This window comes from Rhinolophus ferrumequinum, chromosome 4, assembly GCF_004115265.2.
Source record: "Rhinolophus ferrumequinum isolate MPI-CBG mRhiFer1 chromosome 4, mRhiFer1_v1.p, whole genome shotgun sequence".
NCBI classification, from domain to species: Eukaryota; Metazoa; Chordata; class Mammalia; order Chiroptera; family Rhinolophidae; genus Rhinolophus; species Rhinolophus ferrumequinum.
Window position 1 is genome coordinate 95,575,235 of NC_046287.1, and position 1,153,433 is coordinate 96,728,667.

General features: G+C 38.9%; 5 protein-coding genes and 2 non-coding genes across 12 annotated transcripts in view; 4 read left to right on the top strand and 3 right to left on the bottom strand.

Moving 5' to 3' along the window:
• The first annotated feature begins 29,512 nt into the window (after positions 1-29,512).
• On the top strand, positions 29,513-529,472 carry STARD13 (StAR related lipid transfer domain containing 13). Of its 6 annotated transcripts, XM_033104423.1 has the most exons (17): positions 29,513-29,606; positions 171,667-171,803; positions 229,132-229,165; positions 253,010-253,078; positions 469,361-469,432; positions 471,815-471,896; positions 493,106-493,169; positions 503,637-505,039; positions 506,211-506,384; positions 507,497-507,656; positions 515,492-515,690; positions 520,392-520,602; positions 521,235-521,349; positions 522,250-522,471; positions 523,028-523,245; positions 526,130-526,306; positions 526,946-529,472. In XM_033104423.1, the coding sequence occupies exons 2-17, from the start codon at positions 171,774-171,776 to the stop codon at positions 527,061-527,063; spliced, it is 3,348 nt and encodes a 1,115-aa protein (XP_032960314.1). In that variant the 5' UTR covers positions 29,513-29,606; positions 171,667-171,773; the 3' UTR covers positions 527,064-529,472. The 6 variants fall into 6 exon arrangements, with proteins under 6 accessions (XP_032960314.1, XP_032960316.1, XP_032960315.1 ...); XM_033104425.1 differs by lacking the exon at positions 253,010-253,078 and having other exon boundaries at positions 29,514-29,606; XM_033104424.1 differs by lacking the exons at positions 29,513-29,606; positions 171,667-171,803; positions 229,132-229,165; positions 253,010-253,078 and adding an exon at positions 315,642-316,001.
• Positions 529,473-566,190: 36,718 nt separating this feature from the next.
• On the bottom strand, positions 566,191-614,641 carry KL (klotho). Its single transcript, XM_033103840.1, has 5 exons — positions 613,832-614,641; positions 575,480-575,990; positions 574,459-574,727; positions 568,766-569,867; positions 566,191-568,208 (listed from the first exon to the last, which is right to left on the bottom strand). Exons 1-5 carry the CDS (start codon positions 614,639-614,641, stop codon positions 567,871-567,873), a joined length of 3,030 nt encoding a protein of 1,009 aa, XP_032959731.1. The 3' UTR covers positions 566,191-567,870.
• Positions 614,642-632,767: 18,126 nt separating this feature from the next.
• Positions 632,768-632,874, bottom strand: LOC117021835 (U6 spliceosomal RNA). Its single transcript, XR_004422923.1, has one exon. It is a non-coding gene; the product is annotated as a U6 spliceosomal RNA (small nuclear RNA).
• Positions 632,875-758,947: 126,073 nt separating this feature from the next.
• LOC117021843 (U6 spliceosomal RNA) lies at positions 758,948-759,051 on the top strand. Its single transcript, XR_004422930.1, has one exon. It is a non-coding gene; the product is annotated as a U6 spliceosomal RNA (small nuclear RNA).
• Positions 759,052-796,188: 37,137 nt separating this feature from the next.
• On the bottom strand, positions 796,189-958,247 carry PDS5B (PDS5 cohesin associated factor B). The gene is made up of 35 exons (XM_033104721.1): positions 958,163-958,247; positions 906,877-907,003; positions 903,614-903,817; positions 900,585-900,671; positions 900,381-900,478; positions 899,626-899,752; positions 894,157-894,237; positions 889,673-889,813; positions 887,384-887,499; positions 884,921-885,015; positions 879,839-879,984; positions 877,747-877,898; positions 876,422-876,535; positions 871,381-871,462; positions 869,116-869,164; positions 866,395-866,534; positions 864,943-865,058; positions 860,290-860,395; positions 857,747-857,907; positions 844,071-844,194; positions 841,222-841,380; positions 827,729-827,797; positions 826,205-826,341; positions 824,004-824,127; positions 818,559-818,763; positions 815,883-815,997; positions 813,964-814,096; positions 813,494-813,613; positions 812,462-812,524; positions 811,741-811,886; positions 808,911-809,016; positions 803,616-804,058; positions 803,416-803,526; positions 800,770-800,908; positions 796,189-799,187 (listed from the first exon to the last, which is right to left on the bottom strand). The coding sequence occupies exons 2-35, from the start codon at positions 906,982-906,984 to the stop codon at positions 799,152-799,154; spliced, it is 4,353 nt and encodes a 1,450-aa protein (XP_032960612.1). The 5' UTR covers positions 906,985-907,003; positions 958,163-958,247; the 3' UTR covers positions 796,189-799,151.
• Positions 957,523-958,604, top strand: LOC117021227 (basic salivary proline-rich protein 3-like). Its single transcript, XM_033104045.1, has 2 exons — positions 957,523-957,861; positions 957,903-958,604. The coding sequence occupies exons 1-2, from the start codon at positions 957,523-957,525 to the stop codon at positions 958,602-958,604; spliced, it is 1,041 nt and encodes a 346-aa protein (XP_032959936.1).
• A 177,500-nt stretch (positions 958,605-1,136,104) lies between these two features.
• The window catches only part of SGCG (sarcoglycan gamma), an 88,503-nt gene continuing 71,174 nt past the window's right edge, over positions 1,136,105-1,153,433 (top strand). The window contains exon 1 of the mRNA XM_033103868.1: positions 1,136,105-1,136,238. The gene's annotated coding sequence lies outside the window, so the exon portion shown is untranslated. The remainder of the gene's footprint in view (positions 1,136,239-1,153,433) is intronic.

The window sequence follows — 1,153,433 nt, forward strand, 5'->3', positions numbered from 1 at the left end:
CTTGGTCACCCAAGAGCTCTAATGGAAATGTACAAGGAGATTAATGTTGTTTTCCTGCCTGCTAACACAACATCCATTCTGCAGCCCATGGGTCAAGGAGTAATTTTGACTTTCAAGTTTTACTATTTAAGAAATGCATTTGATAAGGCTATAGCTCCCATAGCTATTGATTTCTCTGATGGATGTGGGCAAAGTGAATTGAAAACCTTCTGGAAAGGATTCACTATTCTGGGTGCTATTAAGAACATTTGTGATTCATGGGAAGAGGTCAAAATCAACATTAACAGGAGTTTAGAAGAATCTGATTCCAACCCTCATAGATGACTTGGAGGGTTCAAGACTTCAGTGGAGGAAGTAACTGCAGATGTGGTGGAAATGGCAAGAGAACTAAAACTAGAAGTGGAGCCTGAAGGTGTGACTGAATTGCTGCAATCTCATGATAAAACTTGAAAGGGTGAGAAGTTGCTTCTTATGGATGAGCAAAGAAAGTGATTTCTTGAGATGGAATCTACTCCTGGTGAAGATGCTGTGACGATTGTTGAAATGACAACAAAGGATTGAGAATATTACATAAATTTAGGTGGTAAAGCAGCAGTAGGATTTTGGAAGATTGACTCCAATTTTGAAAGAAGTTCTTATGGGTAAAATGCTATGAAACAACATCGCATGCTATAGAGAAATCTGTCCATGAAAGGAAGAATCAATCGATGCAGCAAACTTCATTGTTGTCTTATTTTAAGAGACTACCACAGCCACCCCCACCTTCGGCAACCACCACCCTGATCAGTCAGAAGCCATTAACATCGCGGCCAGGCCCTCCACCAGCACAAAGATTACAACTCGCTGAAGGCTCAGATGATAATCAGAATTTTTTAGCAATAAAGAATTTAAAAATTTTTTTTTTAGATGTAATGCTATTGAACACATAATAGACTACAGTACAGTGTAAACATAACGTTTATATGCACTGGGAAAACAAAACATTTATGTGACTCATTTTATTGCAATATTCACTTCATTGTGCTGGTCTGGAACCAAACCTGCAGTATCTCCAGGGCATAACCTCTTTTTTTTTGGAGGCGGGGGAGGTGAAGAGGGACATTATTCTTTCCACCAAACTGTGTCTACCAATAATTTGTTCCTTTATATTACTCAATAATATTCCATGGTATGGGTTCACCACAGTTTAACCATTCACCCACTGAAAGACATTTAAATTGTTTCTAGTTGCTGGCTATTAATAAAGATGCTTTGAATGTTCTTTTTCATGTCTTCATGTAAATATAAAATTTTCATTTCTTTGGAATAATTGCTCAGGAGTGCTATTGCTGAGTCAGATGGCAGGTACCTGTTCAGTTTTATTAAAAACTGCCAAAGCCATTTTCCAGAGGGGCTGTGACATTTGACATTCTAGCCAGTGATGCGTGAGTAATCCAGTTTCCCGCTTCCTCATCAGCATTTGGCATTATCGTGATTTTTTTATTTTAGCCATTTTGATAGGTGCTCATTATGGTTGTATTCTAATTTACATCTTCTTAATGACTAATGATGTTGAATATCTTTGCATGTGCTTCTTGGCCATCCTCTTCAATGAAATGTCTATCCATATCTATTGTCCATTTTCTAATTAGACTGTTGGTTTTTTGTTTAAACTGTTGAACTTTGAAAGTCCTGTGTGTTCTAGATACAAGTCCTTTCTTGCCTATGTGATTTGTAAATATTTTCTCCCAGTTGTAGCTTCTCTTTTCGCACTCTTCTCATGAGCTTCATAGAGTAAAAATTTTAATTTTGATTAGGTCCAATTATCAATTTCCCCTCTATGAACTGTGCTTTTTATGTCAAGGCTAGGAAATCTTCTCCTAGCCCTTGGTTCTGTAGATTTTCTCGTATGTTGTCTTCTAGAAGCTTTATAGTTTTACATTTAAGTCCATGATTTATTTTGAGTTAATTTTTTCATAAGGTATGAGGTATAGGTAGAGATTCATTTCCTTTTCCTTTGGATATCTCGTTGCTCCAGCACCGCTTATTGAAAGGGCTATCCATCATACATGGCATTGCTTTTGTAAACAATTAGTTGAACGTCTTTTTGTGGGTCTGTTTCTGTCTTCTCTATTCCGTTCCACTGACCTATATGACTATTTCTCCAATTACCACATTCTCTTCATTATGCTGGCTACATAGTAAGTCTTAATGTCTGACAGAATGATTCCCCCAAACTTATTTTTCTTTTCAAAATTGTTTTAGCTATTCTGGATCCTGTGCCTTTCCATAAAAATTCAAGAATTCACTTGTCTGTGTCTATAGAAAACTTTGCTGGGATTGACAGGAATTCTATTAAACCTCTGGTCCATTTGGGGAGAACGACACCTTTTCTACGTTGAATCTTCCACTCTATAAACATTGTATGTTTCTCTGTTTATTTAGCTCTTCTTTGGTTTCTTTTATCAGCATTTTGTAACTTTCAGCATACATATCCTGTATATATTTTGTTAAGTTTATGCCTAAGTATTTTCTCTTCTTTAAATGGGATTATGTTTTAAGTTTTGTTTTCCACATTTTTAGAGTTATCTATCAAATCCTTTTACTTTCTATTTTTGTACATGGTTTATATATTCATAATACAGCAAAAAGTAGTAATGGATATAATTTATAAATGAACATGTATCCTTAGAATGCTTGTCAAATTTTTAAAAATAATTGGCCAACCTTTTTCAGAGATCATTTATTTAGAATACCAAAACTACTTTGCATGCAGATTGTAAGACAACAGACGGACACATTTGAGGTTTCCCAATTTAGTTTGAGTCCAGGCTTATTTTTTCTAAGTAGTAAGTTTGACTAGAAGATTCTTTGGTTTGGGAACCCTCTGTTAGATGACTAGGTTACGCAATGGGATTACTCTACCTTGCATGATGCTTTAAGAATCACAAAGCTTTACCTGGCAAGGAAGCTTAAGATGATCTATCTAAACTCCTCCATCAGTGGATGAAACACATCAGGTCTGCAGATTTATCTTGTCTTTTTCTCTCCCTTGATTTACTATGCTTCTCCCACATCTCAATTAAAAGGCCTTTTCCGAAACACCCTGTGTTTTGGATATCAAAGTCAGTCAATGAATACTTATTGACAGTATTTCTTTCTAGTGATAACTTCTGAGAATATCTTTTTCTGACACATTCTTTGTATTGTTCTTGTCCCTCTGTCAAGTCCTAGCTGTCTGCTTTGTTACTCGTCGTCACTCATTTTCTTTCTTTCTCATCACCAGCTACACAATATGAGATGCAAACATCTTCCTTCTAATGAAACACTCAGCACTTCCTGAATAGTTCAGAAGAGTATACAGATTCCCAGATCATAAAATTGTTTAGAGCTACTCCGGAGCTCAGGACATTTGTTTTAGAGACAAGGAGATTTTAAGGGCCCACTTGCTTCTCTTTCAGTTGCTATTCTTCTCAGTTCAAGAACATTCTGTACAGAAAAAATTCTGTGTTTCCCTGAAAATAAGACCTAACCGGAAAATAAGCCCTAGCATGATTTTTCAGGGTGCTCGTAATATAAAATAAGCCCTACCATATTCCCCCGAAAATAAGACTTATGTGGGTCTTATATTAATTTTTGCTCCAAAAGACGCATTAGGGCTTCCTTTATATTACGAGCATCCTGAAAAATCAAGCTACGGTTTATTTTCCGGTTAGGTCTTATTTTCAGAGAAACACAGTTGATGATGGCATTTGGGTTGAGTTAGACCGTAAGGTATTTCTTTATGGCTCAAAGACAGTCATGCAATTTCATATTCAGACAATTATTAATTGCATGAATTTGATAGTTAAACAGGTTTAAGAAGATTGCTTGAGAATTGCTATTGTTTTCTTACAAGTATGCTGTTTTTAGGTAAACCTCAAAACCCCAGTTCCACGTTGGACATACTGTTAAGACTCTTGGGGGCGGCCGGTTAGCTCAGTTGGTTAGAGCGCAGTGCTCTTAACAACAAGGTTGCCGCTTTGATCCCCGCATGGGTCACTGTGAGCTGCGCCCTCCACAACTAGATCGAAACAACAACTTGACTTGGAGCTGATGGGTCCTGGAAAAACACACTTAAAATAAATAAAAGTTTAAAAAAATGTTGCCTCCCACCCCCAACCCCTCAAATTACCATTTGTGGCTGTAGTAAGGTCAGTTAACATCTTTCTAAGATTAAATCACAATGTTTTGTTTGGGTTTATAGCCATATGGCTTTCTGCCCTGTTGACTTCCTATAACTGTCCTTTTCTGGGCTGTCTCTGGATCGACTTTCAGGTGCATGGATGTTGAATCATGGTTTTGTATTGAAGTGGAAACATGTTTAATTTAGATTACTTTTCTAGTGATATCTAACATGTCTTTGACCTCTTAGACGTACTGAGGAAAAAGACCAAGTCCTTTGAACTATCTACTTTTATTCCCAGAAGACGATATAAATTGAGTGAAAGACAAACCAAGGCATTAGAATAACTTTGTTTTTTCAGTTTTTTTTCCTTTGAGATTTATCCCCAAGCATGACTCAGAAGGTCATAATATGACAATTTGGAAAATTCCATTTCATGGCAATTTTCCCTAAAGTAATAACGGAAAATAAGCACTAAGATAAGAGACACTGACAGAAGAGATGCCACTTTAGTTACTTAAACTTGGTTTGGATGAATTTCACACAGAATATTTCTGTATTTTGAAATATTTTATGACAATCCCCACTCCTATCTCATCTGTTGAACCACACAGGTTTTTCCACACTCCTTCTTCATGTCCATCAAGTTGAAAACCAGTACCTGACTTTCTCTCACTACTCCCCCCTCTTTCAACCACTTGAATTTTCCTTTGAGTGTTTCAGATTGCAACTTTTCATTTGCACCATCCAATAGGCTTGGTTGGAACTGGCTTACTGAATTATTTTCTTACTAGTTTCTGATCATTCTAATTCTGGGCTGCTTAAAGATATCTCACTGGAGACAGATCAAAGAGATTCAACTTCTCTCCATATTGCTTGGAAAGGAATGAACACATCTTATGACTTTTAATGGCGGCTCCTTTCCTTTCAGGGGCTCAGGCCATGGATACAGTTAGGTTTATGTGGGGCATTTGCTACCTTGAAACAAATGGGAGTACGCTGAGTAGAGGGGATCCTCTGGAGGACAGTATGAATGGCTGTCACCTCAGTGTTCCCTGGAGCCACAGGAACATACCCACTGTGGCACTGGTTACCCCCTTCCCTTGTTTCTGAAAGTGTGGATAGATGTGTGTCTGGAGGGCTGAGTGGGTGCTTGCTCTGGGATTTCTGTCCCTGCTTGGGACATGGAAAATAAAAGTTAACTAACCCTCTGGCAGAACACCATTCTTCTTTCTTGGTTGGTCCTTAGGGGGTTACCATTTTTGATAATTCAATACTAAGGGTCAATTCTGGTTTAGAAAACAATTGGTTCTCTCTAAAATTTTAACGTACAAACCTTAAGCATTTGAATTCAAGAGTGAAGGAGTAGCGGCACGTTATAACTGCATGGCTAGATGTTGCAGTCTACCATAGTACTGCAGTTTTCCGTAGCAAATGTGCTGGTACTGACTTAAATCTATCACTGAGCTGACTTTTACCCAAACTGGCACTTCATGAATAATTCACATGTATGGAAGTACAAATTTCATGAAAAAATTATTATTTCTTCTACTGACTTAAGTAGGCAAAATACTGACATCTCTCAACATTAATTTTTGATAGCTTGCTCCTTGGATAACAGAAAATGAGGACAGAGAAGGCTGAAAGGACAAGAAACACTCCTCCTTTTGTACTTGGAGATATACAACTCCAATTTTCTCTAACGCATAAATAAATACACATCAGAGAGAGAACAAACTATGGCACCAAAGGTGAGACTAAAACCAAACTGCAATGGAAACTTCAACATTAAACAAGGTAAGTAATAAATAATTAAATGCTTATGAAACTAAACTTGATATTTGAAAATACTCAAAATATTTAAAAATGAAGTCTCGATAATATTTCTCAGGAATTAGAGCAGAAAACAAATTCAGGTCCCCAGAATTACCAAGAAGACTTGTACTTTCCAAAACAAGCCCACTCATTTTTAGGGATGGGGAAAGAACAGACTTAACCCCCTGTGTTATCCACACACAGTTTTATATTAAGCCATCTTCCTGACCTGCGTGAAATGTGTTCATTAGAATAGTTTTCTTCTTTTCCTCTTTCTACGGACCTCATGACTACTACAAGATAGGCCTGATGTCAGAAAACATTCTGCTTCGTGCTGTTCACAGCAACACTCTCCCAAAGTAATTCCGAGGACTTTTCAGATCTAAAGTATGTAGCCCAGCAAGTTTTCTATTAGATTATAAAATGACATTGTGCGTGAAAGTCATAAACACCTACTTCACTCATGCACCTAGCTATATTGTCACTTTCTTGATTCATGAGATGTAATCTCTCTGTCATTATGGCTTCAACTGCTTGAAAATAAAACAAGCAATATAAAAACACAATAATAAAAATTTAGAGTTTTTCAGTCTTCTAGTTTCTTTAGTTAATCCAATCAGCCCTAAAATGGATCATTTCACCATTTGTTCAAAGGTATAAATATTCATATATTGTTTTGCATAAAATATATATATTTCATATGTATAAATATGTATACACATACACTTTTTCCTATCATACAATAAATTGTAGATCTTGCCATGCTGTGGTGTATATTCATCTTCTAGAGTATGACTAAGGAGTTTTTCCTTAAAAGACACATTTTTCAATCACAATGCTAAGAGCAATTCCTTAGGAGTTGAGAAAATAGGAGTTATAGCATGGAGCAATGATTTGCCAATTTGCAAAAGTCACACAAAAGGCAAGATTTTGTGATGGTCCTAAATGCTTAGTTCCAAGCAGATTCTGTGTTGATGGGTAGGACAGAGAAGTTGATTAACTCCCTCCTCTGTAGCATAATGTTCCCAGATATTTCTGCTGCTCCTAAAAACTCAGTCTGCTGTTTACTTATCAGCACAGGTACCACACACATTTGGACATTCCTCCCTGCCCCAGGGACACTCTGAGCTCCCCACACTGTTCCTTTCTAGAAGTTCTGAGGCAAAACATGCTTATGCTTTGTAAACACAGCATTACTCCCTTAAGATAAGGAGAAAATAAGTATCAGTGTCATCATTTTCAACAGGGAAATGGGGAAAAAAGTAATAATTAGCTAGATCTCTGGCGAAGCAATAAGTAAAAGAGGAAAAAGAGACAATTTTTAGGTATTTCGTGCAAAACCATGTGCTGTCTCGAATAGTATGAGAATGTTTCAATACTTTATATTTGCAGTTCTTCTTTCAGTTTTAGGGACATAAAAGGGTTGAACTATTCAGTACTCGAATTTTATAACTCCGTATTTCAATTGCCAGAGATCCTTAAGGTACTGTAGGAGAGAAATATAATAAGTAGTGATCTTTTTAAACATATATAATTTTCGCTGTTTTCAAAATCTAAGAGAAAAAGAGTAGAATAGTGCTTTATTTGAAAGAATGTTTTGTGAAGGAAAAAAAGCAATCATTTAAGGATTTGTACTTCTAGCTTGCTTTTCCTCTTGACAAGCTCGATCATACTCTAGAAGCAGAAGTAAATTGGTAGTGAATTGAACTACATGTCATTAAAAAGGTGTGCCTGACCCTCCCAATAAGCAAACTCTAACTTGGATAATGAGAAATGCAGAAACTTTATGTGTAGCTTCCTAAATATATAAATAAAGGAATTGCAAGACTGTTTTTCCAAAATGGCTGCACCATTTTACAATCCCACCAACAATGTGTGAGGGGGGTTCCAATTTCTCCACACCCTCACCACCACTTGTTATTGTCTATCCTTTTTATTTTAATCTTCCTAGTGGGTGTGAAGTGGTATCTCATTGTGTTTTAGATTTGTATTTCTGTCGTGACTAATGGGCTTACTGGCCATTTATATATCTTCTCTGGAGAAATGTTTGTTCAAATCTTTTGCCTATTTATAAACTAAATTGTGTTTTACTGTTGAGTTTAAGAGTCCTATATATTGTCTAGATACAAGTTCCTTATCATATATAAATTGTAGATATTTTTTTTCCATTCCGTGGAGTATCTTTTCACTTTCTCGATGAACCATATGTCATTATTAAACAGGTGTGTCTGACCATTCCAATAAGCAAATTCCAATTTGGATAACAAGAAATGCAGGAACAATGTGTGTGTGTGGCTTCCTAAATAAATAAATAAATAAGTAAAGATGGATAAGAAATGAATCGTAGAACTAAATATAAGAACTAAAACTATAAAACTCTTAGTAGAAAACACAGGAGCAATCTTTATGACTGTGGGTTAGCTAATTGTTTCTTAGATATGATACCAAAGGGAAAAAGACAGATAAATTGGACTTCATTCAAAATCAGACCTTGAATTAGTAGCATATGGAGTCATGAATATTTTTTATTAAAAATACAGAATCTCAATGATAATACCACTTGTTGGTGAAGATTTAGAGCGACTGAAATTCTCACACTTTGCTGGTGGGACTGGAAATTGGTTTACCGCTTTTGAAAAACAGTTTGGCAGTTTCTTATAAACTTATGTATATACTGACCATATGACCCAGCGTTCCTACTTTCAAATACTTACCTCCAAGAGAAATAAAAACCTATGTTCACACAATAACTTGTATATCAATATTTTCTAGCACCTTTTTTTGTAATTACACCAAACAGAAAACAACCCAAATACAGACGGTGGTACATTTCTACAGTGGAAGACCACTCACCAGTAAAAAGGAATCAACTATTGATTCATGCAACAACATGGATGAATCTTAAAGGAATTTTTCTAAGTGAAAGAAGCGAGACTCAAAGGACTGAATAATTTAAGACAGCAATTACAACATTATTTCAAAGGCAAACGTACAGGGACAGGAAACACATCAGCTGTTGCTAGATGCTGAGGGTGGGGAGAGGGGTTGACTACAAAGTACAAGGAGCATTTGGGGGGGATGATAGAACCATTTCATATCTTGATCGCGGTGGTGGTGACATGGCTGTGTATGTTTGTCAAAACTCACAGACACTGTGTGCTAAAATGAGTGACTTTTACTGTATGTAAATTATACCTTAATACAAAAATGGAAAAAGAAAAACTTCCAAATATACTTATTCCCTTTGAATGATAACATTATTGGAACACATGTGCTCGGCACAATTATTAAAAGGTTTACTTTGTGATCAAGTAAATGTTGGTAATTCAAATAAAATCTGTGAGTTTTCTGGAAGCATATATGTAACATATAACATACAGTTATGTATTAGATACATGTACATACACACACACACACACACACATATAAAATCTTGGTAATTCTAAGTGAATTATCTGGCGTTGCTTCAGATAAAGAATAATTTTGTTAAACTGGGGCTAAAACGATTACGAGTTTTTCCTTTAGAAAAGCATAATCATTATACTTAATCAAAAAAAAGTTACTAATACAATTGCTGAGAATGAATTATCACAAGATGTTTTAGTTTGTTTTTGTCCCTGTTATAAAATTCTACAAGTCTATGCAAGCATGTTACCTTTTCAGTTTTGTTCCAGGGGAGAAAAAAATAAAAGGAGAAAATTTTAGACCTGAAACAACATTGGCAAGGATTTCATAAATTTGGTCAACAGATGGTGTATGGTATTTATGAGCCCAGTTGTTGAATGTTTACAGAGTGACTCATGAACTGATAGCTGTTTATTGAGGGGGAGGAAATTGCGTTATCTTGTTTAAAATATTGCCGTTGCCGTGTTGCAGAGAGAATACAAATTTCCCTCAATTTTGAATCTGTCTCCTTCATAGTTTTATTAACAATGGGAAGTTTCTTTTGTTCAAGGTATTTGTTACAGAACTAATTCTTTTAATATAGCTTTTATATGCTGGGTCAAATTTTTACTCCAAATGAAAGACAACTGCAGTGTGTTTGAATGAATATGTTTTAGCCTATTGTTTTTCATATGTAAGAAAGCATGCCCACACAGATGGATAAATTCATTAAATTTGCTTACACAGCACATTTCGACTTGGGTAAACCAGACTGTTAGTGTTTTGGCTTCCTTTAATCAGAAAACAAAATTACTGGGGAAAATGAAGATGCACTTAGTGCTCTTCCTGGATTTGGGATGACGATCATTGGTAATAAGTGGTGGGAGGGGGGTGGGAAAAGGGTTTTAGCAACTCTTGTTCATTACAGATTGTAGGCCAAACACTATACACGTGATTTAAATTTTGACTATAGGTGATGTGGGGACAGACTCCCAGAGAGCAGGTTCCAGGCTCTCGGCCTCGGTGGGGAGGTGCTGGCTCAGGTAGTGAATGACCATCAGCTGTGACTGGTTGGCCATCAGCTGTAACCAGTTAGCCAATTGGCTACTGATATAACTGCGGGGCTGTGTTGATTGGTTGGTTGGTTGGCAGGCAGAGAAGTGAATGGTGGACTGCGGATCGGGTGGCTACTACTGCGTGTGTCTCCCCCAGCCTCCAGTGAGACTGTAGTGGTATGACTCCCCTACCTATGGCTCTGTGGGTGTTCCTTTTTGGCGTAGCCATGTCCTGCCTTCTTATGTGGGGAGCGGGACCAGAGGCCCCCCAGGCACGACAGGTGGTGACTACTGAAGGTTGCCCAGTGGCAGGTGAGGTATTTTGATGTGGCATTATTACTAGTGTCGTAACATGGATATATTTTGCTTTCATTTTCACTGTTATAGTTGAGGCCCTTTCCAGATATAAACTGATAGGTGGGTTACACGTACGAAGAGAATAAAGAGGCACGGATTCTCCGATTTAAAGTCTAATCCTTTGGGCGGAAAATGTACAAAATGAGGAGCAAAGATTACAAGTTTGGGGTACCGGGCTTTCCCTCGCGCGAAAGAGCCCAGGTATTTAATTTGAGAAGATGAGTCGAAGTCATTCATCTGAGTCTGCCTGCTCGGCCCCACTCTCCAGAGCGAACGCTCTGCAGAGAAGTTTCTGCGTCTGCTGTGTGAAAAGCTTCTTTAGGGGAACAAGGTTGCCATTCTTCGACATTAGCAAAGCTACCTAAGTATTTCATTAAAAAAAAATTCCAAATAACAGCAAATAACGTTTGTTTGCCCAACACTGGTCCACCTCATTCCACATCTTCACAGGAGCTCCCTGACCTGGCCGCCATCAGAGGGAAGGATGATGTCGCTAGAATCTTTCCAGCCTAGACGCAGCTTGATTTTACATTCTTTATGGATTTTGTGTGTAAGTGTAGTTTCACAGTCAAATTCAAAATTAAAGGAAAAGAGTCAATTTACTACATTTATACTAATGTGAAAGCATGTATTACTCAAGTTATTCCTGGCAACTCATATTTTATTTTCTAAGATGTCACTTCTCCCTGGTAGAAAACTGAATAAGGGCTCTGGGTCTGGGATCTAAGAGTTAGTATATACTATATTTGGTCTAAAGATTCTGAATCCCATGTTGTAAAGTGTATTCAGATTAAAGTAAAGGACCAGATTATTTGCCGTCCACATTAGGGAAATCAGTTTTCCAGGTGCTGCAGCAGACTGTAACTTGAGGGTGGCCCTGTCTACAGCATGTTTCAGTTGCCATGGTCGACCCAGACAAATGGATGGATATCCTCTTATTTCCTGGGCACTCGTGTGGGCACCACTAAAACCGAGGCTCCTTATGACTTTGATTAAATTTAGTTCTACATCCTAACTCTAGAAATCACATATTTATCTCTCTATACCCCTCAGAGACCCAGCCTTTCCCCCAGATAATCCGCAACCTTCAGAGGCAGCAGAAGACAGGAGCCCCGACCTAATAGTCACAAGGTCCGGACCTCTGGCCACTAAAGCTAACATCTTGACCTAAGTTAGGTTTCAGCTCCTGAGCCCTGGGGTGGAATGACCCCTGGGTAGTTGCCCCTGAGACCAGACAGAGGGACGCCAGAGCAGACCTCAGAGCTGTCCTCAAGACCTGAAGAAATGATTCCTCACCCTTATCTCACCTCTGACCAATCAGCTCCCAGCAGGAACCCAAACCACAACCCACGGTGGCTTGTGATTTTGCCCCATACAATCTGTAACCTACATGCCATTGGAGAGCCCGTTTGTTTTGAGCACCAGCTCCCCATGTCCATTTTGGCCAGTTCAATAATAAATTATTATATTTTTCTTTCTATACTGCAAAGTCCTGCTTATGCATTTCTTTGGGCCGCTGTGCACAGGCAGGTGAATTCAAGGAAAAACACTGGGGTTCCAGTAACATCGCTCAAAGGTGCCCGATGCCTGCCAGACCAAAGGAAGGGATGGAAAATCCATCTGTCCCTGAATAGCCAACTAAAGTCAAAGTGTAATAGCTTTAGCTATAACATACTAGTAAAAGATATAACACATAACATATATAAATACCGAATATAACATACTCTGCAGTCAAGTTAGAAAACCAGAGCCATGTCTTGGTTGCATCTCTCCATTCTGTTTGCTTCTGATACAGGAAGAGAGAACAATACAAGTTTAGTGTGCTCTGGGATTGAGCCCTGATCAAAGGATCAACTGCAAAAGAAATTCTACCAAGGGTTCTTAGAGAATGTTTCCCTTTCACTCAATAAACTCTGGTTCTCAGGCATGAACAGAAAACAAACTCTCCTGTTCCTTAAAGTAGAGATGACACAGGATGTGCAGGAGGACTAACTGAACTGATGGATGTAAGCCCTCAGCACATTGATTGGACGGCTAATTGCAAGTGTTCAGTAAATGACAGCTGTATCTACTTTTTGTTGTTAAAATAAATAATATGAGACAGCAACAAGTCATTGTTATGGACAAAGCATTCTTAATAGCGACAAAGAGTATGTACTCCCTTCCTTGACCTTTTGGCATTTTATTGACTTCAGAATTAAAAGAGTCATTTAACAGATTCTAGAATTACAGAATTTGCACCTTATCCATCCATTTGTTTAATGAACATTTATTGAGTACCTACTGTGTATTAGAGCAGGAGATGGAAAGATGATTAAACACTGTGCCTGCACCTAGGAACTCACACTCTACGAGGAATGACTTATAAATGATGACAACACAAAGAAGAAATGCAGTGAGAGGGACATGCAAAATGTGCTATGGAATCATTTGCTGATGGAGACTTAACTCATTGAAGACGTGAAGTCCTGATGGTTAGGGAAAACGACCTGGAGTTTGTCAGCCAAACGTTACATATGTGATGATGGTATGATTAGAATTTTTATCTACAGGTGGTTCAAGAGATATGTAACTTGCCCAGTGTCACAATAAGACAGGTTCAGGCGTACTGGGGAGAGGCAGGGCCTGTGGGCCAATGGGAAGGCGAAGGTCAGGAAAGGCCCTGCTCACTAAAGTGAGGTGCCTGCACTGGGGGAATAAACCCACCTGCAATGACAGAGCTCTGTAAGATGGAGTTGAAGCTCAGGATAAAATAATATCTGAAGAGTAAATATAATTTTAGGAAGTCTCAATACTAGGAATTCTAATCTAGTACATAAACACAGAGACTGTGGACAATAAAATAAGGTACTGGCATTTATCCAGAGGTGCTATTTGACTTTAGAATCCATCTCTAGCTTGTTGGATGCCCAATGTAATGGCTGAGAACAATTGGTGTAAGTGCCTTGTGCATGATGGAGGAAGACATGATGGAAGATTGGGGGCATCTGTCCAGTGCTGGGGCATGTGAAGTCAGACACTTCTAGGAGGTGATAAAGGAGGCTCTCTGGAGAAATCACATGTTTAAGAATGTGCTTTTGGAATTGCTGAGTCATATGGTAGTTCTATGGTTATTTTTTTGAAAAACCTCCACACTGTTTTCCTCCTGGTATTTACTGAAGAAATCGAAAAGATGTATCACCCTTATGTTCACGGCAGCCAAGGTATGGAAACAACCTAAGTGTCCATTGATAGATGAATGGATAAAGAAGCGATGCATATATATCACAGTGGAGTATTACTCAGCCATAAAAAAGAATGAAATATTGCCATTTGTAACAGTATGGATGGACTTAGAGGGTATTATGCTGAGCGAAATAAGTCAGACAGAGAAAAACAAATACTATATGATTTCACTTATACGTGGAATCTAGAAAACAAATGAACAAATAAAACAGAAACAAACTCATAGATACAGAGAACAAATTGATGGTTGCAGATGGGAGGTGGTTTGGGAAGATGGGTGAAATAGATGAAGGGATTAAGAAGTACAAATTGCCAGTTACAAAAATAGTCACGAGGATGTAAAGTACAGTATAGAGAATATAGTCAATAATATCGTGATAACTATGTATGGTATCAGATTGGTATCAGACAGCGGGCGATCACTTTGTAAGATATAAATGTCTAATCACTATGTTGCACAACTGAAACTAATGGTATGTCAACTGCAATTAAAAATTAAATTTAAAAAAAAAATATGTTACTGGATCTGAGTTCTTGGAGGCGTAGACTGAGGCTACCCAGGGACCAACATGCCTTCTTCTGAGCTTGCAAACCAGCAGGTACACGACTGGTTTCTGCCATTCACAAACACTCTACCACTTGCCAGCTGCAGTGCACGTCACAACTGCTGAGGGTCCAATCTGCCCTCCTATGGTGGGCAGACATTGTCCTGTACCTCAAGCACACGAAAGATCAGAGTTTGGGTGAGCCACTCACGAGCTGTGGCTCTGTTTCACATACAAATATGTTTACTCAATCCTGCAATACTTAGTGCTGGACTGTATGATTATCACTATTAAGTCAAACTACTATTTTAGTTACTGCACACGAGGCAACCACTATGCTGGGTATTTGAAAAATATTAGTTCCAATTTTTGTAACCCTATGTTATAGGTAGAATTGTTAGCTATATTTTGTAAATAAATCAACTAAGGCTTATAGAGGTTAAACAAATTGCCCCTAGAACAAGAAAAGGGTTAAGGTTCTGTTCAAATCTGTTTCTATTTGATGCCAAACCCAATGCTTTTTTCCACCACCACCCAATGTCTATATACTTTGTCATAGGGCCTCACACACTGTTTGGATAATTCTGTTGTGTACCACATTGTCCTTTAATGAATTGATGGACATTCTTCATATTCTGAGATATCAAAATAGCAAAACCAAAAGAAAGCGAAAAGTAAAACAAAACAAAAAAGGCAGGTTAAACAGATAAAGCCTAGTGGAAATAGCATATAATAACTCTGTATATTACATACATAGTGTATATGTACCAATTACACACACATATATTACATATACACGCACTGTCAATAATTATAAAGCTTCAAAATCACTGGACAACAAAGCGTTGGAGGCCTAATAACATTTGCTGTAAGCAAAGTAAATGCGATTTTTCACAAGAATCTTCTCAGATGTGAGTCTCCAGGGCTAGGTGGTCTCCTCAATACTCTTGTTGCTTAAAGGCTGTTGGGCAGACTGTTAAGCTGCTGGTGTGGAAATTAAGCCAAAGTCGATCTCTTGAACTTATTTCAAGAAGGAGTCTAAAATATGAAGCAAACTCATGTAAAAACCCAGTGTCTTTTACTTTTCAAAAGTACCTATCTTATGCTAGGAGAATATTTATTTCTCCCTCTTTTGAAAATGGTCCCTTTTTGATGAATAATGTTCAAAGCCAGGACAAAGCATTCTTACATGAGATAACTCAAGAAAGTGGCTCAGGGTGGTGGTGGGCATTGAGAAGAGGCTTGAAAAATTGCAGGAAAAAGAGGGGGAAAAAAAGGAATGCAATTTCCGTATCATTTTCTTGGCCTTTGAACATCTCTTTATTGTGTGGTCAAGGCAGCTTTCTGGGTTCTTTATGAAAAATAAGGAAAATGTCTGAACGAATGTTTCCTTGGGCAAAGCAGAGCTGAGTGTGGACAATACGTGTTATCACCCATGGAGCCAGGGCAGTGGAACACATCACTGCACGCAGGCAGCTGCAAGGGTTTTCACAATTTCTGGTGTCAGAAGTGAAAAGCTTCAATTTAAGGGACACTTCCTGTTGCAAGCTGTGCTACGGGGAATATGTGACGCTTTAAAGATGCATATTTTGAAATATGGAAGACCAGAAATGGCTCCCACTGGGAAAATCTCTGAGATCATAAACAGTCTAGCAGAGCTGGTACATAGACTTACTCTCCCATCCGTTTTTCCCCATCAGCACTCACCTCCTAACATCCATAAAATACATTTATTTGAAGCATCCAGAAAATATGTCCTCCAAATATACAGAGGGTCGTCTTCCAATGGGACCTGACTGAATAGACTTCTCTTCCCTTCCGTCATTCAGGGAAAGGTGCCTTCCCACACCTCTCTCACCTCTAATCTACCTAGTGAGATTTGTTTTCCAGCGTTTTTGAAGAGATCAGACTATTGCTATACCAGAATAGAGATACACACACTTCCACAGCTATGAAAAATCAGAATTTACTTTTTTTCTAGGAAACAAACTTGAGTGTGTATGTGACTGGATATTTTTGTTCTTGTGGTTGGGAGGTGTCATATATTTATGAGCGGCTTTACCTCTTTTCATACCCAAATCCACACCTTTCATGCCTGTCCCTTGAGGTCTCCACTGAAAAGATAATATGGCAGAAAATACTAAATGGCAATCATTTATTATATCAGATATGAATTTCTTTTTCTTATGAAATTATGTGAATTTGTTCTCTCTGAATGCAAGGCCTTAGATGTATGGAACAAAATAAAAAGAATTTCATAAAGCCTGGTGAATTTTTAATAATCTCATAAATTCCTCTGAACAGGGAACAAGGTTACTTTCCTCCTTAAGGAGAGTAACTACAATCTTTCCAGGCTCCAAAATGCCGTAGTCAAAATCTTCCTTGGCCATACGACCTTTGCAAAACTGAGTAAATATGATTTAAAAAACAAAACAAAAAAACAGAAAACCTTCAGAATAAATTGTAAAGTACACATCAAAACACAGACTGAGTTTCTGACCACGGAAACAAACCATATTCCATAGGCGACTGCATTTGTAGAATTATCAGATTAAATGTTATCATAGCAATTAATTGCCTAATCCCAACTATTCAGATTTTTGAAATAAAACAAAAACAGTGCAACAAAGGAAACTCTACATACCACAAAATTATCTTTGCCAGACCTTTGTAATTAGACTTTCCTCAAATTGTTCTCAAATAGTTGTTCAGAATAACATAAGAAACTTGGTTTTCTAGACATGTTCCTAAACATAGGAAGTAAATATGATTTAAAAAACAAAACAAAAAAACAGAAAACCTTCAGAATAAATTGTAAAGTACACATCAAAACACAGACTGAGTTTCTGACCACGGAAACAAACCATATTCCATAGGCGACTGCATTTGTAGAATTATCAGATTAAATGTTATCATAGCAATTAATTGCCTAATCCCAACTATTCAGATTTTTGAAATAAAACAAAAACAGTGCAACAAAGGAAACTCTACATACCACAAAATTATCTTTGCCAGACCTTTGTAATTAGACTTTCCTCAAATTGTTCTCAAATAGTTGTTCAGAATAACATAAGAAACTTGGTTTTCTAGACATGTTCCTAAACATAGGAGAAAAAAATTATCCGTAGGATGTCTCTTTGATCTAAGGACTCTACAATTAAAAGTTCTTGAAGTATAAAAGGTTGGTGAGGTTGCTGACTGTTTATACACATTGCATCAGGCAGAGTTGGATGAGAGAAAGCCATAAAGGATTATGTAGATTTGTAACAGCTAGAATTGAGCCAATAAACGGATGTAAAATGGCTACATTTTTCTGTGGTGTCTGGATCTCCAACGTCATGAAGTGGTAACCACACACTGGACGTGGCTTTAACGTGGGTTGTTGACCGCTGCAGAGGCAAGCGTAGCCTGAGAAGCAGCCAATGACATAGCGGGAACACCTTGTAAGGAAAAATAAGGACTGATTTTACTTATGTACTCATTCAGGGCCAGCTATGTTCATGAGATAGGGGAAAGAGGTAGGTGCTAACTCCTAATATCCTAGTGTGAAAATCAGCTGAAGACATAGTTAATAGCTACATTTTTTTTCTCTTCCATCTGAGACAGGATAGCTAGCATGTTATTAGGTAAACAGGGAAGTCCCGGGTAGAATAAACAGAGACAGCCATATCTTGGAACTCCAGGTTCTGAAATGACTCATTCTCTCCAGGGCAACAATGTAATTGCCTCTGGGGATAAATGGGTTATTTCGTAAATCCCTTCAGGCTGGACAAACAGAGTGAATCTGATAGACAGAATCCATTAGAAGGCTCCAGCTCCCTTCCCCAAGCATACAAAAAAAAGTATAAAAGTAAGAGCCTTTGGCCTTAGCCAGTGGGCATCCCAATTTCAGGTACCCCCTCTCTCAAGAGACCTGTACTTTCGTTTTAATAAAAATCTTTGCTCCTCTACCTCTCCTTCCGAGTCTGCGTTCTCATTCTTCGGGTACGTAAGTAAGATCAAGATCTCCAGGCACCAGACAAGAGAATCCTATATCATTTTGGGGACCAGATTGCTATATCATTTGGGGGCTCGTCAGATCCCTATATCACACCTACTGAACTCAACTTTCTTTTGACAAGTACTTCTTCAGAGCCTGATAAGAGCCAGGCAGGGGGCTAGACCTTGGGGAACAGTGATGAGCATGAAAAGACAGCCCTGGCCTTTTGGAGCTCATTTGTATTGGAGGAAGGCAGACATTAAGCAAACGATCTCCAAGTTGATTGCTTCATTTTCTTCGTGCTGAGTGTTAGGAAGAAGTACGGGAGGTGAGGAGTGCATGACTTGGGTGTTAACCTACAGGGGGATCAGAGGAGTTCATGTTCATATTGAGATCTGATAAATGAGTCAAAGTTAGATCAAGAGAAGACGGAGCTTCAGCCCAGCAAACATAAAAGATGTCTGCCACATGACAAGTGAGGAAACTCCTTTTCTAAGAACCCACACACACACACTTTTTCCCCCACATTATTTCTCTGGCTTATTTTCTAGAAAGCTTCTTCTACTCCCTCCATTCCCGCCACATTGGTCACCAAGCATTGTGTGAGTGTGTGTGTGTGTGTGTGTATTAAAAAAAAGTTTTAGAGCAATTTAAGATTCACATCAAAACCGAGAAGACAGAGTTTTCTCAGTGTGCCCCCTGCCCGCACATGAAAACCATTTCCAGTAGGATAAAATCTCATCCTTTTAGGGCTGGTGTTTTTAAGTGTCCCATCATCTAGAAACAGAGATTAGATTAAGTAATCAGGGTCATACGGGGTTCCAACAGCCCCGTGATTCTAGAACTTTAATTCTGTATTTATACGGCCTTCTTTTCTTACTGGATTTGGACTGGAAATTAGGCAGGAGCGGGCTTTAAAGGGCTCGAAAGGTTGTTTCCCTGAGCAGTAACAGAAACTCCCAGTCAGGGACCACGTCCTCATCTTGCACAGGCAGGAAGCCTGGAGGTGCTCACCACACTGGCGAACAGAGCCGAGGGAGCCCGCTCCTACACAGGCAAGGCTGAGTGCGAACAGGAAGCCCTGGAGCTGAGTTACACAGCACAGGAGGGAAAAGTGACTTGGGGTTAGACAGGTACGTGTGTGGAGAGGAATCACCTCAAACTATGCTATGGGCGAGGACACACATGTGGCCGTGTGACACACACTCGTGCTCAGTGGGTGAGCACACAGGACTTCAGAGGCTGCGAGTTTGGACCACGTGAGCCCGTTGGCTTGGTTCTCTTCCAGCACCCGGATGTCTTGCAAATACCAAAGGATCTTATGAAATGGATCAGGACAGCTCAAAGTTCATGCTTCCTTGATAGTGAACTCACGATACCTTACATGTGAGGGTCATCTTTTGATGGGAATGAATTATACTGAAAGGTAGGGGCTGAATAATGAAAACGAGTAAGAAGAAAACTGAAATAGATAGGAACAAGAGTCTATCCAGGCAGCTAAATGGGTAAATTATTTCATCTCTATGTGCCTCAGTTTCCCATTTGTAAGATGGGGGCAATACCAGTAGCAGCTAAGGGAGATAATCATTAGGATTAAAAAACTTAATATTCATAAAGCACTTTGAACAGTACCTGGTATACATATAAGACACACACACAAGATATGAGAGAGAGAGAGAAATATTTATTCACCACGGAGGGAAAAGTATAAAGTATAAAAGCTAATTCATTTTTTGAATAAATAAATATAATTCTGAATTGTAGCCCAGGCACTTTTCCTGTTTCAGTTAGACTTCAGACCAACATGTCAAAAATCCGTTTTTTTAAACTCTGCATTAAATCTCAATTACGATGAACTGAAGAAGAGGAAGACAAGTTTCTGAGGAACTCAGTCCTACATGAAAATTAAAAACACGTAAGAGCCCTTGAGCCATCAGTGTATTGATATATTTTGGGCTGATTACACCAGTGACTAATAAGTTCACATGAATTGGAATTTTCCTAGAGAGCAAACTGTACAGAACATGTGGAACATATAATGCCTGGGATAAACATTTTTAACTGACAGCTATAATGTTGAAAGTGAAAACGAGAATCAAATATCCTAACACTGATTTCAGAAATTGCTGGGTGCGGCGGTGACCATCCCAATGGAAGAATCCATGGTACCCATAGTTTTCTAATTTTCTTAATTCAAAACTGTGGGAGATAGCTTTTGGATTTACAAACACATGTTCCTAATCACCACTCCCTGTGATAGGAAAACAAGAGTTTCAAAGTCACGTTAGGATAGACTATGTTGGTTAAAGACCTACAAGGGGTTTTCATTGTTCTATACATCTGGGAGCTGCTATTTCTCCATGTGGGAACCTGCTGGGTCTGGCCCAGTATACCTGTTCTTGGTTCATTAGACAATGAGAAAGAAATGCTGGCCACCTGCCCCTTGCTTCTTTGTCTTAGTGGCCAGCCATGTGAAGACGCACTAAGGAGCCCCACGGGAATCCACTATGGCTTCGCGAGGTGGAGCTGGGCTCACTGGGTGAGCCTGAGTCCAGGGAGGCAAATACAGAGAGAAGGACTCCCAAATTCCCTCAGCTACTCACGAGTCAAAAGGCAGGCAGGGATCATTAAAGGTGTTTCAACAACACAAGAGCTGTGTGTCCCAGGCATGGGACACCAGTGAGGCTCACCCTTCAGGCCTACAGCGAGGGGGACACACTACTCACAGAATCCCTCCATCTCCTCAGCCCAGGACTGAGTTTAGCGGGGGTCACCGACGGGGGTCATGAGAAGCGATGGCTGACGCTCCCTTAGGTACCGATAGGACTTCTCTACCATTACGGAATTATTCTAATTACTCACGAATTGCTCGTTTGTTTCAAGGAGGGGCAATGAGAAGTCTGTCCTTTGATGCCTGAGGAGAAAGGGGGAAGAGGAAAGGAAGGTTGATAAAGGAAGAGAGAGAAGAGGAGAGTGAGCCGAGCCAGATAAGAATTTAGGAACAGCTAGTTTACCGAGTGCCCTCGCTTTGCCGGGCATTGTGCTAGACACTTAATTTATATCGTTGTGTTCAATCCATACAAAGCCCCATGAGGTAGATGTTATTATCTTGTCTTACTGATCAGGAAATCAAGGCTCAGAGAGGTGAAAAAAACTTGCCCACGCAAGGATAAAAACTCATGTCTCCCCAACTCTACAACACCCCTCAACCATACCCGCCCCCCGACACAAAGGCTTGAAAACACTTGAGAGCAGGCTCCACACCGGCTGCTGAGTGCAGGGCAGTCACGGCAACAACTCTCAGAACTAATGTGACCTGATGTGCTGAGGGGGGATCTAAACATTTGCTTTGTCCTGGTCGCCTGCAGACAAAAATCTATCTTCTTGGGATAGCTAACGAGCTGTTCAGGGAGACAGAAAAGCTGGGAGTTGACGGTTTCTGAAGCGGAGAATGCCTGGGAAGAAAGGACGGTCCCAGGGGAAAGGTCTGAGACCACTGCATTGCCGGGTCACTGACCTCAAAGACCATGTTTAAACCAAAAGTTCATTCCTCTACATTGTTAATATTTAAAGAGAAAAAAGTAAAAGCAATAGGTAGTCCTGGACTACTTTCAGTTCAAAATAAATTTTCTGTTTTAAAATCATGTTCTACCCGTATCTAACTTCTGGCAGTCTCAAATCCACAAATCTCACTCAGTCCTTACCTGGTAATATGTCTGCCACGTACCAGTTGCAAGTGCCACCCTCCCCTCCATGGCCCAAATTCCCTTCCGAAATTCACCACCATTTATAGCTCATTGTGGCTCTTTCAATTATCTCTTTACAGATGAAGGTATCGAGTCACCAACACGGTCCTTACTAATATACATAAAAAGAGAGTAACATCCTTTTATTTCCAACCACATGACTCAGTCTGTGAAGCTAATTTCTGGAGGGAGTGTGAGTGTGGTTACTTGTCAGTGCAGCTCATTGTATCTTCCTGTGGAGCTTTCCAGGGTGAGGGAAGTGGCTTTTCTGTGTCTGGCATGTCTTGGGCTTTAACAGGGAAGATTACACTTTTTAGAAACAATTAGCTTTCTCCTTGCTGTAAATAAACTTGAGAGCTCGCTATGGAGAAAGGATCTTGGCCTTTAATGAGAGATGTTAATTGGATACGTCAGCAAAGTTTTCATGTTTCAGCTGCAGGTTTAGTTCTCCTCAGTTCTATGCCGTTAGCATCCAGTCAAACTCCTGGGTGAGGTACTGCACTTCTCCCTGCCCCTGAAGACTGGGCCCCCCAGGAGAAGCCCGGATGTGCTTCCAGATTCCTTTCCAAGGCTGCCCCTCCTTGGACTCCCGCCACGCAGCAGCTTTTCCCCTTTTGGAGTACTCTTGCTCCGTTTTCGTAGCCCTTTGCTGTACTAGTTGGGTATCTCTGGGCCCACACTTGCCTCTCTTGCCTCATCACTGTCTACCCACTGCTGAGAAAATTCACTGCCAAGTCTTTGGGGGTCAGTGGCTCCCAGTCCCCACTGTCAGCCTGGCTCACTCTTCTCTGCTGGACAGCGTGGCTAAGAGCAGAGCAGGGGCAGTCAGACCGCCTGGGCTTGGAACCCAGTCCATCGACTTGCTGGCTGTGGGACTTGTACAGGAGACTTAACCTCTCTTTCTGGGACTGAGTGTCCTCCTCAGAAAAACAATGACATGCATAGTGCTTTCCTCATGGGTTTATTTTGAGGGTTTTATGAGCCAAATGCATGTAAAGCACTTACAACAGTACTGGGCGTGTCAGATGGACTTGGAAATGTCCGTGGGTATTATTACTACAACTACTGGTAGTACTTCTACTCCTGTTACTACTACTTCCACCACCACCACCGCCGTCACTTCTTCTACTACTAGTTCTACTACTATTATTACTACAATTTGAGACATCTACCGTGTTTCCCCAAACATAAGACCTAGCCGGACAATCAGCTCTAATGCGTTTTTTGGAGCAAAAATTAATATAAGACCCTGTCTTATGTTATATTATATTAGACCGGTCTTATACTAAAATAAGACCCAGTCTCATATTATAGTAAAATAAGACCAGGTCTTATGTTAATTTTTGCTCCAAAAGACGCATTACAGCTGCTTGTCCGGCTAGGTCTTATTTTTGGGGAAACACGGTATCTAGATGTCCTGCATGTACCTTGAAACCAATATTTGTTGAATACAGTTGTGTGCCAGGTTGTTATATATGTTGTATCATTTAATCCCTACCACAGCTCTGCCACGTAGTGTTGTGAATACGTATTTCTTCATAACAAATTGTCCCAAACGTAGTGGCATCGAACAACCACCATTTATCATGCAGGAATTCCATCCTGCATAGCAGGGTAGCTGTTTTTCACAATGCCTGGAGCCTCAGCTAGGAGTGACATAAACAGCTGGGATTGGATTGGATTTGATTTCAGTGGGAAGCTTCTGAACCCATGTCTGGCACCTGAGCTGGGCTAATTTAAAAGCTGGGATCAGCTGGGATTGTTAATGGGAACACCTATACTTGGCTCCTCATGTGACAAGTGCTCTTGAGAGCATGGCAACTGGGTTCCAAGAGGTGGTAGTGTCCTACCAAGAAGCATCTAGAAAGCAAATATTCAAGAAACCAGACAGAAGCTGCAGGAGCCTTCATGACCCAGCCTCAGGACTCTCACAGCACGGATTATGCCACACTGGCCGAAGGAGTCACAGGCCGCTCAGCTTTCAGAGTAGGGGACATAGACCTCACCTTTTGATAAGAGGAGTGTCAAAGAATTTGTGTTCCTTTTCAGAAATTGCCACGGGCAGGTACCATTACCACTACTTTAATAAATGGAGAAATAGAAGCTGAGAGCAGTTAAAACAGTGGCGTGAGACAGATGATACAGTTAGATGAGAGAGTCCAGATTTAAACCCAAGATTTTATGTCAGGTATGCGTTTATTCTTATTTATCCTGCTAGGCACTTTACATCACTTGAGTATAAGAACTAATGTCTCTGTTCAGTTCTGGAGAATTCTCAGCTATTTTCCCTTTAAATTATTTAACTGCCAGTTCTGTTCTTTTCAAGAATTCACTAATTCTCCCTTTGATTAGATGCAAGTCCCAGTTTTTAAAGACTTTCTGTTTGTTTCAAGTATATCTAATGGGTTCTTTTTCATATACATCTGCTTATGTTTCAGTTCTACTTATTTTTGTTTTATAATTTCTAGGGGTTTTTTTAATGAATTTTATTATTTTTTCTCTTTCAGGATTCTTATCTCAACAGGAGAACATATCTGCATCATTCCTGCTACAGAGCTCTTGTCAAAATGCATCTCCTTATTTCCATCCTTCTTGTACTCCCCCAACAATAGATTTAGCCAATTAAAGATGGAACCCAAACATGTTTATTTTAGAAATGCCAGGGTTAGAAGCATTTCTAAAATAAACATATCCGGGTTCCATCTTTAACTGATAATACTGATTGACTACGCATTTACCTCCCCAACCCCACTCCTGCTACCCCAGTCCCCCAATGCTCAAAGACTACTCCAAGAGCATAATCACTGTAGAACATGGATGGAAAAGGACTGAGGAGAGGAACCAAGATGGCGATGTAGGAGGCTCCTGAACCACCCTCCTCTCACGGATGCCCTGATTGAGAGGTACTGTCGTGCAGGGGATCCTGCCGACTTCGCCATGTGTCATGCAGGGCGTCCGGCGGGGTCTCTGGTCCCACTCCCCACATAAGAACGCAGGACATGGTGAGGCCAAACAGGAACACCCACGGAGCCATAGGTAGGGGAGTCACACCACTATACTCTCGCTGGCAGCTGGGTTGGAGACACAGGAACCAGGAGCAACACAATTCTCAACCCTCACTGCGCCGCTTGCAGACTCAGCCACCATCTTCTTGCTAGCTCCCCCTTTTTTTTTTTTGCTAGCCTAGCCTCGGCAGTTATATTCATGGCTAATGGCTCACTGGTTACAGCTGACGGCAACTGGCCACAGCTGATGGCCATTTGATCAGTCGATGGCCATTTACTACCTGAGCCAGCACCTTTCTATGTGAGGCCGAGAGCCTGGAAACTGCTTTTTGGGGCTGTGTCCCCACAGTTACACAAGGCGCAACTCTGAGAGAAATCCAAAAACTAGCTGAGTGACTAAAATCGGGTGAAGGAGAAAATACCCACATTGGAACAGGGAGGAAAGGCTGAGACACACTCTTACCGTAAACCCCACCCATGACAGAATAACATAATTGAGAGAGAACCCCCAACTCCCAATTTCCTGAGGAACAAAGTGTTTGGACCACACATTTAGCACCCTGACTTTAAGGCTCCCATTGAGGGATGGGGACCTAAAACACCTACCTCTCAAAGCCAACGGGGCTTACACTCACAAGTATCAACTCAATAGGAAAAAAACAAACAAAAAATAACCAAATTTAAAATGGGCAAATAACCTACACAGATTTTTTTTTTTTCCAAAAGTAGACATACAAATGGCCAACAGGTACATGAAAAGGTACTCAACATCACTAATCATCAGGGAAATACAAATCAAATCCACAGTGAGAAACCACCTCAGACCTATTAGGATACTTATTATCAAAAAGACAGAGATAAGTCATCTGACCCCAGATATCTGCAGGTTAGGTGATACCACATGGAGCAGCAGGAGAATTACCCAGTTGGGCTCAGTCAATTTAGAGAACCATGGAGATAATAAAATAGGTGTTTTTAAGCCACTATGTTTTGGGGTAGTTTGTTATGCAGCCATGAATAACAAAAACAATCACCTACATTGCTTTCCCTTCATTCTTTCATTTCTTTGTATTCGTCAATTTCTTAAATAGTCATAGAATCTTGTGGTCAAAATTAATTTAGTTGAAATTTTGGTTATTTTTTATTTCTAAATTTTATGTTAAAATTTAGTTAGTTCCAAAGCTATATAGAAAATAATGATTTCTATTCACAATACGCCTTGGTCCCCTGGACCCTGGTAGCAGATGTGCTGCTGCTGTCACTGGTTACCATGTAACTGCTCACAGCTAAGTGAAGGAATTACCTTCATTTTCCCTCTGTCACATTTTGAGAACAACATGAGATTTGAACGTGGCCAATTTATACTAACTCTCAGCTGTACACTCATCATTGATCAAAACATTTCTATAGAAGGTCATAGGAAACATAAATAAGAAAGTATTATGGCAAGGGCAGCAAATATTGTAATATTTACTGAAACATTATATTGAATAAATGCAAACTAAAAATTCACAATAGCATGAAATTGAAAAATATTAACTATACCTTTGAGAAAATATAAGCCTCTCAGAAAAACATACATCTAAACCTAATTTTCTTCCAAGATTCGCCTCATCACTTTAATTTCACTGCTATAATGCACACGTTACTTCTAGTTATTAACTTTCTGTCTATTTACTAATCCAGTCAACCAATGTTTACTAAATTCCTTACAATGCCAAGCATGGACTATGCTAGATTCTAGAAATAAAGAAAATGAGAGAGAGAGAGAGAGAGAGAGAGAGAGAGAGAGAGAGAGAGAGAGAGAGAGAGACGTATTTCAACCAATTTATAGTTTAATGAGGGAGACAGACAAGTAGAGAAAAAAAATCAAAATTCAATTTAAGTACTATATTAAGATAGAGCAAAATAAAGTATACTCTATAAGAAAAGCAGTCTGAGAGGTGAGGGAACTTTCCAGAATGAAATAACTCAGATTGGAGTTGAGTCTTGAAAGGTCGGAGACCTTGACTAACCATCTCATTCTTTGGTCTGGTCTTGCCAGGCAGGGCACATGAGCCAGGGCAAATATTTAATGAGCATGTTGGCAGGACTCAGGCCTGGGTCCTGGATGAGTCAGCACTCTCGTCCCTGAACAAGGATGAGTCAAAGAGGGATTCTCCACCCAGTCAGAGCTTATCCAGTGGCTCAGGAAGGATTGCACTGGTCTGACCGCTCAGACCCTGAGGACCGGGTCTTCTTAATTTCAGTTTTGCATATTGACCAAGAAGAGAATTCATCAACTTTGTTTTGCATGCATCTCCACCTCACTCCATCCCAGCATCTCTTTTTTAGTCAGCAACTCACTAAACCGTTTTTCCCCCTCAATTCCAGAGTTGAGCTACTTATTGTAAGCCCCACTGGAACTTTTGCTTTTACTTTCCATATTTCAGTCTTGAGATAATACTGGCAGCACTGCATTGGTTGGCTTTCATATTACTGGGACAATATTGTCTTTTCTCCCCTGTGTGGGTTTTCCTGCCTTTTTACAGCCATCAGATTCTCAGAATGCTTATAATCCCATGGATTCCACACTCGTGCTGTCCATGGAAGATGGGCCACTTGAGATCACCAATCATGAGGTCACCACTATGACATGGGGAAGTGAGGGTCCCTGAACTTACCACAAAATTCAGTAGGCAGCCTCTTTTTCAAGTCCTATCTTGACTGCTAAGCATCCTGAAGGACAGTTTCTTTTAGAGACTAATCTCCCTGGATTGTTTATTTTCCAGCAGAATAAGACTCAAGATTATCTAGTCCATAAGTCACAAACTTAAACTTGTAGGGCCAAATTGACCAGCCTGATAGATTTTGTTTGGGATTCATGTTTAAACAATTTTAATAAGCTGTCCATATAAACAAATTAGGAGATTTCACATAAAAATCTGAATTTCTATTTTTTTGTTTTGTTTTGTTTTTTTAGTTAGAAGAATCGGCATAATTCAGCCCACATTCCATTTAGGATCCGTTACCGTGGGGCTAATAGCTACTCTCTGAAACACTCTCATGCTCTCCATCTCCCCTTAGCCCTGACCCAGTGAACTGCACTCCAAGCCGTTGCAGGTATTTACTTCTCTGTTCCTGTATTAGTTCAACTTCCTCACTTTACAGGAATACAAACAAACAAACCAAGAAACCAATCAAACAAAAACTGAGACCAAAAGAGACCTCTAGATTTTCCTGGGCTTGGAACTGGATGTACAACCAGAACCAGAAGTTAAACGTGGGTTTCTCTGCTCCACTTTCTTTCTTCTTTGAGGTGAGGTGCTGTCCGTTTCTCTTACTTACATCCATGATTAACTGCTTCAAGCTACTGTCCCTAGCACAGGCTGGAGAGGACAGAACACCAAACTCTAAGCCAAGAGTATTCATTTCATGGCTCCATTCTTAACATTTGGATTCTGAAGAGGTTTGATTTGAGTATTTTGACTTTTTTTTTTTCCTTCAGCCAATACCTCTCTGCTTTTTGTGGCACGGTGTAGCAAGTGGATATGAAAGGAACAGGCACATGTTTTTCTGGTCATTGCACATCTATGTCCCATGAGAGGATATGTTCTTTCTCCTCACAATGACCTTTAGTTAGCTTGCAGGGGACAGTCCATTTGAAATATTATGTCAGGGTCGCAGACTGATTTTATAACACAGATGCAGATTTCTGTTTTACCTTTGGGCTTGGTGGGACCTAGAGTTAGGCACCATTATTGCACACTCATAATTGTGAACTGCATTCCAATAGAACATCCTGTCGGTTCTTATGGAGTTGACACTTTTCTAAGTGGTGAGATGGAGCTTTCACTGTATGTGGGCACTCCTCCACAGGCAGCCAGGAGCAGCAGAAAAATGCCCAAAGATAAGCTTTCCTTATCTCAAAATACTGGTGGGTGGTTATTAGCCTTCCTTGCTCCCCGGGAAGCTGTAATTAACAGAAAATAGTGCCTCTGTATTTTTTAATGAACAAGGGACCCATCCTAACAAAAGCATGAAAACTTCCGATTGGCTAGAGCCTTTATATAACCCTTTTCTTCCCCAAGAGATGCCTGGGACCTCACAATGAGGTGCTTTGTGAGCCTTCCCACAAGACTGATTTGGCACCTCTGCCACAAAGAGCATGTGCAGACTGTGACAGGCTTTCAGGGAAGCCACTTCCCACATGTGCTCCTCTGCTTTCCTCATTGGTGTTCGGGAAGAGGAGGCTGGTTCCTCGCGTGAGCTGGGTGCTATGACAGATGAGACGCTCGTGCAAGAAAATAACTCCTGCACATTTGACGTACTGCTTTAAACTTAAAGACCTCTTGGGACCTGAAAGTGTAAGGTAAGCAGTGCTCAGACACGATTCTTGAACTTTGAAACTGTGAATGTAATTTGAGGACGTTCCTTGAAACTCTTTGTTGTTTAATGTGAAACTTTAACATGCTGCCTCTCCCGCTGCCTTTAAGAATAACAGCTCTCTGTTAAACACACACACACACAGCTCTCAAAAAGGGAAAAAAAAAAAAGCCACTGCTTAAAAATAAAAATTCTTCCATGATGAAATATTCATGTAGACTGGTTGTACTTTTAAACGTGTGTGGAAGTGCCCAGGGTGCGTTTTCTCTCTGCTTTCACTCAGTGTAATCAGGATCCTTTCAGATGGGATCACATTATCTTTGCCACCTGAAAATGGGTCTGTGTGCGGGGCTCATCCCGGAGAGAGAAAACCCCAGTGGAATTGCAACCAAACGTCAGTTCAGGTCTGGGGTACTTTATCTCAAGTGTCACTTGGTGCTCGCTCAAGGCATGGGAGGGGATTAGGGCAATGTTGCTGTCGCTCTGCAGGATGGGGGAAATTGGCCGGGGTCAGGGGTTACTGTGTGCAGGCCAGTTCCTTGGGACTGGTGCATTATACTGGGAAGCTAGGAGGTCATTGAGAGCCTGCGGTCTGTCACACACAAACTGATAGAGAACAAGCTGAACAGTATATAAGGCAGTTACTGGTATAATAATGTTAATGAAATACAGTCTTTCTGTAGAAATTTACAGGAGCTTTAATTCTTTTCTTCAAGTGTGCCCAGACTCCAACAGTGGAATGCTGGATGCCTTTAGCTATCTAATGATCTGTTTCTAAAAGGGTGTCACTGTAAAATATTGCTCTGTTGTAGGGAAAATAAGATATTGACTCTTCTTCCTGTGCTCTGGAGACCATAAAGGAGAAGACCTAGACTACAGTCACGCTACTTCTTTTCTCTTAAGTCTTTGCCCAGATGTCCCCACTGTCTTCCGCTGTTTTCGTCAGTTCCCCAGGGACTAAGCTAATTGTGGGAATCTCCAACTTCCCCCCCGAGATCTCCAAACCCCATTTTGTGTCCTTTATACTGACAGCACAAAGCAATCAGATTCTTGTTCATTATTGTCTTTCTCACCCTGGATAGTACTTTGTGTCACAGATCAGCCCCCAGTGCATATTCCTGCCATGTAGGGATTTCCTCCAGTTTATAGGCCGAAAAGGTGACCCCAGAGAGCTGAGGGCATCTGACCTTGAAGTCTGAAGTGGCAGCAGTGGTGGGCGTGACCTGGATGCCATCTCTCCTCCCTCAGGCTTTCTCCCTTCCAGGACAAAGCTGCCTCACCTGGCCCAGGCATTTCCACGAACCTACCCTTTGAACCATTACTGATTAGCTGCACACACTTTAGGCGAGGTACTCATTCACTCTAAGGATTAGAGTCATGAAGCTACCTTTGTCCTGGAGGAAAGAAAATTTTCCCAATAACGAGCATGGATTCTCAGTGGCTATCTAAGGACTTCTCTCCTCTTGTTACTGTATCTTGCTAGTCTTAGCACACATTTCTAAAACAGCTCAAGTAAAAAGGTGAAGAAGGGTCTTAAGGAAGTGAGGCTCGGGTTATTTACTTTGTGCAGCCAGGACACCAAGGGGGCCAACCTCTGAGGGTGAGCATTGGGCTTGGGTTGGCATCCTCGTGTGCCACAACCTTGTGGCAACGGTTACTTTTAACTTGACAACATTTCTACACATCTGCCATCCAAATACCCTGTACATGCGAATAAATATTTAGGCAATGCATTAGCTTCATTAACCAGACACAACATGAGAACTATTCTTGGTAATTCTTTTTCTTGTTCTAATAAAATTAAAAGCACAAAAGGGGGAAAGGGGGGCAAAAAAGAGAAAATATATTGCTTATGTCAGTTCAGGAAAAATTGCTTAATCGGGGACAAGAAAAATAATCAAGATTTCTCTATTTTATCAAAGATGAGATTCACTCAAATTCTTGTATTTTTCATCTCTGACAGTCTTGGGTCTTTTCCTCATATCTGTACTCAGCCTCTGATTTCTTAGCCCAGTAATGCTTGGGAGCAGTTCCCAAAAGGTAGACAAAGGCGCTGCAACCGTAAGTGTTAGAATAAGAATCCTCTGTCATTTTAACAACCAAACCCTGATGAAATCACCACCATTATAGAACTCACATTTAAAGAATATCTCATTTGTTTCCAAAGCTAATAGTTCCCTTTATCTCTGTTCTGTACTTTCCTTTTTTTTTTTTATTAAATGAACGAAGGCCTGAAAGAATAGCTAAAATTAACCACTGCAATTTCATATCCCATTTGAAGCATGATCCTTCAGTCATTCTATAAGTTTTCACTGAGATTACATGGTCTGTGTGAACAAACACTGAGAGATGTGCCCAGACTATTTTATATTAAACAAACCCTAGGAAGGTGAGGACTATGATATTAAAAATAATAATCCTGGCTGCAATTATTTACAGACAAAATGGAAAATAATTTAAATATATTGGTATGTTAGGGAAAATCATAGAAAGTATAACCAATCACTTATGTGCAGGGCAGTGAAACGCAGAGGACTCAGGCAGGGTTGGCTGGCAATTTACAGGAGCTTCTGGTGACTCCGACACACCTCCCCTCTCAGACAGCCATAACTATAGACAGGAGGTAAGAACAGCGGCAAGCTGCAATCATGGCCCTGGAACCACTCTGATTTTTTAAATCATAGTAATAACGTAAGGTGGGTCAAGGGAAAAATAACATTAGGAAACCTATAGGGCGGGAGAATATTAAATGTATGTTGTATTTTTGAACTGATTCTGTAGCGATGCCAGAGGGTGGAGAAGTTGAGCAACTTCCTTGAGAACTGGTCAGTGCAAAATACTTGGAATAAGTACTTGGATAGCATCCTAGTCAAGTTTGTCAGCGTTTATTTTCAAGTAAGAGCTTATTCCCCAATGGTGTCTTTAGACAGCTTCAAAAGGGACTTACACATATTGTTAAATTTTTTCAAACTGGAAAGATTCTAAAATGGATTACTAAAGGAATGGGATATAGAACATCCAAAAGAGACGCCTGAGAATCCCTACAATCCAGCACACATTCTCTCAAAAGGAAACCATCAGGTAGGCACATTTTTTTCCTATTACATATGATTAGCCTGTTACATGGAGAACATGTAATTTAGCGAAAAGTAATTTGGTCAAAAGCAAATTGGTCAACACAATAAATTCGTTGAAAATTAGTATCTTAAAATGAGTATCTTCCACCATTAAATGTTTAAGTATGGGTGATAAGACACAAGACAGCTTTATAGTGCTATAAATATCTACAAACATTACAGTTTTTAGAACTTCTATTGTTATCATTATATATGTTGAATTTATCTTCAAACAATTATTCTCTCTATTGTGATAAGTTTGAACAATTAAAGAATTGCTTAGGCAACAAGCTAAGGATCCCAAAAGGAACTAATTATTTGAAACTAATAACGTGACTGAACAATTGACTACACTTATGATTTATGCATTACCTTAGGCTTTTTACACAACACATGCTAATTTTGGGAAAATTATAAATATAAACCAGAAAATTAAACAATCTCATTCAAATAGTGGCTACCAATGATTGCACATTAGTGTATGACAGCCTTCTGCATGTTTTTCCTATGACCACATATGATATTTTATCTACCATATGGTATTTGGAACCTAGCATATTTTTAAAAATAATCCATAAGTTACACATTTGCATTCTTCTACTTAACTGCTGAATAGCTAGATTGTTTCCATTATTCTACATTATAAGCAATGCTAACTAGGAATAAGTTCTAAAATGAATTAGAAATTTAAAAAATCAAGCTAATGAGAAAAAGCAAAAGTGGAAAAAAAAACATATGAGGTGCAAAATGGATCACAGCTCTGTCTAACAGTATAAAAAAATGACCATATTTGAAAGATGTCGACTGCCTTTATTCCCTTTTAAACAAATCATTGTTTTCACAAACTTGCCTTCTCAATCAAACTGCTTTTTGTCAAATTGCTTGTATCAAGTTAAAGCTGGCCAAATTACTGGGAAACAATAGTTCAAGGAACTGCAATAGACAAAATGCACATTAACTTCAGTGGGGCATTGTGTAATTCCATCATGATATCGTTGGAAACAAGATTGAGAAATAGGAGCTGAGCTAATGCAATTACACAGATTAATAACTAGTTGAATGAACATACTTAGTGGGTGCTTCTTAGCAACCTGGGAGGGGCAGGCAGGTGGCTTATACCAAAACTCTGCTCTTGGTTCTATCCTAATAAATATTTTTATCAGTGTCTTGGATAAATGTATGTTTAACAAACGTCTGGATATAAAACTAAAAAGAATAATACATTGTGTGCTGACATCATTGAAATCCAAACAGATCTTAACAGGTTGAATAATGATCTGAATCTACCTAGACCTATATAACCGTGATAGATATAAGGTTATTTGCTTTGGTCCATAAGTGTAAATGCACAAGTACTGACTCATTGAAAGAACTTGTACTTTTGAAATAAGACTTTAGGATTCTGGTTGGCAGTAAATTCCACATGGTATAAACAAAGAAGGTAAGGAGATCTTTGGTGACATTGTTCGAAAGGTAAGGGAGGCATATGAATGGGATATGCTATGTGCCAAGCCATGTGCTGGCTATAGTAGAAGCCTGTTGTCTTAGTCCAATCCCCTGTGTGACCTTCATTGCTTTTGAGAGCACATGCCATCCTTGAACTACCCTCGAACCCTACAGCCCAAACTATTGGCCACTCCAGATGATGACTTCAAGACTTCCCATTCCAAAAGATCTTTTTATTCCAATGTTATGGAGGCATTTGTGGGTGAATATGGAGATGGAGGTAGTAGTTAGCCTCGCAAGGAAGACGCAATCTTTGAGTCTCTAGAAGGTTAACAATTAGATCTTATAACAAAATATGGTTGGACAGTCAGGGCCCTATAGGGACAAGGTTGTGCAAGAAAATACTCTTCATATCATGATAATGAGCATTAAGATTCCAGATGGAGTGAAAGAAGCTGTGGATCTAGAAGGACCAACTGAGTTCCAGGAGATGATATGCAACATACTAGCTAAATGCAGGCATGAGAGGCTTGAGAAAGCATGAGGACACTAAAATGATTTACAGACTCAGGAGAGAAGGTCCGAGATGGCGGCAGCATAGGAAAACACTGAACTGACCCTCTCCCATGAGGAAACTCAAACATACACATATAGAGAGCAGTTACTCCTGTGAGAAAACTGAGGGCTGAATAAACAGCTTCTGAACAACAAACAAGAGAAAGCGACCAAACAGAGAAAGCTGGGAAACTGCACGAGTCCTTTGGGAGCTGCAGAAACTGTCTGTACCTGGACGGTTACAGTGAGCACCACTGTTTACACCCCCCTCCACTTCAGTAGCGCAGGTGAAGCTCTATTCCAGTGCTTTGGCCTACCTGCAAGATCACCACAGTGCATCCCTAGCCAAGAGCCTTTTACCCCTGAGCAAAGGGAGCAAGCAGGAACAACGGGGCATCAACACACACACCTGGCCGCAAGGCCAGGAGCTGCTGCAGCCAAGCAAGTCAGTGCCCCAGGGGCTGTAAGCACCCGCCCTGCTCCAACCCTCTTCAAAAATGATCTGGTACACAAAGCCTACACAGCGGTCACTTCTTCACAAGAAAACTTTCTGTACAACAAACGAGAGAAGGCTGGGGAGCCATGGGAACTCCCCGGGGACTGTGAGAGTTCTCCGGAGTCAGAGGTGCCGGTGAGCACCATTGTTAATGTCCCCCTCCACCTCCTTAGGGTGGAGAGGAGCTCTACCCCAGTGCTCTGGCCTCCTTGCAAGCTTGCTGCAGTGCATTTCTGGACGCATAGCCCAATACCATTCAGGCCCCCAACAAAGGGAGCAAGCAGGATCAACAAGGTATCTATCACCACACACACGTGGGCTCCCCATATAGGGCCACTCCGGCTTGCTGGCGAGTGCTCCAGATACAGTAAGCACCCGCTTGGTTCCCACCGGCCTGCCAAAACCACCCAGCACACACAAACTACACAGAGGCCACTTATGTAGATAAGGCCACTTTTTCAAGACTAGGAAAGACAGTCTAATTCATATAAACAAACATAGAAAGTCAAACAAAATGAAAAGGCAGAAGAATATCTCTCAAATGAAGGAACAACAACAAAAACCCCACGGGGAGAAAAAAAAGAAATCCCAAGGAAACTAAGATAAGTAATTTGCTTGACAGATAATTCAAATAAACTATCATAAGGATGTTTCCACACTTGAGAGTGGAATAGAGGAGCTTAGGGAGAACTTAACAAAAAGTTAGAAGGTATAATAAGGAATCAAATAGATCTGAAGAATACAATAACTGAAGTCAAAAATACAGTAGAAAGAATCAACAGCAGATTAGCTAGTATAGAAGAGAGGATCAGCAACTTGGAAGACAGAATAGTGGATATCAACTAATCAGAACAGCAAAAGGAAATTTTTTTTAAAAGAGGATAATTTAAGGAACCTCTGGGATAACAACAAATGCTCATACATTTTCATTAGAGGGATCTCAGAAGGAAAAAAAAAGGAACAGAAACTTTATTTAAAAAAACAATGGCTGAAAACTTTCCTAACTGGGAAAGAAAATAGATGTCCATGTCCAGGAAGCATAGAGAGTTCCAAACAAGATGAGCCCAAAGAGACCTACACCAACACATATTGTAATTAAAATGGCAAAAATTAAAGAGATAATTTTGAAGGAAGCAAGTGAAACACAAAGAGTTACATACAAAGGAAATCCCATGAGGCTATAAGCTGATTTCTCATCAGCAAATTTACAGGCCAGAGGGAGTGGCAGGACATCTTTAAAGTGCTGAAAGGAACATACAACCTGGAATAATTTACCTAGCAAGGTTATCATTCAGAATTGAAGGAAAGGTAAAAATTTCCAGGACAGGCAAAAATTAAAGGAGTTTATCATGATTAAACCAGCGTTACAAGAAATGTTAAAAGGTCTTATTTAAACAGAAGAGGAAAGGCTGTGACCAGAAATAAGAAAATATGAGAAAGGGAAAAAAATCTCACAGGTAAAGCTAAATATTTAATAAATCCAATGAATCAGACATTTAAAAAGCTACTGTGAGAGACAAAAAGAAAAAGTATCAAACATTACCCAAACTATAATAAGTAGTTAGTACATACACAACACAAAAAGATCTAAAGCATGACATCAATAACATAAAGCATGGAGGGGAGGTAAAAATGTAGTACTTAAACAATATGTTCAAACAAAAGTGCTCATCAGCTTACAACAGACTGTTACAGATATAGAATTACACACACACACACACACACATATATATATATATATAAAGTTTGTTTCATATGTGTGTACATATATATATATATATATGTGTACATATATGTGTGTACATATATATATATATGTACACACATATGAAACAAACTTTGTCATAACCACAAAACAAAAAGATATACTAAAGCTATTCAAAGAATAAAGAGAAAGGAACCCAAACAAAACACAAAAGAAAACCAGCAAACCACAAGAAAAGACATCAAGAGAAGAAAGGCACACAACTATAAAAAAAAAAAAAAAGTAACTTAATGGTAATAAGTATATACTTATCAATAACTATTCTAAAAGTAAATGGATGAAATACTCCAATAAAAAGATGAAGTGTAGCTGAATGACTTTAAAAATGACCCATTTATATACTGCCTACAAGAGACTCACTTGAAGTTGAAAGACACACGAACTGAAAGTAAAGGGATGGAAAAAGATATTCCATGAAAATATAAATGAAAAGAAAGCTGGTGTAACCACACTCATATCAGACAAAACTGACTTTAAAACAAAAAAGGTTAAAATAGACTCCGAGGGTCTTTACCTACTTATAAAGGGGCAATCCAAGAAGAGGTTATAAGAATTATAAATCTCTATCTACACACTGAATAAAGGAACACCTAAATATATAAAGCAAATATTAATGGACATAAAGGGAGAGATTCACAGTTATATAAAAATAGTAGGGGATTATTTTAATATGCCACTCAGATCAATGGTTAGTTCATCCAGACAGAAAATTAATAAGGAAGTAATGGCTTTAAATGTCACATTAGACCAGATCAAATTAATAAACATTTTTAGAACCTTTCATCCAAATACTATAGATTATTTACATTTTTCTCAAATGCACATAGGACATTCTCCAAATTACATCACATATTAGGTCACACACACAAACAAAACAGGCCTATAGATCACATATTAGGTCACAAAAAAAAAAAAAAAAAAAAAAAAAAAAAAAAAAAAAACAGGCCTCAATAAATTCAAGAAGGTGGAAATCATCAAGCATCTTTTATGACCACAATGGCATGAAACTAGAAATCAACTACAGGAAGAAAACTGGAGAAAAACACAAATACGTGGAGACCAAACAACATGCTACTAAACAAACATGGATCAAAGAGGAAATCAAAAAAGAAATCAAAAACAATCTTGAAACAAATGAAAATGAAATGACTTTTCAAAATTTATGGGATGCAGCAAAAGCAGTTTTAAGAGTGAATTTCATAGCTATACAGGCCTACCTCAAAAAACAAGAAAACTCCCCAATAAACAACCTAACGCTACACCTAAAGGAACTGAAAAAGAAAAAGAACAAACAAAACCCCAAGTAAACATAAGGAAGGAAATAGTTAAGATCAGAGTGGAAATAAAATAAATAGAAATTTAAGAAAATAGAAAAATTCAATAAAACTAAGAGCTGGTTTTTTAAAAAGATTTAAAAAATAATTGACAAACTGTTAGCCAAACTCATCAGGAGAAAAAAAAAAGAGTGCAAATAAATAAAATTGTAAATGAAGGAGGAGAAGTTACAACTGAAACCACAGAAATACAAAGAATCATTAAAGAATACTATGAAAAATTATATGCCAACAAATTCAACAATCTATAAGAAATGAATAAATTTCTAGAACTATATAATTTTCCAAGACTGAACCAGGAAGAAATGCAAAAAACTAATCATACCAATTAATCGCAGTGAAAATGAAGTAGTTATCAAAAAGCTCCCAACAAATAAAAGTCCAGGACCAGATGGTTGCACAGGAGAATCCTACCAAACATTTAAATAAGAATTAATAACTATCCTTCTTAAACTATTTTTAAAAATTGAAGAGGAAGCAATGCTTCCAAGCTCATTCTATGAAGCCAGCGTTACCTTGATACCAAAACCAGACAAAGACATGTCTATTGATGAACACAGATGCAGAAAGTTTCAAAATAATAGCAAACCAAATTCAACATTAAAAGGGTTATACACCATGACCAAGTGGGATTCGTCCCAGGGATACAGGGATGGTTCAACATCCGTAAATCAATGTGACACACCACATTAACAAAATAAAGGATAAAAAATGCATAATCATCTCAATAGATTCAGAAAAATCATTTGAGAAAATTCAACATCCATTTATGATAAAAACCCTCAATAAAGTAGGTATAGAAGAAACCTATCTGAACATAGTAAAGGCTATATATGACAAACCCATAGCTAAGCTAATATCATACTCAATGATGAAAAGCTGAAAACTTTTACTGTAAGGTCAGCAACAAGACAAGGATGTCTACTATCACCACTTCTATTCCACATAGTATTGGAAGTCCTAGCCACAGCAATAAGACAAGGAAAGAAACAAAATGCATCCAAATCAGAAAGGAAGAAGTAAAACTTTATTATTTGCAGAAGACAGGATACTATATACAGAAATCCCTACAGACTCCACCAAAAATCTATTACAACTAATAAATTAATTTAGTAAATTTGTAGGATACAGAATGAATATGCAGATACCTGCTGCATTTCTATACACTAATAACAAATGATCAGAAGGATAAATTAAGAAAACTATCCCACTTACAATTGCATCAAGCACATAAAATACCTAGGCATAAATTTAACCAAAGAGATGAAAGACCTATATTCTGAAAACTATAAGACACTGAAGAAAAAAATTGAAGATGACACAAATAAATGAAGGCTATACCACACTCATGAACTGGAAGAATTAATATTGTTAAAATGTCCTTAATACCTAAAGCAATCTACAGGTTCAATGAAATTCCTATCAAAATACCAAGGCATACTTCTCAGAATTAGAACAACTAACTCTAAAATTTATATGGAGCCACAAAAGACCCCGAACAGCTAAGAAAAACTTGAGAAAGAACAAAGTGGAAGGTATCACAGTCCCTGATATTAAACTAAACTATAATACAAAGTTACAATAGTCAAAACTGTATGGTACTGGCATAAAAACAGATATATACACCAATGGAATAGAGAGCCCATGAATAAATCTTCACATGTATAGTCCATTTATGTATGACAAAGGATGTAAGGATATACAATGGAGTAAAGACTGTCTCTTCAGTAAGTGGTGTTGGGAAAACTGGACAGATACATGCAAAAAAATGAAATTGGACCATTTTCTTACACCATGTAAAAAATAAACTCAAAATGGATTAAAGACTTAAATGTAAGACCTGAAAGCATAAAATTTCTAGGAAAAAATACAAGGAATAAACTCTGACATTATTCTTAGCAGTATCTTTTTGGATATGTCTCCTCCAGCAAGGGCAATAAAAGAAAAAAAATAAACAAACGGGACTACATCAAACTAAAAAGTTTTTGCACAGCAAAGGAAACCATCAACAAAATGAAACAACAAGCTACTAAATGGGAGAAGATATTCACCAATGATACAAAATATTCAAAATATATAAGGAAAATGTACAGCATAACACCAAAACAGTCTATTTTAAAAATGGGCAGATGACCTAAATAGACATTTCTCCAAAGAGAACATGTGAGGTATGACAATTCTGCTTGCAAACTCATCCTAGAAAAAGTGCTACATACTTCACTGCTTGCTGAATATCACTATGGTCACCTTGAAAGTACTCCTTTTGTGAAGCTATGCACTGACACCAGCACCTAGTCCACCCTTCATAGCAATTTTGGAACTCTTTTTCTGGAATGGCCATCAGAGCTGCTGCGTATTAACCTTGATGTCCTGAATGTCATCAACATGTCTTCCTTTCAATATTTCCTTTATTTTCAGGTAAAGAAAGAAGTCATTGGGGGCCGGTCAGGTGAGTAGGGAGAGTGTTCCAATACAGTTATTTGTTTACTGGCTAAAAACTCCCTCACAGATAGTGCCATGTGAGCAGGTTCATTGTCGTGATGCAAGAGCTATTAATTGTTGGCAAATAGTTCAGGTCGTCTAACTTTTTCACACAGCCTTTTCAGCACTTCCAAATAGTAAACTTGGTTAACTGTTTGTCCAGTTGGTACAAATTCATAATGAATAATCCCTCTGATATGAAAAAAAGTTAGCAACATCGTTGCAACAAGTTTGCAAACTTAATTGTCAGGCCTCATACACATGGCCAACAGACATATGAAAAGATGCTCCACATCACTAGTCATCAGGGAAATGCAAATTAAAACCACAATGAGATATCACCTCACATGTGACAGAATGTCTATCATCAATAAATCAACAAATAACGAGTGTCGTTGAGGACATGGAGAAAAGGGAACCCTTGTACACTACTGGCGAAATTGTAAATAGTGTAGCCATAATGGAAAACAGTATGGAGATTCCTAAGAAATCATATGACATGGCAATTTCACTTCTGGGTATTTATCCAGAGAAAACAAAAACACGAATTCAAAAAGATATATGTACCCCTATGTTCACTGCAGTATTACTACTAATAGCCAAGATATGGCAGCATCTAGGTGTCCATCAACAAATGAATGGATAAAGACATAGTATAAGAAGTCTGACGATTACATTCACGAACTTGTTGCAATGATGTTGCTAACCTTTTTTTGATTCAGAGGGATTATTCATTTATGAATTTGTACCAACTGGACAAACAGTTAACCAAGTTTACTATTTGGAAGTGCTAAAAGGCTGCGGGAAAAAGTTAGACAACCTGAACTTTTCGCCAACAATTCATGGCTCTTGCATCACGACAATGCACCAGCTCACACGTCACTGTCTGTGAGGGAATTTTTAGCTAATAAACAAATAACTGTATTGGAACACCCTCCCTACTCACCTGATCTGGCCCCCAGTGACTTCTTTTTTTACCTGAAGGTAATGGAAATATTGAAAGGAAGACATTTTGATGACTTTCAGGACATCAAGGGTAATACAATGACAGCTCTGATGGCCTTCCAGAAAGAGTTCCAAAATTGCTTTGAAGAGTGGACTAGGTGCTGGAGTCGGTGCATAGCTTCCCAAGGGGAGTACTTCAGAAGTGACCGTAGTGATATTCAGCAATGAGGTATGTAGCACCTTTTCTAGGATGAGTTCGCGAACTTAATTGTCCAACCCCGTGTATATATACACAATGGAATATTACTCGGCAATAAAATAAGAATGAAATTATGCCATTTGTGACAACATAGATAGACCTAGAGGCTTTGATGGTAAGTGAAATAACTCAGACAAAGAAAGACGAAATGTATGATTTCACCTATATGTGAAATCTAAAAGAGACAAAATAAATGAAATAAACAAAACAGAAACATACCCATAGCTATAAAGAAGTAGTTAACGGTTGCCAAAGGAGAGGAGGTTCGGGTGGGGGTGGGAATAAAAAAAAAAAAAAAGGCTCGGGAAAGAATGGCAACCGTTGATGAGCTGGCCTCTTCTGCCTATTCTGCTACTAAGACTATGCTTATCTAGTTAGTAGAGGTTTCTTCTGCCTTCCTTTTGATTTGTTTCTACAAGGGTTCCCTTCCTGTATCTGTGCTCCTTCCAGCCATCTGCATCTGCTGATATTGGCCAGAGGCTGAGTTACAGGCTGTGATTTCCACTGCTCTTAACCCCATGTCACGGGAAAGGAGGCAATCCTAGTGTGATTTAGAGCACAGGCTCAGGTTGAGATCCAGGCCCTGCTACGTGCCTGCTCTGAGAAGTGCACTTAACTCTTCTTCTTACTCTGTTTCCTCAGGGGTGAAAACAGAGGTCATGATAGTATTAATCTGTTAGGGGTGGCATGAGAATGAAATAAAATTATGTATGCATGGTGTGCCACTTAGCGTGGTGACTGGAAGATTCAATAAAATCTTTGATGTTGTTTTTAATTATCCTCCATACCAACCTTGTATTCCCCCTGAGGCTGAGAACACACTGCTGTAAAATATAGCACAGTGGCCCTCAGGGCTCGAGGCCATTACAACCAGTTAACTATCACTGCAATACAAGGTAGGACCAGGCAGCTTGGACAAAATACCGTTCTCAGAAAAAAGCTGAAGGGCTAACAGCAAGCATACCTTCCACGCACCTCCTCACTCAGAGTCCCAGGAGAAGTCCCCCTGGGTCTCCATCTGGAACCTGCCACCATGAGCATAGAGCTAACCAGAACGTCAGGAAACCCAATCCTATTCCCTGGAGCTTCTGTTACTACTTTACGGACAGAAATTCTTTTTCTCTGAAATTTTAAGAGAACAGTATACTAAGCCCCCACATACCCTGCAATCCAGCTTGAACAATTATCAGCTCGTTGCCAGTCCTGTTTCATCTATAGTTTCCTACAATGCTCACTCCCAGAATTTTTTTTTTTTTTTTTGGTGATGCATATCCAAGACATCATTATTTCATCTATAAATATTTCAGTTGTACCTCTCATAAAAGACCCAGAACTTGGTTTTAGCACTCCACTTTATTCTTCCCCTTAGGTGCCATTTCTGATGGATTTTTGAAACAATTAAGTCCAAAGTGTTTCAGCGAGACAATTATCCAGCAGCCATTTAAAAAGATAATTTTTAATGGATCACATGAAAAATACTTTTTTTCAATAAAGTGTGATCAGGCTCTTTTCACATTTTTACGTCTCTGAAATTGGGATGAATTTTACAACTGATGGCAAGTGATAGCTTAATTAACAATGTGATTTTTCTTTCTTTTTAATCTAATGGTTCATCTCAGGGGATGGTGTCTTAGAAAAGAAGAAATGCAATGGCACACACACACAAACACACCTAAAACTACACGCTTAACTGCTTATTTACACAGTTTCCTATACATGTCTATATGAACAAGAATACAAAAATAGATTTAAATTTAATTAAGTATGTAAGTTCTGAGAGAGCAAAGTAGATTATTTCTGAACACCTTAGGAAACAGCCAGAAAAGTCTGAAAAAATAAAAATAAAAACCACATATGTATTTTATCTCAACAGTTACAGAAGCATAGCTAACAGAGTACAAAGCTTGAAATTCTCAAGATGAAGTTGTCTTTCCTTTAAGAACATTTCCATAGTGAAAATCCTCCTTTCTTTATCATCACTGCTGTTCTCCCTCATCATTCTGGCTTTGAGAAGTTTTGTAAATGGAGAGAACAGAAATGGCTTGGTGTGGTGAATGGGACAAGAGAGGAAAAGGGGGGACGTGTCGTGTCCCCAGTGGGTTGGGAAAACATCTAATGTAGTCAGATGTAGGACAGTTGGGGCATTTATGCACTGTTGCTCTTTTAGCGAGTTTGACTGGCGGACACATCTTCGGGACATTTGTTGAGCTGCACTGTAAACAAGACTTACAAGTGTGAAGTTGGGGCTCACAGTATCTAGGACAAGCTATGTGACTTTGGGCAAACAGCTGAGGAGTCTCCGAACCTCAGTTTCCTCATATTAAAAACTAGCAGACTTGAGAGGTTACTTGTTACTGCAGAAGGTAACCAACATCAGGGCTGAAGTTTTTCACTGTTTTGTTCACGTCTGTATTTGCAGTTCTTAGAGCAGTGTCTGACACACAGCAGGTGCTCAGTAGATGCTGAATGGATGAATGATGGATGGATGAATTTTAGTTTCCGAACTCTGGGAAAAACACGGTGGAGGAGAAAATTTACTTCTAGTAACTGCAACTGGTCCAAAAGTGCTCACTAATCAGTGTGTACACTGAATAAACAATGCTTCCCATACATATGATTTACCACTTTTCAAATATACATAGGTTCTTTTGTGGTTAATAAAAATTTTAAACCATTTAATTAATATTATGTAGCACTCTGTGAAATCCTTTGACAAATGGGCAATCATTATGGAGCCCTTAATTTGCCAGCTACTCTAAGCATTTTAAGTTATTACCTGATGGACTCTTCACAACAGCCTAAGGTAGATACTTTAGTTATCCCTATTTTGCATATGAGGACACTGAGACAGAGAAGCGAAGTGATGGAACCAGAAATCAAATCCAAACAACCTGGGTACAGAGTCCCTGTTCTTAACTACAATGCTCTATTACACTGCCAAGGAGCCTTCTTTCTAGCTCAGTGTAGTAACTCCCAGGCAAAAATGACGTTTGAGATCACGCCCAGCCCATAAATGCTGTGATTCTGTATAGTAAGTCCTGATCCATAGACTAGTAACATTAAAACAGCAGCGCAAAGTACATTCAGAGAAACGCAGGCCATTTTTCCTAAGATCCATGGAGGTGATGTAGAAATTTTTCTGTTTTAGAGATTAGGAAGGATTTCCTTTGTTTAGAGATTAGGAAGCTGTGGCATGCCATTCCCAGAAACTGCCAAGAATCCTGGGGAGAGTCCTGGGGTCCAAGGAATATGGAGACCTAACTACACAGCCTGTTCTCATTTTAGCAGCAGCTTCTCTTCCTTCAGGGGCAAGTCAGGTTATTTCATGCTGTGGTTTATTCCAGGTCCCTGTGGTCAAGGGCGGAGTCTATTGATATTTTTAGTCCAACAGCCTGCACTGAACCAGCTGAGTGACACTGACTTATGACCCTCCCCCTGGGGACCCTCATTAACCATAAGTTATGACACCCGAGAGAACCCTGGAGAAAGTCAAAGCTTATAATTAATTTTATTCTTAGGCTAATTGTTCCCTCTCCTCTCATTTCTGATCAGTCTTTTCTCAGTGGCTGCTTCTGGAAGCCAGCAAGCTTCCAGTTGCTTAAACAACATTACTCAGCCTCATTACTGGAAGAAAAATAGGAAAGACAAAATAAAAAGGCACTTTCTCCTGTAAGAGAAAAAATATCCTAGGTAGTAATTACTTCATTGTCTGAAACAATACTATTACGCATTGTCTTTCCATCAAAATTAGCCAGTACAAAGGAAGTGGCAGAAGGGAGCTGGTGGAATAAAAAAATTGTTTTCATTTAGCTGCTGGTCCAAAGAGATAATTTAAATGTTGTTACTTAGAGAGACAACCATTAATTCTTGGCCATAATAAGATTAAGGATCTGTGTATTGTTTTTCTTTTTCATTTTTTTTTGGGGGGGGGCCTCAATTTGATCGCCTCCTGCATGTTTTAGAGCATTAGATCAAGGGTTCTTCACTGATTGGCTCCTGACCTTGAAATGTTGGCCCAGTAACAGGGACTCAACCTCCTCTGGCCCTCTCTTATTCTCCTCATGGTAACATTCACAAGACAGTTTGTCCACAGTTTCTCACACACTATCTCACCTTATCCTTTTGGTGAAGACAAGTGATTTTAAGTGTGGTAACTGCAGTTCAAAGCAGGCAACTGACTTGCCCCAAATTGCAACAAGAACAAGATATGGAACCAGGACTGAAATCAGGTCTGTCAGATTTCTTTAAGGTAAGAAAGAGTATTGTCAAGTTCATCACAATAAGCTGTAAATACTATGTTAAAGGAAATTTTCACCAACTCCAAAGACAATGCAATTCCTTTCCATACTTTTTCAGAGAGGAAGCCTCAAATGAAATGTACTGTTTATGTGGACTCTTTGCTGTTGATTTGTTCTTTCTCACTGTGACGCTCCAAACTCAACAATTGTAAGAACAAATTGAATGTGTCTACTACAGGCGGTCCTAACCTCCAATGTTTCAACTGAACCATTTTTGACTTTCCAATGGTACGAAAGCTATGCATTCGATAGAAACCTCACTTCAAATTTTGATCTTTACCTGGGCTTGTGAAATGTAGTACAATACTGTCTCATGACGCTGGGCAGCACAACAAAATGCTTCTGCTCAACTATAGGCTTATATCAGTATTCTGAGCACGTGTAAGGTAGGCCAGCCTAAGCTACGATGTTTCATGGGTTAGGTATATTCAGTGCATCTTTGACTTAAAATATTTTCAACTTACGATCGGTTTATTGGGACATGACTCCATTGTAAGTCAAGGAGCATCTTTAAATCCTTATTTAGTGCAGTGATGTGTGTGATGCATAAGAAAGGAAATATGTAGAATGAAAAGAGCCTCCACAGGCAGTTTGACTTGGTGGAAAAGGCAGTGGCATGGAAATGTAAAGTTGAGAAATGTGTGCCTGTTCAGCACCCATAGCTCTTCCTCTCAGGTCCTGGGTGTTGACTGGAAAGGCCTTGTGAGTGCTTCTGTCAAAGGCAGTCCTGTGTCTTAGCTCTGCAGGGACAGGGCAGAACAGAGACTAGCCCTCACTACTGTTTGTACAACCCAACTCCCACTCCTCCCTTCCTGCAGAGGTGATGCCTGGACACTTCCCTTCCTGTTAGAAGCTGCTAGGCTCTCTTCACAGTGATGAGGTCACACTGTATCATAGCTCAAATTGGAAGAGAAAAAGGTGGTGCCGCAGCAGGTTTTGGCAAGCACAACTGAAGCTAATCTCATTTAAAGGAGTTTGGAAACACAGACCTCACATTTCCTTATTGGAGAAGCTTTAAACTAGATCAGAGCTGAGAGACAATTTGCCCTCCTCACTCCTGCTCTCCTTCCTCCCCCGCCCCTCCCTCATTTGCTTTCTCTCTCTCTGTTTTTCTGGAAATTACAGGCAGGAACGTATAATTGTAGATAGTTAAGTGTCGGTTGAACTTCCTCTTTAGACTGGGACAGGCCAAATCTCCTTGAAGACCAGGACACAGAATTGCATCACTTTGTGACAGACAAGTTTCACTTTACAGATTCGGGAGACAGGTGCTCAAAGGGTTAGGAGATGGCCCAAGGCCACAGAGTAAGAGTTTGGGGGCTACAAGTGATTCCTACCGATGCCTTCTCTCAAATACACCAAAAGTACCTCCCTATATATTACTACTGGGAAGAGTGGCTGAGCTGAAGGCTGATACGGGAGTTTGTAAATCATTGAAGACCACCCAGATGAGAATGGAGGCGATTTATTCAGTTTACTATAGCAAGGGAGGCAGCCACCATCACATGCACTTGGCAGAGGCTCAAAGGTGGGCAGAGGAGTGGGAAAGCTGTATAGTGGAAAAAAGGGAAGGCTCAACGTGTGATCTGGAGGTTGTGGCATGGGGAAAGCTGGAGGGCTAGCTAGAAGTGGGGCATCCTACATGATTGGTTAGGGGAGCATTTTTGCCTAGTTGGTGTTGAGATATGGAAGATGACTGTCATTGGCCAAGACCCATTCTGGGCCTATGGCTGTGAGGCTGTGGTTTGTCTTCGGGGGCTGTTTGCTGCAGAGGATGTATGTCAACGCTCTGCTGTCACATACGGTCTGAGCATTGTCAGCTTGTGTATGCTGTCTCTCAGGAAACACTGCGAAGGAATGCAGCCCTTCTCCAGTCTCCAGAGGATACATATCAGTGATATCTTTGAGTCTTCCTTCTCCTGCTGCATATATCACAGAGTTCTCTCCTTGGGAAATCTGACACTCACTCTTCCTCCCAGCAAGGCCTTGTCCAGACACATCATCTCCTCTCTCGGGAACGGCTGAAACTCTGACCTAGCTGGACTCTTTCCTCCATTCTCCTGACCCTTAGGTCCATCCAGCAGACTGGCCACTCTTAGGCTCATTATGCTGAAACTAGCTGCCTTTGATGACACCCAGGCCCAAAGCAAATGAACAGCACCTAATACGGCTCTATCCTAATCAGTCAAGATCATATTTGGAAAGCCTCCTGCCTCATTTGCCAAGTCCCTTCATTATCTGTCTCACAGTGCCAACCCCGCTTTATTTCCCTCGTGCCATCAGACGACTACCTCCCTAGCGCTCCAACATGATGGGCAGTGACTGTGCAGAGAAAGGCTCTGGAATAGCCTCCTAGTGGGTGACGGGCTTGGTTGTCGATTAAGTCCTGTGGCTTCTTTATGTGGCACAGCCACAGACTGTACCCGCACACTTGGTAGTCACCACATCAACACATGTCTTAAGATCAACCCCAATTAGTCTTTTCGATTTTTTTTTCCAGATTTTTATAATTGACAAGCATTTTTCATATTCATTATTTCAAATGACTCTCATAACAAACCTGGGAGTAAGTTCAATGCCATATTGCCCCCTTTTCATATATGAGAAAATTCATGCTTTCATAAATTGATTTACCCCAAAGACAAATAGTAGATACAAATGTGAAGAATAAATTAGTAAATAATATGTTCACAGTCTCAATTCTTGGAACCAAGTTCTGGGTGTCCACCTGACCACTTATATATTTCTTTCTGACTGCTATAGAACACCTACCTGGTCAATATAGAAAAGGGTAAAAAACAAAATGAAAAATAAAATCACCTATAATCAAGCTTCCCTATATATAACCACGGATGACATAGTCTATATTTCTTTGCAGTTCTTTTTCCACTATTTTAAAACAATAGGTCCCAAACTATATATAATCTGTATTACTTCTTGTTATTTAAATATATGACAAAGGCATTTCCTCATGTTTTTAAAATTCCATAGTAAAAATTCATAACAGATATTTGATGTATAGTATTTCATCTTTTACACATAAAAAATGAAATAAACTAGGACCAAACAGCTAAACATTTAGTTTACTTACAGCATTTCTATTTTGTTTAATGTTGCTATTTTTGTTTGTTTTTTTGTCCATAAAGTATCTCGACCATTTCTAAGATTTCTATTATGAAAGCAATAGTTTAATATTATAAAATTATTTTCTAGAAAAGTAGCTTTAATTCAAACTAGTATCAGCAGTATATGGGAATAAACACTTCACCTCATTCCCACCAACACTGAATTTTACGTTCGCAAAACTTATACTAAGTTTATAGAGAAAATGGTACCTTATTTTAACTTGCATTATTTTTGTTTACTGCTATTAAAACCAAAGTTTTTTGGATATTCATTAGCTTTGTATATTTTTTCTTTTTGAAAATGTTTGTGTCTCCTTACCTGTTTGGGTAACGAGTGGGGTCGTGGCAGGTTTCAAAATAATGGGTACGAACTTTAAAAATTATTTTTAACCCTCTGTGATCTCTTCTAAGGCAACTCTAAGGGAGGTGTAGAGCACGGTGTACCCCCTGGTTGCACAGATTCTGATTTACTGCTTCCTCAGAAAACAGCTAAAAGCCTAAGGACCATGTCTGGTAAACAGGGGGAAAGGAGGAGGGGATTCTCAGTAGAACGAGACTGGAAGGTCCTGAAGAACGGGCATCCCACCCTTTCCTTCTGTGTCCTCCATGGAGACTAACCCGACCCTGGGCCACACTGACGTACAGAACGAGCGCGCCACTTCTCCGCTTAGGAAAGGGGGGCATGTGAAGGTGAAGCGCGGGGACTTGATCTGCTGGGGCCGCAGCACAATCAGGGGTCTCCTGTACCTGTGCCCAGCAGCACACTTACGGGACTTCCAAGCTCCTTGGTCACTTCTATTCAGGAAAAGAGTATTAATGTTTCCCAATAGCTGCCAACATTTCTGTTGGCAGTAGTCTTTCAATTACAAAATTTTCAAAACAAAGCAAATTTTAACTTCATTTTATACGTGTCATTAAGTGTGTACATATAATCAAATTAACAAACGTGTGATAAGTCTAAATTGTTTGAGGATCTCCAGTAAACAGTTTTGGGGTTAGGCAAGAAATAAATTATTTTAACTATAATATATATGTGAGCCTAGATATTAGAATATAAGCTGATGTTTTTTCTTCCGGGGAGCTCATATTCCCAATTCCCTGCCCATCTTCTCCCACCTTCACCCTCCCCTACACACATGCACTCCCTGGTAGAGTTCCTACCCACCCCAAATTTTCAAGACTAACAAAGTTCAGTACGTGTCAGAGCCTGCCTCACCTTCTTTCTTACTTCCTCTTCCCTGACTGGCTTTACAAACCCTGCTTTCCAGATTGATCAACTGGGAAGGTAAACTTGACCAGCGTGTGCTTCTAAATGAGAACCAGAAGTTGAAGGGCAAATCCTCCTCATCTCTTTCTGTATCCTCAACAGTGCAGTTTGTTGTCCAATTTAGGGCACTCCAAATCATCAGGCTCACACGCCATTACACTTCCTGGAATCTGAGCCATGCTGTCTGGATTCAAGAGTAGTTGATTCTGTTTTTATTAGTTAATGACGCTATGAGTTCTGACTCTTTGAGTAGCAGAAATCCAAGGAACAGGATCGCCATAAATTATAAGACAGCCACTAAAGTTGAATTTCAGATAAATCACAAATAATTTTTATATAAATACTTTTATATAAATATCACATGGGATATACTTATAAAAAGTTATTGGTTATTTATCTGAAATTCAACTTTAACTGGGTGTGTTTTTATTTGCTAAAGTTGGCAACCCTCCCAAGGAAGCAATATCACAGAGCAACTAACAGCACAAATCAAACAGTTATTTAGCGTCCTAATTCCCAGACCCAGCAGGGAGAAGCAAGTATTACCATCAAAGAGAACAACTGCCCCACCAGTCATATCTAGACGTGGTCAGAAGCAGCAAGTGAAGGCAGAAAGCAGAAAGCCAGGCAAACCGTAAGATCCAGCCTCTTTTCCATGGATGTAGAATTATTACAATTAGAGAGATTTTAACAACTGGAGAATTTTAATGACTAGAGCAGTTTTAACTGTCAGAAATATCTTTTTAAACCATGAGAAACTATGAGAACGAGCACAGATAATAGCACTATATCAAAAAACAAAATCTTGCTTCATGTTCTTGACATAAAGAAACATGACTTTAGTGGAGAAAAAGTGCACAAGTGGAAATCAGCCGGAGCCTCCCTGGGAAGGGCTCATGGCACACAGCGTGTGACCCTGCCACGCCTGCATACCTCGCCTCTACTCGCCTCCCTCAGAGGTTCTCTGAGGACCTCTCCACTTTTCAAAAGCTCTGTTCAAACACAGCAGTGGCATCTCTGGAATGGAATGAAGATGGTTATCCAAGAACAGAATGTGAATCTGTATCGGGTATGATTTAAGCCTGTGAGTAATCAAGATTTAGATATTTTATTTGGACTATAGACAGTTTCCCAGCTTACAGTATATGCAAAGTTTGAATTTTATCAGCAAAGGTGTAGTTGGGTGGGGAGAAGCACTGAGTCTGGATTAGCTAGCTGGCCCAGACTGTCATCTCGATGGAGAAAAAACAGTTGCATTTGATGCCTAAAAGATAAATTTTAAAAATTGATTTCCTCCCAAATTATGGGCCTACTGGTTTCATTTAGCATGTCCAAGGAAAAGGAGACTTTTGGTTTGCCCTCCAATTGCCCTCCAATTGCATCTCAATGACGATATTTTTACTTTAGCATCCATTGTAACTTCAGCTGGTGAAGAATTATCAGAGTGAAGAATAAAAAGTATGTTGAGAAAAAGATACTGCAGCTAAGAGTCAGAAACTGTCCCTATATCAAAAAATGATTTAATTTATTAATAATTTGGATTTCTTATCTGCTAGAAGAGAAAAATACTATCTATTCCACGTCCTATAGGGTTTATGAATTATAGACATAAAAGTACTCCGCAAAGTTAAAAGCAGCCATAAACATAATAAACATATTTCTATACCAATGTTTATATCAGCATTATTCACAATCACCAAACGGTGAAAACAACTCAAAGTCCATCAATTGATGGATAGACAAAATCTGGTCATCTCGTACATACCACTGAATATTATTCTGCCTTTTTCTGAAATGCTACAACACAGACGAAACCGGAAGGCTTTACGCTATGTGAAATAAGCCACTCACAAAAGAACAAACATTGTATGATTCCACTTATAGAACGTACCCAGAGTAGTCAAATCCATAAACAGAAAACACAACCGTGGTCCCCGGGGGCTGTGGGCGGAGGGAAGGGGGAGTGTCGGTTGGTGGGTACAGTTTCAGTTTGGAATGATGAAAGGTTCTCGAGGTGGACGGTGGTGATGGCAGCAGGACACTGTGAATGCACTTAGTGCCACTGAGATGCCCACTTAAAAGTGGTTAAAATGGTAAATTTCGTGTTTTATATATTTTACCACAACAAAAATACATGCTACTTTGTACACTATAAAATAAAAAACACATAATTTAACAATAATTTGAATTGATAGATTTGCTGGTATATGTAGTATGAGTAATGAAAATACCAACAATTTGGGGAGGTTGGAGAATGGCTTCACATTGATTGGGTTTGTGCAAAAAGGTGGGCTCAGCTACTTATATCAAAATATGACATATCTGTGTGCAGAAAGCGAGGCGGCAATGTGGCTTTTAGACATTATAGCTAAAAATTTCAAAGCAAATTAAGAACTCCAAAGGAAGTCCATATGCCTATAAGGATAAGTTAAATACTTACTTTTTTCCAGAGGTTACCACCTGGAAATACTTCAGGAAAAAAGGTTTGAATAGCTACGTATTTTCTACATGTTGAACTTTAAACCTGCAGTGTTAGAGTCTCTGCTGTATGTTTTGACACTGTCCTGTGCTTCCAATATTCTAATGCGTATCTTCTTACTTACCTGTCTCCTTTCTGATCACACAGTGAGGACAGGATCAGCGTGCTGACTCCTCCAACTCTCTGAATACACAGCACCTTGTACACAGGGCCTGGCACATAATAGGTGCTCACTGAGTATTTGTTGGGTGAACGAACAGATGTGTGGGGTGATGGAATCAGGTGTCATTAAGCATATTTTGAGCTAAGTAGGCTTTGTGATCCTAACACTTGAGTGGGTGAACATGTCCTAACCTATTGAGAGCTGCAGGGTTCAGGGTGCTCTATGGAGAGTTCCTGGGGCAGCGATCGGCAGGGGGTTTTGCTTGGCACCCCTGCCCCTATCAGTTAAGCCCCAGGGGTCGGAATGAACCAGGGTTTAAAGATTTGTGCATTATTTTCTCCTAGGAACCCCCTTGGGAATATAGGTTTCCATAGGAATCTGAATTATTCTGAGGACTTCCTGGGTTACACACCCACAATGAACTTATCAGGGTCACTCAGAAAACCCAGAAAAGATCCCAACTTCCATTCCTACTTTAAATTCTCTGGCCATATGAAGTCATTTTAGCCCATGTCCCCTACTGAGGCTGCCACTGAGGTCTAGATGACCGATGTGACGATAAAGGAGCACAGCCCCAGTTTAATCAGACCTGAGTGTTTGGGAGAAACTCGTAATACACTAGTTTATGGGAAATTTATAGATTTTCTTAGTTTTTAAAATATCTGTGAGCTAAACAAAACAAATATGTGAACCATGAGTTTACCAGAAAATATTAGAAGTTCTAAAAAGCTTGCAAGGCCTTTGGATGTTTTTTAAATTGATACTTCCTTTTTTTTCCCTTCCATTCTTCTTTCTTCCATTGCCCCTTCCTCCTTCCCTCTCTTCTTTCCTTGCTTCCTCCCTCCCTTCCATAGTATTTATTGAGCAGCTACTATTTCCAGGAACTACTCCTACCATAGCACTAAATATCGAGCAAAAGAAAACAGACAAGGGAGGTAGCATGGTATAGGGAACACAGTCAATAATACTGTAATAACTGTATGGTGCCAGGTGGGTACTAGACTTATTGGGTGGATCACTTAGTAAGTTATATAAATGTCTAACCATTATACTGTACACCTGAAACTAATGTACAATTGAATGTAACTGCAATAAAAAAATTAAAAAAAAACACACGACATACAATCAGTTTAGATGCTGGTGGGGCAGGAGGGCTGACAGGCAATAAGCAAATAAACAATTAGACTATAAAGTGATAATTGCTATGGAGAAAAATAAAGCAGGCGAGGGAGGTAAGGAGAGGGGAAGGCGTGGCAAACAGCAATCCAGTGGTGGGGCAAAGAGCGTGTGCAAAGGCAGGAGTGTGGCTGGCGTGGACCAAGAGTGGATGGCATCATTAACCTGCTTAAATCCTTTCACACTTAGAACCTCCGCTTCTAACCTGTTCCCTGTTTTCAAGCTTGTTAATGCAAGTGTGTCAGTGAGGGCAGCAGCAGCGTTTCCCTCGGAACTTCCAACCATGGGGGCAATCTGAGAACCTGTCCCAGAACCTCCTCCTGGCTGATGCTATACTGTGCTCACGTGGAAATTTACCAGCAATTTACACTTGTTAATTCGCTTACTTATTCATTTGTTAAATGTCTGCTATGTGTCAATCACTATACAGAGTGCTGGGGGATCAAAGATGAAATAGACACAGAGGATGCTCCCCAAAGAGTTGGCATCTAGTACTCAGAAGCAAAGATAAATACAAATAGATGACATAAAGTGTCTCAGGTGCTCAACACACACACACACACGCGCACACACACACACACACACACACACTTATCACTTCTACCTGGGGCTATCAGTGCTGGAATGGGCTGGGAGGGAAGAGAATGAGATGTCTCAATTTGGGAACATAGCAGTGGGTTATAAAGTCTCCATTACAGACCCGTAAGTCATTAAATGTCAACTGCAATATATTAGCCTCTTGGGTTGATGTGTTAGAATCAATCATAGAAAAACACATCAATTCTTGCCAGTAAATGTATGTCTCCTCTGAAGGAGCTATCCACTGTTGCAGGTCTGATTTCAACTGCATAATCCTTAGCCAGAATTTTAGTTCATGCAAACAAAAGAAAAGTTTATTAGTGTTGTTTATTCCCATTTAGTGTAGAAAAACATTTAAATCCAAATTAACCTCTCACTAATAATTACATTCTGAATTTAGAAAGACATTAAGGATTAGGTCTGCTTATCCCACCAAAGTCAATTATAAGAAAGAAGCCTTCTTATTGTTAACTTGTATTTCCGAAGCATTCAGAATTGTCAAATGCCATGTAGTCAGTTTGTGTACTCAGCATTCCTCCAGGGGACTAGTTCTAGGGCAAGCAGTCCCTTTCCCAAAAAGAGAAATGAGTCCTGCTGTGAGGCGTGACTTGTCAGGGCCCATAGGACCGGGTACTGGAGAGGCAAGAGAAGCAGCCACAACATCTGATTCCCCAGTGTCATTCTTTGGGTCAAAGCCGCCTGCGGGTCAATCAGCTCCAATAGATTTAGAATTAGCAAAAATCAGGCAGAAGTAGTTTCAAAGTTTTCTGTCTCTGATAAACCAAGGTAAAATCACAAATTAACCTAACAGCTTTTGCAGCATGGGCAGAATACTTCACTGAAGTTTGCCTGTTTTAATTTTCAGTAAATTTTATTTCAGCCCTCTTTCTTTATCTTCCTCTATTGGATTTTTTTGGAGATATAATTCACATACAATAAAGTTTGCCCTTTAAAATGTATAATTCAGTGATTTTAGTGTATTCCCAACATTGCTACCTCATCACTACTAATTCCAGAGCGTTTTCATCAGTTCAAAAAGAAACCCCATACCCCTAAACAAGCATTGTCCATTCCCCATTCCCCAGCCCCCGGCAACCACCCATCTACTTTCTGTGTCTATGAATTTGCCAAGTCAATTTACAGAAACGGGACCATATAATATGTAGCCTTTTATGTCTGGCTTCTTTCACAACAGCATAATGTTTTCAAGTCGCATCCATGTAGCAGCAAATATCCCTACTTCATTTTTTTGTTATAGTTTGATAATAATTCCATTAGTTTGATAATAACTTAGTTTGACAATAATTCGATACATACACTGCATTTTTCTTTACAAATTCATCAGCTGATAAACATTTGGATTATTTTAACTTTTTGACCATTACACACATTCATGTACACATTTTTGCATGGGCTTATGTTTTCATTTCTTTTTTTATATATACTTAGTGATGAAATTACTGGGTCATATAATAACTTTGCCAGACTGTTTTCCCAAAGTGGCTGCACCATTTTCCTATCCCACCACCAATGTATGATGGTTCCAACATCCTGGTCAACACTCGATGCTTTTTTTTTTCTATAGCCATTTTAATGGATCTGAAGTGGTATTTCATTGGGGCTTTGATTTTCATTTCCCTAACAATTTATGAGGTTGAGCATATTATAATGTGCATGTTGTGGGCATTTGTATATCTTCTTTGGAGCAATGTATATTCAAATCCTTTGCCCATTTTTGTATTGGGTTATTTACCCTTTTACTGATACGTTTTAAGTTCTTGTTATATTCTGAATACTAATCCCTTATCAGATGTGATTTGCAAATATTTTCTTTCATTTTGGAGTTTATCTTTTTTCACTTTCATGAGTGTCGTTTGCAGCACAAAAGTTTTTAATGTTGATGAAGTCTAAGTTATCTGTTTTGTGTTTTGCTGCTTGTGCTTTTGGTGTCACATCTAAAACTTCATTACTGTATCCAAAAACATAAACATTTCTTCCTGTTTTTTCCTCCGGAGTTTTAGAACTTTAGTTGTACGTTTAGGTGTTTCATCCATTTTCATTTAGTTTTTGTATATTGTGTAAGTAGGTGTCCAACTTCATTCTTTTGCATGTGGATATCCAGTTGTCCCAGAACCATTTATTGAAAAGACTATTCCTTCCTCATTGAGTTGATTTGGCATCCCTGTTGAAAATCAGTTGACCATAGATATATGGATCATTTCTGTACTCACTTCTATTCTATTGATCTATATATGTCTATCCTTAATCCAATATTAGACTGTTTTATTAGGTTTGTAATAAGCCTTGAAATTAGCAAGTTTGAGTCCTGTAACATTGTTCTTCTTCCTCAAGATTGTTTTGGTTATTCTGGATCATTGCATTTCCCTGTGAATTTTAGGATCATTCTTACAACTTCTGCAGAATAGGCAGCTTGGATTTTTTAATTATTATTATTGAAATCAATATCCAAATAAGGTCCATAGGTTATAAGTGCTTTTTTATGTTTTTTTAATTCTCCTTTTATCTGTAGGTTATCTCTCCTTTTTTTTTTTTCTCCCTTGGAGCTTATTTGTTAAAGCATTTGTGAGTTCTGTTGAGTTAGTTGTTGTTGTTTTTTATTTATTATTTTTTTTATTAGCTTCAGGTGTACAAAGCAATGTAATAGTTAGACATTTACACCCTTCACAAAGTGATAACCACCCCCAATCTACAACCCCTCTGACATAGTATATAGCTGTTATAATACAATTCAATTGTAATACTCTACTCCCTATGCTGTTCTTTACACGACTATATTTTATATATATTTTATATATATATGAAATAGTTGACATTCATTATTCTACTTCAGCTTCAGGTGTACAGCGTAGTGGTCAAGCATCTACAAAGTCTATGAAGTGATCCCCCTGATAAGTCCAGTACCCATCTGGCACCTTACATAATCTTTACTAGGCAGCTTGGATTTTGATAGGTGTTACAATGAACTATATATTAATTTGAGGAGTATTGGCCTCTTAATGATATTAAGTCTTTCAGTCCATTCCAGACCATGGATATCTGTTGACCTAGGTCTTCTTTAACTTCTTTCAATGATATTTTATATTTTTCAGTGTATATGTCTTGCACTAGTTTTGTTGAATTTATTTCTAAGTATTTTATTCTTTTTGGTGCTATAAATTAAAGATATAACTGGTAGTATCATTTAAAAAATAGCTATCATTGCTTACTAGATCCCAAATATAGGACCAATCCATTGTTTCACTCAACTCTTAGAGATGCTATTTCTATTCCCAATCTACAGATGAAGAAACCAAAGCTCAAAGAAGTAACTTGCCCACACCCTTCCTAATAAGTGACTTATTGGAATTAGAAACCAAATGTAACTGACTCCAAATTGTATGCCATCAGTGTAAAATTTTTGTGCCCCATTAAATTTGCTTTCAAGACAAGAATGGTTTGGGAATCCAGGTATTTTTAAATCCTAAAGAACCATGAAACTGTTATGAGCTTTACTTTAGTCCTCATATAAGGAGCAAATTGCAAACAGACTATGGTAAATCACTACAGAATAACTTTCAATGAGAATTATTGTTTAGAAATCTAGAGATTGTGGTTTATCATCATCCATAATTTACATGTGATAACTTTCAATGACAATTATTGTTTAGAAATCTCGATATGTGGTTTATCATTATCCATAATTCAAATGTGATTTATCACTTATGCAATTATTGAATTGTGGTTTAAATTAGTCTTCATCAAAATACTAACTTGACACAAAAATATTAAGTTAAATTATTGAAATTCTTATCTCTCGTTTCTATCTTGTATGAATCTAATTATTTGGAGCTGGAGCTGAGCAGGAAAGATATCCAAAATGCCCAAAGTTTGGGAATTTGGGTTACTTTAGTTCAAGAAATATTTATTGAGGTCTATTGCTTTGGTTTTCTATTGTTGTACAACAAATATTTGGTGGCTTAAAACAATAATCATTTTATTGTATCTGACAATATTGTCGGTACATCAGGAATTTAGTCTGAGCTCAGCTGGGCAAAGACTTCTGCTCAACGTGGTAACACTGAGGTCACTTGGTGACATTCAGCTGCCGGCTGGTCTAGTGTGGAGAGTCTAGGATGGCTTCACTGACATGCCTGATGCTTTGGTGGGTGAAATAAGTAAAAGGCGGGCTTAGCTGGGCTTCTTTCCCATTTCCTCGGCACATACTTTCTCCAGCAGGGTAAAAGGACTTCTTATAGAGTGAGTGGCTCAAGACTCCTAGAGAAAGGATGCAAGGTAGGCTGGAAAGTGGCTTCTCATCATTTCCAACATACTCTTTTGACCAAACTAGTCACAGAGCAGCCAAGGTTCAAGAAGGAGGGAACTGAGCCCAGCTCTAAGTGAGAATAATATCGAAGAGTCTGCCTTCGTCTTAAACATGCCAGATACTAGTATGTCGTACTAAACATGCTGTCAGGCTTTGGGGAAACAGAGACTAAATAGACACCTCCTCTTTACATAAAGATCTCAAAGTTTAGTGGGCTGTTGTTAGGGTGGTCAGATCATATGATTTATCGTGGAAACCATATCATTTTTGAGAGTAAAAGGGGTGCAAATAACTATTATGCTTGGATTAGAAACATAGAATGGAACTATCTCAGACCAACTGGAATGATGGCCGTGCTAATTTCTGGACACACTGAAGCTTAGCATATCAAGAGTTGTAGAAAGCTTAAATTTTATATTCTTGACATTTCACAACTCTTACAGTGCATAAAGTTTGATTTTTAAAAGAAATTGTGTTGGGGAATGGTTTGAGACAACAGTCACTAGGAAACCTCTCTGCTTACCCAAAGCAGTCAAGGAAAGAGACCACATTCTGTTATTAAGAAGAAGAGCCCTACAACCTCTCCATGATTCTTGCGACACACCTGACTCTTTAAAAAAACAATAAGAAAGGCACGCAGTGAACTTGTGACAAAAGCCAATATTCGTGGAGGTGAACAAGCTCAAAATTATCCTTGGTATAATCCACCTCATCTGTCACATGGCTTCTTCTATTGTATCCCTACAGCACCCATTACTGAATTTTATTTTTACTGAAGTTCTTCTTTCAAATAAAGTTTTCAACCCTCAGAGTTCTCTAGGGTAAAGAGTGAAATATTGTAAGCCCAAAGGCTTACAATATTAAGAGATAATTTTTAAAAATTAGACTCTCTCTCAGGTGAAGAGCCAAATAAGGAACATCTACTGTGCAAGTGAAAGAGAGGTGGACTGTCATTCTTTGTTCCCATAAGAAGCTCAAGTGGGGATGGCGGGGTGATAATTCCTCTGAACTAGTAGGAAAAGGAACATAAAACTTCCCTGGTGAACTGTTTTGAAGAAATTAAAGATACTGTGCTAAGAACAAAACTTCAGACAAGCTATATTTCATAAAGACTATTCTTGTTTTTATCCATTAGGAGGGCTTTAAATTTTTTTATTGTTTTGGATTAAGTACTTTCAAGGCCATCATCACGGCAGTTGAATGAGATGCCTTCACCTTCCTTTTGGAGGAGATACAAATTTCATTTTTTAACTCTTTATCCTGCATACCAAGGTCGATTATTTATTTGTTTTTCTTCTGAAAAAGAAATCATCAAGCCATCATCTGTATTTTAAAGTGTTTTGAGATCTTTTGAGAAGTGATGACTAGATGGATTGATGGATGGATCAACGGTGTGAATGGATGGGTAGGTGGGTGTGTGTGTGGATGGATGAGTAGTGATATTCATTAAATCAGTATTTATTTTAAACCTATTATGTGCCAGGCTCTGGCTTAAGGCTGGGGATACCAAAACGGACAAAGATTGACAAGATCTTTTCATGGTATTAATATTCTGGTGTAGCCAGACAAACAGTAAATAAGTTAATTATAAACACAATAATTATAGATTGTACTAAGCGCCTTTAAGAAAATACACAAGATGACATGATGGAAAGTAACTGGAAAAGGTGGAAGGTGGGGGTAATTAAGACTGCCAGGAAAGGCCTCTCAATGAGGTTATATTTGAGCTTAGTCCTGAAAGATGAGAAGCAGAAAGCCATGAAAAGTCAAAAGAAATGCAGTTTAGACTATGAAAGCAGCAACTATGAAGGCCCTTTTACAGAGTAGCATACACGAGGTCTGACAATTAAGTTCACGAACTTGTTGCAATGATGTTGCTAACCTTTTTTTATATCAGAGGGATTATTCATTATGAATTTGTACTAACTGGACAAACAATTCACCAAGTTTACTATTTGGCAGTGCTGAAAAGGCTGCATGAAAAAGTTAGACGACCTGAACTTTTCACCACCAATTCATGGCTCTTGCATCACGACAATGTACCAGCTCACACGGCACTGTCTGTGAGGGAGTTTTTAGCCAGTAAACAAATAACTGTATTGGAACACCCTCCCTACTCACCTGATCTGGCCCCCAATGACTTCTTTCTTTACCCGAAGATAAAGGAAATATTGAAAGGAAGACATTTTGATGACATTCAGGACATCAAGGGTAATAAGACGACAGCTCTGATGGCCATTCCAGAAAGAGTGCCAAAATTGCTTTGAAGGGTGGACTAAGCGCTGGCATCAGTTCATAGCTTCCCATGGGGAATACTTCGAAGGTGACCATAGTGATATTCAGCGATGGGGTATGTAGTGCTTTTTCTAGTATGAGTTCGCGAACTTAATTGTCCAACCTTGTATGCAATAAATGTGTTAGGCAGCCTGGGCAAAAACCAAAAACAAACAAAAATACAATAACTAAAATTTTGCTAATTATCTAGAATCTAGAATATCTGGAGTCTAGATAATTTGCTTAAACTAGGTCTGAGTCTCATTCCAATAATAAAATAAAAATTATTACTCTGAGAACACACACTATTCACTAACTAGCTGTGCTTTGCATCAAGTCACTTCTTCTCTAAATTTCAGTTTTCTTAACCAATAAATTGAAAAAGATGGCAACAGCTGCTTCTTGAAGGTTTTTATAGTTCTAAGGCTGTCTTTAATACACAGAAGGGGAAACTGAGGCCCAGACAGTGAAGGAACTAACATTACCACATGGAAGCCCTTTCCAAATCACGTCCCATTTAATCCTCCCAATATTTTTTACTAAATAGCATCCTTCCAGTAATACAAACAGGAAATGAAAGCACACAGAAGTTACTTCTCAAGTTTGCCTAGCTATTAAGTGGCAGAGCTGAGATTTGACCCCAGAGCAGTTGACATGAGAACTTACTGAAGCAGGTACGAACCTAGGCTCTGGAGTGTGAAAGACGTATTCAAATCCTGCCTTGGCTCATCAGCTAATGAGCCTGGGCAAATCATCTGACTGCCTGAGACTCAGTTTCTGCAACTGGAAATAGAGATACTATTATGTACCTAATGGGACTGTTGAAAAGATTAAAATAAATCTTGGCCTATGAAGTGCTCTGTAAGCTCCTTGCACGGAGCAAACCTTTAATAATAGCAGCCGTTTAGATTTTATTTCCCTAAAGTTGCACAGCAGATGGAACCAGACCTGAGTCGCTTATATACTATCATTGCCCCACGAGAAATTAAAAAAAAAAAAAGAAATTATTCATTGAGTACCTGATTAAATACACAATAGAATGAAAATAGCTAACAGGAAAAACATCAGTTTATTTTCCATATGTCAGAAAAAGCTTTTGAATATTATTTCACCAAATGCTAAGGCTGAACTCTATGGGACCACACCTTTGCTAGATCGTTCCCATTTATAGCAGCTGGATTACAAAATCCCATCATAACACAGGGATTCAATAATCCAGATTATAATAATCCAAGGTCCTTTATGACAGTTTCCAGCTAATGGGACTGCCATTGTCAGCATTAAAATTTAGAGTTGGGGTAAGCATTTGAATTATTTTGTTAATTGCTAGAGCCACACTACGTGACTCAGGTCAAACATCTCTTGGGATGGGGAAAAGGAAGAAAGGGTTGGGGGTTGCTGAATGACCACCGTTGGCGTGAACTATTAGACTCTCATCCTGGACTGTGCATATTTGGCACAGATGCATTATGGGAGCTGCTTGTTAACTGTCAATATTCAATAAGTTCTTTCCTCAGAGTGAATCACAGTAATTACTAGTATGACGAAGATAAATATTTTTGAGATAAACTTTTTTCTGCATCTCCTGAGATGTGGATGAAAAGAAAAGGTGTTTTGGATTTCTGTGTGAGTCCACCTTTCTTCCAAGGAGATCAATTCCCTTTGCATCCTCCTAAGTGCAGATAGAGCAAGACCCTTTCACAATGACTACCTCAAAGTTAAGGAGGAACTGGTCTAACATCAGCAAAGTGTAAACAGCTTTCAAATTAATTTTTGAAACTGGTGAAAAACTCTTAGTTAAGTGAGTTTTTTTCTTTTCATTTTATATTTCAGGTGTGTCGTGTATTTCTCTGTATAATTATTAAATGTAAAATGAGAACTCACTGTGTATGAAGAACTTTCTCTCATGTCATTAGTTTCTTTACCACTGAATTTTTTATTTCACCATGAATTATATCAGTCTCTCGAAGTTTTATTTAAAAGTCAAAAGACCATTTGTGACAACATGGATGGATCTTGAGAGTATAATGCTAAGCGAAATAAGTCAAACAGAAAAAGCAGAGAACCATATGATTTCACTGATATGTGGTACATGAACCAAAAACAACAGAAGTCCAAGACAAACAAATGAGAAACAAAAACTCATAGACAGAGACAATAGTTTAGTGGTTACCAGAGGGTAAGGGGGGAGGAGGGTGGGAGATGAGGGTAAGGGGGATCAAATATATGGTGATGGAAGGAGAACTGACTCTGGGTGGTGAACACACAATGGGATTTATAGATGATGTAACACAGAATTGTACACCTGAAATCTATGTAACTTTACTAACAATTGTCACCCCAATAAACTTTAATTAAAAAAAAGTCAAAAAACAAACAATACATTGTAGTAGAGGATACTTTTTAAAAGCACTGGCATGTAACGTTTCATTGTTTAGAGTCCTGTGACAATGTAATATTGCAACACCCTACCCACCCTCCTTGCCCTTTTCTAGAATTTTGGAGATTACTGTTATTTAATTTTTTAAAACACTGAAGTTCAGTATGATGTCAAAGGTGCAAAATGATGGCCTTGATGTCCGTGTCCCATCCCTATTACAAAAACAAAATCGTTTGCATGACAACACAAAGTAAGCACTAACATTTTTATCCCAAGACTGTGCCTGGCTTTTCCCATTACCGGGTCCTCTAGAGCCAAGGCAGGCACCAAGAAGCGCAGAGTCGAGACGTGTGGGAGTTCGCAGGAGTCTTGGACAGAGTTTTCTGGGGTCGTTGGACTCCTTTATGCTGAATCCATGAGTGCTGAATATACTCTTCACATACCTGCGGGACGCTGAGGCAGAGTGTTTCCCCTACAAAGGGACCACTGATAGAAAGATGCAAGACCCAGAGCAACAGGTATATATTTCACCAGGTTGCACTTTAAGATTTTATACGAATAGTCTGGAGATGATTCTTCTCAGCCAAGGAGGAAAATTAGTCGCACTGCAGTGTATCTATCCAATGAGAAAGAACAGGGGTGGGCACCTGGAACTGCGTGTTTGCAAAGTCATCACATTCTTGCCATTGGACTTAGCTGGATCAATCAATTTTCCATTTGCTTTGATAAGCTTTTTGTCCATTTAAAAATCATCACCATCTCTCTGACAACAGCTGGTGTCATTTATTGGTCGAATGTGTTCTCTGTGTAATATTCTTCAACTGAAAAAGTCACAGAATCCTCAATTAGTCGCAATAGTTGGCAGAAAGGAAAGGGAAAAACATGCAAGTAAGATCCGACCCAGGAGACGTCCTGGCTTAGGAAACCTGCCTTCCCACCCCCAGGCATTCTTGTCGGCAAACTTTTTCACATATCAAACACAGCTCAAAGAGCAACTACTGCTACTCCCTAAAATGCCACTTGCTTCTAATTTTAGGAGGCAGAACCCCTGCTCTGCATATCGCTTAACAATAAAATGTTTTCTCATGATAAGAAACTTGTAGCAAGATACAAGACTAGGGCTTCTTCAGTTTACTACTGGTTATTATGTTACAGGTCATCCTACTTCCTTCTGCAATGATAAAAGAGTGCCTGCTTATAATCAGGAAAGTGGTACATACTTGTGTCAATTCTTTATTTCTTTGTAACAAAACACTCCAGTTTTGTAGTTTAAACAAGCTACTTGCTAACAATTCTGTGGGTCAGCAATTTGGGCTGAGCTCAGCTGGCAGATTGTTCTGCTGCTGGCCTCACCAGGGTCATCTATCGTGTTTCCCGGAAAATAAGACCTAGCCAGACAATCAGCTCTAATGCATCTTTTGGAGCAAAAAATGAAGGTAAGACCTGGTCTTATTGTACTATAAGACCCGGGTATAATATAATATAATGTAATGTAATATATAATATGTAATATAATATTGGGTCTTATATTAATTTTTGCTCCAAAAGATGCATTAGAGCTGATTGTCCGGCGAGGTCTTATTTTTGGGGAAACACGATATTGATAGTCTTCCGTCACTTGGCTAGATGTGGGCTGCCCACAGAGGTCTGACTGTCTGGCATCTGGTACCAGCTGAGGCCTCTCTCTCCCTGTGGTCTTCCATCCTCAAAAAGGCTAACCAGGCCTTCATATATGAAGGTCTCAGGAACTCAAGGGGGAGAAAGTGTGGAAGCTGCGAGGCCTCTTGAAGCAAAGGCTTGTGGATCATACGACTTCATTTCCGCCACATTCCATTGGTCAGTACAGTTCACAATGCCAGCCAGGAGTCAAGGGGAAGGGAAAAGACTTCACCTCTTGATGGAGGAAATGGCAAGGCCATATTGCAAAGGACTGGTTGCATCCACGTGTACAAGCAATCCACCACACAGAACTAGCAGCAAAGTAGTTGTAATAAAGCCCTGTCAAGATTCTTTCCAGAAAGAAAATCCCCTTGTGTTTCAATTTACTGTATCTGATTTGAGGTTTGTTTTGTTTTTTTCTCTAACGACGTAAATGCAAATCTATCACATGCGTATTGTGATAGTGGAGCCACCTAAACATTTGCATGTCAAATGTTTTCCTAGAAAAACCCATATTTAAGTTGCTGTGCACAGCACAGAGAATATTGTACAAGCTCTGAAATAACCTGATGCTCAGTAACTCAAGTCTGTTTCACAGATACAGACTTGAGTTACTGAGCATCAGATTATTTTTAAGGCAGTGACCTTTTGGTAAGAAAAATCACCATTCTTCCACTTCTTTCTTTGGAAGATGTTTTTTAAGTCTGACCTCAGGTACACCATAGGCACCTGATGGGGAGGTCTCCAGAGTTCCAGTAGCTTCTATCAGCTCTGAGTGTGGCACAGAATGGCTATCATCAGATCAGTCAAGAGAGATTGCCTGGAAGGTGCTAGAGTATTCCTGGAGACACACTCATTGTTGTAGTTCTGCCTTTTTGGAACACAGACTCACCCAAGTTGCCTCAAGCAGTTGCTAGTGGGTTTTTGTTTAGTTTTTTTAGTCAATTATAAGCTTGGGATGGGAGAACAGCTGAAACTAGCAAGCTGTCAGCAGTCAACAGGAACCGACTGCTCTCCTCTCCTATGGCCTGAACTCTCTCTCTCTCTCTCTCTTGCTCACTCGCTCACTCTCATATTATCTGTTTTCCTCTGTCTACTCTACCAACAGGCTTCTCAGTGCCACCTAAGTGGCTTTATAGTGCACATGCACCTGGGGTACTATTTACATTACAACCCATACGAGGTCACCTGGAGGGGCAGGGACCTAGGACACAGCTTTTGCTCACTTGTAGTAACTGACATTTATTGAGCACATACGACGCACCAGGCATAGTATTAAATGCTTTACAACAATTAGCTGATTTAATTCCCACAACCACGCAAAGACATGTATAGTATTTATTTCCCCCCATTTTATAGATGAAAAAATTGGGGCTAAACAGATATTAATGCCAGGTCACACACCTAGGAGCGGACAAAGCAGGACCAAATCCAGTACTGTGTGCCTCCAAAGCTCATGCTTCTAGTCTTCTTCAGGCCTCCTCTGAAGCTATATTTGGCACGTGGGTGGCCCATCACTTTCCCTCTAGCTTCCGGACCTTGCAGGCTCGGTTCCCACCATTATGTAAATGGTTGCCGATTATGAATTTCCCTGTTCATGAATTTCCTTGTTTAAAATATTAGCTCAAGGCTCAGCACTGAAACTAACAGGCACTAAGAAACCCTGCTATTTAGAGAGAATGTGGAAGAGCAACCAGGTACCTCCTCCCTTCATCCTTCACTAAGAGGCAGCCAACGTGGCTTTTGACCGTTACCCTGCACCCCCATATCCCAGCCACCCCCACATCCCATCCGGCCTAAGACGAGGACCAGAATTTATTGAGGGAGGGAGGAGAGGGTGGCAAGTCATTGATGTACAAGGGTACTTTGAATTAGGACAGTTGTTGGAGAAGTGGAGGGAAGCGCTTATTGTGAGCTACTCACCCCCACCTGAAACCAAGTTTGGAGGCTCCAAGAGAAACTGGGGATGCCTGCCCCAAAGAGAATGACACCCGCTCCCCATGCTCCCAGGCCCTGGCCGTCAGAACCCAGGGCCCTGACAGCGCAGGCCCGCGTGCCGCGCAGCAGAGCTCCTCCGCACGCTCCCTGGCCCCGAGCTGGGGACGCTGACGGTGAAGGCGGACTGCAGCGCCTGGAGCGCCGCGGAACAGGGGTGGCAGGGAGCAGCCCGTACCCGGCCGCTAGGGGGCAGTGAGCTGGGCCCGCCCCACCTCCCGCATGCGCTGTACCACACCCGGCGCTGCTCTCAAGCTGGCCGGAAATCCTCCCTCCCTGGACTCCTACAGGTGGGGAGCACGGACAAGTGACAAGCTGTGGGGGTGATGGGTGAGGGGAGTGGTGGTGAGAGGTGTCCCCGGAGGCCGCACCGCACATCGCCGAGGAAAGGGTACAGGGTGGTGTGGAGAACCCACAAATGCGCCCCTTGGGAATGAGAATGGAGGAGCTGCCTGCCATAGAGACCATACCAATAACCGGAATACAGCGGCACTAATCACATAAAAGTGTTTCCTCTTTTGTTCTGTCCCTGCCCTGTGGCCCCAACACACCAGGGACTGATGGGAGACAGAGAAGGAGACATAAAGCGCAGTGAGAACATAGACCAGGCTTCCCTTCCGCACCGCGGGGGGTTGGGAGGGTGAGAGCTTTGCATTAGACCTGAGGTTGAAATGTTTAAATTGGACCATGCTGCACTTCTTAACACATGAAAATGAATCATCATCATAAGTTAGAGCCATTTTTCTCTAACTGAAAGTGCATTGAAACCTATGGTGTCTGCCTGAGATATCGCAGAAGGGAAATCCAAAGGAGGCTATTTAAAGGCTTTGGTTGGAGAAAAGAAAATACCAAGGCTACTTCCTTTCTTGTACCTCCTGAGCAAACTGATTTGAAGAACGCGTTTCTCAGTTTGCGTTCCCGAGTCGTGACTGGCCTCGCCGGCCATTATCCTGGGCCACAGTGCGTCTCCACCAGCCTGTGGACTGGGCCTCCTGGCTGTGGCCAGGGCAGGGCAAATGGAACCCAGGACAAGGCTGACAGTCTGCCCTTTAGGAGGCATAGCAGGCAGGACACTTCCCGCAAAGCAGACAAACACTCAGTGTTCAGTCTGCCTCGAGACTGCTTAGAGCCATCTGTGGGAGGACTAGCCTTCCTGAATTGGGCTCAGAATCAAACAAAGAAGATGCTCTAGTTTTTCCTAAACATCCTCCGTGGGGTGTGTTATCTTTGTGTGTGTGTGTGTGTGTGTGTGTGTGTGAGGGGGATAGCTTTCTGCTGAAAATTTGGCTCTGGAATTCATTAAGTTCCCAAGTTACTTTACTGGCATCAAAGGGAATCTCAAGGAACAAGCAATGTATTTTGCATAGCGACATGCACACATACATAGTAAGGAAGACAAGGTCTGTCCTTCCTAAGCCAGCTTAAAGCACTGATCCCTCTTCCAGGCTGTGGGCTCAGGGTAATTGCCTAATAAGCATTTATTCTTTGCAATAACTCTGTTCTTGTGTGTGACTTCACCCTGACCTCTTGCCTCAGTCCAAATCTGATCTTCCTTGATCTCAGCTTTATTTGTTCTTAAGCACGTAGGGAATTTACATTTGTTTGTTTGTTCTGTGAGTTCCTGCCCCCTCTGCAGGATCTGGGAGACCCCAAGCCCCCACTACCATGCGGCCTTTGAGGAAACACAGAGCAGTAGACTGATGGTCCTAAATCCCACCTGTGCCACTTAATGGCTGTGTGACTCAGGGCAGGTTACCTAAGGTCTCTGAGCTTCCATTGATAACTTGTAAACGGAGCTCGTAACAGACACCTCATAGAGTTGTTTGGAAGGCTTAACCAAGAAACAGTTTCCACAGGGTGCCTGGAGCACAGGAAGTGCACAGTTCTTTTTTGTAACCTGCCAAAGCAGCCACCTGCCTGCTCCTGCCCACAGACCTACTCTCCCTGGCAGGAGCTTCTCTCCTGCCCCCCAGACTATTGCTCAGATCCTCTGTCTGTCTTTAAACGTCCCCATTGTCTTTCTCAAGTTGGCTGCTGTACGCAGCTTTCTCTCTGCATTGCTAATCATACTTCCATCCTCTCAATGTGTTCTAATCCAGGCATTTATTTTTTAAGTAGTATCTTTATTCACAACTCTTAACTCCCGAGCCTCACTCTCCAGACTGTTACCCTTCTCTCCTGCTTAACCATGAAAAATAAGACTGTCTCAATAACCCTCATTAATTCATGCATTCATTCAAATACCCTCCTGTGAGTACTCTGCATTGATATGAACTTTTTCAGGGAGATCATGAAAAAGGAAAGAAGGGAGGGCACACAAATGAGAAAGACAAATTAGGATTTTCTAGGAGCCTAGAGTCTAACAGCAGCACTGAATTGTTAGGTGATGGTCCTATTGGTCGTTGTTATGTGATTGTTTATCTTGAAATTAACTCTTCAAGTCAGTATTTACTTTTACATTAGCATAACAAAAACATCACAATGCTGTAAATTTCTGTTCCAGCAGGTTCTCTGGTTCAGGGTAAGTTTTTGCTACAGAAAGTTGTAAGGCAGAATAACTCAATTAATTTTTCTGACATTCAGTTTCCTTATCTCTACAAATAGTAATAATAATCAGTATCTCACGGGCTTTTTCTGAAAATTAAATGAGAGGAAACAAGCAACTAGCATCATTCCAGGAATACAGTAGGCACTCAATAAAATTTGTGTTTCTCCTTGCTTTCCGTAGTTAGCAATTCCTTCTTTCCGTCCACCATCAAGAAGGGCGTGCTTTGTACCCTTCTCCTCCTGCTCTTAGATTGGGATCAGTCCCAACCAGAAAACTGACGGATTCATCTCCTCCCATTGCCTTAAGAGCCCCGCTTAAATCATATTTCTGAGCAGGACATTTACTAGCCTGCGTGGAACCTAAGGATTGGCTGTCTGAGGGTGTCCCTGGTAATTGACAAAACGAGATTTATTTGACAAATAACAAAGCTATCTGCCAAATCTATCATGAAGTGGCAAAGGCTCCGGGTCCCTTGTGCTTAGTCGGAGAAGGAAGGGCAGACTGTTTCCAGTGAAACATTGAATGGAACCGCCAGGCTGGAAGGGGAGTGAAGGGGGAAGGCTCTACCATTAGTGCTCTTCCCCCTGCAGATTCTTATACCGACACTCATTTGCATGGGCTGTTAGAAGCTTATTTATATTCTAATGACAGACAATTTGAAAATTGCATTTATATTCTAATTACGGGGGGGGCTTTTGGTTTTGTTTTGTCTTTTTGAAAGCTCATTTGTTTTCAAGAGGGGACTGTGTTTTAAGGAGAAAAGAAATGGGCAGCAGTCAGGAGCTCTGGGGACAAGAGTATTCAGTGTGTAGAGATCAAAATGAGAAATGATGCCTAAGAAACAGTAACCACTCACCCTTGTGGACCTGCTAGGGGAAAACTAGGCGGAAGCACAAAGAAAGGAGCATCTTGCTCTGTAATTGAAAACAGTAACTCATGATAGACAGTGCAACAGCTTTAGGAAACCAGGGATATAAACCACCATCCATTCTGGAACCTCTTACCCCAGACAAGGCCCCCAGATGACAGCTGTACCGCAAAAACTCAGATGGGAGGAAAATTAAATACGTGTACAAATCAGTATTTTTGGGAAAATATTTTTGGATCTATGACTAGGCAGAGTTTTAACTGCATTTTAATAGAATATGTTGAACTTCTATACAGGAGCCCCAGATATGATGTTAGAATGTATTAAAGAGTTCAGCTTAGAAGTATAGTACTGGACTCAATAAATATGAACTGCGCCATCTCTAAAATCAGACAGGTGCTCCCCTGGCTTTATCCATAGAATTTTCTCTTAGCCTCCTCACTTTTCCAATCTCTTTTCTGTGTCCCACTGGGAATACAGTGAAAAGCAACAAAGCCATTGGATAAGGAGTTGAGAATCTCATGTTAGAGGTCTGGCTTTGCAACCCTTGCTCTGCCGGAGCCAGGCTCGTTTCCTTCCTTCTGCTGCCATGGTGGTCAGACTGGGAGAATTTGGCTATGACTTCCTTGCATATCTGTTTCCTCTACCATCCGTGAGTTCCTTGAAGGCAAGAACCTTATTTTACTACTAGACAGTGAACTTCGTGAGAACAAAGGCGATGGCCACCCTTGTGAGCACCTCTGGCTCCGTCTCAGGCATAGCCCTGGCACACAGCTGAAGTCCAAGGCTGTGGCCCGCTTCTCCCTCAGCCCAACAGCCTTGGCCCCAGTATTCCTATGACTGATCTCCCCCTACTGCCTCCTCAGGGAGGCTTCTTACCACCTGCCGTAAGTAGCCTCCTCCGCGTCCCTCTCCAGCTCTCCATCATGGCACCTTTCTAGCCCTCTGCAGTGTCTGTCATCAGCTCTCATTGTCTTAGGTGTTCATTTTTTCTTGTTTACTTTCTTTTCCTCTTAGATAGTAAACTACACGAGGATAGAGAGCGTAGCATTTTTGTTCATTACCTTATCTCCAGCATTTAGAAAAATACCTGGCTCACAAATCTATGCTGAGTGAACGAATCTGTTAACTGACAAAAGGCACGGGTAGTTTCCAATTGAAATAAATCAGCCTATAATCTCTGCGTTTAGAAAAAGGAAAAGTGGTTCCCCTTCACCGAGTCCTTGGGAAACACCTGACCTCCACAAATGCCCGAAGACAAACGTCTTTAGAGAGACGAGGAGGACTTGCTGAAACGCTTTACCTGCTGGAAATACTTCCTGACAATGTCCTCGTAGCGCAGTCGACCATAGCAGCACTTCTGTATTTCAGTCTCAATATTTTAGAAACACATAATAAACGCTTGTAAGAAATTTATCTGCACATCAGAATTTCGTATCATCATCATCTATCTAATGATCTCTACTGTTCTTCACCTGCCTGATTTTTTGAGAGTCATATTATGGGGGACCCTTAGATATAGGTTCAGGGGCCACAATACAACCAAGGTGGATAGAATCCGTGATTTGAACTACTATGGAAATGTCAACGTAATATAGTTCCTACAGATCTGACTTATTTCTTATCCTAAGTATTTCAAATAAATGAGTTGCCACTATATTTCGGAAAGTAAAACCTGTGTATAAAGTATTTCCAAATTTGTAGTGATAAAAACCTTGGGGGAAATAACCAAGCGGCATTTATCTCACAAATCCACAGTTCCAAATCCAGAGTTCAAAACAGAGTGAAATATATAAATACAAAACAACACAGATTTGTTCAAACACATAAGAGTTTATTAAAAGAACATGATAAGAGGAACTACGAAAAGAAGTCATTAGATGCCCCCAAAAAGTTAGCTCAATAAAATGAACAAGTGGATGAAGGAATGAATAAAAACACAATATAATTCAGTTAAAAGTTGAAAACTGACAACTTTGAATATAAAAAAATGAAATAAAAGACAGTATTAGTACTATGATGGAAGCAAATCAAATTCCTATTTAAAGGAGTCTGGAAAACCAATTCTAACACCTGATGTTTCATGAATATAAATTTCTTCGCCTGTTAATACAATTATGCAAGAATCAAAATTCACAACTGAGACTCATCTTCTTTAGATTTCTTGTGACTCTTATGTAGCAATGTAATTCAAATCAATTTCACTCATGTTTTTAAATTACTTCCCGAAAGCAAATTATCTGGGTTAGTATAAGTTGCGGCTTCCTTGAATTTCTTTCCATATGATAAAATGTGAGTTGATTAGAAACTGTCTTTTGGTCTTTGGCAAGGTAATTCTCAAAGCCCTTGAATGAACTGCAAAATAATAAGTGTTAACTGCTAAGAAGTTTGGTAGAAAACGTCCCACAAGTTGAAAGTCTGGTCACATGTTGGTTTTCAAAGCATACTGGTGAGAGCTTAAGATGAGTTTCCAATGAGTTTCCAATGAGCAAGAGAGCAATCAGAATATTTATATCCCAGACCTTTCAAGTTACAATATGGAAACTGAGCATTTTCTAGATGGCTGTATGTTATAATGTACCTTGAGGACATCTATCCTCCTGAGGACAAGTTTTCTCTCATTTACAAGCCAGGCCAGAAGGTAGCACTTTGAGGGTAAGGTCATGGGAGTGACTCCTTCGCCCTCTAACAGTTAAATAAGTTATGTTTCCTGTCATCCAGTGGAGGAAATCTGAAGGCCTCTGCCTCTCCTTAAGGTCACCTGGCTTTGTTTAACAGCACGGAGTTAAGAATCCAGTCTCTGACGTCCCACTCTCTCCATTCAGAGCCACGCCACAGCTTGTTAGTTTCAAGATCTTGATTAGTTACTTAACTTCTCTGTGTCTCAGGTTCCTCATCTTCACAGATGATGGCAGTGCCTACCACAGAGGTTTGCTGTGGGGTTTAAATGAAACAACGGTATCTGGCATACGAAACACTCCAATAAAGACAAATGAGAGTATTATTCATTCCTCCCTGGTGCTGCCAGGCATACGCGGTGTTCACAACCTAAGTTGAATGCTACTTTTAGAAGGATGTAAAATCTCTGTTTAGAAAAGATTACTGAAATTATTATGCAATACCCCTCCAGGACTCCAGGAGATGAAAAACAATGTGAAATCCTTAGAGATCTCATAGGTCCCGTGATGCAACCTCCTGATGGTGTAGGTGACACAGCTAGGACCCAGACTGGGACAACAGCCAAGTAGCTGCCAATCAGGGCAACAAACCCAGGGATCCTGGTGACCCAGCCAGTGTTTTGGACACAAGCATATTAAAACAGCAATAATGCTTGTTATCTTGACTCATTTGTTTTTTTTTTTTTAATGAAATTTCTGGATTAAATAGCAGGTGCAATTATTCCTATTCATCTTCAAATAGGAGAACAGACTTTTGAGAAAATTAGCAACTTTCCCTCCAATCATGCTTCCGATTTTGAAGCAGGAAGAAGGCTTAGGATCTCAGCGTCCCGCACAGGGACAGCCCTGGCGGTGCCTGTCGCCCTGGTGTCCAGTCAGATCGGCCCTCCACGCCACTCACCAAGTGAACGTCACAGTTTGGATGACGAATTTTGTAATTTCCCTGCTCAAAATGCAATCTCAGCAAGAGCAGTGGCAAGAGAAGCTGCTGAGCCTCCAGGTCGTCCTTTCCAGAAAAACAGAGAGAAATCTTACTTCCTGTGGTCTTTAAACTAGAGAACTAAAGGCATGTGTCGGGCTTTAAGAATCATCCTCATTATATTCACTACCATGTATTGAGCATAAGAGCAAGGATCGGTGCTGAAGGTGTTACATCCATTTTCTTACAACTCTCACAGGTAGGTATTTGATTTTCATTTATCAGAAACAAAAATTAAACCAAGGCTATAGAGTAGCATACGGTAGGAGCCAGGATTTAAACCCAGGCCAGTCTAGCTCCACGGTCTGTGCTCTGCTTCACTGTACTATTCTTTGGTACATCGAGTGAAGAGCTCATAAAGTGGGCACGCACTGTATAAGGCTTCTCTGAGCCCAGGGAAGCATTTTCTAAAGCAAAATAACTAGGCTTTCTTCTTGAGATGCATATAATCTTTAGTGTGTTCCATAATTTATGGTAAAATAAAAAACCTGTCTCAAATGCCCTTCTTTTGTCTCAAATGCCCCTCAAGAAACCATCTCCACAGGGCAGCTGGTACTTAAGTGCTTTCCCCTGCCCTCCACTGCAAATCTTCCATCCAGGAGGCACAGACAGGGGGAATCATGCGACCGTCATGGGGGAAATGGCAAGGCCAACACAGGCCACGCTCACTGCTTCACCACCTCACTCTGCTCTTCCTTTGTAGCTACACCACTTTCCCTGGGGGCCAATAAACATTGTTTTTCTCTCTGTCAGAGCGACAATCCAACCACGTGAAAGAGAAATAGGAGAAAGGAAGTGTGTGTGTGTGTGTGTGTGTGTGTGTGTGTGTGTGTAAAGAAAAGCAGAAGTATAGATCACTTACTTTGGTCCAACATAGAAGCAAAGCAGTGACTTTACCTCTTACGGCTCCTTTCTGGATTTTAGACCTAAAGAAAGAAGGATTTTGGTGACGCACAATGATTTTGAGGTATCTATTCACGTCTAACTTCTGCCCCCCAAAAGCTTTGGAATAGAAAATCGTTTAGGTATCTATTTCTTTTGTAAATGAAACTTTGAAAACACGGTGGGGTTGTGGGTTTAGAAACAGTTCAGAAGTTCTAGGAAACACCCACTGAGAATCATGAGAACTATTCCACGCAGTTACTGAAGAGCTTCTCCCATTGGGTCATTAAGGCATACTTTAACTGTGAGGTCACTGATGTTGTGTAAGAATTCATGGGGCCATCTGCTCCTGAAAGGAGTTCTGACACGTCTTTGGCAAACGCTTTCAGATGCTATGGATTGATGCCATGCAGAGTTTTTAGCTCAGGGATACAAATCAGGTCGCAGCATGAATAAGATACATGAGAACTCTAACTTTCTGATGTAAGGTAAGAGGGAAATGAGATTATTTAAACAATCCATGTTTATATGGTGGCCATCTTTCAATAAAAATTCTTCTCAATCTATTAAAAACGACCATTAAATTATCAAATGTAGTTTTGTCCTCCGACACACAAAGGAGTAGTGTTCAGACTATCTGAAGAATCCAATTGACTGACAGATGCAAACAAACGTAGTCTTGTTGTCATCTGTGGACCCTTCTGAAAGCCCTGTGTACAGAGTTCACACAGAGAGCCCAAGGGCAGTCGGGAGTGAGAAGGAGCTCTCCCCTGCGCCAGCGCCTGTCCCAGCACTGCTCTGGGCTGAGAGGCAGGGCTCGGGGTGCTGTTCCTAGATTACATCACCCTCTCGACATGACCTTATGTGCCAGGTCAAATTCTTCCATTCTGCAACTGGTTTTTACACAAAATGGTTGAATAGGGAATCTCAGAACCAGTCTGAGAGGCAAGGATATAATAACATCTGCCTTCTGTCCTTTTAATCATTATTCTAAAGATACAATCAAACATAACCTAGCTGTTCTGTGCAGTCATTACATTTTAAAAGTTGTGTCGATCATTCCCGTGGAGCTCAACATAGAATAAGAGGCTGCAGATGCAATCTATGAAGCCATGAAGCAAAGATTGTGCTTTTTCTTTCACTCTTTCCACAATTCAACATCCACTAGACTGGAAAATGACTAAGTAATATATATTAAATATATATATATATATAAATATATATATAAATGCATATATATTAAATATATATCTATGAATATGTATGTGAATACACACACACAAACACAGGGTGCCAAAAAAAGTACACATATTTTAAGAAAGGAAAACTGTATTAAAATTGTAATACTCAATATATACTGAAAACAAAAGATGAATACAAGTCACGTTTGACTTCTGCAATTACCAGAGGTGCTCAAAGTGGTTGCCATCAGCGTCCAGACACTTCTGATTACGGAGAACTACTGCTTGAGCAATGCTGACCAAAGTGTCCACTTGTACACATTTTTTTGGCACCACCTATATATATATAATATTTATAAAGGCCAGTATATTTTGTTTCTTTGTATTAGGTGCACCTTGAGTCCATCTTATGAATAAAGCAGATGGGTCGTGATCTATGGCTTTGTTTAGAAGAATCTGCTATCAAGTCCCAGCAGTCATTTAGAACTTATATTTATGAGCCATAAATAAAAGAGTGTGTCCTCTGATTAAAGATAACCACCAAAGCCTTTGGCCAAGAGCTAGGCAGCATGTGGATGACAAAAGGAAGTTAGAAAGTAAGGGCTTTCTAAATGCCCTCAGGGGCCAAATGTGAAAGACATGGCTGAATAATACAGCTGACATTATCACACACTGTTTTATCACAATGTCATTTACAATTCAACACACACCTCTTAGCAGAAATTGAATGAGTCTTCTGGAGAATTTCAGTCCATGCTACTCAATGAAAACCACCAGCTCCCAGCCAGTGACACTTTTGTGGCCTTTGTTGGGAACAGGGCTGGAGTTTTCCAGCACTAACATTACACTTCCTCCGGTCTCGCCTTATCAGTCACTTGATCATTACTCAGTGCTGGGAACGATCACTGAGCTCTTGGCAGATATGATACCATGCACATTACCTCTTCCATAGGAAGGAAAACAATTAGAACATAAGAGACCATGACACGGGACACAGTGAGACTTTATCTTCGTGGAAAAGTAGGTAACTAACAGATTTAGTGCCCTCCGAAATATATTTTTCTAGCAAAGCAAAACAGGCTAATAATAAGGTTGGAAAATAAAATATATACCACTGAAGAGAAATGGTAAAATTCGGTGATCATTTTGCCAATATTTTTTTCCTACAAAAGTCACAAAAGCTTTGGCTCTCACTTTGATTCCCACCCATGTTCTGGACTCGAGGGATAAAATATTTCTACTTCGGAGCAAAATTTCTTCTTAAACACATGCTGGTTGATAGGTAGATGGAATATAGTTACAGTAAAATGGAAGCTAGCCTACTAATGATTTTCTGAGTCTGTTCATGGTTATACTGTAATTTATACCAAGATACAATTCTGACAGGATGACACAGACTAACCAAAGGTTCTAAGTCACATATCTGATCAAAGCAGTGCTGAATGTTCCCGATTCACTGGCTCATTAAGAACACAATGTGCAGGAACGTATTCCAGAGCGAGCCAGCAATGGGATTGGCCCAGACGGGACTGCATGAGAGCTCAAGAGCCCACGTGTTAGCCTGGCCTCACTAACGCATGTGTTCTTTGGCTTTCAGTAAACTGACTGTAGTGCGCTGATGTATGTATTAGCTACAGGTGGACAGTGTCACAGTTAACCTGCATCAGTGAGTGCCATTTGGTAAATGAAGCTGGCAAATGAGAACAGCGATGATTTTTCACTATAATGACAAAAACAGGATGATCAGGAATTTTTATTGTGACCATTGCCTAATAAATTCTATTTAGACTTTGTGATGCGTGATTTCTTTTTACTTCAAATCTGGTGAAAATGTGTTACCATGACAGCATTCTTTCTTTCCACTATTGTAACCATAATTTCTACCATAAATTACTTTTAGCTGCTCACCAGACATCATGAAAAGGTTTTAACCTGATCTCTGAGTATGTCATGTTGAATACGAACGTGCTCATATTTATATAGATGTTTAGAGAAATAAAGTGAAAAATAGCAGCCTACAGCATCTTAATTGTCATTCTACTCTAGACATCTAAAACTTCAATTAATCAAAATGCAACACATTGAGCTGCTATTGAGATTTGATTAAACTAAACAAACACAAATAGTCCAGGTTATTTCTCAGCTTCAGCATTTTTTAGCCCAAAGCTCCTATCTTGTACAATGAGGCACAGGAGTCAGCGTTATGACATGGAATGCCAGCACTTCCTCAGTCACCAAGATGAATTCACATCTCTTACCCGTTTATCTACCAAGGTAAGATCATGATGAGGGTATTCTAAGTGTTTCTTAGAAAAGAAAGCTGAAATCAAACTTTTTCATATCTACGTGGTTTTATGAACACTCCAGACACTTGCGGTTTTATTTTAGTACAATGCCTGGCTATTTGGAGAACATGATAAATGGTTTTAGATGGATACCACCTGGCATTCCCTTAACAGGATATATTTTGGATGATCACTAAAAGTGGTATTATAGGCACCTAGTGCTTATGCTAGCTAGCCAAAGATTACTGTGTAAGGAGGAGACAACCAAGGATGGGCCGCTCCACGCTCACAAAATCAGTGTAATTTAACAGGGCCCTGGACGGCACCAACTACCAGTCATTTCCACCAGCATATTATACACACGGACATGACAGCAGGAAGTCGGCATCTAATTTATAAAGACTGGAACATCCTTTTTGTTTTTGTTTTTTTAAATGCAGGTTTAGATCTCAAAGGGATTCATAATGAATGGCAATTGAGTTCCTTTCTGCCTAAGAAGATCTGAATCTTTCTACTTCAGGAGTCTAGCATTATGTCATCCACGACAGTAAGACAAGGATGGGAGCAGTGTTAGAAATGTCTTTTTTGCATCTATCGCATTCCATAGACACTGAAGTGATGACAGAAGGTGAAGATTAGGACTGTGGGTGCACAGGTTCTCAGGACAGAATACGGCAGCGATACGGGCTACAGCATATCTTGTACTATGGAGAACAAGATTAAATTCCACAGACATGGGTGTTTACAAAAATTCTTCCGCTTTATTTCATTTTTTCCCACACTTTGTCCTTGGGAGGACCCTATTAGCAAGCCAAAGTGGATAAAGGTCATGGGGGACTTGTAGAAATGCCATTCAGAACCTAATACTACACCTTGGAGGGTGAATCTCTGTAGAAAAGGTACATAATCCACACCTCTGAAGGGAAATGCAAACCGTAGTGTCCGCAGCAAGCCAAGTTGGAATAAGCATCAGCAATTTAACCTGTCCCTAGACTTGCCAGTAAATCTTTCCGAGGAGCTGGGAAAATGGTGGAGTGGTAGGAAAGGGCCTGAAAGCCAGCCAAAAGGAGGGCTCCTGGGTCTTATTAAAATAAGCGGAGAGTAAGCAGCTTTTGAGGATGTGATGAAATGAGAGGAGCTGGGATTTAGTGCCTAATGAGTGAGGGACCAAGGGACTGAGAATCTGCAATCTGGATCAGTGACTTCTTTGCTGGGTCGCCTGGTAAACTCACTTCATCGCTCTATTCCTCTGGCTCCCTGCCGTTAAAGCAACCTACTCAAACTTACCCCATGGGGCGGCTGTGAGAAACAGATACTGAATGAAAGCTTGAAGACTTTTGCAAATACACAAAAATTATATAAATGTGAAAGAATAACAAGGACTGTTGGAACACATTATGTAAGTTATATCTAATTCAATAAGGCTTTAATTTGCTTTTGGAATGGATTTTACTCGTAGGTCTTTTATATTCATAAACCAAATGATACTGAGCTTGTATTACTTATCTACAAGACTTTGTAAACCTTCTGAGATTGTTGCCATGTTAGAAGTAAATTAAAGATTTACAACACAAGAGAGCGTTTCTGATAGAATGGGGCCAGGGAGAGAGGCAATGAGACAGTATTGATTTTTTACCCAACAATTCCTTAGCTCCTTAGAGTTCCAAAAATGATGCTAAATCTCAACAGCAGTTCTTTTCTGTTTATTTTATATTTTTACCCCTATAAACGTACTAGCTTATAGGGTATATGCTTATTAAAAAAGAACGCCATACAGCATCACGCATAATTCTCTCATGTTACTTATTCAAATTTAAAGTAGATTTCACTTAGAAATTATAGGGTTTCCCTATAACACATGCATATTAGTTTCTAGACTTTGACAAAGTGGAAGCCCAGTAAAAATCATCATGAAGCATTTGCATATTTATGTTAAGGCCAAGCCACAAATTTGGCTCTGTCTAGAAATCTAACAAACAAGCTGAAACATACAAAAATTTCTGAGTGATCGCACTGTTTTCACTTTTAAACAAGACATGTAAGAGCAACTCTTGGCAAATCTGTTATTAGTTATGGAGGTTCAGGGTGGCTGTTGTAATGAAAAGGGGTGCTTTCTTTAGCCTTCCTACTTTGGTTCTTCAAAGAGTCTTGATTTCTCCAAGGTTCCCCTCTGCACACAGAATGGGCTGAGTTCTGCCAAATTTTACTCTGATTATACAAGGTTCCTGCTGAGAGAAACTGAAGTTAATTATCTTACTGCCTATTAGAACAGGTTCATTTCAATATAATTCTAAGGAAAAGGACCCATTCTGACTCATAGGTCAACTTGAACTTTGAAATTGTTCAGAAACAATTTTCTGGCCTGGAGGAAAAATACGGCTGGAAGAAAAGTGGCTAGGCTATTTATTAATGAATAAGTTTATTAGCGCCATGTTCAAAAGAGAAAGAATAAAGAGGCATCCCTGGTTTAATTTCTAGAATAAAAGGAAAACATTGGAAGTTGTGTGTGTGTGTGTGTGTGTGTCCAGAAAAAAATGCATCCATCCAAACTCATTAACTTATTAAACAGAAATAGTACTGTCTTAGAAATAGCCTAAAATTATGCAAAACAATTCTAGGCTGATTTACACTATAGTATGTCCTTTACGGTTATTCAAAAAATCAATAATTATACTTGGAGGGGTGACCGGTTAGCTCAGTTGGTTAGAGCGTGGTGCTAATAACACCAAGGCTGCTGCTACAATCCCCACATGGGCCACTGTGAGCTGCGCCCTACTTAAAAACAAAATATACATAAAATAATAATAATTATTATACTTGGAAAAATGCCAAATTGACACTGTCTATATTTAAGCAGAAAAGTACAGTGAAATATCAGAAAATATTTGTGAAATAAGTTGGTTTAATGATTTTGAAAATAGAGAAGGGAAGGGTACTGAGGAAGGCTGAAGCACATTTATTCTATTTTCCTTTATCAGAACCAATTCTGTAATTATATTATTCAAAGTTTATTGATCCTTTGGTCCCGGTGGTCATGAATTTTTTTTTTTTTTTTTTTTTTTTTTTTTTGTACCTAAGGCAGGATCATTCTAGAAATTCACAGACAGACAAATACCACCAAAAATATAGATTTCTTAACAGGGACTCAAATACAGGTGACTCTCTACACTTGCGATTTGCCATTCTTAAGTTCGAATATGTGTTGGACTAATTTATTCTTTCTTCTAGTACTGAAAACACTCAGAAAAGATGAGAAAGGAGAGCGGGAGACCTGTTTCTTAGGATGGCTTTGTAGAGTGGGCCAGGAAGATTATACAAAATAGAAAATATTTTGCCATCCTTTCCAAAACTGGACAGTCAGTCGGAGCAATAGCTCCTCTTTGGAGATGGAAGTGAGAGCAGTTGTACTTTGCTTTAGATTTCAAGTGCATTCTCAGATCCTGGAGGTTAAACCCATTCATTGGTCATTCATGCCTTATTACCTTTTCTTTAATCAGATTCACGTGTAGCTAAAGACCAGCTAGAGGGAACAGAGTATTTGGGAGATGGAGGTGAAGTTTGGGGTACAGATGGAAGACGTGATCTACCTAATTGAGAGGATGAAAATATTAGGCAGTTTGACTTCTACCCTTAAACGAATCTCCTCCCATTCATTTCTTTCTCCTCCTCTTCCTCCTCTGTTTTTGATGTTATCACTTCTGATTTCAGATGCATCCCTGAAATAGTTACATCCTGTATTTCCATAAACTTTTCCTGTTTACATTCTATAAGAAACAATATATATAAGGCCACATCAGAACAAAATTATTTTAAATGGATTTTATTTTTATTTTCCAATTATAGTGGATTTTTTTTTTTAATGACTATGAGTGGATATACATTGAAGAATTCTTCTGGCACCATTAGGTAATGAAGTTAGCTTCTAACCGACAGAATCAACATTTCTAAATGTGTTCTTAGACACTATTATCCATTGTCTACGCCCAAGTTTAGAATCGTTTTTAGATTATTGCTAAGGAAATAGTCGTAGTTCAGGACAGACAGGATCTCTGCCCACAGCCCTGTCTCGGGGAACAGGATTTCTTCTCTCTCACTCCAACATGAAGGGGCTAAAATGTCTCCCCAGTTTCCGTCCTCCATTCACTCTGATGCCCAGGCTCAATCTGACTCAGCTGTCAGGTAGACTTCTGCTCTGACCCTCGGAGGAAATGGCCTGTCTGTGACCAGGAAGCAACCAAACGGCAACGGCTGCCCTCAGGATGGCAGTACCCACCTCACCTCCTCCTGCTGCCGACATATAGCAGCCAAACAGGATGACAGCCTCCTTGCAGGGATTCTGACAGGCTGTGCTTGAAGAAGTTAGTCACCCAGATCCCATGTCTCACACCTGACTAGTTGGATGACCTTGGGCAAATTGCCTTGGATTAAAGATTATCCATAATTAATCTGGCCATAAATTATTGGTGATAAACACAAATATTGGGACAGAAACCTATTCCAGCATTCCAGTCACTTACATCCATGTAATGAGATTCCCTTATTTAACAGACATTATTGAGTAACCACTGTACTGGCCTTAGGAGACTCACTGGAAATAAAAGGTGCATTTGTGGTGTCCCTTTATTCTTTTACAAATATTGACTAAGTGTACACACTATGCCCAGTGCCAGGCAGGCTGCTGGGGATTCAGAAATGGGTAAGACCATCACTCACTTCAAGAAGCTCTGAGTCTGGTGAGCCAGATGGAGCAGAAAACAAGTATTCCCAAAGCTCCGTTTTAAGCAATGATACAGATGAGCACAGGTGAGATATGACCACTGAACAACCCGAGAGGCAGCACCTCACTCTGCCTGCAGTGAGGCCCATGGGTGTCAAAGAGAGCTCTCAGGGTGGGTGGCAGATACTGGAGCTGAGTCTTTAAGGAAGAGTAGGTTGTTTCACAAACATTTACAAAGTATCTTCTCAATACATGCATCAGTGTTCGTTTGTTTCTATTGCTGATTTGGTACTCCAGTGTATAAATATACCACGACTGGTTTACCCATCCTGTTGAAGAAGGACATTTGGGTTATTTCTAGTTAGGGTCGCTTGGATTGTTTCTAGTTTGGCACTATTATGAATAAAGCACTTAAGAACATTCTTGAATCTTTTTCTAGGCATACATTTTCATTTCTAGAAGTGAATATGCTGGGTAGTGTAGTATTGTCACACAGGGTGGCCTGTGGGGTCTCTGCTCCCGCTGCCCACATAAAAACGCAGGATATGGTGAGGCCCAAAAGGAACACCCATGGAGCCATAGGTAGGGGAGTCGTACCACTATAGTCTCACTGGAGGCTGGATTCACACGACGTGCGACCTGCTGTCTGCTTTTTTGCCAACCGACCGACTTGCTAGCTGCAATCCGCCTCTCTGCAATCTGCAATCCACGCTCCGCCGCTTGCAGGCTCAGCCACCATCTTCTTGCTAGCCCCCATTTGCTGCCAGCATAGCCACAGCAGTTATATTAGTGGCCAACGGCTCACTGGTTACAGCTGACAGCCGACTAGCCACAGCTGATGGCCATCCAATCCCAGTTGATGGCCATTTACTACCTGAGCCAGCACCTTTCCTCGTGAGGCCGAGAGCCTGGAAACTGCACTCCTGGCTCTGTCCCCACATGTATATATGTATGTTAAATTCATAACACACTGCCTAACTTTGTCTAAATGATTGTAACTTACTCACTTTTATCGGCAATGTATCAGAACTCTAGTTATTCAACATCCTCTCCAACAGTTGAAATATCAGTCTTTTAAAAATTTTAGCCATTCTAATCAGTGTGAAATGCTATTCTGACTGTCTTGAATCCCATTTCCCTGATAATGAATGATATTGGACATCTTTTTTTGATCTTGATGACTATTCTTATGGCTTCTATTCTGAAGTATCTTCAAGCCTTTTGCCCGTATTTTTATTGATCTGTCTTCTTACGACATACATATAGAAAGATATTTTACGTGTGTTCATAAAACAAATATTTTCTCCCACTTTGTGGCTTGTCTTTTCACGTTCTTAACAATGTCATTTCATGAGCAGACTTTTAAAAAAATTTAATGAGGTCCAATTTATCATTGTTTATCTTTAGGGCTTTCTGTGTCCTTTGTAAGCAAATTTCACCTACTTCAGATTTGCAAAACTATCCTATATTTTTTTCCCCTAAAAGATTTATGGTGTTAGCTTTACATTTAGGTCTCCAAATAATGTTTGTAAATAGTGTCATGTATTGGAAATTTCATTTCAAGCTGTTTTTGCTTCTAGAACATAGAAATAAAGTTGACTTTTGTATAGTGACATTGCATTCTGGAACCATGCTAAATTAACTTGTTCGTTTTAGTAGTTTTTTTATAGATTGGTTAGGATTATTTACATAAATAATCATGTCATCTGTGAGTAAGACAGTTTTACTTGTAGGTTTTCAATCTTTATGGCTTTTATTTCTTTTTCTTGCTTTATTGCAATGTTTATAACCTTTACATTCTGAATAGAGATAAGAACATAAATCTGAGAGCATTGCTCTCAGAATCAGGGGGAAAGTGTTCAATATTTTACTAGTAAGTAAGATGTTAGCTGTAGGTTTCACTAAGTACTCTATATCAGTTTGAAGTAGTATATTTCTATTCTTAGTTTGATTTTTAATCATAAAAGGGTACTGAATGTTATTGAAAGGCTTTTTTTTTTTTTTTTTTTTTTTTTTTTAAATATTGAGATGCTTAATATGATTCCCCCGACCATTTGTTCCCCTATGTGGTAAATTGCTCTGACTGATTGCATTCTAGGGATAAAAACCCACTTGGTAAATTTATTTTCCTTTTTATATAGTACTGAATTGATTTGCTATGTTAAGGATTTAGATTCTATGTCTATGTTTATGAGGGATATTGGTCTTTATTTGTAATGTCTTTGTCAGGTTTTGATAATAGGGTTATTCTAACTGCATAGAATCAGTTGAGAAGTGTTCACTCTTTAACTGTTTTCTAACAAAGTTTGTGTAGAATTTTTTATTCTTAAATATTTTATAGAAATCACCAGTGAAACCATCTGGGCTTGAAATTTTCTTTGTTGAAAGATTTGAATTCTAAATCCAATTTCTTTAAGATATATAGGATTTTCAGATTTTCAATTACTTCCTGAATCTGTTTCAGTACGATGAGTTTTTCAAATAATTTGTCAGTTTCATATGTTGTCAAATTTATTGACAGAAAGTTGTTTTAATATAGTTTTTATTATCCTTGGCTATGTAGCAATATCCCGTGTTGCTGTTAATGTTAGCAATTTGTGTTCTTCTCTTTCTTGTTATGTGCTTAGAATTTTATTATTCTTTTCAAAAAAAAAATAATGCTTAACTTTGTTAACTGTTTTTATTGTTTACACATTTTCTAATTCATTTTGATTGTTCTTTTAATATTATTATTATTTTCTTTCTTCTACTTATTTTGGGTATGGTTTGCTCTTCTTTTTCAAACTTTTTTGTACTTTTACTTTATTTAATAAGTGAAAGAAACAAAAAGCACTGCCATCCTGTACTACAAATATAATTTCTGAAATTAATTTAGCTTCTTCCAGTACTTGCTCAAAGTTTGTTGTCTAACATCTTAAGATGGAAGCTTAGCTTATTGGTTTTACATCCTTTATTTTCTACATAAACATTTTCTACATTTCTACATCTACATTCTACATCTACATTTTCTACATTTAATATTATAAATCACCTTCTAAACACTTTAGCTGCATCTCACAAATTTTGGCATGTTTTCATTAATATTTTGTTTATATTATTTCTAATATTTCCCCTTGAACTTATTTTTTAGTCCATAGGTTATTTAATATGATCTTTAATTTCCAACTATTTGGGAGCAATTCTAGATATTTTATTATTATTTATATATCTTATTGTTATTGATTTCTAGATGTATTATTTATATATCTTGTTATTTATTCCTAATTTAAATTTACTCTGCAGGATTTCAATCATTTGAAATGTATTAAAACACAATCTATCTTAGTGAATTGCTGTAGGTGCACTTGAAGAATGTGTATCCTGAAGTGTGGGATATACTGTTCTATAAGTGTCAACTAGGTCATATGCTTTCATAGCATTTTTCAAATTTGTTATACTTACTGATTTTTCACGTGTGTTGATTTGTTCTACAAATTACAAAGAAGGAGTATTAAAATCTCCAATTATGATTATGGGTTTGTATTAGTTCTGTCATTGACTCATTTATTATGAAAGAAAGTCTGTTAATAAATGAATGCATATTTAAGATTGTTTTATCTTCCTAATCAGTTTACTCTTTTATTATTATGAAGTTCTTTCTTTATCTCTGATAATACCCTTTGTCATAGAGTCTACTTCAGATGATAATAATGTAGCCACACCAGCTTTATTGCACATATTATTTGCACAGTATATATTTTTCATCCTTTTACCATCAAATTACCTGTCTTTATATTTCACATCTGATTCTTGTGGATGGCTTGGAGTTGAGCCTTGCTTTTTTTTTTTAATCCATCATGACTATTTTGGCTTTTAAATTAGCACATTTACATTTAATGTGATTATTGATATGGTTGGGTTAAAAAAATCTATCTTCTTATTACTTATTTTATACTTGTTCTATTTGTTTTTGTTTTGTTTATTTGTTCTGGTTTGTTTTTTGTTCTTCCATTCATTTTTCTTTGTTTGTTTTTTTTTAAGATAAAATACTTTTTAGTATTTTCTTTTCCTTTTATTTCTCTATTGTTTTTTTTTTTTTTTTTTAAGATTTTTATTGGGGAAGGGGAACAGGATTTTATTGGGGAACAGTGTGTACTTCCAGGACTTCTTTCCAAGTCAAGTTGTTGTCCTTTCGATCTTAGTTGTGGAGGGTGCCGTTCAGCTTCAAGTTGCTGTCCTTTCAGTCTTAGTTGTGGACAGCGCAGCTCAGCTTCAGGTCCAGATGCCGTTGCTAGTTGCAGGGAGCACAGCCCACCATCCCTTGCCAGAGTCGAGGAACTGAACTGGCAACCTTGTGGTTGAGAGGATGCACTCCAACCAACTGAGCCATCCGGGAGCTCAGTGGCATCTCAGCTCAAGGTGCCGTGTTCAATCTTAGTTGCGGGGGGCGCTGCCCACCATCCCTTGCGGGACTCAAGGAACTGAACTGGCAACCTTGTGGTTAAGAGCCCACTGGCCCATGTGGGAATCGAACCGGCAGCCTTCAGAGTTAGGAGCATGGAGCTCTAACTGCCTCAGCCACGGGGCCGGCCCTCTATTGGCTTTTTAATCTATACCAGTGTCTAGATATCTAAAGATGTTCTCAAAATAACAATAATGAAGCCTCATTTTTATCAAAATTAAATTAGAATTTTATCTGAATTAAAAGTAAAATCAACATTATACTATTTGACTTAAAGCAGTACATGTACATTTATCTACCTTTCCCCTTGTGTTACAATCACACATTTCATATCTATACATATTATATCCCTGACTGAAATGCTACTATTTTTGTTTTAAAGTCATTTTTAGAAGAAATTAAGAGATAATAAAAGATAGTCTCTTATGTTTACCTATACATTTGTCATTTCCAATTCTCTTCATCCTTCCTCTAGATCCACATTTCAATTTGGTATCATTTCTCTGTGAGCTGAAGAACTTCTATTAGTATTTCTTATAGGCAAGTCTGCCGGTAACATATTCACACCTTTTGTGTATCTGGATATCTTTATTTTACCTTCATTTTTAAATAATATTTTCATTCTATATAGAATTATAGATCGACATTTCATTCTCTTTTAGCACTTAGAAGATGTCATTTAATTATCTTCTGGCCTGCATTATTTCTGGTAAGAAGAAAGCCATCAATTCACATCATTGCTTCTGTGTCGGTAAACACATATATACATATGTGGTATTTTTTCTGGCTGCCTTTAAGATTTGTTCTTTATATTTGACTTTCAGCACTATACCATGCTGCATCTAGGAGTCATTTTCTTTGTGTTTATTCTCCTTGCATCTCATTGAGTTTCTTGAATCTGTACGTTTTTATTTTTAGTAAATTTGAGCAATTTTTGACCATTATCTCTCCATATTCTTTTCTGTTCTGTTCTCTTTCTTCCCTCTCCTTCTAAAATATCTATAACATGTAAGTTAGAGAGTTTGATATTGTCTCATAGGTCCCTGAGGTTCTGTTCCTTTTTTCAGTATTTTTTCTCATCTTTCAGATTGGATAATTTCTACGGATTTTTCTTCACAGACCCTTTCTTCTGCAATCTGTTTTGAAGTCCATCTAGATTTTTCATTTCAAATACTGTATTTTTCAGTTCAAGCATTTCTATTTTTAACAATTTTTATTTTTCTATCGATATTCCTTATATGTTGACTCATTAGTACCATTTTTTTCCCTTTAAGTTCTTGGACATATTTATACTATCTGGTTTAAAGTAGTTATTTCCTAATCCCACCATCTGGATAATCTCTGGGTCTGTCTTCATTGTCCTTTTTCTTGGTTTCATGCCACATTTTGTTTCTCTTCCTCATGTGCAGTAATTGAATGTCCAATCAACATTGAAACTGTAGATAACACATTGTGGAAAATCTGGTTTATAGTCTTTCATTAGAGTTATATTATGTCCAGCAAACAATTACTCAATATCCTCTCTGTCCTGTCAAACTTGGTTCAGTTATTTGTGAGGGCTGGCCTAGTCCACTTTGTCTTTAGTCCTAGAGTATGCCCCTTACCTGGGGTGTGGTCTTTGATCAGAGGGTATGGTGCTTTTGGGGTCTGGAGTAAATGCCCAAGGTTCTCTACCATTTTAACTGGGGCAGAATTCTGTCTTCTAGCTTTATGTAACTTCTAATAGCTCTTGTTCTGTTCTGTCCTGAAGCAATCATGATTGTTTTGAGACACATAAATTTCCCCTCTGAATGCACAGCTTAGCCCTTAACCAAGGATTCATCAAACACACACCCACAGATTCCTAGGGTCCCTGCTCTCTCAGATCCATCCTTTCCGGTGCCCTGCCCTGAATGCGAAATGCTTCAACATTCCTGAACTTCGCCTCTGTATCTTAGCAGAATCACTGTGCCCTGCTTGGGCTCCATCTCCTGGTGAAGCAGTCCAGAACATGCCTGCAGCAGGAAACATGGGGCATATCTCGTTTCCTTATCCCAAGCACTGCCTGCTGTGCAGTGGTGGAAAACTTCATATAAATTCCTGTTTAGTTTTATAGTATGCCAGAGAACAAATTTTGTAGCAGTAACTCTGTCATACCTGGAAGAAGTGTCACAATTTATTTAACTTATATCTTCAAGACCTGGCCTGTAAGCAGTCCCTCAGTGTAGGAGGGATACATGCATGCAAGAATGTATATATGAACAGATGGATTAGTGGAGGGATGGGTGAAGCAACTTGCTGTCCTCTCCCAACGTTAATTTTTCTCCTTAGCACTTCTCACAATCTAACATGCTTCATATTTCACTCTTTTTTGTTTGTTTGTTTTTGTATCACTCCCACTAGCCTGCAAGTACCACAAGGATATGATACTTTCGTTCATTGATTTATTATTCCTAGTACTAGAATACTGACTGGCATATACAAAGTGCTCAGTAAGTATGTGTGGTTAGAATTGATTCATAGGTTTTTTTAAGGACGATCTGGCTTACGGTTACAAAAATATGCTAAGTAATGAAGTGGTAATGAGCAGGGATAAAATTTGTCAATGGATAGTTAATGCTTTTTTTTGGAGGGTCATTTTAGAATATCTTGTCGTTTTGACCGACAACTGGAATGTTCATTCCAACTACAGCAACCCTTTTTCTGTTTCTCATTACATGTGCCAAACTTGCTCCTGCCTTAGAAACTTTGCTGTTCCACTTACCTAGAACTGTCTCCTTGCTCTCTACATGGACCCCAGTTCCTTATTATCATTCAGAGCTCAACTCAAAGAGTTAAAATCAAGTACATCACCTCTTTGTACTTGATTTTAGATCTCCATTACAAGATCTAAAATAGAAGCACCCACACACCTAGTTTCTCTCTGTCATAACACCCTGCTTGATTTTCTTAATAAAACCCTTTCTGAATTACCATAGCCATTTTATTTTTATATAGTCATAGTCTTACCTGTCTTACCAGGTGATAAGCTCTGTAGGAGATGGACTCTCATGGGACCTCTTCAAGGTAATGCCCAGAGCCTAACACAGTGCTTAGAGCCCAGCAGGCACTCAGAAAACCTTTCTCATTGCAGACAGAATTTTAAGATGGCCCCTGTGATCTCCACCTCCTGGTGTTACTCCTGTGATTACGTTATGCAACATGGCAAAGGGATTTTGCATGTAATCAAGGTTGATAATCAATGGGTAAAAGAAAGGGAGACTCTATTGGGTGAATGGAATCTAATTACTTGAGTCCTTTCAAAGCAGTGTTTTCTCTGGTTAGCAGCAGAGGAGGAAGTCAGAGAGATTCCAAATGCAAGAAGGACTTGATGAGCTATCTCTGGCTTTGAAAATGGGGAGCCATGTGAAAGGAGCAGAGAGAGGCCTCTCTGGCAGCCAGCAAGGAAACAGGGACCTCAGTCCTACAGCTACAAGGAGCGAATTCTTCCAACAACCCAATAAATTTAGAAGCAGTGATTTCTCCAGAACCCAACCTGGCTGGTAACTTGATTTGGACTTACGAGGACCTAACAAGAGAACCCAGCAGAACCTGTCCAGACTTTAGATCTACAGAACAGGGAGATCAGAAATGGGCACTATTTTAAGCTGCTACATTTGTGATTTGTTCTGCAGCAATAGAAAATTCATATAAGCGTTCAATAAATATTGGTGTCTTTCCCTCAGCCACACCACAGCGCCACTTAATCTGAGGGATGGCTCTGTCGTCTCCTTTACAGGAGTGACAGAGGCCTACTGGCTTGTCATCCACTGACTTAGTTCTATACTATGTCCAAGATGTCCCTTGACAATCAATCCCTCATCTGCAAAGGACGTGTATATTCATGTTCCCCTATCTTCTCCTTCTTGCTCACCTCTGGGAAGAGATACGTCTTTTAGAGGTTTCTCATTTCACTGGTAATTTTTAAACACAGTGTAAACCACTTTGTCAGAATATTGCTTCCTCTGCTATCCCCTGTTTTGCCTCATATGTGCCCCTTTCTCTACATCAGATGCTTCAACTTTGTCCATAAATAAAAACGAGCAGATACATCATTTCATTGTACTTGATTTAACTATCAAAAATGTTTAAAGTTTCCTCATTTCCTCATTTTGAGCTAAGGTAGGATTCGGCGTCAGAAATCTCAAAGCGCTATGGAATGTTGGGAAGACAGTGCCCAACAAGCTGCTGAAACGAGCTAGAATTGGGCTAATTGACTTGGGCTATCTAAAATTGCTCATCAACCAATTGTAAAGTATAATTTTATTTATTTTTAACAGAATTAACATATACACACTTTGTACAAAATTCAAACACACAAGGGTACACACACAAAAGAGGAAGTCGTCCTGTCCCTTTGACACCCAGGCCCCCTTCTTAGAGGCAACAATTTGTATGTGTGTGTATCTTTCCAGGGATAATGTGTGTATGTACGTACACACACACACACACACACACACACACGCATACACATGTACACATACACTCGTTTAACTCCTAATCTCTTAAATTCCAGCTCCCACTGATGCTATTCTCTGGGAAGGCACCAATAATTTTATGTTATATCCCCCTTATTTCCTGACCCTTTTTAAAGTTCTCACTATTCATTTCATGAAACATCTGACATCCTTAAAACAATACCATCACCAGGCCACCTCAAAATCTTGAAAAAAATCCTCATTGTTCCCATAACAGTACAATCTTCAGATAGTTTCCTAATTCCCAGGTTACTTCTGGTCCATTTGCCTCCTCTTCTGCCTCCTGTTCTCTCAATGTACTGGTTCTAAGGCTCTGATCCCATGGATTTTAGTTTCAACCATAACTTCATGTGGACGATGGTCCAATCCACCTTTTTAGATAGCCCAAGTCAATTAGCCCAATTCTAGCTCGTTTCAGCAGCTTGTTGGGCACTGTCTTCCCAACATTCCATAGCGCTTTGAGATTTCTGACGCCGAATCCTACCTTAGCTCTTTCTAGGGAGTCGGAAAGGGGAGATCCTGAAAGCAGCAGCTCTTGCTGGCAGCCTCATCTGGTGTTCATGGTTCCACTTAGGCTCCACTCTTAGATTTATAGATAAGCTTTCCCTCTATCGCAGCCCTCACACACATCCCATTACCAGATACAATCGGCTCTTGGTTTATAATTTCTTCCCATCTCTTCCCTCTTGTTACACTCACCCTAGGCCACATCTAGATAGTCTCCAGAATATTCTCATTGCCTCTAAGCTCTCTCTTCCCCTATCCATCCTGCACCATTACGCTGTCTAAGGCAATTCCTTCTTCCTGACTCCCTATTGCTCATAAAATAAAATACACATTCTCTAGCTTTTCATTCGAAGTTCAACATAATCTGGTTCCCACACACTTCCACAGCCTCATTCCTCACCCCGCCCTCCATTTGTCTCACACTGTGGCATAAGTGGCACAGTCCCAGCACACACCATCCTGTTCCTGTCATCACAACATGATGGCTCTCCACACCTCCGCTCCCCTCAATTCTCTGCATCATTGACACTTTCTGAAAACCTGTCATCAATTCAAGGCTCAGTGAAATGCCTCTTCATCTATGAAGTGTTCTCTGATGTCACCCGTCTGCCATGCAGCTGACAAGCAGTGAGTGTACACCGCTCGCTCGTGCATAAGGAGAGAACCACACGTGCTGAGCAGGACTCTGGACTGGGGACGGTCATCTCCTGTGAGCCGCACAACAACCTTATGTTGCTACCCAGCCCAAGTCACAAACCCCAGGTGGTCTCAATGAAAACGTAAAAGCCAAACAGAAATCAGGGAACGGAGAAAGGCAAGCTCACAACAGAAGGACTCCCTGTCTGCGGCCCCACGGCCCGGGAACCGTGCTAAGGTCTTACTGCACTAATTCATGGAGGTGCTGTTTCCACACCCACATGCACAGTTCCCGCAGGGCTGCTTCCTCTGACTCCTCATCCAATGCCTCTTCTGCTGGTTGTTTTACTTATCATTCAGGTCTCAAAAGAAATGTCGTTTCTTTATGAAGCCTTTCCCCACCTTGGTGAGGTCCTCCTGTTATATACTTTATTGTACTTTGCACTTTTCCTGTGTAGCAGTGCTGCAATTCAGTAATATTTCATTACTTATTAATATCTAGGTACTTACTTAATTACTAAAGCATGAACTAATGTCAGGGTGGATACCTTATCTCTCTTCTTCACTAGCGTATCTTCAGTGTGTGTTTGGCCCATGGTAGGCGCAATAAAAATATCTGCTGAAAGAATGAACGGCTACCTGGGTGCCTAGGATAGTGGGTGGCTGGCAGATCACAGACTTTTCCTCCGCCCTGCCCCACCGTCACTGAAAATATCCCCTTTTTAGTGAATCAATGGATGGATGGATGGATGGATGGATAGATACATAAACAATTCTCAAAACTTCCCAAGTGTAGACTTTAGAGACTGGCATCCCAGGAACGATAAGTATGTGGAAGAAAGAGCAGAACATTTTTATTGTCTAATATTCTTTTGCTGCTGACTTCTAAAATCACCATAGATCACATCTTAGAAATCCTTCCTTCCTTCCTTCCTTCCTTCCTTCCTTCCTTCCTTCCTTCCTTCCTTCCTCCCTCCCTCCCTCCCTCCCTCCCTCCCTCCCTCACCCCCACTTCTCCTTTTCTCCTGCCTTTTTCTTTTTTAAGCAAATCTAACTGGCAAGAAATGCCTCTTGAACATGCTTGGCACAGCTGCCTCTGCAGTTAGAAAACGGTTAACAATGCAACACAACACAAATAATACAAACCATGATAGTACGACATTGTTACCATGAAGCTGATTCATTTAAGGACTTGAAGTATCTAGAGCTGTTTGAAAGAAACTAAACACTTGGAGATACTATAGATACACAGTAAGTATTAATTGGTCCGAATACACTTACAACCCATGAGGAATTGATTTTGCCACATAGCTGTTTCCCTCTGAGGTCAAACACCAACCACACTGAAAGGCCCCTTTGTTTGGGTGCAGTGTAATGCTATTGGAACGGCACCCAGATGTCAAGATGCTATCTCCAACACCGCGGATTTACAGGGCACCATGCTTCACAGAAGCTTAATTGTGTTGTTGCCTGAAAGACAGATTTGGGCCAAAGATGTAGCGCTCTGCAGATGCCAGATGGTTACCCTGGAAAGTCTCTTCTCAGAAACAGGTGGGTGTTGCATCTCACTATCCCGCCCAAAGGTAAAGAAGTCTCACTTCACCTTATTTCTGTACTATTCGGAAAGTCAGTTCTCAATGGAGAAGCACTTTCGACAATGGAAGGTGATTTTCTTCCAGTGGTGCCAAGCACGTAATAAATGCTCATAGATATAAAACAATATCACCAGCCCAATTTTACTGAGTACTAGCCTCCGACTGGCTGCTCAGCGTCTCTTCTAGAATCTCTACTACTTAGCAGCCAAAGTAGAACTATTGCTTCCCACCCGCGTCCCCCAATGCTCGCTCTGAGACCAAGCAGCTCCCAGCCCAGGTCCTCCCCGTCTCTGGAGAAGGCACTGCCACCCACCAGATTGCTCAAGACAAAACAATTAAAACTCACAGAATTGCAAAAGAACTTCAAGAACTGAATCTTCAGGTAAAAAAAAATAAATATTTTGTAAATTTAATCAGGAAAAAAAATCACAAATTAGACATTGGAAGAATACCAGAAACACACAATAAAAAAACACAGGCATTCCTATGACTCACTCTCGTTCTATCACACCCCCTCACACTCACTGGTAGGCTCCTTTGATGCTACCCCCAAAACAAACACCCCTCTCTAACCCAATGAAGACCTACTGTGAGGCAGCATCCCCTCTGGCCTAACTGGCCTCTCTCCTTCCACTCTTGTCCCTTTAAATGCCATGGTCCAGTCAATTCCCCAACAGCCTGGGAGAGTCCTGTCACAACGCAACCCACATCATTTCACTCCCCTGACAGCTTCTAAACATCCTTAGAATGAAATCCCCGTCGTCGCCCAGACACAAGGCCCTATTGATCTGCCCCTACCCCAGGAGACCCCCCCTGCCTCCCCTGCCCCACTCAGTCGCCACCGCCTGGCCACAGGGGCCGTGTCTGACCATCCAGCTCTGAGTGAACCCAGGCTCACGGGCTTGGCGCCTGCTGGGCCTGCTGCTAAAATGCACATCTCACTGATCCACGAGAAACTTTGACCTTCTTGTCTTTCAGACCACATTTCATAGATATGTGACTGCCCTTCCTCCTCTGCTCTCAATCATACGACTCTATTTTGCTTTCTTCCTAGTACTTGATTATATCTAAAAGTGTTATTTGCTCCCATGCATTTATTATGTGTCTCCCCACTCTTTATTCCTTGTGTGTTTTCTTCTCAGACTTGGGGATCTGTCCCAAGGAGATCATATTTTCCACAAACAGTATAAACCCTCGCTCAACACACAAGCTAGAAAATACCATGGCAGGAACCCCCAGGAGGAAGTCATCTTTCCAAGCCCAGGTTCTCCACCCTTCCTCCATTTCCAACTTATCAGAAACACTTTCCTATACCTTAAAATTCAGAACTCTGATCAACTCAGTTAAGGAGTTTTTATTACAAGCCTGCTGAGTATAAAGGGCTGCATTTTACTCTGGGAAGGGATTCAAAGTCTTTCCAAATAAATGACTGCTTGTCTAGCTCTCAAAATGTAGACTTCATTGGCACACTTACCGTGGTCCTAATTCAAGTTCATGTGCCAGAAACGGAACTTCTGCCTTTCAGATTCAACACGGTCTTCAGACCATGGCCGTCTTGCACAATATGGACCTGCTCTTAGAGCAACAGAGAGTACTAACGGTGCACTTAAATAACGAGTGCAAAGAACAGGAGGTTCGCAAGTCTGGCTGGGAGTTGGAGAACTGACTTCCATAAATCTGAGATCCGAAAAATACCTTTTTTGTTCAACTGTTGGAAAGAATTTTGTTGACGTTTTTGCTTCACTGGGATTTCTTTAAGTTTTCCTGGTAATCAGAAACAAGTTTCACAAATTGTGTGGCACTTGGCTCATGTTTCAGAGAGTGAGGGACGCGTGCTGTTTTTTCAGTCGTCCCTGCACAGTGCAGCATGGAGAACCGAGCTCGGGGGAGGCCTGCCAGCAGTTAACCCTGCCAAACCAAACAGGAATCAGCGTGGACAATAGGAAGATTATGTGGTGGAAAATGGATACCTAAATTAAGGCAGGAAAGCCATGTCAATTATACTATTTAGAAGCAGCGTCTTTCCCCAGGTTACAAAGCCATCCCTCTAAGCGCTCAGAAGATGTTGCTGTTTCACCAAAAGCTCGCCCACAAAAGGCCACTGGGGAGCACTGAAACAGAAGGCTTGTTCTCCTGCATCTTCCTGTGTGTCTTAATATCTGGCCACACATCTTTTTGCCACCACTGTGTCCTTTCATTCACACTAATATCAGGCCTCCCAATGCCCTGGAGAGAAGAGGAAGATGGAGTCTGACCGGCAGGGGAAGAGAAACATAAATCAAACAAACAAAACACCTGGGTTTTCCAGGCCACCAAAGCTGAAATGAGTACCCCAGGGGGTAGTAGCTTTTAGGAGGACTCTGCAAGTCCCAGGCTGGCCTGTGGATTGTCACTGTGCTAAGTGGAAGGCAGAGTGGCTTCCTGCTGTCAGCCAGTGGCCAGGCGTGGCCAGGTCCTGGTGGGAACTGAGCCCAGAACAGGCAGGGCAGGGCCTGAGGCTTGGAGAACTGACCCTGGGGCAGGGCTGTGTCTTCCAGTGTGAACACTTGTCACTCGCTGTCTCTTCTTAAAAAATCAAAAACAAATGAGTAATTTTTCTTTTTAACAAAGAAACGATGCATAGTACAACAAATAATATGACACTCGTGAACCCATTGCCAAGATATTTAGGCATTACTATTATTGGAAACAGATCTTTTGGTTTGTTTTATTTTATTTTTTTAATACAACTTGAGGCTACAGTAAAGCCCCACCTTCAGCCCTCCCTCCCGCAGAGGGCCCCTCCTGGCATTAGCACGGATCATTCCCATGTGGTTTTTAGGATTTTTAACACATATGTTTTTATTCATAAAACATATATTTAGAAATGATCTTGTGTATTTTTAAATGTACTTAAACAATATATTTTACGTAACTTTTTACAATTTATTTTTTGCACTCAACCTAATGTTTTTGATATTTATCAATGTGAATATTAGTAAACCTATCCTTAAGATTGTTTAATATTCCTTTACATAAAAAATATATATATTTTTAAAATCCAGTCTCCTATTCAAAGGCATGCATTTTTCCCCACTTTTTTAAATATTACAAAGAAAAATGCTGGTACATTTTTCCTAACATCATGTCTAGTGTTTAGTGAGGCAGACACTCAATAAGAAGTACAATTGTTGGGCCATAGTTCAGTTTCTACGGTACCAAATATTGGCAAATACTCTCCAAGAAAGCTATTTAATTTACAAGCCCACCAGCCATGTCTCATTTTTTCACCAAAACTTGATATCAACAGCTTATGTTTTGCTGATCTGATGGTTTAAATGGTACCTCACTATTTTATTTTTCAATTACCTGATAACCAGCGAAGTTGAGCCTATTTTCACACCTATTGTCTGTCTATACTCCTTGCTTTTTAAAGTGCCTGTTCATATGATTTGCCTTCATTTCTACTGTGTGATTGTAGGGATTCTTTATAAATTTGGGATTTATATGTGGTTCCATAGATTTTTCTCAGTCTGACTTTTTCACTTTATTTATGGCATCTTTTAATTTTTAATGTAGTTAAAATTTGCTTCTTAATGTAGTCAAACTTATTCATCTTTTTCTCTGTTTTATTAGTATTCTGTAATTATTTAAAAATAAATCCTTCTTGAGTTTTAGATTCTAAAGATTCTCCATACTTTATTCTAAGATTGCTTTTTGAATTTCAATCTTTAGGCCATCTGGGAATTTGAACTTGTGTATCACGAAATAAGGGTAAAATTACTTTTACCTCCTTCCATATAGATAACTGCCCCACACTATTTGCTAAATAGTATACCAAAACTGATTTATAATATCACCTGTCAAAGTCCAAGTTTCCTCATATTTGTGTGTCTATTTCTAGATGTTCTCACTGATCAATTTTTCTTCTCTGAATCAGTACTATACTATATAGCAATTTTATTAAAAAGTATTACAAATAAATTATTTTCCTTCTCTTTTTCCTCCTCTGACTTTTCTTTCTACTAGAAAAAATCCGGATGAGAATATGATTGCAATTATATTGAATATATAAATTAATTTGGGAAGAACTGACATCTTTACAATACTGAGTGCTTCCATTCATGAAAACAATGTCTCTCTCCATTAATAAGGTCTTCTTTTATGTCTTTCGATAAACTTTTATAAATGATTTCTTTAGAAATATTGCACATTTTTATTAGTTCTCTGGAAAGCTTATCAATTTAGTTACTAATGTGTTATGTATTTTAAAAATTATATGGTCTGATCACTTATTGCTTATACTAATGCAAATAATATTTTATTATATAGTATCTTGATAAAATCCCAAATTCTTTATTTTTTTCCTAATAATTTGCATAAATTCTAGGATTCTCTATGTGCACAATAATTGCAGCAATAAAGGTTTTGTTCTGCCTTTCTAATCAGTATATTCCCCTCCCCCACCTCCAATCTATACCATCAAAAAAGAAACAATGATAGCTGGCAAACTTTATCATTCCTAATTTTAATGAGCATGATTTTGTGTGATTTTGACATTTGCAACAGATTTAAAAGATACCTTTCAAGAATGTTCCTTCTTTATCTAAGGGGCCAGTAAGTTTTCTCTCTTTAAGAATTTGTGTTTGTTTTTCTGCACTTTTTCTTCATCTATTAATGTGATTGTTTGACATTTCTCTTTTAAATTATTAATGTCATGACATATTAACAGAATGTCTAAACATGTAGTCATATGTACATGCAGAACTTGATTTTCTAATATTTTATTTAGAATTTTTGTATCTATTGTCACGAGTCAAATTGGCCTATAATTTTCTTTTCATGTACTGTCCTTGTCCAGTTTACGTATGAGATTACAATGGCCTTATAATATGAATTGTTACTTTCCCTGTTATTCTGATCTCTGGTAGAGTATATATAAAATAGATACAATCCACCCAGTAGAAAGTTGGTAGAATTTGCATATAAAACCATTTTGGACTGGAGGGTTTTAGGGGGTGGGAGTGTAGATTTTGGTCCATTGATTCCTTTTCTTAAATGGCTGTAGGTCTGTTTAGATTTTCTATTTCTGCTTGAGTCAGTTTTGTTAAGTTCTCATTTTCTAAGAGCTTCTCAATTCATCAGACCAATACTTTCGTAAAATACACAAGTGTATGTTTGGATGTTTCAATTTGAGTAGCTATGTTCTAGGAAATCATCCATTTGTCAAACTTCTCAAATCCATTAGCACAGAACACTCTCCATGATATTCTCATATTATCTTGAAACATTGCTACTGTATGTGTAGCTATGTTCTTTGTTCAATCATAGCATCAGGAAGTGTGGAACAATGTAAAGAGATTTAGAGTCAGAAGAACCAGCGTAATCGACAGACTTGGTGTTTATAAGCTGTGAGATTTGGGGCAAGTCACTTCTCAGAGATTCAATTTTCTTTTTTTGGTAGATTAGATCAAGGCTTTTTAATTTTTTAAAATTCCTCCCGCCACCCCCAATGAAACATTTTCTTCAAACAGAGCCTAACATTAACGCAGATCAAAGTGCAATGGCTCTGCTTCTAAGAGGGAAGTGTACTGTCCCCCTGCCCCCATTTTCCACCCCAGGAGGCCCCTGAGGCACTTCACAAAGCCCTCTAGGGCTAGCCCAATTAGACTCTACTGGTTTACCTTGCAAGGATTTGAAGTGAACCTTCCTTGAATTGGCATCAAGCCAAAGAGCCAATAAAGAATCAGCCAAAATGACAGCATTAAACATGGTTTTCATGACGACTAAAAGAGCCTTCTAGGTTTCCTGCCCCACCTTAAATCTTCTACTATCTCCTGAGCCACACATAGTAATCATCCACCAAAAGATAAGAGAAGTGGAAATCCCATTTTATTGGAAAATGAAAGGTAAAAGTAACATTTCCCTTCTTTGATCCAAGTTTACTTGAGAAAGGAAAGGGATGAGAAGAGAGTGACGATAACATGAGCATTTTCTCCTTTCATGCAATGGTACATAGAGGAAGATATTCAAACAAAAGTTTTGAGATACACTTGGTGTCTTTATCCTTTTTTTTTTCTTTTATGAGCATTATCCCCCTACCCGCTACTTTACAGGTTAGAAAATTTTATTCAGAGGTTAAGTGACCCATCTAAGGTCTCATGCCTATTAAATGGCAGAGCCAGGAAAAACCCTGTTTTTTGTTTTCTTTTTTTAAAAGGCTGATTTATAATTTTTATTACACTATTAACTTCTTATAAGGTTTTTGTTCAAGAGTTTATACCTCACGTCTTTGGTTTTTCCTAGTTTTTATTTTGAAAATCTTTTAAGCCTATAGAAAAGTTGAAAAAATAGAACATGAATACCATATAGCCTTCACCTAGGTTCACAAATTAACACTGTAGCCATTTGTTCTTTTCTATGCATATGTATGTATGTATGTGTGTGTTTATATGTGTGTGTACACACATATAAAACAGGTAAATATTCATTTTCATGAACTAGTTACTTAAAAATTAATAATTCATTAATACTTTCATATACATATATCTTATTTTAAATATATAATCAAAATACCAACAACTACCCATGAGAATTAAATAAATTATCATCTAATACAGCCTATATTTAAATTTTTTCAGTTGTCTTAATACTATGTTTTATGGATTTTTAAAATCTTGGATCCAATAGATTTACACTATACTTTTGCTTTTGATATTTCTTTGTGTATGGGGGCGGGAGGGAGCAGTTTGATCACTTTTATCTGGAGTAATTCTCTCCCTACTTTGTTTTTCATGACATTGACTTTTTTTGATTCCAGATGAGTATCTTCTAGATTTTACCACACTCTGAATTTATATATTGTTTCTTCATAATTTGATACAGGCTAAGCATTTTTAGTAAAAAACGGAAACAAAAAACTGCATAGGTGATAGTGTATACTATTGTATCATGTAAGGTAGCAATAAAGTCACGTGGTTTCCTTATAGGTGAGGCTGTTTGATCACCTACTGAACATGGTGATTACCAGATCTCTTCATTATAGAGACACAGTTTCCATTTGTAATGTTTAAGTAACCTGCATTGTGAAACTTTGAAATTGTGTGAATACCCAGTTTCACAAGAGCCTTTCAGCCAATGGTTTTAGCATCCATTGTTGATCCTGACCTTGCTGGATCATATATTAATATTGAGAGTTGCAAAACGGTGATATTTTTAAAGTTCTATCTATACCTGCTACATTTATTAGTTGGCAGTCTGTTGACTTCTCTTTCTCTCCCTCTTTCTGTCTCTCTGTGTGGGTTTCTCTATGGCTCTCTCTCTCTCTCATTGTTAATTCAGTAAGCATGTGCACTGCTTCTTTAAACTCTGTTGCTTTTGATTAACATTGTTCTAGAAAACGGCCTTCTGTGGAAAATGACTGCGGTTAGCAAGGCACAGTCATTTCGGATTATTTGTCCATGGTGTTTTCCAAAAGGGTAATTAATGAGAAGGATAGGGCCAACTAACATCACCTGAACTGCTAGGAATGAAGTTTTTATTTATTAATAGGTAAACTGAACAATGTCATTAAGTAACTAATGAAAATGGAGAAGAGTCGACAAAAGAAAAAAGGGGTAGGAATCTTTTTTTTTTTTTTTTTTTTTTTTAAGGTGTTGCTGAAATCTTCAAACTTCCATTTGATTTTAGGCTAAAGAAAAGTGTTTGAGTTTTCCTTCTTTGGAAGCCTCTGGGCTCCTAAAAGGAAAGGGTCTAGTTCCAGAGTTAGGACTGTAATCAGTGCGGAGAGAGTTCACGGAACTTGTGAAAAGTGTTAAGGCTGGCATGCAATGTTTCCTTAATTGCTGCTATTCAAATAAATTAATTAGGGCAAAAATAAACCAAGTTTAGGTCAGGATGCTTGAAACAAAAGCAAGCACAGCATGATAAGGATGGGGTTGTTTCTCAAGGGAAGTTGAAAGAGAAACCACTGGATGATTTTTCTTTCTTTAATTGAAATTCCCACAACTGAAATTCCCTCCTTGTAAATATCATTCCCATAAACTTTCTTATACCACGGCAAACTGTGAATATTTCCTTAGTTTGTTATAAAGGAAAGAAAGCTCTGGAGATGAAAATTTCTTACGATCACGGATCAATCAGGAAACATTTAAGGAGGGCCAACTGCTTTCTTGGCAATAATTTACAAGTTAGTGATCCAAAAATGCAAACGACCCAGCTTCTATCTGGTGGCACCTCCAGAATTTCTATCTGGAATTTTAAGGATGACAATTTAGGGACGAAGAGATTTGTCACAAAGCTCTGTTTACATTTCAGGTGCAGTTTGTTTGTTTGCTTAGATTATACATTCCTATTCAATTAAAAGATTAGCTAAGGTTTTTGAAGATGTGTTTACTCATTCTTTGCATAAGACTGAGAAAAATATCGGTAAGTTCATATCAAAAAAAAGGGGTGGAATTTATGAAAAAGCTAAAACTTTTTCTCCCACATCACTAAAACACTAGAAGCTAAAACATCTCCCACACCATTTCTACAATTAAGGACCTTGATCCAAATGGGCTTGATAGATGTACAAGTTAGTCGTTATAGTATTAGTGGGACAGATGAATGAATGAATGAGACACTAAGGCTAAAACCATTCATTCGAGTTAGGGACTATGGGTACAACCATGAGATTTTCCTTCAGAGACACTTGAGGATAGAGTTTGATTCAGAATTTCGTCCTCCATCCTTTATCCTTTTGTCTCTATCCTCAAACTGAACGTTCCTAGGGAAACTTCACACCCATCAAACCAGGGTTTTCTCACTGTGTGATAGGTCTAGAGAGGAGTGCGTTCAAAGGGAACTGTGTGTGGGTTAAGGGGACAAGTTGTCTGCGAGCCGAAGTCAAGAAACAAGAGTTTTGGCTTAGCAGGAAAGGACATTGATGTCAGGCAGGGTAGAAAAGCTTATGGGCCCCTTGACTGCCATGTCAGGAGTGTTCTAGAAGCTCAGGGTCAGTGGCAAAGATGGCACGACTAACAGGAGGTTGTTGGGGAAAAAGCTGTAAGACAAATACCATTATTCAGACTCTCATTTATTCTTCTTTCAGTAAAGCTACGTCCTAGTTCAGTCCTATCAACTAATAGCCACGAAGTTCTTCCAACTTCTGCCTGACTAGATTTTGAGCTTTTTGAGGGCAGGGATCAAACCTTATTCATCTGTATTTCACGGATTCCTAGTTTTCTACCCACTCCATAGTAGAATAAAGGTTATATGAGTAAATGAGAAGAGTCCTAATAATTCTCTTAACCAAGAATGGAGGCCCACATTAGAGTGACGGTCAGTAGTACGTGTTGCAGACATTCCGGTACGCCATGGATGTCACGCTGTGGGTGTATGACCTAAACCATCCTGTAATGCAGTAGAATAAGGCACTTTTAGAAGGATATAAATATAAATATCATTTGATGATTTTTACTTGGGGCTCTGACCATAATGAGGATGATGGAAACACTAACGATTAGGCTTTGAAATAAGATGATTGAAATAAGTACAACTTTTCAGTTTTCTATCTTGGATACATGCTGTTTCTATGTACAATCAATCCTTAATGACATCAGATGCCATCAGCTTAATAAATCACAGCTTAGAACAAACGAGCGATTCACACATTTTCTAACGATTTGCTGATAGTCCTTGGACTTTATAGTCAGTTGCTGGACTAAGTCTCTAGAACATCTGATTTCAAACTCAGGCAACAAATCCCACAGAGAAATACAATTTAGATAGTGAATAGCATGTGAATAAAGGACTGTCTGTTCTAATGGTGAATTTCAGCACAATTTGAGGAAATCCAGTTAGAAGCTGTTTGTTACTTTGTTTTAGCAGAGCTGTCTTGCAACACTTTGTAGGAGAGTATTTTAGAGTATAATTGAATCATTGGGATTTAAAATCTGGATGTTTTATAATTGCTAAAATCCATGCCATGCTGATACAACAAAACTTTTCCAGATTGCTGGCTTATTATTCTGCATAAACTGTAACTTGGTATTTAATCCCCGAGTGAATCTGTTTTTTAGGGTACACTTTATGTCATTTGTTTATAAAGTAGATTTCGTCTATGTATGCACATCTCATTTAGCTCAGATTGAAGATCTTCACTGTTTTTAGGAAGATTTTGTCATAACGGAAATCAAGGATAACTTTGTACCCTTAATGATGTTAACACTACCCTTTATAACCTTACAGGATTTCAAACTCTGCTTTTATTATAATTTAAAATTCCTCTTACAAACTCATTTAAACCTAGTGATCCATTTTATTTTCAACTCATCATTTCTTTGTCTAAAACATTATATTATACCAGGGAGAGAATGTGAAAGTCATTTGGTGGTTTGCCACAGCTGACAGGTTCTTTAAATGACCCGCATATTCAGGTCTTACTGGTTAGAGGTGTGCTACTTTTTATTTGACTCTCATGCACTTTTATTTGCCCAAACTTCAACACACTGAAGCTGTCTACATAGATAATGAAGTAACAGTCTCCCGCAGTGTATATGCATTCAAATTCACTTTGTTGTTATCTCTTAAGTACCTACATATGAAGAGGAGAGGGTGGTAAGATGTTATTGTTCAACGTCAAATTTAAAAAAGTAATTCGAAAACAGTATTGAGGTTTCTTTAAAAATTAAACAAAAAATCACTATATGACCCAGACTTTCCACTTCTGGGTTTATACTCAAAAGAACTGAAAGCAAAGACTTGAATACATATTTGTACACCCATGTTCCTGGCAGCATTATTTACAATAGCCAAGGTAGAAGCAACCCAAGTGACTACTGACAGAGAATGGATAAACAAAGTGTGGTACAGACATACAATGAAGTATTATTCATCTTTAATAAGGAAGGAAATTCTGGTACATGCTACAACATGGATAAACCTTGAAGACATAATGTTAAGTGAACTAAGCCAGTCAAAAAAAAGGACAAGTAGTATACGATTCCACTGATATGAAGTCCCTAGAAGAGTCAAATTCATAGAGACACAGAGAGAACGGTGGTCGCCAGAACTTAGGGGAGGGGAGAATGAATGGGGAGTTATTGTTTCGTGGGTATGGAGTTTCAGTTTGGGATGATTAAAAAGTTCTGGAGATGGATGGTAGAGATGGTCGCACAGTAAGAATGTTCTGAACTGTACAGTTAATAGTTAAAATGGCAAATTTTGTTATGTATATTTTACCACAATTTTAAAAATAATTTAAAAAGTAATCATAATCTTTTAGTAAGGTCTGGCGAAAAACTCTAAATTTTAATATTTTAGCAATCGTACTGTAGAGGTTATTTTAGCTTTTGTGGGATCTCATGATGCAACAGGAAATGAGATGGTTAATTACGGTAGTAAGAGCCTTGGCAGAGCCATTACTTCAAACAAGACTTCTAGTGGCACTCGGTAGGTGAGTCTTGCTGAACCTAAAGCCCATGGTCGTCCTGCAAGGCTCGAAACATGGTGGGTGTCTGCTGGAGAGACATTACAGGAATCAGAAGCAGGTGCTATTTGAAAAACCCAGGCAGTTACTCTGGGGATTCTGTCAGCATTGGGTCAAGGGAGATGGGGACTGGTCCCATCTTTGGAGAGATGACATGTCTTGGGTAGGTGAATCTCGATGTAGAAATCCAATCCAGACACTGGGACACATGTCGGGAGGGTAGGAACTTTAGGAAAGGTTGGTCTCAGGAATAAGACTATTACTGATATTTGGGGGTCAAGCTTAGAGAATGTTGTAACTTATGCTGTGACCCCCTTAGAATTGAGCATGGCTTCTTAAATCTTCCCTGACTTCAATCTTTCCCTGACTTCCCTGACTGGCATGGGGCTGAATCCGCAGATGGATTCATGTGGTCTAATTATTCCAGAGGAGAGAGTTTTCAGGTTGTGGGTGCAGAGCGGGTGGAAAAGCTCAGGTCAGGTCCTGAAAGTTTAAGGAAGGTAAAGGCTTTCCACTCCATAAGGGAGTGAAAGTCATTGCGAGAATGTACAGAGACACACACATCAGACGCTCAGCCCTGGCGTGCTGAGCCCTTCCACCGCTCACCTCTCCCCATTCCTCCATCAGCTGCCCATCCCCATCCCCACGTCCACCAGCTTTCCACCCTCTTCCCATGACGTTTTGAGCTCCAAATCTAGTCCTCTTACTTCTTTCTGATCCACTCAGAAACCTTTTGAAAAGTTTTTTCTGAGTGGGCAGAACTTTTTGAAAGGGCTGGGGCTTTCGGGTTGCATCAGCCCTACTCCATAGAAAGTACTCAATAAACGTTTGTTGAATTACATGGACAACTTCCTCACCAAATAAAACGATTTCAATGTACTAAGTTTCTCAAGTTCTCAGTGTATTCTGGTACCAGAAAATCAACATGGGAAGGAATCAAGAGCTAGCTATTGACAAGTCCTATGATCTTAAGCAAGTATTAAATTTCTTTGTGGTTCTCCTTATAAAATGTTTAAGTCCTCAAAAGACACTCTAGTTCCAAAATGTTGGATTCTCGGGGCTCACAACTGTCCCGCTGATGTCTGGGACCTCCTGTTCTCCTGTAAACAACTGATCCCAGGCAAGGGCACGAGGTCCTGGGATTCTATTCCACTGCCAACCTCTTGAGCAAGACAGTGTCTCTTTCTAATCGTCTTATGATTCCTAATCCCTCCAGATCTCAGGTCTAAAATAACCTTTTGGGTTTTGGGGGTCAATTATGGCAAAAACAAATGAATTAAATGTATGATATAATACAATACGTACATCAGCTCAAAAACTGACGCAAACTTAAAAAATGAGTTTTATTTCTTGAATACCAAAGGAGATTTGATCCATATGCACAAATAACTAAAAGTTCATTCTTAACGCCAAAATTTTGAATTTATCAACTGGTCTCAAAGCTAATGAAGAGTATCAAACCTTCAATGTACTTCAAAAGTATGCTGCTTTTTAACTAATATGAAGTGAACTAATTCTGATTAAATTTTTGAGAGGGAAAAAAACACATTAGCAGGGATGACAAATGATATGCCAGATGTTGGCTTTCTATGATTCAAAACCATGTTGCTAAAAAGTTAGCTGTTGGAAAATCTTTAATTACTAATATTAATAATATGGACATACAAGCCTAATGCATAATATGCATATGAAATACTCAATATAAAATGCATACTAAAAAAATTTTAATGAATGAACGAGCATCACTATTGCATTAGCTTTCTTACCTAGATCAGAGCTTAAAGCTATTCAAATCAGTTTTTATGTTTCTTTTTTGTCTCCATCTATCTCAGGGCAAGGAATGAGTTTTTTCATGATGAAATGTCATCACTAGATTAGTAACTGTCATGTGGAGCCTGGCTACAGACAGCTCCTCATACATAGCCAGATGTGGCTCTTGAAACATGAACGGACTCATTTTCCTCACAGAGTATGATTACAATGGGGTATCAAAGAGATCTTCAGATTATCTTTTTTTTTCCTCAGAAAGATTTAAATTTGTTCTGATGAAGTGGTGAAATGAGACTTAGAAATAACAACTGCCCCTCCCTTCCATGATGCCTACCTTATGTTGTTGTAGACAAATTTTTCAATTTAGAAAAAAAATTGTAAGCACACAGTGGGGACTAACTACAGTTCAGAAAAAGACAGAACTCCTGACCCCAAAAACTTATATTCTAGTAGAGGATATATGATACCCTCAAAATCCACTAATAAATGCATATACATAATACATGCAAATAAACATTTATATTGAAAATGAGTTTTCAAACTGGCTTTTCATCCTTTTGTTCAGTATTATAAATAAGATAAAGATTGAGGAGAGTTTCTTTAATAAACAGTCTACAGTGTTACTCCAGACACTGGCTGTTAGCTGGCCCTTCCCAGGTAGAAGTCTAGGACTTCTGGCATGCGAATGACAGGCCAGACGGCCCTGAGATGTGAATTCTGACTGGTAACACATCTGCCCTTCGCCTGCAGTGAAACGCGACAGTTCGAGGGCAGGGGAAGTGAGAACGTGCCGGAAAGCTCCTGAAGGGCGATGCTACTGACAGGAGCCAGGAGTGTCTCAAATATGAAATGAACACAACTTGTATTCCGAACTTTCTTAGACTACAAATATCGCATTGTTAAATTTTAAGGGACTGTTTTCCATAATATTGCTTTGTTATACAAGCACCAAGAACCTTTGTTTTTTAAATGCAGTTTCAAAAACAAAGTAATCTTAAACCCTCAAAGCATCTCCAGGACTAGATGTATTTAACGCCCCTTCAAAATCCTTGGAGGACTTAATGTTAGTTTTTTCCAAGTACATAATAATGATTGAGGACTTAAAATTATTTTTTTTCCAACTACATAACACTGGTGTGCCTGATTTTGTTCAGAAAATTAGGGAAAGAGAATGATCTGGAAATGCCCTTTTATTTAATAGGTTCTATGTGTTTATCTCTTGCATTGGACTGCCTTTTGAATCCTGGGGTCACCAGCAGTGAGTTTACTGTGGGTACTCAATAAATTGCTTGTTGAAGGACTGAGCCTGTGAGGGGGTGAATAAGTGAGTCATGAGGTGAGTGGATGAATGAACGAACGAATGATAACCAGGAAGTACACTTCACATCAGGAGGCAGTAATCCTTGAACCACTACTTGAAGATGAATAAATGCTTCTTATATCCTGTCTGACTTCACATTGGAATGTGCCACTTCACATTTGGAAGGCCCTTCTAGCCGAGGGCTTTCTCAAGTTCCTCATTTCAGTCATGACAATGGTAGCGAAAGAGATGCCGTCACCTTCTTTCTTTTTAAGTTATGCTCTTTCTATCAACTTTTAATTATCCTAAAGGAGGAAACCAGTGGTGCAGGTAATCCCCAAATCTCCTGTTGGAATGCATTATATGATGGCTTTTTACAGTAGTTTGCCTTCCTAATTGTGTTTTGATTAGGTTTCCATTACAGCTGTCGAAAATTCCCTCAGCAGAGAGGATAGCAGTTGGGGCAGCCGAGAGCACAGTGAGAAGGCACGGAGTTTGGCGGGGATGGATCCACACCTACTCTAAACCCTCCTTTTTAAATGCTGAGCACTCTGAGTCGGGCAAAGTCATAGAAGACTTCAGGTTCATCATTTTAGTTGATGGTCGTCATTAAAAATCTGTTAGAGGGTAGATACTTCTCTAGGGGCTGCTGATACAAAGGGCAATAAGATAGGATCTCACTCAATGAAGGATGACATCTGAGCTCGGACTTTCAGGAACTCACTGCCTAGTCAGCAAGATACAGGTGCGTGACCTTTATCAAGACAAGGCAGTATGTGCCAAATGATAAATGGGCCGCAGGAGTTGGAAGAGAAGGAGAGGTCATCTGAAGTGAGAACACAAGGAAAACACTAGAGAAGGGTAATGAGCTGGCTCTTGAAGTTTAATAACGTTTGAATGGGTGCAGAAGAGTCAGGAGGATGCTCTATAATAAAGCAGTGCTGTCCAATGGAAATATAATGTGAGCCACATACTGCAAATTTAAATTTTCTAATAGTCAATTTAAAAAGCTAAAAAGAGAAATGGGTAAAATTGATTTTGTAATACATTGTATTTAACCCAATATATTCAAAATATTATTTTAACATGTAATCAATATAAAGTTATGAAATATATTACTCTTTAAACTACGTCTTTGAAATGTGCGTTTTATACTTGCAGCACATCTATTCAGACGAGTATGCTTCAAGTGGTTAACACCCACATGTAGCTAAAGACTGACACACTAGGAAGCACAGTTCTAGATCTTTGTTTCTCAAATGACAATCTGGGGATCAGGTGCTTGGACAGCTTCTGAAAAATGTTAGAAATGCAGAATCTTGGGCTCCATCCCAGACCTACTGACCCCAAACCTGCATGTTAACAAGATCCTCAGGTAATTCCTATGGACATCAATGTCTGAGGAGCACTGGTCTAGACAGGGAAAAAGTTTTAATGGCAACCTGGAGTTAGGACTACTGAAGAAATGCTTAAGGGCCAGCCAGGATTAGAATGTGTGAGAAGCAGAAGGCCTTAAAGGCATATGGATAGTTTATAAGGAATTTAATAAAACCATATTAATCTGAATGGCTGTGTCTCCATTTTCCAAATGAAACTAATCCTGCCCATCTTGCAGGACTGGATGTTGTGATACAGCAATTCACATGACGCCTGGTTCCTAGACATGGAAACTTTACCTGATTCCGTTACTAATGGGTTATAGTCAGATGAAGACTCTTATGCTGCAAGATTTTAACTGTAAGGAAAGTACTCAGACTATAATGTAAGAAAATTGGCGAAACAGGGAGAATTGTAGAACATCCCTGCTGTCACATGCCAGGATTCCGTATGATTGGCAGGAGTCTCAACTGAGAACTAATGTCAGAGCAGGTTCACTAATGTCAGAGCAAGATAGGACAGGAGAGCAGGAAGTCCCATAGGGGGTAATGCAGGTGCTAGGATTTGCAGCATGTCCATAAGCCTACTGTGTCCAACCCTCATCAAAATAAGTGGCACAATTTTGGACATCTGGTTTACCAACAAATTCACAGGGCTGCAAGGATCACATAACTAGTCCTTATCCTCATTTAACATCTGGCCCTTTCACTAATTCAGCATGTTGGATCAAGATACCTGATTCCAACTGTCACACTATGTCAGCATGTTTGGGACTATGATCCAGCTGTGCGTAATTCAGCACCGAGAACTGCCAACCCGCTAACACTTTGTTGGAAGATTAGTCATCCCTCCTTCTTCTAAGGACTGTGTATCAAAAGATGTCAATTTTCACCAAAAAGCAAGGGAGGTAACTGGGATAATGATCAGGGTCATGGGGTTCTCGCGTTAGCTCTGCCACATTGATCAGCTGCGTTTTCTTAACTCAGAAGTTGAATCTCCTGCGGCTTCAGTTTATGCCCTGAGAAAGCCAGGAGCTTTAATATATGAATCACTTCAGTGATCTCCGATTGTATGTTGACTTCACTTTTTCAAATTTTGTTTTTTATTGTGGTAAAATATAGAACATAAAACTGACAATTTTTAGTCATTTTCAAGTGTACAATTCAGTCGCATTGAGCATTCACACTGGTGTGCAACCACCACCACCACCCATCCCCAGAACTTGTGTATCTTCCCAAACGGAAACTGTATCCATTACACTCTAACTCCCTATCGCCTCTGCGTCCTAACCCCTGAAACGCACCCCTCCGCTTCCTGTCTCTATGAATTTGACTACTATAGGTACCTCATACCAGTGGAATTATACAGTATGTGACTGGCTAAGTTCACTGAGCATGTCTTCAAGATTCATCCACATTGTACCAAATCCCAGAATTTCCTTCCTTTTTAAAGTTGAATAATCTTCCATTATATGTATATACCACATTTTAAAATTAATATTTGGGTGCCATGGCATGTGGTTTGAAGACATGCGTTGTTAAAATTCATTTCAGTGGCGCTGAGCAGGGGAAAGGATACATTAGTCAACTTTCTGGCACTGCTAGGGTTAACGTTGCCTTGCCCTAACTATCAAGAAAGGGAACAGGAAGCAGCCACGGAATAATTTAGCACCACCAGAGGCTGATTAGGAGAGCGTGTAAGGACAGAAAAAAGCCTGTTTATCAAAATGCATGGAAAATGTAGACGCAAATATTGTAACCACCCAAAGAAAAGTCTAAGATGGAACCGTGCAAAGACTCGGGAGATGCTGAAACACCCGGGGACGAGGACCTGGGAAATGACAGGGCGCATTTTGGTTCTAAACCAGTATGTCAGTCGACTTAGTTTGACAGGATGATCATCCCACTGAGCTCGTATAAAATTTCAACTCTTATGCAGATGAGTTCATCAGCGTTGAAAGGTTCACTGTTAGTAGTGTTTGTTTCTATGTGCTCCATTTGCATCGTGATAAATCTGTGAATATCACTGGGTTTATGAATTAGTAAAGTTGACTAACAGTGACAGTTCCTACAAAGTAAATCTCTTAACTTCAACAGCTCATGACACTTCCAAGTAGCAAAAGAAAACACAAAGCAATTGAAACTGTTCCCATGGTGTCATTAGGTCTATGAAATTAATTCGTTTTGAAGTGTCCCCGGCAGGCAGTTCCCAGAAAACCGTCAGAGCAAAAGGGAGTAGGTGACGGAGGGCTAAGTTGAAAAACGTGCCTCTGCTTGTCCCCGCTGTCCCCGACTCTCCAGTAAAAGACGTGTGACTTATAGAAGCTGAAACTGGGCAAGGGGTATACAAATGTGACCCCTCTTCTTGTCAAAATCTCCCCTCTGGTTTATGTCAATTAGAAATAAGTGTCAGTTAACAAGTTTCTCTTTGAAAATGAAGTATTTCTCATAGCTTAGTCAGGCTGGAGGCCATCTCAGGCACTCTGGATGCTGGGGACCTCTGTTGTGTTGTACCAAAGTGGAGTCAGGGCTCTCTACAGGGCTTTAAGGATTGGTAACATGTTCTTAATTCCACCTACTTCTACTGGGTGAAAAGCAGTCCCTAAAACTTGGAGCAGAAAGGACTCTTACCCATGTGTGAGGATGTCATGATTTCAGATATTCAAATCTCCACATTCATCTGTCTGAGGCAACACAGGATGAACACAACTAGGGGAATAGGAAACAAGTTACTTCAGGTTTGCGTTTCAGCTTTGCCATTTAATAGCTGTGTAAGCTTGGACAAGTTCCTTAACCTTTCTCAGTCTTAGTTTTCTCATCTTGAATTGTTTGATATGCTAGTTCACTGTGCTGTTAAATGTTGAGATACGAAGAGTGCCTAGTACATAGTAAATGTTAAATAAATGTTAGTAACCTTCCTTATTGTTTTGTTAAATTTAGGAGTACATATTCATTTATCCAGTCTTTCATTCTACAATACAAATACATATTAATATGTATGTAACCAGTACTATTGTAATTAAATAGTTTTTTAATCAAATCATTTATTTTCAGTATGCGTTAATATCTTTTCCATGAAGTGCTTTAGCATTAAAAACAATCATTCCTCCTGAGTTGTTCTGTAAAATAAATCAGTCACTTTGTATTATAAATAGTCATAGTTTGAAATTATGTATAAGTATATGTAAATCGGATGAATAGCACATAAATTAAAACATCAGTTTGACAATGCAACAGAAATAGTCTCATTGAGGCCTAACGAATTCAAGCAAATATTGTTGTAAACCCTTATTTTTGTATAAAATGTAACAGGATTATTCTATTATGATAACTACCAAAACAGATTATAGAATTGATCTTGGGGCCACTGGGCGTTCACGGCACACTAAAAAATGCACTGATTTGAATACTTTCTTAATGTCTATATGTGGCGTTTTCCAGAGTTACCATAGGATGATTGCAGGAAAAGCTTTGGGTGACTGTCTACAGTGCACATCTTCTATAATTGGTCCTATACTTTAGGACCAGAGTTCTAATGAAGGATTGATAAATACTGAATACTGAAATAGTGTGGCAATCACTCTTCTGTTCTCAAAGGCTAAATTATGGGGGAAATGGGCATGAGGAAAAGGCTAATTTAAAAATTAATTGTCCAGAAAATATTCTCACTGTGTTTATGATGTATTTTAATAAATCAAATTCTATTTATTTAAACTTGGTTAGCAAGTACTAAATTAAACGGGAGAACATTAATATGTTCTTAAGGCACTGAAACTTTAATTTTTGTAAGAATATTACACTTGGGCTTCTTAAGAGTTTGGTTTCTTAAGAAGTATTCATTTAATTATTAATGTTTTGATACCTTTTTGTACTCTCCTGGGAGAGTTAGAGAAGTGTATATGTATTTTCTAATCCTGAAGTCATGATGCTATAATAAGTCTATCCTGCTTATAGACAGAGATAAGCCTTTGGGCCAAGCTACCTTGAAGAGTTGATTTCCTTCCTTTGAGTATTACAGCTCATCTACCTTCCTCAAACTTTTAAAAGTGGAGCTCTTTAAAATAATCAGTTTATACGTGGCTTTTAAAATGTATTTTTAAACTAACAGACTATTTTTTAGTGCAGTTTTTGATATATAGAAAAACTGGGCAGAAAATACAGATTTCCCATACACCCCTTCTTCCTCCTTCCCCCTCCCCTAACACTGTCTTTCCCCCCATTATTAACATCTTTTATTAGTGTGATAAGTTTGTAAGAATTGATGAGCTAATATTAATACATTATTATTAACTGAAGTCCACAGTTTACATTAGGGTTCACTCTATTGTATATTCCATAGATTTCGACAAATGTATAACATGTATCCACCATTACAGTATATCACACAGAATAGTTTCACTGCCCTAAAAATTCCCTGTGCTCCACCAATTCATCCTTTTATCCCTCTCCCTGAATCCCTAGCAACCACTGATCTTTTCACTGTCTCCACAGTTTTGCCTTTTCCGGGATGTCATATAATTGGAATCATATAGTATGTAGCCTTCTCAGGTTGACTTGACTTTAGCAATGTGTATTTAAGTTTCCTCCATATCTTTTTATGGCTTGATAGTTCATTTTTTTAATTGCTGAATAATATTCCACTGCCTTGATATACCATAGCTTATGTATTCACTCACCTACTGAAAGGTATCTTGGTTATTTCCAATTTAGTAATTGTGAATAAAGCTGAAATAAAACAGTTGCATGCAGGTTTTTGTGTAGACATAAGTTTTCAACTCATTTGGCAAAATACTAAGGGGTACAAGTGCAGGATTATACGCTAAGAGTATGTTTTGTTTTGTAAAAAAATTTGCCAAACTGTCTCCCAAAGGTGCCATACCATTTTGCATTCCCACCAGCAATGAATAAGAGTTCCTGTCACTCCACATCTTCACCAGCATTTGGTGTAGTCAGTGTTTGAATTTTAGCCATTCTAATAAGTATGTAGTGGTATCTCATTGGTTTAATTTGCATTTCCTTAATGACAGATGATGTGGAGCATCTTTTCATATATACATATTTATAAAAATTTGCCATCTTTATATCTTCTTTGATAAGGTATCTGTTCAGATTCTTGGCCCATTTTTAATTGGGTTGTTTTGTTGTTGAGTTTTAGTAGTTCTTTGTATATTTTGGATACAGATAACATGTTTTGCAAAGTTTTTGTTTTGTTTGTTTGGCTTGTCTTTTCATTCTCTTAACAGTGTCTTTCACAGAGCAGAAGTTTTCAGTTTTTAATGATGTCCAACTTACCAGTATTTTCTTTCATGGATTATGCTTTTGGTGTTATATCTAAAAGGTCATTATCAAATCCAAGGTCACTTAGATTTTCTCATGTTATCTTCTAGGAGTTTTATAGTTTTGCATTTTAAATTTAGGTCTATGGTCCTTCCTAATATTTGTAAAAGATGTAATGTCTGTGTTTAGATTCATTTTTGCACATGGATGTCCAGTTGCTCCAGCACCATTTGTCAAAAAGACTATCCTTTTCCACTAATTGCTTTTGTTCTTTCATCAACAATCAGTTGATTATACTTGTGTGGGTCTATTTCTGGGCTCCCTATTCTGAAGCTCATTTTATTATCAATAACTCTATTTGCCAGCTTTATTGGTTATTAGTATTTCCCTTCATGTTTTATTCAGGTAAGATTTACATACAGGAGAATGCACATATCCCTTCCCTTTTTAATACCTGATTAACCTCTTAAGTTTTTTAAGTGCAACAGTATGAAACAATTGATATTTTATACTGTAATATTTGTAACTAAGGAAAACGCTTTAAAAAGTGAAAGCCCATCGTACTGTAAGCAATTTTTTTGTAGAGGAGAAGCTGTCACCATCATGATCACCACCATCACAATCAAATATAACATAGGTAGGTGCATTTGATTCAGCTCCGTTTGAATCCAAAGTCTGAGCTGCACACATTCGTAGTACTTAATGCAAATTACTTAATCAGGAATCAGCTTCTGCAGTAGAAATAATTATGCATACCAGTCACGACGGTAGTAAAGATTAAATGATAAAATATATTTGAAAAGGCTTCTGAAAAATGTGAAATCCTAAAGAGATGCTGGGTATTGTTTTTACTGAATAAGAGGACTTGAAGGGGCTGTTTTAAACATCAGTACATCCAGCGCCATCAGACAGCTGATGGTTTTAAACCAGCAATTAAAAGCATGAAGATACTAAAATCACTACGAATGCTTTTATTATGTAAGTGCCTTCCAGAGAAGAAGATTCCATCAAATTCTATCAAACTGTTGAAGTTTATTACTCTAAGCCATATCACTGTATGTTTAATTTAAATCTCTAATGTTATATTGGTCTTTATCCTATCTTTGATTAAAAAAAAATCTTTAAGATTTATCTCAAATATTGTTACTGTGAGGAATAATATTTGGGGAACAGACAATAGATGTGGGTTTATGGATAGCTGAGATGTGTTTTTTATAATTTTCTTAATGAGAGAATTAGCCTGTTGAAGACAGATTGATTATAGTTATCAACCATAATCAGAGCAGCACCAACAATAATTCAAAATATTTGAACTAAAAATAACCAATTGGTGTAGAAACACTGTTCTCTTAACTGATCTAATTGCATTAATTCACCCACTAATTCATTACTTCATTCAGTGGAGAGTGATGGCTCCCATTGGGCTAGGTGCTGTGGTAGAATCAAAATACATTGGAAGACCTTTGTGGTAGAATCAAAATACATCTCACGGCCTTTCTAGAAGAGGAGATAAGTCTCGTATTGATTTTTTTGGCACTATTACTTAGCCCCATACACATCATTCTGCTTGAGCATTAGACAGTGTGGCTGGCAAGGAGGGTGAGGGGCATTTCAGGTAGAAGAAATGGCATGGGCAAAGGTGTAAGCAGTTCAGCCATCTTTGTATCCACTTCTTCTTTTCCCATTCGCCCTAAATATAGAATTTTGGTCAATGTGAGGAGATATCTGGTTATCTCTTCTCAATTTTGAATTTAATGCTGGTGCAGCTGGCATAGTGATAAAGAAATGTGTGCATAAATTCTCTCGCTCCAGAGTCCACTGGGTTGGCCAGTTATTTGCTCAGCTGCAGGAACAAAAGACTGGCAAATATAAACCTGACACTACTAAGAAATTGTAATAACTCCATGAATAAAAAGAGATTGGGAGGGAACTCTTTAAATGGAACATTTCCACATTTTTTATGACCCATAGACATTATTTTATTTTTTCCAAAAAAAAAAAGAAAATAAGTGATAGTAGATAATATAAATGCAAAAGCACCTGGCAATCCATAAAGCATTAATTGAAATAATTGATACTGGTTATTTACTCATAAGAAATGTAATAATTTTTCATTTTAAATATAAATCTCTTCTAAATGTTTCAACTATATAGCTCCATTGATCACCCAGTCAGTTTTTTGGTTTGGATGCTAAGAATGAGCTGTAATTTAAAGAAATTACCAGATCTATTGTTGAGGTTTTTCCTAGACAACATTTTACAACCCTGCTTCCTCTGATTAAAAGCAGCAGGGAGATGGTGGCAGTGGGATTAATTTCAAGAACTTCGCTACCTACCGAAATGAATTCACCAGCTATGCACATTAGACGCGGAAGTTTGACAGCTAAACTCAAGTATATCAAATATGTTGAAACTGTTTGACAGTTGACTTTGAAAGATTTTATTAAAACATGTACATTAAGTCATATCTTTCAAAAACTGAGAGCAACTAAATCCTTGATATGATCTATGTGAAATGAATATTAGTTGCTTCAGAAATGAACACAAGACAAACTGCTATTAGGTTGGTGCAACAGTAATTGTGGCTTAAAAGCTTAAAAGTAAATGCAAAAACCGCAATTACTTTTGCACCAACCTAATAGTATCAAACCCACTACCAATATTCCCCAAATCTCTCTGATTGCTTACTCCTATCAGAAAAATATGTTTTAATATATCCCCAACATATATATTAATGTCTGTTTATATATCATTTATTACTAACTTATTATTCTATACTTTACACTACATATGCATAGAAATTTTTAGAATGGAATAATTTTTAGAAGAAGGAACTAAGTACTATTTTAAATGGCTAATTTTGATGGTTGTATACTATCATTTGCTAAGTGAATTTAGGAGTGAAGTTCATTGCTAATGACAGTGGAAAAAATCCATACTTAAGGTTATCTCCTTGAAAATTTCTAAAAATAGTTGGACTAATTTTTCTAAGAACTGATGATTTTTATTTCTTAATGGAGTTGAGGGATATCTCATAGAGGACAAGTTTTAGAGCTCATTCAGACATTTTCTTGTTCACTTGTGTCTCGTTCAATTTTGTCTGCATTCCCTGGTTTCTTTGCAAGATGCTTTTTATTCACTTCTCCCTTATGTGAAATTTAATTCAGTTAAAGGTAGATAACATAATCCACAAAGCCACTTAACCAGGCACATATGAACTGCCGTATACTGACACGGTCTGGATTTGGTTGTAGGGGCAAGCGCATGAAGGGATAATTAGAAATAAGTTTGTAGACTAGATTGATCTATCATCTGAAGCTTTGATTTCAGTCGATTATAGTGCTAAATAATAGAAGACATTCATCAAAGGTTATATTGGAAGCTAGTATTTTTATGAATTGCAATGTAAAATTGCTATTTAGTAATTCAAATGTAGGAGAATAAACAGACAATAATCTCATCAAAGAGAAGTCATGCAAATAATCAACATGGAAATATATCCAGAAAATAAACTTGAAAATTAATGAAGTCAGTTACATTTTAAAATAATTTCTCTAGTAACTTACATAAATTGTACTAGAAACTTTGGAGTTATTTATATACATTATAGGCAAATATTTATGTACACAAGATATGTAGGTATACGAGTAACATCACTGTGAAGTCAGTGGTTTTAGACTGAGAATGTAACAGCTTGTGCCATTGTGGTCCGTATCCTTAAGTAAATAATTCTATCAAATTTAGAAATACATCTCAACTATATTTTGTCTCTTTTCCCTTCATTATTTTTTAGTATTTCTAAGTAGGGTTGAAACATTCTTTTTGGTACTTAAATTAGGTTGAAAGTATCTATAATCTAATATATAGCTTCCAATAGCTTGATTGGTCTATAATCTAATATAAGATTACAGATACTTTCAACATAATTTAAGTACCAAAAAGTATTTTGGTATACTTTTTGAATATTATATTATATTATATTATTATTAGAAAAATATTAGAAATGGTTCCTTGAGGTGAAAATCTCCTGGATAAAAATGAGGCCAAAGTTCTCACTCTCTAGAATGATCTGTGCCTTCACCTATTATGTTCTGTTGTGGATTAAAAAGTTTGTCATGCTTTTGTATTTCACATTAATATAACAAAGTTGATAGCAATTTGGAAGGAATAACATTTACTCACGAAGAAGCGTTTCCTCTTTAAGATGCTTTGCACTAGTTATGGTTTTCTGCAGCACACACTGTGAAAAAGACACAGCCCCATGTGACTTCACTCACCACCCCTATGTACTTCTCACCCAGTGCTTCTCCCGTTTTACAAGCAACATTCACGATTTTTATCACATCCCTCTACCACCGACACTATTATTTATTTCATATTTTTAAAGACAAGCTTTCTTTTTAACTTAATTATAACCTCAGCTAATTACTCTGAAATCACAGTTGAATGTGCTAATTTTTTAAAACATTATATACATACATATAAACATGTTTGTTCATGCCCACCAATGTTACACACAATGTGCTTTGGTCAACAGATGCCTGAAAGCAGGGTCCCAGGACACTGGTGGTAAAACAAAGGCCAGATTCAGGTAAGAGTCAGGCCAGAGGGTGCCCTGAATCTAACTATTTTCTGAATCTAGTTTCCCCAATTGAACTAACAAAGAAACAATCTACTTCAATGATGTTATTTGATAGTCTTATGAGGTACAATTCACAGATTTTCTGTTTTTGTCCCATGGAATACCTATTTACTTTAAAACATGCCGAATAAAGTTTTAATGTCTGTCACTACAATATAGTCTAATTGTTACCAGAGATGTGCAATGACTTTCAGGAAAATCAAGGCTTTTGTCTATACAAGTACAGCTGGACTTTCAGTACTAGGATCCCTAGTATTTAACAATATTTTACATATTTTATAATGGGATAGATACTGTCAATAGATGGTCTTTGGTGCCAATTCAACACCAACAGGAATACCCAATTTGGGCGTGACGAAAAAGGAAATTTTATTCAGCGCAAACAGCTCAATTGTAATACAGCAGGCTGTGACAACAGCACAGCTGAGAAGCAGCCTTGGGGGACAAGGCCCCCCTGTGGCTAGACAGCTGTGCTTTGCTCCAGTGAGACATACTTTGTGTTTCAGCTCCAGCCGGGGAAACCCAGTCTTCAGTGTTTCCTGGAAATGGAAACTGAGCTTCCTGAGCCAGAGGAAAGCTAACTTATATAGACAGAAGTCCCTGCCCAGAGTCCCTGATTGGTCCATTCTCATGCAAATGAGGACTCCCAATCCTCATAGTTTGATTGGTCCAAAAAGCACTGCCCTGATTGGTCAGAATGGAGCTGCTCTGATTGGTGGGTCAAGATGCTAATACTTATATGGCTGTGCAGCTCCGGCTGGATGGGCAAAGTCTCAGTCCTACTGGTTGAGATAAAATTCCAGGAACTTCTTTGTAAGAGTTGGCTCAGATGGCAAGAACACAGTATAGGCAGGAAGTTCATTGTAGGGCCGTTTGCATGAGAGGTTCCTGTGTAGAAATGACTGCAAGGCTCTGTTTTTTGTTTGTTTGTTTTTTGTTTTTTAAGTTTGAGCACCGTTAGCCACCAGGAACCCTTCTTAGTAGGAATCTTTTTTCTTAGGGTCCACAATACTTTCATATTTTTTTCCCTAAAGAGCTCAGGGCAAAACTGATAGTAACCTGCTTTTTGGTAAAACATAATTGCCAACCCTAAGTAGCATTAGCTCAGATATGTGTTGTTTTGTTTGCCTCAAGATGAACTAAATATAGAATGCATGATTATAATATAATGTGATAGATTTCCAATTGCCATACATAAAAATGAATTTCATTACTTAATATCTTTACATTTTATAAAATACGGTTCCTCTTTTCAAAGGTTTTGCAAACTAGATGGAAAGAGAAAAATTAATATACATAAATAAATACAAAATTAAGTGCATCCCATTTATTGTGAAACTGGTATGTAATTCCATGAAATTGAATTCATTTCATATCGGTTCAAAAGTCAGAATCAGAATTCTTGCTTCCTTTTGGTTTGCTTTCAAGTATGCAAATTCTATAAAGGTTTATATTTTATATTTTTTGTAGCTGCTGATAAATGTTACATAAACTCATTTTTGGCTCAGATCCCTTCAAAGTTTTTTTTTTCCTCTTGTGCCCATGCAGGGCATTTTCAACATGGAATAATAAAGTAGGAAATAAATCAAGAGGTAAAATTTTCCATTTCATTTGGTATTATCTTTAAAAAGGAGGCTGAAATTGCTAACTTGAATTGATATTTTGTGTATAAGGTTTTTATTATAGAGTAATAAAAAGAAAAAACAAATTCTTAGGAAACACCACAAGGAAAATGTGAAAACTAAAGACAATTAATATATCTCAAGCTATTTTTTTGCAACTCTTAAAATACAGATGATTTATTCAATAGAATAAATTGACCAGTAAGCCCTGTTTGGGGCTTATCATGTATATAAAGCATTGATACAGCGATGTATTGACCTCACAGACATTTGTTTAAGATCTATAAATAGACTGACATGTACAGTGTTAGATACTTAACTAGAGCACACATTCTCCAACCTTTATGTAAATACAAATGGTAACACTTTTTTCGTATATACTTTAAATTTTAATGTGTAAAGTTTATGAACCAAGATGCTTTCATATGTGAATGCATAACCCAGGCTTCTCTTTAGTTGACTGGGGCTATAGTTGTCTAGACTATTCCTGTGAATAGGGCAGGAACCCGGTCACCATCACCTTTAACATTAGGAACCTGAAGTAACACGATATGACTTACAAAAGACAGCAGAGATCACAGAGCCATGATTGTTATAAAACACAGAAATGTGATGTATGACCTGGGTCATTTAGTATAATAAAGTTTATATATTTGAAAATAGCATAGAAAACATTTAGAAAAATAGTTTGTAACCCATTGCCATTTGTAAAAGTGAGTTTCATTATATGAAAGAAAATCTAGTACCCAGAAAGGGAAACTAGGGACAATTAACAATGGAAGATTAGGATCTTACTCTGAAGGGAGGGAAAAAATGAAATAGAGATCTTGCATTCTGTTCGCTTATTGAAACAAATACACAATTCTTATCTCTGTTTTTGCTATTCAATTTAATTAATATTTACTAGGCTTTGATGTTTCCCAGCAGGCTACTAACTTAAGGCTCTCAGAACATTCGTCTAATATCCCTCCGCTTATTTTCTTTCTTAACCATCGTTGCACTGGGTTCTCAGTAATTCCTGCATTCCCAGAGGCTCACATCCTCTTAATTCCCAGGACAGGAATATTTCCAGGTCTTCTTAAATTTCTCCTCTCACAGCATACAGTCATATTGCAAAAGGTGAACAGGTTATTTCTGTGGCTGGCAGGCATCCGCTCCAGACCAGGCCACATCTTATTTCTGGACCCCCACCTACCATCCTCACCTCTTGGGAAGAGGGAAAGGGGACATGGGCCCACTGCCTACACTAAAACCTTTTCAAGTCTCTGTTGGACATCTGGGGAACTTGAACACAAAATAATTGCTAGCAGCCATGGGGCAAGAGCATGGCATTACTGGCACAGCAGAAAAGGAAACATGGCCCAAGTCCCTGATTCCTAAAATTGGGTCTTTGAGTTATGTAACTAACATATAACATAAAGAATACAGAAGAATGCAGGCACTACAAATAACTACCACACTTAATTTCTAACTATTACACATTGTTATTTTTCCCATTCATTCTCAAAAGCAAAATAACCATAAAATAAGTTGAATTTGTGATATCAATTTTAAGGATTGAAATAATTTGGTTCATTTTGTGAGGAGTCCCTCACCTGGGTGATTTTGACAGGATGCAACGTGAACTGTAATTGCCAAGTCAACCAAAAATGAAGATCATTCTACTTGTCGTTCTCTAATGCATAAAACTCATTGGAATGCAATCTCAACTCTTCAGAGAGAAGCAGATGTCTTCCACTGACGTATCTGCTAAATGCCCAGAAACTTCAAAATGTGCACAGGAGCTAGCAGACATCAGACTGGGAATTACTGCCGTTCCATGGAAATGAGCCTCTCTACCGAAGGATTCGTCCTCAGAGACACCGGAGCAAGGAGCAAGGAAGTGTGTCCAGCTCTCAGGATACCTGGGGGTGTGCGCATCATGGGAGATGTTCAAAACAAGGGCCTCCTGGAAGCACATCATTTACTGCTGTAGGAGCAGAAGATAATATTTGTGCTTCCTCCCTTGAGCCATGTCTCTCTACACATCTTTCCATCAGGGCTTCAAAGCAAAATCACAAAACAAATCCTAAAGGAAACCCAGTGTGATAGCTTTTCCAACCTTGACTGTATAAGCCCCGCTGCTGATGGAGGACTCAGTGTGTCTGTGTGTGTGTGTGGGGGGGGGGGGGGGCAGATGCTTCATTTGATGACTCTTCATTTGATGAAGAGGAAGAAGAGTGGAGGGGTTATGTTATTACAGAGCTGCCCCCCTGTAAAGTGCATGTAAAGGAACCTGTCAAGGGCTTTCCTCCAAAATAAACGAACAGCCTATGGACTATCAAAGAAGAAAGATCTGAAACATAAAGAGCTTCAGTAAATGTCTTGGAAGCAAACTAAATAATGGCAAAAGTGAACACGAAGCAATCCATCTAGTAATGACTTGTGTGGGGGCTAAAAAAAAATTAATACTTTTCTAAATTGCAGCGAGGCTGATAAACTAACAGAGACAGATTAACAGGAGAAACTGAATTTTAATATGTGTGCACGGAGAATTCATAAGCATGAAAATTCCAAAAATAGGTAAAATTGGGTAAATATGCTGTTTTGGACAAAGGAAAAATGAGGGGTAGAGGTCTGAAATTTCACAGGAAGTAGGCAATTTGCAGGTAGTTGAAGAAGAGGTGAACATACAAAGCAGATAGAATTTTTGTTAGGCAACCCAGAAACAATGGCACGGGTAATGTAGTCAACAGACCCCCGCCTGGAGCCCTCCCAATCACCCTTCTCAATTCCAATTAGGCTGAGAACAGCTAAGATTTCCTTCCTGAAGCAGGCCTTTTCCTCTGAATCTCTTAGGCATGAAAGTGGGGAGGGTCAAAGTTTCTTTCTGAATCTTTTGTTTCTTAATAATCAGCTTAAAATCAATATTCCAAAAGGCAAAACTTTTGGTTCCCCTCAGTTGTTACCGAATTACAGTAGGAATGATCTTAGGTTTGAAGGATGGCTCCTCTACATTCCCAGTTTAAACACATTATAATACTGTTGTCAAGAACAGTGAGGGGAAAAGTTCATTAGTAAGTTTTTATATGGGGTCAAATCGGTAACATAAATTATAAAGTATGTCATCTATGGGTATTTTGATATATTCCAAAATTTTGTTTATTCATGTTCCAAGAATCAATGGTATTATCATCCAATTGACAGAAAAATCAAGTTCCCAAATATTCTAACACGTCCTTGAGAATAGGCAGCTGGCTTTTAGGGATTATGACTTCCTGTCCCATGCTCAGGGACAGAGGGAGGCCTGGCTTTAAAAGAGCCAATGAAAGAGAATATTCATTACTTTAAACAAACTTGTGCTTGAAATAGCCACTTGCTGACTTTTTATTTGGATAGCAAATTTATGACTCTCTTTATTCATTTTGTTTATCTCTATCTTAACCTATTAATCAAAAGGAAAATTAATATTTGTCTAAAAGTTCAGTCAATAATTTACTGCCATTTCATCATAAGCAAAATAAATGCAGTACAAAAAATAAATCTGTATAAATTGTGCTATATATTATAGTTTGAAAGTAAAATAATGTAAATCAAATACAATTCAAATTCACAACGAAGTACTCATGTAATTATAATGTCATGACTGATGCATTTTATTTTTTAAAACCTTTCTTCCAACAGAGATGTCTGTCCCCTTATATGCTGAAGCTTATCTTCTGCTCACTTTCTCATTTAGTGCCTTTTTCCTTTAACTTTATGCATTATATAAAATTATTAAATCCTTCAGATTTCTTTAAAATCATTCCACAATTGAACATAGATCCTCCTCTAATTACAAATAATTTATCTATTTGGAACGGAGCATTTAGCCCAGGTGGAAGGTTCAAGGAGGGCTCCCAGGAAATGTCTTTTCTTATTAATTTGCATAAGCTCTTCATGCCATGACATTTATATATATATTTATAGCTCGTATTCAATATTACAAAACTGGTCTTCAAAGTATTTGACCATTTCACACTTCACCAGTGAGATATGAATGGGAATTAGTGGTGAAGTTTACACTGTCCTTCTTACTTTTGGACAAAGAATAACATTGATACAATGTCATATACAAGATTATTTGATATATTTAAATTAGCCAACAGATTGTGTATATAAATTTATATTCTCCTCTCATCAATAGGTAAAATTTCTAGACCTAGTGCTAAATAAACTTTGTGTTTGTGCTATTTGCACTCAGTTAAATCAGAATAGCTACTCTAACCACAGAGAAGTTCTCATATCTGTCTTCTATACTCTTATATTCTTTTAAGAGAGTAATTGTTATTGGTAATTAAAAAATTATAAGACAGACCTATAGGAAAACTCAATTCCTTAACTTAATATGACATTAGAATAACTGTGCCCAAAAATAAAGCTCAAATGTGTTTCTTATTCAATCTACTCTGAATTTGTTATATATTTAGTTATTAATCTTTCTGAAATATAGGTAAAGAAATCTCCCTTGGATAAACATGAAAATTATGTTGAGGCTTTATACTAAATAAATATATTAAATAGACAACCTTACATATACATTTAGTGTGTTCACTGTTTAATCCCCTCATTCATAGCCTGGAACTTGCTGATATTCATCAAGAATATAATTAACCTGTGAAACTAACTCTTACTCAATTATTTAGTACCTGGTGACAGATAGCAGCCCTGTGCAGACAGGACACCACACGACTGAAGCTCAAGTGGATCCCAAGTGAAATTACATGGATAGCTTACTTCTGGTACTGCACTAGTTCTCCTAAATGCCTGATATCCCCAGGACAGCAATATCTAAGAAAGTTATGGAGCTCTGCTTTCTAGCATTTTATTAACAAATAATTGCCATGGGCGTATGTTAATTGCCTTACAGAACTTTACAAAAGCCACCTGACCATAGGGAGCTAGGTGATGGTTTACCTGCCATCACTACCACATCGGGGCGTCAATCATCACTGGCACTTGTGAAGTTCACTTCAGGTCTTCTATACTTATTTGCTGCCTTCTCCACAAGCCTCTCTTTGTCTTTATCTTGATTTACTGTAAGTACCAAAGCAAGATAACAAGAGTCCCCTAGAAATACACATCCTGACAGAAGAGCTCATGTTGCAGAATGACTAGGAACTGCTGTTCAGGAAAACTGCCTATAAGTTAATAACCCCTGTTCAGCAAAGTAAGTTTAGTTCCCCAGCTGTTTTCTCCCTACCACCTCATCCTTTAAAATAAACTATTCATTTAAATAGCAGACAAAAAAAAAAAATTCCTAAGTACAACAACTCAAAAATTAATCTACTCAAACTATCTCTCCTAAAGACGAAATGTAAACCCGTAAACACATTTTGACTTTTTTTCTAATAGTGACATACGGTCCCATTTACATACAGACTTCTTAGGAGAAGTGTTTATAAGACAGGGGTGCCCAGCACAAGGTGGGCGCAGGGCATGTTGACCCAGCTCTTTTGACACTGGGGATGATGTGACCCTGAGTTTCAATCAGAAGTTTACTGACATTGATGAAAAAACCTTCCACAGCAAATTTCATTGAAGTAATTTAAGCAATATATCAATTCTCTACACAATGCAGCTATAACCCTTTTATTTTTTGCCTGCTTTTATTTTTCTGTAATGATCCACTGCTATCATTTTCCTGTATAAATTAATAGAAGATTCGATTCCCTGAACCATTTATGTTCATATAGTTTTTTATCAATTTTAGCTTCACCATTATAAATTTGCTCTTTTGGCCATTATTTCTATGAAATCCCATTTTATATGATCTAAATATTATAAAGCTTTAATTCTTCTGTTATTTATAGTCTGCATCAGATTCCATCTTGTGCAGTTTTAGCTGCCATTAACTTATATTTTGTGTTTTTTATTTCTACTAAGATTTCCCTGGGTCACTATTAGCTTTATTCACAAAAATATCGGCATTCTTTACTGTGCTTTTGTTACCCGGACCCAATATTTGAGTCCATCTGCCTGCAAGCACTGGCCCAAAAGAAAGGCATGAGTAGGAGTTTGCAGTATAGGAAGAAAAATAGTTTAATACTGAACTGGCCAACCTGCAGTACAGGGAGCTAATGCATTAAAGCCCCACGTCTCGGATGGCATGTCGGTTACAGACTGTATGGAGTAAAATCACAAGACACTGTGGGTTGTGGTTCGGTGTCATGCTGGGAGCTGATTGGTCAGAGGTGAGATAAGGGTAATGAATCATTTCTTCAGGTCTTGAAGACAGCTCTGAGGTCTGCTCTGGTGTCCCTTTCTCTGTGTGGTTTCACGGGAAAGTAGCCAGGGGGTCATTCCACCCCAGGGCTCAGGAGCTGAAACGTAACTTAGGTCAAGATGTTACCTTTAACTGCCAGAGGTCCAGACCTTGTGAGTGTTAGGTCCCGGCTCCTGTCTTCTGGTGCCTCCGGGGGTTGCTGATTATCTGGGGGAAAGGCTGGGTCTCTGACGGGTGTAAAGAGATAGACATGTGATTTCTAGAGCTAGGATGTACAATTAAATTTAATCAGTCATAAGGACTCTCGGTTTCATTTTTCAGTTAAAAATTAGTCAGTTTTATTTTGTGTTTATTACTCCTATCGGAATATTTGTTATGAATTTTATAAAAAGTTGGGCCTTTGTATTTATTTCTTGGGAAAAAATGGGTGTGGGCACTAGGCAAAGTCGAAGCAATCAACTTCATCAATATGTAAATATTTAAACCATGACCGAGTGAAGCTCAAATCAAGTTTTGGAGAGAAGCTGATGAGTGCAGTAAAGCACAAAAACCACACTGCAGGAATATTTAAAAGGCATTCGATGGCTTGCTTAGGTGCAGAGGTATTAGACCATTAGTTAGACAACTGAGAAGAAGCTGAAAACTGAAGCCAAAATACAAAATTATCTAGTGTACCTATATTGCTAGAACCTGTAAAATACGGTAGGCAAATGGCAGGCCTACTGTAAGCAAAATTAAACAAAAACTAGTGTGGCGACAGAGCCAGGAGTGCAGTTTCCAGGCTCTTGGTCTCACGCGGAAAGGTGCTGGCCATCAGGTAGTAAATGGCCATCAACTGTGACTAGATGGCCATCAGCTGTGGCTAGTTGGCTGTCAGCTGTAACCAGTGAGCCATTGGCCACTAATATAACTGCTGTGGCTACGCTAGCAGAAAATGAGGGCTAGCAAGAAGATGGTGGCTGAGCTGGCAAGCGCGGATTGCAGTTAGCACGGAGGATTGCAGCTAGCAAGTGGGGTTGGTTGGCAGAGAGAAGTGGACGGCAGGTTGCAGATAGTGTGGCTCCTGCTTTGTGTCTCCAACCCAGCCGCCAGCGAGACTATAGTGGTATGACTCCCCTATCTATGGCTCCGTGGGTGTTCCTTTTTGGCCTCACCATGTCCTGTGTTCTTATGTGGGGAGCGGGACCAGAGACCCCGCATGACACCCTGCATGACAACTAGACTACGGAAGGATGGAATTTGGACACAGCAAGGATTGTCTAATTTGATAAAAGACCTCCAGCTGGGAATCAAGTTTTCTTTGACCTGGCAAACTTCTCATTTTTCCCAAGTTACTTTAACTAATAAATTTCAGGTGGCATGAGGAACTGGCTCTATCTACCAAGTCCGTGATTACGTTATCTGAGCCTCTGTGTGTAGGTACCATAGAAATGAATATGAGAGCAACCTTAAAAGATGATGAGACACCACACACGAGTATACCATAAGATGAAGTGCTATGATTATGATGGAAGAGTCTTCACAAATACCAGAAACTGTAGTAGTGGGAAGACTTGTACAGAAAATTAGACATAGTCTCTGAGTCTCAGGCAGTTAGAGAAGATGAGGAGCTATATTGTGGTACATTGTGCAACAGACACAGGTACAAATGCTTTAACAACACAAAGGAAAAAGTAATTAATTGGGTTTGGGAAAACTTCCAAAGATGGTAGCATTGATTTGGGCCTTGAAAGATGAATAAAAAGGAAGGCGCATATTATACTGAGGAAGAAAGAGAAGAGAATAGTCAGGATATTTTGGATCAAGACCCTGGCTGTCCAAAATATTACTGGTATATGTTAACAACATATTATTGGTGTATGTTAATTCCAGTAATAATTCCCATCTATGACATATTCTTTTGAAGCAGAGTCCTGGGCTGTGTGAGAAATTTGAATGAGCCTATAGGGAACTGCTGCTCTCAATTCTCCCCACTCCACACTTAGGAGGCCCTAGTCACTGATCACAGCACGACGCAAAGGTTACAGAATCTATGGGGAATTTGCTTCCCTTAAACTTTACCAGTGTAGCTTAAGGGAAGTCACAAAATAGATGATGTGATTTTATCAAAATATGCTTTTTAAAAAACTTGACCAAAAGAAACAAAGCTGCTAATTTTTAAAAAAAAATAAGTAACAATGGAAAAAAAAATAACCTTTGTGGTATCTTACTAGTACGTTCATTCTTGCAATAGCTTATGCTTAATGTAATTTTACCTTGGTGAAAAGGGTTTCCTTGGTTTTTTTCTTCTCAACTCCCAACTAGCATGTTAGAAAATCTTCCAAAATTTACATAATTTTACTTATTTATTGATATTTTTATCATATAGCAGATATGTAAAATAGTTATTTTTTTTTAAAAAATGAACCAATTTAGGCAAATTCATCCTTTTACCCATAAAATTAATATTGTTTTGCTATATACATAGCTCATTTATTCAACAAACATATACTAATAACTTGGTGCTCCAGGGCACACAAAAATGAAGAAGACAGGATCCCTGGACTTTGGCGAGTTTAGTGGTATACATTTTTAAAATGTTCCTAATAAGTATGTAAAGTTAAAAGTATATATCAAGTACTATACAATTTCAGAAGAAAAAGGCATTATTTTGTATAGAGAATCCAGGAAGCCTTCATGGAGGAAGTCCCATGTGACCTGGGCTTAAGTGTTGAATACTTTTATTGGACACATGGAAATGGAAGGTTATTTAAACAAAGACAAAAATATAAGTAAGGTCATATAGGGGAAGACATGTAGGTAGCCACACTGGAGAATAAAAAGAGGTTCAGAGCTACTTAAGGGCATGATCATAAAAGAAAATTATGGATGACAGACCGTCTCAGTTTTTAAAAAAGGTAGGAAATAGCTAAACTGAATGCGAAGATTTCACTTTCTAAATATGGATATTATATCTTCAAAAATTACCACTGGCTCAAGATTGAACAGGAAAAAGAGAACATTTAAATGAGGGTCAGAACCAAATAACATTCAAGAATATGAATCATCTATTATCCTCAGATACGAGGGGTGATCAAACAATACAGTAAATGTTTAAATTAAAAAATTTATTACAGTAAAAGACACATTGCCTTTAACGTCCCCTCACTTCGAACACACTTATCCCATCGTTCTTGTCACTTTCTGAAGCAGTTCTGGAAATCCCCTTTTGTGAGTGTCTTTAGTTGCACTGTCGTGGCTGCCTCGATGTCCTGCATCATTTTGATTTGGGGAAGAGCCAGAAGTCTCACGGTGCCAGATCCGGTGAGTAGGGTGGATGAGGACACACTGTAATGTTTTTTTTATTTGACAGAAATTGTCATATAGCAGAACAGATGTGTGACACGAAGCATTGTCATGATGGAGGATGATTTACGGCACACTTTAAAACACACCTTCTCTCAACTGTAGCTCCCACTCAACTGACTGCACCAAACAAGTTGAAACTTGTCACACACTGTTACTAAGGTTCACTTCCCGTATTGAAGATCCCTGCCTTTCTATTGGATGGCACTCGGCAGCAGCATTCACTGTTTTTTACGATCACAACGGAAAGGCTCCATGTCACACATCACTTCTGGTATACAGTAATTTCTCTCAAATAAAAATATTACGGTGTGTCCTCATCCACCTTATTCTCTGGATGTGATACCATGCGACTTCTGGTTCCTCCCCAAAGTCAAAATGACCATGAAAAGTAAACATTTTGAACTGATTCAGGACACTGAGGCAGCCACGAAAGCACAACTAAAGACATTCACAAAAGAGGACTTCCAGAACTGCTTCAGAAAGTGGCAAGGCTGGTGGGATAAGTGTGTTCAAAGCGAGGGGGAGTATTTTGAGGAGGATTAATGGCAATGTGTCTCTTACTATAATTTTTTTAAACTTTAAACATTCAGCGTATTTTTTTATCACACCTCGTAGCAATGAAAATATTAGCTATGAATATTTTGAAAAACCTGAAGTGAGATATTAAGCTGCTAAAGTTGAAAAAGATGCCAAGTTCTTGCAGGCTGACTGAGAAAACTGAAGGCCAAAAGTGCTACTCTTCAATTTGCAGCTGTAGTTGAAGCAGAAAGAAATGACAGAGCATTAGTCACATTATGTGGTAAAATAATGGCCCGAGGGTGGGGTTATTATTAAATGACACCTTTGGAATTGTTTGACTCATGCTGTGAAATATCTCTGTGCTGTACAAAAAGCATTATATTATGATATTTTTACGTCTTTGGATTGCAAGGGATTAGAAAGTAGCTCTGAAAAGCAACTAATTTAGGAGGATTTAGAATGAAGAGCAGTCTGAAGTTTTGGTGGAGCACTCAGAAGTTTTACTGAAGCCTTAAACTTGGTGCACTGGCAGAAAGCAATCAAGAACTTCAGTCGGGTGCATGGGCATAGATCTCTCCAACCCAATTTGTAATACACATCTAAAGTCACTCACAAAGACGTGTTAACTAGACAAGAAATGTTATGGAGAACAAGAAATATTTCTAAGTAACGCAATTAAAAATAAGAGAGTATTTCTACAAATAATCACACAGTCTGTCAAGGGAAAAACACCTTCAATTTGAAAGTAAATAGTTGTAAAATGAACAGAATAAAAGAATTCAAGCAAATAATTTTTATCACTGTGGCAAAAAGTTCAGATTCTTTGCAAAGGTTTTGAATTCTAGAATAAGTCCTAGAGGCCAGTTTTTCTTTTTTAAAAAAACTAAATTAACAACATTCAGGAGTTCATTTTCATGCAAAGCGGACCAAAAATCCAGACCAAAAAAGAAAAATCCATCCAAGTTTATTTGGACTAATAACTTGACAAGCTTATGAACTTTTATAGCAAACTAAAAGAAGAAACTGCAAAAGGTTAAGGAGGTAACATAGAAACACAGGATTCTTAAACATTGCAATGCTGGCAACAGTAGCCTCTGAGAGAAATAATACTTTATTATTAATACCTACGCTGAAGGCATTGAAAAATATGCTATCACTTACAAAGAATGTAAGTCGGCTGAGCTATTGTCAACAAATTACAGAATATAGAGATGGAAAGAACTCAAACCAAACACATGTGATGGTGTTTAATTGTGTGGGCCTTTATTTGAAGGGCTCCGATTTTATGCATTTACAAGTTCTTTCAGTCTAACTAAAGCATAACAACAAAAAGCTAAAATGTACCAGTTAATGTTACTGATTCTGAAACATATATTTTTAAAATAGAGATGAGCAATATTTTAAGAATTTTAAATGGTAGATAGCTGTCTGCTTACAAATGAATTCTTTAGTTAAACAGTCTCAAAGGTAGTTGGTCATTTCTGGGATATCGCTGTTCAATTTCTTTTGGCAGCACTTTTTATGATGCCTGAACGGGCCCTTTTATTGTGACCCATAGTTTGCAAGGTTGACTATATTCATTCCTTTCGCATATTGAGGTGGCATTCCCCATAATTTTTTCCACCCTAGATTCTGTGGGAAAGGAGGAAAACACCCAGGCCTTTCTTCTTTTGAAGGCTAATGCTTTTCCCTTTAAAATAATTTCCTGTTTCCTTAAGATGTCATCCTTTGGAAGTCTACATGGGAACTGATTTGGCCTTAAAAAAAGTTTAAACTAATAGCTATGAATTTAAATTTGTTTCCAAATCAAGTTAAGGCTCTATTAAGAGAAAAAAACTGTCAAAGAACTAATGTTGCACTATTTAACATCCTCCTTGTAAGTGTAAGAAAATACTGTGAAATAGCTGTGTGGACAGATATGTAAGGAAATAGACTATCCTTACGACACTACCTACGATGTCAGAAAGTTTCTTATTTTATATCCAGCTCCCGGAACCTGAAAATAATATCCATACGTCTTAGTCTATTCAGGCTGCTAGAATAAACTACCAGAAACAGGGTGTTTTATAGACGACAGACATTCATTTCTCACAGCTCTGGAGACTAGAAAGGCAAGGCACCAGCAGACTGGGTTCTTGGTGAGGGGGTCTCCTCTGCTTGTATCTGCTCTAACCTGGTATGTCTCGTCACCTGCCTATAAAAGCACTAATCCTATCGTGGGAGCTCTACGGCCATGACCTCATCTAAATCTAATTACCTCCCAAACGCCTCGCCTCCTAATGCCATCACATTGGGGGTTAGGGCTTCAACGTGTGATTTGGGGGAGGACACAAATATTCAGTCCATCACACCAAGGACGCATATGGTATTTGAGGCACTTAACCGCTCTGTTCTCTAACTACTGTATTCCAATGGTATTCAGAGCCTTTCAAAGCTGAAGTGTTTCTGAATTTCATATTTTGTGCCTAAACGTAACTTCTTTTAGTTAAAAGAATAGGTGGTACTTTTGGAAAAATAAAACAATATTATAAAGAAACATTATAAGTACACATAGGATGTTAATACAGTTTAGAAAATAATTACCTAATAGTATTAGTCTTCAAGAACATTTCAAACCTCTTCTCTAATTTGACACAGAGAAAGCAAATGAAGCAAAACTCTTTCTAATCACCTAAAAAACTAATTTCTGGGAAATAGAGAATTTAAATGACAGATCCCTTGAAGATTATAATATAAAATGCCTAGTACATACTTTGAAACATTAAGTTAAAATTCAACTATTATTACATTTAACATTTTATTGTTTTCAATCTTTAGGATACGTGCTAATTTCCAGATGACTGACTTTGTTAGAAAAGGATGTCAATGAACTTGAAGATTACTGAGAGCTAAAAATAAAACTCTAATATTGAGTGAAACTCCTGGTTGATAGTAGAAGATTGATATTAGTATACAGAGTATTACTATAATCAGTTTATTTTATTTAACAGACTAAATATTCAGAGTTACACAAGAGTTACTTTTTATGTATCATCATTTTCAGACTCGAAGAGGTCATTCAGTATAGTAGAAACCAGAGAGTGAGAAAAATCAGTGTGCCTTTATCTTATGTTAATTTAGGGCTCTCACTGGTGCTTTACAGACCTGAATGAGAGGAAGGATGATTTCATCTAGCTGATTGTAGCTTTGATGGATCTTTTTCTCTTTTCACATGATGAATTACCAAATGTCTACTTGAAGTAAGAAGTCGTATTCATATTCTTTCTTTACCTAACTCACTAATGCATTATTAGGAAAATAATTTAAGCATGCAGAAGTTGACAGACCCGCTATAAAGCCAGAACATTAAAAATTATTTTGGTAAAAGTAAGTTTATTTCTGGAATGGGAATAAGTAAGCGAGAAGTAAGAGTCAGGAAGGGAAAAGGAAAGAAGTCAGGAAAGGAATGAACAAGCATCAACAGCATTATTTATGAATATCAAGTATCATTATCCCCAAAACAATTAAGTATCATCTTGATTTTATAACTTCCATTTCCTTATGAATTTCTCCGTAAGATATCTGGTATATTGAAAGTTCGTTACATTGTGCAAAATGCCAGGCTTAACAGCAAACATGACAGCATTAACCTTCACTCGTCACCACTTGCTTCACCAGTTAGGAGGCCCTATGTCTGACAGCTCCACAACCCACTGTTCTGTCTGGTATGTTTGCTGAGGAAGAATAATGATCACCTCCATATTTGGGGCTCCAGGAACAGGTAATACAGCAGCATCAGACTGTAACAATGGACCTAATACTACCTGGAAATTAACTATTACAGAACAGTCAGCAAAGTTCTTTCTCTTGAGTTCTCTAATGCAATTCTCACAACCCTGGTGTTAAGTACTTATATCTGGTTCTCTCAATTTTTTAAGTGAAGAAATTAAAAGTTTGGAGAGCTCCGGTCGTTGTCCAGATCCACTTTACTAATAAATAGTAGAACCAGACTCAACCAGTATTTTCTGACTCCAAAGTTTGCTCTTTCTATTAGATCATCATCCTCTAGAAAAAATCTAGCTGTGGGTAGTAGGTAAGAGTGAAGGGGAACAGCTGTTTAAGATGATCAGCCACTAAACTATTTTCTGTGTCTATGAGCAATTGTTTCTTTGTCTGTCTTGTTCCTTTGTTGCTTTCAGTTTTCTATCCCACATATCAGTGAAATCATATGGTTCATGACTCTGTCTGATTTATTTCACTTACCACAATAATCTCAAGGGGAAGGAGGAAAAGGGGTGATAGATGAGGGTAAACAGGATCAAATACATGGTGATGGAAGGAGAACTGACTTGGGTGGCGAACACACAATGTGATATATAGATGATGTATTACAGAATTGTACACCTGAAACCTACGTAACTTTACTAACAACTGTCACCCCAATAAACTTTAATTAAATATAAATAAATAAAAGTAAACAAAATAAAAAGATGATCAGCAACTTAAAGAATACTAGAGACTAGCACTAGAGCTTCACAAGAATTTAACCAGGGCATTGAAATTTGTAGCAAAAATAAACTCAGCAATTACAACATAATTTCAGAATAAAAGAGGTTTACACCTAACAGGGTAACTCTCTCCTTTTCCAGAAATTCCATGAAAAGTTTATGCAGACAATAAAAGCCATCCAGCTTCTCTGCTGGTCTGGCCTCCAACTAAAAATAACCAAGTCTTCTCTGCAGAAACTGTGCTGGGGCCCAGCTGGGGGCTAGAGAAACAGAGGAAATGGGCTCAGCTATTGGATGCTGAGATTAGAGAAAACGCAGGTCTGAGGTCTGTGGTGTAAGAGTTTTGGATTAAGAGTCAGGATACCTAGATCTTAGTGTCAGCTCGGATGCTAGCTCACTATATAATACTTTACACACATATGAAATCTTTTTTGACTACTAAATTCTTACACAGTTATCTCAGAACACTACCTAGGCTCTCAAATTGTGGTCCTCAGACCACCTGCCTCAGAACCCTCTGGAGGTTCTTCTTGTAAATGCAGATTCCTGTACCCCATTCAACACCTACTCAATCAAAATATCCTGAGATGAATTCAGGAAAACCTAGCTGTACTTTTAAAGTTTGCACACTTAAACTTTGCAAAGCAATAGGAGGATCTTTGTAATAAAACACATGTAATTTTCATCCTAATCCCAACATTTATTGGCAAATGACTTTTTCTCAACCTCTCTGGACCTCACTTTTCCCACCTGTAAAATGGGTAGGACAACTTCTAACTTATTGGGTGGATATGAAAAACAAGATAATATATTTATAACATTAATGTGCCTAACAGAATTCCTAACATATAACAGTCAGTAAATGAATGTTACATACCTTTCCTTCATAACAACAGACAATAAGGGAAGCAGGTATTTATTCAGTGCTAACTACAGTAGTACTAGGCACATTACATATATTAAACTCACTAATTATTATAACCCAATGAACAGGGCACTATTGTTATCTTCACTTCCTCTCCAGAGGGGGATCCTAAGACAGTTAGGTAACTTACCTAAGGTAAGAGATGGACTCACAAGCCCTGTCTGACTCGAACACAAGACAAAGGTCGAGAAGCACTGCTCTGATCACTGCCTTCAAGAAAAACATGGCAGAACTGAAGCCCACTTAGAATATATGGGATTGGGGCCAGATGATTCTGATACACAAAGAATTTTGAGATTCACTGCCAAATTCAGAGCCAAATTCAGATTCACTGCCAAATACAACAGAATTGTATTTCCTAGGTATTTTATTTAATAAATCTTATCTATCCTTATGTCAGTATTACACCTTTAAAATATGATTAAATGTCTATTAATATTCTTTGGGCCAGAAAGTCTAAAGCAGGGGTGTCCAAACTTTTTTCAACGGTTTTCACCAAGGGCCAAATGCGGTAAAATACACAAACAGCCGGGCCACTCACTCGAGGTGAAGTACGTATTGCCTCACCTGGTTTATGTAAGTAAACTAGATATATTTTTGGAATTTGCTGCAGGCCAATAAAAAATGGATCGTAGGCCACAGTTGGCCTGCGGGCCGTAGTTTGGACACCCCTGGTCTAAAGTGTACAGCAGATATAGTGGAAACTCAAACTTATGAAAGGAATAAGCACTTGGCATGCTCAACAAATCTTCAGTAAAATATAATCAGGATCTTAAAAATAAAAATCTTTTTCAAAAATTTGCGATGAATCCTGAAAAATAAATTATCTATGAATTTTTAAATTTTTGATATAATTTTTAAACATTTTAATTAATAAAAATGTTTGCTCATTTTTATAATGGTAAATTATAAATGAATATTAAAAATTCTACTCGGTCTACAACCAAGCACAAAAGTACAATTAACATACTGGTGTATGTACAGAGAGTGCCAAAAGAACGTACACACATTTTAAGAAAGGAAAAAACTATTAAAATTGTAATACTCAATATATACCGATAACAAAAGATGAAAACAAATCATGTCTGTACATACTTTTGGCACCCTCGGTATTTCCTATTATTCTCCTTATGCAGTTAATTTGGTTTTGTTTATGAAGTTATAATCTCACCATTTATGTAATCTTTATTTCCTATTTCACTTAACATACATGTTAAAAGAATTATCACTTATAATGACAGACTATAATAATTTTAATGACAGCATAACAAACGTACTTGTGGGTTATAAGTTAACTATGGTTGTCTTAACTAATCCCCTACTCAGGTGTTTAGGTTATTTCAATTTTTATACAATTATGAATTAAGCTACAATTAATATTTTGCCGCACTCCATTTTAGAATTATTTCCATAAGATTCCTAAGAGTATAAGGCAATGTCAAGTTCCACCATTCATATCAACAAAAATTATTTAATTATTTCAAAATGTGTTGTAATGTCTTTCAATATGTACTAAGACATATACAATGTTATATTTCTTAGGTATTTTGTTCAATTAATGTTCATGCCTACATCAGTATACAATATTTTGGTTATCAAAGCTGAGAAATATGGTTCAATGTCTAGTATAGGTTGTGTAATTCATTTCCCTTCCTTTCAAAATACTCTGTGCATTTCTTTTGTGTATTTAACTTTCCAGATGAACTTTAGATTTTGTCAAGTTGGAAAACAAATCAAACAAAAATTTCGTTATAATTTTCACTGGAATTGTATTAAATCTGTAAAGTAATTTGGAAGCAACTGATATCCTTGAAGTATTATTGTTGACATACAGAAACATGGTTTATCTAATTTATTCTACTTTTAAGTCTCTCAGAGCTTTCTCACTTTTTATCCATGTAAGCTACAAATATTTCTCATTAAAGGTCTTCTGAAAATTTATACTTTTGTTGCTATGGTGAATGTGATTCTCCTTTCATTAATTTTTTAGCAGGTTTATTGAAGTATAATTTATATATAAAATTCACATTTAAGTATGTAATTCAAAGATTTTTTTATTATAAAGTTGTCCAGCCAGACCACAATCCAGTCTTGCAACATTTCTGTCACCAAAACAAAGATTCCCCTTTTTGTTGGTGATTTCTTATTTCTGTTACAGTTGGAAAAATATTTTATATTATTTAAGTCCTTTTGAATATACTGAGATGTGTTTCTTGAATGTCTTCTACTTTGGGGAATGTTCCACATGTACTTGGGAAGAATGTGCATTCTGCTTTCATTTGGTGGAGTGTTCTATAAATGTTAGGTCAAGATGGTTGATAGTGTTAAGTGATATAAAAGTTATCCTTTCTAATTTTCTATCTAGTTGTCCCATCAATTAAGATTGGCATGTTGAAGTCTGCAACTATTATTATTTGTCTATTTCTCTCCTCATTCTGTCATTTATTGCTTCATGTACTTGGGATATCCAACTTAGGTATATGCACATTTATAACTGTTCTATTTCCCTGTTGAATTGACCTTTTTATCTTTATGAAATGTCCCTCTTTGTCTTATATAAAGATAAAATACTAAGTCATCCCCTTTAAAACTGGATGAAATAATTAAGCTCTCAGCAATTTTATATTGAAATGTCCTACCGTGTTTCCCCAAAAATAAGACCTAGCCAGACCATCAGCTCTAATGCGTCTTTTGGAGCAAAAATTAATATAAGACCCGGTATTATATTATATTATATATTATATAAGACCGAGTCTTATATTATAGTAAAACAAGACCAGGTCTTACATTAATTTTTGCTCCAAAACATGCATTAGAGCTGATGGTCCAGCTAGGTCTTATTTTCAGGGAAACATGGTACAAGTTCTATTAGGCTGGTACAAAAGTAATTGTGGTTTAAAAGGTTAATAAATGCAAAAGCCACAATTACTTTTGTACCAACCTAAGAGACAGTATAATAGGACTGTAATGAGGGAGAGAAATTACTAATTTACAGAGGATATGCCGGTTTCACCAGGAAGTTGGAGTGCTTTACTGAAGACTCCATTATGATACCAGTTGGGAGACCACACCCTGAAAGGATGAGGTTCTGTTTCACAGGATACGGTATATGCTTTGAATTACAGATCATTATGTGGCACTGCTTCCTGTAAGTCAGAAAACATGGTTCCAGAAATTAAGGTGCGAAACACAATAACCCACTTGTAGAATTTTTGCTTTTCATACCCACAACTTTGAGCTCTTCTGGCTTGGAGACCGTAGTCCTAAACATGGAATTCTTCCATTAAGGACAAAATAGCAGTTCCACTGAATTGGAAGATAATGCTTCCAAGTGGCAATTTGGAACTCCCATGTCAATGGGGGAGGGGGAGTAATTAATCCATATCACCAAGGAGAAATTAGGCTGCCCAATGGAGGCAGAAAGGACTATGTCTGGAATCTAGGGGATACCTCTTATTATTTCCATGGCCAATAGTAAAGGTTAATGGAAAACTACAGCAACCAAAATTAGGGCAGAACAGTTGAGGATATACACTCTTCAGGAATGAAGGTTTGGGTCACTCTACCAGGTGAAGAACTCAGAGCACCAAGATTTAGGCTGAGGGTAAGGGGAATATGGAATGGGAAGTTAAAGAACAAATCCATAGATATCATTCATCTACAACCTTGAGACCAATTACAGAAATGATTATTAATTAGCTTTGCATGTTTTCTCTCTGCTTGCTACATGCATGTTTACTTCTATACACTAAACATTTTCTTCTTCCCTCTCATTTTATATACAAGCTAATGGAAGCTAACATAATTTAGTCTTTAAGTAACAGAATACTCAGTGAGACTGTGACTGAATTTGAGGAGTTATTACGATAGCCTGTGATGGACACGATGACTGTTGGGACTTTGTACTTCCTCATTTTGGGGAAAGAGAGAGAGCATCTTGTAATATGGATAGCTGTATCTCGTTAATTAGAAATATATTTTGGCGCTATATAGGAATTCAAATGTGTGTACAAGTTTGCATATGGAAGTGAATAGCCAAAGGAATGAAATGTGCCAATCATCAATAGATGCCTCGCAGTTCCAAACTCTCCTTCTTTTCCTGTTGTATGAAAATATAAGCAATTTATAAATTTTTACAACTCTTACGCAATTAATTTCATTATACAGAAATCAGAAAGTACAGGTACACCAAAAGGGGAAAACAAATTAACCATAATCCCATCACTCACACACAGTGACTGTTACATTTGGAGGTATGTACATAAAAACTTATTTCTATACATATTGAAAGAAGGTGTCTAATATACCATTTTGTAGTATGATTTTTACTTATATTTCCAAGTCAACACACTTCTTCAATGTCATTTTTAAGGGCTGCTTAATATCCTATTTCAAAGATACATTTATATAACTAATCCTCCTAACTGTACATTTGTTCTTAATTTTCTATTATAAACACATATTCATACCTATGCATTTCTATTCATCTGATTATTTCCTTAATCTAATTTACCAGAAGTAAACTACTAAGTCAAAGTTCATAGCCATTTTTAGTGTTCTTGGTGTATAACGACAAATTACTTTCCCAAAAGTTTATTAAACTTTGAACTCCTACCAGCTACATATGAAAAAAAATCCAGACACTTAGGATTGTCAGAGAAAATATAAGTTGCCAGTTAAATATGAATTTCAGATAAACAGCAAATAGGTTTTTAGTATAACTATGCTCCAAATATTGCATATTAGCTGTTTATCTGAAATTCAAATCTAACCGGGCTTTCTCTCTTTTTACTTATTAAATATGTCAACCTTATACCCACCACATCTTTGTCAGAATTATTAATTTTTTTAAATATCTGTCAATTTGGGAAATGAGAAAAGTAGAACTTTTATGTATAGTTCATTTTTTCATCATTTTCGAGTTATATATATATTCTGATACACCCACAGGGTGTCAAAAATGTATACACATTTTAAGAAAGGAAAACTGTATTAAAATTGTAATAATATATACCGATAACAAAAGATGAATATAAGTCACGTTTGACTTCTGCAATTACTAGAGGTGCTCAAAGTGGTTGCCATCAGCGTCCAGACACTTCTGATTATGGTGAACATTGTTTGGTAGATTTTTGTGGCGACGTGTAAACTGCTCCAACACCACAGCAGAAGCAGCAGGACTTATTGCTGAGCGAGGCCTCCCATATCTTCCCTTGTGCATGTCACACACAGGACCACGCATCTCAAACTTATCACAAATGTGTGTGATTGTCAGGTGTGTTGGAGGTTCTGTTGCATAATCACGCCTCCATTGTTGTACTTCCACAACGTTCTCAAATTTTAAATGCCACTTCAAAATGGTCTTGCGCTCCTCCAACAACAAGCATGCTTCCGCCATTTTCTTGGACTATCCTGCCTGTCGCCTGGTGACACTAGCATTCATTTGATTAATGCCATCTTTTGAATGAACATCATACTACACATTGCTGCCATAATTCAATTCAACTTCGAAAATACATAGATAACATCTCTTAAAATGTGTATACATTATTTTGGCCCCCCGGTATAAATGGATTGACACACTAAAGACATTTTTTTCTAATTTATTTGCTTTGTTAATTTTTTACAGACTTTAAAATTGCTGTGTAGCAAGAATTATCAGTTGTCTTTTCCATTGATTTCTGATTGCTTTTGTGATTAAAAAGTCCTTTCCCATCCAGAGGTTACATGTTCATCTGCATTTTCTTCTGATTTTTGGTTTCACTTTTCTTTATATATATTTTAGCCTATCAAGAATTTATTTTGATGTATGTATATTTTACTTGTTTCAAATAAAAGAAATACAGCTCTTTTCATATAGCATATTCTTTAGGCAACTATATTCAAGGTATTGTAGTAAATACTCATAGTGTTTATAATTGTTTTTGTCAAGTATTGCAGTTGTTTTTACTTTATTCCTTCACCTAGCAGTACTTATCAACCTGACAGTTCCCCAAAACTATTATTGTAAGGGAAAGCAGGAATAAAATATGTAAGATCTTATAGGTAAAGCAGGGATAGAAGATTATAGTTTTAAGTGAATCTAAAATAATGACAGATGAATAAATCAACTAATGCATTTTTAATATTTTTAAATAGTAATAATCGACAATACTCAATAACTATGAGCTCTTCTTCCTAAAAACTTTTTGGGACTTCTTTACCGCACTAAATTTCTCAAGATGCTTATGAGTGTCTTTTTGCTTTGTTGAAAATATGAATTGTAAGAAGCATTTTCCCTTGACTCTCCCCCAAATAGCCAATGTTTTTCAATTTTATGATTCAGTTACTTTATTTAGCTTCTGACAATTGAATAAAATGACAGTATACTGTAAGATATTCTACAAACCCTTCCTAATGTATTTTTTTTATGTTTACGAGAACTTAATGTCATTGTACAGATGATCATAGTAGAACACCGCTCTTACCCTGGAGCTTTCTCAAGTTTCAACTCCTTTCCTTTGGTTTATTTTACCTCAGTTTCCTTTATTTTCCTCCAAGGTAACATTACAAAAATATACACATACACTTACTCTTCCATATATTTCACCTCCTTTTTCTGTTCCCAAGATCCCATGCTTTTGTTGTAATTTTAAAAATTATCAAGAAAATTTATTCATGTTTACAAACACATTATCCTAAATTCTCACATTTGTGGAATCTACAAATACATAAATCTACATATGCAGAATTTTGTATAATAGGAATTATAGTTGGGGAGACATTATTGTACTCAATACAATATGTTCGATAGAAATTTGCTTAATGAGGCAATTTCATGTGGAAGTACATTTAAGACAGTGGGATGGATAAAATGGCTATATCTATATAACCCAAACACCAAGGCTACAGAAGATCAGCTAGAAACAGTTCAGCACTGCTAATGATTAATTCTGATCAATACATGGCTGAAAGATTAATAATAAAATAGTATACTAAAATGCCTGAAAAAGATCTGGGAAATGGCTACATTTGTGATAGTTTAGAAGCCATACAAAAATACCCTTATAGTTTTGCTTTTTCTACAGTATTATAATAATTGACCCTGCTCAAACTAGTATTGTAAATTTAGCTATCAAAATATTTTATCCATATCAAATGTTAAGGGCTTTAAATGTGCTATTACAAAAAAATATATATATGATCTGCATCAGTAGTCTCACTACTTTAAAAGAATTTTAATTCATCCATATATCAAATTATATCATTTATTACTGAAACACATACAATGTCTTAGTCTTCTATTTAAATTAGTTGCAAATAAGAAATCTTATTATTTTAATAACACAATTAAGTGTAGCTCACCATTAGGGAGAACAGCCATTAAAATGAGTACAGCAGAATGATTAAGTCAAACTTACTTCCAAGGAATAACTTGACAGAAATAGGCAGTTTTAATGAGATTTAAAAGATAAGGCAAAAGGTTAGTCTGAGAAGTATAACTCAAACCCTGCAAAAAGGCAGTATTAATGCTACACAGATTCAACTGCAAGTAACTGACAAAAAGATTATATAGTCAGTGCAAAAAGAATAGAAGAATAAGCCCCAATACTGAATTAAAATGTTAATATTAGTATTGTTAGGCTAAAATGAAAAGTATTAACAAGTTCATTGATTCTAGCAAAGATAACATTGATGAAAGGGTATTTGTAACAGTTAAGACAATGCAGAAACAGAATCAACTTTCTCCTTAGAGAAATGTTTCTGTCTGCAGATGTTCATTACACATCTATGTCCTATGTATTATGTTTTTAGACAAAATAGGACAGCAGACAAAATATCAGAAAATGGAACTCAAAAGTAATTAATAGAAAATACTTTTGAAAGCAAATCTGACATTGGAGTCCTAACCTAATTACTCCTCAAACACCACCAATACTTGGTTGAAAGTAAACTATGTCATCTCACATAATACTTAATAACAAAATTAATCAAGGTAAGTGCTAATGTTAACAGCCCTAATAAACATTATCCATTATTAAAATTACATTTAGTCAACAAAGTAGTTATTTGATAATCCTCCCAAAAGACAGTAGGTAGCATTACTAATGAGCAGCTGTGTTTTACATAATTCTAAAAAGACATAAATAGAAAAATAGCGATAATTAAGAATTGTTAACATCTCCCTATACGCACTGGCAGGAAAGTAGCCTTCTAGAATATCATAGAAATTCCAACTGCCTGCATGTGTGCATATAGAGCAAATTTACAAAATTTGCCAAGAGTTGGTGGCACCACACAACTCAGTGGAGTAATGAATTACAATCCTCAGTTATTTGCAGTAATGCAATAATTTTGCTCTATGAATATCAAATTTAGTAAGCCTGAATAACTCACTCACCAGATCACTACTAAGAAGCCTTTAGTTCTCAGTAAAAACGAGTCTCTGAAATTCAGCTCATTCACAATGTTAAAAAACAAAATCCAAGCAAGTAAATTTGGAGATCTAATTGGCTTTATTAATCAATTCATGAATGGGGCAACATTCCATCTAGCAGCTAGAAGAGTCCTCTGAGGGGTTGTACAAAATGGAAGGTTTTTATAGGAAGAAGAGTGGGGCAAAAGAGCCATTAACAAAAGAAAAGAAAGGATTATTTTGGGCTGGGACATCTCTTCTTTGTGGGGAAGAAGATGGAAGCGATTGCCTCTTGTTTGGAGTGTGTTTGTGTGTGTGTGTGTGTGTGTGTGTGTGTGTGTGTAGAATGGAGCGTGCCCATATGATAGATTACCTTAATGGTGCTTGACCAGAACATTTCCAAACTGGAGGATTAAGATTACTTTTCTGGGAGAGGCTGAAACTGCAATTAGACCAAGTATTAAATCTAGGTTTGGTATCATGGACTGACATCGATTTTGATATCATGAGTGACAACGATTTCGGGCCTGTGGATTTCTCTTTAACAATATCTAAGTCTGAAAAACAAACAAACAAACAAAAAAAAAAACGAGCCTTGTATTTTTCTATAAAGAGGACTCCCAAAGTCCATGAAGTTGCTTTAGAACAAGACCTATTTAGGGAATCCAGCCTCTGACATAGAAACAAACAATATAGTGAATGGACCTAAAATATACAGAGAGAAAACAAGCATGTGTAATTAATACCTAATTTTATAAAAACATATAAGATACAATTTAATTGATCTGATGTAATTTTGTGATAAATCACAGTCATGCACTGCTTAATGATGGGAATAAGTTCTGAGAAATGCATCGTTAGGCAATTTCATCATTATGTGAACATCACAGAGTATACTTACACAAACCTAAATGGTACAGCCTACTACTCTAAGTATATGTGCTATACTTTTATACGACTGGTACTGCAGGTTTGTTTACACCAGCATCCAGCATCACCACACACACTAGAGTAATACATTGCACTACGCCATTACAACAGCCATGATGTCACCAGGTGATAGGAATTTTTCAGCTCCACCAACTTATGGGACCACAGTTGTACATGCCCTCTGTGGTTACCCTAAAGTTTCTTATGTGGCGCATGACTATAGTTACATTTTAAACAGTATGGATTCAGTCCTCAAAGCTCACACTGAGTCATTCCTTTAATCACTTCAATAGCATTGTTAAAATTACTTTTGATTACTAGAAACCTTACTGAATTATTGCAAATGCGGCATTTCAGTTGTCTTCATTGATCTTGAGATATATTAATTTTCAAATCAAGGTTGTATCAGTTTTTATAGTAGCCTGTCACACGAGAGCAAACATTCTAAACTTTTTATCAGTTTTAGGAATAATTTCAGCTATGAACATAACAAACCTATTTGTATTTCAATTAGGAGCAAGGATAAAACTTACAGCAGTGTACTTTATTCACTACATCAGGATCAATAAATGCAGCATCAAGATTTGACAGAGTTAACTTAGAAGGCCTGCAGAAAAGATTAGGCAAGCCATTTCTACAAGACCATTTTTACAAATGAAAGCATTGTGTAAATTTGTAATTGCCATGGTGGGGGTGGGATAGGGTTGGTAGAGGAATCAGAGAAGCATGGGACCTTGGGGAGATGCAAAAGGATTTTTGAAAGAGTCTGGCATCTACATAAGGGTAAAATTAAAATGTTGAAATAATTTTGTTCTTAATTCTAGTCATTTCTGATTTATTGACTTTTAACAGCTAATGTGAAGGGCAGAAGAATACTGAAGAATAATTGAAATATTTAGTATACCTGGTATCACAGCACCCTCTATCACATGATCATATATACAGCACATTATATGTATTAATTGCTTTAACATGTGACTATTCATTTATGTAGAACTTTCCTGGTTCTAGAACTTAAGTTTATTACTTCCCAGCAATGGGGTCAAGTCCTACTAATTTCTCCAGTTTTAGTATCACCAGTATTCCTTTTGCAATAGGGAAGAGCATTCACCACAAAGCAATTTTGAACTCTAAATCCTTCCAGGTGTGGTCCTGATACCAAGAGCTTAAGTGTCACCAGAGAACTGATGAGTGCTACAATTACCCAACTCTACCCCCACGGACCTCTCCAGTTAGAAACTTCCAGTTAAGTCCAATCTGTTTTAATGAGCCTTCCAGGCACTTAGGATGCAGGCTCAAGTTTGAGAACCACCGCTAAGGAGAAATGCCCAGGGTAACAGTCAAGTTAGCACGTCCTGTTAGATGAATTCTAAGGAAAAGTTATTTCACTAATTTTCACTATATACTTTGACACTCAGCTCAAGAACCATTCCAGTGAAACACTGAAAACAATTCTAGTCTAGCTACTAAGAATGTCAGGCCTCCGAGCTTCGGAGAAAATCGGTTTTCAAACAAGAATTCATTATCAAGGGAGACTGTATGTCGATTTTGCTGACTTTGGGGAAATTACCTTCCTTCTCTGGTTCTCTGAAACAGGCCATGCAAACAAAACTGTCTTCGGCCTGGGTGTGTTTGAGGCTACCTTCCTGACAACTCCCAAGCCTATGTATCCACTAAATTCTCTGCTTCTCGGAATGCTCCAGACACATACACTGCATGCTTCACAACACTGCTTTAATAGGTAAAAGGACACACAAGCTTCTACAGCAGAGGTCAATCTAAGCCACAAAGCCTGTGCCATCTTCCCAGCAAGCAAGACAAACTAAGAAACAAGGCACGAGGAAACAAAACAAGCCAGAACTGGTTTTTTTCTGGGGTTAAAACTAAAGAAAGAACTGTTTCCTCTCCATCTCGGTATACGGAGCTCTCTGAACAAGTGGACTCCGCTTCAAAGTCCCGCAACGTCCCTCCTGCGCGGGAACTTGGCAAGGCGGAGACTCTCCTTTCCCGACGGCGGGAGAAAGGAAAGCCGGGCCGCGGTTTCTCTGGAAGGTTCTGAGAGAGGCACGCGCCCTCACAGCCGGCGACGGGAGACTCGGCACCAGATGGCGCTGTCGCACCGAAAGCCGGAGCCGAGACAGCTAGGGCGACCGGAAGAGGCGTCACCGGATCCTTACCTTCGTGCCTGTCGCCGGAAGTGCACGCTAGCGCCAGCCTCTGATCCCGGATATTAAGACTTCTGGAGGGTTCCCGCGCCAGGGCGGGGCTAGAGCCGGAACCGACCAGCGACCGGCTGGCCTCGGAGCGGAAGCCTCGGGCGATCCCTGCGGGAGTTGATTTCTGATGCGCGCGCCTCGCGTTGGCGGGAGCGCGAGGGGGCGGGGCTTTCCCGCGCGCTTGCGCACTTGGGACCGTAGGCGCCGCTGGCGCGTGCGTTTTTCTCCGTGTTGGCGCGTTTGCTGGCCGGCAGGGCGGAAATGGTGGCGTAGTAGGGTTTTTTTTTTTTTTTCTTCCGCCCACAGGGTTTTGGTTTCTGGCTGTGAGTCAGGTTTCTGAAAATCTTTGTGGAAAGTTAATGGTATGTGAGGTAAAAACTCGAGCTGTATTTTCCTCTTGACTCTGGAGCGATCCAAATGCCTAAGGGGCGCGGTCCCAATGCTGGGATGGACCCAGCCTCGCTGTCTAAATATCTTCTTGAACCGTCCAGATACACCCACTCTGTGCCTTTACACATCGTCCTGAGGTTGTAGGGATACCACCAGGAAAGGAACGCTGGCAAATTATATTATTCGTGTAGAACCGAAAACATGTTTCAGTTGTTTAAGGACCTTGTCTTTGGGCTTTTTAGCGTTGCTTCTCTTAAGAATTTCAGGAGTTCATTTGCTTTATCGTGTTTGTCAGAATGTATGTTTTATATTTTGTGTTGTATGGTATGGTCTTGGTGTTTATCAAATTTTGTTAACTAAAGGCCACTTGTACAAAGTGTTCCAAAGAGAAATTTCTATTTTTGCGAGATAGAGGAAAATCGCTTTTAATAGATGGACCATAGTAACTCATGAGGGTGCATAGCTTTGTTTTGAATTTAGATGACAGCATGCAAACAGCCAAATTCGTTGTAAAAATAAAATTTCTGTGAATCTGTAGCCACCCTGTTTTAATCTTAGACTGTAATTCCAAAAGTGTCAGCTGTAAGATGCTAAGTTTTCTGAAGAAATTCCTTCAGCCTTGGTAAGCTCTTTTGTGTTTCAGAGCTCCTTCCACTCTGGCCTAACTAAAGACATTGTGAAAGCAAGAGGAAAAGAAATATAGACTTAACACAGATACACAAGATAGACAGAGGTGAGGTGGGGAAAGAAGAGAGGTAGACGGTATGGAGTAGTCAAATAAGGGCATTTTATTGTTTTTCAAGAAAACCTTTTTGTTGGTCTTGTTAGCTGGTGTTGTAAAGACAGCTACTGTGTCTTGAGGAGTGCCATGACATAGGTTTATGTGAACAACCAAACAGAAATGGGGGCAATATTGCAGTACCATTTGACTGATGAAAAATAAGGTGAGCAGGAGACAAGAGGTCCAGGAAAAAAATGTAGTGAAAGGTATTAGAAAACAGAAAACATGTGAAAGAGAAGGTCAAAGGTAAAGTTGTAATAGATGTGGAAAGGCTGATTTGGAAGATGGTGAGGAAAAATAGTTTTTAGACCTAAAACAATGTGTAGAATAGGGGATAAATTCTTTACGTCATTACATGTTTCAGTTTTGGATATATTGTGTTAGCTGCCTATTTTATCTTTCTGTACATTCTGTCTTCCCTGTACCTCCTATGCAACCAACCTTACATTGATGGAGTGCTTCATTTTGCCAGTTATACTAGTAACCTACACTTCCATAGCTCTTCACAGTTTAAAGAATGCATTATTTACTTCTATGTTTACACACACACACATACACACACACACACACACACACACGTGTGTGTATACACACAGTCATAAATAGTGGCATTTAAATCACTTCCCTGCAAATACCCTCAACCCTGTAGTCCTGACTTCTGTAAATTGCTTGGCAAAACTAGAGCTTGGATGAACTCATGCATTTATCTTTTCTGTGCTTGCACCCAGCAGCTGAACGACTGGGTGAACGAAGGAGATCTTACCCAAATGATCTCTCCACATTGTCCAGACATCCTACTCCTTTTCTCAAGTTACTTTGTTCTCTTCTCTAAACCAGATGTTTCATTTTTTTTCTTCCCTCTTCAAATCACCAACTTCCTCCTCAACCAATGACTGCCTCCTCCTGTATTGGAACAAAACAAATTGTGAACCTAAGTCAAGAATTCTCATCTTTCCAACATCTACTCGACCTGCACCTGTACTCTTTAAACATTTCCCTCTAGTTTAAAAGGATGATGGGTCTGTCTGTCAAAAGTCAACACTTCATATTGTTTGTTTCGTTTTAGCCATTTGAGTGGGTATATGATGTTATTTTTGTGACTTATGCTCAAAATTTTTGCCCATTTAAAAAAATTGAGTTTGTTTACTTACAATTGGGTGGTAGGAATTATTTACATGTTGTGTACACCCGTTTTTCCTTTTTTTTTTTTTTTTTATTGGGGAAGTGTTTTTCTCCAAGGCCTATCAGCTCCACGTTGTTGTCCTTCAATCTAATTGTGGAGGGCGCAGCTCAGCTCCAAGTCCAGTTGCCGTTTTCAATCTTTAATTGTAGGGGCCGCAGCCCACCATCCCATGTGGGAATTGAACCAGCAACCTTGTTGTTGAGAGCTTGCGCTCTAACCAGCAGAGCCATCCCGCGGTCCCTCCGGCAGCTCAGCTGCAGCTTGTTGTCTTCAATCTAGTTGTGGAGCTGGCCCATGTGGGAATCGAGCTGGCAACCCTGTTGTTCAGAGCTCACGCTCTAACCAACTGAGCCAGCCAGCCGCCCCTACCCTTTTTTTTCTTTATTAAGGTATGATTGACATACAAAAAGCTGTGCATATTTAACGTATACCACTTGATGAGTTTGGAGTTAACGTGTACATCCATGAAAGTATCACCACAGTGTCTGCCATAAACCTACCCATCATCTCTAAAAGTTGCCTCCTGCCCTCTTTATTATTATTTTGTGTTTAAGACATTTAACATAAGATCTACCCTCTTAGCAAATTTTTAAGTAAACAATACAATATTGTTAACTATAGGCACTATATTGTATATAGGTGTCTAGGATTTATTCATCTTGTGGAGCAAATTTTGTACCTTTTGACTAATACCTCTCCATTTCCCCTTCTCCTATATACATGTTTTTGTCAAAGTGTGTGTTGTGAATATTTCTCTCCCAATTTGTGGCCCATCTTTTCATTTTCTTAATATCTTTTGAAGAGCAATTTTTGTAAGTTGTACTTTTCTAGGAAAATATGCAAATGTTAAAGTTCCTTAGCATAAAGTTGTAAATAAAATCATCTTATCTTTTTTTAATAGTCATAGTATATTACATTTAGGCCTATGACCCATTGAAGGTTAATTTTTTCTGTATGGCATAACACTAAGAGTTGATATTCATATATATATATATATATATATATATATATATATATTTTTTTTTTTTCGTTTTTGAAAATGACAGTTCAGTTATTCCAGCAGCATTTGTTGAAAAGATTATCATTTGCTCCATTGAATTACCTTGGCACGTTGGTTGAAAATCAACTGATATTTCTGAATATTCAGTTCCATTGACAGGTATATGTATCCTTATGACAACATATGCAACTTTCTTTTTTCTCAAAATTGTTTTGGCCATTCTGAGTCCTTTGAATTGTAATATAAATTTTAGAATTGGTGTTTCAATTTCTTAAAAAGTCTGCTAGGATTTGCTTGGGATTCTGTTGAATCTGTTGATCAGTTCGGGGAGAATTGACATCTTAACAATACTGAATTTTTCAATCTGATCATGGCATATCTCCATCTCTCCATTTCTTGTGGGCTTTAATTTCTCTTGGTAATTTTCAGCATACAGGTCTTGCATATATATTGTTAAATCTGCTCCTAAGTATTTCATGTTCTTTTATTATAAATAAAATTTTAATTCAAATTTCCAGTTCATTGACATTATATTTTCAGTTCTAGGATTTTCATTTGATTGTCATTTATAGATTGTGCTTGTCTAATGAAATTCTGAAGTCTTTGCCTAATAATTCCAATATTTAGTCTTTTTCTTATCCTATTTCCTGGTATGCCCAGAAAGTCTTAATGGAAATGCTGTCTTTGTTTATTTAAAAAAAAAAAAATAGGCTCTGAGTGAGTGATGTTTTTTACTTCCATAAAGGATTTTACTTTTGCTTCTGTTAGGAAGCTAGGCAAGGAGCAAAACATCTTTATGTGTTTTTCAGTCTGTTAGATCTAGTCCATTTCAAAATCATTCTTATTCCTAGGGTGGCCTTTTTTTTGTGTCCCAGCTAAAAGCCTGAGTTGTTTTCAAAGGCTGTTTCTCCTTAGTTGCCCCTGAACTCCAATTTTTATTTTCTCAGAACCAGTGGACTCCTGACAGCAATTCTCAGCCTCTCTGCTTCTTATCTGCCATTTTCTGAGTTATTCCTCAGCCTCTGGAACAGCTTCCAAATTGTCAAATGAGTCAAGGGGAAAAATATAGTTGAATATGGGCAGACTTCCCTACACCTTTGTTCCAGAATCATGTCCTCTCAAGATGCCATCAAAAAGATCCTTTTTGTATTTTTACCCAGCTTTTCTAACTCTTCACAGTTAAGAGAATAGGTGTGATTAAAAACAAGAAGCCCATCATTGGCAGAAGTGGAAGTCCTCCTTAATCTGAGAGTCAATGATACCAATGAAGGTCCTGCCCTTTTTGTATACCAATGTCACCATTTCCCCTAAACATCAGAAGTACTCCAGGAGACACGCCAGTGGCTTGCTGTCTTCTATAAGTTTCGCTAGGGCCTCCTGGAAGTGGTACCCTTTTGCCACAGATGTGTTCCTGAGAAATACCCTTAGTTCTTTTTAGGGTTTGCCCACCTCTGCTTCTGCCCTCTGCTCCTTCTGCAGAGATACCAGCATAACTCTATTTCCACCCAAACCAAACATTACCATACTGTAGCTGTAGATTCAATCTGTCATCTTTGGTACTCTTACAACACAAGCGTTTTAGTCAGGCAGGAAGAAATACATCCTTTTATTTTTTTATAGGCATCAGTAAAGAAATGTATGTGCCCCAGACAGAATGCATTTGATTTCTTTCTGTACTTTTAAGTGATAATTATATAAAAATTTCCCAACAATTCATGGGTGTGCTGTAGTAAGGTCAAAATGAGCAGAACTTCATCCCAGATTCCCCACTGATTTATAGGTGGAATGGAGCAAGTTATTTAAGTTTTCTAAATCTCAGTTTCCCTAATTTGAAAAACAAGAAGATACCTATTTTCCAGGGTGACTGTTGATTTAAATACGATTGTAAAGTGTCTGATCTATGATGGGTTCTATTATTTATGTAGAAAGGCAATTTTAACTTCAAGGGGAACTGGTCAGCCATAACGTGTCCACATGACAGCAGTATTTCAGAACCCATAATATTTCTAGATGTCTGCTCATCACAGTTTGCTTTTTCAGTAAACATTATTTGAGCCCCTATAAAATAGCGCTACACTAAGTACACAAAAAGGGATGCAAAAACAATGAAACAGCAATTTACAGCTATATAGACATAGCTTGCCCATTTTTATTGAAAGCCAGGGTCACAACTGTTCTGAAAGTTTTACCACTCATAGTGCTCCAAGTATAAGACTTTGTGGTTTTGTTCTCTTGCCACTATTTAATGAAGCCTGAAATAGTTTTTGTTACCTAGAATAGAAATTGATATAAAGGAGCTCTTTATGAATGGCTTCCAATTGCCATTTGTTACTAACAAACCTATAGAACAGTATATAGTGGGGCAGCTTCACGTAGAAGACTATATGACATGAACGGCACCCTCCACCACTACGATTGAAAGGACAAGAACTTGACTTGGAAAAAATCCTGGAAGTACACATTGTTCCCCAATAAAATAAAGTCCTGTTTCCCTTCCCCAAAAATACCTTAAAAAAAAAACACAAAAAACTATATGACAGAATGGAACCTGAACTCTGCTCTAGTGTATCAATAATTAGCCTGATTTGTCCAGAGATTGGAGGATAGACTGTTATCAAACATCGCAGGGAAGTTCTGTTTGGTGTGCTGGCAGAGGGCTTTCTTTTTTCTTTAAAGAGGAAAACAGTTTGTTTTATAATTGAATGTTTCCTACAAGAATTATCTCTTTAGATTGGTCTAGCTCAAACAGTTGTAAGGCCCTCGAATACAAACACTGTCTTCCGGTTTTATGATGTCTGCTCTCATCCCTAATGTCTACCTAATTCCTACCCTACCAAGGGAGCATAATAGTTATGCAATAAATATGGACTGAATAATTTGATAACATTCTCAGATATAATAGGAGATTCTCTCATGATAAGAAAATACCTTTGAAAGTTCAATATTCTATTTTGTGAGGCTGATTTCTTTTATTACTTGGTGGTTTTTCATTTTCCTAAGCATAGAATAAATGTGGCTAGGAATAGATAAAATAAAAATATTCTTACAGTATTTATCATAAAATGGTCCAAATTATGTTGCATTGATTAAATTTATTAATTTCCTTGCTTTAAAAATACATATGCAAAGAAGTAATGACAATACAATTTAGTCATCTTATTCACCATTTCTATTTTGTTTCACCATTTTGTTTTCTGCTTTTGAGTTTACAATTCTCTAATTGTATCACTGGGGTTTGACATTTAATCGTCTATTCTATAATTGGGTAAACTTGACTTGTTTGTATTTCTTTTGGAATAGTCATATATTGAATTCACTTACATGCACACACAAAAAATGAAATGTCAAATCTAGTGTAGCTTTCCCATAACCCTGCTCTATTAATGTCTTAAAAAAATCACTAAATGCTCTTATTCCAGATCATGATGAGGTCAAGCCAGAGTGTTAAATCTGACCTCTCTCTGTTCTATAAGGGATTGCACAGTCCTGTTACATTCCAGTAAGTTTAAGTATAGGTTTTCTGGCAGCCATCTCGCCTTTTGTAATGTGCTTAGATGGGATCTGTAAAACAAATGTGCCTTTTATTTCCCTGAATGGGGTTATTGTAGAGAAATAAGAAGAAGCCATAAATAAGGGCTCAAAATTCCCTTTATCCCCTAAACACAAAAATCATATTGAGGACTGGAACATATTTACTTCAGCTTTTATGATAAGAGAAAGAATATAAGTTTTCTATGTTCAAAATAAAGTTGACGGTAGTACAAAGCAACGAATATATTCCAAGAACTACCCCTTCTCCCACTTTGGAAAACACCTTTGTCTCATCTCTTTTATTCACATAATTGAGTTTTTTTTTTTAATTAAAATAATAAATTGACAATTACTCTCAATTTTTAGCTTCTTGAAGTTATGTTTTGAATTATTAAACAATACCTTTAATTGATTGCCTTTGATTTTCTGTGATAAAACTTAAAATACAAATTGTCTTTTACTTAAGTGTATTAATTTGAAATTGCTGTAGTTCAGAAGTAAGTGCATGTAACTCTTCATAAATTGCTTTAAAATCATCAGCATTTTAATTATTATCATGATTAAATATTTACTCATCTATCCTACACTATTAAATCATCAATATTATCATTCAAATGAGGACTTGGGGCTAAAATTTTCAATTAGTGCTTTTTTTACTTCTGTTTTTATTTTTGGCTAGTCATATGTAGATTTAATAATGAAAACCCACTTTTGCTTTTCCTTGTATTTTGTCTGGAATTTGGAACAGTAAATTAGATTAGAAAAGAATAATGTCTTCTTTGATCGAGAAAACAGTTCATTTTAATTTCCCCTACTGCTCCCTCTTTGGGGTTAATATTTCGTTTGTAATGAATAGTTTGCATGAATAGGTTGCATGGTAGGGGATCATAATTTATAGAATAATGAAAGAATATTTGTCTTTGTAAAATTATGTTAAAACACACAATCCCTACTGTCATTATAATAGTACCTGGTAATTATAATAGGCATTTAGTGAGTAGATCAAGGAGGTAGTAAGTATATCCAAAGACCATTGAAATGTTCCACAACCATTTTTAGTAGTGTTTCAACAGTGGATTATACGTATGTATATAAAGGAAATTTAAAAAATGTTCTTTTCCTCCTACCTCACATTGTACATGATCACAAAATATAGACCTAAAAATGCATGAAAAATAACACGCAATCTAGTTTGAAACATCTTTAAAATAAGAATTGCTTGACTAAGTTAAATAATTGAAAAGCAAGAGACCTTTTCAAAAAATGTTGAATTTGAAAGTCTACCTGTGGTGTTAACATTTATACTCTTCTCTTCTGTCTTACTTCTTTACCCACTATTTTCCTTGTTTTGTGTATGATACTTATACTACTTAGTGGCAACTTTACACACAGCAGTGCATCACCCAGTTAAGTTGTTTGGCTGCCATTGAGCTTGAGTGCCTTTCCAAAGAAGATTTTCCAAAAGTTTGATACCCCAAAATAACATAATTTTTAAAGGTCTAATGTTTTATGGTAGGAGACTCCAGGGCATAAAACTAAGAGATGTTCAATTGCTAGTGAGAAATCTGAGACTAGGAAGTGGAAAGTTGACTGGGCTAACAAAAGGTGCAATTTCAGGGTTGCTGATTGGCTTCCCTTGCCTACCCCAAAGCATTTCTATTGTGATGTCCTAACTCCGCTTATCTCTACTTATAGATTGGTCATCAGTTATTAAAAATGTCTAAGCATGAAGTTTTGACCAGTATTCTGATGAACTTTGATAGTAATCGGAGAAAAAGACACTCACCTAATGGCAAATAACTTACCCGTTTCCCCGAAAATAAGACCTAGGCAGTGTTGTTTTAATAAGACCTAGCTAGGCCTTATTTTCAATCAGCTCTAATGCATCTTTTGCAGCAAAAATTAATATAAGACCCAATATATTATGTTATTATATAAGACCTGGTCTTATAGTAAAATAAGACGGGTCTTATATTAATTTTTGCTCCAAAAGACACATTAGAGCTGATGGTCTGGCGAGGTCTTATTTTTGGGGAAACACGGTATGATCAAGAGTGAGGTGGTATTTCTCAGGCTGTAATAGCAATGAAGGGCATGTGAATTAGACCTACCATTTGTTAAGGGCTCAACATATGCCTAGAGCTTTCTGTACACTGTCTCAAGTAGTACAGTCAGGATCAGGTTGGCTTCTCCATGAAAGAGGTCAGGTTTGCTCAAGAGTTTGAAGGTTAATTGACATTAAATGCCACGAAATTGTAAACAAAGTCTGTGGGTTAAGTTCACCTGTGATCTAACCATGTACTCACTAGCCTTTTCAATTTATAGCAGCATGAATTCATTTGTTTATTTTACCAAATGTAATCATTTTCTGAATGGAAACAACTTTATAAACTGAATAGAAAGCTACATTTTTTTTTCTTAACTGCTTCCCTTTAAGTCTACTCAATGACTGTTTCTTCTTTATCTTTTAAATGATTTCTCAGGAGGGTCCCATAGCTTTTCCAATCATTCTTAAAAAACAAAATCATCCTCTGGTAATATTTGGGCACAAGAAGTGTCTCATTTACATATTCAGAATCTCAAAACTGTATTGGAACTCCATACAGTTTTACCTAATTTAAAGTTTATCCTTCCCACTGCTGAGACTTGTTTCAAGCTGAGAGGCCTGCGGCGTTTGGTTTCTCCCTTGTTTTCCTATCAGACCCTAATACTCCTTGCCCAGTTGGATAACTGCAGTGTCTGATCCTCCAGGGCTGGACAAACATTGTGAGGACTGGAGAAAAAGACCCAGGTGTTTATGGTTACTACTGTAGTGATCTGGAATTGGCATTCTTGGGACTTCGACTGATTTAAAGCAGGCTCCTTCGATTTCTCTGCCTGGAATCTCCAGCTACAATATTCAAAGATTGGCCTTTATCCTGAGTGGCCACTTAGGACTTCAACCAACACTTAGCCATGAGCATCTGGAGTTCACCCCACCAAGATTCTTTTTGTTGGGGTCACATTACCCATTTAAGTGGCTCTCTCTTCTAAGTGTATCTCTTGGGCAAAGTAGTCCCCTTTTAAGAGATTTTTTGGCTGATGTCTTCCTCTGGAAGATGCACATCTGTTTCACAAGAACCATTTGTCCTTCCTTGGACTGACTGTGTAGAACAGTTAGCTCCTAACAGGGCTCTTTCTGCTGTGCTGCCTTAAGCCAACATGGCCACTACTACACTTTTACATTCCTTATGTCTGAATCAGAAACCAGATATGAATGACCAACCCAGACTAATTCATAATTCCATGAAATACAATAAACAGTTCCTCAGAAGTGCAACTTTTAATAACTCAAATGACAAATTTCTCTCTTTTCATGAACGGAATTTTATATACATCACACTATACAAAAACAAAACACTTCAATTACAGGTTTATTAAGAGCTTACGAGTAAAAGTCAAAGCTTTAAAACTTCTAGAACGTTTTTATGACTTCAGCATAGAAAAATTTCTGAAAAGGCACTAATAGCATAAGCCATAAAAGAAGAAGAAAACTAAATCAAGGGACTAGAAAAAAATGCTAAAAACTATAATCCAAGAAAACTTCTGAAATAAAAAGGATTTGAAGTTGTATTGAAAGAGCTCATCATATACCTAAGAATATCAACCCAGAATGACTAACTAACCCCAAGATATTCTACTGTACAATTACTGGCTTTTAAAGAAAAATATTCTTTGAATATCTAGGAGGGAAAGAAAGAACACATGATTTATAAGACATTTAAATTAAATAATTAGACTTTTCAAGAGCAACACTGTAATGAAAATAAGATTCCCTTATTTCTTAAGATTCTCAAGAATAGAAAATTGAGCCACCTATTTTATATCTTGCAAAACTGACTTTCAAGTAAAAAGGGCACAAGGACTCATTAGCCCTTTCTGTAGAATTTACTAGAGAAAGAACTTCAGGTAACCAAGTGATCAGAAAGACATCAACATAAGTACCGGTGTTAAGCATTAAATATATAGTTCTTAGAAGAACTGAGACTAAATGAAGGCTAAGAGTATACCATATTAATGGCTAAAAAAAAAAAGTGGGAAGAGAGGGAGAATTGGGGATAACATGAGAAAGAAATTTTTTAGTGTTTTCAGCACTCATGACAGTGGTGTTAGCATTGTTATTTTGAGACTATCGTGTAATACAAGATAAAAACTAAAGAGTAATTTTGGAATAATCTATTTCTATCATAGCTTGTATACTTGAGAACTAATATTCTCAGAGTAGAAGAATGGAGATACAGATGTAATAGCTTAGAGGTTAAAAGTTCTGTAATCTTAAATTTGAATTGGAATAATCACTATGAACTCAATGAAGTCTCTCCCCCCGACCTTCCTCCTTTCCTTGAAAATAACTAAAAACAAATGACCAACCCAGTATCACTATTGTGCAGATTGCATTCTTGAAATACGATTCCTCATTAAAAGAAACCAATTTTTTTTCTTAAAAAAATTTCTAATTCTAAGTTTAGGGAAAGGAAAACACAAAATGAGCTTCAAGCGTTGTCATATCATGGCAAGGGAACTATCAACCAGTACTACCATATTTCCCTGAAAATACCTAACTGGAAAATAAGCCCTAGCATCATTTTTTAGGATGCTTGTAATATAAGCCCTAACCAAAAATAAGCCCCAGTTAAGTTCGTCAGCCAGACAGGCACATTTACTGTGTTTCCCGAAAATAAGACCTAGCAGGACAATCAGCTCTAATGCGTCTTTTGGAGCAAAAATCAATATAAGACCTATATAAATAAATAAATCAATATAAGCCATAAAAGAAGAAGAAAACTAAATCAAGGGACTAGAAAAAAATGCTAAAAACTATAATCCAAGAAAACTTCTGAAATAAAAAGGATTTGAAGTTGTATTGAAAGAGCTCATCATATACCTAAGAATATCAACCCAGAATGACTAACTAACCCCAAGATATTCTACTGTACAATTACTGGCTTTTACTGTAATATAATATAATAATATACTATAATATAACCCAGTCTTATATAACATAATACAAGACCGGGTCTTATATTAATATTTTCTCCAAAAGACACATTAAAGCTGAGTGTCCAGCTAGATTTTATTTTTGGGGAAACACGGTAGTACATCCATTGCAACACATGATGGACATATTGAATTATAAAATGATATATAATTAAATATAAATCAATAATATTGACATTAATACTTAAAATAAATGATAATATAAATTATAATTAAGTATTTGCAAATACCCAAGCATGCACCTTCGGACGAGAGGTAAATGTCTATTTAAACAGGTGCACTTGAGACTTATTGCCGAATGACCAATTGGAGTACAGACACAACACACGAATACGTGCACACTTGATAACGAATGGACATGTTTGTGTCTAATATGAATCTTCATGATTCAATATGTCCTGTGTTGTAACAGACATATTTAATGCACTCATGTGAAATAAATGTTTTCCAAATTTTGTTGCCTGCAATTTTTCGTCACTTTTGTGTGGACCATCATTCTTAACTGTCATCATTTTTGTTGCCACTCCTGTCTCTTAAGTCTTCAGTTAACACTTGATTTAATGGTAGATTTAAAGGGAATAATACTTTGACCCGAAGATAAGATGAGTGCAAAAAGAAAGAGCTATTCCATCGAGTACAAGAAAGGAATCATGGAGGACTCCCTGGGCAAGAATCTTACGGCTTTCTGCAAAGTGAAGAAGTTGCATCTCCGAATGGTCCGAAAATGGCAAGCAGAGTACAATAACCTTAGTCAACAGGTGGACAAGGGAAATGCTAAGAAGCGCAAGTGTGGATCAGGTCAGCAACCATTATTTCCTGAGCTAGAAGACATCATTTGTGACTGGATTGCTGACAGGAGAGCAAAGGCTTTGGTTGTGCGCAGGGCTAATACTAAAGCATTTGGCCTTGCAATGGCACCACAGTTAGAAATATCCCCACAAGAATTCAAAGCATCACAACACTGGCTGGATGGCTTCCTTCAGTGCCATGAACTGTCTCTAAGATCAAAACACTGTTCAAGCTGGAACATACTGACGTTATTAAATGTGCGCTTTCATTCCAGTCTGTTGTTGATGGCATCGACTTTTCTAAATACCAACTCTCCAACATGACTGCTATGGATGAAACTGCAATGTTTATGGGCCAAGGATCTCAATCAACAATTGATCAGAGGGGTGCCTTGTCAATCTACATTCCCTCCACTGGTTACAAAAGTGCACGTGTTACCTGTATTTTGGCAATTCGTCTGGATGGAAAGAAAGCCCCACCTCTAATCATCAGTAAGGGCAAGAAAAATAAGGTTGAACGTGTTTCAGGCATTTATGTTCTTGAAACCAAACAAGCCTGGTGCACACAAGCAGTTATAAAGAAGTGTGTTATTTAATGTTGCCACTTATTTTGCAAGGTGGCCAAAGAGGTCTGCTGGTCTGGGATTCAGCCAGCACTCACCGCACTAAACACATGAGGAACTTCCTTGCAGAGAGAAGAATAGATCAAATAATGATTCCCGCAGGAATGACTGCCTATCTCCAGACTCTTGATATTGCAATAAACAAGCCATTCAAGGACGATTTGTGCATGGAAATCAATGACTACATTGAAAATAGAATGGAGAGAAATCAGCATGGAAACTTTGTGAAGCCTAGCCTGCAAGAGGTTGTGACTTGGGTGAAGAATTCATGGGATAAAATCACTGACAGCTGTGCTGCCAATGCACTACGAGCAGGCTACATGGACAGGAAGTGCTCATTTAAGGAGAGCTCTATTGCTGGACTTGAGACATTGGGGCCAATGGTTTTACAGGAAATGGAGTCGCAAGAAATTCAAGCTGGAATTCGGGGTTTGGAGAGGTATGATGATGTTCCAGAAGAAGATGACATGATTGTATTTGACTAAATGTAGATTTTTGTACATGAATAAATGAATAAATGTAGATTGTTGTGCATGCAAAAATAAGACATCCCCTGAAAATAAGCCCTAATGCGTCTTTTGGAGGAAAAATCAATATAAGACTCTATCTTATTTTCAGGGAAATATGGTAGGGTCTCAGGAGCTACCTTGAAAAGGCTCTCACTGGTCGAATATAGGACAATTTAAACTTCAATCATGAAAAGAACAATTGCAATGGATTGAACCTCATCAAATATGTTTAAATCCATGAATTCATACTGATAATTTTTAAAAACCTAACTATCTCTTTTGGAGGATGTAGACAACTATTTCATCTTGAAAACTAATAAATGAAGTGAAAGACTCAAACATTGAATTTGCAAAATTCAGTGGGAAACTCTGCAGATGGTAGAAAAACTTGATTTTTTCAACATAAATTACAGCCAAAAAAAAAAGTTGTAGATTAAAAGAGACTTAAAAGGCATATTAAAAGATACATATAAAAGGGCAAGATAATGCGCTTTTATCCTGATAAAAGTCGGGATAATGCTTCCTTATTGGAGGAAGAATGAGACTGCAATTGGTATAGAGCAGGGGTGTCCAAACTTTTTTAAACGTTTTTTACCAAGGGCCATATGCGGTAAAATACACAAACAGCCGGGCCACTCACTCAAGGTGAAGTACATATTGCCTCACCTGGTTTATTTAAGTAAACTAAATATATTTTTGGAATTTGCTGTGGGCCAATTAACAATGGATTGCGGGCCGCAGTTGGCCCGCGGGCCGCAGTTTGGTCACCCCTGGTATAGAGTATATGGAGGGCTTTTGGTGGGAGTAGGAGGGTGGCTGCCGGGAAAGTTCTGGCAAACTACTTGACCCACTGGTGATTAAAAGATTTTTCACCTTTGGGTAATACGTTAAGCCATGCATTCGTTTTGTGTGCTTTTCTATATCTCTATTTTAGAACATTGTGTTGAAAAAGCTTTAATAAAAAAGGGCGGGGCCAAAGGCAAGGGGGAGTTGAGTGAGCTCAAATAAGAAATGTTGGGATACTGATGACTTTTATGCATGTTTAAAATTTTGATATTTATGTAGTCTTCCCATATATTTTTTTAATGTTCTCAGTTGTAAAATACAATACCAAAAAAATGAAAAATTACCTACAGAGAGAAGTCAAACTCCTTAATATATGGCTTCTTATTTGGCAGTCCCCATTACCTTTATACATCATCTGCTGTCGTTATCCCCTAGACACCTTCAGATGGGGTCAGATAAAAAGTCTCGCTATTCTTTGAACATGCTGTATTCTTTTTGTGCTTTCATGCCTTTGGGGTTCTCTTCCCTACTATTCTTCTTTCAAAACTCAGTTTAAAGGTTATTTCCTCTATGCATTCTTCCTTTTCCCCAGGCAGAATTATTTGCTCTTTTCTGTGTCCTCATATCATTTTGTGCATACGTACTTTGGCTTAAATCCTTGTAATATTTTGTCTATGTGATCCTTTCTCCTTCGATTAGAACTCTTCAAGGGAATATTTATTTTTGTTTTCTCTGTGGTTGGACAGTGCTTGGAGAATGAATGAAAGAATGAATGAATGAGATGAGACAGGAATTGAGTGGCTCCAAAGATATTTTGCCTAAGGAAGCCATTAAGAAAAGATGCAGATACCTAAATCAACCATGTACAAACAAAAAATAAAGCCATGAAACTGCAAAAGCTTGTCTTATATGTCACTATGTACAACTGTGTCATCGTGAGTCTTCTGCATTTGCATATCTCATGTTTTATTCCATCACTTCTGTATCCGTCTTCAGTGGATCACATTATGGGATTTGGAAGAGACATTTGGGTTCTTCAGTCAGCATGACACTACCTTTCTTCATAATCTGTTCATGTTGAGTCACTGGTGACTTTTGCAGTACTTGACCCATTAGAAAGGGTATAATCATAATTCTTACAGAGAATATTACACAGAACTCTGGCATCCTGAAATGCTGACAATATCTTGGGTAAATTATGGGCCGAAAAATAAAGTGGGAAGTAATAAATAAAACCACATGAGTAGGTCCTATTAATATCTACCATTTTAAATCCAATGAGACAGCAGAGACATTGAAAATTTAAATACATTGCTCAGGTCACAGAACAGTAAGGAGAGGAATTGTGACCTGAATTTAGGTAGCAGCCTGCTTTCACTACACTAAATACGAGTATAAGCATGAAATAAATGGTAGTTAGAATTATTGTGATAGAGAAGAGGAATTTTGTGTCAGCAGTAGGAACATGAAATGATGGAAGACCTCTCATTTCTCAGGTAGATCTGGAAGCAAGTATGTCTTAGTCACTTGGCAGGATAAAATTAGTCTCAGTTATGGGAAGAACAAATTATTTTAGCTCAACTCAGGAAAACTTTCACATGTGCTTGAATTTCTTCTTTGTGTTTTTAATGTTCCCTGGAGGTTAATTAAATGGGTTTCTTTTTTCAGATAAAAAACAAGTCTACCAATTGAAAAATAAATGGCAAGGGTGACTTTCAGTCTATGCATAGCTCTGACCTTGGCTCACTTCATTTGTATTTGGCATGTTACATTGCTTATGCCTATTGTTTGAACTGGATATTAATAGCCAGTAGTGTAAGTGTTTTAAAATACGGATTTTTCTTTATACATGTTGAGCTTTTCTCCAAAAAATCAAATGTGATGGTCTTCCATTTCTAAATCAGTGAATTACTGAGGTTCTTCTTTGCAAAAGAGAAAATTAAACAGTGGCATGCTATAGTTTTAAATATTACATAAAATTAGAATATTGTATATTGCACTTTAGAAATGTCCTTGAATTTTTTAAATAAAAGGATTGTCTTTTTGTGTTTTCATTTTCCTTTTTTTTTCTTTATTCTGAAAATTGCAGAATGAGTAAAAGAATTTGTCTTTTATCTCTCTAGGCTTGGACAGCAACAACACTAAATCACCTCATTCTTTGCTGTATTTGTATAAATGTAAACATCTTAGGAATTTTTTCCAAAAGTCTTTTTATATGAAATTTGGACAAAGATTAGGAAGAGAATTTCATTATTGGCTTCTTGCAATCCTATGTTATGGCTCAGTTGTATGTAGGAGAAAATATTCAATGGTTATTACATCAGTGAAGTTTAATATTCTAGGACTAATATCTATACCTTACAACCTTTGGAACTGACTACAAGGACAGCATTTTAAAATTTTCTTGTCCACAAGAAAAACAAATGAAGAAACATTGTTTGAATAATACATGAACAATAGAAAGTAGGTAATGCATGAAGACCTAGGGAAAAATAACACAACAACCATATTTGGAAAATTAGAGATTATTTCCCAGGGAGCTATCAAGTCTGAAGAAAACTTCTCATTCAGTTATTTGTAGTTACAAAAATATTAAGCCATTAAAACCATTTAAAATAATCTAGTGTCATAGTAGAGGCTAAAATATAAAATAAAAATTCCAATAAGGGACAAAACCTAATTACATATTTTTCTGGTCTTCTCACTTTTTCCAAAGAAAAAAATAGTTCCTTGTAGACACTGGGACTTCCCATTTTTAATGATTTTAATAAAACACTTCAAGTGGTTGTCTTTATTTAAAACTCTCACCACTTGATCAGAACAGCCCAGGGGCATAGCGAGTGTTGTCTTCATTTTCTCTATTTTTACAGGTTCATTGCTGTTTTATTCACTCGTTTAGTTGTCATGTACTAACATAATAATAGCTATCATTAGTTCATCACTTACTGTGTGCCAGATACTTTTTTTTCAAGTGCTTTACACATATAAACTCCTACAATCCAGTTGAGTACAAAGCATTGTTATTTCTGGTTTTACAGATGGGGCAATTGATGTACAGAGAGGGAAAGTAATTTGTTCATAGTCACACAGCTAGTGAGTGGCAGAGCCTGGTTTTGAACCCTGCACTCTAGCTCCAGAGCTGGCATTTTTAATCACTCTTCTGCTATTTGATATGATAGCTGTAAAAGTCGTATAAGACCATGTGGTCTTATAGAAGAGACAGGCAGAGAAATACATGCACACAAGTAATTATTCATTCAACAAAGATTTATTGAGAGCTCACTGTTTCAGACATTGTGCTTGGTGGTAAATTAGACTTCCTCTTTACTCTCATAGAGCTTACAACTTATCATAGAAGCTACTCATTAAACACATTACAATAATAATGTGAGCCAAATTATTTGATAGAGGAAGTACAGGAATCCACAGAAATATTTGCCAGGAGTGCTGCAAGGTTTCCCAGAAGCAGCGGTGATTAAGCTGAGCTTTAACAAGCAAGATGACTTATCTACCTTAGTGATCACTCTGTGTAACCTAAAGCCTAGGCTCTTTCCACTAAACAACATAAATAAAATTAGGAACAAGAAAGCTATAATATAACATATAATATCAAATCTAATATGATTTTTAAAGCACTAGAGTCTACATAGATCTGCTAATAAATTTTGCAAGACTTAATGTAATAGACAATGTTATATTAAAATATGTATTGTCAAAATTTACTCAGGACTTACAAAGCAGAATAGAACACAAAGTAATGGGAGAAATTAAACAAGTTATCAAAAAAACACCGTTTTGCCTGTGAATTCTTTGAACTATTCAAGAAATGAATAATCCCCATGCAATATACATTTTCTGTATCTCTTTTACAAAGATGCATAGCTTCCATATTTATCTCATGAAACTATTGTCTTCTTGATACAAAAACTTGATAGAGGACAAAAATGAATATGGGTGCAAAAATATAAAAAAACACCACCTAACTAAATTCAATAAGATTAAAAGGAAATGCTTCTCACAACCAAGCACAGTTGATCTCATGAATATAAGGATGTTTTAATAGTTATAAATATGAGTATATTACTGTAGTTCATTGATAAGTGTAGTTATCTCACGGGTATTTGAAAAATTCCAACATTCGTTATGTTAAATCTCAAAGACTAGAGCGTACTTTGATAATATCATACAGGAATGTATGGTTGGTTTATCATTATAAGATTAATTAATGTAATTTATAAATTAAGAGACTAAGGAAGAAAAATTTGATCACCTATAGATGGAGAAAAATGCTTTCAGTAAAATTCAACTTTCTTTCATATTAAAATTTTTGATCAAAAGAATGGAACAGCTATATATATATATATATATATCCCATACAATCACACTTAAATGGAAAGACATTGGAAGCATTCTTAAAATCATAAATAAGATCAGGATGTCTTCTCTTACTACCTCTAATCAACACTGACTAGAGGTCCTAGCCTAGTAATAAAGAAATTAAAGAAAAGTAGAAGGAATGGAAAGGAAACCAAACTATCATTAGTCTCAGATGTAAGAGTACAAAGACAACTTCCCCAATATATAAATTAATAAAGGCCTTACAAATTCTTATGGTACAAAATCAATTCAGAAAAATCAATTTCTACATTCCAGTAACAACAAAAAAATATAATATTATAAAAGGATATTATTTATAACATTGTCAAAAACATATATTCAATAAGTACCATATAAAAACGGCCATCCCTGTATCCTGGGAGCTCTCCAAAGCTGCCAGGTTGTAATGGTGATTCCTTCCTGCACATTTAGTTCCATTTCCTAATATCCACACCTATTTATCATCTTTAAGACTAAAAGGATCCCAAGCCTCTTAACCAGCTGAACAGGGCCTATGATAGAATAGAGCATCACTGGGATTTAGGGGAAGGTCGTGGTGGTAGGGCTGGGCCAGGATACAAAGAGAAATACGGTGGACAAGAGAAATCACTAGAAGATTTAAGAGATCTTAGCACTTTCATTGGCTGTGTGATCCTAGTTCAGCAAGTCATTCTCTTTAGGAATTCTTTTATAAGATTAGACCAACAAACTCACCTCACAGAGTTGCTGAGAAGAAAAAAGTGAGGTACTATATGTGAAAGTATCACACATGCGATCTTGTGTTTACTATTCTGTCATTGAATGATAGTTTTTCCTGAATAAGTTTTTCTAATGTCCCAAAGGAAAAGAGGACTATCCCCAAAGTGCTGTTATAACAACAGCAGCAACTACAGCAGTGCTTATGGGACTTTCATGCAGTGCACCGCAACCTATTGAAATAGGTGCCAGCATCATTTTACAAATGAGACCACAGCGGTGTTCCTCCAGGCTGCTGTCAAACTGTCTACACCAGCTGGCAGAGATAGACTCTAGCAGTAATCAAAACAGTGTGGTACTCATTGGTCAACTCAATGGTCAACTCATTGTATTGTCAGCTCCGCTGGCTGCCTGTTCAGTGTTCTAGTTTGTCGCTGTTTTATCTCAAATATAATAGCTTTCACACCTTTCAACGTCACTGTGTACTTGAAATAAGACATGGCCCCGTTAGCTTCCTCATGGCCTTTTCTCAAGGGCAGAAGTGTGTACACACTCTTATATGTCCTCAAACCTTTCCCAGACACATCTTAAGCTAACAAATTTCTATGAAAAAGAACAAATCAGGAGATTCTCTCAAATATATATACACAGAGGATGCCAAAAAATGCACATTTTAAGAAAGGAAAAAACTATTAAAATTGTAATACTCAATATATACCAATAACAAAAGATGAATACAAGTCATGTGTATACATTTTTTTGGCACCCCGGTATATAAAACACATAAGAATGCCTGTCAAAAAATTAGTAGCTACCATTACATTCCCATATCGTTATTATTCCCATTGTTATATTCCATTCTTTCTCTTCTAGGAGTTGCTGCAAGCATCAGGAGTAAAAGAAATATAGTTTCCAAGCAGCACATTTAAAACTTCTGTGTAGACTTAGCATGTTTCTGTGTACTCACATTCCATTGGCTGAATATGCCAGGCACAAAGAAATGTTCAATAAATGCCTGAAAGTATTTTTTTACAGGTGAAGAAATTAAGATTTGAGGAAATTAAGTCCAAGTTTATATAGGTAATATTTGGCAGGACTAGAGTCATATACAATTCTGTTTATTCTAGATCATTTATTGCCTCCCCACCCCAAAGGACAAACTTATGATCAATGACTAAAATTTTTGTTAAACGAGTAATTCACATTTCCAACCTTTCCTGCTTCTGCAGAAGTTGATACTTCTAAAGGAAATAGACCAGGACAGAATATTGCAATAGAAGCTTCTAAGTAACTTATATGAGAAACTTGGACATAGAGAGATGTGGAAGACTTCCAAATGATGAGACGAGTTAGTGAAGACAAACTTAATTACTCCAATTGTATAAGAATTTATCCAACATTCTGGAAAAAGAGCTTTTACTGTACTTGAAAAGTTTAGGATTTTTTTATGCTAATATGTTTATAATCATTTTACTTCCACAGCTAACCTTCAGAAATATAATTTTATAATTTGTTCCCTACTATTATAAAATATATAGACTACGATCATAAAAATTAAAAAGTAATGTGGCTCTGTGTGAGCTACATCTTATTTCAATTTTTAAAACACTTTTGATTTTGCTTTTAAAAGTTTTAAAATATATCAATATATTTCTATATTTTACCATGGTAGTTTAAGATTAGTTTCCGTTTATAAACTTACATTTACGACAAACTTTCAAGCTTTACTAGGGCTGATCTCACTGTGCCTAAGCATAAATGTCTTTGGAAAAAAATGTTAATATTTAGGAATATTCTCAAATTTTATGTTAATTTTCAAAACCATTTATTAAAAATGTATTTGTTGACTAATTTACTTGAATTATTGCCTAGGAATAATTCTTTGTGAAAGAAATCTGTTTAATTTTTTTTTCTAGAGAATTCTATAAACCTGAAGATTAATCTTTTAAAAAATTATCAGAAGAAAGGAATTTGTAGAAATACAACTGGAAACATCCAGAATCTTGATGGTGTGCCAAACCAAATGTCAACTGGAGCTCGACCAAAAACTAAAGTAAGTAGCTTTATTACAGAATATTCTGGGTGGAATGTCATGCAGTAAAGAAATCACCACATTCACATGTTCTCTATTACCTTTCTTGTTTTTAATTTAACATTAGGGTTGACCTGTTTTTCATTATAACATGATTATTAATGAAAAACATATATTTATGAAATTGGGGAAAATGCAGTTGGTGATTTTTAAGGAAAAACTATTAGTCTATTGTGATAAGTAGAATCGGAGCAGTGGATTGTAGGCCCTTCAGTTGATTTCTTCATTCTTAGTGGAAATTCATGCTGCAGTTGAAAATATCCTTGAACTATTATTACAAAAGTCTTTCCTATTAGGATAGTACATCTCACTGTTCAGAGTTCCAGAAAAGAGGTATCAAATTGGGGAACACATCTGCAAAACATCAGCCACAAACATTAAATACTCTATTTAAATAATTGTCTTTGTTCTATCAAGCTAAATAATACCCAGGGAATTTTTACTTGTGTTTTTTGGTATATTTTTAATGAGGAAAAATTGACCAACCTTTCTTTTTGGCATTTTACAACTTTTAATTATCTTATATATTTTTTCCTTACATCTAAAAATTTTTTCCCATTTTTAAAAAATTGAATCCAAAAGCATGTCTTCATAAATTCTGACCAATGTTGGAGATAGAGGGATGTCAGCAATAACTTGCAAGATTTTATGGAGTTGCTTATGGTTCTGGATTTTATGATTCCCTGGCTGTTTTACAATGTAAAACAGTAATGATTATTTTGCCAGTAAATATGAAGGGCAAACATGTGTCTTCCTGACAGGAAACCTCAAAATAGATAATTTAGGAGATTACTTCCAAAGGTATGAACAGGGTTGAGGGGAAACAATTCTAAGATGGTTGCCAGCACAATCGTTGGCCTTGGAAGAGGAATGCAGCCATCACCAAACTCCAGCCCGACATAGAAGAGATGGAAGGAGTAAATACCCAGCTCCCGCCCTCCCTGTTCTGGCCCCCTCTGGGTGCCCCATTAATGTGTTCCTTTAGAAACTGTTTCCCACAAAGCAAGATGGAAAGACACAGACAGTGGTTTTAGAGGGTCAAATAGAAAATATTCAGCACGCGTTAAAATATAAATAACATTGTGAGCTACCATTATTAAACATGTAACATGTTCTAGGCACTGTGCTAAGCTATTCACACACATTGCCTATTTAATCCATTCAACAACCTTACAACTAGGCATTATGACCTCAATTTTTTAGAAAAGAGACCTGATTTTCACAACGACGTTGTAAAGTCGGTGGGATGGGTTTTAATGTTATCCTCCTTTTACAAGTGAGAAAACCAAGGCCTACTAAAGGTAATTGACTTGACAAAAGGGGCCAAACCAGTACTTAGGCCGGAGTTTTCATGTTGTTTATCACTGTGCCATGCCAACATACATGGCTTTGAACTTTTGCAATGCCTCTCTTAAAAAATAATAATAGTAATGAATATTACTAAGTAAAAGAAACCAATCTGAAAAGGCTCCAGACTGTTGATTCCAACTATATGACATTCTGGAAAAGGCAAAACTATGGAGACAGTAAAAAGCTCAGTGGTTGCCAGGGGTCAGGGAGGAAGAAGGGAGGAGGAGACAAGCACAGAGGATTTTTAGGGCAGTGAAACTGCTCTTATGACACTATAATGACGGGTACATGCCATTATACATTTGTCAAAATCCATAAAATTTACACCAAAAGTGAAGCCTACGTTGAACTATGGGTTTTGGGTGATAAGGATGTGTCAAATGTAGGTTCATCAGTTGTAGCAAAGATACCACTGGAGGGGGGTGATCGCGGCGGAGTCTGAGTATGTGTGTGGGGGTGGCGGGTACATAGGAAACCTCCGTACTTTCCACACAGTTTTGCTGTGAAACAAAAAGTTCTCTAAAAAGTAAAGTTCACTTTAAAAAACAAGTATTTCTAATTAAAAAAGGAAAAGAAAACCATAGTACAGCTTAATTGTATTTACTTTGATCCACATCACTGATAGATAATATCAAATTTTTATCCATGCCTTTCTTCTCAGAGCATTCCTCAGCCCAAGAGGAAAGCATTTATGAAAAATCAATTCTATTTTTTTAAAGATTAACAATGAAAGTCAGAAAGGAGAAAGCCATTATCTTCAGTAGGATGCTATCCTCTGCTGTCTATCACCTCTTAAGGGAAAGTAATTTATTAAAGAGGCCTATGAGACCTGTCTTAGCTGCTTTTCTAATGTTTTTAACTCTTGTTACTTTATTTTTACAGTAAGCTCTTAGTTATCGTGGGGCAGGTAATTCATTTCCAAATTAACTCATTCAAGATCGGAACAAGGTAATTTTATAAATGATTAGGTAAGAAATTTGGGATATTTCATTTTTTGGTCCACTCAGAACAGAATCTCCCCAACTTTGACTCAACGTGAGTCCTCTGTCAATTGTACTGACATGAGGTGTGGAGAAGAGGAGTGGACGGCCTCAGACGGTACTCTGGGATCTACACAGCCTCCAACAATCTTTTTCTGTTATCTGTTTTTACACTAACGTGTGCCCTGGGCATTCCTTTCAAGAAGCTCACTTATAAACAGACAGCACGCACGCATGGGTCAGCTTGGCAAAAGAGCTTTTTCTGCTGTACTGTGACTCTTTTGGCAGATGGACAATGGACCCTGAAAGCTTCCCTTGCTGTTTTCCTTTTCTTTCTAGAGGGTACTTTCTAAAAGGGAACTCACTGCCATTTCCTCTGCACAAATCCTCAGTTCAGAGGCCCCACCATGAAGGAAGTCTGTCATTGGCTAAATTTCTTCCAAGATAGGAGACAAATCCTCCCATACAGATTTATGTCAGCCTAACGTACATTCACTCATCTCACTTCTTATCATTTTCGTATTTTCTCAGGCTAGCCTGCAAAACCCAATTTCACCCATAAAGTACTGGACATACAGAATGTGGCACATATCTGAGGAACACGTGCTCAGTTCTGCATGTGGCCTGGGTTGACAAACACTGAGTGCAGGGCCTCTCCCAGCTCCAGGCAGGTTTCTCACGGGGACTAGCGCTGTGCAGAGGATGGAGGATAAAGCTGCTTATTTAAGCCTTTATTGCTTGTCAAGACTTTTATGTACTTTTAGTAGAACATTCGCAAAGTTTGGCATATTGACTTCTACCTTGGTCGGACTAGTCATGGCTGTTCCTCTTAGAGGTACTTAGTATCTAATACTCCTTATCCATGATCCAAAATGCAAACAGAGTGATCAATCCTTCAACGTCTTCATATTTCCTTCCGTAGAAAATCAAATTGCTCCACATGTTAGGTAAAACTGTTCACAATTTAGCCACGCCTATTTCTCCCATCTTCCCTTTCATCTCCTCCAACTTTGACTGAGTGTTGCAGCCATATCGAATGACTTTTGTATCCTACTCACACTCCTTGCCTTTGCCTCAGTTGCTCCTTTAACCTGGAATTCCCTTTGTACCTTTTTCACACTGGTTCACTTTACTAGGTTCTCAAGACGCAGTCTATAGGAAGGTTCCTGCTCTTCCAGCATTATATTATTTATATCACATTAATATTATTTATATATTTTTTTGTTTTTCCCTCTTCATTGACTTGAAGCAGTTTGAAGTCTAGACTGTGTCACTTTATCTCAGTAAGTTAAGTGCTTAGCATAGTACCTGAAAATTGTAGGCACTTATAAAATGCTTCAGACCGAGGAATGTTCTAGTTATTCCAGCTTGACGGTCTCCTTTCTTCTGTGCGGTAGTGTAAGGACTTGCTGTTCAGACACATGTGGACTAATGTTGTGGCAAGATTTTAATACTGGAAAGGAAGATAGATACATACATACACACCACAAAAAGTTAATGCATTCCAGGTTGTCAAGAATGGGAGTTTTCAGGGGCTAAGACTTTCTATCTAGGGGAAATTCCTGGAAGAATTTTTCCACTCCTATCAGGAGTCACCCCCCTTTTTGTTCTCTGAGAGTACCAGCGTTTGGGCAGCATCTTCCCTTTCCATTGCTAACTTCTTCGCTTGTGACTATTTCTTTCATTTCTTGATTAGCAAGAAATAGTAGATACAGCAAGAACAGCTCTTTCCTCTGCAAGCCTTCTAAGTGCTTTCATTGGAATTTATAAGAAAAAGATAATGAGCAAAGGGGCTTCACATAATATCCGCCTATTGATACTTTTTTATTCTTCCCAGAAAAGTGTCAGAGGGTGGTAAGACACAGATAGGTCGTGGGACTCTAGTAATGTTTCTCTCTACTTGGAGGCCACCTATGTTCAGTGAATTTCCTGGAGTCTAACTAGAGAAGCTAAGGAAGAGTTAAGAAATAGCCAGGGGTTTCTAAGAGTTGGAATGGAAAGGGGGCTGGAGATCTGGCAGATGATCCTGAACCTTAGCTGGAAGAGAAATAACTGTGGAAATGGGGGAGAGGAGAAGCCTCAGGAGGTGATGCTGGAGGAGGTGTCCTGCCTTTTGATACTTCTTCCTTGCCATTATCTCCAGCATAGCTACAACTTGGATCTCTGTGGTGGACGTTCAAAGCCTTTTTACATGGTCAAAGAGATGAGGAGAAGAATATGTGAAAGACAGCCTCATAGCAGCAGCTGTGACTTTGCCACAAAACGGAGGTAGTAATTCCCAGGGACTATCTGTATGTAAACAGTGGTCAGCAGATATAAAACAGAGACTGCCCCATATTGGGGTTTTCTTGTCGTTTGCTTCGTTTTTAAGCAATATCTTAAAGAATAAAACACTATTCCTTATATTGTGTTCCGTAATTACATCATGACTGACTATTCTAGAGTGTTTAGGTCCTTCCTTTCGTTGCCTGTAGACTTAGAGAGTATTTACCAGAGCTAATATGTATGGAAACTTTCATCTGTAAAAAGACATCTGTTTCAGGAATGTTGCCCAGTTGCGTGGTTGAAAATATGCAGGCACAAGTCGATGTGGCCGCTGCCTTCTTTGAAGACTTGACTAGATGTATCTGCCCATGTAATCACCCCAGCTACCAACCAAATATACTACTTCTCCTCTGAATTATTAAAAAGTATTTTTAAACATGATGTATCTGAAAAATTCAAGGCTTTCATTTTGGTTTGTTTTATAGCCTTTACAGATTAAACACATTCATAGCAGCATCCACTGTTGTAATAAATTCTGTGCTCGGCAGACCTGTGTAGCACAAACGCCTGTGCCAATGTTATGCAGCAGATGGTAGCTGAAAATGATTTAATGTCTATGGAAAGATGGTATTTAGAGAAAATACATTTATGAGTAAAGTAGGATGTACATTTCACAGTGATTTCAAAAGCACATTGAAAAAGTCAGTCAGAAAATAATTTATCGAGTGCCTACGCTGTGTAAAACAGAGAAAGGTTGCTTGTAAGGGTTGCTGTTTTTGTGATAGGTCTTCTGGATGTAGAACTTAGAAGTGTCACTAATGCACCTTCTCTTGCAAGTAGATTGGAGAAATAATCATTTCCTAAGTTTTCAAGGTCTCTCCACTGTTGTTTTCTGTGTTATGAACTTGGAACAGGGATTAAGGACATTTTAGTCATGAAGGACAATGTTTTCTGTGGCTTTTTGAGTCATGTCTTATGACCTTAAGTGACCTATGGAAGACTGGACCTACGTGGATGGCCCAACTCACGAGCAGCTTCCGATTAGGTGAGATATGTAGATTTGGTACATAAACAGCATAGTGAGATCCTAAAGACTTAAAACCTCCAGGAAAATCTCCATCAAGATATTCAAGATATACAGAGTGCAGAAGTGATTGTTCATTTCTGGTCATGAATGTCAGTGTCCTGAAGTACATACGAGATAGGACAATTAAGTTTGTGGACTCATCCTAGAAAAAGTGCTACGTATCTCATTGCTGAATATCACTACGGTCACCTTACAAGTATTCCCCTTAGGAAGCGATGCACCAATGCCAGTGCCTAGTCCACCTTTCAAAGCAATTTTGGAACTCTTTTTCTGGAATGACCATCAGAGCTGTCGTCGTATTACCCTTGATGTCTTGAGTGTCATCAAAATGTCTTCCTTTCAATATTTCCTTGATCTTTGGGTAAAGAAAGAAGTCACTGGGGGCCAGATCAGGTGAGTAGGAAGGGTGTCCCAATACAGTTATTTGTTTACTGGCTAAAAACTCCCTCATAGACAGTGTTGTGTGAGCTGGTACATTGTCATGTCGTGAATTGTTGGCGAAAAGTTCATGTCGTCTAACTTTTTCCCGTAGCCTTTTCAGCACTTCCAAATAGTAAACTTGGTTAACTCTTTGTCCAGTTGGTACAAATTCATAATGAATAATCCCTCTGATATCAAAAAAAGTCAGCAACATTTTTGCAACAAGTTCGCGAACTCAATTGTCAGACCTCATAGTCTTTCGTAATTACACGACTGTTCCTGGAGAGCGAGTGGGGCGGATGAGCTGCTCAGCTGTGCCAGTGGCCCCGGTCTACCTGGTCTGTCTTCTCTGTGCTCCCCAAACTGCTGTAACCAAAAGATGGAATTTCTTTCCCCACACTGAAGACCGTAGACCCATAAACTGCTACCCACCTCCAACCTTCATGGAGCAGAAATGATGTTTCCTCTAAGCTTCCTAATTTTCACACCATTTTACTGGAGGAAATCAGAGAGATTGTTCTGCTGTGAGGAAGAATGCTATGAATTTGCCATGCCTGAAATAAAATGTCTTAAAAGACTTGACATGACTTTTTTAGCCACGAATATGTTCATATCTTGGTGGATTTAAGGAATAGCCACATGTAGACAGCTTTCTAATATTTCATTTTATATTCATTAGAATTTATTAGAATATATATATATATATATATATATATATATATATATATATATATATTAGATTTCTGTCAATAAAGAGCAATAAAGCTGAGGAAATCAAGCAGTGAGTGGACTGCTGATTACCAGGAGAGACAGGCAACTTGGTTGAATAAATTCACACTAACGTGTGAATTACTGAAATTCCTTTAACACTCTCAGGACTATTTGTATTTTTAAAAGATTCTCTTAACCCAAATAAATCTGTGGTGGGGGTAATTCTGGCAGTGTAACACAGTGAAATAAAAACAAATCAAGCAATGCACAGGAAACTGTTTCAGAGGCAGGGGGCAGAGCTCGGGAGACCAGCCCCCTACATGGTTTCCTGCTTTCCCACAGCCTTTTCACTGATTCCCTAAAAGCCTCCAGTGTGTTTTTAATGGGTCCCAGGCAGAACATGAGACTGGAGAAAGAAAGTGCAGCCAGGGCCGGAAGAGGCAGCAGGTAGAGGACCTGTAGAGAGGACCTGGAGACAGGCAGGTGGGTCTTTCTATATTCTGGTCTTTGTAAGTCAAGTTTGAATACATCAGGGACTCACAATGCTTGGTTATAAACATGTCTGTGCATGGATTGATTTGTCTGTAAAAAAACAGAAGAAGTGTAGAAATAATGGCAAACCACAATGGAGAAAATAAGTGTTGCTGTTTATGTCAAGCACTTGGAAAATATTCAGCCCCATTGCTCCCTCGGGCTGCCTACGAACTTCCTTCAAGAAAAACACTACTGGTTTCACCATCCATTTCTGTTAACTCCACATTCTCAGAGGAACCTGTATGCACTCCCTGAATATCAGGAAGAAATTTCTTTCACTCCATGTGGAACTGTCTTACTGGGTGTAATTTTCCAAGAAGTAGGTTTTGCTTTCCAGACCAGTAGGAATATTTGTGAATATTCTCCTATGTCTCTGCCTACTTTCTTCTAAGTCTCCAGACTTACGAATTAAGGAATACAAGATGTTGGGTTTTTTGTTTGTTTGTTTGTTTGGTTTCCATTTCTAATGGAATAATTGCAGGGCCAGCATACTTGCTATGAGTAGCAACGAGTGCTTATATCTAATAAACTGATGTGGGCTGAGATACTCCTCTTTGGCTAAGACAGAGGTAATCAAACAGAATGATTAGTGGGAATGTTATTTCCTGTGGGAAAAGAAAATAGGTCAAGAGATTGGGCTTGTACTGAGCGGGAGGAACGAGGGGAGCTGGGGTAAAGACCTAGGATGCAAAGTTAAAAGCTCTAGGTGAGCACTACCCACAAAAGTATGATGTAAACCCCGTATGTAACTAAATTTTCTAGCCACTTTTTTTTTTTTAAAGGAACAGGGGAAATTAAGTAATGTTAATACTATATTTTATTGGAACCAATATATCTAAAATGTCATCATTTTTAAATGTACTCAACACACAGAAATTACCACTGAGATATTTACTTCCATTTGGGACTACTAAGTCCTCAAAATCTGCTCTGCATTTTGTACTTCTGGCATACCTCCATTCAGATTAGCCCCACTCCGCGCGCTCACCGGCCACATGTGGCTAGTGGACAGAGCAGCTCTAGGTGCTAAGGCAGGAGGAAAGACGTTGTGATGCCCCAAACCATTGATTTACTTATTTGTAAACAATTAAATAATCTTATAGAATCCAAGTCAGAGCATTAAACAAATAATGAGAGAAAGTTTGGAGAATCACCTAACTGGAGAGTTATCCCCAAGAAATACGAATATAGTAAAAAAAAAAATACAGTGAATGTTTAAATGAAAAAAAGTGTATTATAGTAAAAGAAACATTTCCATTAGTCCCCCTCAAAATACTCCCCCTTGCTTCGAACACACTTATTCCATTGTTCTTGCCACTTTCTGAAACAGTTCTGGAAGTCCTCTTTCATGAGTGTCGTTAGTTGTGCTGTTGTGGCTGCCTCGATGTCCTGAATCGTTTCAAAATGTTTACCTTTCATGGTCAGTTTGATTTTGGAGACGAACCAGAAGTCACATGGTGCCAGATCCGGTGAATAAGGTAGATGAGGACACACTGTAATGTTTTTACTTGACAGAAATTGCTATACCAGAAGCGATGTGTGACACAGAGCGTTGTCATGATGGAGAATAAAGTAAAGACACTCACGAAAGAGGACTTCCAGAACTGCTTCAGAAAGTGGCAAGAAGGATGGGATAAGTGTGTGGAAAGTGAGGGGGAGTATTTTGAGGGGGATCAATGGCAATATGTCTTTTACTGTAATAAATTTCTTTTTATTTAAACATTCGCCATATCTTTTGATCATACCTTGTAGACCAGTAAAGAAAGATTTATGTGACTAGAGTAGAAATTACTGAGTTAGGCTTCCCACAGCTGTAAAGGGATCAGTTTTTACTTTGAATAAAAGGATGAACTTGGAGTTGATTCAAAGATGATATTGGTTTTCTTAATTAAGAAAAGCAGCTCTGCCCTAAATAAGAGTGGAAGATGAATTCCAAATGCAATGACTCTTAAAATGCCAGGAATATATAATGCTAACAGGCCAAGAGGATGTCCTGAATCTAATCTGCATAATTACCTCCCTGAGCTTAAATGAGCTCCCAAATCTCCTTTCTGCAATAAAGTAATTTTTAATTATATGCAGTGCTTTGCTAATTGTGAAACTCATATATATAGGTGGGTTATTGTTATTGACTAAGGCAACTGCTGTTCTGTGGTGGTGAGTCCTCAGGGACGCCTACCAGGGAAAATCCATCTTCCTAGAGCATCATTAAATGTTAGAAACTTGCTTCCTGGGGGAAGGGGTACAGAGAGTTTGTGGAGGTGAGGAAGCACCCTCGTTCTGTTAGGGGCAATTTTAGATTTGTTTTATCAAAACATTTATTACCCATCTTTAGAGCTTTCGGTCTATCACTCTCACTATATATCTAGTGTGATGGTATGTATTGCTCAATAATTAGTTTTGGGTTTTTTTCTCTCCCTTCATTGTGGGCTTTTGGTGGCTTCATAAAAGAAATAAATTGCTCTTCTTGGACACACAAAATAGAGATTGGCCGGCAATTTAAAGTTAAGATTTCCCAGGAGAATCATCACGACCAACACAATCACACTGACACTCCTATACGCTGGGAAATCTTAAAACAAGGCCAAGATTTTTATGATCCCCACTTTCTACTGCCCAAAAAGCTTTTCTACCTTCATGTCTCCTGTGCCAGCTATAGCTGCATTTTCCCAGTCGTGTCCCTTTGGCAGACACAGACATACACGGAGGTTCCTAACATCAGCCATTTCAAGTAGCTCTCGGTCTTGTCGGGACACTTTATATGTGAGAAAATTACTTTCTTGGAAAAGGGCTTTAGACGACACAAACACATTTTTGCATCAGGTAACAGCTGGAAATTAGTGCACCCTGGACCTTTTATAGATGGCCTGTTCTGCAATACGCCATGTAATTATGATAATAGACTTATTAAAGTATAAGGTTTTCTCACACATGAACCCATTTAAGCCTCACAACCCCCTTGCCAGGGCGTGTGAAAGATTCCACTGTTTTGATCCAGGATCTGCAGCCCAGAACATTGGAATGACTTGACCAAAGTCACACAGCTGTTATTTAACACAACCAGCGTTCTAATGCTTGTCTCTTCACCCTATGCCCTCCTCTTTTACATCTTTGAAGGTTGTTTCACAGGCCATGCAACCTGGAAGCAATAAATGTAACCACACACGGATTTAAAGGCGCTGCTCCCGTTTATTAGAATTCCAGCTCTACAATTTTTGCCATCTTGTTCTAGGGCTTCAGGGTCTTTTTCTCCCCTAAGAATCTTGTCGCGGGTAGGGTGTTAGGGAGAGAAATTCACATGTGTTTGGGACTTGGATTTGTCAACTCCATGGTGGCAGGCAGAGTTTTCATTATTTTATGATCCAGTTTGGAATTCATGATGTCATCTATGGCTGGACATGTGGAGCAGCTGAAAGCCTCCCAAGGTATGGAGGCTGCCCAAGTGTTACGTTCTGTCACGTGTTACACTGCTCCGGCTCTAGGCTGTTCCTGGGTGCAGCTCGGAGCTCCAGGTGCAAGGGCATCCCTGAGTGGGCAAGTGCCCTTCGTCGCACCCCCACCCACTGCTTCCATTGTTACAAATGCTGTTAAACACTGCCCTCATCAGAGTTGTTAAGGAAACTGCTCTTTTCAATTTGACTCCCTTTGTATTGTGTTCCCCTCTTCCTGAGAGGTCCACAGGGGCTGAGCCAGAGAAATGTCCAGATAACAAGCCCCAGCTGTTCCATTCCTCCCACAATGCCCCACTGAGTTTACACACAGTTGCCCTGCCTTTGGATGAGTTATTTCCCTGAATACCCTTAGCTCCCTCCAGCCCAGGGACTGCTGGGCCCACGCCACCCTTCCTCCCCACTGGTCACATGTTCTATAGTACAGGTTCTCAAGCTAAGATATCTAGTCACAACTGTTAGAATGATTTTCCCCAAATAGTCTCTCCATTTTTTCAGTTATCCTTTGTGAACATCTATTGGATCAAAGCCAGATTTTTCAGCCTGAACATCAAGATCCTTTACCAACTGTAGGGACGGAGTCCCAGAGAGCAGTTTCCAGGCTCTTGGCCTTACGTGGAAAGGTGCTCACTCGGGTAGTAGATGGCCATCAGCTGTGATTGGATGGCCATCAGCTGGAACTAGATTAGTGGCCATTAGCCACTAATATAACTGCTGTGGCTAGCGCGGATTGTGGCTAGCAAGTGCGGTTAGGAAGCAGATTATATGTTGATCCTCCTTCCTGTATCTCACCCAGCCGCCAGCAAGACTGAGGTGCAGGAAGACCCCTCTTTGGAGTACTGGCAGATGTTTGCTTTTGTGTCTTGACCAGGTGCCATCGAGAATATAGTGGTCTGAATCCCCTGTCCGTGGCTCTGTTGGTGTTCCTTTTCGGCCTCACCATATTCTGTGTCCACACGCCAAGAGCAGGACCAGAGACCTTGCATTACACCAACTGTTCATTTTATCTTATTTTCTAATTTTCATGCCCCTGTGTGGCGACAGAGCCCCAGAAAGCAGTTTCCAGGCTCTCGGCCTCACATAGAAACGTGCTGGCTCAGGTTGTAAATAGCCATCAACTGTGATTGGATGGCCATCAGCTGTGGCTAGTTGGCCGTCAGCTGTAACCAGTGAGCCATTGGCCACTAATGTAACTGCCGTGGCTACGCTAGCAGAAATGGGGGCTAGCAAGAAGGTGGTGGCTGAGCCTGCAAGCGGTGCAGTGAGGGTTGAGAATTGTGTGGCTCCTGTTTCCTGTTTCTCCAACCCAGCCGCCAGCGAGACTGTAGTGGTATGACTCCCCTACCTATGGCTCCGTGGGTGTTCCTTTTTGGCCTAGCCATGTCCTGCGTTCTTATGTGGGGAGCGGGACCAGAGACCCCACGTGACACCCTGCATGACAGCCTCCATCCTCAGGATGCCAGAGAGAATTTGTATGTAATGGGCAGTTTCTACATATATCAATGAGTTAATTAAGTAAATGACAAGTTATGGGCAATAGATTTGAGACTGATTTTTCTTTCTCGGATGTATTTCTAGATAGTTTAATTAGTGCTTAAACTATTTGTTCAAACTACACAGTTATTATTTATCACCAGTGGCTTTTCCATCTTCTCTTCCTTATAAACCTTCATGAATATAACTTGGCAATGGATTACTAGGGTCTTCTATATTAACGAGGGAAACCACATTATTTAGCACAGAATTGTATTGGTTATTAAACAAACCAGACCTCAAGTTAAACAGAAACTCACTCGAGCTCCTAATATGAGGAAGGTTATAGTAATTTAGATCTACTCTGTAAAAACACTAGCAGATACTTGTATGAATACATAATATCGTAGCATAAAAAAACCTGTAAACTTTGTGAGAGCATTAGTACAAGCAGTTTTATGTGGTGTAGAGTTTAAGAATGAGTCATGAGAATTGTATATTCAGAGAGGATATGGCCAGGGTAAAGAAAATACATCAGCACTTACTTCCTTTTTGGAGAGACTTCAAGAAGGAAATGAGATTTCCAACACTCCTGCTATGAGGAGGAAGAAGCTGAGGTTTGTTGAGGCCAATGAATCATAGTCTTTCCTCCAGATTCAAAACCAACTGAGAAATACCTACAGGTGTTGGAAGGAGCTCAAAGTAAAAACTTGATTGCTGATAGAGATTCACTGGAGACCATGCCTTGGACCCCCAACTTGCTTTCCTATTTTTTCCTTACTTTTACCATGTATAGAACATTCTCACTGGTCCCAGGAAGATCAGCTGGATATTTCCAGGCCTCCTTTGTGGACGAGAGAGGATGCTGAGGAAGGAACACCGGCCAGCTCTGGAAGGAGAGATATCAGAATGGACTGCATGTTCCTCATGACCCTTTCTCCTCTCTCACCAATCAGATCAGTCAGGTGTCTGCAAACTATTCCTGTCAAAGGCCAGATAGCAAATATTTTAGGCTCTGAGGCAACATGATCTTTGTTGCAACCACTCAACTCTGCTGTTGTTACATGAGAGCAATGATATGTAAATATGTAAATAAATGAGGATAGCTGTTGTGTTCATTTACTAGGATGGCCATAACAGAGTACCACAGAATGGGTGCCTTACACATCAGAAATATGTTGTCTCGGTTCTGGAGGTTTGAAGTCTGAGACCAAGATGTGGGCAGCGTTGGTTCCTTCTGCAGGCTGGGAGGGAGAGTCTGTTCCGTGCCTCCCTTCTGGCTCCTGGTGGTTTGCTGTCAGTCTTCAGTGTTCCTTAGTCTGTAGAAGCATCACCCTGATCTGTGCTTTCATCTTCACATAACATGTCTCTGTGTCCAAATTTCCCCATTTTATAAGGACACCAGTCACATTGGGTTGGGGGGCAGTGGGGACAGAGCCCCAAAAAGCAGTTTCCAGGCTCTCAGCCTCACATAGAAAGGTGCTGGCTCAGGTAGGAAGTGGCCATCGATTGTGATTGGATGGCCATCAGCTGTAACCAGTGAGCCATTGGCCACTAATATAACTGCCGTGGCTAGGCTAGCAGAAAATGGGGGCTAGCAAGAAGATGGTGGCTGAGCTAGCAAGCACGGATTGCAGTTAGGATGGTGGGTTGCGGACAGTGTGGATCCAGCCTCCAGTGAGAGTATAGTGCCACCAGCGAGAATATACTAGTATGACTCCCCTATCTATGGCTCCGTGGGTGTTCCTTTTTGGCCTCACCATATCCTGCGTTTTTATGTGGGGAGCGGGAGCAGAGACCCCGCAGGCCGCCCCGCATGACACATGGCGCAGCGAGCAGGGTCCTCCGCATGACAGGGGCCCACTCTACTCCAGTATGACCAGTATTAACCAATTATATCTGTAACGACCTTTTTGAAGTACTGGGCGTTAGGACTTCAACATATGAATTTGGAGACACAATTCAACTCATAACATGGACACGAAATGTTGAATTTCACATAAATGTAATGTGTCATGAAATATGCTTCTTCTCATTTTTTCCCGACCATGTAAAACATATAAATGTGCGTAGGCCATCAAGGGCTGTAGAGGACCATGCTCTGTGATAAATCACTCCTGAGGAGGGGAGGATTAAGTGAGGGAGGAATTGGGGGATGGAAAGTGTTCCTCTAGTCACCTCTCCAGAAGGGTGGGTGGCCATTCCCTGCCCTCCCTGGAAATATGAGGAATGAGATAATAAATGCCCCACATCGTAAAGCCTAAAGGACCGCAGCTACCTGGGAGGCAGATTATATTCCACGCAGAACTGGAGGCATTAGCAAGGATGGTAGAATGGAAAAACAAACAAACAAACAAAAACAAAGGGGAACAAAAACCCAGGAGATAAATCAGAAAGGCTAGGGAAGGATTTGTAAGTATAACGTACAGTCTTCATTTTAGAACATTTAAAAAACACAGTAGGGCCTATAAGAAATTGATCAACATAGTGAAGATAATTGAGGAGGAGAAGGAATTGAAGTAAATCCACAAGTATTAAATCTGGAGAGAAAGGTCATGCAAAAGTCTAGACTGAGGCAAGGACCTGACTGAAGCTATGGTTACAGAGTGATAAAAAGTATTAAATGAAAAGCATCTTTCTTTGTTCTAAGAACTCTATCTTTTCTCTAAGACTTAGTTGCAAGCTCTTTGTTATACGTTCTTACAATACTTATTACTCCCCATCTTGGAAGAAATGCAAGTGAGACTTTGATTTTCTCTGTAAAAGTTTGCTCACCTAAAGGGTTTTTAGTGCATGTAGAGATCCTTTTAGTGAGCAATCTGCTTTAGGCACTTAACTTCTTGTGATTGATCTTGGTCTTTAGTTTCCAGTGGTTTGCTGTGTAACCTTTATTACAAGCTTTTATGAGTCAAGAAATGATTGTGAGGGGTGGTCTTAAAGGACATGCTACCCACACCTGCCTTTCACCTAGAATACTCTATAACATCTGCTCAAAAATCAAACCACCTGACCAAGAACAGATCATGTGTAATTTTAACCCTCCTCCAGAACTGCCTTCTTAGATTTATAACTTAACAAGGGCCTCTGAGCTTTTTCCACAATTGTCATAAAAAGAACATTTCTACATCTTGTAGGAGATTCTCATAAAGACTCTTGTTTATATTATTTGGTGCTAGTGTATGAAGTTCTAGGTTATATGTTACTTCGAGACGTTAGTGCTAGAAATAAGATAATCTCTCTCCGACGAGCTAGTTCCCTTCACTAAAGATAACCACACTATAGAACTTGTCAATTCCCATTGTGCTTTGCCTTTTCAGAAGCTCGGAGACAAGTTTTGTTCTTAATTCTAATAGAGACTCAACCTAGGATTTTCAGTTCAGCTTCCTCCTTCACTTCATAATTTGGACCTTTTTATGTTTAACTTGCTTCAGTGGTTTTATTACACAATGCCTTTTACTGAAAAGAGACTCAAAACTTTTTTGAATGTAAGTAGGATATAAATAATAAATGATTTGCTCTCACCACTTTGTCCAGGGGGATTATCCCCTAACATAGGTTTTAGTGACCTTAGTTACCTCCTAATGCCACCTCAGGTCACAGTGATTTTTTCTTTCTCCCATAGATACTTTATCAATGATTCCTCTATGAGTGCTATAGTTGTTAAAGAAACAAATACATACTGGACTCCAGAAATACATCAAGTTTTTTTTAACAAAGAAATCATTGTTTTAGTGGCACTTCAATTATTTCTTTTTGAAAGAATTAAAATTAAGTAAAAATCATTTTAATTGTGTTTGTTAGGATTCTTTTGCTTGAAAGTGACAGAAACTTAACTCAGATTCACTTTAGCACAAAAGGTATCTATTGACTCAAATAATGTGAGAAGCCAAAACTTATCTGTCTAGCTTTCAGTATGGCTAGATCCAGGAGCTCAAAATAAGACTTTTTCACTCACCTCTCTGCTTTACTAAGCCAGGTGTTGGCTCCATTATCGGGCAGTCTCTCTCCACAAAGCAGCAAAAATGACCAGCAATACTTGTGGGTTTACATTATACTGGCAGCTGTATTTCTAATTTTTTAAAAAGTCTATTTTTCAACACCTCCAACAAAAATCCCAGCGAGAGCTTTTATTGCGCTGACCTTGGTCACGTGACCTTTGCTGGACTTAATCCCTGTGGCTGAAGAAATCCAGTACTTAACTGGTCAGACTCCTGGGATGTGCTCATTCCTAGAGCCAAGGAGATGCGATTGATCCCATCCAAACCCCCTGGACTCAGGATGAGGGAGAGATAATTCCCAAAGAGAGTCCAGGCTGAACAAAACAGGTTAATTCCATCTCCCATTATGTTTCCACCTGCTGGCTTCCTGGCATCCGCATATACCTTCTTACACAATTCCTCAAATGGCCCTGGCTAATAAAATGCAAATACACCTCTACAAGGAAAATTGCTCTCACCTTCACTCTAAAGAGAGACAACTCTTAGGCTCATTCAGTTATTGCCCTCAACTTTAATTTCAGGATGTCTAAGTTACGACATTTTTCTTGGTTGGGTCTAAACGTAGCTGCTCATGTCTAGGTAATCTTTGGCTAAATGATATATTTAACACTATCAGTTAATAGTGGTGGACAGAAAACACTATTGCTGCAACAAAGCTTCCATTTGGGAAAGGGAGGGAAGGGCACCCACTAAACAGTGATCTCAGGTTCATAGCAGTCATCTCGTGCCAGACAGAGAGAGAGCAAGAACTCCCTGATCTGGCAGTGGACGGAGATCTTTGTTCAAGAATCTAGCTGGCCTCTTTCGGCTTCCTGGGAGTTACTCCCTGTTCCATTGTCCTGCAGTTACATGGCAGGTGCACACTGGGGAGGCTTTCATCCTAACAGCTAAGACATTTCAGTTCCTTCTGCCTGTTGGTGCAGGTTTGGGGGCTGAAATTTGCCTCGTGAGTTGGGCATTCTCAGGGCTGTTTGGTGAGCCTTGGCATTTCTCTGGCAAAGCTACTGGTTCTCCTGGTAGAACTGTTGGTCTGTGTGTTTCCTGAATATTCCCTGGATTGACTCTTGTATAGTCGCAGCCCGTCACTCTGGTTCCAGCCCTCCTTGGTTCTTCCTCTGAGCAATCTGCCTTTATGGCCTGCCCTTCCCCCATGCTGTCTGGACCTCAAACTGGGAGACAATGAGCTGGGGTCACTTCTAACCACCCCTCCCCTTTTAGGGCTGTGGGGTTCCTGAGGATGGTTTTTAGAGAGTTGTAACAGTTCTCTGTGTTACTCAGGGAATGTACAGCAGGAAGAGTTTAGAAATGGTCCTCCAGCTCCCTGGCTCACAGGACCCCAATCTTTTCTCCCATTATGTTTTCCTCTTTAGCATGGGGCAGAGATCGATACACCTGCCATTCCAAAAGGTGCATGGCTACTGGCCATTTTGGAGTGTCAGGCACAGGCAGAAAGGATGACTCTTAGTAAGGACTGAATCTCTTTTTCTCTCAGCTTCCAGACCTGCCAGATTAAGCTGAAGCCCATCTTTTTCTTGGAAGGCTGAAAGAAGTAACCAATACCCTCCAAGATTCTGACACTTCTTTTCTGAGCCCCTGGAACTTTATTCTTGATCTCTAAGTGATGTGAATTCTAAGATACATTAGGCACCTTTCCACTGACTGCTTTGCTAGCAAATAACAGCTTTTGCCCTTTTCCCAGGCGGGAATGGACGCATCCTCCACCTACTTCCACTCAGCCGGGATCACATTTTGAGGTCTCTTATTTGTAACATTCCACTTCTAGGTATCAAATTCTGTATTTGTTAAGATTCATTTCGGTGCAAGTGATGGAAATCCAGTTCATGAAAGTTTAAATAGAAGGAATGTGTTGGCTTTCATAACCAGAAAGGCCAGAGATGAAACTATCTCCAAAGGGTGTTTGTTACAGAGGTTTAATGTCATCAGGACACTTTTTGTCCCTTCTCTTTACTACCTGTGTTGGCCACATTCTAATATCGGGGGTGCCAAAGAAATATACACACATGACTTGTGTTCATCTTTTATTATCAGTGTACGTTATTACAATTTTAATACAGTTTTTCCCTTTTTTTAAAATATGTATACATTTTTTGGCACCCTCAGTAGTTTTCCCGCTTTTAAGCAAAGAGAGCCACCCACAGCTCTAGGCTTGCACCTTTCTCAGAGCTGGCAACACAGCCAAAATTGTAAAAGCAGAGATTCCCTCTGGGCCCTCTGAGTCACCTGCTCCCTCCACAGGATGTAGTACTCTGACAGGTAAGGTCTGAGGCTCATGCTGACCTACCCCTGATCCAGAAGCCACTTAGACTGAGAATGGCAAGGGGGCGGTTTTTCCCAAAGAGATGGAAGGTCAAAAAAACTATGTCCCCAATTTGATTAAGTCACCTTAAAAAAAGAAGGTAAATACTAAACACAATTCAATCTTAGTTCTATAATCATATAATTTTTGAACAAGTATTATTTCTATAGCACAGTACTTCTCAAATATGTTGGTCTCAAGACTCCTTAACTTTTAAAAATTATCAAGGACTCCAAAAAGCTTTTGTTTATTTGGGTTATAGCTATTTGATATTTACTGTATTAGAAATGAGAAATTTTCTGTTCATTAGAAATTGGAGCAGACATTTAAAATTATTTTTATAAATTCATTTAAAAATAACAATAATAAACTCATTACATGTTCACAATTTAATGAGCCATATTTTCCAAAACAAAAAAAAAAGAAATTTAGTAACAAGAATTTCACATTTATTAAACTGGCTGCTTTGCTAGTTTTTTCACATTATTGCAAATCACTTTAATGTCTGACTTACTAGAAGATAACACTGGATTTTTATATCTGCTTCTGCTTCAATTTATTGCTATGTTGTTTTGGTGGAAGTATATGAAAAATAATCTAGCTTGATACAGTTATGAAGTTGGAAAAAAGAGGCATATTTGAATAATAGCCTTTTTAGGTAATTATGCATATTCTTCTTTTATACTACACCAAAACCCAATAAATAGTAATTTCTTGATATGCAGAATCTGAATCCTTATCAATGAACTTTTCGTATTCCGTTACATTTAAAATCCATTGTTCTAGTTTGCACTTTCAATGTATCTTTTACCCACGCATGACTTTGTAACATCATGTCTTGGTTATTTATGTTGCTTATACAGATCTTCCAAATGTTGACACATTTCAGTACATAATATAAAAAAAAATCATATTCATTTATATCACACAATTCTTAGTAAAGTCTTTAATTGTTTGAAAGCTGTCAAGCTCAAAATAGTAGATACAAATTTTCCAAATTCTAATTCTCTCTTGAAAGGTTGAATTTTATCACTGGCAACAAATATTATCACTTTTACTTTAAGTGACAGTCTCACTTTGTTACTTTTGAGAAGATGTCTTTTAGATACCCCGGTCTGAATAAATATAGTCTGTCACTTCTTTCAAGTAAAAATGATCCCCCATGGAAAAAGCATCGAAGATGTTCAGCAACTCAATCACACATGCTTTTCCTCAAGCCAACCATCATATTTTCCTATGCAAACCAAAGTGCTTTATGCTTTCCTCCTGTGTTGTTATACAGAATATTAAAAAGATGTATAACTCAGGGTCGAGATTTCATGAAATAAATAATTTTCACTTCTTCATCAAGGGCATCATTCTTAAGTGAAACTTGAGCTTCATTTGTCCCCTGCTAGTGCAGGGCAGTGAAGAGTACAGTGTCTTTAAGGATAGTCTGGGGTCACTTGTGCTAAAGCACCAACAGTTTTACTCACCACTCTTTTGCACCATCAGCACAAATGTCAACAAAGTGAAAAAGGAAATGCCATCTTAATATAATAAAAGAAATACTTTTTGACCTCACAAACCTCCCGAAAGATCAGAGATTTGCACCCCACCCCCAGGGATCTGCGGACCACACTTTGAGAACCACAGCTATTCTTGTAAGAATTGAAACAAAGACATTTTATTCAGATCCACCATAAAAGGAACCATGAACATGAGCTGCTATTTTTGGCTAGTCCCCTGTCTTTATCTGTCGTTTTTGTCATTGTGACAGTACATGTCAACCTAGACTTGAATATTCTGTTGTGAATTTCCTGTGAGGATTCGGGGAGAAAAAAATCAGTTTATAATAAATAGTTAAGTCAGGAAATGTTGATTGTTGGCAAACTTGTTTGCCAGACAAATTTAAAAATTGTCTTACAAAAGTAAGATGTGTATTGAAATGTTTGTTGCTTAAGAATAATTTTAAGGGATAATATTAATGTTTTAGTGTTAGATATATATATACATGTAAAATCCTACACAATTTTTCTAGTTTAAAATATTTAATTTTGTTCCACTATATATGAAATTTGTGTGTGTGCACGCGTGCGTGTGCGTGTGAAATTACTGTGTCTTTAAAAACATTTGTAAGTTAATTTTGTGTGAATTTTCGGTTACTTATTTAATTAATACTGAATTATTTTTTAGGAATAGAGAAACCCAAATTTGGATTCCAGCCATACCATTTGACAACTAATTGATGTTGGTTCTTTAACCTCCCTAAGCCTCTGTTTCCTCATTCGTAGAAAATGGGGGACCTTTTGTACAAATGATGTAATGGTATAACAAATGTGAAACTTAAGTTCTGATTGCCACATAGAGAACTCTCAATATTTATTTCCTTCTTTCCACCCATTTACTTCCTCAGTGCATAGTGCAAGAGCAACAAACATTGATTGTAGATTCATGTAGTTAGGAGGGAGTGTTGGTCTTTCTCCGTCAGTTCTAACCTAACACCCCAACTGCCATGAGCCTAATTTGGGGAACAGGCTTTCTCTGAGGCAGACCAAGATGCAGGCTGTAACTGAAAGGCTTTGTCACAGAAGTAGGACCTTTCCAGAAATATCTCAAATAGAATAACTATTACTGCCATTCCCCTGATGTAATTTATTTTAGGAGGATCTATGAATAATTTCAAAGGGAATTAAGACTGGTAGAAGAGGAAAGTGTGATGTGGTGGGAGTTTTTGTTGTTGTTTTCAGATTTTATTTTTTTGACATCATAAAATTTTTTCCAATAGTTACTACCGTTTTCCTTGAAGAACAATCATCCTAGCATTCATTATAGCATTTGTACTGAAGCATTATTTGATAATCCTTCAAACAAGTTAGTTTCCTCATTGTACAGACTTAATAACAGAAAGAAAATCGGTGTCTCCATATTATCAACTTAGAAACTAGATTTATGGCCAGAAGTTTCTGTCTCACTGCTTAACTGCATTTCACGAGTGATACAGCCCTCGTGGTAGAATCCTTGCGGCAGTTGTTTCTACTTTATTAACACGTGGCAGCCCTTGATTCCTTTTACTGCTAAATATATAAACACCATGTTAGAAGAAGCCATCACAGTCTGAGGCGGAAAGGATTTCATCAAGCACTCAATCGATTGTGTCTTAAATAATGTGCCAAAGAGCTCACAGAATGGATTTATTTAGCAGCGAGCAAATTTTTTCATTGATCATCTCTAAAATACTCTGTTCAGGTGCTGTTAAGGCTAATAATTAAAAAGGCACATCGTTAAATGACATGAGTTGGACACCAGGCAGCACAGAAAAATTTTAATGCATGTAATTGTGCAAAACTATGGAAAATGGTCCATCTCATTTCCCTTTTCGGGTGGTTTTCTAATTGTTAGCTTTATTTTGACTCTTACAAATTGCATAATTAGTTTTAACATTAAATAATATAGACTGGACTGATAATTTGGTCTCAATTCAATCTTATGCCTTATCTCTTACACCTAAAGCCAATCTTATCTTTTTCTCATTATAATAGTAGATGTCTTATTAACTTATCTCTTGATCATCATAAAAATGCAAATATTTTAAAATTTTGGATTAGTTACCCACAACAGTATTCTAAGAATCCCTAATGAAAGTGATTAGAGAAATCTCAGTTTTAGTTTACTTAACTCCTACCTGTATCATTTCCATTGTAACCCTTTCATCAACATTAGGATAACACTTCACTCCTGGTACGAACTTAGCGGAGTAAAATTCCAAATTCCTACAACTGAAGCAGTTAAGTCGTCATGCTGTGCTTGTGCAGATTTATGTTGGCTTAGGGCTCGAGAGTAACTGTGTTATTTTTCTCTGTTTTCAAAGTACTACATGCTTTTAAAACTTCAGATACATGGAAATATCAATGGCATTCTAGTTGATTTTACTGAAATTGTTCTGTTGATACCACAGCTCTTTTTTACTGGACACTATTTTAATGACTTGCATTATATTATGCGAGTAAAAAGTTGTTTTTTGTTGATGCCCACGAAAGGACTCAGCATTTCATATTACAAGGCTTTGCATGTCTGTATGTCTGTATTTACCAACTCCCATGGTCCTAAAGTAACATACTTGAACCACAAAAATAACCACACATCATCCAAATCATTTCAGTGTCAAGAGTTATATATGCTCCAGGAAACCTCACATATTTAACTCCATCTTCACCAAACCCAATCCTCTCCATAGTGCGTGGGACTCATGGGCCTATAAGAATCACTAGGCCACATACTTGTCACTTGGTGGATATGCAACTGTGGTAATTAGCTCTAAAAAGAAGGGGAAAAACTGATGGTAGTCTTTGTAACAGATAATACATAAAATAAAGCAGCTAATTGGCCACCAAATGAACTTGAAAGGTTTTTATACTGAAGAGACAAGATAAATACATCAATGTCAAGGTAAATAGGTGGGGTGACTTAGTGGTTTAGCTGTGATTTAGTGCTACAAACTAGTATTCCCACCTGTTTACTGAATATTTTTATGATCTTGGAAAACATTTCTCGCTTCTTTATCAAGATGGAGCTTGCCCAAGGTAACAGACAGTAAAACCTAAGCTCGGGCTGTGGTTGGGGTGAGATACTGACCGACACAATAAAAGCTTTAACTCTGTTGGATGATAATGGAAATGAAATGTCAGACTGAGTGAGAATAGTCTTGTAGGCAGTTCTCAAGACAACTGACGTTAGTCAGAGACAAACTGCACGTTTAGTCTTCATGGAAAGGAAGTAGACTGTGTATTGGTTATGTCTGGGTGTCCAATAAATAATATCAGCAACATGTATTTAACAAACTAGATCAGTTTTTCCAAGACAGCAATTAGATTAATGATTTTGAAAACTTAAAGGTCTCAGAATATGATGGGACACATTTGAGGTCGTTCTAATTAAGCTAAGCATTTTGTATGTGTGTGTGTGTGTGTGTGTGTTTTTGTTTTTTTTTTATTCTCAAAATTTGTAAGGAAAGCCAAGGTCTATTTTTCTTGTCATAAAAGAATAACCACAAAGGAAGTCTAATGTGAAAATAATCCTAAACAGATTTCTCCTAGGAAACATCTGTTTCTTATATATCTGGGGTTTAGTTGAGAAAAATGATACTTGTAGGATAACAGCAACAAAACAGAGTAGATTATCACATAACCAAAATTTATCTTGAATGAGGCTGTATCGAATTTTAAAAACCAAAGATATAATAGAGTTTGAAATTTGCCATTTGATATTGAGACAAAGCAGCTCACATTTCTTCCTTATTTCAAAACAGCAATGAATATGTAGAAACTAAGTTATCAGCAGCAGCAGCAGTAGCATTATGAAATTTAAAAGCACTTTTCTGTACATATCACTGTCGTAGGTATCATACAAAGAGAGTTAACAAACATGGGGGCCACTGGGTGCTTAACACAAAACCATACTATACATGCCTGGGCATACAGGCGATTCCAGATATAAGAATTAATATGACACAAGTGTCATGTGAATAAATACTTGAATAATAACATTAAGATTGTGTAGAAGAAGGGAAATTGCATAATCAGGTAGGATGATATGTCAGGTAGAGATTTACATATTAAGGATGAGACCAGGTGGAAGTTTCTACCATGAGGATATTTTAGGAACTGACCAATTATTATAAATAATTTAATAATTATTAATCTCATCTTTGTAATATTAGCAACAATAATAATGAAGCACTGCTCTAGATGGAAGTGTATTTACTATGCTATTGTAATTTCTTGTTTTAAAACTTGCTCCAAAGACATTTATCTTTGTCTGAAATAAACAATAAAATATATTCAATGTAGAAAGATAACCCAATATGAAAATTGATTTAAATCATCCACTACAGGAGAAGGGTGGTAGACAGAGAACAATTCAAAACCATCCATAACCTCCTCCTCCTGCCTACCAGCTTTATTCAAAAGTGACATATGCACAGCAAGTATTTCTATCCTGTTTAGAAAATAGGAAAACTGAGACACAAATATTTAAGTGTTTTACTCAAGACTAATAAGAGAGTAAGTGATCTACGTGAAGAAAGTGTTGAAGTTTTTGAATCCTTTTGCTTAGGTCATTCATGCTGCCCTGGTAAATGTTTATACTTTATCCTTGAGGGCTTCCTACATAGAGGAGCTCATAGTGTTTAAGTTAGCATTTCCACAACAATTCTCTAACGTAAAACATGAGTACTTCTTGCCAAAGTTTTAAGTGATACCAAAGAAAACCTGAGGTTACAGAATGCTGAATATTTGTTGACCGGCAGGTACCATTACAAGAGTGGATCAAGTTGGGAAAGAAATTGACTTCTGATTTTATTCTGACATGTTGTGTATTCTCTGCACCGTTTTTATCGTCTCCAGGAGCTGAGCTAGAAATAGCTGGCATTGCTAACATGAAAGCCAAGCTCACAAGCTAAAGGAAGTGTAGGCAGGAAATGGAGAGTCACTGAGTCATGTCATGGGAATGTATAGCTAGTGAACTTTGATAACATTCAGCTGTACCGCACTGTTGATTTTGGAAGATTTGTCGTGGGAACCCTAAGTACAGTCCTTACCATTTTGGGGTACATTTGTTTTATATGTTTCCTGCTGTGTTTAAGCGGTTTGGGCTAGTCATTTCTGTTTTTGGGACAGCAGCAGAAAATCTTGAAATGGTAAACTGTATAGAGGGTATAACATGAGCTCTCTGTTTGGCAGTTGTCCTTAGTGGCCAACTGGTCACCCTTACTTTGCTAAGTGCAGGGGAGAAGAAAAGCCAAGGCCTTCATTTCAATCAAAAAGCTATTTTGCTCAAGCTTTCATCAGTTTTACTGGGATTACAATCCTATCAGTCAATCCTGTTGGTCACCGTTCTATCTCCACCTCTATTCTCATTGGTCGTAGACAATAACCCAATGTAATGTGTCAAAAATAACCTGAGAGAGCTACTTACAAAGGCCAGGAGAGGTGGAGCAAGAGGGCCTTAAATTCTAATGGTTCTATTTATGAACCATTATGCGACCCTTGCCTCCATCAGGGCTGTCACTGCTCAGGACCCGGGCTCCCAGCACACCTGCCTATTCCAGCATCCATGCTGCTGTTAGACCTTGTTCTTCCAAGAATAAGTTCATTCATTCAACTCAACAGATGTGTATGGGAGGCATGTTACATGCCAGGTACTCTTCTGGGGGTTCCGGTAGGGCAGTAAAAAAAAAAAAAAAAAATCTCTGCCCTCCTAATATTTACGCTAGAGGGTGAGAAAACAATAAATAAAGTTAAGTAAATATATATAGTATGCTGAATGGCAATACGTGCATTGGGGAGTGGGGAGAAGAAAGGGGAAAAAAGCCAGAAAGGGGATGGGGAGCTGGCGGCAGTGGGGAGTGCAGCTCGAGATGGGTGGTTGGTGAGTGCTGCTCTGAGAAGGTGGCCCTGAGGCAGGGTGGGAAGGAAGTGTCTGCTGTACTTCTACACTAAGGGCTCGTGTTCCGGAAGGAATGGAAGCTCTTTCTGCCCCCGTCGTGCAGGGACCCTTGATGTGAGCAGCTCACCCTGGTAGCTTGACGTCCTGATAAGTACCGCATCCCCAGTGTGGTTCTGTCTTGTTGGGTTTAGCACTCTGTGTGCTGAGGAACCTGCAGCAAGTGGGGCAGCGTCTCATGGGAAGGCCATTCGTTCGTGTGGCACCAACCTGCTCATCCTCATATAGCCTCTTCCGCTAAAGCCCATCCTCGGACCTGGAATGTAGCCAGCCATGGGCCAGTTTTTGTGAATGTGATGGAAACTATGTTTTGAGGGCTAGAGGCCGAATGAATCTTAGATTTGGATTTTCTCAACTTTAATTTTTTATTGTTTCAAATACGCACGTTGCAAGGTTTTATACAGGTGATACAGGAAAATCTAACTTTTTAGAAAGATAATAAACTTTAATGTTTAGAGCAATTTTAGGTTTACAGAAAAAATTGCGCAGAAAGCAGAGGGAGTTCACTCCTTCACGGCCACGCAGCTTCTCCTCTTCCCAGCATCTTGCTTTAGTGTGCTACGTTTGCTACAATGGATGAACCAACGTTGATACACCCGTATTAACGAAGACCACAGTTTACATTAATGTTCACTTTTTCTTGTAGAGTTCTATGGCTTTTGACAAATGCATAACCATATTTACTGATCGTGTGATATCATATCTGAATTCATTCTGGGGCACTGTGGGAGGCTGGGAGGAGTGTTGAGTGTGGTGGGTGAGGCCCCAGACAGCAACTCTGCTTCATAAGGAGTTGTGTCCGTGTCTAAGAGTTGGTTCCACAGGAGGCTTTGCTTGTAATAATGGGCGTATGGTTCTTGAAGATCAAGTGATCGTGGTGAACGTTTTAGGTCTCCCATCTCTACCCATTCGCTAAAAGCTGATTCTCTCTGGGAGATATGACCTGCTTGTAAGTAGCTATGTCCCTCAGGATCACAAAACCTCGTTTAACAGGAGAACACCCCAGAAAAATGTATACAGGAAGAGGGACATTTTTGAAGCAATTTGGTGAGAGGGTACGTTCAGCCTTTGAGTGTCTGAGCGAATGACTAAGACTTTAACCTCTCTGAGCCTCAGTTTTCTCATTAAAAAGAGACAAACGATACTTAGCACAATGACGTAAATGATACTTAGCACAATGAGGTAAACTCGACACATACCTAGATGGAATAGACACTCAGTAAATGGTAACTGTAGTATTATACTACCCAGCTCTCATTATTTTCTCACCTGAAGGGGTTTTTGCTTTAAGTGCCTCCAAAAAAATCCCCTAGTACAATTGTTTTCAAACTTTATTCCTCAGCATTCTAAGGGTCTTCATTGTCTGGGGTGAGGTGTAATGCAAAGATAAAATGGGTTGGACACCAAATTTCCATTTTTTAAATTTTTATATTGGGTTACAATGTACAAATAAAGTTGATAAACCACTTTCTATGAGAGGTTGTTTTAATTCAGTGATCCTTTATTGTATCTTATAAGTCTACAACAGAGTAGGGCTAAGTTCCTTGCATAGGTCAAAATGTTCTCTTAAACTATCAAAGTACAACTTCAGCACTAAATTACAACACACAGATCACCAAACACATACACCAGATACTTCACACTCTTTTCATTGCATTTTTAAAAATCAAAGCAAATAAACAAACAAACAAAAAAAATCTGTGATAATTTCTCTGGATTAGAGCATGTCCTCTTCTAATAAATTATGTTAGACTGCTCAGACTTTTGGCAAGCAAATCTCTAATGCTTCTGATTTCATATGATTTCAATGTCTCCTAAGCAGATTCAGCCTTCTCTCATTCAGTTATTCAAAAATATTTGTTGAGTGCCTACTGAAGAGCCAGGCACCAGAAATACAATGCAAAACCGTTTTTCCATTTTACGTCAGGCATTTTTCCAAGGTCTATTCCCCTTTCACCAGTTAGGCTCAGCTTAGAATTTCATCTTAATCTTTTACTCCAAACAGGCTGCCCATCTGCCACTGGCAAATTCTCCAGTATGCCATAAACATGTCACATGGCCACGTGGCATGTTTAATACCTACAAGCATCCTTCAATATATGACTTAAAATTATTTACCCACAGCAAAATGCACACGTGGATCCCCATAACAAAACCAAAAAAAATCACAAACTTTTGAAATAAGGTTGCAAACAATTGCCATTAAAATCAATTATAATTAAAGTCAAATTATAATTTATATATCAGATAAAATTATTTTCATGATTTAAAATTATTTGACAGTTTAAAACAATATGTTTAATGAGCAATTAGTTATTTAATGTCAATTCATAACTTGCTTAACAGAAACTTTCTTCTTAAGTTCAAAATTATAGATTTATTTGATTTTTTTTCAGCTATCTTCCAATTTTGAGCATGATTTATGAAATTATTTTTATCTGCCAAAGAGAAGGAATATGATAGGTCACATTTTTTTGGTCTCATAATTCTCTGAGGATCCTCATGAGAATAATGAAAACTAGCAACGTGGACAGAGATGAAAAAAACAAAAGTTGACGTGAATAGCCCAGGACCCATGGCTGTTTCTTGAGTTTTTAAATGCAAAGCCACCATTGTTCAGATTAATAAAATTAACATGTTCAATTTTGATCCTAGAAGAAGCTGAATAAGTAAATTACTTGGAATTTTCAGCTAAACTCTAATTTAAGTACTTTTCAAAGGATGTGTAAAGGGAAGTTTAAGTAGGTAAATAGTTTTTAGATGTCTACATTTATCCTGTTTTTTCCTTAATTGATTGGAGTTGAAACACATAAAAGTAATATTTAGTTTCTCTGAATCACTTATTAGAAACTGGTCAGAGGAAGAAAATGAACAGTAATCTGATGTCTTCTGAGCTTTTGTTACATATAAATATACAAATGTCTGAATACTAAACGATTAAATTAATTAGTTCAGTTTGTCAAAACATAACTTTTAATAACACCCTTGAAAGACTTAATTATAGTGGGTTGCCTTATGGAAGTTTAAAGGGAGAATAGAAAACCATAAAGATTAATTGACGAGATAGGAATTATATAAACTGATGTTTCGATTTCTAAATTGAGGCTTGATTTTTTCTTAGCAATTCTAATCCACTCACTAATAATTGATCAGAGGAAGAAAACTAACAAAAAGAGATGTGAATGTATCTGAAAAATATTTAGAAACTAGTATCAGTTAGACAAGGTGAGAGATTGCAAGAAAATGGAAGAAGCAAGGATGACACCCAGCATTCTCTCTGATTGAGCAAGTAGGAAGACCTTCTCCAGTCAGAAAGGATGCATTTAATCTGAGATGTATTAAATTTGAAGGACTTGAGGGTTAACCCAGTGAAATGATTATTAGGCAATTAAGTATGAGTCAGAAATTCAGGTGGAGAATATTTTAAGGAAGCATGACCTATATGCTTTGAATAAGTGTTAACATAAAGTCCTGTATGATCATAGCATAAAGAATGATTAATTCTGTGAACCAGTATCAAAGACGGCTACAGAGAGAAGATGGTATTTGAACTTAAAAGATAAGTAGGATTTCAGTATATGGAAAGAAGGAAAGGATATTCCAGGTCAAGGCAACATTGTGAACAAAGATTCAAAAGCTTGAAAGTGTTTGATATTAACAGGAAATGCTAGTAGTAGAAAAAGCCAAGAATTCATGAAGAAAGATAATGAGGATTGAAGTCCAAAAGAAAGATTACTGTCAAGTACTGGTAATCTTTTAATCTTATTCTAAAGAATATCTATTCTGTTCTCTAGGGGCAACTGAGATCCTTAGGTTTTTGAGGAAAGAACCATATGTTGGAAATGAGATAGATATTGCAGACATAGAAGTAATTGTGTTTGGTGCCTGAATTTATGTGGTATTGGGACATAAGTACCAATCGAAGATAATATTGAGATTTTTACTTAGGAAGGGTAGTGTTGATGAAGGTGCCATTAATTAAAATAATAAAACACAAAGGAAGAGCATCTCTAAGTGGAGGGACCCTCTAAGGAAGCAGTCGACATCTAAAAGGCTGGAATTGTGGTGATGGAAGTAGAAATTTAACACTTTGGGCCTTTAAAATAGAGATGACTGTAGTTATAGGAGGGATAATGAGAAAGAGGAGAACTAAAGACAGATCCTTAGGGAAAATCTACATTTAAGGGATGGGCAGAGGAAGAGGAACTAGAAGAGAGAAGAGAGTGACCAGAGAGGCAGTGGAAGAACCAGGAGAGGGCAGTATCATAGAAGCCAGTATAGAAGATCTGACTCAAAGGAAGACGGTAGATGCTTTGAAGCAGTCATGGGTGACTAGAGCTGAGAGGAGACCTTTGCATTTGGCAAGTAGGAGGACACGGCTGAGAGAGAGGTCACGGAGAGAGTATTTTCAGCAGCGTGATCAGAAGCCAGATGACAAAAGGTGAGGGAGTATCAGTTGAATAACAACACATTGTAGCAAGTATAAGCTTTGAGAAGTTTGTTATGGTAACTAAAGGAGAAAGTGAAGTTGAGGAAAGTGGCTGTGGTGGGGCAAGAGGTTAATTGAAAGGAAGATCCTGTATGTCAAAGAGGGTAAGGACATTGCAACAGACCAAGGGTAACCCCTGGGAGCAAGGCAGGGTTCTGAAGGCGCCCCAGTTAAGGGCACTTGAGTGATGTGAGTACCCCAGCATCTCATGAAACTCTCACAAGATGCTCACCTTCCTACCCTTGGAGTCTTAGGGGTTTCTCTCTTTCTCTTTTAGAGCATTTTACCCTATGTCCACGCTCTCAAACTCGACTCCTTTCTTTCCTTTCCATGGACTATTTAAAATATGTTAAGAAGGCATGTCAGGCAAACTAACTTTAAAGATTTGTAACATTTGAATTATTTTCCATGTATATGTATGCAATGATGATTGTGGCAATTGGACTAACTAGAGCACAGGGACATTGAAAAAGCATATCTATTATACATATAATAACAATCACTGTAGGCAAAGCAGCAGCCACTGCTGCTAAGATTTCCTTTACTTTGTGCTAGCACAGTGCTAAGAGCTTTTAATGGATTATCTCATTTAATCCCTACCACAATTCTAGCGGCAGGGACATTTTACAAATGAAGAAACCATATTTAGAGAGGTTAAATTGAGTAAGGTCACAGAGCTTCTGAGTGGTAAAACAATATGACAGAGACTGATACCATAGTTTTTAAAAGGTCATTGTTTTAATAATAAATGGTTACTCCAAGCCAGTGGTAAGTTCAGAAAAATGCTTTTGTTTGGATAACAGTGTGCCCCACAGAGAAAGCCAGGTTTTCAGTGGTACACTCTAGCATGCAGCACTACTTATGTGGAGGAAATCTTTCCAAGGTCAAAGATGAACTTATTCTACTTCTGTCAGAACTGGTTGAGGTGCTGTTCTGAATGTAGTCCTTTTCTTTCTGGCAGGCAGTACTAAAATGCAAGAATATGTGTTTGAAGGAATTGGTGGGGGAGAGGAGTGCCTGGGAAGAGATGAAATGTGTCAGTAAACAGAATTGTAGAAGACATCATCCTCGCAAATTACATACCTAGAAACAAACGTTGATAAGGAGAGATGGAAAGAGTGTTATTATGTAGGAAAGAAAGGATTCTAAGCTTCCAGCTACGCAGCTGCTGGTCTTTGGGTTCCTACCTTAGCTCTTTTACATCTGTTGCCTGGCAACAGGATGTATACTGCAAAGCCCATTCACCTTCTATTAGTGGTCCTTGAGGTCACTTTCCGAGTCTCTGCATCTAAATCCCAAGAAAGCACTCCAGTCTCCATTCCCTGCTCTAGGTCAAGATTCAACATAAAATGTGGCTGAAATCATCGAGGAACGCTTTGGTCATGATTTATAAGTAGCACAGTCAAGGGTCCACAGAGAGTGGTTTTTATCCACAGCAGTCTGAACTGCACGCTTTCTACATTCTACATTTTAGTATTTCCAATTCACCAAAAGATACCTGATAATTAACTCATCTCTTTTTAGCCTACAGTAACCCTTGTTTCCTTCTTGCATCTCCGCATGGATCTTCTTTGTCCTTGCAGTAATTTGAGATTGAAACGTTGCATGGTGATTCAACTATAGTAATAACAATGATAGTATATTTGTATAGACATTTTTACAATTCAAAGTGATTGCATATCCATTATCTCATTTGATCTCATTTGAAATGAATTATGGGGATTCTGTGCCCTCAGAGGATCAATTTCTGAGCTCTTTTTTTCAGGAAATTAATGAAATTCAGCCATTTTTACATTACCCTCAATACAGTACAAGAAATTTTCCAGGACTGGAATTTGCTTTATCATCTATGCTGTTCTCCTTTCAAAACATGAATTTATGCCAAAAAAGCGTTATTTTTTATGTTTTGGGATTAAATATTGTAGATATGTTATAAATAATGACATATTTTTCTAATTTCCTGGAGCATTTTTTGCAAGTCAGAAATATTTTTAATACAAATGTGTTTTATTTTTAAAACTGGTCTCAGTCAAAAGCATCTTGTAACCTCATGGACCACTTCACTTTGGTAATTAAAAATGCCTTAGAGTTTCAGAAGTAATAAAATGATTAGTCATCTGCTTATTTTGGACATTCATGTAGTTTAAGGCAATCCGAATACATTTTCACTAATTGCATTTGCAATTTACTAAGTAGGACTTTTGGGGAAAATATTCTTAGGTTTAATTTACAAATCTCATAATAATTCATTTAATTCATTTTAAATAATAGAGATTAATTCCTAGGTATGTGACTCTGCCATTTTCTACTTTCTGTATTTCAGAGGTTTACTTTTACTTATCTCAAATTTCAGCTTGTAGTCTTAAAGGTTATATAAATGGTGAAAAGAAAGAAAACCCGGGTAGTAGGAAAGTGTCTCCTTAAACTAATTTTTTGAGGTTTTGATCATCTAAAACTGTAAAATTGATCATAAATTTAGATTTTAAGTATTATCTCATGAGGCTACATTAGGTTTATATCTTGATTTTTTTTTCTTCCCAAGTTCCCACCCTCACACTTGAAAATGACTGCAACCTAATTTCATGTGAAATCCTGAACTTGCCATATTGCAATATTTTTTCAATAATAATTTTTACACTTGATATAATTCTAAAACACTAAAAATGACATTTATGTAGGTAATGTCTCATTTTCTTTCATTTTCCTAAAGAAAACCCTATACTTTATATACTTTCCATATATAATATGTGTGCTGCTCCTTAAACTATAGCACACCATACACTCCTTTTTCCCTTCTTGCTTTTTTCATTTAACAATATATCCTGGAGTTAACTTCATAGTGGTATGTAGAGATATTCTCTATTTCTTTCTTCAATACCATAGCACTCCATTGCATGGATGTATCATAATTTATTCCACCAATCCCTTAATGATGGACGTACATCTTTAACTTTTACGAACAGTGCTGTCATGCAACATGCAGCTCTTTTCTTTTTCTTGCTGTGGTGCTGAAACCCAAGAAATGCATCTGTCTTTCTGCATATTTGCCTGAATATCTTTGGGATAAGTGGAGTAAATGCACTTCTGGGTCTAAGGATGAAAACACTGGTAGCTTTCCAGATACTGGCAACTTCCCCTTCGTAAGGGTTATGCCACACGTGTGTTCCCACCAGCAGTGTAGTCAGTGCCCTTTTCCTCTTGCCAACAGAGAATACTGTTGAAGTTGTGGAGTTGTACTAATCTAATAGGCGAGAAATGGTATCTTATGTAGTTTTCACGTGCATTTATCTTGTTGTGAGCCAAGCTGATGCTCTTTCTGCTCATTTAGAGCAGAGTGAGCTGCTTTTCTGTCACCCGCGTTCATTTCTGTGGCACATTCCTGTAGAGTCGAGGGTTTTTCCTCTACTTTCAGAAGCTTTTGATATATTCAGATATTAACCCTTTGAATATGACATGCTGCAAATATTTTTTTCCCAATTTTTCATTAGACCTTTTATGTTGCTTCCTTTTTTAAAGTAGGTGATGGTGGAAATCAAATTGTTATGAAACGTAGATTCTACTGGACACATTGAAAAGCGTGATGTCACAGTTTTATTACAAAAATATATTTACACTATACTGGACTTATATCTTTCACTCCTATTGAATTGTAAATTTTAGATGTCAACTTTAAAAAGTATTAAAATTTCAAAACTCTTTTAGCAAGTCTCTGAAGATGTCCCTGAGGAACAACATTTGGTGATTTTAGGTCCTCCTCAGTAACTTTGGTGCTTTCAAATCACTGAATTTTAGATTAAATTCAGCTATTTTGTACTTGACACCTACGTTAACAGCCTGTGTGGGTCTCAGGAAAGATGATCTGACTTTGTAGTCTAAAATGTTCAAGTGCAAAGACTGCTAGTCACTATAGGCAAGTTACTAAACCTATCTGAGCCTCAGTTTCATCATACACAATATATGAAAACAATGATATACCTTGCACATCGGGTCATCGTGAGGATTAAGTGATGTCAGTGTGTCTAAAATATAGTGGACCATAAATATTTTCATGCTGTTCAGGTTGTTAATAAAATGAAGGCCTAGTTTGCCTTACCAGACAATCACTTATCTAGGATCAAATTCCTTCCCTATGATTTTTCTGCTTTCTTTTCACAGCCTGCAAAATAAATCAATGAATAAATGAATAGGAAGGAAGGAAGGAAAAAAGGAAGGAAGGAAAGAAGCTATTACATGCTGTTGTAATAATGTTTGAAATGCCACTCGTTCATTTAATAATATGCCTCTATGTACACTGTATATGCCAAGAACTATGCTAAGTAGAATAATTCAAAGGTAAGACATGGTCCCCACCCTCAAGGAGCTCTCTGTGAACTAAGACAAGCTACCAGGTAAATAAATGCAGTCAGTGCAGTGCTGTTTTTGCTACGACAGAGGTATGCACGCAATGGCGCTGGAGCACAGAGCTGTTAATTCAACCTGAGATGTCAAAGTCTCCCAATCATATAATGACAAGGTAAAATGCGAGGAAGGACTAGAAGTTAGCATGATAAGGAAGATATTCTAAGAAGAGGAAACAGGGTGGGCGAACATTCAAGGGTGAAAGTGCCTAGAAGCAGCTATTCCTGCAGTAAAGCTGGAGCAGTGTGTGTAGGAGGTCAGACAATTAAGGTCGCAAACTCATCCTAGAAAAAGCGCTACATTCCTCATTGCTGAATATCACTACGGTCACCTCTGAAGTACTCCCCTTGGGAAGCTATGCACCAATGCCAGCACCTAGTCCACCCTTCAAAGCAATTTTGGAACTCTTTCTGGAATGGCCATCAGAGCTGTCATCATATTACCCTTGATGTCCTGAATGTCATCAAATGTCTTCCTTTAAATATTTCTTTTATCTTTGGGAAAAGAAAGAAGTCATTGGGGGCCAGATCAGGTGAGTATGGAGGGTGTTCCAACACAGTTATTTGTTTACTGGCTAAAAACTCCCTCACAGACAGTGCTGTGTGAACTGGTGCGTTGTTGTGATGCAAGAACCGTGAATTGTTGACGAAGAATTCAGGTCGTCTAACTTTTTCACGCAGCCTTTTCAATACTTCCAAATAGTAAACTTGGTTAACTCTTTGTCCAGTTGGTACAAATTCATAGTCAATAATCCCTTTGATATCAAAAATAGTTAGCAACATTGTTGCAACAATTTTGCGAACTTAATTGTCTGAACTTCGTGTGTGTGTGTGTGTGTGTGTGTGTGTGTGTGTGTATTTATAAAATGTGTGTGTATGGAAGAAGTCACATCCTAACTTTTCATTCTTCATGTCTTTTAATGAGCAGAGGTTTTCAATTTTAATATAGTCCAATTTATCAATTTTTGTCTTATGGTGCATGCCTTTTGTGTCCTGTTTTCAGAAAGCTTTGAGTTCCTCAAGGTCATGAAGATGTTCTTCTGTATTTTTTTCTAAAATCTTCATTATTTTACTTTTCACATTTATATCTCCAATCCATTAGAAATCGATTTTTTTCTGTCTATTCTCTCCTATTTCTAAAAATTCTTTCTACTTTACACTGGAGAGACTTTTTTTGTCTGTTGCATTAATTGAAGGTAGGGCCCATACCTGAGGGTGTAGTGGGATTTAAGAGAGAAGAAAAAATTCAGTTGGTCTCTATGAGGAGAACGTGACAGGTTTTAGACCTTTTCACATTTCTTCTCTTCAATGAGTGCTTTTCCAATAGTTCCTATGGGGACAGAGTCCCAGAGAGCAGTTTCTAGGCTCTCGACCTCACGTGGAAAGGTACTGGCTCGAGTAGTAGATGGCCGTCAGCTGTGATTGGATGGCCATCAGTTGTAGCCAGTTAGCCATTAGCCACTGATATAACTGCTGTGGCTACGCAGGCAAGGTTGGTGTGGGTTGGTTGGCAGAGAAGTGGGTGGCGGATTACCGCTAGCAAGTGTGCTTAGCAACCACGGATGGTGGATTGCGGATCGTGTGGATCCTACTTCCTGTGTCTTGGCCAGCCGCCAGCAAGAATATAGTGGTATGACTGTCCTATCTATGTCTTCATTGTTCCTTTTTGGCCTCACCATGTCCTGTATTCTTGTGTGGGGAGCAGGAGCTGAATCTCTGCATTACAGTCCCACAAAGTGTTTTCTATCTCTTTTGAAATTTGATGGCACACATTGTCTATATCAGAGCTTCCCAAACATTTTCACACTGTGGATCTTAAGGAAAATAGATATTCTTTCAGCATTTTGGAGCATCTTATTGAGGCTTTGCATAGCTGGAAGTAGTGAACTGGGGCTTCGGCTACCCCAGACTCACCAGGTGGTCACAGGGGCCGAGGGGAATCAAGATCTCGGCACACCTATAACCCATTCATGCCACACCTGCTTTATACCATTAATTTCAAGTTTACTTACCGTTTATGTAATACATTATTATGTAATGGATTGACCAGTGCTTCTAAAACATTAGCATCCATCATAATCACCTGTAGGGCTTTTTAAAATAAATTCCTGAGCTCCATCCCCAGACCTTTTGATACAGTATGTCTGCAGTGGGGCCTGAGAATTTCCTTTTCTGGCAAGCTTCCAGTGACGTGGTGCTCCTGGCCGAGGGACCACACTTTGAGAAGCACTGCCTAAGCCTTCTAACTCTCAACATCGTGCCTTCATACATGAGTGGCTTCCCGTATCCTTTGATGGTTGCCCATTTGAATGAATTAATGAGAAACGAAAAAAAAAGGTAACTTATTTATCCTTAATGATGTGGTGTAAATACTCTCTGTAAAGCCTCTTCTTACCCTTTAAGGTAGATTTAGCCTCCTCTTCCTCTATATGATTGCTAAAACTTATGCATATATTCATTGGTGTACTTAGCACATTGTATTGTCATTACGGCTTACAAGTATGTCTAAAAATATGTATTTTGCAATCAGGCAAATATAGCTTCAAATGTGAGCTCTGACACTTTTTAGCTGTGTAAAATGGAGCAAATTAACAGCTCTCAGTATTAGCTCCTTGTTTTAAAAATCTAGGTGACACTACCTGTTCTGGACTTTGTATTACGTGTGAGTCCATTGTAGGGCCTTAATAAATTATATGATTATAAATGGTACGCTTTACACAAGTTATGATAAATATTCTGGACCCCAGAGCTACCTCCCTGAGGCAGGATGTCACCCTGCCCAGTTGTGTCCCCTGTGTCTAGCACTGTGCCTGGTACACACTTGATAAGTAATGAATCAACAAGCCAAACAGCAAGTCCAAGGACACTTCTGAATCTTAAGTATGTTAGGCCTCATTTTTTTCAAAACCCATAGTTTCATTTTAATACCTGTTTATGGAGAAATCACCCAAGGATAGAGTCCCTGAGGCCATGTCAGTCTCTTTCAGGGATGACCCGAGCAGCCTGTGTTTGGGGTAGACTGGTCTCTCCAGATACATTTGAGCCAGAAAGGAGCCAAAGTTATTTTAAAATCTAGGCAATTTCACATTCCTCTTGGACTTGGCCACAACTGAATTGGAGCCCAGGACTATGGAGAAACTACAGGATGAATAATAATTTGTCCACACATATGCTCTTCAGTGTTACATCTGCTCCTCACTTAAAGAGCCCCAGGTCCCATCTTCAATTATGTGATTCTACACCATCCTAAATGGATTAGAAAGCTGACTAGGTGAGGGTGTTTCCTGGGGCGTTTTTGTTGCATGGTGGGTGATTGCATGCTTTAGGTTCCAGTTTGAGCAACAGAACTGCACTGAGTTATATAGCAGCATCAATATGTCCGTGGTTCTCAACTGGGCAGTTTTGCTTTTTGCCCTCCATCCCCACTAAAGGATAAGTTGCAATGTCTGAAGACATTTTGGGTTGCTACAAATCACAACTGGGGGGAGTGAGTTACTACTGCCACGGATGCTGCTAAACATCCCACAATGCACAGGACGATTGCCCACCTCACCATCACCACTACGACAAAGAATTTTCTAGCCCCAAATGTCAGTGGTATCACAGTTGAGAAATTCTGGCATGTGCTTTCTTTTTTTGTAATTGAATTTTGGGAAAATAATTATAAACTGACGGCAAAGTTCTAAATAAAAAAGACTTACTGTGAAAAGTAAATGAACAAAAACCTGGCTAAATCCACACTCTTGAGGAGATTATACATAGAAAGGAAAGGTACCATCTTTTTATAATTTGATGATAGGTGAGTATGCTATGGAATTTCATTTGCTATGCTTGTATTTTAGAAATGAAAGACATATTTCTCGGAATAATTGGCTTTATATAAAGCATCTGTAATGAAAGAATATTCTTTCTATACAGTTCACTTCCGATTTCAGCTATGTAGAAAATAGTAAATTTTGGTTAGAAGTGTCTCTAACATTGCTTGGCTTATTAATGATGCAAAGATTTGTGTCCATTTTGAAAGGATCCCTGGGCATTTCTCAGGAAGGTCGTTTTGTTTGGCTTTAAAAGATGAAAATATGTTTGTCTGCATTGCAGATAGGCATAAACTCAGATGGTCATATGACTTTTTTTCCCACGGAGCCAAAAAAAAAAAGAAAAAGCAGGGGCGCTAAGGTGATTGAATGGTGAACCCACTCTGGTAGTCAATTACTTCTGAAACACAGCCGTGCACATGTTCTATTTTAGAATGGAAAGAACCCTCTGAGGAAGTATTAGGTATTCCTTCCCTTTCTGGAAGTAAAACTTGCATTGTGAACACAGCAAATAAAGCAGACCTGGGAGTTTATTTAAATTGATCTGTGTGCTTAGCAGCTAAGGATGAAATGTTGCGATTCAGCCATCGCTGTGATGCATTCACAGGAGCCAGGTGCTGCTGCCCTGCATGGCTGGGTGCTGTGTCGGCATCCTGCAGAAAGGTCTTTGTAGCACAGGTCTGCAAGCAGATCTCTGCCTCTCTCTGTGTGACTGTATGGGGAGGGCAATTTCAGACTCTGTCTTTTCCTATGAAAAATCAGAAGCATTTGGCTAAAAATCGGATGCATATTTTAAGATCATCTTAGCAGTGGCTTTTTAAAAACCATACAGTTGTGTTTTATGGACATCATCTCCTCTCATCCCCACCTGGCTTGGAATTGATTCTTTGTGTTGTGCACGGTCAGGTGACCAGATTCTACTTCTGGGTTTGTCATTAGCTCATTGAATATGATTGTACTAATCTTAAGCCAAATGTCTCAATTCCCTCTTCTGTAAAGTGAGATAACAATGCCTGCTTTTGCTGTTTCACAGATCATTGTGTACAACAAATACCCTATCCCATCTGTTTTAATTCTCTCTTTGCCAATGTCTTCACCTCACTATCATGTACCTCGTGTCTATGGAAGTACCCGGTAAACTCCATTCCTTAAATATTTGTTGAACAAAAGCTAAGTTATTTCAGCTTTATAATTCTTCCTACCAATACTCAGGGTAAGGGGGATTCCATGTTAACTAGACTTTCAGCGATGCAGTGAGCCAAAATCTCTCAAACAGCTCTCAAAAGGGTCCAAAGGTAGAGAAACCATGGCACCCTGATTCTTAAAATTACTGGTTTATTTAGTTTGGATAAGAAGGATCATATATTATCGGTTAAGATGCAGTCATTGGAATCAGGCAACCCTGGGTTGAGTCCTGGATCTGAAACTTCCTTGTGACATTGTACAGGTTTCTTGAACTACATAAACTCAGTTTTGTTTTCTATAAGGAAAAAAAAAAGGAATATTAATAATGCATTCCTTATGATATTATTCTGAGAATTAAGTGAGCTACTTAGCACAATGTTAGAAAAAGTAGAGTTGACAGGACTAGATAATACATTGGATATAAGGAAAGAAGGTAAGAGAGAAATCAAGGATAATTCTCAAATTTTTGGTGTGAAGTTGTGGTTTTACAGAGATGGGGAAGATCTGAGGTTTTAATGACTGCCTGGAATCTGACTTCCCAGCTGGACTAGGAGCTTCTTGCAGTCAGGTACCATAGTACCTACTGTGGTACTTAACACCTAGTAGGCATTCAGCATGTTATTTTAAATGAATAAAGAAACATGTAGTATTGTTATTCAAAAACTAGCACAGGACACATGCAGGGCTCTAGTATCGCAGTGATGGCTTGAAGGGCAATGCAACGTGGAAACAGATTCATTCCCGCTGTGGACTTTTTGTTACTTTTGATCAACTATGTTTTGGAGGGATATATATACATATATATTCCACGTGAATAGTTGAATAAATGATAATACTTTGTGCTTCATTTAACATGTCTCATTGCTTTAACCATACTCATACATCTTTTTAAAAATTGTTATTGAGATATTCAAGTATAGACAAAACTATGCAGACTAGCATCCATGTATCCAACCCTCCACGTCAGTAATTACCAACACACTAGTTTTGTTTCATCAATATTGTCACGCAGCCCCTTTCCAGCTTATTTTGAAGAAAATCCCACACATCACTTCATTTGAGGGGTGTGTATTTCAGGAACCATTGACCTTCTAATACTTTATCACCATGCAGACGTTTTCACATGCAAAAGGGATAAAACACCAGTTCCCACCAAGTCGCATGATGATCCGACTACATCACGTGTGCTAGCACGCATTTCCATTTGTTTGGCTTTGCACATCTAAGCCCGGATTAGCACAGCCCAGAGCTCTATGTACCATAGTGAGCTCTATACAGTTGGCCCCTGCTTTGTCTAACTTTCCTTGGCACTTATAGAGACTTGAAAATAAGTTACTTATCCATTTATTCATCAAGTGTGTATTGCCACTTATTACCGGTAAGCTAGGCACTTTGAGCGACGTGGCAGTGTATATCTGACAGTATCTCTGCCCTCCAAATACTCAGAATAGCAAAGTGTAAAGGGAATGTGTAGACTCCTAAGGTGGTGTGTATTCTCTGAGGTTTGAGTGAATGGTACAGACAACAAATATTCCAGGAATTGGGAAGACGAATCGTTTTTGGTCAGGATGAGCAAGAAAGACACCAGGGCTGAGGGAGGATGCAAACAAATCTTTAAAGAATATTGAAGTTGTTAAGATGGACTTCATTCATGAAAGAGAGAGTAACGTAAGTTCAAGTACAGAGGTGAAAGGCAGAAAAGAAGGACAGGGAGATAGGTGAGAGAGGAGGCTGGGCAGAGTGCAGGATTTGTGAGAGAAGAGTGGGAGGTAGGCTGGGAAGTGTTAGTGTAGAGAGAAGCAATAGTCGAGTTTGTTTCTTCCTTATGGTGGTTGTGTGCACAATACAAAGAAAAAAATTGGAGAGAAAATTGTACTGTTCTGTTTTATGGCAAAGCAAATTACGTAGAGATTGCTGCTAACCAAACTATTCTGGACTAACAGAGGATGGACATGCTCTCTAAATAATATACTTAATTCTCATTCTACTTGCCATTCTACAAAGGGTACCTATTCTAGGTTTTAGAATTTACATAAACATGTACATTGTGACAAACAGAAACAGAAAACCCCAGCATGACAAATTCAAACATCTCATCTTAATCTTGAGTAGTCTGTAAAACTCATTCCAAGACAATAAACCTAAACTGTAACCTCCCTTTGTAAAAACCCATAATAAATAAGGATATTGTTACAAACTAGCAAGTATAAATAATACTTAGGATTCCTAACAGGCAAAAATGCCCTGAGAGGCCTGTACTACTTGTACAAAAGGCAAAAATCTGAAATAAAACCCCATGTATCCAGTTCAAATTTCAGGGTCACCTTTGAGGGTCCCTTAGTCTTGCTGAGCCTGGGTTTCCTCAGTTGTAAAATGCGGGCATAATAATGCCTGCCTCCTGCGGTTTGTGAGGATTAGATGACAAACCCTGGTACAAGCTCTTCTCACTGTCTATTACAGAGCAGCTGCTCAATATATTGTAATTTTTCTCTCCTCTATGAATTTACAAGAGATATGTCACAGGCTTTATACTTTCAATGTTAAAATGAATGTTTTTTAATCAGCTTTACTGAGGTATAATTAACATGCAATAATCTGCACATATTTAAAGTGTACAATTTGATACGTTTTTAACATGTATACGATTAGGACACCATCGCTGTAACCAAGACAACGACCATACCCACCATCACACCAAAAGTTTCCATGAGCCCTGTGATAATCTTACCTTCATACTGTCTTCCCCACGCCGCCGCCGACCTGCTTTGTGTCACCGCAGATTTGTTTGCATTTTCTAGAATTTGAAAAATATACAATTACACAATACATGCTCCTTTTTGTCTGCTTTCTTTCCCTCAGCCTAATTGTTTTGAGATTCACTGATGTTGCTGCAAGTATTGATCATTCATTCCTTTTCATGGCTGATAGCATTCCATTGTGTGGCTATCACATACATTACGTCTTTAAGCAGACTCAAAATTGCCAGGATTTCAAGGAAGACAGCAAAGTTTTAAAGTATAGAAATGACCATTTTAGTTTAGTGCAAAAAAGATATTGTGCTTTTTGTTCACCATTTTTTAAAATTGATTCTGCATAATGCTTTAGAAATCTATAAAATATAAAAATGTTAATGACTTTTATTTTTAAATTTGACATAGGAAATGCTCTAATGGAAAAATAAGCCATAGATTAGTTTTAAAAATAAAAGCGATACATTATCAATATTTAAAAAATTAACAAATATAGAAAAGCACAAAGAAGGAAGTAAACTACTACCCCAATCTTATGTCCCAGAAACAATCTTCGTTAATATTGTTGACCTTCATTCCATAAATCTCTCAACAAACAGATATGTAGATAGATAGATAGATGAATGGAAAGGAGGGAGGAAGGGATGGAGGGAAGGAGGAAAGAAGGAAGAAAGAAGGAAGAATGAAAATAAAAATAAAACATATTTGGGACTTGTACTTCAGCTAAGATAGAATAATGGGAGTTGGATACATCCTCCCACTTGAAACAACCAAAAAAAAAAAAATTCCAAATAAATTATATGAAACAATGGTTTTCAGAAATTGGACATTGGGTACACAGGACCGTGAACCCTGGAAAAGGGGAAATAAGTAAGGTGAGCCTTACAATTGCCCTAGCTTACTGCATGAGGAAAATTTCTAGGCTGCGATGCAGGTAGGGAGAACCCAGGCAGAGCCTGATGGTCTTCTGACTTGAGGAGACACTGTTGGGACTGCAGGGAGGCCAGGGCAGCTAGAATTCAATGCAGAGCACTGGGGGGAGAACTTCATAGTGAGAGAGAGAGAGAGAGAGCTCTGAGGTCGGGCTGTAGAGGGTTTCCTCACTCCCAAATCTGCTGCTGAATACTGACAAGCACATGCAAGTGAAGAAATTACCCAAGGCCAGGGAAAGAACCATCAGAAAGGATCAGAGGTAATCATTCAACAGTTTACCCAGTGCTGAGAATAATTTGTGCTTTCTTCGGCCATAGTGAAAAGGCCCTGTAATTCAGAGGACATTGGGTAGAGTACTCATAGCTTAAGCAATAGGGAAAATTTAGCCCTAGAATAAAGGCTTCTCTGACCTCACATAACAAAGCTTAAAAGCAAGCTTTGGAAGGATTAAATCATTTCCAACTAAACTAACTGCATCCCAGAACAAAGCTAAAGTATATTTATAGGAATACGAAAATATTTAACACACAACAGGGAAAAATTCACAAAGACTGGCACCCAATTAAAAATTACCAGGAATGTGAAGAAGCAGGAAAATATGACTCATAATGAGGAGAAACATTAATAAATAGAAACAGACCCAGAAATGTCACAGATGATAGAATTCTTAGACAAGGACATTAAAATATCTATTATAACCACATTGCATATGTTCAAGACGATAGAAGAAAGATGAACATGTTAAGTAGAGACATAAAAGATACAAAAAATTTCCAAAATGAACTTCTGGAAATGACTGTGGTTAAAAAAAAAAAAAGCACAGTCTGAGACTAATAGCAGTTGAGATACTACAGAGGAAGAGATCAGTGAGTGAAATTGAAGACATAAAAACTATCCAAAATGAAACAGAAAAAAGAGTGGGGGGAAGAAAAAGCACTCTTCATCAAGGAAGATATACAGATGGCACATAAGCATATGAAAATGTTTAACATCATATGTCATCAGGGAAATGCAAATTAAAACAACAACGAGATGCCATATTAGAATGACCGAAATCTGGAACACTGACAAGAGCAAATGCTTGTTACGATATGGAACAATAGAAACTCTCACTCATTGTTGGTGGGAATACAAAATGGTACAGCCACTTTGGAAGACAGGAAGTTTCATACAATACTAAACATATTCTTACCATATGATCCAACAATCGTGCTTCTTAGTATTTATTCAAAGGAGTTGAGGACTTATGTCACACAAAACCTACACATGAATTTTAAAATAACTTTATTTATAATTGCCAAAACTTAGAAGCAACTAAGGTGTTCTTCAGTAGAAAGGACAGATAGACTAACAAATAAATAAACTGATATATCCAGACAAAGGAATATTATTCAGCACTAAAAAGAAATGAGCTATTGAGCCATGAAAAGACATGGGTGAATCTTGAATGCATATTTCTAGGTGAAAGAAGCCTGTGTGAGAATGCTACATACTGTTTGACTAAAACTATATAACATTCTGGAAAAGGCAAAACTATGAAGGCAGGGAAAGAACAGTGGTTACCAGGAATTACGGGGGAAGGAGATATGAATAGAGCATGGAGGATTTCTAGGGCAGTGAAACTGCTATGTGTGATACTATAATATGGATACATGTCACACATTTGTCTAAAACCTACAATGTACAACACCAGAATTGAACTCTAAACTATGGACTTTGGGTGATAATGATGTTCAATGCAGGTTCATCAATTATAATAAATATACCACTCTAGTGGGGGATGTTGATAGAGGGGGAAATTGTGTGTGTGCAGACAGGGGTTATATAGGAATTCTCTGTGCCTTCTGCTCAATTTTGCTATAAACCTAAAACTGCTCTAAAAAATAAAATCTACTTAAAAAATTGGATAGGTATGGGGTAATTTCAAGCAACCAAATATACATGTAATTGAAGTCTCCAAAGGAAAGGACAAAGAGGAAAACAAAAAAGTATTTGAAGACCTAATGGCTTGATTTTTCCAAATCTGATGAAAACTTAAAACCAACAGATCCAGAATCTTCAATGAATTCCAAGCACAAGAAATTTGAAAATTACACTAAGGTGCATCACAGTGAAATTATGTTAAACCAATGATAAAGAGGTCATTGGTTTTACCATAGAGAGGAACAAAGAATGACCTCAGAGTTCTGTTTGGAAAGAATGCAAACCAATTGATCAATAAATTTAACCACTGAAAGAAAAACTGTCAAACTAGAATTCTATACCTAGAAAAAATATCTTTTAAATAAAGGTCAAATAATGACTCTCGTATGCATAAAAATCAAAGAATTCATCACCAGCAGACCTGCACTCCAAGAAATGTTATAGAAAGTCCTTCAAGCTACAGGAAAGTGGTATCAGATGGAAATATGGATCCACACAAAGGAATTTAAGCATTTAAAATGGTAAAGTATGTAGATGATTTCCCACCAAGATGTGCTGCTTTTTTTCTAATTCACAGGAAAGTTTTGTGTGTGTTAGCAGCAGCCTTACCACATCTACATGTTACCATCATAATAATTTATTACATTTTAACTTTATTTGAAAATAAGTAAAAGAATCTAGTGAGACTAAAGGAATTGCTGAACTTAAGTTTCTGTACACATGAGAAAGCAGGTCATACAAGATTCCTTAAGGTTAACAGAAAATATGAAAAACATTAAGTGATTGGGTCTGTTATGATTTTGTAATCTACATATCTCAACTTTAAGTAATATCTGTTAATTCCTGTTATAAAATATAAGGAAATCAGCACATATGTACCTCCTCCTTATATTGTTTTTCCCACAATTTTGAATTTTGTTTTTACTCATATATTATTATTTTAGCATTGCTAGAATAAAAACTTTATGGTGTAAATTATAATTCCAGAACTAAAAGTATGTATGACTATGCAAATGCCTTGATTCTATATTTAAATGGAGTTGATGCTACTTGTCCTTGTATCATGATTTCTCCATCTCTGAGTTAATTTTTCATTTTTATCTTCCTCTCGGTAGTCTTTGTTATCAAATTGTATTTTTTTAAGAGGTACTTTGGCTGTTCTTTGAATTCTTGTAATCCTAAAACTATCTATTGTTTTTATATTTACACAACAACTTGATTAGGCATACAGTTTTTTGGGGTCACATTTTATTTTCCTAAGACCTTTGTAAACAAATGTTTAGTCTTTTTGGCATTGAGGGTTTTTGTCCAGATGACTATGATTCATTCTTTAGAGGGAGGTATCAATTTCTTCACTAGAACTTGACATTGTAGATTTTCTGGAGCAGTTTTTTTCATCGGGGAACTTTATTTTTCTTAATTTCAGGAAAGTTTTCCACTACTATTTGAATACTCTTTGTGTCCTTGTTATTATTCTGTTCTCCAGGAACACCAATTTCATGTATGTTAGACTTTTCTTTTTCTTCCATACCTGTCCTCTGCCACAATCATTTGCTACCTCATGAGATTCTTTCAGCCTGTTTAAGTCTGGGCAGTGTTTTCTGGCTAACTTATTCTTTCGTTTTATGGCTGCAAGTGTAGTTGTCTTATCTGCAATGTTCTTATGATTCTCTTCTATTTCAAACTTAGATCTTGGTTTTATAATATATTATTTTAATAACTGCATTTCTTTTTTTTTTTAGCTTATCATCTTTTAAAGAGAAATCATGAGGTTTATATAATTTCTTTGAACTACGGAAAACTATTTTTGTGAATTTTTATTTCTTTGAGTACTTTATTTTGTGATGCATGTTTGCTTATGTTCTCACTCACCGATCTCCACTCCCGCCACACAGTTTTTTTTCCAAATTTCTTTTTAATGTCCCTCCGTGATTCCTTTGTCATTGTTACTCATACTTGAATACATACTACCGACTGTTTGCAAAGGAATAATATGAGCCTAGGGCTGGGGTGGAGGATGAACTGGGTACTCTGTGTCTTGTAAGAAATACTCTATCACCAAATCTGTTATTTCCTTGGCCCTTAGAGCAGATATCACGTGAACATTCTTGGTAAACTTCTTCTGTGAAGGGCCAGATAGTGACTATTTGAGGCTTTGTGAGTCATATAGTCTCTGTTTCAACTACTCAATTCTGCAGCTATAGCCCATTATTGACTGAATTGTGTCCCCTCAAAATTCATATGGGGAAGCACCAATCCCCAATGCGACCGTATTTAGAGTTAGGGCCTCTAAGAAGGTAATTAAAGTTCAGTGAGGTCATAAGGGTGGGGCCCTAATTCAGTAAGACTGGTGTCCTTATAAGATGAAGACGAGACACCAGAGATATGCATGCACAGAAAAAAGACCCTGTGAGGACACAGCGAGAAAGGGGTCTCAAAGTCAAGGAGAGAGGCCTTCTAGGAGAAGCCAGCTCTGCCAGCACCTTGATCTTGGATGTTCAGCCTCCAGAACTATGAGAAAACAAAGTTTTGGTGTTTAAGCCTCTCAGTCTGGTATTTTGTGATGGGAGCCCTAGTAGACTAATATATAGTCTGAAAGCAGCTATGGACAAGATGTAAACAAATGAACATGGCTGTGTTACAATAAAATTGTATTTATGGATGCTGACATTTGAATTTCATGTAATTTCCTTATGTCACAAAATAATCTTCATTTGATTTTTCTTTTTACTATTGAAATACGTAAAAGCCATTATCAGCTCATAGTATAATAGAACAAAAACAGGCAATGGCTGGATTTGACCAGCAGGCTGGAGTTGTAACCCATGTCCGAAAGGGCAGTTTGATTCACAGTGAAGACCAGTAAATCAGAAGCCTTTGTGTTAAGATCTGATCATTGGTTATTCCCTTTGTCCTTCAACCTGTCTCACTTCTGGGTATAGAAAGTCATCCGGCAGATCAGCCTGTCTTTGTGGGCTTATTCTCCTGCCTGCCTGACGCGACAGGGCACTTCCACAAGGGCACTCCTGCTTATCGTAAACTCTCTTAGTCCTGGCTGCTGTAATCAAAGGATCCCTCACTGGACCTTTCACTACTTATTTTCAGAGAAGTCTGCATTGTGTTCAGAGTCTGAGGTTTGGGGATTCTCTCAGCACCCTTGTTCTGGCAGAGCTTTCCACTGTAACTGACCTGTGTGTCAGAGGCTGTGGTTTAGGCTTATAATCATTTTCTTGTTTTATTGGTGATGGACATTGTTTTTTCCTCCTGTTTTCCATTATGACCCAGGGCTTTAAGCGACTGGAGTAGTTAGAGTTCCTTCACACACACAATTTTTAGTGTAAGTCAACCAAATACTTCTGGACAATTGGGAATGTGTCCTTTGTTCTCTGTCTTCCCAGGGCATAGCCCAGGGCTTGCTCCAGAGTAAATGTCTGCTGAATCACTAATCCTCTCAATTTTCCCTATTAAGTGTTTCCCCGCCTCTTCTATGTACACTGGGTCTATTCTCACACATGCTACTGTCATCTCTTTAGTGATTGTACCACCCTCCAAACTCGCTGCCTCTCATCTGGCCTTGCTCCCCTTTAATTCATTCTCCACTTGGCAGCAGAATGATCTTGTTATATCACAAATCTGAGCCTGCCACTCAATAGTTCTTTATTCTTAGGATAAAGTCCAAAGCTAGGCCTACAGGAGGTATTCGATAAACATTTGTTAAATGAGAGATTGTGGGGAAGGGAGTCAGCAGCCTCAGGCCCTGAAATGGAGCTGAGACAGGTCATAAAGTTATAGAACCCCCTTTGGAAGTTTATTAAATCTTTCTTTACCTCAGCTTTTTTGTCTATGATCGTAAAACAAAATAAGATAGTAGATGAATGGGTTAGTTTATGTCTACCGAGAGGCAGGTACCAAGATGGGATTAGACCTGCAAGAGATTTGCTGAGAAAGGGAGCAGGGAAAGGTGGGAGGAGCCGCCTCCTGTTTTAGTGGGTCGGTCAGATACGTGGGAGAAGAGGGTGAATGAGGACTTGCAGAGCACAGTGCAGTTCCAAGAAAGGTTTGGCCAGACCGCTGGAGTGCTCTGTAGCAAAGCCAAAGGTAGGGGGTGCCCTACCTCTGGCTGGAATGAGCCTGTATCAGTACCCCACCAAGCTCCTTCACTGGGTGGGAGTTTACGGAAGGGATGGTCTAAGTACGAAGGGGACAGTAGATACAGAAGGCCAACAGCTGTCTCAGCAGGAGGTCTGAACAATGCATTTTTAGAGCCACTACAAGTAGGAAGCCCTTTGCATTAAGAAAGGAGGATTAAGTAAACGCAGGGAAAAAAAATCATCTTTCAGCTGTTCAAGGACCATCTAGCTTGTGGATTTCACACCATAAACTCATCAGCCTTGCTTTTTTCATTTCTTCTTCCTGCTACATTCCTTTTATCCTTTTAACTACTCATCAACACCTTTATGCAGAGATTGGCAGGAACAGAGAAGCAAGAAGCAGGCCATTTTTTTTTCCTACTGTAGAGGAACAAACAGCAGGACCCAAACCCTGCCTCCCACACGTTTATTTGTTTTAACTCTTCGTTTTGGGGAGTGCATTTCTTTTCTTTTTTCAATGGTAGCATGAAGTGTTTATACGAGGATTTTCTTTTTGTCTAAAGATGATGTTAAATTATATTGTGTTAGATAATAGTTGTAAAGTTCCAGATCTCCATTACCACAGATAAAAGTAGTGATACTTATTGTCTCTCACACTTCCTCTCTGACTGGCATTTCGTTGAACTATTGATTTTTCTGTGGCTTTCAAATTCCAAATGAAAACGATGCCCCAGAAAAGCCAACACCACCAGTGTTTCTTCCATACTCAGAAGAAAACATGTTCTTAAGAGTCATTTTTATTTCTTAAAGCACTTTGGATTCATTCAGGAAGTTCCTTGAACCGGGGCCAAACAGAGGAGCAGACCATCCAATTTCTGACATTTTCCAGGGCTGTGCATCCAGCATTTGGTGACCCAGTTCTTCCCTATTGGCCTATATTCAGCTGAACAAATCAGGGCCTAAGTCATCAGGCTCATGCAGCATTTGTTTTAAAAAACCAAAACCACTCTTATAAAGAAAATGAAGCATTAAATAAAATATGCCACGATAATCTTGTATAATCTTAAAAGCTGGCAATGCTGGTTTATAAAAACAAGCCTGAAAGCCAAGGCAAATAGGCCTATGAAGCAGTGAAACCCAGGGGGATGATGCAGAAGGAGGCTGGCCATGTGGTAACAGCCAAAACAAACTCTCAATTTTGATTTCTTACTTATGCACACCTAAAAGTGAGGTGGGGGTATAATTACTAAAAGACAGAATTGGGATGTGATAGAGTGACTTCTTTTCCATACCCTCTTTAATGGTGGGCAATATTTTTAAAGGTAAAGATGAAACTGAATAGAGTAGTTGAAGAGAAATATTTTCATGTAGATACACATAAGTGTTCAAGGTTACTCGTTCATTTAGAACACAGAGATTAAGCATATTAGGTGACCAATCTTGTCCTACATGTTATGGGTGAGAGGTGGTACACACTTTTTTAGTTCAATCTTTATATTCTTATGAGGTCTATATATTACTACGTATCTCTATCGCACATGTACGGAAACTAAGTCCCAGCCAAGTGAGAAAAGTTGCTTAAACCCACATAACTAGTAAGAGCTGGATTCAAACCCAGTGTGTCTAACTCAGAACCCCAACTCTGTCTAATATTTCATACTGCCTTAAAAAACGAGATAGAGGCAGGTCTTCATTTTCCAGAACTCACTATTTGCTTGAGGAAAGGAGCAGTGTTTGTGAAATAACTAGAGAATAGTTTTATGCTAACATCAAGTGTAAATATATATGAGTGTGAGACGGTAGTCTGAGTACTACAAGAATACAGAAAAGGGAAACACTCTGTTGCTTCTCCATGGTTAGGATTTCCCCTCTGCTGCTCTCTAGCTCCAGCACTCCTCATCCTGGCCTCCATACCCTCACTGAACCTGGAGTTCCTCAGATGTGTATGCCCCCAACTTTCTGTCACCACAGCCTGTCTTAACTCTACCAGCTGTCCACCTCAGCCAATCTGTCAGTGTCCACACCCTCCTTATCTTCTGCCCCACCAGGTTCTGAGCTCCTGGGTTCATTCTTGCAGCCTTCTCAGGGACTACAGTTCCCTTGTAACTACACCTGCCTTCTTCACTAAGTTTCTTTCCTCAGACCCTGAAAGTATTGAAATCTCTTCTAATTTGCAAAAGCCCTCCATCTAAGTGCCTCCTAAGGCTAGCACATTCGCATCTTTCAACATTTCTAGGTCAAGTTTCCTGAGATTAGTTTACTTTATTTCTCATTTAAGCCTTAACTTATCCTATTCAAATGTCTATCCTCTGGCTTTAGCCAAGGTTACTTCATAATTACTTATTTTTAGTATCTTCAGAGTTACCAATTTTTAGTCCTTTTCTATTAACCTAATCATCCTGGTTAATCAAAAATCTTCCTCCATTTTTGTTTTTGTTTTTGTTTTTTGTGTTTAGTGTGTTTGTTTGTTTGTTTTTGATCATACACGATATTACTCTCTTTTCTGGCTGCTTTTTTTTTCTCAGTCATTTCTTCCAGCCTCAAAGATACTACTGTGCCTCCAGAATTTTCCTTTGCCTCTGTTATTCTCCGTAAAATCACACTTTTTCCCCCAACAAGCTCATCCTCTTTCAGGGCCAGAATGATCACCGAATATCGCATATGCATTCAGTTCAGGCAACTTTCCTGAACTCCAGCTCCTTTATACATTCCCCACTGGGTGTCTTCAAACTCAATGTGTCAAAAAGTAGAATTCCTCACCTTAGAGTCAAAACCCCACACCACCTCCCCTATTACTTATCTTCCTCAGCGTGACACCTCCATGGACCAGGCTGCCCAAGCCCAAACCTGAAAACCATCCAGGACAGCTTTCTCTCCCTTCCTCCCTCCCTCTGTCCTCCTGCTTTTAACCAATCCCCTCCTAAAAATGACTCATAACTAGCACTTCCTCACACGTAGTCTAGTCCAGGTCCTTATGTTTCACCTGGTCTTGGTCTTCTGCAATAATCCCCTAACTTGTATCGAATCTCTTCCTGTCACAGTCCATTCTTCAAGGTGCTTCCAGATTTGCCATTATAGACCCTACATCTCTGCAGAGCTCATCACCTATAAAAGTCATTCCCAATTCCTTAGCGTAGTGTATGAACTTTATTATCTAGCTCATTCCTAGCTTTCTAACCCCATCACTTTGCACTCTTCCTCATAACTGACTTACAACAATACTGGAATACCAGCATTTCCCCAAACACTCATGCCCTCTTCTGCCCCTTTCCTTCCTACATGTTGATCCTTCTCCCTGGAGTTCCCCTCTCGGTTTTCCAGTGAGCTTATTCTTTAAGTGTCATCTTAAATTTTACTCTCCACATAAACCTCCCCTGAGTCTCTTCATGAGGTCCACCACTCCTTTCTCTGTACAATCATCATGCCTTGCATATACCTTTGTGTACTTGTTTCGTAGGATTGTAACCTTTTCATTTTGGGGCTATTTTCTTCTCTGGATTGTGAACTCCTTCACAGTAGAGAACTCGATTTCATCCCAATGCAGCTGGATTTGCAACAGCACACCCAAATGTATTGAAAGTGTTTGCACTATTAAGTTTAAGGTATTCTTAAATGTTAATTTATGTACTTATTTTCTAAATCAGTTAATTCTGTATTATAATAAATTCTGCATTTGTATCCTTTCATATATATATATATATATATATATATATATATATATATATACACACACACATAATCTCTCCTTGTAGATTAGATTATCAAATCTCAGAGTCTTTTACTTATTCACAAAATGATCTTAGGATGGATGAGGTCTCTTACAAATCTAGATAGCAGGCCAAGATGCTGGAAGTATTTCTTACTGGGCCTGTGATATTGTTGGCTGGCAAATCCATGTTTAGATTATGAAACAAAGTATGTTTTATGACTCTTGAAGAATTCTCAAGTTTTAAGGAAAAAAGTGTTTAATTCTGAGCTAATTCATTTGTACTTGCAGTTTTCCACTTCTCAAAGATTAATACATTGGCTTTGCTTCTAGAACTTTTGTTTGTCACTTGGAGCATCTCATAATATTTTTGTTATTACTATCTAGGAAATGCTTGCTTTAGTGTAGTCATTAATTGTCAATTTTTCTGACAAAACTTAATGAAAATTCCTATGATACATGTTTCATACTATGGCATTGATGCCTCCAGGTAAGTAATGACATTTTCCAGAGAAAAGCCTCAGGGGCTCATACATTGGGGTCAGTGGGTCAGGGGCAGCCCAAGCCCAATGTGCAAGTTGGAGCAGAACACTCAGTGCTGGATTTAAAGGGAGGAATACAGGAAGTCTGAGTAAGCAGGACAAGAACACCCATATTTCAAGTTCATGGTCCAGAGACGAGGAGAGCATCCAGAGGCCTCCTTGCCTGTCTGGCTGCCTCAGCAGCAGCGTGGTCCTCTACTACTTCCATACAGGCTCCTGGCAAAACCTGCTTTGAATCAAAGCATCAGTCAACTTTGCCTAGAGAGAATGTGGTTGTACAAAAGATGGAAATTTTTAGGTCCTTATGGTTTTTCACAGTTCTGGAAAACTCACTTCAAATATTTATCCAGATGCAAAATTCGTTGGATCATTGTTTTAGAATGAACTTTATTAACTAGACTGGATCCAGGAAAATTCTATAATTAGTTTTGTTATTAAGAAACTTCATTTTCATTTGATGCATTCCTTTCTTCCTTCATTTATTAATTTCTGGGACTTGGTCCAAATCTTATATAAAATATACACAGAAAGAGAGAAAACAAGTGGCCTCTTTATATAAACTAATCAAGAAGGAAATGAAGCCACCCAAATGTGGCCTATGCCATCTGTGGTCTATGATAAATGGCAAAATGACGGACATGTTTTTTCTTTAAATGTTAACTGTAAAAATAAAATTCTTTTTATTAGTACCAGATGTCAAGAAAGCTTATTAAAATGCCATGGTTTATTAAATAACATCATTTCAGACTTACTGAACTAGTAAAGACTATTTTTTTGCGTTTAGATTTGTCTGAAATTATGTATCACTTACTACTTCTATTCAAATATGTGAATACTAATATACATATACCAAAATTTAAATTTAGAAGTAGAAAGATTTATACATCATGGGCTGAACTGAAATATTTTTAATTCTGCAAAAGTAGATTTTCATTTGATTCCTATGTTTAAATTTAATGAGATTTTTATATAGCACTGAAAATAAGCATTACTTTCTATATCTCAGATCAAAAGAAAATCAAGGAAGATAAAGTGAAGAGTAGATTTTAAATTATATTATGCATTCTCTCTATCCTTTCTAGCAACTTTTTCTTTGGCTTTCATAGCATAGTCATTTGTAAAGAAATCTGTTACTTTCTGTTTCTCCCCAAACCCCTACCAACTAAGAGTTACAACCCGAGTTTGAGAAGAGATAACTTTGACAATTAAGTGGAAACCATTATATAGTATTTTTGCAGAAATAAAAAGTTTGGAATCTTCTCTGAAAGGCCATGCTTGGAACATTTTGAATCCAAATTTAGTCAACGAAAATAAGCATGCTATTTAAGGAAACTTACATTTTCATTGTATTTCTTCATGCACTGATACTTTGGTTGAACTTCTTTCCTTAGCAGGGCTCCTTGAAGAGACCATGGAATTGTAGCTTATAATGATTTTAAATATTTCCTTTTCTCTTTCATTTTTACTTATTGTTTATACATGATCTATTAGGTAGCTAACTTGAGAGGGATTCGAAAATGTTTGAGATAGAAATTCACCTACATCAAAGTCAGCCTCAAATTATTTGGGCCAAAGCCAGGGTAGAATAGTCACATCTCTATATTTGTCCAAGGAAACCAACTTTCTAGTAGTAACCTGGTGATTAACCTTATCTGCTCATTGCTACTTTGACATTGTTCTGTAATGTTTAAATCAGGGTCACCACTGAATATAATTTATTGAGTTGAAACCAGCAGGTGTATTCTGAACAAAGTAAAGAGCAAATAGTACAATGGCTTACATGTTTACCTAAGAGTTTATTTACTTTGGGATTTTTATCTGCTGCTTTGGTTTTAAACGTTTACTATGAGGCATTAGAAACAAATGGGCCCTTTGTGTTTCAGGAGCAACAGGTGTTGAAAGAGCTTTCTGGTTTCACTGGAACAATAGTTGTTAATGTATTCATTGACCTGATTGATCATCCCATGCCCCAGAGCCGTAGTCTCCCAGTAGAAAGTTATCTGGATGTTTTATGATTTTCTAGTGTTGTTCTGTTCATGTAATGTGCATATTTGTCTCTGTGGCAAAGGATACATATCTGGGCAAATTTGTTCCAAAAAGCAATTGCATTTAAATCCGCCTCTATCATGAAACAAATTCCTAACATGCTGTTATTTTTAGACAGTCTGTGTGAACATGCATTTATAATTGCTATGGCTTTAGGGGTATTAAACATTTAACGCTTTCTGGGAGATCTCACCAAATGAGGCAAGTGACTCTTAAACACACTTCAAAGGAATTTAGTACGATTTATCCATGAGATAATTCTAACAGTTCTAGAGTTCTTAAATCTCCACTTTGGATGATTTACCTGCCCCCAGCCATCTATACAACAGAGAGAAAGGGGTAAGCACCCAGCATTGTGCTAGAAATGTGTATTTCTATATATTGACTAAGCATTCGGCAAATATTTATTGAATAAAATATCCAGAGAAATAACCTATTTGTTGTTTAGAAATAGTTATTCTAACTATATTGGCATCAGTGAAGACATTATCCCACATTCTGCTTCAAAGTGCACCTTTCCTTCTTTATGTTTCTGGAGCAGGGTCTAATCTCATAGTGACTTCAGTGGAATATAAATAATTACCTCCAAGTCGGTAGCATCTGCTTTATCACCGGCCCGTAAGTCATATTTCACATCTCAGAAATACTCTATTAATATGGTATATTTCTGGGGTCTAAAAGTTTCCTCCCTGTTATTTGGATTTCTGAACACAGGGATTTGAAGTGGGGTAGTGGGAAGTTAAATACTGTATAGAGTTGCGACAGAATATGTGCATTTGGGGATTTTGTATGTCTTTCCTTTTAGTTGTGAAAAAATATACGTAGCATAAAACTCATTATCTTAGCCATTTTAACTGGACAGTTAAGTGGATTGAGTACATTTCACTGTCACACAACCATCACTACCTGAATCTCCAGAATTCTTTTCATTGTGCAAAACTGAAACTCTGGACCTGGAAAGCAATAACTCCCCGTTTCCTCCTTCCCCCAGTACCTGGCATCTAGTGATTTTCAATGAAAATTGTTATGCTAAAATATTGCTGCATATCCATAAGGAAAAATGTATTCACTATCATGTTTATGCACGTTTTAGAACTAACATGTTATATGTTTATTCTTTGCCTCATCAATTTTGCTAGGAAATGAGTGTTTCTGCACTTCTGCTTCTAAACTTCATGTACTATTGAAATGGTTGCAAGCATTAGGGGTTCATTTTCAAATATCTCCAACAACTTTAAACTTTAGTAATATTTTATAATACAATTTTTTTCAAAGTTGATGATGTCGTTCTTGATGAAAGCAGTGTAATTTTGAGATATTAAGAGACTTGTAATTTCTCTTTAAAGGTACCCTCTGACAAGCAAAGCAATGCGAGACCAGGTAAGTCTCCTTGATGAAGTAATTTTACTTTTTGTTTATAAAAGTTGTTTGAAGAATTTTAACTGGTCACTATAAATTTAAGTATGCCATGAGTCTTGCTGAATCATCAGTAGTCTCCGTATAATGTTGAATCAGACTATGTCTTACAGCTTGAAGATTGGATCATCAGTTCACTTAGGTTTTTGCTAGTCCTCATGTAGCCATATTGTGGGCTTAATACCCATTTTGAACATTTGGTTTCACACAGAAAGATTCCTTTGCATGACCAGTCTTTATTTTGAAATATATACTATACATTAAGTAGGAACCAAATTAAAGATTACACCTATACCAAAACAACTGCTTAGAAGATGAATCCTCTTGACAGAATGAAGGGAAGCAGTTTTTCATTTGTATGGCCTCTATATTTAGAAATGTTCGGAGTAAATCAAAATGTTTACATCTTAATTTATTGAATTTGATATTTCAACGACTACATAAAATAACAGCTAACAACTCCCTGAACCACCACTTCTTACCAACTGTTTGGCAGCTGTTCTTTTATTGGAACGGTCATTGTGGATACAGCATTCTGAATGTTCACATTTCCTTACTTCATATGGCCATTTGAATGCTTATACATAGAAGGAAATTACTTCAAAAGTTTTTCATGATTCCACTGTGCATATTCTTCATATCTTGAAGTATACGTTTCTGGGATCATTCAATGCAAAATTAAAGCTTTTTTTCCCCCCGAGTTTATATCTTTAAAGTCTGTTTTTGAAATGATCTTATCAAATAATGCCTCTAAAAAATAATACTCTAGTGCTGCCCTTATCTATATTGGTAACACAAATGATTTCCATTACGAATACCTCTTTTCTTTTAAACTGCTGAAGAACCAATGTTAGTTCATTATTCAAAAACTCAAGATCTCAGCTTCAGTTCAAATTAGTATCAGCACTGACTCTCTGGTCTTCCATCTCTTTGGGAGATTTGCAAAGAGACATTTACCCTGGACCTCCAGGCAAAGTGACTGGCTGGAACTTTGTTATGAAAATGACTTTAGTATGTGTGCTAGGCCCACTAACTGTACCACTAAAACCACCAAACAGAATTTGCTCCCGCTGTTCTGTGAAATGCTTGTAACATCAAATATGCATGGTTTTGTCCTGCCGACTTTTATACTTAAGACTTTCACAATATGTTACTGAGCCAGGAAGGGCATGCTGCCCGATGCACATAACAGCCAATATTATGGCACCACTTTGGAAAGAAGAGAAAAGCTTTTATTACAAGGCTGACCAGCAAGGAGACAAGAGGCAAGGTTCACGTCTGTCTCCTCTGTCCAGGATTTATGGGGTTTCAACACCAGATCTTCCCAGACAATAGACCCTTTGCTTCTAAAAGGGTTCCGGCCTTTAGGTTCTGGTCGTGTCTCGGTCCTTCGGCTCCACAGTGGGGAGCAGCTAATGGTTCATAAGGTGTATCCAAAGTTTAAGCTGGTTCTGGTCTTGTTATAAACAGGAGAGGACCACACTGAGCTGGGTATGTGGTGACAAATCCCCCTTTTTTGTTCATTCCTCAATCTTGGGGAATACAGGAGACAATAACTCTAGCTACTTCCTGCAGATAAGGAGACAAAGTAAATCAGGAAGAGTGAAAAAAGAAAAGCTATAAGTAGAATACTAAGATTATACAAGCAAATATCACAACCAAGAAAGTAAAACACACTGTTTAAACCAAAACAAGAGCAAGTTAAGAGAGATAGTTTAGGTTTATACAGTCCTGGTCTGGAATCTTGGGTGGAAGCAGTCTACTTTGAGATGTCCGCATCTTCTCTTCCTAGTCAGGTGGGGTCTCAGTCCTCTGAAAGGACTTTATAGGATCCATTTCACTTCGGTGGCAGCTGACCCTCAGGGGTTGATTTTTCTAAGTCTTGAGGAGGACCTGGTCTCCTGGGCTCACACAATGTAGGGGAGTGTCTACAGGAAGCATGAAGCAGCTAGAAGCATGTTTATGCATGGAAAATAAAGTAGCACCTAGAGACTGTACACATTTTATAGCATCGAATTATTTTACAGTATAACCATTTTCAAGACTACAATAGTATTTAATCTTAAGGAAGGGTCTCCCCTATGCGTTTTGAAAGGGCTCAATTACAGTTGCCACTAAGGGCTAGTCTTACCCGAAGTAGGGCATATGATAAGACCTTGTCCCAAGTTAAGTTGGCTTCTTGACATATTCATCTTTCCTGTAGACTGAGGCCTCTATGAAGCATGTAATTTCCATTGTAAGCTGAAGGCCCCAGCATCTTCTAAGTCTTCCGTGGCTGTGCCTTGTGGGGGTACCATCTGCACTATTGCTGTTTCATATTAGTCTCTGGAATGTCCCATTCAAAGGCAAACAGTTGTGGGACTCAGGACTTAGTAGTATGCAGTAAAAGGCATCTTTTAAGTCCAGAACTCTAAACCAGCAGAAGTCCCCAGATAAAATTGTAAGAAAAGTATAAGGATTTAGCACCACCGGATGTCTATAATTTAGTTAATGGCTCCAAAGAAGTCCCCGAGCCCCATCATTCCTAGTTGCTACCAGTGAGTTGTGGCATCTGGCAGGAGCTTTTGGAGCCAGTCCCTGTTCCTTCTTGCCAAGGAAGGTTGGGACAATTCCTTTTCCAGTGTCCTTCCTGTCCACAAAGGGCACCTTTTGTGGTGTAACAGATGGATGGCCTTTTTGGCCGGGTCGTTGGGGTGTCAGGGGACTTACCCATAGGCATTTGTTCTTTCCTGTGGACATCTCATTGGGTTTTGGCTGAGTGCTGCTGCAAGCAGAGCAGCTTGTCTTCACATGTTGTGTTGCTTCTGCCTTTCCTGAATTTTATCTCAGCTATTAAACACTTTAAAGCAATCTCAACCAACTGAGACATTGGCATCTCCAACCCCCTTTCCAGTTTTTGTAGATTTTTCTACAAAAATCTGGGGTGCTCTGACTGAAAAGGGTCATGTTGACCAATTTCATGTTATCTGAGTGTTCTGGATCAATATCAATATTTGTTGGTAAGCCTCAAAAACCCTTTCAAAGAAGGTGGATGGGTTCTCCCTGGGCTCTTGCTGCATTTCCTAGATCTTATTCAAACACTTTGGTTTTGGGACTCCTTTGTCAAGTCCTGCTATCAAACATTCCTTATAATGGTTTATAAGGTCTCTTGAGTCACTGGCGTGCCTTCCTGGTTCTCTTCCAGGAATGGCCTGCACCACTGGTGCCCTGATTGGATTGTTTGGCTGTAACTCATGGAGCCTTTTGGCTCTTGGCGAACCTTCTCTAATACCATCCAGTGTTCCTTTGGAATCAGGAGAGTATTCATGGGGGCCTGTATGGTAGCCCAGTCATAATGATGAGTAGCAAAAAAATGGAGGTGAAGAGATTCTCCATCTTTTTAAGATCATCTCCGTAGGATGGCATGTTATTCTTCCAATTATATAGATCAGAGGTAGAAAAGAAGGAGTGCACTATACAAATCCCCTAGGTTGACCTTGGTCATCTAGACCTGCCAGGACTTGTCTCAATGAATATTGCCCTGCTGGAGGCAAAATAATCCCTGGTCCAATTGAATATTCAACTGAGTACAGGGAAGGGAGACCATTCCTTTCTGCGATCTGGCAAGTAGGCATACAGGGCTGGACCTGTGACCCTCAGAGAATTTGGGGTGGAAGCCTTGGCACTATTCACAGGATTCCCCACTTCATATGGTGGGAGAATCGCAGGAGGCACTGAAGGAGGAGCCAGATGTGTAGTAAATTGAGATCATTTTCCTCTGACTCAGGCAAGATGGGGCTTTTTATGTATGTGTGTGTCTTCCTTCTGAACCATAATTTTACATCTCTTCTCTACATTTTTATTCTGATATAAAAACATAAATGATTGTACATATGGGATTTCATCCCATTTCTCCTCTCTTTTGCAAAACAGCTCTAATTGTCAAATAGTATTATAGTTTAAGGACCCATTTTCGGGCCATTTCTCCCCTGACTCCAACCGATATTGGGGCCAGGCAGTGTTACAAAAGAAAACCATTTTCTCTTATTCATAAGCTCAGAGCTAAATACTGACCAATTTTGAATTTTGAAGATACGTCCCAAGAGACTGCAATCAGATGTACTATTAACAGTCCCCATTTTGAAAGGTTTCTCTCAGAATGACCGGAGCAAAACTGACACATAGAAGATTCAATAAAGTTTTGCTCTGGTCACCCAATAGTTAAGCCCTATTCACCAATTTTTAACAGGTAAAACAATCAGACAGACAAACAAAGACATCCAAAATCCTGGGACTCTAACCCAATCCTTTAAGTACTTCAGTGGCTGTAACCTTTTCCATTGTCTTCCTCTATTGAGTCCCTTAGGGTGGGACTCTAACCTATGACCCTAGCCCCAAGGTTTGAGGCTCTTAACCAACAAGACCTCCCTGAGGTGGGACTCTAACCCACAAATGGACCAGGTTTTTAGACAATTTAGGCGCAAAGGTGTTTTAAGGAATTTACTCAGCCAATGGATGTCTGTCTGATCCAGAAGCTGTTTCTTTTCTCTAAAGTGAAAGTAACACAGAGGAGCCTGGAGTGACAGGCGAGGAAACAGAAACCTGGTAGCTGAGCCTCTAGACAAATTTGGTCTAGGTATCCACTCAGGGTCACTGTCAGGGATCCACATCCCGCTATGGCGCCTCGGGCAGTGTAGTTGCCAAAATCATTATGAAGTAAGGCCTCACTGCCCCACGTGCATAGAATCCAATACTAAGGCACCGTCTTCTGAGAAAAGAAAAAGCTTTTGTTGTAAGGTCCCCTGAGAAAGAGACAGCAGGCGAGGCTCAAACCTGTCTCCCCCACCCAGGGTTAGGGACCAGATTTATGGAGTTTTAGTACGGGATCTTCCTGGACAATGGACCTGTCGCTTCTGAAAGGGTTCCAGCCTTCAGGTTCTCATCATGTCCCGATCTTTTGGTTCCGTGGGAGGGAGCCGTTAAGGGTTCACAAGTGTTACTCCTAAGTGGTGTATGCAATATTTAAACATTGGTTCTGGGTCATAGTAGAAACACGATAGGACCGGTTTGAGCTGGTTCTGCTGTGACAAATACATAACCCTCAACCACCCAACACCTAAGTGAGAAATAAGCAAAGCCTTATTTTAAAATCATATGAATGTGTCCCAGTAGTAAATTAACCCATAAGTGGAACTCTCTGTTCTTCATTTTTCTTGTTGAAATTCTGACCTGAATTCAAGAAGTTGTTATTATACTCATGTGTATATCAGCAAAGAATATTGTGTTTCAGTCCAGAAATGACCAACTGAGGGATTTCCATAAATGAGCAGCATGTGAAGGTTTTAGAAAAAATGTTCCCCTGGAGATTTGCTGACTAGAATATTATTATTATTATTATTATTATTATTATTATTATTATTATTATTATTATTATTTTTATCATAAGCACATTCAACTTGTTATAGTTACAGGGTATTTTCCATCATGTAAAAGCTACACTCAAGAAAGTAAATAAGAAACAACCGTAGTTACCTCTTGGCCAGAAATGATGAGTATTTTTCTGACAAACCTCCAATGAGGACGTTCAGCTCTGGAGGCTCTGATGTGGTGTAAAGTACCAAATTGGATGTAGAGTTTATGTGCATTCAGGTATCACGCAGAAGAGTTTCAGTTGACCACAGAATGCATTTTCAGCTGCCTATCCACTCTACCAGCTAGTGTTTCACTGTGACACACAAAATTGAATAGGCAAGCAGGCCCGCAGAAACTAGAAAAGAGTCAAGTAAATTTTTATATAAATATTTGTGAAAAGCACTCTGGGAGTAGGAAATATTAGTGAAGGACGTCTGAGAACAATTTTTCTGCACATGTAAATCAGAGGAGAAGTTTTGAAGCCTAATTCGAATTTCCATGCAACTGTGAAGTACTCCCTAAGTTTAGGTTTTTTTCAATTATAGTTGTCCTCTTATTTTTAAATCTCATCTTTCCAACTAAATTACTTGGATTTTCAAAATTTAAATGTTCACTGGTTATTCCTTTCCACTGTTTGTAAAATGTGAAGTCAGCTCCCCTCATTTCTAATTTGGCTCCCCGTCTTTGCTTCTTTTTTTTTTTCTTTTTTTATTTTTTAAATTTATTGGGGTGACAATTGTTAGTAAAAGTACATAGATTTCAGGTGTGTAATTCTGTATCACATCATCTATAAATTACATTGTGTGTTCACCACCCAGAGTCAGTTCTCCTTCCATCACCATATATTTGATCCTCCTTACCCTCATCTCCCACCCCCCAACCCCCTTACCCTCTGGTAACCACTAAATTACGTTCCCCAGATTAATTTTCAAACCCCGTGGCCATCCTGTGGTCACCGACTGCCCTTCAATCCCCTCCCCCTTCCCCCTCCCCCGCCCATCTAGCAATCCTCAGCTTTTCCGTCTTTGCTTCTTGATCGGAGTGCTCAAGAGCTTCTCTCTCCGTATGTTTTGCCCAAGATGTAATCTGGCAGTCAGACGGAAGAGGCCACTCACTATATGAGTATGCAAATAGAAGGTGTAACATGACATGGGGGAAGGACGTGACTCTGACCCAACTTCATGCCCTTGCAAGGTGATTCCTGATGATTCTTTCTGGCGAGATAAAACTGCCTGATTCACAGTTTCCTCTGGTCTCAGTCACTGGTGAGCCATAAGTATGAAGTCCAGTGTAAGTCATTGTTATTTCTTTACTAACAGATTAAGAGAGAGTGTCACTAAATAAACACATGTTTTTCTAAGCAGCTTAAACTGTCCACAGGGACCAAAAGATCTCAGCCTAGTAATGGAAGACACATCTATTATGGTAACAGTGGAATGCGCTTTCTGAGTTTACACCTATCACGCTGTTTTCTTTGTTAGATAAAAAGTCAAAATAGAAATGAATGGCATATACTATAATATGGCTTCTCTAATGGAATGAAGACTTTGTTTTTGAAAAGTGAATATAAATGTTCATAAATATACAAATATGTAAAAAATTAACCCATGTAGCTATGGTTGACTTAATGTGTGTTTAAGTTCAGTTTCTCATTCTATTTATTTTTCATTTCTTTACATTTGTAAATAGGAGACTAAAGCTAAATTTCAGTATCACTCACTTTCAAGAATGTTTGAATCATGCACTAATTGTAATATTCTTAACATACAATGTACATTTCCTTCAGGAGTGTCCAAATTTCACTTCCATTTAGGAAACAATTTTAAAGTCTAAGTAAAATAAAATCACAGCTGAATTATTTATTTATTTATTTATTTATTTATTTATTTATTTATTTATTACTCAGTAATTTTACTGGGGCAACAGGGATAAGTCTTCTAAGAACAGTTTCAAAAGAGGTTTTGTGGCCATAGCTATTCATCCTTCCTGCAAGCAGTGTAATTACTTTCTACCTTCTCAGCTTCATTGTGTTATGGCATTTTGTTAGGCCCATTAGCAAGAATATGAAGGATCTGTCACAAACAATTCACAAGAGTTAGAGATATAGAGTATATGGGAAGTCAAAAGTATGGACAAATCCAATGATTGTGAAAAAAAGCATATAGTACGGAATACACATATCTGTCACTCTCCCTGGAATTTAAGTGTAGTGACAAATGCCTGAGCCCAAGAGACTCTTGGTATCCCCTCAACAATCCCAATTGGAAATTAAAACTTAATTTTAATTCATTCAGTGTTTGTTAAACACCTCTTGTGTCCTTAGCACTGTGCAAATTATTAGCAATACAAAGATAAATAAGATAAAAGTATTCCTCCTTCAAGAAACTCACCAAACTTAAATCCTTTCTTAAGATTTCTTCAGGGAAACCAGAATTTTTTAGTAAATGTGCAAATATTTAGTAAAATTTATACTGATGTACAAAGAGTTTAAAACTGTGACTTCCTGTGGCTACATAGATAATTGCTATTACACTCGTATGGCAATATGTCCATATGGGAAAAAGGAAAGCATTAGAGTGTGCAAAGAGAAACCTAGGTTTTATTAGGTTGGTGCAAAGGTAATTGTGATATAAAGGTTAAAAATTATTGCAAAAATCGCAATTACTTTTGCGTTAACCTAATATTTCATTTTAATTAGTGTGAATGTCTATTTTGAAATGCAAGTGCCACCCAAAGCTTCAGAGTTAATGTAAATCTAGTTACAATACATTCTTTCCCTCCATATTTGAGTTGTATCTGTTCATTGTGAATACTTAGTTATAGCCCTTGCCAGCTGCCAACTTAAATACAGACGGGGAAAGGAGAATGGTTTTTATCTGCCATTCCTACCTTTTACAGCTTGTGTTCCAGGTCTTCTCAAGAGCAGTGCTTCCCAAACACCTACCAAAGAGCCCCGAATAGCGGGCAGTCATGGAAATGGCCAAACCAGCAAATGTGCAGTTTGTTTTGCCTAAAGAATTCAGATGACTTTTGTGTTCCCTCTGCTTCAGATGCTCATCCCTGACTCTTCGCATGGCTGTCCCCTCATCATCCAGTCTAAGTACCACCTGCTTTTAACAGGCTTCTCTATCCACTCTATCCTCTCCTTCCCCCACTAGTTTCTATCTCTGCAATCTCTGTTTCCTTCACAGCACTTGCCGGAATTTTTCATTTCTTTCCCTCCCTCTCTCCCCTCTTTCTTTCCTTTCCTCCCATCCTTCCTTCCTTTCCTCTAGTCTAGAAGGTCCATGTCTTGATCATTATTTTATTCCTTGCTCCCAGGAGACTGCTGCTACATGGAAGGTGCTCAAAAACATTTGTAGACAAGTGAATCCCTGCATAATTGTTGTGTATTAATATAATTATGTATCATTCAGAAACATACACGCAACAGGATGACCTCTGAGTTCATCCGGTGGCTTTATGACCTTCCTGGCAAATTGCTGAGTATCCAGTGTGAAGAGGGTACGTCTGTGATATTTAGAGGAATAGAAAAGATTAGTACTTACTGAGTGCCAGGCAAGCATTACGCTGCATTCTTTATGAAAATTCATCTAGTCCGTCCTCAGAACAACCCTATAACATAGGTGTCATCCGCATTTTACACATATAAAAACGTAAGGTTCAAGGAGGTTAAATTGCTCAATGAGTGTCTGAGTTTGAATTTAAACCTGGATCTCTTTGATTTTCAAGACCATGTACTTTTCCCTAAACTAATACTTTCCAAGGAGAATAGTGGGAGAATTGTTAGTTGCTACTGCTTGTCCGTCCATAAATATCAACTACCATGTTTTATGTCTTCAAAAACTGGTTGAGTAGGCATGATGATTCCTGTGTCCAGGGAACACACAGAAGAAAATGACTGTGGCTTCCCTCAAGGAACTTACAGTGGTGGTGACAAGAATAAACAAACAGAATACAGAGAAGGATCAAAATACATAGATATTTTCTATTATATTTATATTTCTCCTGTTATTTGGAACGTAAATATATGAGGGACACAAGCAGGATCCTCAAAATCAAGGAAACATTATTTTTGCAAATATTATTAATAAATCTTTTTTTAAAAAGTCCCCTTATGAATAGTGATCTTTTATAAAAGAATGAGTTCTGGAGACCAAAACTAAACAAAGCAAGAGGTTTGATCTTATTGATTCTGCTGTTGCTTCTAGAATGACTTTGCAAGAAGCTAGACCTGAGCACAATGTAATTGATTGTAGACAAATCCGTACCTGGTTTCTCCCTTTTGTAGTCTTCTGGGAAATGAGACAGGTTCAGGTTCTTCTGCAGGGGTGTCAAAACTACGGCCCACGGGCCAACTGCGGTCCACAATCCATTGTTAATTGGCCTGCAGCAAGTTCCAAAAATATATTTAGTTTCCTTAAATAAACCAGGTGAGGCAATACGTACTTCACCTCGAGTGAGTGGCCCGGCTGTTTGTGTATGGCCCTCGGTAAAAAACGTTGAAAAAAGTTTGGACACCCCTGTTCTAGAGGATGGGAGACCTTACAAAGATGAGATCATGATCAAAAGCAGAAAATCAGAAAGAAATTACAATATTTGATAGCTAATTTGTTAATCCTTCTTTGACATAATCAATAATTTCTTCAGCCAGAAACACTGAAATTATCAATTTATTTTGTTGGTCAATAACATTTATTGCAAATAAGAGATCTTAGCTGAAAACTACCCTTTTAGCCTTAAATCTTATTTTTTCAGGATCTGAAAGGAAAAAATAGAAATTTTCTGTTTAGTTAACAATATGATTTTATCTTCTTATCTGTTATATTAAAAAAAAGGATCTCTCTCTACTTTTGTGTACGGCATATTGATTTTTTTTGTTAGTTTCAGTACAAAACAACATTAGTACAAAACATAAAGATTAGACATTTATACCCCTCACAAAGTGAATACCCCAACAAGTATACTACCCATCTGACACTGTACATCGTTATTACAGTACAATTGACTACATTCCCTATGCTGTACTTTACATCCTGTGGCCACTTACATATATACAGGGGGTGCCAAAAAATGTCTACAAGTGGACCCTTTGGTCAAGGTTGCTTAAGCAGTAGTTCACCATAATCAGAAGTGTCTGGACGCTGATGGTAACCACTTTGAGCACCTCTGGTAATTGCAGAAGTCAAACGTGACTTGTATTCATCTTTTGTTATTGGTATATAATGAGTATTACAATTTTAATATAGTTTTCCTTTCTTAAAATGTGTATACATTTTTGGCACCCTCTGTATATATATTAATTATAGTTAAAATTCAATATTATTTTATATTAGTTTCAGGTGTACAGTGCAGTGGTTAGGCATTTATATAATCTATGAAGTGATCTCCCCGATAATCCAGTACCCATCTGACACCATACATAATCTTTGCACCATTATTGATTATATTCCCCATCTGTATTTCACATACGGGTGCCTATTTTGTGACTACCAATTTGTACTTCTTAATCCCTTCACCTTTCTCACCCATTCCTTCCTTACCCCCCACATACTGATGTCTTAAATAATGTAAATTTAATAAAATAAAATACTATTTCATTTGAGGTTCTACAATATATGCATATCTTGTAAATCAATTTGAGATTACTCAGTGTTTATTTTTATTCTTGAACAGTGAGCTCTGTAAAAAGTGCATTAAAGTAAACAACAGAGTTAAAAGGCAGCCATAATTTTTGCTTTTGAAATTTCCTTTTATAAGGATGTTATACTCAAATATGTAATCTTGAAAGTATCATTCATGCACCACTATTTTCATTGAAATTTTAATATAATATAGTCTCATGGAAAATTTAAATCAGATTAGCTGCAGCATTACTAAAAATGAATAACTTTTGATGTATATTTGTCTCTAGAAACTAATTCAGTTTCCGGAAATACTGATAGGTCTAAATGACTTCTGGCAGGCTCAAATTACTTTATGAAGATACCCCTTTCCCTAAGCAACCCTGCAATTATCCTGTTGAAATTTGGACCCTTTTATCAGTCATTGTCCTAACTCAAAGAATTGACTGTATGCTTTAAAAAACATATTATTTTCCCCATAAATTTTTTTACAGAAATTAATCATTGGATACTGTTTGATTAAGTCCCATTAATTTAGATTTATATATTTTATTAGCGTCTTCCTTTGAGGAAGGAACAAGGATTCCAAAATTACAGTAGAATATGGGTACCATCGCCAAAAGCCAGTAAGTGATTGTGGTTCCTCCCCTAGCCGCTCTCTCAGCATCAGAACCTTCTTCCAACACTGGAAAGATCGCACTCCTCCATTATTTGCCCGCACCTTAATCCCCTCTGTTGTTCACTGAGCAATCTCTGCTTTTCCATAACTTGGACCCATGAAGACAAGATATTCCCTGACTTCTAAACCTGGTAAATAATTTCTCATAGTCAAGAGGCAGAGTAGAGACTAATCCCTCTGTGGACCGTTTTCTTAATATTCTAAGCAGAGTTCAACAGGCACATGACACAATGGTACTCTATATCATGGCTCAAGGAGTATTCTATAACTTCTACAATAAGTTCCTTGAGAGTAGGTACCAAAACTTATTATTCTTTGTACCCCTGGTGCCTACCACATAGTAGACCGTTGCTCAATTTTGGTGACATGAATGAACAAATGAAATAATTATTTGTTTTATATTTGTAACAAACCTATGAGGAAAGCAATATAGTTATTATCTTGAATTTACAGAAGCAGAGGTTCTTAGGTATTAAATGATTTGTCAAAGTTTATGCATCTAACTGGTAGACATAACTAATATTGAAATTTTATCAAATAATTTTTCTAGCACACTGAGTATTTTTAAAAAATTAAAATATAGTTGGTGTACAATATTATATTAGTTTCAAGTGTACAGCATAGTGACGTTTATATTTATAGCGATCACATTGTAAGGTATATAAATTCAATACTTATATACCTTACAGTGGGATCACCACACTGCGTCTAGTAACCATCCGTCACCATGCAAAGTTATCATACTATTATTTACTTTATTCCCCTTCACTTTTTTCACCCATCCCTCCATCCCCCACACCTCTGGCAACCATCATTTTGGTCTCTTTTTCTGTGAGTCTGTTTTTGTTTTGTTTGTTCCTTTGTTTTGTTTTTTTCAGATTCCACATATAAGTGAAATCATGCGGTATTTGTCTTTCTCTGTCTAACTTAGCATAATACCCTCTAGATCCATCGATGTTGTCACAAATGGAAAGATCTTGTTATTTTTTATTGCTGAGTAATATTCCATTGTGTGTGTATACATATATATATATATATTTACATATATATATAGTGTGTGTGTATACATATATATGTATATGTATACACACATATATATGTATATGTATACACACACACATAGAGGGTGCCAGAAAAATGTATACACATTTTAAGAAAGGAAAAAACTATATTAAAATTGTAATACTCAATATATACCAATAACAAAAGATGAATACATGCTGTGTATATACATTTTTTATATATCTCACATCTTTTTTATCCATTCATCTATCAACAGACACCTAGGTTGCTTCCATATCTTGGCTATTGTAAATAACACTGCAGTGAACATAGGGGTGCATAGATCTTTTCGAATTAGTGTTTCGGATTTTTTCAGACAAGTACCCAGAAGTGAAATTGCTGAGTCATGTGGTAGTACTATTTTTAATTTTTTTGAGGAACCTCCATATTGTTTTCCATAGTTGCTGCACCAATTTACAGTCCCATCAACAGCACACGAGGGTTCCCTTTTCTCCACATCCCTGCTGACACTTGTTATTTGTTCTTTTTGATAACAGCCTTGCAGACAGGTATGTGGTGGTATCTCATTGTGGGTTTGATTTGCATTTCCCTGATGATGAGAGATGTTGAACATCTTTTCACATGTCTGTTGGTCATCTGTACTTGTATGTCTTCTCTGGAGAAATGTTTATATCCTCTTCTCATTTTCAATTGGATTGTTTATTTTTTTGTTATCGAGTTTTATAAAGTCCTTATATATTTTGGATACTAACTACTTATTGGCTATATCATTAGTGAATATGTTCTCCCATTCAGTAGGTAGCCTTTTCATTGTGTTGATGGTTTCCTTCACCGTGCAGAAGCTTTTTACTTTGATGTAGTCCTATTTGTTTATTTTTACATTTGTTTCCCTTGCGTGAGAGGACATATCCAAAAAGACAGTACTAAAACTGATGTCAAAGTGTTTAGTACCTTTATTTCCTTCTAGGAGTTTTAGGGCTTCAGGGCAGAAAGCTGCAATCTTGGATCCGCCTACTAGCACACTAAATATTGTGTTGTTTTGCTTCTGTTCTCCAAAAAAAATTTTTCTGCGACTTGATTTTAAAGTTGGTTACTTGAAAAGATATATGGCCCACAATGATGTTGTCTTATAGAAATATAATGCAAGCCACAAATGTGAGCCAAATGTATCATTTAAAATCTCATAAAAGAAAGTAAAAAGCTGATGAAATGAATTTTAATAACATTTATTTAGCCCATATCTCCAAAATATCATTAAAACATAAAATAAACATAAAAATTATTAATGAGCTATTTCACTTTTTTATACTAAGTATGAGGAATATTTCACACTTGTAGCCCCTTTCAAATCAGACTAATCACATTTCTAATGCTCACTAAACAAATATGGCTGGTGGCTACCATTTTGCATAGCACAAATTATAATATCATTTTAGAGGTCACTCTGTGATTTCCTGTTTGACATGGTCCTGTGGAGAGCAATATTGGATGAATCAATTTCAAGTGGTGAGACAGGGCATGTCATCATGGAATAGCAAGTGAAAATCAGTGAGCCACCAGTGTGAGTTACAGTGTCTTTTCCTCCATTATTTGGATTTGAAATACTGGTAGGGATTGTTGATTTCCTTAATTTTTGAATTAAGGATTTATTGAAAGCACTCCTACCTTCAGCTGCAATCCAAAATATTATTCTTTGTGTTTGACATCTGTTAACACAAAACTAAAGAACATTGTGCTTTATGGAGACAGAATACATGGGTGTTGGAGACAGAGAGACCCAAGTTTGAGTCTAGGCCCCTGTCACTTACTACCCTTGTCATCAAAGGCAAGTTACTGCAGTAACTGACGTTACTGAAGTAAGCTTCATTTTACTCGTCTATGAATATACGTAACCGCATACCTATTTGGCATAATTATTATGGGGATTTTATGAGATAATAGATGGAAAGTTCTGAGTATGATGCCTGCGTGTAATTAATACATTAATAATGATAATAATAATAATAATAATAATAAGTTCTATGCAAATTTTTATAAGCACCTCCAACTACAACTTATATTTACCAAGTACCCAAATGATGAATTAATTATAAAGCATTTTAATGATGTATACAAGGCCATAACTGAGAATAAAGAAACTAAGATGTTGTAACGTTTAAGATATTAAAGCTCATTCTTTATGTGTTATCTTGGATGAGTCATATTCTGTTTTTTCAGATATAAAATGTGAAAAGTGTTTTGTTACTGCAACCAGTTAGTATAACCAATATTTCACAAAAAGTTTTATAACAAATAAGTACACTCCATTTACTATTTTGAAAAGAAATTTATAGACAGAAGATACACACCATTTCAAAAACCAATATAATGCCTTAAGTATAATAAATGAAATAAAAAGGAAAGTAATTTATAATTAAATGATTATGCATTTAATATATAATGTTAAGCTTGACTACATTAGAAGATAATAGTAATGCTTATAATCAAGAGTTTGGGTTCAAAAGAAGTAAGAATATGAGATGTCATTTGGTAGAAGTTTACAGGAAAATAAAAGAATGGAGGTAAGGGTGGGATTAGAATAAAACCAGGGTTGGAGTGAGTAATAACAGGTGGCCTTCTAAGTGTGTAATAAAAAGCAGAAGAAAATAATCTTAATTAAAGATTGAATGTCAAGATAAATTTTCAACTGTTAATGTTGAGAAAATGAGAAAGTTTTATTTCTTGCAAATGAGCCAGGCTTTATTCATGTATGTTGTCATAGTAATAAATTCTCTGTGTTATAACATGAGACAGGCTAGGAATAAAAAACCTATCTCCTGAGGGGAAGGAAGGAAGGGAGCGGAGTGAAATCGCACGGGCCCGCGGCGGGGTCTCGGCCGGCAGCGGCGGCGGCGGCGAAAACCACGGTGGCACCTGCAGTTCCAGGCACGCACGGGATCCCAGGGCGGACCGGAGAGCACAGAGACCAGGAGGGCCCAGCTTAAGAGGCACAAGATTCAACATATCCAGAGGCCAACTCCAGACCAAACCAGACTACTACTGGGTTTGACCTACAAGTCACACACCCAGAGGGAATTCTCTGCAGGCACTAGAGCCCATAGAGGCCAAACCACATTTAAGTGGTCAACCCTCACGCAGCAGAACACCCTGCAGTGGGCAGAGCCAAGTCTCACAATGAGTCAGCCTAGGAGTTAACCCCACCTACTCTCAAGCAAAAAGCAATTAAAGATCTTCTTGAACAGGACAATATACACAACACAAGAGTCACCTTTGGAGCACACGCAGAGGAGAAGAACGAAGTAGTGCAAGTCAAATATAAAGGACACATACTACATAAGATAACCTAACAAGAACTAAGAACTCTAGGGAATCTACCTAATACATCAAAGCAAACACAGAGATTCAGCCAGAATGGGGAAACAAAGATACACGTCCCAAATAAAAGAACAGAAGAAACCTCCACAACTGGAACCAAATGAAGCAGAGGTAACCAACCTTTCAGAGACAGAGTTCAGAACACTGGTGATAAGAATGTTTACAGAGCTTAGAGAAGACATAAAGAAGGATGTAGAAATCATAACGAACAACCAGTTAAAACTAAAGAACACAATTACCGAAATAAAGAACTCACTTGAAGGAATTACCAGCAGGTTAGATGAAGCAGAGGATCGAATCAGCGACTTAGAAGACAAGGTAGCAGAGATCATCCAAATGGAACAACAGAAAGTAAAAAGAATAAAAAACAATGAGGATGGCTTAAGAGACCTCTGGGATAACATCAATCGCAACAACATGCGCATCATAGGAATACCAGAAGGTGAAGAGAGGAAATAAGGGATTGAGAACATATTTGAAGTAATAATGTCCAAAAACTTCCCCAGCCTGATGAAGGAAACCAACATACAAGCCCAGGAAGTGCAGAGAGTTCCAACCAGGATAAACCCAAACAGGTCCACACCAAGACACATTATAGTTAAAATGGCAAAGCTTAAAGACAAAGAGAGAATCCTAAAAGCAGCAAGAGAAAGACAGAGGGTTACATACAAGGGAACTCCTATAAGACTATCAAATGACTTTTCTACAGAAACATTGAAGGCCAGAAGGGAGTGGCAGGAGATACTCAAAGTGATGGAAAACAGAGGCCTACAACCTAGATTGCTTTATCCAGCAAGGCTATCATTTAAAGTTGATGGAGAGATAAAGAGCTTTCCAGAAAAAAATAAGCTAAAGGAATTTATTACCACCAAGCCAGCATTGCAAGAAATACTAAAAGGTCTTCTGTAAATAGAAGAAAGATCAAAACAACCTAGCTACAAATTTAAAAATGGCAATAACTATGTACCTATCAATAATCACTTTAAATGTAAACGGATTAAATGCTCCAATCAAGAGACATAGGGTGGCTGACTGGATAAGAAAGCTAGACCCTTGTATATGCTGTATACAAGAGACTCACCTCAGAACAAAAGACACACACAGGCTGAAATTGAAGGGTTGGAGTAAGATATTTCATGCAAATGGAAATGAGAAAAAAGCTGGAGTTGCAATACTTATATCTGACAAAATAGACTTTAAAATGAAGAATATATTAAAAGATAAAGATGGGCACTATATAATAATAAAGGGATCGATCCGACAAGAGGACATAACCCTAGTAAACATCTATGCACCCAACTTAGGAGCACCTAAATATATAAAACAGGTACTGACTGACATAAAGACAGAGATCAACAGTAACACTATCATAGTAGGGGACTTCAACACACCTCTGACAACAAAGGACAGGTCTTCCAGACAGAAAATCAATATGGAAACAACAGCCTTAAATGATACATTAGACCACTTGGATTTAATCGATATTTTCAGAACATTTCACCCCAATGCTGCAAAATACACATTTTTCTCAAGTGCACATGGAACATTTTCCAAGATAGACCATATGTTAGGCCACAAAACAAGTCTTGATAAATTTAAGAAAATTGAAATCATACCAATTGTCTTCTCTGATCACAATGCTGTGAAATTAGAAATGAACTACAGGAAAAAAACTGGAAGACACACCAATTCATGGAGGCTGAATAACTTATTACTAAATAATGAATGGGTCAAGCAGGAGATCAAGGAAGAAATCAAAAGATATCTCGAGACAAACGAAAATGAAAACACGACGACACAAAATCTATGGGATGCCGTGAAAGCAGTCCTAAGAGGGAAATTCATAGCTTTGCAGGCCTACCTAAAGAAACAAGAAACATCACTAATCAACAGTTTATCTTCACACTTAAGGGATCTGGAAAAAGAACAGCAAAATAAGCCCAAAGGGAGAACAAGGAAGGAGATAATAAAGATCAGAGCAGAAATAAATGAAATAGAAACCAGGAAAACAATACAAAAGATCAATGAATCCAAAAGTTGGTTCTTAGAGAAGATAAACAAAATTGACAAACTAGCCAGACTCATTAAAAAAAAGAGAGAGAGGACCCAAATTAATAAAATCAGAAATGAAAGAGGAGAAGTGACAACGGACACCGCAGAAATACAAAAAGTTTTAAGAAATTACTATGAGCAACTCTATGCCAACAAATTTGACAATCTGGATGAAATGGACAATTTTCTAGAGGCGTACAACCTTCCAAGGCTAACTCAAGAAGAAACAGAAAACCTGAATAGACTGATTACCACCAGAGAAATTGAAACAGTAATCAACAATCTCCCAACAAACAAAAGCCCTGGACCAGATGGCTTCACAGGTGAATTTTACAAAACGTTCAAAAAAGAATTATCACCTATTCTCCTCAAGCTCTTCCAAAAAATCCAGAAGGAGGGAAGACTCCCAAACATTTTTTTACGAAGCCACTATCACCCTGATCCCAAAATCAGACAAAGACACCACAAAAAAAGAAAACTACAGGCCGATATCTCTAATGAACATAGATGCAAAAATCCTCAACAAAATATTAGCGAACAGAATTCAGCAATACATTAAAAAGATCATACACCATGATCAAGTGGGATTCATCCCTGGTATGCAAGTGTGGTTCAACATCCGCAAATCAATTAATGTGATACACCACATTAACAAAATGAAAAATAAAAATCACATGATCATATCAATAGATGCAGAAAAAGCATTTGATAAAATCCAACAGCCATTTATGATAAAAACCCTTAAGAAAGTGGGAATAGAGGGATCATATCTCAACATAATAAAGGCCATATATGACAAACCCACAGCTAACATTATACTCAATGGGGAAAAGCTAAAACCATTCCCCCTAAGATCAGGAACAAGGCAAGGTTGCCCACTATCTCCGCTTCTATTCAACATAGTGCTGGAAGTTCTAGCCACAGCAATCAGACAAGAAAAAGAAATAAAAGGCATCCAAATTGGTAAGGAGGAAGTAAAATTATCATTATATGCAGATGATATGGTACTATATATAGAGAACCCTAAAGACTCCACCAAGAAGCTATTAGAGCTGGTAGATGAATTTAGTAAAGTAGCAGGATACAAAATTAATATTCAGAAATCAGTTGCAATTGTATATACCAATAATAAAACATCAGAAGGAGAAATTAAAAAAACAATCCCATTTACAATTGCTCCAAAGACTATAAAATACCTGGGAATAAATTTAACCAAAGAAGTAAAAGATCTGTACTCAGAAAATTATAAGACACTGAAGAAAGGAATGAAAGAAGATATAGATGGAAACACATATCATGTTCATGGATAGGAAGAATTAATATAGTTAAAATGTCCATACTGCCTAAGGCAATATACATATTCAACGCAATTCCTATCAAACTACCAATGACGTTTTTCACAGAAATAGAACATATAATCCTAAAATTTATATGGGACCATAAAAGACCCCGTATAGCCTCAGGAATCTTGAGAAATAAGAACAAAGTGGGAGGTATAACAATACCTGACTTCAAATTATACTACAAGGCTACAGTAATCAAAACAGCATGGTACTGGCATAAAAACAGACACATAGATCAATGGAACAGAATAGAGAGTCCAGTAATAAATTCATGCCTATATGGCCATTTAATCTACGACCATGGAAGCAAGAATGTACGATGGGGTAAAGACAGTCTATTCAATAAATGGTGCTGAAAAAACCTGGACAGACACATGCAAAAAAATGAAGCTGGACCACCTCCTTACGCCATATACAAAAATAAATTCAAAATCACTTAAAGACTTAAATGTAAGATCTGAAACCATAAAATACCTAGAAGAAAATATAAGAAGAAACATCACAGACATTACCCGGAGTAAGATTTTTACTGATATATCCCCTCGTGCAAGGGAAGTAAGAGAAAAAATAAACATGTGGTATTATATCAAACTAAAAAGTTTTTTCACAACAAAGGAAACCATCAATAAAACAAAAAGGGATCCTATTGAATGGGAAAAGATATTTGCCAATGATATATCTGATAAGGGATTAATATCATGGATCTATTAAAAACTCACTCAACTCAACTCCAAAAAAACAAATGACCCAATTAAAAAATGGGCAGAGGACTTGAAGAGACATTTTTCTAAAAAGGACATACAGATGGCAAACAGACATATGAAGAAATGCTCAACCTCACTAACCATCAGAGAAATGCAAATAAAAACCACAATGAGATACCACCTCACCCCAGTCAAAATGGCTGTCATCAATAAATCAACAAACAACAAGTGCTGGCGCGGATGTGGAGAAAAGGGAACGCTTGTGCACTGTTGGTGGGATTGCAGATTGGTGCAGCCACTATGGAAACCAGTATGGAGGTATCTCAAAAATCTGAAAATGGAACTACCCTATGATCCAGTAATTCCACTCCTAGGTATCTATCCGGAGAAATCCAAAACTCCAGTTCAAAAGTCTTTATGCACTCCTATGTTTATTGCAGCACTATACACAATAGCTAAGACATGGAAACAACCAAAATGCCCATCGGTAGATGACTGGATTAAGAAAATGTGGTACATTTATACAATGGAGTATTACGCAGCCATAAAGAAGAAAGAAATCTTACCATTTGCAACAACATGGATGAACCTAGAGAACATTATGTTAAGTCAAATAAGTCAGACAGAGAAAGATAAGTACCATATGATCTCACTTATATGCAGAATCTAAAAAAGAATAAGCGAATGAACTAATCAGAAACAGTTTTGGAGACAAAGAGGAAAAACTGAGGGTTGCTAGATGGGCGGGGGGGTGGGGGTAAGGGGGAAGGTGAGGGGATTAGAAAACAATCAGTAACCACAAGATGGCCACGGGGTTTTGAAAATTAATCTGGGGAACGTAATTCAGTGGTTACCAGAGGGTAGGGGAGTTGGGGGGTGGGAGATGAGGGTAAGGGGGATCAAATATATGGTGATGGAAGGAGAACTGACTCTGGGTGGTGAACACACAATGTAATTTATAGATGATGTGACACAGAATTGTACACCTGAAGTCTATGTAATTTTACTAACAATTGTCACCCCAATAAATTAAAAATAAATAATTAAATAAAATTAAAAAAAAAACCTATCTCCTTTCTTGACATTCCACATGTCAATGTATACAGTCAGTCTCATATTTAAAAAGATATTAGACACAATTATTTTCCATAGGCAACAGAAAATTGAGGCTGGATTAGAAAAAGAAGCTCTACTATAAGAACTAGAGAAAAATTGTGTAATTGGTGCATGGAAACAGTATTTAAAAAGTTAGGTAACTATGGGAGGGGGTGGGGATGAGGGAGAAGGTGAAGGGATTAGAAAGCACAACTGGTCACAGCAAGATTGCTGTGGGGATACGAAGGACAGTTTGGGGAATATAATCAATGATGTTGTAAAGATTTTATAGGGTATCCGATGGGAGACCACTTCATGGATGTCTGACCCCTGTGCTGTACATCTGAAGCTGAAGCTGAATAATACTGAATGTCAACTATAATTTAACATATATAGTCACAGGATATGGAGTAGAGCATAGGGAATTGAGTCAATGGAATTGAAACAGCCATATACAATGTCAGAGGGGTAGTAAATTGGGGGAGGGGGTTATTACTTTGTGAGGGGTATAAATGTCTTAACTATTACATTGTTTTGTACACCTGAAACGAATAAAAAAAGTTAGGTAACTAAAAAATAAATGCTTTAAACATAAATGATGATATTTTACATTTTAAAACAATTGCTACATAAGACTAAGGCTAAATAAGACTAAATATTAAGCTTCCCACAATTTTCATGGTAGGTTCACTGCTGGAAAATTAAGTGTATTCAAATCATGTGAAAACTACTTTCTGTCTGTACATAAAATGGAATTCAGGCCTAGTTTCAGAGAAAATCAGATAATAACTTATGTGGTAGGAGATTTGAAAATCATAGAAAATGGAGGGCAATTTTTCACTGTGCAGGTTTGTCCCATGGCTTTCAGGATAGTCACTAAATTCTACCAGAAGCTCCCAATGATTGCAATGACCAAAAATGTACTCTGCTCACTTTTACCCCAAATGCATGCCTCTAGGAGGCGTAAGATCTCCACTGGAAATCACTGGCTTCCAGAGAAAGAATACCCTTGCATTCGAGACGTTCCACACTCCGGCACTAATCTAGCAGTGTGACTTGAGCCTGGGTACCACCTGGAATGGGACTGAGTGTACTGAGCTCTCTGTTTCTTCAGTTGAGTGGTGCCAACCTGGGCGTGCCAGTTCTCACAGTCCCTAGATACTTCAAATGCTTCCTGGGCACTCTGCTTGTTGATGGCTTTGAAAGAAGCTCTTCTTTCCAAGTAGGAGGCATAGGCAAGGCTTCCTGCTGCCTACTCTACTCACCAAAAACAAAAACAAAAAAGGCACCATTGAATAAAAGAGGAGGCAGTGCATATCTGCTATTCGATTTGATAATTACATATTTGATGGTTTTTCTTTTCCCTGACCTCTTGTATAAAGGGAGACCTCAATTTTGGTTCATCTTTTGAGTTTTAAAGCCTTCTATTTTCTATTTTTAGCTTCAAAACTCACATCAAAACCAATCTGTCATTTGATAACAACCGGAAGTTCAAATTAGAAAACTCTCAGACTCAGAAAGGATTGTACTTTGTCTTTAAAAAAGTCATCCTTGAATTGTGAAAGCAAACTGATTTCTCAAAATTCACTTAAGGCTAGCTTGTCAGACCGTCTATTTTGGGTAACATTGCAGTTTCCGAAAGGTTCAATTGAGCTACAGAATAACATACAACATGAATTTTAATTTTTACATATGAAAACATATCCCTATTGCTTATGGCCTTGTTTGATAAGCAATTCGTACTCCCTATTATCTAAGGGGTGAAATCCAGAACACTTGTCCGGCCATCAGAGTTCCTAAGCAGCCGGACTGCCCTTACCCCAGCCCCTCCCACGCTGCCGGGCGAACTTCACCTCACTCCCTCCTCTGGCCATGTACACTTCCCTTCTCACAGGTGTCACCAAGTCCAGACGAGGGAGACTCTGGGCCTGCAATTGAACCCCTACTTGGTCTCTTAATCACTTCATTTTCAGAGTCAATTTTTTATAAGTACAAAGCAGGCAAAATAAGCTGCAGTAATGCACATAGAATGCTTAACACATACCCTGGCACACAGCAGGTGTTCCAGAAGTGTTAGTTCCTTTGTCCTGCCTTTTAAGGTCTTCATCTCATAATCTATGTATGTGTGTGTGTGTGAGTGTGTGTGTGTGTGTGTGTGTGTGTGTGTGTGTGTGTGTGTATATATATATATATATATATATATATATATATATAAAACTGTCTTTGAAACCAGCCCAAATTTCACCTCTGGGAAAGTTTCCCTTGAGATCTCAGCTGGAGGTACTCATTTATTTACAGATGAAGAAATTGCATACAGAGAAATTAACTAGTTCAGGGCTTCATGACTGCTAAGGCTAGAGCACAGATAGATTCCAACCTAGGTAGCTTGGCTCTAGAGTCTGTGTTTTTGTTTTTTAATATGACATAGATTTTTAAAAACCGTTTCATTTAGATATAATTTATGTGCTATACAATGCAACCATTTAAAGTGTAAAATTCAGTGTTTTTTTGTATATTCACAGAATGGTGCAGCCATCACCACAATCAGTTTGAAATCATTCTTATCACTCAAAAAAGAAACCCCACACCAAGTAAGTAGTACCTTCCCATTTTCCCTTCAATCCTACCCTCTGGTGTCTGGCCACTACTAGTATCTTTTTGTCTCTATGGATTTGCCTATTCTGGACATTTCATGTAAATGGGATCATATGATATGTGGTCTTTGTGTCTGGTTACTCTCTTACCATAATGCTGTCGAGGTTCACCCATGTGTGGCATGTATCATCAGTACTTCATTTCTATTTATTTCTGAATAATAGTCCATTGTATGAGTATATTACATTTGGTTTCTCTATTTATCAGCTTGTGGACATTTGGATTCTTCCCATGTGTTGACTATTATGACTAATGTTGTTATAAATATTCATTACACGTTTTGTGTGAACATATGTTTTTATGTCTCTTGGACACATACTTGGAATTGCTGGGTCACGTGGTAACTCTGTATTAAATTTTTTGAGGAACTGCCAAACTATTTTCCAAAGTGAATGCACCAGTTTACATTTCCACCAACAATGTGTGATGGTTCTGATTTCTCCACCTCTTCACCAATACTTATCTGCATTTTTTACTATAGCCATCCTATGGGGGTATGAAATAATATCTGATTGTGGTTCTGATTCACATTTCCCTAATGATTTATGATGTTGAACATCTTTTAATTTGTCTATTGGCCATTTGTATATCTTCATTGAATAAATGTTTGTTAAATCTCTTTTTAAGGATAAAAAACCCATTTCTATATAGTGTTATTTGTCTTTTTACAGTGTTGAGTTATAGGAGTTTTTTTTATATATTCTTGTGTACAACTGTTATATATAATTTGAAAATATTTTCTTCCATTCCGAGGGTTGTCTTTTCACTTTCTTGATGATGTCCTTTGAAATACAAATTTTTAAAATTTTGATGAATTCCACTTTATTTATTTTAGTCCTATGCTGCTTTTGGTTTTGGTGTTGTGTCTAAGAAGGCTTTGCTTAACCCAACCCAAAGTTATAAACATTTACTCCTATGCTTTCTTCTAAAAATCTTGTAGTGTTAGAACTAACATTTAGGTCTGTGATCACATGGAATTAATTTTTATGTATGTCCTAATGAAGGAGTCTGGCGTCATTTTTTTTGTTTGTTTTTTGCATGTGGATATCCAATTGTTCCAGCATCCCTTGTTGAAAAAAACTATTCTTTCCCCCACTGAATTGACACTGTTGTTGAAAAAAAGCCCGTGGGTTTAATTTCAGTACTGGTCTACCCCCTTCAGTCACACGCCCTGTGTCAGATTCCTTCATCCTCATGAACTACATTTTCTTTCTTAATCACACCATGTTCTTCCACAGTCCTGTGCTTTCCTGCACCCCTCCAGTCCGTCTGGAATACACTTCTTCATCCTTCTGCACGCCAAACTCTTCTTCTCCTTAAAGCCAGCTCAGATGGAACCCGCTTTGTCTAGTGTTTTTGGCTTTGCCTCCAATCCATTATTTAGTCCTTTCAAATGTTTTACTTTCCTTTCAAATGTTTTACTTTCCACACTATATCATTATCTAGTTATTGACCATTTCTCTGCTTTTGTTTTGAACTCTCATTTTCTTTCTCCAAGCGCCTGGCACCGGGCCCAGCACATAGTAGACACTATAGATGTAAATCTGTTGAAGTGAATCAATGAAAATGGCCTTGGCCAGGAATTGTAGACCCTATAGGAAATCCAGCAAGATCCTAAAGAAATCAAGTATTCAATAAGTATGATGGTTAATAAAAATGAAAACTGCAACTCACAGAGAAAGCACTATCATTTTTTCATGCTTCTCCTAAATTTCCTGCGGACGTATCATTGCTGTATCACTGTTAAGGACAGAGAAAGCTAGTGAAAATGTTATAGGACCATAAAATGTTTAGTGAGCTAATGTGCTTTCTAATGTATCTTATGCACTGCATTACTGAGAATATTTTAAAATCAATGTTCTTAATGCCTATGTCTTGCTTAGTTTTGACAGGATATTTAAAGAAGATCAGAATGTTCTAGTTGGCGATTCACAGCCACTTTCCCATGTTTTGGGCCCTTATTTTTTGAAGAAAAGTTATTTATAGAGTTGTTTTTGAAATCAACATTATATACAAGTGTCTGAAACTGAGGTCTATGGAATACTGCAGTAAATAATAGAAAATAACAATAAAATGAGAGGAAGATACATTCCTAAGGCCAATTCTAACAATGACAGCAACAGCAGAAAAGCTAAATAGAACATTTTATTTCTTCTTGTCAAATTTTTCTAAATGGATGTTTTTCAAATTGGAGAATAATATACACTTGTAATAACCAGTAAAATAGTATAAAGAGGTTTAAATTAAAAGTTAATTATCCCCCTCTCATTCCTCTTGACACTGCTAAACAACCACTTTTAATAAGTAAGTTTTTGTTCACAGCATTCTCTTTTCCGTTACAAACATTTATATGCCTATAGACATGTCTTAGGTATCTATGGCAGTGTAACAAAGTACCCCAAAAGACGTGGAGTGGGATTATTGGCAGTTATCTTCGCAGACAGTCTACCCCAACATTCATACCTAGAAGTTGGCTGCTTTGTTTAGTTTTTGTTTGTTGTTTGGTCTAGATGAAACGGAAGCATAGTAATATATTACTATAAAACTCTTCTTAATAATATATTATAGGCATACCCATGGACCACAGAGATCTAATTCTAGCTCTATTCCTCTAGTTTCTTTATGCATATTACCCACACATATGAAGGTCTGACAATTAAGTTTGTGAACTTTTGCAATGATGTTGCTGAACTTTTTTGATATCAGAGGGATTATTCATTATGAATCTGTACCAACTGGACAAACAGTTAACCAATTTTACTATTTGGAAGTGCTGAAGAGGCTACATGAAAAAGTTAGATGAAAATGACTTGAACTACTCACCAACAATTCATGGCTCTTGCATCACGACAGTGTACCAGTTCATATGGCACTGTCTGTGAGGGAGTTTTTAGCCAGTAAACAAATAACTGTATTGGAACACCCTCCCTACTCACCTGATCTGGCCCCCAATGACTTCTTTCTTTACCTGAAGATAAAGGAAATCTTGAAAGGAAGACATTTCGATGACATTCAGGACATCAAGGGTAATACAATGGCTCTGATGCCATTCCAGAAAAAGAGTTCCCAAATTGCTTTGAAGGGTGGACTAGGCACTGGTGTTGGTGCATAGCTTCCCAGGGGGAGTACTTCAAAGGTGAACGTAGTGATATTCAGCAATGAGGTATGTAGCACTGTTTCTACATGATGAGTTTTCGAACTTAATTGTCTGACCTTGTATGCCGGGAGTGCCAAAAAAATGTATACACGTGACTTCTATTCATTTTTTGTTATCGGTATATATTGAGTATTACAATTTTAATACAGTTTTTTCCTTTCTTAAAATGTGTATACCTTTTTTTGGTATACTCTATTTGTATGATTTCAGTGAACTTTTTCTCTCCTCTTTCTTTATAACATTTTAATAATCCCTTTCTCCTTACCTTCCCCCATAGTACTCTTTCTGCCTCACCTACATAAGATAAACCATGCTGATAGCTAATGTCTTTCTTTCCAAACTTTTATACTTAATAGTTTGTTTCATTTTCTGTTTAATAAAAATGAGATCATACTATTCATCTATTGGTAACTTTTTATCCCCTCATTCAAAAATGTGTCATTGAAACTCCAATCAAGTCAGCTGGGAAAGAGAGAGAGATCTTTTTTGGTTTCCTTCCTCCCCTGCCCTCCTATCTGTCTGTCCGTCCGTCCATCCATCCATCCATCCATCCATCCAATCTTTCCCTTCATTCCTTTCTATAAATGTTTTAAACATTTTACTTTGAGATAATTATAGATTAATATGCAGTTGTAATAAACAATATAGAGAGATCCCATATACCCTTTATCCATTTTTTCCTAATGGTAACATTTTGCAAAACTATGGTACAATATTATGATCAAGATATTGACATTGACAGAATCAAGATAGAAAATATTTTCATCACCACAAGTATCACTCATGCTCTTTTTATAGCTTTACACATTTCCCTCCCACCACCACCCCACTTTAACTTCTGGCAACCACAAATTTTCCCCCCCGCTTTTCTATAATTTTATTATTTCAAAAATGTTATATAAACGGAATCATACACTATGGAATTTTTTGGGATTGACTGTTACACTCAGCATAATTGTCTGGAGATTCAGCCAGGTTGTTCGTTTCGTTTTGTTGTTGAGTAGTATTTCATAATACGGGTTTACCACAGTTAGTTTAATCATTTACCCACTGAAATGCATCTGGGTTGTTTCGTTTAGATCTATTATGAATAAAGCTGCTATAAATACTCATGTATAGGTGTTTGTGTGCACATAAGCTGTTGTTTCTCTGGCTAAATGCCCAGGAGGACAATTGCTGGGTTGTACAGTAGTTCCATGTTTAGATTTTTAAAGAAACTGCCAAAATGTTTTCAAGAGTGGCTATACCATTTTGCATTCCCACAGCAATCAACGAGTGACACAGTTTCTCTGTGTCCTCACTAACATTTGGTGGTATCATTTTTTTTTAAAGCCATTTCAATAGGTGTGTTGTGCTATCTTATTGTGGTTTTATGATGTATTTCCTTAATGGCTAATGATTGCAATCTTTTCATGTACTTATTTATCATCTGTCTATACTCTTCAGTAAAATGCCTTTCATGATTTTTGTTTGTTTGTGTTTGCCATTTCTATTCTTTACTGTTGAGTTTTGAGACCTTTTTAAAATAAATAAATAAATATGTGTATATATATATATATATATATATAAATATATATATATATATATAAATATATAACTTTCTTTTTTATTAGTTGCAGGTGCACAAAACAATGTAATAGTTATACATTTATCATTTATGTCCCTCACACTGTGATAAAATTGTAGTTGACATTCATTATTGTTCAGCTTCAGAGTCAGGTGTACAGTGCAGTGATCAGGCAGAGGACTCTTTATACACTTTAGATACTAGTCCTTTGTCGGATCTGTGGTTTGAAAAATATTTTCTCCCAGTCTGTAGCTTGTCATTTCATCCCTTCCACATAAGTGTCACAGAGAAAAAGTTTTGATGAAGTTTGCAAAAGAACCAACTCTTTGTTTTATTGATTGTCTTTATTATTTTTCTGTTTTCAATTTCATAGATTGCTGCTCTTATTTTTAGTTCTTTCCTTCTATTTGTTTTGGGTTTATTTTGCTCCATTTTTTTTTCTAGATTCTTGACATGGGATCTTAGATAATTAAAGATTTTTCCTCCTTCTAATATACATTTAATCTATACAATTTTTCTTAACTTTAGCTGTGTCCCACAAATTTTAATCTGTTGTATTTTCATTCAGTTTAATATTTTTTTCTTTTCCTTGAGACTTCCTTTTTGACCCATAGATATTTAGAAGTGTGTTTAGTTTCCAAATGTTTGGAGATTTTTTTTCTGTTAACTGACTGCTATTGATTTCTAGTTTGATTTCATTGTGGTCAGGGAACACCCTCTGGATTATTTCAGTTTTTAAAAATTTTGTTGAGGTTTGCTTTATGATGTAGGATATGACCTATCTTGGTGTATGTCCCATGAGCACTTTAAAAAAATGTTTTTTCTGTTGTTGGATAGCATGTTCTATGATAGTTAATTACATCCTCTCAGTTGATGATATTTTGAGTTATTCTATAATCCTTGCTGATTTTCTATCCAGTTGCTCTATCAATTGTTGAGAAGGAGGTATTTAAGTCTCCATCTGTAATTGTGGATTTGTTTATTTCTCCTTCCAATCCTATCAGAGTTTGCCCTACATGTTTTGAAACTCTGCACAAACTTATTTAGTATTATTATGTCTTCTTGGTGAATTTACCCTTTTATATTTACATAATGCCTGTCTCTATCTCTGGTAGTTTACTTTGTACTGTACCTCACCTTACTTGATATTAATATAGGTACTATTGCATTTTTTAAATTAATGTTTGCATGATACATCTTTTTTATTCTTTTAAGTCATTATATTTGAAGTGAGTTTCTGCCACTTCATTCTGCGAATTTCTGTCTTTTAATTGATATACTTAAACTATTTACACTTAATATAATTATTGACATGTTACAGCTTAATTCTGCCATTTTATTTTTTCTTTTCTGTTTATTCTCTCTGTTTTTTATTTGTTTTCTTTTTCCTGACTTTTTTGTGTTATTTGTACTTTTTTTAGAATTCCATTTTTATTTACCTGTAGTGTTTTTGAGAGTATCTTTTTGTATAGCTTTTTTAATGGTTGCCCTAGGTATTACATCATATACGCATAAACTATTACAGTTTGCTGGTGTTACTTTTACAGTTCAAATAAAGCATAGAGCACTTTTCTCCCAATACATCCTTTTAGTCTTCCCCATTTATGAAAATAATTGTCTTAAATATTTTCTCAACATACATTTAGAACCACATTAGATAGTGGTATAATTTTTGCTTCAACTGTCAACATTATTTGCAAGACTCAAGAGGAGAAGGAAAGTCTATTGTAGTTATCCATATTTTTGCTTACCATGTTCTTTCTTCCTTTCCTCTTTTATTGTTTTCTTTCTGTTTAGAGAATTTCCTTTAGTCATTCCTTAAGGTAGGTCTGCTGTCAACACATATTCTCACTTTTCCTTCATCTGAGAATATATTGATTTCTTCTTCATTTCTGAGGAATACTTTTGCTGGATATGGGATTCTGGTGTATAGTTCTCTTTTTCCACTTGAAAAATGTGGTGCCATTTTTTTCTGGACTCCATAGTTTCTGATGAGAAATGTGCTGTCATTCTAATTGGTTTTTCCCTATAGGTAACGAGTCAGTCCTTCCTTTCTCATTTCTCTCTCATTGCTTTCAGATTGTTTTTGGTTTTTAGTTTTCAGACTTTTTTTTTTTTTTTTTGTCTTTTTGTTCTCACTGTTGGTGTGTGTAGATAAAAACAAAAAAAAAAACAAAAACAGAACAAAACAAAAAAACAAAAACAAAACAAAAATCTGTTTGGAGTTTGCACAGCTTCTTGAATCTAGATTTATGTCTTCCCAAAATTTGGGGACTTTTTAGCCATTTTTATTAATTTTTTATTACTTTTTGACTCCACATTTCTCCTCTTCTTTTGAGACTCTGATGACACAAATGTTAGATATTTTTGTTATAATCCTACAGGTCCATGAAGCTCCTTTTTTTCTTTCTTTTTAATAGCTCTTGTTGTTCAGAATGCATAATTGTTATGTGTCTATCTCATAGTTCACTAATTCTTTCCTCTGTCCCTTTCATTCTAATATAGATAAAATCTATCCATTTAATTATTTGTTTCAGTTATTGTGTTTTCAGTTCTTAACTTTTTATTTGGTTCCTTTTTGGAAAGTGTCTATCTCTCTGTTGAGTATATGTTTCATTTGTTTCAAGCTTATTTGTAATTACTTTTTGAAATGTTTTTTATGATGGCTACTTAAAAATCTCTGTAAGATAATTCGAATATCACTGTCATCTCAGTGTTGGCATCTGTTGTTTGTCTTTTTTCACTCATTTTGATATCTTCTTGGATCTTGGTATGACAAGTGATTTTCAATTGAAACATGGACACTTTGGTTATTCCATTTTGTACCGCTTCATCTTATTTTAACTTTCTATTTTAGTTGGCTTCCTCAGACACTGTTCTGATAAGGAAGGGGGTGGAGAACCTCGTTACCTTGGCGTAGAAATCCAGGTTCTTACATGGCTTTCACTGATAACCTGGAGGGCGGTGGCTCCTTGTTACTGCTGGGTAGAGGTAGAAGTTCTGGCCTCCCACTAGGCCTCTACTGACACCTCCTGGCTGGGAGGGGTGAGAGTGTTTTGTTGCTGCTCTCACGTGCCCTCCACCGACACTGTAGTGGGTGGTAAGTGGCCTCCTTCCTACTGGGGATAGTGAAGTCCCTACTCAACCCTTAGGCCTCTTTTTTTTTTTTAATTTATTGGGGTGACAATTGTTAGTAAAATTACATAGATTTCAGGTGTACAATTCTGCATTACATCATCTGTAAATCCCATTGTGTGTTCACCACCCAGAGTCAGTTCTCCTTCCATCACCATATATTTGATCCCCCTTACCCTCACTCCCACCCCCCCACCCCCTTACCCTCTGGTAACCACTAAACTATTGTCTGTGTCTATGAGTTTTTGTTTCTCATTTGTTTGTCTTGTTCTTTAGTTGTTTTTCGTTTATATACCACATATCAGTGAAATCATATGGTTCTCTGCTTTTTCTGTCTGACTGATTTCGCTTAGCATTATAATCTCAAGATCCATCCACGTTGTCACAAATGTTCCTATATCATCTTTTCTTACCGCCGAATAGTATTCCATTGTGTATGTATACCACAATTTCTTTATCCATTCATCTACCAAAGGACATTTTGGTTGTTTCCATGTCTTGGCCACCGTAAACAAAGCTGCAATGAACATTGGAGCACACGTGTCTTTGTGTATAAATGTTTTCAGAATTTTTGGGTAGATACCCAGGAGAGAGATTGCTGGGTCAAATGGTAATTCTATTCGTAATTTTTTGAGGTACCTCCACACTGTCTTCCATAACGGCTGCACCAGTCTGCATTCCCACCAACAGTGTATGAGGGTTCCTTTTTCTCCACAGCCTCTCCAACACTTGTTACTATTTGTCTTGTTGATGATAGCCATTCTGACTGGGGTGAGGTGATATCTCATTGTGGTTTTTATTTGCATTTCTCTGATGATTAGTGATGTTGAGCATTTTTTCACATGTCTATTGGCCATTTGTATGTCCTCTTTGGAGAAATGTCTCTTCAGGTCCTCTGCCCATTTTAAATTGGGTTGTTTGTTTTTTTGTTGTTGAGTTTCATGAGTTCCTTGTATATTTTGGATATTAGCCCCTTATCGGAGGCACTGTTTGCAAACATCTTCTCCCATTCAGTTGGTTGCCCTTAGGCCTCTCCTAATACCACCCAGAGAGGAAGAGAAGGGGCACCTCGTTACTGCCAGGAGATGATGAAAGTCTTAAGTCTCCTACTCTGCCTCCTCCAACACCACCTGTGGCAGAGAATGTTGGGTGCCTTGTTAAAAGCTGGTGAGGGTAGAAGTCTAGGCTCTCCACTTAGTCTTTGCTGATTTGTGTGGAAGAGGGACTACAGTTGTTTTTGCTTTATTTTGTTTTGTTTTGTTTTCCTCCCCTGTGGTGTTTGGCTGTAGTAGAGTGATTACTTTCTAAAATTTCCTCTTACTAGCCTTCCCCTTTTATGTTTCTTTTGCTGGAGAGAACAGGCTTTTCTTGGACTTTTTGCTATTGTTGTAGTTTTGTATCCATTGGTGTTTCCAGGTTACCACCTTCTCCAGAGATATATTAGGCAAAAAACAAACATCAAACAAACAAACAATCCCCATTGGGTCCTGAGGTTCCTACCTGATCTGCCTTCTTTCTTCTGCCTTTCAGAGGCTTCTTATGTTTGTTTTATGTATAATGCACAGAGTTTTCAATTGTGTTTAGTAGGAGGAATTAGGAAATGTATATCTTACTCCATCTTCCAGGAAGCAGTTGTATTTATTTTTTACATTCTGCACAATAACTTTTGTTCTGAATGTGCCACAATTCATTCAACTATTCCCTTATTGGTGAGTATTGCCACTAAGAAAATACTGCTATTTTTATATTGATACCTATATTCTAACATATTAGTGCATTTATTTCTTAGGTAGAGATTTCAGGGAGTGGGATTGTGGGATCAAAGTTCACATGTATTTTAAATTATAATAGCTATTGTCAGATTATTTTATCGGTTCACATTTATAGCAGCAATATAGTTACAAACACTTTTACCCATATCTCTGCCAGCGATAGTTATTACTGACTTTATTATATTTTTCTAGTCTTAGAAGAACAAAGTAATATCTTACTTTATTTTACATTGTCCTCATTCCATAGTTTCATATAATTATTGACTATTTGTAATTAGTTCTGTTACTTCTTTTCATATCCTTTCTTCCATTGGTTTATTTATTTCCCCAGTAATTTGTAAGAACTCTTTGAAATTTTAGATCCTTTTTCTGCCATCTACATTATAAATCATTTTTCCAAAGGTATCAAATTGTCTATTGACTTTGCTATGGTGTCTTTTGTCATATACATTTTTTACTTTTATCTAGAAATAAATGTTTATAATTTCTTCTATCAGTCCTATTTTTATAGTAATAAACAGCCTGATATGTCAACTTTGCAATTTTTTCTCTGTGTATCTATTCTTTATTAACTCTTTCGTCTGAGTAGGGCCGGGTCTGGGTCAATTAAATCAAAAATCATCAGTCAGTTTGCTTTACTGAAACTATAATCTTTCTCTGTTACAGGCAAGTATAACCTACAATACTCGCAGTATTTTTGGGAAATAATAGCTGGTTTTCTTCCCCTCCATATTTATACGAATTATTTTATTTTCCTGTATTATTGCATTTTCTGATAGCAGAAATCCTTGACATAATTTTGATTCAACTGAAATGGTTTAACTTTTTAGAATCAATTTCCTGTTAAGTTTTAAGAGTCTTCATCAAATTTTAATATTTATTATTATTTTACTAATTATGTTGGACAGGGCATCAAAGCATTTGCAAGAAATAAAAAGATAATGTCAACCAACAAGAGCTGCCAATGTGCCTTTCTTTATTTCCCTCTTAGAGAGCCAAATATATGATGGACAGAAAGCCTCAGGAAAATAACTAGTTTCATTAGTCATCATTAGCATTTAGATTCAGAGAATGTTAGAGATGGAGAAAAGATTAGAGATAATTAGTCCAACCCATTTGCTCTATGAGGAAACTGAAACCTTGAGTGGATAACTTATTAAGTCACCATCATGAGTGGTTAGTGGTAGAGCCAGACTAGAAGCCAGTGTCCCTGCCTAGTCCAGGGTCCTCGCTCAGTTTGCCCTCCATTGTGTTAGGAGAAGTAAACGCATGTTGGGTTTAGTGTAGAATCCTCCAGACATCTACTTTCAATCAAAGTGAATCAGTGCACCCAAAAAGAGACGATCCTGTGCACTTGGAAATTCAGAGTTAAGCTTTGTGATGTGGTTATTTGTGCAGGATCCATTAGTAAAGCCCACTCACCCATTAAAAGCCCAACAAGAAACACATTTGTTGATCCTTGGCCTCTATTATTGTCCTCATTGTTACCCTCTCCCCTTGGAGATTTCCCCTAAAGATCTTCAGAGTCCTCAGATGACCTCCAATAAGACTCTATTTGCAAACAGCATGAAAGTTACTATCCTTTGGCTGACAAAATTCTGCCCATAATCAAATGATGGATGCTTGCACCTGTTGTTCTAGTGAAGCCTGAAGAATACCTGAAGTGAAGCTGCCATTCAGGTGGTGTCCTCAGTAACACAGACCCACGGTGTGGCCTTAGCTGTTTGCCAATGGCTTTGTAGGTCACCTAAAACAATGCAAAATTGAACCAAAGAATTTCAAAGCACCAGTGAAGCTGTCAGCTGTCTCCGGCTTTAAAGCACAAAGAGAATGATCAAAATGATGATTCTTCATCAGCCACTCATAAGGATAGTGCATCTTTATTTTCAAAATTTTTCTTTCCAAAGAAACCTATCTCTGTCTGTGCCCGCTAAAATGAAGCACTCTCTTAGCTTGACTCTGAGAAGGAGGCCCTTCCCTCCTTACTTGTGTTTTTTCATCATCACTGAAGTGCATGCCAGCAGAGCAGCCTTCCAGGACGCCCGGGCCTTAGAGGGATAAAAGGGAAAGTGACTAGCAGAAATGCACTGGGGGGGGGTACGGGGGGTTCTGGGAAATCTCATTTAAAAGCATGGAATCTGAAGTGAATCAGTCCACTTCTGGGAAACAAGAAAAGATATGGGAAAAGGTATAACAGAAGGTGCAAACAGTTTCTGCCTGCAGCCTGCCATATTTATGCCTTTTATTCTGGAGAAGGGTGCTTATTTCCACTGACAGGAGCTCACTCTGTTAGGGAACTTTCTAAATTTAATAAAAAAGCTGTGGTTGTTTACCAAAGTAAGGTATTTTTTATAAAATAAATGTAATAAATCTCGTTATGTCCTGATATTTTGAAGAATTCCAGTATTTTGAGTCAGAGATGTTGCCATGAACTAGATGAAGCCATAGATATCGTAGTGGTGGGACTAAAACAATTCTTTTAAAATCCACATTAAACACTAAAAGTTTTCTAGGCAATTTTGATACTCAGAAAAGCTGGAGTTCGGGTGGCATGGCTCCGAGAATTGTCAAATCCCTGGGAGTTGTGAAGAAAATGAAGCTCATTCTGCTTTAGATGATAACACCATGTCCTACTGGTGTTTTGGGCTGGGGCTGAGAGAGGCCCCCTCCTGCAGTTTCATCACGAGCACAGACTGGCACAGGCACTGTGCCAGGGGCCGAAAGTGTTCTGTGTGAATTGAGAAAAAGAGGAGCTCACGCACTTTGTGACTTCATTATGCCACACCGTCTGGGAGGATAATTGAAAAGAGAAAGTTGAAATGATCTTCTTGAAAAACTCTAGTTCTTTCAGTGCAGGCAGATGGTTTAAATATCCTTCACAAGGGGGTCCCCTTTTGTAGGGGAAGGCTCTCTTCCAACACAGAGGGGGCAGGAAGTCAAGATTCTGGGGTGGGTGCTGCACATGGTGAGGCCAAAGACCAGTCCTTCTTTCCTACCAGAAATGAGTGAGTGTGGGGGCAGGAGATCAAGACTGACAGCTACGCAAGTTTACAACCTTGGCCTTTTGGTTGGAAATGCATTCAGCATTCTAACTGATTCTCTTGGGATGTTATTTAGATCAGGCAAGATGTCTTCATTCTACACTATTAGCCTCTTTGCTCACAGCAAGTCCTTCGAAGAAGAGGGTATGTAGCACCTGCTCGTCTCTCTCTGCTCTCTGCTTCTACTTCCACTTACATTCATGGCCATAAACATCTTCCATGACACCAATAAAATGGAGGTGGTGGATCGTCTTGGAAGATTTTCAATAAATCACCTGACAACTACCCACCCTAGTCATATATCAGAAGCATATTCCTACCATGAAGAAGCACGCACACATATTGATTTTTATTAAGCTTGCATTAAGCACTTAGCAGAAGACAGCAATAAATTAGTAATCACCTCAGTGTTTTCCAAGTTCAACTGAAGTGGTACATTAGAGGAATTCTGAGGCGCTATATCAAGTATACACTACATAGGACACGGGGCAGGGAAGAGAGGAGAAAGGGAATGGTAAACGTGGAAAACAGGAAAAATTAAACTGTAAGGAGAATGTGCTGGGAAAAGTTGTGGTTGTAACGGTCGACATTCGTGTCTAACACAAAGGGAAGTTGAAATTCCGGAGTGTATTCCTTTCTTGGTAAGGTATTTGCACTTCTAGTTAAGACTGATAAATATAAACCTTATTCCCAGAAGGATGTTAGTATGCCCCGACCTGCCATGTTTTGAAACGAATTTGACTCTATTTAGTCAGGCAGGTACCATGCTGACTTCCAATGCCCATAACCAAGTGCCAAGCAGAACACCTGGAGTGGAGAAAACTGGAACCTCCTGTGTCAGGGCTTTTCTCTGCCAGCACAGGGGGAAAGGCAGTAGAAAATTCTGTCTATTCCATCCTCTGCTCCATAGAGTCTATAATTCACAGTACAACTTGTCACCGAGCAAGAACATTATGATGTATAATGGAAAGGAGAAAACTTGAGAGCTCTTCCCTCTCATTTTGTAACTTAAGGGTCATTCCCTTTATTCCTTCATCTTAGCCTAGGGGTTAAGAGCACAGATTCTGGCCCCATACTGTTTGAGTTTGCACTGTGACTCCATCACATACCAGCTGGGTGACCTTAGGTAAGTTACTTGACATCTCTGTGCCTTCATATTATTGTGCAACCAATGCCCAGACATTTTTCATCTTGGAAAACTCTGTACCCACTAAGCAACAACTCACCTTTTCCCTTTCCCCCAGCTCCTGGCAACCACCACGCTATGTCTCTATGAATTTGACTACACTAGATACCACAGATGAGTGGAATTGTACAGTATTTGTCCTTTTGTGACTGCCTTATTCCTCTTAACATACTGTCCTCAAAGTTCATCCATGTCGTAGCACGTGTCACAGTTTCCTTCATTTTTAAGGTTGAATGTATGTCCCACATTTTGTTTATCCATCCATCTGTCAATGGATACTTGGGTTACTTCCACCTATTCCTTTATTTTCAAGTAGCTAATATCTTATGAGACAAAGGTATGATGACAACATATACCCTTGGAACAAAGTTGGGCTTATGTTCTCTTTAAACTTAACAATGGAGCCTATTTCCTGGAGATAAATGATCTGACCTTTGGCTTATGTGATCCCAGCCTTTGGTCTCTCTCCTCATCATGTTGGTCACACAACAATATGAATATACTTAACAGTACTGAAGTGTACACTTAGACATGGTTAAGATGGTGACTTTTATATTATATATAATTTACCGCAATTAAACATTTAAAAATAAAAAGCAATAATGCAGATTCTATGAGAATAGGGTAAGATTACTTTATTGTAGCTTTAATGACATTCTAACAATAGATTTTCTCCAGTGACTTTGCAAGAATTGCCACCTGCCACCAGGCAATTAAAGCAATATTCCAGCCTCCAGACGCAAACCTTCCTAAGAAGCTGCTGGCTGTGACTGCAGCACTAATGGAAAAAATAACAAGGCTCATTTAAGCTCAGAGATAAGGATGGTAAAGACCCATGGGGAATATGTGTAGTACGTATGCTTTTAAAAATACCTGCCGCTACAAAAAGTATCATTTCCATCTGAAATGACATTTTTAAATAGCATTTTTCACGTTATGATTAAGCTGTTTCTACCCATTATTTCTCAAAGAAATGCTCTCACAATAGGTAGAAATGACAAAATAAAAACAAAAGCAAAAGTACAAAAAGCCAAGGCATGTTTTTACATTCATTCCACTTCTCTTGGTGTTCTATCCTCAAGGTGCTTAAAGCCCTTTTCCTGCCTGACATGAGTCATGTTTAGCCACCGACGGCCTGACAGACCTCTTGTTCTTTTTCCTGGTGGGCGGATAGTTACCATGAACGTGGCCGAGATAGGAAAGGAGCGTAGTAACAGGTATGCATGATGGAGTTAGAATATGCAGATTCAAAGACCACGTGCCTTTAGCCTCTTTAACCAGAATGTAACGTATTATTCCATTTGTGTCTTGTTGGAGAATGGCTGAAATTGGCTATGACGACAGTGAGAACCATATTCTGAGCTGCTGTTTCAAAGAATAAGCTGGTACCATGTAGCCTTCAGTCAGCTTAACTGCTGTGATTTCTGTCACATGATTTATACACACAGTCCATCCTCATAATTCACGGATTTATTACTTGTGAATTCACCTCCTTGCTACGATTTTTGTGTAACCCAAAAGTTAATACTCGGGGTGCTTTTGTGGTTATTTGTAGACATGCAGAGGGCAGTGGTACATGTCCCCGGCCCAGGTCGAACAAAGTGATGTTCTGCTTTCCTGTTTCATGTCTCATATTGTAAACAAGCACGGTTTTCATGGTTTATTTGGTGTCGCATTTTTCTGCTTCAGTTGGTGGTTTTGCTTTTTCAGATGGCCTCCGAGCTTTGTGTGGAATTGCTGTCTAGTGTTCCCAAACACAGAAGGCTGGGATGTGCCTTCTGGAGAAGATGTTTGTTAGACAAGCTCACTCAAGCATGAGTTCAAGTTGATGAATCAATAATACAGATTAAATAAGATGTTTTTAAACAGAAAAACATGAACAAAGAAAGATTATGTATTGATTGCTTGAAGAAAACGTTGTGACCAGAAGCTGGCAGGAACCTAACCCTATATTTCCCTTAGAAACAATGGATGGTTATTCATGAATTCAGTTTTAACTGCTACTTTATAGCACATAAAGACCGTGAGTAATGAGAACTGACTATATTTCAAAAACTCTTTCTGAGAAAGACTTATGTTGCTTTATTAGAAAAACAATATCTAAAATAATAATGTTTTTAAGCAAAATACTTTCCTTAGACTATGTCAATTGTCATATATATATATATATATATATATATATATATATATATATAAAATCACAGGCTCAGAAAATCTTTGTTAGCCTTCAATAGTATTTCAAATCTGTCTAAATATGTATTGGTAAACAAGGAAATATAGAGTAGTAGTTAAGAGTATAATTTTGCCATTATATGGATTTGGTTCTCCCTTTTACTAACTCTGATCCTCATGCTACATGCTCTGCGGGCAAGTTATTTAACCTGCCTGAAACTCAATCTTCTCATTTGTATAAAAGGGGATAATAGTAGTTATTATATGCCTTAAAGGACTGTTATGAGCCTCAAACATGGTGCACAAAAATTAAAAGCATCCCTCTCTGCATATAGCAATGTACAACATGTATTAGTTATTATTATTATTATTATTATTATTATTATTATTTTCTGAGTCAGATAAAATGTGAAACTTGAAGAAAATTTGTCTGGGAAGTGTTCTGTATAGAGTTTGTGATTGGGATATTTAAGGTAATAAAGGAATGGTGAGATAAAAATTTGAAGTTCTTTTGAAACGTTATCTATTATTCATCGCCTAGCTGAAGTGGGCTAGGCCGACATCTTTGTATTTATCATTCATTCAACAAATATGTGTTATGCACACAGAACTAAGGAACTGGAAGGCTGTCATATTACTTAAGAATACTAATATTAATTTTCTAAATCCACTGAGTTAAAACCAGCTCAGGCGGTCAGCAAATGCATTACCAGGAGGACCATATTTAGATGCGTGCCAGAATGTGGAAATTACAGCGCCCTGGACATTTCTCAGAGCACGGGTCATGTCTTCTCTGCCCTGCGCATCTCTTAGAGTTCTCCGGATAGTGTTCCAAGCAGTGTGAGCGCAGTGAACATTTGCTGGCTTCTTCAGGCCAACACCTGTGAACACCCGTGCCTGGGGAGTGGGGGACAGATTGATGAGAAGATGGGGCTGTCTTTTGCACATTCACAGTCCTCCCAGCCACACGAATGGTCACATGACAGCTGAGGAAAATAAACTCACCGAGGCAGTGGTTCTCAGCCTCCTTTCTGCCCCACTGTATCCAATGGATGTGGTAATCCGCTGATAAGTAACAGGGGCGCATATGGGCACTCATTCTTAAGGAGGAGGTAGGATTGTGTGCGCTGGTGGTGCTGGGTTGTGGTGGGTGGCGGCGGATGTCTCTGTATCAAACCAGAGCTTGCAAAAGTCTCAGGAGTGATTCTGACGTCCGCCTCCCCTCAGCAGGGTGTGGCGTGTTCTTCTCACATTTCTGTCTAATGAGAGAGGAATTTACACACGTACCTTATCATTTCTCACAGCGTTCAGTTCTAACTCAGTGCCCACATTTGTTGTTTGCCTAGCCCCAGACCTTACTTTACTGTTTAGAGTGACTTGTTCTTAGTCATGCCTTTAGGTAGCTCAAGGGACATATCTCAGATTCTCTCTCTGGATCACTACCTAGTGCAAGTCACCACCCATGCACTCTAAACATCAGAAATACTCATTCCTGTGTGAAAACATTGTACCATTTCTGTTTAAGGCCCTTGATTTCTTTCATTAGTCAGTCAATCTCTCTCTCTCTCTCTCTCTCTCTCTCTCTCTCTCTCTCTCTCTCTCTCTCTCCCCCTCTCTCTCCCTCCCTCCCTCCCTCCTTCCTTCCCTCTCTCCCTGTCAATTTAATAATAGCAGAAGAGCATTTTACTTTGATCTTCCTTGTTTGTGGGAAAACACATCCTTTTTGAATTCTTGCCTATATAAAAAGACATTAAAAAGAAATAATACGGTTGGGAAAAGATTCATGTCAGGAGATATCCCGTTCCTTTTTTGTCTTCTTTGAATCTCTACTTACCAGATGTCCTCTGCAGTACCATAGTTTCTCCATCCCTATTCCAGGAGCCATTAAGACATCCTTCCCACTGTCCACAAAAAAATGTATCTCATGATTCTCTATTTCAGCTATGCAAAAACCAATGAGTAACAGCTTCTTTTTTGTATTAACTGGCCATCCATAGCACCAGCTATTAAATTAGTTAAAGATGAAAGTTTGCTTATGACTCAAGAGTCATAAGAATAGAATGCTCCTATTAATAGCACTTAGAGTAAGAAGAATTTTACATAGAAAAAAAATTGAGTCCCTGAGCTGGTGTGATTTTCTTATCCATATAGCAAAAGGAAGTTAATGGGTGTCTTTGTTCCATTTATGAAATATTTTCTATGTTCATGAGTTCTAAAAGTGTAGAGTAGAAAATAATAGTCTGTATCCTATAGTTTGGCGCCCAACTGGACCTAAGATTTATTGAGGGACAACGACCTTAAACAAGATGACTAGTTATACAACAGTAGCGCTCTGAAATGATGTCATGTTGGAGCGCGCACTTGAAATCATTTCTAGATTCAGCCTCTTATTAATGACAAAATTTATCATGAAACGTGTATTTTTGGCCCATTTCATTTCTTTCAAAAAATCCCATGAAATCTATGCGTTAATGAAAGATAAATCCTCTTAAGTACATAGTATCGAAATTATTTTTCATATGATCGTGGTTATCCATGATGAAAAAGAATTTTCAGAATAGTTTCTTCTCTTGCTTAATTGTCACGCATTCTTTTGGCCTCTGCCCAGATTATCCTTAAAATAATTACTTTGGAAAACTTGTAACTCCCATACACCCATTCCTAACTCTAAACACAAACAAAATTTGCCATTATTACAAACGAGTTTAAGTGACGTGTTTTTCTCTGAATTGTCATAATACACAATGAAGCAAACCACCAAATCCTCATTTAATGTAATCCAAATACCTTGCTTTTAAAAGTTATTTCATTTAGTAGGTAGTGATTGATGTATTAAGAGCTGAAATTTGTAGGCTATGTTTTCTACCCTAGTACGATCAGAGCAGAAGAACTATACAGTTTGTTTCTAAAACAAACTACAAAAGATCACTTGTTTCAAATATTCTTCTCTACATTTTTCTGGTCTCACTGCTATCTCGGTGGTCATGATGATAAACACCTTCTGTTTGCAAAATGTTGTTGGAGGAAACATACAATTTGATTAAAAGGATACTATCCACCTTCTAGCTATATATAATTTACTATTTTTATAATTCTCTAATATTTATTCAATTTGTGAAAACATGAACTTTATACTGTCAGGCCTATTATAGATTTTTTGATTGACCAAAAAGCTCTGTCATTTGATATTTCAGTTTAATATTTTTATTTACAATTTGAAGAAGACAAAACTACTGGTCAACTTGTGGATGTTACAAAGGTGGGAAAGATAATAGGTATAAACGATGATGGAATCATGATTCACAAATATCTTGATGTTGAAATAATTGGCCTTAAACCAATAAGACGAAGTTTAATAGGGATAAATAAATAAAAGAGCCATCAGTGGGCCTCAATTGTTACAAAAGCTAATCAAATATTGTATTGGATTGTGTATTTGTTCAGGTTTCCCCCCAAAAAAAACTGACATTAAGATGAAATTAACCTTGTAAGGATTTTATTGACGAAAATGCCTATGAGAAAAAGATGCAGAGGGAGCTGGGAAAGGCTGAAGAGCCATCCAACTATGATGCAAATCTTACTCTCAGTGAAGGAGAGAAAGGAAGGAAGGTTGGCTGAAGGCGTTCTTGACTTCCATGAAGTCAGATAAAAGTTTATCAAGGTCATCAGAGTGTCCTTTAGCTGAAAGTTGGCCTTCTGAACAAGTCCTATGGCTCTCAGGGACAGGCTTCCATTAGCAAGCCTGCTGCAATCAGTCACTGGCTAGGAGCGGCCTCAGGCCTCGGTTCACAGGAGGCAACGTATTTCTAAGTGTGGCAGCTGGGGCCCATGGTCATTCAGCTCCTTGTGGTTGGAAGTCTGCAAGGCACATTCTCAAGGCACATTCTCAAGGCAAGTGCCTATATAACTTGGCTTTTCAAAACTCCGTCTGAGTTTTGCTTAAAAATATTATAAAAATATTTTTTAAATCACTAATTCAAAACCAAATTGGGATCCTAAAACTGTAATCCTGTTTTAGGATTTCTAGCTACTGCTCGCAGAGAAGATTTTTAAGACAAAAGAATTAAATTCTGTTCTTTGCTGTATGTGTGGAGGGGGTGGGGAAGAATGCGTGTGTGCCCACACCCGTGTAACTATGGCATAATGCCTTTTCAATATTCCGTGTATTTCTAGCATCCACAGCCATTATTCTCTTTTTGATGCTTACACTGTTAACTTTTGCCATTGAGAACCCTTTGAAGGTTGGTTCTGAGTCATTTTGACATACCACGTTAATCTTTAAAAAAAAACACAAAAACTTTCGGATGTTTTCTTTCAAAATCAATTTTATTGAAGTATTATTTACATATACTGGAATGCCCTGTATTAAATGTGTAGCTTGATGAGCTTTGACAAATATATCTCCCAGGTAATCACCATCAACCAAGAATAACCATCCAAAAAGTTGCCTTGTGCCACTTTGCAGACATTGCCCTCACAACTGCAGCCTAGGCAATCAGTCCGCTACTTTCTTCCACTGTAAATTCATTCTACCTCTTCTAGAATTTTGTACGAGTAAAATCACATAGAGTGTTCTCTTCTGTGAGTTCCGGCTTTTTTCTCTAATATGATGATCTGGAAATTCACCAACAAGTGTTTTTTTCATCTAACAAGTTCCTTTTTGTTTCTTGAGAAGTATTTCCTTCTATGCATATACTACAACTTGTTAACCATTCACCTGTCAATGGACGTTTGAGTTTCCAATTTGGGGCTAGTATAGAAAACAAATCTGCTATGAACATTCTATAAAAGTCTTTGCACGGACATAAGTTTTCATTTCTCTTGGGTAAATACCATGATGTGGAACTGCTGAGTCATATGGTGGGTGTATAAAAAAACCAGCAGAGTACTTTCTAGAGTGCTGTGCTACTTTGCACCCTCTCCAGCAAGGTCTGAGGGTTTCAATTGCTGCCCATCTCCATTTGCGTGTAGTGGTATCTCATTTTGATTTTAATTTGCAATTTTCCTGACACTAATGATAGAGACCATCTTTTAAATGTGCTTGGTGATTATTTGTATATCTTCTTTTGGGAAGTGCTTGTTCAAATCTTGTCCATTTTAAGTTGGAGTCTTGTCGTTTCATTTATTGAGTTGAGTAGTTCTTTACATATTATGAATATAAATCTTCTGATATATGTACTGTGAATATTTTTCCACTTGGTGGCTTGGTTTTTAATTTCTTAACAATGTGTTTCAAAGAGTACAGGAATTTAATTTTGATGAGGAAATTCAATTAATCATTTTCATATAGTTCATGTTTGTGTCCTAAGGATCTTCTTTCTACCCTCAAAATCTCGGTGATTTTACCTTAGGTTGCCTTCTAAAAGTTTTATAGTTTTAGCTGTTATTTTATCCTTTTTATGAATGTTGTGAGGTAATATCAAGGTTAATTTTTGTCCCATACAGATATCAAATTGTTCCAGGACGAATATTATTACAAATTGTTACAAGACAGACCTGAGGCTGATGGCAAGTTTGGTGAGGAGCACTGTCCCTCCTCCTCAAAGGAGAATTAGCTACCATCAGCTGTTTTAAGTCTATTTTCTAGTACTCAGCCTGTAATCATCTCCAAATTCCTCCTCAATAACAGGCAGTAAAGAGGAGAACCATTTATTGCCCAGTTGACCATACAGTTTGGTCAACGATTTGCTCTGTATGCTGCTAATTCCCACAGACTTTTCTCAAATCCCATTATTTGGCCCACGGGGCCCTCATCCTCCATTTTTCAGAAAGCAACATCCCATCCTCATCACCCAAACTGCCCAAATCTGTGAAGTCTCTGAGCTCTTACCCTACTTGCAAGCTAACAAGTTCTCCTGCTATAGTTTCAAGGATGTCAGAAAGCCTCATTCCTGGGTCAGAAACAAACTTCATATCTTCCTGAGCCCTAATTCCCACAGGGTAATATCTGCACATGCGGTACCGTGTGGAAAAGGGGCAGAACCCTGAGTTCAGGGAGCCCAAATCTTTTAGAATGGGAAGTGCATTATGTTTGCCCTTCGCTCCTGAAGAACACGGTAGCTCCGTCTTCCAAGGCTGTTTGTTTTACAAACAATTGTGAAAAAGAAAAAGTCCAGGCTAAATGTAGTCAGTGCCTCTGGTTGCAAGCTATCCAGAAATGTGAGAGACCAATGGAAAATTGTCACTCAGTGCTTACAGCTCCCTGGTTGTCCTTTCCTGGTCTCATGAAATTTCTTCCTATGCATTCCAGTTAGGATGTAGCAGCAGACTCAGGGAGACCCTGTGCAGGTTTCTGTAGCTTTTTGTCTGCATAACTCCCTTCTCCTGACTCTCTGTTCTGTAAATTCCAGTCGGTTCAGCTTTCTCTGAATTCTTACCTCTGTCTTCTTAATTTAATACGATTACTGGATCTTGCTGGAATCCCCTTCTCTGCGCTTCAATTCAGAAAGTGCTATCGGGCAGAAAGCTGGGGTGATTGTAGGTCTCACCTTATCTATTTCCCTTCTCTTGGGGATCACAGTCCTATGCTATGTCCTTTATAATGTGTGAAATAATTATTCTATAAGTTTTGTCCAACTTTCTATTGTTTACAACGGGATTACAAATCCAACACCAGTTACCTCAGTATGGTAGAAGCAGATGTCCTCCTTCTTTTTTCCTTGTTTTTCAACAGTTTCTGAGACAGTCATTAAGAATAATGACTGGCTTTAAGTTGCATATACATAAAACTACAATTAATTGCATAGCTAAAATGGGACAGAATAACAGAATACATACTAAAGCATATGATGCTTCCATTTTCACGTACACTTTTCTGAAGCAGAGCTGCAGTCTGAGGGTGAATTTCAGGGAGGCTAACAGGGTCAGACTGTGAGCTCTGAGACCCAGCTGGTGAAAAGGTGAACACAGAATCACGAGGGGAAGGACTAGGGATGCCCTGGAGGCTGCTCGCTCCCCTTTCTTGGAAAAGGTGATTTGTCCAAACCTTTGGGAAAATGTCAGATTGACTTCTTTGATGCTCTTACATACTTTATAGTGAATATTTTAGGCCTAAGTATATGAATCTCTTTCTTCCTTATTAAGTCAGGACCTCCAATATCTCACTGATTATGAAAAGTGGTGGCTAACTCCTAGTTATGGGACTAGAACATAGCTGAGGCTGGACATGATGGTTCACAACCCATAAGGCACAGGTTTGGGCTGAGGTTTGGTCGGGGAGAACTGGTTTCCAGAATATTTTGACAATTACCTTAGGACTGCATTAGTAGAATGGGAAAAATTGAGGGGAGAGTCTGTCACTCATTTTACCAAATCTTTTTCCAAGATGAAGCAAACACTGGCACAGTGAGGGTGCTTGAGCTCATTTCTCATCTTTTCACAGCCCACATTTCATCCATCTTCCCATTTTATTTCCAGCCTGATAATCGTCTATTATCTCAACCCTTTTATTTCATAACTTTATAAAACCAATTAGTTATAAATTATAGCATTGGTTATAGCATTATAAATACTATAAATATATTAACCAACAATAGATTTCAGTTGCTTTTCAAATCGTTTTCATTTATTCAGTAGATGACTGAATGTTTCAGGCCACATTAATAATCTATTATACCAGTACATATTTAACAGACATTAATTTGTCCTTTTCATGTCATGATTGTTTAATGTCAAGAAATTATCTTTAAAGTCATTTTCATTTTGAACTATGAGGTATTACGATTGACGATTAGGACACAATAATAATTTTAGGACACAACGATAATTTTCCCTGCCAAGGAAAAATTCAGAAGCTGTTTCACAACCTCTAACCTAACACACCCTCCTCACCTCTGCAATAATTATTTTCCTGAAAAATGAAGCTATGCCAATCATAACACTGCACAACTTGAAGACTTCTGAAGGCCCTGTGGCCTAGCAGATAATATTAAAACATTTTAGGGAATACAAAGCCTATTACAGTTTGAATCTTCAACCCCATTTTCTGCTGTTGTCTTACCTTGGGACTCCACCACAATGAAATCACCTTGCACCATAATCAGGTTAGAAGGCCTTTCAAGATTCCATGTCTTTGCTTGGGCCATTTCACCTGTCTAAAAAGTCCTCTCTGAACCACTCTGACTGCTCTGGCCAGAGCTGTTTGCTCACTTTTCTCACCTCTGTGTGGGTGAAACGCACACAGCGAACATGTCACTGCCACATCCTGTGCTTTACTTACCAGAGAGCACGAAAGAGTTGGGTTAAGATAATTCTCCAATCTTATATCCTGTTGATCAACAATAAGCACCACCTATTTCAAGCGTTCCACCCTAAATATTCCTGCAAATCTCGCGGTGTGACTGCAGTGTAACTTGAAAGCCCCCGAGGTCCCACCAGACCAAGGCAGAAAGAGGATATTTTCTGATTGTATGTTCTTGAGCACTGGTGCTCAATACAACTTTCTGCAATGATGGAAACTTCTCTGCATTGTCCAATATGATAGCCACTAGCTACATATGGCTGTTGAGTGTTTGGCATGCGGGTAGTGTAATGGAGGAACTAATTTTTTTTTAAATTGTATTTTATTTAATTTAAATATAATTTAAATACTCTAGCTGCAGTAGCTAGTGGCTATTGAATTGGACAGTGCGGTTCTAGAATCCTCGTAGGCCTGGAGACCAACTCATAGGACTAGCATTCCAGGGATTAACTCTTTCCTAGCAGAAGAAAAGAATTTTAAAACTGGACAACTGGTCATAAAAATTAAGGCACTCCTAGGATCGTGTGATTGCAATAATTATTTTCTTTCTCTATTCTTTAGGATTTAATTACATATGAGTACAATTCAGCCTATGTAATTTTGTACTGATTTTCATATTGTATTTAAAATGTCCTACAGCCTTTCCTCTGTACGTAAATTCTGTCACTCTGGAATGATATTCCTAATTTCCTCGTTTGTTCATTATTTCCTTATACCTTTATGAGTGTGCTGCATATAGGAAACGTGTGAAGTGATGTTGAGCTAGTGGTTGGCTTAGACAAGAAAGGTTGCTTTGATGGAATATGTGAAAACATAGAAATCATCCCTAAATAAATTCAGTTAGCATCCACAATGGTTATAATAAGGAAGGCAATGCAGTATGGAAGTTAAAGCACAGACGCGAGTGCAAATAGACCTTGGTCAAGTTATTCAACCTACCTAACCTGTACAATCGTGAGGGTAACAATAGCATGCAATCCAATGACATAATTCATGGAAAGCCCTTAGGTCAGCATCTGGCACAGAGTAAGTATTAACTGTTACTTGACATTGTTACTCTGAGAGTGATTATTATATTATTATTTTATTAGTATTCTCTTTGGTGTAGAACTTCACAGTTGACAAGCACTTTCAGACCATCTAAACGAGGCAGGTCGATGTTCAAGGTGGGTAGATAATCCCACTCTATAAAATAAAACTGAAGTTTAGAGACTTCAAAAAATTTGTCCAGGCCAGCCCGGTGGCTCAGGTGGTTGGAGCACCACGCTCCTAATGCCAGGGTAGCTGGTTTGACTCCCACAAGGGCCAGTGAGCTGCGCCCTCTACAGCTAAGCTTGTGAACAACAGCTCTCCCTGGAGCCGGGCTGCTGTGAGCAGCAGCCGGAGGTCCGCGTGAGCTGCCGTGGGCTGCTGTGTGCTGCTGCGGGCTGCTACGTACTGCCAGGGGCAGCCGGTGGCCAGCGTGAGTGGCCGGCAGCCAGCGTGAGCTGCTGTGAGCGGCTGACCGACTACGAGTTGCTTCAGCCCGGGGAAACGCAAGCCTCATCATACCAGCGTGGGCCAGGGAGCTGTGTCCTACACAACTAGACTGAGAAACAACAGCTTGAACAACCGAAGTGGTGCAGGCTGTGGGGGGAAGGTGGAAGAAGGGAAAAATAAACATTGTCCAAGCACCAAAAGTCAGAGCTGCCTTCAGGCTCCAAAGCCCATGGACAGCACCCCACTCCATGCTGCCTTTTCTGTTGGTAGTTACGTGGCTGCTTTTGTAGAGATGCTAATTCATTCATCCCTTCATCTCCAAATGCCTAATGGAGTCTGGGTTTTAGCAAATATTCCTGCTTCCCAGGAATACCCTCTCCCTAGGGTTACCTCTCTTTCTAACACATGCTGCTACTGTGTTTTAAATTTGTTTCGTATGTGTCAGGTAAGCAAATGTTTCGTAATGTGCAGCAGTGCCTTGCGCAAGCATTGGCAAATCAATTTTTTGAGAAACTCTTATCCGTATCCAAGAGCAAACACTTATGGTTTACCTCTGCAAAGCCAGGCCAGCGTCTGAAGCTAGAACTCAACAAATGGGCCTTTGTCTCAACTGATCTCAACATCAGTTATAAAAGCTCTTAGCCATCTGCCAAGAGCCTCTGCCATATTGTACCTTACAAGTGAGAGACAAAGGGCTTTGCAATAATTCAACAAAGCACAATTTCTACGTTTTGTTTACTCGGGACTCTAGCCTATATTTTTCATGCCAACAAAATTTAAATGGAAGTTAGTCGAAAGGTGGCCCACGTGAGGTTTGTAGGGTTAGACTCTCAATCCATACTTAAGAAAGTGTTTCTGCCAGTATAGATCAGGTGATATTAAGCGTTGATTTCTCTTCTTAATAAGGCAGAATACAATGATATGGCTAAATGAATGCAAAACTCAGTGACTGCGTTTATTCCACCACATCAGACCAAACATGATAATATGGAGAAATGAACATGGTACCCTTCACCTCCCAAGGCAGTCCGAGTCTCTTCACTCTGTATAATAATTTCCTGTCCACACTTACAGCCTGTTTGGTATGGAGTCATTGGACGTGCACACTGAGCAACGAATGCACATAGTCAGACACAGCTGTACTGCAGGAAAACAGGGGGAGGTGCAAAGCATGTCACAGGATGCTTAGGGGACTTCTGTGTATTTTGATTTTCTGATTAACACATGTGAATTAGACTACTGATCTAGAAGGATGTCTATATAATTGTTAGCGACTCTGCTTCTCTGTCTTTGTCCACCTGCGAAACAAAGAAATTGAGGAAAGAATTCCCACAGCAGTATCAAGCTCATACCATGTTCACTGACATTATGCCAGAGCCGGCCCGCCCTGAAAACCTGCCTAGAGGAACAATACTGCTAAGGCCCCTTAGAGCAATAATATTCTAGGATATTATCTTATGAAGATTTTTCAGAAGATAGTCATTGTACAGTTGGCTGGGTTCTTTCCGGAATATCATATACGTATTGAGGATTTTTCTTTAGTGTCCTGCCAAGAAGTCCCTCCCACGTCGTTAGGTAGATGGTGCTCTGAAAGGCCGCTGGCAACCCCACGGAGGGGTTCCTACGTCTTACAGCCCCATTCAAGATAGAGGTGTTGGTGATGCTGTGAGGAGTAAATATTGATCCCAAACGGACAACATATGGTCTCTGCTCCCTGCTGATTCCCTCAGCTGTCCTGGGCATCTTTATCAAAACCCTCTGTTCCAATCATATGGAAAGTCCAGCGAAGGGTCATTTGTAACTGATTCTGTCCCATCCATAAGAAGCTTCTGAACGTTTCAAAAAATGTTTCCAAATTATGTGGTAAAGTCACACAGGGTGTGCTTGGCCTGTGTATCAGTTCTGTAGTACTCTGCACACTTATCTTACTGAGGACACTGCTCTTGCAACATCGATTTACAGTTATGTTCCAGCTTGCAAAACAAAACAAAACCTTGAACCTGATTCAAAAATAAATTGCACACATTTCAATCAATCCAGATTTTGGTAGATGCAGTGAATGTTGAAAGACAAACTGGTGACACCTGACCTGCTTATTTTGAAGAATTTACCATTGTGGTTTTGTTTTGCCAATGGTGAATGTTGTTTGCTCTGATTTTTTTTACCTGGAACAAGCAATAGCAATGTAAAAAATTTATCTAAATTGTTTTCCATTTCTTAAGATATAGTCATTTGTTTTAAAATAAAGTAATGCATTCTTTAATTTTCTTAACAATTATTAATACAGTTTCCTTGGTATATTTTTATTATAACCCAGATTCTGATGTTTTCTAGTCACTGAGAGGGGCGAATTTCTTTTTTTCTGTGACACATATACAAACACACACACACACACACACACACACACACACACACACACACATTTTAAAAAGAGCCTGCTGAGCAGTGAAGGCAATTCAAAATCAACATGTCCTGGAAAAGAAATAGCGACGTAGGTACTAATCTATGAAACAGCACCTGAAAATACTCTCTATTTAGTCATCTAGAGGTAGAAAAGGGACACGTCTTTTCAATAAACTTACAATTGTTTTCCTCCTGGCCCAGCATGCAAAATGAAAAGAACTCTTACATTTCGGTGGTAGATGAGATTTCCTAACCACCAGCATGATACCAACCAGAGCGAAGGTTGTAGGATTTAGCCTCGATTATTCCCTAAAGAGGCTACAACAGAAACAGCACCTTCCTCATGCTTTAGCACAGTATCCCTGGCATGAACAAAGCGTGTGCCTTGAGTTATAGCTCCAATAATGCTGATAGATTGGCACTGATCCATCTTCAGCCTCTCGTTTCTGTTCTGTGACAAACGATACGAAGCTATGAAAAGGTTGGCTCTCCAAGTGCCATCGGCCATTGTCAAATAGAACAAGGCTCGTCTGCTACAAGGGATAGAACTGGTGCCCTCTGGGAATCCTTGACTTCTAACAAACTACCGTGTTTCCCTGAAAATAAGACCTAACTGGAAAATAAGCCCTAGCATGATTTTTCAGGATGACATCCCCTGAACAAAAGCCCTAAAGCGTCTTTTGGAGCAAAAAAAATAATGTTAAGACCCAGTCTTATTTTCGGGAAAACACTAAAAGTCAGGAGGACAAGGGCATCGGGTAGAAAAAGTCAAATTCTATTAAAACACAAGGTTGATAGTAAAACGCATTCTACAGCAATTGATCCCCGTCAGTCATTGTGGTGGAAATGCCGGGGACGCTCTTTGGTTCTGATTTTGGAAATGAATTTAAGCTCAGCAATTCTTCTAGCTTTTATAAAATAATCAAATGTGGGGATTTTGTCTTCTTTGTCTTTTGTGTTTGTTAAGGAGCGTTTATCATGTGCTGCTCATAAAGTAAGTCCTGAAGACATGCTTTTTACTGATTTTTCGGAAGGTGTTCCTTTTCCAGCCCCCAAAATCTTTTCTTCTGCTCTACGTTTCATAGGCTCCATTTATACTATGAAATTTCTGCTGCTGAAAGTGATCTCCATCCCTTTATTTTATCTTTGTACAAAGGAAGGGTGGAACATTCTTGTTTCTCTTTCTTCAATTGATCTTTTAAAATAAGACAAGGAAAGAAGCCAGATCTTAGTGTAACTTTAAAAATTCTTTTGAATTATTTCTAGACTTGTGAAGAAACTGAGATCAATGTTACAGACGTTTTTTACTTCCCAACCATTAATGCCAGATTATGTTGCACTTGAACAATATAAATGAAAATGAGTAAAATGACATTAATATACAGAATTGATTTTAATTGCAATCCATATGATTATTAGACCATGATTATTATTACATGATTATTAGACCATGTAATATAAATTTAATGGAAATAAATTTTCAACTTTTATTTTTATACCTATAAGTAATTAAATGTGAGCATATGATTTAAATGTCAGAGACTGATTAATTTTCCAAGTGACTGAATGGGGTGTTTTCTTTTATTGGCCTCTGTTGTTTACAATGGGTAAAAGATTTGCAAGTCCAGTTAATTAAAGTATAACAAGAAAATAAAGAGCTAAAGAAGGTAGGTGTAGAGGGCAGGAATCCACGCCTTCCTTGGCTCTGCTCACCTGCCTGCTTCCTTCCTCAGAAAGCTCCTCAGCTTTCTTCCATCGTAATTTTTTCTGCAGTCCTCTCAGGTGAGGGGAAAAAGGACCCCTTTTCATCCCAGAACTGTTTAACCAGTGGGGTCATTTTTTTCTTATACACCCATTATATATAACTCATGTAGCATATATTATCTTAGCTCTCCCTACTGAAGGACTGATGTGTGATGCAAAAATATGAAGAGTCAGCCAGGTGCTGGGAGCTTGGGACACCAAAGCCACCAGTAGCAAGATGGCCACCAGTGCTAGCTGTCTGCCAGAAGGCCATCCACCTGAGGATTGATCTCAGAGGCAGTGGCAGATCCCAGCCTGCCAGCGTGAGTAACACTGGCACAGCTGCCAGGCTGCAGGGCAGAGAACCAAGTAAATTATTTAGGTCCTTATGCTTCAGCAAGTCAAAAGACAGGGTGTGGCTACAAAGGTAAGTCGACAGTGCAGGGCAGCGTGTTACTAACTGCCAAACTCCTATAAGAGTTCAAAGGAAACACATCACAGTGAGGTTCTAGAAAAGTGTGACTTATCTGAGCTCTGAAGATAGGGTGGCATTTCAAGAAGCTAACTCAGTTGCAACCCGGCATCTCACCAGCAGGACTGGAGCCCCTGCATCTTCTCAGGCAGCTTCCCTCATTGGGGGTACACAGCCTGTACCTCATCTCTACAGGCTTCCAGCAACCACCACAGGGGCTGAGGAGCTCCTGCAAACCTATACAGAGTTCCTCCTACAAGCCTCAGCCCTGTGGTGATACCTGCCCCTGAGTTCTGCCAACCCACTGGTATTAAGCTCTTGCTGGCAAGTTAGGGCTAGCCGCAAACAATGGTTCCTTCTAGCCAATTGCCCTTGATTTCTCCAAACCCAGCTATTTCTACTCAATTTTCTTTTAGTTCTTAGAAGCTCAGCCTTGATATTTGTTTCCAGTTGCTACTGTTCTGCAACCCAACAGATTTCCTTGGAGGCTTCTTGGATGCTGGCTTTCAATTCCAGTCAGCTCTGCCCACCTCCTGATTTGGGCATCGCTCTTGGTTGGGGATGAAAAATTATGTTGCCGTCCCAGCCTTACAGAAACACACCATTTAACCTCTAAGCCTGTCAGTCTCCTCACACTTGTGCTTTTCCCGTTCCCAGCCTCATGGCTCAGGACCCACTCCTGTGTTTAGACAGGCCACTTGGACACCGACTGTGGATGACAGGGACTGCTCCCACCACAGGCTCCTGGAGATAGGTGACATATCTTTTCATTTCGTAGCTCCAGCCCCTGGAACACAGCCCAGCACAAAACAGGTACTGACTAACGTGTCTGTGAATTGTAACCCTGTGATAAACAGAACCATTTCAGTTAGTCAGTTTCAGCGGAGCTTCCCTGCTGTGGAGATGAAAACATCAGGAGCCAAGTCTCTCCACTCCTTGCCCCAATTCCAAACCAACATACCGGGAGGCCTATGCAGGGTTTGCAAACAGGGAAGTAAAAATCTGTCCTGTTTGCAGCCCATCGTCCACCTCAAAATTTAAAAAGGGTTGAAATTGAAGAGTAAGGAACGCAGCCCTGTGACAGGCAGAGTGGTCGATATGCTGTGTGTCCCTCTCACTGAAATCAAATAGGGGGCCCCTAGGACCTCAGGGGATGAGGGGATGAGAGAACTTGACCTATAGTCTCTGGACTTTTGAGGGCCCAGAAAATGGTGCCTAATTCCTTTCTGAGGAAGTAAAAGACAAAAGGCTGTGCCCTGAACCGCTTGCCACAATGATAGAACAAAAAGACATGGGAGGGAACTATTCTCCCACTGATGGCAGTGGGCACAGGTCCCTTGTCCCGAACTGGACATGGACCTAACACAGGAAGCCATGAGAACTGCCTATAGGGCAATTGATTACAACAGAGGGGGTAGGTTACCAGATGCCCAGAGCTGGAAAGAATTCCAGCAATGCGACCTCATTGGAAAAGAATCAGCATTGGGAACCTGTCCCATCCAGAGGTCACCAAAAAGGATCTCTGACCAGCTAGCTGGGCGCGGTAAGACCTTCTCTTGTCCTGACCTCAGGCCCCTTCTCCCCCTAGAGTAACCCCTGAGGAAACCAGGGTGATCTAATGACAGCTGGGTTGAGAAGGTGAAGGGAAGGCTGAAGAGCAACAGAAAAGCTTTCATCATGGATAAAATTTGAAGCTTTTTATTATTACAGTGGACTGGATATTTCAGGCATTTTGAGATCATTCTTATGACCAAAAGTTATAAATTAAAAATTTTTTTTAAATTTATTTTTCAATTACAGTTGACATTCAATATTATATTAGTTTAGGTGTACAACATAATTGTTGTCATGATTAGACATTTCTATGCCTTACAAAGTGATCACCCCACTATGTCTAGCACCCATCTGGCACCATATAGAGTTATTAGCATATTATTGACTATATTCTCTATGCTGTATTTTACACCCCTATGACTACTTTTATAACTGGCAATTTGTATTGCTTAATCCCTTTCACCTTTTTACCCATCTCTCCAACTCCCCTCCCATCTGGCAACCATCGGTTTGTTTTCTGTATCTATGTGTTTGTTTCCATTTTGCTTGTTCACTTACTTTGTCCTTTAGATTCCACATATAAGTGAAATCATGTGGTATTTGTCTATCTCTGTCTGACTTACTCCATTCAGCATCTTACCTCCTGGTCCTTCCATGTTGTCGCAGATGGCAAGATTTCATTCCTTGTTATGGCTGAGTAATATTCCACTGTATAAATGTACCACCTTTTCTATACCCAGTCATCTATTGATGGACACTTAAGTTGATTCCATATCTTGGCTATTGCAAATAATGCTGCAGTGAACATAGGGGTGATGTCTTTTAATCAGTTGTATAATCTGAAGAACTATGGCACTTCAGATTTCTTTGGAAGAATGAGGAAAGAATGGTTAACAGAGAAGCTTTTAAGGCCAAATGTTGAAAAAGAAAGGCAAGCTGCTTTCTGCTTGCACACAGTTGAATTCAGCTGCTATAAATATAACAGCTGAGTAAATAATGAAATGATGAGTGAATGAATACATGCAAGCAAGGAAGTAATTGCAAATTCAGTCTTATTACTCAATCTGACTCAAAATACATTTATCATAAAGTAGGCTTTTAAAATTATCTCTAGTTTCCCTTTCTGTTCCCCCTTCTCTCTGCTCTTCACCAGATCAAACGCCGCTCACTATTTTGACCACTCCAGGTGGATACTCATTTCCCCACAGCTGCAAGTTGTTCTGGATTCTGCTCTCCTAATTTGTTGAACAATTTTGCTCTTGAGCTCACGATTCAGGGCAGCTGTACCAAATAAGCATTTTGCCTTTTTTTCTTCTCAAAAACTATCCGAATTTGCTACTCTGTGGATGTGTAGGTCACATGCCCTCTGCTACAGCTCAGCATCTGGCCTTCCTATGGAGCCATGGGCACAGTTAACTAACTTCCCTTCTGTCAGCACAGCAACTCTGGGGGTGGGGGTGGCTGCTATGAGGATGAAGGAGAGGGCAGGATATGAAAGGAGCACAGACCTGAGGACTTCATCCCTGTAGACAACAGAGTGTGGTGGACTAAACATCTGGGCAGTTCCAAAACTTCATGTTATGAGTTCTTATTCTACAATTCAAATGAGGATATTCCAACATCTGTTTTTGTGCTAAATCACTATCGTGCTATTGTACTTATAGGTTTGTTATTTCCTGGTCGATTTTTATAGATCTTTGCAGCTTATTAATATACAATCATTTGATTCAAAAGCATTTGCTTTCTCGGGCCAGTGGGTTCCGCATACTTGGGGCGCATTAAAGTTATCGATTGGTCAGTGTTTAACAAGCCATGCTGAATGGTTTTACGTGATTTGATTTAACAGTCTGCCTCTCTGACTCTTGGCGAGGTTGACGACAGTACTACATTGGTTTGGAAAGCCGAAGAGAAGTATTTCCCTTCAATCATCACTAAGTGTTAAACAGCAAGGATTAAAACTGGAGGAAGGGCCGTCTAGTGGTAATTACTGGTTGCCAGCATCACAGTGTTTGTGTGTGAAGGCAATCTCACTCTTCCTTTCACCTGAAGATGGTCTGTGGTTGTCTGCCTCAAGCAGGGCTCTGTACTTAAGTCCTTTATCATCTTTGCCTTGGAACTCGGCTAGCCAGCCGAGCTGCTCTCCCAGCGCTAATTTATCTTGCAAGTGACACATTAAATAAAACCACATAGTCAACGTTTGAATTCCAGCCTCTGTGTTGTCTTGGTCCGTCAGGTCAAATTAATCATCTAACGGTGGTGTGCCCTTGAACGAGCGGCCCGCTGTATACATTTAGCTGTCCAACCCGCAACCCCTAACCCCGTTGGAAGAAATCTGGTAGGAAAACAAACTCACAGAAGACAAAGGTACCAGGCAAGGGAAACGGGGGCACTAGAAAGAGGGTGTGCGGTTTTGTTTTTCAAATCAAACACCGCATGCCGTTTGCACTGGCCATTGCCAGTTCCTCTCCGTGTATGGTATTCCACGGAGCTCAGCCTCAGAGGAAACGTTTGCTACCCAATAGCATGACTGTGGGGCAACCAAAGGGAAATGTGGGAGAAATACCAAGTGTCTTGTGAAGGAATCTAAATGTGGTTTGGAAATTTGATTTCCAGGATTTTTTTTTTTTGGGGGGGTGGTGTTCTTATAATGGAAGATCCAACTAGACAGCACCGCCGGCCCAGTCCAGCCCCAGGCGCTCTAACCACGCAGAGATAATATTTCAGTGCCACAATCGGACTGATAAATTGGAAGAAGTCTGGAGCTATCCACGTGAATAATAAAAGGAATAGGGGAGAGTGATTTATGGAGCAGATTAAAGGAACAAATCATGTGTAGTGTGCTTAAGCGATAGTGAATAGACAACATGAGGCTAAAATACTCGAAGTGTATAAATGCCGCTGTGAAGAATTATATTACACGTACAGAGAAAGTATTACCTAAAAGCTAGACATCATGGAATAAAATTAAAGGCAGGTAAGGTTAAGTGGTTCACCAATTCTCATAGTAATATTAATAGCTAATATTTATTTATAATTAGGAAAATAAAGCTATTCTATCAAAAAACTGCTATCAATGGAATAACATTTCTCTATAATTTCAGTTCTAAAATAGCCTAAATTATAGAAAGTCTAGGCTGTGGACAATTTGTGAAGAGTCTCACTGCTTTGCTCTCTTACATTATGAATTTTTAGTGTTCTTTAATCATGAAGAACATGAAGAAGATGTTGATGTTGATTTAACATCTATGCTGTAGATGCTGCAATACGACACCACACAGAAACAGAACCCCAAACCTCATGGAGCTCGTGGGCTACTGAAAGGACCAACACTAAACAAATAACCACATAGATAAACTGAAAAGTAGAGCTGGTGTCAATGCTAGGTACGCAAAGATAAATGGTGTTCCAAGAGTTAACAGTGGTGACCTGCCCAGTCAGGGCAGGGTGGTAGGAGAAGTAACACTTTAGCTGACACCTGAATAGGAGTCAGCTGTGGGGAGAGACCGGGTGAAGGGACAGGCTGTTGTGTGTGGGTAAGAGACCGCTCTGAGAAAAGCCTGGGACACCAGGGAGCACGGGCACACTTTTAATAACTGGATTAGTTTAACGCAAGACATAATTTGCTCAGACGAAATAACAGCTAAAATGCAGGGCAAATGACCTATAGTTACCCAAGAGAACGCAGAAGTTCAGATAATTCCATGCTGAGCGTTGTATTCCACACGACTCAGTGCCCATAAGGTATGAACCGCTACGTTTCGGATTCCGCTGTGCAGCCTGGTCTCCCGCCTGTGCATTTGAACAGGGGCTGGGAAGAGCTGCACGCTGATGGATGTGGATGTGACCACTGCCGTCCTCTGTGGCCATAGACACGACAGGTCTCTGTAAGCAACTGAAAGGATGAGCCCTAGAGGGGGACAGCTGTGGGTAGTATTTCGACTTGAAGGGATCATTATATAAAACCATTTCGAGAAATAAATGTCTTATACACCACAAAAATAACACTGAAAACATTTGAGAAAAATTGAAAGGAGATCCTCAATAGTGTATAATCAACGCATGATAATTTCTAAAATTCTATGAGTGTTCTTTCCTGAGTGCTTTTCTGAAGACACAATATGTAAACCATATGTATGAACTACTCCTTGGTCACACCCTCATTGAGTATTAACATAGGTCAGCTGTGAGGTGTTAATAGGTGTTCTGTGGGAGATGGAAATCAGAAAAGTCCCATGATTAAATCTGTTTAACAAACACTGGATGAAACAAAGTTAAATAGGCTTCCTTAACTGCCCAACTGGTCAAAGTGTTTAATATTTTTATATTAATGTAAATTGTAACTCTTGTAAAGTCATACAGTATTCCCTTACAAATATTTTCTCAGAGGACACTTGCCCCCCCCACTTGAAATGCACATTCTTCAGACCCAAATATTCCTGTCCTCGTATAGGAAAAAAGTCATTGCTATTGTTGGTGCTAGAATTTGTTGCTACTTCACTGCCTTTGTAATTGTGTCTACAATTCTGAGCTGAGCCTATAAGGCCATTCAGTATCTGGACCCAGTCCAATTCTTTCACCTTCTTTTGCACCCCTGTCTGTGCACTTTATGCTCTGGCTACACTGAGCTTCTGCCATACCCAGAACACGCCTCGCTTTCCCCAGCCTGTAGCGTGTACGTGCCCCTCTGCTTGGAAAGCCCTTGAACCCCACCCACCACCTCCCTCTGCCCCTGGCCCCACGTTTGCTTGTCAGGGGACTGCTCGTTCTTCAAGATCTAGTTCGAATATCTTCTCTGGAACTTTGTGCTTTCTTCAACACAGCACTGACACCATTCTATTCTCATTTGTCTGTTTATCTGACCCTTCCCTGCTTCCTGCTTGTCCTGGCTGAATGTCTTGCTTCCAGGCAGAAACAGTGCTTGGGTTTGTATACAGTGTTTCCTAACAGAGTATCCAGCACACAAAGAAAATGCCTATGCTGACTAGATGAACTTGAATTTGTGTGTGTGTGTGTGTGTACACGCATATATGCGTGATAAGGGTATTCTCCACATTTCAAGTAAAGCTAATAAGTCAAACTATGAAATATCTGTCTGATGAGGAGCACAACTTGTCTGTCTCGCATATGTTTATTATCACATTTATCATAAAGAGTAAGAGTTATGTGTGTCTGTGTCATTTGACAATATTGTCCCTGAGTTCAGGGACCTTAGCATATTCATGTTTCATGCTCAGCACTTAACATAGATTCTGGCACTTAGTAAATGCCCAATAAGTGGTGTTTAAATTAAATGGAATTGGATCTTGCCCAAGTCCGTGCTCCTGCTGATGTAAAGACTGTCACAGCAAAATGATGAAATGGGTGAACTCTGGGATCAAAATGCCCAGTTTGCGTCCTAGCTCTTCACCAGCTGTGACCTTGGGCAAGTTACTGAACCATTTTGTCCTTCACTTTGTCATTCTAGAAAAAGAGGACAGTGACGTTGTCTACCTTCTAGGCTGTTGTTAAATCTTAATCTATCTGAGTATCTATATCCATTTCTATATCGGGACCATCTATTGATTTTAATTATGAAGTGTCTTTCTCATGCCTTCCCGGTGAGAGAACAGGTAATCGAATGTGGCAGTATACAAAGAGAAAACGTCTACCCTTCTAAATTCTGTTAAATGTCAAATCAAAGGTGAGGGTTATATTAATGAGGGAGTTACCTAAGCAAATATGAGAGTATAATTTTCATTCTATAATGATTATACCCTGCCCAGTCCCAACGTGATTGTAAAGTGATCTGGTTTACCACCTTTTAAACATTGTTATACAGCTTTTATGAAAAATTCTGCAAATGTCAGAAAAAATGTACCATAGGGCATAGTTTTAATTTGGACTATTTTACAAGGTGCTTTAAAATATATGTAATCGTATGTCGTTCTCTTAGGAACTCTATAAAGAAAACCAGATTTAGTTTTACAATCCAGCTGGGGGATGGTGCCAATAAATGACAATTGGACATAGCATACACTAAGTGTCAAATGCATGTTTCTGATAATAAACATGGGTTTTCAGAGAATGGAATTATTCCTGAGAATCTCAGTCAGGGATAAAGGTATAATAGAGGAGATGGGCCTTGGAAGGTAAGATTTAGGCCACTGTGAAGAAGGAAGGAGGGCATGAAGAATAGCAAAGGTGCAGGAGTTGTGATGCATGTAGTATATTTAGGGCAAGGAGCTCACCATATGGCAGGGGTGGAGGCTCAGGCTCGTCCTGGGAGCTAAGCTAAGCCTGGCAGTCTGAGCTAGAGTGCAGAGGATTTGGAATGCCCACGCACACTTGCTTCCCCAATGTTAAGTTTAACCATCCACCTCCCTTTGGACACAACTGGGTCCATGAATTCCAAGTATGATAGCTAAGCAAAGTCTGGAGATCCCCCACAGCGACCTACAGCCAGACACTGGCTACCCACCTCACTGAAATAAAGATTTGCTCAATAGCTTCAATGACAAACAATAACCAACAGGTATTGTTCCAGACCTGTAAAAGTAGTCATTCAGCCACAAAAGGTCATCAAACTTTCCTACCAAAATTGTGTGTAATACGCTTTGGTTTTAATAACAGGACTTTATTCATTTGGTTTATAGACATGTTATTACTGATTTATCCATTCAATCAATTTCTCTGCTAAGTAAACAAAAAATGTTCTCCGCTCCAACCCCTGGATTTGAGACAAAGGAGAAACAAAAAAGAATTACATCATAAACACAGAAGGTAATCACATACCTTCCTGTCTAAGTGTAGGATTTCCAATTCTGATATTGTAAAGCCCTAAAAGTATTACAAATAGGACGCATTCTCACCCTCAGCAAGTGTTGTGTTAGTGCTTCTGTGTGTGTGTGTGTGTGTGTGTGTGTGTGTGTGTGTGTATGAAGGAGAAGTGTAGCACATGGGGATTGAGATGGGAGTGATTTAAATTTTCTGTTAAGATTTCATTTAGTCCCATGAGGCTGAGATACCATTTTTCTATTGTCATGCAGAACTACTGGAATTAATTGGCATAATAAGTCAGTACTGACAATTCTAGATAAATTCATTTTCACCTTTCAGAAAAAGCTCAGTATGTTTTCACTCAACACCCTTAAGGTCACACACATACTTCTGACTTCAATCCGTCTTCTCACGTGTCTCCTCATGTCAGAAAGAGGACATAAAATAAATTTAAAGGTGTTTACTAAAACATGACTCTTGTTTGCTATGTTATTTTTTAATTTTCTTTTTTGCTCGAGAAGTCTTTATTATTACTATTACCCATTGTTTTCTATTATGCTAATCATTCTCTCGTCGCTGAAAATGTTCCTTTACCCTCAATTATTTCTTACTCTAATGCTCCAATTTTTCTGACTTTCTACTTGAGAATTCCTGTAATTCTCAGGTATCTCTCTGTCCTTTCTGTCTTCTCCCTTCTTCTTCATACTTAGATTTTTTTATATTTTTCTTCTGTATCCTGAGAGAGCATTTCCAAATGTGTCCTCTACATTAGACTCAATACTGACAAGCCTGATTTTACTATCTCTAGTACAGATTTTCATGATCTTATTACAATTTTAGACTCCTTACAATTTTTTTAAAATTTTTTAATTTTACTTGACATTCAATATTATATTAGTTTCAGGTGTACAGCATAGCAGTTAGACATTTATATAACTTACGAAGTGATCCCCCTTGATAAGTCTAGTACCTACCTGATAGCATTCGTAGTTATTACCATATTAATGACTATATTCCTTTTGCTATACTTTACATCCCCATGACTATTTTGTAACTACCAATCTGTACTCTTTAATCCCTTCCTCTTTTTTCTCCCAGTCCCCCAAACCCCCACCCATCTGACACATCAGTTTGTTCTCTGTACTTATATCCACGGGTTTGTTTCTGTTTTGTTTGTTCTTTATTTTGCTTTTTAGATTTCACATACAAGTGAAATCATATGGTGTTTGTCTTTCTCTGTCTGATTTATTTCACTTAGCATAATCCCCTCTATGTCCACCCATGTTTTCACAAATGGCAAGATTTCGTTCTTTTTTATGGCCAAGTAATATTCCATATGTATCACATCTTCTTTATCCATTCATCTGTTGATGGACACTTAGGTTGTTTCCGTATCTTGGCTATTGTAAATAATGCTGCAGTTAACAGGGGTGCATATGTCTTTTCCAATTAGTTTTTTATATTTCTTTGGATAAATACCCACTTCTGGTGGGACTGCTAGGTCATATAGTCATATGGTTCTATTTTTAATTTTTTGAGGAACTGTTTGAGAAATTGCACATTGTTTCCCATAGTGGCTGCACCAATTTGCAATCCCATCAATGATGCATGAGGATTCACTTTTCTCCAAATCCTTGCCAACACTTGTTTTATATTGATTTATTGATGACAGCACCAAGTATAAGTTGATATCTCGTTGTGATTTTAATTTGCACTTTTCTGATGATTTAGTGACATTGAGCATCTTTTTATATGCCTGTTGTCCATCTTCGTGGTCTCTTTGGAGATTTCTCTAAAGGGAAATACTCAGGTCTATTCAGGTCTTCTGCCCATTTTTTAATTGGATTGTTTGTTTTTGGTGTTGAGTTGTATGAGTTTTTAAAATGTATTTTAGATGTTAACCCATTACCAGATGTATTATTGGTGACTATATGCCCCCATTCAGCAGGTTTTCTTTTTATTTTGTTGACGGTTTCCTTTGCTGTGCAAAATGTTTTTTGTTTGATGTAGTTCCATTTGTTTATTTTTTCTTTTGTTTCTCTTGCCCAAGGAAATATATCAGAAAAAATATTACTAAGAGCAATGTCAGATAGTTTATTGTCTGTGTTTTCTTTTAGGAGTTTCAGGTCTTACATTGAAATTTTTAACCCATTTTAAGTTTATTCTTATATATAATACAAGAAAGTACTCTAGTTTCTTATTTCCTTCCTTCCTTCCTTCCTTCCTTCTTTTCTTCCTTCCTTCCTTCCTTTCTTCTTTTTTTTTTGCATGTATCTGTTTTTTCCAACACCACTTATTAAAGAGGCTGTCTTTACCCCATTGTATATTCTTGCCTCCTTTGTCATAGATTAAATGACCATGTAGGTGTGGGTTTATATCTGGTCTCTCTACTCTATTCCATTGATCTATGTGTCTGTTTTTATGCCAGTACCATGCTGTTTTGATTACTATAGAGTTGTAGTATATTTTCATATCAAGTAGCATGGTACCTCCAATTTTGTTCTTCTTTCTCAAGATTGCTGTGGCTATTCAGGGTCTTCTGTGGTTCCATATAATTTTTAGGATGATTTATTCTAGCTCTGTGAAAAATGCCATTTGTATTTTCACAGGGATTGCATTGAATCTACAGATTGTTTTGGGTAGATGGACAATTTAATTATGTTAATTCTTCCTATCCATGAGCATGGTCTATGTTTCCATTTATTTTTATCTTTTTCAATTTCTTGCTTCAGTGTCTTATAATTTTCTGAGTACAGGTCATTTACTCCTTTGATTAAATTTATTCCTAGGTATTTTTTTTAGATATAATTGTAAATGAGATTGTTTTCTTAATTTCTCTTTCTGATAGTTCATTGTTGTTGTATGAAAATGCAACTGGTTTCTGAATATTAATTTTATATCCTGCTACTTTACTGAATTCATTTATAAGTTCAAGTAGTTTTTTGATGGAATCTTTTGCAGTATCATGTCATCTGCAAACAATGACTGTTTTACTTCTTTCTTTCCAATTTGGATGACGTTACTTTTTTTCTTTTTCTTGTCTTATTTCCATGGCTAGGATTTCCAATACTATTTTGAATAAAAGTGGTGAAAGTGGACATCCTTCTCATGTTCTGGGTCTTAAGGAAAATGCAGTTAGCTTTTCACCATTAAGTATGATGTTAGCTGTGGGTTTGTCATATATGACCTTTATTATGTTGAGCTATGGTCCCTCTAGTCTCACTTTGCTGAGAGTTTTTATCACAAATAGATGCTGGACTTTGTCAAATACTTTTTCTGCATCTATTAATATGATCATATGATTTTTATCTTTCATTTTGTTTATGTGGTGTATCACGTTAACTGATTTGCAGATATTGGACCATCCTTGCACCCCAGGATTAAATCTCACTTGATTACGGTGCATGATCTTTTCAATGTATTGCTGAATTTGCTTTGCTAATATTTTGTTGAGGATTTTTTCATCTATGTTCATGACGGATATTGGCCTATAATATTTTTTGTAATGTCTTTGTCTGGTTTTGGAATCAGAGTAATGCTGGCTTGTTTGCTATTTTAGATTTTTAAAGCATGCAAATGCCATTTTAACCCATTCTCAGAGTAATCTTGTGAGAAAATGTATGCACTAGCCATTGGTTAAAAGTGAGATGCTTAGAGCTTTTGCTTTATTTTGTTCCAAACCTTCAGGAACAACTACACAAAACATTATTTTTATTAACAATAAAAGTGGCAATGAGAAATATATACAGTATTACAGCAAGTTATCATCTAAGAATAAATTGGTCTCTTTGAGTCTTAATACTCTTTCTCATGAGTAGAATACCATGTAGCATCTTACTGACTAATTCCCCAGTGCATGGTTTCTCAAAGCTGACCTTCTCCTTCCACACAATAGCTATCTGACCTGCCCCAGACCTCATCTCCTTGGTCTCTCGGGAACACTTGATACTGTTACATGGAGGGCCCTTGACCTCCCTGTTTCCCTCGCTTCTATCTTACCTTAGTCCTTCTTTTACCTCTCTGACTGCACCTCCATGGGCTTGTTGACTTCTCTGTCTATCCCCTAAGTGTAGGCCCTGAACATGGTCTCTTCCTTCTCTTTAGGTCTACTCTCAAAGTTCCAGAAAGATCCATATCTGTATTTAAACCTACATCTGCCTCCCTTTCATTTGAATCCCTCATTCTTGATTCATGTGTCATACTGCCCCGGCTATAAGTTTTGCCAGCACCTTCAACTTGCTCCCTTTCCATCTCCTCTTCCACCCCTATTTCTGGAATGTATAAATCTCCACTAGATCATAAACTCTATGAAGACAAGCCTTTTGGTTGTTGTCATTTTTACTTAAACTTAGATATCCTCAGCACTTAAAATAATGCCTGGTAGATACATAGTTAACGTTTAGTAAATATTCAATGAATGAATGAATGAATGAATATCACCTAATCTCTACCCACTGCAAACCAACCTAAATCTCTACATCCTGTTAGTCACCTGTGCTTAAAGCTTGCACGATTATATTATTTATCACCCAAACATGACATTTTTAGTGTGGAAAGGGTCACTATTAATACCGTGTTTCCCCGAAAATAAGACCTAACCAGAAAATAAGCATGATTTTTCAGGATGACATCCCCTGAGCATAAGCCCTAATGCGTCTTTTGGAGCAAAAGTTAATATAAGACCCAGTCTTATTTTCGGGGAAACACGACAATTATGCTGGGATGACAGGCCTAACTTGGGGATTTCTTTGGAAAACCTGATTATATGCTTACTCTAGTTAACTGCAACTTGTTACTTTTCCTCCTCATATGTACCCCTGCTTGTCACTTGCCAAGACATATGTGTTCTGCTTTTGCACTATCCCCTTGCTATGTCTTCCCCTCAGTCCAGCTTGCCTGTTTCATGCCTCACCACATCTACACTGGTTACTACTAATAGCCTCTGGACCCCTAACCAGTTTCCCCAGTTTCTATCATTCCCACTACACGTGGCTGACAGATTAATTGTTCTAAGGAACAGTTCCAATAATATGATTTCCCTACTCAGAAGACTTCCATTGGTTCTCTGTTAACTTTGAACTATGTCCAGACTTCTAGTTTTCAAAGTTCTCAACATTGAACTAATGTACATTTGTAAACATATAAGCAAAATTGGCATCCCCTGGGAGCTTATTAGAAATGAATAATTTTGTACCCTACCATTGAAACTATGGAATCAGAATCTACATTTTAGCAAGATTCTGAAGTGTTCTGTATACAATTTGAAAATCAGTGCTCTACACATTAACATGCTGGCAGGAATCACAGTTTTAAAATCGCACCCCAAGATTCTCACTTACATACTTTGTTTATACTGGTCTCTTCTGTAGGATACCTTCCCCTACCTTCTCTACTCATTGAAATCATATTAATCTTCCAAAGGTAAACCCCAAACACTATATATTCCATAAAATCTTTCCTGAAACAACTATTTTCTTTGCAATCTGTGAACTCCATAGTATTTAATGCTTACTGTCATTATTATTTCATTTATGTTGCATTATCGTTATTCAGGGGCTAATTATATATACACAACCATATATATGTTTTAAGCTCAGAATGGACGGGACTGTTGTTTTTTTTGTTTTGTTTTTTCAATTGTAGTAAAATATTCATTACAATTTTAACCATTTTTAATTGTACAATTGTGTGGCATTTAAGTACATTCACACTGTTGTGCAACTACCACCGCCATCTGTTTCCAAAACTTTTATTATGCTAGACTGAAACATGTGCCATTAAACATCAACATCTTATTCCTCTAGCTCCCCAAACCCTGGCAACCAGCATTCTACATTCTGTCTCTGAATTTGACTATTCTAGGTACCTCACATAAGTGGAATCATAGTATTTTTCCTTTTTGTGTCTGGCTTTTTTCACTCAGCATAATGTCTTCAAGTTTTATGTGTGTTGTAGCCTGTGCCCAAATTTTCTTTTTTAAGTGGAATAATAGTCCATATTATGTGTTTGTCATTTATGTATCTGGTCATCCAGAAAGACTTGTGGTCATCAGAAACACTTGAGTTTCTCCCACCTTTCAGCTATCGTGCATAATGTTGCCATGAATATGGGTATAAAAATATCTATTTGAGTCCTTGTTTTCAATTCTTTGGGGTAACTGCCCAGAAGGAGAATTGCTGAATCATATGATAATTCTATTTTTAAGTTTTTGAGGAATCTCCATACTGTTTTCCGTAGTAGCCGTATCATTTTGTATTCCCACCAGCTGTGCACAAGAATTCTAATTTCTCCCCATCCTTGCCAACACTTGTTATTTATTTATTTATTTATTTTTGGTAACAGGCATTCTAAAGGGACGGTTATGAGATTATTTCTCATTACAGTTTTGATTTGCTTTTCCCTGATGACTAATGATGTTGAGCATCTTTTTTATGTGCTTATTGGCCATTTGCGTATTTTCTTGGGAGAAAAGTCTATTCAAATCCTTGGTCTAGTTTTTAGTCAGATTATTTGCTGTTGTTGCATTGTAGGAGTTCTTTATATATTCTAGGTATTAACCCCTTATCAGATATATAGTTTGCAATGCTTTTTCCCATTCTGTACGTTGCCTTTTCAGTCTGTTGATAGTGTCCTCTGATATAGGAACTTATATCCCTACTATAGTGCCTTTAAATGGTGTCGAATAAATATTTATAGTTTTCATATAATCAAATTCTTAAATGATGCTTAATTAATGATTTATCACTGTCGTTGAATTTATGATAAAAACTAAATATGAAACTTTAAAATTATTTGGGACAAATTCAGTAGAACTATGGAACTTCAAATACAACTGTAAACATTTTCAGGCTTGAATTCTTTTAGGTTATACTAAGGAAGTTTCTGTAAAATATGTACTGAACACACCCCATTATTGTCCTTAGATTTAGATTCTGACACTTCCATAGGGAGGCTTTGAAAATTAATTGCTGTTGTATGACAAGAAAGAGATGAGAAGATTATTTGTGGGACAATCAGATGAAAATTTAAATTCCTGTGTTTGGCTGGGGTTATCCCATGATCGTAGACAGATGGGAAATAGAAAGTAATTCTGAAAAAATGAGTTTTCTGGGAAGTAAGCGTGTTTATAAAAATTCAGAATGTACCCTGAAGCATGACTCCTGCTGTTCTTCCTCCAGTCAGATGCGTCATTCATATGACAGTAGTGAATGAGAAGAGCTAGGGAATATTTGTAAAATGGTAAAAAGAAATGGGTAGTCAATGCTCTAGTATTTCTGAACTGAGTTACTTGGCTAATTTATAGGCCAAGGACGCTACTAATAATAGCTCTATTGACAATTCTGATTCTTTTACTTTCTCACATTCTGGCCTTCCTATTCTGTGACTTATTTTTAGTTCAAGAACTTTTTACCACACATTATCTTTGGGCTATAAAGTCACATCGGTTGTGGTCTGCTGTGATCCTGTGCCCTCTGTAGAACAGCTTGATGAAAATTCTGATTGTTCTGGTTGGTTTGCATTTGAAAGGATTACATAAAACTCCTTTGAGTAATTAGCACAGCATCCCAACAAAGGGTTAGTTGATTTTTTACAATGAAAGGTCAGGAAAGAGAAAGTCATTTAGAAGACATAAGAGATTGCCTTCCTGGGGTCATTTTTATTCTGACTTATGAAACAACTTCAAAGGCATGAGTCAAGCACTTAGTATTTCTGGTACAAAATATTACTACTGAGTAACTATAGTTCATTGACAGCATCTCTACTGGATTAACATAAATGAGAGCTAATAATGGTCCATTCATACACATATGTAGGTATATTTAAAGGGTGTATATGGGTAGTTAATCAGGATCATACTTAGCCTTTCATTATAACTCTATTTACTCTGTATACTCAACCCTGGCTTTAGATGAACGATCCATTTTGAACAAACTTTTTGTGCCCTTTCATACATATAAAGGTTACATATTTCTCCCAACTGCTTACATTTAATGCTTTAAACGTTCCTTCCCCAGCTATTGTTCACTAACCTGTGTTGTGAAGTGTTTTATCTGGTTGTTTACATTAAAAGAGATTAACAGAACACAGTGCAATAGAGTTAGAGCAGGGAATCTGTAGACCTTCATGATTCCGGTTGCTCATATCTGAAATCTAAGATGTGGCAGGTGTTTCTAAGACAAGATCTATTGTTTTAAATCTTTTTGAGACTTAGTTATGTCAACAAAAAGCTGCTGCCACTAGTCCAATGCCAACAGGAGTCCACAATCTGGGATGCAGTAAAAGCAGAGACTTTATTTAGATGAATGGTTTGCAAACTTGGGAAATAAGCCTCCTCAGGAAACTGTAAGTGCACTCTCCTGAGACAAAAAGGAGGCCTGCTTGTATAGAGGCAGTGCCTGCACTGGTCCCAGATTGGTGCAAATTTGTATTTCATTGGTCCAAATAGCACTGCCCTGATTGGTCAGAATAGTGCATTCTGATTGGTTGTTATGGAAATGCTCTGATTGGTTGGTAAAGATGCAAATAAAGATATAGCTGTGCAGTTCTGTTTGGATGAAGCAGATCTCCGCCCATTGGTCAAAACATGATTCCAGGAACTCCTGTATAAGGTTTGGCTCAGTCAGCAGGAACACAGTGCAGGAGACTTGGCAGTCCAGTCCGTGGCTTTTCCCTGAAATGCAGCATGTGTGAGAGGCCCCCTGTAAACAATGGCTGCTAGACTCTGATTACAAATTTGGTCCCAGTTAACTGCAAGGAGTCCTTTTTGACAGGCATATTCGTACTTGAGTCAACAATTAGAATTTAAACAGAAATAAATTTTGTGACTACCTTTTCCCAGTTTCAGTTATGCAATAAAAACAATACGGCACTGTATAACAAGTTTAAATTGAAAAGGAGGAGTTCATGTGCGGGGTATCAGTCATGTACTGAAATCATACCATTTAGAAAAGAGACCTCAGAGGGTATCTGTTCTGTTTTTCTCACTATACAAATGAAGAAACAAATGAGACCTGGTAAATTGAAGGGGCTATCATCGTATAGTTCACTGAAGGCAGCACCAGGATGAGACTCGGGGACCGGGAAGCATCATGGTTCAGTATCCTTGTCACTATTGCATAGAGCATTTCTTCAATTATTCCTTTTGATAAGCACTGTGTTAATCAATTCTTGTTTTTTAAATTAGAGCACACCATGAATAATAATGGAGTCAAGAGTTTGTTCCTTTATTAAATATTGACATTTTCCTTATCCTAAACTTTTTAATGAAAGAAGAATGCTAAAAAGAGCAAATATTTTTAACAAGGTGACAAAATGCTATCTAGTATGAAATCCTTAATGACATCATCTAAAATGCGTGATGGTTGATATCTACATACACAGACTCAGGGAGGATACACTTTTCTAACAGTTTTCAGAAAGGACGTAGTGTTTAACACATAGATGTTTAACCAAAACAGATATGAAAAAAAAAGTGACTTTTTGTATAGTATGTTTTCAGACACTAGCAGGGGTGAAAGTAGACAAGACGTAGCTTTACAAAATTTCTCTTTGCTCAGGTGGTGGAAGCACTGTCATTGAAGAATGAAAGAACTTACAGATAATGAAATCCTTTCCCCTACTGAGAAAGAGTCAATTTAAGAGTTCTCTTAGCACATTGTATGCCAGTTTATTTAGAGATGGAATGAATTGATGCCAAACTTTGATACAGATTTTAGATGAAGTTAATTCTTTCTTTCTTTTTGTTTTTTGCTAGTTATTTCTTTGAAATTATTATCTTTATAGTTAAAGAAAATACACCACATTAAAGCAGAGCAACATTCAGAAGGATATTTTTTTTCTGTATATAATACTACAAAAAAATCCCAGGAAATTTATTAAATTACAACTAAACATTAAAATATATCCTAGGACATTATATAAATGCTATTAACAGGTTTTTACTGTATGTTAATTTCTTGTTGCCCTGCTGAAACTAATTTTAGTGGGAAAAACATTGTTTCCTATTCCCTAAACCCGGTGAAGAATGAGATGGAAACTCAACAAAGGGGGCCTATAAACACCAAAATTAGTTTCTTTTAATAGGAAGGTCAAAGGTGGTAAGTATAGTTACTTATAATCAATATAAATGAGCTCATAGTGATTGACATTTCTATTTGCCAAGCCGTGTTCTAAATGCTTTGTAATAAATTTGACCTTGTTTAACCTTCACAACATTCCTGTGAGGTAGGGAACATTATTATCCCCGTTTTATAGATGAGGAAGCAGAGACACACAGATAACCTATAACTTGTTCTAGCAAGTGGCAAGACCAACTGGAAAAGACAGAGGTCATGATCTTAGATAAAGGCCACGAACATTATGCTTATGCTCTTTATCCTGTAACTTATGTCCATTGCTAGTAATCCGAGCTGTCATAATAATTTATCTGTTGAATATAAAATCAGAAGTCTCCGGAGAAATTGAAAGATTATGAGTCTATCAACATTTCTTGAATTACTTAAATATTTACTGAGGGACAACTATGTGCCAAGCTCCAGGATTCTCTATTCCATTAATGATAAGTGGCTCCCCAAACAAGGGAGATTTTTTTTCCAACTGCCTTCAAAATAAACTTTACATGATATATATATATATATATATATATATATATATATATATAGACAAGATGTAGCTTTATATATATATTGTGTGTGTCTGCGTATATAAATGTAGACCCACATTCTTTAAACAAAGAGAAAGTGAGCCTTCAGATACTTCTTTGTTTACAAGACTAAAACAAGTGATAGTTGATCAGATAAAAAATACATTCCCACTGAAGATGGTCTCAAGTTGATTTGTTTGCCTTGGACTCCTAGATCTGTTTCCAGACCATTAACTTTGCTCAGGACAGGTAAGTGTTCATTAAAAAACTTCCTTGACCTTCATGCAAGCCTTTTTGGAGTGGGCATTAAATCTCTCTCTCTCTCTCTCTCTCTCTCTCTCTCTCCATATATATATATATATATATATATATATATATATATATATATGGAACATCAAGTGCACTGAAATGGAATAAAGATGGCAATTTTTCAAGGCATTTACAGGGAGAAAATCACAGTAAGAGAAATATGCATTTTCCCTGTTAAAGATCCAATTTGATTTGGCCGTAAAGATCAAGAAATGGTTGGGGTTTCATCAGTGTCAACACAAAAAGGAAACGACAGAGACACCTGCTGTATGTCTCAGTGTTTTGAGAGAGTGAGAATCCTAAGTGGGAGAAAGTGCTTCTGAATCGGTGTCTGCGAGGCCAATGAGGCTAAACAGAAATAAAGATATGATCTCACTTTCGAGGTTGCCAGATAAAATACAGAACGACACAAATACAAGTATTGAATGGGATATACTTCTAGTACATTTTATTTGTTGCTTATCTGAAATTCAAATTGAATTGGACGCCCTGCATTTTCATTTGCTCCATCGGGCAGCCTTCCTCACTGCCCGAGTCTGCAGGGCACCTGTCTCCCAGGACCTGGTGGTTCCCATGGTCTTAGGCCGAGATTCCAGGGGGCGTGCGTGTGGTGACGGGAAGGAGCAGATTGTGTTGGGATCTGTAACAGGGACTATGGAAGGGCCTCCCAGAAGGCCTCTAGCTGAGCGCTGGAAAGTCCTGCCTGTGAAAGCCTCTGGAAAACATGCCAAATGTTGAGCTGGCTCCTTGGAACATCTCCCCTGGCACGGGCTCGGCTGGTCTGCCTTCATGTGCACAGCCACCGCCATGTCTGGGACAGAAGCTCATTCTCTTTCACACAGCTTTCGTAGTCCACACTCTTGTTTAAGACCCTTCAGGGCGCAGGGTCTTTTGTACTTATTTTACTCTCTCCAGCACCAAGCACAGAGCTCGGGACACCGTAGTAAAGGGCAGATCAATGTTTCCTACACTTGAGGTTTTCAAAGTTTTTGTTGTTGCTGTTCTTATTGTTTTCCTGCTAATAATAGTAAGGAAGAAAAGGCTTAAAAATTGTTCCCTCCCTCCAAATTTTCTTTATTCCTCTTTATCTTCAACAGCCCATGAGGAAAGACAGAGTTGCACACAGTGCCATTTTCTAGCATAGTGAGTGAATGGATGCTGATTGTAATACCTGAGTACAAAGAGGGCGGGCATAACATTTATTTACATTTTGTAGAAATACCATTTCATTGAAAGACCTTTCCTATGTTATAGGAGCTGAGCTAGGACGGGGGAGCAAGCGGGCTGGGTAGATGTTATTCAGCTGGGGACATATTGAGAAGAAGGGTTGGTGGAGGGGTACCTGGACGAAGTGGGGACAGGGCTTATTCATAGGGTTTACTCCCCTAAGATAAGAAGTGTTTGCAGTAGGGGGAGAAACTGGGGACATAACAGCAGTCATAGAAGGAGGAAGGGGAAGGAAATCAAAAACCCTGTTATCAGAAAGGGGAGAGTTCTTAAAGCTACTGCGTTCTTTGGGCACTTTCTCCAAATGGTCATATATCTGAAAGTGACAGATTTAAATTGATAACATTAGTTAGGGACTACCCACAGTGTGAGAGATAACGAAATTCTTTTTTCTTTTGTTAGTTAAAGTTTATTGGGGTGACAATTGTTAGTAAAGTTACATAGATTTCAGGTGTACAATTCTATAACACATCATCTATATCTCACATTGTGTGTTCACCACCCAGAGTCAGTCAGTTCTCTTTCCATCACCATATATTAGACCCCGTTTACCCTCTTCTAAATTCTTAAATCACATAAAACAACAAACCTTCTATAATGTAGTTTAATTTGAAATACTTAATCATATGCTACTAAAATAATTGATAGGCAGGTAAAAAACACTGTTACAACTGTGTTTCCCCCAAATCATCTCTAATTGGCTTCCATTATACAATAAGGTAAAGGTGCATTAGATACATGGCTACTTGCCATTTTAACTTGGGGTAATTTTCCCACCAAGATGAAAGCAGGAATAGAACAGGTTAAAGAGAACCTAACAATGCCATACTCAAGATTTAAACAAGAGGGTATTAAACTGTAAAGAATGATATTTAATATTTGAAGCAAGTTTTATTGTTGTTTACTGGTTAAAAAAAAAATTTTTTTGTCCTTCCCTTTCTTATAAGAGCTATTCACCTTGGGGAAGTGGTACTAGTATGTTTTTTGTTTTGTTTTGTTTTGTTTTGTTTTTAATCTATTGCAGTTAACCAGAACACAGCTATCTTAGACTGAATTTAATTGAAGCCAGCTTGTATGTGGCATTGATTAACTGTTTAAGGCAGAGAACTGTCTTCAGATTTCAAAACACAGCTTGAAGTTGTTACCCATATATATGTTTTATTAGAAATAAATTAAAAGAAGATCCAGAAACAGCCAGAAACATTCTTTTTTATGTCAACCATACATTTTGTAAAAGAAAAATGGTAAAAATTAAGTCACTTGAACTATGATGTAGTGCATCTCTGACCTGATGAAAATTCTGCATTTCCCTTTTCCTTGATATATTATCTACACAGTGACTGGAGGATGATGAGTGTTCATTCTGTTAATACTGTCATTAATCATTTAGCTATATAGTTATTTTAACGTATTTTTAAAGCAAACTAGCACTACTGGATGCTTATACAATATTCTTTTACAGGACATAGATAACTCCTGTCATAACCTCCAAAAATCCTTCACAGAAAATAAACTTTTAGCTTGAATCCAAAAGGTTAGCTTTCACAATAGTTCATCTTTGAACCTACAGCAATACGCTCCTTTCACTAAATGTTGATATAAAATCAGGCCTATCAAATGAAATCAGTGTTTAATGCTTATGAAAGGCATAGACCTGTGCGAATGCACTGTTTTATAAGGCATTAATCCAGACACCCAATAATATGTACAGTGACGTTTATCTTGACAGGGAAATCAACTCATTGCTAAGTAAAATAGCCAGACAATACTATCCTTGTTATTGAACTGCAGGTGTTTAAAAGCTAGGTGAACTAAGTATCACGTGGCAGGAATGAAGCTGTGGGGGAAGCAAAGCTTGGTTAGTTGGTTAGGCAGGTGCTTAGGAAATTTAAATGAGCATATAGACATCTAAGATCAAAAGCAGATGCCTGGTTAGGATTTTATGGCCTGACTAGAAATAGTAAGAGAACTAAGGCTAGGAGCCCAAACATTTACGTAGGTATTTCTGAGAATATTTGTTTTGGAAGAATGACACGAGTTTTGGAGATAACCCTATTCTAAGGAATTCATTGTGTCCAGATTAATTACAAAGAAATCTTGTAAATCTAAGAACAAACATACTTCTTATCCTCCTCAGAAATCTAATGTCTATAGTCGAGTTCTATCCTCTCCCCTGTCTTTCATAAGCTAACTATAATATAATCTTAGGAAATATTATTTGCAAGCATTTTAACATTTTAACAATTGTAGCCAAGTGATATATACATATAAATTATATGTACATATGCTTACGAAATAAATTTAAGCTATTCTGTATCTATGATACTATACATAGCGGGGGAAGTCATACAGCCCCACGATAGAGGTCTCCAACTAATAGTATTAAGAAAACACTTGCTTAAAATAAAACAATTGATGGGTAAATTTTACGGTACTTCAATATCTTAACATGTTATTTAAAAACATAAAGGTGGCAAAATAAAATAAAATAATGCCATTAAAGAGAAATTAGAAAAAATAACAAAGGATTTGTGAGCAGGGATAATTAATGCCTGAAGTGAAGATTATTATATTTTATAATTATACTATGAAAAATATAGTGGGTAGACAGAAGGCAGAGCAAAATGTTCCCTGGCCAGGCACCTGCACTGAATTTATAGTTTGTACGTGAGGGATTCAGAGAGCACAGTTTATTCTTCAAGGTATTGAAAGCTGAAGGATTGCATTTTGTATTTAGTTCTCCCATGATTCATCTACAAAGCCCCTTTGATGAAATACACGACAATTCACTTCCTAGGAAATCTTGTATTTACTTTTGGCCACCACCATCTAGGGTCAAGCTGGGAGGAGTCTCAAGCCTTGCCACCCTTCCTTAACTTTCCTGGAAGGGCGCCGATCTCCAGCCCTGACTGCTGGGGTCCCTATGTAAAGGCTTGAAACAATCCCTTTCCAGCACCTCCTTTCCCAAGTCCTGTTGCTCTCTAGATTTCTCTTTCAGAACCCACTGAGGAAATGTACTTTTGTTTGACCCACCACCCAGACTCTCCATTCCTTTCCGCCCCCCACCCCCACCCCACCCCCACTCTGCTTTCTCACTCTTCAGGAAGCTGGCCTCCTTTCCTGCTTGAGCCTCAGGGGCGCCTACGTGAATTTGTTTTGCGATCACCTCAAGCTAATGTGGACGTGACCAACTGGTTCTTACTCTAGAGTTTTCTGTATCTCTTGCAGATGCCTCCCTCTAGATTAAATTCTAGTAGGTTCTGTCCCTGCCCCACCACTTTGGTGTGTTGATTTGGAATCCTCTCTGTTCCTTCTGGTTTCATTTAACTTCTATCTTTCTGCAGGTATCCACGTCCCATACTTTTTTTCCTCTTCCTTTTCTTAACTATTATTCTATTCTCCTTTAAAGCCACACACACAGTGCCCACATGAGAGTCATATTTCCCCCCAGATGGGACATGGTTAATTTTTTGTTTTATAATATTGTATGCCTGTTCCGAGTCATGTGTTTAGCTTGCATGTTAAATTCATAATACACTCTTACATATTAAAGATAACCCAATTCATTTCTATTGCTGATTTAAGATACTGATGACTCTGCATTTATATTTTAACAGAAAACTTGAGACTCCAACTCTGGTTTGGATGGAGGGAGGGAGTTAATTCATGGCAAGATTAGTTTTCTCAACTGTAAAATGCAGATTTGGAAGAAAAAAGAAAAACCCGAAGTAATGTTTTAAGTTGATCAAATATTAAGTATATGATTAAATATTCTAAAATAGTTCATTGCATTCACACATAATTATTACTATTAAATTTCCTGTCATTCTTTTTTTAATCAATATGTGTTTGTGTGCACATTTACCAATTTCTTTATTTTTAATGGATTAATGTTAAATACTCGTATTTCATCATTTGAATGGATAACACATGGGCACACCCAGCTTCTCTCACCTAGTCTATAGCCCCAATTTCTTATTCATTCAGTAAATACATATTGAGCAATCACTATGTACTGGGCGTTGTGTTCCACACTGGGGATACAGAAATTAAAAACTCGCTTCCTCCCCTCAGGGGATCACAGTCCAGTGGGGGTATGAAACTTCCCCTGTGGGCTTTGGTATATCGATAAACAGGACGAGCTGTGTGTCCCAAGCAGGAGGAACAAGGGCAAGGCACTAAGGCAAAAGAGAGAATGGAGCATTCAGGGAGCTGCCAGTTTCTCTATTTTCCCTGAGAAGCATCCGGCAAGTATGTACGTGAGGGTGAGGAGAAAGAAAGTATGCATGGCTTCTGTGAGGTGGCTGGAATAGGCGAATTTATAGGGACAGAAAGTAGAATCGAGGTTACCAGGGCCTGAGGGCAAGAGGGAAGGAGAGTTATTGCTTATGGGTACACTGTTTTTATTGGGGATGAAGAAAAAGCGTTAGATACAGTCATGATGTTTATACAACATCGTGAGTGTTTTTAATGGCAATGAATTGTACCCTTGCAAAAAGTTAAAATGATAAACATTATATTATGTATATTTTACTACAAAAAAAAAGTTTAAGTGTGCATGGGCCTTGAAGATAGTGGTGAAGTTTTGAGATAGCCACTGTGGAGAACATGAACCACACCCAGCTAGAGACATGGGGGAGATTTTGCTGGCAGCTTTCACCCCACTGGCGTCGTGTCACCGGTGTGTGCAGTTCTGGGATTTCACTGACAGCCTGTTGTGGGCTGGGTAGAAGAGTGGATACAGGGGTTTTGCCAGACGGGCATGGAATGACTAGGAACTAAAATAGCTATGTGTGTGTACAGTGAGAAAATGGTTGAAGGCTGGCTCATGGTGCTTAATCCTAGACTTAGAAAGGGTGGGGCCAAGGAGAAGGACTGGATAAGTAAAGGGAAAGCAAAAGCAAAGATTGTGAGACAAAATGAGCAATGCTGGAAGGACACAAGATCCTTACAGAAGCTTTGATAAAGATTTGGGAAACACAGCAGTGTGGGTGGGGACTTAGCCCAGGGTGTGTCCATGGGAGTGGGTGAGGGAAGTGGACTTGGAGACAAAAGTCCCTGCGGTGGTGAGCTGAGGAACTACGCTCTCCAGAAGACATGGGAGCGTGTCATGTAGCATTTAGAATTTCCAGTGATGGCATGAACTTTCTTGGCAAGGGATGTATTATTTATTCATTCACCAAGTGCCTACTTTGTACCAGACACGGCTGTAGGTGCTGGGATCAGCCCAGAAAGAAAGACACCTCCCTGCTCTCCTGGAATTTACAGTCTCGTGAAGGGGCAGGGTGGGCAGTAAACAAAAATAAACAAATACAAAATACCACGTGGTCATGTGTTAATGAAGCTTAAGGATGGAGTGGAGAGTAAGAGGGGCACGCTTACATGGATGGACAGGACAGGTCTTCTAAGACGTGGTGGTTATGTAGGGACCTGAAAGTTATAGTTCCAGGCGCAGGGAATGGAAAGATAGATGAAACCCAGGCCCCAGTCACACAACTAGAATAGAGGTATCAATAAAATCAGTCAAATCCAAAAAGATGTCCCAGGACTCCAATGGATTTGGATTTGTAATTTTTCCTAACTAATAGCAGGAGTTTTTATTTTAAATGATACCTGCAAAATATTTCATTAAAAAAATAAATTATACCGAAAATATATTATTAGTAATGAATGGCCAATAGAGCACAACTGAAGTGATATAGAAAATATAGTATTTTTTCATAAGGAAGGAAAAAAGTCTTCAACTGAGGGAAGTAAAGAAAAGAAAAATACATATTAAATGATAGAGTCATTTCCCTTGCCCCAGAGACTTTTAAACATAATAACGCCCTTTGGATTCATCACATTATCATAAGCCACAACCAGGAGAAAAATTAAATCTTTAAAAAATCAACTGCTTTTGAACTGTTTCTGTTGAAGAGTTACATCTTGAGGTTTACAAGAAGACACCAAAGAGTGGGAGAAAATAGCAATGAATTTGGTAGGTCTAAGAATAGAAGTCAAGTCTCAGCTCTCAGCGTGGCAAGCCGCAGGATGGGTAGAAGATAAGTAACCTCCCTAAACATTGGTTTCCTTATCAAAGGCGGGAAAGGCCATTTGTTCTAATCACCCTGATCAAAGTGAAACTAAAGTTGTCTTCCTCCTCCACCTGCCTCACCATGTCTCAGGGAGCCTTTCACTGCTCTTCAGACCATGTGGTGAGTGACCTTAAAGAGCTCAGTAACACACACACACACACACACACACACACACACACGCACGCACGAGTGCTTCACAGTGTATGCTTGAATGTCTGCAAAACGTACGAACATTGAGCTGTTCTGTATACGCGTACACAGGCAGTCATAGCAAAATGGGTGAATCTCAAGGAGTCAATCTACCCATATCCACGTACTAAAGCAAGGTTCTGCAGTAAGTTAAATGTACTCCACCTTTATGGAATAGACAGTGTGAGGGTGCCACAGAGTATCCACAGGCAATGTCAACACGATTCCAATCACTAGAAACTTCAATCTAGCAGCCTGTGAGTGTGATCAGAGACTTGTGACACACTGACCCAGGCTCTCCCATGTGGTAATAATGGTCCCCCAAAGCACAGATGAGAAATGTAGAAAATAATTACAGTATTTGTAAAGTCAGTGAGATACGACGATAACGACATGAAGCACGAAGAGTTCAGGCATTCAGCAATGTACATCAGGAAAGGACTGAACATAGCCGAAGATACACTAAATTTTGTTTCCAAGGAAGCACGGAGCCCAACCATATTTTAATTAACAGAACAAAACCCAAAGGCAATCCAAACTGTTAGCATTAGACAACTGACAGATTCAGAGCCTGGCCATGTGACACTAAGACGCATATCTGATGTGACAGGCACAGATTGGTAACTGTCAGCTGAGGACCTAGCATGAAAAGCTAGATTCTCCAGAACTTTCAGCAACAGTTGTTTGTTTTTTTTAATTTTATTAGTTTCAGGTGTACAAAACGATGTAATAGTTAGACATTTACATCCCTCACAAAGTGATAACTCCCCTAGCCACATTTTTTGATGAAATAAATGAGATTCCATTTCAGAATCTCCACCAAGACCCTGGAACGAAGCCTGAGGGAGCAGTGATGGAATGGTTGCTCTATCCCGTCTATCTTAGAGAGGGGACATGTGGGAAAAGTCCCTGTGAGTGAAAAGAAATGGGTCACAGGGAGGGTGGCAATGTTTTTCTTTTCAAAGCTGATAAACAACATGAAATGATGGCCCGTAACCATAGGCTTCTGGCAGAGGGTTGCTGGTCTGGTACCATTAGAAACTGGATTCTTTCTTTAAGCAAAGGCTTCCGACAACAAAATACTCAGCAAGTGGAGCAGACTGTGCTTCTCCATTCTTGGTGCAAGGGGTGAGGGCACAGCTGGAGATGAACAGGGCGGGGGCGTCCACGAGGGAAGTTCATAGGCTTGCAGAGCCATGGCGTTGATACGTGTAGGTGGGTGCGTGGTCCATTGCTTGTGGTTGAGGGTACAGTGGTGATGGGTCTTAATTATATTAAGTATTAAGAGAAGGAGAAGAAAAAAGTATCATTTCTTTTTTCCCATTTGCCAAAGTTTTTCATCACAGTATAATTTGTAATTTCCACAATTTGGAATGAAATGTCCAAAATTATAAAAGTTTCAAAATAAATTATGGTGTGAATTTTATATATTCATTAAAAACTGTATTTTAAAAGCTAACTTAATAAATTGGGAAAAGGCTTACAATCTAATGATAAGTGAAATAAACTACAAAATTTGGTGTAAAAGTTATTCCAATTTTTATAAATATGCAAAGAAAAAACTGAAAAGGAAAATATTCCAATGTTATCGGTTCCTTCTTCCTAGTACTATTACAGGTGATTTGGATGTTTCTATTTATAATTTTCTGTGTTTAAAAACTATAGCTATCAATATCTATTACTTCTATAGTTAAAATTAATAAACTTTATATAAGAGGAGAGTGTGATAATTAATGACACTGCAAGCATAATTAAAATTTGCATTTATTCTAAGGAGCAATAGCTTTCTAATGTGAATCTCATTATGCTGAAATGCAGGGGAGGAAAGAAGAAAACCTGAACTAAGCAAGTTCCTATGGGTCTGGAGAAACGGAGAGAATGAAGTAATGTAAGGAATGTTGGAGTTTAGAATGACTTCTAGATTGCTGTTTTGGACACTAACATGGTGGCAGCATCACTTGGCTAACATATGAAATAGACGTGGAAGAGCATGTGTAGAGGGAAAAATTTAGTAATATCCATTACTAAGGTAAATGCTATTTGGCACTGGAGCACCGTCATTCATTGGTTCTAGGTTTCATTGCAAGACTGTCAGGGACTGTTCCGGACTCAGAGGGTACCCTGGTGGCTGAGACAGACAAGGCTTCTGCTCACACAGTGCTCCAGATTGGCCTGGAAGACAGACCACAAACAAACAAAGAGGAGCACGCCCACAAGTTACAGTGCTATGAAGTTAACCTGGGTTCCATGAGGGGGCGTCATGGGACAGCTTGAGGGTGAGGAAAGGCCCCTTGGAGGGGCTCAGGGAAGATTTGGGTAGCACAGCGATGTGGTAATGACAGTACTATTCATGGAGCATTGATTGAATCCTTTCTTTGTGCCAAGTGGATTATTTCATTTAACCCACAATGCAATCCTCTTAGTAGGTAGTGTTGAGCGTCAGAAATGTGACCAGAGTCCAGCTAGACTGTGCTTCCAGCCACAATCTTGAACACAAGTATTTTTTGTCTGTACCAAGTTGGGCCTTGAGAGGTGAGGGTTCAACCCACAGGAAGCAATGCAAGCATCCAGGGACTCCGAAGCATGAGGGAAAAGGGGGGGAGCGGCTGAGAACTGAAGCCCAGGGGTTGCCACCCTTGAGGGGAAGCAGAGGAGCTCTGAGTCGGTGAGGCATGCATGGTGTGAGGAGGGCGGAGATGAGGCAGTGTCGGGGGACGGGAATGGTCAGCAGCAGGGTCTCGTCGTCCACAACCGCAAAAGGGAAAACAGCTGGTAACATCCATTAGCTTTAGCAACCAGACAATTATCCGTGTCCTTGGCAGGATGAGTTTCCATGACGTGGTGAGGGAGCCAGATGGCAGTGGTGATGGGGGAGACTTCTTTCCCAAAAGACACAAGGTAGAAGCCTGGAACTTTGTAATGGTTGTGGTTGCTTTGGTGTTTGTTTGGTTTAAAGGAGGGTGAGAGCTGAGGGTTGCGGCGATAGAAGAGAAAGGAAATAAGTGACGTAGCAAAGTCCTTGTAGGAATGAGGAGGATGGTCAGCAGAGCATGGATCAAGGACCAGGTGTTGGGCGGGAAGAGAGACACCTCTTCCACTGTGATGGGAGGGGAGGGAGGAAGTAAGAAGGTAGCAGGAGTCTGGAGATTCCTGATTTCTTTCCTCTGAGCTAGGCAGTGTTGCCATCTGCTCCAGGTGAAGACCCAATGGGAGGTAGGAGGGGACGGGTCCTACCTAAGCCTTGGCTTTGAAGCAGGGCTTGTGGAAGATGGGAATGGATGCCATCTAAAGGCCTGGGTGAAAGACTCCGAGTAGCCCTGAGATTTCCGTTGAGTTTGGAATGCTTGCATTTGTGGCGGCTACCTCTGTACAGCTGTGAGATTTCCTCCAGCAGGGCCAGCAGCCAGATCAGGCAGGGAGCTGGGCTGAGCTGTGTGGCACAAGCTGTTCAGGGGCACCTGTTCTGAGCAGATCACTTCAGTCTTTCATCTGGCTCCTCTTGGACAGGCCCGAAATCATAGACCCTCCCCCAGCCAGAATGAAGCAAAGTCGCAATGCCAGAATTTATCTTGAGATTTGTCATTTAAGGAAAACATCTAATCCATGAAACCTGACTATAAAATACACATTAAAATAGAAAATACTAGGGCCCCGGGATCTTTAGAGCTCAATGATCAGCGAAATAGCTCAAATGTTCCTTGTGCTGTTCTATGCCTGTGTGTATAATGTTACAACTACTGCTTGGGTTTGATTCAATCAGAGATCCGTTTTGAAAGTCAAATACACAGCTTCCCTGGGAATGTTATTGTGAAACATTCTGTTGTTATACCGTACAGCAGTCACTTCAAGATAACACCAATCTTGCTCCTTGCAGAGCAGTTCGTTACCACTACATGCATACAAAACAGAGGATGTAATCAAAAGGGTATTTGGCGTGGGTCCAGAAAGCAATCTGGATTAGTCTATAACTGGCTGCCATAGTTTCAAGTCCATTTCTGATCCATGACTTATTGCTTCATAACTGACAATTTCAAAGGTTTACCAGGATGGCACCAAAAAGCTCACTCATTACTTCCTAGCTCATTCTGAAATGTGTTTCATTAGTGAGCATTTTCGAATATTTAAAGTAAAAACACCAAAATAAAATTTAAAAAATATAACTGTCGAGGGACTACTTCAGGTAACTGTTGGTTTTTATTCCTTAAGTCACTAGCAGTGTGTATAATAGAGGGAGGATTGAATCCTTTTCTTTAATTTTCAAACTTCATGTGGAGCATCTGAAATTGAAGCAAACAAACAACAACATATAAGGACAAAACAGCTGACTAAACTTTGGTTCTTACTTGGCAGTCTGGTACAAAGACAGTTAAAAGGAAATGAGATTTAAGCAATTTTACTGTTGAAATAATTCAGAAATTCCCTTTTGAAAGATTTCAGCTCCTCTCATCCAACTTGAGATGTAAATTAATCATATTGTCCAATCACGTCAAATATCGTGATTATTTTCTCTAAGGGTCTTCAAACACCTTAGAAGCAAAACCTTGAGAACAGCAGGACACTCTGAGGTCTGAGGTATCGTGGTCTTCATCTATGAGTAAGGCTTTGGACCCCAGGAAAATGGCCAGGGCCATCTCCTCCTGGATTCCTTAAAAAGCCCGCCCATTTCCTCCCGCTTCCCTGCAGGAATCACAGTTAATTTCTAATGATAAGCCTACCTTCTGTTATTGGCTGAAATATCTTAAAATACTTTTTTCATCTTTCACTTCCTCATAATACCTGCCCTTTTTTTTTAACTGCGTACAGATTTTAATACTTTACCAGAGTATATAAAACTACTTTCTGAGGGTTCTGCATGGTTTGACAATATTTATACGTTATTCTCCTTCTATAGAATGACTATACAATGGATATATTTTGACTCTCTAGACTATTTAAGCCAGATAATTATTTGATGATACAAGGGAAAAAAATAGCAATTAATACAAGAGTACCTGTATTGAATTTAAAAAAGAAAAAAAAAAAAAGAAACCCACCCAAAACTGAATAGCTGATTTCCAGTGACTTGACTTCATGAGTTATTATGGCACTAGCTGTGGCATAGTTTAAGTTTTGTTACGGTTGTGTTGGTGGCGGTTTCTGAGACCGAAAAATAGAAACTATCAAGAAATCGGAGGCATATGGTACAGCCCTTGATCTCTGAGTGAAATTGAAGAGGGGATGAAACTCCGTAAGTGGGGCCATTGGGACCGGGCTGTCAGGTTTAGGCGAGGGAGGGAGGGAGGCAGGCACAGCTCGCCTGGGAAGGAGCGGGGCGCTAGGCAGTCCGGGAGAGAGGGGGAGGGAAGGGAAGGGAGGGAGCGGAGGAGCGCCGGGCCGAGGGAAAGTGGGAAAGGAGTAGAGGAGTTGACGGAGCGCAGAGAGTAACCGCAGGGCGCTCGGGTGGCAGCGCGTCCCGGCCCAGCGCGGGACGCCGGACCCATGTCGCGCTGTCGGCGGGTCCCAGGACCCCAGCCAGAGTCCTGCGTTTGGCATCTCGAGTCGCGGGGCGTCTGAGGTGCGGGCCACGAGGGAGCAGCGGTGGCAAGCCCGCTGGTCGTTATGAGGACGGATCTAAAATGACCAGCAAACGGAAACCTTTCCAAATGCAGCTCAGGCGATCCATCAGTGAGCAGTTGCGGGACTCCACCGCCAGAGCCTGGGATCGGCTGTGGAAAAACGTCCGGGAGAGACGGCTGGCAGGTCGGTGCCCGCGAGACTCCGGGGCCCGCGGGGGCGGGAGGAGGCGCGGATGGTGTCGTCCACGCGGGCCCACCGCCCCATCGCCGCTTCGGGCTCCAGCACAGGGTTTCAGAGCCAGGGGTTGGGCGGAGCAGGCGACTCGCACACCCTCGGCGGCCAGGCCTGACCGCAAGCCCGCCGGGCGCCCCGCACACGCCGTGCGCCCCAGTGGGTGTGGGCTGTGCCCTGCGCGCGCGCTGACAGCGGGGCCGGGCGCCGCACGCGGGCCTGGAGCCGGGGCAGGGTGCCCTGGCGAGCCTTCCTTCGCCGGTCGCTTCGCCTTGTGCTGGCCTCTGTTCCGCCGCCGTCCACCCGACCGCGTTGAATGAATGAGTGCCCAGCCCAAGTGGCCCTCCCCAAAAGCGGCCCCTCTCCCAACTTCGCCTTTTCCACGCGGGACACGTCCACTGCATGTGTAGGAGGGAGAGTCAAGAGAAGGCTAGGGAGTATATCCCAAACTCTGGGAGACCAGATGTTTGGGGGTAGGATTTGCGGGATGACAGGTGGACAGTTGTTGGTGCAAGTAGATAGCTGCCCACACCCCTGTCCTGCTGTGAATCAGGCTCTCCTCACTTTGGGGTTACAAAGGAGGGCCTCCCTTTTGGAATCCATTGTCCATGAATCAGAGGAGGAGTGGAGGTGATCCTTGGGAGCCAAGGGGTCCTTAAGACTCCTTGCTTAGGTCAGAAGGCCAGCCCCTTCCTGAGCACCTACCTCTCCAGCCTACACTGGGGCTACTGGGGCTTTCCCTCTGTGATGCTTCGCGGAACTGTCTCCTTGTAGGGCCACAGAGGCAGTGAGTGGTCTGAGTCTCCTCAGAGCCCTACCTGCGAGCTTTCAGGCTGGTTAGCTCATCACAGCTGCCCCAATAAGGAAAAGTGGCCCTGTGCCACAAAAGAGTTCGAGGGCAGTGTAGGAGTTAGGACCACTTTTTCCAAGTGCTAGCTGCTGGAAGATGTTTCAGGAATTGGGGAAGTGTGGATGGAAGGGCTCCTGAGCTGACCACCAGTGGAGTCTCTGGATTTTTTTGCCTCCTGTCTCTCTAACAGTATCTCCTGAGTTGGCCAGTGACCACAGGGGTGGAAGAGAGTTCTACCTGAGTTTGGCATCTCCAGAGCCTGCATCTCCTTGAGCATTAGGTCCTTATCAACCTAACTTGTCAAATTAGAAGTAGAGATTACAGATGATCCCAACAGGTAACGTGGTCAGCATACAATGTTCATCTCCACCACAATGGTCCCATTTAATAAGCACCCAAAAATAAACAGATTTTCAATCTGGAGCCAGAAATAAATTGTGGTGGACCCCATAGCTGTGGCTGTTAATTTATAAAGACCTGTATGTGCATTGCAGACCTCAATTAATAACAATTAATAACTTCCGTGATAGTGTGCTAAATTATATCATCTACATAATGCATGGTGTTAGAGAAATTTTCGTGGTCTAGTAAAGTTTTGTTGCTTCATAACTTCAGAATGCTCACTGCAAATGTCTCTTTCATAGCTTCTGTTATTTAAGTTTGTTAGGTTTGTTAAATCAATGGATCTTCAGGAAATAAGAAGTCTTTCCAGGAGGGCTGCCAAGACTGTGCTGGGTGTTTTTAGAAGCTGAGTCCAAAGATGAGTGCAGCCCTGTCTTTTTCAAAAGGAGATCTGGGAAGGAAGAGAGTGTAATGTAAAGACTTAAAACCATTCCAATTGTCCATGAAAGCTATTTATTCATATGAATTGTAGACATTGCTGTTTCATTAAGGCAGTGGAGAGAAAAAAGTTTTGATTCTGGGACATAAATCAAATTCTGGACATAGGTAGAGATTTTAAGATCATGAATATACAGAAATTAAGACTAAAAGTGGCTTCAGAATGGTAAGTATAAGAGTTCTCCCAGAGTGGTGCAAATATTTTTTTTAAATAGCAGTATGAGGTTTTGAAATGTTTAATCAGAATATTAATATCTGCTCACCCATAATCTGCTTACCACTCTGCTAACAGCAGATGCCAGCAGGTTATTCAACTGGGACCAAACAATCCTGTGTGAAGCAGGCTTCAACTTCTGCTTCTCTAAGTGAGCTGGGATGCTTGCCACAAAACCAAGCCAACTCAGTGAAGGAGCTTTTAGATGCAAATTGATTTTCTTGGGTTTTCTTGCTAAGGTAGCTAAAATATGGAACTTTGGCCATGAGACATTGAAATACTTAAGTTATTAACGCTGGCATCAATTCCAGGTGAAAGTGCGCTCCATTTTTAGAGGCGTTCTTTATATGGTTCGGTTCACAATATCGGAATAACCAACCGTATGAGTATACCCCCAGAGAGCTCTGTCCTGCCAAGAGATGATATGAGGCTATCAACTTAAAAATATTTTTTTTCTATCAGATAAAGGTTTTGTGCTAGGAGCTCTTTAATTTCCCTAAAATTGTCTTCTTATTTTCCCTTACTCAGTAGAACAGTGTTCAAAGTGCTTTGTAGCAAACTTCTGACTCATTCTTACTTCTCTTCATTGAAGGCTGTCCTGTCGATGAAACAGAAAGACACGTAGGACTGTGTAAACATATGGAAGCCTGTGGATGTCTGTACAGTGCGACCATATTGAGGAAGGAGGGGATTATATATAACTGGAAAAAAGCATTTCTTAACACATGTCACAGCGACACAAATAATGAAACCAATGGAAGCATAAGATCTGAATGATGCTCGAATTTGTTCATTTCATTACAAAATAATAAAAAGGGGTTATTGTTAAAGAAGAACTTATATGGGGAACTCTTGGGCTTTCCGGTTCTGTAGTAGCTGCCATATTTCCATCAGATTATGGCATTTTTGCCAAAGCATACTTCTTAATATCTCAAGACTCTTATCCTCATTAGGGTCAGCAAGAGTTTTTCTCACCTGTTATCTCAATATTGATTATTGTAATAATGGTGGCAATTGTTGTTTATACCCAAGATGACAGAGTTAGGGTTCAAGGCAGGGTTCTAATTCAGGTGGTCAAAAGTCAAAGGCCATCTGTGCCCATTTACTGTTACACCACACTGCCGCCTTCATAGGCCTTATGGGGACATAGGGACCTCAACTCCTTTCTCTAACGCTCTGTCACCTGCAGTTAGTTTACAAATGAAGAACAAATTTAACTGAGTTAACAGCTCTTTCTTTCTTCCTGGAGTGACAAAAATAATGCTGACACCTAAAATAGCTCATCCCCTAGTCATCCTATTGGGCTGGGTAGTGAACAGGCTTATAGAGATTTGAAACGGCCATTGCTGCGAGAAGCCAAGGGCTGCAAGAAGGAGATGCTGTGGTGAAGCCTAAATAGGTGTTTCTTCAAGCAGGGTGAGTGACAGGTCCTTTTGGATTCCCCAGATCCTTAATCGGCCATCACTGGTGACAATTCTTAGCTTTTATGGCATTATTAAGTTGTCTAGGAAGAAGCATATTCTTTAGCTTTTGGTGTCTGAACTATTTTTCAAATGTTAAGGTCTGAAAAAATCCAAATGAGTTTTCTAAAGCTTTCTGCTCCTTTATTTTAAAACCCTGCTCTATTTTAATGGAGATGTAATCCATATGTTTGATTCCTTTATACTCCTGTAACAATATTTAGGTAGCTTGTGAACTAATTGATGTCCAAGTCTTTTGATCTCTTTTATAGTCTCATTTTAAATAATTTCTCTTAGACACAGGAAGTTATATTACTGCCAAGAATAAACTAACTTAAAACACTGAAAAGTTTGAGTTTCATTAGAAACGCTAATTCCACCAAATTTCCGTGAGTTCTTGTCATGTTAAAACAGGTTTATTCATTCTCAAAGTCAACAGCAGCATCCTGTGATGTGATGTAAACATGAGATTGGGACTTGAATGCAGAGCGGGATCAAGAATAGAACACAGGCCATAAAAAAGTTCCATATTAAAATCTAAATGTGTTCCATGGTATCAAAAAGTACAGGATGATACTGGCTGATCCTTTTTATGTGTTTTATATCAGTGCCCTTCCTTTTATTATCACTTTACTGTAAAGAACAGGTCATCCTACTCTGTCAGGTTTTTTTTTTTTTTTAACATCTCTTGAAAAGGGAGTACATTTAGATTTGATTTATATTAACAACAAAAAAGTCCAAGTCAAGTAAGTATACAGTTAAATCAGAGAAAGCACATGGCTTATACCAGGTTCTCAACCTTAGTTGTATGTAAAATCATCTGAAGCCTTTCAGAAACGCGAGCGCCTTGACTGCCTCTCAGGGATTCTGATGAAGTTCAGATGGGGCCTGGGGATCAATTTTTTGTATAAAGCTCCAAGGATGGTTCCAAGGACAGTCCAGGCTGAGAATCACTGACTTACATTAACTGCCATATGATAACTCGCAGAAGTTTGTGTCTAGTACAAGGTCATATTTGATGGCCCTAAGAAAAGTTTTGCTTAAGAGAGGTTGGAATGAGCTTGTCATTTTACAGGGAAAGAAAGAAAAAAAGGCCAGTGTGCCTAGAGGATAATGAAAAAAGATGGTATGAGTAGGTGGTAGGAGATGTCAAAAGCAGGGTTAAGGTCAGGTTATAAGATCAGGTTGGGCCTTGTTGCCAGGGCAAGAAGTTTGGATTTGATTCTACATGTGATAAGAAGCAAAGGATTTTAAGCAGAGGAGTGACAAGACCTGAATAAATTACTACTGGAGTGGTCCAGGTGAGAGAGAAACAGTGGAACGGACTAGTGTGATAGTGATGAAAATGGAGAGAAGGGGACAGATTTGGAATATGTCTTGGAAGTGGAGACAACAATGCTGACAGATTGGTTGTTGGAAATGAGGGAGAGGTTTCGAAGACTCCTAGGTTTGTAGTGCTATGAGCTGAGATGGGGGAAACCTTGCAGATTTGCATGCTGCAATTGCAAAAGGAACACGTTTTTTTTTTTCATAAGAAAGTTGAAGAGTGAGTTTTCCTTTGGCCAAATTGGTTCAAAGATGACTATTAGACATCTAAAAATGAAAGTCAAAGAGTTGTATTTACAAGTATGGGTTTGAGAGAAAAATTAAAGCCAGAGAAATAAGTCTGGGAGTTAACATATGACTATTATAGAGTAAATTTTAGGACCGGATGGGGTTACATAAGAGGAGCGTATAGATAAGAGAAGGACCCCAAGGACCAAGTCCAAGGGCATCCTTTATTTACAGCACAATAGTTGAGTGTGAACTATATATACTGTACATGTGCTAAATTTCTGGGGAATTAGAAAAATAGCAACACTGTCTGAAATTCAGCATTCTTATAGCAGAATAATAGTAGTGCTATATCGAATAATCTTTTGTGACACATTTATTTATTTGGTCCTAGAACTCTTGATGAATTAAAAACTCATAAAAAATACATCTCACTAATAAAATATGCCTTTTAATTTAGAAATATTGCAAACTAAAAATAAAAAATCATTTGAAGGAAATATTTCCCAAGGTTGCCCCCATATGTAAAAAAATTACAATGTAGTTAATTAAATAAAAACGGTCTTAGCAGGAATACTTCTTTGGTTACGATAACTTGTTGGCCCCACATATAATGGGGTAAGAGCTTTATATTAGAAAGGTGACTTCTCCAGTGCCACTATATCCAGGAATAGTCTAATCGAACAAAGCTTAACTTGTAAGAAAGCTTCTATATATTGAATTTTCCAGGATTGCATATATTTACTGACATTTATCCATTACGGTTTGTTCACAATAAAGATGATTGAAGGGAGATTTCTCAGAGAAAAATAGATAACAACATCTTAAATGTTTGTGTTTGTAAGGAAAGTAACTTAAGTTTGGCCTAATTTATCTACAATATGCTATTAGCTAACTCTTGTCAGTAACACAATTTCCTCATGGAACTAGAGCAAAGAAAGGACCATGTTCACATTACTTGCTGGTGGTTACTCTGAAGTAACCAGCCCCATTAAGAGACACCAGCCCCATTAGTTTGCTGAAATTCCTTGTGAAGACCATTTGATACAATTTTTGGAAGTCACCAATTTGATCATTTAGACATGGAGCACATGTCTATGAAATTAATATTAGATTAGTGCAAAAATAATTGAGGTTTAAAAGCTTAAAAATAATTGCAAAAACCACAGTTACTTTTGCACCAACCTAATATATACTCCTCCTTTGTGCTTTTTAAATCTTATATTGAACAAAACAACTTATAAAGAAAAAAATTGCTTGAAGACCTTGTAGTTTTCTGGAGTTTCATCCAATAGTATATTTCTATTCTGCCCTTTTGCAAGTTTAGTGATATTGCAAAATGAAAACAACAGTGTTTTGAAACTGTTACAACATTCCTGGGCTTTTTTCAGAACCTTTGAATGTTTAGTTCTAAAACAGTCCAGTTGAAGGACAAACATTTTTGTCATGTTTGTAGTTAGTCAATAAGCATTTATTGAGCCATGAAATAGCATCCTTGTCAAAGCAGGTTGGGACTGTAGTGCAGGATATTAATTCAGTACTGTGGTTTTATCCTGGCAAAGCACACAAATTTTATTAGGCTGCTCAAATCACTTAACTTATCTATTTAACCAGAAATAGATCAAGCTTCCAGAAATTGGAAAAGGACACTATAGAATGTTCCATGACTACACAATATTGTATTTGTAAATCTGCTGTGTCAAGCCATATGACATTCTCAGGCAGAATATTTCCTTTGTAACATTTTTATCTGAAATAAAAATTTCAGAATCCTATGGTTCTGTTATTTGGTGTCCTAGAGAATATTTTATCTATATTTCATCATGGCATACTGTGTTTGTTGACTACCTCTTTCTCCTTCCTGTGTAGGAAATTAAATGAACAATAGAGATAATGCTTCTGCAACCCCATGAAAATTAATATATTTCCCAGCAATGATATTAAGTTGGAAAAATCTTATCATACGCTTTAATCCTCTCTCCAAATGGATAAAGTGGAAATATTCCCGGGTTCCTTAAAGGATCCTTGAAAGCATTTTCTAGTGAAATTTAGTATTTATCATTATAATAATGTCCTAAAAGTACAAATATTTGAATATCTTGGAAGTGTAACAGTGTAAGTTATATTAAGCTGCTGCGTGGAAATGCAAACGTTGTCACCATGATGTCACAGAGATGGCCAAGTAGCACTTTCCTCTCTTGGGTGACACTGAGTTGTAGTCATCACAGAACTCTCCAAAAACAATCATAGGTTTCACCTTTCCTAGCCACGGGGATTTGTGCCCACGGTCTTGAAAATAAATTACATATTCATTTTAGTCCCAAGAAAAGACTTCATATGCAACAGACATAAAAGAGGGGCAATTGTTAGAGCGAAAATAAGCCGTAAAAAGCTCTTACGTATTTCAACTACTGTCTTTTTTAATTTAATTTTTTAATATTAATTTCAGGTGTACAAAAACATCATAATGATTAGACATTTATACTGCCTCCCCCCCAATCTACTACCCCTCTGACATCGTGTATAGCTGTTACAATTCCGTTGACTATATTCCCTGTGCTGTCTGTACTTTACATCCCGTGAATATATTAACTATGAATTGGTTGTTTGATTCTTTCTGGAAAAAAAGAAGAGAAGCTGAGTGTTTGATTCTACCTCTTAAATCTAAATCAAAGCAAAAATGGCAAAACAAAAAGTATACTCTTAGCCCTTTAGAGTAGCACTATAATGGTAGAAAAGGGATTGAAACTATTTGAGATAGCATCTATGTATAAAATCACAACTGTGTAATGGTGGTTAACATCTGTACAAACTAACATCGGTTCAGCTGTAACATTGATATAAATATTTGCCACAGCTATGACTACCGTGCTAGGAGCACAGATGGCCCAATGTAGTAAATGCATATCATTTAACTTTTGGTTCACACAACCATGAAGAGTAAGGGGGGTTAGTGGTGTTTGGGCATGATGGGAGATTCCAGACACGGTAACCTAGTGGTTAAGAGCAGCTACTGAGCCAAGACTCCATGATGTGCATCCAGCCTCCACCACTTCAGCGGTGGGGCCTTGGGCAAGATAACTAATTTCCACAGTCCTCAGTTTCCTCATCTTTAAAAAGGAGGATAAGTGTAGTACTTATCTTATAGGGTTGTTATGAGGATGAAATGAGTTAATATTTTTCAAGCATTTGACATAATGTCTATCCCTTAAGAAAAACTGGATGAGAGTTTATTTTAAATACATATGTGTATCACATGTATGTATGTATGTACACACACACACACAAGCACATACTTACATGTAAATGGAGAATAGAGCAGCAGAGACATATTTCCTGGTAAAGTGATGCTTTCAGCTCCAGCCCTAAACCACCCACCCCCTTCAAACCTGGATTCATCTACGATGTCTCCGTGTCTTATGAATCCATCTAGAGGCCGTGTTCACGGATTTCCAAGTGCCAAGACAGTAGCCTCCGTCTCTTTGCTCTGGCTGCAATTTAAAATTCAAATACTGCACATGTTGGTAGCATGGTTGGCAGCATCTTGTGTAAATCCATGTGGTATAGCATGAATCACTCTTTGCACTAAGACCTTGTCTTTCTGGAAGATGATCGGTTATGGTTTGTTCATCAAAATCACCATCAGCTCAGAGCTGTACAACCAAGACTTCATTCCCGAGTCCTCGGCCTGAATGGAGTTTGATGGAGACCTAATTCGAGTGAGAGAAGTTGAACTAGATAATCTCTAAGGTCCCATTTAGCTTAAAGATCAATGACTCTGTAAAACCAGACCATGCATCTCAAGGAGACTAAATGCCGTAAGTCTTTTAGTTCCCTTTCTGTGTGGGTTTTATGGGATATTCCGATGGAGAGAGGGCAGGAGCCCGGAAGTATACCCCCGGATGCCTGCCAGTGTCATTCCCCAGGCAGCTTTGGTTACCTAGCTTTCATCAACAGCAGCAACATATAACTGCAGCTTTCTGGTATTGGAACTACATTTGCAGGAACTGGAGAAGGAACGAGGAGGGGGACAAGCTAGGGGTCCAAGGCCTGCAAACACCTGTAGGATCTCAACGGTCCCTGAACCACACTCAGGCAGGGCCCCATGCTCAGAAGGGTCCCTCCCTTGATTTAATGCTCTGTTCTTGCCATCTTGAAATTATTAATAATCGTTGAATGGAGGACCCACATTTTTATTTTGTCCTGGGCCTGGCGAATGAGGTAGCTGGTCCTTCATTCAGGGAAAACCAGCTTCTTGTAGAATCCTGCCTAGATTTATGAGCTCAACTTCACTGGTGACTCGGTGTTATTTAAGTAAGATAAGGGACATGCAGAATCATAGGACACTCGATCTGCAAGGGACCTTGAAGCACTGTGCCCCTTGCTCTTGGGGAAGGTGATCTGCTAAGAGAGAAAGTGTGTTTGCTTTATTTTATTGTTAATCAAGTCTGACAGCATCTTTATGAAATAAGGCAATAACACTACCCCTGTTGTTTACAGTTATAATGATTATATTTTAGTCATTACATGTATTGAAGCAAATATTTAGTTTTTCTTTTTTTTTTTAAGTATTACAGTGCTTAGGTATAATAGGACATAGGACATTGGGACAAATTACAACTCTTGGTATGCTATATTTGCAGATCCAAGGTTTGTTTTGAGAACTTAAGCTGTTTCTTAATTAAAACTTTATTTGCAATACCCAAAATAGATTAATTCATTAAACCATTGCTATTAAAGTCATTAAAACTATTTCCTGTGTAGATTTCACCTAGAGCTACTTACTAGGAAAAGGAAATTAGGAGAGATAGTAAGTAATAAAGCCTGTCATTTATCACCAGGGATTTCCAGCACATACCTGCCAACATTTTATTTTGTCATTATGTCCATCTGTCTCTGTGAAGGACACTAAAGCTGACCAGCGTCTAGTCTCAGAAGGTTGCACAGGTTAAATCCCCTTTGCTAACAAAAGCTATACGTAGACCTCTCCACTTAATGATGTGAAAAAAGAGAGAGAGAGAGAGATTTTCCTTTGTTTGAAAGTTAAGTTCATTATTCAATGCAAAGCATTTCTTAGTTAGGCAATTGAATAAAAAGAGCGCGTGCATTTTCATTTGTTCTTAAGCTACTTCAAACAAGGATGTATTTTGCATAGTTCTGAAACAGTAACACAAATAAGTAGGAGATTCTGTCCTTCATCAGCCAATTCTAGGCCACGCTGTAAGAAAGTAGACCTTCCTGACAGCATTGCCCTGGCACCACAGTGGGCACAGATGGTGGTCCACAAAGAGAAGCAAGTGACAGTGGCTTGGTAAACCCATTCTGTGTGCCCAGCTCTCACACAAGAAGTGTGAGCTATATAAACAGCTTTATCAGAGAACCCTAACAAGTTTTACTTTCTAGATAAGAAATCTGTCGGAGTAAATTAAACCTTAAAGCACAGTCATCGGAACTTAGAAATTCACACTCTAGGTATCACTCTGGACATGGTCTCCTGTATCAATACTCAAATGTAATGATTTCCTCATATGTGTTTGACCCCAGGCATAAGCTCCTGCAAGCAGAGGATAACATCTGATCGCTGCGGACAGTCCAATTGCCCTAGCGTAGTAGCTGAGGTACAGAAGGTGCACAGGGAATGTTTGTTGAGTGAATGAATTCATAATAATTATAATATTGAATGCTGCCTTGCATTGGACCCTGCTGCGTGCCAGGCATTGTGCTAAGGACTTAATGCACTTTCTCATTAGATGCCCAAGCTTTAGGGTGGGTACCACCAGGGTCACCGTTAGCAGATACAGCAGCTTGCTGTGATTTAGGAAAAGCCTTCCTCTCTGGGCTCATTAATTAGAAAACAATTAGGAAATGCATCCTCCCTTAAGAAAATGCAGCCCCATGGGCGTGCAGCTGGGTGAGTGGATCCTGGGCTGAATTTCCACCTCCCTGGCCCCCCTAGGCTGTGGGCTGCTGGACGCAGCCTACACAATTTCATCCCCACTTTATATCTGAGGAAACCAAGGCTGGGAGAGCTCAGTGACTTGTTCTAAGGCCCAGAACTACGACTTGTAGCTGTGTCAATTTGTGAGAGTAGCACAATTCGTGTGACTTGTAAAAGTTGGGAGAGCCTGGTGACTCCAGACCCACCATAATCCCAGTCTAGCACTTAGAAAGGGTATCTGTGGTGTCGTCATGACAACGTGGAACCCATTTCAGAGTCCTGCCTCCAAGGTTGCCTGAAGCTTACCACAGGGTGTAATGGATGGGCGCTGACCATGGCATTCTGTCATCCCAGGGTCCCCATGATAATAATGACCATGACTAACGATGATCCTGGATATTTGTGTGACACTTTACAGTGAAGTGTTTTTCCATTAAGGTAATACACCAGTGGCTTAAAATCAATGGGTTCTTACAAAAGTCCTTTGAGGTAGGCAGAGGAGGTGATCTGACCTCTGCTGAATTAATGAGACGAATGAGGGTACGAGAGATGATGTGACTCCCCACGGTCCCCAGTCCGGTGAGGGCTGACGGCATTGCATCCAGACTCCTACTGCAGTGCTTGCTCTGCTGCTCACTTTCCCGCTGCCCAATGTGAGCTCTGCGCCGGAAGGCAGCCAGTTACTGTTCACTAATCCCATGGCTCCCAAACCTGACTGAGCCTCAGAACCACGGGAAAAGCTTTTTAAAACACAGGCTCCTGGACTCCTCACCAGATCATTGAATGAAAATCATCCCTAGGGGGCAGTGTGCATGGGGTGTGTGTGTGTGTGTGTGTGTGTGTGTGTGTGTAGGGGAGTTTGTCGTATGTAGTCTTTTTAACAAGCCTCCCAAATGACTTTTGTTGTTTGCTTATCCCGCCACTGTCCTCTTACCAGTGACTGGAAATGGCTCTAAACTCTCACGGTGATTTCAGGCTCCGTGCCTGTGCCGTGCAACGTCTTTCAGCGCTAAGACTTTTATCTCCTACCTGGATCCTTCCCGTTTGCAAGGACTGCCTCAAGCACTTGATGATTTTGTTGCAGCACCTTTCTGGTTATTCCCATCCCCCCTGGCAACAACCTTCTGCTTCCCAATGTGGGTGGTGCCCCTTAGGGGCTGAGACGGTGGGAGGACCGTGAGGGCCTGCGCTGTGTGCCAGGCCCCTGAGTCCAGTTCTTGTCCACATGTCGTCATGGGAACCATTACAGCAAGACACTGAGGTCATGATTAACATCCCCATTTTAAAGATGGGGTCAGTGAAGGAACTTGGCTGAGACCAGCACACCTAGTAAAGTACAGCGCGTCCCATCTGCCTTTAGATTCCTGCTTTTCCGTTCATTCTGCTGAGAGTTTCAGTCTGGTTCTTTTCTCACAAGCAAGATGTCTTTTGCACTATAATACAGAAACTTTATCTTACATTTACAGAAATATCCCTTACCTCCTACTGTATTACCCACGTGGTAAAATAACCTAGCTTTTGAAGAAATAAAAAACAAATGCCTTTTCTTACTTCTTTTGTGAATCATTTCCTTGCAAGCTTCAAAAGGTGAATGGTATTGATAGAAATATTGTATTTATTTATTTGAGCTCTTTAATATTATGAGGAAATTCCAACCAACATTCTATCCTCTTCCTTCTTTTAACTCCAAAAACATGACATGTTGGAGCACAGGGAAGCCTTGTAGATTATCAAGGCCACTCATTTTATAAGAACTGATGGCACCTCAGAGAAATTCAATTAAACTATTCCAAGTCACATATCTCATTAATGATAAATTTGAGACTAGAGTCCAACTCCACGTCACACTAAGTGACTTTTGGGATTACAGGTGAATTCATTCTTGGCCCCTATTCATAAGCAAAATGCCCATCTCTGAAATTAGTCTAAGGTACAAATTGCTTGAAGGAAAAATGGTACCTTACCTTCCAGAGCAAAGCTTTTCCCAAGAGTCGCTGTTCAGTGACTAAAGGATATGAAAAGAATCTGATTGCTCCCTCCTCAGTGTTGAGTTCACCCCTGGTGGCCCCAGACCCTGCCTGCCCTACTGTGATCCCACCCCTAGGTGTTTGGCACAGTTGTCAGCTCTGTGGTGTTGAGCAAGATAATCTTTCCCCGTCCTCCATCCCTCTTCCAAACTGGAAATTTTCATTTTACAGCTAAAGAAAACTAACGCTGTTGTTATCACATGTTAGGGTAGGGAAAATGGAGAAAGCAGAGTTGTAATTTAAATATTGAGTTTTCATCTATTTCACATAGAAGTGTTCCCTTTTGATCATTTTTTTTTTAATTACAGAGCTAGAGAAAAAAAGTGAGTTTTTTTTTACTCCAATTTTTCATTTACTTAGTTTATTCAGCATCTATGTATGAAGTACCTAGTATGCCAAACACTGTCTCAGCTGCTGCGTTTGAGTGGTGAACAAAACAGACAAAATCAATACCCTCATTGGGCTTCCTTTTGAGTGGGGGAGACAGATGATTATAAAACATGTAAGTGTTGTAAATAACACATTATGAAGAAACACAAGGAATGGGAAGAAACCGGAGAATGAAAGGGAGTGCTGTTTTGGATCCAGTGGTCAGAGAAGGTCTCTCTGGGGAGCTGGCATTGGAGCAGAGACCTTCAGAGATCTGGGGCAGAGAGGAAACAGGCTTTGGATCAGTCCTGAAGCAGGAGCCTACAGATGCATCTGAGAAAGGCAAGGACATTGGTGGGGCTTGGCATACAGTGACTGAGCACAAGAGTGGCAGGAAAAGGGCTTGGCAGATAGTCGGGTCCTCTGTAGCCTGGGAAGGAGTCCTAGTATGACCTTGGGTATGATTTTCTGTGAACAATTATCTGGTATATGATGTAAATTTGGAAAGAAAAGACACTAGAGCCCAAGAGTAGAAGTAGAATGTTTTTCGAGAGGCCTCCCGGAAGTATCAAATTTAGCTCATGTCTCAGTTATTAAAAAAAAAAAAATACTTAGCTGTTAGTCAAATAAGAGCCAATTGCTTAATTAAAAGGAGGGAGAGAATAACCTCTGGCCCACAGTTTTTTATGCAAATAGGAAGAATTAGCTAGATTCATTCATCCATTCAAAACCACTTATTTAATGAATATAATAGTCCAAATACTATGCCATGCTCTGCACTGAGAATAAAAGGATGAAAAGACACCAAGCCTTACCCTCAAGGATTTACGGAAAGTATAGTAATAGAAGAAGCACATGATGCAGAGGCATGGAGGGATGAATTTTGCCTGGCTTTGCAGGAATGACCTCTGAGTTGGGCCTTAAAGAGAGAAATTACACTATAAGGAAGGGGGCAAAGAAGCGCTTGCAAAGAAACAGAAAGGCATGAGGCAGCACGAGTAATTATTCTATGTGGCTGGGACCTCAGGTCAAGAAGGACAGCAGGTGAAGAAAAGGCTGGAGAGGTGGGCAGAGACGAGATGATGAACTTGCAGGTCTCATCCGTAGCTTCTGGTGCTGCCTTAGGTAGTCTATAAATGCTTTGTTAACTTTGGGACTTTAGGATTATGTGAATCCATTTTCCTTTCTCTGTTAGTGTTTGGCATAAGTATTGCAAGTCCTTTTTTCTTTCTTTTTTTTTTTTTTCAACTTTTTTGAATCTTGTGTCATCTTTATCGATTTTCTTTTTCAGTTTTTTTTTTTTTAATTTTTTTATTGGGGAACAGTGTGTTTCTCCAGGACCCATCAGCTCCAAGTCAAGGCATTGTCCTTCAATCTAGTTGTGGAGGGTGCAGCTCACTGACCTATGTGGGAATCGAACTGGCAACCCGTTTCGATTGTTCAGGACTCACGCTCTAACCAACTGAGCCATCCGGGCACCGGCCCCTGTTTATTTTTATATCCATCTTTTGTAAATTTCCCGGCTCTGCAACTTGAAGGAATAACTGTTAGCGCCTCTTTTCTTGCCTGGGTATTGCAAAGAACCTGAGGTCTTCTGTGGCTTTTAAAGATGGCTGTTGTTAAACTAGCAGAGCCTACAAGAGCTCCTGTGAATTCCTAGTTTCCAGCCTTGCATCTTAGGTCTTCTTCACTCCAAGTATTGGTGCTGGAGTGAACTTGGAATTTGCAAGTTAAAAGTGAAAGTGAGTGTACAATGTACATGTGGTATATTAGAGACCTGGAAATCTGTAATTTCCACAGTAAAACTAATACGATGTCTTGATCAATTTTTCAGAGTTTTGGGGCAATGTTTACTTAAAAAGGTCCCAAATGGAGCTGGAAGGCTGTATTTACTCTTTCATAAGCATTTATTGATGACCTACTTTATGCAAGATTGCGTACCAGGTACTGGGGACACAAAAATGAATGAGATAAAATTATTTCTTTCAAGGAACCTACCCGTATTAATGACTTCTTATTCTTATAAGAGATCTTATGATTCTCTGATTTTAGTATACATACAGAATGGTTTTAGATAAATGGTTAAAAAGGTTTTACCAAATTTCGTGAAAAACAGTTGAGTTCTTTAATTATGCCTAAACTCAGCCTCTTATGGAAAGCTGGACTTGTTTATCTGACATACTGACTAGAGACACGGGGAAAGAATTCAGAAGAAAAGTCCCAATTCATGCACCACTCCAGAATCTCCACTGAACAGCTGCATTGTAGCACTCACCCTTTTTGTTCCAGGAGTTGCTCTTTGGAATCCTCAGATATCCTTGATTGCCTGAGGGCTCTTCAAATGTCACCAGGGCAACAACAAAGCAACACACATGAAGCAGCCCTTCTGTGGCATTCTTTCTGAAAAGCACTGAATTAAATGATTGCATAAGAAACCATCTGCATATGAAAGGCAGTGAACTGTTGGAGAACCCAACTGAAAACAATGCTGAATTGGATTCCTACCTCCACTGATAACTTGCTGGCACCCCCAGAAATCTCCTTGTGACCCGAGTCCCCTATGTGGAATGTAGGGAATATTAATACTGTACTTCTGACCTCCAGGGAATTGAGAGCTAAGTTAGAGAGATGGTTGAGATGGTTAGAGAAAAACTCCCATCTATCCTTTAACCGCATTCCTCTTACCCTTTCTTGGTCAACCTTTCAAAAATAGTCAAGCAAAACCAACAAGAGCTACATTGATTGAGTCCTTACCATGTGCCAGAGACTGATAAGCATGTCACATGCGTTATTTTATTTCTTCCTAATGATGTGTAGAGTCACTATGAGTAGCATCCTCATTTTATAAGGAAGACATTTACACTCAAAAAATGTATGTGACTCTTTGCCCATGTTCACAAAGCTAAGGAGGAGATGAGACGCAAAGATGAGAACCAGGTTGATCTGTCTCAGAAGCCCTCACACCTCTGCACATACTTGTTTAGAGGGAACTCTATATGTCACACCACATACTCTGTCATCATTACGCCTGGCTACTCCTTAATCTACAAACCATAGACAGAAATCTTTATAGTAGGAAAAAAATGTTCTACAGACTAATTATATTAATGCAAGAAAGACTGGAGAGACAGTATACAAAAAATAAACAACGTGATATTTTAGACATGATTAAACCAAAATAAGACAGATTTTGAAACATGTCCTGAAAGACTTACATTTCAGTGACATTGTTGTTAGTAGCCCACCTCTTTATCCCAACAATGCTTGAAGCTCTCCTTGGGAATTGCCAGCTTATGAACCACACAAGAAAATGAGTCTCACACCTTTTTGGTTGGATGTCAATTTTGGGTCCACCAATCCCCTCCTTTTCATCAGATTTGACCATGAGACACTTGAGTATTTCAAGGAGCAAATCCATTCTCAAAGTTCAAAAAAATTGGCACCACTAATATGTACTTAAAAGGACAGATTTCCTCCTGTTTAAAAATTTTATTTATTTATAATTATACAACTAATATGTTGATTATAAAGAGAACATGTTGATTATAAAAAGCACCCAAAGATTTAAGGGTCACTTTTATACGTATTTTTAAAGGGTAACATTGTTTTATAATCACATATTTAATGTGGCGTTGTAAGATTGAAGCACTATTTGTGGATAAACATACAATTATTTCTTAGATGCACTGTTTTTTTTTCAGTGAAAAATTTAATAGCTACTACAACTTTCAAAGGCTAACTATGTGCCAGGCATACAAGTTATTGTATTTAATATTTAAAACAGGCCTGGCAAGGACAGCATTATACTCATTTTTCATGTGATACAACTAAAGCTCATAGAAGCTTAGGAATTAAGCAAAATCTCATGGACCGGGCTGGCTTTCCTTAAGGTGCACGTGCTAAACCATTAAGCATCCATGGTGGGAGAGAAGCACAGCTATTTCTGTTTAGGTGGAGAATAAACATACAAATTAAACTATACACATCATCACTTGAGTGCTAATTAAATACTAGAACTAAGGTGAGATATATTCTTAAATTACTAAATAAAATAACCTGTGTGAAAGCATTTCGACCAAGTCATGTAATTAACTCTCAAGTTTCAGTACAAAAGAATCACCTGAGGTGCTTTTTCAATATACGCACTCTGGGACCCACTGGTTAGAAAGTCAGGTTGAACATATGGGGGTTCAGGAACCTGCATTATTAAAGATGCTCTCCAGAGAATTAATTATGAGACTGTTGATCTGTGAGACCCACTTCAAAAAACCCGTTTTATCACATGGTAGCAGATGCTCTAAATATGGTTTTCTTTCCTTTCCCTAAATGTCTGCATACAGGAAGAAAACCAAAGACAACAGTTTAAAATTATAGCTCTGTTCATAGGGCATTGTGTCTGCTTTACATTGTTTTGTTGAAATACACCAGAATAGAATTTCATTTCAAATTTAGCCTATTCCCTTGATGGCCTCTTTGTAAAACTTTGGTGGACAAAAGTGGTGTCTGAGTGGGTGAAGAAGGTTCTCCTAGAAGCTCTGGATTGATAAAGCTCTCCAGGACTCCCTCGGCATAGGGGACAGCTAAAGTAATGCCAGGTGGGATGCAGGGAATTTCCTGTTTATTCACTTTACCTATTTCAAAATGACTTTATACATCCTGTGATTTTTTTTTACAGTTGTTCTGAAAGGAAGCTTTTCTAGTTAACCCCATTGAAATGTAATGCTTCTGTTTTTGGAGGAAGATGAGGCTAAATCTCCTTTGTCCTTTTCATGAGTTAATGAATGATGTTCTTCCAGCTTCACTTCCCCGCTGTCAATAAAAGAGACACTGTCAGGCTTCGTAGGACTGCTGATGCATTTCTAAGGTCCACAAGTAATGTGTCAGACAGGTCAGGAGGCAGTGGGTGCATTTTTTGGCTCTTTTTCCCCCCCTTCTTTCTCTGTCCTTTTTGGGTGTGTCACACTTGAAAAGTTTTACCCAGCTCATAACAGGATAGGCAAGAGAAGGGGATTAAAGTTAAAATTCTCTAAAGTACCTCGCTTAAAAAGGTTTTGTGAAGAAAGGGATTCAAAATCCTAGGCTATGCCAAGATTTCATATTAATTTTCTTTATTCATTTTCTTTCCTCTCTGTGTAAGGTATAAAATCACGTGGTATTTGGGCACATAACATTGGTTGAAGATAGCAATCGGAGTGTCTGGGAAAGGCACACATCCTCTTTCCTTCTGGGGCTACCGAGGCCTGATATGTCAGCTGCTCTAGGTTGGACGAAAGCCAGAGATAAGAGTTAATTGGCACCTTCACTATGCAGCATCCGTACCAAATGTTGCCAGTTGTGCTACAAGCAAAGTTGTGCCCGTGATGTGTTCCGAAAGCATGGCAAGTGCCTATGATACTCAAGCAAACTACTGGCAAACTTTTCTGATGTGTAGGGTCAGAATCCTTTCAGTTGACTTCTTAACAAAAGAGAGAAGAAAAATATATGTATGATATGCCCTGTATGCTTGTGATATACAAGGAAGAAAACAATTCGTGGCAGCAAAACAGACCCAGGGCCAAGTAGGAATGACATTTATTGCCTGGAGTGGAGAAGGAGCACCCAGTTTCAGAAGGGAGGGTTTTAGGGATGAACTTGACCTAGATGTAGAGATCAGTATGTGGTGATCAGTCTGCAAGTATTTATTACTAACTTAAGTATTCTCAAAAGACACAAATAACCTTTTTAAAAGATGGAAGTAGAGGGTTGTTTTTCTTCAGTTTAAGTAATCCAAACATTTTAATCCCTTGAAAACATACAAATTACAAAAATCACATATAGTATCTCTTCATTAGCATTGAGTAAAAAACAGAAAGCAGTGAGGTCGATAGAGGAGAAGAAGTTGATGGAACACTAAATACCCTTTTCCTTGAATAGCCTACGTATTTTTAAGTTGTTTTTTGTGAACAACTTGTGAAGGATATTTTTTAATTAATAGAAAAACAGTCTTGATGAGTACCTTGACTTTGAAGCTCAAACTCAAATTATCTATTCAACATCAGCTTCTGGTCTTGTGTTTGATATAGCTGGGTCATAAAGATACACATTTACAAATCTATTTAGAATGTTTAATTCAGGATAAAATCAACCTAGTTTCTAAGTTAGGTATCAGCCCTCACTTTTGGCATAAGGAGCTTTTGTTATGTGGGACCTGAGGAATGCCAGGCTGGGGAAAAGCCAGTTAATAGATTCAGACAGATGGATTTTGATGAGAGTCTGCACTGCTCACACCCCTTTAGCAAATGTTTTCAAATATTCTCAAGTAATACACTTCACTTGAAAACAAATATGGATTTGCTTACTTGAGTCAATAGTAATTATTATCATTAATAGTACATAAAAATATCTGTTCTGTTTGTGCATATTAGAGTGCTAAATTCATATGTCACATTATATCTCTAGACCTTTAGCTGCCTTGCACATACAGAGAAAACACACTTTGAATTTAAAATAGGCTTTGGCAGAAAATTATTTCAGCTGTTGTGAAATATTGCACTTTTTTTAAACTGCCCCCACCCAAGTCGGAGTGATTGTCAGCTGTGGAAAGAGACTTATGAAATTCCCAAGAGGAACGCAAGAAGATCCTGTAGTGCCGTTATTTTTTCCTTAGTGGAGGCTGTGAAGCCAGACCAAAGGGAATAAAATCAGAATAGAAATCAGATGAGCCCAAGGAGCAAGTGGCCGTTTCCAACGGGAGCCTTTTTGTCGAGCCCAATGGTCTCCTAAAGAGCATGAGGTACACCTCTCAGTGTACCTCATACTTTTTGCAAAGCCCATTCCTCCCAGGCATTAGTTTAATTGAAAGCCAGAGAATCCAGTTTAAAGTATCGGAAAATGGGAAAGCTGGAGACTGGAGATAGTGTTTTGAAGTATTTGTGTTACTATGTTGAGTGCTCTTTTTGTCAAGGCATTTTGCTGTGTGTTGTGGATGTTGCTGAAAAACACAAGAGCTCATAAAACTTGCGGTCCAGGGCGTGGATTGACCTTGTACAACACATCCCAGTTGTGGAAAGTGCTGTGTAGGTAAAGAAAGTATGTCATAGCATTTTAGTAAGAGGACGGACAGCATCTGGAAGGTTGGAGAATGCTTCCTTGAGAAATAGCATTTGAGCTAAGTTCTAGAATATAGTATAAATTCCTTAGAACACAGAGTTAGAAAAAGCATTTAAGGAAGTGGGAACGGCGTGTGTAAAAGCTCAGAATCAGGAAAGCACATAAGTCAGAGCAGAGATTGGAGCACAGAGAATCTGTAGGGGACAACGCTGGTGGGTGTCACTCACACAGCGTGGCACATCCTGGGGACCCTCTTCACATTATATTCTGGGGTATGTACACCACGGTGGCTCTGGTTTGGGCTACTTATCTTTGGGCTAAAAGGAAAAATATTAGGACTTCAAATTTATTCTCTTATTCTGTTACAGTTCTTCCCCATGTCTCTATCTCCATCTGTAAGTTTGTTAAAAAAAAAAAATTGTTCTTGTATCTCATAAGACAATTTTACTACTGCTTGTTCATAATGACACAGAATTTTAACCAATTTAATGTCTACAGTGGACTTATATCTTTCAAAAACTGAAATATTAGTTGAAATTAGTACAAACGTGAACTATATTACATTTTCATAGCATGTATTGGTTTAGGTTTTAAATATAGCAGTTTCCTCTTTTTTACTTCTAGAAGGCCTGGTTTAGAAAGAGGGAAATAAATCAACTTCTTGTGTACCAAAATAGAAGGCTTTCCAGATCCTATTTCTGAATAGCTGAATAATGCTTCTGCAGCTTTTACATCACATCTGCGTGAGCAACAGCTGTTAGGCCATTCCTAAACTCTGGCATTTTTTCATATTTTAAGATGTTCAACATTTTTAAGAACAGATATAAGTTTTCAAGTTTCATTTGAAAAAAAAAACATGCCAAGTTGCAAAATATAATTTCTGGTTCATTTGTTAGGAAATGAAAATATGAGCTACATTTTCTAACGTACTCCTGGTGGTTTAACTTCTCAGCCAAACTATGTGGAAAACAGAATAATAACAGAGGTTGGGCTCCTCCTACCTGTGCACAAGATTTTATCCATTGCACTGTTTGGAAGGCTCGTGGTGCTAAGACTTTGGGCTGTTTATTTGTACATTGTGTACACTATGGAGATATATTTGCTATTCTTGTTGATTGTCATTATCAGACTTGAAAAATTATGCAAGTGAAGATACTAGATACAATGGTAAGTAGTGATATGAAATTGGTAAACGAAGTTGGTTTTGAAATGAGATATAATATTTGTTAGGCAGTTACACACATGTTCATCTCTACACTGTGATTAATGAGTGGTGAATTGATAGTATCTGCCAAACACCTACTTTGTTCAGAACATTCTTTTGTTCACAGATCATAGCTGAATAAAAAAGAGAGAAAGAAAACACAATCTCTCTTTTTTTGTAATTAAATAAAAATTTAACCTGATGCATAAAATAAGTATCTTTGATGATACTTAAAAAATAACAAAATTTACCAAAAAGTATACATCAATGCTCTACAAACTGAGTTTATAAATGTTGCAAGAATAGAGAGAAAACCAGATTCCAGTCTACAAGGATCACTTGTAGAAGGCCGTGGAGAAGAGATGAATTTGGCTCGGATGGAGAGGGAGATAAGTAATGTGAACTGATGCTCGCGGTAAGGTCCAGAGAGTACGAGAACCCTGATTCTTTGTCTGTTCTCCCATCTCCCAGATGTGTGGTTTCTACACAGAGTATACTACCAAGTACTGTGACTATGAAAGACACAACTTCCAGTCTCAACGACTTGATTAGTAGATATCAGATAGATGGAAACAAAGCACCAGTGCAAGCTAGTATTAGAGAAGGACACCAGCTTTTGTGCCTTGACGCACCTGGGTTTGAATTCAGCTACCTGACAGCTTGAAAAATTTGCTTGGTGGTATGTGGACATCATGGAAAGCCAACAAATTAGATGAAGGTGGGAGTTTGGACAAGTACGTTGTGGAATGTTCTCTAGAATAGTGATTCTCAGGATGCATTTTAAGAATAAGCAGAAAATCGCCAAAGGATGGGGAGGAGGGAAGGATGCTCTGGCGTCTGCAAAGACATTTAGCGTGAAGCCATAGCAAGTTGGAAGCAAAGGGTCTCGGATTACTCACCCCAAATCAGGAAGCGTGAAGGACGTACAAATAGAAATAGTCAGTGGGGTTGGTGGCTTCTACTTATTGGGTTCTTGTGAACTTGTAATTAATAAAGTAAGCGTGTATTCATTACTTCATTATGAAGCATTATTTCATACTGAAATTTTCCACTGGGGTAGCAAATTCTTAATTCTCAGTGCCCTATTTTTCTAAAAAACAGGTATCTAGGGCAATGCACTCATGAGAAATAAAAATCTTTCCAACAACATTTTAAATTATGCTTCTTTTTACTGGGTGCTTATACAATTCTTACTTATTAATGTCTCCTGATAATCTACAATGGTTTGAAAATATCCAACAGCAAAGTTAGCCATTTTACTAGGAGATTAAAAGGAAATTATGGGTTCAAAACTTCAATTCTACCAATCAGAATCTAAACATTTGGGAACTCACTATGAGTGAGTAAAAGAGAACTAAGGAACATTATTACCTAAGAAAAAACTTCCAGTAGAATTCTAATGAATCTGGCTGAACAAATGGATCACCCTTCATGGAATTTTTTTTGTTTATTATTACACATTTTGTTGTTACTTTGATCTGAATGAGATGTTCCACAATAAAATGTGCCTCTGAGTCCAATAACAGGTATTCACATACTTATCCAGCAGAGTTTTTGTTTGTTTTGAGTTGCAGAAGAAAGCTATGTTGCCACATGTCTATTCAAATAAATTAATGTTACCGTCTAAACTGACTCATTTGGAAGGAACAAGTCCACATAGCAGTAGTATAACATATATTAGAAAGTATGCATGCCAAAAACATTGAAATGGACAGGTTTCTCACTTTCTTCTTGTTTTAATGATGCCATCTCTTGACCTTTACCTGCACTCTGAGTCAAACATAAATGCTGAAGGATAAGAGTCATAGAAAATGAGAGGATGGGTAGGCGTGGGGGTAAAGGGGCTGAAAAAGAAGGGAGGAACAAGAAAGGCAGGGTGGAGTTTTTCAAGACAGGAATTTAGGGGGGAAAACAATGCCACTGACAAAGGAATTCTAACTTGAAAGACTATCTTCCCCAGCTAGGTGGCATCTAGAACTTATGATTGCCATTCAGAGAAAAGGAAAAAGGAAAAAAGGAATATAGTATTTTCTCCTTGGGGAAAAATGAGTTGTTTCTGTTTAATAAATGCATGGATTTAAATACGGAACCTCAGATTTGACAGTGCAAAGCAAAGGAAAACATAAGATAAACAGTACAAATATTTGGTTGATTAGATGTTGTTGTAGCTTTTATACATATTTTGTAAAGCAAAACATGGATATTTCATGCAATGCTTCAAACACAACTTTCTAAAGAAAAACAATAACCATTTGTCCTGATAGAAACTGCATGTTCAATAGTGGATACATCCTGTAGCATTCTTCTTCTTCTCATAGCAATGGCATTAAGTGTTTTCAGGGATTAAAAGAGTCACAGCATCTTCTTTCTTTTTTACATAGAACTTTACAAGATAATCTACATGCAAGAAAAGCATAGTGTGAATAATGTCTCTGTAGTGCAGGGGATCCTGCCGACTATGCCATGTGTCGTGCGGGGTGTCCGGCGGAGTCTCTGCTCCCGCTCCCCACATAAAAACGCAGGACATGGTGAGGCCAAAAAGGAACACCCACGGAGCCATAGGTAGGGGAGTCATACCACTATACTCTCACTGGCGGCTGGGTTGGAGACACAGGAACCAGGAGCAACACAATTCTCAACCCTCACTGCGCCGCTTGCAGACTCAGCCACCATCTTCTTGCTAGCTCCCCCTTTTTTCTTTTTGCTACTAGCCTAGCCACGGCAGTTATATTCATGGCTAATGGCTCACTGGTTACAGATGACGGCCGACTAGCCACAGCTGCTGGCCATTTGATCACACTCGACGGCCATTTACTACCTGAGCCAGCACCTTTCTATGTGAGGCCGAGAGCCTGGAAACTGCTTTTTGGGGCTCTGTCCCCACAGTCTCTTACCTATCAAGTTGCTTTCCACCTACGTTGGGACCAGGGCTTGGCGCCACCTTTGGTCTCATTTCCCATTATGGCTGCCTACTCTCTCTGAGCCTGCCATATCCTCCTGAACTTCTGAGCCTTTATAATTTCATCTCTATATTCCACAGCCTAAAAGGAGTTGTGTGTGTGTGTGTTTGTTTACTAAATTAATAAAGAAACAAATAACATCAGGCTAGAAGTGACGAAAAATGTAAATAATATTACAATAAAAATTTACAGTTTACAAAGCACTTTCATTACCTGATTTAATACTTAAAATCATGGTAAGAGGTAGATATCTCCTATCTTCTACAAATATGGAAACAGAAGCTCAGATTGGCTAAGTAGGCTGCCCAGGAGTACAGCTAATGAAGTCACTCTGTTGGGATTTGAACTCAGATGGTCCCCAAATTCCATATGCTTTCTACTACCCCCTGCTGCTTCTAGAAGTTTGATACACAATGAGTAGAAGCTGAAAAGATTATATTTGGTATATGGAATTTTATTCAAGGTGAAATAAGAAAACGTTCTATTTTGGGAAGTTCAGAATATTAATATCATTTTATGAATGCTCACATTCATCTGGTTTATTATTCTTTATAGATGTGAAAGAAGAAGAACCAGCAATGCAAGTTTAATATCACAAGAGATTTGGCAGTATTTTATTAACCTGCCCAGCTAGGTTGCCTGCAATGATGTAATTACTGCTTTTTATCAGTTCACGCAGATGTACTGAATTACAGCTTAGAGATGTGGAACTTTTCCTTATAGAGAAGAAGGCTGGAGGGTGCAAAGTATTCTATTGTAATCCCAGGAAAATATATATTTTTTAAATATATTCCTCTTGTAATTCCATAGTGATTTCCTTTCATGTAATCTTACCGTTAACTGATTGATACCTAGAAGAACCAACAGCTTTCGGGAGGGTATCAACAATATATTCTCCCAAGAACGACTAAGTGAGTGACAGCTGCTTGCTTCCACTTAGACTTGCAGGTGAAAAGAGCAGAGATGCCCACTCAGGGCATCCCTCTATTCTAACTGGCCACAGTCTAGGAAGTGAAAGGCCTTTACCTGTCTATATTATTTCTCCATATACATCCCCTTCCTTCCCCCAGGGGACGGACCATCATGTCAGTGAACCCTATATGAAAGTTCTACAAAAAAAGAAAAAAACAAACAAAAACAACAACAACAAAACACGAATGTAGGTCATTTAAAATACTTGTCATGTGATGCCGTGTGGAGGGAAAACGCTAAATTTAGGAATAGGTTGGTCCAGGCTTAAGAGCATGGAGTAGCCTCATTTTCAATCCCCCTCCTGGAGTGAAACCTTTTACTCCAAAGAAACTCTTCCTATCCCATCCATTCCCAGTGTAGAATACTGATATTTCCTTATGGCTGTCTTTTCTGCTGTTCTTTGCACACTCTGAAAACCTGAAAATTATAAAGAAACTGTGACAAATCTCCTGAGTAAGAATAGGAAGTCCTAAATGCAGGACGGTGGTTTCAGATGACCACAAGCGGCCTGCCAGTGCTTTTTGGGATCGTTGTTCAGTGTATTTGAAAGGAAGGCCAGATGAACATGTGTATTCTCTCCGGTCTTCTCTCCTTTGGCCCGCTGTGCTTTGTAAGTGTAGGCATGGCACCAGCTTCTCTCCTCTGTCTCCTTTTACCTGGTCAGGTGTGTCCTCGCAGAGAGATGACCCACACTCCCGTTCTAACCATCTCCTCTATTGTGACGACCCTGACTTCCCTCCCGCCAGCTCTGAGTCTTCCTCTAGGCTCTGATCCCTCCCCTGAACTCACAACCCTCGAATTTCACTTCATACTCATTAAGAGTTCAGAGAAGGAAGGATAACTGTAGGATCCCAGAAGGTGACATGGAGGGGCAGGCTTTGAACTCACTGTAACGTTGGACTCTTCTCTATCAAAACTGCCCAGGTAAAGCTTTTGTGTTAAGAAAATTTTATTACAGTATTGGAATTCAACACTATGCTTAATACATACCCAGTGGTTTCCCACTCAATTAAAGTGCTTGTCTAAGATCAGTATTAAGTTCACCGAAAGTTGTGCTTGTTAGAGAATCACAGAATTAAGTACTTGGTGAAAGAGCTTGGGAAGAGGCAAATGGACCATCACCAGATGCTTGGTGGTCTTGCAGACCGCAGAGCTGGGGTGCAGCCTATTGTGTTCCCATGGCCACCATCAGGTGCTATAGAGGGGAATGGGTAATCCTCCAAGGAAACCATGTTTTACCAAGACATTTGATTGAGAATTAGAAAATAAATAAATAAACGGATTGTTGATAGGGTCTGCATTGAACTCCTTCAAGAAATGCAGATATGCATGCTGATAGATGCTTTTCCAACATTTAAAAAAAATACACGAGTACACTATGAACTCTGTTCTTGAGTTCATTCCAGGCATGTCGACTGAACTACAGTCTCCTGCTCTATTTTCTCCAGGCACCGTGAATTGCTTATATATTCACGGCTACTTTTTTCATTTCTCTATAATGAAGAGTTTAGTTAGAATAATCAAAGGAAGAAAGAACAACAGCTGATTTGGAAATGGACTGATTCTAGAGCCATAGTGATGACCGTTAGAGGAGGAGATGGACATGTTTTACTTGTTCTTCCTTTGAAGGCTATCAGTAGGTCGGGTTTGGCCAGGTTTCCTGAAGCAAATGCTACTATAAAACTCTGTGTGGAATAGGACTATTGTCCCTCCAAATATAGTCTCTTTGTGTTGAGCGCCAAGAAATTCAATGGTGGACTAAAACGATGGAAGTCTGCCCAGAAACTTTTGTAAAGAACGATCCCTTTGGTAAAACTTATGAATAAAGAAGCACCATGATGGCTCTTTTACCAATAATTGTTTAAAGTATTTGATTGTAAAGGAACAATATGTGGTAGTTTGTGACCAAGAAAGTTCACATTTTTTTGTGTCCTCCTCCAAAGGAAGAAGTGATAGGGACAATGTAAGCACAAAAGGATTAACATAAAATCTGAATCCCTAATGCATATCCCAGGTATTAGCCAGATAGATACAGGGTCTCTCTCTAAGGTACAGATGGAGAGGATGTATGCCAACCTTTAAACAGCATCAGACGCCCTCCCCCAATCATTCGTCCCCCACATAGGTGACAGGACCTGACTGCTTATTTCCGTAGAACCCTGTGCTTTCACATATCATCATATGTACTATATGGTGTTATAATTGTGACTTGTCTGTCTCCCCCTGAAGGGAGGGGTTACATTTTTCATTTCTCTATGCCCAGTACTTAGCATAGTGCATGGCACATAGTAGGTACTCGCTAATAATAAATAAATACTTGTTGAATTAATGAATATCCCCATTGGTAAAACATTTATAATCAACGTGGATGTTTTATCAATGGGGACATTCACTGCTGATTTGCTAGCCACTCTAAGAGGTGAATTTTACATTCTTGATTAATAAGTTGTGTGTGTACTCTGTGTAAGGTGTTCTGCTAATCACTGTGGAGCACGCAGAGATATAAAAGAGATGAGGCTCCGCCTAACCCTTGTTTTGTCCCCAGGCATCTGTGGGACACTCTTCTTTAACCGACCCTAAATCATCAACGGTCAATACTTGAGGACTTAGTGAGTGGCATACAGTAGGTACTCAATAAATGTCTGGTGAAGGAATGGATAAATGAACCTACCTGGTACTTGTCAATTTGACCTCAGCAGCTTGGGGTTAATAGCTATCAGTGTAATGATGAAATCTTTTAAGCTTTCGTGGGCTGTTTTTCTCAGCCGATCCTGGTCTGCATTCTTAATATTTAGCTGCAGTTAAGATCCTTGAGGGCAGGTACTTGTCCACCATTTTATTCTCAGCTTCGAACACAGAGGAGGTGCTCAGTAAATGGCTGCTGGACAAATGAAGTTTAAATGTTTCATTTTCAGTCTTTGTAGAGGAGATGCCAAAAGTAAATAAGTAACTATGAGAGAAAACAGTCAAAGAGAACTAAGAAAAAATATGTGACGGTGGGGGATCACCCACTTTTAGTCAAGATCATATCCTGTTGTGAAGGTACAATATTTTTATAAATAAAAATTATAAATTTAAGAATATTTTGAGTAGACCTTAGAATTACAGACAGATAGAATTACAGATAGAATTACAACAGGTGTCGATGTCCAGGAGAGCATTTACTCCTACTTTTTAAAAACAAACCTCATTCTTTAAAGTTACGGAATTCCTTGATTCAGAAATGTGATGTTTAAAGATTATACAAAATTCTTATCTTTATGTCTGCAGGGGAAATCAGGTATTTTTAAGCTGAATTTTTTTAATCACATGGAATGTTGATATATTTTTTTAAGATTGAAGAGGGAGGGATTTCAGAATTTAATTATATAAAATTAATGTTAAGTACTAAAACACACTCGTACGAGTTTAAACTATTTTGGTACCAAAAATAGACTTCAGCTCTTCTTCAGAACTAATGGCCGTCTACCTCAGTAAGATCTTTAAGAACAATAATCTTACTTTTAGTGGTATATCGTATTAAAATATGACCTAAGTAAGATAGAAACAATCAAAGCAGTGCCTAAAACATTCACCTAATTGTGTAAGACATCTGTGTCCCAACAGCAACATCAGAAACTCAAAATTAAAGGTCGTCAGCCTGCGTCTGCAGGTAGCAGATTTCACAACCTGGGGAAGTCCTCAAATTCATCTTCCTTGTTGATGAAAAGAAGGGGTAATATGAAAACAGCACCCATCAAAACCTTAGTATGCCACTAATCACCTGCATATCTTGTTCAAATGCAGATTCTGATTGAGTAGGTCTGGTGCAGGGCCTGAGACTACATTTCCAGCAAGCTTCCAGGTGATTCCAACACTGTCGGTTGCCTCCCCCACCTTGAGTAACAGAAACTGGAAATCTTTTGAGGTTTCCATATTTTTAGCATGGAAACTATCAGATAAAACCTGGAATGATGGTTCAACTACAAAACGCTCTGGAAGTCCTTCATTACTTTACTACTTTGACTTCAAGGAATAAACTTCCCCGGATGTTGTTGGCATGCAGTACACCAGGGATGTCCAAACTTTTTTCAACGGTTTTCACCAAGGGCCATATGCGGTAAAATACACAAACAGCCGGGCCACTCACTCAAGGTGAAGTACGGATTGCCTCGCCTGGTTTATTTAAGGAAACTAAATATATTTTTGGAATTTGTTGCGGGCCAATTAACGATGGATCATGGGCCGCAGCTTGGACCCCCCTGGTACTGCCTTCACCCTTCATTTCCCCCAACAAGTGTCAGAACATAATGGTAGTTAAGTACCAGTACATAATATAATGTGCCTTGTGTGAATTTAGGCTCTTTTAGGAATTTGGCCAGTAGTTATTGTATCACCTGTCAATCAAAAATTCTAATAATTTATTGAGTCCTACTATGTGCCAGAGACTGTATATTGCAATATATGTATCATTATCCTGTATTTTGCATATATATTCTCAAGCAAAAATTTTAGCACTGCGGCTAAAAGTAAAATCTAGAGCCAGTAAGAGAAGTCAAGATTTGAACCTAAGTCTTGTTGGCTCTCAAGTTTTGCTCTCTCTTCTACACTACACTGCCTCTCTCAGGCAGGCGTAAGACTGGATCAAGAAGAGGGTTCAAAGATGTGAACAGCTTATTGTGGGCTTCAAGAAGCTTTTTATAAGAGCAGTAAGAGATAACACAAAGCAGCTCAAAATGAAGCACCCAAGGACTATTCCAGAAATGGGTCTCTTAGGAGTACAGAAGACAGAGGCAGCTGTGTGTACAAGAATGGCCTCGAAAGGCTTCCCAGAGAAGGGGGTCATTGAGTCAGGTTTTGAGAAATGAGTAGGAATTGAAGGAACAGAATAGAGAGCTTCTTAGCCTGTGGGGCCAGGGGTGAAATCTCTTTCTTTTCAAACACGACAAATTTCAAGGCTTTTTCAGGCAATAAGAAGGGAGTCAACTATGACAGACTTTTAGTGGCAGACTGAAGAATTTGGGTTTCGTCCTTGAGGGGAACTGTCGTGCAGGGGATCCTGCCCTACTACGCCATGTGTCGTGCGGGGCGGCCTGCGGGGTCTCTGGCCCCACTCCCCACACAAGAACGCAGGATATGGCTAGGCCAATGTAGTGCAGGGGATCCTGCCAACTACGCCAAGTGTCGTGCGGGGTGTCCGGCGGGGTCTCTGGTCCCACTCCCCACATAAGAACGCAGGATACAGCTAGGCCAAAAAGGAACACTCACGGAGCCATAGGTAGGGAAGTCATACCACTATATTCTCACTGGCGGCTGGGTTGGAGACACAGGAACCAGGAGCAACAGAATTCTCAACCCTCACTGTGCCGCTTGCAGACTCAGCCACCAGCTTCTTGCTAGCTCCCCCTTTTTTTCCTGCTAGCCTAGCCACGGCAGTTATATTCGTGGCCAATGGCTCACTGGTTACAGCTGACGGCCAACTAGCCACAGCTGCTGGCCATTTGATCACAGTCGATGGCCATTTACTACCTGAGCCAGCACCTTTCTATGTGAGGCCGAGAGCCTGGAAACTGCTTTTTGGGGCTCTGTCCCCACAGCCAAAAAGGAACACCCACGGAGCCATAAGTAGGGGAGTCATATCTCTATACTCTCACTAGCAGCTGGATTGGAGACACAGGAACCAGGAGCAACACAATTCTCAACTCTCACTGTGCCGCTTGCAGACTCAGCCACCATCTTCTTGCTAGCTCCCCCTTTTTTCTGCTAACGTAGCCACGGCAGTTATATTAGTGGCCAATGGCTCACTGGTTACAGCTGACGGCCAACTAGCCACAGCTGATGGCCATCCAATCACAGTCAATGGCCATTTACCACCTGAGTCAGCACCTTTCTATGTGAGGCCGAGAGCCTGGAAACTGCTTTTTGGGGCTCTGTCCCCACAGGAACCATTCAATGTTTATAAATAATATATCAGAACTATACTTTAGAAGATGATTCTGGCAACTAGATGTGTGAAGAACTGGAGCTGAAGAGTAAAGAGACAGAATAAAAGAGGTTCGTTTCCTCATCTGTAAAATGGGGAAAAAGTAACTAACTCATAACGTTGTTTTGAGAATTAGATTAGATACATATGTAAAGCACTTGGAATGGTTCCTGACACAAGTGTTAAAAATGTGAGCTCTCATTACTTCGGTACTCTAAGTGTGAAGGTGAGTGAGCCCCCTCCTGCAGTTATTTCCACTTAACAAGTATTAAAGTCAGTTCTTCACTTATAGAACCTCTTAGTACAGAGGCAGGAATATGGGAGGTGTTTATGGTTAGGTCGTGTTGCTGGTGTCATTATTTTCCTCTTCTACTTACCCTCCAGGTAGATATGAGTTTGTATCATCTTTTCTCCAACCTTAATTATCAGGACAGCATGATGACGTTCCTTTGGGTTAATGTTGCTTTGTTGTTTGTGTCAATCTTTCATCCTTTAACTCTGCCCCAGTTATTACATGAGACGTCTTCCTGAGCATGCCCTCTGCTTGTAGGGATGAGTATGAAAGAAGCATTATAATTCTGAGAACAATTTAAAACTAAATAGATGAGTCCAGGTTTTCTAAGAAAAAGAAACTTAAGGTGGACATCCCCTGCAGAAGAGCTTGTCTGAGAGTGACATTTGATAATGTATGGGCAGCTTGGAGTTTCCATAGGTTCCTTCTGCTCTACAGAGACTGAACATACCAAAGTAAAAGGCATGTTACATGTCTTTAGTTGGAACAGAGTCCAATCCAGAAGAGGAGAGAGAGAAGCGAAGATACAGTGTGGGAGAACAGGGATAAAGTGACAGTCAAGACACTAGGTCGCCATGCTTTGTCCTCATGGAGTAGTCAGGTCCCCTTATGCAGTTCACTTTGTTTTCTCACATGCAGAGTTAAAATACTGTCCGGCCTACCTACCCTTCATCCACCATTCCATTGTCCCAAAATGTGTCATCCATTCCTTTGTGCCGGGCACTGGGCTGAGTGCCATGATACAGTGATGAGCAGAAATACACGTGGTTCCTGCCTTCATGAAATATTCAAACTAGGGGGAATAGACAGATATTAATCAAATGTCCCCCCTCCCCTGGCAAATATCATAATGCAGCTGTGACAGGCTACAAGGGAAATGCACACAGTGCTACAGATTGCTATGGGGACCCAGGGACAATATCCTTGAGGAAATGAGTATTGAGCAATAGTTGCCTATACCTCTCTGGGACCAGCTGGTGTTATAGCCCAAGAAGAGCAAGCTGCTTGTTCAAAGGCCTTGGAAAGAAGGACGATGTCCCTGGAACACAAAGCAAGAGGGAGGATGTGATAATTAAGGCTATGAGAGGAAGTTGGGGCAACACTAAACAGGGTCTTGTAGGCTCCTTTAAAGGATCGTTTCCATCATCAAGTGAAAGGAAGTGAAATGAAGGGCTTACATTGATAATTTTTAAATCTTTAAAAATTATAGAATGCTGAACAAAAGGAAGACAATTTCTTTGTCATCATGAGTATGGTCTTTCTGAGTTGTACTACGAGAATTGCACCAAGTATCATTATATACCTTAAAATAAGCATTTATTCCACTCAAGGAATCAAAGAACAAAGTTTGACTATACACTGGGTCATGAAATACTCTCCAAAGAAAAGCCTGGGCATCCACCTGTTTGGTATACATGATGTTGGTGATTTCATAGAATCACGCAGTCTTAGTTTGGAAAGGCCCTTCCTCACTAACCTACGTTATTTATGATATGGTTGACCACATTGGAGTTGAAAGCCTCTAGGCAGAGGACCTCCTAGCTGTTGAAGGCAACCAGTTTTATCCTTGAACTTTCTTCAGACTTCTCACTCATATTTTGGGGCAGAACCTGTAAGACGATGATGGAGGAGAGAGGCACTAATCTTACAGTGTGCCATGTGCTCCACATACAGAATCTAATTTAACTGTCACAAGAGCTTTTTGGGGCCTAACCTCAGTTTAATAGATGACAAAACTGAGGTGCAGAAAAATGAACTGATACAAGTTGACTTGACTCCAAAGCCCTAGGTGTTCTAGAACTATAGAGACATTTAAAAAATATTTTAATAATTACAGCATGTTTTGACAGTCTGATGAAATTTAAAGACCTGTGCTCTAGAAAAGAGAAACTATGCACACAATTTTACAAACAATTCCAGAATTTTGGTGACTCACAGATCGAGTTAATACACTCATGCTGTTATGTGTGTTTCTTGGTTATAACATAAGCTTCACTAGGACAGATTGGTGTCTGTTGTATTCGTCGATGCCTTCCCAACACTAGGAACACTGTGTGCCACCAAGCAGGAGTTCAAAACAGTCTTTGAATGAAAGTGATTCCAAATGCCTGGGCCCATTCACCTAATTACCTAGAACAGGACGATAAAGATACGTTACGGAGGGGTCACCTCTGTGCAAAATTCAAGAGAACCACAGAATGGCTTCCCAACGCTGACTACAGGGGATCCTAGGACGCTTCAAGGGACCTCCTGGGTCCAGATTTGAGAAATTATGGGCCAAGTTTGTTTTGTTTTGCTTTTTGAATTTATAGTCACTTTCTCTTCCTCCACTCTGAGAAAAGGATAATGTCTTTAATAGTTTCTTTTAAACTTAGAATTTGAAGTTTAATGAAAAAACTGAGTATTTGAGTAAAAAGGGTGTAGACCAGTTTGTGCCCATGCTTCCTAGTGTCACCACTGTATTATTTAAATGATTCTGCTCATTGTTGGGAGGCCAGAACTGTAATATATTTATGTGTATTTCTAAAACTGAAGTAAATATTAGCTCTTAGAAAATGGTTGTAAGGATATGTTATCTCTCCTAGGATTTAAAACCAGGAATAGCTGAAAAGATAGTTTTTTAAATCTAAAGATTGGGTCTGTGCAGTTAACAGCTCTTAACACTCCCAGTGTATCTTCCCCCAAAACGCAACATTCAAGAAGTGATATAAAATCTTTTCTTAACTAGCTGAGTTTTTCTTGGTTGGAATCCTGAGCCAGTTGACACAAAGAGTAGGAGAGGAACTGATAATCACGCATACTTGGTCATCTTATACATATAAGAGATATGTGTGTGTGTGTGTGTGTGTGTGTGTGTGTGTGTGTGTGTGTGTGTGTATGTACATATATATATCACAGTTCATATGTGTACATATATATGTGTGTGTATATACAAGGTGTGATCAAACAATACGGTGAATGTTTAAATAAAAAAAATTTATTACAGTGAAAGACACATTGCCATTAATCCCCCTCAAAATACTCCCCCTCGCTTTGAGCACATCCCATCGTTCTTGCCACTTTCTGAAGCCGTTCTGGAAGTCCTCTTTCATAAGAGTCTTTAGTTGCACTGTCGTGGCTGCCTCGATGTCCTGAATCATTTTGACTTTGGGGAAGAACCAGAAGTCGCATGGTGCCTAATCTGGTCAATAAGGTGGATGAGGACACCGTAAAGTTTTTATTTGACAGAAATTGCCATGTACCAGAAGTGATGTGTGACACGGAACGTTGTTATGATGGAGGATGACTTACGGCACACTTTAAAACACACCTTCTCTCAACCATAGCTCACATCAGACTGCACAGAACAAGTTGAAACTTGTCACATACTGTTACTAAGGTTCGATGTACCGCTTCCCATATTGAAGATCCCTGGCTTTCTGTTGGATGGCACTCGGCAGCACCATTCACTGTATTTTTTTTATCACAGCGGAAAGGCTCCATGTCACACATCACTTCTTGTGTGGCAATTTCGGTCAAATAAAAACATTACGGTGTGTCCTCATCCACCTTATTCACTGGATCTGGCATCTTGTGATTTCTGGCTCTTCTCCAAAGTCAAAATAACGATGAAAGGCAAATGTTTTGAATCAATTCAGGACATTGAGACAGCCATGACAGCGCAACTAAAGACACTCATGAAAGAGGACTTCCAGAACTGCTTCAGAAAGTGGCAAGAACGATGGGATAAGTGTGTTTGAAGCGACGGGGAGTATTTTGTGGGAGATTAATGGCAATGTGTCTTTTACTGTAATAATTTTTTTAAATTTAAACATTCACCATATTTTTATCACTATATATATATATATATATATATATATATATATATATATACATACAGTGTAGATAAGGAAAGGGAAACCTTAAGAGACTAGAGACTAAATAGCTTAAACAGTAAGAGCTAGGGTGTTATGTAGTATTTTGCAGCAGAAGAGTAATTTGTTGGAAGTGGTATCCTGAGAAGCTCAGTGTTCTGTGTTGTTAGGGATAGATGTCTGACACAAGAGTGGACACAGAGATACAAGTTTGACTGTCAGAATCAGAATCATCTAGACCGAAGGGCTGGTCCCTATGTGGTGGAGGCAGTAACACAAGAAAGAACAGATATGAAAGCCATTTGAAAAAGGAATCAACAGACTTCTGTGGTTTTCTCTTTTTCTTTCTCTTATTTTGAACATGGGGTTAGGCGCTAAGGAAGTTCAAGCCATATTAGTGCCTATTGTTTTTGTGCAGAATCTTGTCTCTCTGTCTTCCATCTGTAAGACACGGAGGCAGCTGGAAATAAGCTGCAGCTGAAGCTCCTTCTCCACACCTTCTGATGTGGACCATTGGTTTGACTTGATCCCTTCATTATATGAGCAATACAGTTAGTCACATGACAGCATATTTGGAAAATTGACATTTAAAAGATATCACCCATAATTCCGCTAAAAATGGTTATAACCCTAAAAATGGTTATAATTATCTTTTTGGTTTGTTTTCTTTTAATCTTTTTTCACTATGCATTTTTTTATTCCAAAATTGTAATCGTAGTATATACCACACCATTTGGTACCCTACATTTTTCATTTGCAACAATCTGCTGATCGATTAGCAGGATCCTGTGGGACTAGATTTTATAAAGTAATCCATTTTGAGAAACAAGCCAAGCTAAGGCCAGCCAGCCCTTGAAAACCCCAAAGTCAGAGAATGAAAGGGGGTGTTTTAAATTCATCAAAGACTGAGAGTCGCTTTGGGTATGTTCTATCCTTCTGTGCAGCAAACACATTTTTGGTGCTTAGTAAGTATTTTCCTGTGATTGATTGTGTTGAGTCATCTTGGTGGGGCAGCAGCAGGAGAAGGTAACCACGCCCATCTATCTATGTTGTACTTGGTGTGTTGAAACAGGCCTGTGTCATAAGACACGATGTGATTATGATGGTTCACTTGGAGGTTGGCCAGAGGCCACTGCGTACTTTAATAAACATCAAGCTCAGAAGAAATAATACCATGAGAATTTTCAGGACAGTCTCTATGTATTTATAACACACGTATATATTCTCAAGCAGAAAAGAACCTTCCCCCTCCACCTCGAAAAGCTGTGTAAAATGGGCATAATGGCTGAACAATGCCCGTTTCTTCCTTTAATTCAAAGGAACACCAGGATAAGGAGCCTTCAAGAGAAGCTTCCATGGGGATGGATTTGGAAACCTGCTTTGTCTTTAAAGGTAGAATTGCACCAGTTGTGAAAAGATGATTAGACAAAGGATGGTTTGTTTCCCGAAGCCGGAGCCCCATTTGATGAGTAGATTGGGGACTTCGTACATATGCTGTTGCTGTGATGCCTGCCTGGCAAACCCAAGCCTGTAACTCCAGAATTTAGTTGCCCTCCTAGGTCCTTACCGTTATTCAGCCCTTCTTCTAAAGGATCACCTCCAAGAAAGAGCGGGAGCTGACAGGTATCACTTCAACTTAGAGCTTTTTTTTTTTTTTAAAGACAAGTTCCACATCTTTTTATTTTATTTTATTTATTTATTTATTTTTTATTGGGGAAGGGGAACAGAACTTTATTGGGGAACAGTGTGTACTTCCAGGACTTTTTTCAAGTCAAGTTGTTGTCCTTTCAACCTTAACTGTGGAGGTGCCGTTCAGCTTCAAGCTGTCCTTTCATCTTAGTTGTGGAGGGCGCAGCTCAGCTCCAGGTCCAGTTGCCATTGGTAGTTGCAAGGGGCGCAGCCCACCATCCCTTGCGGGAGTCGAGGAATTGAACTTGCCAGTTCAATGGTTGAGAGCGCACACTCCAACCAACTAAGCCATCCGGGAGGCAGCTCAGCTCAAGGTGCCATGTTCAATCTTAGTTACAGGGAGCAGAGCCCACCATCCCTCGCAGGAGTCGAGGAATTGAACTGGCAACCTTGTGGTTGAGAGCCCACTGGTCCATGTGGGAATCGAACCGGCAGCCTTCGGAGTTAGAAGCATGGAGCTCTAACCGCCTGAGCCACCGGGCCGGCCCTCAACTTAGAGCTTTGATGAAGAAAAGAGACAATGTCTCAAGAAGAGTGCTGGGGGGATGTGTATCATTCCAAGTTGAGTCTCAGGCTCCTAGAGGTCTCTACAACGTGGTTATTTGAAATACCAATCCCTCTTATTATTACAGAAGGGGGTAAAGCATAGGAAAGTAGTAATGTATTTTTGTTTTCTTTGTGCGCATTCCCCCGCCCCATGTTGTCTCCCCGTCCTTATCCCCAGGTATGCGTCCCTCCAGGCTCAGCACTGCTTCTCTGCCATGCAGAATGAGTCTGCTCTTGTTCTGTCCCACAGGCTCCCTGTGCATCCCTGTTGTAGTACCTGTAATGCAGTCCTGTGAATATAACCATCCTCAGTGTTTTCCATTATAGATTGTACCTGTTACAAAGAGGGACATCTTTGTACTGTGCTTGTGCCCGGCCTGTGCCTGGCATGAAGTATACATTAGAACTATTCGACCATGAAAAGGTGAAAGAAAGAAGCTGTAGAAGCTGTAACATGACTTAATTAGGGGCTTTGTCTCTATTTATGACAAATAAGATGCCAGCAAAAATCATATTTTCATTATACCACAATCCTTTGGTTAAATCATTCCTCCCAGACCCAAAGAGGAATCTCCCCTTGTTGCCCAAGCAGAAGCCCTGAAATTTGTCTTCCTAATCACCTCAAAGTTCCACTGATACTCATATCTAGAGTTCTAGAGAGCTGTTTTTGCTACTGTCTCAAATTCTTAGTTCTTCTCTCTTTATGGGATGTGTTTTAATGCCATTGTTCTTCCTTGCACCACTTAACGTTCTGTAAAGTATAGATGGATAGTCTTATATTAGAAATAAGAAGGGAACACATTCTATCTCATTCTTAGTATACTGAACTGAATTCATCTCAAAAGGTATATATGATTTTAATATGTAAGAAACGCCATTATTAATCCCACACTCTTGGTCCTCCACACGTTGTGGGCCATTGCTGTTCTCACGCTTTACTGGAGGCCCAATTGCTGCATGACACCTGATTGGAAGTAATTGTACCTGATAATGGAGCCTGGATCCGAGCAACAGATTGGCACACAGTCTTAATAATGGTGCACTTTTCATTGCGCAATCTCAAACATTTACACAACAGATAATGTGGAGAATCAATAAAGGATTTTCCAAAGCATTCATCGTAGGATTTCTTTAATGAGCGAACTTCCCTTTTATATTCAAATTATAAGTTGAGTCAACATTAAGAAAATATATTCACGGTTCAAGATGGGGAAAGAGGTTATAGATCTAACCTGAGGTAAATAAGCATAAGTCTCAAAGCGCAGAGAGATGCCACTTAAGAGACTGAAAGATCCCTTTGAGTAATCTAAGCAATCCTTTAAAAATACAAAACAAAGGAAACACTCACCATGAGCAATTACCTTGATTTTCAACTAGGGCAAAATATTTAAGTTCTGGAAAATACCAGACAGTAAATAATTAAAATCACCAGCAAGGTTATTGAAAGAATTATTGAAATATATTTTTGAGCATGAAGAAACAGAGGTGGTGGATAATCTAGAGGCAGTATGCATCCACAAAGAACAACTGACCCAGTGCTTTTCAACTATTTAGTTGAAGGCACAACAGGCATGTTTAGAAACTTTGCAGCTGATTCAAAGCTAAGGAAGGTAGCTAATTTTTTTTTTCTTGAAGCCTTTCAGCCTCTCTGTGAAGAAAGTGTTGCTCATGCCTTAGACTCCTTATTTTTCACAAGAGACCTTAAACTGCCCTCTGTTTATTGGTCAAAGCATATACTTTTGCTGTAACCAACAAAGTGAAATGTGTGCGTTTCAGGCTCTTTCTAGAGAATAAAACCTTGACTTATCTGCTGTCCAATCCTTATCCAATCCAAGTTGTACTAGCAGCAACAACAACAGCAGTTATGATGGTTGCTAAAAAAAAAATATGCATCCATTCCTCTAGACATTCGAAATTTTATCTTTGAAAAAATTCAGATTATCGTTTATTTAATTATATATTCAACTGATGATTCAGCCAATTGCTATTGATTTCCTACTGTGTGCTAGGCTTGTGGTAGACGTAAGCACAAGTCTCATAAGTCAATGAGAAAATAAATACGTAATTACACATTTACAAAGGTGCTCTAGAGACAACAAATGGGATGCGGCTTCTGTGGAGGTGAGTGAGCAGGGATGGCCTGCTTGAGGATGTATTAGTCTAGCTGATACTTGAAAGCTGAGAAGCAGCCGGGTGTGGGAAGAACTCCCTGAAGAGCCTCCAGGCTAAGGAGCAGTGTGGGTAGAAAGAAGACTCTGAGATAGCAAGGTGAAGGAGGCTGACGACGTGGGAGTGGTAAACAGGACTAGATCGTGCAGGACCTTGTGGGCAAAGTAAGGAGCCTGGATTTTGTTTTAGGTGAAGTAGAAACTTTTGAAGAATCTTAAGCAGGGAAGTGATACGGTTTAATACATAAAGGATCGCCAAGAATAGCATACTTAAACCATGGGTTTTCGGGGGCCTCATAGAAATTACTTTTCCTAAACAGTGCTCTCTCATCATACTATTATTGGCATTGAAAGGTACAGTTAAAAGACCATGAATTAAGGTTTGCTACCATATCTAGTATCATTGAGGATGCTGACTCTTTGTAAAGACCCAGGAAAATGTTCCCTGGGCATCTCAATACCTGGCAATCTGTGGTTATCTTGAACCACCATTTTGTTCTAGCTTATGGATATGTGGAATTGTATGATTGCTGTTGTTTTCCTTTTGCTTTGTCGCATAGGTATCCGAAGCCATGGTTTCAGCCACCTCCCACAGATATGCAAGGTTGTACGGCTTGTATTTCTGTGAATGGATTTCAGGCAGGCTTTATTATTTTCCTACCCTACTTTATCTTTTTCCAAATTTACTTAACTATTTTATACTCTTGTAACATTGTTATTTTTGTTAGCTACATCACAGAACAAGCCAGAATTAAATAGTTGGAGGAGAAAATCAGGAATTGAAAATATCTAAATAATTCTAATAAGTTGGAAAACCTGTTCTTAAGTTTGAAAGGTCATCTGCTAAGTACAGGATAGAGAACACTCATTTAAATTTATGGAAATACATCAGCACCACATGGCGTAAGCACTCAGATTGACTATAACACAATGTGAGGAAATAGAGATAGGCTCCTATACAACACTTAACATTGGCATAATGGTGAATTCCTCTTCGATCTTCCCTGGCAGACTGTCCTTTGAGGGCAGGACCACATCCGTTCACCTTTGTATCTTCCACATGTGCTGCAGTGCTATGTAGGCATTCTGTCAGCGTTGAATTCATTGTTGAATAAATATAGATTTTAAGAAATTAAACCTCCCAGAATCTCAGGCTGGATCAGCAGAAGTGCAATGCCCCAGATGCAGGAGGTGGGCGCACATTGTGTCACACACTACTGTCTAGAGCTCTTAAGTTCAGGGGAAGAGCCATATTTTTAAAGAGATACCAACAGATTGGAGCAGACCCAAGAGACAGCAATCAGCTTGCTAAATATTTAGCTGTGTGGTTTGATGAAAAGGAGTTAGTTTAGCCTACAGAGGAGATTCTTATAAGGGACATGTTGGCTTTCTACAAACATCTGAAGGACAAGCATATGAAAGAAGGAACAGATCTGTCCTGTCTAATTCCGAATGGCAGAATTAGAGTCAGTGGATGGATATTATGAGGAAAAACTTTCTTAAGCAGCTTTGTGGTCTTAGGTGAGATAATATACTTCATATATGTGGATAAAGTGTTAATTGATCTGATAGCAACTCATCTATTAGATGAGTATCTGGACTAGAAGATGTTTACTGTATTTTCCAAATTCAAGATGTAAAAACTTTATGCCTATAATAGTTGCAATGAACAAATGGATTCCAAATTAGCATGTAACAAGCTAAGCTGGTTACGACAATTACACATAACAACTACTTACAGGTATTAATATGACTATTCATACCAAAGGTTTTGCATTAGTCATGAAAATGTTTCTGAAGGCAATAGGTTTTGACAGGGTAGAAGATTAGGAAATCACACAGTTCCAGATCTTTGTAACAACTTAGAAAAGTGAAAGAATTTTGGTTGGCTGGAATGAATGGGTGTCGGCAATGAGCCCAGGACAAGTCAGCCCAGATCACTGGCCATGAGAACTGGAACAGATGATTGGGTCCCCAGGGGATGGCATGAGGCCACAACCACACTCTCAGAGGCTCCGAGAGGAGAAATTAACCAAAGGCAGGAGTGAGGGCTGAGAGACAAAATAAAGGAAATCTATTACCACCCAGAAGTCTTTGCAGCAATATCTGGACTCCAAATGGGAAACATGCTCTATGGCAGGGGGGAAGCTGAATCAGAAGAGAATCCACTCTGGAAAATTTCCCACAGTGTCCTGATCATGGCTGCAAATGTTAGTATCACTGGCTTGTCTGTCTTGGCCGTTGGGCATGTGGCCCATGCATATTGGAAAGGCTCATTGGCACAGAGTTGGGCACATACACCACAAATCAATTGGTAGAAATCCTCAAAATGTACTTCAGTGCTCAGGGGGAGGCTTTGACATTAACCCACAACCTTGGGGTTCAAGTAATTTCAAAAGCAGCTCTCCAAATCATTTGTGCCTTTTTTCCACCTACCACTTGTATCTCAAACATTTTCCTGTTTGGCAGAACTACCTTGGCTCCCTTTGAACAGGCTGACGAGGAGGCTGGAATGTGTGTGAAGGAGGAGAAGGAGCAGCAAACAGATGAAAGCACAGTGAGCCATTCCTGGCTTCTGTCAAAGTGCTCCTAGCTCTCTGCCATGTGTACACAAGATTCCATTGAGCGCTAATCTGAGATCATCTATCAAAAGACTTGAAAATTTTAAATACCAAACATTTTGTTTGGAGGTCAAATTTCAGAGTTTTGACTGTATTTGGGGTGTTTGCATTGAGAAGAAATGCCATGGAAAAGGCCAGACGATATGCAGAGTTAGCCTTGAGGATGAGCAGAAAGCAGAGGGCACACATTCTACCCTGCGAAAGAGAAGTCATTAAACAAACAGGAGGTTAGAGCTGCTTCTTCACGGTAGGATCACAGTGGGAGTGAGTGGGTCTTGAGTTCTCAGCCATAGATCTCTTCGAAGCTGGCCCCTGGTCCTCACTGGTTAATTAAAGGCTCTGGGCTTTGTGTCTCTCATTCTGTAGACACCCCGGTCTTAACCAACACAGGCATTTCGCCATCCCATACGTATCTTTCCATTTAGGCATTCCAGTGTCACACACAATTAAATCAAATTAAGATGATTTTCAGTATATTCTTCCAAAATTTTCTCCCCTATCTAATTTCCCCAGCATTGTTTCAGTGCCACAGTTTTTCCTTCCCTGTTCTTGATGCGTGATAGAAAATTAACATATCATTGGCATGGATGTAAACTGGCTGTACACTTGGTTCCTACATGACTGGGACATTACTTCACTGCTGGGCCTCTTAGTTTCCTTTTCCACAAACTAGGACACCAATGGCTGTGGACATTAATTAAAGATGTGAAATGTAAATAGCACAAAGTCTGGCACATAGTAGGTGTTCAACACTGTAGTCCCCCCGCTTCTTCTCTTTATCACTGTGGCTGGTTCCCCATGTTCAGCTGTTCATCCCATCCCATCCCTGAAATAGTCTGAGTGAATTTTGCGCTTGATGACCAAATTAGGAAAGAGGGAAAGGAGGTGAAAACTAACCGCTGATGCTATCCATTCCCTCTCCGTTGAAGGATTTGGAAAGGAAAAAATCCAGCATCAGTCTTAAAAGATATTCTCAGGACTTCAGCTCTCTCAATCTCTCTCTCTCTCTCTCTCTCTCTCTCTCTCTCTCTCTCTCTCTCTCTCTCTCTCTCTCTCTCTCTCATTCCTTCAGACTTCACTCCCTCACCATTGAAAAGGAAGAGTTCTCTCAGGGAGATGCACGGAGGACATTATCAGCCCAGGGAAGCTTATCGGTGGTATTTACATGCACAGCAAACAGAATAGAACTGCCTACCCAGTGGTCTATCGCTGGGACCAAATGATGGAAAAAAAAAAAATGATTAAGAAGTTTCAGGTTCCATAACAATGGCAATACATTAGTATAAAAGAAGGCATTAATAATACTAATGAGAAAATAAAGTCACGTATCTGCTTTAAATATGGTATTTTGGTCGTACAAAAAGGCAAAATCATGGTGAGCAGTTGCATGGATTTATATATATACTCGAACGGAAAATGAAACTTGTACATGCCATGGGGAAGATAGAGCTGGGGATACACGATCCTCCATAGATTTCCCTATTAAAACTCAGTCTGTTCCCCAATAAAGTCCTGTTCCCCTTCCCCAATTAAAAAAAAAAAATCTTTAAAAAAAACAAAAAAACTCAGTCTGATTTTTTAGAAAAAGTAGGCTTTATTCTAAGTTGTCTTTCTTGTAATTGGGGAATAAAAATTCCTTTTTCTTAATTTATGTTTAGTTCTTGTTCATTGGCAATCTCCTATGAAATACTGTTTCATGTTGTTACATCTGTTGACATATAGTAAAGAATACATATTTAGGGTGTTGATGTTTTCAGAACAAAATACCTCAGGACTTTTGGTGTGTTCATGTATTCGTTTTCATGCATAAAGGAGGCATTGTGATTTATTTTTTAAAAAATGGTAACCTGGCCATGATACACAGCAGAGCTTCTTAAGAAGAATCATTCCATTTATTTTCAAAATGCAACCCAGTCAGTAATGAACTACAAGGTTGGCAATGGGAGTAGCCAATCTTTCTTGAACTGTCATTCACAGCTGTGAAACAACTACACGTCACTTCCTGCCTTTTTTTCCCCTTTGCTTGGCCTCCCAGAACACAGCCAAAATTCCCAAGTTCCACGCTCCACTCTTCTTTCTGTCTCCACGATTCTTCCATCGTCCCCCAACGAAAATGTGGTGACTGCAGGTTCTGACTTGAACACAGGTTTATGGCGGGGACATACCCGGGTTTGGACCCTCAAACCAAAAGCACGTGCACAGAGTGGCTGACAGCATCTCGATCAGATGGCAAGCAGCGCAGGGTCTGAGCTGGCGAACGGACCTCGCAGACATCCAATGCTCCGGTGCAGTGCTAAACCTGTCTGTCGTTAATGCCCATGCTTCTGGCACACCAGGGTCCCTAGGTCTTAGATCCTTGTCACTTTCCGCAGAGGATACCCTGGAACACAACTCTGATCAAATCCTACATAAGAATGAAAAGGGAACATCATTCCAGTGAGATCGCCCTTTTTTTCCTACTATGATGCTTCCTTGAAGACCTAACATTTGCTCACTCTCAATTAGTTACTGGAAGAGACCCACAATTGCCATGAGAGACTATGTTTTAGAACAGGCTCTAGAGACCTTGATTAACCTGTCCATTTACATAGTGGGATAGCTACAGAGATGATTCTCAGAATCAGGCCAGCAAAATCCCTCAGGCAGAGGTGTTATGGCTGACCACCTTAAGAAAACCACAGTAAGGAGAGCTGAGGTCCTAATTTAAGTCCTATTAAACTGTTAATTGAGAGTTTTTCATTATTAGGACTATAAATCCCAGGCCAGGCTCTGTTTCAGTTTGAGTCGGCCAAATACAAGAACAACTTGGCCATATGCTTCTCTTTCAAAGAACTTTATTCATTCAGCCCCAGGCTCAGAATTCGATAACATGTTTTCTGTGGACTTTCCCCCCTCTTCACATCAAACAGAATTAAAGAGGAAAAACGGGGGAAATTCTAACTACTCCCATATGTGTCCTCACTTAGGGCCCAATTGAATTACTTACACTTTCCTTAAACACACACGCTGGTTTCTGTTCCCCCACATGTGGGCATAGACCCTCCTGCGAAGCCCTCCCCGACTCTGCCTGTCAGAATCCCACCCATTGTTTTTAAAGCCCACCCAAAGATCTCCTCCTCTGTGTGGTCTGCTAACATCACCCTGGTCAGAAATAATACTGCTCCCCTAACATTGTGTTTGTGTGTTTTTTGAGGCACTTTTCACATAAAGCTTGTGTCGTAAGCTTTTGCGTAATGTCTCTATTGATTCTGAGCGGCTGGCTGACAGATAGTACCTTCCCATGAAAATGCATCTTTACAGTGATTCCTGGCAGTGTCCTAGATGTCATAGGTACTTCATCAGTATTTTGTTTCTCGGTGATGAAAAATTTGGGAGGTAGAAACATTAAAGAGAAATAGATAGTTAACAGATACGCTTGTGCTCTTTGTCTCTCCCAGTGTTGGCTGTAAATAAAGCTCTCAACGTCTCATGGCAGAAGGTCAGAAGTCTGTCGGGTATTTACTCTGGTGTTAAAGCACTAGAAGTTAATTTTCAGTGGAAAGGCTTTATTTGATTGATTTCTTCGTAATGAAGGGTGGTGATTTTTACTCAGAAGCTTATACTTATTTGAAGAAGTTTTTCATTAAGACGTTTATCACTTTCATCTTTAACCTGGCTGCAGCTGCCTGGGAGAAAAAGAATGTTCTTTCTCTAACTTTTACAGCTTAAAAGATTTCCTGTGCCCAAGGGCTTACTTTTCTCTGACTGCCATTTCTCTTCCCTCTCTTTTTCTTTTAACTTTTAGTGAGAGCTGCTGCTTGGTGCTTAGTCAGCTCTGAGGCATTTGCTTTCAGCCTCGCAGAGGAATCATAGCTGCTGGAACTCCTTCTCTTCGGGGCTTGGGGCTGACTCTGTTAAGTTCCCATTCTCCTTTCTTCCTCTGATTGGCTCCCCATGGTCACGTGAGGGCCGGGGGTTGGAATTCTGAGTTGTGGCTTTTGGCACTCCTTTTTCTTTTTAAAAATCGCCTGGTCTGTGGAGTTCTGCTGAGCTCGTTGCCTTGCTCTGACTGAGACTGGAGACAGAAGGAAACAGCCACAGGGCAGACAGAGGTGGCAGAAGAAAATCTGCTGAGATGTTTGGCCAGGGACCCAGGACCCCAGCTTCAGGCTGCTACTATCTAAATTCCATGACACCTGAGGGCCAGGAGATGTACTTGCGATTTGATCAGACTACGAGACGCTCTCCTTACAGGATGAGCCGGATTCTAGCACGCCATCAGCTAGTGACTAAAATTCAACAAGGTGAGTTCCCGGTAGTGGAAGCCTGTTGCTAATTGATTTCTGTTGGCTCTATTTCACGCTGACCCAGTTTTGTAAATTGTTGTTTTCACTTTACAATATATGGATTTCTATGCCACGTTGCCTGTAACTTTTAAAAATAACTGTAGACTACAGTTTTAAGCAAACAGGGACAGCACCTCGCTGCCACATAACTCAACATAAAGTGCACAAAAAACTTCACCGTAGGAGGGTAAATCATAAATTTCCAAAACTTATGTGTGTCTACAGAAAAATGAGACCGGTTTACTCAGTGTGTATTTTAGGGTGTTTTTTTCTGCAGGTTTCTCACACTCTGTCACGTTTGAAACGTGGACATTTGTTTATTTAATTAGGAGGGGGCGGAGGCCTGCCACCCTGCACAGATTCTTTACAACCCTCAGTGACAGGGGAAAGTTAGAATTCTATCTCTAAGGCCATCAGGCTGACAACCAGAATCACACTCTTTGCCTCTTTGTATGTTTTTGTCAGTAGTTGTCACTGATTTGTTGATATTGTTTTTCTGGTAAAGGATAAATATATCCTCTAACCTCAAAACAAATCTTATGACCTGTGCACTGAAGCACCAGCTTCCTGTGGAGAGGACGTTAATTATAAGCTGCTAGATGTTCCTTTTCATCCTCAGCAAAAAAAGAAAGAAAAGAAAAAGCTATCAACAGCCTGAACATCACTAAAACTCATCATTTTCCAAAAATAGTTTTAAAAGGTCTGTAGAAACTAGACTAGACAGATGAAAGTTCCTAAGAAGTCCCTAACTGCTGCCCATTTAAAAGACACACCCACGTACCCACAAATACACAGTAAGTTTATGAAGTTTATTGACCACCCCCTTCCTGGACTAAAAAAAGTATGTAAATTATTATTATATTGGTGATTTTCTAGAGCCACTATGCAAACAAACTCCACTTAAGTAAATGAGTTTGAGATTATATTGAATTTTAGAGGGGAAGTTGGGATTTGTAATCGTGAAAATCTCATCGTAATGTTTCCAAAAAGAACAATATGTATTCTAGTGAGCAGCATTTGATGAGATTGTTTCCTTGGAAATAGGATTTGTTATTAAAGGTTCAGGAACTGGTTATGTGTGAAGGATACTGGTCCTACATACCCGTCTGATTTCAGGAAGGATATTATGTCATTCCATAAACTCTGTTGTGCAGGTCTTGATTGAATAGAAACAAAAGTAATTATTTCCCTGTGGCTTGGTTTAAAAATACATTAGGCTTAGAATAAAACCCAGCTCCATTTTCATTTTAGAGATTTCTGACAATGGTGCTTTATCAGATGCCGTCATCATGGTGGACATAGGGGCTTGATAAACGTTTGATGATGATTTATAATCTATGCTCTTTAAATATTCCTCAGCATGCATATTAAGTATATTAGGTTAGAAACATGGCATACAAATAGTTTGAGATTGCTTTGCAAATCCCTTTAAATGTATTTACAATGATTAATTTCACTAAAAATTATTTATGTTCTTTTTGGAATGAAGGTTATGTTTCCATTGAGGACTTCAGGTTATGAGCACATGCATGATCACTGAAAATGTACTCTGAGTTTGTTTCATTTTGCCTAAATAGAAAATTTGAGCATTTTTCTATTGGGCAATGGAATGTTTGAAGCCAATGAATGCCTAAAAATTAAAAGTGAGAGTTGAGATCATAGGAAGACCTGAAAGAATTCCAACAATATAATAATTAGGAGCTCATCATGTGTTAACATCATTCGGTTGTATAGTAAGACATTGAGAAAGCAAAAGCAAAACAATTTTACTGGGTTTACTGTATTAGTAGATTGGTTTACTGTAATAGGAGAGAATATTGATTGAGAATTTATAATGTATCAAGAACTGCTCTAAGAGTTTTCTATATATATATATATATATACACACACACACACACACACACACACATATATATATGTATATTTCAATTTATTTTATCCTCAAAAAAATTCATGTAGGTAAGTACTATTATTATACCCATTTTAAAAGTGAGAAAACAGAGGCACATAGAGTCAAGTAACTTCTCCCAAAGTTACATAGCTGGAGCCAGTATTTGAATATAATTCTATAGCCCATGCCCTATAATACACTAAACTGTGTTTTAGTTTTTATAATAAGTGTTAAAGTATCGAACCTATGGTTGATTTTTGGATTGTATAATATGCCAAAGACTTTTCAGTTCTTTTTCTACTCAGGATACAGCAATGAACCATATTACAGAATCAGAATTGGTCACTCACTATGAGATTAGCAATCAGGTTTTATTTCTCTTGTGGAAGCAAAATGCTGTGTGTTTTACCTCCCTTGAATAGTTAGTACAATAAATGTCAAGTTATTTTACTAATGGCCTAGAATCATTCAATTAAAGCTTATCCCAGTGCATATTAAATTAATGACACTGTTATGTTTGTGTGTGTAGTTCACGTATTGACATCGTAAAATGACAGCCGCATCAGTAAAATTGTTCGCATTACTCTGCTATAGGTCTGTGAAGGGAAATTTAGCCTTGCATTGATATAATTTGGGGCATTTTCACTTATACTCATCGTCTCTCATGGCTGTGGAGAACAACGCCAACAAGAGTAAGTTGCGCCCCGCTGACCTCATTTCAATGACATAATCATTGAATGGCATAGACATGATTCAACAGCAAATACACTCATGGGAAGGAAAAACAAGGAGGAGAAATAAAGGAATCTTTGATGAAGCATAGGATCAGAATTAGTTGCCCAAACCCAGGATGAATTTCAACTTGCTCATCGTAGGGTATGCTCCAAAATCCGCAGGCGTCGTTTCCCTAGGCTTCTTTCAGTTCGGCAGTTTTAAGTCCAGTTAAAAAGAGAAGAGATGTTTAAAACAGAGTGTTGTTTGCAGAGTGAAAGTTTATCATAAGTCATACCCTACCCCACAATCTTGCTGCATCAATGGGGAAATTGTCGTAGGGAGAGAGATTGGAAATAATAACGGTCCTTATCTCCCTCACTGGCAGGCACTTGGGAACGGACAAGAGGCAGGACACTGAGGAGATAGAGGAAGAGCATGTTAGACCACAGGAAGGGAGAAGAGGGATTATATGTCATTGTTTGATGGCTACAATCTATTGGCTACATGCACACCATGTTTAAAGTCTATAGACACACCCACATGCTATGAGAAAAACCCAAATCTAAGCAGATCCATAAATGTGATTACTTGCTTTGTGAAAGAATTCATCATGGTACTCAACATTTAAAAAATTATTTTAAATGCATAAAACAGCATGATATGGACCAAATTGCAGTAAATCTGAACCAGAAAAAAAAAAGGAAATAGTGATTGAGGCTCTATTTAGACACTCCCTCATTCTTTTACTGTGGCAAGTTGCAGAACTTAACTGGGCCTTTGTTTCTTGAGGAGAACGTGAAATGGTTGGACTGTGATTGCTCAGGTTTATTCTGGTTCTCAAGTTCTCTCCATAGTTGAGTCAGTAACTCTTTGAACAAGAGTGTGCAAAGTAGGGAAACTTCAACCTAAAGCAATAGAAGCTGGAAAGGAAACAGAGCAGCTTTCTAATGTAGAATAAATCAATGGTTTCTAATTTTTCTATAGCCTGTCAAGGAAATGGTAAAGTGGAAAGTAAATTTTAGTTCTACCTCTGCCGCTGATTAATTGTGTGTGCTGGGGCAGGCCACAACTTCCCTGGGCATTCTTTCCTTCTTCCATAAAATAAAGGGTCTGGATTATATAAATGTGGAGTTCCCATCATCTCTAAAAATTCCAGGATTCTGTGATCACAGGTGATACTTTAAGAGAGAGACAATTCCTACTTACATTTTGCCTGTTGTGTCATTCCACCTCTATCTGCACATTCTTTAAACCTGGGTAGTGCTCTCCTTTTCAGTGTCATAGGAAAGCTAGAATGTCCAGTCTTGTGGGCTATTTAAATGTCCATATAACCTGTAATTATAAAGAAACTTGTGCAAACCTTTGTTTCTCAGGAGTCTGGGACTGCCAAATGGCTTTATGGTGACACCTGGCCTATCGCGAGGATTAGTAATCAGAGAATGTCCGTGTGTGTGTATCCCGGTTTTCACAAAAGACCTCTCTTCTTAACAGAAACACAGAATGTAGACATTTTCACTACTAAGGGAATTACTGAAAGTTAGACTTACATTTTCATTGACTTTTTATCTGAGACTATTTATAGAGATAGCACCCGAGTCGAACTTAACTCGAGTGGAATAAACTGCCATTTTGTTGTTCACAGGGAACGGAGGTGGGTGTCAGTGATGCACTCTCTCGCTCAGTACTCCATCAAGTCAGATGGCATCTTGGGAATTTGCCCAACCCAAGTGGTGGCGTTGCTCATTCCTAATGTATGAGACGCCCACCAACGGGGTGGCGTCAGCTGAAATGAAACAATCACTTGTTCTTTCGGAATTGACCTTTCTCTGTCTTTAGCACTTTATTGTGCCACTACTCTTAGAAATGGACGGTGAACAGGCTGGCAGAAAGACAGATAGACACAGAAAACAGGATGAACATGCACTCGTCATGTATTGCTCAAGCTCTTCAAAAAAACAAAAAGTGGCAACCGTCAGAAGTTCACATTTCATGAATCAGAGCCTCTTTCTCTCCAGTGCTAGTGCTTGAAGAGCTTGTACATAAAGGATACTGTTGAACCAAAAGTTACAGGAAAATCTATTAAGTGAATTAAGTCAACAAACTTTGGGTAATATTTTTTAAAATTGTCACATAGTTAAAAATGTGAGCAGTCAAGAATTATTTAGTACTTATGTACTAACAGGAAATTAACAAAGAGGAAATTATATTAACAGGAAATTATATGTGCTTGCACACATATAAACCTTGTGAGTTTTACTTTAACCAAATTGTGACTTCCATGGCTGCATGTCACTGCTTCTATTAGCTCTGATTTTATAAACACACATCTCAGATGCAGCCAGTCGCCAAATTCGAATTTTGGAACGTTGGTTTAAGTGGACAGAGATTCTTTTTTTCTTGTATCTTCCTCACCCTCACCCCCATAATCATAACTTTAGTTCTTAGTAAATTGTGAATACTGGTCTACTCTCATAAGGCACATTTCCTCATTTCCTTAGCAAATTAATCATGGGCAGATTTAAAAGCACAAGTTATAAAAAAAAACAAAAACAAATCACTACTAGTGGCCTGAACAATACCAATCGACGACCCAAACAAACTTAGAAAGAGAGAAAATGGTAGTGGGTTTTGGCAAACCTCTTATACAAAGGGAAATAAATTGGTGTTCTCACATGGGGCTGAGACCAGGGAGGAAAGTCCAAGGAGAAGATGGGAGAACATGACCATGAATTTCACACCACACCAGGTATATGAATGAAATAAAGATCATGGGAAAACCATGTTCTGTCTCCTCGGGGGCAATGTGAATAGGATTTGGGCGTGGGTAAAGACGTATATTAACTTATATTCTACCTCATTGCCTAAAGGATTTGAGGTAGTTTATAGCAGAAGATATATACATCTCAGTTAAGGAAAAGACAAATCTGCTGAAAAGAAAATTGTAGGTCAATACATAAGATAAAACTAGGAAGAGCTATTACATAAAAATATAACACGAGGCCCTGAATAATTACTAAAAGTGGGCTGCATATTTATCTTGAGCTTCCCTAATCTAACCAGAGAAAAATGTGATCAGGGGAAGCTTTGCCACGTCCATAAGATAAAAACATACTCGCACAGCTTTTTATGGGACTTGATATTTGGGAGAATTTTCTCCCAAGAATTTGATATAAGAGACAAATTCTTATACAAATCCCGTACAGTGACTACAAGCTATAGTGAATGGTGCTTCTAAACATCCCTGCAGTGAACTCAAGAGCAAGTCTCATAGCATCCTGCAGTAGAAGTGGGAGCATAACAACAAATTATAATTCAGTAAAAATATTTGGGGAAGGGGTAGTTGGGTCAAAACAAGGAGGTTCGGTATTCAATCCTCTACTTCTCTGGCTTAATCTAGAAACAGCCTGGAGACTATCCAGAGACAATTTTCCTAAGTCTCTTTCACAGAACAAGGGTCCTGTCAGAGTTATTCAAGGGGAAATGTTTTTGTGGTTAAGTAATTTAGGGAAATACTATGTCCTCTTTCCCTTCTTGGAAATTCATACTTATGAAAGGCTCACAGAAATCCTGCAGAAAGTACGTTAACTTGTTTTAAACTGGTATGTTGTATCATTTAACTATTTTTCCACCATATACTAGGAAGTGCCATCTTGTAAAAGCAATGTTCCCTGGGGAACATATTTTGGAAAGGCTGACTTAGGAAAATGCAGGGCCTGTGGTTCATTCAGATTCTCCTTAAATGTATTTCTTGCATGGATTGGGCAGCAGATAGTTTGAGGTGTTTTAGAGAACAACATTGCAAGTATTCTGTTTTCAAATAAGGGTGTGTCCATATACTTTAAAAAATTAGCTGGGTAAAGGCAGGATGGACACCTTTTTATGAAAATTAACAGCCAAAGGAAGATTCTGATTGGGTGGTCACTGCACATCTGCCAGGCAGAAAACTGAAGGAGTAGGTGTATGGGCAGAGTTAATCATTATAACAAGAATACAGCCAGTCTTCAAATAACTCTACACGATAGGCACTACACGATGGCCAAAAGAAAGAAATGATTGCCTTTTAGCTCTCGCTCTGTCTAACCTCTGATAGAGATGAATTCCTAGATGAGATATGAAGGGATCTGATATTATGGCAGCTAAGTCAGGAAAGTCATTACTGCTGGGAAGTGGAGTCACCGCCCCACAGGAAAGAACAAGGAAAGTCTTCAGGAGTCTCAAATTCCCACTGGCTCTCAGTGCTGTGGGATACGTACTGAAGCTCAGGTGTTGATGGGTGTGGCTCAGAGTCAATTTTTGACGTCATGGTCCGAACGTCTCCTTGGGACATAAAGTCTCTCTCAGAACAACAGAATAAAGGGAATCGATAGATAATGATCATTCTAATGAGTAAAATATGTTTCGTTTAGTTGTATAAGCAACTTCACGAGCTTCCCAGGAAGACTGCAAATACAATGTTCAGGTATTTTTTCTCCTGCTGGCATTAGCATTTGCATTATGAATGATGCTTTTAGAGAGAAATCCACAAAATAGCAAAAAGCTACAACGTATGGGGAATAAGCTATACTGTCTAGTGAAAATCCGTGGGCTGTAAAGTCACACACGACCATAGCAATCACTATAGAATGATGCAGTTTGGCGCAGGACAGATGCACAGATCCCCGTGAAAATATATACAGTATTGTTTGAAAAGACATAATGTCTCTCTTTCTCTCTCTTTCTCTCTCTCTCTCTCTCTCTCTCTCTCTCTCTCTCTCTCTCTCTCTCTCTCTCTCTCTCTCTCAGAGAAGCTTAGGATCTAAAGGAATTTAAATGGAGTGGTTGGATAATAACTTAAAATACAAAACATGCTAATGGTATTAGAAAAAGGAAAGCAATAGAAATGCATCCAAAATGTCTCACTAGAGCAGGGGTGTCCAAACTTTTTTCAACGTTTTTCACCAAAGGCCATATGCGGTAAAATACACAAACAGCCGGGCCACTCACTCGAGGTGAAGTACGTATTGCCGCACCTGGTTTATTTAAGTAAACTAAATACATTTTTGGAATTTGCTGCGGGCCAATTAACAATGGATTAGGGGCTGCAGTTGGCCCGCGGGCTGCAGTTTGGACACCCCTGCGCTAGAGAGTCAAATTATTTCACTCACAAGACATAGGAATCCTGACAGAGGCAGAACTGACTAAAATACCAAAGATTTACATTGTCTTGCCTCTAACACACTGATAAAACACAAGCGTGAAACAGTGTAGAGGAGAGGGAGTAGGGATAATAAAGGAACTTGGCATTCACCAAGTAATGAATTTACATGTCAGCGTTTTGAGCTGAAGAAGGCATTCTCTTCCTGCATTCCAACTTTCCACTTCCTGGTTAATTTTGAAAATCATACATATGGATAACAAGAACCTTGGATTAGTGTTCAATTTCTATAAGTGAACAGTAGTACTTAATATATGTTTGTATACACCAAATGGCGTACAGAAATAAGTATGATAGTCATAAAATCGTATTTTCCTCTGAGTGTTTTACTAGCCCAGAATTATTTCTAATATTTAAAATTACTGTTAGAAATAAGAAAGATTCACAATTCCAATGGTAATGGTAGTCCAACCATTCCCCCCAATTATGACTAGATTCTTTATATAGAAATTTAAATCTTTCCAGATGCTTTGAAGGACACAAGACATTTCCCACTAAATGCATTTCTCAAAATAGAGAATGAAACCCCATGCAAAGCTCTTACTGTTTGGGCTGATTTAAAACCATGTGTTATGTATAACAGGTTCTTAATAATCAAAGCACCTTCACTCCTACATTGATCTTTTTGGATTGAAGTGTCAGCTAATAACACCCCTTCCCCGAACGTTCCGATCCTCCCCACGGGTGTTCCATTCTACTTGCTGAGGAAGGTCTAAGGTACATAAAGCTGCTTAGATGTTTTTATTATTGGCTTCCTAGAAGAGTAGAGGGAAAATTCTTGACGAGAGAGAGAGAGAGAGAGAGAGAGAGAGAGAGGGAGAGAGAGAGACAGAGAGAAATCAGTCTTACAAGATATCTTGAAGAAGACTGCAAAAGAATTCCAGTGACTGAGTTCGTCATCTGTTGTTGGTATCAACACTGAGTGTGATGATGTCATTCGACGCAGGAATTTTTATGTGTTATCACTGGCCAGGGTGGCCAATCCATTGGGATTGCTTGGAACAGCTCAGGAAATGGTAGCATAAGGCATAGGGAGAGGGGGCTTTGCTTCTGCCTCCTTCTATGACAGTCTTTGAGGAGTTACTCTGTCGACAGAATGTTGAAACCCGTGTTCTTAGGAGCAAATAATTGAAATGTGTTGATTGAATTTCAAGAAATACTTTCTTCTCTTTTACACATAGCCTTATGGGATCAAGAATGCCCCAGGGACACTGTCCATTCCACCCAAACTCCAAACTTTCTACACCTACAGTTTGGACAAATTGGAGGCCTTTGGAGTTATGCAGCTTGAATTTGAAATCTAGCTCTACATCTTCCTAGCAGAGTGACTTTGGGCAAGTTATGTAACGTTGCTAAGCTTCAGGTCTGCCGTGGGCAAAACAGAGCCGCTATCTCAAAGTTATTGCAAGGATTAAATGGGAGAATATAATTAAATACAGAGCACAGTGTATAGTATGTACTAATGCTCAATATAAGGAATACACACACACACACACACACACACACACACACACACACGGTGCCAAAAAAATGTATACACATTTTAAGAAAAGAAGGAACTGTATTAAAATTGTAATACTCATTATATACCGATAGCAAAATATGAATACAAGTCACGTTTGACTTCTGCAATTAGAAGAGGTGCTCAAAGTGGTTACCATCAGCATAATTTTAATACAGATTTTTCCTTTCTTAAAATGTGTAAACATTTTTTTGGCACCTTCTGTATATATATACCGGGGATATCAAAAAAGTGTGTACACGTGGACACTTTGGTCAACGTTGCTCAAGCAGTAGTTCGCTGTAATCAGAAGTGTCTGGACGCTGATGGTAACCACTTTGAGCACCTCTTGTAATTGCAGAAGTCAAACGTGGCTTGTATTCATCTTTTGTTATTGGTATATATTGAGTATTATGATTTTAATATCGTTTTTTTCCTTTCTTAAAATGTGTATACATTTATTGTCTATATATAAATTTATTATATCAGCCATGTACATATGGCCCTTCAAGTTTCAGTAGCCTCCTTTATCCATATTTTCACTTTCCATGGTTTCAGTTACCCATGGTCAACTGTGGTCCAAAAATGTTAAATGGAAAATTCCAGAAATGAACAATCCCTAGATTTAAATTGCGTGCTGTTCTGAGTACCATGATGAAATCCCAAGCCATCCTGCTCCATCCCACCCAGGATGTGAATCCTCCCTAACTCTGGTGTCCCCACGCTGTAGATGCTCCTCCCCCATCAGTCACTTAAGTAACCACCTCAGTTATTAAATCCATTGTCACTTTATCTCGGTGATTGTGTTCAAGTCACCTTTATTTTACTTAATAATGGCCCCAAGGTTCAGGATTCGTTATGCTGGCAATTCCGAAATGCCAAAGGGAAGTGTTTCGTTTAAGTGAAAAGATGAGTATAGCACAATAAGATATTTTGAGAAATATCTTATTCACATAACTTTTATTACAGTATGTTGTTACAATTGTTCTATTTTATTATTAGTTATTGTGTTTAATCTCTTGCTGTGCCTAATTTAAAAATTAAATGTTAGCCGAGGCATGTATGTACAGGATAAAACCGTGAGGTCGGCCCTTTGTATCTGCAGGTCCTACATCCCGGATTCAACCAACCACTTTGGTTGTGGCTGTACTGACACGTACAGACCTTTCTTTCTTGTCATTGTTCCCTAAACAATACAATATAACACCTATTTACATAGCGTTTACATGGTATTAGGTATTATAAGTAATTTAGAGATGACTGAAAGTTTACAGAAGGCTGTGCTTAGGTTATATGCAAATGATGTGCCATGTTATATAAGGGACTTGAGCACCCGCAGAGTTTCGTGTCTTAGGGGTCCTGGAGCGAGTCCCCCACGGATACGAAGGGATGGTACTGTACACAGAGGGCTGCTTACCACCCCAAGTTTTAGGCATTCACTGGGGGTCTTGGAAGTTACTCCCCACATATAAGGGGGGGCCCCTGTACTGTATCATCAGATGAAGACTTATTTTGTGCTCTACACCAAATTTACTAAGAGAGGCATACATACTGCCACATTTTTTGGGTCAACACCACCAAATTTGAAACAAAAGAGTTTATTTTTTTTTTAAATTTAAAACTATAATGAAAACCATGACTGTTCCCAATTGTGGTTTGCTATGTTCAGCAGTAACTCTTTTCAGTGGCCCTGGACTGATCTGCAATGGTGGGTTTCGGCCAGGTTTTGACTCATATAGATAAACAGCAAAGCCTGTCGGTTCCCACCCTCCAGCAATAAGGGTAAGGAAATGTTCCTAGCTTTTGGAATCCCTTGGTGGTGAACCCTAAAGCTGAGGGAAGGTGGCAGTGCTGGAGGAACGTGGCCTGTGCTCTCAGCTCTCATCTCTCATTGGGCCATAGCAAGCGGCCAGGGAACTTACCTGTGTGTGGGCAGGGAGCGAGGCCTGAGCTAAGCCTCATTCACCAGGAATAGACCATTATATCTATGTATCTGGTGCTTTTCTCGGTAACATCTGAATTCCACCCCCAAATTACTGTGATTTTCTAAACTCAGTTAACTTTGAGATTTCTCTTAGTTTTGTAGAAACTTGCCAATATTTCAATGGCCTTATATACAGGAGTTAATAGAAAAGAAATGCTGTAAAATGTAGATAAACTTTCTAATGCCCAGTTGGCAACTTAAAAACTAGGCACTATGTTTCTTGAACTATTTAAAACAAATTATTTAGAAGCTTTCATTGCCCATTTCCACTAAGGATTTTATTCCTTTTAATCGAAGAATATTCTTCATAATTGTTGAATTCCTCCGCTAGGAAAGAGTGCATATGAATGTGATCATTAGGATTTGTTGAAATTTGTCCTTAGATTTGAATGGATTAAATAAACATGGATTGTTTTCCTTCATTTATTTGTGGACTATGTATAATCTTAGGACTGCCGCCAGTTAGAAGTTCCCCCACAAAGAATAGAAATATCAGTTGGTACAGTCTTTATACAGCATAACTTAACCACGAATCGTGGACTTTGTAAAAGCCTTTTTTTTTTTACAGGATGAAATATTTGATATCTGCATATGGCACCCTGAAGACCCTGAAAGGCTATCTTAATAGGAATTCTTCTAGTGGTATAGTGCATGACAGTCTGTGGAACAATTCCACACGCAGTATCTGGAACACATGTGGAAGGTTACTAACCATAGAAAGCTTTGTCCCTCACAATCTGTCCTTCAGAGACCTGACAAATGCATATGCAAGTTTTCCTACTTTGAAATGTTGCTAATCTCATTTTCCCTGAATCGTTCCTTGGTAAACATTTTCACTTGAATTTGTTGTATGGAAAAGCACACTTACCTGAGTGGGCTCTATAGATAAGTACAGGTGCCCTTGGTAGAATAAGGAAACTTAGCAGTGAGCAACGCCGTTGTAAAACATTAACAGGTAGGCTAGGGATGGTTTCAGAGTCCAATTTTTTTCCTTTCTCCTGTCTGGTTAGGGTAAAATTACTTCCTCACCTCCAGCTTTACAATTCAATTTCTGACAAAGCCATTTTATTTCTGTTTGTTTCCCATGCGGTTTCTCCTGTCACTTTCATCTCCTCCCATCTTTGGTTACTCCAGCAGAGCTGGCCCTCGACACTGCAGCATCTAGTCTATAAAGTTTATTGCTCTGTCCCAGAAGGCAGGAATGACGTGCAGTTGAGACAAGTTCTTTTCAGCTCATTAACTGTCAGTCATGCTTCCTTCCGGCTGTTTGAATCTGTGCAGCTGTGCCTAGAGGTGTGGGGGAGCCTTGCCTTCTGGGCTCAAGAAGGACATTTCCACTGGATCACCCAAGTGAAAAGAAAAGTGAAAGTTGGGGTTTGTCATGAAGAGACAGGTTGTCAACATAAGTTATTAACGTTTGTGGGCATTTAGATAAAATATTTGAGGCTGAGAATTGGTTATTTGATTTTTTGTCAACTTTATGTCACAAATTTTAGCTTTTGAAACATTTACAAATTTTTAGAAAGAGTAACAGTATACTTATGCTACTCTTATTGAGGCTCCTGTTACGACCCAGGGACTATTTTTTAGCTCTATATGTATTGTTATTTTATGTAACTTTCATGGAGTCCCGAGAGTTAAGTTTACTCATCTGGAAAATGAACATAAGCTTACCATCTGATGATGTTCATTTTACAGATGAGTAAACAAAGGCTCAGGGAGTTCAAGAACTTTCCCAACGTCTCCCAGCAACTAGGTGGCAGGGCTGGGCCTTAAACTCATCTGTGTGATTCCGGAGCCCGTTGTTTTCACCACTGTGCAACCGTGTCACCTGATCATTATAGGTAGGCACGTCTGCCTGGAACCAAGACAGGCTGTTTTGTTTTGTCTCATCATTTTAGACCTGGTTGGCTGCCTCTGCCACCAGCCTCTCAAGTTGTTGGAGGACTTCATTGCGTCTCCAACATCAGCAGCAACTCCACGTGACCACTCTACATAGTACTAACGACCCTCCCTCTGCCCTCTTGAGGGCTGGCTGCTCTTTATCAAGGACTCTGTCCAAAGTCAATGTCAAGGCAGCAGCATTCCTTTGGCAAAGCACCCAGCACGGTTAGGTAGGAACAAGCATAACAGGGAAAGGATGGATTCCTCCCCAACCTCTTTCCCTACTTCCCATGTTGCCCTTCTTCCTAGAAAGTGCTGGGGAGAGATGCTCATCCACCCCCAAGTTTTCCCAGGCCTCTTAGGGCTCCTGGGACCTTTAAAGTGGACCTTGCAGACAGGAAGGGGGGCAAGAAGCAAGGTGGAAATGAGGTCACACCTGTGTTTTCTGGACTCTGGATCTCGAGTTCATCAGTTCTATAGAGGAAGGAAAGTATGTATTAAACCGGGGTCTCCGTTTCTGGAGAGAAATCCTGGTGAAGTTGTTTCCACCCCCCAATTTTGCAATTTTGACCTCAGTCATGGCTGAGGCCTGCAGACCAGAATAGTCGCAGTTGTACTCTGCACTTGTAGCTAGAGAACAGTAGCCAGTCAGAAGAAAATATGAATGTTCTGCCAACTTCTGCTGTTTGTGAAATTTTGCCAGAAGCAAAACAGGATCAAAAATAATAAACAGACCTCCTCCCTTGCTGCATGACTGCTATTTACATAAAGAGATTGATGAACTGACTGTGTTTGTATGAGTGCCCAGGGTAAGGAATTTTTAAGGAGAAAAGGTTAATTTTTTGGTGTTCGGTTGCATGTGATTTCAGGTTTTCAGAAATAATTGGGTTTCCAAAGAGACAACCCATAGCATAGATAGTGGTGTTTCTCCAATCGGAGCAGCCGAAACTGGATAAAATACCTGACACGTGAGTTACATGCAGCTGTAAAACTTCCCGAGGGGAATCGAATCTTGAAAAAAAAAAAAAAAAAAAAGGAACAATGTGAGTCTTAAGTAGATTACTGATGTTTTCAGTAGAAAGAGAAATCTGGCCTGTAGGGCCTACTCAGGGACTGGAAGGCGGGAGGCCTGGGTGCCAGAACACCTTTGTCCTAACCTGGTGACCGCAGCTGTTTCTATTTAACCTCTTGGTGCCTGAGTTTCTTCGGCTATCAAATGGGAATAATATCAGCGTCTGCTATTCAGTGATTGTGGGGACAGAGCCAGGAGTGCAGTTTCCAGGCTCTGGGTCTCATGTGGAAAGGTGCTGGCTCAGGTAGTAAATGGCCATCAACTGTGATTGGATGGCCATCAGCTGTGGCTAGTTGGCTGTCAGCTGTAACCAGTGATATAACTGCTGTGGCTACACTAACAGCAAATGGGGCCTAGCAAGAAGATGGTGGCTGAGCTAGCAAGAGCGGATTGCAGTTAGCACAGCGGATGGCAACTAGCAAATGAGGTTGGTTGGTTGGCAGAAAAGTGGACAACAGGTTGCAGATCGTGTGGCTCCTGCTTCCTGTGTGTCCAACCCAGCCACCAGAGAGAATATAGTGGTATGACTCCCCTACCTATGGCTCCGTGGGTGTTCCTTTCTGGCCTCACCATGTCCTGCGTTCTTATGTGGGGAGCAGGACCAGAGACCCCACCTGACACCCTGCATGACAGTGATATTACCAAGGAAAAAGCAAATTGATGTGAAATCAACTGACATGGAAAGCATGGTGCTCAATTCTGGCATGGCTGAGCGATGGCACGCAGGGGCCGTCCACAGCAACACCCAGCTCTTCTGCCCTCAGCGGGACACAAAACATAAAACATCACCACAGCTGTACATCCTCTTTGAATAAGAATTTATATCACTCCTCAAAGATATGGGAATAATGGACCACCGTTTTGTCTTTAATTGGTTTCCAAATGGACAAAGTCTACTAACTTTTTATTTTCATTTTATATTTTTGTGTATTTGAAGTGCTATGAGTGAATCTATATAATTAATTAGTGTCATTTGAAACTCCTGGTTTTTTTCTCTTCTTTTTCTTCCATTCTGAGGTGTCAAGAATTTTACTTTGTATTTTTACTCAGCTAATAAGTATTGTTTCACTCTTAATGAATAATTTCCCATAATCATAAGCAGAAGAAAACCTTTGAAAGTGAAATATACTACGTTAGAGACTCAGGAACTTTGACAAATGGAAGTGTCATGGGTCATAGCTTTCAGAGTTATGAATTTCCTGCCTAAGGCTAACCGGTAGTGCAAGACGGTTACACCTTCTGGCAAAATAGCCCAGCATGACCGTCCAGCTGGAGGCCTACACACACTTACCGTGGTCATAGCAGATTGTCTGAGTCAGAGGGGACTGATGGAACGCCATGTCACGTGCCCAGATAATCTGATGAAGGAAAGACGTGCCCAGTGCTTTCTGGCTGCCTTGCCCAGCAATCTAGTCTGGAAAGTCTTAGCAAAGTAAAGTGAAAGGTGAAAGGAACACACGGTTTATAAACACATCCCTTTCAAATGTTTGAATTTTGTTTGATAGCTTTGATATCTGTTTTATTTTTTGCTTTAAATGTTTGCATGTGCGGATGGGGGTGGATTCCAAGAGAAAGGATAGTTACTAAGCTGAGACGTGTGGAAAATCTTTGAAAATTGTTAATCACTCTGTATAGTTGGTTATTATTTGGAAAGGCTGGATATCTTGAGTGACGTGGCATTTGAGAGGAGAACGTGAATGAAGAGGAAAGGAGCTTATTTAATGGAGGACTGTCCAAGCACATGGAATTGCTTGCCAAAACCTCTGGCTCCAACAGAAACGGAACTCTACGACTTTATTGACATCTTTCTTGCACATGAGAGTGAGAGTAACTCCTCTCTGTCCCCAAACAGATACAGGATGCTCTGAGTTTCCCTGCCGCCTTCAGTTTAGCAGAATATATTTCTTGTTTACGGTTGGCTCTGCAAAATGATCAGCCATTTAAAGAAATCGCCATGTTTTGTGATTGATGTTAATAATTTGACATGGGAGTTATGAAGCCTTCAGATATTTGATTTATCAGAGAAAAGAATATTTCAGATATTTTTTTCCTTGGCTCTGGGAGGCAGTGCATTTTCTGAAACTTGTATTAGATTGGTGCAAAGATAATTGTGGTTTTTGTTTTTAAGCTTTTCTTTTAAACTGCAATTACTTTTGCACCAACCTAATAATAGCTTGTAGATACAATGTGCATTGTTTAAAAGCATGGGCTTTGGTGTTATCTGGACCTGGTTTCAAATGCTAGTTTGAGCACTGGTTAGTTGTATGATCTTGAGCAGGTTCCATGACCTCTGTAAGTCTGTCGACTCATCTAAAGTGGGAATAGAAACAATAATGTTTACTGCCTGGAATTGTTGTGGAATGAAGTGTTCTCCCACATGCAAAGTGCTTAGCACAGAGCCAGGCACTTACTCAGGACTCAATCTACATTAATCTAACAAAAGGACCCTAAAGATCAGCAACATGGTCCATTATGCTGTGGACAAACTACTTGTGGGGAAGAAAAAAAGTACCCAAGTTTGGTTAATTACATAAAGGGGGAGCTAAGGGAGAACCACAGCCACAGTGGATCTGAAATTAGAATGTCTAAAGTTTCTTCAGAGGAGAAAAATTACGACAAGGGCGACTTAGAAACTGCCATTTTAGACAAGGATTTTCCTAATCAAATGGAGTTTACCTCTGAAAGCAGATAGCTGTCACACGGAGAATAACAGAAAATATTTTTAGTCCTTAAATTTAATGAGACCATCCCTCATAAGTCCAGACTATGAACTTCAACTCCGGCATGTTGATGGAAACGTACCTAACTCCTAATATTTGAAGTCTAAATTCTCCATCGAAGCATCTTTAAAACATTTGCCTCAGCAGGGCAGTCAATTGGGAACTAGTAATACATTCTCCTAACCACTCATAAGATGTGTTAAGATAAGGCCAGAGGACGCCTGTCATCCACCTTCACCTGCCTTCAAGTTTGCAGCCTGCTCTAAAACCTAGAAGAAAAGAGCCAGTAGCCAGTCAGTAGCGGGACAAGTATCTTCAAAAGCTGGATTCCGTTTGGCCTCTTTTGAACTCTTCTGTTTTTCTAAGTTTTGCTAAACTCAAAACATTGAATCTCTACTATCTTGTAACCTGCTTAGCTGGCTAATAACATATTCATTCACTCACAAAAGTGCTGCTTGAGAACCTACTCTGTGCCGGGGAGCTGTTAGGTCCTCGGGATATAACAACACATTAGAACGCAAGCCACACCACTGCTCACTGGGTGGACATTGAACGGGGCCACTGAGTGTTGTAGGTGCGGGAATGGACACCCTTCTGGCACAGTGGACGGAGTCTGGTTCTAGCGCTGTCTCTTGGTTTGTTGTTGTTTTGGTGTTCCATTGCTTCAGCTTCCATCCCTTCTGCAGAAAGCCTGTTGTTACTGGCTGGTGATTCTTAATAGCTGTCTGGGGAATCCTGAGGTTAAGACTTCATCAATTTGCCATGTGTCTTCCTTAGAATCTGAATAACCAGGCTGTAGCCATCCAAGAACATGGAACTCTCTCCCTCTGATGAAAAGTGCACTGCTGCACTCCTCTGTCCTAGAAAAGTTAGGGCCCATCATGTACTGAGAGCTTACCGCTGTGGTAACCACTGCTGCACTAGCGTTCGTAGTTCCCCTGAAGGATTAGTTAAGATGGTGGGGAATTTCTCATGAAATCCACTTTAGGAACACAGCAATAAGTTACACAAATATTTAAGAGGGGCTACATTTTAGAAATGAATGCATCAGCTATGCTAGTGGAGAACTGAACCTAGTCAATATTTCAACAAATGTTTGTTCAAAGTCAATTGTGCGCTAGGTCTTTGCTGGTACTGTGTAAGATGCAAAATGTAAAATATGATCACTGCCCTCAAGGAGATTAAAATTAAGTGAGATAAGACATGTCAATTGTCATTAATAGCAGCCATTCAAGGAAATAATATGGTTCGGTGATTAACAGGCAATCAACACATAGGTGTCCAGAAGAAGAGTGCGTTGTTAGCAGGACAGTAAGGTAAGGAAAAAACACCATTGGGCCTAAGCTATGGAAAGTGGCTGTATTTCCACTGTGCAAAAATCAGAGGGAGGTATTTTAAGCAGAGCACCTGAATGAGTGGAAAAGTATAATCTGAATAATTAAGAATGTAGCTCACATCTGGTAAAATGTGGGTGTCGTAGGAAGTATAGAAGATAAGATTGAAAAAGAAGTTGAGGCCAGACTGCAGCGAGTGAATGAAAATAGTAATTGGGAAGGATGAAAGATGAACATGGATTTACGTGGTCAGACTGAATGTAGAAAGATAGTAGGAGTCATTGAGCATGTATTTTGTCCAGGACCCTTCTGAACACAGTAAGTAATTATATATCTTAATCCTCACCATAGTCAGTACCATCGGTGTTCCCATTTTAAAGATTAGGAAACTGAGGCCAGAGAGGTTAAAGTAACTCGTTCAAGTTAAACTCAAAGAACTAGCAGAGCCAGGAATTGAACCCAGGGCTATCTGACTAAGTTCTCCCACAGCTTGAGGCCACCCCTTATAGTTACTGTTACTGTTGTAATAGTGACTACCCCCCCCAAAAAAATATCATGAAAGCTGAGGATTTTAACTCTGATGGTAAAGAAATGATATAGGATTTAGCTCCATAACTTTGTAGAACAGCAGAATGTTTATATGCCTTCTAAAATTTTAATGTTTCTCATTACCAATTTATCTATGCTTCTCCCCTCCACACTCACTATGATAAGAATTCATTAATTTGAATATATTATTGTACCTTCTACTAGAGATTTTCATTCTACTGGGAAACACCTATCCAGTGATTTGTGTTATCAGTACTTCTTACTCGGTCAACTCTGGGACACCTTACAACACAAGATTCACTGGATGGTACTGAAGCTACCTGTGCTACCATACACATTTTCCTTCTGCTTTACGCATGACCCCTCAAAAAATTTATTGGTAAGGAATACATAAAATCAAATACGAACATCAAATGAATTTAGTATGTGTGGTAAGGGAGATTTGAATTGCAAAGCTTTAGACACTACCAATTAACTTGAATGATTTCATGTTTTAAAAACAAGGCTTTTCTAAGCATATATTATGTCCAAATACACATATAATTTGGTGCCTGATTTTAGTAGTGTGAATAAACCAAAACACTAGTTAAATTAGGCCAATTGGCTAAAATAGTTTGAAACCACAAGATTAATTTGTAGAGAAACCCAATAAACAAATGTCCCTATAGGAGACCTGTGCTGTTGTTTTTTCCAGACTCTTAAGCAGCCAGTCATTATTTTATCAAGAAAGAGAATTTCAAATGTGAACTCCTCCAGAAGTCATTTAAAGCTGTTTACATATTTTATGAAGTATGAAATCACACATACTTGCCTCAGGCATGTGCCCCCACTAGTATTGAATAAATAATACTCGTATAGTATTTTATAAGGGCTATCAATATAAAGTTTTACTTCTCTGTCTGAAATGTAGTTCATACTCTGAATCGAGCTGCAGTTAAATGAGAAGGACTGAAGAGCCTCCAGGGGCGGAGTTTGTGTTGCTGCAAGGGGAAGAAGCCGTGCTGGAGCTGGCTGTCTCAGATAGTGTGCAAACGTACTGAATTACCCTCTGTGCTCCTTAGCGCCCCTGCACAGGGTCTACTGTTTTCTCCACATACTCTCATTTCTCGACTCCTGTTTTGTAAGCAACTCTTCAGCATTTCCCTCGAGTCCAGTTCACGTTTACCTTTCTTCATCAAAATGGCGTTTTCTGCCAGATCAAGATGTGCAAAAGGTCGTGATGAGTCAGGCAAAGTCTCTCTTCTTGGCAGGTCCTGGTTACATGTATCCCTCTGACCTCTCCCAACAAGTAAAAACCAGAGGTCATGGCCCATCCTCTGGGTCGTTGCCAGGCTATTCTCTAGGACAGGCTGCTGCTGACCCAATAACCAGCTCCTGAAGGTATATGTCTTTCAAGGCTCACACTTAATGTTCTTGTCTGATATTTATATGTAAATGCAACTCTCCCTTTCCTGCTGATCACGCTGCTCTGTACATGGGTGGCCTGACAGAAATCACAACCTTTGCATCTCCTGTGTATCAAGAAAGACTGTTAGATAGCACTGGAGAAATGTGACACCTTGAGCTCCTCACCAGGCCCAATGGCAGACTCATCCCCTGACTGTTTCTGATGTAACCTTGAGCTGAACTAATCCTACAAGACCCAAGTTCCCCAGTGAACACATTCTTTGAGCAGCAATGGTCAAACTTCATGGAGGTGCATTCACTTACTATTGCTATGTAACAAACCACCCCAAACTTCAGTGGCGTTAAACAACCATTATTATGCTCATGGGTCCTGTGGATCAGGAATTTGGAAAAGACAGTGGAGATGGCTTGTCTGTTCCATGATCGCTGCAACTTCAGCTGGGAAAGCTTGGAGGCTTGGGATGGTTCATTGCCTGGGCCCTGGGATCATCCAAAGCTTCCTGCCCTCCCAGAACTGGCAGGGACTGGCGGCTGCCTGACAGGTGGGACCTCAGCAGATGCTGCCATCTACACCTGTCCTCTCCCTGTGGCTGCTTAGGCTTCCTCACGGTCTTCTGAGACATGGCCTTCCAAGAGCGAGCAAGGAGCAAGTACATGACTTTATACGACTAGTCTTGGAAGTTACATAAGGTCACTTTTGCTTTATTCTGTTGGTCAACATGGTGATAAATGCCTGCCCGGTTCAAGGGAAGTAGACATTGACCCACCACGTGATGGGAAGAGGGTGAAGGGCTTCATGGATATATTTCATAACAATGACAAGATATGTTTGACGCATTTGATGATTCCGGGTTGCTGCCATTCTCAGTGGTGTGTGGCTGGCCCTTGACCGATTCATTTGTCTGAAAGCTATAACTGGGATCATCACACAGTGTGGTTTTGCCCCTAGGTGTGAAGAGGTGCCGTGGTGACATTCCTACGTGCACTGCGTTGCACTACTTCTCTAGTTGTGATTATATGAATAGTTACAGCATCGTTCTGCACGTATGTTATCTTGTTTGAGCTCCGTTACACTGGGTAAAGCTGCCTATGCCCCCACCACTACCCCTTGCCCAAGATTAGAACAAAATCTCCTGCCTAAATTTAGAACAAATTTCAACGTCCCCAAGGTTTAGGGCTGGAGAAGAATTTCCAAGTGAGGCCAAATGGCTCTCAATTGTATCCCAAACCTTATTTTCCATAAATGAGATCATTGAGTCCTGTCCCTTTACTTACAGTTATTTTTTGTTGTTGTTGTTGTTGTGTTTACCCCGAAACCTTGGGGGTAGAGTTAAAGTATCTGGGTGCTGTTTTATTAAGAAATTAAAGACGATTTTCTTTACAGCAGTGGTTCTCAAACAGGGGCAGTTTTACCCTTCAGGGGACAATGGACAACATCTGGAGATATTTTTGATTATCACAACTGTATGTAGGTGCTACCAGCTTCCAGTCAATAGGCCAGGGATGCTTCTAAACATTCTACACTGCGCAGGTCAGGCCCCCGCCCCACATCAAAGAATTTTCTGGCCCGAAATGTCAATATTGCCCCTGTTGGGGAACCCTGCTTTGCAGGGAGTCTTTATAACCCCACTTATAACAATGAGGAAACTTGGGCTCAGAGGAGCGAAACGACTTGCTCAGGACTCCACAACTAGTAAGTGATGATGCCACAATTTAGACACCCAGTCTCGAGATCCTCAGTCTCATGTTCTGATTTCCTTTGGCTCCTTCAGCTGGCCCTGCCACCTGCCTACAGAGAGAGGACTGAGAGGGGAGAGTGGTTTGTCCTCACTTTTCTCATGTCCTGGGCAGTGTGAAGTCTGCCACACCCACTGGAATGAGCATGAGTGGCCATGATGGGTGCCGAGCTCACACACTTTCCTGATGCTTCAGGAGACAGGTGCAGCGCTCACACCAGCGCGGTTAAGACTGTGGGTTAAGGTGAGGGTGGGAATTGGGCTCTAACATCCCAGATTGAGACTTCAAGTCTATATATAGCACTTGAAAAACGAACACAGGGTGTGTGTGTGTGTGTGTGTGTGTGTGTGTGTGTGTTGTGGGACGGCATTCAGATCTTATCTTACAATGACAAGCAAACAGCTAATTACTTGTAATTTTGGTGGTAATTATTCTCTCATCTTACAGACATGCTGAACAGGAAATTATTCTAAACCCCAGCATGTCTGGATCATCTGCAGATTGTCAGGAAAGAAATACTCATTATCCCTTTGGACGCCCCATCACATCTAACAGGCAAGCTGAACACTGCAGCTGCGGTGGGGTGCTTCCATCACGCTAGGCCCGTGCTCGCTGAGAGTAAATGGTGAGGAGTGTCTGGCTAACGCAGGCCCCAGGCAGATGGAGCCCGCTCTCCTCCCTATCGACCCCTGATGAATGCCACCTGATGCAGAACGTCTGGCTGTGAGTCCTCCTTTCTGATAGACCCATTCATCACTTTGCATTGCACGTCAGTGCAAGAGCTAGCTTCATTCTGCTTTGGACAAATGAGTCTTCAGGTAATAGATGATAGCTAAAATGTCAAGCAAGTGTTATCTCCAGTGAAATACTTGGCCGTGTCTGCTCAGTCTCGTTTGCTTCCCAGTCTGAGGCGGTCTCTCTTCATTTCCAAATGGGAGGATAAACACGATCCAGATTATTCACTGAGATGAAGCATCCTCCACCCCTGCCTTCTCACTGCTCACGGGCCCAAGTTCACCAGGGAAAGCCTTGGAGGGGCGCGCAGCAGAACAAAAGGAAAGGCCTGCCCTGCCTTCCGAACTCAGGCAGCCCTCACATACAGTGTTTTAACTGTTCTGGAAAGAATGAAGCATTCATAAGCCATTCCATTTCCAAGAAAAAAATTTCCTGTGACATTTTAATCCCCTTTTGTGCTGGGGCATTTTTAGAGTTTTCTCCTGCCAGTCATCTCGAATGTTTTGTGTCTTTCGCTTTTCGCTGAATTGCGTATTATGAGCCATGAGCCACAATAAAAAATAATGCCACTGTTATTAAATGAAAGTCTCGTTCTTTGGGTTATTCTGGGCTATGGGTCAGCATACAAATGCTGACTTCTCAAAGTCCGAAGACGTTATGTAGTTGAAGCTTCTGTCAGGAGAACAAAAATGAACTATGAGATGACAGTGACCACCTGTGCTGTCCAATTTGGTTTATGTTTCTGTGAAATATTTTCTGTAAATGATATGACTGGGCGTCATTGCATTTTTCCTAATTTGAGATCTGGCTTATTTCTGAGATCTTTTGTCTGTTTATGGAATTTTTCTACATACTCTATCTAAATCAGGGCATCTCCACCTCAGCACTATTGACATTTTGGGGCCAGGTGATTCTTTTTTATTCTGTGCACTGTAGGATGTTAAGTGGCATCTGTGATTTCTGTTCTCTAGATACCAGAAATGTCCTCCCCCCAAATTTATAACCAAAAGTGTATTCACACAATGCCAAGTGTTCCTGGAGGAACAAAATCACCCTTGGTTGAGAACCACTGATTTACCGAATTTCCCCCAAAATAAGACCTAGCTGGATCATCAGCTATAATGCATCTTTTGGAGCAAAAATTAATATAAGACCTGGTCTTATAGTAAAATAAGACCGGGTCTTACATAATATAATATAGTATAGTATAATATAATATAATATAATATAATATAATATAATATAATATAATATAATATAATATAATATAATATAATGTAATACTGGGTCTTATATTAATGTTTGCTCCAAAAGACGCATTAGAGCTGATGGTCCGGCTAGGTCTTATTTTCGGGAAAACACGATAGATGAAAGAATACGTAGATACAAGTGAACTCATTCCTTTGTTCATTCCTTTTACAAATATCTCTTGAGTACCTACTATGTGCTAGAATCCTTAGAATCCTCTTTGGAGACTGTAAATGGAGACATGAAGAGATTATCGTTAACTGTCCTACAGAGACTTGTGCGGCAGATAGATTGAATGTAAATAATTACATCAGGGATGTACTCTAATAAGAATATGAAGGATTCATCTTGGGAGTTCAGAGGAGGAAGTCTTAACTCTGCTTCAAGCTATCAGATTTCCTGGAAATCCTTAATTCTCTATTTATTCAGGAAGTACCTATATTTTCAGGGGGGAAAAAAATCCTGTTTACCAAGATATTATACTATTAAGAGTCTTGGAAACAAAACCTGTAAAATCTCTTATAAATGTTTGGTCAGGTAAATTTAGATTATTAAATGCGGGTGGAAAAATACACTGGTATCAAGACATTAACTGACGTACGAAATGTTTACCTGGGAGCATCTGAGTGATTCATCTGGGCATGGGCTCTGGGGACTAAGTGAGCCCTGGGCCGTGCAGTGTCCCGGCTTGGTCTCAGGAAGGTGTCTGCCATGCTTTGAAGAAAGTTTTCAACCTTTGTTCAGTAACAGAATAAAGTGGACGTTTACGCTGCTCTGGGCCTCAGATATGATAATATGATAATCTCCCCATATGATAATATGATATGTTAATCTCCCCATAAATGGTGGAGGACAGTGAAGTCAAACTGGAAAAAACCCGTCCTGACTGCTGAAGCAGCACTGGCAATGGCTGTCCCCAGGGAGCTGCAGCTAGGAGCACAGTCCCCAGCACTCCAGCCCCAAATCCTCCCTTTCTCTTTCCTGGCAAACATGTATACAAGGTGCTATTATAAGGGATGGTTTTGAATGTATGCAAATTTATATTTGAAATTAGGTGTCTGTTTTAACTACGTCGCAGGCAGTGTGATTTAATCATGAAGAACACTGGCTGGAGAGTTAGAAAGACCTGGGATAAAATCCAGGCTTCACCCAGACTACCCTGTTTCCCCAAAAATAAGACCTAGCTGGACAATCAGCTCTAATGCATCTTTTGGAGCAAAAATTAATATAAGACTCGGTCTTATTTTACTATAATATAAGACTGTGTATAATATAATATAATAATATAATATAATGTAATGTAATCTAATATAATACTGGGTCTTATATTCATTTTTTGCTCCAAAAGACGCTTTAGAGCTGATTGTCCGGCTAGGTCTTATTTTCGGAGAAACACGATAGTTAGCTGTTTGACCTTAGACAAGGTATTGAACCCCACCATGCCTCAGGTTCTTTGTAGAAATTGTAGTAATAACCCCACTCCATCCCCCAAAAAGATTGCTGTAAGAATTATGGACGTTCAAAAATTGCCTGATGTAAGTGCTTGGCAGATGGCGTGGTGGCGATATTGTCAGGAATATCTTACTGGCCAAGCCCTCACACTGGTGGCACCATGACCCTGAGGTTGAAAACGGTTGTTTTAAAGCTAGAAAAAAAGAGAAAAAACAGAAAGCTATTACAGCTCTACAGAGCAGCTGTGCTACTTAAAACCAAAGATCAAAAATAGTTGACTTTGCTCCTAATGCTGAAGAACCCTTGGAGTTCATCTGCAGAGTAAAGCCAGTCTTGAGGTCGTGGTAGCATTTATCCTTGATTACAGAGCTGATGCTGGTTAGAGAAGGGGAGACCGGGACGGCTATCAGAGCTTAGGAAAGGCCTGCAGAGGCAGACATAAATCAACCCTTTAAGTTCGCTTTCTGTTGGGAGTATCAGTAATGATTTTTAAACTCAAACGAAAATGTTGTCACTTTTTGGTGATTTCTTGGGCCTGCCCTAATCATGAACAGAGAGGCCTTTGCCCTTGATCCCTGAGACTTAATAAAAATGTGCCCAGAATACTTTCAGTGCTGTATTTGGCTGACAACTATTTAGATGTGACCAAGGATAGTAATACAAGGACAAAGAAGGTATCCTCCCCCATGGGCGAGATGACATTAGATCATGGGGACTGACGCCAGGGCGAGTGTGACAATAGTGGAGACATTGATGAGAGACCTATTTTGAAGAGGTCCTTTCCTTTTCTGTGAATGTTTTTGCCTGGATATCTTCTGTATCGATATATTTCTCTATTAATTTTTAATTGCTACCCAAATCTCAGAAAGCAGATATCGTCAGTTCCTATGAAAATGAGGACTACATAAATTTTACCCTATCTGTTCCTAAGATAATTTCTCTAATCTGTTCCTCCATTTTTTCATTCAGTGTTTATTAAGCACCTGTTATAAGCTGGGCAACACAAGACAAGGGCAGTCCCCTCCCGGAGCTTCCACTGTAGTTGGGCCAGGAGGGCGGGGCATAGAGAAGTAATTGCAGGGCAGGGCAAAAGGACAGTGGTGGGTGTCAGTGCAGGATGCAGTGGGAGCCACAAAGTCCACAGCTGTTTTGAAGGAGACACTCAAGCAAAGATAGAAAAGGAAGGTGTTTATAGGCATTGTAGCCAGGCACTGTGTGAAAGCATGATCTGTTCTTGGAACAACAAAATCAGGAGATGGAAGCAGGGCCTGGGTAGTTAGTTCCCTGTGGCTTTATAACAACCATGCACATATAATTCCCAATCGCTGGAGTTCTTCTCAAATCAATCTGACTGCAAAAGCAAGCATGACTCTATTTGGTCCATGTGTAGAAAAACTACACATAAAATTGAATTGAAAATCTTTCATTGAAAACTGTTCGAATGATTCTCAGAAATATTCTGTACTTTGCATTTAGAAACTGCCTGAAATGTTATAACCCTATTCCTTCCAGCTAGAGGGTCTAAACAGTGCATACCAAAAAGGCTGTTCTTTACTGCCTTTCCCCCTGCCCTTCCTAATCTCTAGAATGGAAGATTGCATGGTCTCTTGTGATAATATGTTCCTGCACTATTGGTCCTCACGGTCATTAAACAATTTTTAAGTTTAATCGAAATCCAATTGAAACTTGCTCTCTTTGGTTTTCCCTCAATTGAAAACATAGAACAACGCTCTAGCACATTTATTTTTTAGGAAGATGGTTATGAAAGTGTTTACTCCAGTGGCATAATATGGGCAGGCTATTGCTTGCTTTAATTATGCCAGATGAAGGATGAACCCAATTCTCCTTGGCAACTGGAACCATTGATGCTAGAGCCGGAGGAAGGGGCTTTGAGCAAATTTTGTAACTGGAAGGAGATTTGCAGATGAGGGACTATCACTCACCAGCGTAACCCAAAAAAAGCTGATAAAGGGGAGCTGTCTGCTTCAAATGAATCAGAGCCTTATCATATGCAAATAAAACAAAATGACTAAATGAAGCAGCTGGAAGATTATAGTAAGTTTTAATTATCTTTTAATAGCCAAAGGGCTCTTGCCAACACATGCTGATAATCTGTCAGCTGTTATATACCATACAGTCTCCAGTTATGAGTCTCAGCTGTTACAAATTGGAAAATATATTTACACTGATGATCTTTTCTGGTTAAATGCGAATTCCCAGAGAGGTTCAAACTGAAATTTGGCCTCACTGCTTTGTTTCTGTTGCCCTCTTGTGTGGAACTGAAAAGGCTGGCAAAATCTGATCATAGTAACCAATGTCCTTCTTGTTAATAATTTATGACCCTCATTATGAGTATGATAATCCCAATCTATAAAATATAAGGATAAAATCATTTCTGGGTCTCATAGATTATAGTTCTATAAATTGCCTACTAATCATTTTTAGTGGCAATTTACGTGTTTTCAAATCAGCCGGTCCCCTCTCCTCCTCTCCTTACGTTTACCCGTCTCCAGTGTTCTTTGAGCTCCAAGGTTCTGAGGTGGCTGCTATGGTTGTCACCTTTACTCTGTCCTCAGTATGTAGCATCGCACTTGGCATTCGGTCCATGGGAGACTGAGTGAGAAAAAGGCTTTTGAATTTACTGACCTCTGCCTACCTATTCAACTTCTTCTTGCCTTGACTTCATTGGCACTTGAGTTTCCTGCTTCTCTTGACTGATTTTACTGATGTCTTTGCTAGCAGCTCTGATTCTCTTCCCCCAGTTTTGTGTTCTCCAAGATTTAGTTACCATTACCATTTCATTAACAATTTCAAAGGGATGCTTTTGAATGGTCAGTCCTTACACCTCTCTTCCAGCTCCGTATTTCAGATTACCTTAACTAGCATCTCTAATTGTATAATCATTGTCACTTCTAATCAAGTTTACTAACTGAGTATATTAATTGAGTATATTAATTTTTTGTTTGGAAACTTTTCCTAGTTTGGTTAGAACTTCATCTCTTCTTCCCATCTTCTTGATAAGAAACTTAGTCGATTTCAAAATTTCTCTTACCTTCGGCTCTGTAGTCTGTCTCTAAGCACTATTATATTTATCTTTAAAATATCCTTGGAATTGGCATGAAGATTGAAATAATCTTTATTTTCACTGCAAACATTCAAATACAAAAACTTCTCTATTTACTTTCAAATCACAATTTTTAATATATAAACAAATTATACTTTGTGAAATCCTCCTCAGTCTACACACCACCGACAGATGGAGTTAGCAGCAATATATCATCATTTTTGTTTCTGCCATCACATTTCTTAATGTGCTTGTCACATTTCAACTTGATTGGGAAAGGTTTTTGCAATCCTTTTGAACTGATGCTGGTCTGAGAAATGCACAAGTCGCAGCAGTTCAAAGTTCAGACGTAGTTCAAAGTTCTATGATGGTAAGAAAAGACCTACGATTTTCAGGGAAACAAAAGTAGAAATTTTTAGAAAATTGAAAGGGGAGAAAATATGCTGCATGTGGACTTGGAATGGATAGTCTGATAGTTTTTAAACTGTTTCAGTGCTATGGTTCGGAAGGAATGTGCGTAAGCCACGTAAGAGGTGAAGAGTGCAGAGCCCATGTGACTGGCAATTATCTGTAAGTTGACAAAACGGAAACCCTGTTGAGAGTGTGGCTGGAGGCGCAGCCTCTGAGCCTCGGGCCAGCGGGAACCTTCCCAGGGACACTGAGCGAGCAGAGGCGCGGCTGATGAAATGCAAGTCATGCAGTCTGCACGGTTTCTTAGGCCCCACTTCTCTTCAGATCTGCACATCTGAATGGTTACAGCTCAGGGCTGGCAAGAGGCCCAAGGTACATTTAGAACTTGGCACTCCATGAAACCGAGTTTAAAAAATTTTTTGAAAATTAATCTTTTTGGTTGTTGTTGAGTGTACACTCAACTCCTTTAGTATTTCAGTACCTAACACAATTTGAAAGTGATCAGATAAAGATAATCAAACTTATATGTCCATATTTATATTTTATTTACATTAAAAAATGTACTCTTTTCTTTGGGTACATTATGAAAGGTCTCGTATTACCTGTAAACCATCATGGATGTCAGTTTGGGGGAACACAGCCAAGGCAACTAAGTAGTGTTTTCCCTGCTACTCGTTGCGTAGAACCAAGAACCTGGTCCCTTTCTTCCATAGATACCAGTGAGAACTTGTTGACACACCAGGAACCAGCCCCTCTGTCCCCTGGAAGAAGTGTGGCAGAAGATAAGGATGGAGACCTTTCTGTACACAACTTTCTCTTGTTGGTGCTGAAGAAGCATCCTTGGGCTCACTCTGGCTCAGTATGATACTTTCTGTCTCTGGTGGCTTCAAAAGATGTGGCCTTTGTGACAAGAAGAGAGGATGTGTCTCGGTGAAATAAATTGTCGGCGAGGCTCACTAACCCTGACCGCTTTCCCTGCCGTTCACCTCCTTAGGTAAACCTGGGGACGGTGGGTAAGGTGTGGCTGATGGCTGGAGGACCGTGCCAGCCCTGAGGAAGGAATCTGGCTCAGTGCTGAGAGGTTCTTCTTAGAGCTTGAGGCGCTCGATAAATCTTCATTCTTAGCTTGGGGAATGATAGTGAAAATCCTGCTCGTTATCCTAAATATAAGGACTTATGTATCCCTTATCATAAGCCAAGAACAGAGTTACAATACTTGGATCTTTCTGGGTAGGAATCATAGATACATCAGTTTATATATCTCTATGAGATTTTCAGCTTTGTGGTGTTCACAGCACACTTTCAAACACTCAAATATAGGTGACACCAAAGAAGGGATTGAGAGACCTAAGACGACTCTAAGCAAATCAGCCGTCATGACAATACGGCATAGTGATGTCTTACAATATCTATAAAGACACTCACAATGTCACAGCCACTTCTCGTTTCAGTACTGTCAGAACTCACTGTCCTGAAGTCATCTTCTACTCAGGTATCAGGTCTACAACTTATCCTCTTTGCAGCTGGCTTGATCTTATGCTGTGCCTCTGACCTCAGTCTGCTTAGCGGCCCACTACCTTCTCTGCCTGGTGTTCTACCTGCTAGGGACCAACCATCAGCTTTTCCTGGAACCCAGAGGTATCCTGGGACATCGGACTTTTAGTGCTAAAACTGGGACAGTCCCAGGCAAACCAGGCTACTGATCACCCTATATACAACTTTCATCATCTCACAGATATATATTTATATATGAATTGTAGCACTAATACATTTTACAAATTGATCATTGATGCACAGAGAGAGTGTGCAGTTCCCGAGGGCACTGTGGCAGCCCTGTTGAAAGTGCCCCTTTATGTTTTGTTCCTTGCTCAGGTAAACTTATTTCCATTGGAGGGAAGCCTTTGTTTTTATCTCTTTCAGTCTAGTTGAAATCCATGCATCATCTTTAGATCCTTACTGTTTTGAAAGATGAATTCCAGGTTTATAATGTACCCCCTCTGTGGGGTGGGATCCTACTTGGGTCCACAGGAAGCACACAAGGCTGAGTGTCAGCAGAACTAGCTGAGAAGTCCACCCTGGCCACATGGCACCTCCCTTCCCCACCAGCACTGCAGTTGTCTCCAGATATCATGTGCAAAGCCACCAATCAATTCCGTGGCCCGTGTTGTGAGCCTAGCAGAACCTGCATTCTGTATGTTCATGGGAATAATTCTGCTTTCCCTGAATGAAACATTTAGGCCTAGTTAGCTAACACAGCTGGAAAGTGAGCAGCCATGTTTACAATGTCCATTGCCTTAAAATAGTTTCAGAAATGGTTTGCGTGTTAAGATCTATGCTTAATTGCAGGAAGTTGAACAGTAGAGTAAGAATAGTGACTATAAAGCCATAAAACCATGATTGATAGCAGAAGATAGCACCTGTATGTCTACCACAGCCTCAGAAGTCCTTTAGGAAGTTCAGTTTGTCCGCTGTCAACTCCTGAAGACCACAAAAGCCATCCTTTCTGCAGGACTGTCGTGACATGGTGGGCAGAGAACAAACCAAGTTCTCTGGAGGTATAAATGTAGGGCTTTTTGTTGTTGTTCTTGGACACACCATATGGCATTGTGATCTAGGTGTCGTGGAAGAATTATCCTTCAATGTGTCCCTAAAGTTATCCGAAAATGTGCAAGGGAGGAGCCAGATCATCTGTTGCAAGTGGAGTGGGCACAGAGCGCTGACATTCTTCTCTAACCAGCCGTCTCTCTGACACTGTCATGCAGAAAACACATTTCTATCCTTTACAACCCCAATCATACAGCATACCAGCAGCACTATAAACGTCTGTGACTTGCATGTTATCCATTTTAATTGGAAAAGTACTTTCAGATGAAGATCTTGCTAAATTATTTGATGTGGGAAAAGTTATAAAAATGTCTAAACCAATGTTCTTCTTCTGGATGAAAGTTGTTTGGTGAAACACGTACATACCTGCTGGGTCAATATGTTTATGGCGACAAAATTGGTTTCCTTGGGCAGCCTCAATGTTCTTAGAAACCTTGTATGTGTAGACCTTGAACATAGGGATTTATAAAGTGAGAACTAGTCGAAGCTGAAACGGGCTGTTTACCATGTTTAAAAATATGCGGAAGGGAGAGAACGAAAGCCAGCCTGAAGGGTGAAAACCTTCTTAGTCACTCAGTGTGGTTAAAAACAAATGACAGAGGCCTGTTGTGCATCTATTTCAGTGTTCTAAATGGAATGTCTAGCACTCAGTTATCGCTGCATCAAAGCAGCGTCTTGAGGCCCTGAGGCCATCCCAGCCAGCCTCACCCACGTTTGGTGCCCCCTTGTCAAAAATAGGCAGGGGTGTGCCACAGGGGTGTGGCAACAGACACGGGATTAAAAGCAGGGGATTCCAAATAAAGGGCAGCTTCTGAGACGGAAATGCTACGCAAAACGTTGGCTAACTCATATGTTTAACCAGAATAAGTGGAATTAGAAGAGATCATGTTTCCTTTTCTTAGTAGTAGAAGGCCTCTTATTATATGGGACACGTTAACTATAGGAATGATAGGAATACTTTATTGAATATGTGATTCTTTTTATATCTGTGGCCTTTCAGGATAAAATAAAACTCATTGTTTTGATTTTTTAGGCTTTATCAGAAATCTACAGAGGTAGAGCTCTGCTAGTTTGTCTGTTTTGAAAAGGAAGGGAATTTACTTTTGAAACTGTGGTTAGTATCAGATATTACTTGTTTAAGTAACAGCATTCCTTGACCAGCTAAGAAAGGTGCCAGATCTGAGGCTTGCGGAAAAGAGGCTTTCCAAATCCCATAGAACACTAAAAATATATCTCATTATAGCTTACCATCAAGGGAAAGAATATCCCAACATATAGATACGCCTGTACTTTCTACAAACAGTCAATTAGACCGTCTGACAAAAAGAGAAACTTTTCAGAAGTGTAAACATATGTCCACTTACTAATAATCTGCCAGCCTATTACGTATTGCTGACACAATGATATCTTGGGCACTCCCTCTTTGAAAATACAAAAATAAATGACACAGAGACCAAAGGCTCTGTAAATGAATGGTTATCCAGGCTTTCCAGCCCCACTGAATGCACGGGGTTTTATCATGACTATAGTGAGGGTGGATACATCACCTTCATGTGGCATGCCATTTTGGTGGACCGTCCATTTAAATGAAGTGATTCATTCGGAAAGAGACGCCGTGTGGTGAGGACAGGGCCCAGAGACTCCAGGGTCTGAGAGGGCTCTAGCCATGCACTTTTGTTTGATCACACTGAGAGTGGATCCACGGAAACCCCGTCAGCCTGTCACCCAGCAGTGGGTCACACCTCCTGTATACCGGATGTTTGCCCGTACATCGTTCCCTTTAATTCTCAGGTCAATCCTGTGAGGTCAACCTTATGATATTTTACAAATAAAAATATGAGGCTCAGAGACATTAATGAACTTGCAACACAAGCATCGTAGATTTCAAACTCTGCCTCTTGCTGTTCCCGGAAAGCATGCTGTTCTCTCTCCTTTCTCTATGATGTCCTCCTTGCTTTCCCTGCCCTTTCTTTCCCAGTCCTGTCCCCATTGTCCCCATCCTTTTATTTATTCATTTACTCAAAACATATGGATCTTCTTCTGCCTGCCAGCCCCTGTGCTAGGTGTCAGGATTCAGCAGTGAACGAGACAAAGGCCTGGTCTTCGTGCAGCTGATAGTCTAGCAAATGAGAACGGAAGTGTCTTCAAATACAGACTAAGAGCCATCTGCTGGGGGTTTGGGGGCAGGGTGAGGGAGCAGGAATGCAACATATACAGAAGGGGTGCTTGCTTCCTGGACAGGACAGCTAGAGTATTAGTTAGCAGACTACGAATTGTAAGATTTCAACAGGATAGAACAATGGACCCAAACTACCACTGGTTGAAATTAAGCAGGAATAACCATAAAGCCTTTCATTTAGGTTTATCATTATATAAACTCAGAATCTGGAAGATATGACTTCATAGGTTTTCAGATGAGGTTGGAAACTTGAGCAGTAGGAAGTAATGGTTTAAAAAGGATGTAGTCGTAGCTCTATCAGTACCAGGATGAATTCCAAAAGAAAGTGCCAGTAATTCCACGTCACAGCCGTAACTCTCTACAAGACTTTTCTGTTTTAAGGGTGACACTGATTACTAGATGGTACACAGGGAACTTTCAGCCTAATACATATGAACTAGTATCGCAAAGTAGCTGATTTTCCTTAATAGTACCTAGCAATGTCTACTGTTTACAATGTTTAGGATACAATTTTCCAGAACACTTTTTTTTTTTTTTTTTTTACTGTTTCAGTCTGATAGAGGAGACAAAACAGGTGTGTGCGGTTACTATAAAATAATAATAAAATCATAGGTAATTAGTTTATGGTGGCATTGCGCAGGAACAGAGAGTAGAGAGACATTATGAAGAAGTAGAAAGAACACTGACATCAGCATTAAACATCTGGGTTTGCATACCAGCTCTGCTCGTGTTAGGTGTGATAGAGACAGTTTCCGTAACATCTCTGAGCCTTGATTTCCTCGTTTGTAAATTGGTGCCACAGTCATCTGCATCGCAAGACTGTTGCCACCATTTGCAATAATGTCAGTAAATTTCCTGCCAGAATGTCTGGCACATTATAGGTAACTAACGAAATCCTGAGAAAGGAAATCATGGAAAGAAATTAGGGGGAAGTCAAGGCAAGATTCACGGAAGAAACGCTTTTGGAGATTCATCCTCAAGAAACCATGGGCATTGATTGACTTAGTTTTAAGAAACCCATTACAGGCACAAAAAATGATAAAATGAAAACATAAGATCAATAATTTGTGTAGATAGTGTGTTTTCTCTTTAGTCCACCATGTCGTCATTTGATAATGTGTTTTGTTGAGATTGAAATTCATTGACAGGTGTATGTGGCTGGTGGTAATCTCTGGATGTGTGCTGATTTTCCTGCTCCTAAATCCTCCCAACATTTGGGGAATGGTGTTATATTATTATCAACTTGTTTTTCTCATTTAATGTATAAAACCAGCAGGCATTTTCAGGGCATGAAGAACGTCAGATAGTTTTCATGAGAATTTGCGTAGAGCACATTTCCTTGTGATAGCTTCCTACAAAACGTAGTGCTCATTTCTTTTCCTTTCTCAGCAATACCTGGAAGGGGCAAGGCGTTTGTTCTGCATTCTTTTCTTTATCAGCAACTACTGCACCATTTTTTTAGTGCTGAGCGGCTTATTTAAAATTTGTTCTTTTAAAAAGAACTAGATAATGTGTTCAACTTGCCACCCTAAAATCCAAGACTAGGGAGCTTCAAACTCATTCAATAAATACAACTAAATATAACGTTATGTATTTCAGGTGTTTGGGGCTCATAAGGGAGAGGGTATTGATGAGAAAGAAATGAAGCTATTGGAGAGGTGGAGGAAGAAGGGAAGGAAGAAGAAAGAACAAAGTGTGGGGCAAGGAAGGGGCAGAAGCTGGTAAAGAATACAAAGGAGAAGGGAGAGAAGGTGGAGGGGAGGGGAAGAAAAAAAGACAAGAAAAGAGAGGCAAAAAAAAAAATAAGGAAGAAGAATAAAGGAATAAGTGTGGCCAGTGTGGAATAGGGGTGACACTACTTCTTACCAGAGGTCCTCTTCCCCAACCCCCATTCATGTCCTGACCCTAACAGGAGGTAACTCTAGATCTAAAGACCAATATCAGGGAGTTTTATTGTTAAAAATAAGTGCACAAATCTCTTCAGACTGTCTCACCTGTCCAGGATCGTCATAGACGTCCAGTTTTAAGTATCACCTAAAATTTTCTTTGTCATTAAAAATCTATTGTTACATTCCTTTGTTCCTTTTTTATCTTCCTCTTCTTCCTGATGATAACCCTGACTCATTCAAAACTCAGTATTACAGTAGAAATCTGAGTTTACAAACATTCTGCGTCTACTTATCCAAAATAATTTTTCTTTTTACCTATAAGACAAGAAACGCAATAATATAAGAACCCCTCAGAAAATAATGTAAATTGCCTGAATGAAAAGTTCTTTGCGTTAGTGGCCCCCAACCTTGTTGGCACATTAGAATCACCTTGGGGCGGGGGCTATTGAAACCTCGGGTGTCTGGGCCTACTGACTCGGGTATTTTGAAGTGGGGTCACCTGTCATTACTTTTTTAAGGACCTCAGGTGATGTGGTATGCAGCCAGTGTTGAAGATCGTGGCTTTAGGGAGATGGCAACAGAGTGTGTGAGTCTTGGCTCCAGCATTTACTAGTAAGGAGTTATATAGCATTAGCATATGTGTGTGTATATGTATGTATGTATATGTAAAATTGGGATCATACAGATTTGCAGTATGTGTGTGTGTGTGTGTGTGTGTGTGTGAGTCAGTGTGTGTGTGTGTGTGTATATATATATGTGTAAAACTTTAGGTTCCTTGAAAAATATTATAAAGATACTATCTCCAAAAAATGAGACGGGCCGCTGGTCCTGTGGCACAATCGTCATGGACATGGCGTGGAGGAAGCTGCACGTTGCCTCTGCAGCCGCCCGTTCCCGCAGCCCAGTCAGTGCCCATACGTCGCCCACTGCCTCGAACTCAGCATTGACTCCTCACTTGGAGCTTCCTTCCTCCTGACTCTCTGCTTCCTGGCACCCTGGCTCCAGCCACACTCAGCCGCAGTGCATTTTCTTTTCTGGGCCTTTCTCCAGCCATTCCTTTAATCTGATATATAACTGATCTATAACTCTCCCTAACCACACCCCACAGTCCCAGTATTGTCTATTGAAATTTTATCTATCCTTCGAGGACCTTCTTCCATGAAGTGATCTTAATTCTCTTGCCAGCAAACAACCCTTTTAGTCTTTGAAATCCCACTACGTACATGTTGTTTACTTCTTCTTCTTCTCTCTCTCTCTGCTTCTCCGAATTTGTTTTATGGTCATGAATATTTTTATCTGATCTGTCTAATAAGCTGAGTGAAGGTTGCGACCATCTCACATATTTTGGGATCCTCTATTGTATTGTATCCTCTACCCCAATATTCTGCACAGAAAGTGCTCAACACAGACGGATCCAATAGCAATTAATAAAATGTAGAAAGGTGTTGACTGAGGTATAAAACTGATTGAGATATGAAAGTAACGTTTAGACAGGTGTGTTTGTTGAAATGGCAGGTTCAGGAGATGCCCTTCTGCTCCTTGACATACAGACTTAGACACAGACACAGCAATGAGGAGCTCCGGAGGTCCAGCACCCCCTCCTGCTGGGTAGAGACCGTGTGCGTGTCTGGGAGGACCTTAGGTGTGTACAAAGGGAGCACATGCCATGTTTTTTCCAAGCTTGACTTAATGACGGCTGCACATCTCTCATAAGTCCCTTCCCCTTCGTTCACTTTGACCCTCATGCCCTAAATTGTAGCCCTGGGATTGATCGTCTTTTATTTCAAAAGAAAGCAAAGCATTTATGGCTGTGAATACTGTACAATAGCCCTCTCCCCGCCCCTGCCCCCACACACATACAAAAGGATTGATAATTTTTAAGAAATGGCCAAGCTTGAGCTCATTCTCTGTGATGTTCCTCTGGAAAACAGCCCCCGCCCGTCCTGCACCTTCTACATTTCCCCACTTATGCAGTGAATAAAATCTAATCGTTGTCCTTAGGCCATCTCTCTCTTCTGCTGCATACAGGAACCACGAGTGTGCACTTAAAAGTAGAAACTGGCCTCTTGAGTTTACCAGTTAATTTAATCAACTCTTTAAATTACTTTTTAAAAAATGAATGAAAGAAACCTATTTTAGAAACAACAATGTATCTGTACAGCTTTTTTGTCACATGGACAAAGGTTCTTCCAGCAGGAGGACAGAATGACAGTTCCACTTATCTTGGCTGCTCGGAAATTAGATCAGTGACATATTTTCTGTAGAAGAAGAAACCTTATCCTAGTGGCTAAATTTCAGAATCAATCATCTGAATTTCAGTCCTGCCCTCTCTCACAAGCAGGGAGCATTATACAATTTGTACGTTTCAATTAGGTTGCAATAAAAAATGAGTAGCTCGAGGGCATTAGTTTATTACTGGTATCCAGCCATGTTTTCCTTTGCTAAATGACATTCTGAAAGCCTCCATTCTGAACATAATCACCTTAGGGTGCCCGCAGAGTGTGGCCCCAAATGATTCAATTAAGGCTGAAAGTCATTCTCTTCCCGGAACACAAGACTCTAGAAGCACATCTGCAGTCTTTTGCATCCGTGGGAGGTTTTTTTTTCCATAAACGCTCCAGCAAGGACATAAATGCACATGAGGATCACTTCCGTCTGATTTCTCACTGTTCTCTTCTATTTGACCTATTTTTATAAAGCGAAATATCAGGTCTTAGGATAAATCATTCTCAGTTTACCAACAAGTGAATTTATAAGTGAGTTGATTTAAATGAGGAACATTTCCTGATAGAACCAACAGTGAAGGAAGTTGAGTTCCCCTCTCACCCAAAATAACCTATGTTACTCACAGTGAAACTATAGAGTATTAATTGTCCCCTATCATTTCTAGGGAAAAGGAGCTGATGTTTCCAATAACTTGAAATGTCTGGAACTGCATCTGACATGCGGCAATTTCTTCCTCTCTGCTAGTGATAGGAGATTCTTTCTCCTTTTCATCAGGAGGCAGCTTACTATGGTGTGATAGAGTGTAGGGATATGTCAGTTATCTATTGCTGTGTGATGAACCACTCCACACTTAATGACTGAAAACAACAATCATTTATTGCTTCGCAATTTTGTATGTTGGCTACGTGGGCAGGGCTGCGCTGGTGGGTTTTTCTGCTGGTCTCTCCTAGTAGGTTCAGCCGTGTGTCAGAAGTTGTCTGGCAACTCGGTGGAATCTGGTGGCCAGTATTCCCTCCCCTACAGGCCTTGGTTAGTTTTGGTTGTCAGCGAGACTCATCTCTCCATGTGGTCTCTGGTCCCCAAGGAGGCTAGCCTGGGCTTTTCGTCTCAGAGTTCCAAGAGGGTATCATGGAAGCTGAAAGACCTTTTCAACCATAGGCTCATAAGTTGCACCACATCACTTCTGCTTTGTTTGTTGGGCAAAGTACTTCACATGGCCAAGCCCAGATTCAAGGGCTCTTCTTGATGAGAGGAGCAGCAAGGTCAAATTGCAAAGGGACGGGCTGGGATGGGAGGAATTCTTGCAGCCGTCTTTGTACGGAGTCTACTCTAAGGGTGCTGGAGTCGAGTAGTAAGAAGGTGGGAGTGGTGGGAGGGGGTGAGAAGGTGACTCATGACTGTGAAGTTCAAAGAGCTTTGATTTGAATCCCACTCTACTGCTTCCTAGTACTGGGATCGTGGAGAAATTATTAACTGATTCAAGCTTCAGTTTCCTCATTTCTTGAGACTAATGCCTGCCTATCACAATTGTTGTAAGAATTAGAATTAATACTTATGTGTATAAATCTACCTAGCAAAGCGCCAATTAGATAGTACCGCGTTTCCCCGAAAATAAGACCTAGCCGGACCATCAGCTCTAATGCATCTTTTGAAGCAAAAATTAATATAAGACCCAGTCTTAATATAGCATAAGACTGGGTCTAAAATAATGCAATATAATGTAATATAATATAATATAATGTAACATCTGGTCTTACTTTAATATAAGACTTGGTATAATATAATATAAAATAAGACCGGGTCTTATATTAATTTTTTCTCCAAAAGACACATTAGAGCTGATGGGCCGGCTAGGTCTTATTTTCGGGGAAATATATTATCTGTCAGTAAGTGACTATATTAATACTTCCTGTTTGCCCTGGCCCAACTCTTTGCAAGCAGAAAGGCTTGGACTTTCGGCATCTCTACCTGGATGCTCCTCAGGCACCTCAACAGAGAACTCACTGACTCCTCCCTCACCTCCTCCACCCCGACTTGTATCTTTCATTGTACCCCTTTTCCCAGGTAAACATGTTACCATCCAGATAATTTCCCAAGTTAGGGGCCTGGGAGCTACGTACTCCATTTCTCTCACCCCACATCCACCTGTTTCTTCCTGCCTTCCTCCCTTAAACAATATCTGTTAGACACCTGGGATGGAGCAGGCTTCACGACAGGCTTGGGTTTGATAGGTAAATGAGGTCAGTGTGATTCTTGCCGCCAAGGAACTTTAATCCAGTTATAATTGATAATATGAAGTTGATAATACGAAAGTCTCCAAGAAACAAGATGTTGTGAGAAAAAGGAAGGGCACTGGGAACCCGCCCTTGCTCTCCACAGTATCCCAGCTGTGTCTGGGCTGCCGCTGTTCCTGGCCTAACCACCTGTGGCCCAGCAGCAAGTGTTCTCTCCCCTTTATGGTTCATCGTCCACACTGTTGCTAGAGCTATCTTTTGGGGGGAAAAAAAATCAGCTTTAATTCCCTGTCTGAAAATCCCTGGCCCATGGGATTACAATCCAAAGTCACTAAGGTGTCATTAATGCCCTTCCCTCTGGGCCTCAGCCTAGCCTTTCCCCACCAGCAAGCCACACCCTTACAGGCGATATTTCTGGTTGCTCTTTGAATTGCTCACACTCTTGAATGAATCTGTGACTTCATTTGAGAGAAACTTTTTACTCTGAACTGCATCTCTTGGATGCCTGTCTCTCTCCCAAACTCACACAAAAAGTTTCTAGTTGCTTTTGTACATCAGAGCTTTAGAACATAGTAAGTGCTCAATAAATGTTGAATGAATGTTTGTGAGGATGGTCCGAGGTAGGGGGTAGTGTGATTCAAGTGAGGGATAGTTGAGTATGTTTAGTGTCCACTGAAGAGTACCGTGAGGAAGAAGAGGAGTCCTTTGGCGTTGGAGGGGTGTGGGCTAGGGATGGGATAAGAGGGGGCATTGCACCATCTTATCTCTGTTGGCAAAACAGCAGTAGAGGGGACACAGGAATTCCCGTAACGAGGTCAGTCAGAAGGGAGAGTTACAATGAAGAGGTGCTTTCTGAGGCTGAATCCATGCTTCCAGAAAACAGCAGTTTGGAGGAGACCGGTGTTATTTTTGTTCTTTAGTGAGCAGTGACTTGTAACTTCTAAGAGGGATTAATAGATCTTGCAAGTTCCAAGAACAGAGAAACAGGCAGACACACCCGCTAAACATCCAAATATATCAGACCTAATATATAATAAGGAAAAGGTGTTTTTAAAATAGTTTTAGACATAAAACTATTATTAATTCCATATTTTCCCCCCATTTTTATACATACTGTGTTTCCCCGAAAATGAGACCTAGCTGCCAGACAATCAGCTCCATCCAATGCGTCTTTTGGAGCAAAAATTAATATAAGACCTGGTATTATATTACATTATACCCCATCTTATAGTAAAATAAGACCTGGTATATTATATTACATTACATTACATTACATATATTATATTATATAAGACCTAGTCTTATATTATAATAAAATAAGACTGGGTCTTATATTAATTTTTGCTCCAAAATACGCATTAGAGCTGATTGTCTGGCTAGGTCTTATTTTCAGGGAAACATGGCATTCAGGCTGAAATTGCCTAGAAAATATATCTGAGGCAGAACCAAACTCTTTTATTATAAGCCAAAGCTTTTGTTTTAGTTTAACATTAATACAAAGTTTGGCCTGAAGCTTTATTCTATCACTCTACCATAACTCTCAAGGTCCAAGTTATTTCTTAGCTATATTTTAAACAGGCAGTAGGTTCCTTTTACTCCTTTTCTTGTTTTTTGCCTTTATAAGCTCCTATTAGCATTAAGAAAATAAGTTAGTCTATTTATCATGAATGGAAGTCTGTTTTGACGTATAATTGTGTGTAGAAATCAATGCTCCGAAAATAGTTTATAAAACAATTTCACACCCATAAGCCCATGCAGTCCTCACAACAACTTCATAAAAATGACAGAACACAGTTTCATCATTGAATATGAGGTTACTAAGAGCACCCTAGCTAGGCATCCAAGTTGGAAAGGAAGAAGTAAAATGATCTTCGTTCACAGATGACATGATCTTCTATGTAGAAAAACCCAGAGACTACACAAAACAACTGTATAATTAATAAATGAATTCAGCAGAATAACAAGATACAAAGTCAACACATAAAAATCATTTGTGTTTTGAAACACTAACAACAAACAATCCAAAAAGGAAATTCAATAACAATTTCACTTGCAATGGCATCAACAAAGAATTAAATACTTAGGAATAAACTTAACCAAGGAGATGAAAGACTTGTGTGCTAAAAACTACAAAACATTGCTGAACGAAATTAAGGAAGATAAAAACAAACGGAAAGATATCTCATGTTCATGGATTATGTTCTGTAATTTTTAAAGTGTTTATTCTACCCAAAGTAATCTACAGAAATCTTTATCAAAGTACAATTCGTATGAAAATCTCAATAGCATTTTTTCCATAAATAGAACAAAACTATTGTAAAATTCACATGGAGTATCAACAGACTCTCAATAGCCAAAACAATCTTGAGAAAGAAGAACAAAGCGGGAGGCGTCACACTTCCTGATTTTAAAACAATACAATTTACAGTCATCAAAACAGTATGATACTGGCATAAAGACAGACATATACCAATGAAACATAATGTAGACTCCAGAAATAAACTCTCAGATTTATGGCCAAATGATTTTCAATGAGGGTGCCAAGACTATGCAATAGAGAAAGGACAGTATCTTCTACAAATGGTGTTGAGAAAACTGGACATCTATGTGCAAAAGAATGAAGATGGATCCTAACCTTACATCATATATGAAAATTAATTTAAAACGATTTAAGATGTAGATGTAAAACCGGAAACTATAAAACTCCTAGAAGAAAATGTAAGGGAAATGCTTCATGACGTTGGATTTGGCAATGACTTCATGCATATGACACCAAAAGCGCGGGCAGCAAAAGTAAAAATAAATAAATGGGACTACATTAAACTTAAAAACTTCTACACTTCAAAAGAAACAGTTAACGGAGTGAAAAGACAACCTATGGGATTGAGAGAAAATATTTGCAAACCATGTATCAGATAAAGGTTTAATATCCAAAATATAAATGCATAATGAAACATTATTCAGCCTTGAAAAAAGGAAACCCTGTCACGTGTGACACCTTCGATGAACCTCGAGGACGGTGTGCTCAGTGAAATAAGCCATTCACAAAAAGACAAATACTGTGTGATTCCACTTATATGAGGTGCCAACAGTAGTCAAACTCATAGAAACAGAAAGTAGAACAGTGGTTTTCAGGGTCTAGGCAGGGAGGGAAGTAGAAGTTGTTTAATAGGTAAAGAGTTTCAGTTTTGCAGGATGAAAAAGTTCTACAGATCTATGGCACAATAATTTTCATAATAGTAACACTAATATACTGTACACTTAAAAATGGTTAAGATGGTAAATTTTGTGTTATAAATTTCTTCTACCACAATAAAAAATAATCATTCTACTTCATGGGGATATCGTAGAATTAGAGAGACAATGTGGGTAAAGCATTTAAAACAGCAGTTGGCTTGTAATATGCACGTGTATGTTAGCTATCATTATTGCCACAGATTAAACAACTCAAGCCTAAGGATGATAAGGGACATTCTCAAGGTCTCACAACCACTAAATGACAGAGCTGGACGTTCAGGTCTTCTCATCCCAGAGTTCATGGACTTTCTACTACTATTTGCTTCCTAAAACTGAACCTTTCCCCCCTTAAGGGCTAAAATATAGATCCTTGGATCCTTAACCAAAATTTCCAAATCGCTAGTCTGTTCTTTACTAAAACATGAAAAAAAAAGATCAATTTTTAAGGATATGCTGCTCTTCCAATGTAAAACTTTTTATCACACACTTTACCTTTGGGGGGCAGTATATTCATTTCCCCCAAATCTTTCACCTCATTTGGCCCCAGTTTTATTCTCATCCTTGGGGAGCCTATCTTAGTCCATTATAGTGTCTCAGAACAAATGAATCTTTAGTCTTTAGCTAAATCTTCAGTCTTATCATCTGGCTTTGCCTTTGAAACTAGCCAGGGTGTTGGGCCAACAAAGGAAAATTCCAAGGGAGCTGGGACTGTGTCTGTTGTGTTCAGTATTGACTTTCCAGGGCTTCATGTGATCCAATATGTATATGTGAGTGAATAAAAGAATGAATAAAAGAAAGGTAAATGCTATTTAAAACAGAATCTTAGAATGTCTGAGCTGGAAGCCATCCAAGGTAGCCCACAACTAGTGAGTGGGAGAGCTAGTCTCAAAATATATTTCTACTGTCTACTGCTATGTTCATAAAGAAAACTGATCAGTTACTTTTCTATGGTTTACATAAGATGTGTTCCCAAAAGGCACAATGTGGTCAATTCTTTTTGTCAAGATGCTGTTCATGTTACTGACGCAGTTCTCTGAATCTGGCATACTCTGATTTTTATCACCAGATAGAATATTTCATTTGATTCTAAGCACACAGAGACTCTTTTTCAACCCAACTAGTTAGTTGATTTTAAAGGCAACAATCTTTTCAGAGGAGATAAAGTTATCTCCCAGATTATTAGTAGAGACTGTGGCAGGCTTTTTCTTGAAAATTTGGACAAGGATGGTCAAGTAGGTCTTACAGGGAAAGGGAGGGTGAGGGGAGATTGGAAGTTTTTGATTAAGGGATCACACTGATGAGTGGTGTGATCCAGAAAGGTTTAGCACCAAGAAATAAGTTTACCTGGAGAAGCAAAGTGCTGGAGGCAGGAAGACCAGGAAAAAAAAAATGGCAATAGTTCAGGTAGGAAGTGAGGCTATTTCAAAACTTGTCAATGATAGAAACAGAAAGGAGGAATAAGATATTATGAAATGAGGCATGTTTACCCTCTAGTCTTAGATGTCCAGCCCTGGCACAGTACCTTCACCTGGCGGGTACTCAATATATAGATCTTCTCTCAATTTATGAACTTACTGAAAGTGAGGATCAAGGAAAAACAAGGATTACAGGCTGGCTTTGTGATGCATTTTGCTTTTTCCACCTAATTAGCTAAGAATGGTGTTTCCATTAAAAATATTGACCACGTCAAGAGGGCAGATGTAATTCCTGGGAAAGATGGAGTTGGGGTGAATTTGATAGTCAGGAGGTAGTTAGAAATCTGAGACTGGGACAAGGGTGGAGTTTCAGGAGACCCAGAGTGTGGAGAAGGATTTGGAAGTCACCAGGATGTGAATTCCTTGAGGGGCCCAGTTGACCCCTATTGGGGTCTTGTTTTCTGTCCCCTCCAAGTCGAGCACTAAAATCATTCCAGTATTAGAGGATTCAACTTAATAAGGATCCTCTCCCCCTGTATTCTAATAAATGTGCTTTCCTGACTAGCTTCTTTATTATGCTTAGCGTTCAACTGGCATATTGCTAGATAAACACGGTGGGGGGGAAGGGCTGCCCAAAGAAGACTGTTGCTGAAAGCTTCTGATTTAGTACTCCAAAGTTTAGAAATCTCAGCATATGTACAAAGGCTTAATGGGATTAACTGGGATGAAATACAGAGATCTGCTGCTCAGCAAAGGTTTTATCAAAATCTCTAACACTAAAACAACCATGTGTTTTCACCACGCCCGATGGGCTCCTGGTCCCTCCTGCTTCCTTACTCATCTCCACAGAAATACCCACAACATTTGTGGGGTGTGTCCTGCTTGGTATTAAGGCAAAGGAGAATGTAAATCAGATTCCTGTCACCGGCCAGCCTTAAAATTTGTCTTCTGAAAGAAATGATGATGTGATTCATCCTCAACAATCTGAAACAATAATAGAATGATTCACTTTTCAGAAATCAAAAGGCACTGTGGGCGCTCCAGAATGCCACGGGCTAAAGATAAGATACAAACTATTCACAGTCCAGTAAGTGTTCATCATTTTTGAAATTATAAAATGACCGGAAGATATATCTATATCTTTATCTATGTATCTATATCTATATCTAATGTGCATTTACGTCAACTAATTGGTTTGGTGTTGGGTTTTTTGTGTTTTGGGAGAGTTGTTTTTTTGCCCCAGTAGGGCCATTTCTGTGCTTTTTCATTCAAAGTAAGATTGGCCTGATGTTAATTTACAAATTCAACATCCCTGCCCTTGCACAACTGGCTTTGCTTGTAGGGCATGCACTACTGCCATGGTCCTCAAACTTCTATATATATTAGAATCACGTGGAGGCCTGGGTAAAACACAGACCGTCCTACCCCCAGAGTTCAGAGTCAGTGAGTCTGGGGTGGGGCCTGAGGATTTGCATTTATAGCAAGTTCTCACATCAGAGGTTCCCAGACCTTCCCCGCTCATGGCTCTCTCAATGTCTCAGTAACTTTTCACTGTGCCCTTAAGTAAGACTGCCAGACTAGGTTGAAAGAAGTACCTAACCGTTTTGCTTATTTGGTAGCAAGATCCAAATAACTAAAAAAGCATTTATGTCCTTAAAAAGTAGGTATTCAAAAAAACAAATACCCTCAATTTGGAAAAAAATAATATTTTCATTTCCTTATTAATAACCAATTACTTAATAATGGGCTATGTGCACCAGATGGATGCTGCATGACTTCTCAGACCTTGGATTCTGGATGACACCCCCCTATTTGGTACCCCACATTGGTTTTCAACACAGCACTTGATTTTATCACAGCAACTGTTGAAGCCCCAGCTTCACAAAGATACGGCATCAGGGAAAGGAGCGTTGTTGAGAAGAGCTCATGTTGAAACTGTCAACTGCCTTGAACTAGTAGTTTTCTTGGTGTCTGACAGATGCCACTATGAGTCCCTTGAAACTGGAAATACTCTGCAGTGCCCTGTGCGTTTGCTGCTGTGCACCCGGGTGCCTAGGGACGCATTTTGGGAGCTGGGTCTCAAGTGTTTCTGACGCTGCTGGTTTGAGGATTCCACTCTGAGCCCACAAGGTCGCAAAGGAAGGTTATTTTCTGAGCTTTTTCTCGTTTTCTTTGACAATACTTACTACCCTTAAAATGTTGGAAAGCAAGAAATGCAGAAAAATACATACAAATTTACCATCGATTTTTTTTTCTATAGCAGATAAAACTGGATAGGGATGGAATCAGAGAATGAATAAAGATACCCCAAGAAGAGTTGTAAGGTTTGAAGTTAAAAGCACTTAGGACTGTGTGCAATGTTGTTATGGAGCACTTACAAAGCAATTTGTTTCTTCATGGCACTTTTCAGTCTCAACTGATTAAAACTGCCAATCCCAGTGACGTGGATAATGATTAGGGCCTCGATTTACACACAAAAACTGACATATCTCTTTAGGGAGCTTGCCTTAGGCCAAAGAGAGCTTCATTTATTGGGAGCTGAAAGCTCAGTACTTTAGCTTTCCTTAAAAAAACGAGCTATCAGAAATTGGCCTGCCGTTTCACCTCATAGTTAGTTTTCACACAAAAATCCTGTAAGGTGGGTGAATAGCAAGCTGTCCCAGTTGACTAACAAGAAGTCCATGGCAGTTGTGTAAGTGTGTCAGGGATCTCCTCACTGAAGTACCTGCGAGAACGTGGGAAGCGGAAGACAGATGACGGCTTGATGTGCTTGAAGCCATTGAGCTGTAGAAAGAGGAAGGCTGGTGGTGAACTATGCGAAGAACTGGGGCGGCGCCCGTAGCCTCTGGAGATGTCCTCCAGAGAATAAAATTCAAAGCCCCTTGAGAACAAAGGGACAGAAAAATCAGCTTTTGACAAGAAAAGCAAGGAATCATTGGTAGTGCTCCCTTCTGAGGGGTAGACGTTGAGCTGCTGCTTGGTGCATTCACTGCAGATGGTAGCCGACTTCTGCTGGATGACAAAGAGGTTTTCAAGTTTATGGTGGTGTGAAAGGGATACACGTTCAGTAGAAACTGTACCTCGAATTTTGAATTGTGATCTTTTCCCGGGCCGACGATATGCCTTAAGATGTCTCATGACTCTGGCCAGCAACCAGAGGATACTGTCCAACTGTGGGCTAATGCAGGTGTTCTGAGCAGGTGTAAGGTAGGCCAGGCTAAGCCGTGATGTTCCGCAGGTTAGGTATATAAGATGCATTTTCAACTTCCTGATGGTTTCCACTTACATTGGGTTTATTGGAACGTGACCCCATCGTAAGCCGGGGAGCATCTGTATTTCATTGGGGGCCCATAACCAAAAAGCTAAAGAAAGTCTATTGAGATACAACCAGCATAGCAAATTTTTCTAACTATGCATATAATTTTAAGCCACACATCTGTATAAATAAGTACAGTCCTCTGTATCTCCGGCACATCCACCATTCCTCAAACAGTATGTTGCACGCTAAGCGGTGCTTCAGAGACATCGCTGAGGCTTCTGGAGTATGATTGCAAGATTCTGGGGACAAAAGAGAAGAGACAAGCGGTTATAAATTGAGTGATTGCTTTTTTTAAAAAATCTGTCCTGGAGTCTGAGACTTAATATACTAACCAGTCTGGATGACTGAACAGAGTATAACTCACTGAGATGACCCTGAATTAGTAGGTTGTTAAACAACTTAGCATTTCAGATAAAGCTCCGTTGTATGAAATAGTTGGAGAAATGCTGCCGGTCCGGGAGTCAGAATGAGCGATCTGCAACCTGAATCCCCGCTTTGCTCTTTCTGGCCATGGGACCAAGGCCGTTCTTTAAACTTTCAGTTTTCTACCTCGTGGGTCTGGATAGGGTTCAACAGTGAGAGAGCACATGTGACAGCATGCTGTAAGTGTTTTAATTATGATGCTCAAGGTCCACAACACAACGTATCAACCCTCCAAGCAGCTCCCTGCATCTTTACTCCTAACACAGGGCTCTGACACGCCTATGCCTGTAGGGCAGGAAGCTGACTAAGTCACCATGCATGCACTCAGGAAGTCCTCAGACTGCAAAGCTGTCGGCCACTGTCCAGAGAGCCACTCCATTACCACCTGTGTGCCCGGCCCTGGGCCTTATCTCTGTGGTGCCTTGCGCAGTGTACTGGGCACAGAAGAGATGCACGGTGAGAGGCTGGGGCCCACTCTCCTGCCCAAATGTCTTCACCCCCTTCCCCAGAGCTTATGCACCCATGGCAGCGGAGACTACAACTCCAGGGCCTGGCCAGCCCACTCATTACCACCCCCAGCTCACTGCTATTGAGATGATCCCTCATCAGGTCTCATCCTTGAGATAAATTCTAAGTTCGGACTGTCCTTTATTTTTTGGGTGTCCAGTGGAAGGTTTTCATGGGACTCAAACTTCCGGTTTAAAAACTGGAATGGTCGATCACCTTATCTATGGCCAACTCAAGTTTATCTCCTTCAAAACTAATGTTTCAGTTTCTCTACAAGGAATTAAGAATCATTTTCTCTCTTCCTCATATGACCACAACATTTGAATTACATCTCTCTCTTAGCACTTCTCAGGTGTTAGAATTCTTTCCCAAGTGTTTCTGTTTCCATCATGAGATTTCTGAGCCTTTTACAGTCATGGTCCTTGTATCCTCCAGTGTCCGGCTGGGGCTTTATACATCAGGGGTACTTAACCGTCCTTTGTTTGAACAGAAGAAATTAATCATTCAGATACAAAATGAGTAATGGCTGACCCTTAGCTTCATAATGGACTAAATAAACAGTGTTTTGGAAGAGATAATGTGATTCTCAGATGAATCAACATAAGAATAACAGGATATAGGCTGAGATTTCAGCAGCAGAGAATTCCATGTATCAAAAAGCAGGCCTTGACCGGAAGGAGGCTGGAGGGGGTGTGTATAGCTTGCAAAAGGAGCTTGTGAAATCTCCACTCTCAAAATCATTCACCATTGTCCCACCGTCCATGTGTCTGTTTAAGATGAAGAGATTTCCGGATATAAGGGCTGGAAGAACTAATGTTGAAGGCAGGTGTCCCCATGAAACCCAGTGGGCCAGGATGAGTCCTTACCTTATTTTCCCCGGAGGTGTCACACCGACTTTTCTTGTTGACCAAGGTAAGAAGTACATGTACTGGCTTATTCCTGCCCAGATTGTGACTGAGGTTGAGAAGGCAGGCGTGTGACAGTAAGCTAACTAGCAGCGGACAGTGATAGTACATGATCGTCGGATCTTTTTCCTGTGAAGGATTTATTTGGGGACATTAAGACTCAGTGAATTTCCATTTGCCACGGTCTTCACCGAGAACATTAGCTCCCAAATCCTTCTTCCACCATGTGGACGACCATCTGCTCGCAATAATAGCAAATTCACTTCCAGGATTCCGAAAGTCACCCCCGAGTCCTTGCTGGTCTCTGAAATGCCTCAGGCAACTGCTCCTCTCTCCGGGCAGCCACAACAGCTGCAGGATTCACAGGCCTAGTCTCTGCTCCGTTTCTGGCAGCAGGCAACAACCGCCAGGCCGCTCTCCCCAAAAGCCTGCAAATTGTAAACCCATTAAGGTTTAACTCCTAGGGGACAACAAAGAGACCTGCTTTTGAATGTGAGCTCTGTGTGGGATCACAGAGGCCTCTGGCACCTGGGCCTGTCCTCAGGGCCAGGGTGATCTGTGGGGAAAGTTACAAGCTGCTGAGAGAATATTTTCACAGGTTTTCCAAACAAAGGCTTCTTTCTTCAAACCCCATGCAACTCTTTTCTGATTGCTAATTAACCAAACCTAGTGAAAAACAGGTCATTTCTGTAAATAGGAGTTGTGTGTGTGTGTGTGTGTGTGTGTATGTGTGTAGGAGGGTGATGTGCATTCTAATGTGTTTTTGTTTATGTGTTTTGAGGAGGCAAGGACTTGAAGCCCAGTTTTGAGTGACAAGATGATAAAGGCACGATGGCAAGGCATCTCATCTGTCCTAGTAATTTTTTCTGTGCGCACACGGTCTTGCAGCTGTCTTTGCATATTGACTATGTTTCCTGTTTTGCCTTCAGTCCCCCGCTATCCCCTGAAGCTGAGAGTTGTTTCAGTCCTCACCTTAGGGTCTGTTTCAGTCTGTGTCCTCTCAGAGTTCTCACCACATCTCATGTCTTCCCTGCTTTCTTCCGTGGAGTCAAGTCGCTGTATACGAAGTCCCTTCTTGGCCCATCTGTCTTAAATTACTGCTTTGTTTACTTTCCCAGATGCTTTCCCACCCAGGAACCTTCTCTCTGTTGCTTGCATGCCTTTCGTATTTAGTGTGCACTTAAAGATCTGAAAGCCCCCTTGCCTCAGAAGCCGCTACAGGCCATGGGCTATTTGTATAAGGGCCGCTTCAGCCCTTGGTGAGGGCTTCCACCTAGTCGAAGGCTGCCAGAGCCTGGTGGCCTTTCGGAATTGTTGCTGAAGCCTTCAAAACCCCACCTCTTTTAACTTTACTTACTAGTCATTTTGTAAGTTTCACAATTCAATATCCTAGAGTGTTGCATTTTGTTTATTTTATCCATAATTGTGGTGCTGATTGTGAGGTGACTTACCAATTCGATCTTTGCCTTACTGATGTTTGATCAGTATTTCTTTTTTGTGTGAATTCTGGCCTTTTTGGTTATCAGACACGATATGATGGGGAAAAAAGCTCTTCAGAGGCCTCTAGTGGACATGTAGTGGAACTGCAGAAATCTTGTGTTCAAATATAAAACCTGTGGCGTGACCTAAACGAATTAGGGCGTCTCAAAAATGTTTTTCATTAGATTTATTTAATAGTATAATAGTGTGTTTGAAGGCATGGAAATTAAGAACAATGGTGAAATCAAACTCTTGGTTGAGTATTGTCAAGTTGTGAACTGTTGCTTGTCAGCTAAACTGAGTTTCTCTGTCCATTTAGTCCCTATTTTATAACAGCAGCTGAATTTTAATTTCAAATAATGATTTAAAATCAGTTGTACTCTTAATTCACTTTTTATCCATAATTTGGAATTTCTGATATATAATTTACACGTTTCACTAGAAAGAGTTGGAAATAATATGCTTCTATAAAGAAAGGTGTGGGAAGTAGCGCAGAGACAGCCCCAGCGTTCTCCAAAGACCAAATCCACCCGGGTTCTCTCCAGCCTTCGGTGATTTTCCATGAGCACTCCATGTGCTCTTCATGCCTCGGTGCCTTGCTTTTATGTTCTCATCCACCACCTTCCCACCTGGTGGAATTCTTCCTATCCTTACAAACCCAAGGCAAATTCTATTTTTCATTTGTAACACCCCTCCCCACCCCACACCTCTACACTGTTCAGCTTTACTATCTATCACACGTTCAATCACATGTTCAATTTGCTATTTAAGTTCATGTGTAAAGGTTCTGCCTATTTGTAGGGCTGGACCTTGATCTCGCAGATTAATATAGTGTCACCTTTACGATATTCTCATCAGCTCTCAGTGTGCTGTCCCTAACACAGCCCCTGGCACTTAGAAAATGTTGTTGAATCGATAGCTGTTCCTTATGGTGCTCGTTGTGGGTAAAACTGGAGTTTGGGAAGTAGGCCATGTTTTCTCCTTACTGTCTCAGTTTGCACCCAGCTTCCTGCCCTCCTTTTTCCTCACCCTCCACAGTCATTTTCAGCTTAAAATGATTTTAAGGCCCTGAATTACCTTTTTCAGGGTATTTAAAATGTAAACCTTATTGCGAATTGGAAATGAAATGCTTTGCCCTGGTATTAAAAAAGAACATAAATATCAAGCAATTCTACTGGTGAGAGAGTTGTTTTTTGGGGAGTAGAATACTGCCTTCAAATATGTAGTAATGTCTATTTTCCGTTAGAATTAGACTAGCTTCAGTCTTTCACATACCACCTGATGGATTAAATTTGCAAAGTATTTTCAAGATATTGACATGGAAAGTAGATCTGGAACAAATTAGCCCTGTGTTCAAACCTGTATAGAGTTCAATCACCTGAGATCACATTTTGAGCTATACGTGAGGACAGTGAAATTATTATGAGTCCATCACTACAAGACAGACCTTGAACTAGAAGAGAAAGGACAGGTGACGAAACTTTAAAGAGGATGACTTTACGAATATCTACCTGCTGTGAGACACCTTGAGAATTCACGTCAGAGAGTTGAGCAAAGCTCACAGGTTGTGGATGAGACTGATAAAAGCACCCAGTCACCGAACTATTGGGAACGGAGTGATTGCTGAGCCCACTTAGTTTTTGTTTAATTTTCTTTAGAGCTGAGATTCTTAATCTGGTGACCTCTTGTCTCTTCAAAACTTCAGAAATTATAAGAAAAAATGTATATACATATGCCATATATTTAATGGGGAGAGCTTTAGTAAGATTCTTGAAAACCTGAAAAAGATTAAGAATTACTATTTTAAGAAATGGTTGAGGGTAGTATGTTTTTATAGTATGGGTCAGATTAATACGTTTTTTTGTCTAAACCTTGCCTCGACTAGGCTGAGTATTGCATTTATATACTTTGTCCAATTGTTTGTTTACTGAATTCTCTTAATTGAATAATAGAATCAAATTTGAAAACTACTGCCCAAATATCCTAACACTTTTGGCAACAGCCTAGCAGTAGCCTTTTACTTCTATGAGGCAAAAGTGAAGGAATTGGAGTGATTAGTTGGATTGAAAGGATGGTTTATTTTTAAAAGAAAGAAAGAGCACAAGTAAAATTAATCTCTAGGAATACGTTGTTTGGAGCTGGAACAAACCATTTGGTGCAAGTGTTACTTCAGTGATATGGTTTCCTAAATTTGTAATCAAACATCATCAGTTATTCTAGAAAAATAAAAGGAAGGATAAGATTCAACTATAGATCTAAACATTTGCAAATATAAATTATCTTGGCAAAATGAGGCTAGAAGGAAGACACATACTAATATGAAGGAATTTTCTTTTAATTCAAGAAAAGATTTAGAGAAGAACACAAGGCAATATTTTAGAAAACAATGAGAACATGTCAAAGATAATCCTGCTTAAGGAAATGGAAACGCTAAATGTTTAATACCTCTAAGCTCCTGATACAGCGATGTTTCACTTCCCCAAACTTCGGTTATGTGGCGGTGTCAGCTGTAAGGAAAGGGCCGTAAGTGAGGCAGCATGAGGGTTAGCACCAGAGCTCTTGGTGTGTGTCATAGCACCTGAGGTCCTTCAAATTGGCTTATTTATTCTCACCTTACAGGTAAGTCTAATGAGTTTAGTTCACGAAGAAAATAACTATGAAAAGCCAATCTGGCTCATAGGCCCTACTCAGCACTCTGAGCTCAGCCTAGTCTTATTATTCACGTACTGCCAGTATCTGACATATATATATGTGTGTGTATATATGACATATACATATGTGTATATATAACAAACATATATATATATATTTGTTAAATATATTTGCTTACTGTGTACTTTTAATGAATCAATGAATCAATACTTGATCTTGATCTTCCATAGTTAAGAAAATATTAAACTATATATGTATATTTTGTTTAAAAAGAAACAAAAATAGATAACCATTTTAAACATACTGCGATCCCAAAAAACTTATTATTATTATTTTTTTTAAGTTCAGAATCTCTACTGTTAAATCCTTAGGTACACACAAGAAACCTCTTCAGTTATCCTGAAATACCTCATTTTTGAAGTTTTCAGCTTTTCCTCTCATTTGTTCCTGAAGAGTAGGACGACTTAAATGACGTTCTAGCTGGGGAATCAAAGTTCAAATAAAACACATATTTACATAGAATAGAGAAGAGGAGGAGATCTGCTTATATTCAGAAGACCACAGTTTCAAGAGTAATGATCAGGAACAGTGATGTTAATACATGTGTGTGTGACCTATATCTATATTTATATCTATGAATGTTGTTATTGCTATTGTTTTCTGAGGAAACAGAGACCCATTTAAGCTCTCACAACCATAAAAGGGAGGATTTCGCCTATTTGAAAATATTCGAATATAGCCCTCCTTCTAGGCATGTGGTGGGATTTTACTCCCTCTTTGAGGTTAAGCATGGCGACATGACTTACTTTGGGTGGCAACATGTGAATAGAAGTGACAGATTCACTTCCAGGTAGAAACTTTCAAGCCAGTGTGTGACTTCCATGTTCCCTTCCCACTGCTGTGGTGGTTGTCGGGATGAAGTCTCCTATAGCCTATGTCCCTGAGGGTCTGAGATGACCCGAGCCCAAGGCCAACCTTCAGTGCACACCTGGTGGAGTGAGAAGTACACTTTTGTTGTGTTAAGCTGCTGAGGTTCGGGAGCTATTTGTTACCAAAGCATAACTTGGCCTATCCTGACTAATACAGTATTGATTGTAAAGCTACAGAGTCGTTCCTCAATTCTAAGACCAGGAAATAAGACAGCCAGGGCTCATGGAACTGAAATGAAGACCTAGGAAGATCTGTTACGACGACCTGTTATCTCCATGCCATGGCTGCATGCCATTCCCTATCTTTGCATTTCTCCACAAGTTGTGGGTTACTTTCAGCCAACTACTCAAACAACTACTCAAACAGCTTCGTCCCCTGACAAATTAACGTATTTAACTGCTATCTTTACTCCCTGTCATGGACTCAAACTGTGTTTTGAGTCACCCAGTTTAGTTTTCACAGGTTGGGAATCTGATTCAACCAAACCTATTTTACGACCTCTTGAGTCAGCAGTGACTGTCCCTTAGCAAGCTGATGGTTTGCGAAATTTAGGAAATTCCTAAACCTAGAAAAAGTAATGGTTTACTTTAGTGACCATTTAATATGTATTAGGCCCTTTTCTAAGTGCTTACATGTGTGAACTCACTGCCACAACAACCAGATGGCATAGGTATCATTATCATCCTCATTTTGCAGATGTGTAAACTGAGGCACAGAGATGCTAAGTAGCTTGCTAAGAGCACACTGCCAGCAGTGGTAGAGGTAGGATATGAACAGAGGCAGTGTGACTCCAGAACCCCCATTTTTGACTACTACAGGTAGCATTAATTTTGTTTCAAGTATGTTTGTCCTATGCAGACAGAAATGTATTACATATGAACTTCTAAAGTGTATCCAGCTTGTTTTTAGTTTTGTTTTATGACAGCAATGTGAAAACACTATTCTTGAAGAACCAAGGTTAAAACTATGTATTAACCTCTCAGTGCATTGTGTGAACTGTTGTCCTCAGATAACTCTTTTAATGTCTTTCTCCAAACTCTCAGAATTGCCAATAAGTGCTGGGTAATCTAGAACAAGCTGGAAATCTTCCATCGAAGTTTTTTTAGTTGACTATCAGATCTTAACTAAATTAATCTGTGGTCTGTTTTCAGAAATGAAATTCTGCAGTAATCCCAAAATAGAAAGTAGATTCTTAACCCCTCTTTCCCTTTGAAAGGCATTGTATTTGCCATTTAATTTATCAGTCCTTCACAGGCCACTGAACACCACAAAATTAATTCAGTCTTAGGAAGACTCAACCTGGGAACAAATAAGAATGATAACAGTGAGACTCAGGCATTTTCACGTAGCTGATGCATTTTCTCTGTGGTGTTCGTTATTCATCACCAAAGAGGGATTTTGAATATGTAGCTGGTTACTAAAAATTTCAAATGGCTGAGAAATTTTAGGGCTTTGCCATTTATATGTTATATGGGTAGCTCATATAGATGGCTCCTTGCTTCTTCATTTCTAACATAGAGAACTGTGAAGAAAAAGAAAAATAGAAACCCAGGAGAAATGGATATTAAATGTCCTGTGGGGAAAAGATAACAAAAGATACTTCTGGAAATGTTCTGTATCTGTTAATATATATTAGCCTCATTCATAAATGCTTGGGAGTTTTTTATGAAATCAAGCATAATTTATCAAATAATGTATAGCAGGAACTAAATGAAAAGAACATATTGAATACCTTTTAGTATCAATGGATGAACCTTGATCACAGTGTGTTAAGTGAAATCAACTAGTCCCAAAAGGACAAACGCTGTTAGACTCCACTTATATGAGGCACCTAGGGTAATGAAACGCATAGAGACAGAAAGTGGGATGGTGGGTGCCGGGGGCTGGGCAGAGGGGTGTGGGGAGTTCAGGTTTAATGGGGACAGTGTTTCAGTTTGGGAGGATGAAAAAGTTCTGGAGATGGATGGTGGTGATGGCAGCACAACAGTGTGAAAGTACTTAACGCCACTGCATTGTGCACTTAAAAATGGTTAAAGTGGTAAACTTTATATGTTATGTGTATCTTGCCACAATTTTTTTTAAAAGTTGATGATGAGCATTTTTATTTCAGTAGTCTATATGCTATTGAATACTCTTCCAGCACCTATGTGGATACGGTGGGGGTGAGGTGGGGGGAAGTGAACTATTTTAATGGATGTGAAAGCTATTATGAACCCAGCTAACCTCTCCTCTGATATTCACAGACATTTTTTGTCTATTCTTATAGTCTGCAAGAATTTATTCTATGTTCGCTTTATCGATGGCAAACGTTTTTTGTTCATGTAAAAATGCTATTTTTAAATGTGGTGTTAGTTGTAGAAAAGATGAATGGCAGTGTGACCTGGATAGCTTTCAGTCATCTGTTTTCTAAAGATATTTGTGGTAAACCCATTAATTTCTGTAAGGGATCTGCACCCTGAAATCCTATACTCACGGTCTACAGTCAGCTGATACTCGTGATCTAGAACCAACTAATACTCGTGGTCTAAAGCCTAAACTAATACATGCAGATTTTCCCCTGAATTTCAGATGGATGCTTCATGACCCTGAGAAAACTCGTTCCCTTATTATTTTAAGAACTTTTCTAGCCGTTGAGTGTATGCCATCATGGAGCCTTCATGTGTGTTCATCAGTTACGTGATGCATTCTTTCATTTGGCTTAACATTTGAATGCCCATTATGTGCCAGGCACTGTTCTAGCCACTGAAGATTAGTCAGTGTACAAAACAGAAAAAAAACATCCCTGCCTCATGGAGCTTTTATTCCAAGGAGAGATGGGCGTTAAACCAAACGAATGAGCAGTGTGGTAGAAGGTGAAATGTACTGTGGAGGAAAAAAAATGAAAGCAGGGAGAGGCGTCTGATTGTACCTTTTTTGATAAGGTGAAACAGGAATATGATTGAAAAGGGGTCTCTCTGCCAACCGGTATTTCAATCTGGAATCTTGCAGCTGTGTATTTGCACACTGGCCCTTGCCCTCCTTCCCGGGGCTGCAGTCACACCCTGGGACTAACATGTACCTCAAGGGGATAATCTCCTCCACTCCGCGGAAAGTGGTTTTGTGGTTTCTTTTTATTATGTTCATACCCAGCCCCTAGCACCTACATAGCTGCACTCTATATACAGTAGACATGGTAAACACAGGCCCGTGATATGTTAAACGTTAGTATATTTCCAACGTCCTTACTTTTAGAGTCACCCATGTTCCAGGTTTACCTTTAGGTTTTCTTTTTTAAAGAAATCGTTTTATGGAGATTGTGAATTTCAGCTCACCCACGCATAGAATGATGTGACCTAATCTGTATTTGTCACAGAGTGTCCTTTTCTATCTTTTTAATGTTAAAATCTCGAAGCTGAGTTTCAAGAGTATAGCCATTGCTGTCTGCTCTTCACAGACAACTAAATGAAAGATGAGGAGATATGTGGCAGGAAATCCATCTTGAATTTATGCACTACCCTGGGTGTGTTAGGCTGTCTGCAGCACTTGTTATAATATTTTATTTAGCAGAGAGGATGAACAGGTTGCTGTAAGTCAGACGAGGGAAGGGAAACAGGGATCATCATGTAGGAATAGCACAGGCCTTGGAATTACAGGCATCGGAGCGAGACCTAGATTTGAATACGGAGACGGCGACCTCCTCTCTGTAGCTTTCTGCATCACTGAAATCTGAGCTTCAGTTTCCTCATCCATGCAATGGGGATAAAATGAGATTGTGTGTGTGTGTGTGTGTGTGTGTGTGTGTGTGTGTGTCTGTGTGTGTGTCATGTAGTCTGCGCCAAGCTTTGCCATTAAGTGGACACTTGATAAATGTTAATATCCATTGTCTTTCCCTTTACAAAGAATCACTTCCTTGATTTACCTGCCTTGCTAGGCTGAGAACTTCCTGATGGAAAAAGTCATGCCGTATTTATCTTTGACCCTAGCAAAGTTCCTGGGCTGGTACTTTTCCAGTAAAGCTGCATTAAAAAAATATATATCAATCTTAAGTTGAATTTTGAAAATATTTTTAATGAAGGTGTTTTATATTTCTGGCTCTACCCAGCATGGGCTGCACTGCCCTCTCTCATTCTCTAGGTTCCTCCTTGAATCTTACTGTGTTGGAAGAGCCATCTGATGACAGCCCCGTTACTGGCACAGCATTGAGTGGAGAAGCCCTGAGGGACAGGTTTCTCCTTGACTGTGATGGCTGTATGGCCTACAGCCTCTCACGAATGTCGTTGTGCACTTTCAGCAGCCCTATTGGCTTCTTGTCCAGAAAATAAATGGTGCTTGGTCTCCCTGACCAGTGGCACATTGTGCAGGAGCAGGCTGGATGGTGTTGAAGAAGCCGAGCAATGGAGGTAGGAGGTGGGAGGCTCCGAGGGTGGGGAGGTCTCCAGTCTGCCCTCTCCTCCCCAGTGGTATGTCAGCACTACCCAATCTGCAGGTGGCACCCAAAATGAAGAGCTGAGGAGAGAGGACGTGTCTTTTCAATCTCTTGACCTGTATGTAGTTCATGATGGATGGCATATGGTGAAATACCGGAGTACCAAAAAAATGTATACAGATGACTTGTTTTCATCTTTTGTGATGGGTATATATTGAGTATTACAGTTTTTTCCTTTCTTAAAATGTATATACATTTTTTTGGGACCCTCTGTATTATCAACCATTCTTCATCCCAAGAAGCTATCTGGTCTATGTGTGATTTTGGCATGGCTTGCATTCAAAACCTTTATGGAAATGATACTATATCTTCCTTTGAAGACTTCAAAAATGAGATTTATCTATTTCTGACAGTCTTATATTCTCGTTGTTCTTCAATCATATCCAGCCCATGAAGCAGCCATGTCTTCAAGTGATGAAACTGACCTCAAATCTCATGAACATTGTGTGTCCCAGTGTTGTGATTCCAAACTCTGATTATGCCGTGGTCAACAGAACAGACTGTCATCAGGTTTGGCATAAAAAGAAAATCATGTATATTACAAAGTGAATGCTTAGAGGTTATCTAGAAGACACTGTATGGAGAGTTGGCTGAGGGTTGAAATAAAAGATGAACCTTTACTGATTTCATGTCATTGTATAGAAGTAGAGCTAATATTAGCCTTATGGGGTTAAGACCGGCTAAGAACACAGGCCATGCTTCCAGAAGAGGTACTTCAGCATGACTCCAACAAAGCAGAAATACATCTGCTGATGAAGGATGTGTGTTTTTTTTTTTTTTTTAAGAGTACTTAAGTGCAAGCAAGATTCCACCAATCAGAGGCTAGCAAGCTCAGCTCTAGGTGCCTTTCCCCCTTCCCCCTCCACCCCAAAATACTCATTCTATTCCTGAATTCTTTGATGCACTCACTTCTGAGCTGGGCAAAGCATTTTCTTATTCTCTAAATATATTCTTTCCAAGGGAGCAACGGTTTGTGTGTCTTGGGGGAAAAACTACAGTTAGACTCTAATGCTTCCAAAGGATTTAAACAAGGTTTAGTTTCCCTGGAAACCAGGCTCTTTCCTGATTGTTGTACACATCTTTTTGTATGAGATCAGTAGCACCTGAATCTCTTGACAGTAGAGACCACCTTGAAACTGAAAATATGCTTTGTGTTTTCAAACGCATCCTTGTTGTTTAAAGGAAAACTCAGACAGCAGACAGCATTGCGAATGTTTGGTCTTAGCTGCTATCACAAGAGAAGGAAGGGTGTGTGTGGGTGTGTGTGTGTGTGTGTGTGTGTGTGTGTGTGTATCTGTAAGGTGGTGGAAAAGAAAATCTAGGATTTATAAAAGCTCAGGTTTTTAATAAGTTGTGGAGTCACTGAAGGTCGGAGCTGGCTAGCACAGTTATCACTCTGTACTGAGGTTCCTGTGTTCGGATTACTGCGAGCCTTATGACGGAGAAGCTAATCTTTTGTGGCCAGAGCTGCTTGCCTGTGTTGATAAGTATGATTAACAATTTTAAAAGTCGACTACATTAGCAAATGCCTTATAGCGGCCCATAAAACTCCTGGCCACCCACGCTTCACAGGAAAATGAGAAGCAAGTTCAGGCCTACGATTCCTGAACCTTTTGGGTAAGTATGCCCCCACGTTCGTTTTGCAAGTTGATTTCGGTCAAATCGTGCAGAGCTCTTGTTAGAAAGCATTCAGATGTGAACCAAAACATGGGGAATGTGCTTTTGGTTTGCAAAGTTGTAAATAGATCGCGTTCCTTGTAGTTTCAGAATCTACTTTAGGTCTGTTTGTTTTTGTTTTTGTTTTTCCCTTCTGAAATTTCAAAGTGAACTCTGGAAGAGATACTAGATTTTTGAAAGAAATTTCACCCAATTTTGATGGTAGCCCTGAATAAAAGTCAAAACTCTAGGCTACATACAAATTGGGTCAGGCAATGAGAGGGGCATAATCTTCGGAACAGTGGAAGAAATCCAGTTTACAGAGTGATCAGCCTGGCTTGCCTGGTGACCGGGGGCTTTGTTCTTGGAAACTGCAGCCTCATTGTTGATGGTCATTAGCATCATAATTAAAGCAGGATTTCTGTGCTCAGAATTAAAGATAACCCCATTGAAAATTTAAACCAGTGTAAGATTTGATATTTACAGGTCAATGGTTAGCAGACAATAGGGGTGAAAGGAAAATACAAACACAGAGTTAGGATAGACACTCCTGAAGAATAGCAGTGCCGGTTTCCAAAAGGCAAACCCCTTCTTGTAGTATTGTTATAAACACAATGCAGGAAATTGGCCTCGCCCCAGCAGGTAGTTTATCCTTCTGCCTCACTGTTGACTTTTTCTGGTCTGTAGCTGCTGAACCCCGGCACTTCATATACCTCCCCTGTCTTGGCGATAGAAACCAGGAGCCAGCTCTCCCGGGCATCAGCTTTGTAGGAAAGAGGTTGATGTAATGGAGATCCCGCCCTCCGTTGCTTATATCCCGAGCCCATTGTGGACACAGTGAATCCTGTACCACGTGATTCTGTTTGCTCTGTTTCTTTTTTTTTATTATTAAAATTTATTGGGGTGACAATGGTTGTAAAGTTACATATGTTTCAAGTGTACAATTCTGTAATACATCATCTATATATCACATTGTGTGTTCACCACCCAGAGTCAGTTCTCCTTCCATCACCATATATTTGACCCCCTTTACCCTCTTCTATCAAACCCTCTCCCCCCCTTACCTTCTAGTAACCACTAACCTATTGTCTGTGTCTATGAGTTTTTGTTTCTTTGTCTTGTTCCTTTGTTGCTTTCAGTTTTATATCCCACATATCAGTGAAATCATATGGTTCTTTACTTTTTCTGTCTGACTTATTTCGGTTAGGATAATAATCTCAAGATCCATCCATTGTTGCCCCGTTTTTCAATATGACTTCCCAATGCACGGTTGACTTTTTTGCTGACAAGTTCCCCCACCCCCTAATATTTCTCTGTCTTTTTTTTAGGTAATGTAATCCAGAAGTTTATAACTTTTGGAATTTTACAAATACTGAAATAGAAATCCTAAGTGTACAGTGAAATATCCACTCAGATAAAGCAGAGCTGACGTTTTCAAACTGTACCTGATGTGGAACTAAGTTCTTATCATTTGAGTTCCATGTAGAGCTGTCATTACTTTTGATTCATTTTCTTAGCCCTCATGCCACAGATACACTGTCAGTCTTTCCTTATATAATCTTTTTGGATAAAGAAACTTAAAAAAAAAAAAATCAGGGTCAGTGTTAGCTACGGCCAGCAGAATGAGTCATGGGAGATCAAAATTGGTCTATTAGAATTTCTTTGGCGTGTTTGAGCTGTGGGAGGTCAGGCTAGAGAAGAGGGAAAGGATCATAACCTCCCCTAGCAAAAGAGGTACAGAGTTTTATAGCCGGGAGCAAACAAGGTCGTTCCCCCTTCAATGCTTTAGGGGGTTTTCGTTGACAAACGGTTTCAGGGCATGACCAAGCCCTTCAGCTCCACACCCAGGCCCGCCCAGGCCGGCTGTTCACAGGTCCCTAGGAGATAAAGCAAGACAGGATCAAGACAAGATGGCTTTCAAGATAAGGTTTCTGCTCCTGGCCTAAATATGGCTTAACAGTCAGTAACGCAAGTAGCCAAGCAAATTACCTTGATTTGCTTCATAATAAGAATATATCAGAGATTTGGGGTAGGTCACGTCAATCTAAAAACAGAATGGTTTCACAAAACTTTCCATTTTAAACAACACTAACAGCAAAATAAAAATGTATAATTTTATAATGAAAGGTAACATTTTCCCCAGAACAAGAAAGGGGACTGAATATAGTAGAAATTACATGATAGATTGTTTAGGAAGTTTCAATGCTAGAAAAGGGATTTGTGAAGTTTGTTTTTCAAGCACAATAAGCACGTGGGTTTATTTGGTTTTCGACATTACCTGGAATTGGTCGCTGCTGAAATTGTGTGGGAGGCATGCATAGTACCCTAAGAGCCTGAAAACCACAAGTGGCAACTTGAAAATGGGTTCTATGGCACTGGACACTGTGGGATGCCCTCATTGTGCACATCTGGACTAGCCTGCACCTGTCTGCGGCACCCCTGCACACTGGTAAATGTCCCCGTTTGCTTATGCTCTGGCGGTGTGTACACCGAAGCAACTCAATATCCAAACCTGAAAGTGTGACGTTTTCATTGCATACGTAGGAGTAACCCAACAGTAGAGGGTGGTGTTTACTTCCTGCTGAAAATGGGGTGGACACAAAGCAGGCATACTCCAAATATGCCTGTTCTTGCTAGAGGGACAGTCTGTCACCTGCAGCAAGTAAATGAATTGAATGCTACTCAGTTTTTTCATTTGTGAGTTTGGGTGGTCACTCATTTATTTATCTATTGTAGCATTCTGCCCCGGATGTAAAACTATTAGAGAGGAACAGGAGGACCAGATCTCGGCTTCCGGGGGCGAGGGGGGGACAAGTTACCCGCCCATAAAGAAAGGCACAGGCAGGTTTGTGACTGCATTCTGGAGCAATGCTGTGTCCTTGGTCTGGCCTCGCTGGTACCAGACTCTTCACTACATAGTCACTTGGGTTCCACTGGGGTAGCTAGTAGCTTCCTTATTTGTTCATTTGAAGATCTCCAAGATATATTGGTAACTGAGCAAGATAAGTCTTCAAAGAATACACTTTGTATTCTATTTATATGAAAATAATTATCTAATATGTGTATATGTACATATATGTATAGATGTATGTGTATATTTTACAAATATGAATATATATATATATATATATGTGTATATATATAAAACATTTGGAAGATAGATGCTAAATTGTTAATACTGATTACCTCTAAGGAAGAAAGTGGAATTAGGAATTAGGAGTTGGGAATAAAAATGGGCTTTTGTTTGATTTTTTACAATGAGCATTATTTGGTGTAGTTAACATATTTTAAAGAAAACTATTTTAAAGGGTTTTTTGTTTGTTTGTTTGTTTTTAAATTTTGTATTGGGGAATATTGGGGAACAGTATGTTTTCCCAGGGCCCATCAGCTCCAAGTTGTTGTTCTTCAATCTAGTTGTGGAGGGCGCAGCTCAGCTCTAAGTCCAGTCGCCATTTTCAATTTTCAGTTTCAGGGGGTGCAGCCCACCATGCTGGGAATTTAACCCACAAACCTTTTAAGAGCTCATGGTCTAACCAACTGTGCCAACCAGCGGCCCTAAAGGTTATTTTTGTTAGTTATTAAAATGTGTTACATATTCTTTGATTTCACTTTGTGAAGATAGCAAAATAATTTATTAAAAATGGATGAACCCATCCTACAGGCTGAGAGCTAAGTTTTCATATTTGTAATTATATTCATAGCATAATGCAAATAATGTATACTAGCACATTTCTAGTGTGTTTTTGATTCTTTTTTGAAAAGAAAGCAGTGACTTTCTTAGAATCTAATATCTAAACCAGGTATGACCAAAAGAAACATCTTTGTCCTGAGCTCTTTAGCCAATCAAACTTTGATCTTTTGCTGATGTTAAATGGGTAGCATGCCCCATGCTGTCTTTATCTGTGAACTGAAATGGTCATATTGGTCACATACAACTGTTGGGTTCTTTTTGCTAGATAATGGTAACCAAAGAAGAAATTTGGAAGCAAAAGAGGGTCAACTACTCTCCCCCAAACCACATCATATTGATAAAACATCTAACACCATTTAGGGATGTAGACTGGGGCGTTATCACCAGGGATACAGGAAAAGGTCTTACCAGATTTTTACATTGAAATATTTGGAGCCAATCCATATTTCTTTGATATCTTAAATCCACTGAACACACTAGCCAACAATAAGAATTTCAACAGTTGAAAGTCATTTTTGACACTTAGAATGCTAAGTAGAGATTGTTGATGGAGAGATGGTACCAGCGGGCTTATATCTACCGATTCTGAAGTACTGGCTCCCTCTTTGGGATACCAGCTAGACTGTCACAGATGATGAGTGTTTGATTAGATGCTCGCAGCACATGGGTTACAGCTTAACCTAAGTAACACACACATAACATTGCACCATATCTGCTCAAGTGTTTGAAATTACAGACGCATACTGTAATTAGCTATTCATGGAGAGAATTCTGTTTCTTGAATTGCAATTAATCAGCTGCGATTCTATCAGTGTAGCCCTAATCACCTATATTTTAAAATTCTCACTTATGGAATGATAAATAACATGTATTGAATGGTCCCAGCATTTTACGTATATTAACTTAATTTTCACAGCCCCAAGAGGGGTGGGTGCTCTTATTATCCGTTTGATAATGAGGGGTCTCAAATAACTTGTCCAAGCTCATACAGACTGTACCGAGCAGAGTCCAGATTGGAACCCAGGCATTCGGAATGTGAAGTACAGATTTTCTCTGCATTAAAGAGAACATACTGTCTCATCTATGAAGCCATACTGCCCTCACCAGCTGCAAAAATACTGCTCTTATTTTGCTCTTGCACAGATTCTGTGCACAAGGCAACTGGTCTGCATGTTGTTACATCAGGATGGATTTTCCCTTGACCTGCAGCTCTCCTCTGTGGAGTCCCTGTTTCTTCGATGTGCATTTCCTCGCTACATAGCTTACGAGAAAACAGTTCATAGGTAGGCTTTGGTCTCTGCAAACAAGAAAACAAAATCCCCAGGGAGCTATACCCTTCCTCAGGTGCCCTTTCAAAGGACACAGACTCCCGGGGTTTACTGTTGAGGTTTCACACCATGCCATCAGCCTGGACTCAACTTCTTGTATGTGGTCATTAAAGATGTCCTGTAATTGAAAAGAAAGGGACTGATGATTGAACTGTGATGGATGATTCCTGCACTTGCTTTATGAACTTGCACTCCACTTACACCTGAGCATGGAGGGTGCTTGTGATGCTTGCCTGGCTTCGTATGCCCAGAGTTTGATAAAAGTGGGAAGCTTCGGATGCCATGCCATTTGCTTTACCATCCGGTATCATCCTTAAAAACACTTTTGTACCAAACATGGATGGTGTTCCTTTTCGAGGACCGATTTGCCCAGGCATATGAGTATTGGACTTTAGACCGTGACAATGAGCAGGGCGGGTTTAGGCAGGTTTCTAGGTTTCTGGTACCTTTGAGTTGGTGATTGTGGACAAAGCTGACACATACATTTGGGTAAGTTGTAAAATGTGCCACTCTTGGTTCTGGGGAAGACAGGTGCGAATCTGGGAGTAGAATCCTACCGTGGGGTCCTTGCCAGGTGCTCTTTCCACTCCCCAGTATTTTACTTCTTTTATCATAAATTTACTCTCTGCCGGCAGCTTGTCTTCTGCATATGTTCCTTACCCACTGGCTCTCTGATGCCAATCACCAACCCTCTACAAGAGCTTTCTTATAGCTGCATGTATATTGTAAACTTCTGCATCGTATTGCGTTCTATGACTGGTCCATAATTTATTTTTAAGTTCCCTATTGGTGGGCATTCATGTGGTTTGCAGTCTTTTGCTCCTACAAATAATATCAAAATAAAAATTCAAATATATTTGTACATCTGTCAGCAGATATCTCCAGGAACAATTCCTCTAGGTAGGATTTTCTCTGACTCATCTCCCTTGACTTTCATATCTATGCAAGTTGCCTCTAGCACCCTTCCTTTTGTCTTCTTTTTAATCTCGTCTCCAAGTTTGAGCCTTCATGACCTCTTGCTTAAATTATCGCAGTAACCTCCTAAGTGGGTCAATCTGCCTACCATCTCCTTTATAATCCTTCATAAACATGGTTTCTGGATCTCACTGCTCAGATCATATTATACTTGTACTCAAACACCTCCAAGGGTTCACGATTGCTGGTTGAACTTAGTATTAACTTCCCACCTCCCCTGGTGGCATTCAAGGCCATCCCACAGTAAGTCCCCCTCCCCCACTTGTCTCATCCATCCCCCATGGTTCCCCTCCATGTTCCCCATGTTTCAGCAGAACCAGATAGTTCACTATTTGCTAAGCTTTATGGCTTCTGTCTCTTTCTGTGCCTTAAAGCTCATTCATCACTCTAGGGGTGTCCTCTTTCAAGTGCCCTCCCTCTCATCCCTCCTGTGCAAATCTTCCCAAACTTTAATTCTACTACCCTATTCATGTTTTCTGGATTCACCTACTCCCACTCCCACTCCCCAATCTAGATGCGATCCTTCCCTCTTGAACCCCAAAGCCCTCTTTCTATCCCCCACTGTTCTCATCTCCTGTTTTGGATTGTAATCGTTTGTGCCACTGTAAGTCCACTTCTGGAGAGCTGGAAGCATGCAGCCTCCGAGGTGTCTGGTAGAACGCCTCACATATTATAAGAATAGAAAGATATTTCTTTGATTAGATCTTCACAGTTGGTAAATTCTCTTACCCCAAGTTGGTATAATCCTGCAGTTAGAGGGGAAGAGATCATGCACCTGAACCGTTATGGAAATAGATTAACTTTCCCACGTGCTTAGTCAAGAACACAGAAATGCCCTGGCAGTGGGGTGGCAGGCAGGTTGGGGGCAGGAGCCTCTGTCGGCTGCCTTTCCTTAGTCCAGGGTCCACAGCCCACATGGACAGGGTCCCGCTGGATTTGGAAAGCTTACTGCTTGCCAGCCACAGCACACAAAGACTTGCATCCCCCTGGAGAAAGAATTTATCCTAACAATCCCTGTACTTTCATTAAAGGGATGTTTACAAACATCCTGGCTCTTGACTCACACTCACTGTCAGCAGGATGACGTTCTCACGGGAGGAAGTGGGGAAATAGGGGTGAGTGTAGAGAAAGCTGGATCAGATCAGGGGTTCCCGAACAAAATCTCGTGTCTTTTCAGTGACCCAGAAAGCCTCTTTCCTTGCAAATCTCAATCTCGCATTTGAGGAGACAGGAAGGACACACAGGTAGTCTCGATCTTGAAGTATGTGATTTTTCATTTTGAAGCTCTGGCTCCTTACAATAATGCACAGTCCCTCCTGTAGAGTGAGTAACTCTTATCTAGCTCAGTGTCTCATTCATTCACTTATTGAACAAATGCCAGTTGTGTCTATCCCTTGAGGGGTTCACGGACTAATGGCAGCTGACAGCTCCAGGATTCTATTGTGAGAATGTGGAAGGACTAAAGTTTCAAACTTTGCTTCTCCACCCCCCTCTGACCTATGCTGACCGCGTATTCTCTCCTGGAAAGTTCAAATATTCAAAACCTGAGTTACGGTAATCCTCAGCACGCACTTTATACTCTGCACGTTATTCCCAGAATCCTTTTATCTTTAGCTTTCCTTATCACAGCCTGCGGTGTTTAGTTTGGTGCCATCCTTTGCCAGATTAAATATTTATATTTATTTCACATTCTCTCAGTTGTTGAAAAGAACAATACAAACGTTGACTAATAACAACAAAGTACTTTGTGATCCTAATCTAGTCTTGCAATCACCTGTGAGGTTGCCAGAGCTTATTCTGTGCCCTTTATATTCAAGGACATTGTCCAAGAAACAAAACTGAGACTTGAATCCAGGTCTTCTGGCTTTGGATCCTAGTTGTCTTCAAATCTTGAGCCTTATTTCAGTAACACGCAGGTCCACTATTGGCTCCAAATATGCAGTCTACCTACCTGATACGGTTTGATTACATTTTCTGGCCGTGCAGAAAACATAAGTCTAAAAATACTCCCTCTGTCCTCCTGATTCACAGAGCAGACTGGTGCCACACATTCACCTGTTGAACTCTGCTTGGTAGAGAAAGCTTCTCTCTTCTAGAACCTGAAATGCGTCTGTGTGTTCTCTCCATTCACCAAGTTCTTTGGTGGTTTAAATACCAGCAAATCCTGTTGGTTAGAAGGTGTGATGCCATCCGAATATGAATGATGACTTGTGTTTTAGGATGGAAAAGGACAAGCGCACCAGTTTTGTAATGTGCTAAGTTGGCGTTTACTCCTTTCCATATTCTCTGTGGAATCAGTTTTCATAATTTTAACATGTTAAAAATGAGTCGTGTGTGTGTGTGTGTGTGTGTGTGTGTGTGTGTGTGTGTGTGTGCATGCGCCTGTGTTTCAGTCCTGGGCATTTTCTTTTAAGTCTCATTAAGCATGGAAAAACCCAAGCCTGCTTTAAAGCTCTTCCTCCTGTCCTGTGAAGTTTCAGACTAACTTAAAATGGGATTTGTTACGTAACATACATGCTTGGCACTGGTGCGGGGGGAACCCTAGGAGAGGATAGCCCCTCCTGGTTTGTGACAGCCTGGCAGCTTTTCCCTCTAGTATGTGCCATAGCTGCAGAGCCAGATTTAAAACAGAGGATTTATAGCAAATCCAGCTGTGAGTTTTCATTTTCTCTCTCAGAGCCGGAGGCGGGGCCAAAACCAGCCTCCAACCAGGCAAACCATTGATCAGGCTAGAATGAGTGGAACAGTCTCACAGACAACAACTAAGCACAGAGGAAATATTAGCTGGCAGAGATAACGAAGAGGAAACACTCAGTGACAGATGTACCATCTGTCAGTTTCGGAGGAGCAATTTTCAAGAAAACAGAAAATGAAGAAGAGGGTGGTTTTGTTTCAAAGGTACAACACAGCCTAAGGACATTTTTAAACAAAGTAAGTTTGTATTCCATAGAAAAAGAGGTCCTGGTATAGTGGTGAGACAACAGTTACTTCCTATTTGCACTGTGAGTTTTGTTATTGATATATAAAGTTTCTTTGTGGTGTATTTGATATTTAGAAGTATAGTGTTTCAACAAGAACTGGATTTAAAACTTAAAATAGTGCCTCTCATTTTGATTATTCACTTTAAAAACATTTGACAGTTATAGTAAGATTATTTTACTTTAATTTAACTTCAGAATTTTTAAAATCTCAATTAGACAATAGATATTGATATAGGACTTTCTGTTTTTGAAGTATGGATAAAATTATTTGTATCTTTCCTCAAAGGTAATTTAGTGAGCAAGTGTCCATCTCTCAGATATAAGAGGCTGGCAGGAAATGCTATGTGTTGGATGCTTAATTACATGCAACTGGTTACGTTAATAGCCATGATGTACACTTCTGCGTGCCTTCAAAATAATGTTATTGTGTTGACATAGTTTTTAAAGGAAGTTGCTTCTGGAACTTCTTTTAGTTTGTTTTTCTAAAAAACCCTTTTACCCTTTTCCAGAACATCAGCTACCATCTAAAACGATCCTGTTATTTATGTTTAATACATTTTCAAACATATTAGTTTTAAAACAAAGTTGGACTTGCGCTGTTTGTTGTTGTATGTTGCATTCTAAGTAGTTTGCATTTGATATCGTATGTTGTATGTTTATTAAGCTGGGACTAATTCCAAAGAGATCTAAAGCAGTGATTTGGAAAGCTAAGCTTATATGAGCAATAGCAAAAAGTTTTGAGGGGGAATCACAGGAGCTCCTTTATTACAAAAAGGCAATATTCTTACAATTTACTCAGGCAAAAAGGGGCTCATTTTGCATTGGTGTTAGCAGGCTGTGTAGTCCAAACCAGAAGTGGAAGCACTGGCTGTAAATCCGCAAAAGCAGAAACCATTCAGTGTTGTGGCCCAATATGGATGTCAGAACTTTGTAGCGTGTGTGGGAAAATGGCCATCGTCCAAGGTCTGGAATCATTTATCTTCTGGTAGAGTCTAGAAGACAACTGTTGCATGCATTTTACAGAAATCCTTGCTGATTGATTTCATTTACATAGAGCAAACGTAGTGACTGATGGTGGGGACGACTGCAAGCGGGGGAGATGTATTGATCGATTTCTGCTTTTCCTGACATCCTGGTCTCATTAGTGTTCTTGGCACTGTTGACTGAGATTGTGCTGTTACTGACAGCCATATGGTTTGTACAGGGCCCTTTCCACACATTTCATAGTGAATGCCACATTTGTGTCTTCTCTTATTGGGGGAGTCAGAAGCTGAAAGTTGAACGTTTTGTCTTACTGTCTTTTCAGAAGCTTACCCTGTTTCCTACAGTCTAGATTTGAAGAATGGAGGGGAGTATCGGTAGACAGAAGTCTCTGTGGACTTAGAGCAACTTATGCAAGTCAATAGGGATGTGTGTGGGATGTTCTTTGTGAAATTCTGGACTAGTGTCTGTCTGTGAGGGTGTCAGATATGCCAGCCAGTAAATTCTGCGTGAGCTAATCTCACATGTGCTGACATATGCTGACGTGACCGGGTAGCATCCAGGCCTTTCTTTCTAATGTGTGAAGGAATACTTGCCAATTTCTCACTGTACCCACATCAGACCTCATGAAGACATTCTGAATTTATTACAAGGACCAAGATAACAGGCGTCTTAGATTTCAGCCACTATCCTTATGTTGCCTAACTCGGTAACCTCGAGGAAGATAACTAACATTTTAGTAAATGTTTCACTGCTTTAACAATATAACGAATAATTCTAGCCATCTCTTTGTCTCCTAGGACAATTTCAAATGTCAATAAAATATTTATGTCGTATGCTGTTAGCTTTTAGTGTATTTATGTTATTTATGAAGGTGCCCCCATTTCCTTGGACAAAAATGTACTGCACTGAAATACCTGAAAAACTCTTGGTCACTACAAACAAAATTCTCTAATCTTATATAGTGGTACTTTTGTTGGCAGTAGCCTACTCTTGAAGCTTCTTGCACCAATCGTTTTTCTCTATGTAGAATTATCCTTTGATTTGTGCATCACAGTTTTCGGCATTGAGAAGTATTAGTCATTTCCTCGATCAGGTTGAAGTTTTACAAATTGAGTTAAAATTAGTACAATACTGCTTTGGTTTAGTACAGTCAAATATATATATAATATGTATTATTATATGCATATAATATATATAACATATATTACTATATGTTATATATATTATATGTATATAATATTATATATTATATATATAATGTTATATATATATATTATAATATTATATATATAATGTTATATTATGTATATGTAAAATTATATATAATGTTATATATATTATATGTATATAATATATATTATATATGCTATATATATTATAAAATATCTATAATATGTATATTATATAAAATATATACATACACACACACATAGATATGTGTGTTTAATTCCTGACATAAGAAAAATGTGTGACAGTGCAAATTAAGGTACTTAATATTTCTTACATTTTATATATACATACATACATACCATATTGAAATCAATATATGCGTATATATGCTTATCTACATATACGGTGTATATACATAAAATCTTGACAAAATATTCTTATAACAGCAACAATGTATAGAATATTAAAAGCAAAAATATAAGGGCCAGTAGTGTGTTTTCATTTTAAACCATTTTCATTTTAAGTATAGTGCAAAGGACATCAGAAGTCAGAAGTCAGCCCTGCCAATCTCAGCTGCCATTACCACCATGCTCCCAACAAAACCATCCCCGTGGGCACCATTCACTGAATTGTGAAGCATGGCAGCCCTGCGAGCTACTTCACTCAACCGTGTCACCTTGGGCAAGTCACTTCCCCCTACTGACTCGTAGTTCCTCTGCTGCAATCTGGGAATAAGATTTCATACTTTACCATGTTAGATCCTTGCAGACGTCAAATGACATGATAATATATACATGAAAAATGCTTTAAAAACTTTAAAGTCACTCTTTCTGGGAATATTCCTTTCTTCCCTTTCTTAACAAATCCTCCCCATTGCTCAAAGGCTTCTCTTAACCATTTTTTGATCTTCTCAAAGGTGTGTTTTCTCCTTCTTTTGACTCCCTAGAGCCTTTCTTGGAAAGAACTAACCAGCTTGCCAGTCATGTTCTCCCCACCAGTTTGACCCTAATTCCCCATGTGCTTGCACTCCTCCATGCTCCACTCATTTCATTCCCTGGGCACTACTGAATACTCTCTGCACTACTTTTTATAATTCCCTTTGGCCTTGAAAGCTACCTGAAGTGTGACTAGTCAGCGAAGGCTTGCCAATACTCTTCCTGCTCGCAGTAAGGAGCTTCTTCCTCCATTGTTTCCTCAGTGTTAAACTTCTAATGAAGTTCTTATCATGTTCTACTTTCTCTGTTTACATATCTGCCTCCCTTCGTGGGTTCCTTGGAGACCGGGAAGGCGCCATGTTTCTTTGGTTCCCTGGTGCCTACCATAACTGGCTTGTGTTTAAGTACTATTTGTTGAATGAATGAACAAGTCATTACCTTTCTATACCATTCTAAAAATTTTCTTTTGTTTGTGATTTGCTATAATCATATACATTTGGGGACAGAATCCAGGTCCTCGTTTCTATGTCTGAAATAATTTGACTATCATCATATAATAGCCTATACACCATCGTAGGCTGGGAAAGCCCTATATATAATCTCCAATAGATAGACAACCTTCTAATCCTATCAGAGTCCTACTAATTACACTGAGTTAACTAAAAATTAAAACTGTCAATCAACTATCTCTATTTGGAGGTAGCCTTGATATATCTGTGGCTAGATATGTTTTTCAAAAGAAAATCTAATCATCTTTTTGAAAGGCAGTTTGGCAGTATTTTTCAAGCCCCTCTGTCTAGTAATTCTCCTTCTAGGAAATTAGCCTAAGGAAGTGGTTAAAAAAATGTAGACAAAGCTTCCTGAACAAAGATATTTAACATGATATTAGTCATAAATAATATGAAAAATGTCAAATAAGTTGAATGACCAGCATTATTTTAATAATCAGAATAAAGTTCTCAATAATACAAAGGTCAAATGATCAATTATATACCATTGTATTGACCTAAGGGCTGCCTTTTTTTTTTTTTTTTAGATATTTTACATGGAACCAAGGATCTACTTGGAGTAATCCAGTTTAGCAACTTTTAACCAGGCTTCTAATTTTACTACTCTCCCCATTTTTAATTTAGAAAATGTTGAAAATAAGATAAACTTTGAGACCAAAGTTTGAAAACTCATTGGAGGAGTAATAATCTTAGCATTAGGAGGGGCCTAAAGGCCTGTCCTACCTATTTCATTAAAAAGCAGACTGTCACTAAAAGATAGAAATCTAACTGGCCTGACTTTTGTCTTGAACTGAGGTTAAAAACAGTTAAAAAGGGAAAACTTGAGTCTGCTTGTTAAATGACTATGAAGAAAACTATGTAAATTGCAGAGGCTTTTTATAATCCCTTATTTAATCTCCTTTTACATGGAATCACTGACAAGAGGCAAAGCCATTCTATCATAACAGTTTCTGCAAGTTATATCAGGATAAACCACAGGAATACTAGAAATAATCCACCAGGTCAGGGTTGTGTAGTCAGTTGAACACTGAGCCGAGTTAGAAGCTCCACTCTCTTTTGCCACCTCGCCGATACATGGGTTGGGGTCTTGCTGATGGAGATACACTATCCACCACCTACCTCTTTGTTCAAGAGGGGAGGTTTTCTTTTTTTCAGTTCTTGAAAAAATACTTGACATGCATCCCTAGTCCGTGCCACTCCCTGAAGCGCTCAGTAAAAAGGCCAGGGTGCAGAAGTACTGGGCAGGCACATTTCCTCAGCAGGCCTGTCCTTGTCTTAAAAGGGCAGACAAGCATGTGCCTTCTTTAAAGACATTTCTAAGCAGTCCTGTTTGGCATGTTGCAGAAAAAGTGATGACAAGTCCCCTGCTTCAAAGAGTTCACTGTTTATATGGTGAAGGAATGCCAACTTCACAAATGAACACAAACTCAGTAATAAATAGACAAATAAATCCCCGAATGGGCTGCACCCCAGGCACCCTGCAATGTGTATGCGTCAGGCTGGGCTGGAGGGAGCAGGGGAAAGCGGCCCCATGAGGGTGTATGCTGCAGGAACCTAAGTCTTCAGAATCGGGAAAGGCCCCTGACCTGGCCCCGTTGCCAGTGAAGCTGAGGGCGCCTGAGGAGAAATGCCTCCACCAGGCTTCACAGGAGCTCACTCCTTGCCAGTGTCTTCCACGGACAGAAATGGGCATAAGGATGAAGGTGGTCAGTTACGTGGCATGAGCTGGGCCCAGCTGGTTACCTGACTCAGAAGGGAATGAGAGAGCAAGCTGCCGGCAGGAGCACCCTGAGTGCTCCTGCTCAGGTAGCCCTGACAGGATGGCAAAGGAGGGCACGAATACTGTCAGCAACCGGGGGCGAGGAGTTTGCGGGGGCCGGGGGGTGCTGGTCCCCTTCAACCTCTGCAGAGGGGCCTTGCCGGAGACTGGTTCACCCTGCAGTCAGGAAAGGGGACGAGGTCCCTGCCTGAATCCGTGGCTCATGGGTCTAGAATTTAAACTCACTCTATTGCCTCAGCGAAGATTATGCTATAAAAGCTTTTGGAATTATTGGTTCTCTACTCCCCACAAGAAAACAATGATTTAGAACAATCTCCTGAGAACGACTGTTCTTTCCACACGTGCTTATTATCCTGCATACTGAGCCGTTTGTGCTGGGCCTGACCAATGGCTAGCTGTGCACACTCCGGGGACCGGCCTGGGAAGGAGAAACCAGCACACACATGAGATACAATTTCTTGAATTAACCATAAATTACTTCATGAAAAGAACCTTTATGTAACACAGAGGCATCTTGACTGGTGTTCTTTGGGCCTTGCAAGTACTTGACTAAAACCACAAAATGGTTAAACAACAATTGTGAGCCTCACATTAAATAAAAGCAGTTTATTTTTAGCTGAGGATCAAACTCCAAATTAAGTGACGTCTCTGTGCCAGGCATTCCAGCAGAGAGAAATAAGATATCCATATCTTTAGAGTTATTATTAAAGTCTCCGACTTCATGTTGCTCAAGCTACCATTTTATTTTTTCTTTTCAGTCTCACTGACATTCCCTTCGTTGGTGTTGGACTATTACGTGTACAAAGGATCTAAATGCATTCTTGCTACAATTCTCTGGTCTCAAAATCCACAGCTAGTGACATTGTGCGTTTCATTGTGACAAGCATTTATTGATTGTCTGTTAGGTACAAGGAACAGTGAAAAGGAGACAGACATAAAATGCCTTTTCAAGGATGTTATAGTCCCATCTTGGGAGCAGATATGAACATAACTCAAGGGAGAGTGAGTTTTATATTAATCAGAGGTATAAGGGGGTGTGCTGTGGAGGACATGTTCAAATTGGAAGAATGGGAAAGCTTCGCGGGCGGTACGACATTTGAGCTTGGCCAGGAAGCATCCGTAGAGTTCAGTAGAGGGCAAGGTAGGGAACAGATATTCAAAATGATATATGTCAGAAAACACAAAGACTTTCATGTGCTGAGTGTGTTCACGATAAATGCATGGTCCCCCCAGCCTGACTAGACCTTAGAATGTACAAGGTGCGATCATAAAATACGGTGAATGTTTAAATTAAAAAAAAATTACTTCAGTGAAAGACACATTGTCATTAATCTCCCACAAAATACTCCCCTTCGCTTCGAATGTACTTTTCCCATTGTTCTTGCCACTTTCTGAAGCAGTTATGGAAGTCCTCTTTCCTGAGTGTCTTTGGTTGCTGTCATAGCAACTAAAACGTGTCGATTCAAAACGTTTACCTTTCATGGCATTTTGACTTTGAGGAAGAGCCAGAAGTCACACGGTGCCAGGTCTGGGGAATAAGGTGGATGAGGACACACACTAATGTTTTTATTTGCTGGAAACTGCCATATACCAGAAGCAACGTGTGACACGGAGTGTTGTCATGATGGAGGATGAAATAAAGATACTCACGAAAGAGGACTTCCAGAACTGCTTCAGAAAGTGGCAAGAACGATGGGCTAACTGTGTTCAAAGCGAGGGGTGTATTTTGAGGGAGATTAATGGCCATGTGTCTTTTACTGTCATAATTTTTTTTTTTAATTTAAAACATTCACTGTATTTTCTGATCACACCTTGTATAGAGAGATAGCTGCATTGCAGAATGGGGCTGGAAAGGGAGACTGGGATCAAATTTCTGAAAACTTTTAGCTGTTATTTCCTAAATTATGTAGAGCTATTAACAACTTATGAGGAGAGTAGGAATTTTTTAACTTGTGATTTAGGATGAACGTTTTGATAGAAGGGCAGATTGAAGAGGCAGCAATGATCCCATGCATAGGTCCACTGCAGTAATCCATCCACCCTCCTACCCCTCCGTTCACTGAACAGATATTAAGAGGGTACCTACTATGCACCAGGCCCCATTTTAGGCTTTAGAGATACATCTGTAAGCAAAACAAGAAGGTGAAGTTTTCAACCCTCACAGCAATTAAGTTCTAGTGGGGAAGACAGACAAATAGCAACAAAAACAAATAAATGATGTTCATTTCAGTGGTAATAGAGAAAGAGAATAAATCAAACCAGGAAGTGTAGAATGAACGTAAGTGAGAGGATTTATATTTTGTGAAACGGTGGCCAAGGAAGGCCTTTTGGAGGAGTGGCTTGAGTGAAGACGTGAAGGTGGATGTTTGAGACAAGCGTGTGTTAGAGGAACAGAGGAGAGACCTCGGGTACTGAGTGAGTCACTCAGGAGCTGACTGTGTAGTTGAGGCAGTGTTGAGCAGAAGAAGGGGAAAAAGCAGCTGTTTTAACGAAAGTGTCCCTCCATGACTGATGGGTTTGGTTAAGAAGGAGTAAGTCAAAGACGACTTGAGAGTGCTTACACTGAATGACTTAGGTTTGGTGTTAAGACGGCTTTTATAGGATGGTCTCCATCTCATCAAAGGAAGAGCTGACGTCAGCGAAGAGTGAGTAAGGAGCATGGGGACTGGAAATCAGTGGCACAGTGTTTGACAGCTGTTGGCAGGACGGGCAAAAAGACGTTTGTGGATGTGAATATAAGGATTGATGACCGGTGTGTTCAGCTTAACTGTGGCTTGTTTATCTGTTGGGCAAACACGTGTTAGCACTTACTGTGTGAGTAGAGCTGTGCTAAGGGTTGACCCTACAGTGGTGGAAGATGCTCACGGATAGGAAAGAGAATATTTATGAATGTATTAAATGTATTCTTTTATCAGATTAGAGAGAATGAGGTAGCATAAATATTTGACTTCTCACAAAAAACCTCTTGAGGTATAAACAGATTTCATTGGGCTGATTCTTAAGAGCTGATATTTTGGAAAACCTTTCTCTCCCCATTTCTACAGAGTGGGCTCAATCAGAACCAAATAGCTGAATGTACACTCCTCTCAGTAACAAGCTTTTAAGCAGGACTTCCAATGTATCTGTCTGTATTTTGTCAGTTACATACATGTTCCACTATCATTAACTATCTCAAGTCATAAAGGCCAAAGGTCATCAACAATTACATACATCCCTATATCAAATAATCTTCCAGACCATTTTCAGTTATTCCAGCTGACTTCCTGTCTGGTCTAAATATATTTTCCTTGATCTTACCTTGTAGAGGTGACAGTTACAGTGCCAGGACTAGAGGTAGGGGACTTTCGGCTGTGTCACTTTCTTGTTGGCTCCTCGTGCTAGTAATTCATATTATCCTCTCTTCGTGGTTTCGCTGCGGGAATCTTAGTAAGTCGCTTCTCCATTTGGTGTGGGTAGTTTGGTTAACAGTAAGCAATGTCATGGACATATCCTCTCAGTCAGGTCCGTGCAGACCGTCGTACATCACCTGTGTATGTGACTCCACGCAGCCCTCTGTGCTGTGCCCTCCTCCCTCAGAAACCACCACCAGGCATGCAGCTTGTGTGAGGGCACCTTGTGGCAAATCCTGATAGTGAATACTGCACAGCAATTTACTTCTTAAAAATCTAAAATGTACTTAAAATACTGTAAATGAGCACAAATGAAAATTTCCGTTAGGTTGGTGCAAAAGTAATTGCGATTTTGCAATTATTTTTAACCTTTTAAACCGCAATTACTTTTGCACCAACCTAATAACATATTCCTTGCTGCCCTATTTTGGAGACCATTGTCCTTGTGTCTTGTAACTATCCATTGCCTCCCTCCTTTAGCTGATGCTAAAAGCTATTAATTATTACATGCTTCTCATCTGCTAACCACAGCCCAGGTATCATCCCAATTCATCCTCACAGCTACCCTTTGAGGCAGAATCATTAACTCCATTTTACAGATGACAAGACTGAGGCTCAGAAAGATTCACTCACTTGTCCAAGGTAGCATTGCTTGTAAGAAATAGACAGACTTGAAACATAAGATCTTTCCAATCTAAATTACTGCCTGCCTTCTCTCAGAATCTGGAGTAATTTCCATTCTTGTGTCTAAAAGAACTTTGTCCTAAAAATTCATGAATTTTGAGTTCTCAAGACATTCTTTCTGATTTCCCACCTTAAATTGTAGCACCACCGCGCCTGGTTTGTATCCAGGCCACAAATCTGGTTGCTATGGCACCCCTCATGTTAGGAAAACATTTGTCAGCTCCAGGTGGCTGGAACACCAGACAGGCTTACTGACAGTACGGTGAATACAAACAATGATTTAGCGAGCGATGGGGTAGTATGCAGAGAGAAAACACAGTCTCCAGGGACTTGATGAAGGAAGCCAGGGATTCACACATGGTGTTTCTACTGCTGCAAAACTTCCCCTTTAGTCAGCCATGTTGCGGGGACAGTGGCTACGTGTACAAAGAGGCAGTAGGAGGCAACTGAAATAGCATTCCTTCCTGTGTGGGGGCACCTGGCATTGCACTGAATGAACGTGCTCACCCGGTAAAATGAAGTCGCTATACCAAAGTGGGGGCGGGATTAGGCATGTTAACTGTTGGTCAGTGATTTAAATCATCTCCTTAGTCAGAATTTATTCTCCTTGAACATGATTACATCCAGATAGCGTTCTCTTCCAGTAAGAAGGGAAGAACAAAGGAAAATAAATAAAACACAGTTTACTTGAATCTCATAAATGTTCTTGCATAAGAAGTGAAGAAGCATGGGAAAATATGAGTATTTTTATAAAAACAAGCTTTTCCTTGAAGTCATTACACGATTGCAGTTCATACAACATACTGGTATGTGTGTATGTTTATACAAGAGCGGGCGGTATCACCAAAAAAATATGAATCAAAGTCTTTATGGTAGCGATGGTCATTTTTTGAAATGACTCACATCATATATAGTTTCCTTTTTATAAAGCAATTTATCATTCATTGCTCATTTTTTAAAACTCTGTTTTCACTTTCTCCAAAGAAGCCCAGACCTGGGAGTTGAGAACTAACTTTCTTTCCATCTTAATTCTTTATTCTTTGAATTTGTCCTATATTCTGCCCCAAACTAACAAAGCATTATGGACTTGAAAAGTTTTCTATTAGCAAACATACAAATTATTTGAGGTTTCTATTAAAGCAATTTTGGTATGTGCTAAATACTTTGAAATGTAATATCTAAATATAAATGGACTTTCCTACCTGAAACAAATGCTGGTTAACCTATTTAATGTATCTGACCATAAAAGTATCTACATTTACAAGATACACAAGTCAGGGTTTTGTTTTGTTTTTTGAGATTCAGTCAAAACATTTTCTAAGGGGAAAAAGTCTCTTTCGTAAAGTGGATCTCATAGCAGAATATTTCCAAAATGAAATATTAACCAGCCCTCTATATTTAAATTAAGCCCTCCATAACTCAATTATTCACTTACAAAAATTCATTGAGCACGCAATGTTAAGGCAACAGCTGTTTTTAAAAGTGAAATGTATTTATGGTTCAAAAGTCATCAGATTTTTATTTATTTATTTATCCAGTTATTAGGCATGGGCTGTGCTCATTGCTCCATTCCTGTGGCTTTTCTGCTGAGTTGAGTCTGGTGACCGGAAGTCCAAATTGAGGCAAGAAGAGCCTGGAAGAGTGTGTTTCTATGCTCTTGCTCCTACCTAGGAAAAACTCTTTTTTCCCCCTGTATAAATGAAACTAAGCTCTAGCAATCCTTGAGGTCTCTGGGATAATACTGGACTAGTAGAAAAACACAACAGGAAAACCTTGGTTGAAAGGCATCCTTTTTTTTATTTTTTGCTTCGGCTCTGAGAGGGGGAAAAAAGTATAATCCAATTACACTTAGTTATCAGCGCCATTTGAAATTCTGACTGGCTTGATAATCACCATGGAGCCGCAGAGTCCTTAGCTGGTAGACAGCTAAATTTAATTAATAGTGCACATAGCTGGATAAACCTCCTCATTTATTTTACAGGTCTCTGTGCTTTCTGTCCCCTGGGAGCCCTCCACATTAGGGTCCTTTTTTGGTTTCCTTGTTTTCCGGATGTGAGCTCTGTGCCGCAGAGCACAGAGCACTGCCACAGGCTGGTGTCCTGGGAAGTGGAAGGTTTCAGGCTCAGAAAGGTCTGGGTTCGAATCCTGACCCTGTCACCAGTTGTGTGCACACTTTTCTATTGCTCATTTCCGAAATTGCAATAACAGCTTCTAGCTCAGAGAGTCAAAAAAATGTGGGGTCACATGAAAAGCTCTGGTGCCATGCTCGTCTGTGTATGTCCTGTCACCACATTTCTGGTAATGCTGCCTCATCGTTACTGCTCCTCCCCTCTTCCAAAGCTCCCAGCACCTTCACTCTGACCCGCACCCTGGTTCTTCCGCATAGAATGACTCCACAAGGAGTCAAGACCTTTGGAAAATTATGGCTTGATGATTCAACTTTTTCCCCTTCTTCCTAACACTAACTACCCTCATTTTCGTCAGTTTAAGCACTGCCATTTAGGTGACCTCTGTTTCAACTCCTCACGTTATTTGGTGCAATGGTAATATATATGTTTCCATACTAATATATATGTTTCCATACATAAAAGGGAAAATTATGTGAGTAATTCTTTTTTCTTTTCCTTTGATTGCATTTTTATTTATAATTTATACCTGTTAAACAAAAATTTTAACTCCCATGGCTGAAAGTCTTTTTAAAAGAAAGGGTTTATTGGGCCCAAAAGGACCAGGTCCTGGGGCATGCAATCTAAGCTACCAGCAGCAGGGCTAGGTGGCAAAGGCAACGTGTCCACTGTCCTGCAGTTGATGGACGCTTTTATACGTCATGTTCGGGGAAGAAAGACGTAAGTTGTTTTGAAAGAATATACACTGGCTACAGATGGGGAGCGTGGGGTGAGGTGCAGCTGGGCCAGTTCTATAATAGGTGCAAAGTCGTAAGGAAGAAGTATTTACTACTTTTGATTGGTTACAGGCAACGGTCCTGAAAGTTCATTCATGTGCAGAATGTGGTGGCCCATCTAATGGTCGCTAGTGGACGCCTGGATGTTGACTGAAAGCTCCAACATCCATTAAAAAACGGCAGCAGTCTTTTGTCAGCTGGCCCCCAGCTATTAACAGGCTAACTGCTCTCGCTCTTATTCTTCAGCCCTCTGTGATTTAATTTAGAACATCTCAGAATTTTATTCTTGTTGTACCCTACCTTCTTCCAAAAGGATTTGGAAGAGCTTTGCTGTTTTTATCTAGTTATTCCCGTGTCGTTATGAATGAGGGTTAGAATTGGAACTGAGCCCTTGGTTTTACTGGTAGCATTCCCTGTTGTATGAGCTTGGTGCCTTATTTAACCTCTCTGAGCCTTACTTTCTTCCTGCATAAGATGGTGGTAATGATATCTTTTTAGAGGTTGTTGTGAGGATTAAATGAACCATTGTATGTAAAAGCATAAAGCATTTAGCATCATGCCTGGAACATGATATCAGCAATAATAATGCAGATACCTGCTAGCAGAACACTTGAATGGCATAAGAGAGAATGAAAGCGAGAACCGAATGCATTTTGTGAGCCATATGAACATTCCTCATTCAATTTACATCGAGGAGAACATTCATGAATATACATTTTTAAAAATACAGTATTCTAGTGATAATATTTATTTCAAATCCCAATAACAAGAGTCATGATTATTATTAACCAATTAAGGAATAATGAAAGCAAAGTTACCAATATACTGTTTTAGCCTCTACGTAGCTTATTCCCTGTTTAGTAAATAGTCTAATTATATTTTTATTTGTTTATCTCCGGTCAAACTACAATGTGTTAAAGCCTTCACATGCTCTAGAATTTTTTTTTACCTTCTCAACAGTATCTATTTAGTTATTTCCAACAAGTTTTACCCTGCCGTTCTGTACCTGACACAGTGTTAGGTGCTGTGGGAACTGCTTCGAAGAGACTCCAGTTCACAGATTGCTCTAACTTGATTCCAGGGAAAGCAGCCCAAGGCCATGTGTGATCGGAGCCAGATTGCCTGGCCAGTTTGCAGGCTGAGTGTAGTGTGAGGTCATTTACCCAGACATTTTAATAACTGTCTTACAATAACTGACTGCCTTAAAAAAATGCACTTTTATTCATCTCCCTATAGTCAGAATCCAGTGTGTCTTCTCATGTTTATTAGAACTGGATTACGAAACAGAGAGAGATCAGAAACATTATATTTAAGCGTAAAATTGACAAAAAGAAACAAGTTTGGGTTGGTGTCCCAGACATACACAGCAGCGGAGGCTGTGGTTTCTGAGGATGGTTCACTCGCTATGTCAGAGACCACACTATGAAATCAGATAAACCATTTGGGTTAGAGCTCGTCTAGTCGACAGTGCTTTCCTAGCAACAAAGCGTTAGATGGACCTGCATTTTCACAGCGGTCATATGGGTTTTCTTGGATTCAGTTAGCACGGGTGTGGCTATTGTCTACACTCATATAAAGCCAGACGGAGGGATGGTTTATCTTCTCTGGAGCCCTGTGACATTGTTCCAAAGTGGCATTGGCCTCAGTGATTTCAGATATTGTCAACATCATATTTCATCTTGCAAATCATAGAATTTTGGAGCATTACAAGACTCAAAAAGAGAGCTCGTTTTATTGGTGAGAAGACTGAGATTGGCAATGCCTGAGGGTTGTGTCCAAAGCCTCTCAGCTAGCTGGTCACTTTGTCCTATTGTTTCCTTTGGCGTCTCTCGACTCTCCTGTGGAGGAACAACCTGCTCCAAAAGGAGTCTTTGCCCTCCGTTGGCTCTCCCTTTCTTTTTTTCTTGTACATATGTATTTTATGAAAAAAAAAAATTAAAAGGAAATTTTTATAAAAGTCTTGGTAACAACAATAGATGAACAATGACCAAGCAGATGGTTTTTTAAAATTCAATTAAAAGCATTCAGAAATTACTTAACTCACTATCTAATAATCCACAGTGGGTCAATCTTCAAAGCTTCCCAAAGAAAAATACACTTTAAAAGTTGAAAATTGTGTATATAGCCTTTTGCATGGCTTTATTTTACTATTTATGCCATAACTTAAAATAAATATACCTTGTAAATTGTTTACAAAATTCCGAAGTCTGTTTTGGAAACTTGAGTATGTTAATGCATTGGAGTAACACTGGTTTTTGTTTGTGTTTGTTTGTTTGTTTTGAATGCTTGTTGTTGTTATTTTAAGAGCATGCAATTTATATTGGGCACATTGAGGAATGGGTGCAATACCCCAACTGGACCCCCTTTATTTTTGGTCTATCATGATCGGGGTGCTAAGAGCCACAGGCTTAAAACATGTGGAGTTTTGCTTTTATACCTATCGCAGTAAATCCTTAAAATATTTTTTAAGTAAATCAGGTTCGGGGCAAAATAAAGCCCCGAAAGGCATTCATTATCCACAATGAACTTTCACCAACTGTTTAGTCATAGGTTAATGTGAACTTAGTGGATGTGTACAAGGTACCTAGTACAATGAGAAGGTTGTTTTATCCCAGAAAGTGTTGAGAAGCTGAATTTTAAAGTAGCCTAAATCTAAAGCTAGGTTTGGGATCATCGTTTTCACAACAGGACTTAAAATGATGTAGAGGGAGTTGAAGTTAGAAGGAAACTGAGCCTTCATTAAGGTGGTACATTTCAGTCAATGACTTGTTTTGAACTCCTGCTGGAAATCCAGAGGACCTAGGGTAAGACAGAGACTGGGAGGAAAGGGTGCAGAGAACTGTTTTGTAGATGGGAGAATAACTGAGCCAGGCCAAAAATTGTACTGAGAGAAAAGAAATGAAGGGAAGTGTGTCAGTTTCTGAGTTGAGTGATAGCTATGAACTGGGCACTGTCCATAATAAAGGTGACAATATATAGCTGGAAAGGCAAACGACAGGTTCTTTCTTTCTTGGAATTTCATATACTTCAGCCAGAAAATCAAATTGAAGTGCCCTGGAGAGTTAGTGCTAGACTAGAACTATCCAGGGGCCAGCCAGAGGGCTTTATTTGTTTGGATAATTTGAAAGGATGACATGTTGTTGGATTCCCTTCCTTCCTTCCTTCCTTCCTTCCTTCCTTCCTTCCTTCCTTCCTTCCTTCCTTCCTTCTTTCCTCCCTCCCTCCTTCTCTCCCTCCCTCCATTTGCCTCCCTCCCCTACCCTCCCTTCCTTTTTTCTCTCCTTCCTTAATTCTACTCTAACTTCCTCCCTTGCTTCTTTCTTATAACTAAAAATTGGTTATATCTAGTCAGTAAATGCTGGTGTTAAAAGATACAGCTACTCTGGAGACTCCAACCAAATTATAAATGTGCGTGTTACCACCTCTTGCAAATCTACTAAAGGAATCAGAAAATCTTAGCCTGTAATTCTTCCTTATGACTATGTGAGGCATAAAGCTATTCCTGATGTTACTTTTTAAACAATAAAAGAAAAAGAAGTGAAATATTTTAAATGACAAAAGAGAAGCATAAATATAAGGCATGGAATCATTGGCTTATCCCTGACAGACACAGAGCATCTGTGTGTCTCTGAGTTACACTTAAATGTCACTTCAGAGTTTTAAACCTAGAAATCAAGTTTAGCATGAAATACAATGTAAAAGGGATTTGTGGGTTTTGTTACCAAGGCAAAGCGTCTTACCATCTGTCACATTCAAGGACTCATAGACTAGGCTGATAGGTGCAAGCAGTTTCTTTAGAAAGAGAACATGGAGCAGGCAAACCTAACCCCCACCCCCATAATATCCCCTCGAAGGATCTATCATTAAGGTCTGCATAACCCCAAACTGCGTTTGAAATGCATTGCAGTCTCTAAAACCGATGAGCAGTGAAATTAATTAGTTACGTCAACTGAAGTCAGGTTTATTTTCTAAATGGGGTGTAGGAGCAGAAATGAATCCTTTTAAGAGAAAAGAAATTGTTTCACAATCTATCTTAATGTGGTGCATATTGAAAGCTGAATGATTTCCATGAAAACAAAAATTGGCATAAAAGACAAGAGTTTTTGAGTAATATTTAGAGGGAAATTGAGCGTGTGTGTGTGTGTGTGTGTAGTTGTAGTAAAGCATCTGCAGACATTTTTCTCAGAATTCTGTGTGCATTTTGATTTTTCATGTACATCCTGTTATGACTCGTTAAACATTCATTATTCCATAAACATTGGCCATATACCTACTCCTTTCCAGTGTAAGGTGGCCACTGGGGATTCGACATCAAACAAGGCAGAAATCCCTGTCCTCACAGTATTATAATCTCAACCAACTAAAAGTTTGTTGTGCACTCACATTGGGGACAAGATACTCTGCGTCAGATCCAGGCTGACTGAGGCTCCCCCACCTCTAATGCAGCTCCTGCGATCACCAGGGCGCTGGGACATCGCTGGTGGATAGAGGGGTGGTAGGTCATGTGGCAGATCACCCACTCACATGACCTACCTGCCGGCAGGGGGCGGGGGGTGCTGCTAATCATGGTCCCCCGAGGTGTTTGTGAGATACTTAGCTCGTCTCTGCACAATATTAAAGTTCTTAATTTAAAAAAAACATACTGTAGAAAAAACAATTATTTTATACAAAGCTGAGCTAGAAAGCTCATGTACTACATCCAAATTATTAACATTAGTGACAAAGAAGAATGCGAGTCTCAGTAAAATAGATGCCCATCCAACCGCTTATTTTTCATTAGGTCTCAGATTCTCCCCATCAGTCAGACTTAAATGTAAGATTGATGAATTGATTTTTTTATTTCTTTCACCCTCCATTCTTTCTGAAGTTGCAAATAAACAGTGCAAAGGTGAAGAGTGGAGTCAGGATCCTGGAGGTAAATAATTAAAAAATGCAAGACTCTGGTGATTACTGTGATGGCACTAATTATCTCCTAAGCCATCACGCGTTGGCCTGCTCCGCACCTCGCCCTCCGAGGCAGCTGAAGTGGGACCCACCCCTCCCCTCTGCCTCCCTTCCAGGCAACCCTCTCCCTCACAGCCTTTCTCATCATACCCTTCAGTTCAGATTCTTACAGAATCATAAGTTTACTGGACAGGAAGTGACTCATGGTTCCCCCAGGGGTCAGGTGAGTGGGTAGTGAGGGAAGGCTGGGAGAGAGAATTCCAGATTAGAAAAGTCCCCCAGATGGGAGAGTGCCCAGAGCTGGTATTTCAGAAATGACAATGACATCAGCGTTAGTGGTACTTCCCCACTTTCCCAGACAAGCATCTCAAAGCCCTGCTGTGAAGTGTTTCCCATCTGTTTTCGAAGCATGATCGGAGGAAAACAAGGAGGTATCAATAGGAAGCCTAAGGAGAATGGATATAAATCCTCAAAGCAGAGTTTCGTAGGAGGTTTCTGGCAGAATTGGTTGGTAGTTTAGTGTTCTCTGGGTTTTGCTAATAGAAACCATTTTGCCCAAGAAAATGTTAACACCTAGAATTTGGTCAACATAGGTTGTGTGAAATTTTTGTTACTGTTGCTGTTTTGAGATTATTAACTTCAAATACTCTAAATCTGCTGATATTATTATTGTGTTATGAAATAAGTGAGGTTATGGAATGTGTGATTGATGATATACTGTTTAGATTGTCAGGAGAAACCACACTTGACAGAAGAGAGGCATAAAATTTGAGAGGTGATGAACCTGGTTTCATTAGTACATGCGTGATACAATGAGGGTATTTTTTTGTACAAAGAAGGAAGAAGTCCTAGAAACATCATCATCTTTGCTCCTTGTAGTCAACTGCGGAATGTTTTTGAACTATGTTGATGACTTAAAGGGCAGGTAAGAAAAGATTCGGAAATCTCAAACAAAAGATGAACCGTTGGAATTATGAGGGAACTCTTAAGCCTTTCTTTCCATGTGGAGAGTTTTGCTGCTGGGAATAAGTAGGACAGATTCCACCTCACGTTTTAGTTATATGTAGGGGTTTGATTCGTTAGAAAGTGTGTGGTTCTTTCTGTTCCAAAAGGAACCCTTTCTCCCTGCGACTTTATTTAGAGTGTGTGATGCAGTTTCCTGGTGTTCCTTTTTAATGTGAATGAAAGCAGTGAGGAAAGGAAGTGTGGAGGCTTGGAATCTTAGCTGATGCCTCAGAGGTCACTGCGGAGCAGTGAGGTTCTTCTCCGCTGTCAGTGGCCGGAAACACGAGAGAGGACTCCTCCTTGCTCTAAATTTCTTCGAGCCTCTGTGTCGGAACCTGCCTCCATTGGCCACGCACATGTTAACCACACCCCGTGGGGATGTTGCACACCATGTTGGTGCAGGATGTACAAAGACGATGCCTGTCGGGGAAACCAGGGAAGCACAGGAACCTGAAAATTCCAGCGACAGGGTAAGTGCTGGGCCAGAGGTACACAGAGGGTGCAAAGGAGACGTGGGCGAACCTTACTTCCCTGTGTGGCAGGAGTGGGGTGATCAGGAAGCACTTGGCAGGGAAGGTAGAACTAAAGCTGCGAATTAAAGAAATAGTGGGGAAAGAAGAAATGGCTAGTCAGATAAAGTGGGAGAAAAGCAATCTAGACATAGGAAAAGTACCTCCAGGGAACAGACGGTGGGGTGGAGAAGATGGTGTCCCTTCTCGGGACCTGCAAGGTATTCAATGCCACTGGTGACCAGGGCACGTGGGCAGCCGAGACACAGAAGAACGTGCCAGGGACCAATGCTGAGCTCAAGAATCGTACGTAAGCTGTCCTCAGAAGTTGGGATTTTACGCTGGAGGGATTTGGGAATGATGAAGGGTTTTAAGCAGGGGAGTGCATCAAATTGGAGTTCTAGCTCTGAGATTATTTTTGCAGGATGTTGTTTGTGTTCCTGAGTAAAATGCACAGATTGCCTTCAGAACATGAGATCTCCTATTTTATGGAACTATATTTAAGAAGGCCTTTGTTTTCAAGCCAGGACTTTATGTCGCTCAGCAGAGAGTCTGCCTCTACCCTGTGATCTTAAGCTTAGCCTGTCAATGATCAGTCGCCTGTATGTCTACCCCTTCGTTAGTCAGACCTCTGGGTCCAGGGTAAAGTCATGGTGGCTTGAATGAGTCGGAATTTGTCTGAACCCCACCTTTTCTTGTGTACAGGGAGGCTGTTGTTTAAAAATAATAAATCATCTCTCTAAAAGTGAAAATTCTCTTCAAATTTACCTCAGAGCCTCTTCAGTGTGGCAAAATGTCCAGGATCCTAAGAAGCTATAGGAGGGCACATCTTCTCGGAGCATCAGTTTGCTTAAAATCTGAGGGAAAGCTTTTTCTATCAAAACAAGTGTGGGCATCTTAGATTTGTCCTCTGTATAGATGGAAATATCACTGAGGGCATCTGCTTATTTTCTTGTGCCATTTGAGAACATCGGAGGAAAATGTGAAAAGTATTCATTTCAGTTACCATGTTTCCCCCAAAATAAGATCTAGCCGGACAATCAGCTCTAATATGTCTTTTGGAGCAGAAATTAACATAAGACCCAGTCTTATTTTACTATAGTCTTATAGTCTTACATGGTCTTATATAGTATTATATTATATTGTATTATATTACATTACATTATATTAAAGACCCAGTTTTATTTTACTATAAGTAAATTTTACTATAAGTTACTTACAGTAAAATAAGACTGGGTCTTTAATATAATGTAATATAATATAATATAATACTATATAAGGCTATATAAGACTATAAGACTATAGTAAAATAAGACTGGGTCTTATATTAATTTTTGCTGCAAAAGACACATTAGAGGTGATTGTCCGGCTAGGTCTTATTTTCGGGGAAACACAGTAATAATAATGGCTCAAATTTTAAGTGCCTGCTTTTTGTCAATTGACATAATTCATTTTGTTCAACCAATGTGAAGTCCAAAGCCCTGTGCCGGGGACCAGGGTTGCCCTTTCTTGTCCTGGAGTTTCTCTCACATCCTCATAACTATGCAGAGTGTACGTAACATTATGTACATTTTGCAGATGAGAAAACTGAGACTTTGAGATGAAAGTTGGTTTGCTCAGGGATGCCTACAGCAAACCCATACTCCGTGCTACTCTCCATTGCCACACTTTGTCTCTGAAAGTTTCAGATCTCAACTTGCTGTCTCCTTTCCCTTATCTGTTCCTGCCTTCATTTTATCCTTGAAGGTGTTCATTCCTTTTCCCCAGGTCTGTCTACTTTCCTATCTCTAGAAATGAACAAGAGCCATCAATCGTCGTCATCATCAATCATCGTCAACAATGCCCATATACAAGCTTATTTTTATGTTGGTTATTCACAGTTGCCGTAATAGCTGCAGCTGTTATAAACTTGTATGGAGCCCCTACTGTTTACAAATTGACTGTGCTCAGACTTTAAGACTACAAAGAGGTGGAAGTCATGGTTACATATAATAGTCAAATAACAATTCAAAATGGCCAGAGACCACGGAGTGGTGAAGACCATAAGTGTTAGTTAGAAGGGTTCAGGGAAGGCTCCTTGGAGGATGTGTCCAATATACTACACCTTCAAGGGAAAAAAACTTTAATCAGAGTAAAGGGGAGGATCTTGTAGGCAGACCCGACTAAGTCCAGTACCTAAAAGAAGGTCACCACAGCACATCACATATTTTCCCTCTGCTCCCGAGAACCAAAATAGTCATAGCTGAGCGTGGTTACATTTCAAGAGAAGGGATTACTCTACTCTATTACTCCACTCTAGTGTGGTTACATTTCAAGGGAGGCATTACTCTACTCTGATTAAAAGCATACCCACATCCCCAGGGTGCCATCATGAACTGGCTGGACGACCCCCCTGGAGTTATGAGTGGGGCAGCCTCGGGGAGCTGGTCTCCTCTGGGGTTATCCAGGGGCCTCTTGGGTGGTGCAGACTGAACTAGACCTCAGACCTGCTCATGAGGGGACCTAACCCTTTTTGCTCATCAGCAGAAGTACCCTCCTTCTTTCAGGGTCCTCCAGATTGGAAATGACTCTGGACCAAATCCAACTTCCCAAAACTATTCCAAATCCGTATCTGGAAGGTCTCTGGACTGCATGAGATTCCATGTCATTGATTTGTTATTGATAAAGATGGGGGTTGGCCTGGCACACAGCCCAACCTCAGCCCCAGCAACAGTAGTGGCAGAATTCTCAAACGGGGCAGACAGCTAAGAAGACCTAGCGTGTGCCCCTCAGCCTCCCTCAATCAAACCAGGGAAGGAGAAAACTCAGGAACGTTTTTCACAGGAGCACAGGGACCTTCCCCGAAGACCTTTGACCAGCAGCAAAACCAGAGGCCCTTTGCTGGAAATGGCTCTTAAGGAACAGCGGTGCATTCTGGTTGGGACTAATGCAGAGCAATGTCGGTGAAAGGTAGCCGCCCAGGAGACACCTGGCGCAGAAGCAGAACTCAGGTCCTTCACGGTTCAGCATGCATGGCCCACCTACTGAGCTCCATGTGCTCGGCCAGATACCAAGGTGCACGAAGTCCATCAGGCGCGCCCTGCCCTTGAAGTGCCACCGTTCTGATGGGGAGACAGACGTGTGACCAGAACATTTCAGTCTAATCCCGTAAGGATGACAGTAGATGTAGGGAAGTCCAGAGAGGCGTGGGCTAACCTGGGATTCCATAGCTGATGTCTTAGCTGAATCTTGATGAAAGATGAATGAGCGTAAGTCCGGAGCAAAAAAGGAGGAGGAACATGGTAGACGAAGGAAAGAAGACGGCCTAGGCACGTGTGTGGGCTGTGAATAAGCACCACGCGTCTGGGAGCTTCCAGGCAGTTCCGTGCGCTGGACCCAAAGTGGGCCGGGAGTTCCCGCAAGCAGCAGGGCCAGCTGAGGGAGGGCACTGTGAGCCAGAAAGGGCCTATACTTTATTCTGTGGGTGACAGGGAGGCATCTTAGAAAAGGAGTCTGCTGCAATAGTCCTGGGGACACAATGAGGGTCTGAACCAAGGCACAATGGATGGAGGTGGGAAGAAGAGGGGTTTGAGAAATACTCGTACATTTAAGAGAGAAATTCAGCAGGTCTTAGGGTTGCATTATGAGAATACGAGGAATGGAGGAGAGGAGGGGACTTTAGGAAGAACCTTGGCTCTCAGACTCAGAACTGCATTCCAGTTATTCATTTATTTAATCAGATGCTTCTTATGTAACAGAGTATCATCTGAGACAGTGTTCTTTAAACGGTGGAAGGTGGCAGTCCTAAAGTCAGCGGATATACCCACCAATTTTTAACACAAGAGAACAGGAAATGTTAGGTGACACTGCATATCTAAAAAGTGCGATTATTGTTTTGTGAAACTTTGTTTCAGTTTGTGTGTGTATGTGTTGTGTGTGCGCATGCAGGTGTGGACATGTTCACAACTCTGTGAAGTGTGTTTTGTACTAGAGATTGCGATCGAAACATTCGAAAGTCCTACAATATTCTTTTTCTGTGGTTGTGTCTGATTATTCTCAGGAATGAATACGTCCCAATCAGGTTTGAAAATCTCAAGAAGGGAGAGTAATTCCATTGTAAGAAACTGGAAAATCTTTTCTTGCTGTTAATCTTCCAAGACTAAATTTTATAGCAATCTGTGCCTTTGGAATTCTCAAGGATTCCATGAACAGGAAGGGAAAGGGGATCGAGGCAGTAGACATGACTCTCCCAGTCAGGGTTCAGGCGGCATCCTATGTCCTGCCCTTTAGAAAACACAGGCAGCACCCACAAAGACACCGCTGCCCAGGGAATCTGAGGGCCTGTCTCCCAGAGGGGGAGAGATCACAGCTAGAAGAATAATGTGACCTTATTTCCTTACAGGACTTTACAGCTTTCAAACTACTTTTACAATACATTTTCCCATATTTACAAGAGACCTGGGAGATTGGAGGGACCTGAATATCTGAAAGATGGTTTACGTGTCTATTGGCCTATAAATATTTAACGCTATAAATATTTTCCTCTAAATATACTCATTTACTCTTTCAGTCAACATTCATTTGCTCCAGGCAAACTGGACATGCAAAGATGTGATCTGTTTTCCAATCTGGTGATTATCTACCTGCAATGTCATAATTTAAGAGGATACAAAATCCCACGTGTTTATTTAAGGGTGCTTGCCGTTTTACTTATGATATGTTTATGGAATGCAGGTTCATCTCTATACATCTGCGTGTGAGACAGAGACAAGAGACAGAGACAGAGAGATCATTTATCTCTCCACGTTCCAAAATCAAAATGTGGTTGTTCCACAGGGAACAGAGCAGGAGAAACCTGGCCCCCTTTTCGGCCTGTAAGATGCAAAAAGCTCTCTCCCTCCTGGGCTAAATGTGAGTGCCTTACTGGAAGGAGAAGTGAGCCAGAGAATTTGATGACAGCTATGTACCCACAGCAGATAAAGCACCTACATAACAATATTTGCATACCAGGGGCTTTCCAGGCCTTGGAGTTCTATTTAAAACCCCCAGGTTAAGAACCTCTAGTTCATGCCTAAGCAAGAGAGACTTCATCGCACTTTTTAAAAAATAAATAAATGTGTGTGTGTGTGTGTGTGTGTGTGTGTGTGTGTGTGTGTGTGTGTGTATTTCTTATTGGAGGGGGAAAATGTTCAAAGAGGACTTTGAACTTTCTAAATTTTCTGTCCGGCATTACTGTTGAGCAGTCATGAAACATTAATTATAATCATTTTAAGAATAAGAGCAAAATATTTCTTTGCTTTTAAATGTAAATGGTTTGAAGTATTTGAATTACTTTCCCAGTTGCCTCCTCACGAAACAGAGCCCTGAATACACACCTAGGATGTTTTCAGTAGTGGAGACGACCTGACAGGAGGCCTCTCCGGGACACTCATGACCTGCTGAGGTCAATGAAGGACCTTGAGCTCTACCTTAACGCCCACCTTCTCCCAGTCGTTACTCCACAGGAAGCCCGTGTCCCTCGCTCACAGTTTATTTATTTGTTCAGGTTTTTTTTTTTTCTCATAACATGGCAAAAGAATATTCTGAAGACATTTCCCTTAATGAAGGCTACGTGTCTGATACAGACTTCTTTCTCAAGGTTTTAAGGTGTTTGGTTATGTTTAAACATGTTGGCCCTTGAGATCCCCACATATGATGCTCTTGACATATTATGTCCCCGATTGCTAATATTTTACTTATTAAGTGGTAGTACATTGTAAGCTATCATCACAAGACTGTTTCCCCCAACGTGGTGCTCATATCCTGGAAACAACAGCCTGTGGGGGCCCTTACTGCCACTTTCTGCAGTGTCACATTTCATTTATGACTCTCATTACATCTCATTAAACAGCATTGTATTGTGAGAATCATGGCTTCCTGCGATACAGGAACATTATTCAAGGGAAACAGTGTAATGAAATCTATAGAATGTAAAAAGTGAATTGCCTGTTAGATTCCTGTCATAAGAAGTATCTGGATGTAGGGGACAGGTGGCATTTGGCCCCTCCTGCAGGCACAGATGGAGGAGCATAAGCATCTACTTTAGGAAGTCGCCCAGTTCACAGAACTCACAGCCTCAGTGGATGGACAGAAGAGGGATTGCTGCAGGAAGAGCCAGTGAGCCCACCATCTTCTGGCTCAAATCTCACTGTCTAAGCTCGTCCCGGTCACCTTATCTGAAATGCCCCCTCTTGCTCTGCTCCCTGGAGGATTTTGTCCTGCTCCAGAAGGCTTTGATTTCTTGGATTGTAGCAATGCCTGGATGTGTTTCTGTCGTCCATGCTCGGCTTGGACACCCGCCAGGCGGCACCCTGCTGCGTGCAGCTGTGCATCCCCCCACAGCTCTGAGCAGCAGGTTTCTTGCAGCCAGCATGGGCACTCAACAGATGTCTGTTGAATAAGTCAGTAAGAGGAATGCCTTCTCCTTCTGAAGGCCAAATGAAGGAGAGCTGATTGGAGAGAATCAGAGACCATCGGAACCACTACTTTCCATTATGGGGAGTAGCAATAAGCCCTCCACTGTAGTAACCTGAGAAAACTCTATGCCCAGGTACTTGGCTACTCATTTTGCAGGCAATAACTCATCTCAGCCTTCTGACAACGCGCTAAAGTAGGCGCTGGTGTTTATTCCCATTTTATAGATAGAAAACTAAGACATGCTGTAGTTAACCTATCCAAGGTCATGAAAGTAATGACAAGTGGAACCAGGATTTGCACTCAGCCCTTGCGTCTACTCACTTTATGCAGGGTCACTTTACCTCTCTCGTCCAGTTGATCTGCTTATGCCCTCAAATAAGGGTATATCTTCCAAACAAGTTGATAGGTCTTTTAAAAAAGTTAATGCATAAAACTAAGTATCAGGATTCACCAAGAGAAGAAACTTGAGTTTTATCTAAGTAACAGGTATGCCATTAGTTAAGAACAAATTTAAATTACAACATCTCTTCATTTTAACTCCCCTTTAAAGACATAACATTAATCCTGCACAAAAATAAAACTGTTTTGTTCTAAAGAGAGGCATTCTTGGTGAATTTGCTAATTTTAGAAATTTGGGTCACATTTTGCTTTTGATTATTTAAAGGATTTGAGGAGTCACGTAGACTCCAAATATTCATCTAGTCATTAAAACAAGATGAGGAATTTTTCTTTATTTGGTCTAGTATATTTGTTTTGTTTTGTTTTTTAAGGGAAACCTTGAAACTTCAGCCACACCCTTTAGAAAATACCAGTTTATTACATAAAGTTTTGAAATGATCTGAATACATGGGAAGGAGGTCAAAGACAAGTGGAACAGCTGCTACATAAAATCTCCACTTTCCAAATACCAAGAAGGAAGAGGTGGGAACATGCTCTGGGATCTAACCTTGACTTTGAACTTCCTGACTTGTGTTAGTTTAAGACATCCCTGTAGCATCATTTAAACATAGTTCTGATGAATGAATAAACTTCCACTTGGAATTTCCTTTTTGAAGTCTGCTGAGAATATAAATTAAAACCATATGAGATGTGTCTTAATCCAGAATGTAAAAGAACATGAGAAATGTCAACTCAGAAGTACTCCCTGAAATACATTCACCAGGATGCACGTTCTGGCGAAATTCTTTATTTAGAATGAAAGCCTCCAGAGAACTGGATTTATTATTTTTAGCCCATGATTACGGAAGCCTAAATTGATAAAAGAGGATGCTTTTTCAAGTAATGGTGGTAGGAATATTGCAGTCATCCAGAATGTTTGAGGACATCTGTTGGCATGGAAAGAGTTTCAAAATGTGTTGTCAAATGAAAAAGCAGATTACAATTTCATTTAAAGATTATGTAAAATAGATAGTATACTTAGCTTCGATACACATACACATCTTCATAAAAAAAGAAAAAGAGACTATGTGCCAACAAAATGGGAATCAATCTCTAGGTGGTAGAATTATAGCAAATTTTCCTTTCTTTTTTCTCTCTCTTGTTTCTTCCTTCCTTCTCTCCCTTCCCTCCTCCCTCTCTATTCTTTCCTTTTGTTCTTTCTTTCAATTTTTCTTAGTATCAGAAAATTGAAATTATTTTTGTTTGATTTTTGAAAAAATGAATAAGCACAGTGTCTTTACTTGAAATCTTTTCATCTAGCCTTCTGCCTTCCTTGAATGCAGCTTAAGCACAATGCTTTTCCACGCTCAGCCTGTCCTGGAATTGGTTCTTACAGATGTGCCAGCCTGAGTGGTGCACAGAAGTCAATGTTATCAGGTAACCAGTAGCGCCGCAAACCTTAATAGTGCCAGTGTGATGGTGCGTTAATAATTAAAGGGTCCTTGGAAACACTTTTAAGTTGCTAAGTCGGCGTGTGTTCTTTCCTTTCACTAGTATACTTTAGCCTTGGTTTGTGTGCCTGTGTGCAGCATTTCAAATCTTAGGTTTAGATTTCATGTAAGAGGTAATTTTGTCACTGTTATGTCTTATTCAAGACTGTTCTTAGGGGAAATGGTTCTTTTGTATCTGAATTCAGTGAGAATTTGGGCAAGACCTTCAGATTGACCATATTAATAAAAGCTGCTAGATGCCCCAAGCTAGTCAGGTAAGTTACATTCATAGTACATAAGGTAGAGGGACCTGAACCTCCATTTAGAAGCAGCTGTGTGTTTACGTGACACATCCTTCTGCCATTTCATACTGTCTTCTTACACTTAGAATTTCAAGAGGTCCATCTCAGATTTTTTTTGATAATAATTATTAAGGTCCAAAGAAGTCTTTAAAATTCGAAGTTATCTACTATATACATGAAACTATTCAGAGATTTAAAAAGTTTCGTGTTTTAAACTTTTAAAACTTTTTTATAGGTTATATAACTTTTTAAACCTATTTGATTGCATTTGGGGGCGCATTTATGGGACGCCTCGATTGACTTTATATCAGTGTGCCATGTGGTTGGATTACAGTGTGACGCAAATCACTAAGGTATCACTGTGTCTGATGGAAAAGGGGGTTCCAACATGCCCGTTAAGTTTTCTACCTCTTCAGTTGGGAGCTTTATCTCTTCCCCACACCAAATCAGGTAAAGCTATTTCAACTACCTGAACTCATTTTAACCTGTTTTCTAAAAGGCATGTATAATGTTACTGTCTTTTAAGGGACTGCAAAATAAAAACCTCAATACTCAATATTTAGAGAGCAAACCTCTAAGCTCACCCGTCTTTGGCCTTGAAGAACGTGGAGAAAAATGAATCGATAGCTGAAACCCTAATAAAAACTTAAATTTCTTGGATCTGATTCTTACTTTCCGTAACAAGTGATGTCTATTTAGAAAATCATTCACAAAAGCACTGCCATTGCAGACAAGCAGAAAGCATTCCAGAAAAATGGCATAGACACACTGAAAATTTTCCAGTACATGTTTTATCACGGTAAATATTTAAAATTAAAGCACACACACACATACATACCCACATACACTATCAAGTTTCTACATATAAGCAGATAATAAGCACATCTTTTCTTGGGACTGAATTAAGCAAACACTAGTTCTCATTGATCCAGGGATTACAGTTGCTGAGAAGTTAAATTCACGGAGCCTTGAGTGGGAAATCAGAAGCTTCAGTGATGTTGTATCTTGCCATGCGAGCCCTGCGATGAGTGAAAGACTAGAAGAGGGTATGCAGGATCCTTGGAGTGATTTTATGCTGACAGATTCTGTGCTGCTTTTGATGCCTGCGTGGTACATTTTTCCCAGTTATCATGAAAGCTTCTGGTGTAATTGGAGTACCCAGTGCTATAAAAGAGTTTGGCTAAGCAACTAAAATAGCAGATAAGCCTTTACAAGTATCGACATTCAGATATGGCTGGAAGTAGACACAGAAGGGGTATGATTTCATAAAGACATGCATGATTTTTACATTTAAAAACTAGAAGTCTTAAAGCAGAGTACCTGTCCAAAGCCAAGAAAGCTGACTTTCTAGTGGTGATGGAACTTGTCTAAAGCAGTTGCTTTTCCCCGTGTAAGAAGTCATTGGTATGACAGAAAGTGAATAAGCAAGGACCCTTCTGACACTGGCAGTCTGGCTGACCTTGTGGAAGTTAGAGCTTCTGCTGAGAAGCCAACATCAAGTCAACTATGACACACTCTTACTCTCCATCTTTCCAAGAGGAGCCAAGGAAGCTGCGTTAGAGAGAGAGACCATTTCCAGAATACCACACACTTGTCCTAAGAAAGGTTATCCAACTCGCTATTGTCTTGATGGGTCAACATGAAGACACTTTGGCCAATGCCTGCAAATGCTGACCCTCTTTCTAATTGTCTGAATCAACTCCCAGTCCCCCTACCTTACATTTTGGTTGCTTAACTGACTTCATCCTGGAGGATCTCTTGGGATTTAGTGGTCGGCACTGGCTCCACAACTTCAGAAAAACTGGGGGTGTTCATGTGCTTGTGTATGCATGCAGCCTCCCTGAGAAATACCACAAGCGCCTGGTGGGAACAATCTGTACCAAATGAAAGAGGAGAATAAAGAGCTACTCTGCCTCATGGAAAACTTGAATCAAAACAATCTGGTCAGAAAGTATTTGGCTGGTAGAGCAGATATTTTCTGCTTTTTCTAGGAGATTGATTGGACGGGGTTGCATTTTTTTTTCTTTTTTTATATTATTGGGTGTATGGGCATGAAGGATAGCATGTAAACGGAATGGTTTTGTTGTTCAGTTGCAACTGAACATTTGACTGTCTGTGGTCTGCGTATGTGTGTGCAAGAGAATAAGCGTGCATGTGTTTGTGAATGTGAGTGTACACAGTCACTCCTGTGGATGCACGTGAGAGATGAATGTGAAAGGTCGCTGACATTTTTTTTAATTCATCTGGTCCATGCACCGTGGGCAGGGGAGCAGAAATGATCGCTGAGAGGGTGGTGGTCGTTTCTATGACAGCCCAATGGGTATTCAGCAACAGTTTCAAGTTGAAGTCAAGGCCTCTGGTGCTTTCTGTGTGCTTCATCTATAGAATGAAAGGCTGGCAGTGGTGTTAAATTAGCTTCTGCCAGATTATGCCACTATAACAAATCATGCCCCACGTTGGAGTGGTATAAAACAACAAAAGTTTATTTCTTGCTCACATTATGTGTCAGCGGCTGGTTTTGTTCCCTGTGTCCTCATTCTGGGAGCCAGGCTGAAGGACTAGCCTCTGTCTGAGACAGGCTAGCCTCGTGGTAAAGCGAGAATTGCAGGAAAGCTGGCAGAGTGAGGTGATAGTTCTTGCAGAGTTTTGCTTGAAACCAGCACACATTACTTCTGCTCACATTTCATTGGCCAAAGTGGATCAGGTGGCCAAACTGGACATCAATGGGATGGCAGTTATAGGCTTCCCAGCTGGAGAACTGTAAGTTACACAGCAACTGGAAAGAGCAGGAAATCACTGGGAACATAGAAGGGAAAAAATATAGTGTTTGTGTGTATATGTTTTTATTATAAATTTAATTTAGTAATTTAATTGTTTTATGTATATCTTATATATGGTATATATTATAGCGTATATAAAGCACTTTTTATATATTATAAAGTAATTTTATATAAATAATATATTTTATATAAATCACTTTTTTAGCATGCTTGGGAAAATCACTTTATTTTTATATAAACTACTCTTTATCATCTTTATATATGATTTTCCTAAGCACGCTGAAAAAGAGTAATTTACAACACTCCTTGAGTAACTAGGAATAGACCTAGTACTTAGGTATAGAATTTGCTTGATCCTCTTTTTACAATAATAGAAATGATTTTTAAGTGACTGGATTTGCTATGAATCCAACTTGCAGAAGGTATTACAAGTTCTGGGAAGTAAGACTGGTGTTAAGAATTGGTGATGGAATAGTTTGTCTCAGCATGTCTGCAATTCTTGCTTTCCAGAGAGAAATATACATAAACACAGTCATGAATCTCTGTGTTAACTGAGTACAATTAGGTGTCATAGGGATATGTACATCTCTCATATTTCTTTCTTATATAGTTAGTTATGTATCAGCTGACAGCACAATATTTTGCTCCACATGAAGGAAGACGTTGCCTTAAGGTACGGGGAGCTAAAATGATTATTTATTAGTTTTCCACTTATTTGAATATTCCATGGTTAATAATCTTAAATTCATTCTAAATAACTATATTTTAACTCCCATTAGTAACTTAGAATGTCAGGAAAATGTTATGCACACTAGAAAAGAATTATACATGGTATACATTTAAGACTTAGTCAGATCTTTTTACATCATAATATATATAACTTATTATATAAAAACATGTAGCTTGACACCATGACATGGGACCTAAATCAAAGTCTGTCATTACTACAGAACTTGATTTTCCATCCTGCACCTGTGATCAGGGTTATAAAGCCCTCCTGGGGAGAAGGTGGTGGTGGTGGTTGGGGGGGGGGCTGTCTATGTAATATTATTGATTTCAGGATGGATAGTCCAGCATTGATTTTAACAAAACTGGCCTTGTGTATGACCAAATAAATACACCTTCGATAATAAGGATTTCACTTGAGAAATTCCATCTGAAGACAAAGGAATCATTCGTCTTAAGTAGTACGTTAATAATGAAGCTAACTCAAAGCTAACTCAGCCATAAACATCATCCTAAGCCAACCGCTGTGAGCCCGTTGAAATGTTAATACCTGTGATATACTTTAATAGTGATAATTGCAACCACGGCAGACATCTTGTGCTGGTTGAGTCACTCGTAATCTTTCAGGGTGCCCACCGTGTTAGCTAGTTTAGATGAAAAAAACACAACACTATTCTCAAGGCTGCTTTTCTAAATCACATGGAGATCCACGATGTCTTTTCTTCCCCACTTCTCTTGAGCACTTTTAATGAGCATTTAAGAAAGAAAACCTACTTAAATCGGAGCCAGTTTGTCCATTGAAATTCCGGGAGAGTCTTAAGAAGAACATAAATGCTCGTATGTTGTGATTTTGTAAACTCTCCACAGTAGACCAGGTTTCTCCTAGCTGGCTAGTTTTTTGATGATAATAAAATTTAATTTGGCCCTAATTAGAATGTTGGGTCATTGAAAAAGAATAGTATCCCTTTGGGTTAGCTATGGAAAAAGTATTTGCTATGCCGAGAATGTTCCCAGGCATTCCAGAAACACCAGTTTAAAAATTCAATGAGACTGTAACCTGAGAGGAGACCTGGAGACCCAGGCAGCAGATCTGCTGAGCACAATAGAACTTACTTGACTAAGGGCCTCTGGAGCCTTGTCCACCTGACTGTATCCAAACCTCACTAAATGATATGTCTTTAAAGAAACGGCTTGTAAATCTCTTTTAAGTCACATGAACTTCTAGCCTCCTCCACAATCAGTCTGCAGCGGTGCGGTCCTACTAACTGTTTTCTCTTGACTTGATGTTATAACCTTCTGGTGGTATTCAGAAATCAAGTATGTAAAAAAATAAGCTTCGTTCTCAAAACAAAGTAAATGTCCCATTTTGCCAACAATATCTTTATATGGGAGAATATTCACAATGTATTATTATGTGAAAAAAAGTCGTCAACCAAAGATATTACCATATCGCCACTTTAACAAATAACATATATTGAGGTTATGTGTTTGTGATGGGACAAGAGTGGACTTTTTTCTTTCATTGTGCGTTTCTGTATTTTTTATTATAAGTTTTCCCCCTGAGTATATATTATCAAGAAACATGATAATACTTTTTAGTACCAGCGTTGCAGGCTGTGGTTAGTTTCCACAGACTTTTCCTCACGCCCATTGACGTGTACCTTCTCGGGGAGACACAGCCCCCCTCCACTGTGTCCGTCTCTGGACAGAGGTCCCATCATGTTCTAAGCGTGTACAAAAGGCAACTGAGGCAAAACAAGTGATTTTCCCTCAAGTAGAATCACAGATGTGTGTGGCAGAAGAATATTCCTAGCACCAAACCTTCTTCTGGGTTTCTTGAGTGAAAAGGTTTGCTTGGTTTTTGTGCAGATCAAGCTACCAATTGAAAAACTGGATATCCCCCTTTTCATCCAGTGGAAACAACTGCTGGCTTAGGATACCAAAGTTCTTTGGTCTCCTTAGACTAAAGGGTTGAGGGGGGTGCCCTTAAGGAGCACGTCATCGTGTGTGAGTGGTGGTGACAGGGCCAAGGAATATGGTTGGGACAATGAGGGGTGTCAGCCCCACCTAAACTACACAGAAGAGGTTCTTCATATAGAGAGGTTCTGTTATCTGAAGAAGTAGGGAAGGGTGCTGGGCAAGCCAAAATAGATAAGCTTTAGAGTAAAACAGAAATGATTTTTACATATAATAATTACAAAAATTTTATTGAAATCCTATCATGATACTAAGCCAAAGAGGTTGCATTTTCTCCATAATGTACTGCAGTAACCACAGTAGAGGTCAGCAGACTGATCTGTTCTAGGACATTCTCTGGTTCCACCCTACACTTAAGTTTCTACAGGACACTTGCAGCAAGTTAATGTTTTTCCTTGTAGCCCTGAAGCTGCTACAGGGGCAGGTATGAGTTGCCAAAGGAGAACAAATAAAACTGTCAAAATGTGATTTTAATGACCCTTAAAGTTTTTACATATTATGCTGGCCAGCAAGAGCACAGTAAAAAAGAGATTTTTTTTCAGACCCTCCCTCCTCAAATGTCACTTAAATCTTATTAGGTAGATCTTTGTGAAATGAAGACATTGGCAAGAAGGACTCCTTTTTCATTCTTCAGCCATTTTGGCCACAGCAAGGGTAATATGCCCTGGGGAAACCATTAGCATTTGGCTGCTAGATTTTAATAGGGGCTGTGCAGAATCAGAAGATTTGGAAGGCTCTTTTCTTCTTCTCCAACTCAACTGGATGGGCAAAGTCAAATTTGATAGTGGTTAATTATGCCAGATTATTTTGTTTGTTTGCTTGGTCACTTGGTGGCAAACAAGAGTTTATTTTGCCCTTAAATTGAAATACCAAGGTGTTGGGCCTACAGCTGGGGGTGGGGGGAGGGGCGGGAAGAAGGAAGGGGGAGTGTGGTTGAGAGACATTTCAGAAATAGAATAGCTAGCAAGTGGGAGGTGAGGAGCGATGGTGAGAAGCCAGGGTCATGGCTGAGCCATGGCTCCTCCTCCTTTATTATTTACTAATTGCAGTTTTTATTGTCATCTGACTCTGAGACCGAAAGGCGAATTGCCTACCCATTAAAAATATCAGCTTGTTTGAGGGTTTGATTTAGCTGGGTTCTGGTTAAGATTTGATTATGCATGTTTTTGTACGGGTAGGATTTCAGTTCATTATCTATGTTGCTCTTATTAAAAAAGTAAAATGATCTAGAGATCCTTTAAATGAAATCTCCCAGGCTAGCCTGAGTCCTATTCCACTGCCCAACCCGAGTCTTTGGTTCCCACAAGTTTTTTTATAGGAACCCCTGCATCCCGTCTTTCCCCTAGCTCATTGTCCTTCCTCCTCCAGTATCGGAACCACACACGACCCCCATTCCAAAGGCCGGTGAAGTCTACACTTCCCACTCTCCTTTGAGCTTCCTATGCTACAGAGCCCCTGCCTTCCAGGTCTCCTCCATTTATTCTTCATGGTCTGTCTCTCTGGGATTCTTCTGCTTATTTCCATAGTAGAAAAAGGAATCATAAAATAGAAAAAGGCATACTGTTCATGTAGTTCAAATAGAAAATCCAGAATTCTGTGCTTCTCTAAGACCCGCTGGCTCATAACTAAGTAGAGCGCATCTAGAAATTAGACGTCTCCTCATTACTAACCCCTGAACTAGAAAGCAAGTCTGAAGCTTGGAAATTTAGAAGGCCGCAACTTATCTGTGGCTTATTAATAACTCACCACATTTTCTACATGTTACAGTCAGAATGTACATTTCCTACTATCCCCATAATATCTGAGTGATTTTGCAAGTGAAAGCTTTCTCATAAGGACTCTCCAATGAGTACTAAGTAGAACTTTTGAGTCATACAGTAATCGCCCTTTGTATCTTCTGAAGGGAAGATAGCCAGGCCAGTGCAATTCAGCTGGAGGTCGTGCACTGCACTTGTGGATCTCAGAGACACCCCACCTGACAGAGATGCTTTCCAAATCTTTGATTTCAGCTTGGGGCCCTGGGTATTTCTGAATGATGCATACATGGCAGGAAGGAATGCATATTAGGGCTGTGCTGGTAACAATTATGTCAGAGACAAAACTCGAGATTTAGAAATTGTCAACCACTAGAATGACAGTGGTTTAGAGGATGCCCAAAGAAGCTGGCACTCGGGGACAGAAGCAACCACAGGCTCTGTTTCCCTGAATTCAATGACAAACCTTAGTCCATGTCCATCCAGATCAGTGGGAGGGGAATGGAGGTTTTGGCTCTTTCCTTCGGGGGTCTGGCCTGTGTTCTGCTTTCTTAGCATGTATCAGATAGCTCTGTCACATTAAACACTATGCTGCACAGACATTGAGCTTTCATAGCTAGACAGGCTCAGACCCACAGCTGATGCCAGTGTAGATGGTTTTCGTGCAGTGGTACCCAAAAATGACCTGTACTGTCCGGGTTTGACAGTGGGGAAAAATGAACATCAGAGGAAGAAGAAATGCAATGGCCTGATCGGGCTCCATCCCAACAGCAGAGGAAGGGGCCTGTTCTAATAGACGGCTTCATTTCTTTTGGAAAACTGGACTTTTGACAGATGAACTTCTTCTCCCTTGCATTCATATTTATCTAAGAGAGATGTGGTTGGGAAATGGTCCAGGATTCACAAGGTCAAAAAGTGACCCGGTTCACATACTGGAGACTTCTCATCTCCCTCCACAGCTTCTCCAGGCAGGTGGTCCCATGTGCTGTGGGTGTGTCCACATCAAAAATGGTCACCCAGAGGACACACCGACCTCCTGGGTTTGGCCCTCAGAGGTTCTAGCAACCCCATCCAATGGTATCTCAGTTCTGGATAAGCAGCTTAACTTTTCCAAGCTGCATCTGCAGCTTGGAGTCATTCTAATGTGCTTGATGAATGAGCGTCTTGTTATAAGACATTGGGAATTAAAGCCATTCGTAAGATTAAAGAAATAAGAATACACTGGATTTTTGTAATAGTTTTCTTCATGAGAAAATACATTCTCATAGAACCCAGTTGTATTCTTTCTTTCATTACCCCAAGGGCAAAAGAATAAAGGAATGTTAAATATTTTTAGCCTTATCTTTGAAAGTTAAAAAACAATTATTTAAAACAAGGATCATAGGGAACTATTTCCTCCTTCTCCCTAGTCCCCTGGTTCCCTGGTATATAAACAAAGATGTTTTCCCCTGCCTGAAACTCAGCCTTTGTGTTCTGTAATCTGTGGTTTTGTTATCGTCCAAGTATTTATGGATCGACATTAGAGATAATCTTAGACATATAACAAGTACCTTTGTGACACCTGCTCATTTTACACCCATTTCTGGGTAGGCCTACTTCTACAGACTTCCCTGAAAACAATTTTGCTTTGTAATAACTTGCACAACGCTCACCAGTTTCTCCTGGATTAAGAAGACAGAGTGCTAGTGTGTGGCCTTAGGACTTACGTGTTTCCCTTTCTTGTATTTTTCAGAAATTGAAGCGAAGGAAGCATGCGACTGGCTCCGTGCTGCTGGATTCCCGCAATATGCTCAGTTATATGAGGGTAGGTTGGCCTTCCCTTCACTCTTTATAAAGAGAACAAATTAAAAATGAAGCACTTTTGACCTGGGGTGGGTTTTGACTTCCAAGTCTTTTCTTAATCTTTTTATTTTATTTTCTGTCCTTTCCCCTCGGCTTTGCAATGACCAGGGCTTATACTGATGCCACTTGAGAAACGGGTATTGCTCGCCAAGCTTACTTTACTTTCTGCTCCAAACTTTCTACTTATCATGTCTTCACCACCAGTCCCAACCAATTCTACCATTTCCTTCCGTGTTCTGCCATCACCAGCTTTTCTACACTTCCTTTCTTATTCTTTTTCTTGTTTTCTCTTCATTCCTCTCAGTCTTCTTGAAAGTACAATAAATTCGTTGTTGATAAATTTCCTAGAAATCCTAAAACTAGTTGTCTGGAGACCTTTCTTCAATCCTGATTATTTTACATGAAAAAATGTTTAAATATAATATGGAGCAGATGTTATTTGGGGGGCTTTCAGTAAGATGCTATCATTGCCAGTGGACATAGTTTCTTTCATTGATGTTTTAATTGGCAGTTAATAAACTTATACCTTAAATTATAACCCAGGCTTCTCGGATAGTCCGTGTATATAGTGAATTAGTCAGGATCCCAACAGTAAGCAGATGGCGCGCTTGACGTAATCTGAGGATTTATTTCTGAAAGTGTCCATGTACGCAGACTGTAAGAAACGGTATCAACTTCTCTTCCTGCTGGCATAAAATTTATGTAGGATGGACAGAATCAACAAAATTAACCTGTACTCATTGGTGTATCTTGTTCACTCACCTAGAAGTCTCAGTTTTATAAGTTTAAACGAAAAACACATATTCTACTTATCTCACTTAAATTGTGTGAGGATAAAGAAGAGCTTATCTCTGAATTGCTTTGAAGTCTAGAACTTCTGATGCAAGTTTTCATGGATCGTAGTCCTTTCAGGAAAGGTGGGGTCTTATTATATTGGTCAAAGCAACCCTCACTTCTAACTCCCACCACCGATTTACTGATTGTGAAAGAGAAGCCCAAAAAGATTAAGTGATTTTTTCAAGGTAAAAAGTTAAACGAGTCAGAATTAAATTCAGTCTTTTGAGCCTTGATACAATATTTTCTATTCTAATGTACACTCTCTAGGTAAACTCAAAGTACCATGTGATTTAAACATGAAATATCTGTAAATGGCTAAGAAGTAAAGATACCTCATAAGTAAAGGGTGTTTAAGCCATGTTCATTGAGTAAATGTAATAAGAGTAAGAGCACATATTATATCGAGCTTATAATGTGCCTGATATTGTTCAGAGCACTTTGTGTAACTATTATTTTAATAGTCACAACACTATAGGGTGAATATTTTGATTATCATCAGCCCCATTTCACAGATGAGGAGACAGAGGCCCAGAAGAGGTTAAGTGCCTTGCCCCAGTCTCCAGCTAGAGAGTAGGCGAGCCAGGGCTGAAAGCCTGGGCAGCTGGGCTACCGAGCCCGTACTCCTCATCACCACCCTCTCCCTCCCCCGCAAAATGAGACAGGCTTCATTCTGGCACCATCTGGAATTTACTCACATTACTCTTTTCACCAGAAGAGAATTATTTCTGTTTTGAACTCACATTAAGATTTAGATATCCTTAGATTTATTATGATTGGCAAGGTGGAAAGAGTGCAAAATATTAAATGAGAAAGAGCAGGAATGGCGGGATAATGATCGTGAACTGACACTGTGAGGTTTGCCCATGGCCTCTAGACTTTCACCTCCTTGAATGAGGTTCCTAAAATTAATACCCTGTCTTGAGTATTGCCCTTGACCTCCAAAGCTGGCATGAATAGCCTGTGGAGAAGAGTCGTGATGGTGGAATTCCTTCTTCTCTTTGGACGGAGTCACTTGTTTGAGTATTTTCCTCGTACTCTAAAGTGATTCAAGATTTTGCTACAAAAGAAAACATTGGAGGCTATTGAGCTTTGGATATTGTTGGAAATTTGCTTTCTGAAGGGAAAAAAAAAATCTGCTAGACTGAATATTCTATGAACTAGTCAGGATAGAAGTTGGAGTCCTACTCCTTAGGTGAACGGTGAGAGTGTGAAAGCTCTCCATACAGGCAAATGTCTTGATAATGATGAGCTATAAAAATGCAGTCACTTAGCATTCATTCCTACCCAACGTCAAGCACTTGGTTATTCTCATATTTCACATTTCTTTTGTACCTTAAAAGAATGTATTGCAATAGAAATAAAAGTGCCTGCTACCTTAAATATTACCAACACACTTCCCACTAGTGGATCAGTCACGTCTACAGAAACGTGGAGGCCTGACGATGTGGGTGTCCATTCAGATAAAACTAGGCACGTAAATCCCCTTTTCTCTCTATCTCTCATTCAGATTCCCAATTTCCCATCAACATTTTGGCTGTCAAGAACGATCATGATTTTCTTGAAAAGGACCTTGTAGAACCTCTTTGCAGGTAAATCATGTGAAATATTTCTGTTTATTTCAACTGCTCAGTTTCTAATAGGCATCCCTACATTCCTACAACAGGTGAGTTCAACAATTCAGTATTTATTGGGTGCCTACTATGTGCCAGGCATGGGTCTAGTTTCGGAGTACACTGCCATGAGCCTGATCAGTCCCTGGTTTCATGGAGCTTCAATCTTAGTAGGAGGCTTCAGAAGATAGATTGGGAAAAAGATAGAGTGAGTGAGAGAAGAAGAGAGTGAGAAAGGGATGTTATCTCACAGAGTGTTCAATGCTATGAAAAAAGTAAGATCAGATGAGGCTAGAGACCGTGATTGGGGCCATGTGTGGGTTAGGGTGCGGGCAGCACGAGTGGTCAGGGATGTCCCTTAAAATCTCCATGAGTATGTTGAACTTGGCTGTATTTTTTGCAAAGTCAAGTGATTATATCAGAAAACTGGAATGTGTAAGCTCAAGTAATTGTATTGGCCACCTGGAATATTGAAGCCATTGCTTTGTGATAGATGATCTAAGACCAGGATGTACACATGAGTAATTCCCTCCCCTCCAAGAATTTCTAATCTGGTTGGAGAAACCTAGTTGAAGAAATAAAACATGAATACGTGAACAAGTAAGTAACAATTATAATTTGGATAACAGTAAAAGATGGCAATGTAATCATTATCCCTGAACAAGTAAATGCCACCTGAGGTGTTGTATGTGTCTGTAGAAATTCAAAGTTTCCTACGGAAAGCCCTGGAGAGAGGTCAGGGCTGGAGATAAATATTAGTTACAGGGGGTGAGTCACATTTCCAAGGCCACACAGCTAGTTAGGGGCTGCACTGACCTTCACACGCAATACTTATAACTTGCAATCCAGTGTTCTTTCTGGTAGATTCTGCATTTGACGTAGAAAAATGGTAGTTTAATAGGAAAGTAACGAGGAGCAAAACTTCTGTCAAGATAGGAGAGACGAATGTATGTTAGGACAGTGTGTAAATAATCTTAGGCTTACTGAATCTTCAGACATGTGTACTTTTGTGTTCACGAGCTGGTCACTCTATGGTTCCTGTATGAAAATAGATCGGCATTAAGAAATGATCTCTGGGGGCAGCTAGGTGGCTCAATTGGTTAGAGTGCGAGCTCTGAACAACAGGGCTGCCGGTTCGATTCCCACACGGACCAGTGAGCTACGCCCTCCACAATTAGACTAAAGACACCGAGCTGCTGCTGAGCCCCTGGTAGGGTGGCCGGACAGCTCAGTTGGTTAGAGCGCCAGCTCTCAACAACAAGGTTGCTGGTTCAATTCCCACATAAGATGGTGGGCTGCACCCCCTGCAACTAAAGATTGAAAACGGCAATAGGACTTGGAGCTGATGGGCTCTGGAAAAACACACTGTTCCCCAATATTCCCTAGTAAAATTAAAAAAAAAGAAAAGATCTCAGTGTGTGCAAGGCAAACAGTCCCATGAGTTTGCTTAAGTGGGTAGAAGAGCTAAGAACCCTTCCAGTCATAAATTAAAGGAACAGACTATTTGGACTGAAAAACAAACAAGCACAAAATGCCATTTGTGAGCATTTATGAGCAGCATGGATGGTTTGATTGTGATTCTTTAAAGGTAGTGAATTGGAAAAGCAGTGTTTTCTCTTCAGGATGTCTGAGGTCCATCCCGGGCAGGAGCGGCACCCTCCTCATAAGCTTTCATCCAGCTCAGAATTAGTCAAGCACACCTCATCCTGACTTTTCCCTCCTAGTTTTCACCAAGACAAATGCCTGCAGTTAAGTTACCATCACTACAACCAAGAAAAGGTCCATCACCCCCAAAAATTACCTGGTTCCTTTTACCATCAACCTCTACCCCTACTCCCAACCACTGGCAACCACTGATCTGGTTTTTGTACCTGTAGTTTTGCCTTTTTCAGAATGCCATATAAATGAAATCAATGCCTTTTGAGTCTGGCTTCTGTCACTCGGTATGATACAGTTAAGATTCATCTATGTCACTGTGTGCATCAATCAATGTGATTGCTGAGTGGTACCCACTGTATGGATGGATATACTACAGTTTGTCCATTCACCGGTTGAAGGGCATTTGAGTTGTAGCCAGTTTGGATGGTTTTTGGGTGATTATAAGGCTACCGTAAGCATTCATATTCACGTTTTTGTGTGAGCGTAAGTTCCTTTGGGTAAAATCGTAAAATACTAGGAATAGGATTGTGGGATCCATCTAATAAGTGTATTATAACTTTATAAAAACTCACAAACTTTTCCAAAGGGACCATACCATTTTGCATTTCCACCAACAATATATGATACAGTTTCAGTTGCTCTACTTCTTTGTCAGCACTTGGTCTTGTTGGTTTTTGTTTTGCTTTTCACCATTCTAATAGGCGTCTAGTGTTATCTCATTGTGTTTTTAATTTGCACGTCTTTTATATGGATGGATACTTTCCATCCATATATCTTCCTTGGTAAGGTGTCTGTCAAGTCTTTTGTTCATTTTTTAAATTTGGTTGTTTGAGTTTTGAGAGTTCTTTGTATGTTCAAGATGTAAATTATTTGTCAGATATGTGTTTTGTGAATATTTTCTGCCAGTCTGTAGCTTGTCTTTCAATCTCTTAATAGTATCTTTCATAGAACAAAAGTTTTTAATTTTACTGATGTTCAATTTATCAATTTGTTTTCATATTTTTAATATCATATCTAAGAAATCTTTGCCTAACATAAAGTCACAACCATTTCCTCCTGTTTTCTTATAGAAATTTCAGTTTTATATTTATGTTGACGGTCCATTTCATTTAAGTCAATGGTTAGTTTATTTATAAGGTACAAAGTATGGGTAAAGATTCATTTTTTGCATTTCAATGTCCTGTTGGTTGAGCACCATGTGGAAAAGTTCATACTTTCTTCACTGAATTGCCTTTACACCTGTATTATATATCAGTTGAACATTGATAAATGAGTCTATTTCTAGACTGTATTCTGCTCCATTTCTGTATGTGTCTATCCTTTCATCAATATGACACTTGATTACTTCGCTTTTTCTCTGTATTAGAATCCAATAGTGAGTCCTCCAACTTTGTTCTTCTTTGCCAAGATTATTTTAGCTATTCTGGTTCCTCTTCTTTTACATATGAATTTCGGAAACAGCTTGTCTATTTTAATAATTCTAATAAACCATTGATTTGGATTGTGTTGAATCTATACATCCGTTTGGGGATAACTCATATCTTAACAATATTAAGTCTTCAGATTCATAAGTACATTAAATGTCTAGTTAGGTCTCCTTTGATTTGTTTTTTCAACCCTGACTTATAGTTTTTGGCATATGGATACTACACATACCAGAAAGTCTTAAGAATTTCATGTTTTGTATTGTAAATAGTACTGTCTTTTATCACTTCAATTTCCACTTGTTCATTGCTAGTACATACAATTTTTTGTGTATTGTCCTTGTATCCTTCAGTCTTTCTAAACTCACTCCTTAGTTCCAGTAGCTTAGTCATAGATTCCTAAATTTTTATTTCTAAAATATAAATGAATGATTACATTGTAAACCAAGAAGGAAAATTCTATTTCATATTTTAAAATCGGGATTGCAGGGACTGACATTGTCTGTGATTGTGTAGATCTATTCAGAGGGTGACGTATGTGGCCGAGTAGGCCAAGCTTTGAGTCTCAGACATGTGGGTGGTAAATCCTTATCTGCTCACTGCTGCATGTGATCTGAGATGCCATGACTAAGTTCTGGGCTTTTGCATCACAGTCTACTCTTTTAAAAAATGCCTTTCGGAGATGAGCCACTACAATTAATGTGAAATCATTTAGAGATACAAAGTTCTGAATGATAATACTAGTGGCAGCCGGGTAAGTTAGGTAGCCTTCCCTGTGAACCATCTCTGATGCAACCCATAGCAGAATCCATACAGATGCACCCAAAAGGCATTACTGCATAAACATGTGAAAGTACAGCACTGCCAGACACCACAGTGCTCTTGACAAGGGCACAGCTTGTGGGAAAATGGTTGGAGTGCAGGAGGTTGTTATAATTGGAATAATTCTCATGACAGCTATGTCTCCAAAAATATTATGAAGAAAAACATTTGACTGGAGGTGTGTGAGCTGAGATTCTCAGAGCGTAGATACAGTGGGTAAAACAGAGGCCAAAGGAGTAGTCACAGCAGGGTGGATCCAAGGAAGCAGGCAGAGTAGGTAGCAGAGAAGGAGGTAGCCGGGCTAAAAGGAACCTGTATGGCGTTTCTTTCCCTTCGTAGGAGTGCCACCAACACACAGATTTCCCTCGTTGCAAAAAGCAGAAAGTAGGCAAAAGGAAGATCTCCAGACTGGGGGAATGACAGCGCTTTTAAAACTTTGAGATTGATGAGCAGTTAATTAGGCATTCTCCCACTCACGTGGTGTGCAATGATTGACTCCTGGAGAGTGGTAAGCTGTTGTGATTTTATTCATTTTCTAACCTCTGTGCACTACAGACACAGCGATAGAGCTGGTCTCATGTTTTACTTTTAAAGCTTTGTGGGCCATGCATTTTTCATGCATATTTGAAATGCTGAGCTAATGCAGAATTGTGAAGGGAGCCATAGCCAGAGGGCAGGTAGCTTCTGCCAGGCAGACAAATGAAAACAAGAGAGCTGAAGATCTGTAAATGTTACCCACAAGAATGTTACTCACCGTTGGTTTTCTGGAAGTTTCTCACCTGCGTAGACAGACAATGTCCTAGGTCCCAATTTATACTGGGAGAGTTGTTGAACAGTGCCAACTTTTGATTGGCTTGGAAATACATATTGTACCGAGGAAGCTGATGGCAGGCAGGACCCATGCCTGGCTTGGAATATGTGGATGTGTAGCTCTCATTTTCAGATCTCAGAAACTAACAGGTTTGCTGTCTTTGCTGAAGGGGTGACCCTCCTGGATGATGGCCAGGCCTCACTACTGCTGCCGCAATTCAGGTAGAACTGGCACATCATGTTCCGTAAATATTTGTTACTGCAAGTCAGAATAGCCTAGTTGCAATTATTTTAGCAACCACAATTGTAATTCTGTTTTGTTGTTTTTTGATTGAATTCTTAATTGAAAAATATTCTCCCCTGTGAGTAACGAAAAGCTAATTGCAAATCTAAGTACCTAGATAAGCTAACTGAAACGGTAACTGTATCTGAATGAAGGAATAGCCAAGGTGTCAACGTGGCTTGTAAAGGTTGTCACCTTGAAGGAAACTTGCAGCAAATCACAGCTCCTGAATGGCATTTTTAAGGGGAAGGAATATGTCCTATTAGCATTTTGATTTTCAGTACTCGCTCAGATTGCTAACAGGGCCTGATGCTTATAATGATCTCTGAATTTCTAATTTAATGTTAGGCCAGTAAATCATCTGCATAACTTCTGTTGTTAATAAATACTAGTTAATTATAGCACGTATGAGACAAGGTATTCACCTTGGTCAGCGCTGTTTTGTGGAATGATGAAATTGACGAGGGTTAGCCAGTGCATCTATGGCTGCCCTTTATATTTAAAAGGATAATTAAGGACAATGATTTTCATATAGGATGGGGGAGGGAGGAGGGAAGTAGGAAAGAGTGCTGACAAAAATTATATTTGTATCTTACCTCTACACACAAGGCCCATATTTGATTTGAGTCTGTTAAATAACATTAAATAATGGTAGGCTTTATGAATATTGATACTATTTTAAATGTTTTCCTTTATAGAATATTTATATGTACGGTGTTATATACTATGTTATGTCATCTAATAATATGTGACAATGAACTGGAATGAGACCCTAGACAACTCATTGGAAGAAGAATATACCGTTAAAATTCTGAGTCTATAAATAAATACAAATGCCAGTAAGAAGTGATTTTATTTTTTTAAAACATTTATGAGGTGTTCACTATGTACCAAGAATGACTGTTTTACAAATATTTACTCATTTAATTTTTATAGAGATCCTACAAGGTAGGCTATATCATTCCCATTTTACAGATGAAGAAACTGAGGCACAGGATTGTAAAATAATTTTCCCACTTACAGATAGTAAATGACAGGATTCAAAGCCAGCCAGGCTGCTTCCGGAGTTTCCAAAGAGAGCTTAGGTCTTTTTATGAAATACAATTTGGAGTGCTTTCTGTTTCCGCCTTTGAAGGTAATTCTTCCAAAGATGTCTCTGTTGCCTGGTGATTTTCTGAATTTGACTTCTGAGTCCCGAGGGTAGAAATTCTGGTTTTATTAGCACCTTATACTTCACAGAACTCCATTTAAAACATGATTAAAGTAAGAATTTAAAGCACAGTTTGTTCTTTTGTGAAGACATTAGAACTGATTTACTGTCAGGAGACTAGCAGTGCCTTGTCACTCATTCCTTCAGTTCCCCTCATCAACCCTGTCTCTCGAGAGCCTCTCTTTGCTATGGAGACAAATAAGACAGAATCCTCACCCTGAGATCCCAGTGTTTCCAAACCAGGAGAGGAAGGAGCATTTTGCACCCGCTTGACATTTGAGCACATTTTTGCTTATCACAACGGGGCTGGTGCTACTGGCATCTAATGGGTAGAGGCCAGGGATACTGCTAAACCTCCTCCCACAACAAAGAGTCATCTGGTCCCAAATGCCAATTTTGCCAAGGGCTGAGAAATGAGTAAATGATGAGCTACCTGAACAAATGGTATAATCACAATTAGTACAGTAGCAGGATAGGTAAGGGGGAAAAGGTTTCAGAGAGGGCTTCCTGGAAAAATGACCCAAAAGGCCAGTAGGAATTACACAGACAAGAATACATGCGATTTTGATGAGGCTATTATGATCTTTTAGCTTTTAAAAAAACTAAATTAGGGGCGGCCCGTTAGCTCAGTTGGTTAGAGCACGGTGCTCTTAACAGCAGGGTTGCCGGTTCGATCCCCACATGGGCCACTGTGAGCTACACCCTGCACAACTAGATTGAAACATCTACTTGACTTGTAGCTGATGGGTCCTAGAAAAACATGCTTAAATAAATAAAAGTGTTTTTTCTAAAAAAAAAAAAAAAAAAATCTGAATTACTGTACAAAACAGGTATCTTCATCCCCACCCCTACCGCCCACCCTGAAGCTCCCCCCACTGTCGCCTGCGTAGTATAGGGGCAGGCTTGGAGTACAGACAAGTACAGACGTGGCAGGGTCGTGATAGGGGATTTCATACATATACATTTTATGAAAACCAGTGATCTTTATATTGTAAAATGGACTCTTACGTACCTTTTCCAACCAGCTACTCAAAATGACTTTTATATGCCCAAACTTTCCAGAAGAATACACAAGAAACTATAAAATAGGACAGTAGACTGAGGGGAGAAGACGAAGTTTATATTTTTAATGTTATTCATATATCTATTACATATTTGTATTGCATCATTAAAAACATCAGCAATGTTTTTAAAAAGTGCCTTGCCAAATAAATAATAGGTGACAATGGCTAACGTTTAGTGATTGTTTATTGTGTGCTTAATATTATCCTAAGCTCTTTACATTGATCTCATCTAATTCTCACGAGGACCTGTGATAACAGGTGCTACTATCAGTGTCCTTGTTCAGAAGTGAGGGTGACCAGACTCCTAGTTTGAGCAGCTGGGTCATGGTGACTCCCTTCCCTGAGGCAGGGACCAGCTGTGGGAGAGGCTGGCAGGGTCTGCGGAGGGGAAGTGCGATGAGCTGAGGCGCCTGCGGACCAGGAAGTACCAAGGTCCAATGTGCAGGTCTGGAGCTGGATGTGGGGGACGGGGCTGAAATCTCAGCACACAAAGGTATGAAGGTGCTGAGAGTGAGCAAAGTCACACAGGGACAGCAGAGACAGCTAAGACAGGGAGAGAGAAGGGGCCCAAGACTGACCTCTGGGGACCCACATCTGGGGGGCAGGCAGGGGAGGGAGCAAGCGATGCCCCACGGTGCCAGGGAGCGGGTGCCCCATGCCACCCGGTTACATCCGGGCTGATTTTGCTTTGCTATCAGTTTTTGAACCTCTCTCAGAAATCTCTGGTTTTGACCCTTATTTCAACTTGGACTTGTTTTCACTGAGAAATTGCCTGGATTAGATGCAATTGTTTGAAAAGTGAAAAAGCTAAGGACACCTCATCTGAGTTTTTCAATACAGGCATATGTGAAATTTCAGATTTACTGAAAATTCCACAAACTAAATGAGCCCGAGAGAAGACAATCTGGACTTTATTTTATTTTCAGTTCTGTACTCGTGGACCACTGCGGCCATTGCCCTGTACTGGTTTGCCAATGGAGCTTACACTCTTCCTTGAAACCTTGACCATTACAGAATATAACTTAATATAATATAAAGTGTTTTCCGGAGAGATAATTCACAGCACGGTGACTATAGTTAACATTACTGTATTGTACCTTGGAAAGCTGCTAAGACAGTCAATCTTAAAAGTGCTCAGAAAAAGAATTGTAACTAGGAATGGCAATGGCTATTTGCTAAACTTACTGCGGTAATCATTTTCCAACATATACATAGATCAAATCATTAAGTTGTACATCTCAAACTTATGCAATGTTGTAAGTCAATTATATCTCAATGGAAAAATTATTTTCTTACACAAATCACACAGTTGTGCACATCCATCCTCTTCCCTGTCGACAGTGTACACGACTTCATTTTCTTTGCACCACTAGACGTGTCAGTGCTCAGTCACTTTTCTCTCTCACCCAACCGAGTATCCAGGGAGAGTTTGTGGGTGTATGGTCTGGAAGAGAGGTGAGCATTTCTGCGGCAGCATGACCCCTTCCTTGGTAGAGGAGCTGCCAGACGGAAACACTCAGCAGAGCAGAGCCTCACTGGCTCTGTGGTGGCACAGTGACAGCCACTTGTGGACATCTGACCGCATTCTTTCTTCCCCTCAGACACCATAAAGCCCTCCTGTTGATGGCGGGTGGAGTCTGAAAGGCCCACCCTCGCGGAGTACATCCCGCATAGTCTCTCTGGCCTGGCTGCCCACCCTGCACTGCTGGGTCTGTTTAGTAAACTCCAGGCGGTGGGGAGACCTTTCCCAGACCGCTTGCCCCTAAAGCGCCCAGTTCTGATCCCCGCTTCGGTCTTCCATGCCTTTGTTTCTGAAGGTCCTTGAGGGCCACGCCAGAACACTCCTAAACAGACACAGCGCTTGGCACATAGTAGAGGGCGGTAGGTGAAGCCTGCGGCCTTAAGCCAAATCGCATGTTAGAAATGCACTCGTACCCCTGCTTGCTATTCCTGTTGTGCCTTGGGCAGGAATACTGGCCACTAAATCAGCATGAGAGACCTCATGAGCAAGCTAACCTCTGCCAGTGTAAAAGTAAAGTGTGAATCTAAAATATGAGGAAGGAAAGGGTTCCATTGCATTCCTATACCTCCACAGGGCTGTTCTGTGTGTGCCCGGCCTCTGGACCAGTAAGTGGGAGGCTCGTCTCAGACAGGGTCCCCTCGGTCACCCCTCAGGTACTTCCAGCACATGCCCTGCTCACAAATCCCCACCCACAGGCTGCCCACCCTCCTTGTTCTGCAGCCCCTGGGTCCTGCCCTCCTGGTCTCTCTCGGTCTCTCTCTCCTCTCTCTCTCTGTCTCTCTCTCTCTCCTCACTCAGGGTGTGGTTAGAGGGGGTGTGAGGACCTCCTACCATCCTATCAGCTTCTAAGTGCTTAGAGTAGGAACGGCGTCTTGTTTAGTGGCATATCATGCGTGCTTCATGGCCTGTGCCAAGCAGGAGTTCAATAAATGTCTGTTCAATTGCACTGGAACCTGGTAGAAAATACCCTGACGGTTCACAAATTGTTTAATGTTTCTACCTGTTAGAGAATATTATGTGATAGTCAATTATTCACTTTTTGCCTCAGACTATCCTAAATCTCTCTCCTTAGCTGGACTTCTTAAAGAAATACTCTGTGCTCACACGTGTCTTCACTTTCTCAGGATCCACCCACTTCTCCCTCGGGCTTCTGAGAAACTGCCCTGGCTAACTGCACAACCCAAAGGCATAGTTTAGGTTTTCTATCACTTTCTAACCAACTACCCCCTCCTGTTCGTCATGCCTGTTCTGTGGCTTCTAGGAGACCACCTTCAGTTCCTATTGACCTCCTAATGTCACCAAACTCCAGGGATTCTCCACTTGGGGCTTTCTGTCTGTCCTTAGGTAGATTTATTTACTTGCAACAAGTAAAGGAGACAGGGGATTCCCATCCGAAGCCCTGTCTCCCCAAAGGGAGGCTTAGCCATCGCTTCTATACACTATTTGGTTAATTGCTTGTTCATTTCTTCTTTGCAGTTGGCTAAACTTACCAGGTTGAGGTTCTGGTGAAGCTCATCCAACTGCAGCTGCCTCTGCAAAACACTGTGCACATTTTAACATTTAGCATCAATAACATTTAGTAAGAACCACCCAGACTTTGAGAACCTTGTCCTAACACTGCAACTCCAACTATGCCTTTCGGAGCCTGGTTCTGCCTCTTGGCCCATGTGGGAAATACTGGCGTTTCCAGGATTCTAGATCTCCCTGGATGATTGGGTTAATTACATGTCCCTTCTGTGTACAAGTATATCATCTCTATGCTGAGCATTCCCTAGAGGGTCTGGATGTCACAGGAACCCCTAAAATTCCACACATCCAAACAGGACCTCATTACATTCCCCATAACCTGGCTCCCTCCCAACTTCCCTAGTTCACTCTTTTCTTTGTTTAATGGCACATTCACGAAAGCTGGAAAGCTGGGAGTCATCTCTATTTCTCCCCCTCTGCAGCTTCCACACCAGTTAATGACCAAGTCTCCATCTGCTCTCACTCCCTTTCTATGCCTCTTTGCCATCTCTCACCCAAACTATTGTAAACATCTCCTAACTGGTCAGCCTCCATCCTGCCACCAGTTAGGTTTCCCATATGCAATGGAATTACATTGCTCTCCTGTCTAATATCTTCAATAGCTCCTAACATCTTCATTTGGTCCTTCATGACCTAGCCCCTGTCTATCTTACCAGACATTCCCAGTCACATATTTGCAATTCCTAGATTAAAACATATATTTAATGCCTGTTTGCTTTGCCTATAACTTTTCTAGCCTACGCAGCAAATTTCTCTTCGTCCTTCATAGCCTTGCTCAAAAATTATCTCCTCTGGGAGGTTTTGTCCTTATGCGCTCAGGAAGTGAGTTACCTCCTCTCTTATTCATGGTATTTACATGGTGTTTACAAGGCAGGACCACCTTGTTCCCTTCTGCATCCCCAGCACGTAGCCTTGCTCCTGGTCCATAAGGCACTGGTTGAATGAATAAATCTCGGTTTCTTCCCTCCTTATTGACTTTGCCATTAGAACCTCAAGTTTCACTCTTAAAGTGAGAATTCTGTTTCCCCTTTACTAATGTATTAGCCGTTCTTAAGGATTCTGAAGACAACAGTAGAAATGAACAGGTTCTGGCAGCAGTATCATTGTGGACATTTCTTCTGATAGGATCAAACTACTTTGCGTATGTTAACACATACGTCCAGTTTGCTCAAAGCACAGAGCACAATCTTCATCCCGTGTCATGAATTGTCTCTTGCATGGAAAGAAAGAAGAGAAGGAAACTACCACTTACTGAACAGACTGCATGAGGTCCATGACATGTGCTCTCGTCTTCTAGTCCCCCTAATATTCTTCTTGGGTAGGTGGGAGCAGGGAAATCACTGTCAGGAAGAAGCCCTAGCTCTCTGCTAACTAATGTGTGGTTCCCTTGAGCAAGTTCTCCTCTAGGAGCCCACTCTCCTCATCTGAAAAGAAAACGATCAGACCAAATGGTCTCTGGTGTCTGCCAAGCTCTTATGTTTCCTTAGCAAACATTGACTGAGTGGATTTGCTCTGAGCTGGGCATTAAGGATGCAAATGAGATGCAGCGCTCAGCCTGTCATACTCAGCAGGGAGAATAATTCTGTTATTCTGACTATACAAGGTCTATTGTGACTACTTAAAGTCAACCACTGATTGGACAAAATGCAGACAAATATAGTCAAAGTATGTTCTGTTAAAAAAGAAGAACTTGCTGAGACTGTCATGTATAAAATTTCTTGCTAAGCCTTATGTGGATTAGAAGAATAAATTATGGTTCTTGTCTCAAAAGAGGCTCTGATCCATTGGAACACACTGTTCATGGAACAAATAAAATAAATTTTATAATCAAAATTGTGATTCAAACAAGAACAGTTTTCCAGGCAACCATTGTTAGACCAACTCAGATTATCTTTAGGGCTTTACATTACTTATCATTAAGTTACAGGTAAACAAATACCAGTGCTAACTATTTGTCCTAAATGCAGATTGGCTTCACACACTACAGAATTTTACAGTGGTTTTGATAAAATGCTCTGAATACCTCCGTTATGTGACATGTTCTTTTACCTGAGGCAGCCGGTCCTTAAAGAGACATTCACATCTCTCTGGGATCTGTGTTTCATCCACTTTGTATTCTTACAGAGTCTGCCATTGTTTATATTACATCAGTAATATAATTACCAATTATGTTACATTGTGTATAAATCACAGGCTGAGGCTACACCATGCTATTCATACCATCATAAGGAGTTTTTCTTCTGTCTTTTTTTTTCAGCTTTACTGAGGTATAAATGACAAATAAAATGGTAAGATATTTAAAGTGTACAACATGATGATTTCACATATGTATACATTGTGAAGGGAAGAATTGAATGGTTTGTGTGTATGATACTTGAAGTTGTACCTAGAATTTCTAAGATGTCTTCAATGATGATAAATTTATCGATGATGATAAAAGATAGGATTGAGAATGAACAAGCAAATAGATTGAGAGAAAAAGAAGTGCAGGTCACTTTACATCAGTAATTTCAAAGTCCAGGAAACAAAGTGATTTTTAAATGAATAAAACAAAGACACTGTCTTAGACTTTATTTTTAGAACCATTTTCAGATTTACAGCACATTTGAGCTTAAAATACAGAGAGTTCCCATATATGCCCTGTACCTACACATACTCAGCGACCCCACCATCATCGTCCTGTACCAGAGTGGTGCATGACAGTGGTGAACCTGCACTGACACGCCATTAGTATTCAAAATCCATAGTTTGCATTAGGGTCCACTCTTGGTCTTGTGCATTATATGGGTTTTGACAAACGTATAAGATGTATCTACCATTATAGTATCATACAGAGTGGTTGCACTGCCCTAAAAATCCTCTGTGCTCTCACTGTTCACTCCTCCCGCCTCCCCCCTACCCCGAGGCAACCACTGATCTTTTCAATGTCTCCATAGTGTTGCCTCTTCCAGAAGGTCATATAGTGGGGATCATTTGGTATGTAGCTTTCTCACAGTGGCTTCTTTCACTCAGTAATATACACTTAAGTTTCCTCTATGTCTTTTTATGGCTTGATGCCTCCCTTTATTTTTAGCACTGGGTAATACTCCATTACTGGATGTACCAACGTTTGTTTCTTCACTCACCTACTGAAGGCCATTATGGTTACTTCCAAGTTTTCACAACTATGAACAAAGCTGCTATAAACATTCCTGGGCAAGTTTCTGTGTGCACATAGGTTTTCACCTCATCTGAGTAAATGTCAGGTAGTGTGATTGCTCAATCCTATGGTAAGAGTATGTTTGGCAGCAAGAAACTGCCAAACCCTCTTCCAAAGTGGCCGTACCATTTTTCCTTCCCACCAGCAGTGAGTGAATGTTCCTATTACTCCATATCCTCACCAGTATGTGGTGTTGTCAATATTTTAAAATTTTGTCATTTTAATAGGTGGTATTTCCTGTTTATTTTAATTTGCAGTTCTCTAATGACGTGGTGTTGAGCATCTTTTCATATGCTTATTTGCCATGTGTGTACCTTCTTTGGTGAGAGGTCTGTTCAGATCTTTTGTCTATTTTTAAATTGGATTGTTTGTTTTCTTATTGTTGAGTTTTAAGTGTTCTTTGTATAGGTAGCGGTTTGTTATCAGTTATGTTTTTTGCAAATATTTTCTCCAAGTTTGTGGGTTGTCTCTCCATGCACTTGACAATGTCTTTCACAGAGACGTTTTGAATTTTAATAAAGTCCAGTTTATCAATTATTTATTTTACAGAGCACGCCTTTGGTACTGTATCTAAAAAGTCATCACCAAACCTAAGGTTATCTACATTTTCTTCTATGTTATCTTCTGGGAGTTATATAACTTTGTGTTTACCATTAGGTCTGTGATCCATATTGAGTTAATTTTTGTGAAGGGTGTAAGGTCTGTATGTCTAAATGGATTATTATTATTATTATTTTTTTTTGGCATGGAAATGTTCAGTTGTTTCAACACCATTTGTTGAAAGCCTATCTGTTTTTTCATTGTTTTATCTTTGTTCCTTTGTTATAGATCAGTTGAGTATATTTGTATGGGTCTATTTCTAGGCTCTCTGTTTTATTCCATTGACCTATTTGTTCTTTCACCAATAGCACAATGTCTGGATTACTGTAGCTTTAGACTAAGTCTTGATGTTGGATAGTGTCAATTCTCCAACTTTACTCATCTGCTTCAATATTCCATTGACTAGTCTGGGTCTTTTGCCTCTCCATATAAACTTTAGAATCAGTTTGTTGTCTTGTAGTTTTTTGTTTAAAACTGGACATTTTAAACACTATAACGTGGGAACTCTCAAAATCAGATTCCCTCACCCCAAGGTTTCTTGTTGTTGCTGTTTGTTTAGTGACTTTTCTCAACTAGTTCTTTAAAGTCTGAATCATTTGTTGTCTCTACTTGGTTAGTTTAGTGGTCAGCAAATGATTGGACAGAGATTTCCTTAAATGTCTTGAACCACTATATATCCCAGCCTCTGTCAAGGAGCTCTGTGTACATTGGACTACGGTTTCAATGCTCCAGCAGGACGTTGATGGCTCTGCCTTAGCCTTTACTTTGCACTTGTGCCGATCACCAAGGTCAGACAGAGGTGAGACATTGGGTACTTCTCAGGTCTTTCCTGAGTATGCACACAGTTCTTCAGATGTGCTTGGCTTTCTAGATTTCTAAGAATATGACAAACTTTTCTAAGTCCCCTATGGACATCTCATTCTCTCTGCTTTTCCTTTTGTTGTTGTTGTTGTTCACATCTTGTTTGGCCCAACTGTAATCATCATTTCAGGCAGCTGTGATGTTAAATAATTGCCACTGATTGATTTTGACAAACACCGTGGAAAAAAAGCTGTTCTTGGTAATGAGCTCTGAATCAGGTTAAATAAAGACAAGCCCTGTGAATAGGGGCATTCAGGAAATTGCCAGACAGCTCAGATAATGACAGTTCTTTAATAATGGAGCTTTTGGGGATATCAAACTCATTCTGCCTCTCCAGTGGCTGCTAGGCTGTTGGTTTGCACAGCCACTCTGATTGTGATACTGCTGTTTTTCAAAGCTCCTATAGAGCTGGGAGAAGGAACAGTGGAATAGGGTAAGTTCAAATATCAAGAAGTTCACTATTCTTACATAGACTCAATCATTTCCTAACAGTACTTGAATTGCTACAAGCCTATATTAATTTCTAGAGCTCTTTAAAAGTTTATTTTGATCATTTCTGCCAGTGTTCTTGTTGCTTTTATGGAGGAGCCGTGTTTTGGAGATCTTTCTTTCATTATTCCCACTGATGTCACTCAGTTGCATTATTGTTTATTCAGCTTTAGTGAAGTGTAATTTACATACAAATAAAATCGCCAACTTAAAGTATATATAATTTGATGAGTTTTATCATATGTATAGTTATGTAAATATCCACCGTCATAATTTAGAAAATTTCCATTACTTCAAAAAGTTCTCTGTTGCTGGCATTCGCAAGCACTATACTGTTTTCTGTCATTACAATTCTACCTTTTCTAAAATTTTGTATAAATGCAATCATAGGGTATATGTATGCTCTTTGTGTCTGGCTTCTTTCATTTTGCATAATGCCCCTGAGAATCATCCGTGTTGTTTCATGCAACATGAAACGACATATTGTAGTGCTGTATTACTGAGCATTTCATTGTATGGACATACCACAATTATTACATTCTTTTGCCAGGTGAGGGTTACTTGGGGTATTTTCCCTTTTTGTCTATTTTATAAATAACACTGCTATGGACATTGAAGTACAAGTCCTTGTATGGATGTGTGATTTATTTTATCTTGGATAAATAACTAAGAGTAGCATTACTGGCTCAGGTGCTAAGAATATGTTTAATTTTATAAGAAAATGCCAAACTATACCCCTTTGGAAGTTCCAATAGTTCTGCATCCTTGCTAAAACTTAGTATTGTCAGTGTTTTTAATTTAGGGATTCTAGTATGTAGTGGTATCTTGTTATTTTAATTTGCATTTCTCCCATGACTAATGATGTGGAGCATTTTTATATGGTTATTTTCCATCTGTATATCTTCTTTCAGAACTGTCTATTCAAATATTTGCCCATTTTCAAAATCAAATTATTTGATTTATTATAGAATTTGAGTTCTTGATGTGTTCTGCAAACAAGTACTTTATGAGATATATGTTTTGCTAATATTTTCTCCAAGTAGAGGAGTAATTCTTAAATTAAGGAGCAGACAAATATCTGACTTCAGGGGAGATAGAATCTAGGTAGTTAACTCTAATTAGTCTTTAGTTTAAAAAAAATAATAAACCTCTTCTGTGGGTTAGGAAGCATAAAGCATATCTAAGCTTGCGGTATATACAGGAAGTATATACCTTTGATGTCTTTTGTATATTTAATAGATCAAAAACTTTTGCATAGCATAAAATGGTTTGTCTGTGCTTCCAAACCATAATGGAAGAACAAGTGTGTTAGATAAATAAATTTTACACATAACAGGCAGTTCTTCCCTAAACAAACTTGTTGCAAATTGAGCAACATTGACTTATTTAAACTCTTATATTTCAGAGCCTCCAAATGAGAATATATATATATAATTTACTCCTCACGTGATGCTTCGCTCTTAGGTAGCGATGTTAACACATGTGGAACTGGCCAGAAAGATAGGCTGTCGGTTCTAGGATCAAAGGGCAAGAATGTGCTGAAGACGGATTCAGACTAAATGGTCTGCTTCTAATCCAGAGTTGCTTATTATACTTGACACTAATGAATATGTAGTCGGTGGGTAAATTGCAGATGGCTGAAAATGAGAGATGGAAGTCATCAAATATTTTTAAGTAAATCATAAAAAGTTCCAAAAATGAGTAAAACTGGTTTTAATGTGAAGCATTTGATGTGGTAGTGAAACCAATTAAGAGGCTGTTGCCTGACTCTAGGTTAAAGATAAGAACGGACTGAATTAGTACCAAAGAAGAGGCAAGATTTCAAAAATATCATGGAGGTGTTATTGACAGGACTTGGTGATCAAAACAAATGTAGACCTGAAGAAGAAGAGTTTTAAGATGACTCTGTTTTTCAGTTTGGGTGGCCTGCGTGGTTATACCTTTAATCCAGACAAGACATTAGGAAAAACAGGTTTTGAAGAGAATAGTGAGTTTAGTCTTGATAGTTGAGTTTGAAGGGCCAACAAGACCCCACAAATGGGTGAGGTTAATGAATAATTAGAAATATAACTCTGGGGCTCGGGTGAGGTGTCTTGGGCTGGAGACAGAGGGTTGGGCATCCTCAGAGTCTAGTTTATTTTAAGATGAGATAAGATATTTCAGTATACCCATGCAGAGTAACAAAGAAAGGACTGCAGTCTGAATTCTAAAAAAACAACAGTGGTTAAGGAACAAATACTGCTTGGTGACAGGAAGGAGATGGTGTTTAGAGAGATGAGAGAATTCATAATCTTGAATGCCAAAGATGAGAAGAGTTTCAAGGAACGTGAGTGGTAATTAGTGTCTGTTGCTACAAATATGTCTTTGCTGAAAAAAAAAGAAGAAGGAGAAAGAAGAGGAGGAGGAGGAGGAGGAGGAGGAGGAGGAGGAGGAGGAGGAGAAACAGCAGCCGCCATGGAATTTGGTGACTAAAAAATCATTGGTCAAAACTGGAAACAACCCAAATGTCCATCAGCAAGACCATAGGTATACCAATCATATATCTTCATACCATGGAATACGACTCAATAATTTAAACCGATGATCACTGCTATACTCAACAACATGGATCAATCTCAAAAATATTGTGTTGAATGGGAAAAAAAAAAAAAAGCCAGACACACAAAAAATACGTATTATATGATCCCATGATGACTAAGAAATGACAAAACCAAGCTATGGATAATAGAAATCGGAAAGAGGCTGGCCCTAGGGGTGTTGAGAGGGGATCAGGTAGGGGAAGAATTGGTGGTAAAGGAGCACAAGAGAGCTTTCTGATGTGGAGAAATGTTCTTTACCTTGTTTACAATTCCCAAAACTCATTGAGCTGAAAACTTAAGATCTATGCATAACCAAATATAAAAAAAAAACAAAACAGAAAAACTAATTGGTCAAAGATAGGAGGTTAGACATCTGAATTTGCTCGCTTCTCAAGCCCCACTAATTTACAGAGAGACATTCCTTTACTAAAACAAATGTCCATACAGAGAGTTCACAACTACAAAATTTTCAAAGCAGAAAAACAGAAATATGAAGTAGAGGACTTAGCGAGTCTGAGAAAAAAAACTCAAGTGGCCAGTGGAGGAAGTCATAATATAAATCAGTTTGCACTGCAGAATCCTAAAAAACTCAAAATGGGAAATGAGGTTAAAGGTGAGCTAAAAAGAAGAAGGTTGTTAGAAATTCTATCTTAAAGTAGCTAAAACCCTTGATTTACTCCCCCAGTCTATATTTAGGTGACCACTTCCCACCATCAGCCCAAGACTAGATATTTGCTCCCTGGAGAGGCTAAAACGCAAGTTCCCTAGACTAGGGGACATCAGACCTAGTTGAAGGTGGGAGACACTTTATAAAATGGGGGCTTCCGAGACAACCTACCTACATTCTAAATATTGAGACTACCAGGCCTCTTCTATAACTCAGCTCCAAAATATTGGAAAACATGCTTAAGAAGAATCTGAGAAATCTGATCAGGCCGTGATTTAAAAAAAAAAAAAATAAGGCGGCAATCTCCAACTAGAACAGGTCAGAAGGCTCTAAGAGAGACGTCTCCAAGGAAATTAAATTAATAGACCATCTGATATGTTTTAACATGCTTAGAGATTTAGATAATTGGGAAAGTGTTTGAGTTTGAATTTAGGGCTAAGTACATAGAAAACTCTATGGAAACAAATAAACAAGATGTTTATTAACTCCCGGGATAATGAAAAGTTGAGAAGGACAGAAAAAGCAATGACAATATGATATACATGTGAATAGCATTTACATGAATATAATAAACACTGGATATCATTTTATCAAAAAGTTATGAAATTGTAATCTAACCATAGTAATGAGAGGTAAAGGATATAAATGTGTGTGTGGGGGGGACGTGAGGGATGGGACAAGGTACTAAAAAAAATAAATCTTCATCTTTCGTAGAACAAAGTGAATAGATAATGACTGAAAAATCATTAATATTAAAAAATAGATAATAAACTGAAAAATCAAGAAGTAACATAAACATGTTCCTTTCTTTTGGTAAACACCAGAAGAAAAGAGTTGAAAGAGTTGCTTCCAAAGAGTGGTACATGGAAAAGGGCATGAGGGCTAATGTTTGACTTTTTAAACCATATACATTCAATAGCTATGATTTTTTAAAAGCAACCGAGCAAAACAAAATAACACAGGTATTTGCAAAGAGATCATGAAATTAGATTACAGTGGTTGAATTGAGTGAAAATTGGGACTGTTGTCAGCAAACTGAGTCATATAAGGAAGGGGATGTCAGGGCAGTTGGTATAGTGGCCTGATGGAAAGATAAGATTGAAGGAAAATAGGTAGTGTGCTTAATCATGTTTAGTTAGGTAGCTAACCTATTGGTTAGTCAATGTGTTCAAGACCGAGATGAGCTTAAACAGAAGGAAAGCAGTGAGGCGAGTTTGCTGGGGTGAGAGGGAATCAATGAGGTATCAAGGTCTCAGATGAGGTGGTGGACATTGAAATAAAAAACTAGGTTAAAGGATTAGCTTTGAAAAAGGATAGGAACATCTTTTCAATGATAAATGAAAGGATTATTAAATGAATGTATGTCTAACATTCCTTCATAAAATATAGCTTACATTAAGCTATATTTTATCATTGGCAGTCGTAGCTAAGTCATCTGTTGAGGAACGGGCATCCTTTTCATGATCTGAGATTGGGAGCCAACTAGTGAAAAAATATGAAAGGAATGCTGGGTAGCAATTTTGCAAACCCAGCTGAGGATGGAAATCAAAGTGTGTGTGTTAGTCAGCATGGGCTGCCACCACAAAACACGACAGACTGGGTGTCTTAAACAATAGACATTTATTTTCTCACAGTTTTCAAGGGTGGAAAGTCCAAGGTCAGCGTGCCAGCAGGGCTTGGTTCTTGGTAAGGACTCTCTTCCTGGCTTGCAGATAGCCCCCTTCTCACTGTGTCCTCACATGATTGATTGATTGAGAGAGAGAGAGAGAGAGAGAGAGAGAGAGAGAGAGAGAGAGAGAGAGAGACAGAGAGAGACAGAGACAGAGACAGAGACAGAGACAGAGAGAGAGCGCGTGCGCGGTCTGGTGTCTCTTCTAAGGATGCCAATTCTATTGGATTAGGGTTCCACCCTATGACCTTATTTAACCTTAATTACTTCTTACTCCAAATACAGTCACATTAGGAGTTAAGGCTTCAACCAATGTGCTTTGGGGGGTTAGAATTCAGTCCATCACATGTATAATTCAGCACTGTAATGTGAGTTATTCCACTTATCTCCAACAGCCTGAGAGCAAGAGAGAAGACAGATGGTTGAGTTGATTCAAATTTGGAAACTAGCATGATAGAAGATCAAGGTGGCAAAGTAATTGAGGGACTGGTGAAAATATGGCTGAAACGACTGACCGTGGGTTCCAAGAACAGTGGAAAGAGAAGCGTGGAAAGGGCCAAGTTTAGATTAGGGAAGTGGGAGAGAACAGTAGGCTTCATGGCAGAGTCCTCTCAGGTCTGGAGGCTGGAAAACACACAGGAACCCTTCTATAGTGAAGCTTCTTTGAGTGCAGTACTTTTTTGGGACATAACTGGTTGTTTTGGCACTTTCACCTTCACTGGCAATGAATGAGAATTAGCTAACTGGAAAGAACATTTAGGTTCATTAGTGGTAGCAATCATCACATTTTTCTTTCTTTTTAGACGACTAAATACGTTGAACAAGTGTGCCTCAATGAGACTTGATGTGAACTTCCAAAGGAAAAAGGTAGGTGTCTGCACGTAAGACCATGGCTATGCCAACAGAAGAAGCTTGCATTCATAGACTGAAAACAACATGAACCTAAGTAAAAGTCTGAAAAGCTCGACCAACCATCTGTTTGTCCTCCAAATATCCCATCTTATCATAACCATCGTAACGTTAAATAAGTTCATTGTAAACCCAGGCTAAGGTCTATTTCTTTCACCATCTCATTTCGCTTTACTTTTTTATCAGAGGGTTTGCATAAAAATGTAAAATGTTGTCATTCCTTATGGTAATCTTTCAGAAGTTTGTGGATGTGTAAATATCCACTCTATACTCTATTAGAGTCAAATATTCCACAGTGATTAGGAGATTACGAGAATGCAGAAAAGAGTGTCTGGGTCCATTCTTGCCAACAGCATTTTATTTCAGGTACATTTCCAGATGCATTGCTTCTCAGACAAGTTCACTTCATAAGGCTGAGGGGTTCAGGGAAGAGTGTAACAAAAAGATACCAAGCCTGCCTCATCTTGCATGCTTCTCCCCCTTTCTTATTGTTCTAGTCACAAGGAGTTTTGTTCAGTTTTACGAGTCACTGTGCTCCTTCTGCCTTCTAGGACTTCTGCATGAATAAGGTTGGAGATGTTAGTCCAAAAAAAAAAAAAAGCTGTATTTTATTGGGCACGTACTGTTTTCCAGGAGCTATGTTATGTCCTTACCGTACATGATCTCATTTAATCCATTGAGGTGGGGCCTCTGTTTCCTAGATAAAGAAAGTAAAACTTGAGGGAGTTAAATCATTTATCCATGATCATTGTTTTTAATGAGTAGCAGAGCAGGGCTTCAACATCAGGCATCTCTAAGTCCACGACTGAGGCTGCTCGCCATCATGCTGAAAGACCTCTCTTTCTCACTGAACTGATCCTTTTAGGAAATTCAGAGTTAAGCTCATTAACTACTTTTTTTCATTTCACTTCTCCAATATGTAACAAGTCAAGCCTCAGTGTACTTCGAAGAAACAGAGAAAACATCTTTGAGTCAAAAGAAAGTGTTCTTTATCCTGGTCTTCACAGAGAAATCATTAAACCCAGTAGATTTTAAGTTACTCTTTAGTAACCTAATCTTTAAAAATAACTTGAACCGGAATTTCTGCTCTAAAATAGCACCCCCCCCAAAAAGCAAATGAATTTTGGTTGACCTCACTTGAAAAACAATTTGGGGTTTGAGCTAGAAACCAAAGATTTAAGCTAAGGAGTTAAAATGGTGAAAAACAATATCCAGAGAAATATTAAAACACGAGCAATTTGTCCAGGCCAAAGACAAATTAAAAATGTGGGAATAAACATCCCAACAGCTGTCTGACTGAATAGAGCCCTTGAGAAGCATACATACTATTTGAAGCATGAGGGTCAGATCTTGTTTTGATTATAACACATGGTTCTTATTAAACTGAACACAGCCACGCCTGTGTGTCAAAAGTATGGCTGGTCTGTACAGCTGCCTATACAGACCTTTAGCTTCAGTGTATTGCAAAAGAGAATGCCCAAAACTAATGACATGATTTGTTTTCAACCAAGTGCAGTGATTATATTCTTGCCCTATCACCACCTTTTTGAAACCCGTATGTAAGATAGGCTTGAATAACATTTGTTAGACTATTTATGTGTTGCCTTCACAAAAGTTCTTCTGTAAATTGGTCACTTCAGCATTCTGACGTTCTTAATTTATTCCTTATGCCGGATAGAGCCACACACCCTTACAGCCCCAACCGAGCTGTAGACCTTGCCAGTGCATGGTCTTGCATAAAATGTTGCTGTTCACATTGTAAATGCAGGGGTCGCAGCCTGAATTTTCAAATAAATAATTCCAACGTGTGGTCTCCACCCACTTGTGACTTTCAGTAATGACCAGCATCATCTGGGGCTGTGGTCTCAGCAGCTGTGCAGGAGACCCTGTGTGGTGGCATGTGTTCCTGTCATTGGCCCCTGACACAAGTCGTAGTCGTAGGCCACTCCTTCATTTTATTGCAAAAAAAAAAAAAAATATGTATATATATATATATATATATATATATATATATATGTTTGGTGCAAAAGTAATTACGATTTTTGCAATTATTTTTAACCTTTTAAACTGCAATTACTTTTGCACCAACCTAATATATATGTATACATGTATATACAAAAAAAAATAAATACAGGCTAGGAATAGGCCAAATGATCAAAAATAGAAAGTGAAACTTTAGAACCAAGCCCCATGTGGAGCTTCCACGCACTTTGAAATTAGTTTATTTGGAAGAAAACTAAGACAGCAGCATTTCCTCTAGCTATGTCCCTATTTTAAACAGTCCCCAAAATAAAAATATGATCTTCCTCTCTAATCTGCAGATGCCCAGGCATGCTTAATTCTGCAGAACGGCACCCCCAAATAGCCTGTCTAGGGCCACAGTCATTATTCGCCCCTTGGGTCTACTGGGCCCATGAAAGGTCTGTGTGTGCTTGCTCCGTGGTTTGTGTGGGGAGCAAATACTCACACAGTGGCTTATTGTGTGCGAGGCACTATTCCTCATCATAAACCCCATGTTGCAGATGCAGAAATTAAAGGGCGGAGAAGATAGTAACTCGCCCAAAGCCACTTAGAATTAGCAGAGGCTGGATTTGAAACCATCCTTGCCTTTCAAAGATATTGAGAAACTTGGAAGCCTGAGTGAGCTTCTGGCCCTGGAAAGTTTCCTCAGCAGTACATACAGTTGTGTATTTTTATTGTTGTTTTTAGAAGAGGGATGTTTCTTGCCATCTGTACTAAAGTCCACCATTTATTTCATGTCTTCATGGAAATTTATCTCTGGATCTCTCAAGTCATGGATCTCATTGCTTTGCTTTGCATTTGCTTCTCATTTGAATCTGAAGAGTTTGGTGGGTTGACCCAAGAAAGGAAAAAAAAAAAGTCTACAAACAGATGAGGATGGTGAAGCCTCACTCATACTTAGGTAGGCGTGCACTTTTCTTGTACATCAAATGCCACAAGGAAACATGAAATCACACCTGCCCTTCCACAAAACAGTACCACAAGATTTTCTCTTGGCAGAAGAAAAAAGTGGTCTTTTAAAGACTCAAGATGATCTTCCCTGTCTCTGGGAGCCTTAGGGGAAGAAAAGTATTCTCAATCTTGACCATAAACCTCACGGAAAGACCTAAAAACCCAGCCCTTAAGAAGCATTTCCTGAGAGCCTGAGGAAACGAGCTGTCCCGCTGCCTCTGGCTTCAGGCTTCTCACCCTACAACATTGCAGATGACCCGTTTGTGCTTTTCAACGGGCCGACTCAGCCAGCCAGCTCCAGTTAACTTTAGTGGAAGGTAACTTCTAAATTTCTGTGTAACTATGGATTAGCTGCTTCTTGCAGCTGTGGACTTACATACGTGGGCTCCTGTTTCCAGTGTAGAGATATGGCCAAATTCTGTGTAAACAAAGACAGCAAGTTTCCTTTTGCAGTGTTTGGTTGATGTTTGTCTCTGAGGAATATATAATTTCAGCTAAGAATGTTCTCATTTTTTTTAGGAAAAAACAAATATTTTCTTCATCTAAATGAAAAACAAGGCACAAAAAACAATAAAGTGTTTCTTCTCTATTATCACCCACAAAATCTCCCCTTGCTTTATGACAACATTGAAATCCCCTAATTATGGTTAGTGTTTATGTGATGTGACTTTTATTCAAAGTTAGGGTCAGAGACTGAAGACTCCAGTGGACTGTCTGTTAAATGAGGAAAGAGGAGGACACATATGCACACAGGACGCCTACCTAAGATTTCCCACAAGAGAAAGACCAGTTTCTAAAGAAGATTCTGGTTAAAAATTATAATTTTCATGAAGCTCTCTGACATCGTAACAAAGGTGGACAGCAACACAGAGTCCATGACTAATTGCCACCTTGCAACATATCCTGGCCTGGGTGCCATCACCATTTCCATGGAGCTACAGTTGTCCAGGGGCCTGGTCTCCAGCCCCACCCCTCACTGTTTTTCAGATCCCTGCATCTCCCACCAAATGAAACACTTCCTGGCAGCTCCCAACAGCAGAGTCAAATGAGAAAAATTACATGTTATTCCACCATTTACGTGACTGGAGAGTGTTACAGTCTTGAATTGAAGGTAACTGCATGTGAATATCCTAGAACCACAGGATGTTTGACTTGGAAAGGACCCTCCACCCTCTTTTCCTACCCCACATCCATGACAGGATTTACTTCTAAGTGCATCCCTCACGGTTCACTTAGCCTTTGCTCATAAGCATCTAGACATGATGAGTTCACTACATTGCAAGGCAATTTGTTTTATTCTAATTACTCAAAGTCTAATAAGCTAAAAACTGAATCAGTGTACACGTGCCCATCTGATTCCAGCTCTTTTCTCAGATTATGAATGGATTTCCCCTTTCGTACAGCAACTGGTCAGCTCTGTCCTCTAGACTTGGAAGAGGGAGGGTCAGCTAACTATCACTCCTGTTTTTGTAAAGGAGGTTGTATTGGAATGAAATCACACCCATTCTTTTGGCTACAACAGCAGAGCTGAGTAGTTGTGACAGAGACTGCATGGCCTATAAACCTAAAATATTTACTATCTGACCCTTTCCAGAGAGTTCTGTTACCTCTGCTCAGTCTAGAACAAAGTTTCTCAAACTTTCTGTGGTGAAATTGAGAAACTCAAACTGACTGTTGGTTTTGTTTTGTTTTTAATTTCCGGTGTTCCACTGCCCAAGGTACTTTTGTAAAATTCAGTACAGATGAATTATTACAACTATGAAATGAAAAGAGTTATAGAAAATAGAAACCTAAATGTTTTATTATTAGACTCAACAGACACAAAAATTGCATTCCAATAAATATAATCAAAACAAATACATCGGGAAATTGAAAAGGATTACAAAATTCACGTTTTTATTGAAAGTATACACTTAGGCAATTAATATGAAGAATCACGATTGCACTCATAACTTTTTTGTTGTTCAGCTGTAGTAACTGAACAAAAAGTTTACTTTGAAATAGCGATTCCCCGTATTAAGTGCCTATAGTCAGACTTCGATCAAACACTACGACTCTGAGTATTCATGACAGTGCGTTTCTTATTTTTTATCTAATTTAGGTTGGACTAACAACACTACTCACAGGAAGAAATGTATATATCTGAAATGTTTCTTTGCTTTAGTGCTAATCATCATAAAGAAAAGTCTCACAGAGTATATTGACTGGAATCAAAGAAGAGATTTGGAAGTCATTTTTAAAAGCTTAGGGTATCCCTTTTCACCGTTTTTTCACAATGAAATAAGTAGTGCTGTATTTTCAAAATTCATCTTTAATCCTTCATCACTAGCCAATTCCTATAATTATCTTTCTGTGAAACAATGGCTCCTGTATATTACACACTTTGAGTTATGGTAGGTAAACCAATCTTGAAATGTACGCATTGTAATGCCGAACAAGACCCAAATTGTTCCAAGTCTCAAAAAGGGTGCCTTACTGAAGATGACTAGTGAACAATCTTGTGTCATCTTTACTGGACTCTACCCTGTCCAGTAAAACACGTCTGCTGATCATGAACTTGGGTAGCACAGCCTTTCCAAATAGTGCTTAATGCTTACTTGTCTGTGTTTGCCTCATTGGAGACAGGTAAGTTTGGGGACTGGCTGCCCCTTGACCACATTTCAAGTAGCACTGCTCTGAAGTTTCTGGTTTCTAAGCCAAACTATTAGTTTTTTCAATCATCCTTCATGGGAGGTTGTGGTTCTTAGAACCTCAGCCATGCTGATTACTGTTCTCTAAAAATACACCCTTTCCCATGTGCCCCTTAAAATGTGGCACTTGGAACAAAGCCCATTGTTCCTGTATGTGACCAGGGCACATAACAATGGGGTTCCAGCTTTTTTAGTCTTGAGACCTATGCATCTGGTCGTGCATCCTGATGTCGGTGACCTACTTTGGTGGCCATATTACATGGTCGACTCACGTTAAACTTAAATGTGCTACAACTCTCGAAGTTATGAATAGTAACTGCTGGTATACCAAGTCTGCTCCATTCTGCACATCCTCTAGTTGAGTTTTAAAGTTAGGGACTTTATGTTGTACTTCATGAAATCTTATTAGGAGGTCATCCTTCAATCCCATTAAGATCTTTATCCATCTCCATACTGCCTGTCTCTAACAACGATAATTAGTTTTTTCTTGCATTTTAAGGTTTGTGTGACATTTTCCCATAAAAATCTTGTTTTGTTCTGTTGACAAACCATGCTACATGTGTATTATCAGTTCCATTTCACAGCTGAGAACAACTGAGTCTCAAAAAGGGTGCCTTACTCAAGATGACTAGTGAACGATCTTGTGTCATCTTTACGTTTTAAAAACATGAATTCTCCCAGCTCATTGAAGTTATTCTTAAAATGCATAATTTTGAGGCATCTTCCAGAGATCTCTCCTTAGTTGCTTTCAGTCTTTGATCAGACTTTTTGGTGGCACTAGTGACTCAGTCAGTTACTAACAAAACTCTCTGTAGCATCCAGCACACGTAGCCATCTCAGCCACAACCATGTCAGGAGAGTCTCGTCAGTTCCCCTGCTGAAACCCAGACACTTTATGCCTGTAGGATTTTCGTGGTCTACCAAACCACTGAGATAGGAGGACAAGGTTAGTTTGGTGTTTCATTTTCTCACAAATACATCTGACTCCTAGAGATTTCCATTTTGCATTTCTAAATAATCAAACTATTTTGTTTTAGCCTCAAAAAACTTAAACTGATGAAATCTGGTCGCCTCCTAATCAATAAGTACACTTCCACAATTACTATTGGAAAGTCTGCTACATACCTGACAATCGGCTGGGCCCTGGAGTGTATAAAAAAGTTAAACTCTAGCGCAGTGTGTTTTTCATACTGTGGATCATGGCCCATGGATGGGTTGTCAAATGAATTTGGTGGGTCACAAACAACATTAAAAAAAAAAAAAGGAAACAGACTAAATTAGATTATAAAATATTAGCGTACAGCTGAGTGAAGTATGTCAGAGAAAGACAAATACCATATGATTTCACTTATATATGCAATTTAAAAAAAAAAAAAAACACAAAACCAAACAAATAAAACAGAAACAGACTCAAAGGTATAGAGAATAAACTGGTAGTTGCCAGACAGGAAATGGATGGGGTGCTGGATGAGAAAGGTGAAGGGGAATAAGAGGTACAAACTTCTAGTTCTAAAATAAGTGTCATGGGAATGTAATGTACAGCACAGGGAAAATAGTCAATATCATAACAACTTTGTATGGTGACGCATGGCTACTCAAGTTATGATCAGATGGTAAAGTATATAAATCATTATGTTGTACACTTCAAACTGATATAATATTGTGTGTCAACTATACTGTAATAAAAAATATTAGAGTTCAAACAAGGATATGTGCAATTGAGTTGTGATGGAAAAAGTATTTCTTATTGCATGTCACTATCAAGAGTTTGAAGGAGACTGCACCAGAGGAAAACAAAGATAGAGAATCCTGTCAATACCCTTTGGGACATACTATGATAATTGTATGCAGGAGGTGCTAAAGGAGAATGCGTGTTTTTTTGTTTGTTTTTGCTTTGTTTTTGTTTATTATTGCTTTGGGGTGTTTTGGTTCAAACCATCTAAATACTGAAAAATTTCCCTGAGCTGTTTGCCTTTTTTTGCAGGAGTTCACCACTTTTCACAAGCCTTGGTTGGGTTGTAAACTTCTTCCTATTGCCCAACACTAGTATAATAAGCTCTTAGAGCCTAGCAGACAGGGGCAGGCTTCCCAGTCCCAGCCCAGTGTCCAGCTTGGCATCCTTTCTTAACCAAAATAAAGGAGTCCTTATCCAACTAGTAGTATGTGGTTTACTAGCATCAGCCTCCTAGTTTGGACTAGATTGAGAGCGCTCGTTGCAGCCAACACTAAATATTGTATTTTCTGTTTTAAAATATCTACAGTTTCTTTAAAAGCATATCCTTATTTTGCCTTCTCAAACACTGTTTGCTAAAAGGGCTTTTGCAGAATACTTACTTCATATCAACTACCCCTCACTAGTTTCCTGAAATGTGATATGAAAATCCAAAGCTCAGCCTTCAACCTATCATGGTGCCTGATATATAATGGCTGTCAGATGTCGGGTTTTGTTGTATTGATCACAGGGAAAGAGGAAGTAGAAAATGTACAGAGGAAGTATAATTTTGACTTATCACCCCAGAGTCTTGTCTTCTTTCCTCTTGTATAACTTTTGAAACTCTTTTGCCAAAGCTTTATACAACTTTTTTAAAACTCAAAGCTAATTTCCCACCGTGACCCCAAAACTATGGAATTCTGTTAGTACCTTGGTTTCGTACTGTCTTCCAGGTTATACTTGAATGTTCAAATTTGTCATTTAGTCCAACCCATATAAATCTAGATTTTCAAGAAATAAACAAGAATGGGGATATCACAACATTTACTGACTGAGCATCTGTTTACTTTTCCTTGAAAACAGAATAAATTGCAAAGTTAAGGGGAGTTGAGGTGGATGCTAGACATGTAAAAAGATAGATAAGCAATCTTAGGCAATAAAAAAGTAGTTGAACAAACATTGGAAAATAACAAATAAACAAATACTCCTCAGTGAGGGACTGCTAAATGTTTTATTTCATTTAATCCCCTCCGGGAACCCATGAGGCAGGGCCTGTGTTTATTCCCATTTTATAAGTGAGAGAAACTTTGGAGAGAGTAAGCAACTCTGTACAGTCTCATAAGCTCTTAACTGGTGTTACTACCGCTCAGACCTGGGTCTCAGAACCAGATACCAAAGTAAAATAAAGTAAATTCAATTCAATTAAGAAAAAATTATTGAGCGGTTACTATGCGCTTGGCATTGAGGAGGATACAAATATGAATAAAACAGAAACACAGGCACTGCTGTTGATGAGCTTAGCTGCAATGATTGAGAGTGGGTGTGTGTGACATGAGCTTCAGTTATCATTTGAGGAAATGCTACAGGAAAGGTCTGATCCAAATGCTATAGGAGTGCAGGGGAGAAGGTAGTCGGAGAGAAGCAGTTGGAGAAGGCTTCAAAGGAAATGTGACGTGTGAGCCGAGCACCCAGAGTACCCAAGAATGGTCAGGGACCAGGGAAGGATGTTCTCGGCAGTGGGCCACATATATCCTTTTAGACTCTTAATCCTGTAACAGAGCTGAGTGTTGGGGCGTGGCTGTGGGCCAGGGCAGAGTGCAGGGAAATTGGAAGGCACGGCTGAAATGAAGCAAGAAAAGTAAGTGCATTGCAGTCAGGGTGAACGGGCTTTGAATGCCACACAAGAAACACTGATGGTTTTTAAGCCGGGAAATTATGTGATCATATTTGGATTACACTGTGGAAAGCTGTTGAGATGGGGGAGACACTGGAGACAGGATTCTAGCCAGGTTTTGACTGTAATGGACCCAGGCAGAGGTGCCAAGAGCCTACACAAAGGGAATGGGAATAGATACAAATAAGGGAGCAGATTGGAAAATCATCTGAGTTGGGCCTTGGTAATATGCATAGTGAGGAGGAAGGAGCTGGTGACTCAGTTCATCTTGGAAGGAAATGAATATTTATATGCTCTAGGTCAGGGTCTGTACGGGGCTGGAGGGATTCGCAAAGATAAACAAGGTCATCTCTGGCTTCAGGGAACCCTGACTCTCATCTCTCAGGGGATGCAAATTCAGGCAGAACCCAGACCAGTGTGTGAGGAGATAAGTGTGTGAGGAGCAGAGCAAAGGAGTGAGTGCCGCCGTCCTGAGGTGTGTTTCCTGCCAAAGCCATGGAGGTTCAGAATAGGTTAAAAACAAGAAGCCTGGCTTAGCAGAGCTGGCTGATCGGACTCTCTTCAACTTGTGATCTCTAGAAGGGCTCCCAAGTTTCTACTTACAGGAATCCAGTACATAATTGTGCTGTTAATTTAAGACACAGTTGGGGAGACTAAGGTTAAGGAATGTTAGTTTTGAGATGTACTAACTTGGAGGTTCAGAAGAGGGAAGCTGAAAATATGGGTCTGGAGCTCAGGGAAGAGGTTTCAGGAAAGAAGCAAGTGCCTTCTTTGGCAAGATTAAGTTTCTATGTGAAGAAGAGAACCGCAGATGTTTTAGATTTAGACTGTCTAGTCAGATGGTAATTACACTTTCTTTGTAATCAGTCAAAGAAAGCTTCTTAGTAGGGAAGGAACTATTCAGAAACTCTATGAAAATTGAAAAGAAGAAAGCTTGGCAGGTTAAGAGGAGATCCTCTAGCAACCAGGGAGGAAGAGGGTGTGCAACAGTGACTGACGGGGGAAGCACCGAGTAAAGGTGCCCAAGAAACCCAGAGGGCACCCGTGAAAGGGAGGGAAGAAGGGAGAGCAGGTGGGAGCACGTGGCCTGTGCACCCCTAGATTTCCCATTTCCTCTGAGCCGCCTGTCAATACACATTATCCTTGATGTTTTTTAGGGTGACGACTCAGATGAGGAAGATCTCTGTATCAGTAACAAATGGACTTTCCAAAGAACCAGCCGCCGGTGGTCTCGCGTGGATGACCTCAACACACTGTTTCCTGGGGGAGACAGAAATGGGTCATCAGGAGACATTAGGATGAGAAACACGACCAGCAGTGAAAGTGTCCTCACAGACCTGAGTGAGCCCGAGGTCTGCTCCATCCACAGTGAGAGCAGTGGCGGGAGTGACGGCCGCAGCCAGCTGGGCAGCCAGGGCGCTGGCCGGGAGGCATTCGACTGCTCTGGGCAGTACTGCACCGACGGCAGCCCGGTCATGCTGGATGCCAAGGCAGTCAGCAGCAGCCTCCCACAGTCCCCCAAAGACGTGCTCAACCACCCTTTCCACTCAAAGAATGAGAAAACCAGCAGGGCCAGGGCCAAATCATTTTTGAAACGCATGGAAACACTCCGAGCAAAAGGAGCACACGGGCGGCATAAGGGGTCCGGGCGGACAGGAGGCCTGGTGATCAGCGGGCCTGTCCTACAGCAGGAGCCGGAGTCCTTCAAGGCCATGCAGTGCATCCAAATCCCAAATGGGGATCTCCAGAACTCACCCTCGGCTGCCTGCACCAAAGGGCTTCCATGCTCCAGCAAATGGAGCGGCGAAAGCAGCCCATCGGAAAACAGCAGTAGTGGGCTGAGCACGCCTGGCCTGAAGGAACGAAAATGCCAGGAGGCCAACAAGCGCGGGGGCATGTACTTGGAAGACCTGGATGTGCTGGCTGGGACAGCACTGCGGGATGCAGGTGACCAAAACCACATTCATGAGTTTCATTCCCAGGAGAACTTGGTAGTGCATGTTCCCAAGGATCACAAACCAGGAACGTTCCCGAAGGCACTGTCTATCGAAAGCCTCTCGCCAACAGACAACAGCAACGGGGTGAACTGGAGAACCGGGAGCATCTCCCTGGGCAGACAGCAGGGCCCCGATGCCAGGGAGCCCGCGCTCATGGCATCCTGCCACAGAGCAAGTCGCATCAGTATCTACGACAACGTCCCATGCTCCCATCTGTATGCCAGCACAGGAGACCTTCTGGACTTGGAGAAAGATGTTTTCTTCCCTCGCTTAGAAGACGTTGTGCACCACGTCAACGGGGTCCGAGACGTAGTGGACGACTGGTCAAAGAACGTCTTGCCAGAACTGCAAACACATGACCCGTTGGTTGGAAAACCTGGCTTATGCCCCTTCCCGTCTCCTAATCAGATCACCCTGGATTTCGAAGGCAACTCGGTCTCTGAAGGCCGGACAACACCCAGTGACGTGGATAGAGATGGAACATCGCTTAATGAGTCGGAGGCCACAGGGGTCAGAGAAAGGAGGGACTCGGGTGTGGGGGCCTCTCTGACCCGGCCAAACAGGTTGGTGGCATGATTTTGAGAAATGATTCTTAATTCACTTCATAACCATCATTGTCTAGTTATGTAACAAACATTTCGAGAGCACTTACTAAATGCCTGACACTATCATCAGTGGCATATCTGCTCCGGAATCATTTGAACAGAAGTATGTTTTTCCGTACAGTTAACAATATGGTGATTGAATCCATGTTAACTCACATTCATTTCTCTGAGTGTTTACTTTTTAATTCAGTCTTAGTTTTATTTTTTTAAAAAAATGTTTTAGCTTATGTGCCAAGCACTGTGCTGGGACCATCCGGAATCCCTGACAACGGAGGCCCAGCACCTGTACACAAGTGCTCCCCTTGACTGCGCGGCAGTATTCATTCAAATGTCTCTACCTCGAATGTTGCAGTTCATTTTAATTCTATGCGAAAATTCTGAAATCTATGGTGTGTACTTCATAAGTTTATTTTATCTGTAAAATGCCAATTACAGTGTACATAAAAGCTGTTTCACAAATACCATGTCAGAAGTACCCTAGACAAATTGTCCTGGATGGGCCTAACAAGTAGAAAGAGTAATAATGTGTGTGCTGCTGGGTTTCTAGTTGAGGAACTGATATCTTTTGGGATTCAGTATTGTGTCATCACTTCAGGACTGTTTCATCTGTGCCTATCACCTTCAGGCTCCATCTCAACACCAAATTATAGAGTACAGAAACAGGATAACAATGTGAAAATATTCTATGGCTACCAAAACTGAGATATTTCTCTCTCTCTCTCTCTCTCTCACTCTCTCTCTCTCTCTCTCTCTCTCTCTCTCTCTCTCTCTCTCCATCTCTCTCTCTCTCTCTTTCTCTCTCACACACACAAACACACACACACACTGTCTCAGCTGCTCTCAACACTTGGTAAACGAATTTAGGAGTAAACAAATAAAATGTATTCAATAACTTATTCAAATCTCCTCATGAAACAGATAACGACTTTTCTCCAGATTTATCAGACTTGGAAATAAATAGTTTCTTAAGTCTATTCTGTACATGTGTGTCGTCTATATCCCATTTGCTTTGTGATTTTTCTCAGCTCAAAAACTATTTTGATTAGCAACTTAAAAATTAGTGACAGCGTGTGTGTCCCGATAACACATCCGCTTTGTGACTGCTTTTCTGATGGTCTTTCTGGTAAAGGCGACTCCGATGGAACAGTTTCCAGCTCTCCCATCAGCCTCGGCCGTCCACGGCATCACCCCACATCAGCAACCAGACGGCCGGCCAACTGAACCTGCTCCAGCGCTTCTCGCTGCTTCGCCTCACGGCCATCATGGAGAAGCACTCCCTGTCCAATAAACACGGCTGGACGTGGTACGTACCACATTCCCTTGGGAGGGCATCATTCGTTCTAGAGCTAAGTATGTGATCGCAAGAGCTTCAGTATTTGCTTTCTGATTTCCAAAGAACCCGTTCGTTGCGTTCACTGCTGATCTGAGAATAACTCCCCAAGTCCTGCTGTACTGTCTGCCTCCTGGACTGTCTCAGATGCAGGAAGCATGGCTTTATTTGTAGCTCTCCGTCGGTGTCCAGGGAAGGCAGTCAGGCTCCAAGAAGGACAAAAGACAAGTAAAAGATGATTGATTGTGAACAGAGGAATTAAAAATAAACTTGCCATAAAATAACTCTAGCCATTTACTGGGAAACATCTGTCATTTGCACCTTCAGCTCAACACTTAGAGCACTGATTCATTCAGAGCGCATTTAATCATTCCAGTACACGTCTGCTTTTATTCCATTAGCAAATAAAAGCAAGAATATGCAGTAAAACCTTGTAAATAGGAACTGACAAAAGCCGATGTTGGAACTTGAATCTATTTTAGATGATTTGGTGGATTTGAAAAAAATATAAAATGTGTCACTAATTGTCCTACGGTATATAGCATATAAAGAGAAGAATTGGCAATGCTTTTGTAAAAATATTTTAGAAAATGATAAGCTGGATGATCAAATTAATATATGCGTGTGTATTAAAATTTCCTTTAAAAAGTACAACTGGTTCTAGAAAACCATAGCCAAGAAATGTGCTTTATCTTCTCTCCCCTTGTATTTCCCCCGGCCCACCCAAATTAATTCTTCTTGTTGTGGTTTTTAAATTTGCTTTGTCTTGGGGACTTTTAAGTGTTTATTACTTGAGAGGTGTGTAAGTCACAATTAAATTAGAAAGTTGAACACTTGACTGGAAAACAGAGCCATAAATCCATCTGCTAACATGAATCATGCTGTTTAATAGTTACAGTTCCAACATAGGCAAAGGGCACACGTAGTATTTCCATGTACTGTGATTAATTAAGAGAGAAATGTTGAATTCCCCCATGCCTGCTGGGTATTCCAACAAAAGCTTGGCTTCCCTCTTGCTTGCTTTCACAGCCTCTCCCCACAGTGGGCCCCAGGAGGCTTGATGACCTGGTTTCTATGAATTCTAGGTCAGTTCCAAAGTTCATGAAGAGGATGAAAGTTCCTGATTACAAAGACAAGACTGTCTTTGGTGTCCCTCTCATCGTTCACGTCCAGAGAACAGGACAGCCTCTGCCTCAGAGTATTCAACAAGCACTAAGATATCTACGCAGCAACTGCCTCGATCAGGTATGGTGGGAAATCCCAAACACAGGCTTGGATGTGTGGAACGCCAGACAGAGTCAGATGTGTCCAGTGTCAGATCGGACATGCCTCACCGAAAATGAAAGGCACTGGGATCTTTATGGGTTAATATTTGATTTGAGGAAGCTACCTCCTGGTCAAGCTGTTTGAGGGTGTTTCCTCAGTGGCACCTTGAATGACACCCTGGTGACTGCAGAAAGTTAATGTTAACACTTTGCACCTGTGATGTCTAATTTGCATTCCCCAGAAACTATATACTGCATTTTCTTTTTAATTATTGTCCCAATGCCACCATTGATTTCACAGCATTCTTTTTAGCCCTGTTTTATTTTTTTGAAAATAAGTTGATTTTTATATCTCCTTTTATTAACTTTTTTTTTGAAATAGCACCATGACCAGGAAAACCTAAAGCAAAGACAGATTTATTTACGTTTCTTTAAAATGTGCAAGTAAGATGTGAAAACAATATTAGCTAAATCAAATATCCCCTCATCTTATAGAGTTGATTAGAATGTTCCGTCTACACACAATAATGTGGAGATCATTTTCTGTCACCAGGGCTGCTGGGGAGCCCCACAATGGTGGACTATGATTGAGCCCAGAATGCAACCCATCCTATAACTTACTAGACCGAGCCTTTGTTCCACCGAGTTAACACCCATTAGTTTCTTAGACTTTCTTTTCAAAATAAGTGCCACATTCCCACTTGATAAATTGCAACCTTTAGCAGTGAAGGTATTTTCAGGCAACTATGCTATGATGCCTTTTATTCACTGTACTCTTTAATACCATGTGAAGAAACCTAAAATTATGTGCACTTTTTATTGATTTACCCTTAACCTTGGGCTCAGTGGACAAGAATGAGCTAAGCTACAAGAACTCAAAGTTCACGACTACTGATGCCTGTATCTCCCCCAATACTGAAATCGTACTTAGCATCAGGATGGTCTCTTGATGAATCAGGTACCAGTTTTCAGTGGAACAGGATAGGAATAAGTCTTCTTTTGGTGCCAGCTTTGTGACAACTAAATGCATGAACCCCTTTTCCCCTCTCACTCCTAATAGAGAGACTATACAGATACACATTTTTCCATATTTAGATGTTATAGTGACGAGCAGGAGTGGTTGCTCTTATTGCTGTTGTGGTGATGGCTGTTTTGTTTTGAGAAATAGCCTTATTGCTTTGGCTGTTATTTCTCAGAAAAAAAGGCAACAGACAACCTGTCTGAAACTATGGTACTTATCTTTGGCAGACTCCCCAACACGGACTTGTGAATAACATCCCAATAGAGCAAACCAATGAATCTGGTTACTTAAGCTTTACGTTTTTATTTAATTTTTTAAATTGTAGAACTTTTACCAAAAACACACATTAATCAAAGGTAGGAAGATGATATATGGGTATTTTATCACAAAAACTTTTTTGGAGAGGTGGGCTAAGATGAATATTTGGAAATACCCACTGTAATCTCTTTTATAGCTCTGAAAGTATTGCAACCAAGCCCTTTGATGAGGACTTTGTGGTCTCAATTGTATTTTTGTTGGTTTAGTTAGTACAAGATTATGTTTTGTGGAGGATAGACTTCTATTCAACCATGTCTTTTTCCAAGCTTCTTAATTTTTAGAAGGATATATAAGACTCATCCCCCCTTTTGGCTGATTCTTTTAGAGGTTTTTGGCTCTGCATTTTACCAAGCACAGAAAATATTGTGTTCCAGACAGTCTAATGAATGGCCAGCTAATGCTTATCAGCAAAAACTCTATTATGAGAAAACAGTATTTGTTCAGGAATGCCTAAAGGAAATTTAGGCCATCTATGCCATTAGCTCAATAAGAATAATAACCTCTCTTGAGTGTCCAGCGTGTTTGAGGGATCATACTAAGTGTTTTGCATTCATGGCCTCATTTAACCCCACATCTGCCCTGGGTAGTGTTATCTCCCAGGTGGTGATGGTGGAGCCAACAACACTTGCTTGAACACCTGCCTGACTTCAGAGTCCACATTTTTAACCACTGCACTCTATTACCAGCCATTGGAATTAGTTGTCCCTAGTGGACTTTGGGGAGATGCCATGTCTAGCATTGAGAGGCACTTTGAGAAGTGGCCCTAAACAACTCATTGATGAATTTGCCATTAGGATTTTGTTGCTGATGTTGATCATTACATTATATAGTATCCTTTGTGAGAACGAAGAATTTTTTCCTCTAGCCCCAGCACCTGAAAGCATCATGTTGTTTTTGGACAATTGGTCTGTTTTTATATTAAGTGCACCAGACTTATTCATCTGGGTATGTTTTCCTCTCTATATTGGCTGCTAGAAGTATTGGAGCCCAATATGTGCTCTGCCTGTAGTAAATATATATGATTTTTTTGTCACAAATGTTGTATATCTGCCTCATTCCTAGTTAGCTACCATTTTCTATCTTTGTTTTCCTTTTACTTGGATTTTCTCATCTATTATCTTTAATTGCATTGTGTTGTATTTTATAGATCATTGTAAGTCACCTTGAATTCCTTCCTGACCACGATAGGGTATACATGAATGACTTGTAATACTACTGCTCTCCTTACCACCGTCTTTAGTGTAGATGGAGAACCAGTCATGGTCCCATAGATTCTAGAATGTGCAGCACCAGTACCACTCCTGTTATTGGGTCCCGTCTCCTGTTCGAAGCAAAAGTCATGAATAGAGAGAAAGCTAGTGGACACTAAAACCGCCTCAATCCCTCCTCACTGATTTATTCTCCATATCAAGCCTATAACGACTTTTTAAATGTGGAAGAATGACTCACAGAAAAACAGTATGCTGGCAAAGCTTCATCGGAAAGACTCATTTCAAGGACCTAAATACTGATTCTCAGTGTAACCAAAATGAATAAGGCAATCCTCTCTCGAATCAGTCAAAAGTAAGAATCTGAGATGTCAAAGGAACTTTGACCATCGCTAGTTACACCTTATGAGGCCTCAACGCCGGCGGGGATCCCCCCCGTGTATGTCCTTCCCCTTGGTCATCACAGAGTGTGGAACGCAACCAGAGCCCCCAACCCCCTGTCTGCTCCCTGTGAAGAATGAGGCAGTAACAGGAAGGGAACCAGGGAAAACTAGAAAAACATAATGAAGAAAACCAGGCTCAAGAGAGAAGCTGTCCTGGAGACTCTAGAGCGAACAAGAGTAAATAAAAGTGAATGAATCAGAAAACAAATAGAGGGCAAGAGTAACAAGGAAGGAGTGGACGTGACACTAGACAAATGTTCTTTCTGCGCCAACAGCACCTCCTTTGAATGGAAAAGATTCAGGTCTGCACAGGATCTGGAGACCTCAGCCCCAGCCAGGGTCGTAGAAGACCAGAATGTCTCAGAATATCCTTCCGCTAAACCACATGTGACTGGCATGGCCTCCCTCTACGTGGTCCCCTCGCACCACTACCCAGGCAGGACTCTCCCAGGGCTTTGCCTTGACTGCAAAGACAGAGGCTTCCTGCCGTGAAGTGGGCCCCTTCTCCTTACGCTAAGCCTTCATCTGGACACGGGCATTCATCACAAACAGTGGAAGACAGAGCCCTGAAACCCTGCCAACCTTTCACCTCCTACACTCCCAAGTGCAGAGCCGTTTATATATGATGAAACACAGCGTATCCATTTTCGCCCTTGCAGCTGGCTGCAGATGAAATGAGGAAGTTTAGCCTTCAATTATGACCCATTTGTGTTCAGACATAGCAGTGTGTGAGAGGGGCCTTGCTTTGTGCGCTGAGCTTTTATTTCTGCCCTAAACCAACTGTGCACAGAAGGATAGGTTCTACCCAGCTCCTGCGGAACATGAGGTCACTGCAGGGAGAGGCTACCCCTGCTGTGCTCAAAATCAGAACCCAGCTGCATCCCATTGTTAGGGGCCTTGCCTTCTGAACAAAACCAACCTTTCTTCATTCGCTGAGCACATTTCTAAAGAAGAGGAAATGGAAGTCCTGATAAACCTCATTAAGTACTGAAAAGATTAGCATAAACTGGATGCCAAGAGGAGATTTAATATTATTTAGATGAAACTTGAATTCTAATGCAGCACTCATGCCCAACCTCTCCTTCTAATGGCGTAGTGAATTTTAAAAGCCCAAATTAAGCTGGGAAGACACTTCTACTCAGTACAAGTGTCCTCTACCCACTGCTTGCCCTGTTACCTACCTCAGATGAGGTGAGTGAGACTCTGGGGCCTGTTTTTCAATTATAACTTTAGAGCTTGTTTTTGCACAGCGGAGTTTAGGTGGAAGACAAAAGAGAGAGGGATGTAAAGCTAGACCAAAGAAGCACCCACCACTCATCCTTTTACCTTTAAAATGAGAGATCACGTGCAAGAGTGATGATTATAAAATGAACTTTGCGTTTGCTGACAACCATTCTTCCCTCTTCAGAGACAGTGTGTGAGCTGTGCTTTGAAGATCAATGAGAGCAGGACCTGCTGTGTAATTCGCAAAATGACCATGGGAGATTCCTTGATCAGGAGTTAAGAATTTAAAAACGGTGACAGCAGAACGTTAAACCAACCATGAGGCCCTGTGTGACTACCCAGGTCGCTTGCCCACCAATGACAGACATAGAGGCAAATTGTCCTTGGATTTTCTTCTTCATGAAACTGAGGGATCCAGGGCAGCCTCCTTCAGTGGTGATGACAAGGATGCCCTTAGAAGCAATGGATTTTGAAAGTTTTTCAGTTTTCCATTTTTTACTTGGGAAAAAAAAATTTAGCCAAAAATGCAAATTTTATCACTGCTTTGGAAACTTTTCAAAGAAGAAATGGTTACTGGCACTGACTTATGCTACCACCCAGGATTGTTCTATAAAGGCAGGTAGAAGAAGTTCTTCTCTCTGGTCTAAGGACATTTGCGCCATTTAAAGAAACTTCCATTTACTGTGTGCATCCAGTTTTCCACTGCAAGTGACAGAAGCCCCAGCCTCAAAATGACTGAAACAGTATGAAATTCATGAGCTCACCTAAGAAGTCAAGAAGTAGGGTGGTTGCAGGGTTAGTTCCTCCATCAGCTCAAGGACATTTTTGAAAACTGGGGTTCTTTTCACCTTTCCCTTCTGCCATCCTCAGTTATGACATCTGGAATCTGATCTGATTTCAGACCACCTTTTCTTTATTAGGTTTAGGAAAGAAATTTCCTTCTGTGCTTCCAAGACAAATCGACAGAACCCACAGATATTTCCCCCGAACCTTGGAAGACGAGGGTGGGACGGGAAGGTTATTGTCAGAATTGGAGGCGGAACAAATAAATACCTGACAACTGTCTGGACATCCTGTGAGATCTAAGTCAGAACAAGCAGATCGCAGCCCACAGCTGGAGTGCTCCTGACATGTCTGAAGTAATTAAAACAGCAATGTTTGCTGAAACTAGAAAGAAAGTTGGAGACAGAACAATACACAGAAAACAGCACTGGGATGTGTGTATACAGGTACCTTGGTGCGTTCCAGAAACCAAGCCAGCAAGACACAGTGGACAAAAGAGGAACCGTGTTCAGCAATTTTCACACAAACACTTGTCTGCTTCATTCTTTTTATAGATCCTGATCAATATTTCTCTGCTGTTAAAAAAATCATAATAGCAGGAATTCTCCGACGGAATAACACCAACTCACATGAGTTGTGAGGATAAATGTTTGTGAGTCACACTTGAGAATTCTACCTTTGGGCTCCATGATTCTGAGAACTCCTGTGCAGACAGCCCCAAGGCCTGGGCCTCCTTCCAGAATTAGGAGAGTTGAGATGTAAACAATTCAGGCTGGATCTCACTTCAGTAATCACTCATCTGACATCTTGAATTTTTCCTTTGACAGTACATGCTTTCTTCTTATGCACTTGGATGAAATTTGGAGTAGTTGCCAGAGGAAGATAAATGTTCTTTAGATTCTTCTTGGAGAGTCCCTAAGTATGGAAAAGGGTTGCATTTTCTAGACATTCCAAACTTTAAGGATAAAAGAGAAAAACGCAGTTAATGTTTTAATATGACAATATGGCTGAATATCCTGATCTGCAGAATTAGGGTGATAAGCCTTGGAATGCAAAGTTGTGTTACTAAGAATTCTGTTTTTATTGCTGCAGAAAGTAGCAGGGTATCGTTTCCCCTGCGATCCATTCAGCTGACATATAGAAAAACCTGAGTGTTCTCTAATTGCTTGGAATTCTTCCCTTGCTGTTACTGCAATTTAAAAGAACCTGGGCTGCTCTCCACGTACAGCAGCAACCAAGAGAGCTCTCCTCAGACACCTGGACTTTGGTGGGGGCCTGCCTGGCAGGCAGAGCAGCAGTGAGGCTACCTGGCGTGTTTCTCCAGGTCCAGGGAGGGGGCCACTGCTTACCTGTCTGACCACTTGAGAATGTTCCCTCCTTGCTTTTAGGAAGTGGGCCAACCTGTAAGCCCTTGGGGCATCTGGAAAGTGGAGATTGAGGGTGGAAGGGCCCAGTTTGGAGCAATTCAATGCCCTCCACACATTTAAAAACAGCAGACATACAATATGTACAGTCACGGGATGTAAAGCGTAGGGAATATAGTCAATGGTGGTGTAATAGCTATGTACGCTGTCAGAGGGGTAGGAGACTTGGTGAGGTTATCACTTTGTGAGGGGTGTAAATGTCTAATCATTATGTTGTTTTGTACACCTGAAACGAACTAAAATAAGTAAATACATACATATATACACAAATAATGAAATAGCAGACATATTCATTCACTTTAAGTGTGTCCCAGGTTAGCTCAGTTCTTTGGGGGCAGAGGTCCATCCAGAGTGCGCAGAGTCTAGAGGACCGGGAACAACCTGCCAGCCACTACAGGAAGCTCCATTCTCCTGGGCTCTGCTTCACCTCACTCATCCCTCTTGGGGGCGTTATCTCCTCGGTGCCTTAATGCTCCATTTATACGTCTAGCGGGACAAGAGTCTAAGCCTTAGAGATAAAAAAGGCATAAGGCAATGTCTTGAAGTCTGAAGAAAAGCCACCCAGGAATCATTCTTCCTAGAGCCAAAGTTTATGCACATACTGACCAACCAGGCCAAGTAACAAGTGCCAGCCATCACAAGAAAAACATACATAGCAAGTGTTACAAGGATTTCGAAGAAGAAAAGCAAGTAAGACTCTTACCTCAAAATACATGCTTATGGTATTATTTTGTTTTGTGAGTGAATTCTCCATTAACCTCGCCCTCAAAGGGACAGTGGATATGGTTGCTTCTCCAGGATCCACCAAACCTGCCACTGACCAAACTTTCTCAAAACCCCCACTTAAGTGTAAGCACTCGAGGGCAGGGAATTCCGTCTGGTCTGCTCACTAATGCCTCCTATATTAAATACCCCCTATATATCAGGCGTACTGACAGCAACTGTAAGTACGCCTGATATATAGAGGGTATTTAATCACTGAGTGTTGAATAAATGAATGAAATAATAACATCTACTGTGTTATAAGACTTTACAGATTACAAAGCACAGTCACATATATTTTCTCACTTAATCACCACAGTAGCCCTGTGAGGTGGGTATATTATTATTCTAACCTTTATCTTATAGGACAGGAATCAGTATTCAGCTGCTACGCAAAGTATTACGTTGGTGCAAAAGTAATTGCGGTTTAAAAGGTTAAAAATAATTGCAAAAACCTCAATTACTTTTGCACCAACCTAATAGCTCAACTAGTAATTTACCAGTTTGGCAGCAATTGCTGCTCATCCAGTCCAGGTCCCATGCCTTCTCATCACTCCCAAGGTGATTGCCAGAGGAAGAGAATGTCTGGAGCCAAGGTGGCCTCGCTAACGTGTCCCTGTGACTTGTTTCAGGTGGGTCTTTTTCGAAAATCAGGCGTGAAATCTCGAATCCATGCCTTACGTCAAATGAATGAACACTTCCCTGAGAACGTCAGCTATGAGGACCAATCCGCTTATGACGTGGCAGATATGGTGAAACAGTTCTTCCGGGACCTCCCTGAGCCTCTTTTCACCAACAAGCTCAGCGAGACCTTCCTCCACATTTATCAGTGTAAGTGGCAGTAATGCAAATCACAATGCTTGTGTGCACCTGGCCACTTAAAAACAATCTCTATAGACTGAGGTTTAATTACACAAGTAATGCATGAATCCATAAAGAAGTATATGAAAGTTACTATTCTTCGCTCCTCTCCAGAAGTAAACTGTGTTCAGTTTGATATGGAAATATCCAGGCCATATTTTATGCATCTGAATATTCCTTTTTGACATCAAAATTTTCCTCCTCAATAGGGTTTTGCATAAAATTTAAAACTAACTTTCAATGTACTCTTAATACATTTAAAATCAAAAAGGGACACAATAGAATTTATTTTGTATATAGGTGTTTTTAAAAATCTATTTAATTTTTTTTAAAGTAATCATTTTCTTGGGACATATGAAAGTCAAAGCCAAAAGTGTTAAAACAGCTAGAAATAAAAGACAAATGTATTTTAATACAGTGTGTTTTAATTGGTGAAAAGTAAGCAAACCAAATCAAGGTTTATGCTTAATTCAAATAATGTATATTTTCACTTGGAACTTTTTAAGTGATGTTAAATTGATAATTCTCACCCAAGCCTCTGTAATTAAAATAATCATGAGAACAACAATTTTTTATTAAAAAGCCTATTCTGCTAAAGGTAGTTGCATAGGGGGGATATATAATAGAAATGAATGCGGACTCTTCTAGATAGGATAATGTTATCATTATAAATTATTGTGGTGGTCCAAATCACAATTCTTTAGGAAAAATAAAACATTTGGCTTGTGCACTTTGAGTTTTCAGCAAAATATACTTTAAATGGACCTCAACATGAAATCAGTCCAATTTGAAGATGATCCCTGCTACAGGAATTTGGTACTAAATGTGTTTAAGGAGTCTATGATATCTCAGATTCAAAAAGGATGATAATAAGTACCACTTGTAAAAACAGGATAAAGTGGTGATCCACTAAAGAAATATTATTTTGTCGAAATGAGTAGGTTAAGTTAACTGAATGATACCTGTCACTAGAGAGCAAACACAGGAGTTCATGACGTTGTTGCCAGAAGAGGTTGAGCTGCATTTTTCAATTAAGTCTCCCTTGTGGTTTGGAAGTACCATATATGAGTCTTTACATTTAATCAGTTCTCAGGTTCAGGTTGACATTAGTCTAAGGTTAAAGCCAGAGTATTTCCAAGAAATCAATGCCTTTGGCCCTTTCTGAGACTCACCAGCAAGAAAGCAAATCAAAACAGGGTTTATTCTAGCTGAGCAAACACTTACGGAGTGTTCCTTACGTACAAGGCACTATGCCGAGCCATGCAGAGCACGTGGATGGATGAGACATACCTCTGCTCTTAAGGATTTACAGCGGAGGGAGACGAGACATACACGTAAATACTGCAGTCCAGCAAGATTGGAGACATTCCGTAATAAGGTTACAGAAAACCAAGGAGGCTGAGATGATGAGCGAGGACAGGGTGGGGAACCAGCTGAACGTTGAGATACATGAGGCACACATGCTGAGTGAAGCAAGCAGCGTGAGCTTGTGTCAGGAGATGACAATACTCGTCTGGCTGGCATGGGTGGTAACTGTACAGTACCAAAGGACACTGAAAAATTAGGCTGGGGACATACCGAGGAAGCACATTAACTATTAGGGCAAATAACTCACATTTGATTCATTTTAACGTTGGGGAACTATAGGGTGTTGTTAAGAGGCTCCCAGCTGTAAAGACAGAACCAAAATTCCAACAGTTGTTTAAACAATAAGGACATTATACAACGCACATAACAAGAAATCTGGAGTTAAATAATTCCAGAGCCAGTTAATACCTCTCAGTAATACCAAGGCTGAAGTCAGCCTCTCTGGGTGATCCCCTCAAGGTCGCAGTATGATTGCCACAACTTAGAATTATCATGTCTTCCCAAAATCACATTCAAAGGTCAGAAGAGGACAGAGGGCTTCTCCTTGGGCATTTTTATCAGGGAAATAAATTTACAGAAGCTCCTAGCATCTATCTTGGTCACACAGACCAGAAATGGTTGACATGTTCTCCCCTAAATCAATCACTGGAAAGAAGAGTGGAATTCCCTGGGTCTGAGGGAAGGGCCCAGCTTCCCAGAGCACATTACAGCCCACACCTGAACAGAACGTGTGTTCTATAAAGGAAGAAGGAGAGAGTAGATATTGAGTAGGTATCCAAGCTTGTTTCTGCCATAAGGGTGCATGTCCATCAGAACCACTCTTTTGACCATGAATCTGGAAGTGTTGAATGAAAGGTGTTAGACTAGACATGATTGAAGGGTTAGGGAGCTAGCACATTAATTGAGACTCTGGATTACCTGCAGTGACTTTCAGCACTAAGATCAGAAATATGTCCCACGGATAGAGTCCAAGTTTCCAAACTATTACTTGGGAAGGAGAGACAGTTCTTCCTCCCGTTCTCTAGAGCAGTTCTAATTTTAGATGTGTTTCTTCTTGGATTTGCATCAAATTATTAATTAGAGTGTTGGATGGCTAATGAAAGTATTTGAAACCCACTAGTCTACAGGATGGAGAAGAATGGAGGGATCAAAGACAACTGTATAATTTTAAAGATCAATGACTGGGAGAATATAGAAAGGAAGAGAAGCAAGGAGCTGACTTGGGGGCAAGGAGGAGAAAGGTGTTCAGAATCGACTGGATGTTGATTTTGACATGCTGCTAGCTATCCACACGGTCACAAATTATCGGCACTTAGGGATGCAGATCTAGAATAGTCTGAGAGCCAAGAAAGAGGCAGGACTCCCAGGAGTGCCCTGTGTAACAGTAAGGTCAAAAGATGGGCTCCAAAGCGAATGCTGAATTTGGGGATTAATAGTTGACACTCGGAAATATTTTTAGTAGAAAGTAATGGACAGAGGATATTTTCTGAGGGATAAAGGAGCAAATGAGTAGAAAGGAAGTTGAGATCACATGTAGCTTTGGCAGATGACTTCAAAAATTTTGGCATGGAGGAGAAGGTTGGTAATCTAAAGTTAAACAATGCATACCCTAGACATCCTACCTAAAGCAGCATATTTAAAAGCAGTTCAATTACTCAAGCTGAATGTGTAACACTTCAATGACAAACTCGAAGTTATTAGTAGTATGTGCTTCTGCTTCAGCACAAGCAAGAAAAAAAGAAAAAGGGTTTACATAATTTGAACAAAATGGCTCTTCTCTACTAAACCCAGGTCTACCTTCAGCCAGTACGTTGTGGATGTAGTGTGGGTGGGGTGGGGTCCAGGATGCTAAGTGCACAATCAGGCTTCTCCAGAAATTTGGATTTGCTGACTGACTGGAGCGAGGAGTGTGCCCAACCCCAGGGAGTACGATGATGGAGAAGGCCAGGACCTGGGCCGGGGGTCACACCACAGCCCCTCCAGAGCAGCAGGCTCCACATGTTTTTTATCATGCACCCCTACCAGTAGTAAATATCTGAGCATGGAAACTGATTTATGTTTAATAATGTAACTATATTGTGCTGTACTATGATATACTGTGCCCATTGTAAAACACATCCAATCAATCTTTTTAAAGCATGAGAGAAAACATAAACACCCCTGGACATTCTGTTTTCTCCCCACACCTCACTGATTTTCACGAGCAGGCACATCTCCCCACCCCTGCAAGCACAGTCAGCCTACTGCAGAGACCTGTTCTAGAACATGGTATCTTAAGAAAGACAGCAATGTGAACCCAAGTGAACTCCTGAATGTGTCTTCCTAGAGAGAGAGGAGTAAGGGCAGTGAGTCAGGCTGAGAAAAACACAGCCAGGGGGCAGCAAAATGCAGCACCTAGCTCCCGTTTGCAGTGATTTTTCCTTTTAGTTCACTTCCTACGGTTGGGGCCAATTGCCTTGTAAGCCAACATGACCATCGCTGGCGTCATCACCACCACAAGGAGCCCCCAAAGGGGAATGGGCCTGAAAGGGGCCATCCGTTCCCTATAACCTTTGGGAGCCTGGTTCCTCTTCCCCAAGCACAGCCTCAATGTCCATCACCTTCAAGATTATGGAACAGGTGAACTTGGGTCACCACGTGGAGCCACGTGCCTCCTTTGCACCAAGCCCTGGTGACTTGTAGGAAAGAGAAGGATGTGCCAGGCTGACCCTGTGGCCTCAGTTCAGAGTGCCGGCCAACTCAACCCCACCACTCGTGGTTCATTGCACCAAGCTGACATCATGCCTGGCTGCTCCACGAAGGGTCGGGAAAGGTGAGGCTGCTATCCCCTAACACAGGTTTCCAAATCCTGTCCCACAGAGCACTGGGCATCCTGAGGGTGCTTCACAAGCTGTGTGGTGGGAGGTGGGCAGGAGGGAAGCCAGGTGGACAGAGCTTCAGCCCATCACCAACTTAACCGGAATAGAAAAACAGTTTAAAAACAGGTGAGCAGGTGGATTGCTCAGGCTCTGAAAAGCCAGGACAGGCTGTTTCTTTCCAAAAACTGTTTCATTAAGACTGTGGGTTCTGGAGTTAGAGTGCCGGGGTTCCCCTCCCAACTCTGCTTGTCACCAGCTGTGAGGACAAAGCAATTACTTACTTCTTTGTGTTGTTAGTGGGTGATGATGGTGAAGATGATGATGACGATGATGATGGTGTCCCTCAGTGTGTCTTCAGGTCAGGAAGGCGGAGCTGGCTCACTTTCTCCCAGCTGGCTCTTCCTGGGGCTGTACCTCTAATGGTCTGGCACCCTCTTTTCCACAGATGTCCCTAAAGAGCAGCGGCTGCCGGCAGTGCAGGCCGCCATCCTGCTGCTGGCAGATGAGAGCAGGGAAGTCCTGCAGACGCTCCTGTGCTTCCTCAACGATGTGGTCAACTTGGTGGAAGAGAATCAGATGACACCCATGAACTTGGCTGTGTGTCTGGCCCCCTCTCTCTTTCATCTCAATTTATTGAAGAAAGAAAGCTCCCCCAGGTGGGTTTTACTCATCAACAACAGTAATCCTAAACTAGGTATTCCCCACAATTCATTGGAAAAAAAAAAAAAAGATACCTTGTGTTGGACTTCAACTTGAGGATTTGACAGCACTTAATTTATAATCAGAAAATATTTCCAGATAACCTAATTCGTGTGCTCAGATTCGTAACATTGTCAAAGTAGTATTGAAGAATGCCTATTGTGATCCAGAAAACCTGAGGGGTTTCGTTTTGTTTTGTGTGTGTGAGTGGAAAGGAGGGGAAAAGTACAGGAAGTAGTATTTTACAGTGTTTAGTGAGAAAAGGGCTGGATTCAAGGCCCAAGCATAGCAGCTTGCAGTGAAGTGGTTTCAAACTTGGGAAAAATAGATTCATTTCTCCCCCAAAAGTTATTCCTGCCCTTCTATTTTTCCAAGGTTTTTTTTTTTTTTTTTTTTTTTTTTTATGAACTGTCAAACTCTCAGCCTGACTTAGAATAGCTTAAATGTGTGGTCATTGTTTTCATTTGGAAATGAGACAGGCTGGGATCTGGAGAGCATCTGGGTAGGAACAGAAAACAAAAGGGATGAGTTCTGTTTTGGGAAAAGCTCTTGGATTTGGGATCTGCAGGACTGTCCCCTTCAATTACAGAGTCATACAGAAGAAATACGCCACCGGGAAGCCAGATCAAAAGGACCTCAACGAGAATCTGGCGGCCGCTCAGGGCCTTGCCCACATGATCATGGAATGTGACAAACTCTTTGAGGTGAGCAAAAAAGGCTTGCACTGCCTTCCTTATAGCTCTTGGAACTAGATAAGATGCCTGGGATAGTGGTTACATTCACGGCTTATGTCTGTTTGTTCCTGATTTTATAATGACAACACTATACTCTATAGCTCTGGGCTTTGCCTCCAAGACAAGTGAGGAGCTAGCTAGCTAATTCAGGCTCGACGGTTAAAGACACTTGGGATTACTACCATGATGATGGTTTTTATGAGAACAGTTACATCACCTTCAGTTGCCAAGTTCAAGACCAGCCAGCCAATTATGTTCTATTTGATTTTTACCTCAGGACTTGATTAGATTCAACATCTGTGTGTGTTTCTGGGGTGCGCGCGCGTGTGTGCGTGTGTGCGTGTGTGTGTGTGTGTGTGTGTGTGTACTAAGAATCAATGATAGCTTATGAATATAGCCACTGATAAGTTCAAGAAGTAAGTGAACTAGACTCCTGGCATACTTTTTGTGGTCAATGTAGCATTTGTAAGTGGGAAAAGTGTCCTAAAATGGGAAAGCTAATTCTAAGTCATAGTTGACATTTCCTTTACGTCTATGTGCTTTAAGTTTCCTGAGCCCACATTTTGCCAAAATGAATAAAAATACATTAAAGGGAAAATTAAAGGGAAATGGAAAGAATGAATGGGAAGTCATTGCAATGTTTTGAGTAATAAATATAGCCTCAGAAACATATTTGTGTTTCCTGACTAGGCAGCCCCACCCCACCCCCGCCACCAGCCTTGCCACCAATCTTAGGAAAATATCTCTTGCCCAGGGCACTCGACCCGTTGCCGATACATGGTTTTTCACGAAATGACTCTGCTTTCTCTAAAGATTAGTCTCAGCATTTCTTTAGCTCAGTGTTGCTCTCTGGTGCTTCCATTGGCTCAGGTTCCGCTTGAGATGGTAGCCCAGTCTCATAACTCATACGCGGAGGCTGAGATCCACGCTCCAACTCTGGAAGACCTGGGGACCCAGCTGGAGGAGAGCGGGGCCACCTTCTACACTTACCTGGAACATCTCGTCCAGGGCCTCCAGAAGGAAGCCAAGGAAAAGTTCAAAGGATGGGTCACGTGTTCCAGCACAGACAATACAGACCTTGCTTTCAAAAAGGTAATCTCAGGAGCCGGAAAAAATTAATCCCAAAGAGCCACATCTGACAATAAGGCATTTGTTTTGCTTTAAAAACGGCCACTGTCCACAGGGCTTGGCACACACATGCACAGGTCAAAGACCCTTTCTAGAGACTGCCAAGCAACCCTGTTGCATATAATCAGAATGCAGACTGTGACGCCAGACTTCTGGTTCCCAATCGCATCTCTGCTCTCTCAGCTGTGTGACATTGGGCAAGTCACACACCTCTCTGTGCCTCTGTTTTCTCAGTTTCATAATGGGCATAATAATAACACTGCTGTCAGAGGAAAGCTATTAAAAAAATTAAATGGATTAGAACAGCACTTGGCGCATAGTAAGCACTGTGTGTGTTGGTGGTTATTATTTTTGTGACCATTATTATTATTTTAAACTTAAAAGTGACCAGTTTTAAACCTAAGGTACATAATCACTCTTTCAAGGTATATAATCGGTGATGTTTTTTGAATACCCACTGAAATGTGGTAGGTTTTTGTTGGAACCAGTTGACCTCCAGCCTTTGATGGTCTTTCCCAAGGTGGGAGATGGGAATCCTCTGAAGCTGTGGAAAGCTTCCGTGGAGGTGGAAGCACCACCATCGGTGGTTTTGAATCGTGTGCTGAGGGAGCGCCATCTGTGGGATGAGGATTTTGTGCAATGGAAGGTTGTGGAAAATCTGGACAAGCAAACAGAAATCTATCAGTACGTGTTGAACAGCATGGCCCCTCATCCTTCCAGAGACTTTGTGGTTCTCAGGTAAGCCTGTCTCTGGGGTTACATATATTCTGTTTCTAAAGCAGATTTTAAGCATTAAGCAGCGTTCTACCACTTAAATTCAGCCCACACTGGGAATACTAAGCCCGCCCTCTTTTCCCTCAGTAAAAATTGACTTTGCTCTATTTATGTCCGACTTCCTGTTTCTTTGCCCAATTTACAGCTCTATCGGGCTCCCTTATGGTCCCTTTCATTATGGAACATACGGTTTATTAGGCCATAAATATTGTTCATTTCCTCAGAACAGAGTCCGAGAATAGCTGAGGTTTGTCCAGTTTGTACTTTCTCCTGCTTTTGCCTTTCTCCCTCTGGGAAAGCAAGTCTTCAGTTTGTGTAACTCGAGACTAGCGTGTGTAATTTCCAATGTCCATAGTTCGTTACCATGCATGGAAACCTGGGCAGAGCCCTGAAGGTCCCACTCTGCTGAGACACTTAAAGATGTCCTTTAAGATTCCAGGGCCTGACCAGGCTTGCAAGTCTTCATATCTACTGTTGAAATACTGCTTCTGATTTACGGGTTGGCTTACGGACCCCTGCTCTCTGGGTGTGTAATGGGATGTTCAACCAGTGACCGGAAGTTTGCACAGTAGAGCTGTGTACGTGGGCTGGTGAGTCAGTATTGAACCAGAAAGAAGAGGGACTCCGGAGGCTAAGAAACTCAAATAAAATACGATTAAGTCAATGTATCCCTTTTGATTGATAACTAATGGCAAACACTATCTCTTCTCATGGATTAGCAGTGTAAAAGGAATCACTAGTGAAATTCCCCAACGTATGTTCAAAATAGTGTCTTTATAACACTAGTCTTTATGGCAAACTAAAGGTTACTTTTCACATAAGCTATTTATGCCTTTGGAGTTGGTCCGTGGGACCTTGAATTTTAAGGGTCATTTTTTCCCTAAATACATATGTTTGTCTTAGCCACCTTGGGATCCCGGTGGAGAATGTGGGCATTTATAAAAGTGGCTCAGTACCACAGTTACTGGGATATCAGTCATCTCGTGGAAGTTCAACTTCATACCTCCACTCCTGCTAGCAGCAAATCGAATAGTTCTTCTAGGAGGGCAGCCCTGGGGATGGAGCCATGCCACAGCACGCCTCTTCCCTCCCCTCAGAGGAGGCCCAGGGCCCGAGTCCAAGCGTGGAAGCTGCTGCTTCCATCCATCCACCAGCCAGCCATTTCTGAGTGTTCCATTCCATCACCACCGTGTACCAGGCACCGTTGGAAGCTCCGCAGTGAGCACAGCACACAACAAGCCTGCTCTCTCCGGGTTTATATTTCATCAGGGAGAGAGGTCAATAAATAAGAGGGATAGAGAGGTTAAGTAAGATAAGGGGAGAGTAAGGGGTAAAATTTTAAATATAGTGGGCAGGGCAGAGTCTCACTGTTTTCATATTTGCTTCAAGACTTGAAGGAGAAAGTGGGTGGGCAGTGAGGCTCTGAGGGAAAAGAACTTGGCACCGAAAGGGATGAACAAGGAACCAGAAGTGGTTCCTGCAACACAAATTCCTTGCGGTTATGATACCAGAAGGTAGAAAGTGACAAGTATGGTGAGGAAGTGACAGAGCTGGGATACTTGCCTGTCTTCAGAGCGTCTGCTTACCAAGGCGCGTACATATGTGGCTGGTCTCATTTCGGGATTACCATGTTTCCTTCTCAGTCTGTCCCCTTCTCTAGTTCCTCAGGGGCTTCCAGTGATAGTTACTGAAGATTTTTCCATTTCATCCCCACACATCTGTTCATCTGTCAGTCTTTATTATTAATCACATTATCATGCATGAAAAGAGAGTGGTCGCGCCCCCAAAGGAGTTGCTAAGCATTTGTGCGGCACTTGCTTACTTCCAAGTTCTTGATGGGAATGTAGAATATTTCCTCTTTGTGGTGTCGTAGGACAGGACCAAGTTATAGAAGAGATGGCTATGTAAGGGAAAAGGATTTGTGTCGTAAATGAAAATAATAAACTTATGATGAAAAGTAATAAAACTTATAGTTTGTGATAGAAATGGTTGTTACACACATGGCTCCCGACTTCTATCAACAACCTTTTTCCAAGTGGTAGCCCTCTCTATAATTGAATAGCTCTAGTAACAGGGAACTCACTACCTCCTCATACAGACCATTCCATTTTTGGAAAGTGCAGTGTGAGGCAGCTCTTCTCTACAATGAACTGCAATGTGCCTTCATATCTCTGACTTCTGGAGTCAAATCCACTGTATTGATTTCTTCTCCCACTCAAGAGCCACTCAGCTAGTTGAAGACAGTTAGCAGTCCACATGTGTCTAGTTTTCTTCAAGCTAAGCCTCACCAGTTCATTTATCCTTTAAGACTTGAATTGAGCATCACCTTCTCCAGGAAGCCTTCCCCGTATGCCTTCCCTTCCCTTCCGCATGATCCCAGAGCACATAGCCATATCACTGCACTGACTATGGTATTTTAGAGTTCTCTTTGTATTTCTGTTTCTCCTCCTGGACCATGTATCTTTGTGTCCATGGGGGCTTCTCAGAGCCTGGCACCTCCCTGGGCTCAATAGATGTTTACCAAATGAATGACCAAGTCCCAATTCCAAAACTGTAAGGCCAGCCCTTCAACAACAGGCCGGAGCTCCTGCAGCCTCATTTTGGTTCCAAGGGCAGATAGGAGAGCTGCAAGAACACTTCCGGCCTCTGGGTCTGGCTCTGAGGGCCGAGACCCTTGCTTTGAACTGCCCTGGATAAACTTTACCCATACTTAGGGAAACCATTCACTTAATACAAGTGACTAGGATTGGAATTTGAGCAGGAAAATGTTAGTGTAAACGTCAGCACTGGGTTCAGGTCTGTCTTTCTCCCTTTGTCATAACTCTGAGCGCGGGTTGTTTCACTCCAGGACCTGGAAGACTGACTTGCCCAAAGGAATGTGTACCTTGGTGTCCCTCTCCGTGGAGCACGAGGAAGCCCAGCTCATGGGCGGCGTGCGAGCCATCGTGATGGATTCCCAGTACTTAATAGAACCATGCGGCTCCGGCAAGTCGAGACTGACCCACATCTGCAGGATAGACCTGAAGTAAGTGTGAGCTCCCCAGGGTGGCAGGCACGGTCTTGGAGTCTGCTCCAGGGGCACATTCGCCAGCCCTGCACCTGCTTTCATAGAGGATTACTTAGGCTTCTCTCACTTTTCCTCTTCCCCACCTTTCCTAAAATTCTGGTATTTTCCTGCAGCCCTTTGCTCTTCTTCATTTTCAGTTTTGTCCCCACTTACATGTCTGTGCTTCTCGCACGGAGCAAACACAAACACTGGAGTCTGGCACATAGTAGACGCTCAGTAAACATGAGTCCCCTCTCTGGGTTTCTTTTATGCCTGTGCCCTTCAACTGCTCCCTGCAGCTTCGCTCCTTTGAGAAGAAACTAATGTAAATGCAATCTCGTCGAGGAATTCATGATGTTCTTGGCCTGGGTAGATATACACTGAGTCAATTCTAGATAGTAAATTCTAGAATTCAGTCTGAATCTTCTCGGAGAGATGGTATCATTTTAAAGCACCCAGGGAAAAGATAGGCTGAATACGTCCTCACATCCTTGAGAAGGCAGCCCTGAGTTATATGCAAGTGTATGACAATCAGGGCGCATGGACAGCCCTGCATACCATGACAAAGTGATGTGGAAAAAGACTTTCCCACTTCTTTTCTGATTTTTGTCCCCACAGAGGTCACTCCCCAGAATGGTACAATAAAGGCTTTGGACATCTGTGTGCAGCGGAAGTCGCCAGGATTAGAAACTCTTTTCAGCCCCTCATTGCTGAGGGTCCAGAAACTAAAATCTGAGTTTTCCCCAGTGTGACATCAAACTCAGGGAAGAGGAAGTGAAAGCAAACACTTGTGGGACAGTGTGCCCGTGAGAAAAGAGAGAGAGAGAGAGAGAGAGAGAGAGAGAGAGAGAGAGAGAGAGAGAGAAGCTGACTGAGATGGTTTATGCTTAAAATGAAAACACTGAGAAGTCGGAATGTTGGACATGCAAGAATTTCTGAGAACTTCTCTAGCCTTCCTGGAGATGGCTATATCCTACTAATATAATATTTTTAAAAATCAGAACATTTATCTGTGTTACTTAAAATTAAATGGATTATTCCTTGTGCATTGCCTAATTTGCTATTTAAAGGCTTCTAAGAAGCATGTTCTTAACTGTAAATAAATGTATGTATAGCATATGTACATATGTGTGTATATCTTTACCTTTACTGTATATATGTAAAATTGATATTTTATATATAATGGTGTATTTGGAAAAGGAACGCAGCTGACGCAGTGAGTCCCTTCCTTACGTGGTTCTTTCCATGTTGCTCTGAGCCCCACCGTCCTGGAAACTGAGCAGAAGCAGCTGCTAACACCAAGGTGGTGTGAGAATTTCTAGTCTGTCAGTCGGCCCTGGTCTTTAACCAAAGATTAGCTAACCAAAGGAAAACAACTTTAAAAGGTATCCTTATGTGTTGTCACTTTGTTTTTGTTATTCAAAAAACCAAGAGCAGAGTGTTAGATAAAGAGAGAAAAAGAATATTTACTCCTCTTTAAAGCAAAAAGGTGGGTGAGAAATCGCTACCAAATTTAAAGCTAGATTAACAGTTGCCACCGGGCAGGACCAGGTGCAGCTTCAGTGAAATGTCACATTCCCAGGGACCACTGGAGTCAGCAAGAGTGACGGAAACAGAACCTCTATTTCCCTGCTGATTAGAGCTGACTATAACAGCCTTTGCATATTCATAGCCAAAGGGAGCCTCTGTGTCTTATCAAGTTTTCATAGATGCATTTCATAATGTTCTTAAATGTCATTCTGTTTGACCAGTGGCCCATTTGGTCACAGTTAATTGGCATTTTCTTACCAATGTATTGCACTGAATTTAACTCTGGACACCAGACAAAGGGAGAGGATGGTTATCTAAGAGTCTTAGACCATTACAGCTTCAGGGAATTCTTATTTTGCTGTGTGTGATGCTCTCAAAATATAATTTATCCAAGTTTTGCAATCTGAAAGACAAGGTTTTAAACTAACATGAGAACAAAACTATGTTCTTCAATTAATTTTAGAAAATATACACAGGTTTGTTAAATACGTGTTTCTTCATTTGCCGGTCAAGCTATCTATGCATTTGATCCAACCTTATTTATTATTGTATAGACTAAGCAAATTGACCTTCCTTGATCAATTGTTAATGGATTTAAATTTTTTTCTCATTGTAATTCAACAACTGTAGAGAGAAAGATAATTTATTGTTTGGTTTCAGGGCGGGAGATTTTCTCTGGTAATCCATAAGAGATTGGTATCATAATTTAGCAACTGGTATGGGAGGAAAAAAAATCTTAAATGAGTGTTTTCCCTTTTTTTCGTATTGTATGCATTTATGTAATGTTTTCTATTATCAGCAATGTGCAATTCTTTTACTGAGAGGAATAAAAATGCTATCTACGAGTTTGGTATGGTGCAAGGAAAATTATACTGTTTGAATTATGACCTAGGAATTTTTTGTTCCCTTGCCTACCTTAGAAGGTGGCAGCAAAGCCATAATTTTCCACTTGGGCCATGCTCTTGAGGAAAATCCAGTTCTGCCACACATCTTAGTTTTAACATATGTGCTGGATGACTTTAATGTGCATAGATGAGATCATTAATGACGTTTAATCTAGCTCAGCGTGGGTCCTCCTCCAGAGATGGGACCCGATGTGTTTGGGGACTATGGAAGGCACACAAGGACGAATGCTATCGTATCACCAAGTTCAGCGTGCACACAGGTCACCTGGAGATCTTGTTCAGATCCAGATTCTGATCCAGGCAGTCTGGGCCTGAGATTCTGCATTTCTAACAAGCCTTGGGGATGCCCAGGCTGCTGACCCAAAGACCACACTCTAAGAAGAAAGGACCTAGAGGGTACTTAGAACAGAACAAAGACAAATATGATTGTATTTCCGGCTCCCCTTCTCTTCAAATCACCTGACTTTTTAAATTTAACTCACATGCTAATCACATCACTGCTGCATAACAACACAGTGAATCTAAAAAAGAAAGAAAAAGGAGGGGGAAGATGCATCAAGCTTATCGGTCAAATACCACAGTATCTTATTCATTGTTATCTTGCCAATGGAAATAAAATATGATATTGCATTTAAATATTATATTTATACCTCATGTATATTTTTACCTCAATTGTTGGTATCAATCATCAATTGTAAATAAATAATTGCCAAGGCAAAGAAATTTATATACATTAAATATTTCCTATTTTCTATAAAACGCACGTTGATTTTCATGCTTCATCCTGCAGTGGACATCCTGCTTCATGAGGAAGATTTCTCTCTAAAATAGCTGGCCATGAGCTTGACCTCTGTACTATAGTCAGTACCTCTCCCAAATATAAGGATAATGTTAGCAACAGACATTCACGAACAGCCAGGGTGCCTTAGTCTGTGTCTAAGGCTTTCAAGTGACAAGTAGGGATTTGTTTTACAACTTAATTGTTTTTAAATTTGGAAGGTATATAAACACATGTACACTGTTTTTATCAGAGTCAGTGAACTCTAGTTATGTTTCATTTTCATGGAGTGGACAAGAAATTGAGACTTGGTGAAGTGACTTACGGCTGGACCCCCTGGACCACGAGGAGTAGCCGCATCAGACTCTGAGCCTTCTGCCTCCCTTGTACTTGTGTTGTGCTTTGCTTCTAAAAGACAACATAGGTAGCCCCTAATTAAGCAAGGCAGGAGCCCTAACTGTTCTCAGCTGCAGGCTGAAAAAGCAGCATCAGGCACCAAATATGCCTCCACACAACTGATCCAAACTATGCTCTCTGCTCACCTCCCCCACACCCTCTCCCATTACTTGTAAGTTTTGCTTCCACAGGCAAAGGAGGAATTTCAATTGCCGCTTTTCCTTGTCTATGAAAGAAGAAAATATGGTAGTCGTTCTAGGGGCCGCAGGCTACAGATTTTATCCTAGAACCCTGGATCATATGATTCAAACTTGACTCGGAGAATACTTCGTGACACTTAGTATGAAACTGTTCTACTTCTGTCTTTTGGTATTTGGCCACGGAAAAACTGGTCCTATGACTTTTCTCAGGGAGATAATGTGAAGGGGTGAAATGCTGACACAAAGGCCAAATCAGTGTCCTGACTGCACAAGGGGTTAAGAAACTAAATACCTGCACTTGAGTGTTGCAAAACCGTGCAGTGTGAACAACTGACTTTTGGCATACCTTAGATGGACTATATCCCTCGCACATTGTTCTAAAGACAGTTTGCTTCCATCCTCACAATCCCACCCAACAGGCCACCTAGGAGCCTCCTACCCACGTTCACAGTGTGCACAGCTGAGGCTCAGAATCCCAAATAGTCCTGTTTTTCTGAAGCCCCTGCATAAGACATTTGTTCACATGGAACATGTTCACTGAATGCTGAATAGGGGCGGGACACCTGGCAGACAGAGGTGCTGAGGCGAAGACACAAGGTGTGTGGAGCAGAAACGGTGATACCCAGCAGCTTCTCGTTATCTGTGGTAGTGACATTCTATGAAGTCACGATGGACGCTGAATTAGCAAATACTGAGGCAGTGCTCCTAGCAGAAATATAGGACTAGGTTCCTGCGAGCTTTTACGCACAACGTGTTCATCAACCAATCAATATATACCTTTTTTTATGTGTGTTTCTGTTTAAAGATACTTTACTCAATATATATTTCTTACAAATAGTTAATTCTCTGAAGTATTTCTTTATAATTAAACAGCAGTCAAGAAGGGCTTAATATCTTCCTGACCCTGGGTAATGTGACTTTAAATTTCTTTGGCTTTAAGCTTCACTACAATGTTTTATTTTTTAATTATACTTTTTTTTATATCCACAAATTTAGCAGCTTTCCATCTTTTCCATAGCTTTATCATGCAGTATCAATGTTACTTTAACACCTTCCAGATAAAGCTAGATGGTCACAAGCTGGGAATTTTTAAGCTGCAAAAGGAAGTTTGGACTTTACCTAATGAGCAAATCAGAGCCAAAAAGTGGAGAACTGAAATCACATTTGTTTTAGTGTAGACATTTAAAATGGGCTAAAACAGAATTGCTGTATTCTGAAGCCCATGTGTGCAGGAGCAGGGGTATGAAGATACCCTTATCTTTGCCAGTAATCCTCTCCCCTTTGGTTTATACATAGACAGAAGTAAATAAAATCATTGATACCACTGGCCTTCCTGAACTGATCCTAATCCATGATAACCTGCCTTTCCTTTCATTCTAGAGCATGTTGCTTTCTCCCATTCCCTATTTCATGTGCAATATTTATGTAAATTCGGCATTCTTCTGGCCAAACGCAGAGAAGACACTTTCAAACCAACAGAAGACCTACTTAATACAAAGACCCAGGGCACTCCAGGTCAGTCTGGGTGCTATAGGGACCCATGATGCCAAGAGCTGGTAAGATGAGGTTATGGGTGAGATCTCCAAAGACAAACTCCAAATCAGCAGGAGGCCTGGATTGGTGGGCTCAGTCCTCCCCTTCTCGTTATAATGCCATGGCTTGTCATGGCCTAGGTGATGAGAGAGCTCTGAACCTGGACCACTTGCTCACTGAGAGAAGATGTCTCTAATTTGCATAAGTTGAGCTTGCGCTGCCATTTTTCCTCCTTCCATAACTCAAGCATGGCTAAGACTCCTCCTGTGGGTTAGATTGGAGTCTGTACTTTTCTGATTAGCCCAGGACACCATGTGTGTTAAAGAGATGGTTCTGGAGGATAACAGCTGTTAGAATGACTAGCAGCTGAATTCTGGATGGATTGGCATGATGAAAGGCAGAGTGATGGAAGAAAGTTGTTGTAATAGTCCAGGTGGAATACATTTGTGGGGAAAGAAGTAGAAAGATTTTTAAAGATATTTCTGAGCTAAAATTAATAAGATGTGTGTATTAGCTGGTTGTGGAAAGGTGGGCAAATGGAGTTAGCTTAAGATGACTCAGTTTTCTAGCTTGAAAAAATTGTGTGTGCTGAGTCCTTTAATTGATACAGGGGGAAAAAAGAAGGAAGAACGGGTTTCAGATGGGCAGCAGGGCAGGGAAGGAACGATGTTGAAAGGGGTGATCACTTGGGCTTTGATCCTGTTAGGTAGAAGTTAGAAAATGTAGGAGAAGGAGGGCAGGGTGGGAGGGGGTCCATAGTGCCTACAGAAAAAGCTCATAAATAACTTTGATTAAATGTCTCCAACCACATATCTGTTTTTAAAACAACAGATGACCGAGAGAGGTGATCTGGAGCAAGATAAGGATCTGAGTCCAGAGACCTCCAACCATCTTAGAAGGTCACACCTTCCTGTGGAAGAGCATGCACCACTTTCCCCACCAAATCAACATGTAACTCCCGCACCCCACCAGGCAAACTATTTAAGTTCTCAGGACAAGGGGACTGGAAGCCTCTCCCACCTTGGCTAGGCCCATTCTCTTCCTTGAGAATGTATCACTGACAAACCCTGCTCGCATGCTAATCAGCTTGCTGACCTTTGATTCTTCACTGCGTTGGCAAGAAGAACTGAGACTCCTGTAACTCCTGTAGTACTTGCAATGGGTGTGAGTCATCCAGGTGGAGATGTCCAGCTCCCCATTAGACATACAGATATGAAACTTGCGAGAGTGACCAGTGCCCAAAGCTAGAGATATGTTTATTAGTTCACTTTAGTGTGTCATTTCTACCTCTCCTGACCATACACTTAGTGGTCCACTGATACCAAACCACCATTTCACATGTCTGTGATTTTGCAGTGACCTTTCCCCATCTTGTTGGTCACGTGATAGACAATTTCTAATATTTCCATGGACTTTCCTGACCCCCTCCTCTCACATCCACCTGTTTCCTTATGCATTTCTCCTATTGCATGAATCATGTCTCATTTTGTTATTTGGCAATATATCTAACTCTCTCACTGGACTATAAGCTCTTAAGGGCATGGACCATGTCTTATTAACTTTGAAACTCCATCTCCTAGGACATTTTCTGCTACATCATTCTGTATTTATTTGCTAAAATGAACTGGGCATATGAAAACTGGGCATAAAAATGACAGAAGCCATAGAAATGAAAGTCATAACTTAGAGAGCACTGTGTAAAGTGTTACAACACTAATGAGGTAACTTACGTTTTGTGTTTTGACTACTTCAGCTCTCTAATAGTGCAAAAAAATGGAGAATTAGCTGGTCTTCCAAGAAGTTAAATGTGACTGTTTCTGAAATTAGCAAATGCTGGACATCTGCAAATAGGACAGTTTGATTAGTTCATTCATTCGACAAATATGTGTTACCGGAGAGCAGACTTCTCAGCACAGTGTCCAGGTTCTTGGCATCTCAAGCAAAGAATTGAACGAGATACAGAAATATAGTGATGAAAGAGCAGCTTATTAGAAGCGAAAGTATGCTCCAAAGAGACAGGAGTGGGCCTGAGCAAAAGTGTGGCTCAAAAGGCGCCGACTGGCAAGGACTTGGAGTTTTTATTTCCTTCTCTTCTAGAATAGGCTACTCTTCTCTAGGTGTGGGGTCACTTGATTGGCACCTGTGATTGATAGGAGGCTATTACCTCATCTTTTTAGACTACACATGTTCTTTCCCAGAATTCAGTCTGTCATCATGATATTAATGAACTTCGGGGCATATGTATGATGTCACAGTGATGATACAATGAGGCTAAGGTGAGGTGAAGGTCATTGTAGGCTCTCCTGCGCAGGTGTGAGTGACGGGTCTAATGTAATTAGGTGTTTGGTATCCTTTCACTTCCTCGTCGTGGTTGATGGCTAGCGTGGATAAGGGAAAGACTTGGGTGTGGAGGTGAGGTCTTCTGGGCGGTCGCTTTCCACAGGTCATGTCGAGACCCCATTCCTATCTGCCTGCCTCATTTTCCTTTGAGAAGTGTGATCCCTATGGATCTGGGAAGTTGAGGAAAAGGAGGTCTCTTCTTCTGAATCTGCTTCCTGCTGAATGTGGTCGTTGTCCCTGCATATGGGGATTCACGGGACTCTCGCCCTGTCTGATCTTAGATGAGGGGAAGGGGTCTCGAGATCCGCCCGGAAGGCCGTGTTGACCCCTTTGGATGGGATGTACCGGAAGTCTTGCTGGGGCATCGTTTGTATCCTATCGGCCCCTAGAGGAGGAGAGATAGATTTTGGTTAAACAGAGTTAAAAGTGTTGGCCCAAGAAGCGGGACCCAAAGCCATCAACACAAGCTGGCTGTGTGATAGAAATTCTGTTTAATTTCATGGAGCCTGTGGCCTTTTCCTCTGGTTAATCCAGTCATTTAGGTGCTGATGTTCACTCAGGAGCTGGGCCTGGAATGGCCTGGAGTGGGGCAGGGGACTTCCTATGATTCAGGCTAGGAACAATCTTCTGTTTAAGATTAAAAAGCTGATTTGAAAGGTAATTAAGATCAGGAACTAGGGAGCTAAGAAGCTAGAGAAAAGAAGACTTAAAATTCCTATAGTGGGGAGCAGGTCGGGGCAGGGGTGGAGGGGCCTCTCCCGTATCATACGGAGTATCCATTATGGCCCAGAAACTATTCTAGACTTTTAGTAAATAAAACAATGAATAAAATCAGTGAATAAAAAAGACAAACATCCTTGTCTTCCTGGGGCGTATGGCCCAGTGGAGAAAACAGCCAAGAAACACGATAAATAATTGACCAGGTTAGCCCTACAGAGAAAAATAAAAACAAAGGAAGGAGATAGATTAGATGATCAGGAAAAACCTCACTGAGGGCCTGGGGTGGAGAACTATTCAAAATGACTGCCTGTCTGAACATTTTTCCCTCCTGCTCCACTGGAGTTGCCAAAATTACACTGGTGGAAATGATCAATGAACCCGTTTGCTGAGACCCATTCCTTGTGAAGATAAAGAAAAGTACAGCAACACGAGACAAATGAATCCTCTGAGAGTTACACTTGCTGCTCTCTGATTGCTGCACCTTCCAAGCCAGTATGCAAGGAGGGCTGTCAGGTGATGTACAGATATTAGAGACCCGAGTGTCTCAGACTGCCATGTTTACTCATGTCTAAATGATCAAGGTCATTGTAGGCTCTCCCAAGAAGGTGTGAGTGACTGGTCTAATGTAATTAGGTATTTAGTATCCTTGCACTTCCTCATTGTGGTTGATGGCTATCGTGGATAAGGGAAAGATTTGTTCTGATTTCCAGCTGACCCCAAATACTTCGGGGAGTTCTCAAGACCAATGTCTCTAGGGTGCTGACTCTTCAGCTTTGACGTCCTCATCACTTCCCCACACATCCAGTGCTGACAATGACCCTGTCAGCTCACGGCTGGGCTCCACACATCACACTGAAACTGGGGGTCCTTGGAAGGAAGACCCTGTTCTTCCCTTGACGCCTCTTTATGCACCTGGTCCAAGTTCTCCTCTACACCCCCACAGCACACCTGACACGGGGCTATCACTTGTACTAGTGTAACGGTGACTCTGCATCCTCTATTTTGAGATTTAAACCTCTAGTGTAATTCCATTTAACAGTGTAGTTTAGCTTGAGATTTTTTGAAAGTTTGCTTCCCTTCTTTCCCACTGTGGGGTCAGAGCCAAGAGTGCAGTTTCCAGGCTCTTGGCCTCACGTGGAAAGGTGCTCACTCGGGTAGTAAATGGCCATCAACTGTGATTGGATGGCCACAGCTGTGGCTAGTTGGCCGTCAGCTGTAACCAGTGAGCCATTGGCCACTAATATAACTGCTGTGGTTACGCTAGCAGCAAATGGGGGCTAGCAAGAAGATGGTGGCTGAGCCTGCAAGCGGCGGAGCGTGGATTACAGATTGCAGAGAAGCAGATAGCAAGTAGCGGATCCTGTGGCTCCTACTTCCTGTGTCTCCAACCCAGCTGCCAACGAGAATATAGTAGTATGGCTTCCCTACCTATGGCTCCTTTTTGGCTTCACCATGCCCTGCATTCTTATGTGGGGAGCAGGACAGGAGACCCCGCAGGCCGCCCTGCATGACACCCACCAAACCTTAATGATTCTTGTTTACCACACATTTGCTATGCATACATTTCAATGGTTTTGTTTACTTCAGACCATATGCATAGCAGGCTCCAATCCCTCAAACAAGCCAGCCTCTGTAAAGCACCTTTTTCCTGGAATTGCCCAATCAACTTCCGCTTTCCTTTGTTCTGCCTCTCCTTCCATGCCTATAAAACCTTTTGGCCATGCTGGGGGTGGGGGGATAGCCTTTGGACAGGGGCCCGCCATCCTCCCAGAATGCCAACATTCTGAATCAACCTGCTTTTCTTTCCACCAACATTACCTCTCAAGTTTTGGCTTTCAGGAGGCAAGCAGCTGGACCAATCCATACACTGGGGGGGAAAGAAGTACAAGAAGTGTAACCTAAAGCTGCAACTGCAAGTGGCCTCTCTTCTGTCCAGCCTGTCCCTGCCACCTCAGCTTCCATTCCGGGCATGAGCGAACATTTTCACCTGCAGCGAAGGGCCTGACAGACCCCAGGCCCACCTCACTCCAAGGCCCAAGGCCCCAGTCTTCATAACGTGATAGACACTGGCTCTGACTGGTGAGAGCAATGCCCCTGGTCAGGAGACCCACTTGCATCTACACATGAACGGCTGTGGCTCAGTCCCCGTTATGTGACCCCAGAAGATAATCGCACAATGGATGTGCCCTAAATCTGGCTCATCTCGTAGGAAACACCACCATGTCCTTTCGTGTAGGCACAGCTGAAACGCCAGCTGGCAGCCAGCCCTGGAACCTGGAACGGGGCTCCCTGTTCTCTCTTCCCTGTCCACGACCCTGTCCTAGCACTAAGGCTTAGCAGGTCTCTAGTTAGTACCACCTGGTACAGAGTACCTTTCCCTTGTTCACAGGTATCAGGTAGCCCACCTGCTGAAAAGCTGATTGATGACATTTTAATATGAATGAGTTTCAGACAGAGCTCCTCCACTATAGATTTGCATAATTAAGCCTTTTATCTCTTTATTGGGAATCAGAGGCTTTGTTTCAGGTGACAAGGATTTCAGGCATGAGCAGGTAGGTGGGAACTATTTTTAGATTAAGGAAGAGCTTGAAATTGTACCACATAGTAAAGCCTAGACCTGAAAGTCAAGCATCCATTGTGCGATCTTGTGCGAGGATGACCAGGGTGGGCAGAGGGGTTGTCCCCTGGACAGTCCCTACTTTCCTGGGACAGCACCTCTCCTGGTCAGTCCAGGCAATGGGAGCTCTGCTTGGATTCAGAAGGACTCTTCTCAGCAGCCTCCTCTCTTTCCCCCTCGACCACTTCAAATCTCATCTTTCCTTCTCTGAGAATTTCGGATGCATTTGATTTCCCAAGCCCATCAAGAATTTTGAGAAGAGCATCCCAAGGTGGTTTTGTCAGGAACTTTTTGGCCGAGGAAGACCCAAGGGAACAACCACATCCAGAGGTGACGGCCAAGGGAAAAGGGACCCTGCCTTTCCCAGGCTGGTAGGATAACAGGAGGTAGGATTCCCAGGTGGACAAGAGTTGAGGAGGTGTCAACCTGGGGAGCATTGGGCCCCAAAATAAGATGACTGGATTTGGGGATATTTATTGGTTTTCCTCATAGCCCTACAGTTTCTGTGTCGCTTCCTCATCTACAGGGGAAAACAAAAAGAAAACAGGTGTAACTGTTAATCCCGTTTGAGCCACAGATAGAGTATGCTATTGCCCATGAAGATGGATAGTGCAACTTGTTTTGGAGAAATAAAGCTACTCAGTTGTCTGAAATTAAATATGCTCTCTAAGGAGCAGCCGCTGTGGGTGGGTGGTGGTGGTGGTGACACCATCCATCTCTGGGACCTGCAGGAATCGCCCTCTGGGATATTATGCAATAGGAACACATGCCCTAAAACTGCTTCTCTTCTAGAACTGCAGGTAACACAATGTTCACCTCAAAAGAATCTTGGAAGTGGCAAAGGAGAGCAAATTTCATCTTAGTTTTCTACCAGTCTGCAGTGGTTCCAGTATAAACCCAGTGGTGTGTGTACGTAGGATAAAAACTATCGCTGGCTCAGTGGAAGTTGTTTGGCTGCATTGCTCACTGCGCAGAAGGCTATGTGGCCATCCCAACCTTACTCGTAAATCTCAAAATTCATATTGAACGGAGCCCCACTCCCCTAGGGGAGTGGTTTAGAATGCAGACTATTGCAAAGCAGACATCAAGCAGGATTCTTTGACAGTAAATGAAGGAATTTTAAACAATTGAACACACAGCAATAGCTGCCACTTCATAGAACTGAATAAGGATGAGAGTTGGGCAGTCTTTCTCTGAGATGACAGAAGAACACTTTGTAATTTTTGTGCAAGAATTTGCCACGGTAAAATGAGCAGCTCCTCGTGTTCCCACATTCCGGTGTCAAGATGTTAGGAGAGATTGGAAGTCGATTGCTCAAGGACACATCATGAGCCATTCAAATCAGGAAGAGAATCTCAGCAGCTGTCTTTCCCAGGACAGGGCTAAGGCCACTAAACCATGGCCCAGAAGAGGGACCCAGGGCAGAGGGGTCCTTGAACCCTGCTGGACAAAAAGAAGATTCCCATCAAGCCACAACAGGCAAGGCCATTTGCCAGAACATTCTCCAAGTGGAATTTTGAAGCCTAATGAGGAGGAACCACAGTGAATCAGTACTTCAGACCTAGAAGTACAAACGCCACAGCAAGTTTCCGATGCCCTATGTGCCGTGCGCTCTTTACCTTCCTGCCTCAGATCACCATGACCATACATGGAATAAACTTCCCATTAAGGAAAAAGGGAGAGCACAGCATGAGCATCTGCATGCACTGAGGTCCTGCTGGGGTCCAAGGAGTCTTCATACACACTCACATACACGGATATAAGGATATACACCATGTTTCCCCGAAAATAAGACCTAGCCGGACAAAAATTAATATAAGACCCAGTCTATTATATTATATTATATTATATTATATTATATTATATTAAAGACCCAGTCTTATAGTAAAGTAAGACCAGGTCTTATATTAATTTTTGCTCCAAAAGACACATTAGAGCTGATTGTCTGGCTAGGTCTTATTTTTGGGGAAACACAGTAACTTATCTATTGTGCCTCACAACAGCCCAATGAAATGGGTACTATTGTTTCTACTTTTCAGAAGAGTAAGTGTAGGCACAGAAAGGGCAAGAGACTTTCTTTAAATTACCCAACGGGACTGAAATCCAGACAATATGATCTTTGCTCTGCTGCTTCCCTCGTTGAGAAAGAGGGTTCCCCATGACGGGGTGATGAAACCAGTGACCAGTGTGGACATCAGCCGCCCTGGCTGTGAGAAGACTCGGGGCAGGAGTTGGCTGAGTGGATCTTCTAAAGAGAGACATTTTGAATATGATTGCAAATAACGCCCATAGTGAAGAAGATACTGAAGACAGTGAGGCTGCACAAGCTCTCTGGTGAGAGTTTTCAAAAGGCAATGGAGTGCGTGAGGGATACATAGTGTCTGCTCCTTCTCCAGCCAGGCAACTCTCATCCAGCCCTTCACAGCACTCACTAGGGGAGGGGCGATGCCAATGTGATTCACCGAGGTCCGTGACGTGGCTTGGACACATGTGGTCACAGCGTCCCCAGATGGTACACATCAAGTGTGCTCACCCCTCTGAACACACAGCTGGGCCCGTGAGTAGAGCCTGACACACTGACAGCTCTCCCACCGGGCCCCTGGGCGTGCGGGGACCTGCTAGTCCTAAGATTTAGATCCAGAGGCCAATGGGAGCCCTCACCTCTCCTCCAGTCCTCACACACTTGCACAGCTATTAAAAAAGCTGTCTTTTCATTCCCTTCTGCTATAGTTCCTGTGCACAGGGAGCCTTCAGAGCCCGGTGGGAAGGATGGATAAAAGGTGGTCAGGATTTCAGTAATAATATCTAATGGCATTAATAACTATGCCTTGTTTCACAAGGAAAAAATATCAAGAACAGATGCAAAATATGGACATAACCCCTAAGAGTAGTGTCAGGAAGTTTGAAGCCCAGAATGTACTGAAATTTTCAAAACGTATAGAGGACAGCAAAAATAAATAAATAAGTAACTAATGCAATACTTTTAATAGTATATTTAGTGCAAGAAACAGGAGAAGGAACTGATAGGTCTCTGCTTGACGGGGATGGCATAATGTCAATAGAAGACAAAAAGAAAGCACAATGACATCTTCCTTATCGCATCCTCACCTTTCCAACTATAAACATCTACCTCCTGAAAAAATATAGAACAAAACCTGACTTAGAGGGTAGTTTTGAAATATGTCCACAAATTATCTGATGCTCTTCACGAGGTGGAGCTTAATTCTCCTCTCCTTGAACACGGGCTGGATTTAGTGACTGGTTTCTAAGGAACAGAATGTGTAGAAATAAAAGTGATTCTAAGGGTAGGTTTCCATCTCTCTTGGATATAGGAGGTCAGACAATTAAGTTCCTGAACTTCTTGCAACAATGTTGCTAACCTTTTTTGACATCAGAGGGATTATTCATTGTGAATTCCTACCCACTGGAAAAACAGTTAACCAAGGTTACTATTTGGAAGTGCTGAAAAGGCTACATGGAAAAGTTAGACAACCTGAACTTTTCACCAACAATCCATGGCTCTTGCATCACGACAATGCACCAGCTCACACGGCACTGTCTGTGAGGGAGGTTTTAGCCAGTAAACAAATAACTGTATTGGAACACCCTCCCTACTCACCTGATCTGGCCCCCAATGACTTCTTTCTTTACCCAGAGATAAAGGAAATACTGAAAGGAAGACATTTTGATGACGTTCAGGACATCAAGGGTAATATGACGACAGCTCTGATGGCCATTCCAGAAAAAGAGTTCCAAAATTGCTTTGAAGGGTGGACTAGGCACTGGCTTCAGTGCATAGCTTCCCAAGGCGGGTACTGTGAAGGTGACCATAGTGATATTCAGCAGTGAGGTACGTAGCACTTTTTCTAGGATGAGTTTGCAAACTTAATTTTCAGACCTCGTATACCTAGAAGTGGAATTGCTGGACCATGTGGTATATTTTGGTTTAACTTTTTAAGGAACTGCCAAACTAATCTCTGAGGGGCTGCATCATTTTACCCTACCAACAGCAATGCATGAGGATTCCAGTTTCTCCACATTCTCGTCAACACTTGTTATAATCCACCTTTTGGATTACAGCCATCTTAGTGGGTATGATATCTTCACAGTTTTAAATATTGTTCACTGTTTTAAACTTGAAGCAAAAATAGAAGTTGTAAGTGATCTCATGAAATAGTAGAATTCAATTTACTTAAGTTCTGGTTCTTCCCCTTTACACTGTCTCTGCTATCATTGTTTATTTCAAATCCACAGTTGAAACAACCAGAAGGAACTGAATCACGCCCAAAACAAGGTAGAAACAATGGTAAACTCTCGCTTGCTCTTGCTCTTGAAGAGGCTGAGATGGAGAGCATTTCTGTACTTGCTCCCTAGACCCTCTTTGGGCTATGCCTTATGCTTCCTTATGTTCCGTCTTCCTTTTTCAGATTCCACCCTATGAGTGAGTAAGAGAAATGTGCTAAATGAACATACCTTCAGTGGGACCTCCTAATCAATAGGAGGAGAACAGGAGAAAAGAAAGGCAAATGCATTCCTTCCCAGCTGGAGACACTGGCCAGTACTGGGGGAGACAGGGTCTGTACTGGGGAACCCCTCAGACTTAGGCATGCAAGGGGGTAACCTTTGAGAGGCATACCCAGGCGTCAAACAGAAAAGGATAGTCACCTTAAAATGACAAAACGGCTCCCAGTTCAAAGGAAGCTGGTTCTATGAAACCAGAAAGAATGTTCTGCCCGGATGTGCAGTTGTCAGTGTTGGAACCACAAGAATGAAATCTCAGAGGTGAGCACTGGGAACGTCCACCCAAGGCCCACCTGGGAAAGAGAGAATCCAGACAGTGGTCTTCCAGAGTCCGGTTCTCCTGTCAGTGGCCTCTGAGGAGACAGAGGCCACCAGTGTCCCATTCCCCGAGCGCCTTAATTCTGTTTTGTGCTCATTGAGCCATTTTCTGAGTATGATTTTGCTCCCACGCAGGGAGGCTCATGGCGAGATAATGTGCCTGCAGGGTGGGAAGCTGGTTTAGGTTCTCAGAGCAGAGCCGCAGATCTAGATGGGGAGGGAGGCGAACTGGGGAGAAGGATGAGTGGAAAAAGCCTCAGATGGGGCTTCTAGTTCACAGAAAGCATCCTTCCACCCCGACTCCTCTCCACTCTGCATCTCCCTGAGCCACTGAGCAAATGCCTTCTGAGTTATCAGGCAATGCCTTCGCAGGACACAAGTAGTTTTAAACAATCACTCTTTTTAACCATATCGGACATTTCCATGATTGGATAATCTCAAAAACAAGAGCCCATAAATTAAGGAAGAGCTCTCAAGAGTGAATATCTGAGGGCTACTAAGGACTAAATGCTGAGCCCCCTTCGTAACCATCTATTTCCAAAGAACTGATACTCAACGCATCATTATGCCAATTAAAACTGTGGTAGCTACTCCTCTTACTGGTATTTTAACATCTCTGAAACTTAGATTGAGGAGGGGGACATGCAAAGTGGCAAAATTCACCAGGGAGCCTTTTATCATTATTGTTTGACATGGCTATTCTCCCAGGAATTGTTTCCCATAATTGCCGTCTCTACAGAAACAACAGTTCTTAGCAGCATGTCAAGTGTAGTTCCTAAGAAATCTGAAACTCCCCAAAGCATGTTTTTCTTTTTTCTTTTTTTTTTTTTTTTGAGGATAAGCTATGAAGGTTTTGTTCTCAAATATTCCGTCTTGAACCTCCACCTTTCCGCAAAGTAATTCAATGAAATATTTTCTGTTTCTGATACAAAAATAGTTCATCTCAGGATACTCAGACTGCTCCAGAAGAGACAGGCCAGGGGCAAGTTGATATGAGTTTGATGTGAGAGAAGAAAAGCTGCAGCTTTCCTTATGAAGAAAAAAGAGTGAACCCCAAGTCAGTACGGGCTGTGTCTGTCCCATCCATTTAGGTTTGAGAGGGCTGAATTTCTGTTCAAAGTTCTATGTTGAGGGTCATTGAAAAGATACATTTGCTCTAAGGGTTAGTTAATATAACAGTGGGTTTAAACTAACCGTGCGATCTATCAATAAGGAGAGATGGTAAATCTTCAAAGACAGAAGTCAAGGAAACCAGGCCACTGATGGCTCTAGAAAAGACAGAATAACGCAACAGGAAGAAAAAACTCAGGGGACAGTGGGGTTACTATATGGCAGAACTGCATTTGAAGTAGTCTGGGGGAGTCAGGAACACCCCGCTGCAGCCACGCTTCACTTTACTTTCCAAGCGAGTGATGACCTTGAAGCCTCGGTTGCACGGTTTTATTGGCATTCCCTGTATCCAGGGTTCTCTGCAAAGCCTTTTATAGGCACAAGGGTTCCTGCTGCTCTTCCTAATATGCTGCAACTCCAAGAAGGAAGAGAACTGTAGCAATGCAGATGTTCCCTTCTATAGATTTCTACGTTTAATTAAAATAGTTAAGATGTAGCACTGGTACAGCAGTTGGCAGGTACATTAAACTGTCAAACATGGCAAAACGGTTGTGCAAGTGTTCTTTTTCTGTGGCGTGAACACAGCCTGACAAATGGAGCAATGAAGGAACAGGGAGTGCCTGTGTTATTTAATATGCCGGGAAGACAAAAAAGAACTCTCCCCACTGTGCCAAGTGGAACATAATTGCTGACAGAATAGGAGCTACAGGAACAATAAGGTAAAAAAAGTCAGGTCTTGTGAAAAAGTGACTGAAAGCTTTCCTACTGGTAGACCAGCATTCTTCTATTTTGTATTATTCCACAGACAACGTAAGTGGGAATCATGCTGGCTTTTTAAATAATTCCTTTCCTTCCTTCCTTCCTTCCTTCCTTCCTTCCTTCCTTCCTTCCTTCCTTCCTTCCTTCCTTCCTTCCTTTCCTCTTTCCTTCACCACACTAAGTATCCTGTGTTAGCAACTAGCGTTGGAAACACACACATTCACAAACATACAGTATATACAAATGACATAAATGTGTCATTGTTTGTTAGTATTATTTACAGAAATGCGGTGTCATACTTTTCTGCAGCTAGAGTTGATCGCTCAGTAGTTTATAGAAATCCTAACCAAGTCAACTGATTTTGCTATAATTCATTCTTTCTCATGGCTGCATAATGTTTAATAAAATTAAAATTTTTTTTATTTTAAAAATTGATTCAACCATTCCTTTATTCATGGGAACTCACCTTGTTTCAGAATTTTAAGTGTATGAGTAATGTTGTAATAAACATCCCAGGAATGAGACTGGTGGATCAAAGTACATGTGAATTTTTATTTTTGGAAGATATTGCCATTTAAAAAATGGCTGTAACAATTCACATATTACCTGTAAAGTATGATGGCACCTTTACCTCTTCATACTTACTTCTAAAGAGAGCGACAGTGTTGCCATTCTATTGTGTTTTTGTTAATTACGTGGGTATAAAGGGACATTGCTGTTGTTACTTTAATTTGTATTTCCTTGGTTATTAATGATTTTCAGTGTTCATATGTTTATGGTCACTTCACTCACTTTTGGGTAAATTATTCATTCATATATATTTTCTATTATCTGTTACCCATTAGTAAGAACTCTTGGTATTTTAAAGATATTAACCTTTTATCTGTTATCTGTGATGCAAATATATTTTTAACTCTAAAAGTTCTCATTGATCTTGTTTAAATCTTCAATAGCTTTTGTTTTTATTTTGTCTTTGGGTTAAGAACAGCCTCCACAAACTCTAAATAGTGTGTATAGGCTCCTAGATTTTCTTCTGATATTTAAGTAATTTATTTATCTCTGATTTATTTCCATATTTAATTCTTTACATGAAGTCCTCAGTTATCTGGAGTTTGTTTATATAAATACTGAGAGAGAAGTGTACATTTTTATTTTCTTCCAGATGGATAGTCAACGGAGCCAGCACCTTCCTTCTCACATTGCATTGAAATATCAACTTCATCATAAATTAAACTAACGTGTATTTGGGAATCTATATCTAGATTTCCCATTCAATCATTCACTTCCTCTACCATATTTATTTGTTTCAAAAACCAATGACCTATTTATTTGATTATAGTGGTTCTATAGTATGTTTTAATACTGGCACTCACTAGTCTTTTTTTAAAAATACATTTTATCCTTAGGCTAAATAAGCTTTAAGATCGTTTTCTATTGTTTAAAAATGTTATGATTCTAATTGGAATTGCACGATATATCATAATTAATGTTACATATAAATATTATATATGCGTGTATATAGTAAATTTGGGGAGATCTAACATTTTCATTATTTTCAGTCTTTATGTCTAAGAAAGTACATATCTAAGAACTTAGTATGATTTTTCCATTTGTCTGAGTCTTGTTTTCAGGGCTTTATAGTTTTCTTCACATAATATTTCTTTGCAACTACAAATTTTTCCTATTTTCATGCTTAGGTGATTTCATGCTATTGATTATGTGTTTTTATATCTATCCATCTTTCTAATTCAAGTACTTTTTTCTTAAGTCTCTTGGGATTTTCAGGAATGTAATATCGTCAACAAAAAGAGTTTTTTCCTTTCTTTTCCAATGTTTATACAAATTATTTTACTGTCTTTTCTTAGCACGACTAAGACGCTGTTGAATAATAATGACAAGAGCAAGCAATCTTACCTAGTGCCTGGTTATAACTAAAGTGATTTTAATGTTTTCCTATTTAGAATAATGTTTACCCATGTTTTGTAGTCTTTATCACACTTAAAAATGTTCCTCACTTGCATGTTTTCTTAAAGTTGTTTTTAACAATAGCTGCTAAATGCTTATCAAAATGGCTTTGCAGCATCTATTGATATGTTCGTTTATTTTTCTGCTTTAATATGTTGTTATAATGAATTCTGTTATTTGACTTTATATTACCTATGCAACCTTGCATTTCTGTAATAATCTCTACTTGGCCATAGCTTGTTAGTCTGTTAATACTAGGTTAGTGCAAAAGTAATTGCAGTTAAGCGGTTAAAAATAATTGCAAAAACCGCAATCGGTTGGTGCATGTATTACTTTTGCATCAACCTAATACATTACTGGATTATTGTAGCTAATATCGCATTTAGAATTTTTTGCATCTTGATCTTTCTGTTGTAGCTTAATCAGGTTGTAGTAATAAGATTGGTTTCATAAATACAATGAGATTTTGTCTGTCTTCTATAGTCTTAAATTGTTTAAATTACAATGTAAATAACCTTAAATTGCCCTTTAAGGTTAAATGGTGCTTAGCTATGAAATTCTCAAATCCTGTTAACTTTTTCAACGATACATTTTGAATCACTTCTCTAATTTCTTCTATGGTGCTCGGTCTATTCAAGTTTTCTACTTCTTCACTCAATTTTTAATAATTTATATTTTCCTAAGAAATGATCGGTGTTTTTCAAATTTCCAAATTCCATTTTGAAGATCGAGATTTTCTGTGTGGTCAGGTACATGACCAACTATTTTTGTAAATATTATATGGACATTAAAAACCTACATGTTCTGTAGGACTCAATGAATACATAAATTTGTGTTTTACAAATAGAAATTTAGTGAATCTACCTACCTTGTAGTAGATACTAGCTATAGGTTTAGGATAAATATAAATAGTTCAACTTTTCACCTCTCTCCCTTTGCCCGTCTCCAGACTTTCTATAAATGTGTTCACCACACCTGTCCCCAATGACTAGGTAACTCCTGTTTACACTTAGGTCCCAGTTTCATGTCATTTCCCCTCACAAAGTCCTTCTTCATACCCTAGACTAGGTTGGGGAATGGTTTCACAATATGCAGAATTTTTTCTTCTTAGCACTTGTCATTAGTAATTGTATTACATAGTTATTTGTATAAATAAGAGACTAATGTCTTTCTCTCCTACTATCTAGTAATCTCCATGAGGATGGGATAATGTCCACTTTCTCTTGTCATCAGAACAGAGTTGAACATGGTAGAGAGCCTGGCACATCGTAAGCAGGCGACAAATGCTTCTTATGTAGATAAATGATTGAATGAATGAATGTTCTGTTAGTCAGAGGAGGTAGTAATTCAGGGATTGTCACTGGCCGTTTTCCACCATATCATTGGAAACCCAGGCTGCCACATCGAAGAATGATGAAGCAGAAATACAAGAAAAAAGCAGAATTGAGAGATGGAGGAAAGGAAAATTTCCTGGCTCATAAGAACATATCAATCCCTGTTTAAAGTCTGAATCAGAGGCCCGATTACATCCCACTCCTTGGGTTCCTGAGACCTGCTATATGTAGCCTGCTCTATGTGTACCAGTTTTATTGAAGCTAAAACCAAAAGTAGATTTCTTTAGTTTTCACCTAATATCTCTTTGCTGTCCCACCCAGGATTCCATTCAGGATGACACATGACATGTAGTTGTCACATCCCTTAGGCTTCTCTTGGCTGTGAGAGTTTCTCAGACTTTCCCTATTTTTGATGATCTCATTGTATACTTTCTATTCTATTTTATTCCTTCTAATTTGATGTTTAGTTTGTGTTCACTTTGGCTTACTTTGTGTCTCATTCTCCTTTTGCTATTTTTTGCTGGTTTTCTTCAGTTTCTTTTCATTATCTTTTTCCTTTTGTTTCCTTTTGTTTTGTCCACTGTGACTTTCTATTCCATAAATGTTTGCCTTCCCTCTCTAGGGGCTCATAACAAAACACATATTTCTGTAATATTTTTTTTAAAAAAATAAAACAAGATATAATTTATTTCCTTCATCAAGATAGTCTACCCCGATAAGATCAGTCTTTTAAAACATTTCCAGTCTTATTTTTCTCAGTTCTCTGCCCTTATCCAGACCAAGATAAAATCTTTGAAATGCATTGCTCATTACTTTTCTCCTTCTTCACCCCTAACTTCTAGATTTCTCTGAGATAGTTTCAGTCCTTTTCATTCCAGATTATTATCACACAGGAACTCCTTACACAGTTCCTTTCTATTTTAAGAATTTTTACTTGGGGTAACTAGCATGCATTCCTGGTCTACTTTTGTCCATTTGGATTTGACTATATGTCCACTCCTGACCACAGCTTCTTTCCCTCTTCACGGTCTCCTCTATTCGGTGGTGGTGCTGGTGGTGGGTGAAGGAGTACCTTTATGGTGCATTGTTTCGTTATATAGACCTCTCTTGTAGTTCCCTTTGGTATCCCTGATGTGGGAGTGCTATGCTCTCTGGTTCACAGCACTTTCACCCTTTCCTCCATCCTAAAAGGGGAATGACATCTGGAGTGGGGAAGGGACCTTGGGTAGCAGTACTTTTCTCTCTCAATAGTCAGATGCCATCTCACCATCTTCTATTTCAGATGTTGCATATGATACATTGAATGGCAGTCTGATTCTTTAAGTTACTTCTGTCTGGAAGTTTGTTGTGGCTTCTTCTCATTCTTGGAACTTAAGAATTTTCCAGACTAGCTTTAGTGACTGTTTTTTTCTCATCCCTTCTGCTTGGAACTTTGTGAATAGTTTCAATTTGCACATTCAGGTCTGTCTTAATCTTGGGGACATTTTCTTCTTTTACTAGTTTAATTATTGCCTCTTCTCCATCTGTTCCTTTTCTCCTCTCTGGATCTTCTTTTATTCACATGTTAGTTCTTCCAGATATATCCTTTAAAAATCTATTTTTCTCCTTCTCATGTTGTCTTCTCCTTGTGTTTTTGCTCTGTGTTTTAAGGTATTATATCCAGTGAAACTGCAAGGGCAAGTCTTAACAGGGACCACCACTCTCCTTCAATTCATTTACTAGCATTTTTAGTTCAAATATCATGCAAAAATTCTTTTAAAAATAATTGACTACTCTTACATGTTTCTACATTTGGGTTCAAGTTTTAATCCTTTCCTTTAAGAACTCGTCCTGTGTGTTCTGTTTGTTTTTTCTCTCTCAGGCCCCTGGGCCCTCTTTGAACATTGGAGCTTAGGCTCAGATGCTGGAGTTTGTCAAAAGTCCCATGTGAGCAATGTTTCTCAAAGTGTGGTCCGTGGAGCCCTGGAGGTCCCCAAGATTCTTTCAGGGGGTCTGCAAGATCAAAACACTTTCACAGTATCTTACCATGTTATTTGCATTTTCCCCTGTGTTGGCATTTGCTTTGGTGACCCAAAATCAATGATCAGTACAATTGCTGCTTTCTTAGCATGAATCAAAGCAGTGTCACCAAAACATATCAGCTGGCATTGTATCCTTCGCTGCCACTTACGAGAACACGAAGAATGAAAGACTCAAGTAGTTTGTAAAGGTCACATTGCAATAAAAGGCAAAGCTGGGCTCACATCCAGATGTCCAGTCCTGTGTCAAGACACCAGGCTCCTCTCTTATCTCTGCCTCTCTAATAAACCAGCTCTAATTCTGGAGAGAAGAAAAAGAGCATAAAAAGCAAAATAGACATAAAACATTCAGCACTTTTTACAATAGAAGCGACTAAGGAAACAGCGATCCGTTATCTCTGGCTTTTCTTCTTCTTTAACGTCTTCCCATACCTAGTGCGCTGCTTTGGCAACCAGGAACCCAGCATGACTGCTCCTAAACCAAGGCTGGCCCTGGCCGAACTCCAGAAGGTGGCACCTGACCCCTCTGACTCAGGACTCGCTCTAACCCCTCTGTGGATAAAAAGCCAGGAGTGCAGTTTCCAGGCTCTCGGCCTCACGTGGAAACGTACTCACTCGGGGAGTAAACGGCCATCAACTGTGATTGGATGGCCATCAGTTGTGGCTAGTTGGCCGTCAGCTGTAACCAGTGAGGTATTGGCCACTGGTGTGACTGCCATGGCTACGCTAGAAGCAAATGGGGGCGGGCAAGAAGATGGTGGCTGAGCTAGCAAGCGTGGATTGCAGTTAGCACAGCAGAGTGCAGTTAGCAAGTGAGGTTGTTTGGCAGAGAGAAGTGGATGGCAGGTTGCGGATAGTGTGGCTCCTGCTTCCTGTGTGTCCAACCCAGCCGCCAGTTAGACTATAGTGGTATGACTCCCCTACCTATGGCTCTGTTGTTTTTCATTTTTGGCTTCACCATATCTTGCGTTCTTATGTGGGGAGCGGGGGCTGAAACCCTGCATGACACCCTCCTTGCGCTGATCATTTCCTCTGCTCTGAGGTAGTTTTTATAAGGATAAAAAGGAAACTTGGACTCTTGGTAGAGAACACTATACTCCTTGTTTCTTCTAGGACATCTTTTCCTTCTTCTGGGAGCAGGGCTGGACCCCTAACTCAGAGGACCCAGGGCAAAATGACAATAAAAGCCCCTTGTTTAAGAGGCAGGAAAAAGTGCTATTAAAAGTACTAAAATACAAAAATTTTTCCTTAAAAAAATTCTGTTATTTACAAAAGACTAATAGAATAGCAGTACATGAGCAGTACATAAAATTGCAAATTTCAAATTAATATTTTGGTGTCATAATTTTATATAATGTGATAAATGATAATACTTTATTAACGTGCTATCTTGATTGATCATATGATTTTGGGGGCTTATTTTTCTACAAATTTACTAAAACATCAAAACATACTTTTAGCAACTTTCTTTTTAATAATTTAAAGCAACATTTGTCGCTTTTGCAAATGAAAGATTAGAAACAATTTTTGATAATTTTTAATTTTGAGAAGGATTTTTCTGCATATGCAACTGTTACTGGAGCTATTTTAAGAGTATTTTATAGGCTGTGACAACATTGTTGGAATTATTTGGGGATACGGTACTAGGGTAAATTTCTGATAAATTATATCAAAACATAAATTGTGTTACATCCAGATGATTGCCACAAGATAATTTTTCTAAAGGAGTTAGCTCTCTGTACAAATGGGTTTCATGTAAGTCTGACGTTGACTTTAAATGTAAATTTGTATGATGTTATGTTAATGTTTCCCCTCTGACATATACTGAGACTGCTGGAGCTGCCATTGCCACCTCTGCTACTGCTGCTCCTGTCGCCAACACCTGGGCCCAGGTTCTGTCCTGGCCATCCCTTCAGGAACGCTGAACCGGCCTGAGGCCCCCCTGTGAGATCTGGGCCAGCTGGTCCATGCCCGCCCACGGGCAGCTTCTGGACCACAGCCATCCACGCGCGGGCTGCTGCCTGGCGCTTCTCCACTAACCCACACGCTACTACATCGGCCCATCAGCATCATCACAAAAGACAAGTTCAAAGATAAAATTATATGAAGAATTTCAAGACGGTCCCGGAACAACATTAAACCACAGGCAGGGATCTTCTCATCCAGGCTCTGAGTGACTGCCAGACCTGCCTGGAAGCCCAGGCACATAGCAATGGTAATTTCTGGTTTTCCACCCAATAGTGGTTTGGGTTGGAGTGTTTAATGCACTTTTTATTGCCAGTCTAGTAGATAATTTGTCTTATAAATCTGCCGTTTACAATCTCTCCTTCTAGAGGCTTGATGCAGCTCTTTAAGCCAGCAAGGGTCTCTCTTCTCCTTGTAAATCAGTTGGCTACCATTCTAGGAAACCAATGTGAATCTGACTCTAAATAGTCACTAATGACTCCAATTAGTGGCTGGGCCTTTCTTGGACTCTAATTTTCCCAGGACTGATTAGCTCAGACATAGAGAAGCTCTGGATTTGTTCAGCCATTTAAAATGTGACAGACATAAATTCAACCCTTAGCTTAATTCAGAATGTACATCTGGAGCAATCCTGACTGTTAAATCCCGCTTTTACCTCTATTTTCCTGCTGTGAGCCTCTGCAAGCCTCAATTTTCTCATCTGTAAAATGGGGATAGTAGCATACCTTTAAAGATAGGTTTATTATTACTATTCAATTCTAGATGACTGGGGTTCACTCTCTTAGCTTATAGCAATGATGTTCCTAAGAAGACAAAAATGCTACCTTTGACTATCAATTTTTTGTGTGTAAAATGTAGAGGATGTTCACTACTTCTTTCTGAAGGCATCTATAAAGGAGCAGAAACAGAATCCAATTCAGGAAGGCCATTCAGAAAGGACAATTGGGCAGAGGCTGCTACAGGGTCAGCGTGGAGGGTACATGTGTGGGAGTATGTGTGTGACTGTGAGTGTGAAAATGTCTGTGTGAGTGAGAGTGGAGTGTGTGACAGTATATGTGGGTGTGAGAATGTGTGTGTGCATGTGAGTGTGAGTGTTCGTGTATGTGTGTGATTAAAAGTCTTGATTGATTGCATACAATCAGCCCTGAACTTACTTGAAAGCAGGCCTGAGTGTTCAACCACCAAGAACATGAGGCTTTCCTTTGATGACTGGGGCTGCTTCCTCTTGTTTCCATGGCTGCTGTCAGCAGAGCTCCAAAGGTATGACACTGCGAAGTAACATAGAACAGAGCACCTCCCCTTACCCACACAAGACAAAGAGCAGGCATTTTTTGAAGTTGCTTTTTTTTTAAACAGGGATGAGGATTTTCAAAGCTACCTTGAGGTTTGGTCATGAATTTGAAGCATAAGTCAACAGGAGGGTTTGGTCAAAGGAATTTCAAATTTAAAAAGAAAGTCATATTTAAGTTTCTTCAGCTTTACTAGTATGAACTCAAAGGTTAATCACAGTTAATTAATCAAGATAGGCATCGTGTAAAAAATGGATTTCTTCCCTGATGGACTTTATACAATGTAAGTGTGACCTAGTACAAGGAAATTAAGTCATCAAAAACAATGAAATTAGAACATTTTATTAAATTCTCCCATGAGAATAAATTCAGGTGTCTCTGCTGCTAAATGAGTGGCCTCTGGAAATGGTCACCAACCCTGGGTCCCTCCCATTTCCAATCTCCATTTGTCCAAGCCTCGTCAGCCCTCCCAGCCAGGACTGGGGTTGGCTGTCCAAGGATGTCCCACATGATTTTTAATTCACTTCTCACTGTCTTCACTGGCAGATGTCTTAGTCAAGGTCTGATGAGAACCTAAGTGAGGAAAAGAGGAGCCCCTTTGAGACTTTACAACTGAGGGAATGTTACATAGAGAGTTGCTTACAGGAGTGATGGGGGAGCCGAGAAACCAATAAGGGATGGTGAGGAAACTCAGATAGTAGCAACAGCAGGAAACCACTGCCTTCCAGGACAGAGCCACCAGGGAGAGGCTGGCAGGCCCAACCGGTGGCCACTGGAACAATGAAAGAAACACAGAGCAACATCCCAGATGAATTAAACCACAATCTCTGAAAATGGAATCCTGCATCAGTGGTTTTTAAAACTCCAAGTGATTCCAGTGAAAAACCAGGTTTGAGAACCAGTACTTAAAGCATTTAGTCAAAATTGGTGTTCCTACTGTGTTTCCCCAAAAATAAGACCGGGTCTTATATTAAGTTTTGCTCCAAAAGACGCATTAGGGCATAAGTTCAAGGGATGTCATCCTGAAAAATCATGTTAGGGCTTATTTTCTGGTTAGCTCTTATTTTCGGGGAAACATGGTAGTATGGCATCTCACCCAGACTGAGCAGACATGGGGAGAAGAACTGTTGACATACCATCGCTTCAGATCCAGAAGCAGAAACCAAAGATACCAGGTCAAGCAGCCAACCTACTCCTTTGAAGAAATATCCAAAAAAATGTGTTTGATTTATAGAACTTTGCTTCATAGGTAACTTTTTAGTAATTACTCTATAAAATATACTATTTTAAAGAGCCATATTTTGCTAAATATTGATCAAAAAAATGGATTAAATATCATACGTATATCAATTACAGTAAACCATTATCTAGCACAATTGATGCACAAGGCATTTCAAATATACAAAAATTGACAAGAGTAGAATATTCTGCTTAAAAACTCTATTAGCTTGCACATATTAAGTGTGTGCTAATTATTTGTTGAATGAACTAATCATCAAAGGAAGATTAATGTTCAGTGTGATATTATTATGATTTTTTATTATATTTTAATGTTTTTAAATGCGTAATCCATGATGACACATATAATGAATCTGTTAACCAGAAACATACATCTTAATATGATCTTCTTTTAAATGACTAAGAAGGCAGTGCAAGATTTTGTACAGCCCTGAGGTAATCACTATGAATACTAATTATCATCATAAATATTGTTAAACAGAAGTCTGACTGGCAGAACTCCAGGTCATAGAGTTCAACTGAGCCCTAGTAACTGGAAAAACAGTTAACTCTTTTTAAAGAGCCACCTGTAATAAGTTTTTACCCCTTTTCGTTAAGCATCTATTTATATAAGTATTTATTAAGTAATTAATATATGTTCTAGAGAATTCTGAGACAAATAAGATGAGGTCCCTGCATTAGAGTACTTTATAAGCTAATGGAAGAGATTAGCCAATCACACAAGTCACGACAGAAGGTAGTAGGTGAAATTACAATGTCCAGCAAAGTTGAGGATGTCCAGGCTAGAGGACATGAGGAGGAAGATTTAAGAGCAAATGCCAGCTGATCACGGGAAGCAAGAACACACATTAAAAGTAGAGTAGTACCTGGGTTTTCGAATGTCTCCATTGATGAACATTTCAGTTTATGAACACCGTAAACCCGGAAGTAAATGCTTCGGTTTTCGAACATGCCTCGGAAGTCGAACATGTCACACAGCTTCCGCTGAGTGCAAGATCCTGAGGCCTAGTTGTCGGCTGTTTTCGAACATTTCAGAACTCGAACAGTCTTCTGGAATGGATTACATTCGAGAACCAAGGTACCATTGTATTTGAAGAAAGAAGTGAACTGAATCAACATGGCATTTGATGTGCAGAATGAACACAAGCCAGAGTACCATGCAGGGATTATTGGAAAAGTCTAAGCAAAACTTTCAAAGAGGGCAATTGCAGTAAACATCCAAATAAAGTATCCAAAATAGAAATATTAGAATGAAAACAATCCCCAGAATGTTATGCCTGAATGTCTCCAAGGGATGACTGGAGAAAATTAAAGAAACAGGAAGAAGAGCTAGTTTGAAGGGGAAAATAATCAATATTCCCCTTCAGACATATCAGTTCAAGGCTAGAGAGACATCCAACAAGAGACATCCACCAAGGGTGCACTGAAAGCACTCATTGTTTGCAAAGTCGCTGTATTATTATATTGTCATTGTGTAACTACATCAAGAAATAAAACACTCACTCGGCATTCTAAATATTGGTATTCTAAAATATTGTGACTAAAAATATAAATTCCTCTGATAACCCAATATTCTTAAAGCCTTTCAAAAATAGCAATGCAAGTCATCTTTCACGTATCACGTGTATCCTGTTTCCACCTCACTTCAACAAAGTCACGATAGTAATGATGTTATTCAGGCTTGGAAGTTGATTTTAAAGAATACCAGACCCAACTGTTTATATGTCCCTCATACGAACAGTGACAATCCTTGTTGTATTTTGTAGATCTGTGCTTTTTCAGCCAGGGCTGGAGAGACCAGTGAGATGGCAGAGATTGTACCGTATTTTGCCGTGTATAATGTGCACTTTTTTGCCCAAATTAATGAGGTAAGAATAAGGATGTGCATTATGCATAGGTAGTACTAATTCCCTATCTATATAAATGTTTTAAATTTTATTCATGCTTATGAGTTAAATGCGTAACTCTAGAAATCAATAATGATATCTGTATGCAAAATAATACCCTGGAATATGATAATTGGTTTTGTTGACCTTACAATGAACTTGCAACGATTAAGAGTTCTTGGCCTTCAGTGATGTGTAAATATCATAAATTTGTTACCGGTACATAAAATTTTTTGTACCTTGTACCTGTTCTTCTGTTTTGTAATTATTTGATACATAACATTTCTTGTACCATAATATGTTAAAAAGTAAATGCTAAAATTCCTTTATAATACAAAAATAAGTACCTAAATGTAAACAAATAAAAATTTGAATTAAAAAAATTAAAACAAAAGATTTTTTTCCCCTGAACATTTGGACCAAAAACATGGGTATGTATTATATACGGCAAAATACGGTATTTTGTAATTGTACTGCAATTGGGTTGACAATAGTACCAGTTTGCTTTATAAGGATGACAACATTTCCCTGACTCTTGCCTTTTTAACTCTATCTCTTTAGAGGTGATGGGAAGAAAGTCACCACTCCATCCTAATAACAAGTAAAAAGCCGAACTGACAGAAAAATCAACAACTCTTTTTGGATCCATGACAGAGGACAAACTGCTGCCCCCAAAACTGGAGAGTAAAACAGACAAATATAAGGTCATGTCTGACTAGGGCAGACTCACAGGTAGAAAGCACCTCAGGCACCAGTGCCAGGTAGAAAAACCTGAACTGTAATTCATAAATTGCCAGAGGCTCACTGTAGACAACTGTTAGAGTTAAAAAGTTCAAGGAGATGGGGGTGGTGGGGGCAACAATTTTGTGAAATTTACCTCCAGGAGCTCTACCAGTTTCTCACAGTAAATATTGGAGAAAAATTCTCTTTTGTTTCTGGCAGGGGGAAGGGAAAGGGAACCATTGTGAAATACACCAGAGCACGCTGTTTTCCTTCATAAGGCCAGCCCTCAGGAGAACCTGGTTAGCCAGAGCCTGACCTGCGGGGGTATTATCATAGCCTAACTGACCTGGGGGAAGGGAAATGCCCAACTCCAGTCAGCAGCTCTAGCCTTCCACATGGGAAAAAGGAAATACCCAACTCCATCTTCTCTGGACATTCTGTTCCACCAAAGGGGGAGAAAAAAAGAAGAAACATTTGTGAAGCTCACAGTCCAGAGGCACAGACTCATTAAAAGACCGAGACCTAATCCTAGTCTTACCGAACACTACCGCTCCTCCCACACTTCATCACATTACTAAAGGCCTATTTACAGCAGTACTTCCGCCTACTACTTTCTGTGGGGCTATCGAGAAAAATTATAAGACGGATCCAAAAGTAAAAACCACAATTTGAAGAGACAGAGCAAGCATCTGAAGAAGACGTGGTAGGAATTTTGGAATTATCAGACAGGGTGTTTAAAACAACTATGATTAATTTGCAAAGGACTCAAGTGGACAAAATACACAGTGTGCAAAAAAAGATGGGCAATGTTAGCAGAGAGATGGGAATCCTAAGAACTAAAAAGAAATGCTAGACATTCAAAACACTGCAATAAAAATGAAAAGTATTTTTCATGGGCTTGTAAGTATACTGGACATAGCTAAGGAAAGAATCTCTGAGCTTGAGGATATCTCAAGAAAAAGTTCTAAAACCGAAAAGCAAAAAGAACAGATTTAAAACAAAACAAAACAAAACAAAAAACCCAGAATATCCAAGGACAGTATGACAACTACAAAAGATACAATATAGGCACAATGGAAATACCAGGGGAAGAAAGAGAAAGGAAAAGAAGAGATATTTAAAACAATAATGGCTAAGAATTTTCCTAAATTAATGTCAGACAACAAATCACAAACCACAAGAAAGCTCAGAGAACACCAAACAGGATGAATGCAAACACACACACACACACACACACACACACACACACACACAAAACTACACCTAGGCATATTGTTTTCAAACTACAGAAAATCAAAGATAAAGAAAAAAAAAAATTCTGAAAAAAGCCAGAGGTAAAAAACATCTCCCCTACAGAAAAGCAAATATAAGAATTACATCAAACTTCCCCTCAGAAATTGTGTAAGTGAGAAGAGAATGGAGTGAAATAGTTAAATATTCAACCTGTTGGGGGAAAAAAATCACCAACCTAGAATTCTATAATCCATGAAATTATCTTTCAAAGTGAAGGAGAAATAAAGACTTTCTAAGACAAAAAATTGAGGGAATTTGTTGCCAGTAGACCTTTGCAAGAGATATTAAAACAAGTTGTTTAGAAAGAAGGAAAATAACATGTCAAAAACTCAGATACCTCATTTCCCCAAAAATAAGACGGGGTCTTATATTAACTTTTGCTCCAAAAGACGCATTAGGGCTTATGGTCAGGGGATGTCATCCTGAAAAATCATGCTAGGGCTTATTTTCTGGTTAGGTCTTATTTCCGAGGAAACATGGCAAAGAAAGGAAGAGCATCAAAGAAAGAATAAGTGAGTGTTGCATAACAAAACTTTTATTTTCCTTATATTGAATTGTTCTAACCAATAATAGTTTGTTCAAAATAATCATATCAACAATGTATTTTCAATTATATATGCTTATGTATATATCATATATATGTATATATATATATATGTATATATATGTATACAAATACACACACACACAGGAGATCGGACAATTAGGTTCATGAACTCATCCTAGAAAAAGTGCTACATACCTCATTGCTGAATATCACTTTGGTCACCTTCAAAGGATTCCCCTTGGGAAGATATACACCAATGCCAGCGCCTAGTCAATCCTTCGAAGCAATTTTGAAATTTTTTCTGAAATGGCCATCAGAGCCGTAATCATATTACCCTTGATGTCCTGAATGTCATCAAAATATCTTCCTTTCAATATTTCCTTGATCTTTGGGTACAGAAGGAAGTCATTGGGGGCCAGATCAGGTGAGTAAGGAGGGTGTTCTGATACAGTTATTTGTATACTGGCTAAAAACTCCTTCACACACAGTGCCATGTGAGCTGGTGCATTGTTGTGAAGCAAGAGCATGACTTGTTGGCGAAAATTTCAGGTCGTTTTTGTCTCACTTTTTCACACAGGATTTTCAGCACTTCCAAACAGTAAACTTGGTTAACTGTTTGTCCAGTTGGTACAAATTCATAATGAATAATCCCTCTGATCTCAGAAAAGGTTAGCAACATCGGTGCAACAAGTTCGTGAACTTAATTGTCATCAGACATATGCCCATAAATTTGATAATTTAGGTGAAATGGACCAATTCTTCAAAAAGACACAATTTGCCAAAACTCACACAAGAAGAAATACACAATCTGAACAGGCCTATATCTATTAAAGAAATTGAATCAATAATCTTCCAAAACCGAAAGCACCAGGCCCAGATGCGTTCACTAGTAAATTTTACCAAACATTTAAGGAAAAAAATTATACCACGTCTCTACAGGTGACAGGAGTAAAATCAGTCTGTGAGAAAGTCAGATAATAATAATAACTTAATATGAATAATGCTTTGACATTTACTAACTACTTTCTCATATGACATTAACTGTGTCATAAGAGGTGATGTATTAACCACTTTACATCAACTGCTGGATGTACCAACTGCTGAAAACAAGTGGCAAACAATTAAACCCAGGCCTCATGACCTCTATTGGTGGAAAAGGCTTCTGTAAATTCTTTCCAGGATTATACAACCCAGCTATCGCCCTTCAAGACTAGATTCATTTACTCTCATTCAATGCGTACTTTTTGATATATCTTTCAGTATGGAAGAATACCAATAAAGTTCAGACTTTTATACCTCACAATTCACGTCTCATCTATATCATCATAACTACATAATTTTATGTAGTTATAACTACAATGGAACTGTTTTTATCATTTGGTATTGAACATACATCACCACAATTTGTTTGAGCACATAGGATGTTTGTATCCAGAGGGTCTTGACTCAGAGTTACGCTTCGAAAATGTTAAAAATATAGAGGAGGAAATTTATCCTGTATTTTAATAACTTTTTCATATTCAATTATTTTTTATTTTAAAAAGTAGTTATTTAGATCTAGAAGTTCTGTTTCAAAAATGATTATGCATTTAAGGTGAGAATTTGTTATCGGAAATCAATGGTGTCTTAAAGTTCTGTTTATGACACTCTTAAATCGGCACTGTTTACCATCCCTGGCATCTCTCTGTTTTGTTCTGGCTCTTTCTACCATTCCAGTAGAAACAGCCTAGTATTCTGTTCTCTCTATGTCTTGGTATCCCCATTAGAACAAACTATATCCATTCTTCAAACAACCAGAGAGGGCCTGTCATGAAGGGTGTCAGGCAGGGTCTCTGGTCCCACTCCCCACATAAGAACGCAGGACACGGTGAGGGCAAAAAGGAACACCCACGGAGCCATAGGTAGGGGAGTCACACCACTATACTCTCGCTGGAAGCTGAGCTGGAGACACAGGAAGCAGGAGCCACATGATCCGCAACCTGCCGTCCACTTCTCTCTGCCAACCAACCCCACTTGCTAACTGCAATCCGCGCTTGCTATCTCAGTCACCATCTTCTTGCTAGCCCCCATTTGCTGCCAGCGTAGCCACGGCAGTTATATTAGTGGCCAATGGCTCACTGATTACAGCTGATGGCCAACTAGCCACAGCTGATGGCCATCCGATCACAGTTGATGGTCATTTACTACCTGAGCCAGCACCTTTCCACGTGAGGCTGAGAGCCTGGAAACTGCACTCCTGGCTCTGTCCCCACAGGGCCCTTGGCCCTTTGCTACTCAAAGTGTGGTCCACACAACAGTAGCATCTTGGGCAGCCCTGGGAGGCTAGAAATGCAAGATCTCAGGCCCATCCCAGCCCTATGGACTTGGAACTGGCATTTCACCAAGATCCCCAGGTGATTCCTGTACGCAGAAAGTCAGAGAGGCACTGATTTAAATCACCAGTTCTCAGTGTTTGCTTCCCACTGTGATTACCAGGGAACTTTAAAACCCACCAAGGCTTGGATCCCACTCCCAGAGAACCAGATTGAATTGGTCTGGAGATTTTAAAAAGCTCCCACATGATTCGAAAGTGTAACCAACGTTGAAAGCTACTGGTCTTGGTTTACTCCCTCTTTTTTACAGACAAGAATGGTAAGTCTCAGTGGGTTTTGATTCAGGTTATAAAGCAAATTTAAGATCAGAATTAGAAATCGGAAGGTCCCAGTCAGGTTTGGGGCTGCCTCCACTGTGTATATGAGCTCTTTCGTTCCCAAACTCTGTCCCATGCGTGGGAGCTGGCATGATCCTTGCTCCCCGAGCCCATCTCTATTCACCTACTCTTGTTCCTCATTTCAGGAATGTTGTGAATTTCTGGACACACTTTACTGCCTCTCTTACAGTTTTCATCTGTAATACTTCGCTTCCCTCTCCTCCTCCACTGGGCTCACCCTCAAAAACCCTGAAACCATTTTTAGCCTTTGCAGCTTCTTTGCAGATGCCATTCCCAGGACCCTGGACGAACACGCTCTAAGCATCGTCACCTCCAACGACATTGCCTCCTTCAACACAGCCCTCCTGATGCAAACTGAAAATGCTTCACCTCTAAGCTCTGAATCCTGACATTCTGATTCCTGGCTCAATCCGTTTTGTCTTTCATTCTTTCTCATTTTCTTGCATCCACTGAATCTGTCTTTGGCTGCACTCTCACATGTCACCCCAAGTTTCTCAATGAATGCTCTGCCAGAATCACTCAGGAGAGCCCCTTGCCAAAACCCAGGTGCTGTAGCCATCTCCCCAAGGGCACTTCAGAAAATGGGGACTGTGAGGAAAAGGCCTGATCATCTGCCCTTGGAAAGCATACCCCAAGACCCCCAGATCCAGAGACCCTAGTCCATGTATAACTCCCCCTAGTCCTGCAAGCCCTTCACAAGCTTTCTGGCTTCCCGCCACCTCCTTACCCTCTTGGGAGCCATTGTGGCTAAGTCCCCAGCACGGCTGGAATCTTGCAGCTCTAGTATTATCCATCTGATGGGCAAGTGTTTGTTTGCATCGGATGTTAGCTGCAGGATAGGCGCAGATAAAAATAAGGACACTTCAGATTGGTATCAATCTGGAATAAAATTACGTTCATTTCTCATCTTTGTCTTTTACTAATGGAATATTTTCACCTGACATGTCAGTCTTTCTCTAATGACATCGCGTTTCGCTACTCTGTGGCTCACCACTACTGCTTCTGTCGATTGAAATGTTATTTGTTGACGCCTTTGGGCTCCTTACCAGAGACTCATAATACCCATAATTTAAGGAGGAAAACAATAGTTATAAAACCTCATGTCTTACATGCAACAGCATGGCTTCGAAGAGCTCTAGAACTTGGCATTCTAATAAATTGGAGCTAAATTAGCCAAAGCTTTGATTCACATGCACTTGGAGATCAAAATAGGCTGAAATGCCTTGGGCAACATTTACGCTTAAGGCCATAATGAGACAGCAACTGCTACAGTATGGAAAGGAAAGTGAATCTCATAAACTAATCAACTGAGATTCAAAAAAGAAAAGTTGTCAGCCTAAGATAGCAATTTATTAAGGGGCAATGTTTCACTTGCAAATAATTTGCATAAAATAAATAAGTTCACTTAAAATTAATTAGTTTTACCATCAAACAAACATATTGAAAGATTATAACCAAAATCACATACAAATGGAGTTAATGAGCTTTCAAATATTTACCAACTAAACAACAAATATACAACTTTCAGTGTTTGGTCTATGTCATCAGATTGTTTCAAAAGAGAAAATGGTATACAACATATTGATAGAAACACATCTTCTGCCAAATTAACTTCAGGATTCAATCGATCCAACATTTTTAAAATTCAGATCCAAGAAAATAACCTAGTCTGAAGTGACTGTGGGATGGATTTTTTTTGTTTCTTTCATTTTACCTGGGGCATTCTATGAAGAGGTATATTCAAAATCACAAATAAAATAACTAAAGAAAGGGCTTTGGGGTGAATCAGACTGACAGAGATAGTCCTTAGTTTTATGTCACTGAGTTCTAAATATCTGATTAACAAAAAACTCACATACACATGAAGAATTAAGTGGAATTGGTCTAGAAGCAATGTCTAGGGTTGGTGATTTATCGACTACTTCCTATGTTGGCACTATCCTATAATAGACATGACTTCCATTTCAAAGAGGAAGAAATGGAGGCTCAGCGACATTTTGAATGTGGGTCTTACTGAATCAATTAGTACGGTAGGTTGCAATAGTACTCTAACCTATTGGGTCAAAAAAGGAGGCTGGAATATCAGTCACCAAGTCTTTTCTGGTGTGTAGCACTAATGTAGCGAAACAGGATTTCACCATTTTTGAGGTGTCCTATCACAGTCATTAGTGGAATTTCCACACTTTACTCAAGTTTCCTTGTGTTTTTCCTTGATCTTTTTTCCTTGATTGTAAACTATGTATTTACCACAAATGTACGAAACAAAAATATTCCAGGAAATGCACCACAACAAACAAAACTCTAACAATATTTAATGGTTATAAAAATGGGAAAATGTGATGGGTCTGAGCAAAAAGCTACATGTTCTAGGAAATTATCAGTATTTAAAGATAACCTAAAGAGATTCCTTTTCGAAGGTGAGTTCCCTGTTTGTATTTGCAGATGAAGAACTTAACCTAATAACAAGACTTACAAACAAAAAGATTGACTAGTTAAGAGACAGTGTGAATAATGAATCAAAAAAGTTGCAGTTCTCTCAGTGGTTAGTCTAGAGGTGATGACTTGGGGGGGGCGGAGAGAGAGAGAGAGAGGAGGAGGAGGAGGAGGAGGAGAAAGAGAGAGAGAGAGAGAGAAGGAAGGAAGGAAGGAAGGAAGGGAGGGAGAAAGGAAGGAAAGAAAGAAGGAAGGAAGGAAGGAAAGAAAGAAAGAAAGAAAGAAAGAAAGAAAGAAAGAAAGAAAGAAAGAAAGAAAGAAAGAAAGAAAGAAAGAAAGAAAGAAAGAAAGAAAGAAAGAATTGAAGGAAAGAATTGAAAGAAAGAGGGAAGGAGCGAGGGAGGGAGGGAAGAAAGAAGCAGAGACACGGCCTCTGCTTTCCCCTCTGGAACCAACGCCTTCTTGTCAAGCTTGGTCCGTATCATCCAAATGAACATTTCTCTTCCCCAGCAGAAATTTGAGGCAGCATTGTTTATTTTATGAAATGGAGGTGATATAGAGCAATGTAGTTGCTCTATTAATTTGCAAAAGAGGAATTTGAACTAGAGAAAAGACTGAATTAACAGACTATGTAAAAAGAACAGCAGTCTAAACCCACCACCTGAATTACGATATTCAGAATTGCAAAATGTTTCTGTCTGCATAGACACCTTTAAAATATTTGTTTTCATCAATAGTTTAGCTTAATTGTAAATTTATGTGACAATTATTTCTATGGCTTATAGAACTTAGAAGATTCTTGAAATAAGTTTAGTCTTCTAAGTTGTTAAATATTTTGGCTGTATTAATTATGTTATTAAGTGACTTAGCAAAGCTTTCTTTATAGAACTGCACTGTCCAATAAAGTAGCCATTAGGCATATGTGGCTACTAAACACAGGGTGGCTAGTCCAAACTGAGCACAAGAAGTACTGTACATGTAAAACACAAACACACACCAAATTTCTAAGACTTGGTACAAAATAAGTATGTAAAAATCTTTTTTTTTTAAATTTCTTTTTTTATTGAGGAACAGTGTATTTTTCCAGGGCCCATCAACTCCAAGTCGTTGTCCTTCAATCCAGTTGTGGAGAGCGCAGCTCAGCTCCAAGTCCAGTGGCCGTTTTAATCTTTAGTTGCAGGGAGTGCAGCCCACCATCCTATGTGGGAACTGAACTGGCAACCCTGTTGTTGAGAGCTCCCGCTCTAACCAACTAAGCCATCCAGCTGCCCCTCCGGCAGCTCTGCGGCAGTTCATTGTCTTCAATCTAGTTGTGGAGGGTGCGGCTCACTGGCCCATGTGGGAATCGAACCAGCAACCCTGTGGTTCAGAGCTCACGCTCTCATCAACTGAGCCATCCGGACGCCCCTGTAAAAATTTTAATCATTTTATATTGATTGCGTTGTAGAAATTGCACTATTTTAGATATGCTGGGAAAACATATACAATATGGTATTAAGATTTATTTCTTCTGTGCTTTTTATTATTTTTTTTAAAGTGACTACTAGAAAATTTAAACTAAGTATGCAGCTTGCATTGTATCTCAGTTGGAGAACACTATTGTAAGTAATATAAAGGAAATCTTCCAAGCCATTAGTAGATTCTAATACTGTCTGAGGAAGATTTGGAAAAAAAAAAAGAAATGAAAAATGTCCTTAATGAATCTGAAAACAAGTCCTTCTAAACCAAGGCAAAATGAACTGGGCATACGTGCGAGAGGCCCACCTGGGTTCAAGGAAGGAACTGTGAGTGTTCATATATATATATGTGTGTGTGTGTGTGTGTGTGTGTGTATATGTATGTATATATATATGTGTGTGTGTATGTATATATATATATATATATATATATATATATATATATATATATATATATATAAAGAGTGAAAAGCCAAGATTTCCTGAGAGTCGAGCATCAATGGAAAGTGTGTAGCGCTTGGAGAAGCTGGTTAAGAAATAAGCGTTAAGAAATGAACATGCTTCACCCCCTGGACCAGAAAGTCCCTATTTTGTAGTCCCCTCCCCGCACCCTCTCCCCACTCTTCCTCCTCCCCTGCCTAGAGTTTCATGACTGATCTGAGAGGCACTATCTCCTTTCAGGCTGGTGGTGAGCCACCACCCTCCTCTTAAGGTCTATGGGGACACAAAGTTAGCATGGTGCTCTCATTGTGACTTAGTTGAATGATTTGGAGATGTCATTTGTCTTTGGTACTTTGGTGTCTGTTTTGTCCCTTCCTGCCCCTCCTCTGTCTTACTCTCTCAGTGTCTGAAATTACCTCCCAGCTCGACCACAGAGGGTGCCTCAGGCACCCTCCCTGACCAGCCTTGCAGTTGGCGCCTCTTGCTGTCAGAACATTTCTTGACCACGCCCATCATTTTCTATGTGGTTTATCCGATTCAAAAAAAAATGGATCTAGCAACCAGTCGTATGGTTAAGAAAGAAGGCAAAGTTGTAGGCAGATTTCTTATAATACTTTATCGAGGGACAGAATTACTTTTCTTTACACTCAAGGAGATTATTGTAGCAAGAAAATCATTTTTGAACAACATTCATTATTTAACAGTAATTAACAATAAGAAAGTAATCCAACATATAGGAATGGTTAAATAAGTTGTGATAAACTCATATAGTGAAATTACTCAACAGCTATTTAAAATCATGCTTTTGAAGACTAATGATGAAAGAAATGCACACAATGAAAATTAATAAAGACACAAAACTATTTTATAATATGATCTGACTGTGTAAAATGAAATACATAGACAATGGCAATAGTGGCTACCTCAGGGTGGCAAAATAACAGGTAAATTTTTTTACATCGAGTTTCTGTATTTTAAAATTTTTTACAATGAATATATATTACTCTTATAATCAGAAAAATATACATACATAAATAAACTATGATTCTCTAGTTTCCAATTTTAGTAAGTCCAATTTCTAAAAGAGTACTACCAAAAGCTTATCTTTCATGGAGAAAAGTCATACCACCTCTGAAGATGATACATAATACAGTACAGTATTTCTCACACACTGTAATCCTGTGTCAGCAAGATTAGTCATGCCTGATATGATGTTGGTTTATCTTGGTTTATCTATAAAACAAACATTAGCATCATCTGCAACTCCAGTGTAATGGATTTCCCTGTCTAGAAATCAGCAAGACTTATTTAAGGGGCATTACAGGATAAGACTTAACCCTTTCTGGAAATCAGTAGTATGTTTCAGTGTAAAAGTACAAGGCGAAACTAGTTCAAAGCTAGTTCCACAGAAGTAGCAGCAAAAATATAAACTGGACCTCCGCAATCATAAAAACAAATCTTCCAGTGTTATCAGACTAAATGCTTTTGATCATATCAATACTTTTTAAAACTCAACACAAAGAAATTATGGCACATTCTGAAGAGCTGAAGGTGGAGTCCCTCTTCATAGGCTGAGTAATGATTTCGTTCTTATTCTCTCGGGAAAGGTCATCTCATTCATTCCAAGGTCTGCTCTGAAATGAATGGGTTTATAATCAAATTCATCATAATGTTGCTTGTAATACCTATTTTGTACTCCTTCCTTCCTCCTAGAGCCACTGTGGTAATAATGCATTTCACAGTCGCTTTCTACTTCCTGAAGAGCCCAACATCCCATGAGTCATGTTTATTTTTCTGCAAACATTTAGTGAAAGTCTATGAGCAGGTCCTCAACAAGGCCCCAGTGACACAAAACCCTCAAGGACCCGCGGTTTAGAGAGCGCCTTAAATGTCACAGAAAAATAAAAAGTTCTGTAATTTGCTCTGCTCTCAATACCCAGGTATGTAAATTAACATTAGTAGCTTTTGACAGAAACACTGCTTTTAAAAGGAACGATCCAGCGTAGGGCGCTTTATCATGTCTCCTATATTCTGCCATCTTTGTCTAGGGAAACTTGGTTCAGCAGAGAGACCATTAAGCAGGCGCATCTGGGCAGCTGAGAGATGGTTACTTGAGACTTACTTTGTATTCGAACACTTGCAATGATTACTTCCAGTAAACATTGCATTAAAGAATATACAAAAACATACCAGTCTTGTCATTCAATTCCTGTAAAAATGTTACGGAATGGTTCCAATTTCTTACGCTTTTGCTACAGAACATGTTGCAATAATGATGGCCCTGGTCAGTTTTTTGATTGCCCCCTAAAAAGGAACAAATCCAGGCATTATTCACATTATTCAAGATATTACAGTCACCTATGCTCATTTCAAAACCTCTGTCATATGCTACAAAAAGGTTTTCTAGAAATCAGGTATATGAAATCTACAGTTTCACAACACTGAGAAGTACAAATTAACCAGTTAATGTGTGTGCATAATTATTTCAAAATAAATGAATAGGAAAATGTTCAGGATTATTTGTAACTTCTCCTGCCTTTCTTAGAGTAGTAAAAAATAAGAGAAAGAGAAATAATAAAAGCAAAACATAGAAAAGCTATGAAAGCTAGTAAAGACTTTCGGGTATGAAAAAAGCTACACTCGGTGCACAGGGTGAATTCTTCTGGACAAAATCTTCCCAGAGTTTCAGGACGCGGGAAACCATTATTGTCAATAATTTTCCTGTAATGTTTCATGGATGGTTTGGGCTCAAACTGATTGGCAGCGTAATGATAAAGGCCATACTTCGGAGCTGTGCGATCATTAAATGAATATGCAAAGTATCCACAAAGATTGATCCCATCCAATACGTAGGCTGGAAAAATAAAAGGACAGGAGAATTAGTTATTAAGATATGTTGCACACAACACTTTACTTTGACATGACCTTGGTGCATCAGGGAGAATTTCAATACCATTTAATAAAATGTCAGACTAAATTAGACTTAATCAGAAAAGGATTCTTTCATGTGAAGACAAACAGGCAAATGCCAAGACAAATATTGAGCTACATTTCACATAGTAGGTTTTCCATAATTAACCCTCTGCTGAGGTGATTGGGTTAAATTTTCATGTACATGAGGCAGGTCAGACTGCTGTGAGGCCATCTGAGGCTGGGGGACAGACCCCTCTGAGGACAGACCAGGCTGTCACAGGCCCAGAGCAGGTGGTAAGGATTTGGGGTCTTTCACTTTTTGCTAATCTCCTTTATCTCTAGGGAAAGTACTAACTCTCTGTGGGATATTTTGGGGTGTGGCAAGAAATGGACAGCGCTTCTCTTTGAAGGTGACAATGTGGGATTTGTGAGTTGCTAACAGGCATCATGCCCTCACTTGACCCAACCTTCAAGAGGCTGCTTTTCAGGGGGCCTTACCTTTCAGAGCTTCGTTTACATAATTCTGTATGTAATACTCCCTCAGCTTGTCTTGAGCTGCCTGCAGATCGTCATCAACGCCATTGGAGATTATGTACATGGGAAGGTCTCCATACTTCAGTTTCATCCAGTTCAGGACCTTACGTAAGCCCCAAGGCACGACGGCCACCTGAGCCGGGGAGTTGAGCCAGGTGATATCGGTCATTTCTTGCACTTCCAGGTAATCATTGTATTTCATTGGATCTTCCTTCTCCCAGTCTACAAGGATGGTGGTGTAATGGCTGAAAGCCAAAAAGTCAAAGGAACCCCGGATTAGTTTTTTTTCATCTTCAGTGAAATAAGGCAGAAGGAAATTGTTTCTTTGGTTCAGCCAGTCTCTCATCACACGTGGATAATCCCCAGAGCCAAAAATGGGCTCAGCCAGCCAGCCAATGTCAAATTCCAAAACTCTCTCTGCCACCTCTTTGTCCCTTGTGGAGAAAGGGCAGGCGGGCTCCACCCAGTCAGCCTGCAAGGCGATGGATATTTTACCTTTCTGAGCGCGCCTGAACTTCTCATCATACACGCGCCAAGCCAGCGCGTGGGCCTTCAGGAGGTTGTGGCCGGCGCTGTAGGTCATGTTCCGCGTGTACGGCTCGTTCATCGTGATCCAAAACTTGACGTGGGGGCCGAGATCTTTAAAACACAGCCTGGCATACTCGGCAAACGCCAGGGCGGTGTGTGGGTTCTCCCAGGCGCCGTGCTTGGCCAGGGGCTCAGGCAGTCCTTGGTGCGGGGCCGCGGGTCGCCACAGGGCCACCACGGGCGTGATGTTGGCGCGCACGAGTTCGCTGGCGACACAGCGATAGTAGTTCAGGACTGTGCGGTTTACCTGGGACTGGTTGCCCAGGGGGAGGATCAGAGCCCAGTCCAGGGAAAAGTGAAAATGTGTCACGTGCATGTCCTGGAGTAGGGAAATCTGGGGCCGGATGGTGGCAAAGTCAACACAATAGGATTTCCTCTTCTTGGTCACAAGGCTGTCCACCTTAATAAGCCTCTTACTGCGGTGGACGTCCCAGAGGTAAACGTTCGGGTCGGTGAACTGAGACAGACTGGTGTCCACCTAGGAGGAGCAGAGTGAGCACAATTCTATGACTTCCCCTGGCCAGGCCTGGAAAAGTAATTCAGTGCAATTCAACGAAACTAGTGAGCGAGGTGAGCAAAAATAAAAACATTTCTAGCTGAAAGTTGAAATGATTTTTCATAAATAGTGAGCTCCTGAAAAAGAAAACATTCCACTTTTATGCGTATTTGTTTTACCTGTAGTTCTAACTCTTGCAGTGTTATTTTAAGGTTAAAAAAAAATCTGAATTTTTTTCCTCACTTCAGCTGGCAAACGGTAGTGGTTCTCTCACATCTCCCGTCTGTGTTAAGCAAGCAGAGTATTTTTGGACTTTTTTTTTTCAATATAAGAAATCATTAATGAGATGAGATTTTCAAATTTAAAAAGAACTAGACAAAGATAAAGCTTAAAACCTGAGTGAGTTAGAGTCAGAAAAGTAAATGATATTTAACATTAAATTGTGCTTCATAAAATCAGGTTCTACACAGGTTGGCTGAAGGTAGAAGGAGGTACTAAATAAACATAATTGTGCCCTTTTATTAGCTTTGGGGTCAATGACAGAATGGAACAAACTCCATCTGACTGATGGTAGAAAGTGACAGAATGCAGAAACAAGGAACAATATTGTCATCCACCCACAGTGGGATTTTTAAAGTTCTAAAATGTTTCCTAATTAGTTTTTCTGTGACGATCATGACAATATGGTTCTTTACATCTGACGTAGGAGCCTCCAAAATGAAAACAGGTATTTAGAAAAAGTGGATCAATTGTCAACTCAAAATGACAGAATCTTCCCTCCACGTGTGCACCGTGGAAGGAAGGCAAACTGAAAGGCCACCCCAAGACCCGCTGCCTGTGCCTGCTGTCTCCTCAGCAATAATCCCCTTAGAGCAGGTTACTCGGTTTGACCCTCTGTAAAAGCAAGGGTCAGACGAACTCCAGTGTTGAATCTCTAGTAGAAGTTTCTTTGCAGTTTTACAGGAAAGCTGCAAATGAGCTGCTGTTTCCCGGGAGGGATCAGTGCTGTGTTCATAAAGGAAAGTAATAAAACACAGCGTGTCAGAGGGAAATTGCTTTTTCTGGAGGATTGTCCCTTGTAGATCACCCACACATGCATTTCCTCTAATACTGTGGGAATGCGGTCAGAAGGATTTTTCCACCGTGATGCACCCACAAATCGTGTTTCCTCAGCTTTACAAGAGAAAATATTTGCATGCTCTTTTGAAGCCCAAGTGTTCATAGCTTGAAGGAATTTCTTGGATTATTTTTATAGAGCTCTGAGTTGACAAAATTCATAACTTTTGTACCATAATTGTTCCCAAACACCAGCTTTTGTTCAGTCCATCTGAAAACAAACATGAGAGACTAAGATAGAATTTCTGGGGGGAAACATCTATTTCTTAAAAATACAGGACATTTAGAAATGAGTGTTTAGACAAAATTCTATCTAACCTCCATCAATTAGTTGACTTATTTCTTAATTTAAAAAAATGAAATAATAAAGCTGGATCTTTCAGAAAGAATGGGTATAAAGTATGAATTTAGTGTGTTATGGAAGAAACTTTCTCTTAATATGACCAATGTTAAACAAGCCCTATTGTCCTCAGGATGTAGCAGGTTCTGTACCTAATTCATTATGACAATTAGTGGTTATCGAAAAACACTGTCCACTGGGAAATTAGATCCAAGTACAGTGACAATCCATGTGCACGAGCCCAAGGTCAGACTTCAGACAGGTTGTGTGCTTAATAAGATATTATTGTTAGTTTTTCAGGTAGAATGTATGCCTCAGTAATATTAGGAAAGACTTGCCAGTATGGAAAAGATTAATTTCAGTGGTTTAAAGTCACTTCTCAGAACTTTAATGTCTTAAAAGTATAGAATACTGCTTGTAAATTAAAAATATGCACACACTCCTCACAAGACACTCCTAAAAAAAGACTTGTTTTTACCTGTCAATTAGGAAGTTAGCTTGGGAAGGGCACTACCAAAATAATACAGAGCTCATGGCGAAAAGCAGAAAGAATAAAATAGTAATTGCAGCCTTTTCCCACTAGAGAGCTTCTGGAGAAGATCAAGTACACTGGGTGCTTGAGAGGGATAATTTTGTGTTTGGCTGGTTCTGCACAGGAGAGCACTGAAGGACCCTGTTGGGTGGAAGACCCTGAGCTGATGACCTCAAAGGGAGTGCACCATGAGAGGAAGGGCCAGGGGCAGATGAGTGGCTGGCATTAGATCAAATTCTAAAGCAACTGCTCTAAGGAACAGAGAAAGGGATACTCTCGCCATCTCCCTTCCTCTTCACTGCCGTATTTGTTGCATCGCACCAGAGTTTCTCTTCTCTCTCGAGGAAATAGGATGTATTCTTAAGACTTTCTCACCCCTTAGCGGTTCCCAAGGCAAACACAGCCCTTGGATGGGGCCCAGAGCAGAGGGAAAGGACTCCCTCCAATGTCTCACTGTCAGAGATCAGGTTGGAAACATGAGCCCTCAATGACAAAGGTTGCAGGGCCCAGCAGGGAGCGGGGCATGGCAGATCCAAAGATGGAACAAGGACCAGGGACCATCCCACCTCTTCCCTCTCTCCTTGTCCTTCCCCAACACCACTCCTGTCCCTTCAAATCCTACTTAAATTCTACTGCACTTGCATCCCACTTGCAGGAGAGAAATTAGGATAGGGAGGGTCCACATAGCAGTGGGCTGAGGTGGAAGGAGGAAATCCCCAACCTGAGTGGGTGGAGCTGAGAGGAGATGCTGGTGCCCTGATGTCCTCACTACCATGACACCAGCTCCTCCATCCCCTTTTAAATGTAAGGAGGGGAGTTAGGTCTGAGGCTGCCCCTAAAACTAACTGGAGGTCTGAAAAAGACAAGAATAATACAAACCAACAAAAAAAAAAAAAAAAAAAAAAAAAAAGTTCTAAGGATAGTGTTGATTTATTTTCTTATAAATAAAAGATATTTGCAAGTAAAGAGCAACCCATTTTAACTAGAAGTCCTCTCCTTAGACCCAGGCATTCTTCCAAATACTTCTGTTGAACTGAAAGATAACAGAATATGCCATCTGAAAATATGCCCCTTTGGTAAATTGATTATTTTGAGCTGCAGGCATTTGAGAAACAATGCAGGGGAAGGCTTTCTCTGAACTCCCCTTACCTGTAAAGGACAAATCTTCCGAAAGGAACTCAGTTGTTATAAATGCCCTCCTAGGGTTTTTGTCAAGCAGGGAAGATTGACTCTTGTCACAGAAGAGGAGACGAGAAGTCACTACCGCACCTGACAAACTTTGTCACAAACTATCATAGCTCCCATCTATTCTTCTAAAGGCCCATTCGTATTTCCTAAAAGTCATTTCGTCTCCCCGAAGAGACCTATATGCTATTCTCCCCTTTCCCTATTAACATGGTATTTAAGCCTGAATTCTAAGCCACCTCGGGGAGTTAGTCATTTTTCTCTTAGTATGTCCCATGGATGAGGTATACATACTAATAAACTTCTGTCTGTTTTGCTCTTGTTCATCCGTCTTTTATTACGGAGTCACAGCTAAGCACTCAGAAGGGTAGAAAGAAAGTTATTTTTTCCTCCCTTATAGAACAAATAAATTGGGTAAAAACACCCAACGTGCTAAATCCCATTGCTCCTCTATGGACCTTGAAATTTGTCTATTTTCACAGTAGAAAATAGCTCAGCAACACCCCGCCACTACCCAGCTCACTTAGCACCACTCTGTTCACTCTGTTATATTATTCGTGTATCCATCATTTTCCCTCAAGGTGCCTTTAAAAGTAGGGGTCATATCTTACTCACTGCACACGCCTTTCGACCAAGCACCCCCACCCAGCAACTAGCCCTGGGCTTTGTAGACACTAAGCCTCCAATAATGCTTACTGAATTATTCATTCAAACTCTAGAAAACTCTTTTTCTTTGAACTTCAAAGAAATTAAGTTTAATTTAAATTTTTTAAATTTTTTTTAAATTTTAAATAAATAAATTATTATTTTCAAATTAAATTTAAAATAATATTGAGGACTAACTCCATAGGTTCTCAATACATAGCAGTTGACCATTTTGAAGACCTTTCTTACCATCTCAATGACTGCTGCCAGAAGGTACAGTCTATCAGTGAATCACTGGAGCAAGGGTTTCTCTTCTCCATGCACAAGTATTTCCACAAATTTGGGGGATCCACAGTTATGTCTCAGGAGGGCACTCTGCCTAAAGTCTCTGCCTCAGTCTCAGGGGCTCCACTGAAACCTCAGATAATTTGGAGTTCTGTGTTATATCTCGTTTATGGAAGAACTGGGCTGCCTTATAAAGGTTTGAAAACCACTGTATTAAAGGAGGATATTTCATCTTACCAGATCTTAAATAGACATATATTTGTAATCTGTTCCCCTTTGGGGGCTTTAAAGTGCAAGGTGAAGCAAGGAAGATTTGGGGAGAGAAGGGTGCCGCTTTCCAATTTACGCCCTTAAGGAACCGTGTTTGGCCCAAAGAAGGGACAGTGTGCTGTGACAACCTAATAAGGAAGCACTACTTACTAGTGACAGGGCTTGGTGAGACTGCTGATTGGTTTTGTCAGCTGACTTACTTGAATGTAGTTGTCAGCAATGCCCCAAGCAAAGTCACAGGGAAATGTCCCTTCTAGGGGTTGATTTTCAGGTAAAGGAGGGAAGCCATTTTTCTCTATCAGCTGTTGGTAGAACAAGGCTGAAGACTTGGGCCACAGCTTTTTATCCTGGCTTAGAAAGTCGACGTAGAAGAGCCCACGCCTGATGCTGTAGCCTCTGTGCCACTCGAAGCCGTCCATGAGGGACCACGCTGTGTACCCGATGACGTCCACCTTGTCCTCCTTGATGGCTGCGAAGAGAAGACAGGACAAGAGCAAAGTGACCCTTCATCGGATACCCACCTCATGATTCAACAGCATTCTAGGGATTTACTACTTAAGGAAATAAATTATATAGCATGCTTCTTGTTTGGTAAACCAGTGACCTTTCTTGCTGGCAAAAGGCTCTACTCAAACCTAGATAACTCTACAAATAAGTATCTTCACAAATAGGCTTCTCTCCAATGTGTTTTTATTTGAATTTCCCTGATTTCCAGTGGGTGTCCTTTGGGCCTGGGAAGACATTCTACTTTCTAGCCTAGGCGTGCAACATTGTGCTTGATGCAATAAATGAATAAAGTTTTCACAAGCATGAGCTACTTATTATTTTCTGCAGATAATGTTGATATTTCTTTTTCTTTAAAAAGTGCTTCATTCCGTACAAGCATTAAGAACCCCAAAACCTGTACAGAGAGCTAGATATCCTGGAATTTACTTAATCCTCAATGTAATCTAAAAATCTAGAGTAAAAAGTCTAAAATCCAAGTAATTTCCCACATTATAACCCAGTTTTTCATTTACAAAATCAGTTTAAAAATTAATTTAAGTTCTTCGAGGCCCCAAATGAGAAAGGTGTTACATAAATACATACCTACTATTGCCAAAATGAATTTCCACATTGCAATTAAAAACTATAAATTCATATAGTTTATTACAGATCATCTTAAAGATTGTTTTACCAATGGCTTCGGGCAGGAAATTAGAATTTTATCCCCAATCCTACCTTTTAAGGTTTCCATTATGAATTTTTTGAGGTAATACATATATTTGGCATCATCTCTCTTGGTGGTCCCTGAAACAAACCAGCCATTTTCCACAATAAATATTTGAGGGTGGTTATATTCAAGGTCAATCCAGGACAGCAGTTGCCTCAGGCTGGGAGATTCCAGTTGGCGGAACTTCATGTGAGGGTCCAATAGTTGAAAGCTCAAGGTTGGTCCAAAGGAAAGAGCAAAAAAGTCAGCTGTTCCCCTTATGAACTTTTTCTCAGATTCAGTAAAAACAGGCAGGAGAGATGACAGATTATTCTTCATGCTCTCAGGATAGTCGCCATCAATAAATATGGGTTTGGCAAACCAGCCTAGGACAAAGTCAAGAGATTTCTGACATTCTTTGATGCTGTGGTCCGTCATTCTTCGAGGGTTGATCCAGTGGGAACTTAAGGCAATGGACACCTGGCCCCCCTGAGTTGGACGGAAAGAAGTGTTGTAGAGATGCCAGATTTTGGCATGAGCCTATAAAGAGAAAAAGCGTGGTGAATTTTCTTCTGATTGTGAGGAGAAATATAATACATATTTGAATTCCCAACCCTAGTTGTATCTGTTTCTCATCAAACCCAACCTAATGACTAACCCCACAATGTAAAAGTCACCTGGAACCAATAAATTATTTCAGAGGTATGTCAGCCCCTAGTGAGCTGCTACCATGACTCGAATTATTTCCATTGTTTTTCAGCAGCCAGTGGAAAACTGAATTTCTGACGTTGAATGTGTAGTTATTATTCATACTTTGAAAAATTAATGAAATAAGAATTTACTATAATATCTTACTACTTAATTGACTTTGGATTGTGCACTTTTTAATTAATAGGCTTCTTGAAAAGAACCAATCCCGAATCTGTGATCACACCAAGAATTTCTAAATAGGATTATATTTCTTTATCCTAAGAGACTGGGAGTTTCCGAGTTGTTGGAGTCAATTTAATATTTTGTATTCATTTCTCATAGTTAAAATTCGAACATATGTTCACACAATCTTTGTTCTTTCCTAAGAAGAATCAGTGCTATAAGTTAAAGGGCCCATTCCACTACCGTGTTTCCCCGAAAATAAGACCTAGCTGGACAATCATCTCTAATGAGTCTTTTGGAGCAAAAATTAATATAAAACCCGGTATTATATTATATTATATTATATATTATATTGTATTGTATTACACAATATATTATATTATATTATATTATATTATTATATTATATTATACCCTGTCTTATAGTAAAATAAGACCAGGTCTTATATTAATTTTTGCTCCAGAAGATGTATTGGAGCTGATTGTCTGGCTAGGTCTTATTTTCGGGGAAACATGGTAACTAACGTTGGTCCACCCTCCAAAACTCTGGGGCGGTGCTGGCTTCCTGCAGGACCCAGGGTTCAAGGTACAAGCCAAGAGCAGAAAAAACACCTAAAGACAGATTTGATGAGATCAGAAGCCCATAGTTAATCAGTGCTTAGCCGGGAATTTCCTACAGCACTGAATGGGCTGTTTCCATAAAAGCAACCTTATATCCCCATAAAATCTTACTGATTTCTAATATCTTATTTTCATTTGTTTCCTTTATCTTTACAAAGAATAGTGAGGATGATAGAGTTTTTACTCCCTTACTTGAATTAGGTTTCTCTTTACTTTTGAATTCCTTGATTGACTCTATTTTTCTAAAAATACAAATGCTGTTTATTGCCTTTTACTCCCCTAATGTATAATACATATATATACACCTCTTTAAAAACTCCATTCTAATTCTGTTTGACTCATCTCCAAAATGATCATGGCAATTTTCATTCCAATCCCTGAGCCTGAAGAAGCTCTTTCACTCAGTATGCCGAATGTCCTCTTCATTTTTTCCTAAATATTCTTCTCGTGGTTCATTTTAGTGCGGGTGTACAAGAATGGCCTCATCACGACTCTTATGAGTTCAGCCAAACATTTCGATGGAACAGAACAGTTTATGTTTAACTTTCATTTTTAGTTTCTTAGGAAATATCTATTATGTTTCATTTTACTGAATGTATTTTTCTCATGCTCTGAAGCAATTATCTATATGTTAAGAAGGAAATGGAGAATAAAATATTTATCCAAAGAGTAGTGATATTTGCCCATGTGATTCAAAAACCGGGTTTAAACCACGCTACTCTGCTGGGTTTCTGATGTCTCCCACCCTTCTCTATCTTTTTCTCCTTCGCCATCCTAACTCTTCCCTCCCCGTTGACAAGACATCTCATCGTGCCATTTAATAGTCAATCAGAAAAGAGCCGTTCATGCCAGTGCTCAGGAAGCCAGACCAGGGCACTTTCCTAATGTGGCCCAATGGAGGCCATGACAGTCATATCCTAAATCTATAGAACAGGTACTGTAATGGGTAGAGTGGGAGAGGCAGGTGGGAGTGGGAGCAACCCAAGAACTTCCTAACCTGGGTCAGCTTTGCAGGTAGCCGAAGGCATAGTCATAGGGTGGAATTGTTTACCATCATGGACCACTCTTCCAGTTTTGAGTCTTTGACAGGACTGAGAGGAGGTAGAGCAAGGAAACGAATGATCTAGTCCACATGGAAGTGCACATGTGGTTGTTGAAGTCAGATAAAATTTCTGCTTCATCACTGTTACTTGTATGCCTTTGACCACATTACTTAATCTGGGCAGATAATACTAACCTCCCTGCGTCTCTCACAGGGCTGTTATGAGGATTAAAGGAGATAATTTGTGTAAAATACCTAACACAGAATTTGCGTATGGTAGGGTCTCCCTGAACGGTTTATTTCTTTTGTCCTAAGGGATGAGCAGATGGAAACGGAAGACATTACAGGTGAGGAAACAGCCAGCCCCCTGCTAAGGAATTCAGTCCATGTGATGTAGTGATAGGACCCGGTGTTTGGATTACCAGAGATGGGTTTGGATCCCAAGTCCTGCATCCATGACTAGTGTGAGCCTCAGTTATTTCTCTGTCCAAGTAGGAATAGCATCTATTCTCCTGTAGGGATGTTGCGAATATTAAATGACATGATGCAAGTGAAAGTGTCTATCAAGTTGCTGATAATGTTAGAGAAGTATAAATTTGCAGCATTAGAAGGTATGATGGCTCATTTTACGTGTCAATTTGACTGAGCTCAGGGAACCACAGATAGCTGGCAAAACATTTGTCCAGTTTAGCTCGGCGAATCCACGGTGTTGCTGCCCTAGAATCCGTTTTGTTTGGCCAAGCAGCCTGTAGGGACCTGAAACTGCCCATAGCACCTCATGCAGGCACATGCCCTAGATAGCAGCCCGCAGAATCATAAGCAAGTGTAAGTTCCTGGTATGATTTCCTCAAGAGCCCTGTCATCAACAGTCACCCCTGCCACCAGTACCTGGATGCCTTATGCACCCTTTAGCTAAGACCCTCATAGGGCTTATCCACATCCTTATTTTGGTTTGACCAATTCAGCCTCAGCCCGGGAAGCACAAAGCACTCCACCCACGGAAACTAATAAAGACATGTGTCCCAGGTGCTGTCTCTTCCTTGATATCCCCTTGAGGCCTGCCGTGTACTTCCTTTAGAACCTGTCAGTAACAAACTTCTCTATTTCAATTTCTCTTGTGGTCTGTTATTAAACTGAGGCTCACCATGCAGCACCCTGTGCTCCTTTTAACAGATGTTAATCTAACAAAACCATGGCAACATTATTTCTGGGTGTGTCTGTAAGGGTGTTCCTGGAAGAGATTTACATTTGAGTTGGTAGACTAAAGAAGCTCACCCTCCCCAGTGTGGGTGTGTATCATCAAACCAAGGACCTGTACAGAACAAAAAGGTAAAGGAAGGATGCCCTTGCTCTCTGATTGAGTTGGGATAGCCATCTTCTCCGGTCTTTGGGTACTGACACTCCTAGTTTTCAGGCCTTCGAACTCAGACCCCAACTTATTCGTACACCACTGGCTCCCCTAGTCCTTAGGCCATCCGGTATGGACTACCTTTCCTGGACTTGTAACTTGCAGATGGCAGATCGTGGGACTTCTCAGTCTCCATAACCACAGGAGCCAATTCCTTATAACTAATCTCTTTCTATATATCCTATTTATCGTACTGGTTCTGCTTCTGTAGAGAACACTAATATGGAAAGCATCTTAGATATATCATTTGGTTTAACCACTCGCCCTACTTCAACCTCCGCACTGGATGTTACTTGACTGCTCTCTACAGCAGCCCAAATTGGAGGTCATTCCATGCATGGCATCTTTTCCAAGAAGTCCCCTCACCCCCACCCTCACTCCTACCCCGACCTGCCACACAGCTGCATGTCCTTCCTCTGAGCATCCTCTGCGTCTTAGCCATTCTTCTCTTACATCATTTACTCCAGGTAATGACACCTCTCTCCCCAGCCTTAGCTCCCTGAGAAGCTCCCTCAATCCCTCCTGGCACAAGGAGGCCCCAGTATCTGTTAAACTGAACTGAACTCTGCTTCATCACCTCCTCATGAGTTCATTCTATTTTTAGATGGCTGATTTGAATAATCAAATATGATGAAGCAAGGTGTAGGAAGGTCACCATTTAGGATATTGCAACAACAAAGGATGACTAACAGAGGAAGGTTATGTATGATTTTGCATTCTTTCTAATTATCCTGGGTATGTTAATCTTATGATCTGGTTATCTTAAGATTGAAATTTAATAAAGCTATTGACAAAGACTAAGGAAATAATTAAAGGTAGGAGCAAGAATATTCATCTAAATACTATTTCTAACAGCTAAATATTGAAAACCAATTGAAATGCCCAATATTCAATAATGTTCGTACCCACATACGCATGTTTTAATGCATTGTGGTATGACTAAAGAAATACAAGAAACACTACTATTCAGATCTTATAAATAACACAGAAGAATGTCTATTAACGTGTAAAATGTGTTCCTAAAATACTAACTGAACAAAAGAAAAATCAGGTTACAAAGCAATAGGTAGAACTTAATAGCATTTTATTAAAGAAAAATATGTATATAAAGATCTAGAAGGATTTATAACTTAGGTTTTGTAGCAGGATTGCAGGCGGTATAAGTCTCCTCATTTTGCTTATCTATAATTCTTTGATTTCTTATCAGACACATGTATTGCTTTAGAAGTAAGAAAAACATTTAAAATTCAAAACAGGAAAATAGCTCATAGGAGTTGGAAGGCAGGCTCTGCTTGAACTGTCCATGATGGTTATTTGAAAGCCGTGATTTAATTAACCCCTGCCTAACTGTTCTGTAATCTTCCCTACAGTTTCTGCCTCAAATCCTAACTCCTAGGAACACTGAATCCTATGTGCAGTTCTGAGAACCTCTTGGCTTCCATACTTTTAAAGGTACAGCTCTTGTGTTTTACCTACTCCCAGTTTCTCCAGCTTCACCCCCTTCAAATCTCAGCTCAGACATCATTGTCTCCAGGAAGTCTTCCCAGAACCTTCCCTCTCCCCACCCTTAAATGTCTATTCCATGTGTCTCATTGATGGTCTCTATCAAAGACCTTAACTATGTTGCATTTATTTATTTAGATTGTAGGTGTTTTGAAGGCATTGACTAGATCTTTTATCTCCTTATTCTCAAATTCCAGCAAAGTATCTGGGGCAGAATAAGTATTTAGTAAGCAGATATGGAGGAATAAAGGCTGGCATTAAGAACCAGATCAAAAAGTCGGAGACAGGGCACCCATTTTTCTGAGCCAGAGCAGTAAAACTCTCACAAGATACCCTGGTTGTATTTTATTTCTGAGACCTTAAAAGAGAGCTTTCAGGAACACATCATTAAAATAATAAATTAGAACGAGTCTGACATAATAAGCCTATAAGAATAACACTGTATTGCATCAAAACGCAGTAATGATCCAATTCAATTTGGGGCTTAAGACACTCTGCTGAGTCTTCCTCACTTCCATCCCAGCCTTGATGTGGATTTTGAAATCTAAGGTCTGAAAAATCTAGAAAAAATGGATCTAGTATTTCCTTCTACCACCAGCTAGTACCACCAATTTTTGGAAGTTAAGTAAAATATTCTGAACTTCATAGCAACTGTTTTTTTGTTTTTTTTTCTGGCTAAATTGTCAGCTCCATGTCATTTACTTAGTTGAGTCCTTCCCAGAGCCTTATATAAAGTTCTACACAAATAAGGTATTTAAAAATAGTGAGTGAAGTGAGCTCTGTGTCCATTCCAGCTTTCAGACCTGGATGAGGAAAATGAGGCGTAAGCAATACACAGCGGTGTGACTGAGCTGAGAAGGCAGAGATCAGAGATAAGAGCTGCTGAAGCAGCTCAACAACTGGAAGAGAGAAAGACAGTGCAAAGCAAGGGCCCAACACCCGCACGGGGATTTCCTGAGCGTTCCTGGCTAAGTAGGTACAAGGCAAGACTCCGTGAGGCTTAACAAAGAGCAGCCATAGGTCTAAGAGCTGAATACCAAAGTCTGTGCAGGGCTGGGAAACACTGCAATTTAGGATAGCCACCATAGAGTAATATGGTTGAGAACTTCAGACATTCAGTTGAAACCCCAAAAGTCCATATCTGAGGAGTAAAGACAAAACTAAAATAGACCAGCTCTAACAAGACTAAATTCAAGCCTGGCATGTTTAAAAGAATCCTGTGGTAATTTAACTGCCTGGAAGAACAGAATACCTTACCCTTTAAAGGAAGACAATATAAACCAGGTTCCCTATTGTGTGTCATTTATATTGTCCAGGGTATAATAAAAAAATTACTAGACATTTGAAAAGAGAGGAAAATGAAAACCTTAATTTTTAAAAAAATCAGCAATTTGAGAATCTTTCTCTTTTAACTGGAAAAATAATGTGTTTATAGCAATGGTGACTAATAATATATTTTGATGAATTTCTATGAAAAAAATTTTAATTAAAAAAAATAAGCATTCAAAAGAAACAGAAACCAAAGCCAAGATGACTTAGAAGGATTGTAAGATAGCTTTTACAAATATGTTCAAGGATTTCAAGCAAAAGATAGCTATAAAGAGTGAACAAATGAAGACTAACAACAGAGAAAAAGAAACAAAAACACATAAAAATTATAGAACTGAAAAGTAAAATATAAAAAATAAAATGTTATTGAATAAGTTTAACAATATTAATTCTGTATAGACTATATGATAAGGATAAATAATGTAATCTCTAAAGAAACTACAAAAATATATTAAAAGTTATATCTAAAAAGCCAGCAGAATAACAAAAATAAAATACTAAAAAATATTCGATTCAATTAAAATTATGTAAAAAGAAAGAAAAAACTGATAGGACAAATAGGAAACAAAAAGCAAGATGGTAACTATAAACCCAATCATATCAATAGTTATTCAAATAAAAATGTACTAAATACTCCAAGTAAAAAACATACTATCAAACTAGATTTTGAAAAAGTAAGCTCCAACTACATTCTGTGTACGTGAAACACACTTGAAACATAAAGTCTCAGCTAGATAGAAAGAAAATGATGGAAAGAGATACATTAGGCATGTGATAAGCATAAAAAGGCTGGCATGAGTATATTAATAATAAAATACTTCAGGACAAAAAATGTTACTAGGGATAAATATGGATATTTCTTAATAATAAGAGGGTCAATTCATCAAGAAGACATAATTCTAAATGTAATGATATCAGAGCTTTAAAATATATAAAGCAAAAATTCACAGAATTTTAAAAAAGTAGACAATTTACAATTAGTGTGGGAGATTTTAACTCCCCTCTCAGTTGCTGACTGAAGAAATAGCAAAAACAAACAAACAAAGAAATGAATTAGTAAGTATATAAATTGTCCAAATAATACTATAAACCAAACTGACCTAATTGACATTTAGGTCAGCACTACACTAACCAATACTTTCAAGTTGTACATGAAATGTTTATAAATATAAACCATATCCTGGAAAACATAAAATAAATTTCAAGAGATTAAATCAGTAATGAAAAAACCTTCCAACTAAGAAAAACCTAGGGTGAGTGGCCTTAATAGTAAATTATACTAAACAATTAAAGAAGAATTAACACCAATCCTTCTCACACAAAGCTATAGACCAATATTGCTTGTGAATATAGATACAAAAAAAAAATTCAACAAAACACTAACAAAACAAATCCAGCAGCATATTAAAAGGATTATATACCATAATGAAGTAGGATTTATCCCAGGAATGCAAGGATGGTTCAATGTATGAAAATTAATCAATGTAACACTTCACTATAAAGAAAAATTTTCAGTTTTTTTTCCTACTGTGTAAAGAAAAACAGTTCTTCCCTACTTCTTCCCTGTGAATCTCTCTTACTGCTCACACATTTCACTTCTGATATTTCAGATCACCAAATATGTGGAGGTTTTTCTGTGTCACAATTCTCTGTGACACCAGCTGGATGTCCTACAATTTAACTCAATCTTGACACTATCTGCTCAGAGAGATCCCACAGGTTAAGGGCTCAGTCCCATAAGACACACACACACACACACACACACACACACACACACACACACTTGAAATGCCAGTTACAAGCCCAGGCTATCACCTATGCTTCTAACCAACTGGCTATAGAGCAGAGGTTCCCACAACCCCATCCTCAGGTTCACTTAATTTGCTAGAATAGCTCACAGAACTAAGGGAAACATTTATTTACACTTAACAGTTTAGTTTTTAAATGTGATGTGATAAAGGATACAGATGAATAGTCAGATGAAGAAATACATAGAGTGAGGTCTTAAGCACAGGAGCTGCTGTCCCCGTGGAGTTGGGATGTGTCACCCTCCCAGGGTGGATGTGCATGCCAGCCTGGAAATGCCCCAAAATCCCTACTCTGGGATTTTATGGAGGCTTCCTCACATAGGCATGATTAATTATTATTAACTGCATTTCCAGGCTCTCTCCTCTCTCTGGAGGATAAGGGGTGGGGGGTGGAGCTGAAAGTTCCAAGCTTTGAATCATGGCTTGGTCTTTCTGGTGACCAACCCCCACCCAGGTGTCATCCAGGAGCCCAAAGTTGCTTCATTAGAACAAAAGATGTTCCTAGTGTTCTTATTACTTAGGAAGTTACAAGTTTTAGGAGTCCTGTGTCAGGGACAAATATTAGAACGAGATATGCTCCTAGTGTTTTTATCATTTATGGAATTACAAAGGTTTTAGGAGCTCTGTGCCAGGAACCAGGGGCAGAACCAATATATATAGTTCATATTATCTCACAATCACATTAATAGAATGAATGGGGAGAAACTGCAGGTGATCATCTCAATTAATGCAGAAAAAGCATTTGACAGAATCCCAAAGTCTTTCATGATGAAAATCCTGAAAAAAACTAGGAGTAGAAGGAAACATTCTTAACATGATTAGGAGCATTTTTGAAAAACCCACAGCTAACATCATACTCAGTGGTGAAAGACTGAAAGCTTTCCCCCTAAAATCAGGATTAAGACAGGGCTGTTGCTCTTTAGCAATGCTTTGGAAGTTAAGCCAGATCAATTAGGCAAGACAGAAAAAGGACATCCAAGTTGGAAGAGAGGTAAAACTCTCTCTATTTACAGACGACACAATTTTACACAGGGAAAATGCTAAAGAATCCACACACACACACACACACACACACACACACACAAAATGATTAGAGCTAATAAATTCACCAAAAAAATGCAGTATGACTTAAAAATCCACTGTATTTCTATACAATAGCAATGAGCAATCCAAAAAGGAAATTAAGAAAAGAATCCCATTTACAATAAGTTCAAAAAGAATAAAATACTTAGGGATATATTTAACCACTCTCACAACGTTCATTTATATTGTACTGGAGGTCCTAGGCAGTATAGTAAGGCAAATCAAAGAAATGAAAGGCATGTTGATTGGAAAGGAAAATAAATAACACTGTTATTCATAGAAAATATGATCGTCTATATAGAAATCCTAAGAAATCTAAAAATAAACTATTGGAACTAACAAGAGAATTTAGAATGTTAACAGAATACATTCCAATACAATAATCACTATAATGTGATATTGCCATAAGGATAGACAAATAGGTCAAAAGGAAATAGAAAATTGAAAAGTAAACCAATGGCCAATTGATTTTCAACAACTGCACCAAGGCACTTATAGGACAAAAGGAAAGCCTTTTCATTAAATGGTCCAGCATTTGGAAACTGTGTGGGAAAAAATAAACCCAACCTCATACCTTGCATAAAAATTTATTTGAGACAGATCATAGATCCAAATGTAAAAGCTAAAACTGTAAAGCTTGTAGAAGAGAACATAGCATTTTGATCTTGGGGTAGGAAAAGATTTCTTAGAACACAGAAAGCACTAATCATAAAAGAAAACACCGATACATTGGACTTCATCACAATTAAAATGTGCTCTTCAAAAGTTAACAATAGGAAACGACAAAGCACTGGAGGAGAAATATTAAAAATGTGTATATCTGACAAAAGGATTATATTCAAAATAAATACAATAACCCTACCAATCAATAATAGAAAAGAAACAACACCCCACCGCAAACAAAAGATTTGAACAGACATTTCACAAGAGCATCTACACCAATGCTCAAAACCCACATCCTCAGAGAAATGCTAACGTAAATGACAGTGAGCAGTCACAGCCACCAGAATGCCTACTTTTAAAGACCGATGACAACGTCTGACCTGGATGAAAAGCAAACGGAACTTCACACGTTGCTGGTGAGAGTATAAATAGTATCACCATTTCGGAAAACAATCTGGCAGTTTCTCATAAATTAAAAATAGGCCTTCTCTCTACTCAGCAATTCCACACACAAGAGAAATGGCAAAGGAAGTCCACAAAAAGACTTGCAGAATATCAAGATAAAAATGGACAAGAATGATTTGTTCCAGGATGCTTATAATAGCTTTATTCACAATAGTAAAAAATTGTAAACAACAAAAATGCCCATCAACAGGAGTAATATATAAACACTGTGGTCTGTGTGTACAATGCCATACTACTCAGCAATGAAAAGAATGAACTAGTATTTCAAATGGATTAACCTCTATAATATTATGTAGAGCAAATGAACCAAGACTCAAAGAGTACATGAATATCATTGCACAATTGCATTTACATGAAGTTCAAAAATTATTGTATGGGGATAGGCTTTTAAGTGGGGGAGCAATCAAGGATAACAGAGAAAGCACAAAGGGGTTGGTGAAGGAAAGGGATCAAATTCTGTTTAGGTCATGAGTTTGATATCTCAGTGGAGATGCCTGGTCTGCAGCCGAGTATGGGATTCTAAAGTTGCAGAGACATGGGAGGTATTAATCATTGAAATAGATTTCAGAGGTAACACTGAATGGGTCATTTTTTCCCATCATTCCTTAGATTTAAAAAGAAAAATGAAATGGAATAATTTTTAAAGGATTAATTTAATCCTCCAAATAATCTTAATTAAATTGACTGAGACCAATGTTTAAAGAACTGAAACACAGCCCATAAACAGAAAATAATTCAAGCAGCTCATTGGTGTCTACAGCTTACCCAAGAAGAACCCTCAACATGTCGTTTTAGGTCTAAATTAAAGGTGCACTATTTTGCAAAAGGTCATAGACAAATTTCAGACAGCAATTGAGATTTTTTTTTCTTTTCTTGGCATCCTCAACTTCAAGATCAGTATCACAGTTGTATGTCTAAGGACTTTCTTAAAAGTCACTGCTACCCTGTGTTGTTGTTACACAAGTGTTCCAACTTGCCAAATACTCATGTTTGAAGACCAGATTATTCCTCTTATTTCTATCAGCGTAGCTTGGTGGATTATAAACTGCAGTTCTTTCAGATAAAATTTCCCACAGCCTCCCACAAAATAACTATCTAATAGAACACATAGATAATTTTCCCAAAATAGCCACCTATAACTTTTATTCACAAAAATAACCAGTACTTTCTACGTGCAGTTCTTTTATACTTGCCTGGGACCTGCATCTATCATCCAGGCACTAACTTGTGCCAGGGCCTCACATCCACCATCCCTGACACCTTTTCAGACAAATATATGGAAATATTGTGTTTCCCTGAAAATAAGACCTAGTCGGACCATCAGCTCTGATGCATCTTTTGGAGCAAAAATTAATATAAGACCTGATATTATATTATCTTATATTATGTTATATTATATTATATTATTATATTATATTATAAAGACTCCATTTTATATTAAAATAAGACCGGGTTTTATATTAATTGTTGCTCCAAAAGACGCATTTGAGCTGATGGTCCGGCTAGGTCTTATTTTTGGGGAAACACAGTAGGCAGCCCTTGTGCCTGTTTGCCTTTGCTTTGGTCTTCTTGGCAAATTAAATAAGTGGAATTTTGCTCTTTCCACCATGGGAGGATACAACAAGCTGTCAGCCACCTGTAAACAGCAAGAGGGCTCTCACCCGAATCCAACCATGCCAGCACCCTTATCTTAGACTTCCAGCCTCCAGAACTGTGAAAAATAAATTTATGTTGTTCATAAACCAAAAAAAGAAAAAAAGTAGAATGTTTTTAAATCAAGCACCGAGCTATACAGCCTCCCCCCAAGTTAACAGGAAGGACCAGTATGGTTTTTGCATCAAGGTGTATCTCATTATTTCCTAGCCCAGCCCTTTTGTTTAGCCAGGTCAATTTCTCATGACCCCTCACCCGGCAGTATACCTACCTTGGATGACCACCCATCACCCCGAAACAACATCCTACTTTTGCTCTATTATCTATATCCCTCTCTGCCTTCTGTTTTAGACTAGCCTCTTCCAAGAAGCAGTCCCAAGTTAACTGCACTTTTAGTCTATTTTCCCAGTTATTCACTAAAAAATGCTCACTTCTTCCAAATTCAGCTCAATTCTCATCTTCCCTATGAAGCCTGGTTTGGCTCCCCAAACACACTGAGACATTCCTTTCACACTGCACTCTGCATATATGCAGTTGGAGGAGATAGCATGTGTCTTCATATTTCTTCCTAAATCGGTGGCTCTTCACCAAGCTGTCCACTCTTCATCAACAAGAGAGTTGAACTGAAACGACCTGAACAGGCAACAACGTGAGCGTGTTGATTTATTTATTCTTTTAGGCAAATATTTTTTGAGTAACTACTATGTGTCAGCCATAGTTCTTAGATTAGTTGAAACAATCTAAAAGGCCAACAATAGATATTAGTTGAAAGAACTCAGGAATAAGGGATTAAATGAGAAAAAAATCGTAGCTACACATGATCATCAATCACTTTAATACATTATACTTAGTGACAGATAAATTGTTCAATATTACCAAATTTATGGACTCATATGCACATATGTGAAATAAATATACGTAGGACAGGATTTTTAAGGATTTGTACCAAGAGGATAATGGTTGCCTCTATTGAGTGGGACTATGGACTTTTTTTTATGTTGTTCCGCTCCTTTGATTTTTTGACTTTTATACAATGAGCATGCATTGCTTTTCTAATGAAAAAATAAAATAAAATAATAATAAAAGTAACTGGAATTTTCAAGCTTGGGGAATTTTCTACTTCAAATTATTTGCTACATTATTTTTCTAAGCTGATGATGTCTGGTTAGCTATTTTTCATCTTTTGCACAAGGATGGATGCCATGGATTATTCCAATTAATTCAGTCCCTCACTATTCAAAAATTATTTACTGATTTATTAATCTCCTATTGTTATACATTTCAACTGCTCCAAAATTTCTCAAACATAAAAGAACAGTTTTTTACATTTTAATTTATAATTTCTGAAAAAAGTTAGAAATACTTAAAAGACTCCTGGAAAACCAAAATTGTTAATATAAAAGTCTAGTAACTGGGATTTATTTTGACCAAATGGTCTAGTTAATAAAATTCTCCACCAAAATGTTTTTGACCATATTGCAATTCATCAAATCATCTGGAACTCTCAAAACACAAACAAACAAAAAAACTGCAAGATCCATATATTAAGCCAAACAATTGGGATCTCTTTTCTAGCCTGCGCCACATTTAGGGTAGATGGGGTAGGGGACCAAGAGCCTTCAAAATACTCCAATAGTGGAATTTGTCTATTACTTGGGGAGGGCAATGGAGTGTCTACATGGAAATTATGATTAAAGGCACAGATATAAAAAATTTACTCAACGTTGTGAAAATACTGACACCAGCTAATTAGAGAAAAGGGTTAACAGTTTGTGGCTTTTGGAGAAGAAGTTTACAATAGTATGGGACCAGAATATGAAAACCTTTGAATGTAAAATTTGATAGAATAGATCATAACAGGTGAGCATACGTTTCTGAGACTGTGAAGATCAAAATCATCCATTGCAGAATGGGTTACAATGTGGACTGGCTGCTGAAAGCTTGAATGACACTGCCAACATGTATATGATCAAGGTCCTGGGCAAAGGTGCTAACTGTGGGAAAGTAAAGAAAAAAGAAACTCTGAAAAATGTTTATAATGGCAGAATGGAAAGAGCGTGCTCTATGAGGCATACATCACTCACGCCTGTGCACAAGTATTACCCATGAGCTGGTTGGGCCCTACTGAACATTTCTTCCAGTCTCACCTGGCTCATCTAGGATGGTGCTGCCTGGGACCACTAGGGCAGCCTGGACATTTTCTCATGGCAATTGCAGAGAAGCCAGAGAACAAGCAGCAAATCAAAACCACTTTCTCAATGTCTGCCAGCATTGTGATGGCTAACACCCCATTGTCTACAGCAAGTCACAAAGCTAAACCCAGTGTCGGGGATGGGACTGAATGCAAACACAGAGTGGAACACACTGCAATGTTACATGGCAAAAGACAGGGATACAACGAAGAGATAACAAAACTGAGGCCTTTCATTCAATCATTCTATATCACATTGTAACTGAGTAGATCTAGGCAATAAAAAAACAAAGCATTGATGATAACATCTCATGTGTAGTACAGAGCTGGACTAAAAAAATGAGTCAACCTGAAGAGGTGAAGCTATGTGCTGGATCTATAGGTTCAAAAACCTTTATTGATTTATAAATGTGACTAGTTTGATGGATGGCTTAGTTTTCCCATGCCAAGAAATGTATAGTCACTTAGTGAACAAATATTATTGAACACCTACTGTATGTTAGATACATAAGTGCTAGGTACAGAGCAATGAACAAAATCCCAGGCGTAGATATATCCATTATTTACTGCATAACAGTAAATATTTACAACACAGATAGAAAAATGGACCCCCATTGTTCCCCAAAACACACCCAAAAGGAAAATATATGATCGTGATAGTAAGACCTTTCCACCCAGGCCCATTACATTGGTATGTTCTGTATCATGACATTTTGATTTCACACCTGTGTTAAGATCTCCAAGGTGAAACTGATTGTTGCATATAATTGTTAAAACTCTATTATTCTGTCCTATAGAACTAAGTGTGAGTTAGAGCTCCTCTAGAAATCACAAGAAATTATGGCATGTGGTAGTTTTGAGAAATGGACAATGTGTTAAATAATATTTATTGTTTTACTGTGGTAAAATATACACAGCATAAAGTTTATCCCTTTAACCATTTTTAAGGGTACAATTTGATAATTGGTGTAGTGAGCATCTATTATGTGCTATCATACTACATTCTGGAAATGCAAGACACGAATGAGGTATAATACCCTGCTCCCAAGAAATTTTTAGTGTTATCCATTGGTTTCATAGGAAAGCTGTAAAAACAAAAGTACACTGGTTTCTCTTCTTCTACTTCAAGTGGAATGTCCCAAGCCAGGTCAGTGAGGTATCTTCCTGAGATTGCTCTCCTGGAGTGGGGGAAAGGGTCTCTCCTAAGTCTGCAGTGGAAGGAAGTGAAACTGAAGTTGCTGACATGGGAAGAGACCCTCTGCTGTGGGATATAGAGAAGCCAAAGCGTGTGTGTGTGTGTGTGTGTGTGTGTGTGTGTGTGTGTGTGTGTGTGTGTAGTGAGGGAGAAAGATTGCTCTCGTTGATGGTCATGATGATTTGCAAGTGTAATTCCTAAAGACCCTACAGCACTTCCTCAATTCTGTGAATTATCCAAGTGTCCTTCGAATCAAGTCCCTTTTCTTCCTTAACCTAGTTTTTGTTGCGGTTGGTCATTTACGAATACAGAATTCCTTAATACACATAACCAAATTGAAGATTCCAAAAGAACTGTCTCAATTAAAAGGCATGCTTTTACAACTAAGCAAGACAAAAGCCAAGGCAGATTTTTAAAATTATGGTATAATTTTGGACTCTTGTTACTTATGATCATTTGGTGGGGATTTTTTTCAAAGTAGGTTATATAAAAGACATTGCTCATTTGTTTTTAAAGAAAAATTTCCTTCAAATGAAGTAAAAATCATTTTACAACTGATTTGGATAAATACATCAATAAATCAGAGATTAACTTTCTTGCTTCATTAATTTTCTTTATGGAACTAAGCGACATCAGTTAAATAGTTCTATTTAATACCACATGACACTGCTATCAAAATTCCTCCAAATCATTGATGCCAGGTTGTTCACAAAATATCTGTCCTGTGACCAGAATCTGTCTAGTCCATTAATTACAACGTTATCAGAAACACAGAGGAGTTTCATTTCCTGGTTTTCGTATCTGTTTTTCTAATAGCAACAAAATGAGAACCGTGAAGGACGAGGTAGGGAGACATCAGGCTAGATGAGAAAGAGACAAGGAGATAAAAGGACTCAGCTCAAGGATGTATTCCCAAGGTCAGCAAAAGTATCCAGTGGTTCATAAGTCAACTGTGATCTTCTCACTAAACATCTATTGTGAGAATCACCAAAGTAATTCTATGATACCCCTATGAAACAGCTGCTCTCCAATTTCAACAAAATTGAGAAAAATGCTTTTTTTCCCCATACCAATCACCTTTACTTTCTAAATATTTTACCTCCGGCTGCTCACCTAATTCTCCTGCTTTGAATTATCAACAGCAGATGTCTACCGACCGACTTTCTCTGAGACTTGGAGATCATTTATCAGTTCACCAGCTCATTTATAGCTCTTTGCTTTTGAAATAACTCAATTCCCCCTGCAGTAGAGAACACTTTTCACCTAAAGAAAAAGTGACATGTGAGTATGTGAGGTTTTCTACGTTGTCAGGCAGGATAAGATTACAGGACTATGAAATATGTTTTATGGAGTAGCCGATAGTATAAAGTAATCTGCCTGCCCTTTTCCCCCTGTCTTTTCCATTTGCCTTTTTGTGGTAATAGTTTCTGCACAGTCTTAAGTGAAACTTTTTCATACTGCAGGTTCCAATTGTGAAAGCAAGTTATGTGTAGCCACAGCCATTTTGAAAACTGAAATAGAATAGAACTAACTGGAAAACAGCAGCGGGCACTGCGTGTAATAAGTGTAAGTAAGTACTGCTTCGTGAAACCTTGGTTTCAGTTGTCTCTGTGTCAACATGGAAATAGCCTTCTTACTATGTGTCAAGGTCAAACATGTTTGAAAGTCACTGATCTAAAGTAAGAGATATTTTCATTCCACAGGTATTTATTAAACACTTACTACACGCCCGATACAGTTCTAGGGCTTTGGGATACAACAGTGAATGCATCAGACAAAAACTTCTGCCCTCGTGGAGCTTCCATTTTAGCAGAAAGAGACATAAACAGCAAACATAATAAATGTTATCTCTAATGCATGTTAGAGGTGATAAGTGGAATGGAAAACAAAATGAGGGAGGCCTGGGTGCCAAGGAGAGAAGAGACAAATTTTCTCTTTTTTCTTTACTTTTTTTTTTTTTTCTGATGGAACTTACAAGAATCTTTATTTTCCTTTCATTACGTATGTTGTGGTTTTAATCTTTACATTTTACATCTCTGTAGAGATGTGTGGACAAAATCCATATGTGTTCTCATGAGGCAAGCATCCTGTCCATTAACTTCTGCCCTTACAGAACTTAAAATACCCTAAGCCATAGCAAACAGCAAATCTAACATAGGTATACTCCCTTCTGCCCACAAGTCCCCCTCCCCCCACCGGTTTCAGCCACCCCACCCACCCCACCGCCCTAAACTCAGAATCAGAGAATGGAATTAACCTGGGCAGGCCAGCTCCAGCCTCAGCTCAGGACACTAGTAATCCTTTCCAACTCTAGGAAAATTTTTCCTTATAGTCTCCTTTTGTAATCGTAAATAATCTCCAAAGATTATTCTTTATCACACACACAAGCTTTGATTGAATTCATTTACAAAAGTTCATCCAGGGGTGTTAATTAACACACATAAGCCTCTTGGCCCTAGGGTGCTGAGCAATTCCTAAATCCAAAGATTTAGCTTCAGTCGGGGATCGCATAAGGCACGGCAAACTGCATTTTCAATAGCCACGAATAAGCCAGAAGGTTTGGTTGGTTTATTCTCATTTTGTTTTGTGTTTTAATTTCTCTAATAGGGTCTTCTATTCCACAGCTACAGATCAAACCGAAGAAATTCATCTTCACATATGTCATCAGCAGTACCCATAAATTTGGGGAACTCTCTCCTCCAGGCCCCCAGGAAGTACTTCTTGAGCAGGAAGTAGTCCTCTCTACTTCCTGCAAGGCCTGCTCACTGGGAAAAGCAGTATGAAGTGGAGTGGTCAGAGCGCGCTCACCTGAGCAAGCGGCTTCGGAGCATAGGCTTAAAGGAGGTGAGGGAGCTTGTCCTGTGAGTTTGGGGGCAGGGTGGGGTGGGGACAACATTCCAGGCTGAGAGAAGAGTCCGAGAAAAAGGCCTCAAGGCCCAACAGCAGAACCTGCACTGTGGCAGGAAGGCAGTGAGTGAGGGGGCAGAAGTCAGATGGCAGCCCCAATGTGTTAAACACCTGCAGCACTGCTTCATCTGTCTCTGTGAGGAGAGGCAAAACTTAAAGCTGCAGGGCTGAGACGAAAAGAGAGGGGAAGGGACGGGAAGGGAAGGGGAGGGAAGGGAAGGGAAGGGAAGGGAAGGGAAGGGAAGGGAAGGGAAGGGAAGGGAAGGGAAGGGAAAAGAAGGGAAGGGAAGGGAAGGGAAGAAATTTTTAATCAAATTGTACATGACTTGGTTTTCATTCACTCCGCCATCTCCTTTATTTCTCACAAAGTAGCAATGAACACAAGAAAACAGCCACACCCAGTTTCTGCTCTAACTTCTCACAAGAGATTATTTGGTTTCTTTCATTTTTCAGCAATGAGAATTGTGAGGGGAAAAAGTAAAAATAAAAGATCTGAATTGAAATGCACTTTTTCAGGACTGTTATTTGAGTTATCATGTAATCAGTTCACTAAGTAAATATTTACTCAATGCGCAAATTATTATGCAGAGGGCATAGTGAGAGATCAAAGCAAAGATAACGATGACACAAGATGAAGGTGAAAGTGCGTAGGAAGGATTTTTTTGAAAAAATACAATGGAAATTCAGAGAAAGGAAAAATTCCCTCTTGTTGCGGGAAATCTTCATACATTAGGTTGGAGCAAAAGTAATTGTGCTTTTTTGCAATTATTTTTTAACCTTTTAAACCGCAATTACTTTTGCACCGACCTAATAGATAGTAGTTACTAAATATTATATTGAAAGATATAGAGGTCCTAGGGCGATGCAGGTCACTGAGCTGGAAAGCCTGAGATGCCTGGGCAAATGTATTTTCCAAAACCGGGCATCCCCCATTGTCGTCTACAATGTGACCCAGCCACTCCTCCCATTGAGGGGTCTGTGGTCCCTCCCCTTGAGTCCGGGATGGTGACTTCTCTAGAAGTGAAGCTGCATGACATGAAGGCTAGGTCAGAAGTCTCCACCACGCTTCCCTAGTTCCCTTGGGATGCTTACTGAGGGGAAGCTGCCATCCACGTAGGAAGTCTGACTAGCCTGAGACGGCTGCGCTGATGAGGCTCAGAGACCTCTGGTCAACAGCCAGCTCCAATTGCCCATCACGCATGTGCCGTCTCGGACACCTGGCCCCACAGAAGCTTAAATGACTGCAGCCCACAGGAAAACTGCCCCAAGTGAACCCACCCCCTATTCTGACCTACAGTGTGTAGGCAAAATAAAATGGTCATTTAAAACCGCTAAGTTTGGGGGGATTACACCGCAATAGTAAGCGGAACAAATGTACAATGTACATATAGTAGTGGTTTTTCAAGTTGGGGGTTTTCAAAAAATTAGTAATGATGAGTCTCTAGATATTGATGAAAGTTAAAGACGTGGGTGACAAGTTAGGATTCACATTCTCCTCCATTTTAGAGTGCTAATATGTGGACAAGGAGGGAACTTACTTTGGTCTAGACATTCACCAGCACAGCCCCAGATGAAACCTGTGCTGTGTGGGAGGCAGCGTGGAGTAAGGGAATGAGCCCTGGGAACAGGGCGTCAGAAAACCTGGTTCTCATCCCAGTTCAAGCCCCTGGCGGCCAATGGGAAAGTCAGCTAAACCCGCTGAGCCTCTCAACTAATTCCCTGTCCCCTTCTCCTGCCCCACCCCCGCCAAATACACAAAAAGCACTTCAGAAATTATAAAGCAGTTTTCAGTGGTATGGGTTTTTAAAAATTATTTTTAATTAAATAAAGTCATTCATGTAGTTTAAAATCAAATAGTACCAAAGGCTTACCATGAAAAACAGTAAGCGTCTTCCCCACCGCCTCTCAAAACTCCTGCTTCTGCTCCTTGCAGACAACCACATTTACCTTTTAGCTGTTTCTTCTAGTAATTACTACCATGTTTCTAAACAATATGCTTAGTCCAAAATTTAATAATTCATCATGATAATGAAGTTACCTCTTTTATAACCCCCAAATTTTCTTCCCTTATTCTCCCAAGTATCTGTTCTTATTTATAACATTAATCAGTATTTACTTCAAGGTTCTTATATAAATATTTTTCTTACAGAGCCAAATAGGGCACTATCACGTTTCCCCCTCTTTCTTTTTGAAGAGCTTTTTATTTCCCCTTAAATAAACACCTCAGTATTAAACTTGCATCATATTTTCCACACGTGTATTAATGCTTTCGCAATTCTCCATCATATCCACTGCCATACTACCTGCTCCATTGAGTCTGCTTTTCCACTTTAGAGCTCTCCCTTCTCAGCTAGAAGCTTCCAGCCTCCTGATTTCATCTGGACTAGATGCTGTCTAGAGCTGCTCTCATCCTAGGATTTTGCTTTATTTCTTATGGATTAGAGCCACACTTTTCTATCTCCCACCTCTTGCTAATTATTTACTCTGTAATTTTGCCAGTGTCTACCTTCCATTAGCTTCTTAGGAAAGATTACACTGAAGGGAAACTTTCTCAATTTCTACATAACTGTGCATTCATTGTGCTAGGAACTCAGGATGGTCTTTAAAGCGGAAGGCTCATGTTCTTCAGCTCTTATGTTATTTCTTTAACAATTACCTGCCTCCCATTTCCTTGTTTTCTTCCTGCAACTCCTGTCAGTCTGATGTTGGGCTTTTGTGCTTGAGCTTTCAAATCTTTTTCCCCTTTCTTTAATATTTCCACTTCTTTGCCAGTTTGTACTACATTGGGGGCATTTCTTTTACTTTACTTTTCAATTATTTTGCTAAACATTTTATTTCAACAACCAGATTGTTGATATTCAAGAACAGTTTCATATTCTCTGATTGTTCTCCTTTCGGTTTGTGTGTGTGTTTAATGTCCTGCATAATCTATTTTCCTGATTTGCTTTTCTGTTTGTTTATTTTCTCTAGTTCTTGTTGAGCAATTTCTTCAAACATTTTTTGAATTTTACCTGTCCATTCATACTTAAAAGAACATAAAAACTGGTCAAAAATTATAGACATGGGGACATCTTATGTAGAGCAAGCTACATCCTATGTTGATTAGCCGGGAAGCCAGTCATTTCTTTAGGAGACTCAGCCCCAAATATCTGTGAGTGAGACCCTTACTTTGGAGCCATGCAGGGTCTTCTGAAAGGGGGGGAAAAAATCTTCCGCTTTCTTACCAGGGAGACAGATGCCCTCTGCTTACAGGGGGACCATGCTTGCAGGGGTGGTGGAAAGTTTCTGGGAACAATTCCACCTGAGCCCCTGTGTCTCAACCCCTGCCCTGGGCTCTGTGCAGCACCCCAAAGTTCCACTTCCCTGTCTTTCAATTCTTCCCGAAAGTAAACGTCCAGTCTCAAGCCTGGGAACGGGGATAGCGTGTGAGATTTTTTGTGTTTAAGTAGACTGTCTAATGATTTGAGAAAGGCCTGTTTATCCTGTTGAATAAAACAAGTTTAAATGAATCTCCATTATGTATTCAATATTGCAGGATCAAACAAACACCTGACACCACCTGGTCTGTACATTAAGGAGCTATATGCTCAAAAATCCTCATTCTCCAACATATGTCACCTTCCGATTTGGAGAAACTCCTTTGCCTGTGAACAGCACTTCTGTGGGAGGTGCCACCGGGAGGCGGCCACCATCCTGTTCTCAAACCTCAGCAGACAATGATGGAGGCGGCACAAAGAGGGTTTGGAGTCAGATGAGCCAAATGCTGTAGGTCGGGGGTTATAAACTCAAAATCCATAGAGAAGATTCGTTTGGCCTTTGTCATGCTTAAATTTTTTTTTTTTTTTAGATAGTCTAAAAGTCAGAAAATGTCACACAAAATTCTGAGTATCTAGCTTCTTTTGAAATCAGAGAGTCACACCTCATCCCTCTTGACAGGGAGTTATTTGGGGCAAATGCTTGTCAAAGGCCACAACTCGTCCCCCTCCGCACCCCACCCCCGCCCACGTGACTCAGTTCAGACAACCTGTTTGCCTCTGTTAAAGCTTTACACTTTGTGGCAGGTCACCCAGCAGATCATGAATCTATCAAGATGCCAACCCACGTGTTACTCTGAGCTTCGTCAGCAGACTGTGTCTCCACGAAATAAAATCCAGGACTACAAATTGTATACAATGTTAGTTGCATAATAGGTACAGGCACTCACTAATATTTGATTGATTGAACTGATTTATGTAAAAGTGAGGTGTTTCTGAAACCAGAAGCATAATAAAGTTGATTTGAAAGTGACCTCACATCGCATTCTGTGGTCATAGACACTGATCATTTCAGTTCTCTGATTTCCTTAATCCACGACACCTGGTGGGTCTCCTGAAGCACATCGGTCCTGCTCCTGTTTTCCAGATCTTTCTCAGATTGTCTTTATCTATCATGAGGCATCATTTTAACTGCCATCACCGGCATTTTTGATTCTCTTTTCTCTTGCCCTCCTATTGTATCTATCCTCAGACCACATTCTTAAGCTTGATTCTTAATTACTGAAGAAGGAAGGCACATCAGGAGTCTGCATACCATTCCAAATTCATCATCTTCCAAAGGGCCCAGCAAAAAATTTGTAGCTATGATCAGGGATCATAGAAAATAAAGAGCTTGAAGAATGAAAGTTTTCATAATTTAAAAGGGGAGAAAATGTGCCTTTAAGAAAAAAATAGACCCATGAACAAATTATGCAATGGCTTAATAAAAATACACTAGGACCGAGGAAGAGAAAAGAATGAGAGGCAACATGGATTAATAAATAAGTCTGCCAAATTAGCCTCAAATAATTTCTTATAATATTGCATTGTTTATCTGGGAACACTATAGACATATATCCGTACATAGTAATTTTGCTAATAGCCAGACCTTCTTGCGATATTCTTTAGGCCAAGAAGAAGAAAAGTAGGATATATACAAGATAGTATTACTGATGCTTGAATAATTGATGCTTAAAGGGCTACATTTTAAGAGTATTCATTGATTAAACAAAAATTTACTGTTGCTTACTATGTGTCAAACACTAAATATTTGAAACACTGATTAACGAAAGGTGTCCACTTGAGGAAGAACGACTTACAATATCCCACAGGTTTACTTCTAGCCCGATTTCGTCTCAACATTTTTACCATCAGAAGGATGAAAACTCACAAGGCATTAATATGACAATTTGGAGATGCTCTAAAACTGGATTCAAAAAGACTTCCACAGGCTGAAATGCTATCAATATGTGCTATAACTAGCAAAATGAAGTTTTAAAGTGGTGGTAAATTTTTTTTTCAGGCAATTTGTAACAAAGATCACACTTCCATGCCCTACTCTTCCCAGTTCCCCTCCTCAGAGATAAACCACCTTTGACCCTTATGACCTTTTCTTTTGAAATTTCACATTCCCATACTTCTACACTTTGAACAGTATCCACCGGCTGCCTGTTATGGTAGATAGCTCTCTAACACAGACAATTTGCTTACACAGCAGGTTTTGGTTTGAATACCTGACATTCAGTATTCACATTATTCTGCCAACATGATTATTACTCACAGCTGGGCATTATAATGTGGTAATTAAGACAATGTTGGGGGTTTTTTGCCTTATTTTTGTTTTCCTTGACGTTAATAGTTGCCTTGCTTTTTCATTTCCGCAGTTTTCTTTGTGCCTGTGGCTAATTCTTCCCACACTTTCCAATAGCCTCTCAGCACAAACTTCTACAAGGTCACATCAGCCTCCAATATTTTTGTTGGAGACTCATTCTGGAATCTTCCCCCACTTCTGGACCAGTTGCTCTTCAGTCTGCTGCACAGCTGATTTCCTGGGTCTATAATTCGTCGTCACATTCTTGGGTTAGGTCCACTGTTTCGTATATCCTGTGTCTTCCTCCTGCTTGCCTCCATCATGTTAACTTCCTGATAGAGCGTCCATAAAAGATTTATTTTTTCAGACTTTGAATGTCTTGAAATCTCATTATTCTACTCTCATAAATGATTGATAAATATCAAATTCTGGTTGGATATAATTTTTCTTCCCTTCTTCTGAATGGCATTCCTCAGTAGTCTTTGTGGGAGCCAGGAAATGGCACTCTTCAATTTCCTGTTATAAAGAGCCCAATTGACTGATGGTACCAGTTGCTACCTCTTTGGACCTCCCTGAGGCCACGCTTCTCACAGGCTACTCCCTGATGACCGAGCATGGCAGAGGTACTAATGCAGACACGCTCCTGCAAGCCATGGAAGCTTCCAATGGGCTGTGTGGGCTGAAGGACTCCTCAGTAGCCTGGACCTGTCCTACACCCGTACTGACATCTGAGACGTGCCCCCCAATCCTCCTTCCTGCCCACTCTCTTCCACAGATGTCAGGCATGCGCCGTGGCCCAAGGCTCATGTGCCTTCTCTGGCTCCTTACCCTTTTTCCTTCACAGTTGTTTCCCTCAATAAATGTCTTAGACACCTAGTCCTACCTTGACATTTGCTTCTCAGAAGACCCAAACAAACACAAGTGAGGTTTCAATTCCTGGAAGGCAAAGAGAAGGCCATTCTGAGTGATATTTAGGGCAGAGCGTCCCCTGACACAGGAGGGAGCCCCAACTGCGAAATATTTCACCAGTCGTTACCTGGAGAACATCCCTGGTACACGGGGAATGCTGCCACAGGTGCAATGATTCAGGCACCCCAATGCCTACAAGGAGAGGGGAGTGAACTGCTTCCCGCTGAACTGTATCGAAACCCTACAGAGAGATCATGAGAAGTCAAGGGGCTTTAACAAGCAGACAGTAGGAGAACCAGAGGGTCTCACTGGTAGCTTACAGAGAGGCCTGTATCTCCTGCAGTAGAAGCCTGGTCACAGCTTAGCATTTGACCTAGGACCTGATATTGCTGCAGAAATGTTCCAGAGATGTTCAGCCGCGGCAGGTCTGTTATGCCAAAGTCAGAGTCCTGGTTGGGAAAACCTGAGACGCAGACATGGGAAGTAGGTGCCCCTGAGGAGCTGGGCCCTTCAGACCCCTCGGAACCCTTGGAGCTTAGAGCGGTGGTTCACCCTTCCTTAGTAAGAGACCGCACTTCCCTACGCTAAAGAGGCCTTGCTCCTAAAAGATAACATGTTGTCCCCCTTAGGAGCTGACAGGCCACTGACTAGGGTTAAATTCCAGCATAACCCACCTGGAAACAGCTGGACCTGATCAAAAAGATGTTATACACTAAAGTAGCTTCAAGATTTAGCATGTACTAGCAAGAAGCCCAGAAGTACCACTGGGATTGAATTTTGAGGGTCAAAATCCAGACCAAGGGGCTGGAATGTAAGACAGGACAAGACAGATTTCATTGACTAGGGGGCACTGTTTCCAGAAACGTGCTCTGGCAATGACTCCAGGGAATGCAGCAAACTTGCTACTAGGATGATTCTGAGAAGCCTAGAAAAAGTGATGGCCAATGCTGAGTGGGCAGAAATGCTTGAGTTGCCCTGACCACTGGTAGAGGAAGGAATAAAAGAAGCTGAGAGAAGTAGGCATGCCAAACCATTTGCCAGGGGTTGGTGTGTCACAGGAGTGCCAGGTAACAAGACACACCATTCACCAAGGCCATCAGGACTGTTAGGCAGAGGGCACTGGCATCACTAAGAAATTCAGTGGTGGTGCTCCTCCATGGCTGATGGTAGGAGAGGCAGACCCAGCGCTGGCCTTATTACCACCCATGGATGTGATGAGCACCTGAAGTAATAGAGAGCAGGTAGTGGGTGGCACTTAAAGCCAGAAGCCAGGAGGCCATAATACCGTTACAATGGCATGGTCAGACGGGCTGCTAAGACCAGTCGATAGAGTGTGGCAAAGTAAAAAGTCATGATCCCTTGTTCAGTTGCCATGTAGCCAATTTTCAGATCTGTAACCCAAAGAGGTTATAGATGGCTAAAGAGGTGGTCGAGTCCCTAGGAAGAAGGACCCTACAATACGTTCTGTATTGATTTCCCTCAGTACTTTGTGTTCTATATGGAAATTTGAGGGACTGAAATAACAAAGATTTATCATTTCTCTTGACTTTGAGGGTAAACTGGGCTTAGCTGGGCAGTTCTTTTACTCCATATAATTTTGAAGAAGTCACTCAGATGCTACATTCAGCTGGGGTCTCAGTGGGGACAAGAATGTCCAAGATAGTCTTTGATCCTCCGAAATCTCTATCCATATGGCCTCTCATCTTTCAGTAATTTAGCCCATGTACTGAAGCTGGTTTGTAAGATGGAGTGATCTGGGAAGAACGTTCCAATGTGAATGTACTTATCAAGTACGTTCCTTGCTACTTGCATCACACTTGCTACTGTCCCATTGAACAAAACAGGTCACATGGTCAAGCCCACAGTCTGTGTGGGGGGCACATACTCAGGGCATGAATACTAAGAGGAATGGCTCAAAGGAGTCACTGGCATAATATTCCACTGTATCCCCCATTCTCTCTTTCTGGAACTCCTGTTATTTGTATGTTGGACCTCTGGCTGGTCCACTATATTTTCTTACATTCTTTTTTCTTAAACTATTTTCCATTCCTTTGCCTTCTTGTTCTATATTTAGATTTTATCACCTTACTTCCCAAAGCTTCTATTATTTTTTTCATTTCTGCTACAATGTATTTAACATACAAGTGTTCTTCCCCCCTACTTTGTTATACCATCTGTTCTTATTTTCTAGATGGAGTATTTTTTCTTAACTCTATAAACATTTACTAGTTTTTTAAATTTATTTTTATTGACATATTGACACATACCATTTATTAGTTTCAAGTGTACAACATGATTCAATATGTGTATATACTGTGAAATGTGAGCTACAATAAGTCTAGTGAACATCCATCACCATAGCTATGAATTTTTTTCTTGTGATGAGAACTTTTAGGATCTATTCTCTTAGCAATTTTCCAACACACAATACAAAATTATTAACCATGTCACCATACTATACATTACATCCCATGACTTATTAATTTTATAACTGGAAATTTGTGCCTTTTGACTGGGTTAGCTTTTTTTTTTTTTTTACCTTATTTTTCTCTCTGCATAACCTCTGTTACTCCAAGTTGCTTTTTGTGCTATTTATTTGTGTGGGTCTCAATCTTTCACGTTAGAGCTTTTCTCGGATGTCTATTGATCCTTGATTCTCTACTCATATTTAAAAATGAGAAACAAAACACCTGACTGGAAGGTCTGAGCATATGGGTGGGGTCAGTTGACTTTGAGCTTCACTGGAGAGTCATCTGTCTTGGCTATTTGTTGTGGAACCTCCAGCCTCAACATCTTAGGTCTTTCCTCAGAAGCTCATCAGTTTCCCTGAAGAAGACTCTTCCAGTCCCTGCCTGGGCAGTAAATTTCACACTGCCACCATTCTTAGAGCCTGGTGAGAGAAGAGGGCTGGTACGGGGTTCGGTGGGAAGGTCCTCTGCTTTAAGTTGCATATGTTTACTTAATCCTTACTTTCAATATGGTGTTTATGCCCTCAGATGTGCCTGGCGTTCCTCGGTCCAGACAACTTCCATTTTATACTCTCCAAAAAAATTAACTTCCGGTTTTCTCTCTGCGTGGATAGGGGGCAGATACCCAGCAGTGAGGATTTGGGGAAGTCTTCTAGAAATCTAGTTGTTTCTTAAACAGCTTTCACCAATTCTCCTCATTTCATACTCCCTTCCCCTCCACATCCAGGGTACCTGGTCTTGCTACTCTCCGAGCCTCTTGAAGATTCTGCAGTCATAGGACTGGTTCTTGGCTTCTCCTGCTGCCAACTTAGCGGTCAGCTTTCTCAGGTCTGCTAAGTCAATAACTTGTCCATCTGCTTTTCAGCTTCCAAAATGTTGCTTATACTCTGCTCTCTCCACCCCTGTGGCTCTTTCTTCCTCCCCCTTCCTTTCTTTTCTCTTTTCCTCCCTCCTTCGCCCTCCCTCATAGATGGGCAAAGTCAATCTGTCATCTTTTCTCAGAAACACTATTTACTATTTCCTATCACAAAAATAATGTATTTTGCTTATAGAAAAAATAGAAAACCAATAAACAGAAAGAAAAAAGTCACTTTTAATCCCACCATCCAGAAATAACTCACTGTTAACATTTTCCTTTTACCTCTGTGTAGGGGGTTGGGGAGTGGGGGTGGCGTCATCCAAAAAAATGCCTGCATGCTCCCATTCTCCAGGCCCTGAAAGTTATGGGTACAGAGTGGAAAGCAAGACAAACATGGCTCTGGCATCTTAAAGCTGAGGCTGTTGGGGGAAGACAAACAAACAAATCATTTCAATAAATGCACTAAGAGGGGTAGGATGGGATTTTATGGGAACAGAAAGCAGGAATATCACATTTAGGCTTGGGCATGTCAGGGAAGGGGCCTGGCGGGAAGGACAGGGGGTAGAGAGAGCCCAGCACAGCTGAAGGGCAGTAAGTGCTCACCACTTACTCACACTGGTGTCTACTGCAGAGATGTGGAAGAAGCGTAATATAACTGGCATCTTTCTCTTAACAACATACCATGTACAGCTGACTTTTTAATCACCATACCCAGACATTTTAACAGCCAAACACTATTCCACTGTACGTTTGTACAGAAAGAAAAACTGACCCCCTTCATATATTTAGGTTATTTCCAATTTTTAATAGTTGCCCATCATCTGTTGGTACCCTCCTCCTACCTTGGCACATTGAAGATGAAATTTATAAGATTCAAAGTTCAAAACTAAACAACAAAAGGAGATGACAGGGGAAGTCTGGCTTAACCACCACGCACATGGGGAAAATGTTAAAAGCCTGAGATGTTTTAGCTGACTCCACACTAATCCGAGGCTGCAGGGAGGTGACAGCCAACACGGCTAATGCAATCTTGCACTGCAGTCACGCAAGTCAGGCCAGGACGAGAAATGTGCGCTCAACACCTGGGGCAGCGAAAAGCTGCTCGCACGTCGTTTCGAAAGAGAGGCCTTGACAAATACCAGGCCGACTTCTCCAGCTTCTGGTCTTTCCCCCTCTCCTGCCTGACATCTCAGCCGTTCCAAGAACTGATCCCACGGTGTGAGCTGCCACGTTGTTCCTGTCCTGACAGCGCTCGGTCTCCGGGGACTCCATGTCACCCTTCCCGAGGCAGGTGGGTGCCTGCACACCAGCACAACAGTCGGGCCCACCGCCTGTTTCTGCAAATGAAGTTTTACCGGAACACAGCCCTGACTATGCATCCACGTTTGGCCTGCGGCTGCTTTCTCGCTGCCCCCACAGAACTGAGCAGTTGCAATGACTCTATGACCCGGGAAGCCTGACACCCAGTCCTTTCCAGAAAAAGTTTGTCAGCCCCTAAACTAATCACCAGTTTCCCCTGACTGCTCCCCCCACCCCACTACCTCCCAAAACTCTAACCCATCCCTTTTTCGGGGGGCCCCCATTGTACCTGGAACACATGTCTCATAAGGCACGTCCGCATTTTAAAGTAATTGTATGACGGCTATCCCTCCCCTACTAATCTCTAAGTGACATGAGGACAGAGGTTTAACCTTATCTCTCTTTTGCTGACAATGTAAGTGAGATCCACCACCCAAAACCACAGCGCCTTCCAGAGCTGGGACAAACCTGCAGACCCAGAGACAATCCTTTTGTCCTCTGTCAGTGTCAGTGGCTTTGCCATGTCACCTGGCCATGGAGGGGAGAAAGCAGCCAGGGAACTGGCCACATCAGGGAAACAGGAGGATGTGGAATCTCTCATGAAGCCCAAACAGTGTGTTTGAGTAAGGAAATAACCATGCTACGAGTTACGTTTGAGCTCAGATAATATCAGGGAGGATGTACCTGAGCCCAGATTGACAGACCCCTCCCACCATTGCCCCACTTCTGCAGAGCCTGCAGGAAGGCCTGACATTGAGGAAACTCCAGACACCGTGGAAGGACTCGAGTCACCAAGAGGGGAAGGGTCGGAGGGAGAGGACCATGTGATGAGAAATCCAGAGAAGGGGGTGTCAAGGGGGGAGGACGGGGAGCTTCCCCAAAAGCAACATGCATTCCCTGCCCCCCACCTCTGCTGTGGTTTTGGAGCCACCCCCTGCACCCTCTGGAAAGAACCTCTAAATGCTCCTGGGGAGCCAGGAGTCCGGATTCTCTTCAGGGTGCAGAGCCCAGAAACCTGGGGCCCCTCGTCCTCAGTCATCACACCCACCCTCAGCCCCATCAGGATAATGGCACAGAGTCAGGTCCCACAGACACCCAGAGACTGCTTGGTTCCTAGAAGACCATGACCCACCCCCCGGGGAGATAGAAAGGTCGAATTTTCCATCTTCCTCCCAACCTTAGCCTCAAGTGTCAGAAGATAAACAGGCCTCTCAAGGGTGACATTTGCATTCTCACAATTCAACAACATACCTGAACGCAGTGGCCTTTTCAGAAGGTATTTGAAAAACTGTCTCATCAAAAAGCAATTTGTTAGAGTTGGCATTCAATATTATTTTATATTAATTTCAGGGGTACAGCATAGTGGTTAGACAGTTATATAATTTAAAATTGATCCCCCTGACTAGTACCCACTTGGCACTATATATAGTTATTACCATGTTATTGATTATATTCCCTATACTTTACATCCCCATGAATATTTTGTAACTACCAATTTGTATTTCTCTTTTTTTTTAGGCTTTTTTTTTTTTTTTTTAATCTTATTGGGGAATATTGGTGTGTTTCTCCAGGGCCCATCAACTCCAAGTCGTTGTCCTTCAGTCTAGTTGTGGAGGGTGCAGCTCACTGGCCCGTGTGGGAATTGAACCGGCAACGCTGTTGTTCAGAGCTCGCGCTCTAACCAACTGAACCATCCAGCCGCCCCCAATTTTATTGCTTAATCCCTTCACCATTTTCATTTTGCCCCCAACTCCCCTCCCATCTATCACCCATAGGGAGTATAATCAATAATGTGGTAATAACTTTGTATAGTGCTAAGTGGGTACTGTTGAATAACTATTATGTACACCTGAAACTAACATAATATTGTATATTAGCTATATTTTAATAAAAACTTAAAAAAAAACTATTTGTTTTAGTCTTTGAGGTTTAGAAAGGCAAAGAGACAACCAAGGGTGAGTCCTATACAGAGGCAGGTTTCTGTCCAATATAAAAGATAAAATCAAGTGTGTCACTTGAGAGGAACCGAGTTCTTGCTGCAAATAGTGGAGCAGAAGCTGGAGGTACCCTGGACGGCCACTGCAAGGACTTTGTCCTGAGAAGAAATTTGACCTGGAGCTTCCCTGGTCCCTTCTAATTCCACCATTCTAATTACAAAATAAAACTGCACTATAGACATGGAAATGTTTGCTTCACCATTATATTTTAACTTAATGTACATCACTGCTTTCAGTTTGAGTATTTTATCAACCTATAATGATACTGGTTCATGGATGATGTTCTGACATTCATACTTCAAACAATAAAGTTTTTGATAAATATATGTATATTTATAAATAAATAAATATATAAATAAATATATATATATATATATATATATTTGAACTGGAGCCATGGAAGTTCACTAAATATTTACCTTCAATTTAGTCAATATATTAAATTATATCAGTTATAGACTTCCGTATACTTCTTTTAAACATCAAGCTGTGTGCAGAAATAGTTTGTTTCAAAATGATTTGAAAATATTTGGTCAAGTGTTGTTGAAATAATTGCAAAGACTTCATCCCACTGAATGCTAGAGACTACACATGAAGAGTTAAGTGAGTCAACAGTTTCTAAAGCATTTGTCTAATCTTTCTTCTAAATAGCTCGAGAAGACTGTCTCTCAAGTACTTTTGCTTTTATTGTTATTATTAACAGTAAATTCATACCTTTCCTTTGTCGGCAAATGTTTTCAAAACATTTGCCATATATGATTTTGTTTTAATTCTCAAATTATCTGGGAGGGAGGCAGTATGGCAGAGATGATCAGTTGTCCTGAATGATCTGTTCCCACTTGATTTCAACATAATAGAATTATTCGCCAATACAGGGCTCCACAGCGGACAATAATTCCCCGGCTCCTTACACCACGTGACTGAGTGCTGCCAATAGGGTGTGAATGGAAGGGCTGGTGCAGCCTTCAGGTCAGGCATGTACAAGGCCACCTTCCCCTTCCCCCCTTTCCCTGTGCACTGGAGGGAAGTGCAATATTACTTGCCCTGGAAATGCACAAAAGTCATATACCTATCTAGGCAGGAAGTGTTTCCCCTGTTCTTCCTCACTCTGTAAAACTCCTTCTCAGATACTGTGTGAGAAAACAGACTCTGTCCAGTTTACAAGAAGGAAAAAGGGCATATTAAAACGAATAGAGATTATTTTACATCTACATTTGTTCATTTATTTAAAATTACATTGAATATTTCCACTGTGCCAAGGGCTGAGATAAGCACTAAAAATTTAAAAATAAATGATATACAGTCTCTGACCTCAAGGAGTCACAAACGAGTAAATGATCCACCCTGCCTGTTGTTATCACAAAATGGGAGTATTTGACTCAAGTCTTTGCAGGATAAATAAGCATTTATCCCAAGATAGAGGGGAGAAGAGCTATGGTGATCCCTGAGATTAATTCTGTACCCAGAATACATCAAGATAAAGTATATAAAAAGCAGATTATGCTTATCTGTTTAAGCATAGATTGCAAATGTAACTTTGGAGTTTCCTGAGAAGATTTGAGCTTGGAGGCCTCAGTAACTATGTATTTTTATTCACTCCCTCTATTTCTTGTCCTCCCAATAGATATGTATTTTATTCTCCTTCTACAGCTAAAATTTCCTTAATGCTTTAAAAAGATAACATTCGTTGAAAAAACAGCATCTTTTGTACATATTAATTATAATAAAATTCTGGCTTAGAGCAATTCTATTGTTTGAAAAATTAAGGTAACTCAGAAGATATCTATGAGCGCAAGCCATGACTAACCACAAACCCAGGTAACACAGTTGTGTGTTCATTCATTTTGTACTTAAGAAGTACACACTGACATTATTTGAACGCTTGCTAGATTGTATTTTTCCTCTTCAACTCAAAATAAATGACATTGTTAAACAATGCTATGATTTTAAAGTAATTTTATTAGTTCTTTTCCTATTCTTTTCCTTGGACTTGACTATAACCTTCAAAAAACATTGTATTCAAACAGATACTCAAGGAGTGAGTCAAGCTATGTGGGAGGTATTTTAACATTTCTGTTTAAACACACAATTGAATTCAGTAGTATTCTATAAAATACATTAACTTCCAACCCAGTTTATTATTCCATCCATGTACCAAATACATTTTAATGAGAGGAAAGTTGGTATAGTGATTCCCGAAGTACATAGTATATATAATTTGAGCATGTACCTAGTAAATAAATTGCCTCCACTATTACTTGGGGAATGAAAATTCAAATCAACAACAAATACCTGCTTCCACAGCCAACCAAGAAATGTCCCCTACCTCCCATTCTGAAAACTTCTCCACAATGTTGCCTCGTGACTATAAATAGTTTTCAACGGTTTGGAAATTTTTTAAAAAGAGCCATAAATTTGATGATGAACCTTAAATTTTTTACGCAATACGTCAGATTCTGCCTCATTATGTTTACTGACCTTTCTATCTGGTTAGGATTTGGTACTTCCTGTCCCATTGGAAGCAGGTAGAAAGATTGACAAAAGGAACAAATCTTAGGAGCCTCAGTTTATAAAAGTGGAGTCAGGTTATTAAATAGCCAGAAGCCATTTACTGAGCACCTGCCAAGGACAAGATGGCATTTGGGGGTAGATGAAGTGAACACGGTTTCCTCACTTAAGAAATTGCCTGGCAAGTGGAGTGGTGCAAGGAGGCTGATAGTGAAAAAAGGGAGGAGTGTGGCAGGAGGCATCAGAATGAAGCACTATGGGATTCCACAGAAGGAAGAGATGGCATTCAGGTGTAGGGCCAAAGGGAGCAAATTAGCTGGTTCTTGAAGAAAAGGTGTTTGAAAACACAAAGGACTTTATCTTGCTCACACATAAGGATATCCTTGAGACTATCCATCATGGCACACAGCGGGGAGTGAAGCGAGAAACCAAGAGTCAGGAGGAAGCTATTCCAATTATCCAGGCAGGATGTGACGGGGGCTTGGACCTGTAGCGGTAAATAGGGGGAGAAGTGGTTGGATTCTGGATACATTTTGAAGGTAGGTGGAGCTGTAGGATTTGTTGATGGATTGAACATAAGATGTGAGAAAGAGGAAGGAGTAAGGTTCAGGATTCAACCAACTCAACCAAAGAGTAAAGTTGCCATAACGGAGGTAGGAAAACAGGAGTTTGCTTTCGAATGTGTTAAATGTGACCTCTAAGTGGAGAAGGCGGTTGTCTATCCATGTCCAGAACCCAGGGCAGAAGTTCTGGCTGGCCACTCAAAATATGGAGGCGTCAAGATAGAGAGAGTATTCAAAGAGATCACTTGGAGTGAATCTAGAGAAGAGGCCCCTGGAGGAAGCCCTGGGCACGCCAGTATTTGGCAAAGTGAGGAGGAATAAGCAAAGGGGCCTGAGAAGGAATCACCAGTGAGCTGAGTGGAGAAGCAAGAAAGAGTGGGGTTCTGGAAGCCAAGCTGAGGAGGTGCGTTAAGAGAGAACAGCTAGACAAATGCTGCAGACAGATCAGCTAAGGCATGAGCAATGAGTGACCACGTAGCCTGTTCAGTACTTCATGTTTGTCCCGTACGTAGGTGCTTAAAATAGTATCTTCTGGCCCCACCTCCCTAAGTGAAAGCTGTCTTTTCCACAGGTTCCCTGTACAAACGCTGGCGAGACTACTTGGGAAGCCGAAACGTGTCTTCAACTCAGTCCTGGTGCTCTCAGAAACCCAGGGCAGAACAAAAACTCAGAGACGTCACTGGGGCTGGGCTCCCAACTGCGGGCCTCAGTGCTAGTTTCTCAGGGGACATCAAGGACTGGCTTTCAGAAGCTATGAAGGCACAGCAGTCCCTCTTCCATTCAGAGAAAGAAGGTATGTTCTCCTTCTGGTTTACACTCAGATGAGCAAAGTTCAGCCTCTCAGCTCTGCAGGGAAATCCTTCTTTTAGTTCTCTCTCTCTCTCTTTCTCTCTCTCTCTCTTTCTCTCTCTCTCTCTCTCTCTCTCTCTCTCTCTCTCTCTCTCTCTCTCTCTCTCTCTCTCTCACACACACACACACACACACACACACAATTTTTTTCAAGGTTTAGCCCAATACTGGGAACCCACAAAAGAACAGAGACCTCCATTCTGAGCAGAGGCCCCCATTATTCATCCTGCATTTTTGTTTGGCCTGCTTCGGTCCTCCAGGTCATCAATGATGCTTAAATCTCTGGGGGGCGGGGGGAGCCTCAAATTTCCAGTGTTCCCAGAAGGTCTCCTTCACCCACTTTCAAATTACTGGAGGCACAGAATGGGGCAAGAGAGGGGTGCTGGCCAGCTTTGTCCTTCACCAGCATCAGATCCCCAAATGAAAATGAATATGCGAGCCCCCCAATATGCGAGTGGCCCCCAACAGCAATATCCAAGGCCCAGTGAAAATGTTCTATTAACAAAACCTGCAGAATATGTTTTATCTTTTCCAATAAGATCAAAACTTCCCCACCCTCCCCCAACACATACACCAAGAAAGAACATAGAAAACAGAATGAAAATATCTCATGAAAAAAGTTAAGATATTGTCTTTGATAATGAATGCCACCTTGCTTCGTAAGATACAAAAATGACTAAATTCCAAAGGAAAGAAATTTGAAAGCAAAATTAATATTTTACAGCAACTAGCATTTTGTTTTCAGCATCAGGAAAACCAAGTGTTCACCTGTCACTAATAGCTTATGAACACAAAGTCCACTGCATTTCTGGGAAGAATGGTTAGTGTTTGGCCAATTTTTTTGTGTAAGGGTACAAAAATGTTAATCACATTTTTGTGATTAGTTAATTTTGTGAAAAGTTAATCACAGGGCAGAGAGTGGACACAAGAATCAAAAGCATGTTGACTATTTAAAACATCAGAACACTCCTGCTGTCCCAATTCCTCACCTTATAAATAAAGTGATCATGTAAGTCACTAAAATAGCAAGTGACACCTTTTGTATACATGCAGAGTTTATTACATGCACTCTAAAAATATAACTCGTGTGATTTAAATCTAAAGTAGTGATTTTGCAGAAATGGTCTACTAGGTCCTCCAGCTGGTCCATGAATCTCTCTCTCTCTCTTTTTTTTTTCTGGTATGAACTGAAATTTGCTTATGTTATCTTCAAAAGAGGGGGCCAGTTCTTCCCAATAGTTTTTCTACCACCAACCATAAACAGGTAGTGCTTAGGGTCTTTTGATTCCTTAAAAGGATGGCAAGAATGAAAAAGTTTATTACCATTGCTCTAACATACCTTAATGAAAAGATATACAGCAATATGAAATCACTAAAATTGCATTTTTTCCCCAAAAACCTAACATTCTTTTATGATCTGTGGTTTTGTGGAGCTGACAAACAATCTATTCAGCATTATTACAACATTACTGGCAGCTCTGAGTACTGAATCAACTCCATAACCCAGTAATGTTCTACCTCAGTTATCTATGGCTTCAATTAAAAGTATGTAGAAGTGGTCTTTGTCTTGAATTTGCTCAAAATATGTGGCTTAATTCTAAATTTAAAAATAGGTCTTGCAGTGGGCCTACAAGTCACCAAACTACAGTTCCAAAAACACGTAAACACTTTTATTAAAATGTTCGCACATATACATAACATATTCTCTTGCTATACAAAACTCTGTATAAAGTGTACCAACACCTGGCATCACTCTAAAAGAATCCTCAAATCAATGGGACCTAATCTTGAACACTAAGTAAAGGAGGAAAAGGGGGATTGTTTGGGAGACAACTTTATCATGGCATATCAACACTTCCTGCTGCCAAAATTTATTAAGCTTTTTGTACAAGGGTCTTAAAATCCATTTTGTCAAGAGGAATCCTGCCAAGTGGAGAGAGCATCATGGAAATACAGTTGTTGGAGGACACAGTCTATATTCCCCTGTAGTTGTGTATGTATTTTTATGGCTAGCTTTAAGAGTACTTTGGGGGGTCTTCACACCCCTGACAAGTAAGGTTGAATGGAAAGAACTTCCAAAGACAGTTTAAACCTGCTCTCCCAGAGATGAGATTTTGACACGTTTGCATTTGCTGCAGTGTGAACTTGAATCCCAAGCAAGACAGATCTTATTGGATTAACATTGAATTCCTGCCATCTCCACAAACTCCAGCTGAGAGAAATGCTGTCTGGGCAGCTTCGGAACAAGCTTGTTTCTTTCATCCACCATCTTCATTCTCCCCAAAGCTACTAGTAAATCCTCCCACCTTACCTCTAGGGATTCCTCTACACCCAGAGAAAGGAGCTCCTTTTTTTTTTTTTTCTCACGGGAGAAACCTATTCCAATTTCTTTCTGACAAATGGGCTCCAAAGGAAGCCCGAACTGCTCAGTCACTACACCCTGTGCAAATCCTAGGTGAGTGCGCTCTCACAAAGCGGTTCATAGGGAGCCTCGTCTGAGCTGAAGGCTCGGGCACCCCTCTTGCCCTGGCGTCTCCAGAGGCCCCGTCCCCGGCGTGGCCCTCCGCCTGGCCCCTCGAACTCACCAGGAGGAGGTTGTGCGCCACCAGGTACCCGAGCTGTGCGCTGCCCCGGACGCCGGGGGCTAGGCGCCCGGTGGCGTAACCGTGCCAGGCCACCACGTAGGGGTTGTCGATGGTGATCCAGTACTTGACCTGGCCGCCGAAGTGGCGGAAACAGAGCTCAGCGTAGTCCCTGAAGTGGTCGGCCAAGGCGCGGTTGGCCCAGCCGCCGTATGTGTCCTGCAGGCGCTGGGGCAGGTCCCAGTGGTACAGGGTGACCACGGGCTGCACGCCCAGCTCCCGCAGCCGCTCCAGCAGGCGCCGGTAGTAGCGCAGCCCCTCACGGTTGGGGGCTCCGGCGCTGCCATTGGGGAGCACCCGCGCCCACGAGATGGAGAAGCGGTAGTGGGTGACCCCGAGCTCGCGCAGCCCCTCTGTGTCGCGGAAGACGTTGTTGTAGCTATCGCTGGCCACGTCCCCGGTGGCGAGCGGGGACGGCGTCGGGGCGCCCGACGGGAGGCCGGCTACCAGGGGGTCGCCTGCGGGCGTCGAGGAGTGGTGGGTGAATGTGTCCCAGATGGACGCGCCCTTGCCGTGCTGCCTCCAGCCTCCCTCCGTCTGGTAGGCGGCGGTGCCCACGGCCCAGTGGAAGCCGTCGGGGAAGGTGTCGTGGAGAAGGCCCGCGGCCTCGGGGGCCGGAGGGCGCGCGAAGCGGGCCCAGGTCTGCGCACCGTCGCCGGGCTCGGCGCGCAGGCGACAGCCACCCAGGGCCAACAGCAGCAGCAGCAGCGACAGCGGCGGCCGCGGGCGGCGCGGCGGGGCGCGAGCGGGCATGCTGCGCTGGAGCGGGGCGCCGGGGCCCGCGCCGCCCCTTTATGCCCGCGCCCCCCCCCCGCCGCGCCGCCCGCCGCCCTCCGGCTCGCCCACCCCCGCTTCCCCCGCGGGCCCGCTGGCAATAATTACCTGCGAGTCGGCGCCTCCCCCACCCTGGAATGGAGGAACCCGGCGCAAAGGGCAAGCAGGTGTCGGGGGAGGGGGCGCGACCGCGGGCAGGGGGCAGCAGGCGCCCCTCCTGGACGCCGGAGAGAAAACACCTGTTCCTCGCTGCGCCCCGGAGCGAGGAGGATGTTCGGGCGCCCCAACTTCTCTGCGCGCCGCCTTCTCTTCCCCATCCGCGCGCGCTCCGGGAGGAAGGCACCGAGCCGGCGTGGGTCCCGGAGGGAAGGCGGCCAAGCAACTTTCCCCGAGTGCGGCCGGGGTCTTTGCCCGGCCTCGCGGGTCCGCAAGCGGGAAGCACCTGCTTTCTCTTTACTCGCATTGGGAGGCCAAGAAAAGCGTTAGATTGACATGACTAGAGCCTACTAGGAATTGGCTGAAATCGTGTTGGGAAGGCAAGGTGGGATAGCTAGGTCGGAACTTTGTCGCGAGAGGGCTGGAGGCGGACTTTCCTTCAAGTCTGTGGCTGAGATGCTTGCGGAGAGCCGCTCACTCGCGCAGGGCTGGATGGCGGTCCTGCAGGCCCCAGTCTAGGAAGATACGGGAGATGCATGGGTTGCCTCAGAACTTTCTTTCCTCTCTCTCTTATTGTTATCCTTTAACCATTTCAAACCAGGGCTTGCTCTTTAATTAGATCTTGCAGACTGACTAGGTGAGCTTCAAGTGACAGTTGTTGATTGTTCTTCTAAAAAGAAAAAGGGAAGAAAACAAAACACCAACGTTTCCACTTTGAGTAACCGTCTTTCACGTTTATTACCGTTTTTCATTCATTTTGAGGAATAATCATGTGTTTTCGCTTTCAGCTCTAGCTTGCCAAGTAACTTATCTGTGTGAAGTTGTGCACACAGCTGTGGTGGAGCCAGAGGTCTCTGCGGCTCACAAATGTCACCTGAGCTGTGAAGAGAAAGGGGAGGAGGGATTTAGCCCAAGCAACCACTCCCTCTGCAACAAAATAGAGTCGTGATGTTTGTCTAGTTGCCAAAGAGCCCTTTTGACAGAAGTTGTCGGGACACAGTGTCCCTTCCAATACGTGTATATGGGAAGCCGGGGCTCCACCTTTGTGGTCGTGGCCAGGACACACCTTAGGATCCTGATCTATCCAATGGAAATAGCCATGTCTGCCCTGACACCTTAGAAACTTGTGAAGCCCACAGATGACTGAACCAGGAAAAGCCCCGACAAATGTAAGATCTTGCTAATATCTGTACCTCCCTTTTCAATGGGGTGTGCTTCTGTCAACCTGTGTTGAACGAAGCTCCTCCCAGAGGTACAGCCGTTCTCATCCAGTGAGCACCCCTGCACTGTTTCATATAAATTTAAAATCTGTAAAGTTTTAAATATTACAGATGAAGGTACTTTTATTAATTCCCTTAAAATGTAACCACAACACCTTTATTTTGGTATTTTATTAAATAGTCCCAACTCCAGCTAGCATGTATTATCATGATTAGTAAGACCAAGCCCGCAGACTGGAATAAGACTTTTTGCTATTCTGTTGCATGTGGCATTTACATTTTCCATTAAATGTGAACTAAAAAAACAATGACACTTCAGCAATTAAAAAAATTACACTACTCAACTGCATAGTCACACTCTTCCAGCTAAATTAAAAGGCTTCTCTGCCTGCATGCAGGATCACATTTCCCTTCTAGAGCTAGAGACTGGAGTGTTTGCTGCATTGTAACTTGTTAAGTTTCAATTAAAAATGCTTCCTGGGTATCACAGAAAATAGTGTTGGCTAAGTGTTCACTGAGTGATGTCTGTATGGTCTGTTTCCTCAGGGCAGATTGTATCTATTGCTACTTTTATTTAACCAACAATACATTTCTAAAAGTTATTTTTTAGAGAAGTTATTAAAAAGAAAGACCAAGTTGACGAAATGCTTCACGTTTAAAGTTCATCTCTCTCTGAGGGGGCTGTAAAGTGCTATATCCTCTAAGTTGGACATCAAAGCTTTCAGCATTTGCAGGGATGTTCCTAGGTGATAGTTTATTTAATCCAGTGATAAAGATTACATGAGAATTAAACTTTGTTTCCAGAACTCAATGTTTATCAAGGTTCTGTTCATGGTTATTATGTTCTGGGATTCCTGAAGTGTGACTAACTGCTACTGCTGCTTCTCATTTGTTCAGTTCTTACCTTTCACAGCCACCTTTGAACATCTAAAATGTGGATTTCATTCAATGCTTTGTTCTCCCACAAATAAGAGTTTTATTCTTTGCTGTGTTTTGAATGTGAAGTTATTGGTACATTGAAGGAAAGGAAAATTTTAAATTGACTTATTGACTTTTGTCGTGATGATGATTTGCAACAACCTAATGGGGGGTCATCAAGCTGACACATTCCTTCATCCTCATCCTGTCCCTTCTGGCCAGTTCTTGCCCTGTGTGCTCTTGGGGTCCCCCGGAGCCCTCCTTGGCCAAGGTAACAGAAGGAGACTCGCTGACCCACATGGGCCCAAACACAACACCAACCTCACGGGCATTCAGCTCACCAGCCACAGTCATTCAGCCTCACGGGGAGTTACTAATATATGTCAGCAGCAGCACTCTGAGCAACGGTGTGGGCAAAGCCACCGTGGAGAGCTTAAGACTTACATGACAACCCCTGCCCTCAAAGATAATGCTGGATTAGAGAAAGGGGATAAACACAGTTGACAACAAATAAGTTTTGTAGTTTATTATGTTAAACAGTAATAAATGACACATGTGATAGCTGTTAGAGGAATTCAGGGGAAGGAGAAATTGTCTTGTTTTGAGGGGGCTAGCAAAGTTTCACAGAACAGAGGTGACAACATTTGGGGTTTAAAGAGTAGAAGTTGCAAGGCGACCTGAAGGCAAGGATAATAAGGAAGCAAAACATGGAAGCAAACAATGTTCACCGTGTTTTTGTGGTTTAAAAAAATAAAAGTCTGTGCAAGGAAATAGTGGACTGAAACGGTAGCGAGGGGTCAGACCATAAAAGGTCTGTAATAGGTTCTATCATTATGTCGCATCAAAGCCTCGACCTTCACTTACTCCTTAAACTAATGTTTGCATTGTTCCGACCCCTCTTCTAGGCACGAGGCAGGCAGCAGTTAATGAAATAGACCAACGACCCTGCCCCCCTCTGATACCGCTCTCCCAGTCTTCCCTCTGTTCCAGCCACACTCGCCTTCTGGTTGTCTTTGGAACAAGCCGAACTGGCTCCCAGCCTCAGGGCCTGTGACTGGCAGTTTGCGGTCTCTGGTATGCTCTTCACAGGGACCGCCTTCTTCTCCTCATCAGGTCTTAGAGCAGCAGCCACATTCTGAGAGCAGCGTTCTTTGACCTCTCTGTCCAGAGCTGTTATCCCCAGTGACTCTCAATGATTTTCCTCACAGAACTTATGACTATCTCAGATTATCTTGTTTGTTTACTTGTTTACTTCCTGTATCCCCAGCTAGAATGTAAGCTCCATGAGAATAGGAATCTGGCTTTTTCTTTGCAGTATCTCCAACACCTAGAATAGTGCTTGCACGTTATAGGTGTTCCACACACATTTGTGGAATGAACGAATAAATGAACAAATGAATGAATGAATGAATTGGTAAGAAATGGCCGAAGAATGTAAGCTCCATGAGAATAGGAATCTGGCTTTTTCTTTGCAGTATCTCCAACACCTAGAATAGTGCTTGCACGTTATAGGTGTTCCACACACATTTGTGGAATGAATGAATACATGAACGAATGAATGAATGAATGAATTGGTAAGAAATGGCCGAAGCACATTGTTGAGAACTGTGAAGCCACATCCTGGCTTCTAAAGGAGGCTGTGATTCATTGGTAACATCTTCCCTGAGCACAAGAAAGAGAAATGGTCCTAACAGTGCCATATTTGATATCCTGCATACGTGCTATGGTAGGCCACGTCCCAAGCCTACTCTACTAAAACTTCAGGTAGTTCTGATGCTACAACAAGAAATAGAACACAAAACTATGTCGCTGAGCAGTAGTTTAAGTGCTGATGTATGTGGTACACCTGAGACACCGCTGACAAGCCCAAGACGATTGAAAAGACAGTGGCATTAGAGTTCGGAATGTCTCTGATGCAGCAAACTCCTCATTCCACAGAGGTTTTCAGAGCCATTAAATATCAGGTTGTGCCCTCATGAAGAACTAAAAAGGCACCAAGGGTCTGTTCCCACCCTCTAGTATCCTTGTTCTGCTTAGCTGCCAGCAAAACAAAGGTGGAAGCGATTCACAACCCAAGAGTTGAACTTCAAATCTGTAAGGATCTTTGTGGTCCCGTCCAACTCAGAAGCCTCTGAAAGGTTTTGAGTAGCGGAGTTACAAGGGCAAACAGCAAAACGCCTTAACTTATTTTAAGAGAAGGGCCATATGTAATCAACCAGTCAACTCATTTGGCAGGGATACAAATTGAGGGGAAAATACTGGAACCTAAAAGATCACTTGGAAAGCAACTATAGTAACTTGGATAATTAGTTAAGGAAGACTTATTCCTCGCATGGTGAAAATGCAGAACAATGTGGGGGGCGGGCAGGAGATGTGAGGCAAAACAAAAAAAGACTGAATAAACGTGGGAAGTAAGTGTGAGGGAAAACTAAGGGATGATTTAAACGTTTTGAGCTTAGTTGAAAATAAAAATGATAGCATCATGTACGTACCTCAGTACATCAGGAGGTGTAATTCATTTTGATGAAAGATGAATTCAGTGATAAATATGTTGAATTTGAAATATCCATCAAAGATAAAGGTGAGAGTATTAAGCAAATAACTAGAGATATAACTTTGAAGCTCAGAAGGCAGGAGATTTGACCCAGAAATGTTGATGGCAGGATAGTGGATAAGATAAAGGTATTCAAAAAGTGACAACTAAAGGGCTGAGCCTTGGTATATGTATGTCTCCATCTATGGGGGGAAGTGGGTGGAAAAGAGGCAACAAAACCAAACAAACAAAAAAACCTTCAGGGGAGCACCACAAGCCCCAGGATATGTGTTTTTCAAGCCAAGAAGATGAGCATTTCAAAAAGGAGGGATGATCAAACTTGATAAGACAACTGCCCTAGAAATGAGATCATTTGGTGACATTGGAGACAGGTTTTTCAAGTTGTAATGAGGGCGTCAGCCGGATTACAATATAAGGTATTAATGAGAGTCTGTGGGAGATGTGGAAATACAAGCCACATTATATACTCTTCTGAGAAGTTGGCCAGTGGAAGGAATGAGAAAGAATGGTTACTGGAGGGGTAGCACACTTCGGAGAAAACTTTTCAAGGTGAGGAACTCTGCACATATTTGTACACAGAGGAGGAAAGTTTAAATAAAAGGAGAATTGGGAGTTTGGGGGAAAAGATGAAGCAAGAGAGCTTACGGCACCAGCTGTGATGTAAAGCTGCTGATTGTAGACGTTCAAGGTGCCACCATATGAAACATGGAGAGAGTCAGAAGGCCAGAAAAACAAGGAGTGTGCAACTGGAATGCCATGATGGGGAAGGGAGCATAAGCAAATGCATAGGGGTGGGGGAGAAAAAGCTACTACAAAGGTGACAAACAGGAACTCCCTAACGCCTTCAAGACAATGACAAATGGGCTCCTGGAAGCTTCAGCTCTGCTGAGCTTTCTGGAACTGGAGAAGGCTGTGGAGATACTGGACTGGGCTCTGGAGTTTCCCCAGCCCTTCCTGGAGGAGGCAGCCTGAGGGCTGGGATCCTGCCCCCCACACCCCCAACTGCACAGCACATCCTCCTAAGCAACACTGCTGCCTCCAGCCTGGAACAGATTTGCACACCAACTAAACATGTGTTGACACGAGACTCATGTCTAGAATCAGGGAGCACGACATCAGGGGCTCAGGGCATTGAGTTGCTGGAGTCAAGATGTCTCTACTCCCTTTTCTTTCAAAACTATGCCCAATAGGACAGGGGGAATAAGATCCACATCTATTCTCAATGAAATTGAGAGAGGTTAGTATATGTGAAAAGGGAAGGAAGAGGAAGGACTGGTAAGTGAGTTAGCCGAAGGAGAAATGCATGAGAAGCAAGATGATCTACCTGGCATCATCCCAGAGAAGCTCAAGATTTGAGTTACTATGAAAGAAGAGAGGCAGCTGGAAGCCTGGAAACAGGAGCAGTCAGATTCCAATATTCCACCCTTAGTGAAGTCTGGCACTACCCACTCCCTAGCTCCATAGGGAATTTTTTCTCTCTGGAGAAATGGATCCAAAGAGGTTACAGCGATGGGGACAGTGTATGTGAAGAAGAGCATGGGTCAGGCATGGGACTGAAAATTAGGGGAGTAAATCAAATTCTACACAGCAAGCAGTAGGGCCCCCAACTCTTCCCCAGGCTAGCTCCAGGACCCTTCAGAGTACCTGGCAGGAAAGCCCTATGTGACACAAGCCTGGCCGAGGCATGTAAAGCTTCCAGACAGCTTTTTAGTGACTCATTTTTAAATATTAAGGAACAGCCAAGGAGCACTAAACATGTGAAGGGAAACTTCACATGAGAGAGTACAAAAACTGTCATGAATATTTTCAAGTAAGAGAAGGTATTACATCTAGTATCATACAAGAACAGGATAAGAATAAAAATAGAAACAATAGAAAGCCAAAAAAGAACTCTTGGAAATTAAGAAGATGATAAATAAAACATATTTTTTAATTGGCAAAGGTATTAGAAAATAAGAAAAATCTGTTAGAATCTAGTATAAAAAAATAAAGCTTTAGAAAATATGAGAGAACTGTTAAGGAAAATTCAGGAGCTCAAACATCCAACTTATAGGTGTTCAAGAGAAAACAGAAAATTCGCAATTGAAGGACATGAGTTTCCAGATAAATGAATCTAAGTAGCACAATTATGATAAAAGATCCAAAGCAAGGCACATCATTGTGGAATTTCAGAATCCCAGAGATAAACATAAAATCCTAAAGCTTCCAGAAAAGGAAAACAAAAGAAAAGAAAAGAAACAAAGCAGGATTCGGCTTTTTAAAAGTAACACTGAAAATTTGAGAACAGTGGAGCCATGCCTTTAACATTCTGAAGGAAAATGATTTTTCAACCTAGAATTCTGTACTCCACCAAACTAATAAGAAAGTGTAATAATAAACTAGACATTTTCAGACATTCAGAATTTTTGAAAGGGGCTTTCCATGCATTTTTTCCTGAAGCTATAAAAATATGTGTTCCACTAAAATGAGGAAGTAAATCACAACAAGAGAAAACATGGGTTGCATGAAACAGGACAGAAAGCAGAAGAAATATAAGGGAATTCATAGGATTGTAAGAAAAAGAAGCCTCAGGATGCAGCCAGCTTAGAGCATGAGCGTTCCAGATGGGACAGGGGCAGAGGGAGGCTCGAGAAGGATGTCTCCAGGAAAGAAACACACAAAAGGAACAGGTTTGTTGAGAGAGATTTTACAGGACTTTAAGAGTGAATAAGAAAATTTAGCTAGAGATTTAAAGGAAAGGATTTCAGGTTTCTGGTTCAACATGTTCAGAGCTTGTAAGTCACCACTTTCATCCTCACAAGAAAAATTTGAACAAACTGAAAATTAAAAAATTATTCTTGATTCATTCAAGAAGTGAGGTCACAGAGCAAACTGCTGTTCCCCCAAACTGGAAAGACAAACAGGGCAATACAGAGAATCACAGGTTACCAGGAGCAGAAGCCCACACCTGGAACCAACACCAGTAGGATAACTTTAAACTGTGATTGACAGATTGCTGGAGAATCAGTGTGGACAAACTTAAGAGCTAAAAACTTTGGGAGGGCCCAGCCTTCGGGGTGTTCACACTTTTATAAATTTTACCTCCATGAACCCTACCAGATTCTCACGTTGAAGATGGGAGAAAAATCCTCTCATCCTCCCAGTAGGAGAGGAGGAAATAGCCGATAGCTCTCTGTTCTCCTTCACAAGGTCTCTGTTCCCTCAAGGGACACTTGTAACACAGCCTAAACGACTGGGGTTTTACCAAAGCCTAACCAAACCGAAGGACATGAAATACCCAACTCCAGCTCCCTCTAGTTCTTGACATGGAAGAAGAGAAATGCCCAATTCGGGTTCACTAATAGACTGAGACCCAATCACAGGACTACAGAATGTTCCGCCTCCCCCATACCTTACCACCACATCCAGAAGTCTCCTGTATAATAACAGGATTACAGCTAAAAGAATTGCAAGCATGAGACCTCTATTTAAGAGGAGATCTCTAGGGAAATCCAAAGACAAGAGGAGAGACAAAAAAATAAGAACACTAGAGGGAATTTTAGCCTCTGATACCACAGCTACCACAGACACTAAACACAGCCTAACTCCTAGCCAGACAAACAGAGAAATTCACAATACAAGACTATTTACCTCAGTTTCTTTGACCTGGTAGATCATATCCAGCTTCCAACAAAAATTACAAAGTATGATAAAAGAAAAACACTGTCTGAAGAGACAAATCATGCATCAGAACCATACTCAAAGAAAGAAAGAAAAAAAGGTAATCACTTCTCCAGGGGTGGGAAAAAAGTTGTATGATAATAGATATGTTCTCATAGTACACTTCGCTCAGCTGTGAATGAACTTTACATATTTGCAGTTAATATGAATGTAATAGAGAATTATGATTATAATTATATTGAGCAATTGTGTAAATAATTCAAGAGAAAGAGGTACATACATATTATTTTAAAATATGGAGGTGAAATACCAAGAAAAAAACAACTAAAAGAGTTGAAAGACACAAAATCATGAGATTGATGATTTTTAAATGAAACCCTTAAACATTATTTGACTTTCTAAGTTGTGTGTAAATTAAAGGAAGTACATGTCAATAAATTTGGGTCTAAAGTAAGAAAGGATTATATCTTCTTAAGAGGAGAAAGAGAGGTACGTGAAGCTACAGAGAGATTCAGAGGCAAAGATGAAGGCATAAACAAATATATTTTGAGGTAAGATGTTGAAAAGGGTCAGGGGAATGACAAGAAACTTAAAACTAATGGCTTATATCTTCTAGTAGGATACAAGGGTAAGTCAAAAGTAAGCAAGCTGGGTAAGTATGAAAAAATAAATAAAATAACCACTATAGTGAATTTACTGGATAGTCAACGAAAGATGGTTGCAGCAGCACTGAACACCAGGACGGAAGCTACACCGCATGCATTTTCAAAGTAATTATATAAATCACGTTTATCTCGGTTACTTGACATAGTATTTCAGATAGTCTATATGCATGTGTTTAAAACACAAGTATGTGACATTTCTCACTAAGATAACAAAACAGTTACACTTTCGTGTAATACAAAACCAAGCTTGCTGTCTCTTTGAATATGGTCAGTCTCTTCTGTTGACTAGAACCAAGTTCAACAGTTCAGAGCTTGGATGGCCCAATTAGCATCCATCTGGACCCCTCTCACAGATTGCCACCCTGCTCCTGACCACAAGCTTGATATTGGTCTCCTGAGTCATTAGGGGTATTGTTTGAAGCAGAAAATGAATTAAGTAATTGGAATATATGACCAGCATAGAAAAATGATACAACATGCATCACTCTCCAAGTGTGACTAAAAAATTTCGGTGTAGGGTCTGAGGCTTTGATCAAGTAAAAGCAGAGTTACCTAGAAATCCTCAGCCCAACAGTGTTGATGTTATACCCTCACTGTTTTGGTCATCTCTCTCTAAAGAGAAAGGCTGAGGGTCTTATCTTTTCAGCAAGAGCTTCCAACGTAGCCCAATGTTTTGATCTTTATAGCTTAATGTTTTCGGTGATTTCTGTGATTCTAGCTTAGCTCCTCTACCTTTTGCTTACTACCCCCACCGCCTAGTCCTTGGGCTTCTATCCACCTCTCTCCTGACACCTTCCCCTGCGCACTTGACTACTCCTGATTTTCAGCTCTGAGAATAATTCATAAATTTAAAGAGCTCTGCTATGATGTCCCTGCCCTTTCACTTCACACCTTCAGAGCCTGCCCAGCATTTTCATGGGGAAATAACAGGCTTCCATGTCAACGTTAATAGGCTTCAACTGGCAAGGCACACACACAAGGAATTCATATGAGAACAAATCAGATACAACATGAATGTGAAAAATATCACTTGTGATAGAAGAAATGTAAATGATGCAAAAGTAGTTAAGAAAATTGTGAAAGGAAGACTCAGAAGAATCTACACTAAGATAATCAAAGTAATTACCATTGGAGTGGGAATGTTGAAAAAGCAGTAAAACATATTAGAATGTACAAAACAGCTCTGGATGGATGGATAGATGATGATAGATAGATAGATAGATAGATAGATAGATAGATAGATAGATAGATAGATAGATAGATGAGAGACAGACAGATAGATGAGAGATAGTAATTTAACATAAACTAAAATGTGGGGAAATTAAGTTTTTCTAAGACCGCGGAAAATAGCCATTCATTTGGGAAAAAAATTAAATTAGATTCCAAATGCACACCATACTAACAAAATATTCCTAATGGATTAAACAGCAAAGTGAAAACGTGTATAAAAATGCTAGAAACATGTAGGAGAATATTTTTGTAGTCTTGTGAACAAAGCCTTGCCCACCATGAAGTAATAAAGACAATCCACTCAGTGTGAAAATCATCAAAGGATATGAAAAGGGAAGTCACAAAAGGGAAAAAATTAAAATAAACAGTAAATAAGCAAACAAGAACTACCAGAGAGCGAAAGACAAATTTTAAAAGAGACAGACACCATTTTTCATCTAAACATGGGGAAAAATTAACATGTAGTGTCAGAATACAGGAAAATGTGCATTTATACACTACTGATGAAAATGTAACTCTTACAACTTTCGAAGAGGGTGATTTGTCATTATCTATTAAAATACCCATGCCCACGCCTGATGACCCAGAAAGGCCACTTCAAGGACTCTATGCTACAGCAGTAGTAGCAACAAAGGCATAAAGATATATGTGCACAAATGCTCAGTGTAGTGTTGTATTTGATGGTAGAAATAAGGAAATCCCCAATGGCCACCAACAGATGAAACTTACGTAATTTATGTTACAAGTTTAGATTAAAAAAAAAAAAAAAATCTCCTGGTGAAGATACGCCAAATGCTTAATGCTGAGACATGGAATTGGAGAGGGGAATTATTTTCCTTTTATTTTTAGTGTACAAATGCTTTCTCTCCATCCCTTATCGCTGAGGAGGAAAAAAAGAAAAGGATGAGAGAAAAAAAAAAAGAAAATCATGGGCTATTAACTCAGTTTTGTAGTGCAGGTGGGTGCAGTGGCCAACAAAGATTGATGCTGAACAAATGGAAACAATCTGATCTCCCTAACTCTTTTCTTCTCCGACTCTTCTTTCAGATTCTATTTATCTCCCAGAGAAAACATATGGTACAATAAAAAGGGGAATTCCAAACATGGAACCCATATTCTTACAAAGGTAATATCAATAAGAAGAATGGAGGGTTGAGGTGTGGATGCCAGTCACAGAGAAGAAGCAGCGAAGGAAGGAAGGAAGGAAGGGAGAAGCCAGGTCTCAGTAATCGTTTCCAGTAGACATGGAGTCCCTCTTGGGGACACCAGCACCCAGCACCTGGCAGGGGAGTAGTTTCCTGTTCCTGGAAGCTCAGCCTCCATTGTGTTTTGAAAAGCAGCCCAGAAACTTGGACTTGAAAGGAAGCTTAAAAGTCGTAGGATCTAAACTCGCAGCCATGCAGCAGACTTCTTAATCCCTTCACGTTCCCTGCCTAAACATTTCCTATGACCTGAAATCACTACTGGTGGAACATCTGCACCATTGCTGGACACTTGCGACAAATCAAATATTATTCCTTCCATAGACTCTGCCACATTGTGCCCTCTGCCAGAGGGTCTTAGCTCTGTCCCTGGGAGCCACACAGAGCCTCTAGCTTACAGCATCATTCTCTGTGGTTTGGAGGAAGCACATAACAATCCCTCGCTCTGATCTGTGCTCCAGCGATGTTTTATCCACAGTGAACTTCTCAAGAGCAGAGTGGTGCCCCCATGCCTTGCAAAGTGCTCAGTAAACATTGGAGGAATGAATACACAAATGAATGGCAGTTTACGTCTCCACTTAGGTGTGGTAGTGACAACAATATAATTGAGCTTATGATCGATCCTTCTTATAAAACCCATTCCCCCTCCTCTGATTTATGGTCCCTAAAGTACCGACACCCAGCCTTGCTCCCCATGGCGGGAGAAAGGGAAGGGCCTGCACCTCACCCTGTGGGAAGCCTCATGACCTGGGGATGGTGTTAGACAAGATTAATCATAAATGCTGAGAGGGCAATATTGTGGAACAGGCTACAAGATATTTGAGAACTGAAAGCCCTGAAAAGCAGAAACAGGGAATAAAGTGGGAGCTGTTATCAGCTCATATTATACCCTTCTCTATTAAATTTAAAATATTTTAAAATGTAATATTTGATTCATCGAAAAGAATGTGTGAATTATATATGTCAGGTGTAACATATATTAATCTAATGAATCGACCAACCGATCACCCAACCTCAGAACTGGAAGATTCCCGATGACTTCAGTTTGTACCAAGAGCGTCTCCTTTATCCAATCGCTCTGTCTCCCAGCGACACAACCCATTTCCTCTTGAAACCATTCCAATCATTCTTTTAGGCAACTCACTAAAATCACTCATGTGGAGATCACAGATAATCTCTATGCTGCTAAATCAGATGGTTACTTCTCAGTCCTCAATTTGCTTCATCTTTTAGCAGCATTTAACATAGCTTGCTACACTCTTCTTTTTGAGAAAAAAACAAAAACATATTTGAAGCCAAAAGCTTTGAAATAATTCTTGACTTTCTCCCTCTCACAGCCCCTTACCCAATCCATGCGCACGTTCCGTTGACTCTTGCACAAATTATCCCAAATCTGACTGGTGCTCACCATATTCACCGCCACGACCCTCATCCCACCTAACAGGATTCATGTCTTGAATTTAAGTCACCGTCTCTTTACCTCTGTTCTTGCTCCCTGATTCCTCAAGCAGTAGCCAGAGTGATCCTTTTAAAATGTCTAGTGACCCATGTTCCTGCTCAGCATCCCTCGGGGGCTTCCCATCACACTCAGAGATATTCTGAAACCTTGCTGTGACATACAAGGCCCCATATGATCTAGACGCCACCACTCTCTTAGTCCTCATCTCTTGCTCTTCTTCCCTTAGGCCCTAAGGGCCTCCAAACTTCTCCTTAAACAGGTCAGGTAGGTCTCTGACTCATGTCATTTGCATTTGCTGATCACTCTTCCCAGAAGGTTCTTCCCTAAGTTTCTTTGCAGATTGTTTCCTCACCACACTAAAGTCTTTATTTAACTGTCATCACAAAATGAGTTCTTCCCTGACCACACCATCTCAAATAGCAACCCCTCCTCATCAGTCTCTGCGTTTTCTCTGTAACGTGTTATACCTGATATTACATTATATATTTGCTTACCTTAGTGTGTTATCTGTCTCATCTTGCTAGACTCTAGGTTCCAGGAGAGCAGGGCCTTTGACTTACTCAGTACTGATCCCTGACTCTCGCTGGTACCTGGCACATAGTGGGCACCTAAATATTTGTGGAATGAATGACGTGGAAACCAGAGCAAATCTCTGTGTCAGTGTAATCAAAGATCCCTGGTCCACGTCTCTGAAAGCCTCACCATATTTCTACAAGGTCACAGTCACTGTTGCGAGATACCAACTTTTAAGGAAGTACATATAACACGAAGATAATTGCCACTGAGTGTTCTGAAATCATCTGGTAAAAGAAAGTCCTAATGGAATCTAGAGGACAGCACATAATAAGCTAAAAGTGCAGTATTGTGAGCTGCTGATACAACAATGGCCTTTCATTCTGTACCTGAGTTTTGACTCTCTAGGACTTCAGGGTTTTCTCATGAGAAGCCAGGGTAGTGACTGGAGAGGAGTTTGGAGTCACTGAATGGACCACTGAGCATCGACCTAGCTTAGGCCACTGCATCCAGCTGTGTACATGGTGGGGCACGGGACTGGTGTGTCAGCTGTTAGGCTCCTGGCTGTCCCTGAAGAGCCCCCAGAACTTTAGAGCAGCTTCGGAGGCCCACGTCAACCCACAGCTCTGAGAGGATCCTGAAGAGTAGGGCATTCTAAGCCCTTTCTTTCTTGAAAGTTCTATTCAAAGAGTATAAGATGGGAGAAGGGAACCTAATAGCTTCTTAAATTTATTTTCCAGAACCTCCTATAAATGGGGAATTCTAGAAACTTAGTGTAGTATTCCTATTCCGGATGGAATGCTGGGGGTAATCCAGAGCAGGGCATCGCACCGAACAGGCCCCCCAGCCCACCCCACTCGTTTGGCTACAGCTGTTATGAGGTCATGTTGTTCTTGGTCTTATTGTCAGCTTTTCCTCACACCGTCTAAGATGAGGGTGTGGAACCTCTTCCATCAGCTGACCTCCCACTTTAGCTGCAAAAGCCCCGCTCAGAAAGCTTGGTCGGTGAAACATGTTGAGCCTCTTCTCCTTTTCCTCCATTCACTGCAGGGAAGGCCAAGGTGGGGGCAACTTCCCATATTCATCCAGCAAGGCAGTCCCTTACAGTACTCCAGGGTGTCCTCTGAGGACTAGAAAAGAAGTTCAAAAATAAGGAAAAGCACAGATAGCTTGTCTTCTGATTGAGAAAGCAACATACGTCCTGAACAGGACCCAGAAAACACAAGCATGTACTAACAAAACATGCACCTCAAGAGAGAAAAGAGAGGGATGAAGAGTAAGGGGGCCACAAAAGCATGGGTGGGTGTCCTTCGGGACACTTTGTTACAAACCAGTGCTGGTTACAGCAGCCCTAGCTAACTAATACAGGTGCAAGCTCTGACCCACCTACAAAACTAGCTTCTCCTCTGGCATCCCTGTTTCCTTTATTGTGACCTCTTTTCTCATGGTCACCCAAGTTCTAAAAAACATCTTCAAAGTATTAAAGAACTTTACTGATGACATAAATTGAATTGATAATCAAATAATCAATTAAACCAAAAGATAAAAGAAAAGGTAGTAATTTAATATGGGTCTAGGACTAGAGCTAGCACAAGGCTATATAACAAAGCCAGAAATATATACCAGCTAGATTGACGGCCACACTGGAAAGACTCACAATCATTCACTAACTTTCCCAAGAAAATACAGTCAATCCAGGATGGATCATGGTTTGAACACGAGCACTCATGCTCCTCCCACTTGTCATGGTACCTGTCATTGTTTGTTCCCTATTCATTCAGTGGTCACATATTGAAATGCACTGTGGGGTTCTCAGATGCACATGACATGTTCAATTGCATTTTATTTCCACCAATTTTATGGAGGGCTCAAAATGAGTTTCTCCCTGTGTGAAGGAGCTCTAACCTCTGGCAGTGGCCCAGGCCTAGCCCTTATCCTCAAGGGGTTGGGTGTGGGGGTCATGGATGGCGGAGAAAAGAGACAAACAATTACCAAATACGTTGTGCGTGCCAGGTCAGAGATATGAGAGGTTTGGGTGACAGGATTGCAAAGGTTCTGTCCAGCAATGATTACATCATGACTCACGGCTGTCTGCACCATTTATTAGCATGGATTTTCCTATGAGACATTTCATGCTACTATTAAATATCATTTAACTCCTGTATTATTTAAGTTTTCATACATTTGAACATTATAGCCCAAATTAGATGTGACGTTTCTTAAGACAAGTCTGTTCTTCTCTTTTTTGCTTCCCTCACAGCATTACCTATGGAGACAGAACTCCATATGCATTCTTTGACTGCAAATGCCAATGACTTTCAAATCAACAGATATCCATGCTCTCTCCTCTTCCTGTATCACCTACCCTATAAACTAAATACTGGTGATGTAGAGTATTTATCACTTGACAAGCTGCTGGTCAGGCTGGTTGCCCTTTCTGATACTTGCTTTATAAGCTTAAGCCTTTAAAAAAAAAAAGGATTTAATGGCACGGGAAAATTATACTCCTAAGGGGAAAGAGCAGGATACAAAATAATATGCAGAACATATTCCAATTTTAATAAAGAACATGAGAGGGATGAAAATCACAGTCTCAGATGTCACCAGCCTCCAAGCAAAGGCTGTCACTCTAGTGTTTCTGTGGCAAAGTTCCTGTTCCTGGCCCATCTGCACAGCAGAACCTGGGACTGGGCTTTAAAAGTCCCCCTAAAAGGGACACTTACATGTGCTTGCGTCTGACTCGCAGAGGCAGTCAATATCTGGCAACTATTAGGTTGGTGCCAAAGTAACTGCGGTTTTTGCAGTTACATTTAACCCTTTACACCGCAATTACTTTTGCACCAACATAATACCATGTTCCCCTGCTCCTGCTCCCCGGATACTGTCTCCGGCTGGTGAAGCCCCACGAAGCGCGAATAAAGCCCGGCAGGAAACGCCGACGTCTGCCCGAGGTGGGCTTGGTTGACGGGACCGTAATGGGGGTGCCAGGAAACACAGCAATGGGGAGAATGATCTTTTCTCCAGCGCCAACATGTTGTCACCCAGGCCCCAAAGCTACAATCTGTATCTCTAAATTCAAAAATCTGTAAAAGCAAGTCACTGGGCTGCTGTCCCCATTCCTCACTCCCTAATGGCTGCAAACCCATCCAACCCCCCTCCTGCTCTTTGTTAGGCACGCCGCATGAATGAGTCGCGGGAGACCAAGGTTGGTCTATTAGAACTTACTTGGCGTGTTTGAGCTGCGGGAGGTCAGGCTAGAGAAGAGGGAAAGGATCATAACCTCCCCGAGCAAAGAGGTGTACGGAGTTTCATAGGAGGGGGTAAACTATGCTGTTCCTCCTTCAATGCTTCAGGGGTTTCTGTTGACAAAGGGTTTCAGGGCATGACCAAGCCCTCCAGCTCCACACCCTGGCCCCAGGTGGCTGTTGGACCACCCAGGCCCGCCCAGGCCCAGCTGATCCGAGGCCCCTAGGAGATAAGGCAAGACAGGATCAAGACAGGCTGGCTTTTAAGATAAGGTTTCTGCTTCTGGCCTAAATATGGCTTAACACTCTTAAGAACAGCCCCAGCAGGATTCAGAGAGCAGAACAAGAAAGCCAAGGGTGAACGTGTTAGCACTACAGGGTTGACCGCATAAAATCCTGTGGGACATCTCAGATGTTCTAGGAGGTGTCAGAATCTGCTGAGATCCCATCACTATTTTCCTTCATTAAGAGTGAAGAGCACACAGCAAAACTGACTCCTGGTTGGCATGTTACCCAATGAGATTCAAGATTCACAAAGGCCAGGAAGTTTGTTTTAAGGGGGAAAAAAAATTAGAAGCCATTCATGTGTACCAATCGCTTTAGAATTCACTGAAACCTCATGAGGACAGCTAGAGGAGTGGTCACAGACTGGCGAATGAAGACTTCTGCCACACAGAGAAAGTTGTCCAGAAACTGAGTAAGGCATCAGACCACGTTACAAAGAGAATATAGAGAATTGCTTTGGAAAGATTAACAGAGTTGTGTGCATTAATGAGCAGGGACCGATCAATGCATCAAGGCATAAGGAGGTAAACTGGTTTTTAAAATAACAATAGAGTTCATGAAAAAAATGGCAAGACAAACTTTAACATTACTTTTAAATTAAAGACGATCTGTATGTGTTCAAATAAGGAGAGTGTGGGTCAGATTTGTTTTGTGTCTCCTTGGAAAATAAGCACCAAGAAATCAAGGTTGTGATGTATATATTAAATAATAATTCAGCAAGAATATGGTAAATTTGCTTTTAAAAAGTATAGAATGAGTTTGTAAAATGCATGTACCTAAAATTATGTACCGTAAAAAGGAAGAATTTTCCTGTAATACAAGAAAGAACACAATAGCATCTAAAGAGACTATTGTGATATTTCTTTAAACCTGATAGGAAATGAATTATTTTTTATAGTCTGCCATTTATTAAATTCACTACCTGGGCTACTGTTATAGAAAGCTACTGAGAGAAATAAAAATATAAAGATATTTAAAACCCATATATATATTTTTTTTTAAATATGGAACGCTTCACGAATTTGCGTGTCATCCTTGTGCAGGGGCCATGCTAATCTTCTCTGTATCATTCCAATTTTAGTATATGTGCTGCCGAAGCGAGCACTAAAACCCATTTTAATAAGAGTAGTTTTCTGCAAATACACAAAGGAGAATAAAAATCGTGGCAAAAATCACTCTTGTACACCCAAAATTTTCAGGAACTTAGATCCCAAGTTTCCTTAAATTGAGTTAAGCCATCCGCAAAGGAGGGAAGACCTCGCAGAGATTGGAAGAGTGTATTGACCTGTTTAAAGTAGCCATACATGACTATGTAAAATGGGCGGGCAAGAAAACACTATCTTATCCTCCAATTTTCTTTTCTGCTCCTCAAACCCAAGATAAACACCATCTTCTGTGAAAGGTAATCTCATGTCTGGAGGCTATGCCTCTAGCAGCACTGAGAGGGAGTCAAGGCTTAAATGTCAGTGAGAATCTAGTTTGGAACTTGCATTAAATCTGTTTAATGGCTGATAATGAAAACAGTATTTTCAGCAACACTTTAAAGTGCTTTCCCATGTAGGAAATACTTGAATTAGTCACCTAATGGCAAAGCTCATCCCTAATCAAGGCCATCTTGCCCCAGGGGAAGAGGCAGGTGGCTGACCTCAGCTCAACTCTGCCACCACCTCCCGCCCCAGCCTTTCTGGGAGTCTTTCCTTCCCAGCCGCCCTCAATTTTCATTTACAGGACCTCGGCCACGGCCTGTAAACTTGATGTGAGCTGCAGAATTCCTTTCTGTAAAAAGAGCCTTAGGTATTAAGCAATTCCTCAACCATTAGAAACACACCTGAGAGGCGAGCAAGGCGCTCAGCCCCAGCCCCTTCTCCCAGCCAGAGGTGCCTGGAGGATTTGGGAGAGCAGCTGGGAGTGCAACGAGCCAGACTTGGAGTCAGTTATTTATGAATCATTCCTGATGGACTGAAGTTTAAAAGATAAACAGTCTGTAGGATAAGGAAAATGCTTCCCCTCTGGCTTTCTTCTCTAACTTTGTTCTGAAGTTCTGTAAATTCAGCCAGAATCCTCAATTTTATGTCCCTAAACGTCACCTTGTTTGCAGCCGTTTTGTGTGCATCTGGCCAGTCATAGCCCATCTCCCACCACAACCATTCCACATCCTCACTCAACGCTTCCCTAGCCGGCAACTGGCTTTTTAAAGGGACCTTGTCGCTATAAACAATATGATTTTTAAATGTATTATCAAATTCATGGGCTCATGTGAGGTATAGTGATTTATCATTGGAGATTTAGAACAATGGGTACAGAAGAGGTACGTATTTATTGTGACTGTTTCATTGTCCAATCAGTGCATGTAACGATTCTTGGTCCTGGGTCAGACATGAGTGAAAGTCACCTCAAATCAGCGTGTCAGCCCATACTAGTGGCCCAATGCCACGTGATCCATGAAAGAAATTCCATGCCGATAGCAGCTGTTTTTCTACAGCACCCCAGGACAATTCCATGAATGCCAGGCTCAGAGCTCCTTGGTCATCTGGTCAGTCCCACGTGTAGGGGTGGGGGTTGTAGTTTCAAAAGCACCCCCAAAAGGAAAATCAGGGACTAGGGCCAATGGGGTCCTTATCAGCGCTCTGGGATGCCACCCAAACAGTGTTGAAGACCTGGCTGTACCCAGGTACCAGAGGGGCCTTAGAAAATTTCAAGGAAGGTGTTCCAAAGCACATGAGGTGTAGCCGGGGCCCAGGTACCAGGAGCCAAGGGTGACATGGCCCTCATCATTGCTTCTTACAACTTCCTGACCCATTTCTGATGCCTTCTCTTAGCAGTGCTGTCCAATGGAATGTAATATAAGTCACATATGTAACTTTAAGTTTCCTGGCAGCCACACTAAAAAAGTGAAAAGAAACAAGTGTAGTTAATTTTAATATCTTTTATTTAACCCAATAAATCCAAGATACAGTAGACACTCATTATACACTAATTCTGCATTTGCAAATTTGCCTACACACTAAAACTTATTTGTTCCCCCCAAATCAATTCTGGACCCTTTTATGGTCATTTGTAGACACACATAGAGGGGTGAAATATTTGAGTCACCTGACATACATCCCAGGTGAGGTCTGAGGTCAAACAAGGCTACACTCTGCCTTTCTGTTTGATCTCATACTATAAACAAGTGTCCTTTTGTGTTCTATTTAGTGCCACTTTTTCTGCACTTTTGCACTTTTTGTTGGTGATTTTGCTGTTTAAAATGGCCCCCAAGCTTAGTGCTGAAGTTCTGTCTAGTGTTCCTAAGAGCAATAGGGCTGGGATATGCCTTGTGGACATGTATGAGGCGTGATCGATAAATACAATGAATGTTTAAATAAATAAATAAATATATATATGTGTGTGTGTGTGTGTGTGTGTGTGATCGATAAATACAATGAATGTTTAAATAAAAATATATATATATGTTACAGTAAAAGACACATTGCTATTAATCCCCTTCAAAATACTCCGCCTCACTGCGAACACACTTATCCCATCATTCTTGCCACTTTCTGAAGCAGTTCTAGAAGTCCTCTTTTGTGAGTGTCTTTAGTTGCGCTATTGCGGCTGCCAAAAAATTGAGGATAGTTTAAGGGGACTCTGGGACAACACCAAGCATACCAACATTTGCATCATAGGGGTACCAGAAGAAGAAGAGAGAGAGCGAGGAATTGAAAACCTGTTTGAAGAAATAATGACGGAAAACTTCCCTAACCTGGCGAAGGAAATGTACAAGCCCAGGAAGCGCACAGAGTCCCAAACAAGACAAATGCAAAGAGTCCCCCCAACACATAATTAAAATGCCAAAAGTTAAAGTCAAAGAAAGAAACTTCAGAACAGCTAGAGAAAAGCAGCTAGTTACGTATAACGGAGCTCCCATAAGACAATTAGCTGATTTCTCAACAGAAACTTTGCAGGCCAAAGGGCAGGAAATATTCAAAGTGACGGAAAGCAAGGACCTACAACCAAAACTACTCTACCCAACAAAGTTATCATTTAGAATCAAAGGACAGATAAAGAGTTTCCCAGACAAGACAAAGCTAAAGGAGTTTATCACCACCAAACCAGTATTACAAGAAATTTTAGAGTAACTTCTTTAAGATGGAAAAAAAAGAATCAAATATATGAGTAATAAAACGTCAACAATTACATGTCTATCGACAATTACTTTAAATGTAAATGGATTAAATGTTCCAATTAAAAGACAGTGTGGCTGGATGAATAAGAAAACACAATCCATACATATGAGGTCAGGCAATTAAGTTCATGAACTCATCCTAGAAAAAGTGCTACATACCTCATTGCTGAATATCACTATGGTCACCTTTGAAGTACTCCCCTTGGGAAGCTATGCACCAATGCCAGCACCTAGTCCACCCTTCAAAGCAATTTTGGAACTCTTTTTCTGGAATGGCCATCAGAGCTGTCATCGTATTACATTTGATATCCTGAATGTCATTCAAATGTCTTCCTTTTAATATTTCCTTGCTCTTTGGGTAAAGAAAGAAGTCATTAGGGGCCAGATCAGGTGAGTAGGAAGGGTGTTCCAATACAGTTATTTATTTATTGTCTAAAAACTCCCTCACAGACAGTGTTGTGTGAGCTGGTGCATTGTCTGATGCAAGAGCCATAAATCGTTGGCAAAAAGTTTAGGTTGTTTTGTCTAACTTTTTCACACAGCCTTTTCAGCACTTCCAAATAGTAAAGTTGGTTAACTGTTTGTCCAGTTGGTACAAATTCATAATGAATAATCCCTCTGATATGAAAAAAGGTTAGCAACATTGTTACAAGTTCATGAACTTAATTGTCAGACCTGATATACTGCCTACAAGAGACTCACTTCAGATCAAAAGACACACACAGACTGAAAGTAAAGGATAGGAAACAAATATTTCATGAAAATGAAAACAAACAAATCTAAAGCAGCAATATCTATACCAGACAAAATAGACTTTAAAACAAAGGCTATAACAAGAGACAAAGAAGGACCCAGTAATCTCACTTCTGAGTATTTATTCTAAAGAAACCCAAAACACTACTTTGAGGGGATGTGTGCATCCATATATTCACTGCTGCATTGTTTATAATGGCCAAGGTGAGGAGGCACCCTGGGTGTCCATCAGGGGATGAATGGATAAAGAGGAGGTAATACATACCGTGTTTCCCCAAAAATAAGACCTAGCCAGACAATCAGCTCTAATGTGTCTTTTGGAGCAAAAATTAATATAAGACTTGGTCTTATTTTACTATAATATGAGACCAGGTATAATATAATATAATATAATACAATACAACACAATATAATATATAATACCAGGTCTTATATTAATTTTTGCTCCAAAAGATGCATGAGAGCTGATTGTCTGGCTAGGTCTTATTTTCTGGGAAACACGGTATATGCAATGGAATATTGCTCAGCCATGAAAGGGAATGTGTTCTTGCCATCTGTGGTGACATGGATGGATCTGGGGAGAATTGTGCTGAGTGGAGTGTCAGACAGAAAAAAACACATGTAATGTGATTTCACTTATATGTAGAATCTTAAGAACAAAGTAAATAAACAAACAAAACAGAAACAGACTCATAGATACAGAGAACATTTTGAAGGTTGCCAGATGGGAGGGAGGTTGGCGTGGTGGATCAAAAAGGGGAGGGGATTAAGAAGTAAAAATTTGTTGTTACACAGTAGTCATGGGGATATAGGGTAGAGCATAAGGAATATAGCCAATAATATTATAGTAACTATGTATGGTGTCAGATGGGTATTAGATTTATATGGGTGATAGATAGGAGGGAGTTGGGGGACAGGGTGAAAAAGGTGAAGGGATTAAGAAGTACAGATTGGTAGTTACAAAATAGTCATGGGGGTGTGAAGTAAAGCATAGAGAATATAGTCAGTAATATGGTAATAACTACGTATAAGTAGAGGTGGGTACTAGACTAGTCAGAAGGATCACTTCTTAAATTATATAAATATCTAACCACTATGCTGTACACCTGAAATATAAAATAATATTGAATATCAACTATTATGGAAAAATTAAAAAGTGGGGGAAAGGTGAAGGGAAATAAGAGGTTCAAATTTCCAGGTATAAAACAAATGAGTCATGAGGAATATAGTCAATAATATTGTGATAGCATGGTATGGTGTCAGATGGTTGTTGGACTTCTTTGTTTATATAAGTGTTGAATAACTATGGTATACACTGGAAACTAACATAATATTGTATGTTAGCTATATTTTAATAAAGATATTTAAAAAATAAATAAATAGAATCAGTTAAAAATTTTTGTTAAATTAATAAATTCTTGGGGGGTTACTAAAGATTAGTTTTTATTAGGACATGTTGAGTTTGTAGTCACTTGGGACTTAGAAATATCTAAACATGCTTCTAAGATTTTATTTTTCAAAAAAGACTAATACACAAATAATTTAAAAAACATTGAATCTTCTCCAAATCTATCACATTATTTTATGTTATAGCTTATTTTTAATTATATTTCTTGGATTTTATTGGTTTTAATGGCCTCACTTGAGATTAAAGCTACATTGAAGATAGAATCTCATTTGTTATGTCAGTTTATCTTACCACATAAGCAAGATAAAGTATCTTAGGAGATACTTCTTGCAGCAATAAATTTTTATTTTTCTCTCTGTTCTTGTGGCACATACAATTTTATAACTAAAATTAATAAACAGTCTCATTATCTCACGTTCATAAATCATATTTATGCTCAGATACCATCAGAAAGAGCAAGCGCAAATAAAGTGTCTGGAAAAAGTAGAGCTTTAATAAATTTTTATTAAACTGAATTGAGAAATCACCAGTATTTTTCCCTTTTCCTGTTCCATTTACTTCTTTATTCCCTTTAATCCTTGTACCAACCCAATCCCCCTCTCCCCAGCCCATCAAACATTCTAGTGTGTTGTATAAATACCTTAAATGTGTATTTGTTGTTCTGTGCAAATATGTATTTTCTCTCAAAAATATTTTTTGGACTAATTAATTTGAACATTTGCATAATATTGACCACTTAATTATCACATTTTGATTATTTCATACAAGTAAAGACAAACATATTCTCCTTCTCCTTCTTTAAAAAAGTACTGTGTTACACTCCTACTCTAAAACTATCAGAACCACTTTCCTTTTTGTCTTTTTAAATTTATTTTTTAAATTGTGGTAAAATACACGTAAGATAAAAATTACCATTTTAACCACTTTTAAGCGTATAGTTCAATTGCATAAAGTACATTCACGTTGTTACGCAATCATCACCACCATCCATCTCCAGATCTTTTTCATCATCGCAAACTGAAACTTTGTACCCATTAAACAATAACTCTCCGTTCCTCCCTCCCTCCAAACCATGGCAATAACCATTCTACTTTCTGTCTTTATAAATTTGACTACTCTAGATACCTCATTTAAGTAGAACCATACAATTTTTGTTCTTTTGTGATTGGCTTATTTCACTTAACAATATCTCTCAGATTCATTCATGTTGTAGTATGTGTCAGGATTTCCTTCCTTTTTAAGACTGAATAATATTCGTTGTATGTATAGATCACATTTTGTTTATCCATTTCTCTGTTGTGGACTGATGCTGCTTTGAAAACGGATGTTCAAGTATCTGTTCAGGTTGCTGCTTTCACTTCTTTGGGATGTACACCTGAAGTGGACTTGCTGGATCATATGGTAGGTAATTCTATGCTTAACTTTTTGCAGAACCACCATACTGTTTTCCACAGTGGTTCCACCATTTTACATTTTACATTCCACCAGTAATGCACAGGATTCCAATTCTCCATATCTTTGTTAACACATGTCATTTTCTGGGTTTTGTTTTTCTTCAATAATCACCATCATAATAGGTGTGAAGTGGTGTCTTATTATGATTTGGATATGCATTTCCCAATGATTAGTGATACTGAGCATTTTTTATGTGCTTATTGGTCATTTGTATATCCTCTTTGGAGAAATGTCTATTTAAGTCCTTTGCCCCTTTTTAACTGTTTTTGTTGTTGTTGTTGTGGTTAAGTTGTGAGAGTTCTTTCTATATTCTGGGTATTAATCTCTTATAGGATATATGATTTGCAAATATTTTCTCTTATTCCATAGGTTGCCTTTTCACTCCCTTGGTAGTGTCCTTTGATACATACAAATTTTCATGAGGTCCAATTTACTTTGTTTTTTTTCTTTCATTGCCTATGCTTTTGATGTCATATCCAAGAAATCATTGCCAAATCTAAGTCATGAAACATATGTATTTCCCTTATGTTTTCTTTTAAATAATTTTATAGTTTTAGGATACATCGTTAATTTATACAAATAAAATGATATTACATATCTTATTCTGTTTCTTATTTTTTTCACTCGGTACTATAGTTTTGAGATCTATTCATGCTCCTATATGAAACTGAGTCAGTTTCTTCTAACTTTGGCACAGTCCTCCGCGGGTGTTCACTCTTACGTTTTACCCATACACTCCCAATGAAAAACATCAGATTGCCTCCACCACCTGCCACCAGACAACCTGCAATCAATACCCTTCAAAGTACAATTAGCTGGACTGAGTAGTGTCACTTCAGACATTCCAGTGTAAATTTTCCCTTTACATTTGGAGAATGAGGTCACATTAAAGTCGCGAGATTTTCTTGCATAAGTAGCTACATAGCTTTTATCTAAACGATAATTATTTTCTAATTCTTTCCCATATTTTTCATTCATACCATATTTCCCAGCAATTTTTGGGCCTCAAAATATTATGAGGAAGATAATTCTATTTTCATCACAGCGAATGCAGTGGGATTCTATTCACATCAGCAATTTTCTCCTCAAGTTTGCCACGTGTAACCATTCCCTTAGAAGTATTTTATTTAGGGCCTTTTCATCCAAAAAAAGAGAAACCGTTCTGAACAGCTAAATGGGGTGTTGCTGTTTTTCAAATGATGTTCAGTTCTTTCTTCTTCTAGATTAATGTTGCCCTATGAATCAAAACATGAAAGAAATTGTTCAACATTAGCAGTGAACTTTGTTTTAATACATTGAGTATGTTTTCTTAGTGGTTTTGTAAACTTTGGCCATCTGTTGCTGAGCTGTGAGGACCACATATTTTCTTTGCAAGTGAACAAAGATGCAACACATTTAACCACTGTGTGTGCAAGACCAACCATCTAAAAAACTAGAGTAACGGATCAAAGTCAAACCGAAGTTAAAAAGCTAACATTTTAGCAACTCTTTTAGCAGTGGTTTTGCAAATATCTTCACAGTATGTTATTTGTCTCATGTTGTCGTGGATTGAATGTTTATGTCCGCCTAAAATACATATGTTGAAACCCTAACCCCCAAGGTGATGGCATTTGGAGATGGGGCCTTTGGGAGGTAATTAGGGTTAGATGAGGTCATGAGGGTGAGGCTTCCATGGTGGGATTAGTGCCTTTTTAAGAAGAGAACGCGCTCTCTCTGCCATGTGTGGACACAGCGAGGAGGTGGCCATCTATAAGCCAGGAAGAGAGCCCTCACCTGAAACCAAACCTGTAGACACCTTGAGCTTGGACTTTGCAGCCTCCAGAACTGTGAGAAATAAATGTCTGTTGTTTTAGGCACCTAAACTACGGTCTTTTGTTATAGCAGCCCGAGCTAAGACACATGTGATTGGTGATAACCATGGGGACAGAATGATACGTTCAGGATTTAACGTAAATTTTCATTCAAGATTTCTTTGGCTACTTTCTCTTTGCTTTGCACATGGAGTCTTACACTGAGAGGCAAATAAGGCCAAAAGATTCTCTTCAGCTGATTGGAGCCTCTGGAATCTTGTGCTCACCTTAAGGGAAAAAGTTCTGTGAAAAATACGAAATGCATCCTCATTTGCAACCTCCCATCTTACGGGAAATGATCCCGACAATTAAATCACAAGACAGAGTTGACACCCGAGCTCCACCACTCACCTTTCTGTAACTTAAACAAGAGTGTCTGCTTTTTAAAATAAGACGCTTTTACCCAAAGGAATAAATGAACGGTAGCATTTAAGATATTGGAACATCTTTGCAAGCAATCAGTATTTCCTTCCTTTGCATTCACGTATGCTCCCTGGCTGCCTGTTCTGTGTGCAGTTAAACGCTCAGAGCTTCAAAATCAGACTCAGCTTTGGAACTCCTCTAGCTCTTCTCCCACACTCTGCCAACACACCCTATGCCTATTTGATTCAGTCTTATCACCCAGGACTGTTCCAGAACATTCTTTTTATGGTTTATAATTTTTCCATTTACATCAGTGAGTGAAATCATATTGAAATCTCTATAAAAGGGCAACTTTCCAGAAAAAATAGGCGAGTGCACAGTGCTGGGTGGTGCTTTCCTTGGGAGAGAAAATGGACAACGCAGAAGGGCCAGGCTGGGGTGAGGTCGGAGAGGCAACTAGGGTACAAAATATAAGGAGGCTCCATGCCCAGTGCTGACTGCTCTTGTAGGGCCCCGAGCGTGAGCATCTCCTTACATTTCGCACCTCACGGGCCTCACCCCAGTGTCCCCAGTCCTTGTGGGCTCGACTTACACAGTTTCTTCTCTTTGCCCCCTTTATCTGATCTGTTCTCTTAAAATTCGGTTTCCAGATGTTCCAGTTGCAGACCTGGTGGGTAATTCTGATATAAATCATTTAAAAACACTATATTGCTGAACTGGGAGGTTTTTTTGCCAAACAAAGTGAGGCTTATTGTTTGATTCAGGAGATTTGGAGTTTTACATACACAAATTGTCTCCAAAAACTTTAGAAAACTTTGGTTGATCTTTGTCAATTTTGGTGTCCTTCAAAATCGTTTCAGACAGGCTTTTATTCCCATGTGGTTATATATGTCAGCAACTTCAAATAAAATGACAGGTAGAAGATTTCAAGGGGTCTCATCATCTGTGATGGTCCTCAGAGGTACCACCAAGTTCCCAGACCTGCTGGACGCTGGCTGAGGCCAGGCCAGGAGCTGCAGAGAAGGATGGAGAAGCCTGCCTGGGATGCTGAGAGCAAACTAGAGGGATAGAAGGCACGCCAGAAGCCATCTGAGCAAGGGTGGTGGCCATCTGTCTGCTCTGCTGGGGTACATGATGGCTGGGGTGGGTAGAGTGAGTGGAAGTGGGGCCCAATCCACGTGGGCAGGGCAGCGAGTGTTCCAGTGTGTGTCCACACGGTCATCAAAGCTGGGAGGTCCATTGGAGATGAAGGATGATTATTCTTTAGTCCACACAAAACCTTTTGGACTATTTTCAAGATGGGGTGGCTATTCTGTTTGTCTCCCCAGCCCCACTCCCTCTAGCCTGCTGTGTGCCCCAGGAGGCTCACCTTCCTGGACTGCATCTCCAGCCCCTGGCTTTTGACACTGCTTGGCTTCCGGCAACTGGAGGACCTGGCAAGAGATCAGAGTGGGGATGAGAGAAAGATCAGAGTAATTCTTTCACTGCTCCTTGCTTCAGCCAGAGTCTGACTGTGGCTCCCTCCTTCTTTTATGACAGCCCCTGCCAGGTGGCCCATCAAGGACTCCTGCCCTCATGGGTTCTAGGAACATGGGTTCTTCTCCCTGCCCCGTCAGACTGTCGCGTGGTAACCACTTCCCGCTAATCCTAGTTCCTTGAGGGCCTCTATGCCTAGTGAGTTCCCTTAACTCTGCCTACGCTTCTGGAAATAGTCACTTTTTTGTCAAACACTTTTGAGTGGAATTCTATTTCTTGCTAGAATCTTGACTGATATATTCCTATCCATTTATTCCTATGTATTCCTACTTCTAATTTTAATGGTTTTATAGAGTAAGTTATCTTATTTCCCACTAAAAGAAAGAAAAGGATAAATACTGATCTGAGTTCACCTGACAAAATGTAGAAATTCAGGGACAGTAAGAATTCAGGACAGTAAGGAAATATAATATAGAAAGGAATTGTATTAGTCAGGGTTCTCTACAGAAAACAGACCCAAAAGAGACACAGAGAAGAAAGAGAGAGACGAGAGAGTGAGAGGAGAGATAGCGGAGAGAGAGAGAGCGGAGATGGAGGAGAGAGAGTGGAGGAGGTGAGAGTTGAGAGGAATGAGAGTGAGAGAGATGAGGAGAGAGGAGAGAGAGAGAAGAGAGAGAGAGAGAGAGAGAGAGACTGAGCGTAAGGAATTGGCTCGTGTGATTCTGGAGGCTGGTAAGTCCAAAGTGGGCAGTATGAGGCAGTGGACTAGAGACCCGAGAGAGCTGCTGGTGCTGATGAAGTCTGAGACTCTGGGGGAGGATTCCCTCTTTGTCGGGACACCAGTCTTTTTGTTCTACTCAGGTCTTCAACTGATTGGATGAGGCCCACTCACAATATGGAGGACAATCTGCTGTATCACTGATTTCAATGTTATCTCACTCCAAAACACCCTCCAAGTAGAACATAAATTAACCATCACAAGAACGTAGATAATTGGGGGAAAAAAAAAGGGATCCTAATGATCAAGAAGTAATTGGACCAATTACAAACTATTTTTAGTGTTATTACTATGTCTAGCAGCCTAAATGGAACTAGCAGTTTGGAACACCTGTGGGACATGTTTTTCCTTGATCATTTCATTTAAACATGGAAAACAAGCGTTTTCTTATTCTTCTGAGTACTTTAAACACAAATATAAACACTTAACAAAAAAACCACATTTCATGCTTATCATTTGTGCCACTTAAATCGCTTTAGCCCACGGTTTCTTGACATTTACAAGGTCCTGGTCCTGGAGTTAAGTGTCATTGTCCTTTACACACAGTAGACGGCCCACGGGTGTAGCACGCCGGCGACTGCGCCGAGCATGTGGGCCACACCATTCTTGAGGTTTGGGCAAGTGAAATGTGCTCTCTCAAGCTTGCTAAACATCTGAACAAACCTATATTTGAATCCCTAGGTTCATTGTTCAGATGAGGCCCAATGCTTTTAATCTTTATAATTAGAGTGGGCAAAAATGCGGTTTTTATCTTCTGAATCAAAATTTTGTTTGTCTCATAGGCACAAAACAACAATGCCCACAAAATCTGTAGAGATAAAGAAACTAATCACTCACGTAGATAAACTCTTTTATGACACTTTGGGGTGTATGCGTATGAGTGGATGAGAATCCTCATTTAAAAAAGATAAGATGGCTCAATTTAAAATAAAAGAAAAGACCTAAATATGAATAGAAATCTCTTCCCTCTTGCTTTTTCCACAGTGTTAGGTTCTGCTCAGACAAATGAAATAGTGGCATTGTTTTTTTGTTTTGTTTGTTTTTTTAAGTAGGAATCAGAATACAGCTCAATTCCTCATGTCATTTTCTATGCCCAAGCTCTGTTCAGTGGTGGCAAAGTGTGTTTTCCATTGACATGGAACTTCCTGTTGTCATACTATTTTTCATCAAAAGATACGTTAATTTTGTGGTCTGCAGCATTTTGATACCGGGGCCCCCACAATGATAGGCAGGAAAATTTAACAGTTGCTCCGTGAGGTTCTATTGCCAGAGAGGTTTAATGGTGTAGCAGGGAGGGTCCCCTTTCTCTCCAGCACAGAATCTTTTTGTGAAAACACAGGTGGATGTTACAAACAGGAAAGGGACCGAGATACAGGCTCCTTTGCGTCAATAAGGCCCTGGGGCTCCTTATGCATTTAGCTTACTTCTTTCTCCCCTGCGCTGCACACCAGGGGAAGAGTCTCTGCTCTACTCAATACAGAAGTCCAGGGACAGCTTCTCCTCAGGGCAGAGGACCTGCTTGCCTTGCATTTCCATATCAAAAAGATGGTACATCAGAAAAAGTATGCTCTGAATGTAAAAGGTGTAGCTGCTGTAGAAAATAGTATGGAGGTTCCTCAAAAAATTAAACATGGAATTACTGTATGATCTTGCAATTCCACTTCTGGGTAATACTCCCCAAAAACTGAAATCAGGATCTTGAAGAGCTATTTGTACACCCACATTCATAGAAGCATTTTTCACAATAGACTAAAGGTAGAAACAACTCAAGTGTCCATCAGTGGGTGATATAAATGGGTAAAAAGAAAATGTGATCTATCCACACTGTGGAATATTATTCAGCCTCAAAACGGAAGGAAATTCTGACACATGCTATAATATGGATGAAACTTGAAATATTATGCTAAGTGATAAACCAGACACAAAAGGAAAAATATTGTATGATTCCACTTGTACCAGGTACTTAGAATAGTCAGTTCAGAAAGACAGGAAGTAGATGGTGGTTGCCAAGGGCTGGGAGGCGGAAGAATAGGAAGTTGTTATTTAATGGATACAGAGTTTCATTTGGGAGGATGAAAAAGTGCTGGAGGTGGATGGTGGTGATGGTTGTACAACATTGTGAATGTACTTAATGCAACTGAACTGTACACTTAAAAAATGGTAACGTTTATTTTTTTACCACAATAAATCATATATATATATATATATATATATATATATATATATATATATATATGCTCCAATATGACCCCATTCCTGCACATACAGAGAAACTGCAGCAGCTTTACCTCAAAAAAATGTTTTTAAATTATAAATTGGACTCTATAAGGCCACCCATTTAGGGGTCCCATTTCATATGACCATACTTAAGTTATTTGCAAACTGCATAGAGTTTTCACTCTAATCAATAGTATGATTTCAAGCATTCTCAACTAGTTCTATTGTCCTCATAAAATTACAGGTAACGACCCTCCCAGTTTTGTAAGGGGAAGAGATTGGTACAGGTCAACCCTCGTGGGGTTTTGGTTGAGATTCTGGACCCATGTCTGACAGTCCAGAGTTGTATTCATTAGAGAAAGTTGCCCCACACACTTCTGTCTGTGGGTAGAATGCATTTCAACAGTAAGTAACAAAACAGGAAACTACTAGAGATTGACACTGAACAAAAAAGATTTAAAACAATATCATAGCAAAACGACCTCCTACAGTTCCATTTTGTAAGTATTTCCATTAAGAATTTGGGGAAGATTTAGAAAGAATATCCTTGCGTTGGGTTCACTGACACCAAAGACAATAGCCATACGCCTACATGCACGGTTAAATAGATGCAAGGAAAAGCACCAGGATCCAAGAAATAATTGTCCCTCCACTCTAAATATGATCTTAATGAACCACAGCAAATTTGAGAACCAAATCTTTCAGTTGTGTCCAACTCAGCTGCCTATTTACAGCCACACTCTGTTGTCGTTCCCAAAACAAACTTTCCTGCTAGATGCAGTCATTATCCTTAACATGGGAAGCAACTATTGGTTAGCTATGGTTTGGAACCCCCTGTTAATAACATACAAGATCAGACAATTAAGTTCGTGAACTCATCCTACAAAAAGTGCTACATCCCTCATTGCTGAATATCACTAGGGTCACCTTCGAAGTATTCCCCTTGGGAAGCTATGCACCGACGCCAGCACCTAGTCCACCCTTGAAAGCAATTTTGGAACTCTTTTTCTGGAATGGCCATCAGAGCTGCTGTCATATTATCCTTGATGCCCTGAATGTCATCAATATGTCTTCCTTTCAGTATTTCCTTTATCTTTGGGTAAAGAAAGAAGTCATTGGGAACCAGACCAGGTGAGGAGGGAGGGTGTTCCAATACAGTTATTTGTTTACTGGCTAAAAACTCCCTCACAGACAGTGCCGTGTGAGCTGGTGCATTGTCATGATGCAAGAGCCATGAATTGCTGGTGAAAAGTTCAGGTCATCTAACTTTTTCACACAGCCTTTTCAGCACTTGCAAATAGCAAACTTGGTTAACTGTCTAGCTGATACAAATTCATAATGAATAACCCCTCTGATATCAAAAAAGATTAGCAACATTGTTGCAACAAGTTTGCAAACTTCATTGTCAGACCTCATAATACTATGAAAAATTCCTTCCAGTAGGTGGGAAAGAAAATTCATCAAATAGAACAAAATGCCTGTCAGCACTTATCAAAAGTTTATCAGTGTAATTCAGTAGTTCATTGACGGATACAATTCTGAGATTTTTTTCTATTTGTATCTTTTTTTCCCCACTTTTTCATATCCTGATATCTTTCACACTTAAGTGTTTTTCTCATCCCTATCATATGACTATACCGCAGATGAGCCACTGAATCAACATCTTGGCCCTCCATGCATATTTTGATCTGATTTAAAACCGATAGCCACCTAATTACACAGATTAGATCGTGATTTAAGTCCGTTGGTAAACCAACCCTGCTGAATTCATTTAGTTGGGTACCAAGTGGGGCCAGGGTCATTTAATGTACTCATGTTAAAACTAGAAAATTATTCTCAGTAACATGAAGTCAGGGTTTGTTTGTTTAGTTTTTTCTCATATTTCCCTTATAAATTATTCCTCCCCCAGTCGGAAGATTGAACCCACTTATACGATGAACACGTAAATCATCACAGTAATAGCCAGCCTTGGTCCCCCACCATGAATTTCCCTGTACAAGTGGGGGTATCAGCCTGTTGGTTCTGAGTTCCTCAAACAACTATGACCTACAAACAGAATCTGTTATGGGAACTCATATCGATGATTTAAAATCCCACTAGTGGAACTATCCCTTAGTACCATGTTCTGGTTTGCTACATTCTTGTAGGCTTTTTAGTTTGTCACGTGGTCAAGATTCCTATTTAGAGTCTTTGGGCTATAAAAGGCAACATTTCAAAATGACTTTACATACCTGATTATTTTACATCAGTAGATGTGTTTTGCGCACGTTGGGACACCAGGCACCATACCAGGCTCTGGGGGTTTTGGGGGACCAAAATTAAAGATGGTCCTGTCCTTGGGGGACTTACAGACCTGTAGGAGAGACACGGTCCTCATGGAGGGCAAAAGATATGTTTAGGGATTGACTCTGGGAGACTCATAAACAAGGTCCTTTCTTTGTTCAAAATTTTCTTAAAGTATAGAAGATACATTATAGCTTTGATTTATGGTCCTCTGTGATGAAAATATCTTAAATGAGTGCTGAGGAAATGACAGCTGAACTCTTCAAGGCCTATTTCCCCACAAGAATCAATAACTCTTCATTCCTTTCCCTTCAAATATCCATCCCAGTCAGTCATGCCAGTTTCCATGGTTCTCACTGAGGAATCAGTATTTCTGTTTCATAATTGAGAACATCAAAATCTCCCCCTGAATAAGATTTATGTGTAAGTGTACATAGCACTATGCGTGTATCTAGATACTTTAAGCTGTCCTAGGGAAACCATAACCACCATCCTCAGGGTGGCCCAACCTGTAGGGGCTGAGGCTGCCCTGCCCTAACTCACACAAGCCAATCACTCTGTGCCCCTCGGGTCCTCCTGGCAGCCGAATCCCCTGATGATCACTCTTATATCTCCTCCAATATATTTGATAGAGTAAAATATTGCTAGGATTTTACGGCAGCAGTGTGTATAGAATGAATATGAGAGAAACCTGGAGAGAAGAAGTGAATGGGAGAGAGAGAGAGGGAGGAAGGAAGGAAGGGAGTCACAAAGAAGCTGAAGCCAAAGAGAGAAACCTAAAAAAAAAAGGACGTAGACCAGAGGTCAAATCTGCGACTGCAGGAGAGAGGCAGAACTACCGGTGCCAGAAGACGGTAAAAGCCTTATCCTTCTCCATCGTCTCATCCTACTGAAGTTCGCTACCACAAGGTCACCGTCAGTCTTTTCTTAGCAACAGTTTCCCACTGGACGTGAAGTCAGTCATTCCTCAGATGTCTAGTAAACACTTTCTAGGCTGCAAGTGCTGAACACTTTATCTGCATAACCCACTTAACCCTCACACCAGGCCCTTGGAGCAGACAAGGATCACATAGCCCTGCATTGCACACAGAGGAAATACTCCACAAGTATTTGCTCGGTCGGTAGTTTCACTAAGAGATCGAACGTGACGTGACAGAGGACACATAAGACCCCACGGAAGCAGATTCTACAGGAGATCAGCGCTTCTCGAGGGCAGTTCTTTCCTTCCTTTCCCTGCAGTCTAACGCAGATGGCAGCAGCCAGTGTTTGCTGAGTAAGTGAACAAATGTCTGAATAAATTAAAACAAAATAAAAACAGCTCCCCATAGACAAATCAGATTCTGTTTCAAAATTCTGTTTAGGAGTTTATAATCACAACATTCTCTCCTGAAGGAAGGCTTTCCTGAAACGCTGCTGCCATGGCTGAACCTGAATAAAACATTACAGCTCTTTCTTTTTAAAAACAAATTTGAATTTAATCTGTTAAGCAGAACCAGCTTTCAGCAGATTGTTCTCATCTCCTCCTGCTGCTATATATCCTGCGTCCATCAGCAGCAGATGAAAAGGGGAAAAGTTCAATTTGAAGTATATTCTTTGTATGAAAGGGGTGTGGGGGGAAAGAAAAGAAGTCTTAATGTTTTTTGCCCACTTGTTCTCGGGAAAATTGATGGAATTTTTTTTTTTTTTTTTGCATTTCCATAAACACAGCCTTATGTTGCTTTATAGTTTTTAATCCCCCTCCAATCAAAAGTATCACCAAGTTCTTTGCCAATTATACAGCAGAAAAAAACTATATCATTATATAACACCACAGATTGTGACAATTCAAAATTAAATAGCAGCTTAACATACTGAAGAGTATAACAGGAAGGAAAAGCGGTAACAAATGAGTTCATCCAGCTTATTATAGACACCAGGAGTTCAGTCTCCATTCTATACTGACAGCAGGGGCATTCACCAGCTAAGCTGATGGGACACATCAGAGCAAACAAGAGCTTGTGGGCAGACTGAAGTTTCATTTTCTTTGTAGCTGACTCAGATCAGCGTGGACTTGGCCTTCTCCCCAAATGTCCTCTGAGGTCATCGTACCCTGTTAATTTTCTTCTAATATTACATTAATGAATCAGAGGCCAGCAAGAAGTTCCATTTCCAAGACTCATTATGAAACTGCCCGCTGCCAGTGTGTAATGGTGCAGACCCTGCTCGCCACTCACTTGGTTTCTGGCATTGGAAAGGAGGGAAATGTGCTCATCAGAGTGGAATTCTTGATTTCCATACATGGCTAATTTGTGAGGAGGGAGTAGGAATCCATTCTATTACTGGCATATATTTTTTCAAAATACGTCTAATGTGTTTCACAGACTTTTTTGCCTTTTACAGTTTGATGCTCCTTAATTTGTTAGCGGATTTCTGTCAACTTCTAGCACATTCTAGAGATTTTGGTCTCTTCTCTGGCACTGGATACACATGGTTGATATGATAGTTGAACAGACTATATCTAAAGGGAAGGGAGCCAACGTTTCTGAGCATCCACAATAAGCCAGATTCGAGGCTAAATGCCTTCTCTGCACAAACCATGAATCAGGCATCACTGGCCCACAGCATGGGGGAGAGGCGTGAGACTTCAAGAGATTAAGCCGACATTTCACAAACTATGGTCCAGAGGGTTCACAGATCAGAATCACCTGGAATCTTGTAAAATGCAGATCCCTGGGCCCCACCATAAAACTATCCCATCTTGACAAGTTAAGAACTGAACAAACTAAAAGTCTGTCAGAAAATTGAGGTCACGAGACAAACTTTTGTCCCCAAATTGGAAAGAGACAGGTAGACACAGAGAATCGTAACTTTACTGGAAGTAAAAACTCATTAGTAGAAATCTCCATGGGAACCAGTACCAGAATAGGAAAACCTGAACTGTAATTGATAACTTTCTGGAGGCTGGGAGTGGACAAGTCTGAGAGATATAAACTCAGGGAAGGGGCAGTTTTAGGGAGATGAGTCCACATTTTTGTGCTTTAACTCCAGGAGGTCTATCGGGTTCTCACAGTGAATATCGGAGAGAAATCCCCTAGAGCTTTCCAAGGGAGAGAGGAAAGGTAACCATTTTGAAATACACCAGAGCATTCTGTTCTTAACACGGCCTGTCCTCAAAAGAAAATATTTTACCAGAACCTAACGTGTTGGGGATTTATCAGAGCCTAACTGACTTTGGGGAAAGACAATGTGCAACTCCAGCCCCCTTTAGCCATCCTGTCCCACTAAAAATTGTGTGGGGAGCAAGGGTGGAGGGATTGGAAAGCACTTCTGAAGTTCACCGTCTAGAGGCATAGGTTCACTAAAAGACAAACATAATCACAGCACTACAAAATGCTTCCCTTCCTCCCATACCTTACTACCACGTTACTAAAGGTCTATTTACAGAAGTTCTCTTTACCCAATATATCATATCCATCTCAACAAAAAACTGCAAGGCATGCTAAAAGCCTTACAACAGTTTGAAGGAAAAAAGCAAGCATCAGAACCAGACTCAGATATGGCACAAATGTTGGAATTATTGGACCAGCACTTTAAAACAACTATGATTAATATGCTAAAGACTCTAATGGAAAAGGTAAACAACAGGCAAGAACAGATGGGTAATGTAAGCATAGAGATGGAAATTCTAGGGGGAAAAAATCAAAAAGAAATGCCAGAGGTCAAAAACACTGTAACAGAAATGAAGAATGCCTTTGATGAGGTCATTAGTAGACTGGAAATGACTGAGAAAGGACTCTCTGAGCTTGAAGATATGTCAATAAAAACTTCCAAAACTGCAAAGCAAGGAGAATAAAGACCAAAAATATAGGAACAGAATATACAAGAACTGTGGGACAACTATAAAAGGTGTAATATACCCATAATGATAACACCAGAAGGAAAAGAAAGAGAAAATGGAACAGAAGGAATATCTGAAGCAATGATGATTGACAGTTTCTACAAATTAATATGAGACACAAAGCACAGATCCAGGAAGTCCAGAGAACAACACTAAGCAGTATAAACCCTTCCAAACGACACCTCGGCATACCATACTTATACTAGAAAAATCAAAGATAAAGAAAATGTCTTTAAAGAAGCCAGGGGATAAAAACATCTTCTATAAAGTGCAAAGTTAAGAATTACATCTAACTTATCCTCAAAAACTATGCAGGAAAGACAGGAATGGAGTGAATGAAATATTTAAAGTATTGAGAGAAAGAAACCACCAACATGGAATTCTGTATCCTGTGAAATTATTCTTCAAAAAAGAAAAAGAAATAAATACTTTCGCAGACAAACAAAAATTGAGGGAATTTGTTACCAGTAGACCTGCCTTATAAGAGATACTCAAAGAAGTTCTTGGCGAGAAGTAAAATTATATAGGTCAGAAGCTCAGATAGAAAGGAAGGAAGGAAGGAAGGAAGGAAGGAAGGAAGGAAGGAAGGAAGGAAGGAAGGAAGGAAGGAAGGAAGGGAGAGAGAGAGAGAGAGAGAGAGAGAGAGAGAGAGAGAGAAAGAAAAGAAGAGAAATAAGTGAAAATAAATAAAAACATTTTTCTTACTCTTAATCAACCTAAAAGATAATAGTTTGTTCAAAGTAATAATAGCAACAATTATTTGATTATAACATATATCAATGAAATGAATGGCAGCAATGATATAAAAGACTGTAGAGAGGAATTAGGAATATTTTGTTATTATAAGGTACTTGCACTACCTGTGAAACAGTAGAGTGTTATTTGAAAGTAGACTTGGATTTGTTGTAAGTGTATATTGCAAACTTTAGGGAAAACATTTAAAAAGTACAAAAAGAAAGGTTGCCAGTTCAATTCCTCGAGTCCCACAAGGGATGGTGGGCAGCGCCCCCTGAAACTGAAATTGAACACGGCACCTTGAGCTGAGCTGCCGCTGAGCTCCCGGATGGCTCAGTTGGTTGAAGCGTGCCCTCTCAACCACAAGGTTGCCGGTTCTACTCCCGCAAGGGATGGTGGGCTGTGCCCCCTGCAACTAGCAACGGCAACTGGACCTGGAGCTGAGCTGCGCCCTCCACAACTAAGACTGAAAGGACAACAACTTGAAGCTGAACGGCACCCTCCACAACTAAGATTGAAAGGGCAACAACTTGACTTGGAAAAAAGTCCTGGAAGTACACACTGTTCCCCAATAAAGTCCTGTTTCCCCTTCCCCAATTAAAAAAAAAGTATAATTAATATGCTAAGAAAGAAGAGAAAGTGGAATCATATAAAATACCCAATTAAAACCACAAAAGGCATAAAAGGGGTGGAAAACAAAAATAGAAACAAAGAGCAAGGGCAATAAAGAGAAAATAGTAACATATATGGGAGATATTAATCCAACAATCAATGTTTAAATAGCAGTGTTCTAAATACACCAATTAAGACACAGAAATTGTCAGAGTGGATCAAAAAACAAGGCTCAACTATAAGTTGTCTACAAGAAATCCACTTTAAATATAGAAATACATATAAATTAAAAGTCAGTGATAGAAAACACGTTGCATGTAAAGTTGGAGTAGCTATATTAACTTACATTAATTTCAGACCGAGCAGACTTCACAGCCAGGAAGGTAACTAGAGTTCAAGAGCAGCATTACATATGATAAAGGATCAATACTCCAAGAAGACGTAATAATACTAATGTTTATGTGCCTAGCAAAATTGTGCCAAACTATGAGGCAAACTGATAGAATTGCGAGGAAACAAACAAACAAACAAACACAGGTGAATCCACGATTATAGTTGGAGATTTCAACACCTCTCTCAGAAATACATAGATCCAGCAGGCAGAAAATCAGGAAGGACATAGTTAAACTCAACAGCACCATCAAGCAATTGGATATAACGGACATCTCTAGAATACTTCATCCAACAACAGAATACACATTCTTCTCAAGTTCTCGTGGAACATCCACCAAGATAGACCACATTCGGAACCATAAAACACATCTTGACAAATTTAAAAGAATAGAAATCATATAATCCCTGCTCTCAGACCACAATAGAATTAAACTAGAAATTAAAAGCAGAAAGATAGATGGAAAATTCCATCTATCTTCTTCAAAAAAACAAGCTACACATTGGGAGAAAATATTTGTAAAAGATATATCAGACAAAAGACTGCTGTCCAAAATATATAAAGAACTCTTAAAATTCAACAATAAGAAAACAAACAGCTTGATTTTAAAATGGACAAAAGATCTGAACAGACACCTTACCAAAGAAGATATACAGATGGAAAATCAGCACATGAAAAGATGCTCCACATTACGTCATTAGGGAACTGCAAATTGAAACAACAATAAAATACTGCTACACATCTATCAGAATGGCAAAAACCCAAAACACGGACAACACCAAATGCTGGTGAGGATGTGGAGCAATAGGAACTCTCACTAATTGCTGGTAGGAATGCAAAGTGCCACTTTGGAAGACAGTTTGGCAGCATCTTACAAAACTAAACCATACTCTTCCCATATTATGGAGCAATCATGTTCCTTGGTATTTACCCAAGTGAATTGAAAACATATGTCCACACAAAAACCAGCACATGGAATCAACATACAATCCAGCAATTTCCCTTCTTGGTATACACCGAAAAGAATTGAAGAGATATCTGTACACCTTTGTTCATAGCAGCATTATTCACAATAGCTGAAATATGGAAGCAACCCAAGTGTCCACTGATGGAGGAATAAATGAACAAAATGTGGCATATACAGACAATGGAATACTATTCGCCTTAAAAAGAAAGGAAATTCTGACATGCCCCAAAATGGATGAACTTGGAAGCCATTAAGCTGAGTGAAATAGCCAGACAAAAAAGGACAAATACTGTATGATTCCACTCAGAAAAGGTACTTAGATTCCACTCAGAAGAGGTACTTAGAGCAGTTAAAATCATAGAGACAAGAAAGAGGACTGGTGGTTATCATGGGATGGTGGCAGGGGAAAGGGAATTTACTCTTTAATAGGTATAGAGTTTCGGTTTTGCCAGGTGAAAAGAGATTTGAAGACGGATAGTGGTAATGTTTGCACAACATTATGAATATACTAATATTACTAAACTGCACAATTAGAAACGGTTAGGATGGTAAATTTTATATTAAGTGTATTTTGACAATAAATGAATAAACAAACAAACAAACTTGTACATTTGTAACAGCTTTATTCACGATTGCCGTAACTTGGAAGGAACCAAAATGTCCCTCAGTAAACGAATGGATAAATAAACTGTGGTACATCCAGACAATGGAATATTATTCAGTGCTGAAAAGAAATGAGCCATCAAGCCATGGAAAGACACAGAGGGACCTTAAATGCATATTACTAAGTGAAAGAAGACAATCTAAAAGGGCTATATGCCTCTCGATTCCAACTATATGCCACTCTGGAAGAGACAAAACTATGGAGACAATAAAAAGATCAGTGATTGATAAGAGTAAGAGGAGAGGTAGAAATGAACAGATGAAGAACAGAGGATGTTTAGGGCAATAAACTATTGTGTATAATACTAGAATGGTAGACACATGTCATTACAGATTTGTCAAACCACGGATGCACAATAACAGGAGTTGACCCTAATTAAGCTATGAACTTTGAATGATAATGATGTGTCAATGTAGCTTCACCGATGATAACAAATGTACCACTCTGGTTGATAGTGGGGGAGGCTGTGTAAGTGTGTCTGTGTGGGGGGGGGGATGGGCAGGGGGCATATGGGCTGTCTGTACTTTGTGCTTAACTTTTCTGTGAACCTAAAACTGCTCTGAAAATAAAATCTATTAAAGCAAAGTTATAAGAAATATAACAAATTCTTTATTTGTACCCAAAATGTTATGAAATATTTCGTCCTGATTCTCTTAGACCTCTTCGTAGCAATTTACATCTTTCACCCAATCCTCCTTGAAACTGTCTCCTACCTTGGCTTTTGGTAATATACATAGGTCGGACAATCAAGTTTGTGAACTCTTCTTAGAAAAAGTGCTACATACCTCTTTGCTGAATATCACTATGGTCACCTTTGAAGTACTCCCCTTGGGAAGTTATGCACCAACGCCAGTGCCTAGTACACCTTCAAAGCAATTTTGGAATTCTTTTTCTGGAATGGTCATCAGAGCTGTCATAGTATTACTCTTGATGTCCTGAATGTCATCAAAATGTCTTCCTTTCAATATTTCCTTTCTGTTCAGGTAAAGAAAGAAGTCACTGAGGGCTAGATCAGGTGAGTAGGGAGGGTGTTCCAAAGTCATTTGTTTACTGGCTAAAAACTTCCTCATAGACAGTGCCGTGTGAGCTGGTGCATTGTCGTGATGCAAGAGCCGTGAATTGCTGGAGAAAAGTTCAGCTCGTGTAACTTTTTCACGCAGCCTTTCCAGCACTTCCAAATAGTAAACTTGGTTAACTGTTTGTCCAGTTGGTACAAATTCATAATGAATAATACCTCTGATATCATCCTGATTCTCTGCCTCACTCTCTTAGTGCACCTTCTTTGTCTTTATTCACCAATGCTCCTTCTTTCTTTTGTAGACTTGCTATCGGCATACCCTTTAAATATTCTCCTTAGTCATCTTTCTTTCCAAACTTCCTCCCTCGGGGAGTGCATTCACGTTCAATTTTTCAATTACAATAACCTGTATGCAGATGACTCTTCTTTTACCATTTAGCTCTGAACTATCACCAGAATCTACCACAAAACACCTGCCAGAAGTTCTTCTACGCATACCCCCTGCTACCTGGAACTCACCACGTCTCAAGCTCATTACATTTTTTTCAAAAATAACATCTATTCCTGCTGGGAAGAACATTGTTCCCTCTGTCTCCCAGTTTTGGAGCTACTTTTGATTACTCCTTCTCTCTTGATCTCCACATCCAATTGGCAACCACGTTTGGTGGATTCTTCCATTTGTTTCTTAATTTCCAACCCCACTGTCACCACTAGAAGACAGGGCTCTTTGCCTTCAATCTGATATTTTGCAATCATCTCCGAATTTATGTCCCTGACTCAAGTCTCCTCCCTTCATTCATGCTTTAATCCACAACCAAACCTGTATTCTTTAAAACAGGTTTCTGTACAGATTCCCTTTGTGTCTGGGAGCCTAACTATTTGGATCCCTGCAAGGAGCTGCACTGCCCACAAAGATATCTCCCCACCACTGAACCCCTTAGAAGCCATCACTTACACCTTTTATCTGGTATCTACCACATACTGCATTATATTTCTAGTTATCTTCTTACCTGTGTCTGTACTCCCTTAGCTAGATTTTAGTGGCAGAATTATTCTGGCAGTTGTGGATTATCTAAAAATGCTAGCAAATACAGTAAGGTACCCTACAACATACTCAGGGTATATTGGGTTTCTTTTGCTTTCAAGTAACTGTATATAATAGTTCTGAAAGTACTATAAACAAGTGTTAATGATGATGGACCAAATGTAAAGTCACAGAAGACTAATTGAGGCGGAGGAGACCATTGGTTATAACAATTATTATCTATTGTGCCTTCCTGTTTATTCATTTCTTTATTTCTTACAATGGCCCTACTTAGATTTTTTAACCCACTTTTTTCTCCACATAATGTTTATTCAATACTAGCATTTCTAACAAGTACTTGCCTTACAGCCTCCATTTTATTTTTCCATCCAGTCACTGTCTCCTATGTCCAGTTGCCATGCCATTCACTGCCACCAGCCTCTATATCATATTATTCTATTTCATTGGCTTCAATCTCCCCAATTCCAAACATGTTAAATATTGCATCTGTGCTATTGATTGTAAGCTTTTTATTTCCTTAAAAACATACATACATATATATATATGATTAGTAACTAATTAGTAATAAGAACACTTGTGAAATAATAAATCTCACTGGAGAAGTAAATAACATGGGTGCCAAAAAAATGTATACACGTGACGTGTATTCATATTTTGTTATCGGCATATGTTGAGTATTATAATTTTAACACAGTTTTTTCCTTTCTTAAAATGTGTATACATTTTTTGTCACCGTCTGTATATAGTAAATAGTGGATTAATTGCTCATAAGCTAGTATACAGATTAAAAGACAAAAGTAGTAAAAATACCTATGATTACAATAATTAGTTAAGGGTACACAAGATAAAAAGATGCAAAATATGACATCAAAAACATAAAATGTGGGGGGAATAAAAATGTTGTGCTGTAGAAGGGGATCAAACTTAAGTTATCAACTTGAAATAGACTGTTAAAGTAAGTTGTTATATATAAGCCTTTTGGTAATGACAAAGCAAAAACTATAGTAAATACACAAATGATAAAGAGAAAAATATATAAAAATATATATAAGCACCCCACTAAAGAAAGTCATCAGATCACAAAGGAAGAGAGCAAGAGAAGAAGAAAGAAACACAGAAGAAATACCAAAAGTGCTAGAAACGATTAATAGAATGATAATAAGCACATATATATCAATATAATTACTTGAAATGTAAATGGACTAAATTCTTCAATCAAAAGACATAGAGTGGCTGAATGGATTTTTTTTTTAAGATCTATCTATATACTGTCTATAAGAGACAGACTTTAGATATAAGGACACACACAGACTGAAAGTGAAGAAATGGAAAAAGATGTTGTATGCAAGTGGAAACCAAAAGAAAGCTGGAGTAGCTATGCTTATATCAGACAAAATAGATTTTAAAAGAAAGACTATATATAATAAGAGATGAAAAAGAGTGTTACATAATGATAAAAAGGTAAATCCAACAAGAGAATATAACATTTGTAGATATTTATGCACTCAACATAGGAGCACATAATTATATAAAGTAAATATTAACAGACCTAAAGGGAGAAATACACATCCATACGATAATTATAGAGGACATTAATATCCCACAAATAATACAGACAGAAAATCAATAAGGACACATTGACCTTAAATGATATGTTAGACTAGATTGACTTAATGGATATTTGAAGAACATTCCATCCAAAAGCAAGAGAATACATATTCTTCTCACGCACACATGGGACATTTTTCAACGTAGACTATATGCTAGGCCATAGAAAAAGTCTTAATAAATTTAAGAGGACTGAAATCATATCAAGCATCTTTTCTAATCACAATGGTATAAAACTATAAATTAATTACATGAAGAAAACTGGAAAATATAACATCCATTAATGACAAAAACTCTCAACAAAATGGGTATAAAGGGAACATACCTCAACATAATAAAGATCATATATGACAGGCCCACAGCTAACATCATACTCAATGGTGAAAAGCTGCAAGCTTTCCTCTAAAGTCAGAAATGAGACGAGGATGCCCACTCTCACTGTTTTACTACAACAAAGCATTGGAAGTCCTAGCCACAGCAATTAGGCAAGAAAAAGAAAAGGCATCCAAACTGGAAAGAAAGACATAAAACTGTCACTACTTGGCAACTGACATGACATTATATGTAGAAAACCCTAAATGTTACATCAAAAAAATCTGTTAGAACTAATAAATAGTAAAGTTGATGGATACAAAATCAATGTGCAAAATAATGTTGCATTGCTTTACATTAATAATGAACTATCAGAAAGAGAAATTAAGAAAACAATCCCATTTAAAATGGCCTCAAAAAGAATAAAAGACCTGGGAATAAATTTAATCAAGGAGGTGAAAGAACTACACATTGAAAAATACAGGACAATAGTGAAAGAAATTAAAGAAGACACAAATAAATGGAAAGATATTCTGTGCTCATGGATTAGAAGAATTAATATTGTTAAAATGTCCATACTACCCAAAGCAATACACAAATTCAGTGTAATCCCTATTAAAACTCCAAAAGTGTTTTTTCACAGAAATTGAATAAACAACCCTAAAATTTGTACGGAACTATGAAAGACCTTGATTAGCCAAAGCAATTTAGAGAAAAAAGAACACTAGAGGCATCACATTCCCAGATTTCAAACTATATTACAAACCTATAGTAGTTAAAATAGTATGGTAATGGCACATAAACAGACACAGATTAATGGAAGAGAATAGAGAGCCCAGAAATAAACCCAGGCCTACATGGTCAATTAATTTATGACAAAGGAGCCAAGAATACACACTGAGGAAAGTACAGTCTCTTCAGTAAATGGTGCTGGAAAAATTGAACAGCCACATGCAAGAGAATGAAACTGGACCACTATCTTCCACCACTCACAAAAATTAACTCAAAATGGATAAAAACTTGAATGTAAGACCTGAAACCATAATACTCCTTGAAGAAAACATAGGTGGTAAGCTCCCTGACATAGTCTTAAGGATGATTTTTTAAAATATGACACCAAAAGCAAAAGCAACAAAAGCTAAAATAAACAAGTGAGAGCACATCAAACTAAAAAGCTTCTGCACAGCAAAGGAAACACTCAACAAAATGAAAAGACAACTTACTGAATGGGAGAAAATAATTGCAAATCATATATATCTAATAAGAGGCTAATATTCAAAATATACAGAAAACTCATACAACTCAATAGTGTAAAAACAATCAATTAAAAAATAGGCAGAATATCTGACTAGACGTTTTTCCGAAGAAGACATACAGATGGACAACAGGTACATGAACTGATGCTCAACATCTTAAATATCAGGAAAATGCACATCAAAACCACAATGAGATATCACCTCATACCTGTTAGAATGGCTATCATCAAAAAGACAAGAAATAATAGTTGATGAGGAGGTGGAGAAAAGGGAATCCTTGTGCACTATTGGTGGGATTGTAAATTGGAGTAACCACTATGGTAAACAATATGAAGGGTTCTGAAAAAATTAAAAATAGAACCACCCTATGATCCAGCAATTCTACTTCTGGGTATATATCCGAAGAAAACAAAAACAGTCATTCAAAAATATACATACACCACCATGTTTATTGCATTATTATTTACAGTAGCCAAAATATAGAAACAACCTAAATATCCATCAATGGATGTGTGGATAAAGATATTGTGGTATATAGATATATATGAGGACATCTATATACATAGATATCTATTTATCTATAGATATCTGTGGGGACAGAGTCCCAGAGAGCAGTTTCCAGGCTCTCAACCTCCTGTGGGGAGGTGCTGGCTCAGGTAGTGAATGACCATCAGCTGTGACTGGTTGGCCATCAGCTGTAACCAGTTAGCCAATTGGCTACTGATATAACTGCGGGGCTGCGTTGATTGGTTGGTTGGTTGGCAGGCAGAGAAGTGAATGGTGGACTGCGGATCGTGTGGCTACTACTGCGTGTGTCTCCCCCAGCCTCCAACGAGACTGTAGTGGTGTGACTCCCCTGCCTATGGCTCCGTGGGTGCTCCTTTTTGGCGTAGCCATGTCCTGCCTTCTTATGTGGGGAGCAGGACCAGAGGCCCTGCAGGCCACCCGGCATGACAAATGGCACAGCGAGCAGGGTCTCCCGCAGGGCAATATCTATAGTTAGATAGATAGATAGATAGATAGATAGATAGATAGATAGATAGATAGATAGATAGATAGATAGATAGATAAATTATTTCGCCATTAAAAAAGAACAAAATCTTGCCATTTGCAACCACGGATAGACCTTGGATAGACCTTGAGGGCATTATGCTAAGTGAAGTAAGCCAGAGAAAGACAAAGCAAATGCTGTGCCATCTTTCTTATATGTTGAATCTTTAAAAAAACAAAAAAAGCCAAGTCCATAGATACAGAGAATAGAAGGATAGTTGCCAGAGGCAGGGAGGGGATGGGAGGTGGGAAAAATGCTTGATTTTGTTTTAGTTTAGTTTAAACAAATTGAATTTAAACCCTTTTAAATCAATTATACAGATACCCACCTGTAGAAAGATGTCCATGCATCATACTAAATAAAAAGCCTTTTTTGTTTGTTTTATGGACAGGTAACTTGAGAATACTCATATAGCATAATCCTAGATTTCCAGTCTAAATTCCAGTCTAAATTCCAGTTCAAAGACTGGTCCTCCAAGCAGTTATGCTAATGGAGGTGCAGGCTTCCCAGGTGGCTTTCACTTTATGAACCCGCATATTTCTATATATTGTCTCATCATCTCAAGCGGTAAACACTTCTCTGAGGACAGATCAAGGTGAGAAAGCTCAGCCTCAGCCCACTGCACATTCCAGTTACGCAGGCCCAGCCCTCCCCAGATCCCGAGGCCTCGCCGGCTGCAGACATCACTCCTCCCGGTTCCGTGGTGCCAGCCACCCCTGTCAGAGCCGCCCATCTCTAGGGGGTGATGAAGTTCCTATTCGCATTTCAAAACACTTTGCGAGGCTTCTGTAAATTTGCGAGCAATACCCAATTTCACACATTTCAGTTTTAGGCATTTGGAAAACAGGAAGTTACTGGCCCTTCTCTCTCAGAAGGAAAGGACATACTTGCACAGGTGGTGCTGACTTGCTCAGCGTTCCAACCGCAGCGCCGACGAGGCAGGCAGCGTGTGGCCTGGAGCCTGGGACGTGACCAGCTATCTCCTCTAAACCTTCTGGGCCTGGCTCTGATGCTTCAGCAGCCTCCCAGCCCTGGGCACCCCCAGCGCAGTCATTTGTGAAAGGCGTTTCTGTTACTCCTCTCCTCTCCACTCCTTCCCTCCCCACCCCCCAGCTGTTTGGGCTCTATCAGTTGTGCTCTTTTCCGAGTCCCTGCAAATTCATCCCTAAATGTGTATCTCTTATATGCCGATACACGGACAGCATATTTAATCACTTCCAAACGGCAGTTCCTTCAAACGCATCACTGTAGCTCACTGTCCCATGGACTTGCCATGCCATTTTTAAGTATTATATTCCACACTGCCTTGTACCGGAGAACGCGTGAGCCTCCCCTTTACAGCTGCGTCTGGTGTCTCAGCTTCTCCCACCAGTATTTCGGCTTCCTGATTGGTTACATCTGTGCCTTGATGGCACAGGGGGAGGGGGTGGGCAGTGACTGAGCTGCTAACGCCACTGCCCACCTTCCAGCCTGTTTCACGTTCCCTGCTAGCCCCCTGGTCTGACCTTCTCAGGGTCCCCTCTTTGGCTGTGGAACTTCGAAAGTGCCACCTCCCAAGTCATGATCACCATCCTCCTACCTGCTTAATGTACACACACACACACACACACACACACACGCTCATATACATTCTCACACACGCACACTCACACTCACACACACAAATACAGACTTCAGAATGTACTTCCACAGGAGATGTATAAAATTACTGAGTTTGAAGAACTTCAGGATGTTATCTGGATCACTCCCCAGCCTTTTTTCATTCATTCATCCACTCCCTCATTCCTTCTTTCACTCATTCATTCATTTAGTCATTGAACAAATAGCATCTCTTCTACATGGTACTATGCCTTGAGGGTTCAAAAACAATGACACCAAGATCCTTAAAGGGGTACACACCCATTGTTTGGTTTTGTGGTTCCACCATTCTCAGTCCACAGAGTTTCAAGGCAGGCTGACAATGTCCCCAGCCCCAGCCCATGGGGAGGGGCAGGCTCCTGACCAAGTAGTTCTGACAGTGAATTGTCTAGGGCAGTGTTCTCAGTTTGGTCTCAAGACCCGTTTAGATTCTTAAAAATTATGGAAGAGCCCAAAAGCTTTTGAGTATGTGAGTTATATTTATAAATACTTATTGTCTTTGAAATTCAAACTGAGGAAATTTTTAAATATTTGTGTATGGATTGTGCTGACCCAATGGTCACACAAATGGAGTCGCCATGGAGCAGGCCAACCACGTGGTCTCCTCTCACCGAGGCTGGCCTGCTTCTGCCATTGCTGAATGAAACCCTGCCAGCAAAACCAACCAACACTGGGTCCTGAGAAGGCACTTTCCCTCAAGGGGACCAACCAGCCCCTAGGTGGGAAAAGGACTATGTAAGACCCTTCCACCCTGAAAGAGCTGTGACTCCTCTTGACAGAATTGAAATAATCTCATACGGGTTTGCCTTTCTTGCTCACAGGGCCTCAGCCAGCCCTGCCATCTGAGGGCTGCCGAGTGTTTGATCCACATTCTCACAGCTCACATAACACTGCATGCCACGTGACATCAAGAGCCCCACTTGACAGCACAGGAGATGAGGCAGCAGGCACATGACCTTGGGACCCACTGGTCTCTCACATATCACATCACCCGGAAGATGCTGACCTAACAGAAAGACAGAATTCTTTGGTGAAGGTACAGCTGACAAGCCAATTCGGATGGAAAACCCTCCATGGATGGGGTGCATCCTAGAGGACATAGTATACGTGCTAAACAGTGACCAGCATACAGTGCTTTGTCCCCAGCAGGAAACATGCATAAGTCCAGGAACCAAGGGGTGGAAGCAGGATTGGCCCAACTTATCACCACGTGGGAAGGTTTTGTTTCTCATCCCTGCATCTCTGAGCTTTATGGGTTCCCAGGTTCTGGCTCTCACAGGGGGATAAACGCACAGGTGGACACAGAAAGAGCCCCCTTGAACTTTTGGCTTTATCTGCCACAAGGGTGCCTTATGCCAAGGGACCAGTAGGCAAAAGAGGATCGCTGTTGCCTTCTCAGTATGGTAGGCGCTGAGGATTCGAATCGGGAGGACTTTAGAATGTAGAAGCAATGGTCTTGGATGAGAAACACCGAAGAAAATTGCAAGAGAGGTGATAGTCCATTTGTTTTCAAAGTCCAATTGGCAAGGAGATAACACTTTCCTCTTGGCAGCTGTTCCTTCTTTAGAGCCTAAATCCCTCAAGATGTGAAATAATTAATTCTCCTCTGTTCTAACTTACATAGAACGCTTTGCATTCTAAAATGATATTAACTCTCCTCCAATCTTTTAGGAGAAAATAATCTCCAGTGCCTTGATTTTTTTCTTCAGCAGGATCAAAATTTTATTTCAAGAAACATACCTAGAGAAGTTAAAAATTAATTCCAGGAGACGACTTCAGAATTCCAGGAATCAGTGAAGCTCAACAGGCCATGTGCACTGCCTGGGTGACCTTGTGTTTTTTCCAGTGTTCCAGTCAACAACCAGCACAGATGGTGAGATTTTCCCAGAGCCGTGCTTTGCAGAATGCTGGCAGGGTCTCATGATTTGAAACTTGGAAAAGAGCAAGGATTATGCGTCCCCTTAAAAAACAAAACCAAGCATCTTCAGTAGAAAACTAGATGCCCCTCTTTGTAAGGACCATGTGCTGTGTACCTATCTGAATTTATGTGAGGCAAAGCAAGGGTAGTGGTCAATGTGTCACCACGGAGTGGAGCAAATGCTGAAGCACAGGCCTGGATTCAAATCCCAGCACATCCTTCTCTGTGTGAGCTGCTCATTGCAAAATGCAAGGATTAGGCTAAACAAAAGCAATGGTCTCTTGAAGTAGAGAAATTCTACGCTATGGCGTGCTTCTTTATGATTTCATGTTTCCATGCACGCTTCTTCCTCAATAATAAATCCCCAAGACAGCAACACAACATTGATTTCCCTTCATTGTACCCACTTAGCACAGCATACATTTGGCTCTGATGGTCGTCAGACTTTGCTGGGCTAAGACTCACCTGCGGTGTTTTCTGGTGGCTCAGAGGGGTTGACTCCTGGACCTTTTGTCCACATATTTGGATTTGTTCTGGGATGACCAAACCTGAGTTTCCCATTTGGAATCAACTTTCCCAGGTGGTCCCCATCTGCCATAGTTGAGATCTGCTGTTGTGCGCAGTGGGTACAAAATGTACCTTGTTGAATGACTAATGGTTCCATTCTGAGCACAGCTTATTATCTGGGTGTGCTTCTTCCATACTACTGCCTTCTAAAGCTTCAAAAGTATTTCCTTAGGATGAATATGTGTTGATGATTATTATTATTTGAATTGAGAGACGATTCTCATTTGTTCTGATTCACTGTTCCAGATTTTCTTATGTTAACGCACACTAGAAAAACACAATGAATTTTCAATAGCTAAATAATATCCTTTTCTTTCATCGTTCATTCTCTAAAACACTGACAAGTCAGAGAAGCATATTTTAAAAGACAGCTAGTATCTGTTCATTTATTTGTATTTCAAGTGACATTTCAGCAAAAACAAATTGTCTAGTGTCTCATTTAATTATTTTAAAAAGTGTAGCTTATGAAGCGGTACATAGATTTTCATAGCATTAGAATGTTCTACATGAAAATGCCATAAAGTTGTAATAGGAGACAGAACAGAGGGTTGAAATGTCGCCTTGGACAGGTGTTACATGTCAGTGTATGGCATAAGCCAAGCCTGGTCTGTGACAGGAGCTTCAGCTGGGCCTCTGGCTTCAGCTGGGTCTCAGTCTCATCCCTTCCAGTAGCCGAAGAAGCCTTTTAAAACTTAAATCTGTTTATACTTCTGTTACAGGCTGAATTATACCCCCCACCCCAAATTCCTATGTGGAATTCCTAACTCCCAGAACTTCAGAATGTGACTGTATTTGAAATTAGGGACTTTAAAGAAGTAATTAATTAAAACGAGGTCATTAGGGTGGGCCCTAATCCAGAGGAAACAATCCTGCATTTACCCTGCAAGGCACAGTCTGACCTTGACTGTGACACCATTCCCTATGATCTCTTCCCCACTAAAAATCAAGGCCCCCCAGTATTCCCCAACATTTGGCGTCCTGCGGCCACTTCCTTGCCTTCCGGCCATTTGTTCTCCCGGCCTTTCTACTATCCCCTTAGGAGGTAGATTTTCTCTTGAACTTGTTCTTATTCTCATGCCTGGCAGGACATCACAATCAATCACATGGAACCATTTTAATAATAACATTCCTGTCATTGGGTCCCACCCCCAAAGATTCTGAAGCTCACCCGGAAAGAAGGCTGACATCTGTTAAGAGATGAGCCACACTATCTGGGACTATCTTAGTGTTATACAAAAAGGTCAGACAACTAAGTTTGGGAACTCTCCACCATGTAAGTGCATGATGGAAAGTTCTCGAACTTAATTGTCCGACCTTCGTAGTAAACGTAGTTGATGGTTAAACTTGCTTAATTGTTTTCCAAATAGTGACCTGGAGGTGACATCACATTGGATAAACACAATGTGAGGTTCTAACTGTATGATAACCAGCATTCATGCTACGTCTCCTGGTTGACAGCCACCTTTTCAACCCTACTCTCACTTGATTCTCCCAACCCCGTGAAGGCTGGAGGGTACAGCCACAATCCTTCGTTATGGGCAAAGAGACCGTGATAAGTTCCTTGCTGAGGTTTCCCCTTAGAAACCGCAGTTGTGTCATAGCTCAAACCTCTAAGTGCATGTAGCAGAAATGTGTCATTACCTGGCATCCGCGGCCCTTTTCTCTGCTGTTACTACCACTGCCTAATGCTTTCTGAATTCCAGATAAAAGCTGATGTGAAATCAACATGGCCTAGTAAAAGCGCATTTAATAATTATTTCTTGAATGTACCCTGTGTTCCGAGCACTCTTCTAGAAGCCAGTTGATGCCACCATGAACCAAGCCGATCAGATGCCCATTCACACAGGTGCTTTCTGACAGATGGAGCCTGGGGTGGCTGCCCCCTGTCGAAGCAGGCTGACTGGATGCCCAAATTAATGGCAATAATGAAATGGGTGCTGTAAACATCTTTTTTTGAAAAGCATTTTTTGAAATAGGTTGTCCTTAGGCTAATACACAAAATACCCACTTCCACTAAAACCAAATAACCAGGAACACTTTTAAAGCATGGCTTTATACGGCCTTGTGAGCCTAAAGGAAAAGAAATGCAAGGCACAAAGATGCAAGAGGGTTTTCTTTTTAATTCCTAGATCATTTATCACCTGTGTGCCTTCTTCAAGACTCTTCATCTCTTCCTGCTTCAATTTCCTTGCTTGCAAAATGAGAATTACAACAGCACCTACCCCATTGGTTTATTGCAAAGAACAAATGAGTTAACACCTCTAAAGCACCCAGGACAATGCCTGGCACACAATAAACCAATCTCGGAAACTCTTATTTCCATGAGAGTCATTTCGAAGGCATTTCTCTTCACCCATTAATGCTGCATTTTATCTATTTCTCACCTACTCGTAGGTTGCCTTTCTGTCCTCCCTGAGATTCACAATCACTTCCAATTTAATATCCACCATGAATTTAATTAAAGTTCTGTTAGCCTCTTCCTCTTCTAGACCATTAATGAGGCTGTTAGATAAAATGTAATAAAGATCCCTCGAGCAGCCCAGCAGACGTTGCTATTAATCATTGTTTACTTCTCCAGAGCCTGTGTTCATACTTCATGGCCATTTCCAAAGCCATTTGAATAAACTCATCTAATACGACTTTGTTCTTTTAATGGTGTCAAGCACCTTTTAAAAGCCATGGTATAGAGTGCTGCTGAGCGGGGGCCCTGGCCTCTCCCCTCCGCCTGGGCTGGCACTGCTGAGAATACATTTGAGCATCTGTGAATAGTGACGTTTCCTCTGCAACACTCTCCCTCCATCACGAACCCCCACGCCCACACACACCAAAGGGAATCTCCCAAATTCCACTATTCGAAATTCTGTCCCTGAAGTTAAACAATCTCTCTTCAAATACCCTCCCCACTACCCTGGAACAGGTGATACAGTAAGCGCATATTTCTGTTAATGTTTTTAAACTACTTTTGGAACAAGGAAATTAATAAGTAAAATAGATCTCATTTTGAATGAATTCCAGTCTGATTCCTCTGGGCCAGCCAGGCCAGGCCACCGCGGCAAGGCTGAGAGCAGCACGTGTGTGCGCTGTGGCTGTGTAGGGAGTGGAAGTGAAGGGAGGGCAAAAGAAGACAAAGGAGGGGAGACACAGGTGGGGACAGTCACAATGAGTAAAGTCTCACCTCTTTCATTTTTTCTCGGCGTTGGCTGATCTGACAGTGCTTCTCCCAGCAAACCCCATCCCCAGCCTCCTCAACTCTGTCAAAACCCCCAGCAGATTGAACTGATGTGAATTTGTATCCACCTGCTGCCTTTCCCTAGGATCTGTGAGGTGTTTATACATGGTTAGAGGTCCATCTAGGATTAGAAGGCCAACGATCTGGCGTCTAGCCCTGACTCCAGCACTTACTATCAATTATCTCACCTCACAAATGAGAATAATGATAGCTACCTCAAAGAGCTATGGTAAAAACAAAAAATCACAGAGATTTTATACCAGGGTGTCAAGTATCACTTCAAACCTCACTGCTGCTGGGGGAAAAAATAGGTTGTTGATAGGGAATTTTTCAAATAACAAAGAGAGTGAAATTTAGTGAATCTGCCAACTATTGTACCTTTGATGATTTGAGTTTAAACCACACTGATCCCAAATAACATCTTAAAATCAGGAAGGACCTTTGGGCCCCTTTGGCCCAATTTCTTACTAGAATCAGGAAGCTCAGACAACCTTACTACTCAAGTTATAGAAGATTCTTGGACCAGCAGCATCCATATCACCTGGGAGCTTCTTAGAAATCCAGAACATTGGGCTCCACCCTCAATCAACCCACCCCACCCAAATTTGACAAGACGATTTATATGAACATTAAAGTTTAAGAATCATTGCCCCGGTTCCAGTCAAGATGGCGGAGTAAGTAAACGTTATCTTGCCCCTTTCACTACCACATAAAAATTATAACTAAACTATGGAAAAACCATCACTGAGAATTGCCTAAAGTCTTGCTGAACTGAAGTCCTATAACTAAAGACATACAGAAGAAGCCACATCGAGACTGGTAGGAGGGGCAGAGATGCAGAATGGACTGATCCCACACTCATGTGTGGCAGTTAAAAATCAGGAAAGATCTCAGCTGCGGAGGTCCCGTTGAGGAGTGAGGGGTCCCAGATTAACACCAGGCTCCCCAGCCCAGGGTTCCAGTTCAGGGAAGAGAAGTCTCTATAACTTTGGCTGTGGAAACCAGCAGAGATTGTGGCTAAGTGAGATGGAGGGTGGCTGGAGTTCCAGATGCTTCTCTTAAAGGGCCTGCACATGGACTTCCTCACTGATGGACTCACTCACTCTGAGCTCCAGCACTGGGGCATAAGCTCTAAAAGCATCAAGGACATACAGGGAGAAATTGAATTGTTTGGGGAAGAACTGTGTTGTCTGGCTTCTGAGCAAGGGCTGGAGAGGCAGCGCTGTCTGGGCAGGCACCATTTTGTTCCTTTATTGAACCCTCCCCCACCGAAGGCATGCAGACGAGGGCAGTTACCATATCTGAATCTCCATCAACCTGGCTAACACTGTTCCTTTGCTCTGATTCCCTGAGACCTTGCCCCACCCAACTTTCAGGCCAACCCAAGCCATTTCCAGTAGTTTTTCCATATAAATGGCCTGCCTTGACTCGTGCTGAGGACTTTGCTAAAATCTCTCAAAGGTTCACAAAATCCAAACAGGAAGCATCTTTCCTCAGTTTGTCCTGTACATTTTGCTAAGCAGTCTCAGCCCGGCACTAGCAACAGCCAGCCGAGGTTCAGTTTAGCCTCTCCCCAGCACTTCCAAGCCCAGTGCTGGTGGCAACCATCTTCAGGTCACTTTTTAGCTCATACCAAGTGCACCCAGGCCAGGGATAGGCAACGGCTGACGTTGGCCTGCAACAGAGCTCCTCCCAAGAGACCCCAGAACTAAAACACCTGCTGGCTAGCTTCAGACCACACCAGAGTACCATCTACCTACCTCCACAAAAGACATGCCCAAAGGGCAGGCTCAGTAGGCACCAGAGCCCTGCTAAAGCAAATCATACTCCATAGGGTCAGCTCCTGTACAACAGTGCCTCCACTGTAATTATGGCCAGTCCTCACAACCAATCAACCTGACAGTCAATCCCGCACATTGATGTAGAAAGAGCAACCAAGGCTCAACTACGACAGGAGAGCACACAACCCACACAAGTGACACACGTGGAGCATCCAGCTCAGGTGACCAAGGAGACTGTGCCACTGGGCCCCATTGGACATCTATTACACAAAGCCATTCTACTAAGACAGGGAGACATAGCAGCCCTACGTAATACATAGAAACAAACACAGGGAGGCAACCAAGATAGGGAGACAAAGGAAAATGTTCCAAAATGAAAGAACAAAACAAAGTTCCAGTAAAAGAACTAAACAAAATGGAAACAAGCAATCTACCAGATGCAGAGTTGAAAACACTGGTTATAAGGATGCTCGGTGAACTCAGTGAGAACTTCGAAACAGAGAAATGAAACATAAAAATGGAGATGAAAAACATAAAAAAGAACCCTTGAAAAATGAAGGATACAATAACTGAAATAAAGAATACATTAGAGGGAATCAACAGTAGATTAGATGAAGCAGAGACTTGAATCAGCGATTTGGAAAATAAGTAGCATAAAAGACCTAATCAGACTACCCAAAAAAAAAAAAAAAAATCCAACAACGTAGGCTAATGTAAGAGGCCTCTGTGACAACATTAAGCATACCAATATTTGCATCATAGTGGGATCAGAAGGAAGAGAGAGAAAGCAAGGGATTGAAAACCAACTGGAAGAAATAATGATGGCAAACTTCCTAAACTTGGTGAAAGATTAAGACATACAAGCCCAGGAAGCACAGAGAGTCCAAAACAAGATGAATTCAAAGAGGTCCACACTAAGACCCATCAAAATTAAAATGCCAAAAGTTAAAGACAAAGAGAGAATCTTTAAAGCAGCAAGAGAAAAGCAATTAGTTACCTACAAGGGAGTGCCCATAAGACAATCAGCTGATTTCTCAACAGACAATTTGCAGGCCAGAAGGCCTGGCAAAAAATATTCAAAGTGATGAAAAGCAAGGACCTGCAACCAAGATTACTCTACCCAGCAAAGCTATCATTTAGAATTGAAGGACAGATAAAAAGCTTCCCAGACAAGAAAAAGCTAAAAGAGTTCATCAACACCAAACCAGTATTACAAGAAATATTGGAGGTACTTCTTTAAGAAGAAGGAAGAAAAAAAAAAGTCAAAAATATGAATAATAAAATGGCAATAACTATCAATAATTATTTTTAATGCAAAGGGATTAAGTACTCCAATCAAAAAACATAGAGTGGCTGAATGGATAAGAAAAGAAGACCCATATATAAGTTGCCTACAAGAGACTCACTTCAGATCCAAAGACACACACACAGACTGAAAGTACAGGAATGAAAAAAGATATTTCATGAAAATGGAAGTGGAAAAATAAACATCTGGGATAGCAATACTTATACCAGACAAAGTAGACTTTAAGACAAAGGCTATGAAAGGAGACAAAGAAGGACCCAGTAATCACACTTCTGGGTATTTATCAGAAGAAACTCAAAATGCTACTTCAAAGGGACATGTGCATCCATATGTTCATTGCAGCATTATTTACAATAGCCAAGATATAGAGGCAGCCTAGGTGTCCATCAATAGATGAATGGAGAAAGAAGCAGTGGTACATATATACAATGGAATATTACTCAGTCGTAAAAATAATAAAATAAAATAAAATTTTGCCACCTGTAACAACATGCATGGACCTAGAGGGTATGGTCCTGAGGCAAATAAGTCAGACAGAGAAAGACAAATGTCATAGGATTTCACTCATATGTGGAATCTATAGACAGGATAAACAAACAAACAAAACAGAAACAAGCTCATAAAAACAGAGAGCATTTTGATGGTTGCCCGATTGGGGGTAGGACTGGGAGGATGGGTGAAGTAGGGGAGGGAATTAAAAGGTACAAATTGGTAGTTACAAAATAGTTATGGGAACATATAGTATAGCATGGAGAATACAGTCAGTAGTATTATAATAATTATATATGGTGTCAGATGGGTACTGGACTTATTGGGGTGATCATTTCATAAGTTATAGAAATGTCTAATCACTGTATTGTACACCTGAAACTAATTCAATATTGTATGTCAACTATAATTAAAAATAAAAAAATGTTTTAGAAAAAGAATCATTGTCCTAAATAATACTCTTCATAGATGGTCTGAGAATCTACAGCTTAACAAAACCTTGGTGTGTGTGTGTGTGCGCGTGTGCGTGCGTGCATGTAGGAGATGGTGCCCAGGTATTAGAGCATTCAAATATCATAAAATTCTTTTCCAAAAGCAATGAACTTTTAAGGGGCCTGTTTCAAAAATGAAGAGATAGCATGTGCGTTTGTAAGTTCTCACCTTACTCACCTTGACCTTGAACCAAGTTTCTTGAATCTTTTCTTTCCCCTTTCTGTTCTCTGGGTCACTTGATTTTCTGTTTTCTCATTTCTACCCAGGGAATGGGGCTCCACGATGCCAGGAAGGATTAATATTTTTCTCACTTTCAATCCAGTTTCTGGATAGATGAGTGTTTGCTCAGCGGCCAGAACCTACGAGTATAGGCAGAGGTGGCTGTGGGAGCACATGCAGGCACACCATGGCTTGTGAACTGTGACGTCTGAAGTTCAACCAAAATTGATGGGCAGAGTACGATCTAGGTTCACCTTTGCTTCCAATTTTGGCACTGCCACCTGAAAATTAAAGACTGGCCAGCAGAACCCAAACATGCCACTGCTTTTCAGAGGTTCCAATGGAAGGAGGTTCAAGAGTGCATGCAACCCCTCCTCTATCCATTCAGCCGTTTTCCAGGCTCATCTCCTACAAGATGCCCAACCATCGACTTCCCGTTTTTTGAAATCCTCTAAATTACATATTGTCTTGGATTAAAACACAAAAAACATGATTTCAGAATCATGACAGTTTTCTTGACAGATTATAGAATTTTCCCCAAGAGCCCAGTGCCTTTGGAGAGCCACCAGATGCCACTTAGAGCCACAAAAGAACTTACACCTGTGTTTTGGAGACCTGGACTTGTGAGTCTGTTTCCTTAACTGTGAAACAGAAATAAGGGTTATCAGGAGAATTAGAAAGCAAAAAAGGATTAACACATGTAATTTTTTGGCCACAGAAATCAGCTGAGTCCTGGAACTGCCACACCATCTTCTCTCTTTTCAGTGGGGGAGCAAGAAGGTAGAAGAATGGCTGCCCTCATGATAAAGTATGGGTCCCGGTTTCTGTAGCATCCATCAGTGAATTTCTCTTTGTACATCTAACAATGTGTATGTCAGTAAGAAGCCTTGAAAATGACCATAGAGAGATGGCTTAATGAAAAGTTGGATATGCCTAATGCAACCAAAGGGACAAATTCTCATTTTCCTGTTCTCTAAAATGCATGAAAATTTGTGCGCAAGGGTTAGTTCCCCCCCACCACCACCACCATGTGAGAAAAGCATTTGAACGTCAGAGGGAGGGAAGGGGGAGTGGAGACGGAAGGCTGAGCTAGGATACCTGATGCAGATGGTGAAATGAAAGAGATCCGAACTAATTAGATGCTTCTGAAATACCTAGGTGCAGGGCTTCAAAAATTCAGGAGAAAATGTGGATGGGCTGTGGCTGACAAATCGTGTTTTGTTGCTTAGCACTGGCCTGAAGTGACTGGGCTTTGCTAGGCAACCCATCCTCCTGGGCTTGGTGATCCGGCAAACACTAGACAGATGTTGCTCCTCCGCTACCCCGCAGCCCCACACCATGTTCTCGTCTGTAAGGCTTAGCCCTGATTAATGTTTCCTCTGGGCTTTTTCCGTTTGGATAGGGCGCTGCGACGTGCAGGATTGCGCGTGATTGTCAAGTGAGCCCAGCCACCCATCTAAAGAATGCCTCCCAGCACAAAACAACTGACCCTCGAAAAATTCAACTGTGTGGAGACTGAAACCTGACCTTGGAAGTGTAGGGTGAGAGTTTGAACCATTTCTTGTAGAAATGATCAAATTACCATCTGCATCAAAGGCACATTGGTCTGGTATCAGTAGGAATAGCCTGAGCCAAACTGCAAAGTGGGTCCAGTTTCTTCTCATCCCCCTGAATTATTTGCGAGAAGCGGAGGAGCATTTCCCCATCAGGGAGCTTCCTCAAACTGCTCACAGAGTTTACACCTCCTAGCAAATCTGCTCAGATCCCATGAAAGAGCCGAGTGTAACTATAAATGATTGATACCGGCTTCCTCCCACCCTAGCCTCCTCTTCCCAGGAGTGTTTGCATTGCTAGGATGCAAGGTAGAACATCAGGAAGGAGGTAGAGAAAGCACTCTTTTGTCCTCCCTTCTTTTTCTGTTTAACAAAAGTCCGTAACACAAAAAGGATGACCTGTTTGGTTGGGCTCCATTCTAGTTCCTGCTCTCCAGGAACTTCTGATGGCAAAAGATATTAACATATTCAAGCTAATATTGTTGATCATACACTATTAAAGGGATCTACTCACTCTAGTTTTGCCAGGTCTCAGGCTTACTGGGGCCTTCTGGATTCATGAGGTGGTGGTTTTCAATCAGAGCAGGGTATTGCTGTAATATTTCTCCCTTTCCATTTATTTGGTGTTCATAACTTTTCAAAGTGTTTTCACATCTATTGCCCCACAGTTCAATAAATCCGTAAGCTCTGGATGCACGTAAGTTAATGACAATGCTTTGCATTTAGGAGAGAAAGAGATTGAAGGAAACTGTAGAGCGTAGTGGGGATGGATTTTAGTCCATAAACTCCGGTGCAAAGGAAATACCCCTCTATTTAGGTCAACGTAATTCTGAATTGAGGCCCATCTCAATGGATTGGACCAGGAAGCTTAGGAAGTGCCTGGAAAATAGCACAAAGGCCATTTACCTCTACTCAATGGTAGTTGCTATGGTATTCTCAAACCCAAGTTCATGTGGTCCCTTGACGCTCTTCCTTCTATCCCACAGGCGAGGCACAAAATCTTTGCTGAGTCCTAGAGCCCAGAGGCCTGGAGCTTTGTATAGAGTTTTATATTTACATATAAAATATACTATAAACAAGGGTGTTGTTGGATTGAGGCTTGCAAAACAAGTTGTTTACTACCGTGTTTCCACAAAAATAAGACCTAGCCAGAGAATCAGCATCAATACGTCTTTTGGAGTGAAAATTAATATAAGACCCGGTCTTATTTTACTATAATATAAGACCGGGTATCATATCATATCATATCATATCATATCATATCATATCATATCATATAATGCCAGGTCTTATATAAATTTTTGCTCCAAAAGACGCATTAGAGCTGATTGGCTAGGTCTTATTTTCCGGGAAACACCATAGTAGATGTGAGACTGATAAGAGTGAAGTGAAAGCAAACATGTGTAGAGAATATACATGAAAGTAAACATGTTTATACTTATGTGTGACACTGAGCATAACAAAATTGAGTGGTATACATGTTCACCAAAACCACTTCTGGTTATCACCTAAGAGGTAAACAAGTCCAAGGCAAAGGGGATAAAAGCAGAACTCCGGAGCAGTGCCGCAAGTGCTCCGACTGGGCGCTTGGCTAAGACCCTCTGCGAGGCTCTGAGCGACACACTCCGCAACGATCCTCCGGGTCGTTCATCTGGGCGATCCCACAGAGCCCTCTGCGAGGTGCAAGCCGCGATACCGGGACCCTCCGAAGCTCTTCCTTACAAGACCAGCTGGCCTCAGACCCGTCGTGGGCCCAGTCGTCTCTCCCCGACCAGGGACCTTCTCCACCTCGATTGACTCTGGGCCTTGGCTCGTTATTAAATTCTATTCTCTTCTGTATAAACTTCTGTGCTGACCAGAACATTGGCCTCTGGAGGGACATTGGCTCCCAGATAAAGCTGTCACTCACTCTATCTGAACCTGCGTGTCAGGACTTTGTTCCCCAGTCGCATCGCGAGTACCATACAGGGACGTAGGGCCCTTGACTTTCAGGAAGAGACTGGAATGTGGCCACTGCTCTTCCAGGCGCTTGCGGCAAGCCTCCACCAGCCATGGTCTCTGATGTCCACATCTCCCTCTACCCTTTGATCTCTGTCCCTGCCTGTCCTGAGGGAATTGTCTCTCCTGTGCTACACCCAAGAGTGCTCTTCTTTCCTGACTGCCACCATTATGACCCACGCCCACTAATCTTGAGTAACATCTTTCATGGCTTAGACTTCAAAAAAATGTAAAAGCAATTTTTTTCAACTGGCTCTTTTAGTCCCTGAGACGAGGAGGAATAACCAAGAGTACAACTGTCTGGAACTGTGGGGCGGGGCGGAATAACAGGACAAAAACCATACATGAAAAGTCTAAAAAATATGTTCAGGTTTGAAAGGAAGGAATTTCTGACACATGGTACAACATAGATGAGACTTGAGACCTTAATGCTAAGTGACATAAGCCAGTCTCAAAAAGAAGAATACTATACGATTCCACATATATGAGTATCTAAAGCCATCAAATTCATAGAAACAAAGTATTAGGTTGGTGCAAACGTTATTGCAGCTTAAAAGGTTAAAAATAATTGCAAAAACTGCCATCACTTTTGCACTAACCTAATAGAATGGCGGTTGCTAGAGCTTAGGGGGTTGGGGGTGGGGAGTTGTGGTTTAATGGGGACAGAGTTCCAAGTTTTGTAAGTTAAACGCTCTTAGGGTGAGAGAGAAGAGTTGTCCTCATAGAACTAGGGACAAAGGACTTTCTTTTCATCCTACTGCAGTTATGCTTTGTCCCTACCAGTAAAACAACACTGTCGGGCCACTTAAGACCTCCATCTTGCCAAAGCCATAGGTCAATTCTCAGTCCATTTGCACTCACTCTCTCAGTAGCACTCAACAAGGCTGACTACCCCCTCCTTGAATTTGACCTTCTCTAGGCTCCCATACACACACTCAGCTGGTTCTTCTGTACTTCGTAGCACATCCATGCTCCATCTCCTTTGCTGTCTCAGCCTCTTATGGCAAACCTCTAAGTATTGATGTGACCCTGGGTCTCTGGTCTTGGCCATCTTCTCCATCTATATTCTCCCCACGCATGACCTCATCTAGTCGCACAGCCGGAAAGATCATCTATACTGAGTGGACTCCCAAATGTGCACTTCCAGCCTAGAGCTCTCCCATCAAATCCAGACTATTACCCGACTGCCTCTTACCTCCTTGACCTGGTGTCCAATAGGCATCGCAAACTTAACAGGATCAAAATGAAACTGTTCATTTTCTCCCCAAATCTGCTGTCTCACTCCCTTGAGCCTTACCCATCTTGAAAACATGGTCCCACTTTCTATCTATTTGATCAGTCCAACACCCGAGGAATTATCCTTGATTCGTCTCTTTCCCTCATCCTCCATCTCTAATCCACTAATATGGTCCTCCGTTCTACCTGCAAACTAGAAGCCCAATATGACCACTTCTCAGCATCCCCATTAGCTAACCCTCACCCGATCCCCACTGCCCCTCTCCTGGATTTCTGCGACAGCCGCCGTCTTCACGGGCCCCTAGTCTTTTCCTCTTTTTCATTATAAATAAGGGCATATCACTCTTCTACTTAAAACCTTCTCGGGATTTTCCATTACGGTTATCATGCATTTCAAACGCTTTTACCATGACCTAGACCACGTGGCCCGCCTGATGCCTACCTCTGTGCTTCATCTCCCCCCCACTCACCATGGGGCAGCCACACGGACTGCTTTCAGTCCCTGAACCTGCCGTGCTCACCCTCCCCCGGGGCCTCGGCATTTGATATTACCTCTGCCTGGAACCCTCTTCCCCTTCCCCTCGTATGGCTGCCTCTTTTCATTTCTCAGATCTTGGCTCACAATATCTTCCTGGATTCCAGCTGAAGCACCCTCCCAGTCACTCTGTTTCACCTGAACAGTATCAAGCTCCTATCTGTAAGAAAGAAGCGGTAGGGAAAGGCTTTTGGTAGGCAACCAACAATGTGTGCTGCAGGGAGGCAGACAGATAAGCAGGTACGTTAGGTGAATAGTGTGGTAAGTTCTATGATTGAGATATTAAAAATGTGCTGTTAGAGCCCAGAGAAAGAATTGACTAACTTCCTTGGGATGTTGAAGAAAACTTTACAGAATAGATGATATTTGAGGAGGGTTTTGAAGGATGAATAGGAGCTTTTCTGAAGATACTGGGGTGAAGGATATTCCAAGCCAAAGGAATAGCATGTGCGCAGACAAAATGTGTTTGGAGCATATTTCTCTTTTGCAGCTCTGGGAAATCCTCCTGAGGTAATGATACCATCATTAACAGTTCGACATGGCTGGAGCATAGGATGTGTTGGGAGAGAGAGGATGCACGAGGAGATGTGGCTGGAAATGTGGATACGGTTGGGAGTTATGCTGCGACATTTTTCAGAGGAACAAAGCTTTCCTTATTCCACAGGATCCATTCATCCCCTCTTATTTAGGAAGTGTTTTCCAGAAATGTGAACTCTCTCACACAGATCAAACCACTTAAGTCCTCTGCCTTGGGTGTTTCCCTCAAGAGAGGGAACATACAAGCAAGGACGCAATACACCTCCATCCACTGGCCAAGACTGAGGTTGACTCTTAGATGCTGCTGAACCAAGATAACAAGTACAAAACACCACCCATCATGGACAGCCCTCCTGAGTCTCAGCTTCTTCTCTTTAGTCCCCATAGGAAACAGGCTGATGGAGAATTCATAAGATTGGGAGACTTTATGTGGAATTAATTATTCTCCTCTTCAAAAGTTATGTTGAATTGGGTGGACCCAGAGTTGGTCAGCTGATCTGGATCACGTGGTCCTACCCCAATGTCAGCTTCGTTGAGGAAAGATATTCCTCCCACAGGAAGAAAGAAGGTTCCTAGGTCAAGAGCACACTCAAAGCTTATTTGTATTATGAGGATCTCCAAATAAGATACCAGGGTCCATTTATAGAAGCATGTGAAGTGAGCACCTCAATGAGATCGTCTCTTTTTTATCTCTAAATGCCCTATATGCTTAGTACACTGCTTGTGACACAACAAGTATTGATATGTGTTTATTGAGTGAAGAATGAACCAAGGAATCAATGAATGAATGAAAAAAACCAACATCTTACATTTTGAATATGTACTTAAGAGATGGATTATATGGGATACTAGGGACTTTTCTCGTTTGCAAAGAACATTATATTACTTTGCTTTTCAAAGGCATTATTTAAGCTCAAATTAAAATAAAAAACAGGAACAAGTTAACTCACACTGGAACTTGGAACCTATTCCTTCCTTGTTCTCAAGCCTCGTTTCTGGCCTTCTGCAGAGCAGTCACCGGTGTGCTGAGGATTCCCAGGAATGAATCAGGATCCATTAAGTCTTCTGGTCCAACTCAGGACTCACTTCTCAGCATCCTCCAGGATATCAAACCACAGTTCTTACTCCCTTACATCACACTTCTTTACCTTTTGTAGAGCTTACAAGACCATGAAGCTTGTCTTCATAGCTACCTAGAAAGCTCCCTAAAAGCAAAACCTGTCTTCTACTTGTTTTGGATTCACTATAGCAAATTTGTGCTAACACCAGCCACAGCAAATAGTAGATACACAATAAACATTTTGTTGAATTTCTAGTAATGTCTCACAGTTCTATGGCAAATTCTTACTTATCCAAGAACATTCATGTACTTGATGTCATTTGAGCTTTAGATGAATGAGGTTCACAAGGTTGACACTCCATTTTATAGATGAAGAAACAGAAACACAGGAAAGAGAAATGAAAAGAAGAAAAGAGAGAAAAATAAAAATAGAACAACCAATTAAATTTGAATTTCGGATAAACAATAATATTTTAGTAGAAATTTAGGACCACGCTCCATTGCCAAAATGCATGGGACCTAATAATACTAAAAACTCATTCATTATGTTTACCAGAAATTCCAAGTTAGCAGGGTATCTTGTGCTCTCTTTGGCAACCCTAGCCAACATGGTTTGTTAGTGGAAGCCAAGTGCCAATTATTTCATCAAGATTAAATTATTGAAATGCCCACACTAGTCTATATTAAAAAAAAAAAAAAAAAAGATGGAAATCAGAAGATGTCTCAGTTGAAACAGTAACATTACGGGCAATGAAATTTTATCACAACATCTAAGCTCTTTAGAATTAAAGCAATTTAGCCCAAAGTAACTATGAAAAGATATTTTATGAGACATATTAAATGTAGTGAGGGTTCTAGTTTATACCTTAGACCGAACATAGGCAACTTGACAAACTCGAGCAGCTGGCCCCAAAAGAATTTTCTACTGAAAGAGCTATGGCCCTAGGCAGAGAGACAAGTTTTTATTGTATGCCTATTCTATGGTGGTGCAGAGGTGAACAAGACCAGCTGGGCCTCTGTCTTCCCAGAGCAGAGAGCCTAACTGTAGAAAATTCCCTCTAAGGAACCAAAACGACAGAAACATTCCACTTTGCCAAGTAACCAGACGTCAGAACAGAGGAGAACAGCTACTGAGAGTACAGCAGTATTTGACTGACAGACTCTCCCAGTCTCCATCTTCCTGGATTGCATCCTAGAGAGAGGGCTTCAAGGGACATACAAGAGCCACTTCCTCACAACCCTTATTAGCACATGGAGAGTACAAGTAGCCCTTCAGCCCACCAAGACTCACAGAGTGTAATAAGCCCTAGGATGGGACAACTCTGTCCCCATCCCCACATGTATGCCAAGCTTTGAGGTAGAAGAGAAGAGAGACGTGGCAAACTTAGGAGAAGGCTCATTCCAGAAAACGTGTGTGAAAGGCCCAGAAACACCGAAATATGCTTTGGGAAGACTTTGTAAGGTGAAGGTCTTCTGTCAGCAGAAGAGGGCAAGAGACAATAAAATGGAAACCACTGATGTTGTTACGACCCCATTAATGTCACTGGTTGATGAGTCTTGGGAGTTCCAGGCTATACAACACAGCTGATTACACTCAGTTGTCAACCATTAAATTTTGGGATGTCACCATGTCTAATCTCAACTATGACAATGCCATGTGATGGCATACTTTGGCTTCCTTATTAATTTCATCTTCCTGAATTTACTTCCAATGGTAAATGATTTAAATGGTTTAAAGTGGTTAAAACTTTTTTTCACCATCCTAATCTGTGTAATTTTTGTTTTTTATATACTTTGGCAGCCACACGAAAGGACAGGATGAAATATTAAAATTTCCCAAAATAAGACCACCTCCCAGTTCATACGAAATATATTGCAGCAAACTCTTTAAAGAGAAATATGATGAGACGACCTTGGAGATTGAATGTAACCAATCCTAGCTTAGAGTTCATCTAATAAGCTTCTCAGGACTTCATGTTTCCCTTTGCCACCAGCACATCTGCCAAGTGATTCAAGATGCTTTTTTGAGTAGCAGAACAGGTGCAAAAGTTATGACTTTAGTCAGGAATAAACATAAAATAAAAACCAGGATGGAGCAGAATTCACTTGCTGGTGTTTTCAGGGGCGGGGGATTATAATAAAGCAAGCACTTGTTAACACACCCTAAATTTACATCTTATGCAAAACATAAAGTCATATTTCTCATCTGTAAAGTGAGGCTAATAACTAGATTTCTTAATAATGCGAACATTCTAGTTTCAGTCATCCTTTTTTGTTTCTTTCATTTTATTCTATTTCTCTCTATAAATGTCTCCAAGCATTTTCACTGTTAGATTTTTCTCTAGCTCAGCTTACCCTCAGGTATAAAATCCCAGGAAAATACACTTTTACACACTCACACAATTTTTCGTTAATGTTATCTGTTAATAAAAAAAGTACCTCAACTGAGTTTCCAAATTTTACCCACCCACCCATCTTCCAATTGTCCTTGTGTTTCAGAAGCCATAGCTCATGCACAGTTGAACCTCAGCGAGTCCTACCTTCTGCAACAACATTTCTCTCCCCCATTCTCCAAAAGCCACAACCTTCCCGAAGCTCCTCCACCTTTTATAGTCAACATGTGTGATGTTACACCATATGCCCCTCACCCTCATTCTAATTTCTTCCTCAGACTTTCTCTTGGCAAATGCCTCGGTAAGATCATATTTAAAAGAGGTCGCCCCTTCTGTTATACAACTCACATATATCAGAAAAATTAATAGCATCTCACCAAATAAAAGGGTATTAAAATACAAATGTGTGTGGATCAGATTAAGTAACATTAAGTAAATTGTGATAAGTAAAAGATGTGTGTTGTAGTCCCTAGAGCGACCACTAAATGCAATATTAATGTTCCCACCTACCCACAGCAGAATTTTCAAGTGCATATGGAACACTTGCTAAGATAGAACATATGCCAGGCCAAAATAAACAATCTCAATAAATGTAAAGAATTAAACTTATATAGCATATGCTTTCTGACCTACAACAGATTAAACTTTGAACTCAATAACAGATATATACCTGGAATATATCCACACATTTGGAAATTAAGCTATATATTTCTAAATAACCCACGAATCAGAGAAATAAATCACAAAACAACATAGAAGATATTCTAAACTAACTGAAACTGAAAACACAAGATGCCAAAACTTATGGGATTTAGCTAAGAAATGCCTATAGGGAAATTCATAGTTTCAAATGGTTATAATAAAAACGAACTATCTAAAGTTTCTCTTTAAGAAGCTAGAAAAAGAATCAGTTAAGCTCAAAATAAATAGAAGAAAGGAAATAATGTTAGCAGAATCTCAATAAAAATCCCAGCAGAATTTTATAGAAAATTATAAGCTGATTCTAAAATTTATTTGGGAATGCAAAGGACCTAGAACAACCACAATATTTTGGTTAGCTCAAAAAAGAGAAGACCCAGACCGTCTGATCTCAAACTTATTATAAAGCTACAGTATGGTGTTGGCAGAATGATAGACATATGGATCAATGGGAGAGACCAGAGAGTTCAGAAACAGACCCACATTTATATGGTCAGTTGATTCTTTTAAATAAAGATGTCAAGGTACTTCGATAGGGAAATAATAGTCTTTTTTTAACATATGGTGCTAGAACAATTGGATATCCATATGAGAAATAAAGAACTTTGACCCTTACCTCACACCATACATTAAAATTAATTTGAACTGAATCATAAACATAAATGTAAAAACTAAGGTAGGAAAAAATCTTTGTTAGATTGAGATAAGCAAAGTTTACTTAGAGAGGACACATTCACTGAAATACAAATCATAAAAGAAAAATCTGATACACTGGACCTTGCCAAAATGAAAAACCTTAGGCTTTTTGAATGATACTAATTAAGAAAATGAAAATGCAGTCACAAAATGGAAGAGACTTTTTGTAAAACATATTATCTGACAAAGGATTGAGTCCAGAATATCTCAAGAGCTCTATAGTATGATAATAAGGAAATGAACAATCCGATCTAAAAATGGTCAAAAGATGGGGCATTTCACAAAAGAAGATATTAATGGTCAATGAGTACATGAAAAGATGCTCAGCATCACTAGTTATCAGAAAAATACAAATTAAAACTGCATGAGCTATCTCCATCCACACATTACAACAGCTAAAATTAAAGAAAAAGACATACCAAGTACTGGTGAGGAGCAACTACAAATCTCATGCAGGGCTGGTGAGAATGCAAAATGGTGCCACCACTTTGGAAGACCGTTGGTAATGTCTCATCAAATCAAACATACCATATGAGCTAACAATTCAAGTCCTAGGTATTTACTCAAAAGAAATTAAAGTATACAGGGTATGACATTTAAGTTCGCGAACTCATCCTACAAAAAGTGCTACATACCTCATTGCTGAATATCACTACGGTCACCTTCAAAGTCCTCCCCTTGGGAAGCTATGCACCAATGCCAGCACCTAGTCCACCCTTCAAAGCAATTTTGGAACTCTTTTTCGGGAATGGCCATCAGAGCTGCCATCGTATTACCCTTGATGTCCTGAATGTCATCAAAATGTCTTCCTTTCAATATTTCCTTTATCTTTGGGTAAAGAAAGATATCATTGGGGACCTGATCAGGTGAGTAGGGAGGGAGTTCCAATACAGTTATTTGTTTACTGGCTAAAAACTGCCTCACAAACAGTGACGTGTGAGCTGGTGCATTGTCGTGATGCAAGAGCCATGAATTGTTGTGAAAATTTCAGGTCGTCCAAATTTTTTACTCAGCCCTTTCAGGACTTCCAAATAGTAAATTTGGTTAATTGTTTGTCCAGTTGGTACAAATTCATAATGAATAATCCCTCTAGTATCAAAAAAGGGTAGCAACATTGTTGCAACAAGTACATGAACTTAATTGTCAGACCGTGTACATACACACATTGTATATGAATATTCATAGTAGCATTATTAATTATAGCCTCAAACCAGAAATATCCAAAATGGCCATCAACTAGTAAATGGAATTCAATTCAGCGACACAAAGAAACAAACTACTAATATATACTCAACATGGGTAAACCTCAAAATCTTTATGTAAGGAGAAATAAGGCAGACACAAAAGACTGGAGTGTATAAATTTTTATGTAATTCTAGAAAAGGCAAAAATTATAATGACAGAAAGCAAATCAGTGATTGTCTGAGGCTAAGGATGGAGGTCAGGGATTGATTGCAAAGAAGTACAAAGAAAGTCTGGGGGATGTTAGTAGAAATGTTCTATATCTTGATTGGGGTGCTGATTACATGGATATACATTTGCCAAAATTCCTTAAACCATACACTTAAAACAAATGAATTCAATTTTATATAAAATAACCTCAGTAAACTGACTAAAAACTATATATATATATGCATACACATACACATGGATGAACCAGGTTTACTAATAATAGTAGTTATCATTTATTGAATTCTGGGATAGGTACTGTACATGCATTATTTGTAACCTTACAGCTTTGCAAGGTAGGTATTAAACCTACTGCCTTAGTTTCTCCAGGTGCTATATATCAAAATACCATAAACTGAATGGCTTAAACAGCAAACATGTCTCACAGGTCTGGAGGCTGAGGATCAAGGCCCCCGAGATTCCATGTGTGGTGAAGGTCTGCTTCCTGGGTCACAGGCAGCCATCTTTTCATTGCATCCTCACATGGCGGAGAAAGAGAGAGTGCTGGTCTCTTCCTCCTACAAGGACACGAATCCCATCATCAGGGCTTCACCGTCATGACCTAATCATCTCCCAAAGGCCTTTTCTTCATTCATTCTGGAGGCTGGGAAGTCCAAGGTCAAGGTGCCAGTAGATTTGGTATCTGGTCAGGATCAGCTTCCAGGTTCGCAGACTTCTTGCTGTGTCCTCACCGAGGGAAGGGGTGAGGGAGCTCTCTGCAGTCTCTTTTATAAAGGACCTAATCACCTCCTAAGGGCCCCACTTCCAAATATTATCACATTGGGATTAGGATTTCAATAATGAATTTGGGGGAGACACAAACATTCAGTCTATAGCAGGTCCCTTCTCCAAATACCATCACATTGGGGATTGAAGTGTCAACATATGAATTTCAGGGGGCCACAAACATTCTGTCATAGCTCCTGCTTTCCAGATGAAAAAATAAATAAACTGAGCTGCCGAGACATTCAGTGACTTTCACACGGTCACACAGCCAAGTGACAGAGCCAGTGTTCAAATGCAGATGGATCTGTCTAACTCTAAAGCCCCTGCTCCACAAGCCAGATCACCCCGTGCCCTGATGTGGGGAAGCTACAGGTGGCAGCAGGGCAGACACTGGCTAGCCCAAGAGCCTACCCTGAAAGGAGTCAGAATGTGAATGGTCTTTTTTCTGCCTGGCCAGTTCATCACGACCCCCAGTCATAGTGACAGAGATCCCAGAGTCTGTGCACTTAATCCTCCATTAATTCACTGTCCAAATTTCACAGCCTGTGTATCATGTCTTAGAGAAGCTGATGAAGACAGAATTAGAATAACGGCATCGTGAAATGCCCCTGAGTTCATGCAGGAGCATAGGTGGACCATAGTTTTGACCCAGGAGCCAGGACTAGGCTCCAGCATTGAACATGGAAAGGACACCTTCCCTGAGAACCAGAGGCCCTGCTGCTGCGATTCTCTCCCTGGTGCAGCTTTTCCTCCATGGCAGGAACATTCTACATTCTAGAACTGAAGCTAAGGAACGGAAAACTCCTGTAATGGTAGTGCCCACGTACTGAGTGTTTGCTGCATGGTTCACACTCCATGCCTGTTATCTTATTTGTTCATCACAACCAATCTGTGAATTGTACAGATGAAGTGAGGCTCCGAAAGGGTGACTTTCAGGGTCCTCCACGTGGCCAAGTGCATTAGGGGAAATGGGCTCTCATCCCAGCCTTAAGGAGAGTCTTCTTGATGGGTTTAAGTCAATCCTGGAAGCTCCTTCCCACCTCCTGTGTGTGGCTTGGGTGGGGACAGTTCTGGTCAATGAGACGATTCTTACTGACACGATTGGAACTTGAGGAGAAACACTTCTCCCACTGGACATTGCTGTGTCTTCATTCCGTATCTGGATCCGTGGCAGCCATCTTGGGACCAGGAGGGGAAACCAGTTTGACAAACTGACGATGGCAGAACAGGATGGGAAGAAAATACTGGCATCCTGAAGATGCTTCTGAATAACCAGCCCATATTATCCAAGAGCACCGAATCTGGATTATCTGTTACTTGTAGCCAAAATCATCCTATCTGATTTTATCCTTTATCTCTGCACTTTGAGACGCACCTAATAAAATGATGCTTTGAGCAGTCTGGCCTGGATTTGTTCATCAGTTGAGCCCACTTGTATTGCACGGGGATTTTGAACTAATGGTTTATGGTATAATGGGCACAGTTTGTGTAGTTTTCCTGATGTTTCTAACATTCTGGGGTTTTGCTGAGCTGTCCAGGGAAGGGACTCAAACCCTGCAGACCTGAGCCAGCCCTTTGCTGTGATTTTCGTCCTTTTCTCACTTTAAACTCCAGGGTTTTCTCTCTACCTGCCCATCGCCATATTTTCCACACCCCACAATCCATTGTCCTATTGCTTTCAGGAGTTATCAACTAATCCCTGTCATAATGTATTTAAGGTGTAACGTGTCCCAGAGATTTTTTTACTTTAAATGTAATGTCCAAAATTAGAGGGTAAATGACTGAACCCCAAACAATCAAGCCATTCTAGTTGGGGACCCTCTCTGGCTCCCTAAAGTGCCACCCCTTATATGCGTAACCAAGGAAAACTTCCACATACATCAAACTCCCAGTGCCTGTTCTCATCTTCCATTTCTAAAGGCCTCTGGATACTCCCATTTTGTTTCTCCAACTTCAACTACTTTGGTTTCTTCTTAACCAGAAGCTTTCTTGGTGCTGACAGCCCTGCCCCCGTGAGACTAGCATCTTTTTCAATCTTGGCTCCCACTGCCATGTTTCCCCGAAAATAAGACCTAGCCGGACAATCAGCTCTAATGCGTCTTTTGGAGCAAAAATTAATATAAGACCTGATATAATTATATTATATTGTATTATATTATATTATATTATATTATATTATATTATATTATATTATATTATATTATAGACCCGGTCTTATTTTACTACAAAATAAGACCGGGTCTTATATTAATTTTTGCCCCAAAAGTCGCATGAGAGCTGATTGTCCGGCGAGGTCTTGTTTTCGGGAAACACGGTAGATCCTTGACTGCTATTTTCATCCAGCCTCACATCTGACTTCACTTCTACCAGCACCCACTATCTCCCACCTTCCACAATCCTGATAAAAAAAAAAAATAGACCTTCGGAGGCAGCTCTGCAGCCTCCTGAGTCACTTCACAAGAGCAGCAGTCAAGATCTCGTAAGACCTTCTTCTCTAGAAGCAGCTTAGCTTGGCTTACACCGTGCTGTAGAGGACTGGCTGCAGGCTGTGTCTAGACAACCTGGCTCTATCAAGCACAAGAGAAAAAAATCTCAGCTGGTACAATTTTCCTCACCTTGATTTGTTCCTCTGCCACAGTCCCAAAGGCACCAATATCTCCAGTTCAGCTAAATGCAGCTGATGGAAGTTTTCAATACTGGCTTTGCCTACTGTTGAAACTGAGCCAGTTGCAGACGGAATCCGGAGATGTCGCCCTGCCGCTGATAACTCTGCCATCACATTGTTTCCTTTCCTTTATACCAAGGGTGTTCAAACTTTTTTCAACGGTTTTCACCAAGGGCCATATGAGGTAAAATACACAAACAGCCGGGCCACTCTCTCAAGGTGAAGTACGTATTGCCTCACCTGGTTTATTTAAGTAAACGAAATATATTTTTGGAATTTGCTGCAGGCCAATTACAAATGGATTGCGGCCGCAGTTGGCCCACGGGCTGCAGTTTGAACACCCCTGCTTTATACTGTAAGTCACTGTGGCAGAGACTTCTCCCATTCTTCCTTAGCCACAGAAATGTAGTCTTATTGACTCAAGATTATCAGTTAAAAACAACAACAGCAACAAAAAACCCCATTGGATGTGGTCCTGTCGCCAAATTCTGCCACCTTAGCCTGTGTTCCCAACAAAGCAGAGCCACCTAAGACAAAAGTGTGTGGGCCATTAATTCATTAAGGAATGCAATCCCAGGGAAGTAGGGGTGGGAGGAGAACGGGAACAAGGCAGAAAAAGAGAGACAGCCAATAGGAGGGTATGTTACCGAACCGGACATCTCTGGACACCAAAAGCAACTGATTGATCAACTTCACAGGGGGCCCTATTCCCAAAGTTCAAATGAACTGTTCACCTCTCAACATCCATCCTGGAGGTGAGGACAGGAAGGGAGAAGAATTGATCAGACAGCTCTCATTTCCCCTTAGCCAAAGCCTCACACATGGAAGCATAATTCGCCCACAAAATGCATACGGATCATGCATACGTGGGTGTCAGGTGGCCTCCAAGGCTCCTCGGGCCTGGGTGACCATGGGGGAGCCTTGAGACAGGAGCTGCAGCATACAAGCGGGAGGTGAGGCCCTATCAGGCTGTGTCAGAGTCTACACAGAATTGCTCCAGTGGCTGAGGTCCACGGAGACAGGTGAGGCTGAGTCCTCTGGGATATGGTCAGTTGGGTATGACTTCTGGGAAGATTTCTTAAAAACTACCCAGCCCCTCTTCGTCCTACTTCTTCCCTCCATAGAGACTCGATGGCTGCTGAAGCTCCTTCCCTCCTTGACTCATGAGGCAAGTTTAAGGATAAAAGCCACGTACCGAAAATAGAAGAGCACGAAGTCATAGGAGCCCGGGGGTCCTTGATGATGTGCAGAGCCACTGTGCACGTGCCAACATCCATCCTTCTTTTATGACAGAGAAAATAACCTAATTTGCTTAAGTCACTACAATCAGGTTTCTGTGACTGGCAGCCAAATGAAATTTCTAAATGATACAATCACCGTCTGAAAGCATCCTGTTATTAGTTTTCCTAGGGACAAATAGAATAATACAAACCCTTCTCTAATAAAGAGAAATATGAAATCGGAAACATAAGCCTCTATTTAAGAAGAGAGTCCGCTTTAATTAAAGGGAAACTATGAAGCAAATCACTTGGGCTTAAAGTGCCTTTGTTTATTCCAGATGCTGTGCTATAAAATGCTGTGCTCTGTGCTGATAAGGAAGCCAAATTTATGGCCTCGTGAACTCAACAATTTTAAAACACCCTATTTGCTAACTAGTCAGATTGAGGCAAAGGTCTCAAGAAACGAATTGAACTCTTGTCTGTTTTCCTTTACCAGTCACAGATTTCTTCCCTGCTAGCAAATGCAAAGAGATAAGGGTCCTCTTATAAAATTATTTTACTGCAAAGTATATCTTTGCCCAATTAAAATGTGTACTTTTTGTGTTTATGAAGGTTAAGATTTGTGAAATGTGTTTAAGTTAATAGTAGAAAATCATGACACATGGCTAAGGTAGGTTTGCGGATAATATATGAATTTAACTTCATGTGAATTGTTTCATATATAACCAGCTTAAAATAAACTTACCAATTTTCTTTCCCGTTTCCTGCCTTAAACTGAGTCACTTGTTTTACATTCACCGCACAAATTCTAGTTGAATTTTTGATGTATTCAGGTGGCTATTAGTATGTATTGAATGCCTGTGGCAGTTATTTTAACAAGCTCCAACAAATAAATATGCACTTGCCAGATTTGAAACCTAAGTCGATGTGATAGTCACCCTACCTTAGCTTCCCCTTTCAAGAAGGGCCCTCATATCTGTACAGCAAATGACTTTCAGCTGCTGCCACACCCCGTGCTTTTAGTGGACGTCTCTGATCCACTACTACACACTTTTCCATTGACCGCTTCAAATTGTTCTCAATACAGTGCTCAGGGTGGTCTCCACCAACCAATTGGCATTTCCACAGAGTGACACCTTTGACACCTATTTGCTATCCCTGATGTACCGTACATATACATTTGCATGCGTGTATCTCCAAATCATTACACTGTAAATTTAAAGGAGAAGAGTAGAGTACATCTATATCTCACCTCACTAACAATTGTTACCTAACCAGCTAAGCCCAGTACTTAGGAACAGGTTCGGTAGAGATATACTCAATAAACATTCAATATAGTCAATCACTCATGTTTTTACTGAGCTCATAGCCACTTCCTGTCCACAGACACTAAGACAAAGTCCAAAACTATCACAATTATAAGCAATTCCTAACATATTTTTTCAAAGGTTATTCAAAATGTAATGTGCTTATGCATGTAATAGCCATGTCCAAGCATCTTACTTGTCATGTAAAATATTACCTTGAGAAGCTTGAATTTTATCGATAAGGTAATCATTAGAATTTTCTACGGAATATCCAAGAAATTAAGAAGCCCATAACTTTGTCAGAGTGAAGGTTTACCCTTTAAAATATGGGGACAGATTACATTTTGGGACCAACCTTCTGGGATTGTGCCCGTAGAAAGTCTCAACTGAAGTTCACTGCTAAAAGTTCAATGCCAAGAAAAGTCCCCAGTTTGGGAATGTGGTAAAGGGAGATTATTCCATGAAACAGCTCTAGTGAAACAACTAAAATATTACAGCTCCAGTGCTACAGCTCAAAATGGGGAAATGCAGCCAAAATTGTACTCCACTGAAATAAAGGGGAGGCTGACTTATGTAGAGAGAAGTTCCCACCCCCAGTTGCATGAGATTGGTTCAATTTCATGCAAATGAGGACTCCACCATTGCAGTTTGGTTGGCCCAAATAGCAGTGTTCTGATTAGTCAGCTTTGTGCATTTTGGTTGGTTATTATAGAGCCACTCTGATTGGTTGGTAAAGATGCAAAGGAGGATATAGCTGTGCAGCTCCAATTGGATGTACAAGGTCTCAGTCTTATTAGAGGAAATACAAAACCAGGAGCTTCTTTATATGGGTTGGCTCAGCCGGCAGGAGCATACTGCACAGGCTGACAGCTCAGCTGTGGCTTTTCCCTGATATGCAGTGTGCATGACAGGCCTCTGCAAACAATGGCTGCTAGACTCTGATTAGGAATTTGGGCCCAGTTAACCACAAAGAGTCCTTCTCAGCAGGCATTTTGTTTCTCAGGGTTGAATGTAAAATGTAAATAAATTAGCAATATTGAGAAGCCACCATTCACAGAGGTCCCTAAACATTCTGAAGATATGACATCTCCCCATAGCTTGACTGAGCTTCAGTTTGTTGTTGTTTCGTTGAGGGTACAGTATTCGACAGGGAAGAGTGGTCTACTCAACCATGTGCTCTGGGATGTAGCTGTAAAGATGGAATCTACAAAAGATGACATTTAGCCCAGGTTAGCTACAAGGGGGTTGGGGCACCTCTGGGAGTTAATTAGGTTCTGACTGCCCCAGTCCCCAACCCACTTCGTGGGTCAGTAGACACATCCGAAAGCATACGCACAGCGTCAGGCCTTCCCGATTCAATACACTGAAAGTGCTTTTCCAAGATACTTTTCAAGTTTTAAAATTCAATGTAAATTAAATAAAAATCTCAAGTGGCCTATTCCAGATTTAATTTCAAGTGTGCTGCTCTAATGTGGAAAGAATTACTTTTCTCACATTCCATAGTCTTTGAAAGCAGATACTAAGGGGTGATTCCCATGTTGGCCAAGAAAAGTGTGACTAGAGAAGGGGTTTCTCAAGATATATTATTAACTTGAAAATATGAGAATGCACACACAGACATATGTATTACATATCCGTATATGTAATATGTATGTATATATATATGTAAAATACCAACACACACACATATGGTAAACAGTTATACACTATGTATGCATGTTTTATATATGTGGCTATATGTGAATAGGTGCGCTTTTCAGAAGCGTCTAAATATAGCTTATTGGTGTTCTATTCGGCACTGGAAGGAGGCATTTGGCCCACCCTGAGGGGAAGGATGGCTCTTCTCCTGAATAAGAACTGCACACGGCCCAGGCCCCCAACACAGCTGTTGACCATCCCTCCCTCCGTCTCTCCAAGCAACGCCCACAGAATAAGCCATCGGTCCACCCAGCCCAGCCACCCACACGGCTGCATCCCACAGGGCCATCAGGACACTTGTAAGTACAAAGAGGACCTCTGAACACCTAACAGGGGGAGGGGGAGGAGCCCACTCTCCAAGTCCTTAAGGTTGACAGGGACCAGAGTGTCCCACCTCCACTCTGCCATTTCCCCCTCACAACTGGAAAGCTAAAAGGCTTAACTAAAACCCATGATATTAGGTAACATGCAGGACAGTAGTAGGAAAGCACAGCACAAAAGCCCACGTTTAAGGTCCTCACCTTCAGGCCTGAAGCCAGTCATGTTCTAAAAACAGCACCTTACTCCCCAGGCTGCCTGTCATTTTTTAGCCCTTGTATTATCATTGGACTTGACTGCCAGGAAGCTACGTGTTTAAAGGCCAGGCTAATTGGCATTTGGCGCTGCCTTACTCCTCTGGCTATGGAGTGAAATCAGCTCACTATTTGTGATCTGTGCGGTACCTGCTGTGGGGAAGGCCAGGGGTCCAACAGCACTCACTGGCTTGACTAGAGGACAAAGTAAAGGGCCTCCTACACCCTCAGGGTATTGCCGAGGTGCTGAGAAGAGATGCTAAAGCTGACACTCCCTCTCCCAGCTGGGGAAACACCCACAATGACCTTTGATTCACTCAGCACCCCTAGGAAGGAAGGAAAACGTTGCTGCAACATTTATAAATCCTCTTCCCTTTACAGGAACTGCCTTTGGGTACTAACCATCTATGCGTCGTTCTCTTTGCAGATACTTACTTAGATGCACCACAAGTGGGAATTAGAACCGGAGAGACAGCCCCACACCCCGTCCCAACATTCGGAATTCTGGCTTCTGGTCCTATTTGTTACTCTTCATGAGAAGTTACTCAGGAGGAAGAATGAATATCAAAACTCTCCCCTTGGGGTGGCTTTAGTACCTTTTTAATTTGACAAATACAGTAGTTAGTAATCCAGGGGCGAGCTTAGCAGTTTCCATTCACTTACTCACTTGACTGATTCATAACAACCTTCAGCATTTACACATAGTACTCTGAAGCCTTTTATAAGCTCTCAGTTGTTATCATCCCTCAAGGGTCACTTTGCTTTAGAAACTAGCAAATGCCACCGTAGACAGGAAGTGAGTAATTTAAAGGGCTAAAGTGAGTCAGAAACAGAATTGGGAATGGGATTTAAAATCCTGGGCCGCCCTTGTGTAGACTTGAAAGGAGGGTCAGGGTGACACCTGGGTGGAGAGAGTAGGTGCATGTGGCTCTTCCATATGTATTCTCATCATCAGGATGAGAAGTTCCCAGCAAAACTGTGGATTTTGCCTTTCATATCCCCACTGGGAATCATTCAGTCAGTCAGTCAGTCAGTCAGTCCACACGAGCTGGGAATCTACTCTGCCCCAAGTACTGTGTTAGGTGCTAAGAATGCAGAAGTGCACAGTCTAAAGGAACAAAGCCACAGTGACCTCACGTAAGCTCTGTACCTGCAATCTGCTCACAGTATGGGAACACAGACGGGGAAGGCTCCATTCTGCTTGGAAGTGGGAGGGGGCAGCCAGTGAAGAGTCTCTCAAGAAGGGACAGTTGAGCTGGTCATGAAAGTACGTGTGTTGGGTAGAAACGTGCGGGAAAGGCATGCCAGGCAGAGGGACGACCAGAGCTCAGGCAGAGGATGTGTGAGAACATGGGGCCCCTGGGTGTGCTGTGCAGGCAGGGCTGCTCCACATCCGGGGCTGGGCTGGGCCCTGGGGACATAAGACAGCCTCCTGGCATGTGGGTGACAGACAAAGTAGCAAGAGTCAACGGAGGCAGGCAGTGAGAAGCCAGGGGAAGAAAGTCATAATGCAGAGGGCTGGGGAAAGGTCAAGGAGGGAGAAAGGGTCGGCAAATCTGCACTCCTCTCTTAAGAAGATTGACCGGGAAAGGCATACAGAGAGGTTTTGCTGACTCGCCTACACGTGCAGTTGGTCTCGATCCTGATTCTTTACAAAAAGGGAAGGACATCATCAGCATCCTTTACCAATTCTCATTATTGAAGTAGATTTTAATTTTTAAAAATACAATCCATAGGGTAAATGACCAGTTTCCATTTCACCAGAGAATCTGTTTCAGAGGATGACCTTAACTCTTACTTACCTATTCAATAAAAGTGAATTTTACTCTGCTACAAAAACTCAAGGAGGAAAACCAAGTAAAACCCACTGCCCATGGCTGTCAAAGGAGGCTGGACAAATGACGCATCTAGAAAAGAGAAGAACTGGGTCTGCATGATGTATTCTCATCAACGTGCACTTCACAGACTCTACGTGACTTGGGAAGAAAGAAATAATTAAATAGAATAAGTGATGGCGCACGCCAGTGCCTCAGTTTTGGCACAACCTAGAGGAGCTCTGCACAGACCACTGGCCTAACTCAGTCTCTGGCACCTACCAAAAGTCTCTACCTAAGGGCGAGACAGTAGCCAGCTTGAGACCAGCATGCTTTCATGACTATGGCCATCCAACAGCCCAGGTTTGTGGGGCCTCCCATATATTCAGAGCAGGGGCAAACTCCTGCATTTCACTTGCGTCTGGTCCAGAGCCTCTAACTGCCCCCCACCTGTTTTCATCTGTTTATTCAAATATCATATATAGACTCATCCTATTTATTTTCCTAATTTTTAAATTATTTGAAAAATATTGGCAAACTGCAAGGAGAAAAACAAATTCCCCAAATCCTACCACTTAAGAAAACAACTGTACAACGTAAAGTTAAAATCCCCCCGGCCATCCAACACCACAGAGATAATTTCTGAAATAATGTATTGTTTATCCATCTGAAGTTATCCTTTGTAGACATATAACTTTTCTAATAAATGCGCAAAGGAGTCACTGTGTAAATTGGAGTCCAACTTACTTCTTCATTTAACATATCTGAACATCTTTCCTGAAAATGCTGTAGGTCTCCCTCTCATCTGGATGGCTGCATAATATTCCATTAGTATGGATGCGCTACTGTAGAAAACCATTAAGTTAACGATGCCTATGTACCCTCATTTGTTTCATTGCTTTGCTGCTTCCTACCACGCTGCAAAGCACATCTTGCAAATGAGCCTCAATACAGTGAAATGGGAGGACGATCAGCATCCAAATCCAAAGTCAGTCCTCCACCTTCATCACCTCGACCATCAGCAGCGTTAAATATGGACGAACATCCTGCCTTCTCCAAACACTTCCATCCCCTGGCTGCTGTGACCGCACACTCCTCCTCGTTCTCCTCCTACCACCAGCCACGACGTCTCAGTGTCTTTTCAATCGATCATTCAGCATTCACAAATATTTGTCGCATGTCTCCCCTGGGTCCAGGCACAATCCTGGGCACTGAGAGTACAGTCGCGGATAACACAGGCCCCCACTGTCCTGGCGTTTGCCGAGAGGAGATGGAATACAACGTGGGCAGTGACAAGGGCTGTGAAGAAAAGGAAAGCAGGTTATGGGGAGAGAGGCTCGGGGTTGCTTTTCGGATAGAGTGGTTAGGAAAGGCACCTGTGAGGAGGTGGAATTTGAGTAGGGATGTGAACAAAGCAATGGATGGAGGCCTGGGACCCCCTAGGGAAGAGCACTGCAGGCAAGGGGAACAGCAAGTGGGAGGTCCCGAGGGGAGCACGCCTGCACATTCAAACAAGGTGGCTGCGTGGCAGGAGCTGAGTGAGGAGGTTGGGGTGACCAGAGCAGGCTGTCAGAGGGGAGCCATGTGGTCGGCTTATTGTAGGGCAGTGGAAAGGAATGCCGGGAAGTCCCAGGTCCTGCTAAGGGTGGGGATGGTAGGTGTGAGAGAAGGGGAGGAGCCACGGGGTTCTCTGCCAGCTCTCCCTCTCCCACCCTCCCGCGCGATGTGGAAAGGGCCATGAGCCTCTCCTCTTCTCACCTATACATTTTCTAGACGTGACTGCATCTCATCTCGGGCTTTACTCTTCATCTATATACTGCTAATGCTAAGTTGCTATCCACCGGGCTACCTACTAATCTGCCTCACATGTAACGCCCAGATAGAACTGTTGACAGCCCTGCCCTCCCAGGCCCTGAGAGCTCTGTCCCCCGCCCCCGCCTTCCCCGTCTCAGTTAAAGAGACCCTCTGTGGATGGTTAAGGGACTCTGGGGCCAGCCTCCCTGGGTCCCTGCTCAGCTCCTTGCTGGTTGTGTGATGTTAAACCAGTCTCTCAGTGTCTCTGTGACGTAACTGTAGGACACGATGGGGTTATTGTGATGGAATGCTCACGACGTCCTTAGGCCAGCGCCTGGCATGTCGGAAAAGCCGGTGTACGTGCTCTCCTTTATATTTATGCCACTACTCCCGCTTGCTCATGCTCGGAAATCATCCGGACACACCACTCACTCAAAAAAGAACAGGAGCCGGTCTCGAGTCTAGGAGGTGGCCGTGTCTCCAACAGACTGCCCAGGTTCTTTTATTGTGGTTTACGTAGGTGACAAGGTGATGGAAAGCACGCTATTTGGAGTCAGAGACGAATTAATTCCAAATCTTACTTCTATCACTTACACGGTTGGTACACTTCGAAACTTATTTAAGTAAGTCTCGATATCCTCATATTTAAGATAGGAATAATATTTCGTGTCCCTCCGGGTACTCATAAACTTTAAGAGAATAATGCATAAAAAGTGTCAGCTGAGTGCCAGAACCCATTATTAAGATGAGGGTTTGGCCTTCTTAGCCTCTGAGGAGTCACGCGGCATCAAAGGAAAGAAGCAATCGACAATGAATTCCTCTCTGACAGACCCACTGGTCATCTGGGAAAACAAAAATGCAGAAAGACTTCGTGAAGCCTCACGCTCCCCAGCGAGGGGCAGCCCGGCAGCCACGGCGGGGACAGAAGTGGCCTGTGATTACAGGAGCCACTTGTCAAAGGTCACCTTTGGGATCAGTCCAGGTCCCCAGGGCAGAGCAGGGAGTGAGCCCATTTCCTACCGGTTCCAGTTCCCAAGAGCAGACCAAAACTATTCATGTTTAATATTTAAACAAAACCTTCTATCCTTAATCACTTTAAGCCCCGGTGATGATTATTGCATAATAATAATAAGACCTACATAATGGGTAGGGTCTGCTTTTTAAAGCTTGGTTTTTAAGGACTGAGATAAAAATCAGAATGAAAAAAGCATTGAGCTCCCTGTTTCCTAGAGATTGTTCTTTCTGTGGGGGAGAGCCCTGGGGAGGTTTCCTAGCTCCTCTGAAAAGTTAGGGGCTGCCTTTCTCCCCTCTGTCGCTTTCCCTTTGCAGACCCTGGGCAGCAGAGTATTTGCCCGGGGCCTGGATGCTCCCCAGGACACACAAGACTGATGTCGGAGGCTCCTGGCCTCAGGCAGGGTCACAGCCGGGGAAGGAGGCCAGGAATGCTCCCCACCCCCATCCCAGCTGCTGACCCTCAGCCACGGCTGTGGAAGTTGGCCAGAGGTACGGGGTGCAGGGCACTTGGAGATAAGTTCATATTTTCATTGCTGGTCACTTCTGGGAGGTTGGTTGATTCTCCCTTATTTACTAGGACAACTGGGTCTGCACCCTCACACTGGAGCCAAGGAGCCAGGGAGCGAAGGAAGAAGAGGAGAAGGCAGGGGTCCTGGCCCAGCCTCCACACAGCTGCTCCCTGCAGGTATCAGGGAGCTGGGGCTTCCAGGTTATGGTGCAAGTAGGAGCTACAGTCGGCCCTCTGTATCCATGGGCAGATGAAAATATTTGGGGGAAATATTACATTGTTGCTGATATATCCTATATAGTGAGATGGGACCCAATTACCATGGCTGTCTGTACCGAACATGTACAGACTTTTTTGCTTGTCATTATTCCCTAAATAGTACAGCATAACAACTACTTACATGGTATTCGGTATTCTAAGTGATCTATAGATTGATTTAAAGTATACGGAAGGATGTGTGTTTGTTATATGCATATACTACACCATTTTACGTAAAGGATTTGAGCATCCGAGGATTTTGGTATCCACGGGGGTCGTGGAACCAATCCCCGCAGATACCGAGGGATAAGGGACCACAGTAAGTGGATTCGCCCACTTCATTGGAACAGTCTAGACAGTTATAACTGCAGGGGGGATCCCTTTAATAATGGCAATCAGAAAAGCATCTCATTCCTAGGAATAAAGTTGAACAAGACATGTGCTGGACCTAAACAATAAAATTCTACTGAGGGACATAGGATATTTGAATAAATGGAAAAATAAATTCTATTTTTGAACATGTCCTCTATATTGTAAAAAAGAAATCAAATTGTAAATCCAATGCAAATCCCAATCAAAAATTTTTTGTTTTTTTCCTTTTTACAGAAAAAAAAACATGATTTCAAAGTTCCTCTGAAACAATAAATAATGAGGTAGAATAGTGAAGTATTTGTCCTACCCAATGTTAAAACATATTATACAAGTAATAAAAGTAAAGCATTATACAATAACTAACAGAACACTCAATAGTACAGAATCCATTAACAGATTATATATGAATGAGAATCTGATACATGACAAAGGTGGACCATTCAACAAAACGAGTCGAGGAAATTGCCTTGGTCGTTTGGAGAATGACCCTAGATCATTGATTTATAATCTTGGTATGCAAATTTATAATCCACATTTTAAAGTTTGACCCACAATTCCATTCATGGGAATTTATCCTAAAGATATAATGGGTCAAATTCACAGAGGACTATGTATAAGGATGTTTGTTAAGCACTGTTGATAATAGTGAAAAATTGGAAACAACTTAAATATTGGTTACATAAATTATAGCAGAGCCATACAATGAGACCCTAAACAGCCCATTAAAATAATGATACATAACCACACTGATACTATGTTGCCTGAGTGTTCTGAGAAGACTTGTTCTAGTTTACAGCCGGGACAGCAGTTCACGTGTGTGCCTGTTGCTCCAGCCTCACCAACACCAGGGGGTGTCGTCTACACGGCCTGTTTCTAGAGCTGCTTTTTCTGCCCGTCAACAGATAGTTCTGCCATATAGGCACCCGCTCTCAGTCTCAAATATGCATAGTTTGTTCTGCGGTGCTTTCCAAGTGGCCAGCTGAAACCACTGACAGTCGAGCACAGGGGACCTGTGCACCTGACCTGCAGACCAGAGGACACTTCTGGAGATCCCTTCATCCCCGGGAATTGCCTGCAAAGTTTTGGTGTTTATGCAAATAATTGACCAATGACAGAATAGTATATCCACTGCAGAAATGTGTGGCATTTCCATCCTCACCTTCACAGCAAGCTGTGGAAACTAATTGAGTTCAGGCTGTGAAAAATGTAGCTGCTACATGAAATGTTAAAATCATTAAGCTTCAGAAGCTACAACATTCTGCTTGTGGCCTTGGGAAGACCAGATGTCGCACCCGGCAATAACTTCACTTTCATCCAGCTTCAGTAACTGAAGATTCAGCTACATCTTTGTTTTGATCTTGTACTCTCGTCTGGAGATTCAGCTAAAGCTAACCACCCCAGGGAACTGGGGCCAGGGAACCGACCCAGGTGCTGGAGCCACACCCCCCACCAATGCGGCCCTCCCCAGGGCAGCTCCAGGTGGATATGCCCTGTTGCCTTTGGTTGATAGGTGACGAGTATTCTGAAGGGACTGTCAGGGGAATAGAATTAGGGACGTTCATTTAGAACCAATACTGGAGTACTTCTCAGAAAGATGCCTCAGCCTGGGATGTAACTAAGAGTGACCATCTCTGAGTGAGTGATTTTTATTTTCTTGTTTGTTCCTTGTTTACCTGAATTGTCCTGGCTCAAGAAAAAAAAAGATGGCATTTATATAATAAAAGTCTAAGTCTAAGTCACTATTCCAAACCTATTAAGACTAATTTCAATCTCTTCAAAATTGTTGGGAGTTCTACCTGGGAAGTTTCTACAGAAGCCTGAAGTTATGGCAGTTTATAAAGAAGTGGTTATTAGTTACAGTGGAGGGAGAGGGTGTAAGCTCCTATGTTTCATTCAGGCTATACTAGTTTATTAAGAGAAGAGAAAGATGGGGAAGTTCTGCAACAATAAACACTCAGGGCCGGCCTAGCGTGACTGGAGGCACAGTTGGGATCTCTGTGGCGTCTTACCTCTGTGCTCTATTTTACATGTCCCCCCTTCTGCATGTAGATAAAAGAAACAGAGGCGTCATGCGCTGGAAAGGTAAACTAAAGCCATTTCTTTCATTAAGTCCTCTCCATTGTTCTCGCGGGGACAACAGAAAGATGAGAGTAACCACTAAAAGAGGAACTACTTAGAAAGACTATTGATTTTAGATCCAGAAGACATGAATAAAGGGAAAATTAAAGACTGATGGAAAGGTACAAAATTGTGCTATGCAAATTATTTCCAAAGTTCAACTTTAAAAAATCAGTTGAAAACGGCCTTTGGCGTCCAATTCTTTTACTAAAAGAATTACATGTTTCCTAATTATACATAGGAAATTCATGGTTAAGACTCTAAGAGACTTGAATAAAAGGACCCATGTGGTTCTCAGTTAAAGTATGGACCCATCACTTGGTGACAGCCTACCTAAATTGTAGGGCTACTGAAAAGAAAACCACATCTTTAAAAAGTTCAGCCATAAAAATTAAAGGTATCTTACAGCAGAAAGTATTTCATATATGTGCTCAAATATATACATATAATCTGGAACGTACATATAATTTCCTGATAAAATCTTGTTTCCCCTCATCTCTTTGGTATTCTGATTTTTTCCCTGCTTTTCCATTTTATGTATTATCCCCTAAATGCTACACTTTCATAAAATGGCAGGCATCCATCATTTTTCCTTCATTAATACAGCCCCTTGAGTCTGTACCCAGACACAAATTACTGACCCTTTTGCTGACACATAGAATTCCATAACTGAAGACAAGACGAAAGATTCCAAGGGAAGTTTGCATCTTCAATTCTTAAACCACCCTCCTCCTACCTCCCAGTCCTACCCTCTCCCCGATTCTCCTGACCCCACTTCCACTGTGACAAATTGTTAGAATAGTGGTCCCCATTGAATTGTGTCTCCTTGGCCATGTTCCTTTGTCCTCCCATTAAAAGGTGGACTCCTTGAATCTGGAATGTCCTTGGCACCTGCTTAGACCAACAACAAATGGCAGAAGTAGTATTGAACAAGTTTTGGAGCCTAGGCTTTCAGATCCTGAGAACACCCTGCTGTGAAAAAGCCCATCCTAGACTATTGGAGGATAAGAGGTCACAGAGAGAACTGAGATGCCCCAGGTGACAGCCCGTATCCACGCTGCCGCCGGTGAGTAAGGCCCTCTTACACCCCCCAGCCCCAAACTCTGGCAACTCTTGTTGCCAAACAAGCAACAGAACTGCCCAGGTTTGCAGGCCTCAGAATTGTGAGAGATAATAAATCATCACTGCTTTCAGCCACTAAGTTTTGGAGAGGTTTGTTATGTAGCAGTCGACAAAGGCTACATCCTCCAAGAAACAATGTCTTCTGGGAAGATTTCTACAAAAGAAAGAGAAATAACTATGGTTTTCCCTTTTTCTTTGATCTGCTCCCATCCCCAGCTTCCACTGTTTTGCTTTCCACATTCTAGAAACATGCCATCAGTCATTCACACTTGGGTGAGGACTTTGCTTTGGCTCATCTCTTCAAGTATCAGAGGATTCCTCTTATGTTTATTCTTCTGCCTGTTAACAAATGTTTGAGGGAGGGAGGGAGGGTGAAAGATGGCTTCACTTGAGCTCCCGGAAGGCAGACGGAATATACTCAAATACCCAACATAAAGCCCTGCGTGGTAGGTACTGAGTAAACATCTTTCCTTAAAGATGACAATAAGAGTAGAACAGGGAAGGTCACCATGAAAGACATTGGGTCCCAATCTTATTTAGGACAAGCAAAGTATCATGTGCTTCACATCACAGACCCAAATCCTTAAAAGGCAGGGACAGCCAGAAGCAAAAACGCAACTGGGTTGTAATACTCTAAGGCTAGAGTGAGAAGTGCATCAAATAAGTTCTGCTACATTTTCAATACATTCCTTTCATAAATGTCTAGTGCATTAGTAATTGCTGAGAGGGAGAAACAAATCATAATAGCATCTTGATGTAGGAGGAAAGTACACTTGTGGGGGAAAGGGCCGGAAATTTCTTCCAATGAGGAATGATGTGTAGGACTCAAACTCTCAGAATTTGAAAGTTGTACTGCAGAAGCACTGCTCGGAACTGAAAATCCCCTGGGGTCCTTTAATAAGACCCCAAAATGAAATGAACTCAAGTTCTGGAAGGATTCTTCTGAGAAAATCCAGGTGTCAGCAAGAGATAAAGAAGCACAATCCTACCTAAACTAACCAAATTTTGCAGCCGTACCTGGTGAATAATTAAAAAGTAACAGGCAAGTCATTTTTGTTAAAATTATGGCCTTTGTTCCTTATCAGCCTACTAAACTTTGAATGTTAAATCAAAGAGGCCACACAAGCATGGAGAAGCAATATTCACTTCTAGATCGGAACACAGTTGAAATTGGCTTAGTCCAGTTGAAACCAACTCTTAGCTAGAAATCACCTGAGCTGGAAGGTATTGCAGGTCTCATTTCCTAGCCAGACCCTGTCTCATGAGTGAGATTTCTGTTATTATGTTATTGCGGCTGTTACTGGTTTGTGGTTGGGTTGGGTTTGGCTGATTTTCTTTTAGTTGTTCTTAATGTTCGGAATTTTTTGTGCTGTGCCAGATGTTAAATGTTAGTTGGCTCCCCTACAGCCTATACTCTGAAAAATAATAAAGCAAAGACTACTAGAGTTATAAAATAACTAAAATCCACAAAGCCAATGGATTGACTTGCCAGGCAAGGAAACACACACGAGTGAAGAAATTCACTGAATCGTTAGCTCAGGGGGGAGAGTCAGGGATGTTTAATGTAGAAAGAGCGTTCACAGGGGTTAAGACTTGACAACCAGTACTCTGGACATTAATCCAGGGTTCAAACAAATCCAATCATTCATTGTCAGAAAACAGTCTTTTGGGCCCAGTAGGGGCTGGTGTTTGGGGCCATGTCAGCTCGTTAGAAACACAGCATTTAACCTTGATATCTCCTAGAGCCTGTGTTGCTATAAGTGGAAATTTTTCCTCTGCAAGTCCCACCTACTCCTCCTCTATAGCAGCTCCATATATGATGCGTATGTGTATAAGGTCATGTGTGTCCCCTTATAGTCCTTAGCTCAGTACTTTAGAATTTCAGTCTTTTTCAGTAGAGGTTTGCAAAAGTGTATATAAATCAATGACCTTCACGGGCTCAGGGAGTCTTCACCGCTCTGCCCAGTTCTGCCCTAGAATTTGCCCTTCTTCCCATAATCCACTTTTATCCAACATGTTTATAGAGCTAAATTTTATGCTACAGAATATTATAAGGAAAAGAGAGCAGGACCAGACCTGTGGCATTCTCCTTGAACAGCAGATAGTAGTGAGTAAAATCCTTCTGTATGATTACGTCAGACAATCATGAGCCCCACGGTTCTCGTTAGATTTCAGGAACATCGCTGCTCAAAAGTCCAGGACCCCTTTCAGGACATAGCAGTAGATGGAGAAAGGAAGAGAGAGAGGGTGATACAGACAAATAATAGAAGGTGGTAGGAACTGGACGAAAAGGAAAACACTTAATGAATATCACTGTGGCGAAGAGCAAGGAGACGTGAAAGAAAAATGGTTTAGGGGGAAACAGTAATAGAACTGAAGGAAGCTGACTACGTCAGGACATCTGCAGCCAGAAAGCCAGAGAGGAATGGGGACAGTTGCATGAGACTGCAAAGCCAAGCAGGTCTGTTTGGCGGAGTCCGGGCAGGAAAATGCTATTAGCTAAAGTAGAAAATAAAGCGATTTTTCTTCCCCTGTGGGTGCTTCTCTGGGATCCTGCCATAGCTCTATTCTGCAGAACCAGAAACTGAATAAATCGATGAATTTATTCAGAAGATGTGTCCCTTTTGTTCTCTCCCCAGAATGGTGTCAGACCAGAAATTCCTGTGAATTTGGATGACAAGGCATTAGTCAGCAGGTTTCTCTTCATCCCCAAACACCTGCTCCTGTAAAGGAAGCATTTGCTCCTCGCATGCAAATCACCTTCTACAAACAAGGCATTTAAGGAACATTCATAACGAAAGTCCCCTCGAGCAGGTAAGACATATTAGACACAAACTCAGAAATGAAAAAGAAACTCATTTTTTACAAGCCCAGAACTACGCATTTGCTGTAGAACAACTACTCTCAATATTTTCCTTGGGCAGAATTAATAGTTCTCCAAAATCCCCTGTGAGTATTTGCCCAACTGTGGCACCCAGAGACTTGACTGTATGAGACAATATTTGAACGGCAAAAATCATAAAGATCATCTAGGTAAATGCTGTCTTCTCTCAGGAGAGGAAATTGCAGCCCACAGAGGTGAGGGAATTACTCAAAGTTATACAGCTCATTAGGAAAAGGTCTTCAGTTCTCAGTACAATGTGATTTTTCACAGCACTATGACACACACCGTCCTCACTTATCACCCACACTCCTCCCCTCCGTCTTCATGGTATCCCTCACGATCGAGAGTGCATCGGCTGCCATAACAGGAAATCTGACTGACAGTGGTTTGAACCATAAAGACAGCCATTGTTAACTAGGGGAGAGGCTGCAGGTAGGTGGCCCAGGGTCTGTTCTGAAGCTCAACAATACAATAAAAAATGCAGGATTTTCTCACCCTTCTGTTTGGGTACCCATCCTTGACCTTGTGACCTCATGGTGACAAGATGCCTTCCATAGTTCCAGGCATCACATCGCCTACCAGCGACCAAGCAGGAAAGAAAGGGAGGGCCAGAAGTGGGCTTTGTTTTTGTTTTTGTTTTTTTTTATCATGGAGATAAATCTCTCCCAGAAATAATGTCTCTCTGGCCAGAACTAGGTCACAGGGTCACCACCAGCTGCTAAGAAGTCCGGGAAAGAGAGTATGTAGCAAATGGTAATAGAAGTAACTTGCTTGGCTTAAACCAATGAGGGCACATTATCATTATTAACAAAATCTGTAACAAGGAAGAAAGGGGTTGTGCCTGTTAGGTAGGTGTATCAGTTAACTATTAATGTGTAACAAACCTCTAGAACTCAGTGACTTGAAACACCAGTCTTTTGTTATTCCTTACGTGTCTGGCGGTCAGATGATCCAGCTGGGCCCAGTTGAGTGCTTCTAATGATCTGAGTGTAATTTGTTCACGTAATGACGCATCATTGGGACGTCTGCACGGATCCACACGTCTCTCCTCCTAGGACCAGCAGGCCACTGAGGCATGTTCTCTGGCAATGACCGAGGCACAAGAATGCAAGCAGAGCCATGCATCCCAGCTCAGTAAGCCGCCCCCACTGTGGGACACCCCCTTTTCAGTCACTCCCAAGCCACCCTCCCCAACACCCACTCACGGCGCTTCCCTTACATTTCCTTCTCTACCCCGTCTGCTGTGGACTGGATGCTTGTGTCCCCTCAAATGCATATGTTGAAACCTAACCCCCAATATGGTGGGATTTGGAGGTGGGGCCTTTGGGAGGTGAGGAGGTCACGAGGGTGGAGGCCTCACCAAGGGGATGAGTGTCCTTATAAAAGAGACCCCAGAGTTCTCTCACCCCTTCCACCATGTGAGGACACAGCAAGAAGCTGGCCTCTGAACCAGGAAATGGGCCCTCACCAGACACCAAACCTGCCGGCACCTTGATCTTGGACTCCCCAGCCTCCTGCACTGTGTGAAATAAATGTTTGTTGTTTATCAGCCACCTACTCTATGGCATTCTGTTGGAGCGGCCCGAACGGGCTAACCCAACCTCCCACCACCTCTCTTGCCATTTTTTCTCATGTCTGTGTTCACAATGGGGTGAGCATGGAAATCCTTGAGGGGAACCAGAAGGGTGTGGGGTACGGTGAGCAGTAAGCGGGGTGTCCACTGGTTACATCAGAAGCCCAACAGCCAGGACCACTGCTACCATATTTCCCCCAAAATAAGACTGAGTCTTATATTAATTTTTGCTCTGAAGGACGCATTAGGGCGTATTTTCAGGGATGTCTTATTTTTTCATGTAAAACAATCTACATTTATTCAAATACAGTCATGTCATCTTCTTCTGGAACATCGTCATGACATACTAAATGCATCCGTCTGGCTGATGATCTTAACCGGGGCTTATTTTTGGGTAGGTCTTATTTTCAGGGAAACACGGTATTGCCCAGCAGTGGGATTCTGCCTCCCCAGGTGTGTGCAAGGACGTGTGGGGAGGAGGGTACCCTCAGGGCCCAGCTCCTTCCATGCTTGGAACTGCTCCAGTTTTTCTGCTGTTTGCACAGCAGACCCTGCCAGAGTCCTCAGGAATTTCCTGTGGCTGTCCCTGACTGCAAATGGCCAATGGGGGCTTTTCAAACCCCGGTCCTTTTTTTATCGTTAGGTACTTTGGTCAGGCTGATATCCCCAAGCTGAGAGACATCACCCAAGCTTTGCATGAAGTATGCACTTCACTCCTTGCTCACTGTGCATTTCAAATGAGAAAGATATCTTTTACTAGGTGTGTAGGTTTCACTTTTCTAAAAACCAATCCATGCTGAGTCTAAACTGCTCTCCTTTTGCTTACCTGCAAATTTTAAAAAGTTTATTCTCTAACGAACATGTCAGTTTTGTCTGTCTGTGTTTTCAGCAGAAATAGTAAACATTTTTTTTTTACTGAGGCATATCTTGTGTGCAGACCTCACGGTTCACTGGGCGTCTCGGGTGAGACCCAGTGACTTCCTGGTCAGCCTGCCAATCTGCTGAATCCATCCTGCTTCACGTCACTCCTCTCGTCGTCATTCTGCTCAGGTTTGCTCGCCATAACCCCACATTTGCAGCTACCAAAGGGAACGAGGTCCTCTGAGCGCTGATCACACGCCCAAAACTCAGACAGGCCTCCACCCAGATACTCAGCAACGAGCACGCACATACAATGGGGACACATCTGGATTTTTTTCTGTCCCACTTTCCTTTGGTGGCAAGAGGTGGTTTCTGTCACCAACTGCCTGGGATTCCATCTGAGTGGAGGCTGTTTGACAGCTATTCAACTAGAAGAAGAAGAGACAGTGCGTCCTCCTGATGGAGGAAGCTCTCCATCAGAATCAGAAGACCTGGATTCCAACCCCAGCTCCTTCTCTAAGTGGCTCTGAGTCCTAGAGCATGTCACCCTCTCTGGGCCTTTGTCTCTTCATCTTTATGTGGCCTTGCTCAACACTCGTTTCTCACACGGTTGACCAGGTGAGCAGTGCCTTGGGGTGTCGACCACGCAAATGCATTCACTTTATAAAGTTTAACAACACAGCTCTGAGGAACCTTGCTCGTGCTTGGTGCTTCTAGCAGCAGGAGTTCTCAACACCTAACTGTACCTGTTGTAATTCCTTTTACTGTCTTGTGGAGAAAGCATGACAAAGTCTACAAGTAGTCAAGAGATTCTGAGAAAGCCTTTTGGCAAATATGTCAGTAAAATTCATCACTAGTTTCTTCCGAGGGCTGGTACTATTTGGGGGACATTTCAGTGAGGCTTGAAGAGGGAGAGCGTTGAGAAAGACTGACAGACGAGATACCGTCTGGTGAGGTTTATATTCATTAGATGGGGATGAGTGCCATGAACAGCAAATAAATAGATGCAATTTCAGCTAGCAGCATTCAACAGAAATACATTCTCTTACAGTTCTAGAAGACAGAAGTCCAAAATCAAGGTACTGGCAGAGCCATGCTCTCCCTGACCGCTTTAAGGGAGGGTCCCTCTTTGCCTCTTCCTAGTTTCTGGTGGTGCCTCTGTCATCATGTGGTGTTCTCCCCGTGTGTGTGTCTCTGTTTTCTTTTCTTATAAAGACACCAGTTATTAGGTAGGGCCCACACTAACTCAGTATGACATCATCTTATATTAAGTCATTGCATCTTCAAAGACGCTACTTCCAAAAAAGGTCACATTTTGAGGTTTTGTGTGGACCTGAATTTTGGGGGGACACTATTCAATCCAGTACAGATAACAACAACAACAACACACACACACACAGCTGCATAGATTTCCAGGTGCCACATGCTCCTTAGAATGAATGCCACAGAGTGAATCAAGACCCAACTTAGAGGGGGCAAGCTAGCATGGGAGAGAGAGAAAGCTAGGGATACAAAGGCTGCAATAACGAGGGTCACACTGTGGCCATTTGTCAGGAGCCACGTGCTAAGAAGAGAAGCAGAGGAAAAGTGGGACAATAGTCAATGAACTAGACATCCAAACCAGGGCAAGTGGATCCTGCAGCTGAAGGACGATGATAAGACTCCTGAGGAAGACCAGGGATGAGAGGCTCACAAACATGGTGCTTAATATTAGGGTGACCACTGATCCATTCACCCTCTCATCCTCTCACTCGTTCACTTTGTGACACGCAAGTGCCCAGCACTGTGAAGACAAAGATCAATAAAACTAATTCCTGCCTTAGAGAATTGGGTCTGGTTTGAAGTCCTTGCTCTCTAGTGGAGGGTGGGAGGAAACAGAGAAGCAAAGCAATCCCAGCAAAGCTTCATAATTGCCAATGGAAAAATACACACTGGATACAGACGTTCACAGGTCTCAAGCCTGGGATCTATTCATATGACAGACTGGCAGTGAACTTAAGCCACTCATGGAGTTTACAGAAGAGGCCCCCTCTTCTCAGTCCATTAAAAGCCCCCTCCCCCACCAAGGCCTCTTGGAATCTATCTGTTTCCATATCTATTTTCCTACCAGAATGGAACCCCTCCAGAGCAGGGACACTACTTTATCTGTTTCCCTGACACATTCTAGCACAGAATGAACAACCGTTACACCTATAAAGAATGTCTTTCTTAAAAGAAAATAGTTGGCATCAAAAGAGGCTTGCTTTGGGCAATGAAATGTAAGCAGAAGAAACGTCATTTTCTGGCATAAGCTTTAAGAGTCCGCACATAACTTGTCACTTTCACTTTTCCCTCTGCCACACTGACCACGTTTCCAATGGTGGTTGCTCCACGAGCCCGGGCCTCAGATGGGGGAGACATAGAGCAGATGGCCTACAATGGACAAGTCAGATACCCAAGAAATTAACGTTTGTGTAATAAGCCACTAAGATTTGGGCGTTGTTATCACAGCAAAACTTAGTCCATATGACTCATGCACCAATATGTTCTTCTGTTTTTCTGAAGAGAGGTAAAGGGTTTTACTAAACCATTAAATTCACTCCAGTCAGCAAGCATTTATCAATCACTCACTATAAGGGCTATACTAAGAGCTAGGATCACAGAAATGATGAAAGATATCTGTCCTCAGAGAATGTGCAAGCTCAGGAAGCAGGTAGCAATGCCTCTGAAGGGCCACACAGGATGTTAAAATATCGAAATACTTTCAAACAGTTGGGAAATTGCACGGCCCTAAACCCCAAGTGTTCCCTCCTTTCTGCCTCAGCTGCCCCGGCCCCTCCTTCCGGACAACCCCCCACCCCGCACATACACACACTCAACACACATGCACAACCCTGTGGTCAAGAGCTCAAGGGTAAACGGGGTCAAACACCTGGTGATGGAAGGAGAACTGCCTCTGGGTGGTGAGCACACCATGGGATTTATAGATGATGTATTACAGAATTGTACCCTTGAAACCTATACAATTTCACTAACCAAAGTCACCCCAATAAATTGAAGAAAATTGTTTAAAAAAAAAACCTAAAAGATTTACCTTATCGCACAGAAAGGAGCTCTGGGATCCTGTTCAATCATTCTCAATGATCTGTGTTAATGTCTTTGTTAAATATTTTTTAAATCACCCTTGGAGACACAAAAGTAATTTGGTACCTTGAGTATAAAGTTCAAAGGAAGAATAGGAAGAAAACATAATGACTCATTTGCAGGCTGGGGCAAAGCCAGTGTCCCCCAACTCACCTTCTGGTAATTAGAAACACTGCCTGAGTGTGATAATGTCCTCTTCCTAGAATGGATTCAGGTGTATCCACACAGCTGCTCCAACTGCTCAAGGCTTCTGGGCACACGTGCGTCACACACACACACACACACACACACACACACACACACACACACACACACACACACACACACACCCTTCCTTGTAGAAAGCCCTGACGTAGGCCTCCCAGCCCTTCATTTCAAATGATGACACAGCAGGATAAGTACTCAGTGGGCACTGTCCTACCTGTCCCTCCCATCACGTACAACAGATTTTTGCCCCACCACACCCTGTCCAAACTTGTACTGTGGTACTCTACCATTCACTCATCTGTGGCTCCCTCTTAGACTCCAGTGTTTACAGGGACGGGACAGTGTCTCATTCATCTCTGCATTTCCAGCACTGGCACAGCACCTGGAACCAAGTAGAATGGATAAGCTGGCTCTGGATTGGGAGGTAGGGGGACGGAGGGAAAAGTGGCCGGGAAAGAGGTAAAAGAAACAAGGGCTAAGGAATGAATCCTCCAGAACACCAACAATTCAGAGTAAAAACAAAAAGACGAGCCAGCACAGGGGACCAAGAAGAAACAAGGAGAAGAATCAGGAGACGGGGTTGAGAGACCAAGTCAGAGGAAACAGGGGCCGGGGCCTTTGGAGAAGCAAGCTGCACGGAGAAGACAGGGTCCCATGTCACACCCAGCAGGGATGGCCTTCAGGTCGAGGGCGGACAACAGGAGACCTGGCATTCAGGACGTCTCGCTTTACCTCAGGAAGAGCAGCTTAGTGATTGGCTGAGGAGGAGGGCTGGGACATGGCGGTGGGATGAAGAGACAACGAGGGCCGAGACACAGTGGACAGGGAGAGCGGCAAGGCAGTGTTCTAGAAATCTGGTGATAAAGGAGGGAAGTCGGGCGGTCAACAGAAGGGACGGAAAGGTTAAAGGGGACGTTTCTTCTAAGTAGGAGAGACCTGAATATGTCTTGTAATGCTTATACACACCGATCTTGACCTCGGCCTCTATAAGATGGACAGGGCGGGGGTAGGGTCTGCATGTGGGGACTACACCCACCTGGCCTATACTTGGGGGCTCAGATTCACAGCCCTCGTCCTCTTGGTCCCCAGCTCAGATAAACACGTTTCTGAGCACTTGGCCACCTACTCCAGGACCCTTGTGTAAAAGGCAGAAGAAGACGTGACAGCAGACAGGGTCATCCGCAGCCACGCTGATTGGTCCCCAGTCAGATGCCCCCTCTGTTGGAACAACTGGTAATCCCATGTTTCAGCTCTGCTCGTGTCTCTGCCCTGATAGGATTAGAGTGGCACTGCTTTGCGTCTGTATCATGCTTCATTTGGGGTTGTGACAAATGTCATTTTCCAAGTCACTAGAGAAAAATATTCCTTTAAAAGACAATCTCTCCTTCTGGATCCTTTGGCTCTTTGAAACTTGAGAGAGGTCCTGGTGAGTGTGTGCTCCATGTGGAGACACTAAAAGCAGTGACAAATTTGTGAAGAAGAGCTGCCGTGAGCAAGGTGCATGTCATGTGCTGCCCTGATATTACGTGTCTGATGAACCTCCTGCCTTTTAGGAAACACTTCAGCCGGTTCTCCAAACAGCCTAGAATTAGTCATTTCTTACCATCAAAGATGATATATTATTAAAGCAATCGCCTAAGTGATTACAGAAATTATTCAGACAGAACCACTGTGATAACACATTATAGGGATGTTACTTAGCAACCGAAGACTAGACATTCTTAAAAATTAAGATGGAAAATTGAGGATACATATTTTATTCAAAACTAGTTTTTACAATAATCCATTAAAGCAACCAGAAAATCACTGTAGTGAAAAAGGTAAGGGCCACAAGATTAGCTTTAATTATGCATTTAGACATCGTGCCCGGCTCCTAAACAAGCATTAGTAGGCAGATAAACATCAGCCTCATCTTTCATGGGGGCGGAGGGGAGGCCAGAGACAGTTCTTTGACGTATGGCCCAGGGTGACGCCTCCGACCACCCCCCTCGGCCTCCTCCCCGCGTCCTCATCTCAGGCGCCCCTATTTATCATCCTGGTTTCCCCCGTCACCACCTTCTACCACCACTGACGTCTCACTGCCTCCCTGGAACTCACGCATCCCAGGTACTGTGGCCACATTCACATTAAAAAGGTGAGCTGGTAGCTCCCAATGGCTGTTTTATTGGTGGGGCCCCGGGTGAAAGGGAAATAAGAATACAGAGTGAGGTATACATATTACATCTTATAGACAAACTGCTCAAAGCCCGCGTCTCACTGCTAGGACACTAAGAATATTATAAATGTAGGTGTGTATGTATGTCTGTATTTGTGTGAAGATAATGGATTAAAAAATCTACCCTGTGCTCCACATTGCATCGGATGCATTTTTGTATAATCCTTCCAACAGCCTAACAGAACAAGAATTTTTACAATTATATAAAACTTTTTAATTTTGAAATAATTATAGATTCAAGTTACAGAGAAATGTACAGGGAAGTTCTCAACACCCTCCCACACCACCCACCCAATGTTAACACCTTACACAACGTTAGCACAATATCAAAGTCAGGAAATTGGTGCTGGTACAGTACATAGACCTCATTGAGACTTTACCGCTTACACATCACTGAACACACAGAAACCCAAACTTTCACCGGGCCTCCAGTCAGAGTAGGGCCGACTGGAGGTCAGTGTTAGAAGGAGTTGTGGCCTGAGTCCACCCAAAAGTCAGGCCAGTGAAACCGTGGACCCATGTGGTAGCTCTCTCTAGATCCAGATGCATTGTACAGTGGACACAGGTATACAGAGTAACTAGCAAAACTCCACTAGTTTCCTAATCTGTGGAGTGGAGCCTGTTTGGCTGGGAAAGCCGAGTGGAAACCCCAGGAACTACTCTCCCTTCCCCAAAACTCACTCTCAGTGAAGAGAGTGAAGCAAAAGAACACTGCAACTCTAGAGGGATTACAGAGATTAGTTGTACTGTCAAAGCTTGGGAGATTCCTGAAGGGATGGTGATTTCTCTCACCTTCCTCATTACTCACACTTGTGAGTAGAGGTCGGTTTTGAGTAGAGCGAAGGTCAGATGGGTCATGAAGAGTGACTACACATGACTGCAAACATAGTCAGGTGGTGATAATGGATGACAACAATCACAGTTGTAGTTCCATTTGCACTATTTTTGCTGGCAGGGTCAATATATACCTTTACTCCACCCCTTACCCCAGCACTGTGTCTATATCTATATCTATATTCATATCCATATCCATATCTATATCTGTATATATCTGTCTATAGATAGAGCGTTTATAGAAATAATCATTTATAGAACGTTCAATGCCATTGTAGAACACATAGGTTGATTGACACGGTCACTCTGCAAGGCTCCAGCGTACCTAAATCCTGGCTTGTCACTGCCAACATAGAGAGAAAGCATGTTTTACCATCTGAATTATGTTTTCATATTTCTCAAACTCATCATTTTTGGATGCACGTAAAAATACTTCATCACAAAAGTGTTGGTCAATAAGAACAACTCTAAAAGTATAAATATTTGTAAATTTTGACAACTACAGCTTTCGTTTTGTAAAATGTTGAAGCTTGTTTCAGAGAAATTATAAATTATGTGTGCATCATAATCAATCACCAAGTTTATTTATATTCCATAAGTTTCTTAATTTAGTAAAAACATTATTTTTACAGTACTTGGCCCCACCAAAATTTGTATTCATCACTATCACCAAAATAAATAATTTTACCTCTAAAGTTGAATTACATCTGAATTTATAACAACATTTACAATAATGTTCCCTTCAACAAAATGAACTTCTGAAAGCTTTGTTATGAGTCCATGAAGCAGATGAAAAAATACAGATATTATTGGAATTAAGCAACTTCTATTTGAAGGCTCTGGTGACATTGCCTATTGTTGTTTAATTAACTGTTATGACGTTCTTCTGAAAATGACATGAATGCATGAATAGCTATCATTTCACTTTCCAGAAGTAAATAGGAAACTTTGGGATTGACAGTGAGCTAAATTAACTTAGAATAACAGTTATTTGATCTAAACGAAAAGTCATGATTAACAGAGTGACGTGTAAAAGCACCTTCTGCCACTGCAGGTGTGAAATCCTCATCCTTAGGCATGGTCTTCTTAAAATAACCACTACTTTTCCAAGCAAATGCTGATGCTTCTTCATGCGATTTGTATATTCTGGTTTTCCTGCAGTCCCTAATATTATTATGGGGCCCATGGTAGGTGGTAAACATTGACAAACATTTTGGGGGAAGTCACACATTCATCACCAACTTTCTTAAGAAGCAGAATTTTATTACTTAATTTTCCATTAAACACAGACTGGCATCGTTGTAGATTTTTGCTAACAAGAGAGTTTTCAAAAACAAATAGCTGGAGTCAGATCATCATGCAATAAATGACAATGCAGAGCATTCAGACTCCCATGTTCCCCGTGGCAGGACAGCTCGGCCCCTACTTCCCACACACGTTTGTTTATGTGTGCCTAGTCCATGATTTCCTGCATTTCCCAGTGACCACACTGACTGACAGCCTGGTGGCTCCATGCCACTTACAGGCCATGGCACAGGCCACTGACCAATAGCTCAGTCCTCCAAGAGCCTGATAAGAGTAGCAGCGCTGACTAAACTTCCCACCACCGTCTGAAACTGGAGTCAGCTGTCCCTGGCCAGCTGGGTCTCAGCCAACTTCGCTTTAGCAACAAACACCCCACCTACTCTCCTTGAAAGAGGACGGCGAGTTAGACTGCAGCAGGAAATGAGTTATTGCCAGTCCCCTTTCAGAGTAACCACATGTTACAGCGAGAACTCAGTTCACTGCATGTGTGCACCACAAACTTCTAGAGGAAAAGTGTGGTGGAAGCCGGGGGTCTACCAAACCCATCTCGGCTTATTTAAGGCGATTATTAATAACACCGGTTTGTTTAGAAATGAGAAATCAATAACAAAGGGTAAGCTGCTAAGGACACGAGCAGAACAGTCCTATCCTGGAACTGATCCAGGAAAGCTGCCGGCATCAGCCTATCAAGGGGGAACCTTATCTTGGCTGTCACCATCTGAACCTCCTATCAACGCTAGGAACACTCAAAGTGGGACAAATAAACATTATGTGCCCACGGAGTGAGGCAATTCCACCTATGAAATATTATTGTTAAAAGTAAAAAATTAACCTGAATCTAATTGAACTAAACCGGCAGTTCCAGGAAATTTAATGAGTTAACTGACAGCACAAGAAAGCAAACAGACAAATCTAGAATATGGTCATTCTGCAGGACAAGCAATGCGGTTTCTTCAAAAAGTAACTGGCCCTAAAATAATTTTTTTAAAAAGTAAAAAAAAAAAAAAAAAAAAAAAGAGGGGTGGGAGCTGCTCTTGAGTAAGAGAGACTTAGGAGAGATGATAACCAATATGATGTCAGGACCTTGTTTAGATCCTGGTTTAAAGGGAACCAATGATAAAAAAAAAAAAAAAAAAAAAAGAAAAGAAAAAAAGAAAGACAAAGAAAACATTTTTGAGACAATTAAGATGTTAAAATGTACCAAGGAATTATTGTTACCTCTGGTGTGACAATGTTATTGTGTTCTGAAAGAAAATGCTTAGTTTTCACAAATTCCCACTGAATTACATAGTGATGAAAGAGCATGCTTTCTGAGATTTGCGGTAAAATACCTCTGCAGAGAAACATGATGGAGAAATGAAGCCAGTGTGACACAATCGTAGCCTAGAATCTGGGTGTTAGGTATATGGAGGTTTACTATACTGTCCTTGCCTCTGATGTCTATTTTACATTTTATATTTAAAGTTTTAATTAAAAACATAGAATAAAAGAGGGCCAAGAATGGAGGCATGGGGGATGTGTTTTAAGCCTGCCCTCTATTTTTCAATCTGTTAATTAATACTGCCTCAGACCCCACCTAACTGATTGTGATGTTTCTACTGAAAGCTGTGGAAACTATATGTCCTTTATTTTCTTCTTACTGCAATAGTTAAAATATATGTATTTTTTGCGATCTATTTTCACTCAGCTATTCTGGGCTTTCGCTTTTGGATATTGACATTAGGTTGTATCACGCACCTGGTCCTTTATAAAGCCCAGCCAAAGTCTGTGAAAATAAACTCAGTTCCCTGTACTACCCCATGGTTTCGTTCCTGCACACCTAACTCTTCTTCATGGATGACTGGGGTTTGATTGCCCAAGCACACTAGAAGCTTTCCATCATCTTCAACTCTTCCCTATAATGTCTCTGGTCCTGGGATCCCATTATGTATTCTGTGACTCTTTTTCATGTGTGTAAAAGATGGTTTTGTAACAGCCAACTACCATAAACGACATAACTAGCTTTCTTCTCTCACTAACATGGTCACTTCCCTTGATATTCTGATAGACTTCACTTGCCTTCCACCAGATCTGGTTCTTTGGAACCTACCATTCTACTTGTCAGTCCCAGCCCGCCCCATCTTCGTCATATAGAGCAAATAATAATTGTCTACTTGTTTCCAAATCTGCAATGTTTTACTATTGTTCATACTCTGCTCATTTGGATAAAATCATCTGAGGCCAGAAACAAATTATGTTTCTTAATCATTTGGCTCTTATTTTCTATAACTGGAAGCACAGCCATCTCTTTTGCATTTCTTCTAAAGCGCCCAACCACATCCTGGTACACAGTAATGCTGCGTGAATATTTTTATGGTGAATGAATGAATGAAAGTATCATATATGCCTTCTATTCTGAAGCATCCAGGATTAGAAATGTTTTCCATAGATTTCTTCCCCACTAAATGTTCATTTCAAGGTGTTAGAGTCAAGCTGGCAAATCTCCCTCTGAAGACAGTCTTCCCAATCTCCTGAGATGCATTTTATCTTTGAGCAGGATCCTACCCACGACTACCCTACACCCAGCATTAAAAGCCACAGTTCAGAAAACTACTACTACAGCTGTGTGATTTGGGTCAAGTGACTTGACTTCTCTGTACTTCAGTTGAGAAATGTGAAATAGCAATATCTACCTCAAAGAAGACCAAACGAATGAGTCAATATATATAAAGCATTTAAAACAGTGCCTGACAAACACTAAGTCTTTAAGAGATGATAGTCCACATTATTATTAATCAAATCACTAAGTTGTTACTGTTTTGACATCTAGTTGCTTTTGTCTTTCATTGACATTGAATTTGTTTTTTTAATAGCAAAGAGGTGTTGAGGTAATGGGAGACTAAAGAATATAAATGCTGCATTAGCACATTGCAGGACCTGTGCCAACGGAGCAGCAGGCAGCACCCGCATTGTCTCCCCAGTAAAAGACCTGCTCATCTAGAAAGCCATCCCTGTGAGCAACCTCTGGAGGCACCTGTAGGTTGGTCCTCGGGATTTAAAGGACCCAGGCAGCTTCACTCAACTGTTAGGAAAAGGAGTCAAGAGACGATGACTTGTGAGACCAGAGAAAAGCATGTTTTAACTTGTCTAATGTGAAAAAAATGGAATCATCACTTTTTTTTCCTAAAGGTTACTTCCCAAGATAGGACATCATCTGAAGATGTTATGCCAAAAACCAAGTGCTAAGGATGCAAGGTTTTGATGCACATTGAAGAAACATGTGTAGAAAGGCTAGCCTTCCAGAAATTTGGCTGAAAGTACTCAGCGTCATGGACAGACCTTCGAGATCATCTCATTCCTTCCATTTACTTTACAGATGAGGAAACGGAGGCCCAAAGATGTTGATGGCTGCCCAGCGTTACCAGACCTAGACCCAGGTCGTCCCTTTGATGGTACAGTTAGATCAAAAGTACGTATTCAAACCTCCAGGGCAGCTTCGCAGGAGAAGCAGATGCCCTATCAAACCCTTATGGACAAAAAACATCCTTCAGCGCTTTGGGAAAAACAGAAAATAAAAGTATGAGTCAATATTTAAAACATAATGAAGAAAGCATGTGAGGGCTGACCTTGAACATTATTCAACGTGAATGCCACAAAACAAAACAGTTCCTAGAATTTTTCATGCATATCACAAATCATACAATTTCCAGCCAGTTTCTATCTTGATTTCTCCAGGAAACACTCAGTAGACCCCAAATTACCGTCACTATTTCCAGTGTTCATTATTGCTTTCAAAATCCTGGACAGAGGCCTTATTCACTATAGATGCTCTCTACCAAGTCCATAGCCAAGACGGGGCTTGGGGAGAGGGAGGAACAGATTTAATGGATTTCTTAAAGACATAGTCATTACATATAAGGCATTGCTTTCCAAAGGGACTGAAATTTTTGATGGATTGGCGAGAGGGTAGGTGGGTGGGTGTGTCAGTGTTTAAAATTTTCTGAGAGGCACTGTAGAGTCCTGCTCCAGAGCACAGTCTCTGGAGCCAGACAGTCTGACTTTTAAACCCCAGCTCCCTAAGCTGCTGACTGTGTGATCTTGGGCAAGATACTTATCATCTATTATGTGCCTCAGTTTCCTCATCTGTAAAATAGGCATAATAAGAGAACTTTGGCTCAAACTGCTGTTGCGAGGATTAAATGTGCTAATGCACGTACAGCCTGTAGAACCTTCTCTGGCATACAGCAAACATATAATTAAACATTAACTGTTACTATGCAGAGGTCACTCAACTGGCCACCCCTGCTATCTGGAAAAAGGCCCGCGTAAGCCTTCTGCAAACCCTGGGCGCTAGAACCTAGCCACTTACATCGTAGACAAGATTCAACTGATCTTACACTAAACTCTAACACGTATATCTGCTCCCCCTGGACAGTAAATTACAAGCCACAGGTAAATGTCCGCCTGAAGGCGCCAGCCCCTGCTGCAGCTCCACAGTCTCTCCTGCAAATTCCTTCCATGAAGCACCTCCTGTCTCCATAGCACAGTGGGGAAGGCCAGACCATTACCTGCCAAGAGGTCACAGTCTGGGAGGGAAAACAAGCTACACACAAGCACTCAGGTGACAAGACAAGAGTTGAAGAAGCACCAGGCTGAGTGTGATCTGCCTGAACCAGGCAATATAGAGGAATAAGTGCCCCTTCTGGGTGTGAGGGCTCTGGGAGCCACTGCAGGCAGGAAGTTAAAGAGCTACCCATGTACAGAGAGGAGGGACCCCACCAAGATTAATCACCACTAGGCTGCCAAAAATAAAAACACGCTTTTTAAAGGAAGACAAAAATACACAAATCTCTATGCAAAACCCATATCATTACAGGAACCTTCGACCATACAACCCGGCATCACAGACAAGGCAGCCTGGCGTCACCACTAGGTCCTTTAGGGGGGTCTCCTTAAGGGGGCGCCCCGGTCCTCTGCGAGCACTGGGACCTCTGCCAGCTCTCAGAGCTGTGAGGCCTTGGCTCCGTGACACAGCACGTCACTGCCCCGCCCAGCTCCTCCAGAGGACTTCTCATGCCTGCCGTGAATGTACATTTTCTAAACTGTCGACTCGTTCCTCTAATAACTCTTAATGTCAATTTATTGAGCACAGTCTGTACAGCAATTTATGACTGAGTAGGAGGCAGAGCAAAGTTGATCTAAGCAGGATGAGTCAGCTTTCCCTAGACTCCCTCTGCTTAGCTGAGTCTGGCTTAGGAGAGGGACTCTGGGAAGGCTTAGAAACTCACACTGAAAATGAGGAATTCACCCAGCTGTCCTCACATGATCCAGCCACTTTCTAGTGATCTGCAGGCCTGATGAGCACTTTCCTGCTGGGGTGGTTGGCAAGAGCTCCCCAGAGCTGGCCGCCCTTCTTGGAAGTGGCCCTGCCCTTCTTAAAATCCCAACCTCCTTTCCAAGAGGCATCAGGGAACTGTCTTGCAGCCAGAAAGTCTGGGCCTGGAGGCCAACAGGAGACTGAGCTTAAAAGCTAACCATGAAGGGCATACATGTGACAAAGGGCCTAGACCTATGGATCAGGGCGGTCAGCATGCATGTTCACGTATGTCCAGGAGGGCCACAGGACTTTCCGCTGTGGTCACTGCAAGGGAGACGTTCCATTCCTAGGCCGCTTGCCTGAGAGACATTCTCTTGCAGATTCCACTGGTCCCTTGAAACCTGATCCCAAGATCTCTGAACACACACTAGGAATGAAAGGAGTCGGAGTGGGGTGGGGTGGGGGACGAGTCACCATTTCAAAGTAATTTGGGAGTAAAGAGATGAAAACTTGGACATGCAGAAGACCTTTGTTCCAGGAAAACCCCTCGAATGGGCCATTTGGGTATGTGAACATGAAGCTGAGACCATAGTGGGAGAGAAAGGCTCGAGACTGCTGTGGTGCTTGGGACTGAAATGCTCTGTGTGATCACGGAAAATATTCTCTGCACGTAAAGTACACCTTCTATACGTTGACTTGAATTTCAAGAGGTTTCCTTGACATTTTATGTTTGAAGAATGGTTTGAGACATCTTTGCGTAGGAAAATTGCTGTCTGTTCTTGGGAGGTTGTTTCTGTGTGATCAGGAACGTCTGGAAACGTGGGCATGTGGGTCAGAAGTCCAGCAGAGGCTCTCAAGAGAAATCCAGTGAAACCCAGCAAAGGAGGTTCAGACATCTGGAAAAGAGCCGTACTCTGCACTCTGGGGGGGCTGCTCCTGAGGCCTTGGCAGAGAGCCCCCCAGTGAGGACCAGGTCAGCATGGTGACATGACGGCTGACCATGAGTCCTGCAAGAGTCCTGGGCTATGGACACAGACCAGGGAAGTCTGGGCCGTGGGAGACGGCACCTTTGGCAAAGACCTTGGCCTTCTCATTGGGAACACTGGCCAGTTGCAGGGCTGGGGACATTGATCAGAGGCGCCAGAGAGGAAGTAGAACCTGAGAGATGAGTGCTGAGCAAATTCTGGAATGCCAACTTGGAGTGGCTCAGAAATAACTGGCCCACTCTTTAAGGGATGTAAGTTGAAGACACGTGCTTCCCGGCTGGTGAGAGTGAGACCAACGCTGTTGTGTTTGACAAGACACAATGTACTGAGAAAATGGCTCTGCTCCCAGATCTACCTGCTAATGCCATGTGGGTTTTGTTAAGCTCTTTTAGTTACTTAAGGTTTGTTTTTTCAGTTATTCCCAGACGATGGTTGTCCACTTTCCCTGGAGCCTAAAGGTAACATGGACTGGATTGCATGTAATGAAGGAGAAGACACTGCAGAAGTCTGTTGCCCCTAGAAACATAATCCAAATGGAGACATATGAGACCAGATGAGAAGTATAAGTAAGATATCCACACAAAAGGAAAACAAAGGTAGAAACATTAAATGAAACTGTCTTAGCTTAGATTCTCCCAGAGATAGACACAAGGATTTCAGTATAAGTAGTTTATTTGGAAGTCACCAGCAACAATTGCAGAGAAGTAGGAAAGTGATGCAGAGAAGTAGGAAAGTGATACAGAGAAAGGAAGGTAGCTAATAAAGTATGCATATCAAACCACCTGAAACAGTGGGTGGCTAGAGCTTAATCCCACAGGAAAACTAATAAATTGCAAAATACATAGCTCAAAGCTATCCTAGCCAACAGATGTGGGAGCCGGGGTATTTATATACCACCTTCTGTCTGTCATTAACTGTGGGTGGCTCCCTAGAAGCTGTTAATTCTCTACTGCTTCCAAGTTGCTGGGCAAGCAGGCAGCATTCTGCACTTGCACAAAAATGTTCTCCAGTGCCCAGTAGGTACTGGGAGACGGAGGGCATCTGGAACACACTGCAATGCGAAGGTCTCGGGCATGGGAGCCGGGCACGGACAGAGTCTGCTGTCACACTTGCCCACGCACGTACCACTCAGATCCACTGGTACTATGTTTTAAGCTCACTCTGCCTAGTCAATGCTTCTTCAAGGTCGTGACTGGTCATAACCTCTTAAAGAAAAGGCTCACAACAGGATGCTATCACTTCTACTGCTGCAATTGGTCCCAAGGCTACAACTGATACTTATCACCTGCATATCTAGAATCCATTCTGCATTTTTCTCACCTTTAGGCAATTCTGCTGGTCTAGGTTGCTCCCCAGCTTGCCTCGTTAGGTTGCTTACCTAATACCATAACCAGACATTCATCTCTATGGTAATATGTCTATGTCCCTACTCATCATGCCCTTGTCAGGTTACAACTGCTTGATTTGCCCACTTACAGTTATTTGTTGGTAACAGAAGCATCAAGAAACACCCCAGTGAATTCTAGACATACCTTCTCTTCCCCATTATAAAACAACAACCCTATCTCTCCAATATAACCAGAGTCAGTAACCCTTATCATTATGGCAGCTTTTTCTTGGCCTGCTTGTATATGAGAAACCCAAAGTACCAGGTAGCAGCCATAACTTTAGTTTTAGTAAAATCCTTGTTGCATCCCTTGGTAGAACATCCTTCCCCTGTGTCCAGGACCTCAAATCCAGCTGAGCTGAAATACACAGGGGCTGGAAACACAAATTCTAAGTGGGTTACCAGAGGTAATGGTGAAAAGGGGAGCTATACTTGTATCAGACAAAATAAGCTTTAATCCAAAAATGGTAACAAGAGATAATGATGGTTATTATACAATGACAAGGGGGCCAATTTATCAAGAAGATAGAATAATCATAAGTATATACGCGCCCGACTTCAGAGCACCTAAACATACAAAGCAGAAATTAACAGAAAACAAAAATCAGAGCAAAAATCAATGAAATAGAGCCCAAAAACACAATAGAAAAGATCAATGAAACTAAGAGCTGGTTTTCTGAAAAGACAGACAAAATTGATACACCTTTAACTAAACTAACTCAGAAAAAGAGGAAGGATTCAAATAAATAAAATCAGAAATGAAAGAGGAAACATTACAATTAATACTACAGAAATACAAAGGATCATGAAAGACAACTATAAACAATTTTATGCCAACAAAGGGGATAACCTAAAAATAAAATGGATAAACTACCAATACTAAATCATGAAAAAATGGAAAATATGAACAGACCAATACTGAGTAAGGAGGTTGAATCAGTCATCAAAAATCTCCCAACATAGAAAAGCCCAGGACCAGATGGTTTCACTGATGAATTCTAACATTTAAAGAATCAATGCTAATCTTTCTCAAACTCTCCCAAAAAATTGAAGAGGAGGGAAAACTCCCAAGGCCAGCATTACGTTGGTATTAAAGCCATATAAGAACACTACACACACACAAAAAAAATTAAAGATCGATATCCCTGATGAATATAGATGCAAAAGTTCTCAACACAATATTAGCAAACTGAATTCAACAGCACATGAAAAGGATCAATACACCATGATCAAGTGAGATTTCTCCAGGGGATGCAAGGATGATTCAACATATGCAAATCAGTCAATGTGATACATCACATTAATAGAATAAGTGATAAAAATCATGTGATTATCATAATAGATACAGAAAAGCATTTGACAAAATACAGCATCCTCTCATAAAAAAATATTCAACAAATTGGGTATAAAAGAAACTACAATAAAGGCCATATATTACAAACCCACAGCCAACATACTTCATGGTGAAAGGTTGAAAGCTTTTCCTTGAAGATCAGAAACAAGACAAGAGTGCCTACTCATCACTCCTATTCAACATAGTTCTGGAAGTCCTAGCCAGAGCAATTAGACAAGAAAAGGAAATAAAAGGCATCCAAATAGGAAAGGAAGAAGTAAAATTGTGTTTGTGTGCAGATGATTTGATTTTACATGTAGGAAATCCTAAAGTTTCCACCAAAAAAACTGCTAGAACTAATCAGCGAATTTAGTAAAGTTGCAGGATACAAAATCAACATATAGAAAAGTGTTTGTTTCTATACACTCACAACAAAACATCTCAAAAAGAAATAAAGAACACAATCCCATTCACAATAGCATCAAAAGCAGTAAAATACTTAGGAAAAAATTTAACCAAGGAGGTGAAGGATCTATACACTGAAGACTACAAGACTTTGATGAAGGAAATTAAAGAAGACGCAAACAAATAGAAAGATGGCCCATGTTTACAGATCTGGAAAACATTGCTATAATGTTCATATTACCCTAAGCCATCTATGCAATTCAATGCAATCTCTATCAAAATTCCAATGCCATTTTTCACAGAAATAGAAAAAAACAAGATTTGCATGGCACCACAAAAGACCTCAAAGAGCCAATGTAATCCTGAGAAATAAGAACAAATGTGGAGGCATCATACTTCTTGATTTCAAATTATACTAAATATCTATAGCAATCAAAACAATATGATAATGGCATAAAAATAGACACATAGACCAATGATACAGGACAGAGATTCCAGAAATAAACTCCACATATACAGTCAACTAATATTTGACAAGGGAGCCAAGAATACTCAATGGAAGAATAATAGTCTTTTCAACAAATGGTGATGGGAAAACTGAATAACCACATGCAAAAGAATGAAATTGGACCCTTAGCTGACATCACTCACAAAAATGAACTCAAAATGTATCAAAGACTTAAACATAAAATCTGAAACTATAAAACTCCTTGAAAAATAAAACACGGGGGAAAATCTCCTTGACATTGGTCTTGGCAGCAATTTCCTGGATCTGACACCAAAAGCACAGGAACAAAAGCAAAAATAAATGTCAAACTAAAAAGCTTCTGCAAAGCACAAGAAATGATCAAAAAAATGAAAAGGCAACCTACAGAATGGTAGAAAACATTTGCAAATCATATATCTTATAAGAGGTTAAGATCCAAAATACATAAAGAACTCATACCACTCAATAGCAAAAAAAAAAACCAAAAAACCAAAAAACTGAATTTAAAAATGACCAGAGGGACTGAATAGACATTTTTCCAAACAAGACATACAAATTGCCAACAGGTACATGAAAATGTGCTCAGTATCACTAATCAAAACCACAATGAAATATCACCTCACACCTGTTAGAACGGCTATTATCAAAAAGACAAGAGATTATAAGTGTTGGCGAGGATGTAGAGAAAAAGGAACCCTTGTGCATTGTTGGTGAGAATGTAAAATGGTACAGCCAGTATGGAAAGAGGTATGGCGTTTCCTCAAAAAGTAAAAGTAGAACTGCTCTGTTATCCAGCAGTTCCACTCCTGGCTATTTATTCAAAGGAAATGAAAAGAGACCTCCAAGAGATACCTGTACCTCATGTTCATGGCAGCATTATATATACAATGGAATAATACTGAGTCATGAGAAAGAAGGAAAGCATGCCATTTGGGACAACTTGGATGAAACCTGAGGGCATTATGTTAAGTGAAAATCAGTCAGAGAGAGACAAATACGGTATGATCTTACTTACATGTGGAATCTAAAAAAGCCAAACTCGGAGAAAAATGAGAGTGGTGATTACCAGGTGCTGGAGGTGGGGGTATGGGGAGATGCTGGTCAAAGGATAAACCTTCTAGTTAGGAGATAAGTAAGTCCTGGGGATCTAATGACCAGCATGATAATTATAGCTAATCGTACTGTATTATACACTTGAGAGTAGTTAAGTGAGTAAATCTTAAATGTTGTCACAAAAAAGAAATGGGAATTATGTGATGGATGGAGGTATTAGCTAATGCTACGGCGGTAATCATTTTACAATATATAAATGTATCCATGTATACTGTAAATTTACAGTGTTAAATGTCAATTAAAATTCAATGAAGTTGGAAAATAAAATAAAATAAAGTAAAGCAAAGGCAACAAAGCACCACACCCTGTGATTCCAGAGCTGTGCTCCTAGGGGCCTATGGGCTCCAGGGACGGCAGCGTCACCCCACCCAGGGGCAGCTGGCTCTGCTTCCGGGCTGCTCCTTTAAAGAGTAGGTGGAAGAGGAGGGCAAACACTTAGGCTCCTCGTGCTGAGCCCCTGTATGTGGCTTCTGACATGAGTGAGCTCAGAAATCAGCCTCCCACTTGCTCACCTCCTGTGAAAACGGCATCCTGCCATCCTAAGGAACAAAAGGTGTGGGTCCTTTCTACTGAAAGAAGGGAACAAAAACTCACAGGGCCCAATACCCTCTGTAAATAATTCCTTACAGAAATCCTAGCTTCCACCCGAACCAGTGCCCTCCACCCACAGGCTCTCCGGCAGGATCAGGCCCCTCCCCCAGGCCTGGCCCTGCACCATTCCCACCTCCTGCTCTGCAGAAGGGGCTGTCTGAAGACCTCAAATGGAGCCCAGTGTCACGGCGCTCAGGCTGAGTCACCTGGACTTCCTTTTATAAGGCCAATTTTAGGTTGATTAATTAATAATAATAATAATCCCACCATTTCGTAATTCTCAGCAATGGCTCATATCTCATTTCCATCACAAAGTGTTTTTCTGGAGCTTTAGAAAAAGAGTCACTTGAAGAAGAGCTTGTTTATTTATATGAACACTAGAAGCCGTTCCTTGCTCTTGATTGCTTCAGAGGAGAGAAAGGTGTATTACAAGTACCAGGGGACGGGGAGGAGCCACACTAAACTTTGACCGAATATGGTGAGCCAGCTGTCCTTGCAGGCCTCCTCAGAAGGAGCCCAACCCAAGGGCAGGAAAACAAAAGAGAATCTCATTTAGAATTTCCAAGGTCACTGACATCAACAAACAACTCTCAGCTGCCTCCCACTTTTTTCAAAAACTAATCTTAAGCTTTGATGAAAGTGTTGTCTTCCCAGCAACACTGCATGACCGATGGTCCTTTATCCTGGCAATGGAATAACATTGGCTCTCCCCAGACAAAAAAAGGGCTGGCAGTTTGGTTGACCCTTGCTTTGTGTTGCCTCCCCTACTCCTGGAGGAACGGGTTGACCCACCTGGGGGCTTCTCCACAGGCTGGCACAGATCTTGCAACGGGTAAATGCTCAGAGTAGTTGTTGAATTGAACTCAAATAAGTTCCCCCATCTTCCTCTAAAATCACCAAAGATTATCCAGTTGAAGACAAGCTCAGGACTCCAGACTAAAAGGCAGTCCAAAGCTTTGCTACTCACGAAATGCGGTCGTTGGACATGCTGCTTCCCTTGGCAACGTGTTAGACATGCAGTATCTCAGGCCCCATCCCAGAATCTGCATTCCAACAAGAGGCCAGGTGGTCTGCATGTGCTCAAACTGTGAGAAGCACTACTTTCGGAAGCTTGCCCTTGACCTCTGAGTCCCAGTTCAATAGCCTTTGCATTCCTTGAGTTACTCAGAGACTGGCTCTGCCGCACTAAGTTTGCTAGGGCAACCATAACAAAATGCCACAGACAGCCTTAAACAACAGAGATTTATTTCCTCAGACTTCTGGAGGCCAGAAGTCCCAAGATCAGGGTGTCAGCAGAATGGGATTCTTTTTGGCTTACAGATGGCCATCTTCTTGCTGTGTGATCACATGGTCTTTCCTCTGTGTGTGTCCATGCCCCAGGTGTGTGTCCTAATTTCCTCTTCTCATGAGGACACCAGTCAGATTGGATTAGGACCCACCCTAAGAGAGTCACTTAACTTAATCACTTCTTCAGAGGCCGCATTTCTAAATACAGTCACGTTCTGAAGTCCTGGAGGGTTAAAACTTCAAGATACTAATTCTGGTGGAAGAGAAACAATTCAGCCCACAACAAGAATTACTACGTCCAGGAACTGTGCTAAGCCTGGGGTTACAACAATGAATGGGGACAAGCCTGATTTTTGTCTTCAAGCACATTATAACCCTTCACTGGTCACATCTCCCCTCGCAGTTTGGCTACCCTGTCCATGAGGTCCGACTGGCCTCTTGCTCACTGTTGTCCTGCAGGTCTGCAAAGCCTGTACTGCCTGCACGGGCCACTCGGAGGAGTGGCTAGCCACCAGGAGGAGTGGCTAGTTCCCTTAGCCCTCAGCGAGGGAGAGTGACTAAGCCCTGTATAGATACCAGACAAGAGGAAGACCCCTCCCCTAAAAACAAAACTTATCTATAGATGCTAAAAATCTATGGGCAAAAGTATGTGGACAGAGTATTTACATAGTCTAGCTGTATCTCTCCAGAAGATATTTCTTAATTACAAAGGGAAAATAGTAACCTGATAGTAGAGAAACTCAGTAGACACCACCTTAAAAAAGTGACAAACATCACCAGTAAAAAGACGTGTGAACAACATGTACTTCCTGATATGATGCAGTAAGGTTATAATGGGGCGGCCGGATGGCTCAGTTGGTTAGAGTGTGAGCTCTGAACAACAGGGTTGCTGGTTCGATTCCCACATGGGTCAGTGAGCTGCACCCTCCACAACTAGATTGAAGATAACAAGCTGCCACTGAGCTTCCGGAGGGGTGGCTGGTTAACTCAGTTGGTTATAGAGTGTGAGCTCTCAAGAACAATGTTGCTGGTTCAATTCTCGCATGGGATGGTGGGCTGTGCCCCCTGCAACTAAAGATTGAAAACAGCGACTGGACTTGGAGCTAAGCTTCGCCCTCCATGACTAGATTGAAGGACAACTACTTGGAAGTGTATGGGCCCTGGAGAAGCACACTGTTCCCCAATATTCCACAATAAAATTTATTTTTAAAAAAGGTTATAATATAGTTTCTATAGTATTCTTGTCAAAGATATCCTCGATCTATTCATGAAAAAAGATCTGGAAAACCCAAATTGAGGGCAATTCTGCAAAAATAATTGACCAGTATTCTTGAAAAGTGTCAAGGCCGTGAAAGACAAAGGAAGACTGAGAAATTGTCAAAGACAGGCGAAGACAACTAAATGCAATCTGGGATTCTGGATTAGTGAGCTGGATTGGCGGAACAGCTCTCCTCCACATAGTCATTCAGGCCTCCAGGTTCCCTCCAATGTACACACCACCATCCACTAGGGCTTTGTTCACTTCAGAATAGATGAAGCTGAGCTGCCACAGGTTCTGTGTATATATATTAATGCTGGGTGCAGAATTCTGTGTATGTATAGTATATCAATCTAGAAAAAGGAGATATCCTCTCTCAAAACTAGCTAGTCATTCAAAAGAGGCTTTGCTATATTTTGTCCAGAATTTCTGAGTATTTGGAAAGGATTTGAGATTATCCAGGTCTACATATGTCTAGAACCAACGTGGTCATTGAAACGGGCTCATTCACTCCCTGCCTCCACTTCTTCCCGTTCCATTCAGTTCCCAACTACAGCAATCTGGCTTTGCTCCCCTCTTGCTGGAGCATTCCATTCTAAAAGGCCAACTGCTCCCACTACACTGATCCCTCTACCTGAAATGCCCCTGTCTCCTCTTGACCTGCTTAATTAAATCTTAGCTATCCATTACCTGCAGGGCACCGTTCATCTTCTCTAAGAAGCCTGTCCTTGAAACCTCCGTAAGAGCCAAAGGCTCTATCTCACTGTATTAAAAGGAACATATCTTTTCGTGTCTCCCTCCTCATTATACGACCCTCAAGGTCTGGGACCATAATGTTCTCCTTGTATCCCCAGAACCTCACTTAGTATCCGTCACGTAGTAGGTGTTAAATATGTTAGTTAACTGAATCGATGAACACGGATCCGTCCCATAATTATTACCTTTAATAGGTTTAGTGGTCCCCAGGACATAGAAATCTTCCAGGGTCCTGGAAAACATTTATGCAAGACCATCACTGAGGAAACAGAGGGAAGTATGCCGAGGTCAGCACACTGTATCCCAGGGTGACATGGCACATTGTGTCCCTCCCCTCAGAGGGAGAAGCCTGAGGTGAGAAAGATGTGAAATACAATTAAACTGAATGTTCAAATCCCCCCAGTGACTTGCCATGAATTGCAGTACAAAGCCTCAGCCTGTCTGTTGTTCAAGGTCATCCAAGATCTAACATCTAGTCTGTCTTTCCAGTGTTATTTTCTGCTCTGCCAACCTGCACTCCCTTCCCCAAAATAATTATGAATCTCATATTATCACCCCTTGACTCAACCCCCAATCAGGCTACGTATAAGGGTTCAAAAAGAAATGATCCTGTTGCAAGCACACTGTTCACTTTTGTTTTTTACTACTGGCTTACTCTATGCCTTTTAGGTATATAGCAAAGAAAATCAAATATATTTAATTGTGTTACTCTTGGCGGTAATAAAATCCTCTGCTCCTTTTGCCTTCACTACCACACACTTTATATTAGAGTTGGCCCTCAGTCTGAGAGCAAACCTCCCACACCCCCTTCCACAGCCAGAGCCAAACACAGAAGAGCAGGGAGGGAATGAGGCTGATGTTTCAGGTCTAGCAGGTTCCAAATGGCAGAGTCATCTCTGCCTGCCGTCCCCACTGCCCCCAAAGACAATGGCGTTGGTGAGCTCCCTGATGGGTAGTACCCTGGAGGAACTCTTCTCTTCAGATGTCACTTTTCCTGGTGAAATCTGCTCCCTTGTTGAAAAGGACTTAGATGAACTGATTGCTTCAGAACATGTATGTAATTATTTTTGTGCCCAACTGAAACATCACCTGGGACATAAGAACATATGTGGCCCCTGAAAGAATTCAGTTTGGCAGATACAGAAACATGGTGAGGAGAGAACAACCTCTGACTGCTAGACTAAGTAATTGCAAACAGCTTCTGGTCTGCATAAAGCTCAGACTAAGAAAGTGTCCCAGCAGGAAGTAACATACATGTTCTGCTACTCATCCACTCCTCCTTCCTAGTACAGATGAGGAAACTGAGGCCAGAGAGAAAACAGGGTCAGAAATCTCATCTGCTTCTTTCACCCTAGGACTTCTTTTTCTGGAATATTCAGAAAGTCCTAATAGCCCAAACAATTGTTTTCTTTGGATTTTCCTATGCAAAGAATAAAAGTCATAATGAAGGATTTTTAAATATATATATATATATATATATATATATATATATATATATAAGCTATTGAGAAGCCAGTAAATTCCACTGAGTGATTGACATCTCAGAGTAATTTCTGTCCTCAGGGTGGCCTCTGCTCACCACACACACATGAATATGGAATTCTGAGCACTGAGCTCCGAACTGAGCACTGAGCTCTGAGCACTGAGGATTGAGCTCTGAGCACCAAGCTCTGAGCACAGAGCACTGAACAATGAGCAATGAAGAAGCCCTGCTGGGCTCTTGAGCTCATTAGCCTCCCTGTGAAAGGAAAGTGATCATTCAGTGGATCCCGCCAGCTGCCCCACCTCTAAGGGAACGTGTCTCCATGCTGAGAAAGTTTATGGATTTCCTCTACATTCAGGAAATATTCTGAATGTCTTTTCTACAATCTTTATTTGTAGTTCATAGCAATCTCCAAATGCCAACAGTATCGTGAATTTATTTCCAGCCCCTGACACATTCCAAAAAGGGTTCTGTTCCCCTGGCTCTCTGGTGACTTTGACCTCTCAGGAGAGAGATGGGGCTGAGGAATGGCCTCCTCCTGCCGCTGCTTCTCCCCCTCCGAGAAGCCTTCCCTGTGGCCCTGATGCCATTACTCTCTCCTTCCTTCCTCAGGTTTCCCAGGGCACAATATGAATCCTCTATTACCCCACAGCGTTCCCGGCTGTTCAAAGAGTCAGTGTCCTCGATCCGTTCCCCTGCCAGGCTGAGAGCCAGGCACTGGCACACCCCAGGAGCCCAGCACGCCACCAGTGCGTTCAAGCTGCTCAACAGGAAAAGGTCTGAGATGAAGGCGTAGCTGACCGCGTGAGTCCCTTTCTCCGAGTCGCGGGCTGCCTCCCCGTCCCACACCTGTCTCCCTAGACTCTGAAAGCGGAAGCTCCTTCGGGGGTGATCTAAGCCTGTATTTCTGGGACTCGTTCCCTCTCCAACCTTGGCCATGACCCTGACCCACTGGAGATTTTAAAAATTCTTTGCACAGATAGTGAACAATACTGTAGTGCCGTGTTTCCCCAAAAATAAGACCTAACCGGAAAACAAGCCCTAGCATGAGTTTTCAGGATGACACCCCCTGAACATAAGCCCTCATGCATCTTTCGGAGCAAACCTTAATATAGGACCTGGTCTTATTTTTGGGAAACACGGTGTATACCTGAAATTTGCTGAGAGTAAATCTTAATTATTCTCACCAAAAAAGAAAAAAAAGGTAACTATTTGAGGGGGATGAATGCGTTAAGCAGCTTGATGGTGGTACAATGTATGTATATCAAAACAGCACATTGTACACCTTAAATACACAGAATTTTTGCTTTTCAATTATACCTCAGTTAAGCTGGAAAAAAAGAGAAATTATCTGTACAGAGGATCAAAAAGATAATCCCCTCATGCTCTGTTCTGTCCTTAATGCTTCTCAAATTACAGTTACAGTTCTGGACCCTTTAGAAAGGTCTTTGAAATTCAAATCTAGGGCCTCTGGAAAGTCCTTAGAAAGCAAACTCTGGGGGTGAGCAGGGTCTCACCTCAGAGGAAAGCAACAGTTTTGCATAAGGGCCAATTCAGGGAAAATAGAGATACTGAAGGGCTGCACTTTTCTCCCTTGGTGGGAAGTGCATATTCATACGACTTAGATGTATCTGCTTTGTTGATTTGAAGAGGATCCAGGAAGAAATTGTCACTGTTTTCCCATCACGCCCACCTACAAATATTAATATCTGGGCTGCTCTGAGGAAGGGCACCAGAGATGTTTTCCGACTTTCCTGTTGTTTCTTACTGAACTGTGCGTGTGGGCGGGGCAGCCCCTGGCTTTGTGCTGCTCAGCCCAGCTGCAGACAGGTGTTCCTACCCCAACCAGCCTCATTCTGCATCTGACACTGGCTTTCCCTGTGCTCCCCATTCCAGCTACTACTCTTTTGATACTAGTAGTTAGAGAGTTCAGAATGCCACAGAAGCAAAACCCTGCCATCATTTTGACAGGTGTTAAAAAGCACAATGAATTAGAAACCAGTTATTAGAAGAGATGTTCAAAGATGGGAAGAGAAGCTGGCACACTGATTTCACTTGACGTTCTAATCCTTTATCACCAAGTTATCTCAGAGCTCCAGGCCCTGGCGTTCAAAGCCTACCAGGGTCCGCGTGCTTTGTAAATATCCTCCACTGTCAGAAACTGCCAAGAGAGACAGCATGGCAAACCCTTGCTCTGGTCTTGCTTTGCAAAGAAAGAGGCCCTTTTTGTGGTACTTAACTGACTGTTAGTTCTGGGGATAATCAAGGCATAAACACACACACATACACACATCTAGTCTCTTAACTGGAAGAGAGTTACAACAAAAGAATTTTCAACAAGTTTCTGTTCTTATTTGTATTTCCAGAAGCTTAACTGGAAGAGAGTTACAACACAAGAATTTTCAACAAGTTTCTGTTCTTATTTGTATTTCCAGAAATACAAATTGTTTTTCTTTTTTAAAAAAAACCCCACTAGGAAAGAGGCCCTGTTGAGAAGCAAATAATTTATCACGGTGAGCCCTTTAGTTAGGCGATGGATAATTACGTGACTCGCAGGTTACACAGCAAACACACAACTTCTGCTGCTGTCTGGAACTGGGAAAGGCTGGGTGCTGAAGAGAAGAGGTGGAGGAAAAAGAAGGCAGAAGGTTGTCCCCATCCTAAGAGGACAGCTTTTAATTAAAGCCTCATTCGGCTGTTGAGTTGGGGTTGTGGGACCTTGATTGCTTCTTGCTTAGCGTCCTGCTGTTCTCTCTGAGTGCTACTGGGCAGTGTTCAGTACTGGGCTTCTCCTTTACCGTGGCACTCACCTAACGATCACACTGTTGTTTGAATGACAAAATGTGCCCTGAATATAACCATGAAATCTGACATCTCCTTCTCCCTCTATGCTGTTTCCATTATGTTGGGATTTTCTAGAAGGCTTCTGCTTCTGCTCCTGCCTTTGGCTCTGCCCCCAGAGAGCTCCTGTGAGCCCTGGTTTGCCCTTGGACAGACCGAAGCCCAGAAGAGAGCAGAGAGGAACTGGCCCCTGCCCTGGGCTCAGAAGTTAACTGGTATCTCTTGCTCTGCCAGAGACCTGGCCGTCAGGCCCGGGCAGTAAGTTTCAAGACCAAAGGAGCCTCACCCCTGCCTCTTTTCCCTCCAATGTAATTCTTAGTTCTCACAGGCCTGTGTCTGTGGTAATTGCTCAATAAATATTTCGGCTCAAGCTGCTGGTATATGAGCCGACTCCTTGCTCCATACATGGTCGGGTCCAAAAGATTCTTGAAAGAGAAAATAACTGGTTGTTCCTCTGGGTCTCCCTTGATTAGCCACAAATGTGATGAATTCGTCATGAGTCAGACTCAGGCAAAGGTGAACTTGAATCTGAAATGTTCTCACAAACAAGAGGCGCTGGACATTTTCTGCCCACTCTGGTGCCACAGCACACGTTCCCCTGAGCTGTGAATCTAATTCATTGACTCAAAGTCACAGATGGTTTGAGTTACACTCAGTAAAAGGCTGCAAGGACCCTGTGATTCAGCAGCTCGATGAAGGAATTACAAAAAGAGGCAGGCAGTGGGTAAACTCATATCCTGAGGTTCAAGGTGATAAAGGAGAATGGGAGGGATCAGCAGAGGTGTTTGTCAACAAGCACAGATATATGTGAGCAGGAATAAGCCCGCGGCAGGCTGACAAACCTGACCTCAGATCGGGAAGGAGTTTTCAGAGGGCCGCTGTGCTGGACACTCTGCTCGGGCAGGAAACAGGATGCATCACAGAGGAAGATGAACAGAACTTAGAACGTGACTTAGAAATAACACACAAAGGGGCAGGAAGCATGAGAAAGGGCCCCCAAGTCTAGGGGCGGAGTAAATCGGGACTGAGAGGCCAGGAACGAAGGTGGGAGGAGCTGAACTGGGAAAAGTGGGGAGATGGTGATGCACTCAGTGACGAGTCACCGGGTGTGTATTAGTTCTCTGTTGCTAGGTAACAAGTTACCCCCAAACTTAGTGGCTTCAACAGCATGCATTTCCTGTCTCACAATTGGCCGTCTCTCCTCAGGATCTTTCACAAAGCTGTGATCAGGGTGTCAGCTGACACTGGTGTTCATCTGAAGGGTCAACCGGGGTGGGTCCGCTTCCAAGCTCATTCCTGCGGTTGGTATTAGGATTCCGTTCCTCGTGGGCTGTTAATTCAGTTCAATTCCTCAAGGGCTCCAGTTGTTAACTGGCTGTGGGCCAGAGGCCACTCTCAGTCCCTTGCCATGGGGGCCTTTCCAACATGTCATCGTCATGAACGCTTGCAAGCCAAGAAGGCAATAGAGTCTCTGGTGAGGGAGAAGTCACACTCCTTTGTAACCTAATCATAGAAATGACATCACTCAACACTGCCATACTATAGCTGTTAGCGCAAGTCACTCAAAGGAAGTACAAGCATACCGTGTTGTAAATGCCAGGAGGCAGGGATCACTGGGGTCTGTCTGAGAGGCTGCTTGCCACAGAGCATTAGGAAATGTGGACCTGAATACAATGGAGCAAGGGGGGAGACATCGAAACATAGATGAGGGTTAAGCTTATCAAAGGAAAGAATATATATGTATATATATATATACATATATGTATATATATATATACATATATGCCCCCAAAAAATATATACACATTTTAGGAGATGTTATCTATGCTCAAGCAGTAGCTCGTCATAATCAAAAGTGTCTGAACACTGATGGTAACCACTTTGAGCACCTCTTGTAATTGCAGAAGTCAAACAAATTCATCTTTTGTTATCGGTATATATTGAATATTAAAATTTTAATACATTTTCCTTTCTTAAAATGTGTATACATTTTTTTGGAGATATATATATATATGCATATGCAGGGCCTGGAGGATCTGACCCATTTAGAAATGAGAACAGCGAAGTAGAGAAACCTAGAACATGGAGAAATCAAGGAAAAAAGGAAAATCAAAATGAGAATGCCACCAAATACCAGATCATCACTTTCTTCAAAAACTAGGAGGAAAGTCATCTCCTATGAGAAGTCCTCTTAGATTGATTTGGCTCTATCTGATCCTCCTCAAGTCATTCGCTCCTAAATAATCAGAGTCTATTATGTGCAAAAGCTACCAGATTGAGCAAGAGCTAACAGAATCTCCAAGAAGCTTACAAGTTAGGGAGTTAAGACAAATTCATAACTCACTTTTTTCAAGATGAAAAGCAATAGTGGCATGAGAGTGGTACACACAAGAGACAAGAGTCAGGGAACTGCATAGATAGATGCTGCTTCCCCTGGGGAAATTAGACTTCTGGATGTATCAGGCTAGGCTGTATTTGTTTCCTCTTGTTAATGTGCACCTTTAGGGCTGGGGTCCCAACACATTGATTTTGTGTGCTTCTGGTTTGTCTCCCTAGCTGGGTTATGCAGCCGAGTGAAAGCAGAGCCCACCTTTTCTAGACCTTCGTTGCATACCTGTGGGGCCCAGATGGTGACCAGCACTGGTCAGTTCTCTGGAACTGCCTGCCAAAGACAAAATTTCCTCTCATGTGGTCGAAGTACTAGCAGGAACACAGGACCTGGCGGCCCGCCTGAGAATAACTGCAGTATGTGAAATATGCTTTCAGTATTTTCAAGTCCTTTCGTTCTTAGCAGACAGAGACCTTCACGGAAAGAACGACTTCTCTCCCCTAGCAAATTAAGCGATGCTTCTGGTGAGTCATTTCTTTATTTGGTGTTTAGATTGCATTTCACAAAATCACCTCAGGGGCAAATCTCTCCAAATGAAACCATTAATAAGACCAGATAAAACCTTGGCAGCTTTTTCAAACTACCGCTGGAGGTCAACCCCATCACAAGCCCAGCTCAGACTCCATTTGTAAATCTCCTGACATGGAAGTTCTTGGGGGAGCACACTATCCACCTGCTCTTTCTCTGGCTGCACCCCGCGCCACCCTCCCCCCTGCACCCCCCCCCCGCCCCCCCGTGCCCCGCATGTTGCTGTGAAAAGAACAGTTCCTAGAACTAAACATAAGAAGTAAACCTGGACAAAAGGAAAATAGGCATCAAGGGTCACATTTCTCCTGAGAAAAAGGTTCTTGTGACCCAGGGCTGAGTTGAGGCAAACATCCCTCAAAACCCCATAGGGAGGCGGGAGGGAGACCCCACGACCACACCGGAGGCAGGAGGGAGGGAGCAGTTTGCTGTCAGCCCCAATGAGGATGGAGAGATGACAGTTGTGACTGAAGATGACTGTCCTCTGCGTTGCCCACTCGGATGGCCTGCTCCTGCGTGTGGCGTGGAGGGTTGCTAAGAAGAATTGGCAAGCTGCCAGCATCCCATCTCTCGGCTCACGGATAATTCTTCCGGGCTCCCAGTGTACTTCCTTGACTCCAGATAGATCACAAAAATCACCACTGGGCTTTCTTGATCCTTTCTGACATTTCCTGAGGGGGACGCAGGAATACACGCGGAGCAGTCTGAGGACTGACTCAGTCTGGAGACCAGGGTCAGCTGTCTCTCCTCTCCTAACACCCAGGGGCCCGGGCTCTCACACTTGCCATCGGCTTATCTCGGGCCCCAAATCTCAAAGTGTGGTCCTCGGACCAGTGACATCAGCGGGACCCAAAGCTTATTAAAAATGCTCTCTCGGCACCCCCACCCCCAAGATCAGTAGAATCCGACGCTTTTAACAAGACCCTCCACGCGGTTCCTAGGAGCCTCAAGAAGCACTGCTCTAAACCAGTCATTTCTTTCGTAAGAAGTTATCCCAAGGAAACGATGAGACCACACACCGCTTGCTGGCACCCTGCTCACGGCAGCACCGCTTCTACCGTGTTTCCTCGAAAATAAGACCTAACCGGAAAATAAGCTTTCACGTGATTTTTCAGGATGACGTCCCCTGAACATAAGCCCTAATGGGTCTTTTGGAGCAAAAATTAATATAAGACCCGGTCTTATTTTCAGGGAAACACAGTCAACACACACGGGAACCAACCAAACGCATCGAAGCGGCGTTTACTGATGCCGGTTCTGTGGCGCTGAGGAAACAGGAGGGACCAAACAGATAAAGTCCTAAAACTATGGCTCATTTCTTCAAGTGGAACATTAGCCGGTGTTTAAATACCCCTTTAAAAAAAAAAAAAAAGCCTATTGTTAGAGCCCCATCTCCTGCCTGCCAGGTTGGTTCTGTTACTGCGGGTGTCTCCAGGCACACAGCTAGTGAAGGCTGCTAGGCTGGGGACATTCCCCTTCGCTAAACAAATACGCAAATGCAGACCAGATGGGTCTCCGGCGGGGTCACACTGGAACTGCGTGTGAGACAAATCAGCATCCACATATGCCTGCACACACGCACGCACACTCATTCACCCGCATTTATAAACATGTTCACACATGCACACACACATGTACACTCTCACACACTCCAGGGCTTGTGCTGTACCAATGTGACTCTTTGCTTTCACTTTTCCCCCAATTTTCCCACCCCACCCCCCAGGGCATAATCCACGGGGCCCCATCAGTCAAATCTCCACAGTGCTGAGCGGATTTATGTCCCCAGATCTTTTTTTTTTTTTTTCCTAAAAGGAAGACAGCTCAGATAAGCACATTTGGCTTAAGTAAACGTAGCTTCATTCAACAGCCGCAAGAAAGGTAATAAACTTTAAAGAGGGCCTATCCCAGAGAATGGAGCAATATTATCTTGCCAGCCCCGGGTTGGGGGTTACGGCTGCTTGCAATAGTTGCCCATAAATCATTGCTTTGCTTACTGTTATCCAAACACAGCAAAGTCACTCAAGCAACACTTCTTATAATAAGGTAAATGATCAGTGGCGGCCTTTTACAAAAAGCACCTGGCAACACAGTGCCCAGCCACAGCTCAGGCCCACCCCTGGGACCTGCAATGCTCCCTCTTGGGGCACCTCCCACCTAAGACCCCACCTCTCCTCTCAGGGAACCATGGTTGCTGAAAAATATGAGTCCAGCTGAAGCCCATCTTGTTGGTTTCTTATTGAATTCCCTTCCTGGAATTCAATAAGAATTCCAGGCCTGCTCTAGCACTCCCAGTCCCTTCGATCTCTCTCATTCTCTCCCATCCTTATTCACCTCTCTCATTGATTAATTCAACATCCAAGCCCTATATTGAGTGGGGTGTCCACATCTCACATGAGTCAAGGAGCTCACGTGCCACGTGGGGAGGGAGACATGTAGAAGGCCAGAGCGCTGGGTGTCTATGACATCATCAGTATTGGGAGTGTCATGCGGAGACTCAGCTCCTGCTCCCCACATAAGAACACAGGACATGGTGAGGCCAAAGAGGAACACCCACGGAGCCATAGATAGGGGAGTCATACCACTATAGCCTCGCTGGCGGCTGGGTTGGAGACACAGGAAGTAGGAGCCACACGATGCGCAATCTGCCGTCCGTTTCTCTGCCAACCAACCAACCAACATAGCCATGGCAGTTGTATCAGTGGCTAATGGCTAACCGGTAACAGGTGATGGCCAACCAGCCACAGCTGATGGCCACCTACTACCCAAGCCAGCACCTTTCCACGTGAGGCCGAGAGCCTGGAAACTGCTCTCTGGGACTCTGTCCCCACAGAGTCACATTTAAGTTTTAATAGTGAAACAAAAATGGCCTTCCCCAGCTTGGCCCCCTCTCTTCACCTTTCGATTTGCCTACTACTCATCTTCGCTCTACGTCTCAGCACCTGCTGAATTGGGTCCCTCCATCGCTTCCCTGGTCCTATCTCCTTTATGAGCCGCCCTCAACTGTATCCTGTGCCCCACTCGGACACCACCCTGCCTGTGTCACTCTCCAGAGTGCTTCTGCCTTGTTTCCCCTCTGTCTCTGGCAGAAACACGTGATTCTCTCCCACTTCATCATGATGGGTCCTTCCCTGCCTGTGTCTCTCCCCAGATCTTCCCTCATAAATCTGAAAGCTTGTGCAGTTGACTGCTAACCAAGAGCCAGACAGCAGAGGACTCCAGGTGTGAACAGCACAAATTATTGTCTTTCAGCAAGACCAAATTCTCAAGCAGCTCTCTTCCCCTAATCGCTTCTCTAAGCAGAAGGATGCAGTAGAGATTTATCTTATCCACATTGACTCATGACACATATGCCTGCACACTCACACACACTCTCACATACACACATTCACCCCTACTTATATATACACTCACACATGTGCACACACATACGTACACTCTCACACACACATAATCCCCTCACACATGCTCACACATATACACACTAACACAAGCTCATACACACACATGCACACATACACTCTCTAGAAGGAAGAAGGAAATTGAATTTGGCTATTCATCTTTCCCTTCCTGCTGCTAGATAACTACAATGCAAATATGATAAGTGAGGTGGTCAGAGACAGATCCATCATGAAGCTAATGAAGTTTAAGCCTTGGGGCTCCTTACGTGGACCAGCCTCAGAATTCCTAGGTAGGGGCCTAAAAATATCTCTGAGAAAGAGACCTGAATCTCTAAAATTCCAACAATTTGTTGTGATTTCATTTCTTATGCTAGGTAAATATATGCATTCCTAACTAATTTTTTATTTGTAATTTTATTTTATTTTTTTAGGTGGGCCTCCCAAATTGTATTAGCTTTAGATGCTACAAAACCTGCATTTGTCCCTTTTCGTATTAAAATGGGGCTTCTGAGTCGTGGCACTATTGACATCCGGGTCTGCATCCCGTTGCGGTAGGGGCGGTCCCACGCACTACAGGGTGGTCAGCCGGGTCTGCATCCCGTTGCTGTAGGGGCGGTCCCATGCACTACAGGGTGGTCAGCAGCCTCCCTGGCCTCTACCCAGTAGGCGCCAGTAGCTCTTTCCCTCTCCCCTCCCCATTTGTGACAACCCAAGTCTCCAGACATTGCCAAATGTCCCCAGTGGAGCACCGCTGTATTAAAAATATTACATTAATGTCTATTAAAAAACGAGGGGAGAAAATCAGGATGGAAAGGTGGGTATTTTAAAATGAACTGTTCTGCACAGCAAAAGAAACAATCAAAAAATGAAAAGGCAACCTACAGAATGGGAGAAAATATTTACAAACCGCATAACTGATAAGGGTTGAATATCCAAAGTATATAAGGAACTCAGGTAACTCAATAGCAAACAAACAAACAAACCAAAAACCAAATAATCCAATTTAAAAATGGGAAAAGGACCTGAGTAGATATTTTTTCCAAAGAAGTGATACAGATGGCCAGCAGGTCCATGAAAGGTGCTCGATATTATTAATTATCAGGCGAATGCAAATGAAATGTCCCGCCTGTCAGACTGGCTATTATCAAAAAGACAAGAGATAATAAGTATGGATGAGACTTCAGAAGAAATGGAACCCTTGTACAATGTCAGTAGGAATGTAAATTGATGTAGCCACTATGAAAAAAAAACATGAAGTTTCCTTTAAAAATTAAAAATAGAACTACCATATGATCCAGCAATCCCACTTTGGGGTATATATCCAAAGGAAATGAAATCACTCTCTCAAAGAGATATCTGTACCTCATGTCATTGCACTATTATTTATAACAGCCAAAACATGGAAACAAACTAAGTGTCTATATGTGGATGAACGGGTAAAGAAAATGTGGTATCGATACAATGGAATATTAGCCACAAAACAGACGAAAATCCTCCACTGTGACAGCATGGAGGGCCCTTGAGGGCATTCTGCTAAGGGAAATAAGTCAGACAGAGAAAGACAAATACTGTGTTTTCTCACTTATATGTGGAATTTTAAAAAGTGGAAGTCACAGAAACACAGAGTAGATTAGTGATTGCCAGAGGCTGGGGAGGGTGGAGGAAATGGGGAAATGTTGGTCAAAGGGTACAAACTTTCAGTTATGAGCTGAATCAGTTCTGAGGACCTAATAATATACAGCATGGTGCTCATAGTTAATAATACTGTATTGCATACTTGAAACTTGCTAAGAAAATAGATTGTAAATGTTTTTGTCACAAAAAAAAAGAAAGAAAAAGGAAACCATGTGAACTGATGGAAGTGTTACCTAATGCTATTATTGTGATAATCGTTTTACAATACCTAGGTGTATCACATCGTCGCGTTGTACACCGTAAACTTACACAGTGCTCTATGTCAATTATATCTCAATAAAGTTGGAAAACATAACGATTAATGAGAAATTACAGGTTATAAAAAAAGATGAACAGGAATTTTGGAAGAGGAGAGATGTGGCAGAAGACATAGTGGTGACTGGCAATGGGGGAAGCCACGGAAGAGAAACAACAAATGAGTATCGATATACAGTCTGGGCCAAAGGGTGAACGGAGATGTCATTCACAGAGATAAAAAATTAGGAAAGGTAATGAATTTAGTTTGACATTTGCGTTTTGGGTGTCCTATGGAGAGGGACATATAGCAGGAGATGTATAGTGAGTCAATGGAGACAGGAGTCAAAAGAGAAGTTGGTGCTGCAGGTTAACACCCAAATTTGGTCCTTGTCAACTCTGTGAAAACTGAAGCCACGGGAAAGCAAGATTTTGCTTAAGGGTAGTAGAGAAAACCTAAGAGTGAATACCAGAGAACATGAACTCTAGGTTAGCAGAGGAGAATAAACCAGTAAAAGACACTGAAAAAGAGTTAAGAGATTAAGGTGACCCCTGAAAGGAATTCAAATCCACAAAAAACAAAGAGCAACAGTGAAAGAAATGATGCAATTATAAAAGATAGCCTAAATGCATTTTTCTCCTTTCTTCTTTTAACTAATTTTAAAAGCAGTTGTATAAAGTAACATAGAGAGTGTAGATCGAGGCAAACCTGTATTGGGCTGAGAGAATGACTACAGATGGTAAAGTAATAATAGCAATGTAGTGTTGGGTTTGTAACATTAATCAAGGTAATATGTGTAACAATGATACCACAAAAAAAGAGAAAATAAAGCTATACCGGAATAATGTTTCTATAACTCACTGGAATTAAGCTAGTATAAAGCTAATTCTGATAAATTAAGATGGACATGGCAAGACTTAGAGTAGCCACTAAAAATTTATTTTAATTGTGAAAGTCATTAAAGAAACTTAAACACCTCATTAGAAAATATGTAATGCAAAAAAAAAAAAAGCAGTAAAGGAGGAATAGAAAAATAAAAAAGACGTGAGACACATAAAAAACTAAAAGTAAAATAGCAGATGTAAATCCAACTATATCAATAATAGTATAAAATGTGAAAGGATTAAAAAATAAAACGAAAAGTCAGAGATCATCAGATTGGATACAAAAATCTATGTTACCTACTAGAGATATGCTTTAGTTTAAAAAAAATAGATTGCATATAAAAATATGGAAAAAAGATATGTCATGCAAATAGCCAGTACCAGAAAGGTAAGTTAACTGTACTAATATCAGACAAAACAGACTTTAAAACAAAAAATGTTACTAGAGATAGAGGGATAGATAATAATGTTAGATTATTATTAAGCCATCAAGTAGATTTGACAATTATAAACAAACATGTACCTAATAACAGAGCACCAAAATACATGAGACAAAACTGACAGAAATGAAGGGAGAAATAGACAATTCAACATGATAGTTGGAAACTTCAACACTCACTTTCAAAAACAGAACAATGAGGCAGAAAATATGAAAAAAGAAATGAATGCTATAAACCAACTCTTTACAATAACAGAATACATATTCTTCTCAAGTGCATGTGGAACATTCTCCAATATAGACCATATGCTAGGCCATAAAAAAAAAACTCAATAAATTGAAAAGAAAATAAATATGTTCTTTAACCATGATGAAATGAAATTAGAAATTAATAACAGAAAAAAAATTAGGATTCCGCAAATATGTGGAAATGACATAACATATCCTAAATAAGCAATGGGTCAAAGAAGAATTCAAAAGATAAGTCAGAAAAAATTTTTTCTCAAATTATTTGTTTTTAATTGGGAAATACTATGTTTCTCTAGCACCAGTCAGCTCCAAGTCGTTGTCTTTCAATCTAGTTGTGAAGGGCACAGCTCAGCTCCAAGTCCAGTTGCTGTTTTCAATCTTTAGTTGCAGGGGGCGCAGCCCACCATCCCATGTGGGAATTGAACCAGCAACCCTGTTGTTGAGAGCTCCTGCTCTAACCAACTAAGCCATCCGGCCGCCCCTCCAGCAGCTCAGCAGCAGTTCATTGTCTTCAATCTAGTTGTGGAGGGAGCAGCTCACTGGCCCATGTGGGAATCGAACCAGCAACCCTGTTGTTCAGAGCTCAGGCTCTAATCAACTGAGCCATCCGGACACCCAGAAAATACTTTGAAATAAATAAAAAGAGAGAGAAAACTTACCAAAACTGCAGTTTTGGTTAGAGGGAAATTTATAGCTGTAAATGCCTATGTTAAGAAAAAAGAATAATCTCAAATCTGCAACCTACACTTCCATCTTAAAACACTAGAAATATGACCAAAATAAGCCAAAAGCAAGCAAAGGGAAGGAAATAATAAATATCAGAGCAGAAATTAATGAACTAGAGGACAGAAAGCTAATAAACAAAATCATTGAAATCAAAGCCTCGTTCTTTGGAAAGATCAACAAAAGTGACAATTTTTTAGGCAGGTTGACTAAGAAAAAAATAATAGAATCAGAAATGAAAGAGGAAATATTACTACCAACCTTACAGAAATATAAAGGATTTTAAAAGAACACTACTCACAACTATAGGTCAATAAATAAGATAACTTACATTAAATGGACAAAATCCTAGACAGATACAAACCACTAAAACTGACTCAAAAAGAAATTTTAAAAATCTGAATAGATCTCATATGACAACTGAAGAGATTGAATTAGTAATAAATAAACTACCCACAATGGCCTACCAGGCATCACCACTTTATTCTACCAAATATTTAAAGAAGAATTAATACTGATTCTTTACAACTCTTCTAAAAGAGAGAAGGAGAGAATACTTCCCAACTCACATATGTAGCCACTGCTGGCCTGATAACAAAACTAAAGATATCACAAGAAAACTATAGAACAATATTTCTTATGACTATGGACACAAAAATCCTCAACAAAATACTAGCAAACAAAATCCAGCAATATATAAATTGAGTTATACACCATTAACTAAGTGAGATTTGTCCCAAGAATGACAATTGAATACCTAAATATCAATTAATGTAATAGATCATATTAATAGAAAAAAAAGTTATACGAAGATCTCAATCAATGCAGTAATAGCATTTGATGAAATCCAACATGGTTTCATGATAAAAATACTCAACAAATTAGAATTAGAAGGGAACTTCCTCAACGTGACAAGGAGCATCAAAAAACAAAAACAAAAACAAAACATAAAACACCCACAACAAACATCATACTTAATGATGAAAGACTGAATAATTTCCATCTAAGATCTAAAACAAGACAAAGATATTCATTTTTGTCTCTCACCATTTCTATTCAACACTGTATGGGTGATGCCAGCCAGGCAAGAATTAGGCAAGAATGAGAAATAAGAGGTTCCAGCTTAGAAAGGAAGAATAAAACCATTTAATTAATGGTTGCTTAGGACTGGTGAGTGGAGGTAGGAGGATGATAGCTAAAAGGTACACGATATTTTTTTTTGAAGTAAAGGTTGCACATATCTGTGAATATACTAAAAACCATTGAATTAAGACACTTTCAATAGGTGGATTGTATGGCGTGTGAATTATATCTCAATAAACGTATTTTTAAAACAAAAGAGTGGCCAGAGAAACAAGAGAACTAGAAGAGAGGATAAAAGGGGAAAATTCAAAGCGAGGGCAATCAACATTATGCACCGGAGATAAAGTGAAGAAGAAAAAAAGTTCGTTGGACTTAGTGATCATCTATCATATTTGATAACATGGTCTCAGAGAAAAATTGCCTTTCTATTTTGCCAAAGCCAACAGCTCACTCTATGGTCTCAGTCACTTTCCTTTTTCTTTTTCCTTGATCTTATTCCAAAAACATCTCCTCCACCTTTTATATCTTTAATCACATCAATCATATTTTTCATTCTTTCACTCAACAAATATAGCACCTACCATGTGCCAGGCCCTCCTCTGGGCATGAGTAGACCTCTGCCTGGGCCTGTTGACAAGAACTTTGTTATGTGGCCATTGTTAGCTTCAAGGCAGGCTGGGAACTCAAGTATTTTTATTTTGCAGCTTCAGTAGAAGAAAGACAAGGGAGAAAAGAGCTCGAACTAGTGTTGAATAAATCAACCTATATTTTCCTCCACATACTTACAAACAAAACTGTGGATCAAATTTTAATATAGATCTGACAGCAAGAATTATTTTCATGGCTGTTGAAGAGCCCAGATACTCTCCAGTGGTTCTCTACCATTTGCTTAATTGCTCAGGCCAAAAACTTTGGAGTCACATTTGACTTCTGTCTTTAGTCACACTCTGTACCCAATTTATGAGCTGGCCCTGTAAAGCAAGAGCTTCAAAATATATTGCTTCATCTTCACTGCATCCAGCATCTTTCATCTGGCCTATTACCACAGCCTTCTAACTGGGCTCCCTGCTTTCCCTCCTGCTTTCCACCATCTACTCTTCACAGCACAGCCAGAGTGATCCTCTCAAAACATAGATTTGCTCGTACTACTCCCTTGTTGGACAGGCTCAAACTGCTTCTCATTGCACTTAAAATTAAATCTAGTGAAGAAAGAATGATCTTTCCGATAAATGGTGCTGGGTCAAATGGCTATCCATATATTGAAAATTAAAGCTTGATCTCTACCTCACACTATACAAGGAAATAAAGTCTAGATGGACTGTAAACCTAACTATGAAAGATAAAATAATAAAGTTTCAAAACAAAGATACAAAAGAATATTTTCATTAGTTTTGAATAGGAAAAGATTTCTTTAACAGAACACAAAAAGCACTAAAAATAAAAGAACTACATTAAAATTCAGAACTTTCCCCCCCAAAAGACACCATTAAGAGGATGAAAAAGCAAACCACAAAGTGAGAGATAATGTTTGCAATATCTAATCAAGAGTTATGTCTAGAATATAAAAGAATTCCTACTTTAAAAAAAGACAGTCAATTAACAGAAAAAAATTAGCAAAAGTTTTGAACCAGTACCTCACAAAAGAAGACATCCTAATGACACATAAACATATGAAAGATATGAAAGGTGCTTAACTTCATGAGTTATTAGGGAATTGAAAATTAAAATTACAATGGCATATCACTGCATTCATATCAGAATGACTAAAACAAAAAAGGCAAATTATTCCAAGTGCTGGCAAGAATATGAAGCAACTGGAACTCTCATAAAATGTTGGTGGGAATGAAACATGATACACACACTTTGGAAAACTGACAATATTTACTGAAATTGAACATATATAAATCCCAGGAGCTAGCAGTTCCATACCTAGGTTTATACCCAAAAGAAACACACATGTATATACCAAAAGACACACACACGCATGCTCATAGCAGCTATATTTGTAACAGTGAAATGCTGGAAACAACCCAAGTGGATAAATAAATTGTGGAAGTTCACACAATGGAAAATTATCAAGCAACAATACTGAACAAACAATTATAATACACAACACAGAAGAATCTTGTGAGAATAATGACAAATGAGACCAGATATAAAAGAGAACATACTTGGAGTTCTGGTCAGGATAGCAGTGTAGGTTAATGGTGTGCTTGCCTCTTCCCATGACCACACCGAAATTACAGCTAAATTATAGAACAAACAACCTGGAGAACCATCTGAAGACTCACTGAACAGAAGTCCTATAACTAAGGATATAAAGAAGAAGCCATTTGGAGACATGTAAAGGGCTGGCCCCACACTCACGTGTGCTGGTTGAGAATGGAGAGGGATAGTTCAGCAACAGAGGACCCCCTGAGGAGAGAGAGGTCTCAGTTCTACACTGGGCTTCCCAGCCCAGAGCACTAGTGCCAGGAAGAGGAGCCCCCACCACATCTGACTGTGAAAATCAGCAGGGATTCCATTCATCCCGGTGAGACAGGAAGGCTGCTGGAAACCCAGGCATTCCTCTTAAAGGGCCCGCACACGGACTCGCTCCCAGACACTGAACCCGGGCTCCAGCAAAGGGACGGCAGCTGGGGAGGCGCCAGAGATACACAGGGAGAAACTGAGCTGTGTGGTTTCAGGGAGAGAGTTGGAGGGAGAGCCGTCACTATGCCTGTGTTGAGTCCTCTTCCCACAGAGCCAGCAGGCAGGTGCCAGCTTTCCTGTGTTGAGCCCTACCATATGACCCAGTAATTCCACTCCTGGGTACTTATCTAAAGAAATCCAAAACTCTAATTCCAAAAGATATATGCACCCCTATGTTCACTGCAGTGTCATTTACAATAATGAAGAAATGGAAGCAACACAAGTGCCCATCAATAGATGAACAGATAAAGAAGAGGTGGTACATTTATACAATGGATTAAGTACAAATTGGTTATTACAAAAGAGTCATAGGAATATAAAGTACAGCATAGGGAATATAGTCAATAATATGGTAATAACTATGTATGATGCCAGGTGGGTACTAGCCTAGTCAAGGGGATCACTTCCTAAGTTATAGAAATGTCTAACCACTATTCTGCACACCTAAAACTAATATAATATTGAATGTCAACTGTAACTGAAAAAAAAATTAAATTTAAAAAAGAGTATGTACTATACGATTTCATTTACATGAAGTTCAAAAATCAGTCTATGGATCTGGAAGTGAGATAGTGGTTCTCTTTGGGGAGGGAAGAGTGCCTGGGACAGGTCACTAGTGTTGGGTGCTGGTAAAATTCTATTTCTAAACCTGAGTGCTGGTCACACGGGTTTTTTCATTCTGTACACTTGGGTTTTTGTATACTTCTGTGTGTTCATGAGGCTTCAGCAAAATATTCCTTTTTAAAAATCCCACATTAAAAAAAAATCCTAATGCTAAAATTAAAACGAAACAGCATAAAATCCAAGTCCGTAAGTGGCCTCTAAGCCTTGCACGTGTGGCCTGGCTCTTTGCCCTGCACCTCCTGCAGTTGCCCCCACGCTCATGCAGCTCGCCCACCCGGCCTTCTTGTTGTTTCTCTGATACAGCAGACAAGCTCCCGGCTCCAGGCCTCTGCACGAGCTCCTCTGTCATCCATGGCCTCCCACCTCCACCCCCAGGTAACCGCAAGCTCACTCCCTGATTTATTCAGAATTGTACCCAGATGCCATCTCTTCAGAGAAGTCTTCCTGACCATTCACTTAAAACAGCACACATAGCTCTGTGGTTACCTGCTTTCTTTCTTCCTCAGACCTGCTATTATATTACTTATTGTTATTTGTATTATATTATGATAAATATATTTTATTATACGATTGGTTTCCTGCCTCTCCCATCATACGAACTCTATTTCAATCATTGTGGTATCACCAATGCCTAGAACAGGGATTTGTTGAATAAATAAATGAACGAAACTTAAAGAGGAGTGTGTTTCCTTCTTCATCTTCGCAGCCCCTGTGCCTAGCTCAGAGCTTGGCCCATAATAGATGCCCATAATGTCTAATTGCTTTGGAGTTGAGTTGAAGCCTCTCCATGGGAAGACCACAAGGGCTTTTGTGAACAGTGTAGACAAGTAACCGTCCCCAGGCTGCACTCTGAAACACAAGGCAAGGTTAAGATTTGTGGTTCAGCCATACATTCCATCCTCACTTAAAAGACACAAAACCCACCAGAAGAAGACAGATGAATACAATGATTCAATATTGCTAAGGCTACGGGAGCTGGGGAACAATTCGTTTGTTTGGTTGAAAGTTTCCTTCAGAGATGACTCTTGAGAGACGGCAGTGAGAGCACACTGGAACACCTACTGGCCAGATAGCAAAGGCTCGCTCGCCTTGGGTACAACATTAACTCTCCGCGTCTTCGGGAGAAATCAGAAATCCAGTTTCTCCCCAAGACTCTCCAGTGACTCACCCACCTCTCTTTGTGTGCAGTATGGCTGGGTGTAACAAGATTGGGGGGCTTGTGGAAGATGGCTACCGCAGTGATGAGGCCCAACCCAGCCCTCACAAGTTGTGCGGCTGCTAAGGCTGGGTTGTGAACAAAGCATTCACGTGACACACGTAGGTTGGCAATGGCCCCCCTGAGAGCAGTGCTTGGGTTGGGGTCAGCTCCTCGAGTCACCCGCCAGGCAAAGGCCTTGCCCGCAGGAAAACTGGAGCTGGCCTGCGACTCTGCCTCTTCTTCCAGGCAGCCTTGGGGACACAGTGAAGGAGCCCCGTGTCCTGCCACCCTTCCCCCAACACCAGCACCCCTCCATCTCCTCCTCAGGTTCTACCCCCACCTTTCTAAACCTGCTCTATGGAAAGGACCCCAGACTCATTCACGCACAGGTGGACACACCGTTAATAGCTTAAAGGGTTTCCTCAACTAAGGGTACGTCAGTGCAGACTGCCTGGGGGACTTAATTGAACTCAACATTTACTCTCTTAAATTGATCACTCTGTCTTATTTATCTTCCATCGTGGTCCTATCCTGCTCATCCAGACTTAAGCCTCTGACAATTCTGCCACCTCTAACTGAGTGCACACATTTCTGCATACGTTATGGAAAGCCGGGGGCCAGGGCCGGCTCCGCACAAGCCATTGGTTCTCCTGCTCTGCCAGCACCAGCAGCTCTGCAACCGGCAGCCGCGCGGACGCCAACGCCCTCAGCGCCGAGCCCTTCTTCCCACTCGACGTCACCCCGGCGTCCAGGTCCTCTCCTCTGTGACCTGTGACAGCAAAAATTCTATCCCCCCTCCTTCATTTCAGAACTGTCTGAAACAGCTCCTCATAGATAAGTAGAGATAAATCCATATTTGCACCCAGGCATTTAAGACAACCCCCCATAATTTGGGCTCATTGGTTACCGTACTTTCTCCATCAATCCTAAAAGTACAAGGTTTAAAGTTAGGAAGAGGGAATGACTGTTCAGAAGGACAAAATTTTTAAACATTCCTATTTTCTCCTTTCCTTGAATTATTTTTAATTTGAAAAACATATATAGAATTTTTAGAATAAATAATAAAACATTTAGTGTATTCTTAATTCCTCACATTTTCATATTCTCCAGTTGATCTTTAAATAGAAAGATTTCACATAAAATTGACAGCAGATATTGCCTCTGAATTAGCAGAGTTTTGCCAAATGTTCCTTACAAATTGCCCATGAAAAAAGCAAATGCTTGAGGAGTTCAATGTATCTTTGCTTACAAATACCAAGAAAAAATAATTTAATAAGAAAAAATAATTTGGTTTTCAGTATTTCAAAGAGTTCCAGGCGCCACAAGGAAGGAGGGACGTATCTCTATTCAGATATTAGGGAAGGAAGAGACGATTTCTGAACGGGCCATCAGGGAGCACTCCAGGTGGGCCCAGTTTCTTGAGCGGGACCCTGAGGAACGGGGCAGATCCCCACACACAGATGGGGCGAGTATCACAGGCAGAGGACAACCAGAAGCAGAAATGGCCTGGCAAGCAAGTGTAGCATGTGTTTCAAAACCACAAACCTTTCACAGCAGGTCCTTCACGACAGGCTTGGTTGTGACTCAATGGCAGATGATGAAGCTGGAAAGGGAGAGAGTTTGGAAAGCCACAGACTTGCTATGACTGATGACGTGTCGTGGAAGCTAAGACGTCGTAGATTGTAAAGCACACCAATACTTTATGTCCCCATGCCACCAATGAAACTATGACAAACCATTGACTGCGAGCTTCATCCTGATTTCAAAGATGCTGAAATGCATCCCCCCAAACACACTTCTTAGAACTGATAGAATACAGTAAGTGAAGAGGTTGGAGTGGTACAGTGGGGAGACGGAAGCACGCAGGATCACATAACTTAGCATAAGAAGAATTTGTGTTGATATGACAGGCGTGAGTGAGGGGGCCACGTGCCCCTCCAGTGCCCTCAGATTCCAGCATCCTGTCCATGGGCATTTAAAGCCAGGGCAGAACATCCCTGCTGCCTAGTGTGGGCTGTGCAGCTTGGCCCTCTCTCCTCCTCCCTGCCCCAACTGCAGCAAGCTTCTCACAACACCCCTGCAGAGAAGGGAGGGGCGGGAAGCTCAGAAGCATCACAGACTGTCCTCTCCCAGCCCTGGCCCTCCTGATACACGGAGAGAAAGAGCAGCGTGTTCATCTCTCTTCCACTGTGCACAGCTTGCAAATGGAGCTGGGCAAACGGAGCTGGGCAATGGGATGTTTTTGAATGATGCGTTTCCTGAGGGAATCAAGGTGGCTTTTTGTCCTTTTGCATGCTTATGATGAAAAAGAGCCTCAGAGTTCTAGAGACACCTATAGATTGAATTTTTCATAATCCTCAGTAACAGAAAGAAGGAATGTAAACCTTCATTTCAGATCAGAAAACATCCTTTATGAGTCACCACTGTCACTCCAACAGACATATACACACACACACACACACACACACACACACACACACAGTGAGATGGTGAGACTTTTGCAGGAAAAACTAGACATTATTTTTGATTCTGAGATGTTGGCTATCATGAGATTTCTTCAGACACTCCAGAAATGGTTGGCTTTCAATTTGCTTTACTGCTGTTACTGCTGGCTACACATTTGTCTAAAGTGACATTAGATGCAGCAAACCAAGGACTTACATGCATATTTTACTAGTAGATAATTATGTTCTTTATAATTGGTTTCTAAATCAGACCATTTCACACAATTATGGTGTTTTCTTTGCCTACTCAGTCAATCGAAAAGATAGTAAGAAAGTTCTTTGTTATCAAAAGGGCATATTCTTAACCTCTATTATGGAGGAAAGGAGATAAACTAAAATAAAAATACAACTATTTTGCATACATGGAATACTCTTTGTTAAAATGCATTATAGATTCAAAAGGAAGAAGAAAAAGACTACAAAGACAGACGTTTCTAAATACAACAGGAGTCACAAAATACAAAAAGGGGAATTTGACAGTGGGGGCAGATTTTAAAATCAATAATGAAGTCATGCTGTTTAAATGCCAGAATCATTTTTCACCCAAATGAAAAAAGAAAATTGGATCATAATGAAGGCCACAAAATCACTACTAACAAAGGAGCTACATGAGCCCTTTGCTTAGAAATATCTCAGTTTATTTCTCTATTGAGTCAACAAACCTTTCGTGCTGAGAACACAGTAATGAGCAAAAGGTCTCAGCACCGCTGGAGCTTAGCACTGACCTCTGGGTGCACATGCAGATGTACACACACACACACACACACACACACACACACACACACACGACTTAGCGAAGCAACCATTGGAGGGAATAGGGAAGTGCTGCCTTGCAGATTCTCAGGCAGATCATGCACGGCCACAGTTAAAAGAACAGACTCTGCAAATCCCACCTCTACTAACTTCAACTACTTCTCTGTGTCTCACTTTTCCCATCTGTAAAATGGAGATAACAGCAGTACACCTATGTCATAAGGAGGTTGTAAGGATTCCATAAGTTAATATATGAAAAGCACTTTTAAAAAGTGCTGGAATAAACAGATAGGTCATAAATAGATAGATGACAGATAGATGATAGATAGTTAGATAGACAGATAGATAGATAGATGATAGATAGATAGATAGACAGAGCAGGAGGAAACTTTTGGAGGTGATGGATCTATTTATGGCATTGGGTATAGTGACAGTTTCATGGGTGTATAATCTCCAAACTCATCAAGTGTATACATTAATCATGTACAGGTTTTTGTATGTCAATGACATCTCAATAAAGTGGTTTAAAAAAAGAGTGCTGGATGTAGTGTACACATTATTGAAAGAGTTCGCTATTATCATCCTTCCCAACTTCTTTACAGTTTTCCTCCAGCGTAAAAATGCTGTCATGGAGCTTCCTGGGAAGCCACTGGCCACTTTTTAACTCTCTTCAGTCCTCTGGGTCCACCTGAAGGACACCTACATTTAACATAAACCCCCCAGCACTGATCCATAGCAGGTGTTCAAGGCATGTTATACCTTCCCCCTGTCTACTCCCTCCTTAAAATCCTCCCTCATCCCAACAACACACAGAAGTCCTCTGCTGCCAGAATTTCATAATCCTCCATCTTCATTTGGAAGAGGGGGAACTATGTTCATGGATAGAATTTTCTAAATTTAAAGTTTACCCCATACACGTTTCCTGTATTACTCGTATTTTTCTACCTCTAGTACAAACACCAGAGATTAGCATGAGATAGAGTCTGCTTGAGTCCAAAATTTAGTATTGAGACATTATAAGTAAAATAAATAAATTGTCATTGTTTTCTAAACAGGTATGTGAACTGCTTCAAGATGTGGTAATGGCTATTAGTGGCGTAATTCCCGTGGGCATTTTGTGATGCAAAAAGAAGGAAAAGAGGAGGAAGAGTTAGGATTAACTCCGAGACTGTAGAATGCAGCACCTTTGAGGTTTGTCTGAAGTGAGAGAAATTTTAACAATCAATAGGGTAAGCATTTCAGTGAGGTGATTTCCCAGAGCAGCCTTCTATCAAGTGAAAATATCAATGCCTTGCCCGGGCCAATGTGACAGGTACTGCAGAAGTCCAAGTGTCTGCGTCCAGGGATGGAGAAGCCAAGGGACAAGTGAGACGAGGGAGAGACAGTGATCTGGGCAGGGACAGGCAGAGCCGACTGCCCAGTGCCCTTTCCATCCAGGGCAGCAGCTGGCGCTCAGAATATGCCATAAATACCATGTGTCCCTCACCTGTCTAGTGGTCAAGGGGGAAAGGCAGGAAGCCTGCCACTTGAAACAAGAGGGGATGGCCTATTTCTGTTCAGAACACCCTCAGAAGCCCCAGGGAGTCTCACCCTCAGGTTCTTAGTGGCCTGCACCCATCTCCATGAGGACCCACAGAGAAGACAGCAGGAGCCCCTATAAAAGGATGAATGGGTGAAAAATGAAGTTGACAGCTTCATGGCAGTTTTCTCCTAGGATCCAGTTTAGACAATATTTCAGCTATTTAAAGAGAAAGTCTGAAGTACAGAAATAAAGCAGTCCATAGGAAATACAAGCAAGACATAGTTTGAAGGCTCACTTTAGAGGGTTCCCTTGGACAAGATACCACATGGACGAGAGATCCAAGATGGCAGAGTAGATAAACACTGTGCCTGTGTCCTTCTGTGAACATGTTAAAATTACAACTAAATTATAGTACAATCCACCTGAAATCTAGCCAAACAGAAGTCCTATGACTCAAAATATAAAGAAGCCACATTACAAATGGTAGGGGGGGCAGAGATGCAGAACAGGCCCCAAACCTCCCTGTGGTGGTTTAGAATCAGGAGGGACATCTCGGCTGCAGAGCTTCCCCTAGAGGAGTGAGGGATACTGGTGCCAGGAAGAGGAGCTCCCACAACATCTGGCTGTGAAAAACAGTGGGGATTCCGACCATCCAGGTGGGACAGAGGCTGCAGGAAACTCAGGCATCCTCTTAATTAAACGGCCGGCGCACAGACTCACTCGCTGTCAGGCACTCACCTTGGGCTCCGGCGGAGGGACAGTGATTCAGGAGGCTTCTGAGACACATGGGGCGGGGCAGACTGAGGTGTGTGGCTGTGGGGAAAGGACTGGAGGACAGTCAGCATTTTCCCTGTGTGAGGTCCTCCCATGCAGCCGGCAGGCAGGCGCCATCTTTCCTGTGTTGAGCCCGCCCCCACCACGGCCAAATCTGAATCTGATTGGCCTGGTGAGCTCTGCTGCTCCACTCTGCTGATTGGCTGGGACCCTGCTCCACCCAACATACCTATCAATAATGACTTTCAATGTAAATGGATTAAATGCTCCAAACAAAAACATAGGGTGGCTGAAAGGATAAGGAAACAAAACTCTTACATGTGTTGCCTACAAGAGAATCACTTCAGATTGAAAGACACACATAGACTGAAAGTAAAGGGATGCAAAATGTTATTTTATGAAAATGCAAATGGAAACAAAAAAAAGCTGGGGTAGCAATGCTTACACCAGGCAAACTAGACTTTAAAACAAAGGCTATAAGAACGGGCCCAGTTATCCCACTTCCCGGTATTTATCTGAAGAAACCCAAAACATTACTTCAAGGATACGTGTGCATCCATATGTTCATTGTAGCATTGTTTATAATGGCCAAGATGTGGCCAAGAGGTAGCCTGGGTGTCCCTGGATGGAAGAATGGATGAAGAGGAGGTAGTAGATAGATACAATGGAGTATTGCTCGGCCACAGAAGGGAATGGGTTCTTCCATCTGCAGCGGTATGGACGCACCTGGAGGGTAGTGTGCTGAGTGGAGTATGTCAGACAGGGAAAGACAGATACAATGTGATTTCACTTATATGTGGAATCTAAAAACAAAATAAAACAAGCAAACAAAACAGACTCATAGATACAGAGAACATTTTGATGTTTGTCGGTGGGGGGTAGCGGGGGCGTTGAGGGGATGGGTGAAGAAAGGCAAAGGGATTAAGAACTACAGATTGGTTGTTACAAAGTAGTTATGGGGATGTAGGGTACAGCACAAGGAATATAGTCAATAATATCGTAATAACTATGTATGGTGTCAGATGGGTACTAGATTTCTCGAGGTGATAGATGGGAGGGGAGTTGGGGAGCAGGGTAAAAAAAGTGATGGGATTAAGAAGTACAAATAGGTAGTTACAAAACAGTCGTGGGGATGTAAAGCATAGAGAATATAGTCAGTAATATGCTAATTACTATGTATAGTGCCCGGTGAATAATAGACTAGCCTAGGAGTATCACTTTTTAAATTACACAAATGTCTGATCACTATGCTGAATGCCTGAAATTAATATAAAATTATATTGAATGTTAACTGTAACTGAAAACTTAAAAAGGAGGGGTAAAAGGTGAAGGGGAATAAGAGCTCCAAATTTCCAGGTATAAGACAAATAAATCAAGGGGATGTAATGTACAGCATAGGGAATGTAATCAATAATATTGTGATAGCATGGTACGGTGTCAGGCGGTTGTTCGACTTATCATGGTGATCACTTCTTTAGGTATATAAATGTTGAACAACTATGCTGTACACCCAACACTGATATAATGTTGTACGGTAGCTATATTTTTTAATAAAAATATTTAAGAAAAGAACACTCAAAAAAATCCCAAAATCACCTCCAAAAAGGTTGCATTTGAGCTGATACTTGAAGGATGAGAAACAGCCAGTCATATGGAGAGCTGAAGCTCAGGGCAATAGAGTGCCAGAGAAACGGAAAGGCGCATGCAAAGGCTCTGAGGCGGAATAAATCTGGTTGTTCTGAAAACAGAGAGAAGTCTGACCAGAGTAAGGGGGCCAGGAAAGAGAGGTACAAAATGAGATCCGAGAATTAGACAACGGCCCGGTTGTACAGAGCCTTTCGGCCACGGCAAAGATTTTGGATTTTATCCCAAATGTAGTGGGAAACCACTGAGGAATCAGAATGGAGGTGGGGTGACATAATCAGATTTCCATTTTTAAACTAATTTGTATGGGAAGAATTTATTGTTAGAGTGCTGAAACCTGTTAAAAGGCTTTGGTTGTGCTTACTTTGGCAGCACATAAACTAAAATTGGAACAATACAGAGATTAGCATGGCCCCTGTGCAAAAATGATATACAAATTCATGAATCATTTTGTACTTTTAAAGAAAGGGTCCAGGTCAAAATGGGGAGGAAACAAATCCAGGAAATTTCAGAAAGCACGTCACCAAAATTTTAAAAACTACATAAAAATGACAGACGTGGGAACTCTGAGTTAGAAAAACTTTCTTAAACTACATCTCATTGTAAGATTTCAGGAAAATTAAGTTCCCATAAAGGCTGACAACAGAAAAGTTTCAAGGTCAAATCCTATACAAATTTATCATAAGAAAAGAAAAGAGAATAAGGAACTGAATAATATGCCTGCAGACAATTAAAGTACAGTAGAAAGATTTGCCCACAAAGCAGGTCAAAACTAACTATTTCAAACTGATAGAAGACAGTTAGAAAAGTATATGACATGAGAGAACATAAATCAGAATTAGAAAAATTCAGAAATTAGGTAGCAGAACTCAAGAAAGAATCAGTTTAAAAATCATTGTAGAATTAAAGACTAAACTAAAAAAAAAAACACAAGAATGAATAAAAATAAGAAATATTGCCTTAAGAGACATAAAAGATAAAGAGAGGAAAATTGAAAAACTAAAAAATAAAAAGGAAATGAAGAAAAAGAAAAAAAGGGATTTGAAAGAAAGTAAATACTTAAGATTAAAACTGCAGATAATATGAGTCCCTGAAAAAGAAAACCAAAGCAAGAGAACAGAATGAATACTAAAAACTATAATTCAGGAAAAATTTCCTAAAGTAGAAAAAGAGTTCAAACTACATATTGAAAGAGCACATTTTGTCCCTGAGAATATCAACCCAGAATGACCAAGAGATATTCTAGTAAAATTACTGGAGGGAAAGAAAGAAAGAATGAGAGAAACAGAGAGAAAGGAAAGGAGGGATGTTTGGGCACCTGATGTTTAACTCATAAAGAAAGTTAGATTATCATCAAACTTCTAAAGAAGAACATTTATGCCAAAAGAGAATATAATAACATATTTGGGATTCTTAAAGAAAGGAAGTGTAAGTCATTGGTTTTATATCAAGACACTATTATCAAATTGCAAAGAACTCAAGGAATGTTGTTTCCAGGAGCCCTTCCTGAGAAATCTGCTAAAGGATGAGCTTCAGAGAACCAAAATGACTAGAGGGACATAAGATGGAAGGTGAGCAATAATTATATAGTAACCTGTAGAACTAAGACTAAATGAGGGTTCTGAGAGAACAGGGCATATAAGGTACAGCATGGTGACTACAATTAATAATACTGTGTTGCATATTTGACAGTGGCTGAGAGAGTAGATATTAAAATTTCTCATCACAAGAAAATAATTTTTTTGTTATCCTGTAAGGTGATGGATGTTAACCAGACTTACTGTGGTGATCATGTCACAATGGATACAAACTGAGAATCGTCACGCTGTACACCTGAAACTAATATAATGTATGTTAATTAGACCTCAATTAAATGAAATAAATAAAAATAATTTCTTTAAAAAAGAGTATATATAGTATGTAGTGGCTATATGCTCTGATAATACAGAGTTAGTATAACTGTTTTTTTAATGGGGAAGAACGGAGGGAGTATACGCAAATTTTATTTGTTTTGTTTTTAGTGGTTAGATTGATTTTATAGTATTGTTATTCTGGGACTGTGGTATGTGATTATTGGATTTAAAAAATAAGTAATTATGGTTTATCCTAATTCTGTCATTCCTAGTATCCTTGAGACCAACATTCTTGGTATAGAAGAAAGAGGATCATGACATAATAGAGAATAGGTTCAATAGCCTTATAGTCTCATATTTTAATTGGCATTATCAATATGACATGAGGTATTTTAATATATATGTATATATTAAATACATATTTATATAAATACACATGTTAAATATATATATCCCTCTTTTATTCTTTAGCCCTGTTAACTTAAAGGCACAAGAAACAAAATGGCCATCCTTAATGTGGTCCTAAAATGACCCATTCTCTCTAAAAGACGCCAGGGCTTCTTAAGGAAGAAGCTGATTCCAAGTATGGTCGTCAGAAAGCTATCAAAGACTACTAGTATCATGTCAGTCAAGGTCTATCTACACAGGTCCACAAAATAGCGAAAAAGGAAATTCTCTCCCAGCTGGAGAACTGGGTCAGAGTGTAGGATATTTGTAAGATTCAATCCAAAATACCTTCAATCATGCACTTGTTGGGGGTGAGAGGAATGGCCCTGTTGAATCACCTGTGTGGCTGCTTCCGTCCTCCTTGCGTTTGTTTCCCTGTGGAGACACATGTCGACTCTGACAAGTTGGCTTGCTGAAGAGCTGCAATATGTGTCCCTCAAATCATGCTACGCAGCTGCCAATCAAGCACCTAAAGGCTGTCATGAGGACCTGTCAACCGAGGGTACACAGAGTGGTCAAGAGCATGACATTCAAACGGAGAACCAGGTTGGTAGGTTTGGGCACTTCTTTCTTCCATGAATTAATTCATTTATTCAAGCATGAATCATAAAGTGGGATCTATGCTGTGAGGAATAGGAAAGACAGAAGTTTACAAAGCTCAAGGAGACAAGTTCTAAAACCAGATTCAAACGAAGAGCTACCACCTAAACTGATGTGGTACCAACTGTGAGAGCAAGATTGTTTAGAAACCTTCTTGGCACAGTTGAGTCTTACCCCTGTCTCAAAAGAAAAGATGGATGTGAATTAACAGGATGCAGGTAGGACACCCCGTGAGAAGGACAAAGGCAGGTGGCAGCAGGATGGTCCTAAAACAAGGCTGGAGAGAACATAGGGAAAGAGACAAAAGAAGAAATCAGTAAGTTCCTAATCAGTGCCACATGCTACGAAAACCTCTTCCTCTCATCTCCCCAGCAACCTTCAGGAATCACCTGTAAAATTTCTAATTCATAGATGAGAAAACTGAGTGCACGCAGGTTAAGTACAATCCATCCTCATTTTTGATGGTTTCCGTATTTAGGGCTTCGCCTACTCGCTAACATTTATCTGTTCCCCAAATCAAATCTTGCAGCACTTGTGCGGTCATTTGTGGGCATGTGCAGGGCAGGGAAAAATTTGTGTGACCTGATACATTGCAGCTGAGGTCAGAAAGCCAATGTTTTGCCTCCTCGTTTCAGTGCTCAGAATGTAAAATGTCTCTTTCATGGTCTATTTAGTGCCGTGTTTAAGTACTTCTGTGCTTTTCGTTGGTGATTTCACCATTTAAAATGGCCCCCACGTGCAGTGCTGTCTAGTGTTCCTAAGGGCAAAAGGGCTGGAATGTGCTTTGCAGCAAAAACGTGTGTGTACACAAGCTTTGTTCAGAAGGTATAAATTTGAGTCTCTTGGCTGTGAGTTCGATGTGAATCAACAACATATATTAAACAAGGTGTCTTTAAGCAGAAACGCACATCAAACAAGGCTGTGTATCGATGAGTTGATGAAAACGCTGTGATTGAGGCTTGCAGGTACCTTTCTTGTGTTCATTTCCTCTTGGAGAAATGGTTCATTGTTTCAACGTTAGTTACCTAAGTCGGGGTTCTCAGCAACTTTATAGTAGGCATTGCGGTTTAAAAGGTTAAAAATAATTGCAAAAACTGCAATGACTTTTGCACCAACCTAATAGACCATAACTACCATGAAAAACGAAGATTAACTGGAACTTGCTCAGGACCACAAAGCTGAGATGAGAGCGCTGCTCTTTCTCATCCCACAGCCTTTCTACCTGCGTTGGAAGATGGAGCTCTTTGCCAGTCATCCTAAAGTACATATGTTACCGTCCATTTAAACATACGCTAGAGAACCGTTTTCTAGAGAGGGCATTTTCAAACGGTGGGCCAAAAAATACGTTACTCTTATTTAAATCAATAGAATAAAAACAGTGCTACGTAGGTAGGAGCTGGTTCTTTTTCCTTCTGCTTTTCCACATCATCAAGGCAACATGCTGAGCCGTCCACAGGTCTTAGAGGTGCTTTCTGGTGAGTTCAGAGATGGTTTGCTTCCTCCGCCCACAGAACCATGCTGCTTGGCCTTTCCAGTACTGGATAGTCCTTTGCAAACAAATTGACATGGCAGTTGGGTTTAAGTGGCAGCAACTGGTTGTCAGTGTGATGTTGGGCCAGGTGGCCTGGCCCTGATGCTGTGGATGTAAGAATGTTGGTTTCCCACAGGACCTGGAGACCAAGACAGGCCAGCCCCCCAGATCCACGGAGGTCGTCAGTCTGCAGAAATTGCTGAGCCCCCAGTGGGGCCCCAGCACAGGGGTAGATATCCAGAAGAAAGGCAATCTTCAAAGCATCCTTTCTCCTGCACCAGCCCAAATGGTTTTGGGTAGTCCTCCCTCTCCTACCCTTCCCTTCCCCTTCTCTGTTTTCTTTTCTTTTCTTTTTCTTTTCTCCTTTCCTTTCCTTTCCTTTCTTTTCTCCTTTCCTTTCCTTTCCTATCTTTTCTTCTTTCCTTTCCTTTTCTTTTTTGCAGCAGATGATACAGCTTTGCAATGCAGTCCTCAGTGGTACAAAAGCATATCGTGTATTGTTGTACTGTGTATTGTTGAGCCTGAGTGATATATATGAAAAAAACCACCGTACAAAGAAGACATTAATTCATGTACACCCTAAGATGCAATTTCATGCTTTTATAAGTTTAATGTTTTTACAATTAGGTCCAACTTTTGCTGTAATTCTTTTCTCAGAGGGGCATTATAATGTGCTGTCTAGGAGGCCGTGTTCTCCCTCTAGCCTTTATAAGCTAATTTAACAACATTAAGATCCTGCTGGGAATGTATCTAGAAGAATAAAAGAAAATCGAGAATAGTAGCAGAAAATGCTGTCTCTGGATACTAAAGGCACCACACACACACGCACACACGCACACATGCACACGTACACGCACACGTACACACACACATGCACACAGTGCAAAGAACTTTTACTTTTATTTAATAAATAAATTGAATAATAAATTCAGTATTTTCAATAATTGACAGGTGAGTTATAACGAAAGTGGATGGATCTGTGTTCCCAAAGGTTTGTGAGTACTGATTTCATTATGATTAATATTTTATTTAAATCTACATTAGAAAAAAATGTTTAATTTAGTCCATCTCTCACCTGTAAGGTTATACCTACTCACAGTGGAATGAAGCACTCTTCACATGGCGTTTTGTTCCAAATGAACTTTCAAAACTCAAAAGAAAATAAGAACTCCCATGAGCGATCTTGTCCCATAAGATATAAATTATAAGCTAATACATCATCAAAACTATTTTAAAATAAATTTTTGGATTACAGTGATATATATTGATTGGCTCTGTCTACAAAACAATGATAACACAGATTAAATAATATAGAAAGTACCTTTACTAAGTTCCTTCATTTTTGTGACCAAAATTTTTATTTTATAATTTTTTAAAAAAATTTAACCAAACAAATTGATATAGTTTCTCCATCTCTGGAGAGAATTACAGCCTATGGCCATCCTAATTGAATATTGCCTATGCCAAAAATTGCATTTAATTAGATGTGATAAACCCTCTATTAAGGAACAAAAACTACATCTTACATGTGAGAATGACAGCTGTAAAGTCTTCCTAGGAAAATCGTCTGTTCTATGACTTGTGATATTCAAATCTCACAGATAGTAAAGAATTGCATTTCCTGGCAGGTCAGCAATATTAAATATGGGAATCTTAGAGAAAATCATACTGATAACAATGGTAAAAATCCTCTCACTCATAAAAGTAATTTTTACAAACCTTCCAGACAGAAGTGAATTCTAAAGCTTTAATATCATCTGGGTTCCAGCTCTGTTACATACAAAAAGAAGGTGTTATGTATTATTTAACACCTCTTGTAATGCCTACACAAATAAATTGGTCAAATAAAACAAGATATCAATTAAATAAAAATCATGATCGTTTTATTCCTCTTTCCACGTAATTGGTGAAGGCATTCTGGTCAATAACACACTTGCAAAAATCTGACAGGTAGTGGGAAGAGGCAGTATGGAAAAGACGTCTTTGCTAGCAAAAAGAGACACACAGAAAATCCCCCTTTTGCTGCTGCTATTATCACAGCTAGGTGTGATGACTGGAACTGCGGCAGCCATTCTGCAACCACGAGAACAAGCCAGGATACTCAGCAGTATGAACCCAGGTCCTTACTTGGCCCTTACTTGGGTTCCTGATCCAGCTTCTTGCTATAAGTGATACATTTTCTTTTTTGTTTAAGTCAATTAAACCAGGGATTTTCTTTTTCTTGCTGCCCAAAACCAGACTGTTTATCAAAGACCCCAATTAACTCTCTTATTATCATCAAGATGCTGGTGCTCAGAGTAATCAAACCAGGTAAACAGTACCAACAATGTCAAGTTTCCTGGACATGATACTTGGTCTTGGAGATTTTACAATAGAAGATATGGACATAAACAGAAGAGAGTGTTGCAGGGCACACATAGGGCATTAAAATAGTGCCGGGCCAGAAGGTAGCCCCTGGATCCAGACAGAAAAGACCCCAACATCCCCAAGGAACAAAACGAAGGTGACTTTTTCAAGATCTCAAGCCAGCAAGATCACTTCACTCACCCCAAATATTGCACTCTTGTTCCCAATAAGCATAATGTTATTTATCCTGCCAACAACTCACCTTGTCAATATTATTTTGCATTTTATATTCTAAGATGCTAACAACTCTCCTTCGAGCCCACTGGGAACTGACTTGGTTTCCAGATTCTTCTTGTTTGTTGGCTTTGGTTCAGCGGTGGAGCAAAGAATAAAAAGCCTGACAACCACAGAGATGCTAACCTAACAAAAGATATCACTATAATGAAATGGGTATTCTCTTTGCTATCATCTCATAATTCCAAGGTCTTCAAAACAGATTTTAGAAGGTTCAAAAAGTTTCAATACTAGAAATATTCACAGCAATTATTCTTATTAACATCAGAGCTGTTCTTATCACACATGCACTTGGTATGATCAGAGCATTAATTCTCTAGATCGATGGAGATTACACAACAACCAATGTTTCTAAAATGTTGATGCAAACCTACTCATATTCTGATAAGTAGCCTAACAGAGCTCATGGAATTAATGAAGCTATTGTTTTCTGCTAAAATCTAAGGATATCTACAGACTTCCAAATGGTAAAAGCCTGACCTTGCAAAACGTAAGTTTTATACACCCAGCTATAATTGTTTGAACGGCAAGACTGCCATTTCACTGTTTCAATATATTGATCTGGCAATCTCATTTCAATTTGATCTAAGAAAAATTACTGAAAAGCTATGCTGCCTGGTGCAGACAGTAGAATCCTTACATTATAGGACAACCCAATCGCAACAATCTCTAAGAAATGTTTTTAAACCTTCATATTTAGACTATTGCTTGACATATGTGACTACTATTAGGGCTTGACAACTATTAGCGATACAGAGATTTGCATTGTTAAATTAGATTGGATCGTCACAATTTGCATGGAATGATACACTTAAGCTCTTCCCATAAGAATCAATTAATATGTGCTTAATATCTCTTGGGTTCCAGCATCAAATTATATTCTGTTTATGTGCAAATGTATTTAGGAGCAAATAAAATGCCGCTTCTCGATTTCCCAATAAGCAGACTCAGGTTTTAATTAAATTTCTCAGAGCCGTTTGTCAACCTTGGCATTTACACATAAAACATTGATAATTATGTTAAGATTCTTAAGAGATTTGTTTAGAACATTCTGAGTTAAGAAGCACAAGGCCAGAGAAGGGCAAAATTATAACACTAATGTAGTGGTATTCACACCCCAGCTCTGGAAACAAAAGCAGTACAGCAGAGCATACACCCACAGACGTGCGTCATGCTCAGTCAGACCAAGGGAAAGAGAGCCATGGGGACATGTCACGTTGAAACCAAGGCCGTGCACACTAGCGCTTTTCCTGGGAAACTTTACCCTTTATTTCTGGAAAAATATTTAGGAACCCTTATAAGAGCAAATAGTATCAACTAAAGGTCTGTGCCCAGAGGCCTGCAAAATTCTTTAAAAGGATGGAGGGAGACGGGAAGGGAGGGAGGCAGAGACAGAGAGAGAAGCAAGCACTGAGAGATAGAGAGCTATGACTACCACTGATACTATCTACGTTCCAATGAACAAAAATTCAGCGTTTTGTAAATCCCATTCTCCTAAATAGAAATATCACCTGGGCTGTGGATACAGCTGAGGTCAGAGGAATAACTGTCACCAAGCATCCCAAGGCGTTTCCAAGCGTCTCTTGTGGACACACAGGTCTAGTCTCAGCCGCGTCCCCCCGGGCACCAAGCCTCCACCCAGCAAGTTGCTCTGGCAGCTAAAGGGTCCCAGGGACACTGCCGCGTGGAAGAAGCACGAGGGCCGCCCCCAGGACCTGTGCCCTCCCGTCTGCCATCACCTCCTCCTTGGAGCCCTCATGGGGCACTCAGAGCTTTACAGAGAAGTGGAAATGGCTCCCTTCCCTTTGCAGGCGACAATCACATAAGGGTGTTTCCCATCAGGGCAGCTTTTCTCTCAGTGACTTCTGGAGCTTGGGGTAACAGAGCTGTTGCTGTTTACTTTCAGGCCTCTCTCTCTTTAGCTCACAGACTTGGGCCAAGAGCCAATCTAGTGAGAGAAACTACAACCCTATTCAGAATGCCTCTTTCCTTCTGGAACCCAAGTCCTTCTGGTGCTGGGGGGTTCTTTGTTCCCCCCTACACAGCCACCAGATACACACAAACACACCTGAGTTAGGACAAGCATTTGTCCTGTGTTTCTGCTCTACGTCTTATTTTACTGCACTTAATGCATAAACAAGAATATATGTAATGTGTCACACAGCCTCATAATACATGAAATGACCATGATGAAACCATTCAAGAGGTAGAATAGAAACATGTTTTCTATGTAAAGAATCATATCATCTACATATAAATAATACTGTTTTGTGCCTTCTATGTCCGATCTTACACTTTTACTTTCATTTTATTATCTTACTTCATTCACTAGCGTGGACCTCCAAAACAACGTCAAATACAGCAGTAATAATAAGCATCCTTGTCTTATTCTTAATTTTAAAGGTTATGCTTCTAACAATTCCCTTTGGAAAATCAAATTTGCTACTGGTAGTCTTTATCAGAGTAAGACAGTTCTCATCTATTTCTATTTCATGAGAGTTTTTATTTAGAATGGGTGGTTAATTTTACCAAATGCCTTTTCTGCATCTTTTGAGAGGATCCTGTGGTTTTATTCTTTTAATGTGTTAAAGTGGTAACATTCATCTGACTTGCATTCCTGGATAAACCCAATTTAAAAAATTCATTAGCTTTTTTCTTTTTCTTTTATTAAATAAACAGCTACATTCATCTAGTTAATATTTGTTTAGAATTTCTTAAAAATAATCTATGTTCATGAATGTCATTGGCCTGGAAATTTTTCCATACTGTTTTGTCTTATTTTGATATTCACCTTGTAGCGGTGTCACAGTTTGTGCCATCATTTAAGGAATATTCTTTTTCTATTCTCTATAATCTCTTAAAACATTGATCGGATTCAGTTACAAAATAATTCATACCCAGTTTTTTATATTTTTATTTTTTAGGAATAGCTTTACCGATTCAAGTTTTACTTTCTTCTTCCCTCAGTTTTGATAACTTTCATTTTTAGAAATTTGTCAATTTTAGCTAGATTTTCAAATTAATTGGCATACAATTATTTATAATATTCTTATTATCTTTTTAATCTTTTCTGTATCTACACTTAGTTCCCCTTTTCATTCTTAACCTTATTTGTGCTTTCTCTGTATTTTTTTCTGGATCCTTCTCTCCATATATGTCTAATAAAACTAATAGATTCTTTTTAAAGAATCAATTGTTGGCTTTATTAAGTCTGTCTACTGAGTCTTTGTTTTCTATTTCTTTGATTTCTGCTCTTACCTCTTCTGTTCTACATTTTAAAGAATTTATTTTTGTTTCCTTTTTTTTAAATTAAAGTTTATTGGGGTGACAATTGTTAGTAAAGTTACATAGATTTCAGGTGTACAATTCTGTATTACATCCTCTATAAATCACATTTTGTGTTCACCACCCAGAGTCAGTTCTCCTTCCATCACCATATATTTGATCCCCCTTACCCTCATCTCCCACCCCCCACCCCCGTTACCCTCTGGTAACCACTAAACTATTGTCTGTGTCTATGAGGTTTTGTTTTTCATTTGTTTGTCTTGTTCTTTTGTTGTTTTTGGTTTATGTACCACATATTAGTGAAATCATATGGTTCTCTGCTTTTTCTGTCTGACTTATTTCACTTAGCGTTATAATATCAAGATCCATCCATGTTGTCACAAATAGTCCTATTTCATCTTTTCTTATCACCGAATAGTATTCCATTGTGTATATATACCACAACTTCTTTATCCATTCATCTATTGAAGGACATTTTGGTTGTTTCCATGTCTTGGCCACTGTAAATAAAGCTGCAATGAACATTGGAGCACACGTGTCTTTACGTATAAATGTTTTCAGATTTTTTGGGTAGATACCCAGGAGAGGGATTGCTGGGTCATATGGTAATTCTATTCATAATTTTTTGAGGAACCTCCACACTGCCTTCCATAGCGGCTACACCAGTCTGCATTCCCACCAACAGTATATGAGGGTTCCTTTTTCTCCACAGCCTCTCCAACAATTGTTACTATTTGTCTTGTTGATGGTAGCCATTCTAACTGGGGTGAGGTGATATCTCATTGTGGTTTTTATTTGCATTTCTGATGATTAGTGATGTTGAGCATTTTTTCATATGTCTATTTGCCCTTTGTATGTCCTCTTTGGAGAAATGTCTTTTCAGGTCCTCTGCCCATTTTTCAATTGGGTTGTTTGTTTTTTTGTTCTTGAGTTGTATGAGTTCCTTGTATATTTTGGATATGAGCCCCTTATTGGAGGCACTGTAAAAAATCTTCTCCCATTCAGTTGGTTGCCTCTTTATTTTGTCAGTGGTTTCTTTTGCTGTGCAGAAGCTTTCAAGTTTGATACAGTCCCATTCATTTATTTTAGCTTTTACTTCCCTTGCCTTTGGAGTCACATTCATAAAATGCTGTTTGAACCCACAGTCCATAAGTTTAGTACCTACGTTTTCTTCCATGCAGTTTATTGTTTCAGGTCTTATGCTTAAGTCTTTGATCGATTTTGAGTTAATTTTGGTACATGGTGACAGATAGCAGTCCAGTTTCATTCTTTTGCACATGGCTTTCCAATTCTGCCAGCGCTATTTTTGTTTCCTAATATCTTAAGTTAGGTTCTTGGCTTATTAATTTTCAGACTTGTTTTTCTTTTGATATCAGGATTTAATGACACAAATCTCTCTTCAAGTACCCCTTTTGCTTCATCCCATATCTGTTAATATGTATCATTACTATGGTTCAATACCAGTATTTAAAAATTTCCTTCATGATATATTCTCTCGATCTTTAGATGTTTGAATATTTTTAAATTATCTTATGGTATCATGGCCAGAAAACAAAATGTGATCTACATAATATCAGTTATTTGAAATTTGTTGAGAATTATCCATAAGGCTAATACATGGACAATTTTTGTAAAGGACACATATGTGTTTGAGAAAAATGTGTGTTATCTAAGTTTGTTGCCCATCACGTTAATGTTTTGTTCAAGTAGTCTGTATCACTAGTAATTTTTTGTTTGTAACTTAATAATTGAGAGAAGGAACTCGCCCATTATGATAACAGATTTGTCCCTTAGACTCTTTTATGTTCATATAATTTGAGTCTATCTTACTAGTGCACAAATTTAGAATAATTACATTATTACATATTCCCAGTAAAATGAACCTTTTATTATTATGTGGTGATGATGCTTTTTGTCTTAAAGTACCTATTCGTCATATACCATGTTTCCCCGGAAATAAGACGTAGCCGGACCATCAGCTCTTACGCATTTTTTGGAGCAAAAATTAATATAAAACCTGGTCTTATTTTAATATAAGACCGGGTATAATGTAATGTAATATAATATAATATAATATAATATAATATAATATAATATAATATAATACAATATAATATAATACAATACAATACCAGGTCTTATATTAATTTTTGCTCCAAAAGACGGAATAGAGCTGATGGTCCGGCTAGGGCTTATTTTTTTCGGGGAAACATGGTACCACTCCCAGTTTCCATTTTGTTATAACTTGCCAGTTATATTTTTCCACGCTTTAATTTTCAACCTATCCTGGACACAGTATTGTTTAAGGCATGGGTTTCATTCTGATATTAGGGAAGAAATGGACTTTCTAAAATGTTTAAACCAATAACAAAATGTTAGCTTTGATTTTGTATTTAAAAGAAAACAACACATATTGTTCTTTTCCTTATCTAACTAAAGACATTCGTTATTGTCTTAAATGTCAAATGATGTTAAAGTAACATAGAAATTGACCTGGGACATCGTCAGGTCCATGGCCCATTCAGCAGAACACTGTCTGAAGACAAGCTAACGTGACCTTCCAAGTCAGATAATCCCATTACCTTGACCCTTGCTTTCACCATTTTCCATAGGCCTGTCATGGATCAATTTTATCATTTAAAGAAAGTTGTTGCTTCCTTTCTGCTTAGTAAATTAAAACCCATCAATAATAGTACCATCCAGAATTAACCACCATTAAGATTCTGCTGAATTTCTTCTTCATCTGAATTCCTTGCATATGCATTATATGCACACACAATATGTGTATCTGTAGAAGGAGAGATGGATCAGATTACGAAGCCAGGCAGACCTAAATTTAGATCCAGCTTTGTCATTTTCTGTGTGGCCCTTCCAAGGTTAATGGGCTGTGAAATGCATCTCTCCTACCTGTCCCAGAGTTTTGTCTAAGGCTCTCCGGCAGAATAGACAGCAGTGTCCCCCCACACGCCGGCCATTCCGGGAGAGCTCCTGGGGGTCGGGGCAGCTGGGCCACTGCCGTGACTCCCCTCTGCCAGTCAATGGGGAAAATAATCTTCCCAAAGCACTTATTAGCAGTACATTGATCCGGCATTAGTGAGCGACCTCAAATTATTATTATTATTATTATTATTATTATATTGTTTTATCTCTCACTCCACCTTATAACTTATATAATGGGGAGAGTACAGTCCTTGCCTCTGGATGAAAATTAGGGAAGTGCCTGGCCTTTGTGACCACTGTTGAATAGACAAACCCTGTGGTTACTTTAAGTCATCCATCTCAGATTCATACTTGGAGTGCTTGGTCCAGTACATTAACTAACACTTCAATCACCTCCCATCCCTCTCCCTTCTCCCACCAAGCTAAGGCGCTCACAGATGAGGAGAGGTGACGTGCTCCCTTTCTTCTTGCTTGCCCGATGCTCCCATTACCTGTTGACCGCTGTTTCTGATGGCTCCATGGTGAATCCTGGAAGGCAGGGTAAGGAGTGGAGACATCCCCGACAGAAAGCTCTTCCCTGTGACATGATGGCAGGCAATCTTTCCGAGCTTGGCAGATGCTTCTAGCAGATTCTTTCCTTCCTTTCTTCAGGGTACCTCTCCGTCCAGACGTCCCTCTTCAACGGCAGGCCACTTTCTTGGACAAGATCTCTTCCAAATGACCCTAAGCCTTTCTCTTACCCAGGTTCCATATCTAGTGGCCAGGATTCTGTGCTGTGGCCCAATGAGTCCAGCTGGGGGGAGGATATCACTTCCCAGGCACTGCCCGGTGCAGTGTCCCTGGGCAGGCTTGGGCCTCTTCAGCTCTCTCTAGCCCAGGCCAGCACCCAGCAAGTCCCTTACTACTTGTGTTTTGGGGGTGGGGGTAGAGGCTTTCCAGAACAGTCTTTTGCCCCCAAGAAATCCTCTCTCCCTCTCCACATATTCAGCTATCTTATAACTTCCCTTATATAATTTCTAACCAATTCTCAATCCCCACTTTTCAGTTACTGGTAACACTATATTGGAGCGGTCTTTTGTCCTCTATGGCTTGTGGCTCCACAATCTTGAGCTCCCAACAGCTCTGCCACTTACTCACTGATCTCTAAACACATGAGTCCACCAAGGAAGCCGCAGACTTGAAATAATCCTTCTGCCAAGAAAATAAACCTCTCCAAATGCAAACCGTTTTCTTTTACATTAGTTGCTCTCTGTATTTAAATGCTCTAGCTTTAGGTTTGTTGCAGCAGGAAAACGTGTAGCCTGGAGTAGGGGAAAGGAGGACAGAAAACTCGACAGGCAAACAGGGGTTAATTACTTCTGTTGTACTTGTCCTTTGGGTTAGATTACTGTCATTGCAAGCACTCTTTCTTCTGCCTAAGATCTGCAGACATATTAATCAAAGTGTCAATGACACGTGCAGTGAACCCAGTATAGCAGCAAAATGCAAAAAAGAAAGCCAAGGGAAGAAAGTGGACACTGGCATGGGGTAGGAGCCAAGAGTCAGGGGTCAGAAAGTCAATCTTTCCAGAGGAGCTCAGGGGAAAAGCGGAGTCAGGGACCAGGGGCCGCGCACAGGAGGAGGACGGAGAAATCGAGAGGCCAGTGTTCCTGTTGCCAAGTCACTCACGGTGGCAGGCGGAAGCTTCCCCGAGGGCTGTGTGGTCCCCGAGGGCCACACCGATGTATACCCCCTTTCCCCCATGCTTATCTTACACTGCCATCGACCCTTCTCCATTGAGAGGTGGGATCTGTGTTCTGGCCAAAGGACAAGCAAGTGTGAATGCAGAATAAATATATATTCAGACACTTAAGCACTCACAGTTTACTTCCCATAACCCCTTTTTAAAGAATTTACTTAAAGATGAGTTCCAGCAAAGTAAGGAAATAATCTAAGAGAAGACATGAGATCTAAGAAATAGATTCTACCCAAGAGAAGGAGAGGCACAGAAGGGGACCTACATGGGAAGACAGAAAGCGCCAAGAGCGAGTGTCAGGGGAAAGCACAGGGGTAGGGGGGGACTCGAGACATATTCTGAGAGTTGGGGACATTTTATTGCAGGCCTTTCCCATAATATTTGATTTTTTTCAACCATGTCTATGTATTACTTTATAAAAATGAAAAATTATCTTAATAGAGTAAAATATTGGTATTCTTATTATTAATTATTTACCGTTATTATTAATGACCCAGAAGCAGCTACTGAGTCAAATGAGAAAGAGTTTGTTTTTGGGGTGCATGCTATGTAGGATAGGATTAGACTTCATTAGACTGACAATGCAATAATCTAAATTGGCTATTAAGACAGAAATAACTTGACCAAGCAGAAGATAGGCTTTAAAATGAAAATTAAATCTGTATTTTAAGCTTTAATTAGCATATATATATTGATGTCAGAACAAAGGAAATATTTATGGCCTGGTTATTGTACAAAGAGCTTTGAACCAGGAGGCCTCCTGCGTTCTAACTCAAGCTCTATGGACTCACTGTAACCTTGAAACATGCATAGCTTCTCTGTTCTTTAGTTTCAACCTTTATAAAATGAGAATCCTTTTATTCATATGAGACATATGTACTGACTTCCTGCTAGCAGACACTGTTCTAGAGCTTGGGGACACAACAGAGACCAATCCTCACTGAGCCGCATTCTAATGGAGGGGGACAGACAATAAACAAAATATAACAGAAAATACAAGAGTGTATTACATCCAGAAGGGGATGAGTGGTATAGAGAAAAATAAAGCATAAAACAGCAATAATGAGTGCTGGGTTTGGGGGATACAATTGTATATAAGGAAGTCAGGGAAGGCCTCATTGAGTCAAAAACATTTGACCAGACTTGAAGGAGATGAGAACAACACACTCCAATATCTGGGAGAAAAACATTCCAGGCAGAGGTAACCCTGTGTATAAACACCATGGGATGGAATCTTGCGGGCAAGCGATGAAGCCCTGGGGGCTGGAGCAGAATGTGGGAGAATGAGGGAGAGAAGTCAGAGATGCAGTGGGAGCCAGATCCCAGGGCCAGGTACACAAGCCATGGTAAGAGCGTTGGCTTTCACTCCAACGATGAATCACTGGGGAATTTAAAGCAGCAGATATGATCTCACTTCCACTTAAAGTAGACAACTGGCTGCTGTGTGGAGAATGAGCGTTAGGGGACGAGAGAAGTAGAGCGATCAGGGGAGGAGCTTCTGCAGCAATCCAGGTGTTATGAGTTGAATTGTGTCCCCCCCACTCCCAACACATTGGTTGAAATCCTAAGGCCCAGTACCTCAGCATGTGACTTTGTTTTGAGATAGGGTCTTTACAGTGGTCATTTAAGTTAAGGTGAAGTCACTAGGGTGGGCCCTAATGCAATTTCACTGGTGTTTTAATAAAAAGGGGAAATTTGGTTAGAGAGACACACATGGAGGGAGGACGATGCAAAGGGAGGAGGACACAGGTAGAAGACGGCACCTACACGCCAAGGAGAGAGGCCTGGAGCAGATTCTCCCTCACCACAGCCCTCAGAAGGGACCAACCCTGCCCACACCTTGGACCTCCAGCCTCCAGAACGAGGCGACCATACATTTCTGTTGTGCAAGCCCCTGAGTTTGTGGCACTAGTTACAGCAGTCCTAGGAAACTAATACACCCGGTAAGGTACACTAGTGAGCTGGACCACAGAAGTAGGAGTGGAAGTGGTTTGCTTCTGGACTTAAGTCAACAGGATTTCCTGACAGATTAGAAGGGGTGTGAGAAGGAAGAGTCAAAGTTGACTTTAGGTTTTAGGCCTGGATAAACTAAAAGGACAAAATTGCCACAGACTAAGATGAGGAAACACTGAGGCTGTCATAGGTTAAAAGGTGGAAAGGCCAGGAATTCCATTTTGGACACACTATTAGAGATCCAATTAGGGATGGCTGCGACACAATTATTGTGAGAATCAAAGGAGTTCAGTACATGTTTATTGTGTTTGTTTACTGTGTGCAAAACACTGAGGCATTTTTAAGTAGTATTTTAACATTTAAAAAGTCTCTCTTTTATAGAAACTTACACTACAAATTACATGGATAAGACGTTCATCTTAAAATGTTGAAAACGTCAAGTATCAAAGAAGTGGCACTGGCTATGCACCATTCGTCTACTAATGAATCAGTTTCTGTACTGGGTTGCTGATTTCCTGTATAGATAATTTCATAATTGTAGCTTGCAAGATGATGACACATCATCACAGTTAATATTCTGAAGGATTCGTTTGGATTCATATGCTCTAGTGTGTCTGGTTTTAGTCGGTCTTACTGCTATAAAAATATCTGATGTGTCGTGGGCTTCAGTCAGAAAGACCTAAATTCAAATTCTAGCTCTGACACTAGCTGTTTGAACATGGGGAGTTACTCTGAGCGGTGGTTCCTTTATCTGTAAAAGGGGGGTAATGAGACCTTATAGAAGTATTGTGAGGAATAACTTAGGTGACACGTAGTGTGTTCACTCTAGTGATCAGTCTCCTCAGGTACTCAATAAAGCTAGGAATGGTTTCTGAGAAGGAGGCAGGAATTCAGGTTGAGGGGAGCTATCACTACAGGGTGAGGAAAGATCCAAAGGGACAGGTAGCTCCTAGGCTGGAACTTAGAGTTGGAGGGAGATTTACACAGACAGCTAGACCAGTGCTTCTCACACGTTACCGTGGATGCCAGTCGCCCAGGGATCTTATTAAACATAGATGGAGTCAGGCGGCCATGCTGTAGCGAGGTCATACCTTGAATAGACAGGGCATCAGTCACCGGCCAGTTGAATGGTGTGACCTAGGGGTGAGAGTGTTGGCCAATAAGGTCTGAATCAGTTTGGCTGGAGTAAAGTCGACATTAGAAAATAGTGAGTAAATGTCTCTTCATGTCCTCTGCCCATTTTTTAATTGGGTCTTTGTTTTGTTGATGGTTTCCTTTGCTGTGAAAAAACTTTGTAGTTTGATGTAGTCCCATGTTTATTTTTTCTTTTGCTTGCCTTGCAAAAGAGGATATATCAGTAAAAATATTACTAGGGGATCACTTCATAGATTGTGTAGAGGCCTGACCACTGCACTGTATGCCTGAAGCTGATGTAGAATGATATTGAATGTCAAATGTAATTTAAAAAGTATATATATTTTATACACACACATAGACACACACACACACACACACACACGAAGTCAGACAATTAAGTTTGCGAATTCATCCTAGAAAAAGCGCTCAACAAACCTCATTGCTGAATATCACAACGGTCACCTTCGAAGTACTCCCCTTGGGAAGCTACACACCGACGCCAGCGCCTAGTCCATCCTGGCAATTTTGGAACTCTTTTTCTGGAATGGCCATTAGAGCGGTCGTCGTATTACCCTTGATGTCTTGAATGTCACCAAAATATAAATATAAAAATCCTTTCAATATTTCCTTTGTCTTCTGGTAAAGAAAGAAGTCATTGGGGGCCAGATCAGGTGAGTAGGGAGGGTGTTCCAATACAGTTATTAGTTTACTGGCTAAAAACTCCCTCACAGACAGTGACGTGTGAGCTGGTGCATTGTCGTGATGCAAGAGCCATGAATTGTTGGGGAAAAGTTCAGGTCATCTAACTTCTTCATGCAGCCTTTTCAGCACTTCCAAATAGTAAACTTGGTTACCTGTTTGTCCACTTGGTACAAATTCATAATGAATAATCCCTCTGATATAAAAAAAAAGGTTAGCAACATCGTTGCAAAAAGTTCGTGAACTTAATTGTCAGATCGTGTGTGTGTGTGTGTGTGTGTGTGTGTGTGTGTGTGTGTGTGTGTGTGTACCGTCACAGGATGTAAAGTACAGCACAGGAAATATAGTCAATGCTATTATAATAGCTGGGTATGGTATCAGAGGGGTAGTAAGCTTGGGGGGGTTATCACTTTGTCAGGGGTATAAATGTCTAGTCATTATGTTGTTTTATACAACTGAAACTAATACAATAAAAAAAGGAAAAGAAAATAGTGGCGAAACATTTGGAAAGATAGGAGAGGCCATATCCTGGCAGGCTGCGAAGGGCGTGATCACTGACTTGGTGCTTGATTGTGTCGGCACGATCAGTAACGTGGTGAAGAGGGGACTTCAGATACTCTCTCTGGTGTTTACCTGTGATAGGGTAGTCAGTATATAGAAATGAGCGGGAGAAATTGAGCCCCATTAGAAAGCCACTTGCTGCAGCTCCTACTTGGGTCAAGACCCCTGGCAGCTGCCCAGCAGGACTCCAGGCTTACCCAGACTTTGAAATCAAAGAGACATGTTGTTGAAAGTCAGAGAAGGGGAGACACATCCTGTTTGTCACCAGTACCTCACTAGCCCAACAGGATTCCAGGTTTTCACACACCCCCAAGGGATGTGTTTTCTCATCCCCCAAACCAAGTGTATTTGTTTACCCACGCCCCTAAATCAAGGGGATGTGTTTACCCATGCCCCTAAATCAAAGAAATGCATCACTAAATGCCAGAGGACCAGGCACCTCAGGAGGAGAGAGATAAATAAGAGAAGGGAGAGGGGGAGGCAATTCTGCCCATAGAAATAAAAGCCTCTCACAGTGTGAGGCGGGGCTGCTTCCCTCTCTCGGTCAGCCGGCTCCAGGTCTCAGAGTGTACTTCCTTTTATTAACAAACTTTGGCTGTTTATGCTGCACAAATATCTGTCTTGATTGAATTCATTCCTTCAAGAAGCCGGAGAGCCGAGGTTAACGTCCTTTTCGCGGTAACCTCTGCACAGCCCATCAGAGCAGGGAGGGGACGAGGCTGTCCAGGAGGCTCACTGCTCCAGTCAGGTCCGTTCAGCTGTGGGAAACTGCAGTCCTTCAAACGTACAGCCCTTAGCGTGAGTCACAGGACTGGGAAAGGGGCTTATTGTAAGGCCATGGAGCTCAAACAATGCCCTTCCTGAGACCAGCCTCGCCCACCGGTGTCTCACTGGAAGGGCTTCACTTCCACTCGCACTCGGGGCCACCGAGTGGCACATGGATTTTGTCTTCATCCACACCAGACTGGAAACTGTTGTCTTTTAATTCAAATTCCTAGAGGACAATTCAAATGGGCTTGTCTCCTTCTGAGACAGGTCACTGGTGAACAGGCTGCCCCTCCCCAGGCAGGTCGAGTCACCTGGCGGGCAAGATCACGTGACTCAGGGGCTGTGGGGCCGAGCAGTCCTGAAAACGGCTGTGGGCAAGTACCCCAAAATATGTATACGTCTAATGGAGAAAAGTGCAAGTTTAATCTATTCTTTAAAAAAGGGCCCTCTCCTTTCTTTCTCGTCTGAACCTCCAAATCACTCTCCACTGTCACCGTTTCCCGACTTGCCATGTGCTCAACCCCGTCTCGTTTCCGCCTCCCTTCCCCCACCCCTACATGGCTCTGTAAAAGGCACTGGGACTTCCCAACTTACCAGATCCCAAAACAGCGACCCCAGTTCTCTGTGGCTGGCTCTGCCATGTGTCAGTTCATACAGGGACCTCAGTTACTTCCCCAGTGTGCCCAAACAAACCCACTCTCACCAAGTAACTGCAACTTTTAATGCGGCAATAAGAAGGCGAGATGACACAGCGAACGCAATTGCATTTGATCCATTTCTCCCTCCCACTTCCCCCTTGTCTCAATTTGTTCTCCCCTCTCATCAGAAAGGGCTCCTGGCCCCTCTTTTAAAGCTTGGGGCCAGCTGACTCCCCGAGTCTGGTGTTCTCCAACCTTGAGGGGCTATCTCACAAGAGGGACTTCTCATCCCACATCGTTACCACTGGAAAAAATGTCACATTTTGGTTTCTTCTAGTACCTTCCGCCAGATGTCTGTCACTGTGTTCTGCCCAATCATTGCAAGCTCCTGAGGGAGAGAGGTGCTGGTTCCATGAACAAGGTGAATGTAGGTCCCCAGGTGACAGCTCAGGCTCCCCACGCTGGGATCTGGGAGCAGGCTCTCCCCATAAAGGTCAGCTATGAATTCAGCACACCTCAAACTGCTGGGAGAATTTAGAGCCCAAACCCACATTTACAAAAGGTATTTATTCTCTTGTTCTCGTTCAGCTTTGTTCTTTAGTAATACTCGCCATCCCTACGTGAACGGCAGCTCCAGCTCTCCAGTGTTTGGACCAGGTTCGTTTGCAATGTATCAGGAGATTCTGTTGGCTCTACCTTCGTATGTATCCAGACACCACTTTGTACTTCATCCATGACTCCTTTCCCGTCTAAATGCCCACTCGCCTGGGAGCACCAGAGTAACGCAAAACTCCTCATCTAGCCTTCCTGCCTCACCTCTCCTCCCTCAATCTGTCCTCATCATGTCAGCAGAGGATCCTTTTAAAATCAAAGTCAGGGTGTTGGACTCCTCTGCTCAAAACCTCAAAAGGCTTCCCGTGGCCTTCGAGAGTAAAAGACGCAGTCCTTATAATCGCCTCCAAGGGCCTACATCTGTGCTCCCCAGGTTTCTCTCTTCACTTAGTACACAGCTCTCCCTTCTTTACTCCATTCTAGCCACCCTGGCCAGCTTAGAAAATAGGAACAATAGCTAACATTTTTTGAGCACTTAATGTGTGTCAGGTGCTTCTCTTTACATTCATTTAATCCATTGAAATGGAGACCTTGAGAGGTTGTACAACTTGCTCAAAGTTATACATCTTATAAGCAGCAAAACTGGGAACTAAACTCAGTCAGGGACTGGCTGTAGTTACTCCCAACCATACAGTATAGATATATTGCCTTTGATACATAGTATTTTCATTATAGTTGCTTTTCTAGATATTAATCTACTTTTTTTCCTTTGACCTGAGTGTATATGTGTGTGTATATATACATATGTATATATATATGTATATATATAATATATTTACATATATTATATATATAAATATGTATGTATATAATTAAAAATTTCTTTGGTTTTCATTTTTAATTTTGGAATTTGAGTCTGGGTGGCATGATAGTCAATTTCTTTAAAATGATCTGGAGTTGCTTGAAAATGTATACGTATTCTATTTCAAGGACACAGGAGTTAACACATCTATTAGGTCTACCTTATTTTGATCTCTCCTATACTTTGATCTATAACTATTTGCAGGCTAGTTTCCATCTCTTCAATCTCATCACTTCTTTAAGCTCTTTTTCTGAGTTCAAGTTCTCTCTCATTTTCTTTATGAGTATGGAGAATGTCTGACATCTTCTTTCCTGGGATATTCTTTTGATATCTATTCTTCGTCACCTTTTGCTTATTCTGTTCCTTTTGGGGGAAAAGGGAATATGGAGGCAGAAAGGTTACAGATGGGATGTGGTGACCATTCAGCTCCCCGGCTGGTTCCTTTCTGCCCATCACTCATCTTCTGATGGTGGCGATTCCGTCCAGGCCGTCTGTTCACAATATCCGGGGCCCTGTAAAGGAAACGGGCTATCTGCAACAGCTGGCGTCTTCAATATGGGTTTCCGAATACACTCTCACCAAAGGGTGGGGAGCACATCCACACTCAGATTTTACATCATCTCCTGCAGACCACACGGGCAGCACGGCTCACAGCAAAGCTTATCCGTCTCTGCTGGTCCATCTGCTCTCTCTCTCTCAGCTGAATCCAGGCACCAACTGCAAGTGCGTTGTGTGGCTGTTTCCCCCTGGCCATTTCTCACTTTCTGATTCATTCTCTCTCCATCTGGAGGCTCCATGCAGAAAATACAGCCATTCCATGAAATGTCTCAATATTTCCATGCCCTTGTCATGTGAACTGAGGCCCTGCTGGGAGGCCAACATTTGTCATGGGCCCAGCCAAGCCCCTGGATCATCTGGCCACTCCTACCAGAAGATCTTTAAGTGTACTTTTCAAGGTGGTGACACTTTCTTTTAGGGAATTCTTTCTCGAGGCTTTCTTTCATGATGCCCTTGGAATTCACCTTTAGTCCAAAAACATTTGGTAGATATTCTTCATAACTTGTGGTACAGACTTAATGGTTGTTTCTTTGCTTAACATGAAGTTTTCTACTTATTTCAATCCTTTGTTTTCAATGGTTGCAGTGGTATGGAACAAAAAAAATCTTCTGTTTAAAAGTGGGATAAAAAAAACTTCCATGAAGGTCTATAGTCTAGGTATTTAGATAAACAATGCTATTTCTACAGTGTAATCAAATCGGGCCATTTAAAAAGATAAGCTAAAGTTTAATAGGTCATAAACAGAAGGTAAGGCAAGAAGGCACAGGGTTTAGTCTCAGGTTTGGTTAGGATTAAAGACTAAGACATATGCGGTCTGACAATTAAGTTCGTGAACTCGTTGCAATGAATGACGTTGCTAACCTTTTTTTAATACCAGAGGAATTATTCATTATGAATTTGTACCAACTGTACAAACAGTTAACCAAGTTTACTATTTGGAAGTGCTGGAAAGGCTGTGTGAAAAAGTTAGATGACCTGAATTTTTCACCAATTCATGGCTCTTGCATCACGACAATGCACCAGCTCACACGGCACTGTCTGTGAGGGAGTTTTTAGCCAGTAAACAAATAACAGCACTGGAACACCCTCCCTACTCACCTGATCTGGCCCCCAATGACTTCTTTCTTTACCCGACAATAAAGGAAATATTGAAAGGAAGACATTTTGATGACATTCAGGACATCAAGGGTAATATCATGACAGCTCTGATGGCCATTCCAGAAAGAGTTCCAAAATGGCTTTGAAGGGTGGGTTAGATGCTGGCATTGGTGCATAGCTTCCCAAGGGGAGTACTTCAAGTTACCAACTTTTTGTCATTTCTCTAAGGGGAAGACAAAAAGTTGAAGACACATAGTGATATTCAGCAATGAGGTATGTAGCCCTTTTTCCAGGATGAATTCGCGAACTTAATTGTTCGACTTCATAGTAAAAAGAATCAAAGCAGGATCAGTGGTGTGGGGAAACTGGAACCCTTGTGAACAGTTGGTGGGAATGTAAAATGACCTAACCACTGTGGAAAACAGTATGGAGGTTCCTCAAAAACTTTAAAATAGAACTACCACATGATCCAGCAATTCCACTTCTGGATATTTACCCAAAAGAACTGAAACCCAGGTCTTAAAGATATATTTGCAAAACCCATGTTCATGGCAGCATTATTCACAATAGGTAACATGTGGAAGCAATCCACGTATCCATTGACAGATGAATGGAGAAGCAAAATGCGGTACATACATACAATAGAATACAATTCAGTTTTGAAGAAGAAAATTCTGTCACATGTTATAACATAGATGAATATTGAGGACATTATGCTAGGTAAAACAAGCCAGTCACAAAACGATAAATACTGTATGATTCCACTTATATGAAGTACTTAGAGTAGTCAAATCAAAGGGACAAAGTGGAATGGTGGTTGCCAGGGGCTGGGGAGAGGGGAATGGGGATTTATGGTTTAATGAGTACTGAGTTTCGTTTTTCTAAGAAGAAAGAGTTCTAGAGATGGATGGTGGTGACGGCTGCACATTATGAATGCATTTAATACCTCTGAACTGTACACTTAAAAATGGTTAAGATGGTAAATTTTGTTATGTGTATTGTACCACAATAAAAAAAAGGCGAGGAAAAACCCCAATTGCATCAGTGGGCAAAATGAACTAATTTGGGCAATGGGCAGAAGTCAGGCACTTGAGAAACCAGCAAAGGTGAATACGAGGAGTTTCTACTCAGTTATAAGCTAAACGTATTTATGATGTGGCGCTACTTAAGTTTATGGCTATATGTACATGTACAGACACACGTTTTCTCAGCGGATACTAAGAATACCATTTCTACTGTGCAGAAGTCAGTAAAATTGTTTCTTCCCCTTAGAGAGATGACAAAAAGTTGGTAACTCTGACATTAAGTTACAGCCAATTTAGGAGATGGGGAAGGAAGAAAAGAACAGACATTCAGAAAGGTAGGGAGAAAGTCCTATTCTAACAGGGTCCCAAGGGCCAGTCATAAAGCAAGTGACAGACAAGTCATGGAGAAAGGATTGAAAAGAAAGGACCGTATTTCATTCCTGGAAATCTCCAGTAACAATTCTGTAAAATGAGTTGCTCTGAACTGGGCTGGACAGCAGAAGCTCCGAGGGCCTGAAGTGAGTCCGACTTACAGGGGAAGCGACAGTAGCATAATTAGGCTTGAGAAAGAGAACTAGGTCTGTGTTGTTTTTAAGCAACTCAGGAAGGCTCAAAGATGAGGTATAAGAGTATGAACCTTTCATCCCCCAACAGAAAGAAAACACACATACATACGCACAATTTGGTACCCAAAATACTATGAATAAACTTTCTTTTCAGACACATATGAAAACATGTACCAAAAAAAGGTCTCAGTACAGACCAAGAAGCAAAATTACACAGCTCCCATTCTTGACCTACATTTAGTTAAATTAGAAATGAATCACAAAAAGATAACAGAATAAAAACACTCCCTCCCCACTGCAAACTTTCTATTAAGAATTTTTAAAAGTCATCTAGGAGAAAAAAATCAAGTAAACTTACGAATCAAAATAAAATTACAAGTTCATAAGCTATTTAGAAATGAATAAGGGGGAACACTATAAAAGAAAACCTTTGGAATGTAATCGAGCAGTACTTAAAATGCATGTATTAGAAACCAAGAAAGACTAAAGGTAAATGAACTAAGTATACAACCTGAGACCTAGTATACAACCTAATGAATTCAAATAAAGTTGAAAGTTGGAATGAAGATCATTGCAGAATTACAGAAATAAACAGGCAACAAACAATAACAAATGCTTGAACCAAAAGCTGGTCCTTAGAATATTTCTTAAAATATTTCATAGAATGTTACCTCTTACAAAAAGAGGTAACGAAAATTTTCTGAATCAAGAAAAAATAATTATATAGAGATGCTGCAGAGATTTATAAAATAGCCTATGTAAAACTTTTACTAACGATCTAGACATGCATATCGAAGGAAAACATGAGTTACCAAAATTGCAAAGGAGTGAAAAACTTGGATCAACTAACCACAAGAGAAGCTAAAAAGACAATAAAAGCTTCAGCTCCTTACAAAAGCTTTTAGACACCAAAGGACTAAGAGTAAAGGAATAAGACTAGAATGAGTGAGTGCTCCTATCTCCATCAGCAACGAACAATCAGAAAATTATAAAGAAAGATACAATTTGCAAGACTGTTATGAAGACGAAGGAAACTGTAAAAACTTTACTGGTGGATATAATAGACAGACACCAACTGACGCACCATATTCAATGATGGAAAGATTCAGTATTATAAAGATGATCATTCTATCCAAAAAAAACTTTTAGTTCAATGCAATTCCAATAAAAAGCCTAAGGACTTGTCTCAGAATCTGGCAACCTGATTTTAAAATTCATGTGGAGGTGTGAATGACAAGAATCACTGAGACAATTTTGAAGATTATGAATAAAACTACAGTAATGAAAATATACTGGTTGCAGGAGTACGTCATAACTAATGCAACACAAAAGAGAGCCTAGAAACGTTATATTATAAAATGTATATAAAAATATAGTATTCTTAATACATCCTCAATATATAAAGGCACTCGGTGTATGACAGACATGGCACTGAAATCAAAATAGAAAGAATAAACTATTTAGTAATAGTGCTGACATGAATGGTTATGCATATGAAGAAGATAAATACGACCCCTCCCCCACAGCATACACAAAGTTAATTCTAAATGGATACAAATCTAAAAATGAGAAACAAAGAAAAGCTCTTATACATTGCTGGTATTAAAAATACAGTTACTTTGGAATGCAATTTGGCAATACCTAGAAAGTGAAATACCCATATTCATTCAATTTGACATTTCCATTCAGGATACACTGCTTATGAGACAGGAAGGATGTATTCTTTGGCACTGGTTTGTCACAGTTAAAGTGCAAAGAGTGATTATCAATAAGAAAAATGACTAAGTGTGTTATAAAAATGGATTAACTGTGGCATATTCAAACAATAGAATGCTTTACAAAAGCAATTAAGAGGAATTAACTACAAGGTTTAGTCAAACCTAAGATGACATCAATTATAAGGTACACCATTATTTTGTCATTAGTAAAGAAAATGTTACCAATTTTAAGACATCATCGATTTAAGAAGCATCCCAATTTCAGAGATGTAATATTGTGAAAAAATGGAGACACGAACACGTATCAACAGGACTATTTCTCAGAGATAGTACTGGGTGAAAACAGTAGGTTTTAAAATTATAGATATATGGATTTTTTGTTCTTAAAATTTAGAAACACAAAATAGTCTTATGCGTTTTTTTTAAATGCACATGTAAAATGAGGTTGAAAACATGCACGGGAATGATACACATAGTATCAGGATAGTTCTTACTAAAAATGGTGGGAGGAACGGAAAGAGGATGTAAGCTTCAGCCATACCTCTTAACATTTTATTTCTTACTAAAAACAAAAAATGGATGCAGCTTCTACATAGCACATATATACTAAAAGTGAGCATATCCTCCCCATGAAGGGACAGATGCAGATTCAATCACTCCACAGCATCTGTGTCACAATTATGGAATGTTTATTCGTAAAACACAATAAAAAAAACATTGCTCAACATTCCTGAGAGATTTTCTGCTCACTCACAGGGAGAGGAGAGAGAATGTGTGTGTGGGAGGTGAGTGAGTGAGAACTGAAACAAACATGGTGAAGCGTTAACATCTTTTTTCACTGGAGAATGAGATCATGATGCTCTACTATATTATTTCCAGGATGTCTGAAATATTTTTAACGCGAACCTTTTTAAAAATGAAACTTAAAAGGTACCACGTACAATTTCAAATGTGAGCTCTATCAAGATTTCAGGAAGTATCTCCTGCATTATATAAACTGTTTCATAGAAAAATACACACAGCTTTCCAATTCATTCTAGAAGGCCAGCAAAACTACCTATACCAATACTGGAATAAATATAATACAACAAACATTATAAGCCAATCGCACCACTCAACATGAATAGAGATACTTGGGAGTAAAGTGTTAGCTCGCTGGATCTACTACTAAGCTGGGCGAATCCTACCAACGCAAAGATGACCACATGAGAAATCTATTAGTTCATTACAGTAACAGATTTAAAAAAAATAAACTGCCATGTAAACATGGAACTCAACACACATTCCAGATTTTATTTTCAAATAACCCTGATTAGACAGAAATAGAAACTGTCTTAAACTGGATAAAAGACAGGATGCTTTCTATTTACTGTGTTCTGGTGGTGCCAACCAACACAATTAGAGCAGAAAAATATGTTATTAAATATCAGAACAATTAGAAATAATACTGGCAAAACTCTTTGCAGAGAGTGTTCTCTAATAAATCCAAGATAATTAACTGAAAAACTATTACAACTAATAACCATTCAGTAAAGTGACTAAAACACACCGTAGCAGGTATAACCAATTAGACAATAATGGAATAACACCAATATGAGCAATAATAAAATCCATAAAATGTTTTTTTAAAAGATGCAAGGCCTATTCTTATGAAGCAAGTAATAAAACTATATTGAAGGGCAGGCCTTTCAAAAACAATCTATCTCAGCGGGCAGACCCAATATTGTAAAGATGTTGGTATTTTGAGTAAGAGTAAATAACAAGAACAGCCAATAACAACATAGTAGTAGAATTAAAACTTAGGGAAAAATTTCAGACGAAATGTAAAAACATATTATATAGGCAGAGTAATTACATTAGATGGTGGTACAGGCATAGACAGAGACCAATGAAATATGAGTCCAAAAACAGATCCATGTAGATCAACACATTAGTTCATGAACCTGGGGCATTGCAAACCAATGGAGATAAACTATACAATAAACTGCTAAGAAAAGTAACTCTACACTTAGGAGAAAATTAAGTTAGACCACAATCACACACAAAATACAAAAATTGTCCCCAGATGGATTAAATGATTGAATGTAAAAAATAAGAGCAGAGTATTAGAAGAAAACAGGAAAACATTTTCAAAATCTTGTAGTAAACACAAAATCCAGAAGCCATCATGAAAAATACTGACAAATTTGAACTCACAAATGGGAAAAACTTCTGTATATATATAAAAAAAATCACTAGAAGATATCTTCCACGTATTTCACAAGCAAGAGAATAATGCCAGAATATGAAAAGCGCTGGTAGAAAAGATGGCAAACCCACTTTTAGCATATATGCTAGCCCAAACTGCAGTACCTTCAGCACAGTGTGGCTGAAGTCCACAACTCACCCCTTCTTACCCAAAGATAAACACAGTGATAAAAAGACAAATGAGAAAAATGGCCAAAGAATATGAGTAATTCATCGACTAGAAATAGCCAATCAAAATGAAAACATATGCAACAATGCTGTTTCGTTTGTAACTGGAGAAATGCAAATGAAAACAAGTAATTTTGTAACCACTGGATTGACAAGATTCAAGTTTTAGTTGGTGGACTTTTTGGAAAGCAATTTGGCAGAATTTGTAATTTAAAGGAACTCTACAGTTCTCTGTATAGGAGTCTACTCCTTACAGGAAATTTGGCTCCGCTGCATGAAAACATATGCAGGGATGATCCTTTACTGCACTGTTTGTGCAAGTGTAAGTAACCCCAACGCCCAGCACAGAGCAGTGACACAAGGCATGGTACCCCTGTACAACGGCTGCTATGCAGGGGTTACAGGGCGAGATCAACCCGCATGTGCTGGGAGCTGTACAGGGACATTAAGTAGAGGACAAAGGTGTAGAAAGGTATGCATGATTCTATTTACACGAAAACAAAAGATACATAGGTTATGTGTGAATGAGGAAGTGACAGGCTGAAGTCCTGATCTAGTGAACTGAAGGGTGATTTTCATGTTTTGCTCTGAATGTCTGTGTTGTTCTTACCTCCTTTTTAAATTTATTTGTAGTTAACTTTATTGGGGTAACATTGGTTAGTAACATTCTGTAACTATCAGGTATACATTGTAATTCAACGTCTGTATACTGTGTGCTCACCACTCGGAGTCTAGTTACCTAGTGACCGTCTGTTACCATATACTTGATCCCGGTACCCATTTCCCCCTCCTCTCACCCCCCTGCCCCTCTGGTAACCACCTTTCTGCTGTATGTATCCACCTCCTTTCTAGAGAAATTCAGGAAGTACCTGTGTCAATTTTTAAATTAAAAGAGTTTAACCGTTAATGTGAACATTGCCTGTTTATCTAAATGGAACGATACAACTCATTTCTAACAATTTCTGTTATGAACAGTTTGGGGCTTGAAGGCAATTGTTTCTTCAGAGCAAACTACTAAGTTAATCTTCTTAAGAGTTAACCGTAAGACTCCGTTTATAGTCCCTTTAACTGTATTACACACACTTCTAAAGTCATCATGTTAAGTTAGTAGTTTCGTATCTTCATTCTTCTGCTCTAAAAAGCCGTAACACCCTTAGCTCGCTTTGGAGTTCAAAGCCCTACACAATGTTCTCCTGAATTACTTCTGCAAGGAAATCTCCCCACTACCCAACCACAACTCAGAAAGTTCATTTTAGCCAAACCGGTCTCCTCAGTTCCCAGCTGGACATGTCTGGTATGCACCCAGCCCCCAAACACTTACGTACCATCTGAAAGGTGCTACGGCGGTGTTTCCACCTCCCCGGACTTTTATACATGATAAGTATAGGCACCCAAGGGGCTTAATGCAGAGACTACAGTGAACCCAGCGCAACTCATTTGCGCAAGAATTTACATTACGTAAAATAGATATTTACATTTTTATCCATCACTTTCCAAGATCTCAGTCTGAAGCATTTTATATTCTTTCAATAAATAGCAAGCCGTTTTAAGTGATTCGAATTCTAGTCCTTTGCAACGGTGTATTATTTAAGGCCATCAACTCTGATTCTACTGTGGGACCTTTGGGCAAGTTTCTTTATTTGTAAAATGTTGATAATACACGTTTCTCACAGTGGGAGGTAATGGAGGGAAAAGAGGCAAGAGCATCCAACAAAATGTGACCGATATCACGTTCATCCTTTTGACTAGGAGATCCCAACACAATTTGAGGATTGTTATCACTTATTCTTTAAAATGTATTATTTATTCAATCAATGTTGATTTAATGATTATTTGAGGTGAGTTCAGAAAGAGTATGGCTTTGGAGTAAAAGAGATTTGATCAAACCTTCAGCCACTTTAGAGATGAGGAACCTGGAGTAAAACAGAATGTCTGCCGTTGGTTCCCTCACCTGTCAAAGGGCATGTCATCACTTAGCTACAGGGAGGCCAGCATGAGATGATAATGGAAAGCTTTTAAGAAGGATTCTGGCACAGTAAATCATGTTCCTTCATCTTCAATCCAACACTTCTCCAGGTCTGTTATTTATCTATGTTGTAATACTGTATGGCTAATTGGGATTTATTCAACAACTGTTTTTGAGTACTACTGTGTGCAGTAGGCAGAGTGGTGAGTGCTAAACTAGTAAACAAAAACAAGCACCATCTCTGCCTTCGTGTAGTTTACTATGTTCCACGCAGTGGGACCGGGCTAAGTGCTATGGATATAGGTAAGCTAGGAGGGCACAGAGCAGTTGGGTTTGTCCTGTTCACAGAAAAGCAAGAAAGGCTTCCTTAGGGAAAATTCTCCCTTGTAGTGCGAGTAGGAAACTAGACATAGCAGAAGGAAGAGTGCTCCAGGTATGGATTATAAAATATGCGTTATCTTTTGAATGTCTATAGACCTTTGTATGCACCAATAGCTTATACCTCTGGCAACTAGGTACAAGGGACTAAAAGAATAGTGTAGCTGGCACAGACTATGAAGAAAAGATAGGCTAGACACGAGTGACCAAAGATGCAGGGCTTTGCAGGCACTTTATCCCAGAAGCAACGGTAAACTGTTGAAGGGCTGTAGGGTTCATACTGTTTGGTGTCGCTGCTGCTGCTGGAGGTAGATGGGATCACTGTATTTCACAAGTCTAGCTACACTGTGAACGTGAACGTGAGGCCAGTGTGGAGGCGAAAATGTGATGAGAACTTAAAAGTAGATTATATTGGTGAAAAAAAGTAGAACACTTCCAGAGATAATAAAGAGGTAAATTCAACAGGATTTGGTGACAGACTGGATGTGGGGGTGAGAGGAGGAGTTGGGGCAGTTTCTAGATTTCTGATTCGTATTACTAGTTCTGTTTTCAGATACATGAAGATGACAAGATTTATATATTCAGTTTGGGACATGTTGAGTCTAAAGTATTTTTTAAAATTAAAAGTCAGATCTTGCGACTCTTCTAGCCAAAGTCCTACAATAGATTCCCATCAAACTCTGAAAAAAACTCCCAAGAAGTACATGGGTATATTCTGGCTTCTTGCTACCTTCTGACTTTTTTCCTACCCCTTTATCTCTTGGTCACTTTCACTCCAGAAAATCCCCTTCCTGAAATCCCTGATGTACTCCAAGTTCGTTCTTCCCTAAGGACTTCTGTACTTGCTCTTCCTTCTGTCTGCAATATTAGATTGGTGCAAAAGTAACTGCGGTTTTTCATTGTTGAAATTTGCCGTTTGATATTGGAATACATTCTTAAATAAATGTGGTTATGTTATACATCATTTTAATGCGCATTTCTCGCTGTTTGTGTTTTTGCTAATGACTTGTTACTTGCTGTTTATTTTATATTTTAGACTATGTAAATGATGTTAGACAAAAAGCAAATTCGAGCGATTCTCTTGAGTTCAAAATGGGTCGTAAAGCAGCGGAGACAACTTGCAACATCAACAACACATTTGGCCCAGGAACTGCTAACGAACGTACAGTGCAGCGGTGGGTCAAGAAGTTTTATGAAGGAAACGAGAGCCTTGAAGATGAGGAGCGCAGTGGCCGGCCATCGGAAGTTGACAATGACCAACTGAGAGCAACCATCGAAGCTGATCCTCCTACAACTACGCGAGAAGTTGCCGAAGAACTCAATGTCGACCATTCTATGGTCATTCAGCATTTGAAGCAAATTGCAAAGGTGAAAAAGCTCGGTTAAGTGGGTCCCTCATGAGCTCACTGCATATCAAAAATATCATCATTTTGAAGTGTTATTCTCTTATTCCACACAACAACGAACCATTTCTCGATCGGATTGTGATGTGCGATGAAAGTGGATTTTATATGACAACCAGCGACGACCAGTTCAATGTTTGGACCCAGAAGAAGCTCCAAAGCACTTCCCAAAGCCAAACTTGCACCAAAAATAAATTACTGTCACTGTTTCATGGTTTGCTGCCAGTCTGATCCACTACAGCTTTCTGAATCCTGGCGAAACCACTGCATCTGAGAAGTATGCTCAGCAAAGCAATGAGATGCACTGAAAACTGCAACGGCTTTGGTCAACAGAAAGGGCCCAATTCTTCTCCACGACAACACACTACCGCACGTCGCACAACCAACCAACGCTTCAAACGTTGAATGAATTGGGCTGCGAAGTTTTGCCTTATCCACCATATTCACCTGACCTCTCGCCGACTACCACTTTTTCAAGCATCTCGATAACTTTTTGCAGGGAAAACACTTCCACAACCAGCAGGATGCAGAAAACGCTTTCCAAGAGTTCGTCGAATCCCAAAGCATGGATTTTTATGCTACAGGAACAAACAAACTTGTTTCTTGTTGGCAAAAATATGTTGATTGTAATGGTTCCTATTTTGATTAATAAAGATGTGTTTGTGCCTAGTTATAATGATTAAAATTCATGGTCCAAAACTGCAATTACTTTTGCACCAACCTAATATATTTTCCCCAGGTATTCACATGGCTTGATCCCTCACTTCATGGAAGTCCATACTCAGATATTATCTTCTTAAAGAACCTTCTTTGGCTGTCCTACATAAAATAGCCTGCCTGCTGAGAGGCTGGGCTAGAAAGACTGAATGAAATCTCCTGTCATCTTGCTGTGCTAAAAGTATGTCTGTCACATAATCCACATCTTACCCTAAAGATTTTTGAAATGTGTGGACTAAGTCTAACTAAGGTAGCAACCGAAGTCCAACTCCATGGACTGAGGTGATCAATCCCTATAATGCCTAACAGAAAATAGGACAAATGCTCTCTTGGGGGGAAAATCACACCAACTTCAATCCTTCATTCCTTTTATACACAGTCCTGCATAAAAAAGTTACAAACCCTACAAAGAGGAAGAAAGAAATATGACTAGTAAAGAAAAAATGTGATAATCAAGAAATAAAAGAATTAGGTAACAGAATCAAATCCACAGATGATTCAGATGTTGGAGTTAGTCAGAATGTGGAAAAAAAAAAAAGGACATGGGACACAAACAGTCTATTTATAAATGACGCATCAGAAGCAACAGAGTAGAAGTAATATGTGAAAAGGTTAACGCCAAGAATTTTTCAAACCTGATGGAATACATCAACCCACACATTCAAGAGCTCAGTAAACTCCAAGCAAGATAAATAAAATGAATCATAAATAGGTTCATCATAAATAGGTTCATAACTGCTAAAAACAAAGATAAATAGAAAATCTTAAAAGCACCAGAAGACACATTATTTACAAACAGCAAAAAGGTTTTCAGTTGACTTCACAACAGAAAATATGGAAACCAGAAGATAATGGAATGCCAACTTTTAAGTTGCCAAATAAAACTGCCAACCTAGAATTTCAAAGCCAATGAAAATACCCTTCAAAAATGAAGGTGTGATAAAGACCTTTCAAACAAACAAAAACTAACTGAGTTAATTGCCACCAGGCCTGCACTGTAAGTAATACTAAAAGTTCTTCATGCTGAAGGAAAATAAATGAAGATGGAAGCATGAAATTATCAAAAAGAAAAAGAGCAAAGAAAAGAGAAACTATACGGGTAAACAAGAACATTCACTATTTAAAGCAATAATACCGTGGCATGTATAACCACAAAATATATACTATAGCACAATGAGTAGAGAGGCAGTAAATGAAATTGGACTGTTTTAAAATTCCTGCACGTTCATGACGTGGTAAAAGCATTACTATAACACAGGCTATAATAAGCCAAACATAGAATAACCACTAAAAAAATGCAATTAGGCATGAGTAAAAAGCCAATAGAATAGAGAAAATAGAATAGTTAAGAACCATTTTATTGAGCTAAAAGAAAGTAGGAGAAGGAGAAAATATAAGAAAAGACTGGCAGAAAAGAAAACAGCAAGATAAACTTAAAACCAACTATATCAGGGGTGGCCCGGTGGCTCAGGTGGTTGGAGAGTGGGCTCTCAACCACAAGGCTGCCAGTTCGATTCCTCAAGTCCCGCAAGGGATGGTGGGCAGCACCCCCTTAGTTAGTTCAACCAACTAAGATTGAACACGGCACCTTGAGCTGAGCTGCCACTGAGCTCCCAGATGGCTCAGTTGGTTGGAGGGCGTCCTCTCAACCACAAGGTTGTTGGTTCGACTCCCGCAAGGGATGGTGGGCTGCGCCCCCTGCAACTAGCAACGGCAACTGGACCTGGAGCTGAGCTGCGCCCTCCACAACTAAGACTGAAAGGATAACAACTTGACTTGGAAGAAAGTCCTGGAAGTACACACTGTTCCCCAGTAAAAAGTCCTGTTCCCCATCCCAAATAAAAAAGAAAAAAAAAAAAAGAAAAACTTCCAATAGGAGCAGACATAAATTAAAAAAAAAAAAAAAAACCTAGTATATCAGTAATTACACCAAAAGTACCCGTTTCCCCGAAAATAAGACCTAGCCGGACAATCAGTTCTAATGCGTCTTTTGGAGCAAAAATTAATGTAAGACCCGGTATTATACAATAATGTAATATTATTATATTATACATATTATTTATATATCATATCATATTAGATGTGGTCTTATATTGTAGTAAAGTAAGACCGGGTCTTATATTAATTTTTGCTCCAAAAGATGCATTAGAGCTGATTGTCTGGCTAGGTCTTATTTTCGGGGAAACACAGCAAATAGTCTAAAAACTCTAATTAAAGAACAAAGATTCTAAGATTCAATGAAAGAACAAGACCAAAGTACAAAATGTTTACATAACATACGAGGTCTGACAATTAAAATCACGAACTCATCCTAGAAAAAGTGCTCCATACCTCATTGCTGAATATCACTTTGGTCACCTTCGAAGTACTCCCCTTGGGAAGCTCTGCACCGAAGCCAGCACCTAGTCCACCCTTCAAAGCAATTTTGGAACTCTTTCTGGAATGGCTGTCAGAGCTGTCGTTGCTACCCTTGAAGTCCTGAATGTCATCAAAATGTCTTCCTTGCAGTATTTCCTTTATCTTTGGGTAAAGAGAGAAGTCATTGGGGGCCAGATCAGGTGAGTAGGGAGGATGTTCCAAAAGTTATTTGTTTACTGGCTAAAAACTCCCTCACAGACAGTGCCATATGAGCTGGTGGATTGTCGTGATGCAAGAGCCATGAATTGTTGGCGAAAAGTTCAGATCGTCTTTTTCATGCAGCCTTTTCAGCACTTCCAAATAGTAAACCTGGTTAACTGTCCAGTTGGTACAAATTCTTAATGAATAATCTCTCTAATATCAAGAAAGGTTTGCAACATTGTTGCAACAAGGTCACGAACTTAATTGTCAGACCTCGTATACTTTAAACATAAGAACCCCATTTATTGAAAATAAAAGGACAGAAAAAGATTTGTCATGCAAACAGCAGCTAAAACAAAATTGGTATGACTATTATTACCAAAGTTGGCATGAAATATTCATACAGATACCAAGAGACATTTTAAAATTATAAAAAGTGTCACTTCACCTTAAAGACATAGCAATCTTAAATTGCATGTACTGAATAACATAGCTTCAAAGGATATAAAATAGCTTCTCTTCCAATCATTTCTATTCCCTCACTTTTCACAACCTGACATTATATGTTTAATTACTGTCTCTTTATTCTTACACCCCACTGTGGGAATGTAAGCTCTCCAAGGGCAGGAACTTACTCTATCCTGATCACACCTTATCCTCCATAACTAGCCTAGCACATAGTAGGCACTCAATAAGTATTTGCTGAATAAATTAATAAAACTGCCGCTAGCAATTTATTTTCTTAGTGTTTACTTTTAAAGTTTATATTATACTTTTATTTTTTTCAGTTATGCAATCCTTTAAACAGTACTTAGTAAATCTCTGTCAGCCACGATTTTGCATGAGAAGTTTAAACAAAAAGTTGGGAAAATGTTACTGGGAAATGTATTTTCTCTTTATGAAACAAAAGCTCCCAAATTTAAAATCATCAAAATGTGCCTTTCTCCATTTAGCAAACATATTTAAATATACATACTGATTCACATAAATAAAGTAATACAATTATATATTAGCTTTCATGTTTATTCAACTTCACAGAAAATCCAAAAATGTGTCTGAAAGTTGGTTATTTATCTAAATACCAATTGTTCATCATGGTGACATAATACTATATGGTAGGGGAGATATGCCTAAGTAACACAAATTCTGAAATTCCTGACATTCTGGAAGAGGGCAAAAAGGAAATCTTAAAAAAATCAAACTTACAAGCTGTTAAGAAGATACAGAAAGTAGTTTAACCTTTAATACCTGGAACGAGTTTTACCGCCACATTTGTAATTTACATATACAGTGGAGATCACTGAAAAAGCTTCCTGTTGCACTGCAGCAAGAAATTTTATTGTAACATCGAGTAAATGAATTTGCTACAGAGTGCAGCAAGATAACCTCACTGAAGAATCATAAGGTTTTCATAATGGAACTTGTTACAGTGAGTTAAATATTTTCTTAATTTTATACAGTACATATTTTCAAAATGAACACCACCACTGAAGAGTTTGCTAACCATTGTTAGCAATTAATGTTTTATACACACTTAATTTTAATTTATTTATAGTATGTGGCTCTCCAAATGTTGTTAGTACATGAAATGTTACGTTTAAACATAATAATAAGATAATCCTCTAAGATGAAGACTCAGGACATCAAAACTTTGATCATTATTGCACCTATTTTTCTACAGAAAAACGGGTAATTTTATATCATAATCCTTCCAAAAAGTGAACAGACACGTTAGAAAATTACAGACTCATTGGCATTGAACAAAATCTACAATGAACATTTTTTTGTGAACTGATGTACAGAATATGCAATGAAATTCGCTTAACTATGATCATGCAAATAAAAATCCTCCACAATCATTTTTTCATTATGTTTTATAAAATGGTCTCAAAGATATACTTCCATAAACATTTCTGGTGCAATTTAGTGACCGACAAAAATACAAAGCTATCCCTTATTCTTTATTTTATAGATTTAAAACATGCCTTTGTACTGCTGAAATAGAAATAGTGTGTTTGGGAGAACTGAGCTAATGAAACATTTAAAAACCAATACATCTTGGTCCGACATTAGCTGCCTTGATATATAGCAGCCTCCCATAATCACTGGTGTCAGTACTGTTGTAAATGAAGAATAGTTAAATATTGAAAGAGTAACACACAATTCAAAACATTTTTTTTAAAAATAAAAGGCAGTTTCATAAACATGAAGAAATCTCTAAAAGAAAAATAATCACATCAATTGTGATATACATTGGAAAATAGTAAAATGTCATTTTCCAAAATAGTAGTTTCTTTATTATATCCCCCATCTATTATAACCAATCTTGGAAATATACCTTAAACATAATGGTGTAGTATATGAAAATGCTCCATTATTCAATGTGATAAATTTAATAAGTTAGAATATGATTTTCTTTTCTGATGTTAACCATGAAAAAAGAAAAGAACAGCACCTGAAATACTAAAATGAATTTAGCTAAGGATTAAGCAGTAACCTACATGTTTTGGTTCAAAATACAGTTTATAAAACTGTAAAAGTATACCGCCTTAAGAAATTTACTTCTATAATTTTGCAGATTACACAAAGAAATAAACAAAGATCTGCTCTAAATCCAAATAAATTTCCACTTCTCCCAATCAGGACAAAGTGGAATTTCATTTAAAGTTTGTAAGACTGTGATACCTACAGTAGCTCATATAGTTGTATATATCACTCCCACCCTGTCCCTCCCCCCCAAAACAATTTTTTTTGGCTCCAAAATAAAGTACAATAATAAACTCTTGATGAAAAACTATGTTATGGGGCAATCTATCATATACTATGACTAAATATGAATTTACAGAAAAGAGCACATCCCATTTTCAGCACTTTTTTTTCATAAACATGCAACTCACTATAAAATACAAAACACTTGCTTTCAAGAACAGCTTTATAAAGACACACTGCATCAATAAAATTGTTTTTTTCTGATTACCTTTACATTGTAATGGAGAACTGGAACTTTTCTAATGTGTATATATCAGATTTTATATTATAGTGTAACAATTTGCATTTTCTGAACATAATGCTCAAGAGGAAATATCTATACACAATAACATTCTAGACTATTAAAAACTAATTCAAATTACAGAATTTTATTGATACAGTAGATTAATAATAACTGAAAAGGGATGATAAAATGGATAAAGAATTCAGTACATTATTTTATAACACATTCTTTAAAATTAAAATATTTTAACTCTCTCTCTTAAAATGTTCATAGCCATTGAGGGCCAGCAAATTCTGGGACCAATACTGAGGTGTAACATAATCAAACAACGTCAGGACTATTTCACAATCTGCATGGTGCCCTCCCATCAGAGGCCCATCATTCAGGTGTAATGGCAGACAATTTAGCACCTCTGAAGATTAAGGGTGCCCAGGAGTAAACACTAGGTAAGATACACAAGGGAAAGAGACCATTTAACTCTCCAACAAATAGTGACATCAAGAAAATGACATTATTTGTTGAAAAAAAATTTTTCACAGTAAAATTGCAGAGTATACAAATACAAACACTGACAGATGACTGCTTAAGATCTATCCTAACAAATTCTTTTCAAACCAATAGATCCAATAAACAGTTGGGTACTGTCAGTTTAAAGCCACAGATAAAAGCTATACAAGCACTTTAGAAGTCAGAAACATTAAAAAAAAGAAAAAATATATTTACAAGTTTCTTCTTTAGTTTCTATCCACACAGCCATCGCACATCACACTGTCACAAGACTCCATAGTCAATGTCACCATGCGTATGGCTAAGCGTGTGACCACAAATACACGAGGTCATCAAAGGAAGGTCCAATGTCCTCTCTTCAGCAGTCCCATTTTGTGCCTCAAAGGCTTCCCCATCCTCAAGCTTGACAAAAATGATTTTCAAAGCGTTCACATATAAAGTTATTAATTACATGCATTCATCGCCTCTCTCTTTTAGAACTTCGCCGCCGTACCTTAAAAGAAAAGCCACCAGAGGCTAAATTAAAATGGGTACACATTTATTAGACATAGCAGTAATTATTATTATTATTTTACCAATCATTATCATTGTTCTTGATTTTCTCTGCTTTTCTTTCCTTGCAACCTTTCTATTTAACTTGCTGCCTTGGCCTCACTTTTGTAGACCTATTATTAACATTTGAATGTTCATAAACAGCCTTTCCCCGAATAGCAAGATAAAATGATTTTACTTTCATATTTAATAATTTTAAAAAGAAACGGACAGAAGTCCATGTTGATAGCAAGAAAAACAACTGCAAATATCACCTTTTTACTTACGTTTCTGTAGTAAAAGAAAACATTTGATACTGTGAACAGGTATCTTTCTGGGGAAATAATGAATTTGGATCCTGACAACTACCCTATTTACCCGAATATAAGACCTAGCCAGACCATCAGCTCTAATGCGTCTTTTAGAGCAAAAATTTATATAAGACCTGGTCTTATCTAACATAATATAAAATCATACCAGGTGTTATATTAATTTTTGCTCCAAAAGACGCATTAGAGCTGATGGTCCCGCTAGGTCTTATTTTTGGGGAAACGACAGTATCAAATACATATAAATAGGCTGAAATTCAGACATATTACCATTTACTGGCAAGCACCTATGCAAGCATAAAACTTTCAAAAGAGATCACTATTAACAAGAGGACTATAACAACAGAATTTTAATTTAATTAATTTACGGTATAGTTTTTCTTTGACGAAGACATCAATCAACTGTGGACTCTTCAGTCTTATTTTTACTTCCCAAGAAGACCCCAAACAAGCCCAGCTGGTCTGAGAACACAATGCAGCCTATTTTTTGTGTGGCCTTAACCCACTCACAGATAAGACGTGCTGACTATATTAAATTTCACAGAACACAGGTTTCTCAAATATGATGGCTGGCTGAGTTGACGCAAAGATTCACCATGAGAATCATTAAGAGAAAAGCTCTAACTTCAATGTTTAATTATATTTCTTCCAAAGAGAAATGTCTGAGATGTGTTCACTGGGAAAGCCATTCATTACTTTAAAAACAGAATCTCAGAAAGCATCACATTCCTACTTTTTTAAAAAAGTGTCTATTACCAATTTTATGAATTCCAAAGCCTGATTTTAGTTAAAGACATGATTTTATTCTATATGATTGACTAACTTCTAATTTCTATGGTGAAAATCAAACAAGAAGTAATAAAACATAACGGTACATTTAACAGATACCAGTGTTCTAAAATCCAGGTACAGAACTGCCTTAAGTGTCAGTGTCATACTGCTACTTGTTCTTTTACATTTAGTTTTAAACTTGACATTTACACTTTTTCACTAGGCTACATCTGTTATTCTCAGTTCATTTCAGGTTTCCCTAAAAGATGTTATCTCCATTATCCAAGCTAGTAGATGAAAACAATGCTCCAAACTAACGAACAAAAATATATAAATACTTGGGATTATAAGTAACAGCAAATGCTAAATGGCTGTGACCAAATATTTACCAACTCTGTTGCTATATCCCATACCATCACACATGGCATTTTAATGAACACATACATTTACTGTAGAAACTTCCTCCTCTTCTGTTTCTTCCTGTGGAATATCATCATTGACAGGGGAGCTACCCTGAAACACATCTACTTCTTCACTTGAATCATTTTCTTTAGTAGCTGCTTGTTTGGAGCGTCCTACACGGCTGGAGTAAAACACAAGAAAATAAAATGAACGTTCTGATCTTTTAAGTAGCAGATTACACCTCATTAGAGGAAATGCCTTCAGATATTTTATGAATTCCCATTTATTATCATTTTAATCCTCAATTACTTCATAAGACAAGAAATATTTTTCTTATATTCTGAACCCTAAACCAGTGCTTAATCCTAGAATCTTACTTACAAAGATCTGCCAAGTCACAAACACAAGTGTGACTGAGAGCAACACCATAAAGGATTTAAAAACATAACCCAAACTCTGCTCTTTTATCTTTGCCAGCTAGTGAAAGGCATCTTGACTGAGCCGCCCAAAGCAGGAAATCTGGAGTCTACCTTAATACTGTACACTACTCTTTATCTGGCCCTGTAGATTCTACTTATAAAGAAATCTCAAATCCATTCACTTCGCTCCACCTCCATTGTGGCTACATATTTCCAAACCATTCTCATTTCTTGCTTCTTCTCTTTACAAAGTAATCTTTTAAAAAGGTAAAACCAGCTGATGCCACTCCCCGTGGACAGCTCCTACTGTCCTGAGAGTAGTTTTGTAAACCTCTTAACACAGTACCTAAGGCCCTTGGGCCCTTGTCGACCTGTCTGTTCACATCTCTTTCCACTCCCCAACTCCCCCTAACTACAACCCAGCAAACCTTGCCTTCCTTCAGCTCTCGGAATCTGCCAAGATGTTTCCCACTTCAGAACTTTCAAAGACAGCATTCCTTCCATCTGAAATGTTCTCTCCCTGCTATCAGTCTAACTCCTATTGTTCTCAAGGAATCTGGTTCCCCAGCCCTCCCATTACACTCATAGCAGCCCAAATTTTTCCTTCAGGGCACATATCACAAGTTAGAATTCCATTATTTATGTGTGATTCTTTTCTAATGTCCATTTAGATGGGCGTTCCTTAAGGACAAGAGTCACGTTATGTTTTGTGCCACTGTTATTTCCTAGCACCTTGTACTCTCTAAAACATAGGAGGCAATCCGTAATATGTAATAGACACCACTATTTAATCAAATGTATCCCTGTTGATATTTTTTTAAATAACAATATTGTTATCACTTCTATAAACAATCCAAAATATGTACTGTTTAATCCATGCTCAGACCAAGCAATTTTTTCATTTGATTTAGTTTTTCAGAATTAACAAAGAAAATACAAGAATTACATAGAAAAATAGTACAGTGGTTCTCCATTTCGCTGAGGTCAGAACACGAAGACCAGGCCAGTACAACGTGTTGTTACCCTGGGCCTAAAAGGGCTCCCCAGTGAGGGATGACAGGCTGCCAGGATAGAACACGGCATCCCTTCCTGTACTGACTGTTTAAAAATCCTTACTTGGGTTAGAACATTCATGTGAGGACTTGAATGATGTTAGGACATAACATAGTAATTTAAGCCATGAATTTTATGATGCCCAACTATAAACAAATTAAAATTATGAGCCTGAAAGATATTTACCCTGTTATTTCCTTGTTATAAAATCAATCATGGGAATTTAACATTCCTTAAGAATTCTTTTTTAAAACCAGTGATTTTCCATGATTGAATTCAAACACATTTTTGAAGCCGTCACAAAAATGTACTTACCTTTACCTTTTACCCGAGGGAAAAAATAAATGGAGAAGGAATGAAGTATGGGCTAGATATTCAGGCACCATTTCCTCTTTCTGTGGAGCACACAGGAAGAGGACAAATTTCTAAGATAACTAAGTGTTGGCAACTCTGAAAACTCAAGCCACTGATATAATTACATAATGGGATTACTCTCGGAAGAACTGCCTTATAGAAGACATGTCATTATATTTCCACTTAAACAGCTGAGAAGAAAAAAGTGCCAAAGTTACAAATTAACAGCATTGATGCTCCTGTCACTTTAATAACGTTGGATACAGATTTGTTATTGTAACTCTTGTATGAACATGTGATTGTGTGACCATCCAAAATTATCTGTTATGTGGACACAGATGTGTTAATTTGATTAGAAAACCAACAAAATCAAGACATCAAAAACTGGAGATCAGCATGTGATGATTTCTTTGGATGTGATTTAAGAAAAACGATGCCTGTTACTTCCCTACACAATTCAAAGAATGAAAGCAAAAGCAAAAGTGTAAAAGCTATTATTTAAAAAGTTGCTGAGGAGAGACATGAAGAAAAACTGTAGTGTGAAATGAATGCCAAGGCATCCTGATCAATATGCTGTGATTAAAAATACCTTATCATTTCTTTCGGCACCATAAAATCTGTTCTGGAAATAATCAACTACTTGGTATTCATGAACGATTTGCCTAAAACCTGTACAAATTATTACCAGAGGGTTAATTGGAATACCAATCACCTAGGTAAGTTTATGAAAATTTTATCTTACCTAGTGTGATGGGGCTAAATAGATGGGGTTTAAATGCAGCCCTATGTATATTTTAAAATTTATAAACTTTTGCAAAGTAATTTGAAATTGGTTTAAAATTTAATATTATTTACAACTTACACATTTTTTTTTGGTTGTGATGGTGATGGCGTTTTTGATGGTCTTCCTCGTCCTTTCTGTGGGATGGACTGTGTGGGCTCAACTGCACTAGTTTCAGGAGACTCTGCTCTGCTTTGGGGAAGACCCAAATGTGGACAGTGTCAAATTCTGACTTATACGAGAGGAACAAATACATGCACTTTACAGTTACACACTCTTACCTCTGCTGTGCCCTCCGTGATGGTCGGTGCTGTTTACTTTTGGACTTCTGTTCTGTGTTTCCACTTTGTCTCTCTTCTTCTTCCTCTTCTTCAGCTACTGAAGGTCCAGATTTTTTTTTGCTTCCTTTTTTAGAAGGTTTCATTGGTGGCTCTTCTTTTGGTGCACCCCCACCACCAAGAGGTTTCGGTGGTCGGCCTCTTTTACCTTTTTTTGGTGGACTATTCTGTTCATCCTCATTTTCTAACACATCTTCTTTGAGCCTCTTTTCCTCAGGCCACTGCTGTTCCTCTGACTCGGAAGCTGTATGGCCTCTTTTCCGTCCACGTTGACTGCCTTTAGGTTTCTGTTCCTGGACCAACTTAGTCAGGTCATCCATACCTAATTTCTCTTCCGAATCTGGGGCAGGTGTCTTTTTCCGGCTTCTAGGTTTCTCCAATTCAGACTAGGGATAAAAATCACAATTTTAAATATAAAATTGTTAGTATACATATTAAGAATCAAACAAAAAATCTGTTATCCACTTCTGTCATAAAAATGTACTTAAAGTATAGTTCTTAAATACATCAGAACCATAACTACTTACTTGCTTTTATTAATAGTTTTTTAATTTAAAAAAATTCTCTGGGGTAAGAGGGTAATTCTTTATTATTACTTAAGCTAGAGAGCCGCAAATGGAAACCTCTCAAAAATCAGTGTTTTATTAAATTATAAATTTTAGTGAAGAGCTAAAAAGAACATTCTAAACTCAATGCTTGAATAATGGAGAACTATACTAAAGTATAATGGATATGCTTTAACACTAAATTTAACTCATTCTAATTTTACCATACAGTATACATAGTAAAACATAAAATATCAACTGTTATATGTTTTACATATCATAAAAGAACTTTTTACTTTGTAAATAAAAGTTGCAAAAAGTCACTTATTCATCATTTATTAAAAATATTGAACACATTTCTGAATCAAAGATCCTGCTTCTTCCCAAGTACAACTAGTTAACAAAAATAATTTAAAAATCAGTGACTTTCAAATTTAAAATAAAATCCTAGTCTACATTCAGAGAATTTATGATTTACCAACACATACTGAGGAAATTCTCCAAAGAAGCCAAGAATAGTATGTATGAAGATGTATAATGCTCTTCATACACACATGTACATACAACACAGAAATACCTAAGTTTTTAATAAGTTAACTTCCAAAAAGTTTGTACCAAATTATAGTCTTACAAATTAGTGAAAAAGAATTATCTGATTACCTATAATTTTTTAATATGTTTAATTAGCCACTTGTATTTCAGGTCTGTGAACTGCCTAATTATAATTATGTCATTGGTATTATGCCCCTTATCCGTTTGTTTACTGGAGTCTTAAGTATTTTATTGTACATTTTTCTACATTTTTGCATATTTTAAAATTTTATTTCCTATTTGTTATGGACTGAATTGTCTGTCCACAAAATCCATAGGTTAAAGTCAGAATCCCTAATGTGATGGTATCGGGACAGAGGGCCTTTACCAGGTACTTGAGTTGAGATGAGGTCATGAGGGTGGGGCCCTCGCGATGGGATTAGTGCCCTTGGAAGAGACACCAGAGAGCTCTCTCTCTCCCCGCTATGTGAGGACAAGGCAAGAAGGTGGCCATCTGCTAACCAAGAGAGTGCTTACCAGGATCAGAATCAGTCAGCACTTTGATCTTGAATTTTCCAACCTCCAGAAATGTGAGAAAATTAATTTCTGTTGTTTAAGCTACCCAGTCTATGGTATTTTGTTATGGCAGCCTGAGCAGACTAAGATATTATTTTATCTTGTTTTAGAATAGGATGTGAGATGAGGTTCTAAACTATGTTTCTCTATTCCCAACCCCAAAGAGACATTCAATTATTTCAAAATCACTGATTTTGTAATGCTTCCCTTATTCTATATTATGTTTTAAAAAATAATGTTTATGGGCTATTGGAACAGCAGCACAATATTTTACTAATTATAACTAAGTATGTTTGTGTCTTGTTGGGCTGAACTTATCCTTATTATGCCTCTTTTTAAAATCCATTTATTCTGCCACGTGGACTTAAAATCACACTGAATTTTACAATTGTATAGTCATTTAGAAAAAACTGCCATCTTTTTAATTCATTTTTCCTATGAAGGAACATGGCATGTCCTTTGCATGTCCTTTCTCTCTCTTCAAGTCCTCCATGTTTCCACTTTTGATATTTTATCCACATAGGTTCCCACTATTTCTTTTGAAGGTTATGTTTATATCTATCTATCCATCCATCCATCCATCCTAACTTAACCTAACCTATCTAATTTTATTGTTGCAGTGGTTATTACGAAGTCAATCCCCTTTCCAAATGTATACCTGATATAAAGTAAAATCAGCAAAGTTACATACATACATACATATATATATACACACACACACACACACACACACACAGATATATGGCTACCATGCTAAATTCCTAGTTTTTTGATTGCTTCTCTTATTTTTCCAAGAGAACAAAAATAGAATTTGTCTCTTCTTTGTCCTTGTCATACCTTTGACTCCTACTTCATGTCTTCCTGAAATGGTCAAATATTCTAGAACAATTTTAAACAATAGTGACAGCTGTTTGCTTGTTTTGTTCCTGATTTTTAATAAGAATGCTCCAAGTATTTTGACTTTAAAAAGAATAACTTTGACTAAATCATTCACTACCAATTTAACAGACAAAACTTTTAGCATGTTAAGGCTGTATTCTTCAGATAGTAATCTATTAAGAGTACATATTTGAATATCTGTGTCTTTTTTGGCATGGTTATCTTGTTAATATTTTTCTCATTTGGTATATTGATATGCTATAATATATTAAAAGATTTTTTTAGCATTAAATTATCCTTACATTCCATAAAAAAAAATTAAAAAAAAATTTATAAATGACTGGTTTTGATTTGTTAGTATTTATTTAGGTTTTGTACATAACTTAAAACATTAACTGTCATTCCTCAGAGATACCGTGTTTCCCCGAAAATAAGACCTAGCTGGACAATCAACTCTAATGCGTCTCTTAGAGCAGAAATTAATATAAGACCTGGCATATTTCATTATATTATTATATTACATTGTATTACTATATCATATATCATATCATATCATATATCATATCTCATATCATACTCGGTCTTATAGTAAAATAAGACCGGGTCTTATATTAATTTTTGCTCCAAAAGACGCATCAGAGCTGATTGCCTGGCTAGGTCTTATTTTCAGGGAAACACAGTAGGAAGATAAAAGAAATATTAAATTAGAACTAAATTTAAAGTGCCACCTCTAATTTTAAATGCTATAATTCATTTTGATGTTCAAAGATCTGAAGGAGTGGCTGCATTCCTTGATGCTTTGGAAAAGGTTGCTGGTAAACAGGAAACCGATGCTGCTTTCTTGAAAATACCATAAAGTAATTTAGTTTCCTAAATTACAGTCTCTAATTTCTTTTTCATTTTGCACTGCATTGTTTTAAGAACAGAGGGAGTATAAAACTGATGTTAGGAACAGGAAATGTGGAAAATATGTTTCTTGTAAAACTAAAATTTGAACATAAATGTATATGGAGAATAATTTCTTTGCAGTGAAATGTTAATGTGAAGCTGGTAGTAGGCAAAGAAGACAGTCCCCTTTCATCGTAACAGGCAGTGCTCTTTCACTATAGTTTATTGGTCTTTAAATTAAACTTCTGTCTCATAATGCTCACCTCTTTGAGGATACTTCAGTTGAAACTATATTAATAAGGCTCTTCTAGTACTTCTGAAAATGAAAGGCCTTCTTTATATCATAGATAAACCTCAAAGGCTCAGAAATTCAAAACTGTTCTACAAAAAATAGAAACTATTCTGCATTGTTCCATAAGGTAAAAGCAGATATGGAATTTATAGGCTATTAAGAATCAAAACAATGTTTCCCAAATTGTGGGGGAGTGCCAGTGTGTGGGTGTGGGTGGCCTAGCTGATGTTTCCAACAAATGGGAGAAACTATAAGCTCCCATGTAAAGCATTTTCAAGCATGTGGTACCCAACTCTCATAAATGATAATGAAGTTTTTTGCACTAAGTGAGAAGTAGGACTAGAAGACATAAACCTTTTCCAATTCAAGGATTCTCTTCTACAAATCCAGATAACAGCATTCCTTTCTGGCTAAGCGATAAATTTTTAATTCTGCTTGGGTGAAATTTTTAAACAGCCAATAAAAGTCAGAATTTACAGCACAGATAGTAAGGATTTAGTAAGAATTTTAGAATTATAATTTTCCTTAAGTGGAAAGAAACAATCTGGCAAAATAAATTACCAGAGAAACCTGAAAACAACTGAAAATAAACTTCTTGGGCTATACAATGTTGGGCCAGTGGAAGACAGAAAGGGCAGTGCTAGTTTAGAGAAAGCAAAAGTAATTATTTTATTAATAACCTTCCACCTCTATTAATTGAGCAAAATCAAACACATTAACTTTATTATTATGGTAATCATTAATCAAACATATTAATCTTTATGACAATACAACAGCAGCAACAACAATTCATTTGGGCTAATTCATTTATTCTGATAAACCTTACGAGGGAAGCAACCATATTTTACAGATCAAGATACTAATTCAGAAAACTTAATTAGTTACTTAAGAAGTGTTTACAGCTAATCTAGAAAGTCAAAATGTGCCCAGTTATTAAGGCCATCAGGTTTTGCTGGAATACATAACTGTATTCTGTAGCTGCACCAAAACTACCAAATTTGTCTTCAAATGACATTTACAAATAGTGTCTACCATACAAGCTATCACTGTTATTAAGATTTAAAAACGAAAAAAGGACTTTATGAGGACTGTAGCATTTCCTACCTTTATTAGAAGCTTATTTAAAGTAATTAAAGGCTCAAGAAATCAACTAAAATGGAGAAGCCTTTCAGGACCCTCATTCTATTCCCTTTCTCTAAGGCTAAGTGTAAGCTTATTATGTTTAAAAAAAAAACAAAACGAAACAAAAAACAAGCAGTTCTGAGTATGGAATTGGTATGTTTGATTCCAAAGTCCTAAAGAATCAAAATTACTTATTAGAATGACAAAAAAATACAAGAAATTCAATATACTTAAATTACATGGTCAACGATAATTATAAACTTAAATTTGTGATTAAAACCTTTCAAAGAAAATCATGTCAAATGTGAGCGTAATATCAACTGGTTTCAGTGTAAAAATTACTTACACAGTGAAATAATAGTAATCATTATTATTATAATGATAAAAGCAAACCAAATAGCTCACCCTTACAAGGTCAGAGTCGTCTCTCTTGTCACTTTTTTTTCCCGGCAAAGGTGAAGACATTGTGTAATCTTCATTTTCACTGTGATCCATTTCAGAACTATCAAGCCTTTCAATATAAACATTTGTAATTGTTATTATAATCAAATAACCTTAAAAACTTCTTCTGTTCTCTAGTGTAGCTTTATAGCTTTATGAAAAAAAAGGTTCATTCTAGTCAAAAAAGTATTGATTTTATACGATCATTATTTAGCACCAAATCAACAAGCAATGAAATACATTTAACAAAACAGGAAAATCGAAAATCACAAATTTAATTTTCTTCTTCAATCTTTCTAAAACCTAAATCCTATCTTTGAGTGGGAACGTAAAGCAAACTAAACCTTTTCTTGCTGGGAAGTTGTATTGATCTACATTACAGTTTGCCCTGTCCCCTGCCTCTCCCTTATCCCCATTCCATTTTTTCTTCTCACACTTAACACCCTCTAATATGCTAAAGTTATGATGTTTACTACCTGCTGACTACCTTCCCCTGCTAGAAAGTAAGCATGGATCCTCTATCAATTTTACTTACCAATGTACACTACAGCACTTGGATCAGTGCCTGGCATGGACTAGGCACCCAAAACACACTTGCTCTCATGCACTGGTACAAAGGCTCAGTCTTCTGTCATCAGTGATCTCATCCTTATTTGGTTTTAAAAAACCATGTAAACATCACTGAATCCTGAATTTCAGTCTCTGGCTCAGAAGCTGCCTTGAGTTCTAGAGACTCACATATCCAGTTGCCCAGTCACTTGAATTTCTAATAGGCATCTAAATTTTAAGACAGCCAGAACAGTTGGATGTTCTTCTTTTCCCCACCTTCCCAACACCCCCAGTCCAGGATCCTACATCTCAGTAAACGGCACGACCATCTATAGTGGAATTCAGGCAAAAAAACCCAGGACACATCCTTACACCCTCCTTTCCTTAACTGTTCACATCTAATCCATTAGCAAGACTATTTGGATCTAGTGAGAAAATAAATCCCAAATTTATGTACCTACCATCTTCCTTCCTCTTCATCCCTTTCCTATATTACTATTAGCTGACTCCTACTCAGGTTCTCTAACTCAATTCTAGCTCCACAAATAATCAGGGCAATCTTTTAAAAGCACAAATTAGATCACTAGATTCCACAACAATACCTTCTAGTTGTACTTAAAAATTAAATCCAAATTCCTTACATTACTCACAAGTCCAAACATCACCTGGCTACCTCTCAACTTCACCTCTTGCCATTACCTCTCTCATTCCTACTCTCCAACCAAGCTGGCTCATTCTCTTAGAAAATCCTAGCGAACAGAGGGAATTTGGAGAAAAAAGTGACAAAATAGTCTAGTCAAAGTCTGAAAGAAAGTTTAACCAAAGTATGACGAAATAGTAGGGAAAGTAGGTGTCATTTGTTTTGAATAACAATGGGAGATGAAGACAGGGTAAAACAACAATTGTCTTGAAAGCAAACAAGGGAGCCAATTAAGATTTCTGAGCAATGGAAATAACCTGAAACCAGAAACATTTAAAGAACTTCTCTAGCAGTGATATGATCTACATAGCCAGAAGAATAAGGACAGGAAACAGCCAAATACTATAATAACTAAAGAAAGGGAATGAATGAAATGATAGTGAAAAAGAGAAGTATAAAACATTGTAGAGAAAAATAACTGGCAGAACCTAGCATGGAGAGAGTCAAAGACAATTTTGAAGCTCTTAGCTTAGATGACTTGGGTGAATTAGATCATCTTTGATTCTAACCAGGAATTCAAGGAGAAAAACCAGTAATTTAGGAAATATTCTGGTCATGTTCTGGTATGAGAATGTCCACTAGAAAACGTGTACATGATATGGCTGAAGGGTCACTTAGGTATTAGCTGTTAATATGCATTAATATAGGAATCTCGAGTAAACAAGAGCTATAGACATAATTTTGGTTCTATTTCTATTGTATTATGTACTATTCAACAATTTATTCATTACAAGGAAATTAATAAGCTATTTTAGAATGTCTCCTCCCTTCTCTACTAATTCGTTATGAACAATGCAAAAGTCAACACAGTCTTTCAGAGTAGCTTAACAAAACCAATAAACAGTGGCAGCTTAGCCTGTACAAGTCTGTGTTGCTAACCAATGTTGTACTAAGCACTATGCTAAAATGAGACAGTGAAATGTGTTTCCTTTTCTTCTTAAAAAGAAAAACATTTCCTAGAGAGCATGATTTAAAAGTACATTTTAAAAACTATTTTTAAACAACCAAAAAAGTTTATACATGTTCATGGTAAAAAGAAACTTAAACCATACCAAAAAGTATAAAATGATCTCCATCCTGCACTGGATCGCCAGTAAGATGTGATGTATTCTTACCGAAACTTTATGCATATACAGCAAATGGGAATACAGATCCTTTTTAAAAACTCAAACACTGCAATACTGTTCTATTTGCCTTTTCACTTAACAATGTATCGTAGAAATTCTTCATACTAGCTCCTACCTCATCATTTTTAATGATTGTGTATTCCACTGTATAGATGTACCATCATTTAAGTGTTACAATTGATAGACAATGGAAATTAGATTACCCCCACAAGCTAGAATATGGAAGGCTAGATGGAGTACCTACCTGAGCAAGCAAATTCACACGAACTTGTAAATGGCCACTGATATGAAATGGTATGCACTGATTTCCACTCACTGAGGTTAGATATTTTGAGTTATTTTAGTTCTCATAGCCTTGTTGGGATCCGTAAATATAATCCTTACATTTACAAAAGGCTGATAGTTCTTATGTACGTACCTCCCCTTTATTCTTCCCGGAGAGCTTGGGTTTGAGCTGCTGCTGGCATTGCTGACCGTTTCCATCCTGGACGACTTTGTCTGGGACTGTTTGCCTGCTGACGAGAGCGGCTTATTAACCGCTCCCAGAACATTGGTTGTTTTAGGCTGAAAGGAAAAACGCATGTCTCTTTCTATTTGATTAAAGCCCAAAGACATTTACATGTAAAGAACTATTAATACCGTCTCTAGCAAAGTATTTACAATACAAATCAAGAAAATTGTGCCTATCCTTAAGCAAAATAGAATGATAAATGTCAGTTGAATGAATTAAAAACTGTACAGACAGCCTAAGAGTCAAGTTTCTTAGTTATTTGGACAAAAAGGCTTACACAGAAAGTGAGAAAAAAACGTATAGTCAACAAGGAAAATAGACAATTAGACTCTTGCTATGGAAGGACATCAGCAAATGCCTTTTAAGAGTTATACCTTGATACTACAGGATAAGATAATTAAGGATCAAAGTCCCTAGAGCTTTATAATAAGCTAAAAAAATAAGTCCATGTATTTTAGCTTACATCTACATAGTAAATATAACTATCTCTTACTAGTAAATGGAAGATATTTAATAGTATAACTTTAGATATACCAATTCTTAAAGAAATACAAAATAACATAATTATGCCAATAATCACACTAAAATAAACTACCGCATAAGAATTAAAACGATTCTCAAAACGTACTTTTCCAGGAGTGAAAAATGATTTCATTTCTGGAGGCAGGTAATTTTTGGTGTTACTGAAGTTCTACAAGCAAGGGAAAAAGATGTAGTCGGTGAATACTGAAACACTGTATCTGTGAGGAGGTTCAAAAGCCAACAAAGCATAGTGCAGCTTTTGTTTTAAAGTACATAATAAAATACATATTTATTTAAACCAAATAATCAGTTGAAACACAAATTTCCAGTCACTGATTTCAAATACTATAAGCTTAAACTAACCTTGTACCAACTCCAATATTAACGAAACATATTCAAGTTCTAACATGCTAGAGTCTAAGAGTGCGTCAGAAAGCACATGCTTCCGTAATAACTCCACAGAAGAGACCACATACACTCCTGCCATCTGAAACACAGCAGGCGAATGCTTACAAGCAGACAGCTGTTTTTAGTTACTGGGCGAATCTACAAGGCTGCTCCAAATTTCTATACACTAGTAAGATCTTAACTGGTATTTTGCTAAAAAAAGAAAAAAAGAAGGTAGTGGCGGTTTCTGTACGCGCAGTTACTCAATAGGCCTAGGTATATTATGATAGTCTAAGGGAGATTCTGGAAAACCTTTGACATCTCCTACAATACTTGAGTTTTACGATAGTGGGAACATTCCTGTCGCATTACCAGGGTCTTGGGCCTGCGTCAGTTCTCTGCTTGTGTCCTCACACCAGTTGTAAGTCTCAGTGAAGGCCTTGTAACTGCTGTCAGCACTCCCCTCCCTTCCCCATTTTGGGTCAACAGCCACTAACCCAGATCCATGCGCTTTACCCACCTTTCTGCCTGTGCCCGTAGACCGGCAGAACACTGAGCACAACTCTAGGTCCTGCTAACTAACCTTGACCTTGCTCGTGCCCTCCAGGTTGGCCCGTATTCTGGCCTTGAGGCGCTCTGCCCATCACATTCGTAGTAGGCCGGCTCTTGATCCTGATTCTTCATGACCTTCCCACAATCTAGTGCTTAGACGTTTTAGTTCAACTTACACGAAAAATTCTCAAATAACTACCTTGTCAGGCTGGGTGAAAAAACGAGCTGGCAGGACTGGGTCTTTAGGAGATTCCAAACTGTACGTGGTGCTCTTGGACATGATGATGTTCATGGCAACATCACACACAGTATACAGTTTCTGTAACGGCACGAGGAAAACAAGCTGCTTAAGTGGGCATCCTAGTCTCTGCATTAGGAGTAGTTCCAGAACATGCTTTCAGTATGCAGTTTTCAGTACAGTAGTGCTAAGTTAAAATGCTCACACCACTGGTTTCATTAGTTTACTAGCAACAGTATTACTACTAATTCTATACTAGCAATTCTATATTAGTAAGTTTAATTACGACTAACAGAAATACTATTAATTATTTACTACTAATAGAAAAGATAATATTTGACATTATCTACAAATACTATAGATGTTCCATCCGCTACATTCAAATGCTTAAATCGACATGGAATCATAACTATTTACAAAGAATTACATACTTCATTCATTTTTGTGTCATCTGGTCCTTGGGCATCCTTTGTTTGTTTAATATTTTCTACCATCTTTCTGATAAATGCATGGCTGTTATTTTCATTTTTAGCCATTAATATTTCTAAAACGAACCACAGACATCTAAGAAAAAAACAAAAAAGAAAGAGAAACAGAAAGAAAAATTGGTTGTTAAGTACAGATACAGTAATTCTAAATATAAATATAATGAACTCCGGGAGCGGAAAAAATTAAAAAGAAAACAGCTATAAGTCAACAGAGAAAAAAAGATACGTTACACATACATATCCCAACACATCAGCCATGTACGTTTGAGTTCATAAGAACCCTTCTCAAAGTCTCACTAATTTTCCCAGGGAGGAAGGTTAAAAAGAAATAAATGGTGGAAAGAATGAAGTGATCTTAACTTCTGGCTGTGACAGGAAGGGAAGACTGCTTAAAGGAATAAACTGGGCCATGAATAAAGTGAAGCCTCAAATACTCAAGACTGACTATAGTCCCAATTGGAAGTCTTCAAGAAAACATAACTACCTTACTTAATAGTTAAGAATCTTCATCAGTAAATTAGAGAGGAAAAAGTCATGGCTGACAACTACACACACTGTCTTTGCTTAAAGAGGGAAAAATTACAAGAAAGTTTTAGTTCTAAAGTTAGCTCCGTTTTAATGTTAATTACAAAAAAAAATTCTAGTATTTAAGAAAAAAACAAAAGTGCTTTGTCTCTGTATACAGACCAAATGGGACAGAGTTGTAGCACACAGAAAAAAAGCAATGGCAGAAGAAGAGAGAAATGCTAAGCAAGGTATCCTTCTAGAAAGGAAAAAAATAACCTTCAGGATCTCAGGTATAGAATAAATCCTTCTGGAGTGGCTGTCTCATAGACTGGAGCTACTCATGGCTGTACAGGGACAATTTAGAGATACAACCAAAAATGTTGAGTAAATTCTAAAGAATATTTTATCTGTTCCAAATTTCAACTGTCTCTGGAAAAGGGGTTGTTAGAAGTTTTCATTAGTTATAATTACTTTAACATAGAATTCATTTTGGGAGACCTAATTGCTTATTTTTAAAAAACAGAAACTGTGCCAAGTTATTAGTAATTTGATTTTATTTTCTTGAAGCATCTCAAATATTTAACTTTAAAATATTTCTATGAATTAAGAAATCAAGAATTATTTTCCTTTAATAGAAAGCTAAAGGCATAATAAATTAATTTATTTAAAATCACAAAGTCATCCTTTATTGTAACAGAAAAAGGACCAGGGTCTCAAACTTATTTAAAGAACTATACTTATCTTATAAAAATTTCTCTAAATATCATTATAGTCCTCTATTCCACACCTAGACACATATGCTTTTCTGGCCTCTCAATAATAATCTCTGAAAAAATTACAACCGTAATGAACTTTATTTAGAAAATCAGTGAAGTAGTAAGTGAGAGTGGTCCCTTGTTATCAACTTGGCCTATTATTAAATTGGACCATTTTCTAGTTCTTATGGAGGAAGATAAGTTACTGCATAGAAAGTGTGTGTTTATTGTGTGAATACAGGAGAGTATTACTTCACTCCACATGAAAATCTATACAGAGTTTTAGAAGAAGGTAGGAAAAGAACTGGAATGGAAACTTTTAATGGATTGCTTCAATAGAAAAGAAATGCCAGACTGGTAGAAAAATAGAACAGTATACAGTAATTATGCTATACTAAGTTTTGGGAAATTATGTAAGAAATGAAATATGAAGAGGTGGTATGAAAAAAGAAAAATAAGAGAACAAATAAGGGAAAGAACCTTCAATTCCTAAGAAATGAAAGAAATCTAATAAACTAATTACAATTGAGATTCCATTATCAGCAGGAAAAGGGAAAAAAACTTTCAGAAAACAGGAAAATGGGATGGAACAAGTCTTACTCTTTAACATCTTTAAGTTGTTCAATATCCTGTACTTTGACATAATCTGGGTCATGTGCCAAAAGGTGAATTGTATATGGAACAACATACTCTGGTAGAAGAGACAATAGTTTTTCTGAAAAAGAAAAAAAAAGAGAGAGAAATAAAACAAAAACAAAACAAAAACATCCAGGTTAGAAAATCAAATCTTACTGACTCGCTCTTTCTCTCTCTCTGATACTATTGTTTCCTGCATCCCAATAGTACCACAATACGGCTAGAAGAAAAATATATCGAAGTACCCAGTTGAGGTACACCACAAATTAAACAGTTTATTCATCCATCCATCCCTCCATCGTGTCCAATACTGAAATGCCTATTAAATGCACCATGTGCTGAGGTCACAGGACAATTCTTTCAGTTTTCAAATGCATATGGGAAAAAAGTGACCCCAACAAACTATATCTAAGACTAAGAAAGATAAGATCTATTTTTCTTATTATAAATAGCCCTATGTTCAACATTCCCTTGTAAGCTGCTGAGCAAAATGAAAAACTAGTAAATTTTTCAGAGTTAGTGTGGCACAACAGTAGAGAGTAAAGATTTTTGATACTATTTGTAGTATCAAAGTAAAAAGTATTTGACACTATCTGTAACAGAAGAATAGATATAAAAGAACAAACTTAAGAGTTTCTAGGACATTTTAAGTAAAAAAGAAACATTTTTTATAGTTTAAAAGATTTTTGTATTTTGACTGAGATCAGCATATTCCATTACAGGTTAGAACTGTAACCCTAACTAACTTTAATAAAGGTTATCTAAAAAGACTAGGCTGCATATTCTGAACATATCCTTTTACATTTCCTAGCTTCAAAATAAAATTTTAAATTAGATGTTCAACCTGGAGTACAATAATATATGTGTCAATGAGGTACCAAGTTCTATTTCTATTGCTGAACTCAAAGAGAATAGTCTGTGTGTAATATCATTCATTTCAAGATAGGTATGGAAGAAAAAAGTACCAAGGTTCAAAATTCAGTGAAACGCAAATTAAACTCTACCAAATATTTATTGACTGCTTACAATTTTTCAGGCTTACTATTTTAAATATAAAGATGAATAAGACTAGACAGAGCCCTAAAGCATGAATGGAGACAGAAGCTACACCTCAGTGTGGAAGGGGCCCTAACTTAGGAACAGCTAACAGCTACTGAGTACTTCTTTGGACCATGCATTACGCCAGGTGCTTTATATACGTAACTGTTTAATCCTCATAACAACCCTAAGAAATGAGTATAATTATACCAATTCGACAAATAAGGAAATTAAGGCTCAGACTGTTAAAATAACATGCCCAAACACAACTGGTAAATGGCAGAGGTGGGATTTGACTGCAGAGCACTCATTTTTAACAAGATGAGGAAGGAAGAGAAAGAAAGAGGGTCCCAGTGATGTGGTAACACCAAAACTATGTATTTTAAAGGATTTAAAAGGTGCAAACCACACTTGTTGGTTTTGTTTGTCTGTTTGTCTGGAAGGGGGAGGCAATTTCCAGACAGAGTTGACAACAGGGAAAATAGATGGCTGAACACATTTCAAATAATCCCGAGTACAAGGAGCATGACATTTATAGGAGGGAGTGCTAGAGAGAAAGCTTGAAACTCAGGCTGAGTGTGAACTATAAAGGGCTATGTTAGTGAGATTCAACTGGATCCTATGAGCCATGAAGAACCAGCACAGATTTCAAGCAGTCAGTGATACGCTCCAGTCTGCTTTAGAAAGGTAATTCTGATAGCTGTGTGGCACAGCTGGAGGTGGGTCGGGGCAGGGAAACACTTACAACAGGGATATACACCAATCCAAGAGAAATACAGCAGGCTGGGAGAGCTGAGGAGAAATGTTCCAAATAGCCAGAGGAAGAATGAAAGATTTGGTGACCAACGAGAAGGGGGAAAACATATTTCTTGTGACTTGGAAAACCGGATGATTTTAATGCTGTTAAATAAGTTGTAGAGGTCAGAGAGGCACAAAAACTAATAACGTGGATAGGGTGAAGTGAGCAGATTAAAAATAGGCACAGAAACATCTGATATTAACGTTCAGCTACAGGTGAGACCAACCAGCAAAGATCAAAGACCTGTATTTTTTTAAAAACTGAAAGACAGTACTTAGACCAGGGGTGTCCAAACTGCGGCCCGCGGGCCAACTGAGGCCCGCAATCCATTGTTAATTGGCCCGCAGCAAATTCCAAAAATATATTTAGGTTACTTACATAAACCAGGTGAGGCAATACGTACTTCACCTCGAGTGAGTGGCCCGGCTGTTTGTGTATTTTACCGCATTTGGCCCTTGGTGAAAACCGTTGAAAAAAAGTTTGGACACCCCTGACTTAGACTATGTATACAAATGTACACATTTCACTGTTCTATTAAAAGTACCTCCATCCAATGTCACTGCTTGTTTCCCTTGGCCATTTTGTCAGTTACACAGAGATAATGGGCTGATATTTAAATACCCACACATTTGTATTTTAAACATGAACTTTTAAAAGGAAAAGCTATTATTGAAAAATAGTAACAAGTTCTTATTCAATGAGTGTTGATTAGAATATAATAAATAACAGTAACATCATTTTGTGTTCTATAAAACAAAAGTGACAGGCAGGAAAGTAGACTTCTCCTTCTCAAGTATGCTCACCACTAACAGCTGCGTGCTGCTTCAGATACTCGCGTCGCACGTTTATGTTTTTTACCAGACACTGCCTGGCGTGAGCTCTTCTCTCTTTCACAGGGTCTTTGGCACAGAGTGCACAGATTGCCATGTATTCGAGGGGAAGCCGCAATCGGGAAAGGCCTTTGTGAAGTTTCTGAGCAAATACTTGTCTTACTTGGTAGCACTCATCCTGTGAAGACACAATTATTCCATCCCACATGTTATCCACATGGCAGCAAAAAGTAATAACTTCAGACACAAAATCTGCTATATCAGTAACCAGAGGGGTAAACGCAGCAAGTTTATCCATGACCATTGCTTCAGCTCACAAGACTGAGATATTGTGACAAGTTAATTTCTACGCGGGAGTATTTACCCGGACCCTAGTTACTACCAGTTACATGTGTCAGAAAATAATGATGGTGCTTCTAAAACAGATAAAACTCGTAAATATAAATCCACCCTAACTTAAATAAAGTATGAAAAAAAAAGTTTCAACACAATCTCATAGTAAGCTTTTTCATTTACCGAGCAACATAAAACTGTCCTATTTATATATTTTAGTTCTATTTTTTTAAAAAAACTATTCGAATTAAAATGCACAACTTTGAAGGCAAGCGTTACTAATTAATTTGAGAAACACAAAATTACTTTTTGTCCCCTAGCTAACAACTCCTCATGGTCACAACAGCTCCTGTATCCTCTGGAAAGCTGCAATCTCCACCTCCCATCCCCCTGTGCTCTCCTAGCCTTCTGTGTGTCTCAAGCATCGCATTTAGTACACAGTATTAAATCGGCCAGTTAACATGTCTGTCTTACCCATTGGTGCTCGTCCATTCAAGATAAGAATTATGCCTTTCCTCAGCTTTGTGCCTCTAAGCCAACCACAGTACCTGACAGATTATCAGAATTTATTCTAAACTACAGGGAAAAGCGCGGTATGACCTTTGAATCACATGAGACATACAGCGACCTTCCATGTGACACACAAAGACCTTTAAAATTATACCTTACCCTCTACCAATTATAACAAGGTGTGGAGTAGTTCATATTTTTGCAATTTTATGCACATTATTTCTTCTATCTTAGAATGTTCATTTTGTTTTTCTTCAAAACCTAGGTTATAACATCTTGCCGTCCTTATCTTTAAATCCTTATTTTATGTTATCTTTGTTCATTTAATTTAAACTTCAGTTTCTTATAATACCAAAAACCTTTGTAAAAAGTAGTCGAGCTTTCCCAGAAACACTATTATCTACCCTCACATTCAATGAAACAAGGTTCAAGTTAACGCACGCCTTCCTCAGTACCACTCCCATGGGGAAGAAGAATCTCCATCATCAATTATGTATTATAAAAATACCGAATTACAAACTGTATTCAGTGAACATATCACAAGTATATTCACATGTGAACAGACCACTCGTTAAAAAAATTCATCTCCACTCAAACATCCCTGCCCTACTTAGGTGCATTCTCAACCAAGACCATGTTTTTGTCACTCTCACCAGTCATTCAGGATCCAGTAACACAATGCAAATTATGACAATTGTGAATCATGGCAAAAGTAGGATTCCAAAAAGTCATTAAAATGATGTTAGAGAAGAACTGTCAAATCATATGCGAGACAACTGACAGTTAACAACGAAAGATGAGAAATTTGATGATGATGACGCAAAATATACATCAAAAGAGAATCAGCTGAACAAAGACTTAAAAGATGTGCTCCTGGGAACGGAAGAAGTCTTCAACTACTTGCTTTATGTAAAGATGATTATCCTTTTGACCGTTATAAAAGTTAAGTGTAAAGGACAGAATAATACAATTTTTATCAGGAAAAAACACTCTCAAAAAAGCAAACATTTGATACTTTCATGGTTATGGTTATACCAATAATTGGCTCAGTATTTTTTAAAAAAGGAGATGGTGTCTTATCCTACAAAATACTTTTCCCCAAAACAAAGTTCCAATCAAAGCTTTTATTCACTACTCACTATGAATAAAGTCTGAATTTTGAGTAGTCTGCATCTTAAGTAAATTTACATTTAGTGGCCTTTTCTGGTACAAATTATCCTTAGGACTACTTCTAGAATATTGTAAACAGTTCAATTACTTTGTATGCTGCATTTATTATCAATATGAATTTGTATTTTCTGTTTTCTAAGGTTACCTTCTTGGGGGGCTGAAGCCATGACTTACTCATCTTTGTATTTACATGGCTGACACAGTAAATCTGAATTGCAAATTCAAAAATACCTTGTTAATTTATTAAATAATGTTAAGATTCATATTATTGAATTTCCACCAGATTTACTTTCTACTCAAATACATGACAAAGGTCTCTGAGATACAATACTGCTTTTAAAGAACCCAACGCCAGAGAAACCACAGGCACATAAATAACTACCGCACAAGGCATGTATATATCAGAGGACTGCAGATAACACCCGCAGGAAATCAAAAGGAGAGCAGCTGTAAGAATCAGAGCAAGTTTTGTGCAGAAGATTGTGTCTGATCCTTGATTTACAGAAAGGGTTGGATTTGGATGTGTAGAAATGGGAGGGTGAAAAAAAAATTAGAGGCAGCAAACTACAGGCACACGAAAGAAAAAAAAAAAAGGTTCGGTTTCACCGAACTGAGAGTAGGTAAAGGGTAGTGTACTAAACAAGAATTTTAAATGTATGTTTGAGTTCAAATATTACAAGGGCTTGAACAGCAAGTTGTAAAATATATGTGACTTTTTCTGAGTATAAGCCGCTATACATATTTGACTAGGGGAATAACATGATCAGAACCGTGAGACGGAAATTCAATCAACAATAGAGAAAGTCTCACAATAATCTACATGAGAGCTAGTGATGGTTACAGCAATAAGAATAATTAAGAAGATATGAATAAAAAGATATAATAGAAATCACAGGACAGAATTATCTGCCCTTTTGCAATAAGGTGCAATGGCAAGCAAATAGTCAAATATAAATCTTCTTGTAGGTCTAAAAAATGCTAGTCATATTTACTTAATGCTATTGAGGCTCTATAGTCAGAAAAGAGTAGATCTGAGAAATATTATGAATTCAGTCTTATAGTCATTGAAAATTAAAATTTGAAAATTCTGTTTAGCATTAAAAGTGGGACTGAAGGCTTAAAAAAAGTTAATGTTGCTAGTACAGGAATCACCTACATAAAAAATAAGATGGCCAAAGAAGAATGTATAAGGGGAAAAGCCATGGAAAGATCCTCATAGAACACATGCCTCACAAGGAAAAGAGAAGAGTCAGAAAATGTAGTCAGAGAAGTACAACAAAAATAAGGGGACAGAAACCAAATAGTTTCAAGAATAAAGCTGCAATGAGCTGTGTCAGATGATGCAGGAAGGACATGGGCAATGAAGACCAATGTCATTGGATTTAGGGACTTTAATAGAGCATTTCTGGAAAACAGTGCAGGCAAACGAGTGGTGAGGTGTGAGAGGTAAGAGGGTGAGAGACAAAGATACACGTTTGGAGGTTTAAAAATAAGAGACAGGCATGTGGTTTAAAGGATTAGGGAAACGTTTGGTTTAGAATAAAATAAGGTAACCTCCTATGTTTGTAAATTGTGAGAATATGCTGATAAGTAACTTCTAACCATTAATTCATGCTCCACAGTCAACAGACTTCCAAAGCAAGAAAAGAAAGTCTCTAGAAGTTTAATAAGTGCAAATGATTTTCACACATGGTGGAAGTTTAACATGTTTGCACATACTATTACACAAAGTTTCAAACAAAGTCTCTCTTTTTACATATTTCCGGATTTTCTTGGTTTTTTAAAAAATGTTCTACTTCAATACTAATAGCACCAATACCCTAAGAAATATCTGACTAAGAATCTGATAAATCAACAGAATGCAAGTATTACCAATTTAAAAAAATAATCACTTTGGATGTTTTATTCTACAAAATTTAACACATACTTTAAAATTTTTCACCTTCTTGCAAAATAAGATTATCTCCAAAATTAAGGGGGAAAACTAAACCAGAAAATCCTGGGCTCCTCAAAAATCTCATTTCTCAAATGGTTTAGTCTAATATCTGAATAACAACACTGAACCTAAAACAAATTATCAACAGGATTTGCAATAACTTTTAAAGACTGCAAATAACCAGAAATTGACAAAACAATTACAATTAAAAAATAGGTAATAGTTTTTATGTAGGGATACACATAAGCTGCAATTTTTAAATAAGCAGATAGAAGGGGGATAGAAAGAAAACTTACAACAATCCCTGAAGTAAATGCCAAATTCTTACATACACTGAAAAAGAACAGGAAAACTAAGTGTAAAATAACCAAATTATGAATGAAAAACTCATACTGGAACATCATATTTACTATTATGGAAGCCCTTTTTCTTTAGTTTTCTCAATGATGCCAATAACTTATAAAGTGATATTGTTCAAATATTATGTTTCTCTAACATGAAACCCACAAGACTGGAATATGAATCCTTTAACATCCCTGTTAATAATTTGAAATTTTAACTCACTGAGTAATAAAGAATGCTTTTTACCTAAAATCAATGTCATTATTATAAAACTATAAACTTCTATATTTTTTCTTCCTTTGAAAAATTAAATATATTCAACACTCATTATGTGCACATTCTGCATTTGTGAATTTACCTACTCACTAACATTTGTAACCCCCAAAATCAGCACTTGTGACGTTTTCACGGTCATTCCCAAGTGAATGCACCGAGCAGCCAAAATGTGAGCTGCCGGGATGTGTCCAGCGGAGGCTGAACGAGGCCATGCTCTGCCCTCTGGTTTCAGCGCGTGCTATAAACGAGTGTCCTTTTGGTGGTCTACGTAGTGCCACATTTTTCACACTTTTGTACTTTTGGTTGCTGACTTTGTTTAAAATAGCTTCCAAGCAGAGTGTTGAAGTGCTATTTAGTGTTTCTAAGGGCAAGAAGGCTGGGATGTGCCTTCTGGAGAAAATCCGTGTGTGAGATAAACTTCCCTCAGGCATGAGGTGCAGTGCTGTCGGCTGTGAGGTCAATGTTAAGGAAACACCTATACATTAAATAAGGTGTCTCTAGACAGAAGCGCACATCAAACAAGGTCATGCACTGACCGATGGATAAAAAGGTTGTGACTAGACACCTGCAGGAACCCCCCCATCTGTCCCGTGAGCAACGGTTCGGTATTTGCTAATTCAGTGCTTGGAATGACTCTGTGGAACAGAAGTACTACAAGTAATGAGAATCAACTGTACCATGTTAGCAACCCAAAACTCAAACGACAGTTTTAGAACTTGGAAATGTTTCTCCTCCATAACATTTTCAAAACAAGATATACACATTTAAGATGTGTATCTCTACGTCACGGAGGACTTGTTTCTTCTACAGTCAGGACCCCGCAGACTCCTGCTCCGAGCAGCCCTCCTTACATTGATCGCTAACGCGCACAGCTGGTACTGTTCCAACGTGATGATTTCATGGTAGCACGGTTCCTGCGCCAGCTTCACAATAGCACTCCCAGCAGCGAGCCGCAGGCGTGACATGTCTGGTTTACTGGAAAAGAAGCAAAAGCGAGTATAAATTATATTTCCAAATGTCCGCACACAAACATTCCTGCTTTCTATAGCTAATTTTGTAACAATTCCTCTGGCCAAGAAAAGGGCAGAAAACAAGTTAGGGATACAAAACGAACACCATATTGTGTTGATCTGACTTTGGAAGGTAGTGTCTAATACTACTGAGTTCTTCTCTGGAATGTAAGTCTGTGTTAAAGTCATTTAATTCTCTCATCCTACAAAAATAGCTTTCACCCAAGCCTAGAAAAAAATTTATTTGTTTAGTTGTTATGCGTTTGCTTACATATTAGGCATAAAAATGCTCTAACTTGCTAATCAGTCAACTGAAACTACTGTGCTAAGTACAAAAGAAGAAGAATGAAAGCACGTAAGTGGATAAAACACTACCATTTTCATCTGGAATTCAACTTTTCCAGTATTACCAAGAGGCTCCTTTAAGTTTAAGGAAAGAAAACTTCTACTAAATGGGACACACTTTACAGATTAGCAACTGGCTTGACTAGTAACTACATTTGAACAACCCTTCCACATTAGATGACTTACAGGATCTTGGAGGAAGGAGGGAAAGTTGTAACTTAGTCTTCCAAGATCTAATATCTAATTGGTTTAAGCCCCTTCTTTTCTCTAAGGATTATGTAAAAACACTGACTGAATGCATGACACCACTAATGTGTTCTCAAGTCACAGGTCCCAGAGCTGGTTTTCATTTCATCTATAGTAACATCCTAAGAGCTGTTCTGAGGTAAATCACTCCACCAATGTTTTCTTGTTGCAGTTTATTTAGTATAAAAAGAAATAGTTATAATTAAATACTTTACAACTAAGTTTCTGAAGACCAGGTTTCTATATAAAGCCTTGTTTAAACCTGCAGAACCAATGTAATTCACATCCACTTGCAGAATTCAAGCACACATTTAATTTTAAGGAATACCATGAATAAAAACAGATGAGATGAGATCTAAATATGTACATAAATAATGTAATTAATAAATCTAAGAGGCAAAAATGTATTCATACTAGGGAAATTTTTTCCCTCCCATTATTACGTAAATCCTGAACACTGGCATATGCAAATTGTAAAAGTAGAGAAGGTGAAGACAATTCATTAGACTAAAAGAAAGCAGACAGATGAGTTGTACGTGTGGAATGGTACACAAAGTTTTATGCAAAAAGTACACCAGGAGCAAAATATACAAGAAAAATACAAATGAAGATGGAAAGGGAGAAAGCAGCTGGCAGTCACGTTTTTTTAATACTCTCTCAATAAAGTCTTTAAGCTAGCAATATTAAGTGGGGAAGAGTTATCCTCTTATTTTTTTATTACCAATTAGAAGCAATAAATGGCACTTGTGTTTCCACAGAAGCCCAATTTCTAAATTTTAGCTAGCCCTGACATAATAAGCACTACCACCATCAATACTTCTAATTACTATGTGCTAGGCAGTGTTTTAAATACCTTAAATATACTAACTTATTCAATTATCATAAGAGCTAGATTGATAGGTTATAATCATTCTCTATGAGGAAACTGAGGCACAGAGACGTTAAAGTAACTTGCTAAAGGTCACCTTGCTAGTAAGTGGTGGTGTCACAATTTGATTCTGGGCTCCAGTGTCTATATTTCCAAACACTGTACTACACTACGTCTTTCAAACAAAACAAAAACAAAAAATGTGTTGGGAAAAATTTTTTTATTTGCATATATTTATACTTCTGGAAACAGATTCAATAAGTTGCCTTCTACCTAATCTGTTCTTTTTCTTTTAGACATTAACAAGAATATAAAACACCAGGTTACTTATTGGTACACTAACATCTTCACATTAGATACTCAAATAAGTTAATAATTTTTAAAATAATTACGACGTATAGTAGTACCTGCGCCAGACATGTGACTGCCATTCTGAAATAAGCACTGTACAAAAGTATATTATAATAAAATATATGGATACCTACAAAGCAATATTATTTTTTGAAAAGAAACTGAACCATTCATTACACTAGAGGTTGATATTCTGTGCAATCCAAAGAACTCTGAAATAATAATTACATACCTAATTTTCCCCTGTTCTGTCAAGTCTCCATCACTATGCAATATTGTTGTTAGTAATCGTAAGGTAGAAGTTCCTGATTTACTGTGATTATTCTTCATTCCAAGTAGCCATCGAACCATCATTTTAATAGCCTGAATCTATTTAAAAGACAAATCGACAAATAAAACATTCCTGCATTTTAAAGAAATTCTGTATCAACCTTAAAAAAAATGAAAAAATGTTTTTAATTGATGCGTAAGGAAAAAAAGGAAGAGAATTATTCTTTTCCGCATATATGAAGATAACTTTGAATATTTTTAAGATGCCTCATCCCCAGGCAATTGACAAATGTATGATTTAACTAAAAACTATTTTTATTTTTTTTAAAGTTTCCCCAACATACACTCTACCCTTTAGAATCCACAGTAAACTCATACTAACAGAAAAGTTAAGTTCTCAACTGTGAACCGTATTCAATCTTTTGTGTCTGATTGACTATACTACCTCACATTTGTACTGTATTTTATAATTACGAGGTACCTAAGTACTTTAAAACCTTTAATGTTTGCCAACAACCGTTTTTGAAGGGTGCATTTTATCTCCTTTTCACATATTATCTTAGCTTTTTACAGCTTCAAGTCTCTTGAGGCTAAGTGGGTCTTGAACAGTGGCATGTGGCAGATACTCTTAAGATCCCTTTCCTGGGCCATATGGTGAGCATGAAGTCTAATGCAGGTGGCCTGCCTTGTGGTCTAGTACTGCTCTGCTGTACGGAACTGCTGCTTGAAACCAATGCTGAGAGAACAGGTTTATACTGGAACTTACAAATATCAAGCATCATTCAATGCTAAAGGAAGGGCTACTCTACAGGTCTACAGAAACAGAATCTGAAGCTGGAATGTGATAATTAATACATGAAATATAAACACACACACACACACACACACACACACCCTGAAAGCATTTATAAAAAAATGACAACTAGAAAAACAGCAGTATTTAATATATTGGTTCCTGGCCTTCGCACCTTGGGCAGTGGACTGAGGTGAGGTCTACAATTATAGATAGATTATTGATGGTTTTAGTAAATCTATACTCTCTACACTAGTGATGAACATTCTTTTATGTGTAACTTCTCATTCAAGGAACTATAGGTTGAATTTAAAAAAAAAATTTTTTAAATTTTACCAAAACTCATAGAAAAGATAAACAGTCTTAAAACCTGGATAACCATCTTTACTGAACAGGAGAATGTATATAAGAAAACCAGCACTGCTTTTTGCCATTAAAAGGTTGAGATCAAGAAGCAGCAACTTGGAGTCAGCTTTCAAACTTTTTCTTCACAAATTGGATTATGTGTAGCTACCCTCAAGGCCTTTGGTTTCTCAGTATTGCCCTATTCTCTCACAACACATGGGCGAATGTCGTATTAAAAACCTCAATGATTTTAATAGCCATATATCTCTACAATAAGAAGAGAAATTTTAACACCTATAAGAATACATTAAATATATTAAAATCAACAAATCTATGAATATTACTCACTTTGACCATTGTCTCGGGAGAAACTTCTTCATCTGGAACCCAAAGCTTAGTTGTCTTTTTTCCTGGAAGCTAAAAAAAAATTAAGGACTTTAAAATGTGAATGTGCATTCGTATGTTTAATTTTTAGTGAATGAATGAAATCTTTATCTTTTGTAGTGCCAGTTATTACATACGACTAAAATACTGTATCTAACCCTATTACTCAGAAAGGCTGAAAGGCCTGTCTTCACTATCACCCACAGAGCACTTGTATGTCCTCACCAGTTGGTTCTTTCTAGGTGTGAGGTCGGGCTGACTTTAACCTCTTTCATACACCCCTATAAATAGCCCCTGTTGAGACTAACGGTTCATTTATTTAAGGCAGCTGGCAAGGTCTAGGATTGAAAGAAAAAAAAAAAAATCAAGGGAGCCAAAAAGTGTAGTTCTTAAATAAGGAAAAAGATATGTACAAAAAATCTTGAACAGGGAAAAAAAATTAGAAAGGTCTGCAGGTAAGGGAAGTAACAGAAAACATGCATTAATTAGTATCTTTCTGCCTAAATCCCACCAAAATGGTAACACCCCCCCCCACACACACACACACACAGGGCTGGAAAACAAAGAGGCCCAAAAGGCCAGAATCATAAGAAAATTTTGAAAAACACAAAAATACACAGTAAAAAATTCAGAGAGCTAGAGGGCTTATCACAGTAGGTATAATCTTGAAATAATAAGCTGCAGGTACTGAGAGAGGTGATTTTACAGTGGCAACCAGGAAATTAAAGTAAGGTGACAAAACAGATGAACCCAGTTTGGAAGAGTGGAGATGCCATTTGTACCCCCAGCTGATACATGTGATTTCCAGAGGCAGCCTAGGAAATAGAAATCACATGTGATTTCCAGAGGCAGCCTAGGAAATAGAAATCAAATAACACCTCAGGGAACCCCCTGGCATTAGGATAGTTACCTCCAACACCTGGAAGGCAAACACTCCCTAAATACAGAGTTGAAAGATTTACATACTGCTTGAGAGCAATTCTTTAGTTAGAAGTACCTTCAAAGTATAAAGGGGAAATAATGAAAAAGGAATCACAAGAGAAACATTCTGATGAAATTTCTGAACTAAGGATGTCAAAAAGAAAAGATTCCATGAGACAACCTAGTCAAAAACAAAAACAAAACAAAACAAAAAAACGCAAAAATCAGATCAACTTCAGATTTCTCAGTTGCAAGCCTAGACTCCAAAAAACGATGCTGTGAATTTTCTGCAGCAAAGTGATTTGAGACATAGAATTCTAGTATTTAAGAATAAGGGGGAAAATACTTTCAGAAATCGAAGACAGAGAAAAATTTCCAAATTATAAGCCATTTTGAAAGAATTACTCAAAGATATACTCCACAAAAATATTTAATTCACAAAAAAAGTTCAATCTGCATAAATTATTACAAATAGTAAAAACAAACAAATGAAAGAAATTATCCAAAATAAGACCAACAGACTGTCAGGTGGGTTCAAAAATAAGAAAATAAAACCACAACAGATGTGAACAAAACCAATGACAGAAAAATCTAAAAATAATAGGATGGAAAAGCATTAAATGGGATATGGATGAAAAGCATTAAATGGGATATAGATTTATATGGGATACTGATGTAAATAAGATATTGATGTATTTAATAAAAAATCTTACACCACAATATCAAATTCATGAACATTTTAACAACTAGCAGAATATGAAACTAAATCAAAACAAAAATTATTTTTGAAAAATATTCAAAAGGTTCACCATCACGAAGACTTGAAAACACCCTTTCAAAATCTGATAGAAGTTGAAATGAAAAAAGGTATAGGAAATACATGCAGAAATATAAGGAATACATAAAAATAAAATATTCAAGGATTAAAAATAATCAAAACTGGCATTCTTCATATAATTAAAGCTGGCATATAATAAAAAATAAAAATAAAAGAGTTGAGCAAGAAAAAATATAAGATCAAAATAATTCCCCAAATCAACCACAAACAAAAAACTTAATTTTAACAACCAAAGTACCTAACAAAATTATACAAGAGAAATTTTTATATTTTCTTTACAGAGAAAATTATGTAACTTTAATGAAAAACATCTTGTAGATAAGCAAAGTAATGGAAAAGAATAGAGGCGGTATGTGTTACGAGTGGTAGCACTGCAGGTGACTGGAAGGAGAGATTGTTCAGTAAATCGTGCTATCCTAATGGGGAGTAAAAAAAAAAAAAAATGGAGTCCTTAAGTCACACGATACAAACTAATTCCAAGCAGATTAAATTTTTTTGTGTGTGAAAAAAACCTTAAAAACTTTTAGAACATAGGGGAGACTAATTTTATGACACCGGAGTAGGAAAGGACTTCTTAAACAAGATTTATAAAGTATTAACTACAAAAGAATGATAAATTTAACCATATTAATAACTTTTACCTGAAACTAACGTAAAATAATATCGAACATCAACTATAACTGGAAAAAAAAACTAATAAGTTTTGTTCAAAGCACACCATAAAGGGAGTAAAAAGACAAACAATAACTGAGATTTTTATGAAGATATTGCAATATGTACTTGAAAAAGTATTGTGTGTAAAGATTACCTCTGAAAAAAACACAATCCAGGAAAAAAAGGGCAAAAGACATCAAAGAATTTCATTAAAGAGGCAACATGAATGGCGACTAGACATATAAACAATTAGTATAATTGGGAAATGCAAATTATAACTATAATGAGACATTAATTTGTATCAATTAGATGGGAAAAAATTAAGAAATCTGACAATAACTGGTGTTATACACGGCTGATAGGAAAATAAATTTTAACAACCATTTTGAAAAATAACTCGACAATAAAATTAAAAGTTAAATACAGAAGGTGCCAAAAAAAATGTATATACATTTTAAGAAAAGAAAACTATTTAAATTGTAATACTCAATATATAACGATAACAAAAGATGAACAGAAGTCACGTTTGACTTCTGCAATGACCAGAGGTGCTCAAAGTGGTTCCCATCAGCATCCAGACACTTCTGATTACGGTGAACTACTGCTTGAGCAACGCTGACCACAGTGTCCACTTGTACACATTTTTTTGGCACCTCATATACCTGTGATTCATCAATTTCACTTGTATGACTGCAACCTAGAGAAATTCTTGCTAATATGTATCAGGAGGCCTCTATAAGAGTAGGAGGGAGCACTGTTCAAAAGAGGAAAAAAATGGAAATATTCTAAATGTCCATTAAGAGGATAAATTATGAGTTATTTTGCACTATGATATAATACAGAGTAATGAATGAATGAACTAGTTGGAGTTAATAACAAGGATTAGTCTAAGAAACAAACGTGTTATAACAAAAGTCACCCAAGAATACATATGGTATAAACTCTCATAAACCTCAAGAACAAGCAAAACTAAACGAGTACCCTGTTTAGAGAGATATATGTGGTAAAGGGTATTTTGTTTTAATTAGGGAATAATAAACCCAGGAAAGAAACAGGAAGAACCGTTTGGTGAGTAATAAAACCAGGAGCTAACAGGTCATGAGTGTTCACGGTATTATTGTAAAACAAGTTATACAAATGTTACATACATATATTCCTTTGTACATATCAAATATTACATAAAATAGGACAAATTAATGGGTTAAAAGAGGTGAAAGGGAGATCTGTTTCTGACAAGAGCTGAGTAGGTTGTCTTAGACCTACTGGAGCAAACGGGAAAGCTGGACAAAATAAGTTTTAAAATTCAATTTGAAGGCAACAGAGAGCTACCAAAGCAGTGAGAATTTGCGGGGCAAAGTTTCAAAAGAGGCAAGAAATCGAGCGATTTGAGTTTGGTGCTAGGACTGTTTTTCTCATACACGTGATAGATAGCTAGCTGATTCTGAAAGTGAAAGAGGCTGAGAGGTTGGACGATGCATTCATCACTGTCACAGAGCTAGGAGGGAAAAAGAAACTGGGATTCTGGGACCAATAAAGAATAGAGTCCCTGTTAAACACCCCAAACTTCTGGATAGATGTAACCAAATACATGCTAAATATAATGGTGACCAGAAAAAGAATGAGCCTGTCAAAAACTGATGCCCAGCTTCTAAACATTGCGTTCTTTTTTTGTTGTTAATTATTAGATTCAGGTGTACAAAACAATGTACTAGTTAGACATTTACACCCCTCACAGTGATAACCCTCCTCCCCCAATCTACTACCCCTCTGACATCATATATAGCTGTCACAGTTTCACTGACTCTATTCCCTATGCTGTACTCCACGTCCTGTGACCATATATATATATATATATATATATATATATATATATATATTAAATTTAAGTTGACATTCAGTATTATCAGCTTCAGCTTCAGGTGTACACTGCAGTGGGCAGGCATCTACATCGTCCATGAAGTGGTGTCCCTAATAAGACAAGTGCCCAACTGACCCCTACAAAACATTATTGACTATATTCCCCAAACTGTCTTTCGTATCTGTATCCCAGTGGCAATATTCTTGATTGGATAAAGGTGATCTGAAAATAGCTCAACTGCCTGTCAGAGGTAAAAATAAATCCTCTCTGGAATTATAAAACCATCCAGAGCTTCAAATTATCTCTATAATTTTTGTAAACAAAGTCTACCATTCAATCAAAAATAACATGTGTGCAAGACGACTAAATATCAAGAGAAAAAAAATCCAGAGGAAATCCAGACACCGAGGCTAACAGATATAAACTGTCATAATTAAAGATGTTCAAGAATTAAATGACAATATAAAAAGTTCTGTCAGCGAACTACAAGCTATATTAAAAACTATAAGGAAATTATAGAATTGAAATATAGAAGTGCAATTAAGAATTCAATGCATGGGCTTAACAAAAGGTTAGACAAATCTGAAGACAATTAGTGAACTCAAAGACAGGTCAGAAGACAACAAAAACTGAAGTACGAGCAGGCAGAAAAGTACAGAAAAGTATGTCAGACAGCTGGGATATAGAAAAAAGAATTGTACGTTTACAGTGTGTAATTAGAATTGCAGTAAGATAGAAGAGAATATGAAACAAATAGCATGTGAAGAAATGCCTGAAAGTTATTCAAAATTTATTTAAGACAAAAAAGCTACACATTCGAGAAGAGCTATCAGCCCCAAGTTAGGATAAATATAAAGAAAAGCACATCCACACCCATTATATAGTGAAACTGGAAACCAACGAATAATAGAAAAGATTAAAATTATTCACAGCAAAAAGAAAACCTTCGAAGGAACAAGATTGTCAGCTGACTTCAAGAGAAAAGATAAAAAGAATGGAAGATAATGGAATAATATCTACAAATTATTGAGAGGAGGAAATGTACCAGTCTAGAATTCTAAACCTGGAGAAAAAAATATCCTTTGAGAAATGAAGGCAAAATAAAGGCATTTTCAGACAAAAAAGAATTCAGTGCCACACTAAAAGAAATTCTACTTTAATTCTTTGGGTAAAAAGAAAATCATCACACAGACTAAAAGAAAGAAAAACAAGAGAAAGGGGAAAATGTGTTGGTAAATGTAAATAAATATTAACTGTATAAAATAACAATGGTAATGGTCCTGTTTGAACAAGAACAGAAGGCATCAAGGAATAAAGGCAATTAATGTATTCTCAGGTTCCTGAGAATACTGTAGCTGCTATCCTGAAAGTTTAAAACAGACATATTGATACTGGCCTTCAACAAGTCAATGGAGCATGTTGTAATCTCCAGGGCAACTACTAAGATAATAGGAAGCCATAAACAAGCCAGAAAAGGGGTAAGGGGGGGAAATAAGGAAAGAAAGAAGAGGAAAATGAATATGTAACTAAGAAAACAAACTGAAAATAAAAATCAGATGGCAAATTAAACCAAATCATTATTTACATGTAAACAGACTATTCTAATTAAAAGATGAAGTTGACAGAATGTATACCAGAACTGGGTTCACTGCATTGTTCTATATATGCCATTTAAAAGATGTTTTCAAGTCCTCTATTAGTTACTATTAGTTCATCTTTCTCCTGAGATAGAGAATGAGATAAAAATGTTTGCTATCACCACTTCGTTTTGAAGGTCATGACCAAGGAATGAGGAAGAAATAAAAAGCATTAAGAATAGAAAAGAAAAACCAAAGCTATCATTATAACAAATGATAAAAAAAAAAGGAGAAAACCCAAAAGAATACAAAAATTAACAGATATGAAAAATTCTATTAAAGAGATTCTGGAGTACGAAGTCAATATAAAAAAGAAATAACTTTATATGTCAACAATAAGCAATTAGGAAGTAAATAAAAATTATAATATTACAATAGCATCAAAAAACTTAAAATGCCTAGGAACATAAGATAAGCTAGACCTCTACACAAAAATTTAAGAAACATTACCCAGAGAAATTAAATACTATCTAAGACACATATACCATCTCCATGAAATGGAAAGCTCAGGATTATAATACCATGTTCATGGAATGGAAGGTAGTATTAAAATGATGAATATTATCTCCAAATTTATAATTCAACACAATCTCTATCAAAATTACAGCCAGGTGTGTGTATATGTTGGGATAGAGAAGCTGATTCTAAAATTTAGATAGAAATGTAAAAAGCTAAGAAAAGCCAAAACAATACTGAAGATGATGATGATGATGATGAAGTACTAGCACTAGTAGCAGCAGCAATAAGGACATTTGGAGGACTTAAGCTACCAGTTATCAAAACCTGTTGCAATAATTAAGACAGCATGAAACATACCATGTTTCCCCGAAAATAAGAAATAGCTGGACAATCAGCTGTAATGAATCTTTTGGAGCAAAAATTAATATAAGACCTCGTGTTATTTTACTATAAGACCAGGTATAATATAATTAATATGCTATAATATATTATAATATAATACCAGGTCTTATATTAATTTTTGCTCCAAAAGATACATTAGAGCTGACTGTCAGGCTAGGTCTTATTTTCGGGAAAACAGGCTAATAAAGTGGAATATATACATATAATTTAAAACAAAAGTAATAGTAAAAAGCAGTAGGGAATCTTCACAACCTTGAATTTGGCAATGCATTCTTAGATGTGGAATGAAAAGCACAAGCAACAAAAGAAAAAATAAATTAGACTTCAAAAATATGAAACTTTTGTGCATGAAAAGATTATCAAGAAAGTGAAACCATCAATAAAATGAAAAGGCAACCCACCAAATGGGAGAAAATACCTGCAAACAATGTATCTCACAAAAGATTAATATCCAAAATACATAAAGAACACATATAGCTAGCTCGAAGGCAAAAAGAACAATCCGATTAAAAACTGGGTAAGGATCTCAAAAGACATTTTTTCAAAGAACACAAACACATGGCCAATACCTACATGAAAAGGTGCACGACATCACTAATGATCCGGAAAATGCAAATCAAAACTACAATGAGGTATCACCTCACACTTGTTAATGACTGTTATCAAAAAGACAAGAATCATGTGTTGGTGAGAATGTAGAGAAAAGGGAACTCTTGTACATTGTTGGTGGGAATGTAAATTGGTAAAACCACTATGGAAAATATGTGGAGGTTCCTCAAAAGATTAAAAACAGAACTACCATACGATACAGCAATTCCACTTCTGGGTATTTAACTGAAGGAAACACAAACACTAAGTTGAAAAGATATCTGTACTCCCATGTTCACTGCAGCATCATTTACAATAGCCAAGACATGGAAATAACCTAGGTGTCCATCGATGGATGACTGTATAAGAAAGAAGTGGTATATATGCACAACGGACTCAGCCATAAAAAGGAAATCTTACCATTTGCTACAACATGGATGGACCTACAGGGTATTAAGCTAAATGAAATCAGATAGAGAAGGGCAAATACCATATGATCCTTTTTACATGTGTAATCTAAAAAACAAAAAACAAAACCCAAACAAATACAACAAACCAAAACTCACAGACACAGAGAACAGACTGATAGCTGCCAGAGCAGGAGTGGGGGATGGGTGAAAGGGGTCAAAAGGTACAAACTTCCAGTTATAAAATAAGTAAGTCATGGAATGTAATGTGCAGCATGGTGACTATAGTTAGTAATAATGTATATTTGAAAGTTGCTAATAGAGCAGATCTTTTAAGTTCTCATCACAGGAAAATAAATTTATAACTATGAATAATATAAATATTATAACAATGAATATTAACTAGACTTATTGTGATCATTTCACAACATACACGAGGTGTGATAAAAAATACTGTGAATGTTTAAGTCTAAAAAAATTTATTACAGTAAAAGACACATTGCCATTAATCCCCCTCAAAATACTGGCCCTCTTTTTGAACACACTTATCCCATCGTTCTTGTCATTTTCTGAAGCCGTTCTGGAAGTCCTCTTTCGTGAGTGTCTTTACTTCTTCCTCCATCATAACAATGCTCCGTTGTCACACATCGTTTCTGGAATGGGAATTTGTCAAATAAAAACATTAGGATGTGTTCCCATCCACCTTATTCACCGGATCTGGCAACGTCCAACTTCTGGCTCTTCCCCAAAGTCAAAATGATTCAGGACATCAAGGCAGCCATGACAGCGCAATTAAAGACACTCACGAAAGAGGACTTCCAGAACTGCTTCAGAAAGTAGTGAGAACGATGGGATAAGTGTTTGAAGCGAGGGGGAGTTTTTTGAGGGGGATTAATGGCAATGTGTCTTTTACTGTAATAATTTTTTAAAATTTAAACACTCACCGTATTTTTTTATTACACCGTATACAAATACTGAATCATTATGTTGGATACCTGAAACTAAAATAATGTTATATGTTAATTTTATCTCAATTTAAAGAAAGAACTTTTAAAAAAGGGAAAAAACCTACAGAGTGAAAGAAAATATTTGCAAATATCTGATAAGGGTCTTGTATCTAGAATATATAAAGGACTATTACAACTCAACAAAAAGACAAACACCACAATTTAAAAAATGAGCAAAGGACCTGAATAGTCATTACTCAAAAACAACAACAACAAAAAAATATATATATATAAAATAGCTAATAAGTACATTAGATGATCAACTTCATTAGTCATTAGAGAAATGCAAATCAAAACCACAATGAGATACCACTTTATATTCACTAAGATGGCTATCATCAAATTAACAGAAAATAACAAGTTGGCAAGGACGTAAAGAAATTGGAAATTTTATACACTGCTGGTGAGAAGGTACAATAGTACACCCAATGTGAAAAAGTTTGGAAGTTCCTCAAAAACTTATACACAGAATTAACCACATAACCCAGCAAATCTACTCCTACATATATGAGATCTGACAAATTCATGAACTCATCCTAGAGAAAGTGCTATATATCTCATTGCTGAATATCACTATGGTCACCTTTGAAGTACAAAGGTGATATCACAAAAATCACCTTCAAAGTACTCCCTTTGGGAAGCTATGCACCGATGCCAGCACCTAGCCCACCCTTCAAAGCAATGTTGGAACTCTTTTTTTGGAATGGCCATCAGAGCTGTCGTCGTATTACCCTTGATGTCCTAAATGTCATCAAATGTCTTCCTTTCAATATTTCCTTTATCTTCGGGTAAAGAAAGAAGTCACTGGGGGCCAGATCAGGTGAATAGGGAGGGAGTTCTGATACAGTTATTTGTTTATTGACTAAAAACTCCCTCACAGACAGTGCCATATGAGCTGGTGCACTGTCGTGATGCAAGAGCCATGAATTGTTGGAGAAAAGTTCAGGTCGTCTAACTTTTTCATGCAGCCCTTTCAGCATTTCCAAATAGTAAATGTGGTTAACTATTTGTCCAGTTGGTACAAATTCATGATGAATAATCCCTCTGATATCAAAAAAGGTTAGAAACAGCGTTGCAACAAGTTCACAAACTTAACTGTCAGACCTCGTATACCCCAAAGAACTAAAAGTAGATACTCAAATACTCAAGACACAAAATTCATGGCAGCACTATTCACAATATCCAAAAGGTGGAAACAACCCAAATGTCCAACAATGAAGGAATGGATCAAGAAATTGTGAGAAATACATACAATAGAATATAATTCAGCCATAAAATGGAATGAAGTACTGAAACATGACACAATGAGGATGAACCTCCAAAACATTATGCTAAATGAAAGTAGACCAAAAGGACACATATGGTATGATTTCATTAATAGGAAATATTCAGAATAGGTAAATCCACTCAGACAGAAAGACTGGTTTTTGCCAGGGGCTAGGGAAACATTTGGGGAATGATTGTTTCATGAAAATGATCTGGAACTAGATAAAGGTGGTGGTTGCACAACATTGTGAATGTACTAAATATTATTTGAATTGCATACTTTAAAATAATTTTATGTTATGTGAATTTCATGTCAGTTTTTTTTAAAGCAGCAGGGAAGACAATCTTTTAAATAAATGGTGCTGAGTCAGATGGAAATAAAAATGAATCTTGACATCTATCTCATACCACATACAAAAATCAATTCCAAGTAGATTATAGAACTAAATGTGAAAATTGAAACAAAAAAGCTTCTAGAGCAACACTAAGAGAACTCTCTGAGATGGTGAAATGTTCTGTGCTATCCAATACTAGTCATATGCAGCTACTGAGCACTTGAAATGTGTAAATAATTTATAATTATATTTAGATTAAACTTGAAATTTAAATAGCTATATGAGGCTAGTGGCTAGAATATTAGCACAGTTCTAGAAACTAATATAGGGAATACATTCACAAACTTGGATGAGGCAAAAAAGACTTAAACCAGGTAAGTGTTAATCAAAAAGAAAAGAATTGATAAAATGGGTTTTTATTAAAAATAAGAATTCCTGTTCATCAAAAACCAGCATTAAGAAGAGTGAAAGGGCAGTTTACACAGCAGGAAGAAAAAAACTGCAAAATACACTGTCAATGGAACATATGAAGAAATCTTAGAAGAGAGGGACTGACAATTTAATAGAAAAAGGTAGAAGAGGCTTGAGCAGGTGCTTCACAAAAGAGGAAAGCCAAAATGTCAATACATATATGAAAAGGTGTCCAAGACCCTATTATTCCTTACACATTCGCACAGTGGCTACAATGTTAAAGACTGGCATATCTATTACAGAAAATTATGGTACAACTAGAACTCTCATTCAGCACAAATAGAAATGTTAACTGGTATAATCACTTCAAAAAACAATTTGGCAAAATCCACTGAAACTGAATTTATACATACCCTAAGACACAGCAATTACACTAACAACATAAATGTATACATAGCGCCCAAAGTGACATGTAAAAAAATATTCATAACAGCAGTTATTTATTTAACACTGGAAATAACCCAAATGTCTAGCAACAGAACAGATATATTATGGTATATGCAAGTGGAATACTACACAGCAAGAAAAATGAATTAACCACTGCTATGTGCAACTACATGGATTAATCTCACAAATATACTATTGAGTGAAGAAAACCAGACACACAGGATTTACGCTGCATGATTCCATTCACACAAGTTCAAACACACGTAAAACCAATCTGTGGGGTTGGAAGTCAGAACAATGGTTACATTCAGGGGTTGGGAAGGGGTAAAAAGAGAAGAGACACACACAGAGCTTCTGAGGTGCTGCTGGTAACATCCTATTTCATTACCTGCATAGTTGGTTAGTCAAAAATGCTAACTTTGTGATAACTTAATGAACCATACCTTTGTAAAGTGGGTACTTTTCTGGTATGTTTTATCTCTTAGTAAAATTTTTTTGTTAAAGAAAACAAAACAAAAGCAACCAGTAGTCATACTAACAAATCTTTATGGATGTACCATATTTTATTCACGCAATTCCTTAGTATTATTAGAGGTCTTTTAGCTATATGGATTCCAAACCAACATTCATGCATGTATGTTTGTGTGAGTCCATTATCTAATGTTGTGAAGTACTGAACATACACTTTAAATGTAGACAGAAATGTCAATGACTGTTGTCTCTGTATGGAAATGCAAGTAATTTTAAATTGCGTTATGTTTGCTTGTTCTTTTCTGATTTTTCAAAATTAAAAAAAAAGGATGTAGAAAACTTGAAACACATGATTAGCAAACACGGCCTAAAGAACATACATAAAATACAGTACTTAGGGGAAGAAACAGAGAGACACAAATGAAGATCACAGCCAGGGGAACTAGTAGACAGTGGTAGTAAAGGGTCTAGTCAGCTGAAGTTAAACAGCCACAAACCATTAGAGATCTAATATATACAATGTCTTGACTATTATCCCCACAAACTATTTTTTCATAACTAATTAAGTGTTAACAATATTTAAATATGTTAATACAAAAATAAAGATGGATATGAAACGTGGTAATTCAGCTACACATTTTAAGAATTATAACTACATTTTAAGAGCAACTTTACCTCGTATTTCTTTTAATTCTCCAAAGAACCTAGTACAGTGCTAAGCATATAGTGGACACAAAACTGATGGTTACATGTGTCTGCAGTTGTGTATATATAAAAATACACACTCGTACATAAAACTCCAAAAGACCATAAGGGGTCAATTCTCCCAGATTCAAACATGTTTTGCCCCAAATCCAGTATCCCCCCCTTTATCCATCATGGAGTATATGTTTCAAGACCCCAGTGAATGCCTGAAACCACAGATAGTACGAAAACTCATATACACTGTTTTTTCCTACACATACATACCTATGATAAAGTTTAATTTATATATTAGGCAGAGTAAGATATTAACAAAAACTCAAAAACAATGAAAACAATATACTATAATAAAAGTTATTACAAAAAAGTGAATGTGGTGTTTCAATCTCTCAAAGTATCTCATTGTGCTGTACATACAGCATGGAGATGCTGCACAAAGGGATGGTTCACATCCCAGGGAGGCCGGAGCAGGATGGCGTGATGTTTCCTTCTGCTACTCAGAATGGTGAACGATTTAAAACTTATGAATTGTTTACTTCCGGAATTTTCCATTTAATATTTTCAGACCGTGATTGACCACAGGTAACTGAAATAGCAGGTAACTGAAACCGCAGAAAGCGCAAGTGTGGACGAGGGGGGATGACCGTAACTCACAAAGTGGAGACGGACAAAATCATTACTTCTGTTTCTCCCACAGCTCTTTCAATTCTCTATTGTATGTAGGGAAAGGAACGACTACTGTCATGACAACCGTACCTAAAACAAGTTTGTCAGACTTCACATTTTAAAAAATAGAGGTCACTACAAAAATTAAACCCATGTAAAGTTGAAATTGACAGAATCAGGTGATATTTTGTATTTATCAAGGAATGTATTTCAGGTCACACGCCTTGGCTCAACTACAGAGAAGAGACAACATGTTTAAAAGATAGGAAAACCTAAAATAAGGCAGCCAAATGGAAGTGTTATTTATGTCATTTTACTTCTCTCTTTGCTGTATAAAATTTTAGAAGATAACATTTTAAAGAACACAAGTCTGAAAAACACCAATTACCCGATCATTCATGAGAAGGTCTTTCACAATGAAAGTAGCTACCAAAGACTTCAAAGGAGCAGCAAACTGATCAGGAGCAAGGAGGGCAATGTGACCAATGGTGACCAGCGGGGTTATGAGATGCTCCAGGTTGCTCGGATCTAGGCTCTTATGCAGAGGCTGCAAACGAGGAAAGGAGAATGTGTCCAACTCTATAAACACGCAAATAAACTGTTCACACATTTCATCTTCAAATCTACAAAAGTTGTAAGATATACATACACATGATACACAAGTAGTAGCCCAAGCTGACCTTTAAACTTCCACAGGTTCTTTATGTCTAGAAGGCATCATGTTTAGATACTTTCAGTTTTGCCCAAGTCATACTTTAGAGGGAGGTGAAGAAACCCTTCAGCATGGAAAACCATGCTTTCTGAGCCCACACAAGTATGTTAGAGACTGCTAGGGCTCCCCGATATCTACTTCTGCTCTACTTTCTGGGCACAGGATGTCTACGCGAGCAGCTTCCTCTACAGTTAGGTGAGGATACCTGAGTAGTTTCCGGTTAGCAGAATGCAGTGAGAGTGAGGTATGCCACGCCCGCCCCAAGACAGGTATGACCAGTGTGCCTTCTCCACACTCTGCGTTACTCACTGGCTGGCTTAATACCAAGGATCCAGTGGAACTTACTTACAGAGAAGCCACTGGTCCTTAAGAGTGTGTGTGCTTAAGCCCCTGAAAGGAATGAAATCCAAACACCCTACTGGACTTTATTATTATATGCATTTTTGTGGATTTTTATAGCATCAAATATAAAATACCATAACTAATAAAAGTATTTTATTATTCGGATAGGAAACCCAACCAGTAACATGCATTTTGCCAAGACAAGAGAATGAGGCTCCTCATATACTCAATATACGTACAATGATATCGAAAATGGTTACATTTAAATAGGAAAATCAGAAGAGTGACTGTAGTACGCTAGCACTGGCATCAGGGGAGGAGGACAAAGCGGGTGTGTATATTTATATTATTTATATGTGAATAAAGTCTCTCCAAAAAAGTACCTTAGAAACTGATGACATTGGTTTCCTCTGGGAAAGAGAACTGGATGGCTGGGGATATAGGAGTGGGATGGAGGGGAAAAGTTTTTACTATTTGGATACTTGTTTTGTATCTTTTGATTTTGAAGCCAGTGAATATATTAGCTATTAGAACTTCTAATGACACATTTTAATGAAGAATTGATGGTCTATCCTCCCATACTGAACACCAAGAAATCTAGGCATGAAAAAACAACACAAAACTGTTCTTTCCCAACATATCAGGGCACTATAAGACTTCATTTAATCAAAAGTATATTTAAATGAGTTTACTTCTTGCTATTCTTGATGACTTTCCTCAGTATTTCCATTGCACACTTAAGTGCCAGCTTATTATTTATAGTATAAACAAAACTCTGACAGTGTAGTTTATTTCAATTAGTTTATTATGAATGTGACAATTTTCCACAATAAAATCGTTTCTAAAAAAGCAAAATTAATGGCCAGAACCTGGATTAATGGTAACCTCATAAAGGCCAGCTATCTTTATGAAACCTTTTCTCAGAGAACCAGCCAACCTTGTATGTTATAGGAGGATTACAGGTTAGGTTCTTGTAAAAATGAAAAAAATAACAGAATAGTATCAAATGAAAACAAAAGTACACTACAAATTCCAGTTAGCACTGTCCTCGTCATTAAAAAGAATGATAAGGAGATTATGAAAAACAAAAGCTTCCTATAAATCAACATGCATTCATTGAAAGCATTCTCATATAGACAAGCATGCTGCAGATAACACCTCCACCCAAAATACATACAATTTAAAATAAATTATTTGCTATTTACAGCAAAGAACCTATTTGATAAATAAGACAACTTTTCTTCCTCCTTTAGGTGTTTAACATAATACATAAAAATGACAAAATAAGAGTAAATGTTTCTAAGACAAAGACCACACAGTATTTATGGAGGGTGGCTTCTGCATAATATCCAAATTGTTTTGACTTCATTCAAGGCTCATGAACTAAAATGGTAAGTTAGACTTTATAGATTTTTCTGCTTAACTTCTATTTGCAATAAGAATGCTAAAGAGGATGGCTGATTATAATAGACTGTAATAAAATTGCAATGCTTAGAGAAGGTAACAGTAATTTAAAGGGTAGAAAAATGACATAAAATATGTATCAAAAAGATACACTTTAATCTGACAGAATTAGGTCAGTCATTAAAATATCAACTTATTTACTTTTTTTTAACCAATTAGTATTGATTTACAATTCAGTAGTATCTCATAAAGAGAAATCTAATTTTGAAACCTGTAATCTGACAGAATAATCATTATTACCTACTATCAATAAGTATTTTATACGTAATTACTAATTAACAAGTTTCGTAATACTAAATGTATAGATACAAATGCAATGTATAAGGTATAAATATAATATATAAATATAAGTGTCACAAATATTATGTAATTGAGTCTAAATTTGAGTTAGCATAAACATCGAAATAATCAGGTATTTTCATATTTTAATCATTCATCAATATTAATTATACTGATTCAAATTCTGAAGACACAGCCAGTTCTTGAATATCATTTTGTTGAGATGCCATAGAAACCCAACTCTTGTTTATATCTATCAGCCTATGATAAAACTGTTTTTGATATACATCATTTCACTGACACTCACAGACCCTACTGACGAAGTTAGGTGAGGACTTACTATATACTAAAAAAATAATGCATGTCCAAATGTGAACATTCTGCAAAATCATTATGTTTTTTAACTATAACATGAAACAAAAAAATCTTTTTCTCTTTACCTCAAATATCTGTGCAAACTGGGTCTCTTTACTAGAAAATATTGCATGGATACAATGAATAGCATATTTGGCTTGACGAGGGGGTCCTTTTTTAGATTTGTGATGTAAAACAGGAAGCAAAGCTCTAAAAAAAAAGAAAAACAATAAATCAGAGAAATCAACATAACTTCCATTAGATACTTTAATGTTTGCATTTTTAAAGTAATGTTTTCTAAGAACAAAAAAAGTCACGTCTACTCACTCATTTTCAATTGTCTATAATTTTGTTTTATAAAATATCTATATTAAAAATATAACCCAAATACAAGTATCTTTTTCCTCCATTTTACTTAACAATTATGAATACAAACAAGAATGACCCATTTCTTCTTTTTAATGTTATTCCCATTAGCCTTATTTTTTTATTCTCATTGCTATCACCCCAGCTAATCTTCTGCCACTTACAAATAAGACCACTCACTGTAAAGGGTCCTAATGGTTCCTTCTTTCTGAAGTTTCTCTTCTTCGATTCCTCTTTTACTTTGTTCCAGAACAACTTACATGAAGGGAAACCTGATTATTTAACAATACAAACTGAGTGCTTACTATGTGCCAGGCACTATTAAAAGTCCCAAATCCTTGCCTTCATGCTATTAGCATGTTAGGGACAAATGATAATACATAAATTAGCAGGATATGAGTTATGTCAAATTGTTGTAACTGCCGTAGAGGAAAATAAAGGACAGGGATAAGGAGTGGGAAGGGGTGTGTGAAAGTGTACAAATTTAAATAATGTAGAGTGGTTTATAGAAGACCTCTGATAAACTAACACTTGAGCAGACTTCTGAGGGAGTTAGGGAGCCAGGTAGCTATCTGGAAGAACATTCATGAGTCAAATCATTATACTACACAAAAATTTAACATGAATACTGAATAAAACAGGAGCTCTTAGCTCAAATATTGTTCAAATATCACAGTGAAAGAAATTTCTAAATCCTCCTCTCAATAAGCATAATAACAACCCAGTGCCCCAATACTAAGAATTTAGATACAATAATTATTCACAATAATAATAGTCTCACAAAAGATATTAACAGCAAAATATATTAAAAAGATACATGACCAATTGAGGGGAAATTGTGCGTTTTATATTAGGGGAAAAGGGTTCATATCCCTCACATATGAAGACCATCTACAGATAGCGAATGAAAAGAAGAATGGGTTGGACATAACAGAGTAGAAAGCACTTCAAAAGAAAATACACAAATTACCCTGTGATGTGTGAAAAGATGTTTACTTTCACTTATTTAAAAAAATACAAATTAAACTACAATGAGAGGACTTGTGCTTCACATGAGGACAGTATATCTGAGGCCGGATTTCCTCTCCCACCTTGAACAAGCAGAAAACAAGGTAAATATGTTCAAGGTTCCAGACACTGGACAACAGGCTGCACGGAACTATAATCCCTAAACGATGGGAAACAAACCAGAAGAACCCCGCCCGTACCTGCCCCTTCTTACTGCACGCAGGGAGTTCCCGATTATCGGACAGAAAGTAGTAACCCAAAGAGAGCCGCGTGGTTGCATGGACTTGAGACAAAGATGGGAGTTCAAGGAGACCAAGGTAGCAATCATTTCTAGGGCAGAGTACCGTAGAGGAGGGAGCTACAGAGAAAAGGAGAGCTGGAGTTCTGGAGACCCCAAGAGGGATATTCCCATGCCTGTGGCTCGTGATCTGTGCCACGCATAAGTAAAAGCTACCTGAGACCAGGATATGAATGTTGCGAAGAAGTAGGCTAAAAAACTCCCGAATACACAAGGCTGGTAATAATTCATGTTTCCACCAACCACAGTAGAAAGACCTTGTAATTCGTAACCAGGAGAAAAGTAACCAATAGACACAGGCCCAGAAATGGCACAGGAGATGGAATTAGCAAAGACATTAAAACAGCTATTATAAATAGGCTCCATACGTTCAAGGAGATAAGAAGAAAACATGAACATGATCATCACAGAAATGAAATATATAAAAAAGACCCAACTGGAACTAGTACCTATAAAAAATATGACATCTCAAATGAAAAATATACTCATCAGAGTAAAAGCAGATTATATAGTACAGGAGAAAAGATCAGCAAACTTGATAACATAACAATAGGAACTATGAAAAATAAAAACAGAAAAAGGACAGAATATAAAAGACAACAGAGCACCAGTGACCTGTAAGACTATATTGAGTAGTCAAGGATAATATGTAATTGGAGTCCCAGAAAACAAGGAGTTGGAGAGAATAGAACAGAAAATAGTAATTGAAGAAATAAGAGCCAAAAATTTTCTAAATCTGAGGGCAATAAACCCACAGTGCCCAGAATCTCTATAAATCCCAAGCAGAAGAAACAGAAAGCAAATCAGGCCAAGGCATATGTATCATTAATTTGGTAAAAACAACGATAAAAAAAAAATCTTTGAAACAGTCAGAAATGAAGACACGTAACATACACAGGAACAAAGAATAAACACTTTTCATCAGAAACTATGCAACCCAGAAAATAATGGAATGATATATTTCAGCTACTAAAATAAAACAGATTTCTCAACCTAAAATTCTATTCCAAGCAAAAATACTTCTCAAGAATTACGGCAAAATACAGACTTTTTCGGACAAAGAAAAGCTGAAATAATTATAAGCAGAACTATAAGAAATATTAAAGTTCAAAAATAAAAATGATACCAGATGAAAATATGGCTAGATATCCAAAAAATGAAGTTACAGAAATGGTAAATACGCATGTACAAATATAACAAATCTGTCAGTGTTAATCTGAGATATATCAAACTATTTAGAACAAAAATATTAACAACATATTGTACTGTTTATAACATACAGAAACAAAATATATGACAACAAGAGCACAAAAGCCTGGACAGGGAAGGCATGGAAATACACTCTTGCAAGACTTTTACAATATACATTAAGTAGTATAATTTTATTTGAATGTAGATAAGCCAATAGTGGAGATACTAAAACAAAATCATTAAAAATAATTAATCCCAAAGTGAGCAGAAATAGAAGGAAAGGGGAACACAGAAAAGATGAAACGAAAACAAATATCAAGATGGTAACTTTAAAACCAACTATAATCAATAATTACATTAAATGTAAATGGTCTAACTATTCCAATTGACAGTTTCTCATATTGGATTAAAACAACAACAAACCAACAAAAACAAAACAAAGATCAAACAACAGGATATTTACAAGAAATTCATTTCAAATATTAAGTTCCAGGAAGATTCAATGCTAAAAAACAAAAAGAACATGCCTCACAAACACTAATATTAAGCGGTTATACTACTCTGAGACAAAGACTACAGAAAACAAGGAAAATGACCAAGGACAAAGAGACACGTTTTATAACAACACAGTCTGTCAACAAGGCTATGGGCAATCACGTGCGTTCATATACTGCCAGTGGGAGTGCAAAATGGTATAGCCACTATGATGGGGAATGTAGGGACATCTAGCAAAATTATACATGCATTTCCTCTACGATAGATCCACAGTAAACATTTAAATATGGTATCACTGCCAATATATGTAAAGAGAAAAAGGCAAGGTGAAGGAGAGTGTGTCTATTGTACTTCATCATTTATCGATCAAAAGGGGTATATGAACACATACATTTACATAAATATATACACACTTTGAACACTTGCAGACAGACATGTAGAAGAACTTTTTTAAAAGTTTATCTATAGGTGAGAAAGAATAAGGTAGAGAGTTGAAAAATAGCTAAGTTTTTGAGAATATTATCTTGCTTTTAGACTTGTCTTTAAAACCAGTGGATATTTCACATAAGTAAGAAATAAAATAAAATTTTAAGAGTAACCTCTTAAAAAGCAAGTGAACAAAAGTGTGTATTTTTATTCTCCTACACAAAGAATCATTCCAAGTAACTTTAAAACACAGGAATTTGACTGTAAATCCTTTATATGATATACCCTAAATACAAATGAGAACTACCTACACAAATAAACAACTGTTTTTTAAAATAACATTGGTGGCACTACTGCTATTCTGAGACTGCTATATATTTATTACGGAATAATTCAAATTGACTTATTATGTAGTATCATAGTTTTATCATCCTGTGATCTCACTCAGCATGGGGAAAAAAGATACAAATGTAAAATTGACAACGTTCAATAAAAACTCTATAGTCCTGAATTTGAACTGGAATAATCAATATAAACACTCAAAGCATTTTATATTCCAAAACACTTTCCTCAGCTGTGTCCACTGCACCTGCCTGGAAAAATGACACACACATTAGCAATTAGTGCTCCACAGGACTCACATGGATTTCTTTATAAATTTCCATTAAAAGGAACTGAGGTGCCTTAGAGAAATGTCTAATTTCAGGTCTGGGGCACGATGTGCACAAGATGGGCCTGGAACATCTTGTCATATCAGATTGCAAAGAAATTACAAAGATTAGCAGAGTTGTTCAAAAGGACTCCGGGGTCAATCTGAGTAGGCTCCTGGCAGATGGGACCATCTGACTTGAGCATCAATGAGAGTGATCATTGCAACTGATTGAAACAAATACATGTAAATCCATGAGTTTATAATGATATTTTTAAAAGACAATGTTAATTGGTCATATTTTGGAGAATGCTACTTAAGTCACTCTTTATTTTGAACACTGTTCAATAACATAAAAGAACCAAGTATTTATCCTGCCTTTCCTAACTAAATGTAATACTGGAAAACCAAAGAAGAGATGAGAAATTCTTCTTTACAGAAATATTCAGCTAACAAGTGATGAAGGAATGACAGAATAGAGTATCACCACTGATTACTAAGTATTATCAGCTGCTAACATCAACAGAGAAATAACCAGATATCATGGGCCTCCTGATAGAAGAGCTTACTACCACCTATAAAGTGGTCCTGTAACAAAAAAGTTGGACCAGAATCCCATCAGGCCTCTGGATTCAACTATCCCATTACAGAAAATACAAAGAACAGGTAAAGTATGCCAAAGTCATACAATTAGCAAAAATGCGTCTTTGTGAAATTACAAGTGAAACACCTGGCTCCTTTATCAAACACAAAAAGAGAAAGAGAACTGGAGGGGGAGACTCAAAGAGACAAGGCACTTAGGAGACATAACAACCAGTCACAGTGTGAAAACCTTACTTGGACCCTGATTCAAAAAAACAAAGTGTTAAAAAAATTACTACATTTTTGAGAAAATTAATTCAGTATTATTATTAGGTTGGTGCAAAAGTAATTGCAGTTTAAAAGGTTAAAAACTGCAATTACTTTTGCACCAACCTTATAACATTAAGCAACTACTGTTAACTGTGTTTGTGATAAAGGTACTGTGATTATTTTTTAAGAGTTCTTATTTTTTAGCAATACTTAGACATACACATGAAATGATATACTATGTCTGGGATTGGCTTTCAAATACAAGGGGAACAGGGAAAGTGCGTAGAATTATAAAAGTAAACAAAAGTAACTATAAGTTATTCACATACAAGCTGGTTGGTGGATACATGGGAATACATCATAATATTTGATCTACTTGAAAATCTCAATGATAAAATGTGTGAAAACAATTAAGAGTCTCACCAAAATGCTATCCTTTTAGTCTATGGTTTGCAGCTACTCTGTGAAATGAAAAATTATTTTCTAGTTACTTCAGTAACTAAACTCCCCAGATAAGACCTATCTTCTCATATATCAGATTTTGCAATACAAACATCCATAATCTCTTTACTTAGTAATCAAAGAGAAAAATTACAGGTCACACACAAGAAAGAAGCAACTCTGGTTGGGAATTTTAAAGATAGTATGAGATAAGGAACTCACAACTCATTAACAAAAAATAAACAATCCGATCAAAAAGTGGACAAAGGACATGAAGAGACATTTCTCCAAAGAAGACATACAAATGGCTATCAAACATATGAAAAGATACTGGACATCACTAATCATCAGGAAAATGCAAATCAAAACCACAATGAGAAATCACCTCACACCTGTCAGAATGGCTAGCATCAACAAATCAACAAACAAGTGCCGGCGAGGATGTGGAGAAAAGGGAACCTTTATGCACTGTAGTGAGACTGCAAATTGGTGCAGCAACCATGGAAAACAGTATGAACATTCCTCAAAAAACTAAAATTATATCTACCATATGACCCAGCAATTCCATCCTGAGTCTTCGAAGAAAACAGACAATTTCGAGTAGATCTATGGACCCCTGTGTTCAATGCAGCAGTATTTACAATGCCAAGATACGGAAGCATCCTAGATGTCTATTGATAAATAAATGGATAATGACACACACACACACACACACACACACACACACACACACACACAAATGGAATATTACTCAGCAAAAAAAAAAAAAAAATCCTGATATTTGTGACAACATGGATGGACCTAGAGGGTATTATGCCAAGTGAAGTGTCAGACAGAGAAAGACAGGTATCTAACAAATAATTTCACTTATATGTGAGATTTAAAAACAATCAAACCAAACCAAACAAAACCAGACTCATAGAAACAAAGAACAAACTGATGGTTGCCAGAGGAGAGAGGGAGTGGAGGGATGGGTGAAAAATGTGAAGGGAATATAGTCAATAATCGTGTGATCATTTTGCACGGAGACAGATGGTTACTGGACTCAGTGTGGTGAGCTCGGAATAGGGCACATAAATGTCTAATCACTACAGTGTACACTTGAAACTAGTATCATACTGTATACCAATATATTTCAAAAAATATAATAGTATGAGAAATTCCAAGCTCATCCAATGTTTTCTTTTCTCAGTTAAACAGAATAAACCAAAATAATAAACAAAGAAGAATAAAGAAACAATTTCAAGAATTCAGAATACTAGGCAGAGTCTTAGAAGTTAGTGAAATGTAAATGAAGCAACTATCTTCTGACTACTTTTCTATTAATAAGCTTCTATGAAGAGGAATCCTTTATTCCCTCATTAAATTTATTTTCTTCTTTCAAATTCAAGTTTTACCTCCCTTGTGATAATCATACACATGCAGAAAATGCAAACAAAACTAAAAAATACATTAAAAACAGTAAAGAAAACCTCAAAATTCTATTACCCTGAAATAATTACTTTTAACATTTTGGTGAACATACTTCTAAAATTTCTCTATACAGACACACATATATTAAATAAATGAGGACAAACATACTATTTGGAAACATTTTTTCACCCAACAATGTTGTAGAGAACGCCTATGTCAGGAATTGCTAAACACTATTCTTTTCAATGGTCACATAGCTCTTTAGGGGACGGCTATACCACGGCTGATCTAACTAATCTCCCACTGATGAGCAGTTAGATGGACCTTCACACTAAAACCACGAACATCCCTGTGCTAGTTACTCACCTACTCTCTCTGAACTTGAAGCCTATGCTATAATCTGCTGTAAGATCCTGGAGCCAGCAGTAAATGTGAAAATTGCATTTCCCAGACTCCCTCAAGAGCCAGCTAGCTTCCTGTTAGGTTCTTCCAACAAAAGACACTAGAGCATCGTTTTGCATTCTGCGCAGCAGCTTCACTGCACCCCCAGGCAACGGCCAGGCCGCCCCTGCTGACAGCGGGGGTGATGCTGACAGGTCTCCCCCACTCACTGGCCAATCCTTAACACTACTTCTTCCCAACTGCCTTCAAATATCTGTATTAATTAATTATGTTGAAAATACCTACTATGGTTTCTGTTTCTCTGACTGGCTCCTGAATCATATAATCATCACAGACATCTTTTCTAATTATCTCGGAGATAAGTTCCTAAAATGAAATTGCAGTGTTGAAGACTACATACACGTTAAGTCGGTATATATTACCTTCCCAGAAAAGCTGCATCAATTTATACTCCAACCAAGAGAGCACCACTGGAATGCTGGCTAGCACTGGTTATAGCGCGAGTATTATTTGTATTTTCCTCAATTACTATTAGTAGGCATAAATTTCTTTTCTTGATTTGGGGGACTGGAAAGATTTCCTGTTTCTGAATTTCCTGTTCCTTCCCTTTGCTAATATTCTACTGTGAGACTTGCTTGTTATTCCTTTAAGAGTCTTGATATAGTACAGATGTTAACTTTTACTAAGTCACATATATTGAAAATACTGCATTTTATTGTGTATAATGCACACTTTTTTGCCCAAATTTGTGAGCGAAAAACAAGCATGTGCATTATACATGGGTAGTACTAATTCCGTATCTATATAAATGTTTTTAATTCTTTTATTTATGCTTATGAGTTAAAACTGTAACTCTAGTAATCAATAACGATATCCATATGCAAAATAATACCCTGCAATATACGATCACCGATTTTGTTGAACTTACAATGAACTTGCAATGACGAAGAGTTCTTGGCTTTCTATGATGTGTAAATACCGTAAATTTGTTACCGGTACATAAAATTTCTTGTACCTTGCTCCTGTTTTCTTGTGTTTTGTAATTATCCGTTACATAAAATTTCTTGTACCATACTATGTTTTAAAAAATGCTAAAATTCCTTTATAATACAAAAAACAAGTACCTAAATGTAAATAAAAATTTGAATTAAAAAATTAAAACGAAAGATTTTTTCCCGTGAAAGTTTGGGCCAAAAAAGTGTGTGTGCATTATACATGGGAGTGCATTATACACGGCAAAATACAGTAGTTTCCCAGCATATGATTTGTTGCCAACTTATTTCAAGATTTTGCTTTTGTCTAAACAGTATTCTCCTTCACTAAACTATAAGGGCAGAGACTTAACCTGTTCTGTTGATTTCAACATTCTCAGTACCTTACGTACAGTGAAGGTTCTATAAATATTTTTTCAACAAATGGATTTTTGAAAATCCAATCCATCAATAGTTCCTTTACGACTTAGCATCAGTGTCCCTTCCCCCATACAAAAAAATTAATTACAGAAATGTATGGCTACTACTACTTTTATTAATTCATTTTATATATTTAAAATCTCAGATAAAAAACTTTGACTTACGTGGAATATATGTAAAATCAAGACAAGTAGTCTACACTAATTTTTCTTTTCAAAACAGCTTGCCAGTTATTTACTGGGTAATCTAACATTTCCTGACAAATTATTTTGTTAAATATTACATTCCTTCACCCACTATTATAAGGTTGCAAATGTCTTGTATACCTTACTTCTAGGTCTTCTGATTTTCACTCCTATAGTATTTTCTATAGTTGTTAGTGGTATATAAATAAAGCTTTGGATTTTTACATACTTATTTTGTTTATCATATTTTTAATAGTTTTTCAGTTGATTCTCTTAGATTTTCCAAAAAACATAACTTTGTTTCCTCCTTTCTAACACTTGAACCTCTTTCTATATTTTCTTATGTAATTATATTGGCTAGTGCTTCCAAACCAATGTTAAATCATGGCAACAATAGTATACTTTCCTGACTTTACTTGGAATGCTTCTAGTGTTTTACTATAAAATGGTGCCTACTGCTTTGTGAGATATTTATTATGTTATGAAGGCATTTAATCCTATTTTATTGGGTTTAATTATAAATAGACTGATTTTTTAAAAAATCAGAGCCCTTTCAGCATCTATCAAAATGATTATGTGGCCCTTTCCCTTTTACTCACTTATACAATGAACTGTAACATGATATTAGGCTTACTAATACTTTCCCTCTCATAGTCCTGGGATTAACCACATTTGGCCATCGTATATTCTTGTTGTACCATAGTAAACTCTCTTTTCCCTAATATTTTACTTATAATTTTTGCATCAATATTAGTAAGATCTGTTTTAGTTTTCTTTTAGGGGGATATCTTTTATCAGGTTTTAGCATTCCTACTAGTTATCTTGGCTTTATAAGAAGTAATCTGAACATTTTTTGGTTTGTTTTTTTCCCTATGCTCTGAACAATTAAAAGAGAATTAGAATTTTTGGTTTCTTGTAGATTTTAAATACCTTCTTTTACACTCAAGGAATTTTACCGGCACTTTTATTAGAGGTTAACTTTCCTAATTTCTTTTTTATAATTATAGCCGATTACATTTTTCTTCCCTTTGCTTGAGCCAATTTTATTTATTTACATCATCCTTTAAAAAAAAATCCAGGTTTACAAATATCTAAAACACAGACACAGCCACATCTAACACTTAAATACTAAGAGCAAAACAATGAAAAAAGACATACATGAGATACGCAAACAAGAAGAAAACAAAAGCTAGATTTAGGGGCATAAGCCACACTAAATGCAAAAGGAAAAAAAACATACAACTTGGTAAACAGAATGACCTCACAATAAGAAAAGGGGTAACACATTTTCTGAGTCCTGGTGTTCTAAAGAATATCCTTCATTTCCTTGGCTAGTTTGTTATTCTTTAGTTAACATTCTTTTTGTCCATCAAAACTCCCTAGCTGTTGAATCATTAACTTCAGAAATCTTATGTAGCTGAAAAGAAATATGTCAGCTTCGTTACTTTTCCACTGTGCATGACCTACTTCTTTTTTTCCCCTTGATGTTTGTGAAATCACTTCTGTAATCTCTGAAAATTCAGTAAATTCCACCAGGACATTTTCCTAAAACATGAGCCCTTCTTGATCTCCAGATTCATTCATACGAAACAAGTTTACTATTGTTATTTTTTGAATATTTTGCACTTTCCACTATTCTGTTGTCTTCTCCACAGAAACCAATTATAGCTCTTCGCTATCTGCTATTCACTCTCTTTAGCTGCTTTTATTTCTCTGCCCACTATCTCCACATTCTACGCAATTTTCTCAAGCTCAATCTCTAGCTCACTGAGTACATTTTCAGTATTGTTTACTCTCCTCATTGCTGCCTGTAATCCATCATATTCTGTAACGCAAAGGTTCCTGTTCTTCTTTATCCTCAGCACCGCCACCTCCCTTTTTATATATTATCTTACTTTTGTTCTCTTTTTCCCCCCAAATGTCATTTGCTGTTTAACTTTCCTGGCAGTTTAGAACAACTGTTCGAAAATTTTCTTTTTCCCTAGAAAAATTCAATTCTTCCAAATAGTGTTTACCAGCTATGTTTGAATGCTAAACTATTTCCATAAGTTTCATGTTTGTTAATTTATTTGTATTCTGTTAATTCATCTTCAAATAAGAGAAATTCTCTCTGGCTTTAAACAAAAATACAGATACTGACGACCGGACATTTCTCTTAAAAAATTAAGTCCCCAACTCGGGCTATACTTGCTTAATCAGCTGGCTAACCAGCACAGCGGACGGAGTCGGACTAAATCTCTCTTTCCAAGCCTATCTCTGTGTAATTTCTCTCCAAGCCTGCTGAAACTCTTCCAGTGACGAGAACCAGCTCCACCTGGACTATAGCTATATCCTATGCTATAAGGGGACTCTCAGATTTGGCCCAACTGCCTACTTTGGGCTGAGTATGACTCCTAAGAGACAGGCTGAGTCAGAATGAAACCCATAACTCACCATCAGTTTGTTTTGTGGGTCAGCACATAATTATTTCTGATCCTGCAAAGTTGGTAATAAATTTGCTTCATGATTCTACTCTAAGCTTTGCTCCCCCTGTTAAGGAAAATAGGTCAGCCCCAAGAAAAATAGGATAACCACAAAGACTCTCCTTTATATGTAGCCCAGCTGAAGCTAGGCTCTCCTGGTTTCTTTCAAAGCCTGCCCATACCTCAATCTCCTCCCTCTAAATTTCAGCAAATGACAGAACACTTACCATGCATTCCTTTATACACCTGATTCAGAGACATGTATATCAACTGTCAATGTTCTCACATTCAATTCAGTCTAAATGGCTTACCTAGCAACAATCTGTCTAGTCTGTGGTAGCTTCTACTTAGATACATTTTTTTGTTGGTTCTTTTAAATTATTTTGGCAAATTCAAGGGAAAATAATTTAATAAGCATTCACTTAACTCTACCATTTTTCCTCAAAAGCAGCTCAGCAAATTTAATCATTTAAAAAAATCTGCATACATATTTTATCTCCTGGAAGACATACAGTGTGAGTTACTTCACTGAGAACAGTGTGCACACAGCAGATGCTGAGTATCAGTTGAGTTAATTTTTCTCATGAGACACCTGAAATACACCTGGCATGAAAGTCAAACAATTTTAAGCACTTCAGTTTCATATTATAACAGCATGTTGTAAAATGTCCTTGCATGTTCTAAAATGTCTACCTTTCAACCTTGCTCTTGTAGTTCTCCTACAAATATATTAATTTTTTTATAATATAAAAGGTACTAGGAAAGACAGACTAGAATTAAAGTAAAAAAAAAATGCAGTGAATAAATCAAACTAAAATTTGGTGCAAGTTCTAAGTAAGAAAGGAAATGTCCTGTAATAGATACGACACCACAGGCTTCAATTCAAATCTTCGCTCTACTTGCTATCCATCCGACCCAGAACCATTCACTGCGGTTGAACCTTAAAGAGTCCTCACCTGAAAGACTAGGAAGCTAATTAATACACTTTTAATGAACTGTTACTGAGTTTAAATGAGACAATAAATAGGTGGGCATTTAGCAAATAGTATAGAGTTATACATAGTTCATATATAGTGTATGTGTTTGTCTGTCTTTCTCCAAACTCTGATCTGGAAAGAAGAGTAATGGCGCCATTCCAAATGGAAATTCATTTTCTGGGCTCCCTTAAAAATTAAGAAGTCGGTTGTAAACAATCAAGTTTCTTACTCTTGCCAGAGAGAATACGGTTATAAAATTCTGGTATGTTTCAATTATCATTTAAATAATGCCTTTGTCCTATTTATCAATAGTTTCTAGAATTAAGTTCACACAAACAGAAAGAAATAACAAAATGTGCACCTCAGACTCTAAACGACTGCCCACAGTCCCTTTCTGAGGAAAAGGGCCACAGGCAATTCTTCAACAGGAAGAAGCAGGCAACCCCAACCACAACTCCCTGGACAATAACTAAACCAGAAGTAACGAGGTTCAGGTAAAATCGCCCATTAATGACTATAACAATATGAGGACTATCAGACAGCTCTCCAGGAACAGGGAGAGATGCATAAAAAGTAAGAGGGATCCATAAAGAATGAAGCCTTCTTCTTTCGGGCTATTACAGAATCTTGACAAATAATCAACTACTATTAGAGATCACTAGGGTAACAGTACAATTTGCAATTCTTAGAAATACTGGAACACCCAATAAAAACACACTGCTGTTAAGATGATTATTCACGCTTCCCCACTTCCGTGTCAAAGAAAGCACTCTGAAAACTTTCGATCCAGTACTCTTCATCACAGAGGAAAGTGGAGAATGCAATGGAAGGTCCCGCTGAAATTCCTTTAGGATTTCCCAGTGGATCTTAAATCCATGTGAGCTGTTTACTCTATGCCACAATATAACAAAGGACTGTCTGACTATAAAATTGTTTTCATTTAAATCTTTAAGCAAAATTAATGCTTCAGAAAGAAATGACATGTTCACATTTTCATTTATCTTCTAAAATACCAATCAATGCTTTCTTCAAGAAAATGACAATCTAAAGCGAATAGTACAGACTTAAGATAAACCTAGACATTATCTCCTCAAAGCTTAAAAGATTCCAGTTATTACATAATTCAAGAAGCAGCAAATTATTTTTCTATTTTCCAGAATATTTATCAGAATAAACTCAACTCACGATCTGATGTGTGGGAAATCCTCTTCAATTTTGCTTCCTGTGTTTTTGAAAATTTGGAGTGCAGCCTCTGCTACTTTTTCATCATCCATTTTCAGACAAGCCAGGAGAGATTCAAATGTCTCAGCAGAATGAAATGAGATGGGATGTGTAAATGAGAGTACCTAAAAAACGAGTCATGAAAATGATGTGTCAATCCTGTTCATCACTACAATATAATATATCATACTAGAAACACTACAAATCAAATACAAAAATAATTACACTAACAAGTAAATGAGAGTACTACAAATAAAAACTTACTCAAATATATAACAGAAATGTTCTTATGTAGGAACTGTATGACCTAAAGAACTCATTTCTTTCAAAATTAAATTATATGTTAATATAATTCTACTCAAAATAACCTAGATTTCAGTTAATTTTTTTTGAGAGGAATGAAAGTACAAAAGGGAACGAGGAGAGAAAATTTAACAAAATATCTCTATTCTAGTGATATTATGGGGGAAAAAAGTAATTTCGGGGTAAAACACCAGATAGTAAGAGACATTATAAGGTTACAGTAATCAAATAGACCTGGTACTAACATTATAGAAAGAGAAAACAGAAAAAGTAATAAATAGGCCATAATACACATATATATAAGAATTTAGATTACACAGAATATAATAGATTACAGAAAAGGCAACAGAAAATAAATGAGAATGAATAGGATTTTTAATAAATAGTCCTGGTAAAACTGGATAGTTATTTGGAGAAAATTGTATCAGACCCTCCCCCAAAATACACACTTTCAAAATATATTTCAGATGGGTTATGTTTCAGATTTTAAAAACAAAAGCAAATACCTCTCTGAACATCATAAGACTTTTAAAGCTCAAAATAAACAACTGGAATCGAATGTACAATGTAAAAACAAGGAAGTAGTAGAAAAATATATTATGTACACTGCCATATTTATAAGATTAAGAAACAAGAAAAACAAGCAATTACTTAAGAGATATATACATAGACACAGATAGTAAAACTATAAAGCAAAGTTAAGAGAATTATTAACTTTTGAAACCCAGAATTCAGGACAAGTACACGTGGGGAACGTTGAGGGAGGGAAAAACACTCAGGGAATTTCTCCAGTATTGTTAGCATTCTGTGTACTTTTTACTGGTTATTCATTTTGTTACTATACTTTATAACTTACTTTGTACTTAAACAATACATTTTTTATATATATCAAATGTGTCTTATAAAACAGCAAAGGAAATAAGAAAGCTCACTTAAATTAGTTATAAAAACAAAAGACTAAGATGTCAGTAGAAAACAGGATAAAATTAATGAATTCACCACAGAGAAAACACTAATATTAGTACATGGAAGGTGTACCTCACTACTAATAATCAGGCAAATTAAAAGATTGGTTATGCTTATCAAATTAACAAATCTCTTAAGATTTTAAAATACTCCATGTTTGTGAAGACAGGAGATAGGTACCTTTATATACTGTTGATGGAGTTCGAGTTATTTATGGGTATAATTTCTCTGTAAAGAAATTTGTCTGTCTATCTACCTATCCACCTATCTATCTATCTATCTAGGAATTTTAAAAAGGTTATCTTTGACCTAGTAATGCCCTTCCAGTATTAAAAGAAAAAGACATTAGCAAGAAATCTTAGTTATATTTATCTTAGTAGAGATTATAAGAATGAAATTAAAAATATGAAAATATCCAGCAACAGGAATATATTTAGAAACACTACGACACCCCAAAAGTGGACCAACAGTTCCCAAATATTTCAAAAAACACAATGTTTATTATTATTTTTACTGAGTCACACTCTGTACTGAGAAATCACATACATGATTTAATTTAGTCTTCTGTGAGTTAAGTGCTATTATTGTCTCCATCCATTACAGTTGAGTAAATAGGGGCAAATTAACTTGCCCAAAAGCACACATCTACTAAATGACAGCCAAAAATCAGATCTGTCTTAAAAACACTCAGAAAAATGCTTGTAATTTAATGAGGGAAAATAATCAAGATACAAAATTGTATATTCAGTCTGATCTCAACTCTATAAAAATGTGCATTTTTAAAAAATTAAAAGGAAACAAGAGAAACTAATGTTTATGAATGATAGGCTTATGAACATTTTCTTCTTTAAAATTTTAGATTTTCTAAGTTGTCAACAATTAACTGTTTTCTTAATCAGTATAAGGAAGTAGTATATTTTAGCTAACAAAATATAAGATAAAATGATTTAGGAAGAATTTGGGTCCTTCTGTGGTAGGGCTAAGCGCCTTCTTTGCTCACTAATGAAACCTTCAAATTATAATCCACTATTTTAATAAATACTAAGCTATGATATACAATTTAAAACTGAAAATATTTAGCTTACATGTTAGCATATGAAATTTCTAAATTACCTAAAATGATTGAGAAAATTTTACCATAGGCTCTACAAACTTAAGCAAAGCTCAAGAATAAAAAACATAAACTAGGTGTGTTCAGCAGTTCCCCAATTAGGCCCTTTCTCCCCCTCAGCACTCACTTTAAGCAGTTCAAGGCCTGCCCTGATGGCTTGATCAGTTGGGACTCCCTCATCTTCATCATCTGCTGTTCCATCGATAGATTTGTTCACTTGCTTAATAAGGGCACTAAAGTATGACAAAAAAAAAAGGTAATTTTAACTCTTCATGAGCAATGTCTAAGAAAAATAATCCTGAATATTTTCTTTTTATCCCCTATATCCATGAAATGGTTTGCAAAAAAAACATTTATTATCTTTTGGGACATTTCAGGTTATGCAAAAGTAAATACATGTCAAGATTCAGTTCAAATCCTTAGCCTCTGAATACTTTCTATGTAGCCCACATCCAAAGCATATACAAATTTGATATAGCTGTTTCCCAAATATTACTGCAAAAGCAAAACTGTAATATTTTGAAGATGTTTCTTTTCAAAAACAGTACTTTCTTTTGTACATGCAAAGGAGGTCAAACTATTATTTGATTTGCTGTTTATTAATACTCTATTTTTATTCTTGTATTTCCCACAGAAGGCTTATTCCCAAACACATGAATGATAGATGTTTTCTAATTATCTAAAATTCATTATTGCTCCAGTAAGTAGAACAATGTATATTGAAATAAAGGATAAATGGTACCATTAAGCACTTTCAAACCATTTACCAAATGCTATTGTTTGTCAGGCACTGTTAAGAGCCAGACATACACAGGCATGCTCCTGAAAGATGTAAAAATATCTAAGTATCAGACATACAATAAAACTTCACTAGAATGTTGGATCAAAAAGGAAACACAATGTTTTAAAATTTTCTTCCAAAAACAAGCTTATATATATTTTAAAATAAACATTTGTAAACACACCATCCATTATAAAAAATAATCATTCACACTGACAGGTATTTGTTCTTTATACAAGAAAACAAATAAATACCAAGTTAAAGACATAATATGTATGCACCAAAATACAAGAAAATTCAATGTCCCTTAAAATGTTTAGATCTATTTTTCTACAAAAATATTATGTACTCAAATTTTAAGGTCAAGCTAGGAGTCAAATGTATTTGTAGGATCCTCTTAAATTTATCACCCCCCATAAGAGTCAGTATCTTTGAGGATGTTTTCTCTCCTTTTCTGCCCATTTTCCCTGATTAATCAATTCTCATAGCTCCAACTATCCCAAATAAAAAACTTCAGCTTGAATCCTCTTCCCATATTTTCAGCAGCCCCAAGACATTTTACATAGACGTGCCACAGGAATGAAAAACACCACATATCCAAAATTAAACTCATTATTTTCTTCCATAACTAAGAGCATGAAGCTCTCGGTCTAGTGAGGGAAGGACAAAAATAAACAAATACATCAAAAAAAGATAATAAGAGAACAATATGGACTAGAAAGGAGGCCAAGACAGTAAGTTCTTTAGCCAGAGTAGTCAGTAAAGGCATTTCTGTAGAGGTACAACAGAGTTAATAACCTAAGAACAAGAATCAGACATATAAAAAAATCTGAGAAAAAGCGTCAACCAGGAAAACTAAAGCAACTGAAAAACTAAAAATACTAAGAGTTCAGAGAGGTGAAACCAACAAAATACTACGAAAATCAACAGTGCTTTGCTCTATCAGCCAAAATCATCTAAAAAAAAAAAAAGAGGAAAAATCTATTCACAAATGACAAATCAAGTATATAAAATCAGTAGGAATAAAAAAGTTTTAAATGCACAGAATCTAAATTCTAAAATTCTAAAATTCTATGAAAAGAGCATACAGCCCAAATAAATCAAGACACGTATTTTCTTAAGATGGAAACATAAGTACACAAATGGCATTGTTCACTAAATCTATAAGTATCTCGGGGGAACACACTTGGTATGGGATAAGATTCAACAGACTCATTCTATGGCTTATTTGGAAAAATTAATTAACGTTTGGGAACAGTCAATAAAATTCAGGGGCAGAGGGATAAGAGAACTTATTCAGTGAAGATAAAAATATATCATAAAAACTTCAAAACACAAAGGAACCAAAGTGAAAATGCAATAAGGGTCCAAATCACGGAAGAATGCTACAGTAAGGGAACATTTTAAGTCAAATAAATGGGAAGGAATCCAATTTTTCAATAAATGAAAATGATACAACTAGCTATCATATGCTTAGAATGGATCTCTGCCTCCACCCTACACTATCATGAATTCCAGACAAATTAAAGATTTAAATGTGAAAAACATAACCACCTAATATATGAAAAGCAGAAGAAAAAAACAAAACACAATTGACAGACTTTATTAGTAATACTTTTTTGTTGTTGTTTTAAAGAGTACCTATTTACCTACAAAATGGCAAAGACTGAAAAGGCACGAGGCACTACTGAGAAGAGTTAGGTGAACTGGACACTTGCTGAGTACTGGTGAGGACGCAGAGTGGAATCTCTCTGGACGCCTGTGGATAGTGGGGTGGTTAATCAAGAGGGAGCGCTCTCTTGGTTAACCTGGGTTTAAATGCCATTCAAACCACTTCCCAGCAATGGGAAAGTTACTCAACATCTGTGTAACTCACTGTTCCTTATCTATAAAATGGGAGTAATATTTCTTGCCTTATAAAGTTAAGACATAAATGAGTTAAAACACATAAAACATTCAGAATCATCGCAGACACTTACTGATGCTACCTGCTATTGTTATTTGTTTTGACATACCTTCTTTATCACTACGACCTACTGACTGCTAAAGCCAAAGACCTATTTTAGTCCTGTCTCTTTCACTGCTCAAAGTATGCATTATTTCTGAAAACTTTCTCCATCTCGACTTTCAAAACACTGTAACAACCTGCTTTTCTTAAATTTCTGTAATTCTTCTGCTGTTAAAAAACAAGGTTCAGTCCATGATCTTTTTATTTTTTCTACACAATCTCCTGCTCAGAGAAATAAACCCTATTTACATTAAACACAATTTGCCTTAATTTTTTTTTAAAAAATTGTTTATCACGTCCAAATAAAAAGCACACTCTTTCTCACCTCCTGCAAAACCAGCTCCCTTCATTCTTTTCAAGGTATTACTATTCTCTTATTGTTTGGACCTGAACTCACACGTCTGACTCCCCTCACCTTCATTTCCCATTGCCAGTAAGGGGATTCATTTTTAAAATCTTTCTCAAACACATTCTTTCCTTCCCATACCACAACCATCATCCACAGACACGTATAACTACACCTTAACAGTCTGTCTCTCTACCATTCCCCTCCTATCTAATATCAATCCATTGTTCTCAACAGACCAAAGAATAAAATAAAAGCTCTCAAATTAGATCTTAAAGGCTCTCCACAACTTGATCCCAATATTTTAGAATCCTATCATAACACTTTTATACCTCTCAATACTGCCATTTAGATGGCAATCATTTCCTAAATAGCCTTGCTCTTTCCTATGCAGTTAGCTTGGCTTATATTAATCTCATTGCCTAGAATACTACTTCTCCCATCTCTGTAGAAACAAAATCTTACCCATTCTTCCCCTTTAGTCAAATACTACCCCCTTAGAGAAAACCCTCTTTTAGTCATCCGAATGCTATTTGCACTAATTTATGGAACTATTACATAATCTCCTGATTAAATGTATTCCATTACTAGACAGAAAAGGCTGATGAAAAGGAGAAAATAAGCTTTGCTAATACCTAACTAGCATTGCCTTCAATAAAGAAGGCATGGTATTCATTAATTAATGAATTTCAGTCTGTTTCAGATTGTTTCTCGCACTAATGTAGAGAGTTCTAGTTTGTTGGTCTTTCGTTTTTCAAACCATAAATCCCCTTTTTTTCAAATAAAAACTGATGCAAGAGGAGTCCAGACTGACTAATGGTATCAAAAGAAGGGTCTCCCTACTCTGTGGAGGGGAGAGGGTCATGGGCCAAAAGCTACACGTTATGCCCCCAATTCCCAACAAAAAATTCCCAAAGGGGCTTCACTGGGTACAGGATATGCCACTAGTATTATTTATTTTAGATTCTAATATACCTCTGAAAGACATTACTCATGACTAGTAACTCAGTACACTACATATATTTTGTAAGTATTTTTTTCAAGCAGTTGAAACATTTCAGGAAAAGAAGTTTAAAAAAACAAAGCTCTTCTCATATTTTACAAAAGTGAATACAGACATAAAAAGAAAGTATTTCCAAGATGTCACAGGTCAGTGATATAAAAGTTGAAACTTTAAATAAGGTTTGTTTTAAAAATAACATCTTCTGTTCTCAAATATTTGTGCAAATGCATCATACGTTTCTTTATAACATACTCACCTAGTTTTCCTTTCCTGATGGCGTAATTACAATTTGTTTGTATTACGTAACAAATGCAAGCTAACCAAAAACAGGAATTCCTGGTATACTGGTAACAGACAAAAACTAGGCTTGGATTAATAATTTCTCACCCAAATTAAGGCAATATTTAAAATTAAAAAAGGAAAAACTAAAAAACTAAATATACACAGGTGTGTACACACACACACACACATACACGAATAGATATATACACACAGACATATAAAGATGGGTAGACAGCCATTATGTATATACCTAAACCTATACAGATGAGTGCCTTGTGTATAGCACATACTCAGTAGTGACTGACGGAAGCACAAATGAACATACAGATATGAAGACTTAATATTTTTATATACAAATACCTGATAGATTCAGTATCTATGTGTACAGGTGCTATCCTTTCCAAGAGAAACTTGATCATTTCCAGGAATGGATTTGTAGGCTGTTTGGGGTTGCCCAACTTCTTAGTTATTTCACGCTGAAATGTAGATTTTTAAAAAATATTATAAAAGTATGATTAGATAATTACAAAAAAATGTTAACAAACTACAATAATTAAAACCATGCAGTATTGGTGCTAGGATAAACAAATCAACAGGAATTGAACAAGTCCAGAAAATAGACTAGATTAAGAATTTAGCATATGAGAAAGGTAACAGTTCAAGTGTAGCAAAAAGATTATTGTACATTGTATTAAAACAACTGGACATTTAGAATAAAAACAGACTTAGAGCATTATCTCATACCTTACACCAAATATATTCTAAAAGGATAAAAACAAATACTAATGAATCAAACCAAGGGTCAGTGGATACACAAACTTTAGTGAACACAACTACCAGGGGAGCTTGTAGGCTCGTGAACCTCTCTGTGAAGATTTCCATGTCATCCATTGGAGATGGAGCCAAGAATCATCTTTTTAAAAAAATCTCTTAGAAGATACATGGGCAACAGACTCGGAAACACTGACATTAGTAAGTATTTTCATTGACTTGTAATAGTAATAGAATGGGATTCCATAAGCAGGACACCAAAGGCAAAAACCGTAAGAGACTTCTGATAGACTCAAGCTAGATGAAATTAAAACTACTATATGTAAAGAACATCATAAACAAAATGAAAGGGCAACTGCAACTAACAAAGTTATTTGTGGCTCAATTAACATACACTGCCATGACAAACTAACAAATCAGTAAGATAAAGACAAGTATTATTCCAGATAAGTAGGTGAAGATTAAAAACACACAATGTACAAAGGAAATATGAACGGCTAATACTCCCAAGGAAAAAAAAAAGGTCAGATGACTAGCAACAAGAAATACAAATCCTATCAAAATAATTATGTTTGGTTTGAGTTTTGCTTGTTTCTAACAATGAAACTGACCAATACTGAGTTTAACCAAAGAAATAATTAAGACTATGTAATATTATTTAGCCATAAAGATATTAACATGTTCTTTAATCAAAAACTGGGGGAAAAAATCTAAATGTGTAACACCAGTGGACTATTCAAAAAATTATGGTACAAATATTCAATGGTATGCTATGTTGCTATTAAACACATACTCTAAAAGACTAATTAGTAAGTAAAATGTACAAAGCTATATACAAACATATGTGTACACTTATTTTGGAAGGTTATACACCATAACATTACCAGCAATTGTCTCTATAGAGGAATCATAGTTTATCTGTATTGTTATTTTTGTGATACTTTCTAAATTTCACATGATGGATATAAATTACATTATAAAAGGAAACCAGAAAAGATTTTCAGGGTTTATTCAAACATCTCTTTTCAATTCTCTCCTTACCACACAAGCTTCAGCCTGCTTGCAGGAGCATGTTGGACTAACGAGTACTTCTAACTGTTTTCTTATTTTCTCATCATCTTCTAGCACCTGTGTGAATTTCTTCATGAAATCCTGAGCCTTACCAGGATCTGGCAAATTTCCTTAAATTCAATTAATAGTCAATTAAAATACAATTTTAGAAATTTCTCAAAATAATAAAAGATCAACATTTTTCACTTTCATTACTCTGATTAATAATCCTAACTTACATCTCTGCAGGGAAAGACTAAACTGGCTATTTCTAAATAACTCCTTGTAATATCTAAGGGCATTAAATGTCAACCTGAATAATACTAATTTTATTATCCCCTTGCACTTGTTGCATACATTGTTCTCTTACAATTCTCAGCAAGAGGTCAACCAGTAAGTTTTACCTTTAAGAAACAATTTCTTTTCTTTCCCCCGAAGAATTGTGAAATTTATTGTATAAGTATTGCAGCTTTTCAGAATGTCATCAATGCCATTAATGATTATTGATACACAACAAGCAATTTCATCAGGCCTGTGGATTGGCATCCAAATACAGTCTTACACAGCAGCGACATGCCACGGAGAGTTTAGAGAAGTTTAACAGAACTTGGGGAACAGGGCTGCAAAGGAGGGCGGTCCCAACGCCAAGAATGCTACAGGGAAGCATCTAGCGTCGCCATCCTCAAAATCGCTAGGGGGACTGTGTGGTTTATTGTTAAACCCCCCAGAGATAACTTGCATACACGTGAATGCTACCTGGCACTGACACAGGCTGAGCTACACGTACCAGGTGTTACCTCTGGATATGCCACACAGCATGAGAAAGGATGAGTCCTTGGAGAATCAAAGATGATTTTCATACTAGTCTCCTAATACGTCCATGGATCAAAACACTTATGATAGTTAATAAAATGTTGATCCTAGTTATCTTTTTTTCTGGCAACTCACAATTGTTATAGAGAACCAGACAGGATACTTCTAACAGAAATTATGCTACAGAACTATGGACTGTAATAAAAGTAGAAATCCAACTGAATCTTTAAATATAAACACAGTAAATGCAGTCTTAAAGTTCATATACAACTTTGAATTTCCATTTTAAGTCTTGGCTAGATCACTAAATGTAGTAATAACAAATTTTCTCCCTAAATACTTGACTGTACAACCTTTTCATGTTTCTATTCTACAAAAATATCTACTGTATTGTTTTCAAATAAATTTGGAAAACATCACTTTACAGCTCTTCTAAAATGGATACGTATCATATTAAAGGCTATAATAAGGACTATCATTGAAGAGATCGGGGGGGGGGGAGGGGAGAGGGAGAGAAATGGAGGAGGGAGAACAGAGAGGGAAAGACACAGGGAAGGTGAGGGAACAACAGCAACAAAAACCCTTAAATCAGCATTCCACAAATATAAGTACTTGACCATGGACACCTGTTCTCTAATACCATGTTTCCCCGAAAATAAGACCTAGTCAGACGTTCAGCTCTAATGCGTCTTTCAGAGCAAAAAGTAATATAAGACCTTATATTATATATTACATTATATTTATATTATATTTTACAGTGTCTTATTATTACTTTTTGCTCCAGAAGACGCTTTAGCGCTGATCGTCCGGCTCGGTCTTGTTTTCGGGGAAACACAGTAATACTAACAACATCTCCAGGACACTAGCATTCCTCAGAACAGAATGGGAAATACTGAAATTGTTGGAAGAAAATGGATGGGGGGTGTGGGGAGATAGAATATAGGAGATGATCTCCTTTATTCAGTGTCCTCACCAAACTACTGAGGGGATAGTTATAAAAAAGCAATAGCACAGTATCACTTGCATTAAGGTATCCAAAGGGACTGAAAACGAATTTACATTTAACTGCCCACAACTAAAATACATTTTGGTCTAACAGCCCTATTCATGCTAAAAGCCCTATTACTTAGTCCAAAACCCAGTGAATCAGGTTACTATTCTCTTCAGTGTCTTAGCATTACTTCCATACACATGCTGGGGTCTCTGTTATCTCAGAATCCACTTAAGCTCTCTTCATTACTACCCAGGGAAGCTCCGTAGAAGCATTCGTCCAGGAGTTCCTCATTTCCCTCTGTCCCCTTGCCATCCAGTGATCTCTAAGCTGGGAGAAAAAGCAAATCCCCAGCAAAAAACAGTTGCTCTATCTGAACAAAGGAAGTGTACCACACAATTCTTTTGTATTTACTGTTAAATGTAATTATTAAGTAACACTGTATCTGAAATCACTGAAAGCAAAAAAAAGCAAATCAATATTTTTTCAAAGAAGCTCTTTTGTAATTATTAGGTATATGCTTCACTCTAAATTTTGGCTCAAAATGAAAGCAGCTTCAGATAGATTCACATCAGAGCAAGCCACACCAGAGCACAGATTCAGTTTTAACATAAGCTTATGTAATGAATTGAATTAATTCTCAAAAATAAATTTATGTAAATCCTTTATCCAGCTCTTGCTCATATCAATACACAAAAGAAAAAGAAAAATTCTGTGTGCAAGGTAAACGAAACTCAGAAAAAAAGGAAAGTTATGGCTGTCTGCTAAAAAAGTCAATCAGAACACATTTTAATCTTTTCCTATATTATCAAAGCCTATAACGAAACTCCTTGAAAAATTTTAGATTACCAGATAGAAATATTTCAACTAAACCTTAAATTTTACATATAATATTTGAAATAACTTACTTGTAATAACCATCACTTTTGAAAATATGGCCTTGACACTGGCATCTGTCTGTAAATCACACAAAAAAAAGGGAACATTAAAATGTCCTCACAATAATCATTATACTCTTCAGAAAATTGGAAAAGCCTAACTTAGAAATGCTCCAGGCCCATGCCCTTACCACTACTCGTATGCCTTCTTTAGCTATGTTTAAGCTCCAGACGAACTCAATGAAAGGTGGGAGTGACTACACTCCACTGTAGTCACCTCTTCCCTCACCCTGTTATATTAGCCTCCAAAAAAAAACCCAGACTGCTGCACCAACCTTTGGATTAGGAAGATATTTTATTTTTATTAAACAGGGCAACTAAGTTTACAATAGGAACAAAGTAACCTGGAAATGTTTGTCAAGTTTACAGCCTTATCTCAAAAAAAAAAAAACACAAAAGGGTGACACTAAGTGAACAATTCTGGCTGAATTAAGGTATTCCTAAAATTTGTAAGCCTGAGGATTATAGGCATAGTCATGAAGATTATGGGGAAGACTTTGGATAAAGACCATTTAAAAAGATGCCATTGACGTTACAATTTTTTTCCGAGAGTGCTAGTCATTTGCTCCATCACGGTAGTAGTATTTCAGTGAATGAAAGTGTTCATCACACTGTACTTGTAATACACTGTAAAGTCACGTGCATGAAAGACGTTTCTAAGAGTGCTAGTTATATGTTCCATCAAGTTAGTGTTACTTAAAAAAAAGATGTTATTGAGCAACTCTGTAAAATACAGAGCTAGAAAAACATTAAGGCGAAGAAAACGAATCAAATAAATGAACAAATCAACAAACATGCCATCCCTATTAAGGGGAGGTTGCTAAGAGGAAGCGAGAGACAAAACATAATAGAGTATAAGGGTCAACCCCCAAATATTTGGAATGTAAAGTGTTTGAATAGCCTTGGCTACAAACCCAAGACTTCTACTGTTCAATTTGGGAGAAGAGAGGCATGCTGCGCTTTCAAAAACTCAGTCCACATGGAAAAGAAACGGCATCAACAGAAGTACAATACTGGAAATTACAAAGTCACTTTGACACTCAGCAAATCAATTTAGTTATTAATAAAGCAGAAGGACTACAATGCTGAGCTAAGTAAGAATAAAAACTATATTAATCGGACTGAAAAAAGGCGGCAAAGGAAAAAAAAAGAAACAAACATACTGATAATTAAGTATCTAAGAGTCTTCCTGGTAAAATGGAAGGAAATATGAACACCCAAAAGCTAAACTCAGTTTTGTATTTTTTCTAATTTTAACTCTATAATGTCTACTGTGATTCTTGGTATAAAATGAATATTAAATAATTCCTGCATTTATAGTAAGAGGGTCACTATAAATCACTCAAAACAACCAGAGTAAGCTCACTGATTTTTTAGGGCAAATGGCCCAATTTACACCTAGAAAAACTAGAAATTTTCTTCTCTCAGATGAAACAACTCTACTCTATTGACCTGTCCTATGAATATGAGGTGTACGGGGGGTGGGGAGGGAGAGACAAGGGGCAGTTTCTACTATGGACTGAAAAAGAAATGAAAAGTAACACTATATTGTGTTCCCTAGATGCAATTTAAAATGACCAGGCACATTGCTTTTTAGATCAATTATACTTTTCATAGGCTTACATATACCATTTTCAAACAACATTCTAGAGGCAAAAAAGCCTAGAATCATTACAAATTTTCAAAAAATAAAATATGATACATGAACTAGATGAATACCAACCTTAAATTATAATTATGAAGACCAAGTAAGACATTAAAATAACCCTAACATTAATTGTAAGTAAAAATTATCAAAATACTTAACTCTAACACATGATATTAAAACTTTCCAAAATCACAAGGCTATTCAAAGATGATGGGAGCATTTCAGTGCGGCAAGATAAAAGTATCATCTTACTCTACGGTCTATGCTTTCAATGATGCTGAGTTATTGTTTTGGTTTTCTTTTTTTTTAAGCTACAAAAAAAAAATCCTTAATTTTGAGTCACAGAAGCACATTCTCTTTTCTGTTGGGTATCACCTTTGGCAGATATAGGAAATTTCAATTTTCCCATGCAATACGTTTCTTTTAAAAAACTTCAGTGTTCTAAGTTAGAGATCAGGGGTTCTAGAGTTAGAACTGTTCTCCACACAAAAAGCGGTTTAACACACAGCAGCAATGGTAAAGAGCAACCTAAATAAATGTTTTACAAAACTTAACATCAAAGGAAAACTTCATTACATTTAACTTACTTTGGGTTGCTTAATTAAGTCAAGCAAATCCTTTACTTGGTGTCGGAGCAGATTTTGACATTTCCACATTTCATTCAATGCTCTGAAAAACACAAAACAAATTTAAATAACAAAGAATACGAATTCTTCCAGAATATTCTAACTACATTACTTTAAAAATGTTCAAATTACAAAAGAAGATGCCATAGATGAGGTAAAACTCACGGAACTAAGCAACTGATCATGTATGGAGGGAAAGAGAGCTGAGTGAAATGTAACAGATAACATTTGACGACATAACTGTATCAAAAGAAAGGGATTAGTGGTGGTAGTTTCTTCCTATTAACTAAAACATGTTTGTAGGTTAGGGCATATAAATTAACGCAGAAATTATAAACTTGGGAAATAAAGGAATATTTGATGGAGTAAGGTTTTGTATTAGGCAGAATGAAAAGGAATCAAAGACACAAACAGAAGAGTTAACCCTGAGAGAATGGGGGTACTTTTTCCTAAAACAGAAATAGCATATGTATAATTTTATATATATTTACTGTACTATATATAAGTATATAACATTTCCTACAGTACATACTATGTTATATACTTATACAGTATATATGCTATTTATATAATATATATAAGTGAAGATTCTTTTTATACGGGAAAATTTTTGATGTCCTCTTAATAGTTTTGTTCTCAGGCAGAAATTTAAATCTAAAAGAATTTATACAGGTATTTGAGGAAATATATGAAAATCATAAAAAGCGGTTAATGCTAATGAAATATTAAGTTATAGAGTATCAAAACATGTTTTAAATTTTAGAAAGAAAATTTTCCACAGCCAAGTAATATTTTTCATTATTTTGTTTTCAATCTACTCTTCTATTAATCTCTATTATCACACATATAAAGCACTGCCATAAAACAGTAATACAGAAGCATATATAACCATTCTTTTTCTTTTGATAGATAAGACAATTATAAATTGCTATCTTCTTTCCCCTCAAGAGTATGTTTTAAAAATACCTTTGAATTTTTGGAAGACAAGTTAATTTGAATTTGGATACTTAAAGTCCTTTATGGTACTTGAAATGGTACTGGTAAAGCAACAGTATTCGAGCATTTTTCATCTTAGAAGTTCAATTTAAAATAGCTATACTTTACTGTTTCCAAGTTACTAAAATTCCATACAAAGTTAAATTGGGATACTTTAAGAATGTAAACTTTAAAAAGAAAAATGACCATACCCAGAGGATTGTAAAAATTTAACAGCTAAGTAAGAGTTATGTAATTAAAATATTAATTTTAGAAGAAACAAGTATCCTGAGCTCCAAAGTTAGTGAATTCTCTCTCTCTTCCTTATCATTACTTACAACTTCTGAAAGATCAGGATTCTGAAGCTTGCCTTCAGTTAAAACAAAGCAGAAATTGTTTTACCTATTTTAGTTATTTATTAATTTAAAGATAAAATCTCATACAATTCTAAAGCTCATTTATAAACTATTATTGCTATAGTTTAAATAAAAAAGTGATCATCACTGACTAAGAATTTGTATTCTAACATACTGAGGGGGGTGGTATTCTCAACAAATTTAATAAAATTATATTAAACATCAAAGACAATTTATTCTTCTGTCTTTACCTTTCTAAATAGCGCTTAAAAAAGAAAAAAAAAAGTTATACCAGCAGAAGCATTATTACTACAATAGATAAATATCCATTTATTTAATATTAACTTGAATTTCAGTTCTGTCATTAAATAAATGTAAAAGTCTGATTAGAGCCTAGATAGTCTCACACATGCTATCTGACTTTTAAGTAGACAACTAGTTCCCTCATTAGGGCTTCTCCGTGTTTGCAGTAACACACCACAAGTTTGCGCTAACTCAAAGAGAAGGACAGATACAATTGGGCTGCAGTCAGAAACTTGTCCAAATGTTGAAGAGAACCCTCTTCTCCAACCTTCTGCTCCCAGTTGGCAAATTATCCATCAGATTCAGCAGCACAAAACTGTCTAGGTGAGAGCCTGCCCAACGAAAACTACAACCAGGATATCTGATGCTACTACTTACTCTTGTCCCTAATACAGTAGTTGTTTTGGGAACTTGGGGGAGGTGGAAATACACATCATGAACAAAGAGTACACAAGCCTGCCTCTATTCTCTTTTTCAATAATCAAGATTTTTACTTAACTTAGGGGCTTATTCAAAAGCTGGTACACATCAAAAGTCTAAAATACATGAAGTATTTTGTCCTTCCCAAAAGAACATAGTTATAGAATAAAATATATGCCTCTTTCAGCAAATAAGAATCCTTATCAAACAAGTTCCCACCCGGCACTTGCCTGCCAAGCAGCTATTTTTAAGCCTCTTTCAAACTAATCAAAGGTCACAAATTCAAATGACTTCTGTGCCAGAATGGTAATGTAAATGAAGTAGGACATGTGTTCCAATACAGACTGGTGAGGACTGTTGGGGAAACTGGACATGTTAATGAAAATATCAGTATTATTAGTATTGAGGAAAATGAAAACAGATGACATAAAATTTGATACCTAAAAATGTCTCCAAAAATAAGGCGTCTGATAATGTACAGGAGGATGTAGAAACTTACAAATTCTGGCTGATGTATAAATTAGTATAACCATAGTGGACACCAGTTTATACTTTGATACTAGTTTGTAATGCCAAAAATGTACATGCTCAGCAATTCCACTCCTAGCTATGTATCAGTGATTCCAAACCTTGGTTGCCTATTAAAATCTCCACAAATGTTTTCCTGAAAACGCCAATGCCCAGACTACACTCTATACAAATTAAATGAGGATCTCTGAAGGTGAGATTCAGAGTTTAAACCTCTTCAAGTGATTCCAATATTCAAGTAGTCAAATTTGAGAACCATTCATAACCGTAACTTAAAAGAAACCCTTGCATATGTGTATTAAAAACAGTTCATAGCAGCATTACTTGTATTAGTAAAAAAAAAACCCAAAACAACACAAACTCTTTCAAATGACTCAAATTTCCAATATCAAGATAACAAAATAAAATTGTGGCATTTTAATATAATTCAATAGTAGTTAAAAAGAATTCTTTTTTGTTCTTGTGGATTGGGAAACTCTATATTCCAATTATATTCTTTTAGGGGTGACTCAATTTTTAATGCCCACACTAATTAAATGGTCTAATTAATCAACATTTCTGTCCTTACATGATAAAAGAACCCAAGAACACTTTACCTGCCAACTTACATGTTCTTATCTGACAGGGTCCAGCTAGTATTTGAGTTTTTTTTTCCAAAGACACGGTAACCGTCAATCAGATCACCTGTCAGTAGAACAAGATCCTGGAGGCCCTCCTGCTCTGCCCAGGAAATGCGGAGAGGAGGGTGGTGATCCCAGAGACTCTCAAGAGAGCTGACAGACTGTTGCAGTGCTGTGTGCTGGCTAAATATCAGCCTAGATGCTAACCTACTTTTTAATCCACACCCTCACCCTTTGTAAAGAAAACTTTATTGGTAGTATTGCTTTTATAGGCATTATTTAGATCTGCGAAAGTGTTCGAAAATTTTGTTCTTACATTCTGTTCCCTCTTTCTGAATTTAATTTCGTTTTTCACCAGAAGAAATTATTATTTAGTAATTTTTTCAAGTAGCATCTTTGAGTGTGAACTCTCGTGTTTTGCATGAAAGTGTCTTTATTTCATTTCTACTTTTAAATGACAGTTAAACTGAATCAAAAAGTCTATATTGACTGTGATTTTAAATTGGATATATATCATATATAATCCATTCTAAGAGGCCATATCAATTGTATCACAAAGAAAAGAATGCATTCCAATACCAGAGATGTTAGCATATGAAAATTTTGTTTTAAAATCAATTAAATATAGTAGTAATATATTTTACTATATATGCAGTGTAAAAAGAATGCGCTTTGGAAGCAGGCAGAGCTGACTTCAAATCCTGGCTTTATCTCTTACTACTCTGTGACTTTGTGCGTGCCGAATGACCTCTGTGGTTTTCAGTTCATGAGATGTAAAACAAGAAAAACACCACTATATTCGGGGTTGGCAGCTTTTCCTATAAAAGGTCAGACAGTAAGTATTTTAAGCTTTGTGGGCTATACAATCACTACTCAGCTCTGCTGTTGTAGCCCCAGAGAAGCCATAGAATATATATTCCTGTGCCTGAAATACAGCAGGTGTCAAAAAATGTACATTTCTCCCCTCTACAAACTTTTCCTCAACATTTCTACAAAAGATATAAATAACACATACAATAATTTCCATGGGGAAGTGAAGCCAAGTCCCATGAGCAGCAGTAGGAATGAAAATTATACAGAGCTCCTCAAACTTCCAATTTTTGAACATTTAGTCCCCAACAGTTGTAACTGCATTTGCTGAATTCCTAAGGATCTACATTTTCTAAAACCTAGAGCAAATCAATCTCTAGCCCTCGACTTCCTAACCTTCAGTATGATCCAACTAGCAGTGTCTCTTCTATGTCCAAAGTGCCAATCCCCCACAAAAGAACCCAAAAGTATTTTTTGAACAAACATGATCATAAAAATATATCTGTGCTTAGCCTCATACCAAACATTATGTTGAGGTTAGGAAGCACAAAAATATGTACTGTACTGCCCTACACCATAATGCAAATAGATCAGTATCAGGTGGAAATAAAATTGTAATTTTCACAATATGTTAAGGAAAACAAACGAAAGACACCCCCCTTCCCCCCCAAAAAAGTACATCCATATTTCTTAAGACAATATGAAAATCTAGAGAAAAATAAAATCCTGGAAGGTTCCATGCCAATTATCTCTATTTTCTTTAATTGTTTGTTAAAACAATTGCTTGTTTTTAATTGCTTGTTAAAAATCCTTGTTAAACTCACGTTGACAGCAGTACTTTCTGAAAAAAACAGCCATGTATTTTGTCTGACCATTTAACCAATGTTTACATTACATAAATTGTTAACATTTAAAAATGGTTATTTTTCCCCCCATAAAATCCAGTATACTACAAAAGATGGAAAGAACAGTCTGACATTTGAAACATACTTCACAGCATTTAAATCCAGTGTGGCATACAAGTAATACAAGCACTTCATCCGTTCCGTAGTTTCCAAATTATGGGGAACCATGTACTGAGCAAAGATCCTCTCAACAAGCAATCTACAAAAGAACATAGAGAAGGAACTGTAGTGATGCTTTAAACGTTATGTATTCAATTTGTATATACAATTCCAAAGCAAATAAAGAACACATAAAAAAGAAATTTCTGCTTTCTGAGTAGAGATGTGAATTTCAATCGAAGGTTTGTTTTCATAAGAACGGGACAAAAAAGACTTTAGCTGCATGTACTGGAAATAGCCCCTATACCCAGCTAAGATAACTACTTCTGTGTGACCTTGGACAAGTTAGTAAGGAGTCAATCTCATTATCTGAATAATAAAGGGTTATAAAAAAAAAATACACCATGTCCTTTGAAGTGACAAATTCTAAATATCTATACTCATAATTTAAAATTATGCAGAAATGTTTAAGTTTCTTTTTGTAGTGATCGTGATGAAAAAAGTCCGGGTTAAAAGTATAAAAAAGTACTATCAAATCATAATGCAAATCTCCGTGCACTGATGCTGCACACTCAAAAAGTCTTAAAAAACTTCAATTTTATAAAAGTAATAACTATTATTGTCTTAGATAATGTTAACCTAAGATACTGTTTTCTTACCTCTTAAAATTGTAAGATGGCCTACTGGTTCTTAATTTTCTCATTCTGACCTGTTATAGGCAAGATCACTTGGATCCCACTAACAATCTGTCAAACCAATTCAGACTACAAGCAGGATTTACAGGTCTATTAACTATTCAGTGGTTAGGATACATACAAAGCTCTAATCTTACACTGGAATAAAAAAATACAAAGATTATATTCAGTTGTGTTTTTATACAGCCTTATAAACTGTTTAGCTCTGAGTAGGAATTGTTTTTATTTTCAATGTCTATAATCTAAAGGGTTTATTTGAATATTATTTGAAAAAATTTTATTTGAAAAGAAATAGCTGTGATCCTTATAACACAATTACCTATGAAGCAAAATTTAAATTATAGTAACACACATTCCTACTTTTCAATATTATTCTGTTCTAACATAATACATGAAAATGAACATAAAAGCTGTAGCTATCCCTAAAGTTGTATGTACATTACTGCTTCATTTATGGCTTTGGTAGGAAGAAAATTAGTCACTACGTACCTTTAACTTGCAGTTAAAAGTAAGGAAGGAGTTTAAAGTTATAAATAGTTTGCCTAAAACAACAGATCAACAACAGTTATATAACACCAAAACACCAAATATTTTACATACAGAGCCCTTAACTTACCGATCATCAATACTATTTTGATAATATATATGTAGCAATTTGTCTTTGATCCATGAAATCTGTTTTGCAGCATCTTTTCCAGCTGCTGATTGTAAAGCATATTTCTTATAAATTTGGGCAAGTCCCATCATGGCTTCTTTGCGCACTCTCCACTTAAAATAAAACCAAAAATGATTTTTTTATAATTTAAAAATGCTTCCATTATATTAACTCAGGAAAGTCTACTTTTCTAGTTTTTAATTTACTTAATACAATATATTTTCATAAAAACTAAGTTACTGGATATCAATTTATAAGGACTAGATGAAAAAACACAACTATCATTTTAATACATGTACTATGTAAAATACAGATACTTCAACACATAAAGAATTTTAATGCTTTCAATATCTTGAAACATCACCTACCCCTAAAAACAAAAGTCAATCACAAGCTACATAAAGTCATTTGAATTGGTAAGGGAAAGCATTTTACAAAATTTTAAAAGGCGAAGACAGAACTAATTGTATAAATTGTGATTTATCCCTTATAATTTTTTTCCAAACTATGGTGTATATTAAGCGTATTTATATTAAAGGTATATATGATATTGGCTTTATCAAACAAATGCTGAATGTAAAGGCACATCAGTGCTTCATTTTTTATATCTGGGAATCAGTTCAAGTATAAGAGAAATCTATTCAACTATTTTTAACAATAAATACATACTTGCTATAGTGTATCTAACACTGCTTAATTATTTTGGAATGCGTTTATTCCTCAGTGTTACATAAACACAACACTACATTAAGTAGGATGTGAGTCATGTCTAGAATTTCAGGAATCTGCACAGATTATTTCTTTTTCCTTACTCCTTCTTCCGATGCAGTCTGTCAGTCATAGCAATAGTCTCCCCTTGGTTTTTCTTTTAACGAATTACTGTAAGTTAAGCATACCCCTTATCCATCCACCACATACATATTGAAATAAAAGACTTCAGAAGCCTTACTCATAAAACTTCATCTCTAATTCCCTATTTTATCTCTAATTCCCCAAACTACTGCTTTAAGGAGAATTTGAAGATAGAGTATATTCTAATACTATCAAAACCATGAATATATTCAGTTATTTTTTGGTACTCAATTCTCCTTTTCCTTCGTTATGCCTTTTTGTCTTTTCATTGTTTAACACTCCAATGAAATAGTCAATAAAAGCAAGATTAAATTCATCAACTAAAATAAGTTGCTTTGAATACCCATAGGTTTAGAGGGAAAACCATGCAATTCCTGCCCATCTATTCCGCACGCACAACCTCATTATCAGAGAATCAAAATGATGGTGATAGTATAATCAACCTTATAAGCAACGACACATTAAAATGCTGTATTTATCTAGTCAAAGTAATTCACAGCTACCAATAGGCCTCCCACTTTCTTTGCTAATCCTTCACCAAAATGACTCTTAAGTGTAAGTCTATAAACCCACCATGAAGGCAAGGAGGCAAAGGGTGGAGGAGAACGAACTTCCACTGCAAGCCTGATTGAGTCCTAATCCATCCCAGGCGATGTGGAATACAAACGTAACACGGCAGGTCCTCTCTTCAGGAGCACTAGGTAATGAGTGGAGCTAGTGGACGCTCACTCAAGAGGGAAGGCCGGGGACACAGAACATGGGCTAGAAGCATGCTGGGGTTAGCTCTGCCAAGTTGAAGACATCTTTCCTTTTTCTATTCGATGGAAATTATAATATAACCAGCTAGAGGACTAACAACCAATACCCAAAGAAAAAGAAAAGAGAGCCTACAATATGAGAGCAGCTGTGTCAGAGGTCCTTTACAAAAGTCACTTATTAAAACCTGTGTAAAGCTGAACAGCTGACTACTCTACCACTGAAAGCCATCTCATTTCTAGGATGAAAACAAATCATCTTAATGAAGAAAAACTAATAAAATACAATGTTACAAAAAGTAACACCTTTTCATAAACATTATTTTACACACTAAAATGCCTTCCCAAAAGGGCTAATTACATTTAAATCCCAATATTTTCAAATGAAATACTAAACTTCAAGTATTCAAAACGAAAACTTATTAATAATTATTACTCCTACTTACCCGTTTATCTAATGTTCTCTCTCTCACAAAATTAAGCAAGTGATCGTTCACCAGAAGAATATCCTTTTTAGCAGCTGTAACTATAGACACAATAACATCATGTCTAATAGCTTCCTCAGGGTCATGTGACCTCACTTTAAGATACTCTGAAAGATAAAATTTTATTTCATTAAAATGGAACTTTAACAATTAAAATATTTTTAAAACTTACACAAGACCTTTGAAAGTAAACCATAACAAAAACAAAACCTAAGTAGAAGGTTCAATGATTCAAGAAAATTAGGAGCAGAGGAGGGAGGAAAACGGTCTGTCCTTCAGCGAAAACAGAAGTTTACATGCCACTGAGCAGTAAAACACCCCCTTTGGGGGGCCGGGTAGTTAAGGCGTTCCTAATCTCATTAGTTAAACACACCATATAAATGAACCAAGAAGTATACCAACATTAAATATTTCACCTCTATTTTTTGTTTAAATGTTTAAAATATTCAAGTGGTTTACTGGGAAAGGCTAGAGTATTCCTTAATTAACTGGGGAAATGTTGAGTGAGGTTGTTGAGACAAAAACAGTGAGATGCTTGTCACCAAGAAATAGGATTACAGGAAAGACCACAGGCAATTGCATTTAACTGAACTAAGAAAGACCAAAGGGAATACAGAAGAAACGAAACATTTAACAATTATGAGTGCCTGGAGGAGTATCTTAAAGTCAAAAACATTCTCCATCAAGCATGGAGAACGCTGAAAGAAAATTTAACAATCTTCAGTAATAACATATTAACCTTACGGACGAGGCCCCACAACTGAATATAAATTAAAAAAATAAAATATTCAGCTTTTTATAATAAGACCAGTAAGACACAATTTCATTGTTTGGATTTGGAGTAATAAATATAGCCAAGCCTATACAAAACAAACTGTGCTTATGATGGTGAATGAATTTACTTCTCTCTAAAACAATTTAACAAATAATTATAATGTAAAGACCCATAAAACCCCTAGTCAGGTCTTAAGCCCTTCCACCTTGAGCATTCTCTATTAATAGGAACTATTCCAAAAAATGAGAAAGACCATATGGTTGCTAAAAAACTTCTGAACAGAAAGGTTATTTTACCTAACTCAGTAAAGAAAATAATTTTTAGTAGTGACTTCAAATGGAGGATGTTAAATATATCTCAAGTTCATTTCCCCACCAAGATAAATATAAGAGTTTTACCTTTCACTTGTACCTGTTTTGAATGTAATATATATTATTTTAGGTGTCACTAAAAAGAAAAAAACAATGACACACCAAATTTTAAGATGCATCCCAATCTGCCTAAAACAAATCATTCATATTAAACAGGTATACACCAAGAACTATTAACTTACAGATATTTACTGTGCAGTGGAAAAAAGAGAAGAAAGAAATTCTCAACAGTTACTTAGCATGAGAAAGTACCTAATAATACTCTTCACAATATGGCTGTCCCTCAAACTTGGCTGAAACCACAAGGATGAATCTCACAAACACACTGTAGAGAAAACAAGATAAATGTGTGTGTATCACACATATTTATCTCAGCTCACTTCTGAAACACTAAGAAAATGTTTTTTAAATGGGACAAGTAACGAGACCACAGCAAAGAGATTTTCAACAAAATTTTGGCAGATGGATGACTGGAAAACACCAGAGGAAAAAGGAAAAGGATGAAATCCAAAAGGGGAAGAAAATAAATGAGCTCAATTCCACGATGGAAGAACCCTGAAACTAGTTGGAAATTCAAGACACGAAGCTTTGAGAAAGGCAGAGGTAAAGACTGCAGCTGAAAACCCGAGGAGTGGTTGAAAATTTGCATAAAGAGAAGTTAGATCCCTAGATTTTTCCGAACTTTTAGCCAATCACAAAAATTAAAATGTGCCCCGAGAGAGGATGAAGACTAGAAAATCATAAAACACATGTTTCATAAAAAATGAAATTATATATAGCCAGCCCTCAATATACACTGGTTCCACATCTATGGATTCAACTAAACACTAAGTGAAAATATTTGAAAAAGAAAAAAATGTTACGTTGTTGTTCTGGCGTGTACTGCGTAGTCAGGCCTATGATCCTTGCTTCTGTACTGAACATGCAGTTTTTTTTTCATGTTATTATTCTCTAAACAATACAGTTTAACAACTACTTGCACAGAACTTATATTATATTAGGTATTGTAATCTTGAGATGACTTAAAGTATAAGGGAGGATTGTGTAGTACATATTTGCATATGTATTTACATGTAAATACTGTATCATTTTGTATAAGGGACTTGACTTAAACAGGCTCAGATTTGGGTATCCATAGGGTAGGGATGGGACCAATCCCCTGCAGATACCAGGGGACCACTGTACTGTCTTTTGGTAAACCAAAACTTTCAAAATAATCATTAGGACTAAAAAGATTGGTGAAATAATTCACATCTGAAGTATATTTTAAATAGCTATTTAAAAAATCAAAACATCTATTATTTAGCCAATAATAAACTTTGCTTTAAAATTCTGACTGTAAAAATATGTTTAAGTTTTTTATACTTTAAAAAACATCCTGAATAGATAGAGAACTATTACAAAGAAAAACAAGAAAAATAAAGAACAAATCAATTAAAAAAAAAGACGGGTTTAAAATTTAAACAGATACTTCATAAAAGAAAAAACGTACCAATATGCACATTAAAATGACGTTGCATCTCATTAGTCATCAGGAAAATGCAAATTAAAACCACAACAGAACAGCAAGACCCACGAAAATGGCTAAAATCAAAAAGATTGACAACACAAAATGTTTGCAAGGACGCTGAACAACTGGAACTTCAAATATTTGTGTGCAAGCGGAAAACAGTACAAGTACTATGGAGCACTTACTAGTCATTTCTTATAAAGTTAAACATGTGTTAACCCTATGACAAGCAATTTCATTAAGTAGTTCCAAAAAGGCATAAAAACATAAATTCACAGAAACACTTGTACAAGAATACTCACAGTAATCTTACTCATAATAGCCCCAAACTGAAAACTCAGCTATCCATCAACAACAGCAAAAAAAAAAAAAAAAAGAAGTGTATTCATAACAATGGAATACGACTCAATAAGAAAAACGAACAAAGTAAAAATACAGGAGTCTCAAAGACACTTGAGCAACTAAACTTCAACTCCTGATAGGATTCTCTCTGGAGAATCTGAGTAGTTGAAGAGGAAGTATCTAAGCGAAAGGTTTTCCAAGGAACAACCCACCCCAATGACTCTAGAGCAAAGGTCAGACTCAATAATCCCACCCGTACACTCAAGGCTTCCTGAAGACCTTTTTATTTAGTCCCCACTCTTCATCATGGGCAAACAGCGGAGGATTGTCAAGCACTTAAGGAACGCCTCCACCATGGAAAACACAGAGAAAGCAAATGAAAAGTGGGGAAGACATTTTGTAGGAAAAAGTTCTCCAAAACACTACCACTAATTTTTTCAGAGAATATTGCATCAGTAATACCAGGATGCTACAGTAAAAGGAATACCAAGGGAAAAAGAGAAGGAGGACAAGAAAAGGGAGACAGACACACAGATGGAGGCGTGCAGGCACTCAGCACGCGAGCACAAGGAAAGGAGGCAGGGGAGGGGAGGTAAGAGGAAGAATGGACCGTCTTCTGGTCAATGCTGTAAAGCAGAAGCTCCAGGGCAAGCAGTCCACATTCAGATGTCAGTAAGCAGACAGTGTTCCAAGCAGGATATCTTCCCCTCAAATAGGATGAAACTGATGAATACCTACTGTTCAAATTTGACTGATAGGAATTCAACAAAACCTGAGAGCATTATTATGACAAAAGGTTGTTAAAAATGTTACAAAAGGCTATACTTTATAATTTTCTTTACCAGAAGAAACTTGGAAGGAAGTAGTAAGACGCAACAGTGAGCAAACACTATAAAATGAGCAGTTAAAAATGTAGTACAAATTGGTAACGTTTAAAAAGAGTAAGTAATCAAGTAATAACAATAATGTGAAAGATGAGAAGAATGTTCAGAGTTCAAGGTTTCAAGGGTCCCTGACTGCTCAAAAAGAAGCCGGAGAGTTCTGATTAACTTTAGACTTCATTAATCAATTATGCAGTGAAAACACCAAAGAGAATGTTAACCTCCAAGCCCATAGAGAAAAATATGGAAAAATGAGAACAAAGAAAATAAATCAATTGAGCAGAAAAGAGCAGGAAAAAAGCAGCAAAGAAAAAGCATGAAAAACCGAAAACACAAAAATAAGAGGTACAAATATGTTCAACTACATCAAATAACAGTATCACCTCAATAAAAATGTTAAAACACGTGACAATACTGTATCTAATTTATGGACTAATACACATGTAGCATTGATAGAAAACCACGAACAAGATGCATACCAATTTAATAGCATGGTTACCCTCTACAGAAGTGGGAAAGAGAATAGTTTGTGAGGGGCATTTCAACAATCTCTACGATTTCTCTCTTTTTAAAAATCTCTTAAGCAAATACAGCAAATTGCTAACATTTCTGAGGAAGACAGAGTAGCTGTTACGTTCACATGTATTTTCTGAACTATTTTGTAATTTTTGAAAAATTAACAGAACAGCAATAATTAAATATGTGATATTCTTTTTACTACAAAAATACAAAGTTCTGAACCGCATTATAATTATTCAGAAAACTTACCTCCATTTTAGCATGGTTAGTCTACAATTTAATGACTCTCACCTAAGTTCTCAAAATATTGAAAAACATGCAAGTCTTATAATCTATTCAATGTCAAGACGTGTTCAAATCCAAATGCCTGAAATATTTTTAGAATTGTTCTTAACTAAGAAACTAATGTTATCTCTGATAACACCAACATTTTACAGGTGCTTCCAGAGAGGGACGCACAAGGAGGTAAAAATTCTACCTCCTAGCAGAGAGCAACTTCCATGATTGATGAACTGAAACGAGACTTTGCCTATCACAATAGCAAACAAAGATGCCGTTTTTTTGTTTATTGTCCTATATATAAAACCATTTTTTCCCCACCAAAACACATGTAGAACATTTGCTACTGTTGTGGGTATAGAGTACCTGTTAAGTCCTTTGCTAAATCTGGATGGTTCATGAGACAGTGGCTAGCAAATTTCACACATTCCAGACGTATTGGTACATGGATGTCGTTGAACCTGAGAAAACACAAAGGCAGTAATATTTAATATCAGAGAAAGAAATATGTGCTTAATCTGCACTCAATTTATGTTTATTTCCCTAATTAAAAGGATAATTCAAAGTGAAGCTAGGCTATTTTAACAGAATTTTTGATATACTATTATATGTATAAATATTTTAGACCCTCTGTATTTAAACTAGGACAATCTCCTGTGAGAACCATGTACTTTTAAGGAGCATGTTTAAAACAATACACATTTGGCTTAAATACAAGAATTAAAATGACAAAATTGTTCCTATAAATATTATACTTTCAAATGTGCTTGTTTATGCAAGTATATACACAGTGCATAGATACATTATATAAATTCCATACTGTGTTTGAAAAGAAAGGCTTCCCTCAAAGAATTCTTTCTTAAATATAGAGCATTCACAAATGTGTGGTGGGTCTTGCACTAAACTCCGTGTTATTTTACATGCCTCTAAAATTGTGCCCAAATTAGTCCTATCCAGCTAACAATCACAATTATTATGTGTCCACTATTATCAAAGCCAATTTTTACATGGAAATGTAAGTATCTTAGTACGTACCTCTAAAAAAATGAAAACTCTGGTTGATATGTCTGTAGTTTAAGTATCTTTTATATTTTCCCTCCCATCTCCTTTTTTCCCCTTATAATTTGGTGAAGCAACTGTTGGGTGTTTGTGTCTGTAGTGTCCTCCCACGGTTAAGATTTTGCTAATTGTATCATTCTGATGTCAATCAACAGGCTCCCCTGTCTCCTCCATCCTGTAAGTGGGTACCCGATCTAGAGACCTGACCGTGTTAGAAGGCACTGCACTCCTCTATCAGGAGGCACTGATAGGTCGTGGTCTAAACCGCTGATCCTCAAAGCCCAGATACATTAGTTCATTATGGACTATAAAAGAGTGATTCAAAAAAACAACACATAAAAAGACTTTTTAAGTAATAAGAACATTAAAGTGAAGTGAATTTTCTACTCAATATTTTCAGATGTCTTCATTCTATAAGATCAAAGGTTTTCAAATCTTGTGTTGCCCATTTCATAATGAACAAATTTAGTAGTATTAAAGAAAAAAGAAGTCTTCAAAATAAGCATCAAATTACTCATGAAAGCTTATTACTAGAAAAAAATTTGTTCTATGAAGTACACTAAAAAAACAATTCTAAAAAGGAAGTATTACAAAGTAATAAAAAGTGACATAAAATTTAGGATTTTCCCTCCAAAACCTATAAAATAAACTCTGGGAAATCTAAGTCCTGATTTAAAGATATACTAAATGCCTGTATGTAAAATTGTATTTTTGTTTAACACATTCAATAAAATGGATTTTAAATTGAGTTGCTTGATTTAATTACACGTATAAAATACTCTGCATTACTACCCAAGAACTTCGCATTGTATTGAAAAGAAAAAAGTTAAGAAACAAAATTCAAAATGACAAGAGCTAATATGTATTAGTTTATCACAACTTGTTAAATATTATTGAGTTTCAAAGAAATAAATCAAATTAAGAATTTAGCACTTAACAAGCACTTGTAAAGGCTTGTATCCTTATTAAAAAGAGATTAAATTTATCATAATTCGTTGCCAGTTCTGGTATTAAGATGGAAAGAGAAGTGATGACATAATTATTTCAATACAAAGAAAACAGAGTAAATCTTTAAATCCTATTTATTTATAATTATTTAATTGCATTATTTTTTATGAGGATAATTTGAAAGGAAAAAAATAAAATCCCCCTTTATCCTTAGGGTCAAAGTAGGTTTTGGTCAGGGCACCTGAAGGGGTTTTAATATATTCAAAGTCAGGATACCTTTAGAAACATAAAAAGAAATAAACACACTTCAAATTTTGCAACCAGTTTTAGGAGATTTGTGGAACATTGAAAGCGTACAAGGAACCCAGGCTGTCATTTCTTTAAATGAGACATGGAGAAAGGCGGCTGGGTGGAGGAACATACGTAATCATTTATTTATTCGTTCTGTGGATGCCCTTACAATACATACCTCCAAATAATCTAATTAAACATTTTGTGTGTGGGTGGGAAGGGAGGGGTTTTCTCTCACAGTGATGTATTTTCAGTTGTAATTAATCACTGTTATGTAACAATACATTTTAATTTGATTATTAGACTACTTTGTGAGATAGCTTTTTAAATGTATCACCTTTTAAAAATCACTGAGGACAAAATAAGACGAAAAGAAAAAGAGAAATTGTAAACACGGCTGACACTATTTTCACTCAAACTTCCAAACCATAAAACTTCATTTTTATGATTTCAGGAACAGTCGTGTTTTAAAATAATGTAAGTAGATACACACATACGTGATTTTTATATAGGACACCAAAAATCATATACCTGCCCAAGTAACACTGCCAAAGTGGTTTGTTTTGAGAAGCCAATTCTGAATCCTTCGCCCCAAACATTTTTGCCAGTAGTTTAACAACTTGCAGGCGTTCCTCATTATCATTGCTCTAAAACAAAACACAACCACCGATTTAAAATCATGACACAGATATCTTCAGAATAATTTTTCCCATGATCTCCCTTACCCTCCAATTCCACAGAGCACCTTCCATAAACTCCAGATGAAATATTAGACATAAAAATGCTCAATATACTTTTCACAAAATTAAATATTATCTTCAATGCTCTAACCATCGCAAATTACATTAAAGCAGTACTCCCTGCTTGAAAATACATCTCAAAGTTTGATTAAATGTTAGAAGTTCCCTCCACTAAATGACACTTATTTGCATTCAGAGTCAAATTCAAAAACTAACTCAAGTCAAACGTACTTCGGACCTTTGAAAAACTGTCTGTGGTTTTTAAGAACAGACACTGATAGAGGTCAGGCCTACAGTGAACAGAATTTCACATGACTGTCCTGGTTAAGCTCTTGGTGGAAATAAGTACGTGCTCAAGTTTCCCAACAGGAGAGTCAGATCATGTACATATACCAGATTCATAATGGAGTTCAATAATATGATGAAGCCTTGCACATGCAAAACCTAAAATTTCTGCTTCCTATACTACATTGTGAGTACCCTGGGGACCAGAACTCAATTTTACTATTGATTTTGGTACCTCCCACAGATGACATAATGCTAAATGAATGAGCCAGCCACTATACTAGAGCTCAACATAAAATGTGACAAATGGAACAGCAAACAGCAGTAATATTTAAGATATTTATTCTAACATTTATCCTAATATTAAGAGCCCCCATAATCTGACCTAACTCATCTCTATTATCTCTCTCATTATTCCCCTTAATAAGTAGTTTTCAATCCTGGCTGCACATTAGAATGACCTCTAAAGCTTTAAAAAAAATAAAAGAGACACACACAAAATAAACAAACAAAAAACAACTGATGTCTGGACTCTATGCCAGAAATTCCCATCAACCGGTCTGATTTAATGCCTGGACATGTACTTGTTTATTAAGGCTCCACAAGTGAAAATTCTAATGTACAGTCAGGGATGATTTAATTTCCTTTATGCTCCCATCCAACTGTAAGTTTTTGTGTAGCACAAATTCACCCAGCACTTTCCTACCTATGTTTCTGGATGATGTTTCCTTTGCTTCAATTGTATGTTTTTTCTATCTTTTATGACACTTAACAATATCTGGCCCATTATTAGATAGGGATTATTTTTTCCTTTTCCTCCCATGGAATTTAACTAGATGTTAAATTTGCTGAAAGCAGGGTCGATAATTCCTTATTTTATACAAAATTTCTTACAGTATTCAATGTTTTTATTAGAGAAAATCAGACCAACAAATAATTAAAGGTATGCCTGCCTCATCAAAATCGCTAACTAAGAACAAAAGGGGGGGTGGAGGTAGAAAGGCAGGTGAATCAAATAGCCTACTTGAGAAATACAATAAAAATATACCCAAAAATAAAACAAGAATTACTACACTACAGTACAAACATGTACTGTTTGTTATTTTGAAAAAAGACAAATCAAAATTTTTAGAAACAAGAAATACAACACAGAAATAATTTAAGAACTTATCTGGGTGGTACACTGGGATTCATCAAAGACTATTAATTACAACCAGCTTTATTTCACCTTCCTGTAATAATTTGAAAGAGAAAGGAATATCCCCCAAATTTACACGTGTAACTCAATTTTATGGCATAATTTAATGTCAAGGCAATGGGAACATGCCTACAAGATTCCAGAGAATTATGTGAAAAGCAAAGGAGCTTTCAACATAGGCAAGTATAAAATAGCATGTACAAAGGGAAAATATTTCATCTTATTTGGATATTAGACCCTAAACTATTTTTATGGCCCAATCAAAGGGTCTTGAGAACTACAACAAACTGCCTTGAAAACATAAGTTTAGATGTACAGCTATGACTTTAAAAGTAAGTCACAACCTAGAATTTATCTGGAAAATATTATGAGGAAAATACCATTCTGTTAATCATTAATTAAGCAGCTACTATCTGTTAGGAACCATGGTAGGCATTGAGATACACAAATAGGCAAGTTACAAATATGTAAATAAGTAACAGTAATATACCATCCCATCTGTAATATGCAGAGAAAACCACTATAAGAATTAAAAGCCATAAATAATGCTCTTTGCTAATTTAGTTGACAGAAGCATATTATTTTTAGAATAGTTACCTTTAATTTAAATTCAAGCTGGGGTAAAACTGAGAGCAGCAAATGACTATCAATATTATAGAGTTCCAAAATTAAGTCAAAGACATGCTCTGACAAATCGCTGATAGATGTTTTCCCAAGCATCAAAACCTGATTAAAAAACTTGTGAGAAAGAAAATTTATCATTAACAGAAACACCATAGATAAAATCAATTTTCTCAAATCTTAATTATTATTTAAATTCATTATTATTTTATACAAATTCTAACTAGGCATATCAAAACATTTTCTAACAGTAGGTGGAAAAATCACTACAGGGGTACATGAAAATAAAAAAATACAGACCTTACCTTGTACACAATAAAAAATAGGTACTTTGTATTAACTCACCAATTACTGTATCAGTAAACACCCAACTACCAATCACACTTCATTCCCCCTTTACAATACTGACTCTAGTTTATCCTGTATTAGTTACTAGTGTACATGTCTTAATTTCTCTACTAGATAAATTTCTTAAGGGCAAGGGATCACATCTTGTTCACCATACCATGTATAGGAGACAACAGCATGAAAGATAAAGCCATACCTTCACAATAGGAGCCAATTCCATTTTTAAAATATGTAAATTTATGTTTATAATGCAAATCAACCTCTCGCTAATCTTTTATTTTATCAACGTGTAATAAACAATATAGAAGATATATAGCACTAATTAAAATCCAGTTAAAAGCACACTCAAACACAAGAAAAATCCAAATTTGAACAGCTTTTTTTTTTTTCCTTTAAGCATCCAGCTCTAACTAGTTTCCACATTCAGATCACAATACTACTGAAACTGGTAAAGATGCATGATCTAATAGTCAAGTTCCTTTCCAAATAAATAAAAATTAACCCAGATCATATACCACATACTTTAAACAGTATCTTCTGTAACCTTGAAGGAGTTAGATTCTTTACACCACTTAAGCTGCCCTGATCTCTTCTTTGACAGTAACACACAACTTGGTTTAATTAGGTTTTCTATATGTTAAGTACAAAGCCAAGGACTTCACATTTCTGTGCCTCTTCTGCTTACTTTGAATAGTTAGGTTGTTCTTAAACAGTTTCCCCTAACCATGCAAGAGAGAAGAACAAATTCTATTTTACTATTCTTTCTTTACTGGTTTTAAAAATAACTTGTTTGTCCTCCGTGTTTATCAATTCTGTTGGAAAAGAATTATGACATCAAATGTTCAATTCTCATTTAGGTTGAAAATAAAGTGACTTTCTTGTTTCCATTCACAAATTTTCTCCTGTTTAAAAATAGTAAATCTACCCTTCCTTAACAAAAAACTAATAATCGCTTCCAATGTGGCCGACCATCTTGGTGATTAAACTGTCCTCTTCTTATTCTAGCAGTCTGGGGAAAACATTTGAAAATGAAAAAAAAAAAAAAAATTCTCTGGATTAACTTCTTACAAATTCCATCAAAAACATTTATTTAAAAATTATAATCTCCCTAAAGGACCACGCCAGTCTTTTCAACTGTATAATAATAACCTAGCAAAGTGCCTGACACAGAGTAGGTAACAGATACATATTTAGTAAATGAAGGAATAATATGGAACACGTACTATGACACAGATATAAACAATCCATACCTTACATGAGGGCTTACAATTTAGTAGAGATGGATATAGATTTGATTAAAGTACTTCCTTCCAACAAAGATTAATCTTTCATTTACAAATGGGTAACTAATCTTCACACTACAAATTATTTTGTAACAACTGCCTCTTAATGAAAGGAGTATGACTAAGCTATAGGTGGGTAATAAATTCTACCTTAGATTTAAGCAGTCAATTTTAATTACAAAAGAGTTTTCACATTAAATAACATTCTCTATCATCAACCCAAGTATTATTAATGCCAATTTACAGATACAAAAAAAAGCGAGGAACCGTGAGATTAAGCAATTTAACCAAATTTTACCTATATCAAGATGGACTTCATACATTTTTTTCAACACAAAATAATTTTGTGCTGCCTCTTAAAACACGTGATTAAAATTATCTGGTCAAAAATAGTAACACCGCCAAGTGATCCATGCAGGACGTTTTCTGAATTGTCAATACACAATTTTTGTTCTTGATACATAATAAACTTTAAAAAAATACATATACCTTTTAGTTTTTGGGGTTGTCAAGTGACAACAACTTCTATTTTCAAAAATAATCTAGAACACCACAGTGATTTCTTAAATCCTATATATGTAAGAATTACTATCTATAAAGAACAGACTTGAATGTGTCTGTACATGAAAGTGAAAAAGACACAAGTAAAGAAGGAACAGAAGTGGGGTTATTATTACCTCAGTATCCTACCTCTATTTTTGCTAATTCTTTACTAAGAAGGTAAATGAATAATGACTATTACATGTACAAGTCCAAAGGGCTGAGAATGACTTTTAACATTGTAGTCATTTTATCCTACTATAAGACCATTGAGTTCACTAGAAAGTAATTTTACATGGATAAGTTTGAGGCAGGAAAGTAAGAAGACTTGTAAGGGAATAAAGGAGGAAAAAACACAGCAATTATTAATAACTTCTTAGCTAACACTTAAATAAGGCAAATGATGAGGAAAAAAGGAGAAAGAAGAAAATAATGGACAAAGTAGCGGAAATAAATATGTAACTGCAAGTATGCTCAGACCACTGTACTAATCCTGTGCCTCTTGTCCCACAGCTTCTGATAAGTAGTGGTGGTGGTGGTGGTGGTTGGGGGGGGGGTGGTTCTATGTCTCTAGGTAAGAACTAAGAGCAGGAAATTAACAAAACATATAAGTGATAGGAAAATGTTTTAACCTTGATTTTTCTGGGATTACTAAAAGTCCTTCCTTGATCCTTTTATCTTTCTTTTAACTTTTACTGTAAATATTTTCAAACATAAATGTTGAGAATAGAATAATAAACGGAATCACCCAGCTTCAACAAATACCGCCATTCTATCTTGAACCCTTTTTATTACCTAATCAAATATTTATTTCCCCAATCCTAGCAAAGCTATCATGTTATAATGTTATTTTCCTTATTTTTATGCCAGAAAACGACATCAAAGAAGGTTAAGTGTTCCCCTAAAAAAACATCTGGCTGAGCAGTATCAATTTAAATAACCACCAGGAGGAGCTCACCCAGTGTATCAAATGGGCCACTGAGATAGAATGCTTAAGTCTGGTCTACACACTTCAAGTGCCAGTAAGTCAATAATGGAAAAAAACTCAATCCACTCAATCCCACCAATTTATTCCAGTCAATACCCAAGACTCACAAAACTTATAGAAATCAGTATTTAGAATTACCTGACAATCTTGGAGTTAAGAGAGATTATACAAACTATCTTAACTCCAGCTTTTGAAAGTTCACCCTCCCAATTTCTTTATAAATCAAATACATTTTTGCAACTCATCATGTGCTTAGAATTATTTAAGGCCATAAGCCAGAAACAGAAACTGGGATCTACCAAGGTACTGTTTTATAAGGTATGTTACTTTTCAAAGTACATCTTTTATGATGTACTTTATATACTGAATTAATTTTTGTATACTACAAGAAAAATTCTCATTCAGTAAACTTCAGGAAAACTAAATATGTGAGAAATTATAAAAAGCTTTCTTTCTGACTTTTTTCAAGACAGATTTACATCCTTTACATGTTTGGAGGAGGGTGAAAGTGAAAAGTAGGTGGAGAGACAAAACTGCTACACAATTCCAAGGGCCAACATTAACATTATGTTCTAGATTTGCTCCAGAAGGAAGACAACGTGAACGGTGCCATTCGAGTCATACAACTCAACAGAACCGTGGAGAGAAAAAACTTACATCAGTTCTATCAGTGAACCTATCAAGCTAAAACACATTTCTTCTGAAAATAAATACAAGATGGTCAGTCAATATGGTCAATACAGGATGGTATATAAGTAGATTTGGGATGATAGTGAAAGGACTCATTTCATTGCAATTCTTCCCCTTTCTCAAAAAGGTAGATTTATACGGAATCTACCCCAGGGAAATCATGACAGGCACTTTTCACCAAATCACTGCCATTTATACTTGTTTTCAATTTTTAGGTCTTGATATTAGTTCCTATCTTCCTGTTATACAAATCAGTTTAATTTCCAAAAAGCCATGAGCAACTTCTCTGAATAATGAAAAGTTTTGTAAGTTTTATCTAATTACATTTAACTCTATTCTTAACATTAGAAAACTGTGTATCTTGCTAACCAAAATAAAAGCTGTTTTAGTTCCCAGGAAATTTGAAAGAAGTAAATGAATGAACAAAGAAGATGAGTGTTAACCCTCTAGAAGACATTAACCAAGAATAATTTTAAGAAGGAGAAGGAAAACACATTAAAGATTTAAACAGCATAAAATTGAAAAGTTGCACTATTTGCCGAAATTTTGCTTCCAGCTGTCTTGAAAAGTTTCGCTAACCCACTGGACAGCGGATTACGAGTGCGACTTACATTGGTAATGTACGGTTCAATAGCTTGAGCGGTCCTCTTCAGTAAAGCCTTTGCCAAATCGTACGCTTGCTTGTTTAAGTTCTGAAAAACATAACCAATATCTAGATTATACATCTCTAACTATGACAAAATATTACCTGTATTTAACAAACCACTCAAGTAAATGAATGAGAAATCTAAAACTCAATTAGAATAAGAGAGAGAAGGCAAAGCCACTTTTCTTATGACTAACTGGTCCACTAGATTGTAAGATCTTTCCAAGCAAGGGTAATTACATTCTCTTTGTATCTTGTTTATAGCATAAGGTAAACTACATAGAAAAGGTCAATAAAGTTTGTTAGATTCAAGAGGACATACTCAGTCATTCTAAATCTAGTCCCAAAGTCAAATCAGCTTAGCCGAGTACAAATGCAGGCTATTTCACTCTAGGTCCAGAAGAACCAAAGTATCCTAAGGGGATGAACTGGGTGCTAGTGTGGGCACGAATTAGGGGAAGGGGTCACAAGTGGGGGAAGACAAGAGTTTGGGGCAGCTACAGGAAAGCAGATTTATTCAAGCACATTGCAGAGAACAGGTAAGTCCAAGGATACAACAAGAAACATAACAAACAGTAAAGTATGCCAAGAAAAAAGGTACAAGAAAAATATCTTAAGAAAATGTGTTTCTACATAGATCTTGATGATGACAGAAGGAATCAAGACCAAAGATCTAAAATGGAATCAGTACATATTCTAGTTTATACATATTACAGAGAACAGGAATACTATATATATCTTGAAACTCACATTCAGCATATTTTTAGATTAATATTGATGCTTGTATTATATTATTTTAATCATTTCTAATGGCTATTAGAAACGGCTATTTAATATTTTACTATATAATATGCTATAGCTTACTCATTCTTAGTTCACAAGCATTAAATTACATGTCTTATACATGCCTCATACATCTAAGAGATAATTTTCTGTAAATTCTATCTTTGCCATTTTTCAAATGGGCTGTTTTGTCTTGTTCTTATTTATTTGTAGAGTTTTTCCATCTCTATAAATTCTACACATTAAACCTTTGTCAATTACACGCACAACATACTTTAGACTATACTTGTCTTTTCACAATGTTTAAGGTGTGCTAGAGAATACATAAGTTTTTTTATTTTAATGTAATCATTAAGTATCAATCTTTGCCTATTTGGCATGTGCTTTACATCTTTCTTAAATTATCTTCCACATTGTGGTTAGGCTGTTTTATATTTTTCAAATAAAATTTTAAAGACTTGCTTTTCAAACTGAGATTTTTTACCAGTAATTTATTTTCATGTATGGTGTGAAATAAGAATCTAATATTATTTTCCATATAGATATTCAATTGTCCTAAAACCACTTATTAAATAGTCCATTATTCCCTCCACTGACCTGTAATACCCGCCCTCTCAAGTTTCTATATAGCCATGCATCCATTTGTAAATTCTCTATTACTTCCACATGTCCCTTCGTCTATCACTGCCTGATTATAGTCAAAGTGACATATGGAAACAATGTCTTAACACCGAGTAGGGTAAGTCCCCACTTACTTATTCATCCTCAAAATTGTTTGGCTGTTATTGGCCACTTGCTCCTCAATGTGAATTTTACAATCAGTTTCTCAAACTACAGACACACGTTCATATACAAACACTTTCAGTTTCTATTTTGGATTATCTATTCATATGCAAGGAGTTGACATCAGTATGATGCTGAGTGTCCCATCCCATACACAATAACAAATCATGCAACATATTTAAGTCTTCTTTTATACTTTAAGCTACAAATGAAAAAGTTTTGAAATTATATGAACAGATTTTTATATATTGATCTTATATCTAGCAACCTTGCAGAATTTTCTTATTCTGGAAACTTATCTGTATATTGTTTGTTTTCTGCAAAGGCATCGGCAAATAATTTCAGTTTTGTTGCATCTTTCTAATCCTTTTATTTGTTTGTTTTGTTTTTGTTGACTAACTTAAGACCTCTAATTAATGGTGATTAGAAACAGCATTCTTTTTTCCTGAGAAGTGACATCTTTACAATGTTCCTAACTTCAAAGAGAATGCTTCAGCATTTCACCATTAAATACGGTATCTCACATAGCCTATCAGTTTAAGGAAGTTCCTTTGTACTTCAAATCTGCTAAGAGTTTTAAAATATCATAAACTATATTGAATTTTATCAAATGGTTCTTTCCCACATCTATTATTTTCTCTTTGATCTGTTAATTTACAGAAATATCTGTCTATCGTTAACATTTTCTAATGTTAATCCATCCTTACATTCCTCAAATAAAGTCAATTTTGCTCATTATCAACTCATTATTTTGTATCACTCTGGATACTGTCTACTATTATTTCATATTGGATTTCTGTTACTACATTTTAAATTACATTAGCCTATGATTCTCCTTTATTGTTTGTCTGGTTTCCCTAGGAAGGTTATAAACCCCTAAAGTGAGCTGTGGAACATTCCTTCTTTTTCTATAATCTGGAAAATTTTGCTGTATATTAGAATGATATGCCACTTACATGATTAATAGTAATCTCCTGGTGATGAGTTTAAGTTAGTTTGTGGTTGGTTTGAGTTTTGCTGCTGTTGCTGTTATTATTACTACTATTGTTGTTTGAAAAGAAATTTTTATTATAGGATAGTTTTTAAAACCAATTAAATTTCTTTTATTGGCCAAAGGTTAAGATTTTTCTCTTGAAACAAATTTGCAAGTTATACTTTCTAGAAATTTGCTAGGTCTAATTACAAATGTTAGCATAAAATATTGTTCATAGAACTGTCTTTTGAAAAGTTTAGTGTTTCCTGTTCTCCATTTCATTTTAAAACTGTATATTGATACCATCTCTCTTTTTTCTGATTCAATTTGCCAAGGATGTGCCTATTCAATACACTTTTCAAATTACCAACATGGGGTTTTCATGAAATGTGTTTTCTATTTCATTGATTTGTGTTTTCTTCCTTGTATACTTTGTACATTCTGATGATACTCGTAACTCCTTGAATTGGACACTAAACTATAAAGTTACATTAAATAAAAAAACATTTTAAGTTGCATCCCACAAGTTTTAATATGCATTTTAATTGCCATTATGATTTGTATCATTTTACATCATTTATATGTATATCATTTAATATCATTTTAATTGCCATTATGATTTATACTTTTAACAGATAAATTATAATTGCTACAAACTTGTTAGTCTTATATTTCACATCCTCAATATTCTTATAAACTGTTGGTCTGCTTGATTTATAATCACTGGGAAACATGTTAAAATCATCCACCAAATTATGCATTTGTTTCTTTTGCCTTATAATTCTTTCAATTTATGCTTCACATATTTTGATTCTATGTACATACAAATTTAGATATCTTCCTGAGAATTAAACCTGTTAATAACGTATAAACCCCTTGTTTAAAACTATTATATCTAATATTAACGTAAGCTACTTCAGTTTTCTTTTTTTCGTTTTTTTTTTTTTTTTTTTTTTGGTTAGTATGTGCCTGGCAAACCTCTTTTCCATCCTTTTACTTTCAACCTTTCTGTGACAATGTTTTGTTATCTCTTATTAACAATGACCAGCTGGGTTATTTTCAATCCAATGAGATAATCTGCCACCCATAGTAAATTTGAGCCATTTACATTTATTATAATTCTTCCATTATAATCCTTAAATTTTTAATATGAATACTTCATTTAAAGTTCAAAGTTAATAGCTCTAAACTCTTGATCACTCATTAACTCCATTCAATCTTATATGTTATTTGTATCTAGTGGTTTAAGACCACTTTGTTAATACTCCTTTAATTAATCATTATTGCTACTGTTTCTGTTTTACATAATCTTCTTATTGAGAACATTTCTTTGTTCCACTATTTCTTTTATCTCACTTCTTTCAAATTCAACTTCCATCATTCTCAAGTAATCACACAGTTCTTTCAGGAAGGATCTATTGACAAATGAATATTTAATGTCTTAATTTCACTCAAATTGGCTGTGTGCGCGTGCATGCACACACACACACACACACACACATATTTATTTTATCTTAGCATTGTGGAAATACAATTCTATTATCTTCTGGTATCTATCCTTGCTACTGAGGAGTCAGAAATCAGTTTAACCTTTATTCCTTGGTTAAGGGCTATGCCTTTTCCCTTTGCGTGCCTTATAGATTATTTGTTTTGGCATTTTACAATTTCTCCAGGAGGTGCCTGGACTGGGATTTATTTTTATTTATCCTGCTTACAACACTTTTGCTACCTAACCCATAAATACATGCTTTTCACCAATTCTGGAACATATTAAACAAATTTCTATTTGAACATCTCTTCTCCACTCTCTACTTGGTGTTCTAAAATCACTAATAAATATATTGGATCTTTTCAATCTATCCTTCATGTCTTAGTATCTTTTATGTTTTCTTTACCTTTATCTCACTGTGTCTGTATAATTTCCTCAGATCTATCTCCCAGTTCTCTAAATAACTTTTATAATCCAATAAAGATTTTAATATCAATGACCACTTTTCATTTCTTCTAACCTTCTTCTCTTTTCACATATCTAGCCATCATGTTTTTAACTCTTATTTTGTCTTTAATCCTTTTAAGCATATATTATTTTTAATCCTTTTAAGGATACTTATTTTATTATTTTTATCTAATAAATATATTACCGGAATTTTTAGGTCTAATCCTGCTATTTGTAATGTCTGAGTTTCAGCACTGATGCTCTATTGTAAGACTTTGGAAATTTTGGATTACGAGGTTATTTTCACCACACCATTATGTGAATTCTGTGTAGCTGTAAACTTAGATTATATCTTGCCAGAAAGGTCTTAAGTTTGCACAGATCTTTATACTTGTGATTTCTGTGCCCCTCTCTTTAACCTTGACCCCTTATGAATCACAAAACCATATTTCCAACTGCTTACTCGAAAGTCATTTTCAAAGAATAAAACAAACACAAACACACACTTATCCCTCTTAACATCACCCAGGCAAGAAACATGGTCACCAACTTAGTAGCGAGTTCCCTTTTAATTTCACCCCTCTTCTCTGTCTGCACTATCCTTGTCTTTTACTTAAGGCGGCAATTGGATGCAGCATTTCCCAACATATGAAGTTATATAATAGCATCTAAGTAACTAGTAACTCACTCCTTGAAACATGTCTTATACAAAATTCAGTTATCACAGATATTTTCACATGAACTAAATCTATTCTTTTTTTCATTTAATTAGTGATGACTAATAAGTGTATTGTGTTTATTAAACTAAACACAATTCATATTTATTAATATTAATCAATGAAACAGATTCTCCAAAACTAAGGTTAAAGCAAAATAAGTTGTATTTACAACAGAAGCACAAATTCTGGACCTTAACATTAACAGGATTTAGACATATTTCAGTATATACTGCTACTTACTTTATGGGCAGGTACCAGATTTACCAAAACTGTATCCAAAAGCTCCTGAGATACTGTATCACCTTCACAAATAATAGAACTCATGAGGTCTACCATGTGCATATGAACTTTCTGATTGTGGCCATTGCTGAAATTCAAAATGAATTATTTTATTTAAAGTGTAACTGAAAAATGTACAGGATTTAATCATAACATGGTACTGACAAAAATTACACTTTGTAAAAAATAATACTAAAATATTAATTAAATCAAATTCTGTTATGTTCATTTAAAGCTTCCCTGTCTTCCAAATCTTACATTAGTATCCAAAATCTATTAATTTCCTTCATTACTTTTCCCCAATTTAAAACAGTCTCATAATCAAAAGTAATTAAATCGAATGCAACTTTAATTTTATTTTAAATTCAGAAAATCAAATTGCTTTGCTGAAGTTAATTCTAGTAGATAATTTTGAAGAACACACAATTATTCACATGAATTAAGGAGTCAGCAATATATAATTTAAATAGAACATAAAAATAATATAACCCAAAAAATAGTTTTACATTGGTTATAGATTCTTAATGCCACTCACGTGTATTCCTTACATTACAAAACTAAGTTCTATTCATTTTTAAAAATCTATAAAAATATTAATGAGTTTTTAAATTTCAACCTAGCCTTCCAATATTCATCACAACAGTTTATGAAAATTCATCTGTAAGTTAAAAATCTTTTATATTTAAAAAGTTACATTCCTAGAAATATAAACTTACTTTATAACTGAAAATAATGTTCTGTATAGTTGTGTAAAAATTTCATTGCTATCTTCCAACTCAAAGCATATGTTATAGGACTTGACCCAAGCAATGTTCTAAAAATAAGAGGTAAAAAGGTGAAAGGTAAACATTTTAATTAGTAAAAATATACAGGAACAAAAAAGTTTAAAATGTTATCTGAGGATATAATACATTGCTTACCTCAAGTAAATAAAAATACCTATTGAATTGTGGGCTCTTTGTATCCTCTAGCCCTTTCAACTGCCTTGTTATAAACATAAATATATCCTTTAAAAAAAAAGATAATATTATTTAGATTATGAATAGGAAATAAACATATCCACTGAACTCCTAAAGCTAATTCAGCACTCTTGTGCATCTGTCATGATAAATGTAAAAAAAGCAGGGGAAAAAACTATACTTGGCTGAAATTTTTAAAAAGTACATGATCCCTCAGGGATGATGTAGATGCCTGATCACTGCACTGTACACCTGAAGGTGAAGCTGAACAATAATGAATGCCAACTATAATTTTATATATATATACACCTGTATATATATGTATGTACTTACAAGAAGCGGAGTACAGCATTAGGAATAGAGACAGTGGAAATGTAATGGCTCTGTGCAATGCCAGAGAGATAGTGGATGGGGGGAGGGGGGTTCACACAGTGTGAGGGATAGAAATGATAAACGTCTAAGTATTACTTTGTCTTGTGCACCTGAAACTAATAAAAAAAAAAGTACATGATCATATGAAAACACCAATTACCTTATTACCCTTTATAGGAAAACAGTAAATCATTTACCATGATCTTAAAGTACAGAAAGAAAAATTTCACCTTACAGCAAATTAAGAAAATAAACCTAAACACTGAGTAAACTAAAATTTATGCTATTATCAGAATAAAAAAGGTAGCAATGACTGCAAGTTGATAGAGTTTGCTGGAAGAGCACTATACATGATAATTACATAGCAAGAACAGTTTAGGAAACCTAAAATTCCAAAACAAAAGTCACCAAGTGAAAAGAATAAAGTGCAGAAGCTTAGAAATTTAAAAAAGACCCTTAGAAGTTAACTTGTCAGTCTACTTATCTACTCATTATACTTGTTTTTCCCCACCGTTTCTCAATCTATCCCCAACCCGTTTGTACCTGGATAGAGACAGACTTAATGTCACTTTGAGTCAAACTTTTCTGGAGATGATGTTTTGGAAAAGTCTTGAAAAGGTTAAAATTATGAAAGCTAATTCTGCAAAGGACGCATGCTAATACAAGGAGAAAAAAATGTTTCCCTTATCAGTAAAACGATAAACAAGCATATTTTTAAAAGGGAAGAAACGTAATATGCAGATGACTAAGCAGGTTTTCAAGAAAAATACTATCAAAAGTACATCCTTCAAAAATGGTTACTTTGATAGCAATACTTTAAAAAGTATGTCCTGCATGAATGAACCCTTCTGGTTTGACTGAGAGAACTAAGTGCCATGTTGATTCTACCTGGAGATGGAAAGACAACAATCACTCATTTATAATCCCTCCAACAATAATGGACCTAACGTGAAGTCAGGTGTATAAAAAGGGTTTTCTGAGGACAACAGGAAGCTGACAGTGGAAAGGTGACAATTAAAGTGTCACAATTTTCTTTCATTACTATTGTAGACAAAGAAAAATATGACCTTGATGCTAATCAAAAGAGTGAAAACTATTCCATATTTAGAAAACACCCCAATAAAATAAAAAAGACATATTTAAAATTAAGAACCAAAAAAATTGACCAGAAAGACATTTTGAATTTTTCAGCTGCAAAATAATTCAAAAAAGATTCTAGTTTAATCACAGCTCCTCAATAGTCTTCTCATAAATATTGTCTTCCTGTTATAAATAGAACAGATCTGTAGTTGCTTTTTCCGGAGGACTTTTAATTACCCCCAAAGCCTTGAGACTGGTCACTGATTATGCAAACTGAGAAATTCACAAGTAGAAAAAATCGTGTAGCAGCACTCTTAAGTTAGACTTGCATCTTCAGGAGAGGCCAACAAGACCAGTGAGGAAGAGCTACAGCCCCCAGTCAACCAAATACAACCACTCCTTAAACCAATGAAGTACCTCCAAATTAGAGGTTCAGTTAGAAATCAGATACACACACCTGGGAATACACACCTCCACAGACTAGCTCAGGTTATCTACTTTAAGTCTCTCACCATTCTCAACTCTTACCATTCAATTACATTTTTAGGTGACAAATATTGCCCCCTACCGCTCCCATGAGATTCTTTTACCAATCAAAACATGAAACAAGCAGGCCCAAACCAGTCTGGGCATTCCATACTGAAATTTTGGCAGATTTGATCAAATGAGCAGGTTTCTCACTCCAATTATCAAGAAGCAACTCCATGAGCTCAAGAACCAAATCTGGGCTGTTTTTCACCACTGTATATCCAGTTCCTGGCACATAATTAACATCAGTATTTGTTAAATAAAATAAACCTAAATCGTCTGCCAATTTTTCACACTGAATATTAATAATCTTCCTATGGACTCATTCTCTAACCCCCAGTTTCCACAATTATCTTTTACTGTTGTTGGTTTTTCTAATTTTCTTCTTAACCCGCCTTATTCTATATACTTTTACACAGCTCTAATTATTTCGTGCTTTCTACCAGCTAGTTTAATCATGGTATTCCACTTCTTTTCTCATCTTTTAAAGATTTTTCCATTCATATGGCTTTACTTACAACTACTGTAACCAAGGTGTCTTTTCCACTTTCTCATTAAAATTTTGTTCATTTTATTTTCTTCAAAACAATCCACATGATACCTCCCATTAAATGAATTAAGATACGTATAAATTCAGGTCTATACTAGATACTGTCTTTTAAATAATGAACCCGGTCTTTAACATGACAAATTTTCGTGTAGGAAAGGAAGAGTACCCCAAGTAAGGAAAAGGAAGAGTACCCCAAGTGACACTGAGATAGAGCTGACGATGATATCAAAAGTAGAGACCATACTGTATTTATCTACTTCTTATCCTGAAGATCAGAAAATGTTTTATAAAAGTAAGTACTAAGCTGGGGATGGGGCTGTGGGGAGGAAGCAAATTCTAAAGAAAACAGAAGTTTAACAAAGAATCCAAAGAAAGTGTCTAAATACTTTAACTCCCATTTTAGCTAGAAAAATAAATAAAGTATCAGCCAATCTTGGCAGTTCTTTAAATCAGTACTTGCCTTTAGTTTATCAGGGGATGTGTAAGGAGCTTCAGGAGCATAAATCCTGAAAATATCAGCAAGGCAGCAGGCTACCAGTAAGCGGACATCTTTATCGGGATGCTTGAGGAAAAAGTCTGAAGCAAGATGTAAAGCTAGGTTTAAATAAAGCTCCTTTTCTTCTTCCGAGTCCTGGTCCATATCCATGAAAGTTTTCACAACCATCTAGACAGAAACAAAACATTTATCAAATAATCAAATCCCTCATGTAGAAACAGTCATTTGAAATAAAAGTCGTATTAATTGCAAGGGTTAGTTTCCAATAAATATACTTTCATTTCCCCCTTGAAAGTGTCTGAGAAAAAGATCCTTCTAAAACTTTAGGGTAAATAACTTTTCTTTCAATGACTAAGTAAAATACTTTTCATTTCCTCATCACACCTGCTAACCAGATTTTAAAGTTTAAACCTAGGCTTCGTAGTGCTTCTGTTCTCACTGTTACACCTGGACTAAAAGGAGTCTGCCCTTCTTAAAAATAGCATCCTTTAAAAAAATAATACAGTTAATCTTTTTATTGGGAGAAAAAGTATACCCCTAAAGAAAAACCTAGGATGACAATTTAGTTTTCCATCTGAGTCATGAACCACTCCCAATACGTGGATTGACATATTAAGCTAAAAAAGAAAATATAAACAGATTCAAGAAAGGATGATAAGGATGCATCCCTAAACGTTAAAAAGCTACCATGAACAAACTACCATAGCATCCAACAAGATATTTCTTGTGCCACAGTGAGTGAGAATATGATGTACACAGTTCATTAGTAAGCCTCAATGGCATGTATAGAACGAGCAGAAGGAAGCTACAGCAAATGGCTCCTTTTCCAAAAACATTCACATAAAAGAAGGGGGATGAAAACAAAAACGGTAAGGAACAATACAGTTTGAATTCTGTGAGGGGCTTTCTCTAATTTCAGTATTAGTAGTCACTCAGTCTATACTACTCCCACTTCAAATGACACTTGAAACTGCGGGACTTGACATTGACAGGAACAGACATTGAAACACAACTCTAATGGAAAGGTGACCACCTGGCCTCCACTAGGTGGTGCTGCAAATACTAATCACTGAGAACAACGGCCAGGAAGTTCCAGGGTCCAGGCCTTGGTCCTGGAGACATACTGCAAGGATTTCCACTCTGCTGAAGAGTGATAAACTGTCCCAGGTCTTACCGGACTCTCAAAGCAGCCGTGGGAAACAATGTTCCTCACGGAGCAGACCCTCAGTTCTGTAATGTCAGATGCCAGAACCAAGATTAGACGAATCCTTCCAGGCTAGCACTAGTTATTTAATATCCAGGACTACGCTCCTAACTTTTAAATTGTATTACTTTTAAGATATACGTATTGATGGCCTAGTGTATTATGACAAGAGATGAAGAAAGTAAAAGACCTATATGCAGAGAACTGTTCCTTGGAATAAAATGTTATAGAAAACTCTAGAAATTATATAAACAAAGATACCTGACATAGTAACAAATTTATAAAACTTACACCTGTAGTTGTACATGTAAAAAATTACTATCACCCCGCACTATGTCCTTTTTATATTTTATCTAAGAAGGTTGCTAAAATAGTGGGAAGTGTAAATTAGGAAAATCTACAAAATAACAAACGCATACTGCAAACACTGAATGTGAGCAGTGTGAAAATCATCCCAAGACTAACAACAAAGTTCACCCAAGGTCTAGAGAAGAGGCATTCCTCACCACCATCTACAACTTAAACGGTGCTATAGAACTCACTAATAACTCACATGAGTTCTCTAAACTAACAAAAGATGTCTGAGAAAGTAACATCTCTAAAAGACACTTAAATGCTAATCAGCTCGTAAGTGTAGTCTCTGTGTTAACATTAGTTTTTTAGCAAACAATAGAGATGTTTACCTATCACTGCTGAAATATAAACAAATCAGAGAAAATAAATGTACTCATTTGTCTAAAAATTCAGACAGTCAAGAGAACGTAGATACACAGAAAACGAAAAATGCCATATACAGAAAGAAATAAAATACAAGCTCCCACTAGATAAAATATCCACATACTGGTAAATTTAATCTGCTCAAAGATATTTTCCTTTGAATAATAAACATCTGACATTTGGCATCCTAATACTTTATGCATAAAAGTATAATACTAAGACTACATGAAATTTATAGTATTAGGCTCCTTTTCTTCTAATAAAAATAAACCATGCAGCAATAGCTATAAAGTAGTACTTTGCTTTAAATTTTCCTGGGCCTTCAATGATTAATGAAGGCCAGTTTTCCAGTCTTGAAATATTAGCAAATAATAATATATCAAACAAACAAACAAAAAACACGACTAGGTAGATACAACCTAGAAGGAGAAAAAATATCATAAATAAGAACATCTGAACTAATTGACAAATTAGTTTAACATTCACCTAGGCCACTCTGTTCCTTTAACCATCTTAACAATCACAGAGACCATCACTGCTCTGAAGGAAAAGTGAAATATTATTCAAACACATACACAGGGTGCCAAAAAAATGTATACACATTTTACGAAAGGAAAACTGTATTAAAATTGTAATACTCAATATATACCAATAACAAAAGATGAATACAAGTCACATTTGACATCTGCAATGACAAGAGGTGCTCAAAGTGGTTCCCATCAGCATCCAGACACTTCTGATTACGGCGAACTACTGCTTGAGCAACGTGGACCAAAGTGTCCACTTGTATACATTTTTTGGTTCCCCCGGAATAAACAGACTCTAGCCATAGAGTGACTGCCTCATCTATGGAAGTTCATATTCAATCTTCACTGTTCCATGTCAGAAGAAGAGAAGCTAAAAGTAAAGCTTTTTAACCCACCCTCAAAATAACTTAAGAAAAAGTAAAATACAGCCTGAGTACTCAGTACAAAAACTTAAAACTGCCTTTCTCAAATAAAAATAGTTGTTTTATAAAATAAATGAGATACAAGAGAAAGGAGACAACTTTCTACAGACAGATATTCTGGATTTGTTCTTTGTACCTAAGTATAGGTGGCTCTAGGAAACCTAAGCTTCACCTTTCTAATTGATCTCCCATTAACAGTAGCTAAGGCAACTCTACAAGTCATTATCAACTCCTCTCAGAGAACATTTCCCTGCCGTTCTCTGCTTTTTCAAACTACACAAGATATAACCCTATGTGATTTCCACAGGTGACCTCCCCGACCCTAAACAGATGTCCAAATATATTAATATAACTCACCTTTAACCGTCTCACCATCTCCTCTTTAGATATTTTATCTGAGATTTCCTTGACACCAGGAGGATAAGTAATTTTTCCATCATTGGTCCTTGTCTTTGAATGAGCCATGATGGAAATATTTTTACCCCTAAAACGAGAAAACTATTAGACGCAAACCAAAAAAATAGGTATAAACAACATTCATAATAAACATGAAAAATAACCTGCACCCCCAATAATTTATAACTACCTCCTAATTTATAGTAATTCACATATCTAATGAATGAAAATCACTTTACTGAACATTCCCCAAATTTAAAATTTTTATTTTCATTTCCATTAGTAGCAAAGCAATTTATTTGCACTAATCTCCTTCCAACTACAAAAACATTAAATGAAAAAAAAAAAATCCAAAAAAAAGCATTTTTTCCCCCTTTTTCTGCCTCCCCAACCCTCCGCTCCGGTTCAAGCTGTTGTTTCTCAGTCTAGTTGTGTAGGACACAGCTCCCTGGCCCACGCTGGTATTAAGAGCCTTGAGCTCACACCCCGCCCCGCCCCCCTCAGGCAGTCAGGTCACCGGTTGTCCAGTTGGCTGCTCACGGCAGCTCATGATGGCTGCTGGCCACTCACGTAGGTCACCGGCCGCTCCTCGCAGCCCACGGCAGCCCACGGCAGCCCACAGCAGCCCACGGCAGCCCAGCTCCAGGGAGAGCCACTGGTCACAATCTTAGCTGTAGAGGGCGCAGCTCACTGGCCCATGTGGCAATCGAACCAACAACCCTGGCGTTAGGAGCACGGCGCTCCAACCACTTGAGCCACCAGGCCGGCCCAAAAAGCGTATTTTTAAAGCAGTACAAAAGAGAAGGCAGGAACCCAGAGAAGTAAATGGAGCACTGGAGCATTACATCCATTTATGCCCTGAGGGCACTTGCCAACCCTGACAAACCTAGAGTTTGGTTTTGGTGGCCTTATGGGACAAACGGAACAAAGCTAAATTTGAACCTGTCAAGGTGGAATGTCAATAACAGACCCTCCTGAGATTAATGTGGAACACTATCCTACCACCAAAAAGATAACACCTGCAAGGGAGAGAGTAAACCAGCAATCAAAATGTACCCAATGCCCCCATCACCACCCACAGGGGACAGCAGAGCAAAATAATAATTGATACAAGGGAGAAACAGCTATCAGGTTGGTGCAAAAGTACTTGTGGTTTTTGCAATGTTGAAATTTGCCATTTGATATTGGAATACATTCTTAAATAAATGTGGTTATGTGATACATCATTTTAATGCACATTTCTTGCTTTATGTTTTTTGCTAATGACTCATTACTTGCTGTTTATTTTATATTTATTTTAGACTATGGAAATGATGTCAGACAAAAAGCAAATTCGAGCAATTCTCTTATTCGAGTTCAAAATGGGTCATAAGGCAGTGGAGGCAAGTCGCAACATCAACGCATTTGGCCCAGGAACTGCTAACGAACGTACAGTGCAGCGATGGTTCAAGAAGTTTTGTGAAGGAAACGAGAGCCTTGAAGATGAGGAGCGCAGTGGCCGGCCATCGGAAGTTGACAATGACCAACTGAGAGCAACCATCGAAGCTGATCCTCCTACAACTACGCGAGAAGTTGGCGAAGAACTCAATGTCGACCATTCTATGGTCATTCAGCATTTGAAGCAAATTGCAAAGGTGAAAAAGCTAGGTAAGCAGGTGCCTCATGAGCTCACCGCAAATCAAAAATATCATCATTTTGAAGTGTCTTCTCTTATTCTACACAACGAACCATTTCACAATTGGACTGTGACGTGCGATGATGAAAAGTGGATTTTATATGACAACCAGTGACGACCAGCTCAGTGGTTGGACCGGGAAGACACTGCAAAGCACTTCCCAAAGCCAAACTTGCATCAAAAAGAGGTTATGGTCACTTTGGTGTCTGCTGCCAGTCTGATCCACTAGAGCTTTCTGAATCCTGGCGAAACCATTGCATCTGAGAAGTATGCTCAGCAAATTGATGAGATGCAGGGAAACTGCAATGCCTGCAGCCGGCACTGGTCAACAGATAGGGCCCAATTCTTCTCCAGGACAACACACTACCGCACGTCGCACAACCAATGCTTCAAAAGTTAAAAGAATTGGGCTACGGAGTTTTGCCTCATCCGCCACATTCACCTTACGTCTCTCCAACCGACACCACTTCAAACATCTCGACAACTTTTTGTAGGGAAAAACACTTCCACAACCAGCACAACGCAGAAAATGTTTTCCAAGAGTTCGTTGAATCCCGAAGCATGGATTTTTACACTATAGGAATAAACAAACTTAAAACCGCAATTACTTTTGCACCAACCTAATACATAGTTAGCTTTGGCCATGGGCCAGCACATTTACTGAGGTCCACATTACCCAAGTAGCCCAGAGAATCTCAACACTTGAAGTCAGTAACCCGCTGACTGGTAGTATCCCCAAGCACCTAATACCAATAATTCCAAACTCTGCCTACAGGAGGGCGCCATCGCTGCATGCCTCAAAGAATCCCTACTATGACGGTTCTAGGACAATGAACATTATCAAGTCAAAAATTACCAAGTGCCTAAGGGGACAAGTTACTATGAGCAAAAACCACCAGAACCAGACCCTAAAAACAAACCCACAAAGACTTCAGATGCTATAATTATCAAACAGATTACAAAACTACTACATTTATAATTTTAAAGAAATAAAACACAAGTCTAAATTATCTACAAGGAATAAAAAGAGTAAACTAAAAGATTTGAACAAAAAGTAAAACTTCTGAAAATGGAAAAATTAAAATATAAAACTTAAAAATTAATTAATTTATTATTAGCATATTAAAAAAGCTATTAAAATTAGCGAACTGGAAGAGTGGTCAGAAGAAATTATCCAAAAATAGAGAACAGAGAAACACAAAAACAAAATGTACAGGAAAAGGATAGGTTTAACATTATGATTCATGGGAGTATTAGAAGGAAAGAAATGAGGCAGAGGCCGCTGTCTGAGGAGAGTATCACAAAATACCAATCCAGAAATTCAAGAAGCCAAACAGAAATAATTCAAAATAATAGTAATTCCAGAGAACAAACACCTTAAAGCAGAAATATTACCTTACCAGGGACAGTATTTGAATGAATAGGTGACTTCTCAAATCAACAATATTAAGTCAAAACACAGCAAAATGTCATCCTCAATGTGGGAAAAGAATATAATTACAAAGCTCAAGTTTACATTCAAGGAATGTAAGTTTCAAGAATATGGTAAAATAAAGACAAATCAGCGAAACAAAACTTGAAAGCTAAAATAATGTATTATATATTGCTTAGCACAGTGTGATATAAATGATCAGGTTAAAAGATGAAGATTTTGAATTTTCAATATAGAGCTTACAAAAAACATTTAAAAATACAGGTATAACATGCTGAAAGAAAAAGGATGAAAAAATATACTATGCAATCACTAAACAAAAGAGAGCACTTAGGCTAAATAGAAATTTAAAAATAAAAATAGAAAAGCAGGCCCCAGGACGCACTCCTTGGTACTTATTCAACAGAAACACATACACGTGTCCACCACAAAACATGTATAAAAATGTTCATAGCAATACCATTCATAGTTGTCAAAACAGAAAACACAAATGCCTTGTGTTTGTAGCACATTCGTTACAATGGAATACAATACAATTATAGAAAGAATGAACTATTGCTTCACACAACATTAACATTACAAAAAAATGTGAAAGAAGCTAGACATCAAACAGAACACAGTATATACATTTCTATAGAAGTTCAAAAACAAGGAAACCTAATCTCTGATGTTAAAAGTCAGGAATGTGAAAATCTTTGGTAGGAAATATAACTGAAAAAGGGGATAAGGGGATTTCTTAGGTACAGATAATGTTCTACTTCATTTTCTGGATGCTGGTTACACTATTGTTTTCACTTTGTGTAAAGTCACAGAGCTAGACACTTACAATTTTTACACTTTTCTGAATTGCATCATACTTCAACAACAAAATCTCCAAACATTTAAAAATTTAAAAGTACTTCCTAATAATGAATGAATCAAAATAAAACAAGCAAGCATCAACACAGGCAAAAATCACAGGCCAGTTGTACAAATTTTTGACATACCAACATTTGAAAATTTAGATAAAATGGAGAAAATCTACACCTTACCAAAAATGATCAAGAAAAAGATACAATTAAGAAACTAAATAAGTAATCAACAAATCTTTCCACAAAATAAAATATCCAAGTCTAGATGGCGGTACCAGTGAGTTCTACCAAATAATTGAGGAAGAAATATATTAGTCCCCCATTATCCATAGTTTTGCTTTCTGCAGTTTCTATTAACTGTGGTCAACCACAGTCCAAAAATATGAAATGGAAAATTGCATAAACAAACAATTCATAAGTTTTAAACTGCGCGCCATTCTGAGTAGCATGAGGAATCCGGCACCGTCCCACTCCGGCCTGCCCAGGATGTGACTCATCCTTGTCCAGCGAAGCCACGCTGCACATTCTGCCTACCCACTGACAGTCACCTAGCAGTCGTCTCGGTGGTCAGGGGACTGGCACGGTAGCTCAGTGCTTGTGTGCAAGTCACCCTTATTTTACTTAATAATGGCCCCGAAGTGCAAGAGTAGTGGCGCTGGCAATTTGGATATGCCAAAGTAAAGCCAAAAAGTGCTTCCTTTAAATGAAAAGGTATGTGGACATAGGAAACAAATATAGTAGATATAGGGATCAGTAGTACCGTGTTTCCCCGAAAATAAGACCTAGCCGGGCAGTCAGCTCTAATGCGTCTTTAGGAGCAAAAATTAATATGAGACCCGGTATAATGTAACTAATATAACATAATGTAATATAATACCGGGTCTTATTAATTTTTGCTCCAAAAGACGCATTAGAGCTCATGGTCCAGCTAGGTCTTATTTTTGGGAAACAAGGTACCCGTGGTTTCAGCCAGCCACTGGGGATCTCACAGTGTATTACCTGAGGATAATGGGGCCCAACTGTAATTTGTCACGTGAATAGTTCCAAAGACTAGAAAACAAGGGAATCCTTTCCAACTAATTTTATGCAACTAACTAGCATAATCATGATATTAAATCCCAATGAGAAAAATAAGAGAAAGGTAAAAATCACAAACCAATCTTGCTCATAAACAGAGATTCAAAATTCCTAAACAAAGTACTAAAAAACCAAATATAGCAACATATAAACTGGGTTTATCCCAAAGAATGCAAGGTTGAATTCAACACATTAACATTAAAAATAAAAATCATGTGATAATCTCAGTAAGCGAAGAAAAAAAGTTTGATGGAATTCAACATCAATTCATGACTAAAACAAACAAACAACAAAAAAAACAAGCTTAACAAACTAAGAATTAGGTGAATTTCCTTTACCTGAGGAAGATTAGGCGCTACAAACACCTCACAATATAACATACTTATTAATGATCCATTGGAAGCTTCTTCCTTGTGATCCGGACCCTCACCAGCCACCTGCTAACATTATTTCTATTTAACATTGTAATAGAGATGCTAGTCAACAAGGAAAAAGAGAGTATAAAGATAAAAAGGAACAAAACAGTCATTATTTGTAGATTATATGATTATGTATATAGAAACTCCAAAAGGATTTACAGATAAAACAACAGAATTAATAAGACTGAGTTTATTAGCAAGCTTAGAGAGTAAAAAAATCAATACAAAATATTACCTACAGCTAACACAATACTTAATGGTGAAAGACTGACTAATTCCTCTCAAGATCAGAAACAAGAGAAGGATGTTTGCTCTCACAACTCTTATTCAACATAATACCGGAGACCCTAGCCAGCACAGTAAGGCAAGAAAAAGGAAATAAATGGCATACAAATTGGAAAGAAAGAATTAAAACTGTTCCTACTTCCAAATGACATAATTGCCTATATAGAAGTTACCAAGGGAATCTACAAAAAGAAAAAAACAACAACCTAGTTCATTAAGAACCTAGTTCATTAAGGTTGCAGGTTATAAGGAACACACAAAAATCAGTTATATTTCTTCTATATACTAGCAAGGAACAGGTGGAAACCTAAGTTAAAAGCGCAGCACTATTTTCAGTCATTCCCCCCATTAATTAAACACTTCACTATAAAACTAACAAAACATACACAGGATTGGTATGCTAAAAATTATAAAATAACAATAAAGGAAACCAAGAAGATCTAAATGGAGCCATATACCATGTCCATGGATTGGAAGGCTGACCACAGTAAAGATGTCAATTTTCCCCCAAACTGATCTATAGGTTAAGGGATTCTAATAACATCCAGCAAGACTTCTCATTGATACAGACAAGCTTATTCTAATATTTACACAGAAAGGTGAAGAAACTAGAATAGATGAGACAATATTTGAAAAGAATGAAGTGGGAGGAAATCATTCTACACAACTTTAAAACTCCCTATAGCTACAATAAACAAGACAATGTAATATTGGCAGAGAGACAGACATGTAGATCAATGGAACAGAACAGGCAACCTAGAAAGAGATCCATACAAGTATGCCCCATTGATTTTTACAAAGGTACAAAAGCAAATCAAAAGAGCAATTAAAAGTTTTTTCCACTAGTGCTTCTGGAGCAACTGGATATACACAAATGAAAAAAAAAAAAAATTGACCTAACACCTCATACTCCACACAAAAATTAAAAACAGATCATGGATTTAAATATAAAATGTAAAAAAAAAAAAAAAAACTTTTAGAAGAAAACATGAAAAAAAATCTTCACTCCTGGGGCTACGTGAAGAGTTTTTACAAATGATACTAAAAGCAAGATTCATAAAAGGAAAAACTGATAAACTGAACTTCAAAAATTAAAAACTTTTGCTCTGTGAAAAATTCCCATTAAGAGAATCAAAAGATAAGTTACAGATTTGGAGGAAATATCTGAAAATACATATGGGACAAAGGACTTGTATCTAGAATATATAAAGAATTCAAAAGGTGACTGTGAAAACAAACAACCAATTACAAAATGGGCAAAAAACACAGAGAGAGATTAGAAGAGAACATACAGATGGCAGATAAGCACAAGAAAAGATGTTCAACATCATCAATAATTAGGGAAACTTACGTTAAAACCACAATGAGATACCACTATATACTATTAAGATGGCTAAAATTAAAGTGCTAACATCAAATGTAGACAAGGATACAAAGAAACTGGATCCATCACACACTGATGGGAGAAATGTAAAATAGCACATACAGCCAGAGCTGGAAATGGTCTTGCGGTTTCTCATAAAAATAAACATGCGTTTATCATGTTTATTTTACAAACATTTTACAATCATACAAACCAGAAACTGTACTCTTGGGCATTTATCCCAGAGAAATGAGATCTTGGGTTCATACAAATATGCACAAGAATGTTTACAGCAGCTTTATTCATATACCCCCAAACTGGAACAAATCCAAATGCCTTTCAAGAGGTGAATGGTTAAACACACTCTGATAGATCCATACGATGAAATACTACTCAGCAATAAAAAGAACTGATTTACTGATATAAGCAACTTACGGTCATTACGCTTACTGAAAGAGACAATGTCAAAGGTTACATAATGTGTTTCCCCGAAAATAAGACCTAGCCGGACAATCAGCTCTAATGCATCTTTTGGAGCAAAAATTAATATAAGACCCAGTCAGACCCAGTCTTATGTCACTATAAGACCGGGTATAATATAATATAATACCAGCTCTAATATAATACCAGGTCTTATATAAGACCAGGTCTTACATTAATTTTTGCTCCAAAAGATGCATTAGTGCTGATGGTCCGGCTAGGTCTTATTTTCGGGGAAACACGGTATCATACAGTTCCATTCATTTAACATTCTCAAAATGACGAAAAAACAGATGTGAAGAAGAGATTAGTGGTTACCAGGGGCACAGATGAGAATGAGTAGCAGCATGAGGGTATGGTAGTGGTGAAATCAATCAATACACAGGATCAAAGTACACAGAACTTCAGACAAACGTGCAAAAAAAAATGTCATGCAAAAATGAGAAAACTGAGTTACGCCTGTAATCTAATTAACAATGTCATATCAACGTCAATTTCCTCATTTGATATCATACTACAGTTAGACGTCACCATCAGAAGAAGAGGTGAAGGGCTCACAGGACTCTATGTACTATTTTGCAACTTCATGTCCATAGTTCTTTCAAAATAAAAAAAGGTTTTACAAAGCAAAACAATTACATTCCTATGACCAGCAACCAAAAAGTTTAAAAATACAATTTACATTTAAAAGTGAAAACATCCTAGAAAAAGATGCACTTTTACAGAGAAAACCATAAAGTTTTACTGACAGAAATAAGAAAGAAAACTGAAACAAATGAAGAGATATCATGCTCATGGATATTTAGAAGTCTCAAATACTATAAATACACCAAATCTTCCCACACTGATCTTAATCTTAAGCCGAAGTTTTGATTTTTAGAGAAACATAGTAAATTCTTAAAAATTTATATGTAAATGAAAAGGCCGAGAACAGCAAGATACTTCAGAAAATCATGGTGACTGAACTTGTTCTATCAGATATTAAAATCCATTATAAAGGTAAAGTAATTCAGATGGTGTGCATTGGTGCAGAAAAAGACAAATCAATGGGAAATATCAGGCGTCTTAGACCCACAACATGAAACAATCTATGAAAACAGTGGTGGGGCACATCAGTCAGGAAGGGACACAGAGAACAAAATAACAAATTCTGAATATCACTTAATGTTTTAACACTTTTAAGTCTTCCAACCCACTGACCACTAGATGTAATATTACCATTTGTGTATTCTTTTATTTTTTTTCATCAACATATTTAGTTTTTAATACACAAGTCTTTCACCTCCTTGGTAAAGTTCATTCCTAAGTTATTTTTGTCTTTTTGATGCTATTATGAAGGGATTGTTTTCTTAATTTCCTTTTCAGATAATTTGTCAGTATATAGGAACATAACTGATATTTACATGTTGATTTTATATCCTGTAACTTTACTAAACTTATTAATGCTAAGAATTTTTTGGTAGGGTCTTTAGGGTTTCTACATATATTAACATCATGTCATCTGCGAACAGGTAATTTTACTTCTTCTTTTCTGATGTGAATGTCTTTTATATCTTTTTTCTTGTCCAATTGCTCTGCCTACGTCTTCCAAGAGTGGGAATTCTTGTCTTGTTCCTAACCTTAGACGAAAAGCTTTCCATTTTTCACCACTGAGAAATGAAAATAAAAAACACAATGAGGCATCACTTCACATCTGTCAGGATGGCCATTACCAAAAAAACAAAACAACAACAAAAAATCGGAAAGATAACAAGTATTGGCAAAGATGTGGAGAAATTGGACCACTGTTCACTGTTGGTGGGAATGTAAAGTGATGCAGCCACTAGGAAAAACAGTATGGAGGTTCCTAAAAAAATTTTAAAAACAGAACTATCATATCATATAGCAATCCCAATCTTGGCTATTTTATCCAAAAGAATGGAAATCAGGATCTGAAGAGATACCTGCACACTCATGTTCATTGCAGCATTATTCACAATAGCTAAGACATGAAAACAACCCAAATGTTCATCAACAGATGAATGAAGAAAAAAAATGGCATATAATTACCATGGAGTATTATTTAGCCTTAAAAAAAGAAATTCTACCATTTGCAATGACATGGATGGACCTGGAAGACATGATGCTGAATGAAATCTGCCAAAGAACAAATACTGCATGATTCCATTTATATGAGTGTCTAAACTAGTTAAACTTATAGAAACAAAAAACAATACAGGTTACAAAGGGATGAGGGGAGGAAAAACTTGGGAGTTATTATTTAACGGGTACAAAGTTACAGTCATACAAGAGGATTAAGCTACAGAGACCTGCTGTACAACATAGCGCCTACAGGTAACAATATTGTTGTGTACTTAAAAACTTGTTAAGAGAATAGATCTCATGTTACATGTTCTTATAAAAAAAAGGGGGGGGAAGACACAGGAAATTTTTGGAAGTGGTGGCTGTGTTTATTACCTTGGCTGTAGTAATGTCATCATATGTATGTGTACATATCCAAACTCATCAAAATATATACATTAAATATGTGCAGGTTCCTTGTTATCAATTACACTTCAATAAAGCTGTAAAAAACAAAGAGATCTTCAGGCACCCTTTGGGAAATAAATGCTTTCCCCCCTGCGCCGAATAAAAAGGAAGGAGGAAAAAAAAAAAGAAAAGGCCCGTAGGCAGTTAGATCTGCAGAGAAATATCTGAGCTAGAGATAGACTGGGATACTCAGTGACAGATATTAATAAAACAAGTGGCACAGATAAGAGTAGTCAGGAAGACTTGTAAAGTGAGAAGGGCAGAGGCAAGCCAAGGAAGAGATGACAGAAGACCCATCTTTAAGAAATGGGCAGATGAAAAACAGCCTAGAAAGGAATCTGAGAATAACTGAAGAGGTAGGGAGAGGACCCTGGAAGAAGCTATGTCACAAAGTAAGGTACACCGAGTTTCAAGACAGGGAGTGGCCAACAGTCCTGGATGCTGCAGAGATCTCAAGATGAAAAACTAAAGATTCCACTGAGGGATTAGCCATAACTGGCCCGAAGATCAATGGAAGTGTTCTTGAGCTGGATTATGGTGGTGGTTGCATGTTTCAGTAAATTTAAATTTACTAAAAAACACTGAAGTGTACACTTGAAATGGGAGAATTTCATTAGCTTTATGGTACGTAAATTATACCTCAATAAAGTTGCTTAAATTTTTTTAATTTTAAAAAGTCCTTGCAAAGTTCTGAGACACTTTCCATATCTATATGGAAAAAAATGACACTGTACGCATACCTCACATCATACACAAAATGAAAATTACAGTTAGATTAATGACCTAAATATAGAAGCTATAAAAGATTTTAGAATATGATATAGGAAAACAACTTCATGACCTCAAGCTAGGAAAAGCAAGAACAGAACCAACCTCATCGCTGTGTTCCTTCAATCAAAAAAGAAAATACAGTAGTAACTCGGTTTTCAAACGGCTCCATTGAAGAATATTTTGGATTACGAACTCCGTATATTTTATGGATCTATGGTATCATTAGATAGTAAAATTCATGCTAAATTTGCAGTTTTAGGGGTTGATTTTTAAAGGTCTGGAATGGATTAATCCATTTTGCATTACTTTCTATGGGGAAACCATGCCTCAGTTTTCAAACGTTTCAGAACTTGAACGGTCTTCCGGAATGGATTATGTTTGAAAACCGAGGTACCACTGTACTGAGCAAAGGCTGGGGGCAAATTATCCCAGGGGAAGGTAAATAAATGTGACAGGATTCCCAGTTTTCCTTAGAACCTGGGTTGAAAGAAAGTCTCTCTGCCTCGCCTCAACAGAAGTAAAGCTGTTCATCATCCATAGCAACAGATACACAATTGAGACCACAGAGTGTAGCAAAATAACACAGACATTGTGCCTTTGGAGAATATACTCACCCATACAGTCCAAATTCACCACGTGTCTATTACTTGCAGAACTCTTTTCCAGTGACTTTAGGGCAAAATGAGGAAGACGGGTCTCCGTCTACCAAAGGAAACAGACATCTCAAATAATTAAACCACACATAAATTCTAAAATTATCCACCAAAATAACAACCAACAAGCTTGGAAAAAAATACAATGAAAAAGAGCCCACTTCTGTAAGTGGATGGGGGAGAAGTGGTAAGAACATACATGACAAAAAGACAAAAGAAACATTTGAATAAATCTCTGAGAAGAAAGTTCAGAATGTTACTGGTCTAGAAGTACGACTGAAGGAAAAGGTGGAAGGAAGTAAAAGGAGCTAAGAATGAAAGATAAGAGCCAAAAAAGGATCAGTTTACTCAGTTTGCACTTCAGTTTTATAAGCAATGATACTGCAGGCAGAGATCTGAAATACCTCTGTGAATAGACGCGGGCTGTCTCCTCAGAGTAAGGCATACTTACTGGCCCTCACCCACTAAGTAATCTCTATGTATCTTAAAGTCTCAAGTCTATGTTTAAACGTTCCCTGATGTCTCCAGGTAGAGCTAGGCTCCCCCTTCAGCTAGGCAAACTTTGAACAAGCCATAATTAGCCTTCACCACATCATATTTTATAAACTTTTTATTTCTATGTCTGTTTCTCCTACTAGACTGTAAGCTCCTTACGACAATGACAGCATAGCATTTTATGTAGCATTTATCACAGAGCCTAGCACAAAGCAGGTGCTCAGGAAATACTTGCTGAAGGAATAACCAGAACTATACTAAGAAACGGTGGGTACAACAGGCAGTGCAGACTAGAGGAGAAATCAAATACGGTAAAACCAGTTAGAAAACTGCTACAAAACTCCAGGTAAGAGTCATGAGGAGCTGACTGAAGGCAACAACTAGAAAACAAGTGATTCAAAGACTTCCGGTTACAAGATTCAAAAACTTTGTTCCTGTAAAGTCAATTATTTAAATATTTACTGAGCATTTACTGGGTGCAATATACTATGTTAGGCATTAGGAATGTAATTAATAGGCAAAATATATAAAATCTCTGCCCTCACTGTAACAGAGACACGGAAAAATCAGAAAGAGATCAATTCTCGGGAAAAATTAAGTTTGGCCTACAAGGCAATTGGAGATGCAGATCTGAAGTTCTAGAGAAAAGTCAAGAAAATATTTTAGAACCATGTGCAGCTTATGCTTTGTAGGTTTACAAAATCAAAACAGAAAATGTGTAGAATGAGCTGAGATACCAAGACTGAACCTTGAGGAAATACCTACACTGATATGGGGTGGGGGTGGGGGCAGAAAGGAAAACCGAAGAGAGTCAAGAAAAATATAAAAATTAAGAATAAAGCCTATAAAAAATGTTTGAAAACACAAGTATGGCACATAGTGCAGATTATTTCAGAAATACGTGTCACTGAAACATGCAAAATGACCTCAGCAAATACTCCCTCGGACTTGGTAAGGTGATCTTTCAGAAAGAAGTTTCTGGAAAATAACAGGAATGAACACCAAATTACAAAATAAGAGAAAACACAAAGGGGGAAGAAGAAAGAGGGAGAAGAAAGGAAGCAATGCAGAGGAAGAAAGGAAGGGTATTAGAAAGAAACAAGAATCTTCAATTGTTACTGGAAATCAGTGTAAAAAGATATATATATATATATATATATATATATATATAGCTGCTCCTCTGAGGTTAAACAGAGTGTCCAAGAAATTGTTTGACATAATTCCTTTCATTTTTGTGGAATTTCAATTATTCACATTTAAGGTACGGCAAATACACTGAAAATGAGAAAATAACTGTACTTAAAAAATAATCTATGGGCCGCCCAGTGACTCAGGCGGTTAGAGCGCCATGCTCCTAACTCCGAAGGCTGCCAGTTCGATTCCCACATGGGCCAGTGGGCTCTCAACCACAAGGTTGCCGGTTCGACTCCCGCAAGGAATGGTGGGCTGCGCCCCCTGCAACTAGTAACTGGACCTGGAGCTGAGCTGCACCCTCCACAACTAAGGCTGAAAGGACAACAACTTGACTTGGAAAAAAGTCCTGGAAGTACACACTGTTCCCCAATAAAGTCCTGTTCCCCTTCCCCAATCAAATCTTTAAAAAAATAATAATAATAATAATAATCTATATAAAACTGACCTGTGTAAGATTCCATCTTATATACTATGAAAGTGTGCCAATTTTTCTGTTTTAAAAATACAAGTTTTTAATTTACCATCAATTTATAGTAAAACTATGATACTCTAGAATTTGTCTGCTTTTAAAAGGTAATTTGAAACAAATACTTTCAGAAAACAGTTAATTTAAAAAATTACTGCATATATATTGTTATAAATATTTACATTTTTATGTCCATGAGAACACTAATTAAAACACACAAAAAAATTTCATACTAAAGAGACACCCATTGAATATGTTCAAATAAAATGGTTATTAATTAAAGGAAACATACCAATATTTTTTAAAATCATACTAACAGAAGAAGAAAACCAGTGAAATCATTTTTCACTCTAATACTATCAGATGTAAATAAATAAGATGAAACTAAGTAAGAGACAGTAGTAAGAATATTTACCATCCTTTCAATGAACAAAAAACAAGAACACAGCATTGACTGAATTAAAGAGTAAGGACAAGAGCAGTAACAATAATCGTATTTTCTAATTGATCTGGGAAGAAATAAAGAGGGATCTGCCATTTTCATGACAATTTTTCTTTAAAAATCCAGTATGTGACAACAAGTTCAGAGTCACACAAATCAAATCAGATCATTTAATAGAACCCCAACTTAGCCAAGTTTATTGAAAGCTGCTTCCCCTCCTGGGACTTTACTCCAGGTTTGAGGTGAAATTAAAAGGAAAACAAGATTTTGTGAAGAGTCTGGAACTGCAAAAGGCAGTCTTCCCACAAGCGGTACCGCTTCCAGCCAGCAGATGGCGCCCTCCATTAAAGACAACACTCCCACTAGTCGTTACAGAGTAAGTGCGGTTACTCTGGGCCAGGGACAACCAAAGAGCTAAAGGGACTGTTTTCTAAGAGAATAACACACAAAATAAATTATGTTCCTCTCCCCCCCTAAGGATATAACCTTAAGACCATACTTACATGTTTTCCAATGATTGAAAACAAAAAGCTGCTTTTTTTCTACAATGTTACCACTAACCAACCCACCACTGAGTTTGAATTAACCTTTATTAATTCATATGAAGTGTATTTAAATTATTCTTGTTATTCTTATGTGTTCCGGTAAAACAAAGTAATTTCAAATGCTTCAGGAAGTTCTTTTAGAAAGCAGGCCCGTTCTGTTCGCATTTTTGCTAATGTTTCTTTACAAAAGGTTAAACATATGGTTATTACTCTCATGCCTACATCCTTTTTAAGGACAATGAGTGTTCTAGAAGGGAGCAGAGTGAAACTGGTTCAAACAGAAAAAATATCTCCAGACCCTGGAACATGTCAACTAACACCAGTTTCTAATTAACAGCACAGAACACGTTGAGTTATATATAAAGTAATACTTTTTATATTAGTAAGGACAGTATCTCTCCTTTACTGAATGAGAGGTAGGTATTTCTCTAGTCAGTAGTCAGCTCAATGTTCCATTGAGTGGGAGGATACAATTATATACTTTGCTATTCACATCAAACCTCAAGCACACATTCTTTTTTCAATCTTTATTAAATGTATTGGGGGACACTGGTTAGTAAAATTATATAGGTGTCAAGTGTACATTTCTATAACACATCATCTACAGATTGCATTGTGTCAAGCACACATTCCTGCACAACCTCCCACTCTCAGCAGATTGCCTCTTCTTCACTGAGAAAGCAGAAGCTCCACCACACGGAACTTTCTGTGTCCCATCACTAAATCTAGTTGCCTACCTGCTGTTTATACCCATTCCCTCCTTCCTTCCTGATACCAGAACGCATGGAGCGCCCCCCACCAGCACCCCCACCACATGAAAACCTAATTCCTTCACCCAGGTGCACAAAATCCCATCCTGTCCAGGTTTCTCGGAGACTTTCACTTCCTTAGTTAACACCTCTTGCCTCTGTGTCTACTAGATCCTCTCTCTCAGGATTCAATACTACTCTGTTCTTGAGTGGAGGAAAGGCATTCGCATTCAGGCAGAAGGGAAAGAAAACACAACCTACCTGCTTAGACTACAAATACCCCTCCAGCTACTGTCTTCTCTCAAATTACCTTCACAGCCAAGCTTCTCAAAATGTAACCTTCTTTCTACCATAACATCTTCAGTTCTCATTCACTTTTCATACTAATCTTGTTTCCAACAATAATGCTTCTGCCGTAATCATTGTGGCCGACTTCAAAAACCGCACCAGATTTCCCCTCCCTGTATCTACACCCTTGTAATGTGACCATTGCTCCTCCCATGGAGAAGAGTGTCTTTCCGGCCCTTCAATATGACCTGGTCTTATGACTTGCTTTGGCCAATGGAACACTGGAAAGGTTAGTAAGTGCTTGTCTTTAGGTTGACTGACTTGCTGCTCTTGGAACTCTGCTTGTAACATGTGCACAAACCCAGACAGACGTTATCCCACTGGAAAATGAGAGAATGTGGAATGAGGCCCAGTTACTTATCCCAGCCACAATCAGGAACAAGCCAGCCCCAGACAAACACCTAGGTGAGCAGGGATGCAGGAGGGAGACTGGCTAAGGGTGACCTGTATCAGTACAACCGCCCGGCTAAGCCAAACTCAAACTGCCAGCCTGCAGAGTTGGGAGCTAAACAAATAGTGGCTATTTTAAGCCATTAACTTTTGGGGTAATTTGTTATGCCGTAAACGCTAACTGAAAGTCCTTAATTTCCATGTTGCTAAATCAAAGAAACACTTTTCTAACCCTTATTTTATTGACCTCAGTAGTGACACACAGCTGACGGCAGCCTCCTCCGGGAAACACTCTTTTCCCTCCTAGTTACCTTTTCCTCATTATTCTCCTTCCCTACTGGTCACTCCTGTCTCCTCTGTTTCCTTCACATGCACTCAGCCTCTAAATATTAGTAATTTATCAGAGTTCAATTCTGGCCACTTCATTCGCTTTTTAACTTGTTTTTTCTTCAAAGGCTTTTGCCCTAAGCTTTCCTACAGCTACTCCAAAGACTTTAAAATAATGAATTCATACACCCTGAGAGTGCTTTTTTGAACTCCAATCCATATATATTAGGTAGGTGCAAAAGTAATTACAATTTAAAAGGTTAAAAATAATTGCAAAACTGCCATTACTTTTGCACCAACCTAATACAACTGTCCACTTAACATTCCCACTTGGATAGTCTCAAAGGTGTCTTGAGTGTAAAATACCCAAAACTAAACAACATACTTTCTCCCGAATTCCCCAACCCCCTTCCTCCCCCCCCACACAAAAATCCTCCCCCTTCAATCTTCTCTCTGTATATGGTGCCTTAGTGTACCCCCACTTATTCCTCCCGAAAACTAGGAGTGACCTTTGACAATTCTCTTTCAACACTTTAAAGCAACCACTGAGTCCTGTAAACGTTACCTGCAAAACTTAAATGAAACCCACCCTCGCGTGGCCATCACTTCACCACAACCTAATCTAAGCCGCCCTCCAATTCATTCTTCATGTAAGAACCCGAATAATCTTAATAAGCTAATCTCTTCAAATCTTACTTAAAATTCTTAAATAGATTTCCACTGCCCTTAGAATACATTCTAAATACACAATACTAATCTGACCCCTTTCTTACTACATTCCAGTCACCTTTTAGAAGCACCAACCAAGATCCTCCTGTCTCAGTGTGCTATTCTTTCTGCTTCAAAAACATTTCCCCGGCACTCTGTTCCGCATGCCCGCCTTACACTGCCTTTCCAAGTCTCCTACTATGTCAATTTCTCAAGCTAAATTAAATACTACTACATGCTCCCACACCACCCCTGGAGTTTTCCTTCAAAGAACTTACCATAATTATAAATATTTATCTTCTAATATGTTTCTTCTAAAGTTTAAACTGCATAAAAACAAGAATGCTATTTTGTTCATTGCTGTATACTTAATGCATAATACAATGAAGGGCAAAAAGAGCTCAACGAATGTTTTTAATAATGAGATGAATCATAATTATGCCCATTTTATAAATGAGGACCCTGAGGATTGGAGAGCTTAACTATGTTGAAGCTATCCAACAACTAAACTGGAACTAATCCATATCTGACTCTCAAGACCTATACCCTATAGGTCTATCTGACCTATACCCTTCACCTAAGGGTTCCCAATCTTCGGAGCACACTTGAATCCCCTAATACTCAGGACCAAACACTTGCACTTGCAAAAAGTTCCATGGGTATTTTTACATACAAAGTTTAACAATGCATCCTAATAGCCCCCAAACTGTAATTTATAATAGCCAAAAAGTAAACAATTCAAACGTCTACTAACTGGTGAATGGATACACAAAATGTGTATCCATACAATGGAATACTAATCAAAAATAGAAAAAAGTACCAATGTATGATACAATATGATGAACCTCAAAAACATTATCCAAGTAAAAGAAGCCAAACACAAAAGACTACCTATGTGATCACATTCGCATGAAACATGTGAAAGGCAAATCTACAGAAACAGAAAACAGACTCATCGTCTGGGGCTGGGGGTGAGAAAAGAGTGACTAAAAACGGACACGAGTGACGTTTGGAGGAAAATGGCTGCACACTAAATTTACTAAAAATCACTGACTTGTACACACAAAATGAGTGTTTTGAAGGAAACACAAAAAAGGGAACAGTTCATTTTGTCAAAGACGGCACATCACAGGGCTGGGATTGAATCTAAACTGTGTGACAGGACAGGATGGCTCGGAGAGGATTTGGGACAGAGGAAGTACTGAGTGATGAGCAAAGGCACACAGACGTGACAAATCTGAAGAAAGAAACAAGTACAGGTACGTTACAACAAATGCACGTTTCTAGAAAAACCCCAAGTTCTGAAAAATCACACTTTCAAAACCATGGACAGATTACATTCACAAACAACCCTAATAAAATACCAGCACAGTCAGACTCATGGGCATTTGCTCCCAGCATCATTAGCAAATTTTTCAGCCCTAAATCTTGGAGCTAAAATTTCCCCCTTCTTCAAGGTGTTAGGTCCTTACAAGTACTTCTAATATGAAAAATTTTGACAAAACTTAAAATTTAATCCAGTGACACCCTTCAAATTTTTCTTATAAACGCGGGGAAAACAGCCTCATATGTATTTCACATGCACTTGTAGTTGTACCAGACAGCTTCACGTAGAAAGATTAGGGATTCTTGAAGCTATTATATCTTCTACTGTAAAAAAGGCAAGTCTGCATCAGGATTTTCAGTTTTTTTAAATTGCATTGTACCTAGAGACCCTTACAGGACCTATTTTCCTTCATAGCACAATAAACCCGAACAATCTTTTTGTCACACATCTAGATGCAATAGAACTTCAAACAATGTATGACCCCATAATTTAAGATTTCCTTTGTTAATGTGAGGTATAACTGACATATAACATTAGGTGTATAACGATTCGATGTACACATATATTGTGAAATGATCACCTCAACAAGTCCAGTTAACATCCATCACCAGGAGATTCAGAAAAAAAAACAAACAAAACAAAACAAAACAAAAACATCCATCACCATTTATAGTTACAAATTTTCTTGTGAAGACAACTTTTAAGATCTACTCTCGTAGCAACTTTCAAATATACAATACAGTATTATTAACTATAGTCACCATGCGACACTCTACATCCCTATGACTTATTCTGTAACTGGAAGTTTGTACCTTTTGACCTCTTTGACCCATCTCACCCAGACACTCCCCTCGACTGAAGCAACCACTAATCTGTTCCTGTACCTGTGAGTTCAGGGTTTTGGGGTTTTTTTTTTAGATTCCACATATAAGTGAGATCATACAGTATTTGACTTTCTCTGAGTTATTTCCCTTAGCATAATGCCCTCAAGGTTCATCCATGTTGTCACAAATGGCAGGATTTCCTTCCTTTTTATGGCTGAAAACCACACACCACATTATCTTTAATCACTTACCCACCAGTGCACATTTAGGTTGTTCCCACATCTTGGTTACTGTGAATGAATAATGCTGCCGTGAACACGGGAGTGCTGACATCTCTTCTGATTAGTGTTTTCATTTCCTTCAGATAAATACCCAGCAGTGGAACTGTTAAGATCATGTGGTAGTTTTAGTTTTAATTTTTTCAAGGAACCGCTGCCATACTGTTCTCCATTGTGGCTGCACCAGTTTGCAACCCCACCCAGAGTGAAGAAGGGTTCCCTTTTCTCCACATCCTCACCAACACTTGTTAGTGCTTATCTTTTTGATAATAGCCATTCTACCAGGTGTGAGCTGATAGCTCATTGTGGTTTTGACTTGCATTTAGGATTTTTCAGCTCTTTTATGAATATCCTCTGACACTGTAAAAATGTTATGTTTGGAAGAAAGATTACCCTCAAATGCTTCAAAACATTAATGTGCTGGAAAAAAGACATTTATAAGTAATGATACTTCTACATTATGCTAATTTCTTTCCTTACCGATCATAAGAGCTAATTTATGTTACAGACACGTGTGCTGTAGCAGAATGCTGTTAACAGAGTGATTTAACTGGAATGTGCATGTGTGTACACACGTGTACATATCTGTGAAAATGATTATAAAAGAAACTGAGACCAGTTAATCTAAGGTTCTATACCCCGATAAGGAGTTTGGTCTTGTCCATAGTAGGGCAGCTGTCATCTGTTTTAATTTGTTCTCTACAGAACATACAGAGCAATCAGATTTATATTTTAGAATTTCCAAAGACTTAAAACATACTGACTGGAACATAAGAAGACTCCAGGAATATCTGAGGGGCTGAAGGGGCTCACGGAAGCAGTAACAGGAAGCTCTGAACAACTGGAAGAGAACATAACATAAAGGGGGAATGTAACAGGAAACAAGAGAAGCATGACTTCGTGGGAGAAAGGGGTTAAGAGCGGTAGGCAAGCTTCCCCAGGAACAGAGTAGCATCGGCCTTTCTCGGACCGTGGCAGGTACGATCCCTTAACCCCCCAGGTCCTGTCACATCCCTGTGACTATTTTGTAACTGCCAAGTTACACTTCTCAACCTTTCCCCCAGCCCCCCAATCATCCTCCCATCTGACAACCATCAGTTTGTTCTCGGTATCTGTGAGTCTGGTTCTGTTTTGTTTAGAACTTTATTCTTTTTTAATGGCTGAGTAATATTCCATTGTGTGTATACACCATATTTTGTTTATTCATTCATCTGTTGATGGACGCTCGGTTGTTTCCACTTATAGCTACTGAGAATAATATTGCTATGCACATGGGTGTGTGCAAATCTCTCTTCGAGACCCTGCTTTCGATTATTTTCCATATATATTGTTTTATGGATTCTCTGGATAAATGTCAAGCCCTTTGCCCATTTTTTCCATTTCTTTTTTTAAAAATTTTTATTAACTGTATTGGGGTAACACTGATTAGTAAATTTACATAGGTTTCAAGTGTACATTCTGTAATAATCATCTATATATCGCATTGTGTGTTCACCACCGAGAGTCAGTTTTCCTTCCATCACCATACATTTGACTACCTCTTCTATTACACCCCTGCCCCCTTACCCTCTGGCAACCACTGAACTGTTGTCTGTGTCTATGAGTTTCTGTTTTAAGTTGTCCTTGTGTTGTTGAGTTGCAATAGTTCTTTATATATTTTGGATATTCAATCCTTATCAGATAGATGATTTGCAAATATTTTCTGCCATTCTGTAGGCTATCTTTTCACTTTCTTGATAATGTCCTTTGATGCACAAGTTTTTAATTTTTATTGAGCCAAGTTTATCCATTTTCTTTCTTTTATTGTTCACGCTGCTGGTATCATATCCAAAGTCATGAAATGTTACCCTTGTGTTTTCTTCTAAGTTTATGGTTTTGGCTCTTTAGATCATTGATCCACTGTGAGCTGATTTTTACATATTGCTTGAGATAGAGGTCCAACTTTATTCTTTTACATGTGGAAATCCAGTTGTTCCAGTATCACCTGTTGAAGACTATCCTTTTTCTGTTTGTTTTTAATAATGGTGTCCTGCTCTCTCCTTTAGAAATTTTGAATACTAGGTTTGGAGAGGGACTGCAGGTTCTGCTTTTCAAAGGACTGTCTCACAGGTAATTCCCACGGTCAAACAGGTTTTAGAAAACAGTACAAAATACACCTCCAGGTACTTGATTCATATTCTACAGCAGCCAAGAACAAATTTTTTTTAAAACTCCTGGCTTAACTTTCAGATTTACTCTTAGCTTATACTACATCCAGGTGAGGACTTCAGGTACGAGCCCTTAATTCCCACAAAAGGTTGTCAACCTTACCATCTGTGCATTTGATCTCTAAAATATAGGGCTTCGCCAAAGTAAATACAAACTTGCCACAATACAGATTCGTGCCATTAATTCTTCCAAAAACAAATATTTGAGCATCTATTATACCCCAGCACTGTTCTAGCCACTAGGGGATACAACAATAAAGGCAAAGATTCTTGACCTCAAAGAACTTATATTAAAGGTAGAGGGAAACAGACAACAAGTAAGTATGTGTATCACAAACAATGTGAAATGTTAAAATAAAGGTAAGTGGGGGAGGGAGCTGTTTCAGATTGCAAAGACAGAAAAGGACTCTTTGATAAAGTGACATCTGAACTGAAACCTGAAAAAGAATAAGAGAATAAACTATGATAACACTTGAAGGGGAATATTCAAGAAAGAGTAAGGCCCAGAGATTACATCCTTGAACTACCTACCACCCAAAGGATTTGTGAATGATACGCGATTCATCTCTTCCTCTAGAGCAGGGCGTCTCCATCTCAGCACTAGGAACGTTTCTGCTCAGAATTCTTTGCCGTAACTAGGGACAGAAGTGTCCCTGTGCATTCTAAGATGTGTGGCAACTCCCCTGGCCTCTGCCCACTAGATGCCAGCAGTTGGCTCAAGCACACACTACCACTCCCCTAGTGTGACGACCAACAACGTCTCCACGTTGCCAAATATCCCTGCAAGGCAAAGTCACCTCAGCTTGACAACCACTACTCCAGATCAGTTCTTAAACCGAAATTCCACGTAAGAAACCCAGAAATGGGTTTCAAGAGGCCTATGATCCCAGTCATCTGAAAAGACTGTATATAAAGTTTGCATATATGTAAAAATATGCATTTTTCTGGGGAGAAGATTCAGAGCTTACAATGTATTATCTACAAGGCTCATGACTCAAAACAGAGAGTTAAGGAGAACTTTATTAATATTTTAAGGGGGCTAAACAACATTTTGAAACTCCAAATGCGAACCACACTTGTCTTAGCTCCCACATATTCACTTTCAATGGGTTGCACTTTGGTTTCTTCTGTTTTTGTTTTGTCTTCATCAAGAAACCCATTAACAGCCTATAAAACCAGTCACTGGATTTACTGAAAGATGTTTTGAGGAAGTCATCAACTCCCATTTTATTACCGCCCCTAGTTAACAAATGAAGGAAACCAAGGTCAAGAAAAGCTGGTTGATTTGCCCAGGATCAGAAAGCTCCTGAATGACAGAATTAGAGCTACACCACAGCTGCTTCCATGGTTATATGACTAGAAACAGCCACAGGAGCACACTTAACTTCTCGATTTTATTTATTTCAATTATAGTTATGGTACACAACTGATAAATCACTAACAAACCAGCTTCAAAGAGCATAAGATGAATAAAGCAAACAGAAATAGCAACTATAAGATTAACATTGTCCAAGAATTAAAATGTAAGAGTTGCTCAGGAGAAGAGCAGCTTTTTCTAAGTCCTCACTGAATCCTCACTAGGTCAGTGAGTGACATAAAGAATAACCCTGCAACATACCTAGAACAAGCACAGAAATGAGGTTTAGATACTTCTTTTTATCCTTCCGTGCAAACCAAAGTATAATTCAAAGTACGTCAAGTATGACTCAGTAGTAACAATTCTACAGGTGAGAAGCCAACACAAGACTTTTTAAAAAAGTCAGTCACGGAGTAATGATTCTTAAAACTCATTTTAATCATTGAAACTCATTCTTCTAACCAAAATCTTGTAACAATATCCAATATATTGAACAGATTAAAAGAGAGCTGCTCTGGCTGAATAGGGTGATGGGTCACCCCAATATCCGCAACTCGTCTTGTCCAGAAAGTCCCCAGGGAACAATTTTAAAAACCACTGATATGTCAGATATTGTCAGAAGTGTGAATTACAGCCTTTCCAAAAACAAATGTATTTAACATCTATTAAGTGTTAATGACACATTCCCTTCAACCCAGAAATCCGTCTCTTCCAACTCTACCTCACAGGAATGAAAACGTCAATATAAATGTACAAGAACATTTATTTCAGCACTGTGTATAGTGGGGGAAAAAACACACACATGAAAAACATCCAACTGCCACTAACAAGGAACAGCTAAATGAAGCGCAGTAAATCTTCACGATGAAGTATTATGCAGTCATTACAAAAAGCCAAGTATCAGCTCACCTATACTAATACTGAGGAGTGAGAAAAGTATTATTCTCAAGTGTGTGTGTGTGTGTGTGTGTGTGTGTGTATCCTGACACATTTGTAAAACAAGCACCACAACTACACCAAAAATAAAAGACCTTTGGGGAGATGGGGGAAAAAAATGAAAAAATATGTATAGAACTAAACTAATGGGAAATGTAAAATCCAAAATTATTTCTACACTAAGAATGTAAAATTGGAATTAGACATGCTTTGAACGTGGGATGGAATACAGTCCTCTTATAGACTTACTTTTTCAAAGTACTTGAAGAAAGTATTTTTAAAAAACGATCCTTAAAGAAAAAACAAAAAACCAATAACCTACGGGTATTGTGGATTCCCCACACTTTGCGTTTTTCTTCATTAACATTTTTTTTCTTAAAACTGAACTTTTAAATGAAGGCAACAGGTGAATTCAAGATTACATACCGTGGTAGGAGCCAAGAGCGAAAATATTCTAAACTGTCAAAGGCACCTCTGCCTTTAACAAGAATAAAATCATGGCATCTCTCTCTTTCTAACCATTCCTCTTTCTTTCATTTTCTTTCCTTCCTCCCTCCCTCACTCCTTCCCCACCTTCGCCTGCAAGATCCTAAAAGGTACAGATGAATTCAATTAGATGAGCGACTCCTCATCTCACCACATCCGTCTTCAGCTCACCACATCTCTCCCAGGTCTAAAACTCTACAGTTGTTACCGATTGTATCACACACTTCCTTCCATGTGTCCGCAATTCAGAACTACGCCGTGCTCCGACAGCATCCGTTAAATATGATCTGTTCTTCATAGATCATTAATGCAACTACTCAATTACTCCAATTACTCAACTGAAAATTAATTTTTGATCTTTTTTCTACATTTTTCTAGGAATCCAAACCAGCAACAGAAAGAATGTCAATATAGAAAATGCTTTTGCTATCCTTCATTTTAAAAAAGGTCTTTCTTTTCAATCCCCTGGCAAACAAACTTTCTTCCACTAAAAGGATAAAACCTCAGAAAATGAACTACATTACAAAAAAATACCCATCAGAAATAAACTTTAAAACAGTCTGTCTTCTGAGATGCAAACAGACAGCTAAGATCACATACGTATAAACACCTATAGCTTTATCCTACAAAGACGGCTCCATTTTCTAGTCTATAAAATGTAGATAATAACGATTTGCTTCATCACTGTAGAAACTGTAAAGCACCACACCTGCAGTCACAAAACTGCACCCCGGCAGCTCTGAACACCCTGCACACCACCACAAACTCACAGGCATGGGGGGATATTTTTAATCATCAAGAAAAACACAGCAATCCTCAAGATGCCAGTCACCAAGTGAATTACCAGCTCGGGCAGTTCCATTCTACGTTCCTTCTGAACGTACCGTATCTTCGAGAAATTGAGTTTGGGAGGAGTTGATGTGATAAAAAGTACTCCGTGCAAATTGATGTGAAATAGGAAATGAGTGTGCAAGTGTCCAATCTGAGGTCTTGTACACGCCCCACAGGCACACACAGCCCAGCCCATCAGTAAGAACAAAAGGAAGTATTTTTTCTTTCAATGTATGCGTGTAATTCTTAGACCATAATACTTATTAAGGTATTTGTACCTAACTAAGAAAGAACTGTTAGGTATTATTTTTTGGCTCTATTAAGAAAAAGAAAAAAAATGATGAAACACTACAGGCACTGTGAACCACAAGCTTCTGGGACCCTCTCACTGTATGTTTACAAGGGGTTCTCGCAGACATCTGTAAGTTGCACGTACCTCTACCCGACCTTCACTGGTGACAGGGCAAAGAAAATAAACACTGCAAAGCTCGAAAACCTATCAAAAATGAGTAGGATGACGACAGGCTGCTCACCACCACATTTCATTCTAGAAAAACAGGAGATAAAACTAATGGTTGAATGCAAAAATCAAAAAAGAAAAGAATACCCAACTGTTGCCTGTATTAATATTATGTGGGTTTATTTAAAGACAGGGCTGGGTCAGTCTCAAAGCTTTGGTTATCTAACCATGGTTTTCAAACACAGTCTAGCAGCCCAGCCCTACTTTCCAACAAAATCTCCCACCAAATTCTAAGTTACAAAATACTTAAAAAGCAGAGGTCTCGGCTTGTAGCTGAGGAGGCGCCTAGGACCCCAGCCTGGCCTTCCTCCCCCACCTGTAACAGTATTCACTGAACTGCAGAGCTTCAACCAACAACTTCAGGTGGCAGCAGGGAGGGCGGCCGGCCTTCAATGAGTACAGCTCAGTTTAGAGTGAGTACAGCTCAGTTTAGAGACATCTTGTTTGAATGGTTTCTTTGCGGAAGCACAGCCTAAAGCTAGGACAAAGACTTTCAAACTTTAATTGCAATACAACTCAGTACATAAATACGCTGAAAGAAGAAACCCCTCATTAAATATTCTTTTGTGTATTATTACTTCTGAGATTTTCTATTCTAATTGGAACTCCGTTTACAAAATTCTGGCCTAAAGAATTACCTCAATGATGTCTCAACCTAGAAAAAAAACTTAAAGTGAGTGGGGAGAGAAAAAAGGAGAGAACAAATACAAACAAAAACTTAAGATTTCCATCTCATCGTGCATGCCCAAAACCAAACAAAAACAACACAAAAGGGGTGGGGAAAAAGGAATGTGCGTGAATTAGAGGTAAAGGTAAAAAATAAAATCATTAAAATTTTATCTCTAGTAAAGAAAAAAACTTCTCAACCTGAAAATAAGAGATAAATCTTTACATCTTTTTCAATAGAGCTTCTGGATTTACAGTGAGCAACTGCTCGATAACATTTATTTCTCCTCTTCCCCAAATCCATTAAAGCGCCAAAGAAATACAAAACTAAGGAAAAAATGACAGCAGAGCTAGAAATCAGAGCATCCGTGACAATGCTGCTGCACAAGCAACACAAGCAACACCAGGACTCAGGAAACCAAGTCAGAAGATCCACCGGGAGGAGAGCAGGGCTGGAATGAAGACAAAAGGATGAAACTTGCCTTCCTTTGGCCACCACACTTAGCAAACACACAGAATGTTCCAATAACATACTCTTATCCCAACAACTCCTTTCCTAATTCCTGTTAATAATCTCAGCTCAGAGAACAAAGCAGATAGGATTTTGAAACTCCACCAGAAACCAAAACAGAATTAAGGTGGGCAAAGGGTTTTGCACCTGAGCTTTCTTGACTTGGCACAAATTGCAAGATATATCAAGTTGGGACTTTGTGACCCAAATGCTCTCTCAGCCATCTGTCTTGTTCGTGGGAGACAGGAGCCCTGCCAGGATGCTCCCAGCCAAGCCCACACACCCTAAAAATATGCCTACTTTTAAAGCCTCTCTCAGTTCAGTTACCATACCAGGGATAACCCCCACAGAGAAACGACTAGAGCTACTCACTCCCTTAGAAGGACCTATCTAAAGAAAATAATCCTAACTGGTACAAACTGCTAAGAAAACCCACACTCGCTACCAAAAAGACTAATTTAAAATTCCACTTATAAACATAACCATCTAAGGATACATGAACGAGCACATCAAGAGACTCAAGAGTCCAAAAGAGGTGTGCAGAGTTACAGCAAACTGGCCAAATAAAATGTTAATATGGAAAGACAAAATACTTTTTAAAATTTTAATTAGTATTCTCAATGAAATGTGGAGAGATGTGTACACAAAATAACTAATACTACTATGAAAAGTAGCAAGAGTGAAGCGCGATTCTGAACACCTGAAAGCATGACAGTCCAAACCGGGAGGGCTGAGAGAAGACGTAACCAAGCAGCAACGGAAGGAGCTGAAGAGTCCAACAAGCACAGCTGGAAGACTTGACCATCCACATCCGGTAACACACACGCCATATGATGAAGGGCCCAAGAGGGGCAGCAGGAAACTGTTCCCATAGTGCTGCCTGAGGTCATACAGTAATGGAAACCTCCAAGGGCATGTCCATGCTGCCTCTTCACTTACACACACCCCAGCTCTCCATCCCCACAAAAGTAGGAAGAATTGAAAACTGAGCAGTGAGCAGTGTGGACATGGAGATGCAAGAGGGCAAATGTCCCTGAGCCAGCTACAAGGAGGAAAGCTGAACCTTGGAGTCATTATTTAAGCAAGGATCCTAGAAAATTCCTACTATATAACAAATCCTATTCTTACTGGATGCAGAAGCAAATCCCTTGTGGGGTTAAAAAAAAAATTTTTTTCAATTTAGGCTCCCAAATTTTCCACGTATTAAGTACAACATAATATGAGTCCTACTCAAGGATCACCAAACACTTAAGGAAACAAAGCCCCGCGTGTGAGACTCAGGCCCTGCTGAATTCAGTGCTCAAAGCTGTAAGCACTTAACGTGTGTATTAATTCATTGAATCCTCACCAACAACGCTGTGAGGAACGCCATCTCTTTTCCTAGAGAGTGAGGCATAAAGAGGTGAAGCAACGTGCCCGAGGCTGTAGCTAGTGAGGGTGGGGCAAGGACTCCAACAAAGTCAGTCAGTTCCAGAGCCCACATTTTGTAACCACTGTACTGGCTCTCAAAAGTAAGTATTCAATTTTCAAAATAAAAACCAAACAAAAAAACCTTGGTTCAAATGTTGGGTGTACCACCACCTTGGCACCTTGGAATACTGGTAACTTAAACAACTCAAGTCTGTCTCCTCAGCTATAAAAACGAAATAATGACAGTATCACAGTATTATTATCAGTATTTAGTCATGACTATAAAACACCTGAGTAATTCTTATAAACAGTAAGTTAACATTTACTGAACATACCGGCATATATCAAGACAATACCACGAGCCCTTCACCTAGGTTATCTTATTTAATCCTTAAAATCATCTCTAAAAGTTACCATTGCTCTCCTTCCCATTTTTACAGGTTAGGAGAGATTCAGAGCGATGAGGAGACATGTGCAGGATCAGGGTACATGGTAGAACGATTCTGTAAAATGGCTCCAATTCTCTACCCCCCTTGTATTCCTCCCCGCTGCCATGGGACACTGCAGACCCTTCCATCAAGAGGCAGAGTTCATTTTCCCACATCTTGAATCTGGCCTGGCCTCGTAACTTGTCTTGGCCAACAGAATATGACAGAAGTGACATTGTGCCGGTTCCAAGTGTAGACCTTAAGAGACCTTGCATATTTCCACTACCTCTTAGAATCCTGTCACCACATGAACAAGCCCAGACTTGCCTAATGAACGATGAGACATGGGCCTCAGCCACCCTCCATCATCTGGCAGAGAGCCAGCCAACCGCCAGCAATGTGCGAAGCCACCCTACACCAGCCAGCCCCCAGCCAAGCTGCCAAGTGACCACAGATGTGAGTGATCCAAATGAAATCAGCTCAGCTGAAATGAGCCTAGTGTAACCCAGATGATCAGAAACATTCATGTGATCCATAGATCCATGAGTAATAATTACACACACTTGTTTTAAGCCACTGATTTGGGGGCAGGGGTACAGAGCAATAGCTAATTGAAATTCATGGTAAACAGAAGCTGGGATTTAAAGCCAGGCGGTCTGTGCCCAAGCTCACCCCGACAATCACTACATTACTAACTTCCAGCTTCAGAGTAGACCTGACATGCAGTGTTACTATAGTATTTTCCTTTATGAAAAAAACAGAAGTCATTTATGCTCAGTATTTTGTATTACTTAAAATCAGTGCACAAAAATTCAAAATAGTAAAAATTCTCGTTTCCTCCAGGTAAACGAAAAAAATCCAAAAAGCACATCAGACCTAGAATTATAATTCAATTGCGAACAACCACCTGTCCGTTAATTTATTATATTAGGTAACAAAGAAAAAGTACATGCACTCTCCTGCACATATTTATTAATTCTTTCAATGTAAATAAATGCCTGTGTATAGGGTATCCTGATTAACTCAATTGTTACAAAATGTATCTTTATTAACTTGTACAAACTCATTCTCACTTTTAACTGATTTACTCTACTCTCCAATTCACTGAAATGTAACACACCGTATCATCTACCCACCTATACACGTCTATGCCCATATACCGTATTTCCCTGAAAATAAGACCTAACTGGAAAATAAGCCCTAGCATGATTTTTCAGGATGCTCGTAATATAAAATAAGCCCTACCATATTTCCCCGAAAATAAGACCGGGTCTTATATTAATTTTTGCTCCAAAAGACACATTAGGGCTTATCTTATATTATGGGCATCCTGAAAAATCATGCTATGGTGTATTTTCTGGTTAGGTGTCATTTTCGGGGAAACAGGGTAGTTTCCTTGTGAGTCTTAGTTTCCACCCAGGGATGCAACAATGTTCCATTAAACTGGAAGGTAAGACTGCCACCCAGCCACTTTGAATTTTTCCTGCCAATGAAGTGACAAAGGAGTGTGGGGACAGAGCCAGGCGTGCAGTTTCCAGGCTCTCGGCCTCACGTGGAAAGGTTGCTCACTTGGGGAGTAAACGGCCATCACCTGTGATTGGATGGCCATCAGCTGTGGCTAGTTGGCCATCAGCTGTAACCAGTGAGCTATTGGCCACTAATGTAACTGCCGTGGCTACGCTGGCAGCAAATGGGGGCTAGCAAGAAGGTGGTGGCTGAGCTAGCAAGCGTGGATTGCAGTTAGCAAGTGGGGTTGGCTGGCAGAGAGAAGTGGACGGCAGGTTGCGGATCGTGTGGCTCCTGCTTCCTGTGTCTCAAACCCAGCCGCCAGCGAGACTGTAGTGGTATGACTCCCCTACCTATGGCTCCTGGGTGTTCCTTTTTGGCCTAGCCACATCCTGCGCTCTTATGTGGGGAGCGGGATCAGGGACCCCGCATGACACCCTGCATGACAAGGAGGTTACGGGGCTGGCCAGGGTGACGGATCTTACTCTCAAGGGGAAGCCAGGTTGCTACTACACCAGAGGGGCTAAGAGAAAGCATGTAATGCAGGAGTGCCTGAGACAACACTAGTGTTTCCATGTGATTAGTCAGTGGAAACAACACAGACAGGACTGCTAATTAAATGGTCCAGAGCCCTAAGGAATAAAGGTGTGGGTCACCCCACCAGGCAAGAAACCACAACCAGCGGAGGCACTTGCCAAGAGCAGAGCTGGAATGTGGAATGACAGCAGAAGGCAATTAGAGAGAACTACAACCACGTGACTAGCTGCAGACATGAAAATTCTAACTACACCTTCCTTATTTTGATATAAAAAATGTGTATGTATATTAACCAATTTATCCCCTTTTCTACAAATCTAATAGGAGCTAATCTCATATCATATCTCAGTATTTAAGTTACAAAATGTTAAATAGACAATGTGACGTAGGTAGAAGAAAAATGAATTCAAACATGAAAAGTTTTTTGTATCCTCTCTTCAGGAAGGGATTTGTAAGTTTGAACAAAGGATAATTGCATTACATTCAGCAAAAGAATAATTTTGCTGTTGTCATTACTTACAAATTAAATATGATTCAAAGAAGTGTCTATAGGTGTCATGGTGACAAGGAATGAGCTGGGATGGCTTTTTATTGTCATCTTAGCGAGGCTGAAAGTACATTTCTCCAAATCCCATGCCAGCATGGTTGTGGGTTAGGGCCGGCCTAAAAAGAAATTCCCAGAGATTTAGAGGACAGAAGGGAAGCAGCAGTCACGTTAGGAATGCCCACGTCGTTGTCAGGTGCTACTGCAGTTCTCCCCCGCTGTCATGGACCTCCGGGCGCACCTTCGTTGGTTTCGGGCTCAAAGGGGCCCGCGGGTTCATCCACTCCGGTCAGATCTCCATCCTTCTTTCCCAATGACAACAGGGCGGGTGTCTGCACAGCTCGCGGTGAGGTGTGACGCCTACTGCAAGCTACCTACATCCAAGCTGCAGGTTTGGGAGCAGTGAGAGCAATAAAGGCTCAAGTCTGGGCTCCTGGGCTCCACCTCATTTCCTTACCTTCCAATCTGTGTAGGTACCAGTTCACCCTTACTGTCCCCACCTCAAGTTCATCTTCCCTTCCCAACGGCCTGCCAGCCCTGCTGCCTTCAGGCTGAGAATCTGACTCAGGAGTAACAGGTCCCTACTTGGCAAAAATCAATCACTACGATAATTTTACTTCTCTTCAAGCCCTAATTGATAGAGACGGAAACGTTATTTAGGGTTAGACTACAGAAGAAAGGGCTGAATGTGTCTACTTCTGTCTTAACTAAAGGGAACAAGTCAAATGTCATAATTGGTGTTATGTACCTCACTTTCATCAACAAAAATACTTCAGGATTTACCTGAATAACATTAAGTTTTGAATCCAAAACTTATTGCTACTTTCTAAACTCTTGCTACTTTCTAAAGTAGCAAGTTCAAATTTTAAAATCTATCTTCTTACAAAGTTATATTTACATTACAACAGCAAAACAGGCACTATCCAAATTCAAGGGAACAATTAGAAATCAACACACCTTAATAAATGTGTTTAGACTACCTTCATGTTAACCTTAGACTTGTGCTAGGAGCACAGAACAATAAATTAGGAGATGTGGCATGTCTACAACCACCTCATCCAGCTCCCTCTTGGACGTAACTTAGAAAAACAAATCTGTTTACCTTGAGTCAGACCCATTAACTCAGGTGTTTGCAGAATGATCCTAGAGGGTCCTCTGGACCTGAGCTGGTCCTCGCTAACCACGGAGAGTTAAATCCATCTCCGGCAGCCCTATCGTGAACAAGAACTTTGGGATATAAGCAGTTGAGACATTTACATTTTAGTACTTTTACCACAGAGTAGAAATACCGAGAGAAATAAAGGTCAAAGACAGTTGAAAATGACATTTTTCTTCCAATATTATCTGGAACCATGTGTCCCACTGCTGCTTCTAGAGGGTTGCTGCTAATAAAGAAGAAAAGAAACAGCAGTAGAAATCTGGCTGTCACTTTCACGAGTCTTTGTAAACATCCTTTACCTATGCCTGTTCACTAAATAATTACCTATTTAGACCAATGTACGTGACTGAAGCAATAGTCATTTCTATCTTACTCTAAAAACGTGTAACTCTAAAACAAGGTTGTGTTAAGTCAGCCACTGCACTCAATAGCCTGGTTTTAAATGAATGAAAATGAGTGCAAAGAGTTCTCTAATAGTGGAGTACCTTTTGTCAACTCGTTAAACTAACCTTCCACAAATAACAGTCATAAACTCTGGGAAAAACACTTTTAAGAATGATTTGAAGGCAGAAAAAAGCAACCAAGAGCAGGTAGAAGTTAGAGATAGGACCCCTGAAAGAAGCAAAGTACACTGAAGGAGACTCAAATTTATACAGCTTTTCCCCTGAAGACATTCCGACCGGAAGTCTGCAACCGCACAGGGCCACTAACACTCAAGAAAAAAGCTGCAGTTTTATTGAAGTTCATGGCCATGGAGTGGCTGGAAATTCAGAGAGAAAATTCTGGTAAGGAGTGAACCACAGCAGGAGAACACTCAAAAACTAACATAAACGCCTTCAAATTCTTCCCTGGCCCCGGATGCATATGCTCTGGAAGATTCCAAGTAGCCCAGAGGAAAACAACTGGAAAGTTGAAAGAACTCAGCAGCAATTTCATCTGCTGTCCACTGCAAAGAAGACATGAGCCTGGACTCTGACCAAGTTACAAGAACTTAGAAAACACCTGAGACTTTCTACAGACCCGCCCTTACCGTGTAAGACCAAGCCTTCACAAGTTCAAGATGATCAACCAGTAATTTAATTACACTCACAAGAGGAAAATAAAGAGAATGTAAAGACATATCACCCACATGTCCACTCTACAATTAGAACTTTTTAGACACAAAAAGATGCGGGCAAACATGACCTGTCAAGGGTAGAAAAAAGCAGTCAACAGAAAAGACCATGAAATAATTCAGATGAAGGAATTAACAAACAAGGACTTCAAAGCAGCAACTATAAATTTGTTCAAAGACTTAGTGGAAACATGGTCACAATGGGGTATCTCAACAGTAAATGAAAATAGTTTAAAAAAAAGAACCAAATAAAACATTAGAACTGAAGGACACATTATTTGAAAATGAGCTTAGAGATGTCTGCACCTCCATGTTCACTGTTCACTGCAGCATTAGTCACAGCAGCCAAGACATGGAAACAACCAAAATGTCCATTAATAGAGAAATAAATAAAGATGTAGTATATGCATACAATGAACCATCATTCAGCCATGAAAAAGAAGGAAATCCTAACCTTCGTGATAACATGGATGAACTTTGACAGCTTTTACGAAGTGAAATAAAATTAGACAGAGAAAGATAAACACTGTATGATCTCACTTATGTGTGAAATCTAAAAAAGTCCAACTCATATAAACAGAGAGTAAACTGGTGGTTGACAGGGTCTGCAGGTGTGTGCAGGAGAAACGGGGAGATTTTGTCAAAGAGTGCAAACTTTCAGTTATAAGATGAATAAATTCTGGGGATCTAACGCACAGCATGGTGACTGTTAGTTAACAATATTGTATTGCATATTTCAAAGTTGCTTAGAGAGTAGGCCTTGAATGTTCCACCATATAGAAACAATAAATAATGTTAATTGTGTGATGGATATGGTAACTACCTTCCTGCGGTAATCATTTCACAGTACCGAGAGTGCCAAAAAAATACACATTTTAAGAGATGTTATCTATATATTACTTTTTGAAGTTGAATGGAATTACGGTAGCAATGTGTACTATGACATTTGCTCAAAAGATGGCGTTAATCAAATGAATGTTAGCATCACTCATTGTATTACAATTTTAATAGTTTTTTTTTTTACTTTCTTAAAATGTGTATACACTTTTTTGGCACCCTCTATATATACATATATCAAATCATCACATTGTATACCTTAAACTTCAACAATGTTATGTGTCAATTATATTGCAATGAAGCTGACGAATAAATACACCAACCAAGAAGAGAAAATTGGCTTAAGAGTATATTAGAAACAACGTAAGGGTCAGTGACCTTGTAGACAGACTAGCAGAAATTATTCAATCCAAAGAACTGAGGTAAAAAGATTGAAAAAAATTAACAGAGATTCAGTACAATTTTAAGCAGAATAACAAGGATCTCATAAGAGAGAATGGGGCAAGAAGAGTAATTTTAAATACTAGTTAAAATGTCCCAAACAAAAAAAAAAGTCCCCAACTTTGCAGAAAATATGAACTTACAAACCAAATAAGCTCAGGAGAATACTAAAAAAGGAAAGAAGGAAGGAAGGAAGGGAATTAAAGAAAACTACACATAAAATTGTTGAAAATTAAAGACACACTGGAGACCAGAAGGCAATCAAAATACATTTAACCCTTGAACAATGCAGAACTTAAGGGAACCAACCCCCTCCCAGTCAAAAAATCCACATGTAACTTAAGTCGAACCGCCTCATAATCAGATTCCCAACCACAAAGTGAAAATATTGTCTTAGAATCTGTGCAGTTCAAATACTCATTGTTCAAGAGTCAACTGTGTACCTTCTAAAATATTTACAGAAAAAGACTGTCAACCCAGTATCTATATCCCGCAAAAATATTCTTGAAAAATAAGAGTAAAATATATACACATTCAACTAAATAAAAGATTACTTTATCACTAAATCTGCACACTATGCAATATTAAAGGAAATTCTTCAAGCTGAAAGCAAATGATATCGGGTATAACTGAGATCTACACAAAGAAATAGATAACCCTGAAAACAATAAATATGTAGGTATATACAAAACACTATCTTATTCTTCTTAAATTCTTTAAAAAGTAACACTTTAAAGCAAAAATAGCATTGTTGAAGCTAAAGATTATGCATCAATAGCACAAAGGTTAAATATAATTATGCTTTGTAAGTCTCTTTCATTTTACATGAAGTAGCATATTAATACTAAATAAACAGCAAAAGTTAATCATGAATACTGCAATCCCTAGAGCAATCACTAAAAAATACAAGGCAGTACAGCTTAAAAAGCCAATAAGGAATTTACAATGGAATATAAAAAAAAATTGACTAACATAAAAAAAGGCCATAGAGGAGAAAAGAAATATAGATAAAACAAATAGCAAAATGGTAGACAAATGCAACCATATCAACATTAAATGTAAAGTTATCAAATCCTCCACTCTACAGGCAGAGATTGTGGAAAGGAAAGGAAAGGGAAACGGGGGATGGGAGGCGAGAGGAGGACAGACACAAAGGAAAAACCCACTAAGTATGTGCCATCTGTAGGCAATAGCACTTGAAAAACAAACAGGTTAAAAGTATGATGATGAAAAAGTATACACCATGATGTAAACAGTAAGCATAAGAGAACTGGTATGGTTAGTTTAATATCAGAAAAGAAAATAAAAACTTCAATAAACAAGAATTATCAAAGGTAAAAAAGGTCAATTCATCCAGAAGGCATAACAATCCTAAATGAGAATGTACCTACCCTGTTGCCCCGAAAATAAGACCTAGCCGGACCATCAGCTCTAATGGGTCTTTTGGAGCAAAAATTAATATAAGACCCAATATTTATTATACATTATATTATATTACATTACATTATATTTGTTACATTATATATTATATTATAATATTATAAGACCTGGTCTTATTTTACTATAAGACTCTTATAGTAAAATAAGACTGGATCTTGTATTAATTTTTGCTCCAAAAGACGCATTACAGCTGATTGTCCACCTAGGTCTTATTTTCGAAGAAACACGGTAATACCAGGGCTTAGGGCAAAAACTTCATTAAAGAAATACATGAAGAAAAACCTGACAAGGAATGAACAAATCCACAGTTATTGTTGAAAATTACAATACACCCCTTTCTCAGCAACTAAAAATGGGTACCAAACAATCTGTAGCCATATAGATCAGGGGTCAGCAAACTACAGGGCAGATCGTGGCCCTCTGCCCATCTTTGTAAATAAAGTTTTATTAGAATATGACTAGTCATTTACATATTGCCATGGTTGCTTTGGCACTACAAGGACAGAGTGTTGCAACAGACTGTATACTCCACAAAACCAACAGTATTTTCTAATAGCCTTATACCAAAACAGTTTTCTGACCTCCTAGATGATTTGCACACGATTAACCAACTTGACTTAACTATATAATAAACCACATACACCATAAAATAAGTCTTAAATTTCAAGACAAATATCTTACAGTGTATATATTCTCTGATCACAACAGAATTATACTAGAAATCAATTATAATAACCTATCTAGGAAAACCCAAAACATTTGGAAATTAAGCAACACACTTCTAAATAATCCCTCATTCAAAGAAGAAATCACAAGAGAAATTAAAACTGGTTTGAACTGGTTGATAATGAAAATACGATATATATAAAAATTTGTGAGGTGCAATTAAGCAATGCTTAGAGGGGCAATTACAGCTTTAAAGGCTTACATTTTTTTAAAAAAGTCTTAAATTTAACTATCTAAACTCCACCTTAAAAAGCGAGGGGAAAAAAATCAAACCAACAAAACACAGCGAAGAAAATTATGAAGATAAGTCAATTAAAAGAAATCATTAAAACCAAAAGCTGTGGAAAGAAATAAAATTGTTAAACATCTAACAAAAACGACCAAGAAGAGAGTAAAATAGACGACCAACACCAGGAATAAAAGAGGAATCACTACACATCATACACACTTAAAAAGGATCACAAAAGAATGTTCCAAGCTGTAAGCCAAGAAATTTGGTAACTTAAATTAAATAGACAAACTTATGGAAAAACACAAGACAAAATAGAAAATCTGTGTAACCATATATTTAGTAAAGAAACAAAAATGTTACCAAAAACCTACACACACACACACACACACACACACACACACACACACACACCCCTCCATGCCTGTTTACCAAACTTTACACAATACCAACCTTAAACAAACTATTTCTGAAAATAGAAGAGGATACACTTCCTAAATACTTTTAAATCGTTAGCATAACCATGCAACCGAAAAGCATTAAAAGAAATGACAGTTACAGACCAATATTCCTCTTTAACATACACTAAAGTTCTTAAATATTAGCAGACCAAACACTGAAACAGATAAAAGGACAATACATCATGACCATGTAGTTATCCCAGGAATGCAAGACTGATCCAACTTTCAAAAAATCAATAAATATAATTCACTATAGTAACAGAATAAAGAGTAAAAACCATACAATCATCTTAATAAATATAAAAAATGGGGACTTTTGACAAAATTCAACACCTACTCATTATTTAAAAATAAAAATCTCAGTACACTGTGAATAGAAAGGAACATCCTTCATCTGATTTCTCGTCTTTTAATCTATAAAGAACACACTGCTTCCCCCTTAGGATCAGGAACAAGACACGATGTTCATTCTCACCATTTCTCTTCATTAAATTGAAGATGCTAGACAATGCAATAAGGTAAGACAAAGAAATAACAAGCTTGTAAGATGAAAAAGAAATAAAACTGTCTCATTCACAGATGATGTTTCTGTAAAGAAAATCCTGAAGAATCTACAAAAAGATTAATGGAACTAAATGAATTTCAGTAAGGTCAAAGTATACAAGAACAATAATTGTTAAAACAACTATTGTATTTCTATGCTAGCAGGAAAAAATTGAAAAATGAAATTTAGAAAATTCAATTTCTAATAGCATCAAGAAGACAACTCTTTAGGAGTAAACTTAATATGCAAGATCTCTACTGAGAACATTAAAATGTTACTTTACATGTATAGACGTTAACACACTAACATTATCATATTGTATAATTGATACATTAACATAACTAAGTATCAATATGTAAAAGCCTCTTTTAAGTTGATGCAGAAATCTTGCATGTATGTCTGTGTGAGTGTGTGCCTGCAGACACACACACACACACAGTGCCAAAAAAATGTATACACAATTTAAGAAATGAAAAAACTATTGAAATTGTAGTACTCAATATATACCAATAACAAAAGATGAATGAATACAAGTCACATTTGACTTCTGCAATTACAAGAGGTGCTCAAAGTGGTTACCATCAGCGTCCAGACACTTCTGATTACGCGAACTACTGCTTGAGCAACGTTGACCAAAGTGTCCACTTGTATACACTTTTTGGCACCCCCAGTTCATATACACACATATATACTACGTTTATAGTACATGTGAAAAAAAAAGATGACCTAAATAAGGTACTGCTGTGTAATAAACTACCCCAAAATTTAGCAGTTGAAAACAGCATATTATCTGTCTCACAACTAGTTTCTAAGGGTCAGGAATCCAGGAGCAGGTTAGCTAGAGGGTCTGGCTCAAAGGTCTCTCATGAGGTTGCAGTCAAATTGTAGTGAGGTCTGCAGTTAACTGAAAGCTGTAGAAGGGTGCAAATGCCAGGAGGCAGGAATCAATGGGAACCATGTTAGAGGCTGACTACGGAATACTGACAGAGGTTACTTCTTCCTAAACGTAGCTATGGAAATATACAATCCCAATCAAAATCCCAAAAGGCTTTTTTTTAAAATAGAAATTGACAAAATGAATTTAAAATTTATATGGAAACACAAATGAACTAGACTGGCCAAACAATGTTAGAGGATTCACACTATATGATTCCAAGACTTATGTTAACAGAGACAGTATGATACTGGCATAAGAGAAACAAATAGATCAATGAAACAGAATGCGTCCAGAAACAAATCCATACACGTAAGTTCAAACAATTCTGGACAAAGACATAAAGATAACTAGTACAGGAAAGAAATTTTTTTTCCCCCAAACAATGTCAGAATTAGATAAATGTATTTTTAAAAATGAACCACAAAACCTACTTCATACCAGGCATAATACTTAATTCAAGATGGGTCATATAGCACTACAGGTAAAAATTAAGACTGAAACTTCTAAAAGAAAGCACAGGAAATTATTTTCATGATTTTTGGGTAGGCAAAGGATTCTCAGAACTCAAAGAGCATAATTTATTAAAGAAAAAATTGATTAATTGGACTTCATCAAAATAAATACTTCAGCTGATCAAAACACAGTAAGGAAAAAAACTACAAACTGGGAGAAAATACTCCCAATACATTAATCTGACAAAGAACTGTATTGAGACTACAGTCGGCCCTCTGTACCCACAAGTTCCACATTCCTGGATTCAACCAATCATGAATTGAAAATATATATTTTTTAAATGCTACACTGTTGCTGACATGTACTGTATAGTTAGGCCTACTATGGTTATTGCAGCTGTACTAAACATATATACTTTTTTTCTTGTATTGTTCCCTAAACAATGCAGTATAACAACTATTTAATAGCGTTTACATTGTAAGTAGTTATAAGTAATTAGAGATGATTTAAAGTACTCCGGAAGATGTGAGTAGGTTACATGCAAACGCTGTAATATTTCATGTAAGAGACTTGAGCACCCGCAGATTTGGGTGTCCACAGGGGTCCTGGAACCAACCCCCAGAGATACCGAAGATAAACGTATATTAAGAATTCTTACATATCAGTAATAAAAAGATAACCTTTTATCAATTTTTTTAATTTGCAGAAAACTTGAAGAGGCACTCCACAAAAGAAAATACACTAATTGTCAAAAACCCGTATGAAAAGGGGCTCAACATCATTAGCCACTAAGGAAATTAAAAACAAAACAAGACAAAAAAAACCCACAATGCAGTACCATTTCACACACACTAAATGGCTAAAATTAAAATGACTGATGATCCAAATGGATGTAGAGCTCTCATAAACTCATAGTAGGAGTATAAAACGGAAAATCACTTTAAAAACTACGTGGCAGTTTCACATATAGTTAAACACACATCTGCCTGTGAACCAACAATTCGATTCCTAGGTATTTACTCAACATAAATGAAAACACGTGTTTGCAAAAAGACCTATATAGGCCTTAATTCTTAACAGTAAAAAAACTGGAAACAACTCAAACGTGCATCAACAGAAGAAAAGATAAACAAACTGGTATATTCAGCCAATGAAATACTACTCAACAATTAAAAAAAACAAAAACTGATACGTCCAACCTCATGGAAGAATCTGGAAATGTGCAAGTTGATTAAGCAAAAGTAAGATGCAAAAAAGCACATGCTGTATGAAGACAGAAAAAAATTAATCTATGGAGGAGATGGCAGGGAACTTCGGGGGTGATGAAATGCTCTTTATCACCTTTTGGGTGATGGTTACACGGGTAATAGTCACACCTCATCAAAGTGAACACCTAAGGTCTGTATGTTTTATATTTAATTTACATCTCAATATAAATAAAATGAAAATAAATTTAAAAAATTAATTTGTAAGCTCATTGTAGTCATTTTCCTTTTTCCTTTGGTTGCCCACGTGTATACTTAGTGTATATATACATACACTTACATGTATTTCAATAAATATCATCTACTACCATGTTTCCCTGAAAATAAGACCGGGTCTTATACTAATTTTTGCTCCATTAGGGCTTATTTATAGGGGATGTCTTATTTTTACATGTACAACAATCTACATTTATTCAAACAGTCATGTCATCTTCTTCTGGAACATCGTCATAACGTACTAAATGCGTCCCCTCTGGCTGACGATCTTAACCGGGGCCCGGGGCTTATTTTCGGGGTAGGTCGTATTTTCAGGGAAACACGGTATTGCCAAATGCTATGCTGGAGTTCCAAAATAACTAAAAGTCCATGCCCTCAAGAAGCTAAGAATCTAGAAGGAGGAAACACACTTAAATAACAACACATAGTGAGGGTCTCCATTATAGAGGTGTCCACAGGGCCCTGTGAGGAAAACGAGCACCGCACATTCATTGCCTGACAGAAGAGTTAGCTTTCAGAAAGCATTTCCAGTAGGTGAAGGATGAGAAGCTGAGTCAGTACACGTGGACAGGCAGGAATGGACCATGATAAGCAGAGAAAAACACACGCAGAGACACGGAGACAGAGTCTAACACAACAGGGAGCTAGGAGCAGTTCAGTGTTCCTGGAGTTTAGAGAACCTCTGAGGAAGGAAAAGGAAATGCTGGCAAGGTAGGGACCATGCGAATGCCAAGGTATCAGCATTACAGAGGCAGGGACGTGACACATTCGAATCTGCAATGAGAACTGTCACCCCATTGACAGTAGGAAAGAGAGACTGAAGGGGGTGCAAGTGGAAGCAGACCTGTCAGAAGGCAGCTGACAAAGAAGCACATCGTGTTTCCTTTTAGCAAACCAACCAATGGCACATAGACTGAAGAGGAACTCAAGACTCCCCAGAATGAACAGGAAAATGGGTAAAGATTAAGATCACACAGTTCACAGAAAAAATAAATATGGCTCAAACATATTAAGAGATGCTCAGCTTCACTCAAAAGAGAAATGCAAATTAAAACGACACTGCGATACCATTGTTTACCTATCACATTGGCCAAAATCCAGAGTATGATTACACACTGCACTGGCACGGCTCTGGGGGAAAACAAGTATTGTCATATACACGTTACTGTTACAACCTCTGTGAAGTGCAATTTAACAATATGTATCAAAATTGTATCTGCTACATTCTTTGGCCCAGCAATTCCACTTTTAGGAATTTATCCTACACACACACCTGCATATGCACAAAATGACATATGTACAAGGTTACTCAATGCAGCATTTTTATAAAACTAAAAACTAGAAACAATCTAACTGTCTATCAATGAGGTAGTTAAATTATGGTACATAAACAAATAAGAACCCTGCAGTTGTTCAGACAACTTGCCACACTAGCACTTTAATATGGAAAGATCTCAAGTATATTGTTAAGTGAAAAAACTAAAAGGCAAACAGTTCAAGTTTCCAACATTAGTGTAAAACATGTGACAGGTGGCAGAAGTGAGGTACAATAAATATATTTGTATACGGTTATATTTTTTAAATCCCCGGAAGAGTATATAAGAAAACAATCACATTGGTAAACTACTGCAGGAGTTTGGGAACTAGGCCCATGGGGAAGGGCAAGGATGAGAGACGTTTTATCATAAATCTTTTTTTCCTTTTTGCTTTTTTATTTTTTAAATACTAATGTGTATATACTGTAAAAAATTAGAAATACTGTATCATATTCAACAGGATTTGTAACTCATGTCAGAAGTAAAGGAGATGAAGGGGTCAAGATGACTCCCAGGTTTCTGACTTGATAACACATCTAGCCATCCCTTACGATTGAAAAAAAAAAAGTGTCTGTCTGATTAACCAAGGCAGGATGTTAAAGGATAGAGAGGCAGCTCAGTGTTGGGCACGTTGTACTTAAGATGTTCTGTCCAACAGTACCCTAGGGAAAAAAAGATAGGAAGTTTAGGAGAGAAATAGAGGATGTAGCGGTTGGTAGAAGACTTGAAGAGGAAACCATTTATATGAGCATACTTTACCTAGGGAGGATGCTATACACCCAATTAAGCCAGAGAATAAACTAAAACAGCAACTAACTCAAAGTGACCGCATAAGATCACGTATTCGTATCCTCTTCTCACCAACATCAGGCTCTCACTAAAAGCTCACTTATTTAATACATTTAGATAATTTCCCAAATTCAGAACAGATTAAAAACATCGAAAGAGAGTGGGTATAAGCTCCCAGAGGAAATCATCTGGCAGCAGCCTGAGGCAGCAAAGATGCTGCTACCACCACCCATACCTCCAAAGCATAGCATTCTTCGTAGCACTCCAAGTCCCATAGCTTATCATCGAAGACTTGTCCAAAGTGCTTGGTCCCTCCTTCAAGAAGTTTTCATGGTTCTTGGGCTCTCAGCCTAACATGTTTAATCAATCTCCTTTTATCAAACTTCCAATATCTAAGATTTGTTTACACCTTCCTGAAAGCACTATACGCTGCCTTGTTTTATCATTACAACTGGTATTTTATACTACCAGTGTCTTTCCTCCTACTTGAATACACACCTCTTAATTGAAGGAACACCTTTCATCTTCATATGTCTGAGCACAATTTCCTTGCGTAGTATAGCATGAAAATATCCATTCAACAATTATTCATCTTTGCCTTTCTCTAAAGTGATGTGAATGCACTTTGCCACAAACAGACCCTCTGAACCAAGTTACAATAGTTTTTAATTAAGTAGTTACATATTTGACACAAGGGTAAGCATTTTGCCTGGCTTATCCCAAAAACTAATGAGGTAAGGGGGTGATGGAAAGTGATCACTTAATGGGTTTGGGGTTTATTTATGGAAGACAAAACTATTCTATAATCTGATTGTGGTGATGGTTGCACAAACCTGTGAATGTACTAGAAAACAATCAATTGTACACTTTTAATAAGCGTATTATCATATGAATTATACCTCAATAAAACTGTTTTTAAAAATGAGACATCTGCTACTATCCCCACTTTAGAGATTAAAAAACTGAGTCTTGACAAGATTAGGTCATTTGTCCACGGAGACACAACTAGCTCTTGAAGGAGGCAGGACAAAAACCCAGTCTTGACTCACTGCCATGTTCTTCTGCCTTCCTTAGAAAGAGACCTCACTCATCAAGCATCATATGAAATACCTAATGTGCTTCCAAAGCTGTTCAAGTCTTAAACGCTAGTGATCGGAACTCCAACTAGGACTACCTAATTATATTACACCATACAGGTAGGACAGAAGGAAAGTCAAAAGCTGAAAAGGAAGGTACCAAAGAGACAGAAGAGTAAAAAAAAACTCCAGAGCTGTATTTCACAGCTTGCCATTTTGAGCGTAAGGTTACACTGAAGATCACTGCTGCTTCATTGCTATCATCAAAGTTGGTGGGCAGGCCTCATGAAGCCACGCGGGCTTAACTGCAGGCTTCCGGCACTAGCTCTGCCTACACCAGGGTTTCCTGACCTTTGCACTACTGACATTTTGGGCCAGATAATTTTTTGTTATGGAGGGCTTCCCTACACAATATAGGATGTTTAGCAATATCCCGGCCTCTACCCACTAGATGCCAGGGGCACTACTCCCACCCCCCACAGTTCTGACAACCAGAACGACTCCAGACATTCTGAGAATCATTGGTCTAGACTAGGAATAATGATGAGAAAGGGCCAGCTACCGTATTTCCCCAAAAATAAGACCTAGCTGGACAATCAGCTCTAATGCATCTTTTGGAACAAAAATTAATATAAGACCTGGTGTTATAATACGTTATGTTATGTTATGTAAGACCCGGTCTTATATTATAGTAAAATAAGACCAGGTCTTATGTTAATTTTTGCTCCAAAAGATGCATTAGAGCTGATTGTCCAGCTAGGTCTTATTTTCGGGGAAACACGGTATTTGATGTTAACTAGCATAATAACTGCAGACAGACAAGAACCTTTTTTCCAAATACTTTATTCAAATATCTTTGAAATACAAAAATAGTATATGTTTAAAGCATACAACTTGTTATTTTGATATATATCACAATCAAGCTAATTAACATTATCTCTAATACTTAGCTCTAATAGTTCTAATTGTGTGTGGGGGGGGAAGAGGGTGGTGACAAGAGCCTTTTAAACCAATCACCTCCCAAGCCCTCTGAGGAAAAGCTCATTCCGTGCAGCTGGGGTGGGGGCAGTCCGTAGGGATGAAATGGGGATCGAGCCCATGCCGTCATGCCGACACCCCCAGATTTCTGTGCAGTTCAGCACGTAAGGACTCAGACACTCTAGCGGAGTATCAACATAAAGAGGGTAACTAATAATCAGAAAATAGATCTAAAGGATGCTAGAAACGAGAACTGCTCCCTCCCTTTGACTAGTTTGAAGAAAAACCAGTTTCCCTGATAAGACTAAGTATCCCTCATCTCTGGAGGAACTGAAATACCAAGGTCAAGGCTGCCACCCCGGCAGCGAAGAGGAGCCAAGCAAATGACAGTGTAGATAAAAACGAAATGACAGTTGGGGGTGGGAGGGGGGAGTGATGAGACCGGACAAGCAGACTGTAGGGGACAGAGCAGACAATACAAAACTGATTTGCCCTGACTCTCCAATCTCCCTTCTGCCTTCACATGTCTTCTGTTAACACCAAGGTAAAGGCTTTCAATAACCTCATGCTGACCCGGGGTTGTTCAAAGCCTAGCACTGCGCCTTCCATTCAGAGCACTGCTCCCCCTCCAGGTGCCTTGGGCTCCAAGGTCTTATTCCTCTCTGAAAATGCCACCTCCCTCAGACCATTTTAGATAAGGGGGCTGGGGGGTGGGCTGGGGTTCACAAGTTAATTAAGCTACTCCATGTAAAGTATGTGCTGCAAGTATCCTCCGCCCAACAAGCATATTAAAAAAAATGTTTACCCTCACTCATAAAGAAATGCAAATCCAAACCAAGATACAAATGTCACATATCAAACTGGCAAAAGGTATAAAGTTTAGTAAAGTTTAACGCTGGTGAGCATGTAACAGGCACACTCATATACTGCTGCTTAGTGTAAACTGTTACAACCTAAATAGCACTCAAAAGTCAGAACAAATTATGATACATCCATATGATACTCTAATCACTTTTTAAATTATGTTGCTCTATATGTGCCAATATGAAAAGAGGTCTGTGACGTTAACTAGGGAAAAACAGTAAACTGAAGTTTATAAAAAGTAAACAGCAGTGCAATATAATCCACTTCAAATACTGTTTTTGGAATGTAAACTTTCTGGAAAGTTTAATAGTGGGTTACCTTTTGAGGGAAAAAGAAAAGTAGCTTTTATTTTTACTTGTCTGTATCATTAGAAAGTTTATCGCATACATGTATAACTTTAAAGATATACAAATCGTTAATGTACTCTATTCCCCCAAACCTTAACCACTATTCTCAGCACCAACTCTCCTCTCCCCACCCCTACCCAATATCTGAAGGCTAACTAAAATTGCTTGATGGAATTTCTGCTAGCAAGGGATATATTTTGGATATATATCTGGGGCTCTTTTTTAAAAAATCTCTCCCACTTACTTCTCTAAAACCTCCTCTGGGATGAAAGAAGAGAAAAAGAATCCCTCCACTACCCAGGGAACCACAAACACTCATTTCCTTTCAGGCACTAACCCTTCTCTCCTAGAGGCACAAAGGTCGCCTCTGGTTATAATACCCTCTCCTTCTCCTATCAGTTTTATATCTAGTCTTGGCCAATTTGACTCTCCCACATAAAGAAGAACCCCTGCAGAATCACTTAACAGCAGGGCCCTACTCGGATTTTTCTCAGCGCTCATCCCCTTGGTACAGGTGGCCAGCCACTACTCCCACACCCACAGGCAGGGGCTCAGCCCTGACTGCAAGAGCACGTACACCGAAGCTTAGCATTTGTTCCCTGTAACTGAATCAGGTCAGAGCACTCTGTCAAAGGGAGAGGCAGGTTACTGGAGTACTTCTAGGTCATGGGCCTTTAAAGATGCCTCAAAATATCTTCCTGCTTCAGTCTTTCCTCCATTCCCCTTGGCTGACTGACAAGTTTGACACAGCTAAACCAAGTATTTCTAATTACTGCGTACTAGTAATGTCTAATCATTAGAACACAATAACTATGATGTATATTTATAAATATCTCAGATTAAGGGCTTTAAGGTTTACTTTAAACAACTAAAGTTTGCTCATCTGAGATTAATCTTCATGATTGTCTCACTGTGCGTGATCATGGCTGCCAACTAAAACAATTAGTCTCAAAGCAGCAAATTCATCCTTAATTTTGAACTAATTAGTGAGAAAGGGTTATAAAACCTTTCTCAAGTATGGGGGGAAATGATTATAGTCAGGTGGCTCCTAACAGAAGTGTAGAAAGAGATGACCTCTGTGCCCCAAGGAGTCAGAATTGCCAACCACTGGCAGAATCTTAAATAGGCTTAAAAAATAAATACATTCGCACAGAAATTTCTGGGTTTATTTTTAAACTAAATATTTTTAGAATTTTTAATATTCCCAAACAGGAATACTTAAACCAAATACAATTTTCTCCAAATGCCTATTGTAATTGGAAGTGACAAACGACTTGTGTACAAATTGTGCTTAAAAGTAAAAAAAATATGAGTATACATGCACACACACATGTATTTTATAAAATAAGTTCAATACTAACTTTTCCAAATCACTTTGGCTTATGAGTTTCACGAATAAATAAATGTCAAATAATCTTATACGATGAAAGACCATGCAGCTCCAGGAAACAGGCAAGAAAAGAGGTTATCTTCCAAGATAACTTAAGTGGACTGAATCCTGAGTAGAATTTATTAAAACCAGACTATAAAACAGATGGTTAACCCTGAAACTTTGAAAAGGAGGGAAGGGGATGAAGAATAATATGCTACCTGGCAATGATTTTAAATGTTGCTTAAGTCCTACATAAAACAATGCAGACCACAGGGAAGCTTCTAAGCTTCCAGGAGATCTAAGGAAGTTAGATCTTGCCCCAAGGACTTGCCCCAAGTCCACCACATGAATATGACTGTGACTTTGGATAAAACAACTAAATCAACAATCTGAACCTAATTTCTCATGTATCTGATAAGTGAGTTGGAGATCTTTCATTTGTCTTGTTGCTATCTAACACTAACAAAGGCCACACAAATTTATTCTCTTCTAAAATAAGTTAGATACAGTCCTCGTCAGCCAAGCCAAGGCACAGTGAGCTCTCCTGTTAGTTCCAGGCACACATAATCAAAAAGAGTGGCACTGAGGAAGCCAAAAGGACAAGCCTAACTCTCCAAGGAGGAGAAGCAGAAAGAACACAGCTCCCAAAATATTCCCCTCCTCACAAAGTTTTGGTTATATTCTACCATTTCACTCTCCAGCAGGGCAAGCCCTGTCAAATACAGGACATCGCTTTATTTTAGGCTTAAATTATTGATAAACCTAGACCTCAAAATGTTATTCTTTGTCACTGTTAAAGCTGCAGAGCAATTTTAAATAAAATTTAAACATTAAAACAACTTTATCCAACAGCCAACTCAATAGAACTACATATCAAATGAGATTAGCACAAAAATGTCTCCTGACAACAAGAAATCACTATCATCACCCCATTATCGCCTCTAATTCTTGGGAAAAGTGAAGGAAAAAGAAAGACATAACCAGACAGGAATAAAAGCAACAGGAAAAGAACAAAAGCTACTGTAAAAACAAAGTTAATACCAGGAGAACCAACCTCAACAAAAAGGGAAAAAAATAAAAAAGGGGGAACAAAAGTGCTGTTAAAAAAAAAAAAAGTCAATGCAAACACTACCCTGTCATTTAAAGTACACTTTCAAGTAAAACCCAGCAAAGTATGATTTTTTTCAAACCATCAAAAAAGGTAAAAAAAAAAAAAAAAAAAAAATTACTACTTCAGTAATTCAAAGAACATCTGAGGGCAACTTGTCTATATACAGTGCATATTTGTAAATTTATTTTGGAGGAATAATGTTCTGACTTAAGATGTTTTTACAGTTTTTGAGAATAAATTTATCTTAGCCTAAGTCCCATGTTGAAACTTTCACCTACATATTCACCACTATAAATTTTAATTAGGTTTTCTGCTATCACCAGATGATGTTAAGATTAACCGTTCCACAAACTGACCTGCATACATCCTAAGAACGATCATTTTATTGTCTGGAAAAATGCTAACATCCCTGACATAAGTCCTGCATAGATAAGAAGTGTCCTTTCTAGCCCTTATTTTGCTTAATACCACACTTCTCTTGGTTTTTTTTTTACTATTTTATTTGACTACTACATGAGTTGATACAGAAAATGTTCTATCTTGGAACTTCATCTACATGTGATTATGGAGAACAATGATTATATTGCCCTTCAAATTTTAAATAGTTATGATTTACTTACAGCTCGTCTCCTACATAGAAACACACTTGAGTTTTTAAAGGTTATTAGATAGTAGAAGACTCCCATCTCACTCAAGACCGCAGATCGACCCCTGAAATTAAGGGCTGTATCAAAGTTTCCGAAACTATCTAACAAACAGGGTAGAGTCGTTAAGGACAGCACTGCCCACCTATCGTTTCGTAATGAAAGTATGCGATGAGCGTTCACAGTACGTTCTTTAAAGGAAAATAAAGGGTTCCCTTCATTGGGTTAGTTAGGATGCTAAAAAAACGTGTGCTGAGCGAATAGGAAACTACTCTTTCAAAGCCGTCCGCGAGTGTACACGGTCCGCGCGAAGGCACGCAGTGAGCGTGCAACGCTTCAGGCGACGAGGTGCTGCATTTCAGGGTTCAGATTCACTCCCTCAAATAACTGTCCTGCTGCTGAGCGTAGCTCTCAGGTTTATACCCAAAGACAACAGCAGCAGCCGCAGCAACAAACGAGGTTTTGCTCCCGACCAAAAACTTTTGAAGTGTCACTAAGATCAAAGAGTGCAAAAGCGTTAACTATTTACAACGGCACCCCATTTTCCTTGCTCCAACTCCGAGGCTTCCTAAAGGACAGCTCGAACCCAGCTGTCGCCTGGGCCACTTCACCAGTGCGGGGCTCTTGCTCCACTAGGTCCTCAGGTTCCCCTAGCATCAGCTCCAAGAGGCGCGGTTAACGCGCGCTTTATCTCGGCCGACTGGCAAGGAACCGCGTAAAAATGTCACTGGAGCAGCCCGTTTTCCGCGCCCGGAGCAGAGGCTGGGCCCGCGGGGACCCGAAGGAGAGCGCGAGGAAGCCCGAGGCCCGCACCCCGCCGGGGCTCAGCCCGGCCCCGCGCTCCCCGCCCCTCGCCCAGAAGGGGGAAAACCCGCCAGCGGGAGGATTCAACAGGAGCACCACGCCGCCCGCCTGCCGCCCGGGAAACAGCCGCCGGCCGCTCGGCCGGGGCGCGGGGGGAGGGGCGGCCGGGCGCGGACCCCCGCCCGCGCGCAAGGTCACCGCCCGAGGCCCGCCGCCTCCAACGCCGCGGGCGCCCCGGCCGGGGCCAGGGCGGCAAGTTTAATTTCCCGAGGCTGCGGCTGAGCCCGCGGCGTGGAGGGAGCGCGCCGGCCGCGGGGCCTCCCCACCCCCACCGCGCAGCCCGGCCCACGCCCCCGGCCCGCGCCCCGCCACTCTCGGCCCCGGCCGCCGCCAGGCAGCCGGCAGCTGCAGCCCCCGAAGCCGGGAGGGAGTCTCGGCTGGCAGGCGGGCGGCGCTGAGCCCCGCCAGACACAGCCGCGGTGGCGGGCGCTGAAAAATGGAGCACGGCGACCCGAGAGGAGAGACATTTTCTTTCCGTTAACTGAATTGTTTCCTACCTCCGGGTGCCCGACTCGCTACTCCTCTCACTCCGCTGCTCTCCGGGATCCGCCGCCGCCGCCGCCGCCGCATCCAATCGCCTCCTCCCCCCCCTCCCCTTCCGCAGCCAGCCCGGCCGTTCCTCCGCCTCTCCGCTTCAAAATGGCGCCAAGCGCTCTTCGGCGGCTGCTCCAATCGAACCGCCGCGGACAGCACCGGGGGCAGGCAGAGCGCGGCATGGGTGCGCAGCGCCCCCTGCCGACCACACAGCCCTGCACTCGCGCCCGCCGCCCCGCCGCGCTCCTCTTGGCCTCGCCCGGGCGCGCGCGCGCGCACAGCTCCCCTCCGCCCCGCCCCGCCCCGTCGCGCGCGCACGCAGCCCCGATCGCGCCGCCGCTGTGGCCCGGGGCGCTGGTAGACCCGCGGCTGTCAGTGCTTTCTCTGCCTCTGAGGCTTCCCTGACTTTTGCCGAAAACCGCGTCAATTGTTCTAGACCTCTAACTTTCTGGATAAAAGTTGCGCATTTTAAAACACACTGAAGTGGAGTACGGATGTGGTCCTATGCAAATAAAATGGGTATTAACTACTTTGCTCCTTACTTGGTAATTCTGACCTAAGTCATCTCAAAAATGCCATCAAGTAGTTTTTCCTACACTGTGCGTTATGCCTTTACTTAATCCCACAGCTTTCCCGTTTTGAAGAGTTATCTGGGCGGTAGGTGCGGGGTGGGGGGCGGCGGACACAACAATACAACCTGTAACAAAACATTCTATTGATTTTGTTATCACAGTTGTCCTTATTGGAGGGAGAAACAACCTGAAGATCACAAGGACACCTTCCAGGAGGTGGGTTGCTAAACCCCTTCACCTCCAGGAGGTGCGGTTCCTCCCTCCAGCAGCTTTGGGCGAGTATACTAAAGAGTTGATCCGGACAGCGAGGAAAAACGCTGAGCCCTCAATGAAACGTAGTTTCTAATAAAAGAAACTTTTGTTTGTTTTATACAGTAGCAAATGGATTCACAAAAATGAGTACTATATACCTTCATTTAAAGCAACACTGTTTATGAAAACTAGAATCTGAAATTGATATCAAAACAAAAATAAACTATGTTTAGGGCTTTTAAAAAATAACTAAGTATGGGGGCAGGGTGCAATGGGCAATCTCTGTATCTTGCTCTCAGTTTTGTTGTGAACTTAAAAGTGATCGAATAAAAATAAAGTCCAAAGAGTTGATATTCATCAAGAGCAATATAATTGGACGTGGCATAATTTGAGACAGTTAAAAACATAACCATTTCAAAATCTGCTGTGAATGCTGTCTACCCTGACAAAGAGAAATTACGTGGGAATGATGTTTTTAAAAAATGCTGATTTTTATACAGACATGGTTAGGAGAATTATCTCTGGTTATAAAGAACCACACATCCAGTCAGCACCTGTACTAGTTTTCTAGTGCTGCTATAACAATCACAAAATTAGTAGCTTAAAACACAAATGGACTGCCTCACAATTCTGTAGTTCAGAAGATTGGCACGGGGTTCCCTGGGCTAAAATCAAAATGTTGGTACCTGCTGCGTTCCTTTCTGGAGGGCCTGAGGGAAAATCCATTCTCCTGCCCTTTTGAATTGATACCATTTGAAAGAAAATAATTTCCAGGTTAAGAAGCAAACAGAATTCTATATGAATGTGCTCCTTTAGAAATATAGCACTTAGTGTTTGCAATTATATTTATTGAAATATATGAATAGCAAAAATAATGTAAGTCACAATCAGTTTCAAAATGGAAGTAAGCTACACCTTAAGAAACTGTATTGATGTATAAAAAGAGAAAAAAACTAGAAAAGAGGGAATTTCTGAAAGTCCATGTCTGATCAGAACAAATATTTTACTTTCACATTATCATTTCACTCCAAAAAGCAGTAAAACAGTTATACATAAAGCATGCTGGGAAGTTAGTAAATGAGGAGACTGAACCCCACCTAGATATAGGCTGTTACTTATTTGGTGTAATTTGAGGTTCCAAAGGCCAGTCAGGCTGAGTATATAACCCCTGCCTGCCTGCAACAGTGCTGAGGATGCTACTAGACTAATTCTTTGGGTTAGTCATTGGATCTACAGAAAATATGTTGAAATGTGGATGTGTTACTTGAAAAAGATACACAACTAGCCCATTAGTATTTATTATCAGCGACTAAGCTGAGTAGAAATTAATTGTGATTCTTTAGGCGTTCGGGCATCAGGTGCAGGATTGGAACAGTCTTCTCCAAAAGGCTGAAGTCAGACCCCTGTTCATGACGCTACCATCACGAAAGGATAGCATAGGGGCTTTCCTCCTCCCTCATCCCAAACTCATCTCCTAGGGCCTAGAATCCCTCCTTCCATGATCAATCCCCTGTATTAAGCACTATGTCCATCCTGTGACTCTCTTTAAAATGCAGATATTCCTGGAAGAATGCCATATTCACCTGCTGTCTGGGGCAATGACAGCAGTTTTCCAGTCACCTGGGAAATTCCTGAAAACCACATGTGTCTGTCAGCTCACACTGCTACTGGCTTTACATCAGCACAAGATTTTTTTCCTGTCTGTGGAGAGAGAAAGATAAGAGAGACAGGGCTGAGAAAGGCACTGGGACATCCAGCCACGGAGAAGAGCCAGAAGGGGAAAGGGTGCCACAAAGGAAAATTAGGGGGAAGGGTTCGGAGATTACCTTGGCCTAATTCATAATGCAGCTTCACGCCAGTGCTAGCAAACCTAAGCCAAGGCAATTTCCTTTTGAGTTTCTTTCTTTTTAAACATTGTCTTAGAGGTCTCTTCTTGTTAAGAACATTTAGATTCTTAAAGAGTTCTGGACCATCATCTTACCTACCTAATAACCAACGGTACTCCTGATCTCTCACGTGGATTTTTTGTTGTTCTGAAGAACTCTCTGGGATCTGTGTGTGTGTTATCAAAGATCATTGGGGTAAACATACAGACTCGCTAGAGTCTTCCTGGTTCCCTTGGAGTGAAATCACATAGGCAACAGTTGTGACTGTGATTCTGGCTGAGAGTTCCTGAACGCACCAAGCAGAACAGCGAAAGCAAAGACAGTTCACTCTTCTCCACCGTCAGCACTCAGCCATGTGTGCAATTCAGGGTCCGTACTTAGTTAATGGGAGAAAATTGCATCTCTTTACACTATAAATCCACTGTCCAACAGAAATACGATGTGAACCATGTATGCTATTTAAAAGCTCCCAATTTTAAAAAGTAAAAAGGACCCAGTGACATTAATTTTAATAATATTTTTATGTAATTTCCAAATGGAATTAATGTAAAAATGTATTAGTGAGATATTTTACATTCTTTTGTTTATGTTGCGAATTTTATACTTAAAGCACATCTGAATTCACACTAGCCATATTTCAAGTGCTCAATAAGCCATGTGGTCAGTGGCTTCCTATCGTGAACAGCACAGCCAGTAGACCCTGCAGTCAAAATGCTATTTTTAAACAACTTATAATAAATAGCTAACATTATTTCATCACGTATTCTTTGCAACTGTTAAAGTTTATTAAGAATTATGCTAATACCAGTTGAAGTGCGTGTATATAAACATGTATAAAATATACATATTTACATAGCATACACATATATATTTATATAGAATTACACATATGTAGTACATACATATGTGGGGGGGCGAAAAATGTATACACATGACTTATATTCACCTTTTGTTATCAGTATATATTATTACAATTTTAATACAGTTTTTTCCTTTCTTAAAATGTGTATACATTTTTTTGGCACTATATGTATATGGTTATTTTATATTCATATTTTTATTTTGATATAGAACAATGACTTACTCTAAATTTCATATTTATATCAACTATATCATTGGTTCAGATATGTAAGAAAGCAAATGAAAATTAATTTATGGAATATTATTAGTCACAAGAACTAGCCACAATTCTCATCAAGCAGTTAAACTTCACACCAGAAGCATGCTTATAGTAACACATGAGCTCCTTTAAATACATTTTTGTTTAGAATATTTTTTTTTAACATGCTGTTAGAAATAATGAGTAATAGAACAATCTTGCCAGATGACTGAGTGGAATAAGAATCAGGACTCTCTTCCACACCTCTTCTTTGTATTTTGATTTTAATGAATTGTTTGGCATTCAGGACAGCTACAGCTACTGTTGACTATTCTGAGGCCCTGTGGGGGGCTGCCTCTACTTACTCAACGAGACTCCTTTACTTAGTCACTTTTATTTACTTCTCATTACTCTTCATCTCTTCCCCAGTTCCCACAATCACACTGCTTTGGCCCCTGACTTTCTTTCCCCTAAGATTACCCTTCATCTTAATTTTCTTTTGCTCTCCGTAGTCTTACTGTCCGTGCTATTTAAAGGTGTAGAATTTTTTTGCATCACTATTTTATAAAAGGCAAAAAAGGAACCATTGTCTATTCTTTCTTAGGTTCTTAATTGTCTCCCCAAATAGGGTGTGAATGCCATATTAATTCTATCTGTATGCGTATTTCACAAGTCTGTTCTTTATAGGTTCATGTCACTTCTAGGGGAGACTTCCTTTCTATACGATTAAACTAGGTGTAATTTCTTATATAAAATGCACCTACTAGTCTTTTATTATTTGATGGTGGCTTCTAAAAATTTATTATCAACTTGCTTACATACATTATTGCCTTAGAGCTGGTTTGGAAAGGGTGTCAGGAAGATGCCATGAAAAGACTGAGAATTTTAGGGTTTGTAGAGCATAGAAATGACTACCTCTTTCAATTCATTTTACGTAGAGAAACTGAGATGGAAATAGCTAAGTGATTTATCCAGGGATACATAAATGGGGGCATTTTTTAGTGAATCTCATCATCCTCCAGTTAATTTAGAAAGTAATTTGAAAATCCCATTCCATCTCATAAACATGTTTGAATTTCTTTTTAAATTAAATCCCATATAAATCACAAACAAATACCATGAGTCCATGGAAATACTGATTGACTGTGGGAAGATAACAAAAATGAAACCTTAAGTGTAATGCATGGTTGCTTCAATATGTTCTCTCAAATTTGTTCCGTGTATATATGGCATTTATTTTTTTGTTTGTTTGTTTTTTATAAGACTTACTTTTTTATTGTGGTAAAAATACATCATAAAATTTACTATCTTTACCATTTTTAAATGCACAATTCAGTAATGTTAAGTATATTTACATTGTTGTGAAACAAATCTCCAGAACTTTTTCATCTTTCAAAATTAAAACTCTGTATCCATTAAACAACAACTCCTCTTTTCCCTTTTCCCCAGCCTCTGGCAACCACCATTCTATTTTCTGTTTCTATGAATTTGACTACTTTAGATACCTCAGATAAGTGGAATGCTACAGTGTTTACCTTTTCATGACTGGCTTATTTCACTTAGCATAATGATAGATCTTTTTAAGAGTTACAAAATTAAATCACAGAGATTTTTATATAAAAGATCATACCTCTCACTACCACCTAAGGAGAGATTTGTGTTTACAAAGCATTTATCATGTATTCAACTTCAGGAAATAATAAAGAGTTATGAGACCAAGAGCAATTTCACTTGAAAATAATGAAAATGACATAGGAGAGTATAGGCCGTAGCTCTGAACATTTGTGCAAAAGGCATATGAAGTCCTACAATATAGTTCACACATATCCATATTCAATCACGAATCAATGTTTTCATTCTGCATAATTTCCAGTGTAAGATAGCTAAAAACACCAAACCAATTTTCAATGTTTTACCTCTGTTCTAGGCAAACAGCTTATTTTTGTGTATGGGGTCATAGCCCATTCTATATCCAATGAAGTTTGCATCACTTTTCCTTCCAGGGAAATTAACTTGACTCCTGATACTTACCATTCATACATATGTAGGAAGCATCTTTTGTGTTAATACATAATTCAATTTCTTCTCCTGGCTATGGTAAAAACAAACACAGTAGTATTAGAAAATAAACTTTTTTCAGCAGCCAGCAGATGGAGCTGTTGAAAAATGTTGACGTTACTCAAAAAATAAAATTATTATTATTATTTTTTACTTTGCTAAAGCAAAACCAGTTTATGTATATACTTTATTTTTTTGATGTATAAATAATGTGTTTATTGTAGATAAATCTAGAAATGCAGTTAAGATTTAAAAGGAAAAAATCAATCATAATCATGCCACCAGAGAAAAATTACTTTTAATGCTTTCTTACATAACAGTCCAGAATATATTCTATTTAAATGTTTACATTTACATTTTTTAAAATGTAGTGTTTATATGTTTTATAATATATGCATGTGTTTAATATATGATTTACGTTTAATATATTTTAAATATAGATTTATAATGTTTTATAATCTGACTCTCTCCTTAAAAATTTAACATGTAGTTGAGTGTATGGAAATCTCCCGGGATAATATTTAAAACATTTGCAACTACACAGGACAGGCAAGGAACAATTAGAATGGATACTGGCTGTAGCTTGAGCAGGGCGCTGTATGCTCCCTGTGGTGCCAGGCACGTACCCGTTAGTTGATGGATGGTGGACAACCTCTGGAGGATGACAGGGGAGGGACTAGAGTGCCCAACGAGGAAGGAGAGTCCTCAAGGGGTAAGGGAAGAAGCTATGTAACAAATTTACAAAAACATTTCATTATTTTAACAACTAATACAGCCACACCAACGCACAGCTAAAAGATCAGCTCTAAAACATCTGGAAGAATGTACAAGAATACACAAACTTAGGGGACTCTTACAAGGAAATATGGGTCACTTAGGAACAATGGTAGAAGAGAAATTTTTCAGTATGTTCTGTTTGGTACAATGATTATGTATTTAATGTTAAAATGATTTTTAAAGAAAATATCATGAGTAACTTGCAGGTGAATAAATACACACTTATATCATTATATTCAGTGGCTATATATTACTATTCCATTGTGTAGTTATACCATCTTTTATTTAACAAACTCCTATTGTAGAACAGTTCAGCAATGAACTCTAACCTAAAATATGCTTAAATCCACGAATTCATAATATATTGAATAAAATATAATACACTTAGAAAAATAAAAACACTTAGTCACTGTTGGAGGTTGCTAATGAACCGACTCACTGTTTTGAAATCTGGCAAATAAAGGGAAAGAACCCATCATTTACCCTGCTTGTTCTACATAAACTGTGCCAGTGCATAATCAAATAGCTTTCTGTGAACAGAAGTAGTCCAGCTAATAAATGAATGAATGATAGAATTATTAGGTTGGTGCTAAAGTAATTGCGGTTTAAAAGGTTAAAAATAATTGCAAAAACCGCAATCACTTTTGCACCAACCTAATAGAATATCATCGTGTTTTAACCCTAATGAAAATAGTGGATCCAGACATTGAACATAAATAACCGTTAACATCACAGAGGACCAATTAAACATTAGCTGCTCCCTGATGGAAGACCATAGCAGCACATGCAGTATTATTGCCATAAAAATCTAACCTGAATCTGTTCAAGCTTCTAGATGCAAGTACCAATTTACAAGATATATAAAGAAACATGTCCTACTTTCTTAAATAAATTGCAAAGGTTGACACTAAAAGCAAAGGAAACAAAAGCAAAAATAAATAAGTGGGAGTGCATCAAAGGTAAAAGCTTCTTCACAGCAAAGCTTCTTCCATCAACAAATAAAAAGTCAACCTACTGAATGGGAGAAAATATTTGTACATCATACATATATTAAGGAGTTAATATCCAAAATACATAAAGAACTCATACAACTCAATAGCAAAAAAAAAAAAAATTGATTAAAAAATTGGCAGAGGATCTGAATAGACATTTTTCCAAAGAAGACATACAGATGGTCAACAGGTACATGATAAGATGTTCAACATCGCCAGTCATCAGAGAAATGCAAATTAAAACCACAGTGAGATACCACTTTGCACCTGCTAGAATATTATCAAAAAGACAATAAATAACAAGTGTTGGAGAGACTGTGGAGAAAAAGGAACCCTCATACACTGTTAGTGGGAATGTAAATTGGTGCAGCCACTAAGGAAAACAGTGTGGCAGTTTCTCAAAAAATTAAGAATAGAATTACCATATGACCCAGCAATTGCTCTTCTGGATATCTACCCCCCAAATTTGAAAACATTTATCCATAAAAATATATGTTTCCCTATGCTTGATATGATAACTAGAATTTGCTTCAACATAATACAGATGGGGGACAAAATGCATGGACTATATATGAAACAGAGGGACCCCAAGTTGATAATTGTTGAGGTTGGGTTATGAACACATGGTAGTTCATTATACTCTTCTGTCCACTTTTGTATATATTTGAAATATTCTAGAATAATAAGGTTTTTTAGGTGTTCAGATTTTAAAGGTTTGGTACATATTGCCAAACTGCTCCCCAGAAAAACTGTTCCATTTTTTACTTTACCAGCAGTGTAAATCAACACCCACATATACCGATAGTAATGCAGTTTTATAGAAACAAAATTAGAGTTAATGACATCATTGGGTATTTTAATTTATATACCAATTAGTTTGAGTGTTTGCTCGGTACAGTGTTATAAAGTACAGTAAAGATTTTAAACTATCATATGATTTTTTTTCATTAAAGAATGATTTGTAAAATAAACCTATCTCCTGCTCTATTTTTTTTCTTGAGTTTACGTCTCATGTTCCCACTGCCTACTAGGCATCTCCTGGTATATAAAATTCACGCCCTCAAACGAAGCATATCTAAAATACAAAGTAATCCCCCCCTTCCACCCTATCCTACTTGTGTCAATTTTACCTGGGATGCACGGCGTTATTCGCCAGTCTCCTCACTTATCTACACTGACCCATGCTGCTGTTGTTATGTTTGTGATGTTCCATTTTTCAGTCCACAACCCACTACAGTCCCAGAAATAGACCAAATGAGAGTTATACAGCTGTGGATGGAGATGCTCAAGAGACCATCAGACTGAATGTGTCAGCACCCCACCTTGAAATGCCGTTTGAGCTGTACTCCCCCTGTCATCATGGAGAACTTCAGAAAGTGTTCTTGTAAGTTGCATGTGGATCAGTGCATCTTTTATCTCCTTAAGCTTTAGAGACCTACCAAGGGGAGGGAATCAAAATCAACCGGTAACAAGGCGAGGTGACTGAAACTGAAAACGCCTGTTAATATAGGCGAGAACTATCTCAATGAGAACAGCAAGAACAAACCCCCTTGTCTTCAGTTCTAAGGCCTATGATGGTGGCTCAGATCTTTATCACTTCCCTGTAGTCCCATGGAGAAAGAAGAATGCTTGTTCAGAAAAAGACGATGGGCATGGCATTAGAATGTTACGAGAACATAAAGGAGTGCAAGAACCCTAGAATGAGCAGGCGCAGCAGCATCCGGAGGGGGAAGCTGAGGCAGCATAGACACACTTCCCAAAGGAAACAGGGAAGAAACATAAACACGGAATGCTGGAGTAGCACAAGAGCAGACCAACCTTGGATAGGAGGGAGTGCTGAGAACCCAGTGTTTTTTATTTTCAAGTTTCGAATTATATACAGGCCTATATTTATAAATGGGTGTCTAACTTTTCATCTTCCATGGATGTGTTTAAATATACTGGGGGAAGAATTTAGTTTCTGGAGGAGAATCTTGTGTTGGAATTTCTATGGCTTACTTGAATGTAAAAACCAGACTCTAGCTTCTAGTTTAGAATAGAAGCCAGAAGGATGCCACAAATAGACCAGACACTTTGAGGAATTTTTGGAAGACATAAAGCTCATAAGATTAACTAAATATAGAGTTAATAAAACTATCAACAATAAAACTGCACATATTTAAGTATACCATCTGGATGTTTTCACATACATGCTTGTCTGTGAAAGCAACAACACAATCAAGATAAAGACCATATCCATTACCCCCAAAATGCTTTGTGCTTTTTTCAGTCCCTACCTCCTACCCTCCAATTCCCAACCCATCTACTGCTTACTTCATCCCTAGGCAATTATTAATTTGCTCTTTGTCACTGCATACTAGCTCACATTTTCTAGGATTTTAGATGGATGGAATCATACTGTATGTACTCTTTTTTCTTGTCTGGCTTCTTTCACTCAGCAATATTATTTTGAGGCTCATCCATATTTTGTATGCATCAATAGTCCTTTTTATAGCTAAATAGTTTTCCATTGTATGGACATACCAATTTACTTAACTATTGATTTGCTGATGGATATTTTGGTTGTTTTCAATTTGGGGATATTACAAATAAAACTGTTATACATATTTTTTCATTTGTGTACAAATATTTGTTTGGATATGTTTTCATTTCTCCTGGGAAAATACCTGAAAGTGGAATTACGGGATCATATGGTGGTGGAAATTTAACTTTTTTATTATTAAATTTATTGGGATGACAATGGTTAACAAAATTATACAGGTTTCAAATGTACAATATGTACAATTCTATATTACATTATCTATACATTGCACTATGTGTTCATCACCAAAAGACAATTCTTCCATCACCATATATTTGACCCCCTTTACCCTCTTCTATCTTCCCCTGCCCCCTTGCCTTCTGGTAACCACTAAAATGTTGTTTGTGTCTATGAGTGTTTGCTTGCTTGTTTTTATTTTTTATTCATTGCTTTCAGTTTTATATCTCATGTATTAGTGAAATTATATGGTTCATGACTTTTTTTGTCTGACTTATTTCGCTTAGCATGATAATTTCAAAATCCATCCATGTTGTTGCAAATGGCAGTATTTCATCTTTTCTTATGGTTGAATAATGATATTTAACTTTTTAAGAAATTACCAAATTATTTTCCAAGTGGTTGTATCATTTTACATATATCAGCAATGTACGAAAATTCCAAATGCTTCACTTCCTTGCCAAGACTTGTTGTGGTCAGTCTTTTAAATTTTAGATTTAATAGATGTGCAGTATTATATATCGTTGTGACTTATTTTTGACTTTTCTCATGACTAATGATGTTGAGTATCTTGTCATGTGCTTATTTGCTATCCATATAGCTTCTTTTTTGAAGAATCTATCCAAAATTTTTGCCCATTTTTAAAAATTCAGTTTTCCTATTATTGAGTTTAGAGAGTTCTTTGTATATTCTGGATACACATCCTTTAGCAAATATGTAATTTGCAAATATTTTATGCCAGTATATGACTTGTCTTTTTGTTCTGTTAATAGTGCCTTTCAAAGAACATAAGTTCTTAATTTCAATGAAGTCGTTATTAATTATTTTCTCTATGGATCATGCTTTTGATGTTGAAATTAAAAAACCTGCCTGAACCAAAGTATGTGAATACACACACACACACACACACACACACACACACACACACACAGGGTGCCAAAAAAGTATATACACATGACTTGTATTCATACTTTGTTATTAGTATGTATTGAATATTACAATTTTAATACAGTTTTTTCCTTTCTTAAAATGTGTATACATTTTTTGGCTATATATATATATATATATATATATATATATATTCACCTGTCTGTTTCTTTGATGTTAAGGGGGCAGCAATTTGCCCTGTGTTCTGTCCCCTCTTATGCGTCCAAGAAGAGTTGTTGATTTTTTAGTCTGTTCAGCTTTTTACTTGTTGTTAGACAGGAGTGGCAACTTCCAAGCTCCTTATATGTGGAACCAGAAAGTGGAAGTCCCTTTGAGTTTTATTTATTCTCCTTTTTTCTAGTTTCTTGAGGTATATTGATTTGATACTTTTTTCTTTTATAATTTACATATGAATGCTATAAATTTCCTTCTAACTACTATGTTAGGTGCAGGCCCCAAATTTTAATATGTTGCAATTTCATTTGTATTTAGTTCAAAATACCTTCTAATTTCCTTTCTGATTTATTTTTTTTCCACTGAATTATTTAAAAGTGTGATATTTGTCACACTTTTATTTCCACATAAGTTTTAAAGTCCAAGATACAATATTATTATTTTTACTCAGTCAGTTGTCTTTTAAAGAGATTTAAATAAAACAAATGCCTTTTATATTACCCACATCATCAGTATTTCTAGTACCCCACATTTTTTGTGTAGATCAAGATTTCTATTTGGTATCATTTTTCTTTTGCTTAAAGGACTTCCTTTAACATTTCTTATAGTGTGAGTCTGCTGGTGATAAATTTGTTCAGCATTTCTATATCTGAAAAAGTCTTCATTTCCATTTTGTTTTTGAAATATAGTTTTACTGGGTATGAAATTCTAAGTTAACCTTTTTTCATTACTTTAAAAATCTTGCTCCACTACATTGCATTTTTATTTTCTATTTTATGTTAATTTTCCTTCTTCCTGCTATATTGTAAGATCTCAATGTAAAAGATCATATAACCTCATGATTTGAACAGCGCAGGCCTTTTATAAATGTTTGCTGATTTGCCTCCTCATTTCACATAAGCCAGTGCTAACTTCTATCAATCTCTTGATCACCTCGCCAGTAGTTGAGATTTAACATTTCTAGAGACTCCCCAAATTCTTTTTTCCTCTTCCTATCAACTTCCTTGGTAAATGATGAAACAATGTCCTATTTTTTCATTCATTCAACAATTATTTATTGAGTTCCTATTATTTGCCAGGAAATGTTCCAGTTGGGGATGCAGAAGTGAACACACCAGCTATTTTCCTCAGGGGGACTACATTCAATTGGGGTGAGGGGAGACAGATGATGAAAAAGTAAACAAATAAATAATTGCACGTTGTAATTTGTACAAAGAGAAGATTAAAGGACATGCTAATGGAAATTAAGAGGGAAACATACTATGAATAGGAAGGTCAGAAAGGTCTTTATGAGAAGGCAACAATTTCATCAGAGACTGAAAATGAATATTGATGAATAAATTGTATATTTGGTGATATGGGAGGAGTGAAAAGAATCTGGAAGGTCTGGCTCTAATTTGGGCCAAGTGTTTGGAATTTGGTCAGGACTGGGTACATAATTTTCAGGTCCCAATGCAAAATGAAAATTGAGGATCCTTATTCAGAACACAACAAAACAGTGCCATTTATGGTATAAAGATATAAAATTATTTCCTGTCTTAGTAGTTTGTATTTGCTATTTAATGCCATGCTCCCTTGGATACGGGGATACTTACGGGGCAAGTGCAGACCCTCACAGGGGCCAGGCCCACTGCTCTTTGACTTGATGTGTGTGTGTATGCATGCTGGTTTCCTTCTTCTCCCAGCCTAGGAAGGAAGCTCTGTACCCCAGCTAGGGGTCAAGGAAGTTAATGTCTCCTTCACAAGGGTGTATTGCCCATCCCACAGTGTACAGATGACTTTCAAAGGATTCTAGTCTCTAAGCTGGTTCACACTCAGTACCTGGATCAGGGATGGGCAAGAGGCTCACCCTGACTTACTTGTCTTCCAAACATGCTCTGGTGCTGCTAGCCCAGAATGCGAACAGCTGTCACTAAACCCCATCCAGAAATGATAAAGGAGGTATGCCCAGGCCCATCCTCTTATTCCCAGGGCCACTCTACAGAGGGCGTTAGTGGAATGTGAGCCTTCCCCCTTCAATGTGACCTGATTGCACCCCAGGTGGATAATAGCAGTGGTCATTGGGAGGAGCCTGTAGGTGGCAACACGGGTAGAAGGACTCTGGGAGGGAAGCAAGCAGCCAAGAAGCCATCCTACAGAGGTGGGAAGCTAGCAGGATGCTCCAAGCATCTGGAGCATGCTCCATATCCCATTGAACTTACAAAACACAAATTATTAAGAATTTCAAGACAACAATCACAAAGCATTTAACCCCATGCTGGGTACCATTCTGATTATGGGCCCTGGGCAACTGCATCAGTACACTGTTATGGACTGAATGTTTTTGCTCTCCTGCCCCAGAATTCATATGTTGAAATCTTAAACTCCAATGTGAAATCCTAAACTCCAATATTAGGAGGTAGGGCCTTTGGGGGAGGTAATTAGGTCATAAGGGTACAGCCCTCATGAACGAGATTAGTGCCCTTACAAAAAGGAACACCAGAGAGATGATTTCTCTCTTCCACGTGAAGATACTATAAGAAGACAGTGGTCTGCAAACCAGGAAGCAGGCTCTCACCACACTTGGTTTGTCAGTGTCTTGATCTTGGACTTCCCAGCTTCTAAAGCTGTGAAAAATAAATGTGTGTGTTGCTTAAATGATCTAACCTATGGTAAGTTGTTATAAGAGCCCAAATGTACTATGACATGTGTCCATGAAGCTGGCTCTGAATTTGGTTCATCAGTCAATGGACAGCAACAATAACTCTTACCCTAGTCTTAAACTCAACTCTAAATGGACTAAATCCTTCAATTAAAAAACATAGAGTGGCTGAATGGATTAAAAAAAGAGAAGACTCAACTATATCCTGCCCACAAAAGACTAACTTCAGAAGTAAGGACACCCACAGACTGGAAGTTAAAGGGTGGAATATGATATTTCATGCTAATTGAAATGAAAGGGAAAAAAAGCTTGTGTAGCTATACTCATATCAGACAAATAGACTTTAAAACAAAAACTGTAATAAATGACAAAGAAGGGCATCACTTAATGACAGAGGGGTCAATCCAGCAAGAAGATACAACATAAATATATATGCACCCAAGATAGGAGTACCAAAATATATAAAGCAAATATTAGCTGACCTACAGGGAGAAATTGACAACAATACAATAATAGTAAGGGACTTTAACACCCCCTTAAATCAATGGGCAGATAATCCAGTCAGGAAAATCTAAAAGGAAACATTGGCCTTAAATGACACATTAGAACAGATTGACATAACAGATATATACAGAGCATTACATAACAGATCTATATAGAACATTCCACCCAGAAGCAACAGAATACCTATTTTTCTAAAGTGCATATGGAACATTCAGGATAGATCATATGTTAGACAACAAAACAAGTCGTAATAAATTTAAGAAGATTGAAATCATATCAAGATAGATCATATGTTAGACAACAAAACAAGTCGTAATAAATTTAAGAAGATTGAAATCATATCAAGAATCTTTTCTGACCACAATGATATAAAACTAAAAATCAATTACAAGAAGAAAACTGGAAAGTTCATAAATATATGGAGATGAAACAACATGCTACTAAACAACCACTAGATCATGAAAGAAATCAAAGGAAAAAAAATACCTGGAGACAAATGAAAACAGAAACATAAGATACCAAAATCTATGGGACACAGCAAAAACAATTCTAAGAGAGAAGTTCACAGCAATACAAGCCCACTTCAAGAAACAAGAAAAACTCATAGTTATAAGAAGTGGAGTATAGCATTAGGAATACAGACAGTGGAAATGTAATGGCTGTATGTGTTGTCAGAGGGGTAGTAGGGAGGGGGGTTATCACTGTGTGAGGGATATAAATGATAATAAATAAATAAATTTGTATAAAAAAAAGAAACAAGAAAAACTCAAATAAACAATCTAACGTTACACCTAAAGGAACTAACAAAAGAAGAACAAACAAAACCCAAAGTTATTAGAATGAAGGAAGTAATGAAGATAAGAGCAGAAATAAGTTAAATAAAGACTAAAAACGACAGTAGAAAGGATCAGTTAAACTAAGATCTGGTACTTTAAAAAGACAAAATTAGCAAACCTTTGCCTAGACTCACAATAAAAAAAAGAGAGTGCTCAAATAAAATGAGAAATGAAAAATGCCAAATCCTGGGCCACGAGCCCGTGGCAGATAGTGGGGCTGTCCAAGTATCCTTGCAGAAGGACTTGAAAAGTCCACTGCCGCCCATCCCAAGTAAAAGCAAACTGCTCTTGACACTCGGGTGCAATGTCAATGGAGAAAAAAGCATTGGCCAAGTTCACTACATAGTGATATGTTCCCAGGCGGATAGTCAGACGATCCATTAAATCGTGTATTGAAGGTGCTGCCGCATGTAAAGGTGGCGTCACCTTATTTAACTCCCTATAGTCCACAATCATTTGCCAGGTCCCATCTGGCTTCTTGACAGGCCCTACTGGGGAGTTAAAAGAACTGTGCGTTGGCCTCACAATATGTGCCTTCTCCAATTCCAATACTGTACGACCAATCTCCTCCTGCCCTCCTGGCAGGCGGTACTGTTGCACTGTAACCACACGCCGGGGCTGTGGCAACACTTGAGGAGGGTGGTAAGCATGCCCACATGTCACTGCTTTCACCACCTGGATCCAGAGACAAACTCTCCTACCGACGTCTATAAGCTGAGGCCATGTAGCACGTCCACCCCTAGAATATACTCCAGAACGGGGGAGACATAAACCTTGTAGGTATGAGGGGGAAGCCTTCCTATACCCAGTGGTAAGGAAACAGCTTTCACAGTCACAGTCTTTCCCCCGTAGCCATCAATGCAGATTGCTGGTCTGGGGAACAGTTCTGGGTTCCCATAAACAAGACTGCAGTTTGCGCCAGTGTCAACTAGGGCCAAAACCCTCTGCACATTAGAAGGGGACCAATGTATGGACAGTTCCACGTGGGGCCTCCGGTCCCCGCTCGTCCCCTCTGACCGGGTACCTTGGCCCCACCCTGAATCAAGCTGAAAGGAGTTGGCCTCAAGCGGCTACATGAAGTCCTGGAGGGACACGGGTCGCGCTTTCCCAGACTTCTCCTTTAGGCTTCTCCGGAATTGCTGTTCTGGACGCAACTGTTTCCAAAGTTCCAGCAGGAGTGCATTGGGTTGTCAGTCTATTTTCTTCTGATCGACCCCTGCTGCCACGAGATCATGCCACATCTGTGCGAATGTTACTCTCTGAGGCCTGCGACCTCGCCCCTTTACTTTTGATTTGGGCTTTCAGGTCTCAACTGCCCGAACCTCCTGTCTTAACTTCCTTCGCCTCCGGCTTTCAACATCCCCTAGGGTGGTCATGGCAGTTGTAACTTCATGGATCCGTCGCCATATATAGGGTGCAAGAATGGCAACCAAAGATCCAAAAGCACTCGCAGGTGCAGTATCCAAAACCAGATCTCTCATGCTGGCTGTAAAAAGGTCGTCATCCGGCCCCTGCATATTAAGGTTGAAAACAGCATGTCTCATACCCATTTCACGGATGATTTGAGTAAGTTCCGTATATGACTGCCATTGACTCACAGTGTCTGGCAGCTCACCAGCCTGTCCCCATACTGTGCGTACCGCAGCAGTGAGCCACTCCATTAGAGTATGGTTGCCCTGGTCGTGGGCCAACCTATGGCAGTTCTGTAACCTTTGTCACAGGGACGGATGCACTGTCATGAAGGCTAGCTTTTCCATCTCGCCTGGGGAGCAGAGAATGTTGTCTGCTCCCTCATCCCATAAACGTAATAGCCAAGCCGAGACTGGCTCTCCAGGGCTCTGTCTGTACCGCCTCCCCAGCTCCTGCAACTCAGTGAGAGTGTATGGGGTGTAGGTTGTAAACTCAGTCACAGCTGGGTTGCTGGCAGCAATGCCCCCGGGGACCAAAGGTTGCTCACGTTTTCCCCTTTGCTTCAAGCTTGGCCGGGCTTGGGGGTTGGGAGCTACATTGTCTCCACTCGCTTCCTCCACCTCTGCCTCAGAGTCTCCACTGTGGGCCCCTCTTCTAACAGGAGGACCTGAGCTTCCAGTGCCTCCAACCGGGACACCTGGTCCGGCACCTGGGCCATTTCATGAAGCGCATTTTCCGTGTTGAGACTCAAGGCCGTGAGGAACATCCAGCCCACGCGGCCGGCTGTAGCCTTCGCCTCCTCCGGCAACCGCTCAGCCAGAGCCTGCAGGGTCCTCTCCACGCTGGCCGGAGAGCCATCCACGTCCTCCCACCCGTCCTTGGGGGTCCAACTCCTGAGAACCGTGGCCACTGGACACCACACGCTGTGTGGGGGCCACCCGCCCTCCTGCCCAAGGTCAGACTCCATTCCTACCTGGTCGGAATCTCGCTCACCGAGCCAGGTGTCTCAGTGGGTGGAGGCCTCCTTGTAAGATGTCCACAGCCCTCGGAGCCTAAGGCCGCAGCACATCACCAAAATGAAGGCAACGCCGTCCACGGCCAAGAGGGTGGTGTGCCAGCTGGAGGCCTGAGTCTCCCAGGCGGACCCGCCTCCCGTTCCCGGTGTGGCTCCTCGTGGGCCTCCCGAAGCTGGGCTCTCACACGCACAAACCGCTCACCATGCTTCCGCAGGTTTTGGCTGGCACCGTACCCTGCTTATGAAACTGAGCTGTTATACGTATAAACTGCTCCAGGACATTCCAGAGAGTTTCGGCCGACACCACACCCTGCTCGCTGCGCCATTTGTCATGTGGGACGGCCTGCGGGGTCTCTGCTCCCGCTCCCCACACAAGAACGCAGGACATGGTGAGGCCAAAAAGGAACACCCATGGAGCCATAGGTAGGGGAGTCATCTCACTGGAGGCTGAATTCACACGATGTGCGATCTGCTGTCTGCTTTTCTGTCAACTGACCAGCTCTCCTTGACTCCCCAATGTAGCTGTGGCAGTTATATTAGTGGCCAATGGCTCAAGAGTTACACCTGACGGCCAACTAGCCACAGCTGATGGCCATCTACTACCCGAGCCAGCACCTTTCCACGTGAGGCCGAGAGCCTGGAAACTGCTCGCTGGGGCTTTGTCCCCACATTGCCCGTCCACAATACAGGTTATGCATCAGGACAATCAAGTGCTGAAGCAGGCCCATTTATTTTTCATAGCAACCCATAGCTTTTCATGATCCATGTAGTAAATGCCTTTACTGCAATCTATAAAACATAGACTAACTTTCTTCTGAAATTCTTTGGAGCCCTATAATGTTGAATGAATGTTCACAATCAGATCTCGAGTGCCTCCCCCTGTTCTGAATCCAGCTTGGACATCTGGCATTTCTTGCTCCATATAAGGTAGAATAATTTTGTTACATCACCTTCAGCACCACTATTTGTGTGGGAAAAGAGAACAATGGTGAGTCCTGTAGCTACTGCAATCTTTGGCATTTCCTTTCTTAAAGATCGGAATGTATGTTGAACCTTCCCAGTTCATAGGTCATATTTTTTTTTCCATAGTTGTTGACATATTTTTGTTAGAATTATGACCTATTCAGTCTCGGTGGCTTGAAATAATTCTATCGGTATCCCATCTACCTCAGGTGATTTACTTCTTCCCAAAACTTTCAGGGAAGCTTTCATTTAACTTTCTAGAATTTTCTAGAAATACATGTCCTTCCTTAGGAAACTTCTTCAAAGGTATTTGCTGTCCTTTTATCTCTTCTGTATAGGTTTTTAGTATATTGTATCCACCTTCCCTTTATTTTCTCCTGGTCAGATAATGTATTTCCTTGTTGGATGTTCAGCATTTCTAGTCTAGATTTGAATTTCTCTTTTATTTTTTGAATCCTCTGGTAGAGATCTCTTGCTTTTCCTTTTTTGGTGCATCTTTTCTATCTGTCTCCATACATTGACCATTGTAAAAGTTTTCTTTATCTCTATGTGATAGTCATTGAAAAACTGCATTCAGGATGCTAACTCTGTCTTTGTCACTTTTAACTTTTGAACATTTGCCTCTTGCCTGCCTCTAATAATTTTTAGTGTTTCTTCTGCCATCTATTTCAATTTCTCTTTCCTTTTTACTTCTGGCATTGTCTTTTCACATTCCTTCCTAATAATATTTGTAGTTTAAGTCCACAGTTCTGGTTCTCAGTCAATTAAGTTCAACAATGCAAATCTGTTTTTTACAGGAACTTGAAATCCATCAGGAATGTTATTTACATTATATATTTTGGCACTATAATCCTTTTAGTGTGCTTATTTAGCTTTGTTATGATGTTTGACGATTTGATTTCTATGTCGGCCAGCTAATGATGTCCATGAGCACATATGGTCATCTTTTCTGTCGTCTGAAGCATGTGTTGCAATGCACAACTTGTCAGCTTGGCACAAATCCATGAGCTGATCTCCTGCTTCATTTCTGACCCCTAGTTCAAATTTTCCAAAGACATTTACTTGTAATTATACTTTACTTCCTACTTTTATTTTCCTTGTTACCTGTAATTATCAGCATGTCTTGTTTTCGTGTGGGGTCAATTTATTTTTGGATACATGAATAAAAGCTTTCAATTTTATCTTCTTTAGACTTTCAGTTGGAGCATAGACCAGAGTGATGGTTATGTGAATAAAATCAATGTTATGATTTGTTATGTTAATAAATTATGTTTTCCTAGAAGACTGATCGATATGATTCGGTCATACCTGTGTTGTAGCTTTTGAATGCCTGTGCTACATCTTGCCTTAGTATTAAAGCCACTCTGTTTCTTCTGAGTTTCTTCTGGAAACTTTGTTGTTTCCAGAATGGAACACTGGAGATGGCCCACCCCCATCCATTTTAGTTTGCTAACACCAAGCACTGCAACATTTAGTCATTCCATTTCTTGCTTTACAGTTTCCAGTTTACTAGCTTGGTGCTTCTTATGCTCCACGTTCTGCTAGTGTGTGCTGTGCAGCATTCTGTTTGCCTTTAGCTTTTGTGCATATCAGCCTCTAGATGTCCTTCCAGCTTTGGTCTACTTGCATTATTAGTAACAATGATACTCATACTTGCTCTCTGCTCTTCCCCAGTAATAGTTTGAGTGAGTGCTTTCTGATTTGGGAGTCTGATTTTTCAGCACTATCTCATGTTTCAGTTTGGACCATCTCATCATAGCGCTTTCAAGGTAAAACAAAAGAAAAAAGAGAGTAAGAAAATACAGCAGTGGTTTACCATTCCCTTCTGCTGCTCAAGATGTGGGTCCAAACCCCATGTACTCAGGTCTGTGGGATTGCAACCACCAAACACCTACAAAATGTAAGCTCCCCTGCAGGGGATACTATGTATTGAAAACCCTAAAGAATCCACCAAAAAATTGTTAGAACTGGTAAATAAATTCAGTAAAGTCGCAGAATACAAAATTAATATACAAAAACTTGTTGCATTTCTATACACTAACAACAAACTATCAGAAAGAGAAATTAAGAAAACAATCCCACCTACAATTGCATCAAAACAATAAAATAACTAGGAATAAATTGAATCAAAGAGGTGAAAGACTTGTACACTAAAAACTATAAAACATGAATGAAAGAAATTGAAGAAGACATAAATAATGGAAAGATATTTAGTGCTTATGGATTGGAACAATTAACACTGTTAAAATGTCCATACTACCCAAAGCAATCTACAGCTTCAATGCATTCTCTATCAAAATCCCAATGGCATTTTTCACAGAACTAGATCAAATAATCCTAAAATAGAACCATAAAAAACTCCAAATAGCCAAAGCAATCTTGAGAAAAGTATGCCAACCTACTGAATGGGAGAAGATATTCACCAATGATATATCTGATAAGGGGTTACTATCCAAAATTTATGAAGGCCTCATACAACACAATAACCAAAAAACAAATCATTTGATTAAAAAATGGGCAGAGGATCTGAGTAGACATTTTTCCATAGAAGACATAGAGATGGCAGACAGGTGCATGAAAAGATCTCAACACCATGAATCATCAGGGAAATGTAAATCAAAATTACAATGAAATATCACCTCATACCTGTTAGAATGACTATCATCAAAAAGACAAGAAATAACAAGTGTTGGTGAGAATGTGGAGAAAAGGGAACCCTCGTGCAATGTTGGAGGGAATGTAAACTGGTGCAGCCACTATGGAGAAGAGTATGGATGTGCCTCAAAATATTAAAAAGACAATTACCATACGATCCAGCAATTTCACTTCTGGGTATATATCTAAAAAACCAAAAACATTAATAATGCAAAAATATATGCATCCCCATGTTCATTGCAGCATTATTGACAATAGCCAAAATATGATAACCTAAGCGTCCATTAATGGATAAAGAAGATGGGGTACTATACAATGGGGTACTACTCAGACATAAAAAAGAATGAAATCTTGCTATTTGCAACAACATGGATGGACCTTGAGGGCATTACGATAAAATAAGTCAGACAGAGAAAGACCAATACCACATTTCACTTATATGTGGCACCTAAAATCCAAACCAAACCAAAACAAAACCAGACTCATAGATACAGCGAATATATTGGTTATTGCCAGAAGGGGGTTGGGGGAGGGCAAAATGGGTCAAGGGGTTCAAGACGTACAAAGTCCCAGATTTAAAATAAATAAGTCATGGGAATGTAATATACAGCATGGGGAATACAGCCAATAATAGTGTATTAACTTTGTGTAGTGACAGGTGGTAACTTACCACTATGGTGGTAATTTCACAATGTATACAAATGTTACATAGCTATATTGTATACTTGAAACTTATGTAATACTGTATGAGAATTATACTTCAATAAAAAAAGAATTAAAGGAAAGGGTGTATGGTTGGAGTATAGAAGACAAGAGGAAATTGCTAAAAGATAAAATCAAAGAAGTAGGCAGGGGCCATGGTGAGGTAGGAACATTAGTTTTCTCTTGCTCCCTGCATGTCTAAGCTTTTCAATTTTTGAAAAATAAAATTGTACTTGATAGCCTCACATCAGCAGACAGTTTGGTCTATAAAATAAAAAGCCAGTAAAGCTTTGGAATACAATCCAGGTATCTCTGGGAACTTAAACCTTTTACATATTTTAAAGAAATTAGAATTATGATTGCATGGGCAGGATTACAAAATGAATAATTGTCCAAAGTACCACACAAATATCAAAAATCCTGTAATATATCCCTATAGTTAAAAATCTGTTTACATATATCTGAATTTAGACACTTTGTTCATTTTATATGTAAACACAAAGTATTTTTACATGGTTTCAGTTAAGATACACTAAATTGTCCAAAAATCTAATACCTGAGCAAACTGAGGAAAAAGTACACTTTTTTTTATAGCTCTTAAGCAAGAGTTGTTCACAATAGCATGGTATTTCAGATACTGATACAACATAATCATCATGTAGGATCAGGCTACCTTAGACTTGCATTCGTAGATCTATTTGTTATGTCACCTAACTACATATATTGCTAAACTTTTTTTTAAAGAAAAAGTTACTTTCCTTTATTTCTACTCTAGAATACAGTTGTGTAGTTATACTGAATTTTTACAGTTATAAGTATAGGTAGATGATAGAATCTATGATTTCCATTTAAGAAAATAGAGGTTATTACAAAAATATTTGAATATTAAATAGGCTATACATTATTAAAATAATGTTAGATTATTACAAAATATTAGCCATGTTATTTTTAAAAACTGTTTTGTTATAAGATAGATAATTTGGATCTGACGGGATTAAGAAGAATTTCCTTACATCACCTCAATTCCTTTACTTTAGAGATTATTGTCTGCCTCCTGGGTACCCAGCTCACAGTCTGTCACATATTTTGGTGAATTTACCCTGGGAATTTTGGCCCATCTTATCAAAGTGTGACACCATATTTCACTCTGCCTTCTCATCTTTTGTATCTCACCTCCTAAGTAGGGCACTAAGTAATTCATTTATTTTTTATAAGAGAAATTTTCTTATAAGCTTAGAATTTTATGGTTGGGCAGCAGTCCTATGGGGATGGGTGTGCCTTGCCATCATCTGGTCCCATGTCCTCAGACACGTCAGAAATGTGTCCCCACCTAGGTAGTAACCACTTAGATGTCATCCGGCTTCTGGATGGTGCCTGAATTCAGGAATGGCCACAGCCCCGACTCCCTCATTTTAGTTTCCACTGGGTTTACTTTTCCCTTGCCCTCTACCCACAGAAACCCTAACCCTTCGAAATTCACACACATCAAAGGGTACAGGAACACAGATTCTAGAGAATTCTAGAATTCCAGAGCTAGAGAATTCTACCTCTAGCCCCAAAACAGAACTGAATTTTCTATACATTCTCAGTTTATACATGCATACTGGAATATAATAATAAACTTATGCTCCAAAATACAACCTAATTACATGCAAATATTATTGAATAGAAATTTTTTTAAATCATTATTTATTGCGTGTTTCACTTCTGGAAGTTAGCTGATTTTTTCCCCCCAAGCAGATACAAGGATATTACCACTAGAGAGCACTGTGGTTCTTTCTTAATTTTGCTACATACCTGTTTTATTGAACCCTAATTTTAGGGGTGATGTTAACTAATAGCAACCATAATTTAAGCTGAATTTGGAAATTTACTTTGCTCTAGTTTTGATCTTTACCTATTAAAAATACATAAAGACATTTCAATTTTGTTTTTTAAAATGAGATGAAAACATTTTAAAAGTATATTTTTAAACATCGTGATAACATTGTTTTAAAAGAGTTTTACTTGTCTCTTTCAATGTTAATTATGTTTGCCCTCTTAAGTAAGTTAATATACCATCTAGTTCCTGATCCTCATGAAATATTTGTGCTAATGATCTTCATGTCTGGTTAGTATGAAAATACAAGTTCACCTATTTATGAATCTTGAGAATTGCTGATGTAACTTTGAAAAGCATTTTAGAATTATGACATTCCTTCATTGAATAAGTATTTATACTTAACCTTCTCTTTTCATCATCTACAAACTCAGTAGATAATATCTAAAGCCACTTTCAGCTCTAAGGACATGCCAACATACGAGTATTCAGAATGTACCAGCCAGAGAATATGGCTTTAGTGATACAGTCATGAACAATGTCTGCTCTGAGTCAAATTCGGCTGAAGCACTCTGTCAAAATCCTGCATAATTTCATAATCCTGATGATGTTCTTAGAAAAAAGTATGTAGTCGGGTTCCCATAAAGAAGGACTTCGTCTTTCTTGGTTATGTTCAGAAACCGACATTTGGGAATATTGCAGTTTTGGTCTCTTGGGAGATGATTTTAATTGCCTTTGTCGTGGACCTGCCTGGCTTTCAGGACATCACAAGACACCATGTTGGTCACACAAATATCAGCAAGTCTCCACTCTGATTGTGAGCCATGCCTGGGCAAGAGCTGCTTGTGAGAACTAAAAGAACTGATCACAAAGTTCTAAGAATTAGGGTCCAGGGAACTTCTGTAATGAGATGCTCCTGTCAGAACATAAAACCAAGGTGGGTAGGTCAGGGGACAGGGTGACTCCATGAACAGACTGTCCCGATTTCAATAACTAGGGCTGGCCTCTTCTGCTGGTGGAGAGAGAACCTGGAGAAAAATTCATTTCTTCACTATGAAACATGAGCGTTTAAAGCAGGTTAATTTGATCATTAAAAGGAATATAATCTTATCTGTACTCTAATCATGTTTCCAATGTTTATAACTAAAGTTTGGAAAAAGTTATGAAACCGTATTTTCAGTAAATATACTATAGTTTCTTCATCCCATGAATATTCACAATGGGATGAAATATTCTTAAGTCAATGATTCCGGTGCTTATTACATGCTTGGTATTCCATTTTCTGAAGTGACCAACTACACAATACTGTGTCTTTATGGTCAAACCTCTTGTTTGGCTGAGAATGCTATTAACAGTGTACTTATCAAGCTTATTCTGGATGCATTGCAATAACATTTTACTATGTCCAAAAACAACAACAACAACAACAAAAAACAAAACCTCATACGATGAATATAATGAGGTATTCCTGAAGATATACAAAATAATCCATTACTAATTTTGAAAATTATGACTCAAAGTAAAAGTGCTTTGAAAATATCCCTTATTTATACCTGGTCTAGAGCAGTCCCCGAAAAGATCATCCAAATAATCTATTGGCTATTTTATTTCATAGAGATTTCTTTAAAAATTTTAAATTTTTCTATATTTGGGCTTTGATTTTGGTGGGGGAAGCAGAATTGTAAAGTGGCACAAGAAAATGTAGGTATTTTATATCACAGAATTTCAAATGGTTTAATTTAAAAGAGCACCTGATATAATAGAGAAGAGGCCATCTATCATTACAGCCCTAAATTATATGTCTATGATTTTCAATTGCATGGGATACTAATACTTTATAAAGCTTTAATTTGGGTTAAAAAGGTGGACATATTATTAACATACTGTATATGAGCCTCTGTTTCCTTATGGGATTCAGATGGTGATTAAGTGAAAAAGGAAGACAGTTCTCTCCTGATACATTTAAACTATTGTCCCACAATCTGTTCTTCAGAGCACTACTCTAGGTAAATATGAGTGGGCTTTCTATACAAAAAAATTCTGTGATCAAATAAGTTTGGAAAAGCCTATCTAACATACCGTGTTTTCCCAAAAATAAGACCTAGCTGGACCATCAGCTCTAACACATCTTTTGGAGCAAAAATTAATATAAGACCTGGTATTATATTATATTATATTATATTATATTATATTATATTATATTATATTATATTATACCGAGTCTTATATAAAATAATATAATATAAGATTGGGTCTTATATCATATAAAACAGGGTCTTATATTAATTTTTTATCCAAAAGATGGGTTAGAGCTGATGGTCCAACTAGGTCTTATTTTCGGGGAAACACAGTATCTCCTTCCTAGAGAGTCACAATGAACATTATTATTTAAGGACTCTGAGAAATTCTGGAATAAATAGGCTTACTAGAACTTTTTAATATAATTTCTCAAGCCTATATAACCACACCTCTGAGCATGTTAAAATAGAGCATTCTATAGCACACAGTTGGGAAATGCTACTCGATAAACAAGAGTATGATGGAATAATTATCTCTCTGACACTGCCAATAAATGTTTTAGTGGAGTTGCAGACATAACAATGGATTTATATAACTACTGAAGGTTAAGCTGAATCACAAATAAATCTCTATTGCATTTGTGTAATCATAATGAACTTACATTTGGAAATTTTGCACAATAAATTATAGGTTCTCCTTCCTAAAAGAAAGAAGAATTCCTAAAGATTTTAAAGAAATTCTCAACTAGAAAGTCAGAGAAATTAAAAGTTTGGAAATTTCACATTTAAAAAAATACAGTGGTGAAATGGAAGTCCAGATTTGCCACTAACCAGCTAAGTGATTTTGGATAAATTATATCAATTCTTTAGCTTGTATGAATATTAAATCATGTAATACACATAATACTAAAGATACATAGGAGACATTAAATAAACATTAGCTCTTTTTTCATCCCTCAGGAACATGCTTTTAAATTTTGTAATCCTATATAGCATTGTGATCTAATAATTGCAACCTAGATTAAGAATCAGTGTTTCTATTAATTGAAATAACTTACTTTCAGGCATTGACTTCTATGGTGGTCACTTGGTGTTTTTTCCTGTCCAGCATCCTTTCCCTTCCTCTTTCTATAAGTACCCTGATTTATTATTCAGGCATTAACCTTTCCACAATATAGTGTATGCACTTCCAGGGAAATGTATCCCACCCCAGGCTCAAGGGTTGGCTGTTGGGATTTAGGAAGAAATCTGACTCAAATGAGCTCAGTGAGACTCGGAAGCATGCTTCTATAGGCTACTCCTAGAAAGTAATCGTAAGTGGTGCTCTCCTGTTCTGAATGTTCTGTTTGCCACATTATAACCACTCTCAACCCTGCTCTTTCCTGCTTTAGGCATTGAAAAGCTGTCTTCTTGGATGGCCTCACATAGACTCCCTGGATCTCTTATTTTGTGTTGATTTGGGCTGATGGGAGACACTAAGAATAGATGGCAGAGCAAGAGAAAAATAAAACGACAGAATATGCATTAGCCCTGCCCCCAGCCTACTGCTTGGGAATGATCTTTCATCCGTCTCCCCCCAGCCACTATCTCTCAGCGTGTTGTTATGTAACCTATCTAGTTCCTCTAGCCTTAGGATTTCTAGGAGGTAATAGGAGAATTGGTATGGCACATTCAAAATTCCCTTTTGTGTTCTAGGAAGAAACAAAAGTTAATATGAGAACTCTCTCATATTAATAATTTTGATTTCATCCCACAAATAAATGAATAAGAACACCCTATTAGAATATATTATAGTATATGTTATATGTCTTAGACTATTTCTCTCAAAATTAAGACACACATAAGTAAATAAGAACATCAGAATAGAGAATTAAAGGTGTCATGATTGTGTTATATTCCAGTTGTGGAAGGACATACACAGACAAGGTGTGGACAATTTTACCTATACAGGGATAGAAATGTCAAGGAAGGAGGTTTCATAAGGGAGATTACAGTGAAGCTGAATTTTTAGAGATAAACAAATATTTTCCATGAAGGCAAAGAGGAAAAGAAAGTTAGGGAGAAATAGTAGTCCAGCAGCATAATAAACACCACAGAGTTCTGAAACAGACAGATGTGTTTATGGAACTATAAGTAGTTCGTTGGGGTTGAAACACTGAGTCTGAGACATCAGCAACCTGGCAGCAGATGAATCTAGTGACGGACTAGGACTCATATAGGACGGGCTTAATGCCACACGGAGAGATTGGGTTTAATTTTTCTGTCAAACGGTATCTATTTATGGATATTAAGCATGAGAACAACGTGGCTGACATTGTACTCTAAAAAGAGCTCTACATATAATAATGTAGAGAATGAATAAATGGAGGCCAAGGAAGTAGTGGGGGCATGGAGATACATCGTCAATATTAATCATGTAATATTGATTAATTCTAAATCAAGATCTGGTTTAGATCTGGGTGAGAGATTCTAAATCAAGATCTGGCAGTGGGATGGAACACTCAATTTGAGACAGGAAATAACATTTAAACAATTATTTCTAATCGGAATAGATAAGAGGGAGAGAAAATAAGGATGAATTCCGTATTTCTAGCCTTGCTATATGGAAGATGTCTTTGTCCGCTTGGGCTGCCATAACAAACACCATAAAAAGAATAACAGTGTGTTTTCTCACAGTTCTGGGGGCTGGAAGTCCAAGATCAAGGTGCCAACAGGTGGTGTCTGGTGAGAGCGCAGCCCTTGGGGTGCAGAGAGCTGCCTTTGGCTGTGCGCTCCCAGGACTTCTCTGTGCAGCACCAGGGGTGGAGAGGACAATGAGCGAGCTTTCTGAGTCTCTTCTTACACGAGCACCAGTCCCCTCACCTTAGGATCCCATCCTTACAACTTCATTTCACCTTAATTACCTCCTAGTGGTTTCTATCTCCAAATCCAGGCACACTGGGGTGGGGGTTTCAACATATTCTGGGGGACACAATTCAGTCCACAGCAGAAGAATACCCTATCAATAGAGAGGCTTAATCTTTTCATGACGTTTTTATATAGCAGTTCTAGTATTTTACCCATCCTTTCAGTACTGTTACTGTCTAAAAGGCAGTTGTAATGTTCTTGAGTTTTTGAGGCGCCTTATCTTTCTGGTTTATGTAGGACCCTTTTATAAAATAACACTGGTACCTGACTGCAAAAAAAAAAGTCTCTCAGAAATAATGCTCTGTTATGCTATTGATGTGATCAGTGATGCAGTTCACATATTTCTGGGGCCTGAATGAGTCATTTGTAAAATATTTTCTAACCAAATCAGTGCATTTAACACCCATTACAGTCTGAGTAGAAGACGAATAACATCATTTGAACTTTTCTTGTCTTTAGTGCTTTTGTGTCAGCCTCCAAAGGAAAGCTAGTTGGCTTGGATCAAGATAAGTTATGGTTAGGGCGGCCGGTTATCTCAGTGGCTAGAGCTCAGTGCTCATGACACCAAGGTCTCCAGTTCGATTCCCACATGGGCCAGTGAGCTGCGCCCTCCACAACTAGGTTGAAAACAATGACTTGACTTGGAGCTGATGGGTCCTGGAAAAACACACTGTTCTCCAATATTCCCCAATTTAAAAAAAAAGGAAAATAGTTATGGTAATTCTTTGAGTATCTGATGTGTAGAGAATCCGACCTCTATAGGATAATACAGGGCAGGCCCAGGAAAATTGGTAAATGGACTGTTGGTGTTATTCAAATACCATATCAAAAAAGTAGATAGATAGATCGATAAAGAAAGATGATTAGATAGTCTGAGACTGTCAATAATATGGAAGGCACTAAGTCAGATACTCTGAGAATATAGAGACAAATCAAACATATATCCTACTCTGAAGAAGGCTCATTCATTTACTCAATAAATATTCACTGAGCTTCTATTTATGGTCAAGCACTGGTTGTAAGAAAATGAATTAGTAGCAATGATAGCTATCATCACTGATCTTATACTATATAGGAGGTAATAGCAATTAACAAAATAATTACAAAAAGTTTCCAAATCCCACTTTGATAGATGCTATCAAGGATAACTGCATCCAAATAATGGTTCTGACGCCAATTTCAAGTACTTGTAATACACAACTACTTAATTAATGCTTTCTAAAACAAGTTAATCCTCTGTACAGCCAGAATTGAACCAACATGGGGATTCATAAGATACTCAAGTGTTTACATAACTGCTATCCTATCAATGCGTTATGATACAGCTTTTGGTGTGAACTTGCGCATGAACTCAATGCTGCACACACAATTAAAGGACTTTATAAAAATCCACACATGCACTATATAACTTTAATAGTCCTGTAGCTACTAAATAGGCTAATACTTTCTTCACTTCGACTTGGTCGTGTTTCATAGGGAACCCCCACCATTCTGCCGCCTACTGCTGTAAATAACAGTCATTTCTTTGCACCTTTCAAAGCATGGTTTCTAGCAATATCCAGACATGAATTCATATTGTTATCATTGAAAGATTCCAGTGAATGCACATTTTCAAGCAAGGAAATTCTTACCTTATTTGCATTACTGTTAAGATTCAAATTGTCCGCTTTGATCAGGCTACAAATTCTTCCTCTCAATAACACAAAAGCCTCACACTTGTCTCTGCTTCTTTCATCATGTTATGAACTAAGTAAAAATAAAATAATGGAAGAGGTCATGGTTTATTGTGATTGTCCTGGCACAGCACCTGGCTCCTTAGTCATGTTTCATTTTGTTTGGGACTTGTTTAACCCTATGTGCCAGTTATAAAACCACAGTAAAAAAAAAACAGCAAGGCTTAATGAAAACCCTAACATTTACTTAGAATCAATTACATAGCAGAAAATATTATATTTTAAATTAAATTTTCTTCTAGTGGTCACAACATTCCAGAGAAACGTACTGTTTTTCTCATTTTACCAAAGAGGAACTTTGTCTTGGAGCTATTACAGAACTATTATCTCAAGACATAATATTTCTCTGATATTAGTGCCAATTCTATTTCCATTGCAATATCTAAGACTATCTTGACTGAGTAAAAATGCTAGTTGTTTCAATGCGTTAACCATGCTCCCCCTTTTACTCACTTAGATAATTATTTCCCCCATTTGTTAAAGGGGAACTTGAACCAGATGAAGCCTAAGGCCCTTTCATTCATAAACTAATTATAAAGTACTATCTATATATACATATATATGTGTGTGTATGTATGTATGTGTGTGTGTGTATAATACACACCACACACATATAAGATTAATAGGATACTATACATATGTAAAACAATTATATATGCTGTCTATATAAAATAATAAGATATAAATAAGATATACATCGGTATATATCTTGTCTGATATATTATCACGAGGGTAAACTCAGATTGTTAACGGACAGCTATACACATTAGCATGCATGAGTAAGAATTCCCTTTTCTATAGAGGTTCAACATCAGAACATTATGTCCAGTCTCTCCCTGCCACAAATCTCCAGACTATCCCAGATTCTTAATATGAAATGTCTTTAGAGGCAGCTACAGAAAGATAGGTTTGATTTTTACTTTGGCTTTCATACCTTTGTACCTCTATGGATATTATAGCTGAGTAGTAATAGAACCATAACTCAGGACTTCTTCCTCAACAAGAGCTTGTACTTTATGAAATAAACTTCAGGTTAGATTCCATTAAGTGCATCAAGAGTAGCTGTTTCCTTGGTGAATACCACATAATTTCTCCATATGACATACTCAAGGACAAAGCTTTGGAATCACATTTTCTACAATGAAGCCTGCTCAGAAGTCCGGACAGATATATTGCCTCTCAGATGTGGCAGCTCAATAACTCACTGCTCAGAGACAGAACTTGCAGGCTAAACCTGAGACCCCAGTTGGCTTTAGCCACATTTTTTCATATGTTCCTGTCAATAAATTTTAGGTGATATAAAATTGACTGTAGGAAGATCGAGAATTCTGATATATTTTATTAGGAGAAATCTATTTGAACAACCTGTTCTAGCTTATTGTTTCTGTAAAGTTAACTAGTAGGGATAATAACATCCTGAAGACGCAAAGGAAATATGTTTTATGAGCGGGGATACCCCTGCCGAGAAGTGGCTGCAATGACTGGCAGAACCACTGAGGACTTGATGTCAGTCTGTCAACATTCTCAGTCATCCTCACCACCATTCCAGAAAGTGTACTTTCTAGAAGTGACTTAGGGTTGAGGAGTCTTGAGGTGTAGCCCCAGCTTTTTATTTGTTAAGTGTATAATCTTAGACATTATCTTCGCTTCCTTGCCCTTTACCTTCTTGATTTGGAAAATGAGCACAGTACCAAAACCTGTTAATCTGAGGATGTTTGGAGAATGCTGGGAAAGTATTTAAGTATAAAAGATGCTATCTGTTGTCATGTATTTTCATTATGCTAATCACATCATCTGATTTTCCCAGATAGTAAATTTAGTCTGAATGTCACATGACGCATCTTAGGAAAACAGCATTACCTTGTTACCTGTGGCACATTGGGTAAAACCACAGGCAGTGAGAAGTTCAATGGTGGTACCCTAAAGGCAGTTCAGGAGTCAACAGGTCACCAGTCAGAAAACAGACAGTCATAGTGCACAGTGATGAGTTCTAACATGGAACTAGCAATTTCTGGGGTAACTCTCTGTCAGCAAGTCTACATACACGGTCTGACAATTAGGTTCGCGAACTTGTTGCAACGATATTGCTAACCTTTTTTTTATATCAGAGGGATTATTCATTATAAATTTGTACCAACTGGACAAACAGTTAACCAAGTTTACTATTTGGAAATGCTGAAAAGGCTGCGTGAAAAAGTTAGACAACATGCACTTTTCACCAACAATTCATGGTTCTTGCATCACGACAATGCACCAACTCACACGACACTGTGTTTGAGGCAGTTTTTAGGCAGTAAACAAATTACTGTATTGGAACACCCTCCCTACTCACCTGATCTGTCCCCAATGACTTCTTTTTTATCCGAAGATAAAGGAAATATTGAAAGGAAGACATTTTGAAGACATTCAGGACATCAAGGGTAATACGACGATAGCTCTGATGGCCATTCCAGAAAAAGAGTTCCAAAATTGCCTTGAAGGGTGGACTAGGTGCTGGAGTCAGTGCATAGCTTCCCAAGGGGAGTACTTCGAAGGTGACTGTAGTGATATTCAGCAATGAGGTATGTAGCGCTTTTTCTAGGATGAGTTCGCTAACTTAATCGTCAGAACTGGTGTATACAATGGAATATTACTTGGCCATAAGAAAAGATAAAATACTGCCATTTGAGACAATATAATGGATCTTGAGATTATCATGCTAAGTGAAATAAGTTAGACAGAAAAAGTCGAGAATTATATAACTTCATTCATACGTGGAATATAAAACTGAAAGCAGCAAAGGAACAAGACAAAGAAAGAAAGAAACAAAAATTCATAGACACAGACAAGTTTAGTGGTTACCAGAGGGTAAGGCAGGAAGCGGCTGGTAGAACAAGGAAAAGGGGATCAAATATATGGTGATGGAGGAACTGACTTTGGGTGGTGAACACACAATGCAATATAGATGATGTATTACAGAAATATGATGTGTTATAGAAATGTACACTTGAAACCTATATAATTTTATTAACCAATGTCACCCCAATAAACATAATAAAAACTAATTTTAAAAAAGTCACAATTATTGGTTCGGTTTTGAGTCAACTTTATTACCAGACTTCCTCCAATCTTGTACCTGAATTTCTGAAACTGGGCCACCTCCTTTCTTTCTAGTTGCAATAAATGACTGTATTTTTATCCTGTTCTTTCAACATGATAGAGTGGATTTTGACACAAAACAGGGTGTTAGTTTTCTAATACTGTGTAACAAATTACCACAAACTTAACAAATTAATTGTCTCACATTTTCCATGGTTCAGCAGTTTAAGTGCTGGTTAGCTGGATTCTCTGCTCAGGATCTCATTCAGCTGAAATCAAAGAGGTGGCTGAGGCTGTGATTTCATTTGAAGCTATTGCTTTGTGTTAGTATAACTGATGTCTCCTATGTAATTTAAAACACAAATATATAAAACAATTACTATAAATCTATATTAATGATCACACAATGCATAAATTATAACTCATGACAATAACAAAATAAAGTAGATGCAAAACTCTTGAAAGGAAAACTAGTGAACTGAATTCAGCAACTTATCAAAAAGATTGCACATATACCAAGTGGGATTTACATCAGGCATGAAAGGATGATTCAATGTAAGAAAATCAATCAATGTATTATGTTACATTAATAAAATGAACAAAAAACACATGATGATTCAATTGATGCAGAAAAGGCACTTGACCAAACATGACATCTTGAAATGACTAAAAACACTTAGCAAATTAGGACCAGAAGGGAACTGCCTTAACATGATAGACAGTATTTTGGCAAACCCACAACTAACCCTTTCATTCAACGATAAAACACTGAAAGCTTTCCTTCTAATATCTGGAACAAGAACAGGATTTCCACTTTTTACCATTGCTATTCAATATTTCCCTGGAGAGTAATTAGGGAAAAACAAAAACAAACAAACAAACAACAGTAAAAAATTTAAAGGCATCCAAGTCAGAAAAGAAGTAAAATATTTTTATTTGCAGATGACATGATTCTATCTATAGAATATTCTACAGTATCCACAAATGTCTACTAGATCTAGTGAATGCATTCAGCAAAGTTATAGGATACATGATCACTACCCAAAAATCAGTTGTGTCTATACACCAGCACTGAACAATCAGAAAAGGAGATTAAGAGGACAATTTCATTTACAGTCACATCAAAAAGAATAAAATACCTAGGAATAAATTTAGTCAAGAAGGTGAAAGGTGGGCACAAGGATGGCTCACTTAGTTAGAGCATGAGCTCTCAACAACAAGGTTGCCAGTTCAATTCCTGTATGGGATGGTGGACTGTGGCCTCTGCAACAAAAGATTAAAAATGACAATTGGACTTGGAGCTGAGGTGCACCATCCACAACTAGATTGAAGGACAACGACTTGGAGCTCAGGGGCCCTGGAGAAACACACTGTTCCCCAATATTCCCCAATAAAAATTTTTTAAAAAAAGAAAGAAGGTGAAAGGCTCATATACTGAAAACTATAAAACATTGCTAAAAAAAAAAAAAATTAAAGAAGACCTAAATATATATAAAGACATCCTACGTTCATGGATTTAAAAAACTTAGTATTGTTAAGATATCAGTACTTCCCCTAAGCAATCTACAAATTCAATGCAACACCTATCAAATTCCAATGGTCTTTTTTACAGATCTTCCAAATCAAAACAGATCTTTCAATTCATATGGAATTGCAAGGGGCCCCAATTAACCAAAACAATATTGAAAAAGAAAAACAAAGTTGGAGGATTTACAATCCCCAATTTCACAATGCATTACAAAGCTACAATAATCAAATCAGTGTGGTGCTGGCATAAGGACAGACAGACCAATGAAATAGAATTAAGTGTCCAGAAACAAATCCAAATATTTATGTCTAATTTATTTTCAACAAAGATACCATGGTTATTCATTGGGGGAAAATGGTTTCTTCAACAAATGGTGCTGGAACAACTGGATGTAAACATGCAAAAAAATGAAGTGAACCCTTACTAACTCCTTATATAAAAATTTACTGAAAATGGATCAAAAGAGTCCCATAAGTATAAGAGCTAAAATTATAAGATTGTTAGAAGAAACACATAGGGATACATTTTTAAAATAGATAAATGAGATTTCATTAACATTAAAAACTTTTGGGCATCAAAGCACATTTTCAAGAAAATGAAAAGACAACCTAGGGAAAGGGAGAAAATATTTGCAAATCATATATCTGGTAGGATTTAGTATCCGGAATGATGAAATAGGTAGAGTTAACAGGAATGAGCCTGTGAGTCATCAGGAGCAAGCTTAAGAATTCACCGCTTGTCTCTGAATCCCCCAGCTAGCACTGCATTTGCAAGCTGACAAGCACCCTACATCCATCATAGACAGGAAAAGAGCAGTTCTCAGAAGAAGCCAATTGTAACAGCAACTCCCCTGCAAGCAGACAAGCACCCTACATCCTGCATAGAAAAATACTCCCCTTCAAAATACTCCCCCTAGTTTTGAACACACTTATCCCATCGTTCTTGCCACTTTCTGAAGCAGCTCTGGAAGCCATCTTTCATGAGTGTCTATAGTTGTGCTGTCGTGGCTGCCTTGATGTCCTAAATCAATTCAAAACATTTACCTTTCACATCATTTTGACTTTGGGGAAGAGCCAGAAGTCGCACAGTGCCACATCTGGTGAATAAGGTGGATGAGGACACACCGTAATGTTTTTATTTGACATAAATTGCTGTACCAGAAGTAATGTGTGACATGGAACCTGTCCATTGTGATCACAAAATACAGTGAATGCTGCTGCCGAGTGCTATCCAACAGAAAGGCAGGGATCTTCAATATGGGAAGCGGTGAGTCAAACCTTAGTGTGTGACAGTGTGTGACAAGTTTCAACTTGTTTGGTGCAGTCAGTCAGTGGGGTGTGAGCTACGGTTGAGAGAATGTATGTTTTAAAGTGTGCCATAAATCATCCTCCATCATGACAATGTTCTGTGTCACATCACTTCTGGTATGCGACAATTTCTGTCAAATAGAAACATTACAGTGTGTCCTCATCCACCTTTTTTTTTTTTTTTTTTTTTTTTACCAGATCTGGCACTCTGTAACTTCTGGCTCTTCTCCAAAGTCAAAATTATTCAGGACATTGAGGCAGCCATGACAACACAGTTAGACACTCACGAAAGAGGACTTCCAGAACTGCTTCAGAAAGTGGAAAGAATGGTGGGATAAGTGTGTTTGAAGAGAGGGGGAGTATTTTGAGGGGGATTAATGGCAATGTGTCTTTTACTGTAATACATTTTTTAAATTTAATCACTCACCGTATTTGTTGATCACAACGTGTATTTTTTTCTGTCTGCTGTTCTGATTGGTTGATTTCCTCTAGTCTGTCTTTCGGGTCACTGATCCGTTCTTCTGTGTCAGCTAATTTGCTGTAGATTCCTTCGGTGTTTTTCATTCAGTTATTGTATTCTTCAGGACTGCTTGGTTCTTTCTTTTACTTTATAAAGATTTGTTGGAGTCTCCCTAAGTTCCTCTATTTCACTCTCAAGTTTGGTGAGGATCCTGATGACAATTTCTTTGAATTCTTTATCAGGTAAATTGCTTATTTCTTTTTTCCTTAGGGCTTTCCCTACCCCACCACCATCCCCAGGGCGTTTTTCTTTTTCCTTCATTTAAGAGATATTCTTTTGTCTTTTCCTTCTGTTTGATTTTCTATATTTGTTTATATGAATTAGACAAAAATAGCTGTCTCTCCTACTCTTGAAAAAAATGGCCTTTTGTAGAAGCAGCTTCTGTGTAGGGTGTGTGCTGGGTGGTTTTTGAAGGCTGGTAGGAGCTTGTTGATGCAAGAAATGTCCAAACCTATAGAGAATTTTTGTAAGAGTTTATGTAAGCGAAACTGATGACATATGCTGGGAAGTAAGATCTCAAATGCCTCAGAAAATAACAGTTTGCAGTTTCTTTAACACATTTGGAATTAAGGAGGGAAAGGAAAGGAAGATTACATGAAGGTGGGAGGAAGCAAAGTAGAGACTGGATTACAGTTTTTTTAAGATTATGTGGTCCTGGCTATTTGTTTAATTTACAACTATTGTTTATCCACACAATATGCCCTAGAAGTTTTTCATCACTTATTTTACAATGCTCCCCATGCAATTTAGCATAAAAGATCAATCCTTTGAGATGTTCCAGGGACCCTTCTGGAACACTGCAAAGTTATTCCTACATATATTGAGAATTTAAAACTTAAAACTTCTCAATTTCTAATGAAAACTAAGAAGTTAGCAACTAGCATTCTTTAGTGTGGTAAATTTATGAAGACATTTTATAATCTCTACAAACATATTTCACAGATGTCAAGTTCAACTATTAACAAAGACTTATTTTTATAAAACCCAGGCAAAATAAATACATGTCTGTTTTACTTAAACCAGCAAACTTAAGCTAGCTTTTATTTACTAAGGATTAATCTTAGATCAAGTGAACTTGAAAAACATTTGAGTTAGTTTATATTTCTGAGAATTTTGGGATACCCAATCCTTACAAGCTCTTGCCTTTAAATTAATTTTAATAATACCATCTGGAGATAGAAATTTATCTCACATTTATAACATACATATATAGACTCACACAGACACAAACAGAGACCTTTGAGCCATGAGAAAAACTCACTGGTTTATAAAGGAACAGTTGGATACAAATTTTGCTTCAGAAGCATTTACAATTTATATCTGTCCTTGAGAAGTCAAGTTCCAAATGACCTTCCTCCTTTTAAAATAAGCATACCTCAAAGAATTTGGCTAACACCTAAACAACATCAAAGTTCAAGCCATTTATCTAAATCCTCTTTTTCAAGCTTCAAGAGACCAATTAAATATGTTTTCCATTCTGCCTAATTTTATATCTGGCTTTTTCTAATTATGTGTGCAAAAATTAATTTAGAAGTATCAAAGGATCCTCCCCTTGGCCATCTTAGTATTAATGGGAATTTCGAGGTCTATAGAGTCTGAACAAACTTCTAGGAAAAACCAGCTTTTATGTGCATTCTGCAGACGAGCCAACTGCTGTGAATATTCCTATAGCACTGCTTTATGCCCTAGAGAAAATTGTTCCTCAGGCAACCCCACAAAGATTCTTAGTCACCTAAAAATATCTAAGCAAGGGCCAGGAAGGACTTACCGGATCCTGTCAGAACTGTGACACTTTCTGAGGCCTCGGCCCCTTTCATTCATGATGAACCCGTGCCAGGGCATCCTGCCCTTCTCCCTGGGCTCCTGTTGGTTTCTTTAGGATTGGCTGTGCCACTGCACTGGATTCCTCATAGGGCGCCCATCTCCACCGCTCCCAATTTGGGGATGTGCAACAACGATTGTTGCCCCATGGGATATTCAGTTTGGGGAAGCAAGTGTCCTTTCTGTTTCAGAGATAAAGAGTTCAGTCTCTCATTTAACCAGCAAAAATTTTGTTCAGGAAGCAAATGACTCTCAGGAAGCAATCCAATGCAAAGCCGAAATTAAAAGCAGGATCCCATTTTTTTCCCCTCTTTCCTGGGTTATCTCAACCCTTATCCATCTCGAGGATTTTCTAAGAATAGCTCAAGTAAAGTCATGGCCTGCTATCTAAAGCAAGGATGCCTAGAATTCTGAGAGAGACTCATCCAAGTTCACACAATGCAAAGCGGGGAGCCCGTGGGACACAAGGGGCTCTTGCTAGCACCAAGTCCATCTGCAGGGTGTCCTGGGTGGGTTTCTTCAGAGTCTTGCCTTACTATGCCAAGTAAATGTGAACCTAAGAAATGTCCAAACCTATACAGAACTTCTGTAAGAGTTTATTTGAGCCAAACTGATGACATTCGCCAGGGAACAAGATCTCAAATGCCCAGAGAACAGCAGTTTGCAGTTTCTTGTATGCATTTGGAATTAAGGAGCAAAAGTCAGGAAGATTACATGAAGGTGGGAGAAGCGAGACGGGGATTGGATTACAGCTTAGTTAAGACTATGTGGTCTCTTGAGGGTGGTCATGCCTTTGAGGAGTATTACTTCTGGCCTTTCAAAGGTGTGTTAACCTAGATGCCAAGAACAATGGACAGGCAGAGCTGGCTTAAACATCTTTCACTAGAGAAGTTAAACATATTTCACTAGAAAAGTTAAACATCTTTCACTTAAACATCTTTCACTGGGGTGTGACTACCCACCATGACCTGCCCCATTAGGAATTTATGATTTATTACAGCACCCCTTTTTAGTCCACAAGCTAAGCAGGTGCCTAACGTGTCTGGGGCACTGGCCTACCGAGCCAGAGCAGCTCTGGGTGGGAAGGCCAGGTGTGTGTGGTAAAGCCCTGTAGGTCCTGCGTGCTCCCTTTGTTCAGTGCCAACATGGGCTCTAGTGATGTGTGTGGGAATACACTGCAGCGCTTTGCAGGTAGGCTAGAGCATCTGGATAGAGACCTGCCTACCCTATGGAGGTGCAGGGGGATGTAAACAGGGGTGCTCACCAGCCCCTCCTACTCCTGCCTTCCCACAGTCCTGGGGGCTCCCATGGCTCTTCAGTCTTCTCTACACAGTCTCTCTGGTTTGTTGTGCAGAAAGCAGTCCTGTATAGCAGCAGCCTCTGTGTAGGCTCCATGTGCCAGATAGTTTGGGGAAACTGCTATCAGCAGAGCAGGTACTCTCAGAGCCTGAGGCACTAGCTTGCTAGGCCCAAGCAGCTCTGGGTAGGGAGGCCAGGTGGGTATGGTGATGCCCTGAGCAGGTACTTCCAGCCCTCAGGTACTTCCAGCTCTAGCACCTTGGCACTTCCTGCAGGCAGGAGCAGCTCTCAGCAAGGAGGCCAGGTGGGTGTCGTGAAAGCAAAAGGCTCCAGGCAACGTAGCTGAGAACTCACTGCTGCTGTGGAGATACTACAGTGAAACCAAAGCCCCCGAATAAAGCTTCTGCTTACCCACCCTATAAAAGTGGAAGGTGTTCATGGTTCCCCCAGCCTGGAGGGCTCCCTTGTCTTCCCAGCCTTTTCTATTCCATCTCTTTCTCTTGTTTGTTGTTGGGAGCTGTTCATTCAGCCCTCAGTTGTCTCACAACAATAGTTGCTACCTATATATGAGTATGTTAGGTTTCACTCGTGGGAGGCTGTGAGTTCAGCATCCTTCTATGCTGCTGCCATCTTGGGCCTCCCACATTTGAACTTAGTATAGAGGGCACGATATTTTTGGGGATAAAATATGTATCTTTATTGTTCCCTGACAGTTAGTATGTGCGGTGGATTAAATAACTTGACCAAGACAAGAAAGAGCTTTTTGTAAAATAAATGTATGTCTAGCAATACTAAGATAAGCCGAGTTTGCTTTTAATGTAAAATGACATTCAAAAGAAAAGGAATGTTAGCTAAAATAAACAAATTGAAAGAAACTCTCTTCAAAGAGCAAGGTAAAGGATGGGAATCTGTTTGGAAAGGCAATAATGCTCTAGTAAATTGGCTCAGACAAACCTAACCTATCATGTTAGAAGTGATAGAAGTCAGTTGCAAAAGAACACGTACCTTAACTGCACAAGGTCCTTTAATCATGTTACTTGAAATGGGGGCCAAAGGCCAAAGCAGTCATGGAGCAATGACCTTCCATTCATATATATATACATATATATATATACATATATATATATATATATACATATATATATATATGTATATATATATATGTATATATATATATGTATATATATATATACACACACACACACTATATACTTAATATATACACACACACACATATATATATGGCTTCTGACAACAAAGATATATCTTTCCTATTGTTCCTACACTGTAGTCTTTGTTGATATATGGTTCAGCCATTAGTATAATTTATGTTGCGTTATATAAGTTCTTGCAGTAAATTACCAAATTAGTGTGTGGTCATTGGACCTTTGAAATAATTTTTAAAATCTGCAGTAAACCTAATGAGTCTTTCTGTAAATTCTCTACAATATTGCTATAACCCAGCACCATTATGTGGGGGTCTCAGTGGTATTTACATACAGCCCAGGGTACATTCCTAAAGACAGTGGGATTTATTCCTCCTTCAGCGTGGTACGGCTGAGAATTCATCTAACATCATCATTACTAATGCAGAATATTATGATTTAAAAAAATATTTGCTCTTTAAGCCCAAATTAAAATAAGATTAATAAGATGAATATTAGATTAATAACCATTGGTTATTAGCCAATTTTGTCCAGACTTTGGTAAATCTTTTGTTAATAAAATTTGTCCTTTATCTTAGCAGTTTTTTTTTTTTTTATATTTAAAAAATGGAGTCTTTTATCTGTCATCTTTGTTGCCAATAATTCCCCAGCGTCCTAGATTAGGAATTTTGCTATGGCAAGCATAACATTTTACTCCAATAGATTTTACCTAATTTTTATTGACATATAAAAAGTATTGTCTTTATGCATTTAATGAGAAATTGATAAAAAATGTAAAGTTTTCTATGGATTCTAATGGATTCTCAGTTGATTCTAATAGGTTTTTTTTCCTAGGTAGTCCTCCAATGACCTTTAAAAAGTATCATTCCCCCCTATTTATGTCCATGTTAAATAATAGTTATCCCTGACTTTAAAATAGTGGTCTAGTGTTTTATATATTAGGCTTAAAATTGAGATATTCTTTATTATAAAGCACCTTTTAAATCTATTTTTCCTATAATTTATTAAGAATGTGTGATAAGTTTAATTTAACGACTTCAGTAGCCATTTAGATGGTGATACCATATTTCTTACTTGACAATCGATGTGAAATGTGGGCAGTGCATACTTTGTAGGACTGTAAACCTCATGATGCCTGATGAAAACCTGCAAACTGATCTTAACCACCATTGGGGGAATTATGATTGTTCCATGACTTTAAAAAAATTTGTCTATGTATTGAAAAAAATCTCTTACTATCAGTTACTAATATAAATTAGTGATGGAATGGGGAAAATGTAAAGCAGATCATTACTTAGTACACTATAATGTTAAATTAGAAATATTGAGAATTAAAGTAGTCCTTCCTATGTAAAAACTTGTGAAGTGGGTTTTGAATTTGTCCTTGCCTTGTTCTCTTTATCACATACCTTATGTTGTGGAGTGCTCATCTTCTCTATGCCTTGAGTAATTGTGCTATTCCTTTCTAATTTTGGATTGGATTTTGGTCCTCTGCACTTTTATGTCATGAAATATATCTGAGAGTTCTTAAACGTCAAGGTTGGTTTTGTTGTTGTTTTGTTGTTGTTGATTTTGCCAGTGTCACTTTCTTTGGGACATCTTCATGTTTTTTTTCACACCCATTATCCTTATTTAGGTTGACGAATTCTCCTTCACTAAGCTCCTCTGGCCTTACTCATGTAACTAGGGTTGGTGTCGACAGACCCATTGTTAGGTATTTCTTCTGCAACTCCACTTGTTTTTTATTCACATTTCACTTCCAGCATTACCTCTTTTAACTTCTTTGTTATGTTTCCATCTTCGTTGCCCAATTCCCTCTTTCCACTACCCATTTATTTTCACATTCTTAGAATAGACCCTTTGGCTATTGCAAATTATTGTTTCATTATTTATTGAATTTCTACATTTATATTTGTAAGTAACAATATGCATCAATATTTTTCAGTAAGCAGCATTTTTGTCCTATTTTCATGTGGCATTGATGTTAGGTAACTTCATTAAATGGGACTGAATAACTTCTTATTTCTTATGTTTCTGAACAGATTATGTATCTGGGAAATTAGTTTTTCTTTAAGTGTTTTAAAATTGACTCTTTTACCAATAAATATTGGATTCCTTGGCTTCATTTTGCTGTTGTTGTTAATATTATCATTCCTGATTTCTATAAGTCAATATTTGCTTGATCACTATTATTATATGTATTCTGTATTATTATGTTTTCTGTTTGTTGTAAAGAACATATACTTGAATTTTGTGTATTTGCCTGTTTTAATGTGTTTTAATCCTAAATATTTTCAGAATAACTCTCTTTCAATATGATCTAGCTCCTCTCATTCTCTTTTATGATTGCTAAATTTATAGTTGATTTCTAGTCAATCTTATTTTCTGTCCAGACTATGTTGTTTGCTATTATTTTGTTCAGTGATGTGGATGATAGATAGCCAGCTATAAATCTAGTAATGGCTACCTACAAATGTCTTTATAAACTGTTCTGGAAGTGTGTTAGTTTTTTCATATCATTGCTTCCGGTATCTAAAACTGACAAAGTATTAAATAACATTGGAACAAATATGTAAGGACGAATAATCTCCAAACACAGGAGCTATTTTCTGGTAGTCATATAAAAAGCACTGTCAGATTTAGATAAGATCATGTAATTACTTTCCACCTGAATGCTTTCTGCAGTTAGGTGTCTCATTTCCCTGTCTAAATGAAAGTGGAAAGGAAAGCAACAATAGCAGTTGATCATAAAGATGCATGATCTTTTCAAAGACACACACTCCCTGCGAAATAGAAGAAGAATTTACATAGCCTGTCTTTGCAGGTAGTCACTCTCATGGAGACGTTTCTGTGCTTAGACGTACTCCTTGCTATCATTAGTGTCTAATTTATTACAAGGAAGTTCTTCCAGATTCTTTTGTTTTCCTCTCTTCTCTCCTCTCCTCGCTTTCCTTTCTTTCTCTCTTTTCTTTCCTATTTTCATTTTCCTTTTTTGTATAGAATAATAAAGCTAGAAGGAACCTCCGAGAATATCTAGTTTCACCCCTCAGAAAGTTAATGTGACTTGCTACTATCACTGGCATTCAGCAGCATTAAAGCGTTTGAATCCAGGTTTCTTGCATCTCAGTCTAGTGATGTACCCATCACAACTCCTTGGGCTCCTTGTCTTTTATATTTTGTTTTGTTTCCTATGCAGAATAAATAACACAGAATTAAATGACAATTGCCATTTAATTGTCTGGAACTCCCAGACATAATTTCAGTGGCCCCTGATCTAAATTGTTTCATTTCATAGATTGTAAAACTAAACCAAACACACACACACACACACACACACACACACACACAGAGAGAGAGAGAGAGAGGAGAGAGAGAGAGGAGAGAGAGAGAGAGAGAGAGAGAGAGAGAGAGAGAGAGAAGAGAGAGAGAGAGAGAGAGAGAGAGAGAGAGAGAGAGAGAGAGAGAGAGTCCCCGAGTCGGAGGTTTGATGAGTGATATGCTGAAGTAGCACTGAGGGTATTTCCCTTTCTGATCCCTCAGTCATCAGAGTGATAATCACAAGTAAACATTAGTAAAACCCATGTAACTGGGGCTGGCAAGGAGAACTCCACAATCTGAAAATATACATGTAAGGACAGAGAGATATTAATTCCCCTATTACTGTAAGGTTTAGATGTTTTCATGAGTATATGAGGCTCATTTATTGGACTCCTTTAGAAAATCTTTCAGGCTAACATTATTTTATGTAAAAGCACTGATATGTAATCAAATAAAGCACAAGAGGAAAGAAACCACTCTCCTATCTATGGTTTCATTGGTCTCATTTTACTACTGCCCTTCACCAGTCTAATTGATACCTTACTCAGATGACCATGCCCATCAAGGCAGTTTGAAATATGCCCCACTGATATAAAAATACCCCCAGATATAGTCTTAGTAAAATTGGATAGTGAATATATAATGTGCATTCTAAAGCAAGTGGCATAAAGTATTTAAAGAGCTTTTTGTGCCAATTCTTTAACATTTTTTCAAAAACATCTGATGAGGTTCTATGTTAACAAGTCATGATTATCCATGAAATGAATGAACCTGAACCCTGTTTACTTTTGTCTGATATAACTGTGCTTTAATTCTTGTTTTAATTAAGCTCTAGATGAAGAACACCTATCACCTCAAACTTTATTTCCCACTTGTGGTGCCTGATACATTGTTGTTTTGTTCTTTGAGATGTCAGATAAAGTTGGTCGAAAGAAAAAAATCTGACTTCGATCATTCCGAATGCCAGCCAGGAACATTTTTATTGTAGGAAATCTGTCTATGCAGCAATGATGTCCCCCTCTCACTGACACAAGCGCAGTGGAGCAGCTGTAATCTATTCTGATGAAACACAGATGGTCTCTGCAGAGCCTGCATTCAGCTTTCCCCGAGAGCTACATTAATCAGCTTCATTTTCCTGCCACCTTCTTCCAGAAAGATCATCCACTCAAGTGCTCTTGTTCCCTTTCATTGACACATGTTCAGACCACTGAGGTGACATCTTGGGCGAACAGACCCATGATAAAGGAGGATTTTAATAGAACTATGCAGTGGTTAAATTTCCTACTAAAACTTGGGGTTTTGAGTTACATTTATTTTGCTCTTGAAAACAAAAAAATATGTAGTTGTTATAAAAAAAATTAGGAAATACAGAATAGAATTGTGGCACAAAATTATTCACTTATAATTCCATCAGCGAAAGGTGAACACTCCTATTTTTACATACAAGGTTGGACAATTAAGTTGGCAAACTCATCCTAAAAAAAGGGCTACATACCTCATTGCTGAATATCTCTGTGGTCACCTTTGAAGTACTCCCCTTGGGAAGTTATGAACCAATGCCAGTGCTAGTCCCCGCTTCAAAGCAATTTTGGAACTCGTTTTCTGGAATGGCCATCAGAGCTGTCGTCGTATTACCCTTGATGTCCTGAATGTCATCAAAATGTCTTCCTTTCAATATTTCCTTTATCTTCGGGTAAAGAAAGAAGTCACTGGGGGCAAGATCAGGTGAGTAGGGAGGGTGTTCCAATACAGTTATTTGTTTACTGGCTAAAAACTCCCTCATAGACAGTGCCGTGTGAGCTGGTGCATTGTCATGATGCAAGAGCTGTGGATTGTTGGCGAAAAGTTCAGGTCATCTAACTTTTTCACGCAGCCTTTTCAGTACTTCCAAATAGCAAGCTTGGTTAACTGTTTGTCCAGTTGGTACAAATTCATAATGAATAATCCCTCTGATATAAAAATAAAAAGTTAGTCATATCCCTGCAAGAAGTTCACAAGCTTAATTGTCAGACCCTGTATTTTCTTTGTCTCTGACCATATATATAGTATACATTTTAAGAAGACTTAGTTTTCCTCCTTTTTGCTCAGTTCGTAATAATTTATCATATTCTTACAAATCTTTCTAAAATATCACATTTAGTTGCTAATATTTTCCATTTTATTAATCTAAACGTAATTACCCAACCCCTAATTTTTTTCATTTTTAATTTCTAGCTTTGTGCATAAATACTTCTCTACAGTTATGATTAAGTTCTTACACTAGATTCCTGGAATTAGAATTAATGAAGCAAATAATTAAACATTTTTAAGACTATTAACAAAAATAATGTATGGGCCTACATTTCACCAAATCCTCACCAGCAATAGCTAATTTTATAAATTACATTTCTTTGACATTTTATTCAATATTAAGGGATTGACTTTTTAATTTTTATCATCCACTTATATTCCTTTATTTGTGAATATCTTTTGTTTTAATATTTTCATATTTATGCTACAATAGTATGCATTACACTATTTATGACATACAATATACTATATACTGTATTATATATAAAAAGGCTTGTCATTTTAAACTTGGCAAGAACTTCTTTATCTAACCAAGTTATAGGTATCGGCTTGCTCACGTGCAATTTTTTCTATAAAAACCATACAAATATTCCCTAAGACCAGAAGGCTTTCAATTAGAGTATTACAAGAGGCTGTTATTGTACATATGTATAATATTATCCATAATCCAAAAATTTAAAAATGTTCTGAAACTAAAATATTTTCATAAGAATTTTATAAAATTATTTGGAAGCAAAATCTGATATGAGTTTATATGCTAATAAAGTCTGTGGGCTGGAGATTTCCCAATGAGAAATATAAAAGTAGGGTAAAAAGCAAAAAATTCTTCCATGTGATCAAAGCTCATCAATCCTACTGTATTCTGAGTGTATACGTGTGTTTGTGTTTGTTGTGTGTGTTTATGTGCCTTGTGTAGTACAATACCAAATTATATATCAAATCAATTTAATTCTGTATTCCTGGGTCCTCTTTTCTCCTTCCTCTCTGCATTTTTAAAAAAGTTTTTATATATCCCACTCAGTGAGAAAAATCACATATTTTGCATCACATATTCAAACTCTCTGAAGATATATTGATGTATTTGATTCAAAGAACACAATATTTGCATCAAATTAAAAAAAGAACTGTTGATTGACATTTTGATCACATACTCATCACATACGTGTTTTTACTGAATAATGTATCTTTATAAACAAAACTTCATAATTTTAACATCCAATTTGTCCTTAGTCTTTTTATGGCTGTTTAAGAAATATGGGCTTAATCCAAAGTCAAAAGTTATTCTCTCATGTTATCTTCTAGAGGCTTTATTTCTCTACCTTTCACACTTATGTCTGCATTGGACCAATTTTTGTATATGCATTAAGAAAGGGACAAGACTATTTTTTTCCTATGGCTCTCCAGTTTATCTAGTATCATTTATTGAAAAGGCAGAAGCATCTTTGTCCTAATTTGGGTAAACATATACTAGGTGTTATCAAAACATATGGTGAATGTTTAAATTAAAAATATATATATATATATATATATATATATATATATATATATATATATATATATGGGGAGGGGGTTATCACTTTGTGAGGGATATAAATGGTAAATATCTAACTATTACATTGTTTTGTACATCTGAAACTAATTTTTAAAAAATTATTACAATAAAAGACACATTGCCATTAATCCCCCTCAAAATACTCCCCCTCATTTCAAACACACTTATTCCATTGTTCTTACCACTTTCTGAATAGTTCTGGAAGTCCTCTTTCATGAATGTCTTTAGTTGTGCTGTTGTGGCTGCCTCAATGTCCTGAATTGATTGAAAACGTTTACCTTTCATGGTCATTTTGACTTTGGGGAAGAGCCAGAAGTTGCAAGGTGCCAGATACAAGTGAATAAGGTGGATGAAGATACACTGCAATGTGTTTTTTTTTTTGACAGAAATTGCTGTATACCAGAAGCAATGTGTGACACGGAGTGTTGTCATGATGGAGGACGAAACTGTTTGCCCATTTCATGTAAATGCGTTGTCTGTGATCCATGATTTATGACACACTTTAAAACACACCTTCTCTCAACCGTAGCTCACACCTGACTGACTGCACCAAACAAGTTGAAATTTGTCACACACTGTTACTAAGGTTCGACACGCTGCCTCCCATATTGAAGATCCCTGCCTTTCTGTTGGATAGCACTTGGCAGCGGAATTCACCATATTTTGTGATCACAACCGAAAGGCTCCATGTCACACATTGCTTCTGGTACAGCAGTTTCTGTCCAATAAAAACATTACGGTGTGTCCTTATCCACCTTTTTCACTGAATCTGGCACCGTGCAACTTCTGGCTCTTCCCCAAAGTCAAAATGACTCAGGACATTGAGACAGCCACGACAGCACAACTGAAGACATTCATGAAAGAGGACTTCCAGAACTGCTTCAGAAGGCGGCAAGAATAATGGAATAAGTGTGTTTTCGAACCTAGGGGGAGTAGTTTGAGGGGGATTAATGGCAATGGGTCTTTTATTGCAATAAAGTTTTAAAATTTAAACATTCACTGTATTGTTTGATCACACCTCGTGTGTCTGTATTTATTTTTGGACATTCTTTTCTGCTCCATTACTCTATCTTTTCTACCCTGACCCCAACACTACACTGTCTTAATCATCATAGCTTTGTGGCTTTATAATAAATTTTAATATCTGGTAGTGTAATTCCCAGAACCCTTTTTCCCAAGGTTGTCTTCACTGTTCTTAGAACTTTGCACTTCTATTTAGATTTTAAAATCGCTTACCAGTTTACACACACACACACACACACACACACACACACACAGCCTGCTGAGATTTCCATTTGAATTACAGAGAATTTATACAATTGGGAAAATTTTTCATCTCAAAAATAATGTCTTCCAATCTTTAAATATGGTATATATATCCATTTATTGGGTCCCTTAATTTCTCTCAATGATATTTATGTAGCTCTCAGGGGAGAGTCTTACATAACTTTGTTAAATTCATTCTGTAATATTTTATATTTTGTTGCTATTATAAATGTTTTTCTAAAGTCTAATGTTTTTTGTAAATTTGATTTCTATTTTTTGCTTATGTATAAGAATACAACTGATTTTCTATTTTATCAAGAAAACTTGCTAAATATAATTATTATTTGGTAGCTTCTCTAGATTTGGATTCTCTATATAGCCAATCATGTCTGCGAATAACAGCAGTTTGTTTCTTCCTTTCTGTTCCATTTAGAAATCTGATTTTAATCTTTTACATGCATTTCTTGCATTGTTACACTAATACAACATAATGTTAAACATAAGTGGTTATAGCAAGTATCTCAATATAATTCTTGATCTCAAGGGGAAAGCTTTCATCATTTCACTTTTTGACATTTCTAAGTGAATACTTTTATATTACATAAATGTCCTTTTCTCAGCTTGCTAAAAGTCTTTTTAATCATAAATGAATATTGGATTTTCTACGTTTATTAAGATATGATTTTATTCTCCATTTTTTAATGTGCTAAATTACATTGGTTGACTTCAAATATGAAAAGAATTTTACATTCTCTATATAAATCATTGTGGTGTTGATGTATTACTCTTTTTAACATAGATGAATTTTTTTGGCTGTTTTGTTTAAGGTGTTGGCGTCTACGAACATAAATATGTCATAAAGTTTTTTCTTATATCTTTGGTTCTTATATCATGGTTATGCTTTTATCAAATGAATTGCCAAGCATTTTTTATATTTTATGTGAAAATTTGTATCAGCTTGGTATTATTACTTCCTTATATTTCTGGATGAATTCATTGCTGAAGGCTGGAGTTTCCTTTTCAGGAGGTTTTTGAAATCATAGGTTTGATTATCTTAAAAGAAATTTATACTACGTATGTTAGTAATGATAAGGTTTTGTTTGTTTGTTTGTTTTTCAAAAATTTTGTCCATTTCACCTATATTTTTACTGGTAATTTTTTTTCCTTAAGATTCTCTTACCATTTTGATGTCAACAGGATCCATAGTGAAACCCCTTTTTATAATCTATAATTGAAGCTAGGTTAATAAGGTTTTACCTTAATTATTATGACACGTTCCTCTTCATCATCAGTAATGCTCTTGCCTTAAAGTCTACATAGTCTTTTATTAGTATATCGCCATTAGAATTTTTTTACTAGTGTTTGTAGTCTATCTCTTTCCATTCTTTTACTTTTAGATTTCCATGTCCTTATATGGAAATTGGTATGTAACTATCCCAGCACTTCTCTCTCAGGTAGATTAATTCTAAAGTAAGTATTTTGTACCGTTTCCAAATGGGCTTAATCTCCTGTCATCTATTGTTCTAACTGGCTTAATAGTAAATCCATCATGGTTAACACTTCTTCCTTGGATCCCACATCAACCAGAGGGGAGCAGAATAGTAATAATTTCTGGCATGCTATAGTATCACAATGGCGAAGATTTCCCCTTGTGGTAAATTGGAATGGTCTATAGGTGGAAGGGGAGAGGCTAGCATTTGGGAGATATAATAATTATAAAGATGTAGAGTGGGTTGGTCGTTGTAAGTGACCTCAATGTATTTAATGAAGAAAATTGCATGTTTAAGTTAGCTTACTACCAAATCAGAGACCAGTGTGAAAGTCAAAAGGCCTTTAAACAATTTTTGAAAGTCCCTCATTCTACTCAGTTGATGGCCAGATCTTCTTTAAAACCGTATCAATACTCTAATTGTGAGAATGGCAGGATTATGGGAAGGCTTAATTACAGCCCTGGCAAGTTTCTTTTGCTAATATCAGGAAATAGACAAAAAAAAAAAAACAACAACGAAAAAAACTGGTACCTCAACACTGGAATGGGGATGTACAGTGGATGAACCTGAGAAACTTGAAGGTTTCTATTACCTAAACCTTAGGTTTTACATGTAGTTATCTCCTCTGGGCAAGGCACAGTTGTCTACTCTTGCTGGAAACTGTAAAATCTTCACCTGAGGTGAAGACCTTGTAAGATGATTCTTGTCTTCTTTAAGTTTTTACAGCTCTGACTGTTCCAATAACTAGGGTCAAATCTCAGCATGATCTGCTTTGACTGGACAAGTACTGACTTGGCTTCAAGATTATTCACCAAAAAAGCTGGAAGGCACGGCTAACACCCACCCACAAATAAAATAAAAAATAGTCAAAAAGTAAAAATATAGAGACACAATTTCTTTCTTTCTATTTATACATTTTTGTGGAGGATTCTCAGATTGAGGTACACTCCACCCAAATTTAAATCTGAGCTCCATAGAAACCAAAGTAAAGAGAGAATCATGATTAATTACATAGTCCTCATTCTTTACCAGAAGGAATCATACCCAAAGGAATGAAAACTCCTGGAGAAAAAGAACTTCATCTGAAATATTCAGTGTTACATAACTGGTGCCTAGAACAGGGTCTAACAAACAATAAACATGCAATTCCTATTTGCTGAATGGATATCAGTTATTCAGGTTGTAAGAGGAATTTGTTTTACCTAAAGGGTCTTTGTTGGAGGTTCCAAGCAACTACCTATAATAGCTTAGCAGAGGTTTTATTTTCAAATGTAGACCTTTTTACATTTGGTACTTCTTATATGAGCCTCTGTGTAAGTTATAGACATTACAATAAACTATAGTTGTGGAAAAGAAACTTTAATGCAAGACAAAATTGGTGAAGTCTGGGTATGCAGTTTATTGGTTCATTACAGGTTTTGTTCCAGTTTTGCAATGACCTTAAATAATAAGAAATATTTCCAAAAAAGAATTATCAGAAAGCAAAGAGTCTCACTTGCTTAAAAAGCTTTTATATATCACACCTTCTTATATAATTACAACATCTCTAAAAGACTTTAAAATTTTAATTATCTAAAGGTTATATACAAAAAGCTGGGTTAGGAGAAGCTTTTTTATAACATGCTGTTTTTTTAATTTCCAGAAAGAGAGAAGAAGCCAAAAAGTAATTAAAATAATGAAGGTGTAAGGAATTATCATCTTTATGGTATCTTCCAGAACAAAATAAAACAAACAAGATGAAAAACAAAACAATACAAAAAATAATTAAAACCTTGCTCGAAACTTTTAGGTTCATTGGCTTCCAGTGGAAAAATCATACTAAAGACTAATTAAACCAGTGCTTTCTCTGTAGATAATGCTAACTATCTGACAAGACAAGAAAAAAAAAAATAAATCCTACACTGGTGAAGTATAATTCATGAAAAGGATAATAGGACCTATAAAATATTAGGAAACAAGTGGCGGGGGGGGGGAATTAAATGACAAATACTACTCTTTCAGAAACTATTTGATTGAATTTCATAGTCTCAAAATATCACTAAAAGGCTCTCAAAATTGTCCATATCTATCTATGTATCTATCTATCTTTCTCCTAATGACACATAAAAGAAAATACATTTATTTTAACAAGGGACTGTGTAAACTGGTAGCTTTTGTTGAGTAAGCTCCTTATCAATAATTCATCTTGTATGGTCAAATCTTATCAAACTTCACTCTGTGTGTGTACATTCAAAGCTCAAATCTATCCTCAACATACAAAATGAATTTCAGAGAAATGGACCAAAGGATGTCTGGTATATGCATATATACATATCAATAAAGTAGTACATTTTCTAAGATTGTAATAAAAATAACAGCAGCACAGACTACTGAGTAAGACATGTCAAAATCCAGACCCTGTTTTATAGAACCACAACAACATTTGGTATCACAGATTGTTGTCTTGCAGATCTTTCACAGGTAACTAAAACTCCAGCTGAGAATTTACCATGTCATTTGCCTGTTGATGATGTAGAGTGGGAACTGCAGCAAGCAGCTCAGGCACTGGAATATTTTAATTAAGTTAATATTGTTAAATAAGTCAAATACCATTTTGATTACTGCTGCAATAATTATAATGTTATAACTGATAAATAAGCTCTGTGCTAAGTGCTTTATGTACTTATCTCATTGAAACCTCACAGCAACTTTTTGAAACAAATGAAGATACTGAGTAAAGAGAGGCTAAGTAACCTGTAGAGGTCACATAGGTAGGGAGGGTTAGCGTCAAATTTTAGACCCAAATCTGTCTAACTCTAGTATGTACTCTTGAATAAAACATTAACTAATGTGTTAGAAATAAGTAACATGTATCTTTTTTGGTCACTTAAAAAACAATGAATATATAATATAAGATTACCTGATGACTATACAAAATTGTCAGAAAATAAATTTGTAGGGTCTGTTTTAGCATAAAGAATAAATGAGAAAAATATGTTACAAAAACACATTATGTAAATTTCATTATGCAGGCAGAAATGACTGCCTATCTGGAGAAAAATGCTGACTACATACTACATATCATATTCAAATTTAATTCTAAATGATTTGAAGTTTAAAATATAAAAAAGTAATAGAAAGCATAAAAATATTAAGAAAGTGCAAAACTAAAGAGTTAAGAAGGACATTTTAAAATAATGGAACAGAGTATGCTGGAGCAGGATGTAATTAATTTTAATTAATTTGTTCAACAATATGAATTGAGTGCTTACCCATTCTAGATATATAAATATTCTAGATACTAGATACTAGACACTGAAGATCCACTCTCTTAGCAAATTTCAAGTATACGATACAATATTAACTGTACATTAGGTCCTCAGAACTTATCCATTTTATAACTGAAAATGTGTACCCATTGATCAAACTTTCCTCATTTCTCCGCCTCCAAGCAACTGGCAAACTGGCAACCACCATTCTGCTCTGTTTCTTGAGTTCAACTTTTTTTTTTCAGATTCTACATATAAGTGACAATAGGCATGATATGGAAACTATCTAAGTGTATATCAGTGGATGGATAAAGAAAATGTGTAATATAATATATATTATATGTATATTATACACACACACACACACACACACACACACACACACACAATGGAATATTACTCAGCTATAAAAAAGAAATCTTGCCACTTGCAACACCATGGATGATCCCGGAGGACATTGTGCTAAGTGAAATATGTCAGACACAGAAAGACAAATACTGCAATGGGACACTTCAACAGAGACCTAAAAGAGGAGAAGTAATGGGCCATCTCTATTACCGGGGAAGGATTATTCCACACAGAGAGAGCAGCAAATTGATTTGCCTTGAAACAGGAGCATGAATCACAAGCCGGAAACCAGTGTGGCTGGGGCAGAGTCAGCAAGGGGAGGGGGAAACAGTGCGTAGAGACCTGTCTCAGTATTTTCATGGCCACTTATTATCCCATGTGTGCATATATTTCTTAATAGTCAAAGTTCTAAGGTCCTTCTGAACAACAGCTTTCAGCAGAATGAATACCCAACTGGGAGGCTTGAGGGTTGACAACGCATTCCAAACCCTCTCAAACAACTATGTACAAAAAGAACACTTTAACCATCTCAGTGTTACATCCAGAGAGAGCGAAATGGATACTACACATGTTCATCCAGGGGTAGGAGTCCAGAACTGGTGAAGATCATTGATTACTTTGAATGCTTGAGGGGGCAGTATTTCTGTTTGTCTCAGAGTGCAATCTCCAAAGAGCTTACCACAGACTTCTGTAGAGACTAGGTTTCTAAGTGAGAGAAAAATCAAAGTAAACTACAGTAGGAAACCCCAAGAACAAGTCCTCGCAAGTCTCTAAACCAATAGCATGGTTTAACTCACATGGAAGTGTCTTTTCTCTCATGCTATTGCATCAAACACACACATACACATGCATACATACACATATGTGCACATACACACATGCATGTACACACACACAACAGAGCAGTCCCGATAAGGACAACCATAGCCAGGAGGAGCGGTCCTACGGTAATGATAGGTAGTTCCAAAGTGCATGCAGGAATGGTCTGGGGTGGCAGATAAAAGGACAGGAATGCTGGGGCCTAGTCTGGAGGGACACCACTCTAAGGCGGCCTAGGGAGGCCTCCCCTGGGAAACGTGCATGTGAGACAGATGTGTTGAGTGTTAGGGTCCCTGTCGGGTCCACAGGACCCCGAATGTTGGTATATGGGTTGGCCAGGAATAGGATGCGTGGTATACTGTAGTAGAGCATGGGCATAGGAAGATGACCAGTGGAAGGCCACGTACTCTGGACATTGTGATGTGACACTGAATATCAGAGGCACAGACAGGAGCAGGAGATAAGTCCCACTGACCATTCAGAAAAGAAAAAAACAAACCTCAGGATGCAGGCCAGTTAATTAATTATTCACTATCTAGGTCAACCTAATTGGCAAGGCCACCTCTACCCCTACATGGCTATGAGCAATTCAGGAAGATTTATGATTTTAAGAAGTGAGTGCTCTGTTACAGGAGCATTGTCTCCAGGTGAACTGAAGGGACGTCCCTGGGAAAAGTCACCGCAGGAAATTGACCCCAAATTCCTTCTTGTTCTAAAACAAAGGAGAGAAAATTATAGTCCCTACTCAGGTCTAAACGTGGCTTCAGAAAATGGGCTCCAGAGTGGGGAAAAGAATGAGACAAGGAGAGCAAGAGGAAAAAGATATTCAGGTATAGCCATTTCACAAACAAAGACAACTAAATCTGCTAATTTGTAACATGAAAACGTATGAAAATATAAACCTCACTGGTAAAGATAAATGTGTAGTTAAATTCAGAATACTCTAATATTGTAATGGTGGTGGGTAAATCACAACTCTACAATATAGGTTAAAAGACAAAACTATTTAAAAATAAATATAGCTACAATAATTTGTTACTGGATACACGACATAAAAAGATGTAAATTATGACATCAAAAACATAAAATTTGGGGGAGTGTAAAAATAAAGAGCTGTTTTGTATTTAAAGTTAACTTGTTATCAGTTTAAAATAAACTGTTATAAATATAAGATTTTAAAAGATTTTTTATCAGCTAATATACAATATTATATTAGTTTCAGGTGTACATCATAGGTTTTCAACAGTACCCACCTAGCACTATACAGAGTTATTACCACATTATTAATTTTATTCTCTATGCTAAAGAAGTGATCACCATAAGTCCAGCAACCACCTGACACTGTACCACGCTATCACAATATTATTGATCTTCTCCCCTTTTCAATTACAGTTGACATTCAATATGATTTTATATTAATTTCAGGGGTACAACATAGTGGTTAGACATTTATAAAATTTAGGGAGTGATCCCCCTGACTAGTACCCACCTGATACTACATAGTTATTTGCATATTATTGATTATGTTTTCTATACTTTACATCCCCACGACTATTTTGTAACGACAAATTTGTATTTCTTAATCACTCCCCTTTTTCACCCTGACCCCAACCCCATTCCCACCTATCACCCTGATAGATCTAATACCTATCTGGCACCATACATACTTATTACAATATTATTGACTATATTCCTTTTGCTATACCCTACATCCCCATGACTACTGTGTAACAACCAATTTGTACTTCTTAATCCCACCTCCTAACCCCCTAACCCACCTTTAATACCCCTCCCTTCTTAAAGAAGTCCCTCTAAGATTTCTTGTAATTCTGGTTTGGTGTTAATGAACTCCTTTAGTTGTTTTTTTTTTTTTTTTATCTGGGAAGCTCTCTATCTGTCCTTTGATTCTAAATGATAACTTTGCTGGGTAGAGTAATCTTGGTAGTAGGTCCTTGTTTTTCATCACTTTGAATATTTCCTGCAAATCCCTTCTGGCCTACAAGGTTTCTGTTGAGAAAGCAGCTGACAGTCTTATGCGGGCTCCCTTGTAGATAACTAACTGCTTTGCTCTTGCTGCTTTAAGATTCTCTCTTCATCTTTAACCTTTGGCATTTTAATTATGATGTGTTTTGGTGCTGGCCTCTTTGGGTTTATCTTGTTTGGGACATATAAGCCACCAGGTAACCACAAAGCAAAAAGGAAAAAAAAAAAAAAAAAAGCCTACCACTGCCCCAAATCATAAAATCACAAAGGAAGAGAGCAAAAGAGGAACAAAAGAACAAAGGAATTACAAAACACCAGAAAACAATTAACAAAATGTCAAAGGTAAATTCATACCTATCAATTTACTCTAAATGTAAATAGACTAAAAGTCTTCAATCAAAAGACACAGAGTGGATGAATGGATAAAAAATAAGACCTAACTATGTGCTGCCTACAAGAGACTCACTTTAGTTTAAAAAAAAAAAAAATGATGAGATAGAAAATTATATTCCAAGTGAAGGAAAAACTGAAAGAAAGCAGGGGTAGCTACACTTAGAGAAAATAAACTTCAAGCTAAAGACTGTAACAAGGTTATTATACAATGATAAAAGAATAAATTCACTGAGGACATAACAGTAGTAAATATTTATGTACCCAACATAGGAGCATCTAGTATTAAGCAAATGTTAACAGATCTTAAGGAAGAAATAAACAGCAATACAAGAATAGTAGAGGACTTCAATACCCCAATTTCAGCATTGAATAAATCATTCAGACAGAAAATCAGTAAGAAAATTTGGAATTAAACTATGTATTAGACCAGATGTACCTAACAGACATGTATAGTACCTTCTGTCCAATGACAGCAGAGTATACATTATTCTCAAGAGCACGTGGAACATTCCCCAGGATAGATCATATATTAGGCCATAAAACTAGTCTTAATAAACTTAAGAGGACTGAAATCACATCAAGCATCTTTTGTGACCACAATGACATAAAACTATAAATCAATTACAAGAGAAAAGTAGAAAATTCACAAATATATGGAAAGCAAATAACATGCTCCTGAAAACCAAAGGGAAAAAGAAAAAAAATCAAAAGAGATATAAAAAATACCTTGAGACATTGGAAAATTAAGCATAACATACCAAAACTTATGGGATACAACAAAAACACTTCAAAGAGGGAAGTTTGTAGCAAATAAACATCTACATTAAGAAATAAGAATGATATCAAATAAACAACCTAACTTTACACCACATGGACTAAGAAAAAGAACAAGTAAGTGCAGAGTCAGTGGAAGGTAGAACATAAAGATCAGAGCAGAAATAACTGAAATAGAGGTAGTGCGAGGCGGCCTGCGGGGCCTCTGGTCCCGCTCCCCACATAAGAATGCAGGATATGGCTAGGCCAAAAAGGAACACCCACGGAGCCATAGATAGGGGAGTCATACCAGTATATTCTCTCTGGCAGCCGGGGAAGACACACGCAGTAGCAGCCACATGATCTGCAGTCCGCCATTCAGTTCTCTGCCTGCCAACCAACCAACCAATCAACGCAGCCCCACAGTTACATCAGTAGCCAATTTGCCAATCGGTTACAGCCGATGGCCAACCAATTACACTTGATGGTCATTCACTCCCTGAGCCAGCACCTCCCCACGCGAGCCAGAGAGCCTGGAAACTGCTCTCTGGGACTCTGGACCCACATACAAGTTAAAAAAAAACATAAAAGATTAATGAGGGGCCAGCCCAGTGGCTCAAGTGGTTGGAACTCCGTGCTCCTAACTCCAAAGGCTGCCGGTCTGATTCCCACATGGGCCAGTGGGCTCTCAACTACAAGGTTGCCGGTTCAACTCCTCGACTCCCGCAAGGGAGGGTGGGCAGCGCCCCCTGCAACTAAGATTGAACAAGGCACCTTGAGCTGAGCTGCCTCCTGGATTGCTCAGTTGGTTGGAATGCGGGCTCTCAACCACAAGGTTGCCAGTTTGATTCCTCGACTCCCGCCAGGGATGGTGGGCTGTGCCCCCTGCAACTAGCAACAGCAACTGGACCTGGAGCTGAGCTGCACCCTCCACAACTAAGACTGAAAGGACAACAACTTGAAGCTGAACAGCACCCTCCACAACTAAGATTGAAAGGACAACAACTTGACTTGGAAAAAAAAGTCCTGGAAGAACAAACTGTTCCCCAATAAAGTCTTGTTCCCCTTCCCCAATAAAAAAAAAAAAAATCTTAAAAAAAAAAAAGATTAATGAAACCAAGAGCTGGTATTTTAAAAGATAAAATTGACAAAACTTTAACTAGATTTTTCAAGAAAAAGAGAGAACTCAAACTATAATTTAAAAAGATCACATTACAATTGGTACCACTGAAACATAAAGGATCATAAGATTACTGTGAACGATTACACACTAATAAATGGGGCAACCCAGAAGAAATGGATAAATTCCTAGAAACACATAACCTACTGAGACTGGATAATGAAGACACAGAAAACCTGGACTAATTACTAGTAAGGACATTTAATCAGAAATCAAATATCTCCTAAAAATGAAAAGTCCAGGACCCAATGGCTTCCTGGTGAATTCTACCAAGCATTTCAAGAAGAGTAAATGCAAATCTTTCACAAACTCTTCCAAAATGCTGCAGAGGAGAGAAGGCTCCCAACCTTTTACATGGCCAGCATGACCCTGATACCAAAGCCAAATAAGGACCCTGCAAGAAAAGATCATTACTGACCAATATACTCATTGAACACAGATGTAAAAATCCTTAAAAAAAAAAAAGGGTGGGGGGAAACAAATTCAACAATCCATTAAAAAGATCAAGTGGGACAATCCACCCATGGATCCTGTAATTACTGGTAGATGGTGTTCTAGAATTACCTATAATCAATCCCATGTTTCTTACACTCCACTTCAATTCACTTCTATGTATACTGTTTGTGGTGGGTGACAAGAGGAAGAAAAGCACAGACATATGCAGATGGATTTAAATATGTCTGCATGAATCTCTGAGTTTCTTAAATGATAACCTATAGTTCATATTCAATCAGAAAAGCAGTGATTAGGACATGAACTATGAGCTGTCTCAGCAAATGGCAATCCTTACGTCAATTTCACCCCCATTCTCTAGCCCAGGCACTCTCATTGTGGTTATGGGTAAGCCTTTTCACTGTCTTGGCCTTCTTTTCTCATCTATAAAATAATAGATTGTTACTAAGATTCCCTCAAACTCCAAAACCTTATGATTTAATGGGACACATTAGTGAATTTGATGGCTCAAGTTGTAACAGTTTATGATAGTCCAACAGATACGAGGTAAACAGCTCTCACCGAAATTGAAGTTGCCTCAGTGGCCTCATTTGCTATGTAATCCAGTGAGAGAACCAGACACCATGACAAACTTTGTTTCTTTCCGTTTGTTATCTGTATGGATAGAGGCATCTGTATTGATTGTGACTTTAAACTAGTTTTCAGTAGCATTAGACTAACGTGTAGCATGTAACTAACATGATGTTCATGATTGCTTCTTATGATTTAGTTCTTATGGGAAAAGATGTATATAGTTGCCATCTGCATTCAAAGGTAACATTACTCATTCCTGACAATTCTGTAAGACAACTAAAATGAACGCCAAGGACAGTAACTACTCGCTGCAAAATCAGTAATGATAAAATGTACCAGGAGCCACTGAAGTTACTGAAGCAGAAAAGAACTTAATTAGCACCACGTTATTACTGCAAAACCTCTGGAAAAAGAAGTTCTTGTGTGATCTCTTCTGATTTGCAACCCTTTTATTGAAGTGTCATTTAAAGAAACACACACACACAAACACACATACACAAACACACACGTTATTTTGCTACCAAGAGCCAATCTTGAATAAATAAATAGCCAGCGTTGATGAGCAGGGGGGAGGAGTGTGTTTCCTGTAGGGGCTGTAGGTCCAGCAGGTATTGCTCTCTAGCCATAAATGCCACCCTGTCCTCCACAGGTAAAATGACCCAACCAGCAGGAACAGAACCATGCTCTCTTAACACTATGCTATGCAATTCTGTCACCTCTTTCTCTATTCTTACCACCCCTTGGGAAGCCCAGTTTGTCTCTTTTGAAAATTCCTTTCCTTACATTGATCTCTAATACAGATATCCTCCAAATCTTGTTAAACTAAGCTGTCAAATTTGAGGACATCTAGTGCAGATATTTGCTGGAATGTAAGCATAAGACTGATTATTCAAACACCAACCATTCTATAGAGCATTTCACAGTTTTTCTATCCTTCTGCACTTTTCCTGACATGATATGTTAAACATTGCACAAGTCCAAATGTATCACAGAAAAGTAAACTCATTTCAACTAATAGAAGAAAACACTGATGTATAAAACAGGTAGTTTAAAAAGTGGTTAATCACCTTGAACTAAACCATTTTTGCTTTTGGAAAGGATTTGGCATATGAAAGTTTAAGTGTCTAGAACAAAGAGAGGTGTAGTTCCCTGGACACAGATAAAGTCTCTGTGGGTGCACATGGGTTGCCTCTGAGAGTAAGTGCCCCAGAAAAACTGGTAGAGGAATTTCTAATTCTTCCCTGCAGGACTTGTCTCTATTCTTTGTTTCACAGTTTTAACATTTCCTGTCTACTGGGACCTGCATCACCTTTTTTGCACATTCTCTTCCTATTTTGATTTCTTCTAGGAGGTAGGAGTAAGATAGAGAAAGTGGTATGTAAGCAAAAATAATCAGAGACTAAGTTTTGAGACTAAGTCAAAAGTGGAAGCCTGGGCATTATCTGCTTAACTAAACCATTTGGAATTTATCTCCAGGACAGTGAGGAGATTAAGAGATAGAATAGGCTAACAGCACAAAAGGGAGAACAATCCTGGTGTGTGTATATGTATGTGTGAATGGATGTGTTGATTTATTCTTTTTTTTAGGATTTTTTTTTATTGTGGTTAAAAACCAACAAGTTTGTCCTCTGAACTATTCTAAGTATGCAGTTATGTATGTTGTGTTAAAGATCTTTTTTTTTTTTAAGATTTTTTTTTATTGGGGAAGGGGTACAGGACTTTATTGGGGAATAGTGTGTAATTGCAGGACTTTTCTCCAAGTCAAGTTGTTGTCCTTTCAGTCTTAGTTGTGGAGGGCGCAGCTCAGCTCCAGGCCCAGTTGCCCATTGCTAGTTGCAGGGGGCGCAGCCCACCATCCCTTGTGGGAGTCGAACCGGCAACCTGTGGTTGAGAGGATGTGCTCCAACCAACTGAGCCATCCGGGAGCTCAGCGGCAGCTCAGCTCAAGGTGCCATGTTCAATCTTAGTTGCAGGGGGCGCTGCCCACCATGCTTTGCGGGACTCGAGGAGTTGAACCGGCAACCTTGTGGTTGAGAGCCCACTGGCCCATGTGGGAATCGAACCAGCAACCTTCAGAGTTAGGAGCACGGAGCTTGTATTTTTGTCAGTTTCAGCCTTTGGGTCTGTTAGTAATTGATTTATGTATTTTGGTGCTCTCAGGTTGGGTGCATATATATGGATTTAAGTGTTATGTCTTCTTGATGAATTGTCCCCTTTATCATAATAAAATGTCCATCTCTGTCTCGTGTTACCTTTTTTATCTTAAAATCTACTTTATCTACTTTGTCTGATATAGATACCGCCACACCCACTTTCCTCTGGATGCCATTTGCTTGGAGTGTCATCTTCCACCCATTCACTTTGAGCCTATGTTTGTCTTTGAAGCTGAGATGACTCTCCTACAGGCAAAATAGTTGAATATTATTTTTAAATTCATCCTGCTACTCTGTACCTGTTAATTGGTGAGTTTAGTCCATTTACATTTAGGGTGATTATTTATATATGAGGACTTAGTACAGCCATTTTATCCTTTATTTCTGGTTACTTTGTCTCCATTGTTTCTTTTTCCTTAGGATTCTGTCTGCTATTTTAGTTTGGTGGTTTTCTATAACTTTTTTTCCGTTTCCTCCTTTTTTATGTTTTGTGTCTCAGCTCTAGTTTTTAGTTTTGTGGTTACAGTTAGGTTTGTGTAAAATGTCTCATACATACAACAGTCATGTTTGTTTTCTGATTGCCTCTTGTCTTTATTAAGCTGTACACATTCAATATTTTTCCTCTCCCCTTATATGATTTTGTTTCACAAATTATCTTTTTATGTTGTGCATTCATTAGCAAATTGTAGTAGTTATAGTTGTTTTTAATGCCCCTTTACCCCTTTAACCTCAATTTTTTTTTATAACATTTTCTTTTTTTTTTAATTTTTAATTGGGGAATATTGGGAAACAGTGTGTTTCTCTAGCGCCCATCAACTCTAAGTCATTGTCCTTCAATCTAGTTGTGGAGGTTGCAGCTCAGCTCCAAGTCCAGTAGCCATTTTCAATCTTTAGTTGCAGGGAGCACAGCCCACCATCCCATGCGGGAATTAAACCGGCAACCTTGTTGTTACGAGTTCGCACTCTAACCAGCTGAGCCATTCGGGCGCCCCTCCTGCAGCTCAGCGGCAGCTCATTGTCTTCAATCTAGTTGTGGAGGACGCAGCTCACTGGGTCATGTGGGAATTGAACCAGCAACCCTGCTGTTCAGAGCTCACGCTCTAACCAACTGAGCCATCCAGCCTCCCCACCCTTTAACCTTAATGTTATAATTAAGTGCTCAACAGTCTGTTAGTCTTCTTATTCAAAGTTTTGTATACTGTTGTCTTTTTGTTTCTGGCAGAAAAACTCCTTTCAACGTTTCTAGTAATGCAGGTCTTATGGTGGTAAAGTCTCTCAGCTTTTGTCTGGGATAGGCTTTATTTCTCCTTCATATCTAATGGATAACTTTGCTGAATGTATTATCCTTGGCTGATGGTTCCCTCTTTCAATATTTTGAATATTTCCTTCCACTGTCTCCTGACTTGTAATGTTTCTACTGAAAAATCTGATGATCATCTAATGGGATTTTCTTTGTAGGTTAGAGTCTTTTTTCCCTGCTTGACTTGAGAATTTTTTTGTCATTAATTTTTCATAGTTTCAATAAAATAGTTTTTGCAGAAGGCCTATTTGCATTGATAAAATTATGTCTTCTGTTAGCTTCCTCTATTCTAAAGTCCAGTTCTTTCCATAGGTTTGGGAATTCCCATCTATTATTATTATTATTATTATTATTATTATTATTATTATTATTATTATTTTGAGAAGGCTCTCTGTTCCCTTTTCCTTCTGGTATACCCATTATCCTTATGTCGATCTTTATGATAGAGTCTGATAGTTCTCATAGCTTTTTTTTTTTTTTTTAACTCTTAGTTCTTCTTCTTGCGCCTAGGTCATTTTTACCTATGTTTGAGCTTGGTAATTCTCTTTTCCATCTGGTCTGCTCTGTTTTCAGTGCTCTCTAATGCATTCCTCATCTTACTTATTGAGTTCTTCAGTCCCAGAATTTCTGTTTGGTTCATTTTTATAGTCTCAATCTCTTTGGTAATCTTTTTGTTTATTAATTTTATGCCTGCACTCATGGAACTGCCTTTCTGCAGTCTCTTGTATCTCATTGAGCTTCTTCATAAGTGCATTCTTAACTTGTGTCATTTAAGTCATATTTCTACATGACTTTGAATTTGACTTCTCAAGTCTTTTCATTTTCTTTCTGTATTTCTATGTTACCTTGGCTGTACATGGTATTTGATGAATTATTTCTCTGCCTGCATATTTTAGGTAGTGACCCCTTTTCTTGCTTAGATACTGTTGTGCTCTCAATAATTCCACTAGATGATAGGTAGAGTACTTTCTTTTGTTTTCCAGTAGATGGTGTTAGAGTGCAAATTTTTGTTTTCTCTTACCTGCACTATTTGTGTCCCTGGGAACACAGGGAAGCAGTGTCAGTTTGGTGAAGGAAAATGCCATGTGCCCCATGGGATGGTGGGTGTCCCCTCAGTGATTAGCTTGCCTCACTTACAGGGCACCATCACTGTGTTAGGGGAATGTGGTAGGTGGTGGAGAACTGGTTTTGCGATTTTCCAGTGCTCTGTACTTTTCACTAATGGTCACTAGCCCTGCTGTGTCTTTGGAGGCATCTCCACAGCCTCTCCCAGGCTCTGTAGGGATACGTGGAGCAGAGTGGGGCAAGACGATGATTTCACAGCTTTGCCCACCTGCCAGCAGTGGCTGTTGGCACCTCTGTACTGTTTGGGGTTCTCAGCTTTACCAAACTCTGCTGGTGAGGGGAGGGTGCAAGAGAGTCAACTTCATTATCTCGAGGCCCCCCGCTACCTGCCAGCAATGCTGTTGGCCCTGCTGTTTAAAGCTTCCCAGCCACCTCTACTGGGGTCTTCTGCAATGGAGAGGTAAAGGGAGATGGCTTTTCCCAGGGGAACACTGCTGTTGCCCTTCTTACATTCCAGACCATGACGTGAGGGCTGCAGCCCAATGTTACCACTACTACTGTGCTTGCTGGACCTACGGTGGGCACCAACTCTGTCTGCAGCCACCACCCCTGTCCTTTCCCCCATCCAGCCTCCCCTCCTTGTTTCAATACGCCCACCCCCAGATGTTCTGATGACAGATCCAGTGGATCCGTCAGATGTGTTTGTGTGTTGAGCAGAGGATCCTTTGTTGTCTGACTTGTTGTAAATTTAAGGGGAGAAACAAAGGAGTCTTCTTACTTCACCACAATGTTGATATTTTTTAACTAAGGAAAGAAGATAGAATTGCATTACATTTTATAGTATTCTTTTCACATGCTGAATACCACATTATCAACTTGTATAGTTATATATGATTTATGACCATTTCCATTTAAACCACAGGAGGAAGTTTTTGGGCAAGACAATATTCAGTTTTATAACAATTTGCAGGGAGCTCATAAGGCTGCTTTTCACTACAAAAGGCATAATTACATTGTTTAGAAATGAGAGTGTGAGGGAGCTGATGACAAACAAGATTAAAATGAGATATTCTAGAAACTTCGTGATTTACAGACCCTGTTAGGTACAATTATAAATGCAGCCAAGGTGATGAAATTGTGCATGAACTTCTAAATCCAGACACATAAAGATGAGCAATGAGAATTTCAGATGCCGCGGATAATGACTTTTCTCTTTGAGATGCTGTTCACTGGGGTGGTATTGGCATCTCTGGGCTTCCCTTCTTGTCTGGGTAACAGATTGAGTTTCCCTTATTTAGGTGGCACTAATTACATGTAAATAGCTTTTCAGATGCTCTTTGGCTCTTTATTTTTTTTTTTTAACTCTTAGTTCTTCTCCTTCCTCCTATACTTCTTCTTCCTCCGTACTTTCTCAGTAATGTTTTTTTTTTTTTTCATGAAGTAAACACTTGTTTTAGGACACACATCCATTTTCAATTCTAGTTTTCCAGAGAAATCTTCATTTTGGAGGAAAGTGTTATTGTGCAACTTAATCATCATGGCCTGTATACTTCACAGTTCATTTCTCTCAGGCACAGGAGAAGTATGTAATTTTTCACTTGGTCTCACATTTTGTACTCCTTGGGTTCTAAGTTCTCCTCTGTGCTCAGACGGCTTGCTCAACACAATTTAAAACTGGCATCTTAGCTATCACTGAACATAAGTTTTATCTGACTATTTGTACTTCCTGTAGCATAAAATCAAGGGTAAAATCATAGCATGGTATAAACAACCAAGTAACAACAAAAAGAGAAAAATCATTGCAATAATTGTAAGAAAAGACACTGTGTTGTGTGAGTATAAATATGAGAAATCCTTCATCACTTTCCAACATTAACTATAGAATTTCCTCAAAAATGAATTTGCACTGTTTTGATCTTTTTCACTGTCTTCCAAAATATTAATTTCCAGTAAATAACAAAACTTTGACTGAAAAATAATAACACTAAATATTGGGAAATGCAGCAAAATTCTTGGAGTAGAAAATAATGCCTTTTTAAAATTTAAGCAAATAGAATAAATATTAGTAAATGTATTTTAGTAGACTTAAGAGTCTTTATATTTTTAAGAGATTTCAATAAGTCAGCTTGGAAAATTATTTTACATATTGCCAAATCTGGGGCAGAGAGGTTGTGACTTTTACAGGAAAAGGCAGCAGAGGAAGAACAGAAACACAGTATTTAAGACTCCTAGAAATACTTTTTCTGCACAGAAAAACCTCCTTTATCATCAATTTGTTGTATGTTTAATTATGTCTTCAGAAAAACTGCTATAGAGACCTTGATTAAGACATATTGATAACTTCAGAATTCTCTTTATAGTCTCTTGTAGGTTAGTTTTTCCTGCCTGTTCAATAAAATTTCTCCTTTCCTCCTTCTTAATTATAATCCTCATAATTGTTGGCAATAACAAGGAATTAATGTATTTTGTTTTAGAAAAGAGTTATCAATTAAAGGAAAAGCACAATAAAGTGTAACAAAAAAATATGTTTAAGTGATAGTGTCGTGCGGGGTGTCAGGCGGGGTCTCTGGTCCCGCTCCCCACACAAGAACGCAGGACATGGCTAGGCCAAAAAGGAACACCCACGGAGCCATAGGTAGGGAAGTCATACCACTATGGTCTCGCTGGGTTTACACAACGTGCGACCTGCTGTCCGCTTTGCTGCCAACCGACCGACTCTCCTTCACTCTCCTTCAGTCTCCTTCAGTCTCCTCCTCTCTCCTCCTCTCTCCTCCTCTCTCCTCGACTTCCCTCCGTTGCCGCAGCAGTTATATTAGTGGCCAATGGCTCAATGGCTACAGCTGACGGCCAACCAGCCACAGCTGATGGCCATTTACTACCTGAGCCAGCACCTTTCCACATGAGGCCGAGAGCCTGGAAACTGCTTTCTGGGACTCTGTCCCCACAGATAGCATCATTTTTTCCATTTAAATTTTAAATTTGCATTTATTAAAATTAATTCAAGTAACTAAAAATAATGTCACATTACAGCTTGCTTTGTTTGCCAGTTCTTATACTATTGTTGGCCAAGGGGCATCTTGGCCAACCACCCATTTTTTCCATTCATTTAACCAATACTGACAGAGCACCTTCAGTTCATCCTAGGGATTAGAACCTGTCTATTTGCTTCACTTCTATGCATTCTTAATTGTGGAGAGGTTAGGATCTGGTCGATAAGTGGTAGGTCTATGAGGTCAGACAATTAAGTTCACGAACTCATCCTAGAAAAAGTGCCACATACCTCATTACTGAATATCACTATGGTCACCTTTGAAGTACTCCCCTTGGGAAGCTATGCACCGACGCCAGTGCCTAGTCCACCCTTCAGAGCAATTTTGGAACTCTTTTTCTGGAATGGCCATCAGAGCTGTTGTCGTATTACTCTTGATGTCCTGAATGTCATCAAAACGTTTTCCTTTCAATCTTTCCTTTCTCTTTGGGTAAAGAAAGAAGTCATTGGGGGCCAGATCAGGTGAGTAGGGAGGGTGTTCCAATACAGTTATTTGTTTACTGCCTTAAAAACTCGTTCACAGAAAGTGCTGTGTGAGCTGGTGCATTGTGGTGATGCAAGAGCCATGAATTGTTGGTGAAATTTTCAGGTCGTCTAACTTTTACACGCAGCCTTTTCAGCACTTCCAAATAGTAAACTTGGTTAACTGTTTGTCCAGTTGGTACAAATTCATAATGAATAATCCCTCTGATGTCAAAAAATGTTAGCAACATCATTGCAACAAGTATGTGAACTTAATTGTCCAATGTATATTTTTCACTCTTCAAGGTAATAGAAAATGAGGTAAATAGGTCTTTAGTGTGAGATTTTATGTTAATTTGTCTAGGAGCTGAGCTGTGTTTAATGTTTGCTGTAGCTGCAAGTGTAGGGGCTTCAGTTTTCTCCAGTTTCCTTGTTTTGTTCCTTCCTTGGTGTCTTTGGGGTTTCCTAAAAAATCCTTCTCAAGTAGAGTTTGTGTCTTTTAGCTCTTTAAACTGTAATCTGCTGTAATATACTGGAGCCCTATTAATTCAGGGGTAAAATGTAGGGGGAAATGAAGCATTCTATATCTTTTAATTAAATCTCAGTCGTTTAGTGGCCCTGAGTCCCTGGGCTGTGACCTTCAGAAGTGTTTCTCAGCTTTTCAGGTGAAACAGGAAGGCTAGAGGGGGCTGGAGTTGCTAATCACCTTATACCTGGTCAGACCAGACTCTGTGAAAAGGTCTTTTTTTCTAGGAGAGAAAGATTTTGTTATGGAGAATGCTCTGCGTCTATTTCAATATGGTTATTTCTTTTCTTCTCCCTGTGCCAGAAACAGGAGGGGATTTTTCTTCCACCTCGTCCATGAGAATATGGTTGGGTTCCTGCAAGAAAAACTCATGAATATATCAGGCATCCGTAAGCCTGGGCCCTAGGAGTTGCTCACTCTCAAGCTTTGGATCTAAAGAAAACCAAGCAATAGAATCAAAATAATTCAGCAAACTAATTTTGTTATTGCTGCTGTGGTTTTAAGGCACTGTGGAAACACTAAAAGGTATCAGACTTGATACCTATTTCAATTATTCTAACTGGGGATGAGGGACTGATATAGCAATTACAACACAGATGTTGTTGTACACAGATGTTGTTGTACACACCAGTGTAACACACTGGGTACTCTCTAACTAGACAAAGGATGAAGCAGTGAGCTAGGCCCCTGGGAAATGCTTTGTCTGGCACTGAGGACCTTTTTGCACTGTTGATGGGATTGCAAATTGGTACAGCCACTATGGAAAACAGTATGGAGGTGCCTCAAAAAATTAAAACTAGAACTACTTTATGATCCAGCAATTCTACTCCTCTAGTTCCTTGCCAATACTTGTTTGTTGATTTATTGATGGTAGTCATTCTGACATGAGTGAGGTGGTATCTCATTGTGGTTTTTATTTGCATATTTCTGATGATTAGTGACATTAAGCATCTTTTAATATGTCTATTGGACATCTGTATGTCCTCTTTGGAGAATCCAATGTCTCTTCATGTCCTCTGCCCATTTTTTAATTGGATTGTTTAGGTTTTTTTGGTGTTGAATTGTACGAGTTATTTAAAAATAAATTTTGGGTATGAATTCCTTATGAGATGTATCATTGGCAAATATCTTTTCTCATTCAGTAGGATGTCTTTTTGTTTTGTTGATGGCTTCCTTTGCTGTGAAAAAACTTTTTAGTTTGATATAGTCCTATTTGTTTATTTTTTATTTTGTTTCCCTTGTCCAAGGAGATATATCAGGAAAAATATTACTAAGGGTGGTGTCTGAGAGTTTACTTTCTATATTTTCTTCTAGGAGTTTTATGGTTTCAGTCTTGCATTTAAGTCTTTAATCCACTTTGAGTTTATTCTTGTATATGGCTTAAGAAGGTGGTCCAATTTCATTTTTTATCGTGTATCTGTCCAGTTTCTCCAGCACCATTTATTTAGTACACTGTCTTTACCCCACTATAAATTCCTGCTTCCTTTGTCATGGATTAAATGACCATACAGGCGTGGATTTATTTCTGGGCTCCCTATTTGTTCCAGTGGCCTACATGTCTGTTTTTGTGCCAAAACCATGCTGTTTTGATTACTATAGCCTTGTAGTATAATTTGATCTCAGGTAGTGTGATATTTCCAGCTTTGTTCTTATTGTTCAGGATTTTTGTGGCTATTTGGATGGTTTCATATAAATTTTAGGATTATTTGTTCTAGTTTTTCTGTGAAAAATGCCATTGGTATTTTGATAGGGATTGTGTTGAATCTATATATTGCTTTGGGTAATATGGACATTTTAACTATATTAATTCTTCCTATCTATGAACATGGTATATGTTTCCATTTATTTGTATCTTCTTTAATTTCTCTCATCAATGTCCTATAATTTTCTGAGTACAGGTCTTTCACTTCCTTAGTTAAGTTTATTCCTAAGTATTTTTTTATGCAATTATAAATGGGGGTTGTTTTCTTAATTTCTCTTTCTAGTTTGTTATTGGTGTATAAAAATGCAACTGATTTCTGAATATTAATTTGTATCCTGCTACTTTACTAAATTCATTTTATCAGTTCTAACAGTTTTGGGTGAAATTTTTGGGGTTCTCTATATATGGTATCATGTCAGGTGTAAATAATGACAATTTTACTTCTTCCTTTCCCATTTGGATGCCTTTTATTTCTTTTTCTTATCTAATTGCTGTGGCTGAATATTTTTGTTTTGATGATAAAGAACTGCAAATTTCAATAACACTGTTATAATGAAAATAAAATGAGTTAAACAATGATGAGCTGCTTAACAAAGGTAAAAATTACTACCCAAATGTGAGATGAAATCATCATAGCAAGCAGAGGTTCCGTTGTGCTAGTAAATTTCATTTCCTGAGTAATTTCATAAATGAAAAGAAATTACCTCTTCTCTCTATATAGAAAATGCATAGATTATTTCAGAGTTGAGTAGTGCTAGGAAGTCCTTTTTCTTGTGAAGTAGTACAAGAAATAAACCATTTCTGCCTATATACTGGCTATAAAAATTATATTATGGTTTTAAATTTCATCCAAAGAAAAAAATTGTCTTTAAGGCTAATCTTTCACATTTTTAATGACATATACGTAAAGTACTTTTTGTTCGGCCCAAATTTAGTTCTTTGTTAAGCTGAAAATAATAATATTTTATAGCAAACTTTCTCATATTTATTAATTTAGAAACTCTCTGCACATCATATTTGTTTTAAAAGCATGATGTTTTAGCTAAAAAAAATGATTTTTTTTCTTCGGTTGTTTTCCCCATTCTAATTTATTTTTCATATCTTCCATTAAGGCTTCCTATTTGAAATATATTTTTTTTAATTTTATTTTCATCCTATAGTGTTACCCAAACCCATATCTCACTTTCTAAAATAATGTTTTTCTTTAGTTAAAATGTCATAATGAGAATTTTATCAACATAGAATAGTAATATTTTCAATATTTAATGTAACAGGTTTTGGTGTTGTTTGCATGAATTCTAGTCAACATTGGCTCTAAAACCTCAAAAACTAGCTAATAAATAAAAATTAGTTGTCTTCACGATATACATTTTACATGAATCAGTGAACAACATATATTCTTGATGTATCCATATATCCTAAATTTTTTTGTGTGGCACATCTATAGGTAATCGACACGGTATTGTATTTTGATTATGCAAAATGACGTATGGAATAATTTATTCCTCGGGTGGAAATAGAAACATTACCTAATCTACAACCCCGAGGACATTGTTAGCCGTGTCTCTTCACAATAATCACAGTGCATTTGACAACCGTGGCCTATTTTCAGGTTGCACCATTCTGGGCCTGCAGCTCACACCAGCTGTTCTGTTCTGAGCCATGCATAAAAACTAGCAAGAACCAACTGGGGCCTCCCATTGGACATCTGTTGCAAATAGGGAAAGATATAATTATAATGCGGTGTCCCATTTCTTTCTTCTTACATACGCAGCATCAATGTCAGTAGTTTTTCTATCATTTACATACATGGTTTAAGTAAATTATATAAAGAGATGTTGATTGTGACATAGTTCTTCATGCCCAACCTACTTTGTCTTAGCTGTTACTAAAAACTAAAAATTGATTGACAGCAATAATTATCCCATAATAGACCCAAGCCCCATGCCTTCATTCTGTCCCATCCATGTCACCCTTTCTTCTCTTTTCTCATTATCTCATTGCTCTTTGTAGACTTTAGTTTTCCTACCTATAAAAGTAACTGTATATATTATTACTTTCCTCTATCTCTTCTAAAACATGACGTTATGTATTTTTTTTTCATTCTTAACACAGCTACACAGGGCTTTCTTTATATAGATTGTATGCAGCTGTTGATTAGTTTTCTATTTCCATCTCTTTCATTTTTTAAATTTGATAGAGGAATCTAAGCTTGTCCCCAGGCACAGTATGCAGAGGATTCCGATACTATCTCCTTCTGCAACCTCCCGTCTGCTTTCCTAATATACCCATCTTCGTGTGCATACATGTGTGTACACACACACACACACACACACACACTCAAGCACAACAGTCTATCTTCAGTCCTCACATATCATCTGAAACTGTTTTTCTAAAATGTCACTCAGCGGTCTTGTATATTCTGTTTTTATTTTTTAAGTCTGGCCTCCAGTGTGAAATGCTCTCTTTGCTCACTTTCTGGAACATCACATCCTCTTAGATTTTTTCTTAGCCATTCTGACACCCTTTCTTTCTAACCTTTGAAACTTCAATTTTCCTCTATCTATCCCTTAATTGTTGGTGTTAGTCCTCAAAATTTTTTTTCTCTCTATGCACTTGAAACTCATAGGGCGAACTTGAGAATCACAAATACCATGTTTTACCATAATCCAACTGAATCAGGACACAAAAAGAGTGTGTCCTTGACATGGACTTTTAAAGAAAGCCACACATGTGATTCTGAATGTGCCCCGGACTATAAAGACCCTCTGGGTAGAGTCTCTCTGGGAGAGTCATCCGTTCCCAAAGCTGTCACTATAAACAAATATGTCATGAGCCATAAATCTGTCTGTAGCTCAAACGTTCCCCTCTGAGCTCCAAATCTATAGTATATGTATTTACGTGGTCATTTTTACTTGGTTTTTCCACAGGTACACCATATTCTTTATCTTCAAAATGGAACTATTTATCTTTCCTCCAAAACTATTCTCCTCTAACGTTGTCTAGCCTCCTGATTAGTATCTTTTCTTATTTTTTTCTTATATCCCTTTTTTTCTTATTCCCCACATTCAAAGAGTCCTTAAGTCCTGTCGATCCTATATGTTCCAACTCTGCCCAATTTTCCCCATCTCACCTGTCATCTGGGACAACCCCCACCGCCAATGACCTAATTGGTCTCCCTGTATCATCTCTCACTCCTTGCCAATCTACAATGCATTCAGAGTTGTCTTTCAAAATAATTTTCTATTATTGACAGATAAAATTCAAACTTCTAATATAACTACCACTCAAATATATCTGAAACAAAGATAAATGTATTGCTTGCAAAACAAGGAAAAATGGTGCTTGACGAACCATTCACTTTGAAGAAAGTAAAGAGTTTTTTTGTTATATTAGATGTTAAGGAAACAGGATCGGCTGACTTCTACCATACAATTTAGAAGTTGTTACACTTCTGAATTTCCATACGGAAACATTTCCCTTCTGCCTGAGGAACATGCTTTAGTATTTCTCCTAGTAGAGATGTGCCAATATTTATTGCTATCAATTTTTATTTTTTTCTTTATTTCAAATTAATTTAGAAATATATTTTCACTAAGCATAGAATTCTAGGTTGAGAGTTATTTGCATTAAATATATCATTCCATTGACTTCTGACTTCCAGTAGTCATGTTAAGATGACAGCATTTCATAACTCTAGGATGGCTATAAAAAAACAAACCGAAACAAAACATAAAACAGATAAATAACAAGTGTTGACCACTTGTCGAGATGTAGAGAAATAAGAACCCTCATACACTGCTGGCAAGCATGTAAAATGATGCAGCTACTTTGGAAAACTGTGTAACAATTTTTCAAAAAGTCAGACATACAGTTAGCATTGGCCAAGCAATTCCCCTCCTGGGTATCTATCCAAGGTAAACATATGTCCACTCTCAAAATTGTAAACAATTTTATATTCAAATTTGCAATTCCATAGAAACATTATCCATAATAGCCCAAACATGGGAAAAACCCAAATGCCCATCAACTGATGAATGAATAAACAAAATGTGATATACACATAATGGAATATTATTGGTCTATGAAAAGAGATAAAGTAATGATACATGTTATGGATGAGCCTTGAAAACATTTTGCTAAGTGAAAGAAGCCAGTCCCAGAAGACCACATGTTATAAAATACCATTTATATGAGATTTCCAGAGTAGGAAACTATAGAGAGAGGAAGTAGTTTACTGGTTCCCTAGGGCTGCGGGAAGAGGGGATTGGGAGTGACAGCTAAAGGATATGGAGTTTATTTTTTGAGTGATGAAAATCTTTAAAAATTGTGTTGATGTTGCACAATCCTATGAATATATATTTTAAAAACTCAATTGTACACTTCAAATGGCAAATTATAATATATGGTATGTGAATATATTTCAATAAAGCTGTTACCAAAAAAACAAGTGTATGTCTAGAAATCTTGTTATATTGAAGATACATATATTCTTGAGTTTAGCACTTTCTTATTTTTCTGGCGTTTTATTATGATGTGCTAAGATGTGATTTACTTTGTATTTGTCATACTCATCGTTTGTCATCCTTTTTTAGTCCATGATTGGTTGTCTTTTACCAGTTTTCTGTTCTCAGCCATAATAACTTCAGTTATTGCTTCTATCAATTTCTCTCTTTCGTTTCTTCTTGAACACATTTTGGACTTCCTCATTGTATTCTACATGTCATGTACTGTCTTTGTTATTTCTGTATTTATTATCTAGCTATCATCTATCTATCTAATCTATATAAACAGCTCTTAATTGTAGACTGAGCTCTTAATTTCAGGTATTTTATTTTTCAAATTTAAAAATTGAGTTGAGATTCTACTTTTTAGAGTTTACAGTTCTCAGCTGAAATTCTCAGTCTCGTATTTTATGTCTTTGAATGTAGTGAGCACAGCTGGTCTGAAGTCAGTAACTGATAATTCTAAAGTTGAAACTTTATGGCTCCTTTGTCCTGTACTTGTTATTTAAGCAGCTTGTTTTAATTTACTTTGTCTTTTCTCCTACACTGTTGTAGTGACACCTGGTGTTTACCTTTGCTTTCCCCAAGGGCTGGGGTTCTATCAGTGTGGTATCCCTTATTAGCCCTGGTGACCACGTGACGCGTGCATGCAGCCGCTAAGAGGACTGTTCTACCCCTGTTACTCTTATCTGTAAGGTGCAATTCTCAGTATCTCAATTTGAAAGCCCTGAGGTTTTACCAGGGTCTTCCATCAGCACATTGGTAGTCTCCAGCTTCCAATTTCATCCTCTCAACCCAGCCGAGGCAGATGTCCAAAGCACTAGCAGCGTTTTATCTGTACATTTCCAGAATTGGCAATCAGCAAACAATCCCAGAGAAACAGAGGCCCTTTTCTGAATTTCTGTCTTCTCTCCAATTTTGGTGCATAATTTTTCAGTTTATTTTTAGTTCTCTTGTGCCTTCAAACAGGTTGTTTTCTCCAGCTTTCTCTACCTTTTCTTAGCTAATTGGAAGATTCTGAATTGCACAGTGTGCCAGTATTCAGGCAGAAGTCCCTTCCCACCCTCTGCTGAAAGGCAAGCTGTGCCCACAACCTCTAAACAAATCTCTGATATCTTTCAGGCATTTCTTTACGGTCATTCTGCCAGTATGATAGGATTTTCTCTCTCTTTCTATTGCTTGACTAATTGAATAGTAAAACGTAAATTTCTTTCTAAGTTATTTGAAAGATGCTAAGCAGATTTTTAGCTAGAATTAATAAATGAAAGGACGAGTACATCCTCATTGTATCCTGCAACCAGTGTTCTTCCTGTGGCCATTCACAGCTGGTCTCCATGGTACGTCTCAGGATATACGATGCTACTATTTAATTCATTTGACACTTGGATGTACTGCCGTCTTGGGAGTTGTCATGTTCTAATTCACAGTAAAAGGAGTGATATGGAAGCAGACAGGGAAATTATCTACCTCCACTGTACCATTCACATATGCAGTTAACAGTAGGATTCTGTGTTGTTTCAAGTCCCGTGTCTCTAGCAGGGGGATAGAGAGCAAGGGAGGGGATAGACGCCTTTGCCAACTCATATCCTTGCTGTTTTTGTTGTTTTCTTAGTGGTCTAAGAAGACAAGTCATTGAACTCTTATTTTTCCTGTTTGGTCTCAATAGGTCTAAATAGGTCTTAATTCTTTTAAGAGATTAGAAACATGCCAATTTATATTCCCAATACTATTGACATCCCTGTCATGGTTTCATGGGTGTTTCTAAGGGAAAAGTAAAGCCATTAGAGCCACCAAACTAAAAGCACAATCTAAAAATGTGATCTTTATCAATTATAAATTTGTTCTTCACTCTTACAAAAATTGATGTAGAGTAGCAAAGTTCAGTGCAACAAAATTAGTATACATAGTTGCACACTGGGTCAGCTAAAAGCAATTTTTAATAATCTCTTTTATTGTGTAAACATGTCTCACATCTAGTCATTTAAAAATCAAGTACAAGTATCTATGGCCATCTAACTCTTTCATTCCAAATTCAGTAATTTAATAGATTTGCATAACGGGAGATACAGATGTGCCTAATGGATTGAGTCACTGTCTTTTTATTTTCAGTCATCTTGTATGTGGCAAATCCACATATCATGATAGTAGTTCAATGAATGCTTGCTGAATAAAAGAATAGTTAAATTATTTAATTAATGAGTTAATCAAATCAATCTATTTATAGCATTTTCTGATTATTGATTCCTTTTCAGAAGTTAATTCAAACTTAGATCATTTGATTACCACTTATGCAAACACATGAGGCACAGGTAAAGGGAGAGACAGAAAGATACTTTAGTATTTTTGGAGGGTCTGGTAATGCATTATGGGAGAACTTATCTCATTTCAAAAGATCCAAAAGGGCACTATAATGGAAATGATGATGTAGTACTCAATGAAAATGAATAAACTACACTGCTCATTACTTTGTATTAGTTTCCTAATATGAGGCAAAATAGTAAAATGCTACATCCAAATTATTCTATTTTCTTCATATGTTAATATGCTCAACAACAGGAAATACTGGACAGTAGAATATACATTGATAAATATCCATGAGCTCTATCTTTATAAAACTGCAAAACCTTCCATTCAAATATTAGAGATTATACATTGACCAAAACAGAAAAATTAAACTCAATTACTTCCTAGATTTTTTTCTTACAAGATATTCTATTATGTAAACATATCACTTCTAACCGAAACTTCAGTGTGGATGGGACTAAATGCATAAAGGACTATTACTAAAAATACAAGTTCTCGAATCATTAAAACAGCAAAGAATGATTTGTTTTTAATTTATCATTCTTTTGGGGATAATTGGTCTATTTTAAGAGTAATTTAATGTAGCCAAGAGAAAAAGAAATGAGGCAGATTCTGGAATACACATTCAAGTAAAGATTTCTATTGCAGCCAGAGTTAACTGTAGGACTGTGTTTAATTACATTTTATTTTCTTTCAGTCACATAAGGGAAATAATTTGCATTAAATCCTCAGTCATTTAAGATGCCAGATGAGCACTGGACTTACCAAGGGGATCTCTTCATAGACTGTGTAGATGCATGACCACTGCACTGTATACCTGAAGCTGAATAATATGTCAACTATAATCATATATATACATATATATATGTGTGTGTGTGTATATATATATATATATATATATATATATATATATATATATATACACACACACACACATTTCCCACGCGCACACGGGAGGTGGAGTATAGCATAAGGAAGATAGTCGATGGTACTGTAACAGTTATATAAGATATCAGAGGGGTAGTAACTTGGGGAAGGAGGGTTATCACTTTGTGAGAGGTGTAAATGTCTATCATGTGGCTTTGTATACCTGAAACTAATTAAAAAAAAATCCTCAGTCATTTAGCGATTATCTGTACTGACCAAATACATATTATCTATTTATATAGATACTGTCAACGCCCTCTTGCCCTCAAGTTGTGCAAAGACCTAAAATTAGGTTCAAATTTGAGGAGATGCTGAAACTCATTCACTCATAAGAGAAGCTCAGGAGAAATAAATAATCAGTGAGAAGCCAGACAGAAATCAGAGATTGGAAACCAGATGAAGTGAGATTCAAAACAACATCTCAGTCAAAAGATGAGCAAAGAGGGTGCAACACCCAGCCCAGTTCAACTGACGCCAGCACTGGGCTTTTGTTCCCACCCAACCAGCCGTGCCAAAGCTTCAGTCCTGGTGTGACTTACAGGCAGGCACTGAACAGCTTCTGGCAAAGAGGGCTTCTCATCCCTATGGACAAGTCAAGCAGGTCAGTGATGAAAGGAGAATACCAAATAAATAAGGAGAAGACACTTGCCCTACAAGACGTCAAGATTTATATACTATGGTGAAGTCCAGAAAAGAAGTCTCACAAACTGAAAAAGATAGTTGCAAAACACAAAACCCACACAGGAATATTATAGTGAAAAAAGTGTCCAACCTCTGTTGTAATCAAAGACTGAAGAGATACTGTTTTATAATCGTATGATTGATAAAGAAGTTTGATACTACCAAATGTTAACAAGAATTTGTGGAAATGGGTATTGTCATATAATTCTGGTGAAAGTAAAAATTGGGACATCTAGTTTGGAAATTAATTTAGTAATAGCCATAAAGGTAAAAATGTGAGTATCTAAGAATTCAACAATTGCAGGACTAGGAACAACCACACTGATACACATAGAGAAATAACTAGGATATTCACTACAGAATTGGCTGTAAGAGCAGAAAGAAAAGGAACAATCTAGTTGTCCCTCAGTGGGGGATTGGATAAGGCAATATGGCATGCATACAGGGGAGATCAATGAAGCTGTTGATCTGAAAGGTCCAGATTAACTTGAAATAAAGAGGAGTTGAAAAAGTATACATATCAGACTATTCACACACATTTAAAAAGCAATCGCTGTTTTAAAAATACATACATAGACTACATAAATTTTATACACATAGTTTATGTTAATGTCACCCTGGCCTACTGTGATTTGGTGACCTGCATAATCAGCATCCCCCTCAGTAAACCGGTGATTAAGAATGGAAGGAAAGGTATCTGATGGGAAGGTAGTGTGAAATTGTATACGTAAATCTTTATTTACTTTTTTAATTGAAACAAAAGAATTAAAATGTATAGAAAAATGTCAAATGTTAAACCAGACTTGTCAAGTCTGGTTCCTGTTACATAAGTGTCTGATATATAATATTGTTTTCATTTGAGATGTTACATAATTGATTACAAATTTAACTTATTTAATAAGAAAAATTACTGCAGAATTTTAATACCTCAATAAAAGCATATGAGGCACAAGGGTTAATAATGGCCCAAATAACCAAAGAAGACATTTTGTTTAAGGAAGAACTTCTTAACGGTGAGGTTTCCAAAATAGTCACTATTTACATAGGGCATATGTTATATTACTCAATTTGTCAAAGATTATGGCTGGCTACTAATTTATTTATCATTCTAATAAATATTTTGTTACTAACATTCTAAATTTTAATAGAAAGAATAATATTTTTTAAGGTTCTAGCATGCGCTATGCATGATTCCTATATTGACTGTTACATGTAATTTTCATAAAACTTCTGTGAGTTCCATCTTGCTTCCCTTCAATTTATAGATAAATTAAGTAGTTACACCTACCTTTGTTCATGTGCAACAAGAAGATTTAAATCCAGGTCTCTAGAATCCAAAATTCCTGTATTTTTCACAGCAAAAAAAAAAAAAAGTAAGAAAACCATACACACAAAAAAACACCTATAATAGTTCCCCATGTTATGACATAAATGGAAACACAACAGAATAAGAAATTAGATAAGGTTAGTGGGTTAAATAGTGTTTCCCCAAAATACATGTCCACCAAAACCTCAGAACGTGACCTAATTTGGAAACAGAATCTTCACAGATGTAATTAGCTAAGATTACACTGTAATGTATTAGATTAGGCCTTACATCCAATGACTAGTGTCCCGTTTTGAAGAGGAAGAGACACAGAGACACAATCACATAGGGAAAACTGCCAGGTGAAGCCGGAGGCTGAGAGTAGGATGATGCAGGTACAAGCCAAGGTATGTGAAGGATTGCCAACAGAGGCAAGGAAGGACCCTTCCTTAGGGTCTTCAGAGGGAGCACCGCCCTGCCGACACCTCGTCCAGCCTCCAAAATTGGGAGAGAATAAATCCTGCTGTTTTAGCCCAGGGCTGTCCAAACTGCGGCCCGCAATCCATTTTTAATTGGCCCGCAGCAAATTCCAAAAATATATTTAGTTTACTTAAATAAACCAGGTGAGGCAATACGTACTTCACCTCGAGTGAGTGGCCCGGCTGTTTGTGTATTTTACCGCATGTGGCCCTTGGTGAAAAATGTTGAAAAAAGTTTGGACACCCCTGTTTAGCCCCTCAGTCTGTGGTACTTGTTAAAGCAGCCCTAGGAAACTGACACAGGGATAAATCTAAAACACCACATACATTGATATCATATTTAATTTTCATAGCATTCTTTTCTTTGAATTACTTCTTGCTTTCCTTCAATTTAGAAAGGAAGGATGTAGTTATTTACCAAACACAATGGAATAAAGAATTAGATAAACAACTTAAGCAACAGTCAGCCTAATAATTCCTAATAAGTAATGATGATGATAGCTGTTAGTGAAATTTAGAAAAGAAATATTTTATTTAAACATTTATTTAAAATGTTTTATTTATTAATGCTCTAATTTTTTTTTTAGAAAACGTTAACTGAAAAAATTATTAATTTCGTACTCAGTGGCACCACTATAAATCAGTATGTGATTAAATTTTTGGCATGTAATGTAATATTATTCTCTTTCTAAGATGCTCCTATTTTTGTTGAAAATTTTGTGAATCATTCAAAATGGTATGTTTTGCTTTCACAAACATAAAGATTAGAGTCATATTTGACAAATAGCTTGCTTTCTTTTAAAATACAGATGGCTGCTATGTTTTAACTCTTTGCCCAGATTTCAAATTGCCTTCTTGTTGGGAAGAATCAGCTCCACCTTGATTTTCTGTCATCTCTTAGCAAGAGCCATTTTTCACTATGAATTCAGGGAGGCTGAAGTTTCTCCGTTACCCATTTAGATTGAATTGGAACATACTGGTCAATGGTCCTTGACAAGAACGAGTTGAAACTAGCATTACTTTCCTAGGGAATTATACAGATGCACTGCCATTGACTTTGAAAATCCATTACAGGGTGCGATCAGAGTGTAGTGGTTTTCATGATGATGTCTCAATGGCACTTAATTGAGGGGTAGAGAAAAGCCAAGGGTTGCCTTTACTAAAATCGCTGGATTGGCATCAAAGAGTAGGCACCATAGCATATTTGTTAAGTACTTTAGAGTCAGCTACATCTGGTACAAAGGCAAACACTTTCCCGTACCAGCTGTAAGACCGGGGAGATGGCCCTTTCTAAGCCTGTTTCCCCATCTGTGTAACCGGATTAACAAAAGCACCTACCAAGGATTTATCAACACAGGAAAGGGGGGTGGTCAGCCACAGCAGGGAGTGGTATTTCATTTTCATCACTGACATTGTTTAGAAGCGCTGGTGTATTGTCACCACCCAACAGCTTAACTGTTTGTTTCCTTGTACTTGCCCCTAAAGAAAGGAGAGTCTGTAAGATGGATCCTTTCAGGGACTTTGCTAAACCTTTGTGTTTGCACATTATGCCTCACTGTTTGGTCCCAGAAAGATGGCTGGTCAGCCAATGACGGGTACTACTTTCCACGTGGAAAGAAACCTAAGACAGGCGGAGCCGAGTGGGAACCAACAGGAGAACCCACGGGGTTCACAGAGGTGGTCACAGCCCCCCACCTTCCTCAGGCTAAGGACAGCCTCAGCCTCTGTGGCTGATTCCTTCCCACAACATGCAAGGGAAGTGATTCAATGAGGTGCTCTCCATCTATTCATATGCATATAGTTTTGTCCCTTGGGGAAGTTGAGACTTACGGTCCAGCTGCCTGCAGGCAAGGGTGATTGACTTAAATCGGTTTCCTATTATGGTGTATGGGAGTCACAGATCTTGAGATTGACAAGCTTTATCTCCTTTACTTCCCCACCGAACTAATAAAAGCTGATGTGTGGCACGATTCGGGGCTTCCGGCCCTTGAGATTGGGGGTCCCTTGGCCTCCGCACTTAAACTCTATTCATGACTACTGTCTTTTCTTAACCCTGCACCGTCCTCCTCGCTCCCCACAACTCTCGTCGCATGGGACGCAACAGTGTATGTGATAATAAAAAGCAGAATGACTTTTGTCATCGCTTCCACAATCTCATGGCCCTGCACCTACTTCCTTTACTGCCCCCACCACTCAGCCCTAGGCATCCACCTAGTAGTCACTTCAAAACGTGACTCTGAGGATGAAATGAGTAGTGCTGGTGACATCTCCCCAGAGTCCCTGTCAGTGGCACAGGTAGAATAGAGAACATTTTATTCATCAAGATTTCAGGGTTCCTGGAAAAGGCGAGACCAGACAGGCAGGATTGTTTGCTGAGAAGCCGGTTACCGGACCAAGTTTCCTAGTCTCTGCACTTGGCCTTCAGGATCATGTGTAGGGAACAGTGGCTTTGGAAGTCAGTGGAGCAGGTGGGGTTCAGGCAGCAAACAGGTGAAGGGCTGTTGGTGTGACATTCCATAGCACCGGCCAATCTCGATTAAATACTCCACAAAATGTTTGGCTCTTGTGGAATTTTTTTCATAGAAATCAATAAGGGGATTTTCATGAAGAAACGTTTTCTAAATTAAGAAAAGTGCATAGAAGCTTCAAATCTATTATGAGCTGACCCACCATGGCTTTCCACATTGCCTAACCCTAGCTTCCGGTGGCACCTTGGGGATGATTGGTTCCATAGGCTCCTCTTACTGACCTTGATCTACTTATCATTTCTGAAATCTCCTACCAGCCCGAGTGCATCGTGCAATGTAACCTCCAGTTCCTGTTCTTATACAATACACTGCATTCACGACACCAAAGTGTTGGTCTTTACATTCTCCTATATACTTCGATGTTGCAAAAAATATACTATTCAAAAATTTTAATTTATTTTTTAAAATGTTCTAAGGTCAGAGGTTCCGATGCTACACTACTGAGATGTACCAAAGAAACTGGTTTCCAAAGCCCCATTTTGGGGGACGATGAGAAGTAAACAGAATCTCAGGAAGAACGGACTATGAGAAAATTCTCTCCTTAACAAAATTCCTCTCTGGGAAAACGCACTTCACTAGTTCAAGAAAACTACATTTTTTAAATCTACTCTTGTATCTGAGCACTTTCTTTCCAACTTATGCACATCACTCTGACTCCATTCCATCTGCATTACCCTTTCCTGAAACACCACCAAACTGGTCTTGGGAGTCTCCATTCAGCAAGTCGAACGTTTACCTTGGTCTTCTCTTCTTCTCCTTCCTTTACTGAAACCTACTCTTACACTGGAAAAAGCCACCCTTTCTTTCTCTCAGCCTGACTCTTAAACAGGTGAAAGCCGCAAACCTGTATTTTTCATTGACACAGTCAAATAACTATTTCGTTGGTTTCTTACTGGTATTCCTCTGAGAGCAATTCAAGAAAATCTTAGTAAATGGAGAAATGGAACCTATTCATTGATAGAAAGTCTCCAGCTTGTTAAGAGGACAATCCTCCCCAAATTGATTTATAGGTTCAGTGCTATGTGTATCAAAATCCTAGCAAAACTGACAAACTGGTCCTAAAATTTACATGGCACTGAAGAAGACCAAGACTACAAAAACACTTTTTAAAAAAATAACAATATTGGAGGAATTATGCTACCCAATTTCCAAGCTTTCTATAAACTATAGTAATCAAGAATGTATAAAAATAAACTTGTATGTTAAATAAAAAGAGAACTACCAGTCCATAACATAACAGACTCTCAGAATCAAAAGAAGAAGAATGGTGACATGTTTGATTCCTAAGAACCAACCACGATTGAAGTCACTCTTGGACTGGCAGTTGTGTGAGCCAATTAATTCACTTGTTACTTAAACTAGTTCAGGCCTGGGTCTGTCACTACCAAACAAGAGACAAATATTCCTGGACATTCAAAAGACTCTATACTGTAACATCAAATCTAGATAATGTTCTAGACTTTACTGCTGACAGATTCACCATGTCCCTAACATGCTTTGTTCCTTGCTCCCCTTGTGCCTTTCACAGGACATCCTGGTCCTTCCACCTGGACTTCTTTTCCCTGTAACATCTCTCCCACACCAATGCTACCATTTCGTTGACAACATAAGAAACTCCATCTGCACCATGGAATCTTCAATGATTTCTCTAATTGGATGTTGTTGTTTATTCCCTTTTATTTTTTGTGTGCTAGGAAGGGGTTACAGAAACTAGAAGAAAATTTAGGGAAGTTCTCCACCTCCCTTTTCAGAATGATGTTTCAAATTGAAACTTCCTTCTAACTTGTCCATCCCCGTTCAAAAGTGTACTAAAGAGATAAACACTCCCAGTAGAAGCAAATGATGGAGCTGGGATTCAAACTCACCCATAACTGACTTCAAATCCCATATTGTCTCCATGACACTTTATCTTCTCTTGAAGAACTATTTTACATTTTCCTCTATTCTTTCTTCTAGAGGGCTATTATTTAACTCGATAGGGTTGTTATTGTTGTTTTTTGTTTGTTTGTTTTTGTTTTTTTGGTTTTTTTTTTTTACCTCCCTGTTAGTTCTATGAAGTATCCCTCATTTAGTGCTAAGATGCTGTAGCAGGAAATAGCAGATTCCTCTCTACGGACTTCTCAGCTAGGACATCTCTTTTAATAGTACTACACATCAATCTCAGCTTACTCTCAGCTGTCACTCAGACATTTGGATGACTCACAGAGGATACCTTAATTTTTCATTCCTATCCCCTTCCTTCCCCCACAAGTTCTTTAATTCTTATGTTTTCATCCTAATTCCTGTGATAGATTTCTTATAGGGCACCTTCTCCCAAGTTGGAGGGTGACTATTACGAGGTTAATGGCATTGCTGAACTCATCATTCTTCCAAGAAAGACTACATGAAGGCAGCTGACAGCTGTGAGAGCAGATTTAGCTGTTCCCGGGGCAAAGCCTCTATTTGTCTTCCACCACCCTCGATATCCAGGTCTGTGGTGGAAGAAAACCGTAAGAAAGCCTAAAATATTAGTTAGTGGCCTGTTTCCCTTTGCAAACTGAGGGGAGGGGCTAGGATTTCCAGGGACAATGCCCCAATAACCAATAAACAAGTCACTTTGCCCCAGATGTCCTCAGCAAACCTCTCTTTGTGGTCCTGCCACCACTCCTTATTCCTCACCCCAGGGATTTTGACCTTGAGACCGGATCCAGGTGGAAAAGTATTTCCCTTACTTTGCTCTCTTCTCTGAATCCTAAACCCCAGAAGAGAATTCTACTTCCTCTACCTGGCATAGGGAAGCGTTGCTATGCCTGTCTCTTTCCCGTCTCTCACTTTCTTGATACAGTTCTCCTCAACCCTGAAAAACAAGCTGCATGAGCTCTACTTCATGGCAAAAGGGTTGTGGGAGTGAAAGGCTTGGAGGGGAAACTGATTACTAAAATAAAAAAAATACTAAAGGAATTACTTAAGAAATACTATCTCCTTTTCACAAAGGGGACTGTCTCAGCTTGAAATTATGACATGAGATTTAGGATCTGAAGTCTGGAAAAGGACAAGAGAGATGTATGAGAGAGGGTCATCCTTCCTCAGACTTGAGAAGTGTACAGATTCCCTACAAGTAAAGACCGGATGTGAAAAACAGGCATGTCCTTAGTCTCTGATTAGAGTGACTCCATTCGGTGCATGGAATGACCATGATATGATGGAGGCCGTTGCACAAAACAGATTACTGATAAACCTGCCACAAGAAAGACCAGTTGACACAACTGTGGATATTACAGTTAGAGCAGAAAATGTACATAGTATAAAGGTATTATTAATTTTACATAAAGTAATAAAAATAGGAATTTAGGAGAAAGATAAGTAGGGAGAAATATAAGAAGGATGATTATGTTCATGGGATGGACCTAATCAATATTGTAGAATTGAAACCTGCAATTAAAAAAAATAATTCTAACCATTAATTTTGTCATTATCTTTTTCTCATTTTTAAAAGAATCTCACAAGAACTAAGACTCCCTAGTGCAAATGAAAATTTATCTAAACCTCAACATATGAGTATTTCATATTTTCACTTTGGTTTCCTGTCTTTTGTATTTGAATTAAAATGAACTTAATGCTTTTAAAAGTTAAAAGTGTTTTACATTATTTTCATAAATTACTTCTCTGTTTATCATGCATATGAATATATGCAGAAAGAGACAGATTGAGCATATTCCCCCAAATGCTAATGATGCTACTTGGGGTTTAATTTATGGGGTTTTTAAAAATTATACTTTACTTTTTAATGCTTCATAATAACCAAGCAAAATTTGGGGCAAAATTAAAAGGGTACATTGTATCAAGGAAATTTTTAAAACCAATAACATTAGTTACAATTTAATTCAATTTAATTAGGTATCATAAAAATTAAAAATGTTTGCTCTGCCAAAATCTCTGTAAAGAGAATAAGAAAACAAGTTACAAGACTGGTAGAAACAAATATTTATAAACCATATTTCTGACAAAACTTGTGTCTAAAGTTTAAAATATATAAAGCACTCTTAAATCTCAACAGCAAAAAAAACTCATTAGAAAATGAGCAAAGCAAACAAACAGACATTTCACCAAAGAAGGTGGCAAATAAGTACATGAAAAGATGCCCCCAATCATTAGCCATTAGGGAAATGCAAACACCAAAAGAAGATATTATAACACACCTATCAGAATGGTTAAAAAAATAGTGATAACACCTAATGCTGCTGAGGATGCAGAGAAACTAAATCACTCATCTGTTGCTATGGGAACACAAAATGGTACAGGCACTTTGGAAAAGAATATGGTCATTTCTCATAAAACTAAACCAACAATTATATTCTGGGCATTTATCACAGATAAATGAAGACGTATGTTCACACAAAAACGTGTACATGTGTTTTTATAGCAACTTTATTTGTAATAGTGCAAACTAGGAATCACCCAAGGGTCCTTCAACAAATGGTTAAATGACCCAATGGTACATCCAACAATAAATGGTACTCAACAATAAAAATGAAGGAGCTATTCATATACACAACTTGGATGGTTCTTAAGGGAAGTGTGCTGAAAAATAAAAAAGCCAGTCTCAAAAGGCTACATGCTGTATGGTTCTATTTACATAACGTTCTTAAAATGGAGAAAAGACTCGTGGTTGCCAAGGCTTAATAGGAAGTGGGAAGAGGTGAGTCTGGCTCTGGGGGGTACCACATGGAGCCTTTATCTTGGTTGTGGTGGTGATCACACACATCTACATATGGGATAAGATTACACAGAATTATACACACACAGAAATGAGGGAATTTAAAACTAGTAAAATCTGAATAAGTCCCGTGGGTTGTACCAATGCTAATTTCCTCATTCTGATACTGCACTGTAGTTATGCAGGATGTTATCATCGGGGAAACTGGGTGAAGATGATAAGAAACATCCTAGTACTTATTACTTTTTTTTTTTGCAACTTCTTGTGAATCTATAACTATTTCAAAATCAATTGTTTACAAATATACAATTCCAGACACAAAGGCAATTGAAGCAGTATATTTTGAACAGATAGGAGTTATAATGATGAAGTTAAAATAGTCTTAACAATCTTTGCAGCGAATAGAATTGTTTCAAATTACATAAAGCAGGACTTGTTAAAAACACCAGAAGAAACTGATAAAGCCCCAATCATTAAGCAAGACTGGAACAAATGTATTAGACAATGAAAATTCAAGTATAAAAAATTAAGTCAGAATTCAAAGCATTTGTATCATATAATTAATGAGATTGATTTAATAGATGAGCATTTTCCAAATTGGTGTCCTTTTGAGTACCTTAAGACTTAAGACCAGCCACTTCTTTATTATCTCACTTATCATTTTAATTTCAGTTTTCTTTATAGATTATTAATACATTAGAAAATGCATTCTATGTGTTAAAATATTTAATATTTAAAATGTTAACAAATGCTCAAGTTTATAAGTATAAAAGACAAAATTACAGAACTTTAGAACTGAAGCAGACCATTTTTATTATCTTCCCACAGTTCCATGCTGGCTCTAAGCTTTAATTCAGCTCAATTAAACATTCATTAAGGATATACAAGGTGGTGACCCTAAATCAATCCATTAATTATATTGCAGATAATCAGGTCCGACACTGGCATTGCAAGCTGAGGGGGAAAAGGTAGTTTTGGAATTGCTGCTTTTGGTCTATAAAAACAGTGAAACAGCAGACTTATTTACATTTGAGCTAAATGCAAATACAGTTTTCCACATGCATTACTGTCTATGGCCGAATACAAGAAGAGTATGTACATCCTGCAGACACCAAATTAAAATCTGTCTTATTCCTTCAAGCCTTGGTCTCACCTAATACACATGTAGTCTTAGCATTTTCCCACCACGCATCCCATAATAGTTATTTTGCCACGAGCATGAGGCCTGAAGAGCGCAGGCTTTGTAGCGACCTTCTCGCAGTGCTACATGTCAAGTCCGTAGCCTTTGCTTGTCCATGGATGACAGAGCACACGACTCATATGCAGTGTGGGTAGGGCACATAGCTGCCAGTCTGCCTGCCTGGCTGCCAGGCCTAACGCTCCCAGTGGCGTTCAGTGCCGGTCACCAATGTCCCTGCTCCTTCCTGACAGGTGTATGGCTATGTTTTCAGTATGCAAGGCTATACCAAACGTAGCAATAGCCACCAAGACCAAGCAAACACTCTTATATATTCATTCAACAAATTACGTCTATCATTCACTAAGCACTTGGGATACAGCAGTGAAAACCTAGACAAGTGTCTATGTCACAGAGCTTAAATATTTAATATGTCTGATGGTGTCACAGAGTATGAGGAAACCAAGGTGGTGACAGAGACATGCGGAGATCGTGTTTGGATTGGATCATCGAGGGAGGTGGCATTCCAGCAGAGACTTGGATGAAGTGGGAGAGTGAGCCACATGGATATCAGGCAGGAGGAATGAGTGCCAAGCACAGGGAGAACAAGTGCAAACTCTTGGAGGTTGCAATTGGCTTGGGTTTAAAGAAAATCAGTGAGGCCAAATGGCCAGAGTAGGGTGCATAAGGAGTAGGTGGGAAATGAGACCACATCATGTTGGGCACCGCAGGCCGAGGTGAGAACCTTAGACTTTACCGGAGTGAGATGGAAGTCCCTAAGAACCACTCTGAACAGAGAAGGGACATGATTGGTCTTAAGTTTGAAAAGAATTTTTCTGGCAGTTATGGGAGAAATAGATTATTAGGAGCCAAGGGTACAAGCAAGGTCACCAGCTCATCACACTGATGTCTCCCATGGCTTCTATGGTAGGTCTCTGTGAATGCATTCGTCTACTTACATGTGACTCAGCCATCCAGTTTATCAAATGATTGTGTGCCAGACATCATGCTACACACTGGGCCATGGAGCTGTCTCAGGACGTACAATTTAATGGAAGACACTGATACAAAAAACCACAGAACACAGGATATGGGTGCTATAATAGAAGGTTGTACCAAATATTATTAGAAGAGTAATCATCTCTATGACTATTCCTCTCTATTCTAATGATTTCTATTATTACCCCTTTGAGGTAAAGAAAACTAGGGCTGTGCACCATGATCTGTCAACATGATCTGTCAAAGAACAGAAGGGAAGAGAAAATTCCAGCAAGTCCCCAGGTGCACATGGAATGCATCCCTGCAGACTTTATCTAAACAGATCTGTCCATATCTGATAGTGAATACATTTACTAGGTAATATAGACATGATTAAAAAAAATACAGAGAAATAAAGGAGAGAAAACGCAATGCTGAAAGCTTTGAGGCAGAGCAGACTTGGGCTTGTGCTTTCCTATGGGAGCCAGAAGAAGGTTTTAGAAAATGATTCAGGTTCCAAAAGATCCTGGAGACCTTTATGAAATAAGAGTAAGCCCTACTGAAAATACAGGCTGAGATGAACAGAAAAGACAGGTTTACCTAGATTATATCCTACGAGCTTAAAAGAGTAAATGTGTCTTTGCAAGACTGCACTGATCTCCAGTCATGGTGGATCAATGAAGCACTCCACAGCGACTGGAGAAGACAAAGCACAAGAAAGGCTGGGCCCAAGGCAGTGGCATCGCAGCAGGTGTGTTTATGACGTGGAAATAAATTGATGGACAAAGACATGCCAGATAACTGCTATAAACATGAAAATTGTTTTGGAAAAAAGGTATCTTTGACAAAATTGAATACAAAGTCAAAGTATTAAGAGTGTTGAGGACAAATACTATATATTAATAAAAGACACATTTCATCAAGAAGTCAAAAAACTTAAGGACAAAAATAGAGCATTGAAATATATAAAGCAAATATTTTCAAACATGCAAACAGAAATTGGCAAAACCAGAACCAAGAAGGAAGAAAAAAAAAATCTCTCTCAGAAAATGGCAAGTCAAGCTGAAAAAAAATTACAATAAAAAGAATTTGAATACCACAAGTATCACAAAAGAATTTGAATATCACAAATTTTTGTGATATTCAAATATTTGTACACAATTTGAATTGTGTACAAAACAAATTGAAAATACACAATCTTTTCAAACACCATGGAATATTTGCAATAATTAGCCAGATATTAGGTTACCAAAAAATTCTAAAAAAAATCCCCAAAACAGAAATTATACAGTCCAAGTTCTGATTACAGTGTCAAAATTACCAGACAATAAACAACCAAATGCTATATCCCCAAAGAAACTTTCCATTCAGAAACGTTAAATCACTGTTCTGAATAACTTAAGATAAAGACAAACTCAAGATTAAAGGCTATTCAGAAATGAGTGAGAATAAAATAGCATATATTGAAACACAGAATTTGGACAAAGCATTAATCAAGGAAAGTTGATTGTGAAAGCATTTACTAGAAATTGAGGAAAAACGGGAAATAAATGAGCAAAGGAGTCAATTCAACAGAATAGAAAAAAGCAGCAGTCTAAACCCAAATTGCATTAGGTGGGGGTACAGGGAGTGGAGTAAGCTCTGGAGCCAGACCTGGGATGGAAGCCAGTCTCCTCCACTATCTATCTTGGTCTTCAATGGAGTTGTCTGATGTCTGTGTGCCTCAGGCTTCTCATCAGCAAACCAGGGCTCTCAGAGTTTTGTGAAAAGACTGAGATAATAGTACAGGTACAATTCTTGGGACAGTGCTTGACACACAGTAAGCAGCAAGTAAATATGAGCTTTCGTAAGAGAAAGAAACCAATATAATTCAATTAGTGAAGGACTCATTTTCTAGTGGCAGAGATGGAGCAAGACCATGTTCTATTTTCTGTAAAAGAGAGCCCTTTACCGCAATGTGGGATCCTCCAAGTATGCCGAGGTATAGTGCACATTGATGGTGGAGCAGTCTGGATGGCTTCAACAGTGAAGTCCACCAAACATTTAGGAAGACATTACGCTAATTCTATACCAACTCCGTCAAAGAATAGGCAATGAACGTATACCTTCCACCTCATTGTATGAGAGCTGTACAATCTGTATTACACAACTTGAACAGGACATTACAAGAAAAAAACTTGGCTTATCTCTTGTATGAGGATAGATGCAAAACTCTTCAGCAAAACATTTGCAAACCAAATCCAATTAAAAATTATAACATAAGTGACCAAGTTGAACTTATTCTAAAAACACAAAGTTGGATTACCATTGGAAAAAAAAATCAATCAATTGAATTCATAAAGGAGAAAATTAAATAGAATAAAGGAGACTAAAATAAAGGGGAACAGTCATAGGATCATCTCAATCTATGCAGAAAGACATTTGAAAAAATTCAACATTATTTGATAATTAAAAACTCATAGCAACTAGAAATGGAAGAAGTTCCTTTAGTCTAAAAGAGCATAACTATAAGAACATCATACACAATGTGCTGAACACTTCTATTTAAGATTGGGAAACACACTGTCTCCCCTTCCATTCACCATAGTATTACCAATCTTAACCAGTGTGGTAAAATATGAACAAGAAATCAGGTACATTGATTAGAAATACAGGCAGACATACGACCATCATTTTGTGAAGGTAATATTATGTACATAAAAGTCCAAAATAATCTACAAAGAATTATAAAATTAATATTTGATTTTCGTAAGATTATTTTATATAAGGCTGATATATAAAACTAAATTTCTTTCTATATATCCTCAACAAAGGGAATTTAAAAGTAATTTAAAATAAATGTAATGAAATATGCAAAATTTCTACACAGAAAATAATAGAACACTGAAAGATATTTTTTAAATGATGTAGAAGAATAGAGGATATACCAAATTCATAGATTGGAAGAAGCAACACTGTAAAGGTGTTAATTCTCCCCAAGTTGATTTATAGATTCCATGAGTTATCATTCACAATCCCAATGGGATCCATTGTAAAATTGACACCTGGTTCTAAAACTCATTATGGGAATGTAAAGGACCAAGAGTAGCCAGAAGAGAAGAACAGGATGGAAGGACTTACTCTAATGGATATGAAAATTTATTTAAAACTACAGTAATTAAGCAGTATGATATTGGATACAGTAATATGTAAGTAGACCAGTAGGATGGAAGTGAAAGCCCTCAGATAAATCTACACATGGACACTTGATTTATGACAAAGATGGTACTGTAAAGTGTAAGAGACTGTTAGCATGTAAGAGACTGTTAGCATGAGAACTGCTATCTTCAGGTCAGGGTTAACAGCCCCTAGCCTGAAACAACATAATTATAAAATTCCAGGATGTGGGCAGTTGCAGCATGGCGACTAGAAGTCCTGTAGCTTATCTTATACTCCTGGTCTCCTTGTCCTGCAGTAAATCTTATACTCTTTGAAGCTATGCAAGTCCTGTAGCTTATCTTATACTCCTGGTCTCCTTGTCCTGTAGTAAATCTTATACTCTTTGAAACTATGTAAGTCCTGTAAGTTTATCTTGTACTCTCAGAAGCTATGGAAGGCCTTGAAAATGCTATATAACCCCTTGGCTTTAAGTGTTTGGGGTCCTTGTTAAAAACCCGCTGCGTCGGGCAGAGACGGGGACCCCAGCCGGCTGGTAATAAACCTCGCTGTGTGACTTGCATTATTGTGCGGGTTCTCTGTCTGTCTGAGGGGGACAATTCCGGATCTTAACATTTGGGGGCTCGCCCGGGACGCCCCCCCTCAGGGGAACAGACAACTCCCGATACCGAGGTTTACATAGGGAACCGCGGAAGGAGGTTTGGCCACCTCCAATAGGGGAGGACTGAAACAGGTCCTCGACCGGAGAGACTGAAACAGGTCTCTGCCCGGTCCCAGTTGAGAATTCTCACGGGAAGGAAAGTGCGGGTTACGACCCTGGAGGCTTCGTTACTTGAAGTCGTGGGAGACGTCCCCGACGAGAAGGTGGCCCAGCGACGTCCACAGTGGACGCCGTTTGGACGGGCCCTAGGTAAGGATCTTGAGCGTGGTGAGACTGGTGTGATTGAAACGGCGCCTGTGGATGTGGTGTGGTTGACCGGCCGGTGGGTGTTGAAGAGTCCCGTGCGAAGTTGTGTATTTGCTGGCACTGTGTCTTTTGTCCTTTCTTTTGCCTTTTCTTGGTTTCTCTTTGTGACAATTATGGGACAGGTTCAGGTAACACCTAAGACCCTGCTCCTGAACCACTTTCCTGAAATCCGCGCCAAGGCTCGTAATTATGGTGTGGAAGTGAAGAAAGGTAAGTTTGATACATTCTGCTCTGCAGAATGGCCTACTTTTAATGTGGGCTGGCCCCCCCAGGGAACTTTTTCCCTAGACATTATTAAGAAGGTCCGAGATATTATTAATCGGCGCCATCCGGACCAATATCCCTATATTTTGATGTGGCAAGCCTTAGTAGAGAGTCCTCCCTCCTGGCTTAAGCCCTTTATCCCCGACAAGCCAGAAGATCCCCCCCTCCCCCTTAAAGTCCTGACCGTTTCGGGACCCTCCCGCCAGTCGGCCGTGCCCACGGCCGGCCCGAAACCCCCGGAGAAGCCGACCCAGGGACCCATCCTTCAGGAGGGGTCAGACATATACCCCTCCCTGATAGACCTAGATCTGGAAGAGACCCCCCCTCCTTACGCGCCGGTGGCGCCGCTCCAGCCGCGGCGCGCGCCCAGCCCGATGGCGCCGCTCCCGCCTGAGGCTGCCGCTCCTTCCGAGCTGCCTCACTCTACCGCCTCCCCAATGGCTCCCCCTCCCCCGGGTTCCCCTGCCCCAGCTCAAGGGCCGGCGAGGGGATTGAGGCCTCGCAGACGCCGGGAAGAGACCCCAGAGGAGGAACCGTCCTCCTCCACCTCCGCTGGGGCGCCGATTCTCCCCGTGCGAGCACTAGGAGGAACTGGTCCAGATGGGGAGTGAGCATACCAGTACTGGCCTTTTTCTAGCAGTGATCTGTACAACTGGAAGGCTCAAAACCCTCCTTTTTCTGAGGACCCGAAAGGCCTAACTGACCTGTTCGAGTCTGTCATGCACACACACAGTCCCACTTGGGATGATTGCCAGCAGCTTCTTAAGACCTTATTCACCACCGAGGAGCGCGAGCGAATCCTCACCGAGGCCAGAAAAAATGTCCCCGGCGACAACGGAAGACCGACGACCTTGCCGAACCTGATAGAGGAGCGCTTTCCCCTGAATAGACCGGATTGGGACTTTGGGAACGCAGAAGGTAGGGAGCGTCTCCGAGTCTACCGCCAGACTCTTATGGCAGGTCTCCGAGCGGCGGCACGCCGCCCCACCAATTTGGCCAAGGTAAAAGCTATAATGCAAGGGGATAATGAAAGCCCGGCTGTGTTTTTAGAACGCCTCTATGATGCTTACAGACAGTACACCCCGTTGGACCCCCTGGCAGAGGAAAACCAGTCGGCTGTAATTATGTCCTTTATAAACCAGGCTGCCCCAGATATTAGGAAGAAATTGTACAAACAGGAGGGACTGGGAGAAATGTCTATCCGGGATTTAATGAAAGTAGCGGAGAGAGTCTTCAACACTCGAGAGACTCCCGAAGAAAGGGAGGATAGAATTAGAAAAGAAAATCAGGAATTACAGGAACGAATCAGGAAGGAAGACAGAGAGCATCAGAGTAGGGAGAACAGGAGGCAGCAGAGGGAGATGGCCAAGATCTTGTTGGCAGGCGTGCAAAGCACAGTCAGGGTGGGACCGAGTCCGGCCGGACCAGCCCGACCGTGGAGACCGCGGCCCCGACTGGATAGGGGACAGTGTGCAAACTGCAAAGAGTATGGACATTGGAAGAGGGAGTGCCCCAAGCGCCAGGGCCAAACAGGGCAAGACGCACGGGTCCTGCTGGCGGGGATGGAGAGTGACTAGGGGAGACGGGACTCGGATCCCCTCCCCGAGTCTTGGGTAACTGCGTATGTGGAGGGGAAGCCAGTAGGATTCCTGGTAGACACAGGAGCCCAGTACTCAGTTTTGAATAAGCCCACAGAGCCCTTATCTCAGAAAACCAGTTTGGTGCAAGGGGCAACTGGGTCCAAGGCTTATCGGTGGACTAGTAGGCGCCAAGTAGACTTAGGCCGCCACCAAGTGACCCACTCCTTCCTAGTTATCCCTGAATGCCCTGCCCCCTTACTGGGGCGCGATCTCCTGACTAAGATCAGGGCTCAGATCCATTTTGAGCCGGATGGCATTAAGCTATTGGATGGCCAAGGACAGCCCCTCCACATTTTGACCCTGTCTCTTGTGGATGAACATCGCCTGTTCGCCCTGCAGGACAACCCCTACAACCCTCCCTCTACAGAATGGCCCCGTGATATGGATTATTGGCTTAAAACATACCCTCAGGCGTGGGCGGAAATAGCGGGTGTGGGCCGGGCGGCCCGCCGAGCACCAGTAGTGGTGGAACTTAAAGCCTCAGCCCAGCCTATCCGGATCCGCCAGTACCCCATGTCTGCAGAGGCGCGGAAAGGGATTGCCCCGCACATTAACCGTTTACTGGAAGCTGGAATACTGAAACCTTGCCATTCTGCCTGGAACACCCCACTTCTCCCCGTTAAGAAACCGGGGGGAAAAGATTATAGGCCAGTCCAGGACTTGAGGGAAGTAAATAAGAGGGTTGAAGACATCCATCCCACGGTCCCCAACCCTTATACCTTACTAAGTCACTTGCCCCCTTCACATGTCTGGTATACTACCTTAGACCTAAAGGATGCGTTTTTTAGCATAGCCCTGGCACCCAGCAGCCAACACATTTTTGCCTTCGAATGGAATGATGGCAATACGGGAACCCCCGGGCAGCTGACCTGGACTAGACTACCGCAAGGCTTCAAAAACTCTCCAACTCTGTTTAATGAAGCCCTAAATCAGGATTTGGACTCGTTTCGCCAGAGCCATAATTCAGTTACGCTCCTGCAGTACGTAGATGACTTGCTTCTGGCGGCCCCCTCCGAAGCTGAATGCCGACAGGCCACTGGAGACCTCCTCCAGGAGCTGGGGCAGTTGGGCTATCGGGCCAGTGCAAAGAAGGCTCAAATATGCAGGCAAACAGTCACCTACCTGGGGTATAAACTAAAAGAAGGAGCCAGATGGCTGACAGAGGCCATGAAAGAGACTATTCTTAGACTTCCAGTCCCGACCTCAGCACGAGAGGTCCGTGAGTTTTTAGGGACGACAGGCTACTGCCGGCTGTGGATTTTGGGGTATGCTGAAATAGCAAAACCTCTGTATGAGGCAACCAAGGATAAGGTCCCTTGGGCCTGGGGGTCAGACCAACAGAAGGCCTACGATGAACTCAAGGTCGCTCTCCTAAGAGCCCCGGCTCTGGCATTGCCAGACCCCCTGAAGCCCTTCACTCTCTTTGTTGATGAGAGGAGGGGAATAGCGAAAGGGGTGCTAATGCAGCGTCTGGGGCCCTGGAAACGCCCGGTTGCCTATTTATCCAAGAAGCTAGATCCAGTTGCAGCAGGATGGCCCCCGTGCTTAAGGATCATTGCGGCAGTAGCCCTAATGGTGAAGGATGCTGATAAACTCACTTTTGGGCAACATCTAAAGGTAGTAACCCCCCATGCGATCGAGGGGGTCCTGAAATATCCCCCTGGTAGGTGGATGACTAATGCCCGACTAACACATTACCAAGGACTCTTGCTAGATGCACCCCGGATCATCTTCGCTGAACCCACCGCTCTGAATCCAGCCACCCTGCTGCCGACCCCGGATCTGAGAGCTCCCCTGCATGACTGCCAAGAGATCATGGCAGAAGTCACCCAGGTGCGCCCCGACCTCCAGGACACCGCACTACCCAACAGTGAGTTGGTATGGTACACTGATGGAAGCAGCTTCGTTATAGATGGTGTGCGGAGGGCAGGCGCAGCGGTGGTAGACCAAGGGGGAAACATCATTTGGAATGCCTCGCTTTCCCCGGGGACATCAGCACAGAAGGCCGAACTGATCGCGCTGGCGGAGGCGCTGGAACGGGCCGAAGGGAGACGAGTGACTGTCTACACCGATAGCCGCTACGCCTTTGGCACTGTCCATGTGCATGGCGCTATCTACCGGGAAAGAGGCTTTGTTACAGCGGAAGGAAAGACTCTGCGCAATCTTCCTGAGGTACGAAGACTGCTGTTGGCTGTGCAAATGCCCCGGGCAGTCGCAGTTGTCCACATCCCTGGGCACCAGTCTGCCCAGACCCCGGAAGCTGAAGGAAACCGGCGAGCGGATGAAGCCGCCAAGGCAGTGGCAGTAGCTTCATCAGCTTTAGCACTCACCCTGCCCACACCTGAGCTCCCGCGCCTGCCCCCGCGACCTGACTACACTCCAGAAGACCTGCGATGGATCCAGAACCACCACTGCCCGGAATCTGATCAGCAGGGGTGGCATCGGGATACAGAAGGAAGATTGATACTGCCGGCACAGCTAGGACTGTTTCTTCTCTCCAACCTGCATCAAGCCACCCACTTAGGAAAAAAGAAGTTGCTGACAATTCTCGAGTCCGCCCGCCTCCGGTTTCCCCGACAAGCGGCTCAGATTCAAGAGATTGTAGATCAGTGCATTGGGTGCCAGGCTATGAGACCCAGTAGGAAAGGACCCCAACATACAGGTACGAGGGTACGGGGAAGAGCGCCGGGACGGAGTTGGGAAGTGGACTTTACTGAGGTAAAGCCTGGGAGGTATGGGTATAAGTACTTGCTAGTAATGGTTGACACATTTTCGGGCTGGGTGGAAGCCTTCCCCACGAAACGGGAGACTGCCCAAGTGGTTGCTAAGGCATTACTAGAAGAAATTATTCCCAGATATGGGGTTCCTGAGGTTTTAGGCTCCGATAACGGCCCAGCTTTCATCAGTAACGTCCTACAGGGACTAGCCCGAGCGATAGGGACCAATTGGAAGTTACATTGTGAATATAATCCCCAGAGCTCAGGGCAGGTAGAGAGAATGAATCGGACTCTAAAGGAGACCTTGTCCAAACTAGCCATCGAGACTGGCGGGGACTGGGTGACCCTCTTACCCTATGCCATCTTCCGGGTCCGGAACTCACCATATGTACATGGTTTGACACCTTTCGAAATTCTGTATGGGGCACCACCCCCCATTATTGTTCGTACTCTACCAGATCATGACCCCAATGTGGCCCCAAGTTATCTGGCCAGTTTAAAGGCCCTACAAGGGGTCCAACATGAGATATGGCCCCTAGTGAGTTCCCTGTATGAAATTAAGGACGCCCCGAACCCGGAACATGGCATCGTTCCAGGGGATTGGGTATGGGTAAGGAGACACAGGTCCCGGACACTGGAGGAAAGATGGAAAGGTCCTTATGTGGTTATTCTGGTTACCCCCACTGCCTTAAAGGTTGACGGCATTGGGCCTTGGGTCCATCACTCTCACGTGCGCCGAGCCAGCCAGCTGGAGAAGACGCAAGCTAAGGAGTGGATCGTACGGCGACACCCTGATAACCCTCTGAAGCTGCAGCTCTCCCGACCTCGGGGAAGCGTCAAGCCCCCTGCCTCAGCTAATGATGGAATGGCTGCTAGCCCTAACTCTGCTCAACATCTGGGAGAAGAGCCACGCGGGGATCAACCCACACCAACCCCATAAGCTAACATGGACCCTAACAGATGGACAGACCCAAACAACCCTTAATAGCACCACACATACTGCCCCCATCAATACGTGGTGGCCAGACTTGTTTTTCGACCTGCGTGACATTTTCGGCACTAAACGTGGACGGCAGTATGACTACTCAGTCAGGTCCAAGCGGGCTGTAATTGACACCTCTCAAGGACATAGTGCACAAGGGTTTTGGGCCTGCCCAGGGAACCTGAGAAACAATTGGAAAACCTGTGGCGGCCCAGACCGCTACTATTGTGGTAGTTGGAGTTGTGTCACCTCCTATGACGGGCCCCGACAGTGGGACGTTGGGAACAGGGATCTAGTTAAATTCTCCTTTAGGGACCCCCACAACCGGGTGCCCCAGGTACGTGTCCAGTTTAACCAAGACGTGGCGCGAAGAGAGCGTGGTTGGTTATCAGGATTAACTTGGGGGTTCCAATTAGATATAGGCCGTTGGGCATGGATAGGTCCCCACCCCGGCGGTCTCCTAACTATTCGACTATCGGTGGAAACGATCAGCACTCAGGTGGGTCCAAATAAGGTGCTGGCCCCTCTCGTCCCTACCAAGAACCCAGGTATATCAAGGGATAAAAACACCGCAGGAGGGACTGCGGGAACCCAGCCAAAGACCTCTGTAACTCCTTTGACGCCTGCTACGCAGCCAACCGAAGACTCATTGCGGAAACTGGTGCGCACTGTATACGAGACCCTTAATGCCACCAGTCCTAACCTCACAACCTCCTGTTGGCTGTGCTATGATATAAAGCCCCCGTTCTATGAGGCAATAGGACTTAATGCCACTTACAACGCCTCTAACGGTAAGAACCCTTCTCAGTGTTCATGGGGAAATCGTAAAATTGGCTTAACCATGCAACTAGTGAGCGGCAATGGGACCTGTCTAGGGAAGGTGCCCCAGGCTAAACAAAGTTTATGTGCCTCCATAGACAGCTCCCCTAGTTGGAAAAGTGACACTAAGTGGTTAATCCCCAGAACTGATGGATGGTGGATATGTTCAAAGACTGGCCTCACCCCGTGCTTATCTACCTCGGTCTTTAATGCCGCCAATGAATTCTGTGTCCTAGTAACAGTGCTGCCCCGCATCCTCTATCACCCTGAGGAGAGTATGTATTCGCATTGGGATAGTGACACAAGTATGAGAAGTAAAAGAGAGCCCATCACCGCACTAACCATTGCCACCCTGTTCAGTTTGGGAATAGCCAGAGCTGGGACCGGCATAGCTTCCCTGGCTACTCAACAATCAGGAATGACCTCCCTAAGGGCGGCCATAGATGAGGACATAGAAAGGTTGGAAACCTCGATTAGTCATTTAGAGAAGTCGCTCACCTCTCTATCCGAGGTAGTACTCCAGAATAGAAGAGGACTTGATTTGTTGTTCCTCCAACAAGGGGGACTGTGTGCCGCGCTGGGGGAGGAATGTTGTTTTTATGCTGACCATACTGGTGTGGTAAAAGAATCCATGGCAAAGGTGAGAGAAGGGTTAGCTAAGAGAAAACGGGAAAGGGAAGCTCAGGAGAACTGGTTTGAGGCTTGGTTTAACAGATCTCCTTGGCTCACCACCTTAGTATCTACCTTAGTGGGCCCAATTATCTTGCTTGTGCTTATTCTAACCTTGGGCCCTTGCATATTAAACAAGCTTATTAATTTTGTAAAAGATCGTGTTAATACTGTCCAGCTCATGGTCCTAAGACAACAGTATGAGACAGTGCCCACCCGTGAGGACCTCTACGGCTGGCCCGTACATGAGCAAGATTCCTCATTATGAACAACACACAGGGGGGAAATGTAAGAGACTGTTAGCATGTAAGAGACTGTTAGCATGAGAACTGCTATCTTCAGGTCAGGGTTAACAGCCCCTAGCCTGAAACAACATAATTATAAAATTCCAGGATGTGGGCAGTTGCAGCATGGCGACTAGAAGTCCTGTAGCTTATCTTATACTCCTGGTCTCCTTGTCCTGCAGTAAATCTTATACTCTTTGAAACTATGTAAGTCCTGTAAGTTTATCTTGTACTCTCAGAAGCTATGGAAGGCCTTGAAAATGCTATATAACCCCTTGGCTTTAAGTGTTTGGGGTCCTTGTTAAAAACCCGCTGCGTCGGGCAGAGACGGGGACCCCAGCCGGCTGGTAATAAACCTCGCTGTGTGACTTGCATTATTGTGCGGGTTCTCTGTCTGTCTGAGGGGGACAATTCCGGATCTTAACATAAAGCACTGTATATAGTCTCCTTGACAAACAGGGCTGGGGGATTCTGTATATGTACATTGAAAACATGAAATAATCTCTAATTCACACCAGAACAATGTGGAAGTAGGTTATGACCTTACCAAAAGGAGTTTTCATGGAGTAATGGGGGCTGAAATCTGATTAGTATAGACTCAAAAAAAATGGGAAAAGAGGAAATTATGATATAAAATGCAGACAACTCCTTCTAGGAGTTTTGCAATAAATAAGAATATAAAAAATTGACAAAAGTGGGATCAAGAGAGATTTCTTTCTTTCCTTTTTTTTCTTTTAGTGGGAGAGATAGTATATTTGTAAGCTAGTAGGAGTTATCCAAAAGAGCTGATAGGGAAAGAAAGGAATCAGGTAATAGATAGTATTACAGTGAATAAGGAGGTAAATTCTAAGGGAACATCCCATGGGCCAGTAGATGACTGTAATAATGAGAATCAGTATATGAAGTTGGAAAATTAAGTTCGCAAACTCATCCTAGATAAAGTGCTACATATCTCATTCCTGAATATCACTACGGCCACCTTATAAGTACTTCCCTTGAGAAGCTATGCACTGACACCAGTGCCTAGTCCAGCCTCCAAAGCAATTTTGGAATTCTTTTTCTGGAACGGCATCAAAGCTCTTGTCATATTACCTGAATGTCCTGAATGTCATCAAAATGTCTTCCTTTCAACATTTCCTTTATCTTTAGGTAAATAAAAAAGTCATTGGGGGCCAGATCAGGTGAGTAGGGACGGCGCTCCAATACAGTTATTTGTTTACTAAAAACCCCCTCACAGACAGTGCCGTGTGAGCTGGTTCATTGTCGTGATGAAAGAGCCATGAATTATTGGCAAAAAGTTCAGGTCATCTAACTTTTTCAGGCAGCCTCTTCAGCACTTCCAAATAGTAAACTTGGTTAACTGTGTTTGTCAGTTGGTACAAATTCATAATGAATAATCCCTCTGATATCAAAAAAGGTTAACAACAGTGGTGCAACAAATTCGTGAATTTAATTGGCAGATCTTGTACATGCAAAAATTCTCAACAAAATATTAGCAAAACAAATTAAACAGCACATTAAAAAAAATCATACAACATGACAAGTGGAGATTACCACTAGGATGTAAGAATGGTTCAACATGAAAAAAAAACAATCAATGTGATATACCACATTAACAGAATAAAGGATAAAATTCTCATATTCATCTCAATAGATGCAGAAAAGGCACTTGACAAAACTGAACACGGTTTCATGATAAAAACTTCCAACAAATTAGGAATAGAAGGAAATATCTTAATCTGTTTGTAGATTACATGATTTTTCATATATAGAAAACCCTAACTACTCCAGCAAAAAGCTGTTAGAATTAACAAATTAAGTAACGTTGCAGAATACAAAATCAACATGCAGAAATCAATTACAATATTATATGGTAACAATGAATAATCTGACAAGAAAATTAAGAAAACAGTCCCACTTACAATAACATGAAAAAGAATAAAATACATAGGTATAAATTTAACCAAGGTAGCAAATGACTTGTACACTGAAAACTACAAAACATTATTGAAAGAAATTAAAGAAGATACAAATAAATGGAAGACATCCTGTGTTCATGTTTATGGAATAGAATACTGCATATTTTTAAAATGTCTATACTAACTAAAGTGATCTACAGATTTAGTGCAATTTTTATCAAAATCACAACTTTGATGCAGAAATACAGAATTTTTTACAGAAATAAAAAAAAAGCGATGATTCATATGAATCACAAAGGCCTCTGTATAACCAAAAACAATATTGAGAAAGATAAACAAAGCAGGGGGGCCTCACATTTCCTGTTTTCAAAATATATTACAAAACTACAGTACTCAAATAGTATGATAATGCCATAAAAACAAACATAGACCAATGAGACAGAATTAAGAGCACAGAAATATGATTAAATGATCTTTGACAAAGCTGCCAAGACTATACAGTGGGTAACAAGACTATGCAATGATATCTTCAACAAACCATGTTTGGAAAACTGGAATCCCCATGTAAAATAATAATAGTAATAATAATAATAATACAATTGGAAACTTATACCACTATTGTGCGGGAGACCCTGCTCGCCGCGCCATTTGTCATGCAGGGCGGGCTGTGGGGTCTCTGCTCCTGCTCCCCACAGAAGAACGCAGGATATGGTGAGGCCAAAAACGAACACCCACGGAGCCATAGATAAGGGAGTCATAACACTATAGTCTCACTGGAGGCTGGATCCATACGACTTGCAACCTGATGTCCGCTTCTCTGCCTGCCAACCAACCAACTGACCAACCAATGCAGCCACAGCAGTTATATCAGTGGCTAGTTGGCTAACTAGCCACAGCTGATGGCCAGCTACTACCCGAGCCAGCACCTTTCACGTGAGGCCAAGACCCTGGAAACTGCTCTCTGGGACTCTGTCCCCACAACCACACACAAAAAATGAACTCAAAATGTATTAAAGACCTGAAAATATAAAACTCCTAGAAGAAAAGCTTTATAACATTGGTCCGGCAATGATAGCTTAGTTGTGATACCAAAAGCACAACAATGAAAATAAAAATAGACAAGCAAGACTACGTCAAACTAAAAAGTTTCTGCATAGCAAAGAAAACATCAAAATAGTGAAAAGGCAACCTATGGATAGGGGAAATATCTGCAAACCATATATATGATAAGGGGTTAATCTCCAAATTATGTTTTAAAAACTCCTACAATTTAATAGCAAAACAAACAAAAAGAAACCCTGATATTAAAATAGGCAAAGGAATTGAATAGATATGTGTCCAAAGAAGACATGCAAATGGCCAACAAGTATATGAAAAGATGCTCAATATCACTAAGCAGGGACATGTAAATCAAAACGACAATGAAATATCATTTCACATTTTTTAAGATGGCTATTATCAAAAAGACAAGAGATAAATGTGCCCAGGATGTGGAGAAATTGTAACACTTATACACTGTTAATGGAAATGTAAACTGGTACAGCTACTGTAGAAAACAGTATGAAGTTTCCTCAAAAAAATTAAGAATAAAACTACCATATGACCCAACAATCCCAGTTCTGGGTATACACTAAAAGAATTGAAAGGAGGTTCTTGAGAGATATTTGCATTATGATATTCACTGCAGGATTATTCTCAATAGCCAAAAGGTGAAAACAACCTAAATGTCCATGGATGGATGGATGATAAAGAAAACGCAGTACATACACACAATGGGGTATTAATCAGCCACAGACAATGAGGAAATCCTATTGTATGCTACAATATTGATGAACCTTGAGGACAAACTGAGTGAAACAAGCCAGTCACAAAAGGAGAACGACTGTATGATTCCACTTGTGTTTGCCATCTGAACGAGTCAAACTCAAAGAGAAGGTAAAATGGCAGTTGCCTGGAGCTAGGAGGAGGGTGAAATAGGAAATTGGTGTTCAATGGGTGTAGAGATTCAATCCTGTAAGATGAGAAAATTCTAGAGATCTGCTGGACAACATTTTGCTTCTAGTTAACAATACTGTACAGTACACTTAAAATTTTGTTAAGAGGGTAGATCTCATGTTATGTGTTTTTATCAAAATATAAACATTTAAAAATATTGGCTAACCTTTGCTAAAAAATAAAATAACTATGTATATCATCATGGCCTATCAACACCCTGTGCTGGGAAATTAAAAACAGAGTTACTACAATTCCTTGCATTTTGATATGTCAGTCTCCTACTTTTTACTAAGGGATTTTCCATCTCACTTAATAAATACAACAAACTCTATTAAAAATTTAGGAAAGGTTTAACTAAGTTACATGTTATAGATAAGGAACTGAGGCTCAGATGAGTGACATAAATTTCCCAAGAATATGCAGCCTGTTACGGGGTGGGGGTGGGGAGGAGGACAGACTTAAACAGTCTTCTCAATTCCAAATCCTGAAAACTGATAAACAAAACCCAATGTACTGTGAATCCAGATCTTTAAAGAAGTATACTCCTAACAAAAGTTTTGGTTTTTATGGTACTACATTGTCATGCAAGGTCTCAGCTCCTGCTCCCCACACAAGAACGCAGGATATAATGAGGCCAAACAGGAACACCCACAGAGCCATAGGTAGGGGGATCATACCACTATATTCTCGCTGGCGGCTGGGTTGGAGACACAGGAAGCAGGAGCCACACGATCCACAATCTGCCATCCACTTCTCTGCCTGCCAACCAACTGACCGACCGACCGACCGACCGACCAATGCAGCCACGGCAGTTATATCAGTGGCTAATGGCTAACTGGTTACAGCTGATGGCCAACTAGTCACAGCTGACGGCCATCTACCACCCGAGCCAGCACCTTTCCATGTGAGGTCGAGAGCCTGGAAACTGCTCTCCTGGCTCTGTCCCCACACACATCTTAATAATTCTTTACAACAATGAAAGTTAGTACCAAATCTCCTCTTCATTTTTAGCACGATGATAAATTCCCTCTTGTTTTAGTTCCCCTGTTTTAGTTTGACTTACAGTTTCTCAGAACAAATTCCTTTCCTTTCTCCATTATGTTGGGATACATTACTCCAAGGGCTCTTTGCAGAAACACCTCAAGAGCTGATTTGGCCGGTGTCGAAAATTGTTGGACTGATAAAACAGAAACACCTGCTACGTCCTCTCTAATGGGCCCTAAATTAAGATTGTCAGAAACTTACCTCAGGTGAAATTGAACAGGAGGAATGTTCCAACAGAATCCAACTGGTAACAGGTGAAAATTTTATCTTCCATGTGGAGGAGCTGGTCGTCTAATGAAGTACCACTGACACTTTCACAAATGTGCTGTGACTGCATATCATGTGTCCTTTAAAACATGGTTGACATCCTATAGCTTCATGCGCCAATGGTTAATACAGGGAATAATGTAAACATTTCTATCAAGAAGGAATCTCATTTTATTTCAGATTTAGGGTATTTAAAAATTCTCAAACCAAATAAATCAGTACTTCACAAAAACAGATTTATTCTGTTATCTTGATTTTAAAAAATATTATCAAAATTTCCAATTTAGTAAAGGAGATAACTTGATGGTAAATTATTTCCCACTACCTATGAATTTTATTTCAAGAGGGTAAATATGTCAGTGTGACTCTTCAGTGTGTTCTGTCTATAGATTTGAATCCAGAAAACACACAAAAATTATTTTTAAATTTATTGGTCTAACTAACTACTAAGTAATTTACATTTAGGATGATTCTAAAAAATGTAAAGGAACATCCCTGGGCAAGAACTGACTATGGCATGATACAGAGGGGTTTTCTCCTTTATCATCTTTAAAATAACATTGATGTGAGTGATCTAAAATTCAAGAAATATGATTCAGTAGTTGCTTAGAAGGTCACAATCCTAGAACCTTTACTGAAAAGGCATTTATTTTGTACCTCAATATTCAAACTAACAGCAGACAAGCAGCAAGACCACACCATGGGGCTCAGGTCATATCGAGAGGGACAAGAATGTAGGCACATTATGACAACTCTAAATTCAGATAAGAACATGATGTCAAAATATAAATTCAGGCAATATCTTCTTCTTTCAGCATCGTGGTTCTACATGATAATTTTACTTTTGTTTTCAATGCATGCTATTGAATGCTTAATGTTTTAACAAATGCAATGAAATCAAATTATCTTGCTAAATATTAGGGACAATTAAACAAAACCTGTTATTCTTGATTTTAAGAGGTGATGTTTCACTTTTGTCCGAGCTATATGGGAACATGGGGACATAGGACTCATTTGTTTTACTCTGCTTCCTGAACAAACCACCAGAATGCACAGAAAGAGTCAAAGTGGGGAAGAAAACTTCGTCTACACTGAAACTAGGGTATAGTCATAACTCCACAATAAAAAATTGAACATTTGCCAAATTCTGCACATTTTAGATGAAACAGAAAGAGGGAGCTTAGAATCAGCATACATTTCCTTATACACTCATGGCCAGGAGAAGGGAAAGTTCTAGAGTACCCTCTGGCAGAACTAACTGGAGAGAGAAAAGAAAAAAAAGGGAGATCTTTTTTTCCTTGTAGCCATTTAGATTTTGTTTAATAAAATTTATGAGCTATGTTCATACACCTTATACACAGTAAATGGAACCATTCTAAGTGAACAGTGCGATGAGATATGACAAATGTATGCACCCATGTCACCACCAACATAATCAAGATACAGAACACCTTCATCACCCCAAAAAGCTCCGTCAAACGTGCCTTTTCCCCTCCCACCTAAATCCCTGGCCTGAGGAACCACTGATCTGCTCTCTGTGACATGGACTAGTTTTGCCTTTTCTATTAGGTTGGTGCAAACGTAACTGCGGTTTAAAAGGGTAAAAAGTAATTACAAAAACCACAATTGCGTTTGCATCAACCTAGTAGACTCTCTTATGAATGGGATGATGCCTTATACACCCTATTGTGTCTGGCTTCTTTCACTCTGTTTAATGATTTTGAGATTCACCTGTGTTGTTGCATGTATCACCCAGTTTGTTCCTTTTTATTGCATTGCTGAGTTCTATTTCTTTGTATAGATATACCACAATTTTAACATTCTATTTACCATTCCAAGTATATTTTGGCTTGTGTCCAGATTTTCACTATTACGCATGAATGTCTATGAATGTTCACATACAAGGCTTTGTGTGGCATATATTTGTTATTTTTCTTTAGTAAATACCTAAGAATGCAATTGCTGGGTCACATGGTAAGTGTATATTCAACCGTATAAGAAACTTCCAAAACATTTTCCAAGTGGTTATACCATGATACATTCCCCAGCAATTTATGAGTGTTCCAGTTGGTTCACATCCAATTCAAAACTTGTTACCGCCTACATTTTAAATTTTAGACACCCTGGTGGATGATGTGTGGTAGCATTTTACAAATTTCACTGGTGTCTACTGCCACTGAGTATCTTTCATATGTCTTCTTTGCATAGCATCTCTTCAAATCTTTTGTCAAAATTTAAATTAGCTTACTTGACTCCTTATAATTGAGTCGGGAAACTACTTTTTGTATTCTGGAGATAAGTGCTTTTTCAGATTATATATAATAGTTCCTATTGCTGCTCTAACAAATTATCACAAACCTTGTGGCAATCCAGAGTTCTGGAGGTCAAAAGTCTGAAATTGAGTCTGATGGGGCTAAAATCAAGATGCTGGCAGGGCTGCATTCCTTTCTGGAGGCTCTAGGGGAGAACGCATCTCCTTGTCAGTCCCATCTGCTAGAGGCCTCCTGCATTGCTTGGCCGTGGCTCCTTCTTCTGTCTTCCAAGCCAGCAGTGTAACATCTTCAAATCTCTATTCTGTTCTCATATCACCTACAAGGACTCTCATGATCACGTCAAGTTCATCCAAGTAATCTGAGATAACCTCCCCACCTCAACATCCTTAATCTAATCACAATAGCCAGAGTTCTTTTGCTCGCTGAAGGTAACATGTTCACAGGTTTTGTGGATTACTATTATACAGACATCCTTGGGGCCATGATTCAGCCTACTACATTAGGTAACAAATATTTTCTCCCAGCTAATGGCTTCCCTTTTCATTTTCTTTCTTTTTTAAAAATATTTTCATTAAAATATAGCTAACACATGATATTATATTAGTTTCAGGTGTACGCCATAGTTATTCAACATTTATATACCTAAAGAAGTGATCACCATAAGTCCGGCAACCATCTGACATGGTACCATGCTGTCACAATATTATGACTATGCTGTACATTCATCCCCGTGACTTATTTGTTTTATACCTGGAAATGTGAACCTCTTATTCCCCAACACCTTTTTCTCACCTTTAAAAAATTTTCAATTACAGTTGACATTCAATATTATTTTGTACTAATATCAGGTGTACAGCATAGTGGTTAGACATTTATATAACTTAAGAAGTGACCCCCTGACTAATCTAGTACCCACCTGGCACTATACATAGTTATTACCATATTACTGACTATATTCCCTGTGCTTTATTTTATATTCCCATGACTACTTCGTAACTACCAATTTGTACTTCTTTTTTTTTCAAATTAAAATTTATTGGGGTGACAATGGTAAGTAAAATTACATAGATTTCAAGTGTACAGTTCTGTAATACATCATCTATAAATCCCATTGTGTGTTCACCACCCGGAGTCAGTTCTCCCTCCATCACCATATATTTGATCCTGTTTACCCTCATCTCCCACCCCCGCCCCCCTTACCCTCTGGTAACCACTAAACTATCATCTGTGTGTATGAGTTTTTGTTTATTTGTTTGTCTTACTCCTTGGTTGCTTTCAGTTTTATATCCCACATGTCAGTGAAGTCATATGGTTCTTGACTTTTTCTGTCTGACTTGTTTCGCTTAGCGTAATAATCTCAAGATCCATCCATGTTGTCACAAATGGCACTATTTCATCTTATGTCAGAATAATATTCCATTGTGTATATATACCACATCTTCTTTATTTAATCATCTATCGAAGGACACTGGTTGTTTCCATGTCTTGGCCACCGTAAATAAAGCTGCAATGAACATTAGAGCACATATATCTTCACGGATAAATATTTAGGGGTGGCATCACAGGCATTCCCAGGGCGTTCCCAGGGCAGATCTTCGCTGACCACTCGCTCCTCTCTGAAGGAGGGATTCCCTTGTAGAAACTGTCATGGTGACACAGGGGGTGAAGATTTTTCCCTGCCTACAATGCTAATAGTGTTACAATCCATTACAGTTGCAACTATCATTACATTACAATTAGCTGTATAATCCATTACAATTAACTGGCCATAGGGGGTAGCCAGTTAGCTCAGTTGGCTAGAGCCAAGAGGTGAAAACAACCTAAATGTCCATGGATGGATGATAAAGAAAACGCAGTACATACATACAATGGGATATTAATCAGCCACAGACAATGAGGAAATCCTATTGTATGCTACAATATTGATGAACCTTGAGGACAAGCTGAGTGAAACAAGCCAGTCACAAAAGGAGAACGACTGTATGATTCCACTTATGTTTGCCATCTGAAATAGTCAAACTCAAAGAGAAGGTAGAATGGCAGTTGCCAGGAACTAAGAGGAGGGAGAAATAGGGAATTGGTGTTCAGTGGGTATAGAGTGTGAATCCTGGTTAGAGCATGGTGCTAATAACACCAAAGTTGCTGGTTCGATCCCCGCATGGGCCACTTTGAGTTGTGCCCTCAAACAAACAAAAAAGAATGATCTCATCTCCTCTTTCCTTTTTCCCCTCACTTCTTTCTTTCTTTCCTCTCCCCTCTCTCCCTGTGGCCCTGTGCTTTCTGTCTCCAATATATAATGGTGAGGTAATTACATATAGTTAAAATGCAACATATGAAGAGCTATAATGGAGGTATGTCCAAAGCTCCATAGGGACAGAGAAAGATGAGCAACTTGACTCGACTTCTGGACTCTGAACCTGTCTAGAAGACAACACGAGGCCCTCATAGAGAAGTGACCGTGGTGTTAGATTGCAGAGGATTTCCACAGGGCAGAGGAGGGAACATTTCCAAGGAGAAGAAACAGATGTTCAAAACACCAGGAAGCAAGACGTATGCAGTGGATTCATTTTAATCAGAGCATAGAAAACGTGGGGCAATGGCTTAGGGAAGATTGGAAAGACAGGTGATATCAGACTGTGAAGGGCCTTGAGGGTTTAGAATGTTTCTCGTAGGCAATGCACAGCCACCAAAATTTTGAAGTGCACCACAGCCGAAAATGGAAGATATTTTAAAACAACATTTTATTTAATACTTTGGAAACCTTATGAGAGCTGAGCCATTGAAAAAATACAGACTAATGTAGAGGTCTGAAACATTTCAGAAAATAGAGTCTCAGCCTGCCTGTGTCACTCCCTGGGAGGCACTTAGAGAAGCTGTAATGTTATCAGTTGCACTTCAGTGAATTTAAAGCACTTAAGTTTTTATCAGGGATTAATCAAGGCATTGGAAGGAACCAGACTCGTTGTCTCTGAACAAGGTCATTAAACAATGCGATTTTTGCATACGTTATATACAAAGCTAAAATTAAGCCTGATTTTCTTATATTTCAATGTTTCATCCCATAATTCCACATGCAGAGACAAGAGAAGAACTGAGCGAACTGCAAGGCAATTGACTAGAAGTATGAAGGATTCTCCTGATTTGTTTCTTTAAATACACTATGGAAACTTTATTGACAAAGTATGGGATGGTCTTCATATATGAATCCTACTCTTTAGAAATGAAAATGCCTATTAAAACTTTAAAAGTACTGACTATTGTGAATATAAATGGAATTTTAAATACTATGGGCTTCAAAATGTTTCTCTCCTATGAGATAAGAAATGGGAGCCTCTAAGTCCGAAAGTTATGTTTCAAAGGCAAGCATTTTATATTCTCTGTCCATTATGACATTTTATTATGGGAGGAAGTCTCCTCGGAATAATGCCACTCTATTTCCTGCACTTGCAAAAGAGCTGCCTCTAGATATGGATAGAGAGTTGTTTCAATAGACCTTTATTATTATAGATTTTCTTGACAGCCACTCTGAGCTCATTTCAGGTTCTCTCTAATCCATTCAAATTTGGTGACTCGGATGGTCAAAGCATTCAATATGTCTTTCCTTTTCTTTCCTCAGGAAGATTTATACATGTTTTGATGGACCCTTAGTGTCATGCTGAAAACTAAATTGTCTCTATTGTTTCTTCTCCAATGGCAACAATTTGGGGTGATAAATTGCTGTTGTTGAGTGGTTTTCAAGGTCCACTTATGTACCCAAATCTACTCACATTTCTATCCCCCATATTGCAGTTTGGAAACATGTGAAACATCACACAGCAAAATGAAGGCTGTCTTTAAAGAAAGATGGCACTTTTCATTTCCATTTAAAAAAAAGATACAGAGCTTTTAACCAGCACCGAAGCGTAGAGAGGTTAACTTATTGAAGGTCATATAACTTTTAAATGCCACACTCCAAACTTCCGTCTCTTTTGACATCCCAGGGACTCGATCCACATTCGTGTTAAGCTACTGATGTCTCCACATGGGTTTCCTGAACACCTGAACTCAGGTAGAAGAGGAATTGAAATGTTGTATTTTTCTGTTTATTCATTCAAAAAATATTTTTCAAGACCCTGATGCTGGGCCTTATGTTTGCAAAAATAAATTCAACACAAGTCTTGGCCTAATTAGAATTGCTAATATCCCATGAATGAAAAAAAAGAAAGGGAAAATAGCATTACTAGGTCAACTGCTGTTAAAAAGGAATCTGGGAGAGGAGAGAATAAGGAACTAAATCTGCCCCATTGTAATAGGTTGTGGTGACAGGGGGAAGGAATGGGTCTGAGGACAGACTGCTCCCGGAAGGTTCGTGAAAAGAAGTGGGAAGACACAGAAATAAGTATCCACCACAGTCATGTATTGGATAAAATTCAAACTTCTTTTTTTTTTTTAAATAAAAAATACAAACTTAAAACCTGGTGATAGCTACCACGTTTCCCCGAAAATAAGACCGGGTCTCCAAAAGACGCATTAGGGCTTATATTCAGGAGAAGTCATCCTGAAAAAATCATGCTAGGGCTTATTTTCCAGTTGGGTCTTATTTTTGGGGAAACACAGTAAGACCCCGATTTTCATTCGACCACTCGTATCCAATATGCTACCTAGTTCCAACCATATTTCTCAAATTCGCCTTCTTTTCCAATTCCATTTTCACCATGGTATCCAAAGGCAACACTACGTAATAGTGTTACAAGGATGGAAAATTACCTAACTTCCTAGCCTCCAGTGTTAAACCCATCTAATCCACTCTACTTCTAGCTGCTGGGGCTATCGTGTAGGAATATATACTTAGCTATGTTATTCTCATTCTCAAAACTTTTTAGTGGCTTCCTGCCATCAAAATAATTGGTTTGTAAGCTATGTTTGCAATCCACTCAACTTTTTCAAGTCAGATCTTCAAACTAGAACCCATATAACTAAAGCCGATTAAAATGTAACTTATTTGCATAAGAATTTCCCAACCCTGTGGGCCTCAGGGATCTGGGAAACAGTTTAAACACACTTAAAAGATCAAGCACTCCTTGACACAACATTGACAGGCTCAGTTACTACTAATTATAACCTGGAACCTCGCTACCAGCCAGAGCACAGGCATCTGGGGAATCCTGAATCTCAGACCCATCCCAGCCCTGAATCAGAAGCAGCACCTTAGAGAGCTCCAGGTGATTCCTATGCACGGCACGAAGCATGGGCTTTTGCATGGACTTTGGCACATAATGTTCCAGAAGTGTGGACTTTTGCAGATGATGTTCCATTGAATGATTTTCCCAACCTGGACTCTGGTCTTCTTGATGGTAAACACCCAGCAGCAGTGCATTTGTGGTCCACTCCATGCATCCTGTTCTCAGGGGGTGCTGGCCACCTTCTTCTCAGACCACGTTGTGCGCCCTTCTCTCTGTTACTTCACCATCAGGGTTTACTTGCTGGACCTATTTCCCATCCTCAACCTCTGACAATCAAAAACTAACCTATACAGGAGTGCCCCCTTATCTGTGGTTTTGCTTTCTGCTGTTGCAGTTACCCATGGTCAACTGTAGCCTGAAAATACTAAATGAAAAATTCCAGAAATAAACAATTCCTAAGTTTTCAATTGCACTCTGTTCTGAGTAACGTAATGAAATCTCACACCATTCCGCTCCATCCTGCCAGGACATGACTCACCCCTGTGTCAGTCAACACTCAGTATGCCCATCCCCGCCTGTTAGTCACTTAGTAGCTGCCTCAGTTATCAGATGCACTGTCCAGGTATCCCAGTGCTTGTGTTCAAGGAACTTATTTTACTTAATTATGGCCTCAAAGCACAAGAGTGGTGATACTGGCAATTGTGAGATGCCAAAGAGAAGCCGAAAATTTCTTCCTGTAAGTGAAAAGGTGAAAGTTTTCAATTTAATAAAAAAAAAATTGTATGCTGAGGTTGCTAAGATGCACAGTAAGAACAAATATTCTATCCATAAAATTGCCTAATTTATAAACTAAGCTTTATCATAGGTATGTATGTATGTATAGAAGAAAGCATAGTATATATAGGGTTCAGCACTATCCGCGGTTTCAGGCAACCACTGGGGGTCTTGGAAGTATCCCCTCAGAGACGGGGAACTGCTGTGCTTTAAAACACAGTGCTAGGCCTTCATCCTGGCTTGGCCTTTCCCTGCTCCTCCAACGGATGTGATCTATCCTCTTGCAACCCCATAGCACTTAGTACCATTCTTACACAAGGATTCTACTGTCTTGTTTTTTAGCTCATTTGGATTTTGTTTTGTCTCTCACCAGATTGAAAGCTTTCAGGGGCCAGGTACTTTGTATTGCTTAACACAGAATGTGTAAGTGTTCGCAAAATATTTCTGGGATGGAATTGATTGTTGTTGGTAGGGAAAATAAATAAAGGGGAGCGAGATGAAATCAAATGTCCTAGGTTCTGATTCTAGTCCTACCAAAACCAATGGACCTTAGTCATGCCATTTAAGCTCTGCAATTCAAATTTCACTTCTGTTACATAAGGGGTCCCTTCAACTCTTGGATTATGTTATTTGTGGGTGACAGTGGTAGTGGTATGTGACACATCTATCAAGATGGTCAATTTCAAGTTATATTTCTTGTAATTACAAAACTGAAATCCATTATACAAGGTCTGACAATTAGGTTCAGGAACTTGTTGCAATGCTGTTGCTCACCTTTTTTGATAACAGAGGGATTATTCATTATGAACTTGTACCAAGTGGACAAACAGTTAACCAAGTTTACTATTTGGACGTGCTGAAAAGGCTGCGTGAAAAAGTTAGACGACCTGAACTTTTCGCCAACAATTCCTGGCTCTTGCATCACGACAATGCACCAGCTCACACGGCACTGTCTGTGAGGGAGTTTTTAGCCAGTAAACAAATAACTGTATTGGAACACCCTCCCTACTCACCTGATCTGGCCCCCAATGACTTCTTTCTTTACCTGAAGATAAAGGAAATACTGAAAGGAAGACATTTTGATGACATTCAGGACATCAAGGGTAATACGACGACAGCTCTGATGGTCATTCCAGAAAATGAGTTCCAAAATTGCTTTGAAGGGTGGACTAGGCGCTGGCGTCAGTGCATAGCTTCCCAAGGGGAGTCCTTTGAAGGTGACCATAGTGATATTCAGCAAGCAATGAGGTAAGATGAGTTTGCAAACTTAATTGTCAGGCCTTGTACAAGTAAGCTTTTTTAATTCCTATCATTCTACACGTATGTGCTACACTTATAAAAAATGTAGAAAAAAAAAATCAGCACTTCCAAACAAAGTTCTATGGAGTTATTAGATTTCAGATTACACAAAAGTCATTTTAAAAGAAAAAGAAATCTTCTCATAAAATCAGGGTTTAAATTATTTTATTTATTCTCCTAAAAAATCTTATTTCAGAAAGGCTTATAAGGAGCTTATAGTAAAAGGCAATCATTACCACAAAATGACATAAACTAAAGCAAAGAAAAATAAAAGTGGGAATGTAAAATGAAACAGAGAATGAGGCCCAAAGGTGAGATAAAATTTTATTGACATTTGCTTTGCGTCTTTTCTAATGCACAATTACCCTGTTTCCCTGAAAATAAAACCTAGCCGGACAATCAGCTCTAATGCGTTTTTTGGATCAAAAATTAATATAAGACCTGGTATTATATTACATTATGTTATAGTAAAATAAAACCGGGTCTTATATTAATTTTTGCTCCAAAAGACGCATTAGAGTTAATTGTCTGGCTAGGTCTTATTTTTGGGGTAACATGGTAGGTAGCAGAGATCCTGGAATTATTCTCTGCTAAGCCTTTAGCAGCCAAAATAGAAAAGAAAATGTTGCCAGTTAAGTGACTCACATCTAGTACATAAGATGGGCTTTGTCATGTTTCCGATGAAGATTTGATGAATATGGGAGATACAGCTAGAAACATTCTTTCAATAAGTATTTGAAAGGTGCTCATTTAGTGTTGTTTTTTTTTAAATTTCAACTTACTAAGGTATAATTGACTTATCAAATTGTAGGATATGTGAAGTGTACATCGTGGTGACTTTTATAGATAGACATATTACGAAAGGATTCCCCCATCTAGTTAATTAACACATCATTAAAGACGCATTAGAGCTGATTGTCTGGCTAGGTCTTATTTTTGGGGATACAGGGTATATTAAATAATGATGAAAATACAAAGAAAAGGCATGTTAATCTATTGGAAGACAGATGAAGACTGCTTTCAAAAGAGTGACCAGATGTATAATTCTACAGTCATCAGGAAGTCTGAATTTATAGGCCAAACTATTCTGGCCATTTTCAAGAAGAAAAAAAAAATCACAAATTGATAAAGATAAATTGCCTAGAGATATATTTTAATGAAATGGAACATGCAACAGTGGCATATTTATGACTTTGAATTGATAATGTAACAGAGGCATATCTGGTACTGCAATACATAGTTTTTAAACTATCTGAGTACATCTAGCCTTAACTTATTAAACCAATAATGCAAATCCAGGTAAAATTGAGGACCTCCTCATATCCATGGGAATTATGATAAAAACAACTTTCCAAATAGCAAAACATGTGCTTATATGTAATAAACATATATTATGTTATGTTATGTTACGTTACGTTATGTTATATATGACCTGGTCTTATGTTATAATAAAATAAGACCGGGTGACACAGGAACATGTACAGCAAAACACATACCGATATTCAAGTTAAATTAGGTATGTATTAGGCCATGGATAAATCTGGAAACAAATGATCACAATTAAAGACATACTTTGCTTTAAGAAAATGATAGTACTTTAAAAGGAAAGAGAAAGAAATAAACTTATAAGTACATTCTAAAGAGTCGACAACTTGTAAATTACAGATCACACAGAAGCATACATTATTCACGCATGCATCCATTCATTAACTAAAATTTTTTACACACTAACATTTTTTACACGCTATCATGTGCCAGCTTCTGATGAGGCACTGATGATCAAATGAGTCAACCCAGTAGCAGACAGTACGTGACCATGTCCTATACAGGGAAGAATCTTAATATTTTTGAGAAGCTCCTAAACAGAGAGCGGGAGCAGACTGTGAGTAATGTCTAATTTTAGACCTCTGCTACAGCCGAATAGCTAATACCGTGTTTCCCCAAAAATAAGACCTAACCGGAAAATAAGCCCTAGCATGATTTTTCAGGATGACATCTCCTGAACATAAGCCCTAATGTGTCTTTTGGAGCAAAAATTCATATAAGACCCGGTCTTATTTTCGGGGAAACATGGTATGCCCCAATGCTGCCCCCGTAAATAAAATCAGCCAACTGTGAGCTCTCCACTATACTAGCAATTAAGCAGAGGGTTGTTGTTCAATTTAGGTTTTATTAAAGGAGTTGACTGACACTGAGTCCTTCACCTTCTCCATTCTGTTCATCACTCTACCGGCCCACTCAATAAATAACTGTTGAATGAATGAATGGGCTGTTAATTAAGGGATTGTTTATTTGAGGCCTTAATGTTACTTTCCATTGTCTGTCTTTAAGAGATTTAGAACAAAGTTTTCCTGTCTAGGAAAATATGTGTGAAAAGATATAAGGAAGCTATTTTCAAAAGTCTAAAGTTTGTTTTGGAATGACCTTAAAATGTCAAGGCACTTTGAGCATCATGAAAAACGAAATTGAATAATTTAAGTTATTGAAATTACAACTTCTCTACACATCACAGGAAATGGTGACCTAGATATGCTACCAGACAGTGCTGTTTTATTGTACCCATATTCTATTTTCAGACTAGAATGGTACAATAATTACTAGAAATGTTTTGTTGACATCTGTTCAGAAGAATTTTCCCCCTCTAAAATATGATTTGATATCATAAAGCAACAACAAAAATATTCCAGTGAAACACATCTCTAATATTAATATGAAAATGATTTCTCTTTAAAAGATTACTTTTTACAAGTGTCGAAATAAATTGTTCCTTAAAGCAAAGAATTATCCATTCAATCTATTTTAGAGATGTTTTTCTATTTCACAAAGGCTAATTACCTAACCAAAGCTTTAACCACTTACTCCATATTTTTCAGAAAACAAAATGAAGACTGATCACTGCTACAGGTGAATTCACAACCCAGCTAGGTAAACACATCAGAACAAATAGTTAATATGCTAAAAGTGATGAAATAATTAGTGAAGTACACAACATGACATATAACAACAAAATCACACGATTCAAATCATAAATAGCTCAGAAAACAGACGTTTAATAAGGGCTGGAGGAATCCAAAGTGATTTCATGGAGAGGCTGGACCTTGGAAGAGCTTGAAGAAGAGGGAGGATTTTGACTGGAAAGCACAGAAATGGAAGAACCTTCTCGCCAGAAGAATCTTAAAAGGCAATACAACATTGTAGATAGAAATTTCCTAGAAACTTTCTGTTGCCCTTTCCAGCTCCATCCTATCAGAGTAAAAGGTAAAAGTAGTATTCTATGCAAAACTGGCATTCTAGAGAGACCTATATATAAATTCGTATCACAATACCTATCAGAAGGCTATTATATAATATCAGATAAATATTATATTCTATCTGGGGATACATATGTATAAATATGTATATTATCATAGATATATATGTATGATATGTATGATAATATGCCATGTCATGTAATATATCATAGGAACCCAAATCCTATCTATGAACACAAACTGCTGTAAGATCTAAATTCCTGACCCTCAAAATTTGCTTTTCCCAAAAAAGCCCTCAAAGAAAATGGTCTTTATCCTTCGGATCCAGAGATGTCACTCCCAAAAGTGACACACAATTAGCCAGTCAGGAAACTCCAGGATGCAGCTTCTCCCGTGGGTTGATTTGAGCTCATAGTCCGGTGATTGTGCTTCACGTTTGTTGGTTGTCATGAGACTCGTTAGTTACCCAATTGGTACCATCATCCCAGTAGCCTTTCAGCCTAACTTATCATAGTTGATGACCCCTTATCCAAGAAGCCGCAGTTAGTGGCTCTGGGACACTGTCCTGTGTACTCTCCTCACTATCTCTCCCATTTCACTGACTCCTCCTTCTCACTCCACATTTCCTCTTCCTTCTCACCTCCCATACCCCGTTTCACGGCTTAAATACTTTTATCTTTATATCTCAAGTCCTGACTCATATATCTGCATACTTGACACCTGAGCTTCGATATCTTAAAGGCAACTCGGATTTAACATGTCCAAACCCAAACTCCTCTTCACCACTCTTAAACCTGCTTTTCCAGCCATCTTCCCCAAATCTGTCCCAAACTCTGCGTTTTCTCTCACCGCCAACCCATCACCAAACTGCACTGACTCTGTGCAGTGTGGCCTCCAGTGCTGCCTCCTACACATTGACTAACACTCTTGCCCGACTCACTGTCACCTCCCTGGACTATTGCAGTAAAATTCTGTCACGTTGCCCCTATCGTTGCAATCTGTTCAATAGGTGGATTAAACAACAGAAATTTATTGCTCATAGTTCTGAGGGCTGGAAGTCCAAGACCAATGTGTCAGCAGGTTTGGTCTCTCCTGGGGCCTCACTCCTGGGGGGCAGATCGCTGCCTTCTCTGTGTCCTCATATCTCTTTTCCTCGTTTCAAAGCACTGCTAGTGTCTCTCATGTGTCCTAATCTCTTCTTCTTACAAGGACACCAATTAGAGTGGATCCGGACTCCACCCTTATGACTTCATTTAACTTTAATTTCCTCTTTAAAGACTGAATCTCCAAATACGGTCGCATTGGGAGCGAGGGCTTCAATATGTGAATTTTGGGGGAGCACAACTCAGCCCATAACAGTATGGTTAAATGGTCCCCCATCTCACTCAGAGAACAAGCCAATGTCTTTTCATTGGCTGGCAAAACAGTATCTGGTCTGGCTATCCTGTCCCCAGTCTCTCCCTAGCTATTATGCTCAAGCAAATTGGCCCCTTCGCTGTTCTTAGAATTAACAAGCACTCTCGTGTACTAGTTATTCTCCTTCCTCAGAATAGTCTTTCCCTCACACTTACACATTTCTCAGGTCCTTACTGAAATGACACATCCGTGAGGCCTTCCTACCTCGTTTACAGTCTCAACTCTTGCACATAATCCTCTTTCTTGCTTTATTTTTCATCCAGGCACCTATCACTATCTCTCCCACCATTGATGTGACATATATTTTACATATTTATGTTTTATTGTCTGTCACCAAGCTTCATGATGGCTGAGGTCTTTGTTTTACTCGATGCTATTCTCCATCATCTTGAACAGGAACAAATATTCTCCTTCCAAGGTGACAGAAATTCATGACTGTTTTCAAGGGTACACTGCTGATAGAAATTATTAACTATTTCTGGAACTTGTTTCCTCTTGGCCAATAAGTGACCTCCCCTTTCCTCTACTTATGAATAAACCTTTAATGGTTCTTGGGCATCTTTCTGGCTGCTGACTTTGCAGTTACTCCAAACCCATTATTATTTCTTGTTTCTTTGCTTGTTTACTTAGAACATGCTGAAATCAGCACATCCAAATTCATAAATTCAGGCCTCAAGGGCTTTTCTATGAAGCCATGGTTTATTGAGGTGTTAACATAAGCAGTAGTACTGCAAACAGTTAGACATTTTAGATTAAAGAAAAGAATATTTACTGAGCACCTACTATGCACCAGGTACTTTACACGATTCCATTGGACCCTTATAGAAAGGCTATATATTACTAGTGTTATTAGTATTAAGTCTATTGATTGTCTCCTCCTACACACGAGCCTATACTATTTCTTTAATATAACGAAGTCTACGTTTATTTCTTCTGAGTGCAAAGTTAATTTTAACTCTTAAGAATTTTATATAACAAGTTTGTCTTCTAAAATAAGCTAACAATCTCCTGCCTGGATACCCCTCCGCCTATTCTCACGTATGTACACTTGGAAACAACCTCGATGGCGGAGGCTCCGTGTGAGTGGAAACACAGGAAGGGAAGAACGGGTGTGTGCCCTCCTCTAGCAATCTCGGGAGCAGAGGTCTGCGAATGGCATTGCTCACGAGGATTCCTCAGAGGGTGCAGCCATTCTCCAAAATGCAGCAAAGTGTAGCCGATACGAGTATGGATTCCTGAGTTTGAATCCTGGCTCTCCCATTTACCAGCTGTGTGTCCTGGGAAAGATACTTCTCTGTAAAATGAGAGGGATGATAATGATAGACCTCATAGAGGTGTTATGAGGAGTAAAATAATACCTGACAACAACTTAGAATTGTGCCCAGAATCTGTCAGAGCTTTTAGGAAATGTAAGTTATTATTCTGCCACTTGCTGTTTTCATTGTACAAATACGTCACAAATTTTTCTTTCTCCTGACAGTAAACATTTACTTGATCTCCAATCTTTTACTTTTACTAAATAATGCCAAGCTAAACATTCTCATACATGTTTCCACAGACGTGTGAAAATTAGTTTAGTGTCGATACACAGAACACGACTGGCTGTGTTTGGGAAAGGTTCATCTTCAGTTTGTCTAGAGGTTGCAAAATTGTTCTCCAATGTGTTTACACCAACTTTTGTTGCTTCGCAGCAGTATATGACACTCTTATCGTGAGTTGATATTGTCCGGCTTTATACGTGTGCCTCCTGGATAGGTGTGAAATGACATCATCAGATATTCCATTTTTATTTCTCTGATTATTAGTGAGGTTGAATATGTTATTTGATTGGCCTTTCAGATTTTCCTTTCTGTCAATTTCTTATTCACCATCATTTCTGCTGCATTTTATTAGTCAAGGCAATTCATAAACCAACTTAGATTCAAGGGGAAGAAAAACAGAGTCCGTCTCTAAGTGGGTAGAGCACCATGAACATAGAGAGAGGGGGAAGGAATTGATCACAGCCACCTTTGAAAACCATCCACCACCATCTACATATTCCATTTATCAGTTGTGTTCCTTGCCTTTTTGTGATTGTTTTAGCAGATTTTTATAGGAATTATATCTTCTGAATAATAATTCTTTGTAATTTATTCATCACACATATCACTTTCCAGTGTGTGGTGGGTTTTTTTCACATTTTACAGTGCCTTTCAACTCGCAGACATTTTCAATGTTAAAATAGTCAAATTTATTGCCGTTGTCTTTTATGAATTATGATTTTTGTGTCTCTTTTTAGAAAAATCCTTGCTCTCCCAAAGTCATATTCTGCTGTTTTCCTCCAAATACTTTAAATTTTGGTACACACGTTTGGATCATAAACCATTTGGTATTTATTGTAGTACACATGTGAGGTTAAGAGTAGAATCTATTTAAATTTGTTTTCATGTAACAAGCCACTTGCCTCAGCATAATTTGTTGAAGAGTCTAGATTTCTTTACTGATTTGTAATGTCCTTCTGTCATATAAGTTTCTTTATATTTATGGATCTATTTATGGCCCCTCTAGGTATAATACAATACGATTTTAACAACTATGGCTTTTGAATAAGTCTTAATATTTGGTTTGGTGAACTTTCATTTTTCTTCTTCTTCAATCATGGTTCTTTGCTTTACCATTCAAATTACACGCAGTTTATCAAGTTCTACTTACTGGTATCTTGATTGTCATTGCATTGGATTTAAAAACTTAATGACATTGTATGTAATTACAATGAAAATCCCACCACGCATTCCCCCCCCCTTTTTTTAGAAATTGACAAGCTGTTCTAAAATTAATATAAAACCACTTAGGGTGTAGAAATCTAGCATATTCAAAGCAATCTTTGAAAAGGATTAAGTTGGAAGACTTATACTATTTGATTTAAAGACTTATTGTAAAGCTGTAATAGTCAGGATTTTGTGATGCTGGCATAAGGCTTGACAAATAGATCAATAGAACAGAAAAGAGAGCCCAGAAATAAACCCACATCTATACTGGTATTTGATGAGCAACAAAGTCACCAAAGCAATGCAATAGAGAGATGAGAATCTTTTCAATAAGCAGTGCTGGAAGAATGGAGTATCCATATGGGGAAAAATGAACCACAATGCCTACCTCAAACAAACACAAATATTAACCCAAAATGGGTGATAGACACATTTAAATGCTGAATCTACAAAGCTCCTAGAAGAAAACAACATAACATCTTCATGGCTGAGGAGTAGGGAAAAGTTTATTTAGTAGGACACAGAAATATAAACCTTTAAAAGGAAAGAGTAATAAATCAGACTTTATTAAAATGAAAAATTCTGCACACAAATTCAGAAATAGATACTGTTAAAAATGAATAAGAAAGCAACACACTGGGAGGAAATATACAAAGACTGGCTAGAAAGACGAACTCCTTCAACTCAATAATAAAAAGGCAGTCTAACAAAATACGTGCAAATGATGTGAATAGATACTACACAGTTCTGCACAATAATGAATGTCCAGTAAGTACATCCAATATCGCTGAGCATCATTAGTCATTAGAGAAACTCAAATTAAACTATAATGAGATACAGCCACACACCATTAGAACTTAAGACCAACAACACTAAGTGTTATTGAGGATGAGGAAAGTCAGAACTCTCATGCATTGTAGGTAGGAATAGAAAACAGTCAACTTTTCTGGAAAAGGTGGTTTCTTATAAAACTAAATGCACACCGACCTTATAGCTTAGCAAATTTAGGTATTATTAGGTATTCACCTGAGAGAAATGAAAATATATGTCTACAAAAGGATTTCTACAGATATTTTCATCACTGCTTTATTTATAGGAGCCCTGTTGGAAGCAGCTAAGTGCCCATCAACAGGAGAATGGAAAGACAAATTGTGCTATATTCCGTCAACAAAATGTTATTCAGTAATAAAAAGGAACAAAAAACTAATATGCATAGCAACGTGAAAGAATTTCAAATACATTATGCTGAGTGAGAGAAGCCTTACTCAAATCAATGGACACTGAGTCATTCCATTTAGATGAAGTTCTATTATAGAATAGGTGAAACTATAACAGGAAAACTCAGAGCAGTGGTTGCCTATGAGGGAGGGACAGGAAGGGCTGTGTGAGGTGGTGGTAATGGTCCATATCTGAATCTGAACAGAATTTTGAATTGCCCAAGTGTGTGCGCTTGTCAAAATTCATGGAATGATGGTTCACTTAAGGCCCCCCACGATGAAGAACTGATGTACATAGAGAATAAGGCCTCCACTTTCCCTGGAAAGATCATTTTCCTGAGACAGACGCTTTTCTTGTTGGGGAAATTTTTCCTCACAGGATGCGTGGATATAGGGATCTCTGCACTGCACCAAGGAATCAACACAGAGTAGGTGCAGCACAACCTTTGAAATGAAACAGATCTGAACGCTGCCATGTCCTGATTGTGTGCTGTAAGGCATGGTCAGTCTTGCCAAAACCATCTCATTCAAAACTCAGGTCAATAATGCTAACTAGATGAGAATTTTCAGTGAGAATTATTACAGATGTATGTTATAATTATAGTCCCCTTTTTACAATAGGAGTAACCCCTTGAGGAGTCTGGTTTTGTGCAGGGTGTACGACCAAACACCCTGCATAAATTTGGTGTAAGACCAAAACAAGGACTTCGGTTTATGTAGGAATTGAAACCTTTGCCTCAGCTCCGAGGGTCTGTTCCCAGGAGTGATTACCCAGGGGCCACTGCAGTGTCAGCCCCCACTCAAAACCCTAGCTTTTGGTCCTCCTTCTTTTTGACACTTGAGGATTTCCTTTTCTATTTTTAGGCCTTTTGGAGATTTTTGTTTGTTTGTTTGGTTTTGTTTTGTTTGGCTGTGTATTTTGAAAATTTTCATACTTCATGCAAAATTTCTATGTATTTATAGAGGAGAGTATTAGGAAAAGCCATTGTTCATCCTGTTTGTACTGTACCTTTTCTAAGTCTGGTTTCTTCCTCAACAAAATGATCCCAGTGGTACTAATAATACTTAGTACCTATCACTAAGATTGATGAGACGATTCAGTGAGATCAACCATGCCATGCACTGGAGTGTTAAGATCTCCTTTTTAGTACCTAGCACAGGCCAGCCAGCCTCGGAGAAGAAGGACAAAGTCAGAGCCCTTGTGTGAGTCTTTATGAAAGCAATAGGCAAGGAAAAGAAATAAAAGCTATAGACACTGGAAAGAAAAAAGGAAAGCCAAGGGACCTTTACAGCCCCTTGACTATGACAGAGGTATTCTTTGCAAAAATCTGCCCTATTATGTACATCATACCATACCAAAAAATCACAGATGAAACATATATCTAAATATATTACACAGTAAAGCTCTAGAAGATATCATAGGAGGAGTTCTTCATGATGCTGAAGAGCAAAGACTTCCTCAATAGAACACAAATGCATTAATGGGAAAGAAAACTTGTTCTTTAAAATTAAGAATTTTATTCACCAAAATTCACTACTAAGATAGTGAAAAGGCCAAAACCCCCAGAAATCATTATATATATATATACATATATATATATATATGTGTGTGTGTGTGTGTGTGTGTGTGTGTGTGTATATATGTATATATATACACACATATATATATATTTAAATATATATAATGATTATATAAATCATGTGTGTGTGTGTTCAGTCATATCCAGAGTAGAGGATATACAGAATCCCTAAAATCAATGGAAAAAAGATGTACCCTTATTTATTGATGGGAAAAAAACCTTAAACAGTCACTTCACATGAAATGCTTTTCAGACTTTTTAGTCATTAAACAACAAAAAAAAATTAAAATCAAAACAAGATATCATCATATACCGATCAGAGTGGCTAAATAATAAATCATAACCCAAACTAAGTGCTGGTAAGGATGTGGAATAATTTAGGCCTCTCATACACTGCTGGTAAGGTTGTAAATTGGCAACACCTCTTTGGAAAACTTGCAAGTACACTGTGACCCAGCAAACCCACTTTTAGGATTATACCAAACTGAAATTCATATGTATATGTACCCCAGATCACATAGAAGAAAGTTGATAGCAACATTATCCATAATAACTTTAAAATTGAGAGTATCTAAATGGTCATCAATAGTAAAATGGATAAATGTATTTTGGTGTATTCATATAGTAGAATACTATACACCAATGAAACCAACGATTATTTCTTCATGCTAAATCTCACTATAGCAAACTAGATTCAGAGAAGCAGAACTACGAGTGATAAATGATATCTATTATAGAGAATAGACCTTATGCATCTGTTGAAGTTTTTTAAGCAATCTATCTACGAGTAAGTCTGTTGCCTCTGTATCTGGCTCTGGGCCTGAAGTCAGCAGTGCTTACGGTCAGGAAGGGAAGATAGATATAAAGTACAGGGGGAGCACCAATACACTGGAACCCACAAGGTGTTCTGAAACCCAAGTTTCTCCCTTGTTGGAGCCTACACCTGCCTCTCCTCACCTGCAAGCCTCCAATTTGAATGACGTAGGTGGCCTGACAAAGAGCTGGCATCCTTGGCCACAGATCTGCTCACACACCTGGCCTGGTGAGAGCGGAGGGCCCTGTGGGGCCAGCTACTACTCACAGTGAGCCAGCGGGTCCATGACAGTGTACGTGAGCTGCACTGGGGCCCAAACTTGCACCAAGTGTCCGGACATAAACATGGCTGCTGCTTCACTTTCCCCTTCCACATTGTGTACAAATTTCTGTTTTGGTCAGATCTGAACCATTCAGGGAACAGAATTGCAAGAAATATGTTTCCAGTTTAGCTAAGTAGACACAATACAATCCTGCCACACTCACAAACATAGTAAAGAGGCAACATCATTTACAGTTTAAAAATAGAGTCAGCTAACCTAGGGTGATAGGACTTAGAATTATGGTTATTTTGGCAAAGTCATGACTGGGGAATGATGTGAGAAAGGCTTTGATGGTGCTAGGAAAAGCCTATTTCTTAATCTAAATGGTGTTACTTGGATGTGTAAGAATCCACTGTGTTATACACTCAATTTGTAAACTTTTCTAAAGTTTTTCATTGAAAAAAATTAAATTTAAAAAGTTTAAATATTACAATGAAAAGTTTTAATAATTCATAAAAACTGAACATTAAAAATTGATTTAAACCAATGCATAGCTGGCACATGCCCCTTTCATTTAGATAATCCGAAGTGTGATTTTATGTGCTGCTTGATGCAAGTCAATTCATATTCTGTCTACTGTCTATTAGCATGTCTGACATAAACCTAAATCAAAAGAAGAATTAGAAGGAATGGCTGAGGGTAACTTTTGGTGTTTAGAAATCTACAAATACTAACATTGTAGTCTGTGATGCTTAAAACATAACATTAAAATTGTCTTTTCCATTATAACCAGCAAAAAACTGGTAGAAAAACTGCATCCTCCTGCTATAGAATTCAAGTTGAAAGGGAAGAGATTCCACTAATTTGAATACTGTATCAGCTTTTATTTCCTACTATAAAAGTTAGACAACTTTGTTTCTAATCTGTAAATAGAGATATGATATAATTATATTTATTCGAAGATTACATTTTTCTTTGACTGCTAAAGACAGTATTTTAATATATGTACATATTTTAAGGATATTTTTAGAAAGTTTAGTTTTTCATTGCATTTTATAAATTAAATACTGAACAAGATGTACGAGTATATTCATTCAATGAAAATACCATTCAAAATGTTTTTGTAGCAATTTTCCAAGAGCAGAAAAAGACACCTTAATAGCTATAGATTTATGCTCTATAAAAATTAAAATTTACCTCTTAAACAAATGAAATCAGGACAAAAGTTACAAATCTCAGAATGGAAATAATCTATTGTGAAAGAATAGTTGACATTAATTTATATATATATATACATACATATATATCTATATATACCTATATCTATCTATCTATCTATCTATCTATCTATCTAGAGAGACCCAACCCAAGATATGGAATAATAAAATAATCCAAAAGATAATCTCAATATCAAAGATATTAAAAACAATTAAATAGATAAAAAGATAGACTATAATTTATAAAGGAAGAACAGGAAACTATTAAAAGAATAGGGAGAATTAAAACAGACTCAAATAGGCTTGATATAAAAATATTGTCACTTCAGTGGGTAAAAGAAAAACTCTATAAAGTTTAAATAGCCTAGTAGAGACAAATGAAGAGAAACGTAGTAAATTATGTGACAAAGCTGAGAAAAATATCTAGCACAAAGCAGCCAACTGATAAGAAAAACAAAAGAAACTAATATTAATCTATAGAAATTCCAGATGATGAAATAAAAAAAGTAACATTTTAAAATAATAATGAATGGCTGAAGTTTTTCCAGAATTGATAAAGTTGCCACTCATGAAAACTGAAAAAATAATGAGTCCCAAGCAATATAAATAGAAATAAAATCTGCACCATTTGATGTAATATAGCAAAATGGGCAACACTAAAGACAAAAAGTTTAAAAAGCAATAAGAGACACAATGACGGACATATAGACCAATGGAACAAAATAGAGATCCCCAAAATACACCCTCATGCATATATGGTCATATGAACTTTGACAAGGGAGTCAAGACCATACAATAGAGAAAGGATGGTTTCTTTGAACTTCAAGACATGAAAGCTTCATCACATTGGATTTGGCAATGATTTCTTACACATGACACCAAACACAGGCAACAAAAGCAAAAATAAACAAATGAAACTACTTCAAATTTTAAAATTTCTGTGCAGCAAAGGAAATAATCAGAGTAAAAACTACATACAGAATGAGAAAAATAATCAGAGCGAAAACTACATACAGAATGAGAAAAATATTTGCCAATCATATATCTAAGAAGGGATTAATATCTAGAAATATAAAAAACTCAACAACAAAAAAACAAATAACCTGATTAAAACTGGGCAAAGAATTTTAATAGCTATTTCTCCAAAGAATGGCCAACAGGCATATGAAAAGATGCTCAACATCTTTAATTATTAGAGAACTACATTAAAACTACAATGAACTTTCACCTAATACCCATTAGGTTGGCTACTATTTAAAAGAAAATAATAAATAGTAAGTGTTGGTGAGGCTGTGGAAAAATTGGAACCCTTAGGCATTGTTGTTGGGAATGTAAAATGAAGCAACCATTATAGAAAACAGTATAAAGTTTCATTAAAAAATTAAAAATAGGGGTGGACAGTTGGCTCAGTTGGTTAGAGAGCAGTGCTCATTACACCAAGGTCGCTGGTTCGATTCCCACATGGGCCAGTGAATTGCGCCCTCCATAACTAGATTGAAAACAACGACTTGACTTGGAGCTGATGGGTCCTGGAAAAACACACTGTTCCTCAATAAAATTTTTAAAAAATTAAAAATAGAACTATCATCTGATCCAGCATCCCCACTTCTGGGTATATTTTCCAAAGAATTGAAGACAGTATCTTGAAGAGATATTTGTACCTCATGTTCATTGCACCACTATTCACATAGCCAAGAGGTGAAAACAACCCAAATGTCCATCAACAGATGAATGGATAAAGAAAATGTGGTAACTGCATATAATGGAATATTACTCCACCTTAAAAAGGAAGGAAATCCTGTCACATGCTACAGCATGGATGACCCTTGAGGACATTGTACTGAGTGAAATAAGCCAGTCACAAAAAGAAAAATACTGTATGATTCCACCTATATGAGGGATCTAAAGTAGTCAAAATCACAGGAGCAGGAAATAGAAATGAGGTGCAATGGATATAGAGTTTTGATTATTTCAACAGAAAACAAGTAAGGAAAATGAGTGTACATGGAAAATATTTTTAAAATAGTGAAAATAAATCAAAGTATATTACTAATCACAGTGTATAGAAGTAAATGATTATAACTAAGGACATAACCACTCGTATTGGAAGAAAAGAAGTAAAACAACTGTAATTGTGCTAAGAGGATTGGTATGACAGATGTTCCTTGCCCCTGACTTTTCCTTAAGATTGTTATATTATTTTTGTAATTTTAAAATTTGTTAATACAATTAGTGGCAGGAATGAGAATTGTTGAGATTTTTTTTTCCTAAATATTCTTTACTTCTTAATTTATTTTTGCTATGAAGTATGATACTACCAAAAAATGTATGTGTAGGTTATAAAGCATATTAATAATAAAACTATTCAACCAACATCCAATTAAAAAAAAAAGAAGTAAATTCAATTCACAATTAAAAGGCAGCTTTTTTTTTCTCAATCTAGCTAAGGATGTTTACAAAAATCTAAAACATAGTGACAGAAAAAGGTAAAAGTTGCAAATATTTAGAAAACAAATATCAACAATAACCAAAAAAATTGTATCAACATTAATTTCAAAGTAAAATAAAATTTAAGGCAAAAAATGTTAACTGTAAAAAGATTGATAAAAATTAAAGGAAAAATTCACGAAAATGATACAGCAACCCTGACCCTATCAAAACTTATCAATATAGGTAAAGAAAAGAATTGAAGTAATGCAATTTAATACAACTTTCTTTGAAATAGAGTTAACAAACAGAAAAGGATACTAGTAAAGATATAGATTTGAATAATACAACTTTATATAGGAGCGATTGCATTCACCATGTCTTTTGCTTTCGGTGTTCTGATACTTTTCTATCTGGGGCCCTGCTGACTCTGCAGGGGCTGCTCCTATATCTAGAACTAGTAAATAACTCACCTGAGGCCTGCTTTTCAAATGCAAACCGACCAATGCAGAGCCTACATCCCCACCAGTTCCTTTATTGATCTCTCACACTCTGGACCACTATCCACCTGTCCTAATCACCCCAGGGCCAGATATCAGACAAGTAAGGACAGTCCCTATATACTTCAGAGCCCAATGAAATTACTCAAACTAGCCAATCCTCAACCTGCTTACCCTACCTCACCCATTCCTTCCCACAGAAAACCATCAGGGTTCTTGCCCACATTTTCCCCTGGTTCCCTCTGCCTCCCAACTGACCCTGGTGCTTCCTCATGTGACACTGGGTGGCATGGCGTGCCACCTTCTCTTGGGAACTGTAACAAACTATCTTTTCAATGGCAGTCATCTCCTGATCTATTTGCCCAATCAAACCTGAATAGTGATAAAAATCTATGTTAAAACAGTTTTATGTTTTTTCACACATAATACATAAGATAACCCAGCAAGAACTAAGAACTCTAGGGGATCTACCTAATACATCGAGGCAAACACAGAGAGTCAGCCAGAATGGGGAAACAAAGAAACATGTCCCAAATAAAAGAACAGAAGAAACCTCCAGAAATGGAACCAAATGAAACAGAGGTAACCAACCTATCAGAGACAGAGTTCAGAACACTGGTGATAAGAATGTTTAAGGAGCTTAGAGACGACATAAAGAAGGATGTAGAAATCATAACGAACAACCAGTTAGAAATAAAGAACACAATTATTGAAATAAAGAACTCACTTGGAGAAATTAACAGCAGGTTAGATGAAGCAGAGGATCAAATCAGCGACTTAGAAGACAAGTTAGCAGAGATCACCCAAACAGAACAACAGAAAGAAAAAAGAATAAAAAACAATGAAGATGGTTTAAGAGACCTCTGGGATAACATCAATCGCAACAACATGCGCATCACAGGAATACCAGAAGGTGAAGAGAGGAAGCAAGGGATTGAGAACATATTTGAAGTAATAATGTCTGAAAGCTTCCCTAACCTGATGAAGGAAACCAACATACAAGCAACTCAATGGGGAAAAGCTAAAACCATTCTCCTTAAGATCAGGAACAAGGCAAGGTTGCCCACTTTCTCCACTTCTATTCAACATAGTGCTGGAAGTTCTAGCCACAGCAATCAGACAAGAAAAAGAAATAAAAGGCATCCAAATCGGTAAGGAGGAAGTGAAATTGTCATTATATGCAGATGACATGATACTATATATAGAGAACCCTGAAGACTCCACCAAGAAACTATTAGAGCTGATAGATGAATTTAGTAAAGTAGCAGGATACAAAATTAATATTCAGAAATCAGTTGCATTTGTATATACCAATAATAAAACATCAGAAGGAGAAATTAAAAAAACAATCCCACTCACAATTGCTCCAAAGACTATGAAATACCTGGGAATAAATTTAACCAAAGAAGTAAAAGATCTGTACTCAGAAAATTATAAGACACTGAAGAAAGAAATGAAAGAAGATACAAATAGATGAAAACATATACCATGTTCACGGATAGGAAGAATTAATATAGTTAAAATGTCCATACTGCCTAAGGCAATATACATATTCAACGCAATTCCTATCAAACTACCAACGATGTTTTTCACAGGAATAGAACATATAATCCTAAAATTTATATGGGACCATAAAAGACCCTGGATAGCCTCAGCAATCTTGAGAAAGAAGAACAAAGTGGGAGGTATAACAATACCTGACTTCAAATTATACTACAAGGCTACAGTAATCAAAACAGCATGGTTCTAGCATAAAAACAGACACCTAGATCAATGGAACAGAATAGAGAGTCCAGAAATAAATCCATGCCTATATGGCCATTTAATCTACGACAATGGAAGCAAGAATGTACGATGGGGTAAAGACAGTCTATTCAATAAATGGTGCTGGGAAACCTGGACAGACACATGCAAAAAAATGAAGCTGGACCACCTCCTTACACCATATACAAAAATAAATTCAAAATGGCTTAAAGACTTAAATGTAAGATCTGAAACCATAAAATTCCTAGAAGAAAATATAGGAAGAAACTTCACAGACATTACCCGGAGTAAGATTTTTACTGATATATCCCCTCGCACGAGGGAAGTAAGAGAAAAAATAAACATGTGGGATTACATCAAACTAAAAAGTTTTTTCACAGCAAAGGAGACCATATAAAACAAAAAGGGATCCTACTGAATGGGAAAAGATATTTGCCAATGATATATCTGATAAGGGGTTAATATCACAAATCTATAAAAAGCTCACTCAACTCAACTCCAAAAAAACAAACGACCCAATTAAAAAATGGGCAGAGGACTTGAAGAGACATTTTTCTAAAAAGGACATACAGATGGCAAACAGACATATGAAGAAATGCTCAACCTCACTAACCATCAGATAAATGCAAATAAAAACCACAATGAAATACCACCTCACCCCAGTCAAAATGGCTATCATCAATAAATCAACAAACAACAAGTGCTGGCGCAGATGTGGAGAAAAGGGAACGCTTGTGCACTATTGGTGGGATTGCAGATTGGTGCAACCACTATGGAAAACAGTATGGAGGTATCTCAAAAATCTAAAAATGGAACTACCTTATGATCCAGCAATTCCACTCCTAGGTATCTATCCAGAGAAATCCAAAACTCTAATTCAAAAATCTTTATGCACTCCTATGTTTATTGCAGCACTATACACAATAGCCAAGACATGGAAACAACCGAAAGGCCCATCGGTAGATGACTGGATTAAGAAACTGTGGTACATTTATACAATGGAGTATTACACAGCCATAAAGAAGAAAGAAATCTTACCATTTGCAACAACATGGATGGACCTAGAGAACATTATGTTAAGTGAAATAAGTCAGACAGAGAAAGACAAATACCATGTGATCTCACTTATATGTGGAATCTAAAGAAAAGACTAAGTGAATGAACTAATCAGAAACAGTTTTGGAGACATAGAGGAAAAATTGAGGGTTGCTAGATGGGCGGGGGGTTGGGGATAAGGGGGAAGGTGAGGGGATTAGAAAACAGTCGGTAACCACAAGATGGCCACGGGGTTTTGAAAATTAATTTGGGGAATGTAATCAATAATGTTGTAAAGATTTTGTAGGGTATCCGATGGACACTTGCCCCATTTGGGAGACCACCTCAGGGATGATATGTAGATGCCTGATCACTGCACTGTACACCTTAAGCTAAACAATAATGAATGCCAACTATAATTTTACATATACACCTGTATATATATGTATGTGTATACTTACAAGAAGCGGAGTACAGCATTAGGAATACAGACAGTGGAAATGTAATGGCTCTGTGCGATGTTAGAGGGATAGTGGATGGGGGAGAGGGGCACACAGTGTGAGGGATATAAAAGATAAACGTGTAAGTAAAAAAAAACATATTAAATAGTTCTATAATACTTGGAAAGTGAAGCTCGCTTTAAACTATGGAGTAGATTAAGCAGTGGGTAAATTTGCCACATTTGCTCTTAAGTCGTTTAAAAAGCATTAAAACATATTTCGAAGATTTCAAACATGCAATTATTTTTGTTGCCACTAAAAACATAAAATAAACATCGCTTTAAAAAGAAAAAAACATGTAAAATTAAACTTAATTAACTCAATGTTAAAACTTTTATTTATTCAATGCATTCTATGATCAACTAAAATGTAATTTGTAAATATGTCAACAACTTTGGGGTTAATCTATAAATAAAAGACATAGCAAAAAAAAAAAAATTCAAGCAAACAGAACATTTACAAAAACTGCCCTAAAACTATGTCACAAAAGTAGTTCCTACAAATAAGAATTGATCATGCAGACTTCTGTGCCGGACCCAAATGCTATACAATTAAAGACTCAATAATTAAAAACTCATAAAAAGATTATACATTTAGAAAATCACAACATACTTCAAAAATAATTAATACACTTAGAATTAGAGTGCTTGAAAAGATATGATTGAAATGAACATAGACTGAGACGTGAATGTCCAAGATAAAAATAAATAAAGACACCCTTGATATCAAATCCGAGGCAATGCTAGTAAAGTTTAATTAACTTAAATGCATATATTTTTAAAAAGAAAAAATTGAAAGCTAATGCTATATTAAGATTAAAAGATAGAAAAAACAGGAAAAAAATAGAGAAAATGCAAAGAAAACAGTAAGGATTCAATAAGTACATGGCTCCTGAATCCAAATATCTCTTTATTATCTAACCTGAGCAAAAGGTGCCACCACATGAAAATAATACTCTCTAACACTTTCTAATCTTGCATGCACAAATATGTTCACTAATGCGTCAAGGATATAGTTTGACTAGACAGGGCTAAAGCATTTAGCAAGCTACTTACTAATCTATTGTGACAAGATACTCATCTTTTTCTCCTCTTCCTGATCAATTCCAATTTATTTCCCAAGATTCATTTCAAAAGGCAAACGCTCTATTAACACATAATTTCTTAGTCATCCTTCTGGTATTCCATCGTCATCCTTGAACTTGTTATATGTATTTGTTTATAATTAGTCCCCGCCTCCACCCTGCTTAACTATAAGCACATCAAGAGCAGGAACTATGCTCCAGGTAACCTTTAAGTTAGGTAAGCAAATTAAAGTTTTTCTATTTTCAGTTTCCTAACCCAACCTCATGATTCAACTCAATTGAGAATTCCAGACCAGGCACATTAAAATGCAAAGCAAACCCAATTTATTAAGTATAAAGGGGAAAACTAGAAAAGAAGGGGATGGAGCCCCTACCCCCCTAAAGGAGAGTAGCCCAGAGTTTGAATGGTCTGCCTCAGGCTGGCTGTGACAACACTGGCTGTGACAATGATGATTCCTTCTCAGATTATGAGTTCATTGCTGCTAGGACTGTACCTGTAATTGTTTTTATTAAGGGGTTTAAGTTCGGTCTCAAAATATCTGTACAATTCCCTTAGCTTCCTTAACTGGACCAAGCTGAGTAATACCAAACTGTTTCGTGGCCATGTTCCAATGAGCAGTACAAAACGATCTCTAATTCACTATATACTACAAATCTAACATAGTCAATAATTAAATCGAATCATACTCAATATGCTTCTTACTTTTCTTTTTCTGGATAAAATCTTAGCAATATTCTTTTTAAAACTCTTTAAAGGAAATCTGACACCACCTCTCATTTCCTTATGCTGCAAAGTGATCTGTGAAACTCAGCTTTAAGAAATTTCCCACACAGAATGGCTTTCTCTATGTTTTTCCTCTCCTGGCAGGCACATTTTTTGATATGTAGTAGTTACTACTTGACTATTTGCTTAATTGTATTTAATTGAAGTTATAAAACCAAGGTTAAAATGCTTATAAATTTTATGAAGGAATTTTTTCGTCACTGAAGGGAAGCCAATGAAGTAAGAGGTAAAACGACACTAATTTTTTTCATCCAAAAATTCCTAATTATTCTGTTGTAGACTATTCCAAAGCATTTTAAATTATTTTCTCAAAACCAACAAAGAGCACAAGGGCAAATTTTTAAAACAGAAATCAGAAATTTGCACCAATTCAGTTTATGTCTTCATTAAAGTTAATGAACCTTATAGACTGTAGTTTCAATACGAAAGTTTGATGAAATTCTTAAAATTTGTTCATGACTATTCACAGTGAAGAAGTTTTAGGCTCATTGAAATTACATATTGCACATTGTAGAAAGTCACAGCTTAAAACCACACGGCCAAGAAACCTCACAACTTCTAATTAAAGTTAATTTCTGTCATGAATTTCTAGATATGTAAACCTGCAACAGATATCCTTATCTACAAAAACTTCACTAACAAGAGTGACACCGATTAATTTTCTACCGTGTTTCATGCTAGTTTCTAAGTGAGCACATTTAATAATATTTTTATACATTTATGAAATAAATTAGGGCCTCTTGTATGTTTGTTCCAGTGAGCTAAGCCATATGACTTCTTAAATTTCCAGCACGGTTCAGAGGCTCCAAAAACGTTAATAAAATTTCGAAAATGACGATTATAAGGTATCTGAGAGAAAATCTGACACAGGGTGAGAAGTTATATTAATCAAGGAATCTTTTTGAGAAATTTATAAAGGTTACAGGCACTGTCCAAACCAATGCACTTACACAAAATCTTGTTGATAATTTTAGGAATTTCAGAGAATACTGATGTCCAGTCTTAGAACTCCGGTTAAGATTCCTTACCCTAGTTTAATCCCCTTACTTAGACCAAAGCCCAGAGAGGGTCTAGGCTCAGCACTTTAGGGCAGAGCTAGACTGAAATCCAATCCTTTGCTGTCTGAATTCAATACTTCTTTTCATGCAGTGCACTCCAACTTGAAAGACATTACTACAAACAACATGTAGGGTTAGAATTTAAAGTTCTTATACATATGAAATGAACTCTAAACAAGATGGAAATTATAATAAACATAGCATATTTAGTGGTAGAAAATAACCAAAACAAACTATGGAAAAAGCCTAAGCATGATGAGCAGCCAAAGTAAATCCCATAAGCTGTATGGGTCATCAATGTATGGTGATTATTTGAGGAAGAAGAGCCGACTGAGGGAGAAAGAAGAGGAGAAGAAGGGAGAGAGGGGAGGGGACAGGGAACTGTTTTCTAGCACAGAAATAAGTACTAGTCTAAAAAGTTATACTACTGCTAAGGTTAACACTGCTTATCTATACAATTACTGTATGTAAAAACGGGAAGATGACATAAAAGTCTATCATGAAGTATTTATAATAGAAACAAATATTATCTTACCATTTTTTAAACTTCCAATAAGATAGATCATGCTAAGATAATCAGAGGAGCGGCTGAATGCGTTTGTAGAGGTAAGTTCCAGGGTAAAAGTTATATTTCCTCCCCACTCAGAGCCTTGGTGCCAGCTGGAGCCAAGGTTTCAGAAAAAAAGAAGCCATTCTCAAGAAAGAGAGAAGTATTTGGAATTTTAAATAGAATGTTCCTCAGTTTTTGAACGTTATCTGTTCCGGACGACCATTCGAGTTCTGAAACGTTTGAAAACAGCCCACAGCGAGGCCTCAGGATCTTGCACTCTGCGGAAGCCACGTGACATGTTCGACTTCCGTCCGTGTTCGAAAACTGAAGCATTTACTTCCGGGTTTACGGCGTTCGTAAACCGAAATGTTTGTCAATGGAGATGTTTGAAAACCGAGGTACTACTGTAGAGGGAAATTTGAGAGAGGGAAGGACAGAGATGGGGAAAAAGGGAAGAATATGGGGTGCCTGGGAGGTAGGGAAAGGACTATGCTTCTTAAAGTTCTCCCTCCCTAGAACCCCCAAATCTTGAGATGGTTCTAAAACTCACAGAATGTTTAATGTGAGTGGTTGCTTTATGGAAACCACTGAATGGACTAAATGTTTCCTTTAGGGTGATATAAAGCATAAACAGAGCTTTTGGTTCTAAGAAAACCCTTTCTGACAACAGAACATATTTCCAAAGAACATTATAGAAACTTCTCTGGAAATGTTAACACTAAATTAGTTATCAAAGAGATTAAAATGATGTAGCTATGGAACTGACTGTAATTATCAAAATCTACTAAATATCTTCTTTAGTATCTTTTAGCCTGTGTTTCTTATAATTCTATGATTTGTTTTCTTCAATAGCCTTCATGTTTAAAACACTAGACACCATCAGCAACAAGAATTTCAGGTACTGAATTTAAATATCTCTGTGAAATTCACTTGTGCACATTAAGTTCAGTGAAGCAAGTAAAATCAGTTGTTATGAAAGGGACCTTTGACAGCTCATAATTACACGAAAACAAATGCATCAGTTGAAGAGTAGAACAAAATTAAGATGTCAGCATTGATAGATCTCATTACTAAAATTTTTAAGAAGCACTTTAAAACTCAGTAACTTTTTCCTGTTTTGTGTAGTTACACTAAAATGGTAACAATTAATTCTGCAGCAACTTGACAGTAATTACTGAATTCTTAACACATCGTGAAAGTTAATTCTTAGAAATGATAGACTAAACTATGTTATATTAAAATCTGCTTAGTTAATTAAACTATGAAAGACTAATATGGCAATTGCAATGGGAATTGCATTCAGTTCAAAAGCTGAACTAAATTTATAGATTATAAGTAAATGATCGGCTCTAACACTTTTAAGTAAGGATTACAATATTAAAATGAAAAGTGCCATTATATGAGTTAAAAGTTCATCAAAAAAGTGGACATTGATATCTTCTAACTAGCTTTTCAAATGGGGCAATGAAGTTTGGGGTGAGATATGTGTAGGAAAAAAGTACTTGAAGTTTTTAATGCACTAATTCAAGTCCTACCACCAAAGAACATTGTAGGAATAAAGAGGCAACGCTTGAAGCTGATTTACACAATCACCTAACTTTAGACTCTGTTTACACCAAGCGCTGATTATGAAACAAAAATACCCTCAATTGTGAACTGAAATCCACATTGAGGATCAACAATCCCGGGAAGGCCTGCTTGGCCATCTGCCCTTGTTTCCCTGGCCGTGCACCTCCCCCATATTCACAGCTTTCCTTACAGAACACCATCCTCCATTGCCCGGTGGCTAATTTATGTCTGCCCTTGTCTGTCAGCTCTCAGGAGGACTGATTAGGAGGCAAATTTATTTCTAATCTATGAATAATGCTACGCAACCCCAGCACATAGTCTTTTTGTCGCCCACAGCTGTATCTCAGAATGTCACAGACACACAAACAACCCAATGATGCTTGAACTTAATTGAAACCTCTGGAGAAGTAATGATCTGAAAAAAAACACTTCATTTTCAGAGAACTAAACTTGCTGAGGGCAAATAAAAAAAGTGACTCATATAATATTTCTTTATTTTATTTTTCAGAAAGCAATGTCCACTATCTGTGGTTTCGAGCAAGTGTATCTATCAGGTATAAGATTTTATAAAGATCAGTTAATTATATATTTTGCTAACATTTCCATAAAGCTAAATTAAATTAGATTTCATTGGATTAGATTAGCTTATTTGCTAATAAAATTCAAATGCATATTTTAGTGTTTAATCTTTAAGGACGTTATCACTGTTATCTTATTAGAAACTATTACGCACAAAAGTCCATTGCATTCCTATATACTAACAATGAAATCTCAGAAAAAGAAATAAAAAAAACATTTCCTTTTGTAATTGCACCAAAAAGAATAAAATACCTAGGAACTTAACCAAGGATGTGAAAGACCTATATGCTGAAAACGATAAGACATTTTTAAAAGAAATTGAAGAAGACACAAAGAAATGGAAATTCTGTGCTCATGGATTGGAAGAATCAACATAGTAAAAATGACCATATTACCCAAAGCAATATACATATTTAATGCAACCCCCATCAAAATCCCAATGGCATTTTTTAAAGAAATAGAACAAAAAATCATCAGATATGTATGGAACCACAAAAGACCCCGAATAGCCAAAGCAATCCTAAGAAAAAAGAACAATGCTGGAGGTATCACACTCCCTGACTTTAGCTTGTAGTACAGGGCTACAATAATCAAAAAAGCATGGTATTGGCAGAAAAACAGACACAAAGACCAATGGAATAGAATTAGAACCCAGAAGTAAAACCACATGAATACGGACAGATAATTTTTGACAAAGAAACAAAAAACATACAATGGAGAAAAGACAGCCTCTTTAATAAATGGTGCCGGCAGAATTGGAAAGCCATGTGCAAAACAATGAAACTGGACTGCTATCTGTCACCATGTACCAAAATTAATTCAAAATCGATCAAAGACCTAAGGATAAGACCTGAAACAATAGACTGCATAGAAGAAAACATAGGTACTAAACTTATGGACCTTGGGTTCAAAGAGCATTTTATGAATTTGACTCCAAAGGCAAGGGAAGTAAAAGCTAAAATAAATGAATGGGACTATATCAAACTTAAAAGCTTCTGCACAGCAAAAGAAACCATCAACAAAATAAAGGGGCAACCAACTGAATGGGAGAAGATTTTTGCAAACAGTGCCTCCGATAAGGGGCTCATATCCAAAATATACAAGGAACTCATACAACTTAACAACAAAAAAACAAACAACCCAATTGAAAAATGGGCAGAGGACCTGAAGAGACATTTCTCCAAAGAGGACATACAAATGGCCAATAGACATGTGAAAAAATGCTCAACATCACTAATCATCAGAGAAATGCAAATAAAAACCACAATGAGATATCACCTCACCCCAGTCAGAATGGCTATCATCAACAAGACAAATAGTAACAAGTGTTGGAGAGGCTGTGGAGAAAAAGGAACCCTCATACACTGTTGGTGGGAATGCAGACTGGTGCAGCTGCTATGGAAGGCAGTGTGGAGGTTCCTCAAAAAATTAAGAAGAGAATTACCATATGACCCAGCAATCCCTCTCCTGGGTATCTACCCAAAAAATCTGAAAACATTTATACATAATGACACGTGTGCTCCAATGTTCATTGCAGTTTTATTTACGGTGGCCAAAACATGGAAACAACAAAAATGTCCTTTTATAGATGAATGGATAAAGAATTTGTGGTGTTCATACACAATGGAATATTATTCAGTGGTAAGAAAAGATGAAACAGGACCATTTGTGACAACATGAATGGATCTTGAGATTATAATGCTAAGTGAAATAAGTCAGATAGAAAAAGTAGAGAACCATATGATTTCACTGATATGTGGTATATAAACCAAAAGCAACAAAAGAACAAAACAAACAAATGAGAAACAAAAACTCATAGACAACAATAGTTTAGTGGTTACCAGAGGGTAAGGGGGGAGGGGGATGACAGATGAGGGTAAAGGGGATCAAATATATGGTGATGGAAGGAGAACTGACTCTGGATGGTGAACACACAATGGGATTTATAGAGGATGTATTACAGAATTATACACCTGAAATCTATGTAACTTTACCAACAATTGTCACCCCAATAAACTAATTAAAAAAAAAAAGAAATTAATTTTAAAAGACAAAAAAACCACAAACTATTAATTAGTGTTCTTTGTGGTGGTTGTTGTTACAAATCTTTTTTCATACTGTGTTTATCGAGTGGCCTGAAGGATAAGTAGGACTTTTGTAGATCAAGCGGGTAATGAACGGCATTCTTGGGCAGGGGCAGTAGCAAGATATTCTTCAGTAAATATTGGTCACCAACAGTAGCCAGGGCAGACGAGCTATAGGCTTCACTTAAAAGCTAGTCTCACATCAAAATTTGACACACATACAGACATTCATTTCAAAACAGGCACAAAACACTCTACAGGCAGTTCTGTAAATCATATGAAGTCCACAGCATCCCTCACAAAAGGTTCATCCAAGGCAAATGTGACAATATTCTAATTGTAGAACTTTGTTAACCACACTTTCACAGTCAGGCACCAATTAGCTCCAAATCAGGGGCTGAACATGAGACCACTTAGAAATCCAATCCAAAGCTCCACTCCTAGTCTACCTTGCTCTCAACAGTCTAGTGTATTCATTCATGCAAGTATCTTTAAAAAATGTCCCTAGCCTATAAGGTGTGACAATTCATGAACTTGTTGCAACAATGTTGCTAAACTTTTTTGATATCAGAGGGATCATTCATTATGAATTTGTACCCACTGGACAAACAGTTAACCAAGTTTACTATTCGGAAGTGCTGGAAAGGCTGCGTGAAAAAGTTAGACGAGCTGAACTTTTCACCAACAATTCATGGCTCTTGCATCACGACAATGCACCAGCTTACACAGCACTGTCTGTGAGGGAGTTTTTAGCCAGTAAACAAATAACTGTATTGGAACACCCTCCCTACTCACCTAATCTGGTCCCTAATGACTTCTTTCTTTACTAGAAGATAAAGGAAATACTGAAAGGAAGACATTTTGATGACATTCAGGACATTAAGGGTAATATGATGACAGCTCTGATGGCCATTCCAGAAAAAGAGTTCCAAAATTGCTTTGAAAGGTGGACTAGGCGCAGGCATTGGTGCATAGCTTCCCAAGGGGAGTACTTCAGAGGTGACCATAGTGATATTCAGCAATGAGGTATGCAGCACTTTTTCTAGGATGAGTTCATGAACCTAATTGTCAGACCTCGTGTGTGTGTGTGTGTGTGTGTGTGTGTGTGTGAATGTGTGTGTATTTGAAAGAAACAGTTCAGCTTTTTTCACACCTAGGCTATGATGTATGAATGTATAGTCAGTCCATTACTGGTTTATAGACTTGGCAGGTAAAAATTCGTGCTCAGGTCCACAAGTCAGTGTGTCCTCTAGTTGCCAAGAACTCATTTCTGCTATGCTCCCCCCTGGGGTGTGCAGACTCCTTCTCTCCCAGGACCACATTTGGTTACTTTATATCAAAACTGTCACTATGACGTCCTCCCACTTATCTGCCCAGGAAAGAGTCCTTATTCCGTGACCCTTGAATAAAACTCATGGTGGAGTATGTGTATTGACAAAGTTTATTATCTTGCTGTTGCTTTAAAGTGCCACGTAAACAGAAAAATATATGACTTTTAATTTGAATTTTATCATCTTTATCACCTAACTGAATATCAATTAATTCTTATATTTTTTTTGTTGTGGCTCTTCCATAATAAATAAGCCTTGGCTTCCACTCATGGTGCAAACTGTCCAGTAGCCCCATGTTGGGGGAGTAAAGTCAAGGGTTTGTCAGCTCAGTAATGGACTATGAAACACACACAATCCCACATTAAGAAAACAGCAATTTTCTCTCTTCTTTGGATTGTTAACAAATGCTACTGATAAAATGGCCTAAATTTGTGATCTTGGTAGTTATGGCATTTTCAATGAAAGTAAAGAATGGGATTATTGCATAAGCCTACCAGTTCACTTTGTTTTCCTGGCTGTATTCAAGACTCTCGTGGAGCTGCATTTTGATATGAATGGTGGCATAAGGATACCTAGTGAATGAGCAGATGAAAGAACACCTTGCTATTATTATGGTACTATTCAATCTAGAAAAAGGGGAGAACATTTCCCTTCTTTAAATTAGTCTGAATAGTTTAAAAAATTAGATTGATAATAATAGATATGTACACTAATATTAAAACTCTGTAGAAATATACATGGATAAAACCAACGAGAATGAAACTCCAAAAATGCTAGCAACGGTTATATTAGGGTGTTGAAATTTGTTTTCATAACTATTTTCCAAATGCTATATAATACGATTAAATTATTTTTATAATTTAACAAATAAATATGTGAATATGTATTATATATAAAGAATCTTCTAAAATAATGGAATCAAAATTACATATATATATATATATATATATATATATATATACCTATATATATAGACCTATCTATATAAATATATTTATGCATGTTGTTGTTAGTATGTTAAAATCTTTTCACTTGAATACAAATGCAGGTAACCCTTTCTACACGAACAACTAGAATTAGTATCTTAATTTTAATGCTATCTTTGATAAATCATTGTAGCTTTTGTTTCAATTATTTATATGTATATAATTGTTTTACAAATACACCTTTTTATAGTTATCTTCTAACATTATATTGTTTTTATGACATATCTTGAATTTAGTTGATTTTTTCAATTTTATATCATTTTAAATATATGGTATATTTATTTCTCAATAGTGTATAGACAGAATTCTGAAAATTCAAATTATATCTCATACAATGATATCATAATTAGGAAGTTTTGGATTAGCAATTTGTTTTTCCAAAAGTCCTGGAGATGTAGCCACTTATTTAACATTCAGGAAACAAAGTAAAGAATAAAAAATAAAAGAAAATGCCTGACTTCACACACCCAATATAATATTTACTTGCATATTTACATATCTTTGCACTCATGGAGAGAGGTATATTTATTTTTTAAATAAAGTTTATTATTCTGTAAGACTTCTTTATATTTGTCTTCTTTATCGATAATATACCATGGATACCTTTTCATGTCAACATAAACTCACCTCATAATTTTAATGACTGACCAGTTTTCCACTGTACAGCTACCCAATAATTTATTTAACCAATGCCTTATTGATTGGTAATTTCAGTTTTTTATGAATTTTCACTACAGTTAAAATACTATAACAATCTCAGAGTTCATCGTTGCAACATTGTCTAAATATTATTTAAGAAAAATTCCTAGTAGTAGAATCATTGTTCCAAAATAAGCAAATATTTTTAAAACATTTTAATAAACAGTACTAATTTGTCTTCCAGAAATCTTGTGCCAATAAAAAACCCTCATTAGCTGTTTATGAGGCTGTCCTTTATCCAAAACCATTATACACTGAATACTATCATTTTTTTCAATATTTGTCAACCTAAAGACTAGATCATACGTCGTCTTGTATCCATTGTACATACATTGCCTATTCGTGTCCTTCAGTATCATATTAATAGTTTATAATTGCCTTTTAATTTTCTTTATGAACTTTATTCTTGAAAATCCAAAGTGCTTAGAACATTGTTTCTCGGTGGGGCAGCACTGGCACTCGGGAAAGCACAAGTGCTCTTTCAGAAGGATTATGCACATATGTCAGGACATTTATCCCTTGTATTCTAATCGCTAAGAGTGCTCCAGGATTCCTAACAGCAAAATGCCCCACTCACTTCCTAATGCTTCTCAAGAAGGCAAAAGTCCTGCTCCTTTGGTTGAGAACTATTTAAATGGATACTTTAGCTGAACTTTTACTTTTAATTTCTAGTTTTATTCCATTTTTATTGACAATTGTAAACAAGATTAGCATTACCTTTTAGCTGTCTATAAAAATTTGGGTAAATTATTGAGTTTCACCTTATAGCTTAGTACATAACACTTAAAAAAAAAAAAAGATCCATGGTCATTCCAAAGCACACATTTCCTGATGGTGGGATATCACCCTTGTCAAATGTCAAATACATAATCAGATCCCTTCTGATGCCTCATGTCAATAAACCAAGAAGCCTGAGTCCCACCTCTCTAGACTCAGTAGCAGATCAAAGGCTTCCGTGGGTGTCTGCATGTATATGTATCACTAATACAGCCTAATCACATTGAGAACCCAGCTTCAGCAGAGTCTGGGAAATCTCGTTTTGACCATTCCTGCATCTCCATAAGAGAAGGATATAGAAAAACATCTGAGTTAGCAAATCCAGAATCCATCATATTACCATTAGACATTTTCTTTTTTTTCCTTCAAATTAGATTTCTCCTTTTCTTATTTTCTTGATATTTAACAAGTTCTCTTTGTTCCTTTTTTCTTTCATTTCCCCCTCAAATGGCCAGCCAATTATACTAATCCTATTTTTGACAGTTTAAGATTTTGAAGTTATACATCCATGTTAGTCTAATGACTATCAAATAAAAAAAAAATACATTCCTCAGTCAATGTAAAGAACAAGCTCTCCCATAACAAGCATAGAACTCTGCAATATGTTTATTCCCTTAACTACTCCCTCCCAACAAAGGAAAATAGAAAAGACCTATAGGAAGGTAAGATCGTGCATTCCAGTAAAACTTCAAAGTCTATCACTCTATAACAAATCATTTAACAGACCATCTCCTATAGGTGTTATGAAATTAGAATAGAAAAATAAATGGGAAATCTTTGAAAATGTTCTATGACACCAAACGTTACTATGGCAAAAGAATGAATTTTGAGAAGAAATTGAAAATGTTTATTACACAAGATAACGGAATTGAACAAAAGAAAAAAGTAAGTGACTGTATGGTCATTGAACAAAAATGCTGGTTACTAATGATGGCCATTGGAACTCTGGAATAAATTCCCATTGAATTGCTCGTGAATTTCACTAATGATGAGTAAAAATAAATATTTTGAAATAACTCAAAATTAACTATAAAAATTAGGCAGGTTTAAAAATTATCTGGAACATCTGTCATGTTTGACAGAGAGGTACAGGAATATTTTTGAAGCATCCTTCTTTATGTATTTGTTGCACCAGTAAAATATCAAGTTAAATAACAATTAACTTGAACGTAAGTTCTGTCCCTGTGAATTATGATTTATAATCTGATACGCAGAATTAACAAGAAAATCATGCAGAATGTACACAGAGCCATAAATCAATCAGAGAACTGTATTTCTGAGTCGGTACCAAGTGACCCATAGAGAATCATGTCCCTGCTAAATAAGAAAACCAAATATCCTAGCGAAAGAAAGAAAGCATAATTGTTAGATGCATAATAGAAGTGTCTACTACATAAAATCATCTAATGAAATCTCAAACCATAAGTCTTTCTGTTTTGAAATTATGTAAAACTTGCTGATTTTTCAAGATAGGAAATGAAAACCCAAGAAGAAAATCTGGCATTTTTAAATTCTATTCAATTAATTAATACCAGACCTGTTGAGTTAATCAATTCCAGATCCATGTGGTGGATTGCATTATTGCTCTGAACTTTTTATTTCCCCTTCCTTTTAGAATATAAATAATTAAATTGATTGTGCAACACCCATCTGTGGCCAAGGTACCTGCAAGGTCTTGTGAAGGAGACTAGGCTTGGGCAGGTGACTTCCTTTGGCATAGGAGCGAACTTGGGTTGACATCTACCAGGTTGGAACAGAAGCTTTGAGACACTTTGTGTTTCCACCAGCTCTCCTGATGTTTCCCTTAAGATGGCTTGCCCCCCCCCTACCCCCCCCCCCCGCCACAGCCGGTTTCCTCAGTGGTTAGAGAGAGGCGCTCATAACACCAAGGTCACCAGTTTGAGTCCCACATGAGCCAGTGAGCCACGCCCTCCACAATTAGATTGAAAACAACAACTTGACTTGGAGCTGAGCTCCACCCCCCACAACTAGATTGAAAAACAATGACCTGACATCCTGGAAAAATATACTGTTCCCCAATATTCCCCAATAGAAAAAAAAGAAAAGAAAAGAAAAACGATGGTTTGCCCCCCAGTAAGAGCTATTCTTTTAACCTGGGTTCTGAAATGAGAAAACCTGTGAAGTAGAGCAGCAGCAGCCAAAGTGAAAGGCTGATAGTAAAGTAAATGAAAGAAAAGTAAATATTTCATAAGTCACCGCTTTACAAAAAAAAACCATACTATTAAAGCCCACTGCTAATGTTTTCAGGTTCCCCTACAAACTCGCCAACCATTTTTCAAACCACACCTATGCCAAGGATTTTGGAAGAAGAAATAAGAAAATGTGAAAGTCGACTCCAAAGTAACTCCAACTTTGGTTTTGAGACTTCAAAGCGTACACACAAATTTCAGTCAGAAACGTGAATTGTAAAACCCAGACCCCAAAATATACAGCCCACATATGTACTGGCTACAACCTGTCACAACACATAAGCACACTTCCCCAATCCTCCAAGAATCAGTTGCTGTTTCTTGGACACCTGTGAAGGGAGGTCCCTCTTGTGCCTCTAGAGCAGTCTGTCACTGTCATTACCCACCCTGTTGTCCCAGCTAGCAGTTTACCCTGCTAGTATCAGGGGACTTGTTCTGATTCTCCCACACATTGTGATTCTCAGGGCTCCAGAACACGGATGGGGCCCCTGCAAGGAGTGAGGGCCTTCCCCCAACTTTCTGTCACTTAGTTACCTAGGTCCTGAAGCAATTCTCCTTGAGCTCCAAGGCCCATAATGTCCCTTTTGAATAGTTTAATCACCTTTTACCTTGAGAAACTTTTTGACATTACATGATTAAATGAGAGGGAAAAAATCAAAGGAAAGCTTTAATTTTTCTAATAAAGTCTAATTTATTAAGTTAAAGGAATATGCTTTATTTTGAAGTTGTTTTTCGAACACATGTGGATATTAAAATATTCTTTTTAATGACACATTAGAGATAATCAATAATAAAAATAGTTTTAATGGTTCTTTCTGGCTAAAGAATAAAGATAATCCTATATGTAGACCTGTATTATTTAAATTGAAATTTTACCATCAGAGAAACCCCCAACTCTGGCCTATACAAGCAGAATCCCACAGTATTACACATATATCTAATCATTTTTTTCTCACAAGATTGCTGGAGTATTTGCAGGTACGCACTACTCTATGAAGAGCATACCACATGGTATTTAAATATTATAGTTTTATTTGAACATGAAGCACTTTCCAACAAATATCCATTAGGACATTTCAGAGTATTTTATTTACTATTAACTTTTTGTCAGAACAGCCAGTTAAAAGTGATCCACACCAGCAAACATCCTTTGAAAATAGGAAGACATTGGCATTACTAAAAATGATAACTTAATGGATGCTAGGTAGTGTGCTCTGCACTTTAGACGTGAATTATTTTACTTATTAAAACATCCCTATGACTTAAGTTCTGATTTTTACCTTTATATTATAGACTAGGAAACGGAGATGTAAGATTTTAAATAACTTAACAGAGGTCCTACAAGCAGAAAGAGATCAGAGTCCATGATTTCTGGACCCAGATAAACTCCTAACCTTACATGAGACTACCTTTACATAATCAGAATGTTATGAATTTTCAGAATAATTGACTTTTAAAAGTATAGTAATTTTAAATAAAGGGAATCTACATGTCCTACAGGTGAGAAACACAGGCACGTTCAAAACCCCTATCCTTTCTTGTGACACACTCTTTAATATAAAAAACTAACTTAAAACACACACACACACACACACACACACACACACACACACAAAGAAGTCTCTTTAAAACATAAATTAAAAAAAAGTAATAAATGTTAGGGATTATTTTGTGCCGTGGGCCCATAGACATAGCTCTCACCACAGAATTGCTGTGTATCGGAAAAGAATCTGGGTTAACTAGGAGCCCTGGCACAAAGTTCACTGTTCTTTTATCACATCACAGTGTTCAGCTGAATTTTAAAGTCACAGTTGACTGTTCTGACACATATATTGTGCCAATTTACACATAAATACTGCCGTAGGAAGAACCTTTGAACTATAGACTTTCCTATGGAATATGGTGCTGAGAATAAAAAAGGAAGCTGGGACATCATCACAGAAGTAAATACATCAGAAAAAGGATGGACTTTTTGAAAGCAACCTGAGAATTTACTGTCATTTAGTTTTAATTACCGAAGAGCAAAAGGTAAAAGCAGAAATGATGGCTACTTTGACCTACCCGGTATCTCTTTTCTGATTTCTGTACAACATCACTACATTGGAGTGGTTACTATTTTTATTTCTGTGCACTTTATTTAACAGCTTTATTTAAATATAATTCACATACCACACAAATCACTCACTTAAAGTATTCAATTAAGAGATTTTTAGTATATCCACAGAGGTGTGTGACAGTCAACACAATTTCAGTAACACTTTTATTTTCTCCTAAATTCCTATTCTGGACATTCGTATAATTTGAATCATACAACGTGATCTTTTGTCACTGGCTTCTTTCATTTAGCATGTTTTCAAGGTTCATCCATATTGTAGCATGCATCAGTACTTGAACTTTCTATAGCTGAATCATATTCCACTGTATTATTATGCAATATTTTATTTATCTAGCAATTAATGAACATTTCAGTTGTTTCCAGATTTGGGCTATTCTGAATAATGCTATTATAAACATTTGTATAAAGGTCTTGTATGAAAATATGTTTTATTTCACTTCGGGTATTAAAAGAAGAATTGTTCACCCCCTTACAACATTATTGCCGTTTTTACACTAGCCTTCCTAGAGGGTATGAAGTGGCATCTCATTATGGTTTTGATTTGCATTTCCTTAATAGATAATAATGTTGAGCATCTTTTCATGTACTGACTGGTCATTTGTATATTCTTTGGAGAAATATGTATTCAGATCTTTTGCCTATTTTCAATTGGGTTATTTGTCTTTTTCCTACTAAGTTTTAAGAGTTCTTTATATATTCTAGATACAAGTCCCCTATCAGTTATACGATTTGCAAATATTTTCTCCCATTCACTGTGGTGTCCTTGCACTTTCTTGACGGTATAATTTGCAGCACAAATATTTTTAATTTCGGTGAGGCCAAATTAATTTTTTCCATTTGTTGGTTATGATTTGCCTAACACAAGGTCACAAAGATTTACTGCTATGTTTTCTTGTAAGAGTTTTATAGTTTTAGCTCCTCCATCGAGGCCTATGATCCATTTAAAGTTAACTTTTGTGTATGGTGTAAAGGAGTCCAACTTCATTGTTTTGCATTTGTTTGTACATTTCATTGAAATGATCTAATTTGTCAGCATGTAGCTGTTCATACTATTCTTTTACAATCCTTTAATTTCTCTAAGGTTGGTATGATGTACCTTCTTTCATTCCTAATTTTAGGCATTTGAGTCTTCCATATTTTTTTTTCTTGGTGACGTTAGCCTCTTCAGTCTCTTTGCCTGATCTCCTGCCCTTACCTCTTTTTCCATTTTTCTCTGTTAAATTTCTAACTGGTCTATCATTTAGCTTTTTGCTATCATGGAGCTACCAACCTTGCTTATTACCAAGATCTTCATTGTTTTTGACAGTGCCCGTAGGACTCTCTTCCAAGGAAGATCAGTCTCCTTAGGGAGAGCTATGGAGCTCCCTATCTTACAGCCTGCCTCTCCTTCTGGGCAAACCTCTGCCCCACTGACCCAAAATGGAGGCAGGGATAACAGCCTTCTTCTCTCACAGTGACATCCCTGCTTTATGATCAGGGCATTGATTAAGGACTGTAGCCCTTGGGCTTCTCAGCTTTCTTCTCCCAACATGGAACCTTTGCACTATAAGTGAGCATCTAAGATGGGAACAGCAGTGGACCAACGTTCTTGGCTTGCCACATCTGGGATAGAGCTTCCATACATACATTGTCTTTCCTTTAAAATTATCTGTTTGTTTTACAACGGAAGTAATATAATACACAATATAATATTCTGCATATAATATACAATATATTCATAAATGCATGGAATTTACAAATAAATATATTGAGTTGCTTTTTTTTTTTTTAACTGAGGGGTTCATTCATTCAAAACAGTTTGGAGATTTCACTCCTGGTTTTTCCCATATATCACTTTGGATATATTTAGCTTTTCCATCCGGGAATCATGGCAAGTACTCCGGATCCTTACTGCTCTCCCATCCGTAGTATTAAACTATTGCCAGTTACTTCTTTCTATGCCAACAAAAGTTCTGGCTCTGAGATTATGTTAATTCTGGCAATTAAAATTTATAATCACTTATAAATTCTTTGATTTTACATAAATGTACAAACTGCAGCTTTTACTGGATAGTATAGACATTTTTAGTATATGTGCTGCTGAAGCGAGCACAAGTATAGACATTTTTAAGGCAACAATGCACAATTCTTTTCGTTATGCTGCATGTGAAATACGTAGAAAATGATCAATACAGCCTTAATAATATATCTCACCCCATATCAAACTTATTTGTGAGAATAATTTTTTTTGAAAAAAATAATTGTCATTATCACCTATGAGGTAGAGAACAATTAATGAAAAATTTCATTGGATTTTTCTGAAATGTAATCTAAGAGTTGTAAACATTGTTGTCTTGCAATTATGCATTTTGTTACATGAAAAACATTTTAAAATATCCTAGCATCTTTATGTTTCTATTTGATTCCAAATATGATAGCATATCTCCGCTTTAAAAGTCATAAAATACACCAGTATTATACTTTCAGGAATGTGTTTGAGAATTTACCTCCTTAGTAAATTCATCAAACATTTTCAAATACCCATACCATTCCTCAGACACAAAACTGCTAAGACTGTCACTCTCCTGTGTGCATAGCAACGAGTAAACAAATGATTGAAGTACACAAGCACTAATAGGAAAACTGTATGACATACAATCACAGTTAAGCGAAACTCTCCAAGCTTTGGGGGAAAAAATAGTAAAGCGACTTCTTAAAAGTAACGGATCAGCACTCACTATTTAGGAGCCTGACTCAAAGAGTTAATGTGCAACATTATTTTTGCCAAAGCCAAGAATTTTTGCACATCTCGAGACGGGTTCTCCTCTCGGCAGGCTCGGCCCTTGCTCTTCAGGATGTCTAAGAGTGAACTGGGTGACTTCTGAAGCCGGTGGGGTTCGCGGGAGACTGGCCTGGTGAATAGACTCCAGAGCCTTGCAAATGGAACCATCCCCCTCAACAGGGTCGCCCTAAAACGCCGTGGAATAGGAAGGCGCTAACTCTTCCGATTGTAAAGGAGTAGGACCCGAGGTGGGAAGATCAGTAACTCTTCACCCGAGCTCGAAGCCCAAGATGCTTTAGGCAGACGCAGTTGGACTGAAGGGAAAGGATGGAAGGAGCCCCATGCCGGGAGCAGAAGAGGAAGCAGGTGGGAGCGGGGGTCTAGAAGTGCCCCAGCCCAGCGACCTGCGCGCGTGCTCGACCTCAGGGGGCGGGCGGGGACTGGGGAAGCGCAGGTAGCGCCCTAGCGGGGCGCAGAGGGGCGCGGAAGTGGGGGTGGGACATGCAAGGAGAGAATCGTGGAGGGGCCCGGAGATGGGACCTGCGGTGGGGCGTGGAGGCGCGGTGATGGGACGTGGAAGTACCCAGGGAGTCGTGGAGAGGCCAGGGCAGTCGCAGGAAGGGCAGGCGGAGGTGCGGAAGCTCCGCGACGGTGCTGGGGAGCCTCAGCGCCTCAGCCAGGCGCACGGTGGTGCCCGGCGCGTTGGCACCGCGCGGTGGAAGCGATACCGCTGTCGGCGCCCTCATTTGGGGGGTGGCGCGGGGCTGCTCCCGGGACCGTGCAGGAGCCGGGGTGAGTTCACCGAGATCTCTGGTCCCTGCCTCCGCTCGCGCCCGGATCAGTGGCGCCGGAAGCCCGGGCGAGGATGTGGGCACCTGCGGCTCCGGGGAGCTGCCCCCCTCCACTCCCACGAGCAGAGTTGTCCCTGCGGTCGCTGACCGAGGACTGAGCTAAGGCCCGCGCTGTCCGGAGAGAAGACAGTGGCCAAACCATCTGGAATGAAGGGAAATGCAGTGGCTGTCAGTGTCCCCAGATCCCAAGAAGTACAGCAGGTAAAGAAAATGGTCACGGTCCACCACTGCGCTTTCAGGTCCCGAAATTTCCCGGTCCTTCCATCACTTCCAATCCCCTAAATCACCCCCTCGGTTGTTAGACTCCTCTGTTCCTTGTCCAGCCTTTCTTAGAGACCCCCTACCACCACCTTCCACCGGGAGGGTCCCCAGCCCCACTTCCTCTCCCCAGAGGTTGCCTTTCTGGTTTGCCCGTCCGCGAACGCTCTGGGAAATTTGTGAAGACTGGTTTAAACAGTTGGCCGTGCTTTGCCCGAAAGACTTTGCTAACTCATCTGCACTCTGACATGACTTAAATAAGTGTGTGTGTGTGTGTGTGTGTGTGTGTGTGTGTGTGTGTGTGAGAGAGAGAGAGAGAGAGAGAGAGAGAGAGAGAATGAGAATGAGTGTGAATTTGCTTTCTGTAAATTGATTCTGTCAAAAACACTACTCTTGATTACTGACTAGTCTATCCAAGTAAGCAGCGTGCCTGCACCAAGTAAGTTCAAAGTTGCATAGGGCTTACTGGGGCGTGCTAGAGGGGGAACAAAGATCCCCCAAATCCCAGGCGGCGTACATCATCTTGAATAGGATTGTAAATTGGTGATCCTCGCTGCACTATATCCACTGCTGCCCTTCAATACCTTCGGGTGGTATTTGCATATTTGCTTGTTATCACTTGGTTAAAATCAGAGTTAGTGAGGTAGGGAATTGGTAATATCCACTACTGCTTAGTATGATATTGATAAATATTGGTGCAATACAATTACTCACCAAGTGATAGTGAATGTTGTACAGGTAGAATTTATGGTATGGCACTCTAGGCATGGGATTTTTGTGTTAATGCTTAGGGATGTTCTGAAAGCAAGTAAATCTGTGTAGAGCGGTGGAACTGTATTATTTATTTATTTTTTTTTTAGCCAGCCTTTGTTATATGGCTCTTCTTGTGCTTTTCTCCCTTTAATATGAGCAGGCTGTGAAATACTGTGAACGATAAATTTAACAATATTATTCAGAGGTTTATTTAAGCTGATCTCTTGGGTTTTGGTGATGAAATATTTTGCTAAAAGGTTCAGTGTCTCTGGTATTCAAACTTCCTCTCGAGAAAATGTGCTTCCAAACAAAGTGATTTGCAAAGTGGCATCCACTCCACATGTGTAAAAATATCATACAGTAAACTTTGAACTTTTAAAGTTATAAAATTGTCATGTTTTCAGTATTTTATGTTCCCTTTCTCTACGAATTGTATTGTTAGAAAGTGGTTTATATGGACATGATAATCATAGTATAATAACCCAAATATTTGATATTCTAAAGACTTTGGTGATGGTACTTTGTGATTTTTAAAAATGCCTCTTTCATTATGTCTTCTGTAGTTAAATTTATATAAAGTAAACACAACTGGTTGTGTTGTCAGTGGTACAAATACAGTGTTATCTGTATAAATACCCCTCGTTTGAGGTATATTTCCATATCAATTTCTAAACATAACACCTTCTAAATTAGGAAACAAAATAACTACATATAACAACTTGACTTTTTAGCATATCATTTTGTTGTATATGAAATACTTGTGCTGGAATAAGAGACAGCAGGAAAAGGAAGGAAATAGTAAATCGATGCTTCCTGACTATTTTAAGGTCATGGACTCCTTTGAAAATCTGGTGATAGTTACAGATCAGCTCCCAGAAAAATGCCCAGCTGTGTATACCTACATAATTTAGACTGGATGTCAAGAGATTAACAACATGTAAGTGGGCTTGATTGCTGCACATGCAAAACCTGGAGTCATTGCATTATAACAAACTATAACTACCTTAATCATTACATTAATAACAAAAAATGAAAACGTATTTGAATAGTGACATGAACCAGGTATTAATTTATAAAAATGTGCTCATTATATTTGTCTAGTAGACTTTAATGTGTAGTGCTAAACTTTTTTTTCAAAAACAAGACATCTGTATGAGAAAAGGAAAAATAAAAAATAGGAAAAATTTAAGTAAAATCATATCGCATTGAAGACAAAGTCCTAAGGAGTAACCAGATATCAAATGGCTAAAGCTATAGAAAAATTACATTTTTACAGGAATCATTGAATTATTTAGGTGAAATTTTGTGGGTTGTATTATAATTGAGATTGTCTTGCATTTCGCATGAAGATATACACACATTTGAGTTGCATATGTCCCTATAAATAAAGGATGGGTTGTATCCCTCATCCTTCTCCTGCTAGGCTCTCATGACCAGTGGGACTCTTAGTAGCCATGGTTTCCTCTTCTATGTTCTTCTCCTTTAAGATTCTTGACTCAGTCAGCTTGTTTGTAATTCCCCTTAATCCAAAGTGATTTGAGATAAATACCCAATAAATTATTCTCCAATTTCTTTCTCCCATGTGCACCTAATAGCTTGCTCCTTTACCTCTATCTTCTACTAGCACTTGCTCTAAAAAGAAAAGTGTTGTGTTCATTACATTGATTGAGTCCTGCTTTCAGCCAGGCACTTTACGAATTTCATTTCATCCTGTCTTCACAAGCACCTTTAGATTAGAGTTCCGCTTAACATAGAAGGAAACTGGGCCCAGAGAGGCTGTAATTTGCCATGGTGGTTGCTTGGCGGACCGAGCGAGTAGTGAAACAGACCTGACACCAAACCCACACTTCCCGCCATGGCACAGCACCCATCAAAACTTTACCCCACCAGCCCCTTATTTCATTCTTCTTCTAAATGCAAAATAGCTCAGTTGACTAGTCCACATAATTAGTGTTAGTAATAACATTTAACCAAGGGAAAAGAAGACCAAACACATTTCAGGTTAAAATTAAGTAGTATAGAAAACAAGCATCATTTACTTAGTGCCCTGAAAACCTCACAGAATTTTTCTTTGGAAACGATGTAGAAGCCTCCTTCTATGTCTTCCTCCTCTAACTAAATATTTTTCTTTGACTTTTTCATAAATTAGGTAAATACTGGAGCTTGATAAAATATTAACACAATATTCTATTAGCAAGTCTTGAGGTTTGTTGAGCATAGTGGGATAGTATTTTAGCCTGTTTGTACTTCCTTTTTTAGGAAAGATTTTAGTTTTATTAACACTTATAATAATCAGGTGACAATTCTATCACCCTTCACATATCATCATAGTTTGCTACTCATTTTTGCCTTTCTTTTTTTCTTTCCTTCCCAATATCCAAACTTTGAGGTATATATCAGTGGGGAAGGGAAATGTGGCATGACTGACTCAACTGGAGTAGGAAAAGAAAGTTATTCTAATCCCTTCATTTGATCTCTCTTAAGCCCAGGTTCTTCAGTGTGTTTGTTTAAGAAATAACATTTTCTGCTTAGGGCTTCATGTGCTTTTTCCAGATGAAAAATTTTCTACAAATCTAGAAAAGTAGTAGCCACTGTCCCTTTGCATATTGCTTCTCTCATTTTTTTCCCTCTTTTCTTTCTCTAACTCGCACTAGATGTATGTTGGACCTTCTCCTATTTCCCATTTATTCTAGGTTGCTGATTCCCTTATGATACATTATGATAGTTTATTTGTTCAAGTGGTTTGAAAGTTTTTGTGAGCTCATCTATACCAAGATTTATTTTTAAACAGAAATCTGAAAGGTACCAAGTGGGAGAATGTCCCTAGGAGTGGTTTTGCTTTTGCTCCTGCTGGAGTCCCAGGGGTTTTATGGGTCCTAGACTAGTTTTTATGTAAATTTTATGGTTTGGGTTTATAGCAGCACATATTGTTGCCAGAGACTACATGGCTTCACTGGTGAATTCTACAAATATTTAAAGAAGAATTAATGCAACTTTTTTTTTTCAAATTCTTCCTAAAGTTGGAAGAGGTGGGTAAATTCCCAAACTCATTTTACCAGCCCAGCATTGTCCTGATACCAAAATCAGATAAATACACTACAAGAAAATAAAACTACAGGGAATATTCCTGATGAATATAGTAGACACAAAAATTCTCAACAAAGTATTTGCAAATTGAATTCAGCAGTATAGTAAAAGGATTGTACACCATGGTCAAGTGGGATATATTTCTGGGATGCAAAGATAGTTCAACTTATGCAAATCAATAAGTGTGATACATCACATTAACAAAAGATAAAAGTCATGTGATCATCTGAATAGATACAGAAAAAGCATTTGACAAAATATAACATATTATATAATGATATTGTATATAACTTATATAGTAACTTATATTTATATTGTATAATAAATTAAAGTTAATATATAATATTAATAATTAGATATACTATATTAATATATTATGGTGATACTGTATTATATACTTGTAAGTGATAAGAGTAGATCTTAAATGTTCTCACAAAAAAAAAAAAAGGGATTTATGTGATGTGATGGAGGTGTCAGCTAACTCTATAGTGGTAATCATTTAGAAATATGTAAGTGTATCAAGTCAACATGCACATCTTAAATTGATACAATGCAAAGTTTCTGTTGAGAAATCAGCTGACAATTTTATGGGAGATCCCTTGTAAGTAACTAGTTGCTTTTCTCTTGCTACTTTTAGGATTCATTCTTTGTCTTTAACCTTTGCGGTTTTTATTATAATTTGTCTTAGTGTGGGCCTGTTTGGGTTCATCTTGTTTGACTCTGTGCTTTCTGGGTTTATATGTCTATTTCCTTCACCAGATTAGGAAAGTTTTTAGTCATTTTTTCTTCAAATAGGTTCTCAATCCCTTGTTCTCTCTCTTCTCCTTCTGGTATGTTGTGAATAGTGTAACGCTTGATGTTGTCCCAGAGGTCCCTTAAAGTATCCTCATTGTTTTGGATTCTTTTTTCTTTTTGTTGTTCCAATTTGGTGTTTTCTACTACCATGTCTTCCAAATCACTGATTTGATTCGCTGAGTCATCTAATCTGCTGGTGATTCCTTCTAGTGCATTCTTTATATCACTTATTGTATTCTTCACTTCTGACTAGTTCTTATTTATGGTTTCTATGTCCTTTTTTAAATGCTTACTATCTCTTTGTTGAAATTCTCACTGATATCATTGAGCATCCTTATAACCATTGTTTTGAACTCTGTATCTGGTAGGTTGTTGCCTCCATTTCATTTAGTTATTTTTCTGGAGTTTTCTCCTGTTCTTTAATTTGGGACATATTTCTTTGTTTCCTCATTTTGGCTGCCTCTCTGTTTTTTTCTATGTATTAGGTGGATCTGCTACATCTCGCAGTGTTAACCGGGTGGCCTTATGTAGTAGGTGCCCTGTGGGGCCCAGTGCCACAGTCTCCTTGTTCACCTGTGCTGGGTGTTCCAGGAGTGTCCCTTGTGTGGGTTGTGTGTGCCCTCCTGTTATAGTTGAGTCTTGATTGCTATTGGTATGTCAGTGGGTGGGATTGACCTCAGGCTAACTGGCTATGGGGTTTGGCCACATCCACAGCTTATGCCCTGCTGTGCAGGGGCTTACCTTGTGGAGGTGGATTCATCCCAGCAAGCTCTTTGTATCTGCTGAGACCACTCTTTGGATATGCCACTTGGGGGACTAATTGGGTGGTGCTCCTCCGTGTTCTGAAGCTAACCTCCAGGTATTTGTATCTGGGGCCTCTTGGAAGGGGCTCTGGTGGAGGCCTAGCTCAGTTACTGCATGTTACCAGTCAGGGACTATCTGGTAGGAGCTACAATGTGATATAAGGTTGGTCACTGCCTGTGCTAAACCTGGGGGTGCATGGGAGAGGCCATGCTGTGAACTGAGGATGGCTGCCACCAGTACCGGCCTGGAGTAGTTCTGCAAAAAAGCCCAGGGCACTCTGAGGCCTGTTGCCACCTGTGGGCTCCCATAAGGCTAAGCCACTGATAGAACCTTGTTAAGTATGCAACTTAGTTGAGGCAGTGTCTCAGGGAGTCACCAGGGTGGGATGAGTTGTGTTTAATGTAGATTCTGGTTTGGTGCCTGTGCTGAGCCTGGAGCTACTTAGCAAAAGTCTCAGAACACACGAAGGCTAGGTGCTGCCCTCCCAGGGCCCATGGACCCCCCAAAAGTAGTCCAAGAAAAAGTGCAGTGCAGGTAAGGCTGGCTGCTTACTCAGAAAGTACCTCCAGAGTTGCATGAGTTGAATGGGGCAGAGTCCCAGCATAGAACAAAAGAGTTCACTAGGCCAATGTAGATTCAGATTTGGCCTTGTGGGGCAGAGCTCAACACAAGAAAGATGGCGCCTGCCTGCATGGAAGGAGGACTCTACACAGGGAAAATAGCGACTGTCCCTCCAGTCCTTGTCCTGAAGCCACACAACTCAGTCTTTCCCTGTATGTCTCTGATGCCTCCTAAGTCACTGTCCCTCTGCCAGAGCTCAGGGTGAGTCCCTGCGAGCATGTCTGGGTGCGCCCCTTAAGAAAACGTCTGAGTTTCCCACAGCATTCTGTCCAGAATCCCCACTCTTTTTCACAGCTAATTGTCGTGTGGGGCTCCTCTTCCTGGCACTGGTACTCCAGGCTTGGGAGATTGGTGTGGGGCTGAAGTCTTTTGGTCCTTGGTGGAGGGCCCCGCAGGCGAGCTATCCCTCCGGATTCTCAACTGCCACACACAGGTGTGGGGCTCGCCCATTCCGCATCTCCTCCCTTCCTACCAGTCTTGATGTGGCTTCTGTATATCCTTAGTTTTAAAATTTCTGTTCAGCTAGACTTCAGATGGTTCTCAAGGTTGATTATTCTATAATTTAGCTGTAATTTTAATGTGGTCATGGGAGGAAGTAAGCACAGTGTTTATCTACTCTGCCATCTTGGATCTCTGTCTCTCTGTATTGTATTTTCTTTATCAATTCATCTGTTGATGGACACTTAGGTTTTTCTTAATCTTGGCTATTGTAAATAATGCTACAATGAACATGGGAGTGCAGATCACTTGTCAATATCCTGTTTTCATTTCCTTTAGGCATATACTCAGAAGTGGGAGGCTGGATCATATGATAGTTCTATTTTTAATTTTTAAAGGAACTTCCATATTATTTTCCATAGTGGCTGTGCCATTTTACATTCCCACCATAAGAGTTCCAATTTCTCCACATCCTTGCTAACACTTATCTCTTTTTTAAATTTTTTTATTGGGGAATATTGGGGAACAGTGTGTTTCTCCAGGGCCCATCAGCTCCAAGTCATTCTCCTTCAATCTAGTTGTGGAGGGTGCAACTCAGTTCCAAGTCCAGTCGCTGTTTTCAATCTTTAATTGCAGGGGGTGCAGCTCACCATCCCATGTGGGAATTGAACCAGCAATCTTGTTCTTGAGAGCTCACGCTCTAACCAACTGAGCCATCTGGCCATGCCTCCATAGGCTCAATGGCAGCTCGTTGTCTTCAATCTAGTTTTGTTGGGCACAGCTCACTGGCTCATGTGGGAATCGACCCATGTGGGAATCGAACTGGCAACCCTGTTGTTCAGAGCTCACGCTCTACCCAACTGAGCCATCCGGACGCCTCATTATCTCTTTTCTTTTTGATAGTAGCCTGTCTAATAACTGTGAAGTGGTATCTCATACTGTATTTTATACTTTAAATTTCCTCAGAGGGTAGAGTTTAAGTGTTCTGACCTCATTAAAAAGAAAGAAAATGGTAACTAAGTGGAGTTATGAGTATATTAATTACCTTAATTGTGGTAATCATTACACCATGTATATGTATATGAAAACATCAAGTTGTACACCTTGTGTCATTGTGGTTTTGATTTGCACTTTCCTGATGATTACTGATTTTGAGTATCTTTTCATATACCTGTTGGCCCTCTGTCTGCTTTTGGAAAAATGTCTATTCAGACCCTCTGCCCATTTTTAAATTGGATTGTTTGTTTTTTTGCTACCGAGTTATATAAGTTCTTTATGCATTTTGGATATGAACCCCTTATTAGATATATGATTTGCAAGTATTTTCTCCCTTCCATAGATTGCATTTTCATTTTATAAATGGTTTCCTTTCCTGCGCAGAAGCTTTTTAGTTTGACATCATCTCACTTGTTTATTTTTGCTTTTGTTGCCTCTGCTTTTGATGTCAGATCCAAAAAAATCATCACCAAGACTGATGTCAAGGAGCTTACTATCTATATTTTTCATCTAGGAGTTTTTCTTACATTCAAGTCTTTAATCTACTTTGAGTTAATTTTTGTGTGTGGAGAAAATAATGGTGCAGTTTCATTCATTTGCAGGTAACTGTCCAGTTTTCCAACACCATTTATTAACGAGACTCTCCTTTCCCCATTGTGTCTTCTTGGCTCCTTTGTCATAAATTAATTGACCATATTCGAGGTCTGACAATTCAGTTCACAAACTTGTTGCAACAATGTTGCTAACCTTTTTTGATATCGGAGGGATTATTCATTATGAAGAATTTGTGCCAACTGGACAAACAGTTAACCAAGTTTACAATTTGGAAGTGCTGAAAAGACTGCATGAAAAAGTTAGATGACCTGAACTTTTCACCAATTCATGGCTCTTGTATCAAGACAATGCACCAGCTCACATAGCACTGTCTGTGAGGGAGTTTTTAGCCAGTAAACAAATAACTATATTGGAATACCATCTCTACTCACCTGATCTGGCCCCCGATGATTTCTTTCTTTACCTGAAGATAAAGGAAATATTGAAAGGAAGACATTTTGATGACATTCAGGAAATCAAGGGTAATACAATGACCCCTCTGATGGCCATTCCAGAAAAAGAGTTCCCAAATCTCTTTGAACGGTGGACTAGGCTCTGGCATTGGTGCATAGCTTCCCAGGGGGAGTACTTTGAAGGTGACTATAGTGATATTCAGCAATGAGGTATGAGCACTTCTTCTAGGATGAGTTTGCAAACTTAATTGTCAGAGTTTGTATGTGGTCAGTTGGCTATTTGGGGCCTTTTGTGGTTCCACACAAATTTTAGGATGATTGATGTATTTCTGTGAAAAAATTCCTTTGGAATTTTCATCAGAATTGCATTGCATCTGTAGATTGCTTTGGGGAGACATTTTAACAATATTCTTCTAATCCATGAGCATGGAATATCATTCCATTTATTTGTGTCTTCTTCAATTTTCATGTAATGTCTTTTGTATTCAGTTTGTAGGTTTTTAACCTCCATGGTTAAACTTATTCATAGATATTTTATTCTTTTGATGCAATAATAAATGGGATTTTCTTAATTTCTCTCTCTGATAGTTTGTATACTATCTCTTTCTGATTGTTTGTTTATATAGTTTGTATACACTAAAACAACAGATTTTTGTATATTTATTTTGTGTCCTGCAGCTTTGCTGAATTTGTTTATTAGTTCTAACTGGTTTTTGGTGGAGTCTTCAGGGTTTCATGTTATCTGCAAATAGTGACAAATTTACTTCTTCCATTCCAATTTGGATTCCTTTCCTGGACTAAATTTTGAAGTACAAATGTTATTAAGAAAAAAAAAAAAAAGAAGAAAGCAATAGCAGATGAAAGTTTAAAAATATAATAATAATTAAAGGCTTTTTCTATGAAAACAGTTTTAGGTTTATGGCAAAATTGAGAAGAAGTTACAGAAATTTTCCATCTATCTCCTGTCCCCACACACCCAATATCAACATTTCCCCACCAGAATGGGACACTGGTACAATTGATGGATTTATATTGATAATATCATTATCACCTAAAGTCCATCATTTACATTAGGGTTCCCTCTTGGTGTTTTATATTGTATAGGTTTGTACAAATGTATGACAGGTATCATAATTATAGTGTCATAAGAAATAGTTTCACTGCCTTAAAAATCCTCTGTGCTCCACCTATTGATCAATTCCTCCCCCCAAACTCCTGGCAACCACTGATTTTTTTTATTGTCTTTATAGTTTTGACTTTTTCAGAATGTCATATAATAGGAATCATACAATATGTAGCCCTTTCAGATTGACTTCTTTCACTTAATAGTATGCATTTAAGTTTTTTCCATATATTCTCATGGCTGGAAAGCTCATTCCTTTTTATCGCTGAATAACATTCCATTGTCTGGATGTACCAGAGTTTGTTTATCCATTCATCTACTGAAGAACATCTGGGCTGCTGTAAATTTTTTTTAATGCAAAAATCTCTTGACTTCCTTTTCTAAAAACATTTTTTTCAATATGAGCTTTATTATTATTTATGATGTGGAAAGAAAAATACCTGGAATGATCATCCTCATAGTGTTCAATATAGTTTGAATTCAAATAATTGGCTGTGTTCTAGACATTTCTTTGCAAATCTGAATGTATGACTATTTTCTCAGAGCAGTATCATAATCTGTTATGTTATATGGATGTTTCACAGATGCTTCTTTAACCCTAGTGTAGTTAAATCATCATGTTCCTTGTTGCACGGAGCTGAGAAATTATCTGTAACATCATTTCTGTGTTTCAATTCTTAATTTCAAGAATATATCAGAATATATCACGCTCAGAATTGGGCCAAGGAATAAGGACTCTTTCCTGGGCAGATAAGTGAGATGAAGTCATAGTGACCGTCTTGGTATAAAGTAACCAAATGTGGTCCTGGGAGAGAAGGAATCTGCACACCGTGGGGGGAGCATAGCAGAAATGAGTTCTTGGCAACTAGAGGAGACACTGACTTGTGGACCGGAGCACGAATTTTTACCTGCCAAATCTATAGACCAGTAGTGGACTATACGTTCACACATCATAGCCTAGGTGTGAAAAAAGCTGAACTGTTTCATTATATATATATATGTAAAATCTCACTTTGGGAACCTAAAGCAATTACTTCATTCTATTGAGTTGAAATGGACTGTCAAAAATGACTAAGCCTTCAGTTATGCTTGTATGCGTAGGCATAAAGGTGAACTGAAAAGAATCATGACAAAATTAGCATAAAGTTGTCAGAAAGAGTGAGGCTTGAGCAGGTATCTGAAAGGAAGAGCAAGAGAGGACATTGGAGCTGCCGACTCAGAAAACCCAGCACTGTGAGCTGTTCGCACGTAAAAGGTAAAGTCTGAGCATCTTGTTTGCAACAGGGCGGATGAGACGCATGAGCTGACAGCAGGGGAATCCTTGTACCTGGCTCCATTGAGGATGCAGAGGAGGTGGGCAAATGAGGAATCACACGGATGAGCTATATGTCCAGAGGCGATCTGTCTGTCTTGACGAAGTATAAGACAGATTTTACATTGTGAAAAAAGAAAGAAGGAAAACAGTTGACTGAGAAGCAAATCTGGACAAACACAAAAACTCTGAGTCATGAGAAAAATTCCGCTCAGATCAGAACGTATCACTCCCTGGCACAAACCTACTGAAAGTAGCTAGTCAGAGATGGAAGACAGACAGACCGATGAGCAAGATGGCTGTATGTAATGGGCTCATTAAAAGAAAGGAACAATATTTCACTGATAATGTCAATCTTTTCCATTTTATTTCTATGTCTAGTATTTGCAATAAAGTCTTATTCCCTTACAATGGACTTCAGTGTTTGCAACAGTGGTTGTCAACCTTGGCTAACCATTAGAATTATCTAGGAATTTTAAAAAATACTAATACCGGGTCCCCTAATGATACCAAATCAATCAGGATCTCCTGGGGTGATCCTGGGCAGTGGTGTGTTATACATCTCCCAGGTTGATGCTAACATGTGGCCACAGGTGCAAACCACAGCTCCTCAAGCTTCCATCTCTCTGGCCTTATCTGTCCTCCTTCCGCACTGGATTCCAACCCCTGGTCTGTGTTTCTTGAACATAAAGAGATCGTTCTTGCCCCAGACCATTGTGTTGGCCATCCTCTACCTACATCTCACTTTGCTCTGCTTTTCTCATTACTGGTTCTTTCTCATTACTCAGGTCATCCCACAAAGGCCTTTCCTGACTATTGTATTTAAAATATTTCCCCCCATAACCCTGTTTCTTTTCTTCATAACCTTGTCACTGTGAGAAATTGTCTTGTGTATTGTTTTCACCTTTATTGGCTGTTTTCTCTCAACTAGAATATAAGCTCTAGGAAGGCATGACCTCCTGTGTCGTGTTTACTATAGCATCCTTAGCATCTAGAGAAGCATTTGGCACCCAGTTGGTGCTCATTGGATCAAAAGTCCCAGTGGAATCCTGGTGGCCTTCCCATAAAGCAGACTCGTAGAAGACAAACCAACTCAGCATGCCAGAAAACAGTTTCAGAGAGAGTCATCAATTCCATTACGTAACCTCCATGTTACAATAGTAAGCATTTCCATACAGCTACCTAAAAATGCATTACTCTTCTGACTTAGACTAGAACTGACTTTGTCATCTATTCTAGCAGAGAAACATAAAAACAAATCAACAAACAAAAAACAACTCATGTATATCTCAGATAATCCTTGTTGAATGTTATCTAAATAAATCACGATTGACAGACAACTGCTATGATCATTCACTCCCTTGTTCATTTTCTCACCAAATCTAAAATGCCCATTTTTTACATTTTATTAGCTCTTAATTGGGATGCATATTACTATTAGTGGAGTATTATTGTTTAATTTGCACAGGTACTTCCTTTCTTCGTGGCACAAAAATAATGGTGTTCTGAAAATCATCAGTCTTAGTTTTGACAAGATATTATGGTGTCATGCAGGGTGTCAGGCGGGGTCTCTGCTCCCGCTCCCCACATAAGAACGCAGGACATGGTGAGGCCAAAAAGGAACACCCACGGAGCCATAGGTAGGGGAGTCACACCACTATACTCTCACTGGCAGCTGGGTTGGAGACACAGGAACCAGGAGCAACACAATTCTCAACCCTCACTGTGCCGCTTGCAGACTCAGCCACCATCTTCTTGCTAGCCCCCATTTTCTGCTAGCCTAGTCACGGCAGTTATATTAGTGCCCAATGGCTCACTGGTTACAGCTGACGGCCAACTAGCCACAGCTGATGGCCATTTGATCACAGTCGATGGCCATTTACTACCTGAGCCAGCACCTTTCTATGTGAGGCCGAGAGCCTGGAAACTGCTTTTTGGGGCTCTGTCCCCACACTCCAACCCTACAGGGTCTCGCCTCACAATCTAAGCGACAAGCATCTTCCGCGAGGGGCCCTGTGCGAGGAGCCTGGAGGTGAATGCTATTTCCTGGACACAGCCAAGCTCTCTGGTCACAGCCAGGGTTTCTCAGGGCACCACCAGTACTTCTGGGCACAGCCAGACTTCCTGGATTTCTTAGGGTACCACTAGTCTCCCCGGGCACAGCCAGGGTTTCTCAGGGCACCACCAGTACTTCTGGGCACAGCCAGACTTCCTGGACTTCTTAGGGTACCACTAGTCTCCCCGGACACAGCCAGGGTTTCTCAGGGCACCACCAGTACTTCTGGGCACAGCCAGACTTCCTGGACTTCTTAGGGTACCACTAGTCTCCCCAGGCACACGAGGGCCTCTCAGGACACTGCCACTCTCTCTGGGCGCAGCCAGACTTCCTGGACACAGCCAGGGCTCTCAGGGCACTGCCACTCTCTCTGGGCTCAGCCAGACTTCCTGGACACAGCCAGGGCTCTCAGGGCACTGCCACTCTCTCTGGGCCTCTCAGGGTACCGTGCTGGAACAACAGCGGCTCACAGTCAAGGTGCTTACATATTCTCAATGGTGGCCGGTCAAGACACAAAAGCAAACATCCGCCAGTTCCACTACATGGTGGGATGTTCCCAAACAGTCAAGCTGTCCATTAAATTAGGGATGGAAGGCAATTCCCCATAGTCCATAGTCATTTGCCAGGGCTGTCCTGGGGGTGAGGGATGACCTTGACCTCACCCTCAGCTCCCACGGAGGACTCAGCAAGTGTTTCCTCCTGGGACTACAAGTCCTGTATCCGGGCTGCCTCAGCAAGCACTTTCCAGCTCACAGGGCCGCAATGACCTTCGCTTTCTCTGGCCTCTGCTGGTTGGGGAACCGTCCACATCTTCCCACCCCTCCACAGGGCTCCAGCTCTCAGGCAGCTGCTCCTCCTAGTCTTCCTGCAACTGAGTGTTCATAGGCACAAACTGCTCCACCGTCCTTCGGGGAGCTTTGGCCGACACCGTACCCTGCTCGCTGCGCCATTTGTCATGCGGGGGATCCTGCCGACTGCGCCAAGTGTCACGCGGGGCAGCCTGCAGGGTCTCTGCTCCCGCTCCCCACACAAGAACGCAGGACATGGTGAGGCCAAAAAGGAACACCCACGGAGCCATAGGTAGGGGAGTCATACCACTATAGTCTCACTGGCAGCTGGGTTGGAGACACAGGAACCAGGAGCAACACAATTCTCAACCCTCACTGCACCGCTTGCAGGCTCAGCCACCATCTTCTTGCTAGCCCCCATTTTCTGCTAACATAGCCACAGCAGTTATATTCATGGCTAATGGCTCACTGGTTACAGCTGACGGCCAGATAGCCACAGCTGATGGCCATTTGATCACAGTCGATGGCCATTTACTACCTGAGCCAGCACCTTTCTATGTGAGGCCGAGAGCCTGGAAACTGCTTTTTGGGGCTCTGTCTCCACATATGGTATGTGAGAAAGTCAAGACTTTCCCATTGAGCTTTCCTGAATCATTAATATGCCTATAATGTTTTTTTAAATGTAGAACTACCATCTTAAATTTTCCCTCTGGTCTTCTCTTGCAGTTGACCTCCCTTGAGCATGTGATAACACTGAATAGTTCTCTCCTTCATGGGTGCCACCAGAGAGGATGTGTCTTGCCATAACTCACAAGTTTTGTTTGTACCACTAATGGCAGGAAGTCATTCAAATTTGTGGTCCTTGCCTCTTTTTTTTTTGAAGCTCTTTTGTATTTTTGGTAGCATCACCCCCTCGTTCTTCCACTTATCGGGAACTAAGTACACAGCACCAAAAAGAAAAAAGAAAAGGAAAAAGAAGGGCACGATTTTACATTGTTGTATTAGTTTTACTAAAATTTTTTTTTTTAGTCAGTTCTTCCATAGCCATATATTTGACCCTCTTTATACTTGTCTACTATTCCCCTGGTTTTACTAAAACTTGTGTTAGATTTTCATGTTGCAAATGATCAAATACTAACTATACAGTTTGGAAGGGAAAAAAAGGCAATTTCTTAGCTGGTTACTGAAAAGAACAAGAATAGAGCTGATTTAGGTATACCATGATCCAACGACTCAGATTTATCAGTTTTTCTCTGTCTCTCGGTTCTTCCTTCTGCTGTGTTGTCTTGTTTTCATGGCTGCCAACAAACCAGGTTCAAATTACTACGTATCTAAGTCCAGTCAAGCACAAAAAGAAAGTGTGACTTCCTAGTCACTGGGGAAAAAAAAGTCATGGGATTTGCTCTGATTGAGACTGATTGGCTTGTATGGAGTCATTCTAAAGTAATCTCTGTGGCCAAGAGAATGCCATTCTCTGATTGGCCTGGCCTAAGTTACATGACCTTCCACACACCTAAAAATGGTATTGATTTGACTTGACCAAACATATGGACTGAAAGTGGGGTAGGGGTGATTCCCCACAAAGACAATCCAAGTGTCATTACAAGAAGTAGCGTTAATAGATGTTGAGAAACAACAACAACAAAAAAACCCAAACATATATTTCTACCATATGATAGAAATATTACATCCAGCAATTACATTTCTGGGTATATACCCAAAGGAGATGAAAACAGGATATTGATGAGATATCTGTACTCCTGTGTTTATTGCAGCATTATTCACAATAGCCAAGATAATGCAAATAACCTAAGTGTCCATCAACAGATGAATGGATAAAGAACACACACACACACACACACACACACACACACAATGGAATATTGTTCAGCCCTGAAAAAGAAGGACATACTACCATATGTGACAACATGGATGGACTCTAAGTGCATTATGCTAAGTGGGATAAGTCAGAGAGGGAGGGATAAGTGCTGTATGATCTAACTTACATATAAAATCAAAAAAGCCAGACTTGTAAAAAATAAAAACAAAACCAAAAAAACCCTAAGCAAGCATGTACTTTTAAATGCTTTTTGAACCAACATGTTCATTTTAAAGATGGTTTTAAGCTTTTAATCTCTCATTTTTACATGAAAAAAAATGTATCTCCTTTTCAAATATTAGTGAACAAGTGAGATTTTTGTACAATAGTGGAGAAAACTGTGGACTGGCAAGGCTTCTTGTTGCTGAAATTATATAGAATCTAGTGCTTGATACCAAATAGCTTTATTTCTTTCCTGATAAGTGGCTGGGCTAGGTGATATATATGATGTGTTTAGGTCAACATCCTTCATTTTGTCTTTTAATTGCAGTCCTTCTTTTCCAATTAAAAAAAAAAGGACTTTGTGATCATTTTCTTATTGAGGGACAAATACTAACTTTGGTTGAAATGATTTAGCTAATAGAGAATAGTAGAGGAGAAAGTTTGGGGAGAAGTGGAAAGGATGATAAAAATATGTTCAGTTTACATAATGATTTTTAAATATTCATGCTCATAAGTCTTTAAACAGGAGGGACCCAAGCCAACTTCGTTGTTTCTTCCCCTCTTCCTATTGTCCTCTTCTCCATTGTCTTTTCCGCCATGACCCACCTGCTGTTACCCAGATGACCATGACAGCATTTCAGTTGTCATGATCTCGCTAGTATTCAAGTCCACATTTTCAGTAGGGAAAAAAGGTGTTTAAGGGAATGGAATTTTGGAGCCTTATCAGTAGACAGGGTGAGGATACGAGGCCAGGAGCACAGGAACTCTTAGGAAGTGACATCAGCAGAGCAATGTCAATTTCAGCTGCATGGGGATTCCAATATCTTTAACTTTCAGGCTATGACGGTACCTTGTTTCCCCGAAAATAAGACCTAGCCAGACCATCAGTTCTAACTTACTTATTACTTATTTTACTTACTTATTTTACTATATAACTTACTTATATAACTTACTTATTTTACTATAGTATAAGACCGGGTCTTATATAATATAATGTAATGTAATATAATATAATACCAGGTCTTATATTAATTTTTGCTCCAAAAGACGCATTAGAGCTGATTGTCCGTCTAGGTCTTATTTTCGGGGAAACACGGTATTCCTGTGTGTTTGCCAGAACTGTTAATATCTATCTATATCTATCTCTATATCTATGTCTATATCTATCTATCTACGTCTATATCTATCTATATCTATCTATCTATGTCTATATCTATCTATATGTCAGACCAAGGGAAGTTGTTGACAAATGATGTTGATTTGGATACCAGTAAGCTGAACTATAAGGAAAAAAAAGATAATTCAGTTTGATTGTGTAAAAGTACTGTTTGCATGGGCTGCCCATGGAAGTCAGTTACTAATACAGCACATTAATGATTAGGTATAACATTAATGCTTTTATCATACTATGTATAGCATTAAGTGAACCAAAATACCTTTATCATAGAGGCTGCATATGTCATAATCTGATTCATGTATTTTATTTCTTTTTGATAAATTCACTTTCAGCATTCAAGAATTAATTATAATAATAGCAACCATGTATATGTTCCACTATGTGTCAAGCACCTTTTGTACCTTGTCTCATTTAATTGTGGTACTAGCCTTAAGGAGGAAGATGATACTGTCCCCAACATTAATACCAGGAAGCAGACCATTAAAGAAGATAATAAGCTTACCTAGCATTAAACCACTATGAAGTGAAAAAAACTGACTTTAAAAATCAGCTGAGCCCAAAGCCTGGAATATTTGGCCACTTGTTTATAATATACTTAGGGAAAGAGGAAATGAGGGAGATTTCTAAATTAACACCATGTGGTGTTAGTCAGAATCAGACTACTAGACCGTAGCCAAGCTGTCAAGCCAAAGAAGCTATCAGGAATCTCAACCTAATATTTTGGGATCTAGGGGGCTGAACCAAAGTCATCAACACTAAAGATAAGATTTAGAAGGCCAGGGTTGAAGTTCATACCATAAAATCAGAGAGAATCAGATCTCCTGTAGAGGGAAGATTGCCTTTGGACTTGAATATCTGACCATACAAGTCATCTGTACCTACTCCTCATGGATCAACCCCACATTCCCTTCCCAACAACCCCTCATATTTGCAGTATTGCATCATTTCATGTCTATTTCCAGGAGGTCTCCCAGGGAGGTGTCCTGCAAGCTCCTGGGAGCTATGGGCTGTTGCTTCTCTTTCTCACTCTTCTTTTCAAGGAGCAGAGTTCGTAGCTGTTTTAAGATTTTGGTTAGTGGTCTCCAGACTTTTTCATGAGTTAATAAAAAAACACAGCACTTAGGAAAGTGATGGTTTATACCTCAAAATGTGTTGACTCTTGTATGCTTTTAAATTATGTTCATGTATTATTATGTCAGTATATTAAATATATTTGAAACGTACAAATACTGAAAATTTTGAATGCTTGAGTTAAATCAGCTTGGTCAAATCACAGGAGATACAGGAGATTACTGTTTCAAATGGGAGTGTAAGTGTGATCACTTCAGTTATGTAAAAGGTAAAGTGACAGAGGTTGGAGCGAGAACTGGCAGGCAGAACTGGGTACAGGCAGAAAATGGGACAAAGTGTCAGTGTCTTCAGTTGAAGAACGGAAAGATCAGGAGATAATCTCTGTCATTATAGAACAAGAAATGAATGTTTAAGCAGACTGAAATTTTAGAGGTGACCATGGAAGAAAATGAAATGAATGATACAACTACGTAGGAAAAAGGAGAAGAAGGATACTGGATGATAATGTACATGAACTAAACCAATAGATTAGGTCTACAATGAATAAATCAAGATGTAGCAATATAAGGTTATCTAAAGCTTAGTAATAAGTATGAGAAGGAAGATCTAAGTAGTGACGTCTGACCAGTGGAAGTGGTGATGGGACTGGGAGAAGCGGGAGATGGGGTGGGGGTGTTATTATAGGCTCTTCTGATGGATTTCCTCTTTAACATGTGCGATTTCCCGTGATTCTGAGATGCACACACCACACTTGCAGTCTCTGCCCCACCTGAGAATCACTGCCCAAGAAGTCTAGACTGAGTGGAACTGCATTATCTGTTCCCTGTAAACTGTGCAAAATCACATGTCCATGGGATAATACTTTTAAAATATCATGACCCAATTCAGTTATTACAAGTGGATAACCTTTAACATTTCAGGTAGTACTCCATTTTCTCTAATGAAATTGAAAAGAGTTTTTTCTTTCAGTCTTTCTTACCTCATACTTCTCCAGCATTTCAAGGTTTCTCCCCTTTCCCCGGCATCCCTGAGAACACAAAATTAACCCTGGATACTGAAAACTGACTCCTAAACTCCCCAAAAGTATCACGAAAAACATGAAATGCCTACATTCAGTAGTCTAGCAATCAGTTTTATTTTTGTATTGACATGGCAACTGTAAAGGGGATATGTACTTGGATGATCCCTATTTTAAAATAATCAGAGACTCTGGGTGAACATCATCCAGCTAATTACATTCCAGATGAAAACTCTGGTTTTCAGTTGTGTATACAATCGTCTGATCACTTCAGTTTGCTTACATGGAAGGTTTGGCCATCTGCTTTGAAAACGTGTAGCTCCAATGGGAGAAGCAAACAATTGATATGGTATTTTTACAAAACTTTCAAGTTTATCACTTACAAAATAGTTTAATTTCACAATTTCATTTGTCCTGCTTTTATTACCATTGTACTGTGTAAAAGTGTGTATGTGTTAAAGCCGTACTTTTATTACTGTTATAGTGACCTCTTCTGGATAAGTCTTCTAATGTCATCCTGAGGACGTGTTAACTGTTTTGTTTTTTTTCATGTTACTGTACACTACAGAATGATATTAAAAACCCCGAATCTGGTGTAACTAATCAAAGTTCAGTTAACTGAGGGCTCACTGCCGGTGCTGAGCAAGGAGTTCATCGTCTAGTAGAGAGAACAGGTATATAAACCAGTGATGGCCATGTAAATATAAATAATTATAATAAGTTTAAAACCATGTATGAAAAGCTGATTATGACATGTGGACCGACTATTAAAAGTTAAATAGTTCTCCAGCAGAAAAAAATGGGAGGTAACACTAGTCAGAGATATAGCTTGGCACTGTGACTTTTGCGGTTTTGTATGGAACCTGAAGGACAAGGGACAGTAGAGATGGACAGGGCCTAATTGTAAAGGTATGTGTGCCCTGTCGAGTACTGGGTACCATATCCTAAGGGCTTTAAGCAGGGGAGTGATGTTGACACAATTACCTGTTCTCGGCGGTTCTCCGGCTGTCCCAGGAGTGTAAGATGGAGCACAGCAGTGCCTGGAAGTAAGCACCAGCTGCAGCAACAGGCTGGGCCTGATGGCGAGACCCCAGTCAGTTGGGGACCAGAGTGGAGAGAGCAGGGCCCGCAGGAGATAGTGGGGAGCTTAGTAACTGGGAGTCTGGTTAGTGAGGGAGGTTCCCACATCTGTCTCCCTGCCTTTGGGCAGGATGGAGTCATAAACCAAGAAAGGAAGGATGGAAAAAGCAGGTTTGGGGAGACGATGAGTTTAATTTTGGAAGAAAGTGTAATGTGGTTTGGGAGGATTTAGTCATAGGAGCTCACAGCTGCAGCTAGTGTATAAAGTCACAGGAACTATTAAAAATGGGACCATCTATTTATCAACTACAGCTGGACCCTGAACATGGTCTAGTACATTTCACTAGTAAATTTACCTCTCCCCTCCCCACCCATTCTTCACGGCACCTACTTTAAACTGCTCCATTCTCCTCAAACGTCGAACCATGTTATCCCCTATATACCACTCTCCCTCATCAGGTACCCTTACCTCCTACTTTATGTCAAAAACAAAAGTGATTGGTCCAAAGCTAACCATATCCCTACCAGAATTTCCCTGTTTTCACTAGTTCTAAAAGTGAGCTCCCCAACACAAACTCTTAAGCTACACAGCCAGCAGCAAGGTTGTCTGCCCCCAGAAAGGAGCAAGAGGAGAAGCAGAAGGAGAACATAGACACATGGCAGGAGGGAGGAGGAGGTTGGATCTTCCACAGATCGGAAGGTATGGGGGACAGTGCCATAGGTGTGAAGCACGAGAGCCCACGGATTTTCAGTCACTTCTACTCGTGGCCCAACCAGCGCTGTAACCTTGAACAAACTACGTCTAGTAAATGTTAGACTAGGTTTTCTTTAAGGACTCTAACAGCTTTAAGATGTTAAGATTCCATTGAAAACATATGAGATGTGTGTGAGTTACAAACTTACGGTGGACCTACATTAAAAATGTTGGAGATCTTCTTAAAATCATTTCAACTATTCTATAAAATCAAAATATTTTTCCCCCTAAGTCATCCTCCTGCAGGACTGAATGTAGAAGTTGATAGTGTTAAATGAATCTGTAACTGTGACTAAAGATCACATATGTAACTTGACTAATAGTTTTACAAAGCTGTCCCCAAAACACTGAAGAGTTCATTGCTGTAAAACCAATTTACTGATTGATGAAAATGTCCCCGAATATGTGACTTTTTAATGTGTGATACTTCAACCAGAATATTGAATTAGGAATTTAACATTTTGACTTTTCAGACTGATATAAAAAGACATCTCATGTCATTATTGTTGAGTATATATTTTTATTAAGAATTGACAGTAGTCAATAGTGCAATAATTTTATGTCTAATTGAATTGCCATGATAGGAAAAAGTAATGTGCAGAGAATTCATGAGATATTTTAAAACATTTTATAAATAAATATCTGATTAGTTGAAGCTGTATCAGCTTTTAATTTAAGGCCTGCAGCTGTTGGTATAAGAAGCATCAAATTTCAAAAGAAGTTAGAATATGAATAAATAAAATAAGAGAAAAGGTCTCCTGAGAAGAAAATAAAATAAAAATGAAGCATATGGATTATCATTACATTGCTTCTCATATTGAAAGTTTAGTACTAAATTACAGATTTTAATCTATAATTCAGTCAGTTTTAATTCATGCGGCTAACCAGGCTATATAAAAATAATATAAAATAAAAGATTAAGATTATTCAAAAGTTTAATATTTATTCTATTTTCTTTACACCTTATAAAAATTGAATGATTTCATCATTGTTATTCTTTTTAAATAAAGACATCAAGACCACATTGTTACAGTCACATAATTTGTTAAACATAATACAAATTTAGTTTACCAGAAAAAACACATAATTTTAGTATAGTTTGTTTACCTTATGTTTATTATGATAATCATTATTTAAGATTTTCTGCTCAAATATTATATGAAAGTTTTTCACTTAGAAAGAGGCTTAAAAAAAGTGATTTTTTAAAGCGTGACTATTGTATGATAATATAGTTCACTAGGCTGAGAACAGTATACATTTCATACTGAGAAAGTCGTAAGTTCTAATATGTGTTCATTTGAAGTGATTTTTCATGAATTTTGTTGACATTAGATTCTACTGGAAAGTATCTCAGAATTTTTTTGCTATTCACTTAAGGTAAAGTTTATTTTAGAAAGTTGTATAAGACTATCATGATTCAGGGTTTAAACATTGCTTTTGTAAGAATTCTTTTTTTTTTTTTTTTTTTTTTTGGCACCCTTAGAGCTGTGTCCTGGAATTGGTGCCCAAACAATTTTCAGTGTGGTATGAGCTGTTTATGTCACTGAGTAAAATTAGATACACGCCTGTTGCTAATGCGAGCAGATGAAACATGAGACAGGACAAACACTTGAGAGCCTTCTCTTCCAGGCATAGCTGGTGACGCCTAAATCCTTCACTCTCATCCTGCAAGTAATGGGAACGTTTGAAATATTCCGTCTCTGACAAAGCTCGAGCTGGTTTTGACTAATTCACCAGTGTCCTTTTTAATATATCAAAGGTGAGTAATCAATTTTAACTTGGATTTTATATAATTACAATGTATAACCTTAAAATCAGATAGGTATAACATTTCTTCATTGTTTTCCTTCAGAGGTAACTATTTATTAATAGTTAATAAATTAAATTTAAAACATTGAATAAGTTTTTCTCAAAATGGTTATTAACAAAATTTAGGTAACTTCTTATTTCAATTCTTTTAAGTTATTCTGATTACTAATATATTATATATTTTTAGCATAATTTGTATTTCTAATATTTGAATTTGTAGAATGCCATGATAGCATTAAATTGTATACTGTGGCTAATGTATCATCTTTAAGATCACCTTCTTCTAATTCTACTCTTAAATTTTTGTGGTGGAATTACGTTGGCTTTACATTTTGTTGATAGTTTTCTTACAGACATTAAAAAACAGATTAAAATTAATGAGAACAAAGCTCCAAGTCATTTGTGAAATTTTGAATAAGGAAAACAACAGCAAAACACCAACTTGGGCTTTCCAGCTCTTTTTGGGGTGAAAAAGGGAGGACTATTTCTCTCCCCAAATCTGGAAAAAAATAAAGTGTTACTCAAAATATGTATCAAAAAATAAACGTAAATGAGCTAAAAGACAAACACATGCTAATGCCTACGAAAGTTGTCAGTTCTCTTCTGTGTTTCCTAGGTTAAGAAGGGACAATCCAAAAACAAGTTTATAAAGGAATGCATACAGAAAGATAATAAGGGAAAATATAACTCAACTGGCTGAAAGATTTGCCAGCAGGATGAGTAACTCACTAGTACGAAATGAACTACAAAACGTACTGTGTTTATCTTTTGCTTATTTTCTTGGAAACATTTTGTAGAGATAGGAACAAACAGGCGCACTTAACGAAGTTTCAAAACTAATGGTTCAAGTTGGTGTTAGTTTTACAGGTTCCAGAATTTATCTAAGGTTTTCTTTCAAAGCCATATGAAAAGTGGTATTTCAATATATTTAAATATTGAATTCCAACGACTAATAAATCCAAGTTTCCAAAAGATGCTGGCTAAGCTTGTGGTTTCAAGTTGAAAACAAGATTGTTCTATATTGTCCTTTAAAAAATATACTTTCTAGTCATGAAATGAAATTGCTATTATATCCGATATGAAAATCAAATAATAATGGTACGTATGATTGGGTGCCCATTTGGTTTAATCTTGCATAGCCTGTAGGGACTATGTTTCTCCCTCCACTCCTTATTCTACTTGGCTCATCGCAACCCCTTGCTTCTTCTCAACTAAGCCCAACATTGTTGTGGTTTCCTAGTGGGAAGGGAGAAAACTACAGTCCTGAGTCGGACTCTGCTACTTTCCCATTCTTTCAGAGCCTGCCTCTACTCAGAACCTGCTTCTGCTTTTCTTTCCATCCTTCCCTCCTCCTCTTCGTGGCCTAGTCAGCATCTGGCTAGTTTTGCTATTCTCTGGACCCACTGCAGGGCCATATATTTCTATGATGTTCTCATGAGTATTGAAGAATTCCTCAAACCCTATACTTGCCATTTCATATTCCAACTTCATTTTGAATTTTATGTGTTATTATGCCTTAGAGAATTTTGTGGGGAAATTGATACAGGAGTATTTAATAATTTGTGGATTTTCAAATGTCTGAAGACTTCTTTCAAACTCCCTCAAAATGTCAACGTCTACTTGATTTCAGTATGACCAGTGTGCAGGTACCAATAATGAGAAATGAGACTGGGGATTTCAGGAGGACTCTCTTTTCCCCAAAGGGATTTGTGCTTCATCGTAAAACTTGGAGATCCATTTGAACATTTACAACAGAAATGTAGCATGGATTTAGTCTTTGGGAAGGCCACTCTGGTTGCCATGGAGAAAGGATTAGGGGTATGGTGGAGGGAGATAAGAAGAGTTGTAAAAAGTCAAAAGCTGGCCTCAGCGGAGGACTGGGAAATGGAACTGGAGAGAGGACTAAGAAGAAGAAGGTGGGCACCATGGAGATGGGCACCTTAAAACCTAACCTCACCTTTGTGACTCTTTTAACTCTTTTTTCAACATTCTCAATTATTTCACTTGTGAAAAATCTGAGCAGCATACTATCCATGAAGAGGCATGACTATAAGTTTAGGCTGTGGAGTCACACTGCCACTTTCTAACTCTATGATCTTGTGTGAATTACTTAATTGCTCTCTGTCTCATTATCCCCATTATAAAAATGGGGATAATCAGTGTCAGCCTTCTAAGGTTATGAGTATCAAATTCATTCCATACAAAGCACTTAGAAAGTGTCTGACTTCTTGGTAAACAGCAGATCTCCTTCTTCAGCTCCTCCTCCTCATCGTCATCACCATCACCACCATCACCATCACCACCATCACCACCATCATCACATCACCATCATTATCACCATCACCACCATCGCCATCATTACCATCAGCATCAACAGCACCACCATCACCATCACATCACCATCACATCACCATCACCACCATCACCACCATCACATCACCATCACCATCACCATCACCACCATCACCCTCATCATCACCATCATCATCAATAACAAGATAATGTATAACCTCTTCTTCTCGCTCACACTGAGAGGGAGGTCAAGGAAAAACCTTCGAATGGTGACTGATCAGGGTTTCTAACCGGCTTCTCCCAGCTCCCTAAGAAGGCACCCTGGGTGGGAGATTCTAGGCTTAGGCTATTTGTGCTCCAACAGGTAGTGTTCTCCACAAAAGTGATGGCTGCTGAGGAGGATTGTGTCCATTCCAGAATGCAGATAGAAAACCCTCCCTGACATTCTTCCCAATTGACTGAAAATCTTTAATGGTGCCTGTAATATTTATGAAGAAAAAATAATCAAATGACTGTTTAGGTTTCCTATGAATGTTTTCCTTTCATAAAACATTTTAGATCTTAATGAAAATTTTACATAAAATATTCTAAAATGTTAATCTCGGTGAAACAGAGAAGTAAGCTGTCCTCAAACTGGAATGATTTGCATGTGTATTTTTCACAATATTTGAAAATCACTTTAAATCATGATATTCTAATTTTGAAGAAAAGATGACTGTGAGGATAGAAGTGAATCATAGTCCTGATGTCCTCTGAAACATTTAAAAAACTGTCTAAGCAGTCAGAAAATTGTGTGTACACTGCATTTGATAAGAACCTTAATTATGTCTACTTCAAGGATTTCTTTTTGCTTTACATCTTTCGTATAGAGACTTGCAACTAAAAAGAAGCTCAACTTGATCGATACATTTAAATAACTTTCTTTTCTTAAAATGTGTCCTTAATTTTGTGTGGATATTTTTCATAATTAGAATTTAGTTAAATGTTATTTTTAGGTAGTTGGCAACTTGAGGTTTTTGAGGGGAGGAAGTTATAGTTGGTTTGCCTGAAAATTACAGCTTTAGTTATAAAACTCCAAAGACTTAATAAAGTTGATGACAGGCTACTTTGTACTCTGTTTGCTTAAATGTGGCTTTCCTGTGTAATTTTAACTTAATGTTCTACACCTGTCTTCTTTGTAAATAATGTCAAACTAAGAGTCCTGTCTACACAGGGTAAATATAATGCTGTAATTATATGCTGTAATATATGCTGGTCACCCTCCTGCAGCTGGAGGGTGTTATCGTGTGATACAAAGATCTTCCCGCTTTGTGCCCCGTAGGTCCAGCCACAAGCCTCTTCCCCTGGCTTCTCTGTCCTCCCTCTTCCAGACTCTCCCTTCCAGGCCCTGATGAACCAGCCAAGCCACTCATCACCATCCATAAGACCATATATGTTCCAACCTCCGCTGATTTCTGGTCCACAAAAGGTGAATGAGCAGGTGCACTGCCTGAAGATTTGTCCACAGGGAAGATTCTCTCACCATGGCCTTCCAGAACCTTCCTGATTCAGTGTATTCTGCCCACTGGGGATGCAGCACCTTACTGGTTGTTGAGTTAGGGTGTACAGTCTGCATCCTGAGGCATCACCCATTCTCCCAGGGATCTCCAAACTGGGCCTCAACAACTTCGAAAGGCTGTCCCATTACCCTATCAGGATGGCAGCTTCTGGGAAATATAATAGGTGATAAGAGCAGTAGACCCCGCAGTCAAAAGCCACGCTGCCTTTGCTGTAAAGGGGGGTCATTTGGCTCACTGCAATGCCACATGGGGTCTGACGTCAGTGGATGAAACATTCCGTAAGTCCTTGGAGTGATGCTGGCCGAGGCCCTGCAAGCAGAAAAGAAAGCCCATGCCCAGCCTGTGTGTCCTTTCCGGCCACAGTGACGTAACTAGCCATGGAGTGGCTGCCTGGACTAACTGAGAGATGGTGCTATAACCAGGTTCAGCTTTCATGTCTGTTGTTGGCAGCTTAGACATTCAGCAGTGCAGGAGCCAGATCAGCCTTGCTGAGGGAGCCCTCGTTGTTGGGCCTCCATCCCAGCCACATGGCCACTCTGTATATGAGCCCATTGTGGGTAAGTGATGACGGGCTGGTGTCACCTGGCTCAGTCATTCCACAGAAGCACCAAATAACTACCGTCCTGACTGGGGCTGTGTTCCAGCCGCAGGTCTTTAGTGGCCTGTACCCACATGCTGAGCTAACCCACCCTGCTACTGAACTTGGCCTTGTCCTCCCCTGTATGCGTAGGCTGGTCCTGAGGGACACCCCTCTACAGCCAGAGGAATGAGATGGGGGAGAGGTGCCATTGCATGAGCGGTGAGTGACATGGAACTAAGAGTCATTTGTGTATGCAGCTTACGTTCCCTCTGCCTGCGCCAGCCCTGCCATACCACTTCTTACAGGGGATTGCTGTTGGCTCCTGACCTTAGGCTTCAGTAGGACTGACATAATTCAAGTCATGATGGGAAATTCTGGCCACGCGGTCACTCAGTGTCTCATGGTCAGGTGCCCTATCTCCACAAAGGTCCAATAGCCCTTAACGAAATGTTTTTCAAATGGCATATAAGTCTTTACTGCCGATGTCATGGCCTTATTCCAAAACTCTAGAGGTCTGTGTTGTGATTCCTCAATGAGGGTTACTCAAAACATCACATAGCATCCTTTCCCATCACAGATCCTCTAATCCCATGGTGGTACCAGGATGCACATCAGAGCTGCTTACACCGCTACCTGGAGCTACTACAGAGACCCGTTCGGGCGCCGCCAAAAGCTGTCAGCCCTTCTTGTCACTCTGTAAATGAGTTAGAGTAAATTTTCCAAGTGGCGTAGGCTACCTCCAGATCCTGAAGTGGTTTAAGGGGCATGATTTTCCCTTAACAGTGATGGTAGGTGCAAGATACAATCATTAATTCTTTGCTTCGGAGGGGAGGTCCCGGCATGCCTTATAACACTGGACACCTAAAAATTTCTCTGATTTGGCATGTCCCAGAATCCAGGAAGGGTTTATCTCTCACCCTCTAGACATATGTATTTTAGTAAGGCCTCCAAATATTTGTCACTTTCACTCATCTAGTCCAGTTGACATGACATCATGAATCTAGTGGAAACATTCCTTTGTTCTAAGAATGTCCAGGATGACTTAAATCCCTTCTGTGTATATGAAGATGAGGTGGGAATACTATCGTCTATCATATGTGACTGTGAAGTATTTTTGGTCTTTATTCGTGAGAGAAATGGGGGGTGGGGAAAAATATGTTTGCCGGCTCAATGTACCTGGAGCTGTATTCATCTGTACATGTGAGGGCGCTCGCCTGGCACAGAAGCTGCAGGGGACATTCCGCTCTGTGTGTTTGGGGCAGCTCAGCCCCTGAGATGCATTTTGTCTAAGGGCCAGACTGGTGAATTAAATGGGAATATGGTGAGAGCACTAACGGCGTGGCCTGTAAGAGTGGCACTAATCTCTGTCATTCTTCCTGGGTTGCAGAAATGAGAGGCAGTTTCAGAGCTCTTTTCTTGGCTGTCCCCACTGTAATAACTCATAAGCCGCAGGCCAGGTAGCCTCCAATGTGGGAGCTCTGCCAACTACCAAGTATGTCCGTTCCAATGATATATCTGTTGGCCAGTGAAATGACCGTTTGATAGTCATCTATGGACCCACTATGAGCCAGCGCTGGACCCGGATACCATTTATCACCTGGTCCCCATATGTTCTCACTCTAAAAGTGAGGCCATGATGACACGTTGGGTTTTGGGTATTGATGGCAGAACTAGATTTGTTGTCCAGTGTCCTCAAAATGCCTGGGTGTTGCGCTTTTCTCATTGAACGGTAATCCAATTAAATGGTCTTCCGTTCTGTTGGAGCAGAGCTGGGTGAGTCATTGCTAAATGCACATGCTCTGTTGCTTCCCCCTGGTGACCTGGTGTCTCAGTCAAGCGTTTCCAGGTCTGGAAACTGGCTTAATCTGGAAACTGAGCAAAGAGTTATTTTATGGGGACCTGTGACCTTCAACCTCCTGATTATCCGTTCTTGATATCTTTCGATTGCTTAGGTTAACTCTCTTGTTGACTCTCCATCCATCTTTGTCCTCTTCGATGATTAACCTGGAAGTTCTGGCTTTTCTCGTTCACTAAGTTAATCCATTGCTTTTTTCCAGGCTTTTGCAGGCCAAACTAGCAGTGTATTAGCACCATCTTCCAAGACCCGTGTCATAGTGTTTAATTCTGTATCATCGGACAATGTTCCCATAGATGCTCCTTTGTCCAACATTGCATTCTGTCTTCCTTGATTCATCCCCCTCAGGACTCAGTGCCTTTCATTCTGTCATCTCCTGCTGTTAGATGCTGGATAGGTCCTTCCAACCTTTTGGGATGTAGCCCTTTACTCCCCTACCAGGCCCAGCACTTCCCTACCTGGATTATGTTGTCAGGTAACTGTAACTGTTGGTCAGGTGCTCAGGAAGGGAGGTGATGAGCATGTCACCTCATCTTAGAGTAGGAGGGAGGCATGGGCCACTCTGCAGCTCTAGATGTTCCCGGGGCATCTGGAGTTTCTAGTTTCTTAAGTGTATTGGCCTAGGTGTCACATCCCAAGTCTCAGGGCCCCTCTCCTACCCTGCCAGTGTCCTGGTCCTGACAGAGCAGACTTGCCTGGGTTGAGAATTAATCTTCTCTGGCACTCTACTGCTCTAATAAAGGCCAGATCCTCAGCTCGTTCTTCAGTTACAGGAGGTGAGAGTTCCCTCATTGCTGTCAGAGAGGCCCTCTGATTTTTACAGTTTGCTTTGCATCGTCTCAGCCTTGCATCATCTTTCTCCAGTTCCTTGAAGGAATCAGAAGAGCCATTGATTCCATTCTCCTTATAATTATTATTTTGTGTCCTTTAAGAGGACACAAAACACCTTGTACATTGCACCCACTGGTAAATTTCCTCCCATGATGTTACATCCCTGTTCACCACCAGAGACAATGTTGACAATGGTGCCACCACTGTGTGCCATGGTATCTCCATGCTCCATCTACCACTAGAAATGGTGTCCTCATTGCCTGTGACTGATGGGTGATTCAGCTCCAAAGTGCCATTTTAGATTTGCTTCCCCAGACTATTTCTGGCCACAATGCTGCTATATCCGTTTCCCCAGGAAAGACAAGAAGACGGAGATTTGCATGGAGGAAGTTTATTAGGAAATGTTCTTAGGAAGAACGACTGTAAGGGAGTTGAGGAAACAGGATTGGGCAGAGGAAGAAGTTGAACTCTGATCAGTGAAAACAGAGACCTCAGCTGACCCTACCCAGCTGACTGGGGAGGGTGTCATGCGGGAGACCCTGCTCGCTGCGCCATGTGTCGTGCGGGGCGGCCTGCAGGGTCTCTGCTCCCGCTCCCCACATAAGAACGCAGGACATGGTGAGGCCAAAAAGGAACACCCACGGAGCCATAGGTAGGGGAGTCATACAACTATACTCTTGCTGGCAGCTGGGTTGGAGACACAGGAAACAGGAGCCACACAATTCTCAACCCTCACTGCGCCGCTTGCAGGCTCAGCCACCATCATCTTGCTAGCCCCCGTTTGCTGCTAGCCTAGCCACGGCAGTTATATTAGTGCCCAATGGCTCACTGGTTACAGCTGACGGCCAACTAGCCACAGCTGATGGCCATTTGATCATAGTCGATGGCCATTTACTACCTGAGCCAGCACCTTTCCACGTGAGGCCGAGAGCCTGGAAACTGCTTTTGGGGGCTCTGTCCCCACAGAGGGGTTGCGGTGAGGGTCTCTCTGACTCTAGACTGGCCCTCAGAGATGTCCTGAATGAGAGCAGGGGCCAGGCCCTGTGTCGTGCAGGGCGGCCTGCGGGGTCTCTGCTCCCGCTCCCCACATAAGAATGCAGGACATGGTGAGGCCAAAAAGGAACACCCACGGAGCCATAAGTAGGGGAGTCATATCACTATATTCTCACTGGCGGCATCCACCGCTCTGCAATCCGCACTTGCTAGCTCAGCCACCATCTTCTTGCTAGGCCCCATTTTTCTGCTAGCGTAGCCACAGCAGTTACATTAGTGGCCAATGGCTCACTGGTTATAGCTGACGGCCAACTAGCCACTGCTGATGGCCATCCAATCACAGTTGATGGCCATTTACTACCTGAGCCAGCACCTTTCCACGTGAGGCCGAGAGCCTGGAAACTGCACTCCTGGCTCTGTCCCCACACCCTGGTCACCACAGGATTGAGCAGTCACGTAGCTGCTCTGGGAATCAGCTCTCTTCAGCCAAAGGCAGTGGGAGGGTAGGGACTCAGGTGTGCTCTGTGAGCAGGAAACAGTCTGCCACCTGGGAGAATGAGTTCCTTGGTGAGGAGAGGAGGGGAGTTCTGGGTGGCACACTACAGCATCTGCTACAGGGGCCTTCGTAAGGTTTTCTGTTTTTACTACAGTTTGATTTTTGCATGAATTTTTCAGAAAATAATTTTCTTTCCTTACTTGTTTTACTTCTATAAGTATGACCAGAGCATAATCCTGTAGAACCACAATTTTAAAACAGTATTTAATGGAGAGTTCGTCTTTGCATTATATTCATCCATTCAGTCAACAAATATTGGTAGTGTTTCTAGGGATTGGGAATGGCCAGGAGCCCAACAGAGAAAAAAAAAAGAGAAGAAAAATCCTGCCCTTGTGGATATGGGACAAATAATATGGGAACACAGGTGTAATATTTTTCTGATGTTGAATAAGATAGGACGCTGGAGTCAAGAGAGAAACTTTTGCATTTCAGATTAATTTGCTTGGGTTCGGAAGTAGGAAATAAGTGAAAGCTACCAGCAGAACTGCCTGTATAAATTCCACCTTAGATAGTGGCTAAATTCAACTAAATAATTGCCCCTTTACTCTCAGTATGGACAAATTAGAGGTCATTACGATTTTGGCTATTATTTGATTAAATCATATTTTGTCCTCAAAACATTTTAAAGGGACAGAAATATAATAAATATTTAAGTTTTTTGATATATTAGGAGGAAATGATGGTGAAAATAATTTTAATATAGTGGCTCCATTTAAACCATTTTAATATGAGTCTACATGGAAAATACAGAAATGTTAAATGAATCATTTATATACTAATTTTAGTAAATTGGTATTTGAGTCTTGATGGATTATATTAATGACATTATAGGATTCTGATTTGATATAGTAGTATCTGTAGTAATAGTTTCTATAACTTTGTCAAGATGTAGCATCATATTCTATAAATACATATTCCTTAAAATACTAATACGATCTGGCTTCAAATTCAAAAGACCATGAATTTAATACTTAATAGACAATAATAGCAAGTATAACACTTGCTCTGGACTAAACATCATTCTGGTAACTATTCATTTTCTATTTGGAGCTATGATGACAAATTTTAGGGAAATATAGGCCTCCAGATATAGAGGCAATTTAAATACATTTGGGGATGTATCAGAGCAACAATTATAAGGCTAACTGAAGTGGTTGTGAATGTTAGACGTCCAGTGGAAATACAATGGCTCAGTTGGAAAGAATGATAGTAATCAGAGGCGTGATAACCTTTATGAAACATAATTCTCATGACGTTAAATAGAGATATTTCACAAATTAGACTCATATTCCACCTGTTGTGAGAAAGATGCCAGCAGGTACAGGAATTAGAAGAAACTTAAGAATTCTGGGAATCTCAACTGTCAGCATTACAGGACTTAGAAGGGAACTATTACATCTCTTATGATACTAGAAAAGCTCTTATGAGTTATAATGCCAATTTATAGCCCTGTGAATCCCTCATGTATTAAAAAAAAGTTTCCTTGAAGAACTGCATAATTGAACACTATATTTGGTGGTACTTTTTTTGTTGATAGAGCTTTCAGAAAAATACTATGCAATCAAATATTCCACAGATTTACAGATACTTCCTAAGTAATTTGACAGAACACAAAACCAGCAACAAAAACTTTTTTAAAAAAATAACCATATTTTTTTTTTCTAAAAGGCTACATATTAAATCAAGAAATAAACTCTCCTGTTCATTTTGGACCTCTAAATCAAAGAAGTATATATTTTAAAGACAAAGAGATATTCCAAGATTAAGTAATAGCATGCCTTTCTTCTCCACTTTTGTTCAGTCTTTTTTTTTTTAATTAAAGTTTGTTGGGGTGACAATGATTGGTAAAATTACATAGGTTTCAGGTGTACAATTCTGTAATACATCATCTATATATCACATTGTGTGTTCACCACCCAGAGTCAGTTCTTCCATCACCATATATTTGATCCCCTTTACCCTCATCTCCCACCCCCCTCACTCCTTATCCTCTGGTAACCACTAAACTATTGTCTGTGTCTATGAGTTTTCGTTTCTTCATTTGTTTGTCTTGTTCTTCTGTTGTTTTCAGATTTATTGTTTAAAGTCTTAATCGTAAGAAACTGTGAGTCTCCAAGTAAATCTTGTCCACCATTTTCCCCAGGGCTCCAGCAGGACCTCAGACTGGAGTAGAGTTTGAGGAAAGAACGCCAGACTGAAGAAGAAAAGGAAAAAGATAAAATAGCAAGGAGAACTCCAGTCTCAAGTAATTAGGTGCAAGGAGCAAAAAGAAACGTGGCTCTGTGCCCTGCATCTCACAGACAAGACCAGGTGTCAAAACCACAGAGCCCTGCCATAAAGCTTTTCAAAGGTGTCCCACCAAATGTTAGGATGCATGCTACCGTGCTTCCCCAAAAATAAGACCTAGCCAGACAATCAGCTCTAATGCGTCTTTTGGAGCAAAAATTAATATAAGACTGGGAATATAATATAATATAATATAATATAATATAATATAATATAATATAATATAATATAATATAATAATACCGTGTCTTATATTAATTTTTGCTCCAAAAGATGCATTAAAGCTGATTGTACGGCTGGGTCTTATTTTCGGGGAAACGCGGTAGGACTGGGGTGATCAGGAGACCCCGCCGTGAGGCCATTTGAGTTGATGAATTGACAGAACTGATCATCACAAAGTTTCCATCATAGAGCTACATAAGGCACGTCTTTAGAACTCAGTATGGGTTATACAATATCAAAAGGGAAATACCTAAGATACTATAGTTGTAAACCAAAAGTAGAAACAGTGCTTTTCTGATGCTAATCTTCCTCTCAAATTCAAGTCATTTATCTTATCAAGGTAGAACTTTATATGATCGTGAACCTTAAAAGACACTGTTCAAGCACAAAGTGTGTTTGTGGATTAACATTCATGCTAGAAAATGGCGTATTATGCTGGATCGCTGAGATGTGAAATGAGGGAAGCTTCCGCCTTTCACTTATGACATATGCATCAATCATATCATTATGGTGGTCAACCGTTTCAAATAAAATGAAGAACAAGAAATAAGAAAATGAGTAAAATGAGCATAGGAAAATATATATTGGATTTGGAAGCAAAGAGATCATGTGATCTCTCTGACATCAGCCAAAGATAAAGATAATAAAATAACTTTTTCAGGAAGACTATTCTTATATCTAAAACCTTAATTGTTCTTTAAGGAGTCTATTTGACTAGGGAAAAAATGGGTCAAAAGTAACATTTATTTAGTAAATGTTTTTCTTACTCTGTGGTTCTTCATTGTAAGATCACTGCCTTTACATCTCTTGTTTTATGTATTATTCAAGACTATTCCAGGTGCAAGTGATAGAAACCCAAGCCGAAGAAATTCAAGTAAAGATGGAACTTATTACTTCATAAAGTAAACCAGACAGTACTTGATTTAGGTTCTCAAATGATGTCGATAGGATTTCACTCTTATCTCAAACTCTCTCCCCCTCTCTTTCATTCTTTCAAACTTCTTCTCTGGCAAGCTCTCTCCAAGGAGCAGGAAATATAGATGTTGGCTGAGAGGCATTAGCTGGTCCACCAGAGGAAAGCTTCTCTCTCAGAGACCAGTGACAGTGAATGGCTTGCTTGGATCACATAACATCCTAATGCCATTCTCTGTGTCTAGACTCGTGATATGCCCTGGTTGGTCAGCCGTATCGCTTACCATGCCTGTGACAGTGGAGATGTACCCACATGCCTGATGGCTGAAATACAACCACATGGAGCTGAGCAGGTCATTCTGAGTTGGAAGAGAAAACAGTAGTTGCCAACTCTAACGTGATACAGAAGAAAACAGTAGGTGCCCACTGTAACATGATACAGAAGGAAACAGGGTTGCTTTGGATATTCCGCAGTTCCTTATTATAGCATTTTGTTAACATTACCTCAACTCTCACTGCAACTAGTAATTTTTCTCTCTCTATCTGATGTGTGTTCACTAAATCAAAGATTGATGGTAGGTAGAAACCATGCCATGTTTGGTACCAGATAACCCCCAGTGCTGGCTAAGAGGCCATGTTCGCCACATACGACAATCTTTGTTATGATATGTGTGCTCTTCTAATGGACATATGTACTGTCCTTGCTCAGTTACTATATTGTGTCTTCTTTCCTCCAACTTCAATTTCCGAATGTTGGTATTTCTCCTTAGTAGAATACTATATAATATAACACCATGAAAGTTTCAGATGTCTGAGTTTATTTAATAAAAACAAGGACAGAACTCTAAGAAAAGTATATTTAAATAACATTGTTTTAAAATAAGCCTATATGGAACTAAAAAACAGAACATGACTTTTAAAACCACAGTTTTATAAACTAATATTTGTGTGACAGTGGGGCTGAGATTTTTGTTGTTGTTTGTGTGTGTGTGTGTGTATGTGATTCTGGTCGCTTGTTCATTTTAAATAAAGATGTCTTCCCATTCAGGTGTGTTAGCTACTTAAAGGGCATTTATTCTGTTGGTTTGCTCATTTTGTAAGGAACTTTTTCAAATGGCAGAGTTTGCCATTTTATTTTGAAAGTCAATCCAAGACAGAACAATTTGATGACCTTTTTTTTTGTCAGGCATCTACAAGGGTGAGCTCCTTCCTGTTACTGTTTTCCTAAATGCCTGAATGATGGATGAGTTATGCAAACAGTGACGCAGGAAATGCCTTGAGAATTAGCTAATTAACATGGGAATTAGCTATTTCTTTGACGTTTAAAAGAAAATTGAGGAAAAACTCATCCAGTGGTTTTCAGTGCTAGCATGAGCTGGTCAGCTTTACTTTTGTAGCACACTGATTTGCTGATTTGCTGCTTTCCTGAAGGAGTGACCATATACACTGGGCGTCTCTTAAATCTCACTTTTCGTTTATTTATTTAGCGCCTCTGTGTACGGGCTTCCTTTAGACTCACTATTCTCTTTTCTTTGTCTATCATTTTGTCACTATCATTTTTTCATTACTGTAGCATAAAACCGTATTTTATGTCTGGGAACATAAGTCCCACTCTCTGCACATTCATTTGTTCAACGAGTATTTATTGGTATGCGTTGTGTGCACATAACTCATATTAGTCATGGTTATGGAGTCATTTTGTTGTAATTGACTTCTCATATGAGTTGCCTTTCCATTTTGATGGATGCTGTAACGTGATGGTACTAGTTGCATAGTAAGAAATTATGCTACTTGGATATTAGAGCTAGGTGACATGGTTTATGAAAGGTAGTTTTTGAAACTGTGAAAAAATAATGATCCTGCAGTTTTCAGGTTGACATGATGGGTTCTTAGAGAAGTCTGGTAAGCCCCCTCAGCATGCATGCCCTGTTGCCTGGAGAAACCTTTCTCGAGGCAGTCAGGATTTTATCCCTACACTCAAATGAATCTCCCATGAAAAAATGAGGAGACCTGGAGAAGCTGCACTCATTGGACCTCTTCTACCCACTGCCTGATGGTTAAGTTACTCTTGCTAAAATGAACCATTGAGTTTATGGCAGGAAAACATACTCTGAATCAGATGCATGTGTCAGATTGAGCATAATCTTCCAGCCTCAACCCCAGTCCTCTTAACACACTTCAAAGACTTTGGTTTTTGTTTTATCCATTGTTTTGTTATGTGTTTCTAATTTAACTGTATTATGACCAGAGCAAAGAATTCGTATGAAACATGTCCTTTAGCATGTCTTCATACTTCCTTGTGAACTAGTGTGTTGCCAGATTTTGCAAATGTTACACATATGCTTGTAAAGAATAAATGTTTCCTAATGCAGGAGTAGGACTCCATACATGTGCATTTAAACACATTTTAATTGAACTGTCCAAGTTTCCTGTACCCTTACTCATTTCAGTGGGCCTGATCGATCAGCAGATGTATATTCAAATCTTCCACTGGGATAATGGCTTTTTCAGTTTTTCCTTGAAGTTCTTCAATTTTTACTACATAAATACAGATGAATAGATACAGTTGTAGATACAGGCATAGGTATATCAGGATATTTGTGAGATGCGTATAACTCTAGCATTTTTATAGCCTCCTGGTGAATTTATGTATTTTATATCTATTGTAGTACATCAATACCCCAACATAATGTGCCCTGTAATATGGGAATTCAGGTATAACATACGCGACAGATGGCTCCTGTCCTTTGCTCCTATCCCATTGCCAAAGAAGGAGTCGCTGAAGTTTCCATCTACTTTGGAGAAAAGGACGGTGGTGATATGGGGGGATGGCTGTGTCAGACTGGAAAGAAGCAGTACCAGTAAAGCGGGCACTAAGAGTAGGCCCCTATCACCAACAATCCCCTACAATGTGTGACTCAATCTCCCCACAAGGGGTGAACTGGGAGCTGCTGGGGGCTCACGGTTCCTTCCTCCTTCACTTCCCTCTTTGAGTCACTGTGTAAGCCGAAGGGCAACGATTCATTCCCAACAGGTGCCCTAATAAAAAGTGCTAGCTGGGAGAAAGCTTGACTTCCTGTTTTCAGACTTCTGACCTCCTAAAGTGTAAGATAATAAGTTGTGTTACATTAAGCCACATAAGATTGTATGAATTTGTTACACCAACAATAAGAAGCTATATATCGGAACAGAATATGTAGCAGTGGGAAACCATCTGTGTGTGTGTACACACACATTCTTAGAAAACTATTTTTATTGATCTGTAGCAATATGGTAAAATAGTGCACTTGGTATAATTTCTGATTCTCCGGCTGTCCTTTCCAGTCCAGTGGCAGTCTCTGAGGCTTCCTTTATAGAAATTCTGGATCTGCTGCCATATTTCAGATGACAAGCGCTTTGAAATAAATATAATAGAGTGATGGGATGGAGAGTGGCTGAGTGTCCAGAGAAGGCCTCTTTGAGAAGATGAGAGGTGAGCTGCTACTGAAAGCTAAGAAGGAGGCAGCAGAGTGTTTCAGGTGGATAGAATGCCCAGGACAACAGTCCTAGGTGAGAGTTAACCTGGTCTATTGAAGAGCAGATGGAGCACTGTGAGCTAATGACAGGTGGTAGTAAATGAAGCCAAAGAGGTAAGCAAAAGCCCTTCATGGAGGGTCTGGTAGGTGATGGAGGAGTTTGGATATTCTTAGTGTGGGGAAAAGCCATTGAAAGGTATGAAGCAATCGAGTGACAGGTGCTTAGATTTTACACTTTTGATATTGAGTGGAGAATGGTTTGTAGGGGAAAGATGGAAACCAGGTTTTGCAGAAGTGCAGGTGAGAGATTTCCTGGTGCCTTGAACTTGTGTGGTAGCAATGGAAATGGAGAGAAGTAGAGGCGTATGTTGAGGACAAGAGTTGACAAGACCTGCTTATGTGGGGCTTGTAGGGAAAAGAAGCAAGGATGACTTCTGAGACTTTGTCTGCTGCAAGGCATGGATAGTAGTGGGCTTTCTCATGTAAGGAAGAATGAAAGAGCTCCAAGAGAGTAAATACATTATGCCCTTGTGAAATCATTAGACATTTAGGTTTTGCATAACATAGATTGTCAATCCTGAGTTTTTGAAAATACTGTGTGAAGCGTAACACGATTTTACATAATAAATTAGGACGTGAGAAAATGCCTCTTGTTAAGTTGGAAAGAGATTTGAAGAATTATTTTAGACCATGATTTATTTTAAATAAAGATATCTCCAAACCCTTTCTAAAAATAGATGCAGAACTTTTGCACAAAAATAACTCAAGAGGAGTGTATTTTATATTCTAATTCATCATTTTACTACATTTACAATCAGAAAAGTCTTCATAATTTCTATTCTTAGTTTTATAAGTTAAAACCGCTTTCCTTTTTTCTTTGTGTAAAGGGGAAAATGAGTCATTTTTAAAAATCTCTTCTTAGAGTTGAAGTTGTTACTAAAACTTTTACTCTAACATACTCAAAACAATGAATATTTGCAAACATTTGTTGTATACACACATTTTGACCTTTGTTGAAGTGGGTCAATACTTGGGAACTTCATTATAGGCAAAAGTTAGTGTGGTAGGTATTTTGTAAAGAAACCTTTTTAATTCTGAGTAATTTAGTAGCTGAACAAAAACTTAATTTAATCATTTAACATAGAATTGAGTAATTGGATTCTATTTTTTTAGAAGACATGTAGATACCAGCTTGATTTCCTCCTACTGAATCTTTTAATAACTTTAATAACTTGATTATTTTAGGTTGATGATTCAATTACAGGTTTAACCCTGCAGAATTTTGAAAGCTGTATATTGAATTTATGGATCAAAATCTGAAAATATGGTCATTGGACCATATTTTCATATCTAAAACAGTTGGCATGACAAATTAAATACCACTCTGTGGTTGAAATATAGTGACCTGTTTCAAAGTAATATTTAAGTCTTTCTAAAAAGCATTAATTTTGGAAAATTGTTATTGGGATAAAAAACATTTTGTTGAATTCATAGTAAATCAGTATTGACAAACAAGTTCTCTCTTTGGTCTGTCTGTTCCTCCC

Excerpts from the sequence above, each read along its gene's own strand:
- PDS5B (XM_033104721.1), bottom strand. The coding sequence starts at position 906,984 with ATGGCTCATTCAAAGACAAGGACCAATGATGGAAAAATTACTTATCCT. Across the intron at positions 879,985-884,920 it reads TTTAGCAAAGGACTTAACAG|AGTATCTTAAAGTGAGGTCA; the intron begins GTACTCTATACC and ends TTTATCTTTCAG. Across the intron at positions 813,614-813,963 it reads ATGACACAAAAATGAATGAA|AAACTGTATACTGTGTGTGA; the intron begins GTATGTAATTCT and ends GTGCCGTTACAG.
- KL (XM_033103840.1), bottom strand. The coding sequence starts at position 614,641 with ATGCCCGCTCGCGCCCCGCCGCGCCGCCCGCGGCCGCCGCTGTCGCTG. Across the intron at positions 575,991-613,831 it reads TGGCGCACAACCTCCTCCTG|GCTCATGCCAAAATCTGGCA; the intron begins GTGAGTTCGAGG and ends TTCTCTTTATAG. Across the intron at positions 574,728-575,479 it reads CATAATGGAAACCTTAAAAG|CCATCAAGGAGGACAAGGTG; the intron begins GTAGGATTGGGG and ends TTCTCTTCGCAG.
- LOC117021227 (XM_033104045.1), top strand. The coding sequence starts at position 957,523 with ATGTCACTGGAGCAGCCCGTTTTCCGCGCCCGGAGCAGAGGCTGGGCC. Across the intron at positions 957,862-957,902 it reads GGCCGGGGCCAGGGCGGCAA|GGAGCGCGCCGGCCGCGGGG; the intron begins GTTTAATTTCCC and ends CGCGGCGTGGAG.
- STARD13 (XM_033104422.1), top strand. The coding sequence starts at position 362,773 with ATGTTTGGCCAGGGACCCAGGACCCCAGCTTCAGGCTGCTACTATCTA. Across the intron at positions 493,170-503,636 it reads TGAACTTCCAAAGGAAAAAG|GGTGACGACTCAGATGAGGA; the intron begins GTAGGTGTCTGC and ends GATGTTTTTTAG. Across the intron at positions 526,307-526,945 it reads ATCTGCAGGATAGACCTGAA|AGGTCACTCCCCAGAATGGT; the intron begins GTAAGTGTGAGC and ends TTGTCCCCACAG.